The sequence below is a fragment of the Cyanistes caeruleus genome, chromosome 15, assembly GCF_971803275.1.
Source record: "Cyanistes caeruleus chromosome 15, bCyaCae1.hap1.1, whole genome shotgun sequence".
NCBI classification, from domain to species: domain Eukaryota; kingdom Metazoa; phylum Chordata; class Aves; order Passeriformes; family Paridae; genus Cyanistes; species Cyanistes caeruleus.
The window spans coordinates 14,019,018-15,141,038 of NC_141715.1; the positions used below are offsets into that span (position 1 = coordinate 14,019,018).

Genomic DNA, 1,122,021 nt, shown 5'->3' on the forward strand with positions numbered 1-1,122,021 from the left:
GAGCTGACAAACACCCCAAAAATACCAGAAACAGCTGGGGTGTTTACCCAGAGGTAAATGGATTAATTGAGAAAAGTTGAGAGAGAGCCCCCAGCTGCCAGCAACACTTCATGCAAACGATGGCTACAGAGGCTGCAAAGGATCAGTTGATCCCTTCTATAAGTAAAATATCTCAGGCTCTTGGAATTCCTCACCTTTCCTGATGCTGCCTTAGCCTAAAACTGCACCTCTGGCCCTGCCTGTGGGTCACCCCACCAACAGCTCTGGGACAATGGCCTTGGGAAAGGCAGGGGTGGAAAGCACGGGTTTCCAGAGGATGGTGAATGTCTTAAAAACTGGCTGCCATTAAATACCCCAGAAATGGCCAGACAAGAGATCAGTTTATCAGGTGCTGCACACTTGCACTTCCCCTGGTATCAACTGACAAAGCATGTGGGGGCTTCCGTGTTGGTCTGTGTTCCCCCCTTATCCTTCTGTGCTGTGCTCCCAGGTGTTTGTGCACACCAGCAGCTCAGCAGTGTCCCTCTCATGAAGGGTAAATCCTTCCCTGAAGTCCCTGCTTAACCAGGGGACAAAGGAGAAACAGCAGCTGGGTGGAAAGCAGGGAGAGAGGTGTCCAGGGGAGAGCCCAAAGCAGCAGCTCAGCATTGCTCACACCCTGTGAGCAGCTCTTCAACAGGGACCCAAAAAGCGATGCCTTTTTTTCAAATTACTGCTCTAAACCCTTCTGCACCTACAAGGGCATTTTCCATGGGAAGGTTTATTTTCTGCTACCAAATGGTATCAGTAACTCTCCAGGAACCAGATCAGAGCCTGGGATATAAAAAGTGCATGAACAGATTTCATTAGAGGCAGCTCAGTAATTTACACACCTGGACACATCTGGATTAAGAAAGATTCAACCTTTGATCTATTTAACACAGCCCCTCCAGAAAAGTGAGGAGAACATGCACCAGTTACGGTGCATTGCACGAGACTCTCCAAGCTGACAAACATACAGAAATCTGTAGATTTTTGTTGACATTTGCCTGCTCCCTCCACTCTGGGAACAGCACAGCAGAACCCTGGTACTTCCTGACACTTCTGTACTGTATCCCAAAATGGCAGAAAATGGATATAATTACTTGAACCCCTGTAGATAGACAGGCCTTTAAGAGCAGGGGGTTCCACTCCAGGATTTAAGGGCAAACTTAATTTTTAATCTGTATTTCTAAAAATAGAGAAGTTACAAGGATTATTAAATTAGAGACTTGCATTTCTTGAGTCCAACAAAAATTCAAATATAGCTGGCTTGAACAGTCTTACAGTAAGAGGAAGTCACTTGTTTCATACAAACTTCTTAAAAAAATAATAAATCAGATCACCAGCTAAAATAGAAGCAAACAAAACTTAGTTTATCCTGTCCCCTCAGCTTGCACATGGGCTGCACCAGAAGCAGTTAAGGACCCCAACTGAAATGCAAACCATTTCAGCAAAAGGCTTGTACAATTCCCTCCACGAGGTATTTCTGCATTAAAAAAAACATACTGAACAAATCAGAACTCCCTGAACTTGTAAAGAATTTGTTCCTCAGCAGCTCACTACTCCTGAACATTGCTGTGGTACAGAGCTCACTGAAGACACAATACAGAAGTGAATTTTCATTTCTGGCAGTTTAAAATGCAAAGCTTTGTGGTTTGGATGGATAAAATATTTGCAGAGAACTCTGAAGGACCATCTCTGACACAGCTGGTCACAAGCTGCCCTGCCAGGACACTGCTGTGGCACACACTCCCTCTCAAATTCCTGCCCAGAAGGATCCAGTTAGGACAACTTCAGGATGACAAAATTTGGCATTTCAAAACATAAATAAAGGGCAGTTCCAAGAGATGAGTTGGTTTATATATATCATCAGCACTTTGCACATGAAGTATTTTACTCAGTAAAACATGCCACTGAGCTCCCCATCCCTGTGCAGGGAGCAGCAGGTGCTCCCAAGTGGATTTGGAAGGGGAAAGCTTACAATGCTTCCAGAGCACACTTCATTCTTCAACACTGCAAACCAGTGCTGTTTAGCACATCCAGTGTTTCTGAAAACAGGACCTGAATCCAAGAGCTGTGAATTATCAGCTTATTAGACAAAGAGCATGAAACCAGAGTAGTGTCATTGCCTGGGTTAAAGATATTCTGCAACAACCCCCAGTGTCAAATGATGCAGAAATTTACGATGCCAAAGGAAAGGAACACGCCCAGAAATCCCTCCCACAAAACCCACAAATGCAGGCCAACAATGAACAATCTCAAATTATTTATTAGGAAAAGACAAAGTACTGTTTCAACATTCGTACAGAACAAATGGCAATAAAACCAGGAAAATAAACTGTAAAAAGAAGGCCCATGACAGAGGAGCTGGTTTATGACAAAGCAAATGAAATCCAAACTTCACTCATGCAAACAAGCAGTTAAGAATTATTTACAGTTTTGATGGGATGAATTACAGCATTGTCCATATTTGGGCCCAAATCAAATTACTCAGTGACATATTAAAGGGATCTAATCTGTACATTCAATAATGAGAATCTATAAAAAGAAAAATAATTTAAACAATTTACAAGAGCTGTATTACAGATGGCATAAAGGCATCATTTACAAGAGCTGTTTAACAGGTGACACAAAGGTATTCATGAGTAATTTATAATGAAAAATTTGTAGCACATATTTTTACATCACATCTTCAGTGTCTGAACAGTAAACAAGAAAGCAGAGACATACCATGAGTGCAATGTAATAGAATAAGGCAACTTAACCAAATGACTCTTCAGAGAACTTCCATCCTACCAGGGTTTACAAGTTACAAATCTGCCTCTCTGCTTTGCTAACCAAAACAAGTACTTGAAGACAGCATCTGGTGATTACAAGGCCTGCATATGACAAGACAGTGAATGGAAAATTAAATGTTTGTTTGTTAAAATGCCAAAACTCAAGAATGTAAAAGTGCAGGTTATCTAAAGCCCTCTATACCCTAACACAAACACATTGATTTTTATGTTCTAGGTGTTGAATTTTAATATGTCTCAAAATACTATTTCACTAGTCTTTCATAATGCACAATCTGAAACTAATATACCTCCTCCCAAAGCTTGTATTTACAATTTCTTAAACTGATGCCAGAAATGTGAATTGCAAAATGCCAGCAATTTATAGCAAAGATTAGCAACCAGCACACTATATTCCAGTTCATTTTATACGTGACACTAATTAGCACATTCAGATTTTAAAATTACTTTAAATGGGTATTTCTGACTTTTCAACAGCTTTCCTAAACACTTTCAGTAGTGCCTGACTTTCTTGGAAGTTTTAGCAGAGAACAAATGCCAATTGTGTTCTACTTGACACAAGTTCTGCAAACAGCTACAGTAACAAAACAAGATGAAGGATAACATGGAGTACAGCTATGAAAATTCATCTGTCTCCTAATGTGCCACGGGCCTTACATAAAGCAGCACAGGAAACCACACCTGCCAATGACTTGCCACATTAACAAACACAGTCCACAGAGTCAAAAAACCAAACCCAAAAGGGAAACTCAAAATAAGGCCAAAAAGTATTGGCAAATGATAAAATTTAAGTCTGTCAAAAGGACCAGGCCATAAATATTTTATTTACAATTTCTATTTAGAATCTTTATTTTCAACAATGATTTAGCACCAGCAGGAATATGCAAAGTAGCATTACTGTGTTCCCCAGGCAGAAGACCTTGAGGCCAAATCTTGCTCATTAGTTTAAAAGAATGAGCTACTCAACTAACTACAGAGTGAGCAGGATTTGATACTCAGTTATGCACACTGAGAGTGCTCAAACCTAATTCCATTAGCACATTAATAATTACAGACATATTACAGCATCATCTGAGATGTTTCCAAAAGTGTGTTTTAAAGAATACTTTATATGCTTTCCATGTGTGAAATAAATGAAACCAATAAAACAGGTTTATTTGGAGACTTTTGTTAACTTAGAGAATTACTAATTTTACCACAGTTGACAAAATACTGGTGATGTACTTTGGAATATATCAGTAAAACTTTAAAGAACTTTAAGCAGGAATTATTCTTCTAGAGTGTGAAAAAGCATTTTTTAATCTCCCATGGTCATGTCTGAAGACTAAATTCTCCCATTTTCTCCACACTGCTTGTGAAGCCCACCCCCTCTGACTGTGCATTAATGGGAAATGAAAAAATTACCACACCCAAACGGAAACTGTGCCAAGTGTGTCCCCAGCTCTGCACTGGGACCTGCAGGCCTTGCTCAAACACTTCCAAACTGCCCCACAGATGGCTGTCCACATTTTAACCTCAGAAAAGCTCTGTTACATGTGTTTTTTAAGCCTACATAAAGAGATGTAGATAAGAAAAGAAGGACAAGTGACAAGGGAAAGAATTAGTCTTGTTATAACTAGAACTGACCAGAACTAGCTCAACAGAACCACACTGGCCTTCACCTCTGCTCTGAACTCACTGCTTCCTCAGGATTACAGTGCTACCCAGAATGTCAACAGTGAAAGTGATATTTAAAAACAGGCTGACTGCAAATTTATTCATTAATGAAAATTATTGACTGCATGTGAAAGACACCATCTAGTCTTTATCTAGCAGAGATCTACTCTAGATAAAAGACCCTTTAATTAGTTCCAAATGTTAAAACCCCACTGTTATTTTGAAATACTTAGAAAAGAGAAGTTTTTTCAACTGATCTGACAGGTGTTTCCTGAAAACCTGTATTGGGTAGACACAAAGAGTATTCCAGCCCTTAAAGGCACCTTGCATCTATAGTACCAACTCAAGTGCAAGCAGGAATGTCACAGTACCACTGAAGGAGCAGATGAGGCAGCAGGAGAAGCCAGAGCTTTTGAATATCCAGCTGCGGCTAAGTGGGACAATGTGATTGGTGTCTCTTCCTTTCCACCCTCTAACTCTCAATTATGAGCACCTGTTGGTTAGAATCACAAAGGTGCCTGAGAGAGGGAAACATCTTCAAAAGGCAGGGCAGACACCTGAACACACTTTGGAAATCCTGAGCAAACTAAGACAAAGGGTGTATAACTGCAGCTTCTCTCTGAACTCCTAAAAATATCGAGACTTTACTAAAAAGAACGAGAAATTGTTTGTATTTAAACCTCTGCTCGGTTCAGTAAGGAACACTGAGGTTGTTTTAATTCCAGCTGTTAAATATTCAAGATGTATTGCAGGAGTTCCCCTTTCATTCAAACTGCAATTACCCAAGTAGACTTAGAAAGGTCAAAGTGGTTATGTTTAATAGCTTGGAATAACTTCACCTAAGATTGAACTTTTCTGCCCAGAAATAAACAGTAATTATCTCACTATAAACCTGCATGATTTTTAGGGAGATATTGATACAATAAAATTGTGCATAATACTTGAAAGGACCAAGCTGGAGGGATAAGACCAAGAAACACAAAACCATTAGCCCAAGATTAAGGGCTACAGGGATAGGAAACTGGAAACCTGTTGATGTTTTCCTGGTATCTCTTGCTACACTGGATTAAAGGGATCATGTCCATGGCCAATAAAATTACCTGCCATTCCTCTGGTAAGTAACATTGGTTTGGAAACCTCATGGATAAAGTCCCAGTACCATAAAATTAGCATTATAGGAAAAAATTAAAAGGCACTCACATGGCTGACTGAGCTGCAAATGATTACACATTCAAAATGGGTCTTATATTTTACTTTCAAGAACTATCACAGAACTTTCCTCTACAAAGTGGTTCCACTTGAGAAGACAACAGTAGTCCTGAGAAAACCCCAAATTTTCTCTACTGTAGTACATCACACTGAATCAATTCACCCTAAAGCTGCTTCAACCAATTAGCTCTGAGGAAAAGAAATGGCAAGGGTAAAAGTAAAAACAGACTGTATCAGGAAAAAGCAACTTACTTCAGTGATTCATATAAAAGAAACAAGCCTTTTCAACGTGTTTACAAGAGAATTTAGAAGAAAAGATATTAAGGCTTATCTTGCAACTATTTCTGATGCCTATCATTTCTCCTGGTGATAGAGTCAGTCTCTGGAGGCTCTAATAACAAGTTCTAAGCTGACAGAAAATGAGATGAAACCCAAAGATGTGACTTAAATACAGGACCCCTGGGCTTTACAGTAGGGCTTGACAACTGCCGTGGTTGCTCTTGTAATGAAGTAACAATTGTGCTGATAAAATTAGCAACAGGAAGCCAATTTTTTTAGAAGCTCAAGGGAAATAAAACAGAGGTAGGGCATACTTTTTGATTCTCACAGTAGTTTCTATACAGTACAGCTATTCAAGAATTACTCCATTTGCTTCTTTTGTAACTCTGTACAGTTTACTTTAAAAATGTATGTTAGGTCACATCAACTTCAATTGGTTTAATTAACTATGGATATTAGGTAATCATCTTCTATATGTGCTTTTGGTTAAATATACAAGTAGTAGCTTCTAACTACTGCTTCAAGAGGACTCTCAGTATCACAAAGAAAGTGAAGTAGAAACAAACATGGTCTAAAGGAACTGTTTCTAATGGAGCTGTAGTATGTCTCCTAAAGCACCCTTTGCAAGTAAAATACGCAGTTAGCTTGCAAAATTTTCAGCAGGCTGCCAGAACATTCAGAAAATTAAGTTTTTACACAGTTTTATAACCAAATGAAGGTTACTTTTGATAGTCAATCCTAAATCAAAAGGAACAGTTTACAGCATTTATAAAGACATTCTCTAAAAACCGTATCCACTTATTTTCTGAAGTGCCCTGATTTAGCATTAGATCAGCTGAACTGTGAGTGTAATTTTTAGTTGTTTATATGTCTATAGTGAAATATCAAAGAAAGCACAATGGAAATGTAGTACAAGTACCAGGAAAAGCAACAATAAATGGAACTGCATTTGTGATTAGCATTGCACTTAAATGAGTTGCCTACTCTAAGGTACTGTACTCTTAAAGGACCCACAGCAAATTTTAAAAGCAAAAACCTATGATGTTAGTTTGGGGCTTTGAATTTTGAGAAGAAGACTGAAAATAGCACAAGGGTTTCTAACACAAGGGGGATGTATCTGTAAATACAACACAGCTATTGCTGTGGAATACTTGAGCAATCAGTTGTAAAAACCTTAAATCCCAAGATATGAACGTGTTTGAGTCTGGTTGCTCCTCATGCACTTACAGGAATTAAATTTAACATGAAAATATCACAAAATTGGGTAGCTCTTTAGTCCATAAAAAGTCATATAGCTACTGACTGTGTAATAGTCCTGTAAGTTTAAGATCTCATGCCCTGGCTTGAGGACTGAAGTTATTATAATAATCACAACTGTAAATTTTAAAAGTCTAGAGAAAACCCCAAAAACCAGTTCCAGAGTATAGATTTTATCCCAAGGCCACAATTTGATGAATGGTTCCATATTGTAAGTGCATTAAATACTGGTCCATTTGCTGCTGCAATACAAACTCTGATGCTGTCCTCAACTTCCAAATCCAAAAGTAACCTTCCAACTTCAACATCTACTTGAATTCTGATCAACTTTTCCAAAATTAGGGAGAAATCACAACTTCAAATCAGTAGGATGGGGCAAAAATTATTCCAAACCTCTACAGAAATAAGCCAAAGCATCAGAATTATGAGGTCCCATAATTAATCTATTTTATAAGGATTTCTTCAATTCTCTCAAGCTTTATGGTACCTTTATAAATGATGATTCATGATGGCAGAAATCAGGAGGGGAAAAGAAGAAAGTAATCCAGAAGGCATGTCCCCAAAAAATAAAAATTTAAAAAAAAATCTTCCCCCCAAAACCCGCCTTCATTAATCACTGAACTCTATTCCAACTCCAAACAAAGACAGCGGAATCTTCCCGAAATACCAGCTGAATCTTCCAATAAATTAAGGTATCTTCATGAAACCTTCAAGGTATCAACTGCTTAATCTGCTGTTTTGGCTGATTCTTTGTGTTTCTATTCTTCCCACTGGAAATTAAAGCATTAATATTATTTCCATCACACATAAAATAATTACTATGTTTACTGTGGGAAGCAACTGTCTATAGTTTCCTCATCTTGTCAATAGTACCTTGCTGTCTTTTGTTTTCTATAAGTACAAATAAAACTTGTGCTCATAATAACAGTGTAACTAATGAAAATAATTTTTCAGTCATCAGTTATATATAAAACAGATGGGCCTAAAGCCTTGGGAATAAACCTGCAATATTTGCATCCTGAGCACTTAAGGGTTTGGCATTCCTTCTTCTGGAATTCCTGGAAAGTTGTTTTCAGGGGATGTATTGCATATTAGAAATTCACTACTGGCTACACGTACCAAAGAACACAAATGATAGCCACAAACAGTTCACTTGCCAATGCCCAGCAGAGTGAAACCCCGTTCCTCACAACAGCAATACTCAGTAGCTTAATCACTTCTTAAAAAGAGTTACAGAAAATCAGCTATTTTCTTCTCCCCTCCCCAGATTTAATTCCCATCAACACAAACAAGTGTCGTTCAGCTGGAAAATAGTTCAGTGTAGTGACATCTGGTATCTCAACTGAAATTTGGCAGCCCGAGCAGAGCACCAACAGCTCCAAAGTATCCCTGTAAAAAAAAATAAAAAATAAAGTTTAATTAGGGTATTAAATTCTGCAGTAATCATATTTTAGTGACAACAATCATCTAATGGCTCAATGCTACAGAAAGAACACTATACACTTTTAAAATATATTATTTCACAGTAATTATTTAAGGCTCTGTGAAACATTTTATCTTTCTTATCTAGCTTGACTTTAGGAGGTTTCCTGCCAAGCCTCACCACTGCAGGACTTAAGACAGCTATCAGTGACTCCTAAAGCAGAAAATCAGGTTTGGTTTCTTCTTCCTAGAGAAGCTGCATCTTCTGCTTGCTACAAAATCTTCAATACCCATAGCAATATTATTCCTAAAGTACAAGTGAAAATTGCTTGAACTATCCACACATCACACTTTTGGACTGTCTACCTACCTGCATGCAAAGAACCCCATTCTCCTGTTGAATTATTTTTTGCCTGTGGAGTGCAATCTTCCCCCTCTCTATAACTAAGAAGTATTCAAGTGTTTGGAATATACACTTGAACAAATATGAGAGTTTAAAATTTACCCAAGAAAAATCTGAAGAGGGTAGAACTAACAAGGAACCATGCCACTGTTACTGTGAACATCAGAACAGACTGTCAGTCTTGGGATAAGCAATAATGGAAAAGAGTTGTGAGAATCAACTGAAGGGAACAGATGGAATGCTGTAATATTTTCAGACCAAGAAACTGAGGACAAAAATTCCCAAGCCACAGCCCAGAAGCAACTGTTGTACCTGAAATTAATACTGATTGCCTGTATTTTAAGCAAAACAGGTCAAAGCTCTCAGCACTGCACACCTATCTAGATGGCAGAAGCTCCCCAAAAACAGGTTATTCTCGAAGCATAAATTCATAACAACAGCTCTGAAGGGTCTGTGGTGGAATGAAAACAGGCCTTGTTAAAGCAGTCTCGACTTTAAAGACACTGCTCAAGCTCAGCTGAGAACAATGCAAGTGTTTCAAAGGGCCAAGCTTTACATTTCTGCACTCTTTGAAACACAATACTTACTGTTGTTGCCACACAAACCCAAGGAAGACTGGTGACCCTTAGCACAGAGTTTAACATTTTCTTGTCCCTCTACAAAGATCAGCATGAACTGAGATACCCCAAAGTGACTGAAGTACTTCCCTGACAGAAAACTGTACCCAGAAAACCAATTCAGCAAGACAAACCTCCTCTTATTTCTAATATTTACTGAGCACTTGGTGCCTCAGGATATCACACATGAGAGCTACTCAAGAGAGGCATTTCTGATTCATGGTGAAACAATACACACAGATAAATGAGCCACAGCATACCTCATGTTCTAGGAACAAGGCCTTCAGCTGGCCTTTTGACCAGTAATCCAGTGCATATGCAAGAAGCTTCATTGACAAAGTATTCACACGCAAAAAGTTGCCAACAAACACAACTCTGTTTATTTTCTAAAAAACAATAAAAAAAGAAAAACAGCAAAGGATTATTTCTTTTCACTGTTTAACACAGCTTTGAAAAATTAAACTATGAAAAGGAGGACTGTTTCAAGAAAGGGAGAAAACCACAAAAAACAAACAAACCCACAATTAAAACATGGTTTCAAATTTTAAAACACAGCATACTAGGGGAAAAGGAAAAACAGTGCAACCCTCAAGAATTAAAGGACTTAATTTACAGACAAGTAGCATTTGTGTTTCAAATCAAGTGAGCGTTTTCAGCAATTACACCAAAGAAAGAGCTCAACTAAAAGTGAAATGAAATGAAAGATACTTCTGTTCAGCAGAGAAGACTCAATGCCTTCATAGCCCTGTACAATGCTGCTTGATCCATATGCAACAAGGCAGCACTGTAAAGAAGCCGAAGGCAGTAAGACATGACAGATGTTCCTTTCATCTCCAGACCTCAGTATACCTAAGCCTGACATCAGACTAAGAGCTGAATACTGTAAGTGAGCTGTGAATTTTAATCAAGTAAAATGCAAAATAGTGAACATCATTTAATATTCCCCATTAACTGAAGTAAATCCAGCGTTAACTGAAAATGTTAAACACTGGTTTAACGAAACAAGAGGAAGAACCAAGGAAAATGTAACTGTGTTAATCCTTAGCACGGTGCTTAATGGTCATATACAAGTTACTGCAATAACTAATATGACAATTCAACCTGTAGTCAAATCTCTAATATGCAACTGTTTTTTAACCATCTTGATTAGTTCCCAGTGAAGACAGAGTAGACACATAGTTAAGGCACAAAAACATAATTCTCCTCTACTGCAGGAAGTCAAAATAATTACATTTATTTAATCTTTATACATCAGTTCAAGGATATAGCTTGTATATCCCTATTAGCTATTTCTTATAGTTTGTAGTTCTGTGATATAGCTGGAATTAGACCAAAACCCCCTTGGAATAAAGCTGGTTTATGCAGTTTACAAGTTCTGATTTGTCCTCATTTACTCCCACCCTTAAAAACAAATTGCACACATTTGCCTAAGACACGTAGAATGTACTTTCAACTTCACCTTCATTTTAAGCCTTTTGTTATTAAGCTTTGCCATAAAGCAAAAAGCCAAAAATAACTTAACAGTCACAAAATTATCCTTCTTGTCCAAGACAGACATGAAGGAAAGATAATGAAACTGAGGGAGGAGTTGCAATATTCAAACCAGAAAATATAATTAATCTGGCTCCTAAGCAAAAGGAGAGTTACTGCAGCTAACAGGGCTGTTGGTACTTCTGAGACAATCACATCCAAAGATTTTAAACAGAGCTCTAAATTCAGTTACCCATAGTCTTCTCCAAGAAAGCTTTTACTAAACTTTATTTTATCCCAAGTTTGTTGATAATGAAGGAAGAAATCCCTGCTGCTCAGACACTACATCTTCTATGCCTAAATTCAGTATTCTTCCACAGCTTCTTGGCTGTCCACACTAATACTGAACACATACTGATTCTTTTTTAAACTTTGAGAAACAATGTCAGGAAATCTCTGTATCAACCAGTAAGATGAGAGGTGTCAAAGCAATTTTTAAGTCTCAAGAGCTAGAAAAAAATTAAAATGATGTTTAACTAGAAACAAGGCTTTGATAAGAGAATAATTTCAGCTTGGAGAAACTGCTGGAGGCCATCATTATGCACTGCTCAAAGCAGGCCTTTCAGCAACTTAAATGCTGCAGTTGCTCAAGTCATGTATTTTGAATCCTCCAAGCACAGAGTCCACAGTTTGTTTCTGAGCCCATGTTTCAGGGCTGGATGCATTCCCCAGGTGACCCTGCCTTGGCAGGAGAGTTGGACTGCATGATCTCCAGGGGTCCTTGGCAGCCCTAACTCTTCTATGGTTAAAGTACAAGGAATTGCTTCAGAATATTTTGAATGTCTCTGGAGAAGTGGCACAAGAATATCTTTGCCAATGGGGAGGGTACCTGATGAGGAGCTCTGTTAAAGAATGGAGCCCAAAGCCTGCAGGTAAGCACAGGATGTTATGATGAAGGACTTGGAAGTCCCCCTGCTTAAACAGGGTGACTGCAGGCCCAACTCAAAGCTACTACATCCTCATTTAATTTCAGAATGTATTAAAAGGTTTAAAATTATACACCATTTTAGCAGTCATTTCATGTGAGGCAAAGAGAGCTGTAAATAGACCATTTCCTTGTCAGAAGTTTTTACCTCATTTACTGCACACATCCGGGCAATAGAGCCAATGTTATTGGTGATGGTGACCAATATGGCTCTTGCAAGATCTTCTTTACTGACAGACTCCCTCTTCTCTTTGTAGATCATATTCCCAAAACTAGAACAGAAGAAATGGTCATGAGCTACAAAATGATTCATGTGCATTTGAAATAATTTCAGAACGGATTTTTTTATGCTGTAATGGAACATATGTCTCATGTTTCCTCTTTGAGGAACTTGCTTTTTAAGTCTGCATTAAATACAGCAATTTGACACTACATCTGTATTTATTCCTTCACAGGAAACAGTCAATTGTGTTACAATAATAGCCCCCCAGCAAAACATTTTTGTTCAGATTGTTGACTTCCATGAAGAACCACCTACAGTAAAACAGTCGTAATATTCACAGAAGACTACACTGCAAACCTAGTCACTGTAAATTAAGTCACTGCTGGATTGGTAAATCCTCCACTTCTCATGCTTGTTTCCTCACAAATACCTATCCATTCCTCTATTTGCAAAGTAGAAGAAAACCAGAGATGAACTGAATGGTTTTATGATGGAACACAACCCTCTGAAACAAAATGAAACAGCTGCCAAAATGCAATTTAGGTTGCATAAATGCCCTTCTGGATCAGAAGGGCACTTCCCTTACTATGCACAGCACAAAAGAAAAGACAAGAATCCATAGCTACCTGTGATATTTTAGCACCAAGGATTCTGTGCCAGATCTAAGTCAGTTTGGAGAGCATGAATCCTGATTATTGTAAGACTCAAAAAACCATTATAGCTCTTAAGGATCTTAAAAAGCAAATGAGAAGAGAAAGCACCAACATAAAGCAAGTTAAAAAGTATTGGCTAAAGTTTAAAGTTCACACATATTAAAACCTCTCAGCACATGGGCTCTCAAGAGGCTTGGACTCAGGTGGCTGGAGAGGGAGAACAATTAAGTTGCCATGAATTATGACTCACTATGGAATAACAGCAAAAATTTAATGAACACTCTTATGTACATATTAGTTTCGCTTGCAGAGTTGATTTTTCTTATCTTCTGTACAGGTAGTGAAGCTGTAATATCATCAATAATATTCCCCAATGGAAATAATATGTGCAGCTGTGACAGAAGTCCTCTGTCATTGACAATGACATCCTCATGGTGCAAACTGTGTTCAACAGCCCTCACCAGTGAGAAAAGTAGTTAAACCATTACATCAGGTGTCTGGAAACTTTGAAACCATGTTTCCAAAAAAAATTAGGAATTTCTCCATTGTAAGAGCAACACAAAAGCCATCTCCCACTCACCTTCTCTCTAGACAATGTCTCTACCAAAAGATGCTAAGAAATAAAAAAGAAATTGGTACTTTTTTCCCTCTCTTCTACTGGTTTTGACTGAGACAAAGTTAATTTTCTTCCTAGTAGGTGTGTGCTGGTTTTAGCTGGCATAGCTAATTCTCTTCATTGTAGTTACTACAGAGCTGTGTTTCAGATTTGTGCTGGAGATTGCTGATAACACAGGGATGTTTTTGTTATTGCTCATCAGGGCCTGCACACAGTCAAGGCCTTTTCTGCTCCTCACCCCACCCCACCCATGAGCACAATGGGGGTGCATGAGGATGGGGAGGGGACCATTCTGTTCCAATTCCATTTCTGTCCTTTTAAACACTCTTTACTTCAACCCACCAATTCTACTTTTTCCCTCCCAGTTCTCTCCCCCATCTCACTGGAGGGAGTGCCTGAGTGGCTGTGTGCTGTTTAGCTGCCTGCTGGGTTACACCACACCACCTCTGCACTTTGTTCCTGCAATCACCTCGTGTTACCTCTAACTCACACAAAGCTGTGCATGAAATAACCTCAGAAGGTTTCTTCAATATCGACCTAGCAGGCACCTGCACTTGCACGTGGCTTTAAACCTCCAGGAAAGCTGAGGATACATACTTTAACAATAAAAATGGAACTTGACTACAATAAAACCTTGCAAAAAAGCAGCTGTCTCTGCATATTTAAATCTTGTTTTTGAATCTTCCCAAACCAACAAAAGAACCCACAAAGAGATTCCTGCTTACCTGGATGCTACAGCCCATCCTGGTAAACCAAATCTTTCATAGTCTCCTCCATAAATATCCCGAACCAGCTTGTCAGCATGTGTGCTGTCTCCTTTGGATGCCATTTCCAGAGCTTCTTCAAAACTTTCACAGCCTGTCAGCAAACTGCATAACCCAAGGAAGGTCCCTCCACCTAGGCTAAGGACACAGAAAACCAATAGCTTTTAAACAGCATTTCCTCACACAAAAGGTCCTTATGTCATTGCCCCATAAAGTAACAACCCCAATGTAGGTTTTTAAATTACCTTGTTCCAGTTACTCTTTTATAGTTGTCTTTGGAATGGACTGATAAAATACTGACTCCTGAACCAATGTTAACAACCAGCAATGGGTATGGATCATCCAGGTTAAAAGGCATCTTTTGGCATCTCTCGGGATCTGAGGCATTTTCAAAATAATAGCACTCTGCCTGGCCATTGAAGCTGACAGAGTCTATGTACAATAAGCCTTTGACAAGGCAGTCAAGCTCATCCAGTTTGTGCAGCTGAAGGTTTCCAATCTGTGTTAAGAAAGAAAAAAAGATGGTGGCAACATGTTCAACATTGCACAAATGTGCTACAAATTTATGACTGTATTTGTAGTGCCCAACTTTAAGAAGCTATCTCATGTGACTAACTGAGGAATTTCAATGCCACTATAAAGCCAACAAAGAATTTAGAGCTAAATTCTGAATACATAAACTAGCAAGTTAATCTGAGTGTAAATCCAGATCTCAGACCTGAATCAAGAAGAAAGATGTAGTATAAGTATCTGCTTGGGTAAACTCAAAGATAACTTTTGAGATAGTAAGACATTACTCCATTGAAAAATTAACAACATTTTTCATCAATTTAAATCAATAAAAAGTTTATCAAATACCCTAGAGGCCCCACTGAGTGTCATCTTGTGGAACTCACATCTGCAAATCTGTTCAAGGTTTGTGGGGTTCCTCCCCCATCTTACAAGTCAAAACAGTAACTTGTAAGGTATCAGCATATAAAAAAGCTCAATGGCATTGTGCTATCCCTGCAACTTCATTAACACCCCAAGGATCACAGAAAAACCACAGGTCAGAAATCCTGCAGGGCTTAAGGCTCACTAGAGCTCTCCTATAGTTCTGCACATGATATTCAAGCTGCTGTTCTCTGATAAAGCAGAACAATACTTAACAGGTGCTGTGGATTCCAGGAAGGATGTAACTTCCCACCATACTTAATTCATAATGAAAAATATTAGAGCTTCCCACAGTTTTCCAAAATACAGATTATTTTAACCCATCAGCAGCAATGCTTTTAGCATCAGCTTCAGGCAGAAGCAAGCCAGGCTACCTACTGTGCGAAAGTCTTCCTCAAACTTGTACGCGCCACCACCGGTGGCACAGAGCACCGTGTGTAGTGTTGAGAAGTTTTTATTTCTTCCCATTTGGATAAAGGTAGGCAAATCATGAGTTGGGAACCGAATAAAGTGCAAGTTTCCTCTTCGAGCAAAAATCGTTAAGTCTTTCAGCTCCAGGTGGACATCCCGAATGCCAGTGGATCCGTAGGCTACGTTGGAAGTCAGGTATTTGCGGATGCTCTTCAGGCTTTCCACTTCCTCCTGCTCCTCCTCTGCAGTGATGTCAATAGGTTCAAAATAGGCAAGTTTGACCAACGTTCCCCCAATGTCCATGCCAAACCATGGGAAAGCTGGGAAGATACAAGAATGAGCCATTAGGTTTGTTGAAGAACAAAAGCCATACCTGGAGCTTAAGACTGAACCTGTGCTGTACTTTTCAACAAGACAGACATTAACAACAAACCTCACAGGAAAAAAGAACTCATTTCAATTACATGACCTTAAATATGTCTCTGGCCTCAGGTAAAAATGGAAAAATGAGCAACTCTACACATTTAAATGCTATAAGGTGCTCAGAAAGCCAAACTAAAAACTCCCCAAACTATAACCTATCTTTCAGAGAACCTTATAAACAAAATTCGACCACTTTTTTTAAATTGAGAACAAAGGATTAAAATAACCTTCACTTCTAAAATAACAGCTCTGACGTAGTTCAGCACAAAGACTGCAATGCACAATAGAAGAAAGCAGGTTACACATTACAGCTGACAACAGGGGCAGGCCAGGTACTCCTCCTCTGACAGTCCCTCACATAATGTGGTTGTTGAGAGGAAAGCTTTAATTTATTTGCATGCACTTTAAAAATTGATGCAGTTAAGATGTCCAATTTCTATCTCTTGAAGTTAAAAGGATAGCAAAATGTCCTATTAAAAAGTGCAAGCGAAGGAGAAAATTAATATTACTGAATTTAGCTTCCATTTTTTGGTTTATTTTCTTTTTTTTGGTATTTTGGCTAGGAAGAGGGAATTTCTGTTGTACAAAATAACAATACTTAACCACAAGTGCTTTGCCTTTGTCACTTATGCAGGATGACTGAAGTTCCTAAAAGGGATTTTGTCTATGACATGCAGGACCAAAATTTGAATATGCCTGTATCAATAAATATTCCTAAGTGCAGAGAAACAGATACTCAGAAACACTACAGCAAACATCCTCAACTGAGAGCTTTCCCACTGTCATTTCCCAGAAACAGTAATTAAAACTCACTTTTTAAGTTTAAAAAAGATCCTGGATATCCAGCTGGGAAGCTCATATTCTATTTCCTAATTGACACTATAACTTGCTTGGTTTTGCCTCCTTTTTTTTTTTTTCTATTTTTTAGCATTCCAATTTATTTTTTAGATGTGATTTATATCTTACAGAAGCATGAAAGTCAGGAACAAAACCAAAAAGATGTTAATATGCTTATCATGAGCAAGATGCAATTAAATTGTATTTACATTACCAGTGGGATCTATCCTTGAGAAGAATGACCTACCAAAATATTTTAATATATTTAGGCAAGGCTGGCTGTGTGTCAGTTCATTTATTGAGTGCTAAAGTTAAGAAGAAATTTTGATGATGCCTCAACTTCCAGAATGGGCGTCAAGAGAATATTGTCAGATATTAACAAAAAAATTTAATTGGTTATCTTACCTTGAAAAACTAATTTTAAATACAAAGTTAAATTCTGTGAGCAAAATCTAATTTGAAGTGGAAATGAAGAAGTTCTATAAACCTGGTATCTTTTCCATAAAGCTGAGGGCTAAGCATAAAGATAAACAGGAACTGAGTTTGTGACTGCATGCCAACCTTCTTCACCCTGAGACTCTGGACATAAGCAAATCTGTCATCTTAGTGTTTGACCACAACTAGCTGAGGATTGGAAGTGATCTCACCAAATTTCAACCACTTGCCATGAATGGTGTCACAAGAAGAAAACTGAGGAAGGGCAGCTGATTCAGCCAGCAGACCAAAACATGTCTGTAGGAGTCAATCCAACCCATGCAGGATTTACCCAGGACACTACCTGGACTCTTCCTGTTCAGCAGCCTAGTGATAACTGGGATCTTGTCCTCCAAAACAGGAAAGAGAGGGGAACAGCTGAAAGTTCATGTGATGAGTTTAAGGATGATTTGGTGCAAGTCATGCCTGTTTGTCAGAAGATCCACTTCATCCCATGTTAAATGATCCAAAAAGCTTTTGCAAATACGGCATTAGTCACGCCTCTGTAAGTCTTAAGGTTTATGGATCTTGTACACCAAGTAAAAAACAAGAACAGCTGAACTGCACGTTTATTCTGTAATTTAAATGAGAACACGTTTTATGCTGAAAAATGGGATCATGCTGTACAAGATCAGTTTTCTGGGTTAACTGAGTGATCTTAACAGCCATTGACGGATTTTGAAACTGAAGAAATAGGCCAGTTTTCACCTCTGTGACAAACCCCAGGAAGTTTTACATTTTTCTATTGAAAATTTGTCCAGATTTGGCTGGCAAGTACATTGCTCAAGTTTCATTTGCAAGGTGGAGGAGTTCTGACAAGCAACTGGGCCCACGTACTGTTAACTCAGTCCTTAAACCAGCAAAGAGGTGTTACACAAGGATTCTTGTGCATGCAAGCCACTCTGGATTGATTTATATGGATTTTATTAGAGGTGCAGCCAGGAAAATGAAAGCCATTTTCTTTTCCAAACACAGAAGGGGATCAACATACACACAAATGGCAAGGGCACAATCAGCTGGGAAGATACAAGATTTATCCACACCTGAGCTCTCTTTAAATAACAGAAATACACTGATTCTACTGAATTTGAATGTAACTCTACATGGGCACAACATGGAAACCTTGTGAACCTTCCTCTTACTGCTGGTGGTTTGCCTAGGGTAGATCTTGACTCAGGATCCATCATATCTGGATGCAGGGATACACAAATGACTATAAAAAGTATTTTTTACTTGTATTTGTGGGTCATGTTTCTCTGAAGAGATTTAGGAGCAGAATGTCAGCAGCAAAAATCTTAAAAAAAAAACAAAACCAAACCTGAAAAAATAACCCCAGACATCAGTTTGATCCTTTCAGCAGCCACAGTTACAGAAATATGTCTGGATGAGGCCTATGCCAATTACACAACCTTTTTTTCAAGCTTACAGATCTGCAGATACTATGTTTGAAGACTTGCACAACTGTAACCATCATTCCACAGCTTCAATCTGTAAGGAGAGTCAATTCCCCTGCACTAAAAGTGGACTTTCGTTCCACAGCTCTGTGGGGATTAGATAATTAAAAGATTTTTTCAGCTCTTCCTCTTGATTGTTTTTCCCAGGAATATTCCACAAAAAGTGATGCACAGCTCAGAAATACTCCTTGCTGAGAATTTAACTGCTATTCACAGAACAAACTAAGGGCCCAACTTTTCAAAGTTCAACTCCTCTCTGCAGTAGTCAGCAGCAATTTGACAAAATGAAAAGTAAGAATCCAGCTTTATATTTAACAAGCCCAACTGCTTCGCATAAACTACATAAAACTCTTTCAAAAATACACATTCTGCTTTTAGGAAGTCAGGCCAGGCTCTAATTAAAAATACACAAAATACAGATCTTTACTATCCAAGAAGAGAGAGATACATGACGTAGGACACTAACTGGGAAGTCAAAACCCATATGGTGTTTAATGAGATACTTCACACCAAATTTAACTATCTTTAGGACACCAAGTGGAATACCATAGTATACAACCTTCTTAATTACAAATCCAGACTTTCTTTCACTCCCTAGCTCTGCCAGGAATCACTGTGGTCCCTACCTAGACACAGCAACCCCAAACCCTTGCAATAAAGCAGCAGATTGCTCAGAACATGCTGTGAAGACAGCTCTGAGGGGCTCAGAATTTTTAAAAAAATCATCTTTAAAAGGATTCCCTAGAACTGCTTCCTGCAATTAGAAAAGCACTTCCCACAAGGGAAGAGTGCTGTGGTCATGTAATGATGGAGCAGTTCTGCTGAGTAAGAAAATCCATGCTGGTGTGGCTGTTGCTTGTTATTTAAACCTTAATAATCTTTAGAGATACACAGGGAAACCTCATTCTCTTGTGTCTGCACTTCTCAAGTTTGTGCTGTACACAGTCACAGCAGTCTTAAGATTACTTATATCTTATCATACAAGTCTTTATATGCCAAATGAAATAATTACAGAGCGTGTCTTGTTTGTGCCAATGCAAGGACAAAGGTTGAAGTGTTTTTTTCCTTTTCTATGGGTTCTTTAAAGCTTTCCACCCAGACCAGGGATTTGTATTCTGATTTTGCACACCCATTCTAGTTCCAAAGATGCAGAAAGTACACACTCAAAGATTTAACTAACCCCCCCTGCTTATTCAGTCAAGCCTAAGATTCCTCAGTTTAATGTTCTATTTGTATTTTGCTTTTAAAAACTGAGAAGCAGACTCCTGTCAACCTCTTTCCTATGAATGTAATGACATATTTGAAACACAAACACCTTTGAAATACTTAATTTTCCCTTTAAGATAAAGTAACACTCTGGGTCAGTCCTGTATAAATTAACAAGAACCAACCTTCAAAGAAGAGTAGCTAACTCCTAATTCAAGCTGGGAGCTTGGCACCATGGGGAAGAAAATAAATTCACAGCTGTCAGTGACAGCAAAGAACAGCCTACCACATTTTGTGTCATCTCTGTAAGAAAGCTTATGCATTATTAAGAAATAAGACTGTTGCACTCCAAGTACAAACACGGCTTGGGGAACAACTGCCAAAGGGTGCCAAAGTTCATGATGCTATACAGCCTCAAAATACAAGAAAGGAAAATGATCACGATATCCACAGAAACTTAAACTTACTTCTGCCAACACTGCAACAGTTCTTTATGAAAGTATGCAGTATCATCACTTCTGATGCCCAAAACGTATCTAATTCAGCTCAGTGTGTAGCCTTTGATAACAAAACTAACCTTGATCCCATTCTTATCTGAATACTGGCAAGGCAAACAACTATTTAAAAGTTACACTGAACTATTACACAGTTGGTGTTTATAAACAAGCTAAATGCATCTTGCAATTTCTCCAAATGTATTTTCTTCTGTGCATGTACATCCATTCTTATATAGCATTTTCCTAAAACATCAGCATGCAGCAAAGTAAAACCTGATGGCAAATTTTAACAGCTAAAGCAGCTGTGAGGCTAAGGCAGCTAATGTGAGCAATGGGACAAGTTGAGAGACCAAAGCTTGCTGAACTGCTAAATTAAATGCGATTAACCTGAGGGCTGGGCAGCAAAATGCCTTTGCTGTGCCCAAGAACACCAATCTACATGGCCTATGAGCCTCTATAGAGCAAAACTGCACTTAAGTGTCCTTAGTCCTTGAGATCCCGGAGACTTTCCTTAACAAGTTGTGTAACAGGTTTTTTGGTTCAAATATCCCAAGTCCAGCTCAAAATACATTTGGGCTGGACAGAATTAACATGCAAATTAAATGTATCTGACACACCCTGGCACATCCTCCCATTTTCCTTGTGGGAAAACTCCATCACGCTCTGCAAACTCCCACTCAGCCACCTCTAATCACGCTCCAGAACAGCCCCGTTCACAGTGGGAGGACAGGTGGTAATGGGCAATTACTGTAACTGCTCGACATGGCCTTTATCACTTCTACAAGTGGGTACCACATAAAGCTTAATACAAGACAAAATATCACTGCTTTCAGCTTCTCCCTCCTTGCTCATTCTGGTAATTCTGTTGACATTTCAGCAGCGGTGTCATTGGGGATAGGTGTTATTACGGTGAGATACAGAATGCAGAGGAATAATTTAACACTTAAAGTTGCACTGTGTAGAACACTTTTAGTATACACTGCTCCTGGCAGTATTAATCCATTATTAGAAATACATTTTTCAACTGCAATCAAGTGAGAGGCTGTAACATCTGCTATGGGCTAATAATTAGCTTTTAAGGACTAATAAGAAAATGCTAGGATACAAAAAACTATGCAGCAAATTCCATGGGAAAAAAAAAACCCCCAAAAAACTAACATCTATTTATATGGGATTCTCCATCAATCCAAATGGATTTTTCATCAATTTTACTACACTAATCCTCCATGTGTCCACAATGATTACATGCATGCACAGAACCACACTGGAGAAAATAAACTTAAAATTTTCATCTTTGCTTTACATGATAAAGGATTTTGCAAATCTCTGCTATGTACATTCATATATTAGCGTGTCTCAATTCACCTCAAGGGAAAAGTGGGCATTTATCCTCAAATAAACAATCAAAAGGAACAAGGTGCAACAAGTAAGATACAGAGCGTATCAAATGCTCCAAGTCTGCCTTTCCTTCAGCACTGGGTTATGTTCCAGAGCCAAGAGGAAGGGCTCCAGCTCCCCTGGAGAGCGCAGCACACTGGCACAGCGCTCTCGCCTTCCCCCGCCAACATGCACAGCTCTCTCGGAACAGTTCCTGCTCTCTTCCCTTTGGGCAGATCCCACACAGCAGCAGCTCTGCAACACTTGCTGCTCTCGCATTCATCATCTCAACCCACAAACAACCTTTGGAAATTTCCTTAAAAATTGCCAGCCACTCTTCCCCATGGGCATTTCCTCAGAAGAGCTATCATGCAACTGCTGCTCGGAAGGTCCCTCTGGATGTCATCTGCTCTGACCTCTCAGTTACACCGCAGGAAAACTGCCAGCACTAGATGAGGTCAGCTACAGCTTTGTCCAGTCAACACTTTGAGGCCTCAGAGGTTTTGCAAGAATCTTCCAAGAATGGAGACTCCACAACCTCTCACCCTTCCACTGCTACACTGACTTAGTACAAGGTTTTCCTGATTTGAATTTGTTATCGTCCTATAAGAAATGCTTGATTCCTCTCATCACCAGCAGATGAGATTTAACTGGCCCTTTACCAGCCTCTTTCAAGACAGCCAATCTCAGAAGCCACGTTCCATAAATTCTGCTGTGTTTCTCACAGTTTTTACTCCATCAGATTAGTGACAGCACTAGTCAGGTGAAGATCTGGAGGGTGGGACCACACAAGCATGTCTAGGCACTGTACCCACATCAGGAACTCGTGAACTGGTTTGGTGTCCCCATTTTACCCTCACCACTCTCATGCCAGCCACTGCTATCAGGCCTTCCTTCCTGATGCTAAACATCACAGATGAAAGTAATCTGCTCAATTCTACTTTGCAGGTTCTTAAGTAACAATTACACATTTTTCCCCAGAACCACATTTGGCTCCATCACAGATGATTAGGTACTCACTTGGTCTAATGTACACTCAGCAATTGTCTTGAGAAGTGTCTACAAGTGTCTCAGCCAAATGATTTGTAAACAGTCTAAAAGTGGTATTGGGAGCCAAACTTAGCTTTCAGGTCTATGTGAGCATTTAAGCCAAACTGACAGCATTATTTGGGTACCAGACATCCTGAATATCAATTTCCATCTTCAGGGCCTCTGTGGATCTGGTCCTCTTCAAACATTCAGCTGCTCTCTCAGCGTGATTAACCATGAGCAGAAATCTGCAGATTGAGTCTAAAGTTCACTGCCTAAGAAACTCTGTGCTATTATCTTTTAAAAAGCTACCAGCTCCAAAGTGTGTTCAAGAGTCAAGAAGAAATAAACAACCTAGTGTGACACTGTATCCTTCCCCTCCTACTTATGCAGTTCCAACTGTTTCTAATTCCTATCATGAAACCAACATCAAAGTTCAGATTCAAGAATTGGAAAAGAGTAACTACAACTGCAGCATATTTGAGCAGTTAAAACTTCTTGATAACATATGCACTGTTATTTACTTAACCATGAGGCTTAAATCCACCACTACAGGAAAAAAGGCTTTGAGGTCCAGCAGAGACAGTCCTGAAATTCACAGGTTTCTACAGCAGGAGCAGCCATAGTCTCCCCATTTCAATTATCAAACTACTATGACATTTTACAGCCAGCTACTGCTGTCTTGATGAGATTCCTTAATATTATACCAGGGAAAAGAATGCTGCCTGAACTCTACTCTTCATAAACATCATTACAGGCAATTCAGCAATTTCCACACACTGGAACTAACAAGAGGTGATGGTTGTGTGCTACAAGATGTATATTTAGGGTTTCCCCAACAGACCACAGGAAACAATGTACTTTCAAAGCCTTTACAGCTATGTCTAGAGCCAGGCTAATACTTCCTGTGTTAAATATGCATTTGGTGATTTTCTTCTTTTTGGGCCACCCAAAAATAAATTTAAAACATCGACTTCCAATATCCTGTCTTAGTTGTGAGCTGTTCATTAGCCAGCCATGCCATATAAACAACATGAGGCCTAGAAATTTGGGACTAGCCATCTTTCCTATACAGTAACTCACCCTGAAACTAAGTCTTTAAGTATGATGACGTATAAAAAGATGCTAAACGAAGTGGAGCAATACCTGCATCCCTTCCAGCTAAGGCACACCTGTATGAGCTTGACAGGTGTGTTGCCTTGCACAGCTGTGCATCTGTTACATTGAGAGCACAACAACTGCACGTTCATTAACTATACCCAGTCCAAATGTCTCTTCCCAAGAAGGAGCTGCAATCTTAAGACATTTTGTTTATATTCACCTGAGTCTGAACCATGTTTGCACCCTCCAAAACAAACACGGCACTTCAGAAAAACATATAGCAAGAAATATTATTAGAGCTGTGGTTATCAAAGGGGAGCATTCAGGTATTTTAACAAGAGTTATATCCAAGTATTAGTAAATATTCTAAAAAGTATTAGAAGTTAATTAGCCTTTAAAAACCAAAACTGTAGCAAGTGCAGCCACCTGCGCAGATGCTCAGCACAGTGGTTAAGTGCCATCTTCATCAAACACAGCACCCATCCCCAAGAAACTGATCATATCACTTTCTATTCTAGTCCGTCCGACGCCAGCACTGAGGATCACCTGAACCCCGACACCTCCCTTAGAGGGACGCACAGGAGCGAGACGCGTCTCTGCGGGCATCTCCCGGATCCATGGATGGGCACCGCCCGCCGCGCAGCCCCGCGCCCCCCGCGCCGCCTCCCCCGGCCCGGCCTTACACGGCTTCTTGGCATCCTTGATCTTCATGGCGCTGCGGCGGCGGCCCGGCTCGCTGCCGGCCGGGGCGGGTCTCCTGCCGCTCGCCTGATGGGGCGGGCAGCGGCGGCGGCGGCTCCGCGGGGCCGGGCCTCGCTCTCCTGATGCTCCTCGCCCGCCGGGCGCCCGCCTCCCGGGGAGCGGCGCTGGCCGCGCCCGCCGCTACGCCCGCGGCCCGGGCAGGGGCCGCTCCAGCGGCGGCATCGGCGCTCGGGCTGGGGCGGGGAGACGGGGCGGGGCGGCCGCGCTCCGCTTGCGAGGCGCCGAGCGGACGGTGCGGAGCGGCAGCCGCGGGACGGGCCCCGGGCGGGGGAGCGCGGGGGAGGCTCCGCTCGGCCCCTCCGTGCGGGAGCGCGGCCGGCGCTGCCCCGCGGAGCCCCGGCGGACACGGGCCCGGCCGGCACAAGATGGCGGCGGCGCCGGAGCCGCGGCCGCGCACACAAAGGGGCCGGGGCGGCTCCGCGCCCGCCCCGCCGCTGCCGCAGCGCTGCCCCCGCCCGGCGCGGGGGGCGCCGGGAGCCGCAGTCTGGCCGCGCCTACAGCTCCCGGCGGGCCCCGGGCCCTCAGCCACCGGCAGCTCCAGCCCGGGCCGCGGGCAGGGCCTGCGGGGTTCCGGGCAGGGGGCACAAGCCCCGCGCCGCTGGGACACCCTCACTTGCAGGCGGGTTTCGGCACTGGGGTTCGCACTCTGCGGGAGCCACCTAAATGCTGTGTCGCTAAATAAAACGGGCAGTTGAAGTTTGCTTTCATTTCCCCTCGCCCTGTCTGGAGTGCTCTCACAATTACGCACCCGAGCGCTTTGGGAAATGGCTTCTTTCCTATGCCTGGGCTCCAGTGATTGCACCAATATTATTTCCCTGGAAACTTTTCGTCGCCTGGTGCAACAGACTGATGTTTAATCACACAGTCGGTTAGGTTGGAAAACACCTCTGAGATCACTGAGTCCTGCCCAGGACCGAGCACCACCATGGTAGCTAGACCAGAGCACTGAGTGCCGCATCCAACTTCCCTTAAAACACCTCCAGGGATGGTGACTCCACCACCTCCTTGGTCAGCCCATTCCAATATTTATTCACCCTTTCTGTGAAGAAACTCCTCGTGGTATCCAACCTCCCCTGGTGGAGTTGAGACCATTTCCTCCTGTCCCTGTTCCCTGGGAGCAGAGCCTGGCCCCCCGGCTGTCCCCTCCTGTCAGGGAGTTGTGCAGGGCCAGAAGGTCCCTCCTGAGTCTCCTTTTCTCCAGGCTGAGCCCCTTTCCCAGCTCCCTCAGCTGCTTCTGCTGCTCCAGACCCTTCCCCAGCTCCACTTCTCCAAGCTCACTCCAGCCTCTCAATGTCCTTCTGAGCTGAGGGGCCCAGAGCTGGACACAGCCTTGAGCTGCCCCTCACCAGCGCCCAGCAGAGCGGGACAATCCTGGTCCTCTGGTCACACTGTTCCTGACACAGGCCAGGGTGTCACTGGGCACACACAGAGCTGTGAGCAGTCAGTCCGTGTCACACCCGCTCCGAGGGCTGTGCAGTCTATCCTGCAGCCAGTGGCAGGATGTGGTGAGGGCTCCCATCTCACAACCATGGCCTTTCCAGCAAGAATTCATAACTGGTTTCTTCCACTTTCTCCCCTCTCCTTTGTGATAAAGTGCCATGTAATTACAGATCAGTTACTGTGACCTAGGATGAACGTAAGGGCTCTAGTCTAGGAGGAGGATTTGGGCATAATCTCTGTCTTGGAAGCTGAAGTTTCTTTGTGTCTGGAGTTTAGCTTTGGCAAAAGTCATTTTTGAAATAACCATTCACAAACTAAGGAAAGACAAAATGCTCGGCTTCCTGGGCGTGAGGTTTACTCACAAACCTGTTGTGTAAGGACAGGAATCCTTTTTTTACCCTCCATTTCCCCACTGCTCCTAAGCATGTAAAACCTGTCATATATTTATTGTTCATTTTAATCCAAAATCTTACTTTAAAAACCCTTAAAATGCCCTTTCCCATTTATCATGTTTCCTTTCTGAAATATCTGTATTTGGAAAATTTACTCTGAAGCCCTCCAAGTATTCATTTCTCATCCTTTAAAGGAAGTTCAGGGTGCATTAGCAAGGCTGCAGAGCTTCTCTCTTTCCGTAAGCTACATGTAATTGTGGAAATTCCCATGTGTTACTCAAAGTGAGGAAATTTTGGTGTGGTTTTGTGGTTTTTCACTGCAATGTAATTTACTATTGAAACATTAAACACCAGCATTTACATACATCATAGGGAATGCAAGAATTTAGCTGCTACCTGGAAGTTAACTTGCTCATAAATATACACAGTGATTGGAAAAGAGTCTTTAATTTCCTGCCTGTCAGCAGACTGTGCAGTGTGGAATGTTTGGTGTAAAATGAGCTATCCGGTGTCTTGCAGACATCTCTGGTGGGGTTGAGGAAAACAGATCTGCAGGGAGATTTTTTATTACCTTAATTCTGAGGCTTTTTTTTTTTTTCCCCAGCACTGACACTCTGGCTGTTTCCTACACACCTTCTAACTCTAGAGGAAATGAAATACCATCCCTGGGAAGTGCTGGTAATAAATATATACATGCAACCCAGAAAAATAAGAAAAAACATAGTGTGCAGTGACAGCTGTCTGATTCCTGCTGTCTTGAAACAGGCAGAAAAGTTCCTGACCCAGCTTTTCACTGAGGAAATGATAACTCTCCCTTTCCAGCAATGCAGATTCACTGCTTTCCCAGCCTCTGACCCTTGTCAGGGTCAAAAATGTGTATTTTGTGCATGGGTTTTAGGAGGAAGTTCTGAATTTTAATACATGGATGCCCACTTTAGCTATTGTATCAAACAAACCCTCCTAACTCATCTCCCCCTGTGAAAAATTGGAATAGGTAAAGGGCTCTATGATAATGAATGAGCAAAGGGCTGTTAAAAACAGTATCAGCAAATCTGAAGTTTCAGTTTCTTCACAATAAGCTGCAGTGTTTTATCTGAATGTCACAGCTAAGACAGAATAGGTGAAATTAATCCCCCAAAAATGAAACTGAGATCAATGCTCACCTATCTTGAGTCCATCTCAGAGCAGAGATTTAGCTCAAACTGGAAGTTTAATGTAGGCCTGTGGGAGGCTCAGAACATTCATTAATTTGCAGAGTAATTGATTTATAAGTTATGAGCACATTGAGATTGGAGTTGTTTGTATGTCAGTCAACATACTGCTTGTATTAGCCCCTAAGTAAGAATAAAGAAATCTGAAGGTAAATGTATGAATTTCTATAAAAATACAAATGTGTGTATATATATACACACATACATATATACACTTGTATATAACTTATATAACTACTGGTAATGAAACCAGATGAGAGAATTCTATATGAATGATATACCTGAAGGCACGGACTTTTTTAAAAATCAGTATTACTGGGGTGAAATGAAAGTTGTTTCATTGCTATATAAAAATCTCATTTATTTATTGGTGTGACCAGCTTAGTCTGTCTTGGTGCCATAAATCACACTTTGGTGTTTACTTCAACATAGTAAACAAGAAAAATATTAAAAACCCCCCACCCCCAACAGCTTTACCAGGAGAAACTAGGGCAGGTTAAGAGATGCAAAATATGCTGGTGTGTAATTAAGGAAGTTTAAGCTGCTTTATAAGAACTGCCTGTTGTGCCTGCTCTTATCACATGCTAGGTGAAAGCCTGATATTATCGCATGTGCTGCAAAGTCCCCACCTAAATTACCTTGTGGTATTTAGTTCCTGTAACCTTGCTCTGCAAGAAGTGTCAAAGGCAGGGTTGAGGCTTTTGCCTGTCAAGGTTTAACCCCAGCCAGCAGTCACACTCCTCAGAGCCACTCACTCCCTCACTCCCCTGTCAGAGGGATTGGGAAGAGACCTGGAAGGGTAAAAGTGAGAAAACTCTTGGAATGAGTTTAATCTGGAAAGTAAAATGTGTGCATGCAAGCAAAGCAAAACAAGGAATGAATTCACTGCTTCCAAAGGATGGGTGAGTGTTCAGCTGTCTCCAGGGGACCAGGTCTCCATCACAGGTGACAGTGACTTGGGAAGACAAACACCATCACTCCAAACATCCCCCCTTCCTCCAGCAGAGGAGCTGGTTAAATGCTGCTGGTGGAAGATCAGCTGGAGGGCTGGACCACTGAAAATGGCCTGATTCCCTGCCAGTTTTGAGCTATCCCCTGAATACTCATTTGCCCACTTTCTTCCCTCCCACACCTCAGAGTTAGGATGTGCACTTTTCCTCCCCAGGTATGACACAGCCTTCTAAAAGATTATTTTTACAGAAAAGGAGTGATCCTTGTGTCGTGGGGACAAACCTCATAGACAAGTCAGAGAAGGCACTGTCATCCCCAGACTACCTTGGGCATCACTGTACTTTGAAAGCTCAGAAGCCCTGGGAAAGTAGAAGGTCAAGAGATCAGAGAGGAACAAGATACAAAACTGTGCAAGTGTCACAGCAACCTCTGTTCCTCCTGCTTGTGAGACTGCGGGGTGCCCCCTGCATCTCAGAGTAAGTGCAAGCTCCTCACACGAACAGGTACTGCTTGTACTGCCTGTGTGCTCCGTTCCATGCCCGAGGAGTTTCTTGCTGCCTGCAGGGCCCTGGGAGGGTGAAGGAGCTCGGAGGAGCAGCTGTGCTTTCTTCACAGAGAGGTATCACAGGCTGTGGGGTGTGCGCCGGCCAGCTCGGAGCCCTTGCTGGGTAATGAGCTCTGCAGGCACGCAGTGCTTTTGCCTCGGTGTGTGTGAGCAAACAGCAGCACAATTGGGGTAGAAACCACAGAATTGGTTGTTATTCCATAAGGTGCTAGCATGGAAATAATCACCATCAACTGCAGCCGTGTGACACTGATGTCAGAGCACTGTCCTGAGGCTGCCACAGGGAATAGGCACAGGCTGTCCCATGTGCCAGCACTCAGAGCCCTTGTCCTGCTGCCAGGGCTGGTGCTGGTGAGGTGCTGGACACCCTTAGGTCTCACATGCTCTCCTGGGGCTCAGCAGAGCCACCCTTCTGCTGCCAGTTCATGCAGTCCCCTGGGGTAAAGCCACCGTGATCCCATGCCATGTTGTGGGGACAGCAGGGACTCCTGTTGCCATAGGTGAACCATGCTAAGAGGTTGATGGCTCAGGATCAATAAAACCTGAGAAGTTATTGTTTAAAACTTCCCAGAAAATCTGTGTATCACATTTACATGTGCTCCTGTGATGAGCAGCTGAGGACTCTGGGCTTGTGTAGTTTGGAGGGAGGGAGACTGAAGAGTGACCTCACTGCACTCTGCAGTTCCTGTGACAGGGAGAGGGAAACACCGAGCTTTTCTCCCCAGGATCCAGACAGCAGGCATGGGAAAGTTTCAGTGCTGCACCAGGGCAGTTTATACAGGATATAGCAGGGATATACAGGTATATCAGGGAGCATCTTTTTGTGGAGAACCTAGAACAGGCTTCCTGGAGAGGCAGGCATACCCCAGACCTAGCAGTGCTTGAGGGATTTGGACAGTGCCTTCAACAACATCCTGTGACTATGTCAGCCCTGAGTTGCTCAGGCAGTTGCACCAAATGGCTGTTATGTGTCGCTTTCCACTGAAATATTCCATTCCATTCAATCCCATCCCATTCCATTCAATCCCATCCCATTCCATTCAATCCCATCCCATTCCATTCAATCCCATCCCATTCCATTCAATCCCATCCCATTCCATTCAATCCCATCCCATTCCATTCAATCCCATCCCATTCCATTCCGTTCCGTTCCGGGTGGGCCGCCCTGCGGCGCCACCTGCTGGCGGACCCCGTTCACCTCCGCTGTCCTCGAAAGCTGCGGGGCCCATCCTAAACAACATCTGGAAAACATCTGGAAACACCCTTGCTCAGCACACAGAACGGTACCGGTTTGGCCACCCAGTGTGACACCTCCCTGGGCCTCAAACCAAGGCACGGGAGTACCTTGGGCTCGGCAAAGCTGTGCCAGCTCCGCGGGGCTGCCCGGGGCGGGCTGGAGCAGAAAGTGCGAGGTAACTCCTAAAAAAGGTCACAAGGAGCAGAAGCGACGGGACCCCCACAGAACAACGCAAACCCCGCAGCCAACCACCGTGCAAGCAGCAGCTCCACCCAGCTCCTCCCTGACGGCTGAAAAGGATAAGGAGCATGGGACAGGCCGTTTCCAGCGCTGCTGGCCTCGGACCAACAGCGGTACCCGGGGCAGCGCACGCACAAACACAGCCGGGAGCGCCGCATCCTCGGGCTGCCGCTCCTCCAGTGCCTGCTCACAAACCCCCGAGCTGCACAGCCACGAGCAGTCCAAATAAACTGTTGAGCAAAGCAGGGCAACCGCTACCCAGACACTTTTGAACGCTTCCCTGCTAGCTTTTTTAGTGGGCTCAGCTGGGTTTGCTTTAGGTGAAAATGCTGCCATCTGCTACAATTATGTAATTAACCTTCATAGTTCAGACTTAATGATGCTCATTAAGGTTGAGTGTTTTTATTGGCTAACTGCTGTCACCAGTTTTGCATGGAACTGCAAAGGCAACTCTTAAGGGCCATAGTTGGAAGCATAATTAGCAATATGTGAGTGTTGCACAGGGGCATAGGCAAGGTAGAGGACTTGGTGGGAGCTTTGTTTTATTCAGTGCTAAGACTGGAATACAATGAGCAGCAGAAGTGTGTTACTGCTGGGTCACTGATAATAAATAATCAGCTAGAGCAGTGTGGCAGCAGATTTGGAGTGTGTGTCAGGACATCACAGGATCCCTTCCATCCATGGTTGGCTGTGTCCATTTCCTCAGCCTCACCTCCTCCATTCCCAGTACTTCTTCATTTATTCTAGCATTAATTAATGAGTGTGTTTTTGCTGCAGGCCTTTCTCAAGCAGTTTAAAAAATGTAGCAAATAAAGTTTTTAATTTAAGAAAATGCCCAGGATCGAAAACTTTGTGGCCTAATTTGCCTGTGCATGTAAGACTCCTAAAATATTAGGCTGTGATGCTATAAAAATTTGTAACTAGTGTACACACCACCTTTAACTACAGCTGTTCTTTGTCCAAGAGGAATGTCTGTAGCTCTCCCATCATTTCCTGTGAACTACCTTGTGGATACTGAAGGTTGAACTCAATACCTCAGATACACAGAGAAATAACCTGCATCACAAGGTGTTACAATCTTCCATAACCCAACAATTTATTTAAACTTACATCACAATGAGAATCTAATAATAAAATACATCGGTTCACACCAGTCTGCATTGCCATTTTTAAAGGGTAAGCATCTTTCTTCACTTTATATTAAAACTTTCTGGAGGTAAAAACTACTGCATTGTACCCACAGTTCTTGAAATCTATTGTAACATTAGGCAGGTTACAGAGGAACTTTCAGAGCTAATTACACATCAGTTAACCTCACATTTTTGGCACATCTGAATGCTTTTTTATTTTCTTCTCGATATAATTCTGTAGCAAGTCAGAGAATCATGGACATAAAGCATCACTATCCAGTGGCAAGTGCTGCCTAAAAGCATACAAAATTTGCATAATTTGGTTACAAAATAGGTATTTTCTTAGTTTTTTATCCCAACGCTTAGCACTGAAGTGCCATGACAGGAAAGGGCCAGGAACAGGGCTGGCCTTGCTGAGCTGTTGCTGGTCCCTTTGCTGCAAGGCTTGGCTTAAGTAAATCCCAGAGTGATGTTAACAAGATGTTGATGGCTTTTGCCTTGCCAGGCCAGTGGCTTTCAAAGCAGCCTCCAGCAGGTGTGAGGCCACCCATAAATGTCACCCTCCTTCTCACAGTGCTGCTGCTCCAGTGACAGAGTGAACACAAGTTCGGACAGGTTCAAGAAGGGCTGTGTTTGTGCAGCCCTTGGCAGTCGAGTGGCTACAAATCTGAGGGCTGGTGAGCCACTGCTAGGCTGGATTCCTTCTGCCTGGCACCACAGCAGCTGCTTCTTTAGAAATGACAATGTTTTAAGCAGGAATGAAACATTAATGGTAGTAGTGTGCCTGGCACATATTTGTACGAGTGTCTGCAGTTACTTGCATGAATTTTTCAAACGTGCAGGTTGTGGTTTAGGTGATTTTTGTCGTACACCATAAACCCCAGCTGCTACGAGCTTCTGATGTTATATTGAAAGTAAAAAGCAGTCCATGGTACTTGCAACCAGGGTTGGTTTTTTCCTGGCTTTTGAGCTGTACTCTATCAATCAAGAGTCTGGCACATAAAGTAGTGATTGTTTTATGTTTCACTGATTGTCAGCTCCATGTACTGATATTTATTTTGATGACTTTTTGAGATGGCTGTTCCATTGGTTATATCCCTTCTGCTCAGATTGCTCTGGTGGGAACAGAGAAATATGAATGAACTACTGCAGTTAAGGAGCAGAAGAACAACATGAATGTTAGCTTTGTGGCTGTACTACAGCTAGATGGTCTCTTCATGTTACTGGGAAATAAACATTTCTACTTGTCATGGCAGGGTTGCATTCTGTGCATCCTTTCAAAGCCCAAATCAAAGTCTCATTTTCTTGATTCAACTTTCCTGCTCATCCTTTGCTGAATCCCCTGATCTGAAAGCCTTTTTGTGAGACCAGTAAGCATTTCCAGAAGGACTTTATGGCTGCTAGGAAGCATCTCTGACTACCTTTCTTAGAGACAGAGAACTTGAAGAAAGGTTCATATTCTTACTCCATTAGAGAAAGAAAGAAATTATACAGATAACAGAACAGTTGTTGATGGGGAGGTTTGAAACCTACAGTAAGAGAAAATTCAAGGTATCCACGGTGCTCTTTGCACGTATATCCTGACCCTGAAAGGCAGCCCTGACAAAAACCCTTCAAAAATCAAACTCACTCCCAGAGTCAATTTTTCCCTCACATCCACAGTGAGAATTCATCCCTGCATTGATTTCCATTTCCTACTCAGCAGTTGCTCTGAACACAGCTCAGGTGAGCGGGGCTCAGGGCACGGAGCAGGTGAAGAGCTGTGGTGAGCAGGTCAGGCTGCACTGGCAGAGCTGTGACACCTCTCCCTGCGCAGGACAGCGCTGCTGGGGCGGCCACTGTCGGCTGAACACCTTCACATGCATTTAGTGCAACTTCTGCTCGTTTGGAAAGCTGTGGGGAGGCAGGCAGCTGCCCAGAGCCAGCGTGTGGCTGAGCAGCAGCCACGGCCCAGCTCACACCCCTGGCTCAAGTGACAGTGGCAGTAAAAGCTGATAGGTTGCAGGCGCGTTCTGGCACCTGCGGTATTTTCATGCTCTTTACAACCTTTGCAAGTTAAAGTGTCAAGGTGTGATAAACTATGTAGCAGTGCATTCCTTACATTTCATATACAAAAAAAGAGCTCAAGACTGGGAGCAAGAAGGCACAAACTTGGGAAATAACATAGCTGAGGAGTTTACACAAAGGTACTATGGCATTTATTAGGCATCACTTAGCACTTATTTCACATTTTGCCCCCAAATTACCCCAAAGCAACATAAATTTCTCCACTTCCTTTCCCTTTGCACCCTTCTTTTGGATAAAGCTGCCTGTGCTCTATAGATACAGTTGCTGCAGAATATAACGTGAACACAGATAAATACAACATACACAGCAAAAAAATGTATTATAGTATTACAATAGTCAAATAATGTAATTAGCCTCAAGCTACGGCAGTGTCTGTGTGCTCCAGGGAACCAGTTCAGGAACAGCAAGCGGGGCCACTGTACAGGAGCAAACCAGCATGGGCAGAGCTGGGAAGAGAAGGGGCTGGGGAGGCTCTTCGGGTGCCTGGATGCAGTCGGTCACGGGGATCTGCTCACCTGGAACTCCCAACCAGGGCCTCGGAGCTTTCTTCAGCCCGTATCAGTCCGGCGGCAGGTCCTTGCAACACCTTTAGTCTGTTCATTGTGCATACACATAAAGTCACCCCACATTCCTCCTGTTAGGCTATGTTTTCTTTATATATATAATTTTTTTTTTTTTAACCTTTTAGCTTTTGAAATTTTTTTTCTTACAACTGTTAAAAAAGTTTCATGGTAAAAATAGCTCACTATATGATACATATACCCAAAGTGGTGCGATACTTTATATAATAAAAGATGAAAATAGTCACTTTCCATAATAAAAATAAGTTCTATTTTTTGCTTATTTTACAATATACTTAATAATTCTTTTCTTCTTCTTCTTCACTCTGCAAGTAAATAGGTCCCATTTTGATAACGCTTCTGAGTCGATTAAAGTGGCAAGAGACCGGAGAATTGCTTATAAGCACTTTGAGCAGCCGCACTCCACGTGTCTCTCCAGTTCTTCCGTGAAGGTGGAGCCATCCACGCACTGGAAGAAGTATTTCCTCCTCTTGCTGCGGAGGGGGACGCAGCACTGCCCGCTGCCGCAGCTGCCGCGGCACTCCAGGCGCGGCACTTTGGAGGAGGTGGCACACGAGGTGTAGCCCTGCTGCCTACGGACCACTTCTCGAATGATGTCTCCTTGGCAGAGGTTCTCTGCTGGGACAACAGAGATGGGAAGGAGTAAAGAAACGTGCCAACTGTTTGGATGGATATTCCCCGCACCTCAGCGAGCAGCCCTGGCTTCACAATGTGGTTCAAGACAAACAGATGGCGTGAGAAGAACCTTCATCTTTTATTGCTTTGTACCTGCCACCAGAACAGATCTTGTCTACAGAAATGTGTAATATCCGGTGCAAGGTGGAGGCCAAGCAGGCCTGCTGGCTTTGATCAGCAGCCTGGAGGTGTTTTAATGAATGCTGAGTGTTGAGTCCTGCAACACTCCTGCAAAATAAGCATTAGTTTTACCATGGCTGCTTCTCTGGAGCAAAGGTCAGCCTGCTCTGTGTGACATCAGTGGTCTGGGACACCTGAAAGTGGCTGTGCTGTTCTGCACTCCCTGTGCAACAGCCAGATACATTTTTGGTGATGGGCATGTGTAAAATTTGGAAAGTCTGTGGTTCATGCACAGGAAAGGGACAATCTAAATAAAAATAATATAATCCAGCTCTTTCCTTCTGGACAAGAATAAAAGAAGGCAGAAATGATGCAGTTAAAACTGTGAGTTTCCAGGGAGTCTTTTCAGGTTAGGGCAGAAGAGCTGGGCCTCTGCTCTCATAGGAAAGTCCAGCATGATCTGTGGGATTCCCCTGGAAACCTGCCCAAGCTGAAGGAGCGAGCTGAGAATATTTCAAGCCGCTTCAGATGAGCAGCTCCTCCTTGTAAGACCTCCCTTCCCAGCAGTGCAAATAACTGATCCCTGCTTGCTGAGGGTAAACCTCACAACAACTTCTTAAACATCCCACCCAGATCCTGGGAGCAGCAAACCTTGAGCATTCAGGAGGCAGAGAATAAAACTTCGCTCCATGTCCCCATTTCTCTATGTGATAGCAGCAACCCACTGTTACGTGGTTCTGTTCTCCCTGTACTGCTCTGCAGAGGTTGGCTTAGCTTTATCTTCTATTTGCCATCCCCCCCAATCTGAGTGGCAGTGAGGAGAGGTGTAAAGCAGGTGTAAAGCAGGTGTAAAGCAGGAATGCAGCAGCACAGCTCTGGCCCCGGGGCCAAGCCTACCTTTGTCACAGAGCTCTCCGCTGTAGCCGGGGTCACATTCACAGTAGGGCTCCCCATGCTCCGAGACCTTACACTGCCCGTGGCTGCATTTCAAAGTCCTGCAGGGGCTTGAGGAATTGTTCTTCTTGTCACAGTAGGTGCCCGAGTAGCCCTCCGTGCACTTACAGGTGTAGGCAGCGCCGGCCGCTGTGCACTTACCATGCAGACACCTGGAGAAACAGAAGCATTTAGAGCTGGGCTTTGCTAGTAAGAAAGTTCCTTTTCCCAGAAATGCTTGATTTTCACATTTCTGCCCATTTAATTCCAGGACACTAATCCAAAATCAGCAGCTCAGTGTCAAACACTCTGGAGAAAACTGTGATCTTTCAGTGGATACTGGATAATGTTCAGAGAATGCCTTTGGAATTTGTGAACCTAAGTAGAAAACACTGGGCTCTCTCGTGAGCACAGCCCAAGGCTTGGCATCCACACGAGACAGCTCACATTTACAGCATCAGCATGTGGAACTAAGTGCCAACAATCAAACTGCATGCCCAGGCTTCCTGAGCAGAGTTACTGTACAAATAATATCAGGCGATGACAACCAGTGTGATAAATGAAGGTGTTTGTGGCAAAGCTGCGCACAGCTTATCAGTGGGCAGCTGGAGCTGAGGGTTCCCTGGCTCCTGGGGTTTGCAGCGAGCTTTGGCATTTCCGAAGAACACCACAGGGTGGGGTGGTGATGCTTAGCAAGTTCTATAACACTGTCCCCACTTCTGGCACAGGGGAAGACTTGAAATGGGCCGAGAACAGCGAGGAAAGAACTCTCTCCAGCCGAGGAAAAAGTGCTCAGGGCTTATAAACCTTTGGCATAACGTACCTTGACATAAGCCCATGTCTCTCTTATTTTTATTTTCTTTCTAATACTTTAAAATTATTCCCCCTTTATGTTGATTTTTGTACATTTAATACATTTTGTACATTTGATTTTTAATTTTTAATCTTTGAACTGAAAAGGACAGATTATAAAAACAGTTTCAGTCAAGTCCAGACATTCAAAATACTTTAACGAAGGGAGTCACAGTCTGTACAGAGCAGACCCCATGAACCAGAGGTTACCTGATTCATTTCCTCAGTGAATTAACCTGAGTGTTGGAGCAGACACCTGCCAGCAGGGCTCCACACTCCCCTGGATACACAGGGCAGGGCTTTAGGGAGCCAGCTCCAAAAGACTGAAGTGATTTGGGAAAGGTAGGACAGTGTGTGAGCATTAAAAACACACCCAGCTACTTTCCTTAGCAAGGGGCTATGTTCATGATTGCCTCACCCTCCCTGGACTATGAGAGAAACAATCCCTCATCGTGTGAACATCTGGAACTCCCTTATTTTCCTCTGTCCAGCCACAACAGCTTTGTGCTGACATTTTAAATTCAAGGAAACATTTGGGTCTTCATGCCTTTGGTTTGTAAACTGTCAGGTGCTTTTCAACACCTTCCAGACTTCAGTACTTTGCAAAATTAGAACCAGAAGCAGGTTTAAAATGGTACCTTTGCCAGGTTAAATTTCTGAAAGTGATTATTCACTGCATCAATTTACCTGTCAAAAGTATGTGCTCGTGAGAAGCGCCTTCCAATACAGCAACTGAAGGAACTTCTAAAACAGAAGTACTTCCATCTGCTTATGAAACAACACTGAAATATGCAGCCTGCTGCTCTGCACGGGACTGTTTCCTGTGTATTGGCCATAAGAAAGCTATTCATCCCGTGTTTCTGATGGAGATGTGGTTATTGAGCCTTTGAACTGTAAATACTTTACACTCACGCTCCCTTCACATGCAACACCACGCTATCCTTTAAACTTGCACTTTAAAGGGCTGTTTCGAAGTGTAATGTTTAAGTCAGCTATTTGGGAAATTTAAAACTGCTCACACTGGAGTGCATAATGGTCTTCAGGGAGTAAGTCTGAAGACTGGGCTCAGTGCTGCTGGAGAAAACCCCTAAAATGTAAACCTCCCACTCACAGGCAGCTCTGCTCTGGATCCATGCAGGCATTCACCTCCTGGGGTTAAGCCGTGCCCATTAACAGGAGGTTTTGTATTTTAATGTGTAAAGTCACAGCTGAAGGTATGACCTGCAGCATTAACACCTGAGCTCCTTCAGACCATGAGCTCCTCTGGCAAATCAGCAAGGTCTGAACAAGAAGTGGAAATCGAGAGCTGCCACAGACTCACAACTGTCAATAACCTCATGCGAGGACCCAGCACCTCCAAAAACAGTCAGATGTGGGTTTGCAAGATGAAATGTGAAATATGCATTAGCTGTAAAGCTTTCACTCTCCCATCAGCATTTGTCTGAGCTTACTTGTGGTTAAGACATGGATCTCCAATTTCCTGGTCACACAGAGGGCCCATCCAGCCTGGGTGACATTCACAAATCACACTCGTTTTCTCCAGGGATCGGCAAATCCCATGTTTGCAGATGTTACAGGATTTGCAGCCAGGAAGGACTCCCAGTGACTGCTGTGGTAAATCCTTGAAATCCTGCAGCTCATTGTTGATTCTGACATCGTGAATGCACCCATGAAAACCATTTGGTGTCTTATCTGCACCCTGGCGCAGGGATGATAATCCAGTAGAGGTTGGGATCCCTTCAGAAAAAAACAGAAGGGGAAGGTTCACTTATACTTGCAATGATAATATATAAATTACAATTGCTAAAGCTTCTTCTGTCACAGCCCCTTAAAATATTTGAATAATTAATTTGCGTAGGTGTTTTGTAAGGTAGCACAATCTCATTGTCCTCATTCTGGAAATGGAAAGATAAAAAAATAAACTCACTTGCCCAATCTTCTGTAAGAAGTCCATGACCAATGCTCCCTCCAAAAAAAGAAAGAAAAAAAAGGAAAGCCAAACCAAACCTGTATGAAACCTGCATTTTGGCTGGTGGCCACATGCTCCTGTCAGATAATGTTCCTTCTCTCTACAGTTTAATAGCAATTATTCTTCTGAAAGTTTTGATTGTCAGCAGGCAGCATCCACCTCTGGGATGCAACACGACAGTTTGGCTTTACTGGCTTGTGTTCAGAGAGGGAGTGGTAAGAGTGCATCCCATGGAAAATAGTGCAGGAAAGCTCTAAAGATAGGGAACAGCACCTCAAGGGCCAGGCCAAGGCTTTGTGGTGAGCACCTGACATCTTGCTGAAGTGCTTGGAAGAGATCACACTGTTGGATGGCCAGCAGGTTCTTTTGGATGTTGTTTTATGCCTTCCCCACTGACGCCAGGGTGGTTGTACAGCTGCATTAGCACAGGCAAGTGCTTCCATTTCCAGCCATGTGAGGCCTCTGAAGTTGCTGTCTATAAGTAATGCTACCTGTAAAGCTGGTCCTGAAACAAATCCAGCATCTGTTTAATGTGTGTTAGGAGGAAAGTTGCTAGAACAGGGGATGTGTTTGTGAGAGGGACAAAACTGTGAGCACCTGAAGGGTCAGGTCTGTGTTAACCTTACTGTAGGTCAGGAACAATTGCTCTGGGGTAATTCAGGCAACCAGTTTAATTAAACCACCTGCAGAGGAAGGGCAGCTGCCTTCCATGGGAGGGCTGCACAGGAGGAGGGGGCACATGAAGAACAGGGAGGATTTAGAAAGAAGCAAGAAGAATTTTAATGGGCAATAACCAAAGTCTTTATTGAGGACATGGATCCTGGTATCCAACAGTCCTTCATTCCAGACCTCAGCTTTTCCCTGAGAATTATTTAGGTAATTTTTGAGAATTAGTATCGATTCACAATGCTCATCCATTAACTAAACTTTTCCACAGGATTAGTTCCCAAGTTCCCTGTGTATAAATTGCTGCAGGATTGGTATCTTTTGTGCTGTGCTAAAGGGAGAAATTGTGATGACCTCTGCACCAGCAGATTATCTTTGATGCACAATGCTCTTTAACAGCCTGTGACATTCTTAATAGGAGCCAATTATAGAAGTTCAGCCTTGTACAAAGCAAGATTAGCCAGTTTTCTGTTTTACAAGGGCAATATTCAGGGTTCTTTTAGAAAAGTGTTATTAAAGAAAAATATTTAGAAAAGCCTTGACCAGCACCAGCTGAAGTTGGTAAGAGTTTCTACTATTGGCTTAAAATGATCTCATTAGAAAAGGCTCAAAGACTTTCTGAGCCTGTTGCCATTCTGCTGACTTTTGTATTTGGAATAGGATGACTAAAAATTCAAAAACTCTGTGTCACTGAAAGAGAGATTTCAACATTCAGTTCAGAAGAGAACTAGGGGGGTTCTAGAAAAAACAATCCATTGGGCAGAGACTAGCCTTTGTTCTGTCTCTCATAACCAGACACCTAATCAGTGCTATAATCACTATTCTGGGCATTGTTCCCCACCCCATTTGGCCTCTTCTTCCCTCCAGATTCAGTACTTAATATGAAAAAAGTCCTTAACTGAGGCTTGATCAATTCTAATATCTGTCTAAAACTGTGGCTTCAGTTTCCAATGAGAAAACTATTAACCAAGGTGTTCTTAGCTTGTGTGTTAGTATGTTTTTTAATCACACATCTCCTTCCTCCCAATTTTTAGATGTCTATAAAACTTCCAGCAGAAATACTGCTCAGTTATGGTATATTTAAACCTACTGACTATTGATTTGCTTTTCTGCCATGATAATTTGTGATATTCCCACTGATACTTCTGCTTCAGCCATGACATCTTGGTGCCAGCCAGTTCTGGAAGCTTCTGAAATGCCAAGCAGGCTGTTCTTGCAGTAGCTGTGTGAGAACCCTCTCCACAGGATGGAAGATGATTTGCTTCTGAGAAAACATGTTAAAAACTCAATTCTAGAGCAACTCACAGTACCTCCAATGTAGAGGGGTGTGTTGAGGCTGACAGAAGTCTGTTTCTGGAGCTTTCCCAGACTCTTGGGAGCCCCCTTGTCCACCACCAGGTTCAGAGTTTGATTCAGCATCACGAGTTCCACACTATGAAACTGCCCATCATTTACTGTTTCCACACTAACAAGTAAGAGGGAAAAAAAAAATAAAAAAAAAGAAGAAGAATTAGAAGATGAACAAGAACAGCCTCTGCTTCTGTGACATCCTGTGTCCTACGCCTTGCACAGCACAGCTCTGGAGTGCTCTGGAGTTTGCAGCCACGGTGTTCTCAGCATTTCCTCCAGAGGGCAGGTACAGACTGACACTCAGCTGATCCTGTGCAGGCAGTACTGACACATGTGAACACTTCAGAGGGCAGCTAATCAGGAGAGCAGCCACTCCAGCTGTTTTTCCCAGGGCAGAAAAGCAACTGTGTAGCTACACGACACACTGGCTTTGGTGACAAAACTACCAAAAAATCCCATTCTGTGCTCTCAGGCACAGCTTGCTGCCCTCTGTCACACTGCTTGCTGCTCATGCTGCAGGTTGGATCACTGAAATTACTTCTTCTCATATGGGTATTATAAACTCAAATTATCTCACGGGGTCAGGAGAGATTGCAGTGTGGGGTGAGACAGCAGAGGCCTCTGAACCCAGCATGTCCTCCTCACAGCAGAAATGTCTTGGAACTATGTACCAAGGAATAAGGACAGACTGAGGTTCTTAAAGCCAGAGACAGAATTCAGGAGGTTTGGCTTATAAATGTGCTTTGTTCAATATCAGACAATCCTACCTGAACACAAGGAAAAATGACAAATTGCTACTCCTTTTTGAGCAATATTAAGGTGTAGATTGAAGCCTGAGGATAAAACAATAGGAATTGTTTGGTGGTGGGGAGGGAGCAGGCAGCCATCTGAGCAGACAAGATGTTAAAAGTACTGTGTATTTATTGCTTGGTTTTTAACACTGATTTTTCAGATGCATGAAGTCTGCAGCAACCCCCTAGTCTGCACCTCAATCTTCACCTTCATCTCCTGTTCACTCCCCCAGACATTAAAAGGTCCAGTGATACCATTCCATTTGCTTCACACTATCATTTTTTTATTTTCAGGGCAGCTCCAGCTCTCAAACCTTTATGCTGCACGGTTAAATCCTCTAAAACAACCCAATAGTTTCAAAGCAGGGAGGGGCAAGTGTGGGATTCCCTGCTCTTGAGCAAAGAGGGTTTCAGACCAGGGCAGTAATTACAGATTGGATGGGATTTTCCCACTGCTGTAGGTGTAATTGAAAGGCACAGTACTTGTGCACTCAGACACCAGGGCATAGTAAGAATCTGACAACAGCAGTGGTTGGTCTGGAATCAGCCTGTGGGCTCTGTGAACTGCCCACATGCACAGCATTGCCTGTGAGTGCCCTTTCCCAGGTTCCTCCCTTCAGGCTGGGGGTGCTGTTATGTGTGGGTAACCACAGAACACTCCAGCTTTGGGCATCCTGAGATACTGCTTGGACAACAGCCTGCATTTGGGATTGCTGCACATGTGCACACCACAGCACAGTGTCAAAGTTTGGGTTTCTGCTCATTCAAAACACCCACAAACTCTGCATCCTCTCACGGGAAGTTACAATTCACAGGTCAGGTTTTCACATGATTTGTAAATTTGCAAGGTCAGTGTCTCTGAGCTGTTTACTCACACTTCCTTCCCAGTCAGTGAAGAGACACACTCATCTCTAAGAGTGAATCACCTTTTAGATGTGACCACCTCTCAACCTAAGTGACATCCTGCCCATCTTCAGTGCCCAGTCCTGCAGAACTGATGTGTAAGGCTATTGCAGCAGGGAAATAGGACCTCGACTTCACAAATTACGTGCCTTGGAGATTACTGGAATTCAGTTGTTGCTGGAAGAAGTTTCATTTTTATAGTGTTTTATGGTAGACCTGACATAACCAATTGTAGTTGATGTCAGGCAGCACGTCAGCACTGCAGGCATTTCTGGGGATGTGCTGTTTGGGAAGAGCACACTGCTGTTCCAGACTGGAGCTGATGTGCCTCTGCAGTGCTGCTCTCCCCACAGGCTGTTGGGATGAATGACGAAAACACAGGCCTTCAAAAGCTCATGTAAGGTTACATAGATCATAAGGTAACAGATACAGTGTATGAGCACCTTTATGTTGTGGATTTACATAAGTGAGTGAGTTAATTCCGTAAATTCTGAGAAAGATTCCCAGGAAAGCTCTGCTGGCATAATCACTCCTTCCTGGCCTGCAGGGAAGCACTGGGCTGTGGCTGCTGCCCATGGTCAAGATGGTGAGAGAGCCCTGGGGAGAACTCGAGAACCTGGAGCTGATGCTACAGTTCAAAGTGTTTTAAAGAAAAAACATAAAAGCTTGTCACTGAACAAAAAAGCAGATCCAGTTGTTCCAGCAGACACTCTGCATCAGAGCAGTTCTTTCAGGGCCCTGGCAGGGGCAGTGAGTTGTGTGGGCCAGGATGAGAGGCAGAGGATGTGTGCTGGACCCACTGCCCAAGGGGCTGAGCCTGTGGCCCTGGGAAGGGCAAGGCTGTCCCCCTGCACCCGAGTGCACCGCAGCGGGGCCACACCTCGAGCACAGCACTTTGTGCATTGGCAGCTCAAGAAAGTTTGGAAACAGCTGGCCTGAACTTTGTGTTTAGATACTCTGGAATTCTGCTAAGTGTCTGCTGCATTATGAGGAGCAGCTGTGCTACGGCAACGCCGACTGGGTGATCCCTCTGTGCTCCCCGCTTATCTCGCTGCTCTCTGCAATGCCCGATTCCCAGGGGGGAAGCACTTGGACTTCCAGCTGAAAGGTGCAGGATAAATGGAAATGCACATGTGGAATTGTTAGTCTGTGCAGAAGTGCCAGTGAAGGGGAGAAGTGGAGCCAAGCCCCATGGGCTGTGAGAGCTGAGCACTGTGGAGGTGGGATGGATGGCTGGAGGATAGGGAGCCCTCCCCAGCAGGATCAATAGCTGAAGCTAACACACAAACCACATGGTTATCTGCAGAAGGCCAAGCTATGGCCATTTGTCAGAGGACAACATTATCACCTCTGGCAGGACTGGCTCTTCCCAGAGCCAGGATTTCATAAGCATTCATCACCTACTCTCCACAGGGTGTGCTTTTTCCAGATTATGCCTCGACTAGCAGGCAAACAAAAGTCTGTGAGTCCTGGGGATGGAAGCAGCCACCCCACACGGTGCTCATGCCTTTCAGCATACCCAGAGCTGGTATTTTTGTTGGAAAGCGAGTGAGGGGTCCCAGTCTGCAGGAATACATGGATGAGTATTACTCCGTTCTGATTCTTTCACTTTTTAACACGCAATTGAAATAGTCTTTGCCTGAACTTTGTGAAACAAAGTAACTCACAGCCATCACCCAACACTGCAGTTTTGTAAAGCAGATAAAGTTAGACCAGGCAAAGCACTCATTTGCTGTTTGAGAAGACACAGAGATATGATAGAAAAGCTGAATGTGGACAGCCAGGATGACAGGAAATCCCCAGCCAGCAGAAACTTGTGTGAGAGCACTTACTTACTGCTGCTGCTGATGGAAAGGCATTCAGACGCCTTAGGATTTTGAGATGGAGACAACCGTGGGGGAGAGAGCAGTGGTGAGAGAAAAGCTGCACGAACTCTCCTCAGAGCCTCTTGTGTAGCCGGGCCTTTAGGAGCCCCGGCAATCGTCGGAGACAGCTGGAGACAGTGGCTTGGCCGGGGATGAAGGGCGGCGGCCACAGGCGCTGAGCAGCGCACGCTGCTGCGCTCCGCTCTCCATCGGGGCCCCTGCCAGACCCTCTCCAGAGGGTCCTGTTAAAACCTGAACTGCATTCCCACTGGGGACCGGGTGCTCTGACTGGGCTCTTCCTTCTGGGACCGCCCGCGGGATGGAGATACCCTCCTCCAGTCGGGATTTCTGGGCTTCCTCCGGCCACCCCGCACCGAGCTGCCCGCGCCCAACGGGGCGGGAATGGGGAATGAGAGCCGGGAATGGGGAATGAGAGCCGGGAATGGGGAATGAGCCGGGAATGGGGAATGAGAGCCGGGAATGGGGAATGAGAGCCGGGAATGGGGGCTGAGAGCCGGGAATGGGGAATGAGAGCCGGGAATGGGGAATGAGAGCCGGGAATGGGGAATGAGAGCCGGGAATGGGGGCTGAGAGCCGGGAATGGGGAATGAGAGCCGGGAATGGGGAATGAGAACCGGGAATGGGGAATGAGCCGGGAATGGGGAATGAGAGCCGGGAATGGGGAATGAGAGCCGGGAATGGGGAATGAGAGCCGGGAATGGGGAATGAGAGCCGGGAATGGGGGCTGAGAGCCGGGAATGGGGAATGAGAGCCGGGAATGGGGAATGAGAGCCGGGAATGGGGAATGAGAGCCGGGAATGGGGAATGAGAGCCGGGAATGGGGAATGAGCCGGGAATGGGGAATGAGAGCCGGGAATGGGGAATGAGAGCCGGGAATGGGGAATGAGAGCCGGGAATGGGGAATGAGCCGGGAATGGGGAATGAGAGCCGGGAATGGGGGCTGAGAGCCGGGAATGGGGAATGAGCCGGGAATGGGTGGTGTGGGCCGGGAATTCAGGGTGCGAGCCGGAATGCGGGATACAAACAGGGAATGCGGGCCGGGAGCGCGGTGCAGCGGCACGGACGGACAGCAGAGGGCGCTGTGGCACCACGAGCCGAGCGGGGACAGCCCCGGCCCCGCTCCCGCTCCCGGCCCCGCTCCATGTCCCTCTCCCAGTCCCGCTCCCGGCCCCGCTCCCGCTCCCGCTCCCGGCCCCGCTCGGCCCGGGCTGCCCCGCGTCCCGGTGCAAGCGGATCAGCCCGTGCGAGCACCACGCGGGACACCCGAAAGCTGCGGCAGGAAGAGCCAAGGGCCGCTGGGGCCGCAGCAGCTGCCTTTCCCGGGGTGCTAACAAACAGCGTGCCGCTCCTGAGATCCTTCCAAGCCCTTAATACGGTCAGGAAACTTTAGCTGACTTCCAACCTCAGCATTTTGTGCCACCGCCGTTGGACACTGTATAGTTTCCTACATATCCTTGTTGAAAAAAAGGGGAGGAATTCCAATTAAAGAGTAAACACTTGAAGTGTAAGCAAAGATTTCTAGGAATTTAATAATTAAAGTTGCTGAAAAGTAAGCAGCAAAAGGAATCAGTAGTTTCCCATGATGCAGAATGGTTCCCCAGGAGCCAGGCACTGCTGCACTGGGTCGTGGTCGGCAGCTGGTGAGGACCCACCATGGTCAGGCATTTCCCCGCTGTGCTCACTCTGCAGCATCCCTCCTCCTTTCAATCACGCTCATCCTTTCACAGCCCACTCTGCATGCCCTGCCCTGCCCTGCCCAGTACACTGCTCTCACTGAGCTTACCCTCGCGGAGAGCTGGCCTTGGCATCTGGTCACATTTGGCCAAAAATGTGGAAACTGCTGGGATGTGAGGAGGAAACTGCTGGGATGTGAGGAGGAAACTGCTGGGATGTGAGGAGGCCACAGCCTCCAAAGCCCTGGGTCCAGCACCCTCTGTTCCCTCGGGGCTGCCCTCGCAGAGCACTAGAGAGGGCTCTATGGAAAAGACATTAAAATTTCCTGTGGCAAGGATCTGGACTCTTCTGCCAGAGCAAAAGATGAGCCAATGGAGCCCTGCACAGACACTGCACACAGTGCACATGGCCTCTGCTGGGAGCTCAGACTCCAGAACACAAGGAAGTGCAGGGAAAGAGATGTGTATTAAACATAGAACCCCAGGGAATACAGGAAAGAACTGATTTCCACTCTCATTTTTCAGATATTTCTCTTCTCCCTCCTATATATTTTCTTTCCCCTGTACTCCAGCCCCAAGCACACACAGATGTTTCAAACACTGACTCCCCTTGCTCTGACACCCATGAGAGATTTAGAGCTGAGCCACTATAAATATGCCAGTGAACAGAAATGCATTAAAGGATTAAAGCATTCAATTGGAACTTGTAAAATTTGGGCTTTGGGGTCTGGGTTTTTTTTTTCACTGTCTAGTAATATACCTTTATTGTAGACAGCAGAAAACAGCAGGGCAGAAGAGTCAAAACCAAAAATAGCTTTAAGTATCACAGCAAACCATGTCACTGAGGAGATATATAACCATCAATTATGCAAATGAGAACATTAATTCATTAGCTACAGTCTCCAGATTTTCCTGACCTCTGTCTTAATGGGGACACGCCTCATTTGACACACAAAACAAAGGAAATACAAGGATGGTAAGAGACTGAAGACCATGGGGAACACTGAACTTAGATAATCTTTGAGAACATTTGAAATAGAAGGGAATAAACAAAAATACATGTCCCAAAGACCTTAAGGAGCTTACAGCACCAGAGAACAGGTACCAAAATCAAAAACTCAAGGTGAGAGCTGCAGGGAACTGTGCTGTCAGCAGTTTGGGAACTGTGAAACTCACACTGTGCCAGGCTGACTGCGGGTATCAGCAGTGATGGGTTCTCACCTTTCCAAGCTACACTTACCTCCTACCCTTAGTTCCAGCTATAATCAGTCCTTGGCCTAAAATACATTTAAACTTCTCCATGGCAACAAAGGCAAAATCATAATTGGAGTGGTGTTTGTGCTACCTCCACAATAACACATCACTTCAAGCACTATCATCTTCAGGAGCTGAATAAAAACCACATGTTGAGAAAGAAAGTAAGAAAAATGCTAATGAAACACAGGACTAAGGAAATAAGAGGTGAAAGGAATATTAAAGTACTCAAGTTCACTTTCAGCTTGAAATATACTCTTTTGTTATGTTCAATCCTGTTTTACATGACTTGAGTGTTAGGTCTTTTAGGCTGAGAGTACTCAACATTAAGAGTTTTTTCCTTGATACCTCCATTTTAATGTGCTTGGTTTTATACCTTTTCTCTTACTTAGAACGTTGTGGACCACCCAAATAAACCATCTTTCTCTTCGTGGTGTTTACAGCCCTTGAACACTGGCAGCTGATTACGGTATCTCCCTTAATGATCGTTTGGCCAGGCTGTGCATATCTAATTTCCAGCCATAATTCAATTCCTGCAGCACCCCTGCCAGCAGTGAAAGTCATTGTATTACACACCTTCTAAGGGAAAAGCAAGGACCTTTCTTACACCCCTGCAACATGCAATTAACACAATCCTGACCCCTTTCCCATGATGATTCATTAAAGGGTGTGACACCCGGCCATGGCAAACATTGCTTGTTTGCAGTGGATTCTCAGACTATCCCTGACCCCAGTGCGGTCCCACAGATCCCTCCAGCCCCACTTCTGGGAGCAGGAGCTGCTGCCTCCTGCACTCTCACCAGCAGAGCTGGGTACCTCATTCTGCTGAGAATCTGTTAAAGCAAATGCAATGGCAGTGAAACCAGCTGGAATGAACTCCTCAAGTCCAAAGCCTCTCCTGAGTGATGCTCCCTACCCAGCATCTCCACCAGGATACATTTGCTCCTCACTGCACACATTGGTGTCCTCACAGTGACATGCATCAGACAGAATAACAAACCCACAAAGTACAGGATGCAAAGAAAAAAAATCAGTAAGAGATTCTGCAGGTTACTGGGTTGGTGTAAAATGACACCGCAAAAAGCAGAGGGGAAGGCAGGCCCTGGCACAGCAGCAGGGCAGTGGCAGCCTGAGTGCCACATCATGGGTACAGCTGAGTGTCACACACCAGGACAGGCTGTGACACAGCCCCTGGCCCCACCAGGGCTTGGAGCAGAGCAGGGTGTGTGGGGTCACCTTCTAGAAAAACAGCTCTGCCATTCAGCTGGTTATCAAATCACAGGTTCTGATGAGAAAATCCACCAGGTGCCTTCACAGAGCTGTTCCATCAGGCAATACTTTACACATCTATGCCCTTTTCAGCTCTGGAAAATGTGCAGGTATCTGCCTGTTAGCAGCAGGGAGCAGGACCACTACAGAGTACAATTAACAGGGCATCCAGTCAGATTGACAGAGAATGATGGGTTTGACCTGAAACTGGAGGCCAAGCCCCAAGGGAAAAAAAACTCATGTCTATTTAGAAATTGTTCCCACCTCACCTATAGCACCATACCTATAGCTGGATCCTCTCCTTCCACAGGAATGACCAAAGCTATGGATGTTTGGCAGCCACCAGAGCAGCTGCCATGCCCACCTTGCTCCCCAGCACTGAGGTGTGCTGGCAAACGCTGAGCTGTGGCTCCCATACTGTGAAGAAGCACTGAAATAACCACTCACAGACCCATCCTGCACCTCCACCATCTCCCCCAGCCCCAGGTCTGTGTGTGCTGCTTCCAACAGAGGCTTCGATTGGATCCAGAGCCAGCCCGGCACTCGGGACAGACGGGATATGAATCTATCACACATGGTACACATCTAAACTTTGTGTTACTCATCATGTTCACAAGAAACTTACAGGCAGGAAAAAATAAACATATTAGCTTGCTACATGTTGTTATAAGGCAAAAAACCTCACAATTCAAGACATGAGCCAGTCATTAGTGCACAGGAAGTTTATAAAGTCATTTTGACTATGATTAGGTTTATTCCATCACTGTCTATTATGAAAACACTTCAACTTTCCTCTGATGCAATCAGTAATAACCAACTTTGGCAATGTATTACTGGACCAACGACCTATGGTATAGCAGGAAAATGCCTTTAAAACGTATTTGCAACCTTTCCCCAGCCTGGCCTCTGCTGACAGGGGATGCCTGAGTGCAGCTTAAACCCACAGCTCCAGATTTTGGCCCCTGAGTAAGGTGACCTGGGACTCAGAGAATGTAACTTTTATTATTATTACCACAGGACAAAGTGGCTTTAGATGACCCATCCCTAACTTGCTGTACCTGGTACTGCAGACAGGCCAGCACTGACTCACTTTGTGAAAGGTTTTGTTTTCTTTTGGTAAAAAGCTCCCTCTGAAAGACCCTATACATGTGTGAGACATGAAGTGTGAATCTGCAGCTTCTGGGTACAGGACATTGAACTGATGAGAATGAGCTGGGTGGAGGCAGAGAGAGAGGAGGTGAGAAACTGTCATTCATGCAAGAGATACTGGAGACATTTACAAAGAAAAAAATTAATTCAGCTTAACAAGATTTTGCCTGCTAAGTCCTTTTGCAGCCTGAAGGACAAAACTTTACCCTCCCTAAGCTTCAGCTCAGCAGGAAAAAGTTTCCATATTTCATGAAAGCAAATATTTGATTCTGAACCTAATGATAAAAGTTAAATGATATTTTAAGGTCTTGACCTTACATTTCACTGTCCTACTGCACAAAAATCCAGGAAAAACTAGGGAAATGCAATGTTTGTAGCTTGACAAGAACTCACACTTGCCATTTTTCTCCCATTTAAGTACTCCAGAGCCCTGCATAAAGGTAAAAAACAACAACTCTGCTGTCCTTTGCCTTGGCTCATGCAAGATGTACAAATACATTCAAATTTTAAATTTTTTTCCTGTCCAGGTCAGAGACTAATGCCAGTTTCTTTCATTATATTTGATACAGAATCCCTAAGGGGTACCTGAAAAAATGAGAGTGCGTGATAGAGAGAACAAAATGAATTGCAAATATACAGAATTGTAAAGAGGTCAGTGATGCCTCACAGAAATGTCTGAAAAACAGTCTATTTAGAGCCCATCCAGAGTATCAAACAGGCATCCCACCAGGGACAGGCACAGCACAGGCTGCAGACTCTGAAGGTGTTAGGAAGAAAAGGACCAGTCATGCAGTGCACTCTGCAAAGACACTATTGCCAAAAGCTGGCTTTTACAAGGTCTAATAATGATCCTAAGAATAATTAATGTTCTCACTCCTGCAGCACATTCCTCCCCAGAAGGCAGAGAATTAATGGTGAAGCCTCCCAGGCTTTTCTGCAGATAAGCAATTTCAGCTAAAGAGGCAATGGCACAAAATCTCTCTCTGTGGAAGGTGTGGATGTTCTTCCACCACCAAAGCAACTCATCCTCAAAAAGTTCAACCTCATCACCAGCAGAAATTTGAGTAGAGGACCAAAGTCCTTGGGGAGTGGCCCATGCATTCAGCAGTGGCATGGCCAGGGACAGTGCTGGACAGCGAGTTCCAGCAGCTTCCAGAGCCGTGGGCAGAGCTGAGGGAGTGGAAGGGCACAGAAGTTTGCAGATGCCACCAGCATAAGAACCTTGTGCTCTTCCACAGCCTGGAGGTTCAGGGGAGCAGGAACCTCACCCTCCAGAGTCATGTAGCACATTTCTGAAACACCTTTTCTATTTTTCATGCCTTTCTCTACTTTTTAGCTTGCACAGGGAACCAGATTTAATTTGTCGTCTTGCAGTCATCACATCTGAAACAGATACAGCAGGAATGTAAGCTCCTTTATTTCAGGCCTTTTGCTTTAACCACAAGAACATCCATCTATGCTGTGTAAGAGTCAGCCAGACCATGAGAACTGCATGATACAATCTACAAGGAATATTTTTAATGATGTAGCATTTTTGAAAGCAGATTATGCAAGGATACTTTTAAAAGGAATTATAATGTAATTTGGGTGTAGTCTCTACAGAAAGACAAATATAATTCATTCTTATCTTTTCCTAACTGCCTCCTTTTTCACTGCTGTCAGAACCCTGCATGGAAACATATGATTCTACACCAATGATGCCTGCATCTTGCTCTTTACCAGATATGACAGTCTGTGTGCAACATGGCAATCTGGGAACACTGGAGGGAATTACATCAGCAGTTTGTGTCAATGTTCTGTTTTCCATTTCTATTAGGAAGGATTATTTCAGCATCCAAATCAATGTGACTGTATGGCAGCATAAAATCTATCAGAGAAAAGTTTACAAGTAAGGTCTTATCTCTGGCTCAAGGAACAAATGCAGGAAAAAAGACTGAAAATAGGGAGTTCTCCCTATAGAATACAGTTAAACAGATACCAGTGTCAATGGCTGAATGCTGGAACTATGCAATTAACTGCTCTTTGTTAATTCAAACTTTTAACAATTGGATTGTGGCAGTAAATAAAAGCAGCACGTTCCTGACAAGCTGGCATATTTAAATTAAGGTACGACATCTGTGTAAAAGATCTACTTCATTTCAATAACTCACTGTTGGAGCAGCACCAAGTACTGTCATGACATGGAAGAGTAACTCTGAGCAGTGCAGAAACCAGGAGGGCAATAAAGCACCAAAAAAAAGATTCCTGTTCTCATTTGTCCACATATAGAATAATTAAATAGAATTAAAGAAACAAGAACTAGGAATCCTACTTCAAAAATGGATATTTCTGTTAAAAGCTTTACTCTGACATCCAAGAAATTATTTTTCTGCAGCTCACAAGTGACAGGTTCCAGTAAAAGATCAGCCAGATTTTCTTAGGGTGAGTTCTGTCATTGCATTATATTATATTAATGCATTAATTTTGTATTTCTCTCTAAACTCATGATAAATGACAGTGAATTTTAGGTAGTTAGTTCCACTGGACATGTGCTGACCTTTACCTGACTAGAATGAAACAGAAGCCCAATGTCAACTTTAACCTTTCTATCCAAACCTACCACAGGGACAAACATTAAGCAAATCTGAATGTACAGCTAGTTATCTTGGGATTTTCCATTCTGACTTTAGAATGCAGTTCTGGTTCAATCTGCTCAGAGGAGCAACTAAAATACAGCAACAGGTTCCCTCTGGTAGCCAGGGAAACCTGCCTTAAGATGTTAAAATGAACATCTTTCTTGTCTCTTGTGTCTAGTGCAAACCTTCCCCCAGCTTTGTCCCACGGGGCTGGGGCACAGCCTGGCACTGGAACATGTGGAGTGCTTCATCCTTGTGGAATACTACGGAAAAATACCACCAAGTGTGAATGCTGGCTTCCCAAACAACAGCTTTTATCTTATCCCTACAGGATATTACCTGTATTAGCCAAGTACTTTGCTAATTTTACTGTTCCTAAGTACTATTAATAAATCTTATCATGGAGACTCTGATGAGGAATTACAGATCATGTGGCTTGCCAATGGCTTCCCACATCCCATCCGGGGAGTACCTGAAATAGCCAGGAAAACATCTCAGTTCCAACCCAGGACCAGGTCAGTGACAGATTTCCTGCAGCTGTAGCTGGCACAGCTCCCACCAGGCAGTGTTTTAAGGCCTCCTCCTCTTCTGGCAGACTCTTCTGGGGAAAACCAAGAGCCAAAGCCCTGCTCATCTAGTCCAAAAAGTGGACTGCTCTGGAGGGGAGCAGAACATGATACTGACTGTGAAAATTAATCTAATAGTCTTTCAACAGAGCTTTGCAAAGGCAAAAAGTCCACTTTTGCTGAGATGGAAACTGAACTGAGGTGTCTAAATAAGACAGCAGAGAGGAGGCAAAAGGGAATGCAAGCTGCTTTACCAATGGTGAGGCCAGGATGTTACAGGTTCTTCTGGCAACCTTGTTTTTAATGACAAATGAAAACTGTAGAAGTTGAAGAAAAGAGTTTCCCAAATTCTTCAGGTTGAGATAAAATGCATCACACTGAACCAGCCATTCATTTCATCAAAATGCAGATCAGGAGAAAATGCAAATAAAAGTCCAGATAAACTCATGGGAACCAGGTCCAGGCATAAGTAGATTTTAATTTCCCTTGAGAAAGTCTCTAAACAATCCAGAAGGTATTACTGATGCAACTTAGAAATGATAGCCAATGCCTGAATAATGGAAATCATTGACCATTGTCCAAGCTACTAAAGGAAATGGGGGATTTTCTATTATTTGGTGTTTTCCTGTCAAAACTCTGTGCCAAGCTGGAAGTCATGTCTTAGGCCAAACAGAGCTCATGCCTTGGTTCTAAGTCAAACAGAGAGGTCAAACCTGATCCACTTATGCCTTCTACCCTTAAATCCTATGTTTGTAAGGGACAAGCAGGTTTTCCTGCTCCTTCTTCAGCCTTTAAGGAAAACAAGTCTTTTAATCTATTTAGAGGCCCTTTCTGACATTCTTTAGCAGCAGTTTTTCTCAATCAAGCTAATCTTTTCCCATCAAGCTCCATGCTAATCCCATTTTGCTCCACTCCTTAAACTAATAAAAGATTAGAGTGACATTTCAGAAAGGGCATCGTATTAAGCAGCTTCTTTCCCATCTCAGCAGACCACTGCACACAAGATGTAGTGAACGGGCCATTAATCTTATGGTAATGAGGTGTCAGTGTGAATGGAGCCCTCCTCCTTGATCCAAGTGAAGGGCATGGGGATAAGGAGAACACCACACCCAGCACCCCTGGCAGCTCTGCCAGAAGGCAGCAGATCCATGGAGTGTTGTTTTCGTGGTGGTGGCAGCAGCCTGATGGCCAGCAAACACCCACATGGACCTGTCACCCCCTGTGCTGCCCACACACAGAACAGGCTTTCCCTCTGTTCTAATTAGCAGCATAAATTTATCAACTTCAGCTTTGCTCTAACAGCTGATCAATTAGGATCAGCTGCCACACACAGAGATATTTTTCACACCTATCCATCCAGCTGGTGAAAACCATGGGCAAACTTCATTCCTACAGGGGATAAGCCAGTGCTCTTCCTGGCAACATGTCTGTATTGGTATTATCCAGTATGCTTTAATACAGAAACATAGTTTTATTTTTCTTAAAAATGTCACCATTCCCCTAAAGAAAATTCCCTGGGAGGCTCAAGTGTTAGCAAGTGTTGAGAAAACTTTCTGAGAAAAGCACGAGGTGGGTGATGCGTGGTGACATCCATCCTGTCCCCTGCTCTAGCAGCATCTCCTCCCCACAGCCTGGGGTGGGCTGGGAATTGCAGCTCTGCTGCACACACAGTGCCAGGAGGCTGTGTTCAACCCAAAATGCTCTGTGTGGTCACAACTGCATCTGTGCTCAGAGCAAACTGGAGCAACAGGGCTTGAAAACAACAACCAGGGGAGAGGGATGCTGAAGGAACCGTGGATGGAAAGGGCAGCACTTCCTTCCTTCCTACAGAAATGTCTCTGTGCATGGATTTCACTTGGACATTTGCTTTTCCTTCTTGTGACTACTGAATAAAACCTGTGCATTTCAAATCCTTGAAAGTCAAGTGTCTGAAGGTCAAATTACCCTACAATTTACCTTTGCCATTTGTGCTCTTTTTGTAATTGTGTAGTTACTACTGATACAGGCAAGAATTTCCTTAACAATATTCACCCCATCGAAGAGTTCAGCCCTTCTCCTTCTATTTGAGGCAGTGTAACCCTACAGTTACACATTCACTTTTCTGTCTTGGTACAATCACTTAATGCTAGATATCAACAAAGAAACTGATTAATTTGAACTATTTCAAGGACAAAATTCACCAGAAACTGAAACTTTACAGTAGATTAGAAAATGGCATTTTTCTACAATTGCAAGAGGACACAGCATCACTGGTATTGCCAATAAAATGTTAATTTCTACCCATGCAGCCTCTAGATAAGTTTTTATTCTGACTTTCTCATCTAATTACATGCACAAAAGAGATACCTCTAAAAGGATAAAAGGATAAAATAAAAGGATTTTTTCCAATGCACACTGCTTAGAAAAATCCTACCTCTCCTCCACCAATTTTGGAAGTCAACTGTCTTGGCAGAGCTTAGCCATTTACCTGTATACTGTGGTGGGTGGGGAGTTCAGGGTGTCATAGATGAGCCTCACGTGTCCTTGGTACAACTCCAGAGCCAAAGGATCGTTGTCTCCTTTGTACAGTAAGATGCCATTGTCCTTATCGGTGGCTACCTGTGAAACATTCATAACCAGGTGTAAGGTTGCTTGAGAATGATTAATAAAATAAATAAACCTATATTTAGAATCAAACCAAAATCATATATACAATTAAAATATACTTTAATATATAATATATATGAGCAGCAATGAGAGCAAGAGCCAGGGGGCACAAAAAGGTCTTGGTGCCCTTGGGTGGGCTCACACACAAAGGTCAACTTCCCGTTTCACAGGAGAACCAGTTTTCAGTTGTCTTCTGAACCTCAGGCCAGTAACAAAATCCCAGGCCTTTAGTCTGCTGAAAAAGCAAAATATTGTCCAGGGAGGCCATTCAGAGCAGCCTGTTTTAAGAAGCAACATGACATTAAACACCGAGTTGTACAGGATGAAACACAATGCTGTGAATCAGTAGGAAGACACGGAGCATTCCTGAATCATCCCTGGTTGTGTTGCCACTCTGGGAATCAGAGTGTGGAGAGATTCTGGGATGGGATGTGAGCCCACAAAGGTACACCAGAGCCTCAGTCACTCCTTCACATTTCAGTGATTTTGGAGCAGACAAGTGGCTCACACACTGACTCATTTTTCCAGGATTTTGGCCGGCAGCCCCCATTCCGCCAGCACGAGGAGCGTGCCCTTCACAGGTACCATTGCTTAGGGGAACACGTGACAAACCTGGAGGGAGATGTTGGCCTGAGGGCGGATTTTGGCAGAGGGCAGCTCCACGTAGGAGTCCTTGCCCACGAAGTTGACGGTGATGAGCTTCTCGCAGCGCTGTCCCGCGAAGCCGGCGAGGCAGCGGCACACGGGCTCGTGCTGCGCCACGATGCACTGCGCGCCGTTCTGGCACTCGTAGTTGTCACAGGGGCTCGTCTGCAGCAGCACCATGGGCGGCGGCGTCTCGCAGAACAGGCCACTGACAAGGGAAGGCAAACAGCCTCAGTCACCACTGCTTTCTCATCTTTATTTCAGGTGCTGATGCTGCTGCCTTGGCGTGGCTCCCTAAAAGAGAGGCTAGACAAGACTAAGGGAATAAAAGGGCAAGGCCTTCAATAAATACCTGCTTTTATTCTCTTAATCTTGCCTAGCCTCTGTTTCAGGCAGCCACCCCCAGGCATCAGTTTCTGGTGACCCAGGTGGGACCACGGTCACGAGTTTTTCAGAGTTATAAGCTGGGTCCCTTTACCCATCAAGGGTTAATCCTCCAATTACAGCTTCAGCTAATGAAGTGATTTACTTCAAGTCTGCCCCCACAAACCACTGTTGTTTACATCTCTTGGGGCCTGAGACAGGTTTCCTTGAGTTTCAGGCCTAGAGAGGAATTGTTTTGTCTGAACAAAATGGGAGAACAGCAGCTGACACACTATTTATATATTTATATAGTTTAGATACATATATATATAGTTTTAGAGTTATACACTAAAGCAGGACAGGACCCAAGAAATATAAAAGCTAAAATCCTAGGGCCTCACTGCCATTCTGCTTTGGAGTAGTGGCTCTGAGGCCCAGCCACCATGTGCCTGCTGCCTGATGTGAAAGGAGCACAGCTGAGTGCTGGCAGGAATCCTGTGCTGGATGTGAACAAGCCAGGGCAGCCACTGAGAGCAGCCTTTGCACTGGTTCTTCAGCTCTGCAAGGCACTGCACCCTGGCTGAAACACTTCCAGCCATACTGTGCCCTGCAGAGGTTCCCAGTGACATCTGTGAACCGTTTAAGCCCAAACCTGAGACCTCCCCATCCTAGAGCTGTCATTTGAGTCTACTCTGCTCTTGTAAGTGGCAAACAAGCAGAACAGAGAATTGCCAACCCAGCCTGCGAGCTTTGTTCTATCTAATGTCCATGGTTTTGTTTTGTCTTCAGCATCAAGTAGAAAACAGAAGGAAAAGTCAGCGTATATAATTTTAATTTTTTGGAAGTTAAAAATAATCATAATAAAAAAATCCATGTGACCCGCAACAGCCTCCACTAACAGAAAGCAAATGTTGGAAGAAGCCAGAGTGTCTGTGCTTACTGCTGCTCTGAAAGATTCCCCAAGCTCCTGGTATAGCTCCTGCACATCCTTGATTGCTGTGAAACCCCTCTGGTGCACGGCTTTACCAGGGCAGCACTCCTGATAGTGGCACCTAGAAATTACACTAGCAACAGTGTCTGTCAAGGCTCTTTCCTTTTTAATTTTAAACATTTTTAAAAAGTATATATTTAGAAATAATTAACAGGATTTATTTCCCCGGCAGTGGAATGTGGAACACAGCCTGACTTCCATAGCTTGGCCAAGTCCATTCTGCCTGGTACAATCTCATTTATTTAAATAATCACTGTGAGTTCCTTGCAGCAATCTGTCCCAGTGGAGAACTCAGAAGCATCTGCACCACAGAGGAGCAGTGCTTCCATCAGGCTCTGCAGCTTAATGTGTGCTTCCCCACCAGAGCTGCGTTTATCAGGCAACACTACTGTGAGGCTGATTGCTGGAGGGAAGCTTTGAGAACTTGGGGTTTATTCAGCGGGGCTCACAAATTCTCTAAAATGTTTTCATCTGCAGGGGGTAAATGAGTGCTATTTTGGGAAGAAAACACTGAAAACTTTTCAGGAGGAAAGCATATTCTGCAGCTGGGAAAAGCTGGTGAGTGCTAAGGAAAGGTGCTGCAAGGAGCACAAGTACACCTGACCAGTGAATGGGAAGTGATGAAATGGGAGTGAGTGTGTGCATGGTGGCACTATGGATTTTTGGGGCTGTCATGAGAGCCTCACTGTGCATGAGGCCCTACCTACACTGTTCAGAATTACCCAAGTGCCATTTGTTCAGCCATATGAGGATGTAAGTTTTAACATCTTTTTAATGTGTGGCTCCAAATGGCTTTGACACAGAGTAGTGATGACCATAAAATCATCACAGGCCTGTGTGCTCATGACAACAGCAGAAGCTCTGGATAATTGGGAGGGCGCTCTGCAAATTCACTGCTGGGAAATGATTCCTGATACTTAGCCAAAAAACTTTATTAATCATCATCTTGAGTCTCCTAGTTACCTTTGTCAGACCACCCCTTGTGTTCTCTCCTTTTCATCAACACGTGCAGCCTTCAAACACTTGCAGAGTTATCTCCTTGCCACACGTCACCATGCCCAAGGCAGCTGCGAGGACAGGGGAGTCTGTAACCCTGAACATCAGAAGGCTGAACTCTGTCAATCACCAAATTTGCATTTGTAATCTTAAGAGGAAAAAATCCAAACCTCAGAACCTCCTTCAGAGCAGTGGGCCTTTAAACTACAAAAGGTTTGAGTCATGGGAACAATAATGAGATCATATTTTGTTAGCAGAATTTTAATCCTGAATTCAAACAAGATCAGGGACTATTCTGCATGGAGAACACATGGAGCTCCATCTTGCTGTGTGTCTTGGCAGAGGGAGTGTGGTAGTGCTCCATGTGAGGTTTTTCTCCCCCAAGACCCTTGTCTTCCTTGCGTCTTGCACAGGAAATTTAGAGAAGTGCCATGGACTAGTGGAAAAAATCAAAAGCAAACAGGAGAACTCAAGTTAATCCCGACTCTGCTGTTGACAGGCAGAGGCAGTGGGATTACTTTGTTTGCCCACAGCTGCCTTGGGCTGTGAAGTGCTGTCTAAGCTGGTAGCTGAGTTTTGGAACTTAGTGTAGAAAGATGCCTCCTCTACTTGGAGCACTGTTAGTGGAATGAGACCCCCTCATTTGATCAGGAGAGAAGACTGGACTGTTCCAGGTTCTGCTCTTGGTGCCCCTGCTGTGAGACCAGATGACCTGGGGCACTGCCTAAATTGCCAGTAGAGCTCTCTGGTACCTGGGAAGGGACCAGACCACTCTCCCACCTACCCCTGCTGCTCCACCAGCTGTGTCAACTCAGAACACCTCTGACAAACACTGTGACTCTGCTTCCCAGAAAAACCCCTCACATTCATCACTGCCTACTGCTTACAGGCTTTAAAAATCAGGGGACCTGCAGCACAAGTCTCCCAGCCAGTCCCATCTGATGACAGGCTCGAGTTACCCCTGACTCCAGCCATGGCATTGCAATCCCATTTCTCAACTCTAACAATTAGATAACACTGAGGATTTAGATCCCACAGCTACGTCAGCCTTACCGGTCAACAATGTGCAAGATCCCTAAGGCCATCAAATGGGCTGAAGCAGAGAGTGAAACATGGAGAGAAGGGCATGAATTTGAAATTCAGAGGATATCTGATAGCTTGTAAATAACAAGTCTGATTCTGTGAAACCATGGGCTGACATCATGTTATATACCAATCCTATTCAGGGAAGGCTGTCTGCTTTGCAACAGAAATGTGTGTTGAGAGGGAAGGAAAAAAAACCCAAATCAGCAAGGATGAAAGCAAGAAGAATAAAAACAGTTGCAGATACAAAGCAGAGAAGATGATTTATACGTGTTCATGCAATTTCTGCTCTGTCAAGACTGATCTTTTCAGGTACTCCTTCTTTGTCTCATGTGTGTATTTCAAACACAGAAAAGGTTTAGCTGGAAGGAAGCCAGTATCCAGCCCCAGGCAATGATTAGTGAATCCATTTGGAGGAGCACACTTATCTTTGACAGACAGAGAGATTTCCAGGAGTCAGATATATTGGCAGCTGTCAGAATGAGAGGCTGGAAATTTACAGCCTGAATCATACTGAGCTCATCCAAGAGGCACAGAGACACTGCCACAAAGTCTTCAGACTCGTGTTTTCCTTGCAGCCAGTTGTGAGGGTTCATAAACACAATTTTATTATCCCTTGCTCGCCCTGCACATGCAGGGTTTATCTCCATACAACTTAGGTGAGTGCATTGGGTGGTGTGCTCAGTGTGTTAGCAGGGATGGCTGGGGCAGGCACGCTCCCCCAGCTCTGCCCCAAAACCGCTGCTTTCCAAGCTGGAATTGCCAGCCCCGTTTGTTAAAGCCTCCTGCAGGGACAGGACTGGAGGCACCGGTTTCCAGGGGGATGGAGGTGAGGGCTGTGTGAGGATGAGCGACCGCGGCTCTGCCGTACCTGAAGCCCTGCGGACACACGCAGGTGTAGCCATTGACCGCGTCCACGCAGGCGGCTCCGTGCCGGCACTTGTGCCCCACGCAGTCATCATCATCCACCTCACAGTGTTTGCCGCTGTAACCCGGCAGGCACTCGCATCTGAAAGGCACCAACATCCCTGTTAATGGTTTCAGCGTTCCCACCAGCAGTTCACGCAGGCAGCCCAGCACCTGCTGGATTTGGGGTGGGGAGATGTTTGCAATTACTCCTGGAAGCATCAAGCACAGTTCCTGCCATCAGAAAGGCCCAGGTCTCTCCTTGCTGGCTGCATTTGAAGCTCTGCAATCTGCTGAAGTTCAAGTTGAGCAAAGCACCACCATCCTACAGCTTCTCCTCAGCCCAGTCTGTGGAGAAGGGTTCACCTGGCAGACTCCCAGTTGTGCTAAGGATGACTCCCTAATCTTACAGACTCAAGGGACAAAATTCTGCAAGGGCAGTGGCTCTGATGCCTCAGAGTATGATTTTACCAATCATCTGAGCTTGGCCCTGTGCAGCTTCATGGAGCACAGGAAGGGCCCACCTTCCAAATGGAAGCAATCTGTAAACAAGCTATAAACCTCAGCAATTCAAAGAGAAAGACCAAGCTTTGAGACCATCACCTGCTTTCCCTTCATTTGCAAGGCAAAATGCTGCTGCAACAATGGAAAGTTGTCTTTGCAGCATGTCCTTTGCCATGGTGACACCTGCTGTGGGGTCACACCTTGGGCTGGAGCACAGTGGGATATACCCAAACCTTCAGACATTGCCTTTATTTGGCAAAAATTATTTATTTGGTTTTATTTTATACAGTTCTCAAGTTTGCTGCACAAAGGCTGCATCGGCATTTCTATTTTTAAGTCTTGCAGAAGTTTATAACCTGACAATAGAAAATACATCCCAAAGTCTCTGACTTGGACCAGATCTTTTGGGATTGCTGAGCAGCCTTTTTTTAATCTCTACTGTAGACAGTGTTTAGTCATGAACACTCTTTAGTCCATAAAACACATTTTACTCCTCCCAGCTGGATGTTGTTGCACATCTGGAAAACAAAAGGCATGCCACTTCAACCAAATCAGGGGAAGAGCTACAGATAATTTCAGCAATAAAAGAGAGGTTTGTGCTCTTGCTAGAGCCTGTGGTTGGACCCAACGTGCTCGTCACCAAGAGCTGGAAGAGGAGAGACATCATGAAGCTGAAGATGTGGCATCAGGAGAGAGACTAGAGCTCCATCAACGTATTCAGCTGGCCTACTCCTCCTCCTCCTCCCTGCCAGCAGCCTGGTGGGGTAAATGCAGGAGGAAGCACCTTGTGGGAAACCTCTTCAAAAGAAATGGACACATGGGAGTGATGAGGAAAAAACATTTCCACTTGCTAGGCAGCAGTCATTGTGCTGAGGAGTGACAGCACACGGCTCCTGCTGCTCCCAGGGCAGGGCAGTGAGCGGTGACACTGCAGGACACAGCAGTGTCCTGTCAGTGCTGAGGCCAGGGTGCCAGCAGCCACCCTGCTCAGGCACATGGAATGTCAGCTCCAGTCTCCCTTTCTGAGTGTGGTTTGACTGGATAAACCTGGAGGAAAAGGGGCAGAGCCTGCTCACCTGTGGCTGTCCATGGGCAGGGTTAGGTGTGTGCAGACACTCCACCCTCCCTGCAGCAGAGGCCCCATCACCAGCCTGTGCAGCCACAGGAGGGTCCATGTCCCAGCTCTGCATGTGTCAATTGCTGTTTTACACCTCGGTGGCTCAGGGAATACTGTGATTAACATAATGGGGATGACAAATCAGAGCAAAGAGCAAGAAACAAAAAATGTTCCTGCCCCAAACCCTAGAAATGAGCAGTGTTTTCTGGCAGCATTGCAGACACACCTGCGAGGAAACAGTGTCAATCAAAAGACTTTGTGAGGGGAATTGGCAGCATTTAATCCTGTTGTTTTTTATTGATCCCCGCAGTCCTAATATAAAGTGATGTAATAATGAACAATGTGCAGTTCCTTATTTAGGGCTGCCATGCATCAATTTTATGATGTGTATTGGCTATCTCAGTAATGACAGAACCACCACTTTTCTCTGCGGGGCTGCATTAAATCAGCATTTTAAGCTGTCAGGTAATAATTCCAAGCTTTAGAATAATAAAGTATATTTATATCATGCTCCAACATCAATACAGTGAATGGAAAAACATGCTCCTCTCTTGAAGTTATTTTTTGGAAGTAATTTCATTGTGTTAAAGGCTGGTTTTTTGTCTTGTTTTCTGGCATACAGAAAGCTACTCTTCTTCTACACAGTAACAGCATACTAAAGATGTGGAGGCTGGAATGGAGGAAAGCCACCTGCAAATTTAACTCCAAAAGCAAAGAGCTCTGTGCAGCCAAAGACACACTGAAATAGTCCACTTTGCTTCCAAGCTTGGCTTTAGAAGCATGGAATTCCTTTTGGTGGGTCAGTCTTCTCTGAGCTCTAGTGTCACATCTAGGCTGAAGCTACCAGAAAATGCCTGCCTCAAGTCTAGGAGGTGAGAAATTCAGCCCCATGAGTTCCTCATCCATACTTCTAGGAACTTAGGGTCTGTGCCATCAGGGAATGGTGGCATGGTAACTCCATCCTTATCCCACAGTCCCACACAGTGCCAGCAAGGGACTGAGTGCCAATCAGTAAAACTGATGCAGTAAAGAAGGTGGCAAAGAAACCTCCATGTTCAGATCCCAGTAAGAGAGTAATTTACACAATTAGATAGTTATCTCATTTCCCAGTGACCATCTGACACCACTACAGTTGAAATCTTGTTTTCTGTTACAGCCTTGTAGCAATGGCAACATTCCCAGTATCACAGAGAGCCTAAAAACATGTCCAGTGGTATTTAAATTGTTGGCCTATCTGAGGGGATTTGCATCTGCATGCACTCAATGTCTGTTGTATTAAAGCCGTGAATCATGGCTTCTATCGCAGGGCCAGAGTGGAATTTCCCTCCCCACATCAATAAATAACTTGGCTTCCTATGTTTTTTCCTGTCTTTGTCATCTTTTCTTCCCTCTGCAGAGCTGCAGCTTGACTGGGGCTGAGGGCAGGACAGACTGACTGGTGTGTCCTGCTCACATGGCCATGTCACAAACAGCTCAGGGACAATCCTGACTCCCGTCATTAACACTCCCAGCCTCTGGAAGCAGACACAGGACAGACAGAAGCCTGCAGGAGCATTATCCTGCACCATCAGAAAGGAGATCAGGCTGCTCAGGGGATCAGCTCAGCACAGCAGCAGAGGCTGCTGTTTTCAGTGAGCCCCAGCAGCATCCACACATCACTGCACAACTGCTGAGGGCTCATTTCTGAGTGGTTTGGTGCCACTAAAGTATGAAAGAAATAGCAGTGCTTGGACACCTCACATTCAAGGCTTCTTCAACTCTCAAGTTTGGCTGCTAGAAAGCAAAATGGGACAGAAGAAGAAAATAAATAATGGACTTTTCTGTAGTGTTCTATGAATAGTGGGAAGAATAACACAACAAACAGTAGCAGAAAAATACTTAAAAGCAGTTATTTAAGCTCCCCTCAAGGATTAGTGGCCCTACTGTGAAGAACACTTTTCAAGCAAGCATGTGAGAAAAAGCATTTATTTACTCAAATTGTTTGGGTGGCAGTCATGGTAATGCTTCCAGCAAGGGGAAAACCATTCAGGGCCACAGCTGTCTCTAACCCTTCGTGCTCTAAAAGAAGGCAATTTGAGTTACAAGCCTCTGCCTCATAACATGATGTACTACTGAATTTACCAAAGGTACTGGATTAACCAAATGATGGATTACCTGGAAATGAAACCTGGAAAGAACATCAGGGACTATTTATGCACTGACACACAGTCCAGTGCCTACACATCAGTTCAGGAACCATTCTAATCATTTAATAGCTTCATCTTCTTCAAGATTTGGAAACATTTCTGTCTGGAAGCTTTTCACCCAAAAGAAAGGCTTGTGTTGTACTGCCTGACTGTCTAGCAGAGAGTCAGCTGCCCTGGAGACAGCCACCCTCTCTAAGATTTTGGTTCATTTCCTTTTAACTCTCCTGAAATGTTCTGTATGTCAGTTTACACTGTTCTGACATGCTGGCTGCTTCACAAGACACAATCTGACCCCAGCTGGAAGTCACCAGGAAGAACAAAGCCTGCTACCTTCCCTCTCCTGGGTGTGTTGGACAGAACCCCAGGAGGGAATCAGTGAGCACCCAGGGCTGTGAAAACAGCCTTAGGAGAAGCTGCAGAGACCATCTCACTCTGCACTGAACTCCTGGATTTGTCTCCAAAGATCTTTTCCTGACAAGCTTTTCACAGAGCTCGACTTTTCAACTGACTATCTCTATCTGCTAAATTGCTCTGGAAGTCCCTCTTCAGACACACAGTGAATGCTGCCACTGTGCACCTCTCACAACTCCCCAGGTGCTCCAGGTGCTTTGCTGCCATCCCAAACACGAGCCTTTCACCCCTGTGAAACAGTCAATGTCATTCCCAATAGGAAAATACAAACACAGACATCACCAAACCCCAAATGAGCCAAGCAAGGCTGGTGGAAAAGGAGGCTCCTGAGCTGCAGCCATCCAGCTCTGGATCTGTTAAAGCTCCTGCTACACTACTTGAATTTTTAAGTGCCCTAAGGAACACATCAGAAAACTCTCCTTGGTTTGTGATGTAGGATAAGGTACTTTGCAGTGACTGTTCCATAAATTCTCCTATTGCCATGCTCTATTCCAGAATAATTCTTCTGCTCTGAGGGTACCTCCATTATTTTGAAGTAAACCACAGAAAGCTAGAAAAGTATATATGGATGCATTAAAATTAAAATGTGGCACAGACTGAAACACATATAGTCTTGCATTATTTGTGTTAATTTTGGTGATTTTTGCTCCACACTTATTGCCAGTACAACCCCAGTCAAGCCAATGGATGAATGTGCCCTCTGTGTAGAGACCCAACACACACACACACTCTTACCTGATTCCTTTGTCCAGAGGAACACATTTGGACTCATGTTGGCAGGGATTTAGATCAGGAACACAGTGGTTAATCACCTCATCACACAGTTCACCTGAGGCAAAGGAAAAGCAAGAAAGCTGTAACACAGCTTGAACAATCCTGAACACCCATGATGTCCAGGGATGGCCAATCTCCCTAAGTGGAGACAGCTCAGTAGTTCAGCAGGAAGTGACAAAATTGCTTGTTGAGGGCACATGAGACTTCATTAAATCAGCTCCTCTGACCTACAGTGACCACACTGTTTCTATCACATGGATTTGAAAGGCTGGTATAAAAAGCACTGACGTATAAACTCCACTTGGAGACAGATGAGGGATCAAATGGGCAGTTCCTGACCCAGAACCTCTTATTTCAAAGCAAGAAAGTGACACAAAGTGAAGTTGCTCATTAGACCGTAACATTTTCACACGGGCACATATTTCAGCCACGGTTAATACTGCCAAAGAAGCTGATTGGACATCGTTCTGGGAAAGAACAACAACCCACAAACCCTCCCCCCAAAACCTCTGTGACTCTCCATAATAGGAACCAGCTTTAGGACTGCATGCAATTATAAAACATTCACTATTTATAAGAGAAGTACTAGCTCTATTGTGCTCACAGGAGATGATGGCTTTTCAGAAAAAAATCCACCTCATATAAGCCCAGCTCAGCTGTTTCTAGGTACAGTGTATAACATGCCACGAACCTCCCTGGATTTGTATAAATTTTAATAATTAATAGTTGTAGAATAGTCAAACCATGATAGTTTATTTAAATACAATCTTTCTCTGAGTCCTGAATTATTAGGTCACACTTCAGTACCCCAGGATTTGAGATCCAGACAAAGACCACAGCGATCTTTGCCTTCCCCAGAATCCAAGAGAAACCTATCCCACACCTCCCAGAGCCTTGTAGGAAAAGCAAAGGTTGGGGAATCTCAGCATGGAACCCCCCAAAATGTGCAGTCCCTAAGCCCCCTGTGCAGCTCTGCCAGAGGAGCACTTCTGCAGGGTTTCAAGGTTATACATATTTTCTGTGCCTATACATGGTACACACCATCACATAAACACAGGCCATGGAAATGGTGGGGAAAAAGGGTAATGTGGGAGGCACTGGTGGGCTGGAATTGTTCTGGAAGGTTTTCATGGAGCTGCAGCTCCACCTGTCTTAGGAGAAATGCCATTTTCAAAAATCTTTACATTTCTCTACACTCTAGTGGTTACAGAGAAACACTTGAAAATAGAAGCCAAGCAAACCACAAAGATCAAAACTCAGATGGAAAATGCAAATCAGAGCCATCCATCTTTTAGCAGTTCTGTGATCTGGTGGGCTGGCTGAGAGTACAGTTTTGAGGATGACTCTGGTGCTGATAGGTGTGGTTTGTTAACTCCCCCAGGTGCTAATGCTCTGTCAGGTTATTCCTCCCACATCTCCAGCCTCCCTCCAGTACAAGATACACCGATCTTGATATGACTCTTCCTATTAGAATGGAAATATAATATGTATTTGCCAAAATTACTCAATTGTTGTTGCATGTTTCAAACATGGAATGTGTTCTAGATCTGCTTTTGAGAGCTGTCAAGTGTAAATGGGAGCAGGAATACAATCCACGGGAGGGGGCACTGCCAGCACAAACCCCATCCTCGTGGGCCATTCACACCCTCCTGACTTTGTGGTGGGCAGGGGATTCTGGCATGGCAATCTGCAGTTTATTGTTCACAGCATCAGTCACAAGACAAGCAATTCCACCTGGAGCTAAGGAATCCCAGGAAGTCACCACTATTAAATGCTACCAAGTCTTTTCACAGCCCTGGACAAACCCTGTGCAAATATAATGAACATATCCAGCTCAGGAAGGGGGATGTGCCATAGAAACTGAACACTGTAGATCCATGGGGATCAGGGATCAGATCACTCACTGGGCTTGAGGTTGGCCATTGTACTTTGTTGTTCCTCACAAGCAACGAGAGATGTTCAGTTCTTACAGCTGTGAAGACTGGGACACCTACTGACACATTGTGAGGTGGCAGAACTGGGAGAGGTCTGTTTACTGCCATCCCCAAATCCACAGGGCACCAACGCTCCCAAAGGCACTCCCTCAGCCTTGGGGCAGGCCTGAACATGAGCTGGTCAGACCTTGTTACAATGCTTGGAGAGCAGCCAGTTTGTCATCTTGATATTCCTCATGTCCCTCGTGTGCTATGGATCTTATGTGAAAACAAACATCAAAAAAACTAACTGGCCAGTGACATTAAAAGAGCTCAAATGAGCTAAAGCTGGAAATAATTTTGGAAGACCATCTAATAACTGAAGAGAGTGTGGACAGATGCCTTCAACCATCCTTTCACTAAAAATGGTCAATACATACTTTTGAAGTTTCTATTTTTTCTTTTGTTTTGTTTTGAAGCAAAGGAAACAGGCTTTAAAAAAATATGAACAGTATCAAAACTCTCAAAGGAAACCGTAATTCTTCTTTAAGTATTCTTCTGAACAGTCTTGACAAGTGCTTAGAGATCCAGTGAAACTCTCCCCAAATGTCAAATATTATGACTCACTGTGTCATTCTGAAGATACCACTATCAAAATGTAGGAGAATTCTAGGCTAGGTACCAAACACAGCATCCAAAAAAATGATATTTTTCATGCAAAACTTGGAACATTTAAGGATCCTTCCTGTTATTTTTCCCATCTATCACTCATTAGGGAGCTCACTTGGGAACGCCTTGCAACTAGAGCAGCCTCATCTCGGGAAGAAAATACCTCTTGGTCATTATTTCAGGCTCCACCAATGTTCAGTAGATGCTGCAGAAAGCATGCCAGGGAAATAAAACACTTTTTGAAAAGCAAAACCCAAGGCAGCAGCTACACAATGTCTTTCTCATATTTTATTCACTCAGAAAATATCTGGGCCAAAAAATCTGCCCTCAGACCTGAGAGCGCAATATTCATTGGTCGTTTTAATGTCAGTATCAGAGAAAAAATGTGATCCTCTTTTTCTTTTTTTGGAGTGACACAGGGCTGCTTCTCTGTGCAGCAATTAAAGGTCTAGTCCAAATTTCTCACTGCAGAGTTATGTGAACCTAAAAACAAACTGGACATTCATCTTGGGCCAACTCCTAGCAGCACTGATTCTCTTTGTGGAGGATATTTGATCATGCTAAAACAAGAGAAAACTTCAGTGTAATGCTTTCCCAAGTGTAGGAAACCATCCAACCTCCCTGATTTCCTCTCTCTTACATGTTCTCAGATCACAGCTCCAGTTTGGGTTTCTGAAGCACTTCTATAAAAACAGACAGGAAAATCACAGCTGCATTTCTTTTCTAATCAGTTAAATGACTCTTTTAATCCCAAATAATGCTTTTTGTTCCATCAGGGCACACTTATTCTCTTTAATCAAAGCTGAAGAGAATAGGTAACATGCAAGAAGATGCTGAAGAGATGAAGAGAACAGCCTGATATATCACAAAATATTGCAGTTTTCAGATTAGAAACAATTTATAATGACAGGTGGAACTCTAGAACTCTAACAGGTGGATGATCTCCCCTTGCTGCTGACTCATACTCAAAAAAAAAAAGAGGAAAAAGGAAAATAAGAGAGAAAAAAAATCCTTGAATGATAGCCAAGGCATTCTGCTCCTTCAAAACTACCTCCTTTTTGTCCCCTTTACTCACATTGTCTTAAGAAAAAACAGCGTGGGGTTTTTTTTTGGGTTTGTTGGTGGGTTTGTTTTTTTTTTTTCCTCTTGCAACATTTTCCTGGCCTTATTTTTCAACAGAATCATGAATTTCATGGGGCTTTCCACAGGGCTCCCTGCTTATGAAGAGCTGCCAAGAAACACACTTAGGCTTTTTTGTAGCCTTCCCCACGTCTCAGAACGAAGCCAAAACAACAATAGGGCAATAAAGATGACTTTTACACACAGTTTAATAATCATCTATCTTTTTTCTGTTCTGTGCTGTCATGAGAGCTATTTATTTCATGCCCCATTAGACTTTTAAACCAGGATCCAAGCTACACTATTCCTCCTTAATCAGTAAGAGAAGCTGGATGCAGTAAAAGTATTTTACTTATTTATCTTTAAGTGAAATTGCAGTTCTGAAAAAACAATGTAGAGCACCAATTTGCAGCCAATGAGTTCAATGATTTTTCTTTTGATCCATGTGTCACTTGGGCGATACTTTGTTGTAATATACTGACAAAACAGCTTAGAAAATATCCCCATCCTTAACGCAAGAGAAGCTTTAGTAGGGCCTGCAAGACTGGCAGTAAATATGCTGTCGAGAATTTCACAATATTACTTGGGAAAAGGAACGTGCTTCTGGTGAAGAAAGGATGGAGAAAGCCTGGCCTGTATCCACAGCATGGAAACTTTTCCAGGCTGCACAGGGTGAGTGGTTAAACAGTGTTGCAACATTCTGAACTCTGCCAGGTAAGTCCGAATGGAACCTGTCTCTTTGCTGCTAATAAAACACACTGTGCTGTTTTTCTCATAGGAGATTACTCATTTTATATCTAATAAATTGTATTGGAAGAAATGTTTTCTGTGTTGTGTTTTCCCCTTCTCTCTGTCCAGTCATTACAAAGAAGTCAGTGCCAATTGGAAGTTTCAGAACACTGAACCTAAAAATGGTTGGGTGTTCCTCCAAGGAAGTAATTCAGTAAGGAATGTTGTTGATGTTTGATGAAAATGATTTGAGGCTCATCTAAGAAAATTTAAAAATGAATTTTTTACTTCCAAATTATTTCAACTTGCAAGGAATAAATGAGAAACTCTGTGAAAATCCTTCAGCAGCAAAAGCTATCATGTTAGATACAAAAACATAAAAGAAATCACCTGAAATGCACTGTAGCAGAGTAAATACTGCATGATCACTGAAGTTTGCTCTTGCTTGACAAACACTGCCCACAATACTCAGCAGGCAAAAAGTTACTTTATGCTTTTCATCCTGTCTTAATTGGTGAAAACTCCCAAGTTCTCACTTATCAGGTTTTGGCCTGTTAAGTTGGACCCCTTAAGTTCAATGGCACACTGGGATTCCCACAGTGGCTGGTTTTTCAGATTCAAGGAGCAATTCTCCCTAACCTTATGATCCAACAAAAGGAGAATGGGTAAAAGCAGATCTGGACAAGGGAAATAATGATCCTTTCACTGTTTCAGAATCTTGAAGAAGGAATGTGTTCTATGCACTGCTGAAGTATGAAAAACCATATTCAGCATCCCAAATGCCACACAATGCAGTGTGTGAAGCATTAACTGAACCAGACAATTTCCAGTGCCCCTACAAGGTGGTGACCTTGTCGTGCCTAAAGCACTATTATTCCTCAGAACCACTGTGTCTGGAAAAGATCATCATTTTGCTGGACACCCTACATTTTTCAGTGCACTTATTCATATGGATGCCTTCCAATTGTCTGGAATCAGCTGAGGATCAGTTCAGTTATCCACACAACCTAGTGCAGCAAGTCACACCTGAGATGTCCCACGTTATGTGAGATGTCCTTCCTGGGCTGGCAGAGAGGACACTGGACACGCTGTGGACTCCTGCTGGTCTGAGCAGGGGGTGGGGAGTGGGGGCAGGAGCCTGTTAAAAATGCTTTGTCTCCAGCACTCCTTCCTCCTGACTCTGCTCCCTGCTCCAGCACTCCCATGGGATGCAGTCCTTCATGGACTCCTCCAGCGTGGCTCCTTCCCTCAGGCTGCAGCTCTCTGAGAACCGCTCCAGTTCCGTGTCACACACTGTTCCTTCTGTGGCACACAGCTCTTCAGGAGCTGACTGATTTCCTTGTTTCCCCCTGTGTTTCTTGACAGACTGGATTTAATGACTCTCACATCCCGTTTGAGGATGAATTCACTCTCCCCATCCTAAAGGACACAAGTAGCTGGCACTCCATCTTCTTACAGACACGCTGTGTCCTGATGAACAAGCAGGAATTCTCTGGCACATCTTATTCCACAGACATGGCACTTTACATTTTACAGATGGGAGTTTGACCAGAGGAGATCCTGGAGCTGAGCACTCCAGCATAGCAGGACACCCACACTGAGGCTGGGACAGGCTGCAGCACTGCCAGTTGCTGTGCTATTTCCTCCCAGTACGATCAGATAAGAGTCCAATCTGATAGCAATGACATGTGGTTCTCTCTTCATAAAACAGGGCTGGAAATGGGCTTAGGCTCTTGAACAAAGCCCAAACCTTCCAGGTCTTCCAGCATTTCTCATTCCTAGTTACACAACTGGGAAATGTGGGGTGCCTTTTTGTGTTTCACGCAGAAAGCAAGTACACTTCACATCTGCCAAGTAACTAAAACTGAGAAACTTCCATGTAAGTCAGAATTCCTTCAAATAAAAAGAAAGAAAACACACTAAACTCTGACCACATTTTTTCTGTCTTGAGGAAATTATGGCTGAAGCTCCAAAATCTAAAAGGAGTTGATAGTGAAGTGCATGTTTAAGCCTTCAGTATTTATTAGGCAGTCCAGATCCCTGTGGAACCACAAGGCTGAGCCACAGCACCTCAAACCTCCTTGTTCCCATAGCAAAAACTCGGGGGGAGAAGCAGCCTCAGTGCCATGATCCACCTCAGCCTGTCCAGGGACAGAGCCTCAGGGGTGCCACATCTCTGTCACAGCAGTCAGGATGGGAGCAGCCACCAGCCCCACACAGCTGCTCTCCCTGGAGCTCTCCCTGGAGCTCTCCCTGGAGCTCTCCCTGGAGCTCTCCCTGGAGCTCTCCCTGGAGCTGCAGTGGGTGCTTGGCTTTGGCAGACACAGTTATCCCAACAGTGCACTCCAGGAAAAGGGATCTTAATCACTAACAGGGACCTGGGCTCTAAAACTCACAGATACCATCTACCACAGGACACCACAAGGTCCCCTAAGGTAAAACAGATCTTAGCCTTCTCTTCCAAACACATCAAACCAGAAATAGCTCCTAGCTTTATTTTGTTATTATTTATTTTGAGATACATTTTTTTTCAGTGATACAAACTGCTTGCAGCTTTTTCCCAGGGAAGTGAACTATTTTAAAACACTTGGTCCTGCCATCTCTGCCATGGATTACTGTGTATTTTAGTAAAGACCTATTTTCAGTAGTGGAAACCACAATTTTTTTTTGGTTTTTTTTTTTTTTTTTTTGCTTTTTATTTAGGTTTCAGAACAAAGAGGTGAGGGCATTGTTGAAGCTTTTTAGAATCTTTGGCAAATAGGAATATATTTCCTGTTTTTTTTTTTTTTTGGTGTGTAACTGCTACAAATTTCTGCTTCTGCTAAAATCAGGAGGAGGAAAAGTCACAGCAAAGAACAAAACTAAATAAACTAGCAGGTGAGGCACAAAAGCATTCAAAGCACCCAGGACATGTTTGGTGCAGCCCATTTGTTCCTTTGTGTATGTTTGGACCCCTCTTCACGTGGAGACACAGAAGGCAGGGAGGCTGAGGACAGGATGACTTTGCAGGGGTGAGATTCTGTGTTTGAGTCTAGGGCTATGAGCAAAGCAGTGATGGTCTGTAACAGCAGTGAAAAGGGAAAAGGAATGGAAGGGAAAAGCTCTCTGAATTTTGCCCTACATTCCTACACCACAAAGCTGAAGGGAAAACACAACGTTTGTATCAATACCTGGAGACAGGCCATGCTACAGCCAAAAAGGCAGAGATTAGGAAAATACAAAAAAAGGACAAGAACCAGGGTGGCTGATCAAGTACATATCCTTCTCTTCTGATGTCACTGTGAATGTTTCTTTTTGAAGGGAAGGAGAGCCTACAAAACTGTAAGGAGGAGCTGTGAACCACCCAAAGTCCAAGCAGGTCATAAACCAGCCCCAGACCCCTCAGAGCTGGCTGGGTTTGGGTACATGTTTATAATTTACCTTCAGGATTAGAATAATTAGTTGGGCAGAGGAAAAAGAAGACATCAGCAGACAATTAAAGCCATCAGGACTCTGCTACACGGCATGAGTGTCAGTTTGGTTATTTATATACAGATAACAAATATTGAAAATAATGATTTTAAGAATGGTGAAAAAACCTGGTGATGGTGGGGATGGGTTTGAAGCTTTTTTATGGCATTCAGCTGCCTGCCTCCACTCCTCTCAATTTTGTCTTCTTTAACTTGCATTTACTACTTCATGGAATCCATTTGTAATTCCACATTGTTTTAAAGTTAATAGATGGAAAAGAACTAGGAAGGAGGCTATTGTATGAGAGTGGGCTGCTTTTTGGTGTGGGATTTTTTTCTTTTTTTAAAGGAAAGTGAAATGGGGATGGAGTGTGGGAAATTCCTTCCTCAGCAGTCACTTAACAAATTGGCCATTTTTCATCTACTCTGAGTCGGGGGAAAGACTGTCAAAGAATTTTAAAAGAAAACACTGCAAAATCTTATTAATTGAAGAAAGATTTTTGGCCTTTATTTTTCCAGCCAATGAAAGCAAAATTCATGCATCATAATTTGGGATGTTGTTCCCTAAAAAGGCTATAATAAGTAAAACCAGACAGACAGCAGATAGAGCAGGAAAACACTAAGGTATGGAAAAAAACAAAGCCTGGATACTGTGACTCTGTCAACAGTCAAAATTTTCATCACATTCATTTTCAATCTGTACTTCATTTAAGAACATAAGATTTACTATCATGGTTTAACCATTACTCAACTAAGCCAAGGGGGGACCCTAACAATTTGTTACAGAACAACACACATACACACTCTTGGATCTTCCTCCCTGCGTTCAGACTATTTTCTGTGTTACAATTATTCTATAAATGCAGAGTTTACTGAAATATCGCTGCAGTGTTACCAGCATTGTGGCAACCAAGAGCACAGGAGTGATGAGGGATTCAGGCTCCCTGCTTGGCAGGGGAGAAAAGCAGGAATCTGCAATGACTGAGCTGGGCACCTCTAAGCTCAGGTTATGCAAACATCCCAGGCTATCAGTGCAGAAACAGCTCCAGTGCAAGACAGACCACTCCTGACTGGATGTGGGGGCTAACTACAGCTGAGAAATCCCATTTGTACATGAAACCAACAACTCTTGCATAATTACACCAATAAAAATGGATGGTCTGGATTTGTTCAGCCACAAAACCCAGCCAGTCAATCTTTCAAAGAGATTTCTATTTTCCATACAAGGGTTGGTGAGGAAAACAAAAAGCTTACTCTGCCTGCTACTACCTGTTAACAGCAGAATTAAGGATAATATTTGGGTACAACATGAAGAGGTATCAACTGTATTTTCTGTCCTGCTACATACAGCCTGGCTATGGATGTTTGTGCCCTTTCAGGCATTGAGCTCATTGTCTCCCAGACTACTTCACAGGAAAATTGCTTCCCTGGGCTCTACACCCCTGCCATTCCTTGCTTATCCACCTGTAGATCAAATCCATGTACTTGCAATGCTGGAACACACACGGTTTGGTAACACAACATTTAGTGCAGTCAGCATCAGAGAGAGGCAGGTACCTGAGTACACAGCTCTGAGCACAGGAATAAGCATTCCTGACCCCTGGAGTGAACTGCTTTTCTCTCTGAACTCTTGGTCTTCATACACTATGCAATACTGAACTCAGCTGCACCTAATTCTTGTGTTGTTGTTGTTTTTAATAGATACTGCCATAGTAGTGTCAGATATTCCTTCAGTACAAAAAGGTTCATCTAAAAAGAATATACACAGAGATGCCCTGGATGTCACAGGAGACTTCAGTCAAACTCTTTGGTCAGCAGATCCCTCTCTTTCCAGGTCAGACACACAAACCATTGCAAGGTGCTTTCATAGCTTGTCTCTGTGCTTCCATGGCATTTCCTTCACTTTTGTTCAGTCAACTGAGCAACTCCACATGATGCCTCATTTCTTGTGTTTGGATTCAACTCCTAAGGACCCTTGAAAGCATTTGCTTGGTTTGCTTGGCTTGTGTGTACTTTTGTTTGGCTGATGGCTTCAATTCTTCCAGCCATTTTATGCTGCTCCCTGTCCTGCTCCGAGGCCAGGGTGGCTCTGAGGGACATTTCAGCCCAGCACTGCAGTCAGTCCTTCCAGGTGACTGATCAGGTCTGATGAAATATCCCCCTCCAAAACGGAGGGAAAGCAGATTAAGGCAAATCTGGTATCACTAAACTCTTCCTATTTTAAGCAACACAAACTATTGTAACCCTTCAGATTCTAATTTAAGCAACACCTCTATTTTATTTAATTATTTTGAAACCTTTTTCACCTGCAATTCATATTACTTTTTCTGGCAGCATTTCCTTAATTTCTTAAAAAATTACTATTTTTCCCCCCAATTGTAATTAAGCTTATTGCCTGCACCATAATAGCTTATGCTTACTGTGTGGCTGTGTATTACCCACATGGCAACAGTGAGGTCTGGTATTTGACAAACTCCTGCTAATCACCATAGGCACAGCACAGACAACATTCAGGTAAAAAAAAATACCCAAAGCCAGAAATCAATGAAACAAAACCCACTGTAAGCTGAGTAAAAATATTTCAAAACTGGCTCTAAAGTATCACATGAATTCCCTGGCCATTATCCAGATGGCCATTTGAGAAGAAATCCCAGTCTAGTTCTTTCTTACATTTATTGTCTGGGGGAAAAAAAAAATCTGCAACAATCCTGCAGAAAGGAAAGTGCATTTGCATATATGCTGGATTCAGTTCCTTACTGGATATGTCTTTTCTTGGCTGGTCAAATCCATTTCCTGTTGTAAATGTAAAGACTTTGCCTCCTTGCATTGGGTTTTGTTAGAAACCACCCAAGAGTAGCTGACATAAATAGTGCACAAGTAAGCACAATGGGCTCAACATCCTACAAGCAAAACTCTTTACTCTGCTAAGCTGAATTTTTTTAGGTTTTGGCAGAAATATGATTTTAGAGACCCAATAAATGTACATTTGAGTCATAAGGCTTTTCTCAGCTGAAGATTTACATGGGCCTCCTTTGTATCAGCCACAAAAGTATTTTAAGAGTTTGGAAATTCTAGAAGCTTTCCTCCTGCTTTACTCAGCCACTCAAGCTTGATCCCCATTAAATCCCCCGACATGTAATATATTCCAGTGTACAAGAAGCCCTTCATTGCTTCTCCATGCTCAGGAGGTAATAACCCCATTTCAAAGGCTGGAGCAGGAACTCCTGCAGGTGTTTCCTTACCCTCCTTGCTGAGCCAGGAGGGCTGGGCTAACACCGTGTGAATGAGTCCAGGGAATGCTCCAGAATGGCTCGAGGAAAACCATTTCTAGATTCCACTTAGGAGAGTCTCTGCTCTCGCAGAAGGTTTAGGAAGGAATTTATCTGCAATGCAGGATAGTACTGGAAACACTCATCCCATTTCTAACTCCATCACCAACCCCTGTGACCATGGACCCAGCAGCTGACCCTGCTCCCTGACCTGGGTCACACTGAGGACAACACCTGAGCCTGCAGCCTCCTACACAGCCTTTGCTTGCCCACTTGTGAAACAGAGACAGGAACTGAGCAGCACATCATCAGGCTCACTGTATTCAACAGCAGACCTCTGAGATCTCAGGTGAAAGCCATGCACCCTAAGCCAAGGTTTTAATGGATTCAGGACAGGTGTATATCAGGCTCAGCTCAGTACTGAGAATGTGCACACTGAAGAACAGACTTCTCTGATCCCTTAAATACAGTTTTCTTAATGTATTTAATAATCAGGCATCAGTACTTTGACCCAGAAAAGTGGTCATGTTTATGAGCACATATATTGCAATATTAGTAGAATTAACATTTTTCCAGGAAGAGATCCAGATTGTTTAAAAGGGGATTTTCAGTTAATTTTATGCTCATGCACTAAATAAACATTTAGACCCTTCCCTTCAGGCACTTCTCATGGATTCCTGTTCTCTGGTTGTGGCCTTTTCTTACCTGTGTAATTAGGAGGACAGAGGCACACATAGTTGTTGATCCCATCCACACACGTAGAGTTATTCTCACAGTCATTATCTTCACAGTCATCTGGATTTATTTCACACCTCTCCCCTTCATACCCAAGAAGACAAGAGCAGCTTTGGAGGCAAAAAAAAAAAAAATAAATAAAAATTAGCATGGATCTAAAGGGACAAGAGTTCTGAGGTATAAAGCTGAAATTAAAACATATAAGAGTCAGTTGGAGCCAAATTCACTGCTGCTGTGAGGCGTAGAGCAATTTAACCCCAAATGTTTGGTGAAGGATGCAGTCTGATGGTTCCTGGGGTCATGTAATTATTTACACAAGACAAAAATCATCCTCAGAAGCCAGCCTCTGCCATGCTCCCTTTGCTTGCTTTATTGATAACTCTGGCCCTTAGCTGAAGTAAGCAACTCCAGGGCAGGAGAGTAAACATTCCTGACAATATGCAAATCCTTGGCTTCCCTGTTAATGTTTTTGTGAGAATGTGGACATCTGCCTGCTGCACAATCACAGGACAACTTGGCAGCTCTTAGATACCTCGGTCTCCTCAAAGAACAGCAGCTTGAGTTGAGTTTACAGACATGAGCATTTTCTTCTCATTACTACTTTGTCACTTGTTCAAACAAGAAATGTTTGGGAATGATTGCTTTTGCAAGTGCTGTAAGATTTCAGTACGTCTGCAGCTCCCCCAACATGTATTTGGAGAAGAGCTGATGATGCCCAGATAATTCAACTAAAACACAGACCATGGCAGAGCTAGTAATGGTTCTGTGAGGACGTGGACACTAGTGAAGAATAATTGCACTAGACATTTTATCTCACAGGAGTGTGATGTATGGTCCCTAGAGGGAGGGTAGCAAACTAAATGGCTGAAGAATGGCATTTTTTTCAATCTCCATTTCCTCTCTAGATCTAGAAGCTAAGGTTACAAACAGAACCTTTATATTTTAAACTATCTGTAAGTGATGGAGAGGTGGAGGCCAGAGTTTCCTAAAAGAGAGTCTAAAAACAGGAGTTAAGTGCTGCAGTAATATCAGGGGCTTCTGAGAAGCCAGCAATGATACTTGAAATGTCAGTTTTGAAGTGCCAGCATTACTGTTCAGTAGTCACAGAAAGGGCTGTTTGGAGTCCCAGTCCAAACTACACATTCATTTTGCTGTTCATTTCCTTTCTTATGCAGGCTCTGGTGGCAGAAAAGGAATTGAACAAGTGAAAAGCACTACTGATTGATGAGGATGAAAACCAGAGAGCACTACAGCAGTCACACTAATTGCCATCCACTGTTTTTGGAAACCAGGAGAATTTCCAAGGCAGACATAGCTGCAGGGTGCTGTTTTCAGCTCTGACAAAGTGGACCTGAGGTGGTTATCCTGCTTTATGCAGGTGTCGTGGGCTGGAGATGGGGAAAGCCCTGGAGAAAAAGGAGTTCTTCCAAATCTGTGAAGAAAGCTGCAGGACTTTTCCTTCCCTTCCTCCTGTGTGCCACAGCCTGAGCAGGGCACAGAGACTCTCAAGGGAGGGATGGCACAAAGTTCTGCATCCACCCTCAGCAGTCCAGGCTGGATCACAAGGGTTAGGCTAAACTCCTCATGATGTACAATCTCAGAAAGGAGTCATAAAGAGGAGAAAAAATGGGAGGAGAATTTGTCTTGAGCCACCACAACACTAAGATCTTCCAGCTGGGTATAGAAGAGAGACACTGGTCACATTCAGAGTCATCTTCATTCTGCAAGGACCATCCACAGGTCATGAGGGTTAGAAAACTTTCACCATGAATAACCAAAACCAAACTGCTCCAATAAATCCAATTTAGGACACACTAAATCAATGAGGAATATTTTCTTTTCCTGTCTCAAGCTCATTATTACTAATAAAGCATGTCCTCTTGCTGACCCAGAGCCAGAGGATCACAGGAGGCAGAGAGGAAAGAAGAGCTGGCACACCATCTTTTGTGGCAATGCAAGTGTCAGGGAGGGGGTTAAAGACATCTAATCAAATACAGTGATACATTCATCATGTCTTGCTTTTTGATTACAAAACTCCATTTTCAGGGGTTTATAACTCAGTCATAAAAATATGCTCCAGGCTGCAACTTGGAAGAGAAGGTCTCAGTTTGGGAACAGAAATTTTTCTCGTCATTTAAAGAAAGGCAACAAGAGTGGCTTTGTGCTGGTGATTTTTTTATGTGAACATAACACCATTTTCCTTCCACAAAATGATTGGGACAGCTTGGATGTGTGCAATTAAAAATGACATTATTAACCACTATCACAGTAATGGTTCACAGTGGAATTACCATTAGTAACAATTCATTTGGGATTGTTAACATAAATTGCTCAGTATTAGGACACATTCCATACTCAGGGAAATGTCAGGATAATTGATGACATTTGGCTACTGGTCCTTATGTAGTATAGGAAGTCTTTGCATTATTGCTTATATAGGATTCTTTATTTTGATTTGCATTCAACTGTACCAGATAAGAGGCCTGAAATTAAAAGATAAAACATACAACTTGGGTCCTGGATTGAACCACATGTTGAAAGAATTGCAGTTTGGGACTGTTTGTATGTATTCTCCTAGAAAAAACTTAGAAGAAAAATGAAGTCTGCTGAGTGACTGGAAGGTCACCAAATTTGGGTTCCAGCTGACCGAGGGAGAAAATGAATTCCAGAGACAATGATGAAAACTTTGCAATGACTCAGTAGTGAAGCAGTGTGAGACAGCATTTCATGTGGATGTTGGAAACAATGGAGCCATGCAGAAAACAACTCTTTCCTAAGTTGCTGTGTTTTATTAAAAGTCCAAATTCCCTGTTCTTTCTGTTCAGGGATTGGCATTATGTTTTACTATAAAAAATTAAATAACATCCCATTATCCTCATGAAGTTGCAAGGGAACACAAAGCTTAATGGAAATATTTTGGGGTAAACTTTTGGACCCAAAGCATTTTGTAAGCTGTTTTTTTTTTAAGCTGGCAATTTTTAAAGTTTACTGTATTAGATTTTTTTAATAAACTCTAATGAAACAATTTAGAATCAGTTTATTAAGATAGATATTCATACAGTGCGTCAAGTTTCCAAAAAAAAATTATTAGCTTTTAAATAGATATAGTAAATTCTTTCAGGAATATTACAATTTCATGGTAAAGATGCCTTTTATGTCTAGATCCCAATGGAGTAGCCTGTAAGTCTGGAAGTGCAATGTTTTTCCTTGAACTAAGCAGAATTAACACTAGGCAGTTAATCAGTTCCAGGATTTTACATTTATGAGGGCACTTGGTTTGTGGAAAATGCTAAAAAAAGCAATCTGGGAAACGAAGGGGGTTTTATAAGGAGAAAAGTTAAAATAAGGCAGAGCCTTTGTGTCCCAGCACTGCAGGTTATCGGAGATCAGCTGCTGCCCGTGGGTAAGTGCAGCAGAGCTGACAGCTCTGCTCCTGCCAAAGCCTCCCTTCCAGGCGTGCTGAGCCACCAGGACATGTCTCACTGGCCATCTCTTTGATCACCCTTAATAAATGACTTTTTGGGCAACCTTTTGTCGAGGCAGACTCAGATTAGATTAGAACGAGCAATTCAAAGGGAGGAAGAACTTCCCGTTTCTGCTCCTCTGAGCCTCGCTGTGTCACTCACCTACTCTTCAACACAGAGGTCACCCCTACTTGAAGGAAGAGAATATGAAAATTATTCAGGATTGAAAAAGTGCAAGGCTAAAAGAGGATGGAGTAATTCCAGCTGAACCTTTGCCCTTGGCTGTCCCACCAGCATCTGCTATTCCAGCAAACCTGAGTTCCTCAGGTCCCTGCTGCTGACAGCCCTTGTGGGCACAGTGGGGGCACTGGGCTGGAATCTCAGTCATAACTAAGAGTTTCCTGTCATTAGGGGTATCATCACCATCTTAGCATTATTTCAAATGGTACTTTTCTTGTCTAAGGCCACAGAAACTTGAGAGTTAAACAGCTTGGCATTTCATAGGGAGAGAACTTTGGCTTAAGTTTCTTTTTTACAAGAGTAAAGATTTGACAAGTTTGGCAGCAGGGCTTGTGTATGAATATATTTCCCTAGGGAAGAGAATATACAGAAGATATAATTTCTTTTACAGGCCACACAACAAAAAAATCCAAGGAGGCCTCTCATGAAAATGTTTTTGACATCCGCTTCCTCACAGCACATAATGCAGGGCAGCGTTTTTCCATCCTGGTGAACACTATTTCTGTGCACATAACTCTGACTGCTGCCATCCACTGGAGAGATTTCCCACCAAAAAACCCCAACCTAACCAACCAAATTCAATCTTGAAATGTTTCTAGAGCTTTCTTGTCACTGACTGTTCCATCTCCACACCACATTTCCCTAAGCCATGCTAAAGCTCCACAGTCATGCAGAGCCACAGAGGTTATGGACTGACTGAATTAAAAACAAGAAATGGAGCAATGCATATGCTGAACATTCAATTTTATGCATCAGGATTTTGATGAGATATGGTTTTATGTGTCTTTTATTAGACCAACTGAAACTACATAAATAACTATAAAAGCAGAATCCTTCCCTGAAAAGCTTCGAATGTTGTTCAGCAACAAAATCACCCCCGCAGTTTTATAAAGGATTGCAAAAACAATGCTCATTTGGAACTGAAGCAAAGCCTCTGAAATTGTAAAATTCATTCAATTCAGGAGAGAAATTCAGATGTAGCTCTCAATTCAGGTCATTCGAAAGTCTTTATCTACTACCCCAGAACAAAACAAAAATGCTAAAGAAAAACCCAATCCAAAATATATGTTGAAGGCTCTTATTCTAGTATTACAGATACTATAAAATGTTTTACTACTGCATTTTTAGTACCAGCTATATTTTTGAAAAATGCATGACATTTACTGAGTGACAAATTTGAGATATTCTAATATGGTGTGGTTTCATTGGCACAAACTGGGAAAAACTATGCATATGAGTGAGCAGAAAGGAAAGTGAAGATCACCAGACCATTAATTCTCTCAAGCAGAAACTGAACCTGAACTTTTCCTCCTAAAATTGCTGTGCCTGCTAAAATCTGAATCAAGATGAGGCAGATCAGATCAGAGAAGTGGTTTCACCAGAATCTATGGAGTCTGTCAAGCAGCACAACCACTTGGAGATGCTGTGACCTGCTGAGCCTCCCCATCCTCTCCCACCACTGATCCTGACATTTTGACTCAGGAGCCTCCTCTGCTCTGCTCAGGGGCTGTCACAGGTGCTCCAGCTGAGCCCTGAACTGCCCCTCGTGGAGATGTGGCCATGTCTGCTCCTGTTCCACAATGGAAAACCTCCAGCTGCTGTTCATTACAGAGCCTGACAGTGTCTCTTCATCCCCATCAACCTGTGCTTTTCCACTTGCTATCACCAGTGACTTGTGTCCTGTGATGTACTGCACCTGCTTCTGAGAGCAGGGACTTCTTGAGGGTAGCACAGAGAGAAGTGCTGGAGCATTTCTTCTGTTTACAGCTTCTTCTTTTGCAAGAAACAGCATAAACATGGAAGAGCACATCTATGAAAATTCTAGCAGCTCTTTTTTAAAGAGAAACTTTCTAGCAACTTGAATGACAACAGGTGACCAAAGCCTCAAACTTGTATTTTCTTAGCTGTGAAGTAGTGTCTGCAGCAGTGCAGATCTCCCAGCTATCTCATTTAAATTTCTGGACTTCTCTTGGAGTATCCCCACCTATGCTACATCTTTGTTATATGGGCAAACTGAAATTCACAATATCCAGCTGCAGAGGTTATTTTCTTGCAGGTACAATGCCTAAGATGTGGTAATCTCCCCATGCTTTTTAATTGTTTCTTTAAAGCCTGTTTGTCTGCAAGATTCTTCAGAATGAAAACATTTTGGATCTGGCTGTCAAGCAACAGATGCTTACTATACAAATACAGAAACAGCTTAGATGTGAGACTGAAATGCCCCAAGGAAAATTAGGATACAGATAACACAATGCAGATCATAGAGACCACTCAAGAGCTCTTAAATGTATATTCCATTCTGAGGAAACGAGGAAGCCTGTTTCACAGGAAATGTTATGTCACACCAATGAAACCAAAGTAATAGTTTTGTAGGGCAAATAGAAATGCCACATGCAGCAGTTTCTATAAACTAGCTGTTACAGTTCATTAATGCAAAGCAGAAACACATTAAATTTTATCATCTCATTTTTAACAAACTTTGTGCTACTACCTGAATCCATCTTTATTTGCCTCTGTGAGGTGGCAGGTCCCTCCATTCTGACATGGATTTTGAATGCAGGAATTAATGGGCACACTGCAGTCTCGACCCTATTTGGGAAAATTCAAAAGAAACAACGTTAGTAAGACTCATGTCATCTGAATCAGTGTCTCTAGCTCCTTCAGTCTACTCATGGCACCACTTACAAGAAGTCTGTGATCTTCAGACCCGTAACATAACCTCATGTTCTTTATTGATGATCAGATTTATTCATGACTTCAGTGAGAATTTGGCAGGGCAACTGCTTTATCCAGTGGGACTGGTAGGTACTCAGTATCACTTCAGGTTCAAGACTGTTAATGAACTCTTTCACTGGAGTGTTTTAAGGAAACAGCTGGTTTCACCATCACTGTAACACACTTTAATGTTAGTTACAATGAAAAGAACAACTCATGACCAAAGGTAAGTGGAAGGCCACACATGGTGAGCACAAGCCCACGTGGAGTCAGCACTCACCAGCTGCCTTTACCAGGCACTCAGTTAAACCCTGCAACAGCACACACTGCTCCTTACCAGATCAGAACCCATGGGGGAGAGGCCCTTTGTGTGGTGTGAGCTGAGTTTGAATTTCTGCATGAAACACACCAAGATTTCATCATTGGCTCAGTTTGATTAAGACTGCCCTAGAATACACCTCAGCTCTTACTGAACCTCACCAGCCTGAGCAACCTCCACTACCACTGACATTTTACTGGCCCTTCAAGGCATAAACAAATTTCTCTGCTCATTATATTCTGCTGAATAGAACAAGCTATTTGTAAAACTGGCAAATACATTGGATAGCCTGGTTTTGCTTTTCAGTTTCTGACACACTTGGGTGGACTAAAGCCACCCAAAAGCCACAATACTCAGAGGATCTGAGCAATCACAAGAAGTTCAAGAGATCACTGCCCTTCCTGCTGAAAATCCTGCTAGCAATGGACCTTTGCCAGCTCATCGGCTGGAAAGCTGGTAGATTACTGCAGTCAAGAGGAGAAAAATACCTTGGGAGATACAATAACTTGGTTCAGATAACTGGTTTTTTGTCTTAGTTTGTCTCTGGGGTCCTTATCTTGAAATTGGTGCAGCCTCAATTAAGCCTAACCAAGGCATAAAGAACTCAAATCGGCTTGTGAGTGTGAACTTTAGTAAAAGTTGATTTGATCTGGTCTGTCCACTCCTGGTGCTTGGCTCTTCCTCACACATCATACAGCTCAGTCCTCCAAATACCACTGAAATCTTTTGTACTTTGCAGCAGGTACAAAGTGCTGCAATCATGTGAAGAACCAAGAATTCATTGTGAAGAAGTGAGGCACACAGATTATCACAGAATCACTAGGCTGGAAAATACCTACAAGATCAAACCCTACCTTTAACTGATCACCACTGTGACAACCAGACCTGAGCACTGAGTGCCACACCCAGTTGTTTCTTGAGCACCTCCACATAGCATCACTCCATCACCTTCCTAGGCAGCTCATTCCAATGCCTAACAACCATTTTAGTGAAGAAGTTTTCCCCGATAATCCAACCTGAACCTTGCCTGGCACAGCTTGAGGCCATTTCCTCTTATCCTATTGCCAGCTGCCTGGGAGCAGAGCCTGACCCTCACCTGGCTGCACCCTCCTGTCAGGGACTTGTAGAGAGTGAGAAGGTCCCCTCTGAGCCACCTTTTCTCCAGGCTGGGCCCTCCCAGATCCCTCAGCCACTCCTTGTCCAGACCCTTTCCCAGCTCCATTACCTTCTCTGGACACACTCCAGCCCCTCAATGTCCTGCAGTGCTGGTGGCCAGAACTGGACACAGCACCCAAGGTGTGGCCTCCCCAGTGCCAAGTACAGGGGGACAACTGGTCCTGCTGGCCACCCTATTTCTGGTACAAGCCACTTTTCACTGGCCTTCTTGCCCACCTGGGCACGTGGGGTTATGTTCAGTCTCTGCAGACCAGCACCTCCTGGTCCTTTCCCCCCGGGCACCTTTCCAGCCCCTCTGCCTCAGCCTGGGACTGCAGGGCTTGCTGTGACCCAAGGGCAGGCCCCAGCACTTGACCTCATACTGTTGGCCTCCAGCAATATGAATATATATATATATATATGTATATATTATCCTTTTTATAATTCCATCTAACACCACAGAGGAGCTTTGTTCACAAAGCTGTATTTCTTGAGGCTCTGTCTCCAGCATGCCCCAGAGTGAGGAGATGCAGGTTTGCATTTTGAGATTTCTGCAAAAACAAGGGAAGAGGGACAGACTTCTCCACAGTTGAATCAGAAGAGAAACACTTCCAAAGGACAACAGAAAGGCCTGGTCACCCCGTGCCTTGCTGTGAGTTCATCCCCCAGCGCAGCAGTGCCGGCAGCACACACGGCCCTCACCCAAGGCCTGGCACACAGGCTTTCTGCTCCATCCCTGCTCCGTGTGCCAAGCAGCCTGTCCTTCTCCATTTGAAATCCCGACTTCCCAAATGTCTCAGGCAAGAATTGGGATGGCGCCGAGGGAAGCTCACGCAGGTTTTATTTTGGCACCATGTGGCCCGCAGCACTTTGCGGATGCGAGCCGTGGAACAGTGACGCTGATCCGCTCCCACCCTGCTCCAGCACTGCCCATCTCTTGTCCATCTGTGCCCTGAATCCTGGGTGTTTACCACCTCACTGGAGTGAAGTTGCTGGTTTTTATACTTTTCCTGTGTCCCTAAAGAATTGATTATTATATTGATACTTCACTAACATCAGCTACTTCTATTTCATACAAACTCTTCACCCCTGTATCACTAAAATCCTAAACCCTTGGCAGCCAAGCAGAGCAAGCAGCAAAGCATCTGTTTTTCTGAAGATTTCTGTCACAGTTGAACACCATGTAAAACAGTACCATCACTTCCACTGTAATTACTCAGATTAATTTGAACATTCTTGTAAAAAATTAATAAAGATGAATGTCAAAATGAGAGCAGACCTTTCTGTCTCTTGCACTGGCACATGAAGTTCTGCATGACAAATTCTACTCTCATTTCTGTCCTGAACATGGCTGACTTATTGGCTTCTTGAGCCTCAGGCAGCATGGAAGCCCATTAGAATGTGCTGCTGAATCAGTTGATACACTCAGCTGCTATGTGGCTTTAAGAAAATTAGTGTCTCTCTGACTCAGTTTACTCATTGTAATAAATGGGCAAACAACACTTAATCCTTCTCTGAAGATCATCTTCTCAGAGCTGACTTCATCAATAGCACATTGCAAGCCCACAAAGCAAGTACAACTTCTCTAACAAGGAAGACTTTGAAAAACAAAGAACTCTGAGAGGAGAGAAGCTGCAGGAAATAGTGGTACCAATAAATCTACAGCAAAGCAAGGCCCTTTTATTTCTGTCTGAGACTGTCGCTACCCAGAAGAGCCTAAAGACATTCTAGAAACATCTTTCAAATGAATAATGCAATTCTCTAGTCTCGATTTACAGTAAGACTTACTGGAAAAATGGAATTGCTGTCAAGCATCACTAAAATTAATTTATCTCTGAGTTGGGAAATACTCCTTGAGTCACATTGCCTGGAAATAACTGTTGTTACAAAGGAGAATATTGTCTATTTGCTTCAAGACTAAAGAGCCTTTTAATGAAGTCTGAAGCAGAAATAGAGGTGCAGACTTGTTTCAAGGACAGGCAAGAAGATAGGACTGTCTCAGCAATTCACAGGAAAAGGATGAAGGTCCCTCTGTGCACAATATTTTACTTCTAGAGCTTTTTTAGGATACAATAAATTTTTGTCTGGTCTGATAGGAAAGCATCAGATCTGAAACACTTTAACGTATTTTCTCGCATTTTCTGTAGGAGTGGAAAGATTTAGGCATTGAAACAGGAAATTTCTGCAACTTATTAGAAAACATATATGTTCAGAGTCCAGCTGCCCTTTTAAAGCTGAAGTACCTCAGCTGGTCCAGACTTTATCTGGGCTGCTCCAGCTTCGTATTTCAGTGAATAAGAACAGAACTATTCACCATACATAGAAAGAGTCACTTCTTTGTTGAAATTACCTATACTGGGCATTACTGTATCTACAAGTTGTTCCTCAGCACTGCTGTGCCAAATTCCAGCTTTTACAAGGATCCAATACTGGGAACATTATATCATGATCAATAAAACACCCAATAACAAGTAGCAAAACCTAATAAGAACCCTCAGCAGGAAGAACATGGGATAACATAGTTAAAAAAGCACTCATTTGCCTTGACACTGCTTCAACCACTTCAGTACCTTTTTCAGTTAATTTTCAAGAGTCAGTATTGTCTGTGTAGATGGAGAGTTTCAGTCACGCTCATGTGGCAGAGGTTTGAACTCTGTCCATCCCAACGTGATCCTCCTCCTGTTTCCAACATCAGATAAGGGGTGGCAGCACAGAGCTCACCACAGGCAGGAGGTGGAAACCTCCTGGTGTACAAAACCATCACTGCAGGAGAAACACGACTTGGGCAGCGAGGGAGACACCTGCAGACAGGCAGGAATCCATCCAACCTCACTGCTTTGTGAATAGGGAGACCTCTTTCCAGCTAATTACAGCCCTGTTCAATGACTGCAGATTTTCACAGCATGCTGGAAAAATGAGCTCTACAACAGAAATACCAAAGTTTATTCGACTTGTTAACAACATACAATGTGTTCATAATAAATTTTAGTTAGATGGTATATGTGGAGAACAGATGGTAGCGTTCATGTGTTTAGTAAAAATACTAAATGAAGACAAATATAGTTGATAGAGACTTTAAATTAAGAACCAGGAAATTTTCATAAACAACTTAATTATCAAGGTCTAAATACAGCTAAAGCTTTTAGGGAAAACAGACAAAATTACATCTACAAAGACACTGTATTGCACACTCTGTCCTTTACATTCCTAATTGTAGGAGTAATGCATCCACATCCAACTCTTAGTCTCACCAACATTAAAACACTTGTCTTATGGCTTTCCTGGTCAGAAGTTAATAAGAAACCATTACATTAAGGGAAAAGGCTTAGTAAATCTTCCACTTCATAGTAGGCTGAAAGGAAAATTCACAGAAAGATAACAGAGAAGAACACTATGTTCCATGAGTATATCCAGGGATGTTATTCCAAGCTATAAGTATCTGCCAGCTTTAACATTTTGACCTCCTAATCTTGGGAAATGAAGAATAAATGGACTTGCAGCTGCTTGGTTGAGCTGTGCTCTGTTCCCACAGAGCATGGCAAGGATTTTATCAGTTTTCTGAATTATTCTGATCTAGCTTGATGCACACACTTGAGTGTTGCTACACCTGGATGTGCCAGTGGGACCTGCCCTTGAATTCAGGCCTGCAAGGTCCAGCAGCAGAGGGAAGGGCTAAATGTGGTGTGTGACAATGATTTCCTGATGCTTCATATGAAAAAAATGAGATGGGATAAGACAAGAGGAAAGGAGAGGGGGAAGAATCCAGAAGCAGCAGAAGACACAGACAGCAAAGAAAACTAATTCAGTTTGAACTTTTAAATGCAGCTTTTTCCTTTGAGTTTTACTTCTTTCATGCTTAGTAAAGTGAGAACTTTGATCAAAGGTTTTCCTGAAGCTGTGCCATGCAGCTATTCAATAAGGTATAAACTGATGCTAATTTTTACCTAATAGCATTTTTCACCAGTGACTTCTATCACCACTTGAAACCTTTATCCCTCTGCCAAAAATAGTCAAAGCTGGAAGGTAAATTGAAATTTTCCAGGGCAGGAGGGAATGAGATGTCTCAGGAACAAAGTTTTATCACATAAACCTCAATTCCACTAGAAAATTAAGCTGGGAAAAAAGAATGAGGCATTCAGCAGTTTTCCTGGTAATAAACACATTCAGCAGCCATAAATACAAAGAAGAAACAAGAAGAATTTTGCATAATTGACCGAGGAAACCCGATACCATAAATTCAGCCTCACAGCCAACACGCTAAGTTACAAGTTTGGTAGGAAAAATTCTCTCAAGTTCTATTCACAGTTGTGTATTTCAGAGCCTTTCAAGGCAGGGAAACCCAGTATTTGATATAATGGGATCATAAAAAGAAGTTTTACATGTACTGCAAGTCTTACAGCAGCTATGGAAGCTACAAGGGCATCTGGTGCTAACTGCAGCACGAGGGACTTGGTGGATCTCTGCAAACACAGCTCGGGGAAGGGAATGCTCTCAAATAATTACAGATGTTGTAAAGTGCGTGAAGAATGGAACCAACTTCAAAATATAAAATGAACCTAAATTCTTTTAAAGGAAGGGCTGGACAGTACAGCATTGGGAAGGTGTGTTATTTTACCACTGAGGCCATCTGAAACTGATTTCCTGATTGCACTGATATTCAGATACACAGACAGCTGACACCCTGCTATCCACACACAGTAGTGTGAAGCTCTTCAGCACATCCAGGTGATACCATTTTCCTTCTTTATGCTCTTTCTGGCCTTGGACATAATGGCTAAGCCTCAATCTGGAAAAGATGCATCTGATGCTCATTGGCAAGGTCAAACAACTAGAAGAGCTGGCAGGGCGTGAGTTAGATCCATCTGCTCAGGCATATATACAAATTATTTGGCAAGGCACGGATAATATCACAGCAATTTTGGATCAGGCTGCTTTCAGATTGCCAGGTGGAAGTTGAGAGATTTGATCATCTGTTGTTCACAAAAATCTTGTGACTCCTCCTTCTGAACACAGACCTTGCTACAGTCACCCACACCTCGAGGACAAATCCCCACTCACACTGGGCATGAATTAATTCTTTCTCTTCAGCCACCCATCCCAATGGATGTATGGAGTAATAAAACTGTGCCTTCTGAGGACTGCTGTTTAGAAACCAATTAATTTAACATGAAAAATCAATTAATTTTATCCACCTCTAGCCTGGAATAAAAGTTTTTTAATATAAATCCGGATTTACCTAGCACAATCTGAATTATTTTTTCAGTTCAGCATCTCTGTTTATACAGCTGCACTTACACTGACACATCCATACTACAACAGAGTTGCCTGCTGCTCAGAAACATGAGAAATACTATTTGCTAAATGGCACAGAAGGCAGGTTATGAAAAGAAGGGACTCTGATATTGTTCTTGTGCTCCCTCTCCCACCACTCAGCTGATTTAGCTCCCTCTGAAAACTTTCTCAGTGTTACTGTAGGAAGTAAAACCACAGAAAATATTTAAAACCCACCATCTTCAGCACTGTACAGTTACCTCCTCTAGCTTCATCTGGCATCTGATTAAACAATATTGGCCATGGCAGCAGCACTTCTTAGTGACTTCCTTGTCCTTGTTAATAAATCACTATTGTCAATTTATAGCAAATTAGGCAAACTCTGCTCTCTTAAGCCTCATTTTATTTAAATCAGAAAGATTTATGACCCTCCAGGGTATAATACACCTTCCATTACCTCTCCAGCTAGTAATCAAGAATATGCCTGTCAAAGTCAAAGTGCAAGGATTCATCATATTATTTTTTAAAAACTCTGGTTCTTCTCCTATGAGTATGGAATTTAATTCTCTGTGGGCATTTGAGGTTTATTTTGTAATTATATTAATTACCATGCAAATCCTGATTGCCCTTCTAAACCTCTCCTTACATAAGCACTTTGGGTTTCAATGGTCTTTTGGGCTTTTAATCAATGACAGGAGATATGTCATTAATCCATCATGGAGTCAATTCACACAGCACATTTCTGAAACGAGTCCAGAGGTGCCAAACTGGATGGGACAGGTGCTCCAGAGCTTCCAAGGTTACAAGTGACAGATCCAGACAGTTGTGTGAACATTTTGAGAGGTGCAGAAGAAAATTAGGGACACTGGAAATAATTCATTTTGCTGAGGGTTGACTCTATACATAAAATACAACCTAATATATTTGATGTAAATCCAACACTGAATATTTCCTATGTAGTCTCTGATTCAACCAGTCTTCATGAATGAGAATAGTGTTTTTAGTACCTTCAAAATACTTCAGTGCCTATTTATTTTAAAGTACATTTTGCAGTGACAATAAAACTTTCCCTTTCAGGCTATCCAAAGTCAGTGCCTCTTTTTCAATGTGAACTCTGGAGAGAAAGTTATAAAGACTGGACATTTGTATAGATAACAAAAATACTATCAATGTGCTTTAAGAAATAAAAATAAAACATAATTGTTGTATTTTAAATTAACTATGCCTAATACTTCAGCTACTGAACAGCCTGCCTGGAGAGGAGGCACACATTACAAACAGAAACACAATGAAGCCTAACATGAGGCAGAGATTATGTGATTAAAAAACCTCTCCAAAAAGATCACTGGGTTTCTGAAATAAATCAAGCTAAAGATGCTGGAAGAGTCCCAGTCCCTTGGAAGAACCTTCTGCTGGCACATCTCTGTTTGTTAAGGATGCAGGCATTTGGTTTGCAACAGCTCTCTGCTGATAAAAGGTCTCACACTGAAATTCATATTATTTCAGCAGAAATGTCAGTTTAATCTGTTTTGCTTTTGGAAAAACTGCAAAGCTTCCCCTGCAAGATTTCCCAGCTCATAGACAGCAGCAATCCTGTTTGAAATCAATCTGATAGTGGGCTGAACTGGCTGGTAACCCCAGAAGGCAGCACTGATTTCAGAATCAAATGTGCATATAAATTTTTCAGACTACTAAACAAGTGAAACATGCTCACTATGAAAGGCAAGAGCCCAATGTTTATTTCAGAGGTTCTCAGCAGTATGAGGAGGGGTCCCCAAGGACCATGGGGGTCAGAGAGCTTTGGGACAATCTTATCTGCAGTGTTTGTGCACTTATCCCTACACTAATCTAATCCCAATCTAATTCCCAAATGAGTTTGGAATTAGATCATTTCTATTAACAGGAGTGGCTTTACTCTTCTTTTCATCTTAGCCTGCTTATAGCAACTTCATCAATTCCATCATCTCCAAAGGAAAGTAGAAAATAAGGCAATCAACCTCCCAGGACAATCTCTGTTCGTGTTCTTGGACAACAAAAGAAACCCAAAAGCCATTTTATTGAGTACACTCAGTGCCAAGAAAGCCTCAAGGATAACAGATGACAGAAAATCACAAGGAAATTTACAATAAGGATTTTCAGCTGTAGCCAACTACGTCAACTGGTTCAATCATGCAGAAATGGTGGGATGCAGAAAATTAAGACCTGGTTAAACAGAACTTGATTAAGCAGAGTTATAGCAACCAGCAATCACCTGAAAGGCAGAAAAACCACAAAGGAAGAAAAATTTTTATTTAGTGTAATAGGACCAGGCAAACATAAGAACAAGAGCCTGAAATTCAGAGTAAATGCCAATAAAAACTTCTCCTTTACCCTGGGAAAAGAAAGATTGGAAGTCTGGTCATTCATTTAGAACTAACCCAGGAAAACAGTAGTAAAACCAAAGAGGGGGGGAATAATCCACGCTGCCAACAGAATGAACATGACAGTGCCCTCCTGTGGGTCCAGCTCCCCATGCCCTGAACTGCTCAGCTCCTGGTGCAGCACTGCACAAACAGTGAATGCCTGAAGCTGCTCAACATCTGCTTTCTTGCTGGCCTAACAAAAATCAAAACACTTCTTCAGAGCTGGCTTTATTGTTAAGAGCCCTCATTAGAGCCTGCCACACTACGTGAGTGGGTTTTTACAGGGTTTGTGGTGGGTGTGCTCCTGCCTCGACGCCTTCAGCCAGCCACTGGGGTGGTAATCCTTCCCTAAGCCTTTCATTTTATGCTCTTCTACATGTAAATCTCCATTTTCTTTAGACCTACTACAACAGAAAGGGCAAAAAGCAAGCAACACAAGTCTGGCTGCTGCATGGTAAATTTTACAGAATAAGCATGTGGAAGAAAATATTATGATTTCTGCATTTTTTTCTGCCCTGGGAGCTTTATATGAAATTATAACCACCTACTGCTTATACTGGTGTTTGCCCTAAAAATCCACACATAAATACAGATCTACTCATTTCATGTGGCCACCCATTACCTCTCATCCCTAAAGGCTTTCTCTTTTGTTTTACTATGAGTGGAAAATGCTTCTTCGACATTCATTAATAAGCATTTTCAGTATGGTTAAAACGATCAAACCAAAATAAAACAGCCCAGATCACATAAACACACACTCCAGGAGAATTTAATAGAATGAAAGTTCAAGGCAGAACCACCTCACACAAACAGCATTTTGCTGCACAGGTTTCTTCTACATGAAATCTTGGCACTGAGCTGACATTCCAGCGCCTGTTCCCCCGACCCTGACACCGGGAGAGAAGAGAGGCCAGGGCAGAACAACACGTGGAGGCAGAGAGAGGAGTTTGTTCTCCTGGCTCGTGTGGATGAGGGCAGGCTGCTTGGAGTCCCTTCCAATTTCTTCTCCCTTTGCAATTCCAGCCTGGAGATTTATTTGTGCGGCGAAGGATGTGTGTTAATGGAGCCAAAGACACAAAAACACAGAGCTGCATTTGCACACAGCATTGTCCTGACAAAGCTGGCATGGGATCTCACACAGCAGCAGCCAAACTCTACACTGGGTTACATCCACTGAACCCCACCCCAGTCAGCATCAGTGAGAAATTGCCCTGTTGGAATAGTCTCTGTCTGGCCCCTGAGCTGGGAGCTGCCCTGGGGGGCTGTAGGTGAGCAAACACCACCACAGCCACGCTGAGTCCTGTGCTGAATCCTCCCCAAGCTGCCCTTGCTGCAGGGCTCTCAGGGATTCTTTGTGTAACAGAACCTCCCGTGGCAAAGTGCAGACCCAGCAACCTTCCCCTGCTCCAAGCACAGCCCAGGGCACCCTCGAGCCAGGGGTACAGCCAGGGCAGCACCTGTGGCACAGGGGCACTGCTGAGAAAGCCTTGTGTCAGCCTTGTGCTCAGCATCCACAGCTCCTGCTCAGCTGCACTGACCCCTTCAAGTGCTGGCACAGAATCTGTATCAGTGCACAACACGGGATATGTGTGAATCCCCAATATCCCAGAGACATCCTGCTCTGAGACCCTCCACTTCTAACCTTGTTTCCAGGGACAAAAACCAGGCGTGGGGAGTAGGGAGGGGAAAGAGCCAAATTCCTAGCAGAACTTCGGAGCCAGCTTCCTCACTAAATATCATTCTGGCTTCACTATAATGCCTCCCACCACAAGAGTCTGGCTGCAAAGAATGCTGTCTCTCCAAAGCCCAAGAGATTTACCCAGGATTTTTCCAATTGTATCTGTCATCCTGCATGATTGGTGAAATTGCTTGAACCCTCAAAACACCGCAGGGCTGCAAGAAAAGTCAGGACACTGGCTGAACTCAACAGGGAGGTGAACAGATTTGGATAAAATTTAGAGCAACTCTACCACAGACATGCATCAGCATCTGGTGCCTGGAGTGTGGGATATGAGCTGTGCCAATTTTACCTATCTTCACTTCCCATTTCAGACAGCTTTCAGTGACAGCAGAACCCAGAGGTGACAAACATCTGAATTCCAGCAGCTCTGGCTCCTTTACCTGAGAGTACAATCAGAGGCTGTGCAGACTCCTAGGCAGGCACTGCACTTCCCATTCTGGATTGGCAATGTTCTTTCATGTCAGGCAGAACAAAAAAACATTTTAAACTCTTTCCCCAGTTCTACAAATAGTTCTGTTTGAAAGAAAGCAAATTATTCTTTATTTGTTGCTACCTCAATTTTAAGAAGTATAAAAGACAAAAGTCAGCCAAAAAATTCCAAAACGGCATCTTTAGAATAAAGCAATTGCAAAATACATGAAGTGTTACTTTCACTCATCTTAGTTTTTGCTACAGTTATTCAAGTGAATTTTTTTCCAGTGGCTTACTGATTGCAAGTTTGATTAATCTCTTGAATTCCAACACCCATGGACTCAATTTTGCAATATCAATGGGAATACTTACAAGCCACACACTCTACAGAATCAATGAACTGGCAGGCTCCTGTTATCTATTTCCCAGCCTCAGCTGCACTCACACACACTGGCTCTTGCAGGTGGCCAGCAGCTTTCCCAGCAGGAGAAAGCTCCATCTCTCTACTTAAAATCAGACTTTACAATCTAAACCACACATACTATTTAAATAATCATTCAAAGAATGCTATGGAGAAGAGTAAAAAAAAACCCAAATACACTGGAGAATGACACCAATGCCTGTGTTTAATATGCAAACACAAGTTTTATAACATGGAGAGCCAGTTCTTGCCAGCACTGGTGGCACCCTGGAGCTCCTGCTTGTGACCCTGCTGGATGCTGGAGGTGCCATATCCCACTCCTTGGGGCTTTCTCCCCAAAGCACAGCCACAACAGCCCTGTTTCAACCATGGCTTATCTTCAGCAAGCACATTCATCACCCATTTTAAGGAAAGAGCAGCAGCAAAGATCATTATCAGCTCAGCCTTGCCTGAGTGAGCAATCTCTGTTTCTGTCTCATCAAACACTCCTGGGGCCCTCTGGCCTCACAGCTCAGGTGGTCCATGACTTATCTCACTCCTGAGTTTACCCAAACCATCGAGGGCAGCACTAAAATTGCTAAAAGCACCACAAAGTATACATTCAATAGCAAAAACATCTCTGTGAGCACGAGAAGTAAGAGAGGGAACCGTCATCAGCGTGACAGCGAAAACCAGACCACAAGCTTTTGAGAATGCAGTTAACTGGGAGAATGTTCTGATCCATCAGGCACCACTCTGGTAACTTAGGTCACTTTCTGCTGGCTGCCCTGTTTTTTTCTGAAGGCTGGCATGAGCACAGGAACCCCAGAAAGCTGCTTGTAATGCCTGTCCCTTCACAGGGAACATTATGAAGCCGTCAGCTTAAATTTGGAAAAAGGGTGGGTTTTTCACTTTATTGATGCACTCTTCCACACAGGATTTTTTGAAAATCTACATCAAACAAGGAAAAACAAATGCTGAGAGGGCAGATTTAGGGCAATTTATCAAGGTCTGGGAAATAGCTTCCAGATGGATGGAGCTGTTTGGTGCTGGCTGGTGAGAAGGAAGCAAGGTATTGTTATTGAATTAGCATGAATCTCTGGTGGAGAGCTACATGGTAGATAGAGTGCTCCTTTCATATGGTTTGCATTTGGACCTGTCATATTTCATTTTTATTCAAAAACCTGTGGTAAAGACACACAGTTCTTTTTTTGCTTATTAAATTTCCACCAATTCTCCCTGAACTGTTAGCCAGTGTTTTTAAACCCTGCTCCAAGTGCCATGCCTGCTCTGTTTGCTCTTTGCCACGCTTGGCTGGCAGCTTGGTGCTTACAAGCTCACAGTGGTTTTGGGTTTTCATGCACACACTGATGTCACCTGAGAACGTGTGTGAGAGAGGAGGAAAGCTGGATGCTCTGTGAGATGTTTAAACTGAGTCACATCAAGTGTTTACCAAAAGTCTTCCAAGGAAAATGATGCATCCTGGGGTTTAATGCACACTACAGTGTGCTGATAAACTAGAGGATTATTCTTGATTTTTCTCTTTAATAAATCTTCCCTTTATAAACATGTCTTCCAGCAGTACAAATGCATTTATACCAGTGACTTTGTGAGTAAGGGATAATGCAAAAAAAACAGAAGAACAACCAGCAAACAAAAATCTAAGGGCCAAGGGAAAAAAAAAATATTCTCATAACACAATTTTACTTAGAATAACCTGGATACCTGCTCCATGATACATGTCTTACAGAGTAAGGTATATGCAAAGACTTCTCCTGCTAGTTCTGAAATATTTTACTTTTCAAGTTCCCACCTGAAGAATTCAACATAATTTATGTTAAAAAGCAAATTAATATGACCGTTTTCTTATTAATCTGAGGAGATAAAGAGGTTGTTATCAAGTAGTTTCAGGTAAAGAGATTTTTTACAACACAGTCTTTTAAATCCTAGAAAAGTTTCTAGTTGACATGCCGATGGGTAGAAAGATTTCTAAGGACAGGAAATTTCCAATTCCTTTTTCAATTATTTAGAAGAACTGTTGTTATTCTTGAGTACTAAGTGTAGGGGCACTGGGGTGAAACAGAAGAAATAAGCTTTATATTTTCCCTTTCCCAACATTTCAGCGATCTATCAATTACTCTGGGATGCATCCCAGGAAAACAGAGAAAGGAAATGGTGATATCATCAGTGCCAATTAATTCTTAAATCCTACCTTAAATTTAACACACGGATACTTGTGCTTACTTCCCACATGTATGTCTGGTTTTGCCCTTCTTTTTCCCCCTATAATTCTTATTACTTTGTGTTTTATGAGCATCTGTTTCAACTGACCAGGACTGTAAGAAATATCCAAAGAGGCGAATAAAATCCCAATCTGCAGGATGCTGCCTACTTTGGCCATAGCACCTGCAACCCCCCTGGCTGTGAACAGATCATATGCTTCATTTATTACTTAATCCTTCAGCTACTGACTCCTGAGCTGGATTTCCAGCAACATCAGCTCTGAGACAGAGCCCTGGTATCCTTAAGCTCACACAGTGCAGAGTGAACAAGGGGAGTTATCCATCACTGCTGAAGAAACTGCTTTACTCAGTGACCCTTTCCTCATTTCCCAGTGTGTTATCAGGAAGCCCACAATGACTGGAATCCACAGGATTCATACTTGCAGATCCTTCTGTGGTGCTCTGCATTCAGAGACAGCTGATTTAGGGGTTGTGTCTGATCAGGGATCACCCTGCTGCTCATCAGTCTGTGGAAGGTGGATGTAAACTACCAGGTGTCAACATTCTGCCACCATGGACCAAACTGGCCCTTAATTCTCATCTGAACTGTCTTCCCTTTGGCTGGAAGCCTATGAAATGGGCGGATCTTGTTGCTGGCAGAAAACAAGAAACTAAAAGGAGAGTAAAACCAACTCACCATTTTACATGGATTCTACATCACAGAATCAGAGAATGCCCATGGCTGGAAGTGATCTCTGGAGACTGTACAGCCCAACCACCCTGGTCAAAACAGGGGCAACCAGAGCAAATTTCTCAGGATGATCTGTGTAGTCAGAGCACAAAGCAAAGCCATTCCAACTGCACAGGATGAAATCTGTGGCAGGGCACAGCTGGAAAGTCACACACACAACCTGCTGGAGCAAGGGAACCTAGGAGCCCAGTGCCTGTAAAATTAACTTCTCACAGCACAACAATTAAAGAACCACAAGTGATGGGGAGCAGTTTCTTGCTCCTCATGTAGTTCATTTGGAATCATACCTTGAAACCAAAAGGGCAAGTGCACTGGTAAAGCTCCACGGGGTCAGTGCTGCACGTCCCATTGTTCTTACAGGGGCTGGAGAGGCAGGGGTTACACTTGGACACAACACTGAGATCCACCGGCTCTGGAGAGGCAAACACAGAGAATTGGATTGCAAAATTAACGCCTCCCATGCACACACAAACATTTTTCCCCAAGCACTGGCACAAATGCACATGCTGCAGCTGCACTGCACGACACCAAGGGATTCCCAGGGATCAGAGAGGCTTTAAGTACTTAAATCAAGTGCTAGGCAAGTCTCAATGATGCTTATATTCTCCTGAAGATGCAAACATATGCTCTGAAAAAAGCATGTTGGGAACCTCCAGGGAGTGGGTTATATATATATATGGCTTTCAGCAATTCCTCCTTTTCTCAGTTCTGGAAATCCTGTAACAGCAACCCCAGGGAACTGTAACCTGACATTTCTGTGGCTGATAACAAGAATGAAAGTGCAGATGCAACAACATAAATAAAAACCATGCACAAGACAGATTTAGTTAGAGGCTTATGGGAATATTTAGGTGCAAAGTGCTCTAACATCCTTAATCGTAACAGAATTTGAAACTTATTTTTTTCCCTTTCTGGCCAGAAGAATGATCAACACTGAGCTATCTCAACAAAGTGCAATAAAGCCAAAATATGCAAAGATATAAATGGATGCAGGTAAATACACATGACTATATTTAAACCATATAATAAACCTCATCTTTGTAGCAGAAATCTTCCAGAGAAACAGTGAAGTTTGTAGGTGAGCAGGGAAACAAACACAGACTAAAAAAACACTAATTACATTTGGGGTCCCAAGTCAATCAATATTTTATGGTTGAGATTTTACAGAAAGCTAATTTAGGCAGTTATAGTCACAGTTATATTCACAGTTAAAACATGGTGATTTTTCAAATGGCTACATTTCAAATATTAATAAGTATTAAGTCTTTGGCTTTTATATGTAAAAAATAAAATCTAGCACTTTAAAGTGGCTGAAATTATATCAGGCAGTAAAGTCCTTAAAATAATTTTATTTCATTTTCAAGGAAATTCTTTTTAAAATAATTTAAAATTGGTCCTGTACTAATCAGAAGTGGGCACAGAGCTTCTGTTACTGCATGATAAATGGTAAGAAGGAGTAAATTGTGAAACATCCTGAAAGTGAAGAAAAGAAGCTTATATTTGATAATCAAGAGAAGGTGGAGCTCCAGAGTTACCAGAACTAGGGATGAAGAAATCCCTTCCAGCCAGGGATTTGCTTTGAATTGTCCTGCATGAGTTATAAACCTTCACTGTTACTTTGAATGCTTGCAGAGCACCAGCAGGGGTAAGAACAGGGCAGAAATGGGCACTGAAGGGTCTCAGGTGACAGCAGCTGGGCCGTGTCCTGGTTCTGTAGTGATGGTGGTGCCATCAGGGAGTGACTGGCAGTGCACAGGAAGTAATGAGGGAAAATACACAGGAAGAAAAATTCCAAACATTAAATAAAGGACTGTTCCCATCCTATTCTCTCTTTGTGCTGATGTCTAACTACATGCCATACATGTTTTTACCTTGGGGGTAGGACAGCAAGAGGAAATTCACAACTGAATTCCTGGCATTGACAGGGGCTGGAATGTGACATATCTGAGTTATATTTGTCTTCATGGTAAAATATACAAAGAATAAACAAGGTTGGCTCCTCTGAGAGCTCATGAGACAGGCAGCAGTGTTGCTCTTTTAGATTTAGAGGTCAGTAAGCCAGAATTTGTTCTACTATTTATTTCGTAATACATGTACATTTTCCATTTATTTCTACGGCATAGATCAAAGCTAATCAATGTAGGAGCTAATAAGAACAGTGTTAGTTCCTAGCAGTTAAGTAGTTCATTACTTTGCCCTTGTGGGTTTGATTTATAAATCCATATAGCAAAATGCCCTCAGCCCAGCACATTCCTTTCCTCTACTGCATAGCTGGGAGGGCAAGTTAATAAAAAGCAGAGCTGAGTTTGCATGACTTGCACATAACACACTTTTATTTCCTTGGCTCTGCTGAGACATAACCTCCTGCTCAGGCACAGGCTAAAAACATATTTTTAACAAGAATAAGTTAAACTACTTTTTGAATTTTTTTCCTAATGTAGAAGTTCCTGGAGGTCACAGAGGACATCTGAGCGTGACCTTCACACAGCAGCTCAAGGTACCCAGCCCAGCACGGGTCAGCTCTTGGTGCTGGGGCTCAGGGTTTTGGGGGTCAGGGCTCAGCACTCCCTGAAATGGGAATGGGGTGCAATGAAACTGCAAAATCATGCACTGCTTTTCAAAACATTTTTATTTTCATGAGCAAAGGTGAATTTTTGTGGGGCCTGGAGCTTCTTGAACTTTACTGCCACTTGTCCAGACCATCAACAGTTTCTGCTTGTGCAAAGACCAACTCCAAATCAACACACTTTTTTCTCCTTTTCTGTTCAGATAAAGCAAGCTATGGAGACTTTTGGGGTATTAGAAAGAACATGAGCTCTCTAGTGGACCAATCTAATATTTACATAGGAAGCAAACAACTACATCTAATATCCTGGATCACAGTTTTACTGATCTCTTGCCTAAGTGGCTTGTTTATTTTAGAGAGAAAAAGAGCTTAACTCCTGATATATCACAGGTTCAGACTGAAGAAGACATCCAGCTTCTCTTTCTGGTTTAATTTTCAGATCCTGTTTAATATACAAAATCAATTATTTTCTTTGGTTCACTTCATGGGAACAGGTGCATTATTTGGTATTTTTAGTATTTCTTATACTTGTAGTTCAGATTTGAGAGATAATTGTAAACTCTGTGGTTTGATAATTATGGTCAGAGTTCTGATAGTTTTGAGACTGACATTTCAAAGTAATTAAATTATAAGGTTACAGTTATTAAAGATATATTTGAAAGGACATAAAATTCAGCTCGGCCTTGGGAACCTGTGTTTTAATCTCACCCCAACATCATCATTTGTTTGTTCAGCAGTTTAATTCCAGCACCTATAAAATCACCCTGCCAGGCAGTGCTGTAAATGGGCATGGCACTCTGAGAGACATAAAAACAGGCTTTATACCCTCATTTCCATTTCTAAGAGAGGCTACTGATCCATCTTTTCCACCACAAATATAGCTCCATCTTCAAGTCCTTGCTGGTAAACTAAGCAAACTGCCAAAACCCTTTTTTTTTTTTTTTTTTTTTGAGAACATACAGATATGTCTTAATCTCCACCACTCACTAATGAGCTACTTACTTAATCCACAAAAAATGGATCATCTGAGTGCTCTCTAAAGCAGTACAGTCCTGTCCCTGAGTACCCCAAACTGTTCAGAGCTGCCCCTCAACCCTCTCCTGAATGAAAGCACACTGAATTTAGACGTGACACATTTTCCATAACCTGCAGTTTCTGATTTGCCACCAATGGGAGCAGTTTGCAGATCTGCAGATGAAAATGTACTTTTGGTAAATATTTGCTTTCTAGAAGAATTCTCAGTTTCTTGGTTTTCAAGTAAACATAGCCAATAACTACAGTGCTGTATGTTTTTATAATACTTCTGATTTTCGGAATTTTTTTGGGGTAAGTCACAGACCAAAATGAATTATTTGTTCCAGTAGGTTCTAACAACGCCCTGTGTGCTAACATACCATTACATAACCTGGTGTGAGCATCAGGAACACTCACTGCTCTGAGGCTCCCTGCATTTCCTGCACTTTGGGGGAGAACACAAGAAAACACAACTTGGAAAGAACTTGACGTTTCGGAGAACAAAACCCAAACCCAACTCCCCCACGACGCGCAGAACCAAGGGCATAGAGGTGAGGGCCTTAGGGCAGGAGAGGGTTCCAGCTGGCTCCTACCTTTGCACTGGAAGTGGTGGGTGGGAGTGGTGAGCAGCAGCCTGTCCACCATGGCTTCGGGGCCGCGGCAGCGGGCGATCCCGGGCTCCTTGTAGCCCGCCTTCACCCACTCGGAGAGCCAGCGCAGGTGGCAGTCGCAGTGCAGGGGGTTGGTGCCCAGAGCCCTCGTGGTGCAAAACAGCACAGGTTATTATTTATTTGGCAAAGATAACAAACAGCTCTGATCTCACCAGGCACAGTTTATTCTATGTTTCTACAGGGACGCTTTATTTCCCAACATGGCAAAGATCTGATGAGCATTCAGGAAGGATTTTAGATTTATCTCCTGCAGTGTTCCTGCTCTTCTCCTTTCTTCCCATCATTATGAGGGAAGTTGTATAAATACCTGAGAAGAAATCCCTTTTTCAAACAATCATGCTTGAACACTGTCACCAGACATACTTTTGCTTTCATCAAATTTATCACACTGATTCCTTTTAATTCTCTGTCCTTCCTGAGCATATTCTACACCAAATTGTGTAATTTAGTTTGGGTCTGATGACTCACATCAGTGACACCTCACCAGAAAAAACACATATGCAGAAGACACCTCCATTTTCCAAACTGCAACCCAGTGTCTGTTAAGTTTATTTATTTATGACTTTGAAAACACATTTGCTGCTTGACCCATCATTTGAGTTAGGTCAAATAGTTGAAAAGGATGCATTTACATAGTGCAGTTATAATTCTCAGAACTTTTCCTTTATTCATGAATATATATCCAAAAAAAACAACCTTTTTACCTTAAATTTAGGTGCTGCCTTGACTAATTTTTACTTCTCTTTCTCTTAAAGAAAGTGTCTTTTCAGGCAATCAGTCAATTACAAACAAAGTTCACACTTCAGCAAAGTCAGTTTGAAGCCAACTAATTGTTAAAAATGTGAAGAAATGCATGTTGAAAGTCTGTATTTATTTTGCTCACAGTCAGCTTAGGACTTCAGCTGTACAACACCTGAACTGACATGAAAGGAAAATAAACTAAATAAAGAATAGCACAAGGAAGAGATACTAAAGAACCAATGATCCAAATAGATTTTTAGACTTTAAAATTTCTGCATATGCTATAAACTATTTTTAAGATGGTACTGTAAACTCAAGCTTCTTTCAAATAAAAACATATCAGGCAGAATATTAAGATAGAAACCTCAGTAAATTTGTTGATACATTTCTATTGGAGTGACTAATGAACCCACTATGCCCTAGACAGATTCATAATGAGAGTTCATGGGTTCAAACCCTGGCTGGGGCTCATTCATCAAAATTAAATGTGTACTGCAGCTCAGCATTAAAAAATATCCATCCACTCCTCCTGTAAATCCACTGCTTACAATGGAAAAAACCTACTGGGTTGACTTTTTGACCCTGGAACTGTGATCAACTGGCTCACTTGTCCAAGGTCAAACAAAATGCAGCAGTGAAAGCTGAGAAATTTTTAGTGTTGAGAAACTGCCAAATATAAAATGTGAGTGGGAGGACAACGGAAAGCTTGTTACCATGTTAATTAATATTTATAAACTACATTAGAAATAAAGAGGTTATATAGTCACTAGAAATGATTACTAATAATATTGTTGACAACTTCAGAAATGTATCCTTCCACACTTCTGTTTGTGGTTTGTGCTTTGTTTGGGGGGTTTTTGCCTTTTAATTTTTTTAGTTTGGTTTGGGGTATTTTTTTTTTATTTTTAAAAAATTTATTTCTAGGAACTAGAGATAATTCTCATATTTTCATTCATGAGTTCTAACATTCTTTTTCAATTTCTTTGCCTATTATAGCAAAATATTTCCAGAAGGTAAAAATATCTTCTGCTTTAAGGAAATATCACCAGCAGCATTTTCAAAATGTTGAGCAGATATTTCTGTTCAGACATTTATTTTGTTTAGGGGAAACTCTGAATAAAGTCAATTAAAACAACTCAATCCATGATAATATTGAAAAAAAGAGGAGTGGAAAACTTATTTTTATAGGCAGTTAATAAAAATTTGAGTAATTCAGCAGGATTAGAAATCTGAGCTGTTTATGGGAAATAAGGTGGAAATACCTGCTGTACTCAACATCATCTGTTCCCGAGGGTTTGTGGAATCCCTGGAGTGCCATGGGGTCAGTTTGTGTGTAGGCAGTGCTTGGGACACTGAATCAGTGAAGGGTGAGGACAACTGCAGGAACTGACCCAACTGGGGAGGTCCCAGTTCCATCCCAGAAGATTTTGGCCTCTTTCTAAGTCATATTATACATGATCCTACAGGAGTGCTGTAGGATTCTTATTACTATCAGTAAAGTCATGGCTTAAATAGACAACTATTTGATTCAACTAAATAAAGTAATAAATAGTAAACAAAAGCAGTGTACAGCACATACAAACCTACTTCCAAATTCAGTGAGCTAAAGCTACGTAGTTTGTTATGATATCTCCATTAGAGTGAGATGATGTTCATGACATAAAGGAAATTGGTGAAAATGTTCCTGTAGGCTTTAAACAGCTATGGAGAAAGTGATTGGACCATCTAGATTACACTTCTGCTCTTCCAGTTACAGACCAACTCAAAACTATTGCAAAAGACTGACTAAAATCAATAGTTTTGTCTATGCTACACAAACATCTCTCTGCAGTTGTAAAAGCCAGTTTGATGTTCCCCTTGTCCTGCCACAGGAGGCTTGGGCTCACCATCCTCCCCACACCCTGGTACTCAGCTCTCCCCTGCCACACCAATCCCATCCTCAGCCACACACCTTGCATGGTTAAGACAAATTTTTGTTCTCCCATGCCTTAGGAGTTTGATGGGTAGCAAGTCCAAACTGACTCCAAGTGCATGCATTCTTTCTCTTTGAAGATCTATATATCAGGAGGGGCTCAAAATGTATTTATTTTCAATCACATATGACTCAGTTTTGAGTAAGCACAGCTTTTTTGGGCATGTGAAGAAAAAATTCATTGTGGTTGCTAAAAGTTTCAGGATCCTCTTTAAGAAACTGGAGAGCACAATTGCACTGTAAAATTCAACTGCTCAACTGTGCAAATTACACCCCAGACAGGTCTTATTTATTTTATGGATCCTATTTATTACTGTTCATTTGGGCTTTGTGTATTTTACATTTCTGGCAGCACATATATCTAAACAGAAAGACTGCAGAGATTGTATTGGGCCAAAGGGGGTTTTATCACTCCCTAAGGTGAACGGTTTACCCAGGAAAATTGGATCTCCACTTCATTTAATGTAAACCCTGAGGGAAATCCAAACAAATGGGACACAATATGATTATTTCCTTGAGCTCTGAAAACACCCCCAGCAGCCAGATTCCCAGTATGGAAGGTGTCACTGCACTTCCAAAAGCAGGTACAGGGCTTCAGCTCAGTCACACTTTCAATCCCAAGCACACAAAATTACTTGACTAAACTGGGAACAGGAAAAACAAATGTGTAAAACCAATGATACCAAGGTGTAAGCTGGAAACACAGAAGATCATTCTTCTACTCAAGTTGCCAAAGTTGTTCTCATGATTTCTGTCCCTATCAATCTGAGATATTTTTATTTTTTACTATTCATAGAGGAACAAAGACAGAAAGCTGCCAGGAATGTATGTGCTATCCAGAAAATACTTAAATACAATGTGAATCTGGTGTTCAGGGAAGTGTTCTGGAGGGCATGTTAAAGGTTAAAAAGAGACAATAAATAGATATAAACCTATGTTAAACATATCAGCTTGTGTGTACATCAGCATCAAGGCAGAAAACATCTGTATCAGCCTGTGAAACCACTCACTTCACAGAGGGACCAACACATCCCCAGCCCTCTGATTAACTGAGGACAGTAATCAAGAAACCTGCTGCACAAAATTGCTTTTCTGACATCAATTATCTAATAGTGTGAAGTATCACACACTATCTCAGTGAAAAAGCATTTTCTGGTCACTCAAGTTTAGTTTGGAGCCATTGCAGCTCTTTGTCTTTCATCAACTAAACTGCATCTGAAAGTCTCCTGGCCCTCTACCAGTATAATAGTAATTTCCTCAAAAAGCTGAAATGCCTAATAATTTTTGCAAACTATGGAATGAAGTATTAATGCTGTGAAATGACCAATTTCCATCTGATTAAATATATATGTCTCTAGTAGTGATTCATCAACAAGTCCATATACTGACAACATTCCAGTATGCAAAACATATGACACTTATTAAGCAAAGAATTCACATTTGCTTAATATTTGCTCTTTGTGGGAGGTTTCCTGTCTCACTCTCAAACCATAATATGCTCTGCATTTCACATTGACAATGCTGAAAGAAAACCTTAAACACAAAGTCCACAGCAGAGAAAACTGTCACACTTGCTCATTTGGTTTTCCTTAGGAAAATATTTTTATAACTAATAACAACAGGTCCTAGCAATTTTTATTTCCTTTGAACAGATGCACTATGAATATCCAGAGCACATTATGAAAAGTGAGCAGGAAAAACAAAACAGCTATACAATCCTACCAATGTGTGCTGTTTTACAAATCTGAAACCATCAATCAAAGAGATGAAGTCAGGCAGAAGTACTTACAGATGGGACAGGGACACCAGGTCATTGAAAGAGCCCTCAGGAACACTGGAAATATCATTTCCATGGAGTGTCCTAGAAGGGGGAGAAGCAGGAGGGTATCAAACCACAGTATTTTATCTGTTCCCTGCAACTGAAGGAATTGATGCTTAAAAAGCGTATTTAATTTTGATTCTTTGGGAGTTAATCTTTGAGTTTCACAACTCATGAACTTCCATGCTTTATCACCTCTCCCTCTAGGTGTTGGCATTTAAAACAATGATGCAATCAGAACTGTTGGTGAGTGCTGCTGTAAATTAAAAAGGTGACATACCATTTATTCTATTAAAAACCTATTGATGACAAGTAGACCCTCACATCCAGACCTGTGTTCTCTTACAGAATCCCATTAGCCAGAAGCACAGCAAAAACAGAGCAGGGGAAATAAGAATTGTGAAAGTTAAATTAAGTATTGACTTCAGAGAGATCCTAGGAGAGAGAGAGAGGGTCCCTGAGGGTAATTACAGCCACACTTTGCTGTTCTTACAGTAGGAAATACATCTCTGTGCTACCAAGGAAAGCACCTGAAATCAGTTGTTCTAGGACATTATTCACGCTGTGCAAAGAAACTATCTTCTTTTAGCAACATTTTCAGGACTCCTGAAAGGAGTGAAAGGGTTCTCCACTGTTTCCAGGGCAATTCAAGCACCCACTTTATCTCCCTCCTGAGAAATACATTTGTGTGTGGGCTACAGAGGGAAGCATAAATGGGAATTACTGTCAGTGCTCCAGACATGGCAGAGGAGGGTGGAAAACAGAAAGCTGCCGTGTGTTTTGGAGCAGCTCTTACCCTCGAGTCATTTATTGTCTAACTTACCTGGTGATTTGCTGACACAGCAATCACAGTTTTTAGTTCTGTGAGTGTACATATTGTTGAAACATTGAGTTTAAAACAATCCAAATCTCAACCCATGGAAAAAGACAATAGCTCCAGATGAAAAACAAAGCATCTGATTTTTGCAGCCTTTCTTCCCTAACACCACTCTCAGCTGTACCAGGATGTGCTGATGCCCTTCCAACATCCTGATTCTGAAATTTCCCTTTAAGCCTTCCTTGGTTTTGACTATTAATAATAACTTGGCATATATAAGGGTGTATCTCCAAGAAATGAATCTGAACAGGAGCAGGAAGGATATGAGCTCCCACACAGTAACTCCAGATAAAACACACTCACTTAATACTGAACAGAATGACCAACTGAGTGAGACAAACCCCACAGATATTAAACAAGGAGTATTTTGTTGGGGTGAGGAAGTCTAGTCAACCACTTGTCATCAAAATGGTCAATGAAATGAACACATTTAAATAAGCAGCTGCTCATAATGAACTTATTGCAAATCTTTGAAACTGCAAGACAATTCTCTGTAATCAGACAACTTATGTTAATCTTTTAGTTGTATCAGTCACATTTATCCTGTGAAGGAGTACATTTTCTTTTCTAGGTGTATTGGAAATATCCAAGAGAAGCTGAAGAATGACATACATAGCCATGTATCTGTAAAAAGTTAAACCCATCAAATAAAAACTTTAGAAGGATTTGCTTTATTACACTGAGGTGTTTCATGGATGCAAGTGCCTGCATTTTAATAAAAAAATCATGTCAGCAACATCATCACTCTTGTAACTAAAATGAAATGACAAATGCTAAACCCCCCCACTTAAAACTCATAATAATAAATAGTGGCAAGAGAATTCAACAGTGCAACAAAATCTTTCCTCTTGGATCAACATCAGAAACACATTTTTATATCAAAACTCCTTATAAGCCAATGGTCAAATAAAATCTTTCACATTAGGACAGTTAAAGCACACACACTGATGTGTGTATTCTCCCTCAAAAGCATAACTTCTAGGGATCCCCTGTCTAAACTTCAGTAAACAGGAGGGCTATGGACTTAAGGTGATGTGGATCTCCTCTGGAGGACAGAGTAACAGAAAACTTGAGAATTCTTGAAATCAAAACTTCCTTCTACACAGAATCTCACTAATTTATTCCTTTGTCTTCAGGGAAGGTAATGAATTCAACATATCCTTTTGGACTGGGGTTTTCTGGTTGTTTTTCTTTTCTGAACCCTTCCCACATCCTGCCTGCCAGCCCACTGTCCACAGCATTGGGTTACTGCAGACACAGGGGGGATGTGTTTTTGTGAAGAGCCACAACCCATCAGGGCCAAACACCTACAGGGAACCCCCAAGGGTGCCAACCCTGCAGGAACCAGCACAGCTCAGGTGTCAGGGAAAGCCACAGTGTCACTGCTCCACGCTCACAACAGCAGAGCTTTCACAAACTGACTGGGTAAATACAAGGAATCATTCTCTTATGCCTAAAAACAAAAAATATAATAATAAGGAAACACCCAGATGCTTCGTCAGGTCAAGTCAGTGCAGCACCCAGCAATGAAAGTGTACTGCAAAAACTGTGCCCAAAGATTATTGGTGACAACTTTATCATCCAACATATTAGTGTTTGTCTAAACTTTGAACTGCAGGAAATATCCATCAGTTTCCAGTAAAACTGGAGTATCTGTTAACAGAATATTCAGTAGGTAATTTTATCCCTTTTCCCCCCTAACTATAACATGGACAATTATTTAGTGACCTTAGAAAGTATTTTGATTTTTGGACTTTGCCTCTTAACTAAGTCACATGTGAAAATATGTGATTACACAATAATCTTTAAAATAATCTTGTCAGGCCATCCAAAGAGTCCTGATACTTATAATTTTTCTCAATCTCATCTTCCTTAATCTGTTTATATTTAGTTTCTAAGAAGACTAGCCTTGGACAAATTAACTGAAAAACAAATCCACAACTTTTCACTGTAATAGTTTTGGCTCAAAAACCCACTGATATCAACTTATGCTTATTAAAAAAATTCTCCAGACTTTACGTCCTGTGCTCCCCAGCACCCTTTGGCTGCTGTTATGGATAAACCATGTGAAGGCTGAGATTAAAGACCTGATTGTGTAAACATTGATAGATATTAAGATATTAAACATAAACATGCTGACTCTGCAGTTTTCTCACTTGGGCTTGTGCTGAAAAATCTAAGAAAAGGAGTTCAGAATGAAATATCTGTCAAAGTCCAAGTGCACCATACAGCTATGATTATTCTGATTTTCAAAGCACTTATTTACTGTATTTACTATAGAGGCAAAAAATGAAGAAAACGTAAGGAATTTGGAAGACCTTCATGAGAAAGAAGTGTCTGCTACCTTCAAAGGCATGCCCAGCCAAAGGTAATGAGATCCCAGTATTCTTTTTTATTAAAAAAAAAAAAAAGAAGTGGAAATTGTTTTGCTGATGTTTTCTCTTTTAAGTTCCCCTGAGAGCGCGGATAATAAAAAACTGACAATAACAGATTTCATATTGTCTCTTGGAAACCATTTTCTCTTTGGAGAATTGATTTTTAGTAGCAACAGCGATGACACGTGGCAAAAGTTGTAGCTGATACCAGAGTTTTGTGGGCCATAATAAATCAAATCAATCTGGAGGCTTCCAAATGCAGGGAGCAGAGACAGAGATCCCCACTTAGGCTTCATTTCACTGCTCTGTGCAAGGCAGTGGGGGGTTTCTCCCTTGAAAGAAGGAAGATACTTTTTGATCAGGAGATCATTTAAAAAAGCCAAAAAACAACAGTTGTCATTAAAATACTGCCCTCTGTTTCTGCCCATATGTGGCCTGCAAGAACAGAAGTGAAAAGACAAACTGTAGCTATTGGAAAGAGGGAGGCACGGTTTATCTACAGTGTAATTCAGGGTAGAGAGCCCCACATGAGCTTTAATCAAGCTAGCTTGCATATCAGAAACAGGCCAGAAGACAGCTCCATATGGAATAATTTATTTGGCCATGGAACAGAATATATTAATCTGTGGCTGAATTTCAGGACTCATGTAACAGCTCAAATGTGACCATCCTAGTGCGCTAGAAATCAGGATCCTGAGCCAAACTTAAAACAACAAATCCAAATCACGTATCTTTCTTGTTTTTACTAATGAAAAGTGGGAATCCAAAACTGTCTTGTAATTTGGGAGGTTGAAACCGAGATATCTGTTTTACCACTGAAACCACAGTGAAAGGCCTCAGCCAAGCAGCTCTGCCTTATTGCTTCCACAGTCCCAGTACTGCCCATGTTGACACTGATTCCACATTTATGGAGCCACTGCTCTTTAAATTAACACAAACTTCTGCATCTGAACATCATCTATTTTTTTTTTTTTTTTAATGGAAAATATCAATGTGAAGTGTCAAAGCACTCAGGACAATCTTGACCTCCTCTGTCCTGAGCTTTGAGTGTTCAGAGCTCTTTCTCCTTGAGCACACTGAACAAACTCACCACAGACAAGCTATTTAATTTATCCCCTTTGGCTGCTCTGCAAGTCATGGTGACTCCTTCATGTTTTTGGGCCATGGGAAGGTGCCTTCTCCACCTTCCTGACAGCTGCACGTGGGGCCAGGTATCCACAAAACCAAGGCAGAGTTTGTTTCTGACAGTGAGAGGCAGTGAATGAGACAGAAGCAGGGGCCAGTCCTGCCTGAGGAAATCTGGGAGGAGGCTCCTGCTGTGAGGAACAGGCCCACAGCCCACACTCTTAAACAATATAAAGATGACTTTCACAAGAGATTGTAAACAAATGGTTTAATCCAGAAAGCTGCTGAAAGCAGCTACACTGGAAAGAAAGGAAGAGTGCAGAAAAGGACCTCCCAAGCAATAAACCACACGTGGGGGGGCCTCTGAGCACTCAATATGAGGTGTAATTTTATTCACAACTTAAGGACATTTGAGACAGGCATCTCAGCATTACTGGTGCCCAGCCACTGGCTTGATTTATTCACTGATTTAGTGTGGGGGCTTCTAACTTCCCTTTAGATCACATTCTAGCTTGCCTGCACAAATCTGAATCAACAGGAAATATTCTGAAAATGTTCAAGTTTTCCACAAAGACACTCTTGCTGAAGCATCCAAGGGAAGCTCACACTCTGACCAAGTGTGTCCAGGCTAAGAGAAAAGTCCATTCCTGTGGAGCACCCAAACATTGCTCAGGCAGAAGAGACAGAGTGTGAAGTGTTTCAGAAACCTGTTCTCACGACAGTTCCTGTACCCGAGCTTTCAGAGAAAAGCCAATCCTCCTGCAAATACATAATTCCATCTTTAGCACCCACCTGCTCTGGCCCCTACCAGACAAACTGCACCAGAGCACAAATACATTGATGCTAATTGTGAAAATTCATGAGCAGCTGCCCATTAAACCCTCCCTTGCCATCAGCTGCAGCCTACCAAAGCTGCAGCCCAGCTGCATGGGAGGAGTTGCACTTACAGCACTCGCAGAGAGCGGAGCCCGTTGAAGGCGTGGACGGGGATGCACCGGAGCCTGTTGTAACTCAGGATGCTGCAGAAGGGGAGAGCAGAGTCACAACTCCGTGTTGGCTTTGGTTATTTCACTGCTAATTCAGCCACAGATAAGCATGGAAAGCCACATGCTTAAGCAACAAGAGATATACTAATTGCTCAACAGCTTAGATGGTGTTGGAAAAGCAATTAAAGCTGTTATCCAAACTCTGGGCTACTTACAGTGTTGATAACTGAGTCATGTTGCTGAAGGTGTGATTGGCCAATACACTGATGCTGTTGTTACTCAAATCACTGAAGAAACACAGAGAAAATATCATTTACATGTATGAATTAAGAAAAATGCCTTTCTGGAAAGGTTACATAATATCTGCACAGCAAAATGCTTGAAGCAATTGAAAAGTCATATATTATCAACTGGTGTATTTTCTGACCAACTTTGAATGAGCTATAAAGGAAAAGCACATCAGACTCCCCTAGAAAGCCTCAGTCAGAAATATTAAGGCATCTTTCCAGCACATAGCACTCAATGAAAAGAACAAATGAATAAATGATACAAGCACTGCTGAATATTTACTGTTGCAACTTGCTTTACAATATATTCCAGGCACTCAACTTCAATATGCACATCATTTTGACAGCTACTAGCAAAAAATTTCATTTCTCATTTTAAAAAGTCATTTAGGCTCTACCAGAACATTTTGTTTTGTTATTGGTCTCCCTTGAAAAGCAAAATTAGAGACGTTTCCAAATAAAAAAAACACTTAAAACAAAGGATTTTTTCCTCCATGTTGCTTTTGTCTGAGGTTGCCCAGCCCATTGGACTGGAGTATCTGTACAGCTGATTCAAACAGGATTTGAAAATTCTTGATAAATAGTTCAGGCAGGAGATTTCACTCCTGTGTATTTCAGGGAGCAATTTACAGAACAAAGTCTAGCTGTGTCTCTATCTGCATGACTGTTCACAGAAGAAACAGCTATGCAAATTGCCATTGCCTTAGCATTATAAATACTGCCTCATCTAGCACAAATTAATGTGTCTCCTCTGCTAATGACCTTTACAGATAAATCTGCCAAGTGAAACTTCAGCAGCGTGTGTGAGAATTTTGTCCTCTTGGGGTCCTGCAGAGCAAGGGGCTTCTCAGGCACCCCACTCTTCATGAACATTTATTGGCAGCAGTGTCCACTGTGAAATTCTTTCCAAATTCAAATTACAGAAAGTTTTGGGGGTTTGGTGTTGGTTTTTTTTTCCCCCCTCACCAATTATTTATGTTCTACCAACAGCATAGTGCAGAAAGAGAAATGCAATTTTCCTGACATTGAAACCACGTGTTTCTTACATCAGTGTCAGGTGTCTGAAGGCAGAGAGCCCCTTCGGCACAGCAGGCAGATGGTTTCCTTCCAAGTATCTGAAAAAAGGCAGATTTGATAATTACACAAACATGTTAACAAGAACTCACATCACTCAATCTGCACCATGAATGAGGACAATATAAAGTCAGTCACTAATGAAATTACCTTTGATTCATTGCTTTGAAACTCCAACAGCTTTTACTTTATAAATTAATTACCCCACATGCAAAGCACAACAACAGCTTATTGATTTACTTTATTTGTTTTACAACTTGGAAGTGCATAAAGGATTTCTTGCCTACAGCAAACAGAAATGACCATTTGGTTCTTCTGTGACAGCAGCTGAAGAAGGGGAGAAAAAATTGCATGGCTTGTGTCCTGAACTTAGAGTTACCTTCCCAAGTGCCTCCAACAGTGCTGACTGCTCCCTGACCTTGGAGGGAGGCTTTGTCTCCTGCATGGAAGTTCCTTGTGCAGCCAGAATGGGAAGAGGAGCTGCACTCCCAGATCTCTGTGCTGCAAAAGGTCCCACTTATTCCAGCATCAACACAAACATCTACAAGTTTGATGGTGCATCCACCACAGCAATATGCCCTCCTTACCCCTCCTTTTCACAGCACACTGGTACAGGAGGAGAACTTGGTATAAATTAAAGACCCAAAGACCAAGCTCTCTTGGAACAGAGGTTCCTCCCACGTGCACTAAATATATTTAACAACATATCTTGTGTTTGCAGTGTGGAAGTTGCTTGAGACACGACTGAGCCTATTTCTATGCAGACACAGGCATGGTAGGGCTAAAGCCTTTGGGGATAATCCTGAGTCCTCATGCAGGCAAAAAGAGCCTCCATTTTGCAGTTTTTCTCCACTGAAGAAACATGATCAGTGAGTTACTCAGCAAAACCCCTGAAAAAACACAATACTTTAAAAAAGCTTGCCTAGAAGTGAGCATGGGTACCCCAGTCTGCAGAGCTGATTTGTGGCAGCAATGGGATGTGGGCATTTCCCTGTTCATTACAATAAAATAGAGACAGAGCTAGAGCTTTTTCCCTTAACCTTGGCTTTTAGGTACCCCTGGAAGATAACAATGTAATAAAGTTCCAATGGAGAGTGACTACTGTGGTATCATGGCAGTATCAAGATGTTTCTCCAGACATCTTCCAGAAGCAACATCTACCTGGGAAACAAATCCATCCTTCTCAGAAAGCACCAGGAAGGAGGAAGGCATTCCTCCCTCCATAGCTGGGATGAAAAAGAAAATGATATTTCTCTTCCTTACACAGTGCAGCTGACTTTTCCTGAGGTAGACATGAGGCAATGCAATGATATGGAATGTTTTGAAACATAATCAAGTGCAGCCAGGAAATGCAGCCCACAGACACCAGAACACTTAATGTGCTGCCTCTGCTGCTGAAAACAGAATCCGATAATCATGTTAAGAATTTTTATTCCACACATACAATTTCCTTTTCTTTGGCAACAGGCCCCTTTATTCTGCACTTACTATAGCAAACAACAATAATAATAGATTATCCTTGTGATCTATGTTCCCTTTCTATGTTAACTGTAACAGCACAGAGATACTTGTGTAAACTAAATCCAAGAAAACTTTCCCACAAACTTTATTTTTACATCTTTCAAAAAATAAAATCTATAAAAACCACCAGAATTTCTTACATAATGTATTTTATAGCCAGCATTATTTTTTTCCCCATTTGTTCCAGCTTAATTATCTCTCAACATTTTCTGCTGCTTCAAATCTCTTTTCTGCTGAACTCCAATTGAACTACTCCAGCCAGGCTCAGTTATCCCTTCTGGCTGTGCACAGGATCCCACCCTGGCAGAGCTACCCCAGAGAATGCACTGGAGCTCACCTAACTCCTGCCAGGAATAGGCTGGACAAGGTGGGAATACTGACTTCTGACCTTTTTAACCAAAATAAATTATTTTCTCAGTTAAAAAACCCTACTGAACTAATTAATCTCTCCCCTGACAATGATCATGAGTGTTGAGTAAGAGAGTTTCAGAGCCAGCAAAGCAGGGACAGTCACTAGCCAGAGGACAGGTTAGTTGTGGAAAGCCACTTGCTTAATTTTGGCTAAATCTGTTATAAATTATTGTGAAAATGGAGTTCTGTGGTAATTTCCCACTATAAATTGCTATGTGGGAGATTCTCAGAATTTAGACATGCATGTCACATTTTTTAACAGGGCAAACCACGTCTCTTTCCCCCAGTCTGCTGTGGATGCAGCAAGATGCTGAGAGTCTGTGCCTTCTCCTTCATCCCAGGAAATCACAAATCTCAAACCCATGCAAAAGGGCAGGTTAAGGTTCTAGTCTTTATTCCAAATGTAAAATTCTAAGGATTTCTAAAGGAAATCAAAAGCAGGTCATGTATTATGTATTTGCAAGTTATATATGATTTTAGTTTAGGAAAGGAGACTCTTGCAATATGTTGAATTCTTCAGGAACGTATTTTCAGGATATTCTCTTGTTGGATCTCAATATGAAACAGCCTGCAATTTAAACAAACTGATGGTAGTGAGCCAAAGTTTCTCCCTCCTCTTTTGCTTTCTGGGGCAATCAAAAGTCAAGGGTGCACATTTTAATTCAGTGCTTTATGAGTCAGACTAACACAGACATGCAGACCCCTGGAGTTAAACTCCTACAGAAGATCTGCTTTGAATAGCTCTGGATTTGCACTGCAGCAATTTGATGGTTATATAAATGTGCTAGCAGAAAACTGCAATACTCATACCAGTGGTACAGTTTCTGAATAAACACAATTTAACTCTGAAAAAAGTACTGATAACACACTTTTCATGCATCCATCAGAACAATTCACCACTGCTAAACCTCTCACCCCATTATCCAAAGCATGGCAGCATTTTCTAAGCTAAAGGCAATTCTGAAAGCACATTTAAGCACAGGGAATTTAAAATAACCAAGGCTTTTAGGGCATAAGAGGTTGCCAAGTATCAGGAGGATCTGGGATGCAGGATTGGAGGCAAACAACTGCAGCAGGGGAGGTGCCTCTGTCAGAGCTGGGGCGTGCAGGGGAGCTGCTGGGCTCAGCAGGATGGATGGGGGCTGCAGGGGGATTGGAAGCTGGACACAGTGAATAGAAGAATTATTCCTGAGGGCAAATGGGCAGAGACACAAAACTTTGTGTATTTATGTATACATCTATATAAATTCTAAAAAAACCACAGATGAAGCTACAGATGCCCTGCCAAAAAAAACCCTCAAAATAGCCATAAAAGAGTGAATGTGGAAGGAAGATTAGATTTTTAATTTTTTCCAGTCTTTAGCCAAAGGAATATGATGTCCATGGCATCTGGTATGCAAGAAAATTCTGATATGAATGAAGAAAAATAAATGTCTCATTTTCATTCTGGGAATCAAATTATTAATATACAGAGTGAAGAGTGAGTGTCAGTTGCCTTAAAATAGACCCTGACTGCTATCTAAAACAACCTCATTTGCTTCCTAAGGTTTCTAGGCTCTAGTTTAAATATCAGATTGGAGGGTTTTAGTTTTTTCTTTACCCTGTGAATGTTGCTGAGAATCCTCAAATCTCAATAATGACTTGTAACCAACAAGCACTTACCAGATCAAAAACTGAGAAAAAACCAAACCAAAAAACCCCAAATATATGTTCAGCTCCCAAAGCAAGCCACCACCTCCCTACCTGCAGAGGTTTCTTCTAGAACATGGCCAAGGGGGTTGGCACTGTGGGACAGGGCCTGCAGCAGCCCCAGGGCTCATCCAGCATCTTCCACACACACCAACATTGCACATTAAAAATTTAAAACTATGCATAAAAGATGACAGCTGCTCTTTTCCCAACTTGTCTATTTTTGTACTGAAACCACTTGGATTGGAGGTGATATAACCAGCACAAGGTGCCAGAGCATCGTGTAACAATTTGAATCACTTGGAATCCTTTTTGTACTGAGATGTCTATTCAGTCATAAAGTCAAGCTCGCAGTGGCAATCTGTGCTAAGAGGAGAAACTGGAGAGAGAAATCAGTTCTCAGGCAGCAATTGAAAAGGCAGAAAACCTTGAAGTATTCCACAGAGAATGTTACATTACAAAAATCAAGATACTTAGCAATTTTAGGTAGCTCTAAAATTAACTTACAGCCCAAAGTTTTTAATGTCCATATACAGTATCCTAAAATTTTGAGTCAATTTTTATTTCCTAAAAATGGTGGTCTAAAAAAGAATTAGACTGTGAAAGATGAAACATCCACAAAACATGAATTTTAAGAGCTTCAATTTCAGTTTCTTTAGAAGAAACAAAAATCAAGTGTGGATCTAGGTTCAAATATGGATCTTGAACTTTTGTAAGTTTTGGCAGATTTGGACTCTGGGTTTTGCTGTACTTGTACATCAGACCACAATCTCCATGCCTGACACACAGAAACGTGGCTGTGCTTGAGAGAAAGTTAAATTTTAGTCTCTGATAGTGCTAATGTCACCTTTCTGATACATACCCAAACTTTACCGGTCACTGAACACATTATTTGATAGTACTGATAATATTTACTTTTTAACTATCAGGTTTCAAATGCAGAATAATTCCTCTATTTCATCTGTAACCAAAATATCCTCTATAGAACTCTCCCATCTCTCAATGGGACAATCCTCCTCTGCAGAAAATGAGCAGGACCCTGTACCCCTAATGGTTTCTCTCCTTTTATCAAAGGAAAATTCCCTGATGCCTGTGCTGGGGGTCATTGTGCAAAACAGTGTGAATTGCCAGACAAGCAAGAGCATTTACATCCTCAAGCAGATCATTTTCATCAAATATCTCCCCCCAGAGTTTCCCTTTGATCAGCAGCAAGACAGGCAAACTGAAAAATGGTGCTAAACTGTTACAATATTCCACACCTATCAAAACTGCTTTGGGCATATTTGTAGCATGGATTAGCACGGCCCAGGTAGGAGCCACTGCTTTTAGTCACAAGTCAAAGGAAATCACAAGTGTCTTGGGAGCTGGAAAAAAAGGACTGGGATTGGTGGTAAATACCTCCTAGTAGATATGAAAACTGATGTGTCAAATACATGAACCTACCAGTCAGAACAAAAAACAGAAAAGGGAGAGAGAAGGTTTGCGAGGAAAGAGAAATGGCAAAAGTAATGCAAATATTAGCCTGCATTAATATAAATGGAAGGAGAAATAATCACAAACAATGATGTATGGGTGCAGGTTTTTCTAACAATCCCACCAGTGCTATCCTATAGCCCAGTGTCATGACAACATTTGGAGTCTAGAGATGACATGATTGGTACATATTTATTCTAAAACACACCACGCTCATTATGTTACAGCTTGTGCACACGCCGTCCACATAATTGCCTCCAATGTTTTTCCCCAGTGCAAAATGTTATTTGCTGTAGGTCCATAAAAGCAGCTGGATGCTGTCAGATAAGACTTTATTAGAAATAGACTATACTTTTGTGAATAAAAGGCAAAAATCTAGTGTTCACACACTTGAGGTAATACATAAAAGGAGAAAGAGCATGGGAAACTTAGTTCAAACAGATTTAGGGGAAAAAAAAATAGAAGAAAAGGAAAACCTTAAACATTAAGCAGCAGTGAGGCTGAGTTCCAAACTAGCTCATTGCATGAACATTTTACTTTAGAACATCTGGAGCAGAAAACTGGATATGTTCAAAAAACCCAAGGTTTCTCTTCGGGGCAAGCAAACAGTGGGAAAAAATGTAGGCAGTACGTAAATATACAGTGGAGGAACATACAGTGAAAGAATTTGCAAGAAACAACATATTTTCCTATTCCCAAGAAGCTGCAAGGAAGTTTGCCCATGATGATGGGGTTTTCTGAAGGAAAATAGAAATTTCTGTTTCTGGAAAATAGAAATTTTTTGCATCATCACTCCTCTAGAAAGCCAGGACACTTAGTGATCTTTTCAACTCTGTTCTAGATGGCAGCCTTCCCTGCCAAGGCAATCCCTGCTCCCAAGAGTGGTACAAAACAAACACAGGGATGTCTCCTATCATTCCAAGCTCCAAATATGAAGGAGTTAATGGTTTTCACATGTCTTGTCTATATATACATTGAAACAGAAACTCAGAATGAACACTGAGAGGAGCAAGGATAAAACTTTGCTGGGGATCTCTTTTGCTGAGTGTAGGTACAGTGAAATTTGACCCAGAAAGGGGAACGTTTCCCCTATGTGCCTGTGCTAGAGATATGCTTATTTTCGCACAGTGCTATTTAATATCTGTTACAAGGCAAGGATTCCTGTTTTAAGACTATTTTAAGACCTCTAAGAGAATTTAAAGGAACATCTGAGAAGGCTACATTCAGCCACAAGAGAATAGCATAAGTAGATATGTGGAAGCTCTTTTTCCTAAGCCATGTTGCACAAAATCACTGCAGTTTAATAAAAAGCACTGCAACCAATGTGCCTGGCAGACGAATACGTCAGCAAGGGAAGGTTGTAAATGTCAGACTGGTGCATTCATAAAAATTGCACTGAAATGCTCCAGTGCATCCTGTCCCTGCTCAGGCCTCCTGCACGGAGGGAGCTGTGGGACACAGGGACAGGAGGCTCTGCATGTCCTTGTCACCTCCTTGGCACCTGGGACTGTGGGCTTGGGAAACTGAACAAGGCAAGTCTCTTCACCATGTGCCCAGGAAGCTTTTGGGTTCCCTCTGCCAGGTTCCAGCTGTCCTCAAGATGAGGCAAGAGGCTGGGTTCCACATGAAATGCAGCTTACCACAGCAACAATGGCAGTTCTCCAACATGGAACAATAAAAACGTGCAAATTCACAGTGGTAACTTGTAACCTGCATGATACAGCAGGTTATGGCTAATATGTCTATCTCAATCTGGAAGCAGAAGAAAAGCAAGCAAGATTTATTATTTTTTATTTACTTATTTCAATCTTGTCACAGTTTCCACAAACACATGAAATTTTCATGCTTCAGTACCTGCAACCCATCTTTTGGTGTAGATACAAATAAGGAGCTCAGCTTATGTTGGTTGAGAGGAGAATGAGATCAGGATTGAGTTTTGAGACAGCTGGGACAGATTCAAAGGTTATATTTGCAGAATATGAAATATTCAGAGCCAGGCAGTCCATGGCTGTCTGTGTTCTGCTGACACATTTCTGGATGGAAAGCAGAAAGCTGAACTAGAGCTTTACACAGCCAAGAGGCTCCTACTGAAGAAGACAGTCACGTAAACTCCTATGAACTCAAACTGCTCAGTTCCAGGCTATTGCTTCATTTGCCAAGAAATGGTTAAGAAATATAGCAGTTTTTAAGAATGTGAGATTAATTTTACTCTTTTTGTGAAAGCTATGTCATCAGGGTATCAGATAGTATCACTAAAACTCAATATGCAAAATTTAAACATAAAAATTCCTCAGTGTGGCAGTGGAAATCAAAGTAACATCTGTGATATCTTACTGCTGGCAAGTTACATTTGAATGAAATGAAACCTGAATAAAAGCAGAGCAGAGATGACCTTGCAGACTTCTTAACACTGATGGTAATATATAAAGGAATCCAGGCCAGGAATTGGCTTTTAATTCAATTCACTATTAAGCATGCCCTGGTCAGTGGTGTTCCAAGGACGTATTCATAAATGCAAAGTTTCCACGTTAAGTTACCCCAAGCACTTCCAGTACCCTCATTCACCAACAAAGCCCTGTATTTGTATACAGCACTGGTAAAAACAGTGTGAACACCTCATTCTCCCCCTGTGAAGGGAATAAAAATAATAGTAGGTACTAGAAAGTAGCAGAACTAGATTTTAGTTTACTATAAAATTCATTGAACATACCAACGAACTCAACCAATTATTTTCACATAGAAACGTTGATGAGATTCTAACAAGTTTCAGCAATGACTCACCTGGGATAGATTTGAATAAGGGCCTAAAGGGGGAAAGCTCAGTATTTCTGCTGCCAACTGCTTAAGCCAAGCAGTTCCACCAGGATATTTTCTTTCCATGGAAAGAAAATCCACTATAAAGTCCTAGTGAGGCGTAGATGAAAAGACAACTAGAAAATGGTTCTCAACTAGGATGAATTTACTTTGCAATATAATCTAATTGTCTGTTATTTTAGCCATTTCATGAGGTTTGGAGAAAAGAATTCCTTGTTTCCACCACCAGCTTCCCTTTTTTCTTTTTTTAATCTCCTCAGAGGATAATTAGCTCACAGCTGCGTAACTCAGGAACATATTTTCATCATTTCTTCGAACTGCCTCTTGTGAGCTCGGGCTCTCACAGAAGCACTACAGGATTATTTGATGCTAACAAATGCATTTGTTCCTACACCCAAAATTAATGGGTACAAGGACGGATAAACCCTGTTCCCATTACAAAGCGATTTATTCAGTCAAGGGACAAATAAGAATAAGAATGATTGTCAGAACATACGGGAAGCACCAAAGCACAGATGACTGAAGTCAAAGGCAAACCCCCCACGGACCCACAAAACCTCACTAGGATGCAGTTTGATGAACCTCTCGAGGGAGGGGATAGGTAAAAGGTAACTTACAGCTCAGTCACGTCCTTGGGAATTCCCTTGGGCAGCATCCGCAGCCCTTTGTTGCTGCAGCGAACCACGGAGTCCACACAGGTACACTGGGAAGGACAAGGAGGGGAAAGCAAGCAGCTGCTCTCATCATTACCTGCACAGGGAGAGAAAGAAGCAGAGTGGAAGGAAATCAGCATTCCAGCCCAAGGCACCCCCTCTGAAGACAACTGGTGACAAGGGAGGGGCACCCTGAATCCAGGGTAGCCATCACAGCATTTTAAACTAGAGCCAATGCTTTGATTACACGGCCTTCATACAACTTTTTTAGGCAAAATGAACAGTTCATAAACTGAATAGAAATATTTTTAAATACTTTTTTTTTTTTTTCCCTAAGAAGAATAAACTTTGTAATTCTGCAAATTATAGTGCAATCCAATGTATGGATCCCAAATCCTCCCACCACCCATAACACGCCAGCTGAAATGGAGAACCTGACCAGCACATTACTCTTAAATTCATCTAGACAGATGATATTCACTACCTACTCTCCCTTTAGATGATGTTTTTAAAATTCATCATTTAGGTGTTTATTTTTTACTTTTCAAAGTCAGCCTGGCACTTTGTTTATGATCTGAATTGTAAAGCCTCATTGTTTTTAACAACGATAACCAGGCAAACAACAAACTGAAGCAGCACACTTCCAACTGCTGCCAATCCATCTGTGCACACATAAAAATATCAACTTTCACCAAAAATGGTTTCAAAGGTCCATAAACAGCAGATTAAATCTTGTAATTGAAGAACAATAGGGTTTCTGCAGTAGAAACCAACGCTTTGAAGCTAAGAACATTAAAGCATGGATTTTCCCCAAAAGCAACAGGCTTTGCAAAACATAAGGCACATGCCTGCTGCAGGATCACGATGAATGTGGAAGGAAACACTTAGTGGCACATTCTGGGGATGACAGGGAGGGAAGCACACAACTGTGTGTGAGCACAGGCAGCCCGAGCTGCCCGGCCCCCAGACCCAGCGTTCCCAGCCTGCCATCACTATGCGCCGCCTGCTCTGTTCTTTTAACTGATGCAAGGACTAATTGAGACAGATCTGGTTCTTTCTTCTCTCTGCTGGAGGCACCCATGAGCATTGAGATGAAAGAAAAAGACTGGAAGTCCTGGTACAAGATAACAGAATTACCCCTAACTGTACGGGTAGGAATCATTTGCATTCGCAGGGTTCTGAGGCACCACCAGGCTACGGAAGAACAGAAAAGATTTTTTTTATTTTCTTCCCCGCTGAGTTTAATGACTGGAAACAAAATTCAAAGTCCTTCATAAACCTGGAGAAAGAGCATGTTTTTTCAGCATATTTAATTTTCCCCTGTGTTCTGAGTTTCACACCCTGCCACCACCTACTTTCCATTTGCCTCGACTCCAAGTTACTGCCTGACAGAGAAAGCTCCCAACTGTGGAATGACATTTTGTGCACCAGGATTCTTCTTTTCTCCCAAGTGTGGAATGTCAATCTGCAGACCAGGATTTTGGTTGATTTTGGGGCTTTTTTCTCTCAAATTAAAAGTGAATTATTCTTTTATGACTAAACTTGGGTCTCTTGAGCTCTGAGCTCAAGAACCTGGGCCTGTTGCCAGATTGCTTGACTAGGACAGGAATTAATTTTTACTCTAAGCAGGGAACCTCTATCATTCTTATTGCCTCTTTAGAGGTATATGGTCTCTATAGAGATAGGCTGCTCCTTCAGCCTCTCTGCTCTTAATAAGCTGCAAGCCAAGTTAGCAGGGCACTCATCAAGCAATTTTCTCCTTACTAGTTTCTCTAATGTCTGCTTGATCAGAAGACAAAAACTAGCTGGAGAATGAAAGAAATGTCAGGGTATTTTCTTTTAAACCCACCTAGCCCAAACAAAGCATGAAGCATCACTGAGTCATTTTAAATAATGTCCAAGGTTTTTTTTTATTTCCCTGTATTCACCTTTTACTGGTGGCCCTGAACAGTATCCAAATCTAAAAGACTTTCCAAGCAAGCACGAGTCCCACTGGTTCCAGAGTGTTAACTAAGAGTAAGGAAGGCCTAGGATTACACCAGGATTAGACAAAAGACAGCATTTGCCTATAATAAGTTAATTCCTACATTTAGGTGTAGATAGCAGAAATTCAGAAACTGGAAATCAAGAATAAAAATATATCACTGGTAGAGAACAATGATGTTCAGCCCCAGGTGGCTGCCTTTTCCATCACTAAAGCAAAATGTTTACTATGCAGCACTGCTTGGTAGGAAGGGACCTTCTTACAGAGGTGCCAACATTACCACAAGTGCCAAATCAAACTGGATTTTCTTACCATCACAGGTGAAATCCTGGACATCTACATCTTGGATTGGAATATCCTTTAGGAAAAAGGGTTTCAAGCAGCGTGGATTTCCACTGACAATTCTCTTCTTCCTCAGCCACTTCCCCAGCCAGGCCAAATGGCAGTTACAATTAAACGAGTTTGCCAGCAAATTACTGAAAGGGAACAAAACATGATTCCATTACACATGAACATACAGAAATACTGAAATAACTACAGGAAGATGAGGGGCTCCAAGTCCAGGCTCTTTCTTGTGTTCTGTTCATGTGAGCTCCCTCCTCCATCCTGCAGATCAGAGAAGCTCTGTGCAGGTTTTATATTAGGGCTGGGATTGCAATTAAAATATATATATAGATATATATAAAAACCAAATAAAACAAAAGTGTTTAAAATTATTATTTAAACATATTTACATCACTACCAAGGCTGGATTTATTGTGGAATTCAACCCAAGCTACAGCTCACACCCAAGTCTAAACTCACCTCACAAACTGCACCCATGTGTGCATGATCTTCAACATGATCATGTACCTGCCCCAGCACTCTCACACCCTCCCTTTGCCTCTGTCCCAGCCCATACAAACCAGAGCCAGGGGGCAGCCACTGGAAAGCTGAATTTGGGCTTCCTACTGAACCAGCAAACCAGCAAGGACAGTCCTATGTATGTACATACACACATATATACAGCAACACTGTCATCTTAGGCCACTTATGAAGTTTCCTCAGGACTGGATATCTGTAGTGAAAAGCATCTGCCCTGCTGCCTTGTGAACTTTGTGGGGTCTGCTTCAAATCTTGCTCCAGCTCCTGGAATATCTTCCATCCAGAGCTGCAGCCTGCAGCCCCCAGAGCAATCACCTGACACCTCCACCAGAGGGATGGAGCCTTAACACAGCCTGGTTTAGCAGCTCTTTCCTAACTCGACTTCAGATGAAGGAAAGAGGCTGAGATCCCTGGTAAAAAGGGAGAGCTGACTATGCTATGTACAGAGACAGCCTCGGTCTGAGGTTGCCTCATGGAAGAAGAATGAGCTCTCAGGGCCTGTGTATGGAAAATGAAGTAACTACACTAATATTGATGGCATTTTCACATCCTAGAAGTTAATATTTTGGCAGCACAGAAAGAAAGATGATAATGAAATTTCTTTAAATCATAGTGTATCTTTTAAGACAAGAAATTTGAAGGCAAGAAACAGGCACTTCAAGTGCAGGTGTAGTAGCTGAAGTAGCTTGTAAGTCATCTTTGCAAGATGCTTTCACAAACCTTAACATGCAGTCAAAATCACACCAGAACTTCAGCCTAACAATTCCTTCAGGAAACAATAGTACTGAAGACAAAAACATGTGGCACAATTGAGGTGGGGCAGTTAGAAAGAAAACCCAAAGCAACTCCTAAATTCTCTAGGTTCTAGGCCAACATCACAACCACAATATCACTCACAGCACTGCAGCACTTCAATCCCTGCTCTGCCCTGGAGCTCTGGGGTTAATCCCATGTGGATCTAACACAGGCTTATGGACATTGTAGAAAAAGAACTGGGGGAGGCAGAAATCTCAGCATAATGTTATAAAAATACTTCACCTGTTTCACACTAAGATTCAAATGCTGCAGAAAGGTGAGAAAACCAACAGGTTACACAAGAGCTTTCAGGCAGAAGGTGCAAAAAAGCACTGAAAGCAATACTCTAATTCTAGCTGCTTTCCTTTTGAATTGTTTTCCACTTTCTTCAATCCATAATGGGACCACATGCAGGATGCTTTGTGTATTTTCCACACTGATACACTTTGGCATGAGCAGAGTGTCTAAACCAAATGTCTGAGACGCCGATGCTGAGTGTGCCAGTGCTTCAAAGGCCATTTGTTCCACTGATGGAAGAGAGTGAGATATTCACAGAACTACTTGCATGACACAAATCCTCAGAATTTAATAACCTACAATTGGAAACAAACAGCAGGTGTGTATAATCTGGTTTCTGGAGAACCAGCAGCTCTGAGAGTAAAGGACATTTTGCACATTTAGAGAGTATCTTACCAAGAGATATCAAAGACTTTCACAAACATTCAATCTACAAAATGCTTTATATAAAATAATAGTAATTATCCCTGTCTAGAGAGGAGAGATTGTTTTGACTTAATGTGCTATTGCTCACTAGCTGAGCAGCAGAAACTATCCACAAAACCTCCTTTTCCTCTTGGCAAATACAGGTTAACATATGATGTAACATGTTTGGAATCTTCAGTTTAGGAATTAGATTATGCTTTTTCTCAGGAAGTAAGAAAGAAATAGATTGTTACAGATAAAATTAACAAATTAAAAAATGTCCCATTTAGAAATTCAAATCACTACAGGCAAAAAGGGGACAAATTTATCTTGTCAGCAATTCCACACGTCCTTCTGCCACTTTAGCAACATCTACATTTTATCCTTGTCCAGCTGCAGAGCAGGGATTTTTAGCTTTAATGCAGTATGAAGTTCACAAATGTCCCTACATACATGCTCTTTCCACGGCAAGACTGTGATGCAACTTTTGATAGAAATGTAAGATGAAGTCTCTCCTTAAAGTATCAGCTGGATAAAGAGATTTCCTACTTGACTTGAAATGGAATTGAAAGTCTGGAAAGGCTATTTATATGCAAAAGCTTTACTGAGGAAACTGACTATTCAAGTGGAGTTCTCAAATCAGAAACAGTAACGTTGGGCAGAAAAATTGATGTGAAAATTCATCATTAATAATCAGATATTACAAACAATAGTGATTTACCCACTCAGACAGAAATACAGCAATCAGACTAGCAGAGATTTTGTACTAACATTAAGTTCAGAAGTGTTTACTCAAGGACATAGACATATTTAAAAAATCAAGGGGAAACAGAAGTCTTGAGGAATGAAATATGCATATCCTACTACAAGTGCCTCTTCAAAATTGCAAAGAATATTAACTATTTAAATGGATTCTAGTGACCTGTTAGAAAAACATGCTGGAACACCTCTGGATGTTTTTGAAATTAGGTTGAAAATATATTCTGGAATTTGGGTTAAGTTTATACAAGAATAGTTGTATGTCATTCTGGCATTAGCTTCATGCAGTTATTTTAGTAATAATCCATGTAAAAGCAGTTCTGCTTGCAAATATCTTCCCTTCACTGTGTAAGGACTAAAAGACATGACTGAATTCTCTGTGTGAAGAAGTGCAAGTGCACTTCAAACTAAGATGCTACAGTGCCTGGTTTGACCAATAACAAAATAAAAATTGCTCTTTTTTCCCATAAAATAGGTCTTCTTCCTCCATTGAAAATCATTAGATAGGGTATTATTTTCAGAGTTGTCCATGTTTTCAGAATATCAACGAGACTGACTCACAAAGAGTAAGAGCAAAAGGAGCAATGTTCTTTAGTGCTGTAAATATGCCAATATAAAAATGGAAATGGAACTCTGCATGAATTTTTGCCTCCCATTGATAGATGCAAAAGTAAGGCATTCCAATTCCCAAACAGCTCCCAAAGTGTGGGCTGAACAGGGAAAGCAGTCACACCAGCTAACTTCACTGGTGGTGTCATCCAATAAATCCACATACAATGGAGCACTGCCGGGAAATGAACAAAGCTGAATTCTGTATTTATATGTCAAAAATCACCATGGCCTCAATCCAAGGTCTAAAGAAGTCAAAACCACACCTTTTCTGTCTGTAGATCAAACACAGAATGAAAATGTGTCAAAGAACAAACTTTTCCACCAAGACACAGTGAGGAACCAGCAGGATTATAAATCAGTGCCAAAGCAATGCATTCCAATTAGCAGCAGCTTTAATTGCTCTCTCTAGAAAGTGCAACAGTCTTTTCCCACAGATGAGGAAAGAAAATGGGCTATTTTCTAACAAAATGTGAGAAAGACAATTCTGTGAAAGCAAGGTAGGGGTTTCACAGACTGATTCAGAGAATCCCTGTACAGTGGGAGCCACAGAGGGAAGCACAGGGACAGCTGAGAGGAGCAGGCAGGCACTGCCTGCAGCACAATGACAACAAGCTTTCAGCAAGTGCCACTTGCTTTGACCAGTCAATAAAAATAATCTGCTCGTGTTTCTCTCTATGTCCATCAAATTCAAGGAGACTCTTGGGACTACACAATGTAAAAGGAAAGAAACTTCTGTGTTCCTTATGCTGCATGGAGTAAATGCCAAAATGAGAACTGATTTGCTGGAGAAAAGTTGCCACAGCAAAGGAAGAAGTGTGAGCAACAAAACAGCCGAGGTTGAACACTTCTTTCTTTGCCCAAGCATGAGGGAGAATATTTTCCAATCCTGAAATGCAATCGAGAGTTTATTTTGACATTTTGACTGGACAATATTTTCATGACAGACAACATCAGGGTCCCCTCTCACAGCTGGAAACAGAAGGCAGACTTTCTTTCCATATTTATCAGTCTGTACTTTATTAAAATGGACACACCAAAAAAGCATTTAAAAGTATTTAAGAAGAATTGAAAATATTTCAAAGAATGACTGAGAAGTGCAAGAGAATTATAATAAAGCTTAGGTTGGGATTTTCAAATTCACATTCCACACTTGACTATTTGGTCTTCTTCAGATGCTCTGAAAATCTAAGAATTATCTAGTAGACTTCTGATGTTTAACTAATTTACCTGAAATCCAGAAAGCTGTTCTTACAAAATCAGACTCTACAGACACTAAAGCAGCTTCAGGGAGCTGAGTGTGTGATAAGCTACACCCTTTGAATCTGCAGAAATTGTTTTACGTGACCTTCCCCTACATATTGCACTGGGCTATGACACTGCAAAATACAGTCACCCTGCCTGAGGCTGGCAACCTCCAAGTGTTTTAAGCCACTCCAGCTGAAACTATTACTTTTTTTTTTTTTAAATCACACCTTGTATCCTCCAAACCTGTGTTTTCAGTAGGATGGAGTTTTCTCTCCCTACACAAGGTTTTCCATATAAACTGAAACATTGTCTTTTTCTAAAGGAAAGCACAGAAGAACAGCACCTTGACATGTTCATGCATAAAAAGATAACTTACATTGTAGACAAAGAGACCAGTGTGCTGAAGGCTCCAGGGGTGATGGTGCTGATGTGATTGTCATACAGAGAAAGGAGCCTCACTGAGCTCAGGCCAGCAAAGGTGTCGTTGTTTATACAACTGATGGAGTTGCTCCTCAGCATCCTACAAGGATTAAAACAGGGAATTAGGAATGACTGGGAGGGGGTAGAATTTCAGGATGAGAAGTGCTTTACCAAGGGCATCAAGAGATGCTTTGGAAAACATTCTGGTTTTATTGATTCCTGAAGAAGAATGCAGGCAGAGAAGGGTTAGATTCATGTAAACATGGTCTCATGAATTTAAAATGCATCTCTTCCACTCAACATTAGAGGCTGATGGCAGATGCACTTCTGAAAGCAATATGCAAATAAAATTATTACTAGTGACAAACTTGAAATAAAAACTAAAGGGTCAGTTTAATAAATATCTGAGAGTAAGCTGAGATGGATTTCAGAGATCAATTGAGAAAGACTGTCAGAAGTGTGTGACAGTAACAGTACTGGCTGCATTACTTCTGCTTGTGTCCTGGATGTTTTTTGTAATCCACACTGCAAAAGTATGGAAGGAAACAGTATCCTCATCAAAAATCAAGGAATATCTTAGGAAAGATTTCCAGACCTGGCACAGGCTCTGGAATGTCATTATCATCATTATTATGAAGACAAAACCCAGTAATCATTCTATAAAATGGTCTTTGCTTGGCATTTGTACCAGATGAATCAGTGCTGTGTTTTGAAAGATACATCTCTCTGAGTTGTTATGGTAACAATGAACTCGACAATAAAGACCAATTAATCTGAAAGACTGGAGTATCTTGTTTCACTCCATAGCAAAAAAGGCTCATGTGTATTTGTTACACTGCATGCTAATCAATATCTGGGTCTGTAAACATCACTGCATTGTTGTGATATTCCTACTTAGGTGAAAAATTATTCAGTAATTAAAGCACACTACCAAAGATCCACAAAATGCATGTGGCTCATGCTGTGGTTGCAATGAATTGATCCTCCAAAGTGAGGAGGGTTAACTCCTGGGTATCAAATCCAAGCAGTGAACAGGGGAAATTCAGACCCCCTTAGGAGTTTGAATTTAAATCTCAGATTGGTATCTGCCAGCTGGGCATTGACATTCTACATCGATAGCTACCTGAAAATCACTAGAGAGAGTTTGGGTATGGCTGGGAAAACATTCCCAGTGTCATCACAGACAATCCATGTTTGAGGCTGAACGCTGTGCTGCTTTTGCATCACTGGCCTCTGTGCAGTTACCACGGTCTCTGTAATTTTGGGATTGCAGCTGGGGTGAAACTGTGCCAGGAAAGACCCACAGGACACAGAGACAGATCTCTGCCAGGTCAAGAGCACAAGCTCTAAAATGACCAGGTAGTGAATGAGAGAATAAGGCCCTTAGTGGCTCAGCAGCAGTAGGAAACATTTCTCTGCCTTGTATGGATGTATCAGGCAGAACTGCAAGATGGGATAGATGAATTTGAATGTCAATATATTCTGCACAGTGATTTATTACATTGCAGGAACATACAGTCTTTTAAAAGCTGGACCATGACCCTGACAAATGCATCCCCTTTGCAAAGATTACTATTTTAATGCTGAAAGAAAGTCAATTAATGGATGGCAATATACGTCCCTCAAGTCAAACCCTTTGGTTTCATATCATGGCTCACCACGCACTGTGTGCCCTTCCTGAAAGAAAACTTAGACTCCCAAATCCTCATATCATGCTGTGTATATTTAGACTGCTTTATCAGCTGGGGGAAATGTAGGTCAGGTCAGCAGGATAGTTTGAATGTTAAGCATCTTTTTATTAAAAAATGCTGAATTTTGTTTAGGAGTACTGCCACAGGCTGCTTTACAGTATAAAAATTAATTTAATATCTATGGGCAGTATTTTCAAATCCCTTAGTAAAGTGCATACATTAAATTAAAGAACAGATGGCTGCAACCACAAAAAAATTTAATGGAACAGCAAAAGTTCCATATTTGTCATTACAGAACAAAGTCCTTGAAATGAAAGTTGAATTTCTTTTTACACTTGAGTAAGGACTGAACTGATTGTATCATGATACCTTGCAACATAAGTAGTTTTTTTTGCTAATGAATAAATTGTAGATTTTAATTGTATTTTGATTCTTAGAGCCTATTTCTTGACAACCCCACCTTGTCAAGTGCTTTCTTTCTACAGCACAGCTCCAATTTGGATGGAGGAACAGTGGGAGGATGGACAAAGAGACAGCAAACATATTTCTACACGTCTTGTTTCCACAGGAAATAACAAAATCATAAAAGCATTAAATGATTGGAAGTGCACAAATTTGACACGTGACAGGTTCCCCATCATGTTAGTCCTGTGAAAATCTCTCAATTTTACAGAAATAGCACATAAATCTCAAACCTGCCCAGGACTAGAGATACACTGGAACCCTCATGAGTGCTCTACGAGGCCCAGCAGTAGCACTGGCTGTCCAATAACAGATATTTCAGCAGTGAAATAGCTTCAGGCTGAAGCTGAGCACCCCATCCTGCTCAGAGAGGAACAAAGGCAGGGCTTTGCACTTACAGGGTCTTCAGCCCCGTGAGGCCCCTGAACATCCGTCCGTGCACGGATTCCAGCTGGTTCTCTGTCAGGATCAGCTCCTGCACTCCTGCAGCTCCGTCGAACGCGCCTTCTCGGATCTCCTTGATCTTATTGTTGCTTAGATTTCTGGAAGGACACAACCAGTCTCAGTAAGAAAATCAGTAGTGTTTTACTCCAAAAATCACACTGGAGGAAGGAGGATAAGAAGAATATGTTCTTTTCAGTGGTTATCTAGAGAGACATTCAGCAAGGACAGCATCCAGAAATTCAAAGGTATTCCTACTGCTCTTACAAATAGTTCCCTTGCACTCATCAAAGCCACAATTACTTCAGCTGTATCAAGATAAATGAAATTAATGCAATTACCAGCTTTTAACACCTCATACAGTTCTTTCTTATCTATGTCTCAGGAAACAATAAGTGGAAGTTTCCAGCATCTGATTCATGCCCATGAAGTTATGGACAATGCTTGGGTCTGGGTGCAAGAGTCAGTTAATGTTACTGCCATTGAAATGGTGTCACAAATTGAAATATGGACCACTTTTATTCACTGTACCATGTATCTGATACCAACTTCAGTACATGCACTCCAATAAAAAAACACCACTCAAAAGGAAACAAGTATCTCTTGTCAATTCACAGCCACTCCAATACACAGCATTATTTTCTAAATATTTACTCTGCCTGTACAGTCTCAAGATGTTTGCTTATAGATCAATATTAGAAAACTTAGATCTACAAAGTCAAATGAAGTTCTCCTGAAATGCAAAATTAATCTTTTGAATATTTCATATTTGTGAAAACCCCAGTGAACAGACAATTTCTGAAGGATAAAAGTGCCATCAAAGATGCATAAAAATAAATGACATTTAATTATTTAAAACATTTATATAGAAGGCCTTAAGCACATTAAAACTTTGAGCCTGACTCCTTCAAGTATTTCCCATGGTGTCCTGTATAGATTATGATGAATAATTCTATTTGTTGAGGTTTATGACAGGAAATATTGTTCTTTGTTTTACTATCTACAACAAAAAGGAGAAAGTACAAGATACGTTCTCGCTCCCAAGAAGATGCTAAATTCCAACACCATTACTCATGCAGAATAGCACATTAGTCCAGAAATGATCCCAGTACAGACACAGCATGAGTAATAGCTTCAAAATCCAATTCCAGGTGATATAAAACAAGTGACAAGGTATCAGATTAGCACCTGGGCTACTCTGCTCAGAAGAGCTGGCAATCTTACTGGGATAAAAGTTGACAGAAGACATGGAAAGAGGACAGCTTGGCCTCAGATAGAAATAATGTGGGTCTTGCTCTTTTCAGAAGTCATCACTTAATAAAGTAAAATAAAAAAAAAAGAGCCTTGGAAATATGTTTCATGTGGGAAACTGGAGTACACTGGTTTATGTCTGCTGAACAACTGTCAGAGAGTGGGCCCTACAGCATGTGGCCCATCACCTCTTGTGCTTTCTTGTGATCAGAAAGAATAGGAGCACGCCAGCAATCAGCCAAAAATAACATAAAAACATATAGAAATACTTACACGCAGATTTCTCTTTCCAGAAGTTTAGTGCTTTGTGCTAACGCTCACATGAAGAGTTTATGTTCAGTGTCAAAGCAAGTCAAGGGAGGATATTCTGACATATGCTTTTAATTTTGGGGCTCAGCTATTTCTCTAGTGGAAATGTTTATAGCTCAGCATCTCTTCTGAATGCTGGCATAAATAAATACTTCCAAAGATGCCCCTCTGGTAAAGATCATGCCATGATGAACATTTGCCCAGAAAATAATTAAGTAGGTGTTTGTGGTGGGAAGGGAGGTGAGTTACTATAATAGACAAAGACTTCACAGATTGCAAACTGACCTACATTTGTAGTTATAAAGTTTTATTAGTTACTTTTTACCATATAAAAGATATTTAAGTACATGTATTAAAACATGGGGGCAATTTTAACTGTCTAGTAGATACTGAAGGTAAAAAAGAGCAAATATTGGAGACAAAAGTTGGCCATGATCTGCAAAGGACTTGGCACCTTTATACAGTGCAAATATCTGAATTTTAATTGCTGCCGAAGGACTTCAGCAGATAGACAACTCTGCTCATTTGAGTTAATAATGCCTGATCTTTTCAGCAACACAAAATTATCCATAAATATGCCAGCAGTCTCAGAAGAAGCCAATTATAAATACCTTTCCCATGCAAAGATCTGAAAATCCAAGATTATGTTTAAATCAAAGTTGCAAGGTAGAGAAAAGAGAAGCTCTGCAACAACAAATAGGTAAAGATGTTACAGCCCTGCATTCCTGCCTGGAGTATTGTCAAAGCACATGTTCTGCCAACCTGGATTTTGTTATTTGTCTTCCTGAATCAGAGTTTCACATATCAGAATGCAACAAAAAAAAGTAGTAGGTGACAATATTCAGTCACAAAAAAAGTTTCCTCCTTAAGTCTGAACAGCTAGAATAATAAATATAAGAAAATACATACTTTTCAGTCTAGAGTTACCAGAAAAGAAATATCAGCTGGTATAAACCTTAAAAAATGAAAGCACTGTAACCTTTTGCCTGGTCTGCAACTCAGAGACTTCTAACATCCTTCCCAGCATTAAAGATTCTTTTGTATGTGATCATCACACTTGACAAGGAAATTTTTATCAGAAAAAACCTACTGACAGTTTACAGCAAACTGCCACTACAGAGAAGCCTCATCCTCTTGCATTACTGAGTTTGTACCAGGAGCTCTTCTTGAAATACTGGAAGACAGTGGAAAAGAAAAGGAGTTTTGAGATTCCTGTGCCCTCTGGCAGGACCCAAATGGGAGCCAGCCTGACCTCAGCCTGGTACTCCTGAAGGCCTATTCCATGAGGACTTCCTGGTGATAACATTTAATCCTATTTCCAGAGTTTTATTTTGGGCAAGAGGTCAAAATAAATTTTCAGAAAGCCTGGGTGTGCTTTATGGGGGTGCTGTGAATAGGAAATGAAGAGCTCAAGAAGCTATCAAGGTGACATTGTTCACACAGCTCACTCCTCAGTCGCATTTTATTTACTTTATGGCTGAAGTTTATAATAATATTATTTCTGTTGATCTCATAAATTCAACACAGAGCAAGTTGGAATCTATTCAGACTTAACAGAAGCATTCACCCTGCTGTACCTGCTGGGTCAATGTCAGCATTCCAGCTCCCCACTGCTGAGTTACTGATACACCTTCCCATCTGGAAACCCCCTGAGCCCAGCCAGCCACAAGGGATCTGCTTGATCTCACCTCCAACCCTGCAGTTTTATCATAAAAACAGCCTGTTCTGAGTGGGATTTCCCTGGAATATTTCTGTCTGTTGGAGATGTGTTTGGAATCTTTAAGCACATGTGAGAAGGAGAAGCCCAGTGCTGCTGCATTCCCCTGAGAGGGTTTTACAGCCTTTCCCAACAGCCTGGCTGGGTCTGATGGTGTGAGCTGTTTCCAGGAGCTGCACGCCACTGAAAATCTTAAATACTGCAGCCAGACAGTGAATTGCACCCAGTGACACCCCTACACTCATCCAGCAGAGCAGACTGATGGCCTCGCTGTAAAAAACACAATGAGCCCAAATGCCACCAAGCACAACACGATTTCCAGAAAATAAAGTCTGTTTCTGTGTAACAAGCGACAGATGACTGCAACCTCATTTGCCATGGCAAAATTCATGCTTAGGGGAAGGAACAACAGCTGTTTCCAAGGGCACAAACTACTTCTGCCTCCCCAAGAAACTCGATATTCTGGTTTTGAAACCGACTTCTGGTCTGCAAACTTTATCATGGTTCAATTTTATTTCACATGTAAAATGTTCAAATCCTGGTCTGACACTCCATACAGCTCAATCTAGCAGAAATACTTACAGCCAAATTAAGCCTCCAAAGGCAATTACATGCTGGAGGTGGATTGGCAATGCCAGCTATTGGCAAGACAGCCTGACATTTCTAATAATAAAGACCATATTATATGTTCACTTTGTAACTTTGGCAAGACTTAACTGAATGAACTGTTAGATGACCCTTTCAGGTTTTGAGGTAAATATTTTTTATTACTCTTGTTCTCAAGAGAAGAGGTCAGTCCCCCTTCTCCCCAGCAGTGCATGAAGTATGACAGTTCACCTTTCAATTTTGAATGTGAGCTCACTGCTGATTTTTTTCCCTGCAGAAGCAGCTGCTGGGGCCTCAGTGGGAATGGCCACTGATTTCCTGTGGGCACAGGGGAGTGGGCAAGCTCTAGAGATGGCATCTGGGGGCTGCAGCCTCTGCTGTGGGTCAGTATCCCATTTCAGCACGCGAGGGGTGTCCTTGTGCTCCCTCTGAGTCAGATACCTGGGGGTTTTGGACACTGAATCATGGCCAGGAGACCCCTCCAGGCTCCTACTACCACAGGAGTCCCCAGGCACTTGAAGGTTTTTTCTCTAATTAACACCCTGAGGTATTGCCAGGGAGTGGTGGGGTTCCCAGCGTTGCCTTGTGCTGAATTTGCTAGTTGCTGCAAGAAGAGAATTGCTCCTTTCCACAGAAGTCAAAACTTCACCCCTGTGAATGGGGATGTCTCCCCTCTCCCTACCATGAGACCTTGATGTGCTGAGTGAGAAGATCTCCCACTGGAAACATCACTCCCTGTGAAAGGCAGAAGCTTCCAGCTCCCCTGGCTGGAGGGCAGCAGGTCCTGGAGCCTTTCTATATCCTGGGGATAGGATACCTGCAGAAGTCCAAGTCCTGGAGCTGCTCCTGCTCTTAAAGAGTCAGAAATGCAGCCCTGTATTTCTCCTGCACTTCAGGCAGATTCAAAGTGCTCTTTGCTAACCACTGCAAAATATCAGCAACACAGCCCTTGGAGCCTGAAATCAGTGGGATGGGACTTCAGCCTCCAGAGACTTCAGCTTTCCCTTCACACCTGCAAGATCAGGTGAGGCAATGTGGTAAGAACACAGTGAAATCAAAACAGAGATCATTGGAGAACCCAGTAAATTACTTCTGGACTGGATTAGACATGTCTAGAAGAGTCTACACCAATCTTTTTATTCTACTGTAAAAAGCATTAAACATAAAGATGATTAAAATTTAGGTTATGAAAACAGCATTATGTACATGGGATTTTGCAGCTGATTATTGAAGTTGATTATTTTTTTTAAAGCACATACAGATATGTTAACCTTTTAAAAACCAGCAGGGTAATCTTAGCAATTTAATTACTAAGTAAAATGTGGCATCACATTGCATTATGTATCTCTGACCTTTAAATTTCTGTATCAAGAATTCAATTTTGTTTTGCATTAAAATGTATTAAATCCTAGGCTGACACATGATACAGTAAGGTTCAGCTTAGGAGGACTATTTACAGACAAATTACACCACAACAGCTAATTACATATTAGAGGTGGGGTTGGTGCTACCACCTTTTGCGAAGGTGGTCTGACACTTCCCTTTTTTCCCCATCATTTTGTCTCTCTCTGGAATTCTGCTGGAGCTTTACCAGCCACAGCAGAACCACGGTTCTCTGAAACAAAGTTTCTTTCCAAAGTTCCTTAGCACGGATCTATCACTAGTCCCAAAGTAAGGTGAAAGACAACCAGAGGACAAGTATTCAGATATCCTTCAGGTAGACGTATTACAGATACTCAGGTTCATTTGGGGAAAAAAGCATATTTCAGAGGAAAAATAAAGAAAAAGTTTATATGATTTAGGCTAATGCCCTGCTACTGCAAAGCTCAGAGCTGTTTTCTTCAGCCTAGGAAGCAATTCAATTTCCAGACAGATTCCTCCACCTGCTGTTTGCCTTTAACACTTAAACAGACAAGGAATATATGATGAGACAGAGTCAATACTGTCAATCAAATAATACTTAGGTTTCCTATCACTTATACACACTAAAAAATGGGGATCTGACCAATGTTCTTCCTCTCTGATTTAAGAGGAGCAGCAATCCCATCTCTGGCATCCCCCTACATTCCCCTTCTCCACATGGTGGAGAGGGACCTTTCATTAGCAGGATTTGGCCTAGTAAAGGCCAAGTAAGAACTTGGATGGAAAGGGGTGTTTGTTTGTTTGTTTCTTCCTGGTAGCCCCTTCTTTTCACAAAATGGAAGAAACAGGAAAAGAAGTCTAATCTGGCTTTTTAAGGATCAGACCACTGAGTAAAGTTGTGGTTGAAATGTTGGTTTGCTCACATGAAAAAACACCATTTTCACAAAGCCCCTTTCCTTAAAATGGAGAAATTTCTTTAGACCATCAGGCAAAACAAAAGAAATTAGTTCATCTATAAAAAACTTCATAAAGAGCCTCTGCTTGGAGGCTGCCCCTAAAACCCAGCAAGAGACACTTTGTAGAGTGCAGCTTCTTTTTGCCATGAGTTTGACCTGCTCCTGCACACCTCTGATCTCAGCAGCTACCAAGGACAGATAAAGGAATCTTTTGTTTCACAGGAAACCCTCTTAAAAATATTCTCACAATGGTTTCATGCTGGATTTATGCCCAAAATACAGCCCCTGTTGAGGCATCCTTCCCTCTGAGTGATCGATGGGGACAGGAAGGACAGCACTGTGCTTCCCTACTGTAAATTTTAAATAAAGACAAATTATTCCAATTTTCAAAACATAAATCCTGAAGGTTTGATGAGGACAGATGCTTTCCAGTTTGTGTATACACTTATACAGCATGCATTTTTCATTCCTGTTTACTATCTACTTACACAGGGAACAGAGCACTTAACAATGTCAACAACATTTTCTGAGTGCAGTGTAGCTACAAATTATTGATCATTCATAAAACATGAGCCAAATGTTTGTGATTAGTTCCCCAAGTCTGATGGCCTGTACTTACACAAACACAGCCTCACCCCAAGCCTGCAGTGCTGCATCTGAAACTCTTGCAGAAATAAAAAGAATCCCACTACAGTTGCCTCCAAAGCCCCTGAGATCTCACATGAATTCAAATGGCCAGGAAGCTCCAGATGGCAGAAACCACGTGAAATGAATGCAGAACAAATTGCCTGGTTTGATTTGGTTCCCTGAATTAGTTTGATCCAGACAATGAAACCTTACTAAAAGCAAATAGTTAAATGAGACGTTAGCAATGGCTCTATAGGGCCAAAACTTTAAATAACTTCAGAAGAATTCATTTTGAAGACTATCAACAGGTACCTGACATATTAATCTCTTTCCAAAACACTGCACCTATTAAATACATACAATGCACTATGCCAGGACTCTGAGCAGAATTATACAGCAATATTTGAATGACTAATTGATATGTTTCCTAATTTATTCTCCTCTCTCAATAATGATCACCAGAAGCTGCTATTGTCCATATCTTGTAATATTATTTTCCTTTTACTATTTAAAACAACCACACCACAGCTGGAGCCACACAATACACTGGAGAGACAAAACCAAAATGCTAAATGTCATCATCCTCTCTAACAATAAGCATACATCAGAATAAACTCTGGGACAGAATTCCTGTCAGTCTGTATGAGTGAAAGACTAAGAATTGCAGCCTTAAAAACCCCCTGAAATGTCAGCCTAGGGATCTTCATCTGTCAGTGTGGTTTAACTGTGCCTGCTCATCCAACAGGGAACTCCTTCAGTGTTGTTAAACCACATTAAAAAAGTGATTTCTACTACTGCAGAACTAAACCATAAAAAACTCATCCCTTCCTCCTTCCTTCCAATCCAAGGCTGCATGTATTCTAACAAGCAACTCAGACTTACATTTTCCTGAGGTTGGGCAATTTCTTGAAGAGTCCAACAGCTTCCAAAACAGAAATATCGTTGTCATTCAGACGCCTGAGAGGAACAAAGAAAGAGATATTCAATAATAATAATTCACAGATGTCTGTAGCTATATCCCTGTGACATTCAGGGCTGTCACACAGAGAACCATGACCTTTGTTAAGCAAGGCACTCTTTGCCATCTCTCTGACTCCTACAAGTAAAAGAGTTTAGCTTTGAAGGAAATGGGACATAGAGCACTATCTATAGTAAAAGCTTAGGATGCCTTAAAGAGTGTAATGCCAAAGGACAGTGTCAGAGCCCCTTCATCTTCCAATACATGGGATAAGGAATTATTGACCTAATCTATTACACACAAACTCCTTTGCGTGACTGAACCTCTGTTGTGCATTCTGCTACACGGGACAGGCAATTGGAGATGTGCTCCATGTAACCAGAAGGGCTCTGATTTCAGGTCCTTTCCTATAAAAGTCTGCTGATCTTCAGAATGAATGTGAAGGCCACTGTCTTGGCAGGCTTGGGATATAAAATTCTTTCTAGAGTCTTTGCTGTATTTCTGGATGTCTCTCATTTTTTCTTCAGATCAATAGTTTTTATGGGGTTTTAAATAGAGTAAGTACAATAAATACAACAGTAACTCAAAAAAAACGAAATTCTGTTTGAAGGGGCTACTAATGCAAGAAAAGAACCAGAATCTTCAGTTGCTAGGCAATAAAAATGTTTTCTCATACTCAAATTTCTTGAAGTTACATTAGTTTAATAAGACCTGTTCTACCCAAGCAGCAGACAATGCTGAGATAGAATGAGCTCCCAATCACAGATTCATTCAAAAGGTCAAAACCATTTCTTAAATAAATACGATCAGCTGCCAAGGCAGAGGACTCCAGGACAGAGTAGAAAGTAAGGACACAGCTTGGGCCTGGCCAGCATTGGAGGAGGACACATGGCTGCTGCATGGGACCGTGGCTCCTTTCTCATCCCCACAGCTCCATAAATGCTGAAGAAATGAGAGTTGTGGTGCAACTCTAAAATAAAATCAGCCTTCCCGTTTTCACACAGGGATAAAAGTAGGAGGTGCCTTTAATTATCTGAGTCCCTTTTCCAGCCTTTAAAATGAGAAAAACATGTCCAGCTGAACAGCCCTGGGAGAGGCACACTTACAGATCAGTGGTGTATTCAGGGAGGTGAGTGGGCAGTCGGGTGAGTTTTTGGTTCGAGCAGTCTACGATTGTCCCCTCACAGCGACACTTCTCGGGACAGACAAGGTCCATGAAACACTTCCCAGTGAATTTACTTCTGTAATCCTCTGACCCTGCAATAAAAGGAAAATATTTTCCAGCAAACAGCTGTTGAGAACTGCAGCAACCAGAGGTATCATGGAATCCATCCTCAGGATGCCTCCTGTCATCCCCCAGTTCCCGCACACAATTTTAATACTTGCCAAGGACTTGTGCTCAGGAATTTTTAAAATTAATCCCAAGACCTGTCCCTGGTTTTTCACTCTCCCCTTAGCAGACTAATTCCTTGTCTAACAAGCCTACCTGTTAAGGTATTTTCCAGCAAAGTCACTTTTTCCCCATTTGGAATCTAGTCCAGCAACAAGGAAAAGGCATCTCATGAAGGAATTCAAATGACAAAAGACTTAAAAGGTATCATTTAAAAGTCCCAAATGTTCAGACCTCAGCTATTAGAGCTGTTTTTTAGAACAATCTTTTATTAGACAACCTTGTCAACTTTCCAACAATTAGATATCTTTATTAACTATGTTAAACAAACAGCAAAGGAAAGTAATAGCAGTTTAAATCATTTTCATTTTAATTAAGGAATGGGTAGAGTGTACTTAGTGAGAAGCACTCCCTGATGTACCATTACACCCTGATTGCCAGACCCCTTTGACTGGGTTTTTGACCCATTCTAATGAAATGCTTTTCCAATTAGGCTGAGTGAACTAATCTGTCCTTTTCAGGTTTGGTTTTTCTCATTTAATAGCAGCAGGTTGGAAACTCGATCTCAGTGCTTCAGGGAACCAGGAGGATTAATAAATGTGTATGTCAGCAAAGTGCTGCCAAACCCCCACCATGCAATTCCTGCCCATTCACTTCACATTTCATAATGGAAGCACCAGAACCATTGCAGGAACCCTGTGCAAGGCCCAGGGACTGTAATTACCAAGAAGCATTTTTCAAGTTTCCCAAATTTTTAAAAGTCAATTACAAGGCTTTCTCAGAGAGAGGAGCTGAACAAATGTTTTAGGAACCCAAAAACATCAACAAAAACTTAAACCTGAGCTGAAATTTGTTTGCAGAGACTTGATGACACTGATCACCTGTTTCCCCTTCCCAGACTGATAAATACACCACTGCCCATTTTATGACCACGTACTATTTTCTGAAAGAAAAAAGACGTTTCCTAAATCCACTGTTATTTTAATTTATGTTATGCATTATCTCCTCAGGGTGATGCAGTGAAAACAAGCAATTCTACAGGCAAACTAACACTTTGATCCCACAGACACACTTCGGTTTAGTTTTGTAATTCCAAGTTGGACTATGGGAACACTGACATACAGATTTGTACCTTACTACTTTAGTGGTGCTAAACACTTTGCTGGTTTTTGTACTTATTATAAATTATACATCTAAAGTGAAACTTCACTGACAGCACAGCACTTAGAGGTATTAGGACCACTGGGCATTTTAAAGCACTATAAAAATACAGGCTAAGATTCTCCCCACACCATTATTACTTAAACTCTTATCCTTTTAAAAAAATCTAACATCTGATTTCCAGTCCTAGACATTCCAAGTATGGCAGTCAGAATGTTTGGTTGGTTATGATACCTTGGAAACAATACCCAAAGACAAACAGTTATCAGAATCAGAGTTTATTAAAACTTCTACAATTACAGTACACATAGAATAACCCACCAATAATCAGTGGTCAGAAAATATTTTGGAAATCCCCAACTTAACCCTTGAAGAAGCACTTCTAAGTTTCCTACTAAAAGCTTATGTATTAAAAAAAATAATCACAAACAACATATAGTTACATAGGGTAAACATTTATTAAGTAAAATTTTTAGTCCAGTGATGGATACAAGATTCACCTTCCTATGGGAAAAAAGGGATGCGAGAGTAGAATTCTTTATAAATGAGAAAAAACAGTGTATAACACTGGAGGGTGAAAAATCAACTTTTGGTTTTCTCTCAAGCTTTCTGGCTGAACAAATAAAGAATTTTAGCACACTTTGACTTGTCACCCACTCTCCTGATGGTGAGGCATACAACCTTCCACACTGCAGCAGCAGAAGTAAGAAGGTGATGCTGGCTGGGCATCTGTGCACAGCTACCACCACTGAAACAGGGAAAAGGCCTCTCAGCTCAGCAGGAGAGGAAGGAAGCAAACATCACCTTCATATTTTTGCTCCTTCTCCCTCTCACTTTTTTTTTTCTTGAGTTTAAACAAGAGCTACTCAGGTAATCACTGAGTCAAAAGTAATCAACAGCTTGTATGTGCTCAGCAAGTACTCAGTCATCTCTTAGGCTGAGAGACAGAGCAGGAATCACCTGCCAAAGACTAGATAAAATTTACTATTTGACCTGAGCCTTGAGATCACTTGGACAGGTGGCTGCTCTATTAAGATATTCCCATCTGGGATAGCAATGTGAAATTCAGCCATCTGCTTGCAGAACTGTTTTAAGTACACATAACCATTCCTCCTGACTGCCAGGCTCTGAGAGAACACAACAGGACTCAGGAAGAACAGCTCACTTCCACAGGCATGGAACACTCCTTGCACACTGTAAAATCATCTGTGGAAAGCCACAGAGAAGAGATGCAGGACAGAACATGACCTGGGAGTCTTTAGCAATTCTTCAAATTAGGAAGAATTAAAGTTTGCTGTAAAACAAGTAGCCAAAGCCTGTGTGTAACTGAGGGTAGCTGTGGTTGTTTGATTTGTTAGTTACCCTGATAACATTTTTATTTCACAACCAATGTGCCACCACTATCAGGTACTGTGATTTCTTATTATCATAAAACAAACACACCGTGGCATTCTACAGAACATCAGCACTGAGATAAAGAGACATCACATTTCCAAGTGCTCAAACATTCTATGTGCCTTTCTGATACCCACATGGAGAATTAGGCAACATAAGAAATACCTTTTTGTTCTACTGTTCTTTTAAAGCATTGTTTAGAAAACCTGAATTCAGTTGTTAAAACTCTGCCCAAAGGACTTAGAAAGGAGCTCTGGAGGATCTGTTCTGCTACAAATCAGGCTGTCTCAACAGGGCTTGAAAAGTGACCTGATACATTCACCCTAGAAAATGATCCAGTTGCCTCAAATTTGGCACCAAAAATATGACCATTGAGATCAATTGGTCTAAAACTTGAATGAAAAACCCAGGAATCTCAGAAGTTCTTCATATAACCACGAGATCACAATTCTCATAGGGAATAAAAAAGAAGTGCATTTTTTGGTCATAATTTCACATTGCTGGTGTTAGTTTTTATCAATAACTACAGATAAACTCTAAGAATCCTGGATGTCCTTCTTTTGATAGCTCTACAATAGAGATGTGATAAATTTGCAAGACAAGGCAATATTTCACCATAAGAAAACTTCAGTATGAGATTCTCAAAGTGCTTTATGAATAGGTGTCATTATCTCTGTGTAGGGGAGGAGCTAGGCAGAAATATTTTGAAGATCTTATCTGAGCTGTCAAAGCTAAGATGGCCATTTGGATTTGCTGACTCAGCTTTGCCCTGTGGAATTCTTAGTGGTGTTTCCACACAGGCCATGATAGCCATGTCATTGTCAAGAGATAAAAGACAATATTTTGCAGACTTTTCTACAGTTTTTTGCATTATATTTGTTCCCAAAGCAATGCCAGCACATTAAGAGCTGGTCCAAAGTTACATTGAGTGGCAGGTGTCTTGTTGCAGAAATGGCATCCAAAGTGCATCTCAAGTAGAAGGATTCACTGGACAGCTCAAACAGACAGATGCAGCTTACATTATGCACAAGGTAAGGAGACAAAAGTGATTTTTCATCTCTGTAGGCACAGCCAGAGTCACCCCTGAATATTATCAACCAATAGAACGCCCAACTGCTTCACCGTGAGAGCAATTAAACAGATTAATTACTTAGAAATGGTTATTCTGCATGCAAGCCCTGTGGAAAGTCTGTGCAAACATCAGTGTGGCTCCCTGGCAGTGCCTGGGAGCCGGGTTAGCAACACTTCACCTGTTCCACCGTCCCCGTGCGGAAAGGGAAAGGGAATCTCTCACCTTTCGATGCTTCTGCCCCAGCAGAAGTATCCAGGCATGCCATGCTGCAGGGAGTATGCAGCCTTCCATGGTGCTTGACAGAACCATGTTCCATTTGTATTGTTCTACCACATGGTTAGATCAAGCACAAAGGAAAACCCCATGGACAGCCAGAGTCAGAGTTAGGCAGCGCCAAAGAGAGAGGAGCGTTGAGAGGAAGCAGCATGGAGAAGCACAAGCTGAAGGTTCACGGAGAGCTGCTCTCCACTCCACCCATGCAAAAAGGTGCTGGATACAAGAGGTCATCCTTTATGCTACTGCAGGAACACCCTGGAGCACAATTGGGGTTAGTGAACACGAACAGAGCCCGGGCGAGTTCAGAGACAGAGCTGACACAATAGAAATCACTACCAGAGGAGCGCTCACTGCTCCTCCCAGAGAGCACGTGCAGCTCCCACCACACAGTGAATGCCCAATCTACGCTGCTTTTTATTACTTACTCTCTCCTGGTGTTTCCTTTCAGTAAAAATGACATTTAGGTTTGCTCCATTTATTTAAACACAACCTCAGAAGTACCGCAGCCCATATTAATAACAGCAGATTCTGAGCTGATGGCCAAGCTGTGGCCTTAAATGCTCCCCGAGTGCCCCTTGAGCCTGATTTCAGCTCCCAGAGCCCCTTCATGCTGGTGGCACTTACACTGACAATCTGTAACTGCCACTGCTTTGCTTTTCCTTTTTATTTGGTTTCCTCTGCACTTTTCAGCAGAGTAGCACACACATGCTACTACAGACAGAGGAAGCATTTTGTTGTTGTGTTTCTGAGCATATTTGTTAGGTTTTGTACATCACTCGCTCTATTTCCGACATCCTGAATTATTTCAAACAGCTTTGTTCTTGTAACTCATTCCTGCAACTTTGACATCTAAAGCAGGGCATTCAGTTCAGGCTTGACTGCTCCCACTGGAATAAAGCTCTCACTGACTCCACTGTCTGCAGAGCTGTGCCAGTGGACAATGATTTTGAAAGTCACATCTCAAATGCTCTTGCAGGATTCCCAGATGAGAGAGGAAGTGGCTATCCTCTGCAACTGCTCACAGTGTTGTGCTGGACTTCAGTGAAGGTCAGTGCTTGTGCTTTTAAATACAAATCACTTGCCTTAGTAAGGGGTTTGCAGTGCCCAAAGAACAAAGTCAGCACCAAGCAGATTATTCATTACCTACATGGAGAACAGCACAAGTGCTTGAGCAGAGATGACAGATAATACAGCAGGGGTCTGTGCTTCACCATTTTGCCATGACCCAGCATTGTTATGCAGAAAAGACAACACTTGAGTTACTTGGGAACTTCAGGAGATAAGTACACTGTTAACTTAGCCACCCCAAACTGTGGGCTTGGTTCAGCAATGAAAGAAAGGCAGTTTGATTTTGTCTGTCTTTACAATGTAAGAAATAAACCGAAGCACTTTTTCAGGGGAACTTAACACAAATCTTCAATCTCCACAAGCTGCCAAACTAGTCACAGTCTGAATTGATAAAAACTTTAGATTATTCATTTTCTTTTGTGACTCATGCAATGTGGCACAAAACCACATTAATTTTCTTGCTTGATTAATTCAAAGTATGCATAACCCTGGAATCCACACCTCATTTACTTAGAAATTATATCTACAACTAGCATTCCTGATAATAATTTTGTATGGCTCCACTGAAGAAGGATGTAGAATCCTATATCCTTATTCCTACACTGCTTTAATTTTGTTTGGGCTCTTCAAACAAATTAATCCACAGTACTGTGCTAAACAATGACAAGTAACAGTTCATATCTTCCAAAAACTTTTATATTATATACTGGTTTACAGTATTAAGTGAGATATCTGTAATAAACTCAGTAATTTCAGTGTCAATGAACTCTTTCAGTCCTGCTAGAAACAAATGCTCTGCAAACACCTTCCTGAGAAACCCCATGAGAATATTTTGAACAAGTCTCTATTCCTTTGCTGCACTAATTAAACATCACACAATAACTGCCTAAACTAATCATCAACTGCAATGAACAAGAGGTACCAGCACACGAAGAAATCTGTCAGAATCCTAATTTATGTCCATAGAATACAGGAGAGCAGAAATACCAGGAAAGCACACTATTTTATAAATTACATTAAAAAAAAAAATAAATCCATAAGTCTTTGGATGTACATAAGATCATCCTGCATAAATGTTTGCAAAAAAGAAGTTGAAAAATGAAATACATCTCCAGCTGTTTGCCAGCTTCCATGAAAACTCCTCCCTTTAGATACTTTACACACAAACAGCATTGTATGGTTTGCTCTTGGTGTTCATTCACTTCTTGTAATCCACGTTCTGCTAATGGGTGCCTGAACCTGCAGTTTGTAAAGGATTTGTACACAGGACCCTATTTTTAACTGTCCCACCAGGGTGCAACACCTCAGGAAACTGCTGCAGTCTCAGAATAGTCAGATGAAAAATTTATTGTCCAAGTGCAGCAGGGACATCCTTGCACAGATCCATGCCAGCACCTCCCCAGTTCTTTTCTGTATCCCATTCCAGTGAGCACCACACACACACAGAAAGTGTCACCTCAGCACCTCTGGTGCTGCTCAGCTTAACCTCAACACGTGGAATGGCAACGCGAGAGGAGAGAGCAAACTCTGTGCCATCATAATGTTTGGGGTTAAAAGAGCAATCAATCACTCAGCTTTCTGACATAGTTAAGTAAGAGGACAATTCAGATCTCAAGGGAGGAATCCACACAGCCCTGCACTCTGCCTGCATGGGGAATCCAGGATAATTGTGATATTTGGATGCCTAAGTGATATAGATGCATCAGTGACTCAACATTCATCCTCCTCCCTGTTCCCAGTGCCTCTTTACTATAATTGCAAATAAGGATGTTGGTGGATAACAAAGTTGTTCAGATATTTTGCTTTTTTGAAGACTACTTCAACTCAAAAATAAAATGAGGCAGAGCCTAAAATAAACTTCCTAACTGAAACACGTCAATTTACTTTCTTATTAAGAGCCATACTCTCTGCCAAACAGACCCACCTGTTATATGTTAAGCTTATGCTTCCTTGAGTGAAATGGTTTCCATTCTTTCCCCCCACTGCAGAGCCAGAGCCCTTCACCATTGTGTTTTTCACAGGCTAGTGAAGGTTCAGTGCAACTGACACAAATTTTAACAAGAAAATCTCAGCTGCTATCAGGGATGTGCAGAAAAGGGAGGGCTATAATCAGAATCCAGTACAGTCTAATTTAACAACAGCAACATTTGCACAGTACAAGGGAACCCAGCTCCATTACTATTAGTCATAGCAGTTGTATTGTGTTCTCTAATGATGTCAGCTTCAGGAAGAATTCATGCAAACCAAAGCCCAAATATACTCCATTTCAGTGTACCATGAAAAATTCATATTCATAATTACAAATTCAGTGTAGGATTTAATCTGCAGGTGATTTATTGGTGTTAAACAACCTTCCATTCAGATAAGAATAGTTCTTATGCACCACAGACATATCCCCAGTTTTGGTATATTCAGAGGGTTTCTGAAGATAGTTCTGCTGAGTCTTTGTGTCTTTCAGGGGGAAAAAAGGGGTACAACACACAGAATTCAACTGAATAAAACAAGAACATACAAAAAAACACCCAAATCTAACCAAACCACAGACAGATACCTGAATTCAGTTTCTCAAATCATGAGCAGTGCTTCCTGTCCCTTTCCCTCACAGCAGGGCAAGGCCATGGTGAGAAAAGTGCTGGAGCTTGGTGTCAGATGAGATTTCCCACTAACATGAGCAGATCTAGAGCACCCAGGGGCTGTCAGGGCTTGGGGCTTGCTCAGGAACTGCTGGAGCAGGGTCACCACATCCCCAAAAATGTGTCCCTGTAGCACTGCAACAAGGCAGGCAGGAGCACTGGATACCTGTGCTTTCCATCAAACAGAAAATGCTATGGGCAGGAGCATGAGTCCGTGGGCTGTAAATGACTATTTGCTTATTAAAAATGAAAGGAATTTGCAAAGCTGTCATCAGAGTGATTGGAAAGTTCTGGGCACAACTGGAGAGTGTTTCAATTATGTAAGATCTGGGTTAAATTCACCTACCTTTCATGGTTTAACACATTGCAGCTTTCATTTTGAGAGCTCAAAGATCTTAAATAGTGTTTACACATCACTAGAGCAGAGAAGGGGATAACCCAAGGAGCCCAAGGGACACAAAATGTGTGAACTGCCACAGGGAGGGGACAAAAAGTCCTGAGGTGCAGCCTGTGCTCCCCTGACTCCATGCATGGCAGTTCTGTGCTTCTAAAGGTGCAACAATGCAGAGAAGAGAGAAGGAAATTTCAGGTGATTACAAGAAACTGCAACTCTGTTCCAAAGCAGACAGGTACCCCAAGGAAGGTGAGTGTGTATGAAGACTGAGACTGGAAAAGACACATAAAGAATTAGGACAAAAGCTGCAATTAGTGAGGAGAGCTTTTATCAAATCCCTTAAAAATTACAAGCAAACAAAAATCAGCTACATTACCATCTAATAATTGGGGATAACATGAGAGAAATAACACTAACACTAAATATGCCATTTTTGGACGCAAATGTACCACAAAGACTGACTTTGCTTTGGGTTGAGTTAACAAGAAGTAGTGTCCAAAAGGAGAGAATATTGCTGGCAGATGGTTTATTTTCCTCCTCCTGTTCTCCCTTGTCCTTTTGATTGTATAGAACTGTCTGGAACTGAAGTAACTAATTAAAGGCAGTTAAACACAATGTATGCAGGAGGAAGCAATAAGACAGGTTCACTTCAGAGTATTTCAAATAGCAATCTTCTTTATAAAAGTCTTATTTCTAAGAATTAGAAGATAAAAAGCTTTTGTGATGTGATGTTTGTAGGAACACAGTGCTTTGATCATTATCAGAGATAGTTTGTGTCAGTACAGCAGGTGGAACTTTCATCGCTTTTGAAATGCACAATATACTGAAAAATGCAAACATATCACAGGGAGAAATAGATATACAGCTGAATGCAAGGGCAATTCTTTCCAAAAGCGATTTCATACACAGTGTCACACAGCAATCAAGGAACCTGCCAAGTCCTGAAGTGACAATAAGCTACCACAGAGACAACACAATCTGCTCATAGATTCATTTCCCTTACTCCTAAAGCCCAGTGCTGCCTTAGAAAACAAAACTGCTCGGTAGTGAACTTAATCAAATGCTTCTGGGCAGGATATTTGTGTTGATCTTTTTTCCCCTTATTCATATTAAGAATGGGAGCCTCCAGTGACCTAAGGCTGCCAGGCACCATTGGATCCTTAGGTGGTCAGAGTGGGCAGATGTAGCCAAAAAGAAAATGATCATCAGAATTTCACTGTTGCCACTGAAAATGACAGTATTTCCCTTTTCTAAACAGAAGAGAGAGAATTAATTGTAACCTCTACTTCTGATTTCTCTTTCAAGAAAACATCTCAGATTTTTTAGTCTCAGATTGTATAGCTGTGAGAGACAGCTGGGCAAGGGGGAGATTTGTTATTATTGTGGTGCACTGCATCAAATGGAAAGCAAAAAAAAAAACCACAGGAAATAGCATCTATTGCAATCTGAAGTTTAAACATATTTGATGGTATATTCAAAAGCTTTGCCTGTCTCACAGCCCTGGGCAAAAATATGTCCTGTTCCCTGCTGTTCCTTCATTTCATGCTATAATGCTTCCAATTTTCCTTTTTAAAAGAATTATGTACATTATCTACCTGTTGCACAGAAGCTCCTTCCTATGGCCTCTCATAACCTTTGCAGCTGTTGCTCCATTGATATCAGTAAAAGCTCGAGTCATTAGGTTCTGGGAGGAAATAGCATCTGGGAAAAGTGCCTCAATTGAAAAAACTGATCAATTGAAAAAAAAGAAGGTAAGTACTTCTGGCTAGAAGCTATCTAACAGGATGGTGGGGACCTGTGATGAAAACTAAAGGAAACTGTGCAGAATGAAGTTTTGTAGATTTGTCTTCACAGTTTCATTTAATTGTCAAATACAGTTCTATTTAGCCCATCTGCTTCTGTGTCCTCTTGACATTACCTTCTTGATGCTCCTCTGCCACTTCAGACTGATGTCTGAAACTTCAAACATCTCATCTTTTCTCCCCTGTTCCTGCTAACCACTCCTCTCTCCTATCCTTAGAGGAAAAGCACTTCCCTTTCTTCCCTTAATTTACTGAACAGTCCATTTTTTTCTCATAATAGGTCCCGTCTGACAGTCCCCTTCATGATCACAGGATCATGGAATAGTTTGGGATGGAAGGGACCTTAAAGATCATCCAGTCCCACACCCCCTGCCATGGGCAGGGACACCTTCCACTGTCCCAGGCTGCTCCAAGCCCTGTCCAACCTGGCCTTGGACACTTCCAGGGATGGGGCAGCCACAGCTTCTCTGGGAACCCTGTGCCAGGGCCTCCCCACTCTCACAGGGAAGAATTTCTCCCCAATTTTTAATCTGAACCAATCATCTTGCAGTTTAAAGCCATTCCCTCTTGTCCTATCACTACGTGCCCTTGTGAAAAGCAATGTGGAAGACACACAGATCACTTCAGGACAACCTCAGCATTTTATGACTTTACAACTGTTCGTCCCCTGATGTTAAAATATTAAGCTCATCTGGGCTTAACTGCTCCTGGGTGTGATCCTGACACTGCCCTAGTGCCTCTGCTCCCACAGAGCTCACACTTTCTGCACATCCTCATCCCTTCTCAAAAGTCAAAGTCTTTTATCTCACAGTGTGAGGATAAAATCCCTCACATTTCTTCCTTAACCAACCCCTCATTCCCTGTATTTGCCCCTCAAAAAACAACTTTCTAACCATTGACATGTACTAAATGTATTACACAAACTACATGAAAATACCAGGATCCTGAAAAATTCAGGATTCTTTGAAAAAAGAATCCTTTGAGAAAGAGATGCACATAAACAAAGGAGTTTAAAATTAAAATTGTTTTCTCATACACTGAGCAGAAGATGTAAAAACTAGAGAGGGAGAATCCCAGAGACACTGAGGACACTGTTACTGAGCCTTGCCATCCCAGTGGGATTGTGTCATCCCTGGATGACAAAGCACTGCCCAGTGCTCTAAATGAAGATTCATACCTCATGGACACTTCTGCACAGAGACGTGCTGTGCTAGATCCTGGGATGAAACATATTCCTCAAAATGAAAACATGGAAAATTCCTGCGAAATGCCAAGCCTGAAGGAGTCATGATTCAAAGGGACAAGTTGAGCAGAACAGGTGCCAAGGATGTCTGTTCCCTGGATTGATTTACAAGCTAAGATTTTCTCAACCATTAGATGTTCCCTGTCTCATGTGAGCAGACAGCAAGTCGAGTTGAATGTATCCCATCACCATCTGGAAACTCTACAGGCAAGGATCTCTCCTCTATTGAGCTTTTGAACAGCATTAGTTTTCATCCAGCTGAAATCTTTGTTCTGAAGCTGTTCAATCCCTGCTCTCCTCCTTCATAAGTCAGGTTTATGCCTTTTCCATGTGGTTTTGATATAGATGCAGAGCTGGAGACCCGAGGAAAAACAGCCTAATGCCTCCAGGAAAGGAACCCCCAAGCTAAGGGCTCACACAAAATACTGTTCTCAGCACCAGCAGATACAGAGTTCTGCACTGTAGCTCTTCGTAGCTATGACCTCTCCTAAATGGTGTCAGATGGTGTTTGCCTTCTCCAGCTGCCTGTACCTTTGTTCAAAGCATGCACACACATAACATTAATTCCTCTAGCCCATTAATAAAAGCAGAAGAAAGTAACAATGGCAAATTTGGTACAGGTTTATAGAGATCTGTTTCTGCAGGCTGCTTTCCTTTCTAAACTCTGCTTATGCATTTTCATTTCCAGTTTCTTTAAATATGAATATTATTGGCTAATTATATTGTTACTATGATGGACACAATCCAAAAACCTAGATAAAATATGTCATGATTTAAGGCCTGATTATAAATTTTGTGGCTTGAGTCACAAGGGACTGAAGACCTTAACAAACCTGCCCAAGAAAAGCTGACTGCAAATGAAGTTATCTTTATTTTCTTTCCCCCATAAAGGGAAGGTTTAGCTTGGCATGTTGCTCACAGAGATGCACAAAGCACAACGGCTTGTTTTGGGCTGCTGCCACTCAGCTTCATGCTGCATCCCCATCTAGAGCCATTCATCTTTTACCACCAGGAACACAATTAATCACGTTTCTTTTCAGAGGAAAAAGAAAAATCATAGTAATTTTCATAGAAAACACCGCAAGGTACTCCATCAATAACAGTCATTTTTCTCCTCAGTACACACTAATAGATCTGCTTATTGGAACCTGCTTGTCTTGACAGTACACAAAAATGCAGTAATCCAAAATAGATATAACCAATATAACCAATAGGAAAAAACACATGAAGCAGTCATCTGCTTAGTTGTGCTGTGTAAGGCAAGAAATAAATATCCTTTTACTGACAGCTGAACCATAAATAAAGAACAGATAGGATTAAGAAAAAGCTGTTTATTTTACTTTGGAGGTTAATTTCAGGTAGAAACATTTTTCTGTCTCATTCACAACACAAAACCTTTGCCTAAATCATTATGCACCTTTTGATTCAAAGCTTGCTGAAAACAAAAATCTTACCAACTTTGATGGCAATTTTACTGAGTTAGTGTGTCACTTATGGATGGAAGGAAAATGAATGTATGAAAGCACATGAATTGGTGCCATTCCCTCACCCCCAGCTTCACTCCCATCCCAGACCAGAAATGCCCATTGCCAGTTGTATGAAAACCTCTCCTACTGTTCTCAGCCTTTTAGGTGTGGGAACTGAACTTGAACTCAGCACTCATTAGGTCAGTAAGAGCTCTCCTTAAATACAAATGACAATCCTGTCAAAATAGAACATTTCCCACACGGATTCACATATACTGTCGTTGTTTTCTTTAAATATTTAGTAATTTAGTAATTTTTTATGATTAAACATCACAAGATAATAAACATTATCTTTTTTTTTCTTTGTTTTTAAGATAGCTATAGGCTGTCTTTTTTTTTTTTCTTTTCTCTCTCTCTCATTTTTTTTTTTTTAATCCATAAGGTAATTGGCTTTCTGTCGAACTAACCGAATTTCCCCAAATTTAATTTTCAAAGATGCTCCCTAATATCCATTACGGCAAACACTGTCCCGCAGATTGGATTAGAGGGCTCTCTGGACCTGCTTATCCCTGAACGGAGGGCGCAGCAGAGGCTGGATAAATGAATTACCTGAGCAGCGGAACTTCTTGCTCTTGATCTGGCTGATGCGCTTGTTGGCAAGGCGACGGGGATTGCTGCAGCGTGCGCCGCTCGTCTCGATCGGATTATCCTGCAGGTAATCAGCCAGCCACTTCAGATGGCAGTCGCACACAAATGGGTTCTGAGCTAAATGTCTGCGAGAAGGATGGGATGTTTAATCAGGAGTGACCTGTGACACCGTGCTCCATCATTGGTTTTTTTTTTCACCAACGCCCGAATATGAAGAGTGGAGTAATTGAATCGGCTCCCGAAGAGAAAAACCAAAGCCACCCCGGGCCTGGTGGGAGCCACAAGGAGCTGCACGTGAATGGGAGAATTCTGTGAGCGCTCACATTTCGCAGCTCATTAAGCCTGCAGCAAGTCCTCGCACGGAGGAAACAAAAATTAAGATAGCAGACCCCCCTTTAAAGGACACAGACCTGCTGCTGTCTCCCAAGTGCCACCGTGTCTCCTGAGAGCTTGTGCTGCCTTTTGAGAGAAATGCACCTTACACCTGAAGAGCATTTTGTATCCTGGTTTAAAAGAAATTTTATCAGCAAGCTCAAAATGTGATTTATTAAAGCACCTTGGATATTTGGACAAAGGCAGTAGTCTAGAATCTTTTCACAAGAGTGAATTAGTATTTGCACAGGCTCATCATGTGTAATAGTACTTCCTTTTTATGTATTTTTTCTTGAAGCAAAAGGTTTTAATTCAAAGACTGAAATGTTTAGGCAAGGTAAAACTTCACTCTGTCCTTCACCAGAATTTGCTCAACTAGTTTCCTATGAAATTGGAAATAGGTATTATAACATTGATTTAAACTGGGTGTTTCTAGCTGTTGGTAACAGAAATCTGCTGGAGCATCTTAGAGAGAACCAGCGTTTCTCTGCTGCTGCTCTGATTTATTCTGCTTGACAAAGCTGAGCACTGTGTCAGGAGAGTTGGCCAGGTCTTTCCCAGAGCCAGGCTCTAATCTCAGCTCAGCTAACTTGCATCAGTGCCTCTGACCTCCAAGGGAGCAGGACTCAGCTCTCCAATAACTGCAAAGACAGGTTAAGAAAAGACAGATGTTTCAATTTGGTTTGGACAGAGGTATAAAGTTATAGCCTCACAAGAACTCTCTCTGTTACTGTTTTCCACTTGTAGAAACTTCTTTTCTGTTTGCAGTTATATTTATGAACTGTCACAGAGCAAAATAAGTGTAAAATACAACAGGGCAATGGCTGTCCTGGACTGGGAAGGGAGAGCACACAGAGCAGAAGGGGCCTGAAGAATCTCAGGATTCCTGTTGCAGTAGAGCCATTCCTGCTATGAAAGATCCAAAGAATCACATAGAGAGAAAATTTGGTTCTGGTTTTGTAACTCTAGAAAAAATACAGAAGATGGCAATCACTTTGGATATTAAAAATAGGAGAACAAATCAAAACTTGACCATGTAGTCTCTTGGTGTGAAGTGACAAGTCCATTCTAAGCAAGGGCCATCAGAAACACTAGGAAAACCCCCTGAAACCAACAGGAAAGGTTCATATCTTAGGACTATAAACATGAAAAAAGCCTGTTGTTTAACCTGACAAACCTTACATACCTCTGTAAAAGAACCCTCCCTGTGGCCCCAGTGTCTGTGTGTACATACACAGCAAGCTCAGGAGCAGAAAGCTTTGGGGGGGCAGAACTGGGGGTTGTTGTACATCATTATTCCAATGCCTTCATGGTTTGCAGCAATACATACTGGCCAAATATCTGTTGGAAATTCAGGTTGTGTTTGCAGCTGCCTGAGGACGTGGCAGAAACTCTGCTGCAAGAAATCATTCCTGTCAGTTCATTTGTATATGATTTAAAATATTTATAGAACTAATTCAGCCAGTGCATTCCCAGTATTAAAATATATAGATGTGCATTTGCATACAAAAATTGCAGTACTATAGCATGTGTGTGGATTGATACTGCAGTATGTATATATATATATATGTATATATATACACACCCATAGATATTTTAACACTGGAATATCAGGCTGCCAACTCCAGCTCTGAAGGAGTACTATTTACCTTATTATCTTATTACTCACAGCTTCAGGATGAGACCTTCTACAAAATATTGAATCATTTCTATGTGTTTGCTTCTGATGCCTATTCTAATGCCTCCAAATTCAAAAATGTTCAGTGGATTTTTTTAATGGATCAAATAATTCAACGTATCATTCCCCTTAAGTGGAATGTCAGCTGAAATGTGGTTACAGAAGTCACCAACTGCACAGCAGGACTCAGACCCAGGCAGGAGAGATGCCAACTCATTGGCTCATTAAAAACTGTTAGACAATGATCCTAATAAAATCTGCTGTTCGTATCTTATCCAAAGACAAATGCACACATTACCTCCCCAACAAACAGCCTGAGCTTCACACAGTTCTGACATTTCTGTCACTAAGGGCAGGCTGTGTCGATCCTGCCTTTGCTGAACTGATGCAACACTTCTTGCTCCTTTTTCTCTCAGCGAGGAAAGGAGGGGCTGCTACATGGATGTCTCTTCCAAAATTGTCTTAATGTCAGATGCAAAGACAGGCAACATCTTTGGTGGGGAAAGAGAGAGCTGTCATTTATGATATGGCTGCATACTCACAGAGTCTGGATCGATCGCAGAGGTGCAAAGAGCCCCTTGCTGATGGTCTGCAGTTTGTTGTCATAAAGAGATAACAGTTTGAGATTATGCAGACCTTGGAACGTGTTTACCCTCAGGCAGTTGATCTTGTTGGCATTGAGAAGCCTGGAAACAGAGAAAAGGTTTAGAATTCATTAATCTTGTAATAATCAAATAAAGATAGACTAGACTTTGGGGTTAAATCGAAAACAAAATTATTAACCTAGTTACCAAGGCTAAACCACATGTAAAGGCTTCATTTGCCTGTTACATTTAAAAAGTGAAAAAGTCACAGTGGACAGGAGGAGTTCTCTCACAGCTGGGGAATATACAGACATAAAACAGTGCTAGCCATCTAAAAACACTTCAAAGCTGGGTGGGGCAGGGGGGGATGTGTGTGTTTGTTATATGCCTAGCTCTCTCCCAATTTATTCAAAATTCTACACGAATATTTAAGGAAGCCTTCAGCTTAATATACACAGAAGTAAAAATTACTCCCCACCTTGCCATTCCATGCACACACAGCCCACAATAAGAAGAACCCTTATTTTTGAATTTTCTCTACCAGCAACTGTCTTAAATCTAACTGAAACTCTGGGAGTTTGAAATCTTTTGATAAGGAGTGTAGGGTTAATTTGATAATGGCAGATTAAAAAGATGTTTCTCCTGGGAGACAAAAAGAGGGAAGTGCAAGGTCTGGGCTAAAACTTACTGAAAGGAAACTCAGTTCACACCCAAGGACAGCCAAGCAGGGGCCCAGGCTGCTGCAGGAGCTGGGTCCTCAGTCCCTGTCCTTGGAGCTTTTCAAAGTGACACTGAATAAAACCATGAGCAACCTGCTCTGACCTGATAAGGTGACTCTGCTTTAAGCAAGGGTTCTCCAGACTACTGTCAAGTGATCACTCAAGGTCCCTTCCACCCTCTACTGCCCCACAATTCTATGAATTCCAGTCACATCAGAGTCCTGTGCAGTTGTGCAAAAGCAGCACAAAGGCACTTTAAAAACTATTTTTAGAAAAACCATATATTTTACAACTACACAGAAACCAGCTGGTGGAACTAATCAGTTCAGCAAGAAAATCTTGGACAGTACTTGTGCAAGTTTTCTTAGATCATCCATCCAGAGTTCTTACCCATGTAATAAGTATATACAAACCAAACAACAAGCTGCATCTCCTGCTGAGACAATCAAACACAAGAACACTTAATTTGTCACTGTCATCTGCATCAGTGGTATCTTGCACTTAGAAGGGAAATAGGCAGGAAATTACCTGTTCTCCTTAGCAAAGCCAAAATCCAAATTTCTTGACTACCACCAGCCTGAGAAAAATGGTGAATTGCAAATAGTGTATGTTGATAACTCAGTTCTCTTGAGCACAGAATTCCTCCCTTGTCTATGAATTTAAAGGACTAAATATTGCATCAGTGTGGCTCTCTGTGAGGCAGAACACTGATACAAAAAACAGGAGACAAATATGTTTATAGGCAATAAGGAAAATATATCCTCTATTCCTCAGCAAGCAAATGCATCTTTTTAAAGAAACCTCTAACAGCACAGGGAGTTCCATTCTCAACAAACTGCACAGGCACAACTAAAGACAAGAGGTCAGCCACTCAGGAAGAAATACAAGCTTGCTAGCTGCATGTGATGCTTTTCTCCAAAAAGTAATTCACAAGATATTTCCTCTGCCTTCACATTCCTGAAACCTTTGGAATATCACAGGCTCACTACAGTTCTCTGCTCCCACTGTTGTTTTGGCAGAGCCTCGCTGTGTTTGTGATACACAGGAGGTGAAGGCAGACCTGGGCAGCATGGAGAACTCCAGGAGAACAGGAATGCTTTGGAATGAGAGGGCTCCAAAGGAGAACTCCCTTTCCCAGCCTACAGGAAAGTCAGTATCAATTTACCCAAATTTCCTCCATTACATATTGTGGAAAATGAAGTTTGACATTAGTTAAGACAAAATCCCATAGAAAGCAATGATGGATAAATGAGGTTACATTTTTGCATGAACTAATAGCTAAAACAATTTTATGAAATCATAAGCAGCACTAGTATGACCCCTCTGGAATCTGTATTTCCATAACACTTAATCCACACTCCTGTTGGCTCCCCCAAAAGTAAAAAAAGTCATTTTCCCAGTGGGCTACAGGAACAGCTCCTCCTCCTTCACTCCAACAGCAAATGCCATCTCTTCTGCTTGCTTCTTGCAGCCATTTGTGTGTCCAAACCAAAGCAATCCTCCTCCTCTTGGATCTCACACATCATGCATTTCTCTTTCCAGCTTGTAGAGTATCTTATCCACAAAGAATGGCTTAACAAGGTAGAAGGAGGCAGAACCAGGTACTGAATTTTGAACAATATCCCTAAACTAGGGATAGAATAATGCTCTTAGGCATTAGAAATCCTTTGGTTTCTAGCACCTTTTGCACTGGTCCCACCCCAGTTTTAGGAAAGGCACATCAGCTTGGTTTGTCTGTTTCTGTCCCATGACAGAGGCTTGGCACCTGAGCTACCCAGGAACAAAACTCTAAACAAGTATGTACTTCAATTTATTTTGCTAGGTGTTAATCTTTTCCCAGTATTATAGCAACGGCTTATGTTGCAAGCAGTACTTGTAACAAGGCATGAAGCAAAAATGAAAACAACCTCAGCAATAAGAGAATTTATAACTAAACTACGATTGTATTTCCACATGTGGGTAACCAGTATGTCTTCTTAGGATGCCTCAGAAGTGCACAGCAGAGCTGCTCTGGCCAGATGCTGTTCCCTCCTGTGCAAAGATCAGGCACAAAGTCTACATTACTGATCCAGCCCACTGAAAAAAACCCCTCTGAGCAAAACTGACCTGCAACTGCAGTGAATGCACTGGATCCAGATTCATTCTCCCATTAGTTTCAACAAAACATGAATAAACCCCATGCTGGAAAATAGAATTTACAATGTGACGAGGTTTCCTGGCAAGAATTTTTGATGACTGTGTTCATGGTGATATGTTACATTATTTAGAGCCAAACACTGAAAATGAGAGCAACTGATCCTCTACAGCCACAAATACAGAGGCACACGCTCTCCTTTAAGCATCTGAGTAATCTGGAACAGAAAAGTGCTTGTGCACTGTTTAGAAGTGAGAATGCAGGTCCTAAACAGCTTTTCTGAAGTGACAACACCTATTTTGTGTATCACAGATAGTCTGCTCAACAGTAATCCAGGTGTAGCCATATGGGGTGGATGGTGAGATACATTAATGACTTATTTCTGCTCAGAATCAGTGACAAAAAGGGGGGAGAAGTGAAAAACTGAGGAAACAGAAGATATCATCCCTAAAAATCTTTTCCTCTTACTTACTGTTTGTTAAATGATGACTTTTGGCCAGAATCATTAAGGTTCATATTCCTTTCAAAACTCTCAGTTATTTTAAAATATCCGCTATGAATATTCCGCTCTATAAATCTCAGTTCTTTATTTAATCTTTCTTCGTTATCCCAGCTCCATTAATGGCATCTCATTTTTAATCAGGTATACAAGGCAGGCCTCACGTGGAGTTAGAAGTGGTTTTAAGAGGTTTTTTAAACTAACACAAAGGCAGATGAGAAAAACATATTCCAGGAAGCAGAATCTTTCCTGAGCACTGGGCCAGGCCATAAAACATATTAAGGGTTCCTTTACTGGACTTACACCAAAAGAAGGAACATTAAAAGTGGAGTTCTATTTAAGCAGGAATTACATGGTATTTATTTTTGCACCAATTCATGGTGAAAGTAAATTCCACTAATTCTCCTATTTTGTTATCAGCTTGATTGGATGAGATTTACACACGGCCTCCAGATGTGGGGCTCCATTCAAAAGGAGGTTAAATATTCAAGTAGAAATGAAACCGCCTGCTAGCCAGAGGGATGATGGATTATTAACTCAAGTCTCCATTTTCATCCCTCTGGATATGTAAAAAACATGAAGAAACCTCTCACAAGCCATGGATGACCACAGAATAAGGGAGAATGGTTAAAAACCTTGTGGTTTGCACACCACTGAAACAACGAGCTGAGCAGAGCACTATTACAATTCCATGAACCCATTTCCTGAAAAATAGGATTTGTCCACACACATTGAAATAATAACGTGGTTCAGCTAAGCCCTTGAAAAGAATGTGCACTGAATTGGCTCTGTAATTGTATCAGCTGCTCATAAGCACCATCTGCATAATTAAGATGGTCCCATAATTGAATTATATGCCCAAGCACAGCTTCAAGTGATTAACATTTAAACAACATTCTGAACTCCAAACCCAAAATGACTGAAAAAATTGTTTTTTAAGAGCAAATGGGAATGTTTATATGGCTTTTACCCTTAGCCATATTTGTATTTTTATCTCAGTGAAGTCAAGTAATCAAACTATCAGGAAATAACCACAGAACTTGGAGAATCAACAGCAGCCTGGCAACCTTACACGTGCTGGGGACTGCAGGCTGGCCTCTGGTGCTCCAGGGTAGAGCAGGAATCATCCTAAATACATAGCTCAGCCTAAAGGAAAGTGTTGGGGAGAAAAGCTGCACCAAGGCACTGAAAAGCTTCTCTTCCTTTTTCACCAGCTTTGTGTTTTGACAGCAACGACAACACGATGAGAATGAAAATGTTTGGCATCCCATGAACTGGCTGGCACATCCCACATGCCAGACTCCACTGGGGAAAATGAGAACTCACTAGAAAAAACAGATGTAACAGGCACAGGAGACTTGTAGGGGAGAGGAGAACAGGGTAACAGTTTTGCCTAGGTAACAGCAGAATACAAATTGAACAGGCATGACCTTTATAGAATATCAATAGTTGAAGGCTTCACCTACATTCAGAGGCACTATAAGCCAGCAAAGAAAGAATTCTCAGCAGAAAGGTTTCCTTAGGATATACAATACTTGCTACAAGAAGTCAAAACAAAATTTAGCATGTATTTTTCAGAATTTTCTCTTGAAATTTATAGGGAATCAAGTGTCATTCTTGATTTAATACAGCTGAAGTGTCAATACAGCAATACCTAGTCAAGCACTTGGTCATCCCAGCAGCCAATGACAAGCAACATCTAAAGACAGAATTAGACAGAATCTATGTGCCCCTGCCTAGTTATTGGCAAAATAATTATATTAAATTTCAGGAACATTTTAAGGTGGCCTGGACTGTCAGGGAGCATTTTGATTGTCTCTCACTGTGTTGAGATATTTAAACATCTACTAAAATTTACATTTTCTAATGTGATGACTGACCACTGAAGAGTCTGTCAGTGCTACAGTTGATAATAACCAGCATGAAATCATCATCATACTTGCTTAACCACCTTCAAGTGTTTCTTCATGTTCAGGAAACTGGATGATGGTGATGACAAATTTATTCACAGTAAATTAAAATGGGAAAGTCGCAAGCTGATTATGAGTCAAGAAGGAAGTACAGAGCACAGTCTTACAGTCCTGTTTTGGTGGGAATTTAGAAAGAGATTTCAGAAATTCCTTTTCTGATCCAAAAGTCTGCAACTCCGGTTGAACACCACCCACAAAACAATCCTGTGGTACTTCTGTTACTACCTGGAGAATCATAAACATGTGTTATCACAGCACCCAAACTTCTGCTGTTTGAAATTCAATAGTGTCTCACTTCTGCCTGCAGGTAAGATGACAGCTGATTCTAGATAAGCGCATGATAATTCAGATGCACAACAGAGCAAGCACATTTTCACAACTTTCAGGGCTAGCAGAGTTAGACTTGTGTGTAGTAACAAGGAGGAGAGCTCCCGTCAGCAGAGTCCAGCTCGGAGCACGGGGGCTGCAGGGTCACACTGACACAGGGATGAGCAGTTGTTTTGGGAAGCTGCAGGAGTGACACAGGAAAGGCAGATGCTGCTGCAGCCTTTCATTAGTGCTTGACTGTAATTGTATTTCTGAGTCTGGCAGATGCTGCTTCCTCACTTTTAACAGCGGCTATTGAGTTTAGTAACATTATCACAATAGCAACCTAAATGCAGAAATCTGAAGGAAGAAAGCTTGAGGCAAATGGCTGGAAAGCAATTCTAAAGCTATTAAACAGGTCTGTGCAAGGAGCATTCCATCCTGGACTGGAAGGATGAGGGTGCCATAGTCTCTGTGCTGCAGCCAGAAATATTTTGAGGAATCAAGAGAAAAGCTCATATGCCATTTTGATAGGAATTTAGGTTCACAGATCCCAGAAATGACATAGGTTGCAAAGGACCTCCAGGTCATCTGGTCTGACACCCACCCAAAGCATGACTCATTCATGCACAGTTAATGCAGATCACCAGATCACAGGATAATTCAGAATTCCAGGAAGCTCCAGTGGTTTCTTGTCCTGATAGGCTGCCAAAACAGGATGAGCTACAAGGTCAGATGGGGTTACCTTGAGCTTCATCCTGTCTGGATAAAGTCTGGTCTTTAAAACCTTGAAGGAGAGAGGATGCACAGCTTTCTGGGCAGCCTACTCCAACTACCTGACATCATTATGAAAATGTTTTCCCCTTAGATTAAGTCATAAGGTCTCTTTTTTTTTTACTGCCTGTTGTCTATTCTTCATGAGAAAAATTAAGAACTCTACAGAAGAAGAAGATTCTATACATCACTTAAAGCATACATTACTATGGGGGAAAGAAAAGACTAATGAGCTATTAAAGACTTGTAAATGGAGAACTGTACTTTATTCTGACATTTCTGTACTGTTTATATAGCTGGTTAATATATTTATGTATAAAACAGTGCAATGTATACAATGCCAAATATTGGAATTGATGAACATTCTGTTGTTTTTAAAAACTCTGTATGAGTTTGTACATTACAGCATTCTCTTTGAGATTCTATCAAGCCCCAAAAATACACAATAAATAATTGGTAGATCCTGCTTTAAGCTCTTCAGTACTGCGATTCAATTTAGAATTACAAATCAAGCACTTCAAACTTGGCAGATGTGCCATAGATACTTTCCAAGCAACCTCACCAGAAAAGAGCAGGGCATACCAAGTATCTGCCTTATACCAGAAAAGACAGAACAAAAAGCAAGTTAGAAAAACTGAGAATCACTCAAACCAAAATTTGACCAGTTGAATTTTGGGAAGACTGATGACAGCAGTTTCTGAAAGTACACACATGACTTGTCACTTCATACAAGTCTATTTTAGGGTCAGCTGAAGTTGTAACTATTTTATCTAGTTCCAATTTTAAGCCAGGTTAGATGAGTGATAATTTGTCACCACTTTTGACATCACTTTATCTGTCAATATGTCAAACTCCAGACACCAATACGATTATTGGTCCTTTCCAACTGCAGCATTGAGTTTTCCCTAATGACCAGATATTAGGTGAAGGAGAAGGCTGTAAGCTTTTGGCTTAGTTTTTTGAGAAAGAAACACAACAAACCTCTAATTTTAAAATATATGTACCACAGGAGTAGATCTGTGATGTTTAGCAACATTGAAACAGAGCCCACTGTGGGGATTTTTCCTCTCAGTGATCACAAGCAGATTTAGGATCAACACTCCTGAGCACTTGTATGATTAGCAGCTATGCAAAGTAAATTTCCTCAAGTTAAAGGATTTATTGAAAACTGATATTTGCCAGACATTTGAAAAATGCGACTTCATGCCTCATATTTTTCTGCTCTACAGTCTCTTCAAAGAGCAGATTTGAGGATAGCTCCTTGTTCAGGAACCAGAGCACCGCGACGCGCACGGCTGCAGCCAAAAGGCTCCCAGGATGTTTGTTTGAATATGGTTGCAGGGAGGGAAGTGTGCTGCTTAGCTCTGACACGTGCTGCCTCCCAAACTGGGTGCCTGCTGCTGCTGTTGGGTTTATCTGCCCCAGGGCTGCCCCATGGGAAGGAGCTGCAGGGCTGTGCTGTGCCCCTGTGCAGTGACTGGCAGCGCTCTGGCAAGCTCAGGGGCTGCTGAAAGAGCCTGACCACATTCTGGGGGAGCTGAAGGACAGGTGAGCAGGACATTTAAGTGTCTTCCAGTTTCTAGAAAGCCCAAGGTCAGTTGAAGGACTTCTGAACTAACTATCCACAGCTAATGGTTACTGGAAAACTTCCACCTTAAGCCTTTGCCATTCTTTAGGTATTTAAATGCAAGAAATGCAATCAATTAAATTAATCAAACAGTATTTCACAGCTTGGATGCGCTGCTCCCTCAGTAAGATGAAAGTTTCCATTCACTGTATTAAAAAAAACCCCACAAAAGCTAAGAAAACAGTTATCCCTTTCTGGAAAACAACATGGATCTCCCAAACCCGAATTGACCCAAAATTCCCAGAAGGCATTTGATACAACCTGCTGAAAAGAAGAATGTGTGAGGATAGGGTACAGTAGCTACAAAGCTTTCTGTCATCCTCTCCTCTGGCACCTTCAAAAAGGGTAAGGAAAACTACATGGTCCAAGAAAAGCTTCTGCTCCACAGAACAGATGTGCAGTTGGACTTGAAGAATGATTTTTCCTGCTCTTTGGTTACCAATGCTTACTTAAGAAACACATAAGATTTGTGAAATCAGCAATTTAACAAAAATCCAATTGCAATTATTTTTGTGGGTAACGTTAACTACTTAAGATAGTTACTTATAATGAAAACTTCAGAAACAACATTTTGAATTAAACCCGTAGGGTTTAAAAAAAGCCCAACAAAACCATACCCTAATCCCTCAGCAAAAAATCTCCAAACCCTTATTATCTAACCATGCCTAGTTATTTTCTTGCCAAATATAATATAATACTGGCTTACCACCTCTGCCTTATAAGACAGAAATGTGGCATGCTGATCCAGCCAGGCAGTCTAAAACTTGTTTTGAATTAATTTCCCCCTACACCAAAGTCAAACAGGACACTTCAAAATGCCTGAGATGAGAACCCCTTTTTCCAGTTCTGGGGCTCCTGTCACCAGTGCCTGAAGCTGTTAGGCCCTTACAGAGAATAATTCAGCCAGAATACAGAATAATCCTGGCCTATATTGTGACAGTATATTTAAACTGAAGAATAATCACCTGTCTGGGAAACTCTCGTGAGTTATAACCAAAACAATTAGTAACAATATTATCTGTTCTGAAATTTCACAGTAATTATTTTTTCCTTTTAAAAAATATCTTTTCTTTCTAAATAACAGTTTTTCCTTCTAAATAATACAGGACTCCCTTTTTCTCACTGCGTCCTGCTTTATCATAAAGCCAGTACATTTTCAAAACTGCTTCTGCTCCAGCTCAGGAAATCAGACAGGCTACCAGGATACCTTAATCAGAGTGTTCTTATCAGAGTGTCTCCAGACTAATAAGAAGAAATCCAATCTAGTGCCCACGGAACACTAAATTAGATCTAATCGTAGGGCACTCTTCCAACTGTTCAACAGCAGGTCTAAGAACAACCAATGCCATTTATTTTTTTTTTTAGTAGCCATTAAAATACTACAAGCAATCCCAGAACAGCTGCTTCAAAGCCACAATCCAAAAAGCTGCAGATATTTGTTTGTATTTAAAAGATGATCATTCAATGCTCTCCTTGCCAAAAGATCCTTTACATACAAACACACTCAAGAAGACCCTGGAAAGCTCCAGGGTCATGGTATTTTGGGAATCCCAAAATGGGGAAAACCTACTTACACTGTCTCAGCTTGAGAATGTTTAAATAGTTGAAGCACAACACCTTTCAGTGGTTCCCTGGCACACAGATTTTGTCTCCTGAACAGCAAGGCATGAACTAATTGTGACTAAAAACAATTGTAGCTTGTCTTAAAGCTTCACTTCACTGAAGGCTTTCCCAACAAGCAGGACTATTCTATAAAGGAGTTAAAAATTGCTTCATGCCTTATGTAAAGTTCTAGACCTATATTTTTATAGGACATGATGATCCATGTGTTGAGTGATTTTCTTATTTATATTTTTCTACTGGGAAGGATTCTATCTGTAAAGTATCTTGGGTTAGACAGAACAAGTCTTGAAGAGTATTGCTTCAAAGTTCTAACTGTAAAATATTTAGGTAGGGAAGGATGGTTGTAAATCTCAGATTTCTTAAAATACAGTTTTTTTCTCAGCGGTCAAAGCAGGGTGAGTCCCAGCTCCTCTGCACTTTGATAATTATTGTCCTCACACTGGCAAACCATCCCCAAAATTTCTCTTACTGCCCAGGCTGCCACAGAAACACTGAAGTGCCAGAAAACTTGTGATGGTTGGGGCAGGAGAGAGGAAAGGATCTGCCAGAAAAAGGTGCACAGGGTGAAGGTAAAATGATGGGCAGCTCCCCACTGGCCCAGCTCAGGGACTGCCACAGCCAAACCAAAGGGGCTCTGGCTTGCCCTGCTCTGAACAGGGTGGTCCATGTCTGCAATTAAGGTCATATGGATAAATTACACATCTGAGGAGTCCTTCACTTAGCATAGACAGTTATTTCAGTGACTTCATTTTATTTGTTTGGCTTTGCTCACGAATGCTGATCTAAATCTAAGCTAACTTTGCTATCCCATGTAAGGGCAGCAAAGGCTGCAGTCACAGTGACGCATCCAATGGCAATGACAATCTTTGGGAAATTCATTGCTGGCTCCATCAGGATTGTCAGAAAGTCTTCAAGTAACATGTCTAAAAGCTACTTCATATTCCATATTAAATATGATTTAGTGTTTGTGGTGGAGTGCTGTATGTGACACAAACCAGAATTGCCTCACTTTCGATACATCACCTTTATTTCCTGAGTGCATCATCCATGACGGTAATCAGAACATTAGGAATACACATTAAACTCACTTCCCTGCTGCTCCCTCTACTGACTGGCTGAGGACTGCCTTCCCTTTGAAGGAGTTACTGGTTCCCAGTGTGATCATGGAGACAAGAATGAAATTTGCAATTTCGCATTTGGCTTCGGAAATTTTTTCTGCTCCATTAATACATACTGAATATCTCTCTATATTATAATCTTACCCCTATCATGACTGCTAGTTAAATCACACGTGGCATAAAATACTTTAAATAACAATATATTGTAAAATCATTTCTCTTGCAACCAAGCCCCATTTGACATAATAAGAACGTGGAACTGAGCACGAGTTGCAGCAATCGGACCTCTCACGTTGCCCTTTCACTTGTCCCAGCAGGTTCTTGCAGCACAGAAGCCCTGAAGGATCCAGACATTCAACCACAAGTGCTAAATGTGTAAAAACAATCAGATGGCATCCCCACCCACGCATCAGCCGGTGACCAAATTTCCTTTCTTGGACCGAGTCTCTCATTTCCTCCCCACACTTAAATCCCCCGTGTCTATTATCCATTATACACACTGTGCTATAAAACTGTTGACACCTTCCTTTTTTAGTTTTTTCAGCCCTTGCCTCCCTCTTGCCTGACACAGAAACAACAGACTAGCACATCCCAGTGATTTTTCAGTGGAAAAGGTGGTTCTATTAATGTCAGAAGCAGAAAGAACAGTAAATCTAGCTAGTCAGTAAAATAAAGAAGAGGAAGGGATCATACTCACAGCAGCTGCAGAGACACAAGATCATCAAAAAGGCCCTGGGGAATCTCCGTGATCTTGTTTCCATAGAGCACTCTGAAAGATTCAGGAAGACAAAATAAATCTTAAATAACAGCCCAGTTTAGTGTCCTCCCACATCTCTGCATTATCATCTTTATTGATCATGGTGCACCATGCCCAGGATCTGTGGGCATTTCATTTAACCACTGATCTCATTTTCTTTTCAGAGAGCACATGGCATTAAATGAGTCGTTATGATTCAGGCTTCGTCTGGTGTTGGAAGGCATTTTTAATGTAGGAACTGGACATCATCCAAAAACTGTATCTGAAATATTTTTCATTCTGTTAAGGGATTTTTTTTTCCATCCTTTTTAGAAATATTTTAGCTACTGAAAGGCATACTGTCTGATGCAAAAACCTAGAATTCTGCTCAGTAATACTGAATTTAAAAGCCAGAGAGCACAAGCTAGTTGTCGATAAAATTTCATATAACCGAGTCTCTTAAGATACAGTAATTGGCATGAAATGTGACACAGGCATCATTGGATAAAATATTATGGCTTCACCAGCTGCTGTTACCATTTCAATGAACTAATATAAAGAAAATTATCCTGAACTGGAAATAGACATGTATTTCAGGAACTCAAAAATAATTTAGGTACAGCTTTGTTATAAAAATCAGTAAAGATTTAATAACAAAAATGAGAGTCACTGTGTATATTTAATCAACCAGAAATATATGACCTGATATCCATGATTCAGTTTTAACATTAAAAAGATTTAATTTTTAATGGAAAAATGCACGTATATTATCCTTAAAAACTGAACAAGGGGGAAAGAGAGACAGAACCACCATTATGCTGAGATGTGTTACCTAGTGATCAGAGAAAAATCATGTATGACAGGAACACCAGAAATTCAATCATGGCTGAGGTATTTGCTCATGTCATTTCTGCAGGTTGGTATCATTTGTCAAAACCAGAGAAGTGCCTGAGGAGCTCGTGTGAGTCCTGGTAAAAGGGGGGATGATGAGGCTCCCTCTGACAACATTTTGCCTGACCTAAACATTCAAAACTGGGAAAAACAGATTTTATGTAATTTCTATGCTCTACATAGGACATGGCAAATGGTTATAAACCAGCTCATGTCAAAACTCTGCTGCTTATGTGTCACTAAATTGGTTGATTCCCTCACTTTTTAATGTGGAACAATAGGCTGGAAATGAATCAAGAGGCCATGTGAGGCTTGGATGTTGGCAGAAATCCTGGCTTACCCTGCCTTACAACGTTTGAAATATTAGGAAGAGTTGAACATACTGAAAAACAAACTCTTAGCACAACAGACCATTCCCAATACCCCCTGGCCTTCCCAGAGCATCAGCACTTCAGTTTACTCTTCATCAGTCACTGGGAGTCCATCCCCCCTGTGGGAACATTCCCAGATCCACTCATTTCTGAGCCTAAACAAAATAACACCATTTAAATACCAAAACCTAAACTGAAACCAAATTTTTCATTACTTTTGCAGTTTAGCAGGAACTGAAATGCTACTCAAGAAACTGAGGATCATCCAGCATTCTACTTTTTCTAAACAAATGTAACAATTTCTCTATTACAGAGTCAGGAGGTGTTTGTAATGTGCTGCTCCTAAGAGTGTATCTCGTGAGTAATGAATGCTTCTAAATTTTTCTGATTTAGAAGACACACAATTTCCTATTTTGACAAAATTTAATGAAATGCATTAAGATTTTTCTACTCAGTCCAAAGCTAGGCAGAAATGGTGGCTGAACTTGGGAAGGTTTAATGGGACCGTTCAGACAGAACATTCAAGTCCCTGGATTTCACTGGGCTCTAAATCAACATGTGAAAGGCTGACTCACAGACTTCCTTCTGAACAAAGATGTGTGCACCTGAATCAGAAAGAAAAACCAAAACCTCTGCACATAAAATATTTGTAAAAGGTTAAAACATTAATGTCCATAGAACCCAGTATGCTTCCTTTTCATCTTTCAGTCTTTCTGAAAAACCTTTCTTTAGCAAGTGTGTCAGCTGTGCACTAAGTTTAGACTGCAAACTCTGGGATGCCAGAGAAATATCTTCCTTAGTTTTGTGAAGGAGCAGGATCATCGGTGCTGATCAATAATGCATAGTACAACAGCAAAGAAAAATTGAGAAGCTAAGTTTTACAAAATGCCCACGGAAAGCAAAAACATCCCCACTTCAGAATAAGGGTTATTCTGGCTGTAGAGGTAAAACACTTAGCAAAAGCAAAACCTTAAAGAAATATCAACACCCGTGTCCTATGGTACTACTGAATGTAAATATCAAAATAAGACCCTCAGAGCAATTTTTTTTCCATTTCTTTTTAATTTAAGAGTCAGAAGGTCATACTGCAGTGTGCTTCTGCACTTTAAACCTTGGATGTGTTTATACATCTTTATTATTTGGAGCAAAATAAAACAGATCAAAGTAGCTTACAAAATAAAACAAAGCTCTGACTTTTAGAAGCCATGAAAAGGAAAATAAGCATTTTCCTAACTAATTTGGCTTATGTGCATGTGGCACATTAGCATTCAAACAGATTAGGAGCTAAACAAAAGTCAGTAGGAGAGCTCAGGCACTTGTCTCTAATTCATATTCATGTTCAGCAGTGCACAGAGCCCCAGAGCTGTGCCAGGGCCAGGGGAAGCAAGAGGAGGGGAGATGTGCACTGCACTGCAGCTCCTCTCTGGAGCCCTCACTGTCCCTTCCTGCAGGAAATGCACAGAAAACCTGCTTTGCTCAGAGTTCTGTGGCAGCCAGGAGAGCACACTGCCACCAAGGCTGGGCTGGCTCCTGCTCCAGCAGGCTCCTGCTGTGATCCAGCAGCTGCTGTCCTGGCCAGAGCCATGGAGCCAGCCAGTCCCTGCAGCCACAGCCACCCTCCTGCCCCACTGCCCACCTCCCTGCTCTGCACCCCACTGCTCCACAACAGCAGCTCTGGGGGAAAGGAACAAACAAAAACCCCTGACAAAAAAAAACAACAAACAAGCAAAACAAGCAAACAAAAATTATATTAAAAAAACAAACCAAAACAAAAAACCCTACAACAAAAAAAAAAACCCCACAAAACAAACACAAAACACATACAAACAGGACCCCCCCCCCCCAAAACACCAACTTAAAAAATCCATGTAGCAGGAAACATGACTAATTGAATTCAAGAGCTTCATTTAAATCTCCAGTAAATTAATTTAAATTTCCAGCAGAGGTAAATTTTAGGAGATTTGCCCTTTGGCATTCCGAGTTCTAAAATTGGAGTTCACTTGCTTCCCTCACACATGTTGCAGGACATGCAGGTGTCCTGGCTAATGTGCAAGCTTGGCACAGGAACACAACCCTTCTTCTATCCCAAAGCACCTGAAATTTTAGACCCAAAGCATTTTTTAAATTAAAAATACACTAACAAAGTTAACATGTAATAAAAATAAAATTAGCTCAGTAATTGCCACCAATAGACAGTGAGTCAGTGAATTAGAACATTTATTAGAACACTGAAAAAATTACTAAGTTTTTTTTTTCTTTTTTTGTGGGCTCCTGATTCTTCACTGGCTTCTCATCTTTACTGGAGCAAGTCAGCCACAGGTCTGACAAATACCACAGCACATAAAGCACAGACACCTGGCAGCACTGCAAGCATTGGAAATCCCTGGGAGCAGCACCCTAAAGAGTCATTATCAATCTGAAACAAGAAATTATACAAATATAAAACAGTCACAAACGAGGCATTGTGTTTCTTCAGCCTGATTCTGGCATATTTTAATAGTCCCCTAACTATGTATCTATCCCAAGACATATATGGATATTAAATTTCCAATTAAAAAATTAATTGTTACTACTAAACTTCAAGTTTTGCCATTTAACCCATGGTATTCTAAAATAAAGATTAAACAGTGAGAAGAGTCACTGCAGAGATTGATCTGCAATTCTGGGACACACCACACACAAAGAAAGCACAGGAAGCACACAAAGCCACAAGGATGTTGGTGAGAATATAATCACTGAGGGACCAAACCTTCAGCAGAAGGGTCTTAAAACATGAAATTTACACTGATTCTTCAGAGTCTCTATCCATTCTGACCTCTTGCACCATTTTGAAATGAGGGAATTTGCACTGATTTTACCCATAGATGGCCTTTTAGATGCACTGAAGTTTAACACTCCAGCTTTGAAGGGTGTGAAACAATAACTGCTGTGCTCTTTATTTTATATCTCTGCTCCTCAGCTTCCTTACTTGCCAATGTAGTTGCAATTTAAGTGCTTCATTAAGCCAGATCACAGAATACAGAGATTTTTCCCTTGAAGGTGACACGGAGTTTTTTGAGGTATGAAAGCCTGGCACAGAATCCCTTACTTTAGACCATATGGTTTCCAGCTAAGTGTTCCTTTATTTTGGCTGGGCTGAAACATTCTTACTGAAGTGTCAAATTGTGACTTTATGCAATGTCTTTTTCAGTCCTCAGAATGCTTTTAACTTTCCTTTAGACTGTGAAAACAATTCTTGCTAGGAAGAATTATATTTCCCAAGCTATGTACAATGGCACAGGCTCAACACGAATTCAGGTTTTCAGAAGGGGACGAATTGATAGGGATAAAAACAGCAATAAATTTCTAATATCTAAAAGAAACTTAGACATGTAATTTTTTTTCCCCTGCACTATTTCATATTTCTTCAGAACAAGCTAGGCTAAATAAATCACAGTAAAACTATCCAAAGCAATTTGTTACCTTAAAATAAGTTTGTCAGCTATTGCATTAGACAGTGTTTTATTGCAGATTTCAAATCACCATGAATGACACCCCATACATCATCACCCAGGAGATGATGGTCTAAATGGGATTGCTGTGTCAAAACCTAAGCTGTCTCTTGTCTTTGTGCCCAGGCTGATCTAAGCTTTTAAAGTGTTCACTAGCTTAATTCAGTATATGAACAAAACCAAAGGAATTCTCCCTCTGCAATGGTCTAAAACTTATTAATGAAGTTTAACACCCTGAAGGCATAGACTATTTTGTCATATCTCATAAAATGTCCCCAGACAGTCTGGATATGGCCTTCCAAACCTACATTTGTGGGATGTTTACTGACTCCAAGAATTACATTTATCTTTGATACTATTAACAATAACCAAATGCTGATAGAATTCTCTTGCTGATACCAGACAGATTCTGAATTGATTAAATGAAAAACTAATTTACTTTAGAAAGTGTGTGAAGCAATCTTGAAACATGAAACAGTTCCTACTGTCCCCCATGCTCTGGGCTGTTATTAACCACTGCAGAGGCCCTGCTTACCATGGAACACAAACACCTGATACTACAAACAGAGTGTTTATCAAACTTTTCCTTCAAATTCAGATAATACATTCTTTTGCAAACAATTGTGCCACACTTCTCTATGCAAGGGTACTACTTGGTCTCATATTTATATGAAGGAACTATTGCATGGCAAGACTAATTCTTCCAGTACAAGAAGAAGAAAAGCAAAAGCCAGGAAACTCTAGGAAGAAAAAGAAGTTCTTAAAGCATAATGATTCCAGTTTCTTATTCTGTAACAATAAGGAAAAAAAGAAGTTATGCACCCCCAAATGTTTCTAAGTAGAAATGTTTTGTTCCAATGAGTAATAAGAATAGAGAACAAAATCCCATTAAAAAAGAGGCATAGAGAAAATAATTTATTTTTTCCTGCATGTGGTAAATAGAGAAGTCTTGAGTACCCTACAGGAACAAACTTGCCCTTCTTTTGCTAAATGCTGAGAAAACCCAAGGTAGAAATGGCTGCTTTCAAGTATAATCATTTTGTGTCCTGTTTGACTCCCATAGGTGAATTTCTTGTTAGAGAAAATATATAGATTTGCAATAAAAACTCATGACCTGCTAGCACATGGATCACTTAGCACTTTTAAAAGATTAAAGTTTTATACTTTTTAGAGGAAACAGCTTTTGTTAGAAACATTCCCATGTTTTGAAAACTGCAATACGCTATTTTTTTCTACCATCTCAACACAAGTACAACAGGCAGGGTTCTCTGAGAAGCATTTCTGCCTGGAAACATCAAGCCAAGTTGACTTCAGAAGAAAGAAGAGTAGAACCCACTAAACATAGGCCTGCATTAGGCAGGCAGACTAACAACCTTGGCTGCCTTCCAGAGGAGCACTCTGGCTCTCCAGACCCATAGGGAGCACTGTGATTGCACGCAAGCAGGGAGCAGAGGGAGGAGCACAAAATGGGAATAAACCAGACAAAAAATGCACAAGGATATTAGGTTGTACAGCAACACTTCATTTTTAATGGAAACCAAGTTGCTTACTCTCATTTGTGCATTAATCCTTTCCCCTGCTTTCTTCTGGTTGGAACTCAGCTAGCTGCAAAGTCCAGCTGCTCTGTGCAGAGATTAAACCTCGATGATGTCTCATTAAAATGTATGCACCAATCACATCTGGCTGAGGTGCAGGAACAGTAAGAGTTGTTCCTGGTATGCAGAGCAGGGCTCCTTCAGGGCACGCAGCTGAGTCAAGTTACTGGGGCCTTGGGCACCAAAAAGACTGAGCTGCTAAGAGGGAAAACTCTGGTAAGCCACAGTCTCACTTCATTTCTGCCTCCTTGTCCTTTCCCCTTCGGCAGTGTCATCTGGAGGGCTGGCACCTCCAAGGGTTCCTCTTCTCCTGCGCTTGTCTTTCTGTGCCTGACTGAGCTGGGCTGGTGGCTGTGGCAAAGTTCAGACAAAAGAAGATACTCTGAGGGGCAGAAACCTGGGGAAGCTTTCTTCAGAGAAACCCAGATTCTGCTCACTAGCTTCTCATCTTGCTTCATAAATATATCTAGAGCCCATAAACTGGAAGAACTACAGAGAGGAACCTGCCAGGTCTGGATGACAGGTTGTGAAAGATGAAGGATCTAACCATGGAATAGGAAAAACATTTTTAAGACCTACCTGCAATGAACAGCAGGGGAAAAACCTTTCAAAAGAAAGTAAAAACACAGTGGACAACTGACCCTAGAAGAGGAGGCTGATAATTTCAAGACTGGACTTGATATTGTCCTAGAAACAAGGCTGCCAAGAAGAGGAGAAACTGTGTTACAGCTTTGTGTGTCTGTGGTGGAGAGAAACTGAGGCAAACATGAACAAAGGAGAGACTTGAAGGCAGTTCCCTTGCCACAGCCTTTGCTGTGCTGCATCTCATCTCCCAGCCATAACCTGCTGGCATTAACTTAAGCACTTTTACCCACTTGGATATAAACATTTTCAAACATCATTCCCTTAAAATATCGCCTTGGATGACTGGGCAGAGAATACACAGTCATGTCACTCGCTTCTGTCTGCAAGTCAAAACACTATAAACTCCTGCCCAGTTTATATTCTCATTTCCTCTCTGTCCACTCTAATGTATTTTGTCTCACACTGCTGAGGCCACCTGGGGGTGTCTGAATTAACTGTGTTGAAGCTGAGCAAGTTCTGCCTTGGGAAGCCAAGCCCAGTGGAAATGTCTTGCCCGTCCAGCTGACTCCCAGGCAGGAGCTCTGCCAGCACCAGGAAGCTGCAGCACTGCAGCATCAGCAGCAGTTTCATACTAAGCCAAAACTGTAGCGTTCAGTAAATGTCACTCTCTTGCTGAATTGTTTCCAGACAGCAGTGAGGGATTTGACCATTTCCACAGCATGTTGAATAACACTGCCTGAACTATTCAACAAACACCAGCAACACTTAATATATATTTCTGGCATTCTCCCAGCTGGACTCAGGGCACAAAAAAGGGCCAATCCTTCTGCATTCTGGCTTAGAGGTTTACTGCAACATGTAAGTTCAGTACTTAATAACTTTCTGATACTCTTCTAGTCAAAATATTATTCAGGTTCTCAGAATTATCCAGAATTCAGAAAATAAAATTATGGCATCTTGTAGAAACAAACTAGAGTTTTTAAAAACCAAGCTGGGTTATATGTATATGAATGAGATAATTGTTTCCATATGGTTTTTAAAATTAATGCAGGTAAATATCATTCAGGTTGTGCTTCCCTCTTCTCTCAACATGGGGCTTTCTACCACTCTATTCTAATTTATCTTCAATATGCAGCTTCTGACCTTGTATTGCTCTTTTTGCCCATTAAAAGCTGAACTGTTTAATAGTGCTGTAGGTACCTAGGCTGAAATACAACTGCATGTAAATTCAACTTGGTGCTAAATCAGTTTTCTGTGTTCTGTGTGTAAAGAGAAACAACTGGCTGTCAAGAGATCCTACCTTCCTTCTATCTTCTGCATGAAATCATATCTTAGTGCCCTTCCAGATTAATAAAGCAATAATTACAACTAAAGTATATAAACATTTTCTTATGGTTGGGTCGTTCCCTAACTAGTTTGAAGAAAAAAAGACAAACCAAAACCTACCACCACAAAAAAAAAAAAAAACTTCAAAAAAACAACAAAACAAAAACCAACCAAAAAACCCCACACCACAAAAAACCCAAATAAACCAGAAAACTCCCAAGAGAGTGGAATTTCTTTACTATAGAAGAAAAATCCAGTATGGAAATATTTCCCCAACTCTTCCCTGATTAACACCCTCAATCCTGTCTGAGCTGATGTGAGGTTTTGGTGTGCCATGAGCAGTAGGGGTGCATGGAGCAACCTGCAGGTGCACGTGTACAGCAGATTGAATAATGCACTGATTTGATGAAGTGCAGAAGTCAGCTGCCTTATGAGAGACTTGCAGACAGTCCTCCTTTCTAAACTTCATTTTTCATTTACAAAATTTTTCATTTACAAAAGATCAGATGCTTCACACAAGCTGGCAGTTGCACACAGAAACATATGTTCCCCAGACAGCACATTATCATTTTTATTCCTCTTACAAGCAAGCTCTCCCCAAATGCCCATTCAGCTCTATTTTCTACTTACAATGAAATGAGAGATTTCAAGCCTTTGAATGCATCAGGTGCAATGTCAGTTATTTGATTCTTGCTGATGTCTCTGTGAAAAGAAAGAAGGATTAAAAAAATGTTAGTAAACAGGAATCTAATGAAAATATTTTAGCTGTAGCTTATTGGAAGAACACACTTGATATAAAAACAGAAGTAAGTGATCATATAATCTCAGAGAAATGATGAACTGTGCAATGGCAGAGATAGGCAAATTCCAGGAAGGATCAGAAAACACCAGTCAGTGTGACAAGCCACAGCCTCGATAGAGAGCACCCTTCTTAATAAGGTCTTTCATTTTATGGATGTTAAAAAAAGGTTTTTATGAAGAACAACAGTGATGTTGATAAAACCATCCCAAAGCCATTTATAGTGGAGATGGCACTGTGACCCTGTGGGGTGGCTCTCAAGCATGAGGAGCAGCATAAAGCTGGTCTGAACATTCAAATGCAGAATTTTGTAACAACAGAGAGGATCATGCAGAGTGTCCAGCCCCTGATCCCAGAGTGGGGAGCTCAGAACTCTTTCACTGAGATCTGGGCTTTAGTGGTCTAGAAAGAACAAGCAGCACAAAATCCACTCAGCCTTTATCTGGTGAAGTTCACACACTGGAGGAAGCCTTCAAGCATGTGAAGGGGAACTGTGGAGCTCTGCATCCAGCAGTGTTGTGGTTGTCCCCAGAGTGCTGCAGACCCTGCCAGAGAGCCCAGCAAAATTCCACATTTTTGGTTGTGGTGTGAGTGGGATTCAGTATTGCCTGCTATATTTTTAAAGTAAAGTGTGCTCCTGGTTTGGAAAATATTCTTCAGTTGAATCATAACCAGCCAAGAACACTAAGATAAATACAGACTGTGCCACAGTAACTTTATACAAGGAGCCAAATTTACTACACTTAGCACTCAGGTGCTCAGAGCTGGGTGCCTCATCGTGACTGTCACTGTCCTCCAGACTTTGTGTCCATCAGTTCAACCAGGTGCTGAGCTGGGACACAACCTTCAGCCACCTCACTGCCCTCCCTGGTATCAGCTTCTATCAGTAGCATCAAATCTCTTCACTGATAGCTGAAGGAATACAGTATTTCATGTACATCTTCACTGATATTTCCACTGGGGCACATGCTATGGATCCAAGTAGACTTTAAATAATACATCACTTGAATGAGAACTTACTAATCAGAAAGTATGGAGGTTTTCCATTCTCTACATCTTCTGAGCTACAAATTACGCTGGTTAAAATTTTAATGAGGTCCTCAAACTCTTTTCAAATCTAGCCATGTAAAGTGGGATTTTTTTTTGCCTGGATTTTTGATAACTTTTCTAAGACTTGGTTCTTTTTTAAAGCTCATAAAGAATTGCTCTGCAATCAACTGATGCTTTCTGTTACAACATCCTGCCTAGCAGAACAGGATTCAAGGGAAGTTTTGGTTTCACAGCTCAACTTACAGCAGCCACACTTGCCACTGTGAAAGCAGAAACATTTATTTTTATTTTTATTTTTATACAGGTTTTTGTGAAACTTTAGACTGTCTGTTGCTTTTTATCCAGTAAGCAGAAATATGAAGTGGAGCAGTCCTATATAATTCTTGAGGAAAGGATTAAAATCTGCCAAAATCACAGGAAAAGGCGAGTTTGCTGAACAACGACAAATATCTGAAAAGGGGCATCTAGTTTTTGACAGAAATATTTCCTCACTGTTTGAGTGATTTGCTACATCTCAGCATTTCCATCCTCCCTCTCTCCCCATGTCCAGACACTAATGAGTGTGTAACTAATGGTGCCTGAACGTGCAGAAATGCCGTGCTGGGCAACGGCACGCTCTCACTTCATGCAGATGCACTACAATCAGCATTAGAAGATAATTAGACACATTATTTCCTTTCCATTAGAGCCCAAGTTCCACTGCTGTCAGATAAGGAGGTTCCATCTCCTGACTTGAAGAGCTTCTGACTTCAGAGCAAGGGATCCAATTTTCTCCTTGTATTTTTGCTCCCTTTGTTTGGCCTGCTTTGGTGAGATTGTCCTATTCTGTCTTTCATTGACATCAGGACAGAATGAGGCTTTTCTAAGCTGCAGAACTAAGACAATTTAGATGGCATAAGGCTCATTTTCTTAGTTTAGGGTATCTCAGAATCACTCAGAGAAAGTGCACCTCTTCAACTGGAAATTTAATAAAATTACCAGGCTTCCACTCAGGCAGAGATGACATCAGTCCCCTCATCCTCCCTCCCTGCACCTCTGACAGCACAGCAGGAATCTCTGAAAAGGTTGGTGCACACACCTTGGAGGGTGGCTGTGCTCAGTCACCAGTTGGGGACATAAATTGGTTTTGACTTTGCACCAGGGGAGCAAGGATAACCCTGCAAGTTGCTGAGTAACACATGACAGTGTGGCTTAAATGTCTTCACTGTAAAAGGTTTTGAAACAAAACAGATTTATTTTTAGATGCAGCCAAATGCAAAACTATAAATAGCATTGGTTGAATACTCTCTTTGTTGACTAACATTATTAAAAACAGATTACTTGATTATCTCATATAAAATAGACTGTTCTCATTTGACAAGAGTACTCGGTAAAATCCATGTCATATATGGTTTAGTTTGTAGAAGCTGCTTAAAAATGTCACAACTTCACACAGCTACTGGGAAGCCTGTGAAAACTCAATGTGTTTTCTGCTAAAATGTGATAAAATTAGTCTGACAACATGAAATGCCACTACAAGCATCAGAGCTAGTGAGGTGCAACCACATCCTTCAAAGTCATTCCATGTACTTGGCTCTTACTCTTGCTCTACAAACTTGTTAGATAAAAGCCTAAGAAGAGCAGAGACAGGAGATGTGGGCAATTATTATCAAGTCCAAGACAGAATAGGTTTCAGCTCCTTTACTAAATGTAATCACCAAAATAACTCTCCCATCCTGGAAGTTGTTGAAGAGACATTCTGAACAGGAAACTGCAGCTGTAACACTTGAATTAATATACATTTTTTGCTATCATCTTGACCTAATAATATCAAGTCAGATCAAGATTTTGTTGGACAAGTGGATCTAATTTAATAATTAATCTCAGTTATCCAATTAGCTAAGGAAAGGAAACTTCATTATTTTGCAGGAAATACTCAGTAAAGAATCAAAATACAGAGAGTACAGAGTTGCAAATGAGGACTATTATCACTTACATTCTTGCATATTTATTCACCAGAAGGAGAAAAATGCAATACAATTTACAGGGTTATGCTAATACTATCCTCTGAATGATATAAAATATTATTATAGTAATTAATAGTAATAATAACAACAATTATATTAATGTTCTTCATTTGTACCCCCAGTAGGGCATCCATTAATTAAACTGATAATCTTCCTGCTATGGCACTGCTCATTGAAATCAAAGTGACAGAAATGAAGAAAGCCTAACAAAACTTCAGTGAAGTACTGAACTTATCCTTTCCTCTGAAGGAAAAGGATTCTTTTGTTTTAGGATATAATCTTTCCACCAAAGTATATTTTTGTGTTAATAGGACTGAGAATCTTGAAAAGATGGTGTCAATAATCTCTTTAAACACTGTAACAAATGTCCTCAATAAAACTATGTTTTATTTTATTATTTTAGCAAGATTGTTGCCCAATCCAGAGCCTCACTGTCCAGCAGGAACTAAACTTTAACAAGGAGACAAGTGGATAAACAAATGGTGAAACATCAGGTTTGTTATGGGACGTTCTGCAGCCCAAAGACCTGTCCCAAGTTCTCCCACAAGATCCCATCATCTTAACCAAGCTTTGGCACAGATCATCTGGCACAATAACTTATTATTTCATTATGAGGTCAGATCTCAATGAGTATACCAATTATACCCCAAAAAGCTGTTAGCTCCATTTGCTAATGGAATTCATCTGTGAAATTCTAACATAAATCATTTCACATAACAAGTGCTATGTTGGATAGTGCAGCCATCTACATTAAAGAATATTTTTTGGTCAATTCTCATAAAACTAGAGTTCACCAATCAATGAAAAATGAAAAGACAGTGCAAAAATCTAAAATTAGTCATACCTCAGAAAGAACTATGTAGTGATTTTAATAATAAAAAAAGTTACAATTTAGGTCACTGAAAAGGGATCCATCATTATTCACTGAAATTACCATCTTACTATCCAATACAGTACTTCTTTAAAAATACATACAGCTATATTGAAAGTGAGACAGAAGAATAGAGACCATCTGAGATTGATGATTTGACCTGTTAAATATTAAGATCTATATTTACTGTTCCTCAGCTCTAGGAACTTGCTAAGTTGGGACTGGAAAACAGCAATTTTGCCCTTAAATCAGTGGTATGCTGCAAGCTCACTTCAGTTTCCCAAAGCTGTCTGATAATCCAGTGTCTTCTGTGAAATGAGCTGACAGTATCTTAATTCCGGTATTGTTCACATCAGAGAAGAACTGCAAAGGTGCTTTTTCAGCAGCATTAGCACTGATCTACAAAGCTGAATGACTTGTGGAAGTTACTGCTCCAGTGGCAACATCAATATCTCTGTACTGTGGAGAAGGAGGGGTAACTTGCTTTACCATTATTTGTGTCATCTGGAACTGTCACATCATCTCTCACATATCAGTCAAAAATGAAAGAAAAACCTGACTGGGGGAATGCCCCATGTTATCTGCATGACAACACTGCTACACATCAGGATTATAAGGTTTTTTTAATCCAAAGAGAGAACACAAGAGGTAATAAAAGGAAGAATTATCCGGGTATCTACTGGTGATTAAGTGACAGAGAAAACAAACTCCAGCAGACTTCTTTGTTTTCTTGTAAACAGTCAAACCATTTCAACATCAGGACATCAAAGGCTCTATAAAGAGCTCCTCAGAGCTCTGCAAGAACGTGACTCCTGCTATAACTGGGGTCAGCCACCCTGACGTGCTGCACACAGGCACAGAACACAGGATGAGAGGAGAAACGGAACTTCAAATCTTTTCTGAGGAAGCAGATTTGAAGTTTGAACAGACTAACAACTAATTAAATCACATTGTTTATAATAGGAAGTGAAATTAAGCATTATTAAGGATTTCATGCACTGTTAGGCATCCTGAACCAAATTCTGTTGTTGCTTACACTCTGAAGAGATGATTTGTGCAATCCCCAGTGATTTCAACACAGAATTGCCAATATGTTTCTAAAATGAAGATACTGAAGTGAGAAGATTCATGATTACTCTTGCATGTTGGTCTTATTAAAACTTACATTCTCTTAAGCTTCTTGTACTGGGTGAAAGCTCCAGGGGGAATGATTTTGATGAGGTTTTGCTCCAAACGTCTGAAAACAAAGCAATGTACATGTTAACTACACAGCTATAGGACAGGGATCACATTAAATATGACAGCACATTTTATATAAATATAAAGCAATTTTACAGGGTTTTATGCAAAACATCTTTTTATTTTGAAGTCCACTAAACAGATAAAATACTAAGAAAACTACTTATAATAATAAAATAATCTCTTTGATTTCTAAATTGGTCTAAGAAAATGTCACAAGCTAAGGAAATTGCACTTGTAAGGGTCATGGAATTAATAAAGAATAGTAGGCATGCTTTAAACTTAAGGTAAAAAATAGAAAATACAGGTGCTTTCCTTGACTAGCTGTTGTAAATAGAATGTAGCTGTTTAAACTGACAGCTAGGCTAGGCTGTGACAGCTCAGTAAACAGATTAATAACACAATCAGACCAATTCAGGAGAAACAACCTGTGGGAACATGCTAGAAGCCAAAGTGAATTCATTGCAAGATGAATTCAGATTCTTAAGAGGCTGGGGAGCATTTTATATTAAAAGGATGATAAAAAAAGAGAACTACATCTTCCTATTCCAACTAGCAAATACTTAAGTTTTTCTAAAATACGTTCCAGACTACATGAAAAGTTTGTTGGTTTTATTTCTAAGATTTGGCTTGAAAGAGGTACTCTTTTTGAAGTACCATAAATGCATGCATCACTCACATAAAATGTAAACAGCTTTAAGATACCACATAGAGCAACCACTGAGATTAATTTCTGTTCCTTCCTGCTAGTACTTTCAAGTATTTGTCAGCAAGTTCCCTGAATTCCTGCTAAAAGGAATGGCTTCTCCTCAGATGAACTTTATGTTCATCTCCATCAGAAATGTAAAAGTGGATCCTCAAACAACAAATTCCACTGACCATGGTAGCTGAACTTCTGCTCAGTTGGGACTGAGACCAAAATGTGGTTTTACCATGCTCTTTCTTGCTATTGAAATGTTGTGTATTTTTTTTCCCTCTAGTGTCCTAAAAAGCAACAGTTTAAATAGTAAAAAAATCTGTGGTTGAAAATGGCTTAGAATTGAAATACAAAAACATATTGGAATGATGGAATGAGGCACTCCAGTCATTTCAAGTTGCTGCAGCAATGCAGAGGGGAGAAAAAAAAGTTTTAGAACCAGGAACGACGATAAAGTAAAATGGAAGAAGAGGGAAGTAAATCAAGGTTTGTAAAGTACTAGGGAACACAGGATGAGAGGAGAATATAGTAGAATATAAAGTAGAAACTAGGAGGGAATAGCAGAAAAAAATGTGTAAGCTCTCTGTCCCTCTGGTGATCTATGCTTTCACAAGCAAAAGAAAAAATCCCCCTTGAAAGTAAGATAATTTGCCATCTAATTTCTACTCCAAGAAGCTATTTAAACCCAAATATTTTGATATTTCCACAGTCAGCTTGCACAGTCAATGTGCTCACCCTCTTTTATATCTGTAGCCACCTATTTTTTAAAGGTTGCGATCAGAGTTAATTCTATTCTTTGTTTTGTGATTTGAATTAGTGTCTGAGATTTCCCTTCCAGTTGGTCTAAATATAACAGCTTCATTTCTGGCAAGTCCACAGTGAAATGCAAATTGCTGTGAGCTCCAGCACGCCACTATTGTTGGGTGTTTGTCACCAGAATTAGCAGCACACACTCTTCCCATAAAGGCTTTTTGTCAGCTTGCCAGTCGGGTGTTTAATTCCTCCCAAGTGTTTCTGTGCAGGCACTTCTAGGAACAAAAGAGGGTCATGCCTGCCCCATTTCCTGGCTCTGGGGATGGAAACTGGGGTTTCACCCATCCTGCACACCAGGCAATCCTTAATGGGAACCCCAAATACAAGGATGGGGGGAATATACAGGGATGTAGCCTTTTACAAGCAAAATTCCAAGGCAATTTTAGTGACTCAAGGATGGAAATATACAGTTTTCTCCCCCCATAGGGTGAAAAAAATATTCAAAATTGGGATAGCCACAGCTGCCAAGTAATATTTTTTAAAAAACTAAAATAAAATATAAAAAATAAAATAAATCAATACAATACAATACAATACAATAAAATACAATACAATAAAATAAAATAAAATAAAATAAAATAAAATAAAATAAAATAAAATAAAATAAAATAAAATAAAATAAAATAAAATAAAATAAAATAAAATAAAATAAAATAAGGAAATTTCTAGAAAAAGCAGAGTAAGACAGAGCAGGAGTTATTTAGAGTTGCATTCTGAAGCTCCCTAGTGAACTCTTCACCCTTTCCTACAAGATCTGGAGGAGATGGCCTGTTCAGAAATAGATGGACAAGGCTCTTGTCATCTGCTGCTATATTCCACAGCACCTGACATTTTTTTATTCCATGAAGCCCTTGGCAAATGAAGAACTAAAGAATGCTCATAACACATTCTGCTCAGTGCACTGCACCTTGCAGAGGTACCAGAGGAGCACCACGGGCCCTCATTAGGGTGTGTGGGCAGGTGGGTTCCAACCTGGGCACAAAGCACAGCCCTCAGCCCAGTGCTGCACTAAACAACCCTGTGCTTTAACAGAATGAAACACTAATTTGACTTCTAGTTACTTTTTACATAAATGCATGTAGAATAGAATATTCTATATCTGTGTATAGAATACCTGCATATAGAATGGCAGACATAGCCTGAAAAACACAATACAGTTTCACAAGTAAAATAACAGAAAAGATCTTGTTTGTATTTATACTTTACTCTCTCATTTCATTTAGCTCATGACACGTTGAGTAGAGCTGATGATTAAAAATCTCAAGAAATTCTAGGTTCTGCCAGAAGGGGTGTTGGCAATTTCAGGGTGATGAAGGCCTAATTAGAAACCATATAATGGGAAACTGCTAGAGATGCCACCTTTAAAATAAAGTGAAAAGCAGCACTGTTACCTAATGTTGTCCTTTTTTCCTCCAAAAAATGACAAAGTGTAAATTTTACAGCCACATTTCATTACAGAGAAGATTACCTGGGTTACCTAGAAGATGACCTTTGGAAAACTGTGGTTTTTATGGTCTATCCCTATAGTATGGAGTGCTGTCATACACTATAAAACCATCTGTGCTAGTGCAAAGAAACATCTGGGAGTTCATTATTTTGGGGGTATTACCAGAATATCCTATAAAATAATTTTACAATACATTTGAGAAGTCTGTACAAGACACATAGTCCTAAAAGGCTAAATTTTGAAAATTTAAACTACTACTCCCCCCCCCCATTAAATGTTGTTACAACTCAATAAAGTTTTTCTTGATTCTCCTGTGGTATTTCATACTCAGATCTATTTAAGAGACTCGCCAAGCAGAATTCACAAAACTGATAAAGTGAATTTGCTGTGTCCAAACTCCCAGTGGTTTTTGTTCCTCCTCTGTTCCCCTGGTGGCCGTGCCATGTCACCTGCTGCCAGCTGAGTGCTGAGATGAACTGCAGCACATCTCCCCCTCCTCTCCCAGCAATGCTCTGTCTGCCTCTCCCAGCTTTATTTTACAGCCTTTGACAACAACATCAAAGGACAGGAACAATTTCCTTTCTCTTCTCTAATATATCATCAGAGATTGCAAAGTATGAGGGCCCACTGGATTCAGATCCATTTTTTCTTGTAATAACATGATGCTAGACAGGATAAAGTCCTCCTTCTTCCCACTTTTTTTTTTAAATGACTTTGCAGCAATGAGAGCAAAAAGTAAACATATCAGAGAAAAAAAACAGAACAAAACAAACACGGGGAAACCATGCAGTTAAAGATGAAATACTATCTCAGGGTAAAGAATAAGCACTCAAATTCCCATGCTAATCCATCTCAAAGTTCACTGAGGTGCAAATCTTTTCATCACCTCCTCCTGTGGCGCCTGTGTTGCTCACGCCCAGGATGACAGAACACAAAGGATAAAAAACTCTGCCTAACAGGGATTTAGCAGAACCAGCTCACACTCAGGAGTGATGAAGCCATTTGTCTTGAAGAGTGATTCCCCCTGCAGAGTTAGGGAGACAGACGTATTAATTTGGGCCTTAACTATCTCCTTTTTATTGAGGGAAAGAAAGAATTTGTTATTTGGGTCTCTAATGGAGCAGTTTGCTAGCAATTTTCCCATTTCAAACATTGTCTCAGCTGCTAATGTGCAATGTTTTGTCAAGCTTACCTACCCATAACATAGACAAATCACTACCTTGGAGAAAAAGAGAGGGAGTGAGGCATCAGTGCTGATAATTCTCAGCTGTCAGATGAATAGAGCCTACAAATGAGACAGCCATGCTCTATTAACAGTGCCAGGAGCTCCTGCCTGAGCCGTGTCACAAAGCTCCCTGTGCATGGGGCAGGCACAGAGTTCCCTGCTGGGACACAGAGAGTGAGTGGATGTGCCAGAATGTTCCCTGGGTTGGGGATCTGCTGGGCTGGCATCGCTCAGGCTGCCAGGAACCAAACAGCCAAGAACCCTGCAAGAGAGGGAAGAGAGAGCACAGCAGAGCAGCACAAACCTGTGGCACACCCATGCCTGGCAGGACACACACACAACCTGTGAAAAGCGGGGTGGGAAGGGCAAAATCCTTCTTTTCCTCCTGCACTATAAGCAGGGATTTGCAGGGAACTGGTTGGGGAAAGGAGTGTTCACATCCACCATGGTGACAAAACCCAGGGCTGGGAAGAATTGTTTGTATTAGGAAGGAGAAAATTTCTAGGGAACACAATCAATCCAGGGACTGAAACAACTGGACTATAAAAACCTACTTGGACCATTACTTTACATTTATCTCATAATTTGGGCTCTCATATCTTATTGTGCATTTTGGTCTCTGATGAAGAAAAGTCCACAGGTGTATTCAAGGTGAATAAATCATACTAAATAAATCACCATCATACATGGTCTTACTGCAGATACAAGCTGGATCTGATCCCTGCCCTGACACCTTTCTTGCCTCTTCATCTGAAATACAAGCTTTATTCCTAGCATGCACAACATGTGTGGTAGCTGCTGAATACTGAAGTATTTACCCAACGACAGCCCTGGTTGGGAGAGAAGGGAGGAATCCTGCCCTGCAGTCACACAGTCATGACCTGGGGCTCATCCAGCAGCAAAACATGCAACAGCCACATTGCAAGGCCAAAACCTGCAGTTCTGCTGTTCAGGAAGTGCTCACGGACCTACATCCCAGGGAACAGCTTTTTGTGTCTCTCACCACTCAGTCCCCAGGTAGAAAACAAAGTGCTTTGGGATGGCAGGACACAGAGGATTTTAGATGTCTGTGCTTACTGCTTGTTTGAACAGTTAAAAACTTCACCCTCCACCCCAGCCAGACTCTACCACCACTACAAGACCCCTAAACACATATGATCCTGCAAGATGTTGATAGTGCTGCCTTTCATTACAACACCTGAATGGCTTCCAAATAAAATTAATAATATGCATTATAAAACCCTCTTATGTAGTTTGCCTTAGGAAATGGAGAGCCGAGAGCCAGTAAACCATCCACCTGTATTAATACAAGGTGACAACTGGAGTTTCCCTTCATATTCCCTTTGGTGTTGATTTTCAGGGTCTAGCTGTCGGGCTCCTGCTGTAGTTCCAGACAGGATTGCTTCCTAACAACTCACCCGAGGGCAGATCTTCAAGAGACAAAATCCTATCAGCAGTGAAGTGACTTGTCAACATAAATCTACTTAGGAAGTTACACAGATAATTCTGCTCACCAAAAGACATCTTTCAGAATGAAAACAGATGTTCTGATATGTTCCCTGATACCATGGTGTTATTCTAAAAGCAGTGCTAGTGACATTGGATCTTCTGATACACTGCAGTGAATTTAGTTTCAGCTGTGTAGCTGAGCAGTTGCTCAGATATCAGCTGGTAACCACTGAATTTGTGATGGCAGCCACATTAGGAATCCATTCCCTCTGTTTTAGCATGTTAATTTTGCATTAAATATAGCACAGACAAACAGGAAACACCAGAGAAATCCGCAGACTGGTATTTCACAAAACATCTTTTGACAAAACACCAGTGTCTCTCAAACCACATTAACACCAGAATGAAACATTGTTCTGCCAAACCTCAAAGTTTCTCCATCTACCACTGTGACACTCCACATATGTGGTGGGAATTTTTGGCCCTTCTCATCACCTTTCATTGTAATGTCCCTGCCAGTCTCATTCATATATTTTCATTTCTGTATGCCATGACATGGGTGCAGGCTGAGCCCTGAGCTCCCTCCCACTGCAATCCCATGGCAGCAGGAGCTGCTGCTGGGTTGTGCTTGGTTGTGATGCCCCCTGTGAAGATGTTCAGGGTTAATCAGAAGCTGTTTTGGGGACAGAATACACAATCATGCTTGTTGCCCTGATTCTAGACTGGACAGGTAATTTCCCATCTCAGCCGACTTTACTGGGTCATGTGGACTTGGGATCAGGATTTTACCTCTAGGCAGGCCTGTGGCTGTGAACACAAATGCAGGAAACAGATTCCTTAAATTGGAGAGATTTGGCAATTTCCAGGTCCCTGCTGGCAATTCCATACCTCATTTGACCAGCACACGAGCTCATCAGTGTTGGTGTTTGTGAGATGTTGCAGTGAGCAGCAGACACATGGATCCCACACCTCAACTCCCAGTGGTTCCAGTTCAGACCCAGTGATTTTAGTTCAGAAGGCTCCAAGGAGACTATCCCATAGGGTGCTGAATAGAGTTCTGGTATTCACTTCCAGAGCACAGCATGTGCTCTGAGCCTCACTCAGAACTCTGCTGAGCACTTTTCACTGTTATTTTTTTGGAATTTTTTAGGGGGTTGTTTTGTGGTTGTTTTTTTTTTTTTTTTTTGTGGGTTTTTGATTTTCCCTGAAGGGAGATAAAGAGCTCCTCTAGCAGCTATGTGAAAGCAATCATTCACCAATGGTTGAATGTGATAAATAAAAACCTGTAGGAATAGTATTTAACAAGTTAGACCTAGAATATTTGCTTCACTGAGAAACTCTGTGAGGTCCCAGAAAGACCAACCTCTAAACACATCACACTGTTATTTAATTATTGCTTGAGGAGGTCAGTCCTGACCACTCTATTGGCTTCCAATAATTTCAAGAAACTTCCACCCCTGATCCACTTCCCACATTTTCTCACAATGCTTGAACTAGCTCAGGCAACTGAGGATTTCAATCAGAATTGCATTTTATTTGTCAAGTTGCATTTTATTGTTAAGTTGTAACACAAAGTTTTAGACTTAGTGAAAATTAAAGTAAGCTGACAGAAAAGATAAAAAGTTTTTTCTTTTAATCCCTAATCTAACTTATTTTTAAGAGCTCTGTACATTCAGTAACATCTGTTTTTACTGCCCATTTACAATACTGACAAGGAAAAGGTGGAAGACCAGAAATTAGCAGAAAAATTAAGTAGCTTTCTGGTATTTGAAATTCTGCCACCTGTAATATTTTCTCAACAGATTCTGTCATTTGACGATAGCCATTCCTCAAATCCTCTCTTATTTTCATAGTCTTTTAAAGCAAAATAAACAGAACATGTGTTAGCCAAAAGACAACTAGTATTTCATCCAGTACAAAATCTGATTAGTATATTTTATGTCAAAGTTGTGATTTTATGCACTCTGTTTTATTTTCGGTAATTGCTTTTCCTTTTCTTAATCAGCTTTAAAAACATATATACTCATATATTGCAATCTCTTTATTTTGCTTGGCAACACAGGAGATTTGCTGTGAAATCTGTATAAGGTAAAATATATATGCCTTTTTGATTCTACCATTAATTTTTATTAGTAATTATTAATTTATGTTTATACTGGACCAAAGTGATGTCTCTGGGAAAAAGAGACTACACACACACACAAACCCCAAAAAAACTAAACCCAAACTAAAAACTAAAATAATCTCAAACCTACAAACCTTTTAAGTTTACACAGCTTGCCTGAGTAAATCAACCTGTACATATATTCTTTTCTAAAAGAAATCTTCCAATTACAAAAAGCAGTGAAGAAGGTAAAAATTGATATGGGTGAAATGAAAATTGCCATGTGTATGAAATCTAGATTTATTAAAACAAACCCATCTTCTTGTGCCTGCAGATGACATTAGCTATACAACTTCAGAAATAAAAGTAAAGATGTAAAAAATAAATCTGCCTTGATCTTGCAGCAGAAACTCCCTGCTGTTGCTGCTTGTTTCTAAAATTGTGAAATGCAGCTTTCTGTTTTCCATCTGCACAGAAGACACTTTTATCCTTATAATTTTCCATATATTTGTATTTTCTCCACTGACTAAAAATCTAAAATATTTATTATTTATTTTTTTTGTGTTTTGAACACAACAAAAGATTTTCTACTTATTTTTGGCCTGAAAAATAAACTTCTGTAGAATGCAAGACACAGTTTGCCTGGTGAGATCCAGAAAATAGTAGTCAGGTTAGAAATGAGAAGCTGTCCAGAGCCAATTTACAGCAGTGAATGAAAATCACATTATATGATTCAACTACAGGAGCCAACCTGATTCCCCAGCCAGAGAACTTGCCACCAGAGGCAATTATGGAGCATTTATTGCAGTGTTCAAAAATACTGTGCTGGCTTCAGCTGCAGTATTTACTGGAAGCCTGGGAAAATTATTATAATTTTCTTTCAGGAGGAAGAACAAAGTTAAATGAAAAACTGTCACTCCTTTATCCATGAAGTTTACAGTTTCTACACATTTATATTCTTGATAAGAGAAAAACCTCTTGCCTTTATGAAACTGAGAACTTCAAAGACAGTTGTTAATAAATACAAAAATGCTGTCGTATGGTTAATTTATAATTTATATAACAAAAAAAATATTCTTATGATAATGAATAGTTACTGGTGCTCAATCTTTCTATAATAGCTTTTCTGACTTTATTTTAATTGGAGGAAAATTCATTTTGAATATATCAGTAATTTAAATGCCTAGCATTGGTTCATCACCTTCTTCAAATCACAAAAGCTTCCTAAGGAGTCCCAGCTGAAGTCCTAGCTGACCTGAAATACACATTCCTGCAGGTCCTGACGAACAGAGAAGGCCCAATTACTTCCTGAGACAATTCCTGAAACAACAAACACAGCAAACTTGTCTGCCTACAGGTTTGCAACACTGCCCAGCACAGTGGTACCCTCATGACATTAGATTTGTCAGGAAACCATTCATTAAAGGTAGAAAAAGTAGAACATTCCATTACAAAGTGATCATCTTGCAGAAAATTAAGTTTGTCTTCATTTTGCCAGAACTAGGAGAAAACCAACATTACAGTTTTCCTGTGCTCAAACTCTAGAATTTTTCCTAGAGGCAGAAATTCTGCACCAAAATCACGTACTACTCATACCTACAACAACATCAGCCACCAATTCAGCTATCAGAAGTGAAAATGCTAAACTAAACCATGTAGAACAAGTGACTGAAGTGGCCACCTAGGTGCTGGTGGAAGGGCTGCCATCCCAGTTTGCTCTGCTCAGCTGTCAGAGGAAGCTGTGGTTATTATCTCACTTATTATCACTCCATGGGTGCCTAAACTGCACTTTTCCTTCAGGGACTAGCAGTCTCTTTACTGTCTGGAGCAATTGCATCAGCATTTAAACAAATGGGCCTCATTTCTGATTCAGCCACATCCTACCCAGCTTCACTTTTGGCTCATTCAATTCTATTTCTCTTAACTCAGCAGACACAGAGTATGGTACAGGTTAAGTAACAGTGGTGAAACAAACTTCATGTTAACAGATCTCAGATCTGTTTCAAGATTTAAGGATATACTTTACATTCTGGACCTTGATTTATAAGTCTGCAGATGACTGAGACGTGGCTTTTCAGAGTAATTAGCATTGCACAGAACAAAGTGTTCAAAGCACAGCGCCTGTTGACTTTTGCTGCAGCTGTGAGTCCTCAACACTTCTGAATGTCTCAGCTGAGTCAGCCAGAACCTGAGATTACATCACCAGTGGCCACCCAAGGAAAGTTTGTGCAAGTCACTTGACCAGAATCAATTAATAAAACCACTGGCAAGGGACACAACTCAATTCTCTGAACAGCATTGATGAGATTATCTTCCCCACAGTCCCCATTTTACAATTTTCCAGTTTCTGCAAAAAGGGAACAGACCCTATCTATATACACAGGCTCCCTCCCTACACATTCCTGGTGCATCCCTAGACAACAAGAAATGAATCCAAGCTTTCAACAGTGGCATGAGACTGTGCTGTTGTTAAAGTGAATACCACCACAAATATATACAAAAGCTTCAAATCATGACTGCAGCTATAAACACTATGGCATCTTCTAGCATTTTCTGATTTATTTCTTTTTACTTTAAGAGAAAAAAATGTTTAATTTAGTGGCCTTGAACCCAAAAGCTAAAATTACTAATTCCATCACAAGGACACTGAAGTGTAACAGAAGTGTGAGTCCCAGACCCCTGCAGTGCTCTGTAACTGGAACAGCAGCAGTGCAAACAGGACCTCCCTGTGTAGTTTAATAGTTAATGTGCACCTAGACAGTCCCTAATACACAGGGACAGGCACTCAAATTGTTGTTGGTTTTCCCAAGTACATGGTGAGGAGGCAGGAAGGCTCCAAGGTGAATGTGCTTTCTGATGGGAAGAGACCCCTTGGCTCCACCTTTCCCTGTGTCCCTCTGTCCTGCCCCCTCAGCCTGCCCAGCCCCAGTGTCCCAGCCCTCCTGCCACATCCCCACAGTCCACCCTACATAGCTGGTGTCCAGTGCCACCCATCTCAGGCCTTATCACCAAATACTCCTCACTTTCTCAGAGTCACAGCCCTCTGCTCACCCTGTCTCAATTTCCTTTGTTCCCAGATCTTCTCCTCATGTGTTTGGTTGTTTCCTCTTTTGAGTTCACCCTTCTTTTCCCATCGGATTCTGTTCTGGGCCCAGCTTGTTTACATTCTCTCAAGCATCTGTCCCAACCACAATCCAGCCTCTAGCTTTAGCATGTAATTAATTCCTTCTTTTAAGCAATCAGATCCTTCAGAGAAGCAGCACCCAGTGCCAGTGGTTGCTCCAGCATCTGCCTCCAGGCACGAGCATCCCGTGGCAGCAGGAGGGGTCTGTGTCCTGCCTTTGGGGGGCTGTGCCCTGCTTTTACTCAGGAATGCCTTGCGCTGTTACCAAATACAAAGGCACAAGCGGGATTCCCTGCACTGTTTTAAGGTGTACCAAATTCTCAGACAACAGCTGCCCAGAATTCACATCCTAAAATATAGCCTTGCTTGCAGTGACAAATAAAAAATGAGTGCATCAGTCTGAGGCAGACAAACAGCATGAAAAGTTCATTCGAAAGAAGGAGCAGAGGGAGAGTGTTGTGAGGTGGGAAAAGATTAATAGGGAGTTACTGATACCTGTCCATGACTGGGAGGCATCAAACAAATGTGGCAGGCAGCACATTGAAGTAAATACTGCTTGAAACACTACAGCCAGGGCTGGCAGTGCCCTTAACCCCAGTGCCCACATCTGCCCATGCAGGAAAGCTGTCCTTAGGCTGATTTATGCCAGGGAATCACTAATGACTGAGAAAGGATCTATCTAGCCCATGTCCTGAGCCAGGAGCATCCCAAACCAGGTGCTGAGGGAAAGCTGCTCCATGTGTTTGTCACAACCCCCTCCCGGGCTCCCACAGCTGGGAGGTCTCTGCTGTCCCCTGCCTTTGCTGGCTCTGTGGGCTGAGCTATCAGTTTGACAGGCTCTGGCTGCAAAGTTGTGATTAAGTCTGAGCAGAAAAACAGAATCTTTGGAGACTTTGTGCCCTCTCAGTTGGTCATCCCTCCTTGCCTACACCTCTCCAGTGCCAAGCCCATTCTGCACTCACACCATGTTCCCTATTTACCTTGCATGCATTTTCTCTCACCCTTCCTAAATAACTGCAACCCCTGCTTTTGTTGTAGATGCTGACCCAATGTAGCAGAATGACTGTTTTGTTCATGTACCAGCAAACCACCACACCATATGCATTTTGGTATTTCTTTTCAGTAAATGCCTCCAGGTGCTTAATGACTTTTGTTTTCACCCAAGTAGTCCTGCAAAACTTTTCTGTGCTTATTCTCATGTGCTTCTCTATGACACAAACTGTTCATTTCTCTTCTAACAAGCAAAACAAGACCACTTCGTAAGCAGAGAATCTTTTGTAGCACTCAGCACACAGTCTGTATTCCTCAGCTTCAATTTCTTGTAACTCATTTTTCCTCTGTCAATTTGGCTGCTGCTGTCAGCTCCCAACTGAACAAGAAGCTTTATAAAAAAAACCAAATTGCATTCTCTACATTCTTGCTATCTATTTTATGAAATTATGAAAAAGCAAGTCTGGGATACAGATTTCTAGCTTTCCTAAATTGCTTACTTAATAGCAAACATTCTTGCAAATTAAGTCCTTCACCTCAAGGAGTAATAGAGTAACATAACAGACTTCTAAGTCATATATGGCAGGGGGAAAATTAGCATCATATGATGCTTGTTTTCTGTCCCATGACAGGTGAGTTTCCTGGTTTATGATGGGTTTTTATCTACAAAAACAGTTTTAGGACTTGTTGGCAGCTTTGTCAGAGAAGGTTCTGCCTACCCATGCTAATGAAGAAAGGTAGGAAGGCTGAATAAAAGATCTTTAATTAATACTGAAACGGAGTGAAATGTAGGTCACCTTTAATAACTGCATTAGAGCAACAGCTGTGTGTTTCATTTTTGTAGAACAGTTTGTAAGTCAAGGGTTCTTACCAGAGCAATTTGGCTTACAAGAAAATACTGAGTTAGGGAGGAATACAAGAACTAGTGGAACTCAGTGTTCCTTGGGGTTCTTATGCCCACAGCATTAGAAGGACATGGATCTGCTGGAGCAGCCACAGAGACAGTGAGAGGGATGGAGCCCCTCTGCTACTGAGAAAGGCTGAGAGAGCTGGGGCTGTTCAGCCTGGGGAACAGAAGGCTCTGGGAAAACCTTAAAGACCCTTCCAGTGCCTAAAGGGGCTCCAGGAAAGCTGGAGAGGGACTTTGGACCTGAAGTGACAGGACAAGTGGGAATGGCTTCAAACTGACAGAGGGCAGGGTTGGATGGGATATTGGGAAGAAATTCCTCCCTGTGAAGGTGGGAAGGCTCTGGCACAAGTTGCCCAGAGAAGATGTGGCTGCCCCATCCCTGAAGTATTCAAGGCCAGGTTGGATGGAATTTGGAGCAACCTGGGATAGTGGAAGATATTCCTGCCCATGGTAGATGGTCTTTAGGATTGCTTCAAACCCAGATCATTCCACAATCTTATGAATTTGTGCTTTATCATGGTAAATTTTGCTGTGTACCAGTATTTCTACAGCTACAAGAAGCTGGATGAGTCCAGTGACCATACAAATATTTGAATGTGTATTCAAAAATTTGAACTGTGCAGACTGCAAAAAACTCTGGATGTCAGAAAACTCTGTATGACAAGAACTGAAATAAGAAAATAATTGATCTGCATTCCCTGTGGACTAACCACAAGCAAAATGGTTAATGTAACAGTATTTCAGGACCACAGCAGTATGAAGTCATGGATACAGAAATAGATGGTTCCAATTCCTAAAGGTAGCAATGACAAACAAGTCTGTAAAACCACCATATTATTCCACAAGTCACAAAACTGTAAAAGAATAGAAATAACAATGTGGAAGACAAGATACAGAAGGTAAAATCAGCAGGGACAATGTGCTCTGATGTTCTAATTCATTATAAATGCATCCTGCCAAGCTAAAAAGACATCTCTCCATCTCATGGGGAAATCACTGACTAGAAATAAAGAAAGGTCTGTGTATTTTTGTTTACTGACTACAGAACTGCAATTCTGCGTTTGTAAAATGGAAACACAATCTAAACTTAAAGGCCTCAAGAACTTTATCTTGCTTTCAGGTAGGACAGTACCAAACTATCTTAATTTACATTTTAAAATGGTTTGAGCCCTTAGATCAAAAGAACAAATCAACTACAATATACCTGACAGCTACTTAGAACACTTTTTAAAACATGCACCTTTCTTCCACACAGGAGGCTGTGAAACGGAATAAAAATGGAGAGACATGGAAAAGATCTGTGCATTAGAGTGGCACTTACATTTCCCAAATGTCCTCTGGGAGGTTGGCTGGGATCTCTGTTAAGCCCCTTCCCCGACAATCCACGACGTTGTTGCTGCAGGTGCAGGCGGAGGGGCAGGTGATGGAACTGGCGCTGCACGACGGCGGCTCGGACTGGGAACCTGAGACACAAGGAAAACATTAAATGGCTTTAAAAAATGAATGGGTGAGATTTTAACAACAAAATACATCAGGCTCTGAGTTTTGCATATCCTCTTACTATACAAAGTAATCATTTATTTGCAAGTGAATATAATATTTTACAAATCAACTGCAGAGAAAACATGTGAAGGGTTATTGTGTTCATATTCCTCCTCAGTCTCCACTTTATCAATCTCCTTCCCTCATGAACACTTCTTTGGCCACCTTCATGCTCACCCATGTCAATTCATTCAAAGATTTTTAAATTAAGCTTTAGGGTCAAGTAGTATTTCCAAAAGTTATCTCTGCCTAGAAGTTTCCATTACACAAACACTTTTTGAGTACTTTTACATACTGAGAAAAGACTCTCATCAGCAATGACTTAGGTTTTTGCAATGAGGTAACCTGCTATGGCTTGAAGACTGGAAATATAAAGCCAGTTTTTTCAAGATTAGACAATGCAGTCAGTTAATGACAACATAAAAATAATTTAGAAAAACATGAGTTTAAACCTTTAAAACCTGCTTAAGCTAGACACAAAGAGACAAAGCTACACACAGAGTAAAGATGTAGCATGAGGACATTGCTCCATACAAAGTCTAGTCAATTCATTAGATTCAGGCTTCATTAAGTGTCATTACATTTTTTTGAAACTGTAGCAATTATGTCAATTTTACTCAAATGGTTATGATTCCTACATTTAAAGTTTTGATATATGCATACATTTAGCCATAGATAAAATGGGTTTGCTATGCTAATTGAGGTTATCAAGAGGTAGCAGTTATTGGTTTATTTATAGTGAGTTGTATTTCCAAAGTACATGGAACACAAGAAGCTTCAAGTGTCTTTATGTTGAGATATAGATGGCTAAATGCAAAAGTTTTTCCTGGTAAAAAATGACAAAAACCATAAAAGATTGGCCTTTTGGGTGGAAAAATTAAAACATCATAGTTGTCAGAACACACATATAAAAATGTGGAAAAACTGTACATTCTTGGCGTTTGTCTTTGAAAAGATCCATGATGGATACTTCTATGAATTCTAACTACAGCTGACAAAAAGTTTTAAAAAAATAAAGAAAAAAAAAAAAGGATTTGCACTAACTTGCAATGTTCATTAGGACAACTAAAAATTTTATAAAAATTCAACATTTCTATAAGTTTCCTCTCTTCAGTCATGCCTCCATACTTGCTTGGCTTAGCTCTTAACTCTGCACAGCAGCGTCAGCTTGTACAGAAATCTACACATGTCCCTGCTTTCACAACCTTGTAAACAGCACAGGAAAGACAGTATTGGAAAGAGATTCCAGTGGCATCTCTAAGTGTCATTATTTTCAAAGGCAGATACAGACTGAAAGGACATCAGCTGAAAACTTCTGCAGGTGACTTTACACTTTCAGAGGGAGCCCTCCTGGAAAGCAAAAAATTACTGTGGAATCATTCCCTCCATTAGGTGTTGAATTCTAATGGGAATTAATTTCAATTTGTCTGAGTTTCTATAAATTCAAGCACACCGTCATCCTCTTTAAATATGATTTTGTAACCAGGGATGACAGAACTGCCTTATATTAAAACACAATGCCAAGTTTCAGGATAAGATCACCATTTCAATTGTGGGAAAAACACTGCCAAACTCAAATACTGGGTTTGAAATATTTTTATTGGGTGATCACCTGACTTTTTGTCAGGACACCAGGAGAAAACTGGGTTTCATAGCACTGTGTTTTAAACATAGCTCTCATTGATGTTCATCAGAGCTCTGAGTGGCTGAATTTTGGCAGTCCAGACCTCAGAGCTCCAATCCAGAAATCCAGAAGTTTGGATGATTTTAAGAGGTAGTGACCATCTAGAAATAAATGGATCTCACAAGAAATTTGTGTATGAGCAAGGGTCAAGTACATTTTTTATGAGAGTGGGCAGCTGCTCCCACTATGAGATAATCCTAATGATCCTTCCTCCTTGCTAAAATATCCTCTCATTTATAGTTCACTCTCCAGCCCCCTTGACAGCTGCAGGTAAGGAGTTTTCCATCAACAGTCTTTCATCTCAAGACAGAGACCCTTTTAGTGTCACCCTGAAGAATCATCTGGGCTAAAAACTACTGCAAAAAGAATTCAATAATGTAATTAAAATCTAAATCCATATGCATATGGTCCAAAGAAACAAATTCATATTTATCAGGCAACCTGAACTTTGATTTGCTCTAGTTTCAAAATCTTATTATTGCCTTAACACAATCTATACATGTGACCCTGCATTTAACACAGTAGTTAAGTGGTAGCTATTTGAACTAAACAAGAAAAACTAATGTCACTAATTAAACATGTCCATGTATAACAGGCAGGCAAAGCAGCTCTCCTGGGTTTGTTTTCTGGCCATAGAAATGCAGGGCACACATACTGCCATTGTCAATTATTAGAACTGCTGCAAAATTAACAGCAATGTGCACAAAGCACTGCCAGCTTTGTCTTTCATAGAGTCTAAGGTTTCTGTAGGATTTTAACTGTGACTACTTCCAAAAGTAGTTTATATTGCCTCAAAATGCACACAGCCCTCTGCTGCATTTGTGTAAGGACAAGAAGTTTGTTCTTGGACCTGATCACCTACATTTTACATTTTCTCTTTGTCTGCCCACCCTGTGGTACAATGGCCAAAACAAAATGGCAATTGGAAGGACAAGTGAGTAGAAACGAGCTGCTGCAAGGTTTGAGGCATAGAGAAAAAATATCAAATTAGAAAGAAACTTCAGAGTAATCCTTGTTGTCTGAGAGGTAAGAAGTTGGAAACAAGGTCAAATCTTCCACACAACCGTTACCATCTCCACGTCTGATGCACTTTCTGAGAAGGCTTTGGAGCAGGGTAAGATGCATTTTGCACAGTTACACACCACAACCTATCACTGTGGGTTGGAGAAGCAGTTGTACACTCCCTTTTTATTAGGGCACAGCAGCAAAAAAGCTGAGGTACTACCAGCTGGAGCTCTCAGAGTCTGTGCTGACACCACTGCATCTAAACCAACAGCAAAGGCTCAGCGGAGCTCAGCTCAGCACCTCTGCAGTTCGGGAGGTGCAGCACTGCAGAGTGGAGGAAAGGCAGGGCCTGCAAGGGGGGATTGGGTAAAGCAGTCTGAAAAGGGAGAAAGATAGAAACAGTTCTGCGTGGAACAAAAAGCAGGGAGCAGCAGGAGAACCAGAGAATCATTAAGGCTGGAAAAAAACCTCCAAGACCACTGAGTCCAGCCATCAACCCAGCACTGCCAGCTCCACCTCTAAACCATTTCCCAAAGCACCACAAGCACATTTCTTCCTTCTTCATGAGAAAAAGCAGCCTGTAGGTTTCTGAGGTTTTTAATGATAAAAAGACTGTATATAAATTGCTCTTATCCTGATGAAATGCTTTTGCTTATGTTTTTCCTTGGCAAAGAACAATACTGTATTGCACAAGCACATTCAACAAACATCTAGCAGATATTCCATCAGCTCTCACACAAAATATCATATGTTAAGGTGAATGTTTCTTGAATAACATTAGAAACAGGATTTCAAATCTGATTTGGATTTAATGGCCCCACTTCAATGAGGATCCATTGTTTTCAGATCTACAGAATGAAAGCACAAAAAAATCCAAGAGAGTTTAATCAGTTTAATGTTTGTACTGTTGTGGAGAACTGTTTAAAAAAAAATACTGGTCAAGAAAACAAGTCTAAGTCGACTATGGAATATAAAGTTATTAAAATTTGTCTATGACATCCATAGGTTTGCAGAGTATACACATACAGATGATCAAGCACCCTGGCACAACACCGCCTCTACAGAAGGATATTTGCAACCTAAAAATGAATTTTCCTTTTGCTGCCAATACTTTTTCAAAAGAAAAGACACAGGTAAGGCAAAGATATTTCAAGATTTCTCTTTGTGTCTTTCACAAGTGCAGTAAACTCCTTACGGCGTGGCTGCAGCAAAAGGAAATGGCCACAGACAAATCAGCTGCATTTATGTTACTCCCCTTCTGAAGCTGTTCTCACAATCTGTCATCTTGCCACTGCAGATCTTTTATAATACACAGCAGCCTCAGTTCACCATGTTAATTATATTTTTCTCTGAGATAAAAAAATCAACTCAATCAATACATTTTGCTAAAAGAAAAACAAAATGTTGAAGCCAGGGTAGGAGCATGATTAACAAAAATTACTATGCTTTTTTTACCTGATGCAGATGCAGTGGAATGACAGTGTCAATAATTATGGTAGTTAACATCTGGCACCATTTTAATTTACAGTCTCAGACTATGGGTTAGAGGAAAGGAGGAAAGAGAGAGGAGACTTAGGACCCAGAAGTTTACAAAGAAATCAAATGTTTTTTCAAGTAAGTTCCGCATTGGCCTCTTTTAAAAGCAAACAGACTAATATTACTATTAGAATTGTTATGGTGTTTAAATGAACAGTTTAAATGTTACAGGCATCTAAAATAAATTTGCAATTACTAAGTAAACTGAATAATCTCATTTGCACTGACACCCAATTACAGCACACTAAGCAGTGTATTTTATTACCTCCTCACCTATCCAATCCCTTCTGCAGCAGCTCCTTTCCACCAACAAAATGTTAGTTATTTGTAAAACTTGTTAATTGATTTTAAGATAAATCTGACAGGACTTCCTGGTTAAAAACCTGTGCTGACTTTACATCTTTTAAAGTATATCAGATACGAAACTATTGATCAATAAACAAAACACTACAAGTATTGCAGATCCATGGATATAGTATGACCTTTTTGGGTGTAATTAAATAACCCACTGGAAGCTCTGACCATGCTGGGATATCTGAAATCAATTCCTACTGCATGAGCCACAGTTTGCACTAGATTCCCAGTGATATGAACTAATTTATTCTAAAACACCTAAAGCAGATATTGGTCCTGATTGATGTCTGCATTCCAGTTTAAAGGGACATTTGAGCACAGAGTCCTGCAGAGAGGGATGGGAAAGGGAACCACAACTGAACATATGCAAAATTAACATTCCTTATTGAGGGCAGATATTCCTCTAATGGACAAAATTTGTACAAATTTGTTTATCCTACACAAATGTGCAGCAAATGTTTTAAATAAATATTTCCATCTATGGTTGTTCAACACTATTTGCTGAGCACAGCTTCAAGATTTATCATTAGTAACTTAAGCCCCTAATTGATGTTAATACCACTGAGTTCATGATATGCAAAAACTTGCCAGTCATGAATATTCATTATTTGATTCAAGTAGTCTGCTTTGCTGAACATTCCCAAAGAGTAAATTTATCTGTTAAAAATTCATGGCACAGAAGCACAACAGTTCTGTAAGGCGAAAGTCAACACTAATCAGTTTACAAATAAATATCAAGGAATAAAACTGAAAATATCCAACTACACTGAAAGGAAGGTCTGGCTTAATGAAGGAATGAATTTTGATTCTATGAAATCCTACTTAGTTTCACAATCTATCAGTAAAGTAACACCAAAGAAAGTCACACTTTCTTCACACTCTCTTATCCTAAAAGCACTAATATTGCAATTATTTAATTAACAAAAGTAGCACCACAATTATATGGAATACTACTAAGAAAAATGAAGAAAAGTAGAACAAAGAAGCAGCATTCACCACAACAACTGAGATTGAATGGGGGAATTTGTTCTTCTGGAGGATTAATAAAACAGAACCTGTGAGACAACTGAAGTCTGTAAAACTATGACAAAAGTGTTCTTCTCTCAGGGAAATTTATTCCACCTAAGCCTTCCAAAGGAGGGGTGGAAAAGTCAGATTATCTCTTATGCCCTGTGCCCACTCTGAGCCTTTCTTTCAAGGTCTTTCTCCAGCCCTGTCAACACAGGCATGTTCACCTTGAAGCAGGTAGAACTTAATTTCCAACTACTGCACCATGAGGAATGTAGCTAGAGTGCATTTGGTTCTCTGGGTTTGGACACTGCCTGCTCTTCCAAAGACTAAAAAATACTCTAACAGAAGGTCTTAAAAGGCATAGTGCTCCTGCAGCTCAAATGGTGCCCATGCACAGTCATCTCATTAACGCAAACTCCACAATTTGTATCAGCACTCTTGAAGGTGCATATGAAGTGACATTTAAAAATAGGTCCAGAAATAATACAGTGAACTTATAAATATATTCAAGCATAAAAATGAAGAGGAACATAAATTATTTAAGTGAAAGGATGCCACCAGCACAAGGTTAAAAGATAGTTAATGGTCATGATCAATTGTGAGCCTGTGAAGGGAGTACAGTTCTAAACAGGTGATCCATCGTGGAATGTTCCATGATGAAGTTTGATAAAGTTATGGAAGGAATAGAAATAGTTTAAGACTATTCAGTCCCTGGGCTTTGATTTACTGCTATTTGAAAAGGAGTTTTAAATACTACATGATTTTGTTTGCTTGCATGTTTGTCTTTGCTTCTGTCCCGCTGTCTGCATCCTGCTGCAGCGAGCACAGGGCTGTCCCTGCCCTGGCACAAAAGCTGCTCTCTTCAGGAGGAGGAGGAGGAGGAGGAGGAGGAGGAGGAGGAGGAGGGTGGGATTCACTCCAGCCAGAGGGATTGACACAGCCATTCAGAGATGGCAAACACAGTGGGACATGTCTCCTGCTAATGACATCCAAGGGCTCCAGCCTGGTCATGAGCTTCCCCATCGATAGATCTGGAGGGAGGAAATGCTCTTTTCCAGGTCAGTGGGCAAGAACTGAAGAGTGAGGCATCATTCCCTTCTCTGGGCTGCCTTGGGATTCCATGGACCAGATTCTTTGGCATTTGGAACATGCTAAGGCAGGCAGGGAAAATAAAGATGTTTCCTGGGAAAGGCTGGGGTTGCTGCCTCATGTCTTTTTCAAGAGGCCCCTGGTATATTCAAGCTCTATAAGGTGTCTGGAAATTATAGAATAGAATTCTTACAGATCTTCAGAGCTAAACATGTTAGCCTGCCAATCCAAGGGGTAAATTTAACGAGCCAGGAGATCCTTTCAGTTTGGCTACAGGGTGTTGGTGTCCAGCTCTGCCAGGGAAGCTGCTGTGGGAAGAGGCCAGGGTTGCTTCCACAGCTGAGCCTGCCTGTGCAGGGACTGTGCAGCCCTTGGGTCCTCTGTCAGAATGCACCTGAGAAAGGGTAGAGAGGTGCCAGGCAGCGGGGAGTGAGGAAAAAGCTGTGAGAAACAGCCCTGGGAGCAGCCAAGTCAGAGAATGAGATGCAAGGAGGTGCTGGAGCAGATCCTGGTTTCACCTCAGTGCTGTGAGGAGGGGGACTGTGAGCAGCCAACCCACCATAGGTGTTATGCCACTACATAACATCACTAATTTCACTCTCAATAAAGCAGAAAGTCACACAAACCTGGTGTTGACTGTATGCAACTCTGCATTTTGCCCGCTATTAATTTCTGGAGTTATTTTATAAGCAGCTCTATGCTTGCTTTCATTACTCTTATTAATTGTGTATCAATAAATGAGTTGCCCATCACATACATGTATTTAACAGAAAAAGTCTACAGATTGCATGGAAAGGCTTCTGCACACACTCAAAGTCAGCCCTGTTCCTCTGTATTTACCACGACTGCACTCTGTGAAACGGCTCCAAGCACAGCTGTGGTACTGCCATGAAGCATTTTTTTTCTGTACCAAAATACTACCAACATAACTACTCATAAAACAAACTACCAGCTTTGGACATTAACATAAAAGCTAATCATGTTATTATTTTTACAGCAACAGTTCAAAAGCTCAGTGGCTGAATAATTATACCCCAACCTGCCATCATTAAATAAGCATTAAAGGGCTATACATACTGCTCTGGGGAAAAGAGAGTTCCAGAAAAAAAGGCTAATTATACTGAAAGGTAAGACATCATTTTCAGTAATAAAACTAAATTTACTGTAATTAAAAGCCAATTTTCAGCTTTGGTCTTTAAAGAAATATTAAGTGCTGTAATAAATACATATTTATCCTTCAGATTCACAAGATGGTGCCCCAAATGAAAAACACCATATGTGAAATCTTACATACTAAGCAAGTCAAGAAGTAAATTCCTACAGTATGAAACATCATCACTGCTAGTGCTAGAGTAAATTTAGATTTGTAATACGAAACTTCATGGAAACTGAAAATAAACAAACTGATAAATAGTGATTAGTATCACTCCAAATTTCCTATACAATTTCATTTGAGGAGCAACTAACAAATGCACAGTACTGAAATATTTCTTCAGAATAAATGTTACTGTAAGTTTGTGGTAGCAAATTATAACAGGAGGTGAAAATTCCACCAGCGTTGCACAAAAATTTCCCAAGATCAAATTTAAATTGCAATTTTTACCAAAAGGCTTTCAGTCATAAACACTTCCAATCCTGACTAGACTCCATTGTAAGAGCACTTACTGGGTCTGTGGATGGTCACATAAAGCAAGAACGGTGAGAAAAGAGTTGCCACCATCTAAGATGACTCAAAGGTCACTCTTCTGGAAAGGGGTCACAGTTAGATGAAGTGGTTAAGGTCCCTTCTAAAAGTAATAAAACAGCTGTACAATGAGGGTGTCCCACAAGCAGGAAGTGATCATTCAAACACACACACAAAGGTCTCCTCCTCCTCCCAGACTGCTTATCCAGCTCTTTAAAAACAAGGGCCATTGGCAGCTCATCTGCATGAACTGGGATGGACTGCACCAAGAGGAACCCTCCTCAGGGCCACTGCCCTGCACCAGCAAAATCTGCATCCCCAGCAAAACCAACCTGCATCACTACCAAAACCAACCTGCATCCCCAGCAAAACCAACCTGCATCCCCAGCAAAACCAACCTGCATCCCCAGCAAAACCAACCTGCATCATTACCCAAACCAACCTCATCCCCAGCAAAACCAACCTGCATCACTACCCAAACTAACCTCATCCCCAGCAAAACGTGCATCCCCAGCAAAACCAACCTCATCCCCAGCAAAACCTACATCCCAGCAGTCAGTCCCTGCCCCTGTTTATCTTGCAGGAGCACCAATCCCCAGTGCTGGCAGTGCCTCCTGTCCCACTGGTGCCCGAGTACACACACCAGGGGGTTTTGGCCAGGAGCAATGGGGGAGTTCCCATCCCCATGCACCTTTCCTTTGGCATCTCCTGAATGCTCCCAGGAAGATTCTCAGCATGAAGAGTGCTGTTTTATTAGCTACTCGGTGTTGGTTGTCTCCTCAGCAAGATGCTATGAAGTTATCAAGAAATGGAGCAAGACAATCTCCTGAGCTCTGTGGTCTGGCCAGAGTAACAGCTATGTTTGAAGACTGCTTGACCTCACCCAAACAAATAAATCTACCTCCTTATTAGGGCTGCCAGTCTGCATGAAGCAGCAGAAAGCTAACATATTTTCTTCTTTATTACACCTCAGCTGCAGTCTCACCACACAAATCAGAAAATCTAGATCTTCAACTGAGATTTGGGTCAATCCAGTGCTTTCTCAAAATCACTATCAGTTTACTTAGCCAGAAAACACTTGGCTATAGTAATAATTTCTCTCCTGAGTCAATTTCAGACTAAAATTTAAGTTATTTAGTCCAAATCATGCATTTTGATTTTCTTTACATTCTTTGAGACTCTCAGAGCGGGAGCTAAGGATCAAGAGTCAAAGAAAATGGCTTCTAATATAAAAAGATAACATTGTATGGATCCAGTTTCCTTCTCTTACAATGCATGTTTCATTATTAAAAAAAAAACTATCTTAGAAAAGTACTAAAAATCACATATTTTAGAGTTACAAATTTCATCAACTCTTAGAAATATTAGTCTCTGGTCTAGCATAAGAAATCTTACCCAATCTTCATACTCCAGTGTAAACATTGTCCATTGTCAAGCTACTGGCCAAAACTAGAACAAATCTGGCCAGCAGCTGAAGTATGCTACAGATCACAGCACGAGACACAATGCTCCTGTTTAGATGCACAGATATTCTCACGTATATACTTAGGAAAACCATCATCACTGAAAAAACACGTTCCAAATGGGGTCAGTGGCTTCTGCACAGAGGGCCCTGAAAAGACCAAAACTCTGCTGATGGCAGAAATTCATGAACCCACTTTGTTTGCAAAGCTTTACAGCTGTTGCACGTGAGAAAACACATGATAACTTGACACAACTGATCAATATGTAAACTAAATTCAACTTCAATATGTAAGGAGCAGGTAGAAGAAAATTCAAAGAGCCATAATAAAATTTATATGAGAGGAAAATGAAATAAAATTACTATCATAAGGAGGTCAGAGGAGGACAAGAGACAGACAAATGGGCAGAGAGAGAGAGAGAGGGAATGTGTTTGAGAGACACAGACAGAGAAGGAGAAGCCAGTCCAACAATGAAACATCTGAGCACAAGAAGGAAGCTGGGTTTGACCCAGGAAAATATGGGAAGGCTCTAAGAGGTATTGAGCATCAGCCAGCACCCCCAGATGATTCTCTGCTACCTAAGAGAATATAAAAATAAACATCTACCAAAACCAGAATACAGGCAGCATTTCAACTGACACTGTCTTTGCTTAGTGCACTGTTTGCTCATCACAGCAGCATGGCAGTGAATGGCAAAGCTATGGTGGGGAGAGGATAAATATATCCTGCTACCTACATGAAAGAGATCATGCTACCTGTGTGAAATACACCCTGGTATCCATGTGACATACAGCCCCTATCCATGTGAAATATACCCTTTATCCATGTGAAATGCACCCCTTATCCATGTGAAATGCACCCCTTATCCATGTGAAATACACCCCTTATCCATGTGAAATAATACACCCCGCTATCTTTGTGCAGCACATCAACAAGGGGGTCATCCTCTGGTGCCACAGAATTTCCCCTTCTACACATCCCACCTTGTAGGAGACTCCCTCACCAAAGGCATCCCAGAGCTCCAGAACCAACAGTGCAGGAGGAAGAGGCAGTTTGGCGATTTCTCTGGGAACAGATGGCCTTGGAAGCAAAGGCCCAGGAAGGCTGCTCTGTCAGAGGTGGCTCTGGAGGAGAGATTCCCCTGCAAGGAGGGGACAGCTTGCTGAAGGAGCCAGCCAGAAGGCCCTGGTGGGTGACAGGAGTGCCAGCAGGACTTGGCTGATGGTGAGGAGACCATCCCCACTCTGTCCCTGACCTTTCCCCTCCTCAGTAACACAAATCCAACCAGACGTATTTGCAAACCTATCTCCAGGCAACTCTGCCCTACTGAATCCTGCACCTTCACCTCCAGCTCTGAGCCAAATGCTCAAACAAGAGAAACCTGGAATAGCTTCTCCACTGCTCACAGGTGACCTACAAGCACTATGTGAATCAGCTTTTTTGTAATTTTTAAGAACAAGATGAACAACATTTTTAAAAGACTGACACCCAGGTTACACAGGTATGACTCAGTTTGCCTTGATGGACCTGCACATAACTCTGACTTCAGCCACATGATCTGGAGAGACTTTGCACCTAATGCAAATACCATGGTGCAGGACCCACAGTTTGAGTTCTCTTTATGGCACTTCTCTATCATTGTTTCAGTTCTTCTTTTCCCACTTGGCATGTAGCATTCAAAATCTGCTTCCAAAGAAGTATTTCTCATAAAATTATAAAACATCACTATCTCTGCACTGGGTTCAAAGAATAAAGAGGAGTCAGTTTTTCAGTGTTGTGTTTCTTCTTTGCCCAAATTATGATTCTACTCTTTCTCCTCTGAAGCATCCAGCAGCACCAGTTTTGAACTGGAATGCTCTGATGAAACCCATTTCACAGTGAAGGAAAAGCTGAAGGTTCTTTTGCTCCTGTGGTATTCCCACTGCCATAAAAACACAAGTGCTTGAGATTTTAAACCTATACTCAACAGAGCAGTTCACCAGTTTATATTTCAGCTCCTACTAACTGGGATGCAAAGGTGGCTCTCCCTGCCAGCCTGAGGCTGGTTACAGTAATTCACATAACCTTAACTCGTATAAAATTCCTTTGCAGAGAAACAAGTTCAGTTCGCTCTTCACCGCCTGTCCTAGTTTGACTTCATAGTCACACATTAACAAATTATGCTGTAAAATCAGGTGTAAGAACTGTAATGGGGAGAAGGGAAGATTTATATCCTCTTTAAACTAGCTGTCCATGTAGGTTTTTATCAAACTAGCATGTACTAAGCTGAGTTCTCAGCTAAATCCACCACTAAAATGAGCTCTCCAAATGAATTTCTTTCTCAGTACATTTCATTTCATTTCCCAAATGAGAGTTACAAGGATATAGTTGATGGACTGTCTCACTGAAAATTTTCATGATTTTTGTATTTTTTTCAAAAGCAGGCAAATCTTGAGAGAACGCCTATATCCTCTTGGTCCAACAGGGAACTGTTAAAAACCTTGTCACTTTTGGAAGTCAGAGTCTGCACAGACAACCCCATTTAAATGAGTTCTGTTCACATTACATTTCTCATTCAGCAATTATTGTCTCTTCTCCTGACTTAAGCAACTCATTTTCCTCCACTTCACTGTATCATAAATCCAAATAGCTGAACTCATGCTCCATCTGAAACTTCATTTCATGAGAGGGAAAAAAAAAAATAAAAAAAGCTGTGGTTGCCTCTTTGGTAAAATTAGCTTCTGCTAATAGCTTCATTCATTTATCTGTTTTTTTTTTATCCTTCCTCTCCCAAGACTGTCGCATTTCTAAACTTTTTCTTTAGTTAAACTTTTGATGCAGCCTATCAGATATTCTGCCTATCATCACTACAGTGTAGAAGCAAAGCTGCTCAGCACTCTGAAATACCACATTTCAACGAGCACTATGCACAACTTCATTTTCCACATGCCCATAACACTTCTGCACACCTTTGGGCTGGGCATTAATTAACCGTGGTTGAGTGGGATCAGACTTTTCTCCTTTCTCAACCATTTCTCTTACTTTGTCACATGTAAATGGAATGATAGAAAAAAAAGGCATTCCTGCAACATTTCTGGCACGAGCAGTTCTACCATATTTCCATCTGCCAATCCCATGGGATAAAGCTTTGGGGCTCACAGGGTGTGAGAGACAAGGAACAAAACAGTACAAGACTCACAGTCTGTGGAGATTCAGACTCACATAATCTCTGTAGCAAGCTCCTGTGTCACCAATGGGGCTGCAAAAATACCTCCAAACTTATGTCTGGTATCTTTTTTTACCACAGCATACACACTGCCATGCTTCTCCTCCACCACATCCTTCCTTTTAACCCAACTCAGAGATTTCTTTTTCCACTTTTTTTCCTTTGTTCTTTATTTTCCTCCTTTTAGGAAAATGTATTTCAATCCTACAAGAGCCAAGTGCGGTTCCAGAGACTTGATGAATAGGCCCAACATACAGACACATGATTTGTGAGTATCATCAGCCCCATTTATCAGCGTGGAAACTTGTACAACAGCGAAGTGCACTGGCTCCCTAAGAATCCCTGCTTCACTCCCTGGGATAAAATCTGCTCCTCACGTTCTAAAGTCCAATCATTTGTCAAAAGACTCAGATTTGCATTTTCTGTTTCCTTTCTTTTGTATTCCAGTCAGCTGTAGAGCTTTTCCCTTGAGAAATACCAAATTATCCACACTTAATTGATTTCTTATGTTGATATCATTGGCAATGTTAAAGCAGAAGAAGTAATTTGAGAACCAAAATGTTAACTGGAATCCAATAATTCTCACAAAGCTGAAAAAACCAACAATTTGATCTCCTCCCACACAGTTTAGCGACGACAAAAACAAACAGGATTGCTGTTGTTTGCATTCAAACGCGACACAGCCATTTTCCACGTTGTTTTTTTTGACGGGAACAGCGATATGAGATAGATAAAGGAGGAATTGGCACCATTACCAGAGCAGACAAAGTCCTTCTTCTGCACCTCAGCCACGAGGAAGCCGCGCAGGCCGACGGGCGCCAGGCAGAAGGTGAACTGGCCGATGGTGCGGCGCTGGCGCAGCCAGTCCGACAGCCAGGCCAGGTGGCAGTCACAGTGCAGGAAGTTGGAGTGGAGCCGCCTGCAAAACACACACAGCAAACCCACAGTTACTGGGGGCTTTTTAAACAAAACCCACAGAGACAGCCATCAACCGCGAGCCTGCCCCGCTCTCTGCTGCCGTTTCAGCGGGGTCACTGTAGGTTCTTGCTTAGAGATGAGTCAGGGTTTGACTGTCCTCATTGCCATGGGATACTGTACAAACGTCAGATATAAATTTGTGCTGTTATCTGTAATGTTTTCAAAAAATTAAGTTCAGTGATGAGCCACCTACAGCTGGCCATTCTAGACATAAAAATATGCAGAATTTAAGATAATCCACGTATCATCACTTTGTTTGTGGTTTCATATCAGAAAGAACTCCATGGATGTGGTATCTCTGAGTGAATGGCCTGTAAAACATGAGGACCAGGCTGAAGAACAGGATGATGAGTGATTCTCCCCTCTTCTTCATCCTTTGGGGAGAAGTCGAGAGAGAGAACCTGTCCACATGAGCTCAGCTGGCTGGAGCATGGTGGGAATAACACCAAGGTTGTGGGTCTGATCCCTGCACAGGCCACTCACTGAAGATTTGGACTTGATGACTCTTATGGATCCCTGCAACTCAGAATACTCTGGGAAAAGACAGGCAAAATAAAACTTCAGAGGCTATTGATACCTTTTCTGTTCCTGTGTTGCCTGTACAAGTTCATTAATGCTGTTTTTCCTGTAGCAATTTAACACAAGCATAAAGGATCTAGAGCGGAATTTTCAGTTCATGAAAGATCCACTCATGGGCAGCTCCATGCCTAGCCTGCTCCATGCCTGGCACCACAGACTTGCAGAACCATTATCACATCTGCAAAATGATGATGGGTTCAGGGAACAAATCTGGTCATTTAAATAGCTACCAAACTTTAGGTCAAAACAAAAGTCCAGGACATTAATTGTATCATTCCTGTAATGACTCATGCATTTGCAGTGTTGCACCAAATGAAACGATGAACCAGATTAAAAATCCTGTCAGAAACGGTCCGACAAAGCATTATTCACTAATATTACAAGCACACAATTGGTGTGCACCAGATTTAGCCCTATCCATCCTCCAAAGAAATGAAATGTCTGTCTGTGAGCTGTCCTTACAGCACAGCAGCAGCTCAGCTCAGCTGTGGCGCCCAGGCTGACAGTCCCCAGATTTGTATGTCTGGGGTGGACAGCCACAATAAAGAAAAATAAACCCCACAAATCTGGAACTGAGAGTTTATCCTGTAGAGATGGAAAGCACTAATCTCCTGGGAGTACTGTAAAATGTAATTGTTCTACAAGGATGTCTAGAAGACCTTGAGTTTAGGGATTGTGAAGCTCTTTAATTGAAGCTGCAGTAAATTAGATTTCTAGTAAAATGTTTGGCTGTTATGAACCATTAATCTGCTTTTTTACTGAAGAACAAATAAATACATAAATATCATCTACCCAGAAATCATCCTGAGTAAGGATTTGTTGTAACCTAAGATTAAGAGTCAGTGTTTCATTTAAGTCCTCAGAGTCTCATCCTTCCCACCACAACAATCAACAATGATACTTGGGATCACCTTCCTCCTGGAACTGAGCTCATCCCATGCCATTCCCTGCACCCCCTGTGTGCAGGCATGAGTGAGAAAAGCACAATTTCACAAAAAGGGTTAGGGTTAGGCACTTTTCCAGTTCTGTGAATTGTTTTCTTTTCCCTCACTAAATTGATTTATCTGGATTTTGGGGATTCCTGTATCAGCAGTGCCAACCACCAGCTCTGCCTCAGCAGAGCCCTCCTTGTCATCATCTCAAGTCTTTTGGCACAGCTACTCCATGGTTTGCTTTGGAGAGGTGATCATTTAGAGACCCTTATCTTACCAAAGCAGCCTATCAGAATATATTTTTTTATAATTATATTAATAAATACAGCCTCAAGAAGAGTTTTCACAGTACTTCAAAAACATTATTAACCGATTCCCTGGGAACACAAAAAACACTGAAGTGCTTTCACACATTTTCAGTTTATCCTTAAATAAAAAAATTAGAAGAAATAATGTAATTACCTGTCTCAGTAGTAATTCACAGATGCAGAGACAACAGGACACTTAACATTAAGCAAATAGGTAGAGGGAACATGCTTTATCATAAATAAAGCTGTTTCAAGCAAAGGAAAGCAGATCAATAAAAACTAATTCCTGTCACCTCCAATCAAGGCTAAAAATCGATGAAACTTAAGAACAGAAAAGACAGTTAACTAAAAAAATCTTAGCACAGAAGAGCTGATTTTAGCAAAGAATTCCTCCATGCTTCAAATGCTTTAAAACCTCCTGGCATTTTACCCTTTCTTTTCTTTCCCCCTGAGTGTTCATGCTGAAGGTTAACATACTTTTTATATTTTCTTCTCCATTCTACAATAGGCAGATTGTTTTGAGGGCCATGAAGAAAAGCTGTTTATTCACAGAACCATCAGAGCACAAGTAGCTGCAGCAGGAGCATCCCCAGATGTCCTGCTAATGGATCTCACCAGAGTGTAGAAGAGACGCAAAGGAAAACACTGTCCACACTGCACTGGGCCTCAGCTGATTGGAAAAAGGGCTCTTCCCTGCTTAAGGAACATTGAGATCATGGATCTCCTATAAAAAACTTCCAAAAAAACCACATCTAAGTCTGAGGCTGTTGGAAAAGGTGGACACACTGATGCCCATTTGTGAAGAAAATAGTAGACTCACCAAACTGAAGAACATTATTCATGATCCATTTCCAACAAGAGAATATTAACATCTTCCCCCAAACAGTATCTTTATAAAAATTCCTATGTTGACCTGCTGAGGTACTGTGTATTATCTGGCAGTCTTTGGAGAATGAAACCTGTCATAATAAATCAAACTTGTTTGATATTGATGAAACTGACTTTACAGAACATCAGGTGAATGAATACAAATGAAAGTTTGCTAAAGTTGCCCTTTTATCCATGGACCCTAAATTAAATTTCCAGCAAATCCTTTTAGAGTGGGGCAGCATTCATGTTCTATAAAACGTGTCTCTCAGAATTCAATAGAAAAGCTTCCCTTTATAAATCCTATTTATGACTTCCTTCCCTTTTTTTCTTTTCTTTTTTTTCCCCTTAATTACAGCAGAGGGGGATTAGTCAGTGTAAGTCTCCAGGGAGCTATATACAAAGCCATCTCTGAAATTAAACTAAAAGGAAAATGGCAGAAGGCACTGAAGGCACTCAGCTCTGCTAACAGACAAGACTGGCTAATCTGGAAAAGCCAGGCAAATTTTCTGGACCACTGTGACAGAATAAGAAAAGGAAAAGCTCCAGGAACCTTAACTCTATACCTTTATCTTCTTTAGCCATTCTCTTCTAAAAGACAAACATCTAATTTCCATTTAATTACTTACATTAATATCTAATAATGTCATCATTTGATGAAGAATGCAAATTTAAGTCAGAGGTTATCTTACAGAGATTGACGTAAAAGCCATTTTTCTTCAGTTCTGTTAATTTATTTAATATGATTTTACACATGCATGCATAGCATCCTTGAAGTATTGTATTTTTTCAGTGGCACAGAAAATGTTCAGGCTAGCTACTATTTCCCTTTCTTTACCTTTAGAATTAAATACATCTTGGATGAGTTTGACAATCTGGAGGAAAACCAGGGGTGCTTTATTTAGACATGACTTTTCCTGAAGCTGTGTATTCCCTATAGGAATTTAAAGAAATAATTTACTTAAGGAAATGGTTTTGGTAGGCTACGGCTAAATTATACAAATGCTCAGCTTAATTTCACAGTCTTTGTATTTTGATCTACTAAAGAACAGAGCTTTTCCAGTGCAATGGCATGCAGCTCAAAAACAAATGGATTTGATATAAGAAAAGCTTTTATACAAAAATATCCGTCAGAATAAGTGACATTTTGTTTCAGAAAGTATCTGGAAAGATGCTTTTTTCATGTTCATTTATAATTCCTTGTTTCAGAAATTAGTATTTTGAATTTGAAATAAATAAATGAGATTTAAACACAGGATATTAACAAAATTCAATAATTTGATCCATCTGAGCAGCTTTTATGATCTTGCTCATGCTCCAGCATTTCACATTATGGATTTTCCCATGGGTGGGTGGGGGAAAAAAGCCAGTTTATTTTCTGGGTAAATTCAAAATCTTGATAAAACTGTCTCTTACTGAATGCTGGGCATATCCACAACAGTGGCTCCCAGGGCTCTGTGGGCACCAGCCCCCTTCACAACCATACCTGGGCTCCCCAGCCCTGCAGCCACCCAGGCCCCTGAGGCAGCCTGAGGGACTGAAATGAGATTATCACAGATGACAAATAACCAAGAAGTTGGCATACAGCATCAGGATTGTATTACAATATGAGAAGATCCTACTCACAGAGTCCTGATCTTTGGCATGTGATTGAAGCTGGTAACAGGAATGCGGGTGATGTTGTTGTTGTTGAGGGTGCTGTTAGGAGAGAAAAAAAAGAGAATAATATATTGATCAATTATTTGCATCTCTTCACCAACGCACCATTTACAGAAACAACCAGTTAAAATGCTTGGCAAGCAGCAAGACACACTCCCTGATAGCTGTGACAATCTGTGACATACCATGACAGGAATGCTCAGGGAGAGCACCCAACAGTACCAGGATGGCTGGAGGTCACTGTTTACCACGCCTGGGTAACCAGAGCTATAGAGGATGAGTTTTTATCATCTACTGGAACAGATCCAGACCTGTCTGTTCAGCTGCCACTTTGTTTGAAAACCTGAAGCAGCCTGAGTGGGGGGACATCAGACTTGGGCACAGCTTTTAAAGGCAATTTGAAGGATTTTGAAGTACTATGACCAAAGAGAGCTGTTGGCTCACACAGGCTTGTTAGCACAGCCCGCTGACATGGACAGACAGCTCCCATTGCTCCTCGGAAACACACGGATGGATGGGCTCCCTCTCCTCCCTTTCCTCAGGAAAAAATATATGGGGAGTGGAGCAGCCTTCAATAAAGCATGTCCTGACCCAGGCACGGCAAGATTGCTGCTGCTCTGTCAGAGCAGAGCCTAAAGAGAAAATCTCAGCTGCTGGAGGGACCCCCTTAGAGCTTCTCAGGAAGAATGAGCTGAGATTACCATCAACTGAGTGTGCTGCTCCCATTTGTGTAGCTCCTAATTATATCAATGACTCTCCAGCAAATTAGAAGCTATAAAGTTTATCAAGATGGCACAGGAAATGGAAAGCACTTCAACAGGGCATAATTGCCATGCTGTAAGTGCACCAAATCTGCAAATACAGTAGCCCAGTTTGTCACGAGAATGGACAGGACTGGTGACCACTCCGTGTCCCAGCCACTGCCTTTTTGAAACACGTGGTGTCCACAGCACCAGGGCAGGGAGCAACCTCTGCTTCCTACAAGGGGCACAGAATTCCACAGGGCCATTCTGGCAGAAGACAGTGCTTTTGTGTGTGTATGTATGTGCTGAAGAATACATAAATACATATGCTTGAGCAATCTAACGGCATGTCATCCTTCTCTGAACTACTTAACTATTCCAATATCGTGTATTTATACAGGACATTTAATCAAAAGCTCTAGAAAAGTCTTCCAGGAGTTAACTCTCTTTCTTGGTCATCAGCCAATTCAAAAACCATTTTTACAATTCTGCCTAGAAATCCCTTGGCAGAGCCATCATCTAAAATGTCAGCAGATTACAGATAATTAGATCTTTACCCTATTAAGACTGGGTTTTGGGTACACAGGAAGACACACACACACAGGATGACACACAGGCAAAGCCAGGAGGTTGCAGGGTACCCCTGGCCCTGCACAGGCACACTCAGGAGCAGGGTGGGAGCAGCTCTGACACTGGCAGCTTGTTTTGCCGCTGCTGCTGTGCTGCAGCCTGGCAGGACAGCACCCAAGCACTCTCTCAGCAGGATCAGAGCTGGTATTCCAGCAGTGCTGCACCAGATGGACACACCAGCAATCTGGAGCCAGCTTGGGGGCTGACATACCCATGACAGCTAAACTGCACCAACAGAGCAAAATTGCCCTTCCTTTCCAAATTTGTGAGCAGAGAGAGTTATGTCAGTAAAAGCAGAGTTCTGAAAATCTGGAATCTGCATGTGAGATCTGCTGCCAGAGATCTGTATCAGTCAAGTCACAGACATTCACACACCAGGCTGATAAGAGCTGTCAGTCTTAGCACATGATAACTTATACTATAACATGTAGTAATCATTCCAGATCCTCTGGAAAACTTAAAGATATTAAAAATTGGACAAGAAACACACAGCCAAGTATTGGGAGTGTACAAACCACTGCTTCTGTGGATTCAGACTGTCAATATGCAAGGACTCAAAGGCAGCCTACTAAAAATTTAAATGGCAAGATGAAGAGGGAAACACTGTCAACTTCAGCTGGAGAGCTGGAAGTCACTCTTGGAGCTGCCAGCCCCTCTGCCAGCTGTGCCTCCCAGCCTGTAGGGCTGTGCCATGGCTGCAGTGCTGGCAGCAAGCAGCCAGTGTTCATCTGCAGGGCTGGAAGCTCTGCTCTCAGTCCCTGCTAAGGTCCCAGTGACAACTCACATCCCACCGGGGCAGATCCTAGGGTGCAAAATGAACCTCTCTGTCATACAGTTGCTAGTGCTCCATTACCTTATTTACCAGAGGTGTAACCCAAGTCTTTTGTGGTCAATGAGCCAAAAACAAGCCTGAATAATAATTTCAGAAAATGAACAAACCCACTGAGAGTGCATGAATATATACATCAACACACCCACCCTTCAGTATCTGTACATGTTTGCTCTTTACTTGTTGGGAAGTTCAAACATGGCTCAGAAATGGAATTTATAATTGCATCGCCATTTTGTTTTCCTGTAAACATAAAAATATAATTGTGAGGCAACCCTCTGCCTTAGCTGCCTGCTATGTTAAAGTGAGTTATGCACTCGGATGGAAGATTTTAGGTATGCAGTGATAAATAAAAGCCACACGTTAAATCAGCTCACAAACATTAAATCACAGACATAGCTATGTCTGAATCAGTTACACATGGCACTACAGGAGTCAGTGTGGGCCAGAGGAATTCAAGAAAGATTTTTCTGTTGATTTCTAAAGAATGTGGATTGGATTCAGGCAGAACAGGCTGTGACAGCGAGCTTCCTCCTGCACTGAGGACAGAGAACACACCCCTGTCTCCCAGTGCACTTCATCTGCGTGCAGAAAGGTCACCGGTTACTGTCTGACTTGATGATTCAAAAATATTTTAGAAGTTCTTAAAATATTTCTATTTAACAGACTAAGCACTATTCCAATCACACAGCATTTCTGCTCACAAGATATCAAATGAGTGGCTCAGGTTTTGCAAAGGTTTCAAATATTTGTTTATTTTCAAACAAGCAAAGGTTTCCCATGGTTCACTGACAAATATATAACCCTCCTTCTAAGAATCCTAAATCAGTGCTGAATTAATATTCTCCTTAAACACAAATTTCAGGGATAACTGTAGCAGACAGCTACTGCACAGATGACTTAGTAGGATACTGTTTCATTGATATTTAAATGTTAACCATAATGAAGGCAATAAAACATCTATGATAACAGCAATTATTTCAGAACAGAGGAGGCCAAACACTGCAAAGGGCACTAATTTCCAGTGAACTATCTGCACTACAGCCAGCTGGAGCTGCAGGGATTTAACCCTGCTGCTCTGGCTGCACAGCACTCACAGCTCCCAGGCAGTGGGAACTCTGGGATGGGAATGTGTTTGGGTAGAGATGTGCTCTAGAGACATCCTGCAAAGCTTTCCATCATGCACATGATTCCTTCCCAGCAAGGATTTTTAAAGAAATGTGTCCTGACAGGGGTGAACATACAATTTTAGTTCATAAAGGGAAAAAATAAATGATGCTCCAGTTGCCTGCTGGCTGCTCCAAGGTCCCAGACTCAGACTGATCCACCCAAAATACAAATCTATAGAAAGAGATTAAATACCAGGAAGCTGTGAGAAATAGGAATTAGAGAAAATAGAATCTTCTGACTCCTCCAACATCATATGGGGATACATATTCTGCTGAGTGGTCCTCAGCCTTACAGCTCCCACCTCTTCCAGAACCCAACATGTCCCTTGAAAAAGCACTGTCCTCTCATTTAGAAGTCCTCTCCCTGTAAACTATTCACACCCAAAATGCTGACTCAGGAAACTGGGGTTATAGACAATATTATTTATGCCAGCCAACTTCCCACCTTGGGCTGTGATCCTTGTCACATCTTGCAGGGTAAGCAGAAGCAGACTGCAGCAGCCCTAAGGATCCTCCAAGGACTACTTGGAAGATGCATAACGTGAGCTCAGCAGTCTGTGAGGTGGCACATCCTCCACCACTGTGAACTGCCAGAGTCCCACTGACTCCAATTTACAGCCCCAGAGGAGCTGCTCTCCTAACTCACTGCTCTGCCCAAACTGGATATGGGCACAAGTGGAGCAGCCTTCTTCCTTCTGAAGAATAAAACTGATTTATAGCCCCTGCTAATCAGAATTTTCCTAAAGGAAAGAGTGCTCAGTCTGCAATCCTGTCATGATTTGAAAACAATTACTTATCTTCTTCCTCAAACGTCTGGTGCAAATTTTATTCCATGCAGTTGCATTTTTGTTCTCTTCTGACTTGCTCCAAATTCATGAACACCACTGCAGCTCCCTGACACAGAGCTGGTAATTCCAGACTCAATGTAAATACATTAAAATAACCTACAGAAACAAATGGCATGTCTGTGTTTTTTTCAATAATATTCATCCATTATCCTTTACACCTTTCTCCACCTTGCATAAGACTGATTATAATCAGAAAAAAACAGTACTCCCTAATTCTAGAAGAAATCACTCAACTTTTATGGCAGAGGCCTTGAGAAAAAAGGAAACTATTTAAATTTTGAATCCTACTAATAGTGCAGGTATTTTATTGTAAAAATTCAGAAATTCTAAGTACCCTTTCAGGTCCCTTGGACTAATTCAGAGAGCGGAAACCCCAGGCTGTCAGGTCAATATTTAATCTCAATTCTGTAAATTGCAGACTACACAGAGATTTTGCTTCACTTACTTAGAATTCAATTAATAAAATTAAGAGCATATAATAAACATCAGAATGCCTGTCAACTTTTTCATCTGAAATCATTCTTTCATGACAACACATCCACAATCTCCTCTGACAGAAAATGTTACACAACACAACAGAAATAGCTGCAACATTAAACATTATTTAGTAAAAAGTGACTGTCCTAGTATTTTTCCAGTCACACTTCAAATGGGAAAATACACAGGAGGGTTGGGTTTTTGTTTAACACACAACATTGATGACACCTGCTACATCCCAGTTTAAAAAAATTCTAGTATTCTAGTTGATCATCGACAAAAGGAAAAAAAAATCCTATGCAGATGTCCATTTTTCTAAGTAAAAGGCATTTTCATAGTGTTCATCAGTACATTACAATAGCCACAGTGATGCTTCTTGCTTCAACCTGAACAGATTCAAGTGAAACGGGTAGGGGAGAACCTGTTGGATGCTGAAGGTGCCTTTTGCTATTTGTCAGTAACAGGGACAGATTCCTTCCCATTCCACATCTGCAGCTGATTAGCAAAACAGCTAATCAAACTGAGAAATTTTAATTTAAACTTAATTCAAATTGGGAAAACCAATTATTAAGCCATCCCACAAGGCTTAATAAGAATCTCCCATAGTTACTAGAGGCCTGCTGTGCTGTCCATTCAGGTTTTTGATCCACACCAGTCTGCTTTTGTGTCACATTTGGCTGACCACAGGACACAGCATTTGCAAAATTCTCAGTTAGAAAGAAAAATTCAGACCCATTTACTGATTAGTAAATGGAGAAAGAGGTCTGCAAAGGCACCAGCTCATGTACTGGATTATTGCTGGGTTTGAATGACTTTTGTGTTTGGCAGTGTAGATTCTGTGTGTTTCTAACACACAGGATTTGGTATCAGGAATCCTACAAACTCCAGCCCTTCTGTGGCAGCACAGACTTCCATGTGGCTGTGGCCTTCACTCTAAGTTAAAAAACAGTGTTCAGCTCTTTATTCAAAACTCTCTGAACACACTGTGAAAAGGTGGTGCTGGGTTATCTCCCTCTGTGATAAACCTGGGTTTTGAAAATCAGACACTGAAAGGGAGCAGCAAAGCAAAGGGTGCCAGGCCCTGCAGCAGTGGTAGCACTAACAACTAACATTTCCTTCTGTCTCCTTCAATTACCCCACTGCTCTGTCATGGGTGCTCCTGGCTGGGTGTGTAATCCCCGTGCTGTGTGTCCATAACACCATGTAATTGGGCCTAATGCAAGATTATTATCCATGTGCATGCAATGGATAGCTACAAATGGTGTGTCTGCAGGCTGGGAATGCTCCCAGGAGTGAATTACTGTCATACTCCCCGATTACTGCTTCTCCCACCACTGCCATGGCTCCCAGCTCCTATCCCCAGTGCAACTATACATCCACTAAATGAGACCAGGAAATTCATGCAGACTTAACCAAGGCATCTCCAAGCATAATTAAGCCTCTCGTGCTAATAGCTTTTTTGATAATGTTACTTCTACTCAGAAGAGGGTGAAGTGAGGCAAAAAACAAGCTGAACAGCTCTGCCTGAGTTGCCAGTGGAGCTCAGAAGAGAACACTACTCTGTCCCTGGCACTGCCAGAACACATCTGAGACCTCAAGGCTTTGGGGGATGTCTGTGTGTGCAGTGCTGGTAAATAAAAGTGAAGGGATCTTTTCCCAGGGTACATGTGGACTCAAACTGTTGAGTCTATGCAAGATTAGACATCACCATCAGTATTTATGCACGCAAAGGGAGGATCTCAGGGTCTGTCTGAAATGCAGAGATGAAACAGGAATTTGGGAGCTGCACCAGCAGCATAATTTAGCACTAACAGTGCTAACAGTTAGTAGATTCACAGCAATTACTTTTAAACCTTCATCCAACTACATAAAATGCCACTGCAAAGGAAAAAGACATCCTCTGCTCCTCGTATTCACACAAGGGTTAAGCAAAGCAGAAACAGGTTTACATTTCAGAAAGAGGGATTTTCATTAGATATAGGGAAAATGTTTCCTACAATTAGAACTGGAAAAATAGAGAAAAGAGCTGTTACAAAGTGTGCAGCCATCAGGAGGGAAGCCTGTAATAAAATACTAAATGAATCACTGTCAGGAATGGCATTGGATTCAATGGGCCTGCCCCAGGGAGGGACAGAGGATGACAATTTCTGACCCCCTCCAGCCCTCATACAGCACCCACTAAAACTAACAGCAGCAATTCCAAAAAGTGAATCTAAATCTATATTTAGTAATAAATGCAGGACTTGAGTTTCATACGCTGCCATAATTAATGTTTGTAATTAACTTTCAGATTGCAGGGCAAAAGGAGCTATACTTCCAGTAGCTGTAAAGAGCTATTTTTCACACAGGTGAGGAGGAATTTGCATTGAATTTAATATTTACTGTTTCAAATGGCCTCTGATGAAAAAGCTAAGTGGCTTTGGCACTCCATCCCTCAGCACTGAGTGCAGTCACCCTCGACTTTGAAGGAATCCAAGGTTTGCTTGTTAGTCAATGCCCAAAACTCAACTTCATCTCCTCTGAGTTGTGGTGAGCCCCGAGTGCCTCTTGTACTCAATTCCCTGATCTCACCACAGACTGTTTAAGTTAAAGCCCACAACTACCATGTGGGCAGATAATGAAAGCAACTGATGCTGCACTGATTAATCCGTTACTCGGCACTGTTAGAAAACATAATGATCTCACAAGGGGCCTTATTCACTGACATGGAGCAGCAGAGTTCCGAGCTGACACCTCAAATTAGCAGCACAAGCAGTAACAGCTGGGGGTTTGTCTCAATATTTGTACCCAACTCTAAAATGAGCTGGCACCAGACAAGTGCTATTTTTAAACACAATGTTAGCCCAGGCGAATAATGGTCTAAATAGTCTCCAGGTGACACGAAGAAGCCACTGAAATAAAAATAACTGGTTGCCAAGTTGTGGTTTCTGTTCTAGTATTAGTCTTTTGACAATGTGTTCACAAATGTTCTCATCACAGCAACGTGAGAGGCTCCAGCATTGTTAACTTGGGAAGCTGACATCAGAAATATGAGTATCTCAAGGATACACAGGAAAGAAAATCTCCGTTTTAGAAATGTATGGAAAACATAAAGAAAATAAGCTTAGCACAGAATTATGCACAAAACTGCCGACAGTGTTTATTGCTACAATTGTCTGGTTCTTCCCATTCTGTGGCTGATTTTAATTTGCATGTAACTGTCAGATTTTAACTATTTAAGCTTATTATAAAGGCCAGATGTTTAAGGTAGATTTTTTTTTTCCCTTGAAGGAATGAGATTCCTCTCAAAAACATCAGGCTTTAGGGAAACTAAGTTATTACAATAACAGATTCTTTGTTTAAAATGCCTGTTTCGTCACCTGGCAAGAACAAGGATGCTCACATTTGCCCACAGTGATAACTTTAGGACATATTAACTTAAGTCCTGTAATTACTGCATTAATTCTCCCTGGTGTCCTTGGCTGGAGTCTCTGGGATGGGCAAGCTCAGGAGCTGAGGTTAAGAGCAGGAGAGAAGGAAAAGGAGGACTTGCAGCAAGGAAATGTTGGACAAGCTATCCAGCTAAAGAGATTGAGACTAGGAATCAATGAAATAGGCAAGAGGTCAGATAAAAATCAAGCATGATCAAAATTATGGATGTTTGGTGATGTATGGCCAAACCTTTCCGGTGTTACCTTTAGCCATGAATTTATGTTAGATATGCACATACATATCATTATGCTTGAATTTACTTACACCAACACCCAAATAAATAAAATATTCCAAAACAAGACAAAGCAGAGAACAGGATAAGGTGAAATAAAACATAATAAAGTTTATACAGAGAAAGTGGGTACAAATTTAGATTGTGTACTTTGTTAGATGTCAAGAATGTCATTCATGTGGTCTTATATGAAATGTCTTATTGCTTCCCCTAGAGGAAGTTGCTTGTTCTGTGGACAGAAAGACATTGCTATTTTCCCACACAATCAAATCACCTCTATCAGCTGTATAAAATACATGTACCAGTTGCATCTCCCAGTTCTTTCTAACATCTATGCCTAGTGAGAGTTGAAAAACCTTTTTAGAGAAGTTTCAATCAGCTTTTCAATCTTTTACATGTCACTTTAATTCTAGCCAGAAAATACAAATTCCGTTCAGCCTAAATTAAAATATAAAAGCATTGGTGCAAAGACAAGAGAATGCAGAATTAAATTATTCTGCCACTGCTTTATTTTTGAATGAAAGATTTTCCAATGAGTTTTTCTTCTGAACTCAAAAACAGCAAATGAAACATTGGCTTTCCTTTTCTTTTCTTTTCTTTTTTTTTTTTAAATCAGGAAGTTTTCTCAGGTCTTTTCCCAAAGGCTACACAATTTTTAGTACACTGTATTGGGAATGCCTGCTGTGGCTCTAAGTCCCAATTACACCCACAAGTTTGATTTTGACTAAAAGAAATAGAAGTATTTCTGCGAGCACTGAGTAAATCTTTTGCATCATTAGGCTGGTTTTGATGTTTCTCTATGGTACCAAATTTCAGGGCTGATATTATTGCCTAGAACCACTGGGAATAAGTCCAATTGTCATAATACCCAGACCAATGTCTGCTGAAGTCAGAGCAAATCCCATTGCTGATTTCAGCAGGGAGTGAATCTAGTCCCTGCAATCCATTTATTTAGGCACAGATTTTCTCAGGAACCACAGAAATCAAAAATACAATTGCATTCTATTTAAACACTTCTAAATTTTGTTTTGTAGATTCATGAGAAAACCTCTTGTTCAATGAATTAATACAATAAACTTACAATGCAGTTATTTCACTTTAATATAAATTCATTGTTAAGCAGAGATGGTTTGGGGGATTTTTTTTTTTTAGGTTATACAGACATCTCTCATATCAACCAAGGCTCTTGGTGTCACTCAACTGCATGCATGTCAGGAACTGTGGTTTATGGATTCTGTGCTGCTCCTGACAAAATCAATGGAAACAGGACTGGGTTCTCAATGCATACAGGGGACTGAAAGCCTACCAGAGTGAATTTATGGAAAAGATGAAAAAGAATTAACAACATGAAGTCAGATTATGCAAACCTTAAATTTGTTGCATCAGCTTCTCAGCAAAATAAAACAGTCTCTCAGGTCCCTGCCTACAGAGTTGTTTCAGGTTAGTCCTTTCTGAAGATGAAACAGCTTTATAAACACAGTCTCATTCAAACAAACACAGTTCGACTCCAAAATTTGAAAGAAGTAAGCAACTTTGATCTTTTGTTCAGGCTGATGGCTTTTAATGATGGAGATTTCCAAGGAAAAATGTTTCAGCATTCAGTCAGCTGAGCGTTACTATTTCCTTACAGGACTTCACCAAAAGACATTCTAAAGAAATTGATTAACATTGGATCAGAAAAGAACTGTATCATTCTTCAAAGCCATGTTTTAATTTGTCCTGTCCTGAGTACACTGCAGCCTTAATGCTACAGCTGTAGAGCAAAAGCCTCTATTCTTACAGTCTGCCATCCTCCTCCGACCAACACACCACCAACAGAAAAGCCATTCCCAGTGGCAGGCAGAAATTAGTTGCCTTTTCTGAGGTAGGGAAAGTGACAAAAATGGACTTCTGCATCTATTATCGGAGCTCTGTGGCAATACTCAGCCTCCTTGGGATGGTTACTGTGCCAGCCCGTGGCCACCTCAATGCCGCAATGCGGCAGCGCCTGCGGGACTGCGGGAGCCTGCGGGGCCCGCGCTGCCCGCTGGGAACAAAGAGGGACGAGCCACCCACCCCAGAGTGACATGCCACTGCTGGCAGCTTAGCCAAGTGTCGGTGGAAAAGGTTCTACCAACGCCTTCTAATAGGCGGCAATGGGAATCCACAGAGAGGGGGCTGCCAGAATCCCTGGGTTCAATTTTCCCCCAACAGCAGAACCAGCAGGTCCTGCAGGCAAAATAATGCCCTTTATTGCTCTGGCCAGAGCAGCCATTCTGATTTCAGTGTCCCAGCTGCCCCTCAGCTCCCCAGGCCATTGGCTTTCCCACTGGGAGAGAGCAGCAGGAAGACAACTTCCATAGCTCCAGAAAAAGGACAATGGCCATGGTGCGGCACAGAACCGCACAGGCAATTCCTGGCTTTGGACAGCACAGGAAGGAAAACAAGCGAATCTTTTAAAGACAGACCACTTCACCTTAACTGCCAAAATTGCCTCCCCAAAGTTCAAGAGACTGAGAAGATATTTGTGGAATAATTTTATATTCTAATGGTATGTGATGTCCCTATCTGCAATTCAGCCATGCTAGAAAGTATGGCTAAAATACAGGCTAATATAAATCCACATGAATGAAATAGGGAATGTGTGATACACACATTCTGTGAATTTAAACTTGCATGTATGAGCAGTTGTTAAGGAAAAGTTACATTTATAGAGGAAAGAAATGCTTCAAAAGAACAAAGATTACACGTAGTTTCTAGACAAGGGCAATTATGTCTCTTGGCAAAGCTGGAAAGGGATCTGCTTTCCATCAGGATTTCATTTTAATAAGGCGCTAGACAGTGCTTGTGTGTATCACACAAGAAAAAGGTCAATATGTTTAAAAATGCCTATCTTTCCAATTTTTTCGTTTCTCCCAAACTCCACCTGCCCATGAGAAGCAGAAATACCTGCTTATATTCATGCAATACGGGTAAGAAACCGTAAGAATCTGACTAGCAAATACTCACAGTGTTTCATTTGCCTCCAGTCCACGGAGTGAAAAAGCACAAAATAAAATATACGGAGAAAAAATTCGACACACCCTGAACACGACTGTTCAGGAATATTCTACAAGAACGAGCAGTAGCTAAATAAAAGGACTCAACTGTTCTCCACACATGGCTGTTTCTCTGCATGCACCCAAAATAAAATATACCTGCCATTGCGGAGGGTCTGTCCTACGCGTTTCGGCTGGAGTGCCTCACCTGGTTCCTAGCGCCCTTCCCGCGGATGGCAAGACGGGATGTCTCACAGACAAGATGGACCCAACCCTTTTAAGACACCGCTGGAATTGCCCAAGGAGCCAGTAGGAAGCGTGGGTGCTGCAGCGTGGGCTCCCCCTCCCCAGAGCCCGCCCAGCCCACAACCGCCTCCTGCACCAACGGGGGCTTCTCGCGGCCTCCAAAGCGCCGTCGCAGAGATGCTGCATTGCGGCAATTTATCGATCGCAGCAGCCAAGTCCGGCACTGAGAGCCACAAACCAGGGATGCTGCCCACACTCCCTTTTCCCAACAAAGCCCTGCTGGTGTCAGACACAACCCAAGGTACCAGTGGTGAACACAGACCTTGCCCAGTCTGGGCTGCCTCACCCCTCCAGCACAGCCATCAGACTGGCTTCCACTGTGTTCCCTTCTCTTTACCCTCAAATAAACCCCACTCTGAGCGACAGTCTGGTGCCTGCAGACCAAGAAGCCTCACCCCACCCAAGTGCTGAGAAGACAAAGGGGACACAAGCAATTCTAAAAACTTAGTGGCACAACTGAACGTCGTTTCCATCAATGGCTTTATGCAGCCATTGATGCTTTTTCAACTGACCACGCTGTTTTCTCAGGTATCTCTAAAACACTCCAGCAACATCGAACATCATAACAAAGGTTTCTGGATGGTCTTACAGCATTTTTAATTTGTTTCTAGTGATATGCACATGTCCCAAGCATGGTGATCCGTCACTCGTAAAGACTAAAACCAACGCGTTCAGATTATTCACCCCAAAATAGAAATGTAAAAAATGTAATTCTGGTTCAAAAATATTGAGCCAGTTAACAAGAAACTGCTTCATTTATGATAACTTAATTAACATAGAAATTGTGATTATTTATCTTCAAATGACTTTGACATTATTCTATACTTCCATCTTTCAAGCAGCTCTTTCTTTTTTCTTAAACCCAAGACTAGATAAGCTAAGTAAATAAAATCTAATTTATATTAATCTTATTCCTTTATGATTTAAAAATTATTTTTCTTGATTTAACCTTAATTTTTAAATGCTCCCATCATCACATATACACACATATATACCTACACTATATCCATAACCTTTTGAACAGCAAGAAAAAATACACTATTTGATCTTTAGATCAGAAGCAGGTTTTACCAACACATTTTTTTCACGTGCAGATATAGTTATCTTCTTCGCTTCCAAGCAGTTGCAAGCTAACTATCTACGTATTGCTGATTTGATTTCTAATTTATTACAGGCACAATATTATTGTCCTAGCTAAAAATATTGGATAATGCCAGTAATATGTAATGCATAGTACCCTGGTGTCTGCAGCTACGGTTTAAGGTAAAGTATCTGACATCTTGCTTCAACTGGGAGCTCAACAATCCTGGTATACAGAGCTCCCATCAGAGTTTTACTCTCTCTTTCCGGGCTTCTGAGTCTTCCCTTGAATAAAGACTGGCTACAGCTCAGAGCCTTTGTCTGTGTCGTACTTAGCACAGCAGAGGGACAAAAGCAACCTCTGAGAAAGACAAACCATCTACTCCCCGACCGGTCACAAACAATGCCTTTAGTTGCGCACAGAAAAAACGAAGGGAAACAGTTATGTGTTTTGAAATGTTTCTTATATTGATCATTTTTCACTGTTGTGACTGAGCCCAGAGGAAGCAGGAGTCCTCACTTACACCACCAGCTCTGGACCCTGGATGGTGTTGCAGGAGGGCTGAGGACACCCTGGGATATCTGCCAGTGGTACCTCAGGAACTGTGGTGCACATACAGGCAGCCTCCCCCGGCCACAGAGGCTGCACTGCTGCCAACAGAACCACATCCAGCTCCTGGAGCTTCGTCATCCTGCTGCTTTGGGGAGCCATAGAAACAATGAACTGCAAAGTACGGCATAAAATGACTGCTCATTCACCTTGAGCTCATCATGTTCCCACAGAAGTGTGGCATCACCTCAACTTTGTCAGCAAGGAGCTTTATTCCAATCTAGTCTTCAGCTCAGCTCTTGGTTAAGGTGTTGCGCTGCACATCAGCAATAAATACACAGCTGAGTGTCCTCTGGATTGAGTCGTTCACATTCATTTGACTTTCAACAGTCAAAATGCTTGTTCTACATCTTTTATATTACTGATGAAGAAACTGTATTAGTCAAAGGGGAGGGAGGGCAGGTCACAAGATGAGCAAAGCATGCAAATGAAACAATTAGTATCGTGCGAGAGAAGGTTTGCCAGAAATCTCTGTATCTCCTGGAGTTTTGACTTTGGAATCTCTCCTGGAGCAGTGACTGCAGCACCAGGCTTAAACGACACAGCCCATAAAACTGGGCTTCCTCAAAAAACATACCGGTCAGTGATTCATGAAACCAATAATTCTAACCTGCCACTGCTCTTATCTTGATAAGTTCTGCAGTCTGTATGGCTCCAGGCTATTCTTAAAGGGAAAAAACCTTCCAACCTAATGGGGCAGGGAAGGAGAATGAGCACAGCATTCAACTACTACATATGCTCCAAGATGGGAAAAATCCGTCTTTCTAAATATGTAACATAATTAGGCATCCGGACCAAGGACTGATAGAAATGTTCATCAATTTGCAAGGACATGCCTGGAATACGGCAGGATTAGCAAAATCATTGATCAATGCATTTATGCAAATATATTCTCCCTATAAAGAGAGGGTTACATTACATCTGTAACAGGCACCAGTGATTTTCAGAGACCCTCTCTTAGCCACTCTTATTTGGTCTCGGCTGGTCTTTGATATAAAGCCTGTCACCATGGTGCCATCTGGATAGTGTTCCTTTCACCACGCCGTACTTCCAACCTCCCATTTGTAATCTGCTGTACAACAGGGGTTATCTCAGATTTCATTTCCACATCTTGAGCAGGGACACCAGATCTCCCACAGACATGCATCAGCAAATAAAAACATTTCTTATCGAGCAACCACGGACGCACCCCATCTCCCCTCCATCAACTTGTTATGTTGATGACGAATCTCCTTTCCCTGGGGTCCACTGTGGGGGCACTCCACTTTCTAAAAGTTCACCCAAAAAAGGGCATTTCTGTAGTTAATCTTATATGTGACTGTAACTGAAACCTTGTAGTAACCACAGCCAGGTTCTACGGGAGCATTTCTCCTTCCCTTACAGACCGACAGCGATACAGGAGGCAGGAAAAATGGGAGAAGAAACTACGAGACAGTCAAATAACAGAGTGAAGAGAAGGGGAAATTGCCATTTGGCTACTGATACCTCTGTACTCTGGGAACACCATTTCCCTATTGACAAACCAACTGTTGACTTCCTCTGGCATAACTTGATTGTCTGCAAGACAAGCTCAACATAGAAAACTGTGGCTACTTCTAGAAATGCCAAACTCCTTGTTTTTCACCTAATTACACCAAGCAGGTACACACTTCAATTATTCATGCACTGTCAGTGATTACTCCCATTACTTTTTATTACACATATCATTTTTTCATGTTGACTGATAAAATAAGTAAAGATTTTAAGTTGCTTCTATTAATTTACATACATTTGAGCTAATACACATCCTCGGGTAAAAAAACCCCACCATACAAACCAACAAAATAAACCCAAAAAAACCCCAAAACCCAAACAACAAGAAACATAAAACAAGAAATGTAATCATTTAAATTTCACTGTACTCAAGTATAAGCAAATTAGCTATGCACATAATTTGACAAAGAATTCTCATTTTCATTACTGTATTTAGTCATTTTGGTATCAGTTATAGGAACATGATTTACAGAGTTCAAATTTGATCCTGATTGCCTCAACCGATCGTAATTCCCAGCAAAATAGAGGAGGAAATCACATTTGTGTGGCATTTTCAGGCTTTCATTAAGCAATGACATCTCATATATTTAGAATTATGTCATGACTTTCGCTCCCTGTCTCTCCAGGTTGTGAAAGCAAATAAAAATCTTCTATCTAGTTAAGACATGCCCAGAATAGCATTTTGCAAATAAGTCAAACTGACTATCTAACTGAGTGTTCAGCATACAGAGGCAACCCTAGGAACAATTAAATCCTGGCTGTAGAACAAAATACTCATTCATGTTCAGAGAAGTTCTTAAAAAGTTTCCTATGACAAAAGGCAGTGTGCATTATAAGCACATTCATCCACCACATCTCTATTAGAAATTGCACACACTAAATCTTTCATGAAAGAATCATTTATAACAAGAACATATTGAATCCAAACAAGGACAGCAGGAATAATCCTGATTTTTACCCACTGGTAAAATGCTTGCAATGCTTGGATGTGGCAGGCAATGCATAGAACTTGGGCTGAAGGCCAGGCTGGTGTGACAGACCAGTTGTGTCCAGCAGACACAGCTCGGGGCCGAATCAGAGCTCGAAAACACCAGCACAGCCCTTGCAGCTTTGTGGTTTTGTGGGTTTGTCATGGAGCAGGAGGAAGAGTGGCAGAAATATATGGAGAGAAAAGGTTCTGCATGCAAACACTGTAAGAACAGTTTAAATTTCTCTCATTACTTTAATTTTGAGATTTTGGGAAAGTAAAGGTGGTGCATTTTTCTTTATCCCCAATTACGTTTTGCAATTAGAAAAAATTATCTTTTTAATATAATAAATTTAGGGCTGATTTGGAACTGAAATCACAAATATTAGGATGACCATACTTGCACTTTCTCATTATTACTTGTGGATGAATTGGTACGATTTTTCACACTAAGGAACCCAAAGTGGACTCATAGATCCCTGAGCGCGTGCGGCTACGGACTCAATGGCAGCCACTGCTCATTGATTCCAAAAGCAGGTGAAACCCAGGAGCGAGGATTTTCAGACTCAGCCACATGATATGAAGGACCTACAATTAATGTAGCTAACAACAAACCCTCAAATCATTCTGTACTAGCTCTGTACAGCAAGAACCCATCTGACTTCTTGAACAGAATACTACCCACAGACCTCCTAGGATTAGCTCTTGGTATGATTACATCTCATGCAATGAACAGAATGTGTTCAAGCTCTGGACCCTCTGGCTATCATTATAAAGCAGGAGAAAAACAGCTTTTACAATGTTAAGAAAAAAAGGAAAATACTCCACCTAAGTTGTCAACAGTGACTTGTAATTCTTTCTGTGCTGTCCACACAGTACAACTCCCATGCCACAGCACAGTTTTCCAGTTACCCCGGAGAGACAAAACAATGACAAATAAATTAATGGGCTTTCTGCTAAACTGAGTTCTGTTTCTTACTGAGAAAAATGGTTCAGCCTTCCCAGTCTAATGACAATAGTATGCTCAGGCACTCAGTATTACCAGTTTATCCAGTTTGAGCTTGTTGAACCATCTTGAAATTAATTTATTTTATTCATGTGTCCTGAGAGACTGGAAGTGAAATTCTGAATCGTGGATGTGTTTTATCTCATATCCTTCATAATTTTTGACATTTGGAAATAAAACCATGGACTAATTTCTAACCCACCAAGTATATAAACAGCGTATTGTCACAGCACAAGAAATAGTGGCTGAACATTTTGAAGACTACATTCAGTTTTTGGTCTGGTTTTTACTTTTTTTTAATAAACTTTACTCATACTTACAGCTACAGTAACAGATATTTCTCAGTAAGACTGTTATTGCCAGATATTGCCACAGGACATAAGTAAAAATTAAGCAGAGCAGAGATCTTCTCCTAATAAACAAATATTTAATTGGAGGTTTCCCACACATTATTTTCAACTTTTCTGTGCATTTCTTTGCCAACAAGTCATAAGACAGTTAATAACTTTTGCCACTCATTTATGAATATATGCCCATTTTGCATTTTATTGCTGTTTCAATTGTTGCACACACTTTTCTATGTCTTGAAATGCAAAACCAAACCCATTGAAATATGTTTCATGGTCTTATGAAAAGGGGAATTATATCAAAAAGATAAAAAATCCTATTTTATCAACAGATAGGAACCAAACACTTCATGGGAATCTATTCAGAAAATCTGAGACAAGAACAAAGCCAGCCCCAAAGCAGAACTACCAGGACAGGATGTTTAAGTCCATCAGTTCTGCAGGTCATTTCTCAGACATTATTTTCAACTTGCTTCACAGGCAAAGACAATCAAGAGAAGGCACCAAATCATTTTATACTCAACATTTTTGCATCTTTTACCCCAAAACTCAGAGTTAGCAGTAGTACTCGGCAGCTGCTTTAGCGTCTCTGTAGGTCAGGCCTTAAAATCAGTGACACTTTCTGTGGCATTGGAACACAGAGGCTCCTAAACACTGAAGTGACCAAGACACCGTTTGTGATGGGAGCCACGTTCTGCACCCTGGGCTGCTCCAGGCTGCAGCTGAAGTTCACAAATCCCTGCACCAAGTACTCCAAAATAAGGCACAAATTTCAGTCTTGCTTTTATCTCTTCCTCTGCGTTGCTAGTTGGTACAGAATGTATTTATAACACAAAACAAGAAAATGAGAATAGTAAATGAATAGTAAATGACTTGTTGATAAGAAGAAAAAAGTCACACGGGTCATGGCATGCTCTGCATTTTGAAAGATAACTGCACAAAAACCTCCTTCTCTTCCTACAGCTACTGAATTATGAAGCTTCTTACAGTCATGTTTTTTGAGGAGCTCAAGGTGAATGAAACGCACAATCCAGAAACCGAAGTTGTTTCTAAAGAAAGTATTCTTAGTTTATTTTTTGTGCAAGGCTCTGCCCCGAGATATAGACAAAATTTAGAACTCTGTAGACAGGCCGTGTGTGAGGAGAGAAGTGCAGAAATGGAAACACTGAATATCAGAAAGGTCGTGAGATTTCAGTAAGATAAAGAAGGAATACATTATTTGGTACTTTGGCAAAACTGTTCAAACAGATAATTAGATTTTTTTTTGCAAGAATCATTGAATATTTTCTACATACTGCATTCTATGCTAAAATATATCTGCATAATGTACACTGTGGGTCTGATATGTTGAAATTTGGTTTCACTTGTTAATGTTCCAGATTGCTTTAAATTTTAACATTTATGACTGCTTTACAACTGAAGATATTATATTCTCTAGGGCATTTAGAAAATTTATTTTGATAGATTAATTTCTCAGATTTTCTTTGAAGAAAAATGTGGGAAAAAATTCAGATTATATTGGACATATAAAAGACACATTTTGTGACTGTAAGAAAAATAAGTTTAGAAATAGATACTATCAATCTGTTTCCTCATCTTTTAGAATTAATATTGATTTTTTTTCCTGTAGCAGTTTGTCTGTGCTGAAAATTAAAAATGCATTAAAGAACTGATTATGATCTATTTTATATATCCTCATTTTCTCCCACCCACAAATGACTGGCATAGGAGTAACCAATTAAAAACAGAGGGAAATAAACTAATTTAGCATTTACTAACTACATCCTGGGGAGAAGGAATGCACTCCTAGCAACTTCTGCAGAGCCTGCAGAACTCAGTATATTGCAAAAAAGGGCTTCATTTATTGTCCAACCTATTTAGTGAAAGTTACAGCAGTCTGCTGTCAGTGGAGGACTGATTCACTCTCTGCAGATACAGAAAATCAGTCCATCAAAAAAAAAAAAAGCAGCCAGTTTTGGAGAAGTTAATTTTTTTTTTTCCTTTCTTCTTTTCTTTCACCACACAGTAGACTTTTCAATCTGACAGACAAGTAAAATTTTATAGTGGTAACACATCACTTTTCCTGGAAAGTGCTATTACTATAGAATTCCAACAATACTTTTGATAACGTAAGTTCCCAGATAAGAAACTCTGCCGAGCCCTTTTGCCAGCTCAATATGAGCAGCTCTTACTATCTGATGAACACCAGTGTTGGAGCCTGGGGACAGAGGGGCCGTGACAGGCACGGCCACCAGCAGGTCCCTCAGAGAGCTGAGCTGCTGCTGCCACAGAGGGCAGAAGTGCTTTGAGCATCGCCAGGAGGTGGATCCAGCCCTTGGGAACAATCCTGTGCATTATCCTGTGCATTATCAGACGTGTTCAGACCCCCGTGGTGTGTGGCACAGGGCTGCCTCTCCAGCCCCCGCTGCTCTGCTCCTCTCAGGAGCCCAAGGCAATGTCGTGACTCTGCCGAGTCTCAGGTGCCGGCAGCGGCTGAGGCAGGTGCTTATTTTATCCACCTACCATTTGCTGTTTCATCCCGTGTAATTTAAGGGCAGGCTCTGCAGCAGCCTGGGCAGGCCTCCCCTGCTGTCGGAAGGTGTGCGCTGGGTCAGGGCTGCTCTCCCGTCACCTCACAGCGGATTCACAGGGGCTGAATTTTGGGGAGGTCGTGTGTCCTTCCCACCCCTTTGGGCTCACAATTACCTGCTTTCACGAGTACTGACGCTCAGCTTTGCAGGATTAACTTTCGGGTGACAGGGAAAGCTTTATAGCAGTTCATATTGTGAAAACCTATTCTAAAAAAGATCTTTAAGTGAATAAGTTACTATTAGTAATAAGCAAATTATCTGCTCGGATACCGCGTTCAGGGTAATATTGGATTTACATTACAATGACAGCGCTCTAAATGTAATGTGCCGCTTCTCTGTTGGAGTCAGCTTTCACCGTCAAAACCTTTTTTTCAGTACGTGCTGCAGCTTTAACAGCCTATGTGTAAAGTTTGTGGTACACGAAGAGCACAACGTGGTGTTATTTCAGCCCTCAGAGAAGGATCCTCCCCAAAAGCCAATGACTGCACTGAACGAGCCTGCCAAGCGCCCGTCTCTCCTCCCTCTTATACCAAACACCTCTGAAACAGCTTTTGTCTAGGGCAGCGGTCACACATCTCGTAACACTGCTCCCCACCAAGCTGTCAGCCATCCTCCGCCGGGCAGAGGCGGCCCGGGCCGGATCCCGGCCGCGGATCCCACAGCGGCCACGCTGGGAACGCTGCCGAAGCCCATGTGCCCCGCCGCGATCCCGCGCCCCTCACGAGCCGGCTCGCGCGGTTTAATCAGCAATAAGCCCCACACCGGGGGAGCCGTGAGGGCGAAGCTGCTGAGGGGACAGCGAGGCCGCGCAGCCCCCAGACCCAGCAGCACTGCAGCACGGGGACCGCCACCCCCTCAGCGCCCCGGCACCAAGTCAACTCACAGGATCTCCAGGTCGCGCAGGGCTCGGAAGGCTCCATCTTCGATGCAGCTGATCTGGTTGTTGTCCAGTTGCCTGCAGAAAGGAAGGGAGAGGATGAAGGCTGGCTCGGAGCGCCAGGTTGGGGCTTCCCCGTCACCGAGGTGTCCCTCCACCCCCTCGCAGCGCCTGCTCAGCTGCCACGCTGCTCGCGGCTGCCTGACAGCGCTGCACGCTCCCGCACACTGAAGCCTGGCAGGTCTCAGTAAATATTAATTGCGCCTTTTTTTTTTTTTTTTTCCTCCCCCCCCCCCCCTTTTTTTTTTTTTTTTTTAAGGCAGAAGGGAGTAATTTCATTACATTAGGGCATCCAATCCATTATGAGCTTTTACCATCATGTCACTGAAACAATTTCATTAAGCTAAAGGCCTGTAAATCATTGGAGGTCACTGGGCTGCCCTCCGTGACCTCCCAGAATGCTGCTTTTTCTTTTACTGGAAGTTGGAGTTCTCTGTCCTGACAGTACTAAATCTTCAGGCTTTATCTACCCAAGAGCTGTGAGAGTGCATAGGGAATATACCAATTCCAAATTAGACTCAACTAATCTAATTTTATAGTCTTTTTATTATTCTAAGCACCAAATGTCTGTGGTGGTTCGATGCCTCTCTGCATTGTTACTGGTCCCATCTGGTAGCCCTTTCTATTGAAAGATTTCTGACTAAATACAGATTCTGTCTAACTGCATCAGGGAGAGCAATCCAGTGACAAAAAGCATTATACACATGCACACTTAAAACACTATTTTGCTTCAAAACGTGTAATTTAATATTTGGATGGTGAAGTTCTCTCATTTGTCTCCCTGTATGCACATGATTTAAATGTATTTTGCAATAGATGTGGATACAGCAAGACAGCTACATCTGTCTCCTCTGCTTAAAAGAATTAAAGTTGTAATTTAAAATTCAGTGATTACATTTTCTGACATCTGATCCCTTAAATTTTACACTTAAAGAAATAAAATTACATATCTAGTCACATGCATGTAAAATGTCTGCATTTTATGAAAAAAAATAGATGCAAGTTCCTGACTCTGTTACTGCCCTTTGCACAGCATAAACTTTGGATTTGGTGAGGCAGAGACCTTTTGTACTATGTGGGTAAAGTATCTTGAATAAAGGTACAACGACTACCCTGTAGTTTCTGATTTTTATTAAAAAAAAATAAAAAATATATATATGGAACTATAGCAAATATATTACACCCATGTCTAGTATGGTTGTATGGTTTCACCAACTATTTTCCAATTACCTGCTGTATTTTTTAGTCTAAATAAACATTTGCAGCAATTTTCTTATTATACAACAATAAAGCACAAACAGCAAATATAATCTTTATGAACCCCTTTAAAGACAAAGTTTGATCTGCTAACATTGAGCATCCTGGATATGTACATCTTTGACAATCATGGGAAACCTACCCTTTGTGATGTAGTCTGTATCAGTGAACATTGTATTTTTTATAAATTAAAGTACAGGAAAACCCACGTTTCTTTAATGTCTACTAAAAACCTTAGCAACCATAAAGCCCAAACTAAGGTTCTTTGTAGCATTTGCTAACTTTGAAGAACTTTGTGAATTTGGCAAAACTTGGGCAATGTCTCAAATACTGACAGACACCGGGGTGTAAAATCCTCCAAATGGGATTGTTCTGTGTGTAGGAGTTCATGAACAGCATAAATACATATCTGGATAAATTTATGCATACGTATTTATATTCTCTCTGTTTCTTTGACCCACCTGCAAAAGATCTTAAAACCTCTCTATTTTTGAATCCTGAGAAGACTTGTCCTGATATCCCTGTTTAACTGACAAAAATTTGTTGCTCAAACAGAAGGGATAGTGCATTTTGAAGAGGAATAAATTTCAAATGAGTTAAATACATTGCTGCCTGCATGATTAAGTACTTTACACTTAGCTTTATTAAGCAGAAGGTTGGCAGACACTAAGATGATGAGGAGAAAGGAGCCTCAACTTGAGAATCAGCTCCCTCTCCTTCTACGGGAAGCACTATATATTGCACAATTTTTATTGGAGTTACACTATGATATTGATTTTTCTGCCAAATACACTAAAATAAGCAAATAAACTCACAGTCTGCTGCTCTCAAAGCCTCCTGATTAAAGGGATCTCTTGGTAGGTATTGTTTTTTTAAAAAACTGCTACTCTCATAGATTGATTTTTGTTGGAAAAGCATAATGACCATTTTAATCATATTTCCACAGGTCCAGTCATGTCACTGCCAACAACCAGGTTTAGTCTGTGCTGTGTGATCGATGCACAGGATCACAGCAAGGGAAACCTCTCAGTGCTCAGAAGACACACACTTAGCAGGACTATCAGTAAATAGGGAACATATTCATTAGTGATACACCCTGATTCCATGGCCCATGAACCAATTCCTCACAGTCTCTGGGGTGAGACTCTCATGTTTAATGCTCCTTTGTCACAGAGCTCATGTCTCCTGGTGTCTATCACACCAACACATTCACATCTGCTTTGAAACATGAGAATTTCTTCTCAAAAGGAGGAGAACTGCTAGTTGTCTTAAAATTAGGTTTTAAGATCCTCTGCCTCCCTATTTATTTCTCTGTGTGTAAAGATGGAAATCCTATTTCTCTGCATCTGTACAGCACCCTGGTGAGCGGTTCGGTCAAGTATAGAAATTTGAGGATTTAAATCTAAATGTCTTCCTTCCAAGACAAACTGGTAAGTTTAAAGTTCTGGGAAAAGTTTAAGTAAAGTCTTTCAGAAAGCCAAGGTGTTCAGCACGTATTTTTATGCTTATGAAGACCAAACAAACTGGTCCTTATCACAAACCCCCTGTGATAAGGACCAGCAGCCAGCTCACACACTCAGTGTGCAGCTCAAGGGGCTGAACAGACATCCTTAACATTTGTTGAGAATAACATCTCACTTGAATAAAATTAACCATATGCAGAGAAGATAAAATTCCAACTTAAAAAAACACAAAAAGGAAAAAAAAAAGAAAAAAAGCCCCAATATTTCAGAACAGGTGGAACCTACATTTCCCTGAGGAATGTTGTGACACCGCTCCCATCTCTCCATCACTGCATTCTGAACGGAGCACTCTGGCACACGGAGCACAGGTCAGCTACCTGAGACACACCTCACCTGCTTACAGGAGCATTTTTAAAAATGGTCTGGGGCTGCTGAAGCCTTGATTCAGATTTAAATGCCACCTCTATTTGTCAGTACTCATAGCCTTTCTAGAAAAATCTTTTCCTCGAGATTACAAATGGGTTGTTGTGCACGTAGTGGTGCAACGTACTGGTGGTAAAAGGTCAGACAACACAAACTCAGATTTAAGAGGCAATTTTAAAAATACATGGAAAAAATTACTTTTCATACCTGCATTTACTGTGTCTTTTGAAGGAATACAGCACTAGGCTCAGACTTTATCTGAAATTACCAAGCTATTTGCCTCTGACCAAAACACGTTCTCACAGAGAATTCACAGAGAATCAAATATTGAGATGCTGAAGGAAGAACGAAACCACAGTAACTGAGCTGTGTGACACCTTCAGTTTTGCTGAGGTACATAGATACCCGACTTTAATTTGGGCCAAAGTGTTTGGGTTGAATGCTGAATCTGTCATGCATTAGACACAAAGCACTGAAGCTGAGCAGACCCAAACTCGGAGCTGGGTGATGCTGTCAGCACAGGGCTGGGACACCCAGCAGCTCCCTGAGATTGAATTATCCAGGCTGACCCCACCTGGGGGGCTCCAGGGATCCCCGAGCTCCGTGACAGGCAATTAGCGAGCACACAATGCCGAGAGATAGCGACAGCAATACCAGGAGACCTCCGAGAACACAGCAAAGCACTCAAGCAAGGAAAATACTGAATGGACAATTGGGATTTAGGTGGAGTGTGACACAGACAAATGCTTATAAACAATCCAAGAATTTATAAAAGTCTTTGGAGGAAAAGACATCTTTCATGTGGCAGAGCTATAATACATAAAGCCATATGTATTAATGTAATTTGGCTCTAATGTGGACTCAATAACTACTTATTGGATAACAGTAGTTATTTGACTCAATAACTACTCTCAGTTTTTATTGAAAAGCAGGAAAATTATGTGACTACATTATATGCAACTGATTGATAAAACTTAAAATTGATGTTTTAAAGGAAAGAAACCAAACAGCTTAGACACAAATCACCTTTTTAAGGAATGAGGAATAATGCTGCATCCTAACAGATTTATATCACAGAAGAATCTATGGCTTGGCTAAAATACCACTTTAAATGTTTAAAACACCTTTTCCCTGTCAGAGTGTAACTCTGGCTTATCCATTTAGACTAGTGCATTACCTACCATAAATAAGAGTTAAATTTCAAATATTATGTAGAAGGAATAGGGTTTTACAAGGTTGATATTCTTTGAAATAATCTTTTAAATAGCAAGCCTTGAAGGTTTTGATCACAACAATAAGGAATATTTAATTTTCAAATGCATTTAGAGATAAAACCCCCCAGAAACAAAGCTGATATAATTTTACCATGTTAGTACTTTTAAGATTTTTTTAAACACAAAACCATTCATTAAAGAACATTAAAGAATTGAATTCATGCAGGTTGAAATTTACCCAAACTGAAATAATCTATTTTTTTATTAACAGTAAAAAAATTACTGGTTTAAACAATATATTTGCATTAATAGCAAGATTTCTTCACAGCACACCAGCTATATAAGAGATTTCAGCATTTTTTCTGCAATTAGCCTCACATTCACAAAGAAGAGGCCCTTCAAGCATCTACATTTAACAATAATGGACTTTATAACCAGTGATTTGTACTTCATTCAGCAAGGGATTTTTTTTTCCCATTTTCAAACACTACCAAGGCCACTGCAGAGCTCAAGTGCTATTCTGTTTTTTAATTATACTGTGACAGTAGTTAAATTACTATAACCTCTTTCTATATTTTGCCCAAAATCTACTTAGAAATTTAAATAAAAGCCAGTATTAATGACTACTGTAATATATACTGTTCAAATTTCTTTCTTATATTTCACATTTAGCATAAAAAAGCAGTGTTATAATAGTTACACATTTAAAGTTTACTGTTACTGATATAAAGTTACTGTACTACTGTTATAGATTGTATCTACACTTGCAGAGAAAAAACTAGGCAGAAGCCATTTCCTAATTAAGGAAAGACTTGTATTTTTAACAGACATATCCATGCTAAAGGTACTGTATCACCGAAATATTTAAAGGAATTTCAGTAGTGATTTCTCAGGAAGATAAATGCACTGTAAATTATTATAGAATCATTTTCAGAAAAGATTTAATTTTGCTAATTATATCTCCAAAAGAATCTCTGTTTGGACAACATTTTTGCCCTTCAATTTCCTTTTTGTTTCTAATACAGACTTGCTGGTTCTATGTCATCCCTTTCCTGTAAAGTTTGTACTCTAGTATTTAAGTTCTTCCATAACTTGTGAGAATTAGAGAGACACTCTACAACATTTATTGCCCTTAAGTAATTTCAAGGTTATTAACATAGCTAAGGCAAGTGACACCAACACATCTATTTAAAATTTCTCACAAACCAAACTGAAGTCCTTATCCTTGTATTAATTTATAAGGAAGCCCCAATGAATGGGGAAAGATGGTGTTTTGAAGTAATAATAAATTCAATTAAATTGAAATAATGTGAAGTTCTTTCAATGTAGCTTTTAATGCATTATTTCCCCTTTTAATTTTTACTCTTTATTTATGCTTCACTTAAATCACTCTCTAAGAGCTTGCTTATATTAGAAAATCTAAAAGATTGATACAGCTGCTGTGATCAAGCTGCAGGCTCACCCTTAGATTTTTACAAGTGTTCCAAAATTCCCTTCTTTTTTTGTTTCCCAAGGATACGGTTTTGCCAAAAGCTGTGGTTGAGGCTTTGTGCAGAAACAGCTCATCTGCCTGAAATAATTGGGCAGAGTCATATTCTCTGTCTTCAGTTTTCATAGCCAACCTGTGCTGCCAGGTTCTTAAATTCAAGGAGGGAGGAATATCTGATTTGAAGGGGAAGAGTTGCTTCTAAATAATTATTCTGCAGACTATTCAAAATTACTAAATATTTACTCTGAGTATTTGTATTGCATTAACTCACAAATCAAAATGCTGCTGTCACAAAATAACCAAAATATCAGCTCAGAGCAAAACTTCAGTGGCAAACGAACATGGAGGCTCCTCCTGCTGCAAGGACAAATACACACAAACACGAGATTTCCTTTCAATATCAGGTGCTTTAGAACATTTTTTTTTTCTTTTTTTAACTCTCTCTGGTTGCTGATGTAACAAATAGTGCATACCAAGCACAGAAATGGCTGTCTCCATAGCAATTGGGGCAGGTTTCGCCGTTTCCCTAGTTACTCTTGACTGATAACCATCTGTTGTTCTCCTCTGCCACAGCCCCAAAGGGGAAAAGGGGAAGAAAAGAGGAAGATAAAATGGGTGTTTGAGAAAATGAAAGTTACTTACTGTCGTGTTTTTTACAGTTTTAGAAGGTTTGCACTTACTTAATTTTTTATTTATTGTTATGTTCAGTTGACAAGTGTCAAGTACCACACGTAAAGGAAAGTTCTAGTTCAGAATGTTACTGACCAGTGACCTTATTAATAGGAAATCATACTAGGGAATTAGATTAGGAATATTAATAGGAAACCATATCATTAGGGACAGTATTATGAAACTGGAAAATCTGAAAGAGAGGTACCTGCATAGAAAACATTCCGTTTTTTAAACTAAATAAGGAGTAAATGTTAGTAATGTGCAAAGGGCACGGGGCAGAGGAGGTGTGGGTGGTTCCATCCACCCAGCTGCTGCAGGTGGAATAGGAACTGCTGCCTTCCAGCCCTGACTCTGCTCATCTGGGGCTGTTCCTTCCATCACAGCCTGAGCCCCTGCCTCCTCTCGGGTGTTTCTGGTGGGGAAGGGAGCCTCAGACACCTGAAATCTGCAGCTGCCCGTGCCCCATCCCGACTCCAGCACGGTTGAATCATCTCAGTGAATTCCTCACCCAAAATTTGTGCCCTGTGAGCAAGGCCAGTGCTTACACAGGCTCATGCACCATCATGGCATCACTTCTGTGGAACTAACAGCACATAAGCCACTCTCATTTCCAAGGCAAAACAAACAAGCCCCCACAGGCGAGCTGTTACCGCCCATCAATACGGCAGCATCAACTTGGATTCGCGTTTTCTCCTTAAAATCATTCCGTGCGTATGTTCCCTGCTGCAACAAATTCATTACAGAACCAAAACTTCAAAAGAAAGACCCAGAATGCTCCAGCCCTTCCTATTAAAAAGTGGATCAGCTGTCAAAGACAGACAAAATTTGTTCGGAGCCATTGCCATTTTTAAAACGGGCTGCAAGAAACTCTCCAGTGTGACACAACAAGGCTGGTGCTCTGCTGGCTCCTGGCCACATGTCCTGTTCTGGACACGGGTGACACTCCTGCTGCCCCCAGGACACCAGTGCAGGTTGTCCTGGCACTGCCCGTGAGCCCGGCCCGCGCTGGTGGCACAGGAACGCGCAGAGCTCCTTGTGGGACTGTTAACAGGGACACTTAGCAAAAAGCACGGTAATTCTGGTGATCTTTGTTGCTGACACATTTTTGTGTTTAAAAAACTCAGGTTTGAGAGGAAAATTAAGGCTCTCCTGCCTTTGAGTAGCTTGGACTTGACCAGCAAACATGAAAATGTGTTGGGGCACAGAGGCTGTGGCAGAGGGCGAGTGAGGAGCAGGGAGGGTGAAGGTGCCCAGGGCAAGGCCCAAAAGTGCTGTTTTTTACACAGTTAGGGGGTGACAGAGCAAAAGGAAATCTGCACATTTGATCTCCAGACATCTGTCCCCACTGAAATCCCATATCACATTAGATTAATTTTATTACCCACAGTCATACAATCACTTGTGATATGTTCTTCTAGCTCTTAGGACAAAAATACCAAACCACTAAATATTGGGAGTATATGGAAGAGTGTCAGCCTTGCTGCATGGCTGGTAAATTTGGGAAAAATACTGAATTTTTTTTGGTAACTTTTTTTCCTTGTAAAATTAGAACATTAATATTAAAACCTTGTGGATAATATCCAATTAACAGCTTGCAGTTATAAATGGTAGTTTATTAGTATTACACACCAGTAAGTTTTCAATCAAAGCCTGTTTTATCAGACTGTTTTTGAAAAAACAAAAATGTCCAGTTAAAGCTGGAGAAGGAATCACAGTTCTAAATATCTCCACATCCCATTTTGGATTGGGGGACTCTTTTCAACATGGTCCTACTCAGTTCCCCAAGCAATTCCCACAGCCACTGGAGAACAGTTAACAAATTACGTATTTCGAGACACTGCATTAATTTAAAATCATTCTGATAGGGGTTTCCAGCACTGGCCATGCTTAACACAGGCTCAGAAGCTTTTCTAAGGGCTTCCAAATCAGGCCATTTCATCTTTAATACAGCTGTGGGTTCCTGTTTTAGGATGAATAAGTGGCATCTCCAGATGAAAAGCAGGGTTGGAGGGTGTGCTTCCAGGATTTGGCTTTGTTCTACCCGTTTTTCCTATACTGATCAGGCAACAGCAGCTTGCTTTTGAGACATGGAATTTATCCCCTTCTAGTAATTTCTGTTGTAAAATTGGCCACTGACAAACTCACCAACTAAAGAATAAGTGTTTTGAATTACTTTAAGACAAGGAGCCATTTGGCTTATTTACAGTTCTGTGTTGTTCACTCATGACCTGCCTGGGTATTATCAGAGGTTTTGTTTTAAACAGAAAAATGTTCCTAATGACATGCAGCTCCAAATTCTGACTCCTAACCATTTCTCTGCTTTGCTGGTTGATCTCTCAGGCCAGCTGAGGAAAAGCAGCAGCCACAAGTACCTCATATACAACTACAGCCCTGTGCTGTTGCCCTCTTACTGACACAAAACAGGGCTGGCAATGGAGACCATAGAAACCTTTGAAATTTGTTTTCCAGTGGTTGCCTCAATGCATATGCAAAGCCCTGATCCTGTGATTTTAAGCCTTTATATTTGTCAATTCTTAGTATCACATCCCATTTTGCAAGACAGAGCTGTGGCTGACTTGTAATCAGTTCTAGATCAGCGTATGGGTGAGTTTAGATGAATCGGTGCTAAGGGTGAGAGAGACACATTGGAATTCAGCCTGAACCTCACAAGCCTTTAGGACACTTACATCAAACTTCATTCTCACTACTCGAGGTAATGAATTCAAGTTCCCCATCCAGAGTCCCACTGGAATTACTTTTACAGTCTGATTCTATACCTCATTGCCCCAAATTTGCTTGTTCTCCTACATGATTTCCAACAAATAAGTTAATATATGCTTTGGGTTACTGCATTACCTGCTAATGCTACAAAAACTGTAATGAAAGGGTGAAGTCTTGCTGTGTGCTTCTATATGCTGATTTATATTTGCAGTAAGTTTATAAAAATAGTCCTCCACACTTTCCTAAACACTCTTTGTGCTTATATACATAATTTAGGTAGTTACATATCCATGTATTTTTATATGAATAAACAAATAACACTTCCATTAGACTAGGAATAGTGGGAAAGGGCTCCAGTAAGCACTAAAATCTGCTATTCTGTCACATAAAATGAGGTCTCTCATTCAAGAGTCCTGAGCAGGCCAGCCTGCAGCTGACTCCTTATTATCTCCATTGCTGAGGTCCACTCATAGACATGGAGTGTTTGTTGGGCAGTTGAACATGAACTTGAAGGCCTATTCTTCATCCCTGAGTAGCTTTCCATATCCATATCCAAATGAATCATCCTGTGTCATGTTTTTGAAAATGTCACACCAGCTCTGCCTCTGTGACTTGTGGTCCCCCCTGCCACCACACTCCTTTGCCTACACCAGGTCTAGAACACTTCCCAAAATCACCTCTGCTCTCAGTGAAACACCTGCACCTAACAAATTAAAGCCTAAAACACTTATAAAGAGCTAACCAGAACAAGAATTGTTTTGAAAAATAACCAGTTTCTTGAACAAAAAAGAGGAAATCTTTACGAAAAGTAAAACAAAACCTCAAAAATACTGTAGGAATCAAAGTAAGTTACCTGATAGATTAAATGGGTATCAAAACCAACGTTCTTCTTTGTTATCTAGGCACTTAGTAATTACATCAGTTTTTAAATACTTTGAAAAGTGTTCTGGAATTAACAGCAAACTGGATCCCAGATGACAAAAAAAGCCATTTTGCTTTACTGTTTTCAAGGCAGCCAAATTCACATCATCTGTGAAATGTTTTTCACCCGGGGTAAGGACAGCAATCCATCCTGCAGATTTATGTTTACAAGCACTTTGGAACAAATGTTCTATTTGAACACCCATATGAACCATAAGCACCCAATATGTTTGGATGACTACATTCAGTTTTTGTTAGCAGATCTTCCCAAACAATGTTTTACCAAATCAATGTGGCACTGCCACGTATCTTTCAGAAACATGGCATGGAGCATATGTGACAGCTCTTGTGCATATTCACCAGGGAGTTTCTTTCCACCTACATGTACCCATAGGTCTGCTTCTTTTAATTCATAAAAACAAATGGCATCCACTTCTTTATGGCATTTTTGGGATGGCTGTAGCATTTGAGTCCCTCACCCTTTAATTTTTATTCCTCCTCCCCAGAGCTGTCAGCAGCGCCATGAGGTTTTACAAAATTTCAGGAACTGAACTCATCTCTTCCAGTTCCACTAACCTACATAATTTCCAAATTAAAATGTTCTGCTCTGGGACAGATATAGTACTAATGTAAAGCATAGAGGAGGAAGAGTTTACATCAAACACTGAACACAGTGCATAATTACTGATGTTATTATTGCCACAGAGCACCTTTACAAAGACACAGGTAAAGGATGTATAACAGCACTGATGTTTTACTGAGCAGCAGTGCTTAAAAGATAAAAAATCATCAAAACCCTACTGGTATATCCTCACATAAGCTTAATTCTTGGGAAGAGCTGAAAAGCAGGCTGCAGGTGCTGAGGTCTTTGAGCTTTTCTTGTGGATTGCCAATCTCCTGGAGAGATCAGCTGCTGGGAAAGGAATAACTCGACCCAGGAGCTGAAACATCACAGTGCAAAAACTCAAGTAGCAAGGGACAACCATAATCTCCAAAACAACATAAAGTGCAAGAACAGGAGGACAGGTCACCTCCAAAGGGATTTATTCCATCTTGCAGGAGATCTGAGTGACTTAAAACTCTGTACTTACCTATAAATGCAGGACTTGTAATGAATGTAAGTGTTAAAGAATTATTACATTAAAAATTGGTTAAAACAGCACCCTGAGGTAAATGCATACCCAATTTAAAAACAAAAATATGGATAGAAGATGGCTTACTGTTAGACATATGATTAGTATTATCAAATAATTTTTGTACTTCTGATATCAACAGAAAATACTGTAGAGGCAGATTTATGTACAGAATTTCCTAGAAGTTAAAGACTACAATATTTTTCTCTGCAAACTGTTCTTTTAATTTTATTTTTTTTAAAGAAAAGTACTTCCTTTTGAAGTCATTACAACAACCTTCAAGTCATCCTAGACATTGTGATTTCTTAAATATAAATGCTTACCTGTCTGAAATGTTCTTTCACATTTACTCACTCGCCACTGAATAAGGATTCTACAAGCCTAACAAACTTGAAGCCACTATCAAAGAATCTTAAAAATTAACTTATCCAGATGATTTTGAAATTTCCTTGCTAGATGGTGTATATTTTATTAGTATTTTTTCCTGACATTAGTCCATAAATACATTCACACAGAGACATCTATTTCCTCTGCCACCGCTGTCATGACAAAAAGGACACCACGTGCAAGAAAACTTGTACTCCCAGGTAGGATTAGGCAGCAAGTTTTGATGACAAGAGCACACCAGTTACCTCACCTGACCCTTCAGACAAAACCTCAAAAACCTAATTCATACCTAGAAGTGACAGCACTGAAATAAAACAGCCACAAAAAAGCCCTGCCCCAATTTTTTTCTTTCTTGCATTCAAAGCAACAAATTTTTTTTGTAAGTAGGAAAAGAGGATACCTGAACAATTGGCTTCACAGGACACTTCTCCCATCCTTCTCAGTCACTGTCCTGAGAGCGCTGCTTATTCCCCAACTTATTGTGAAGGGCTGGCTGCTCCCCCTCCCTGCCTGAACATTAACCCTTGGTTTTCAGCTGCTCCTCAGGAAGGGAGAGCACCTCACCCCTGAAAAGCAGCGAGAGCTGAAAACCAAACTGAAAATCCACCCCCAACCCCCTGCTCAAATGGTTCAGATAATTGTGAGTCCCCCTTACTCAGTGAATTATTTCAGGCAAACCACTTGACCTCTTTGCAGCAGTCATTTTCCCTCTAAGACTGGGTTTAAAAGCAGGACCTAATCAATAGCTGTTGCTGCATATGACCTGAGTTTAAGCATATAAATTAAATACTAAATAAAGTAGGTTCAAGGGTGAAACTCCCATACCAGGCAACAGAAGGGTCACACAAAAAAAAGGGGGAAAAAGTCAATCTCATTTCTAAAGCTAATTTTCACACCAGAAAGCTCCATTTCCCACCCCATGCCACAGAAAGCCATTTTTAAGGTGTATGGGAGAATCCTGTTCTGCTGCCCTGAGAGGCAGGCTGAGTGCTTTATGCTGGGCTCCTGGAAATGCAGCAAGAACTGCTTATGGGCTTCTTAAAGCAAATCATTTGCCTTAAGATTTCCTGTGTACCACAGTTTTATACAGCCCATTATCTTTTTAAATGAGTTAAATTTTAGGGTTTGGAGGTTTGGTTTTGGGTTGGGGGTTTTCTGAGGGGTTTTTTTGAAAAGCACCTCTCTATATTCTAGCATTAAGTTTTCGTGACTGCTGTATAAGCAACTTGTGATTGACAGGATATTGATGCAGAATTTATATAGGGAAATAATATTGATTGTTCATTCATGAAACTCTGCTGTTCCATCAAATAAACAATTCCAAAATCCTTGTTTTCCCTGGTCAAACAAGAGAAAGGAAGAAGAATCCTAAGTGTGAAAATGTACCTTGAACAAACTGTATGTACATTACTGCAGTGCTTACTGTGCTGCTCAATGAGTTGGAAAAATAACTCCAAAAAGAGCTTTAAAAAACCCACAAAAGACTGGAGCAGAGGTTACTTCCACATGAAGATGGAATTCTCTCATTTGTTTCTTTGACATTTATGGGACTACCAAAGGGTAAACAAAAGCAAAATTAGATACCACAGGCCTTTGGTAGGGAAAGAAAAAGTGGAGGGAAATGATATTCAGCAGCAGAAATCAGCTGTACAAATGAGACCATCATCTCACAGATTTTTCCACTGCTGCTGTCTCCACTCACCCTGTGTCATCTGGTCTTAAACAAAAGGGGTTTTATTCTTGCCTACCTCAAAGCTATTATACTAAAGCCATTCTCAGCTTTGCACCTAGATAATCAACTTTATTTCTATTAATCTCATAACAGATATCTGAGTGCCCGAGAATTCCCTCTGTGCTTCGCTCAGGTTTAGATCTTTATTTTATAAAGGAAGAAAACACTGCAGATCCAAGCAAAAAACTGCTGGTTTTTATTTTTAATAAAACAAAGACTCTCCATAGGATCTTCTTAATATCCATGTAGGATTTACATGACCTGAGCTGCTTTTGAGGACATTTTCAAGTGATGCAGCAATTGAGCTGTTTAAAAGGACTCTATAACATCCCTTGCTGTACAAACACAGTGAGCATATGTTCATATAAAAACAATTTGTGATGAAAAAACTCTACAACACAGTTATATCATTACAGTTTAATATTTTTCTTTCAAGGCATATCAATTTTGTATTGAATTGAATTGCAGGTGGCTTTGTTTTCCTACATTTTATCTCATGGAGTCACCCAACTGCAGGATAGCAAAGTCATGGAGCAGACTGAAACACTGAATGAGAAATGTAATCATTCCCTTCTGGGCTCTAAATGTGGCAAGAAGCTGCACAGGCTTGTTTTAAATAGGCAGCTTTGCTCTCACACAGAAATCTGCAGCTGAGTTGAGGGCTTGGGTCAAGAAAAAAGCTGCAGCTGAGGTAAGAGTTGGGGTCAAAAGCAGGGGACATCCATCTTATTTTGTGGTCAAGGAAGAGTGGTGCAGGAAATCTGGTCCTCCAATCAATTACTGAAATTAATTTTTGAACCTAAGTCATTGCCTTCTGGGAAAACAGGGATCCATTTACTTACCTGTTTTTGCATAGTGTTTGCATCACTTTTATAAATCAAGTTAGATTAAAAACAATAATTGTGTTATCCAGAAAAAGGGCTGAGGTATTAATGAAGAATTCAAGAAGTTTTATTAATACAATCACACAATGGCTTGGGTTGGAAGGGACCTTAAAGATCACTCACTTCCACCTCCCCTGCCATGGGACACCTTGAACAGTACAGCAAATCCAGGCACATTGTTGCCTACTTACAAAACCAAGTATCAGAATTGAATCACAGTGAAACAAAAACAAGTGGAGACCCCAGAAACCGAGTGCCTCTGCCTTGAAAGCTGAAAATCAAGTGTGTCTCCAAAACAGCTTCTGAGCAGGAGATCAGCACTCCTGCACTCCATGTCCTCTGGGAGATCTCCATGGGCACAGAACTGTGCTGCCAGGCCATTCCCAGCCCAGGGATCCAGCAGGCTCTGCCCAAACCCACCCCCAAACACTTTATTCTATATTCTATATTCTATATTCTATATTCTATATTCTATATTCTATATTCTATATTCTATATTCTGTATCAGACATTTGTCACACTGACCAAAGAGCTGAAGCCAAACACGGGGGGAGAGAAAAGAAGAGTGAAAAAAAAGACAACTCAAGCTGTGGTTTTAACTTGGTCCAGCTGGGAAGGTCAAGTGGAGAAGGCAAACTCTGTTCTGCTGGTGGACAGTATTTACAGCCCCCCTTTCTCCATGGAGTCTGCACTAAAATGATGTTGCTGTGCTGTTTTGGCTAGAGACTGCACATGCTTGACCCCTCTGTGGCCAGGACAGCACCGGAATAATTTCATACAAAAGGTTTGCATTAAATGTAATGAAGCAAATGACAAAATCAATAAACCTGGAATGGTGTGACTGTCATAAAAATGATGTAAATTCAGAATTCACTCTGGTTATGAAGCTATTTAGATGCATAATTAAAAGCAGTACTATCTCCTATTTTAGAATAAAACTTCCTTTTGACAATTGTAGATGAATGCTACAGGAAATCTTCAACAAATGTATTTGAAATTAAGGCATGGCACAAAGACAGCATAAATTACACAAAGATAAACTGTAGGCATGGGTTAGCCTAAACACGTACGTAATAAAGAAAATTTGATTTTCATACTTTTTCAACTGATGTCACATCCCATTTTAATCAAGTTTTATATCAAAAGGACAGTAAAAACACTACACAGCCTGTTTTAAAATCAAGGTATTTTCTGGAGTTTGTTTCTGTCAGAGAGACTCTTGTAAGTCTATTAAAACAGAAAAGAGCCAAATCTGCTATTCATTACTCTCCATACAAAGGCAGTGCTGCAGCATGGGTGCTGCATCAAAATGTATCTGTGCTTCATTAGGATAAAAGAATAACGAGCCCAGAAAGCAGCAAGCAGAGCTCAGCAAAATAAGTAAGCAGATAAGTAATCTCTGGAAATAGCAATAGTCACCCTGACTTTTTGTAGCGGATTTCAAACCTCAGATAATGGGTCCCATTCAGGATTAGGGATGGGGTTTTCTTTTATCAAACTCTGGACCTGGAGCTTGTGATCTTGTTCAAAAAATTCCACCAATGTCCCATTTGGCTAAGTGAGTTATGTACAATTTAAATCTCCAGACGCCCGAATTTTACCTAATCAAAGAGAAATTGTAGAAGTGACCATCAAACCTGAGGTTCTGACACACAAATACTGGAATTTTTCAGTCTCCTGTGCAAAGGATTCCCATCCCTGTGTCAGCTGTGTTGTGTTCCTGATGGGAACATCCAGGTCACTTCAAACCCCACCAGTGACCACTACAGGGCTCTTTGCTGATGGCTGCAGAGGAGCCCCTCTCAGGCTGGAGAAGGCAAGAAATTATGCAAAACACAAAGCATAGGGAAGATCAGAACTGAATTTGAAGTAGAACAACTTAGGCCTGTGTGGGATACTTCATCTTTCTTGTCATCAGCATTAGGACTTTACTGTATGAGCAATTAAAGTGCAGGCTTTCAATAATGCTTGAAATACATTTCCAGTAAAGGAGAAAACAATTGGTATTTATGTTTGTCTTAGTTCTACAAGAAAGATTTAAAAATCTGTGGTTTGCCCAAAAATTAATACTAAAACCAATATATACTGCAGTGGATATCCAGAATACAGAAATTGGGTAAATCAGAATTATGAATAACCTTATTATGGAGGTAGTCAGCTCCGATTAGCTCAGAAAAATGAAAATTCAGAAAATATTAAATGCCACAGAACATACATCCTCCACTATTAAATACTCTTGGCTTATGTACTTCTATTTTATAGGTGGAACACACTTAAGAGATATTTCAGCTTTTTATTTATCTGACATTTTACTCAGGGGAAAGCAACCTTTACAGTGAGGAAATCTGTTCCTCAGGAGTGATGGTTCAGCTTTTAATAAGTTGTCACTGACAGATCCCTTGTGGCCAGTTGAGCCCACAACTATACAGACATCCATGAAAACAAACATTTCCTGAAATGCAAGTGGACAAGAGAACAGAGCAGACATCCACTCTACTTAATGCAGATGTTTTCATTTAAAAAAATAAAAAAATAAATAAATCAGCATCGCATTTTCAGTTTGTGCAACCAATCTCACGTGAAGTCCAAGTCACAGTTTAGCACATTCAACAGATTTAAGATCGTGCTGTCCTGGTTTGTCCACCTGGTGTTTCATTTATTAGTGAGGGACATGAGACAGGGGATTACATAAACTCAAATGTGTTTAAAAATGTGTTTAAATGTGTTTTAAAAGTATGGTCTGATCACACTAGCAAATATGGCACAGGTTTAGGTAGTTCACGGGATGGTTTTGGGGTTACCCAGTGCTCATCATGTGTGCTGCACACTTTGCAGGTCTGCACGTGTCTGTTCCATTGCTCCCTGATGCACAAGGGACCATCCAAGGCTGTTGGGGAATAATGCAAGCAGCAGCATTCTCATTAACAGCCCTTCTCCTAAAACAGGAATATCCTGCAGGCTGGGACCAAACCCTCCAGATGTGGTTCCAGATGAACCACAGGATCACAGAATCACAGAACAGTTTGGGATGGAAAGGACAAAAGATCATCTCATTCCACCCCCTGCAGAGGACACCTTCCACCAGGCTTTCTTGCTTTTTTCTCCCATTTTTACTAGAAGACAGACAAGAGAAGCTATTCAGAAAGATGAGGGCAGGTAGATTTTAGAGGCTAGTGATTCAGAACAGAACAGAATAAACAAACCAGAGGTCATTGTACACCTGGTGACCTCAGGCAGGGGAGCAGCAGCTCCCTGGGCAGAACCACGAGGGAGCCCCTGCAGGGCTGGGCCACGACTCTCAAGAGAAAAATGAAGCAAGCAGTGCCACTGTTCTGTGTCACTTGATGTGCTGGCCTTGTGTGTGTGGCTGAGGATGTGAGAGAGAAGCACTTCTGCCTCACAAAATGTCCTCTGCTACCACTCGGAGTCTCTCTGTGCTTGGTCTCACCTTAACTGCTGTGTAGGGAACATGTGTGTGCATTCCAATCAATCATATCCTTTTAATGAGTTAATTGTGAAATAGATGCTTTTTGCATTTATTATAAGGGGTAGAACAGATGGCAAAAGCTCAAACTAATGTATTCATAAAATTAACTGACGCTGCAGGTGGTGTTTCTCCATAGAAGGTGGTAAGTTGGTAACTTGTTATTTTAATGTTATAATAATGCTGCATGACAATGACATTTCTAGGAAAGCAAATGCAATGGCCACAGAGATCTCTCTTGAATTCATTATGGTCACTATCACAATGAAGACCAATTACAGGAGATAGAAAGGAATACACTGTTGGAATACATTGAGTGCAGTGTGAATTTGTGGACAAGGAGGAGGAAAATTATTTACAAATTTATACAGTTGAAGTAATGTGATCTTTTTGCCCCCTAAGGAGTGCAAAGGACTTGTCTCCAATGAGTATTCCAAATAGCTCTTTCCATGCCCCTGACCTGTTTAGCCAGCTCTTTTTCAAAACAACCTGAAATCTGTTCCATAATAGAAATATATCCTTCCCTTCAATTTTCATGTGTTCCTATTTGAAATATACTGTGCTTTTCATGCACACCATTAAATATAGATACAAATTGTTCAGTCTATTGGGAGATACATAAGCAAATACATAACCAACATGTGATAATCGATTCTCCTCTAGGCATTTCTTTGCTTTTATTTCAGGCCAACCACTGGCTTCAGAAGGCTTATTCCAGATTTTACACCAAACGAGTGGAAAATCTGGCCAACTGTTTATCTTCCTCCTTTTGTTTTATTTCACTGCAAACTGCAGGAGTAACACTGAATACTGTACACAAATGTCAAGAAACTATGGCCAGGAATTTCAGAGGGCTCTGGATAATAGCTTCCCTGGAGAACCCAGACTAAAGGAGTTATGTTTTGTAGTGTAACATTTCATTAAGATCTACTGCATATTTATGTATGGCAAATAACTCACAACCACTTGCTTTCTTGTAGTGAAATGGCTACACACAAATCAACTATTATTTCCTTTATTCATTAGTTTATTCATTAGTTTAACTTGACAGGTATGTTTAATTATTCCTATGGCTGAATGGCAGAAGCTACAAATATACTGCAGTGGTGGATGTGGGGGTTAAAAAAAATTACATAGGAACATTTTAATATTTTGTCTAGGTGAATGTAAAATACCTCTCAACGTAAAGAGCAAATTCAGCTTTTTTCAAAACCTGAATGTGCAATTGAGATGTTTAATTTTTTTAAAAGTCTCATGGATTTATGCTAACTGTAGATGCATGCAAAAAAAGTAACAGAATCTTCCAGGAAAAGCCATTTAACATATAAGGAACTGAAACTAATAGGTACAACAGTATTTTACAGCACTCACAGAGCTCTGATTTTCCACACTGCCTAGGTAATTTAACCACGAGGAAAATAAATGTGTACTGACTTGCAAAAGTGTTAAACGTTACATATGAGCTGATGTATTTCTGTATTTTTAAAAACATAAATCTAAATGCTTCATTTCTTCCTTCACAAGAACCTTTAGGGCTATCAAGGAGGATATTACCCACAATTTGCTAAGTGGCCCCAGGATGCAGGGAAAGCCTCTTGCAGGTGCAGTGATGGGAGCTGTTATCTCAGGTGAGGCTGAGAAGTATTCAGACAGAAATGCAATCAGCCTGTATGTACCATGACACACAAACTTTTTTGTCTTTTTCCTGAATCCCAGTGCTACAGAATCTTATAGCCAAAGCCAATGAGAGATAAAGGGCAGGGGCTGAGTATGGATGGAACTGAGTTCCAGTGAATCAAGAACCAGAAACTGCAGCAACTCCTGACAGAAAAAGCGGAGCCTGTGTCATTCCGTGTGGCTCTGGCTCTGCTCACAAAGGGTGGCTGCTTGCTCAGGGTGGCTCCTCCTCTGCTCTGCTGCTCCATCATCCTGCCCTGCATCCACTCTGCACATGGATTCCTGTTTTCCATTCCTTGGCTGGGAGATGTTCGTACACCCATCAGATGGTTTGGGTTGGAAAGGATCAGAAAGATCGTCTTGTTGCACCCCCTGCCAGGGACATGGACACTGTCCACAAGACCAGGGTGCTCCAAGCCCTGTCCAACCTGATCTGGAACACACCTCCAGCCACCCAGGGGCAGCCACAGCTTCTCTGAGCAGCCTGTGCCAGGGCCTCCTCACCCTCACAGGGAGGAATTTCTCCCTAACATCAAGCTCTGTTTATCCCTGTAGTGGGATCCTGGCTGCCCTCAGTGAGGTGGGCTGAGCAACTGCAGGAATGCCTCATCAGAGGAACACTCCCTGAATGCCAGGATGTGATATGAGCAGGGGAAACGTGCAGAAATCCAAGAAGCAGCTCTATATATTTTTGTGATGGATGCCACGGCTGACAGCGCTGAGTTAGCCCAAAGCTCAATGAGACCCAAACCCATATACTTTAATTCTTGAAATAAATGTGCTTACTTGGGGCTAGATTCCTGCAAGAAACATTTCCTGTTATCTAAGTAATAAGTAACAGAAATTGAATACAGGTGTGCTCTGCAGGCTGGCCCTCCCTTGCCCTCTCCTGTTCAGCTCTTAGAGCCACTGAGCAGAGTTTATGCATCTACTCCACACTATGTTCCAAGTGTCAGGTTTTGCCAAATTCCCAGATAAATTCACTACTGGTAATGGACTTTATGTGCTCATAAAACTTTTTAAAAGCTGTATAATTATTTCTGCATTTCAGTTAGAAATGGATTTGCTAATTTATTTGTGTGCAGATTCTTTGATTTTTGTACTCAAACAGCAGAAAACACTTCATATGAAAATAATTCACACAACAAAATTTCTCCCACTTAGGAGTTTAAAAAGCTCCAGTCTCTGCTTTGGCTTTGTATTGTGCAAAAACACTGGCCTCCCCGACATTTAAAACTCTTCTTTAGCACAGCCAAGCCCATTTTCCTGGGCTCACTGTTCTGCTAAGAGAATGATAGAAGATGGAAAGCTTTTACCGTTTAAAAAGACAGACACAGTGAAAAATATCTTGAAACACTGCTTTTTATAGTTTTGGGTTTTTTTATTTTTCCTCCTATCATTTTAACAATTTTTTTAGGTTTTTTTTTTAAATTTTTTTCCTGTATCAAGCCAGCTTTGCAGCCCTGGTGCTTGGGAGACATCAGCAAAAACTCTTTGCTTCACATATGGAGCAGCACCTCTGCCCTTGGAAGATTTTTTTACACCAGTCTCCAGCTGGAGAGAAGCTGTGACTCTGTGTCCATCACTGCCATGGCCATGCTGGGACAGGGTAATTCTCACAGGGTTTCCAAATGGTACCCACTGTAATTTATATTGAGCCCTCAGGCTGCATATTTCAGAGCTGGTATCCAAAAGGAATTCATGCCCTGGCTCAGTCTATCACATCAACTCTGCATTTTGTCCTGAGGGAAGCTTTCCAAGCTGCTGTTAAAGACAGCATTAATCTGGAGACTTTCATCTGGTCTAGCACTTGCTGTGTCCCTATTATGGTATCTCCAGAGTTATTCTTTTTGCCATGACATTGGGACACTTTTGGAAGAACCTGGAAGAATTTGAGGCCATGTTAAAGGTCAAGCCATGAAAACAGACCTTTCCATGACAGCCTTTCCCTATACAAATTCTAAATATAAATTGGAAAGGGCTGGGGAGTGTGGGACAATTTGTAGCTTTATTTCTTGTGCCCAAAAGTCTCCAAGATTGCTCACAAACACGCTTTATAAAGTGGAAGAGCACTGAGACAGTAGAATAAATCTGTAAAGTGATAACCAAAGAAGCAGCCAGCCCTGCTGCCATCAGCACCTTCGTGTCACAGTCCCAGGCAGGTGTTGGCACAGCTCAGTGGCACCTGAGGCTCCTTCTCCTGCTCAGGCAGGTGAACACCCCTGCTCACAGCCATGGTCATGCTGGGACCCAGAAGGGAGAGCCTTGGCTGCCAACCACAGGTTGAAAATGGCAATCAGCATGTTTGGGCTCACTGCTTAAAGAGCTTTAACTTGGTTCAGCTTGCATCACACCCTTACTGTTATTGCTGGAGAAATTTTAATGTATTTCCAGCAGCAAGTTGGCTCAAGACTGTGCCATGTTCTTCTCAGCAAGTCACAGGTCACTCGTCTGTGTCTGGAAGCAACATCCTTGGCACAGAATTCATGCAATTCTTATCAAGAAAGAATGTCTAGATATGAGTGAAAAGTCTGCTTCTCCTGCTGTTTATCTAAATAATCAGCACCCGTGGCTCACAACAGGAACCTGTCAGAGTACCAAGCTTTGTGCTCCTGCTGAGCTGGAGGCTGGACTGGATGAGCACTCTAAACAAGAATTATTTTATGACTCTGTGATAACTTCAGTGCTCCCAGGAATCAGAAACTGTTGATACAGGGAAGTACTTCTGATAGTGTCTTTTACAGCAAAACAATAGACACTGCCTAAGGTGACAGATGGAAGTTTTTGTTAAAGCTTTAAATCCCAACATTTATTAATACTGTTGTGGTAAGCACTCCAGCCAGTCATCCCTTGATATCAGCTCATGGAAAGGAGGAACCCTGGATCCTTCTGCACTGAGAGTGGGTACATAAATCAAAACACCTGTGCTTGTTATGGCAGCTTGTCAGAGGTGAACTAAACTCTGAATGCAAACTTTGTTATTTGAAATGAAATCAGACAACTAACAGTGAATTACAGCTGGGAAAGTTATCTGAAACAAAATACCATCTATTGTTCCAATAGATTACACAATGCAAGTAAAACTCATGATAACAGGACAAAAGGGAAGGGACCCATCAGGATTATCGAGTCCAGCTCCTGATCCTTCTCAGGATGCCCCAGGAATCACATCACGTGCCTGAGAGCACTTCACTGGGGCAAGATCTGAAAGCAGAACACGGGTATGTTAAAAGGCTGTAGAAAAGGGCTTCTTTTCAGATCTCCTTTAGCTGTTTCTCCTACTGCATTAAAAAAAAAAAATCCACACCATTTATGCTGTGCTTCCAATATTTAACACAGTGGGGATCATTTTTCAGTGACTGGTGTGGTAACAAGTGCTAACTCTAATGGCTCTGAAATGCTTCTGAGAGTGGCTGCAAGTTGTCCCAGGAAATCCTGAGCCTGCCGAGTCTGTGGTTGTTATTTCCTTGTTCAGTTCACCTCGTGCTGACTCCAGCAAAGCCAAGGGGGTGTTAGATTGTGGGTGTGCACAAAAATGGGTGTCTGTCATATAATGTGTAAGAGCCTCCAACAGCTCTGCAAATACAGAGCTCCAACTCTTTACACGTATTTCAGACTACTTTACAGCAAAAGGCTAAGACAGACTGGCTTCATTAGCACAAAAACCAAAGCCCTGTTTTCTCTCCTAAAAGGGTTGTATAAATTATTCTGATTTTAAATAGAAGCTGTCAAAGCTTGCAGAGTTAACTGTTCCCATTATATTTTTTCATTTTCTGGTATTTGTGCTCAACCACTGTGCCTGAGTTTGTCATATTTACTTTTGACAGAAGTGATGGGATAGAAAACTTAAACAAAGCAAAACATTTCAATTCCATCCCCAAACTCTAGCAGTAATTCTTTCCTATGCACATCTTGCTCCAGGACAGTGCTGCAGGAAGGGGTGAAGCCTTTGAGTATGTTCTTTTTCCTCAGCTCAAAACCTCCCTGGGTGTGTTCACAGGACCAAAGTAGCCTGTGAGTCCCTGGCAAAAACCTGCAGGGTCCCTTTGGTGCTGCACAGAGCTGAGCACAAGGCACTCAAACTGGTAGTAACAGCCAGATGGAACATGAGGAGAAAGGTTTTCACCACAAATATTAATGAAGTTGTCACTTACAAGTTCTTCACATCAATGATTCCTCGAAAGGCCTTTCTAGGGATTCCTTTTATCTGGTTTTCGCTCAGGTCTCTGAATAAGAGAACAGAAAAAAAAAAAAAATACATTGTGTTAACAAAGAGAACACATTTCTCAAATCTGCATGAGCTAATGGAACCTCCACGTGCTTGGAAAAGTAGATGTTGCTGGATTTGTTACACCACACGGTGTTTTCAATTTTGTTTCTCTCCTCTAGAGGTCTGTGGAATGAGCTGAAATGACTCCCCAACCAAACCAGGAGAATTCCTGATACAAATGACAGAGCTTCGAGCAAACATCACTCAAATGTGATCATGATGCTGGCACAGTGCCATGATTGACTGTCAAAGTACCTGCAGCCAAATCTCATGCCCTGGAATCACAACCCTGTAGTGTAAATGTAATTTTCTCAGCATGCTTCTATTTGTTTACTGACTGCAAAAATACTTGGCTACCCCTGCTCAGATGACAACTTCTTATTTGAAATTAATACTCAGGAAAAACATGACTATCATTCTCTTGTGAGATTTTTTAATTTACACTGAAAAGATCCTAATCTACTGCATTAAAATCCTACTGCATTATGTATCAATGGGAAAAACTGAATTTTTAACCATGTTTAAAAACAAACAAGAAAGCTAAACAACCAACAGCAATTCCAAAAAGCCTTTCTAGTACTTAAAGCACATTAAAAAAATGGTTTGATCTGCACTGTGAGTGCAGATTTCATTTTCCTCTTACCCAGCTTGCATTCAGGTGCTTTTTCCCTTGATGAACTATAAATAATCCCAGGTTCACAGACCTCTGCCAGTGCAGTGGAGGCAGGAAGGAGAGCATCAGCAATGGGTGGGAAATGGACATGAAATCAGAAAGCTGGGATGTTTTCATGCTAAGGAAAAACAGCATTTACCCTGATTTTCCTCCTGGTGCCCCATCAGCACAGAGAAGGGAGAGAGGTTTCAGTCTGGTTTAGGAGACAAAGGGTGGGGCAAGACAGGAATGGAAGAATAAGAAAGAAAGGCAGAGGAGTGGGAAAGAAAAATGTAAGAAATAAGTAAATGGATGAAAGGGAAGGCTCAGTGATGCCAAAAGGACAAATAAAGGTGATCCTGCAGAGAACTGCACAGTGCATTGTTTGGGGTGAGAGTGTCCCCAAGGCTCTGCCCCATTTTCAGAAAGAAACTCTGCCTCTCTAATGATGATTAGGAGGGGCTGGCAGCCCTCTCTACTCCCCCCCAGACACTCATTCTTTTCTGTAAGTACATTTAGTGTTCAGCAAGCTCCTTTCTAGCCTCCACCAAATTGGTTTTATCAAATGAGAGGCCAGAAATCCGAGGCTGTCACAAAAGCCCACATTGACATTGCGGGTCAAGATGTGTCACACAGGGCTTTCTTCTGCTTTCCATCAGGCAGATAAGAAAAAAAGGGGACTATGTCCTTGTCACGAGACTAATTCAATTTATACCAGTCATGCAGTCTACACCAAATTCTCAAAGTAGCCACAATTGTCCATTCAGACTATCGCAAACAAAAATGTGCTGCTGGATACAAGTCTCTTTTTCAAGTCAGATTAAAATTCTTTGTGACCTTCACAATTTGTTTAACACTGATCCACACTCTGACCCCTCCTTCACCTTCCCTTTATTTTGCCAGCAACAAAATATTAGTTCTTTAAAGACAGACCTTCAACCCAGACAAATGATCAGGCAGCCTGGACAGAGAAGAGACAAAGTAAAGGGTATTTCAGACCCAGAAAGAGGAAGTCTTAAGCTGTCACTGTGGTGTGACAGTGAGGCACAGCACAGCTGTGGTAAAAGTGTGACAAAATGGCTTAGCAGGGCAAAAATCAGTAAGATCTGAAAGGAAGACACAAGCAAAGCAGAACAAAAAGGGCTTGAAATAGTGGAATTGTGTGGACAAATAAAACCACACTTAATCCACCATCTCAAGTTGCATTTGTCTGGTATTTTATTGTGCATTTCAAATCATGTGTAAAAGTAAATCAGGTTTTCAAGCGATATTTCCTAACATTGCTGTGTTCTACAAGGGCTAATTTATATGTTTGATCTCTGCTTTGTCTTTATGCTCAACTTTTAACCTGCAGCCAGGCAAAACCAGGGGACTGAAGGAAGTTCATCTGTTTTCTATGAAAACCTCCTTGTAAAGTGAACTGTTTTTATTCTCTGGAAGGCACTCTCCTCTAGCTAACAGTCCTGCCTCTTTCAATCTCCTAGACCGTGGACTGAGTCCATAAATCTCTTTATTTTCTAAATCTCTAGGGCTGAAGAACTGACAGCCTGCATGGCATTAGTGGCACAGCATGGAAGAAAAGTCACCAATGTTTCTTTTTCTGTAACTGCCTTCTCACAATTATAATCATCCTGTTTTGAGATGGTCAAGAGGAGTGTTTCTCTCTGCTTCCTGGCATTGTGCCAGAGTTTTGTTAAGCATCTTTTATAAGCAAGCAAATCTCAACCAGGCTCAGCCTGTGCACTTCACAAAATTTGCTCTGAGGTAGCAGAAGGCTGTAACGAGAAACTTGTCTACTGAGTTTATCTTAAAGTTCCAGCTTTTAATTCCCTGCTTCTCATAGCAGGCATAATGGGAAGCTTACAGCAATGATATGCAAAACAAATATTAGTTATTAATAGTAACTGTAGAAAACCAGATAAATTAATGTGAGGCCCAAACAAAAAAAAGCAAACAGAAAAATATGGCAGTATTCAAGAAAAATAAACAGCAGATTTGGAAAAAAAAGGGTGATGATTACTAATAGATTTCCTAACTCTTAGACAGAAGTTTCAAGTCCCCTGTTTCTGTAATGGGAGGCAAGTCCAATGCCTGGGGGGAGCATGATGTATCCTAAAGGGAAAATCTGAAAAATCCCAGACTTAGGGAACAACAGACTTCCAAAAACGCTCACCCTAAGAGGCAGCATTAGAAAGCTGAAATCACTTGACCTGAGGCCAAACCAGAATGTTCCAGTCCATCAGCAGCACCCTCCTTGTAACAGTTCCTGTGTGGAGAAAGCACCCATCCAACACAACCAAAACAACGCTCATCTGCATCCTGAGCAAAGAGATGCATTGAGCTCAGCAAATGTTTCTAGATGGAATTATCCTGCTTGTTTTGATAAATACTGGCGAGTTCAGTGCAGTTTTGCCTGGCACAGCTTTCCAGCAGGGCACAGAGCGCCCTGCAGCCAGGCCCAGCTTGGTGCAGTGCAGTGATGGGGACAGCCTGGACGGGCAGCAGATCACAGAGGAACTCGGGGAGAACAGCAAAACGCTCATCCAGCAGCAAACACCCCCCAGAGAAAACAGCATCCTCATTTCTGAGCTGGGGGAATGGAGCCACAGGGATGTTAAAGAACTTAGACCACCACTTTCCACAGAGGAGAGAGGCAGGAGCTGACAAAACCCAGCAGCTGTGGCTCACAGAACGTATTAGTCCAACCCAGAATCCAGCAAGAGTTGGCACAAGGCAATACCTTTCTCAGTTTTTATTTTAATTTAGCTAAAATGCTCTGGACACAGATGAACTCCCTCTGCAAGTCTAATATTGTTTTTCTGATCTTCAAATGTGAATTGCAAGTGCCTCACTGATAAAAGGATTGGAAAGGGAAAAAAAAACCCATCCAAAAGTGCTGACGTTTCCTAAGTGCCTCTGCAGTCTTTGCCGTAGTGCTGGTTTTAGCTTTCTGCTCTAACACTGCCTACTGCATCCTAAGTGGAAATTCAAATATCTAACAGAGCAATAGAATACATTAAGACTTTATGTTTTATTATTTTGCCAGTAAGAGAACATAAATCACTTAATTGGAACACAGACCCTACTAACATCCATAGAATGAGTCTTCATTTGAACTACAGATCTAAAACATTAAAGCAACTACTTAAATACAACTTGCTAAGTTACAAAAGTACTGAAAATAACTTATTTTATATGAAAACCAAAAAATCAGCAGTGATGGCATTAAGCTTAGCTTTTGTCCTTTTTCAAACACAAAAAATAACCCCACCCTTTGAGGATTTACCATTTATTTTCCAAACCTTTTTTAACACACAGATTTGAAAATTTAAAAAGACAGTTCTTGTTGTTTTTACACAACTGCCTGAAAGAACATCTTAATTAAGAAGTATTTAATGTGGTTGAACACTAATCTTTAATTATTTCTCCCACTCCAATGGGCTGGGAGATCACCATGCAGTGTTATCCAATAAAGAACTCAGCTTGCCTTTAATGTCTAAAGACTTTTATACAAAGACTTAAAGAACAGCTCACCCAGAGAAAATTCTTCACAGCCAAACCTGTATCTTTCCCAGTATGTTACTGTTGAGTCCACAGTAAAACTGCAAACTCACAGAGTTAACCAGTGACACATAAAATTTAACTTAAAATGGAGGAAAACCCCAGCCTAACAAACCTTATTCCTTTCTTCAGGAGCCTTTCAGTTTATCCACAATACAACTGCATCTTGGGATAGTCAGGGGAGCTCACACACAGCTCTCTGGAGCAGCTGGTACAAAACCATAAGACAAACTCTGGTTCCTTTCACTGGATATGGGACTCGAGTGCACAGTAAGATTGTTTCCTATCCTTTCTTCTTGCCAAAATAATACTGGAAAGTTAATATTGTTCACCTGCTTTGCAAAATGAAACTAATGAAAGATATGACTCCTGGTTTTAAGAAAGGGCCAGCTGCCACCAGTGCCAAGAAATTAGCACTGTGCCCACCAGCTTTGCTCTGGCTACAGAATGTGCAGCTGACAGAAATGGAATTTATATAATGGAATTTAATTCATCCCTGTTGATAGTTTGTTTACATTCTTTTACAAATTAGGATTCCTGGGTTTAAAACATTTCAGTCCAATGCACTGATCAAAATTCAATAAAATAAAATATTCCTGAGGTTTTTGTGCACTTTTAAAAGTTTAGTGACTATTCTTCAAGCTGACTTTTCTTTACAACTGGACTAAAACTAGACTGAATTGCTCCACTAAAGGTCACATACTTAACACAATCTGGTCACTGCAATTTGTCTCATTAGAATTAGTTTTAATTTGTACAACATGTTACACATAAACTCTATCCTGCAATGTTTTACTGAATTAAGTAACACAATTAAGGAGTTAAAGAATAACAGATGGGGAAAATTAGAGTGTATAATCCAAAGATAATAGATATCTCTAAGTAACATGTAATAAATGATAAGCAAGTCAATAAAGTGAGGAATGATACAAGGCAGCTTTTTCATAGAACAAAAGTTGAGGGAAGGTAACTCCTACACTCAGAGAAGAGACAGGGCAAGAGGACCAATGCTCTCTAGAGGAAAAGCCTGCAGGAAAAGAAGTAGAAAGACCAAGGAAATCCGTAGGGAGAAAAAGGAGTTTTCTCAATTATATGTGTAAAAATTCCAGCATAGAATATTGTGAATTTCATTTACAGCAAGGAACAAAAGGATTTTTCCTTCTCTGCCAAAATAATGTGGCAGCTTTTAATTTTTTTTAATTAAAACTAATATTTAGCATTTTCAACACCTAAGTATTATTCTTAACTAGGAGATGGTGTCCTAGTATTTCCAAAACTGTTCAATAATAGAGTTTTTCCTGTTCTATAGACAGATTAAAAAATAACTGAGTTAACAGTTAAGGACAATTCAGAAACTTTGAGCCTTGTAAATATGCAAGATAAATTAAAGGTATTTTTTATCTTCCAGGTGGGAAATGCTTTGCCCAAATCAGGCTCCTCCAACAGTAACTAGAACAATCTGTGGCAAGTCTGACACACAGATCAGCACCTGTGCCCTCAGTGTAGGAATGGCTTCTCCCTCTCAGAAGGGTCAGTGAAAAAATGGTATTTACTGTAAAGCAGCACTTGTAGCTCTGTGGCTGAAGGAAAAATGGAAAAGTGTTGTTGCTGATGGGCTACAAGGCAAGAGCTTAACGACAGCAGTGTTGTAAAGCATTACTCTCTGGAAATTTGGCATTGCTGCTGATTTTCTGAAAGGAAAAAAATTCCTTCCTCCTACTGGTGCACGGAAAGTAAAGAGGGTGACAAGCATCTGAGTTCTGCAGAACAAGAGCAGGTCCTGCAGATGGTGTGCACCCTGAACAAGGTGACTGTGTTTCTCTAAATACAATACAGCTGCCTCTCAATTCGTGCTCTGGGAGGCTGTAGGGGAAATGCCGGTTTAGTTTGGTTTTGTTTGTTTTGAGGAGGGAATTTAACTCAAAAATTCCAATTAAAGCAGTCCTCAGTGCTTTCACACAGTCACACACTGCTGCACAAGCACTGCTGCTAAGCCTCCAGAAGATAAACAGCACGATTTCTCTGTTGCTCCAGTTGCACTGTGAAGTGATAGATGGTACCTCTGTACTTCTGGGTTTCAGCAAGATGGTAACTCTGTACTTCTGGGTTTCAGCAAGATGGTAACTCTGTACTTCTGGATTTCAGCACTTGCCCAAAGCCCCAAGCAAGGCTCATTAAACCCAGTCTCACACACACCTTCTGCAGCAGGACACTGAGCAGAGCCAGAGCATAAAGATTCGGGAAGGGTGCTCACTAAGGACTCAGAGCAAAAAGATCTCAGCAGAAGATGATTATTTTATCATCATCTTCCACCTTCTCCAAGGACAATTTAAAAACCAGCTGTTAATAAAGATCCTTCGAGGGATCCAAGCTGCATGGACTTGTGTGATTTCATGACTTCTGTCCTGACACAACCACAGGGATCACACAGCACATGCTGAAGTCTTTTTAAATGTTTCAAGGAACAGAGACTACTCACTTGTGGTTACTTCTTCATTAGAGGTTTTTAAAATTCTTGGCTGCTTAAAAAAACTAAACAAAATTAAAAAAAAACCAAACAAATCCCACCTTGTTTCACTGAGACACAGCAGGACATTTGTCTCTTAATGAACCAAAAAAAGCCAGAAACAAATTACATTGATCAGAATGTCTCTAAGAAGATTTATAAATATTTGTATATAATTTTAAATGAACTGTAAAAACCAATCAGTGCCAGTGTCCAGTCAAAGGTAACATTTGTCTTTATGACTTTTACAGCTCTCCCTCCTCCTGCCATTTCCAAAATGCCGAGCAAATAGTGATCAGGCAGCATTTAGGAGACTCTTATTTTAAAACCATCCATCTTGAGCTTTCATTTTAGAAAGCAGCATCTGTTTTATCTTTTAGAACACACAAACAAAAGCAAAATCTTTCCTCGGAGTATTTACACTCAACTTTGGATATGTCAGGGAGTAGGAACTGGAAAGTAACATCCAGTGGACGCAGAGAAAACTCTTGAAGAGAAGCAGCCCACCAGAATTAGGATAGGATTCCTGACTAATAAATGACAATAAGATGTTTTTGTTAGCATTATTTAATGTAGGGTTTAAGTGCTTTAGAAAATGGTATCAATATAATTAATCCTTCCTTTTGATGGAGGAGACAAAGGCACACAATGAGAGGCAGCGTGTGACTCGAGGTGCTCCAGCAGTGTGGGAAGAGACAGAAAAGCCCTTCCCAGTCAGTGCCACAGGCAGGAATTCCTCTTCATGCAATCCATCCAGCGAGCCTTGCTGCACGTGGGGAGAGTGTTCTGCCAGCCCAGACACAGCTCTGACACCACACAGACCCGTTCTGATAGGAAAACCTTTCCTCTGGAATTCTCCAGCACCACTGAACCTCTGGATCACTGACAAAACCAAGGCTCCCAGGGCAGGGATGCTCCCACACAAATCCAAGTCCTCCACTGCACTGGAAGTGAGATTAGAACACAGGGGAACTAATTTGATTTAGTGGGGACACCACACACCTCAGAGAGGAGGGACTGAAGCCCTGACATCACAAGAAAGAAATTATTCCCCCCATCATTTTCTATTTTTGTCAATATTTTCTTGATGGTAAAGCAATGTGAATTCAAAGCTCTCTCACTGCTTATTAATGTTAGTACTTTTTAAAATAGAAATTTTTATTATTTAAAATAGAAACTGTATGGAGGTACCTTTGTTTTAAGCTAATTTTAAAAAGCACTGGTTCTATACTGTTGATCTGTTTTGGGGTTTATACTTTTGTCTGTTGAGCTGTTCTGGAAAGAAATACTATGTATTTTCAAATTCTAGATATCAGTAGGCAATATCACCCTCCTCTGACCTCCCCAGAGATTCAGGAGCCTCCACAGCCCTGCCTGACCACTAAACAAAAAAAATATTTGCAGTTTATTTGTTATATATTTTTAATTATGATGAGTTTTTATTTTAGAAGGTAAAGAATAAAACATGCACAGTCTTTGGCTAACTGATCAACGTCTGGAGCAAGACTCTCTTTTGACTGATTTGTCTTAATTCTGCCTTTGTTAATGATGAATATTTTTATACTAAGGAATTTTTTTGCCCTTCACTAATATATTAAAAGAAAAAATACCCTGCCAGTTAATATTTTTGTGTACCTAATCATCACACTGTAGAATGGAAACAATATTCACAATACTATTTATTTAATATTAATTCAGGCTGTGATCTTGTACTTTAGCTAAGAAAGTAAGATTTTTTTCCTAGGATTAAGTAGCAATTACATATGTGAAGATCTAGGTTTTATTTTTTTACCAAGTTGTCCTGAAAGAGGCCAATTATACAATTTGTTTGTATGATCACTGCAGACATTCCTGTGGCTATATAAAAAGTGATAAAAATGATAGAGAATTGGTGGATAGTAAAACCAGCTTGAATTTCCATTCATTCCAGTGAGGTAAAAATGAGTTGTGAAGTATCTGAATGCAGTGCAGTGAGAAAAACAACATTCTGTTTATAGCCCAGGCCCAGTTATCAGAGGGCCTTTATTCTGTTCTGTGGTAAAAAGTGGACCTGTGCAAGAGGGGCACACTGGTGCTTGAGCTGTAATTGAAACTGTAAAAACAAATTATAATAATGGACCAGCAATATCCACTCCACTGATATTCAGTAGACTGCAGGAACAGGTACTGAATCCCAAGACAAAAGACAGAGGAGTTCCATGCACCTTTTCCCTTTTTGTAATATTTTAGCTTCTCTTTTCCTTCCACAGCTTCACCTTTTTGTGTCTTCCCTGCTATGGATCGCTTAGCCCTGAGAGTCCCAGTGAAACACTGCAGATGGAAGAAGATCCATTCAGACTGGTTTGTAGCCATAATTCATTTTTCTGTGTGGATGTGACATCTAGATTTATTAGACCAAGATGTAATACCACAAAGTGGTTCACTCGAGCGGGGATATTCACTCAAGATTCAAGTGTTGAGGTGAGAGCAGCTCTGTTTCATGGGAGGATCCACAAACCCAGCAGCTCTTCAAGGACTCCAGAGCTGGTCACCCTGACCACTACAGCTGCATGACACCCTTACAAACCTCATTCTCCTGCTTTATCCACAGCAAAAAAAGAATCACTGAACATAAATATATAATTTCTTCTTTTTCAATGACTATTCACGTTGGTAAAGCACCTTTGAGAATCCCACTCCACGCACAGGAAGTTTATCACTCAGTAATGCCATGCTTTAGGAAAAGGCTTTTAAATAGAATGTAGGTGTTATAAGTAGAGAAAATAAAACTCAAGTACACTAGTAGAACAAACAAGCTAACATGACACAAATCTAAACCAAAATTAGCTTTCAGCTGAAGTGTACATAAAATGGTGAATTCTTCCAAAGGAGAGTTAAACTCACAATCATTCTGCTCAGCTTACTGAGGGTTTTATTTGAACATTTCAGTAAATCAGCTGCCAAGGACATAAACCTTTATTGAAAACTCAGCTAAAATTGAGACAATTCACAAGAATTAACAGTGCTCCTAGGACTTCATTGCCACTGTCAAACCAGTCTGGCCTAAACAAGTTACAAGCTGAATTAATTTTCTTGAATCCACCCAAACACTGAGTAACAAAATCATACAGATTCTGCTTTGAAAACAGACTCATTTTTTATCCTCAAAAACCCAAAAATACTCATGGGGAGACTTGGGGGTGTGTGGATGGTTTACAGCAACTCTCAAAGGTGCTTGTGGTGTTTTTTGAGCCTTATTCCTGAAGCTGATGAAGGAACAATATTTTATTAAATCTGATTCATCAGCAGATGCCTCCTTCCAGAGACCCACACCAGTTCATTTGCATAAAGCCACTTCCAGAAATGAATTCGGCTTTCCTCCGACTCCCTGTCAAGCATCTTGCTGAATTTCAGATTGACAATGTCAGCTCACAAAATTGAATTAAATGTAAAAGAGCTGACCAGGGAGGAGGGAAGAGTGGCTCCTGCACAACAGACTCAGTGTGTCCACACTTTGCTGTTTCATTGTTGAGGCACTCCCAAATCAAAGAACATCAAATTCCAGCGTGATTTGATTTCATCACTGCTGGGAATGATGATGACTTTCTCAAAAGTTCACTAAAGTTATGTGAGTCTCCAGGAGAAAATATGCCCAACAGTAAAACTTGACTTATTACCCCAAAATTTTTTTCAATTTATGACACCTCCTTAGCAAGCTTTTGAAAAAAAAAAAATAGCTAAAGGGGTGTCATGTGTCATACGACAAAAATAGTCTTATCAGAAAAGGAAATTTAACTTCATTATAAGACTTGGAAGGTTTACATCCTGGTATTATTCACATCATTACTTCCAGATGTCATGCAGAAAACCAACAATCAAGAGACAGAAACTAAGAGTCAGTCAAAAAATATCCACGAGTATCTGCATCCCAGTTCCATGCACAAAGATTCCTGTTTGCTTCCAGAAAGGAATTCACCGTGGAACCTTTTATTATCCCAGCTCAGATGCAATCACTCTTCCTTTCTTTGAACATTAAATTTGTGGAAAGACAACTCTAAATACCAGGGAACTGTGGCTAACGCAGAAAGTGATTTTCTAACTAAACCTATCCCACCCTGTTAAGTTTATACAATTATGATATAGATTATATACAACTATAACACATATGGTTCCAATGCTCTTTCTAGCTTGTGCTCTTTGTTCAGTCTTTCTGAATCATAGAAGGATGTGAAGGAAAAAAGGCAAAACAAACACTAAATGTTAGGTTTGGAATGCTTTACCAACACTTTACCAAAGACAATAATGGAACAGAAGTAGTTTTATACATATTAAATATTTTCAACTGTCAGGTGTGGCCTATGTGCTTTGATTAGTTATATTAAATAAGAGCCTACATTTATTTCTTCATGGATAAATTGCATTTGGAAGTATTAAGCACACCATATGTTTGTCTTCTTCAGAAGGTTCTACAGAATTAGGAAAATAGAATCTAAACCAAGTATTTTCAGCTAAACTGGAAGACAATTCACTCTAAGACAAAGGAGATTATTCTTTCAGCTTTTCCCTAGTACTTGGTAATTAGAAGCATTTTTAACCAGGTCAAAATCACGTATCATAGGACAATGTCAATGTCCTCTGCCTGCAATAGTCCAGAGGGACTACTACTGATTATTTTATTAAATTCTGTGCATTATTCCATAGGCTACCTCCCTGTGGATTCACATTCTGATTTTGTCACTTCCTATGGCAGACAGTGTCTGTGACACAGAAGTCAGCAAATAATCACCTCACTGAAAACTTCCAGCAGCTCCTGAGCCCTGGTTCTGCTCAGGGGATGCTCAGCAGCCTCAGCAAGGACCGGAGTCCAGCCCACACATGGGAGATTTTAAAGAGGAGAGAAGGCCCAAATGAACATGTTCTAATTCCCTCAGTTGTAACTCAGCTCCTTTAAACCCCAAGGGGAAGGAGCCCCGTGCCCATGAGTGAAGAAGGAAAATGCAGGACCTGAGGGCTCTGGCACACAACCACTGCCTCTGGACCAGAAATACCAGTGCTTTTAGCAGTGTCATGGTGCCCCTGGCTAAAGAGATGGAAGTATATTTACACGGAACAGGTTCTAAACTGACTGAATAAACTATTAAAAATGAATTAATATTTTCTTGGCCTTTCAAGCATCTTCTTTGGTTATTAGAATGAGGCATTCATTAAAGCCACAGGATTAAAAACCACATTTTTACTTTATTGTACCGAACCTTTAAAACGTAGATAAAAGGTAGGATGAAGTGGAAGCTGCAGATTGCAACAGTACCTGAGGGAACCTGCTTCCTTCAAAGGCCATCTGCATGTTATAGAAATAGCAATAGCTCCAGTGCAGAGTTTGCTCCTCAGGGCACAGTGGTGATGTGAGTCTGAGACTCGTGAGTGCATCTCTACCAGGGCTGGGTTTCCATAGTGCTCAGAGGCCACCCTCTCACCTAGAATCCTCTCTCCCAGCTGTGTCTGTGGGGACAGAGCCTGGGGATGGAAAAGGCTGAAGGACAGTCATGCTTTGGGCTGAAACATGCAATGCACCAGAACTCCACACGCTCTTGAGTGGCCTACCCATTTTAAAGGTAGTTCTTCAAATGTCTTTTGTAGGGCTCCTATGACTCTTCAGCATCACTGATAAACCCTAACATGGCGAGTTTGTGACACATGCCCCTTCTCTGGCAACACTGGAACAGTTCAGACAACTGGGAGAACACCCATTTGACTGTGGTCAGTCCTAGTCCAGAAGAAAGGATTTCCAATTTGTCCGTAGGAATGAAGTCACAGAAGCCAAACAGACCCAAGTTTTTTTTGTTTGCTGTTTTTTCTCTAACTTGATAAACAAATCCTGCCCAGGATGCTTCGCAGATTCCTGCTCTGGGGGTATCTGTGCACCCAAGACTCCAACACTGCAAGCATCTTTGCTAAGGTAGCATAAAATTTCAGAGCACATAGTTAATGTTCAAATGGCAGAGTATATTGATTCTCTGCCCAACCCCTAGTATCTTAAGTTTACCCAGAAGACTATTTTATTTAATTAACTTGGTGCTTTATTAATATAAATATTCCACTATTGATCATAAGAGAAGCTGACGCATGTTTGAGTCAGACATACATCAGATCCATTTAATGGAGCTCCACTTAGAAGAGTAGTTGGCTCTAAATCAAGGTAAATGGCAGCAAGTGCTCCTCTGGGATGACAGGGCTTAGCTGAATCTATAACATTTTTACGGAGCTAGTTTTCTTAAAAGCAGAAAACGTATGGAAATTAGATATGAAAATGGTCTCTCCTTGCACGTATCAATTAAGCATGTCAATACCTTAATTAAATTGCTCAACTTAATGAGATTTATACCAATGAATATGTTTTATAGTTATAATAGCTTTTTTGGCTACTGTTCAAGATGTCAAATAAATTGTAAAAAGAGGATTAAAAAAAGTAGTAATTGACATTCTGAACTGAAGCCAGTATTTTTTCTCCTCATTTTTTCCCTTCATTCATGTGATTTTGGAGAACATATAAATAAAGTAATGAACCCTGTAATAGCTTTGCTTTTTAAAATGTCTTTCTTTTCCAGTTCTAATCCTTCTTATCAAGTTCTCTAAGTAGCACACCATTTGAATTAAGAAGCACTTCAGCCTAAATGATTATAGGGTTTTTCCCCTTTGAGGCTCACTAAGATGCAAAAACGAAGAAAAACTTTTCTCTCTAGACATGAAGTTACTACAAAGACTTCTTGTCAGATTAGGGCAGCATAAATGCCTCAAAGCACAAGGATCTTACACCACAAGCAATAGGCACCTCTACTCCCATCCTGGACTGCTTCCAATTTTCTTATCCACTTTCTCTGGGGTAAAAAAAGAGCATTGGATGCTGCATTTCTTGGCATAACTCCTGGTTCCATACTAAATGTACTGTGCAACCTTGACAAATCCATCAGCTGTGTCAGTGACACCATTCTACAGCAAATGAGCTGGGCTTTGGTGATCCTTGTGGGTCCCTTCCAGCTCAGGATATTCTAAGACAAGGAATTCTATGTGAGAAATGCCTGACTTTCATGTAAGAATGAAGCATCTTCTCAAGTGGGAAGTGTTGCAAAAGCGCCTTCCCTGCAATTGCTGCAGACACCCCCAGCAGGACTGCAGGTGAACAAACAACACAAAGCATCTTGTCTCTGCCAAAAACAGAGGAGAAAGTTCTGTTCACAGAACTCTCTCATTGCCTGGCAAAAAAAAACCCAAACAAACAAACCAAAAACTGAAGATAACAAAAACAATCCCAGGGGAGCTTCAAGTACAAAACCCCTAAGTAAAACATGAGCATTTATTATTCCTTCACCTTTCCTCTCAGCTGAACAATCTATTGAATTTTATTTGAAGAGTAATATCCAGCTCAAGCCTTTGCATAATTTAAATTTCAGGTTCCTATTCAAGTGAAGAGATTCTGCCTGTAAATATTTCAAGAAAGTATTTATTTAGTTGTGCTATGAACTGCACCAGGTTTTTTAAGACCTCTAACTAACCTGTAATTAAAACCAAATACAGCTTGACAGTGGTCCTTCAGAATCAAGAATTGGAGCAGCTATGTGCTTTTTCATGTCTTCTCTCTGGTCAGTAAGAGACAAACCTTGTGTTTTGACTTTATTTCTTATCCTTATTAAATGTTTTTTCTGTAAAGCCAACCTAATTTTTCTTCTTTATCAAAACACTAGATCGATTTCTTTAGCTGAATTCCATGCCAGCATCTGTGACAGTGAAGGATAAACTCCTTGATATAAAGGAGTTTGTTAGGTTAAAAAAAATAATCTTGAGAACAAGGGCTGAAATGTCAGGAAAGAAGAGGAGGAATAATTTGTACAAGCCTCATCCTACCTTTTCCCATTATTTTTACAAATATCTAAGACATAAACTGATTTTTCAGTTAGCACAAGCAGAATTTGCTGTATTTATGGCAGTGATTTTCATGTACTGAAGTGCTATTATTTAAATAAAATACCAAGTAATTTCTGGTCAGATTCTGGTGCCCACTGTTTTCTCCACATAGGTGAACTGCAATCAGATGTTTTCTGTTGGAATGGCATCATTTCACTTGGAGTGTTTGGTTACATCCTGGAAATTCCAGCTGACCATTTCAGTGGAGCTTTCCATCCCTTCACTGCTGCAGTGAGTAGGCTGGGCTAAAGAAACATCAAACACTAATTCATTCACTAATCATTTAGCAAACACATTGCTAAATTTATAACAAATAAACTACATTTCAGGAAAAAACTACCCCTTCTAGCCAGCTGATGGCCTAAAAAAGAGGTTACAAACCAAAAAAGTCAAAGCTTTCCCACTTGGCTTTGTCTGCTGTGACCTCTCCACAGAGCAGAGTCTCTTCATATCAGAGACTGGATGTGGCCTGTGTTATCTTCTCAACATTCACAACTGCATTTTTTCCCCCTTTTTCTACACTAATGGCATTAAATTGCTTTGTTACCTCACAGTTTATTCTCAGAATATCTCCCCTTTTTCTTTTGTGCCTGAATTTCATTCTCATGGTCATTTGTGAAATTGTAGATGATAGGGTAATATTTTTAATTTAAATAAAAAGCTATTGAACTTTGACTTTTGACATTTAACACTAAATATTTTACATAAAAAATTGCTGACAGGTGTGACATCTCAATACATCACTATTAGAGACAGCATTATCTACATGATAACTTTAGTTTTCCTAGGGAATGTCAGAATCCATGAAGCAAAGAAACTGTATAACAAATTGCTGGGTTATGTATAATTTCTTAAGAGGCATTTATTTTCCAAGTTTTTCATCCACTAAAAATGAAAAGCAGCACTAGTTTCAGCTCAAGCAATAATGCAAAGCAAAGCTGAGCCCTTTCCAACTGCTTAAGTGTTCCACATTTACGAATAACAGGAGGATTGGATTGATTAAGAGAGAATAAATTAATTTTTTTTTTACTTGGTACTCGTTCTAAACTAGATACAAAACTATCTTATAAAATGTGCTGTGGTCTTCCTGGAAAAGGATGAACACAGACATTCACAGATTTAAAGAAAAGTATTTAATCAAAAGACTTTCTGCAGAACCAAACCAAAAGTCATTGTTAACAGGGAAGTGCTATTAGGCTATTTAAATGTTTGACTGATTAGAGCTAATCACTTGAGAAAAGGACTGTTCTTTCCTCAGTGTTAATGAGATTGAAGTTTTGGGTATCTGACTCCAAATCACAGAAACTACAGAATCAAAGCTGGAACACCCTAATGAGCAGATTTTCTCATTACTGAAGAAGTTGCTCAGGATTTTTTCTTTTTAATTAAAAAAATAAGTTACAGGATTCTTTTGAAAATTCAAATGGAAACATGAAATTCAGGTGCTTGGATGCTCTCGTATTTTAAGCAGTTTCTCAAGGGCAGCATTTTCTGAGAATGACAAGCTGCAGAAAACTCAGTTTTATTGTAGCACCCCTGTCCTGCAGAAGCATCAGAAAATATTTTCTAGAGAAGCTTCTCCAAACTTTTGGTGCTTTGCAGTACTCAAACTTGCATATGCAGACATCAGTAATACATAAAATAAAATAAAATAAAATAAAATAAAATAAAATAAAATAAAATAAAATAAAATAAAATAAAATAAAATAAAATAAAATAAAATAAAATAAAATAAAATAAAATAATCCACCTCTATTTAAACTACTTCAAAAAGAAAATGATGCTCCACTCACAAGAGCCTCCCCCTGGGTTGAGCACTGCTGCTCACACCACGCCCCAATTGCTGCAGTGACCTTCAAATTAGGACCCCAGAATGCAACACCTCAGTTTTATAAACAGAAAACACTGCTCATTTACTTTAAACCAAGGCTTCAACACATTCCAAAATAAATAACTGTCCTTCAAATAAAACAGAACTACTGCTTTCATTAGTTGTTGCTTTAAGTTTTGCAAGATGAAGAGGTACTTTTAACTTAAATGTCAAATTATTATTAAAAACAAACATGTCAAGAGCAAATAATTAAAGAATATCTATCTTGTGAATTTATTTATATTTAAAAGAGAAAAGACATTTCTTCAAATCTAGGTATGCAATTATGCAGCAAATAAAGTCACAGTAATAAACCAATTTTTAGCACCTAATGCTAAAACTTTCACTTAAGTATTCGTCTGTAGGCTAAAAGAGAAATATGTTACAAATATTGTTTAAAACTAATAAAATATTTTTTCATGTGAAACTAATACTACATATTTCACTTTTCATGAAATCAGCTAAGATTATCGATGCATGCAGCCAAAGTCTGTTGGATAAGGGATTGATTAATGTTTGGAAATACTAAAAGGAAGCAGAGTACCCAGTGTGCCCCACCTTCCTGGAGGGTTTGGTGAGACAAAAAGTCAGAGTTTCTCTGTGTTTAACATGGTAACAACTCTCATCTGCCTGTGCCAAAGTGAATCCATTCTGCCTCACATCCCAGCACCAGCACAGCACAGCCAAACCTTGGAGAGCATTTCTTATTTTCCACTTTGAATGGGAACTTTTAGCACTTGATCCAGAGTCAGAAGTGCAGGCCCAGAAGTTCCCAGCTTTCATTAGATAATACAGATTATAGATCAGGGGACCTTAAAGTTCAACTTATTTTTGAACACGTATTTAAGAAGTTACAAAATACTGGACAGATACATCAAGTGCTTACCAGAGTGCTCTCTTCAGAAACTTGTTTTTGAGTAGAGAAGGATTTTTTGGATGCCTTCAGCAGGCTCAGATTTGTAAAGGTTCAGCTCCTTCCACAAGAGAAGACATTAAAAAAATAAAAAGCACCTAATTTAAAGCAAGGCCTTTATAGATGGTTGAGGTGCCACTTTCTGGTTCAGTGGGGAAGAAGAGCTCAACATTTGCCTTTTTTTACTCCTCACACTTTCTACCATGGATCTCCTCAGTGACCCCTCACTGAAGCAGGTGAACCTGTCCTAAGGCAAGGCTGGCTCCACACTGCTCACCCCAAACCCCGCGGGCTCCAGGCTGGAGATGCTGCTCCTGCCAGGGACAATCCAACCCCACTGCCAACAACAGCAGGCTGGGAGCAAAGCCCATCCCATCAGGAATGCTCCAAAGCCTCCCAAAAGAAGAAGAAATGATACTTCTGACTCAGGAAAAGGGGCTTTTCTTGGTGTCAGCCGCTGCAGAACAGACCATGGGTGAAGTTTGCTGCTTGAGTGGTGGCAGCTTCGCTTCTCTCTCCCTCTGTTGTTTTGAAAGGGAAAATGTGAGACTGCAGGGGGTTCCAAATTGCTTTTTCAGCTTGGTATAATGACAAAGGTTGGCAAGCCTCATTTCCAAATGCAAACTTTCTTTTCTCAAGGAAATGTATGATTTTCAGGTGACTTTACATTTAAAAATAAGGTTTATCCAATATGACCTTTAAAACCTCCATCCTTCTGCCAACATTGCCACGGCTCAGTGGTCAACTTTTATTGCTTTTATTTGCAACCTATTCTACTAAGAAAACAATGTACTTTCTAAAGCTTGAATGCCTGCTATCTTTATGGTTTTAATTTACTGACAATGCCAATTGTTTAGGTCTTCCAGTGATTTATCGAAAAATTGTTATTTCACGCTAAACAACTTGCATAACAAGGATGGAAAAGAGGGCAAGAAAAATCAGTGGGTTTAGGTGAACTCGATAGAACTATGCAATTTATTAATATTTTAGGCTAAACAAATTTTTGCTGAGCTATTGTCTCTAGGCAAATAATATCCAAGTGCAGACAGGAGAGACAAACAATTAATAAAAGTCACTCAAATGTGAAATTCATAACTTCATTTGTTCACAATTTCAAGAGCAGCTCACAATCTCATATTTAAGTTAGGTACTTCTTTATGTCCTTTCAAGGAAGATTAGACTGAATTATTATCTAGGGAATATTTTTTGAAGTGTATACAGTTATACGTATTTTTACGAAGCTGATATTATATAAGTGAAATTTCATGTTCTGGGACGTATTGAAAATACTTGATTGTATGAGAAACCAACAAAAACAAAAAGACCCCATCCATGCCCTACACACATACAAAACCTCTCACATTAATAATAAATTAATTTGGAATAGGGAAGAAAATCTAGAGAATTAAAAATTGTCTCAGGTTAAATCCAACTATGATGATAAATAAGGAGTGCAATATTCTATTCTCAGTGACCACTACCAAAAATTGAATGTCTGCAGCTCAGTTTAGTTTTTAGATTTTGTTGATTTAGTTTTTTTTCTCTTGCTCTTTCACCATATATGAGCCAGGCTGATTATTGCTGATACTGTGTTTAACTTAAGACATTGGGACTTATCATTATCAGAACCTAAACAACATCATGGGGATGGGGAAGTCAAAGACTTAGGAAGTTGATTTAATTTCCTTTTGGGCTCTCACCAGTCTCAAGCCCCACCAAAGAGGAACAATAACTATGAGAGCTACAAGGATGATTTCCTCAGTGCCATTCCACACACACAGACAATATCTATGTATTCCTCCCTGGTCACTTTTCCCTGCTTCCATCTCTTGCATAGTTTATATTTCAGTTTGAGTTCCTCCTTGGCACCTTTGCTTGAATTCCTGCTCATCAGGGTGGACTGGCTGAGCTTGGAGCCTATGGCAGAGGGTTTGAACTATAGGAGCTTTAAGTTCTCTTCCAACATAAATCCTTCCATGCCTGCTGATCCTGCAACATGACACACTGTGCTTCTGGTGCAATCAATGTCACCCAGAGCCAGTTTGAAACTCGACAAATAAATGGAATTTAAAACATTTTCGTGTAAGGGTGCTCTGGAATCATTTTGTTGTGCTCAGTAATATATCTTTCTGACAGCCCTCAACTGAACTCATATGTGAGTAGGCAAACAGTGTTTGTCCTCTTTTCTGTAGAGAATTCGAAACTTTGTCTTTCCAAAGACAGGAGGCAGGAAAAGGGAGAGGAGGGAAGAAGGGAAATGGACAAAGAGCCATTCCAACACACACTATAAACTGGAAGTATTTCCAAAGCAGTGCCACTGTTTTTATGTCACTAACTGCTTCCTTTTATCTTGCTGGAAGCAGGAATGCAGGGAGAGCTCCATGGGACAGCCCAGCCCAGCGTGGAGCAGGGCACTGCTCTCATCTGTGCATATGCATCATTTACTGCACTTGGCATTACTGCTGCCCTTCATTACTGCTAATGGAATCCCAAGGTCAACCACCAGTCATAAATGTCCATTCTAAATAAAATGTATGGAAGACACCCTCCCCAATGTCTTTTACAAAGGTTCCTGGTCAGACCAGGAGTGTCAAATACCCAGTTGACCTTTCAAGATAAAAGACATTATCAGCTGCATGGATTTAGATTTTAATCTGTCTCAGTTAAGCACACCCACCGAGATTAGATATTTCCTGTGGGCTGTTCACAGTTTGTGACATGTTTTAGCAATATTCATTTTCTCTCCCCCCTGTTCACAGTGCTTCTCCCACATGGTGGTCTCACATCATGCATATGCATGAGGCCTGTGGTGGGAGTACTGGTATTGTGACAGCAGTGTAACACTCCTTGGTATTTTGGTATTAAAAAATATATCTTTTGTATATTTAGTTTGCAGGTCCATCCCTTCTCACACAGAACAGCTGTAAATCATTAAGGAAAACCCCAAACCCCTCACTGGGCAGGATAATAATGATAGAATTCAGAGATAAAAAAGAAAAAAGACCCAACACTATGACAGAGAAAGTAAAAAACGCCAATCTAATCAACCTAAAAATCATAGACAATATCATGTAGAATTTTCAATGCTCTGACCATAGCATAAAGATACTTCTGTATAATTCAATTGCACAGGGATTTTTAACTTCCCCTAAAACATTTGTTATAGAGCAGAGATTTACAACTTTCCAAACAAGACTGAAATGCTTTATTTATATTGCAGGTTTGCAGATCCCTTTTTAGTTTGGCTTTTTTTCCCTCCAGTTAAGACAGCAGATGTAGTCTTCTAGATGTACTAAGAGATGTAAAAATAATACATTTTTAAAATGTTTTGAAAATCCTGGTAAATGCCCCATTGGATGGAAACAGGTTAACAAGAGAGCACAAAAATGTTTTACTTTTGCTAAATAAGTTTTACAGAGCAAGTATTATTGTCATACTGTACATGCACCTGTCTGCTTAGATCAAAAGGGTTCATTTTATAAGCATTTGTTCAAGCACATTGCTTGTTTCAAAGGAGCTACACAAGCCAGATGCCAAGATCATACAATAAACAACCATGCCACATCTAATGAATTAAGAAAACCACATGAAGAAATTTTCACATGAAATCAGGTAATAACAGAAAAATAAAGAAGAGGATATACTGAAATAAGTAAAAAAATCTAATAGTCAAATTGTAGAAAGGTTCTGAACATGAAGACTGATACATTACTGCCTTTATATCATACCTGCTTTACTCTAATAAGTAAAAAAAATTATTCATTTTAACACTTCAAATAAATCCATACACTAGTAAATATTGCAGAGAAAGGATTAACTTTCTGTTGAGGGATCAGAATAAACGACGAGATTAATTAAAATTTTATCATACCATTTCTTAGAACAAAATTCTGCATTTAACTACACTGCTGTGCTGTTAAAGCTCGCATCAAACAGGCCGACAGAGGCTACTTGAAGACAGACAAGCAAAAAAGCTGAAAAGGGATGTCTGGGCTCATTACAGATGCTAATGCAGGGTAATGACCAATTAGATTTCTTTTTTAAACAAGGTAAAAGTGGTGTAGGAGTCCAGCTGTGCTGCTAACAGAAGCCAAAGGAACTGCAAGGCGCTGGGAGTGCTGTGATGTGCATTATTAACCCAGTGCCAGATAAGCCTATATCCAGAACAGTATTAATGGCTCAGAAAAACTCCCTGCTCTTTCAGCTTGAGCCCTCTGAAGATATTTGCATTTTCAATCCTTTTTCATACAGATTAGTTACAGGGTGGTAAAGCCATAGCCAGTGGAACAATATATCCTGTATATATTGCAGGGAGCAGCAATATGAATTTTTTCAAACTTTTGCAGCACAGCCGTGGTTCTCTTCACGTGGGAGAGGTGGCTCTGCTGAATGTCACACCTGGGTGTTCTCCTGGCTTGGGCTGGTCCAGTTCCAGCCTTCTGGAATCAGCAGCCCTGTTGCCAAGCTGAAGGGACCGTGGCTGGCACTGCAATGACCAGTGCTGAGAGCGAAGCCCTTGGCAGCAGGATAAATGACACCAATAATGCAGAAGAATGTGGATCTCTGATCCACAAGATACCCCCAAACCACCAAACCTCAGCAACAGGAGCCCTCCACGGTATGTTACAGCATTGTTAGGTGGTGACAAGATGATTAAAATTCAGGTCAGGATTGGATCAGCTCAGTAACACTGGCTCCCACATCTTCCCCTCCACCTGTAACATACCTGCATGTGTGGTCATACATAAACATCCTATTAACTGCTAGATTGCATATGTAAACTTGATTTATTTCAAATGCTATCACAGACCCCATCTGATTAATTAGAATGCTCTAAAAGCATTATATATCTATAGCTCAAAAACACAGCTAAAACACAGCTAAAACACTGTAGAACAGCTACATTTCATCAAGATGCAGCCATTATTTAGAACAATTAATAGTTCATCGCTAAATCTGCAGGTCTAAAGCTACACTTGTTATGAGTATGCAAATTCAGAATCATGGAAGCATTTAGGTTGGAAAAGACCTCAGAGATCACCAAGTCCAAGCTTTGAGTGATCACCACTCAACCAGACCATGGCACTAGGGTGCCATATCCAGTCAGCTCTTGAACACTTTCTATCACTGGAGAATATTTTTTAAATCAAGAATAATCATACCACATTACTGTAAGATTTCAGAATAAATATAACTCCATCTCTGAAAGAATTCACTGAAAGAACCACTGAGTTACCCAGAAGTGAGATTCCTGAACTGTACTCACTGTGATCAGGTTTCATGTATATGGAACATTCAGGTTTTTTAAGATTTATTTCACGCTTTATAATACTAAGCAACTAAAATAATATGGATTAGAAGGACATCTGTGGTTGTAGTGAAACAAATATGTGTTTCTGTTTGTCTTATATACTGTACAGATACACCCAAAATGCTTTAAACATGTATATGCTTTTTTTAACTTTCAAGCTTAGAATGTATTTGCCTGAAGGAAGCTTCTTTTGCACAGAGTGGTTGATGTCCCAGCCTTCAGCACTGTCAGAGAAAGCCCTGTGAAGTTCAGCAGTGGTTGCACAGTGCTGTAGTTTGAAGAAAGAATCTCTTCACTGTATTTAAGTGAATGTGGAAATCTCTCATGGAAAGCAGACAGCACACACCTCAGCATTAATCCCGTGGTGTCTACTGTGAAAACTGTTTTAAAAGCCAGTAGAAGGTCTGTATGAAGTTATTCTGTTAAAGATCACACATCTAACAAGATCCTGTCCTAATAAACTCATGTCACAAATGTCAGCCACCAATCCTACTGGAAAATGTAACCTGGATTTCTCCAGGGGAGCCAGCCAAACTACCAATACACCACGCAGAAATCACTGCACTAAAATACCTTCTGGATCTGCAGTACCACAACACTGATTAAAAAGTACATCAGTTGTGGGTTTGATAGCAGATGGAAGAGAATAAAAAGTAAATTGCAGCACACACAAAGGGAAAAAAGTTATCTTGCCAAGGAGCAAGTGATGTCTAAATTCAATACAGTAATAAAGGGTACTTCTGTAGTAAGCAGGCAGATCCCTAGTAAATATAACAAATGAATCCTGACACAAGTCCATTTAATACACTCTCTCACAGCCCCTTATGAATGTTCCTTCCACTAAAGCTCCACTGAGCCAATCTACTTCAATATTACCTTGTACTGCAACTCCTGCACTCAGCTCTGTCTCCCAGGGAATTCTTAGGAACTGGGCACTTGGCTCACCTGCCTCTTTGCTACCAAGGAATAAACCAGAAAATATTGTTAAAAGGTGATTCTAGAAATATTAAGGTTTCAGCATAATCAAGACTGTACCCTTTAGTGTTTGAGAAGGCTGGCTGGAGTTGTCATGAAGGAAAATACAGACACAGCTTGTAGACCAAAGATGTTGGAGAAAACGTATTAACCTGCTTTCAAAAATGAAAGAGTAAAATTCTTAAAATAAATGACCACTTCTCCCTTGCAAAAGAAATGTAAGTGTTATACAGCAGCTACATTACAAAGAAATCTACTGATGTAGAAATGGCCCCCTTGCACAAACCATGATCTTTACCCATCCTGTGCCCCACAACCTCTCTGCTCACAGAGAACGTGGAGAAGCTCCTGAATGCAAATGAGATGAATAGAACAAAATGACCTCAGGTTCAAATCCTATAAAATACCTCTACCTACGTTTTTACAAGCTCTTCTTTGAGATATGTTTAATTAAAATAAAACCATGATATATGCTGCTGTGCAGCCATTCTGATAACCAGAGTGGCTAAGAAATAACGATATAAAAGTTCCCCTTAAGACAGTTATTTTAGAAAGGCACACAGATTACTGCATCTGCCGCTTGTGGGTCATTTATCATATGCCTACTAATTTTTCCAGTGCTTCAAGCATGTTTCAGGAGGAGTTTATGGGAAAAAAGAAAGATAGGGCTTTTTTTCTTCTAATCTCTGCTTCACTTGGAAACAGAGAAAAAGTATTTTTCATGATAACTTTTGGTCTGAAGAAAATTTAAAAGGAGAAGATCTCCAGCCTTGCTGGGCTTCAGCTGATGTTCAGTGTGTTTTCAGTTAGAAAATGCACAAATTTTATTTGCTTGTTGTGAGTTTGCCAGAACGTGACAAATATTTATCTTTTTGCAGAGAATTAGTAGATGCCACCAGTCTCTCTCTGCTCTGGATAATCTCCAAAGGCTGTGACAATACAAAGCACATGAGAAAGCAGAAGGATCCTCAGCCTCCTTGTGGTGATAGCAAACTACTTCACTGCCTGGATCCAAAACATTTCAAGACAGCTTTTTAAATCTTTTTTATTGAAAAGAAAATGGAAGAAGATGGATTATGTTATCTATGCAAACCCTTACAGAGATGCCATTTTTGATGACAAAATAAGTTGAAAACCAAGTAATTTTCATCTAAATTCTTCAACTTTATTAAGACTCTGCTGTAGCTCTGGTTGGTAGGATGGGAAGAGAGCAGAGCCACAGTTAGTGCAAACTAACCAGATTTTCCTCCAGCAGGGTTTGCAGGCCACAAGGTTCTGCTCTATCTTCTCTCCTATAGAATATTTTCAAATCTTAACTTGGACTGACCTTTCCAAATTCTGCTTTCACTGGAGGGGAGAGTTTATTCCTTGCTGCCACCTGATTATTGCAGTCTCCTTATCTGCAGCATGCCTTGAGGAACTCAGGCTGCAAATAACCAGTCCCTGCACAAATACTGCCAGAAGGGCTGCTTTAGGAGACTATTATGGATAGACAGCTCTTAGGCACAGCTTTCCAAAACGGGGTGACCCCTGACCCTGCCAGCCCTGGCCACTCCAGCAGCTCTCCCAGGGCTGTCACCACCTGGAGCAGTAATTCACGTGCTGAGGTCACAGCTGGAGGTTTGACAGCCCCCACAGCACGAGTCCCACACGGCCACAGGGATGTTTGTTTGGAGCACTGCCTTTTACCCCATGAGAGATCATTGCAAAGGCCAAGGTCTGAGTAGCTCACACAACCTTCACAGCTGCATGGGTACTCATAAACAGCAAAGCCAGCACAGCCCAGTGCCAAATTCAGCATTAAGAATCCTTCCCCTGTGCTTTGTCAAGGCTTCCAATGCGCTGTCTGACAATTCTGACCTCCATGGGTTTGCCAGGAGCACTGCCCCTGGCTATGGGACAGGGAAACAGGCTTTCCTGCAGTGATTACAGTCTGGTGGACGGACACAGGGCGAGGTTTGTTCTTCCACCAGCAGCATCACTGCCCACCAGTGCAGCCCCATCAGAGATTAGGGCCCACTGGAAGAGCCCAGCTGGCTCAGATCAGCTCTGCCCACTGAAATGAGTCAACACTTCCCTCATTTGTACAGGGTAAGGTAATGGTGCTGATTGAGGCAACAGACACATTCCAGCTCAACAACTGGACCTGAGTCCAGGCGTCTGGAAACCAACACCAGGTGAACAGGTCACAGAAAATTGCAGCAAAATTGGGATTTATTTTTTTTTTAACAGAAATCTTAGGCAATCAGCAGTAGTTATACAGCTGGTGCCTGTCTGAATACAGAACAGCCATTCTTGAACTGCAAGGCCAAGCTTTCCTCTCTTCATCAGGGCTATAAAGCAATAAAACTTTTTAGAAGAGGACTTTTTAGAAAAAGCAGCCTAAGGAACAGGAGGAGGTATGAAAGACCTGTGATTAGCAGCATGGTGCTATAGTCTTAGGTCAGAACATGGCCTTGATAGTTTTCTGCCTAAAATCAGCACTAAAAGGTGAGAAAACAAACAGGTGTAAAGAGATAATTAAAATACTACCAAGTATCTTTTCACTGTTATCTCAGAGCTGGATAGACAGTCACCAGATAAAGCCATCTCAGTCACAGGAGAGTTTGGAAGGAACTCCTGGAGATCCTGTGGATCTCCCTTCTCAATGCAGGGCCAGCTAGAATGGGTTACACAATTTCCAAATTGCTTCATTTTCTGTACTTCAATTTGTGCCCACTGCAATGGGCACCACTGAGAGGAGCCTGAGCCCCTCATCACCATCCCCACCCACCTGGGTATTCACAGACAGTGACAGAACCTCCCTCAGAGCCTGCTGTCCTCCAGGATGAACAGCCCCAGCTCTCAGCTTCTCCTCAAAAGTCAGGTCTGCAGTTCCTCCTCTTTCTGACCCTTTGCTGGACTCTCTCCAATAAGTCTTTGGGGTTTTTTTTTGAGTAAGGTTCTTAGTTCTTAGAGACAAGTCTTGATCTTCAGCTCTGCCAGTGCCCCTACTAAAAAGGCTTTGGAAAGTCACTCACCTCCTGCAAAATTATAAAGCTCATATGCTGCAAATAGAAATATATATTTATGCATCAATGAAAACTGCATAATGGCTTTATGACATCAATTATCTCAAAAAAGGATGTCTTCAAAGTGCCAAGTATTCTTAAGGAAATAATGGCTCCTAACACAGGTTCTCTAATACTGTTGGTCTTCAAGCCTGACAGGTTATTGGTATAAATTGCATATAATTAGCTTTATTAAAGCCTAATACAGTACAGTACTAATATAGTACAATAAAACTGCTCTGTGAAGGAACTCCCTATGTTAATTAGCACTCCAGTCATAACCCATTCTTTTGCAGATTTCCTGGTCTGATAGAGCCATTGGACTCTACAGCCCACATCTTGCAGGAAGACAAGAATCTACCACAGAGACAGCCTGTTGTCAGTTTTATGTCAGCTCCTTTCTGCTCCAAGGCACAGTACATGGGTTGGACAGGCTGCAGACTACTCCAGCACAACACAGTTGGGTTTTAAGCACCTTCCATGTGCAATGAGATCTGAGAGGAGCCAAGAATGTATGGAAGAAAATTTTAGATTTAATGGAAAATGTGTGTATACATTATCAGAAATTACGATACAGAAAGATTTTTCCTGAGGAAAGGAATGCTGTCTCTCCCTCCTACATTTTGATAAATGAGGATCATTAGCTAGCAAGAAATCAAAAGAAACCTCTGTCGTTCCAATTATTTTCTTTGCTCCCATGGGTATGACAGCTTCACACAGAACATCTACAAAAGAGCAGTAAGTTTTCCATTCCCCCATAGCTAAACACTATTTCCAAGATCACATGTGAGCTTTCTTATAACTAACCTGTGGCTTTTTACAGTTATTGATAACAAATAGAAAGAGCTGAATGACAAAGCCTGGTTTCAAAGACCCGGTGAACACCACCTTTCCTGTCTTTTCCATTTAGCCACCAATTCTTCCCTCTCAAATAGGAGAAGCAGCCTTTCAGCCAAAGCAGAAGGACTTTCCTTCTGTAAGACAGCCTGGAAAGCAGGCAGTGAGCATCAGACATTGTCTCTTGTTGGAGTGGGTTCAAAATCTGCCCCTCCCTGCCAGTGCAGGGAGTTCCCAACAGCAAAGAGTGGCTCTGCTGGCAGAGCCCTTTAGCCTTTCTGTTGAAGTTGTGCCATTGACAGGAAGAAAATTAAACCTTCCAGAAAGTCAGAAATAGAAAGTAGCTGGTAAAAGAGTTGCCTGGAGGAAGGAAAAGTTGTCAATCCTTGCTGTAAAGCTATTTATACACTTCACCCAGTGACATAGATGTGAATGTGATCTCCTGGAGCAGGGAGGAGAGGTGATCTCACAGGCACTGGATTTAGCCCTCATCTCCCCACCACCAGGAAAATTATTGCACACAACTAACTTCAGAGATGAATTGCTTCTGATTCATGCCTGTGTGAAGCCAGAGTAAGCCACTTAATTAGATTAACAGATCTAATACGCAGGGAGCTGCATAAAGACCTTAAAGCTCCAGCTTCACCCCCCAGACATCCTTCATACATCTGCCCAAAGAGTTTTGGGGTTTTTTTACCATAATGGCAAACAAAGTCTCCCAAAGATGCACCCAAATTGCTTCAGCAATAACCTTTCTAGAGGTCTTAAAATCCTTTAGCCTCACTATTCAGGGGTAAATAGTAAAAATACGCAATTACATGCATTAAAACATCAGATGGGTTTCATTGTAGGTGAATACATAGTCCATTCCTTTAAATTACACTAAAAGACATTTCCTTCCCCTCCTTTGCCTGCTCCCTCTCCCTCTCATCTGTAGGATGGGGCATGCTGCTTTTTCCTTAAGAAGCACACCAGATTTCCTGTCTTAAACACACTCTATAATTAACAACCAGCAAATAATGAGTACCCAGGATATATAAGTCTATTAGAGTGCTGGCAGTGCTAAAGACTCATGCTGTTTCACTGTGAGCTCCACTTGAAGAGGTGATTTATGGAGGACATTTTTTCATTAAGTAATAGCAAATGGTTTCCACCCTCGCAGTACCCAGCAATCTTCAGGGAACAGCACAGCAATACTGAGTCCCTTTCTGGAGAGGAACATTTCAAGGACTTTGGCTGGAACATAAAATGACAATCATTTACTCAAGGTCAGGAGAAAATAAAGGGAAATACAACCAGAGGTTAAGCATAAGGTGCTTGATTGCATAAGATCTGTCAGTTAGAGAAATAATACAGTTGCTTTAGAAGCTACCAGGAGCTCTAACTATACCCTTGCAGAAATAAAGAGGGCCAGATTGTCACCACATGTTTGAAAATACCATTACTATTGCTACTGCTGTAGTCATTATTACCCCTAAACAGCTACACTCTCATTCCCCTTAATTACTCTAAATACTTCTACCTTGAGTAAATCATACACAAAGCTCCATTATGAAGTGACACAGCTCTGAGCACTGCCTGGGTGCCAGCTAATACCACAACAATATTGGTACCTAATCACTTTAATTCCTTCTCCCCTAGGAGTAACCACATAGAAGAACAAAATATAATTACATTGGCACTCCTGCTACTGCACATCCACTTTCTCTGCAGCCCTCCAGTGCTATTTACTACGAGACTGTGCTTGCTATGAGGGATTTCTTCAGTGTACAGACATGCAAAAATCAAAATATCACAATTATAATACTCTGTCTTTCCAGGCAACTAATGTAAAGCATTTAAATATTGTAATAATATTAAAATAAACTCTGCAACGCTCATGTGTATTATTTTTCACACATCATGAATGCTGACACTGAATTCGCAGTGACAGCAAACCAAAATACTGATAGGTCTGGAAAAGTCCACTGGAGTCCTGACTCCTCAAGATCCAACACTGATGTTCTCAAATGTTTTCTCCCACTTGTAATAATTAAAAACTATTACCTACTTTGAAATATCTCAACTGAGGAGTCCAACTCAGTACATACAGCTACTAACACAGCCTAATCTTCTGCTGTGCCAAGAAGAGATTTTGCTCTGACCTGCTCCCATAAGACAGGCAAAAAAAAATCACCTCCATATATTAAATTAATTCAACATCTCTTTTGTGTTATAACAAAGTGGTTTTTTTTCTGATGAATCAGCACAGTCTTACAGGAAAGTATGACAACAGGATAGAAAAATCTTAAGTCCCAATGTAATTCAAGGAGTGAGCTGAACACTGGAAAAGTAGTTTATTTCAAACACCCACCTGAGCCTTGAAAGAGCCTCCCTGCCTGTAATATCCCCGTGCCCTGGATGGGGAGAATGAAGGCAGCATGAGGTAACAGCAACACACAGAAATACAATTCCATGGCTGTTCCTTGGCCAAGGCCATGGCACTCCCACAGCACTCACTGCAAACACAAAGGTAGATTCACCCCACTCCTGAAAGCACCATCATCTGGAAAGCACACAATTTCCTCTCAACACACACAACAGTTGCTACGTGCTCACTTTTCCATTTAAATTGACTTTGTAATAGCCTGAAGATGAGAGGAAAGCAAGAACAGAGCCCAACAATTTGTTCAGTCATCGTGACTTTACTACTTCCCTTAATTCCTTTCCTTTAGTACCTCCTGTAATGGGGGAGATTTTGCAAGAACTGCTGCTCCACTCGAGTACAAAAAGCTGTTTTCTCAGAGTTCAAATGAGCATGAATGTTAAGTTGTCATAAAAAAGGGGCCATGCTTTCTGAGCTCAGTGAAGCTCTGTATCTGCTCTAAGGTTGAGAGATGAGCAGCAGCAGCTCCCTGGGGACTCTGAGCCCCACGGTGGGAAGGTGGACATTGCAATTTGTGGATGTTCTGATCCCAGCACCTCTTTAGCCAGCTCTACACACCGTCACCCCTTGCCTTCTGGACATGAGAACATCACCCCCTCCTGTCACTGCCACGGACAGGGTTTGCTGTTGAAATCCAACAGGCCCGAGTCATACCAAACACTTAAGAGAGTTATTATAAATCTTACATGGCAAAACATGCTTTCCATAATGCCTCTGTGAAAATACTCTCAAAGTCCTCAGAAAGTCTTAATCTGTCACACTTGAAAACACAAAATTTGCTGTGTTTGCTCCCTTGGGGGGAAAAAAAATATTATAATTATCTTCTGCTCATTTTCCCACTTGAAAAGAGCCACGTTTTCAAAACACCAGCGGATTGTTGAATCCATCAGGAGCCAGAAGATGTGCTAGGGATTATTCGTATTTTCTTGACAGCATTGGGCCTTCTGAGGTCACAGATGTTTCATTGTGCATTCACACCACTGCCCTCCCAGAGCACCATCAACAGCCGGATAAAACCACACTGCAGCAACACACACACACACACAGGTAACACAAAACAATGTTTCATAAACAACCCCTTAATTATTAACTAAAACTTCTGTTTAATGCCACCCCACTTTTTTCTGTCATCTCTCCACTCATGACGTTTTCTAGAAATTGAATTTCTCACAATCCCATGCTTTTCCATGCATGGCAAGGGATGCATTTTTGCTAAGAATGAATAGACCTTCTACCTGCCCAGATTTCTCCTTGACACTGCAAAAAATTCATGTTAAGAAGCATTTGGCAGTTTGCTAAAGAGAAAAATATGTATTTTTAAAGATATAAAAAACATCCTGCAAAATAATCAGTTTGCAAAAGCAGTTCTTCCAGTTTTAATACATCTGTTAACATCCTGCCCTTCACAGTAATTTCTGTTATCTAAAATAGTTTGTGCTGCTCAGAAAATCCCTCAAAAAGAAGCAAAAAACAGTAATTAGTAAAACTACACACATTTATTTCATGGGAATCCATTCAGTACTCCTGATATCCCTTACAAGTACAATGAAAGATACAAGCAAGAGTTCACAGCCTGCACGCCTTGTCTGGCCCAGAACTGAATTCTATTAATCTTAATTACTTTAATTCATGACATTTAAAGCTGAAGTGTAGATGAGAGTGAAAGCTCAGATGTTTCAGCAGCCGTGTACTTGTAACGCTGTCCCTGGGTTTTAAAAAGGCAGGAAGGATTTGGAGAATTCACTTTTAGTCTAAGTTTTCAAATACCCAAGAAGCCTGGATTTCATCCTGCCAGAAGAGTCTGCAAGACTCATTTTACTTGTCCAAACAGGGACATTCTGGGTTACAAAAGCCAATGCATTTCAAGATAAAGATTTCCATTAAGTATAGCATAAGTACAATTTGTATTATTTAGCATAAATACTGTAACTGGGAGATGAGTTAGTAAGTGATATTTGTTAATTTAATTATTAAAAAATGCAGCTCAGCTGAAGTCTGGTGAAAAGTATTTCCATTGAGTTCCAATCCACAGTTTGTATTCCAACACCCACAGCTTCAGAATTTTCCTACTTAGCAATACTGTAAAGGGTAGAAGGGGACACAAAACATCATTTTGCAAGTACCACATAATTCTTCAGAGCTATCACTCCCTTTCACTCAACTAATGTTAAAGGTGAAAAGAGCAAAATCATCCATTATTGATGGCCTGGTTCAGCATTTCTGTAATTTTAAGTACTTTTGTCTGACACAGCTGCATGCAGTAAAGTTGGGTTTGTCTCCACTTATGCTGATAAATATACAATCCAGGTTTTATTCTTGCTTGTTTGATTGGGACATGTCTTTAGCCAGTGTGACTTGTTGAGAAATCACTAAACTATATTTGAATATTGCCTCAGGATGTAGCAGGAGAACCTTCAGAGGGGGAGACTCACCCTGGGCAGTGGGACAAGTGATTTAGGGTTTGATCAGCCAAAGGGATGCCTGGTGTGACACTCTCTGCATTAGTGCCCAGCCACTTGGCTTAAAAGGAAGAACTTGCCTGAAAAATTCTCCTGAAGATGAATTCTGAAGGATTTTCAACTGCCTGAGTAACTCTGGTGACTGCAAAGGCCCTGTGGTGGTTTATTAGCATTTGTTGACACAGTGTACACTGTAACTGCTGGACCTCATCCAGGGAAGCTGTGCTTCACTGACCTGCTCCCAGCTTCCTAAAGTGAACATCCCCCAGTCCACAGAGCTGAAAGATTAATGAAACTACAGAAGACTGATATATTTAACAGAAAGTCAAGTTTATTATGAAATTATAAAATAATTGCATTATTTAGCAGCTACATGAATGACCCATTCTCTGCAAGATTACATGATCCATTCAGTTTTTATGTATAGTTTCTGAACAAATAATCAATATACATAATGCTACCTAAATCAAAGAAGTACTAAATTTAATACATCTCAGAAAGAAATCATCAGGTAAAATGACCTTGATACTATTTGGAAGGGATAGGATTTGTCGGGAAGGGAATCCAGCTCATCTTGGAGCAACTTTGGGCTGAGATACATTTCAGAGAAATGGGAAGACAGAGAATGATAACAGATGCCAGGAGAAGCATGGCAACATAAATCAGAAATTCTGACAGAAAGCCAAGAAACAAAATTAGAAATGACACTGTTTTTTGTTGTCTCTTTTTTCACTATTCATACGAGTATTTATTGACTGAGAAACATAAGTACAAGCAGAGAGTTTAGATGCAGCATCAAAAGAAAGCTGTGGACAGAGAACTGAGTCTCCCAGTGACTGATGCAAGCACTGCATGAGCTAGAGGAAACCAAGAGACTGGCCACAGAAAAAGGTTGAAGATAGGAGATTTTCTCATAACAAAACTGGCTTACAAAAGTCACAAAAAAAAAGGTTTTATTACTATGATGGAACTACTTTGATATTCAGCAGGGGCTACACCTAAATCACCTGAACTGCATTTCCAGGATGCTTAACAAGAGAGAGAAAATAAATAATGTCTCTGTCAGACATTCAGCTGGAGGTACAGGAAAGGGTTGATAAACTTGGAAACATTTGAATTGACCCTGAACAAGGGACAGCAAAACAAACGGTATCATCACACACCGTAAAACATGATCTGCAGCCTGGAAACTCCTGTGTTAAAATCTTAAATTGTTACAGTGAGAAAATCAAATATATATGAGTATAATAATTTGGTTTATCATCTCAAAATCCACCATGGCTTTCCCATTAACTACCAGTGGTCTCATTATTTACTGGTGTTGCTTTGCCTATTTGTCATGAATAATAGCATTTCTTTTGGTTCATTTCCTCTCTGCTGTCTTTAGGAAGGGACACAATAAACTACTTAATAGTTTATGTCACTCTTTAAAAAATTGTTTATAGTTTAAGAACTAAAATAATGGTATTTAATCTATGCTGGATGCTGAAACATTCTCACTATGCATAAAGTTTAAAATTATTTTAAATTAAACCTCTTGGTATAAAAGATACTAATGTCTCAAAGAAGTCTTAGTCTTGATCAAATCTATCACTCTTGATCAAATTTATCAAGTTTTCTTTGTTAGTTTAATCAAAATAGAGATGTGTCTTAAAGTACTTAAGAGCTTCTGGGATCTTCAAACACTTCAAACACTTCAGATGTTTCAGAAGCCTGTATTTTAAAGGAATATTGCCGCAAAACAGGTAAACAGACTGGAAATGTCATTGACACCTCACAATTAACATACTTCCTCTTCCAAAAATAAGTCCTAAAGTCCCTCCTGTAAAAAATAATCACAGAATGACTAAATTCAGTCCTTAGGTAGAAATAGAAAGTTATATGAAAATGAAACTTCTGAGACACCAAAAACTATTAAGTAAAATTTTCAGTAATAAAAGATGATTTGATTAATTTCTTTGATTTCAGAATTCCAAGTCTTTACTCCCCAGACCATTTTGATTCCATACAAACAGACCAGGGAGATCTCATTGGGGTGCATTTTCCAGCAGCACAATATGGTTCAAACATTCAGCCATGCAGGTATTTAATACAAGAGTCACCCTGTTAAGGCAGATCATTAAAACTTGTACATATCCACCAGATTTTCTGGCAAAGCTGCTTTAAGACCTGCAGCAAGGGAATGAGACAGAGAAGTTTTAAACCATGTTTTAAGCCATTCCCATACCCCCTGCTAAGGGTGGGCAGCCTCAGGGGAGGCCCTTACTTTGAAATTTAGGAAAGACAGCTATGAAATTACTTCATTATGAATTAAAAGAAGAAAAAGTGGGGGGAAAAAAAACCACCCATCAAGGATTTCAAATGCACGCAATTATACTCATTTAGGCAAGTAAAAGCTGAAGAAAAAGTTCCAGGAAAACAAGAGGCCATTCTGCAGTGAGAAACGTTGCAGTGATTTTATGCTGGGGACCTGTGAGGCTGAGTGGCACTTTGGATAGGACCTGCTCACTAAATCCTAAAAAGCCTTTTCCACACATTTCCAGATTGATCACACACCATAACAATAGCTGTAAAAAGCTGCTGTCCAGCTTCTCTCTTTAATAGCTTTTTAAATTATAATTTTTTAAAAAGGCTGATTTCTCATGGAAATGGAAGTTCCTCGTGGAGATGGAAAATTTATCCAGAAGTAGAGAGGAAATTAACTGGGAGCTAAGTTTTGAAATTCTGCACCAGTATCCACTAGAGACAACCGTCTCTTCCTTGCAGAGTCCTGGACATAAAGGGAATTCAGATTTCCTGATGCTTGGGGGAGCAGGAAACTACAGTGGCTCCAATAAATAAAATCCATCAAGTATGTGCTTGACCAGAAGCACTCCTGGAAACACCTCTCCCTTCAATAAGCATAAGGCAACACTTTGTGTTTACATGCAGAGCTGATATTTCCTATTGGCAAAAACACTGCAGCAGACATTTAAGTAATTTTTTAAAAGCATTTTCAAAGGGGCTGTTTTTTAAAAAGTTACTTTCTAAGAAGTCAGAGGTGGTGTCTGTTCATATTTAATATACAACTAAATCAAAATAAATTCAGAAGAGTATGAAGACTAAAGAGCTTATTCTGCTTCTAATTATGTTTCGGGATATAGCTAAAATTTAATTCAGCAGATGATGCAAATCACACTTATAATCAAGGAGCTCCTTTAAACAGAAGGATAATCTTTTGCTTTTGGCAAAAGATTAAAACAAAATTAATTGTCTCTATCAACTACAAAGATTGACAATATAAATATGTGGATCAATGGATCAATCCAGTCCTCACAACAAAAATTCTTACCAAAAGGCTGTTGTGTCTGCACAGATTTTTTTATATTTTCATCTAAAAAGAAAACTGACTATTAACCATGATGCAAGTTAAGTGATCCCAGTGGAAAACTATTACCTTCCTCCCTCTCTAGTGGATCATCCCAAAGTTTTCTTTTGTAATTTTAAATGAAAAAAAAAAAACAAACCATTTTTCATTACATTGAATATACTGAAATTGAAGCAGTGCACAAACAGGGAAAAAAAGGAAAACTATCTTATTTTCATGTCACTGGAGTAAGGTTGATCCAGACTGCTTTGAAGATTGCTTTGCAATGGTTTTGCATCTCAAAGCATCGTTGCTTTGAGAAATAACTCGTGATGCACATGGGAGGAATGCAATGTGCTCGTGGGCCTGCTGCAGCTCTTCAGGGCTGGAAGACCCTGAGAATAACTGGAAAGAGCTACTTTAAAAAAGGTTGCTCTAAACTTCAGAGCAAACATCAATAAATAACAAATCAGAAGGACAAGAAAGAGAATGTGGCCTGCTGTTCCTTTAAAACAGGATCCAAAAGGAGATATGCTGCTTGTAGCCCAGAATTTCAACATGAATATTAATGTATGTTTTGAAAAACATTAAAATAAAAACCCAAATCAAATTGAAAACAGCTCCATAATGACAGATTTTTATCCCTACATACTAGATAGGAAACTTCTTTGTATATAAAAACCATTTATGCAGGCCTTAAATAACAAGTTTTGTACATATTGTCTGGGGAAAACTGTACAAATCCATCATGCTATATAAAATACTGCTGAAGTCTTAATATTCCAGCAGCCAGGAAAGGCTGTGAGCATCCTGCCTGGAGCAGTTTGCTGTTGTTCTGACCTGGAAGTTAGACATGAAGGAGAAGAAGTCACATTTTTTTTCATCTGCAGCCTCACTGCAGATGGAATCACCAACACCCAGCCAGCCTTATAATCCTAAAGAGCTCAAATGCCATTTTTAAATTCTTAATATAATTTGTAGGAAATTAGTACAGCCCTTTAATTTCTCGGTGTTACGACTATCCAATATTTTTGTTAGACAGACTGGAGCCTAAAGGTGTGAATCAGAAGATGCACTACTCATACTGCAAATTAAATCAGCCCTAGAATGCGGGGAGTTTTAGCAGAAATTAACTTTTAGAGCAAAGTTTGTGAGTAATCCTAATTAACTTCAAAACATTAACATCACATATGGCCCAGTACAAGCACCAAACTCAGCAGCAGCTAAAATATTGCACAAAATAATGGCAGCATGTTCACATCCTCATACAAATATTTTAACATCAAGTCAATACTGCTGAAAAGCTGAACTTAGGAAAACTGAGCATAGGAATCATGGAGATGTGATCTTACACTTTAAAATTTAACTTCTTTTTTTATATTGCCTTGGACAAACAACATAGCACCTTTGCCTTAGTTTAATCCTGTAATGACCACTTATGTCCATCATAAATACTGTATATATTTATATGCTACATATATTTATATTTTGGAATATATACCATAAATATATAGCAGCATTGACAGAACACATCATGAAACACAAAAGTGTCATCAGCTTATGTAAAAAATTAACACTACAGTAGCAGGGCAAGAAAATATTATCTCTATTTCAAACAGAAAATCCTCAGTTTTGAGATGAAAAGTGCTCATTCTAGAGATATAAAAGTTGTGTACAGGTGTAAGAATACCTGGAAGTTTGAGACCTCATGGATACTGTTGTTTCTTTGATTCACTCTTGAATTTATATCTACCTACACTAACACTTCTCAATTTTGATGAAGAAAGAATTAAAGTTCAAGTTTTCCTCCTGTGAAATAAAAGACTTGCAGAACTGAATTACAATCCCCTGAAAACAGATTTAATAGAACCATCAAAGACCACAGCTGCACTATTGGATACCACTCTAATTAATATTACATAATCCATACAACACATGTGATCAATTTAGACGTCCCAGGTGGTTCTTAAACGAATGAATGCAATTTGTAAGCTCTGATCTGTCACTTCCACTTAGAGCAGAAGTGTCTACATTTCATATTACATTGTAATGCATGCTGTAAGCCTGTATCAGAACTCCAATTACTCATATCATGATCAAGTTCCACGGACATAATTAGGAAATGGGGAAGACAAGACCCATAAACCCAGGAGATGATGGCAGAGGAAAAGTAGGGAGAGAGGTAGGAAAAAAGTTACCAAAGGGTCAAGTGTAACCTGCTTGGAAAGGCCACAGTGATTGGCCCTTGGCTGGCATGGCGAGGAGGAATTTCCTCAAATCTGCTTTACTTTAGGGTTATTTTGCATGAAGTGGAAAAATGAGCAGCTTAAACTTTATACTTTAAAGGAAAATTAGGTGCTGAATGTGGGAAAACTTCAACAGAAATTTTTCTGCATGTCTTATTTCCTACGCCTATTCCATTCCAGCAGTTGAAAGGAAGTACAGCTTCAATCCCTTAGCAAGTCACCCAGTAAAAAGGAATCTGTACACATTCGGTGAGGATTGGCTTTGATTGGGGAAGGAACTCGCCTTGCTCAAGCACAAGCAAGAGCTGCAGTTTTCACAGCAAATTCCATGAATTTTTAGATTTGAACTACTGAACTATAGCCCCATTTAGAAAGACTGAAAGGTTGTACTTAGTTAAGCTCAAAACCTGTGTCCACTGCAGAAAGTGGAATACCAAAATAAAACTGATCAGAGATCTTCCTAACAGATTTAACATTTTATTTAGAAAACTGTCAGCAGGAACAGCTCCATTTTAGCAAACTTTTTAATTAAACAACAAAATAAGTGCTGAAGCTCTTTTACTTCAAAATTTTCCAAATGATTGTATGGAATGAAATATTTGGAAATGTACAAATTCCACAGACAAGACAGCTAACAAGCCATTTGTGGTAGTGAATCAAATCCAAACACCTCCACCAAGGAAATCCAAGACAATTCAGAATTTTTTCTGCAGCCAGGCTTCACATCCAAGTGACACCGTGTGGAACTAAAGCTGGTGACAGCACAAGTCTGGGAAGGAAAGCTTGAGCTGGCAGCCTCTGCTCCAATGCACCCAAAGCCACTTCATTCACAGCTATTAACCTCTTTTTTTCTCCTCCCAGAGTATTATATTTACTTCATAAGATGCAGAAACAATGCAGTTTAAAAAAAATCATCTAGTACTGCTTACAGAATGGCAAATCTTTTCCAGAATGAAAATAAATCAGATTTAATGTTTTAAGAGTAAATACATGCATGAAAAAAGATACTATAATTACACTTACTAAATATGGGTCCAGATAATTATTATGCCGGCTTTCATTGAAAGAAAAAAAAAAATAGGAAAGACGGGAAGAAAACCATTTTAGGAAGGGGTGGGGAAAGTCAGGGCAGTGACGTTAGCAATGTTCCATTATGTCCTTATTTAATTCTATGGCAAAGCTCCCATTGACTTCAATGAGAGTACAATTTGGCAGGAGAGAGACAAGCAGAACAAAATAGTTTCAAAGCAATTTTAATGCACTGTTTTCCTTTCTCAACTCTGACAAAATCATTTCCTTCTTTTTTTTTTCTTTTCCTACTCTTTTCTTTGTTGTTGTCGATGCAGTTCTTGTACTCTAATAGAAAAGCAGCTCTTCAGCAGCCTTGGAAATGCTGTACATAGAAAACACCAAGGCCCATCGTGCGTGGTAATAATCAAACTAGGACTGCATTTAGTGACAGCGTGGTTAGTGTGAGCCAAGTGCAAGGCTGGAAATTGAAACCTGCACAGTCTGACTGGTTAATAACAACCATCACTCAGTGTTTGTACCAGTCCAAATCGGAATGAAAGAGGCAAGAAACAAAGGAGAAGAAAATGCAAGTGAAAAGCTATGGGGTTGGGAAATACTGAAGCTGCTGTGAACTTACTGAAGTGATTGCTAATCAGTCTAATGTTTTTAAAAACTATTTAGAGAGAAGGCATAGCATCACACAAACTATTACATATAAAATGAACGCAAATATTTCAAATACAGAAATATTTGGGATATTTTGTCACTCCAGAAAATGCGCACGAGCTCCCGTGGCAATGCAGATGGCAACAGGCAGCCAATTACAAGGAGAGAAGAGTCAGCTAAATGCTCCTCTTTTCCACTACCCTTATTTATTTATTAGAAAAACGCGTCTCAAGGACGCAGAGGATTTCCACGAGAGCGTCACAGATTTTAAACACTTTGTGTTGTTGTGTGTAATGAGTTGTTTCCCCCGCGGCCGTGCCCAGCGCCGGCGCCTCGCTCCGTTCCGCTCGGCTCTGCCGCACAGCTAATCCTTTCACAATGGCCCTAATCCAGTTAGCGGCCAGCAATGGTGAAATGTCAGCCTAATTGGATAACAGCCTGGCATTCTGGAATTATTTCATTACGGCAGCAGACCCCGTTTGAAGGGGACGCCCACCAGCGCCGCGGGGCCCTCGGCCGCTGCCGGCCCCGCTCCCCAGGGCGGCCTGCACCATGACACCAGCGGCCTCTCCCAAATCAAAAACACCTTTAGGAAAAAATTGATTTGCGCTCCGTTTTTGTTAACTGGAAGCCAAGCAGCCAACCTTCCCAGCTTTGGGATGCTGCAGAATGGATTTGCTCTGGCTCCTCGAGGGCGCTGGCGCTCCCCACCTCCCCTTCTCTCCTTTGTGTCCCCTCAGCCACAGCGCCAGGCGGGCTGGAGCAGGGTGACAACAGGGCCACCCCAGGGAGGGACAGCCTGGACCTGGGGACACTGGCACAGCTGCTGCCAGAGCCTTTGTGTCCTGCTTCCCCCACATCCCTGCGGAGCCAGGGAAGCACTCAGCCGGCTGAGGACAGGAGGGGCAGAGGTCCAGGCCCAGTGTCACCTCCAGCTCACATCCTGCTCTATGGGCCCGGGATCCTCCCACCAGCTCTGTCCGCAGCTCGGCTCTGCGACTGATGGAAAACACCACTCGAATCGAGCAGAAAATGGACAATATATGCGCACAAGAACAATAAGATAGCCCGCAATATTTCCGTGGCTGTCCCCAAACACTGCCCACACTCTAACAGGACACGGCCTGCCTCAGGTCCCTGTGCCACAGGTACCCACAGGTGATGGAGCCGCAGGAGCGTGTGGGACCCACAGTGTGGATGGACCAACAGTGACACCTGGGGGAGAGAGAGGCGGGAGGAGCACATCCCTCCTTCTCCTCAGGTGCCCGCAGGGGCCGAGCCCTCACCTGGGCTGAGCCCTCACCTGGGGCCGAGCCCTTACCTGGGGCCAAACCCTCACCTGGGCTGAGCCCTCACCTGGGGCCAAACCCTCACCTGGGCTGAGCCCTCACCTGGGACTGAGCCCTCACCTGGGGCCGAGCCCTCACCTGGGGCCAAACCCTCACCTGGGGCCAAACCCTCACCTGGGCTGAGTCCTCACCCGGGGCCGAACCTCACCTGGGACTGAGCCCTCACCTGGGACTGAGTCCTCACCTGGAGCCAAGCCCTCACCTGGGACTGAGCCCTCACCTCGGCTGAGTCCTCACCTGGGACTGAGTCCTCACCTGGGGCTGAGCCCTCACCTGGGACTGAGTCCTCACCTGGGGCCGAGCCCTCACCTGGGACTGAGCCCTCACCTGGGGCCGAGCCCTCACCTGGGCTGAGTCCTCACCTGGGACTGAGCCCTCACCTGGGGCCGAGCCCTCACCTGGGCTGAGTCCTCACCTGGGGCCGAGCCCTCACCTGGGACTGAGCCCTCACCACACCTGGGCCTCGCACCTGCATGGAGAACAACCTGTGTGGGAAACATCACTCACCGCTTAAACTTAAATCTCTGGCAATCCACCCATTGCCAGGGCACTGAGCCTTGTGCTCAGTCATGGAGTGTCATTGATTTGCTGTGAGGAGCCAGTGCAGTTCACCATTTCATACCCCAGACAAGAAAAACACGCAGATATTTATGTTCTTATTGATGGTAATTTTAAACTTTGTTTACTCCAAGCAGAAGATTCCACTCACAAGAATATTTATATTCCCCTAAGAGAAAATAAGAGGCCATGAGAGGAATTATAGTATCATTTGAAGAATCATTTTGGGCTAAAAAAACACATATAGGAAAGAAAGAATGAGGATTTTTTTTTAAAAAAAAAGGTGTTTGATTTAGATACATACATATTTAAAACTCCCTGTGAAAAACTTTGTAGCTTAACTGCAGACTGAAACTGAACGGTGCACTCAAAAAAAGAATAAATTACCTCCCACACTTTCTTCTTCCCTCCTCCAAGTCTGCACCAGCTTCCCAACTCCCACACTTGACTTCTTGCCTCCCTTCTGAACTGACCACAGTGTCACTATTTATTTATTCGTTCTTATCTTCAGGGCAAAGGGCTGGTGGAGGCTCCTGCCTGTTACTCAATTACCCACACACATTTTCCTTTGCTGTGATGGAACCAAAGCACCTTGAGCAGCTTGGAGATGGAATCTGCCCAGGGCTGCTGTGGGTGGTGCAGGCTGGGCACTTGTGGGGCAGGAGCAGCTCCTGCAGCCTGGCACAGATTGGAGACAAGAGATTAAACAAGCACTTCCACGGAGTCACTGGAATTCTTCGCTCTCTGGGTGGCCTTAATGATAAAGTTGACTTCTCTGAAAATAAAGTCTGCATCACGAACAATGCTTTCAGTGTTCTAAGGAACTGCAGAGATACCTGTGAGAACACACTGTCCTCTCAAATGTTTATCTTGAGTTACTATAAATCTGATCAACAAAAATCACAGCAAATTGCTCAGCAGTAAGTCAACTTGACAACAGCAATTTTTTCATCTCTCTGACTCCATTTGTTGTCCATAGCTCAGACCTGTGTTTTTGGGGGGGGCTTGCATAAAGCTTTTTCTTGGTTTTGGTTTTTTTTTTTCTATTTTCAAGTCAATACCAAACAGCTCAAACTTTTATCACCTTGAAGTTTTCTGGAGAATATTTTTGTACAAGCATTTGAGAAAAGTGGCTCATTAAAATCCTACAACAGTTTGGTTTTTTTTCCTCCAACACCTATTTCCTCTCCCTTATATGACTATTCTGCTGTTACTTCTTTGTGGAAATACTGTTTTGCAACTCCAGATCACTGATGCTTTCCAGACAAACTCACAGGGCTGTCACTCCAGAGTAGCTGATGCTGCTGATACTACATTGACAGCAGAAGGGATTTGAGCAGAGCATCCCTCCAAAACCAACCAGAGCTCCAGGCAGTGCTGCAGCTCTTCCCCCTCGCAGCCACGTGAGCAGAGGGGTGGTGAGAGCCTGACCACAGGGGATTACAGCACTCAAAGCTTGGTGTGGGATCAAACAGGAGCAAAGAGGCACCAAGAGAACATTGCTCATAAATGGATGCTCCATACATTAGGAAGTACCTGACAGGTTGTAGGTTGTGCACTCAGGGCCACAGCAGCAATGTTAAGCCTCCTTAAGAGCATTTTCCTGTTTTGAGACTGCCCCTTCCACATAATTCAAGTTTGGAAACAGGAACAGAGGTGGGTGAGGGATGCTCCAGACAGAATCAGTGATTCTGTTTTGCATGGAGCAATATTAGAAAGGAAACTTAAATCACTTATAATACAGCTGGCTCTTTCCAAAGCATGACTCCAAAACTGGAATTATTGAAGACATTTCATGCAATCAGTACAGGAGACGGAATAAAGAAATCTACTTGATTTTAGATTTTATCTATCTAAGGGATTGATACACCTGTAGAAGCTACAAATATCAGATCTTACGTCATCTTAGGAGAAGGGTATACCTCAGAAACGGTGACCATGTGGGTTACAAATCAAAGTGTCACACTCAAAACCAGCACTTAACACACAGACAATGTTGCTGCTCTCTACAGCTCCTTTTGACAGCATCACTCCTGTACTGCAGGCATGAAATCCTGCTGCAGTCATGCTGACAGTCAGCCCAGCTGAGCCAAGGCTGAGTCCTTCCTGATGGAAACAACCCTAAGGGTTTGCCTGGGCTTCAGCATAGTCCACACTTGAATGCAAATAAGGGATGCAGTCAAAAAATCAGAACAAAAGAAGACAGGAAGAATTTATGCCACGATAAAGACTGCGAGAATATGTGAATGAAATGCTCAGGCTGAGTGGAACAACATCTGGCAGATAATCTGAAAAGCTTCCTGACTAAATAAGGAAAGGACTGAGCAACTCTGTGTAATAACTAGGACTGGAAATTCCAAGCACTGTTAAAATGTATCCACTCTCTGCAAGCTCAGAGTGTAGTTTTACAAAACAGTTTATTAAAAAATATTTCCTTTAATCGTATGTACAAGAGCCCATAAAATGAGAGGAGTGTGGCACAAACTTAGTGATTCAACACCACAGACCATAAAAGGTTGTACTTTTTTGCACAGTTACACGCAAAATTTACAGCTCTTAAAACAGCCACGTGACTTTTTAGTCATTCACACTCAGAATGCATTAGGACTGCACTAATTCACTAGGTTGATGTGTTGCAATTATTAGGGAGTCCCAGAAAGCTGAGAACAACTAAAAGTTTACATCATTATTAATGAATGTTCCAAGAGCTGTTGCATTATTAATGGAAGGAAGAATCATGGGATCAATAGCAAACACCCTAATTATCAAATATTGAATCACTAAGCTCATAACCAGTGAAAAAACAAAGCTTTCTGTAGGCATGGATCATTTGTCTGTAGGAATACAAACACTTTTCAAAAGTTATGTTTGTTGTACAGATCTGCATATAGAAAAAAGGTAATGAAGTATAAGCACTCAGATCTTATAAATGATGAGAAAATAAGGAGTGCCCTTAAAATGGTCACCCAGTTCTCAACAGGTTTTAAGGTGCTCTGGGGCAGAGTCCTGTCTATCTGGAACAGGAGGCAGGAGATTTAAACTCTTGGTCAGGTACACCATGGGAGCCACACAAATCCAGAGCAAGCAGATTCCTGGGCAGACCTGGGTGGCCTTACATGTGTTGTGCCAGCATCAGGGGACAGCACAGCTCAGGGAACTGTGATCCAGGAGAGGAGGACACACAGCACACACAGATGTGTGGCTGCAGTGGTGCACAGAGCTAGTCTGAACCCTCACACTTTCTGTGATTGAATGGGATCAATTTTCAAATGCTTCCATGCACTTAGAAATTTAATTGGTTGTGAAATATGCTGGAGAGTTCAAAAGTGTTCTTTGATATAAATAGAACCGTTCATTGTAAAAGATGTTGGCAGTGTTGTATTTTATTTTTATACAAAACATTGGAAATGGTCTCTACCAAATTTCTGTGAAGATAGATCACTGTTCTAACAGGATGGAGTGGATGAGGGGAAAACCAAGATTCAGGAAAGGCCAGAGCCTGATAGAGATGAAGTTAAAAAGAGAGACCTCATTTTTCTTTCCAACCTGAACATTACAGCTGTAACAGCTTTATTACTACAGCTTTATATATGTTTACATTTTTTTGCTGATTGTTGGCATTACAGCCACATCTGGTATCATTTTTCTTAACTTGCCTTATTACCATTTGTAACATGTTTCCCCCCACTCCCTGAGCCTCTCAAGGATCAATCTTGCCTTGCCATTCCACCCCGTCTTGCCCTCCTACCTCTCCTCTAAGTGTCAGACTTTCTAAGACCTCTTTTCGAGAGGCAATCACAACATGAACAAATCTTTTTCACCCCCATTTCTTTATTTTTTTTTTTCTCCTTTTAAATAAGGAAGAATGCAACGAGCAGGGCTGATTTGCACCCTGCCTGTTTGGCTGTGCTAGCGCTGCTCTCATCCCCTAATTCCAACTCCCACTCTGATCTGCTGGCCAAACAACTTACTTAATTATATCATGCTGGTGGTACCAGGCCCAGAGAACTGCTCTGCTGGCAGAGTTTTCCTAAACTGACCTTATGGCCAGCATTCAATTCCAATAAATTTCAGGCTACACACTGCAAATTTATCACCTGGGAGACACCCCGTCCTTCACTCAGCACTGAGTTATGGGGGACCATGAAATTTCATTTCATCAAAGGAAAACCAGAGCCCCTCCTGTCCTCCTTCCAGGTTCCCAGCTTCAAGTAATTAACAACCTGTGACATTTGCACATTTTCACACTAATTGAGAACTTACAAAATACATTTTTATCTTAAGCACAGTTCTAAAACCTGAGGGATTCCTCCACTGCTGACATGAATGAAAAACAAAATTCCAGGCCTTTTTTAGGGTTGGGGGAATCAAATTTGTCATTACAATTCAGTTATTGAGGAAAAAAAAAGATTATTTAAGCCATCTCATTTAATCAGAAAATACTTGTTTCATACTAGCATTTATACATGAACCTGAAATAAAAACTTAGAGTGAAAAATGAAAGTTACATAACTATCAAAGGAATAATTATTCACAGAGCATGGGGAATGCTCCTATCAAGATGGCAAAACATCTAAATTTAGAAAATGTTACTCTTGTGTCATCTTTGCAAAAATCTAAAAGATAATTAGTTTTTAAATCAAAAAGATACCTTGTTAAAGGCATTATGTAGAGAAAAAAAACCCTCTACTCTCTAGCAAGACTACAGAAAATGGGAACTTTCTTCCTGGGTGGTTGTGGGGCTCTCCAAAGAGATTTGTCCCTTTGGGGCGGGCTTGTAACCATTGGAGAAGATTGGATTTGGTGGCAATGGATGAAATCACAGCAGCAGCACACAAAATCCATAATCCCATGACAAAATGAAGTATCTGTGTCAGAGGGGAGGTTTGGAGCTGTGGTAGAGGGGAAGGGCTCCAGTGGCAGAAGGAGCCTGTTCCAAAAGCATCCTTGTACAAAGGTGTGGCACACACAGGGAGCAGCTACTGAGCCCTCAGAGCTTTTCAAGGGCCTGACTTCACTGCCAGCCACCCCAAAGAGCTGCCCACTACTGAAGATGTACTGTATGGACAGTCAGAACATTAATTAAGAAACAAACCCTAACTATTATTGAATTTTGTTCTAGTTAGTCTCAGTCGTTGAAGAATAAATACCAACTTTAGGGGCAGTGAAAAACACAGGCGGGGTTCTTTACACTGATTTGCTAAAAATGCTTGTGTTTGAGGGAGTTTTGAAACATGGAGAGAAACTCCACCCAGGGAAGCCACAGCATCTCCTTTCGTTCAGGTCACACCGTGTCTGCATTTTGGTTTTCCCCCTCCAGAGTGTGGTAATTCCAATGCAGGAAATTGCAGAGGGAGAGATCCTTTCAGCATGGATTTGTTGACGTTTAATCCCATTTGGAGTGCGCTACATGGAGATTTAACTCTGCCACTCTTATTTACTCCTGCCACTTAGAGGCACTCATGGTCTTTGAAAAGGCATCTCCAAACAGGCAGGTGGGTTTTATTCTGTAGACTCCTTGAACATCTTCAGCTCCCTGTTTCCTTCCTTGCCCCCTCCAGCACTGAAATGGGTGCAGGCTCAGCCTGTTGGTCCTGCACTGCTTTGAAGCCACTTTAGCTCTGGTTGTGCTCATTTCCCACTGAGCCATTTTCCGGGACATAGAATATTCAAAGGTCTCTTGTATGGATTCTGGATTTGAGTATAATATGTAGGTTTGTAGATAGATATGGGAGTACATGCTACATGTAATAAATGTTATTTCCTTGTTAAAATTATTGAAGCCCAAGTAGCAGAAGCCTTGCATGAACAGCTATTTCACAGAGCCTCCAAAAACATTCAGGGAAGAAAAGGTGGTTCTTTCTAGAACAAAAATAATTTAGTTTATCTAAACTAAATCTATCCTTTTTATCTAAAATGTATTTTATATTTTCTAACTTTTAATAAATGTTGTTTACATGCAGAAATGAGAAATCATTGGCTTTCTGCAAGAAAGTAATTATTTCAAATTAAGATAAATACATCAATATAGCTGTATGCATATAGAGACTGTATTTTCATTTCTCCTTTCTGTCCTGTACATGTGTAGCTGGAAACCTAAAGACCAATCAATTCTCACAAAATTAATTATTTCAATTAAAAAATAGCACAGAAAATCACCTACACTGGGAACTCAAGTGCATAATTTTTCACCTCTGTTAATACATGTAGCAAAACCAGCCATTGGACACTGTAGTCCATTGCAGATGCTGAAACTAGATGCTAAGACCATATATATATAAAATATATGTATGTATATTTTTATATAATTGTATATATCTGCATATGTGGCATGTATGTATGTACCTACACACATTTGCAAGAAATACATTCCATGTTTCAAGCTTTGAGTTTATGGTTTTCCCATGACAGAAGAGAGTTAATACTAATCTTTTAAAAATCACTATAATTAACTGTGCTTTAGAGAGGTATTGGATCTTCAGAGCCTAAATGACTCCAGAGTTCTAATTAATTTTGTTAGACACTTAAGTCCTCTTTCTACTTTTCTAAATTTTACCTCACCAAACTGATGTGATTTCTATTAAACAACTTCTGTGACAGTTTGAAGACAAAGGTAATACAAGGTTTCTGGACAGATAAAATACTATTCATTACACTAATTAGCTAATTCATCTAATTGGTTGAAAGAGAGATAATTTGTCTGACCTGAGGAAGGGGCTGTGTCTACTTCCAGCTCCACCAGTTCCTCTGAAGATAACAAACTTAGAGTTTTAAAGAATTCACATGAAGGATGTATTTCCAGCTGACACCCAAGGAAGCTCAGCTGTGCATGGTTGTGTTGAGCTCCTCTGGGTTGCTACAACCTCAACACAACAAAGACCAGGTGCCCCCAAACACCTGGCCATGCCAGCAGCCCCAGCACTGCATCAGGCCAAACTGGGCTGATCCTGCACTCAAACACTGACCCACAAGCTCTGCTTAGTTTGAAACACCAAAAACATCTCAGCTAAAAATGACATGGTTTCAGGAGGCAGGAATTAGGAAGAAAGTTAAATTTGGAAACATGTGAGGAAATAGGAAGACAGCCTCATCTTTCTTTTCGTCCCCACACCCAACACACGCTGCACTTTGAAAATTTACACGAGGAGAAAATCCAAAGATACATAATTGCAGTGAGCATACACATTGGTAAAGAAAAAAAAAGACTAAAGAGGAGGAGGACAGCAGAGTTCTCTCTCTGAGGTGTTTAATGTCCCCTGACCCAGCAGCAGGGGAGCTGGGAGAACAACAGCACCACAGCTGAACACCATCAGTGCATCACAGGGTGAAAATGGGCACCGTTCCACCCACTGCAAACTTTTTGTCTAGTCCTTTGCTGGAGATGTGTGATGCTATTTTGGATTTTAACCTTTTAATGAAAATAAAAATGAAGAGTTACACAAAAAAAACCCAAACAAACCTGTAGAGACACTTCTCATGCAATCCAGTTAGGAAATCTAGAAAGCTGCTGTGGCTCAGACTGACTGCCAACCCTCAAAAAGGCAACAGGTGTTGTAAATAAGAAACACTTGGCCCCAGCTCCACATGCCTTGGTTATTTATTCTGATTTTCTGAATTAGTGTCTGGAGTTGGACAGATAAAGGACTGGGACAGCAGACAATATAACTGGCTGGTGGTAATGACAGCTGTTACCCATATGCTGACAGAAGGAGGACTTTATTTCTAGCAACTGGGACCAAAAATGTGTTTTTCTGAGAGTACCTAAGGAGGGATAGGTGAGAATTAGTGCTCCATTGAACAGGGAGCTTCTGAGAGTGCCCATGGCAAAATGAGGCCTAGACATTAAATGAGATAGTGCACATATTTCATCAGGAATATGAAGGTTCTTCATTTTGGTTTTTTTGTGAGGGAATCATTCCTCTTATCGACTTAAATGCTTTAAATATTTTAATATTCATGCACCAAGGGGAATATGAATATTGTCCTGACACAGTCCAAAGCAATCACACAATCTAAATAACAGGCCAAGTCTGGAAGGCATATTGAGCATGTTCTCTGACGATGATATCATAAAGGTTCCCACAATGGGAAACACATGGCACCAATTCCTCTCATTCCCCAACCTGTACGCATGAAAATTCATTCAGCTCTAATCACTTCAGTGACAGAAATCAAAAGACATCATGACCTAAAATTGAGAAAATAACAAACAGGAGGTGCCTGAATTTCACACACTAATCCCATGTTTAGATAAAATTGGGGTGCCTGAATTTCACATACTAACCCTGTATTGAGATACACATATTTTATCAAAAACCCAGGTGTATTCTCAAATGATGAATAGCTTTAGTCTGAAATTTAACTCAACATTTTGAGTTCACTCCTGATAAAAAAAGTAAGGTGTGATCTGGAGTTGTTTATTACCAAGTGTGTCTCGGAAGGGATGACATGAAAGCAAACTCCTTTCTCTGATACAAACATACATATGTTCACTGAAATACTGAAAAATCTGGCAAAAGCATTCCATAAAAGTGAAGTTACCAGATGTAAGTGCTATTGTAGCTGCTGCAGCTCCATGGAAGCACTTAATCACACTGAGAAATGCTGCCTCTTCCCTGGGAGCTGCAGTGCTCTCTCCTTTGTCTTGTGCAGGCTGCTCACCCTCAGGAGCCGTTCATCCTGTCCTCTGCTGCTCACACAGCAGCTCCTCTGCCTCCACATCCATCCCTTCTCTGCATCCATCCCCACATCCACATCCATCCCTTCTCCACATCCATTCCTTCTCTGCATCCATCCCCACCTCCACATCCATCCCTCCTCCACATCCATCCCTTCTCCACATCCATCCTTGCCTCCACATCCATCCCTGCCTCCACATCCATCCCTGCCTCCACATCCATCCCTTCTCCACATCCATCCCTCCTGCACATCCATCCCTTCTCTGCATCCATCCCCACCTCCACATCCATTCCTTCTCCACATCCATCCCTGCCTCCACATCCATCCCTGCCTCCACATCCATCCCTGCCTCCACATCCATCCCTTCTCCACATCCATCCCTCCTCCACATCCATCCCTCCTCCACATCCATCCCTGCCTCCACATCCATCTCCACATCCACATCCATCCCTCCTCCACATCCATCCCCACATCCATCCCTCCTCCACATCCATCCCTCCTCCACATCCATCCCTTCTCCACATCCATCCCTCCTCCACATCCATCCCCACATCCACATCCATCCCTCCTCCACATCCATCCCTCCTCCACATCCATCCCTCCTCCACATCCATCCCTCCTCCACATCCATCCCTCCTCCACATCCATCTCCACATCCACATCCATCCCTCCTCCACATCCATCCCCACATCCACATCCATCCCTCCTCCACATCCATCCCCACATCCATCCCTCCTCCACATCCATCCCTCCTCCACATCCATCCCTGCCTCCACATCCATCCCTCCTCCACATTCATGCAGGAGGGACCCAGCAGAGATGGAGACACACTGGAAATGCGAGAGAATGAATCCGTGACACCAACCTTTCTGTACCAAGGGTTTGCTACATCTTGGGTTTTTTTGGAAAAGCTTCCTCAGAAGAAGCCACCAGTGTCTCTGAGATGCAGAATTAGGGAATATGGGCTGGGGGGAAGTGTCTGCAGGCAAAAATTGTATTAGAAAATGACTTCCATTAATGTGGTCAGAGAATAAAATTCTTCCAGTAAAGAGAAACCACACATGTCTCAGAAAACTTTTTAAATTTTTTTGTTTTTCTTTTTGTCTCTGCAATTTACAAAATGCATTCAGTTCAGGCAACATTTTTTGCTATTTTGCAAAATACTTGATACTTCCACAGACATCTTGCCCAAGTTGAGAAGCAAATTCTCAAGATATCTTATTTAGAGTGAGAAAACAGGGACTGCACCTTAACAGAGATTTTGCTTATTGATTTTCAGAAAGAAATTCCTACTTTTTTTCCAAGGAATTCACAATATTGTTATTCCCACTTCATACATGAGATGAACAAACACAGAGTGAGTTATTGAGAAGAAATGCAGTAAAGAATAGGGATAAAACCCAATAATTCAGACTACTGGTTCCGGTTCTGTCTCTAGAGAACACTTCTTACAGAGAGAAGAGAGGAATAAACACCATTGGGGGAAAATAAAGTAAGCCTTAATATTACACATTGATATTTCAAACCTTTCTCTAGCAAAGAAAAGATACACGAAAGCTTTCCTTGAGATTGAACTACAACTGATTAGATTGTATAAACTACTGTCATATGATGCATCAGAACCTGTCATTCTAAATAAAAACTCACTTGATAATTAAAAACTTTTAGACAAAATGCGAGTCAAACACACAAAAATCACAGAGCCAAGGTAGCTCAGAACAGTTGCTGTAATATTTAAAAGAGCCATTCCATCTCATCTCCCCACACATCCCTTCTACAGAAGGTCCAGGTGTGATGAGAACTCAGCCCCTCTTTCCTTAGTGCTGAACAAGCTCTGCAGACACACAGTCTGTCACAAAATAATGGGCTTTTCTGCAGTGACTATCATTATCCTGAGGAGTAGTATATTTTTTCACAGCCACAAAGACTCAGCACAAGAGGGGACTAAGAGGATCAACCAGCACAGGGAGCTGAGCTGCAGAGCCAGCAGATTGCAGTGAAAAAGCTGATATCTGCAACAAGTCAAAATCAGACAGGTGATCTCTTGAAAACCTTAAAAACAACCTCAAATCACTCAGAAACCTCTGAGATATGTATCAAATCTGTATTTTTTACATATTTGAGTGCATGTGGATGGATTCACTTTGCTCCATCTGGCAGGCTCTTCTCAAAGGATTTGGAGGAGCAGGGAAGCGCCTGTGGGTCCAGAGAGGCACAGGGGATCTCAACTCTGCCTTCAAGTGTTTGGTTCCAGCCAGAGCTAAAAGGTATTTAGATCCAAATGCACACACACAAAATAACCCCAGCATTTTATACAGATGCATATGAAAACTTGTCTTTAGATAAGACATCTTAAAACTTTTTTTTCCAAAAGCTTGAGTTTTTCTGTAAAAAACCCAACTCTTTGCTTCTGTTTGCTGTTAAGGAATACAATAAGAAAAGTATACATGTTAAATTGAAGTACTTTAACAATCCCTCTTCACATTCTTTTTTTTCTTCTGTGGTTTACGTATAGCTTCCCATAAAAAAGGAAATTACTGTGAGACAAATGCTCCCTTTCTGGAAGCACAGCAAGAGGATGCTGTGGTGCTCTCCTGGCTGTGCCCCATGCTGGAAGCTGCAGCTCCAAGTGTGTTATCACTATAGTTACAGCATTTATCCCGACAAGGAGCTTCCTCGTGGGCAAATCAAACTGGTGCGTAAATAATAAATACCGGAGACTTCATCTTCTGCAGACACAGTGATTTATGACCTCTTTTCATGCCTTTCACTTTAGAAACTTGGCATGTGGTTTTACATAACCTGAGGTTTTTTCAGGACTCTGTTTAACCCTTGCTTTGATTGTTCATACCTTACAAATAAAGCGTAACTGAGGGCTTTAAGTAGCCATAGAACATTGAGTCAAATATATACCCAGGCCACTAAAAAGCATCTAATGGCAAAATAAAAACACCAGGTCAGAGAGTTTTCCTGTTCTAGGTCTGAGCTTTATAAGATGAGGTAGTTTTGAGAAGTTTATTTTATCTTAATGAGAATGACCAAGATAATTCTTTAGTCCCTAAATATAGAGGGAAGATAAACAGCACACACAACATTTCTCCTTTTAGCAGGCAGTTCCACAGATTTAAAAAGGAAGTCCAGCTTGTGGATGTTAACCCAAAACCATGACTATCATAGCTGGGACACAGGAGGCATCCAGGATTTCAGCCAGAACAGCACGAAGTGACCATGGATGCTCTTTCTGAGCCACCTGACACCAGTTCCTAATGCACAGAGACAGATCTGCTCCATTTCTCTTTATCATCTCTTTATGGCATGGCCCTGGTTTGTCATTGATAAGTAAAGCATTTGAAAGCCCCCTTTTTTTTATAATAACTACTTATCAAAATTGCCCTGTAATTTTAGCAATTTTAGCCATGTGTGGAGGTATTGTAGGAAGCTCAGTTCTATCTGGCATAAGTGTTTCCTTTTTGCTTGTTAAGGACAAAACCCCCAAGGCAAAGCAGTTTTTTTACTTTATTAATGATTTTTTTCTAGTGAATGACCACCCCCACCAAGAAATCCCACCTGAAAAATATTTGAAACAAAAGTAACTTATCAGGTATGTAAGATTTCCTTTCCCATATGTGATGCTTAAGAAGACACACAGGCTAAACTTTGAACTCCTCCAATATCAAGAGTGAAGTTTGCTTGTTACTGATGAAGTTGAGAAGACAAATATATGGAGTGAAATAAAAGTGGGGCATCTACTTTTCCCCAAAATCTTCACTGATCATAAACTACAAATGTTAAGGAAAATTTCTGAGGCACTAGTCAATACAGTAATTAAAAGGCATAAAAGATATCTCCGAGTTGTTTTCCTGACACATTTTAAATGTGAGAATTGTTTTGAAAAATCTCCACCTAAAGTTCTAAAAATGATCACATTTGTTTATTTATTCATTTCATCCAGTACAATTAAAATTTAGTTGAGGAAGTCACACGAGAAAACACAATCACAGCTAAAACATTACATTGGACACCCTTGTGCTGAATGAAACCTTCTGATGGTCCTGTACATGCACGAGGAGGATGGATGACACGAGCCCTGGTAAAGTCTCGTGAAACACAAGGACTTGAGGCACCTGAATCAAAAGCAAAGCAGACCTAACATGTTTCTCTGTGTATCTTGGGGAGACATAATTGTCTTGGTTAAAAAACACAGTTCAGACACAGAGAAAGTTCCACAATCATGAGCTTCTGAGCCATAACACCACAGGAAAATGCAGGCTCAGGATCTAGGAGAGGCTAGTTAAGATGCAAACATCCCTCATGGGATCATGCTGGGAGCTCAGCATAAATTGTGATATCTGAGCACCTACAGAAAATAATCGGATTTCAATGTCAACATATTCTGTCTAAAATGTTCCAGTCAATCCCAATTCCAACATGTGTCTTTCCATAATGTTGGAATGCAATAGAATTAAACCAGTTCTTTATTTCCTTAATGGCTTGTCTAGATTTAAATTTGGGTTTACTTAGCATGAGGAAGTCGCATAATTTACAACCACCATTATAACTTTCCATGGAAAATTAAAGGCTTGTTTCAAGACATGTTTACACCTTGACATTCACATTATCTGCTGGGAGCACACTTGATGAAACTGTCTACAGAAAAAGAATTAGAAGAAAAGCATTTCTTTAAGGATTCAATTTATGTGTTTCTATGAAAGATTGGCTTTTATATTACATTTGGTCCTTTTAATATTGTGAATACTGTATAGGCAATAGTTTCCATTCTGTAACCCTTAATATTAAATTAATATTTGTTTAGTAAAACATCTTGGAGGTGTAAGAATTCTCAAGTTTATAGTTCAAGCCACCAGTCTAAAGAAAGAGCAGAACTGCAGAATAGTAGTTAGTAAATTACTTAACTAGCACAATTTTAGTCCCTTGTCTGGCCTATTGCTCTCATGACAGTCATCACTGGGTGTAACAGAAGGAAAATAAAATTCCAATTGCACACTTTTCAGCATTAACTTTTAAATTAAACCAAGATTTTAAAATGGATATTTTCTGACCTTCTCTTAAATTTGCTGACATCTTTAATCACGACTGGCACTTTCCAAAGCAACAGTAATGGTTTTTGAAATATAGTGATGCAGTATTAGATCTGTATGCTTTAAAGCCACCTGATGGATCAACATTGTCTTATCACTATTCTGTAGAGCATTCCATAAACAATTAACTGCATTTAGCATTGTCATAGATTAAAAATTTAATTTGATGGGAACAATTTGCAAGGAGTTAAGAGACTGAATCAGACAAATGATTATAACAAGCAGTAACAGGAGACAAACAAGACAAATTCTTTTAAAATGGTTCACTACATTAGTAAGTGAATGATCATTTGCTGATGGCAAAAACCCAACTGCTTAGTAATCACAACTCTGTTTGGAACTGCAGCCTATTCCCAGAATGTTTCCAGATAGTTCATTTATAAGAATAGATTAAAAAAACCCACCTTACTAATATGGACAAATTTCTCATATGTTAAGAAAAATGAGCAGTGTGCTATTCTAGGTGGTTAGACTCAAACATCAAAGCAAAGTCAAGCTGATGGAACTGTAAATCTGGAAAAACCCAGATTCACTCAGATGGGCCACAGAGTAAAAGGGTCTAGAGAGATGCAGGACAAGGGGATGCACAAGTCATGGAATTACCACCCAGTTTCTAGCTCCAGGAAGGGATATCAGAACATGTCAGTGTGACCAACCAAACACCACTGCCAAAGCACGGCTTTCCTCCTCCTGGAAACACCACCTAAACATTCCTGGGATAAAAGTCTGGCTGACACCTTCAAAAAAGTACTTCTTTAGAGAGAGCTAAAAGCAGCCCCATTAGACTAAGGGGAGGATTAAAGACTGTTTGTAGGAAGGACTAACCTCAGAGATCTTAATGTAACTGGAGGGAAGAAAATACCCTGGAATCGCCAGCTGGAAGCATTGTGACTAGGATTTTTAAAAGATGCATGGATATTGATTCCCTCAGTGTCCTAAGGAAACAGTTACTTTTGAAAATTATCGAGGAATTTGAACTGGTAAAGAAAAGAGAAATCCCGAGGAGGAGCCACAGAAACAGAAATGTTAAATGAGTTTGAACTGAAGGACCTATCTCCTACAGCAGCCACAGCCAATATCCAGAGGAGTGGGCAAATGGGGCACACATGATCCAGCTAACACACATCTGCCAGCAACAAACACATCAAATGAACAGTCCATTGCCATCAACACTGCATCTAATTAGATTGGAGAATAAAAAGGAATTAACTGAAACAAAGTGGAATATTTAGAAAGAATTCCAAAGAGAAAGCTCTCATGAAGACACACAAACATTCCCTGTTCAAGTCTTTTCCTTGCTCTTACTCCATTCTCTGCAATCCTAAAAATAAGCAGTGAAGATCAGTATGTGTGAAGTACAGCTAAAATTTGCTTTAAAACCCACTAAAAACATACAAGTTAGAATTATTGTTCATTTTAAGGTGGATTTTGATTTTATTCGTATTCAGTTACAAACCACAGAACCATACCAAAACCAAGAGAAAATGGCAGGAGCCTCGGCTTTGAAGCATCTATGGCAACATGTAACAGCTGAAGCCATGCCAAAGGTGTAATGTGGCTTGAATAATTAATTATGCTTGCCACACAGCTAAAATGAATTACCAGCTATTCAGCCAGTGCAGAATATTTTCTTCTTCCTTTTTTTGCACTGGTACAAATCATAAATTTATTTCCAAAGGGATCCAGATGAAAACTCTCAGCATTTCTGTAGGCAAAATAAACCACGACGTATGTTCTTCTTGGCAAAGCCACCATTCAAAAGGTGCCTGGAGATATGCTATACTGATTATGAGATATTATTGTGAGGTTTTATTATCCTTTTAAACAATAAAACAAGAAAAGAAACCAACATAAAAGCAAGCAGCTCTGTGCCAGATGTAAGAATTTAATGCTATCCATTCCTGACTAGCATTTGGAACATGTGCTTCAAATATGAAACTTTTCTAAGTCTCCCCAGGTGAGCAGTTGATCTTATCTTGCAATTTCTGCCTCTTTTCAAACACTGCACAGCCCAATCTAGCAGCTAAATGATCCTCAGAATGTCATAGCTAAATAAAGGGGTTTTTTTCTTTAACACCATCTTCCCCAAGTAAACATTACACTCCAAAGAAAAATTTCCTTATAGTATCAGCTCAGAATTTTAGAAGGGAACAAGGAAGCACAGAACAGTCTGGGATTTGTGCTCCCCCCATCTCTTTCATATTTAACAGATCTTTCCTACAAGCCTTCTTGCTGTTAGCCTAAAATCTCCAGTCACTCTGAAAATCCCAGAATTTAAAAATACTTTTTGGTCACGTATGGTGAAAAAAGTTTTTGAAGGCACAGTAAAACAGTCAATCCAAAATACTGGGGCCAAGCTCCTCTTCTTCCATAAACCTGAATACAATTATTGCACACATCTAGTTCTAAAACTGGTGGTTTGAATTCTCTGAAGGAGACTGTAAAAACTTCTGTTGCTCTTATGGTGACTTTAACATAAATAAAATTACATGTAAATTAAAGAAAAAAGAGCATTTCCTGGAAAAGTTTTGCAAATGGACAGTGTCTGATTGGATTCTCAACTAAGACCTACTTTGAGGGAAGAAAATCCATAAAAAAAGAAGTTATTTTTGGATCTCAGCTTATCAGTTGCTTTTGAGTGGACATAATGGAGACAGAAAAATGAAAGTAATATCTAGATGAACAAGTAGAAAAATCAGCTTTCACTTGTGATAAATAAATTATGAAGATGTTTGTTCTCCTCAGCTGGCATCTGTAGAGGCTTAACTGCAAAAAAGAGCATTTAAGCTCACTTCAGAGATATCTGAAGTGTCTTGCTACAACATTCTATTTTCCAACTGGTTCTTATTTAGAGTAGAATTATTAAATAGTTATTATAACACAAAGCAAGTATTCTCAATTGTCTTAACTCAATGTCTTTCAGTGAAGTGATAACTTGCTTAGATTTTGTACGTGAACCTACAATGTCATTGCCAAGAAAAGACACAAATGGGTCTCCGCCACTTGTCAAGGACTGTAGACAAAAATACATTTGACTGATTTTCTGTCAATTCAGTTGTTGACAACTTGCTAAACAAAGAAGAACAACACTACAATAATAGCTGACAGATGCTGTTTCCACTAACTTTTTAAACCTCTCCAAAGACACATGCAGAAAGCGATCTGCCGACGTGCGTCTCCATGCAGAGATGTTCTGATACCACGGCCTATCAGGTCACATGGGATATTTTTACATTACCCAAATGCACACAAACCACAGATGACAGGAAAACATTCAGCAGAAATACTTGACTTTCCACTTACAAAACTACTGCAAAGTGGCACCTGAACAAAGTTTCTAGGGTCTAAATTTAGAATATGAGCTCAGGGTTAAAAGACACTTGAGCCTCTTCCATTTTCTGGCACCTGGTTATGGCAAAGGCTGGGCCATCCCCTTGTCATTCTGTGCTGGTTTGCATTTTGCTCATGTGGGTTCTTTTGATGTCTCTAGGGTAGAAATGTTAGAACAAAGAATAATAGAATATTCTTCTACTGTTGAAGAGCACTTGACCTGACTAATAGGTCTAAAACATTGGCGCTGATTTTGTAGAAAATGAAATGTCTATTTGTTTCAATTTCATAAATTCTCTATGACACAAATCATGCTCTGCATAATTAATGCCATTTGCACAAGTTTCTTGGCAAAACCTAGTAAGTTTGCCTTTAGCAAAGATTTTTTTCACTACTCACGTGCTCTAAGAAACAATGGTTGACTTTTCACTATTTATTAGGAAGCCATAAGCAAGAGTGGATGCTAGACTGTCCACACAAGCTCATGGGTTGTCAGTGTAATTTCTTTCTAACAAATCACTGGCATTCAGTACAGAGAGATATGATTAATCTCAACTACCTAAATGGTGGCCACTCAGTAAATACCAATTTTTGGTATCTTAAACAAACCAAATATTAAAAAACAACACATACACACACAAACACACACACACCCACACACCCATTTTGAGGAATTTCCTGGTTTGAAAGTGCAGGTCTGTAAAGATCTTAACATTCAGACAAAGAAAGAGAAGGTGCCAGATGGACTAAACAAAACTTAGGATGGCCAGTGAGCTGAAGTGCCATGAGGAGCCTCTGCCTGAATGCAGCACATCATTTTCCTGCACCTCACTCACTGACCTGACCTTTCCTTCCACGTTCCCACCACGTGTGAAATCCCAGGAATACACAAAACTCACAGTCAGGGACAGGCAATTGTATCCCAGAGTGAAGGTGGTGAAAAATCCTGCAGGAAACACACAGCATGGATGCTTAGGTGTTTATGAAAAAACACTGACTTGCACATGGATGCTCTTTCTCTGCTGGCACATAAATTAGGATATGGGTTAGCAAAAAAAAAAAAAAGTCTAAATGTACTGGAAATAAGTACAAATCTGACTGTTATTGTTATTCCCCACTGAAAATCACGGTTTGAATATTTTCTCATCCCATCTATTACCAGTTAAGTGGCAAACAAAAAAGTCAAATGGGAAATCACAGAAACAGAAATATTTTTCCTTGTGTACTCTTCTCACATTGATACTAGAAGCACATATATCATTGGTTTGCCTTTCCTTTTTAGAATATCCAAAATCCTTTCTTATGGGGAATTGTTAATCACAGCCCTAAGGTAAACAGGGTTTATAGATAATGCAGTTCCTTTGGGAAAGCAGGAAATAGGGAATTTTATTTGATTTCTGCTATTCAGAGGTGGTGTTCAGGCTACAGCAGAAAATACCTCCGTGCTTTCCTAAACAAGTAGTTAATAAAAAAAGTCTGCAAGACTTCACACTCTCTAGCTGCTCCCCAGAACCCTTTTGAAGAGTAACACTTAGCACCTGATCTGCTCCCTGTGGCCACGCTGACGGCTGATGAGAGACCCTGAAGGATATTGTGGATATTGTGGTCCCCCAGCCACTTCAATCATTGCTTCATTTCACCAGGCAGGACTTGAGCAGCCTGACTGCTGTAGTCAGGCAAAGAGTCATTTTTAAACTTTATACCATGAGGGTGTGGGAGATGAGGTACTGGTGCTCTAAGTAGTGTATGGATTTCAGTCACTGACTTGTTTCACTTCAAATAAGTGTGGAAAGAACAAATAAAATTGCTTTAGGGTTGGTTTCTCAGCCCCAGTGCTGAGAACATGTGCTGCCCACAACCAAGCTCATGAGTTATTTAAAACACCTAGTTTACAGGGGGGGTTTTAATTCTTGAGACTTAAACATCTGAAAGTGTTTTGAGGAGACAAAGAGACAGCAGAAGCTAACCTATGTAAAGAAGGCTGATCTAGGACTGAAAACAGATTTTCTTATTTACTGGAAGGAACAGGTGGATGAATTACACAAATCATCTATGTCCCTATTTCCTTCCATCCATCTCTTCTTCTGCCTATATTCAGCTTTATGAAAAGCACACAGTACAGTTTAAATTATTAATTTTCTTTTCAGTTCCCTCTAACATCAGTTTCAGTTCATTGACCTGTATAACTAATTGATTAAACTAATGCATTATCTACAATATTATGTATTATTAACTAATTTTGGTCTCTTAAAACATTTCCATGACAACACATCACAATAACATACTCACATTTGTCTAGCCTAAAAAATTATTTCTTCCTTTTCATATCATTCTCAGAAAAAGTAAATTAAATGTAGATTGCTCTAGTGCTGTAGCAGTAACCAGATTAGCAACTGATACCCTAATCCTGCTCTTCCCAAATAAACTGCAACTCTCTCAAGCCCTGCCATAGGTATTATTAATCAAAATTTTCTGCCACCTTGACATTCACTAGTAAAAATGTAAAATCTCTGAGGACATAAAATGCTCTCAACTTTCACTAATTCCAAAAGAAAGGCAAGAGGCATTTCATACACAGACTAAATAAAAGGCTTTTTTTGAGTCACAATAAATATAGAACTGCACTGAACCACTGCCAGGAAAAACTGCAAACTCTGCCCTCCTCACCTAACTCAAATGTCTCGTACCTCCAGGGAAGGGAATTCCTGCCAACACCATAATCTGTGTTTTCTGCAAAGTCATCACTGAAACTAATGTGTAGGACTGCAACAGATTACAGAAGAAATGAGAACATCATTAGCACAGCTATAAAAAGATGGAGAACTTATGTGGGGTGATGCACTCTGGTGAAAACATTAAAATGAACTTGTATAGCTTGAAAAACTCAGTTGATGTCTGCAGCTTCACCTACTCTGCCTTTCCTTTCTTGTTTTAAGGAAGCCCCAACATTTTATCCCACTAAAACAGAACTTTATGTTAGTTAAACATTGCCATAGCCTTTAAGAAAAGTGAGCAGGAGCTGAGGATTTTTTGATGTTTTGGGACAGGGAAGGAAGGACTGGGGCACTGCAGGGCTGGCACTTTCCAGTGCAACCTGTGAGCCCTTCACTAAATTAATACTTGGGTTTTTTCTTGTTCTTTCAGGTGTTACTCTTGATAAACTTAAATTTCTTTTCAACTCTTAAAGAAAAACCATCCAGAAGCCGGTGGGGCTTTTAGAAAACCTTAGTTCATTCATTTTCTGATACCCTTCCTCCTGCAGCAACTCTGGCAGTGTGAAATAAACACCATCCTACCTCTCCAAAGTGATCTCATGTTGAGCTGTTTGGACTTTTGTTTAAAAAAAGAGAAGAAAAATGAAACATTTTTGTTTGTTTATTTTCAAGTTTCAAGTCATGACTGAATAATGTTGATCTCTCTGAAATGACAGAACAGTCCAATGACTGTTCCAGCAGATGTAGCTTGGCATCCCACAGCCTTTGGAAAGGCAATACTGGAGCAGCTCGCTCGCATGAAATTTTCTTTTTTAACAACACAGTCTAAGATGGAAATAATGTTTCTGACCCCAAAGCCTTCCAGGAAAGCAGGCACGCTGAGGGGCTGTGCTGGAGATGAGAGCCTGCCTGCATCCCCAGCCGCGTCCCGGCCAACCTGCGCCCATCCCGGCAGGTGCAGCTGCGTTGATCTGGTGCCCTCTGCTGCTCAGTGCCTCAGCCCACCGGGAGCCACAGCTGGGCCCACTCCGCTGCCTTTCCAGCTGTTTGAGAGCCCAGAGCGCGAACTCTGTCCTCTAAAATGAGCCTGCAAGGCCCCAATGGGAGCGCCCATGGGGCCGGATGTGGGTGGGAGGGCGAGAGCCTCGGGGCCAGCGGGATCCGTGCCAGCTCCCAGGTCCGCTCCTCACCCTCAGCATGGCTCCTCACCCTCCATGGCTGCTCCTCATCCTCAGTGCTGCTCCTCACCCTCAGCATGGCTCCTCACCCTCCATGGCTGCTCCTCATCCTCAGCTCTGCTCCTCACCCTCATGGCTGCTCCTCACCCTCAGCATGGCTCCTCACCCTCCGTGGCTGCTCCTCATCCTCAGTGCTGCTCCTCATCCTCAGTGCTGCTCCTCACCCTCAGCTCTGCTCCTCACCCTCAGCTCTGCTCCTCACCCTCAGTGCTGCTCCTCACCCTCAGCTCTGCTCCTCACCCTCGTGGCTGTTCCTCATCCTCAGCATGGCTCTTCACCCTCATGGCTGCTCCTCACCCTCCTGGCTGCTCCTCACCCTCATGGCTGCTCCTCACCCTCATGGCTGCTCCTCACCCTCATGGCTGCTCCTCACCCTCATGGCTGCTCCTCACCCTCATGGCTGCTCCTCACCCTCATGGCTGCTCCTCACCCTCAGCATGGCTCCTCACCCTCAGCATGGCTCCTCACCCTCAGCATGGCTCCTCACCCTCAGCATGGCTCCTCACCCTCATGGCTGCTGAGCACAAGCCGATTAAAGCAGCCCAGCTCCACTCCTGGGACAGAGCAGCACCGGCCTCCTGCAGCTGCTTTGAGGAAGAGCAGCCCTGAGTTTCTCTGGCACTCTCTTTCCTGCCAGTGAAATGCTGGGGCTCCTTGGGGCTCCTTGGGGCTCCTTGGGGCTCCTTGGGGCTCCTTGGGGCTCCTTGCCTGCGATGAGCTGGAAGGAAACTCATCCAAGGACAGCTCTGCTGCTGCTGAGGACAGGGCTCAAACGCAGGGCTCTGTGAGCTGAAATCCGGACTCCCCGCTGCACCCAGGGTGTGGATTAAACACAACAAAACCCATAAACCAACCAGTATTTTTAAGTTCTTACTCTGCCTAAGTATTCTAATGAGTATTCTGTCTCATGAGGTTAAGAAATCAAAATGCAAACCAATATTCACAGTATTAAATTGGTAACTTCAGAGCTTATGAGCTACCATGACTGGACACTCCTTCTCAAGAACAAGTTTCCATTGCACAAAAGGTTTCTAATTGCCCTGACAAGAAATGTATTTTTCAATATATATTATTCTGTATGTCCAGTTTATCAAATGGAAAAAAACCCAGCCAATTACACTCCACGAATAATAGTTTTGACACTGACACAGTTAAAAGTTGAAATTATTTCCTCAAGTGCTTCAAATTCTAAAACTTTAATCCATATATCATTCTGGTTGGAGGCTGTGAATGACTCCACAGTCAAAAATTAAAGCTTCTCCTTTAAAATGAGGTTATCACAACAAATAATCATATTTATAATTCTTTAGTACTTGTCTTCAGGCACTGCATAATTTGAATTAACATCTGTTCTTCACAAAGATTTTAGTCGAAGAATACATGTGCAAAGTGAACATCTCTTTTTCTAACTCAGATTAAGGATTCTACATCTTAGTTGTAGAATAAAAGTATTCTACAAAATATAAAATACAAAAGTATTCTACATTAAATTAAATGCAGTTAAAAATCTCAAATTGTCAAACAGTCTTGACTATTGATAGGAGTGGAAGTAAGATTCTAATACATTTTGGGGTTGCTTCTGTAACTGGAATTTTCAATATGCAAGATTACTGTATAACTATCTGTGATTCATAGCAAATACACAGTTTTCTATCTCAAATCTTGCTCTGAACAAAAAAACAGTGTTTACCTACCTACACTGCCCAAAAATATTGACAGTGTGTGGAATTCCACAGATAATGAATTGCCTTGCTGTGCCATGGAGAAAAACCCCTTGTAAATAAGTATATGAGAAGCATGTATCTGGTAGATAAAACTAACACCCTGCTCTCCCCTTGCTTTTTCCAGCTCCCACCCACAAGACACCATTTTATCAAAGCTCACGAGATTTGATTCAGATGTAGGTGCAGAAACCCCTTCATCAAACCATCCCAACACAGCTTGCAGCACTGGAAGTTTTCTGCAAGATAAATGCCAGCCCCTTCCTTGGAGCAAGGGTGGGAGCTCAGCCCCAGCACCCCTGGGACATCAACACCTGGAGAAGGGACCAGGCACAGATCAGGCTCCTTTTATGAGTCAGTGGCCACACACTTCCAATCCCTCCATCGCACATTTTGGGAAAAGCTGGGCCCAATGTGCCATCATTCAAGTGTAACACGATATTTTCGCCACCCAGTTTGTTGAAGAAAAGCTCTGGGATAAATGAAAGGTAAAATCCTTGGAAAAATAAACTCAAGTCTGTAAAATATTAGCTGATGTTTTCATAACTTTTCCAGCAACTATAGTTTCTGATAGATCAAGTGTGACTGTATAAAGCTGCCTGGAGAAGTCAGAGTGACAAAGATGGACACATTACACCTTTCCCTTTAATGCACAGATATCACATCCTCCAAACTTGCTGAAAATAACTGCTTTGGTTATAATTTATATTTTATACACTTGAAGGTGAACCACAATTGGAAACTTAATATCAAGGTTTTCAGCTGTGTTATTTCAGGAAACTTTATTCACTCCTGTAGCTGTGAAGGTATGAAACAAATGGATGTTGTTCCCACATTAAAGCAAATAAAAACATCTTTTTCGTAGTAGTGACTGAAATACAGAGTTACAGCTGAAATATTTCTCAGGAAGTTCTCAGAGAGCACAGGTTCACTGTTTCCTATATATTCACTGCAGAAATAATGTAATATCCACAGCAACTACACTAAGTTATATGCCATTTGTGTTTACTTATCTCCTTTCCATAAATCACTTTTCTTTTTTTTTTTTTTGCACTGAGACAGTGTTTATTGTCTGCCTGCCTTGCACTGTTGCTATAGCTTCATCTTTTTCCTTCCCTTCCCGAGTTGGTATTTACACTCCACACTGTTTCCCATCAGTACTATAAATGTAGAACACATTTCTAACAAAAATATTTTAAATCAAAGAAAAAATCAGTTGAGAAAACTAAGACACTCTGCATGACCAAGAATATTAGCAACAACCAGGTCTGTCTCTCTGTATCTTCAAAATCCACAGTTCCTTCTCCCATCCCAGGTGTCCAGAGAGCTCTGCAGCTTGCAAAGAGCTCAAAGCAGGTACCACAAGGTTTGAAGAGGTTTTTGCATTTAGCCATCATTGTTAACAGAGCACAAACCATTATTTTGTAACTTAAATAAAATTGAACATAGTTTCACATCATGTTCTACTCATTACACCCTGATAAAGCTGAAGGAACCTCCAAAGCCCAGCTCTAGAGTAATGATCTTGCTCAGACTTTAAGATCTATTTCCACCTTTAGACATAGAGATCAAAATGTTAAAACCTCTTCATTTGTAACACACAATTCAGCAAATTTAACCAGAATTCAGCAAATATAAACGTTGGAAGAAAATGCTCATAAAGATATGCAAAATATTTTACCATTATTAGCCCATGAACTCTTTTTTTCTGGCCAGCCTGAAGAATAATTTATTGCAATTTAAACAGTTTCACTAACTTAAAAATTCACAATAGCACAGCCCCAAAGTATGTCTTACAGAGAAAAGCTGGCACCAGTGACATCTGTCAGATGTGACTGATGACAGATGGTGACATCGAGCACCAGGCAGCCATCAGCCCTCCCTGGCTTCTCCTCCTCCCTAGGCAGGGGAAAACCAGAAAGCAGAAACCACTTGGCTCTCCTCTCCTGCTACAGAATCACTCAAGTAAACTTGATGCTAAGACCACATTCTAGATTATTAAAATACACTGGAAATGACATTTTTTTAGCCCTCCATGATATCTGTACACCATATACGCATATGATATGACACAATGATATGGGTACACCAGGAATGCTGAGCTACTCACAGTTTTTTCCCTCTTAGAAAAAACCCACGTGTGATACCCAGTTAATTACAGAAGACCAAGCTGGGGAGGTGAACAAAGTCTGTTTGAAGGTCTTAATATTTTAAGTGATTTTGCCTGGCTTCTTTTGTCTTAAAAGAATCTGAGAAGGGAAAAAAAAAAAAAAAAAGGAAACAAAAGACCTGCTTTTTCTACTAGAAATAAGTTTTGATTTTGTCTGGATAATAAGAATTTATAGTGCTGTTGAAAGGCCCTGGAGACAGACCTGGAGACTGAAGTAATTTATTTACTCGTAGAACAAGCACAAACCATACGAGCACCTGCCCCAGGAGCCCAGTTAAAATCCTCTTGGACCTGACCTGGAGAGACACCCCACGGAGGTGAAACAGGGTGCTGTGCTTCCCATGCCACTGGGGATATTTGTTTTCCCTTTTTTTAAGCTTTTAAATATATATATATATATATATATATATTATTTTTTATTTTATTTTATTTTATTTTGTAACAGTGAGTGTGTGATGAAAAGTTTTCCATTCAGCAACAGTTCAGAGAATTCTTCATAAATGTGATTTGAAATTCTACCTGCTTTGAATGAAGCATCAGACCCCCTGTGAGGTCACTGATGTGGATTTAGGTCTTTGCTACTAAGCAAACAGCTAAATTTGGAGCCTTCAAAAAAGTGGGGAAAAGAAACAGGATATGAATGCACACAGACAGCAAATGCAGAAATAACAGCCTCATTCAGGAGAATAGGAGTTACTGTCTGGATTTATGGAGTGTGATGTACTAATGTGTATAATGAAGCAGACAATCTAATGACTCAGAGTGCTAAAAAGGAGGGAAAATATAAATCCACAGAAGTCACAAGATAGACTTTCAAGATTGATGGGGATAAACCAAACATTCCAGATGTTCTAGTCCTGGGTTCTTGTCCCTACGCTACAGAAAATCACCTTTCCTAAGCAAAAAAACACCATTTGTCTTTCAACCTGCACTTTTGTCCCTGTTACTACTCATGAATAGTCAATTTTCATCTATCTGCTTTTTTTCTTCCACTTATAATCAAAATGAAAGAGCAAACATCCCTTGTATATAAAACATTTTAATAAGTGTCTCTGAAGACAAAGTACTATAGAGGCATCCATAATATGTAATTTATCAAGATGAAGCAAAACTATTTTTTTTTTTCCATAACTGCTGTTTAAATTATACAAAAGTACTCGTATCAGTTCTAAAGCTGCCATTGCCACCATTTTTCTTCTGCTGTAAAACCACATTATCACAGCTAAGTACATACCCTATTTACTGGACAAAATTTACTGTTCTAATTACTAGACCTGTAGCTAGTGGAAAATAAGAGTTATTGGGTTTTGCTCTGAAGAGGAAAGCTGTTCAACAACAAGGTAACAGTGGGATACAAGGGAGACCAGGAATCTGATGAGTCTATAACTTGCTGTTACTATGGAAACCAAAGATTGTAACAAAATATTCCCATTTTAATCGTGATCCCTAGAGGACTGCCATCCCTAAATTGATCCTATTTTTAAATTCAAGATTTTTAAAATTTATTAATCCTACACCAGCCACAAAAAAAAGTCCCCTAGAAAGTCTCAGAAGAGCCACATTTGTTCACATGTCCCCAACACCAGGACTAAGGAGGAAGTATCAAGTAGCACAGCTCCATTTCAGTTGCTGCAGACCCATCATTCTCTCCATCAAGCACCTGGATTCCAGCACCTGAATATGTTAAATTCTGAGTTTCAGTGCTCAAAAACAAAGGGCTGTCCTCTGTGTTAATACTAGGAATCCAAACTCTCAGAAGAACACGCTGTATTAGCTGTATCTATGTTTTCTAAAGCCCCTTTTGGAAAGGGCTGAGTTAAACAGGAACGTGCAATCACTCTGCAAGGTGCCCAAGCCCCCACACCTCAGCAGCATGGACAAAGCAAAAGTGTTCAGAACATGAACTGAACACAGGACACAGCAACCTGGAAGATTAAAAGGAAGGGAAAAACTTCAGCACTGAATTTCAAGAGTTGCTTGCTTAGACTGGAATTTCTGGGAAGTGTGAAAATAAGGTCTTAATCACTGTCAAGGCTACACATTTAATTTAGACAGAAATCTAAGGGTTTTTTTGCATGGCCTGCACTAGCCCTTCTAATTCAGCCTCTAGAATTGTCTGTGGCAAATCTGAAATTCCTCCCTGTCATATTTGGTCCTTTTGTAATGGGAAAAGCCAACCAACCAACAACAACCAAACAAACCAAAAACAAACAAAAGCACAAAAAAAACCCCAATTAAAAAAAAAAAACACCCAAAAAACCAACCAAAAAATCCAAAAAACCAAACTTCAGAAGCTGAAGCAAGTTACATGAAAAGGTTTTTTATAAAGTCCATGGTAAACAGGCTTATGCAGGAGGCAAGATCTCTGAAGTGCCTTGATTCTCACAGATACATGGCTGTGATGAGCAGGGGCTGGAGGAGCCTGACTGGTGCCAGAGACATCCTTGGCACAGGAGCCCCAAGGGGACACCAGCCCTTAATTTATGTGACTTAAATTGAAGACAAACCTTTAAGGAAAGAGCTTATTTTTGTTTATTTGTCCTTTTGTACTCTATTTCTAAATTTGCAGAGGGAAGGCAGCCTTGTTCTTTGCTGTATTTTACTGACTCCTCCATGATCAGGCAGAGCAAGAAGAGAGATCTCAGCGTGACCTGCCACCACATTCCTTGGGAGCAACAGCTTTCAACAGGCCCACGGAGTGATTTATAATCTCAGCATGTTTGGGGGCTGCCCAAGGGTGAGGAGAGCTTTTCCTAACAAATTGCAGAGGACCAAGGGGCTTGGCAAAGCCACTGTGTCAGGTCAGTGGTGTGGCACCTCCGCAGCGGTGGCAGCCACTGCCACAGGAGGAGCAGCCTGCTGGAGGGGAGCATTGTGATTTTGTAGCTAATTATGCATGTGGTTGCCACATTTGAAGCTCAGCCTCCCACAAAGCAATCATTCACTGCTACAGAAAGTCACAGGCCAGCTTTAGGTCTCCCATCCCTGTCTGTCCCAGTCGGATGGAATTCAGTGAGGATGTGGAGCCAAGAAAGTGCAAACACTGTGCCTGGCTCTGCTTCCCATCGCTGCATTTCAGCAGAGATGCTGAGAGACAAACAACCGTGCTCTGAATCGAGGCCCATAACAAATATTTTGCAAGTACATCATTGTTCTCCATTAAAGAAAACCCCAATTTCATTTTCAAAAATCTGAAAACACAAAATCCTGAACTGGGTTTTTCAGAGGAGCAGTTAAGAAGTAGTTTAATAAGTTAGCTTCCAAATAAAATAAAGAAACCAGCCTTTATTAAATTATATGGAAGGGGGTCAGAGATTAAAAATCCTCTGCCTCTCATTATTAGACTTGAGATGACAGATTCATTCCAGAGCACAGAAGGAAATATATTATCCCAAAACAGGATATGAAGTTCAGTCCCAGTAGATTAGTCTCTGTTAAGTAAATTTATTGTCTGATCTTTTAACTCTCCACCAAAATGCTACCCAAGATTCTTTTCCCTAACAGTATTAAAATCCTTTTCTTCTGTTCCTTTCCCCTCCCTTTACAGCCCTACCCCCAGAGCTCCCCAAAATCCACCCTCTGGTCTCATTCCCATCAGGACTCTCTGGTGGTGCATGGACCTCACAGAAAAACAAGAAGGGAAGGAGGAGGAGGGAAAGGACTGACACCCACTAATAAAACCAGGCTGTACTCTGGAGTGCTGGGCAGAGGGGAAAAGCAGGATAAATGTTTCCCTTGGTTCAGAGAGCAGCAGCAGCAGGCCTGTGCTGCCTCTGCCTGTGTATTTGTGTGTGTGTGTGTGTGTGTGTGTGTGTGTGTGTGCCTGGTAACCCCTCTGTAATCTGGGTACAGGCATTGAGGGAAACCTTCAAAAGAGCCCTGCTCGCACTGGTACGTTCTGGGAAGAATTAAATGTACTGTGTGAGGTTAGAAGGCACATCACACAAAGAGCAACTCTATCCCTGCTCTGTTTACCAAGGCAGAAGCAATCTTCCATACAATGATACATTTCTAACACTGTTTAGTCTGACTTTGGACTCCATGAAATTATTTGCAAGGACAGGGATTCCTAAAATATTCCAGCAGAAAAAGGCACTTTGCCTCATGCTCCCTTTCATTCCCTTCATTGCATGAAATTTAATTGTATAGTTTAATTGCATGAAAGAGCCACATGGTGACAAAGCCAAAATAACAAGTTATTTCTGAGTGCTGCAGTTAGAAATGTTTCTATATGGACTCTAAGATGCACTTCTGTCACCTAGGAGGACAAATATTTCACAAAGATCACAGGTACAGCATGTAATACCTCTACTGTCTGATTCCCTCTGTAAAACTGCTTGTATTTTCTTCCTCTAATAATAAATTATAAATATATTCCTATCAGGCACTTAAGCTCAGCTCTTTGCATGTTTTCATGCAGAAGAGCTGTGAGGTACCATCTTTATGCGTGGAAAAATTGCAGAGATCTTGGTCTCACCAACAGAGTGTGCTGTCAGTTCGTTATTAGATTGAGGGCAACACTGTTAACAGAGAATTATTTTTTATTATTTTATCTGGTGATCTATTGTGATTACCCCATTCTATAATAAGATGTTTAAATAGCAACCTCCACTGAAAACAATTGATTTTCACAGCATCTGCTGTAAAATGCCATTCTTGGCTCCGTGCTGCCTGGCTGATGATGCACAGTGCTGAGCTGCACAACTGTTTCTGTGCAAACCCGGCTCTTATTTACTTTGGGGGTTTTCTGTTTCTCTTTAGACTCTGCGTGGGGAAGGCATGGGAATCACAAACAACACATTTGGCAACTCTTCATATCACCAATGGTTAAAACAGCCAGTCCTAGCCATGAAAGTATCGTTGTGTAGACTATTTTCTCCTCAAATTGAATAATTCTAAAATGGTTACTTGCTCAACTTGCACCCTGCCATTTCAGTTCATTGTATTTTCACCATGTACAACATGCAAATATTCATTACTGAAATTTATTTCTAAAGCAATCAGCATGGAACAAGTTCAGGATAAAAGATATTCAAGAAAAGAATCCTGCTCTATTTTCTGTATACCTTTGGCTCTCTTTTAATCCAGAACTTCTTTTTAATATTTTAACAGATCTTGAATATTAAAAAGAAGTTCTGGATTAAAAGAGAACCAAATACTTGAATAGATTTGATGTTATTGCAATGACAACGTGTTCCTCAGATTAATTTTGAGTGAACTCTTTACACCACAGCAAAAAAACCCCTCGGTATTCTTCTCATTGCACTTGAATGCAAACATGACACACATAGAACAAACCCTGAAGGTCTCCAGCCAGAAGCCTGCATAACGCATTATACTTATATTCCAGCTTCCCTTTCCTTGGAAATTCATTCTTCAAGCAATCACACGTTTGTAAATAACCAAAAATACATTTGTTTCTGCTGATGTGAGGCACTCAGCAAGTGGCTTCCCCCTGGTCTGTGTGCTCAGCGTGCTCAGAGAGCAGGCTCCGAGTCATCTGGTGAAAGAGTCAGAGGGCTACAAAGGAAAGTGATCCACCAGCCATCTGTACCTGACACACAGGAGACACTTACATCTGCACAGAAATATTTATGGGCAAGCTCAGAAAAGGCTCTCACACTCCAGGAGAGCCCCTGGGTGATCAGCTGAGCTACTGCACCAAGATCCTCTTAGCACAGCTCTAATTGCCTCTGATAAACCTTGTGCTCAGTGGAAAAGGCCACATGGGCTCTATCCCAAGAAATTCATGGCTCTATCCAAGGAAATTCATCCAGAGAACTAAAGGAATTGAATACATCCACTGTTAATGTAAATAAGATGACATTAACACAAATTTAAAGCGAGCTACAGAATAGGGATTTCTGAGGAAAGCACGCTATGGGCAGGGTCTGTCCCTGTCCAGATGTATTCAACAGTAGCACACAGTTTTCCCAGCTAGGAAAAACATCTGAAACATTTCTTTTTGCCAGTTTAAAGAGGATTACTAACATTCATCTACTAAAATTATATAAAAGGAAAACACAAATGAAGACAGTAGTCCTTGTGCTTGCCTGACTCCCTCTGACACCCCCCAGAACCAAGTCCCCCAGCCCTATTTCATGGCAGAACCTATGAAACAAATCATCACTTCCACTAAATGCAAGCAAATGAAATTAATCTTTCATTTAATTATAAATATTTGCTGAAACTGATCATTTAATGCAAAGATTCTCCAATTACCAGGGCAGGAGAACAAACAGTGATGCTAGTTAAGTAAAAATTCAGATGCACAACATTCTGTATTAAACACTGAACAATCATTCACTCGTGCAGGATAAACAGTGCATGATCACTGATACTTTTATGCTCTATTAAACTATATTCTCCAATGAACACTGAACCATGGTTCAGAGGTGGCCAGAAATATTAACATTTAAACTATGGAGTGCCTCAGTCTAACCAAGCTGAAAGGTCTCCCTCCTGGGACTGGCTGCTTTCAAAGGTGATATTGATATCAGCAGTGTGAACACTATCTCTGAACCTCTCTGCTGGAGTAACACCCAGCTCTTAGAGCCATGTGAACACCACTAAAACTCAAATGGTATTTTCTGTACAACTGTCACCATCGCCCTGAGCGAAAATGAACAAAAGAAGACAAAACAAACCCCCACAAACCAAACCAAACCAAACCAAACCAAACCAAACCAAACCAAACCAAACCAAACCAAACCAAACCAAACCAAACCAAACCAAACCAAACCAAACCAAACCAAACCAAACCACAAGTCCAATGAAACTTCATTTTAAATCACTAATTCTACCCTTTACTTTGGCAAAACTTGATTTTACTGCCTGTTGTATCAGACTGCAACACACTGAGTAACAAAATAGTGTAAAAGTGAATTACGGCGAAAGCATTCAAGGTGACTCATTAACACAGGAATGTGGCCTGAATATCACAAATTCTCACATCTCTCCATTTAATCCCACTGGAAATGATGAGTGTACAAAGAAATTCTGCAGTTATTTGCCTGCAGTTATTTGCCTCCCTGCACAATTAATCACAGAATTAGGTACCTGCTGGAATTCCAAGTGGCTGCTGTGCTCTAAGTGACACAAGGAGCGTGGTGTGAGGTTCACAGCCTGCACAGGGTCAAAGATGCCATTCCAGTGCTGTAATTGCAGTGCAATGCTCCTGCTAAAGCTGGGCCTGTGCATTCCTTCCCCTGACTCGTCAGTCAGAGCAGATAACCATCGGGCACTGGACTCATTCTTTAAACAACATCTCCCAAAACAGATGGAGACAGCTTATGGAAAAAGTGAAAGACTGATTGGAAGCCTACTCTGAAAAAATGTTATCATCCTGCTAGGTTTGGATTAAAAAGTTGTATTTCATAATGAAAGCCAAATGCACTGAGGAGGCAGGACTGTAATCCTGCCTGAGAAGGATTGCTTCAGAAATCAGTTTCTGAGTTCAGAAATTAATTAGTTCAGAAACTAATTGAAATCCCAGTGCATTACAAACCCAGATTCACTGGCCATTTCTCTTTCTCTCTGAATGAAAATGTGTCATTTCAGGAGGGTCACAACAAAGCCAGCAAAGGAAAATGGAAGGAAATCTCTTCATACGATAAAAATGGAGTGACTAATGTGGATGACTCAGTTTAATTGCATGACTTTCAACTAAGTGTATTCACAGGGACAGAAATAACACTAAATTAAAAGGAATATCTGGGAAAAATTATTCTGGATCAGTAAAATACTTATGCCAGAAAATAATGTCTGGGTTTTCAGAGCAGTATCTTGTTCACAACTGCATCCAAAACCAACAGAAATTGGGTTTGTGCCTTCTCCCACTCATCACTCAGGACCCTACAGCCACAGGTCAATCCAGGATGGAAGGGAAGCCTGGGTTGTCCCTAGGGTAAAATAGGGCCAGCTCCAAGGTCAGGTGTGATTGCTCATGGCTTTATCCTGTGTGGTCTTCAAACCCCCTGAGGATGGAGACTGCACAGCTCACCTGTCTTCATGGAAAACCAGCTCCACTTTATATCCAGATATTGAGATACAGCATCAGATCCCCAAAACATCCTGAAGATTATTCTGGTTTTGCAGCAAAATTCAGAAGATTTTTCACATACCATCTAACAGTATTTATTATTCTATCTCAGAACTTTACTGTTATCTGTCTGCTGTAGAGGAATAGAAAAGCAGCTCATGTGAGTCTTCAGGTGCCAGATCTGAAGCAATTTGGGATGGAGAACAGTTGGTGTAGCAATAAGAGCTCAATTAGCACTAATTTGGGTCTACTTAACCTCTTCATATGGCTAAATAGAGAGAAGAAGCCCCAGATCTGTTATCTCTGGCCATCCCTGAAAACATGGAAAAGAAATGTCCATCTTGTAGCCAAGGGATTTCAGTACCATCAGGAATAGCAGAATTCCCTAGGGAATTCCAGATCCTTCTCAGTCATTCAGAAACACACACAATTCTGCACTAAGACCAAGGAGGAAAGGGAAGAAACCACCCTATGATTCTATGAAATTCAGGAGTATGTGGTTATTGCCATAATATTATATATTTATTTACAATTTTATTTCATAAATATCTCATATATATTTCTGTGTAATAAGTATGATTAAACTGCATTTCAGTTTTCTTTCAAACTCTTTTGAGATGCTAAAATATCTGATCTTATTCGACTGAATTATGAAGCAGCTCTATTTTTCCCCTCTTAATAGCTACCAAAACTTGGAAGCACTCACCATTTCAGAATGAATAATTAAAATGATTTGAATGCAGCAACATACTAGAAATCCACGACCATAAACTCACAATCCTCATAGCTATCACATTTGGCTGTGTGTGCTGAAATGTAAAATAATGAAATTGTGAATGAGATCATAAATTCAGTAACAAGTATAATTGCTAGTCCTACAGAAAACTATTAGAGTGGTAGGTTGATTTTCTTGTCATTCCCATTCTGCATTAAGCAAAAGAAAGAAAATATAAAATGCAATCAATGTAATGATTTTTGCAACAAGCATCTAATTGATTTTTCTGTCACTGCTATAATTTACAAATAGTCCTGTAGTAATTGTTTGGTTTAACTGGATATATCAAACAAGTGTTCTGATAGTGAAATTAATTATGACACATTTTACCCATAAAGAAATTATTTAAAGACAAACAATGAATTCCATAAATGAAACACATCTTGCAGTAAAAACTAACATACAGTAATAATACAACAGGAAAATAATGCAAATTAATCTATTCTAATTTTTTATGTCACTCTTGTCTCACTGAAATTTCAGGGAGAATCAACAGGCAGTACAAATCAAGCAGTTTATAGATCAGCACACTTTCAGGAAACACATTTTCTTTCAGGTTTCAATAAATTATTTTCCTTTTTAATGCCAACACTCATAATCCATGACTCTTCATCCATTTTATGGTTCTTCCAAGAAAAGGCAGATGATTGCAGCATCATTCATTCACTCCTTACTGTGATATCTGCACGAGGGGTTGGGGCAGCCCTTGACTGCACCCAGCCCTGCAGGACACACTGAGTAGAGATGACAAATATACAAAACCCTGAAAGCAGCCTGGGTTCACTGCTTCCAGTCCAGCACTGTCCCCATCAGCTGTGCTCCCTGCTCCACAGACCTCCCACAGCCAAGGGAATCTCCTGAGGAAACAGCTTGGTTCTCCCAGCACCCTTTGCCATGTTCTGAAGGAGATCTTTTGTGCCTTGAGTCTGAAAATGAGCAATGCTCACAAACAATGGAAATTTCTCATCAGTGACTGAAATACAGATCTTCAGAGAGACTTGGACCACCACCACATGAAGGAATTATTTTTCTTAACTGACTGAGAATTATTTATTAATTCTGAGCTGAAGCAATGAAGTTTTAGGTCTTCACACAGAAAAGTACTGGTGTCTGGTTTCTCTCAATATTTATTTAGTGAGGTTATTGCCACCACTGAAAGCAAAAAGTGATCCATTTCTGTTGGTTTTACCTCCTTTCTCTAGCACCTGGTGGTCTGGGACACAACATGGGCAATGCACCCTCTGATCAGCAGGATGTCAAATGTTGGGGCCACCTGTTAATTAGGAACATTCATCATTCCAGAGCTCCAAGATCTCTCCCTGCTGGAGCCACTCTGGAAGGATAATCAAGCAATCATGATAATTGCAATGTTCTGCAAGGAAAGGGCAGATGGTGTCTTTTCCATCAGAATCAGAATCTGGTGATTATTTAGTTCTGCTCATTCTGGTTTTCCCTCCATTGCTACCTCTCTGCCAGGATCTGAAGGCACCTGGTGCTCACACTGGCTGGAGCAGGTGTATACATTCAAAATAAAGATTTAAACAGACACTTTTGCTCCAAAAATTCTTGAAATGGTGACAGTGAGGTGTTTATGCTTCCATAAGTAAGAAGCTACAAAACAGAACCTGGTATTTAATGCTGACCTGTAAAACAACGAAGGAACTGCCTGCAAGTCCAACCAATTTTAATTACATGAGCAGACTTGCTATCTGAGCTGGCCTCAGCCTTGGAGTTGTATCATCTATTATGTCAAGAACATCAACATCTTTCTAGTTTCACATTTCTCAACTTTCCAATTCAGCCAATAACATGAAAGAACATTGAATTTACCAAACAACTGGGGCAATCCCAAGGAAAAATGATGACTCTGAGCTGCAGGCTAACCTCAGAGATTCAGTTTTGTTTGCCTTAAATGCATCTAAGATGCTTCTCATGATACTTTGCTATAAACAAATAACTTTTCCAATTGCATTATGTTTATACCCAAACCTTGACCCCTTGTAGCCCATAATAATTACAGTGCCTTAGATCATTACAGAACCACCATAATCATGGCACTGCATCTTCTCAAAAGGGTAAGAAGTTATCACCCAAGTGTGGACCACATTGTGGAAAACACCTGAGAGAAAACATATCCAGCTCTGGTTCCACAAGTTGTTTTTTTTTTTTAAAAGAACCCTGAGGATTTGTATCCATTCCTTGAATATATAAATACATAAATACACTGGCAATGGCTGCACACACAGCCAACCCAGAGCAACACTGAGCCAAATAATGCACCACCAGCAATGCCACAGACCATGAAATCACTCAGAACAACTCTCATGGTTCAAAAGAGCCCTTTTTTCTCTCACTCTTTTTTTTCCCTTTTTTTTTTTTTTTTTTTTTTTTTTTTTATTTGCAACCACATTTCATTTTTCCTTCAGGAAAAACCATGTAATTTCAAAAAACATATTCTTGAAAGAAATGAAAGAAACCATTCTGGCAAAACACAGCTCAGTTTTGTAAAACCCAAGCATTGAATGTCACACCTTTTTTTAGACAGTGAGACAGATATAAAAATACAAGAAAAGAATAAAAATTGTTTGTGAAAACAGCACCACTTGTCTCAGGGAAAACCCTTCCAACACATCTGCCAGTCTACTTATTGATGAGAATGAAATCTTCAGCTGGTACAGAGAAAAACATTTTGTGAGATTATTCTGCACAAATAAAGATGTCTTCAGAGATTATTAAACATGAGAAAGTAAAGAATTGTCCCTGAACCCACTTTGAGACCCAACCCTCGCTTGCTTTGGCAGCCTGGTGGCTGAGAGCAGCTAGACAAAACGTTCTGAACTTCAGAGCAACAGCCAAGTGTGCTACAACCAGTGTGCACTCTAAATTAAGAAATCCATGAGAAAACTACATGGATTCTGCAATGTGGAAAACACCTGATAGAAAACACATTCAGCTCTGGTTCCACAAGTTGTTTTGTATTTTTTTTTAAAGAACTTTGGGGTTTTGTCTTCCAGGTCCATTCCTTGATACCCACTGGCAATGGCTGCACACACAGCCAAGCAAATTTGTCCAAGTTTGGACATTCTAACAATTTTTACTGCCTGTTTCTTCCCAATAAGAACACACAAATTTCCCTCTTCTTAGAAAATATGTCTCATTAATACAACAAATTAATTTTAGCAAACATGGACTTTAAGCAGAAGTTTTTCCTTTTGTACAGGAATAACTAACTTGTTTCTTTAATCAGTTCACTAGAAAGTGAATGTTACTGAGTGACTGAATTGACAAGTGAAATACAGTAAACAGGCCCATCAATAGAGGACAATCAATACAATTAAATTTTCCCAATATTTTCTTGAAAATGCACAGGAGGGAAGGAAATTTTGTTGTCAAGAAGGAGGATTGCTGAAATACTTATTGAACCAACAACTGTTTTTGTTTACTAAGCTAAATGACTCCTTCACATATGTTTTAACGAAGTCTAGCTCCATGCCAATTACACCTATCTGGTTTGCATTACCCAGTTAGCATTTCTTCCATGCACATCAGCAGTGCAGGCCTTCATTAATTCAAAATACTTCGCCCACAAATACTAGTGATCACATCAAAAACCCATATTGAAATTATCTGACATTTACATTTCACTGCTCACTGAATGTCTGGGTGTCTCCATCTCGTGTACCTGATGAACAGCTAACTCAGCAGAGTCTGGACACACTCCCAGCAGCTGCAGTGCTGAGAAGCTGCCCTACAGCAACACTCTGGGGTCCCCATTCCCTTTGATAGCAGCATGGCACCACAAGTTATCCCACCAAAGATCAACTTATTGTATTTATATAGTCTTTCCCTTTTCAAGCCAAAGTTAAATGAAGTTGAAGGCAGTGTCTACAGGACAACCCGTAGTCACAGCCTTAAAGGATTAGAAGAAGCCATTGTTTTCGTGTCAGACATGTTTTTATAATAGAGACCATGTCTATTCTTGTTATTTCATTTTCATCATCACACCAGCTTTTCAGCAGTCAGCCAACCCTTTCCAACACCACAGTTTTAAAGGCTCATAAACATTATCTTTATTATATTAAGAGAGATTCAAAAATTGTAAAACAGATGTGAAGTTGCTGCTGCCAAGAGCCTACACAGCGTGATTCAATAGGATGTGGGTGCTGTAATGTGCTCAAGAAAAGTCATTCTAAAACTCTGAGTTCAACTTGCCGAACAATCATTTTCATCTAGGAAAACAAAAGCTTAAAATAAACTAAGAACTCCCATCTGCACAGGACTAAGAGTGATCCAATGACCTGACTGCAGACCCTGCACAAAGATACTTTCAATGACAGGATCTGCAGACAAAGGAGCGATGAAAAAACAAGGATGAATTTTTGTCGTTGCTTCTAAGGAAGTTGTGTAAAGGAACAGCATCTATCAGCTGTCTCCCGGTGAAGAGAGAGCACACAAATCCCACCATTCACTGTGTGTAGTAGCTACAAGTTGGCCAAGTTTTCCCTTCACCCCACTGGCAGCACATGGAGGCTGAAATTCCTGCCAGGTACCTGCCAGGCAGGAGCAGCAGATCAGCTTTTCCCGTGTGCTGCTCACATTTCCCTGCCTCCTTCCCTGGGCTGGAAGCTCCTTCCTCCGGCTGCTCCTGGAGCACTCATGGCTTTTTCTCCTCACCACTTGGAGCTAAGTTAAAGCTTTTCCCACGACACAGAATCAATCCATGTGGCATCAGGATTTCTTTTTCCATGTCCTCTCAGCAGCCAGTAGCTTTCTGTTTCTAACTTTTCATGCAAAATCCCAATGTGGTGATATCCGCAGGAATTTTTCTGCACGTGTCTCTTGGAATTAACCACATTCATCTGTAGGTGGTCGGCTTAATTTCTGAAACAGTTGAGAACTTGATATAAAACAAATACAGGATAGTCTCAAGAAGTAGGCTTTCTCCAGATAAGGAAAAGGTTGGTCTTGGTTACTGGGCTGGGGATTTTTTGTTTTTCTTCAAGACAATTCTGTGCACCTTTTTAGCAGAATCATATAGTGTATGCTCACAGACAGGGAACATTTTCAGTGGGTGTCCAAGACAGATAATCTGCTCTGAGTAGCACCCTCCAGACACTCTGTGTCACCAAAGGCAGCTTTCATTTCTTACTTAAAACCAAAGTAAACCAGCAACATAAAATCCCGATATAACAAACTCACTGTGCAAGTAGGGATGTGCCTGAAGCAAAATTTCCTGATTTCCCTGAAAACATGCATTTTGCTCTTTGGACTGAAGCCATCTCTTTTTCTGTTGGCTCTGCCCCCTCAGGGCCATGCACCATTCAGCTGAATAACTGTAAGGTTCTCACTTGCAGGCAAGTAAGAAGGAGTTTAATGAATCACAACATTTTGTTCATATTTTGCTTGGAGGAAGCATTTTCCACATTTTCTCCCTCTTAGTGGAGTTCAGAGAAATTCCACCCAAACTCAGTATAACTGCTTTATTGAGACCAAAAGTTCACTGTCAGATCCCTGGGTTTCCCTACCAACCAAAATGAAAGAGAAAAGGGGGCAGGGAAAATAAATGTTTCTGTGGAGTGAATTAACTAATGAGCTTGCTGAGGCTCACTCAGATTCCTCCAGAGGACTATGAAGAGCGAGGCTGTGAACAGTGCTCGTGCACATGGACAATCACAGCTCACATGCTCTGGAATGCTCTTTCACCTATTAAAAAATTCCTTTGAAATTCCTCCTCGGTGATACAGGATTCACTGGAACTCCAAATCCCATTGCTCTTCATTGACAAAGAGAGATTTGTGGGAGAGAGCAGCAGTGAATGACACAGCCCTTGCCAAATGTTTCTGTCATCCCAAGTAAAGGTTGGCAAACTGGAAATCCAAGCCTGGTTCCTTCACAGTTGTTGATTTGAGTCCTGCATTGCTCCTCCTTCGTTCCAGGAGGGGCAGGGGGGAGAGCTGGCGTTCTGAGTCCCCCAAATGGCAATTTGAGATAAACATGGCCAATGAGGAGCACAACTCCAGCTTGGCTGCTAAACTGGGAACTGGATTTATGGAAATAACTTCACAAAACAACAGAATCATTTCAACAGTAAGAGGTCCCTTACTGTGGCTCCAAGAAGTTGGAGAAAAGCCAAATGCACTGAAAGAACTGTGCTAACCCTACTGAAACAGAATGGCAAGGATGCAGAGATGTGTATGGCTTAGATATATACCTTTACATAAAGAAATCTATTCACTTATTTTATTTCTTTCAAACTTTTAATTAAAAGTTCAGAAATGTGGAACTTTGAACAGAGGAAATTAGCTCAAAGGCATGTTCATTTGTCATATAAAAGGGTCTTTCATTAATCCCTAATTAAATATTTCTCCACACTTAAACCAATTAGACATACAAATAAGAATGAAAACATAAATATTTTCCACAGAAATGCTATATACAGCTCAAAGAAAAAAAAAGTGACCAGTTCTACTTTTTCCTTCATTTTTTCCTTCACTAATGCCTTTCCATCCATGCAACAGCTCCTGAATGCCCTGATGAACAATTTATTCCTCATTTCCACAGGATGTTAAAAATAAACCAAGGAGGTATTTGCTACCTTAGAAATAGTTCTTCTTCCCAACATTACTGATATACTTTCAGAAAAAGTTCTTACACTGAAGGAAAAGAAAGGACTATGACAGATCTATGGGAAAAAAAGCTCAGGATGGAACAAAAGCTGCTGATGTTTACACATAATGCTTATTTTTTTTTTTTTTTTAAACACTGAGAATCATGAGCCTAAAAGAAGTAGAGAAGCTTCCAGGAAATTTGTGTCACTAGTAGTTTTTTTAAGCTTTTCTTAATAAAAGCACGGTAAGAGCAAAGTGCATTCAGTAGCAAAAGAAGATTAAAATACCAACCCTTCTTTTCATTTTTCCATCTTGTTTTTACCTCAACAGATCAAACAAACTACATTAAAAGCATTATGAAGTTACCCAACAAACAAAATGCATGAAAAAACATGTTACAAAGAAATATATTTTATACTTAAAGAACAGCTTAGCATATGAGTGGGGTAAAGGAAAATTTTTGCAATAAATTTGATGCAAAGAAAATTCACAAGTATAAACCAGTTTCATATTATAAAAATAATGAGATGAACAGGCATCTCCAGCATGAGGTTCATCTCTCAATTTCTTTTCTTGCTTGTGGGTTGTTTCTTTCCCCCCTTTACAAAACTTTCATCTTGTACTTGCAATTCATGGCGTGGATTTTATTAATTGGCAAAGCAATCTGTGGCTGCTGCTGCCCATTCTCATGTCAGGGAGCACAGACAGGTGTGCTGGCATGGAGCACTCAGTGTCACAGGGCACTCAAGTGTCACAGGGCTCTTGTGTCACCCTCTAAAATCAGTTAAAAGTAATTATGCTTTATAGGGAAATACTATTTTTGATTCTTTTCTTCTTTTTAAGGAAGTATTTTTAATTTAAATACAAAGCTGAAGTCATCAGGAAATGGAAGTGTAAATTTGTTCTGGTTTTAATTGCAAATCACATTCTTCAAGTCCTTCATCCGTCCATAAAAGAAAATCCATATTCAGAAACACAGGTTTTCTAGTCTGTCCCTCCTGAAATTTTCCCAACTTCAGAAGGAGCTGCAAAGAGCAGAAGAAAGTAAAATTACTACTGCTCTCTTCTATGCAGGGACACAGGGCAGAGCAGCAGATACCTGTGAGCAACCAGGACTGGCCATGGCTGGATGGTTAAACAAGCCAGAATCAATTCAACCTTTTTTCCACAAATTGTCTTGCTGCTTTATTGGGAATGTCAAGAAGCACGACACAGACTTCTTTGTGCCTTGACCAGGAGAGTGAGGTTTATTACTTTAGATTTTCTTTTATAGACTGATATGCAAAAGTACAGAAAGGTAAAACCTTTATTGGTTTGTTAACTAACACATCACCATCATTGCTCAGTGGGGTACACCACCCCTCAACCTTCCCTTGCAAGAAAACAAGGAACAGACAAACAGCACCTGCAGGGCTGTCTTCTATCTCTGAGGATTGTTTTAATTCCTCCTTATGATTTCCTTGGCCACTTTTTCAGGTGACACTGAGAAAGTTATGCAGCCCTCTTTTCCAGAGGCACTGTGCTCCCTGCTTTTGCTCCTTTTTAGCATCAATATTGTCTTATTTAAAAATTTAATCACATGTTGCTGTAAAGAAAACCAAGTCTTTGGTATAGTCTTGTCTTTATTCTGGTCAGTTGAGAAGCCTGTCTCTATTCCAGTTCTTTCTGGGTTCTCAGGCTCTTTTCTCTCAGAGATGGGCAGAATCTCACACTGCCTCCCATGCCAGAGGAGCTGGCAGGGCAAGCTGGGCTTCCACAGAAATCAAATCAAATCGAATCAAAATCCATCCACAGCGTGATACAAGCAGCATTTCCTCAAGCAGGCAGGGGGAACAGCAGTTTATTAAATGTTGTGCCAGCCTGCCCAGCCATCCTGCACACACACCCAGGGGTGCCCAGCACAGGCAGGAGGTGGCTTCACAGCACTGCACCACAGCTGGGGGACTTCTCCTCCACTCACCTCCCTGCTCATCCTCATTTTTCCTGATTCTCATTTTTATTAACTTCTCCATCGATTTGCCATGTCTGTCACTGGGTGGCTCATCCCCAGCTGCTGTCACATCAGCCCCAGCTCACAAGGGAAGGGGGAGGAGGCCGAGCTCCCCCAGCCCCACTGCAGAGTCCTGTTACAGGAAACACTTACTGGCAGTGCTGGTGCTGGATAATGCTGATTGATGAGCAATGACAGCTCTTGTCAGAGTTTGGCATACATGGACATGCAACAAAAGCAGAGGGAGACTGGGGAAGCACAGCAGCAATCAGTATTTGGAGCTGAGTTATCAGATAATTCTATTTCCTGTGTTAGGGAGAATGTAGGAGTGTGTCCTGCAGTCTGGCTTTAGCTAGCAGGCACCATCTCTTACTTAAATTTAAATCTCTTGAAAGCTCCTTGAAATGTAACTAGAGATTGCACCAGAGGTTCAAGCCAGACAGGGCTTCTTCTGGATATTTTTAAATTATTTCTGGCATTGCTGTGCCATTGGTAGCAACAGCAAGCCCAGAAATAGAAGTATCTAAGTAGATCCAGTAAGAAAGCAGAAATGTTGCAAAGGATGAAAAAACACAACAGTAATGGGAACCTTCCATAGAAACTGGAAAACATCACATCAGGAGGCAAGGCAGAGCCACATCCAAGGGTATTGATGACTTGAAGTGGATACCTAGAACAGGGGCTAGACAAGGTAAAGAGAATAAAAGTGGGTATTTATTGAAGGCCTTCAAAAGAGAGACACCTTGGGCAGCCCCTCCAAGGGGCTACACCAATACTGGACAATGGTCATGAGTTTTTCAGACTACTTTAAGTTTGGTCCATTTATGTATCAGGGGTTATTATTATATCATCCAATTATAAATTATAAAAAATATAAATTATAAAAATACAGCTTCAGGAAATGAAGTCATTTACCCCCAGTTTTCTCCCCCCAAATTCACTTTTGTTTTTTTGTTTTTTTGTTACTTTTTGGGGCCTGAGGCTGTACGGTGTCCTTGAGTTTCAGGCCTAGAGGAATTGTTTCATTTTACCAACATGTGAAGACAGTTAACTCACACTCTATATGGAGTTTAAAGTTATACCCTAGAGCAGTACAGGATTTGAAACATATAAAAGCTAAAATCCTGAGTCATCAGGGTGATCAGCAGCAGCTCTACACAGCCAGACAGGGAACCCTCAAACAGAGGAGCAGCAGTTCCCCTGAGCAGAGCGTGGCACCTGGGAAGTGTCAGCATCAGAGCTGCTCTGCACCACTGACCACAGCAGCCTCAAATGCAATGGCCTTGCAGGAACAGCAAGAATGTGCCTCAGTGGATTTTTAGTTTAACTTCAGAAGCAGAAACTACAGGAATGTAAGAAAAAGAGCACCTTGAATTCTCAAAAAGGAGTTCAAAGAGGCACTTGACACACAAAGTCTATAGTGGGCAGCACAGAAACTATTTAAAGACACTGCACTGAAGATTCAAGAAAATATCAGAAGTAACTTCAGAAGGACCAAAAGAAAGCCATTGCTTTGGTTAACGACACCCCAAAGAAAAAAACAAAAACATTTTATAAAAAGCAACAAAAATGGCACAGGAAGGATTACACAGTCCAAAAGGTTAAGTGCAAAAGAACAACTAGGTGGGGGCAAATAAACCTCACAAAATGCACACTTGGAAAAGAACCCACAGAAATCCTCAAAAACAGTGAAATACTCATTTATCTAAAATAAGAACCCTTGCAGAAAGCCTAAAGGACCACCAGAATCTGGTATTATACCAGGAAAAACTTCCATTGTATCCAGGCTCCTGCTGAAGGGAAGTTTTCATCTGTGAAGGGAAGAAACAGCCTCCACATCGGAATGATGAGGTGTGGCTTTTAATAAAACCCCAGCAGAGCTAACCAAATACTGAGAGGAGATTCAGGAAAAAGACATGACTCAGAAATTACTTCTCACTATATCAGAATTCTGTGTCACCTCACTGTGTCCACACGGTGACTATGGGCACAGACCCAGCAGCACAAGTCCAAGTTCAGACACATTATACAAATTGTACAAAACCTCAGCCCAGCTCAAACAAGGGCTCCCATCTGCAATCCTCTGATGCCCTCAGCAGAATCTTCCCACCACATTTAAAGGCAAACAGGAGGAGGGACTTCCACTCAAAGTGATGGCTAAAGAAGGAGATTCACCAAGTCAGCAAGCAGGGCAATATTTCATAGAGAACACATCAAATCCGTGTACAGAAATGGTAGGACTGGCAAAGAATATGATTTGGTAGCCAAGTTTACGTTATTTTTAATGCCATCTGTGTTCCTCAGTTGCATATAAAATCCTGTCCAGGGAGAACATGAAATACAGAAACAGAGCTGAAGTTGAAAGATTCTGGGAAGAAAAACAAAAAAAATTTGTTTGACAAAAGGTTCAGCCAAATAAAGAAGATTTTAAGTTCAAGGGAAGGATATTTAGCTTGACAATGCTTTAGATACTTAAACAAGTGGCACTGAGAATTAACTGAAAAGAATTTGTTGAATTTTATATTTGACTTCAGAAAAAGGTTCTCAAAAAACTTTTAGAAATTAGTTACAAGCTGACTCAACAGATAACTTGTCACACTAAAAAAACCCCAAAACCCAAGAAACCAAACTTCCTTTTTTACACAGAGAAGCTGACCTCAGTCAACCCAATCCAGCTGGCTGGATCTTGACTGAAAATATAATTTGAGTGACATATTCCTGCAAGTTTTGGTACCCAGAATTGACAAATTATTCTATTTCCAAAATAACTACTAATACTTGAGTTTGACTGCCCAAAAATCAAAAAGTAGAATGACGACACAGAAATATTTTACTGCTGTGAATGAGGACTGTGAGTTTTGGAAGCATTTCCTCTGCTGTATAAACCAGCCTGGCATGTTTTCCCTTCCCTACAAGTCCTTTTTTTTCCAAGCCACACATGTATCAGAGGTGACACCATTTCTCTGTAGACACCCTCAGAGCAGGCAGCGATTCAGGTGCAAATCAATCAGCAGCTCATCTTACAAGTCAATATGTACAAAAACCTTAGCACCGTGAAGCACAGGAAAATGCACGACTGCCAAACAGCCATGAGGTACATGAGAACCATGTGTGCCATTTAGTGCATTCATTCCTCCTTCCTTTTGCAATTTAATGCCCTGAGTTGTGTGAATTGCATCAAAGGAAGTGCCAGAAACCTTACCCACCTTTCAGGCAAAGAACATGGAAAAATAATAACATATTTTTTCTACAGAAATTATTAAATGCCCAAATCATAATCCAGTATTTTCCACAGATCATCTTGAAACCATTTCGTCATTCCAAAGCAGGAGTGTAATCTTTGTGCCACTTGCAGAGATTTAGGAAATGTTAGAAGAGAACATTTGTTTGATTTCGATTCCACGGGGACTTACACCACGGCTGTGTGTTCAGTGCACACCAATTTGCACATTAACATACAGTGACTACAGACAAAGCAAGGAAAACTGAAAAGCTGCCTGGATTCTTTTCCCACTCTCGTGTTTTGCTGCTGAGAAAATTCGCTGGGTCTGGCTTTGGGCCTGGCAATGGTCTGTCAAATTAATCAAAGGAATGACAAAGGTACTGGGGTTGAGCAACGCCCACAGGGGAGCCCCGAAGACCTCTTGCCAGATACAACAGGAGCAAATATGAAGAGTTAATATTCCAGGAATATGCCAGGTTTGTGACCAGTAAATAGGCAATTCCTTGCCAGCACCAGCCCTGCCATCTCCCTGGAAGGTGCCTCCACTGCAGTCATCACATCGTGTGCCTGGGAAGATTTCTCAGTCAGAAAACCATAGCAGCCTCTAACCACTCCTGGCTTTAACAGAGCACCATAAGGACTGACTCCTTTTTGCACTAAAAAATTCCCTTTTTCTCATCTGTTTCTTTCTTTCTTTCACACAATACCTATAAATGCTACTTTGAGTATAGCCTTGGTATTAAGGCTGTCACCAATAAGACCTCTAATTATGGCCTGTAATAACCTTTCATTGAGGCCATGTCTATAGAAAATACAATTTTTTACTTGGTAACTGACCCAACTGAAGAAAAAACCAAAACTATTTGTGTTTTTCCCAGCGGGATTAAGCCTTCTAGCTCATATTTTTAGCTTTTGCTGTTATAGCACAGGAACACTTAACTAGGGTAACATTAATATTTGCTTCCAGACATTTAAAAGATATTTTCATTACTTTTCTAGTAAGAATACAAACATCATATAAAACTATGGAACAAAAATATTTAATATGTTATGCAGTCACTGGTGCAGAAACATGACTAGTAATGCAAGAACAGCAAAAATTGACCTCTTTCCATACAACATTTAAGCATTCCTGTTTCAGGAAGTGCCCTAATCATAAATCCATATAACACTGTAGGAGTACAAAAGTGAGATTAGAAAGGATATCTACAAACTAGTTTTACATTTTGGTCTAAAATAGGCTGAGATATCTGCCATAAAAACAGTAACCATCAATTAGATTTACCACAAATGTCAAACATATGTTTAAGCCAAACCAAATCCTATCGCAACTGTGTTAAAACTTGGGAGCAAACCAGTCCAATTTCATGTGAAACTTCATTCACACAACTTGTGATGCTTGCCTGAAGGAGCTCAGTAAATGAGTAAGAACAGTTTATAGTGATTTCATGGGAAGCATAGCAAATTCTCCCAATCCCAGCTTTAAAGGCCGTCTCTGCAGAGGGAGTTTAAAAATGTGTGTTTTCTCAGGCAGAAGCTGTGTGTGCAGGTTCCCACACAGGAACCCACCCTGTGTTCTGGATTGACAGCACTGCTCCTCATGAACTGTCCTGCATTTCTGTCAAATGCACCAGTGCTGTGGTGCTGGCAGGGCTTTTGCACTGGTGCATTTGACAGAAATGCAGGACAGCTCACGAGGAGCAGCGCTGTCAATCCAGAACACAGAGTGGGTTTATCCTCAGACACGTTGGTGTTGTTAAAGCCACTCACACGCCATGGCTGGGAGCCACACACAAATTTTACCTGTGCTTTTACTCTCTGCCACTCTGAGTTTTCTCTGTGGAAAACTGAACTACTTTTCCAACCTAAATCTATTGCAGAAATGGCTGAAAAAATACATCAGCGCTTTAATGAGTTATTTGTGATACAAGTTTGAGAGTTGTAAGTCCTCAGCATCAGCTGCTCATTTTTCTTCTAGGAAGCATTAGAAATATTTGGTTTCCATACCATTCCCACTGCAAACCAGCTATTTTCTCAGTGCCAGATCCAACATTCCTTGCAGCTTTTGAGGATTAAGTCACTTTTATTCTTTATCCCACACAAGAAAAATAAAACCAAAATTAGCATAGCAAGCCAAGAAATCAATATTTTAGATAAAGCCTTATGAATGATGCACAGAAAAAACAAAGTGCAAAATAAATTCCAATAATACATTAAAGTTACGTTTAAATGTTCTGGTAATTTCACATTCATTCTTAGCAAAACATTTCTCCTAGATACTCTTCCAATCCCATCCTGGAAACAGTTGTGGTCTAAGAATCTCCAAAGTCCCACAAACGGGGATTTGGCTTTGTGCATTGTTTATGAAAGATAATGCTAGTCAGCTAATTGTTCAACAGCGTCAAACACAGAACTGAAAAATTATTAGTTAGAACTCTAAGAAAAGGTCCTATTATTGATTTTATACCACCTTATTCACCAATTTTTTTTCAGCCTGGCCACTTGGAAGCATTCGTGTTTTCAAGCTTCTTACATCCATCACAGCTTTAAAGTTTCTTCTCTTCCAAATGGAAGCTTTATTCATAGGCAATGCTTTGATTCTAGGGACAAGGGTTTTATAGAAGTTACTTCAGTGAGATTAGAATGAACATCACTGGATGGTTTTTAGCAATAGTTCTCCTTTTCTGCTCGAGTGCAGAGAGCTGTGGCTGAAGCTCACGGAGCTGATCCCTGTGCCACAGCCAGATCCAGCAGCAGGACAGATTTGGGACCACAGGGATACAGTCCCTCAGCACCTGAGAGCACCTGGCTGGGTTCTGTCCTTTCTTCCATCTGGGGCCAAGAATGGGAGGTGAGTTGTCCCTGCTGCATTCCTGGTGAGCCAAGGGTGATTCTGTCTCAAATCAAGGTGTGGGGCTGTGATAAGGTGGGGACATCCCCCTGTACTGTGGGACACATCAGGAGCTCTGACTGCTTTTGTTACTCAGTATCACAGACACTTTCTCTGCTTTTACCCAGATATAGTTACAACTTCATATTGAACTGCAAGACTGTTTCAACCACACACAAACCCACGAGGTTAACATGGGGTTCTGCTGTTCTAATGGTTCATTAAAGTAATTATCAGGGTACCAGCCATATCTTGCAGCTTAACACCTATGGCTTACTATTAAAAAACTACAAAAAGTATTAATAAAAGAAAGAAAAAAACCTTTAAACACATTGATTCAGAGGGACCACCTGTTGCTAATAATACTTCAATTCTAATACATCACCCAGTGTTTTGCTGTTATTATTCTAAAACCCAAATTCCAGAAGCAAACACAAACTACATTTCACATAAACAGCTTTGCCAGCTGAAGGCCTCAGGAACAGGCTGAACAGGAGATAATTAAACAGATACTGCCAGAAAGATACTTAAGATGATACTGCCATGAAAAACCAAGCTGGCAGCTGGAAGACACCTCTGCTTCAGCTGGGATTCTGTAATGGAGCTGTTGAGCAATGTGCCCTCACTGCTGTGACAGTGTGATCGTTTGGGATCTACAGCACAGTCACTGCTCATCTGTGTTTATCAAGGCCAGTTTGGGAGGGCTGAAATCCAAAGGAAATCACACAGATTATTGTTTGTCTTTTATCTGAGGAGGAGAGGCTGCTGACCTTTCCCACCACCACTAAACTGAGCAACCTGCTCAGAAATGGGAAGGAAAAAACTGTGTTTGACAGAGGAGCACGTGGAAGAACAGCTAAAGCCAACTCCTGACCTTTGCCTGCTGTGGGTGAGGGATAACACATTTTCACTGCAACAACTGTCTGATCCATGAGCACACTGCTCTGCTCCAAGCCAGTTGTGTGCTGCCAGAGTCAATTCATGTTACACGTGTTCCTCCAGCACTGGGAGAAGACAGGCTCAAAATGTTCCAGATGAAACAAAGCCTTCTTGTACAGAGAGAGTTTGATGTGAGCATCGGGAGAAAGGGAGAAAGCAACACCCTTCCTCATAAATCAGGGAACCTAACTTTTGGAAATTGCCTCTGCTTTAACAGGGATTACCAGCTCCACAGATTTGTTGCCATTTGCTCAGTGAGTCACTGATCTCTTGAATAAGGCAAAGGACCTACTGGAAGCAGGAAAAGAAAGGAAGAGGAAATGTAATATGATTTTTCTCTCTCCACTCATACTGAAATCTTTTATTTTTGCTGATGAGACTGATGTTTCAAATTTAATAATGACCATTTTTCACTAGGACAGGCAAAGAGTAGTAAGTCTTCATCATGATCACTTTTGTCAAAGAAATTACTGACAAATGAAAGCAAGATTCTCGTCTTCCAGATGTATTTGCATCTAATTACTGGAAAAACTAACACTGTACAATCAATCAGATTCATAGAGACCACTGTACAGCATTTATAGGATGGGCAAAAACTAACCTACCATCATCTATAACCTTTCAGTCTTCACACCTCAGAAAAAGGGGAAAAAAGCACTAAAACTGCCTTGTCTAGAAGTGTATAAAGAGGCTATCAGGGGGTTGTCTGGCCATGGGCAAAGGCACTACATGGAAACCTTGGCCAGTGTTACCCAGGTGGCTCAGATGTGCTACAGGTCAAAGGAGGCGGAAAACAATTATGCAAAAGATATAAAGGGACAGGGAATAATACTTAGATTCTCAAAAATTAAGAAAGAAGAGCAAACCAGCTGATGGAACTGTCTTGGGGCAGTGCTACACACAACTGCTCTGTCTGCAGGGGCTGAGTGTGGGCACGAGGATGGGGCAGCCACTCCAGCCCAGCTTCACCTGGGCATGGCCAGAGGGGTTTTCTATACCCTGGGGATGGGGCTGGACAGACATTTCCAAATTCTGGGCATGGGGCTGGACAGACATTTCTATACCCTGGGCATGGGGCTGGGCAGCCAAAACACCACTGGCCCAAGGTGTTCTACTGCCTGTGCACACAAAAGCAGCTCCATAAATCCCCAGCTGCCCATTAACTCACAGGGAATATTCTGGCATTTAACTGGTTTAATGGTCTAAGAGCAAAGCTGTTGCTTGCCATCACTGCCATTTCAGACACCCCATTCTGAAGTCATTTAAGGCAGTAGATGTACTCCTTTCTAGAAACTTCACAGTGCATATCCTAGTTTAAGACTGAAAGGTTAATTTTTTTGCCAGAACTTCTGCATTTTAAAAAAATCCAAAAATAATCTCTTTTTCTCCTCAGCAGAAATGCTTTGAGATGGCTTAAAAATTGCATAAGGAAAAGGTGCATTGCTCATGAAGTAACTACCATTGCCTCTATGTGTTCTATAAGTGCAGCCAATAAAACATCCAGACTCACCTGGCTGTGGCAACAGTCTTGGAGGATATTTAGAAAAATATTTCCCTGAAGGCACAGGTGCAAATAGCCAAAACAAAGGGCTGCAACCTAAATATTTAATAAATACAAAGCCACAGAAAAGGAGACTTATTTCACCATATTTTTTTTCTGTAGATTTGGCAAAGGGGAATAAATAAAAAACCCTTCTAATATTTAGGTATCAAATGCTGAATCATCCAGAAAATGAACAGCAATTTACAGGATGAATTTCTAAGTCACACAGATATTCTGATTTTGCATCAAGTAAAGTGAGGGCTGCTTTTGTTTATATAGATTCCTCTCATGATTTCTATTTCCTTTCAGTATTTTCTTTTCCCCATCTCACTCAATGAAATTTTACATTCTGAAAACTTCTAAACTGATTTTTGATCCAAAAGAGTATGAATCTTTAAAGTTGATGTGAGATGCAAACTGCTCATCTACTCCCATAAGTGGAAGAAGGAGGAAACAAACACTCACCACTTAGAGAAATAACACTCCTTTAGCATGAATTATTTACTATTGGCAGTCTAGGAGCCTTGCAGTGAAAGGTGTTCTTAATTACTGCCTAGACAATGAAACACTCTCTTTGACAAGAATAAGATCCAATATTTACCATTAGATATTTGTGTTGTAATGTTAAAAAATGGTTGGGTTTTTTTACAGGTTATATAGTCTCTGCTGATGTTTTGGGTTTTATTTTTTGGTTTTGTGCTTTTCCCCCTCCTTTTTTCCCTTCTCTAGTCTATACTTTTTTAATTTTCTGCATTGTTCTGGGTTTTCTGCTTTGACTGTCCAGTGTCCCATGTTTGCTCACTGCTCCCAGCCTTGTGGGGGCTCCTGGGGGCTTTAGAGCAGCCCCACGACCACTCCTCTGCCCCAGAGCTGTGCCTGCTGCTGGTCAGGGCTCACCCCTTCCCATGGAGGGCAAACTCTGCTCCTCCCTTTCTCTTCCCTACTTAATGAGCCAGGCTGCCCTCCTAATTCATTCCTTTGGCATCACAGTTCTGCCTCTCCTGGTGGATTTCATGGTGAAGAACGAAGCAGTAGCAGCCCCACACCTCATGTAGGCCAGGAGGAACTGAGTTCTCCTCTCCATTTGATGCCCTCTTGATCACATGGACTTAAAACCAGGACATTTATAATTTAGGAAATCTGGAATCTGGGGATGCTACACAAAGCTCAGTGTTCTACTGTGCAAGGCTGGTGAGTGAACCAGAAACACAAAGAAACCTCAAAGTCACAAGATCCCTAGAATGTCTTTATTTCTTGTTGTTTCTGGAAAAAGCATAACTTGGTGGACTATTTTTGGTTCATCTTTTTCTGTGCCATGGACACCCGCTAAGAGACAACAAGCTCAGAGGGTTGACAGGCCCCTGAGTCAAAATGCTGACACTGATTTATGAGGCAGCAAGCCCTGCAAAGAGTCAGACTGTCCCCTTGTGAATTTTCTCTTAAGCCATGGAAAAATATAATTATAAGGAATATATGTTAGTAGGAAACAGTGGTCTGATGGTTCAATTACTGCTTTTACTACAGCATGCTACCAGATCACATCATCATCTGTTAAAATTTCAGCAAGAGAATCAAAGTCATGTGCCAAGTCTTATTTATACATTCTAATTATGCAATTAATAATCTTGATAGAACTGTTTTAGCAATCACAGCAGATATTTGCCATTTGCACACCAGGGGACCACAGAGAGAAATGTGTAATCCTGTAGGAAGCAGAAAACACCTTTCCCCTCTCTAAGGAAAACACAGAGATGTGTGTTAAGACCATCTCGTGTGGTCTGTGCAGGAGGTGGCTCCAGTAAAAACAAGGCAGCAGCTTCACATCCCCTTAGAGCCAATGCCCACCTGAGCTCATGGGAAATGCCTGGTGCTCCTCCACAGCTCCCTTGTCAGGGCTTTTAGTCACTGGTCTAAAAACATGAATGTACAAGAAAGCAAAACCTTCTATTTTTAAATGTTGCTTGAAGCTTGGTTTGAACATCAGATGGGAGAACACACTGAGTTCAGTAAGCAAAAAGGGCAATTTTAACTCCACTGCTTATGAAAATCAACTGCTGACTTGAGTTATTTGATAGGCAAGCAATCACTTTGTGCCCAGCTGAAAATAAATGTTGACACAGCAATGAAATTTTACCTGTGGATTACACAAATATAACCTCCAGCACAGGAGATATAAAGCTCAAAGTAATCTGACCTTAGCAAAGGTCAGCAGGTAATAACCTCACACTGGAATGTGGAGAGCTGCAGCTGGAAGCCAAGACAGCAACATGTAACTTATAAAAGAAAAGCTATAATGAAACCTGAGTGTTCTTTTACTAAAAAGTTCATTAAAATCGACATCAGCCACACAAGAGAAAGGTACAGGCACCTGAAAATTTCCTTTCTGCAGGTTATTTTTAAGCTCAAAGTATCTGCAAGATGCACAGAACCAAGCAGTGGCATCTGATTCAAATTTACTTTAAAATATTTTCTCTTGGTATAAAGGTCAGCAGCAGAAAAACACAAAGCTGATCCTGGCAGCTGGATCCTCCAGAGGCTTTGCAACTCACAGGTAGCATGGTGCAGTCACTTGTGTGCATGGGATCCTCAGATCTCCATGTGCTGAACTGGTAAAGCCCATCAAAGTATTATTTTAGGTACACTGCCAGATTGCACAGGGCCATTAAGATAATTCTGCTTAGTGAAATGACATGAAATTATGTAAATAATTATACACTCTTCCACTGATTCGAAATTGATAGGTCCTGAAATTTCCAACCACTGAAACAATTTGGTTGACCAAAGGACAATCCAGGTAGTAATTTTGCAGCATCCTAATTTAATGTAGAGTCAAAAGGAGTAAGCAGCAGAGGAGACTGGAGGCAAGTGCCAGTTAATCACTAATTTAAGAAGAGCAAAATCATAAGCAACCACACCAAAATCAAAACAGCATGTTCATATGTGTAGAAATTATTCTCCTATAGATCAGTTACATTTTGTGATGGGAAGTAATTTTAGATGCGATACAGTTCTAGATTTCATAAATTTTAAAAATAATAAGAAAGTGTGCTCAAGTAGCATAAGGACTGACTAAAGGAATATAAGGATCTCAGAGAAGAGAAATACCAGCTTTCCATTAATAAATAAGAACTAATGAGATCCAACCCAGGCAGACCCTGGATTCTGAGGAAAAACTTGCTCAAGGTATTAAAAGTATTACTATATCTGTGTTGATTTATTTCAAAAGCAAGAAAACTGCCATAGAGTAGCAGCAGAGGGACAAAAAGATGATAAAGATACAACTGATATGCCCCTGAGACTTAAGGCCATAGGAGAAATGTGGAAATAATTACACTGGAGTTCAGTAAGTTCCCACTCTGAAGCTTTCCCTTAAATCAGGTGGGAGCCAGAGGAAATGGCAGAAATGAAAGGGCAGGGGAAGAGGCTTTACAGCACTGACAAAAATGCCAGAAAGATCACCTGCAAGAGGTGTCATTCAAAGAGCAGCTCTGACTCAGAATGACAAACACCTTGGCTTTTTTTTTTTGTTTTTCACTACCTCAGGATAAGCTGCACATGTTACTCTACCCAGCTGCTTTTAGCTCTTTTAAACGAGCACATTTCTGCATTGACAACTACAGAGCTCCAGTGACTTCAGCAGGAAACAACCAGAAGGTGACACAGGCAAAGACAATATTCAGTAGCAAGTCAAAGGAAAAAAAGGAAACAGACTCGTGAAATCTTGGTATTTAATTAGGATTAACAAGAATCAGGATTAAGACATATATTGACCTAATACAGTGAAAACCTGCTGGCATGATGTCTATTGAATTCAGTCTTACCACAAAATAAAAAAAATTATTTGAAGTTGCCAGTAAGTCTATTACTCAAGGTGACCTTGCTGTTACAGCGTGTTTTAATTTCTGAAAAGCTTTTTGCAAAGTCCTTCACCAAAGACACTTGAAAAGAATAAGCAGTCACAGGATAAAAGGAAAGGGTCTCTGTGTGCATTAATAATATTAAAAAGTAAGGCACAGAAGCTGGGAATAAATGGGCAGCTTCCCACAGATGGGAAACAGGGGCACTGGTGCTGCCCAGTGTGTCCATGGAATGAAGGGAGTAGATGAGACAACAAGGTTGGTGGATGTGTCAGATTTTTTCAATATTGTAAAAAACAAATTAATTACTCAGGGCTGCAGGAAGCCTCCTCATACATAGGGACTATGACAAAGTGGAAAGTGCCTTTATCAAAGTTGAGAAGCTCAGTGTGACACAACTCCAAACCCAAGATAATGACAAGAAAGATCAAGAAATATGGAATGCTCTCTGAACAAGGACAGAGCCAGCTGTGGACTGCCAGCTTGGGAAGGCTGGGCAGTGGATACATTGAGATTGCATGAAATATTAAGCAGAAAACAATAATTATTTTTTACTGCTTCTCACATGTGGAGAATTATAATACATCAAATAAAATCCCCAGTGCATCTAACAAAAAAGAATTGCTTTTTGATAAAGCACATAGTAGCATAAAACTTCTTGCTAGAAGACCCAGTGAATATAAAATTAAAAAAAAAACCAAAAAACTTGTTCTCAAAACCAGGATGCAAATATTTGTGGAGAAAAAAAACTACACAGATGGAAATCAAAACCCAAACCAAACTAAACCAATGAAACTTGCAGTTCCTATTTGTGTGTGTGTGGAATGGCTGCAGTATCGTGTCCGTGGGTGCCAGCAGAGCCCCAGGCAGGAGTAAACAGAGCTCGTGTGCCCCATCCTGACACACCAAACACCTCTGGTCTGACCAGTTGGACAATGCTCACTGCTCTGTTTGCTCACTAAAGCCTTACCCACACAGATCACCCCTGATAGCAGGATTTTAACAGGATCAATTCAGCAAAACAAAATAAAGTTCAAATCACTTGCTGATTATTGCATATTTTGAAAGACAAGGTTAATACTTTAAAGTCAGCACTCTAAAAAGATTTTCTAAACCTGGATAAGTGTGTTTTGAATGGTTTATTCTTTGAAAGAGCTGGTCTTGAGATGCCATAATGGTTTTATTAACAAATAAAACACATGAAGATTTAACAAAGCTAATAACTTTTCTGCCTGTATTTTGTATGAAACTCAAAGTAGGGACAAATCTCTATGATTTTTCTTATTTGCAGATCACCTACACAGTGAATCTACAAGTGGAAGAAATGTATAGCAGGGGTAACTTCAAATGCAATTTTTTTTTATTTTTTCATGCTGGAAAGAGCTATCCTAAATATTCTGGAGCTGAATAAAACATAGCTTCAAGGCTGAACTGTGAGCCAAAGGAGACTCACTTCCAGCTGAAGGTCACATGGGGCAGATGTTGTTACACCTGGGAAGCTCCCATAAATCTCATTATGTGGAAGAAAAGGAAAATAAATTATTTTCCAATCAGCTTTTATTACAGCACCATTCTGATCTCTTGGATCTGAGGTGCAAAGCTATCCATCGTCACTGTAGCTTAAAAATTGCAAATTACACACCAGGACTCCAAGCAGCTGAAGATAAAAAGACGGAGATGATATTCAGACGGCTGAGGATAATATATCACAAGTGAGAAGCAAGGCAGACCAAAGGCACAGGAGGAAGACATTTGAGGGACTTCTGAGGGAACAGCTCAGGTCAGCGTGACAGGAAGGGCTTTAGCACCTTGTGTTCATCAGGAAACACAACAAGGAATAATTCAAGGGGCAGATGGGGAGCACCAAAAGCAAAAGGCTCTGTAGGTGTTTTCAGTGAACTCAGTTCCCTCCCAGTGTAAGGGCAATGTGGGAGGGGAAACTTGTTTAAAAACTCCAATTCTTAGGGCCACAAAGTCTTGTTTCATGAGCTGAGAGGGTGATGGATTGCATACACACTTCTAAGAATGTTCTGCAACTGAAGACAAACAGCTTCTGCACCACACACATCCAGGGATTCCACCTCCTGTCACAGCAAACAAATTGTCACACCTGAGAGGCAGCAGATTGACAGTGACCTCTGCAGCAGCATCCTGAACTGACACCAGAAAGCCAAACCATGCTCCTCAACCCAAGAAAAGCAAATGATGCAAAATAAACATGGAAATATCGATCCAAATCAGTAATTGTTCATATGAATGTAAATAAAAGGTTGAATTTAAGAATGATACACACACATAATCAGGCTTAAGGATATCACAGACACAGCACCCAAGTTTGGTTTGCTGGTTTTTTTTTACACTTGGTAATGCAGTCTATAAACCCTGAACATGTACTACACTGGAGGCTCTTTATAGATGTAGGTTGGTAGCCTCCAAAACAATTAAAAAATATTTTTAGATATTTGTCTTTTTAATCTGTAGCTGAAGGATATTCTCACATACAGAATCAAAGCTGAACACAGCTTATTATGCCTTCCTACAGCTTGCAGGACTTGAGGATAGAGGTCTCTTTGGTTTCATAATTAAAACCGAAAGATGAACCCTTTCTTTCTGGAGTCTCAAATCCCAGCTCCAATTTCAAACCATTTACCTTGATGTTTATTAAAATCTCAACATGTCCAAAGTATAGAATTACTCAACACTCAGCAGCTGCTTGACCTCTCTCATTTAATCTCCTCCCTAGGTGAATACCCAAATTGAATTAAATGTTTACTAAATACATGACTCAGGGTAGAAACCTCTGCCAGGTCTGAGCCTTTTGCTATGAGGGATGTTGCTGGTGACCAGCAAAGAAGGAATTTCGTTTTCTTTACACCAACAGGCAGTTCTGTGGTAAGAAATATAAAGCTGCCAAATTTATGGCAGAACAAGCAGAAGGAAAAATACTTCTAAGAAGCTTAACTCTTGGAATGTATTTGACTACCTTATTTCCATGCTTTGTTATTTTGACTTTGTATTAGCACTCTTCAGTGCAGAAACACCTATAACTTCAATTGCAAACCTTCCAGAATGTACCAGCATCTGTCTTTAGCCTGCTCCTATTACCATTGGCTCTAGCCAGGTCCAAGTCTTTGATACAGTTACTCATCCAATTAAATCTCAAGACTTCTGCTACAGCTTTTCTCATTTTCTTTTAACCTTTGAAATGAAGAAATACCAGCTCTGTGAGCTTGTGATTCTTGAGTTTGCCAGCCAATTTGCTTCATTTAATCTAAATCTACTCCTTTAAACAGAAAACTTCAGAGGTGATCTCAGCCATACTTCCTCCCCACACATGCAACCAACTTATGGAGATGAAAGCAGCACAAAGAGTTACTTCTCACTGACAATGTTCCCAAAACATGTTCTGTATAGAGCAACACTTAAGATGGAAGAGCTTCCTTTTGGTTTAATTCACGTTGCAATTTGCAGGATCTCCTGCTAAGTGCTGTGTTCAGGAAGGGTTGGGCTGTACACATTATTATTTTTTATTTCTTTACTTTATCAATGGAAATATGTTACTCCAGTCAATTATTTCCTTTTTTTTTTTCTCAGAGTGGCACTTGAAATCCTAGAAGTGCAAACACTCACAGCTATCCTACCACAGACTTACCCATTCCTCAATTGCTATTAAAACAGAGCTAGTAGCTACATTAAAAACAGGCAGAAAGTTATCTGACAGTACAGAAGCAGATCTAAATCCTGGCCTACCTGCATCTCCTCTGGCAGGTAACAGTGATCCACATGCTGCCATGGATCAAATCCTTTATTCTCTGTAGAGGCCAACAGCTATCCTCAAATAAAAGCCATGGTACCACACAAATTTTACCATCAAAACAAAATAAGTAACTGTTCTGTCCTTTGGTTTTTGAGCATTTCCCACTCATGACTACAAAAGCCATACTCACAGCTTTTACACCAGTTAACAGGCACAATTCCTTTCCCCAAACAAAATTACAAGCTGGGTTGTATTCAAAGGTAATTTATTTAAAATATTGACAATAGCCATGGCAAAAAAAAATATGGAAGATACTAGAATATAATAAAATACATACACTGTAACTAAATTAAGTTTAACTGAAAGAGGATCACTGACTTCAGAGATTTCATATGACAGCACCTCCCAGCCAAATATTAAGCATCCATTTCTTACACAGCACCCTGAAATTCTTTAAGAAAGAAAACTCACATCTCCACTCAGAGACCTGCTGAGCTCTTCTGTGTTCCTGCTGCAGCATATTATCTATTGATTAAATTTAAATTAACACAGCAATGCCATTTACCTGACATTTAACTTGCCAAGAAGTTACATGCCACATGAATTCTGAAATAAGATTAGGAAGATAATAAATCAAGCTAACAAAAAGTCCAGTAAAACATGGGCAAAAAGAAAAATCTTGAAATCACTATACAGAAGTGCAGATGTTAAAATGCTTATACTAGATGAGGAAAAGCTAAATAATTGACAATTCTAATAAAAAAAAATAGACTTAATTCCCAGAATTAGGAGTCATTTGGAAGCATCCAGTATATCAGAGCATCTTTATTATCCAGACTTCAGCCCAATCCTAGCTCTGTTATCAAAACTATCCAAACTGAATAATAGGATTTCTCCACTTCACAATGTGGGAAGTCAAGAGAATTTATGTATGCTTTTTCTAGCTATACTTTTATTGAAGTTCTGATTCTCTCACTATCAAGCTTCTGGGTGCATGAGCAAGCACAGGCACTGAGGAAAACCCAACTGGCTTCCAGAATTTTTTAATCCATGGGTATTCTGGCACAGGGTGCTGCTCTGACAACCCTCGCAAGGCTTCTGTTCCTGCTGCCTCACTCTGTCCTTTGACCTTGCAAGGTAGAGAAAACCCCACCCTGTCCTTCTCCCTGAATCTGGAAAACAAAATATTTAAATCTGGGGCAAAGCTGGTCATGAACTTGAAAGAAACCAGGACTAGTATATGGAAAGCTGAACAAACACATCTGTATTATTTAAATAACAGCTTCAGTCTTCAAACTACATTGATAAGTTTGTCAGAACGGTGCAAGAAATAATAAAACACTGATTTTCAGCTGCTTTCATTTCAGAGGACATAGTAATTTAATGCATGGGGAATAACCAGACTCAGCAACTGAGACACGAAACCCTTGTGTATCACGGAGTAATTTCTCTTAGCATAAATCACTGCAACAGAAACCGTGTTTAATGTGTTACCTTGATACTTAAAGGAAAGCAATAATCCACAGAAAGAGATTTCAGTAGCGTAAAGGGGCTGATGGCAAGGTCAGTCCTGTACAGCAGTGATCACTAAGGAGGTGCACACACATCTGCCCTTCTCCCAGAATGGATCCAAGGAACGACTTCTGCAGAACCAGTTCCCTGCCCACCCTCAGCAAGGCGCAGGCGCTGCCCCCCAAGCTGTGCAGAGGTGCTGGCAAAGAAGAGCCTGGTGTCAGAGGGGAGGGACACGGAGCACACCTAGGGCTGACCAGAAACAAGGGACACAGGGCAGGCCACAGCTGCAGCCACACAGCAATGCCAGGCCCTGACCTTCAGCCTCCTCATGGTACAGGGACAAGAAGCAGCAGGGCAGCAGGAGCCAGGTCCCCACAGGCACCATGTGGGACCCAGACTGCTCAGCAAACCTATCCTAGACATTGTCTTATCAGAGCAGAAGAGAGCAGGCTCAGTGTGGTGTAATGAGTGAGGTCCACACTTCACATCCACCCCAGGACCCCACAGCGACCAAAAAGCCTGACAGGAGACATTCCATCTGATCCCTGCACGTGGTTCTGGTCAAACAACAATCTGTGTTCCACAGCAAAAAGAAAATGAACACCAGGTATCTCCCTCCTCTCTGTAGCCATGGCAAATGTAAGAACACACTGAACCTCACAAGGCAACATTACCTAAGCTGTCTGCAAAAGACATTAGGTACCAAAGCTGAAATTCATCTCCATTTGAAGCAGTGACTAACTAAGCATATGCTAGATTATCACAATGCCTAAAACAGAGCAACAGACAGGGAGGCTTTAAACTTGCTAAATCCTCTGCTTTTTTCATCATAAATTATGCTCCAGGACACAGGCTGTTATAAATTGCCATTACCAACAGTCACTTTTCAAGCTGTAACTTTTAAATCTGGTGGAGAAACGGCAAGAAGGGATCTCACATACTTCAAACTAAAGTATACATTCGAGATAAACCCACAAACCATTGCAGATTTGTACAAGCCTTATAGCAGTTTTCTGAAGTATGTTTAAGAATAACAAGGCTGAGACTGAAGTGTGAGCCAGAGGAAAAGCAAGCAACACCACTTCAAGTTTCCTTTTCAAGACAAGCAGCAGACACAGTAGTAAAAGGCACCCTGTGAGCTGAGAGATAAACAAGCCCAGCCTGGGTCTGAAGCAGGAGTGCTATCTGAGGTCAGCAGCACTGAGAAGGCCCAGCGTTGCCCAAATGCCACTGGTATTTGTCTAACCAGGAAAACACACCTTCACCAAAGTCCGGTACAAACTTGTCACTGCCAAGGAGCAGAACAGCCCCACGGGCCATGCCTGGCTCAGGCTGCAAACACATCTGTTACTGGTGACTGCACTAAACAACACTGGGGATACATTCCCCAAGCTGAAGGAATTGCAGGAAAGATTTACAAAGAAAACAGAGCTTTTAAGACTTGGGCTACTCAGGATATTTAACAGCACTTCCATCTGGCCTCACTTCACTTTCCACCCAGGCTCCAGCTCCCCCTGAGCACACGTGCAAGCCTGGCCACTGCTCCTGTCCAGGCACACAGAGCAGCCTCCTCCAGCAGCAGCTGGGGGTAGAGGCAGAAGCTGCTGCTGAGTAAGGGAGCCCAGAACTGCACCTAAAATCCACTTGGAACTAAGTGAACTGAACTTATCATTAAAGGTGAGGATCATTTTTGTCACGGGGAACAGGTGACATAACGTGTACCTTGATCACTCAAGTGAATTTCAAGTGAATTTCTACACAAACATCCTTACTTCTGTAATCCTATAGACTGGAGCACTTTGGGGACAACCCTTTGCCCTTGAAAGTACCTGTGGCATAGGAAATAATATTGCTTTGTAAAAAGCAGCACAGAAATTCTGTCCATCTAAACAGTCCACAGACTGGTCCAAAACAACATATTAAGTTGAATTTTTTCTCTTAGGCTGGCCACACACAGATGGATCAGGAAGAGACAAAAGTAGAGCAAAGGAAGATAGAATAAAGTCTAAGTTAGAACACAGTCAAAGATTAGAAGAGTGTATGAAGAACTATCATACACAAAGTGGTATGAAGATCAGAGAGTCACAAAGCTAACAACAAAATTTTAAAGACAGTGGCATGGCACCAAAGTGTTAGCAATCATGAAATAATTACAAAGTAAATTACTTCAACAAATTGCCAAGTGCAAATTAAAAGCTATCAATGCATTAAATCTGTACACACTGTAAATAAGATGTTAGAAATTACTAGTGTTTAATTAAATTTATTCTGTAAATTTAATAAAATTCTACTCCAACAAAATCCCCACCTCTGCAAACAGGGCCGCTGGCTGGAATTCTGTAGCTCTGTTTAGCAGTGTATATCATAACAGATCCAGCGCCTTCGCCAAACCCAACTCAGGCTGCTTTCAAATAAATAGCACCATTTTCAACTGCAGGAAACCCAGGAAGAGTTAAAAATCGCATGCCTCAGTGTTAGACCACCCAGTGTTGTACAACGCCCTAGTTTTGGGAAATGCTTGTAAAAAATCCCATCAGTATTAACACAGAGAAGGCAGCAAACAAGTCCTTATGAATTAATTTTGATGGCAGCAGATCAGAACTGATTTTCCCAGGTTTGCATCAAGGCAAGGGCATTCCAGCAGCCCATGGGTACCCATGGGTACCCATTTTTATTCCAGAAATCTTTAACAACCACAGAATCACCTGCTCCCTCTAAAAAAACTTAAAGTCACTCAAACAGGATCTATTGAAGTTCCCTAAAATGGGATGTATTCTATTGATTCTTCCACCTGTCTATCCTCCATAGCTGAGTACAGGGGGAAGATTAGAAATGAAGTGCTGACCCAGGATGTGAACTGAGGTGCACAGGTAATGAACCAAGATAAAAGATGCCACAGTCCAGGTCCTGCACATCTCCAGCTGTGGAAATCCTGGAGATAGTCATGGGGACTTCTCCATGGGCACCATGTCAGGGCAGTGCCACAGAGGATGAGGATTGGGCAGGACATGAGCACTGGGTGTAGTCTGACCAAGCAAAGGGAGGGGAATAACTTGTTCACAAACCTGCTTCCCTTTTCTGTAGCAGCCCTGGTGTTTGGAGTTTGTACAATGCAGCAGGAGTTCAGTGGTACTCGATATCCACATCTGGACACATCATTATTTCTATGGCAGATTACAAATACATTTTCCATTCAACACATCAAGAACATGACTGCACTTTATATTCAAATGCTCCATATGAAAGCATATATTCCAAAACCCAGTGAAAGCACGATGGTTAAAATGCAACACCCAAATATTTAGGTTGTTGCATTATTTCAAACACATACAGTGGATTAAACAGGGAATTCAGAGACAGCTGGAGATTCCTAGAGGCATATCTATCTACATCAAAGCTCAACTGCTTGCTGTTTATTCATTCCAATTCCTGTGCTCCGTAGTCTTGGCTTCTTAGCACACGTTGGAGCTGTTTGCTTTTTAACAGTTCTAATGAACCAGGTTGATTCATCTGGAGTAGGAAGAGAACCCACAGCCAGACTGCTCCGAGACCTGCTGGGTACAGACAGCCAGTCCATAACAAGTCTTGCTGGCTGATGGCTAAAAACCTCCATTTCAGGAGTTGTGAATTCACATGAAATTGACGGCTTTCACTTTCATAAAAATTCTAGGAGTGGTTGTTTTTTCACAAGGAAAGGCTGAAAACTGAACTGCATCATGAAAAACTAAAAGGAATGAGAAATAAAGGAAAAACACATTTTATTTTCAGTGCTTGACAAGCCAATTTTATGTCAGTTTGATGAAATGGTAATTTTTCATTTTTAAAATGAATGCTTGTACACCAAGTGCTAGGAGATTCTGCAGCTGTTTTTCCTATTATTCTCCTTGAGATTCAAAATTCAGCTCCCTGCTATTGAAATCCAAAGGCATTTTGCTCATGAGCTCTCTGCTCCATCCACTGTGGCCACAGGAGTTCCAGAGGTGGCTGTCCTGTGGCTCAGCACTGGCTCTGGGAACAACTGAGCACCAGGAGCAGTCTCAGAGCCCTCTCTGGGTCTGAGAGGGAGAAATCTTGCAACACACCAGGCTGGCAAGAGGAGAACTTTCCAAACAAGTGTAACACACAAAGAACTAATCAAAGCATGAAGGATTTAATTTCAAGAGGTGCCCTGCAGTAGCCTGGTTGCTGAGAAGCTTTACTGACAGCCAGTGACTCAGAGAGGGGCTTGTTTGTTTTGCATGGAGCCCAAATCACAGTTTTGTTCGAAACATCTGGAGCTCCACATTGAGGCTGCTTTCCAGGCGCACTGGGAGAGGCAGCACAGAAAACTTGCAGAACAACAAACAGGCTCCCAGAGCAGCACGAGCAAGAACACGCTGGGATTGCTTCTGCAAGGATTTTGGGTCTAAGCTGTGAACTCCTGGAAAGCTGCCGAGCGTTGGAGAGTCAGACCTGCCTGACCCCTGCTCCCCTGGACCCTCCTTTGCTTTGTGTTTTGTCCTGTCTAAGTGCAGGGGATTTCTCTCCTTGCCCCTCACACAGCCATCCCCATTCCTGTTCCCATCCCAATCCCCATCCCCATCCCCATCCCCATCCCAATCCCCATCCCTTTACACAGGTGCAAAGCCCAGCTCCTTCCTCAGCCTGCTGCAGCAAGGGAATGGCCAGAACGGGAACATCAACAGCCCTCACTTTCTCACAAGTGTTCAGAGCACAATGGCACAATTCTGACTAAAATAATCCTGTAAATTGAACACTTTTCCAAACTGCGTTCTAATATCAATATTATTATAAAAGTAGAAAGGAAAAAGGTAAATATTCATCATTTGTTTAAATGGCTATCCACATAAGAAGAAAAATTTCCATTATTGTCAGTAGGAATTTTGATTAAAGAAATAAAATCCTTAGAGGAGAAAATTTTTAATAATTTCCAATAATTAAATATGTCTTATAGTCTGTAAGTTGTTTGTTTTAATGGGGAAGAGGCTTTAAAAACTTTAATTTATGACCTTTAATGAAAGCTACAAATGAAAAAAATTACTCTCTCATAATAACAAATACTAATACTGATGCTGGCAAAGTTCATACTTCTAATGTGAAAAATACATTTTTGAAAATTGTGTGGCACAAGCAGACCCAAGGGCCACCTGTAAAAATGGAGAATAGGCTTTTCCAGTAGTTCCCAGGACCAAACATTGGGTTTGGGAGTTTAGTTCCTTCTTAATACTAGTCATTTTAATTTCTATTTATAAATTCAATATGCAACCACGAGAAAAAAAGAAAATTCTTAAACAAATGCCAGCAGCCATTCCTGACCCAGACAGGTTAGAACACTGAAACATGGGGATGTACTTCAGAGTGAGGGAAGATCTCTCTTCACCATTGCCAAGACTTTCCATAAGAGATCGAGGAGAAAAAATGAAATGCAGACATTTTTTACTATGCATTTCAGACCTCCTGGTCTTTCCAAGTTAAGTGGAGTTTAATATTTTCTCTGGACTGCCAAGTAACTCGTGTGAGAAAACCACATGCACTTCGACATAACAAGCAGCCTCTGCTCGAGATCTCTGCTCCAAGAAAGAATTACACACCTCACCCACGGGCAGGGTGGTCTGTCACATTAGTGCTGAAGCCTTTTTGGCAGGGCAGACAGCATGGACGAGTGCCTGGCGCACAGATAAAAATAAGTAAAAATAAAAAGAATTCTGCACCACTTCCAGTACTTCATAGCCCAAGGCTAAAAACATTAAAAAGCTCCTCCCTCAAAAAAACACCCTCATCTTTTCTGTCTGCAAATCTCCCTCTCACCCTATTGAGTATCTCAGAAACAAAACATCTTTACAAAGCTACATAAACCTGAACGAATGCTGAACTCAAGATATTATTTGTGACTGTAAAGAGAATATGTAAAGCTTTAAAAACCCATCCAGCTGTGGAACATCTCACAAAGCGATGCACGGTGGGATCCTGGCTCAGTTGCCTCGCCCTGGGAGAGGGTTTCTATTGGGAACTGCTCCCTTTGTTTCTCCTGGAGGCTGTTTGGTGCTGCAGATCCCCCATGCAGGTGCTGCTGGGCCTCTTGGCCCACCCTGCTGGTGGCACCCAGATGTGATGGGCTCAGGCACAGCAACAATCCCTGCCCTCCACACATCCCAATAATCCCTGCCCTCTGCACATCCCAACAATCCCTGCCCTCTGCACATCCCAACAATCCCTGCCCTCTGCACATCCCAACAATCCCTGCCCTCCGCACATCCCAACAATCCCTGTCCTCCGCACATCCCAACAATCCCTGCCCTCTGCACATCCCAACAATCCCTGCCCTCTGCACATCCCAACAATCCCTGTCCTCTGCACATCCCAACAATCCCTGCCCTCTGCACATCCCAACAATCCCTGTCCTCTGCACATCCCAACAATCCCTGCCCTCTGCACATCCCAAACCTCAGCATCCTGCCCGCTCTGCTGCTGTCCCGCAGCTCTGCCAGCCCCATGCTCAGCCTGAACCAGCTTCAGAAATCCACTCCTTCCCCTGAAATAAAGTGATATTAAATAATACTCAACTTTGCTTTAAAAAAAACAAACCCAAAACAACTTGTTTTTTAAAGATAAAATTAACACAAAACCTATCAATCGGAAGTGGCAACATGACTGAGGACACAGGGGCCTGGATCCGGCTGGGGCCTACAATGTCAGGCTGCCTCAGAGAGAAATGGCTTGTGAGTGCCCCTGCCCAGGGAGGCAAGGATTTAGTTTTAGATAAGCATTGCTCAAGTGAGAGGTGTGGTTTTAAAGCCCAGGAAGAGTGAATTCCATTCCTCTGCCTCAGGGGATGGGCCCTGGGAGCCTGGAGTGAAACTCCAGCCCGGACCCCTCATGGGGTGGCAGCCCAGGGATCTCTGATGGGGTTTGAGCCCTGGGGTTTCTCCCTTGCTCTGTCCCTATTAGTCCTGACCTTAAACTCCACCCTGGTTCTGTCCCACAAAACCCATCACCCTGCCTCTGTTCTGGGCTCTCTGTCTCTGGATCTGAGTTTGCTCCTGTGCTGAATAAATGTTTTCCTGAGCAGAAGCCCATCTTGTTGGAGTCAGTGTTAACTGCAGCCTCCCTGGACACGATCCTGCAGCGCTGGCACGCTACAATTGCTGTTTACAGACTCTCGATGATAAGTTGTGCAATTTGGATTTAAGGTTGTTTCAACCAAACTGTGGTTGGTTGTGTGTCCATATCCCACCACAGAAACCAGGTAAACTCATCCAGGCCTTGGCAGCAAATGACTACAGCTCCTGTGTGGATTCCCCACATGGCACAAGAGCAAAAGTGCTGCTGTAAAAAAGGCTGCTTTTCTGTAAAACACTCCTTTTCCAGCTCCTGTCCCCACACTGCTGAGGGAAGGGCAGACATGGACAAAGAGAGAAAGCTGGAAAACAGGTTATTGCATAAGAGAAAATGAAAATATCGTGGCCTGGCTGAGCAACCAAGGTTACATGAATTCAACAGCCTGAAGAGGGTTTAAGATCAGAACATCTATCCTAAATTCTGAGGAATGATTAAAGGAAAATCACAAGGGGAAAGAGAAGAAATAATTTCAATGCCTGCAGAAGGAGGGAGCACACACTAACACCACTGCTTTGGGAGCCACAGCTACACCAGCCCTGCCAAACATTCCTTTTCTCTCTCATCTCATGGTGCTCAACCTCTTGCAATTTTACCTTGCTCTGAACACTCACATTTCCAGTCTCTGCCATGGATTTAGAGGGATGCAAGAATCCTCGGCATTACCTGAATGATGAGAATATTCCTCATAGAAAACTAGATTTTTTTTATATACTTTTACACTTCCAGGCAACCAAATCAGAAACTTTGAGCATCTTCCAGCCATTTACATCTCTTCACTCAGACTCAACACTTAGTTCTGGCATTTTTCAGTCCAGAGCATATCAAATTACATATTCTAATGCATCATTCACAAGTGCTGTTTGGAGGAAGAAGCAGCAGGCAATTGCTTTCTGGGATACAAAAGAGTTACGCTTTTGCAAGCATCAATGGCTGTTCACTGGCACTTTTACAAGTAATGGAAATATATATAACATTTTAATTAATCACATTCTTCTTACAGCTGAGATGAAAGCACATTCTACCCTACTTCACACAAACTTCTAGAATTTCCTAAAATGTCCTCCAATATCACAGCAGTTAACTTTTTTCAGCTTTGTGGCCTTATTGATCAAATTAAAAAGTTGTACTTTCCATTTCAAATGTTCCATCACAATTACTCAATTCTGATATAAATCCTCATTTATATATGTATATGCAATTAAGATTGTTGCATATATACTATTATTATTATATCCATATAGTCTAATACAATTATAATAAGACTGGGAGAAAGGAAATTAAAACTTTTATCATTCTGTCTCACAAGGGTTTTAAGAATCTCATGAAGCCTCCACAGTTTGTAAAATCCTAATGAGCACTGAAATTTCCTCAAATACTCCAGGAAGTAAGCAGTCCAAGTGCGTATTCCACACTATTAAATCTAAAAAAAAAATTACAGCAAGAATTTCTCCTTTCATGTATTTTTCCTAATCATTCTGTTCAAACCCCAATACCAAGAAGGGATCAGAAGAGAAATCTGCACAAGCTTGGTTATAATTTTATCAGCATTTCCAATGGGAGCACTTTTGTGCCATGCAAATATTCTCATCCATGCAAAGACAGAACTCATTGTTCGGCTAAATTCTTGGATATTCTACATTTAACTTTTTCTGGCAGGGAGCCTCTGCCATGGCCACAAGCTATGAAAATAAGCAGAGCTCCAAAGCCAACAAGCAGGTGTGTGTTTCAGCTGCTGCCTGGCTGCTGTAAACACACACAGCTCACAGCTGGCTTCGTGCTGATTGTACTTGGGGCATCTCTTACCAATGATCAACATCCTCCAAGGGACAGAGACATTTCAGCTGCTTCTCCACACACTCCTGCGACACCACGCTTTGGCCACTCACTCCAAATGCCACTGTTAATATTTAATTTTTCTATTCTGTTTCTGCACAAGAGCTCTATAAAAATACCTGACTACACAAACCTGCTCAGTGACAACAGGATTCATATCACAGAACCCCTTCTGCTATTTTTCCCAATATTGATGCATTGAAGAAGATCAGTTCACTGTGTTTACAACAGTATCAACGCATTCTGGCTTCCTCCAGGGGGATGGAGTATCACTGCCTAACCCAAACATGGGATACAGCAGCAGAGATTCTGCACTCACTTAATTCTCACCATATTTCACAGCATCTAATTTTAGAAAACAGATACAGCCCTTCTTCTAGTGTGTGAATACTGGTTTTAAAATCCATTCCTTCTTTTATTGTGCTTCTAAGAAAACCTCTTCAGATTTAGTTTATGTAATTTCTAAAAATAGGGCAATTGTAACTTTCTGCAATAGAAACAATAATAAAATTATTCTGCAGAGAGATGAATTATTTGCTCTGCCTAGAATTCCTCTACAGAGACGAAGAATATTATGTTCCTGGTTCACCAGAGAAAATGACAATAAAATATCCTGAAATCATCTGAAATCATTTATGAGAACGGTTTGCTGAAGCCCCTGTGAAGACAGCAGACATGAAGATGAAATAAATCAGAAGCAAGGAAGCCTCCCTTTTAAAATACAATTTATGAAATAACAACAATAGCTTATATCCAAATTCCAGGCTGGGGACATAAGTAGGAATAAAATGGAGTTGTTTAAAGTTGGCCTCTGGCAGTGGCAGTGTAGGTTCAGTGCTGCTGAGAACCCTCAATACTCATTTATGTCAACAGGCATTAGCAGTTCTTAGGGCAGGATTTAGTGCTTCCACTCCTGGCCTCTGCCAGCCAAACATCAAGTGCAGGGTGTTACAGCCTGAGTGCCTGGTGCACCTTCAGGAATAACACACTCAGCTCTGATGTGCAGCACTTGAGAGCTCGGCTCTTTGAAAACAAACAAAAAAATCAAACAAAAAAAACCACAAAAACCCCCCCCCAAACCACCAAAAACCAAAGCCCTCTGCTGCAGATGTTGGGCTGTGCACTGTCCTGCCCCAGCTCTGGCAGTGCTGAGCTAACACCAGTAGGTGAAAAATCTCCACAACACAGAAGAATATTTCCCTAGTCAGGAGGAAAAATAAAAGCTAACAAGAACTGGATGGGCTTTCTCATCTTAAAATGCTGTTTCCTGTATCCTGATGCTCCAAGTGCCAGTCAGAACTCTTCTAAACTATTTCTGTGTTTAGGGCCTTTGTGAGAGTTTGCCCAGGTCACCACTACCACATTTCTTGGCATAACAGAGATCAAAGTGTTTTATAACATCTGCTTCTGCTCTCTTTGTGCTCCAATGATTTAAAGATGGCAGTCTCAACTGCTCTCAAAAATTCCATGCAGTTCAGGGCAACTTTAGAGTCTAAGAAAGAAAGAAAAACCCCCCCAAAAAATTAAAAATCTTGCCTGAAGAGTCTGTAACATAAAAAAAATTAAAAGAAAATGAAAAAGAGGAAAAAAAAATAAACTAATCAACCCTTGGCTGAAGATCCAAGGGAAGCAATAGTTTTTAATTATGCAAGGGAAAACGAATCTTTTTTTTTTTTATGGAAAGTACAACTCGAGTCAACTAAAAAGTGTGAAATCAAATGTCAGTCAAGCAAAAGAGAATGCAGTGCAATGACTTCACTCCTCATTTCATAAAAAATGTAAACATAGAGCACTTCATTTCTCAATAGAGATACGTTCTTTTTATTCAAATGGGATTTTTCTCTTTTAAGCAGGAATTAAAGATATAATAGGTTAAAATTCAATCCTTGTTTATGTTTCATTTTCTTGAAGCATCATGGGATATTTTGGCATAAGCAGGGTTTTTCTTGGTTATATCCCCAAATTCAGGTTCCTTTAATTATACACAGTTTTTGTCATTCAAAGCAAATTCGGTTTATTACTGAATAATACTGACTTTTTTTACTACCACTTGAAGCACAGTTAAAGAATACTCAGAAAGAGCAAAAACTGCAGCTCTGAATTTTTAAAGAACCTGTTCACACAAGACTGGAGAAGGCCAGGGGCCACACACTCCAAGGCCCAAGATGGACATCTTAGTCCAAACAGTCTTGTCACTGTTTATATTTCTGTCTCCGAGATCATACTGAGAGGATGATGAAGCAAATTTATACCCACTGCAACAGGAAATACAACATGAGCTGTTTCTGGAACAACCAGAGCATCCAAGCAGGATTTCATGTCTGCATTGAGTGTACTGCTCACACACAAACCTCCATGGTGTCAAGGGCAGCAGCCTCCCAAAAATGTCATCGGTCACAGACACCAGAGAAGTTCAGGATCTTCAGGGTCACCCATCCAAGAGCTGTCAGCACCTTCTCCTATGAGCAGACACTCTTAGGAGCACCAGGTGGTTCTTCAGAGGGGTGTGTTTATCAGGCAGATGGTGAAGGGACACCCCGGATCCTGCAGGCAGCTCCCCTTTGCCTCCCAGATCCCCAGCACCACCTTGCAGCAGGCCCAGAAGCAGAGCAGCTGATCTGAGTGTGGCTGCACCCACATCTGCAGCGCAGAGGGGCTCTCTGAGGAAGCTGAAGCCACTCCTGGATTAGCCCTTGGACACATGGCAGGAGAGGGACAGGGCTTCGCCGGGAGCCAGCACGGAGTCCCAGCCTGGTGCATCCCCACAGCTGCCTGCAAAAATATCTTCTGTGACTTCCATCCCCTGGCACTTAGTTTTATTGTGGTGTATAAAATCAAATAAATCTCCTGTAAGATCCTAGCAAAGGACTGGAGCTGTTTAGCAGAGCAGGCTGCTGCTCACTGGCTCCACAATCACGCTGCATTATTTGCAGATGCTTTTCTCTGAAAATAAATCTTTAACCGCACTAACAGTGAAAGTGTTCAACAGCAAATTGGTGTTCCAGCTGAATCATTATGAACACACCATTTTTGTGATCAGAAATCAGATGGTTCTCAAGAGTTAAATGACTTTATTATTCCACTCTATAGAGCAAAAGATGGGAGACAGCAAAGGAGCAGTGGAACAGCTGGTTAATCTGAGTAAAGCCTCAGTAAGGAGCTGGAAAATCCATACATCCCCAAATGTGTACAAAGCAAACAAGAAATAGATTACAATGGTTCTCTGACAGCATTTCTATCAGACACAGACACCCAGAAGGAAAAGCAAAGCCCCATCTGCCTCAGTAATGTCCTCCAGTGGCCAGGAGCACTTGCCTTGGGTATTGTCCTGCAAGTAAGAGAAATATGGAACTTCCCTGTCTTTGTGCTAAAGGTTAAATATAAACTACTGTGATTAACAGCCCCTGGCAAAGAGAACAGAACCAGCAAGCAAACGTTTAGATGGTAATAAATAGACATAAAGACCTAGAAATACTTGAACAGCATATGACCTATTACATCACCTATCAAAGACAGGCAACTGAATACCCAAAGAGAACAGCAAGGTCAACTCAGACACATTTCAGGTGTTGAGAACTCAAAGCAATGCTTTGGCTGTAAGCACAGTCCAACTACACTGTTCTAGGAACAATATTAAAAATAATCTACTGATTTACTAGCCATGGTTTATGAAATGCTGGAAATTATAGACAAAGTTGATAAGGGGCACCACACAATATTTTGAAGATGACAGTGTTATTCCCAGCTGCTTTTTGTTTTTGCAAAGCAAGCTAAAACCTTCAGCTGAAATGATTGCACAATTTTCCCAAAGGTTGTTAGAGGGAACTAGCTTGCCCAGATGATACATTCTTCTGAAACTCTCTTGGCCTGAAGGAGCTGGACCTGTGCAGCCAAAAGCTCTGTGCTCCTGCAGCAGTGCCAGCACTAAGTGAAGAACCAGCACTTCATCAGTCATTAACAGAGCACACATCACACAGGCTCATCCTCATGCTGGAATCAAAAGCATGAGAATCCCCACCCCAGCACCATCTTCCCCCTTTGCCTTCAAGCTTAGCTGAGCCTCTAAAGGATCTCATCATACCTGTGTTCACACATCTGTTGGGAGATTGTCTTAGGAGTGTTCTGGGGTTGTTTGCACTGGGCAGCTTTTAGCCAAAGGCTGATAAAATCTATTTGATTTCTCCTGAGGCTGGTGTTTGGCTACCAGGAGCCTGGTCCCTCTGCTCACCCTCCCAGTGCCTGGACAGACAGGTGACAGTGACAAAAATGGATCACACTCAGGTCCTCTATTCCAGTGATGGGCACTGTGAGAGGTCACCTCACAGTTTGAAACTATGCCAGATTCAAAAGAAATGTACAGAACCCAATGCCTGGCTTTGAGATAGTTTCTGCATTTTTTGGCAGAAATATTCCAGCCTTCCTTTCTGCATATGTGACAGAGTTTTCTAACTAGGCCACTCATTTTAATATGTTTTCACATAACTAACACTAACCAGAAATTATGTAAAGCTCAGCTCTTCTGAATGCATGTAACATCAAAAAATGTGTCAGGTATCTCAACAACAATCTGTTAGGAATAGCAGAATCTATATATAGTTTAATATCTCCTGAGCTCAGATGCATATTAGCAGCCTGTTTTAGCTGTAACTACCACAGGATTTATCATACTGTCATCAAAGTTTGCCCACTCTTTACATATTTGGAATTGTGTCTGTTATCTGATCTGATATTTAGGGAACACTGGATTTTATATACAGTGTACATTTCATCACGCTCAACCATTAATGCAAGCTGCTGTGGTATTCCCTATCTCAAAGCTTAAACTCCAAAGAGCAAAACGTTACTCTCAGAAATGAATACTAACTTGGACTGTTTTCACAGGACAACACTGAATAAATCTCAGAGCTGATTTACAGCGACAGCCCTACCACACAGCTCCTATCAAAAACAAGCAAAACATAAGCCTGGTTTGGTCCACACTGTTTATATTAATTTCCAGTTTGCATCACAAAAATAGATGATCTGTAATCATGGCCTGTCAGCTTGGTTCAACAAAATGAGTATTTCTTTTAGTTTGTGTATACCTCCACCATATCTGTATATTGGTTTAATAAAACAGCAGTTAATCTAAATAAGAAAGTTAGCCTTCTGTCTCAAAATAACACACCCAAGTTCCAGTAATGCTTAATTTTAGTATTTATATGGATGATGAATGACTGAAATATTTACAAGTTTCAAAATAAATTCAAGTGCAAAAAAAGAAAAATACTTTGTCTGATCCTGCTCCCACTGCCACAGTCTGTGTTTGTGCAGACACACACTTTCTGTCCCTGCTAGCCTCCTTTGCCTTGGCACTGTCATTTCCTGCACGCTGAGACAGGAGATGGATGGTTAGTGCAGAGCATGACTGGGACTGAGCTCCCAGGGATTTCTTCATCTGTGGTCCAGCTGGAAGTGCACCTCCCCTGCTCCTCCCTCTGCCATGGAAGAAAGAGGTCTCTAAGGGATGCACAGAGCTTTACAGAAAGGTGTTGGATTAAAAATCTCAAAAGACCCCACAAAACTTACGATCTCAATATGTTACCTGTTTTTAAGGGATAAAAAGTGAAAAGTGTAATGGCTCTGCCCAACATCAAGAATTATCTTACAGAAAAATACATTAAAAGGGAATTAAGACTTTTACCTGTTTGTTCTGTTTTGGTATTTAATTCATGGTTGAAAAAAAGCTATTTCTCTGAACTTTATAAAAAGAGATTTTTACTCTTTTCCTAAAGACAAATACCTACATTTTTACCATGTCTCACTAAAATCCTCAGAAACAGGAACCACATCCCTCATGCAAAACTCAGCAGTAACACAGTAAAGCAAAAGGAAACTGTTTCATTTTATGTCAGGATTTACCTTACCAGGCCATAAACTAACTTTTTCCAGCTGGTACCACCCAACCCTCTCGCACACCATCCCAGGTGGCAGTGAGGGGTACCCAGGATGGATCTATTGAATTATTGCAAGAAGCACAGGAGAAACAAGTCCCAGTTAAGCTGTCAACCAGAAACCAGCTCATCCTGTCCCCCAGAACTACAAGCCTCCAACAATCTCTGCTCTTGCTGGACTCACCCCAGCATTCATGTCTGGTACTGGTGACCCCAGCTCTGGGCGCAGCCCTGCTCAGGTGTGCAGGGCCAGGCTCCCTCCCCAGCCCACCTGTCCCCAGCCTTGTCCCAAGGGTACATTCCTGGTTTTTGGTCATCTCAAGCCCCAGAAGCCTCAGGCCCTTCTCTGCCAGGCTGCTCCCCAGCAGGGCATGTCCTGGTGCAGGACAAGCTTCCTCTCCAGGGGCAGAAACTGCTGAGCTCCATTAACACCTTGGCCTTTTTCTCTAGGCAAAACCAGCTGGTGCATCAACAACCCCCTTGAATTCAAATTCTGAATCTGGATGCTAAAGTAAAGTTAGCTGAAACTAAGGGGAAGTTCTGTTGAAGTGAATCTGTAGTCTGCAGCTCAACATATTTCCCTTCCACACTACCAGAATGTCTTTCACAGAAATCAAAGATTTCCTTAAACTGCAATTCACTCATACAAGCACTCCTACACCACAGTGTAATCACTAGAACAAGATTATGCTGAGAAGTTTCCCTTCAGGTCTTCCATCTGGGATTTTTGTTTTACATTTTCCAGTTGTCTGCAGAAGGAATATCTGTTATAGACACAGAAGAACTACATTTAGCAACACCCAATTATTTAATTAACAGACTTCTGCTTTGCAGGGAAAGAGGTTAGTGGTAATCTAGATAGCTTTTACTTTATGGCTGGCTACAGTCTGCTCTGTGCAGAACACAGACTATCAGACACATATTCCTATTCCCCAATTAAGCTCCATGAACTACCTACTCCTTTAAAAAACAAGCAACTTAAAATTTTACCCATCCAGTCTTGATTTTCCCTCCCCCTCACTCCTTCTCTGTCGCTAGTATCTGTTAAAGCTGTCAAATATTCCCTTTCCTGATGCTTCCTAACTTCACAAACTCCTACTGCCTCTAATCTCCAGCAATTCCCCTTGCTTTCACAGACCTGCATTGCTGTACATAGTTTTTAAGCTCTCAATTTCTGCATGGGTGATTTGCAGAAAAGCTTCCCCATTTGCACCTCTGTGCTAAAGGCTCTGCATTTCACTACCTGGAAGTTTTCCTCCTTACACAAACACTACCCAAAGCTGCAGTACAGCAACACTGCATCTCAATCAAAATGCAGGAAGGGAGGCTGGGGCAGCCCAAATCCCACTCCACAGAAGAGAATGTCCTATTTAATAAGCCACACAAAAAAATTTCTCCATCAATTAATCCATGAAAAACAGCCAGCTCACCAAATCAGTGTTTCCAGCAACACAGTATAACATGCAGCAGGAGAAAACCACTCTGCTAGAATGCAGCTGACTTTTCAAAAATACTATTTCCTATGAAGTCCCTTCTCTTTTTTTCACACTGTCTTGTGTGGTTGCATAAAATCTTTCTGTGAAACTGAATCTAACACTCCTTCCATCCGCCCCTTAATTAAGGAAAAACAGAAAATGTGGAAAGATTGCATTATGTTAAAGCAGAATGTACCAGTTGTATAAGAGCCTTTGGAGATTTTCCAACTCTATTGAAACTTCCCTCTTCAGAGAAGGTGGGGGGAAAAAGAGGGTCAGGAAAGGCCTAAATTACCTTTCTGATTATGGAAAGGCTTTACACAATTCACATCACACATTGAAAAAAAAAAATCCTCAGAAGCTGAGCAACGTTTCACAGGAGCCTGAAGCACTGTGAATTCATGAAAAATGAATTTAATCGTCAAAGCTGAGACCAGGAAGAACTGTTCTACATAACAAAAAAGTTCTTAGCTACATTATTAAAATAATTTCTTAAAAGATCAATTTATATCAAAGGTTTGGCTCCCTGCATTAGAAGTTATCAAAGACACATGATCTAAAAAGTCTTTATCAAGCACAGTGCCTGCCTGCTGTAGCTGCAACTGTGTTATAAGTGCCATGCTTACAAACATTTCATCTATTGGTGGTCTTATTTTTATTTAAATGCAGTCATAAGATGGCTGCAAAGCATATTATAGACAGAAAATAGCAGGATTGATGATACTGACAAATGACTTGTCTAACTATTAAATTAAAAAGTATTCTATATAAAAAAATGCTGATATTTCTTTAAACTTTTGATACAAAGCATTGGATTCCATTTAGCCCCACTTCGAAGCCAAAAATTGTAACCTGAAGCACACAAAACAAACTTCACATACCCAACAGCTTTAATCAAAATACACTCTTCAAAGGTTTCCCATCGGTTCCAGAAGACCAACACCAAACACAGAGGTAGGGCTGGAAGGCAAAAATCACTCCTGCCTGTATAGCAACCACTCCTCCCCCAGAGGGAAGGAAGCCTGAGCTGCATTTGCTACAGGTTCTGGGTGATGCTCGTGTAGGAATGAGAATAATTAAAGACTGAAGCCAATTCCTACCCCAGTTCTCAGAAAGCACTTAGAAAAATTGAAGAATCAGGTGTTAAGAGATTTTCTTCTCAGCTCCACACTCCTCCTCCTCTCTAACCCCTCCACTTCTCATGGTCTCCTGACAACAGGTCAAATTTTTAAAAAAAAATAAATTAAAAAGGAGCCAAATTTAAACAATAATAACCAACCAAGAGAAAAAAATAAAGGAGGCACACAAGGAAAGGATTATTCCTCTCCTCTGATTGCACCGTATAAGATTAATTTTGACATTTGGCCTGTGGACGCTGTTTATATGTAATCTACATGACCAGGAAATGCAACTTTAATTTATAAGACCATACTGCCTCACAGTATCTACCATGTTTTCTGTCTCAGCTTTAAAAGAAATCACTCAATAGGATTTATGTCTCTCCAGTATTCTCTGTCCATTTGAAAGCACATCTTGCTACTAAGGCACTCAGTGATGGATTGCCCATCAACTGGATGCCCAGCTCCTTTAACATCCCACCACCACCTGGATTTGCCTCTGCTTAGAAGATGGAATTTTGAGAGACTATTTGAGAAATACTCTGATAGAAATCTTTATGATGAGGTTTTGGACTTATAAATAGCAGAGGACCCCCCTTGGTGCTTTGCTAACTGTGCTATTGCTTCCCAGTAACCATGGGAAACCAGATAAAATCTGAACCCATTCATCAAAATAGAAAATACTCCTCCTGTCAGTTCAGGAGGTTGTGCTTGTAGTATCTAAGCCGGTGAACAGAAGGTCATTTCCTACTGCTACAGTGTTAGATCATTTATTACATCTGCCCATAGCAAGCCAAAAACAAGCAGAGAAGAAAAACAATCAGCAGTCCAAAATAATAACAACGATCATAAAAAATAAATCTCTTTCTCCTTCCATATAGGGAATGCTGGCATTTCTGAAACAGAATCACAAGTGTTTGTCATGACAAGCCCTTCACTCTGTGCTGTCTCACAGGCAGTAACTATTAAAACTAAGTTTCCAACACGATACAATGTGCAATAGTCTGTTTTTAAAATAGAGCAGGCTTATACTCACAGTGGCAGTTCTAGCTTGATAAAATTATCCGTAGTAACTTGGAGATGTGTGCACAAACCTGTTTAGTTTGGTGATTCAATTTCCTAATAATCAGCTACAAGGGAAATGCCTGGAAGGCAGCACTGACAGGAGACTGCAAAGCTTTTACGAAAGGTGGGTTTCATTGCAATATAAACCCTCAATTCAGTGTACAAAGACCTGCACACAACAGTGTGTTACTATCTACCCATTTATAAAGAAATTTTCTCCAATGTTTGTGCTAAACATCAGCTCCTACTCCAAATACTACCAGCCTGTTTCTCCTGGTTTTCTCGTAGCTACTCTGAATTGGAAAGCTCCAATACAGGCTGCCTTTATTTTAACATCTGTTATCAAGGTTTGGTAGTCATAATAACTGCAGTCATGCTCCAAGAGTAACAGGGAAAGGGAAAATAGAGGCTCACTCCCCATCCTCAGTTTGCCACTACTAAGGAATACATTGCTTGGACAAGCTACTACAGACAGGGCAGTTGTGACATACCATGGCATAAGCTGGAAACTAAAATAAACAGGGGGACTATAAAAATTTCCAGTTAAACATACAAAGTGCTGGAATGCTTCAAGATCCACACCTCCATTGCTCAGTGGTTGAGGGTAACCAGGAATATTTTCTGCAGGACTGGCTTTCAGAATGCAAGGGATTGAGTTGTACTTTCAGGAAGAGGAAAACCTTTTATCTCCCATCACCGTGTTTAATTCACAAATGCTGATGTAACAATCATTCAGTGTTAGGCATAGATCTTGTTTCAAGAAAAATTACATCTTCGTTCAATACAACTTCAGTTTTTAACTGGAAATAAAAATTAAAATGTATGCACAACCACACTTAGTCCAAGTAAACAATTCACCTTGAATTAACCAGCTCTTGAATCACAGGTGACCATTCCACAGCCTACCAGTTTTTCTGTGGAATTGGAGACAAATGTGCTTGTATGTAATAAATCTTTTATTATGTATCTCAAATTTTTGGAAATACCAGGAGATAGACCAGAGGAATTAGTTAGCAAGACTCAGCTGGGTAGCTGGTTGTGTAATATGCTCCTAATAATATCTATCCAAAAGTTTATATATTTGCATGATAGTTTAATGTATATCTGTTACACAAGCTAAGTCTGGTCAAGAAGAAAAACAATCCAAGTCAAATCACTGTGCTTGTGGCTATTACTGATGTGATGGGAAGACAAAACCAGTCATAGTCAAAATGCATAAAGCCACACCAAGGTAATTTGGCCATTGGTACTTGCTGAATTTTTCTCCCTCATGGTCAAGAGCTACCAAAATGCTTCAGTAAAGAGTAAAACAACTCACTTGAAAGCAGCATTTCCATTGACTGATGAGATCCTACAGTAGCAAGCATCATTCCTACATGAGTACACTGGAGCTATGCAGTTAGAAAAACAAACAGTGCAGAGCTGTGGTTTATACAAAGAGCTGAGCTTTCTAAGTGTTTAACTAGGAAATAATTAAAACCCAGCAATTTTTTCCTCCAGAGGGGAGCATCAGCCTTATCTGTGGGCTCAGCAGGGTTTTCTCTTTATTTGCTGCTTGTCAGAGTTACAAACTTTCAGGAGGAACTGGACCAGTCGTGGTAATTTAGTAGGAGATAGAGATCTGTGAAGCCAGATGGTAGCTCACATTCTAACAGCTACAAATTGCTAAATTGGCACAGGAATACCAGATAGTTATCAACATTATGATTACTCCAGGTCTCCCATTCCTTCTCTACTTGTATCTTAACTCTTTAAGCCAACCCAGACAGACATTTTAGCCCACAGTTGGTAATTTTCATACTCCAGGTAGGGCCAGGTGCAGTGATGAAGGGATGGTTGTTGCAGACAATCTGAACATGTGCTGCTACCTGGTTTGTGCTCAGGGGGGTATTCAGTCCCTTCAGCCAGAACTTCACTCTATAAATGTAAACATTTCATCCATCATAAATATTAACGACTTAAGGCCTCTACTTCAGTAACCTTTATTTTTCTACTACCCTAAAAAAATTTCCAGGTTCCAAAAACTGTTCATGTTTCACCATCCAAAGCACAAATATAAAAATTGATGCCATCACCACCACTAACAAAACCTCCCATTGTTTCATCTGAGCCACTGCTAGGCTGAAAAACATATTTGCTGAAATCTGACCAAGTTTGATGACCTTTTCCAGCAATCAATAATCAAGATAGAAGGAAAAAGTGGTTTGCTTGACCTTTCAAAAGTGTATCAACTTTATTTGGCCAGCACAGCTTTTAAAACGCAATTTTAGTTTCCAAGGCTCAGACTTGTTGCCCAGACTGGACGTTTCTGTGCAGTGTCTGCATTAGTCTCTTTAAATGCTCAACTGCACAGGACAAGCTCAGAAGAGGAAATGAATTCACAACAGGAGATCCTCTGGTTGATTAACTTCACCCTCAGTGGTGGATGTCAGTCATGTTAATTGGAATCAATACACAGCAGTTAAGGGGGCACAGGGATAATCAGGCAGGGCAGGGACAGGCCCATCAGTTCTTAAAATAAGCTATCTGTTAACAACTTACAGTGGCATGTGACAAACCTTCCCTGCAAAGGAATGCAAAGCATCTCTAAAATTCCAATTTAACACACAAATAAAGTTAATTTGGAAACACTTATCTTGCAATCTAGCAATAAAGGAAACAGTCATTAAAAATTAAATTAATGCTAAACTGATCAAAGTAGTAAAATAAGAAATTAGGCTTCCAGAAAAGCTTATAGGAAATCCTTGATCCGAGTTGTACACAGAATAAAAAAAGAAGCTGTAGTCTTAAAATGCTAACACAGATAATTTTAATTATACCCGCCTGCAATTTTATTGTACACCTAAGGCTGAAATTCAATGCACAGTTTCAAAAGTAGTAATATGTAAGAAAATGAAAAAGGAATAAAATCTTAAGGTTTTTCCTGCTCTTCAGATGAGAAATCACTCAAGACACCCACTAGAACAGCCACATCCTAAGCATCCCTCTCTGGCATCTGCAGTTTAGCACCAGGCCTTCCCAATCCCCCTGCAGTCCAGCCCATCATCCTGGTCTGCAGGGCAGACACATCTCTGTGTTATGCTGTATGCAGAAAAGCCTCTGGAATGGATCCAAACAAAAAATTCCTGTAAAAAACACAGTCCTGTGCATCACACCCGTCCTTAGTGCCTCGCCTGGCACATGGGTGTGACACCCCTGACCCCATGGCTGTCCCTGCTGCACCTCCTCACACAGGGAGTGGGGAACTCAGCTTCAATACAGCAGTAAGACAAGTAACACACAAATAATACACAAAAAGGAACAAATTAACCTTTGTTCAAAGGCCTCTATAGCTTTACTCCTTTAGGGAGTGAAATGAACGCCAGATGTTTCATTGCAACATCTTCATACCCTCAACTAAAGAAAATATCTCCAAGACAAGATCAGGTTGTTTTACTTGTTATTACAAAGGCATCAAATCATATTTAACAGATTTATGAAATCTGGAGCCATCTACATATTACCATTCTCCCCATTAAACTTACCCCAGCCTAACCAATTAAGTGCACAGATTAAGATCACAGGTCTTTCCTCCTCGGACCTACTCATTGACTTTGTGGAATCTGGTTAAGCACTTCAAGGTGGGAGGTTTTCCTTTGGTCTCCTTAGTCAGTAGAAAGTGCAACAAAATAAAATAAAAAAAAAAAAATTAAAAAAAAAAAAAAGAAAAGAAGGGCATCCTATTTTTTTACTGTCACAACCAACTGATCATCCCTTCTGTAAATACAGACATTTTACAGAGTTCAGCTGTCAAAAGAGAGCTTGAGTGACCAACAAGCAATGATTTCCCCTTCAAAATCACAGTTCTAAGTCCCAATTTTCTACCATCTGCCAGTGTTAAAACACCAACTGATCAAGCAGGCCAGCCCTGCTGTTGTACATAGCAGTGTCATTCCATCCACTTGGATATGATGGGAGAGAGAGACATTCAGTCTGCTACTGCTGGGAAAGGGGCTTTTTCCAGTTACCAAGCTCAAGGCCATGTGCACAGTGCAAGGAGACCTTGTTTTAAGCCAATTACAAAGAAAGATGACTGGTTTTACTGCACTTTGAGAACTCTGAAATCATAACTCAATGGGGTTCCACATCCAGGTGTCGTCTGTTCCTCTGAAACCATGTACCAGACCAGCAGCCTTGTGAGTTAAACTCAGAGCCTGTGGAACACATTCCAACCAAATCTTGGACTATTTAGGGTTATGGAGGCATTTCTTAGGAAGTGACCTTTCATCAACACCTGATGCAAAGCTGCTGCTTTTATCTGTTGCTGTGTTGAGCTTTTATTTAAGCATACTATTTGTCTAATTTAAGGTGGTTTTCTGAAATTGGTTCTATCTTGAGTAAGAACATGTACATGGAGTGTGGCAGAGCTCACACAGGCCCAGCACCCATGAGGAGCTCCACCACATCTTCCTCACAGGAAAGTTCCCAGACTTCATGTCAAGCTGCTGAGTGCCCTGGCCAGAATAACCCACTGCATGATCCAGTGAAAGTCCATGCTATCTCTTGACTTTCAGATTCTTGTATACAAAAACACTAAAATTACCACACACAACCAAATACAGTTTGAAGACAATGATCTTCAAAAGAGATGTTGCACTTAATGCATGTCTTAGAAAAAAGGATCTGTCCACACAACAGCCATATCTGATTGCAAACCAGACATTACAGCTTTGTGATTCTTTGGGCATTTAGTTAATTTTATCCACATTCCCACATCAACTATCTCAACAACAGACAGAATCATCACTTGCCAAGGGAAGACTCAGATGTCAAACCAAGGGACTTGCCTGCACAGGCTGTATAATAGCACTGAATGTACAGGGTATGATCTAACAATGCTAACTGGATTTCATCACCTCACTAGTGTCCTCAATTCCCAGCAAACAAAGCAGATAGTTGGGCACTTCTCACAATTACTGTTAAGTATTGGCACAGCTGGTATGATATTTTCACTGGTTAAATCAAGTAAAAATGAAGATGAATTGGCTTCAGCAAATACTTTGCTTTCAGACGAATTTCATATAGGAGAGTCTCAACATTCACACTACTTACGCTATCCTTTTATTTAATAGCTGCTTTCATCAACTAATGGAAGTGACCTGGCAAGGTACAGCAGCTGGGCTGATACTTTTAGCACTGTGCTTGAAAAGAACAGCAGAATTACTTTTTCCTCATGTAGAAATCCAATTTATTTTGCTGTGTTTACCCAACTGAGTTGAAATCTTCAGGCATTTCACTGTAACAGGACCACATGTGAAGCACTCCACTATCCCCTACACCCTCCCTTTATCCCAGGGATAAGCAGACAATCAAGCCCAGCATGAAATCACCCAGTGGGTGCTGTATGGTGAGCCTGCTGAAATCCCTGCAGCAGCTGGGGGATCCTGGGTGCAAAGGGTGCTCTCTGTGCTGCTAAGAGTCAAATCCTACACTTGAAAACATCTGTCAGCCCCTCTGCTTGCTGGTGGCCACACTTGCCTCTTCCAGCTGCAGAACCCACTGAATTCCCATTTACATCCTGGTGTACTCCAGTGAAGCCCTCCTGGCTATCCCATGCTGTTTCCTGATTAATTCTGGCACACTGAGGGATGCTTGCTCACTTCCAAAGGGCAGCCACTGCAAATACAAGGCAATCCAACTAAATATAAACTGGGAAAGTCAACAGCATCTGCATGAGTCTCAGTTAAATCACCAGGGTTAGACCTGCAGCAATTCAAGCACCACATCAACCAAAGAAATACATAAAAGAATCTTTCTTCAATGGTTTTACATTAATAGTTCCAAACTATATCAGTGCAACTAGAAATAGAGAAGAAACCAAAGGAGTAATCTTGACACAGCACAGCAGTACAAAAGAGTTGAATGTCAAATTTAATACCTTCAGAAATAACAAATAAGAGGTGTGATGGAATTCCAGCCAGCTTCTGAAGCAAGGAACTTCTTTTCTAAGCCAAATCAAGACAAGGGGAATGTTCTGGGATTTTAGTCCTCAACTTGGAATACTTCCTTAAAAGTACTCACATATAAATCCAAAAATGAAACTTAATATTTGTATGTTATCAGATACCTTTTTCAATTATTATTTTTTACCTGAGCTATTAAAAACCTACTGCAATTAATTTCTAAAAGAAATATTTGAACTGAAGGGAAATTTGTCAACTTACAGAAAATGGTAAGGATTTTTGTTCCACCCTCTCAAACTGTTTCAATCAAAACCCGTGTCTTGATTTGTTATGTCAGCTGTATCATACCTAGACTTTAAATCTTAGAGTTGCTTCTATGGTTGGCTTCATTAATTGGAAAGAATTAATACAAAGCATTTTGCTATTACTGCAGGTTCAAGTATGAATGTTTTGTGCACAACAAAGAGCAGCTGCTTCTAACTAAACAGTGGAAGTGCTCAGAAACACCTTGGCACGGGCTGAGCCTGCCTGGGTCAGCAGCAGAGCCTCGACCACCTGGAGAGATGTGAGATTTGGGGGAAGCAGTGCCAGGGCTCCTTCGGGCTGGAAGGGTGGGAATTAGCTGTCCTTAGTGCCTGAAAACATTTAAATTACCATGGGAACGGTTAAATGCTTCTATAATTGATGGATGAAACCTGTTTCTCCCAAGGCAAGGGGCTTTTGCACCTCTGGCCTGTAATTGCATTGATGTTGCATTCTGGAGGAACTGAGCCTGTTACTGACATCAGCAATCACACAAAAGCAGTTAACTGAGGAATTCCTAAACTCAAAAAGAAAAAAAAAAAAAAGCTTGAAAAGCACCTGATTAGACCAGACAGGTTTCCTATTAAGTGAATCCACACAGTATGAGCAGTCACGAATGTAAAGTAAATTAAGTAATGCGAAGTAAAATATTTAAACATTTAGTTAAAAATTGGCAAAGTTATTCTAAGCCATTTCACATCCACAAAGGACTGTAATCATGACCGAGGGCAGGCTCTCCTAGCATACCTGAACGTGGTATTTCCTGGAATAACATTAGAGAGGACTGGTCCCAGCATCATGTGAGCAAACTGCAAATGTGGCTCAGCCCAAATGCTGCTGCTGTTAAACACTCAGTGCTGCTTCTTCGGGGGTCCCACGTTACAGAAGATTAATTTAATTCAAATTGAGCAACTTGAAAAAGGTAACATCATGACTGTTCATCCATAAGATAAACACAGGACCGAGGGATGAAGCTGAAAGGAACAAGAGCCTTCTCTTAGAGCAGTTGACTCAGGGCTTACTTGAGAGCTTTGGGGTCTTTTCCCAATTTACTTCCTTTAAACACAAACCATATTTTTATTGAACACATGTGGTACTCCATTCTTCATTGGAGTCTCTAAATATTATGTTAATAAAAGCAATACAACTAAACCCAAATATGATTTTTGTATTGCTTCTGAAATATATAACAAATTATCTGAAGTATGAAGAGCTGCAAATTACAGGATTATCTGGGATTTAAGTGTATACAATTTACATTCTGACAGATTACAGTGAATTAGCATTACAAAGATCACATGTCCTAAATTGGTTTTTTAAACATTTATCTCAGCATTAGTATGTCAGCTATATGTTTTAGAAACAAAGTTAATCAATCAACAGTTAAGTATTGTGGGGATTTCAGGGCTTGTCTGTTGCTGTTTATTAAATCCCATCCTTCGTTCTTCATTGGGGATTACAAAATTTCTCTGAATTATTTCTGCCTCACCCTATCCTGACTGAAACTAAACAGAAACAACATGAAGTTTCAGTCCAGGCTACAGCAGGCTCAGCCACACTCCAGCAGGATCAGAATTCCTACACCCCCTGCTCCACTGTCAGCTTTACAAACCAAGAGCTACAGAAAGGCAACAGCGAGGGACAGTGGCCTGAAAAGAGACTGAGAAATTTGCTCTGACAGGTGGGTAACAGCAGTTAAAATCTTCAGGGAAGAATAAAGTACCTCAGAGTAAAAGCCAAACACGTTGCTCCAAGAGGAGTCCAGCAGGAAGGAGCGAGGAGGAAGAGCAGAGTTCTGCAGGATGACGTGTGCCAGATTGCGTCTGGGCACCCCCAGCAACTCCCAGGATGGGTTTGCCATGTACAGCAAGGCTCCAGCACACCCTCCCAGCCCTTGGATCCCACAGGGACACTGGGAAGGGATGGACTCAGGCACCCCACACCAATCCAGAGGTGTTCCTACAGACCCTGCGAGGGCTGGGAGGTGCCAATGCCTGCAGAGAGGGAGAGAAGCTGACTGGAAACGCAGACTGGAGAACTGTCAGGCCAAAGAGAATCATGTGCATTGGCAAATCCAGTTCCTACATGCTTTTGGTCTGACAAATCCTAGCTTAGACACTGTTTTATGTCCTGTGGATTAGTAAATCAGACAAATGCTTGCCTTACTACAATGAGTTTTGTTATCTCTAAATATTCCTCAGTCAGCCCAAAATAACATGCACAGGGGTTGTGTCCCCTTTAATGTGCACATTTACCCTGGAAAGATGGACTGATGGCAAAAATCCTGGAAATACTGCTGAAAGGTGTTTAAATCCAATGCTAGGATTAGAATATCCCTCAGAGCCAAGACATGAATGTCATGTAGAAGCTGCCTGGCCCAAACCACAATAATTACACTTTGTGCTTAAAGGAGGAATAAAAAAGAAGAATGGTGCTATCAGGTAACTGACACACTCATCATCCAGTCAAAAGCAGATGCTACCTCCTTTCCTGGATGCAAAGACCTGAGAGAAGGGTAAAAATACAAAATATTTTTCCCTGTTGGTTTAGTAGTCACAGAATTCCTGCAGGCACAAATATGATTTTATTAGCTACAGCTCAACTGCAGCATCAACACTCCACGTCTCTACCTGGTTCTTCATGACAGTGTGGAACTAAATACCAGATTTTACTCAATGTCTACTTTCATTTTTGTACTCTTCTCCCACCAATTTAACAAGTTAAAAAGCAAGACAGACTAGGCTGAGCTGGTCACAAACCAGCAATGCTCTGAAACCATAGCAGAGGAAAATGTCTAACCTAGACAAAGAGAAATGTCATTAAAGCAGCACAAAGAGCTGGTTTACCACTTTGAGTCAACTTGTGACTCTTAAAGCACAGAAATTTGTCTGACAAATATAGACTACATGCAAATATAGAATACATATTCCCAAACAACTAGCTAATTTGGCCAGCTAAATGGAGGTAACACTCAACAGCTGAATGCAAATATTCTAAGAGTGGCACCCCCTGCAGAGGTGGCTGTGCACTGGAAAAAAACATTAAACCACTGTCATAGATAAGGGCCCATTGACAAAGCAGCCTGTGAAATCCAGTGCTTCAAGGCTTTAAATAACTTTTATATCAAAATGAAACATTCTAAATCAAACAAGTGCTGGGGGTTTTTGGCAGAGAGGTAGAGCATATTTTGGTTTTTGTTTTGGTTTTTGCTTTTTTTTTTAAATGAGCCTACAGATTTCTATTCAACTACTTAATATATTTCTTTTTTTAAAGATAAAGCTACTTGTACTCACAGTATATTTGCTTAAGAGTAACAAGCACTTGATTTTTGGAAAGATCACCAGTGTCAAGTGCAAGGATGAGGAGACAATGAAGCTTTGGAAGGGGCTCAGCCTTACTGCTACCTGGAGTTCTTGAAATAGTTTTCTTGCTCCTAAAATCACTTTCCTGGGGCAAGCAGGGGTGGGATTTCTCATGCTACTGAAGTCTTTCATTATTGATAACTTTAGGGGAACGGTTCCTTTCCGCTCCATTTGATGCCCAACCCTTTTTCACAGCACCTGAGCCTTCCACAGCACAATCCCCTTGCAGCCACCCTGGATACACAAAGCCAGCAAGAACTGGTTGGGGCAGGGCACTGCAAGTTCTGTGTGATGTCTTGCCCTGTAAATCTGAATCCCTGTCAGGGTTTAAAACTGTGAAATGTGGTGGGAATTCAAACAATGATTCAGTTATGGGAGCAGGTGCCTGTTCAACTTGCTGAATGTTCATCCTGCTGTTAACAGCTTACACATTTATACACAGTGCATGAAACAGTCAAGGCCTAGCAAGAGTATAAGGTGTTAACAACCACTACAAAATATTTCTGTAAGGGTACATTTCCTCCATTTCCCATCAACATAAATTCTGACAACAAAACCCAATATTAATCCATGCATTCATTCATCTTCAGCATCTGCTTTTAATTTACGCATTAATAGAAGGCTACATTTCATTATTAAGTTTTTCTTATTAGTGATTGAATCAATATTTCTGCCCCTTTGGTAGTGTCAGTTCATTAGTTTTCTGAAGCTGATTAAGTTCATTTTGCTGCTTCAAAAGGATCCCATATTCTATTTACACAAACAAACAACACAGAACATGCTGCTTCACAGACACTTCACAAACATCTGCACCTCCTTAAGTGGAATCACTTCTTCATTAGCAGCAGTTCCCCTCTCACAGGCTGAGCCAAGGCTAATCCACAAGGAACCACACCAGCCTGGTGGGTACTCAGCACACTCATGTAACCAAAGACCATTTAATTAATTGGCAAAACCACACAATGCCCATAGCAATGCAATGGTTCGTATTCTGTCACCCCAAATTATTTTTTCTACCCCTTTACTGAAATAAACTCTACACTTACGACTATTAGTGCAAATTCTCCATAGTTACAAAGTCCTTGGTAATACCAAACACCACAAGCTGTGGAGAAAATCCCTGAGAGCAGCAATTAACAGTGTCCAGCTGTATTGTTAAAAAGCAGAACAGACACATTTTTGCAGCCAGAAAGCAGCTTCTCACTCAGGGGCACACAGAGCTGTGCTGACGTGCTTCACGGACCAAGGAAATTTTTAGGCTACCCCCAAAATTCCTCTGCAGTTCTAGGAGTTAGGAAAGAAGCTGAAATACAAATTCATGATGATGGGAACAGTTGAGTACCTGATCCCTTTGGAAATGATTTGCAGCAGTTAAGATATACTGTCCTTTTCCCCTGCCAGAGATCAGAGCTCTGACAGCACAAATTATCATGTGAGCACTCCATAATCCCTTCCACTGCACAGACACTGGGTTTGGCCCAGTCCTCTGCACTGGCTGACTTTTCATAGCAGGGAACACACACACACACAGAGCCTGGCATGGAAAACAGAACTTCAAATATCTTAATCAGAATGGCTGATTTTTAAGGAGGGAAATTGTATTAGAAGGGCAGGACCAACAGTTGGCTTGCAGCCTTCTTTTCCTTTCATCACAAGGTCTTGTCAGAACATCCCAGAGAAAGCAATCAGAGGCTCACTGCAATGCATTTGGGAACACAAGTACCACACAGTATTAGACTGAGATTATTCACTCAACCCTTTCAAGACAAATTCTCACCTGGCATTCCATTTTCAGGATTTCTGGGAGTTTGGTCTGGCGGGTTTTGGTTTGGGGATGTTGTTGTTGGTTTTGTTGTTTTTTTCAAAGAACGTTCAGAGCTCTCTAAATCAAAGTTTGGCTGAATTAATGCAGTTATCAAGCAAAGAGTGAGTGTAAATGACGAACAATATTCTTTAGTAACTTTGAAAACTGAGAAATATGTGAAAGGCAGTTTATACAAACAACAGCTTCTGTAGCTGCATAAAGGGAGGCAAACAGCTGACAAAAACACATCACTTCTGTGCTTTCAAATAATCTGTTTTGACAGTGTCACAGCAGAGCACATACATTAGTGATTTCTCATTTGTATCAGCCTCACTGGTGGAGAATCCAAGTTAATTTCCCAACTAAAGCAAACCACATGTGTGTTTTACCACTTCCTGGCTTTTGGAAAAGCCCAAGTCCACCTATGATTCCCAGCTTATGAACCAGCTCCAGTGTTTCCTTTGGAAGATGACAGGAATCCACTAATGATGTTAATGACTACAGAGTTTTCAAAATTGAGACAATTACTTCTTTCAGTCTCTAAACAGGTAATCAGTTGTGACCAACTTTTCTCAATTTGCTAACAATCAGTAAGTCTTAACTAAACATTTAAAAGCATAAGGACTTCATTTAAAAGTTTAAGTAGAATCAGTATAAAACTTAAATGACACCATCTGTTCTTAGCAGACCACATTCTTTAAGTGTTGGAAGTAGAACAGGGCCATATAGCTCATCAAAAAATAGCAAACTGCTTGCTAAAATTAAGACATTTCCTTGAGATTCAATTCTAGAAATATTCTGAGACACCTTCTTAATTATTATCAGAGGCACCTCCTTGATTATTATCTACTAGCAAAGGGCAACGTGTTCATTCATTTAGGGCTTATTACATAAACCACTGAAGGGCATAGGAAAAAATCCCACTGGGATTATAGAGTGAGAAAAAGAACTATAAAAATGATGTACAGTAATAAGAAAACATGCTTTAATTTGTTCTGTAAAATCAGAAAATGGGTACAAGGATTTAAGTATATGAAAATATAGACAGTGCTTTAATCAGCTACAGAGAAAAGAAACAGTAAAACTAAGTTTTACTCTGAAAGTCAGCACCATTAAATTGGTAACTTGAACATAATCCTGTTTGAAGTGGCAGAAAATTAAGTATATTTTTTTTAAAATTTTGAACAGCTGACATTGTCCACGTTGCTGCAACAGGGGGCAAAGGAGTTTTTCACAAAATGGAGGCACATTACAGCATCAACCATAGGAAGATGGATACACTAAAAATGAAAGTTGGGCACGTCTGTACTACAACTGCAATACAAAAACATGTGGTGTGCTCCATAACATTACAATTTGATGTTTTGAAAATAGCCCTGCACAAACCACAGGGCAAATAAACTGCAGCGTGTGTCTCACATGAAGAGTCAGGAGCTTGCCTGACTCTGATGGATGGCACACACCACAAACCACTCTGCTTCTACTCATGAAGATTTCACTCAAATGGAGATGGAAGTTTAAGTTTTAGCTCCAGCTACAGCCTTGTTTGCTCTGTAGTCAGACCTTCCACTATCCAGAGCACTTGCAGTGGAATTCCTGAATTCCTTTTCCTTGAAATGTTTGTTTTGTTATTTACCAGCTTTGTTCAAGCATGGTTTGGGGGGGGGGAAATCCCAAGTATTCTCTGCTGAAAGTTTTTTAGAAAGGCTGCCAAGCAGGGAAGTTAAACCTCTCCTCCCTCACCTGAAATCATCCCTGGCAATAACTGAACTCAAGGGGAATGTGCAGCCCATGAGAACAAGCAATGTTTTTCTCAAAAACACAACCCTCTGTGCTGTTCTTTTGGTGTTGTAGTGAGACTCTGAACAAAGTAAACCCTGTAAATCAAAATTTAGAAGGCAGGGGTGAGCAGGGTGAAGGTCCAACCCTCCCACTGGAGCACCAAAGCATTCCAGGGTAGCTTGGGGTGACAGCAGGGGCAAGGGGCTGCAGGTGCAGCCCAATTCTGGCAGCTCAGGAGACAAGTCACTTTATAAACCTTTGCTCCCACTCTGTCATCTGCACAATTTGTACAAAAGCATTTCCAGTACAGCGAAAGGATCCACACCACATCCCAGTTACAGCAACTGTTCTTTCTACATGAATGGAAAATGACCTACAGACACATTCACAGCTAAAAAGTGGCTTGGTTTAGATTTATGAACCTGCCTTACCCCATTCCACAGCATTATTGCACTCACACATATAAAGCTTTCCAAGTGCACAAAGACACAAAGTAAATTAATAGTACAAATGTTTGTGCTATAAATGTGTATTTAATATTACAGTTTTAATACAGACTCAGCCACATCACAGTTTGCAAAGCTTTGGTTTTTTCCAAGTTAAGCCTTCTGAGTTTTCACTATATGCTGATGCTGGAAGCCCTCCCATACCAAAATTATGGAGAACACAAAATAAACTTGATTCTATTTTAAATCACTGTCACATCTGCAGTCATAAAGAACTATACACTTAAAAATGCATCAAACCCAGCCCTCAATAGCCTCATATCCTCAATATCCTAATGACCAGCACACCATATCCACCTAACAGCACTACCTTGAGGCAGATCAGGAAAGCTGGAATAGGCATAATGAGCACCAAATCCTACCCAGCCAGATCTTCAGAGTACAAAATGTCAGCAGGAAAGTATTCTCAGAAAATCTGCAGACTCCACAAGCTTCACACCAGTGAGTTTGAGAGCCCAGTCCCAACCCCCAGAGGGCAAAGCTGCGTTTCCACACAAAGGAAAAGAGCAGGAACAGAGGGGCAGGGGAGTTCTGGGAACAGCTCCTCCATGACTGAGATCAGCCCCTTTTTCTGCTCTCACAACTCATCTATGAAGCATCAGTTTAGTCCCCACACCTACAAACACCTTCCCTGCAACCTCAAACTTGTCTTTTCCACTGGACAGGAAAGGAGTCTCTGCTTAGTTACTCTGTTTTCTATATAAAACAGGATAATCCATTACTAGCTCTTAGTAACCATCATGCCAAGAAAAAACATTACCTGTTCCACTTTTGAAATACTTTTGATTTATATTTAGCCCACTATGAAAAACTGAAGTCATTTAACCCCTGCCTGATTTGTCAGTCTGTACTCTACAGGCTTTGGGACTGAAATTCCACCAGGTAGTTTTGTTTGTTGGTTTCCATTCCTGTAAATGGGAAGACACCAACTGCTATTGGAGAATATTTTATTCTCATTCAGAAGTGGACAAGAAGCATTTCACACTAATTATATCATTTTCAATGCTGGTACACATACATTCTTTATAGATTACATTATTGATTTTCCCTTTTGTTTTATAGAAACAAAGACATTTATGTTACCATCACTTCATTTGTAAAAAGGCTATAAATGAGACACAAGTGAGATGCATTGCCTGGAAACTACTAATATGAGAATCAAAACACACTGAAATACCTGAATACAATTATTCAGCTATGATTGTAATTAGCTGCATTTAAATCATAGTAATGAACTAATGGAGTAGTTCTCATGCAGAGGAAGTCAAAGGAAATCCATTACAAAGCTAATTAAACAACAGTCTTTAAGAAGAATAATGGTTTTTCTCCCTATTAGGTCACTCAAAGTAGTGAACTGTGTGCTTGGAATATTTCTGCCAGCAAGGCTGGGAAGCACCATTCCCCTGTGCCTGTAAATCCACAATAATTTTTGCTTTAAGAGAACCTTTTACTTCAAAAAGAGACAGGAAGAAAATTTGTTCTATTTTATATGTGGAGAGAATAAAAATAGGAGAGGTGTAATTATTATAAAGACAAAGCCCAAACCACTGGGTCAGTCAGACAGGAGCCAGCCCTGTCCCTTCTCCTGCTCTTCCCCCCTCACACCATCATGCCAGCCTTGAGGAAAACTTCAGGAAAGAAAACAACCTCCAGTTGTTCATAATTTAACCATAGGAACTTTACTGAAGCCTGTAATGAATTGTTTTAGTAATGACTTGTAATTGACCCAACAGATAAAGATTTATGGCAGATTGAACAAGGGAAGTAGAAGCAAATATCTGAGCAAAATTCCACTGCCATTTTATTTGGATGGGGGTGGGGGAAAGAAGAAGAAAAAAAGGAAAAGATGCCTAGAAGGGAAACACAGCTCCTCACACATTGGTTACAGCAAGGAGCAGAATGATGAATGACTGTGCTGTGCTGAAAGGGCACATGACAGGAATATATTGTTCTCACCTGTGGACCTCTACTTTTCTCAGATTTTAATGAATCATAGTCCTTTCAGTTCACTTGCAAGTCTCAGCTCCTTACTCTCTGTACAAGACTAACGTTTCTGTTCCCACCATTCGCAGAACTGCTGTTGACTGAAGAATTTATGACTCAGCCCAGCTGACAGCATGCTGGAAACAGAAGAGATTTAGTCTGTCTTTCTCTACATTCCCAACAACATCTCATTTTTACTCAGGAAATATTCATCATTTTGTAAAATGTTCCCCCTGTTCCTTTAGCTGCAGCGTGGCCGAGGAGTCAAAGAATAAAACTGCTACACATATAAAAACACACACTTACTGAGAGAATTTATTTAAAACTTTTATTATAACCATAGTCTCAGCATGAAAAGTAGGTCCAGTGCATCGTCACCAATGCAAAAATTCAATTTCAGGGTGCAATAAACACTCTCCATGTCTCTCCTTTAGACTGAGTTTAACAGACACATCTTTGTGCATCTGTCCAAGTCCTGACATCTAATGGGGATTGTTAATGTTTCACCATCCCACTGCACTTGATAAATAAGCAATTGTCAACCCAAAAAAAACCTACCCAGAGGTGTTCAACCACCCTCCAAGGTTAATTAAAGACAAAGATTAAAGAGTGAAAAACAAAACTTGGGTTTTTTCCAAGTTTTTCCTTAGTTTCTAATAAAAGAAAAATATGGCAACTGCTGTATCTTGATGCAACAAAACATCAAATTTTTATTTTAAAACTCTGTGCAGATGTGTACAGTCAATTCTGTGCATTTCCCAGGAGCCAATGCTTGCTTCCAGGTAAATCCCTATATTCCAGTCAAAAAAAAGGTGCAGCTTTGCAGCCACTTGAAGCATTTCAGGTTTGGTAGTTGTTGCCAGTGGTCACCGTTTTCATTACAGCAGGTAATGAAAGTGCAGGTAAGTCTGGTGTAAGGCAAAGAGGTGCTCTACACTGAGCTACAGAAGTAAAGTAAATAATGGCACAGGAACAATTATTAGGAACAGAATTTTGCCCATGACCACACAGTTAAACACCAGCAAACCTGTAAACAGATTTTCTGTTCTGTTTCTGTGTAAACAAGTTTTCTGAATCCCAGTGCGAAGTCTTGTATTGATTAAAGTGGCTTCCTTCTTTCTATTTTAAGACTCATGACTAAAATAATACCTCTTACACTGATAATGGAAGGTGTAAGTACAATTTCCTGGTGGAAGCCTGGCATTTTCCATGACAAAACACTGCTTTTATAAGGTTAAAACTTCATTAAACCGAAAAACTTAGGTTCAGACTCTAGAAATTAAGCTAAAAAAAAGACATCAGATTGAAAAAGTTTAGTTTGAGAACAGACACAGTAAATCCAATTATGATGCAGGTGCTAATGTGCAACTTGAATTCTTAGAATGTAGTTTTTACTTTTTTGAATACAAAATAGAGATTAAGTCACCAAATGAGTCATCTTTCCTCTCATCTGGAAACAACAGAGTCACTTAATTAAAAGGGTGTGTGTGGTGGTGGGGGGTCTCAAGCATTATACTCATAGTTTTATGGGTTTGTATTTTAAAGCTGAAGCCATTTGTTTAATTCTAGCTGAGGTTTGGGGGGCAGGGAGGTGGGGGATGCAATAGAAAGGCCAAAGTTCTCAGTGATGGTGATGTTAAAATACTGACACCACTTAAAGAAGGAGATTTCCAAAAGCTTTACAGACAGCTAGAATTACTCAGAGTCTAAACTGCCCTTTGCAGTGCCAGTGCCAGCTGATCCTTCATTTAAATGCTTGCTCCTCATCTAATTTCAATAAATCCTCAAGGGGAAAACCTTCACGGAGCAGCTTTCAAGTCCCAGGCCACTCATACGAAATGTATGGTGCTCACACCCTATGGATTCTCAGGAGATAAAATGATCAGTGTTAGATAATCCATCTAAATAAATACTGTTGTAATTTTCTGCTTTATACCCCAAAGGCCCTAACTCAACATTACAGAGGGTAGCAATGCTAACAGCCTTGCATCCTTCAGTAGAAAAATGGCACAAAAATTCCTAGAGCACAGGCAAGTGAAAGAAAATCTTTGGCTAAACATACCTGGAAAGAAAAGGAATACATGTGATGGTGAAAAGACTTTCCACAAAAGTGTGCTTGCACTACAGTCATGGCCTAGCTTCCCATCAATCATCCAAATAACTCGTGTTTGATTTTCTCTTGAACCATAAATCCAGACTGGCTCTGCTGTTCCAAAGGCCTGTAACAAAATCTGACAATCCTCCTTTCTGAGTTTTCATTTTCAAATAATATTTACAAACACTTCTACCTACCTTAGCTTAAAAACTGATGGATTTTGAATTCAAACCATCATAAATATTTGCCTGTCACCAAAATACTGCCACTCAAAGACTTTATATGTCAGTTCACACATTAAATGTATAATGTATTTTTATGCTGCTACTGACCCCTTAAATCAATAATCTGAATTTAAGTCGACTGGAATCACTGCTTTGTCTGTTTGACACTTCTGGCATCTGGAATAGCTTTAGCAATTGCAAAATAAACCACAGGGCAAAAACTATCAGAAGCAAGACCATGCTCAAGATGAATATATCACTTAAACACATTTAAAGGCAGGATCAGGTATCAGATTTTTTTCTTAACTGAGATTTATCTCCCTTTTCCTTTCCAGCATACTTGCAGAGCAAATAAGACTACTTTGATTCAAATCAGACAGTCTGATAATTCCAAGTCAGTGTTTTTAATTCCTCTTATATAATTAAATTCCAAAAGCTGAAATAGAATTATATATTCCATTTCCTATGTCCTAGAATTCCTTAGCACTCCTATGCACCAAAAGGAAACGCGACAGGATATCGCTCACTGCTTCCACTGAAAAATGTCCTAGAGAATGAGGAAACTCAAAATTACTGTGTTCTTAATTAACCTTAAAATAGGATAAGATTGCAACATTAAAAGTTACATTTTGAAAATACTGAACTCACTCTGAAATAAAGCTCATGTGATCACACAACAGCTATCACACTTCCAATTTATAAAATGCTTTTAAACATAGCAAAGCTTTTTCCATTCTGACCAACCAGCACCTCAATCCTGTACATCAACTCGATTCTGCCAGCAGCCCAAATGCTCTGCAGCATCACTCAAACTGTGCCAGTCCAGTCCTGTCACCAGTGAAGCTGGCCACAGGAGCAACCCCAAAAAGCCTTGTCCACAGCCAGGAACTTACCCATCCATGCCTTGTTTTTCCTAATACAAAGCCATTCCAGAGCTTTTCCAGATATTTAATCACTGAAACAACTGACTGCACTTTTAGTGCAGAATGGTGGTATTTAGGGGGGAAAAAAAGTAAGAAAAGGAAAAGAAAAAAAAAAGAAAAAATTGAAAAAGTTACATCTATCTATCAATCTGGTGTTTCAAGTGAATTTTTTTGAGAACAGTCTCAAAAGTAATTATATATGCCTTCCTAGCATAACTTGGAAACACTTCTTTATATTCAACCTCATAAAACTCTTTTTATGTTACTAAACCTGAATAACTGCTCTGTTCTGAAACCACAGGGTTACAGCTCACTACAAAGCATTTCAGAAACACAACGGTATGAACTTAAAAATATCCTGACCTTTGTATTCTGTTGAGTTGAAAAATTAGTGCTTTTCTTTTGGACCTCTCAACGTCACACTGTGTGTTGAAAGGGCCAGTGCTTTGGTCTGGTTAATCAAAAGGTGAGCAGTTCCTTACCTGAGACTGAAATCTCTCCTTTTTTGAGTTCCACCAAGCCAAAGCTGTGGTTCCAAAGCACATTCCCACCTCCAGCACGTGCAAATGAAGGATTATTTCTCTGCTATCACCACAGGTGCCTGACATTTATGCTTGTTTCCTTGAGGTGTTTTCTTCTGTTTGGTGGAGGAGAGAACTGGGACCAACCAGCAGGAACCACGATCACTTGTGTCACTGGTTCTGACATGTTCTGGTTCAGCTGGAACCTTCTGGGGAAAGCACTGAGCCTTCTGCAGGCAAAGGTGGCACAGCAAGATGTGAATCTGGAGCTGGACATGACAAAAATCCTGAAAGGACCATCTAAATCTTTCCCAACACCCCTGTCACAAAGTGAAAATATTCTCTTAGAGCTGATGAAGAGCAAAGGTTTAAGGACAAGAACAAGCTACATGGCATTTGTGGAAAGGCAGGAGGTCACTGACACAACTGCTGAAGAAAAAGATCCACTAAGCCAGGAATGAGCAGTGACAGGAGGAAAATGCCTTGGTCTCAAATTAAAGGGAGCTCTGGAAATAAGATTCCAAGGTATATTACTGGTTCTGCCAGTGAATTCTTGTGTGACCTTTCTGACATTTAAGTCCAAGTACTCCATTCTCCTGATGGATTGCCAAAAAGAGTAGTTTGAAAGGAGTAGAGGGCCAAACTGTAGATATGGAATCTGGGCTGCTGTTTTCCACTTATATAAACTGAAGGACATTCACCTCAAATATTTTCTGTCTTTCATTCTTAGAAACATCACTGCAGTAAAGGAAAATTTGTTATGTTTGCTACAACTACTTCCATGTCTCAATGAAGTTACTAAACACGCTCCTTGAATATTTAAAGTAACCATGAATTAAAATTTTTTAAAATCTGCTTTTAACAGTAAACTTGGATAATATTTGCTATGCTCAGCTTCAGAGGGAGGTTTGTGTCATGGTGAAGCGCTGGTGACTTGAGTGACAAGGCCACCCTTGCTAACCTGTGACACAGAACAGAAAGGTTTTGGATTTGTGACCAGCACAGGGCTGTGGCATCACCCAGGGACATCAGCCCAGCCCCAGGTGAGCAGGGCCACAAGGGCTACCAGCCCCTTCTGGAGGAAAAACCCACAGAGCTTTACAGGCTGCAGGAGCTGCTCACGGATAGGCACATCGTAAATTCTTTCACCCTTATGGAAATTCCTAATGCTGTGTGGCCCAGAGAATGAATATGATCCCCTTTCAAAGGCCCTTCTTCAGAGTTTCCAACTCTGGCTTTTTCTTACTGTGTCTCCCCGCTTTTCTGAGCAGAGCTTTGCAGAGCTGCAGGACTGGAGGATGGGGTGGGGGTAAAAAGGGAAGGAGCTCTCCCAGAGCAATGCATTCCATACATTGCTGGGGTAATGGTGCTGAAGTTTGTGTTTGGGTTTAATTCCCTCCCGCCCCATTTAAAATTTCAATTCTTAGTTATATTCCTGCCCAAAACTTGCAATGCTTCATTGTCAATTCCCTCAACTCCCATTTCTCTGAGCACCAAAGGGAAAAACCCTAACAGGCCGGGTTTAGTCACAGCTTTAACATTTTGTGAATTCCTTCAGCTGTGTAATGCAAACCTAATATTTTATAAACAGCTTGGGAGAGAGTTCTCAGGTAGTAAAAACCACTGAGTGAATTTAGATTTCTTTTTGCCCTCCCACCACCATTTTCTTCTTGTTCTCTCTGTTAGGAGGGTCATTAGTCATTTAAAAGACCTGTTGGTCCATTATTACCTTCAGACCCCATTTGTGCAGCAGAGATGTGATTTAAAGTGATTTAAAGAACAAAACCCCAGAGCAGATGAGTAGCATTGAGCACACTCTCAGATAGAGGCCCCAGTTCTGTGTCCTACAAACCCTGTGCCTGATTTCAACCTGTTAAACAGCTGATCTTTTGAAAACTAAGATGCTGCTTCACTTAATCTCTATGTTCTGATTTTTTTATTTTTTTTTCCTTCTAAGACAATATTCTTAAGCCCAAAGCAATGTTGAGGATGGTGTATTAGTTCCTCTGAAGACTTAGTAATAGGCTTTGAAAATCTTGGGTGTAAAAATTTATTCCCTTTTGTGGGGTTTGTGATCCCTGGTAAGTAACAGCATCTTTGTCCTCCATTCATTAACACAAAAGTTAGATTGCACTAACAAGCTGTCTCTGAAACATTTCAAAGGAGTTGTATCAGAAATCATGTACTAACCAAACAAAAACCTAAATAACCCCAAACCTTCATCTGATATCCATCACCATCTCAAAAGAGTAAAATTGTATTAAAAACCACAAAAGTGTTTAAGCTTTCAAAACACCACTGCTCAAATAAAGGATTTTTCTTACTTAGATCTTTGAAAACATTAATTGTAAATGAAGTCTGCTGATTTTTTAGACTAATATATTCAAATGCCACAGATGATACCTCTGCAGTGTTATTAATTTGACCCATATAGTGAGATACAATAAAACCCAAAGATGTGTTTCCCTTCGGGTTAATGACTGTTTGCCACTAAATTGCTTCTGAGCTGAAAAGGTGCTCAGAGGTTAAAAAGGCAGTAGAAGGTCACACTTTGCCTTGAAGTTAAAAAGAAAACAAAAAAATACCACCCCCCCCCCATTCATTGTGCTATGAAATTCTTTCACTCCATCCCAGATACCAGAACATTATCTCAGAAAATTATCATTTATCCAAAATGGGTATTTTCTGTTGGATCAAGGGGGCACAAAACGTTTTGCAGGGTTCAATCTTCACCCTGCTCATGTCCCTCTCATCTGCTGGATGCAGCCTGTGCCCCCTTCCCACAGGGATAATGCTGAGGGTTATTTACAGCTCCCACCACTCGCTCCTTTTCTGGTACAGACAATCTCCAGCTCCATCCTGCCTTGCCAATGGCCAGAGGGCAACGGCAGGCAAAGGTTTTACACTCCAAAAACAAAGAATTTCAGGCCACATTCGAACAACAAAGGGTCAGCCAGGTGTTGTCCCATACAGGAAAACAATTTTCTGGTTCTGAACTTTACCTTCTGCTCTCAAGTCCTCCCCAGGGATATTTTTTCTTTTTGACTCATTAAAAAACCACCAATGGGAGGCTGAGAAAAGAATACGAGCCAATAGAGCCATGTTAAAACAATGAGATTATTCTTATCAATACACAATAAATGTAAGCCAGGAAACCATAAATTCTTAATAAAAGTTTACTATGTACCCTCAAATTCTTTTACAAAGTCAGCAAGAAACACATACTAATCCATACAGACATTTTTTTCCTACAGAATATTTCTATGGTAGGTAAAAAGTTTTCTGGCAGGTACATTTATTATTTGGAGAATGAGCTTCCTGACAGTAAATAACACATATAAGCTCAAAGCTGACAACAGTAAACAGATATTCTCCACTTGTTTCCAAAAAGAATTTGAAGTTCATTGGCACAGGGCAGACAGACCTTCAGTACTGACATTTTCAGTTAAGAGCTGTTGTAAAGCCTGTGCATACATGTGTGTGTGTAGATATAATTATGTGCACAGTATGTATGTTTGAGACTGTAGTTCAGCCTGAACAGTCACCCCTGGGCTAGCAGGACAGAATTGGAGAAATTCTGGAGGTGATGAGGTTTGAATGGCAGAGTCATTGACAGAGACCCTGCTGAGGGACTCTCAGGCAACACTTCCACATACAGAGCTTCACTGGTAGGATTAAAGAAGCTGCATCAGCATCAAAAGGCAAGACTGAATTCTAATCTTTTTGGTCTGATCTGCCCCCAGTTTTGCCTGAAGATAAAATATTAAAAGGGTGTAGGTTCTTCTAACTGCATGAGTTTAGCAATGATGCAATAAAGGCAAATTTCATTTTGGAATCGTTGCTAAAACAGAAAGCAAAGAGCTTTGGAAGAGGAAGCAGAGTACACTGCAGTACAGATCACCCTGTTGAGTTCAGGAGAAGCCCTTAATGGACTGAGATGAAGCTGCCTGTGCCACGTTTGCTCAGGCTGCTGCTGGTGCCAGGAGGGGCTGGGGCTGAGCTCCACATGAAGCTGCATCCCACAGGAAATTGTCCTTGTGATCTCCTGCTCTTCAAAGCCCTGGCCCCTGAACTCTGTTTACTGGTTCAAAGTTTAATTATCCGTCTCGGTGCCCTCCACCCGCGCACAGCAGGGAAGGCAAAACACTGTCAGGATGGCACTGAAATGTCCCAGGCTGCTGCAGAACCCAGCACTGCCTGATGGTGCCTCCTCCCTCCTGCAGGACCACATTCCTCAGCTGTTCCAGGGGTTCCATGGACCCCTCCAGCCCAGGCACCAAACTCCTCAACTTAAATCCATCAAAAGCAGAATGCCAAATGGTTACGTAACAACGCAATGTCAGGCCAAGAGGAGACATTGTGAGCTTAAAATAGCTGTGTTGGGCTAGCAAAAAAAAATTTACAGACTAATTCAGTGATAGACAACGATTCTTCAACAGCATAAATGTATTTTACTGCATAAAAAAAATATATATATATAAAATATATATATAAGTATTGGAAAAAAAACCCAAGTACAGCCCTAAAAGATTTCTCAAGGTCTGTGAAAGTCGTGTAACTGAACTGAATGCCACAGATGAGAAATGTGTTCAAATCTATGGAGAAATTAAAAAGCAGCAGTAAAAGAATTTAATTTAATTTTTAGTGAAAGTTTTAAGATATTTCCAGTATGAAAATGGTGAAAAAGGTGAAAGAAGAAAGAAACCTACAGATTCAAGCTCCATAAAATTAGTCCATGGAAATGTAATTACTACTTTAATGGCATCACCTTGGATTAATAAAAAATGAAGAGCACGTCCCATATCTTATCAGCTGCTATTTTTAGGATTTTGATTGATCTGTAGACAATTACCCAGAGCAAAGATAATGACAACTCCAAACCAAGCCCATATTTATATAGCAATAAACCCAAATTTCCAGGTCAAGACTGACAGCATTATTGCTGAGAGTTCATTCATTGTAAAACTGCACAAGGGACACCAAGGCTGCTGCAGCAGCTTCTCTGCAGAGATGTTTCCCTCTCCTACACTCATCATCTGTCTTTGAGAAAAAGCACTTGTAGATGACTGCAGAAATGATTTGCAGAGCTAGGTGTGTAACAGCAGAGTGCTGAACCTCACTACTGAGAGGAAAGCAGCTGCTGTCTAGCTGATCAAGTCAAGAGAGGAAACCAAACCAATTAATTGCAGATCTCTCAGAGGCATTGATACATCCTCTGGCATCCACCCTCAACAAGGTCCCACCTATACAACACTTAAACACACCATCATTCAGGCAAAAATGGTTTTTTTTCAAAAATCTACTTGAAGTCTAACACCTCACTCACCTACTCTGGGAACTCAGTCTATTCTTTGCACAAATGACAAACATAAAATGAGTAGGGAAGGGAAATTCTTTAACAACTGCCTGTGTACCTATCAAGTGACAGCTCTAGAAAGCCTCCTCTCCCCAAAAATTAGTACAATTAGAGATTTTGGGATGCTAAATAAGCTCAAGATGTGGAGGAAGCTATTCAGCCTGCTGCTCCAAGGGGGCACGGATCTGCATCCCACAGAAGTGAACAGACAGGTTCCCAAAGAGGAAAAGGGAACAAAGCCTGGAGCCAGATGCAGCAGCACTCACATGGCTTTTCTTCCAATTTCCCTTCCTGGTGGCTTCCCGTGTTAAGATTCAAATGTTTTACTTCAGGATTTAATTTTAACAGAAATGATTTCTAATTAGCCAGCACAGTTCCCATTAAATAAAAACATGTAAAAATCACAAACCTCTTTTTTTATTATTTGTAGTAGTTTCTAGATGGTATTTTGAAGTTTATCAATTACGTAAGCTCTCAGGAGTAATAGAAAAAAATCAAAATAGAGAGAACTCCTACTTTTGAATGCAAAGGGAGACAAGCAGGAGTTTTGCAAACTGATATCCCAAAAGGGCTGCATTTTTCCCTGAAAGAGCACACCTGTGCTACTGCTCTGCTGTGCAAGAGCAACTTGGTGTAAAAAAGGTCAAGAAGCAAGCTTGATGAGCATGCAAACACTGGAGGTAAGGCAGAAAGCAATTTGCCACCTCCAGGGCTGGAGATGTTCTAAATTCATAGCATACTTTGTCATCAATACAGCCTGGAATAAAGACCAGACACCAGAGTGAGTCAGTGCAGAGAACATTCTTTCCTTACACATTTCTAATTTATAAACTAAACTTGGCACCTTAGAAAAAAACCTGCTACTGCCCAGGGAAAGCAGAAAAAGAGACTGAAAGATATTATGAAGCATAACTTATGATTTCACTTAATCACCACTAAATTTACACTTGCCAATGTCTGAGCACATTTACATATTTTTAAGTAACATGTTATAAAGATTAACTGCTTTGCAAAAGAACTGCCATTCAACGTCTGGCTACCTTCTCACTGATTTTTTGGAAAGAGAGAAGTGTTTTACAGCACCACTTTATTTAGTCCAGCTATCAAAAACTGCTATGGCAGTCCTACAATTTAAAACTTGCCAAGCTCAAAAGCAACTCGAATCAACTGGGATCATTTCAGGAAGCTTAAGAAATTGTGAAACTACAAAAGGAGCATCTGCATTACAGAGCAGTATTTAAAAAAAAAAACGAACTTTAAGTAGGAAAAATTCTCTAGAACAATCCATCATCTCAATTAATTATTGAATAAGCCTACCAACATATTGATACAACAGGAAAACATCAGGGTTATAAAGGGACCAACAGAAGTAACACTTGGGCATGGAACCAGCCACCTGCACTGCACACCCATCACCAGCCTTAAATGCAATCCTAGGCTCCACTTCCTACCAGGATATTTCTGTTTTGTTCCAATATAAAACCACAGGCTTCTGCCAGCAGGAAGTTCAGAATCCTTCTGTAGGAATCCCACAGAAACCAGGGAGCCTCATGACCCACAGGCTGTGCCCACTCCCTCAGGCTCCTGCTTCATTACTAAAGAGCACATTGCCAAAGAACTGTTAATTTTTAATGCTACTGTTCCTCAGTTTCATAGAAAATAAATCTTCCTGAAGTACACAGCTGTGAAAACAAAAATACATAAATACATCTGATATATGAGTGAAATTTCTGGAAGTGTCATTCCTCTCCCACTATCCCATCTACCAAAAAACAGAGGAAGATTTCTGCGGTGGGCTCAGTGGTCTGGCACTTTTAACATCTATTTTTCCAGGCAGAAAACCCATCATGCCCATCTCACCTCTAACAACAGCTCTTTCCAAATCTAGGGATCAGTTTGGACAGGCAGAGTGGCTGCTGGATTTTCCTTCAGCTGTAGCTCTGAGCAGCCGGCTGTGCCCTCTGAGGACATCGACCTCCCCTCCCGCAGGATTTATTTGGGAAGGGGGTGCTCGACACACAGCTCTCAGAAACCTTCCATATATTTTTTTGCTGGACTGGTTTAACTCTGACAGGTGTAAACAGTGGAGGAAAGGTGAGGGAGAAGGCAGAGCTGTGCTGGGTGAGCCCCGGGAGCGGGACACCACCGGCACCGCTGAGGTTTTACATTCTGGCTGAATTATGACGGGACAGACTTTCAGAACTTGTCACACATCCTGTTTCTCCAAGAGACTCTTCCAAAAATAACACCAGTCTCACTATATAACCGTGCATGGTGCTTAATTCAGTTATTACACGTGATGCCTCGAATTCCCACCATTCATTTTGCAGACTTTAAGGTCCAATTTGTTAAATGGCTGTTCTGTACAGAAGCGTTCAGCTGCAGCACTAGACACACTTTGAGGGGAAAAACACACAATATATGAGAGGTTTATACAATTATTTTCATTCCCAAGAAAACTCATATAAATGAAATAATTAAAAATATTTATACTAACTTTAACACTTTAGCTTATTAACTCCAAAAATAAATACTGCTAACTAATTTTTACTTATTTATTCACATCAAGGCCAAGCTGGATGGGCCCCTGAGCAATCTGTTCCAGTGAGTTGCATCCGTGTCCATTGCAAAGAGGTTGAACTAGAAAACCTTTAAGGTCCCTTCCAACCCAAACCACTCAATGATTCACATAACTTTATATTTTTAAAAAGTCTTTTTTAAAGCTTCATAGAGCTATATTTTCACTAATCTTCAAGCATTTATTAAGTCAATTAATTTTGGACTAAGAATATCTTGCATCAAGTTTTCATTTCCACAGACAGATACAAACATCTGCTTTCATTGTAATTAGTTCATTTAAAAGGGACAGAATTTGTACTAAGATGCATTTCACAATAAAGTTGCCAAAAAGTCTGGTCTATAAACTTTTTTCTCTCCTAAATAAACCAGCAATTAAGCAAGTAAGCTGCTGTCTGCAATGACAAACAGCTGCAGTAGGTGTTTTATAAATAAAGTTGCCCAGGGAGGTGATGGAATTCCATCCTTGGAGATGCTCAAAATCTGTTTGGACACAACCTCAGGTGGGTTGGGTTGGATCTCCCTGCCAGCCTCAGCTGGGCTGTCATTCTCAGCTGCTGGATTTCCTCATTTGCTGTTGCCTCCCCATTCTTCCATGTAATAATATCATTTTTGCCCCCTGCAAAACATTGAGGACATGGAGAAAACACACGTTTATTTTCCCTAATTTTACACTCAAAACCAGCAGTTTTGAAGAGTCAATTTTAATTTCAATACACTTGCAATCTGCAGAGGGAAAATGAAGAGAACATTAAGCAAAAGCAGGAAGGACATAGAAAGAGCAGAGAACTACTCTGCAGAAAAACCCCCACAAAACCAATTCCAGCTGCTAGGAAACATGACATATATCAGAAATTTGTGCTAGCACACGTCTCAGAGTTCTGTTATTCTCAAGCATTCCTCTTCTGTTCCTGCTGGAGAAGCTCCCTGGACTACCATGGCAGTGTGTTCCTCAGAAAATGGAGATTTTTTAGTTTCTAGAACCACACTGGATGTGTCCAAACATGGTGTTTCATCATTCCACAAAGCACAGGCCCCCACAAGAAATGACCCAGTACTACTCTTGGAAAATACTTTTTCTTCTTTTCTTGCTCTTAGCATATTAAAGTAATGTAAGGCTGGAAAAAAAAGCAATATTCAATCCTCACTGATCCTACCACTTGATTAAACTAAAAAACATTAAAAAAACCCAAAAAAAACCCCAAACAAAAATCCCAAAACAACTCAGAACACCCTACAGATAATTTCCTCCAGAAAGAGGGAATGGAGCTCAGAACCTTGATCCTGCCTAATGCTGTGAATCTCAGAAGTCTCCGTGTGAATATTGCAGTCAACACCCTCAGCACTGCAGCACAGGGAAATCCTCTGGAAAATGGGAAACAGAACAGGATCCTTGACCATGGAAGAGACTTGGAACTGCAGCCACTGTTGGATACAATACAGTCTATGATCAAGATACAATTCTGTTGTTTAAAATATCCCTCGCAGACACCTGTGCTACACTGCTTGAAGACAGATGTTGGCAAATCCACAACTCAAAGTCTGATCTCTGTTTTCTCAATAGAAAAGTGAAGATAAGCATTGGGAAGGATCTTAAAGACTGGCAGTTCAGATAGCATTTGCCCTTTAATTTATTCCAGTAAGGGTCTTGACATGACTATGAATTAAAAAAAAAATCACTGGTTTAATTTATTTCAGAAGTTTGGCCCTTCAACTTGGTTTCAGAACCTACGAGCCAAGGAACTGTTACTTCATTCCAGGAGGATTTAGGTCCAAACCTTTCTTAAATTCCCTTTTAAAGGGAGTATCTCAGCATAGGAAATTCTATAACTGAATTCTCAGCTGAAGGATACGGTTCAGGAGGCAAAAATGGAGTGCTGAATGCTGGGCTGGACAACTCTGGCTCCAGAACCTTGTGAAGCAAAAGAAAGTAAATGGAAAAAGAATACACCTCTCCACACCTCTCCATGCTGTATTCTCATGAGGAGTTTGGGTTTTTTCACAATAACATATGGGATCTTTTTAATTCTTCATTCCCTTCAAGTTACCTTAAGCATCACCGCCTTCAATGTTTGCTACATTATGAGCACGAAATGCCATGATTACAGATCGTGTCTTTTTTGCATTAGTAGCAAGAAAGATGTCAGGAATCTTTCACTGGAAGATATTTTTCACTTCCTACTCTGTACATTTGCTTGCTATGAAATTTTTGGGAGGAAATCCGAGCGTTACTACATCCGGGGATGCATATATATCTGCTGTTGTTTAGAAGAATTTAGTATTCATCTCCTGCCAGAGCTAAAGATCTCATGGCATATTTAAGGGAAACGTCAAATTGCATTTAAAAAATGACTAGAACATACAGCAAGAGTTTATTCCTCCAAATTATACCCTTGTTATGCCAGAAATAGTCTTCTCCTCTAACTACCCTTGCTTGGTGACTGAGAACCCAAGGAACAAACGCCCGACGTTTGCAGCCCTTTCTGTCCGTGTGGTTTCGGATCACAGGGAGCTGGTTCCCTGCCTGACCACCTGGAACAGGGACTGCAAACAAACCAATGTGTCCCAGATGCACAGAGATGCAAAGCTCTGATTAAGGCACTGACAGGATGACTGGCTCCTGGCACTCTTGGAGAGAGCGATACGGCAATTCTACAGCCAAACTCTCCCAACTGAGCCCTTAGGGGAACTCCATCCATCCCAGAATACCGCTGCTAAAATAGGCAGAGAGATTATTTCACTAGACTGGGAGTCAACTTTGTCCTGTCCAAAGCATCTCTAACAGTTCCAGGAGCACATTTAAGAACTCAGAGTGCAACAGGCACGATGATGGAAGAGCAGGAGACCTGTACCAGCACTTTGGGGGTGCACTGCACACACCTTCATCATTCCCTCAGACATTGATGCCAAATAATGAAACAGCCATTTATGAAAATCAATAATTCATTTTCTCCCTAAACCCAGCTGCATAATTTATCCTCCTTCATTTGTGCAACTCGAGATTCACCATTGCCATATTTCCTACGACAGTACAACCAACAGGGGTGCAAGGTATGAGGGGAGGAATTAATCTCCAACAGCATGTCCAAAGTAGCACCTCCAAATCCTTCAGGATGTTTCTCAGCACTCACTGTAGATGTTTCTAAAAGCACTGTGTTTATGCCTGAGCATGCTTACAGCCATCAAAGTGTTGCTTTATTTCCTCAATGAAGACTTCACACAACTGGTGAAATAACCAGAGCTCCAAGTTATAAACAGCACAACTGGTCATGGATTACAGCACCAAGTAACAAACTTTGTGATTTTATGTTATAAAGCAGTGGGAAAAAAAGAGTTCTTACAACAAACATCTGTCTCCTTCCTTACAATAAACAAAACCCCTTTACAAAAGCCTGAGTTGCACAATGATTACACAAACCAAGGAATCATTTTATCAAAAGCAGGACAACGAAATCCTCAAAGAATCCTCTCTTGCAGGAAAACAAGCACTGAGATTCCAAATTTTTTACATACCCTGCACAAGCTGTTTACATAAGCCAGCGCTGACCCCAGCAGCGCTCAGCACAAGGGAGGCTGCACGGGATCTGTGTCCTGTCATCCCACCATGGATTTCCAAGGGCACACCTCCCTTCCCACAGCTGGGACACACGGACACAGCTGGGACACACGGACACAGCTGGGACACACAGACACAGCTGGGACACACAGCCAGCCACAGCTGGGACACACAGACAGACACAGCTGGGACACACGGACACGGCTGGGACACACGGACACAGCTGGGACACACCGACAGACACAGCTGGGACACACGGACAGACACGTCTGGGACACACAGACACAGCTGGGACACACGGACACAGCTGGGACACACAGACAGACACAGCTGGGACACACGGACAGACACAGCTGGGACACACGGACACGGCTGGGACACACGGACAGACACAGCTGGGACACACGGACACAGCTGGGACACACGGACAGACACAGCTGGGACACACGGACACGTCTGGGACACACAGACACAGCTGAGACACACAGACACAGCTGGGACACACGGACAGACACAGCTGGGACACACGGACACGGCTGGGACACACAGACACAGCTGGGACACACGGACACGTCTGGGACACAGACACAGCTGGGACACACGGACAGACACAGCTGGGACACACGGACACGGCTGGGACACATGGACAGACACAGCTGGGACACACGGACACAGCTGGGACACACGGACAGACACAGCTGGGACACACGGACACGTCTGGGACACACAGACACAGCTGGGACACACAGACACAGCTGGGACACACGGACAGACACAGCTGGGACACACGGACACGGCTGGGACACACAGACACAGCTGGGACACACGGACACGGCTGGGACACACACACAGACACAGCTGGGACACACGGACACAGCTGGGACACACAGACACGGCTGGGACACACACACAGACACAGCTGGGACACACGGACACAGCTGGGACACACGGACACAGCTGGGACACACGGACAGACACAGCTGGGACACACGGACACGTCTGGGACACACAGACACAGCTGGGACACACGGACACAGCTGGGACACACGGACACGGCTGGGACACACGGACACAGCTGGGACACACAGACACAGCTGGGACACACGGACACAGCTGGGACACACAGACACAGCTGGGACACACGGACACAGCTGGGACACACGGACACAGCTGGGACACACGGACACGGCTGGGACACACAGACACAGCTGGGACACACGGACAGACACAGCTGGGACACACGGACACAGCTGGGACACACAGACACAGCTGGGACACACGGACACGGCTGGGACACACAGACACGGCTGGGACACACGGACACGGCTGGGACACACAGACACAGCTGGGACACACACACAGACACAGCTGGGACACACAGACACAGCTGGGACACACGGACAGACACAGCTGGGACACACGGACAGACACAGCTGGGACACACGGACACGGCTGGGACACACAGACACGGCTGGGACACACGGACACGGCTGGGACACACAGACACGGCTGGGACACACACACAGACACAGCTGGGACACACGGACATAGCTGGGACACACAGACACAGCTGGGACACACGGACAGACACAGCTGGGACACACGGACACAGCTGGGACACATGGACACAGCTGGGACACACAGACACAGCTGGGACACACAGACACAGCTGGGACACACAGACACAGCTGGGACACACGGACACGGCTGGGACACATGGACACAGCTGGGACACACGGACAGACACAGCTGGGACACACGGACACAGCTGGCACAAGCTGCATTCCGTGGCCAGGATGTGATATTGCACATTTTTTGATGGGAGCAGCCTGGCAGAGCCAGGGATGGACTCCACAACCTCACAGCAGAGTCAAGGCAGGAGACAATCTCCAATTTCCAGCAGCAGGGGAAAGAGCTGATGAAAAATCACAAGACTTTTGTTGAACCACTGTCTTCTCCTCCTAGAGTTCAAGAACCCTCAATTCACCCTTTTTTTAAAAAAACCCCATTATTTTAACAAACCACAGATTTTGCAGTGCCCCACTCCTGTTCACCTATTGTTGCATTCTGCCAAAAGTTTTATTTTATGGAAGTAAAATGAAATATCTGCATTAGTTACTAAAGGATTAAGCTATTGTCTCTGCATTTTTTTTATTTAAATACATTTTCACTGGGGAGTGAAGAACTTGCCAGTCCACTAGCATGGATTTGAGGTTGGAGTTCTTGGGGTATTCTTCAGTTAGGCTTTTTTGTGGGGCTTTGTTTGTTCATTTCAACAGAATTAAATGCATTCTGAGCAAGATTTCCATGTATTTGTAATACTGATTTTCCACATTGCTTGATTTACAAGTTTCAGGCTCCAATGAGTCCTAATAATTGTCCTTTTTGTGGTACAGCTGAATTGTTGGAGGACTTAAGTGCCCTACACACATTCCAATGGGATATATCTGACACTCAGCATCAGTAAAGATAAAATTCAGGCACTAATGTATTTCACAGATACTCTCTCGTATCACATGGTGCTGTCACCTCACAAAAACATGAGATAAGTATAAATACAGTGTACACTCTTTCCAAAAGCAAAAATTCTCCAGCACACAGCTAAAAGAGAAATTCTGTTTGCACCTGAACTTAAAAAATTAAAGGGGAAAAAAGGAGAAATTATACTTTAAAATCATCCCATATCTTACAGAACTTTCTGCTTCTTCTAAAGCTTGCTCTTTCCAGAAAATTCATGAATTTAACAGGTTTTTTTGTCATATGCAGCAGTTTTTGTATGTAGATTGAACATATTCATTCTTGTGAAGCAACTCAGAAGACTTATGAAGCAACTCAGCAAGAATATGCATCAGAACAGCAATTTATATGCAAATATCTCAACTGGAAAGACATAAATTGTGCTTAGAATGACTAGAAAATATTTCCTTCAGGGATCACCCCTGCAGCCGTGCATGTCAAAAGTCCTAATTAACAGCTGGGCACAGACACCAGAATACTACAGAATAACACCATTTAAATTAAATAACAGTTGTGAAAGAAAAAGAATGTTTGTTTCGTAGCTTTTTCAATAATAGATTTGTATTTGGCATCCAGAGAGCCTTTGCATACTTGCACACACAGACCTGGAGCAGGTACCTGGGACTCCATCCTGTGCTCTGCAGAGCTCAACTGAGGGGACCTTCCCATTTTCCAAAAAACTTGGCAAGCATGAAACTAAAATATGCTTATTTGATAAGAGGTACTATACACTGAGGAATTCACACATGTGTGAAATACAGACTGGAGCTGGCAGAACCACAACATGCACTGATGAACCTTCTGCCAAATTTTATTTACCAAGAGCACTGCTTGTTAGATTGCCTTGGCAGTGACATTTGGCTAAATTGGATTCTGACACTGAGGGCCAAATTTGACAGCCATTAAATTGCAAAACAAATCAGCTAATAGAAATCAGATCGGATTAGATTTATCCCAGAGATACTTCTACAAACATTTGATTTCGGTTAAGTGATATGTTGGTTTACTCCAGTTAGACACAAATCTCATACCATTTACATAAATTTTCTTCTGAAAAAAACAGATCTGTCTTTTACGCACTGAAGTTGAAAAAGATGCCTTCAACAAGTGGGGGATTTTTTGGCACAGGTCTCTGCTGAAAAACACATTGGTAGAATTTTCTACTGACTAATTAGTGGCATGTCCTATTTGCCTATTGATTTATGGCTTCTGATTAGGCTGGCTGGGGAATGCATTACAAAACAGCATCCTCTCTGAAGTTGTTTTATTTTGGGTGAGCCTGCTACTCATTTTCAGATACAGAGGTCCTCTTAAATAGAATGTAAAATGAAGGCTGTCATAAGTATAAATTTGTGTACAATCGAGTTCTATTACACGCTTTGATTACACAAATCTTACCCCACAATTTTCCCTGCTCAACTCAGACTGCCTATTTTATTCTCCTTACTTGGTTATTATTGCAGCCACTGAAATTATAACAAGACTGCCTTACATTCAGGGTAGTATTTTTGGGAGCTTCTTTTTTTCACACACAAACCCGTCTTCCTTTCTTTGATAAGTAATCTTTGCAAAATGGCACCACCTGGGAAATGCCTTCCTGTCCACTTCTGCAAATAAACCAGAATTCCCAGAGATTCCCCTTAAATTCTGATTATTCTAGTGAGATCTTGGTTATCATCAGATCTGGGGATGGACAAGACAAATCTTAGAGGAGTTCAAAGCTGTGAGAGTTTACAGAAACCTGTCGTTAACACAACAAGCCAGGAGCATCAGGCATCAAGTGCCACTGAATATATTAATATCTGCAAGCAAACAGCTTTTCCCAGTATTAATCATAAAGCCAAATGAGAAGTGCAGAAACATTTAAAAAAGGGAAAAAAAAAGCATCCTCTGACTGTATAATCCTCCTGAGGTTTCCAGGCCACAGAATGCAGGATAACAGCATTCCTCCCATACCAATCCCGTGCTTGAAGAAATCAGGCCTGGAATCAGTTTCTGAAACTCATTTAGCAGACCTGTTTTTCCCAAAGTTAGAGAAAAAAGACTAAAATTCAAAGAAATCTGCACATGTGAAAAACAATGGATGCTCCTTAATCAATCACTCCCCCAAAAAAGTTTTAACATCTCCCTAATTCAGAAGTAATTTTTAAGCTTTTCTAAATGTTAAAATATGATAATTTCACGTGCATAATACTAAAGGAACTTAGAAATAATTAACTGTTCAAGGGTTCATAGAAGTTTAGCTGGAAAAGAATTAATGTGCACAAATAAAAATGAATGTGCATCTCAGAAATTTCAATTCTGGAACATGACATTTTGCCCAAATCCGTGCAACATGATGTTGTCAGTCACAGAGGAAAAGCATGGTGGTCTCTCATATTTTACCCATATACAAGGGAAGATAAATTGTAAAACTTTGTCAGAAGAAAATTCAGAAAAGGACTTAAATACCTTGAAATGAAATTCTGTTTGAACGTAAACAAAACCTGTGTATTTTGAGATCCTCCAAAAATCCCTACGAACCAAAAAATTAAAATACAAGTATGTGTAGATGAGAAAAACCTCCAAAAAGCAACGGCATTTGAAAGCAAACAACCCTGCAAATAGCACATAGCTGATAGGAATGTCAAAATATGGGCAAGTGGTGATACTGAAGCGTCTATCAACATTCCTTCCTGGAGCAAAAAATGTTGGTGAAATAAAGCCCATTTCACAGGGTACATTTTGCCAAATCTGACAAAAGTGGTCTCTCAGTGCTTGTCCATCCATTCATAGCAGTCATTTACAGAACTATCTGTAATCTGAGCTGCACTCTTCTCCACATTGCTAAATATTCTCTGCTGAAAAACATTTTTGTAAAAAGTCAAAAGCTGCTCGTCATGTTTGGGAAGAATTCTGATGTGCAGGGCCTGGTGCTGTTAATTGTGTGCATTCCAGGAAGGCTGCAGGTCGTGCTTGACTGCGGATGCAATCCTGCAGCATTGCATGCTGGAGCTGCAGATGCACAAACCAACAAATTGACTCATTTGGGGTTAAAGTCTGTAAATGAACCAAGCATTGGTCACCCTGAGCCTCTGCTGATTCCTCTGGATTTAATGCTGCCTGAAAGGGTACAAACTCACCTCAGGAGAACCAGCCTGCATTTGCCTGAGAGATTTGAGATTTGTTAACTGTGATTCAGCTCCAACTGACATAAATCATGTTTCTTTCTACACAGTCATCCACATATTACTCTTTTCAATCCAGATTGTTCATTGATTATGTTCTTGCTTCACCTTGGCTTAGGGCTGATCCTTCCATGAAGCTCAGCTAACAGCACTTGCACTTTCATGCATCTCCATTTTTCCCCATATAAAACACACAGTCCAAAGCTTCAGAGAACAGAATGATCTGATATTTTGTTAAATATGAATTCAAACAGACAATACGTCAACGTTTTTCCGAAACATTTTTGAATGTCACTATGATTTTATTCCTTAAAATGTAATTTATTCAGCTGGCAAGAACTGCTGCAAGCAGTGACTGAGAAGCTGCTGCTTTTATTTTCTTGTTGAGCTCTCTTGCTACACCTGGGAGCCACTCTCCCTGCACCACGCTCAGTTACTCTCTCAGATGGAGCCAAAGTCTCAGGGAACTGCATCCTTTGGCACAAGCTGGTCACTCATCAAATAAACCTGCAGGAAATCTTTCTCCTGCTGCTCAAAGAATGACCCAAAATTTCAAGGATCTGATCTCTGAGCTTCCCTTCTACGGCACACACATTTCCATCTGTGCTGTGCACAGGATGACTCCACAAGTGTTTCATGCACAAATAAACCAGGGCTGTGTTTTGCAGGGAGTTTTATGTTACCAGGTGTCAAACTCCCTGGTAGAAAGGGTGGTGGAACCACGTGAACCCACGGGACCATGGATTTTCCTTGAAATGTAAAAAAGCGTTTGCCAGTGGACGCTGCTTTTGTCAAAGAGATTGTGGTGCGAGCAAAAAGAAGCAAGAGAGGATATTCACTGTAACTTGTCAAATCACACAGAACATATGGACCTGTGGGCACTGAGCCAAGGCTGGAGCCACTCAGGACACCACATCCAAAGCTTTAAGGTGGCAAGCCCAAAAAAGAGAAATTGCCCCAAAATCAGAGGAAATTTTTCACATAAGGATCCACAAAGAGCCCAGCTGAAGAACCAATACCAGTTTGGGGCTAACTTCCTGAGGTTTAGCATAAAACATATTATTCTCACACACTCATTGCTAAACACTGATTTTCTGTAAAACAGCATCATTTTACCTGACGTGACAGAAACACTGAAATTCATTTTTCTCCCTCAGTCCCTGTGCTAATGACACATTTATCCTAAATAGGAATTAACCACCCTGTTCTTTTGGATCAGCTTTAAAAAACAAGGCAGCCACATCACACCTCACCAGATCTGAGCTTTCCCACTGCCCCATCACTGATGACATCCACAATGGTGCCTCTCACCACGACATCTGTGAATACCTTAAATATATCACTAGCAGATCCAAAGAAAGGTGCAATATCTGCAAAAGCAGATGGTGAAATAGGCCTGGCCAGTTGGATAAAAGCCCAGGTTTTCATACCTTAAAATCAATTGAAAGCTTGAGCAAAATGAATCCAACAGCTCTCTGAATACGTCCAGATTTGCACTTCAGCATAGTTTTTGCATGAGCAACCTCTCTTTAAAGAGTCTGGAACAGTGCTTACCAAGATAAATGGAGAAAGCATGTTGCCATGTAATGAAAGTAAAACCAGAATCTAGAATACAAACTGATGACTGGTATATAGCACATAAAAATAATGAGAAATTGAAAAGAGAGAGACAATGAGGCAAGCAGCTTCAAAGGATAAAATATTCCCCCCCAAAATGTCACAGTTATATCCATGGCAGAGAGCATTCATCAAATGAGCTCTCCCCACAGCGTGCTATTTGTCCTCCTACAACCTGAAATTTGGATTTGTATGTTTTCTTCCAGCACTTCACACTCAAAAGCCTCAAAGGAGCATCCAAAGTAAACAGAGACCACATGAGAAAACCCTCGTGACCCTAAATGTTATAATGGACTTTAATGTTCACCTTTTGAGCTGTAAGCCTACAGCAGGGGCCCTTAGGGTATATCAGTGCACCAATATTTCCAGCAGGAAGAGCCTCTCAAAAGCATGAAAGAACTTAACAGAAACTGGATTTTTTTTAGTGATTTGCCTTAACATTTGCAGTGGGACTGCTATCTACAGTTAGCTATTTCAACAAAAACACCTGCTTGCTCTAGAAGAAAGGCACTCTGAGATGTGTTGATATAAAGAGATTAAACCAAAGAGGACCTCTTGAAATCCTTGATTTCTTTAGAAATAAACTTAATCTTCCATTTGATCGAAAAAACAAAAATGTAAATCTTGTATACGAAAAGGCTGCTACAAAATATATACAGGAGCAGAAATCTGCAGCACCCAGAGGCAAACATTTAACAGTGGGGTGGGAAAGTACAATATAATTTAATGTTCAACATTACAGCTCACTATGAACATTTATTTACCTACAATCACACAATGGCTAAAACCAACCTCATGCCCTGAGGATTCACTTGCTCAGCTGGGAGAGAAATGAGATCTTTTTTCTTCTCTTGAAGCCCAGTTAGAAAACACTTGGAAAAAAAAAAAAAAAATCTTTCTTATTAGTTTAGTGTAATATAATGATATTTTTTTTAAATTGCTATTATTTCTTAATTGTTTTAGGTTAACCACAACCCATGGTAGTGTAAGGGGGAGTACAAACATGCTTTGAGACCTCATGGGTGACAAAGTGGTTTTCCACCAGAGTAACTTTACTCCATAAAGAGAATGAATTTTTCTTTTCTGCTTAAAAAATAGATCTGGGCTTTTCACTCCAATTCTTTCTGTAACTGAAGACACATCTAGCTTGAGGAGGATGTAACATTTTTTGGGCCATTCCCTCAGGTGTTACAAACTGATGCTCTACTGATCTCTGCCTGCTGGACAACAACTCGTCCTGTCGTGATCAATAAAACATCGAGGAGCTGCAGCACTTTTGGGTTTACTGAAGTGGGATCCAGGTGAGTTGGAGAGCTTGGAACTTCCAGAAATTGAAATAAAGGTGCTTAAACAGCACCTGAGGGTCTCAGGCACCATAAAACTACAAAGCATTCAGCCACCGAATGCTGTCTCTTGGGAGATGATATTTCTTATACCAGACTAGATTTATTCCAATTTTTTATCTCTTGGAATCATCTGAACTTTTTAAAAGTCAGCCTGAAACATGTATTCTCTTCTGCACAGATTCCTGTTCCCATATTTTGATACTCCATTCAGTTATCAAATACTTCAAACATTTGCAAGCTAAAACCTTGATGTTTTTAAATAGCACAATTTTATCCATCTAAAGTAAAAACCTGCTTGAGCAAAAAGTATCACTGCTTGGTTTTGCAGCTAACGTTACTTTATAATGTCACTTAAACTCAGATTTCCTTATTCAGTGAAGTATTCTTAAATTTCTGAAACTTAAGGAACCATAAAAATGTATAATAAGAAGAAAAATACATGTTGCATTCAACAAAAATACTTTGGAAATTGGATATTTGAAAGATACCAAATTAAATTAGCTGATGGTCTCCGTGGTCTAAAGAAAAATCAAAAGACTTCTTGGAGTGGTGGCAAAAAAGAAGATAGGGAGCCCTGCAGTCTATTTTTTAACCAATTTGATGCATGTTCACATACAATTTACAAACCCAAATAACAAAAAAAGCCCACATTATTTGGTTCACACAAATTATTTCCTAACATAAACAACAACGACAAAAAGGATGACATATTACACTGCAAATCTCTGAGCTAATTTAAAATTTAAAAAGGGAAGCAAATACTCAGCTCTGGCCAGACCTTTTAAAACAGCTCTGTCCCCCCCTTTCTGTGTTCCTGCACATTTGGTAATTCCTCTCTCCACTTCAATTTTTTTTCAGTCAAAGCAACTTCAGTCAGAATTTTCACCTACTGTTGAAATTATTCTAATATTTCTATCCAACCTATCTGAATAATCTGTGTTTTTAAATTAAAGATGCATCGCTGCTAAAGCAGTATCTATAATATTTTCATGTTTTTAATCAACTCGCTGAGAAACCTGCCACAAAGAAAATAAACCCATAGATTGAAAAGCTTATTCCTTTTAAAATCACTGGAAATGCTTAAAGTACATCTTTCTGATAGAACCTTACTTCAACATTAACTTGAGAACTGGGATATTCTGTGCCCAGAATGATGTCCTACATTATAATAATCACATAAACCTGTGCTGTGTCTACTAAGTCAGTGCTCTGCCATAATGTCATTATCTCTCTTGAGTACCATTGTGAGAAGCTTTTAGCAGCTTTCATTCATTCTTGTAGCATTAATTGACATTTCTGACCTAGACAGGTTATGATCCTTCAAATCAAAACTGAGGTTTTGTAACTGTGGGTACTTTTTCCCTAAAACAACAAAGTGTAACCATTGTATCTCTACAACTGACCTAATTTTCTGCGAGTCCCCTCTCGAGGCACTGAATTGCCATGTTTTCAATATATTGGTTTTCAAGAGTCCTTCCCACTCTACACCAGCCTCTGCATCAAGTGCAGGCAGCAGCTCCAGGAAATGTAATTACTGAACAGCCTTGTATATTTTGTAACTTGAACTGGAGAGCTCTATTCTTCTAAATTCCCCCTAATCAATCTTTAGCACAACAAAACCTTCTAATTGGAGCCACCAAAAAAAAAAAAAAAAAAAAAAAAAAATCCTTATTAAAAGACCACACAACAGAAAGGAAAGAGGAGAAAGAGGACATAAGTTTTGGGTTTGTTTATTTTAAATAAACTGCAGGAATTTGTAATCCCTTCAAGGAGATTCAATGCAGTTTGGCAAATGCATGCCATTTCTCTTCTAGTCAGTATTTCTGTCATCATTTACCAGTTGCTTTAACTTAACAAGATAGTCCCTACTTTGTTCCTCAAGCAACAGGCACACATGGCTAACAAAATAAACTGAAGACAATATAATTGTCTTCCTACAAATGTGACCCCAAAAGACAAAATTTCAGCTTAAATATATTCTGTTGTTGCTAAGAAAGGATTAACCAGTTGGTCCCTAGTACTGAGCACAATAAAGATCCAAGGGTGTGACACCTGCAGGCCCTCAGTGTTTGTCCCTGTTCACACAATTCATTATTTACACAGCTCCACTGCAGGAGTTGTGCAGTCACTGCAATGCTCAGGTCAAATTAAACCTGCCTGAAAATTCTCACCTAAATTTAAACATTTTTCCTTGGTCTCAGCACATTTTTGATCTGCAGAATCTCAAGAGGAAACAAGACTCCCTCACATCAGAAGGGAGCTGTGGAGGCTTTACCCCTGCAAGCACCTCGTGAATTCACAAATTCAATATCCAAACATGCTCCTTCCATGGGGCTGAGGTTCAATTTACAGTCCAGCTCTTGGGGAAACACACAGTGCCACCTTCCCTTTCCAGCTTTTCCCACAATTTAACCCAACCCATGCACCAAGCCACGCAAGCAGCACTCTCCCAGGGTCGCGCTCTATTAGGAACGGCAGAAGCACGACACAGACTCCCTTAGCTTTAGCTGCAAAGAAGAGCAACTTTTATTCTTCCAGATCTTCTTTTATAGACAATTCTGAGAAGGTCTGAGAGGTAAAACTCTCATTGGTAATTGAGATCAATTGGACAGTTGGGAACAACACCCCTTGACCTTGCATGTAAACAAGGACCCAAACAACACCTGCAAAGATTGTTTTCCTACTCTAGGGATGTTTGGGTTCCTCCTCATGATTTCTCATGGCCAGAATGAGAACTAGTTTCACACAGGCTCAAGCTAATGCCTGCAGCCTAAAAATCTCTTGTTTGACCATTGTCAGTTCCCACATGCAGCTCTGAAGCCAGGGAATCCTCCTGCTGGGCATCCTGCCCTCAGGGCTCCCTGGCCACTGCCACCTCTGGGACACCAGGCAAACACAGCTGGCCAGCTCTCCTCACACCCAGCACCTCAGCTACACCCAGCACCTCTTGGTGCTCTGTGCTCCACAGAAGGTTAATGTCACATGAAATTCAACGAGCAAGGTAGAAAAGGCTTTGTGGTTTGGCAGCCCTGTGCCAGCCATGGGTGGGAGCAGCTCAGGGAGAGGGCACTGCACACTGAGGAAATCAATCAACGCGCGTTACAAATTAAACCTGCCCTGCCCAGAATTTTCTCTGCTTTTGCTGTCCCCCTCCGTGGTTCAGGTTAGTCTCTAACTTGCTAAAGCCCAATAATGACAACAGATTTTGACACAAGCACTTTCCAGGCTTCTCACTTTTGAGAGTGGAACAGTCCTTCCAAAAAGGCAGAAGATCTTGACTTGACAAGAAAAAGGCTTAAAGAACACTCTGTTTTGTACACTCCAAAGAGCAACATTTGGACATAATACGGTGCAGTCTTTTAAAACTACATTTGGACAAAGTACTCAGTGACATGATACAGATTTTTTTAATAGGCAATATGTTAGATCCCAGAACACTTCATTTTCTTTGACGTTCACAGAGAAAAAGGAAAAGCTGTTAATTCTACAGCAGCATTAAAAAAACCAAATATAAACCCAAAAATACAAAACAAAAAAAAACAAAACCCAGCTCTGCTGTTTTGTCTCAGATGACCATAATTAGAATGCTCTTGAACAGAAAAGACTGTGTGCTAAAAACTTCTCTGAATCAAAAGAACATTGAAAAGGGACTAAAATGCTTCAGCTGCTCTCCAAATTGCAGGTACTGTTTTCAATATTCTCCAGCAGCTACAGCTCTGCTTTGGAGCATCTTATACTAATGATGTATTGACTGACAACCAAATAAAGCTGATGATTCTGTAGATGAAACAATCAAATTGTCACAAACAGGCTGGTTGATTAGCCCAACAGCTCAGTCTTCCTTCGTCTCCTTCTTCTGCAGTGACACCTTGGGAAAATACCTGTTCATCCTGGAACAGCTATTTTCTCATGAACATCAGTTTCAGAATTCCCCAGACATTGCTCTAAAAATATAAATCATCTCTTTTGCATGATTACAGATGAGGGTATTTTAAAATCTGCATTAGAGTCTGAGACATCTCAAAAGTGCCAAAGATCACCCAGAGAAACAAAGAGAGTTAATTATGAGGTCAGAAAAACTTTTCTGACGAGATCATGATCCTATTTTAAAATAACTCCAGTTAGAACCAGAGGACATCACGTGTCACAGTGATCTCCAGATACACTTCACAGCTTAGTTTCAGCTCCAATATTTAATTGACACTTAACACTGCAAAAGAAAGTGCAACATAACAACAAAGATTGAGTTTTAATTTTCTGAGAGATTTTTCAGAGATTGCCACAGGACAAAAAATGCACTCTATATAATAAAATAAAACTAAAAGTTGCAAAAATATAATGTTTTAGATAATAAAATAATAAAAACTTGCACAACTTATAATGTTTTAAGTGCTTAAACTTGACTTTTGGTGACACGTTTGTATTTTAACATATTTATAGGAAATTAACTTTTCTCATTCCTATGCTGTGAGCCAGTACAAATATATTTTATACAGTTGTACCCTGTCCTAATTCCAGTGCAGGGACACCCTGGAATAGCCCTCCTCCTTGGAGTGATCTTTGCAGGGGAAAATCCAAGTTTCCCAAGAGGAGCAATCCTTTGGGAACTGACTGCTCCACTCTGCCATACCAGTCCCTGTTTCCAAAGTGGTTTCAGCTGATATATTTACCACTTCATCCAATGCTTCATCCAAATTTTCGTACCTGAAAATGCAATTTCAAATAAATGGTGTTCTTTGCTGGGGGGGGAAGGGAGTGTTGGTGTGGAATTATTCTCCTTTAATATCTGCTTACAGATCCAGATCCATCACAAAAGCTGCTGGAGAACAGTAGCATTAATAAAAGGCTGGTTTCCATGGAGAACAAAAAAGGTCAAATCATAATTTATTGAAAAGAGTTCAACTCCATCAGTTAAGACTGATACACACTTTTGAAAATAATTTTAAAATGGCACCTATGCCAATTGCTTACATGGCTTATGATCTGCAGCTTGAAGGCAACATCTCAGGTAAAAGCTCTCATGAAAATACATTTTTGTTGCAAATGAAAAGTTGATGGGAAGATAAAGCAGGTGAAAGAGAGCTACAGGAAAGAGCTGCATGTCATGCACTCGTGGGGTGAGGTGTGCACAGAGAATTTAATTTCTGTAATTAAATGTCAGGCTACATAAAGCAAGATTATAATTAGTTCAGCATAATTTAGTGCCATTCAGATGGAACTAGAGCCTTGTGTACTCACCAAACAATTTGTACTAAAACAACACAAGCTGTTCAAACAAATTGACATTTTTAATTCCTACTCTTAACAGACCTTTATTATCAGTTTCTGAGAGAAGATGTTTATTATGAATACAAAATCTTTCAAAATACTTTGGAAGGATGAGACTAGAAAATGCTAAAGCCATCTATCACAAAATAATCAAGTCAAGATAACACTGCAATAGTGTCCATCCTCTTGTTAGGATCATCTTAAGAGAGGTAAAACCATAGGAAAAAAAAAGGCAAATAAAATTCTGAACTTGATAAATTAATAATTTAATTGGGTTACCCAAATCCCTCTGCATCATGGAGAGATCTGGGCACTGAAAAGGAGAAAATATAAGGGAAATCTGCTGGTCTTGATATTGTTCAGGATACCCCCTTTCTTCCATTATAAAAATACTTTTTACACTCAAGAACTGATTTCATACCAACACCTTTAATTAACAGGAAATACTGCTATGAAGACCCTTATGCTCAGAGGAGATGCATAAATACCAATAGTCCTGAAGTTAATCCATGTCTGAAATTTTTATTCAAGGAAAAAATCTTCAAGGGATAAAGATGTGGACAACAAAACAAAAACAAATTGTTTTTTCTCCCTAACCAACCAAAAAAAAAAATCACCCACAAAACAACAAAACAACCACACCCCTAAAGAAATTAAAATTTTGTTAACGAATGCAAAGTGAAATCCAATTAGAAGTTTCCTGCTGGCTTTAACTTGCCTCAGGGCATTATTGGATCAGCTTATATTCCAAATTTGCATTGATGCTACTTTCAAAAAAAGGGAGAACAACACCCAAAAAATTCCTCATCATCTTCATGGCAGTCAAAGCAACTAATTGTGCATTTTATGCATTTATTGCTAATTATATTTGGAATGTGAATCATGTTGCTCCCTAGCCTTAATCTCATTTAAGAAAAGATTAACCTTTCTTGACTTTTCACCACAGAATCAACTCCTGAGAATGACAACACGAGAATGGCCACAGGACACTCACACATCCCCTTAAAGGTTACAGCACATTTCCAATTACTCTCCTATTGCTCTATCAGACTACATCATCTGTTTACAAGGGAGAATTTCTGCATTTCATTAGGTTCTAATTAGAATGTACTGAAGGGTGTGTCACAAGAGTTCGTTTCCGTACGAGACAGAAAACGTTTTGATTCTGAACACGAATTTCTGCAGCTCCACAGGATTGGAAGCTGCACAGAGACCCTCATAGCTGAATATCTAAGGTAAAACCTGGCCAAAACATTAAACTAACCTGAACACACATCTACAGCACAGGAGCAATGCTGACAGTGAACATGACCTGGCTGGATCAAGCAGAGTACTGTTCCCCTCCAGAATGATATTCCCAAAGGAGTCATTTCAAATTAAGCTTCCTATGTGACCAATACTTAGCCCCATATATATTCATGTAGTTGGAATAACCCACAAAGGTTCTTATGCTTCCCACTTCAAGACTGAGTTCATTTTTATTTTTAAATATCTACATGGGGGAAGGGTGTGAGGGAGTGTTGATAGCTTGAAACTGGTTACACAAGCATACTAATAAAAGGGAAGGAATTCTTCCAGCAAACAGTTCGTGCACAGATGCCATAGCCCCGAATTTACAGGAAACCCACCATCATCAAAGAGGAGTGTTAGAGAGAGCCAGAATGTGAGATGCTGCACCACGAGTGACCCACTCACTCAGGCATTTCGTATTTGAGGAAGGAACTGGTAAACCATGCGCTGTTAAATTCCTGCCAGCCGGCATCCTGCTCGCCCAGACACCGCTCCCAGGGCAGGACAGAGCTCCACGCGGCCACCAAACACCAGCAACAGTTATTGCAGAAATAATTGTTAACCAGCCTCTTCCTCAGGGCTGAGCAGAGTGAAGGGATTAAGATGTATCCTTTTTCTCCAGAGTGGTTTTGTGACAGCCAGGGCAAGGCGCCGCAGCAAAGCGCAGTGTAAGGGACCCGCTTGTGTCTTGGACCCTCTCTCTGCCAAATACTTTCTTAAGCTAATATTGATACTTTAACCACAGCTCGAATTCTCTGACTGAAGTAAATATGCCTTTATAGTGGATTGCTTTTTCTGGACATTTGCCACTCCAGACATTATCCTTCGTTAATGACAGAAATGGGACTAGCCCTTGTCGAGGAACTGCTTAAGAACACACATTCTGCTTTTTCTTTTTGTGAGCACAGAATATGGAAAGCATTAACTTATTGAACTATACACAGCAAATACGCCTCTAAAAATTAAACATTTTAGCTTCTTTTGGTACATTTAATTCTCATCCCCAGGTATTTTCTAAAGTATTATTCTCACATGCCCTTGAATTTAGACCTCATTTCATCTCTGCAGAGCTCCCAAGCAGCAGATCTTGTCAGACAGCGATTTGATTCGTCACACTACAGTGGGTGAGATGGATTATGCCCCTGATCCTGCAGCACCAAGTGAAACGACACGTTTCCTGCACATTATGGAACTATATATCAACACTGAGCACAGCTCTGTGCTGCCTCCATGAACAGTCCCCAGGATTCCCTCAGCCTCTTCCTTCCCAACTTGAGCATTTCCCTTAAAAAATATTACAAATAAAACCTGATTAGCTTAACTGTAAATATAATATAAAGATTCACTGTTTGTTGTTTGCTTTTTTTTTTGGTTGCTGGGGTATTTGTATTTAACTGTAGCTCTTCTTCCATTAACAAGAGTCTGTCAGCTTTGCTAACTGGACACAAACCAGGACGCCAATGCCATCATTTAATCTCCAATAATTCAGTCTAAGAAAACATGCAAATATAATCACTGCTCCTCTGAGGTGACATCCTAACAATGCATCAGCAAAGAAAGTCAGGGATCATGGCTACAAGCAAGTCATGGTGCTGCCAAAGCCATCGGCACAGCTGTCAGTAAAACCTCACAGGACCATTTGTCTGCAGTAGCTGTTATTAAATATTAACATTAAAAAGCCTGAAAGTGAATGACCAGGTTTTTTTCAGAAACAGCACAAAATATTCCATTCCTAAATTTTTTCAGTGGGTACAAGTTAAGGAGTCGATTGTTATTTCTTTAAAGACACTTTGAACACCACATTTCAAAAATTCCTTTAATATGATTTTATTGTTAAAAATTGGTTGCCAAATATCAGAAACAGTTCCCATGAAAGTCACTACAAATGAGCAGAGTCTTGAAGAACAAACACTAAATTTGCATGGGAGATAAGCTCTTCTTCGAAATCTGCCATGCCTCTAAGACACACAAACACTGCTCATTTTAATCACCCCATGTTTATATTTTCTCCTCTGCACAGTCCCTTTTTGTGAGTATGTGATACCTGGCAAGAAAATCAGCCTTGTACAAAAATGCAGAGTTTTAGAGAGACCACGGAGATCTCCCCCCTGTCAGCAGTTTACTGCCACTGTGTTTGAGCAGGTTTGCACAGCTTTAGGTTAAGTTAATTGGGTTTAAGTTAATTGCTGAAGGGGACTTGATGTTGCCAATGCCCACATGCACAAAGTCCACAGTGTTCTCAAGATTTACTTGCAAATAGTCACAAACACTGAATTTCCATTCCTTTGAAAACACCATCAAGATTCAGAATCCTCATGGAGGATTATATGACTCTGTCAGAAGGAAGGAGAATAAAGACAAAACTTTGGAATCAATATATACTCTTCTCACAGCTCACAGTTAATTTCCTAAATTTTGCATTGGATATTTAAAGGACCAACCAATGCACAGATTTTCAGAAGTGTTCTTCAGTTGGAGCATCCACAACTATAATGGGGAAGATTAAAAAGTCACAAACCATTAGGAAGATCCACACAGAAAGTGACTTCATTAAAAGAGAGTGATGTAGAAATTTTCTGTTCTGGGATTTGGGTTTTGAGGGAGGTTGTTTTGATTTGTACTGTTCTATTTCTTATATTTTTTATTTATTTGAATCGAAGATTGCAAAAAGAATTGTATAACACAAGTCAACAGCCACTTCTGCTCCTATTTCTGATGAATAAGAGTAGCTTTTTGCAAATTACTAAAATTTCAAAAAGGATAGGAATGAAACAAAACATTTCCTCCATGCATCTCTTTCTCAACATACCTTTTATTGCTTTCTATTTTTCCACACATAACCAAAAGTGGAAAAAACCTCAAAGTGTGTTTTTGTCCATTCAGATAGAATTAAAATTTCAAAGACAGCAAATCACAGCACTGCATTCAGTCCTCTGAGGGAAGAAAATGCATTTATTGAAGCCTCTCATACAGGGCATGCACAATATCACTTCTCACAGCAAGCAGCCAAGCAATATCTAAAACCACAGCAATTTCTTAGATTCAAGTCCTGTCCTGCACATCAGGTGCCAAAACTTCCACTACAGGGGGAAAAGTGCCATTATCCAACCTGCTGTTGCAAGAAAGCACCACCTTCTGTGTATCCAAACTTACAAAATTTTGGGATGGATTTGTAGTTCTCACTGCTTGAAAAAAGTTGGTTTTCATCTAAAGACTGAAATATTTAATTAAATGACCATTAATAGCACAGGAAAAAAAACCCTGTGGTTTTCCCACAGGAGGAACTAAGACCAAATTCTTCATTTTCAGAAAACTTTAAATAGAGATTCTACAGAAGACCAAAGTAGAATCAAAGTGTTATAAAATGATTCTATTGTGAAAAGAGAAAAAAAGCGAAAACAAACCATCCAACAATTTAGTCTTCAATGGAGTTACAAATATATTTACAAACAAGGGCTGAGTTCAGATAATGGCCTGTTAACCACCCTGACCTATTTCTAAATGCAAGAGTTAATTTCCCATTTAGAGCCAGATGTTCATTTTCAAGGTGATTTTTCCTCACCCCTAACCTACACATCAGTTCATCTTGGAATTACTGCCACATTTTGAATTTCACTAGGAACTTATACAAAAGGAAGATTTTTCATTACAGTTGAACTGACTCTGCAAAATCTTTTGGTGTATCTGAGAACAGATATTATTACTGATTTAACTGAATCCTATAACAACTCTGACTATAGATACAGTGACAGGTAGCTTCATGTAAATGTTGATAAATATTTAGAACTGCAAACATTTGTTCTGTGCTATTTGTGACACATATCTAGCTTTACAATTCAGATCTGTCAAATACCACAGACATGGCTTTGGAAACAACACAACACCCTAACCAAGCAAAAATGTCAGTAAAATGCAGCCTCAATAAATACATAAATAGACAAGTTGCCTGATAACAGTAAATAAAGTTTGCTGGAGCAGTCAGATATTATTGTTCTTTGTGCTTTGCCCAAGGAGGTTTTATACCTCAATGCTGCAGGTGTCATATCACCCACCAACAAATGTAAATTGAATGCAATCAGCTCAAGTGGCTGGTTTCCATTTCAGCTCCTGTAAGGTTATACAGAAAGGCCCAATCTTCTTAATGGGGCTTGCACAGCTCTGGGTGTCACATCAAGGCAGCAAGCAGAAAAGGGAATTTTGCTCACCAAAAAAAAACAAATAATAGAAACAGGAAGAAATAAAAGCCCAGAGGAACCAGATGCTTTATTACAGCAAATTCTGTAATGAATAGTGATCTCCCTAATGCTGCTTATACTGCAAAATTCACTGGTAAAACTGTGCTTGCCTAAACACCTAAACAATGAGGGTTTGAAAGATCCCAAAGAGCCTTCACACTTACAACCATCAAATACACACACACACAAGTTTGTAGCTCTGCTTCTGGGCAAAAAAACAAGCCAAGCACCATTTCCTCTCCCTGCAAGGTTTGTGCAGGGATCTGGAATGTCCCTGGCAGGCACTGAGCTCCTGCTCAGGGAGAGGGAGCTGGGCAATGCCCTCGCCCTGGGCATCCCCTGGGTACCAAGCACGCAGCAGGAGCAGCCTCCCATGGCTCAGAGAGAGGTGACTGTGCAAAGGACAGCATCTCCTGCTGACAAGCCAAACTGCTGGTTATTTGCACTCATTACCCAGACTGAAACCAAGAAGTTTAATTTCACTTCCAAAGTATTATTTCACAAACTTCTTTCAACTGCTTTTCAGTTCACCTAATAAATCCTTGGGAACTAACATCTGTTGCATCCCCAGTATCTCCGGGCTGCATTCTGTTATTCCCCCTGTTTGAAGCAGGGTTTCTGCTCTTTGCTCATCCCAGTGGATTTTCTGACGTGGGATCAAACAGGTCACTGCAGTTATGACCCTGTGCTTAGGCAGCCAAAATATCAACCCTGACTTCGTGGGACCAGCCACCCTCTTTTCAGCAATTCTGAAACCTCGTGGTGGCTTCTCAAACACCAAAGCCAGGCTTCAGGAGCTCTTTTCCTCCTCCCCTCCTAAGAGTGAAGAGGAGGCACAAACACATCCTGTCCTTAGGCACAAAAATAAACATTTACCTTCCAAATAAACACTGCTACTTTATGTGGGAAACTTTTATGAAGTCAAAAGGTGACAGAAGTCGCAGCTTTTTTACAGGAAAGGGAGATGCACTAAATGAAGAGCTTTTAAAAATAACTTTGGCAAAATAAACTGACTTTTTTTCCCCTATTTTATAAGCAGCAGAAGTTTGTGAATCTTTGCACACGAAATGCTTATGATTAATCAGACCCTTTTGTCCAAAGGTTACAATTATCATTAATTTGCTGTGAGCTGCTAAATTAATCGTCCTGGAATGAGGCAGTTTTCAATTAGAAATTGTTGATCTGTAGACAAAAGTGAGGTGGACTTTTACAGGGAAGGTTTTTAACGTACTTTACACTTCAAGAGAATGAAAACTACACAGAATTTTTATTCTTCTAAATTCTCAGATAGTTAATATGGACAAATTGAGCAGCTGGCTTCCTGCCTAAATAAATACTAGAAGATTGTTTGGGATTTTTGGCTAACTGGATTTTAAGAAGCCCAGAAGAAAAACATACATAGGTTTCCAAAAGCAACGATTCAGAATATTTACATTACAAGGCTCTGCGTCCCTGCTCACCTCTGAGGAATGATCATTAACTTATCACCCTTCCCCACCTGAACCACCCTGGGTGCTGCTGTTTTACACCACCTTTGACAGCAGCTGGTTTTCTGTCCAGCTGAGTTTGTTCATCACTGAACAGGACAAGCTCCTCCAGCCTCACTGCCCACCTGGCAGGAGCAGCAAGGACAAGAATTCCCTGCCCCAGGCACCTGCAGAGGAGTTTTGTGACTGTACTTGTACCGTTTGTCTCAACACTTCCCATTTTAATTGCAGCAGGAAAATCGTCTGGCAGCTCTTTACAGGGGGCAGATCAGCTAAGGGAGGGTCACTGATAAGGGGCACAGACAAAATTCATTCTTATCTCTCCCTCTGATAATTCTGCAAACAAAGGAGAAGCTGCAGAACTGCGCTTTAAAGCCTGTCTGCCTTTTTAGGATGAGAAAAAACCCCAAACAGCTGTACACTCTTTTCTATTTAAAGACTGACTGAAGCTTTCTGCATCACAAGTTCACTAATAGCAAAAACCCACTCTGAAGAGAAGCTAATGAGCAGGCCTCCTCCTAAAATGCCTAAGCATAAGTCAGAGATGTAATCTCATCTCCTTTTTAATTTTATATTTACTTTTCTATTTCTCTGCATAATCTCTTTTTGCAGCAAGCTAAAAGGGTTATTTTTAACGTACAGACTGTATCTAAAAATGCACTGATTACCTTCCATCAGATGAAATTACAATTTAAAAAATATCTGGGGAAAAAACAGACAAATTAGCAACACTTGTATATAGAATGTTTGATACAGATCTATAAATGGTCTGGAAAAATTCGTACAATTAACAAGGGAAAATAAATTTAAATTAAGGTATATGAAGGAAAACATGAAGTTTATCTGGCCTTAGATCACTGACAAATTAAGCAGCAAATTAAAATCTGCACACTCCCTAACCCAGAAGAGAGATGCCATGGAAACTGTACCTGTGATCTTGCATTTCTGTGGTACAGTCAGTGTCAATTTCCTATCAAGAGTACAAACTAACATCAGAAAATAAATAGTAAATAAATATTACAACCAAGTCAAAGTTAGGCTAAACACTCACAATGGAAATAGCAGAAATAACATTTATACACCCAGTTGAGAGAAGAGATATATTTCTTATTTCTGAAAGACAAACTCTCATGGTTTACATCTTAACAGGCAGAAGAGGCTCCATAGGAGAACAGCACTTTTTTATCACCTAAATATTTTCCCATTTTCCCATTTTCATTGCAGAACATTTCCAAAAGCAGGTTAGATTTAAGCCATTAATATATCATCAATATTCTAACACTCCTAACACTATAGAAGTAATTCTTCATTTTAGTGTTGCAGCTTTAAGAAAACGCTGAAGTTAATTTAAATTTCTAAAGCCATAGAGGTTAATGCTTTGATCAGCCTGGTAACACAAATGCACATCTATTTGTGATTTTGAAAAGATCCATGTTTAATGCTCTTACAAGGCTCCAGGAGAACTTCCACCTCCAGGAATGACTGACAAGTCACCAGCTCATCCATACTCAGATTGTGGAGCTGAAGGAACACCAGGCACCATTTCCAAGTGAAATCCTACCCCTAAACCTTGTAGGCACCGACAGGAGCCAGAACTCAGCTGGAAGTGCTCCACAGGAACTCCAGATCACCTGCATGGAGTCAGCCCCAGAACCCAACCCAGGCAAGGAAGGTTTTACACAAAATCTTCCTCCCTGGCACTCACCTCCAAACTTCTCCTGTGCTCCCAAAGACTCTTCCCCACACCTAACCAGTATTTCAAGTTAACTTATCACTGGTTTTACACCTACTGACAAATATTTTCTCATCTGCTACAGCAGCTCTACTTCACAGGATTTCCCAGTGCAGACTGAGGAATGGCACCACATGGCTCATTCTCATTACCCAAACACACTGGAACGGACAAAGAAAACTATGAGCTTACAAAACTCATTTCACACAACATTTACTGAGACACAGGACATAGGCTTGTGAGACAATCCTTGCTAGCAAGAAGTCCAATGATGAAAAAAACCCCAAACCAATCAAAGTTACATGGAATTGACAAACTAAATTATTTTATGCAAAGGTGGCCAAAAGGTTTCCACAGCTTGAAATGAAGATCTTGACTCACCTTGGCTTCACTCAGGAAAAGCAGAGATGGCCAAGCTGTGGAGAGCATTTTCTGCTTGTCTGAATAGAAAACTAAACCCATAAGTGCACTCCACCATTAGGCCCAGTTTAAGATGATGTTAATGCTCAACATCAAAGAAAAATTCACATTTACTCCTCAAAAAATGTCTACCCAGATTAGCACAGTCTGTTTAGCTTCTTGTGGCCCAAATATTACTCAGAAAATATTCTTGTGAATTAAACACTACGTTGAATTCTGCCTCATTACTACAGAAGCAGCAGACTTTTCTCTGAATCTAACATTCACAGTCTCTACTCTCAGGAGATTTTTTTAATCACCAGAGACAGAGACAGAGAGAATTCTGCTCAGAATTTCCTGGGACAGCTGAGAGCCATCTGAGTGCTAAATTCTACTCCTGATTTGTCTGTCAAAGCCATCCCCAGAATTTTTATGAAACACCTTAGTAAGGCTCCATCTGTTTTGTGGCAAAACAGCAAAACCTCACCAGAAGCACTGTAGCTAAGAACCATTTAAGCTCTAAATCTGCACGTCTACCAGCTCACCTTAATTCAGAATAAAGTCCCTGGAAATGCACACGGCTGACTTGCAGCTTGTGATATAAAAGTGTGGGCAAATGCTTTTAGATACCTCCCACAGACAGAACCCAGTTTGTCCATTATCACCATCTCTCCCCCTTTCTGCTGGTTGTTACTTGGAGAGCAGCTCTGACCTGGCACCCTCAGGGACTTGATTTCAGAAGAAATCCAGAAAACCTACACAGCAATCCAAATAAAGATGTGAGGTGCAAAGCAAAACCCAGTAGAGAATCAGCCAGGCAAGGTTGGAAGACAAATATTAAAACAAGTAAGTGTCTAAAACATAAATCTAGTGCATCCTGTTTACAAAAACACAATTCCTTGAATAAGGGATTGATTTGCCTGTGAAAATCACCCCTCTCACAACTGTGAAGCTTTTTTTTTATCATGGTCACTCAACAGCCCTGCTCCACCAGCCTCAGAATGGAAGCTGACGCTGGCCTCTCTTTTTAATGTCCTTTTTTCCCTTGGACACTGTTATCCTGCAGGGGAGGGGAGGAATCTCTTTCATTTTGCCATGCACTCTTTCTGTTCTCAGAGAATATCCTCAAAGCCACACAAACAAAATATTTCCTGAGATTTGCAGCAACTTCTGTTGAAAATTAAGTACCTTTATCAAGCTTTATATGGAAGGAGGTCATGATCTGCACCATGCATCTCTCTGTGTTTCCAGAATAGATTAAAAACTGTGACTATTTGGAATCAGTCTGCCATAAACTAGCAGGGTTTGCAAGAGGAGTCTGGAGGACAGTGGCAGCTCACAGCTGAGCTATGGGGAGGTGCTGCAGGATGCAACCATAAATACAGCAAGGTGCATACAGGGAAGAAAGACTGTACTGAAACAGAAGCAGATTTTTCTTATTTTTAAGGGGTACACTCTCTGTTTTCTATAGGTCTAGTTCTGAGCCCAGCATGGAGTTCCATTAAAGTGTAATTTATAGTCTCTCTCTGAATTCCAGTTACTCTTTCCCGTTCTCCCTTTAGAAACTTGTCATGATTTTCAATCCATGTGCTTTCACATCAAATAGTTCCTTGAGCACACTTTTCCCTCCAGCAACTGAACCTCAGCACTCTCAGTGCTTGGAAGGCACACTAGTCTGGAAATTTAGCCTCACTTGAATTAGGCAGCCAGCAGGATCAGGATGGATGGTTTGCTATCAGAACAACACGATCAGATCTCTGACAACACCAGCCTTGCCCATCAGGAGCTCAGACAGCTCCTTGCAGATAAGTTTCTGGAACATTAACTTCTACACTTCAGTATGTTGACTGCCAGGAGCCAGACCACACAGATCACAGTTGGACAGAGCTTTCTAACTGTGCTCAGTTTTGACAGAGACAATAACTTACCATATTTATGTGTTTGTGATTCGGTTTGTGCTGTTAAACTGCTGCCAAACACAAGCCTGCTACACACATTCCTCCTTAATACCTTCAGGATTCCCAAGAACCAAGTCATCTTCAAAACATGCATGAATACCTCACATATGGAGATCTTCAAAGACAGAAGATTCCTCACCAGATTCTTTGCACAACTTTCAGCAGTTGTACATTTCCTTTTCGCATCTTGAGCTGATGACAGGGAACAAGATGCCAGTTTTTCCAGGCACAGAAATACACTCACACCATTCATGTGGCTGTTACAGACCTAACTCTTCTTCCTATGTGAGATCAAAACATTTCACACGCAGCACTACATGAAAACAACATCATTAAAAACAATCTTCAAAGTGACTGTGTCAATCATTATGGTATTCAGGTATTCACACTGCAAATCTTTCCTACACATCTGGGCATTTTTAGGCTTTCAGCTGGTTTTAAGAATGCTGAAAACTTTGAGAAATTCCTGTGTGTTTCCAGGTAGCTCTATTACCTCTCCATCCTTTGAAGACTGTCCCACAATCCATACCTGTTCCTCCCTCCACTTCATCCCCAAATTTGCCAAGAGCACCAGTAATATTTTGTCAATGGAAGAAGTACTTTGTAATATTTTATACTTTTTTAATCCAGTAATATTTTGCACTGGAACACGCCCAGCACTACAGCATAGCACTGCCTCAGCCTCTGACTCCAGGATCATGTGCTCAGAAGTTGTTGTGGTGACCTCTTAATCCCTTAACTAAGAGGCTGGGATTTCCTCAGAACTGCCTTTAAGACCCTGCATGTCACTCTGTGCAGACAGACTGCTCCATGGAGCCACTGGTGACAGCACAAACAGATGTGCACTTTGTGCTTATCCATCCCATTTATCCTTTAGCAATGAAACACACCTAAAACCCAAAGTCTCAGGCCAAACCAGAGACTCAGATGTCACCTCAAGTGAACAGCTTTATTTCTGGGAAAAACCTGGCTATTACTTCTACACCTGGTTTATCTACTTCTTAGTGAATGAATTCTCATTTAGGAAATTTATGTTTTTTAAGAGACAACCCATCAATCTCAAGCGCTACCAAGAGCCTATTTGACTGCTGACATTCAACCTAACCTTGCAAAGAAATAAATCAAAATCAGCACTGATTCGCCCTGAATACTTTATATATATTATTCACACCTTGCTAGGTTTGGTTTTTTAGGCAACCCAAACACATCAGTGTTATCACCATGAAGACTCAGAATGTTGTCCTCCAGCCAAATGTTCCATTTAAACTCTCAACTGGTCAGGAAATAGTCCCACATCTACATCTGGGGCCAAGGCAGACACAATTCCAAGCTTCCACAGCAGATATTAAGCTCTGTGCCATGAGTCATGGGTGATGCTTCTGATTCCCACTGCTGCAGAGGAGTGGGGGAAGGACAGCTCTGTGTGGGAAAGAACTCCACATCTAGACAGCATTTGGCATAGAGGTCTGCAAAGCTCTGCTCATTTACAGTATTATTCTTGAAACACTAACCTGTGAGTGTTCTGCATTTCCTAAAAAAAAATAGGTTGGATGGATTAATTCAAACAATCAGATTAATACAGCAAAATATAATTACTGACATGTAAATTGCAGGGACTCGCTTTTACGGTAAGTTTCCTGTAACTTACACATGAGTAAAGAATGTGGAATTGTATTTACTGAAAGTTGAAACGTGTAAGGAAATGAAAAATCAGAAAGATCAACTGGAAATGTCGTTAGTATTGTGAGGGAACAAGAAATAAATAAAAGCCCAGTGATCAGAAAATAAATTGGAGCACAAAGTGAGGCCTGACACACAGGCTCTTTGGGAAGAGTTTCATTCATCAGCATTTCTGTCACTTCCAGGTCTGGCATAATCAGCTCTGACCCATTGAGCTGTCCCTGCCCTGGCTGGCAGCTGGAAGTACCCACACCTGCCATCAGGAAACAAGGCTGGAGAACTTCAGGGTTAGCCCAGGTCAAGGGACTTGGGGTTTTCTTCTGCCACAGGAGTCGATTCCTCCTCCCTGTGCTAAACACCCAGAGGAGCGAGTTCCCCAGGCAGCCCTGGCACTGTGACTGTGCAGAGGCACACAGGGGCTCAGGGCAGCAGTTCTGCCATGGAAACCAAGGCTCCTGGCAGGAGGAACCCATCAGTCCAGATCCCTGGCATCCCTCGGGGCGTTCCTCAGGCAGCAGCCGCACGTTCCCTGGGGATCCAGGGAGATCCAGCCTGGCTCCACAGGCTGCAGGTTCCCACTGAGCCAGGCTGCTACAGTCAGCCCTACAGCCTGTTCCTGCAGTGATCCAGGAGTGCTGGAGACACGGGTGAGGACAAAACGAATGGTTTTGCCTGTGTTCAGCCAGCACCTGTCTCAGGGAGCCGTGGCACAGCCTCACTCCACTCTCCAGCCCAAGAGCTGCTCCAGGAGCCATGGCCCTGTGGTTTGGGGAGCAGCCACAGCAGGGCAAAACAAAACTCCTCTGTTCACTCACCTGAGGTAAATGAATGAAGAGGTTTGACGTGGAAAGCTACAATCTCCCAGGACCAGGAAACTCCTGCTTGAGTGCTCTCACAAATCACACTCAGCAGGTCTGACCAATACAGGTATTTACAACAGCTTGCCTCACACCAGAAAAATCCAATGAGTTTTGGTGTACTGAGAGTACTTTCAGTTGTCTATTTGCTTTTGGCTCTAATTAGTGTCCTTTCAGAATATACTTTTGTTATTTGTTAAAAAAAAGGTGAAATACTTTATCATACTCCCTCAATATGCCACATGATACCTTTGCATTTAGGATACAGAAAAATCAGCTTTAAATCTTTTTAGGATCAGTAATACATAAATACCTTTAATGTAGGTAAATTTTATAAGAAGAAAACAAAAAATCAGGGCAATTTATGAGGAGATTCTTTTAATCCAAAGTAAAAAATCCCAAACAACTGAGTAGTTATTAACTTTTCGGAGTTCCTCATTACCTTCAATATTTGAATGCATTTCTCTGTCCTCATGCATTGCTCAGGATGTATATGTCAGTGACATTAAAATGATGGCATATTTGACACTCCCAAAAAAAAATCATCTGCTTCTTTATTAGGTTGTCGAAGTTTTTTTCCCCACTTATATTTCCCCTCCCTTTCTTCTTTAAACAAAGTATGGCAACAATTTGATAGCCCAGCAGCGTTTTGCCCTCCTGAACCCTGGCAATGACCCAGAGGATTTACTCTCTCCTGCTAATCACAAGTCTGGCTGTGGCCATTTCCCATGACATAGCTGGAATTCTCCAAAACTGACCCTCTCAGCCCATACTGAAACCATTTTCTGCCTCCTCACCAGTCCCTGGAGCCATTCCCTGAACAGGCTCTGGCCATGTCTGGGTTCCAGACCTGCAGTAGCAGGTGCTCTTATCTGACACACACACTTTAAAAGAAACCAAACTTAAATGTGAAAAATACCCTCTGCACGTAGTGAAATGGCATTTTTAAATATTTATCTCAGGCTCATAAACTCAAGGCCTGTTTCTATTCCAGCCTGGCTGCTGTTCCAGGCTCACCATCACACATTCTCTTCAGTGGTGCATAAAAATGGCTCCAATTTATTTTATTCCTTTCTATTAATATCAGGAGCCATAACTCAGTTTCTGATCTGTGTCCTTCTATTATGCCACAAAAATTGGGCAATGTGTTGAAGAAAATTGCAACAAAAATTACTCAGATCACTCACTTGGATTTCTCCATTTCAAGTTCATTATGTTTAACCAAAAAATTCCATGACTTTTCAAGGCAAGGCACAGCTAAACCTTTTGTGTCCTGTCTCTATACCAAGAGACTATTTAAACACTGATTTACAGCTGCTGAAAAAACATCAGTACTTCAGGAACAGGAACGATCACAATGCAGTCTTTTTGGAAATTATTTATTCTGTAATAACTTCAGACAATTCAAGTAGTGTCTGATTCTCCCAGTGTTCCCAGTAAAACCCAAACCCAGCAATTTTTAATTCTACAGAAGCTTTCATTCAGAAATCCCCAAGTATCTCAACAGCTGCCTATTTATACAATATGCCAATAATACAACAAGCTGAAGGCAAAGAGTAGCATTACTGTACCACTTTTATGGAATATATAATAGTATTCATATTGGTAATTATTTGGGCTGTTGCATTACATGTTGCTTTTATTAAGCACTGCGTTTTCTCAAAAAACAGTCCCAATGTCCACACTAAGAAATGGTTTCCAAGAGCAACTCAGCAGCAACACAACATATGCAAAAGCAGTGATGGAAAAAAGTACCTACCAAGAGGGTGAGTAAAATGTATGTGTATGTGGAACAACCAGCACACAAAGATGCTTGGCTACCTACAATAAAATAAATCACCAGCTCTTAACACCAGTGCTGTCTAACAGTAAACTAACCCACAAAAATTTACTTAATTCAAAATGCCATCCAATCCTCTAGAATCCAAGCTGTTTAAATAATACACTTAATTCAACAAGTGAAAATTCCAATCAGGACACCAAGTCTTGCCTACCACGTTCCAAAATTCCTTGCCCTTATCAGGTAATTTTTTTGCCACATTACCTAATAATTAATATTTTCTAGCAGGACTTTAAAAAAATCAATCCACATACTCAGCTTCTAGTCACTGAAGAAATGTTTTTCCAAGCAGGATTTTTGTTTCTCCAAGTTATTCCCTAACACAGTTCGAAATGCTGAGCAGAACAATGTCAGATTTCCAGGGGAGGGACTCTGCACACACCTGAGGGAGAGCTCAGTGCAAAGAGACAGTCAGAACCACAAAAATGCAGAATTTAAGCCCCAGGTGCTCTCTCCTGACTCTGTAACTTGGTGTATTCAGAGCATGGACTCTGCTCTGCAAAGGCAAAGTAAGACAGCGCTTTTTGATTTTGATTTTTTTGCTTTTTTATTGTCTGACTTTAGGGGTTTTTTTTCGGTTGGGTGGGGTTTGTTTCACCAGTCAGCAGAAGTTCCAAAGGCCTGCAATTCTTCCCAGGGGTTTATAATGATGGCCTTTGGTGCCAGTTTTGATTTCAGGCAGTTAAGCAATGTGTGCTTGCAGAGTTTCCAGCGCCGCGGAGCTGCAGGAGATGTCCCAGCCCAGGGATAACTCACCCTGGCACTGCTGCAGGATCAGGAATCTGGAGCAGGAATCCTCACCCAGCTCCTCTGGCCATCACTTAGCCTGGAAAAACCCAAAGTGCCGCAGGGGAATAAAACAACTGCCACAAAATCCTCTTCCAGGCTGGCAGATGCCAGTTCTGGCTCCTCTTGTCAGTTTATGGATCACTCTTTCATCCTCTAGTATTTTTTACAAGTGAAAGAAATGCTACCAGTTTTCCCCCACCTACACAAAATTCTGCAAAAAAGAGCTACAAGTCCCATAAAAAGTCTTTAAATGTGTTTTAGCAAGGGACAAGAGTTGACAATAAGCAAAAAAAACCACATTATCTATTCATTCAAGTACTCAGGTGCTTGGGGTGATTCAAAGGAATAAGAGCACTGCACATCAACTGTAATTTCTACATTTTCTCTTAGGAATTATAAAATGTATAACCCTATGAAATGTTAATCAATACTTTAATGTACCAGTTTCAATAAGCATCATCAGTACATGGTAATAAGTGGGATGTATGGACTCAGGAGAAGTTCCTGTGTAAAGTGTGTACTCAATTATTTCCAATCCCTTCAAAATAACTAAGTGGAGAATAATGTAATAATTAAGTAATTAAAGATAATTATACTATCTGGAATTATTTAAGATGCAGGGCTATGTGGTGATGTCTTTCTTCAGTCTATGAAAATATAAGAACTGAATCTGTGTTTTATTAAAAAAATAAAATTAAAACAGAAAAACATTTTAAATATCTCATTTTTTCTTCAAAAATAAACCTTCCAAAAACTGAAGTGCTTGTCTCATCCATATAGTTCACAGTTACTTCACATATTACTTGTCCCTGACATAGCATTCTCCACAGCATGAATCATTTCTTTGGCCAACTAGCCGAGAACTCTAAACTAATTAATCTGCATACACAATTGTTAGATTTTGGAATTTTTTTTTAATATTTTGTATACAAATGACTGCCAGAAAAACTCATAGAAACGTTTTTTTGGGGGGAAAAAGAAAACACTGCTGGAAAAAACTTTTTTGATTTACGCGTTTAAGTAAAAGTTTGTAATTCAGTAACTTAATTAAATGAGTCAAGGTGAGCCTTCCTGAAGATACTTTTAAGAAGTCCTTCCCTTCAGTGTCAGAGGGAAGTATCACCAGTATCATCATGCAATAAATAGTTTTGTATTTTTCTTAGCTGAAGCTTTACCACAAGTTTCAAAATCATGAAATAATTGGTTGGGCCTATTTGAATTTTCACATACAAACCCCATTTGTGACATGGGCACAGTACTGCAGCAGCTTAAAACATGCCTGAAATTCAGCATAACCCAGTGGACATTAAGACAACATTTCCTTTTAACCACTTTTTTTTCTTTAAATAGTTGGGATTTTTCTGTAATTTAAATAGATTGCTGACATTGTAGTAACATTACCTTAGAGACTGTTTGGAAATAAATTCAAAAATTAAATCAAGATCATCAGATAAAGATGAGAAAGAGAACAAACCTTTTTCTGTAGCTGCAACCTGAAACTAAGGTAATAACATTTAAGTTCAAAAGCAATGTTCTTAGATAAAGGGAGGTTGAGCCCTTCTCTCAGATTTTACCAGAGCTCAGAGCAGGCCAGTCCTGAAACGCCTCCTCCTGCAGGAAAACCTGTATCCTCCATCCCTGCCAAGCCCACTTTCAACAGGAACTTGGGAAGGAAAACCCTGAGAACAGGAGCCATCTCTACCACGCTCCTTTTTCCTTTTTTCTGCTATTTTCAAACAGAATCTGGGCAGCACCTCAAATTTGTGTTACACAGGGACCCCTCCACAGCCTTCCACATCAGCCATTCTGCTTTCACTGGTTTTAAGCAGAGCAGAAACAAGACAAAAGGGATTTTCACATAAGGGATAAAGCAAGAAAGTTCCTCCTACAATAAGATGCAAGATGCAAAACCACTGAACACCACCAAGGCACATCCTGCCTCTGAAAAGCACACCGAAGTCAACGTTACAAGTGGGTTCAAACAGCACAATTTAGGGTGGGACACAGCTAAAATTTACTTTCCTCAGTAGCAGTTCATCAGTTCTGGCTCCTGATGACTTTCCAGGATTGTGGGAGTTGAAAACCAATATCTCATCCTCTAACATCCTGATGATGAGCACAGCCTTGCACCTCTTAGGCACAGGATCTTCCAGCACCCACAAAAATCCTCTCTACTACATTTAATCTTTCATTCTGACTGGAAGAAGGACAAAGAAAGAAAAACTCCACAGTCTGGTATCCCATGCACAGTATCTGCCAAACCTTGAACCAGCTGAAAGCTCCCAAGCCCTAGCATTAAATACTGTAAATAACATATTGAACCACAGAATACTTCAGGTTGTAGGGGACCTCTGCAGTCATATGGTTCAACTTCCCACTCAAAATACAGCCAGTTAAATGTTGATGAGGTTAATATGCTCCATTCTTTCTTATATTGTATTGTATATATATATTCTTATATTTCTGGCAAGAAAATCAGAAAAATCTCCTTCTACAGGAGAAAGAAACAAATGGGTTGGCTACCACAATACTAAATATGAAAACCTTAAAAAGCAGGCACATTATTGGGGAAAAAAGTCCTAACAACCCAGTGACTGCTGATCCAAGACAAGCCACTGACTATTTCTACAACTAATCCCCCCAGCCTGTGCAGATGATGTTGATTGTGGAAATTTACTTAAGAAAAAAACCTCAGTGACATGTCTAAGCATTAGAATTTAAAAAGTGCAGTTTGAAGTTACACACAAGCATTGTCACAGGCCATGCAACACAGCAGCATCCCCAGCAGCCCTCTAGCTCCTGAATATTCCCTGGGAGCTGCTAGAGCTTGCTTCTTTGTGAATATTGTACATTCTCATACATAAAAATCACTTCCCCTCAGTTTTTAACTGTGTTAATCTTTCAGGTCACCGTACATTGGGGCTGAAAGCCTCAAGAGCAGCTCACCCTGGCGCTCTTCTTGCCAATCTGACACTCCAGCTCTGGAGCACACACACAAAAAATGCCTTGGAAAGTCTCTGCTAACTGAACTGCTCCCTCATTTTCAGGCCAAGGCCACAGAGTCAAACCAGAGGATAAGTCCCTAACTTTTCCATATTTTATGATACGCTCAATGTGCCCTAAAGGAAGAGGGGAATCCTGTTCCCCTTTCCATTTCATCCTTTAGAAAGGAAGGACTCTCTCAAATGAATTGAGGTGAAAAAACCAGACTGGCAATAAATAAGTCCCAACTTTTAAAGGTATATCATTTACACTTTCCATAAAGCTGTATTTATTTACAAACCTTAACTACAAAGTGAAAAACAATCTAGCTGATATTTTTGCCAAGTTTGACACCCAACACATGGCCTGTTGTAAGCCACAACTATCCACAGGCCAGCCCAGCAACTGGCCCTTTGTTCATGTGCTTATTTAAACACAATGAAATGGGTCTACCTCATTAAAAAGCACTTGGAATAAGCTCCAGCTGCAAGGGAGTGAGGTGGTCCTCATTTTTAAAAACCAGCAATGCCATTTGGGGGAAAAAAAAGAGTAACAAGCAGCAAAAAAAATAATTCCCTTCAAGCAATTGAAACAGCAGTTTTGAAGGTAAAATAGTGCAAAACCCGAGGCCAGTAAAAAGAAACATTGTTTTCCTTTGAAGTTCACCACCAACTGGGGCAAGTGGCATGTTGCATTCCCCAGGCTTATGGGAAATTTGTTTTCTGTCCTGTCAGGAAGAAAATACCGTGGTCCCTCTGGAACCAGTAATTACTGATGCATGTAAATTACACTTTATCAAAATACTCCACGAATGTGGCCTGGAAAGTCAAAACTGAGCAGCCCACCTGAGCAATGTCAGCCTAAATCTGCTCCTGTCAGGGCTGGTGGGAAACACCATGGCAAACACCAGAACAGCCTCACTGAGATCCTGGCTCACACAGGGATGTGCCATTGTGTCCTCCCAACAAACCCAGCAAAGGACACAGATTTGGGGCTTTATTGCATCCCAGGGTACCATCCTGGGATGGTGTTTCCACGGCAGCCCTTGGCAAGCTCTCCATACAGCAGCAGCAATGTGAAGCCCCTGGAACCAAGGAAGAGAAGGTGTTTAAGTGAACCTGCTACTGACCAGCAAGTTCTGGGATCAAATAACACCAAGGATCTGCAAAAGCTGCCACTTCTGCAGAAAAAGTCCCAGTAAAAAAGCCAGCTCAATGTAACCTCAGCTCTGCTCCCAGTAAGGGATTCCACGGTGTGGGGTTAATCGAGCAATTATTGGGAAAAAGTAGAGCAGGGCAGCACAAACTCAAGGTGAAAAAAGCCAAAATTCCATGCAGTGCTTTTGAAGATACAGTCACCTTGTGCTTGGTGTAAAGAAACCAGTTTGGGGCTCAGAGCCTGAATGTCCCGGTGCACTCAGCAGCCTCTTCACTCCCAGAAAGGACAGCGAGGCTGGGCTGACCATCAGAACGTACAGGGAGCTCTGCTCCTGTGGCTGTGTGGTAGGATTCAAGATTATTCTCCCAACAAAAGAAACCAACTGTATAAGCACAATGTTTGGGCTCATATCAGATGCTTTTCTTGTCAGCATTTTTCCCCTCACAGTTCACCGAGCGCTGATGTTGTACCACGCACGGAAACCATTCAAAACATTAAACTTAACATTCCTTCATAGATCAACAGAAATGCAGTAAATTCACATCAGCTGTTTCCTGAAGAAAACATTTCATAGATGTCTTTAGCAACAGCCCATCAGGGAGTTTAACAGAGTGAAACAAAAGGTAGGTACTTAATTTCAAATGTGCTTCAGTCAATTTTCTCAATAGTATTTGCATTTTCATTGCAGAAAATCTCAACATTCAACAGTGGCAATTACTCTGTATTTGAATAATGTCACTAAATTCTGAAGTATTATATAAGGGAAACATTAAAAATCAGCTCATGGACTTTGTGTAACACATGGTGCCATAACCTTTTGTTTTCAGTGCGCTACAGAGTGAAGAAATAAAAGCAGTTCAAAGGCACACCTTGTACAACATCCTTGCCTTACTCATGAGAGCAAGATGATGATAAACCACCCTTTCCAATCTATTCTCGTAGCAACATAACATCTAATGATTTGCATGGGTTATTTTAATTTTCTTTCATGAATATTTTCTACCCTTGTAAGTTTTACAGCGCAGTCTGTGCTGGGGACGTGGAGCTGTGTCAGGCTCCAGATCAAATCCCCTGGTTCAGCTTCTGACCCTCCTGACAGGCACACACACGCCCCAGGCTACAATCCCATGGCTCTCCCAACTGCAGGGACTGGAATCAAAATGAAAACCTGGATCATTTATGACTCTATTTCAAAAGCAAACCTAGTGCATTTAAAAGTAATAGCAGCTTTCATTTTCGTGTCTGAAATACTTTAAACAGGCATGGCCTGTTACCCCTGTGAAACACATGGAAAAGCTCCAGAAAGCCTGACTTAAGCTTCCCGTTGTACACACTACAGAGCTCAAGAAGAAAACCAAATGATAATTGAGACAAGGAAGTTTTTGGCCTTGCATTGTTTTACCCACCAAACCCTGAACTCATGGGGCTCTCTGGCTGGGGCAGTAAATCTCTGTAGGTAAATCAGGGTTCTGCTGCCATGAAACAACCAGGAGAGCTGAAGCCAGAAAACTGCTGATGGCAAATGGCCTTTTCTTTTTAAAGACACTGATGAAAATCAAGACTTCATGTACAGCACTTTTAATTTAACCCTCATTAGTATCTCTACACCAATGATCATGTCCCCAACTTATCCACGCACACACTAAAAGAAATTCTCATTATCTGCAGCGTATTTCCAAAGTATTTGAAAGGACTTTTACAAGACGACGAATGTAAACTCATCTTTGGCCTCAGGATGACAGTCTATTATGGAAAGCAGCAGAAATATTTACATTATCATTATGATATTTTTCCTGTTGCGTAGATGAGATGTCTGCACTTCAGGTCATCAGTTCAATCTGTTCCTACATTCACTTTGTGTGAGGAGACTGCCTCAGTGTGAAAATAATGCCAAATGGATTCTAATCCGTTCACCAAAAAGAAAAGAGAGTTATATTCACTCTGCATTGTCTCCACGTTGCAGAAATGACAATTTACAAGTGAATTTCCCACTCTAACCATGGACAAGACTCCAGCAGCTCAGAAGCACTGAACACTCAGAACATTTTTCAGCTCCTTTCAGAGCAGGGCTGAAGGGGAAAGGCAAAAAAACATTCACATATGAACTGATTAAAAGGAAGTTTTCAAACAAGAAAAGCAATACCCACATAGCAATACACTGTGATGTGCTGACATTTGCTGACTTGCTCTAATGGCAAGGCCAAAAAAAGCCACAGTAACAAAGCAAATGCAATAAATCTGACCCTGACAAACCTCGAGCTGCACAGACTACCAGGGTTATCCAGTTTCCGGAAAAGAAACTGCCTATAAACCATCAGGTTGGAATCCCCAGTAATAATATACCTGTGATATAACCTAATTAATCTCCAGCTGCAAGCTCCACAGCCACTCAATCCTCTGTCCAGCCTGAAAGCAGCCCCTGAGTGCCGCAGACAAACCCACCCTGCGGAGGCCACCAGCAGCATCAGCTCCCTGGCCCTGCCACCACCACAGATCAAACCCCAGGAACCAGAACCCAGCACTGCAGGGAGCTACAGAGCTTGGGCTGCTGCTCACAGAAATAAAAAAAGTCCAAATTCTGAAGACTAATCTAAGAAAACAGCAAGCCAATAATGCCCACCCACAACTGTTGTGTTTTGAGACATAACAGCCCTGGTAAGCAGAAGCTGAGTCTCTGTTTTCACCCCATTTCAACTCCTCACTCTGAAGACAGAAGTTGAAGGCAGCCAGTAAGGACGCATTTCAGAGCTGGCAGAGCACACACAGCCACCCTGGGACCCAGCAGTGCAGCTCTCCAGGTGGGGATGGAGCCCCCATCCAGCTGCCCTTGCTGGGACTCACTCAAAGCAGCAGCAGATTCTGCAGAAGTTCAGAAAAGCCTAATTTTGCTGAGCACCTCCAGGGTGTTCTCAAAAAGAATCAACTCTGATGGGAATTAATGTCTAATTGTGAGCACACAATGAATTTGTCAGTATTCCTTGTTTGATACTAAGAATAAGGCAAATTTTAAGAAGCATCAGAAACTACTTACAAGGGCTCTGTTGATTCAAAATCATGGACTGGACTTAATAAGTTCACAAGGCTGCTATTGGTGTTGGCATTTTGCAGTTCAGGACTGCTTTGAGCAGCCTGTTAAAGTATATTAACAGTATTTTTAATGTGTTATCTCCAAGCCATGTGATTTGAAACTAGAATATATCTTAGAGTGCTTTAAAAACCCCTACATTCAGGAAAAGAGACACCCAGCAGCATGGCTAAGGCTACCAAATAATTAAATGGCACATTAATCCCACTAATTTGGAGTCTCCCGATTTCTTGAGCTGAATATCAATGAAAAGACATCACCCTTAAAGTAGCAAAGGAAAAAAACATTGGAAATGCAAGGCAGAAGTTACTCAGCTGAGTAAAACAACTTATTTCCAAAGCAGACTTATGCTTAATCTGCATGTGTGGCATTTCTTCTGGAAATGTATAACCCTTTGCCACAAACTCCCTTAAATAGCTTTGCAATAAGATGACCTGATCACAGAAGTTGGCAGTAGAACCCTCTTTAGAAGGGAGACGCCACTAAAACCCAGCAGTAATTTTCACCAAAAAAAAAACACCCTTTCTTCCCCAGTTGTGCCTGTTTCCCTTAAGAGGGGAAACAAGACATCTGCACACCATCATTTCAAATAATCAATTTCACACAGGGGAAGAAGCAGTGCTGAGGAGAAAGGCTTCTGGCTTTTCAACGTGTTCTCCTTTGTTTTCTACTCTCAAAATACAAATAATAAATTTAAAAAATCTTTCATATTTTTAATTATTCTTCTGCACTAATTTTCACAGAAGATCCTTAGACTCTTCGTATAAAATTGGTGTGCACTTGTATTAAAAAAATAAATGGTTAAATACATTATTTACAAGCAGAGCCCAAAAGAAGACCTGGAATGACTTCAGCTTGATAAATGGTGTAAATGTCATCCAGCTATCTGCAGCACAAGCCCCTGACCTAATGCACATCTTTCCCAAGCCAGAAGTGCACCCCAGAGACCAGCAAACACTTACTGTAATTATTTACTGTCTTCTGAAAAGACCTGCTGTGATCTATACCCAGTAAAACTACAATTATTGGATGTGGATAAAACCACAAAAACACCCTGTTACAAGCCCATGCTCTTTTGTCATGGCAACACCGTAACTCAAACTCCTGCAACAATTGAATTGCCAGGATCCTGCTTTAATGGGAAGCGATAATGGAGCTCTGAGGCAGCAATCTGGGAAAGCTTTCTTTCTAGAAAGGGAACAAACAGAGAAATAAAGAGGACACTGAGAAAATTTATGATCTGGTTGCTTTTCCAAGCACAGCTTCTAATGACACCCACAAGATGAAAGAGGCTGAATTGGAGCAGGGGTGGTGGTTTGATGCTCTGAGCTGGCTGAGGATGGGGCTGGAGAGGAGGGTTTACAAGTGACACTTCTCAGGGAGCTTCCAGCAGCAAATCCTGGGCAAATCACAGCCATGTGCAACAATCCCCTGGCTACAATAAACATCTGAGCCACACAGGCACTCAGGGGAAAGCTGGCATTGGGAATATCTGACACACTTGTCCAGTTCCAGGCAGGAGGCTCCCACTCACCTGGGCCAACACCTGCCTGCAGCACAGCAGTGTCCCACAGGGAAGGTGAGAATATCTTCAGATTTATGTCTAACCAGGGCAGCTTCTTAAGTAAATCACTAACTAAATAGTTCCAGCTGCTCCGACCAGGAATTATCCAAGGAAACTACTTACACAAAATCAAACAGACACACTGATACCATAGGGAAGTGGACAAGTCAAGGAAAGAGATGGCAAATAGCAAGTTCTGAAAATGTAACACTGCCCTGCTGTGATTTTGCTGTCAATAAAGTCAATATCCCTGAGTCAGGTCTGGTTTTCTTGTGACAGTCACAGGTCACAGGGATCTCTCCCTGCTCTTATCTCACCCCACAAGCCTTTCATTACATTTTTCTCTCCCTGCCCAGCAGAGAAGAGCAGTGACAGAGCAGCTCTGGGCACCAGTGACCTGCCAGGGTCAGCCCAGCACACAACCTCAGCCATTCTGTGACAAACTGAATATTGCCTCTTTTTAAGGCTACTCACAGAGTTTGCACTGTGTGCTGCAAGTACTTACTCACTATTTTACCCATCTATCAATCAACTTTCAAAACATTCCACTAGATAAGAAATGAGCATCCCACTGATCCAGCTCTGACAAATCTCACAGTGCTACAAATACTCACACCAATGTTAACAACAAGCAACTCGTTCCAGAATGGCAGTTTCTGATATTGAGAGGAAATGCCATTTTATTACAACAAACAACTTGTCTACAACATCTCCACTCTGCTGATTCTGCTACATCAACCTTCTTTAGAAAGAATTATAAATTAATATGATAAAACTTTGGGATATCATGACTATCATGAAAATTTAAACACAGAGATATTGGGCACACTCAACCATGGACCCAAATTGTCCCAGTGCAGGATCACAGGGCTCTGCTCCCACACTCAGTTTTGGAATAAAATCTAGATTCTGATACTACTCCAAAAAGCAACCAAATTCATTTCAGAGTCTAATGGATTGCTTCCATCTATCCTGATATTTGTATCAGATTTCAGTACCTACATTTCCAGAGCCTGGTTTGCTCACTCAAGTGACAACTAAGACAGTTCATTAAAAGTAAATAGACCCAACAAATGGTCCACGGCTATAAATTTGGTAGAGGCATTAATTCTCACTGCAAGACTTGAGTTTAGAGCCCTTCTAAGAGGGTTTTTTTTTTCAAACACACAAAGGAACTTTACCATGACTACTTAGCAGCTAGCCTGAGGTATAGAGGCTTCAACAATGAAACAAATAGATTCTTACCTGACAGGGTGTTTGTGGGAAAACGAGCTTGTTCCCCCCTTTTGTTTTCAAAGATAAATATCTCATGGATCCCTAGTACACCTGTTTTTTTTTAGTGAAAAGCAGATGCACCACAATCATTTTAAACACCAGCTCTGCACACAGAGGAAACAGGATTCCAGCAGGCACAAATCTTATCTTACACCCTTTGCAGATAAATTTCATGAGTTGTTTTGGATATAAGAAAATAACTGCCTTAAAAACAAGACCTAGTTTTATAGCTGCTGAATTACATGTTTAATTTTATTATACTTTTTCTGTGCATTTCATCACCTGTATTAAAATACCAGCTCCTTTATGGATAAATATTAGTAAGTATTAAAAAAAAATCTTTCATGTTTTTATTCCTCAATTCGTTAAAAATGTATTTTCCTTGACTCAGTTTTCTCATTAAAAGTGCCTGTATTTTGAATTATTTGATAATTATCCCAGATAAACCAGTTCAGAAGCTTTAAAACCTAGGCAGTGAAGGCAACAGAGCAATGAGAAACATTTCCACTAGAGAATCCAATCAAGGGCTCATTCACCATCCAACTTCAACTTAAAACCCTTATCTAAACCAAAGCAAACAAAACCCATGAGTCTCAAAGCCACTCTTTCTAGAAGAAAAGGCTCAAAGCCTTATGAGAAACTCGTTTTGTGGGACGCCTCACATTCCATTTAAGGTTTATTTCACTATATATATTCCTGCTTTTAATATCAACCAGATGTGACAAGGAAGCCTAAGCAGCTCTGTAAAAGATGCAAGGATATCCTGAAGCTCAGAATTTAGGAGAGGCCTGGAGAAAAAAGCAAAGGTACCTGGAGTTGAAGTGAGGGTTGAGGATGCATAATGTGAGAAGCATTCTAAATTCAATTTCAGTAGTTCTCAGAAGGTGGATTTCAGTGGAAATGCACTGTGCATGACCTGGTGCCACACATGGAATCCATCAGGGACAGCAGCACTGCTGTCCCCAACCAAGGGCACGTGGAACAGCACGGGAGCCCCCAGGTTTGTGCTGCAGCTTTTCAAGCACATCATCGACATGAAACCATGTCCACACTCTGATTCACAGCAGGGCTGAAGGGATTCTGCTGATATCCATCTACAGAAACAAAGCTGGCTCCTCCAGTAAAGTCCCAGGTTTCTGCCAGGCTGACAGAACACTGAGAAAAGCCCTCAGTTGCTTTTTCAGCCTTTAACTACTCCTGAAACATTAATAGGTCTTCCCTGAAACCCTCCAGCGCACAGAATTCCTGCATGTTTAAGAGCTCAGTCACTCAATCTCCACCGAATTTTATTCATGATAACAAAAATACTGAATTTTCACACTCTGATCAAGCTACCAAACTTAAAATGTCATCTTTCTATGTAGTTTTATCTTAAAAAAGTCGAGTTTGTACCTTCACTGACAAATCCATGGACTGTTACATTCACTGTATGCCTGCTGGAGAGGGCAGCTTCAGAATCACAGAATTCTATTTCCTCCATGGACAACACTGGGAGCTCTTCATTCCAATGAATAAAACCAAATCTTACAAATTGGACACACAGCACCAGAATATTTAGTTCTTGAAAATTTTGCATTGTTTGAGCTGTAGCAAGCTCACACAATTGAAATATTTGACTTTTGGGCTTTCTACTTTATGAGGATTATAATTATTTAGAAGAAAATAACCGAGTAACATCTGAGTAACTCTGAGTCAAGAGCTGGAAAATATGGCAGCAGAAGTACTACAGCTCTAGCATAGAAAATTAAAATTAAGACCAGCATTATCTACACCTTCTAATGTTCATTTCAATTCACTCCTCGTAAATTCCACAGACTCTACCTCACCCCTGCATCAGCCTGCCTTACCGATTTTTGTTTCACTGCTTTTATGCCCTTTCATCACTTTCTCAGCTCTGCTTTCTCCTGGAGAGGCTGGGCCAGAGCAGCTGCAGGGAGGAATGCAGGCACCACTGCCCCTCCACTCGAGCATCTGAGCCAGCCCAGAGCAGAGGGGCACTGCTGCATTCAGACAAGTCAGAACAGAAGCAAGAAAGAACAGCTCTGAATCTACCAGCAGTGGGACCAAGACAGCAACATGAAACAATAGAGAGAACCATAGAGATGTGTGGCTGCTATTTTTATAAACTCTAGTAGGAAGCAAACTTTTCATTCCTATCCCATGACAAAAACATGCAACCAAACTACACTTGGAACTGCAAGAGTTCACTTGAGCTAAGATTTATTTGCTTATAATACACACTCTATTTATATAACACTTGTATCTTCAAAAGAAAAAGCCAGTTTCTTCTGACAAACAGTGCTGAAGTGATCTGTCTAATGCACTGCTCAACAGTCAGCAAGACTGAATGAATGTCAGTGAATAAAGACAAATGTTCTGACAGCATCCGGAGGGAGGCATTACAGAACACGGAATTCAGATTAATCATTGCATTCTATGTAACTTTATTACAATCTTTATATTCTAAAAGCAAAATGATTGCCCTTGCTGTTAAGGGCTATAATGTATCATGATTACAGGACCTACTGAAGAACACACTCTGTGGTACTGAGCAGCCTCAGCCACTTTCACTTCAGCTCTCAGTGTGAGGCTCCAGAGGACAGATGCACATGAGTTATCAACACACACAGCATTCCACTGAAACCACAAATTGCCACAGAGTTCCTCTCATGATATCCAGGTACAATGAGACCACTCACAGAGAAATTTTCAACAAGTTAAGCTAGAATTTGTAGAGATCCGGGTAAACTATAAAACCTTTATTCCTGAAAGCATCATCTCATCCTTACACAACCAACCCATGTAAATCAACTCTTCTAACAGGTAAATACAACTGGAACCTTCCAGAGACCAGATAAAGGTATCTGCAACTATGTACCAGCTCACAGTTTATACTCAAGCAGAATTTCAAGATGCAAAATTTCAAAACCATGCAAAGAACGTTAGAAAATTCAACCAAATTGTTCAGCTCAAGCAAATCCGTTCAGCAAACGTGTCCTAGTGAATTCAAAAGTCACGACAAAGCTTGCAAAACGAGTCCAACAAAGATTTTTCCAATCAGATTTTAAAAATAAGACAGCTACAGCTTATATATTAAAAAAAAATTTCCAGCTGCTGAATAATGGCATTGACTTGCACAGTTTTTCATGAGTGAAAGTTTGTTAGAAAATTTCTCCAAAATATCAATATCACTTGTTGCACAGCACTGTTCTGTTTGCCTCTTGTAAACATAAACCAAGATCCTACTTCTTTTAAGTCATCTGATTCCAAAATTAATCTGTGCTATCACCACGTGGTTTGTATTTCCACAAGGAGAAGAATTCACTGCACTGTCTACATGGTTTGTTTGGCTGCCCACTGATGCATTAAAACAATTATAAAAACTCCACATGAATGGAGAACTTTTTCAGCCACCCTGTAATAACCTCACAATTTCACTAACCAAATCACAAATCTTAATATCTGATCTTCCATAAACAAACACAAGCATTAAAAGAGCAGTTTTTCCAAATTTCAAAAAGCCAGTCTGGATCAAGAGTGTAACTTTGGCAGGATCCAGAAAATTATTTCAAACAGTTTTTGACTACTCCTTTAGAAAGGCAGATGACTTTTTTTGATAGTAACTATGCAGGCACCTGCTCATCCATTTCATTTCTATATATTTTTTAAAAATATGTATCTTGTACATCATCCAGTTATTGTTTTAACAACACCCTCTCCCTCCTCCCACCAAAAGCGAATAATGCCAAGTTCATTATATCCTTCTCTTGCTGTTGAAATGGGCCTTGATTCCATCTGAACATTTTATAACAGTTTTTATATTTCAAGGAAAAAAACGGTTTCCTTCTCCATAATTTCTGCTCTTCCTGCCTGATGAGGCAGCAGCCATAACTCTGCTGTTCTATCTGGCAAAGCCTTGACTTATTTGAAAAGATAATTTTCCAAACTAAAGAATTTATAGCTATTTTAAAGTAAGTATATGAACTCTCTCTTTAGTGGACATCTAGCCTGAACCAGATATGTGAACCTGACACTTTCCATGGTTTCTGTAGCTCTACAGAGTTCAAAATAAGTCACCTTGACATCATCCTGGTGAATATATGAGGGACAGAAAATTTTTGTGGTTTCTCCTCCCTCTGATATTTATGCTCTACCAAATTACAACTGCACACAAGCAAACATAACACATCCCCCAAAAAACCCTTACTAACTGGCAGCTTAATATCACAGAAATTAAACCTCTCGCCGCAGTCAAAACACAAACATGTGAATCTGCACAATAAGGAACACAAAATAGAAACACACCACAGAAAAATAAATCAGATTATACTTACAGCCTAGTTAACTTCTGTGTGTTCTGAAAAAGCAGCTCGGGAAGAACTTGCAATTTATTCTTGTTCAGACGCCTGAACAGAATTAAAAAAAAGAACAGATTAGGTTTTCTTACAATTGAAGTTTATTTTGATTATGCATAAACCCATGAAGCCCCCATTGTACTAAACCTGATGCTATGAACTTGCCTTGTGCATTTTATTCATGCAGGAGCCAAGCTGTGTCATTTGTAGAGCACCTGCCCACATCCACGAGGTGGGGAGTCAAGGGACAGGCACCACGAGGTTTTCATATGGATGAATACACAAACGTAACTTTTAAATTTTCCTCTGGATGTCTACTGAGAATCATACACTCAGCTCACTCTGCTTCAGGAGCAGCTACTGGCTGGAATCTGGATTTTCACTCTCCAAAAAATGCAGGCACAGTAAATTCAGTAACTTGACCAACCAAGATTATTCCCAAATTAACTATTATTTCTGTAGTATACATAATTTTTTTTTTGAAAGAATTTTCTTGAAACTTCACTTGGAAAACCTGAGCACTGTTGTAGAAAATATGAACATATGGGTAACCAGATGACTACATGGTGATTTGAAATAGAATATTAATCCTGAAGATCCTTCCAGGAACATTTTAGAGAACAGATTAGTGTTTATACATTAGTCCCTTTTACTCTCTCACTCTATGAGTTTTACTCTGGTGACAACTTGCCAGTTTTTAGAAAACAACCATTCTAAGCTATTCCAGCCCTGTAACTATAAAAAGCATGAGGCTCCTCTCCATAAAACATGTGACAGCCCTGCAAAATCTAAAAGCAGCTCTGCTTGTAAGACACAATTCTTGTTCTTAATTCTTTTTCAATGAAAAGTCACCTGCTCTCACAGTGCTAATGAATGCTGTTTGCATAAGGAGCTGACCTGAGCTAATTTCAAACAACCCAACTGTGTAAAGGGGAAGCTGAGCTGTTCTCAAAGTTCATACGTGAGCCTGACTTTGTGCCCCTTTGTTCCCAACCCATCCTCCAGGTTATCTTTGAGACCAGATCTATTTCTGCTGAAGTTTTGATCTCCAAAGACACCTGGACCTTTTACAGACCCACTGCCACTTAGCACCCCATATCTGCTCCCCAGTTTTCTTGCACACTGAGTAATTTCACTCAGAATTCAAGAATTTTTGGAATTGAAAGGCCTTCCTGAGATCAAACTAACATTGTGGAGTTTCATGTGGCAGAGTTTTCACATGGCCACCATATGAACATGTCTTGTGAGATAAAGGGGTGGTGGGGGAGAGGGGAATTTTAACCTCTCTTTCTGACACCTAGAACAGATCAAAGGCTGCCCCTGCAAGCTCACAGAGTGCTGTGCATTACACACAGCACAAGAGAACCAATGTTTTTATCTGCTGAAGCTATTTCCTGAAGCTTTTACCAACTACTCCATGACATTTCTGAGATAAATGAACAAAACAGCAAATGAAACTTTAAAGAATATGAGTGATGCTACTTTTGCTTGTGAGACAATACATGGGAAGATTTGAAACTGGATTCCCTTACACCCACGTGACATTTCACAATTTCATACCTAAGTAAACAATCTTATTTAATTCAAGGTTGATGGTGATGTGCTACTTAGCCCTCATCAGAGTCATTACTTCAGTTAATCATGTTTACTTTTTAGAATAACAGGATGAAATATAACCAAAAAAATGACTTATTATTCAGGGCTTAGCACTCCTCATCCATCCTCCTTCACCAAGGCCACCAGTGCTCATTGAGAAACACTGAACAAAATCAACTTATTTATCATCCAAAATGCAAGAGTGCCAGTGAAGTGCATCTATTACAGACAGTGTCAAATGTTTATTCCTGCATCTGATTATCATTTCAGATCTCACAATGTACACATAATTACACACTGTCAACCCAAAGTCATCTGACTCATCTCAAAGCAACATCCCAGCAATATGTTTTAAGGATATCCTTTTCTCTGTTTGCAAGGATTTCACAAATGCTGGGCTTATGCTTATTGTTTTAAGCCAAAGAAACTAATCAAAATCAGATGTAATTTCCAGAACAAGAGGTTTCACACCAACAAGCAGACAAGAAAATGTATGTAGTAACAAGAAATTGTATCTCCAGGTTAGCAAGTTTCAGCCTCAGAAGTCAAACATTCACAACTTGCAGCGACACAAACAACCTTAACCTTGAGGTTTTTTCTCTAATTTACTATCAAATTAATCCAGAAGATTGAACATTTTAAATTATTTCCTATTATTTGTATGGGCCAACACTCTCCTACCTGTGACAGCAAAAGCACCAAGCTCTCAGCTGCCCTTTTTAACTCTCTGAAGCATTTTAACATCCCAGCCTGAAGCTCCCTCCATTTCAATTTTCTTTCAAACATTTTATGAAGCAACATCCACACAAGGCCCCTTGCAAAGCTCACACTGTGACCTGCTCTTCACCAGCACCAAACATTTTGTACAGGTCTAAATGTACTTAATATTTTAAATATGGTATTTTTTTAATGAAATTCTTTTAACACTGCAGCAGAAAGCAAACTGAATTGGTGTATCAAGGCCAAGAAGGAAATTCTGCCTTTGCTTTAATTTATGTAAACTTTATTCTCCAACTCCCCCAGCACTACTGGTGCTCCTGCACAGATTCCATCCTCCAGAAGCTTCAGGTGAGCTTTGTTTCTGCCACAAGCCAGAGCTCTCTAACCCCAGGTTTTTTGTTACTAATTGATAATCAAGGAAATTAATGCAGCACCAAACACTTGAAGACAAGTGTCTGTCCATGTCTTGTTTCAAGCTATGGGACTCTCCAAACCTTCCACCACTTCCTAAGATTTATTTCAAGTTTAAACTTCAGCCAAAAGTAATTTTTTTCATAGTTGGATTCTCAGGGGAACTAAGGGAATGAACAGGGGGTTGTTCCTGTCGAACATCAGCTACTGTATCATAACTTCTACTGCAATACTTACTGAAATGTAAGACTAGATCACCTCATAGAAACTCAGACATACCTGATGTAGGGTACATTTAACATGATCATATTTATTATGTGTCAGAAAGCCACCAATAGCCTTGGAAGAAAATCCAAATTACAACCCTTATTTCCCTTCCTGGGCTTGAGAGAAAGGACATTAACAAAGTTCTTGATACAGAAGTATCAAAGTACCAGACAGGATGTTTTTAAATTCCAAAAAAAGAGACAGAGAAGTGTTTAAAGATTATTTAATGAAAAGACCAAATGTTCTGAATGGTCATTTATAAGCACTGTTTCCTCCAGTTTGACAAAGAGGAGCCAAACACGGATGAAATGCAGTGGAAGAGTTCCTAACACATCATTTGACAAGAACTGAAGTTTATCCTCACCCATCAGCATCAGTTCTAGGACAGAGGGAAATTTCCAGTGCAAGGGAACATTAGGAAAGCCAGCCCAGGGATGGAGCTGTGCCTCAGCAGAGGTGCAAAGCACATTGAGGATCTGCTGGGCTGCAGCCCCTTCCCACACCAAATGATCCTAAGGGAGCAACAGAAATGCCCCTTGCTTGCCTTGCCCTATTACCAACCCATTATTGCATAAATCTTAACCCTGTCAGCTGTTCAACTTTAATTACAGCAGTACTTTTGATTTTATAACAAATCTCTTGGAAATGGTTAAGCCATACAACAGTGAAATAAAAATAGTCTGCAACAAGTTCATTAACAAAACGAGACAGAATCTTGTAAAATTATTCTGTGGACATTGTTACTGGGACTGTACTTTATCAAGAAATATAGATATTCTTGATTTTAAATTAGTGACTTAAAATAGAAATCTAGAAATAGAAACAGCAGGATATACCTGGAAAACGAATTTAAATCCAAGACAGTTTTGCAGCTGTAACTGGCTAGATCATGGAGGAATGACAGGTCAGCTTTGTGAATCTCAACAGTAGACTACAGTTCAAAAAAAAAATCATTATCAAATCTCTGGGACTGTTCAGACTGGGAATGCCACCTGGGAAGCAGCACAAAAAGAAACCCTCAGAACTGGGAACCCTCAGTCTGGGAACACAGCAGCCCTGCAGCCAGGTACACCCCGGGGCAGGGAGGAATCTGGGGCACAGAGCCAGGCAAGATCTGCTCCACATTATTTGACCTGGGACTGCTGGATGGGAATGCAGCTGCTCAGTCTCCAATGTATTCCAAACTGGATGCTTTACAGCTAATAAGACCTGCAAAGTATTCCGGGAATCCGGAGCACTGGGCAGAATGATGCATAATCATCTAATGCCACGCCACAGATTAGCTCCAGTGCTGGATCAGAAGCAGCTCTGGATGTGCACAGCATGGAGCCCAGACTAATAAAGCCTCCTGGAAGCTGAAGAACTGTGTAGAGAGGCTCTCCAGGAGTCATATCAGCTCTGGCAATACCTGCATTGAGTCAAATTTATTAACTCTGATTAGACACATGCTGGCTGTGCAGTCAGCAATCTGCACACACTGCAGCTCCCTCCATCTTCCAGACTCCTTTAACCACTGCTATGCACAGGAAACAGAACTTGGCATGTTCTGCTCTGGGAGTCTGCTCCTCTGGTGCCCAGGAGGGACCCAAAGAGCTGACAAAGTGCACACAAAGTCCTCGATGTGCAAGCCAAGGGGCTCCAGGGCTCCATCCATCACCTCCAGGGCACGCACAGAGCCCACCTCAGCAGGGCACTGCTCTCCCACGAGGCTCACATTCACCCTGCTTCTGCTGGAAGATTAAAGGGAGCTACAAACAAGCTAAAGGCCCATACTTCTGCAGGAATTCAGTGCAAAAGTCAAATATTGCTACTTTTGAAATTATTATATATCACTGGCATATTTTTAATAATGGCTGCTTACTAATTATTAATACTGGATGTTGACTTCTATTCTCATATAAAATTAGTACATAAATGTCTGTACTTCACAGCTTTATCATGTTACAAACTTCATTTTCTTTCTTTATAACTCAAATGGCCTAAAATGCAGACTTAGAGAATTTGTGACCTTTCTAAGCCCATCCATACAATGCTGCCCTCTGGTTTATGATGTTTTCTTTAGAGCAGCCCCACACAGCATCAAACACACTGCTCCAACACAGGACAAACACTTCCTCTCACCTCCCAAAAGTATTTTGCTCACACATATATATAAACAAGTGCCAGTTTCTCCCCTCTTCAGCTCCCTCAGCCTGCTGCCCAACTGGGGGTTCTGTGTCCTGAAGGCAAAGGGATAGAGGGAAACAACCTCTGTGTCAATCACAGAATATCAAGGGCCCTTAAAAAAACAATGGAGAAGTTATTAACTGTGAAATTCCTGCCTTCCTGGCTCCAAGCAGGCTAATCATATTCCTTCCTCTGTCTGAAGCTGGGATAGCAGAGAAACTTAACTATTAAGATTCCCCTGATTATTAAAACATGGAGTGAAAAACAACAATTGAAGCCTGGAAAGAAACAATGCTACAGGACTAGAGAAGGTTTGAGATGTTTATCAAGATCATTCGCTGAAACAAATGGAGCAAAAGATCTACACTTTAAAAAGGTTATTTTAAAATTCATCATAATTTTGATTTATTCCTTTTCTCCAGGATAACTTCTGGGTGAGTAAAAAACCCTCAATATTGGTAGGAAAAATTTCAATTTATTCTTAAGGCAGAGGTCATCTTTTCCTGGAGGAGAAACCTCCTGATTGCAGCTGCATCCCTCATGTTCACACCATTGGAAGGGTCACATCCAGTTCTGGTTCTGTTGTCTCATGGAGCTCCACTCATAATAAGAGCAAAGAGGAACTAAATTTAATCTCTGTGGAAGGCATGATCAGCATGGATGGCAAAGAACAAAATGCATATGGAAGCAGAACTAGAACACTGCTCAACTGGCAGCTATTTTAATCTTTTTTCAGAAGGAATCTAAACCAGATTCTTTGCTACTGCAAATTGAAGGAGAAGACATTCCAGCAATCCTGCAGTGTTAAAGCCATCACATGCAGAACACCCCTTCCTTCTCAGGGCTAATATCACCAGGGCAAGGCTTCACAAGGTTCAGAAATCAAATAAACAGGTAAATAGAATAATTAAAACATCAGACTTCTTCAGTTCTTATACAATTAATTTGGATAATTTGAAAAAGCTTCAGTGCAGTCACAGTCCTTGATTTCTCATTCATTTTTATAGAAGGTGTACAAGGAGAGGGTCTGAGAAACAACACTAACAGATCACACCAAATGTAATTGTAGCCAGTATTTTGAGACAGCATTTTCAGCTTCATGCTTTGTTCTCACAGCTGCAGGACAACTTTACTCTGAGTAAGAAACAAGTCAGAGAAAACCCAAACCCCCTTTTCTGTAAAGTTTCAGTGAGCTGATGCCCACTCACTGCACAAGAAATTTCCTCCTTCAGTCCCTTCAGAGACACATGCCTTCTTCCCATGGACTATGGAATCAGTAAGAAAGCCCAATGTAAAAAGCAATGCAAGTATTATTTATTCAAACTTGGCAAACTGTGCAGTTTTCCAATGCAATTTGATTTCTCATTATGCCACTAACTCAGTTTGAAAATTTTGAACACCATAACATCTTCAAAATGGCAAATATTCAAGGCCTGAGCAGAAATCACCAAATTTACATGGCTATGGAGGAAAAATGCAAAGGACTTGGCTCTGCTAGATAATCTCACACCAAAAATCCCTTCTGCACATCTTTGTTTTTCATTTAAAATGTCTTGCAGTATTCCACTAACTAATATTACTCAACACAATCCACCCAGAAGTTTAAGCTGATACACAGGCTCTGACTTAAACCTGATGGTTGCATTATTATTGTCTCCAAATAGAGCAATTATCCAGTTTTAGCCCCACAAATGTGTGTGATACCCATCAGCCTCCAAATCCTGTCTGCCTTTCTACTGAGCATTGCCAGCTTTGACCAAAACCAAAGCACTTCATATTTTTCATGAAATAAATAGCACTCAGCTCCTTTCCACACAAGTGCAACAACTTTCAAGTTTAACATCCATATTCACATCACTGCCTATTACACAATTCATCCTCCACCAGCAAAATCAAAACTACAGAGCTTTCATATTTTTTTAAATGGGTAGCTTTAAAGGAGCAGTTCTGCTACTTCAGCCTTTAATATCCAGAAATTATCCAAGTAACTTTGGGTTCACTCTCCAGCCTGGCCATTTATTTTATTTCACACTCAAAACATCTGGGTCTCTCTCTTGGCAATAAGCAAGGTCCCTTTTTCTCTTTTGTTGTCAAGAGCTCAATGGCATGGTCCTTGGAGATGTGGCTCAGGGAACACCATGCAGCTGAAGGAGTTCCTACAAGTTACTTTAAGCAAGAAGTGGTTACATCAGAAGCTTGGGCAGAACCAATAAGCAATAAAAATGACTTAATGCATAAAAGACTCAAAGAGAAGAGTTACTGAACTCCAAGGAGTAACTAAGTTTTTCTTTGGAAGCACTGGCTTGGGAAGCAGGAACAGGAGCACAGCCAATTGCCTGCAATGGTTTCACCAGAAAATCCTATTAGAGTCAAGAAATACATTGTGATCATTAATGTAACTTCTCCTTTGCTCCGTATCACTTCCTCTTCCTAAGGAAAAACAGCCAAGATGCAGCACCCAGTAAAAAAAGCCAACCTTATCCATTACTTTCTGTCATCACCTCTTTATATTACTGCCCTAGGAAATAAAGCCAGACGATCTATAATGGAATTTCAATAAGGGCACAAGGAGGAAGCCCAGGACAACAATATTACAGGATTATGGTGTGGGATAAATTAACTTCTTTATCCATGTGATGTGTTATTTCAGAAGCTTTTACAGAAAACTGGGAGAGATAGCACTGCAGGTTGCTAAGGGACCATTTTTTGAAGGAAAACTGTTTATAATAGTTATAACTTTGAGATCCCTTATTACAAACTTAGCAGGCTGGGTGGTCCTGGTTCACATTTTCAAAGCTGCCACAAGTAATAACCTTTATTACCAGCTTCTCATTAGACTGAGAAAGATTATCTCCTCTCTCTCAGAAGTGCAGAGTACATGTCTGTGCATTTCAGCAGCACAGGAACTGTGCCCCCATAACACTTCATATCCTTCATTATTAGAATCCAGCTTTTCTTTTTTCCCTAAGTATCTCCTCATATGAAAAAAATTGACATTAGAATGGAGAACAGAACTACACAGATGGTCTCTGGCTAGGAACAAACTAGTAACAAGGAAAGCAGGAGGAACAAACCTCAATTTTTCCCAAAGCCAACATGAAAAAAATCCAAATGTCCTAATTACATTCCTGTGATCACCAAAAACTGCAATCAATACATTAAACAGACCCAGAAATGGACAGAAACCTTAGTACCAACATAAGTGAAGATGAAAATAGTGTCAGAGTGTTTATTAATCTCAACAGCAATGGCAAGAAAATCCTTTAAATCCAGAAGAAGCAAGCAGAGGTGCCCAGTCTCAACACAGCACCAAGTTACAGAACTGCTGAGTTACATTCATGCAGTACAGTAGCTTATATCTGTCTGCAGAAGACTTTAATGTACAATAATTAACAATTTCTTTTAAGTATCATTCAAAGAAGCCAAAACAGCCTGATCCATAAGCCCTCAAGCAGAGATGGTTTCTGCTGAAGCTGCTTCTCAGTTTCTGAAAAGCTTTTAGAAAGTTCTCCTATTTCAAATCTGAAAAAATTAGGAACTCACACTTTGTAACTTCAAAATCCTCATACAGAATGATAAAAACAGGGTTACTTTTACATTACTCCATTGACTATTGTAGAAAGAACAGGAACATAATCCAAGGAACATAATCTACTGGAGTACCCCTAAATACCCATAACTTTTAATATTTCATCAATTTTTGGAAAGACAGTACCATAGACATGACTAAAACTTTTTTTTACACCAGTGTGTAATCTCTCCAGATCAGGGCTGAAAGCCTATGAAGAAAGGAAAAATTAAATTTTAGCATTCAAATCTCCAAGCCATGTTTGACAAGCCTTAAAAGTTTATATTATTTCCAGAAGTCAGAAATTGCTGTGAACTATTAGCAGGAAAACTTCTAAGTACAATTATTATTGTCATTTTTAGCAGAAGAAACAGAACCCTGTTCCTGTTTGAATAAGGCAACACCAGCCCTGCTCCCCACAGCATCCATATATAGTAAGGAATGCTCGGGGCACTGTGGTGCTCCTTCTCCCAGGGATCTGTGCCAAGCAGAACCAGGAAAAAAGGAAGACTTGCAGGGTCATCTCCTGCTGAAATCAAATTGGATGCTTAAAAAAGGGTCCATCCTCCCAAGCCAGTGGAATGACTATTAGGAAATGATAAAGTGGCACAAAGAGCGCACTTGAGTCCAATCTGACAACCAAAAAGCAGTAAGGCTTATTCAAACAGATCAAATAAAAACAGCTCTCAGCTGCTCTGTCAGCAGTGGGATTTACCTATCACAACTCAGATAAGGACATCACCTCCTGAGGAAGCCACCAGGGTCACCAGCCACAAAATCCACCTTGTCTGAAAGCTGAGAGCGCCCAATTTCTGTGATCGTTCTGCTGATCTACTTCCACTTTCCCAGAAGGTTTTCAAATGCAGGGGTCAGCTGTTCTGAAGTGTTTCCAGCAGTTCCCATTTCTCTCCTGTATTCCTGATATACTACAGGACATCTATTCCACTCAGAGTTACCAAATACAACCACGAAAATGTACATGGAACATCTGTAACAGCTGCATGAACCCTAAAATCCTCTCTTTTTTGGGGGATCCTCGTACTAGAACACCTTGACACAAGCAGAAAGATCCAGAGGAGAGATTTACCTCCAAGGAACTGAGAATATGACATTAACACAAAGTTAACCATCAGCCAGTATGGATTGGTTTATTCTGTTCCATGTGGAAGGAAGGTGCAGTTCAACAGGCACAGCTAAAATGGAGTTGTGCCACAACTTTGGAAAAGCAAAGTCAAGACTGTACTGATCTGATCCATGCCAGGGAGACTGCAAGACCTCCATATTCACATATTCTCCAAGAACAAAAGGAGGTTAAGTGCTTTGAATTCATCATTGTTTCACTCAGGAGCAGGATTATTTAAGCACTGCTGTGCTCAACAGCATGAAATTCAGCCAACACTTAGGGTATTTCTGGGACAGCAAGCAGCATAATCCTTCTAATATGAAGAAGCTCAAAGAAGCAAAACCCTTTTGATGAAATTATTTAAGCTAAATAAAGTTCACCCAAATAATTCCAGACCACTGATGCAGCAGTTCTTACCCAACAGTAACACAGACACTTAAGCATTTCCTACAGATCTGGAAAAAAATGACTGCTAAATCCTTAAGTGTTTTGCTTAAGCAAACATCCTCATAAATCTTCAGCAAGTACAAAAAAAACCTGCTAAAATCAAACAAACAAGCCACAGAAAAGAATGTTTAAAAGCTCTGATGTAATGTCCAGTGCTGATCAGCCATTCCAAGTGAATTATGGCTACACTGTCCTTATTCCACTTGCTCTGTAACCGCTGCTTTCGGAAGCTCGAGAATCCTGTGGTTACAGAACCTCTTGTCTGCATAAACGAGACCCAAATTTGTTTTTCCATGAGTTCTTGTGGGTCAGTGACCTATTACAAAAACGTTTTTGATGAAATCAGGTTCGTTTATTTTCATGTTGTTAAAATAAACCTCGTTGTTTTGTGGCCCTGGTCAGAGGTACTAATGCAAACCAAACCCTCTCACTGAAGCATTGCATCCTGCTCCTCGCCACTGCCCTCAGCCTCCCCTGCTCTTTTCCTGTGTTTGGACTCCTCCTGTGCTGCCCTATTGACAGAGCTGCTAATGGCTTCCCTTGGAAAAGAGGGGCCAACTTTTAATTTTTTTTACTTTTTTTATTTTTTTTTTTTATAATGTTTGTAAAAAAAATAAAAGTTTTGCTCTTGGACCAGCCATAACCAAGAGCTTGGCTGTCCAGCAGTGGCTGAGTAATGTATAACTATATAATTATGTGCTGCAGACAGAGCAAACCATGAGATTTGATGGTATTAGAGCCCTCTAGGAGTCCACAGGACATTAACACAGTGATTAGGAACCACTTTTCCAACAGCACTACCCTATTAGAGAATAGCACCTCTACACATCTTCAAGGAAGAAATGCTTTCTTAAAACTATTTCTTTCACTGAATAGCCCCCAAAGGGTAAAGAAGTGACAGCTACTGTATCATTTTAAAATTTATTTCAACCAGAGTCCCATTAAAATGAACACAGATGAAGGGTTCTTGGACAAAACTCATGGACAAGGAGGAGTGGGGGGGATTCATCTTTGAACGAATTTATAATTGATACAGGCTTAATTAATTTTATTTTGGTGGTGGTGGCTTTTTGGTTTGTTTTTTGGTTGGTTGGTTTTGGGGTTTTTTATGTTTGGGGTTTTTTTGCTAAATAAAGATGGTCCAAAGCAGCAGGCAGTGCAGGGGACTCACAAAGCATCAGCTGGTCGAGGTTCTCTGGCTCATTTTTCACCTGTTTATTCCATTTCAGCACCAGATTTCATGGACAAGCCCTACCCCTTGCAAGGTACTCATCAACAGTAGAAGGATGAAGTTTTTACAGAACGTTTGTGCCCCTCACATCAGTTCCAATGAAGTGTTTGGGGTGCAGGAACACACATTATCACACCCACAGCTGACACAGGCAGAGCAAGTTTTGCCAGGCTGATTTCCTCAATTCATCTGCACCTACTTCTTCAGCCCTGAAACTCCAAGTGCAGCAAATGCAGATTTTTTTTGGCAAATTGACAGCTTGTCTTAATTCCAACAGGGTCATAGGAAAAGGAAGAGGAAATTTTTAGGTTTTTCTAAATGGATTGCAAGAAATACAAAATATTCTCAAGCACATAATTTCTGCTTACACCACACCAGCTCACCGTGCAGAAAAGACACATATTTCAATGCTTGCAGTAATGCTTGATTAATTTCAATAAAAACTAAAGTTATGAGCTTTAAATTAAGGAAAAAAACCCCAATATCAAGATCCAAGCCACAGATGCCTCTCATTTGAGGTAACACCCTGATCAGAGCACATGACACAGCCTAGCACTGCTCTTTTTCAAGTACCCAACACCCACAGAATGACAAAGTCTGCCTCCAAAAAAAGCCCCAGACATATTTTTTTTTCATGTTTCATCTTTTCCTTACACTTCTCTAAGTCATGTTCCCAGTGATGCTCCTAAAACCCAGCTGACCTTTCCACGATGTGGTTGGAACTAGTGAAAGAATTGAGCCACAGACACTGAACAGGACAGTGACTTTCTGTACAAGCAAAACACAGACTGGGGAAGTCTGAAAATGACCCAGGTTCTGCTTCCAGAAGCCATTTCAAGCTTTTTCTCTTTGTTTGACCATGTTCTTATTCTGCTAGTGATCTATACTTACACTTGAACCACTGTGTCTCCCAAAAAATAAACAAGTTCTACCTGCAAGCCCCTATTGGCAGGAGAAGGTAAACATTAATTAATCTTGAGATACTGAGGCATGGACATTACAGAAGTGTGAATACAGACTACTTGGTTATTATGGTGCACATTTATATTACACAATATTCAGTTTTAACCATGAACAGAATTCATATTATTAGAATTTAAGTAAAAAAAAAAATAAATCCATTTTTATTTGGCTTTTCTAAAAAAAATTCTAAAAAAATAATAAAAAGTTAAATAATAAAAATTTAATTAATAAAAATAATTTAATAAAAAAATTGTCTAAATTTTCTAAAAAATAATATGAGTTCTCTAGTTTCAAGTTTCAAGCCCTGTGGTAGATCTTATGAAGAAAATTCAATGAGTTACTGGAATAATTCCTGTCAAAATTGGTAGCTGCAGATATGAAATCAAGCAAATTCAAAGGGAAATTCATGTATTTTGGACTATAAAGATGTTAAGAAAGTCTTAAAGCTTTAAGTATACTTCATTTTGGGACGTGCATTTACTGCTCATAGTACATATGGAAAACAATTTATCATTCCTGGTCACTACCACTCTACTACAGCCAAAATAAAGGATTTTTTTCTGAAAATTAATAAAATACAGAATACCTTATTCAAGATATGAAGTGGGTATCTGCATGAACTAGGCCTTACTCAAGTATTTTCTCCCATCCTTAACTGTAGTGAGAAACTTGACTCTATATGGAAATGTATGGAATATGCAATATTCCCTTGCAGGAAAAATGACTTTTTGTACTAATAGCTGTAAATCCCCCTCCTCTCCCAGTTTTATATTGGCTGTGGCTCTGAAGTGTGGGAACAGCAATGAGAGAGCTCCTTTAAATAAAAAAAGAACAATAATCATTCCTGACCATATCTGATACATCGCTTACACAAAGGACTGACATTTCTCTAAATTACTGGCACTTAAATAGTGTAAGAAAAATACATCTCAGTGAAATCTTCCAGAGCAGATATTGACACATAAGTGAAGCATGTGAGCCATATCCTGGGAACATTTATTTTGGCTGTTTGAGCCAAGAGCAGCACATAATGCTGAATCAAAAGCAATACACAATTAACCAGCTTCCTTCTTCCTTCCAAGAATTAACAAAGGTGAGCCAAGGTGAGACTGGACACAATGTGGTACCTGCATTCCTCCCCAAGGGTTGGCTGAAGTGCATCACTCACATTCAATCTGTCAATATCAAATTTTACTATTTCATCCTTTTATTTGTAGACACACACACTCCCCCATATAGATCCACAGGAGCTACTCTGGCCTCTTTATTGGTTTTGTCCTGTGTGATTCTAAAGGTAAAATATCGACCACACAGCTCAGCAATCCACCATTTGCATCCTGCATAGCAACATCCATCATATCTCATGAATAAAATTTGTATTAATTATTTTATCTTCTTGCAATAATTCACATTCCTCAGGGAAGTCACTGATTTTGCCTGGGTTTTGTTAAGCAAGTCTTATAAGAAAAAGGAATTCCTTACTGGTGACCTGACAGGTCTCCTCTAAAGTCAGATATCCAGCATGGGGTAGGGGCGATGGGCAGCTGGAAATCCATGAAATACCTCTGCTCCAGAGGGGGTAAAACAGCAGGGCTTGCCAAAGCACCTCAGCCCTCTCCATGCAAAGGACAGCACATCCCTGACACTTAAAAGCTGTTCAGCTAGTTCAGCAGGGGCAGAATTGGATTTGGAAAAGAGAGGAAGCTCAGTTTCTTGCAAAAGGTGAAAACAGGCAAATCTCCATTTCTGGGACTGACTGGCAGCCCAGCCAGCTCCACATCCCAGTTCCAGCAGTGCTGATTTGCAGCTGCACACAGGGCAAGGATGGACCATCCTCCCCTACACCTCTGCCAGCTTTCCACCTTTTCCACGTGGGTTTCTCAGCTGGATGGGGGTTGCTGCAGCAGGATCAAACTGTGCAGCTCTGAGGAAGGAATTGTGACCATGGAAAGTTGCTACACGAGGCTGCTGCTGCTACTCTATTGCTGTCAGGGTCAGAAAACAGCAGATGATGACATGGCCCATCCTTAAGCAGTAAAAAACTGCATTGCAGCCCCTAGAAACTGCAGACCCACACTCCAACACAGCTCTTGAACAAAGTAGTCAGACTCTACCCATGCAAGTTAAAATAATTAGTCACTCCAAATAAATTCATGAATATGCCATGTGTTTTTCAGAGACGTTGTGTGAAAGGGAAGCCCTGAACAAAACCCAGACTTGAGAGTAAAATCAAATGCAAGGCACTCACATAATACTACAAAAATTCTACAGCACCAAGTGCTCCACTCTCCATGACTGGAGAATGTCCCATCAGCATCCAGGAATAAAACCAATAACACCCTGTCAGATACTCCCACCCAAAACATGTTGGACTTCTCACAACGTAAACAGTCACACACACTCTCATTTGAAAATCAATGCTAAATTTGCTTGAAAATGCAAGGTAAGAGAGACTGCTTTGTCAGATATTGGTTACAGGACTCTTTTACTCTTTTTTTCTATGACTGGAATAATTTCTCAGAGGATGTGGGGAAAGTTATGAACAATATTAATTAAATATGAACTAGTATCAATAAATATTACTTTAATTTGCAGGCATCAAGGAGCTTCCTATTGCTTAGCTCACAGCTGCAGGCAGCACAAAAGGTAAGCACTAATCCATCCTTCTAACCAGGGGATCAAAACACATCTCCAAGTGTCACAAACTGAATTTCAGTTTTGTTTATCCTTTCCCAGCTCCCACAAAGAACAATTCAGTTTACAAGTGGTCTCTGACAGAAACCGTTCTCTCCCATTTACAAAAGCTGGCACCGCTGACCCCTGGACTGTGACCTGGGATTAGACACCACAGGACTGGTTTTCCCTCCAAGGGCAGCTGCTGCAGCACCAATTCTGCCCAGCAGGAAAGAGCAGCTGGCTTTTGACACATCCCACACACCCAGTTCCTCAGGAGCCAGGGGGATGCTGCTGTCCTTGGGTGAAAGCAGAGAAATCCATCAGGCCAATGTGCAAAGAGACACCTCCAGCAGCAAACCTGGCAGCAAACCAAGCCACCTGTGGCAGCAGCAAGAGGGAAAGACACAATTGGTAAAAGTGATTAAATACCCAGTCACAGATCTAAATCCATTTTAGGGTGTCTTTGTTATCCTGCACTTCCAGATAAGCATTTTATGAGCACGGCTTTGTGTCACCCACCATGTCACAGGAAAACAGGGACTGAAAACAAGAAGGCTTTTTTTTCCTGAAAGGTTAAATTCAAGCTGTGTGACACCTTCACAGATCCCTGTGGCCTCTGAAATGTGGAGTGCACACAGCTCCAGCAGAACATGCAAACTGCACATGCTGCAAACCCTGTGTAAACACGATGGACTGGTCCATGCTGCCAGGGATCAGCTCTTGTTCACAGCAGCAAAGAACTGCCCAGGGCTTTTATTGCTCTCCCAGCGACTCTGAAGCACCTACCAATCTCCCCACTCAGCATGGTAATTGTGGAAGATGCTTTTTGTACTGCATGATTTATTTAAAGCCTGTTCGATCTCAATTTAAGAAGTCCAGATTGTGAAGCACCACATAACAATTTATTCTTTTCCTTAGCATCTTTGGTCACTAATAGCAATTTTACAGTACACTGTGCCAAATAAATACACTTTAATACCTCAATCAAGCATTTGGGAAGCTGCTTACGAAGAACTCAATGCACAGCAGCATCACTGCAGTTAAAAATCAAACATAATTTTCATTTTGACCTCTGTATTCACACACACCTAAGCAAAACCATACCAGGGTTAAAATTTGGATCCTAGCTTTTTGCTATTTTCTTAAAGCTAATTATTTTTCCCAACTTTGAGAAGATTTGATTTGGCCATGCTTATACATTTTTCCCCCCTTCCCCTAAACAACAAAAACAAAGTTTTAGTGTTTTCAGATGTTGAGATCTTTTATGCTTGCTAAAGACACTAATTTGAGTAGAAAGAAGCAGCCATCAGCCAAAGTCCATTCTTTTGAAGATTATAGAGCTACGTGACAATTTCTGGCAGTTGGCCGTGGAAAAGTCAGGATCTGTTGGTGTCTTATATCCTGCCTCATTTTTCACATCCATGTGTGACATACATCTGGCTCTGGGAGAAATGTCAGTTCATCTTTCAGGCCCACCAATTCTCCTCTTGATCCTCTTGGCGCGTGAAATTTCATAATCATTTCTCTTAAAATCCTAAACGGTGTTAATAGCACAGCATAAAAGTGAAATGCCAAAATCCAAAGCAGGGGTCAGCTACCTCACCACTAATCTTTATGTTCTGGAATAAAGCTGTACAACCTTGCTGCAATAAAAGCACTGGAAACATTTTGGCTTTTCCACCGTGTACCACTGGTCTTCCTCAGGATTCTGGAGCTCAGGATTCAGCAGAACTTACACTGAATTCTGCTATGAGACAATGGGTTAGAGTCCTGCATTTTCCAGATGCTGAGTACAAATGCCAAAAAAGAGAAGTGGCTTCTACCTTCCACTTCCACAATGTGGAACCATTTCTCAGCTTTGTGCTGTCACTTTAAGACACTTTGCATGGTGTTCTTTCTTCAGCTGATATGGCCAAATTTTACTGAGCCCATACTCAGTTCTGACAATATCCTCCTTTATTTGCATTTTAAGCATTAATGTCCCACCAGGAAAAAAAAAAATCAGAGTAAATCCAAATAACCGAAGGGCCACCCCCACCATGGCATATTGGCAGCAGTGGGTATCAGCCCTAAAAACATTTTATTTAAAGTTTACAGTTACATTTATTTAATGTTTTACAGGACATGTCAAACAAAATTTGGCTAATTTTCTCAGATAATAACAATGGAATTGCTTCAATGCCCATACAAGTGAAAATAAAATGAGCTCAAATATTCACCTGAGCTTAAGCCCTTTGAATGCTTACCAAGAGCAGAGGAGTGGAACATACTTTCATTGGTACTTTGAATGAAAACTTTTATAAGTGGTATTTTGCCAGGAATAGAAATTATTCCTGTTCTTTAAAGTTTGACCCAGTGCAGCTGCTTTGTTTAAAAATAAGTTAATGATTACTTTTGCATCCATTTCAATAGATCAAAAAAGAACATTATTCCAAAAATCGAAGCAATGCAAGTGATTTTTGTTATTTGAAAGAAATTAAATGGAAAAAAGCCAGGTTTTTTTTTTTAATGCAACCAACATACTTTCTTCATTAACATTTTGCAATGTTTGACAATACTTAATAAAATAGCTTTAATATTACCTAAAATGTTGCAATTTAGCTTTTGTAAGTTACGCCAAACTTTCCACAGTCCATTCTCCAAAGCCTACTGACTCATAGCAAAAAAGTCAGATTTATAGTTTTGTCCTAAAAATGATTTAAGCTAAAATACCAAAAACTTGCAAGTTTCCAGACCTTCCTTTCATATTACATTAATTTAGGAAATATTTTAATGACAGGCAATCCTGAAAGAGAAGCAGAGATGCAGTATGGTTAACAGGCCAAGTTAAGAGTTTGTACAGGGAAGAAAAAGAAAAGTTGAGACTTTCAAACATCAGAGAGTTAAAAAGACACTATTAAAGGTATCATATTTCCTGCCTTCTGCTTTCACAATATATATTGTTTTCAGTTGCTGGCAGAGCAGGCTCTGCAGAAACAGCACACAGATGACACTTGAGTCTTGATTCTGGCTACCAATATCCAGCCCTTCTCCTGGAAGTTTTTCAAAACTCTTTCAAAATTTAACTACATGAACCTTTATCTAAGCATAGATCTGAAATAACTACAGGAACCTTTACCTAAATATAGATATGAGAAAACTTTGTGAACCTTTACCTAAATATAGATATGAGAAAGATTTATTTATATATGTATACACATGTATATAAAATGAGCTTAAAAGTAGGACTTGGTAGTTAGGATACTGACTCTTCAAGATATATAATGTGAAAAAACTATTCTATAATGTCAGGCTATGTTTAATTTTAGAAAATTAAGCTAGGCTCTTTTTTTCTGAAATAAATCTGCTATGGCAAAACTCTGCACCTGAAAGAACTTTCTAATGGAATATCGGTGAAAATCTGTTATAATCAGAATTTAAAACTCATCTCCCTTATTGCCACAGATGGAGCTTTCTGATTCATGACAAAAGTACTGGGTAATTTAATTTTAAATGTTCAGTTCACTCATTAAACAACTCAAATGCAAATCTAATCCTGAAATCATCTGAAACAGCTTTAGTACAGCATTAGCTCAATACTCCAGACTTCTCTTGAATAATTGCTAGTGGGCACTTAACTCTTGAAAGCTGCTTTAGAAAATATCAATGGGAAAATAACAAGTCCTACAAGAAATGCCTTGCAGATAACAGTTACCAATCAAGCATAAAAAGCCTGCATTCCAAACCAGCTTGTGATATTGTTCTGGTCACCTACCCCTAACAAAGAATAATTCTCCAAGGTATTTCAGTTTTACAGAGATTTTTTTCTGCTCCCACCAGAAGCAGACAGAATTCATGATGATGATAAGGAGCACACCCAGCTAAGAGCAGCAACTGGATGCAGAATTAATTTTCCCTTTCTAATATTTAAATTCATACTCCTGCAGGGGCAGAAGTTTCCTATAAACTGATTCCAGATTGAGAGACATCTTATGTTCACCTTCTCCAAAACAGAAAATTAATTAACTTAATTGCTGTCAAAAGCAGAGGAGATCTGCAATCCACCCTCCACTAAGTCTTCCATGATACCCTGGAACCCACTGCTACCACTGCCATTATGCCACTTCAGAGGAAAGGAAGCTAATCAGAAAACTAAATATAAGGCAGTTTTAGAAATACTGTGGTTCTCAAAGGAGAAAATTGCAATTTCCATCAGCATAGACATATATAAAATAAAAAATATACAATAATATGAAATTATTATAAATAAAAAAATCTTACCCCCACATACCAATTTTAAGACTTGCCCAGATAATGTCCTTTTGATAATGTTGTTGAGACTCTGGTTTCACAGTTCTAGTTTCTTGGCAGCCACTCTACTTTTTACTTCAAGTATTAGCTATCATGCAATATAAATTCAGCTGTGTTTAAGAGCACACTTTAATTTAGGCAGGTACTCAGCTCTTTCTTTCTTAAAGAAAGTTAATTTTATTATCATGATATATTATGGATGGCCATTAACAGTACAAATACAGATACTTACAGACGTTCAAGTTGTTTCAGGTCCTGAAAAGCTCCACGTTCTATCACACTGATCTGATTCTCTTCCAAGTGTCTGCAATTCCAGAAATACCAGTTAATTTTAACAAAATATAAAAGCATCCCCACTTCTCTTCAAACATCATCAAAATGCTTTTCACCTCAGTATCAACACCAGTTTTAATTGAAGATTATTAAAATAATTGGGGCAGAGGAGCATTGTTTCTCTTCTTGGTCACTAATAGGAAATTGACCCCAAGTTTTCCTCCTGACCTTCACATTTGGTAAATATTTTTCTTCCTAAATTTCTGTAACCACATTTTGCTCAGAGAGGTCTGGAGGCTGGTGGTTACATCCCTGGGACATTCCTAATCTTTCTAGGATAGTTGTGTGCTATAATTGAGATAACTGATTTCTACAGCCCACAACAGGAACCCACTCAATGTATTTTTTTTTGTCCAGACTGTTCTGCACTGATTTCAGGCTTGCTCTGGAGCAAATCCTGCCCTCAGGAACAGCAGCTGTGTGAAACAGCTCTGTACACTGTACAACAGGGTGTAAAAGCACCTGGGACAGGCCCAGCTTTCCTCTGGGGCTGATCCTGCTTTTCTCTCCACCTGACACCAGCCCTGGGATAAGTCACAAGCAGAGGAGACCGACTTCTCTCTGATCCACAGCGTGCAGGGAACACTGCCATTCCCAAATGCCAAAAATTCTGCCACAGCAGAAATGCTCTTGAGAGATGAAGTGGAAGCCAAGGAAGAGAGATTCCAACAGTCCCATCTGAGGTGCCCTTCTCCCTCCCTCCAGCACACACCCATTCCTGCTTCTGTGAGAGCACTCCTGCAGGGACTGAACACCCCTGAACACTCTGTGTAAACACCTCTGAACAATCTGGACTCAGTGACAACCAGGGAAAAATGCTGTTCTTGCCTGTTCAACAGGCACTCCTCTGCCCTCAGTCCTCTGAGGATGCTCAGAGCTGTTTCACTTGTTTGGAGCTGAGGGCACAGGCAGCAGGAGAATATTCCACAGACAACACCAAGAAGATGAAAATATAGAACTACAAAATTCAGGCATGTGAATGAGAGAGTGATGTGCTTAAAGGACAGGGAGGAAACACTGTGAGGAAAAGGGAAAAGGACAAAGCTATCAGGGATGAGGAGAAAAGGTGCACAAAGGAGTATTTTCAATGTGTGGTGTTTGCTTGAGAATGGATGTACAGGGCTACAGGTTCCAGGTCACTCGTTCCTAGTCCTCATTCTGATGTGTGCAAACAGGACTAGGTGACCTTTCAAGGAACACTGGGACAGGCTGCAGATTTCTGGCTTCTCACTACACCCCCAAAAACAGGGCAGGGAGGAAAAAAAGGAAAAATAGGGGTTTAGTAACAGAACTATGAAAAGACTTTAAGGGAAACCAAAGAAAAGTTAAGAAAAAATCTGAAGGATGTTTTATTCCAATGACTTCTGTGGCAGACACCACACTACTCTGAGTCTGAGCAAATGAGTTACAGGAACCTGGAATGAAGAGAGGACAAAAGCTCCACGTAAAGTTGGACGTTTTGATTATTCCTGAAGGCATAAAGGACTGCAGCAGCATTAGGCAATGTCTGACACTGTGAAAATCCAACCAAACTGAAACTACAGGCATTAATATAGTATAGAACATATATTTTAATAGACTCCCAAAACAGTATTGACAGTTGGGATGGGAGCCAAGGACATCTAAACAACTCCTCTGCTGCAGATGAGAGAAACACCACAAGAACAAGGAGTCTCCCCATAGATCTGAGGTGTTCCCTCACTATATGCCACCTCACCCACAAGTGGTAGGGTAGCAGGAGCAAAGATTCACCTTTTCCTTAGCAGGACTAAAATATTACTTGAATTATCACTAAAGAACTGTAACAGTTCAACAGCTGCAGCTTTAATGGGTTTGTTTTAGAAGACACTCAGAGGAAAATGTTTCATCACTAACTTAGTGGTGCTGTTTGGGGTTCATGAAGAGAAACCAGGAAACCAGGAATGACCAAGCCTGCAGACTGATGTTCAAGGCCTACCTACAGGTATGGTTAAGGCCTTGACAGACACTGAGATCATCAGACAGCACCACCTGAAATCTTTGTATTTATGACTGTATACTAGTCAAAAAAAACCTCACCAGTTTCCTTGTGTTCAAGTTCTACAGCTACTCTTGATCAACTTCTGATTAATACTGTGCAAGATGCTGCTAATGGCACTGTACCTTACAGTGGCCAAAATCTGAAAGTCCTTTTTTGCTGGGTCTCAATGTAACTGATTTATGCATAAGTGAATGAAAGCAGACCAAAATCTTTACCACATGACTTATTCAAAGCTAGTAAGAAAGAACTGAACAGCTCAAACTACAGTCACTTTAGTGTAGAACTAAAATTTACTGTTTCATGTGACAAACTGTTCAGGTTGCCTGGTTTAAAATAATCCCAACAACTGAATAATGGGCCAAAATTACTAGAATTTGATCTCTGAAATTATGGAAACTCTGCAGCATCAGCACCCTGAAATAGTCTCATAAAAACCAGACAAGTTTTGTGTTATACTTACAAGACACGAAGATTCTTCAGCCCAGCAAAGTCTGTCTTTGTGATTCTTGTGATGTTATTTTTTTCAAGATCCCTGCAGAGAAAAGGAAAGCAGTGTTCAGACACTATAACTGACACCCAAAACTCCATTAGCAGAAAGTATCTGCATCACTGGAGCACCCACCAGCTGCTCAGACTGTACAAACAAACATTTGCATTAAAATCTCAAAAAGCAAGTCCTCAATCCTGATGCATTTTGCCTCCTCCTCCTCCTCTATGTTGTTCTCACAGATGAATTTTCTCCCATTTTTAGCTCTAGTGCTCACTATATGCTTCTTTCCCCCTCAGACTATAATTCTGTAAGAGGCTGTGTATATCCAAGTCCCAATTAGTACAAAACAGCTGAAACAAGAGTACAGGGCCCCAATATTTTTATTCTAAACCCGAGTCCAACCTGCTGCAGAAGCTGTGACCACACAGAGAAGAGGACAACTTAGTTCAGTGACTCCTAGGTGTGCTCCTGCCCAGCTGACTGGAATATTCACTGGTGCTATAGGACCTGCTTTGCCATTTTCTCCCCTCTCCACTTGCCTTTGCCAAGAACCCCTAAAGTTCTGCCAGTTGAGCACATCCTGTTATTTGGCCTGAGATATTTCATGGTTTTCAGTCCTGTTCACACTGCTCTCCCTGACCTAGTGCTATCCAACAGGGACAAGATGAACAGCTGTTTTTTTCTGGTCTTCATGCCATCAAAAATATGGCATGTAGACACAAAATGTATAATATTTTTGGCATAACTTTCTCAAACATTTGACATCAATCCTTCAATGAGTCTAACATATAAAGACCTCAACTGGATTGAAGCAGTATGTGATGCACTAGAGCACAGAAATAAGTGTTTAAGAATATTGGAATCTACTTCTAATGGTTATTGACAGACATCAAAATGATACTAATAAAATCCTTAAGTCATGAAACGGATTATAAACAGATTTTACAAACTATAGGAGTTAGCTCATGCATCTTAGCATGAGACCTTTCCATAATACAGGAAACAGTCTCCTGTCAGGAAAGCACAGATGGAAAGTAAGGATAAAGATAAGGAAATGAGGGGAAAAAATTCCCTATGTTTCAGTTACGTGAACAAGACAGCCTGTACCCCTACTTGACTTATGTCAGCTGTATTTTAAAAGGTTCACTGAAGAAAAGAAACCACAAAGTCTGAACAGGGCACTCTCACTGCCCGTACCAGCCATTTCTCTTTGTCCTGTCGATCGACTCACGCTTTTCCCCAAGAATACCTTTGAATCACTGCCTACATCTTTCAGATTTTCCAGCTTAATTTCCTCTTCTGTTCTCAGTTCAGTTCTTCCACCCCAGTGCATCATTAACTACTCACTGGTGTGCCAGTGAGCTGATTGCAAGAACCATTGGAAAGAATTACGTCTAGAGTAAGCAACGCGTAAATAGTTTGTTTGACTTGCATGTTTCTCCCCATCTGCTTTTTGTGGCATTCCATCACAAGCTTTCCCTTTATCTCGGAGAAGCTCTAGCAAAACACAGCATTCAGCTGGTTGGAATCCCCCAAGGCAGAGAGGAGCCAGCCAAGGGACATGGAGCAACACGGTGTCCATGGCCCCGGTTTTTGTGTATTTTGGTAAGATGCGATCCCAGCACAGCTTTACTTGGCTTCAGCACATGCACGCAGAACCAGCACTGCTGCCATCCACACAGCAACCCCTCCACCACACCCAGTCTGAGACTGCCCCACACATGAGCACAATTCCTCTCTGCTTTCAGCCCCAGGAACACTCAATATTCCCTCCCTGGGGAAATCTGCAGCTCTCTGTTCTGAAAGACTTGAACATTCCTTGATCAACACGTATTTTGGGATTGCCGTTTCCCCTGCTCCTGCAGATTGGCACAGCCTATCCTGTATACACAGTATCAATCATCCTATTAATCACTTACAAAGTTTAGTGTCTAAGTGAAAGGTTTCCATTTCTGTTACTCCAATTTCTTGCACCATGCCCTAACCTTAAGAGAAACATTCCCCATGAAGTTCATTTTGCTCAAACCATAACTGCAGCCTCTGTCTGTTTTAAGAAACAGTGTTTACCTTCTGAACATTTGCCTTTTCCAGCGTGCTCTGCCTCAAGGCTTATCTGCCATTTGAAGAAAAACAGACTAAAACTGTGATGAACTATGTAAAATTTCCTCCTCCTGTTCACAGTAGGTCTAATGCTGCTGCAAAGCAGCAGATTGCCACAGGTTACCCCATTAGTCAATTAAACTTTGTGACTCTGAAGTTACTGAACTAATGCAGACATTAGTGGTTTACAGCTGGTATTTGTGGGCAACATAGTATTTTATGTTTCCTTTATAAAGTTTGGCAGCTGATTATGGGCTCACTAGTGGGTTTCAACTACAAAGAGCTAAACCTTAACATGTAATCTTGGTTGGCTTTCAAACACATCAGTGTTCAAAAGGACTCTTGGAACCAAACAGATTTCTTGGAAAAGAAATCATCTGGGTCTAAGATATGAGGGAAAAGATATCATGAAGGCAAATTTAATTTGTATTTCACTTCAATATGTATCTGTGTCCAGATGAAATAATTCTACATAATATTCTTATTGTGCAGAATTCCTGTGTTTTAGGCAGTATGTGGGGCCAAGCAGATCTTAAATGCTGCTCAACACATCTCTCTCTCCCATGGGAGCAGCTACTACTCTTGGTCATTTCACATTCAAATAAGACTGTCTAATCAATTAAAAACATCTAAGAAAACTCCATTAAGGATTACAAGTCTCTTCTGGAGTGTCAGCAGCAAAGCTGATTATCACTCCATTAAAAAGAAATCAGAAATGACATCTACACCAGCTTTGGTAAAGCTCTTGACATCAGGTCTGCCTTGTCAATTTATTAATTTATTTTAGCATAATTTGTAGGATAAAGCGTGCTAAGAGCAGTGCAGCTACAGTGGTAGCTTTAAGAAAACAGACATGGAAGGAATTATTTCAGTGAGAATAGAAACATGAATTGGACTAGAATGGTACAAGACATCATGAAAGTGAGTTCAGATGAGCTATTAAGGGAGCTTTACTCATAAACATGTCCTGCTATGTTCTAATAACAATTTAATTCAACACATATTTTGTAGATGCTGGAGACTGAGTCACACAATGTACACACTTATTACAAACAGGGACGCTTGGAGCAACTGGAGCAAATCCTGTCTCATTGCAATAATTCCTCTGAATTGCTTCATCTTTCATTCTTCTCTAAAGACAATCAAGTGAATTTAAGACAGATTTTTCAATGTCTTAAAGCACCAACATTCCCAGAAGCATGCCAGAAGTGCACAGATTCCCTCTGCTGCATCAATTAAATTTCAGTTGATAATTATTCTGTTCAGCCACTCAAGACTTCCAAAACATCCGGATGTTCTCAGCCCCCACCCTCTTCCTTGGACTGGATAAAGTTTATGACTGGAGAAGGAAATCCACTTGTCTCTTCACACTTTGTGCTTCAGCCCTCCAGGCTCTCCAGCCTTGGCAAACACAGCCCTGAGCCTCCCTCTACTCTCAGATGCACAAAACCAGGATTGAGTCTGACACCCCATCACCCCCACAATGAGCAGTGCAGCTCCTACAGGAGAGCCAATAACAACAGCAATCAGATGCTGAAGTCTTGCACAATCTTCAGCTCAGCAACTCAGTAGATGTGTATAAATAAAATACCTCAAACAACCTTCAAATCCTCTTATATACAAGGATGCAAAAATTCTAAGCAACTCTACTAGATTGTAGCAAGTTCCTACTGTAGGCAGAGGTTATTTTGCTACCATCTGAACCCTCTCTCTATTATAACATCCAAGATAATCTGGATAGTAAAGTTTGGGCCCTCATCATGTTGTGAGTCGTAAACATACCCAGGTCAATCCCTAACTTAACTCCTCAACATCTTCAGGACCATAGGTTTGGGATCTTTTAATCAGGTCCTCATTTTAGAGCTCTGGCTGCCTCAGTTGAGCTTTTCCAGGCACACAGAAGCCAAACTGAAGTGTCTTACTACAGCACAAACCAGCTCTCTCTCTCCAACTCTCTCATGGTTTGGTTTTGCAGCCTCTGATAGGTGGTACACTGCACAAGTTCATGGGCACACAAAACACTCTCATTCTCGTGTTCTTACTGCAAATGCTGTGCTTGCTCTGAGGTTCTATTTTGTGCTTTAAAAAAAACCAAAACAATACTTTTTCTGATCTGAAAAACTACCAGATTTCAGGTCCAATTCTGATACCTTTTGGTCAGAAAAGAAATTACCTAAATATAGTTCCCTTTCTAGAAGGAACACAGCTGTTGCATTTGGTTAAAGCCATTTATCATCAGTAAGTGCTCAAGAACAAATTTGCCTCTGTTTCAGAGAATTCCCAGGTGCCCATCTGTCAAACAGTGACATTCCTAACAACAAAACTAAAGATCTTTGATGCCCAATAATTTTGTGACAGTAGCCAATTTTGCATTTCAGTGACAAACACAAATCCTAGATCAGCAGTATTTTGAAAAATATTTATTGTCTAATTAATATTATTGTCTGTAACCTAAGACAGCATTACACAAAATGAAAATCCATGGAAAACAAAAATAACCTGCTACCTAAGGAGAATGAGCATTAGACTTAATTGCAGTCCTCAGATATTTCTTCATTTATATCAATGAAGAATTCAATAAGAGCAGTAGAAAAGCTCATCTCAGTAAGAGCAGCAGGGAAAATATTTAAGGAAAAATTAACTGCCATACACTTCAAAAACCAGCTCTTACCCAAGTTAAACAGCACTAGGATTCTTTCCTGTCCAGCTGCTTCCTAGGTAAGGTAAATATTCATTTCTGGTCACAAAACCTCAAACACAAAGTTTAGTTTCTGTTCCTGCTACGTTTTCAAAGTGGCTGCCACACACAGTTCAAAGTTACAAACATTTGTGTCACAGTAGGGGCAAACAAGTCAGCCCAGAACCCAACACTCTGAAAGTATTCTTGTTTCAACCAACACCCCACAATCTACAGGGAAGATGCATTTCTCTTCACCTCAGTTTTGGTATTTTCCAAGAAGGAATGCATAAAATTTGTGTGTCACAGAACAAAGCTTAGGAACTAATAAAAACCTCTCTTGTTCCCCTTAAAAACAGGTCAGGATCCAACACACCATCTAGAATTCCCATCAAAACAAACCTCACCTGGGACACAATTCATGCAACTTCCAAATGTTAATGAAGAACAGAAGAAAAATAATTTTCCAAGGAACTTAAATAAGAGCACCTGTTTTGAAGTGATAGCACACATCCTTTGCTATGATTAATTTGTACCACATTCCAAAGGGTTTATTTTAAATGGCAAATCAACTTTGAAAACATGGGAGCTAAAATTCAAGCGCTAATGAATTAATCCAGATTCCCAGATCTAAGGAGTTACTGATGTTTTTCATTAGCCCAATTCCTCCAAGTAGCTAAAGCAGCCCTCACTCCTGAGAAACACAGCTTTTTCTGTGCCACTGCTAAAGGACTTTGTCAGCCCAGACATCCTGGAGTGGCAGCTGAGTCATCCCCTGGAAGTTTTTCTGGGCTTTGTTTTCCCCATCCCCAGTCACCAGCCCAGGTAACCACAATCACAAACACACAGCACCTGAGCTGGAAGAAACCTGCATTTTTCCACAGCAATGCAGTTTTTCACCCTTGACCTGGCTACCTCTTGTACTGCAGAAACTTAAAGCCATGAGGAAAACCTTTTTGATTTTTAGGAAAGCTACCTGCAGGGCTGGAGGGAAAAGCTGCTCAGTAAAGCCTCCCCTCTTTAGGAGAGCTTTAGTTCTTGCTTTGGGAATGTGCTAACAGCAGGACCAGGAAAGGGACAAAAATCCACTCCCATCTGTGAATGTACCCACACAGCAGATCCTGGCTGCCCTTTCCAGTCTTCACACACCCAGTATCTGTTTTATTATTTTAACCATTTTCCAGGATTTCTGCTGTGCAGATAATTTTCTTTAATGGCTATGAACTGCCACCAGCCTCTTAACCTTAAATGACCATAATTCCCAACAGAAAGCCCTTGGCAATTCTCTCTTTTGCCTTCAATCCAAGAACTTCAAAGTTACTGTGATAAACTACTCAATTATAACACTATCCTGAAGCCCTCTGGCAGCACAATCTGCATATCTTCAGATTGAACATATTTTCATCTCAAGTTTTGCAATGCAGGAAATGAATTCCTGGGACTGGATTTTATGAAATACACAAATTCCACTAGTTTCCAAATCACATAGGCAAGTATGAACATCACTTTTAAAGAAAGACAAAAACTTCAAAATCAAATTCAGCTGAGGTAATTCCAATTTTTGAAAAATTAGTACATTTCATCTCTATAAAACTCAAGTTATTTTTTTCTTCAAAACAGCTGACTTTGCAAAGGAACATGAGAATTTATTTTTATTTCTACCAAGCTCTAGAAAGACTGACACTCTTGGAACATTTCACATCATTAAGTTCAATAGAAGAAAAATATTCAAAGCCTTCCATCTGAGAGGAAATAAACCCAAGCAACAATCTCAGGTGGGGTACTGCATGAGCAGGAAGATGCTTTGCAGCCAAGTCCCCTGGAGTGCCATTGTGGCCCAAAACTCCAGCAGTGGCCCTTGAAGCAGCAAAGGCCACCTCAACCACAGGCACAGGGCTTTGAGAATTTCAAACAATTCACTGCTGCCTTGTCCTGTGGGGTTTTGCCAGTCCATCTGCAATTCTGGGTCAGTGCAGGCTCTCCAGGACAGGACAGAGACTATCAGGAAGCTTCTGATGACATTTGAACAGAGGCTGAGACACCTGGGTCTGTTGAACTTAAATAAAGAAAGGTTACAGGGAGATCCTACTGCAAACTAGAACCAGCAGCCTGGGGACTACAGACCTTGCCTGATCTGCAGTAAGAACAAGCCACAGGTGGAGAAACACTGAGAGAAAAAAAACAACCCCTGCCACAAGCACCAGTTCTTTCTAAATATTCTAAAAGTTCTAAATATTTTGCATTAATAATTTCATTTTAATTCATTTTAATTAATAATTTCAGCAATAAGAACTGCACAGATCCACATTGCAATACTGGCACCCAGCAATGTGGACATCTTATACAAGAGTAAGAATCAATTCCCAATTCAACATTTCATCATTTTTGCTGTAGTTGTTGGAGACCAGGAGTGTGACACTGGATAGTTTCAGTCCTCAGGAAAATTTAAATAGCAATTAAACAGCCACACAATAGTTGGAGTGTGCAAATCCCATGCTGCAGTCCATCATGGTTTTGTAACACACCTACACGACAGCTTTTAATTCAGAAAAGGTTAGATCCTCTGTTCTGATTACAGAAGGCTTTCAGGTATGAGTCAGACTGTTTTCTTTCTGTCTGAACAATGAGAAAAATGGACCTTCGAGGTTAAGTACCCTAATTTTGTGAATTGTCCATTCTTAAGCCCATTACAGCAGTGCTTGGTTAATAACACACTTTAAGTGTCCAAATGATCTGGAACTGCTTGCAGACAACACACTTCTGCCCTCATCCTTATAAAAATAAGAAAAAAACAATATTTGGTGAACTACAAATGTTAAGACATATCCAGGGGAAAAAAAAAACCCTTAACTTTTTGCAACTTGTCAGTGGCTGAATTCCCTACAGCAGACTGCAGTGGAAGCCATCCCAGGGCCCACAGAAAGCTGCAGAATGGATTGAGTAATTCAAGTATTCTGTTTCTTCCAAGGAAATACATGTTTGTCTCAGCCTGCAGGAATTCCTGTCTAATAATTAGAGTATACAGGTTTTATTATCCACAGAAAGGAATGGTTATGCTGACAGCATAATGTTTAACAGTACATTTTACACTCCTGTGTCCTTCACCTCTGTCCCCAGAGTCCTGTACTTGCTCTTGATGTGTTCCAGAGCTCCTCTGGCAGTGTCACCTGTGCCCTGCTGAAAGAGGCACTGCAGGAAGAATAAAAGGGGTGCAGGTTCCTGGCACTTCCTCGTGTGCCAGTGCACACCTGGGCCAAAGAGGTGATGGAGCTCCAGCACAGGAGGGAGAGGACAAACAGCACCCAGGGCTGCAGAAACACTGCCCAAACCTCAAGTGATGGTCTGAGCAAAGTCAGAGCTCATCTGGAGCTCGAGCTGGTGAGAGTCATCAAGAAAAGCTCCCAGCAGTGCATTAGGTATAAAATAATAAACAAGATGTGGTGGTTCAGTGACAGACTGAGGTGCTCAGAGCCTTCAGCAGCACAGTCTCCCATGCTCTTGTGTTCAAGGAGGAGAGGAAGAGCCAGGAGTGGCAGAGGATCAAGTCAAACATCACTTGAGAGCTCCTGAGCTGAACAAGCCTGCAGGGAGACAGGACACAGCTGCAGAGATCAGGCTGATCCAGCTCAGCCTCGCCCCAACACCTCCAACACAGGCAAACATCACCTCTGCCTTGAGAAGCTTTAAAAGCACAACCTGGCAAAGTGCAGGCTGGTCAGCAGCAGCTCAGTTTGGTACTGGAAAAGTCACTGAAAACACTACAGGAGGCAATTTCTGGTTTTCAAGACCTAAATGGACATTTCCTGTCTGAATTCCATGTTCTGCTTTGAGCAGAGGCTGAACCAGGAGACCTCATGAAGTCCCTTCCAACCTTAACAATTGTGTGATTCTACATTTTCTGCAAAGGAAAAGAGTAAAACAAGTATTTTTTGTCTTATGTTTCAGTGGGAGTTCAGGGAATAGCCGAAAACTTTAAATATGAAACATTAAAAAAATAGAAAATACAATACAGCTGCTACAGAAACCTGGTTTAATATGAAGAAGGCAGGATGTGCACACCATAAAGAGTAGCAAGTACAGCTCAAGCATCATTTTAATTCATACTCAAAAAATAAAACCCAAGGTTAACAACTGCACATACAAAAAGTCACTTTTTTCATTTCTTTTCAATCCTTGATCTTGTTTAGCCATTCCTACTTAACTCCTACAGCTGCAGCTCTTCTTCCATGTCCAGCAGGACCAGCTGGTTACACAGATTTCAGGTGGTCAGACCAGCCCAGTGCTATTCCAAAGCTCAGACTGCCACAAAGGCAGAAATCAGAGCACATCAAGCATTCCCTGAGCCGTGTTTTCATTCAGCTCCCACCACATGGACAATCTCATCAGGAAATGATGATCAGGATGTGGCAATTTTCATCTGGGCAGAAAAAGCATTGCTGCAAACTTCAGCAAAATACACATTGCTTTAATTCTGTATTTCACTTAGCAGCGTGGTGTGTGAACAGATCCCAGTGAAGGAACTGCTCTTCTCTAATACAGACAACCTGATATTTCAGACTTGCAACATTTCACACCTGCTCCAGACTGCTGGAAATTCTTGATAACTTGGAAAGACATTCTATGAACAAACAAATTATTTTGGTGAAGCCTGGCATGAAAACCAAGCCTTGATTTCATCACCCTGCTCACTTTCAGACATGCACAGACTAGAAACCCTTCCCAGATCTTTTCCTGGAAAGGTAAGAGAGATCTGTTTATGTTTGGGGTTTTTCTTTTTGTTGCTGTTCAGGGTTTTGGTTTTTTAATGTAAAAAGCATCCAGTTTCACCAACTCTGTTCATTCCTAGCACCACCACGCCGAGTGTAACATGTCTGCAGAGGCCACTGCGGAGCAGAGGAAGCCAAAACGTTGCAATAAAATGTGTAGGACAGTTTTAATATGTAAAATGAATTTTGAAGGAAGGGTTATATTGAGTTGATGTTAGCAACCAGATGTTGCAACCAATTTACGAGCAATTTTCTTCACTCTTGAGTAGATTCCCACCTTCCTTGTCCCCCATTCTCACCCCACTTTTGGGTTTTTACTTGCTGCAGTAAAGCTGAATTGATTTCACAATGTTTGCTAAATGAACACAAAACTCAAGTTCTCCTAAAGCCTTTGCACAGAAATCTGATGTTTCAAGTTACTGAAACTCCTCATGCTCATAAAACCACTTTGCACTAACCCTGCTGCATACATGAGGGCTATGGAAGAACCAACCTGGAAATTATCTATTCTATAAAATGAAGTTAACATCAACTGGGAACAATCCATTTCCATCTTCTAAAAAGTTTCATAAGCAATCAGCTAAAGAACTTTCCAGAGGGAAAAAAATGAACATAAAACCAAACCCAATGCCAAACAAACCCCCAAAAATCCATAAAACGCTTCTGATTGCTCCTTATCTTCTGTTGCCTTTTCACATGTTATCTATTAAAACTCAAAGCTCCAAAGGATCATTGGGCTGTTTCCTACACTTTCACATTCTTATCTGAGAAACTTATATCCAGATGTGTGTTTTCATCTCTCTGAAGAACCAGCCTTCCCCTTAGGGCTTTATTTCTCAGTATCTATTTCCACTTCTGGAAAACAAGTTTTCTTTGCTCAAGAATTTCCCTTCCATATTTATTTAATTTTTTTTACCTCTTTTTTCTGGTCTCCAGCTATCCTCCCTGCTGCATTTATCTAGGCATTTCAGAAATGCACAATTGCTTCCCTGTGCAATTCCCTCACAAGGAGTTCTCTTTTTTTGCTGCCCAGCTGTATTCTCTAAACCCCATCTCTAACCAGCTCTACCACTTCAAGAGGATGAGACTGCCAGGGCCTCTTCTCACCACTCTACAACTATTTCACACAAACTTGTGACCCAGAGGCTCCCACATTGCTCAGTGATGCTATAACCACTGCCCTCCCCAAACAAAGACGTTCCATCCAGGTTTTGCCAAAATCAGCATTTCAAAAAAACCATTTCTAATATAATGCCTCCCCAGTCTAAACAAAAGCATCACACAGACAAAAGACAAAATTGGAGAAAATCCATGGGTTAAGTTCCCACTAAAGTCCAGGCAAAACATGCTGTAGGACAAACAGGAAGGCACAAGACACGTAAACTTCTTTCTGGGCTCATCTTTTCCTTGCTGAAATTTCCCAGAGTTGTATTTAAACAGCACAACTGTTTCAATTAAACATTGCTGCCTCCATAGCTGTGGACAAGCAGTACATCCACATGCAGGATTATTTTAATGGGCTGCATGGCCTGTGATCACATCTGTTAAATGAACTTTATATGCTACACACTCCAGCCTAAATCAGAGAGAATGGGCAAACTACTGTTTTCTATTTCCTTATTGGAAATAATGAAATCACTCATTATTATCATTAATTAAATAATGATAACTTAATAATTAAATAATAAAGAACTATTTGAATTAATTAAATAATTAAATTCATTCATCAGGGAAATTCATTAATTCATCAGGGAAATCATTAATGTAAAGTTGAATTATATTCTTACACAGGGAATGTGTAACAATGCAGGATTTCTTTGTTCATTCACCTTGGATAAGACAGCACATCCCAAGGAACACAATATAAAATTCTAAGGAAGAGTCTCCCACTTTTGGACAAGGTTTTTGTAATCTTCAAAGGAAAACTGAAGTTAGGAATTGGAACGTTTTCTATTTTGGGACAAATTGTTTGCGAAAAACTCTTCCAAGTAAAGTTGAGTTTTTTCATTAGGGTGTTATCTTGTAATATATGACACTGCATTTAATGTTAACACTGAAAACCAAGCACTACTTCAACTTAAAAAGCTGACAAAGTATTTGAAGTCCTCAATATTGCCCAGTGCACACCCAGAGAAAATGCCAGAGATGACAATTCAGTAGGACAGCTCTGCTAAACTGCCTAAAAATACTCAGTTTTACTCTGACCCGAAGCAAGGCTCACAACTCATGGTACCATTTGAAACTTTCAGGATTATTTATTAGATCCCACAACAACATAAACCAGCAATACCTCACATTCTACTAACATTTGTATTCTGCACCAGTTAATTATCACATTCCTTACCTGCCACAGGAGAAAAGGAAAAAGACCAACAGGAAAAAAAGCCCAAGGATCCAGGAACAGTCCCCTAACAATTCTACAAGCATGTACCTTGCTTCTGCTATCAAAATGTTATCTTCCTAATAGTTAAATGTTTATCTTTTGACACATATCATGAGAATGTTGATTTCCACCCTCTTCCCCTCCATTCTGTGCCTCTCTCTCCCCACAGTGAAATAGCTAACCCTGACAGAATCCAGCTCTTGAAATAAAGTTTGGAGACAGACATTAAAAGCTGCATTTGATAGTGCTATGATTTTGGAGATCAGAACCTCAGCTCCACTAATATGAAATTTATTACCATTTCTGTTATCATGCCTTAGAAGCACCCTTACAACAGCTCAAGATTTCTTCATCTTGAGCACTGTGCAAACAAAGATTTCCCAAGGGATTTTCTGCAAAGAGAAGAGAGCAAAGGAATGAAGACAAGCAGTACAGCAGGCACTGTCCTCAACTCCAACACAGACTAACTTGCACTCTGTATTTTTAAATGGTATAATTAAAATTACAGTAAATTTTAAGTTTTGTAAAACAAACTGTTTGGGGTTTTTTTAACAAAGGCTGTTCCTCTCAAGAAACAGCATTAGAATGGAATGGAAAAAAAAGAATAAATCCAGCAGAAATGGAGAGTATCACCATTCTCCCCACACTTTCTATAAGCATGTTGACAGGCTGTTAAAAATGGGTTACTGATCTCCAAATCACTGACCTCCAGAGCAGTCTATCCTCCCCTTCCATGGAGCCCTGGCTGAAACAGAACCACAAGTCTGTGTCTCTGCAGAATCAAACAGGTACAGAGAAAACATCCTGAAAAACTGCAGGCAGCTCCTGTGGGTGACTGCCAAAAACACAACACAATGTCCCCACACCACAGAAGAGGGGCAATTAATTCTAATTAATTCCTAAATACAATATTAATTCCAATTAATTCCTAATACAACATTGCTGCCCCAAACCACCCTGACCATGTGTGCACAGGGCAGCCAGTGAGGTACCAACAGGGATAATGTGCCCCAAAATCCTCAGTGCTGCCTGGCCTCCAAAAACATTTACAGGTGTTTGAGAGTGTTCATCAGCACCCTGCTACTAATCCCACCAGGCTGATCCCTGTCCAGGCAGCTGGAGCAGGAATAAAGGCAGGAAGCACACAGGATTCTCCTGAGGAATCCCTGGGACACAAAGTGAAGAATTGTTCCTGCAATCATATTGCAACTATTGAGGAAAACAGGTAAAAGTGAACTGCTGGGTAACATCAATTCTATCATCAATTTAGAAGCAAACTTCAGATAGGTTTTGAAGACTGATCAATGAGAAGTCAAGACAAGAACAGCTTTAAAATTGAATTTTCTGCCTCATTTTAACCATGCTCATGTTTACTGTAAATGCTTCCTTCACCAGTGACAGCAAAGGAGATTTGAACCAATGGCTACATTCTCATCTCTACCTGAGAGACAAAAGTAGAGTCTTAGAAAAACAAGTAGATCACAAATAGAAAGGTAAAAATCTAATTAAAAGCTCCAGAAATCTATCAATCATAAGATTAAAAACATATATTGCAGCCATCAAACAGATGGTGTAAAAGCAAAATACAAAAATTAATTCTGACAAAAACTGACAGACCAGATTCAGTTGCAGGGGGGGAAAAAAAGGGCTGAAAATAACTGGCAGAGGTAAGAATCAGCCTCTTAAATTCTCTTTTCTGTGGAGATGGCCTCCAACTCAATCTGAAATTTACTGAGCACAGAGCACAGACCTGTCCCCCTTATCTTTGATGTATTTAATACCATTAAACAAACTGTCAGCTGCTCACAAGGCCATTTGCTAATGGGGAAGAAGCAGTTCTTGCCATTGACAAGATCCACTCAAGACCTTAAATGATGATATGTCTGACTAGAAAGCACTGAAAACAGACTTGGAAATCAAGCATTGCAAATCTCTGGAGAAAAGGCTTGAAAAATACTGAAAACAGAGCAGCCTGGGCCATATTGCAACCCAAATATGACTGGAACCCAGCCTTTTCTTATCCTGAATATGACTTAACAAACAAAAAAGTAGAATTGATATAGCTTTACACTGGCAAACAAACCCTGTCAGAGAACAGAAGAGGGATGGGAGTCAGCACAGCAGTCCTGGATCAAAATCCGTTTTGTGTTGTGCTGGAGCACTTGAATCAACGAGAACTTCTGGAAGCTTCCTGTGAGCTCAGCAGCAGAAAGGAGCCAAGGACAGGAGGCACATTTCCACCAGCCTGTGCCTCAGACCTCACAAGAGGACAGGGAACAAAACTGACCTCCATTAAATAACATTTTCTGACCACCAGTGCTCCAGGCTCTAACAGGAATGGACAGATTGGCAATCCCTTTGCCACACTCAGTCATGACTTTCTCCATCGTATCACCAACATTATTTCTCTTAAAAAAGCTTTGGCTTTTGAGGTTCACTTTAGCTTTGCTCCCCAAACTTATCTTCCTTCTTCACCTGAAGATAGAAACTTGCCCTGTCTCCTCCTCCCTGAGGAGGACAAACATCACTGGTTTGTTTTGGAGTGGAAAATCAGCCCCACAGGAAGAGAGAAGCTCCTTCAGAGAGATGTGGGAGCACAGGGTGTGTGAGTGGATTCCTCCAGGTGCTCCCAGCCTCAGAGGAAAATCAAGCACAAGGGGCAGAACACAAACCTCATCAAGGGTTTTGGGAAAATTAAGCTTCAAGTCATTTCAGCTGTCAGTTCCTGGGAGGGAACACATCCTGATTTAAACCTTCTGAATAGTCTCTGCAGTAAAGAAACTCACTGAAATTACTCACTGAATATTCTTATTAGAGCCAAGATCTTTTCCCCTATTATCATTATCCCCAAATATCTTCTGAGATTTCTGTGAGAAAATCACTTGTCTCTGCTCTGTGGAAGTTGAGGAATAGCCTAAATACTCCTGAAAACACAGACAGCAAATATCAGTAATCAAAGTCCACGCAGAACAAGATGCTTTTGTTTTAAACACAACTGTAAATGCTTGAACCCTGGCAGTGACATTCCAGAAGATTACAGGTAGTTTTCACTATAAAGGTCAAATGACAGTGGAAAACACAAGGAGTTTTATATAGCTACTATAGCAACAAAAGGGTATTAGGATTTACTTATTTTTGGCCTCACATCCCTACAGGTAAGCCATATCTTAAGCCATGCTTCCCCAAATCCATACAATGCACAGATTCCAGGGATATAAAAACAATACTCATCATTTGTGTTTTAGGACTTCCTAAAAGACAACAGCTGCTCTTTAGAGGGGCAATTATACTTTAGCCTAACTTCTTTGCACAAATCAATATTCAGCTGCAAAAGTAAGAATATGAATAAAAGTAAATGGTCTCAGAGAAGCTCATTAAAAAGTTCTGCAGGAAGTAGCCTGGTCTCTTTCATCTCAAAATCTAATCCAAATTTTTTCAAATAAATACAGCCAACATGACAATGGCCACTACCTGCTTCTGCAGCTACCAATTTACAAGCTAATTTCATCCTCCTTCCTGCTCCCATCCCTTCAAATCCACATCACAAATTTCATAGCACAAGGCTGATCCTACCCAGGTTTCGTGCCAACATCCACTCCAGCACTACAAGTCCGAGTTACATTAGGAAAGGGAAGTATCCCCATTAAATTAGGGAACTCAGTCGAGTTTTCCCAGTTTCAGTCCCTCCAAGAGCAAGCTTTTCCAAGCCAAAGCCATGTACATCCACTTACTGACACATGACCTAGGGGAAAAAATATCTGAGAAAAGCTCCATGCAAGGTTTTGGAGACTATTACTACAAACAAATGAGTGGTAATCCCTAGTGGGAAGAGCTCTAGAAAAGCAGAATGTCAGTGTAAGAGTCACGTAATTATGTTTGCATGTGTTTAACATCGCCTTCTGCAGGAATATGGAAGCATTCAAGACAGGAGCTTAGATTTAATTTGGAGACAGAAACGAGGAAGTTGAAGACTTATTACAAGCCAGTGCAACTTCAGCAGCTCCATGCACCTAGGCCAAAACCACCATAATAATATATTTGTGTAACAGAAGCCCCAGACCACATGAAAACTCAGGAGTAAGCAGATGACTAAGCTTCTAAATTGCACCTAAATGTGGACACACTCAATTTAGCTGCTCAGACAGAGCACAGAGCAGATTAGTCCTACAAGCTTTATCAATTTAGCAAGGTAAAGAATCCCTCAAATGAAAGGCAAAACAAAGCAATGACTAACACAGGAGACCTATCAATTAAACAAGAGCCTAAGCCACCAAACATAAACTCATCAAGAACTCAAACATGGTTAAATTCTCCAAAGAAGCTTTTATACATACATAACGTGCTGCTAACAGACAGGGAGATAACCAGGCATGAATGGGAGGAAAAACACAGAGGCTCATGCTGTACATTGAAACAGAAGGCAGACACTGACCCAGAAGACTTCTGAGCAGTTCCTCAGTATCAGTTGTTCCTTTCAGAGCTGAAGAACTCAGCTGTCAGGCAGGTGGCTTTGATCTGCTCACTGCATTTATGCATCATCTCAAACCAAACGTGACTATCAGCATTATTAAGTGTTGTGAAGAGCCACATGTGTAATATCCTACATGTATAGACAACATTTCCACTGAAGGAAATTATATAAATAATCACATGCAAGAACTGAAGCACAGCTAAGGAAACTCTGATTATGGGAGTTTGATGTTGCAATCCTAAGGAATGCTTCAGAAAGGTAAAATTTTGGAGATTCTCATGGATGTGTTTACATACCCTTAAATTTTCTTCCTTTATTAGGTCAAAATATCTTATCAGTTATCCAGCTAAAATAAAAGAATCACTGTGCCACTCCAGATTTATTTTAACTAGAGATATAAATAAAAATAAATATAGATCATTGATTTTAGCTAATAAATAACTAGTTTTTCTCCAGAACACAAAAAATTCTATCAACTTGTATTTTTGGTAAGGTGCTAAGTTGCTTCACAAATGTGGAGGGATCAGTAAATATTAAGAACCACCACAAGGGCAGCTCTCCCACCCTGCTCAAGGGTCCCTGAGGAGCATCACATTCTGCAGTGTGAGGACATATTGCATGTGGAATATTCACATTGCAAGCATGGAATACCATGAGCATGGAATCCTGAGTATTCCTCCTCCAGAAAAAGGAGAATTGGAGCCACTCCTGGAAGTGACAAGGATTTGCTTCACCACTTATTTTCCCCAGACTGAGTAATTTCACTGTGCAGAAGACAGTTTTCACCTCTTTTTAGCCCTTCTTGAGAGCTGAGCCAAAGCTCCCATCTCAACCACACAATTAGAGGGCTGTAATAGAATGTAATGACAAGGTAAAAGCTGCAACACAAATCTAACACCGCTCACTGTATTTGCAAAGGTACTATTAAAGATCAATCTGTGTAAAAATTAAATATGAAAGTATGGGATTGTTTTATAGCTCTGTTTCTGTGGTCACTGGTTAATCGGTGGATTTCCTTCAAGGTAGAAATCACAGCTACAAACCTAGAGACCTCCAAAGTGTTCAGGAAAAAAAGAATCATGCATGCATCTCATTTCTCATGAAGAATCAGTAATCAAAGGTTACTCTTGATTAAATAAAAGTTCATTTAACAGAACTTCACAATAAGAATTTTTTTCCCCCTAAAGATATTTCCCATTGTTTCCTTCATATTATATTTTCAGTTTTCCTGGGTTTCATATTAACACAAATTTGAATAATATTTAACTTGGCTCCACTAGCCCAAACAATCTGTAACATTTGTCCAAACATAACTCTAAAAGCTCGGTGGCAAAATATTTTAAGTGGTGCCATTAGATCTCTTACTAATTAAAGCAAAAAGCTTCCGACTTGAACAGGTATGAGGAATTTTTAGCTCAGAGAGAAATAAATACCTTTCCAGAGCCTAACAGTTTAAAAAAGCACTTCATGTGTGGCCATCAAAAAACTTGTTAAAATTATTTTCCCGACATATAAACACATCTCTGAGATTAAAAATATTTGTGTGATTTCAGATACGATCAATTTGGTGTTATTTACATGCTAAACATACTAGTGAGATTACACATCAACCCACTGTTATGTCATAAATAGCTACGGGTTGCTGTGGACCACAGGGCAAAAAGAGATCCTCAGATATCCTGTGGCTGACTGATGTTTCACCTATGAGGAGAATTTAGACTCAGAGGAATGGAGTCTTTTTCTCTCTACTGCTTACATTAGAAAACCCAAGTTAGTGCAATTAGTAGAAATCTAGATTTGAAGGAACTGATACAAGCTTTAAAACTGCTGTAATGAAGATGTTGGTGAACACTACAAAAACAGTGAAAGGCTCACAATGGACTGACAGAAGAACGAAAACAGTATTTAAAATACGGTTTAAAGTGTTATCACATGACCTTCGGCATCCTATTTCCACAAGGTTTCAGCCACTGAATGATCCAACAATACACTATTTATATATGTAAAAAACCCCCAAACAAACCAACCAACACAGCTACATTTGATATTTATCAGCGTTGGTATCTCTGAGGTTAAATGTTCAAACTGAATATTGTGAAATCGCTACTATTGTTCTTTTCACAGCCATTAATCTAAAATTTAAATCTGTAAATAACACCAGAAGAAGAACAAGCCCGAGACAGTGATTATGCTCTCCTTCATTCTTTTTAACACTTAACCTGCCGAGGCCAAGAGCCTTCTTCTTCTTCTGGTTCAGCTTGCTGCAGAAGGCAAGGAAAGTTCACATCTCTGCGATGTTTGTTCTCGCAAATGAAACTCAGCAACAACGTCAATTCAGCCCCCCTAAAACTCCAGCTATAACAAATTACCGTTTATTAAATGGTTCTCAGGTGGCCAACTAACCTTGTGCTTGTGAATCATTTTAACCTGCAATTTAAAAGTTTAATTCTAGCCTTTAACTCCTTAAACCATTCACACACCTCGCCAGTGAGGCACACAAACCACCCGTGTTATCACACATGCTTGGCACGCTCCCCTGGTACTGCTTTGTTGTGAGGTTTGTCGTTCCAGATTTGGGGTTTTTTTTGGCTCTAAAAGCTACCCATCAATTTTAGAGCATGCAGTTTCAGACACAGAAGTTAAGGTTTCTATAGCACTGACATCTGAAAGCTATTGCTCACACAGCTGAGGTTAAAAGGAGGGCTGATATGGCCACAGAACATTAAAGGTTGTAGAATAGTGGAGTAAGAAAGCTGCATATTGCTATCATTTAAGAGCTCACAGTGCTATAAAATGCATTTAGAAACAGCCAAGGATTCTATAAAAATTCATCCTGGGACAGGACTTAGCCTTTAGGAGTGCTCTTTGCACACAAACTTTGTTTGCTTAGTAACCTCATCCAGCTTTCTTCCTTGGAGGAAAAACTGCTGGAGAATCTGAAGTTTCCCCAAGTCTATGACCCAGAAGGAAATCAAACAGGAAGCCAGGCTATACAATCTACAGCATTTGCTTACAAGTTCAAAACCATTTGAAGTTATGGGCTAACCCAGATGAGGCAGGAGTGAGCGCTCTCACCCCGGAGCGCCGGCTGAGGCTCTGAGCATCCCTCCCTGGACCTGTCCCCGGACCTGTCCCTGTCCCCGGACCTGTCCCTGTCCCCGGACCTGGCCCTGTCCCTGGCCGAGATGTGCCATCTGCTATGCATTAAGGCTCCTCACAGACACCGTCCCCTGCACCGGGCGAGTGCCAGAACTCTATCAGAAAACTCAAGTTTGCTTTCAGCTTTCTCCCTAGGAACTCAATGAGCGAGTAAAAACAGCTGAAAAACTCCCCAGAACTTAAAATACGGGGGATTTGCTATGAACGCGTTCATTATTCTCCGTGCTCCCCGCAGCGTTACGCTGCTATCATAAACCCTGAAGCAGATTAAAAATTGAATAAGCAGCTTCCCCGCAGCAGTTTAAAACAGAAATTAGAGGCTGCTTAATGTGACTTCTCCATTTGAACTAGTTTATGGAAGCAGTCGGTTTTCCATGGTGATGAAATCACCATGCTGAGAAAGTAAGGAGAAACTGCTGCCAGCCGCCAGGTGAAAACATCCAGGTTTCTAATTGCATATTAAATTGGTGTTTGCACTGACAGTGATTACAGCCGGGAGCACTCCAGGTACAGCTCCGAACTCCATTTCAAGCAAGTCACTGCAAAACCCGATCAGGCGGCAGCTGAAAGTTAACGCGAAACTCTGAAAGCGATGCTTTGTACAAAGGCACAGCGGCAGGAGCGCTGCAACTCCTGCAGAGCTCCTCCCCTTCCCTCCTGAAAACATCCATCCGTGCTGGATTGCTCCAACTCCTGTTACCAAGTGCCCGGCACTGATAGGCAGGTGTTGGGAAACTCGTCCCAGGTGTTCCTACAAGTGCTCGAGAAGCCCTTAACAGTTCCTACTTACAGTCTCTCGGCATTCCTGGGAATATCCCTCGGCACAGTTTTGAGTCCCAGTCCGTGACAATCCACGTTGGAAGCAATACACGTACACTTATGCGGGCATCCTCCAACAGGCATCCAACTCACGGAGCTCCAAAAGCTCAGGATCGTTCCAAGGCACAGAAACGCTCTTCTTCCACCAGCCGGCATGGTTCCCGATGGCTTCGCTGGGGATAAAAGTGAGCGTGAGCAGCCGGCCCTTAAAGATGAAATGCCTCTAAGAAAAAAGGGAAAAGAAAACAAGAGGCTCTTAGTACAGCCCAAGGGAAACCACCACTGCCATCATCGCCGGAGCACCAGCAAAGCTTCAAAGGCGCCCGAGAAGGTCACGTTAGGTGGAAGAAGGTGGGGAATTCCCTTTCGGGCTCAGGTTTCTTTCTGTTATCTATGAACGGTACCAGAAGGCAGATAGTTTAACAGAGCTCGAGCCAGATGCGTCCTCAGATGAAAGAGAACCCGGGAGCGGAGGCAAACACACACAAAACATCCATCGGGAGCGGCGGCAGCCTCGGAAACAGCCTCCTCCGCTCTGCACCGCCCCACCTGGGCCGGGCAGGTAACCCGCGGAGGGGACGGCCGGGGCTTCGCAGCGACCCCTCCGCCGCGGGCCCGCCCCCGCCGCGGGCTGTGGGGGACTGTGCTGGAGCTGTGCGGGAGCGGTGCTGAGCTGTACCGGGCTGTGCCGAGCCGTGCCCGAGCCGTGCCGGAGCAGCGCTGCCGCCGCTGCCGAGCGCGGAGCGGGGATGGAGCGGGGCGCGCCCCCCCCGCCGCGCCATTGGCCGCCGCTCCTGACGTCACCGCCCGCCCGGCCCGGGCCCGCAGAGCCGCGAGTTCGGGACCCGCGGGGACCGGGAAAGGGACGGGCACCGGGACAGCGGCAGCGCAGAGCGGGGCCGGCCCGGGGACAGCGCGGAGGGGACTCGGCGGCGCCTCGCAGCCCCGTCTTCCCTTCCCCGCCCGGCGCCGCGGCGGGGGGACGCGGTTCCCGGAGCGGGAACGAGCCCGCCCCCGGCCCCGGCTCGGGTTTCGGGAAGGAATGTGCGGGCTGGAGCACGGGAACGGCCGCGCAGCGGCTCCGCGCTGCCTTCGCGGCCGGACAGGCTCCGCCGCCTTTTGTTGCCCGCGTTTGCTCTCCCCGAGTACCCCCTGGCGGCGGCAGCTCGGCCGGGGACAGCCGGGCTGGGCTGGGCTGCTCCTGCTCCCGGGACAGCCGGGCTGGGCTGGGCTGGGCTGCTCCCGCTCCCGGGACAGCCGGGCTGGGCTGCTCCTGCTCCCGGGACAGCCGGGCCGGGCCGGGCTGCTCCTGCTCCCGGGACAGCCGGGCCGGGCCGGGCTGCTCCTGCTCCCGGGACAGCCGGGCTGGGCTGGGCTGCTCCCGCTCCTGCTCCCGGGACAGCCGGGCTGAGCTGCTCCTGCTCCCGGGACAGCCGGGCTGGGCTGGGCTGAGCTGCTCCTGCTCCCGGGACAGCCGGGCTGGGCTGGGCTGCTCCCGCTCCTGCTCCCGGGACAGCCGGGCTGGGCTGGGCTGCTCCCGCTCCTGCTCCCGGGACAGCCGGGCCGGGCTGGGCTGCTCCTGCTCCCGGGACAGCCGGGCCGGGCCGGGCCGCTCCCGCTCCCCGCACACCGGCACCGTCCTTGTCCCAGCCCGAGCGCCTCCAGCTCCGGGACTCCGCCGGGGTCACTGCTGGACTTCGAGCGCTGAAGTTCAGCGACAAAAGTTGAAACTTTTTAAGCAAATTTTTCTAAGATAAAAAGCAGGGTTCCTGCGCGTGGGCATTCTGTTGCGATTTGGTGTGGTTTAAGGCTCGGATATTTTACCTAAAGAGGGCCAAAAAGGGCAGCACAGTCTGAAAGTCCTAGAGCACTGAGAAAACGGCAAGTCCTGCCACAAGACATTTATTTTGTGGTAAATCTTGGCCCCTTAGCAGGAAGGGTCTCCCCGTAGTGTACCATACACAGTGACCTCCTGACCCAAAATAAAGCTGGTGTATGAACATCATGAACATCTGCCTGTTTCAATAAACCTTGTTTCTTATTTCACAGACTTAAAAATAGTTCAAAAGAAAGGTTTTATGACTAACTTACTTGGGAACACAGATAATCTGTTCTTTATCTACATCACAAACTTGTGGTCCGTGACTATGGAGTCTGGGCTCTGATCTTGTGGGTAGGGAAGTTTTCAACGAGGATTATGGCCAGCATTACCACAAAACCCTCACAACGCTCCAAATATTTGACATGTCTAAGTTACATTAGAACTCAGGCTCTCAGGTTGTGCCCAAAATGTTCTCTCAGGTGTTTTTTCTACAAATATTTAGTATTTTAAGTGAAGGGCTGGTAGGAAAAACACCACTGTATGAGTTCACCACAAGCTGCAGATATGGCCTTCCAGGTTGTAGTAGCACATCCTAAATAACCTGTTCATTTCTGGCAATGTTTTCTTTATGTTTTGATTACTGAAGTTTGGAATTACATGAGGCATTCCTGCCTTCCTGGATAGCTGCTTTTACCCAAACCAGTGAAGTGTCTTCCTTCACAGCCAGCAAAGCAGCTACTGCAGCTACTGCCTTCTGTAACAAGCAAAGATTTTGACACTCAAGTGTTTCCCTATGAAGGCAAATTTGTCAAAAAGCACAAGCAAGACCACAAGTTAACCTTCAACTGGTCTTTAGCTGAAAAAGCAACAAAGTTGTTTTTCTTATATAATAGTGAATTATTTGTGTGAAAAATTGTGTTTGTTTCTAGAAACCACCTTAATCAAGCCTTGAGATTGAGCCCCTTACATGAGAACGCAGAGCTCAGTGAAGTGGCCCTTACATAGCAGTGTCCAGCCCAAGAAGGCTCAGGGGCAAGTGGCACAAGGTTTGAAAATACCCAGAGGGACTCGGCTGTCACCCCTTCAAGTGGCTGCTTTATGCTGCTTCAGAAAAGATTAGGAAACACCATTCCCCCCTACCCCATCTCTCCCAAATCCACAGAACCCAAAAGCTTGGGAAGGTGTGCATTACCCTGCCTGGATTCCCAAATTAACCTCTCCTTTTCCAGATCAAAAGGCAGAGGAGAATGACTTTGAGTACCGGCATGAACAGAAGGGACAAAGCTGCAGATCTCTCTCCAGCCTCACGGTGCCCAAAGCAGCAGTGATAACCAGAGGGGCCTGAGCCCTGTCCCTCTCCTTTTCCCTCTCGAGAGGCCAAAAGCACAGCCAGCCCCAGGCATGTCACCAACACTCAGCACTATCTATTCTGAGGCAAGCACCCTCCATCAAGTGTGAGCCTACAAGAGATCAGCTCTTGAACAAGGAACAGCTGGTTCAGAGCAGGCAAGACAGAAATTACACTGCTTAGGAAGACAAAGTACTCAGAAAGCTCTGAAGTCTCCTCCTCACAGACTGATGGTGTACGCCCTTAGCTCATTCTGACAGTGAAAATACTTTTGTTGGAACCTAACTCTCCTCAGCAGCCAGGCAGCATCATTCCAAGGAAAGGCTCTCTTCCTGTTCTAGTTCACCAACAATCATCTTCCCAGCTCTGAAGACAGCCCTAAGGAGAGTTGCACACCCCTCACCTCAGGATGGAGGTACAGAAGCAGTTGGATGCTCAGTAAATAAGATTATAGGTAATGCAGACATCATAGCCTGATGGATTCTTTTTGTAACTGCTTATCTGTGATAAATTTCAAATTCTAAAAAACAATATCCCTAAAACCTCTTCAACACGGTTATCCAAAGCAGCTGACATTCCATGCTTCAGTGGTAATCCCTCACAATAAAATTTCCCTGAAAGACAAGTGAACCTGATTAAAAAGCAGAAAAATTGATGAGCCAAAAGCTGAGCCTATCCTTGAAACTTGTTTAATTTGTATAAAAACTAAGAGGCACATTTTCCTGCATTCCAGTTAAAACTGCTCTTAAGGGGAGATGGCCACAATCTCAAGGTATGCCACAGTGGAGCAGAGTGTTAACTCTGTTGGTTTTCCTTCACACACATCCTATGGCTTCTGGCTCACAGGAATTGCCACAAGCTGGCAAACAAGTCACTCTTCATTCTCTTTCTAGGGCATTTGGCACAGGTCAGCATAGCATGTGTAACACAAAACTGCACAAAACTACAAATTATTGGATAATTTGAATATATAAAGTGTTTCTTCCTAATATAAATACAAATTTAGGCAAGTTATTTTTAGGAGCCACCTAAAGCTGGACAGCTTTTATCTGTACTATTTCCTCAAGTATTAGACACTACCAACATTTCCATATATGTAAAACCCCTTACAAACAAGATTACTATCAAAGGTGTGCTGTCTGCTCAGCAGGGATTTAAATCTTGCCTGCTGCTTCTGCAATAGGAAATGCAGTACAAAGAAATATAGCTTCTCTTAGTAAATTAGTAGTTCACTACTTAGAACATCTTTGAAAACTGACTAATACATAAGTGTTTGTTTTGAAGTAAGGAAAACTCTTGCTTTTTTTTTTCCCCTTAGCATGGGGGACATTTACTAAGCAGATGTTCAGAGTATATCTACATTCAAGCAGTGCTGCCATCAAAGTGCTTCTGTAGCTGCTTTCTCTCAAGAACCCACCATCAACATCCTCAATACCTCCACCTTGCCATGGCATCCTCCACACCAGCCTAGGAAAGCTGAGTTCTGGGAGCAGGATGGGCAGAACCAGACCATGACAGCAGCTGCTTGGGGAGAGGTAAATGGGGAAAAAACCAAAATAAAAATCCCCCTTCTCTAGACAATTTTCAACTTCCAACACGTTCTTCTCAAAACACGCAAGAACAAGTGTTTAGGGTTAATTTCAAGATAAATTACATGGTGTGTCATGCATAACGTCACCGTGTCCCTTGTTGGGGAATTCCTGGGCAGCTGTGCACAGGCACAAGCTGTGCAGTAAGTGGGACATGTCTGAGAAGCAGAGGGCTCGCTGCACTGGTGCTGTGCATGTGGCCTGCACATGTGCAGGACAGCTGATGGCTCCCAAATGCTCATTTTTTAACATGCACAATAGTCAGTTGTCTAGGGGCCTGATGGGAACTGGTCAGCTGGATGAAGTCCTGAAATATAAAAGTTAATGGGCAAAAAGTGAGACCTTAAAGGGATCCAAGGATTTGGCAGCTCTGGTGGGAGAGCAAAGGACCATCACAGGAGGCCGTGCTGCAGAACTACCTGACAGCAGAGCTTCCACCAAGGAGGGGGGAGAGGAAATGACTAATTTTGATCACTTCAAAGGAATCAAGTCTTGAATCTTATCATAAGTCACAAGGCTCTCCGAACAGCTCAAAGAGGAGCTCTCAAGCACATCAGACATCACTTTATGCTCCCCCACACCGTCAGCCTGATGTGCGCATCTCATCCGTGCTCAGCTCAAACCCCGCCTAATTTTAAAGCCACTGATGAAAGCACGGGGGAAGCAATGACACACAGAGAGTTAAATCAAGTCTCGGAGCACATTGCCTAAAAAGGCCGTGAAGCAAACAGTCGGGAGCGCTGTGGATGCCGAGGAAGCCGCCGTGGGTTTTTACAGGAGCCCGGCTCGGTGTGACAGCGGCAGCGCAGCCTCGGGGCCGCGGTGCCCTCTCGCGGCCGCCGCGCTGGCCCCGAGCCCTTCGCCTTCAACAAGAAAACATTCTCTTGTTTTGCTTGTTAGGAATGAGTTCAGCTAAGCGAAACGATGTTTGCACCCGTGCCTTTGTTTTTAGATATTGTGCCTATTGAAATAAGCACGTGCTGCTCGTAAAATACTATAAAATGGAGAGAGCCGTCAGATCCACGGCACTACTGAAGGTAACAGCGTCCTCTGAAATTGGGAGGAGATCAGAAAGTCTAGCCAAGAGGAGAAGCCTTATATGCCCTTCAAACAGGTTAAAATATCATCTTTACTCATAAATCCACTCCCACTGGGGGTGGTGGTTAGAGGGAAGATGAGCCTGTGTCAGAAGGGTTCTGCCGCTTTGTCCCCTGGCACACTGGCATTCACCACGTAGGACACAAAAACATGGTAACTTTGACACAAAAAACCTGGTAACTTTGACACAAAAAACCTGGTAACTTTGACACAAAAAACCTGGTAACTATGACACAAAAAACCTGGTAACTTTGACCCAAAAAACCTGGTAACTTTAAGCAACAAAGAATTTAAATGGGATTTCTCCCACTTGGAGCAGAACTCTTGTGCAAAGTAATTATGTAGGAGATCATGAATGAAACTTAAACCATCTATTTTCTCTCTTGCTTAGATTCAGAGAGTAAATTTCAATTGTCCTTGAAATTTGGAATAAGTTTATTCTGTCAGTTTAATTCTAATAATGGATGGTATTGAATTCACTTGCTCCTTGTTATAGTTTCTAGTCTGCTATTGCTCCTGCAGTCAAAGAGGGAAGTACCAGAAAGCCAACACTGAGATGGGATCATGCACCTTCACAGCTGCTGAAAATGCTATAAATGTGTTAAAGGATTTTAAATTATGGCTTATGAAGTAAACAAAAAGTAGTTCCACTAAAAGCTTAGTAAATTAGATTAGGTTTTTCTGTATTAGATTTGTATGCTGTATCAGAAACAAGCCTTCCACATTATCCCCTCTGCTGCTCACCCTGCCATATATTCTATCAGCTAGAGAGCATTAACTATTGAATTACCTGTCTCAGGCATGCACAACTCACTACAGCTTTTTCTGTATCATGCTCAGCATTTAAGTGAAAAAATGACCAAAAGGAGGAAAAGACAGGAAGCAAAGCCACAACTATATGCTTTTACCACAGAAAAGCCTCCTAATAAATGATTTTCTTCTTAAATCTGCAATCAGTAAGACCATGGCTTGGACGCAGCATGCAATACTCAAGACATTGTTCTGTTTACAGGGAGTATAATAACTCTGCAAGGAAATAGTAAATTAGTTGGGAAATCTAAATAATTTCAGTACTTATGAAATATATAAAAGGCCAAGGAGGTCACAGCATGGCATTCTTTCAGGCTTGAGGGTGCTACTTCTGATGCAGGACACAGCAGGCTGGGAAATGGGAACAGGAGAGATTGGAGAGCCCCAGTGTATAAAACCCATGACCTTCACTGCCACATGAAGCAGTATTTCCTTAGCTTCAGCTTGTTCTGTCTCAGCTAGAAATTGTCACTAAGCAATTTTGAGAGATTCTGCATCAGAGGACATTTAGGGTTTGTTTTGTTGTTTGCTTTGTTTGTCTGATTCAAGGCATAATAATTCATTATTCATGGCTGTCTACACCAGCAGTTGTTAAAACCCCCAAACAGAGGGGCACAAATCATGGCTAGAAATTTAAATACAGGCTTCTTGCTCCACCACTGAAGTGTATTAAATGCAGAAGTTTGCAGAGCTGCAGGCCCAGAAGCAAATACTTCTCTTGGACAAGAGCTAACAACTCCACACTTTAAGGCCAAGCAATCCTTTGCTTAGAGACTATCAGCTTTATAACCTAAATACTTAAAGTATTAAATATTTGACTACTTCCTCTGTTTGGAACCCAAATCAGAAAAATGGGGCAGGATGTACCCTAAATAAGCCCTTTTCACATGGAAAAAGTGTTTATTACCTTGCATTGTCTTGGAGGACAAAACTGAGCTGCAAGTTTTGGCATCTCTGGAGAAAATAGAGCATTCAAAGCTGTTATAAATCACTTGTGTATTGTGATTGAATGTTATTAGCACTTGCACTTAGAGCAGTGCCACTGACACAGTGTGAAATGCTCCATTACCTCATGTGATGGTTCACATGAGTGATCTGTCTGGTTTTGATGCATAAGTGCCTTTCTAGAATGTTTGCTTCAAAAGGAGCAGCAAGAGAAGTTAAAATGTCATTTAGCATGTGCTGGCATCAGAGGTTCAGGTTTTCACCTACTCACAACAGAGTGGTTTCCTACCATTGACTCCAAAAGTTCGGTAATGTCAGAAGTTAAAAGACATATCCAGTGCAAAGCTTAGGCAGCTAAATCCCCTTTTTGCCAACACACTCACATTAAAAATTCTTCTGAGCACAGAGAGGAAATATCTAGTGCTTAAAGCAGGAACCAGAAAACCTGGATTTTGTTTTTGTGTTACTTAGGGGCTATGACCTTGGCAAGTCAGCCTTCTGGCCTCCATTTAGTAGTTTGTAAAGATTTATAATACACACCAGGTTATAGAGCAGTCTGAGCTTTTCAGAGCATGTTTCAAGAATTACTTTTTTCTGTCTAAATTAAAGTCTACATTAAATATAAAGAACTAAAAGTATTTTGTAAATATGCAATGTTTTATTAATGTGAACACTTTGCGGTCTTTGACAGTAGAAAATTTTTTTTCCCTTATGGATGTCTTTAATGGATATAGTAATTGAAAGCAAAGTACTGTAGAAAATTCCAACTTTTCCCTGTAAGTGCTTACATATGTACATACATTGATCTGGAAGGCTGTAGAACATTATTTTTAACAGTACTCTACTATATCTGCTCTGCATGTTGTGTGAAAGTCATAGAACCTGAAGAATGAAGGATCTGAGAGTATTTTATGGTATTTTCCACTTCAAAAGATTTGCATATCTAGTTAATATATTTTGTACATTTCTGCATCTTTGGGCTTTCTAATTTCACATCTCCAATCCTCGGGGGGAAAAAAAGTACAAGAAATTTCCCAATGAAACCATAACCATCAGGACAATACTGTGAGCAGCCTCACTGCACAAAGCAAAAAGGATTTGTCTGGTCTCTGGGCTGCACAGGCTTCCTCACAAAATTTACTCCAATACTTGAAAAGAAAACTCCATAATGTTTATTCTAAGGCATTGGAGTTGAAGATTTCAAGCTCAATCTTGCACTTACTATAGAAAGTAAATATAGAAATATTAGAACATTAGAAATAATATACTTCCTAATATTAGAATATCAGAAAGTAGAGAAAGTAAATATATTAGTAAATATATTAATATTATTGTTTATATTAGTAAAACCCAGTGGAATGAGAGCAGTCTGTATCCAATATGGTTCTTAATTGGAAACCAGATGTTGTTGGTTTAACGAAGTTGATGGGCACAAAAGACTCATAAGTGTTACTTCCAATCTTGTTTCCACTTTCAGACACACAAAGACTGATATGCTCAGACTTTTGAAGTATTAAGAGAGTTTAAACATTTTTAAAGTACAAATGAAAGCCTTAAATGTTGTAGTTCCTCGTTAAAAACCATTGGCAAATAATGTGTTAGGCCTTGAAATAAAACATTGTGATCATGGTTGTCTTTCCTCAAGAGAAATTGTTTAGAAATGTTGGGATTAAAAGCACAACTATGCTTCCTTTAATGAACATACAACATATAGAAACAAAAAGAGGAGAATTGGAAAATAAAGGTTCTCTTTCTTGTGGCAAGAAGTAGGCCTCATTTCACACAGTTTAATTTTATTACATCATTCACCATCACTGTGGAAGAAATAGGAGAGAAATCCTGAAATAATGTAACTTTATATGTGAACTCTCAGGATTCCATAATCTAATTGCTTTTCTATCATTTTCTCTTCAAGAAGTACCAAAGCATTTTACGATTCACCCTCAACAACCCTCTTCACAGAGAATACAATTTACAAAAGAAAAGGACTTATGCTATTAACCTTTTACTTCTTGAAAAAGGTCTCTGAATGTCAAAATACCAATTTATCCCATAGTGACTCTAAAACCTGGCTTCATGGCCAGAATGATCTCTAAGCTTGATGTTTTATGCCTAAAAAATCCACTCTATACCTTTAAAATTATTCTAATGCTATTGTAGATTACTATCTCATTATGAATAGCCTAAAATATTTAACTTTTTTATTCCCTTTATTTAAAATGTCTTTTACTGGAACATGTACCTTCTTTACTGTCTGTCATACAATCATCTGCCTTTAAGCATGGAGAAAATCAAAATTCTCATCACGGAAAAATGTTCAGCTAACATCAGCTCCTAAAGTTTGTGCAAAATACATCCAGAATTCAAAACTGCACTTGAGGCTAGACACATTCAAATCCCCATCCAGTCTGGTGGCTGTTGTGGCAGTAGCTTTCAGTGCAGATTTTAGGCAAGCCAGCTTGAGCTATCACTATCAGAATGGCATCAGAATTTAATATCATCACCTTTTAGTGATATCAGATTTACCATGTCCACATGAAGACAGGAGGAGTGCCTCTGTACTTTCTGTATTTGAGACAGCCCTCTTCCAAGTTAAACTGCAAGGTTTTCCTTCCAACTGTTCATCTTGGTTCTCACAGCTATTCCAAGGTCCTTATTTTGCTGACATTTCAGAAACACATTCCCAGGGATGCCAGAGCAGCTCTGTGCCCTCACTCACCAAACTCTTGGCCAATCTGTCTCCTGCTCCCTAAGCTGGGTATTTAAAGCAAGAGATTCAGCCCAGGTAGTCCAGGCCTCACATTCACTTCTCCTTAGCTGACAGTGATTAGTGCCTGACTAGAACAAGCTGGTCCTGAACTCTGGGCTGTTGCCAATGCCTTGTTTCATCCTGTGTTTCTGTGATTTGATTGATGTGATGAAAAAAGCATTATTGGAGACTGGACTGAGTGGGGAATAAAAAGGTTTCTGAAAACTCAAAAGGCACATTTAGTACCATTTTAGGGAGATGTATGCTGATGATAATGCCCTGTTCTACTTCATTTTTTCCCCTTAGAAAATATTAAATATCTCATAAAAAGCAAAGTTTTTTTGTACCGAAGTTACACAGGGAAGAACAGGTAGAGGGGAACACCCAGAGCAAAGGGCTTCCCCTATACATTCAACCCTCCATATGTGAACTAAAACTACTGTATTTGAAATAAAGTTTCATGAAGTTACCCATGCTGACATCACACATTCCTGCCACAAAGCCATTCTTTCACACCTGAGCATCAGTTTCCCTCAGCTTTTCATATGGTGCACTTGGGAGTTATTTTTATCTGACCTCCAGAACAGGCTTTAGGGGTTGCAACATCTGGAATTTTCACATACACTGCAACCAGACAGAAGTTACTGAAAATGATGACCCACAATATAACAGGGAACCACAATGAATTTTCAGCATCAATAAGAGTTGCAGCTCTGAACCAACCTGCAATTCCTTCAGTAGGTTCTGAACAGCCATCTGTTGATGCTGCTGAGCTCCAAGAGATGAACAAGGTTGAATTCAATGCAATTCGAGCTGGAATTGTCACCTCTAAAAGAAACTTCTCTGCAGAACTAAACACCAAGTAGTTCATTAAGCTCTGACTGCACAGACCATTTATCAAGATAAAAAGAAAATGTAGAAAACTCAAACATAAATGAAGACTTGGCAGCATCTTCTGTATGTAGAATTATATTTTATATATATTGTATATATGTACAAAGAGCAATCATCTAAACAGCAAGAAAGATCATGGCTAAGCTCAGGATGTACCACAGACTCAATTTTCTTTTTACCTTTAACCTGATCATCTCTCAAAGAAAGAAAGAAAGAACTGGAAGAATCCTCCCCTTAAACGTGGGCAACCCTACAAAGACTAAATTCATACTCAGTGTTTGGAAACATTTTTCAACCATCTTATTGCTGCCTCAAAAAGCTTTGTGGAAAAAGGTCTTTACCTGTGCAAAATAAACTTCTGAAATCACTCATCTAAATAAGTACACATTAGAATTTTAGGGATTTTTCTTCCTCAGTCCTTAAGTTCCATGATTATAACACCAGCAAAAGATTTGTTCCTCCTGCTGAAGTTTATTACAAAAAGTCTCATTTAAAATTCTCAAGTACCCTGGCAATAATAGAGCTATTCCAAGAAATGACAGAGAATGTTTTTAGAGAGCAGCAGAGTTACAAAATGCAGACTAAGAAGAAATGGAGCCCTGATGAAAAATGTTAAGCTGTATACTTTGGGTATTACTTGTGTATACAGACACAGAAATACCCAGATTTTGTAGTAGACCTCTTGACCCATTCCATAGAATTATTGCCAAATTCTTTAAGTGTTCTGGATCTGCTTAATGCAAATATTTTGGTTGTAGTTATTGATTACTTCACTGTTTTTTCATATCTTTGAGACATTTTTTCCTTCAACTTCTTTAAAATGAAGATGTCTAAGGCCTGTAAGACTACCTTTATTCAGGCTGCAAATACTTCCAGAACAAAAAAAATAGTTCATAAAAATCATGGGGAAGTCTGTGGCTTTCTGGGGATATTTTTTTTTAGTGGCAATTTTTTTTGCTTTCTTTCTTAACTATTTAAGTTGTATTTTACTTTGTTAAAATTCCATTGTCATAATTTTGCTACCAGTTCAACATTCATCTGGCTAATTAAATGCATTGCTACAAATTGCTTTTCAGATAATTGATACCCAAAGCTTTCCTTGAACAAAATATTCAAAGTGCATTGCATCTAAGTTATCTGCTTTGTAACTATGTCAACTTTGAAAATTTTAGGATCAAACTACTGAGTACCTGTATGTGCACATTATTTCCCTTTACACACAAAAAGAATAAATCTTGAACCATTACTCATTTGAAAGTGGTTTCCAAAATTGCATCACAATCACTTAAAGGTGCTACTGAACTGCAGAGGAAGCTCAGCCCATTTAATGCACTAACCAATAAATTCTGCAGTTATTTCAGCACTCATCTGGATTAGCTTTTGATGCCTTCCTGGGTGAAAAATATAATTTTCACTACTTATTGTTTAACTACCTTTTAGATACTTACCTTTTATATATTGCCTGTAAAAACAAATCCCTCAGCTGCAATGGAAAAATAAAAACAATGCATCATCTATGAGAATAGAAATCAATACCTTAACTAGATCTTTTCACACTTTCCACCAAGGTATTTTCATCCGATATGAGGAGGGGAAAAAAATGCAGAAATTGCAACTTGTTCCTGAATTTATGCCCTATGATCATTTTCATCTAGTGTATTGTGTTCAGTACGGAGTGTTTGTGATCAGTGCTCATCACATTAATTCAGTATAAGAAATTTAAGATTGTATTTCTTTACCAAAATATTCAAGAAACTATATAGAGTAAATGAAAACATGGAATTTAGCCTTTAAAGGCTTATGGAAGGAATGACAAGGCTCATTGTGGCAGGAGAAGTGGAAAAAGTCTAATTAGCAGCACAGAGGAAAACCAGTCTGGGCTGCTGCTGAGTGAAAAGGCATCACTACCAGGGTAGAGAAACTGTCTGTGAAGGTCTGTCATCTGGATGCTCATGTCCCCAAGAGCTGGGATAATGAGGAGCACCAACATAATAAGCAGGTAGATCAGGCTGCAAAGATAATTGCAATAGGGCTTCTGAAGGTGGAAGAGCAATGAGCACCAATTGCCACCTCGACAGTGCATCTCTAGCAGTACAGAACAACTCGAGATGCTGTGATCTCTTATCCACAAGATGATCCTGGATGAGCTAGACAGCCAATATTCAGGAAACTATATAGAGTAAATGAAAACATGGAACTTAGCCTTGAAAGGGTTATGGAAGGAATTACAAAGTTCACTAATAGTGAACAACCACCCCTTTTCAGAGATCTTTACTAATCTATCACAGGTTACCAACAAAGCTCACTGGACTTTAGAAAAAGATAATTTTTCGAAGTCCCTCTCAATTCCTGCCTCCAATAGCTACTCTCACCACCTCAGAGGGCCCTCCCAGCTCAAGTTTGTTCTTCCCTTCAGAGCATTTTATAAGAACAAAGTCCAGGAATGGATTCAGGATTTGATAGGCTGCCAACAGCAGTTCTTTGCCTACCTCTTATTTTTTTAGTCTCATGTCACAAACCTTTTTAAGACTCAGTTCACTGTAGCTGACTCTCCATTCTGAATTTAGAAATTCCAAGGTTAGTCAGCACCCAGCAAGGCAGAGCTGTGAGTTTTCAGTCATTGTGCCCGGTTCTGCAGCCTCCCTCAGTGTGAGCACACACAAATCCCATCTGTCTGGGACCCTCTGTGCCCCTGCAGCTGCCCTGCACAGACACCAGCACACTTCAGACCCAAAGCCCTTCAGCTGCAGGCCATGAATTTGCATTTTACAGATCCACTTCCACAACAGGAGATTTCTAGGAATTTTTGCAGCTCAACGTGGTACAGGAGACATGAAGTCCTTCCCACATGTGGCTCAGTATTTGCTGCCTCAAGTGAAGAATTTGTGCTGTGTGTGTGCTCTCTCTGGAGCTCTAGGCTGCTCTCAGGACAATGTCACAGTTCCACCAGCACAAGCTGTTTGACTGATGTCTCCTTACCTCACTCCAGAGCTTCTCCTTGAGGAGCTGCACGTGTTACAACAGCACAGAGCTCTTACACAGTCTCACATGAGCTCGTGTTCGGGGGCAACTGGTACAAAAAGATCCTAATTCTTAGTGCACAAACTCTGTTTAAATGAAAATAATCTGTCCTGATCACAGGTGCACAGCAGCCAGCTGCCTTTTCCCTTCTTACCCCAGCAGAAAAGCAGTAAAAGGTAAGACCCAAGAAGCAGGGATGCCTCAAGGTGAAGGAGCAGAAGAGCAACATGCAGGATGACAAATCAATTCAGTGATGCAGAAGGACAAATTCAAGGAACACACAGCAGATTTGCACATCAATTCCCTGGTCCAGCTCCCATGGAAAGAAAATCTGTCATACAAGGAGAGACGCTCAGAACAGCACGATTCTCACAGTGCAATAACAAAACAGCTACTGAAAGGCTCAGCTTTAGCACTAAATCCTGCCCCAAGGTAAAATTAATTTAGAATATTCCTAAAGGCCACATCTTCTGTAATAGAAATCCCACCAAAACCAAATAATAATGACATTCTGAACGAGAACATTTGCATGGTTAAATATTGCCATGAGATAACTGCTTTTGGCAAAAAGAACCCCACTAACCTGTTATGGTAAGGTGATTTCTTTCAAAATACTCATTTCAAACTAGATTAGATGCTCTCTTTGTGTTCATTACTCACCCACATCTTTCAGCTGAGGATCTGATGACTTCAGATCTATTAACCTACACAGTAAGGAAAACTTGCCAGGAAAAGGAAACAGGTATTAGTACACTTTCATTGAACGGCATTGAATTTGCAGAATAGGTGTTGGAAATTTCAAACTAAAACCAGCATCCTCTTGTGATTATTTTAGTCCACTTATTCTCCTGACCAATTAAGACATTCCTATATGACTTCTAAACTGAGCCAACTAATCAGAGTTGAAAGAGTTCTGCTGGTGCACAGGGTTGTCCCTGATTCTGGCCACCAGAAATTGCATTTGTTAATTCCCTGTTACCCTCCAGGATCTGGCCAAGCTCTGTCAGCCTATCTTCATCGACTTCCTTGACAATTTGTACCTGCAATTTCAAATGTGAGTTTCTTGTAGTTGTAAACAAGTATTTGGCATAATAAGCACATAATTTCTGATAGGAGTTAAATACCTACATGAAATCTCAAACAATTGTTATTAACAATGCACAAATATCAGAGAGATTGGGAAATATTGCAGAAACACCCTCTCTGAACTAGACAGAAAACATTCACTACCAGGACGAACAAGGTTCACACACTTACTGTGGAGACAGACTTGTCAGAATATTTTGAGTTTCCTTTTGAAGCCAATTGTTAAGTCACTAAGGTATCCTGCCTCACCCCCTAAAACAGCTACTTCAAAACCAGTCAGCAAAAGGAATGTTTAAATAGGAACCATGTTTGTGTTGTCTTCAGTTTTGTTATTAAAAAGAAATAAGGAGGGAAAACTTGGCTTATCCTTCACATGTCTTGGCCTTAAACTACTTCTAAAACCAAAAATAACTATCTGAAACTGTAAACATCATACACTTATGAGATAATGCAGAGTTATCATTTTGGGGAAAAAAACCTAACAATAAAACCTGCTACAACAATGCTCATATTATTCACATTTTCTCTTGTTAACAAATAATAACTCTTGTGTTACTGAAAATATTTATTCATTAATGGTGCCTTTGAAGAACATACAAGGTAAAACTCTGTTAAGTGCTCCTTAAAAATATCTGTCCTTTCCTGCACTAAAATCACTCAATGTGCTTATCAAATTTTGGGACAAATGATGGCACTTTAGGTAATCTAAATATTTAATAGAGTCACTGGTATTATTTATGAAGATACACTGCATATGGAATTACTTCTTTAAAAAAGACTCTTACTCTATACTTCAAAGTTGAAGTAGAGTGAAATTTCAACTTCAAATTAAAAACAGTTGGATTACCATAGACTGGAAAATGCTGGTAACATCCATACTACTATATATATATATATATATACATTTCACATTGCAGGATACACATCAACCTCAATGAAGTTCCAGCATTTTAAGATTTAAGTAGATTCTAATTAATTAGTAGGATAAATAGCTTGCTTTTTGCTTTTTTTTAGTGTCTAGTAACACCTAAACAAGCAATGAGTGATGGATGTTCCCATCAAAAATGTTTATACAGTAGTCTGAGCATGAGAAATTATCCCAGCAGATTGCAGAGGAAAGTGACAGCAAGAACTATTACTTCAAGTATGTGGACTGTCATTCAGCTCCTACAAGTGACAATATAAATCAATGTCTGCAAGTATTCCATCTAAGTAATGCTGCTCCAATCATGAAAGAAGCTCCAGAAAAGCCAGGTCTAAAATTCCTTTGCTTCCACACCAGAGATGGTGGAACAGTGAGGGACTGTGGGTGGTGACAGTGTCCCAAACATGACAGCTGAAGGAACACTGAAAAATTCAGTTTTTTGCTGATCATAGGTATTTTTAAAGGTGTGACTGAGGCAAGGCTAATCTTTCTGAGAACTTGTTTGTAGCTATGTATTATCTCTTGAGAAAAAATTACAGTTTGCACAACTGATACAATCAGAGAAAACAGCCAGGCAGATTTCAGACTCCTGTGATCACAACAGGATCCTGCAGCTGTGACTTTGGCACCACACAGGGAACATTGGTTTGTGTCTGTGCCTCGCTTGGGGCCTGACACTGCCCCATCACCCTGTGCCTAGGTCTGCAACCTCTGCTCTGCAGAAAGGAGTGAAACTGGTCTCTTATCCAGCAGAACCTGAACAAAACACATCCTGAACAAAACCCATCCCGAACAAAACCCATCCCGAACAAAACCCATCCCGAACAAAACCCATCCCGAACAAAACCCACCCCGAACAAAACCCATCCCGAACAAAACCCATCCCGACCAAAACCCATCCCTGCCACCCACTGCACAGAGCTGATTGCTGGGCACCACGAGCCCTGCACAGATAAATCTGCACTTAGAGGTTGGCTCAAACCATTTTGTTTCATCCTCAGCTGGTGCAGCTGCCTGGGACAGGCTGCCTTCCCTCCACATCCCATCTGGCAGGACTGCAGGAGATTTAGCAGTTGAGGAACCTTCCAGAGTCATGACCAGCCTTGCAGGATGGGTCCTGCTCTCTGTGCTCACTGGGGAGTGTAAATTCCCTCACTTTTTTTGTGGAATAGGACAGAGTGGGGAAACAGGAATTTGTAACAGATAAATTCAGACACTGTAGGTAGAATGAGGTATTTGTAGCTCCTCCAAGCACCTCTACTCCACGTATTTTGGTCAATGACCCAAAATAACGTGACAGACAGCAGAGCATCTCCTGCACCAAATGTTTACTTCATGAAAATTGATAAATTTTCTTTTTAACTGTTTCATCATTTACATTTCAATATAACCGGCCCATATACCCCTGCTTCCATAACCAGGGAGTAACTCTAAGATACCTCACATGCTTGTCAGCTTCAGCAGCCAGGGAAAGTAGCAAAGTTCTCAGATCATTAAATTCCTCTAATTACTGATGGATGTTTTACTGGTACATCTTGGGTAAAGAGAAAGGGGGGGGAAAAAAAAAGTCATTTGTTTCTTTCAAGATCCCTTTCCTGAGGAATGCCCAGAAGAGCCAGCTGGCACTCACAAACTCTCACTACTTATTGCAAGACAAATGTTTACTTCCTTTATGAAGTGCTAAAGTAGCACATCACTGACAGTTTAATACCAGGACCAAAAGCAATTTCCTGCAGAAATCAAAAAAGTAACCTTGATTAAAACAATCAAGAACCAATTTTGAGACACTGAGTTATCAGCTGAAACAAGAAAGCCTAAAATTGAGCTCAAATTTATTTCTTTTCTATGGTAGCATCCTAGATTTCACTGAACAGGAAAATAAAGTTTCTGTTAATGAATTGCTTGAGAGTTTAACTAGTGCAGTGCTGCTAAATAGCACTCAGTGCAGATTCAGAGGTCAGGGTGGTGGGATTTTTTCTAACACTATGTTGTGAACAATCGATCAGTTCCACACTCTAATAGATGTAGGACTTGTGCTTCTTAAATCATGAATACTCATCACTTAGTGCTGCCAAAGCTTTCTATCACCCTCTTTCTATCATTATGTACTGTAATTGTGAGCCTAGTTTTGAGAACACTTTTATCCAGTTTTGAGATCATAAGCTGCTAAAAAAACTTCTGTTCCATGGGGATCTGAAAAAAAACCCCAACATAGAAACAAAATCAAAACAAAATCCATCCAAACAAAAAAAGACAATCTTTTTTTCAGTGCAAGACATGAACAAGAACAGAGTCCTACCAAGGTATATTCAATTTATCTATGGTCTTTCAGAACTGATGCACACACACTACAGCCCATTTTTCCCAACTCTGTAGCAGAAATAGAAGCAGCTTAGATCCAAAGATAGCTGTAAAACAGCACAGTTTGAAAATTTATTATCTTGGAATACACATAAAATCAAAGTCAGTAAAGAAGAAAGCACCCCAAAATATTAAACCCTGAAAGTATTCACACTCACTATTTCTTCTGTGGTTTTTTGACAGTTTAACAGTTTCCCAGAAACTTTGATCCCTTGCCAATTGCTTCCTACTCCCCTGATCCATGGCAGCTTGCTGTAACTATTTCCTTGGTCTTCCAACACCTCCCCTTTTCCTAACTTCCTTTACCTTTTTAGTTTGAGGCTTGCTTTGGGATATGGACACCCTACAAATACCTATTTATGCTTCTGTTCCTGCTCTGTAGCAGAAGTATTTGCCCATATTTTCTGTAGTAATTCCATTCTTTGATACATTTCACAATTTGAAGTGTGCTAATCAATGAAACAAAGGCATCTGAAAATATTATTCCTTGCCTTTATTATTAACAAGCTGCCTCTGTAACTAAAATTCTTCTTGAATTTCTATAAATTGGTAGAAGCAAAACAAAGTAACAGATTCAGGGTGCTTGGTTGTTCAGGTTTTTTAAATAAAAAACTAACAGGGTGCCCAGAGAGCTCAAGAAAGTAAAGGCTGCATTAAACTTTTTTCTCAGGTGTCTTAACCCAGAAATAATTTTGTTCTACTCAGTAGAGATTCCTTTTGAATCAGGAATTCAGGGCTGACAGGATTATTTTCATGTTTACACTTCTAGTCTATTTTAGATAATTAGAATATTAGAGAAAAAATCCACCAGGGAAAGATGAAAGCTTCAAAACAATTTTTCTTTAAATGAGGATTTATCCATGTAGACTAAATTACAGCTACTTCACAGAAACATGGCCAAGGTTGGCAGCTGTGGCACTACAAAAACCAGACAGTAACAAAGGGTTGGCAGCAAAATTGAGGGTCAGTGGCTGACACACTGTGAGGGTTGAGAGTGGGACAAACACAACCCTGGAGGCACCTAACAGAGAAAAAACATGTTTGTCTGAACTGAAAATCTCACCCAAAGATAAGGAAACATCCATTCTTCCAAAAGGAATCTTAGCAGGATCACAAGTACAAGCACAATGTTCTCAATTTAGGAGGAAGAGAAGAAAACGCACCTAAATCCTCAAACAGCAGAAGAAAAATTGGAGGAATAATTGGATACAGGGTAACTTGCTAAGTAAACATGTAAATAGGTGAACTTTGCTTACACTGAGGGTGTGGGCTAATCAGCAACCAATAAATTGATTTCTAAGCACTTCTTCCTGTGCCCTCAGGACATGAACTAAACCAGGCTGAAAATAATTTTAAAGATCTAATTAACTCATTAGCTTGAAGAAAGGAAAAAAAGTCTCTTCCTCATCACAAACAGCTGTACAAGCCACAACAAAGCAAGTGTGGATGTTTCTCAGAGCTCCAGAAATCCTGGCTGAGGGAAAAGCTGTCAGGGAACCAGCCTGCTAAAATCAGAGTTAATGTAACACTCCAAACCCAATGTCACACTTGATGGTGACAATTCACCCCTCAGGGATGGCAGCTAAATTACAGAATACTGGCAAACACCTACTCCACATCCTTTAGTAAGAATATGTGGAATAGAGCTTCAAAAACACAAAACCTCTGCAACCTGCAAGAAATGTATTTTCTTGCAATACTGCTTCATTCAGAGAGAGTATTTTTAGAGAAAGAAATTATAAGAAGATAGGGGAGAATCTACTAAGATTCAGTCTGGGCATCACAGTCTACAAGCAACCAAGGCACAAAATAACTTTGAGAAACTCAGCTTGGACAGGAATTCCCATTGATTCTTCATATAACACAAAGTCTTTGCCCTTATGCAATTAAGCCAACATCCCCTGGAGCTCACCTGGGTACCTCTTGGTCCACTAACACAGTATCTTTCTTTTGGACCTCCACATAGCTCCAATATTATTCAAGGCAGTAATTTTTATTTTCATTCAACCAATTATATGTAGTCAACCATGCTTCATAAGCATGCTACTGGCAATATCTGGAACTAATGAAAAGAACAATACTGAAATTCAAAACTAACCAGATAGCCTGGATGAATATTGTGGCTAGTAAGAAATGATGAGTCCAGATTCCTGCAAACCATTAATCAGGAATTCAGGCAAAATAAAGGGCAAGAGTGGATTACAAACCCTGAGAACAGTAAGGGAAGCAGCTTATTGCTGGGGCACAGTCACCCCCCCAAACCTGAATATATCCAGTCAAGCTCATGGGAGAAATGAGAACCACTCCAAAGAGAGCAGGAGAACAAGCACCGAAATATGACTTGGATAAGACTCACTGAGTGGGAGTGCAGCCTAAGGGGAGGCAAACCTGAGTGCACAGAGACAGCACAAACACACAAGTGCTTATTTCAGGAGAGATCAGAAGAGCTCCTTCTTTGTCTGGGGGATAATTAGCACTGGACCCAAGTTACTCTCTGCCACTACAGTGACACATTCTTGACCAGAGTTAAGAAACATTAGTCTAATATTGGTAGAGAAATACCATTTCCAGTAGTTGTTCATCACTAGGGAATAGTATTTAGGTGCACAGTTAACACCTCTGGAAAGGTTTAGAAATAAAAAAAAAAAATAATCAGAAAAAGGCACAGTGTCATTTTATTATTAAAATTATTATTAGTTTTGAGAACATGACACAACATCCTAACTTGTAGCTATTAAATATAGATATATTACCACTACAGCCTTCCAGGTTCTGGTTTGGAGTTTGCATTTTTTGCTTTGGGTATTTAGTTGGGTTTTTTATCAGTACAGCACAAGGGCAGATTAATTTAATTATATTTTTTACTAGATTATTTCAGTTTGAAAGTTGAAGACTACAAGCTTCAAGATTTTACAGTTATACTTCTATGAATTCAGTAGAAAAACTCTTAATTTTTATTTCAACCCTTTGTTTAAAATACTGGTCTGCCTCTCTTGACAATACATTTTTATTTATTATCATTGTGGTAATAAGTGTTCAATAATTCCTTCTTTCTCTGTCTGTAAAATGGACTACCATTTGAAGTGGCCATGTATTTTATCTTTTTTTTTTTGTGTTTGCATTTAAAGATCACAAAATCCTACCTAAACTTTGAGAGACAGGAGGTGGAAGGAGACCTCCCAAGTGGCACTGCACACTTACAGCCCACTGAAAAAGCAGAATAGAAGTTGGATAAAATAAAGTCTAAAACCACAGCTGTCCCATGTAGATTTTACCTATGTGTTATACAAACCAATTTTGTGTTTTCCTGGCCCAACTTCAAAGTTATTTTTCATCTTTGGAGGATAACAAAACCATAGACAAATAGTTGGTTCTTCTTGGGGTATTGTTAAACACTGGAATTATGGCAGATGAAAAAACATCTGCTGTCCCTTAAGCAGAGCCTGGTTTTACCACCAAATGTTAAGTTTGGGTGTTCTTTAGGAATGTTTTACATTGCCATGCTCATCTCACAAGGTTTCTTAGTGACCACTGACATCTGTAATGCTCTCAGTGAAGTCTGAGACTGAAGTCTGACGTGGAATTGCAGCTCTCCATTTGTTTTGAAGCTTTAAGGCTCAGAACTTGAGGGAATATTGCCACAAAGCTTTGCCACTGCCCAGAGCCAAGATCTCCTCTCCAGAACAAGAGGATGAGTAAAACCTTTGGGTAATGAACACAATGACATTGATGTATTTTTTAATAACCTAAACACTTGATTTAGCACTGTGTTGGGCCTGACAATGAAATTGCCAAGTACTTATTCACACAGTCCACCAAACCCAAGATAAAGACTTTTGTTAATCCTCTGAAATTTCTTCTGTACTACATTTTATAACCCATTCACTACACTAACAACTAACTTGCCAAATGGCAATAATCTTCCTGGTTTTGAGTACTTCTATCTCAGCTGGAATGACACTGCCCATCACATGTGAGGAGCCTCACACAAACCTCAGCTACCTGACATGGCAGAATGAAACTATGAACTCCAGCCTTCAAAAGGGGGGGAAAAAAGCTGCAAAGTGCTCCATATCAGGGAAGACCTCAAAAAACCCCTGCCAATCTCTTTAAAATCACTTCAGTGCTTCAATTGTTTATATAATTTACATATTTAATATGAAGAATGCTTAAAACCATTAGAATAACTTTTAATAAACTTCTATTGAAATTAAACTTTCAGTTTATAATAATAACAGCAATAATTAAGTATTGCAAATGAGTTATTTCTCACATAGCAGGTGGTACAAAGAAACCAAGGAGTTTTATTCTCTGCCTCTATAACTTTGCACACACACCAGCTGGAGCAGAGAATGGTTTCAAAGAAACACCTTAACCTCCATCCAGGTGAACATTCCGAGCTTCCAATTTCCCCAGCAGCATTGTTATGTATGAAATAAAGGAATGAGAGACATGAAACCTCTGCACAAGATGCTTTAAAAACTGCATCTGAAGCTGCCTTCAGGACAAGCAGCTCCTCCCATGCAGCCCAGGGAGGGATCAGGGTTTGGCAGAGTTCTGCCTTACAGAATTGTTGGTAAGTTTTTCTTCTTTGTTTTTCCTTTCCCAAATATAAAATTCTTTTGCACCTTCTAGCCAATGAGAGCTTCTCAGTTGTAACATTTTTGCTCATTTAAACCTTCAGTGCTTTCCATGCACACAGGTCTATGTTAAATTAAATTTGATCAAGTGCTGCCTGAGCTGTTTGACCTGAGTTGAGCCACAGAAATTGACTGTAGTTCAGGGTCTTCCAATCATCACAACTACATCTCATAAAAGCCTTTTTGCTTTCTATTTATCTCAAATGGAGTCCAAGACTGAACGGTGCAAGCACACACGCACTGAACTATTTGACTTAGGGACAATTTAAAAGAGAGATGAAAATTGGATAATGCTTTTTCTGTTGCACAGTGTAAGATTAAATGGTTTGTCACTTTCTACTTCAATAAAGTGAATGATTTAAAATAATGCTACTGACATCAATATTCAGTGGAGTACTAAATTGGCTTTTCAAAATATTGTTCACGTATTCACAAAAACCATAAAAGCTCATAATTCTCCCTGTTCTGTTTGCTGTTACATTCCATCCATTAAGTCACTGAGACATCCATTCCACAGCAAGACTGAGTTGATGTCATTCATATACAGCAATTTTTCTAAAGTAAGTTTGGTTCCTGCATAGCCAGTGTGTTGGCTCTCATAAAAGACAATTACACCACAGAAGAGTTGTCAGACATGGCTTTTTTTTGAAAGCCACCAAGGATTTAAGTTTCTATACAGGAAATTTTACTTAACTTTATAAGACAGGAAGATTAAGTCCTTCCTCAACACCTTTATACCTTTGCTGATCTGTTTAAAGTTTTAAACCTTGCTCCACCTGGGGATCACCAGCATTGCTGCTCCATCTGTACCTGAAAAATCACAATTCCTGACCCCCCCCAAAAGAAACATTTCAGACTCTTCTTGACCCCCAAGTTATCTCAAAGTAATTTCTTAACCTACCTTCTCTTTTGCATTTGAGTCACAGCCCACGTGCCTCTGTATTTACTGGCAATATTATATCCTGGAGTGAAGGAAAGATGAGCTCCAGCCTCAGCATCCACATCCACTGAGCCCTTAGCTCAGTTTCTAACAGTATTGATGCCAATTTAACTTGCTGAAAGCATTTGTTCAGTTTGTTCTTATGCTCTAAGATGGATCAAACTTTGATTTAAACAAAAAAACTGTAAAGTGAAAGTGTCTTTGGCAAATGCTAAATCTGCAATGTCACAATTGTGTGGAGCTACAGCACATAAAGAATGCAGTCAAATCAAGGATCCTCCCAGTTCCCATCAGTCCAAGTGTTTTGGTGTTTCACCTGGCCTTGTATTCTGGGCAGGTGAGAAAGAATGATTACCTGATTACCTCTAAGGCAAGACTGGTTTAAAAACACTTTCCCAGAAAAAAACAAAGCAAGTTCAGCTCTCAATGCCACTGCCCAGTTCCTGGTAGTTGTTCAATTCTCTGCTGGCAGTTGTGTTTGTTTTAGAATCTGCTCAAGTTCATTTTTCAATTTTTGCTGGGAAGTCTACCTACTTCTCTCATACTGCATTTTTCTTTCTGACATTTTTGTTATTTTATTAACTGCTATGCATTAAAGTGACAGACTGCAAGAAAACAAATGGACACTAAGATGAAGCACAGCCAAAATTCTGGAACACTGGTGAGATTGTTGAAGGTGATGAAGGAAGAGAGAATTGCAAATGAGTCTTCTGCAGAGGAGCATAGCCAGAGCTCAGTGCAGGAATCCAAGGACACTGCCCAGAGCCATCAGCAGCACACTCCTTGGAGGATCATTTGATCAGATCATTCCATGGAATGGGAGTTGCCAGCACTCCAGTCATCACTGGAGTGCATGTGGCAGACAGCTCCCAAATGTTTTCTTCAAATTGACCTGTGTGTATTTTGGTCTGAGTGAGAAAATTTCAGAAAAAATAATTTTCAGACTACATATTAAAATTATCTTTTATATTTTACCCAGTTGCTTGAACTCTGAAGCTGTTGGGATTCAGTTTCTTGTTCCTTTCAATATAAAAACTAAGTTTTATAACAGTTCATAAATTATATCATTAGTTACAGAGGAGAAAGTCCTGTGATAGCATTCTTAAGCTCCAGATCACACCAACTAAACCTTAAAAGCTTCTGGATCAAGACCATTTTTCACAGAAATAAAATCTATGGGGTTTTTTTGGACATGAAGACATTGCAAAAGCTAAACAAAGTTCCTCTGTTAAACATTGTGTAGAAGCCTAAAAGCAGAGGGGGCAGATGGAGCTGGAGTCCAGGCTGGGAGGGGGATCAGGGCAGGGACGACCTGACCAGGGAAGTTCTGAGAGAGCTCAGCTGTGTCTCCTGTCCCTCCCATAATGATGTTTCAGTTATGTGGAAACAACAGGAGCTGTCAATAAAGCTCCATTTTATCTGCAGATAGCATCAGGAATGCCCTGCACTCTCATTCTGCACATGGGTTCATGGGCAAACAAAAAAGGGGCATCTTTGTGTTGCAGTGCAAAGCTTTGCCCCTCAATCAGGGGCACAAAGACATTTAGGAACCTACTGAGTGCATGGGATAAGTCACGTAAATGCTTTGATTTTTCTGAGCAAAGGAGTCAAATTTCTCAACATGAGCTGCAATATTCACAAACAGCAGGAAAGAATGACAAAGTGCACAGAATTCACAGCACTGGGGAGAAATGGATCCTTGTCTGTTTTTGAGTTAACAGGCATTTATTTCATCATGGTCATTCCAAGAATCACTGAGGAAATTTCTAACTTCTGAGAATAAGGCTTCACATCAACTTTTCAGTGTTAAATTATTACAAGTAAATTATCTATTTAGCTCAGAATTAACTGAAAAAAGCATCATTATCCAGTAATATTATGAAATACAATGTCCCCAAGAGTTGCTATGAATTATTTTTGGACCCCTTTCTAAGGTGGGGGGAGAAGGGGAAGGCATTAAAATCAGTAAGTCCCATGGAGTTACAAGCAGCTGTGGTTTTTTCCTGTCCATTTAACCTGACCTCTCCAAACTTCCTAAGCCCACGCTCAAATTCCAGCAGTTAAAAATTCCGTCTTGATTGTTGTTAGAGAGTTTTACTGTGACACTGAAATCCTCCTCTCTTGCAGCATTCCTGATCGACAAGCTATAAATGAGCATCCTAAGGAGGATTTTAGCAGTTTATTTCCGTAGTTGAAGCTCTTAGAAACTGGAAAAGCCTTGGATAAGTAACTTGGGGGAGTTAAGGGGGCTAAAGGAGGACCCTGTGTCATGATCCATCCTGAGGGTCAGCCACACCTCCAGTGTTCATGCGCATTTTTATTCCCTTTGACTTCTCAGCTGAAAGGATGTGTCCTCCTCCCCCAAAGGCTGTGACTCAAAAAAAACCTCACAAAATACATTTGACAATGCAACATTTGCCATTCCAACTCCTTGAAAGCTACGCACAACCTCTGAAACCGATATATCAAAGACAAAGAGAGCAACCACTACTGTCATTCTATTTATCTAAAAATAAATCAATTTCTTGTGGAGAGCGATAAGCATTGATAATAACTGAAAAATAAACAAACTCTTCCTAGAGAACACACCATTTCTGCATTACTGATTTTTTTTTTTTTTTCCTCACCACTGCTTTTCATCAACTCATGTTCTTATCTGCAGCATCTATCCCAGGGTAACTGATGCTTGCAGGGAAAAAAGTCTATCAGTACTTACACAGAGGTTCAATACATACAAAATTTATCTTGGTAATAGCACAGAAGAGAAAAGGAGAACATTTTGCTCAGTCAATATCTCGTACAATAATTTGATAACAGGGGCCAAGCCCAAGCTTATTGTGTATCCAAACAAGATAGGCAATAAAAATGATGGACACTGGAGCCAGAGACTGTTTCCTAACACTTCAGCAAATGAATTCTCAACATTAGTATTCTGGCAGTGCTACAGTTGATGGATCCACACAAGAGATGACATTTTGCTATCTGCAAAACTAACTGAAGTGATAGCCATTGTATATTTTGTGGGGACTAGGACCTCATAAGAAACGACTGCAAATAATACTGGGAAAAATCCATGTCATTTGTGCAGTTCTCTAACTCTGCATCAGAGCTGGCAAACTTCCCATCCTCTGTTAATGGACGTGTACAGACACACAATGGGATTCTTGGGGCTCTCCTGTACAGGAGTTCTTGAACTTTGATGTTCCCAGTGGGTCCCTTCCAACTCAGAATATTCTGTAATTATACTATTCATTTACAAGATGGAACATTTTCCAGCTATGGTGTGTACTCTCCTCAGCTGCAGAGCAGCAGCCACAAAGACTGCAGACACCAAAATATTTTAAGCCCATTGTGTCTATCTTGTATTTTTATATCAGTGCAAAGTGACAGAAGCAGCAGTGAAGGGCATTAGAAGACATGACAGTTTATTATTCCTGTGAGAGTAATTTTCACTGCTCCTTTCCCACACATCACTTAAGGCTTACCCCATTTCCACCACTACCTTTTTTTTAACTTTTTTTTTTGTGAGGTTTAGGTGGGACAGATGCCTCAAAGTATATTTTAACACTTTGAGGTATGTACAGACTTGCTATGTATTTGATCTATTTTCATTGCTTAATAGAGGTTAAAAAGGTGGGGATTTAAGAAAAAGCAATCTCATGCTAAGATCAGTCAACAACCAATTCTCATGTAAAAAGCTCCTACCAGAGCCTGTGAGATGATTTCTATTATCCAGCAACTCTGATATCATCTGTCTAGGTTTTCTTATGCTTAATACTTTTGAAAAAAACATGTCTTCTAAGCAATTATTCTTATTTTAAAGATGCCTATCAAACCTAAAGTAGAAACCTCAAAGCTCTCTTTCCATAGTTAAACACCACCTTTATAGATAGAGGAATACAGCTCAGCATCAAGAACACACAATAGGGCAGCTTTAAAATAAAACTAAATTAAGGAAAACCTCCAAGTTATAATTAATTTAGTGACAGCAGCAATTCAAATTGAGTCTTTCATATCAAAACCTGATACCACCCTCTACCACTATTCGTTTTATCAGAAACTGATCATTCCCAGGAAATGAATAAGTCAACAAGCAGCACATAAAATAATTTAGTTCTGGGAATATCCATTTAACCACAGCTGGTAAATGTGCCTGGTCAGTTGTTGACCATTTTTAGGTTGAGCACCATAAAAGCCCACTCTAGCCATGAGTCATACACAGATTAAAGCAGAAGAAAACAGGTGGATTATCAATTTCTCTCGTTATCTTCAGAGGATAAGTCTTTTGACTGCTATCTATTAACAGTCTCATAATTACTCTAAGTGATCACCTTCCCTGAAAGCACAACCCAGCCTGTTGCATCTTGCAGTGGAGCTGACTAATTGTGCTCCTACTCAAGGAGAGTCAGTTACAGGAGTGGTAAATCAAATACATTTCTGTTTGCTTTTCATTAGTTTTCAGAGATTTGCATTAATTAAGTTACTGATTATTAGAATGAACAAGACTCCTAAGGCTAAGATTTTACATGAGTCATCTCACTTTCAACTCAGTGAGCCAAAACCTGCAGTGCCTACATATTGTTCCAGCTAGGAAGATAATGGAATCTGGCATCTGGTGCCACCCTTCCCTTTCTAGTTACATCACACTATTGTATTTCCCTCAACATAGCAGAAATCAAAAAGGGCAATCTTTGTTTATAGTTCCAAACCACTTCTAATATAGTCTTGAACCAGAAAGTGCTTTTATTTTTGGCAGTGAGAAGTGGTGGGAGGGTGGGGATGGAATGTCCCACTGAAAAGCTTTGCTCAAGGTACAGCTACAGGTTGTTTTATCCATCCTTGGGGCCCTTTTGTGCAGTGGTTCTTCCTGTTGATCTCACAACCCTTCTGTGGGTACAATACCTCCCAGAAGGCAAGGCTCCCTCCCTCCCATCCTTTCAGGGCTCTACTCTTGGAGTTAAGTGTCCTAATTGAGCATTTGAGTTCAGTTTGCTTCAGTGAGAGAGGCACCCTAGCAGCAAATATACAAACGAGTATAAAACTAGGAAGGATCAGTTTCCCTTTCATGCAGGAAAAACCAACTGGGTTTTTTTGGTACATACACAGGACTTTTTGCAAAGATGAAATTTCCTGGTGCTGTAATTCCCAGCACGTTGTACTATGGAAACCAAGCCAATAATTTCACAATATTTTCCCAGGTAAGTTTTAGCTTTTGAAGAGAAGTAATCCAAGGAGCCATGCACCTAAATTAGCCAAACAAGCTGTTTTTCCTAAACCTGTAACTCCCCAAGAAGCAAGACAGGCTAGAACATCTGACAGTCCTCTCAAGAGCATGAGTGAGTGGTGGCTTAAATGCTATCTTCACAACAGATATGTAGGATAAAAGGCAAAACTCTCCTTTTCCCTCCCTCAACACTGCTGGCCCCAGGGGAAACTATCAGTTCTGCAAATCCCTCAAACCAATGAGGTGAAAAAACCCTACTAGACACCTACAGTCAGTAAAAAATGAACTGCAAGGGTCTCATGGCTGATGGTCATGGAGCAGTCACATGCTACTTACCAGCCTCCAAAGAGGCTGACATGCTGCAGCCACACTTGTTGGAATACAAGCTAAAAAACTGTTCAAAGCATTTGAGAACTTTAAATGAACCCTTTGCATAAAGTTTCGTTAATTTCAGCAAGCTAAATCCACATCAGTCATGTTACGTTATTGCAGAAGGAATGTACAGAGAGGAGCCAGACTTCTGGGATTTTTTTGGTCTTCATATTTGCAATTAGCACTCAAAGATTCAATTATTTTACAATAATTTGATGGTCAGAACTGGAAAAGTGGTTATCATTTGAACTACAGATCCTATAGAACACCACCAGGTAAGTTCCAGGATATTTATTTTGCAAACTAAGGTTACTACATCTCTCTGGCACCAAGTGACAGCATTACATATTTCTGTGGAGAAAAGAGACCATCATGGTGAAATAGGTTAGCTTTCCTTTGATTTGCAATGTTCTTGAGATTGTGATAACTCTTATATCTGTAGCACTTTAACTAGGGGTTATTTCTGTTGTTTTCATGTTGTTTTTATTAATGGGGAGTGCATTAGGAAGCCCTTCAAGGACTAGAATTGGGATGTCAATTCATTTACAGCTCAAAGCACAGACTTGGGAGTTCACCTGCCCCGGCACCCTGAAACTCAGTGCTTTATAACCTGAGGTTATGAAGATGGTAAAGTGGCACCACTTTTGCTATAGCCTGTGCCAGAACAGGGCTCCAGAGCTCTGAAGAGAACTCTCCCTGTATTTAAAAGTTGTGAAGCATAAAGCAGAGAAGCCTCTTCAGGCTGTGGTCCATCCTGGCTTGCTGTCCATGGGGAGGTGATTTGCTCACCTGCTCCTCCACCATTTCTCCAGGCACTTTTATTGTCCTGGAGAGCCTCACATGACCCCAGACCTTTTCTTTTCTAGAAGTTATGTCACTTCACATGACCCAACAGACTCCTACAAGATACACCTAATTCTCTGGAACCATACACTCAACAGGCCACAAAGCCTTGCAAGCAAATTATTGTGGTATAAAGTAACAACCAAAAACTTCTGTCCTCCAAGCAGGCCACAAAGCAAAATATTCATGGACAAGATAGGAAAATTATAATCACAGCCCAAATGAGAACCTTGAATTTTCCCCAATATGTGAGCAGCTCATGTAGTAAAGCCTTTCAAGAATGCAAACTGGGAAGAGAAACAATCACCTCATCACTTCAATTTCATATCTTCTGTTTTATTTTAAGGCTTACTAGTAAGAGCTTTCATGTGTCTGGGGAACTTAGCTTTGTTTAACTTTCCAGTCTTCATGTTTGTTTAATAGATACTATTTGTAAACCTATAGTGTTTCTATATCCAAACTCTATTTGTGTTTGTTTCTCCAGCATTTTTCCTCCCTCCTGTGTTTATTTCTCTACTGACACATCAAGGGAGGGCTTACTTTTGGCACACGCTCTTGCCAAAACAAATTGGTTTATGTACTATTTCCTTTCATCAGAACTTCAACATATTAACAGCTTAGGATATTGCATACAAGTCTACATCAGGATTTTAAAAAATGATGGGAGGAAGAACAGGACACATGTTGAGGCAAGAAAGATTAAAGGAAAACATTTCTCAGAATTAAAGCCCTCTTAGCAGTTGAAACTACACCCTAAGTTTTGTTTTGTCTTTAGACAAGTTCAGCCCTTGATGAAATCATGTTTATAAGTAATTTGGGATCAATCTTTCCTGGAAACAGTCAACAAGTTAAATACAGAACACTTTCTCTTTTTGCTGAGGGAGTGAGGCAGTAAGGTGGCAGCTGGGTAAAAATAAAAGTAAATAGAAGAGTAAAAGATAATTAGCTTTTAACTGTCTCAAATTTGCTTATGAAATGGGAAGTAAAACTTAGTGCAGTTGAAGGTATATTAGATAATGTTCCAAGTCAAAAGCCTCCTCAGAGCCAGTTAGACATGTACATTAATGCCTATGATTTTCCACATACAGACTTACAGATGTTGGTTAGAATAAAGAAGATAAGCAGAGTAATTCACATTCATAATTGAGACCTAATATAGTACATTAAGTAATCTCTATTATCCTATTTAGGCCACACTTGGCAAAACCAGCTTTGATAAAAGGTAACTGTCAAACACATTTTCTTGTGGATCCTGATCTGAGATACTCTATGATTTGTTTGAATTTCTGTTCATAGCCAGTAAGTTCTGTAAAGATGACAAACTCTGTGTCATCTAGATTAATTTGAAAGATTTATTTTTTCATTAGCAACGCCATGTCAAATAAGCTGTGACAGCACTGATTTGTCATGGGACTCAGAAGATTATCATACATTCAAGCAGGCAGAAACTGTCCTCAAAGTTACTTGCCTTCATCTCCAGTAATTCCAAAGGCATTGAGTGGGCACTTTGAGCCAGGTCATGTCAAACAGCTACAGAGAATCAGGGAGCCTGTGACAAGTGCACTGAGCAGCACAAGTACCTTGTACATTACTGACACTTTTAAAAACATGGATTCTTATTTTGCCAGTCTACCCTTGGAGAAGAAGTCACAGCACATCAGTCACATCACAGCCTTAGATACGTGTGTGCCCAAGACTTGCAGCACGTCTTTCACTGCCGCAGAGGCACTTTCCATGGCAGCACAAAGGAAGGGGACCAGGACAGCAAGGGCATGACACATTGCCAGAAAAGCTGGCATTTAGGCAGCTTAAATACAACTGAAGGGCTTGTTTTCCTTTTGGGAAGCAATAAGTTTAAGGATTATCATACTCTGATGAGTTAGTGGTGATGGGAGCTCCATTTCTCCCATTCATATTTCCATTAGAGCCTGTTAGGTGAAACTTGAGCAGTGTCAAAGATGTTTCAGGGATTTGGTATTGGACTCTAATAAAAAAAACCAAACCAAACCAAGTGTCATATCAATGAAACCTTGAAAGCAAAGAAATACTCATATGAAGTATGACTTATGAGAGGAGGCAGTGATAAAATGACCTAATGTTGGGAAGGCTGGGAGGTTAGATATGATCAAGATTTAAAGTCTTAAACTCACTCTACAGATACTGAACAGGTGAAAAGTGGTTACAGTCCCTTCACAGGGCTCAATAGTTGCAAAAGAGCTGCAGCTTATCTACTGCATTACTGGGAGCAGGAGAGCTGGGAAAAGGTCTTTGAGGGGCTATGTTATTGTTGAAATTTGCTAAACAATCTGTCCGTAAATTGATGACATTAAGACTTTCCAGACTTACAGTACACAATATTTTTCTCACCCAGTTATCTATTTTTAAATACTTTCTCCATGTGCACAAATCCACTCCTGAAACATGGAATACAAATTAGAAATCCTGCTGTGAATAAACATGATTAAAAACCACTGATTTTCATGTTTTGTTTTGGGTTTAATTTTAAGTTACTGCACTTTGGTACATGCAGTGTTTTTGCCACTGTGTTATATAGCCAGTTTGGAGCAGAAATTGAACTCAAATTTTTAGTACAACTCTAAAGTAAAGAACTTGTTGTGATGTTCATATGATTCATGGTATCCTCTTATATGATTTTTTTTTTATCCTCATTTTTCTCCACCTTTCTATGTCTAGTCTAGTTCTCCAAGTTTTATACTCCTCAAACCCCTTTTGTCACTGCTCTGCTTATGGCATTCATCTTGGGCATGGCCAAGGCTTCAGTCTCATGAAACATAGCCAGTACTTACCAACACTGATGAAAAGATCATTCCACAGATAAACAAAGGCAAGTGACTTTGGACCCCCCACTAACATTAAAGAAAACTGAAGGAAGGAAAATTCAGGAGTTGGCAAACCTAATTACATTTTCATAAGATGGATAAGATCTTAAAAATTCATAAGCATTGGAACACTTCTGTATTATGTGTTTGAGACCTCAGTCACACTTGCTATGATTAAAGAGTTCTGTGAAGAAAACAAAAACAACAAAAAAAGAGACAAAACCCACTCAGCCCCCTAAAGGAACAGGAGAATCTGCCAGTCAGGGCATCTGGCATGGAAAAAACATTTTCATCTTGCCTGGATTTTGATTAAGCAAGATAAAGCTTCAAAAGCACAAGTAGTGCTATCTATTATGCCTTGTCTTGAAACAAAGCTTTAGATGCAACCCTGTTTTCTCCAGATTGGCTTTTCCCAGCTACACAATTGTTCCAGTCCCATGGGAGTCAATGACACTAAAAAATGATCAGAACGCAAGGACACTCTGAAAAACAGAAAAGCAGAATTTGGAAAGATGTCCAATGTTTCTGGCAACAGTTACAGGTGCTCTAGCTTTGATTTGGGGAGCTGGCAAATAAAGCTTGTTCAATATGAGAGCAGCAGTACCTGAGTTATCAGTTACTATGACATTTTCCTCAAATTTCACACCTCAGTGAAAGGAGCCAGTTGTGAAATTTAGCATAGAAGCAAAGAATTTGAGTCAAGCATAGTGGTATTTGGTGGTGCACCACTACTAATTACTTCAACAATATGAATGCATATGAAGAATTCCTTTAAAACTATCCCCCACAAATATCCCAGAGGAACAGGTATAAGCAACACAGGTGTTGTTTCTTCCAATTTTTCTGCTCTAAGTCCTTCTCCATGACCACAATGCCTGTAGATGAAGCCAGCTACAGATACAACTGAATATTTTGACTTGGTTCAAACTGCTTGATCAGGTCTTACACCTTAATTCTGCTATGCCAGCTTTTCAGTAACTTAGCATACTACTGAGCATTGCTATCAGAGCCTGGAAGAGGTGATTTTTGCTGGAGGATAGTACCATGACTTCACTGCTGGAAGAAAAGCTTTCATTGTTCAAGTTACTGGCACAGTCTCATAGAGGTGAAGGCAAAAGATAAACTCTCACCAGAATTTTCAGTCAGGCACACATCCATACCTTTATCTGTCTTTGTCTTAGAAATTGCACTTTGTCTGTAACTCACTTTTCAGCTCTTGGGATTTGGATTGCTTGAAAAGAATTCACTCCATTAAGGATTCAAATATTTGAAAGCTCCTATGTGAAAAGGTTTCAACCCTTGAAGATCAATACTAGATCTGCATCAGACTCAAAATTATGGTGAACTGCCAGGGACAGCCAGTCCTCTTGTAAAAATCTGAATTGCTGTATCCTGAGAAAAAGTCTTTAATGATTCTAAAATGCAGATTCACATGAACTGGTGAATCCAAGAGGTAGAGGAACAAGTGCGCAGAATAACAGCTTACAGCATCATTGTGCCCTGTGTGGATCTCATGTGTAGCAGTACCAGGGCCAGCCTGGGTAATGTTCCTCTGACTTAAGTAAGTTTGCTCTAGTCCAGGAAATTAAACTGGGCCTGAAGCAGACAACACTACAGAAAGCAGAGTCAGTGGAACAGTGCTGGGAGAGTTTTAAGTCAGCAGCTACAAAGGATCAACAATTTTATTTGAACTCAGCAATTTTAAATGCACCAATAAAGAAGAAAATAAACACTTTCAAGTTTCATTCCAGTAATGAAAAATGACTGAGACACACCAGCTAAGATCTGCCACAGATATCCTCACAAATCATTCACCCTGACTTGGAGGAGATGTCAATTAACCAAACTTAACTATTGAGATACACAACCTAAGAAAAAGAATCAGGCTGTACAAAGAGGTTTGCTCTTCTATGAGTAACAGCCAAACTTCCAGAATTAATGCAAGACTTAGGATTTACTAACATTCTAATATTATCATTACAAAAGTATTCTCCCCAACAAAACTTGAAGCTAAATTTGACAGAACAGGGTCTAGATTTCAAGTGTTCCCAGCTATCAAACACCAGTGAAATCCCCATCTTCAAGTGTACAGGAAATAAAGGATTCTGAGTGAATATCTTTAATGGCAATTGATACATTCATTGATTTAATAAAACAGCATATCATCAGGAAAGAAAGTATTAGGATGAAAACAAGCATATAAAAAATTCCTCTGTTTGGAATTCTGAGATTCCTCTTCACTCTGCACAGAGAGCTGCTTGAGTCCCAGCCCCTGCCTCATCCACGAGAGCACATGTGAATTACCTATGCTGCTGTGAGCCTGCCCTTTACTCTTTCATTCTTATCTTCTCTTCCCACGTATTCACATCCCTTCCTTCCACCACTTATCCCTTAAGGTGGTGGTGGGATCCACCTAAAAGAAGCTGCTTTTCTCTTTTGGGCTTCAGCCATCAAATTCTTTTGACAAGTGTTTACCAACTCCAGAGAGAAAAATCAGACTGTATTCTGTACATGTTTAGCCTATTTCTCTTGCCTACAAGATATTCTTGGGGACTGCAAAAAAGTCACAAACTGGATGGCAAAGTGCAGCAGCTTTGAGCACTGATATTTAAGCACAGCTGGAGTGGCATTCACAGTGCAATGTGTACTGGCACAATTTGGCATTTGTGAGAGCCCTTCTTTGGACCTGGCTAGAAGAAACATTTTGAGCAACTCCAATGTGTACAGACAAATTCAACACAAGTTCAAGACTTCCTCTTACTTTGCTTGCTTAATCCATTAGAACAGAATACTCCAAATTATCAGAATCCAAATCAAACAGCCAGTTTTGCAGCTTCAAGCAGCATGACCCCAGAGAATCCAGCACATGTCCTGGAAAACCAGACAGTGACCCAAGGCACAAAACCCTCATAACAGGTTTCAAGCCTGATAATTCCCATAAACACATGCTACAGCAATGAAGTCACCACTACAGCTGTCCAAAACAGAAATATCAATGTATCCTTCAGAAGGGACCAGATGACAACATAAAGTTAAAGTAACTCTTAATTCCCAGCAGTAAAGACTCACAAACACACAACAATAAGATTCACTTATTTTATCCAAATTCTAAATCTTTGGTTTCCAACTCAAGTCCAGGTGTTTTGTTTAGGTAGATTCATGTGGTATTTCATTGCTTGACTTTGATCATTCAGAACCCTCTTGTGCTGCCAATGATTCTGTACTCAGGAGCAGGTGCTGTGCAGATCAGGCCCTGGAACCCACTGCTTTTGCATCCAGGATGTACCAAAGGGTCTCACTGGGGCCAAACAGCCAAATCTTTGTGCAGACAAGGACATGACAGCAGTGCCTTTCCACGGTAAGGATCATTGTCTAGGTACTGAGGACCATTTAATCACCAACACAAACTCCAAGGCTCACAGCCCTCCAGAGTGCCATTAAAGGAAAACGAATCATTATATTCTCCTTTTGAGACTATTCCCAGACACAGAGGTTAGAAAGTTGTAACAAAGCCTAGAAAAGATTATTGGTCAATACCACAAATGGCAGGCTGCTTGGTGTGTTTTTATTGAGGCTAACTTTAATAGAACTCCTCTTCCTCAGCTTTATCACAGGCATTGCTCCAGTAAACAACACCAATTCGCAATGTTACCTTTTTCATTGCAAAATACATCTGTATAAAGGATAGGAAATGTGGTTTCCATATCCATTACAGAAATTGCAAACATCACACAAATTCTACATGCATCTGATTAAATGTGCAATATTTAATAACTACTTGATTCTGTATCCATGTGACAATTATTACAAGTGATTGATTACATGTGAGCAATATAAATTTGTGCAAGTATTTGCATTTCACTTGTAACAGTTTTGGTGGCCAAATCTGTGAGCAAATATAATCAAAACAGGTCAAATCCTGAACACAAAAGGCTATAATTTGTAAGTAACAGCTCTAGCAGAACTGTTTAAAGGCTGCATTTATTTTCCAAGGTATTTTTCAACAGACAAGAGTTACCACATCATGGTAGAGCTAAACAACACATTTAAATTGCTCTGGTTTAGAAAGGACAGATAGAAAATGTTAAATGCTGTCAGGACCCCAAAGGTCCCACCCGCGTACACTAACAGACACTCAGTTAAGCAACTTTTACTGAAATTAATCCTAACATTTAGAAAGTTTAGTTTGTCAGTTCAGGATTTTGGGAATGTCTGCTCTTCATGTGCTGCTTTAGTGGCAGCTGTACATCCTCTCTACTCTTGTAAATCTTAGTTGCAGGAATCCCCTGCTTTCCTGAGGAAGCTTTCATGAAGTTTATGATAAAGACAGCATTCTGTAACAAAAGCTTTTCCAAACACAGCAGAAATTTGATCTCTAAGTTGACAGGTAAACTTACCTGTCTTGATCAGGAATCTTAGAGCCTATATATCGGTAGTCAAAATGGACTTATTACACACTAAAAAAATTAAAATCGAGCCTTATAGGGCAAAGTAAATGGAAATTGATCAGTAGATAGCTTTAAATAGAGTAATAAACTTTGAATAAAGTAACTTATTCAAGATTAAATGTTTGGTTGTTTGCTGCCATCATAATAAAATCAAGATCTCAGTCTGAGGATATATCCCAAATTTTGTTGCAAAGTCATGCTCCAGTTGCTAAGATTAATTATGTATATCCAAACAACAAATGACAAGTTGTACAGTGTTCAGGGAGATTAATTAGATACAAGCAGAACTTTTTACCTCCACAGAACTTACGACAGAAATAGTTTGAGCTATTTGCTATCTGAACACGGCAGACAGCTTATTTCCTAAATGAAAGAGTATTTTCAGCTGTTAGTGAAGTAGATACAAGAAAAAAAAATTAAAGTTAAGTTACACTTCAGCTTCAAAAGGAGCCAAAGGGCCTTCAGCACAAATGCTGGCATGGCATCATTTCTCAATGTAAGTATCAGAGAACTTTTCACTGGAAACAAGTTATAATCCATATTCTCCAGCAAAGATCTGTGAATCAGTGAAATCCTTATCTATTGCTATTTGACAATAGCTGTGAGGCAGATTACTAAAGGCAACATTTTCCAGATGAAGCAGACCTCTAATTAGAAATAAAGCACTTTTTTCTTTTTCAGAAAAGACTGCTGTGAGGCAAAACAATAGAAATGGCACCATCTGCTAATAATCCAATTAGAGAATTTCAAAGCACCAGCTAAAAAAGCTAGCTGGTAGGGATTTATTCTTCTAAACATATTTCTCAATTACACACATGGATGTCCACATGCTTTCTAATTACATTCTATTTGGAAACTGCAAGAGTTCATGGGATCAAGGAGAAATCTTATCATGGATAATGCATAACATGACTTTTTTCCCAGTTATATTTGTCTTCCCTTGTGACAGAACTTCAGCACTTTCTCATATTCCCCCGTGATAGGTGTTAGTCAAACATGTCTCAGACATGACTTTTCACAGAATATTCTGCAGAATGACCTGGGATATGCCCTCTCTTCCCACTTGGCTTATTATCAGAATAATCAACAGATGCCAAAGAAACAGTAACTGTGACTAAACATTCTGAAATGCTATTTCTAGGCAGCAATTGCTGCCTATCATTCAGGATTATTTGCCCAGAGATGGAAATTCAGCTAACACTATTTATGTGGGACAGGTTTACCTATGCCAAACATCTCACTGGTTCTTGGCCTCTTGTTGGCAGTAGCAAAAAATCCAAAACCCCATCACCCCTAATATTTGAATATGTCTTCAGAAGATATTGACAGATTCAGTGAAACAGCTGAAAATTCCACATGAAATCCAATGTTCAGTTTCTGCCTTTCAGTAAAAACACTGCATTTTATTGCTGAAACCAGACAAGGATCTCTTCCAAGCTGTAAAGTTTTGAATCCAAAGGTGATTTTATGGTAAAAAGAGATCTGTTTAAAGTATTATTTGCCTGGAAACACTTTAACAGCAGCTAAGGTGTAAATCATATGTCCACCATAACTGTACTAGGCCCAAATATTTTCCTCTCACTTCCCTATCTCCAGATTAGCTTCCAGACAAAAGCACAAAATATTATTGAAAGTCTGAGCTAACGGGTTTAAAGTGGTTTTACTGGGCCTTCAGAGTTTAGCAAACTGCTAGACATTGTACTCATGGCCAATACTTCACTGTACAGCAGCTCTTGGAGAAAAACTGAAGGTTGCACATGGATTATTGTGGCACAAGGAATATCCAAATGCCCAGTTCTGTCAGGACAACAGAAAAACCTGACAGCATTTGTGTTCCCACTCCAACAACAAACTCATTCCTGTAGTTCTGTAGAAAGAGCTAAAATGAATCCTTTGGGGAATGATTAATCCCCCAAGGCTTCCCACTATACAGAGTCCATAAAAAATACTGATTTCTTCACCCATCTCTAGTACTCCAGCAGTGGGGTGGAGCACAACTTGCTGGTAGATTAAAAAAAGTATAGAATTTTATCAGACCAGGTCTTGTTTCTTTTTAATCCCCTTGAGTGTGTGTAATGAGATGACTTATGTAAATGAACTTGTGTGGATCTTCCCAACTCATCTTTAAACCTGTCCCTTTACAGCAGCAGCACAAAGATCAGTGCAAACCAACAGCAGGCAAGATAAAATGTGAACTAACCCGAGTTTCATCAACCCCTTGCCTGATAATGTAACTTCAGTAACATACAAGAAAAATGTTCTGCAATTGCATCCAAAGATTCCCGAGTTCCTAATAAATACATTCATTCAGGCAATCTCAAGCAACTGTTGACCTAATGAGTTCCTCTAAACCTGTTGCCAAAATACAAAGTCAGAATGAAATTTCAGGATCAAGAGCCATCTCCATGACATGCCACCAAGGTCACATTTGATGGACAGCTATCATTTCTGTTTACAGCATGCAGATGAAAGGAAAAGATATTTCTGAGCAGTTCCATTTCAGTTTTATGCACCTCATATACTGAGAAAATGAAACAGTGCCACAACAAAATATTTTAATGCAATTCATCTATGTAGTGATAAGTAAATAGGTATTCCATGAAATGTGATCTCATAATACTTAATTCGGGATTTGACTGCTGTTTTTCAAACTAAGCTATATAAGTAAGGAAAAGCACACAAAGATTGATATACCTCAACTGGAAGAATAACAATAAATAAAAAACACCTGCAGCACAAAGCCATTGGATATTTAATATTGCTTCTTCAGCCCTGTTTACATACATAATATTGAAAAATAAGTTGAGGATTTTTTTTAATGAGATGTCAATGCTTGACCAAAAGATCCATTTCCACAAGTGTTTTACTTCCATGTTAGTTACTAGACCCACATCCCTTTCTCTACAATAAACAAACAATCTTAGGCAGAAGACAGCTGAGCTGGTCCTTCAGTTGGTGACTATTTCCATGTTGACTGGAAAACTCCTGCACTTCACTTGTGAAACTCATTGAAAACATCACTGCTACCAAGTGAACCCTTCAAACAGACTGGGATACAAACCACAGCTTCCATTCTGAGTCTTTCATTTTACAACACTTGAAAATCAGATGTGTCATTTCCCACCTTTAGTAGCTACATTCAATCTGCTGTTTGAAGTGAAAACTGGAGTGGGCAGATTGTCAGGATAAACTTATCCCTAATACTTCAGAATTGCACAAATATAAACATCATGTAGGACTCCAGCACCGTTCCTGAAGAGATCTTCAGCCTCTGAATAACCACAGCTATCCATTAACTTTTGGTAGCACAACAGGCTGGAGGAAAAATACGCAGCAACAAGCTACTGAAAGTATTAACAAGTAGGTTTGCTAATACAGGCTCTGTACTCAGTTTTAGCATAGTATTTCCCAGCTTGGTGTTAAAGTTAATCCAGACCTATACATGCATTTTGCTCATTCCAAGTCACATCCCAAATGCCTACAAAATCAAGTATAGCTTAATTATTCCAAACAACTGTATTTTGAGAACTGTTTCAGAGACAGAATTTTCTGTACCTAAAAATGTATACCAAATAATGAATGGCAACTTCAGTATGAATTCTCCTCTCATTCATTCACTATAATCCAATTGTTAATAATCTGAATGCCTTTCCCTGACAAGTCTGCTATATTAAATACCTTTTAGGTCCTTCTACTCTTCCAACCCCAAGAACAAAGCCATATTTTTAATGATGCTAAAACCCATCAGCTGCTTTCTGTTTTGTGCTTTTTAACTTGCTTTACTCACCTGCAAATCCAGAAGCAAGATGACTACACACAGAAGCAGGAGGAGGCAGCTCTAAGAGATCACACAAGGTCTGTGCTGGATATTAGCTGCCCATAATGGGCTAAAAAAAGATTAAAAAAAAAAAAACCAGCAAACAAGAAATTGTCTGGCAGCCAACTTCCATCAGGATGTGACTGCACTAAAGGCTGAGATCTTCAGGAGTCCTGAGGAGAGGCAGGTGCTCAACATGTAACTGTCTCAAACACTTCATTTGTTTGAAGATGCCAGACAAGGAGATTAAAATGAATTGGAGCAGATTAGGTTTAATTCATATTCTGTTGGAAGGAGCATTAATTGCATAAACTTTTGCCAGTTTTCTGCCTAAAACTTAAGCACATTTCATTTTACTCCCCTGAAGGAAAAGCAAGAATAAGTAGCTATCATTACAAAGGTGTATAAGGAGTCAGCACAAGTGCTCTTCAATAAAGGAAAACTTGTGGTAAACAACTGACTCAGGGAATCAGTCTTCCTGCTCCGCCCAGCACATTAAAAGTTTGCCTAAGGAAAAGCCTTAATTCAGGCTTGCTTCCTCAAACTGGGAAGCAACTGCCAAAACTGTTTCTGCTAGAAATTAAAGAAAAAAAATATTTTATATAAGTGACCTAAGATCAGGGCAGCTGCTAAATTTAAGATAGGGCCTAAGTACTACTTAAGAGTGAGATAATCTATGTTATTCTTCTGGTTGGTAGTGTACTGTACTAATGCAATACAGGAAGACAGAAGTGATAATAATATACCCAATACCAACTTCATGAAAGTATTGCAGTGGAAGTGTAGATCCATCCTATTCTCTCACTATAGGAAACAAACACTCAGCAGAGCTGAAATCTGATCACTGTGTTTCCAGAGGCATCAATCTCCCACAATTCAAGCCAGCTCTAAGCAGAGTAATTTTTCTAGTTCAGGTTTCTAATACACTGAACTAGAGCTAAAATCTTTGCTAACTTTGTATATACAATAAAATGTTCACAGATTGTCTTTTATTAGTTTCACATTTTTAACACTTTGTGCTGAAAGTATAAAGAAGCTTAAATGCAGAAATTTTTTCATTAATCATCCAGCTAATCAGCAGCAGCAGAAGACCTTGAAGCCATAAGAATACATTGAATTAAGAGAAAGCGTAAGACAGAAAAGTATCATTTAATATTCATATAGATCATATATAGTGATATGGTTAAATTCAGAAAGCTCACATTAGTCTGTCCATCTTCCAGAATTATGGGAATAGCAGGGAGATATAACCCAAAGTCTAGTGCAAAATCATCTGAAATAATAAATAAATCCCTAGACTGAATTTGTCTGTTAGAAATTTAAGTATAAAGAACTTTTAGGGAGTGCCTGCACCTCCAGGCCTTAAATTTCTTGCAGTTACTGAGTATCAATATGGTTCACATAGTAAATTGGAGAAGCAGAGCAGAGATTGAGTTTCAAAAGGCCTTTAATTCTCAAATACAGGTTCTGAAAGTCTTGTTGTCAAAGCTAAAAAAGGAATAGCAACTAACTAGATAAGGGATTGTAATACTCCAAGATCACAATGTCTTGAGACTAATCACTTAAGCAAATTCATCTTGTAAACTGCACAGAATCCACGCCTCAAGAGTTAAAATGTAATGTTAAAATCTGCTAAGTGTGTAAAAACCAGCCTCAGCAGAAGACATTAGGTAATGTGTGTCTGCTGTAATTAAGACTTGCACACTTTTCCTCCCCAAGAAGTGATGGGAGTTTCCTGATGAGCAGTTTCCAGGTTGGGCACTGGAAGCAGCCAAATGAATCATCTCCTCCCCTAAACCTGGCAACTGATGACTCTTCCTTCACACATTAGAGTTTTATTAGTTTTTGCTTTCAAAGCCAGTGCACAGCGCAACATCCACTGCCACAGAAACCCAAGGAAGCAATGAAGACTTAAATTCTTAATTTCAGCAGTTGTCACTGCCTGATACAAATAAGTCTTTTCTAAATGTACCTCTTAAAAGCACCCTTACACATCAATAAAGTTATGATATCAGACATACTTACTACTTTTTGCATAATAATAGCCTTTGGGAGTAGCCTTCATGGTAATTCTAGATGAAACCAGTTTCAGTCTAACTTTTGTCACAGGGCTATGATACTTCATGAAACAACAGTTTAGAATCAGGCAAACCTCTGAAAAAAAATCAGTTGCAGGTAAAGTTCAAGAGACAGATACTAAAGGCCCAGCTTAGTGTCTGTAACAATTAAAGCTTTACATCTTAAATTTTGATAACATTGTCTTTTAATTATGCAACTAACAAAATAATACTTCACATCACTGAACAGATCTCAAGGCAACAGAAGGGCTTTACTTCCTGTGAAAGTCAGCTTTACCATCCAATACTCTTTGTAAGACAACAGTAAAAAGTAGCAATTGCTTGTGTTTTACAAGATGTGCTTTTCCCCCCTCCCTACTCTTTTTCATATATTTTTGCAACTCCAAGGCAGATCAGAAAGATCAGATTAGTCTGTGAATATATTTTGAAACAAGTAAATGGCCGATATGTGGTATATAATTATTTATTGTGAAAAAAACACTACCTGTCCTACATTGTCATTTGGTCTTGATTAAATCACTTGTGGGAAATGATGCAGCAGTGAAGTAAAGCTTAGAAAGATGTGATACAGAAAAAATCATTATCTTCATAATCAGACATTCAATCAGCAAGGAATTGTTGCAGGTACACAGAACATGACTCTGTATCATGATTAAAGCTAATCATGGTTAGTGGTAAATTAAATCAAGTCACTGAGGAGCTACAGAAATATCTCACTAATATTGTGGAAGGAGCAACTAGGCAGGAACAGGAAAGAGCCAACACAACAGCCAAACCCTTCAGTTGCAGCACAACTGAAAGTTGACTGAGAAATTAAATATACAATTGAACTGATACAAGAAAAGAAATAGTACCTGTTCTGATCTAAAACATTTTCATAGCACAAGGGACAAACACAGCCTTCAACTTGAGATCCAAGCCACACTGAACTTCATTTATATGGGGAAAGAACACCTGTCTCACCATCTTGGATAGATGATGCACTGTGCAGCAAAAAATGGCACATTCAATGCTTTCCTCATGATTTCATCTGGTTCAGCAGCATTTAAACTGCAATAAGACTTCAGCTGGCAATTATTTTGTATGAACTAGCAGGATTTTCTTTTTTTTACAGGTCTTTTTAAAAAGAAACATTTAGTGGTCTCTCTGTGAAAAACTTTATTAGAAGAATTTCCCTCTGAAGTTACTGAAAATTGAGCAACACAGAACTATACAGGCAGAACAGCCTTACCTCACTCAACCCTGAGTAATAAAATACAATAAATTAAAGTCTAAAGGCAAAGCACAAACCTGCCATAAAAACACCTAATTTAAATAGTCCCACAAATACAATGACATTAGAAGGGAGTAAAGCTAACTAAACATCATTAATGCAAACCTCACAAACAGCAGATATAAAAATCCACATTAATGATAAAATAAAAATTTTGATGAGACACTGAAGCCCAGTGGAACTTGTATTCTAATTATAGATTACTCAGAAGAAATGGGGATAGGCAAGACCCAGCTCAGCAGGCAGCCTTCCTGCAGCAATCTGTCCCTCTCTCTCCTATTCCCTCATTTCCTAACCAAGTTCCCTGCATTGGACACATCAGATCATAGAACAGGTCTCTGCTATTTTATCAGTCAAAATACCTTGTCTGCTGTTGTTAACCTTAATCCATAAGCCCTCTTCATAATTCCTCCTGATATGAATCCATGTCTAGGAGAAGTCAAGAGCAGTAATTGTCAACATTTATTACAGTATCAAAGAAAATATGACCTTTTCACTTGGAGAAAGATAGTGTCACCCCATGGTTCATGATTTAAATCAGCAATGTGCTTTAAAATTCCCATTTCCAGAAATATTTCTAAAGTCTTATTACTCATCTAAACATGATAATTTAAACCAAAGCCAGATACCAGCTACTCAAATCAGCACACACAATTTAAAACAGATCCTGAGACTACAAAGACATTCTGCATACCACAGGAAAAGAAAAAAAGCTTATTGTAATTTTAATATTACTATTCTTTGATATAATCAGTGTGAAAAAATCTGTTAACAATTAAAATAAAGAGCATTTGACCTCAAATGCCTGACAGAAGTTAACTATGTTCTCATTACTATGATTATGAATAAACAGTTATTTAATGAAGACATGCATAAGCATCCTAACCTGTAGTTCAGGGTTTAGATGCATATTTAGTATGGGAATCCTAATTTCTGCTGAAGACCAAATAGCCAAAAGCTTTTTACTGCTTTGTTACCCCTGAAAAGGCACCTTTGACCACACAAGAAAGGCTGCAGTGCCTGTCACAGGACTATTACCACATTTAGGGTTTACCAAAACTATTAAGAAGTTTAACAAATAGCTTCAAAACACATAAACACACAGGGACTTTTTAATTTGCTACTACCCAAGATGAAAATAGAACAAAACCAATAAGCAAATACTTCAGAAGCTATAAAAACATAAGGAAATTAAGCTGAAATTAACCTTTTGGTAATATTATTGCCTAGCTACCCAGAGTACACCATCATTTATAGTAAGAGAATCCAGGTAACTCTCACTTGATTTTTTCAGTTGCACCCATTTATGTTTGAACTACCATTTCACTTTACTCATCATTAGAGAGACTCTAACAAGAAGTGCTGCTTCCCTTCACACTGAACTAATTAGCAGAATGTAGCACCCCAGCAATTTATCTTAAGCCATTTTATAATGGGGCAGACTCAGTCCATCAAAAACTGGCCCTGAGTACGGAACAAAGTGGTGATTTTGCTGCTCTCCTAATTCTGAGCCAACCCTTAGAGGCAATATTTTAAGAAGAGTGATTTAGTGCACAGAGCCATTCGCATTTCTCCTTTAAGTTGAGGAAACTTCTATAGGTCATTGCTGCTGAGGTTTTCTATAAGAATTTCCTCCAATTCATGCTGGCATTTTTTTTTTACTTAACATTTCCCAGATTAAGACTTCAACAAGAATGCATGTGCAACTTGATATTTTAGCAGGATTAGTATAGAGTGATAATGGTTTGCTCAAGAGATACTTTTAAACCTAAAAAAAATCTCAGGTGAATCTCAGTAGATTACCCAGGCTAAATTGGGCTAAAGCAAGACTTTGCAAAGTTTAACACACTGCTTCGCACCAAATACCACATTAAGTTCCATGGCTGAGAAGCTTTTTGGAGCATACATTTTAGGCCATTCAATAGCACAATTTTCTGTGGAAACAGGTCAATTCTATTATTAAGTACTAAAATCATAGACACAAAGCAGCAAATATGGTTCCAGGCCATCTTCACTGAGGCATTTTGTGAGATCTTGCACTTGAGATGAAGCAGTTTTATATTTTGAGATAAAGCATGAATATTTAACAATGAAATAAAAGCCAGTTATGTTTAGAATTAAAACTAGGCTCTAAGCTGTTGATCTGCCAGTAAAGTAATTAATTGGTATAATTACATAGAAAATGAAACTGGGATTCTCAATGTCAGAATATTTTACCCAGCTAAGCAAATAGAAAGAACAAAGAACATATTTAAGTGATTAGACCCTTCTGTTTCATCTCTCTAAACTGCCCCATTTGACTCAATCATGTTCACTTCATTGCTTTTATTTTTCATTTTGCATTCAAAAATAAGTACAAGGGGAAAACAATTACACAAAGGAAAAAATATTCAAACCACCGCAAAAAGGCTAAGGGTTGTTTGGTTTTTTACAAACATTTTCCAGACACTTTGGAAACATCTATCTGCTTTGTGGTGAGACTTAACAGGTCAGGTCATTTCAGCCCAGCAGTCCCAGAATGAGACTGGCCAGTGCTGTGGGTGAAGATGCAGTTGAAGACTGGCGGGGGAAGCAGGCAGCTGAAGATAAAAGTGGTGCCTACAGGACTGAAAACTCCCTCAAAGCCATCTAACTCTACATCTGCTACTTCTTTATAGAACCAGAGACCAGATACTTTTAATTTAGTTAACTTCTAAAGCATCAATTTTTACCTGATTTAGGTGGTCTAATGACATGTTACCCAGCTCTACAGTCAGAGCAGAACCACACAGCCCCAAACAGGATCAGCCAAGTTCCCTCAGGAATAACAAGGCATCCCACAGGGTTTAGCTAATAAAAGCTGGGAGCTCACCCTTGAAGGGGGATGGAGTAGGGCAGGGTTTGAGGTGAAAAATAAAATCAAAGGTTTTGATAAAAAAATCCTTGTTAAAAGCAGTCTTAGAAACAGATAGCCTAGAACAGGAACAAAACTAAACTAGTACAATTCAATTCATTACTCTCTTATTACAACTTACAATAAATATACTCAACAAAGTAGGGCTTCAAAACCCAATAGCAGCTGGCATTCTATAATTTAATCTTTTAGTTTCTGTAGAGCAACAGACCCCAGCCCGTGAAAACATAACTGATGACTTTTCATGCATTTATATGTATCTATTTCTAGAAGACCTAAATTAATCTCTAAACATAACCCCCACTACAAATAAAACCAGGATTATAAACAAGACATAGATAACTTATGACAATCTTAGCTTGAACATTTCATGACACCATCTTCCATTAAAAGCCGGCCTCAAAAGTAAAATACACTTTTTAAGCCATTATTTTAGCAGTGAATTACAGCTCTTTTAACTTACCACATTTCACTTTTACTTTTGTTTTGAATTTTTCTTCATTGTCATAAGCATCAGAAAGATATAGCACTAACTAGCATTATCAAAGTTACTTAATAGATAAAAACCAAGGGAATTGAGATTTATAAGAACTCTAATGCAATCATACCACACACTACATTTTAAAATGCTACTTAAGAAGAGCTACACTAGGAAAAATATCAGTAACTTAATATATTTTACAAATAAACACTACACATTTTAACAAAAGAGATAGTAAAAGGAAAAAAACCAAATACTTTTCTTTTCATAGCCACCTACACAGCACACCTAAACCATCACAATTTTAGGGGAAGTCAGGCTCTTTTATAGCAGGCCTGAAACAAGCTCCAGGTAAAAGCTATTGATGGTGAAAAAGCTAATGAGTTCCAGCTGGCAAAACTGATTAAACTTTTTACTCAATTTGATTTGAAATTCACAGTGACAGTACTAAAGTTTTCATCCAGAATATAGCTGATGACCTGGATGATATTTAATTGAATTAAAATTAAAGAGAATCCCTTTGTCCAACCGTTTAGCGACGGCAGAAAGAAAAGTTCAGCCATGACAGTTAATTTAAACCGTGCCTTTGCTCAAAAGGAAACAATGTTAATTGATGAGATAATTTTTCCCGTTAATATTTGATGCCTTGGATTGCTCGGGAAGGGAAAGCGGCAGCGGGAGCCGCAATGGTGCGGGACGGCCGCCAGGTGGGGCCGGAGACCGCGGCATTCCCGGGAATAAAAGGAATAAAAACCTGAGGCTAAAGTGAATTCCGGCTGTAAAACCGACTGCATTAGAGAGCTCTGCTATTAGCGGGCATGGAAACTGCAATAATCTATAAAGCGTTTCAGAGAATGGTAATTGTTTGGGTTAGTTCATGGCTGTGCAATTAGAAGGCTTGATGATGGTGTGTGTATGAATATTTTTACATCACAGAACGTATTAGGTATTTAAGTATTGGCTTCATACTGTTGCCAAAGAGGAGAGCAGCACTTAAACACTATTTTAACTATATATCAGTGCAACAAAATGAGTGTGAACTTGTGTCAACTAAGTAATCTCTAAATATGAGGAAAAAAGTGAGGGTTCTGACCCACTATTGTGGGAATATTGGATATATCGTGTGTGAAGTTCAAGTGGCTTTTTGAGATACTGCTAAAAGAAAAGTTAAAATAACTTGGAGTCACAAACACTCTGGGTTCTATTGCATGTGGATTTGGCAACCTTGTTCTGGGATTGACTGATCCCCTGAGTTACCAGATATAAACCAACAAAAAAGTTCACTCCCTGGGGTTAGCATAAAACTCGCATTGTTATTTTGTTGTTTTTAGCAACATCTTGTAGTTCTGACTTTAACCATGGGTATTTGAAGAATATCAAAGATGCATCAAATTTTACCCTTTCTTATAAGAATATATTACACACTGAAGATGAGAAATTTTCATAATTGGGTTCCTCCATTACATAAATCCAGGAAGGTCATTGTGGGGCTCCTGTCCCATTCAAACAAGCAGTAAAAATGTGACTGATCTAAACAAAAGCTTTGGAAAGGTTTCATAAGGGAATTACAAAGCTGAGAGTTTTTGTAACCCTCACACCCACTCGATAGATTTTGCAGTGATCACATGTGGCCACAGAAGGCTATTTAAGGTCAGACTGGTAAGAAAAAAGCTAAGTAAAGACGTGTTTTGCTAACAAAGTGAGACGGAGTGATTTGGATGAGGTCAGTGTCTAATAGTTTAGAGAGGATTAGAAACAGTCACTGGCACTCAATCTGTTGCTGTAATTACTGAGCTACTCCAGTTCCTCACAGAACAACTCAGGTATTGGTACTACTGCTCTTGGTATTCATGGTAATAAATTAAAACATATTAACATTCAGGCTTCTGTTTAATGGAAGGTGAAAGTGTCCCGTCTCAAAAAAGCAGATCATTTTCATATTTACCTGCTGAAAAATCTGGGTAGAGTTGAACCTGGGCTTTTACGAAGCTGTGCTGGCAAATAACATGGCTTTAAGTTGTGCAGCTTTGAGTGTTCTTAAATAATGAAGTGCAAAAACATGTGAAAACAAACAAATAAACCACACTCCAATGCTCCAGTACGTTTTTATTGTGGTGAAGCCTGGGTCAGTTGTGCCAAAATGACGGGCAGTAATCAGCATTTGTCACCAGACTGCTGGAACTCCCTTGCTCAGTGGAGCAGTTGGCAACTCAGTTAGTACAGGCACAGTTAGTAAAACATTCGTCAGCTCATATGTTACCCTGAGCAATTAGCAGGGAAAGACCAAGAGGGCTTTTTTAACTCGTTGGTTTTTATGCAGATAAAAGCAACAAGCCTCCTCCTCAGAGAGGGAAAAAACCCATCAACACATTTACTTGCTGCAATTAATCCCTTATGTATGTGGAATTCTTGCCTGCTGGTAGATAAGACTCACAAAATATGGATTTCCATTTTACACAGGGTCAGCAGTGCAGAGATTTAATTAAGTGTGCTGATACAAGATGTCAATAAACAAAAGTACACAAACTCCACACTTAGGAAACATTTATGCTTCTGTAGCTACTGGATTTGTAGACTCTCCAAAGGGCAGTGGTTGTTGTTGAGGACGGAAGCAGGAGAAAAGCTCCTAACAGCAAATTTATGGTTACAATAGCAAGCTAGGAACTAAATATAATGTAAGCCAAAAAGAAACATGAAAAGTGACAATCTTCTCATAGATAAGTGTGACAAAAGTATTTGTATCCATAAAGCCATATTTACGACAATCAATGGACATACTGACCTTGCCATTCTGTGTTCTCTTAAAGTGAAATCCAGCTAAGGAATCCTGGTGAATATCAGAATTTGATATTGTAGCACCAGGGAATGATCCTGCAGCATTCTGGCAAGATGGTCACTCCACTTGACAAATTGCTAACAGCTTGTTAGCAAGCCATGCCTGTATTTTCTATTCACAAGTTGTAGATATGGTCTGTAAGACTGTTCCAGTGATTGCCATTTCAGCAAGGGGAAAAGGTCGGAAGACAATGGATTTTTAAAATAATGGATTAGTTACTTTGTATCTAAGCTCCTAACTGTACTTTAAAGCATAAATGGAAATTCTAAGCTGAGGAAAATATTATGGAGTGTGCTAATTTATTTCATATATTAAATATCAGCTATCATAGATAACTGTGGAACCAAAGAGGGGGAAGCAGCAGCTATTCTCTTTTATAATTTAGCAGGCTAGGAGGGTGCAGCAACCATGTTAATACCCAGCATTTACAATGTATTTTACTTTTTACCAAGATGTACTCACTATGGGGGGAGTTATATGGATTTGTTAATTAAGTCACTGTTATCCGTATTTTAAAACAAGGAGGTTTAGCTGTGGGTATTTGGAGTGGTTAATCACGCAGTGAACACAGCAGAATCAGGATTAGAACAGGATTGTCTCGTTTCCTGTCCATGTTTTAATCAACTTGGTATTCTTGCCTGTCTAGACCACTCTGTATTTAATATTTAATCCCCTTTCTATTGACAAAACCTAGACTCCCATTTTGATAGGAAAGTAGAAGTAGCATAATTTTGACAGTTGTAGTGTTTTATTGTCTCCCTCCGTCAAATTTTAGACTCTGCTTATTTTCCAGGACCCTTTTTTCTTAGGACATCTATTTCTGTCCCAGTTGCTCCAAATAGGATTGTTATCCTTGCATCTACTTACAGCATGTTGCTTGAATTTAACCTTGCATCACTTGATGTTTCACTAAAGGGAAAATCTGCTATCACATGTTTATGTGCAGTGGCTTTTGTTATGGATGTCAAATCAAATAGGATAAGTACAAAAATCTTGCAGAACAGATTAAAAAATTAATCACTGATTAAAAGGTAAAAATTACTTAGGTTTTCTTTTGGGGAAAAAAATAAATAAAATAAATACAATATAATAAAATTAAAAAGTACATGGACACTTGTGCTTGGGTTTCCAAACAGACATGGTGAAACACTCCTGCCGATGGATTTTGGACTTCTTTGTGAATATCACTCAGATCTTTGATACCTTAGGAAATCTGTGAATAGTGGACACTTTAGCACTATAAAATCCCTCCTTGGGGATGCTCCCTGGTACGGAAGTGAGGATGAGTAGAAACTAGAGCAAGTTAAGGAGAAAAACAGGTTATTGACAGCTGTGCTACAAGCACTTGCGAGTAGTTTGGACTGTGAAGCTGCACAGAAATTAAGGAAAGGCTTGCCTGAGTAAGCAGGAGGTGACATCCCCTCAGGAGGGGGAGCTGCCGGATCAGCATGAGAAACGATGTAACAGCATACAGTAGTTTGAGCAATCATTAATAGAAAAGTTACGGAATTCGTGCTGGTGCCTCTGCTGTAATGCATAAATAGCGTAAAGTTTTGCTGATCGGTGAGCCAGCCTTTCGCGTGTTACCATCCCGCTCCCTACTTCGGGCAAACTGGAATAAAACACAGGAATCGCTCTCCTCGGTGTGCGAATTGGCCCCCGCGGTCGGGACAACCGGGACAACACAATGCTGCGGCATTTAATGCAAATAAACGGGGAGGCCACGACCCCGCGGCAGCGCCGGGACAGGGTCACCGGGAGCGCCCCGGGAGCGTCGGGCACCGCCCGCCCTCAGGGCACCGCCCGCCCTCACGGGGCCCCGCACGGCCCCGCCCTGCGCGCGAGGCGGGCGGGCCGGATCTCGCGAGACTTGGGCGGCGCCGTGGAGCCGAGTTTGAACGGCGGCAGCGGCCGGTGCGGGGAGAGCGGGGACAGGGGGTTGAGGGAGGGCAGCGAGCGGAGTTTGCTCGTGGTGGAGCCGCTGCCAGCGCCGGCCGCCGCTCCCTGCAGCGGGTGGGGCCGTTTGCTGCTCCACGAGCCCCGGTGGAGCGGGGCGAGCCCGTCCCCGCCGCCCTCGGGGCCCGTTCGAGCCGTAGCGGGTGTGGGGGGGTCAGGCCCGGTCACCGGCCCGGTCTGCAGCGGGTCGGGCCCGGAGGGAGGGGACAGCGGGGACGTGGCGCTGGTGACACGCAGCCGTGCCAGAGCCTGCCCGGGCTCTGTGCTGGCTGAACGGTGAGGCTGTAGTGTGATATTTGTATGCTCTCTGCAGTACTGACCCACCCAGGAACCTGTTTGTGGAAGGTGATCAGCTCCGGAAACCTTTCAGCCTGAGCGTGCAACGTGGTAGGTGCAGCTATGGACTTGTGTAAGTAACTGGCTGGAACTGTCGGGGGAATACCTGGGCTGAGGGGGAGAAACCACCCTGATAATTGTGTTCCTGATCAGAAACTGCACAGGTGCTTCTGACAGGATCTGAACACAGCTGTTATATGTGTTCCTGGGGAATAGGAGTTTAACCAGGACTGTGCTAGACTGGGAGAAGAAAACTGGCCTGCCAGGAGACTGCCTTTTATCTCCTACCCTATTACTTTTATTAAGGGGTACTTGAGTGGTTGAATAATTGAGGTGTGCAGCTCTCAGCATAGGATTTCTCATTAAATGTTTGAAGATATTTGGATAAAAGTGAGTAACTCTTGTAACTCAGCAGAATAAATGAAGACTGATGTCTGTTATTTCCCCCTCCTACCTACACACCTTGCTACCCATTCAGTTGATCTTAAAACATTTTCAGAGCAATTTACTTACCCTCGTGTATAATATGAAATGACTGGCAATTATTTCAGTGTACAACTTCATGAACAAAACTACCTAGACTTGTTTGATTCATCCAGAATTGACAAGGAAACATTGAGGTTGGCTGTATTCCAAAAAGTATACTTGCTATGTTCCCTAATAGTCAGCAGGAATGTGTGAATAGGAAAGCTATTTCTCATTTCCTCTTTACTTCAATTATAAAATTTAAAAAAGTCCATAAGATGTTGTTTGGGGGTTTTTGTTGCCTAGTAAATAATTTATTAGGAGCTCAAAGTTCTTGGATGTGAAACTAGAAGAGAATTGCAAGAGATTGAAGAAGCAGGAGAGAGTCCGAAAAAAAAAAAAACCATAAAAATTGCAGGTGTACCAGAGGAAGATGATCCTGTAACCTGTTTACCTGCCCCAGAGGCCAATTGCAGAGCAGCCATCCTTTGGCAGCATTGCCTGATCTGTTTCTGAACTGTCTGACAGCTGCCTGACTGAGATTTGAATAAGATTTGCATTTATGTGGGGGTTTAGCTTGTGATCTGCATGTTCATGAGGCAGCCAGCAGGGTTAAGCCTGTTCTGGAAAGGGACTGTTCTGAAGGGCTGTGCTCTGATGGCAGCTCAGACTCATCCAGCAGTAACAACTGTTGCATTTTTTTCTTTCAAAGGTGGAGTGCAAAAATAAGGTCAAGAAATACTTCAATGGTCTTCTGGAGGTGAGTTAAACATGCTGTTCATTTAATTTAGTAAACTAGGAGCTGCCAAATGGCTGTGTTGCCTCTATATTGTTGTCTGATCAGAAAATAAAGCTATTTCTAAAATTCTGTTTGTGTAAGTGAACAATGATTCATTCATACTCTTTACTAATGGAAATGCATGCTAGAAGTTGCTGCCTATGTTCTTGTATTGCTACACCTTGCCTTAAACACTTGACTATTAAATTGTGCCTAGTGTCCCTGTTGCATTACTGTAATATTGATGATTCTCAATTATTGGTATGTAAAATTCCTGTGTTTTACTAGTTTATTTTAGTATAGGTGTAAAAAGTATTTCAGGCATTGCAGTGGTTAGAGGTGAAAACTGAAGTTTCAAAGCCTGGCTGGATAAAGTCTCTTTGTATGTGTTAAACCTGGATAGCAACAAGTGAGGAGAAAATGCAAAAAACAGAATGTGATCATTACTGTCTTGTGCCTTAGAAAGAAATTGGCACAGTATTGACACAATTACTTCTGCCTGTTAATTACATTCTTTTCTATTATGAGAAGCTGGGTAACTCTTCTAGGAGTTATTCATGTTGAATAAAAGTTAGCAAAAAAAGAAGTGAATTTATTATATCATTCATAAGAATGATGTATGTGCCAGTAAGAAATGACAACCAATAAATTGTCTCTGTGAGAAAAAAAGCAAGAGTTAGTTCTTCAATACAGAATTACTTTACTTCTGAAATTGTAGAAAAGTTTTGGGCCCTGACTTTGAAAAATAAACTACTAATTTTTCTTGTGTGTTTGTCTCTCACTGTTATTTCCTACTTTCTGAGAACACTCTTGGCATATGTTGTTTAAAAGCCTGAGTTACTTAGCATTTTCTGTCTTAATAGGATTTTTTTGCAGCAGGCTGATTTAGCAGATTTGGGAGCAAGCAGTCATACCAGCTTATGGTGTTAATTTGACTTGCTTTTTATTTTTTTTAAATATTTGGTTTCTTGGATTTACTTCAACTAACATTTTTGCAAAATTCACCTTCTGTCTTCTGTTATACTCTGCTGTTAGAAAAGGATGAATTTTCTGAAATGTGACAAGGAGATGAGTATTTATAAATAAGTTGCCAGCAGCAACAAAATTTTGAAAGAATTCATTAAGCACTTAAATAAATACACAGCCCTGTGTTAAACTCCATATATTTTATCAGGGCTTCTATTTTTGGCTCTTCCTTTCCTTTTATCTGTTTCTCTATCCCACATAATGTTATTAGGAGTACACTGTCCTGCTAAGGCTGCTGCCTACGCCATTCTTAAGTGTTATTTGTGTACACAAGAAATGCTGGACTTGGTGGGGCTTGGTTTATAACCAAGAAAAAATAGTGTCAGCCAAGTGCATAGCAGTGTTTTTCTGAGGTTATTTAATTGTTTTGTACTTGGCAAGAGAGCTCTGTCCTGAATTAACTCTGGTTGTGATGTACAAAGAAACCAGGCACAGGAGTGTGCACAGGAATGCTTTTGCTGCATGTTAGCCATAATCAAGAATAAGGCAGTAACTAAGTTTATGAAGAAATAAATGCTTTTTTACTGTTCACAGGTCTGTGTTGTGAGCTTTTTTTGTGTCTTGTATTAATGCAAAAATATACTGTTCTATCTTGTTAAGAAAGGAAATCCAGTTACTTCTTTCAGATAACTACTCTTACCTGTAAAATATTTTTACTGCAATATATTTTTTAATAATTTTTGTTTGCAGTGTTGAATAAAAGAAGGGAGAAAAATGGAAGCAGAGACCATTTTAAGTCTTAAACAGCAACTAAAGGAGGCAGAGAACGAGCGAAGAAAGGCAGCACAATATGGTTTGCATTTACTGGAGTCCCAAAGTGAGATTCAAAATCAGCTGGATCAAACACGCTCTGAATTGACTGAGAAAACTGAGGTGATGACTGCCTTTTCTTCTCAAAGTTCAAAACCAGAACTTTGTTTTATTTCAACTATTTTCTGAAAGGCACAGGTGTTTTACATGCCTTCTAGCATCTAGATTAATTTTAATAAACCTCTAAGTAGTTATAGAGAGGGCTTTTTTCTCAGCTTGAAGACATTGAGCATAATTGTATCTAACTGGGACAGGGTTTCATAGATAATTATGCATCAAGTGTTCAGTATCATGTAGGACTAATTGCCTTTAATGTGAAATGAATGCTAAATGCTAAAGTAAATTTGCTTCAGAGCATGTGTTTTGCCTCTGCTTAGCAATTCATTCCTGTATGTTCTCCCAGTCAGCTTTATATCACTTAAAAGCTGTGAGAAGAATGCTAGCAGCAAGACTGTAAAATTGATTTCTTCTGTAGTGAAGTTTAAATTTTCCAAATACCCAGGGGTTCTGAACTTATTAGCACATTTCTTTGCAGCTCAGAAAAAGGAGTAGTATAATGTTGAATTATAGAGGTATTATTTAGTTGACCAGTTTTCTTTTTAGTAATTGTTTGAGAAAATTTAAGTTGTAAAATCTCTTCTACTTTTCATAAAGGCTTTAATGTTCATGTTTGTGTTCAAAACAGGCCATGTTTCACATAAATTATTTGTCTTTATTTAGCCTGTTTCTGGTTGTGCATCCATCCCTTGTCCTGGGATAGAGCTGAAAGGTTTTGTAGCAGCTTGGAGGGTTGCAGCACCCTGCTGTTCAGAATGGACAGAATTTTTTATTCTGGTCAGTTCTCCATTAGTAAGCTTTGTGTGAGAGGCAGCTGGAGGCACAAGTTCTAGGGAAGCCAGGGCAGGATCATCCTTTCCTGCTGACCAGCAGAAAGAGCAGTTACTCAGCTGTCAAGCTGCTCCTGTAGGTTGTGATCCTGTGTGAGAAGCTGTAGCCAACTTCTGAGCCTGGCTGGTAACTTAGTTTCCAGGGGTGGAGGGTAGGAATTGTGGGCAGAAGAATAACATTTTGTGTGGGAGCTATTCTTACCCAACAAGTTCTTCAGAGCTTTTGAATCTCTCTCTGGCTCTTCTCCTTGCAGCCTGAGAGCCAAGGCAGTTACTGTGAACACGAGTGTTGGTTCTACCAGCAGGCACAAAAGCCTCTCAGAAATCTCTGTTTGCTCTTCTGTACCAGGTGCAGGCAAGTTCTTGCTGGGATTTTGTTGTTTTTGGCTTTGGCTGAGCACTGCACTCCCAAACTCGTCCTGTGCCCAGTCTTTATCTTTGTGTGAAACCTGCCCTGGGTATTTGAGAGCTAAGCCTGTCCTTGATAAGCTGTGTCTAGGCCACAGAGATCACTCTGATACCTGAGAGCATTTAGTTTTTTATTTAATTCTGCTTTGTGCCTCAAGTGTTAGGTTATTTTGAAAAGGAAAAAAAAAATTTTGCATGTTTAGATTAATTTGGCTTCTTTATTTTGCCTTCTTTATTTTTGTTTTTTGCCTTTGAGATTCTCTTTTTCTTTTCCTTAATTGCTGGCTGAATGGAAGAGTAAAATGAAGCTGCTGTTTGTATTTAGCCAACATGCAATCATAGCTGGAAACTGTCTAAAACATTATTCTTCAGTCTGGAAGAATTGATGGGATTTATTATGAAACACACAATTTGGCTGTCTTAAAAGAACTGGTGAACTCAGCTGCTCTGCTTGATGTACTGTAGTAATTTTTGACATAATTGGGTTCTGTAGTGGTAGAAAGGGCATATAAACTGGCTAAATTTATGACACTTGCAGAAAAGATACCCATACCTTTCATGTTGGGTGCAAAGAAATAGAGTTTCCATGAAGAAGAAAATATTGCACAATCAAATTATAATCACAACATTTATAAATCATAACATTTTAGAACAGTTATTTTTTTTAAACATGAGTATTACAACTCTCTAATTGGCACTCTGAACAAAAGACTAAATGAGCTACAACCATCTTGGTTCTGAGCATTTTTCATAAATACTTAGGGAACAGTGTACAATTACATCTAGATTCATTAGTGTGTCATTTCTTTCAGAAATTTGAGCAAGAGAAATACACTCTTCAGAGAGAAATTGAGCTCAAGAATCGAATGTTGGAAAGCTTGAATTTTGAGTGTGATTCCCTTAAACAACAGCAAAATGTGCAACTGGATAATCAGAAAAAACAGCTTGACAGAGCCTATGGACAAGAAATCAGTGACCTTAAAAACAAGGTTTGGTTACTAATATATAGCAAAAAGAATCTTAATACCATTTTAGATACTGTTTGCTTAACTTTTGCTCTCTTAATTACCAAAGGAAATAAATAGTTACAATGTATAGTAGCTTGTTTGGTTGATTTTAAAAAAAATATCTGTAGTCACTTATGAATTTCATTAAATTTCAGTGCTTATTTTTAAAGCAACTCTTGTCATTCCAAGACATTTTCTGTAATTGGAACAGTCAGAAATATTGTGCTTTTCAAGAATTTACCATGAAATTACACTACTTAGTTGTCAACTGTTTTTAAGTTGGAGAACTTGAAAGCAGAACTGGATGAAACCCGACTCTCAGAGAAACAGCTGAGACAAAAAGTGGAGCATCAGAAGGAAATAATTGCTGCCAAATCAGAAGAACTGCACATGATGTCTGAGCGTGTCCATGAGACCATGTCTGCCGAAGTGCTCAACCTGCAGATAGAGCTCACTGAACTCCAGAGTCAGAAGGTGTGTGAGTAGTACTGAATTTGCAGTGTAGCCTAGTTGAAGATGAAATTCTGCCCTTTTGCTCATTTCATTTTTATGTGTGTTGTCTACAGTGCCACATTAGGATTAACTTTTATTCAGACAATATGCACAGCAAAAAGTAGCAGCCTTAATAGCTAGGCTTTAATACCCTCTATTCTTCAAGGTAACATTTTATCTTAAAACTAATTACTTCTAACAAATGGCTTTGGTTTACCTAGGTCTGTTTGTCTTCAAATTGTTTCAAATATTTTTTATTTCATACTTGTTTTTTGTTTGTTTAGGCCAATGATGAAGAAAAGCTGAATGAACTGCAGTGCAGTAAAGAACAATTAGAGCTTGTGAACAATAACTTACGTAACCAGCTGGAGCGGCTGCAGGGGGAAAAAGAAGAGAGGGAAAAAGAACTTGTTTTTTACTGTAATGCATTAGAGGTATTCTCTTAATTCTACTTCACAGTGGTAGATAATGCCCAAATTGCACATTCTGTGTTGCCAGGTTTTTGGTGGAGTAGGAGCTGTGAGAGAGAGGAAAGAGAAGGATATTGGTTGGTCATGTTTGGTGTTGCCTGGTGGTAAAAGCTCTCTGTTGGCCTTGCTTTGTGGTGGCTGTGAAAGGAGAGCCTTTGCAAGGCACTGTTCTGCTTCTTGGGGATCTTCTCACAGATCACTGCCAGAATTCTCCTTTTTATTTCAAATTCCTGCTGAAAATCATGGAGAATCTCGTACTGGGAAGTAGAGTATTTGTGACTGATGAACACAGCTGAGAAAGTGGTCTGAATATCATGAATCCAGTTGACAAACACCAAAGCTAACCCTTAAAGGCTTTTAGTTGTGCTCTTGTCCTGAAGAACAAGTGGAATATTAAGTGTTTTAGTGAAAGGAAATTAATTTGTCTCTTAGTTACTGGGACTGTATGTACAGTTAAGGACTTCAGTACAATATAATCTCTGCTAAAGTATAGGAAATTAAAAAGAGTTAAAGCTATCTGATTAAATTCATGTGTGCAGTACATCAGATACTTAAATGACCAATATCCTCTTTGCTTTAATCTAGAAAGCTCGTGAGGCTAATCAGGAGCTTCAGGTTCAGCTGGATCACGCAGTGCAAAAATCTTTGGACCCTACAAGTAAAGGCAATTCTCTCTTTGCTGAGGTACAACTATGCAACAGATGCCTGAGAAGTATTTCCAGTTTTCTTTCTTATATTGTGTTGAAAATATGAGAGTATCTGCACCTGATCTGGCCAGCATGTATCTCTATTCCTCAAATATGGCTTCAGTGTTGATCTGACATGTGGAAAACCATTTCAGGCTCTCTGAGGAGATAAGATAAGGAGTTAATAAACTTAATGGAATCACTTCAAGTTATCTGACTATCAAGTCAAAAGTTGTGACTGAGGGTTCATGATGGTTGTGTCTGCAGCCCTCGATTTTGTGTTCAGCTGATAAATCCATCTTTAATGTAGAAGACTGTATGTGAAATATTAACAGAGACTGATAAAAGCTGCCTTACAAACTTCCTGAAAATGTCTGGATGTTTGAGCTTTTTAGAGGGTTTTGGCATTAGCTTTTGAGTAAGAGGTAAATGCATAGGGAGCATTGTGTTTCATGGCAGCAACCAGGGGATGGGTGAAGTTGAAAAAAAGTTCAGATTTTTTTGAACTGTTTGTTTAGTTACCAGTGGACAAAACTATTCTACAGCAACACTGAAGCATATGAAATGTTACTTTATTTTGATATCAAAAGAACAAATGAAAAATCTGTTGCATTTCACTGACTGGACTTCAGTGGCACTGTCTACTCACTTCTACCACAGAGCAATGACAGTAGCCTGTATTTTCAAGTACTGGTGCTGGAAAAGCAGTGTTTACAGACTGAACACAAATTGCTAAGCAACATGTCCTTATCAAATTCATCATCCAAGTGACAGCAAGTGTTGTGATTTCACAGTAATAATTGTTCACAATGTTCTGTAGGTGGAGGACCGTAGGGCAGAAATGGAACGACAGCTGATCAGTGTGAAAGTAAAATATCAGTCCCTACAAAAACAGCATGCATTCAGTAGAGAACAATTGCAAAGAATGAAGGTAGGATGATTCCTGTAATACTCCAGGGTGTCCTTGGGTCTGATAAGGCACAGCTTTAATGCACAAGGCCAGGGGATTTGTTATCTTTAAAATATGGGGCAGTAGTCTAGGGGGAGGGAAATGGGAGAAAAAACAAGTGAGATGATGTTGTGCTGTTTGACTCTTGTAGTCTATCAGCATCCACCTTACAGTGAAGGCACCATGTTTGCTCTCTTTGGCCATAGTTGTTTAATGGATAAAAGTAAAACACAACTCCTGTCTGTCAAACTAACATTCAGTTTGTCTTGGTAATTGTTTTTTCTTTTCTTGTCTAATTCTTATACTACATAGTTCAAGTCTTTGTGCATTAAGTGTGGTTGTCAGGAATGAGCATAAAGAAAAGGACAGGCTTTAACTGCCATCACACTATAGGGGTTTGGATTTTTCTACCTCTGTGTTGCTTTCTTGTCTTTGTCCATATTTTTTCTTCTTGCTTTTCCCTATTTTTGATGTAAACATAAATCATAATTTTCAGAACTCTTTAAGTTAACCTCCACTGCTGTAGGATGGGATCTTGTTGGGATTATTGTGGGGGACTAGTTAGCAGAAGCAGATTTACAAGATAATGTCAAGGGGATGCTGCAGAGCTGTCAATTGTTGTCATGCTGGTATCATGATTTTTCCAATCCTGAAGTAGATCCTTTCATTTTGATCAACTGTTTGGTCATGCAGTTTGAGGAGAGTACTTAAACATCAAGGGTGATAAATATGAGTTGCACTAAAGATTTGTATTACCTAGATTTTGTGGAGTAGGTTGAAAATAGTTCAAACAATGCTCTTAAAGTATAAGAAAAGCCCTACTAATACAGCAAAGATTTGAGTGAGGAAAGTCATTGGGTAGGATCAGTTCCTTTGGAAATTTTCTCCTTGTGGTATGGGGGTAAGTCAGTCATATTGACTGAATGGTGTCAGAAACAGACCTAACACTAAAAGTACCAAAAATGGAGGCAAATTGGTATCCCTGTAGTAATGCTTTTATTTGAAATATTTTTGTAAATTTTTTCTGACAGTGTTGGAGATGGGTAGGAGATTGTTAGGACAGCTCTTTTGCTTAAGCTGCTGTCTTAGGTCCCTGTTAGCATCCTCTCTGTGTTGTGCTGCACAGAGGTGCTGCCAGTTAAATCTCAGTGTGAGTTTAGCTGATCTCTCCACTCAAAGCTGCTTACCACAGGAAACTGCTGCTGCATTTTTAGTTGAAGGATCTCACTTTGTGGTATTTACTGGTAAATTTTGAGGATCTGACTCCTGAACAGAATGTACACAGCACTCCTGGGAAAGCTTTACCATCTCTAGTGCATTTTTCCTAGTCCAGAGCATCCTTTCCAGTTTAAGTTCCTGTTCTCTGTTATGTAGATCAGCTGCAATTTGCAATTCTGACATTTAGCAGGAGGGCTTTAAGGGAATGGGGAAAAAGGATGGGTGTCTTGTGCTTGGGAATGGTAAGGATAGTTTTAGTCAGCCAGTGACTAAATTTTGTCTCCCTTACATCCTGTAGAAGCTCTGAGGAGATGACTGAATCTTTTTATTAGCTCTAATTTGTGCACAGAATCATCAATACCCTTGACATGACATAAGAGATTCTATAGGGTAAATTCTCTTCTTGCTTTCTCTCTGTAATCTAATTTTTTCACTTGATCCTTTCCCTGTGATTTCTCCCTGTGTTACTGACTAGACTGATACAAATGCTTGTTTTCACTAACACCTTGTGAAGTCTTTCATTTATTGTATTTACTGTTGTTTAAATGTCTAATTTATCACCTGTAACTCAATGTATTAAGAGTCTTGTACTTCAGTATTATGTTAACACCAACAGAAATATTGCTGTAAATGTAAGATATTTATAACTTCTCCTTTCTAATGACAGAGGGTGTTCTTTTGCTTGAAAGGATGTATTCCATAGGATAAGCAGAAAAAGCTGAAATTCTCGGGGTAATGTTGTAGAAGGCAAACATGGTGGTGTTATATCTGAAAAACAGAACTGAAAAAAACAAGGGGTTAAACTTGTGAGTTTTCCTAAGTGAGTTCTCAAGATGCATTTTAGCTCTGATAAATCAGCCTGGGCTCACACTGGGTTCTGGCTGGCTTGGTGCTGATAGTGTGAATGTGGAATGTTGTGTGTGTCCTTGGCAGTGTGTTTATGTGCTCCTTAGCCAACACAGAGATGTGTGGGACACCTCAGGACCGCTCAGTGAAATCTCAGCTGTCCTCATGCCTTGGAGTGTCTGTGGTGATAATTGCTAGGATTGTGTTGTGAAGACCAAGTTCAAGCATCCAGTGCCCTTCTGTATTCAGGTTTAGAATTGCAAGGCTTAAGTTCCCAGTTTTGTGTAAAGGGCTTGGATTTTCAGTCACTAATCCCAGTACTTGTTGTAAATAGTTTTTTTCTTTTTTCCTTTTTTCTAGCTGCAGATGGCTACACTGCTACAGCTGAAAGGCTCCCAGGCAGAATTTGATCAGCTGGAACGCTTACAGTCCATGTTAGAGCAAAAGAATGGTGAAATAGAAGATCTCCTTATGAAAGTGAGGCAGCTAGAAAAATTTAAGGTATGTGATTTTTAACTAAGTAGAAAATTTTAATTGGAAGCGAAAACATGAGAACAAGAAGAATTATGAAAACTGTTTGAAGTCCATGCTCAGGTTTTAAAAGGGATCCAAAAGCTGACTCATATCTTTATTTGATCTGAATTGTATTCTACAGCTGGAGAATATTAGACTCCTCAAGTGCAGAGAAGCAGAAAATTATACCCCATCCAACACCTGGGTTGAAGAAACAATTTTTTTGTCCTGTGTGAAGCACCTTCGTATCTTTTATATTCTAGCTTTTAAATTCAGTTACTTGGTCAAAGTTCACTGAGCTGTGACATCCAATTTTTCACTGGGAAAGTGTAGTCATTTGGTGCTTTTACTGTGTATGTTTAGGCTTTAGCTTTTAGTGTCTCAGCTCTATTGAATTTCCTGGTATTTATTTTCTTGATGTGTCTTAACTTTGCAGCTGAAGCATGCTCTTATCTAGCAAAACTGAATTGCTTAATCATCCTTGTTAAGCAGCTCTTGCAGTCCTCTTATGCACCTTGAAAACATCTTGTCAGAATTTTGAAAAGTGAGAAACACTCCAGGACTTCTGTATACACCAGTGTAATGCTACTGATGTGTTTGTTTCCAGAGTGAAAACCTGGAGCCTTTCTTAATTCTTGCATGTTTCTGTACTTGTTTGGCCCTTTCTTACCAGAGCTTTGGAATGCAAAATGAGGTGTATTAGCTTGTGCATTAGGATTATGCTTTCCAGGATAGACTCCTCTATTCTGTATTTAACCCAAGTGGTGCGAAGCCAGGCTTAACCCATTTTAGCAGTAATTGAGGAAGTCTGATTGTTTTACCAATTTTGTCATGTTTAAGCTTGATCTCTACTTACTTCTATCTCTAGGTCATAAATAAGTAGTGTTGGAAAATCGAATGATTGATTCCAGTAACCATCAAAATGTCTGTGGGCAGTGACTGACAGAGGCCTAGGAGGTCTCTGGGACAGGATTAAATTTGGATACTTCTGGTTGACAAGAAAAACACCAAACAAAACCCACAGTGTCATTTGTTGCTTCATTTATAACATCTTTACTACAAATCAATTTCCTTGTCTGAAATATGTAATTGATTTGGAGATTTTGACTATTGGTTAGCATGGCTGGTATTCCTCTGGGGTCAGCTGCTGAAGGCTAGAGGTAAATGCTGAGAAAAATTCCCTGTGGGTTAACTAAATACCCTGTGTTTTCAAGTAAAAAGCAAGAAAGGTGTTCTGCAGTTCTGCTTGCAAACCTTCTGGAGTTGAGATAGCTCACATTTTTTCCCTTTTTTCAGTGAATGGGAGAGATCTGTCAGTTTTAGTGCTATTTGACATTTGTAACAAATGAGAAAGTACTCAGCAGCTGAGGTTTATCTTCTGTGTTTAAATCCCTCTATGATGAGGCTTCTCCATCAAAATGCATGGAAAATGTTTCCTAAGAACTAAGCTAATGTGCTTCTGCAAGGACACTGCTTGACAACCTGACACTTGTTCTTTATCAGAGTTTATATGAGAATATGGAGGAGTCCAGACCTGCCAATGGCGCGAAGGGAAGCGATTCTGAAAATGGTTACTATGCAGATTTACTGCAAATTAAACTTGATAACTCAAAGTAAGTACTTCCAGCCTGAGGCCCTGGTTGTGGTAGGGTTATCTTCTAGGTACTTGATTTTTATCCTCCCTTTTTTTTTACTGTTTGTATGCACTGACTGCATGTGCAGATGGCTTTTGTTCTTGTTGCATTTTCTGACTTCATTATAGGACTGAGTTGGGGTATTTTTAATTTTTTTTTGTAGTTTCATTTATGTTTTAAAAGATAACAGCAGAAATATTGTTTGATTATTGCTTTCTTCCAGGAATGTTGTTCATACTCCTAGATACAGGGCTGTTGAGACCTTGAATCAATTAAAAGTTGATCTGTAAGGAAACTGTATGAAAAGTCTTAGTCTTTAGGCTATGTATGTTTATTTCTCTTATAAAAAGTGAGATAATAACACTCAAAATGTTTTATAGGACAAAAAAGCTTGATTTTTCTTATTAATATATTAATACCAATTTAAGGTGAAGTTGAGTGCTTAGTTGTTGCTTTACTGAAAGAAAAACCCAAACCAATCCAAGTCTGACTGATTTTATAATTCTCCTCCCACCTCAGCAAGGAAACTGAAACACTGAAAAATGAACTATCCCTGCAGAGAATGAAAGCTCTGTATGAGAGCCAAAGGGTCCTGGAATTTGAAAGGAAACTCTTCACAAATGAGAGGCATTTGCAAGCTTGTCAGAGTGAGAATATGAACCTGCGGGTTATGCTGGATGAGCTGAAAATGAAATATGAACCTGAAGGTAAATATTTCTTTTCTCTCTGGGAAAATATAGATTTCTGATTTTCTCAGCCTTTAGAAATGGAATGACATTAAAACAGGAAGATATTGGTTTAGTTCCAGAATTTAATGCTTAAAGGCTAGCTGACCTTCTGAAATAACCTGACCCAAAATCTGCTGAGCTGAGGTAGAAAAGCCCTGCCTTGCTCAAGACCTCACTTGAATATGTGAACACTGGCTGGAGGAGACTAAAGAATGTAGTTTTTCAGTTAAAAATTGCAGTGTTCAGGGGCTTTATAGAAAACAGGGAGATAACCATACTCAAGTGGGTGGGACCAAATCTCAGGTGTTTCCCATAATAGCAGCAGTGTTTTTGTGGTGATGAGAAGCCTTGGCTCTCTGGGAGTAGGCAGCTGATAGGAGCTTTGGAATAAGGTGCAAAGCATTTACAGGAAAACAGTTTAGTAGCTCAAGTTAATATGGATTATATTTTGACTAGAGAGACCCACCTGACAAACAGCTGATACCTGAGTATGTGCAAAGCAAGGGAGCTGTGAGGGAAGAGGATTCTATTTAAACTGAGCAAGTTTGGATGGGATACTAGGAAGAAACTTCCCTGTAAGGGTGGGGAGGCCCTGGCACAAGTGCCCAGAGAAGCTGTGGCTGCTCCATCCCTGGAAGTGTCCAAGGCCAGGTTGGACAGGGCTTGGAGCAGCCTGGGACAGTGGAAGGTGTCCCTGCCCATGGCAGGGGGTGTAACCAGGTTGACCTTTAAGGTCCCTTCCTGCCCAAACCATTCTGGGATTCCATGAGTGGGGAACCAGATAGGAAAGTTGTTTTTGTCCACACCCAAAGGATTTAACTTTATAATGTTATTTGTGGAAGCTTACCTCAGCAGTCTGCAGTTCAGAGCATTTGATTTAAAGCCTTGGTGAAAAGACAGAGTGGATGAGGAGAAAGTTGTTGTCTCTTTTTCAAGCTAGCTTCTGTTAGGATGATCAGATTATATGAAGAAACATTCTTTAAATTATATAAATCATCTGTTAAGAATGATTCCAAGCTCTTTAGTCATGTGAAATGTTAGTTTTATTATGAACATGCTGGGGGACAAGTCATCTCCAGCTTCTCTTTTGTACAAAGAGTATATTCTTTTTTTTTCCTTTAGAATTGCTTAAAGGTCCTAAAATTAAAAAGAAGAGGGAAAGAATTCCAGTGAATGCTACTTGTGAATACTTAGACAGCAAAAATACTCCAGTAAAAGAAGCTGCTCTCACTCAATTGCCAAGTAAGGAAGGGAAAAAGATGACTGCCAAGAACCTGGAGCAAAGTGATGCTTCTCCAAAAAAACAGCCTTTTCAAGCATCCCCACTACATACAGCTCTCCAGGCAATACGAAACATTGTTGAACCTGAAAGAGAAAGAAAAAGAGTTAAAATTCAAGACGAGAATCACCTCACCTTGACTTCGAATAGCAGAAGTGGAAACAGCTCCTTGGCTCCAGCTGTCCCCAGGTCAGTGTCAGCTTCTGTCTCTGCTCAAGGCAATCAGCACAGACCTGCATCTCTTTTCTTTCGCTGCATGAACTGTGCTCTCCACTTCTTTATCTATTTCCTCAGTGTTGCATGCAGTGTCATTCCTCAGCTCCGGCTGCCCACGCTGAACCTCTCACTGCCTTTTAGGAGGACTAAAATGCTGACTAATAAAAAAGACTCTTGAAACAGTCTCTGAAATAACTTTCCCATTGCTTGAAGACATTTAGAGTGTGCAGGCAGCTCACTTGGTTTGCACCAGCATCAGAAATTTTGTGTTCTTGGTCACCTCAAAACTGCCACGCAGCTGTGTTACAGCTCAGGGTAATAAAGGCAGCTGGAATCATGCTCCAGTTTCATACCTAAGTTCAGCCCCCCACAACTTCCAGATTTAGCTAAAAGCCTAAAAAATTATTTAAGTAATTCTTCACCTGAATTGTGTTAACTTTCATTATGCAAGATAACAGAATTAATTAGCTGTCTGTGTTGTCAGACAAATGAAATGAATGGTCTGGATGCATGATAGCTGGAAACACAACTGCCAAATTAAGATGAAATTTTTCCCCTGAACTGAGAATTGAAGTTACCTTTTGCTAGATGATAAAGTAACTGACAACAGTCATTATCTTCAGCTTTTTTATCCTGGTGAAAACAATGCTGATTTTGATTTTCTACTTTTTCAACTAATGCTTCTTGTATTCTGTTCATAATCTTTGTAAACACATATTCAAATGTTTGGGGGTAGAAAAAAGTCTAGGATAGTCCAGATGTTTTGGGCTTGCAACTTTCTAATATCTGCTAGAAGAAATAGCCAAAGTCAATGGCATTTGGGAGTAATTGGATTGATGTTTTGGCTCTTAGATCAATTACTCATGGTTGCATGGATGCAATTAACAGACTTAAAGTAGCCAAGCACTGCAGTCTTCTTAAACTATGGAGAGAATATGGCAGAAACAGCAGTTTTAGCAGCTGTGTTAAAATGTGGGATTGTTAGTGAGGAGGGAAGGTCAGGAAGGTCAGATGTGGGTGAAAGTGGAAAGATTGGGATGATTTAGTGATGGTATTGGGTTTTGACAATGTCCTCTACACATAACGGAACAGGCAGAATGTAACATGATATGAAAAGTTTAACTTACTTCCTCTGAATTGGGAAAAGAAGATACAATGTATGCTTACAGGAAACTGTTGGAAATAGTTTATGGGAGCTGAAGGGGGAAACCTACTGAAGAGGGGGTGAGTAGTGGAAGTTATTTGTGGCATTGATGCTGGAAAGCAGAGAGAGTAGAAAAAGTGGAAGAGGAAGATGAAACCATAGTTCAGAGGGAGGTTTCTAATCTTGTACCCATTGCTGTTGGTTCAGTTAAGGAACAAAACATGAAAAATATTTGAAAAATAAAAAACACAAACACGAGCTGCCACAAAACTCCATATAAGCTATTAAGCTTTTTTTGGTGATAGCATGATCCTGTAAAAGGCAAATCCAGGCAGAAAGTTCTGTTTGTGTCTGATTGTATTAATGAACTACTAGAACCCCAAGTGGTTATATTAAGCTAACATTAAGGATTTACTTAGCCCTGTTCTGCTGTGATGTGCTATAAAACAGGAAGTCATGTTAAAGTCTGAGTATTTGAGAAGCTGGATTTCTAAACACTGAAAGAAGCTCTAGGCTGTTCTGTGATGGATGTGGCTGAACTTTGGGCACAGAAAATATTGGCAAATTGATCAGGAGTGGGAATCTGAAAAGGGAGAGTTTGTGGGAGGAAAAAATAAAGGTGGATAATTGTTAGTGTTTCACCTTGTGTTAACTAAAATGTGACGCTGCAGCTGAAAAGGCTGTTGTGATCTCTGGGGGTTGTTTTTGTGCCTGGAATAATTTTTGTGCAGTAATTAGTGGAGCTCTGCTATTGGCCCATAAATTGTAGGAGAACAGAGCTGCCACAGCTGTGAAAGGGCTGCAACCTTCATTTCTAGAAAGTGGTGTTTGGAATTTGTCATCTCAGCCCAGTAGGTGATGAGGAAGTGGTCAGGAGTGATCTCTGTGTGTTTGTGGAGGTGACAAACTCCCTTGTGTGAAGAGACTTCCTTGCTGAGGTGATTTGGGCTACAGCCAGCACTGGAGTAGCTCATTAGGTGGTGGCACAAGCTTAATTTGTGTAAACTGAAATTAGTTTAGGATATGAGAGTATTGAGACCACAGGTTTAAATATTCAAGTGGTGATTGTCACTTGTCAATGCATACTGGAATTCTGGCAAGGCAAGGATTATGTGCAGGGATACCTTTTGTTTGGCCAACTAACTGGTCAATAAAAATACACATTTCTCTATTGAAATGCTTTTTTTTCCCTTCTTAAACTGAAATAGCAGACTCTAGTCCTTGCTGCACAATTTATTTTGCATTGAGATTTTAGGTTGTTTGCCTTTTTGATCTAAAGAAGAGCTTGGATGTCTAAGAGCTTATTTGCTCCTTTAAATTATTTACTTGGATTACATCCACCAAATCTACTTCACTTGGGCTTTGTCCAATTGCCTGTGGCCATTTGGCTCAGCAGGAGATCTGGATAGCTAATAATAATAATACTCTTTGGGGTTTTAGGTACAGCCCTCAGCCTTGGGAAGTAAAACTCCACCTGATGAAACAAGTTCATCTTCCTTAAACAGGTAGAAGGAGCCCCAGTTCTATCTCAGTTTTGGAGTCTGTAGAGTCAAAGCTTGAATCATGTCATAATTTCAGCAGCATTTGCTTGAAGTGTTTCACCATTGTCTGTTCTTTCTGATCCCTTGCCTGTGTTGACACCTGAGGACCAGGACAGCGCTCTCAGGGGTGCTCTGGGGGCTGTGGGGTGAGCCTCAGTTTGCTGCCAGCTGCATCAGCTGCTCCTCCCTCTCTTCCATAGGGCAAATGAGAGCACTGGATAGAAAAAGTGGGTAACATGACAGAGGTCACCTGGTCATGGGCAAACCAGACTTGGGGAAGATTAACTCCTTGCCACAGTGGGTACAGTAAGAAAGAAAGAAATCTGCCCCAGCTCTTCTTCCCAGGCTCAGCTTCACTCCCTCAGTCCTGGCTTCTATATCCTCCTCACCAAGAGGAACAGGGTGAATGTGATTGCCAGAGTTGTTACATTATATGCTGAGAGAATGATGTAATATCATAAAAGGGCAATATTTTGTATAAATCCAGTTGTGCTGCTTTGGGACATAATTTAAATTGCTGTGGTTTTTATTTGTTCTTGTAGTTTGAGTTCTTTCTGCTTGTTTATTGTTTTGGTTTGAAAAGATAGATGTTTGCTAAGAAGGGCAGAAACTTCCCTTGAAATGGAAAAATGTAAAGCCCCCCTTCCTGAATTATTATAATCTTGAAATCAAGGGGCTTTCAGGCAAAGATACGGGAAAAGGTATAACAGTTCTTTACTAGGATAATTAAAATAAAAATTGCAGTTGTACAAAAAAGAAAACCAACAAAAAACAGCCCACTGACAGAGTCAGAATGCAACCTGACACCCTGTTGGTCAGGGTGTTGGTAGCAGTCCAATTAAAAGGTGGCTGCAGTTGTCCTGGAGTGACAGATGTGGTTCTGTTGAAGTCATGATCTTGTAGAAGGACATTGTTTCCTCTGAAGGTCTGGTGGTGTAGATGGGTGTGGTCTGTCTCTTCTGGGAATTCAGTGGAGAAAGGCTGCTGTGCTGTTCTGAGTCTCCAAGGTTGTACATGTGTACATGCTTGGCTGCTCCCCCTGGCTGGAGCATCTCCCAGTGGGATGATGGGATTTTATCAGTCACCAGTGAGACTCAAGGGCCCATTAACAGAAGAGATCCCCCAGTTACAGGGATGGGTCATGAAAGAGATAAAGAAAACTTCCCTACCTGGTTTCAACAGATAGTAATAGGATAACATACTTTTGGTTACATCTTGCATTGCAACTTAAGTCATTTGTAGGGACTCAGTTGGCAATTTTGGCCACTAGAGTAGTATTTTTGGTGGCCTTGGACAGGGCTTGTTTAAGGCAGACGAGTGGGAGGGACAAATGAAGGGAATCTGCCATAGGAGCAGGTTTATGGACAGAAACTCTCCATCCCCAGCTGCAACTGCTGGGGGAGTACAAACCACATAATGGCTACTGGGAGCACTATTTTTGTCTTCCTTGAGTAATTCCTTTAACCACAGAGTGATTTGTCCAACTCACAATGAAGGTGACCATGGACAGAAGGTGCTCAGCCATCAGTTACAGGTGTGGGCTGAATGCACAGCTCACGGAGGAGCAAACCCTGACCTAGAGGAGACACAGCAGAGCCTGCTTTTCTTCAGCCTCTTGAGACAGTGCTTGTAGGGAATAACATGCACATGACATGCAATGCACCATAGTTTGACAGCAGTTTGAATCTGTAGCTGAATTTCCCAAATTTTTTTTGTTACAGCTCCTTTCATAGGCCTCATGTTCAGCTGCACCTTTCTGTGTTGCAAATAAGTCTCTCCCAACTGAGTAGCAGCTATTTGTGTTGGGGAAAACATCACTGAAAGCAGCTGTCCATGGTGTGGGTTGCTCACTGAGGGCTTCTGAGACCATTAAAAATCCACAAGGTCACCAGAGAATTTCTTTAATGCATGTGCTTATAAACGAGTGTAGAGTTTGTGTTGTTATGTAAAGTGATGTTTAATTTGGAACTTCATTTTCCATAATTTCTTCCTTTGTGAAAATAATCATGTGTAACAGTCAGTGGGCTGTGGGTGATTTGGTTGGGTAAAATACCACAATTCATCAATTGTTCTAATGGCATGTTTGCATGTTCATTAAGTTAAAAACAAGATTTAGTCATTTGAACACAATCTGATGTTTTGATTTCAGAATTATCTTTTTAACAGCAATGAGACAGTTTTATCCCCATTTACATTCACAGCAGAATTAAAACCTGTCAGCAGACAAATGATATAATTTAAAGCTTGAAAATAAATCTTCCCCCAACTTAAGATATTGAAGCACTAAGCTGAAGGCAATAGTAGTGTAGAACAAGGTTGAAAGGAGTATATTATTTTAAGGGTAGTTTTTTTGGTGGTGTAGAAGCGAGAAGCTTGATTTCGTCCTGTTTATATGATATTGCTCAGACTTTCCACCTGAAGTTGTGCTTTTAGGGACTGGATCTCCTTTCTGTGCATGACACAGTCACTGGTGTTTCTGAAGGCTGATCTCAGCCACTCCACATATTCAATAACCTTTCTTACCAAACATTTCAGCAGCTGAGGTGTCAGGGGAAGGCTTTAAGTGTGATGAAGTGCAATTAGGATTGATATAAAAATGCTTTGGTTTAGTCTCATTTTCTTCTTAAACTGTGCTTGCTCTGTTTCTGTATGGATGATCTTGTTTGCCAGCTGGCTTGTTGATTTTGCCTAAAATTCTTATTTTAGTCCTGGTTTATATTAACTAAATATGTATTTAGAATGGTTGCTTTGCCTATAGGTTAACAGCTGAATCCAGATTTGAAACTACAGAAGAAGATAAGAGAGAAACTAAAATCTCAACAGAGAAGAAAACACAGAAGAAAAAACATTCCACATTGTTTGTATCTTCTAAGGCAAGTTCTGAAACTCAATGTGCTCAGCAATAAATCACTTCTGCAGGGAGCCTGGACAGTCTGGGGTCCTGCTTCAGCAGGAGCTGCTGAGTGAACTCTGGCTTACATCAGTGCACAGGTTGCTGACTTGAGTATTGATCTGGCTGCTGTTAGAGCAGGGTGTGATTGCCTGGCAGAGCTGGTGGCTTCCCTGAGGGCACCTGGTGTGTTCCCTGCACTTGACCTGAGGTGTGGCCTGCTCCCCACTCTCGGCAAGGTCTCTAAACACATTAATTCTTCTTTCTTTGAAGCATGGGGCTGTAGTGGAGGAGAAGTTCTGGCTAACAGAGGTTTTATTGGATGGTAAGACAGGTTGATGGAGAGCTCAAGTAAGTGATGTGCTCCTAAATGTCTTCCAGTTTCCAGATTCAGAATTCTTAATGTTTTTCCTCCTAATGTATAACTTCCCAACCTACAGGCTGACCTATTTGCAAAAGTGCAGTTGAATCACTCTGTGTGTTTTGTTGGTCAGTATTTGAAACTCTGTGGATTGTTGTATTTGTACTGTTAATTAAAGGTTTTTCTTTAAATTAATGTTAATTAAAGGTTTCTTTCTTTATAAAATGTAGCCTGTAATGTATTTGAGAAGAAACATATATCAATTTTTTAAATGAAGGTGATGTCTTTTGTAGAACTTTTTGTTAAAAAAAAAATTACCTCTCAATAAATGATAAGAAAGTGCAATGCAAGTGCTGTGTGTCATGTTTTTAGGAGACAATTCTGTAACTTCCTGAAGTTCATGCAGAATAATTCTGAGGAGAGCTTTTAAGTTAGTTCCATTAATTCTTGGGGTATTTGTATGGAAGTTGGATTACTTCATTTGAGTCATGATGCTGCAGTTTAAGCTCCCTCTGGTGAATGGCTTAGCCAGTTTCTAAGTAAATGACTCAGTAGTTAAGGTGAAAGTTCTTTAAGACTTTTTTAAAATCTGTCATGGAAAATGATACATTGGGGAACAATCTTGCAGCTCCCTGGTTTGTTTACAGTTGTTTGCAGTTTATAGACTGCCAGGTCTGAAGTGGTGCCCGGGATTTTGTTAACTCTGACTGTGCACGTGGGTGGCTTTAGCTCATCAGTCACTACCTCAACAAAAACCAAATTCTGATCACAGCAGAAGTGACTAAAAAAGTGGGAATGTCACCTTCAATGACCACGTCTTCTCCTTTTCCAGGCAGCTCCATGTTGTTATCAGAGCATTTCTGCCCAGTTCAGTTTAGGCACAGCCCAGGGGCTGCTACTCCTGTTGAACAAAATAACCAGAAGTCTGTGTGTCACAGAACCAGATTGTGTCACATCACTGATGTAAGAAATTCACATTGTAGCTGAGTTTTTTTGGTCTGTAGTTAATGAGGCTTCATAAACTGAGAATATCTTCTTTGACTTTTACTAAGGTGTTATTACTGACAGCAATTTTATATCCATGAAATAGTTCTTGCTCTTCTTGACTTTGACATGTGAACTTAAATGATGTTATGCTGAAGAAATCCTGGTTTTTATTCTGCAAAATGTTAGAAAAAAATCCTTTTTTATGCAAATGATGAAAGTTACATTTGTTTGCTGACACTACTGTGAGACACAAATGTATAAAACAACTGAAGTACATGATTGTTCTACTTAGAGGAAAACCTTTGATAAGTTGACATTGGATAATGTACTTCAAATGGCAGTACTGAGGTATAGATTGTCTACTAAGACATTTAATTATGTTATGTTAATTGTGTGTTGATTTATATTGTATATGTTGAGCTGCTGGGTATGTAGCATTTCTAAATTTTTTTCTAGGTTAAAATAACTTGTTAATTTATGTGACAAAAGTGGGATGTCATTTCAATAAACAATGCAACTGATTATCTAATTACCACCAGGATTTACTTTGCAGTCTGCTGCTGGAATCCACTTGGAGTGTGCAGCCTTTACCATCTTATGCAATGTGTTTGTGTTTACACATCCTCTTGCAGGAGGGCAGGTGTGGGAATGTGCCTGGGGTTCAGGCTTTGGGTTTGCTGTAACACAGGAATACTGTGCATGAGAGCTCTTGCTGTATTTTCTTATTTGGTTCTGGTTCTCTCAGCAGTTGCTTTTCTGAAACTGTGCTCACAGATCTTGGCACAGAATAGAATTTAGAGGCAGTTAAATGCAATTTATGTCTTCTGCTCAAATTCTTCTTTATAATGGAAATTAGCTTAGCTAAAAAGTAGATAATTAGCTACACAGGATCTTAGAAGGTCTTGTTTTCTGGAGCTGATAGCAGTATTGAAGGGAGCAAGAATTGTCTGCCTTCTGCCTGTCCCCAGCCCCCAAATAAGTTTTTCTTGTAAGCTTCTTCCACAGAGAGTTTCATCTTTCAGGGAAGCAAGGAATTTTCCTTAAAAAACCTGTTCTGAAAAAGGCTTAAAGTAAAAATGGTGAGATATGTGAGGGTGGTGAATCTATTTTCTGTGGAATATCAGTGTGGAATTAACTGCACAAATAAACCAACTTGGAATAAAAACCTCCATGGACAAAGAGTGAAACTATTGCCCAAGTGAATTCCTCAGACCTGTGTTGGGGTTTGCTCTCTGCTGTAAGAAGAGGATTTTAGGGTTACTGTGTGTGCTTTGCTCTGAGTGCATTTTCCTCTTGCAGCTAAGGAAGGATTTGGTTCCCCAATCCATTCATGAGGAGTTTCAGGCAGGAATTTTTCAGACATAGTCAGACAAGGTGGCAGCTGAGATGGAGTGGCTGGCAGTGGGTTCCAGTAGCTGAGGAATTGTAAAAACATCATGATGAAAGTCTGCCAGGATGAAGTTCCAGGAGCTGTGCAATGCTGAGAGCTGGAGAGGGAAGGAGATGGCAGTGGGAGACAGCAACTCCTGTGGGAGTTTTGGCCCTCGAGTTGGCTTTTGGGGTAAGTCCAAAGGGTCTAAGAAGGGACCTGAGCTGTGGCCCAGAGCCCAGTCCCTTTGTGCTGTGCTCTGCAGAATCACATCAGGGCATCAGAAAAAGTGCTGCAAACTGGATCCCAGTTTGCAGGTGAAATTTCTGTATTTTAGATCATTTACTTTCAAAAGACAGTAGTATTAACTAGGTGTGTTAGACCTCCATGGAGAAGCAGGTTTGTAAATGAGTGCTAGAAAGGAACAGTTTTCCTCTGGCCTGTTATTTTAGAGGGAAACAAAGTAAGGACAAACAAGGTAGAAAAAGAAAATAAAAACAAGGCAACCTTTAGACAAAGTAGAGAATGGGAAGAGAGGATTTGCTGCAACAGGAGTTGGGAGTGAGGAAGATACCACTGGTTAGGAAGTTACTACTCAAAACCCAGAGTAAAGTAAAAGATTAAATTGTTCAGGCTCAAAATTTCTTTTTGACAGAATAACAATATAAAGTGGATTTTCCAGGGACAGAAGAGATTAAGAACTTTTAGCTTAAGCTTGTTGTCTGTAAATTGAGATAATGGGAGCTGCTGGGAATTTAGCCCACTTTAGTAAACATAACATGACTTTCAATGTTATTTTGGGGGAGAGTAAGGAGCTAAATCCTTTTCTAAGCTAGTATGGTTAAGATTAGACCAGTTCAAGCAAATCTGTGGTAAAGGTTAAAGTGATTTTACTGTAGAAATTATATCAGAATTCCATGAGAGACTTGGCAGTCTGTGTTCCACATGATTGCTAGTTAAAATCGAGAAATCAGATGTCATGTGTTATTAAAATCAGAGGAGATGGTTATAAAAAACCAGGAGATGGATGCAGCATGGCAGTGTTAAACAGTTTGGATAAACAAGGATTGCTAAACTGCACTGGAATATCCAGAGGATGGGATTATCAACTGAATTTGTTGTACTAAGCAGAAGATCAAACAACCAGTAAATCTTGCAAGGATTTTGTTTGGGTTTTTTTAACTCTATAAGCGCAGATTTGGTGCTTTAAGGTGACATGCTGCCTTCAATTCATTTTCTTTAATTCACATTTCAAACAACTTGGCTTGGTCTTTTGCACATCCAAGATATCCTCACCCAAGCTGGCTCCCACAAGAGCCTGTATGGAAGCACAGGCTGGAAATGTACTAAAAATTGCTTTTGGCACTTTTGTATTAACAGTAAACCTTTCAGAAAGTACCGCTTTGTTTAGAGAAGGGAATCTCCTACTTCTTCCTCTAAACATAAAATGATAGAAATTTAAAAGAAAGGGTGTGGTTTGAAATGTGGCTTTGTCTCCAGAGAGAAATGGAGTGGAGAGGAGACATGACAAGCACAAATCCAGGTTAGAAAAGCAGAGTTTTTAAGATGTCCTCTGAAGTGGACCTTTCCAGCCTGGTGTGGATCCGGTGTGCAGCACTAGCTAAGCCGTGCTCAGAGATGCTGAGCCCCAGGGTGGTACCACACGGTCCTGGCGTGCTGCTGTGCTCACGGCTGACATGGGGCAAGAGAAACGCGCAGTTTGGGATTCCCCTCCCCCAGCACTCCGTATCTCGAGTTGAGAAAAGAGGAAGGAAGCTCCGAGAGGCAGCAAATCTCACAGAGCCCTCGCAGCTGCCTCTGCTCGTCCCAGGGCTGGGGAAGGACGGCGCTTCCGGGGCCTGTGTGTGTCAGTGCCAGCTCTGCATCCCGAAAATCCTGCATCCCGAAAATCCTCAGGCCTGGGCATCCCTGGGAGCCTCACGGCTTCTCCTGGGATGGCAAGATGGCACAAGACAGAGAAGAGTGGCGTGGGTAAGTAGCTCAGGGAGCTGCCATTTGAGCACTGTCTGCTGTCTTCTGAGCAGGATGTGGGCAGGTGTTTTCTCTGGTGTGATGAGTTAACACCGTCCTCTTCAGCAGCCTGGATTAATTGGAAGGATCAAATTTGTACAAAGTTTTGATCTTACAAACAGAATGGCATGGAGTACAGTAGAGACAGCTTTCCTGCTTTCACAGTAATGCAGCTTTTCCCACCTTGGTGTGTTAGAAGCAGACTGAATAAATAATGTGTTGTATAACGTGCAATGACCAGAAGTTATGGGGAACAGATATAGGGAAAGGGGAATCCTACAGTTTCTTCCGTGAGATTGTCACTTGTGGTCAGTGTCACAGAAAAAAAAAAATGTATTTGAGTTGGTAAGTTGCACTTCTTGGTAGGAAAGTCATCTTAAAATGAATGATGCTAACTTGTATGAAGGACTGAATTGCTGTTTTAAAAAAGCCTTAAACAACTAGAAATCAAAGCTAAAGCACTTGAAAGATGCATGCTACTACTTAGTTACTAACCTTCTAAATGCTTCTAAGAGAGATTTTTAAGTAGGCTCTAGTTTTTTGTGTTATGCATTAAAAACCCAACTGGCCTCATGAAATAAAATGTAACATCAAGAAATTAATAAGAGGAAAACGTGTTGTTCAACGTCCGTGTCCAGCAGTAGCAGAATTGCAAAATGGAAGGAGCCTGTTCTGGTGGCAGTTTACATTACAGAATAAAAGGTGTCAATATTTTCTGTTTCAGTTTTACAAATAGTAGAAAGCACCTAATTTTTGCACTTGTAGTAGCCTCTATAGTAGTTGAAAAGTACAACAAACCTCACACAGTAAAAGCCATCTTGTGAAATACAGTCTTTCAACAACGAATGACAGCCCAGCAATGCTTTTCATGTCCAAAACAATACAATTTACTCTAGAGTAGGTCACTGGGAAGACCTGACACTTCAGACCTGCTGCTATTTCCTTTTCCCTCTGTTTTCTCCCCTGCTGCTCTCACTGTGAGCACAAAGTTTGGTGTAAAAGACAACCTGGGCACACAGTGTCCTGCAGTGTGGTGATAGTGCTACCACTTACTGGCCCCAAGTCCATTTCCTAGGTTAAAGCTTTTCTATTAAACACTTTATAAGGCTGTTTATTATATTTCTATGTAAAAATCACAATTGTAGTGGTGTCTGTGGTTTAGTGTGTCACAAAGCAAAACAACAAACTGTTATTCCTAACAATATTGGAATAGTGATATAAGTGGACATAGATGTTCCTTATGGTACGTTTTCTTCAGTAAGAGCGTTCTGTCTCTGTTTTTGCACAATTGCTTGGATTTCATTTTACAAATTCAACAACCTTTAGCTTATACCCAGAAGTTCCTTCTCTTAGCCAAATTGTTGGCTCACAGTTTATTTCACTCAGTCTTGGAAACCAAATGTATTCTTTCATTACATACATTGGTGAGAAAAATGGAGGACTCTTGCACCCAGAATAATTAAAACAATCAAACAAACCCAAACAAACATGTACCACCACCACTGGCAGTCCTGTCCCATAAATTAAACAAATTTCTTAGAAACTGGCAGGAAAATAGTGTGACTGCCAAATTTAAAGTAAATTAAACTCATGGCATAGTGAGGCCTGAACAAGGATTATTGATAACTATGATCACAAACTAAAAGGTTTTTGAATTTACAATCTGTTGTAAGCATGCCTCCTGTGTCTGAGGGAAATGAGAAAAATGGGCAAACTAAGTCTTCTGAGTCACAAATTCTGTGAAAGGTGATGAGCTCTTGGAATAATACATTCTGGAAGCTTTTTGAGCATAGAGGGCTCAAAATGTCTTCTGTGTTCTTGCAAGTCTTTGGGTTTAAGTCTCTGATTACAAATCTCCCATTGGATTTTCAAGTCTCTAAATAGAAGTGTGCCTGCTGCCTTCAGTTTCTGCTGATGAGCAGTTTCAGTTTGAGAATATTGAGCCCATCACACTTGGGAGGAGCAGAGTACACTGCAGGGTGGATCTGGAAGACCACGCCATCCCTTGGTTATGGTAAATTGTAGCCTGTTGTGCCCACTTTTGTGTTTTACTTAAGTAAATGGAGCAGTCCAGGTAGCAGAAAGATAGTTTGGTACTAGGAAAGTACAATCCTGATTTTACACATGAAAAGGCTGTTCTTAGTCTTGCAGCATTCCCAACATAAATTTGTGTTACTCCTATAGACAGGACAGGATGGAATAGTTGTGGCAGGCTGGTGGCTTTGGGTTGCAGTTTCCCGATGGAAATTCTGCTATCTGCTCAGACTGGAGCAGAGTTACAAACCAGTGAAATACTATGTTGTCATTCTAAACTCAAGCATCAGATTTACTCCTGTTCTGCTGAATCTGAAAATGAATGTTTGTCCTTTTGAAGTAAAATTATGGGGAGGGGTGGGTGACTTCTTTGAAGGTGTAGAGAAGCACATGCTCATCCCAAGTGCACAGGGCTGAGACTGGCTTGTCTGATTTCATCTGCTGAAATCCTCTGAAATTATTTTGCATCTCTGAAATCTGAAAAGATTGAGATGTAAGAGAGCAGAGTTTTATTTAGGGCAGGTTTTCTCCATGAAATGCACCCTCTGAACCCAATAAACTGTTCCAGCTCCTTGGGAAACAGCAAAAGCTGGGGAAACAACATTTTTATCCATGGTCCTTCGTGAAAAGGAAAAATCACAGCTAAATACCCTGTTCTTCACAAAGAGTTTTAAGAAAAATGGCTGTGCTACAGTTTTATATGAGAAGGCACAGATTCAGAGAAAATATTTTTATATTACTAGTTTGGTATGTTAGCACTTCCTGGTTCTTGTAATCCATCCTGGCTTTATCATGTTTAAGAAGGAAAATAAGTAGCTCAGGTCAGCCTAAACCTCCATCTGGCCCCAAGGTTAAGCAAGTCAGGAAATCTGTATTCAGTTGTTTTCTGAGGTAGCAGCTCATTACCTGAGAACTGCAGCTTTACCCTCTGGGCACGATTTGCAATAAATTTAATCAGCTTCTAACCCCCCAGAGGTTTAGGACAAGTTTGTGACCTGTCCTAGAGCTGTGGACATGTTGTGGTCATTAAGCCACACTTGCTTTGTGAAATTTTAGGGGAGATCCTTAACTTGTAGTATTGGAACACATTTTTTCAGGTTTCTTACCAGGAGTCAAGAAATCCTGTTAGGACTGTATAATATTTTCACCTGGGATTTATCTGTCTCCTTGCTGAATAATTTCACTCTGTTCTCTGGGGAAGAAAATGGTAACTGAACACAAAGAACTGATCTTTTCTGGGTGCTTGACTACTCATGAAAATGGAGCTGCATTTTTAAAAAATAAAACAGGGTGATTTGCTGAGCCTATTAATTAGCAATTGTCTGAATATGCAGAACACATGAGTTTTATTGCATCAAAATGATACCAAATTGTCCTTCCATAGTGGTAAAGTAAAATTAGGAGCTGATTCAGCAATACCTTAGGAATTTTGATTTTTTTTTTTTTTTCAAATTCTGAACAAGAGTGGAAAAGTAGCCAAGGGAAACAACTTGAAACATGGATTGTTACAGAAAGGTGAGTCTCCAAAGGAAACAATGTAATGCTTGTATTTTTTATAAAGAACAGGACAGGGACTGCATGTGAAGGAAGACAGGCAGCAAAGACACGTAAGATTATTGGGCTAATAAATTACTTCAGTGTTAAAGGTTGTGGGATTTTCCTTGCTTACCATTCCCACCTTGCAGTGTTTACAGGCTAATCATGTGAATAGCAAGAATATGGGGCATTAGTAATGAGGAAATTCAGCTTCTTGAGGAAGGGGTTCTGTTACCTGGGACATTGTGACTCTTCTAGAATGTTTTGTGAGTGAACACTCCCTAACAAGGTCTGTGGTATGAGGGTTTGTTTTTCTGCTGGCCATTTTCTAATGTGAGGAGAACACATAATTTAAATTAGGGAAGGTTAACTGTTTTCTGTCTCCACAACCATCTATACAAGAATGTTCTCACATATTTATTTAGTGAGGATGTATCAGACCCAACAGCTGCAAGAGATGAGTAGCAGTTCAATGGAAACAGGGATTTTCTCCAGCCCTCCTTTTCTCCTTTGGAGGTGGACACTGGTGGAAGTCTTTGCTCAAGCTCTGGGTGTGTGGGTGACAGCAAAACCACACAGAAGCTGCTGAGGGTCACTGTTGTGTTTGGCTGGGCAGGGAGGGATTCTTTGGGCTCTCCTCATGGACATGATGGGAATTGTTCCCACTTCCTCAGGTACAATTCAGAGCCCACCTGGGCTTGAACAGGGTTCAGTTTGGAAGGCTGGCTCTTTCAGCAGTCTGACCTGGCACTTTCCACTTGCTCTCTGAGGAATATTGATGTTGTGGTGTGCTGGCCTTCAGCTCCTCTTTGGAGGGAGCTGAGAATCTCAGGGGTTTGCACTGGGCTCTTTGTTTGTTTGCTGAGTTATGTGTGTGCAGAGGTTGTGGGGAGCTCTAAAGAAATGGTTTTCCTTCTTTGCTCATTCAGGGGAAAACTTTCCATCTGTGTTGTCAGTAAAGTCCCTATTTAGGAGTACTGGTGTAAAATTGGAAGTTCTGGGCATTCTCTGTGCCATCCTGGGAGAATCCTGCAGCATCTGTGTGCAGATCCACTGCTGCTGGGGACACCTCAGCCTGGGGCTGGGGAAGATATCTGCCACCCAAATCTCTCCCTCTAATCTTAATGCCATGACTTCAGCAGCTCCTGAGGTCAGTAATTGCTATTAGGATTTAGAGTGGATGCTGGGACCTTCAAGCAGGTCACTTCTGTGCCTGAAGGATGCTGACTCATTTTGTATTTATGGCTGGGATGCAGGATGCCAGGGAGAGGAGCAGTAGGAAAATTCTTCAGAGTGATTTGAGATACCCACTGGAGAGTTTATTTTTTTAAAAGTCAACAACCCATTGTGAGTATCCCACCAAAAATACTCGAATTCCACATGGGGTTTTCATAAACTATTTTTGAGGAGAATAATGAGTTAAATGTGTTTGTGCACACAACAACCCTGAGGATCTCAAAAGAGGGTGGAGGAAAGGGAGCCTTGCTTCTGGCTGGTGAACTCTGAGGTGACACAAGTACAGGAGGTCCCAGTTTGTAAGGGAAATGACATCACTTACAGCTGACAGCAAACATTACTGGATATAATAGTCAAATTTTTATTCACAGTTAATAGTTAAAGAAAAGCAGATGTGATGCTCAAGCTGTCTGGTGCTGTAGATAGGATCTCTGGATGTTGGTGTTGGGTTATTTGGTACATTTTTTGTGAGGTGGTTTATCATAAAATGCACAGACAGGTCTATAAAAAAATTTGTACAGTGATTTTTTTGAACTCATCCTACCAAGCAATCCAAGTTCTACAGTAAAATATCTCTTGTTAAGTTTCCACTTACTCATCTAGAAATATCTAAGCTGATACAGCCACTTCCTTTGCCAGTTTACTACTGCACCTTTCAATACATTCAGGGCTGTTAATGAAGTTTAAAGAGAGCAAAACTGAAATGCAGTGTAAATATATGACTCAGTAATTTGCATCTATATTTTGAGACACCTACAACTAAGTAGAGCAGTGCATATTTTGAGATCTAAAGTATTCACTGGTCAACAGTAATCTTGATCTCCATGGACTTTTCAGGAAGTTAATATAAGAGATGGGAATCTACACATCTCCCACCTCCCAAACACTCCAGGGAAATGTATCCTGAAATACCACAACAACTCTGCAGGGTTGTTTGCCATCCTGCTCTTCTGGAAAAGAGACCAGTCAGAATAGAATTACACATGTGCTATAGCATGTAAATTCAATTTTATGTTGGGCTAAGGCAGTTCTGAGGAAGTGTTTTCAATGTTCTTTTGAATAAAGGCTGAATTGGAGCAGCAGAGCCTCACTTAAAAGTTATACATCTTATAGTCCTCCCCATGTGTTGAATGACTCAAGCCTTGCTTTCTCCACTCAGGAGAAGAAGCTGCTGGAAACCTCTTTATGTCAGCAAAAAAGAATTTATTTTTGGTCCAGTAAGCCTCTTCAATTGAAAATTCCTTCTAATTTCTGTTCCAGAAATATAAGAAGTAAAAAGATGGCAAAAGAAACAAGAAACGTAATTTATGGAATACTTGTAAAGTGAAGAGGATGAATCTATTTTAGCTCTACACTCCTACTTCAGGCATTTTCCTGGAAGGCCATTTATTTTAAGACTTTAAGTAAAATAAGTCAAATGTTTAAATGAAATGTATTTTTTATACATGTTGGACTAGCTAAGACATCCAAAATCCTTCAGGTTTGGTTGCTGTGTGTGGCTGGATGGGGACACTGCCAGGAGCAAAGGCAGAGCTCTGCTGTCCAACACCTTTCCTGGACACCTGGGTCACCTGCAGCTCTTCCCACCTGCACAGTTTAATTGGAGTTTCAGCTGTTTGTATTTTAGTCAGTCCTCCTGTGTGATTGTAGCTTCAGTAATCACTTCTGCTGTAGTCTTCTTGTAGAAATTTGTAACCAAGCCTGTGAAGAAAAAACTTGACAGAGGCACGGTTAGCATAGGAGCCCACATCCTGTAGCCCTGGAACATAACTGGTGAAGAACGCATTTTTTTCAATTCTCTCTCAAATGCTGGGTGTTTCTTAACCACATGCAGATAAATTTCTGATTAGAACACTTTCAAAATCCTCTGCTCCTGTGTTCTTTTCAGAGTCATACAGACAATACAGAAAATGATGAAACTTGGTTCTGTTTCCATGTGAAACACAGTTTCATGTTAAATTAAAGCATTTAAACTCAGGAAAAAAATTCAGTAAATTCAGTTTTCACAGGCACCTCTGTGACCTTTCATACCAGTATAGCCATAAATTTCAGTAAACTGTGTGCTTAAATCCTTTGGACCAGTAGACAAACAGTTCCCCAGCACTGTGACTGTGTATTTATCAAAGACCTGCATCTGAACAGGGCTCCTAAATCCTGTGCAGTGCAGTGCTGATTAATAGCTGGTGTCCCTGTGCCTGCTGAGTTTTCTGTGGGGTTCATTTGTTTGGTTTTTGCTTTCAGCACTGGCCCTTTTTACCACTTCTCCATTCTCAGGAGAAAAGAGATTATTTAATGCTGACAAATGAAGCTTCTTGATAGAATTATAGTTCTGTTTGTCTAGCCTAGTGTATTGATCCCAGTATCCAAACCTTAATAACCACATGTGCTTTTTAGTTTCACTGTGATGTGAGGCTGTATTGGAAAATATTGTTTTTATCCTTTTTTTTCCCCAGCTATATACAATTTCAAAGGCACAGGGACACCACAACTATCTCTACAGATTGGTGATGTGGTCCATATCCTGGAGTCCTGTGAGGGTAAGTCACATTTTCCATCTCATTGTGCATAACATACTCCTTTCACTTCACAGCAGTTCCCTGTATTACATCAGCAGCTTTCTAATGCCCTTATTTTTTGTGGTGGTGGTGGTGGTGTATTTTGAGGAAGAACCTAATCTTTTCTGAACAGCCAAAATTAGACATATTACAGTACATGTGGTTTTTTGGGATGCCTTTACCAAATGAGGAAGTCATCAAGGTGAATGTTGAGTTTTTGAAGTTTGTGCTAGCTTGTGATATACCTCAGGGAAGTTACATTAAATTTGATTTAAGAGTTAAAGGAATCCACTTTCAGCCTCTAAACTGAATCTTTGTTACTAGGAGATATTGAGCACCCTCATCATCCTGTTGTACAGTGAGGAAACCCAGTTAAAGAAATCTGAGTGTCAGCATGATAGAAACAGTTCTGGAAGCAAACAACTTACTGAGCACATGAAGCAGAAAAAGTCCAAGTCATGACTGATGGACAGTCAATACCTCCCCAATCCCACAGATTCTCTCTGTCTGACAGAGCTGCTGAGGCTCCCATTAGTACAAAGCAAGGAGAGTGGAGTTGTTACTGCTAACTCAGCAGTGAGGTATCTGCAAATGTCACTGTAACAGCGATTTATTTTCAATTTGCAGTGATGCTCTTGACCAGGCCAAGAGTTTTTAAAAAAAAAAATTGAAATTGCTTAAAGCTTTGAAAAATATATTATAAAATTATCTTCTTCAACCTACTTCTGTTGATAGAAGATGTGTTTTATTAACTGCAGTTATGTTAAAGAGAGAGGCCAATTGCTGCATTGCACAGTGGCAGGGCCAGCTGGGTGCTGACACACCTGGTGTGTTGTGGGCACAGGGCTGTAAAGACTTTAAAGCTGTTTGAACCCAGCCCGTTCCACCACACAAAGCTCTAGGTTGTTTTGTCCGGAAAGAACAAAGGATTTGGGGGAGGAGCACCTGAAAAACCATGTTTACAATGTACTGGAGCACAAAAACGTAATTATTTCTCTTCTGTTTGTAAGATTAATTCAATATCTTTAAGCATCAGTGAAAACATTGATGTCACTCAGCAGTCAACGGAGTCACAGTGATTTGTGTCCTCCCCTAAAAAAAATGTAATTATTTAGGCCTCCATTCTAAACATTTTGGCTAAGAACAAATCACACACACTCACAAACCAGAAACCTTCTCATCCCTTTATTGTGTGTTAGTTGCAGAAATTGCATTTCAGGCTTTGGGTTCCTGGGGTCCATTTGTTATCAGCCCAGCCTAGTGAGTGGAGTGCTGATCTTATGGGGTTATTTTTTATGTAGAAGTCTTTTCTGAATCCCCTGCCCTTGATTTGCTCTGTCATGCCTTGCTTTATGAAATAGATTTGTCAATGAAGAAGTGGAATCCTTCTCATTGTGTGAGTGAAGTTCATCTTTTATGAGATATCTTCAAAATTTGCTGCCAGCTGCAGCTGGCGAGTAACCAACAGTGACAGGATTCTTCCTGTGCTCCTTTTATGTCCTGTTTCGGTTGGTTTTGCATGCACAAAATTTATGCACAGAACATATATGTGCTGTCACAGCAAATAGGAGGAAACCTGTTTTACAGACTCAGTTGTAAATTGAGACTATGTGCAGATAATTCAGTTTTAGCAGTAAGATGGAATTTTATTGTTGATAAAACATTTAAGAAAAAAATACCACTGCAGAAAAACCTAAAAAAAAATTCTGTCTTGAGTCTTTCTTTGAGGTCAGCTATCATCCTCTGACTTTTAGCATCACCTTTCTGACTGTGCTGGTTGGCATTTGGAATTTATTTTTATTATTTTATGCTTTGCTTCCATGGCTGCATTACCTGTGAGAGAAAGGGTGATAGCAAAGATATCATATCTGCTCATGAAATTACAATTAGGAAATGTATGCTTTTGGTCACAAATTCTGTCTATGGGATGAAAAATATCAAATTCAACAGAGTTAAACATTGCTGATGTGCAGGTGATTTTTCATATTGGGCTGTATGCACAGTGGATGTAGCCCCTGATCTTATTTAGTAAGGTTGAACTCTGCTTTTTATGTTTTTTGTAGTTTATTGAGACTTAACCATGGAATAGATGGAACAAAGCCTGAATTAATTTGTAGCTTGTCACTGCTGTAGTTCTGCACCCCTGTCTTTCAGAAGGGCTTTCGAGTTACAATTGGAGCAGGAGCCCAATAATAGCCCTGAGTTTTCTTGACATTCCAATTTAAATTTATACCAAGAAGCTGCTTGTTATGGCTGAGTCCAAAAGCCATATTTTCTCATGGAACAAAAATGACTTAACCTTATCACATTGAAGGAAATTGGATCTGTAACAACCATGTGCTTTACTGGATTAATACTGGGCCCAGCACACAGTAAAAGCTTCATTTGCTGTCCAGGACTATGGGGGTCATGGCTAACATAGATATTTAAGGGCGTGCACACATTACTTTGCAAAACAAATATCTTATTTTACCTTTAAATGTGAGCAGGGAGTATTAGATTCTGTGTACAATTATCTGTATTTACTGTGCAAGGCTTAAAAGCAGACAAAACAATCATATTTGATAACAAAAACAAGTCATGCTGGATATAATCCCTGCTACTCCCTTTAAGCTATGTGTGTTTGAAGTAACTATTAATTTTGACAAATACCATGATAGGTATTTTTTATGTGAAATAAACCCCACATCTTCATTGTGTGCTTTGTAATGCGTGGTTTTTTTGTCATACCAAGTGATCTTTCTTCCTTTCAGATTGGTACAAGGGTTACCTAGTGAGGTACAAAGGAGCAGAGGTAAGATCCCATTGTTCCTATGAGTCTGTTTTTAAGGGCTCAGCCCATGAAATGGGGTTTTGGGTATCTCTGCCTACATAGTCCTGATCTCTCTGTTCTGATCTCTCAAGTCAGCTCTTTCCACTCTCTCATTTCAAGATGAATAAAATGATCAGCATTCATCCCAGACAAGGTTGGTAAATAGAAGTGAGGACTGGGGAAAGCAGATCAATGAAGAAGAAATGACTGTGCCTTCAGGTTAACAACTGTTGAAGCCACCTCTTGGATTGAATTTTGAATCAGTTTGCTGCCAGATGCGCTTGTTTCTGTACTTTTCCCGAGGATTCTTTAGGTTACAAACAATATAAACAACTTGTATGAGGCTTAAGTTCTTAAATATCTCTAATGTACAAAAATTATATTAATTTTTTAAAATATTATATTCTTAGATTTGAAAATGAGGAAAAGTTTTTACCCTGGGTATGATGACTCCTGAGTTAAGTAGCAAGAAAATTACTTCTTAGTTTCAACTGCACTTTTCTAGAAGAAAAACATTTTTGTTTGTAACTTCTTGGTATAAGATTTTCTAGGGTGCAGCAATGTAAATGTATTAAAACACTGCACCTGTGTTTTCATTACTTTGACATTTCTTTTGACTGAAAATGTTATTAGCATTTATTCTACATAACATTTCTATTTTTATCAATTAAAATTTAGCCTAAAACTAAAAAGGGAAAATATTTACCAGAACTAACCACTTCCTTTTAACAAATTCTTAATTAATTCCTATTATCGCTAAAGGGCTTCAAGATCATCGTGCATAACATGCTTTAAGAAGTATTATTAATTTCATGTACTAAGATATCACTAAATTTACCATTACTGGGACCTTTTTTCTTTTACTTTGCTTCTTCATGGACTTCTTTGAACTTTAATCATAATGAAAAAAAGTGGAAGTGATAAGACATGATTTTGTGTTTTGATTAAGATGAAGTGCTTAGAAGAAAATGGTTATAAAAGCCACAATCTAATTCAGAGAAAGGCTTTGTAAAGTAGCACATTTGTTCTTGAATTTTTGTGGTACTTGAAGTACCATATGTGAATTACCGAATAAAGAAGAATCCAGGAAAGATCTAATTAATTACCAGGGTGAGATTTGCCAGTTCAGGGGAAGATTGTCAGGACAGAATGATTGTCAAACATTCCTTTAGGATGACTTGAGACATTTCAGCTTTTGTAGAGCAAGGACAATCACATTAGAACTTTTTTTCATTTGTTTTCTAGAGAGGTCAGTTAAAATAGATATGAGATGATGCACTGACTCAATGTTTCTTTACTGAATTTAAATTGTATTTTATTAAATTTTATTTAACTGAACTGTTTTCTGGGGTGGAAAATGGTGTTTCTTAGGAAGAAAAATGCCTATGCACTCTACATTTGAAGAGATATGACAAACTTCTATTATTTATCTGTCAAATAAAAATGCATCCATGTGGATGAAAAACTAACCAGGAGTTAACTTGGGTATTACAGTTTATGTTCACGGTCATGGTTGTCATCTAAATATTTTTGGAGAATAAGTGTGGATTTATAATTTTCTTCTCATTCATCAGGGAATATTTCCTAAATCCTTCATCCACATCAAGGAAGCTGCTGCAGAAAAGAAAAGGTATTGAATTTATCTGTTTTATTACATTATTGAGCTTGTCTGCTAAAGAATGAGTTTTAAGGCATTTATGTACCTCACCCCCAGTAAGTATAATATGCACCCATGAAATGCAGACACTCTTTGTGATCTTTCCTAGACATACAGAAAATGTTATACCTGCTGAGATTCCCTTAGTCCAAGAAGTTACCACTACTCTGTGGGAATGGGGAAACATCTGGAAGCAGCTCTATGTGGTAGGATATTTTACATGCTGTTTCTTACCTGTTAGTCCTGTTTATGCACACTGGGGTCTTGTTCAAATTAGTGTCTCTTCCTACATTCAGGGCAGGGTCTGGGTGGATTTTAGAAATTGCTTTCTCACTACTAAGATTTTCTTCAGTGGCTTTAAATGTTTAGTGACTTTAATCTGGTCCAGCCATCAGCCTTGGTGATCTTGGTGATCTCTTCCAACGTGGATGAATCTGTGGTTCTGTAAAGGCAAAGCTGACATTGCTGAGGAGTGCTGTAACTTCTCACCTATTGTTTCAACCTTGAGTATCCTGTGCATGATAAATTCTTCATAATTTTGATTTGTAGCATTGAAAAGTTTCCAGATAGGAGTATAAAAGATAATTGGGATGTTTTTGAAAAAGATTCATGGTGCTCTTGGATTGCTAGAACAGAAGTTGTTCAAGAGTTACTGGGAGCAAGTAGCTATTAACAATTGGCAATTTCAAGAATTGTGCTGACTATTCCAGGATCCCAGCCACTGGGTTTTTCTTTATCTCTGCTGGGACAAAGGGATCTTGAATGTGCTGTAGTTTTCTGAAACATGTCACTTTTCAGTCTTTTTGATTAAGCCAGCAATGAAAACCCTTCTTTATTTTCAGTGAATGACATTAGAACTGCTTTAGTCACTTCAGTGTATCCTCCCATTTTTCTCTTAAATGTGTTATTGCCACAATCAAGTGTTATTGTTCCCATCAGTATCTCATACTGAAGTTAATAGTTGTTGTAAGTTTTCTCTTGATGAGAATTTGTTAAAGAATTTTAAAACAACACAATTAAATGAAACAAAAATAACACAATTCCCTATCCCAATACAAAATTTGATGTTATTTCATTATATCATGTGGGATATTCTATCCTTAAAAATTTGTGGGATGAGACATCATTATTTTGCCTACTTCTTGCTCCCGCTATCATTTAGCATTAAATATGACATGTAGCCTGTAGCTGTCAAGCCCAGTGTTTCACTTCAACTTGAAGTCTGAAACTTACTGAGGTTTTTTTATCTCTTAGACAAATAAAAAAGCCCGGTTCCAGCAGGTGCAGTCCATGATGTGTGACTTGATGGAGTGGCGGTCACAGCTTCTGTCCGGGACCCTGCCAAAAGATGAGCTCAAAGAACTCAAACAGAAAGTCACATCCAAAATTGACTATGGTAACAAGTAAGTGGCCTACACTGCTTCTGGAAAGCATGATTTAGTTTAAAGCACAGCACCAAGGAGATGTTGATAAAGTTTTCATGTTTACAGGTTGGAATTCAAAAGTGTGAATCTTCCTCTTCAGACTTCTGTAACTCCTGTGCTGATAGTGGATACCACAATGAGGCTTTCCATAGCAAAATACTTTTTCAAAATATTAATTTATTTCTTAATTATAAATACATGAACTTGTCAGTTGGGAAGATTTGAGGTCAGATAAACAGCCTCTAGGTACATGTATCAACAGCATATTTGGGGCCCAAAACTTGTCCATGTGTCACAAACATGACCTATGTCCAGTAAGTGACCCTCAAAAGTGGCACTGACAAACTGCACTGAGTCTGCAAACAAACACATCCACACCCAATTCACTAGGGAATTTCCAGGCACTGCTCTGCTTCTGGTAATAGAAGTGAAACTACCAGGGACAGAACAGTTATTTGATAAAATGTCTTGTCTGCTCCTTGCTAATAAAAAGTCACTTCAACGCAACGTATTTTTTTGCAAAATTGTGGGGTTGTGGTTAATGGTGTCTCCCCATCTGATAAGGAGACAGGGGAGAGAGAGCTTGGTAAAAAAATCTTCACAGTATTGTTTTTACAGGCATTAGAATCTGCTTATAAACTGTGTTTAGCTATTTTGAGTGACTGTGGTTGTTGTGACCTGAAAGGCCTCTGTGCAGCTGAAAGTCTACAATTACCTGTGGCTGCACATAAGAAATGACTCAAGGTGTTACGAAATTCTTAACTTGTTCACTGTGATTTGGATGCAAATTTGTAATAAATTATAATCATACAGAGCACACTATGGAATACACATATCCTACTGCACTGTGTGGAGCTGAATGCTCACTTAAAACCAGAATTTACTTTGAAGTTCTCCAATGAAAGAAGCCCAGCAGTGATTAAGACATTAAAATTAATTTGCTTTCAGACTTCTGTTTTGTCACTTTTATACTCTTTCTGTGTTATGAGACTGTAAAGTGCTTCCTTTGGAAGAGTAGGGGTGAAGGGGATGTTTAAAATTATTTTAATTTTAGCTGGAAAATGTTTGTAAGCTCCTGAAAGTGAGGGGTTGAGTTGTGTGGTGTGAAGGAAAGTTGCCAATCTGTGGAGAAGGAATAAAGGGGAAATGGCAGTGGAGGCTGAGGGGATTGTTGTGGGGGAAGGAAAATGAGTAGCAGAAAAAAGACATTATTCATATGAGAGCAGGGCAGAAGAGAGCAGAGTTAAATATTGGGATAGAAAGGCTGAGGGAGCAGCATAAAAGCAGAAGGTCACAGGAAGACCATAAATATCTGAATAACAAATGTTGAGTGTTAAAAGCAAAAAGCGATGAAGACTGCTAGAAGTCATTGAACAGGGTGGTTTTGTTTTATGTGAGAGGCATTTCAATGCTTTTGTGACCTTTCTATAAATTACTAAATATTGGACAGCAGCTTAAAAAAAACATGGGGTACAGTTAAATTTTTTCTTCAGTGAAATACTCTTGCATGTATTTAAATTTTATAACTAAATCTTTAAGTGCCTCCTTGTTTGTTACATTTCTAATCTTTCTTTATATAGAAGGAAATAACCCTACCATTATGCCTTTTGTATTTTCACAGAGTACTTGAGCTAGACCTGATAGTTAGAGATGAAGATGGAAATATCCTGGACCCAGATAAAACCAGTGTTATCAGCCTGTTTCATGCACATGAAGAAGCAACTAATAAAATCACTGAGCGAATTAAAGAGGAAATGGTAGGAATGACTGGCTGAACTTGAGGCTTCCTTTCTTAAAAGCCAAATAAAAGCTTGCCTAAGGGTTGAAGGATGGAACCATAAAATTTGGTGGAAACTTTCCTCTGACTTAAGAGTAGATCCACAGTCTTGTGTTATAAATACGGCTAAGCCTCAAATTGAATTGCATTTGTGCATTGGATTTGGGCTGTGGGCTGGGCTGCAAGCTCATGTCTAAAGCTGTTCTTGATCCATTCTTGAACTCCTGTATGGAAATATGGCTTCATTCCATCCATGGGCTGCTCAACAGCCTGAATGGCACAGGGAATAGTTACACACTTATAGCTCAGGCAGAGCAGCACTGCCCACAGCTTGTTTTCACAAGATCTTGTGACTGCACTGTTTGCTAAGTGTTGCTGCTTGCTAGTCAGTCTGACTGAGCTGAAGAGTTGAAGCTCACTGAGGAGGAGCTAGGATGAATTCAGCGTAATCTTCTGGATACCAGAAGTTCATGTGCCAAAGCAAAGCTGACAAGTGCATAAATTAAATCTTTTAAAATGCAAAGCAGGTGACTACACTTCCTTGACCTTTTGCAATTTTAAACCTCTGCAAGGATTTGTGAGCCTCTTTGGTTCTTTTCTCCATTTGTGAGATGGTAAACCATAAAAAAGCAAGTAAAACACTAAACAGAAAATAGCTGGTTTGTCATGACACTTAATAACACCCATGACAAATCACTGGAAAACACCTTGTAATTAACTGACAATATAAGGAAAATTAAACTTGGGACTCTGTGATAGACTGTGCTGACTTGATAGAGACAAACAATGGGTTTAGAAGTGTTAAGAAGCTTCTTCTTGGTGGTTAGCATGGGAAGTAGGTAGAATTCAGGAGCCTGTTTTTGAGTCAGTGAACCTGCTCAGCTGTATCCTGATCTCAGCATGTTATTTGTCTCCTCTTCAAAGAGACTGACTTCATTTTGCTATTGCTCTAGCACACTGCAACCCCACTGTGATGTGGATCATAGGCCTTCTGCTACAGCCTAGTGTGTTCAAAAATAAATTCTTTCAAGCTTGTAGGCTTGTCTCTGTGCTGACATTGTGGTACTTGCTCTTTTCTTTAAGAGTGGGGAGAATATTTCCCCCTTTACATCATTGCCTGAAGAACTGGCCAAAGACATGGGAGTCATAGAATAGCTCAAGGTGGAAGAGAATTATGATAATTACTGAGTCAAACTTTACCAGAAAGTAAAACTGCTTGTAGTATAGCACCATTTCAATTAATGGATTATAATTACCTGGTTTTTCTCCTCCTGAGCAGTCAAAGGACCAACCAGATTATGCATCATACTCCCGAATGTCTTCATCCCCCACGCACAGCCTGTATGTCTTTGTGAGGAATTTTGTTTGCCGAATTGGAGAGGATGCAGAGCTCTTTATGTCCCTGTACGATCCACAGAAGTCAACAATTATAAGGTAAAGCTTCCTCCTCTGACTGGAGAAGAGTTATGGAAAGCAAAATAAAGTAAAAAAGCAAATAGAGCCGGCCAAAATGAAGTAAAATAATTACCAATGTACTGTAATAATATAATAATGCAAATAATATGTAAATAAAGGGAATGAACCCAAAAAGCCAAGTAAAGCGTGGACGGATCTTTTTGCTGTCTGCTACTAAAGGATTCGATGTTTCCAAATATTTTCATAGGTAATTCCTGGATTGAACATTTCAGAAGTTTGGGAAAGCCTGATTTCAAATTTTAGAGATTGTTCTAGATGGGCAATATTGTGGTGTTTGAAGTGCTGAAGGGGGAGGAGCAGAAAAAAGAAATTAAATAATTAAATAATTAAATTTATCAGTTTCTGGGTAGCTTAAGATTCTTTGGAGTATTCCCATCAAGTGATGATGGTAAAGTTGAGTCAAGAAAAAAAGATGCACATTTGTGTTATGTTCAAGTTACTCTTTTAAAACTTACTGTTGATACTTGTATAGTGTTTTTCTTGTCTTCTTAGTCAGATTTGAGCCATCACCGCAGACTGCCTGTTATGCAACTTTTTTACTGTGTAAAGGGAGAATTTTTTAATCACTTGAATAAGATATTTATCTTCCAAACAGTGAGAATTACTTGGTGAGATGGGGGAGTCGAGGCTTTCCAAAGGAAATTGATATGCTCAACAATCTCAAAGTGGTGTTCACAGTAAGTGTTTTCCAGGCTACTTCCATTTGTATTTGCAAATGAAATTCTCTTCTCTGTGGTCACTGTCAGATCTCCTAAAGAGTGACCAAGATGAAGAAGGAAGCAGAGGTCATCTTAGAAACAGAGCAAGGTGCCCAGTCACTAAATTCTTTAAGGCAGTGACAGTGCTTCTTCAGATCACTTTGCTGCCTCATGAATTTCTTGATAACTTGATTTATTTGGTTTTATCTTCTATATCTCATGATTGCTATTTTCTATTTATCTAACCTCATATTTTTTTCAAACTTTAAACTGTTTTTTCATTCTTTTGATGTGCTCAGGTTTTTTTGTTTGTTGAGTTTTTGGGGGTTTGTTTGGTTTGGGGGCCTTTTGTTTACTTTTTCCCCCCCATTGATTGCTAAGATTCAGTTTATTACTGGAGCTCCTGATTCAATTTCACAACTTGCTTTTTGCCCAAGTAACACTATGGTTCTTTTTTGTTTGTATCATAGGATCTTGGAAATAAAGACCTTAGCAGAGACAAAATATATTTAGTTTGCCAAATAGTGCGAGTGGGAAGGATGGACCTGAGAGACAGTAACTCACGGAAATACACACAAGGGCTGCGGCGGCCCTTTGGCGTGGCAGGTACCTGCTGTCCCCTGTGCTAAGGCTGAATCAGAATATCAGTGATTTTTGCCAGCCCTGAACTAGTAAAATCTCTACCAAAACATGTCAGAATACCCATGAGCTCTATCAACTGTTTTCTGTACTCTTTGGAGTCAGTAAAGACTGCACCTGCATTGACATTTTAGTTCAAGTCAGAAATGCACCTTTGAATTTCATTTCCTAATTATTCATACAGTGCCAAACTGTGCAAAAGAAAGCACAGAACCAATTTAATAACAGGTTCCCTTGCAGATGAGATAAAGTCAGTGTTTATGTCCCAAAAAGCAGCACCAAAGCTTGATACTTGTATTCACAAGTTTGTACTAAAACTAGACTGAATTCTCCTTCTCTCTCCACAGCAATGTGTTTGTAGTGTGGACTTTGCACAAAATGTTCTACCCCACAAACCCACCCCTGCTGGTGAAAATCCACATTTACCTTGAGGCACAAGAGCACTCACTGATAAGAGAAACTATTCTGAAATGCTCTTATATGTTCTGATGATTTTTCTTCTGTTCTTCTAGTCATGGATATTACAGATATTATAAAAGGAAAATCTGAAAGTGACGAAGAAAAGCAGCATTTCATTCCCTTTCATCCGTAAGAGCATCATAGATATCTTTTTTAATTTGTGAAAGAAAATATTTGTCTACCTCTGTGGCTGTAACAATCTGTGAAACTGTTAAAGAATAAGGAAGTTTTTCTTTAACAATTTTATGTTGTAATAATGCTAATTTTTGGGGTATGACTAAACGGCATTTAAGACTTGCAGAGGTACCACAGCACATTAAATTAATGAATAATTCCATGAATGTGCTCCTTTAGACAGCTGGTACCATGTCTGATTTCACAAACCCAAGTCAAATAGTTACAAGTTAGATTTACAAGCAAGGATAACAACTATTTTATGAGATTAGTTCTGTTTAGAATATGAAAAAAAAAATCTGAGTAAAAACTGTGTTTCCTTTAAAAAGTAATAGAATTATCATATACTATCTTCAGAAGAAATGCCAGGGCAGCTGCCTAAAAATGTGATGCTCACAGATCAAATGAAGAGATACCAGTGGAAATACCGGAAATAACTCTCTGTGTCCTACATAGCACTGCAGCTATGTACTATGGAGGCTGAATTTAATTCTGAAAGAGCCAGCTATGACACACTGGTTTATTTTTTCACTTGCTTCCAATTTGACCCAACTTGCTTGCTATGTGAGAATTTGTTTCTAAATTCAAAAGTAACTGATACAAACTCCAAGTGAATTTCTCTGGCTGTTTGTCAGGGAGCATGGACTGAGCTGGAGTGACACATTGGTGAGTGCATTCACATTGTCACTGCCACAAAACACCACCCTTGGTGCTTGGCTGAGTCTTTTCACTTCAGTGTACACACAGTGGAATGTGAGTGGGCTGCAGCTTGAGTGAGAGATAATAAAAATACCAGATATATCTCAATCAGGCAATACTGCAAAGACTGAGGCTGTTACTCACTTATGTTCTAAATGGTGTCTGATATATTTAGCACTTAGATCCTGAGCAGACATGGCTGTTTCTCTTGCAGGGTAGTGGCAGAGAATGACTTTTTACACAGTCTCCTAAGCAAAATCACTGCATCCAAAGGAGACAGTGGTGGACAAGGTAAAGTACATTTTTCTTGTTTTAAGTTACACGGTATTTTTGTGAGACTTCATTTTATGTTGCAGCTGTAGTAACACAATGGAGGTGGGTCAGCTTTGAAGCTGGAGTGAGGAACCATGAGTTTGTTACAGAATCTTGGGAGCAATTTAAAGTAGTAGTGACAGTTTTGCATTACAAGCTTTTACTTTCATCTACAGGAAGTGGGGAAAGCAAATTCTTATCCCTATTTTGGTGGGTAGAAGAGGCAATCATCTCAACACAGATTTTTTTTTTTTTTCCTACTATAAATGTAATTTTTTTTCCTTTTTGTTTCCTTTTTTTTTTCCCCACTTAATAGGTCTGTGGGTAACTGTGAAAATGCTGGTTGGAGACGTGATTCAGACTAGAAAGGATTACCCACACCTTGTAGACAGAACCACGGTTGTTGCTAGAAAGCTGGGATTCCCTGAAATAATCATGCCAGGTAGGAGGTGCTTTGTTCTGTGATAGGAAGGGATTTTTTCTCATTCCTAAGTTAATAAGCATCAGCTGCTGCCTTATTTATTTCTGTAATGGCTAACTCAGAGGATCTTTAGCATTCACTTATGGTAAATTTTGTTCCCATATTAGAGGCTTATATGAAATAGTGAAATCCTTGGAAAGTAGTTTCTAATTCTTAAACAGGAAAAATAAAATCCAGACAAATAAAAATATCTCCTTGTACATAACTTTCTTATCCTGCAAGAAGATGATGGTGGATGTCACTTGAATTTTAAATTAACCTCATTTTTATTTTAAGATATTGTTGCTCTTTGTTAATAATAAACAAATGAATTTGAAATACCTTGATTTCATTTGTTTGTATGACAAGATATTTCCAATCGAGATCACTTGCTGTCTGGCAGGCTCCTTTTTTAAAAAACAAATAATGAAAACGTCCCTCACCCCAAATCAAGGAAAATTTCGATCCTTTTAAAAGTCATGTGAATTCGTTTGGAGGAGAGAATTAAAATGTGAAGCTCCCTCCAGAAAGAGAGCTGAGTATTTGGGGAAAATTCCGAATGGGATCATCTGCTACCTCACCAGCAGGTGTCGGGGCAGGACGAGAATTGCTTCCAGTCACTCCGAGCTCCCATTTGCTTCTCCTCACATCACAGTTTTGCCTTAGCAAAGATAAAGACCTGAAAATTTAAGTTCAGATGAAAAATAATAAATTTTTATCTGCTTCAAAGCAAACAGTGTGCAGTTCAGCCGATCCTATGCTCTTAGAGCATTTTAATTGCTTTTTAACCTTTCAATTTCTCTTTTAGGAGATATAAGAAATGACATATATATTACATTGCTGTATGGAGATTTTGATAAATACAATAAAACAACTCAGAGAAATGTGGAAGTGATAATGTGTGTCTGTGATGAAGAAGGAAAAGTGTTGCCAGTAAGTTTTCCTTTTTTTCCTCCATGAGGGACATAGAAACATGAGCTGCATTTTTGATGTAAGGTTCAATTTACACATTTTATAAAACACCACTATTCAAAAAGTCAATTCCCTTACTTGTGTCATCCTATGACATCCTGTGACAAATAAGTTTTATGATTTTTAAAGTGATCTGCTTATTAAAGCCCTGTAGAATCTTGCATAAAAATGTATAAGGAATATTGGAATAACATTGAATGACCTATTTTAGCTGTGCCAGGGAACAAATGCTGATTCTGACAATTACTGCATTCTTACTCTAGGGTTTTGCTAGAGGAAATTCCCAGAGGAATGCAATTTGCACACTGAAATGTTAGAAATACCATTTCTGCTACATAACAAATGCTTGATTTGTGCCAGGAAGTCTGTGTCACTGTCACTTGGTCTAAGTACATGGCAAAGAAAGAAATTAGTGACAGCAATTACATATGCAACATAAATATTTACAGTATCTTTTTGCTTGTCTATTCACATTTTGTAGATCCTTTGTCTTTTCCTTATGGTTTATCACCAGTTTGGTATTCAGGGGGATTTTTGACCTGTCATTTTCTGAGCTTTATAGTGTTGGAATTGTGAGGCTGAAATCATAAAGACATTCGTGAGATAAAGATGGAGTAAAACACTGTGGTTCATGACTTGTTTATGAACTGCAACTAACTGCTTGACCTAAAATGTAAGATGAAAGCTTGAGTAAATAATATTTTAATCCCACATAAGATTTGAGGTCCACACAACAAACTGTAGCCCTGATTACAAAACACTGCCTGTACCTATGACAGCACCTGACCATGCCTTGCATGCACAGAAGCTAACTCTATTCTATATATATATATATATATATATATATATATATATATATATATTTTGTCTAATCACATAGAAACAAAAGCATTCCTTAGAGGAATAAACCAAGTAGCATGCATTAAATCTTGCATTCCAATATTATGCATGCTCACTCCTGCAGATACGTAATTTTTGCAAATCTTAGGAGAAGGTGAATTTGTCTTGTTTTTGAGAGGAAATATCACACCTGCTTTCTGTAGGTAATATGCCTTAGATATATTTAAGCAACAGTTTTAAGGACTTAATTGAAATGCTGTTGAATGCAAGTAATAACAAAAGTGACAGATTTTTCCTTTTAGCCTATAAAGATACCCCAAACCAATAGACTTTCAAACCCATGAATTTATATTAATGTTTCTCATAGCAGGTATGTGTTCAGTACACAGGAAACTGGTTGGTTCTGTTTTGGTATCAAACAAGTTCCAACTGCAGAAGCAGCCCTTGATTTACAGTTACAAGGAATAGAACTTCTCTTCCAAGTGAATGTCACGGAAGTGACAAATAAGCAGGTGCATAAACCTTGAAAAGTCTCTGCTCAGGCAGATGAGACATTTCTTTCTGCAGTTTAATCCCTCTGACCAGACCATACAAATCATCCTCAGGTATCAGCATCACATTTTTCTGGTCACAGGGCATCCTGGTGTTTGAAGCAGACTTTTAAGATCCACTGGACTTTCAGCATGATTATTGCCCCTTTGCAGCAGTTAGTATAACCTGGATTGGATTAGTTGGATCTGTACCTTCAACAGAGAATGAAATGTTTGCTTCCTTCAGGGACTTCAGTTTCATGTGTGGCAGGTGTCAGTGTCCTGGTGCCTCCCTGTCCAGCTTTTACCCTGCAGGTACAGCTCAGCTGCAGTCAGCCAGACCAGATGGATGCAGGCCAAGTCTTCACAGAATCACTAAGGAAAACCACAAGTTTTGAAGCTGATAAAATCTTTCACTTGGCTCTGTCCTAGTTCAGATAGTCTTTAAAGAATGAGAGTTTTTAATTTATTATTGGTGCCTCTATCACATCCAGTTTGGAAGTCACCCCTGGTGTGCGGCCTAGAGCTCCTGAGAGTCTGCCGGAAGAAAGTATTTAAAAATGAATGGAGAAATAAAATAATGAAGATAGATTTCTTTTTTTCCTTTTGTATTTCCTCTACTAATCGAGATGACATGCTGATTATTTAAATTCAACACATGGAGAAATCAAATCGATTTTCTGTTCTTCAGACATCTTAGAGCCCACTGTGTGTAACCCCTGTAAAATGCAATTACACTGGCTGTACCCATAGATTATGGTGAATGTTAATTTCCTCTGTGTTCAGAGGCTTGGAAAATGCAGCATCTTCACGTTAGTGCTTCCCCCCTCTTGGTGCTGTCATGATTATTTAATTTTGAACGATGCCACGTCCAAATTCAAACCAGCAGCAAGGGCGGGAAGCGGAGCCCGTGAGGGGAAGCCATGTCCCAGGGCCAGGGAGGAACTCCCAGCTCGGGACTCTGAGGGGAGGCTCTCTGGTGACCTTTTGTGTTTGCTCAAATTAATTTACCCAAAATTGCTCCAAAAATTACCCAGATTCATGAGGCACTGAGTACTCTTTTTCCCTCCTTTTGTAAGAATGCTGTGTGCCTGGGAGCAGGGGACAAACCTGTCAGCGAGTACAGATCAGTTGTTTACTATCAGGTCAAGCAGCCACGATGGATGGAGACATTGAAGGTATGGCGTGGATACTTCCCACTTTTTTTTTTCACTTCTTAATGCCTCACACAGAAAGGTTATACAGCATCAGCTTCCTCCAAAATACATCTTGTCCCTGACTACAGCCGAAGCATGAAGTCTTAGTCATACATCAGTTATTAGAGATACATGATCACTGAGGCTTGAAATTTGGCCTAGAAAATTATGTGTAGGTTTAGTTCAGCAAAACAAATGAGATCATCTTAGGTAACCTTATGTCCTAAGAGGGCTCATCAAAAATGAAATACTGCATTTGTTCTATTTTGGCGAAACAATGGAGATGAGGAGCTTCAGTTAAAAAACAAACAAAGCCAAACCAAAAGCCAAATGAAAATACCAACCCCCTCTTCTGATTTCAAAAAGAAAAAGCTGCTACTTCTCTTTAGAGACACCCTAGTAATTACCTAATCAAGCTTTAATGTTTATGATTGGAAAATGCCCAGAAGTTGCCAGAAACAATTCTTACAAAGCAGTAATAGGCTTGCATGATTTTTTCTAGGACTAAATAGCCATGTATAACAAGCTTGCTATTATTACCTTAAGGGGTGATACCTGTGATGGTGAAGGACAGAGAGGGAATGAAAGTGTGATTTGAAACAGAAGCTTATTTGTTGTTTTGAAAACATTGAGCCATAATTCAATCTTGTGTACAGGATCGCTAACAGTAGGTCCTGTTGAAAAACATAATTGATATTAAGGCATTGTTCAGTAAATTTGTGAAGGGATTTTTTGAATGCTCATAAAAGTGTGCAAGTCCTTAAATTTTTAGAACTATAAAATTGATAATATGAAAAATTGTGTTTTCCTTTACACAGTTTGCCTTCTTTGTTGCATGTTTGACCTAAAGTATGGTGCTTTAAGAATAAAGCACTTGCAAGTTCCTGTGATTCTCCTCAAGGCTTTACACTAAATTTAATCACTAAAATACCATCAATTTATTTTGCTGGAATTTTCCTATCCTTTTCATCTGTTTAACAAATTGGTTGTCAATTTCTGTATCTGAAATGTGGGAGTTGCTTAATGCAGAGGTGTTTAATTCTCTGTGGTTAAAAGGGTGAGCAAGAGGACTGCACTGTGATTATTTTCTATCACCTGTGTGCATTAACTCACTGGGTTCAGTGCTTCATTTCTTTGCTGGTGCCAGACTTTGAGCAAAGTCTACCAGATCATTGCTTTTCAGCTACCACTTTGCTACTTGAAATGGCCTGTGAAAAGCACTATGGAAACAGAAGAAGTGGGGCTTATTTATTCTAAAATAGGTGCTCATTACAAGTGAAACCACCCCCCCATAACTCTCATTATTTTCTGATTTTACAAAAGGTAGCAGTCCCCATTGAGGACATGCAGAGGATTCATCTGCGCTTCATGTTCAGGCACAGGTCCACTCAAGAGTGTAAGTAGGGAATTTTTACTTTACTGAATTTTAATTCATCGATGGGTAGTCAACCCAAAATATTTTGCTTTGTAGCTAAAGATAAGGGAGAAAAGAATTTTGCAATGGCCTACATAAGACTAATGAAGGAGGATGGAACAACTCTCCATGATGGCATCCACGATTTGTTAGTCCTAAAGGTATGGGCTCAGATTTCTTTCTTTCTTTCTTTCTCTCACAAAATGTCTTTTTTCACACTGTTGCCTTTGACCGCATTGTGTATTTACTTAGTGCTAGATTGATTTTGTTATTCTATCAAAGATGATACTGCTGAACAAATTGAAAAGGTGCAACCTGTTCCATTGTCAGTTAATATTGCTCTGCATTTTAATGACATAAAGATGTTATCTAAGCAGTGAGACATGACTGCTCTTTTTACTGATATTTGTGTTTTTGGCCGTCTGTAGTATAGAGCAAGTTGTGCTGCAGCTGTGTACTTGGGTGGGTATCATTCCTCTTGCTGGATATGGGAGATGTTTGACTGACTTAAATCTTTACCTCATGAATAATCTGGGAATGCAGTCTTAGGAAAATGCTTATTTTAAACTACTGTGTAGTTCCTCAGGTACCAAAGTGAAAGTTTCAGCAATTTGGGTTTTGGGTGTGAAGAATGGCTTTAGTTGCCACCAGCTGGAAACAGCATCTTTGACTTTGTGAAGGAAGCAGGGAACAGATGTTTCAAATTTTGTTTGCCTTCTTGGAGAATGGTGTCCAGCAGGAACTAAGAACCAGAAATCACTTCCAGTACAAAGAAAACTTAGGTTATTTCTCAGCACTCTTTGGCTCCACTGATTACTCTCAGTAAACAAGTTTGCTGTATCATTAATACCAAGCATGCAACTAAATCAAGTTTCTTAGGCAAGCCAAAAGGGATTAATGGCAACATAGAGTTATTTACCTTCACTTCATTGAAACTATCATTCAAAATATTGAGACTAGAAGGAAAATTGTGGACTGTGTGGTTAATGTTGGTTATGAAATTCCACCTAATTCATTTCTGCATCAGCTTAGTAATTTTTTTTGAAGTGATAGCATGGATGAGAAATGCTAAATGGAGTTGACCTAGTTTATGGTTGTGAGTAACAGACAGATTTTCTGACATATGCTTGCCTATTCTAGTATTAAAAACAGTAATTGTAAGCTGTGTTTAAAGCAGTCATACACCTGGCCTCTTAAAAAAATTAACTTGAAAACTGCTAAGTTTAAACTGTCTTTAGGCATTGGATCTTTTTGAGAGACTTTTGGATCAAAACTTCATCTTTTTCCCATTGTCTGTCTTGTCCCAAAAAGAGAAAGTCAAGAGTTTCTTTTGCTTGCAGAAATCTGGGAAGTAATTATTTGGCAAGCCTGATACAACTATAGATGTTGGTACCGCTGTGTGTTTTGCTGCATAAAGGTTTTACTTCTTGTCTATCTAGCACTCCTACAGTCAATTTTTAACCTTACCTCTTTGATACAAAGTAGAAACTGCACCTCCACAGTGACTGAACCAGATAAAACTGCAAAACTTTGAAATGTCTTTCTAGATCATGGTTTTTGCAGCTCCTTGTTCATTTGTAGACTAAAGGTCTGCAATTGAGTCATATCTTGTCACAGTGCTGTAGCTTTAAGTGACATCTCAAATTCATCAGGGAAATTTTCTGGAGTAGTTTTGTTAAAGAAACACTGTTTTCTCTAAACAGTGAGGAGCATGATTTTTATTGTCTTTGTCTAAAACTCCTTGCCTGTCTGGAGAATCCTAGGGCCCAGAAAATCTGTGGGATTGCGGCACGGAAGTTGATGAAAGGGAGATGGGAAAAATCTCTGTTGGCTCTCTGGTTTTGTACTGTTCATTCAGGTGAAAAGCACATATTCTATTTCATTTAGTTACTGCAGCATGCTGTCTGATTTAAAATGTAATCTTACCATGCCCTGATCTTTTATATTCAAGGTCCAGGTATAAAGTTATAATGAGGATATCAAAACAGAGCTTCTGTTCTTTCCTTACTCAGCCCTGTTTTCTGCTTATAAGTTGTGTGCAGACATTATAATCATGTCTATATCCTGTGTACAGTCTTCACTATTCTTCAGTGTTCCACACCCACTGACATTTTAAAGAGAGATTTGCTCTTGCTTTTATTCTGCTGGGGGTGTCACCCCTCAAATCCCTTCCTGCTCCTCAATTTTTTTTTACTTCTCTAGAAAGTACAAAATAAGTCTAATTTTAAATCTGATGGTGTGAAATACGTAATGAACAATGTGTTGTTTTTCAGGGGGACAGTAAAAAAATGGAGGATGCTGGTGCTTATTTGGCATTGCCTTCTACACGTCTGCACATGGAAAACAAAGGAGCAACCTTAGTCAGGAGCTCAAGTATCGTTGGGGGGCTTTCAGTCAGCTCTAGAGATGCATTTTACATCTCAACTCTTGTTTGTTCTACAAAGTTAACTCAGAATGGTATGTACCTTCTAAGGAGGTGGGAGTTTTAGAAAGAAAAGTTTTGCACAAATGGATAAGCCATATTTTACATTTTAATGTCTGCCCATTTATTTTCTATCAGTGGGCTTGCTGGGTCTCTTGAAGTGGCGCATGAAGCCAGAGCTGCTTCAGGAAAACCTGGAAAAGCTGAAGATTGTGGATGGAGAGGAAGTAGTGAAGGTAAATCTTTAAATTGTTATTCAAATAATAGTTATTTTTCAGGGCTCTTCATACACAATGCCTTTGTTACTTTGCAAAGGACATGAGCAAAACTCTTCATTAGAGGGAGCAAGAAAACCAGCAACTGGACAGTATTCTTCACAGGGCTGGCCAGCTTTCCTTCTACTTCTTAATTTCAGATATCTCTGCTATTGGCTATTGTTAGGCTGGGGGATTTCTAAGATTATTACTAGGAGATGAAGATAGTAATGATAAAATATTTTCCACACTCTCTATTCATCTATTCCCCTTTGTCTATCTGAAATATTCCAAACAATTCCTACTGCTTTCTTTGCAGTTTTTAATATTAATTTACATGTTGATATTTAATTCAAGAAGTGTTATGTACCCAACAAAGCACTTTCTTAACTTAAGGAGTATATGAATAACAACTATTAGTATTTTGGAAAATGGCAGATACTATTACCTTTGTGTCTTTAAACATAAACATAAGCTGTCTCTGGAGAAAGAGGAAAGAGGAGTGGATCTCTTAAACCAAAGATTTGTGTCCCAAGTCACTGAGGTACTTTGATTTAGATCAGAATTTGAATCAGACCACAGCAGCAGGAAAATTCTTTTTAATCAACATGTATATGTGAAGATAGCAACCACTAATCTGTGTCACTAAGGAATGTAGTTTTAGCAAGTTTTGTCATTTATACAATTTTTTTATCTTTTCCATAAGCTTTGAGCTAAGCTAATTATTGATTGCTCATGTGTCTGAGGATGTAGGTTCTTAAAATTAAACCAACTAGAGCCTAAACCCTTGGAAATGTTTTCTTAATTTAAGGGATGCTTCAGTAAAGGTAGTAAAATTCTAGCTTGTGGAAGTTTACTATCAGAAAATTTTCTTGTGAGATTTTCAAGTTGAATTGGTTATCAGTTTGTCTTTTCATGTCCTGCAGTTTCTCCAGGATACATTGGATGCCCTGTTTAACATCATGATGGAGCATTCCCACAGTAATGAGTATGACATCCTTGTCTTTGATGCACTGGTAAGAATCAGCACCAATGAGTTTATCTGTCAAAGTAGAGAACCTTAGAATTTTGAACAAACTATCAAGTTTTTCAGTTCAGAGAATTAGTCTTAAAGTCTTTATAGAACGGAGGAATATTACTCATTAACTGAAAATCAAATTTCTTTTAAAACTTAAATAGTAAATTACCAGAAATACTTCTAGGAAGATAATATTTAAGTTTTCAATGTGACTCTGGCTAATTGTGTGCGTGTCTGTTTAGATCTATATCATAGGGCTCATTGCAGACCGTAAGTTTCAGCACTTTAACACTGTTTTGGAAGCATATATCCAACAGCACTTCAGTGCAACCTTGGCATACAAGTAAGTTTGTTTTCTCTTCTTTCTCTTTTTTCCTAAACCCCCACCATCTCATAAAAAAAAGTAAATCATGCTTGTGACTTTTCTGATGTAATTTATGGTGACTGTTGTTTTGATGCTGCTGTTTGCTTCTCTGCTTCTGAGACACATTTGATTAATAAGTGGAATTAATGAACCCATAGCAAATGATTTGGGGTTAAATGGTGCTTCGGCATTTGTTTTCTGTCATCTGGATTTTGCTTTGTCTGAGCACTTCACCTGTATCCTGCCAAATTTGTCAAAAGATGCTTTGCTGTCCATTTGTATCCCTGGCCTTAAGTTGAAATGCCTCAAGTGATGACTTGAGGCTCTCCTTAACCCATTTACATAGACTTCCACCTTTTTTTTCACATCAAGCAAACTCAAAGGCAAAATAATTATTTGGGAACTGTCAAGTTTTCATATGCATTTTAGTCTGATGTTGCATCAGGAGGGGTTCAGTGCAGTGAATTTTGGTATTTGTTACATGTCCTGCTATGAAATGGAGTTGTAGCATTTGTTACATGGTCATGCCAATGGGTGGACTTGTAGTGGATTTTTTATTTATTTATTTGTTTTCAACATTTGGAGCTTTCACATTACACCCAGATGGGAAGACATGGACTCATAGAAAAGAGTAAAAACTGTGCAGATGTGTTATACACCAGATTTAATCTTAGATTCCTACTTTGTTTAGAATAGGCTTTTGCAGATGATGTAGGATAAAATGACTGAATTGTGAAGGAAGTTAACATCTTCAGCTGGTGCTGATCCCTGGGATGTGCTCTAAAAGGATAGATGTAGGGTTTTAATCTAAGAGGATAGGTGTGGGTTTTTAATCTACCTGATGTCTCATTCTGGCAGCTTAATGGAGTGGCAGAATGAAGCAGAACTTTAATTTGGAATATGAATAGTGCATGGAAGACCTCAGCTGAAGGTTTGGGGGTATCTTCTGCTGTCTGTGCTGAATTTGCATCAGTTCTAACTGAACACAAAATGTCACAAAAATCATGCACTAGACCATGAATTTCCTAGGGTTGAAAGGCAGCAATGCAAAATCAGCCCTTTCTCACACCTCAGTAAAGTTGAAGTGAGCTGAGCTCAGAAAGCTCTATCATAAGCTGTGTGCTCTTCTTCGATCCTCTCTCACTCCATAAGTAACAAGCACATGTAGTTTAATGCTTTATTAAAGAAGGAAGGGTACAGAACCTCTCAGGACAGCCTTATTTGCATAAAATATTTCTAAGACTTACCTGTCTGGGAGTATCTGATGATTTAATCAATGTGATAGAGGCAAAATAATAATGTTTATGATTGCTCCCCACATCATGTGTTTTCTTGGCATTCAAGGCACATCATGAAAGATTTACTCTGGTTCCAGTCTCATTTATAAAGTACGCAAGTGTGTGTGGCCTAACTCCTAACTAGGAAGGAAATACTGTATCCCAGACATATTATAACCATGTTATGACATGGTTGGTTGGCCAAACTTTCACCTATTTATTCAGTTCCTGTTGAGTCATCCTTTCTGCTGGCTTTTAGAGAGCTCTGAGAGGGGTTAACATGTGCTACACCTACCTACAAGTTGGATAAATATTGTTCCAACTCTGAGCAGCTAAAAGGAGAAAATAGAAACACACAATGGATCTAATGCCCTGGAGACTGAGAGGCTGAAAGCACATTGTTTTGGTCCTGAAATGTGAGTTAGGCTGGGGATGTGTATTAGTTACACAGAAATTTGTTTGTTGGCTGTTCGTTTAGGGCAAGGTCTCCATTTTTGTAGAGATGTAGGGAAAAAAACCCCCAACCATCCTTGTCTTGGCTGCATTAAGATCAATATTGCATCATTGGTATTGCTTTAATCACTTGAGATTATTCTATATCTACAAATTAAGTAACTTAGTTTTAGATGAACTTCTGCTCATTTGTAGCTGGCTGTGTCTTTAACAAAAAGTTGCTTTTAGATACAGAATAAAGAAGTGTTTAAATAAAGTAAATTATTTAAGCAGATATTGTTGTGTACTGGAATATTATATTTACGTGCTGTTAATTAGAGCATGCAGTGGTGTTTAATCACTGCTCAGTGGAGGTAAGCAGAAGGAATATTTTGTGTTTCTTTGTTACAAACTTCTGTAAAGGTGCTTCCAGGATTGTGTAAAGTCATGCTGCTCTTTTGAGATTTCAGATTTCTCTCTTGCTTGTGCAGCTAAGAATTTATTCCTCATTTGTTTATACTGACAGAGTTTGTGCAACATAAATCCAGAAATACATGCAGTCTGTTTTCTTGGATGTGCTTGACTAAGCATGAACATATATTTAGAGCTGCCAAAGACACTAAAGAAGGTTATTAAAAAATAATAATGACAATTATTTTTTTAAAATATTTTTAAACTTCAGGAAATTAATGAGTGTTCTGAAGATATACTTGGATACTTCCAGCCGAGGGGAGCAATGTGAACCTATCCTCAGAACTCTGAAAGCACTGGAATATGTTTTCAAGTTCATTGTTAGATCAAGGACATTATTTTCCCAGTAAGTACTCAGACATTGCAATTTAATTAGCTGTCTAATATCAGACATAGAAGGAGACCTAAGAAAGAGAAAAAGTTAGTTCTAGAACAGAGCTGATTTTTATTTTTACAAATAAAACATAAAAACTGACAGCTGCTCTAAAATACAGACACTGCTGAGATATTTTTTGTAGAGGGAATATCCAAAAATTCGCCTTCTGAATCTCAGAGTAAGTTCCAGAGATGGATTTGGTAATAGCAGCAGGTTTCAAAGGGTGATTATTCTTTGTGTCAGGTGGCTTGGCCTAAGACCAGTGGATGGCCAAACGTCTCAACAGATGGCTGGAGGCTGGAGACTTGTCCTTGAGAACATCGTGTTCAGCCCTTCACACCGTGCACAGAGCAGTGTCATTTCAGGAACCGTGCTCACACTAAATTTAGAGTTTTGGACCTCCTCTTAAGGAATTTATAGGAAGTGTCAATGGGCTGGATGTGTGTAGCTCAGGTAAACAGAGGTGTAGTATTTACAAGTGGTATTCAAGTCTAGGGGAAAAGGAGGAGGGGAGAACAAAGGAAATGAAAAGTGGAAGGAGAAAAATTGCACACTGGTAACTGTACTCTCTCCATACACCACAGAACATTCCCTCAATTCTTTTCTGCTTCACCTCTCTCCATTTATTTATCCTGAGCTGGTTTCCCCCTACAGCTAGTTCTGATTTCCCTTTGTGGCTGAAGGACTGTAGGGGCAGAGGTCAGGCAGTGGCAGTCTCAGACCTGTAGGGAGTGGTTGGGTGTTGTGTTTGTGGCTGAAGAGGAAGGTGTTCTGTTCCATCTGTCTCATGCTCTAACAGGAGCTCTAACATACTTTTCCTCTGAAATTCCACTAAAATGGAATTAAAAAAAGAAATCCATATAAATTCATGGGTTTTTTAAATTTGTTTACTTGCTGGATGATGATGTTTTTGTTGAAGTACCTTAGAAATATTATTGTCTCTAGAAACTTACTATTTATAGATGGATACAGGTAAACAAGGTGTAAAGCTATATAAGGAAGGAGATGGTGCTTGGGAGAGCAGACTACAACTTTATCTTATATTTTTATCATAGGTGTAATGGCAGAAAAGTATATTAGAGTTTTGGAGAAGGAGGCATTGTGTTGAGTATTATGGAAAATTTCTTGTCTGGATGAAGGTCAGAAATCAGAAGGGTTTTTTTCAGGGAAAACTTTGGTCCTCATTTTAATCCCTTGTGTTATCTTGCAGCTAAAAATGTTCATTGGACAATCTGTCATAAAGTGGGTAATTGCAATGTGTTGCATTGCAGTAATCATAATCACCTGAATAGGTAATAAGCTACATATACCTACTCTTACTTAACTACAGGTCTGAAACTCTAAATTCATGGGACAAATACTATTATTGTAAGCAGTCTTACATTTCAAATTGAAAAGCAAATGACACTGCAATACCTTACTTTAAAAAGAGATTTTTCTCTCCTGATGGAGCAGAAGAGGCAGCACTTAGCTCAAAGTATTCTACTCACATTTCAGGATTCTCTTGTCATCTTGGCTTTTTTCTTAGCTTGTTTTTCTTTAACTCTTGACAGCTGTTTCACATAACTAATTTCACATGTCATCAGTGTTTTTACTGTTTATGTAGTTAGTGTTTAGTACTAAGAGCCAGTAGGAACAATACAGGAGAGATAATCTGAGGGATTCAAACTTTAGGACAGGGAATGGAGAAATAATGGAGAGAGCTCAATTTAAATGCACTTTTAAACTTTTAAGTGTCAAATAGAGACTTTTTTCAAAAAGCAGAATGGTTAATGGGGCCAGTAAAAATAGCTCTTGGAAAAAGTGGCAGCAGCAGCAGAAGACAGAAATTGTCATAATTTGTGAAATGTATCCTTGAGTAGCTCAGTTGTAGTGGGGGGAAAAAAAAACATCATTTTTTTTTTCCTTTTTGCATATAACTTACTTTGAAAGTAAAATGATTTATACAAGCTGCAATCTGGGAGGTGTCATGCTTTAGAGGCTTTTAAAACAATTGAAAGTGGTTATTGTAGTCTTCAAGTGGAAGAATTCCTACACAATATAGTGAATAGCAGTTATAACCCACCAGGGAAATATCTATGTGCATAATATTGGATCAACTTCTGAAATATATATTTAATGTTTAATCTGTTGCATTTGGGAGGATGTAACTTTCTAATTCTGAAAGGATAACCTAATGCATCTCTCAACAGATTATATGAAGGCAAAGAACAAACAGAATTTGAAGAATCAATGAGAAGACTCTTTGAATCCATCAACAACCTGATGAGAAGCCAGCATAAAACTGCCATTTTGTTGCAGGTTGGTGTGTGCTTGGAAACCAGTTGGATTTGATTTTCTATATGGATTTTGTACATGGGCTTTTACTTTTTGTTCTTTTTAATTCAAGGAAAAGACACTCAGGAAATTTCTCAATATGTCTCTTTTGTAATTCCCCTCTACTGGAAGAGTAGGTTGTTTGATAAATTTGGAGCCTAGTTTGAAAAGGTCAGGACAAGATACGCTTACAGAAATTCTGTGAATGGAGTCAAGGAAAGAACCAAGACACAGATGTTGGAAAGTTTCAAGCAATCTAATGACTGAAGCCTCCAGTGGGACCTGAACGTTTAATTCTTGAGTTTCTCCAGATAATGCTAAGCAAGGATTCCACCACCTTAGTTGGGAAAACAAATTTTATTGTCTCAGTCTTTGGGAGTTCCATTGTTTAAACTGAAAATAGGATAAGGGTTTGCCATTCATGTCAATCTCAATTATTCTAACCCTTCAGAATCTAATGTTTTAAAGAAAACTAGAAAACAAGGAGCTATTTGCATCATTAATATCAAATAATTTGCAGTTCTGTATTAATATGAAAAATTATCAAGATTTCCTGTAGAGTGAAATGTAGGAGATTTATTAGCTGCAGCATTGATGATTCATACATTCTTTATTAAAAACACATTGTATGCATTGGGCTTGAATTTTCCTCTGGTTCTGTGTTTTGATTCCTTTTGATATGACTTAGATTAGAAGTGGAAGCCTGTGAAAAAGCCTGTGTTGAATAAAACCTCAGGTGGCTGATCTTGAGATTTGTATCAGCTGACACTTTGCATGGAGTGTTTAATGTGCAACTGCGAAAGCTGAGAAAGTAAATACCAAGTTAATTGTATAATACCATGGTTACAGTAATTTTCTAAATGCATTTAAAAATCAAGCAGATACTCTGTTACTTGATAATTCTGTAGATGCCTTCCTGGGAATAGTTTGTACATTTGAATGCTGCATCAGAAGCAGGAGAAACTTCTGAAAAAAACTCTCAAAACATCTTTAAAGTAATACTGAAAGAGTTTATATAATAATGTTTGCTCCTATGGTACTTGTACTAATTAAGAAAGAGATCTTGGAGGATTTATGCTCTTTGGGGAGAGCATGGCTCATCACTGGTGTGGGGCTGTCCATCTGACTTTCCTCTGATGAGTGGGGCAGTTTCCTCTTGAGAGGGACCAGAAAGGCTCACACAAAACTTTTTCCTCCTTAACAGTTTTTGGGTGTGCAAGGGGCAGTGATGCCCCTGAAAGGCTGCTGGGAGTGTTTCAGAGCAGGTTGTAGAGCCAGTGGCACTGTGACATTGCATGGACTGAGGAGTGTGACTGTGGCTACCCCCATTTCCATATTTCCATGTTTAATCCCAGCTCCTAGCGCTGTACCTGTTTAGCAGACATGCACCATATCTTGGTTGATGTTCCTCAGAAACAGCAGAACCTTGAAAACACAGCTGAGCATCTCTCAGAAGGACTAAAGGATGCTAATGCTAATTTTAAAGAGCACATCCTTGTGTTTCATAAACAGACCAGTTATTAAACGGTTATACTTTGATCAAAACTATATTGAAAATCAAAATTTTTGATTTCTAATGAAGGCTGTCAGTTGTGCAATATGGGTCCTATTTATTCATAATTCTGAAGCACTAGTGGGCTTTGGGGGTCTCTAAATCTGCATAAGACACTGAAAGTTTTCTTTTTAGCAGGAACCTTTAATGGCAGATGTGAAATACTGGTTTGTATTATAATTTTGCTCTTGTTCCAGATACTAATGGCTCATACAGCTGTGTCTCTGAGAGAAGCCTACAAAGAGATTGCTTTACATACAGTAAATAAAAACTACTGTATTCATGTTATAAAATTCTGATAAGAGAGGCATGGAATGAGCAGCGCCCAGCTTTAATTTAGTGCTGGCTGCTGGAAATAAGTTTATTGGAGGAAAAAAATATAAAATTAACACTCCCTCCCACTTCATCATGAACTGCATAAGCAGCCACAGCTTTCTCAAGGGACAGTATTTCTGTGCCTGTTTAGAGGAGATTTCAGTGCTGGTACTTGAGACTTCTGCCCTGGTAGGTGGATGCAGGCCAGAAAATGGAGATAATTTCTAGTGAGAGGGAGGAGAAAGTAGTAGAAAGAAATTCATAAATCTGCTTCTACCTAAATCCAACACTGATTTCCCTTGGGGTATTTGAGATGACAGTGATGGATGTTGTAGTAGTACAAATTAACTTTGCAGAGGAAGGGACAGGTGGTTATTTGGTGATTCTATGGACACAAGGGACCCCATAGATGTTACAGTTTGTGTACCCAGAGAGGGAAGTTCAGAGTCTGTTGGAAAAATACTGGGATAATCAGAATATTAAAACTGGCTTAAATCTGTCACACTTGGAATTATCATTGATAAGTGGAACATAGATTGGTAGGATCAATTGAATGGGTACAAGTAGATTATGGTCTGAAGATATCAGAGGAGAAAGTTTTGGGAGCCCTGGAGAAAGCTGAAGTAATTTGGTTTCTCAGGATATTAAAACTTGAACTAGTTTGCAAAGCTTTTTAATGTGAATTTTTAACTCTTATTTCATCCTTGGTTGTCCAAATGCTTACTGGGTTTTACTGTAGATGATTTAAAGAATTCTTTTGAAACCTGAAGTTTCTTGGTCTCTGCTATTTTTTTATTTATTTTTTTTTTAATTTGGAACTCAGTATTTTCACCTCTAGTAATTTCCCAGCTATTTTTACTGATAGAATCACACTCAGACTTGCATTGAAAATTAATTCACTCAGGAAAGGATTTTTTATAAAATTGTGTTATATGGAACAGCCTCATCTATGCCAGAAGCACTTTATTGTTTTAATTTAACTTTATCTACTGAGTGATATCTTACTTCCTGATCTGTTAAATGCTGTATACGTTTACAAAAAGTTACAGATCTCTTTTCAGTCCTTGTTCTAAAGCTGACTGAAGTGGATTGAGGCTTTGACTTACTGGAGTGCCTGAGCTTTGGGAAGGGCAGATATCTGGTTCTGTTTTGTAGTACTTTCACATAAGCTTTGAACAGCTAAAGACTGAATTGTTAATTTATTGTTGGCAGACTGCAAATGTACATATTAACCCACATTAGCCTATTTAAAAAAAAAAAACCAGCTTCAGGAGTTGGGTAAGTTATCTTTTTTGTTTAAAGATGCAGACAGAATGCTTCTCAACTTCAGCACTGCATGAAGTAATTAAGCAACAATTAGGATTCTATTTTCAATATCCCTGCTGTGCAGATGTTTAAGAGCACCCATCTGAGCTGCAGAGTGGCCTGGCTGCATCTGAGTGCAGAGCTCCAGGCGTGGTGATTTGTAAGGCTGGCCCTTGGAGTGGAGGCTGGGGTGGTTTCATGCCACCAGTAGAAGAATCAATGTGCAGCTGTAGAGTAAGGATTCCTCCTTTTAAGAGGATTTTTTACAGATTGCTCCTGTAATTATTTAAAATAATTCATTCAGAAGTTACACTGTCTTTACAGTAGTAGGGCTTTCTAGGCACTATACTTAAACCTTTCTTTAATTTCTTTTGTCAGGGATGATGTTACAGCTTTGTTGCATTTATCAGCTGCTCTTCTGTAGCCATTGCTGGTGACTCTTGTCGATTTTAGAGAGATTTTTTCATTAAGCCTGTAATTCTCGGGGAGAGAATCTTTGAAATCTGGAAACCTAGAAAGGTGTTTCCAGAAACTGCAAGGAGTTTGAAGGGAGGCTCGGGGGTTAGGGGGAATAGAGGAGGTATCAGTACTTTCTATCCTTTGTCTGAGTACTCAGGGAAACAAACATAATTATTAGTGGATATGTTTTATGTCTGTTTAAATCACTCTTTATTTCTGGGGAATAAAATTGAATGAATGATTTTTAAATTTCAGATTATATGTTTTTTACATCACACTACTGTTGACTTGTATTCTGTGAGTGTGCCCTTTCATTGACCAGCTTGTGCTCTCAGCCTTAATTTACAAATCAAACCTCTGCTCCCTTTCCAACTGTTGTGTTCCCCAGCTGACACACCACGTTTGACCTACAGATGGTCTTGTCTGCTGCAAATGTCATCTCCCCCCTGCTTGCTCCTAGGCACTGATTTGAGAAAGCACAACTCCCTGTGCTCTGTGTGTTTTCAGAAACCTTAGATGACAGGTTCTCAAGGTCATTGAAATGTAGCATAAAGAAATTGTCTGTGGCACTGAAAAGTATGAAAAATAATGGAATATGAAGCTGCTGCCTTTCATTCTTCCCCAAGCAATTTTGACCCACCCTACTGCTGCAGTAGATTCTGAGGACTTTATGGATCTCTGTACAGTTTTCTTATGATGGAATAAGGCTAGAAAGGTACTGATAATGATGCTTTGCTTATGGTGCACAAAGAGGGATGGCACAGTAACTTCTTACAGTTGCCTTGATAACAAGTAAAATTAGATTAAGAAACAGAGCACCAGTGATTTCTTCGACTGTACTTTTCATCTCATGGTTACTCGAATTTCATGAATATGTATAATGTAATACTGCAAAAAGAGGGCAGCTAAAAATAAGCTTGGTCAGGAGTAAAGGTTAAAATAAATTTAACTGTACATTGTATATGTAAGAAATAATTTTCTGCAGTGCTGTGGGTTTATCTGTATCCTGCTTAAAAAAATAATCTCTTAGGGTTTGAAGAATGCAGAACATCTTGTACTGCTGACTAGGAGATTTTAATGACTTCATTAAGGACAGTGCTCAATTGTATCCATAGTGCATCATTTGAAGCTATTATTGCAAATGAAACTTGAGAGTCTAAAATAGTGCAGGGGATATACTCATTATTGTACTTCAGCTGGAGCTGTGGATCTGCAGAGAGAGCTTGCAGCTCTATCCTCCCCACTTCCCTCCTATGCAAGTGTAGAACAGGGAGCATGAGAAAGTCAGACAGCACAATAGTCCAGCTGTCAGTGGAGTACTGCTTGAAATATTTTGTGGCCGCTGGTGGCTCTCTCTTTTATCAAACATCTTTTACAGTACCTGTGAATTGCTGTAAAATGAAATTCAGATGCTGCTGTGCAACAAGTATCTGCTGCTTGAAAAGCGAGGAGCAGCAGCACGAGTCTGAACTCAAGCTGGAGGCAGTTTCCACCCCAGCACAGGGGCTTATATGGGTGCTTTAAATAGCCCAGGGATTTCCCAAGATCAGTAGAAGATTTCATCTCTTTTTTAAACACTCCTTTGACCTTTCTAGGTGTGTGTATGAGTGTGGGATGAGATCTGCAGGAGAATGACTTTATCTGAATGTATCATATGCCAGCTTTGAGTTTCTTTGAAATACTGTATTCACTCGTGCTGCAGACTAAGCTCTCTTTTTCAATCAAGACATAATTAGTTTTTTGTTTAGTTTTAATTTTCTACTGCAGTGGAAGCTCATACAAATAAAACTATAGATTTATTGTGTTTAAAAGGTCTAAAAGAGCCAAAGAAAGCTGTGCTCTGATTGTCTTCATTTTAAGCCCCCTACTCTCAAGAAAGAGAGTAAGTTTTTAACAAGGAGCTTGCCGTGTACAGGTAAGAGAAATATTGAACCTGGATAGGCTACTATCATATAGATCAGTAATAGAAGGCTTCACATGACTTTAATTTAGATTTTAGGAAGATGTTAGTAGGAATTTCCACCCTAAAGCTGCGCAGTGAAGTGCTGCAAATCAGTTTTTATGCATATTAGCCTTAAGTGTTAGTGGTGATTTTGAGCCTGAAATTGCCTGCTCAAGTTTTCTTGTCCATGTAAGAATAGTAACTTGTCTCTTAGCCTTGTCAGGGTAAGGTTTGATTATCCCACTGTGCTGTCAAAACATAGCTCAGGAATTGATAGGAGGAGATAAACCATCCCACAGCTTGGCTGCAGATGGTTGGTTAGGGACATGACGCCCCTTTTCATCTATTCTAGAAAGGGTGGCATTGGGGTGGGCGGTGGCTGTCACCCTGACTCCTGCACGGCACATTTCTAGGATGGAATTGATACAGCTCCTGCTTTGATCAGTGCTTGGTTTACTTATTTGCATCCTAATGACACTTTTAGTGGTCTGCAAAGGAATAAGATACAAAGCCTGGGCCCTTTCGCTGCATGGCAAAGAGAATCAGATCCACTTGGAACTGTGGTAAAGTTCCTCTGCATTGCCTCAGCACATGCAACTCCGGTGAAATTCATTCAAATGTGAATATTTCAGCCTGGGGAAAGAAGTCTGAGTTTTTCAGTTTTGTGTTATCTGTCTCAGTGGTGGGCTCTGTGCTGTTCATGCACATGTATAAACATCCAGGATTAACATGATCTGTCTGTCAATGCAGGTTGCTGCCTTGAAGTACATACCATCAGTTCTTCATGACGTTGAAATGGTTTTTGATGCCAAATTACTGAGGTGAGTCACTCCTGAACATTTCCTAGTTGTCTGCAATTAATTCTTGCAGATCAGTTTAGGTCCACAAAGACATACCAGTTCCTACTGATCAAGACAGTGGTTGGTCCATGGATACTTTTGTTACTGGTCTCTTCTCAATATTCATGATATATAAATAAATGTAAGTCTTAAAAAGTGATAAATGTTTAGAAATATGTGATCTTTTGCTCTTTTTCTCTGTTCTTATTAACACCTGATGAATGAATCTGTATGGTATTTATGACATTTTTCCTTTTCATGCAGCCAACTACTATACAAATTTTACACTTGCATCCCACCAGTGAAACTACAGAAGCAGAAAGTGCAGTCCATGAAGGAAATTGTACGCAGCAACCTTTTTAAAAAGCAAGGTAAATACAAAATGCCTGTAAGGCTTCAAACAAATGTGTGAAAATTTTCAGTGGCTTATGTGTTGTGCAATTCATGTTTGAAATTGAGTGAAACAAATACTGAAAGAGTGTGAATGCCAGAAGCCTGAGCTCTGGAGGGGATTCATCTCTTTCCACAGGATGGCAAGAGCTGTGCAAAGTGTGATTGCTGGCCTAAAGCAAGGAACAGGTAGGGCTCAGAGGAACAGTTTTGTGTGGTTTTCTTACATTATGGTGGTTAGGTGGGTGAGCTGTATATCCTTTCAACCCATTTTAAGGTCTATAATGGAATAGGAACATGAAGTGAAACCTTGTGAACACAGATGTTATATAAGGCCTCTGCCTGGGAAGAGGACAAAAAAAATCTGATTGTGCTGTGGTACACTTGGCTGCAATGCAGCATTTCCACTTACAGGAATTATGATGCTTCTCGACCTCTATCAGAACTTAGTGTCTCTCTCAACTCTCAGGAGTGTTAATGATACTGAAATGCCTTTATCACCATTGTGCTCAGTTTTCCATCATGTTATCACAAGAAGTGAATTTTTGCTGAAGGAATCCTATCAGTGTAGCCAAGCTTTACATGATTAGTTTCATCTCAGTGTCAAGTGTTCGACTCCTTTCTTGTGGACTGGATGGTTGCTTCTCTCTCCCCACCTTTTTGCCTGTGTAGATAACCTTCAGAACCTGAAAGGCACACAGACTGCTCACATGAGTTCCAGTTTCTGACAATTTAGAGATAATAATTCCAGGAACTTGACGGTACAACAGTGGGTTACAAATAGTGCTTTGAGTAAATTGAGAGAGGATTGCTTTGCTCACTTCATTCTGAGTTGCCAGGAGAGTGATGCAGTTCTAACTAGCCAGGACAGGTCTAAATTACACTTTATTTTCAGACCTGTGTTGTATTCCATTGAGAATGAATTGTATATTGTAAGCTTTAACAATAACTAGCTGCATCTGCTGTGTTTTAAGACCATTGTAGATTTCCAGGAAAAAAAGTCAAGAAAATAATGTAGATGGCTTTACTGTTTAGATTAAATTAAATAATATTTTCACCTATCTTTATCTTAATAGTTTCACGGTCAACAGCTGTGTTTGTGTTTTATGTGTAAATTCACATTTGCTTTGGATTGGTGAAACACAAGTAGCTGCAACTTGGGTATCTCCAGACGCTTATCCAAACTATTAACAGCAGATTCTAATTAATTTTCAAACAGTTCTAGTCCTGCATTCACACTTTGCTCTGGTAGTTGGCTGTATTTCTGTTTTACAAGCAGAGTCTGATACATCATTGCAGTATGAGGTGCCTTTACTGCTGCTGCTTCTAAAATCAGAAGTGCCAGACTTAGTTTTATCTGTGGTTGTGGTGAGCAGAATTTAGAGCAGAAGGAGAAATATACCCTCTATTTGGGTATAAATAAGCCACTCTCCTGAACTCCTGGTCTTACTAGAGTTCAGTCAGCTACCCTGTGTTTAATACTGAGAAATTAAGTGTAAGCTATAAACTTTTTTTGGTTCAATAGTTTTTCTTCAGAGAAGCTTATCTCACTGAAGTAAAGTTATTATTGGTTCTCAGTTCAGAAGTGATGGTCAGGACAGCAGATCCCAGGCTTGTATAATAGGGAATAAACTATAGTAAAGATTCAGAAGGAAAACAGTTGAGCATACAATAACTGTGTGCTTCACAGTTCTATTCACTAGTGTACATCCTGCAGCTCCTTTCTTCCATCCCTTCGTGTGTTCCAGAAGAGAAAAGAATGGGTTTGGATTCCAAAGAAGCTTTCATTTTAGTCTGCTTAGTGTGGTGCTTGTTTCATGTGTTTAACAGGCCTTTCCTTTAGCTGAGGTCTGTTAATGCAAAATACTCTGTAAAGCTCTTACTACTTGCAGATAAATAATAATAATAATAGATTGCTGGTTGCTTGTAAATGCAGCTTGTCTTATGTCTTGAAATAAATAGCTGGTCTGTCATGGGATATGTCTACCTCAGGATGCATTGTGAATTCTAAAAGGAAGACACAGTTTCTGTATTTTTTTGGTAATAATGAATAAGAAATTTTGTTAGGAGGATTTCTAATTCTGGGGACCTTTTATAAAACCAATAAATGGTGGGTTTTGCATAGTGCTGACCAGATAATTAATACATTTTAATTTTTCCCCGACAGGTAGTTAGTGGATTCATTTAGTCTTAAATTTGTAGGTGAAAAAAATGTATTGCCCAAAAGCTCTATATTTTTTGCTAGCATCAGACACTTGACAGCAGAACTAGGCAGCTGAGACCATGAAGGCAGAATATGACACTTGATTAATTTGCCAGCCCTGTTGTTTCACCTATATCCTTTATTTCTGGGTATTGTGATCCAAACTTACCCTAGTAATTGGCAGTTAAAGTGTATCCATGACATAATACGTAAAAATTAACTGCTTGTTTATGTGCTTGTGGGGATTACATGTGCAACATCTATCTTAAAATGTTTTTACTGTGATACTTAATATAGTAATACTTAGTATATAATTATAATACTTAGCTGTGTTCTTTTTAGAGGAGTCTGGGGAAATGGATTAATTTTTTTTTTCATTTATTAGTTTAAAACAAGAGAAGTTTCTGAAGAAGTACTTGGCCAAGACAGAGAAATCAAGTTACCATAATTTTTAAATGAAACTATAATGAAACTAAAATGTACCCTGTTTGTTTTAGCAATATCATGACTTATGTTAGTACTAACAAGAGCATATTTTTGCTAACTAGAAAATATTCATTTAAACATTTTGCATGTCAGTAGTTTGATGAAGTGACAGAATAAAACAGCTCCTTGCTGGTACTGTAGGATTTACAATTGCCATTATTTTAGAATTCCAAATGCCTGAAATGGACAACTGTGCTTTTTTATTTTATTTTTTCTTACTGGAGTGGCAGACATACTTTTTTGCACCATCCTTGGTGCAACCTGGTCAGGGCTAAACAGACTCTTGCAAATATCTTTTCCATTTCCTGAGACCATTCCATGAAGTTGTTATTCCTGTAACACAGAATGGCCAGCTAACAATGCTCCTGACAAAGCCAATGGTGTCCAGCTAACAATGCCAGTGGTGTTACACAAGTATTTTAGGGTATTTAATATTGGAATTCTTCTGTTTGGTAATGATCTTTATACCTTCCCTTTCACACAACTGCCCCTGCATTGCTAATGGCAGAAAATAATCCTTTAATAATTACAGGATGTTTTTTCATCTAAATTACATTTTTTGATTATTTGCATTTATGTTTTGTTTTCAGCCTTAACGTTGTAATTACCATAGGGGGAAATGTCCACATCATGTTTAAATGCAGGTGCTGAAAAATGTGAAAAGACCGATACACAATTAACTATCTATATTATTATATAATAAATAATGTAATATTATTACAGTATTATTAGATATATTATATAATATTATAGTGGTACAAAAACATTTCTGTACTGTGCTGTTGCAATATTGTGCAGGGTAAATAGCAAATAAATCCTTTTTCATTTACATTACCGTGGCTTAAAATAGAAAATTCTAAAGGTGGTTTTTTGCTCTTCATTTAATACAATTGATTTTAAAATAAATTGGGTAGAGAACCAAGTGTGTGTAGGGTGTGGACGCAGCCTGATTCATTACTGCAGTCAATGAGCTGGAAGGTCATTTACAAGAATGAAAGCACATGTAGGCTATCTCAGAATAGGATGCAGCATGATAATTAAGGTAAGATTGCCAACAGTATCATTAACTAAAGTTCACATTTATCTAGGACAGGTAGTATTTTTTCTGCCATGAATATGGAATATATTTAACTACACTGCTAATTACAGCGAAGTCTATTAATTTGCACGTATTTCAGATTATCCATTTTTCCTCCAGACTTTAGTCTCTTTCCAGGTAGTTCATTGCAGTTCTTCAATTAATTTGCATCCATTCCCAGAGGTATTATATTTATGATTCAATTGGATTGGATATACTGGCATTTCTACTCTTTGACCCATTGATATTCACAGCATTTTCTAAAGAAGCAGAATTGTGAAAACATGGGACAGTGTTTAAAAAAATAAAAATTAAAAGCCACTGAAATTTCCCTTTATTAAATAAGTTACACATGAACCTGAAGCTGGAAATCTTGAGGGTAAACTGAATTTATTGCTTGGGTATCCCCAAGCATTCCAAATTTCCACTGAAGACTCGTGGAGTGCTTTCATCAGATAGGAAATGGTCCCATGCACCTCTGCTGTAATTGATCTTCAAACACCTTGCAGCACTAAAGTGTCTTTTGAAGCCTTTAAATTACATTGTAATTTTTTTGTAGAGGCATTGATTTCTTGTTCCTGTAACTGTAACCCAGCTTGGAGAGGTTATGGGGCTGCAGGTATTTGAGGGATGAGTGGAGGATGATGGATGCTTTCCACTGCTTGTGCACCCTCACCATAGCATTTAGGAATGTTCTAAAAGGATGTATGAGCAGACTTTTATGCTGTTTTACCTTTAGAAAATATTAAGTCCTTTTTGGTCAGAGGAAAACAAATCTGCTTAATCTTTGACACTTTGCTTTTAGATTGCTTGATATTTTATTATTTTAAAATAACAAAATGAAAGAAATGGTTGCCTTGTCTCATATAAACACCTCTAATGGGATTTTAGAGTCTCTTTTATGATGTAAGAAACTGTCTCCTGTCATATCTGTCACTCTGTTTAGTAGGTTGTAAAGGATTATTCTCTCCCTGTTTTGAAAAATGTTGTTAGAATTGCTTAATTTCTATGTAAAACTACTTTTCAGGAGTTACTGTTTCATTCATTTAATTTTAGGAAACTTATTGCCAAAAATTCCCCCACCATCTTTCTGTTTCTGAGAAAATGACAAATTAAGATATGGCTGTTCATAAATCACATGGAGTTATTATTGTAGTTATTGTTGCTGAGTTTATAGTATTTGGAGCTAGATGCTTATTCTAAGCTGGACCTGGAATATTTACTGACATTAATGCTGAAACTTGTAAATGAGTGGCCTTGAGAGAACTGGTTTTTATTGGTGTGCAATGAATATAAAGTGATGAAATGCATATGTTTTGATAGTAGTGCTTTGGGCACGGGATTCCCTCGTGGTCCAGTCCTGGTGAGGGGTTTGTGCTGCAGCAGAACTCAGAGATCACCCCAAAGAGCAGGAGCTCTAAGTAGGGCACACAGATGGTCACTGGCAGGGTGGGAATGGAGTTTGTGTCTTGGCTGGAAATGCAGCTCTGTGCTCACTGTGGCTCCAGACACGGCTGCTGCATGTTCAGCATATGCAAACCACTTGCTGATTTTGGAAGAACAGCAGTAAGAGGCATATGTTAGCACCAGGGGTTAATTTGCCAGATGCCAGAAGAAATGCTGAGACTGTAGCAATTTTTTTTTTTCCTCACTGAAGAACTCTTTCTATTCTATTCAATTACTGCTTAAACAAGAGAAGTACTTGCACACACCCATAATCACACTGATTTCCCAATACTCATGTGCATTACTGAGTTTTACCTGTGAAATACTACACAAATTGAATATTGTTGCTAGTTTGTGTTAATATAGTGTATTTTTTTTAGAATTATCAAGAAAATGTTTTGTTTTTTTTAAAAAAGGAGGAGGAGTCATTTCTGAATAAGCATCTTTCAGTTTAATTATTATAGTCAGGATTGAGTTCTAGATATGATTTTTGCTATTATAATCTTGCAATCTGCTTCCTACTGACAAGAGTTCCTAAGCCTAAATTTTTGGGGTTTTGTAGGGGTTTCCTTGATTTATTTTTTTTTCCATCCCCTGTTTAATATAACTTATCAACATTTTAAAAATGTTTGAACTTAGAGCTTGTTAATGCGTGTGACTCTGCTGTTTTTAGCTGCTGGGAAAAAATTGATATTAGTCACTGTTCAAATATTCCTTAAAAAAGGTTCTGTATTAAAATTGTATTATTATCAACTTATTATATTCTGTATAGATTCAGTCTTGGATTTTGTATTTAGCTTTTTTATTGGGGTTTTTTTCAGGGGTACATTACCTCTAAAGCATTATTCAAGTCACATATTTCAAATATTCACCTTATGCCAGTTCTATTGCTGCAATGTTTTGAAATGGATGAGTATGGCATAAACTTATCTGTAAATATTTATCTGCATACATTTGTGGTGAACATATGCAGATTAAAGCCATTACTTGTGTTTATGGGCAAGTAGGAGACATGCTTGATATTGCAGCTGGTAACTTTTTGTTAGACTTGACCCATTATGCCATTTCTATAATTACACTTGAAAAATATCTTGTTATGTGGAGGGAAAGCAAGTTAGGTGAACTAGTTTTAACAAAGAACTTCTAAATGTATGTGTAAAACATGGTTTACAACTACTTCAAATAGAAAAGAGAGATCAAAAACACATTAAAGCAGTTGATAAAGACACATACTGGGTGTCAGTAAAATGAAATGAGGAAACATGAGAATTGGAATTCATCAAAATTCACAGAATCATAGGATGGCCTGTGTTGGAAGGGACCTTAAAGATCTAAATCTGCCAGAGAGGATTTGCTGACAAGGCTGTGTTGCAGCCTGGCAGACTGCAATGACTGCAGGCTGCAAAAGGCACCGAGGGCTGGAAGCGCTGTTTGGCTGGAGCAGGGATGTGCTGCAAGTTGTGGCTGCCCTGGAATGCCTGGCATTACTCAGCACTCAGAGGGGAGACACTTGAACACACACCTGGGAGCTGGAGACTCCTGGGGCTGTTGTGCTGTACCTGTTCCGGGTCCTGCCTCACCTGCTGACACTGAACTGCCAGCAGCTGTTGTGTGCTGGCCTCACAGGATCCCTGTGCTTGTCCTTCCTTCATGTTCCTCAGAGTCCAGGAGACAAAGGAAATTTGCATCTTGCAGTGCTGTCAGAATCTGTAGGTCACCTATGGTGCCTTCCTTCCTGTGGCTCTTATCTAAGCTGTGAACTTTTAATTTAGATTTAACAATCAATAAAAAATATGCCATTTTAAAGTCGTTACTTCGGGGCTTCCTGGTAAAGCAAAGAGTTAAATTGCAAATAACCAAGAGTGAAGACTTTTAACAGGAAGATTGTGCAGTTGTGAACAGATGTCCTTTGTGAAGAAGCACAATGCTTTAATTGAGCACTGGCTGCCATCAGAAGTCTCACCTCATTGAAAGAATGTTGTTCACTGGCCTTATTTTTAAGGCTTTGTTCTAAATCTGTATTCAGATGACACCTATGTCCTTATTAAATTGGCATGCCAGTTTTTAAGTGGGCATGAAGCCATCCTAACAGATGGATATGACTGCAGGCATGCCAGGGAATCAAGAGTAGTGTTTCCTAAGGGAGACAAAAGTGGTGTTAAATCTTTATTACCATTTTGGCTGCACATATGAGGCAGTCAGGAATGAAACCCGTCTGTGATTTTTGCTGAAGGAGACCCAAATGTCTTTTCTAATGACATGATTGCATTAATGACTTAAGAGTTTGAATTTCATTTACCTGGTACCTCAGAAGTCATTAGGTATCCTCCAAAGGGAATAAGGTGAATAGAACGGTTAAAAATCCCAACCAGACCCAAAATAGAAAACATTTAACTGCTTAATCTTGGATGACAATGAATCTACCTGCCCTTATTCAGGAAGGTGCTGCCAGGGAACCTCTCCAAGAAGTGTGCTGGAATTTGGGATTGATGAATATGCATAATACTAAATCTTTTGACAGATCTTGATGAAGAAAATGCAAGATGCTCAAACTCTATGTTGATGTTTTACATATTCAAATAAAGTTTGGGGCAGCTAGAATGAAAACAGAACAGTTGGGCTTTTTCATGCTTTTGAACATTTAAGAAGAATGGGTGTTGTTGGCAGCATTCTTACATTATTTATCAAGCAGAAAAGAAAGCAGCTAGTATTTAAATAGACATCTGCCCCCTCCATGTCTCTCCCTTGTCTATCTTGAGCTTTCTTGGGGCATGGAAGGAGGTGTGAGAATGTGAATTGCTTCATCACAGACTTAGAGATTTGTTTAGGTTGGAAAAGACCCTTAAGAATGAGTCCAACTGTAAACCTAACCCTGCCAAGTGTGCCACTAAACCGTGTCCCCACATCCACACATCTTTTAAATCTCCCCAGGGGTGGTGACTCCATCAGCGGCCTGGGCAGGCTGCACCAGGGCTGGACAACCCCTGAGACAGTTTCTGCTTATCTCATGCTACTTGAGAGAGGAACATCCTCTCTGCACTCTCCTCTCAGGGAGCTGGAGATGGAGCCTCCTTTTCTCCTGGCTGAGCCCTGAGCTCGCTCAGCCACTCCCCATCAGACTGAGCTCCAGACCCTTCCCCAGCTCTGCTCCCTTCTCTGCCCTCTCTCCATTCCCCCAGTGCCTCCCTTGCCCTTGCCAGGGCTGGGCAGAGCCCTCAAGCTGTGGCCTGAGCAGTGCCCATCTTGTGCAATGATGCCTTAATATTACACCAGAAACTTAAATACTGCTTCAATAAGCTTTACTTTGTCCCAAGATAGCACAAGGATTTCATATTTTATGTAACATTCTAGTGAAATAGTTTTATCTGGGTTTTTAAAGATACAACTATGGGTTTAGGTTTACTTCAGTCCACCTGCAGGCTCAGGCTGAGATCAGAACCTCCTTGCTGCAAATACTAGTCTTTTTCATTTGCTTTGATTTTATTTGTTTTTCAGAATATCTTGGAAGTTCATCCTCATATGGGATGATTTTTACTGGTAGAGGTCTTCTAAAATCTAATTAGTTTTTCCTTTTCTTGTATTTATGAATAACATCCTAGAAATGAATTACAAAATTAAGTAATTTTCCTGTAAAATCAACAAGCTGAGTTTATCTAGCAGCCAGTCAAAAAATAGAGACATAGGGCATTAATATTAACCAAACTAATTAACACACACAAAAAAAGAATTTCTTACTAAAATCTATTGATTTTTTTCATATTAGTATAGATGGCAGGTTTGATTTTTTTTAAAAAGAAAGGAAATAATGTAGCTAAGAATAGTTAAAAAACCTTTGAATTTCCATGTAGCTTGACACTTCAAAATTGTCCACATCTGAAAATGCCCTGTAAATAATTGATCAGCTGCATATGTTAAGTTCTTTTAAGAGATTCTCTGTGTATCAAATATGGATACTATCTTAATTTATATTGCCAAGTACAGCTGGGATTACTGAAGCTTGCAGAGTTATTAGCTCTGAAAACTGGAGGAAACTAACTGTACCTTCTGCCTCAGCTGTTCCCTCAGTACAATAAGAAAATTTGGTCTATGCAAGAAGCCTCATTTCTCCATGTTTAAAGGGTATGGAATGGCTCTATGTGTTTTTTTTAAATGAGTTGTAGACAGCAGCAGGCATTTTGCATTCTGGTAGGAAGTTTTAAGTGACCTCTGAAGGCTGCTAGGGAGGAGTTTTAAATTTAATATAGTTTGCTTCCACTCCTCTTTAAGTTGTCTGGTGCAACTTGTTATGATCTTGACTATGCCTCCTGATTATCGATCAAATGGGTATCACTGGCATGTGAAATCAGATGTAATTTGGTGATTAATATATCCATAACACCTACCTTGAATCCTAGGGTTTTATTTTCTATATGAGGATAAATTAAAAATGTACTTTATCTAGAAGACAGGATTCCTCTTGATCAGTGACTTTGCTCAGTTTAGTTTGCTTTTGAAATAAAGCTCATTAGGTATAGGTTTTTATTATTCAGTTGCTCCCAGTGACTTTGAAAGCTATCCCTAAGGAATTTTTGTATTTGCTGACTGTCAGACAGTTCAAAGGGACATCTAATAGCTTAAAATTGAGCTGGATATTATTTTGAAGGAGTGAGAGCAGTAAGTATGTTTATCCTGGCAGATGTGAAGCTGGAATGTGCAAAGAACTTTCCATCTTTGTGAGAGCTGAAAAAGGGACTGAGATGTCACTTAATGTGATGTGACTTTGAACTTTGCTGTTATGAGCAGCCTGTTAGCATAGCACTCCCTACCGATGCTTTTTAAATTGGAAGTGTTTTCAAGGCATTATTTTTAAGAATGGTAGTTATGGGGAAAGAGTTTCCAGCTGAATTTCTCACATGCTGTTGATTTGGAATGTGGATTTCTACATCTCATTGCAGATTAGTTAAAGGTTGAATGTGTTTGTCTAAATATGTTCATCTTCATGTTCTATTAGTTGTAGCTGTTACTGTGCCTGTTGCAGATTGTTAAAGTATGAATTTTTATTCAAAGTGTAATTTACACAGAGCAGGCTGAGAGCAGAGAACTTATGGCACAGTGCTGGCATGGGTAGAACTCTGCTGTAACTGCAGACAGGCAGGGAGAGGGATGCAGGTGAGTTTTACTGCCAAGAGCTTGCTTGGTCTATGGGATCCAAAATGCCATGGAGAAATGTGGGGTTTGGCTGGTGCTGAATCATTCCTTCAGCATATCCTGCACACAGTCAGGGAATCTGGAAAGGAGCACGGGGATAGAGAACAGTGGAGACCAGAAAAGAGAAATTTTACTTTATGTGCATTTCTATGCAGGTTAAATATATGTGAAATGGTTTTTATGCCTGACTACAGATGGTGTGTGAATGCTAGGAGTTAAAATGTGTTTATCCTATCTGTCTTTAGAGTAATGAGTTTGATATCATCTCTTCTGACACAGGACACCTTGATGTTTGAGTCCACAGATGAAAAAATGACAAGCCCCAAAAATGTCATTCTTTATGTATACAGGCACAAATATAACTTTGTTCCTAACTCTCTGACAGTCTCATTTTCCAGAGATTCAGGATCTCCTGTAAATTTCTTGCTATGTTGTGGCACTTACTTGCTATCCTTGTCTTCTCTGTCCAGCTCCTGAGCTTTATAAACTGGTCATTTGCAGTGCACCAAGCTCCTGCCACACTAGCACTGATTAGCAGTTCTGGCAATCAAGGATCGTAGAATAGCTGAGGAATACTTGGAAGGAATCTGGGAATGCATCCAGTCCTACCCCCAGCTCAGCTTGAGGAAAGCTCTGAGGTCAGACCAGGTTGTTCCAGGACAGAGATTGTGCAACCTGTTAGTTCTACTGCTTGTCTGTCCATGTGAGGAAGAGGTTTTTCCTTACATCCAGCCAGAACTTCTTGCTTGCCTAGTGCCCATTTTTTTATTTCATCTAATCCACTTTAAAATGTGTTAAATCTGTGCCCTTTCAGTAAGACTCTTACACTTATGGTCCTTCTGCTAAGCACCATTCAATGGTAACAACAGCAATAATTGCTATATCCAAAATGTAGCTTAAATATTTTTGGAGTGATCAGAATCTTTGATGAATAAATTCTGAACTGATCATACTAGGAACTGTTTCCCCACTGGACAACCTTAGACTGTTGAAGGACAGTTTCCACAGACAATAGTAAAAACAGAACTTGAGTTTTTTACTAGCTTTCTCAAAAGTAGTGAGCTAATAATCTCTTTTATAACTTGCACTTTTTTGTTGACTAAATATATAATCCCTTTATTTAAAAGGTCCTATCACATGTCAGCAAGTTTTTCTGGTATTGCATGTAACATTTTTTGTTGCTAATGATGTTTCTTTGGTTTAGTTTTGGCTTAAACTAATAGCACTGCATTTGTTGCATTAGTTAAAAGCGGTTCATATGAGCAAATCAAGGAAGTGTTTGCTAGGTACTGAATTACATCTCAGTTTCAGGAAATTTATAATATTTGCTGTCTGCAGCTGGTGACCACGAAGCTGCCAGTCCTGACTTCTGGATGTTGTGTGTGTCCATGAGCACAAATGCACACAGAGGTACTTTAGGAGTGTGGGCATCCCCTGCTGCTGGGCTCCACTCTGTGTTTTGTGAACTCAGCCCTTTGGTTTCTGCTGCAGAGGGGTGGCTGTGGCCTGCAGCAGCTGCAGGCAGCGTGTCTGTGCAGAATTGGGCACATAAAGGGACTGTAGGCTGTGTGAAATTCATTTTTACGCTGCTCTTCAAACAGGTCTTGTGTTGTTGATATGTGTTCTTTAACTGCTGTCTTACTGGTGAGTTTGTAATTTAGTTACTGGGTTACATTTGTCTTGTAGCTTGGAATAAGTATTCTGAAAATGGTTACCAAGAGTAGGGATACTTTCTGAGGCAAGAAATTATGCTGCTCTTCAGACATGATTAAAAGCTCTTGGCTTCGAGTAGATTGGAGCTGTTACTTCAAATAAGAATAATCTGTGTTGACTGCTTCTGTTGCTTCAGCTGCAAAATTCAGACAGTTATAATCTACTTGCCATCTCTTTCTCTCTTTTTTTTCTCTCTTTTTTCTCTCTTTTTTCTTTCTTTTTTCTCTTCTCTTTTTTCTCTCTTTTTCTCTCTTTCTCTCTCTCTCTCTCTCTCTCTTTCTCCCTTTTCTTTCTGTCTCTCATCTTTCTTGCTTTCTTGCTTGCTTTCTGTCTTTCTCTCACTCTCCTGTCTTTCTGTAGTAACTCCCTTATTCTGGGGGGATTCTGAGCCCCTGGCTTGTTTTAAATCACATTAGATAAAGTTTCACCATGTCTCACCCTGCACTTGTTTATCAGAGAGTGCACTGTGTGTCCAGGTGCTCTAAATCATTCTTTTTAAAAAAAGTATATTTTTTTTATCCCTGGATAGATATTTCTCTCATTCAAGTTACTTCAGATTTGTGGTTTTTGTACTCCTGACATCTCCTATAAACACCTCTCTCTTAAAAAATGTATGTGTGAGATTGGAATGCAACTTCATGTTTATGTCAACTTCCTTAAATTTAAATAAGGATGAATTTATGCACAGCTCTCCCCATCACAGGCTTGATAGGCCTTTCATTAGTCTTTTTATTACATTCTTTTATGTGCTTTTAGAAGATATGTTTCAAAAATTATTACATAGTTCTGTTCTGCTGTATGAGTCTTATTTTCAGAAAAAAGTTAATAAATACAGTAATTTTCTTACATTAAAATCCTGTCATTGCTTAAACACAATTAATTTCAATGTGAGTAATTTGTCCCCAAGTACTTGATATAAACTGAACAGGCTTCAGAATTTAACTGAAGAAAATTATTTTTATCAGGAACTTTTGGTATTGATATATGAAAATATTGTTGACTTATGAAAATACCACACAAGTTTGGAATATTCCCAAGGCACGATTGGAAAATCAACAATTCCATGTTGTGATTGTGGCTGTTAAAGTGTTTCACTTTTGGGAGGAGGGTTTCTTTGCACATAGTATTTAATTACTATTTCTTGTTAAGATAATTTGCTTTCTTTCAGAATGCAGGGACATTCTGCTTCCTGTGATTACAAAAGAGCTGAGGGAATTACTGGAACAGAAGGAAGATCAGCAGCTCCAGCTCCAGGAGAGGAAGTACTGTGTTGAATTACTTAACAGCATCCTGGAGGTGCTGAGCTGTCAGGAACCTGTGAGTATTGATGATGATGTAGAGAGCCCAAGTCTGTAGAAAGCCAGAGCTGATTAGGAAGTAAATTATTGATGATGATTAATCTCTGTCAAATATTTAGTACAAGTCAGTGGCAAATTGAACTTTTCTCCTATTTTTCATAAACCAAAGGGCAGCTGAGGTATTAAAGATGAATAGTGACTTCTGAGTAACCTGATCCAGTTGATGATGGAGATTTCACGGACTACATGACCTTGCAAGGTCCCTTCCAACCACAACTTCCTATTGGTTATTCTGTAATTATTTTAATTATACAGAATAAACTCATAAAAACCTCTGCAGTGTCTGAAACAAATGCTTGTCACTGTGCAAATGTTGTAGAGTATGGTTTCTGCTTTCAGCAGAAAGTCTTTTCAGTCTGGCTAAAACAGATTACTCTTTACTGTATTTCACTTGGAGACTGTAGTTTCTTTATCAGATTTCTGAAATTTTGGAACACTGAAATTTTCATCTGAGTGGTTCTTTTTTTCCTCATTTGAGAGAATGTTGAATTGATTTTTTAGGCCCTCACTTTTTAATGAGCAGTAGGTTATTCAATGAAGCTTCTCAATTATTTGAGGAATTTATTCTGAGAAAACATCATAGTTAATTACATTAAGAAACTGTAATTTCCTTAATCTGTGAATATGTGCTGATTTTTCCTCAATTGTAATTTTCTGATACACGTGTTCAAGCTTTGCAGACTTTGGATTAAGACAAGTTGTCATTTTAGGGGTTTTTCACTGTGGCTCCTAGGATCATTTCCTAGTAAATGAAATCATTACAGCATATATCTTGATTTTATAAAAATCTTTGATACCACTGAGGCTTTTCAGTTTGCACAGGGCCATCTTTCCATGTGTATTAGGAGCTATTTGCCTCATTGGTTTAGACTTAAGCAGTTCAGGAGGGGTTGATCCAAGGGGATACAGAAGAAATATTGGAAATTCTGAGTTTGAAATGTAATTCTTGAGAAAAATGGTGAAAGTGTGATAGGGCAAAAATTGAAGTTATCATCTCATAAGGCTCTAAAGCAAAGTAACCAGTTTTGTTACTGTATCCTTTAAAAGGTAAAACACAACTGTAAAGCAAGATGAGTAATACTTTCTCTGTATGTGTACTGCATAAATGAAGTTTATTTTTGAATTTAACAGTTGATGTCCATAGCAGCAGTTGCTGACACGTTAAAAGCTCATTAAAGCCTACTGAAAATATGGGTTTGTAGCTCATCTTTGTGTGAGTGAGAACATTATGCAGAACAGCAGAAGAATTGCTGAGAATTTCAAACACATGAATTTAAAAAAAATTATATTTTTTCAACAGAAGTGGCAGTTCTGCAATAGTTTCTTTCAAGGAAGGTAAACTGGAGATTCTCTGTGAGATTTTTGGGTCACAGGTATTTACAGATTGTACTTGCAGTGAATACTGATGCATTTCTGATACAAGGAGAAAAGCCCCTTGGGGTAAGTTTAAACCCAGCAGTGATATCAGAACATGCTGAGCTTCTAGAAGCATCAAATTCCTAAGAAATATCATAGAATAGTTGGGATATCAACAAAAGAACCAGATGTTTCTGTTGCAGAAAGTCCACACCCTGGCCTGCCTCTGGCAATGCAGCTGCTGGTAGGACAGAATATGGATTTTAGGATATATAAAACTGTAACACTGGGCTTTGTAACCACAACAGCAAATGTGTGGCCATCACTCATAGCTTTTTCCTTCCTTGACAGAGGAATCCATGGATTATTATCTCATTTTTTTGATCAAACACTGATCCTGCTTCAGTACTGAAAATCTTCTATTGAGGTGATTTATCTGACAGAGGAAAAAGGAGCAAAGGAAGGCGACACAGCAGCATCCAAGGATCACACGTTGATCTGTCTTTAAGAGCCACTACAGATTTCTCTGGAGTGTAACACACATGTTTATTTTCCAGCCTAAGTGAGAAATCTTGTTTCAAGGCTGTATTTGCTTGCAGCAGTAAATACTTTGTTACCTGGAGGCAAATGCAAGGGTTCACATATGGCTGAGTTATTGTTCAGGCAGTGTCCTTCAGGATGCCTTTATTCAGAGTGATCCAGATACAGACAATTGGTTTGGTAATTAACCAAATTATTTCAGCTGGGACTACACTTGAACCCTAAAATGAATAGAGTTTTCTATTCAACAATGAATTCCCTGCATTTCTTAACATCTTTCTAAGAAAATGGAGAGTTTGACCTGCTGGAGGAGAAAGTTGTAGCCTTTAGCAGCAGAATCACGTTACAAAATTAACAACACCCATATCTTTTCCCTATTTCTTCTGTTTTTTTCCATCTCAGTAGAGAAACCTGGTTTCAGACTAGTATTCAAAACTTTTTGGAAACTTAACTTTGATATTTTTGCATTGTGTTTATTTTGTGAAAGTCACCAGAAATAGAACACACACAAAGGACAGGGAAGAAAAAACAGCAGTAGTTGTTCTGTTTCATGTGGTGAAAATTTATACTGTGAAGTGATCTTTGAAGTTGTTAAAGAATTTTTGAAGAATGCATTTTCTTTGTCAAAGGCAAGGATATTTTCATATTACCTGCTCTGCTCTGCTGTTTTGCCTCACATTTTTTAGGGAGTGGGAACATGGGAATCATCAGATCCTTGTGTTCAAATGCTGTTTTCTTCAGCTGCTGCCTCACTGCTGGGTTCTGCAGGTAGCCAGCATGTTGTTGAAAATCTCTGTTTTGTGTAGTGTTTGTGAGTTTATTTTTATGACAAGACAGTCACTGTTGGGTGTCTCAGTGAGATGTTAAGGTTTGATTTTAAGATTCCTCTCCAGCAAACAATTTTTGGACATAAATGGCATGTTTTGACTTAATCATGTCTGAAATTAGCTTTGTAGCTTCAGATTGTGCTTCAAGCACCTGTGAAATACAGTTAAATCTCAGAACTGCAAGACATTGATGAAGGTCATGATTAAATCAGTGATTTTTTGTTTATGTTTTAATTAAAACCACTTCCCTTTTTCCTCTTTACAACACTGTTTCATGCAGTCTGGCAGTTCTTCATGAGGAGGCTTTGCCTCTAATCTGACATATATGCTATGTTTTAAGATTTACTGAATCAGAACAATTTTTTATTTATAGTGCTTAAAAAATTAAATAAAATGGTAAATGCTTTCTCTTGGAATCTACAGAGAAATCTTGGTTAAGACTGTAAGTGCCAGAGAGATGAAGAATCTTTTCTTCTTCTGTGCATTGTCAATAATTGGCAGCAGTTGAGTTTTAAGCTGTTTAGCAAACACTAGCAAACAAGCCTGGAGGTATTTTAGAATTGTAAAGAATTTTTTTAAGCATTTCCTTAACTTATGGCGGATCTTAACGCTTTAGCAAAAGAGAATTTCAAAGGGATGTAGTCAGGAATTCTGCATGTTCTTTCAAGGCCAATTACCTTAAGGTATTCTGCAGAGACTTTTCAGCCAGAACAATGCAGGATTATGAGTTATGGTTTAAAAAAGATATCGTTATCCTTTTATATGTGCCTTTATTTGTATGTGTGTCAAAGAGGGGATACAGGTTACAGAACTGGGCGCACCAGAGAGTGAGCACACAGGATCTGGTTGGTTCAGAGCTCATTTCCTCTGTGGCTGCCCACACAGTGCCATGGTTTGGATTTGTGACCAGAGCAGTGTTGATAATGCAGCAATGAAATTTTAGCTCTTGCTGAATTGTGTTTGCACAGTGCCAAGGCCTCCTGTGCTTCTCACTGAGCCCATGCCAGGGAGGAGGGGAGAGCAGGGTGAGAGCTGGGGAGGAGACAGAGCAGGGACAGCTGAAATGAATTGACAGAAGTGTTTCCAAGTGGGTATCTCAAGTACAGGCTGGGTAATGTTGTAATTCCCAAGCAGCCATTCAGTGAGTCCCTGTTTGCCACTGTCCAAATAAATGAACACTCCATCAGAATCTAAAGTGCAGGGTTAGACTCTGAAACAACAGAATTGCTTTTTCTGTCCCAATTCTGTAGCAATTTAAATAGAAAATGAAACCTAACTCAAACAGCCTCTGCTTTTACTCTGCACAGGTATTTTTGAAAGAGAGTGAAATTTTGTCTGGCTTGGATTTTCTATTAGCTAATTTGTGTACCCATCTGTGCCATCCAGCCTGACAAGGAACCCGAAGGTGTTTGAGTTCTGTGAGAGCACTCCCCTGCTGACCTGCCTGCAGAGCATGAACCCTGGTTGTTCCATGCCTTGGCAAATCTTTCCAACAGGGAAGACAAACATTTTTGATCACCATATTTAATTAAATGGAATAATACAATTAAATTTTTTCCAAGAGAACATTTGTACATGATACAAGTAGTTAATTTAAAATCTTATGCTTAATCAATGGATTGAGGCCAAATGATGGTGGGTTTTCCCATGTCATCCTTGTGAAGAGAAAAATGATCTGCAAAAGCACATGTTGCAGTTGGTTATTAGACTATCTTCTGAAGCTAGAAGCTGTAAGATAAAAGCTGAAATCTTGTGTATTGATAATGTGTGAAAACAATTTTTGTTAATTTAGCAATGTTGTTATTGAATGCTTAATCGTTTCTTTGATTATCAAGAAGAAATGGAGTCTTAGTTTCATAGAGAAACCATTTTATTTCATTTGCTAAGATTTCTCTGAAAATTCAAAGGTCTGGTAGAAAATAACCTTTGTGTGCCTGAGCATATGTAATAGTCTTTCCAGGAGAGGTTTGTTATGTGCTACTCGTGAATTAAGAATAGAGCTCATCTTTAATGATGGAGTCAGGGCTAAATGTTAAAACTCATTATGCAATGTTCTGAACTGTTGCTAATTATGGTATAGCACATACTGATATCTGGAAGTGAACTTACATTATATGAGCCCTCATCTTTGAATTAAAAAAAAGGGAAACTAATGAACAAATTATATCCCTGTGCTAAGTGGTACTAGATAGTTTATCAGTTTTGGCTATTGATAATATTTTTTTAAATTATAGTGATAAACAATGTTATAAAAACAACAAATGTGTCTTCTGTGCAGCCACTCTCAAGTGTAGTCATGTTATAAACATAGGACTGAACCAGAGAAAGTGAAATTTTAAAGAAGGAAACACCAAACACAAATTATTCTGTGACTATGTTTTTCATTTATAGAATATAACAATTTCTGAAATGCTGTGACAGGTGAGGAGATCCCTTCAGCTTGTGTGTCATTGTCAAGGGACACAGGAGGACTAAATGGTAACAGTAAATAAATTGCCAGATGTGAGGAAGGTCCCTGTTTTGAGGTGTGTGGTTCTATCTGGCAATCAGAACAGGAGAAGAAAAAAGAAGACATTGGCTGACTCAGAGGAAAAACAGAACCTGGGGCAGTTTCTCAGCTACCTAAAACATTAAGAATTCTACATGGCTTCTGTGATTGTGTTCTTTCCATGCTATATCTGACATTAAGTAAAGGTCTTGGAGTAAGCTAAATATCCTTTTCTACTGGAAATTTGTTTAGACTTTTTCTTTCTTGTTGCATGCTGCTTTCCCAAGTTGTCGAGTGATCAGAGTAAGGTCAGTGAAAGTGGTGAACAGGAGGTCATGCCCATTTGCTCAGGGTTTTAAAATAAATAACCAGATACTGTCCTACAGGCAACAAGAGCAGTACTTGGGCCAACCATGTCCAGTTTGTGCCTTCCCAGAACAGCTTGGGTACAGAGGACAACTTTCTCCTTTAATAACTCTGTATTTGTGACTGCCAGCTAAGAATATTCCTGTGCCCCAGCCTGCCCTGAGAGCACTGACAGATACAGGGAGCTGGGAGAGAATTTGCCTCAAGTTAACTGTGCCAGGGTTAAGCTACAGACTGCACAGTTAGAGGGAGAGCAGGAGTCCTTTGAGTGAGAGATGGGAAGTGACTGTTTGAAACAAAAACCAGTTGTGGAGTAGAGTGGGCTGAAATTGGATTGAAATTGGACACGAGTATTCCACTGAAATTGCTGGAACTAAGGAGCAGTGTGAGCAAGAAGAATTAGTGTTGCTCTTTCAATAGGGCTGTTATATTGTACAACTTGAACTGTCAAAATGGAAATAATTGGTTTCTTCTTACTTTTCAAAGAGATATGATTTTAATATCAAAACTCTGGTTTTTTTCACTTGCAGGCTTCAACTTTTCACCATATTCAAGAAATAATGGTGCAGTTACTACGCACAGTGAACAGAACTGTTATTACAATGGGACGAGATCCATTAATTGTGAGTAATATTTTAATGCATTTTCAATGCTTTGAAACTCATTTTATAGTTATCCTGGAAAAAATGGAAATATAGCATTTGTGGCATCCTTGTGAATTATTTGCTTTTAATTAAAAAAGTCTCAAGCTTTGCTTTTTTTTTCATTCAGCTGTGACACTGTAGTCACAGTATTTTGAAATATAGTCATAAGATTTGAACATTCTTTAAGAGAACAAATGATAAATAGAAAGTTAATTGATATTTTCAAAAAAAGAAGAAAGTTTTGCAAACCTGCATAAAATACATGGTTTAAGGCACTGAAAAGAGTATTTCTACTAATCTATAGTGAAATTGTATGAGTAAAACTAAAAAAAAAAATCTGGGCATATGCTGGCACTAAGCACTCACCTGAGATTTTATTTTGTGGAGGTTCTATGATTTAAGGTTCTGTTTGAGTTATATTGAAATTTTGCAATCTATTCAGATTTAAGTACGCATCACCTGAGCGCTCCTCTGGATTTAGACTATGTGGGAATGCAAGGAATTCACTGGGAATTCAGAGCTTGCCCTTCAGACTGTTCACTTATGGGAAGATGCTTTTTAATGGTTTGTCTTTGGAGATTTATTTTATTCTACAAAATCATAGCATCATTTACTTGATGGTTTTGGCCACAAGAGGTACATTGTGTGCCTTTAAAAACATCCTGTGTTTCCCTGTTTATTTCTATTGGAAAATAACAGTTTTAGATCATTGCCAGCCAGAGCATGTGTGCCTCCTAATGATTAGGCTCCTAATAATTGAGGAGACTAATTGAGTTCCTCAGAGGAAATATTTGCCAGTGGTTGCTTTGGACTCCCTGGTGGTACATCTGCAAGTTTGAGGCATCTCTGTAGCTGCGGTTCTGAACTCCAGGCTGTCGCTGCTCTTGTGGAACCCTCGGGCACATCCATGGTCACAACAGGGAATGGTTTGGAATGAAGATCAGTGACCCTTTCAGTTCTCTGGAGTGCTGGAAAGTGTTTTCTGTACAAAGAAAGTGTGATAGGAGTGTTGTGCATGACCTAAGCAGTCTGTTAAGAACTATTTCTGGATACCATAAACAGCACATGAAAAGGCAAAACGAAGCTGTTTTAATCCTGCATAAAAGATCCATTAGGAAACCAGTAGGAAACAAGCTTGTTACAGTAAATTGAAATGGCTTAGAAAATCTGTTTCTTTTTTCTTCCCCCTCCCATCTACTGTAATTTCTTCAGCTGTTTTAGCCTGAAAAGAGCAAATTCACTGTGAATTTTGAAATGCACTTCACTTGCTTCTAATTATGGTTATGAGAACCTCTACATATTTGTTTATTGGGCATTTTAGAGGTGTTCCAAAGCAGAATTCCAATAAATTGCTATGTTTTCTACAGCTGAAGCAATGCTTCTTAACAGAGTAGCCTTTTATAAGCAAATAAATTGTTTTTAATGAACAAAAGAATTTTTTATTCAGAAAGAACTGGCAAAAGAAGCTTTTTCCATGCTCTGTGTTCTACTTTAGTTCACCAAGTTAATTTTCAGGTTTGTTTTAACCCTTTTGAGAGGGTCAAACTTGCTGTGAAAGCCCAAATGCTTGATCTTTTCAAAATGAAGCCGACAGTCAAGAATTATGTCCAGAACAATGCTTAGATGAGCTCAAATTGCTGAAAATGTGGTGAATTCTGCAAGTACAGGTGGGACATGTGGAATTTCTGCAGCTGGTCTCTGTAGCTGAAGTTATACAGATATAAGTGACATTTCAAATCTATCACTTCCAGGAGGACAGAAGGTTACTCTTTAGATTTTTAAGTCTGTTACTTAATTTTTTTTAGATTTTTAAGTCTGTGTTTGTGAGTGTTGCAAGTATTTTTATGAACTTCTGCAGTGTAATTTACTATAACTTGAAAATGCTATAGAAAGTAATGCTAACACTGATTTATGCTGATAAGAACAATGGTTACAATTTACAAAACCTATAATTGCTTGCAAGTTGAAATTGCCTTGCACCTGACAGATAACTGGATTTGATTTACCTGAGAGGTTTTTTATGCTTTCTGACAGGGTTAAGCAGGTTAATTTTCATATTCAGGTGTTCTTTTCACAATCTTCTAGCTTGTTGGCAGAAATCTGGCTTTACAGTTGCCTGGATCCTTTAGTGCTGTGATGCCAGTTGAAGGGAAAAAGGGAAAGGGAGGGTTCTGCCTTGGGCTTAGCTGGTAAGTGCCTGCTGGGAGCTGTGTTCATGTAATTACTGAGAAGAGTCAGGCTCAGAAAGAAATAATCTCCCCAGGAGAAGGAGGTGGTGGAAAGGTAATTTGGCTCTCTGCTGCTACTTCAGGGAAGACTTAGTTAAATGCCATTCTTGCCTTCACTGTGGTGTTTCAGCAGCTGAAGGCTTTAACAGCTGCTTGGTAGTTTTTGCTCTTAAAAGCCCACAAAATCTTCACTGTTTGTAGTTGTAGAAGGGCTTCTACACTTTCATGAAGAGGCTCAAGTTTATTGTCTGAAACTGGCTACTCAAGCCTTACCTTGAATACCTCATGAGATTTAGACTTTTAGTTAAAGGTTATTGTCATGTAGTGAAGTCCTCCTACAGGAATTATAGAAGTCAAATTCATAAACCATGTAGAACACAAAAATGCTTGTCTTGGCTTGATTAGGCAAATAAAAATATAATAAATCCACTATATGCACCTAAAAGGTTTCCTTTAGTACTTTCAAACTTGATTTTGATCACAATATCTGTTTAACATGATGAAATAAATGTGTAGCTATGCTACACAGAAATGTTTTTAGGCAGTATTTATATCAAATATTGTACAAATAAAACTTTGCCAAAAAGAAATCTGTGAGCTCTACTTAGCAAAGCCACACTAGAGCAGACAACAACCACAGAAAGTGTTTGCAGAGCTGCAGTGGTTGGAGAATTTGATGTGTTCAAATACACTCATGGTCTAGCTAAAAGCTGCAGCTCTTCTGTTTGGTATTCAAATTGACATCCTTGCTCTACCTGGAAATGCTGCAAGAATGATTCCATGACATGCCTGTTAGCTTTCCATTTATTTTTTCTTTTCCCAAAGAACAGCATTTCCCTTCCTTCGTAATCTAAATGTTGTTTATTATTAATTCACTCCTGAAACCTAATAAAAATATCTCGTTTTATTACAAAAGATAACATCACATTTAAAGGGCCTAGAAATATACAAAACATACATTAGAGATTGAGTGCCATTAGGAAGATGTTGTGTGTCTGTGCTGGCAGGATTATTATAGTGCACAGAACCATCAGAAGCCCTACATGAACTGCTGTAACAGGAGACAAATCAGTATTTTATTCATACATTTTTAATTTTTAAAGAAAGTCAGTTTGACTCCATAAAACAACAGTTTCAAATACAGTAATTTTGGAGTAAACTGCATTCTGTGCAATGTTTTATATATAGCATATATCATTTAAATATGTATTTCTCAGAAGCCCACAGTATTTTCATAATCAAGTGCTGGCAGGTAGCTGTGATTTGGGTTTTTTGGTAGGGTTTTATGACAACTTGTGGGGAGTTGTTGGTTATTTTTCAATTTTATTTAAAAATGTGTTTGTATTTCTAACATATATTTCCTGCTCTGAGAGCTAGTTTTAGTGATTATGCTGTAATTTTGTAAACCAGAGAAGTTTTTTGTAGCCAATACTTTTATCTTCCAACAGTCTACAAATTTCTACTGCTCTTCCAATCTTCACACTATAAATTGTGTGGTGTGTATGTGGCACTTTTTTATTTCCTATAGGAATTAATAATTAATTACTAAAAAAAAACCCCAATATCATATTTCCCATAAACCCTTTCATATCGTATTTTCATATAGCCAAGATTCTCCAATTATGTGTCACAAAGCTTTAAATTTTAATTATTTTATATTGCTAAGATATGCACATTTTAAAATCTAAACAAAACAGCAGCTAAACAGCAATTCCCTTTTCCTGCTCTTGATGTATCCACGACTGACACCTCCCCACCAACACCTTTCAGTGGGACAAGTCTTTTTTTCCAAAGTTGTCTCAAGTTTGATGTAGAAAACCTTTTTAGTGTCAAGCACTGTGGGAATGACTGGGGGTAAAAACTCCTTGCAGTAGAAAGGAAAATGCTTTCACAGCATTGGAATTCCATATTTCCTGTCCTTGAAGGGGGTGAGTTTGAAGACTCTGGGCAGAGGGAAAGCAGGGACAGAAGTGGCTGTTCCTGCTTGGCTGAGGCTTGGCTGGCCCAGAGCCTCCTGCCCTTCCCCACTGCTCCGTGGGCAAAGGCACAAACACAATTTCATATCCAGACTTTACTGACTGAGAGCAAAATCAAAATCCACCAAGTCAGGAATCTGGAAAACAGCAGCTAATTGGGACTGGGAGATTAAGGATTAAAAATTGGCTATGGTTCTGAATCCCATCAAGCTCAGGCATTAAAATATGAAACCTGTAAGCACTTAAATCAGTGTATTTCAGATTTTTATGAGTATTGATGTTTCTTCAGGTCATAAGACTTAGAGCCTTACTTATAACTACCTTTGGTTGAACTTTCTTAAACTGAAAGGAGTTTTCATAGTTCTCCTGACACAGGAATTGATTGGTGTTATGTGGTGAACCAAAGTGCTGTGGTTTGTTTAAATTATCTTTGAAAATAAATTGAAGGCATCATATGCATAATGTGAGCAAACCCAAAATCAGATAGCTTAAAATGAGCACTTTTTGTGCTTGTCAACAAAAAGAAAGGCAAAAAAGTTACTTTTGTATCATAACTTAATAAAAAGTCAATACAGAAAAAACCCTTGCTTTTGTTACTAGTGTTAAAGCTCTTGGTGTTGCTCATTATTATACTTTACCACAGAGGATATTGGTCTTAATATGTTATTTTAATGCACAAGAATTACTTCTACACTAGTAAATCCTTCACTGCATCAATTGTAGAGACTGATGCCAAAAAGGAATCAATGGTGTTGGCACAGCAGCACAAGCAGTGCATGTACTTGAGTGTAACATAGTGATGTGTTCTGATGGAGTCATTTAATTCCTACCTTTTTTATAACCACAACCTATTATTGAAGAGCTTTTCTGTCTCACTAGAGGAATCTAAAGATATGTTAGTAAAAAGTAAATTTCCTTCTAAAAAGCCTCTAAAATAACAACAGTTTTGTTCCTGTCATTTCTGTACTAACTGAAATTAACATAGAAATGTTTTTTAAGTGTCAGTCCTTTAGAATTTTGATAAATTAAGCCATGGAATATTGCATACTTTCTTCTAAAAGATTCATTTTATAAAGAAGTTAGTTCCTCCAGACAAAATTCTTCTGTGCAAAATTATTTTTAATGTATTTTCAAATGTGCAATTAACCCTAAGAATTCAAGGAACACAGAAATGTACAAAAAGTGTACAGACATTTAAAACTAACATTGCACAATTAACACAGGATGACTTAGAAAAATAAGATGCAGGGTTTAATCTATAGAATACCCTGAACCAGGGCCACTTCTAAGAAAAGGTCTGTAGTACATTCCACTCAACTTGCTTTGGAAAACCTTTTCCCCCCTGCCCCCCATATGAAAGGTGATCATGTTTTCATGAATAAAATAATAGGATCACCAATCATAAATTGGCCTCCATTGGCACACCCAGTGGTGCTAATGGTAACTTGAGTATTTTTGGAGGAAAGAAGTAGCTGCATTGATATTTGATAAAATCTTTTCAGCATATATAATTATTTTTTTTTGTGTGTAATACAGATCAGTTCACTAAATATTATTATTATGTTCAACTTTTCATCATATATTAATTTACATCTTAAGGCGAAAAAAAATATTGGGGTATTTTGGTACAGCAGTACAGGTCTTAAATGGATGGACTGGGCAAATGATTCAGTAAGACAGTAGCCAAAATAGTTATTCCTCTTTATCCAGCAATTGTGTGATGACCTCTGAGGGACTGTGTCCAGTTTTAGGCTTCCAGGTGTGTGAAAGACATCAGCTGAGTGCAGGGACACCAGCAGGACGGCTGTGGCTGCAGCCTGGGATATGGGAGGCAATGAAAATTGGGTTTGTTCAGTCTTTTGGAAGATTTAGGAGAGAGGACTCATTATCCATGGATCTCTTCTGGCAGGTGTACTTGGACAGAGTCAGGTGTAGTGGACACAAACCAGAATGCAGGAGGTTCAGAGTAGATGTTAGGGAAAAACCCTGGAACAGCCTTTCCCAAGGAGCTGAGGATTCTTGTCTTTGGAGATACTCACAACTCAAATTCACTGAACTTGCTTGAGCAGGGGTTTAAGACAAGAGTTACTGTGACCTTCTCTTGTTTTACAACTCCCCAATTCTTTTCAGAGAAGTCCATTAAATGGCTGAAACTTCTAAATGGTGGCTTTTTATAATGAACAAAGAAAAGGATAGAGTTAAAACTTCAGCTGAAATTCTTTTGTTTGTTGTTCAATATTAGATGACAGCAACAAAATTATTTCAATGAGGATATGAAATAATTATAATTGTCTCCTGTGAGGAGAGATTTGTTTGAACAATTTAGGTTTCCCTGAATTTGTTCTTGATGATGTGGTTTGTTCAAAGCTCGATGAAGTTTTTTTTTCCTTTTAGTCCATGTTGCTTATAAATGGGAAATGAAGGCCATGTGACATGCTTAGCTTTGTCTACCATTGTTTTTTAAAGTAGAGATTTAAAACTTGTTATTTTTGGAAAGTTGAAAAAAAGGTCTTTACAAAGCATATGAAAGTGTCCTTGGAAAAAAATGAGAACTTCCTTTTGAAAGAAACAATTCCTTTTCTTGAAAATTGTATCTTCATGCACCTTTATTCAGTGAGCTGATTTAATTAAATTCAATTATTTTGATTTTTCAGGTACACTAATTAAACATTCTTAACCTTTTTGATTTCATAATAGCACATTTTCAGGTGTGTGCTCTCAGGCTCTTTCTGTTTCAGTGTCTTTTGAAATGTAAAAGGATGCATGAGGAAGTCAAATCCACCAGAAGCATTTTCTTTTCACCTTTTTTGTTTTTCTCCTTAACTCCTTTTTCTCGGGAGCTGGAGGGTCAGGTGGAGGCTTCTGAGGTGAAGCTGGAGCTGGATTTTGCTCTGCATTGTCCAGTGTTTTCAAAATCTGATGAAATCTTCCTTCTTGTTGTCTGAAGTCATATTCTACACTATGGAAAAAAAATTGAGAGACCTATGCTAGTAAGTGAGAAATTCCCCCTTTAAAGAACATGTCAAAGGCTGCTTCCCTCATCAGAATAATTTGGTGTTGTGCAGTGATACAGCCTGGGGAAAACACAGGGCATTTAGGAGTTTTTCCTTTGAAAACAAGTTCACCTCTTGTTTATTTTTTTTTTAGCAAAAAATTTTACTTCATGTGAGTTAAGAACTCCAACATTGTGCCCAAAAAGACAGGACAAAAATAAAAATATACTAGGATGCTCTTTCAATTTTATTCAAAGGTCAGATTTTGATCCCATAATCCAACATTCATATGCTTGTAATTAAAAACTCTCACATGCTTAACTTTGTTAAATGTGAGTGTCACCCACTAGGACACAGGCTAGGAACAAAAATATATGAAATTAAGCCAGCATGTAAGTCTTTGAGATACGTGGTGTTAGTTAAGAGGACAGTAGAACTCATTTCCTCAATTGAAAGCCCTAATTATTATTGATGTCAAACAAGAGCCAAGATGATAATTAGGTAACAGCAGATGAGTGCATAGAAATAAATGTGAGGTTCAAAAGAGGCAGCATGGACAGGTATAAAGCAGTATTGTATGCATTTTCCTTATTTGAATCATCTTTTCTGGGCAGGAGAGTGAGTTGTATCAGCCTTGTTGGCTATGAAGATTTTAGGGGAGAGTGGAAAGGTTGTATTTGCCATTGTGGGAGGAAAAGAGCATTATTTAAAGGGGCTGGGATGCCACTTCAAGGCTCTGAAGCTGATTTTGGCACTGATCAGAAGAAATCTGTAAAAGTTAGTAAATGTGCAAATCTTTACAAGCTTTTAATTGTATTTTTATATAAAATCTATAAACGACATTAAATACTATGCTAAAATTAACTGGAAGATCATTTCCCTTAATTCACGTGTCTTGGGATTTTTCATGAAGTAATAAAATTCAATGGGTAAAAAGGAAGCAAGAGGATTATTTTCAGTTAGAAAAGAGTAGAAGGATCTCTTGAACAAGAAGCAATGCAAAATAAATATAAAAAAAGCAGAAGAAAGTGATATAAAATCAGTGCCTCTTGCATTTTATCAGCTTATTGCTAAAACTGCAACTTAATACCTTTCAATATTCACAGAGCAAGGGCGCTGGAGAATGAAATGCTGGGTTTATAGAATACATAAGGGCAGCATCTGCTCTTGTTCCTTTTCTCCTCCCTTCTACAGAATTTTTAATTTAATGTTGGAGATATCATCTCCAGAGGCAGGAGGTCAATTCAGTCTTCATTTAATACTGTCCATGATAACTGGTTTTAGTTGTTACTTGCATTTGTTTATTACAATACAAACATTTCTATTACATGGTCTAGATGGAAAATCCCAAGCCTGGAATCCCTGCTGGGTAGTTAATAAAGCTGAATTTACAGTCACTGTTAGGCTGAAAAGCTCTTTATTACTTTAGTGATCAGTGTAATCCACACGGGGATTTCTGTGAGATTAATGCATTGTTTGACTCAGGGACTGTGTGTGATAAAGATGGTTCAGTGACAGCAACCCAGCACTTGGCATGTGCAGGATTGCATCAGGGAGGAGTGAGCTTCTTTAGGAGCAGGAAAACTGGGAGAAAGATAAAACACTTGATTTTATAATCACAACTGTGATGCTGTCTTAGGGAAAATACTTGCATGGGCATTTCAGGCACATAAAACACAGGAATTGCACGTGTTTTTCTGGAGCAATCACTGATAACAATTGCTCCTTTCAGGATATTGTCTAATGAACTTCAAATATTAGTCACTCAGAATGCTTTTTTCATAACCACATCCTGTGGAACACCTCTGTAAATCAAAAACTATTGTTTCCTTACTGTTTCCTCCTTGTCTCTTAAAAGTAGAAACTTTTTAGAGCACCTGTGTTCTGTACATGTTCTATTAATCATTGCAGTGTGAGCCCCCAGGCAACATTGTTGTTGCAAACTACCTAGTAAATCAAAAAGGTCCCTGAATGTTTTCTTACTTCCTCTGTTTTTTCCTTTGAATGATTGTGCTTGTTGTCCAAGATCTATCCTGCACTGAAACCATGTAACCTTAAAAACACAGGGTATTTTTCCAAAGAGAGAAAGCATCCTGTGGTCAAGGGTAGTCTGTAAAATTCCCTATAAATTCTGGGGAGTGGCCTGTTCATGTCTAGTCCCATAAAACACACAGAGATTGTTTATTCAGAGACCATGATCAAGTAAAGGAAATCTTTTATCTTTTTTTTTTTTTTTTTTTTCTATGGATCCAGTCTGTGCTCTTGGATAAGTCATGTAACTTCCCAGACTATGCAGGGGGCTGTGAAGAAGACCTACAGCTTTGTCTCAGAGGAGTTGTGGTGTTTAATTTGTGACATGTTAATTGCTTGGAAATTTCATTACCAGAGGTTTAGGACATCAGTATGGGACTGAGTTGCATGTTGAATAATGGGTGCTCTGTCTAGTTTATTAAGCTCTTTACTAAATTTGGTTCATGCAGAACCTGTGTGAGTATTTTCTATTAATTATTTCCATTTTTAAAAGTTAATGCTATAGTGATTACAAACTGTTGAAGATAATGGTCTGCCATGTTTTTTGAAACAAAGGAAAAGGTTTCAGCCTCAAAGAGAAATTCTCCTACCCTTTTTTCTTGTAAATGTAATCAAAACTCAAGATGTGGGTTTTCTGCCTCGTAACTGAGCTTGCAGAGATTAGATAATGTCTTTATAAATTCCCTTACTGAGTGGACAAAACACACGTGCAGTACAAGCAAGACTTGGTACCTGCTGGCTTTGGGGTTGGTGTCTGGGCAGCTGAAGGCTCTCACAGTGTGTTTGTACAGACACAGCTTTTGGATCATTACAGCTCCCAGAACACGGCCCTGCAAAGCTTGCTGGCCATAAGAGTTTAGCATAAACTGCACTTGAAATCTGAAGTAGCCTACAGTCAAATTGCACTCTCTGAAATTAACAGCAACTGAGGTGAACAGTGTGGGAATTTTGGGTTTGTTTGGCATGTTAACATGAACTGTAGCTGTAGCTCACTGGCATTCAGAGAACTGAGAGTTTGTCTTTTCCAAAAATCTAAAGTTATTACAGAAAGCCCAGCTTTAAAAACGTATCACATGGAGGAATTTCATCATCAGAAATGGCATCACAGGTTTTCATTTAATACTGTCTATGATAACTGGTTTTAGTAGCTACTTGCATTTGTTTATTACATCACAGAGCGTGCCAGGGATAACACTGTGAAGCTTTAGAGGGAAGTTTCTGCTTGAATTCTCCCAAGTCCAGTCTCTCCCTCAGCTAACACCTCTGTGAATTGTTTCCTGCTTGGGGAACGAACCACGCACCTCATACAAACCACTTGGTCTTTTCTTAAAAACTGGGTTAGTCACAGTTGAGACATTTTCTAAGTGTGAGCAAAAAGACTGTTTTGTGCAACTGAGAGATGTGCAGGCAGCACAGAGCTGTGTGAGGAGCAAGGTACCTGTAAATGATGCACGCCGTGTTCTGACAGGTGCTGCAGTTGTTGAGGTCCTGCCCAGTGTGGTAGAAGTTTCGCCTGGAACAGAGAGCAGTTCATGAGACGTGGAGTTACAGATAATAACAGAGCTTGGAATCTTTTATGAACAAAAGCCATTCTAGTCACCATTTCTGTCAGCCCTACTAAAAATTCTGGTGTCAAATTCTACGTTGGGAAGTTTCTTTAAAAGCAAACCCTATGAGCCTTGTCTTGCACCTTTGCCACCTCATGCTGTTAAGAGTTCTGGTTGCTGGTTCTTGCATGAACACTTGTTAGGAAAACACTCAGACATGAGACTGCTTCTAACAAACACACTTTCAAATATTTGAAAATTCATGCTGTTTGCTAAATCAGTCTGATCTCTGTCCTTATGCTTTCCAGTCTTCCCTTTCCATGTTTCCTAATTTGAGTATAACCAAGTCATATTTTTACTGCTGATAAGTTACAAATTTGTAGCATTGAGGAAACAAGAAAAGTGGGTTTTCATGCTTAACACTAACTAGAGCTGAAATGTTTTTATGATGGAGAGATGTGCATTAGAAACAGGTTGAGATTGGTGGCTCATTATGCCTGAAGAAAGTGTAACACTTATATTTAACAAGTTTTATTTCAATTAGGGGAGGTCAGCTGGTACCAAAATTATTTTCTGATTGTTTTGGAAAAAATGAGAGATCTTCATGTGCATTGTTGTGATATCAATACAAGTGCTTGGAACATTCAGCATTAGTATGAGATGAATCTGCCAAGGTGCATTAAAGCTTCTCATTGAATATCAGAGTGACACTTCAAGATATTTGACAATTTTTTTTCTGTTCAGCCATGTGGTAACTGAACAGAAATGGATTATAAATATTGCTGGATAATCTGACCATGCTTCACTGCAAATTAGTCTTTGCTATGGGCAGATTTGCAAATGTAATTGAAATTTAGGTTCTCCCCTAGAGAACTGCATGCAGGGGAGAAGGAGTGGGTGGTTCTTTTCTGTCACTTCCTAAGGAACCACAGGTGCTGTCTGGATGGAGATTACAACAGAACAGTGACTGCTCAAACTTGAGACAGACTTGGATCCCTGCCTTGAATCTTGTCTCTTACCTGAATTTTTGGGGGTTGGAGTGTTGGAAATGTTTTTTGCATTTTTGCTGTTAGTCTGTCTACATGGATTTTGTCTCTTGTGTTTAGGCTATTACAAATTTGGTGCTAGAAAATCATATGGAGCAAGTCTCTGAGGGAGGGTAGCTGAATTGTATGGGTAAAATGTTATATAGAACAAGAATTTATGTGGGCACAGTGGAAGCTAATGAAAGTATTTTCATGCTAACAGCCAGAAGGACATTACCAGTTAAGGTTTCCAGATTAAAAAAAGGTAATATGTATGGAGTGAAACCACTTGCTAATTTGATTTATATTATTTTCAATTTTTAATGAGTGTAAATTCTTATTTTAATTGTAAGTTGTAAATTTATTCAACAGAAATACAAATTTCTTTTTTATAATACAAAGAACTTCAGTTCCAAGATAAAATATATGGAAAGAGAAAAAACTCTTCAAAATAGATTTTTTTTAAAATTTTTTTTTTTTTTCCTTCAGAAGCTGTAAGAATATTGGGGTATATGAAATTCTGGCCTCAGTTAGTTCTACCCTGAGAGTTCTGCCCACATGGGAACAAGGGCAAAGCCCTGATGCTGGGTGGTGTGAGCACAGCAGCATCGTGCTCTGGGCTCTTTCTTCAACTGCACCTACACAAAGCCCTCAGTGCAGCCTTCTTGTGGTATTTGCATTGTGGAAACGTGGAAAATTATCTGATTTGGTCATTATTGTAATCAGTAAGTACAACTGATACACATGATCTAATTTTTAAATTAAGAGTACAGTTTTGCATGCATAAGTGATTTACCTACATGCATGAGGTGCCTGTGCTAAAGATTAAATTTATGGTAGCATAGTCTCTTTTTCCCTTAAAAAATAAAATGGAGCCTTTATTCCCTTGATTTATTTCTGAGCTTTTCAAAGATAAATTGTTTGAAGGATATGCTACTTAAAAACAAAACAGAACTTTAAAGTGTGTCCTAGATGCAATTACTGTAAGAGCTGCTGTTGATAGTTTGGAAAGCTCTATTGGGATATACTGAAACCTGTTTTGAGCATAAAAAATATTTATAATTCTATTTTAACTTTCTCCAGTCTTTGGATGTTAGTTGCATTTATGGTATCATTATTATTAATAATGCATAATAATGCATGAATACTGCTTGCAGCCTTGGCACAGTCCCTGTGTCACCATACTGACAATAAATACAGGGGTTTTTTACATTACTATGGGGGTGCAGAAGGGAGCCACTCTGAAACCTGAGAGTCTGAAGTGAGTTCTTGCTGACACCCTTCACCTGCTCTGTCCTTAGTTCTCAGTCTGGCACTCTGTGTGTATCTGACCTTGCCATGCTTTGCAAACCTTAAATCTAAATAAAAAAGCTGTTAAGCTGGGTCTTGCACTGGATTTAGTAAAGGCAGTGTCAGCTCAAGCCAAGCTATGAAGGGACTTGCTCCTCTGCTGAAGCCCAAATACCACAAAAAGGGTGTAAGACACATTTTTGCAAACTCATCTTTAAATATCAGAAGAGCCTTGTTTTTCAGTAGCAAAGGTTAAAAGAATGCTAATATATACTTTACACTTCTGATAAATTACTAATATTAAAAATGAACCATACCCTTCACTGAGGGCTCTGGATTTTTCCAGGTCTTGGATTACATTCAAAAGGACTTTAATCTTCTCCTGGTTCGACTGCAAGGATTCTTCTACAGACTGCAGCCTGCCTTGTAGGGCACAGAGTTCGCCATGTGCCAAGTGAATTTGATTTATTTCGTTAATCTCTTTGTTGCTTTGCGGGTTTATTTCATTCCTTGGCGGATAAGACTTTATGTGAAATCCTTCTAAACAGCTGTTGGACTGGGAAACATCCGACTGGGTGGAATTTTTCTCCATTTCAGCATTACATGGCAGCCGTGGTTTTGGTGCGTTACTGCTGGCCAGTGCCACTGTTGGGTGATCGTCACTTGGTAACGTCACGCAGCTGGAATCTGGCTTGTGCTCTCCTGCCTGGTGACAGTCTCTGAGGAAACAAGGAGATGAGCTGTGATTTGATGGGGGTGACAGGGGAGTGCTTTCCTTACTGCTGGCATCTCTACTGGCTACAGGCGGCTCAGGGTCGCTTTTCTCCGTTTCACGAGCAGCAGAGTGGGGGTTCCATTCACTGCAGCTCACAGAATTGCTTAGGCAGGGCTCTGCTCTTTCAGAATCAGATGACAGTGTGCTGTTTTCATGACTTTCACTGCTGTTGATGACGGTAGAAGAGTGTAGTGAATGACTCGAAACTGTGGTCGTGGCTGGTGCATCCAGGGGAACGTTTCTGTCCTGTGGAAAACTCACATGAATGTATTCAGGCACCTGTGTAGACGCAGTTGTCTTGTCTGAGGCTGAGAAATCGTCCGAGTACCTCGGTCCATTGCTTTGTGCTTTTGATGACCTTTGAGCCAAGCCCACCTCGCTATTCCTGCATCCATCCTCCAAGTGATTACTTATCCTCAGGTAGCAGAGCTCTGAGGACAGAATGTCTGCTTCACAAAGATTGCCATTTACCTGGATAGGGTTTGCAGGCTCCGCTGGCATTTCTGTCAGCGACTTGCTTACCGTCAGCTTTTTCCTTTTAAAGACTGGGAAGTGTTTCCTGAGGCTGGGAGAAGTTTGTATGGCAATATTCCGAAGCCCCTTCTGAGCCCTTGGAAAAGTTGGAGACTGAGCTAGCAAAAAATTGTGATCCCTAAATATTTCTGGTTTTCCAGTTGAGAATGCTGTGTCTTGGGCAGGATGAGCTTCCAGCTGTGCCTTGGTGCTGACACCGTCATCCTTGAACCGAACTTGCTGGGATTTGCTCCTGCGGTGCTGGGGGTGTCTCATAAAATCTGCCGAGTCCAGACTGTTCCTTTTCAGCAGCACTGGGCGCATTTTCATGTTTTGCTGGGCCATTGAGTCACAGTTTAAAGTTTGTAAGTAACGTGTTTCTCTGCGACCCATTTCATTTGACATTTGACCTGTATATTAATATTGTTCCTAAAATGCAAATTAACGCCTTACTCCTGGAGTTGATCATTCTCCTGGTTATTATGTATATTTTCAAAGGGCATGTTCTCTTCAGGGATCCTCTTCCAAATTTAATTGCAGATTAGACCAAAAACTAAGGTAAATTAAATATAAAATTTAAGGAAAGATTTCTTGTAGCTCGGGAGTGCAGGAATTTTTACCTGCAGCTAACATGGTCACTGTATTACAAAATTGCAACAGGCTGTTTCAGTTAACTAATTTAAAGGTAAGGTTGAGTCTATGGCTTTCCTGGTTCTCTTTTGACAGCAGCTCTCCATTAGGGATCCAGCTTTATTCACTCACATGTGTTTTATTTGCATGTAGTCAAAAGAAGCATAATAACTTCGGGGGGAATTTTCATTTCTGATGCATAGTTGCGCTGATGGAATATATCCATTAATACCAAACTGAATTGCTTTCTTTAGAGATAGTTTTTCTTCCTTAGCCATCTTTTTATTGTCCAATTGAAACTAATCTTCCCAAACAGGTAAGGAAAACGTCACCACTTATGACCAGGGCAGAACAGAGCATCCAGTGGGATTCCGTGAGGAAAGTTATTGATGTGTAGTTGTTACTGTTGTTCTTGCAGTGCTACACACTGGCAGATCATATCCAACACAAGGCAAATCATATCCAAAGGGTGCCTCAGTTCTGTGGACAGGACAGAGGTCCAGGCTGAATAACCACAAAAAGCAGAATAGCAGCTCCTGAAAATAAAAAGACCACAGTTGTAGCTGAGCAAACTGGCAAAAAGGTGTGATTTTCTTCTGCTGTCTCCTAGTAACTTCCCATCGTCATTGCTTCTGTAACTCTGGCAATGAGACACTTTAAAGAAACTGAAAAATGTTTTAGAATTTTGACGTGGCTTAAGTTTTTTTCATATGAAATGCAATGGTCAAAAAACCAATATATATATTTTTATGCAACAGATGCAAAATAATCATAAGCCTGAATCTGATTCCAAATGTAGATTTTAAAACTTAAGCAGTCAGATTTGAAAATGGCCATTAAATCCTGATATGAATGAAATATCCAAAACTGAACAATACAAATGTGAACTTTTAATTTGGAGGCAAGCTGAGGTTTGAACAAAACTCAGATTATTTTTTTTTTCTTTTTAAAGTTGTCGATTTTCAAGTGTTCAGATTTGAGTACAAGATTACAGCTAAATTCCCAGTACAGTGGTAATTTACTATTAATCCTGTTCCCTGTTAATTCACTGGTCATTTCATTAGCCTTACTGCCTCCATTAGCTCAGAACCTTTTATTTAAGCATTGCACAGATTTTACCATAGTTAATTTACAAGAATTGAGGAGATGGGTGCAGTGGGAAAGATCTTGTTACAGAATACAGCAAACTGTTATGTAGCATCATGTAACATTTAGGTGCTATAATATAATTTAAGCAAAGTAATAATGTGATATTATTCTATTACAAAGTTTTAGAAGAAAATGAGTGTTGGGTTATTTCACTGCAGAGAGAAGTGCCACATAAGATATTGAGGAAATAAATATGTGCATTAATACCAAATTTTACTTTTGTGATATGCATGAAGTCATGGAAATCTCTGTGCTGATTGTGCACTGGAAACAGGAATCACAGTAAACAAGTCCAACAGTTTCTGCAAACAACATTCCAGTGCCAAGTTCTGGGTTCTCATTTCATCCACTAATTACCAGAGACTTTTTACGGTTCTGTTTGAGAATTTATCCAAATATTGCAGTAGCATTCTCCCCATCACAGCTGCTGTGCTCCAGGCAGATGGACTACTTTAAAAGTTATACTTTCCCAATTAAATTCCGAAAGAAGCTTTAGAAAGCTAATCCTTTGTGTTTTAAATAAAAGTAAAAAGCCCTTAAGGGTTTTATGAGAGCTCTCTCCTTTGCCTGTTGAGGCATTTGAGCTACATTCCTGCATTCTTAATTTGAAAACTGCTATTTTAACTCTGTTGATTTTTAGGTACCTTCTCATCCAATACTCTGGGTTTACTATGAATTGTAATGAACATTTTGGTGCTGTTGTTTATATTAAATCAAGCTGAAAGAAAAAAAAATATATAGCTAGGAATGTTCAAATATTTGGATTTAAAACCCAGACTGGTGAATTTCAATGAGTTATAGGTGTCTGTGCTTGAGTTAACAACTCAGTACAACATTGCCAATTACTAAATTTAAATAACATTTTCACTTGCCCAGCATCTAATTTTTCATAGTTTCCTTACACAGCAATTTAAAGTCCTTGTTTTGCTTATTATTTGACATTGACTGAAGCAGGAAAAATCCTAAGGATCCATTTCATAGAAATGCCTTCAAATTATTAATTTCTTTCACTCATAAAGAAAAGATCAAGCCAGTTTTAAATTAATGTCTTGTAGTAACAGTTTTAGTAGAAGAAGTTTACTGGGGTTTAATGTTCCATGGCTCCATGACCTCCCATCCATCTCTGCAGCCTCTTCCTGCCCATCCCATCCCTGGGCACTGCCCACATTGCCTTGTGCTTGGTGCCCTGCTCCATGAACTCCAGGGCTTTGTTCCATTCTCTCCCTGCCCTGTTGGATAAGTGCCCTGTGAGGTGGTGGTACATGCTGATTCATGTTATTTTTTAATGGTGCACATTTCATGCTCCTCTTTTCAATGTATTGAGTAATTTGACTAATGTTGTATTTTTTTTTTTCTTTTTGGCTTGGCTGATAGTGTTAAAGAAAATCTTGATTTTTAACATGTCTACGTGCTTTGCACACACAGTTCTTAGTGGTGGCAGTTGCTCTTCAGTGTAAACTTATCCTTGCTCCATTGAAATTGCATCCCAGGGTGTAGCAAGTGAACCCCCTGGAAAACACTCAGGTGCAAAGCTTCCCCCTCAAACAGCAATAGAACTGCTTTTCCAATCTGGGGATTGTGGGTTTGAGTTCTTAGAAATGCACACACAGCTTAGTCAGACTGCCAGGCAGAGGAAGTTTGACAACATAGACATTTTTTTATATCATTTTTCTTCCGTCTTTCCTGCCTCTGCCTTCCCAATTTCTTCAAGAGAGTCAAACATATTTTTTTTGGTTCATACTTCAGTTTAATGGCTGAAGCTATGGGTAGAGAAGTGCAGATGGAAAGGATAAATGGAGATTACAGGGAATTCCATGGAGTGGATAACCATGCAGCAACAGACACTGGGGATTTTGGATCAGTGCAAATGTGTGAGTGGTGGTTCTGGGCATTTTCTACAGTTTGTGGCAAAATTTACTTAATTCCCATTGTTTTCAAACCCTTTCAGTTGCAGCTGGACACCTCAACTTTTCATTTCACAAGTTTGTTCAAAAAATAAATGTTTTTCCCATAGTGAAAGTGTGACATGTATTTTAGAATTTTGTTTTTCACTTATGCATGTTTTAAAAACAATATTTCTTGAAACTAAATGTTTGGACAGAACCTTTTCAATAAAGAAAGGAACAAGGTAAAAGTTTGTGGGGGCTTTCAACAGGAAGATGATTAATGGAATTTTTCTTCCACTTTTGAGCATCCACACTTTAAATTTCCTGACTCACTCTATGGCAGTGGGTTGGAACAAGGTGATCTTTAAGGTCCCATCCAACATAAACTGCTCTGATTCTGTGATAGGTGACAGCTGTAATAACTGTAAGATAATGTATTCAGACTCAGCAGTTTTCTGTCATGTCTGATTTGTGGTTTGTCCTGTAGAATACAGATTTTTTTATGGTGCGCGTTTGATGGACATTTTCAGCTTAGAGAGGCAGCTTGCTGTATTTAATTATGGTTTGTATTTGATAATAAGCTGTTTTCTAGGTGGGAGGTTCTCAGGTTCTAAGAAATTTGTGTGACTCTCACTTTCCCTTCATGTTGCAAATCTTTCCAGGGTTCCTAAACTATTGCTGGGATCAGAGGCTGCATGTGGGGGCTGCTGTGAACCTTGTGCCTGTCAGTGGCTGCAAACAGCCTGGCCTCTGCAGAGCTTTCCTCCTCTGCAGGTTCATTTTTCAAAACAAAACATTAATATCTGAAATGCACCTTTATCACTTAACAAGCCCAAATTAAGGTTTTAGGTGTGTTGGTTTGGATGTTGCTTTTGTTTCACTTCATTTTCTGTCTCCACCAGAAACTTCAGCAATAGCTGTTGGCCAAGCTGCTTAATTTAGTCATAGCTCTTTGCATAAAAGTCATGTTGGGTTTTTTTTTCCTCAAAATAATGAGAGATGTTGAGGATAAGTTTAGATATGCTTCTGAAATCCCTGGAGACTGCAGTGAAACATACATCACCAGCTAGCACGGAGAGCTAGAGATGGATTTGAAACCATTGGAATTGGATGATGCCGAAAATTACCTCTTTTTCCTGTCCTTCCTTCTTGCAGAGGGAAATGGATGGAAATGTACTCAGAGTTCCAGAGGAACTGCATGCAAGGAGGCCTCTGAAGGGAATGTTTTCAGATGAAAATGGGTGAAGATGTAGAGCCTATAAAGCAGAAACAGTCCCCCAGAAGCGCAAATTTGCAACTTATTGTGATACACAGGAAAAGCTGGCAGGGAACAGGAAAGACGAAACTGCTGAGAGAGATTTTTAAATGGCCTCTGTGTACAGGGGCTTGTTGTTGATCACAACAAGGAGTCTCATTGCTTTGGGTCCCACAGAATAAAGCACAAAGTTATTTATGAAAGTAAATGTGTTTATTATAAGAGATGGAGTAATTTGTGGAATATAGTTTTGTACCTGGAGTTTTCTCCAGTGCACAGCAGTGTAACATTCTTCTATTTCTTACTCTAATTGGGCAGCACACAGAATATCTGATCCTGTTGGTGTGCACGGCCCCAGAGGAGCTCTCTGAATGTTCCTGGATGTGCTCAGTTTTCCCCTGCAGCAGTGGTTTGGTAATGCTGAAGGAACTTTGCTTGAGCAAAAAGAACTGAAGAAGGCAAATCCTGTTGGTGGGTTTTGTAAGTCCCCTCCAGGTGGGATCGAGGTGACTGGAGAAGAGGATCTAACAGAGATGAGGAATACAGGGTAGGATGGAAGCTCCTGTCCTCAGAAAGGGAACATTTCAGTGAAGGAAGAGATTACAGGATTTTGTCTTGGATTAATTTTACAGCAAGATCTGAAAATTACTTCAGGTTGGTGAGACTGGGTAGAGAAGATGCTGTGATATTTACTGCAGCAGAGAATGGATTTAACTCAGCAAGTTTTAGGGATGAAAATTCAGTATGGTTTGCCTATAATTTGATTGAGATGATGCAATGCCATTACACATGAAGTGCTGAAGATGCACTAAGAGATAAAACCATGATGATCTTGTTTCTGAAATAACTTTCAGAACCATGATACTTGAAATTCCTTTATTCTTCTTTAACAAAAACAGAAGTTCTTTTCCTTTGAAAAGATGATAGATTTCATTTGCTCTGTCAGAAAAAAAAAATCTTCATGGATTAGAAAACATTTTTATCTCAGTATTTCTTCTAGAGCATATGCTGGAAATTGTTCATGCAAGGTTTAGTGTCAGGAGGTAAGATACAACTGCTTATTCACTTAAGAGAGAAGCATTTCAGTCACATATTTATATACAGAAACAAGTTGGATTTTTTTTCAGTGTTAGTTTGCAAAGATGAGTGTACTTAAAACTGAGAAATTTCTCTTGAAGAACTGCTTGAATGCCTACAGGGAGAGGGAAGTTATCCAATGTGACAGGCTGTGAGCTGGAAAGTGTCCAAAGAGCTGGTTCACAGCACAAAATTTCAGTGCTCTTCCTTGTATAAATCTTATCAGTTGAAAAAATATTGCTAAGTACTTGATGTTTGTATCAAAGTGTGCATGCACTTTAGATTATTGTAGGTTTATATTCAGGTTTAATAAAATGTTAACAGAGTAATGTGTAGATCTGTAGGTAACCTGTGCATGGGAAGGTTTGCACCTCATGCTGCTTTGCAGGCCTCAGCACTTGGTTAGAGACAGATTTATAAAAATGACCTTTTGAACTTTCTCTTTGGTTGTTATATTGTTAAAGTGCCTGTTTAAACAGAAAAACTTACTCATTTTTCCCAAGTAGCAAACTTTAAAACTGCATTTTCATGGTTCTTGTGTGACAGATTGCCACTGCCCAGCACCTTTTTCCTGTTGAGACACTGCTACAAGAAAAAACATTTAAAACCACTATAAAGTGCTTGCTAAAAACTGTGACTTAAACAGTGGAGTTGTTTTCATAGTTACAGTATTTATTTAATACTAAAAAACAAGTTTTGAGTGTACTTGCTGCAGCCCCTTAGCTTTCAGTTGGTTTCTGGGGGTTTTTTTTCCAATAAATTTATCACATCTGATCAAGAAGGACATGGTGAAGCTGCATCCAAAAGTATTTAGCAGTCTGCTGTGCTGCAGCTGTGTGGAGTGCCTTGTAAGCACTCTGTGTTCAGTTCTTCAGGATCTCCAGAATTCTTTTACCACTTCAATATGTGGGAGTTTCAGTAAATGTAAGGAGTCAACTGTTACTCTCCCTTGTGTCACAAACCTGGCTATTTGGGGAAGCAGTGAGAGAAGAAACCATGTCAAACTCTCACTGAAATGCATCATCCCATGGCTTCTGTTCCCTGTGGAAGTGCTGAAACCTGCCTGGCAATATTGTGCCAGCTCTCATTGTGGTAACAGGGCTGGGATTTAAAATTGCATCCTGAGTTTTATTTACCTGTGTTCCTCCAGACCAGTGAATGACATGAGGAATGTGAGTAAATGGCTATTTCTTCCTCCAGAGATGTGTTTTTTGTACCCAGCTGAATGCACCTGGCTGTGCCTCTTCCCGGATGCCGCTTTTGAAAAACATTTTTGGTGTGGGGGAATTGAATTACGGCAGCTCAGACTGGGTTAGCAGCAACTGGCTGACAGTAAGTGCAGGAGAGACTGGAATTGTGCTTATTGGCTTTGGCAGGGCATCTGCAGAGGCTGACACTTCCCACAGGCTCCCAAATTCTGGCACACAAAGCTACAGGTGGAGGAGAAATGGAGGTTGGGATACAACAAGCTGGGGACTCCTCTGAGAAAAATCTGATCTTTTCTGGCTGTTTTCAGTGTCAGAGGAAGCTTTTCTCAGGCTTTATCAGTCTGCAGGGTAGTCTGCTCAGTCATTCTGATGCCTTGGCACATCTCCTCTTTGAATGGTTGCAAAATGGAGCTGTGCTATGATTGGCAATAAGGTTAGTAGCTCAGGTCCTTGTGTGAGTTTTGTTTCATTCTATCCTCAATCTGTCAGGAGCCAGAATTATCCATTCTGGAGGGGGATTAGTGAGGAGCAGGGCAAGAGAGAAAGCTCTGTTTATTTTGAGTCTCAGTTATAAGTAATTTTAGATCAAAATACACCAGCCTACTGATGCTGGAGAGTTCAGTCTTGTATTTTGTATTTCAATCAATGTATTTTGAGTGTTACAATTAAAAAGAAGAGAATTGCATGATAAATTTTTGCGTGTTTGTTCTCTTCTGACTCTGCAGTTGCAAATTTTTAGTTCTGTTTCACATCATCAATAGTGGAGGCACTAAGGAAATTCAAAGTTCAGATTTATAAGACTTACAAGTATTTGGTAAGAACACAACTCTTGGTATCATGTCTGTCTATTTAACAGCTCAGTAACTTTGTGTTGCAGTAGAATAATGGGAAGGGACAACACAGGTATGTTTTACTTGTGTCTGGTCTGCTGTGCAATACTTCACTTCAAATCCAGAAGAAAGGCAGTAGGTTTATTCTCTTTTATGAGCATTGTAAAGGTAGTTTTTAGAGTTGTGTTTTAAATCTCCTTCACCAACTTATCCATAATCCTCTGTGACTTTTTCTGTCAATTTTTACACCACTTCTGCCCTGTATATTTAAACAGTCTGCAGCTTAATGTTGTTTGTGAGGTGCACAGATTATTATTATTATGGAGGGCAGATGCCTTTAAATTTGAATTGTAGTATCATTATTGCCTGACTACCTTTTCTAAAGGTAGAGAGAACTTGCTTTTGAAAAGCTTTGCTTTTTGTGAGGAGAGGATTTTAAAGAATCCCACTTCAGTTAATTATTTATAGCCTGAAAAATAACGTAGCCTTACAATTGCTCTCCAAACCTTGCTCTACTCGGAGCACCAGGAAAATGAAAGTTTCTCTGCAGCTCATGCTTTGACAGAGACACCCATTCTAAGTTACAGCATTATCACCATGTGTAGCATTACTTTATATTATTAAAATATTTATGGATAGATGCTTCAAAGCAATAGAGTAAAAATTCAGTCAAAACTTGTCCCACTGGGGTAAGACAAACAACTGGCTAATTTGTTCTTCACACTATTCAAATCATATTATTTTATTTTTACTTTATTTTTGGTGGTTACTGCTGGCTTGGGGCAGATTATGAAAGTAAAAATTGTCTCAGTACTACCAGGTACTGAGGAATGCTAGAATATGGAATGTTCAAAAAAATGCCAAGCAACTTTTTCTCCTGGTATTTAAAAGAAAATATGTATTTCTTCTTTATCCAAAGCTTGTTTAGTTTCTCATGAAGCTGGAAACAGTCTGAGTTACAAAGGGACCGGACACTTGGCTGGAACCCAAATGCCCCTGAAGGGCTTAGGTGACATGTTAAAAAAATTTAACTTAAAACTGAAAGGATTAATTTACTGTTTTACTGTCAACATTGTAACCAATTGTTGTACCACCTCTTAATCTTGATAGTATTTGTTATTTCTTAATATTCAAGAAATGTTAATGTAAATAATTTCTTAAATCTAAAAATTCTCATGTAGAGAAATAGAGACTCTGCAATTTGAAGTTGTTGTTGGAGAAGTCCCAATGCCCCCAAGTTAAGGGCTGAAATTCCAGTAGCTGGGGGTCTTTGGCACAGAGATAACTCCTACAGAAACAGAGGATGAAGGAAATTCTGTAAAACTCTGGCATCTTAGGAGGAGGAAATTGTGCATGTAGTGAGATAATAATTATGATATTTGAAAGGTATTCAATCCCATGGCAGAAAAAAGTGAGATGATGACACTTAATTTTGTGCTGAGATGGGGAGAGAGTGATCTGGTAGCTCACTAAAGTATCACACAGATATATTTATATCCTGCTGGGCACATTTAGAATCGTGGATCTTGTGTCTGGTCTGTCTGGAACTTGTCCAAAGAGCAAAGGTGCAATCATGGTTAACAAAAATAAATCACAAAAGCGTAGATAAACATTTCACTCTCCTCTTGGGAAAGGTGATGCTTCACCTTGTTGAGTTTCTAAGATGGCACCACAGAGGGAGGGAGGTGACCCTTTGATGACCTCCTGATGGTCACTAAGGGAAAGACAAACATCTCTGGACACTCCAAGGGCTCTGAACCTTGCTGGAGAAATGAACACCTTCTCTGGCCAACACAAGCTCACATTCCAGTGATACCAAGGGAAAACAAAATCCTGTTTGTTTCCTTGCTTTTCCCAGTTCAGGTATTTCTCAATATTGGTACCTTATAACTGATTATATACCTTGTATAAATTCAAATTTTATTTTTAGCTTACAAAATTAGATTTAGATAGCCAGAGAAGTTAATAATTGATGATAGGTCTAATAAATCTGAGCTTGTGGCACCTGCTTGTCACTCAGGGTTGGAGTTTTTGTTATTCAGTCTTTACTGAGGCTGGCAGTTTGAAGTCTAGAAGTTCTATTTGAGAACTGCAATAAGCCTGACTTAAAGGCTGCATGGAAATAAGCATCTTCTAAAAAATTTTTGTATGCTCAAATTATTCTTTCACAAGTGAGGGCAATTAATTTCAAAGAAGACAGGAGATAGAGGACATGCAGCATTCTGTACAAATTAATAGAAACTTCAGTTCCTCATATGTTTTGAAATATGTGAAGTCCTTTGAAAGTAATCTGTAAGTGAACTACATAAGCAGATGAATATTTACTTAAACTCACTTTCCCTGTACTTTCTGATCCTCTTCTAAGCACAAGAATGCAGAATGGCCCAAGTGTTTGAGTATTTTACATGATTGTATCATCTCCAGTTGGAGATGAAGAGAGCAATCTCTGAAGTAGTTACAGAATATGGAATATGGCCTGCCCTGTCTCAGGAACAAAGATGACCTTTCTTCTTTTGTGTATCCCTGGGATAATCTCCCAGGGCCTGTTAGTGAAATATCAGCAATTTTATAGAAGTTACTTCCTTCCTTTATTATTCCATATGAACACTGTGTTGCCTTAATGGCCCTGCAATGAGGTTATTTTCAGAAAACTGTAGTGGTTTTTATTTTAAAGAATAATTTCAATGTAAAAGGTCTCCTTGGGAATAGCTTCAGGTTTAATTTGGGTAAGTAGCAGTGTGATTCATGCAAAATACTGAAATGTAAACCTGTGTCATTAAGAAGGCAAGTAAAACATGAAGCACATAAGCCTGGTTGTGTCTCACTTCAGACATGACTGGACATGTAGTTTTTCCAATGCCTTCCAGAAAAAGTGCAACAAGAAACCAAATGAGCACCTTGCCACAAAGCTGAGCCAGGCAGACAACCCAGAAGCTCTTAGAGAGGCTTGGTTAGGGTTATCATATAATGTATTAGCTGCATAAAATTAGGTGTGTGTTTCAGGTTTTTATTGATTGGTTGGTTTGTCTTGTACAATTAAAAAAAAAAACAAAAACAAAAAACCCAAACCAACAACTAAACACCTCAAAAAAATTGATAGAACCTACAGAAGTGTTGCCATGTGTAATCTGTCAAGATTGCTTTGTTATTCCCCTAAGTCCAGCAAAAGAGTTCTGAGGTAGGAAAGTCTGCCTGGCAGCCTGAGGGCACATGTATCCTTGTACAGCAGGAATTGACCTAGTTCAGTGGGAACATCTTTTCCTCTCTTTAAAAAAATAACTTTCATTTCTTGATAGAGATGTTTGTAATCCTAGTGTCACTTGCTTTGTGAAGAGCTTCCAGAAAATCGCTGCATTCTCAGAGCTGCTTCTGTTGCAATAATTAAGATTTCTGTTAGCAGACTACCAAGGCTCCTTCTCACGGCCCTGGTGTGTCCCCAGGATATCCCACGGGTTTGCACATCAGGCTGTGATCCCCCTTAGCCTGTCTGGAAACACTGCTGTGCCCAAAGCTGTGGGGACACCACTGATGCAGGATTTGGAGCCAGCAGCAGGGAAATCATCTGAACAAAGGCTGTGTTTGGGTTTTTCCAGCCCGAACCGCTCCACCAGCCTATGCCTACATCCTGCTCACTGATATTCCCTGGTTTCTTTGCCACCAAAGAACCTGCTCCCCACACACTGCTGTGAAATCCTGCATGGTGTTCTTCAGTCCAGCAAAGTGCAAGTTCCTTTTTCTGTCTTCTCCCAAATCCCTGGGACCACATTACTGGTTTTCCTGTTTTCATGCTTGAATGCTCTGTTCTCGCAGAGCATCTGTGCCTTGAGCTGCACAACCTGCCAGGGCCGACCCAATGTCCTGGAACTCTCTAATTGCAGCACAGGCAGCCTTCTGTGATAATCTGCAAGGGCTAAGGGAGCTCCACTACTGCTCCTCTGTTTCAAATTTCCTCCCTCTCTACCGCCTTATTCGTTCAGAATTAACATATGAACAATATTAGTTCTCCTCTGGTTTAGTTGTAAGGTTGGGTTTTTTTAATATATATAAATGATTTGTAATTATTTGCTAAATATTACAAAAATATTTTATTGTTTGTTGCATTTAACAGTGTTGGAGGTCAAGCTCTTGTACCAAGACAAGATCAAATAAAAGACACTTTTACCTCATGTGACTGCAGTGCCATTTGAAAAAAGACAAATGGCCTTGATCTAGTACTAAATGCCTTATTTTCATATTTTCTAAATAAAAGAAAGACATATTTCTTTTAAGGGAAATACTTAAGAAAAAAATACTCTCCATTACTGGATTCCTGACACTGAGCTCTGCAGTCTAGGAAATCTTGTTTTAAGATAAAAAATATTAGCAGCTTCCTTTAAAACAAAAACTGAGCAGAACAAGTTACTTTTTTTTCTTCTTCTTAATGAACATACCTTGAAAACTGATAATAATCCAAATGGAAAATTTGATTCCAGTCTCTCCAGCTTCCCAGATTCTTTCCTTAATATTATAACATTGCAGCCATAGTTTGGAGAGTCTTTGACCAGGAACAACACAACAGATGACAAGATCCAGGTCTAGGAAGCTGGAATGGAACATTCAGCTCAATGGGTTTATGTTAAATAAATGGGAAAAGGATTTGTTTCTAAAGCATACCATAATGATGTTGTCAAGATATGAGATACCTCTTCAAATACCTCAGAAGTTCTTTTGCCTGTGTGATGGTATCTACCATGGTATCAGCATCTACCAAACACTTGCTCTGTCCCTCAGCTCTGTAGAACTAAAAGGACAGAAAATTTCCTGCTCCACAACTTTGGTGGTATTTCAGGGGAGGACAACAAAGATAACACTACTGACCACGATCTAAGAAGCTTTTATGAACAGCTTCAGTAGCATAGTCCTGAAGCTGCTATTAAAGCAAATAGCACTAATATGGAAAATACAGTGGAGGTGGAGGTTGTAATGGTTCTAATCATCACCTTTTCTCTGTGTGTGTTGTTAGATATGTACTGATGCTCCCACACACTCTGTATTGCAGTGACTAATCATAAAAATAAGAGACTATAAGACTGCTCAGGTGATGCAAACTCTAAATATCAGAGGCATAACAAATTATATTTCTCTGGCCCTCTCATTGATCAAGTCTGCTTTTATATGCCTGTGGTTCTGCATTTTCCCTAATATGTATCTACACTCATGATTTCTGTTTGCTCTGTCCAGGAGAAGGTGTTGGCACCCTGGCTTCTTAGCAAGACAATCTATTTGAATGAAATCCTAGTTTAGAGATGAGGAAAAATAAACCTCTGCAAATAGCCTTGAATATTTTAACAGTAAAGCAACACAAAGAGGTGTCCTTTTGGCATCCAGTCATCCTCAGGAATTCAGGTGGTCAGAGTTCATGACACCACAAAATATTTTGGGTGTTTGGGAAACTGTTGAAAAGTGCTTGAAGCCCAGTTAGTGTTTGGGGAGACCTGTTGTAGCACAGTGCTGTTACATCAACACCCACCCATTTTTCTGAGGGGGGTTTATGTTGGGGTTTTTTTTGGGGAGCAAGTTTTAATTTCAGAATAAGGATATAATTTTTTGTCAGATGGATTTAATGCCAGGGGAGCAGAGGAGGTGCTGGCTTTTTCCATCCTGGCATTTTCCAAACAGCCAGGAACAGGAGTTCAGTCTTGTCCCATTTTGGTTTCAGGAGTCAGAGGTTCCTGGATTGAAGTGACTGAGCAACCGAGGGATAGTCACACTCCTGATGGAGCCTAAGCCAGGACACTCTGGAATTCTTTACCTTTTACAGGCTTTTTCCTGGTTTTTCTTTATCTCATTTAAAAAAAAATGGAAAAAACCAAGAGCTAAAATAATCCCTGATTTAGTTATTCAAAAAAATTTCAACACTCATCTTCATTCTACTTTTATTGTCATGAATCCAGCTCTTGGGCTGGTGCTGAGTTATTAAAGGAGTATTATTTATTCTTCAAGAGCCCAAGGATAATGTGTTAGAACCTCCCTAAAAATACAGATTAACATATCCACAAATAATTGATCTAGACAATGCTATTTGGGAAAATCCTATCTGTATATTATTAGAGTATCAAGATTCTCTGATTATGTTATGTTATAATTGAAATTCAATCAACTGGGACATCCCTTGAAGAGACCCCCACCCGAGGATTCACAATTGGCTGTAGGTTGTGGGTTGTGTCCATTGGCAGGACATTCTGTCATTTTTGGAGCTTTATCCTTTCATCTTTATACATGTGTTTCCACAGGGTTTTCTTTCATGGCAAATTCCCTCTGCAACTTACCCAAGATTCTGTATCAAAAGCTCTCTTTAGACAGATTTTGGGTCTTCCTGTGAATTTTTGTTTTAGCCTGTTACTCTGCTAACCAGACTCCAAGATATTTTTTTTATCCAAGCTTAAAAGTGGAGCCCACTGTTACAAAACAATTAAAAACTTAATAAAAGCCCTCACTGGATATCATTTAAATATGAAAAATATTTCAGATGCAAATTAAAACTGTTCTAACAGTTGCTAGTTTCTATTAATCAATCCTAAACAAACACTGCAGGTAGATTGGTTCATTTAATAAATGTAATTTGTTGGAAATTTTTAAAAATTTATTTATTTGGTCCCATTTTCTCCATAAAATCAATTTAAAAATAAGAAGGAAGTTTCTGGAGTGAAATAACTTCCAACAGTTTTAAGCAGAACTGCTGTGATAAAACTTTGTTTTAGCCATTCACAAATATATTTTATTAGTCTCATCTCTTATCAAGTAGTTGAAATTTAATTTAATTTCTCTGTCTTCAGTAAGTGCAGCTGAAAAAGAACAAAATCAAATAGAGTGATATAGTTCTGGGAATACAGGAGGTGGCTCTGTTTTAAGGAAGTGAATCATCATCCAAGACATTCGTCTTCCCATTGTGTAAATTTAAAGTACATGGCTTAGCAATAAAAGATGTTAGTGCACTTTGAAGAGCTTGGATTGCTCAGTTCTGCTCTTTTTGACCCCAGGGTTGCTCTCCCTTGCAGCTGCTCTGCATTCTCCTGTTGCAGCCCTGGCTGGCTTGGTTCAGTTTTGCACCTCAGGCCAGGGACTTTTCCCCCAGCCCCTGCATCATTTCCTGCAAGTTCCCAACTTGGTTTTCAGTCCTTCCAAATGGAAGAGATTGGCCAATCTTTGTTACAGTAAATAAATCATGGGTGGTATTTTTAACCTTATTCCTTGCCTGTTCTTTGTGTGTAGTTCCACTGTTTCTCTGGAATGCTGACTGCATAATCTCTAACATGGAATGAGAGCACTGGGACACTGGGCAGGGCCAGCCACGCTCTGCCTGCTTGGCTGCCCCTGGTTTGTTGTCATCAGGGCAGTGCAGCAGCACTTGGAATAAGAGATTAGGGAAATGAGCAGCCTGACAGCCCTGGGACCTGGGGGTCATCTCATGTGTAGCAGGGCAGGAAGGTCCTTCTGGCCTTGGGACCGGGTTCAGGGGATTGTGGGGAGGCAATCAGTGGGATGCAGAGGAGGAGGAGGGAAAAGATCCCTGCAGGCAAAGGATGGGAGCAGAGCTGAGATCAGGAGTGTGACAGCAGCGCTTAAGTGAGGAGCTGAAACAGCTCTTTTTTATTTTTTTTTTTTTTTCTTTGATAACTGTGCACTGGACTAGTTCAGTTTCTAAGCAATGATTGCTCATTCCAAATCACATCACCATAGAAGAATCACAGAATATTCTGGATTGGAAGGGGCTCCCAAGGATCATTGAGTTCAGCTCTTGAATGGCCCATGGAGGCATTAAACTCACAACCTGGATGTTATTAGCACCATGTTCTGACCAGCTGAGCTCAACCCAACCTTCTGACCTCATTGATTGAAGTTATTCATAATTTATTTGTAAATACGCCTTGAAGATGAGCACAAAGTTAATATTACAGGAAAAGCAGTAAATGACACTACTGTGTTTGAACACAGACTTAAGCAGAAGTTAAATCAATTACGGTGTTCATATCAACCAGAGACAGTAGCAGAAATTCTGGAGTGGATTTGTGGCATAAAACCAGCCAAACAACAAAACCCAGCAGCAGAAAAAAACACTGCAAAGAATGAAAAATCTTCTTTTTTGGAATATTGCTGGAAAATCAGTACAAAGTTAAAAATAGACCCCTGTAAAAAAAATCCAAAGATGGCAAAGAATATAATCCATGAAAATCAAACTACTTTTATGTCCTACCATGAACCATTATTTTATTGCTTTTATCTATGTATGGAAAAGTCTTGAATGAAATAATACTGAAATTGTTATGTTTGTCTAACTTGTAACATATCTTAAAATCGGGCAGAGCAGCTGCTGTTCCTCTCACTGTGTTACAAAATTGTTCTGTAGCATTCTACCTGGTAGTCTGCTGCTTTTATAGTTGTACATTCTTTTAGCTAAATCTTGTGAATGTAAAGAAAATGGTAGAACAAGCTAAAACAGCCCAGCATGTTTCCAGTCAGAAATCCAAGGCTGTCAGTGAGATGCAGAAGCAGGATGCTGTTCAGTCAGCTATAAAACACAGGGAGACAGAACCAATGAGCTATATGAATGTATAAATGGAAAATTAAAAACTCTGACCCACTAAGAGTAGATGAATGTTACTGTAAATGAATTATTAGTACCATGTGCTCACTGGCAGGCTCCAGGTCTGCATGGACTGGGAGCTCTTCCCCATTGCACACGTGATGGATACTCGAGGTTGTTGCATAGCAGCCTGTCTTAATGTTTATGTATTTGTGCCTTTCCAGCTCGAAACAGTACATTTTAGGACTGCACATGCATTGGCAGGGACATCTATTTCTAGAGAGAAACAGAACTACTGCATTAGCAATTCACTTGAAATTCTGCTTATTTTTCCTTTCAGACTGGTGTTGTTAAGTATTTGCATAATATGATCAAGATGTTTGTCTCACCCTCTACATGTGCCACAGTTCTCAAAGTTTAATGGGGTTTTCTGAGGAACAGTGGCTTCAAGCTACTGTGGTTCTTTGTGGCGTCACTGAGCATCTTCCATACTTGTTTTCATGTTGCTCTTTAGCTCATGACAAGGAACAGCTGTGATGACTCAATGATTCTGTGAAGACAGTATTTTTGGAGACTTTCTCAACAACAGATTTGTGGTACAACATAAATATTGATGATTTTTAATACTTGATTAAAATAGGTGGTTGGTTAGGTTTTTTTCTTTAAGTACACTCAAGATGACATATTTGTCACTTTTCCTGTTGTAAAGATGTTTGTACTTATTTCTGAACAAAAAAAACCCAACCAAAACAGAACTCTTTGGCCCAATGAAATCCTTGGTCACTCTCTTTATGTCCTTATTTTTACAATAACTCTTTCTAACATGCAATGAATTTTGAAACTTTTATCCTAAAAGGGAGTTCAGAATTAAATCTAATCTATGGTTGCTGCAAACACCACAAAAATGCTGGGTTGCTTGAATCAGGTTCTTATTAAAATAATAGAGCAAGAAAGCTGTGTGTTAATCAAACCATCATTGGTGTGGGGTCACAGGTGGTGAGGGTGGTGCAGAGCCCCTTTTCCATTTGAGCAAAATGAGCATGTGCACATGGATTTGTTACACTCAGGCTCTGTGTTGGTGAAGTGCTCTGTTAATGAGGGTAAATGCTACTTCAGTGCCTACATTAAATAAATATCCCCCTGAGTCCTTCCAGAAGTGCATCTGCATGAGGATTGCCTACCCTGCAGCCACCGAAACCCTTCTGCTAGATTAGATCAAAATGTAGCTTCATTCCAAGTTATTTCTGTTGTTTTCCCAGAGCATTTGCCTCATCCTTGTGCTGCTGCTCTATTTGAAGTTACTACGGCAACCTGTCACCATCTGCTATTATAAAGTGTGCCGGGCTTTAGTTGCTAGGTGTTGAAGTTTGTCATCTTACTCATCTGATCCTGATGTTCCTCAGCTGCTGCTTTTCCTGTGCATCCACAGCCAATCTGCACTTTTTCAGCAGTGCAAGAGATTCCACATCTTCCTGCTTGACCTTAGGAAGCCCTGTGTGCTTTACACAATAAGTCTGCAGTTCCTTTTGATGTACTTTGTATACACTCAACTAAAACATCTCTTTCACCTTACCCACTACTTTGGAGTGTTTATAATAAAGCCAGCACTTTATTTCATTTGCATATGCTATTAATTATGGGCAGTTTTAATTGGACAGAGAATTTGAATGTTTCCTGGACATTTTCTCCTCTGTTTTATTTTGATTTGACTACCTATTTACTCATGTTCCTGCTCCTGACAGCAGTGCAGTGTTCATAATGCCAATTGTCCTATTTCTTTACAGGTTTTTTTAAAGTGTGATGGAAAATTGAATAATTAAAATTATCCAGCACAAAATTCAGTGCTGTTTCTGTTTTCATGTTCACAAGGAAATTAATGTATTGAAGTTGGAAAAAAATTTATTAAGTCTCTTTATAGTCATGCAGAGTTGTTTCTGAGTTTTTTTTCTGTTCATATTGTCTCAGCAGTCAAGTGTTTACTTTGATACATTTATTTTTTATACATTTGACCTAGTTCTAATCAATGTTTTCTCCTGTAATTCACAGGCTAAATCCTAACAAGCTTGAGCACAGCTAAAAATGATTTGCTAGGATTCTGCCTGAACTTCACCTTTTCTGCCACAACCTTTTTATACTATTGAATCCCTATGTACAATGTTTGACTTAATGAAATAAGTTTTTTAATAGACTGTTGTGTGATTCTGAATTTCTTCTGCCCATCCTGTGAACACACAGGCTGTGTCCAGGCATAAGAGCTGCTTCTTGTGCAGAACTTACTGTATTCCCAGGCAGCTCGTGCTCTTTGCACACTCCAGTAAGAGGCACTTCAACCCCAGAGGAGAATTTCAGTGAATGCAGGGAGATATTTGCAGGTTTGAGCACAGCTCTGGAGAGAGAGCCCTGTGTTACCCTTCAGCTCTGCCAGTGAGAATGGCAGTGCTGGGGGTGCAGGGGCTCTTCAGAGATCTGAGGCTGCCTCTGAGAAGCCAATATTTATTGCTGCCATTTGGGGATTAGGAGGGAGGGGCAAGCTTTCAACCTATAAAGGTGCTAGCAGATGATTTCTGATAGTTGAGATTGCTGGCAAGAAAATTATTAAAGATCAATCAGTATTTGTAATTCCCTGCTTTACAGTTACGTGGGAAGGATGGAGGAAGTTTTTGCAGCAGACCATCTTTACTGACACCTTTTTTTGTTATCATTCAGCCCAACTGATGTGAATTTGACAGGTTTGATGTGGGGTCCTGGCCAGCAAGATTGATCTTTGTGTATGGCTCTTTTCAAAGGCATTTCATCTGTTAATTTTAAAATCACCATAACCAGTCACCAAGGCGTTTGTGCTGTACCACAAACACAGACATAGCTAGACACATTTTTTGAAGTTGGTTTTAACAAAAGAAATAACCTCTTTAAAGTCTTTCAGCCCTTAAGCATCATAATATATTTATTCAATGCTTGTGAAGAAATGCTGCTTATTTCAAGCAGCATTATTTGAGTCTAGAAGGCATTCAGTGCTGAATGCTTAACTACTAAAAATACGAGCTGCTTTTCATGTCAATTCTCTAACTTCTGCCGGTAATCTTTTTTCAAAATCGAGACATGAGAAGAAAACCCCCACACAATTTCAGTACCGAATCCTTTGCAATTCATTATTCCTTTCAGCTATGCATTTAACACCACAGCAAAGATTTGTCTGCTCCAGAACTGTAAAAGTGAAGTACTACTGCAGGAAATCCAGCATTTCTTTTAGAAGAGCATCAATACCCGAGAACACACGATTTCTTACCTGAAAGCTTTTGGTTTACCTGCAGAAAATGAGTCTTCTTAGCCTTAAAAAGTAGGCAAGGCTCTCACTAGCACTAAGGTTACTCCAAAAGAAGGTACGATAGGTCCTTTAGGTTGTAATTTCACTCTTTGTATGCAAGAAGTGTGCTGGGTCTGCTCACGTAGGAATAAATAAATAAAGCCCCAGCAGCACGAAGCGAGGAGCAGCTGGTGGAGGGAAGAACAAGACCTCTAGTGGTGACAGGCAGCAGCTGAGGCTGGGACTGCTCCGGAATGGGGACAAAATGGTTGGGTGAGACTGATGTAACAGCAGGAGCCAGCCCAGAGCATCCCAGCAGCATCCCCTGCACATCTGGGCACCCCCCAACCAGGGCACTGAAAAGAGGCAAGGAAAGCTGCAAAATTGTTTGGTGTGCTCATCGATTCTGGTGTTCAAATAAAATCGAAGCATTGAAAGCAGGCTCGTTTTTTAAACCAAGAATTAAAACTTCAGCAAGTTAAAAGGGATCAATTAAGAGGAATCTTCGCAGTCTTAAAGGAAAACTTCAAATTATTCAACTCATTATTATTGCTTGGTGAAGAAACTTTTACAGAGAAAGCTCTGTAAGTTACTGGAAATCATGTTGTATCTTTCAGCATTTTGACTTTAGGAATTGAGAAAGACTAAATACTACCATTTGAGGAAGTTTGAAAGAAGTTTTGAGATGTGAAGGTCATAATGTTCTCTAGAAGTCTGAGAGCTCTCTAATAGCTGCTGAAACACCTACAGGATGTGAAAAATAGCATTTCTTGCACTGTTTCTTCTTGTGAACGTTAGAATTAGTAGAAATTTTTGATTCTAACATATTTTCTTCCCATGAATTCCTAATGGGGAACATCACATGCCTTTCAGGAGTCTTAAGTGACACTGAGTTGTACTTTATATAGGAACTTTTCTTGTCACAATGTGTGTTTCCATGTGGTGTCTCATTAATGATGCAGCTTTCTCACAAGAGCCTGTCCCTTGCCAAGGCAGCTTTTGAATAATCCTTTGGAGTTCTTAGTTTGTTTCTTTCATCTGGGCTCGCAAAAGCTTGAATATTATTTATTTTTACATGCATAAAGGGATTTTTCAGGCATTTCACATGCTTCAACTTTAGAAGGAGTACAATCCAGTATCTTAAGTAATCCACGTGTGTTGATTCTGCCTGGTTTGCTTTCAGAGTCATTTTGTGGCGTGCATGACAGCGATCCTAAACCAGATGAATGACCAGCATTATTCAGTGTACATTGAAACTTTCCAGAAAAGTTCAGAACTAGTGGTGAGTACTAAGTGATCGTGGAGTTGATAGTTACAGTATTTGATTTCCTGTGAAAAATCAGTAGATTTTTTGGGTTTTTTTAAGTTTCTTGTCTGGTTCTTCCTAGAATGAATTCTGTTGCTGTACATTTTTACCTGTGTGTTATTGGACTGCCTCCTTCTTCTAATGGTGGCACTGGACAATGTTGTAATCAGAAATTTGGAAAGAAACAAATTTCTCTGTTGATCCTGGCACCAATGAGGATCTAATGATCCAGCAGAAGTAATGAGATCTTTGTGCTGTACTCATTTGAGAAAGGGGAAAAGAAAAAAGAACCCACAACAAAATAACAGCAAAACTTATCCTCAACTAGCTGAACATTCCCTCCACACTTCACACACAGTGACCCATTTCCATTTCCATTTTCACTATTTAGTCTACTCCTGGTGCAAATAACATTTTAAGCTAAATGCAATAAATTCTAGTAGTGCATCCTTTTATTGCAATTGTTTGTGTCATAATTTAATGGTACCAAAGGTTTCCATAGTCCTGTGCGTGTCCTCTTTCTTTCCTGGTGTAGCTGTTGGGTAAGTCAGGGTAGTGGCACAGGTCTGGATTACATCTACAGTTAGTCCATGGAGGCAATATCTGCACTGGTCAAGAACTGATCACTTTCCTTCCTTTCTTAAAATCAGAGTGGTGCCATAACTGAAATTTTAAATTTGAGCTGAATGGAGTAAAAAATTTAAAAATTCTGTATTTTTTAAACCTATTTGTTCTTATGCATAGCGAGACTAATTCATAAAAAGTATCAAACTTTACTCAGAAGTACTACAACTTTTTCTTTCCTTTCATTTATGCCTTCTATTTTCCAAAGAGAGATATGTAATGGCTTTTAGCTTCTATTTGGAATCTGAGACTGCTGTTCTGCGGGACTTTGGCTCCAATCTCAGATTTACTGATATCACCAGGAGTTCTTCTCTTGGCTTCACTGAGAGCAAAGTGGAAACTCCATATCTCGGCTCCTTAATTACACAGAAACCTTTCCAAGTGTGTGTTACCCAGCCCCAGCCTGACTGCATTTTGTCATTCCAGGACTTCTTGATGGAAACATTCATAATGTTCAAAGATCTCATTGGGAAGAACGTTTATCCCTCGGACTGGATGGCCATGAGCATGGTGCAGAACAGGTAAAGAGGGGGGCAGGACCAGTGCTCCTGCTCTCTCTGCTTGTGGAGAGTCACTCATTTCATATCCTACAAAACATTTTTCAGTGCAGTCTAGGTTTACTTTATCATTCCAGCCTAGGGAATGCCAAGAAGGTCATGTGAGACAATCCATTAAACATCTTGTTGCCTGCACTTTAAGTCCACTTCAAATGGAAAGAGAAAATTACTTACTTTTTTTTAATTTATTTGGATGTTATCTTTCCTGCTGAACTTATTCTGGCTTCTTGTTTTCAAAGAAACACTTTGAGTTTTTATTGTGTTATGACGTGAATACACTTTTAAAGCAAAAAAGTACAGGTGACTGTGACAGGTCCTGTTGACAGTCACCTGCACTTCTTTATTTTAGTTTTGTAGGCATGGTGGTAACACTGAGTTTTCTGGAAGTTGCAGCAGAACAGATCTAGGAGTTAAGTGTCAAAAGTGCATAGGTTTGAATGAACTTAGTAAAGAAATGTTGTTTATTTGAAATGTCACAGTAACACCTTTCTTCTACTTTTACAATATATAAAAAGAGAGGACTGAGGATACTTAATAAAGTTGATCCCTCCTGAGAGTGCTCAATTTTGAGGAAAAGATCTGTCAATAAAATTTACAGTTTTTTGATATCAGATTTTGATATTGGATACATTTTCAACTAGGATTTGAATGGAATTATGTTAAATGAAAGGTTGTTTGGGTCTTTTTTTGCATTCTGTGATTCAAAAATGAACATTATGTTCTAGTGGGTGGAGATGGTTCAAGTCAGCTGTCCAAACCTCACTTTGTCACTCATGCACATTAATGACCATGCAGAGGGATCCCTGACCCCTCTTCTGAGGTGGGCAGGTACAGATGTGTAAATTCAGGTAAAATTTTGTACATTACCCGAGTTTCATCCCTCTTGGTTTTCTGTCTGAGCCAGTCTTTGGCCTCTCAGGTAAAATCTAATTCCTTGCACATTCTTGTGCTGCTGCTGTTGTGATTGCAATCAGTTGTGGTATAGCAAGAATTACTCTAAAAAATAACTGTTCAGTACAAAACTACCTACAATCATCAGGCACGTGTCAGCACATCAAGCCTTTCATATGTAAAACTGTTTCTCTCATCTAGAAAATGCTGTTGACACCTGCATTATCCTCAGGTATTGGATTATTTTATTCTGTGAGGGTGGGAAGTGTTTGTCCCTGGTCAAAGAATGTCTTTGGGGCTTGAGGCTTCACCTGGTGGTGTCAGGTCCTGACAGTAAAACTTACTTTGGGAGAACTCTGTGTGTGTCATGTGCCTCCTAATGACTCTGAACTCTGTGGACAAGTTGTTCCAGGCAGGTTTTGTCACTTCAAGCTTTAACCTGTGTAAAGAAATAAGACATCATTAAAAAAAAAAATTGTTTAGAAGCTATTTAATAGTTCTCCTGTAAACAAATTGCTTACCTAAAATGACTTGGCACTGTTTATACTCCTTGATTATGTTGCTGTTCTCTGGAATGCATAAGGAAATGAGTTATTGATCTTACTTTATGTCTTAATTTTATGTTATAGCAACAACTGAGAGAGAGGATTTTTAACAGTCTTTATAGAAATTTGGTTTTGCTTTTTTCTTTGTTTGGGTTTTGGGATTTTTTTTCAGGGAATGGATGTTCTACAAAATAAATTGAAGACTAATTTAGTTTTCTAGATTTGTCTTGTTAACATTCTTTACCACAAACCAGAGAAGTAGCAGAGAAAAAGTCACAGGGGAGCAGGCTTAGGTCTCTTATAATAACACCAAGAGAAGAACAGACAATTAAAACAAAACCCCAACAAACCAAACACAAAAAATATCAACACAGTGCAAGTTTTGCATTCTCTATTGTTGTGAACAGGAGGCTCCATGAAGGCTTTTTACTCCCTGGAGGAGGTGTTTTGCCACGAGTCTCCCCTTTTTGCTCTTGCAAAGAGCTTGGTGAGGGCTGTGGGGCACATCTGGGGTGTGTGGTGTCACCTGGGCAGGGACAGGCTGCAGCTGGTGGCCCTTGTGCCCTCAGGGTGTGCAGCACAGCCTGGCAGGATCCCCTGCATGGTCCTGGGTGTTTTGTGGCTTGCAAGGAAAGGGGGGATTGGAGGAGTTTTGCTGTAGGAGGGACTGCAGCCCAGAGATGTGAAATCAGTACATTCACAGAGATTAGAGGAGAGGGAAGAACATCACCAGCACTGGTCTGGTCTGGTCCTATTTGCTGAGCAGCACACCCCAATTCCTGTTATCTGCAAGTAAAAACAGTAAAAATTCCTGAGTGATATCAGGGATATTTCAGCTAAAAGTTTGATGTCTGGCAATAGATGGGGACACACATTAGAGAATGACTTCTTACAGAGTCCAAGGGAAGGGAGAATGGGCACATTCTTGTCCAGGAGAAATTCTGGTGGGTGAGTTGAAAGAATTGGTGATCAAACTTAGTTATCAAGCTTTGTCTGTATCAGGATGGAATGATTTAACTCAAATTACTTCAAACCACCAAGATAAACAACTTGCTCTTTGCTTCCCAAACATGCTCAGCCCAAAGCACTTTTGAGGGAGGCAGAAGCTGTGTGTGACAGGCAGTACTTAATGAGCAACAGAGAATGAAAAGGGGGAATGAAATAATGAAATAATGAAATAATGAAACACCTTTTCTTTTTCCTGTTTCCCCTCTTCCATTAACAGCAAGATGGAATGAACACTTTTTTATGGCATGCTAGGTAGGGCAGAACACTTTGGGGAGCAGTAACATCATCATTGAGGTCGTGATGATATAATATCTGAGTTGTTTTTCTGATCCTCCATGGTGAATTTAATTAACTTTTGCTCTAATTAAAGTTGCTTACTGCATTCTTCTTATTAGTTACTACTGCTTGTATGTGCACTTTATTCCACTCATGACACTTAGATATTGGCTATTAACTTATTAAAAGCAGTAATTCCTAAGTACATGGCATTTGTGGGGAAATGCTTGGCTGGTTTAGGTAATACCATATAGTCTGTTTATCTTTCAGCTGTTCATAATTTTAATTTAAAGGGATATAATTTCTCCCAGGAAATTCATGTACTTTATTGTCAACATGAAGTGCATGGGGAGTCAGATTGGCTGAGTAAAAGGAACAGTTAGCAGGGTTAGCAACTACAGGGAAAGAGCTCACATCCCTTCCCTTGTCCTCTGGGCTTTGAAATGGTAATTCCTCACAGGGAGTCTGAAAGTGTTTCATAATTAGTAGCCAGGGTCAGTTTGGTTGGTGCCCACTCTGAAGTGGCTTAGTGAGCGTTTTGATTCTTTCTGTGTCCATTTGGGTTGGTTTTTGAACCTTGCCCACACTTTTTTGAGGTATTTAAAAATAAATGGAAGCAGGGTTTCACCAGCACATTTCAAGGTCAGATCCTACTCACTGAAAAAACTCCTGCAAGATAACACTGTAGGGTATTTTCTAACACCACTAGTTCGGCTTTTTCTAAAAAATGTTTTCATTACCTGTGTATCTGAGTGTTTTCAGACATCTGTCAGAGTCAAGTCTTCCCCAGTGCTTTTTAAGTCTAACTTGAAAGGTTTAGCACTGCAGGTATTTGGCAAAAGAGCTGGAATTGTTGTCAATTTTCTTTCATTATACATACTAAAAATAGCTGCTTACTTGCTGATGAACTGCTTTGTAACACCCTCCAGACGTGGTTCTCATGGAGCTCACACTTGGAGCGCTGTTATTAATTGAGCCAAAGCTCATTGCCTTCAAATCAGTGTCACCTGCAGCCCCAGGCCCTCAGCTCATCCCAGCCTGCCAGGGCTGTGGGCTCTCCCAGTTATCCTGCTCCTGGCCAGGCAGCAAAAGGAGGCAGAATAAATCCCTCTTTGGTGCCCAGCAAGAGACTGCTGGGACTTCTGTTCCAGAGAGGACAGTAGGGATTCCAGCCCTGCGTTTTGTTGGGGTATTTTTGAGTTTTTCTTTTCACACATCACCAGAGAATGGCTCTGTGGCTCCTAAAAGCTTGTTTTCCACACATGTGTGCATGGTCCTGAATACAACCTTGGAATAAACGTTCAAGGCCAGGTTGGGCAGGGCTTGGAGCAACCTGTCCCAGTGGAAGGTGCCCTACCCATGGCAGGGGGTGGAATGAAGTGAGCTTTAAGGCCCCTCCAACCCAAATCATTCTGTGATTCAATTAACTCAAGCTGAAAGAAAGAAGAACCTCAAATTAATTAAAATATTTTAGCTGCTTCTCAGTCTTCCATTTATCTGTTGGTGGAAATAAAAACTTGTCACATTTAAAAAAACAAACAAACAAAAACCCATACCAAGCCTCAAATGAATAGTTTAGGTTAGTTAAATAATAAATGAATAGTTAGGTTAGTGAAAGCCAATTCATTTATATAACTAAGGTTGGGTGATGGTGTTATGGTTTACTTTGTGCAAATAAGGCAGAATTTAGAAGGCTGATCTGCTGCATACAAGTAACTCTCTTCTTTGATCTTGTTTTCCTCTGCAACTTTTGACTGATTTAAACATCTTCTTATAGAAATGCCGTTGTTTTTATAAGGGCTTGAATTTTCAGGGGAGCAGAATACATTTATACACAGGCTTATGGCATATTGCAGAACTTAGTAATTTTAATGTATGAAAAAATACTTTAAGCAACAAGTATAAGTGTCTAACAAAAATATTCTTTTATGCACACTTGCAGAAAAGGATAAATCAGGTATTATAACAAGTGCAAACAAGTGTTACTGTTTAGTCATTGATTTAATTGTGTACAGTGATAGGATGTGTCCTTGGACTGTTTGGCTTTGTTATGAGACTAAAAATGTCCCTGTTGAAATGCAGTTTCCCTGTTAATATGAAGTTCCTTTCAGAGGGAAATTTATTTTTTTATTGTTTCCCATGCTGGGGTATTTGGTACATAATGCCTCAGTGTTCTCAAATTTGTGCCTCCTGTCCATTAAATCCAGATTCTTCTGTTTCCTCATTGTTTTTCTCAGTCTCTACAAAAGGCAGTGTTTGTAATCAGGGAAATGACATTAAATTAAATGACCCTGGGGCAATGGGGTAGGGCAGGTGAAGGCAGAGGCAGTGCTTTCCCTGTGGGCTGTGCTTTGCTCCTGTGGAGAATTTCACTTCCAGCTGCAGGTGCCTGACCTGATTTTTTCCCAAGTGTTGCCATTATTGTGCTCTTCATAACTAGGTTTCGTGTAGCCACAAGGTTTTTAAATATTGTCTCCATCTTGCATTACCCTTCATTTCTACATCAAGTCCTCTCTTTGTTTTCTGTTGCAATGCCCGTGCCAATGTCACCCTGCATCCTCCCAGCACAGAGATGTTTACTCTGCACTAACTCTGCATGTCTTTGTTACTTGTGTCATGGAATTATCTGTTTACCAGCAATCTGAACACTCCATTAAGTGGTGGCTGCAGCAGAGAATCTGCTCAGCAAGGGAGGCAGTTGCCCATCGTGGCCATGGTACAGAGTGGATGTCTGGAAGGTTTTAACTGCAGTCATTTATTTAATCTTTTATCTGAAATGCAGAGAGAAAATGTGCAGGGAGATGTCCCATTCCCACTGCAGAGTGCCTCATCTTACCTGGTATCAGCTGCTGGGGTGCTCACACTCCCATAGTAAGAGCTCCTTGAAGTAATAGAAAAGGCAAGGGAGGGGAGGGAGGGGAGGGAGGAAGGAAGGGAGGAAGGGAGGAAGGGAGGAAGGGAGGAAGGGAGGAAGGGAGGAAGGGAGGAAGGGAGGAAGGGAGGAAGGGAGGAAGGGAGGAAGGGAGGAAGGGAGGAAGGGAGGAAGGAAGGAAGGGAGGAAGGAAGGAAGGAAGGAAGGAAGGAAGGAAGGAAGGAAGGAAGGAAGGAAGGAAGGAAGGAAGGAAGGAAGGAAGGAAGGAAGGAAGGAAGGAAGGAAGGAAGGAAGGATTGGGAATTTGATGCTCTCAGGAAGTTAGTGAAATAAGCTGTTACTTTCCTAGATACAAATTCAACTTGCAGATAGAAACCCCTAAGGTTCTTTGCTCTGTGGCCTGTTATAAAATGTTTTCAAGTATTTTAATTTTAATAAAACATCTGGGGATTAAAACAATTTTTCCCTCTGTGGAATATATATGCAAATGAGTAAAAAACATTGAAGAGATTACCCACACAAACTGCTCTATGTCACTACAGAAAAGACTAAAAATTCAATACTCATAATTTTCATTAGTTGTAAGTGCAATTGAGCAATCCTTCTGTGTTTCCCATTCTGAGGAACTTTGACCAGAACTTCATCTAATTAGAGATTTTCAGGAAATAAAATACATGCAATTTCCTTGTATTTAACATTATTTTGAACAGTTAATTTTCATATTTTTTTTTACCAGAAGCATCACAAAATAACTGCTGGTGTATTATGTATTTGCTGCATAATCATCTCTTTTAAAATTCATAGTCTGCTGGCTCAATGCAATGAAAATCAGTGGAAGAATGGAGAAGTAATTTCACAATATCAATTCAAACTTCCTTCAAAAGTGAAGGCTGTGGGAGTTTATTAGTGTATGACATCCTGACACAACCATGCTAAGACATTACATTCATCTTTAAGAACAGGGTTTCAGCTTTGTGTCTGATTCCCATTCTTGATTAGCACTAAAGACAGCATGTGATTGTTAATTTTTTCATTAATTCAGAATATTTCTACTATGCAAAAAAATTGTCTGGAATGCACAGAAAAGAAAAGGAGACAGAAGTGAGACAAAAGTCACAATATAAGCAAAATTACTGGAAGTAATGAAGTACTGAAACCTCTCAAGCTGATTTACTTAGACCCCATTCTGGCAGCTCTTTCTACGCTTCATTTTCAAGCTATGAAGTTCTTTAAAGCATTCAAAACACCCCATTCCCAGGAGTTTGGCATAAAATGTGATCCTAATATGCAGACTTGAAAATGTATTTTGCTTCCTAAATGAGAGCTACAGAGTGTTTAAAGCATGTTTTGGGTAGCTGAAGGAAAAGCCACATGCAGAGAGCCCGTTGGCCAAGGTCTCACATGGAAACTTGGCTTGTCTGGTACAAAGCCACTGCACATTCCTGACTTTCTCTGGGAGTTTATTGTGCTGCTGGCAGAAAAACTCTGACACATTATAGCATGAAGTATTCTGGATGCTTGGCATAGATGTTTAATGCAATTTTTCAAATAATGCTAGTAAGGAAAAACACAATGTACAATTGAGAGAAGCCCCAATATTATAATTGAGGCAGAGCAGCTGGGGCACAGGCATTTTGAAGCAGTTGCTTTCTGACCATGTTATTTAGTTATACTCTGGGTGTACATTGGAAAAGAATTTAGGAATATGGCAGTTGCTTTATCATTAGAATTCAATATGAATGGTTCAAAAAATTATTCCTCAGTCTGTAGCGAAGCTGAATTGACACAAGGGAGAAATATGATGAAATTATTCTCCTTTCTTTGTGCCACTGGCCATTTTTTTGCAGTTACCATGGAAGTGGATTTTTTCCCAAGTGTTGCCATTATTGTGCTCTTCATAACTAGGTTTCATGTAGCCACAAGGTTTTTAAATATTGTCTCCATCTTGCATTACCCTTCATTTCTAAATCAATGATTGCCATGTTATTAGGAGATAATTTCTGCTGTTGCTTTGTGAAGATTTTTGCTATTTCACCTGGAGTACCTGTGTGTTTTAGTCTCTCCTGTCACACTCATTGCTTGTCTGGTCTCTCTTCTGTGTATTTTGTACCTTCCAGCATTAGTTTATAGTTGCCATTCACTGTTTCAGCCCTTGACAATGAGCAGCATTGGGGTTTGGGTCTGACCCACTCTTTGAATCTTCTCATTCTGAAACATGCCTTCTTCTGCATTTTCTGCACACAACAAGGAAGGGTAAAAGTTCTGCACACAACAAGGAAGAGAAGCCCACAGGAGAATCATTTGACTTCAGCTGCTTTTCCCTAGTGTTTGCCGTATGTTACAATACCCATCAGGTGTCGTCTGCAAACCTTTTATGAGGATGATACTAGGTTGATATAAATTATGTACAAGTATTATTTTGGCTCTGCTGTTCCCTGCTCCAGATCTCATAGAATTGGCATCATGACCAAACTTTTTCTATTCAAACTCAGAAAAGATCTTTAAAACTAACCCTAATCCTCTAGTGTTTGCAAGAACTTCCCTCACATTCCTTGTCTGTTCAAGTAGAGGATTCACTGACGAAAGTGCTGATTGATCTGTTTGGGGGATTACAAAAAACACTGAAGTTGGTGTAGCTCCTTCTGGCTTGAATTTTTGACCAAACTCTGTGATGGAAAAGCACTTAAGGTTTGTGAGAAGAAGTCCTGAATTGTAAAAAACATTTGTGCTTTCACTGGGTTTTAGATGTGACTTTAAAAATCCCATATATGCCATCATTTTAATGGTTTCTTTGAATAAGTTTTCACAACACAGGAAATACACTCTTTTAAACTTTATTTCCTGTGCCTGATTATCCAGTAGAAGTTCATACTTGATTCATTTTTTTCCACCTGTCATTACATCAGTGCAGTCACGGCCTGAGGAGCCATAGCAGGCAGGAGTTTGTGCTCATAAATACCTGAGTGAATTCATTCAGCTCCACCTCAGTATCTGGGTTACTCATCTCAGACTGGGAGCAGTGAACTCTCAGATTTTAGAGTCATGTGAACCTGAAAATACATTGACGAGCATCTCACTGCAGTTGGGCCCTGCTTTAAAAGAATTCGCCTGAAGAGTCTGAGGAAAGGTCTGTTCATTATTTTGGAAATGTTTCTAATGCTGGATCTGATTTATGTACCTTTCCCAAAACCACGCTGTGGACCCAGAAGTGTTCTTTGTTTGGAACAAGGTGCAGAAAAAGGCCAGCTTTTGCAAAACCACCTAACAGCAGTCAATGTGAATTTAAGGTTTTGTTTATTTGGGGTTTTTTTGGGGGTATTGTTTGTTTGTTTATTTGTTTGTTTTATTAAATCCTCTCTTTGTTTTATGTTGCAAGAAGCTGATGTAACAATCCTAACTAGCTTGCTAAATATAACTTGGGAGTTGCAGATCTGAATTTTATGTTTATTGCCTATTTACACTTCAAAAGCAAGGACAACATGCAGACCTATTTTACTGTTAGACAAAATCATCATCTTCTGAGAAATAGCCTTGAAATCCTATTTTGATTAATATGTTGTTTATGAATACAGAATTCTTTCCTTGCTCCATCTCAGTCTTTCTGGTTTATTTTGAGGGAGAATCAGCTTGAAATCAATCCTGTTTATCTTAGAGTGACATAAATTTTCAGGTTTTTCTGTCTTACATTATTTCTCTATGTTACTTAAGGTACTGCTCTTCCCTGTTTGTAGCAGACATCCAAGTGTGTGAAACTGAGTACAGTTACACAGGTTTCTATTCTTTGGGCTCTCTTTCTGGACAAAATTTTTAACAAATGTCTCTGACAATACAATAAAGTAAAGCAGAAGCAGCAGGAAATTCAGAGAGAGAGAGGAAACAGGAACAGTTGAACCATGACAATTTTGTTGCTGTCCTAAGCCAAAACCCTGCATTTTTATACCCAGATCTAGCCCAGAGACTTTGGACTTTGAAGATCTTCCATAAATCTTCAGGCCCAGGAGTTTTAAATGAGCTGTACATTAGGAGCATCAATCCTCATAAACTCAGGAAATATCATTGAGGTTATTGTGGGTAAAGGAATTTCAGCAATTTTAGATCCCAATTATTTAAACTGATGAGAAATAAATTCTGTAGTAAGTGTCTGTAGGAAAGTTATTGTTTTATTTAAATTAATTGAAAATATAACAATTTAATTTAAGTCTTTAAAAATTAGTGTTTAAAATTATATTTTCTCTTTTTTATCAAAATTTCACACTGTTTTACAAGTACCTGTTTATTTTCATACTTGTGACTACTTAATTAATGCCCTTTTTTTGGTGAAAGTGGAGACTGAGGCAGGACAGTGAAATGATGGAGGCATTGGCAGGAGCCAGGAATAGCATTCAAACCTACTGCCTAAGTGACTCCCAATGACAGGAATAGATACACCCTTTAGGCAAAATACAAATGCATGAAAATATTTGGAACTTGACAGCCTGGAAATATTGCATGCTCCCTAAAAATGTGTCATTCCAGTCTGTCAGATAAAAATATTTCTGAGAGTGAAAGGGATATTTACAGAAGACAGCTTACATATAATTATATTGTATAGAAACATGTAAATATTTTTAATATTTTCCGTGATTTCTACAGGACATTAAATACCTCAGTATTTCTTAGGTGTCCTTGAGGTCTTTCTATATGGCTAAAACTAAACCACAAATCTTCACAAAATTTTTTATTATACCTAGTAATATATTCATATTAAGAAATAGATTTCCAATAATGAATTTCATGTGTGTTTAAGCTATGATTATTTCTACTCTATCTTGAATGATATTTTTGTTTAAAGAGTAAAGTATTGAATAGTGTGGGATTTTTTTATAGCAAGAAAAGTTATTAGCACCAGATTATACCAGAGTCTGCCTAAACTGGATATTTAGGTGATGTGTTTTGCCATGGTGTCAGAGCAGTGTGGAAATGCACAGAATTTGGGAATTAAAAAAGCCCCAGAAATAGAAGACACCCCCTCCTGCTCCAGCCAAAAACTCTGAGTGATGGGAAATGTTCTCCCTGAGCAGCTGGAGCTCAAGAATTTGCTTATGTGAGTTGGCAAGTAATAAACTGTAAATCCAAGGGTCTAGAGCAATACAGAGCTACAGAAAACTGAACACCAAAAAGGCCTTGACCTAAAATTCCTGTTTGGAAGTAGAATAATGATGATGATGATGACACAAATAACCTGTCTTGATTCTGCCAAGCTGTGTGGGGTTTTGTGCTGCCTAAAATAAATCACTCTCCTAGAATCCCCTTTTTTTGCAGCATTTAAACTGTTTGTGTCAAGTATCAGGCAGCTTGGAGGAGATAAATGTCCCCATGTGAGTGGAGCGTTAGGGAAAAATGTGTTTATTTGCTTGTGGGCAGTGTGGGACAGCTTTCAGCAGGAATCATATTTAGGAGTTGATCACATCAAGGTGGCAAAGCTTGGGAAAAGGCAGTGGGGGCACAGGGCAGCCCTGTGAGAGTGCACAAGGTGTTCAGCAGAGCACTGACAGCCTGCAAGTGATAGCACTGAGCAAAATTCCATTTCTAGAGCTGGAGATTTGATGCCGCGTGGCTTGTGACAAATCAGCCCCTTAATTCAGCTGGCAGGATTAGCTGAGCCAGTGCTGGAAGATGAGATCAGAGGATGCCCTGGACCACGGGGAGGAAGCTCAGCTGAGTGTGTGGGATGATGCTGCGAGTGACACAGCACCATCAGAAATCCGTTAGCTCCCCCTGCCACGGCTCCTGCAGCGTCCCTCTGGTCACCTCAACAAACAAGGACTTGGCAAGATGTGACAACGTGCATAATTACTGAATTTCCTTGATCCCATCAGCAATACAGGGGAATGTCACACAGATGGAAAGTTCTTTTTTAGCTTTTTCTAAAGAACATTTTCCTCCTGGAGAGCCTCACCCACAAGAAGGGATCTCTCTCCAGCCAGTCACTGCTCTAATGAAGCAGGGAGCTCCTTTGGGTGATTGCTCAGTGGTTAAGTGGGATTCCTTATCATAAGCTTGCCAAAAGCTGAACTTTTGCTTTACCTCTCTCATTAAGAAGCTGAACTTATCCCTTCTAATTTATCTTTTATTTTTTTGTGATGAGACCAAAATTCCTTTTCTCAACTGTTCTGTTTCTCCAGTGGCTCACAGAGGGCTGCCAGGGGACCAATGTAACAGCAGAGCTTGTTTGCTGTGTTCTACCAGCCTCCAGTGACCAATGGCATTTAATTGTCCTCCCTTCAGTTTAGTCTTTGATGTGTCTGATCACTTCTGAGCCAGTACAAAATTCAGACATTCTCAGCATCCCATAGCAATGAGCTGCAGAGTTGAACAAGATCAATACAGAACCTGGGTGTCCTGGTTCAGGGCAAATTTGGAAGAAAGCCTCCAAATGAGGTCCCTCCAGAAAACAAATTCAAGCGGGGCCCCCCACAGCTGGTTTGGGAAAAAGATTTCCTTGGAGAAAAGTGGGAAAAAACCTGTTTATTTAACAGAAATTGAATAATGTTAAATAATAAAAGCTCATGCTGTTTGAAGAGATGTTAAATCCAGAAAAGTCCTTTCCATGGGTGTAGCTCAGCTCTCTCAGTCTTGTGTCAGTCCCTCCAGTGCTGGAAAGGGCCCAGGCCCAGGCCCCGGTGGCCACAGCCGTCAGCTCCCGGGGTTTGGCTGGGTTTTCAGTCCAGAGCAGGTTTGAACAGATCCAAGAAAAAGGAAAAAAAGATAAATCCAGGGAACTTCTCTGCCTCAGCTAACTAAAAAGCAACTAACAGCACAGGAGAGCTGTGTCCCGCTGTCTGTCCGTGCTGCAGACAGCACAGGCCAGAGCAGCACTGGGGCAGTGAGGGCCCTTTCTCAACACAAACTGCGACTTCTTCTTCCCCCCTTTGCTCTCAGAACCAGTCCTAAAGGTGCAGAACTTAATATGTAACATAAACGAGGTGATTTGGGATACAGGCATCATAAAGTCACCCCAGGACACTGGGTTTGCTTCTTTTAGCTGCACATCCTGGTTGTGTTCAGGGCTCTCTGGTGCTCCCCTGAGGAGCTGTGAGCACTCAGTCTCTCATCTCCACAGTACTTTGGATTTTATAGATCCTGTCACCTCCCTCCTCTGTCAGTGTCCCTGAACAGATCATTTCTGTGTCACAAATATTTGTTTGTTTTCTTCTCTCTTCTCTCTTTTTCTATTTGTTTGTCCTTTTGAGATGGGACACCAAAACGCCACAGAGAATCCAGCACAAGGACACAGCGTTCCTTTGACAGTAACATATGGATATCCTGCTGTGTCTTAATCTTTTCCTGATAATCCTAATTAATGAATTATTGCTTTCTCTGATGTTGCTAATCACTGAGATGGTGGGGATTTCTGGACCTGGCTGTTATAACTATTAGATATTTTTTTTCCTGCCTGGGAATATCTAGTGGACAGCCAATCATTGTATTTGAGCAGTTAGGATTGGTTTTCCCTTGGGTTCATCTTTCTGCTTGCCCCTACAGTGTTTTCCATAGAAATATTTCCACTTAATAGCTTTTAAAAAATTACCTATGAAACAAAGGCAAATGATCACTTTCAGTCAATTTCCAATTTTGAAAACAACTGAATTATTAAAATAAACTTTATAAATATTTAAAGATTCAACTGATTTTTGTTTTACGAATGTCCCGTGCTGAGAAGTCAGACAAAGCAATTAGCTTTAGAAACATGACTTAAACATGCTGCATTAATCAACAGCTTAAATAGGTGCTGCTTTTCAGGCTGGAGGAGAAATGTTTGTGCTCTTACTCTTCGAAGAAGTAGCTGTATAATATTTTAATATTAATATTAAATATATAATAATGTAATAAGGTATAATAATTATAAACTAATGTGTATTTTCACTCTTTGGAATGTGTGCATAATCCACGTGGTTCTGTTCCTGGGGAGGAAGGTGAGCAGAGGTGCTGTCCTGCCCTCCCCACCTGTAAGGAAGCTGAAAGCTGCACTTTATATCTTTGAAGTGGCAGCTCCTAATTAATGATGTGAGCACAGGAGCTGTTTCAGCCATCAAACCCCAAGAGGAGGGGATGCCACCCTTGTGAATGATCCGGGTTTGGCAGAAGGTGGCATTGGATTTGAAAGAATTACTCTGTTTCCTCAGGAATGCAGCAGAGTATGCAGCAGGGGAAACAAAATTCTATTGTCTGACTTTTCCAGAAGAGGTGGAGAAACTTTTTGACAATTGTATTAATTTTTTTATGGGCAACACCTTAAAATCCCCTGCCACTGTACAGGTTGTCACCCGCTGTGCTCGTGTGTGAGGCTCCCAGAGTGTTCAGTGCCAAATGTGCTCCCACCAGTATCACACCCAGTGGGTATTGATTGCCAGAGGTCACATTTGTTTATCTGTATCACTGCTTTCTCTTTTTCCTTTTTTTTAGGGTCTTCTTGAGAGCCATCAACAAATTTGCAGAGACAATGAACCAGAAATTTTTGGAGAACATGGATTTTGAAGTCCAAGTAAGTATTTAGGGTTTTTAACACGTCTGCCAGAGCCCTGCTGGTGCTGATATTTACAATACCAGATGGGCTGTGCATTCGAGTGGGGCAGGATTGGACCATCTTCCATGTGACATCAGAACTGGGCTTTCATTATTTATGATAAGGCACCCAACCAGGGTATTTTCTTCTGTAACTCTGCTCAGGACTAGCAAGCAGAAAAATACAGTTTTTTTCTTAGCCAGCCAAGTGAATTCAGAAAATCAATCTCTGACATAACACATGGAGCCTTTACCATGTCAGTGCTATGGATGTAGGACAGAAAGATCTTAACTTTGCTGATTCCTAGAGTATTTAGCACTTAGAATTTATTTTTCACTTGTAGTCTTCCCTGACAAGTCTATCTTCATCTATTTATTTTTATTAGTTCTTTCTGTCATAACTTTTAATTAGGAGTAGTTGGGGTTTTTTTTTTTGTTCAATATCATTCTGTGAATGATTCAAGTGAATTATTTCATTATGCATTTTACTATGTTTAGCTTCCTTTAGATAAAGATGAACATATCTGTTATTTTCACATTCATTAAATTGGTATTAAAATGTAAATATACTTTTAGATTCAGGATTCGTCACTAAGTGCTGCCTGATCATGGTCTGTGAAGTTATTCTGTTTCACCTTTTACATAAAGTTCAGGGCTTTATATTTTATGGTTCATCTCACAGCTTTCAATCTGTTTTAAATGATTCCACTTATGCTAAAAACTATTTGGGAATTGGTCTTTTGGTCCTCAACACAAAACCCCTCAGTCCCAAAGAGCTGCAAAGGAGCCACATAAGTGGTTACACAGGAAGTTTGAAAGACAGTAGTGAAAAGAAAGGTAAAAGATTCACACTCAGTTACAGTGAGCTCAAGGAGGAAATGTAGAGCTTTTTCCTGCTTTATTTCATTAAAAACGTTTTACCTTCAAAAGGTGTGATTATACAAAGGTATATATGTAATGTTAATTAAGATTTTTGTATCACAATGAAAGACATTTCTTCCAACAGACTTAAAATATATTTTTTTAGTAAATATCCCTGTTGGAAACTCTCAGGCCCTTGACATATTTATGATATAATCTGTCTTAGAGCAGTTTATAACCTATTGTTTCTGTAGCACTTGATCCCTCTTTACTGCACAATGTGTCAGTAATTTTTAAAAGCAGATAACAAAGGCCTGAGAGACATCACTATCTGCAGGATACCAAAACTACACAGCCTATAAAGACTGGATCTGTCAAAGTTTTATTAAGGTGTACACTGCCTTTTGCAAACATGAAAGCAGCAGTTTGATCTGGAGCCTTTATTTCAGCTCTTTCCTGTGGCAATTCTGTGCCTTCCAAAGTGTTATCAAACAACCAGGGATGCTGTAGTTCAACACTGCACCTTGTAGTTCAAGGGGATGCATTAATGCTCTTTTATTCATGACTTGTCAAATATCTGGAGGCTCTGAGTAAGGTAAACAATGTTATAGTAAATAAGTGGTGCCCTATAAAGAATTGTAATACCCTTATAGTCTTCATAAGAGACTTTAAAGTACAAATCAAGGTGTTACCTTACTTTTCTTTCATGAATAAAAGCTCTGCAAACCTTCCAAGAGTTTCCTAAATATACCTATTTAAAAAGTTGCTACTGGAGTAAAATAGGTCTGAACAGTGCAAAGCACATTGTCTAATAGCATTAATTAGAAATTTAAATTTTATTTCCCACAGTATATATCTATCTATATATATATTTGTATTAATATATCTTGGCTGTAGGCAAACCTGAGCAGTGGTTAACTCAAAGTAGATGAGAAACTCCCGTATTTTATAAAATAATTGACCTTACAGTATAGCTGCTGTGTAGCTATATTTCTATTTTTATTTACATTCCCATAAAAAATAGAAAAATTGAGAATGGAACAAAGAAACTTGATTTTTCTATTTTGGTTTGAGAGAAAATTTGTAAGACTGTAGCTTTCATGTTTGTTAAGAGCTGCAGCCTGATAATCACACGGGCTGTTCATTCCCATCTCCAGCCCAGGAGCAAAGGCAGCCCCACACATCCCAACCCTCAGGTGCAGGAGGAGCTGAATGGGGAGAGCAGAGATGCAAATCAGTCAAAATGTTATTTAAAATAAAAAGATGCCACACTTTTAAGTTCTGCGTAAACAAGTGCGTGATTTTTACTGTTTGTAGCACGGTGTTTTCAGATCAGATTATTAAGAGCTGAAGCAAAGTCTTAATTAAAAGAAAAATTTGAAAAGCTAAATAAAGCACAGGGAAATAGATCTGAGGATTTTCACTTGGCTGAGTAGTTGCATGGCAATAAGTAGTAGACAACCAAAGCAAACAAAACAAGTCAACTGTGAAGCAATTGAGCATCTAAAAAAAGTGTGGTTTAAATCTATAGAAATGAAATGAAGAAATTTTTTGCAGCTCTGGTTGAGCTTGTTGAATGGGGAAAAGAAGGGTTCCTGGCCTCTTTCTGGTTTGCAAAGCAAATTGCTTTTTTTATTTATTCAGGTAGAAGGGAAAGAGGTGTTTCCATCTGGGGCCTGGGGAAGGATTTTCTGTGTCTGATCGAGAGGGGATCCAGTCCTCAGGTTTAGAACTCAGCACTGCCTTAAGGTTCAAGCCATAGGTTCAATGCTGAAGCTGTTGGATAGAGAGAAAAATCCCAACCCCCTGCCCAGCACAGCAGTGAAGAGCTGTTAAATTTCTTGCCTTGGCATTGTCATCACTCAGATTCACTGTCCCATTTTGGTAGGGAGCCCTTCCCTAATCCCAGAACTCTGACACCGAGGCTGTCATCGCACAGGGCAGGCAGCAAGGGCCACAGCAGGCCTTGGGCTTGGGAGTCTTTTTTCTTGGAGGTGAAAAAATCATCTGATATCTGACGTTTTGTGCCTGCTGGGTGAGGGGGTGGTTTTCCTTGCTTTGGTTTTTTTCTGGGTTTGCACAGAGTGCACAAGGGGTGGGTTCAGTACGGCAGTGGCACTCAGGGGTTGTGTCCTGCAGAGATTCCCCAGTGTCAGCACGCAGCAAAACTTAGCACAATAAAACCAGCTCTGCCTGGAAGGCTTCTGTTATGGAATATTTACTGTTGTGCTGATAAAACAAAGCTGTTAGCTCCAGAGGAAATAATTTTCTAGGAGAGAAAAGAGTGAAATTTCATTAAGTGATTGACCAAAAATAACCCATGAAGTAGGAGTGAAGGAGAGCTCCCAATATTCATGGTGCCTACAGTACAAACAGGGACAGAATCTTGCATAATGCATGACTCTGCATTCTTCAGTACTGAACATAAACTGGAACATGAGGATTTAATGCACAGAAATCTGGAATTTCAGCAGGAATTATTGGCATAGGTAAAACCCCTCAATATTTAGCAGTTTCTATTCTATTCATATCTCTGGATTTGAAACAAGTTATTTTCTTGCATTTATGTTAGATATAAAGAGGTTATGTTAAATATTGAAACAGGTTATCTAGAAAGGCAGGGAATATTTGCTCACTCCAGGATTCTGAGGGATGAATTCAGCAGTTCACCTGTCTGAAGCAGTGTAGCAGATCTTGCCTTGGCGTGTGGAGCAGGAGCAGCTGAGCTGGCAGGTGTCCTTCCAGGTTCAGAGCTTGCAAGGAAAGATCTGAAGGCTTGCAACTGTGGGAAGTATTCTAGCCTAAGACTTGGTATTCAGGATGACCCTGTGGAGAGAATATAAGGAGATATATTGATGGCACACAAGAAAAAAAGGCAAGCAGGTCTGAGGTTAGACTTTCCCCTGAAGACCATGACAATCAAGGTCTTACTGTTCATTTCACTTCTTGGTTGCACTTCATGTCAATAAAAAGTCTTATCAGCGTGATAGCAAATTGCTTATTTTTCCCTTTTCCATCTGTTTTGTTTCTTTGTTCTCAATATTCTTCAAAACAATATTCCCAAGGATTCCCTTAGCTGATTGCAGAGCTGTCTGAGGCAGCCAGTGTCCTCACCACCTCCACTCATTGGTACCCCTATCAGGTCCAGGCTGGGCAGTTGTAACAGGATTTACTGTGGGCTGCCTTTGATGTTTACTTTTCTCTGGAGGTGTAGGGTTCATTATCAGCTTCTCCTGCTAAAGACAAGGGAAATTCAGCCATTGGCAAAACATCCAGATTTAAAAGAAGTTGCAGTTTTTGCTGGTTCGTATCAACAGCTCTTTAGGGGTTTGCAATTTCAAATGTGAAGATTGGACACCATGTGCAGACCACTGCTTTGCAGCTGGGCTATTGGAGGGCAGCAGGACAGCTGCACCATCAAAAGGGGTAAATTCTGGATTTAGGGTGCAGGAGTTGAGATGGGCCTTTCAGAAGAGGCTTAACAAGCAAACAGAAATCTTTAAAATCGTGGAATATATTTTTGAAAAAGTGCTCCCTGAAAGTCACCCTGGTGTCTTTGGTTTAATTGTAACAAAAGCTGTGTGATTTTCTGTACTCATGCAATGCATTCATGGCATCCTCAAAAGCTGTCTGAGATGTCATCTGTGGTAAATAGGACCATCCCAGGACATTTCTGTTCCTGTTGGCAGCTGGTGGCATTGCAAGGTGTCTCCTCTGTCCAGGACAGAGCATCTGCACCCTGCTGTGACTGTCACCTCCTGGCTCCATCACCCTTGGTTTCGAGTCCTGCAGGAGGAGTTTCCATGCAGGGAAGGAACCCACTCACCCTTGGTGCCCCTGAATTCCTCATGGATTTTGTGCAGGATTCTCTGGGAATGTCACTGGTTGGGGATGGCAGCTCTGGCACCTTCAGGGCAGGCACAGAACAAACCCAACATTTTGTTGTGCTAGGCACAGCTGTTGTAGAGCCTCTGCTCTGGAAATGCAGCATTACTGATTCCTGCTCCCCCCTCCCTTCCCTCCATTAGCACTACATTTACAGGGCATTAGAAAGGATTATTACATCTGTGCTGTTACAGCAATTATAATTCATATATTAATCACCTATGCCACTGAAATTTATTATAAAAGGCATAGTCCAAAATCTAATGTCAGTATGATCTGACAGAAAATGCTTATTTTTTGTGTTTTCCTACCTTTCTTGCATGAGCTATCCTCCATTAATAACTCAGCAGTAATGAAATATATTTCAACATCACAAACAGAATTATGCAGCTTTTTATGTTAAAATCTTCTTTTAGAAACCCCAAAATCAAAACCCTCAGTGGGAAAAATACACACTGCAAAAATCTATGTAAGACAGTGACAAACATTGCAGAAACAATGCAGAGGTTAATAGGGAATGAAACCACTGGGAAATTTAACTAGAATTAATTGTACTGGAAATATTAAAATGTTATATTTTTATTATTATATATAATATTGCACATTTGAAATTTATCAGATTACAGAGTTTGAAGTTCATATTTGATCCTTCCACTAGAAAATATCAGCTTTCAGAGGAGTATGAAGGAGGAGGCTGCAGCCTTTACTCCTGGCTGAATTTTTAGGATAACTACCAAATATCTTCTTTGTGAGATGGCTGGAAATTTCCTTCTAAATTAATTCCCCATTTTCCAATTCAACAGATGTCCGAAACACCTTGGAGTGTTATTGTGGGGATAAGTGAAAACAAAACATGTCTCATAAGAATAATTTTTGCATTTTTTAAATCTGTTTCCATTTTATTTTACTTTAGAGAGAAACTACTTTGTCTTGTAGAGTTTTAGACTTAGTTTCAGTGCTTAAAATCTTGTGAGTCCTTAATTTGAATATGGTATTGAAAGGGAAAGGATCCCATTTTTTTCAGCCATTTTGGGGCACTCTGAGGATGGAGGGACAAGTATTTTATAAATAAGATTGAGTCTTTAGGGTGTGTCTCTGACAAAGGTGGCACTGAACTTGGAGCTTTTAAATTAAATAAGAAACCATTTAGGAATAAACTTTCATTTTTCTCCCCACAGTCTAGAACAATTTGTGAAATTTTCCATTTCACTGCTATAATTGACACATACAGAGTGTGTGCCCTGCACATCAATAAACACGGCTTCTCAAGGGGCTGAGAGCTCCACACTGCTCAAAATAATCTCTTAAAATATTTGGGGAGAGAGTAAAAGAGGCCTTTCAGGGCATAACCAACATTTGTCCTGATCAGCAAGGCTCTGAACTGGCTGCAGAATTGAGCTGTGTGTGCAGCAGGGCCAGCTCTGATCCCTCAGGCACACACAGAGTCCTCCAAGGGCTTTGGAAGGAGCAGCTCTGCTCAGCAGATAAATTAATATAATTTAAATTAACATAAATTAACAGCAGGATCACCTATAAGTTATAGAGGAGGTTTGAGAATTGTATTTATTATGAGAAATGTCTGTGGTTCTGGGTGTGGTTTTGTGTGTTGGGATCTGTTTTTCCTGGTTGCTTGCACATCAGAGTTTTCCAGGCTACAAAGGACAGAAGCCACTTAAGTTTTGAGGGAACATTTTGTTTCCAGGCTGTTTAGTGTGGATTCCCAACCCAGGCTTATATAGCACCATCCAAAATGAAGAGCTCTGTCCCATGTTTTGTTCCATCCTTTGAATCACCACTGAATACATTTCCCATTGCCTTCTGCTCTCTCCCTGAGCCCTAGCACTGCTGTTAGCTACAGCTGCACTTTTAAGTGTTTAAAGCTGCTGCTGACTGTCTAAAAGCTTCTGAAAATTGTATTTCCTTCCTTAAATTTGTGTTTCCTAGGGAAGTTTCTCTTTTCCCTTCCCATTTCTAGTGTGTGAAAAGTGTGGAACAGATAGCTTGCTTTCAGGAATGGAGGGTTGTGCACTGTAAGCACAGAGGCTTTTTGTCTACTTCAAGTACAGACTCATTACTATCAGCTGTTACTTAGGGATGTATTTTGTCCTTCTTTCATGTGGAGAGCTCTTCACAAATTACACTGGAATTTCATACAATGGTTGAATTAGGATCCTAAGAGGAGGCAGGAGATGCCTTTTTGAAGTGGTGCTCAAATGCAGTGTAATTACATCGGTGCCTTTAGCTCCAGTTTAAGATCCACCACCATGTAACGTGTTCCCCCAGTCCTGCTTTGGTTCAGGGTTTAATGTTGTTGGCTAATGAATCTCATGTGAATCTTTTTTTAGCAATATTTATTCAGCTGCTCTGCTATTAAGAGCAAATGTGTAGTAGTGGTTATTAAAATTCATCTTTCTTGCTTTTCTGCTAATTGCATAATACTAATGATGTACATCTCTGCATAATATAAAAATCTCATATTGCTTGCATCATTTGGTTTCATAAATTATTCTGCATTATGCATCATTTAATATTATTCCTGCTTTCCTCAAAATTATTATAATTTCCTTATATTCAATTTACAGCTGTGGAACAACTATTTTCATTTGGCTGTGGCTTTTATTACTCAAGATTCACTACAGCTAGAAAACTTTTCCCATGCAAAATACAACAAAATCCAGAACAAGTAAGCAAAATATATCCTTTAGTTAATATCTTTAATTTTTTAGTAAAATGATAAAAAAGGTAATGATAAAAATACCTTTCCTATTCCTTTCCTCCCAGATATGGAGATATGAGACGTTTAATTGGCTTTGCTATCCGTGACATGTGGTACAAACTTGGTGAGTAGCAAACCTGAGCTTCACTGCAACTGAATCTGTCACATGTTTGTTCCATTGAAAAATATCTGACATGAAGTGCTTTTGTAAATATTTCTGCTGTTTGAACTTAAAATATGTTTTCACTCCTGTGATTAAGCTTGCAGCCAACATAAGATACAGTTGGATTACTGCCAGGTTTGTATTTAAAAGAGAACTCACAACCTTCTCTCAGATTTCAAACATGACTGAAATCAGATCCCTTTTTTGTAGGATTGACACTGGATGATTTTCCCTGAGAAAGTTACTGCTCAGCCTGAACCTACAATTCAGCAAATTGGAGACTCAAATTTGGAATCCATTTGGATTAAAATTCAAAAAAAGTTTTTACATTTCTCATCCAGCCAGGTTCTGCTGCTCCTCCTTTGAGAGTTTCTCATTAATTCCTTTGGGATCATTTCTTATTAACTGAACTTAGGTAGAATATTTGTTTTATCTTGGAAAATTTTTGCATGGCATTGGCACTGAAAATTCACATGGCACGAATCAGAGAGGAGCATCAAACTCAGAGCACTCCTCAGTTTGGAACAAGTCACACATTTGTTGCTGAGAATTTTTTTGTCTCCTCCAAGCTTCAGGCAGCACTGAATTAATTCAGATAAGAGAGATAATTCTGCGTGGGTTTAGCAGCTGAGTTCTGTGGATGGTGTTTCTGTTACTGCTCCTGATTCTGGAAATTTTTGGAAAACCAGTAATAGTTATCTCCTTCGTAGAAATGTTACTCCATGTGACATCACTGTGTTGTGCTCTCCTGCTGGTAGAATTTGGGAGGTTCTTAGGCTAATTTATTACTTTTTACTCTAAATAATTTTAAGGAGATGTCAAAAACTGAAAAATCAAATTCTTCACTGAAAATATCAACTCCTCTGGCATTCCTGCTTGTTCCTGGCACTGCATTCTAGCACCTTAGAAGGAGACAGTATCCATTCACATGCCCCCAGCTTTTGAGAAGAAATGAAGTGACTGAGTTGCAAGATTTGGCCAACACAAATAGCTTAAATGTTACTTTAAATGATTGCAACTCCTAGATGTCTTCCTAAAATTATTTGGTTTGCTCCTCAAATATTCAATTTTTGGTTTTGTTTCAGGCCAGAATAAAATTTGCTTTATTCCGGGGATGGTTGGGCCCATCTTGGAAATGACTCTTATTCCAGAAGTTGAACTACGAAAAGCCACAATCCCAATTTTCTTTGACATGATGCTGTGTGAATATCAGAGGACAGGAGAATTCAAAAAGGTAATTACAAGTGCTCTGCTTGAAAATGCATTTAAATGTCATGTGCTCAGTATTTCTGGTAAATGTTTGTGGAGTGATATTTTCTGCTTGCACAGAGTGAAATCCCAGATATTAAGAACCAAAGAAATAGAAAGTGTTGGATCTCCAGAGTGACTTAGTTCAACTTAGGCAAAACTTGACAGCAACAAATGGAACAGCAAAGAGGTGATCACAGGATTTTTATCCAAGTTTTCAGGATTTTACTGGAAAAGGTTTTGAGCAGCAAGACTTACATTGAAGTCAGCCCTTCATTAAGTAGGAGATAGAATTAAATGACCTCTAGAGATCCTCTATAATCTAAATATTTCCTTATTCCCCTTCCTTGTGACAAAGATATTGGTAAGCTAAAACTTCCAGGTTTTAGTACAGAGTACCTGACAGGAGTAGCAGTGAATAGCTAATTATATGTTATCAGATTTATCAGGAAACTTAGCAGGAAATTCTTATCAGATAACTTTTCTAAATTGTTAATGTGATTAAAAATAATCACTGTGAAGCAATGAAATTCCTGGAGTGTTTTTGGCAGTCATTTTGAAAAGGAAAAAGAATTTTTAAGTCACTATTGTGAAATATTTTTGATTGATGGAATAGAAATTGTAATCTAAATTTCCTGCCAGTGCTCCCTGTGTCTGCCTGGGCAGTGGAGTATCCATCCCTGTCTGACATCTCCATTCTCTCGAGCTCTTTGGGCATGGACTCACCTTGTTCTGTGTTTGCACACTGCCTCCCACAGTAAATTATGCACTGGATATTCAGCTTTGTAGTTACACAGATAATTAATTCAGAACAGTCTGTGTAAGGGAAAATGACAAACAAAAAGGCATCATTTTAGGCACATGTAAATATAAATATCTCGTATACCCAGTTATGTTTAATACTTTAAATCATTTGGGGCATTTCTGTGTCAATGAAGTGTGGAACAAATGAGCAGATGGAATTTCCATTTTGGTCTGTATTCCACAGTGCAAAGCTTTTGGTTCAAGGCCAAGATTAAAAACCACTTTGTTTCTGTGCATCTGTTCCCTCTATGTCCTGATAGTCCCATATTTGCCTTCTTAAAAATGCTTTCCTGCTCATGGCTTATACCTCATCTCTTGGGAGAGACACAGATCTGTAGAGCCCAGGAATCCTGAAAACTCATCAGTCATCCTGCCTGACACCAGGAGCAGCAGCCTGGGAGAGGCCAGGCACTCTAGTGCCCACTGAATCACTTCTCCTGCCATAAAAATAAGTTTCAGGTGGTATTTTACACTGCCAAGGAACAAGGACATTGGGTTTATTGCAGCTTAAGGAAAAGGGGGAGTTTTCATCAGATGGTACAAAATCTATCTCATAATTGAGCAGCTGAGTCTCATTGGACTCTAATGCTCTTCTTTAGGAATTGTGATCATTTGCTCATCAAGAATCATGGTGTTTGTCCTCTTCTTTGCTATGGATGAGATAATTAAGATAAAAAAACTTGCCTCTGTCGGTTTAGCCACTCTGGTAAGTTTTTTAAAGTATGTATTTTAAAGGAAAGGCACATTAAGTTTTATGTTTTAAAATTGTTACCACCTTAATTTAAAGGAGAAAATAAGTAATATGAATGGATAATTATTGGATGCACAAACACATAAACTCCAGGATTTGGTAGTAGGCAATTTTCATTTGCAAATTGACATTTAGTAATATAAAGGATGTTTTTTTAAGCTTTAGTATAAAATTTTGAGAATGACAACATGTTATTTCAAGAGTGCCTGGGGCACTCAGGAGCCCAGAATGACATTCACTTAAAACATAATTTTGTGGAACTTTAAAAATAAATAATTTATTTCTAATCTAATCTTCTCTAATGAGAGAAGAGGGGGGAAAAAGCACAAGCAGAAACATCTTTACGAGCTGAGCCTGTACCAGCACAGGAACCAGAGCCTGTCTGGTACCTCCCACACGATTTAATAACCTTTCCCAAAATTCCTGTCTCAGTTAACATGTCCTGGTGCTGTGCTGGGACAGGGCTGTGCTCTGGGGGTACAGGGGGTGTGCTGGGGCTGGGGGCTGTTCCTCCTGTGTGCACACAACATACAGGCAGTGAGGATATAAAGGGGTTTAAATTTATCAACCAAGAATTTTATTTAGCTTTTCTAGGAAATCATCTAATCCCAGAGAAAACAAAATTCCACCTGTGGTTGTCTCAAGAATGAATTGCTCTATAAATTTATTTAATGGCTTGGAATCTGTATGTAGGTGTAGGACACCATATGATATTTTCTTGCAATCCTTTCTTCTGCTTTGCACATATAATTTCCATTCACCCAGAGCAGTGTTACATAAACTCTTAATTTTAACTCTAATTGAAGATGTAGAGAGGGAGCCATTAATATCTACTAATTTTAGCTATTGAGGCTGTGCCTGTCATGAGCTCAGAGAGCTGGGAATCTTGGAAAGCCAATTTATTCCTCTCAGTGTCTGTGGAGAGACTCAGTCCTGTAAATGGATCCCTTCCTCCTTCAAATAAAAAGAGAAGCTCATTGCTTATGTGGGACAAGCTCATTGCTCTTGTGTTGGACACACAGGGTTAAAAAAGTCCTCCAGATGCTGATAACCCTTTCCTTTCCCTGAAAGATCAGGTTGTGCATTTTATTAAGATTTCCCAAAGGAAGACACACCATCAAGTGAGCAACCTCATCCTGCTTGTTCTAACTGTGATCTCAGGCCAGGAGTTAGAAAATGCTTGCTTAAAAAAACAAACAAACAAACAAACAAGGAAAATTAGCTCTTTGCAGAGTAAATAAAAATATCGTTTAAATAAACATGGATTTGAGTTACATTGCAGATTTAACTTGGCTTAGGAAAGATTAATTCATCTGTGTTTATATTTTTGTTCAAATAAATCATTCTGTTTGTGTTTGGTATTTTCAGTTTTGTGTCTCTCGTGGGTTCTGCCAATTGCTGGAGCCATCTGGGGAAGTTTTCTGTGTTTGCTTTCCTTTCCTGGCTGCTGTGGGGCTGTGTCAGAAATCAGTGCTGGCTGCTGCTGTGTGCTTGGCTTTCCACACTCTGTGCTAGGGGACAGCCCTGGTTCTGGGGCAGAGTCCTGTTCTTCTGAGCTCTCACAGATGACTGAGAGTGACTGGGGTGTCCTCAGAGAGCTCCTCTGGCACAGGAGATTTACCTGCTCTAAACAGCCACATTTCTTTCTCTCAGCTCTTGAAATCTGATTGTGTGTAAGGGTTTCAGATGTGATCTCAGCAGCAGAGGCTGAGTTTGTGCAGCCTGGGGCTTCAGAGAGATCCACGTGGAAAACGTGGACATGTTTTGTGCTTTGGTATCAAGGTGTGCTCAGAACTGGGGAGATTCCTTGGATCTATTAGAGAAGCAGGTGGGTTTAAAGCTAAATTGGTGCCAGTGACAATTAGGCACACTCTGTTTAAGTGAGAGGAGAAAGACACTTCCCAGGGCTTAATTTTGTTGCACAGAACCATTAAAACTTTATTCCATATTTCTGCCAACTTTTTAATTTGTTTTGATCCAAGCAGCTGATTTTTTCTCTTCTTGCAGCTTGTTGAGAAACTACAGGAAAGATGCTTAGGAAGAGTTTTGTTGTTCAGGCCCAGGAATATGAAATTATTGCCTCTTTGAGAAGTAATCAATTCTCTACCTGCTGAATAAGTACTAGGAAGGATTTAAGAGGTGGATTTACCTGGTGCTCAACCTGCACTATATTCACAGATTTGTCTTACTGCAGTAAGCCCACAGAAAATGGCTGGATTGGATGTTTTTGCTCAATATCTCCTTGTTCTCAAGCTGCCATGCACCTGTGTTACCCACATTAAATACTAATACACATCCTGCTTGCACATAAAAATGAATTCAGAGCCCTTTAAACTTCTATTTCAGCCAGGATGAGACAGAGCAATTTCACTTTTTTCTGTTAAGCTATTTTTCAATGATAGCTCTTTATTCTCTAATATTAATATAGCATGTACTGTTCAACAGACAATCTTCCATTTGTATTCTAATTACAGAGAAAAAATTAATTTTGGAGCAGCAAAACCTGTGAGTAACAAAGAGGTGGAAATGGCTCCTTCCTCCCTGCCCCTTTCCAGAGCAGGCTGTGCCTGCACTACCACTGCTCTGAGCCCAGGTGTTGCTCTTGGTGTGAGCAGTGGAGAAGTTTGGCTGCTCAAGATGCTGTTTCAAAGCTCCTTGAAAGAAGCAGCAGCCACTTTAATTTCTGCCTCGAGAGTGGCTGGCAGGATTAGGGTGACCAATAGATCTGGGCTGGACACTGGAGGGAAGATGGGAAAGTTCAGCCTTTTGTTCTTGAAAAATGATGAATCATTTTTCTGGGTGGAGAGTTTGAATCATGACCTACTTGAAGGAAGTACATCTAGTAACATATTTTAATTTAGAATGTCATGTTCTTTAAAACTGAAGAAATTCTAAAAAAAAAAACTGAAGAGATGTGTGACCTGCTTGGAGCTCTAAGAGGAAGGACTGATTTCCTCTGTGTAGCCCTGGCTTGGCTTCAGCTCAGAGCTGAATGTTTTGATGAGCATATATTGAAATAAGGTGAAATATTTTGCATTGCAGTTATCTGGAAGTACCACATCTGAAATACTACAGCAATTCTTTGTACCATGAGAGGCTTCCAGTTCTCTGATTGGGATGATCTGGATCCCAGCCTGCCAAAACTCTCAATTACACAGAAACACTCCAGGGAGAAACAGAATTATTCATGTACTGACAACTGTGTGAAATTTTGTATCAAAGAAGGTGAAAACTTGCTGCATTAGCACAGTAATGAATTCTGTCATTTTTACAGTGGTTTTAATAATTAGATCTGTGTAAAGCAACTGAGCTTTATTTCAGTGTAGATCTCCACTAATGCTCTCCCTGTGCCTCTTGATGTGTTAATGGCTTGTCAAGAACCCTGAGGTAGATCTTTCCTACCTTCTGAACAGGGTGCAGTTGTTTGCATCAGGACAAAGACTGTCTATAGCTGCAACAGACTCTGAGCTCGTGTCTCACCTGCCCAGTGCAGGGGGAGCTTTGTGAAAATCTGTATCCAGGCTTTCAGCCCTGCTAAAAGCCCAGACCAGAATATAGCCAAGAGTTTAACCTTTGGGAATATGTGGCATAATTATACAAAGGTACATTTTTGATGCCCTGTTGAAGTGTGTTGACCTCTGGATAGCTGCTCAGTGTTTTGATTTTTTCTTTCTTTATTAGTTTGAAAATGAAATAATTTTGAAGTTGGATCATGAGGTGGAAGGAGGACGAGGGGATGAACACTACATGCAGTTGTTTGAGTCCATGTAAGTAGTGCATGAGAATAAATAGAAATAAATAGAACAAATGCCTTCAGGATGTGTTTCTATCTTACTGCTCCCATTTCTCAGGTTGGTAACTTTGCCTAAAATAGAATCTTAGCAACTTTTTCATGAAGCCACTGGAAATACCATAATGCTTCACTGCACCTGGTTTACTTTGCAGTTTTGTACATTGAAATTATTTTCCTGGTTGCTTTTCATTGTTCTGTGCTTGAGCTAAATTATGAAGAAGTTATATCTAACCTGGATTTTTACATGTCTAGATTGGTCTCCAAGAGATTATTCAGACAAGTCTGAATTTAAATAAGGCTTTGTGATGTCATGTTTTACTTCCTCAAATCTAGCTACCCTGTGTGGGTTGTATCTCTGGGTAGAGGTAGCAGTCTTTGCAAAGTCACATCTCTCATCGGATGAACCATGAAAGCTTTGGGTACACACACAGGGGACATAAAGAGTGATTTATTCTGTTTCTTTTTTCAGCAGCTTTTATCAAATTTGAATGTTTCTATCTAGCTTCCTTCAGGATTTCCCTTAGGGTAAACAACCCCAGTATTTTAGTTTATTATACAGAATGTTTTCTGGACGTTCCTACAACGTTTCCATCTGGTTTGAAACATTACATTGCCTTAAAGCTGGAGAGAGTGTTCAAACTGAGACTTTATCTATGCAAAAAGCAAAACTTTCCTCAGATCTCGTGTATGTGACCCTTTGAAGTTCACTCTTTCTGAGCTGTGTAACATTATTTGCTTGCCTTGTTTGCACTTTGCTCTTTCATTCCAGTGCTTTTCTTGGAAAGTGGCACTATCCAGTTAAAGCCCATCTTTCAGCAGTGCAGTCAAGGAGTGTCATCAAACACAGTGCAGAGCTTTTCATCTCCTGCCTTTGCAAGGCCCCCTTCTCACTCTGACAAATCTGCCTTTTCCCCTCGGTACTGTCCCACTTTCTAGAAAGCCTCAAGTTCAAAGTTTCCACATTTCTAAAGATGACAATTCATCTTATCTCCAGATTTTGTTGAATGGCACCTGTAGATGGAGTGTTGAAGCAGAGGTTGTGACCTGCCTGGTAGGACCTGTTCTCTCAGTTTGGTTCAAGCCTTCCTACATTTACACCTTTCAAAGCAGGGATTCCAAGCCTCTGTCCCCAACTCCCTGCTCCAGATGGAAGGAGACCCAGTTAAATTTGCCTCTTCATTTATTCATTTGTTCATTTTTCATCAGCTGATCTCCTAGAACTGGCTGCAGTCCTGCACAGTTCCAGGTGCCCCCTGAAGGCAGATATTCAGCATCACTCAGTGTCTGCTGTGTCTCTGCTCACCTCTGCAACCAACATTGCCCACACTGGTGCTTGCTGGGAATGTCTCCATGCCCATAATAATGAACTAAACACATTCAGCAGAAGTTTGACTAATCACTGCCTTGCATTTCTCCAGGTCTCTAGACCTGAATGTGAGTGTGGCCCATGAGGGGTGGTGACCTGTCCCAGGCAGTGCCCAGGGGATGTGGGACAGGTGAGAGGTTGTTCTCAACAGGCAGAGTAGACAAAGCTGCCCTGCCTGGGGAGATGCAGGAGAATCAGTGCAGCTTCAAGAACATAATCTGTGCCATTCCACTTGTCCTCAGGCTCGGAAAATGAGTTCTGGCGTGTTTTAGTTCCTATACAAGCACAACAGGAAATGGCACTTGGCAGCTTTCCAGTTCCCCATGCTATGCAGTTGTTTTTTTTCCAGCTTTATTATAAATATTTTTTTTATTTAAAATTTTCTATTTTTTTTCAAACTCTGTTTAAAAATTCAAAGGTTTCTTGCTCCCTCCTGGGGATAAAAAAATCTTCTGAAGTTTTGTGATCCTTTTTATTGGGATTATGGTATAAAGCTGAGCAATACAACTTTTTGAATCTTGCCTCAAGAGACAGGAATTCTTCTCTCCTGTTCTTTTTGTAGTTCTTTATGTGGCCTCTGGTTCACCTTTCTTTAGTGACTGGAGTTATGTATGTATTTGGGTGAGACCCAGCAATAGCTTGTAGTTTATGTCAATGTTTTTCTGCTTGTATTGGGAAGAAATGTGATATCTTGGTGTTCATTGTGCAGTCAGGGAACGTTCACAGCCTTGTTTGCTGTTACTCCAAGGGAACCTGTGGCAGAAATCCATAATTGTCACTTGAATGGTGGCTGTGCTTCCTTCATTAGCGTCTCACACTGTTTCTGCTACTTGTAGCTGTAAAATAACACCATGTTCCTGTATAATATTCCAGACTCCTATGTGTTTCTGAGGCTTTCTTACTTTCTTTCCCACAAACATCTTTTAATGTGCTCCAGCCTTTTCTGTCACTTGTCAGCTCTTCAGCCCCTTTAGTGTTTCCATTCCGTTTACAGTGTATTTTATAAGCCATGTGTCAGTTTTTGATTTAAATATTTCACTTCCAGACCAGTCAGACAAGAGCAATTGGAGTATTTTTGTTTTATCTGCTGGCCTCTGCCCCTCCTACCTTAGAAAATATAAATGTTCTTTCAGACATCCACATATACATTCCCTCTGTGTCAGGACTCCACTGGAGCTGCACAATCCAAGGAATAAACTTTAGATTCTGCTTTTATTTTCCTCGAGTTGGAACTTTATTCCTGGGAATTCTGCAGAGGTTCCATTCTAGGCCAGAGCTTCGAGGATTTCTTTGCAACTGAAGTCAATATGAATATGTATTTTCTGAAGAAGGTTCAAATAATTATGAGAAGTAAAAAAAAATTGTTTTGCTGTTAATTAAAATAGTATATTTTTTAATTAGAGTTTAAAAAAATATTGTGTCTAATGATTACTAACAATTTATGTTTTTTTACCTGGGTGTCTGGAAAACAATGTAGATGTAGAGCTCAATTGATAATTGAGCACTAAGAGGTCAGAACCTTCCCAGCTACCAACACAAAGCAGGACTGCCTTAGGGAAAATTAATTATATCTGTGCCTCACCCAATGCTTGTATCTATAATTATGTATTTGAAAATATATATATGTATGTATGTGTGTATATAAATATATATATTATACAAAAAAAATGCAGTTTGTCAGAGACATCCCAATGGAAAACCAGAATGTTAAGCAGAAGAAACAAAAGAAAAGCAAAGAAAGAAATAATTTCTCATAAGCAAAGAAAATACTCCTTAAAGAGATGCAGGGAATCAGTTAATGATGTTTAAACAGTTAAATGTTATAAAGCTCAGACAATAAAGTGAAATCTCTACTCCTAAATAATTTCATCACTTTTTAGAAAGAGTATATGCTAATGTTTTATTAGGGTAAATTGAAACTGATGATGCCAAAATATAAATTTCCATTTCCTGTATTTTTATCAAAAGAGATCAAGCCGCTCTTTTCAGTCTGCAGAAAGTTGATTGGTTTTGTTTATTTCTCAAAGTAGAATTACTCTGGTGATGTCTTTTTTGAGCTAAAATTGTAATTTTTGTTCATTTGAACTTTTACTCATGTGTAAGAATAAAAAGAGATTTTTGTGTTTTATGCTGAGGAAAGGAAGGTGCAAAATTTATTGCAATAGTGTGATATTTCAGGCTTGACTTTGTGATAGCAGATGCAGATTTCTCTGTCCTGAAGCTTTGGCCACATCCTTGAATTCAAAATTGTTTTCAGACAGGAAAAGTAAATGTTTCTTTTATTTGTTTTCCTTTTTATTTATATGCCATCTGTCATCTGAATATCTGAATTACCAACTCACAGAGGGAATTTCCAGTGCATTCTGCAGTTGACTTAGGCCTAATTCGGAATTTGCCAACAGAATGGTACCAATATTTCTGTATTTGCAGCCTAACAGAGTGTGCCAAGCAGCACCCTGGCATTTCCAGCCTGGTGGAAAGCTTTGTGAGCCTGGTGAAAGGGCTCCTGGAGAGGCTGCTGGATTATCGTGCTGTGATGAGCGACGAGAACAAGGACAACCGCATGAGCTGCACCGTGAACCTGCTGGTACGTTCTCTCCTGGATTCTGGGGAGAGGAGGGGACAACATTAGAGTCCATTTATTAAACATGAAGCTAAATCTTCCTGGGGGCAGGTGTGAGTGACAATGTTCTGTAGTGATTTAAACTCTGGGGTAAGAGATTTTTTTATCCCTTTGCACGGATATATGAGCAAGTCTGAAAGCAGCGCTCACCCATTTGTCACTTGGTTTGTATCCTTTGTCCACCTGGATTCTGTGGATAAATAATGAAGTTTGCTGCTCATGTACCTGTACCTCTTGGCAGACTTAATGGGACAGTGGGTTCCTGACAGAGTCAAACTGTGATGAGGAGCTGACCCACTTGCTGCTTCAGCATCTCAATAGTTAGACTTTTCAATGTGGGCAGGAAAGCTGCAAGGCAACTTTGCAGTCAGGTGCCAAGAGGTCTGAGACTCTGACCTTGTCCTAGGCCACTCTGTCTTCTTTTCTATTCCTGTTTTGTAATGAGGATATCACATAGAGAGATTCTCCGTCCAGGAAATTCCTCACAGCTGAGGAGGAACCTCTGCCACCTTTAAATATTACACACTCTGTTCCTCAGTAATCATTGTCCAATTTTTGCAGCTCCTCAAGAGACCATTCTTGTCATGCATTTTGCACAGCCTTAGCAATATGCATTCCTACAAACATGGTATGGTGACAAAAAATGAGCTTTATTCCTGGAACTGGTCCCTTTCGAGGTATTGCACAACAGCACTCCATAACTACATCTGCTTCAGTACATACCAGCTTCCACCAAGTGTAGCTGGAGCATGTGTTTTATTCTGTTAATGCATTTGGATTACCATATTTTCCTCTTCTCCAGTAGAAAAAGCTTCAGTAATAATCCTATTATGAACTAGGAGAAATATATGTATGTATAAAACCATACATATAACTAATAAAAATATTAATTGAAGAAGTAGCTCCAGGTTTAAACTTCAGATAGTCTGTAAATAATCTACTTTTCATGCTTTCTATGCTTTCTAACTACCAAGAAAAGCAAAACCTCAGTCTATGTATACATATATATATAGCATTTTATTAAAGGACATTAGGAGGTAATTTTAAATATTTTTGTCCCTAGAATTTCTACAAGAACATTAACCGTGAAGAGATGTACATCAGGTATGGCAGCCATTCTATTGGATCTCTTTTGGAGAGGGTGTTTAATATTGTTTTGTGAGTTCTGGTTTTATTGTTGTGCTTGGATTTCTGTATTTATTGTTACTTTTCCATCCCAAATGGCTCTGTGGCAGCCCTGGCCTCATCTGCATTCTCACACTGTTAGCTTAGCCTTCAGCAACTGGGAATCTGTGCTATGTATTCAGCAGCAGCATTTCTTTCCACAAGAATTAACTTTTAATTGATCAAATCACTCAACATTCATTGTCTATAGTTAAAAATTAAGAAAGTGCTGATAGATTTGGGGTTTCAGGGAGGGTGTATCACACATTTAGGATGGCAGAAAAAACATTCTGGTTTTGTGGAATGGCCCAGTCTGCTGAGTCTCCTTCAATAAGCAACACTCCATGGGCAGGGTTACAGCTGAGCCATTTTCTGTGGGGACTGCAGCAACACAGGTAAATTCCTACAGATGTGCCATGGCTTCTTGCACTCTCCAATGCCAAACTCCTGCAGATGTGCCATGGCCTCTTGCTGCCTCCAATGCCAAATTCCTGCAGATGTGCCATGGCCTCTTGCACTCTCCAATGGCAAATTCCTGCAGAAGTGCCATGGCTTCTTGCACTCTCCAAGAGTTCTGCGTGTGGGCTGCAGCAGATCTTGCTGCTTCAAAAGCTCTGTTTCCTGCATGTCCTCTCCTACAAGATCTGCAGAATAAAGGCCAGAGTCCCAGCTGAAATGAGCCCTGGAGGTGATTCAGAGCTCACCCTGGAGCTGTGAGTGGGAGCGGCCGGGGGAACAACGCTCCCTCTGCAGGCATTGCTGAGGGGAGAACTTTCTGTCGGGCTGGCAGCTGGGGATGGGAGTGCCTTGGACTGCCACAGCAAGCTGTCAGAGCCCCTGTGGCTCAAAACTCCTGGTATGAGCTAGAGGAAGGGATGCAGTTTTCTCCCGGGCTGCTGTAGATACAGCTTAAGCCCTGTGGTGGGCAGTGACCGTGCTGGAAGCAGCAACGCTGCCATGGGGATCAAGGAGAACATTCACCAGAGAACAGCTCTTCTGTCCCCAGCAGCTCCTGCCTTGTACAGGGACTGCTTTGCCTTTCTGGGCTGGTATTTTCTCCTTTCTGCTTCCTCCTGTTACCTGCTGTGGTTGCCTCTGTGTACATGAAGAACGTGTGCCTGCAAGAGAGAGGTGCTGCAGGCCAAGGAAACTGAGGCAGCCTCCAGGGATATTGGGCTCGGAGGTCTCCCTTGGACCTGGGGTGCAGCAATTCCTCCTCTCTGAGGAGGAGCTGACTGCAGCTCCCTGGAGGAGGATGGCTCTTCCTCCTCTCGAGCACAAAGTTCCAGCACACAGAAAGAACACAGCAAAGTGGGAACAACCAACCAGAGCTTCAACCCCCTCTTGGTGTCCTTGAAGACTCTTTGGGGAGTCACAGTGTGACATCCACGGAGTTTCCTGTTATCTGGAACATTTTGACACTCAATATTCCAGTCGTGTCAGTCTCCAGTCTAATCCTTGCTGTCTCCTCTATCAGGTATTTGTATAAATTGCGAGATCTTCATTTAGATTGTGAGAATTACACAGAAGCAGCATATACCCTTCTACTCCATACGTGGCTCCTGAAGGTTAGATTTTCTAAACTCAATATATAATTAAGCTTTTGCAAATTTCAATTTGATATTCTTAACTGAATGTCTTAATCTCTGAGTTATTTTCCACAGGGGTATTCAAGATTCTTGTTAGAAATATTGCAGTAGGTCATACAAAATTAACTGTTGAAGTTGTATTTTCAGTAGGTGATTAAAAGCCATATACTGCTGAAACTAAATATGGTAGAAAAATAGTTTTCTTTCCAGTGAGAACTTTGTGTACAAGTGTAGTTTTCATTTTGGTAATTTCTTACTATCCTAAACATAACAGTTATGAAAATTAAACACAGTTCCAGCTATCACAAAGGGAGATCTAATTTTTAATTTAAATAAAATGGATTACATAACCAAGTTGGCTTGTTTTAATATCTGGTAATTAATTATCTTTCACAATAACTATTGTTCATTATCAATGTAACAGACTGTACCACTTACAATGGGCAGTAAGATCAATTTCCACTACAAGGACACATTCCAAATTTAAATGTTCTTCTGCAAAAATCTGATCTTTCTTGTGGAATTTACTTTAGTGCAGAACTATATACATTTTTGCTATTCTGCTTAAACTTCATTTTGATTTTCTGTGATCCTACAAATATGAGATATATTGTCTGTATTGGTATAGACAAAGATAATAGTATATGAAATATTTTAATACAAAAAAATCTAACTCAAGTCAGTCAAGATGATAGTACTGGAAAAAAACACCTCATTTTCTCACGTGGAATTTTTTATAAAATTTGTAAGTGGGGCAAGGATGGGCAGGCATAACATTTTAAAATATTTTTTTAAATATTCTGCCTAGTGCTGGTTATCACATGAAATACACCTTTTGTCTGAAGAGGCAGTGAAAGCAATCACTGCACCTTTCCCAGTTTGTCTGTGGATGGGTAAAAAAGAGTTGGGAACAAAACACTTAGAAGAGCCCAGGGGACCAGACCTCGTGGGAGGAGGGACTTTGATGTGGAACATTGAACTGGAAAATTCTTTTTGATGTGTTCTCATCCTCAGTGGTCGGATGAGCCATGTGCACCCCAAGTTATGTCAACAGAGTTCCAGTGCTCACAGACCTACAGACACCTGAAAGAGAATTTGTATGAAAAGATCATAGAATACTTTGACAAAGGAAAGGTAGGTCTGGAGAGTTCTTCCCCTCCAAACCTCTCTGCTGCGCTACTCTGAGTACTCGTGTTTAATGAATGTGCCCTGTATAAAACATTTGTGAGGAAAAGCTGCTTTGAAATGTGGGTCAAGCAAAAATTGTGTCCTGGAGGCTTATTCCCAGAGCATATCCATTCCATAGGAATATGTTGTTTCCATGACCTCATTCACAGAGAAAGAGGGTTAATGTCTCAGCACATCGTCACGAGCATCTGTCAGGCACCATGAAACACAATAAAATATGGTGAATCTTCTTTCCCTTACAAAGAAAAGGACTACACAGATTCCATATCTAAACCACTCGGCCCTTATCTCAAAAAAATTCAGATGGTTCAAAATAGACATATTTATTTCAGAGAGGACTGAGAATTATATCCTAAACTTAAAATGTAGTAGATTGATGCTCACTACCTCAGTTTAGCTCAATTTAAGACAAAAAAAATGTTAATAACATTACCTGTCAGTGCAATGGAATTAGAGCTGAGAATTTTGGAAATAAAGCAAAGGACTAGAAAGCAGGAAGAAACTCTGCAGTGCCATATAATGAATCCCATGACCCAATATGACCTTTAAGTCATTATGTCTTGTTCAGACATAGCCAGAGGTATAAAGGGGGAAGGCAATTTTTTACTACTTTGTGCAAAAGAAGCTCTTCCTATAATTCACAAGGTAGAAAGCTTCAGCTTCTCAGGTTTTCTGTTGGCATCTGCAGTAACTGCAGTGCAGCAGTGCCCACCCACTGCCCCAGGAGAACCAAACCCTCCCAGCTCCTGCTCTGCAGCACCCAGCACTCAGGCTCAGCCCAGGGCCAAGGATTCAGCTGCCAGGGTCAGGAGTACCTGGCCAAAGAGCACCTGGCAGTACGTGAGAACAGCCTGATGTGTGACTGCCAGTGCCAGATGCTGCTCAGGGACCCCATTGTCTCTTCTTTCTGAATTTGAGAAATATCCTCACGAGAGGGAGCTTCTTCCTGCTTTAAATCCACTTTTGTGAGGTGCCCACAGCAGTTGAGAAAAGCAGTCCTGGTCTTTCAGTGCCACTCATTGTCACAGGCAGCTGTTAAGTTGTGTGGAAAGGACGAAGCTGCTACTCTGGGCAAGTGGAAATTGAAGACTTGTAGTTATTTAGCTGAGGAGAAGAGCTCTCATAGACAAGGCTCCCTGTGATTATGCAGGATATTTTGTTAAATGGTGTGTGTTTTAAGGACAGGCAGGTGTCAGTCCCCTCATAAACTGCTCTGTGCTTGGGGTATGTTCTCAATGTCATCACCTCTGTGATTTAATCTTTCTTTTTCTTTAATGTACCCAAAAGGTTAGATTATTTTTTTTTTTAAATGTTACTCTAATAATAAAGTAGGTTTACTTATTCCTTACTGTAATGAATCATAAAACACTTTTATTTTTTAACATTAATCTGCTTTCCTTAAGTTTATGTTTGCCCGGAGTCTTCCACTCTAAATGTGCAGTTAATAAATGACTGCACTTTAAAGACAGCATAATCAATAAAATTGCAGTTAAACTCTGATGCATTGAAAGCTTGTTTGTTGGTACTGGATTTACTTTTTGAACGTGTGGTTGCATTGCAGATGTGGGAAGAAGCCATATCTTTATGCAAAGAACTTGCAGAGCAATATGAAAAGGAAGTTTTTGACTATGAACTTCTAAGTCAAAACTTGGTAAGACTATATACAGATCTTCAAATTATTGCAGTCACAGAAATTAGTGCTTTTCAGCTATCAAACAGCAGAGCTGCCTTTTAGCTTATGGTCTAAAATTGATTTTTAATTAATTTGTTGAAGAGCTCCTGTTTCACTGCAGCAATCCAGTGGTAAAGGTTCATAAATAACTGTTGGCTAAAGTTGCATGAACATCTGTTTATTGAGGTATTTTGAAATGTCTGTAGATGAAATAAACATGTTCTCACCTAGGGAAATTTAAAGGCCATGTTTTGAAGCCTCTGTACTGCCCTAGGGTAGAAAGAACACCTGGATGAACTTTTCTCAATAAATTTTTCTTTCAGTTTTAGCAGCGTGGATCTTGACAAGCCTGAATAATTCTGTCCTAATTGGGACTGTGGAAGTATTACAGCATAATGAATTAGAACTAGGTCCAAAGGCTAGAAGGAAAATTTTGAAGGAAAACAAAATATTCAGTTATTTGTTTTCATTAAAATTTAATTAATCCAAAAAGGATCCCACCCCCCACAAATGTGTTTTTTTCTACTCCCAATATTTAATGTTTGTATGATTTTTAACAGATGTTTAGGTTTCATTCAATAGATATCCCTGAATCCTCCTCAAAAAAAGCCCCAAAACAGCTGTAGGAATCAAAACATGATGTTCTGGAATGGTGCTGTGTATAAAGAAACTTCTTCTGTTCTGTTTTTATCATGAATTAAAGGACATTTTTGCCAGTTTAAGTTGCAGTGCAGATCTCACAGATATAACACCTTGATGACACTTGGTATTTTATGGAAGAACTTGTTCTAAGCCCTTTACATGATTTGTATCCTTAATAAGAGTCTACAGTAAAAATTGGAGTTGATCCCATACCTCAGGAAACATTTGAGGCAGGGACTTTTTCCAAATGTATTATTTCAGTAATGTTATCAGTGGCCAGGATGACTTTGGTGTTTGCTTTTCTCCTAAGTGAAGGGTAAGCCAAATTCTGAGGTCAAATATTAACACTGAAGCCCATTTTGCTGTGTATTATATTTGCATATAAATGTAAAGTGTTTAATGTCCCCCTGCAGCGTCCTATGTGAAAACTGATTATTGCTGTAGCTCATCAGCTCTTGCATGTGTAGTTGAGGTTAAAAATGCATAGATAAAACCCCCAAACACAAGTAATTACAGTTGGTTTTGCTTTCAGATCCAGCAAGCAAAGTTCTATGAAAACATCATGAAAATTCTGAGGCCTAAACCAGACTATTTTGCTGTTGGATATTATGGCCAAGGATTCCCAACATTTCTAAGGGTAAACTTGATTAATTCTTACTTTTTCATCTACTTTCATTCCTCTTTTGTTTTCCTGTTTTCCTCATGATTAATGTCCAGATTCCTGTTTTTTTACCTCTAATATGCTTTGAGCTGACATGTTCATTGTACCGTTCTCAGTTTTTTTTCCTGAATAGCAACAGTCCCTAATTTAGGACAACTGTGGTAAGTTTGAACTGGTTTTACTCAAATACGCTGAATCTACTCTCTTTTCTTTACTTTTCTCTGGTTTTCTCTACCATGAGGGAAATTCAGACTCCAAAGGGTCTGGTTTTACAAAGAAACCTGACAAACTTAGGAAGTGCTGCACAACTGGACTGTACTGTAGTTTTTTAAAAGGTCATTGTTTTAACCACAGTAGTGCATGACTTCAGAGCATACAAATAACCTAAATATTTTATATTTTTTACTACTAAAACCCTCTCTTACATACAACAATTACTAGGGAGGCTTTTTTCACTCTTGGAAAGCAATGAGAGTCTCTCCAAGTTTAAAGGCCAAAGCTGCCTTGAGAACATTGGGAAAACAGTGAAATGATAGGCGGGTGTTAAACCAGAGTTATTGTTTCTGAATAACAAAACCTTGAGTCCAGAGTCTCTGGAGAGTCAGAGCTGCTTTCCAGCACCTGGTCAAGAGGGTGTTTGGTTTTAGAGCTGATTAATACTCAGAAAACAGAAACACCCATTCCAAAACCTGGACCCTGCTGTGTCTTTGTGCCGAACACCATGAAAATGCAACTCCTGGCCAGGCAGTAACTCCTCATTCCTTGCAGAACAAAGTGTTCATCTACCGTGGCAAGGAGTATGAGAGGAGGGAGGACTTCCAGGCCCAGCTGATGAGCCAGTTCCCCAGTGCTGAGAAGATGAACACAACTGCAGCGCCCGGAGAGGATGTGAGGAACTCTCCTGGTCAGCGTATCCTCGGACACGTGGGGGATTGAAGAGGGAAGGAGGGTTGGGAAGATTTGTTCTTAGCATGAGTTTATCTGTGTGAAACCAGAATTTCCTGAGAAGGTTGAAAGTTTAGTGACGTGGCAGCTCAGTTTGCAGTTTGCACGTCCTCCATGTCTTCTCTGGTTTGTTCCTAAGAGAGCTCCTGTTTTTCTGGCAGTTCTAAGGAGTCTGTCTGTTTCATTAGTCATAGAAACATTTGGGTTGGAAAAAACCTTTGAGTCCAACCTTTAAACTTGTTCACCCATGTTCCCAAGTGCCACATCTGCATGTCTCTGAAACCCCTCCAGGGACGGTGACTCAACCACTTCCCTGGGCAGGCTGTGCTAGGGCTTGATGGCCCTTCAGGGAAGAAAATTCATTGTAGTTCATACATGGTTTAAGTTTATTTTCTTCAAATGGAAAAACCAAGTGTCACACACTTGAAGAGACACAGTTTAAAGCAGCAAATTTTCTGTTACCTCAAATTCATAGCTGTTGTGTCTTGATATTAAATTCATGTCTTCCTTGAGCTGACTGCTCTGACTGGCACCACACTTCAGTGTCACCTCCATTTCTTGGCAACATGAACACGTCTCAGGTCCCTCAGAAATTTTCTCAGGAAAATTAACTTACAAATGTTGTTAACCAACTTTTAGAATGGCCTCAATTTTTCTTGGTTAGAATAACTCTGATTATCTTTTTCTTCTGATTTGAGTCATTACTGACTGAGCAGATATGAGATCACCTCATTGGATCAGACATTTGTTTTTGCATGCTGATTTTCCTTTGTTGATTTTCAAGGTAGCGTTGTAACACTTCACAGACTCTTGAGAATTTTCTGGTGGAACTTCCTGGAGGAGAAATGGAATACTTTCTTTTCACACTGTTGGGACTGAAGTGGGATTATTACAGGCTTGTCTAAAACAGTACATTAAGCTTGAAAGCCAGGCTCTCCCAAGTCTGTGTTGCCTCTTAACTAATTAATTTTTTTTGGAGAACACATGCTTCAGTCCTTAAGGTAGAATTTGCTCATCTATTTGCAAGGAACAGGAGATAGGCACTACTTCTGCAATTCTGCAAAAGGATCTAACCAGAGGGCATGACTTTCAAACACACTGAAATATGTAAGGATGTGATATATTTACTTGCAGTATTCAGATTTTAAAAACAGCTCTTCTATAGAAAAAGGAAATCTCAAGTAAAAGGGCTGTTCAGTCACAGATTTCAAAATGAAATGTTAACCATCATGACTTTATGCATGCCTAAAGCTACACAGTGAAACTGTTAACATCAGATGTGGTTGATGTTATTTTTGTAAGTTGCCTGAGCTTAAAAATTTAATGAATGAGTCAGTGTGATAAATTCAGCTGCAGATATTCAAGCTCAGGAAATAATAAAAATATGCAGTTCAGAATTAATATGTCTTCACTGGTTACTACTGGCAGATTTTTCCTTTTTTGGCCAAGGAAACTCCAGAAATGAAACCCTGAACACTTCAGATTTTTCCTCATAAAATGTCTTTTTTTATTACTATTATTATTTTTATTTCTCCTGCAGCCTATGGTATTTCATATTAATAGTTAATAACATGCCCTTAACTTTCACAATTTCAGATATCCAATGTTTTACAGTGCAGCCAGTCCTGGAGGAGCAGCCTAGATTCAAAAATAAGGCAGTGCCTGATCAAATAATAAAGTAAGTGAATTTCAGTAGTAGATAGTATAATGAAAATCAGTCCATACTCCTAAACTGACAACAATTATTTTGTGAATTCAGTCATTTGCCAGTGAATCTTGGAGTTTTTGTTGTCCTAATTTACTGACTTAGGTATTCACAGAATCAGAGAACAGTTTGTGAGGGAAGGGACCTTCACAGGCCACCCAGTCCAACCCCCCAGGGACTTTGCTCAGAGCTCCATCCTCAATCTGTCCTGGATATCCCCAGGAATTCCATGAAAGAGCCTGCACCCATCTGCCACTGAAAAAATAACTCGTGCATACAGGGCAGGGAGGTGGAATCTGTGCTTTGTGTCAAAGTTATTGAGTTTCCAACACAGCTTCTCAGACAAGGGGTGGAGAGAGGGCTCTTGGAGGGGACTGGCAGTGTGAGGGTGGTTGAATGAAGGCTCTTGAATGATAGAATCTTGTTGTATCTTGTCTGGTCCAGTGCAGAATACAGGGTGGCAGAATGGTTTCTGCTGGTGCTATGCAGTATGGGTTTTGTAAAGGAATAAAGGAAATTAATTGACCAAAGTATTTTGAGACCAGTCTGACCAAGAGCTACTTCCAAACCAGTTGTGCCCTTGGTCTGCAGCTCTCTCTGTGGAATCTTTACTGGAGCAGCAACTGACTCAGAGTGGAAAAATATGAATCATCTCCCCACATACACCAAAGTAAATAAAGCAGATACAAGCACAAGTTTTGTGTGACAGGACTTTAAAATAAACAAATAAACAAACACAGACCAAAAAACAACCCAACCCCAAAAATTGTTGTTCTAATTTCGACTTGATTCATTTTAAAATCAGTAACTTGAAGGCAGATTATAAATGTGGTCCTGTTGGAGCAGATTTCAGTGTAGAGACAGCCACACTTCAAACTGCTCCAGTTTATGTAGCAAAGTGTTCCATGTAAAGTACAATCTCTGCTCACAGGGGAGATTTTGTAATGGTTTGTCTCAGCTGCAGAATTCAACCAAACTGCAGATTACATCTGGGCTTAAAGATTTACTTTTATGAGTTTACTTTATTGGGCATTTAATTGTTTGTTACATTACGTGATGACAATGCATTTATTCTATCAGAGAGCTTCAAAATATCTGTCCTTTCAGATGGAACTGCATAAAGGGATCTGACACAGTGTGGCAGTATTTTCCAGTTACTTTTCTTTACTGATGAAGAAATTCTTAGCAGTTTGACTCAGAAATCATCATTTCCAATGAACTAACATACCATGGTTTGCTTAACTCAGATGTTTCCATTTGTTTTTCTGGGCTTTCAAAACATGGTTCAGTTTTACTGGAAGAGACTTCTGAGATTTTTTTTTTTTTTCTGCAAAATTAGCTTTTACTTAACAAGGGTTTAAATTTAATTGATCTTTAAAATAAATACTAAAAACACAGAGGAGAGATTTTTCTGTGGACAGCAAAATGCTTAGCCAAAACTCTGCAGTCCCAGTGCTAAAAGCCAAGTGGGGCAAATTTAGTGGAAAGATGTGCTCATGATGATGGAAAATGAAATATGAGCTCAATAGAATAGACCATAACATGAATTTGCAAAGGATTCTATTATTATTATTATTATTATTATTATTATTATTATTATTATTGTTGTTGTTGTTGTTGTTGTTGTTGTTGTTGTTATTGATTACTATTCTAAATTCTATTATTCTACATTATATTATTATTATTCTACATTATTATTCTACATTTATTATTATTATTATTATTATTATTATTATTATTATTATTATCATCATCATCACCATCATCATCATCATCATTATTATTATTTACTTACTGGTGTAGCCCTCTACAAGCACTTCTATACATTCTATTATCTATCTCAAGAAATCCTTATTCATGGCTTCAGCTGTTTAATTTGTTGAATGTTGTTCAGCATTTTGAGCAGGATTTCTGGACAAGATTAAACTGCTTTGTCATGTGCCATGTTCCACTCCAGGTGAAAATCCCTGCTCTGCTCAGTCAGTCAGAATGAAAGAGACTCCTCTCCTAAACCAGGATAAAGCTGGCAAGCAGGGCACGTGGCACAGCAAGAGAGGAAAAATCTCTTCTGGTCCTCCTGTAGATTTGAACATTAATCTGGAAGTTCTGGAATTTTTATACCTGGGAAATACACCCAGCCACAAGCTGAAGTTTAATACTTGTAAAATACTGTGTGTTGACCCTGATTTATAGATAAAGTAGCTGCCTCCTGAGTTTCCAGTAAAATCCTTTTTTTTCTGAGCAGTAAATTTACTTTTAATTAAAAACTCAACTACTCAAAATGAAATATTTCTCTGTGATAACAAGACCCATTAATTTCTGGTTCCTGTATTTTACAATATAAATTTAAAAATCTTTCAGCTTTTATAAGTCAAACAACGTGCAGCGGTTCCACTATTCAAGACCAGTCAGAAAAGGATCTGTTGACCCTGAAAATGAATTTGCTGTAAGTAAATTAACGACAAGGTGATGGATGTAGTTCTGTTAACTAACTGAATTTTGATCCTAGCTCCTTTCTTAGGCTCAGATTAGAGACAGCTTAACTTTAAGATCTGGTTCAAAAAAAGCCTTCTCTATTTCAGCATGACCCTTGTGTGCTTAATTATACATCACTGTTCCAGCTGCAGGTAAACATTGTGCACTTTTCAACATGTTTGTGTTTAAGCAGTAACATTTGCTGGTACAGATTTTGATTAGGAAACAAGGTGACATGTAAATAAATACCAAATACTTTTGCAACACTTCCATCAGCTGCCAGCCAGGCAATGAGGTGAGTGTTGTCTGCTTTCATCAGCCCTGTGAAATCCTGGCTGCTCAGAGAACAGCCTGTGTCATTTTTACTCCCATACCTAAAGATGGAATGGCCTTCACCCTTCAAATATTCTAAAAAATCTACACCACCATAAATTACTTTTCAGTGTTAAGTATAAAAATGTGGTGTCTGTGTTTTCATTTTACAGGTATCTGGTATATTTTTTGGTTTGTTTTCAAAAGCAGCCTATCCAAGCCTAAAGCTGGGAAAAGCCATATCTTTCCAAAATGTACAATTTCTGTTAGGTGTGTGCTGATTAGCAAAGTCAAGACTTTCTTGTAAGAGCTTCCCACCTGCTGTTAAATCAACACTTGAGACACAAACTCTGCCCTGACTACTCTATCCCAGAATGTGTTGTCAAGACTCAGGATGCACCTTGGCTTCCTTTGCAAACTTGAGAGTTTTGGGCCCATTTATAAATATACCTTGAAATGGTTTTACAATAACTAAATTGTTGATGCTTTCATTGCTGAGGACAATAGATGAGATGCATGTTTCCTTCAAAGAGGAGGAAACTGGGACAGCTGGAGTGTCTTAACTACATCTGTTATGGTGTCTCTCAGTACTGGCAATTCCAATGAGCTGATATTGAAATAAGGAGCAGCAGTGGCTGTTCCAAACTATTCTAAAATACCAAAAGCCAGTCTTGTTCAGAAAAGAAAAATGAGAGGAACCAAACCAAAGTCAGAATGCTGGTAGGTTGTTATAGGGCTATTACTGCTTTTAATTGCAGAAATTCCATTTGAATGTGGAGGGAGGAAATATAATCTGGGTAGAGGCAAGAACGGATCACTTAACAACAGCCATTCTATCTGCAATGGCAAAAATCAGAATACAGACTAAATGATTCATGGGTAATTTTCTTTTTCCCTTGCTTTGCACAGGCTTTGTGCCTGAAGATGACCTAATCTGAAATCAGAATTATTTGTTCAAGTCTCTATTCTAGATTTAGTTTGCAATGTCTTTTTATGCAAAAATATGCATATGTTTTCCAACTACATCCATTTCACTCTGACATCTCAGAAGGCAGAAGAGATTAAAGTTTCAATCCTGAAATATTATTTTCTCCTGCCATGTTTTTCAATAGTCTATGTGGATTGAGAGGACATCATTTGTTACAGCCTACAAACTTCCAGGAATCCTGCGCTGGTTTGAGGTGGTCTCCATATCACACGTGAGTATTAACGAGCTCAGGGCCCATCCAGCTTGCAGCTGTTGAATCCTCATGTCCAAATCAGTTTGCAAAATTAATAACAAGGCTTCTGCAAAATTATCAACAAGTTGCTTCTTTTTATACATACAAACCCATTATTATTTACATTTAATCTTTCTACTGCTCAATACAGGATCGATATCTCTTATGCCTGATTTATAGTTTGAGAATTGAAAAGCCTGTGTGGGTTTGTGACTTGCAGAACTGTTGTTCATGTACATGAATTTTATAAAACTAAAAAGGCCTGTTTATATCTTTATGAACCTTAGAAGTGTTTTGTTCCTTTACAGTGCACAATTAGTCCTTTAGAGAATGCTATTGAGACTATGTCCATGACAAATGAAAAGATTTTGATGATGATTAACCAGTACCAGAGTGATGAGAACCTCCCTATTAATCCACTTTCCATGCTTCTGAATGGAATTGTTGATCCAGCTGTCATGGGTGGCTTTGCTAAATATGAGAAGGTAGGAGCTTTTGAGTCACTGCAAAAAACATTCTCAGGTGCATCATTTCATAATCCTCCTACATCCCTTGTTAGAGTGGTAGTGCAGTGGGGATGGGGAAGAGGAAAACCATCATTCCATCAGTTAAGGGATCCTCATATCCTCCTTTCCTGGTCATCTCTGTCTTTGAAAGCAAACCAGAAAAACTGAAGTTACCAGTTGATGTAAATCATGATACTCCAAATCTGTGCCTTTTTAGTTTCACTGTAAACTTAATAAAAGGAACAATGATTTGGATTCATAATAAGGGTCTCCAAGTCAGAAGTGCTGGATAAAGGCCAAATAGATCTTTTTACAAAGTGCACCTCAGTTCCCAGCTGCCAGAGGGAGCAATTATCACAGCAGCATCTGGCTAACGACCATGCCTGTGTCTCTCCTCTTTGATGACCAGTCTAATAATCGGGATGTGGGAATTAATGCTTGATTTCTTTACCTGTCAAAATGATGGACTGTATTTATTTATTTTCTTGTCTAAGGCTTTCTTTACAGAAGAATATATCAGACACCATCCAGAGGATACAGAAAAACTGAACAGACTCAAAGATCTGATTGCTTGGCAGGTAATTTCTCACTGACAGCCAGCACTGAGGCTTCACCAGGGGTTCCTTTGTTCCATTCCTGTATGAAGGAGAACACAGCATTGAGGTGATTGTGTCATTTCCACTTTTTTTTTAACCCCTGAAAGGTATTTTGTAGAACACATCATCTGGAATGGTTTATCAAAAGCCACGTATAGCAGGCTACATTTATGGTTAAAAGGATTTCCAACTTGGGTTATATTCTTGGAGAGAAAACTGAGAGCATGACAAAAGTCATAATGATTTCACGAATTTTTGGGGTTGTCAAATGTCAGAAACTCTCTTGGGGCACAACTCTTTCCTAGAGTATTTGTTCTTTGTGGAGGATTTTTCCTGTTTTTCCCACTAGAAACATTAATGGTGTTTGGTTCTCTCAGGAATTATTTTCATGTTCAGTGACCCTTAAAGATTGCTGCTATGTGTTTTCTGTGTGGCAAATAGCATGTAAGATTATTAGGAAATATTTTTAAGCTGTATCTCCAGAGCAGAATATTCTCCCTATATTGGCAGAACTGGGGTTATTTGGGTTTACTATTTATTACTTTATATACAGTGTATATATGATAAGACAAGCAGCCTGCAGAACCCTTTTGCCCTCAAGGAGGAAGATGCACCAATGGAAGGTGGTAGCAGAAAAAACTCTATTTTTACTGAGATTCAAGGGAAAATGGCTCTTTCTGTTGACCTCATAATGATAATGGAGCAGAAAAACACATGGCCTCAGAAATCATCCATTCTATTTCCATTAACCAGTCCAAAACAAATCATTGCTATCAACAGATAGAGGGATGGTAAAAAATAGTGAGAATTCATCTGGGATTTTACTATCAGAAATGAATGGCTCAAGCTGTTTCTCCTCATGTTCCACTCATTTTTTGTACTTATTAAAAACATCCCTGGAAACATCCAAGGTCAGGTTGGCTCTGAAGAACCTGATTTGATGGTTTTGAAGATGCCTCTGTCTCTATAGCAGGGGGTTGGACTGGAAGACTTTAGAGGTCCCTTCCAACCCAAACTATTCAATGATTCTATGATTGTCTCTCTTTCATAGATGAGAAACAGCAAAAATTTACTGTTTATTCCTCTCTCAGGTTTGAAATTCATCTTCCAAATACTTTTAATGGAATTGTTTCTACTATTTTCTTAATGTTTTTGAAGTTTCTTCCTGTTTTATTTTGATTCATCCCAGTTTGGTTATTATTTGAGTTGTACCTTCACAGTTTCTCCTGTGTCACTGCCCACCACAGCTGTGTGTGGTGTTGTTTTTGGGCCATCAGAATCACTCAGTGAATTCAGTGGGATTGACTAACCACAATGTCACCTGGCATTAGGAAATAAGGGGTAATTTCTACCTATCCCTCTATGTCCTCAGCAAATCCCTCTAAGGAGGACAAACAGAAACAGATGGGCTTTAATACCACGTTTTTAAAAGTTATATTGTTATTGCACTTCCATAACACATGATCAACACAATGGTGGACCAATGTTCACAGTATTTACTGAGGCAGAACACAAAAAGGAAGCACGGAATCAAAGTGGGTTTTACAAAAAATCCTAGATATTAATGCAAAAGAGTTAAAAGCTGAAGTAAAGCAGTTAGAAAAGGTTAGTGGCAGAAGGGGAGCTAAAAGTATTGTGCACAAACCTCATAACATTAAAATACACAGAAGAGAGAAAATAGCCTCTGTGATGCAGCCAACATTTTTCAGAAATTTCCTGTGAAAACCCATTTTCCATGAGCCTTTTCCATCTTGTATTTGCTGCTCCAAGCTGAGATCAATGGACAAATCCACCTGCCAGTCACAGGAGGAGTTTTGCAGTTGATTTCCCAGATAATTTAAACAGAGGCAGAGAGGTTGTTGGACCCACTTGAAAAGTCTCACCTTTTTCCTTCTTTTGTTCCTCCTAAGATACCATTCCTTGGGGCTGGAATTAGAATTCATGAAAGAAGAGTTTCTGATAATCTTCGTCCTTTCCATGACCGGATGGAGGAATGTTTCATGCACTTAAAAGTTAAAGTGGAAAAACAATATGGAGCCAGAGAATTGGTATTGCTCTCCTTTTAACCTCTACCCCAATTTCTCTTTATTTAACACACACCTTGTTCTAAACAAAAACATGCTATTTTTTTTTATTTTTTTTTTGCTTATGGGTTTTCTTGTGATCTAAAGGTAATAAAATCTGAGTTGTATCATCCAAGAGCTGATTCAATTCTCTGATCAAATATTCCTCATTCTGGAAGATTTTGAGTATATTTTATTACAGCTTAAAATTGCAAGATTTTTCAGCCTTATTGAGGAAGTAAAAGCAAATTCTTATGTTTGTTCTCTTTGTAATTTTTCTTAGTGGTTTAGGGCTTTGATCTGCAATTGATGTCTCCCTGTGCCAGCCACTTCCAGCTGTGTTGTGAAGGAAAACCTGTCATGTGTATAATACTATAAATATTAGTTGAGAGCAAACTGAAATATCTTGCAATTGAAGGATAACTTCTGAGAACAAACTCCCAAGACAATTCTTGAATAATATATTCTATCTGAGTTGTGCAGGCTAGCAAGAATGACATTGCCTGTTTTTTTGTGATTAAATTCCAGTTACTTTGGTAATTATTTTATATTGTTGCTTTCAGCACTGATGATTTTATAACTGAATTTATTTATTCTGTTATAGGGGGAAAAGCAGCAAGTTTTTAACTTATATTTTGGATATGTGCTGTATTATACACCTGTATAATTAAAATTCTATGTATCTATCTGAATATGGTTTTTATTTTGCATTAATAGAGGCTGTAATTGCAATAATTTACTTGAAATCATGTAATTGCAATAATAATTACAATAACAGAGGCTGTAATCCACAACTGGAAATTTTGCCTCTTGTTTGAACCCTCCAGCACTCTTAGAGACCAGCACTTAAAAAACCCAACCTATTTAAAATTTTGCAGAGAATGAACTGTGTGAATTGAGTTTGGGAGATTTGAAGTGTAAGAATTCACCCAGACCCAGGATAAATCAGTAATTAACGGGAGCAGACAACTTCTTTCATGCCAAGTGTTAAACATCTGCACAAGTCCTTCAAGGGCAGGTGTGAGAAGGATGAATTGAAGATCCAGGCTTGTTTGACAGGATGTGTTTCTCTTTTCCATCCTGTAGCCAGAGTTTGATGACAAGAGGGTCGGGCGGCCAAGGTCGATGCTGAAATCCTACCGCCAGTTATCCTTCATCTCCATGTGCTCCATCAGTTCAGACTGCAGCACTCCCAAAAAACTTGCTTCAGAAAGGTTGGTTATAAATACAGTACAAATTCTTTTTAAGTCTTGGTTTTTAATCAGTTTTATGAGACAAAAGAAAAAGATTAGTAAAAAGAATGAAGTCCACTAGAAGTCTTTTCAGACTATACCAACATTATTTTTAACTGCAGCTATCACTTCCTCCAGGCTGAGAACTACAGTGTTTCAATCTTAATATTTCAATCTTAAAATGTTCAAGTCTCATTAAAATAAAAAAAAAGTGGCATTTAATTTTCAGCAAATAAGTATTTTAAAAATTAAATTACATTTCAAAAATGTACCCAGATCTGGTATAAAAGATCTTGTAAAATAACAAGTTTCTTTTTATACAGGTTTTAACTTAATTAGCATCTTTTTGTTTGTAGAATGTGAATAGGAAAGAAATAATCTTTACAAACTTGAGGTGGAAGATTTTAGTAAAGTCTGTAGGAATGTAAAATGCTTTATCTAATGTGTTTTAACTACAACACTGGAAAACAAAAAGACTTTTGAGAGAACAATTATAGGTATAGCTTTTTCATCCCCAAATTGTTTTGTTCACTTTATAAATTATCTTTCAGGCACACAGAACTTCTTCCCAAACGTGATACATGTAAAACTGAACTTGTTGAGCAGTGTTTGGTTATTTTTTAAACATCTGATCTCCCTTTTTGAGTAGTTCACTTGGACAAAGTCCAGTGGTGTATGACCCTAATGTGGAAGGGTTGGCTCTTAAGACACCCCTTGCTCTACTTTGAGATTCCTGAGGCTGCTCCTGCTGCCCTCGAGCTTCCCCTCCAGAAGGGTGGAGCAGCCAAACCTCATTTGTGTGTGCAGCACAACAGGAGACCTCTGACAGAGCCACACAAGCCCACTGAAGCATCTGCACCTGGTTTCAGTTCTTAGGATGCTAATTTGTTTCTAGGAAGTCACAGGTCACCGAGTTAGCACACTTCTTGATTTATCAATTTTTATGTTGTAACAAGAGTTCTGTCCTGTGTTCCAAAGGTTGAGAAGGGAGTAAAGCCAGCACCAATTTTATGGGGTTTTTTTTGGTTTTTTGTTTGTTTTGTTTGAGAAGTAGCCCAACTTTTAAAATGTAAAAATTAGAGGAAGAGAGAAGGTGGAAGGGGGGTTAATCTCTGGGTATATGCATTCTTGTCCAGTATGGTGAAATAAAAAGGAGAATTTATTTAAAACATGGCAGCAGACAGCCACACTCTGTTCCACTCTGGTTCTTGTCTTGCTTTCAGCATCACTACACATCAACTTGCCATGTGAGCTCTACTCTGTTCAGTTTAGGAGTTCTTTAGCTGATACACAAATCTTTAAACAGGGATTTGAGCTCGTTTTAATATTTTACCTTCTTCACTACATTTTAAGATGGTGCCACACTGCCCGAAGGCATCTTATTTGTATCTCCAGTTGCCAGCTGCTGAAGCACATCAGATACTTTTTGCCAGCAGTTTGCAAGGCTGAATAGAAAGCAGAAGGAAAAGAATGACCTGCATTTATATTTTATGGGGAAATGACATCAGAATACCAGCAGCTTTTAAAATATCACTCAGCAACTTGTACTTTCTTTCTTTTGCTCCTGCAGCTTTGATCTGGAAGCAGTGCTACCAAAGCAAGGAAAAGCAGAATCAGAGGAGACTGCTCCGCAAAATAATCCTCATCCTGAAGTCAAGATGAGAAGGTCCAAAAAAAGAACAAAAAGAAGCAGTGTGGTGTTTGCTGATGAGAAGACAGCAGCTGATATTTCTATCACTGACATGAAATGTGTATGTTACTGATTTACAGTAGTGTTTTATAATCCATGAAAAAGAGGACATTACTCCTTTCCTTAGAAAAAGAAAAATATATCCCAGAGAAGTCCAGCTGTCATAAGGGGAAGGATGCAGGATGCAGAGATGATCTGCCCTGCCATGAATGAAACATGCAAGATGCTGTGGAGGAAACAAATCAGTGAGAAAATCAGATCATCTCTCCTGGCTTCTAGTGACAGATACCAGAGCTCTGAGGCTGCAGATTCTGCAGCCTGGTTAGCTCAGAAAGGAGCACCATGTGGGGAGGGTTAAGCTGCTTTCCTGTGGAGAGACAATTGACTGTGCTGACTTTTCATGGCAGCTCCTCACAGTCAGGGCTATTTCAAAAGTGATGAGCCCTGTACGTTCTGTACCTCGTTATGGAACATGCAGCTGCTGGAAAACTGCAAGATTGCAAACAGTGCTCCTCAAATGGTGCCAGACTGAAGTTTGGAAGCACAGGCATCTCTCACTCCATAGATCATCCAAGGGCTTCTATTGCTCTGCTGGATCATTACAGTGACTTATGTAACTTACACTGGGCCTTTTTTATAGACAGAGTTTAATCCTCAGGAGAATTTTATTTTAGTATATGTCCTCTAAATACACAATCCTCATCTAAATTAAAAAGCCTGGCAGTAACAGATTGTTGAATTACATGGAGGGAGCATAAATAATTTGATCAAAAATGTTTGAAGAAATCATCAAAGGTAAAATGAATGGAGTAGAAAGTCAAGACTGCTGGAGAAGCACAGAGAAACTCATGGATGATTATGACTGTCTCCCACTGCATGTCCTTATGCAAAAGAGAGATAAAGCACAGTCATGCTTTGAGAAGCACTGATACACAGAACCAAGTAACACCTTTGGCTTTAGATGCAATTAGATAACACATACACCAAACTGTGGGGATCCCACTGTGCATTGAGCTAGAGGATTTTCTTCTGCTTCAAAATAGCAGTGACAAGGCTTTGGCCAGCAGCCAAGCTGGGTATGTTAATGCAATAGAAAAAAATGTTTTCAAAACTTCATTTTACTTTGCAGATCACAGCCAGAGTTGTCTGATGGTATTATGCCAAAAATAGGGTAGAAATTCAGATTTCGCATCACAGATTACTTCTGTAACTTTTTTAGAATTCTTTTTTTCTATGTAGAATGAGAAGTTTTTATCTAACTATAAATTACCTGCAAAGTTGTCGCATGTTTTTAGATTGTACATAATATGACACACGAACCAAAGTCTCAGTTCATCATTAATGCTGGGGCTTTTTTATTTAACAGCTGTCTAGGAAATACGAGTTCATGAGTGACACCAACCTCTCAGAACACGTGGTGGCACCTCAGAAAACTTCTGTCCTCAAGCAGATGAGCACTGTCAGTCGTTCCATGCCAACTATCCCAGGTAAGGTGCTTACACCAGGGTGAGAATTCTGAACTTTATTAGGATGGTAAAAAATCAGCAGTGAAGGGTTTGCTCCAAGCAGGACTGGCAGCTCTCTCCACCCTTGTGAAATCCACTGGGATATAGATTATAACTGAAGAGTGTACTGTGCTTGGGGACTGGACTGCTCCAAATGCTTGGGAACACCGTAGGACCTTGTGCCAAAATGCAAATTCTACAGCTGTTGCTCCTGGAGCTCCGAATTTCACTTCCTTGTACAGTGTGAGCATTCCTGCTGAGGAAAGAGCATTCCTACCTAGAAAGAGGCAAGGTTTATTCAGCTTCCCTGCTCTGTAGGGTCTCAGGAGCAGAAACAAGGGCTCACAGCCAAGGGCAGAGTGTGATACAGGGAGAAATGCTCCGTGCTGTGCTTTGGGGGATGAATATCAGCAGAGGTTGTCCCATAATGGGATTTCTACTTCTGCTTTTGAAGCCAGAGAGGAATCTCATAGATTGCCTCAACATGGGAGGCAGAGGAAGCAAGATAACACAGCTGCCCCCAGACAGATGGGTGGTTTGAGAAAGAAAAGGGCAAAGTGTGACTAAAGCTGGGACTTGTCTCTAGGCTGAGGCACACAGAGAAAACAAGCCCAATTCCAGACTCTTTTACCCCCTTGTTCCATAGGACATTCCATTTCCTAACCTGCATTTCATCTATCCCTCTCTCTGTCCCCCTTTCCAGATGCCTGTAACAGATGTTTAGCACAACACAACAGACTGCCATGGCCCACTTCTTTGTCATGTGTTTATCTATTTTTAATTCTTTGGCCAGATTGGTTCTTTTTTTTTCACTGTTCAGTCTCAATGAAATGAAATTTATTGTTTCCTTATTATTTAATATTTTATTCTAAGGTTATAGTTAGATTAAAAATTACTCAATTTTTTCTAGTCATTGCAGGAGTGCACAATTTTGAGTTCTGCTTTGTCTTACAGTCTGACTCTCCTCTTTTGGCTTTGTTTTGTGTAACCAGTATTGTTTCCATTTTAAGGATTAACTCTGTCTGTCAGCACCGTGGCACCCGATGAAACAATTGCCTCACACAGGCTGAGCCAGCCAGTGTTTCCTTCCACCTCAGATGGTGACAAGAAAACCTTCAAAAAGAAGAAAGTGAACCAGTTATTTAAAACAATGGTAAGCCCTGTCTGTGGGGAGAAAAAGGAAATGTTCAAAAATCCTGTGCTATGAAAATTAAGTATTTTTGAGACAAATAGGCTCATAAGTCTTTTTTCTTGATGCTTTTGTCAGAGAATGTGGTGGAAGCAAAGCTGGCTGTGGCAGCACTTGCAGTGGGAGGGATGCTGGGATGGAGGGATGCAGGGATGGAGGGCTGGAAGGCTGGAGGGCTGCAGGGTACAGGGATGGATGGGTGCAGGGATTTAGGGTTACAGGGATGGAGGCTGGAAGGATGGAGGGATGCAGGTGTAGAAGGATGGAAGGATAGAGAGGTGCAGGAATGGAGGACTGGAAGAATACAAGGATGCAGGGATGGATGGAGGGATGCAGGGATGGATGGATGGATGCAGGGATGGATGGAGGGATGCAGGGATGGATGGATGGATGCAGGGATGGGTGGATGGATGCAGGGATGGGTGGATGGATGGGTGGATGGATGCAGGGATGGATGGATGCAGGGATGGATGCAGGGATGCACCTGCGTGTGCAGCTCCGCTCCCGGCCCGCGAGAGGGCGCGCGCGGCCCGCCGAGAGCCGGTGCTGCGGGCGGGGAGGGAAACGGCGATTCCCGGTGGGATCGGAGCGGGCCGGGATGGGAGAGCCGGGATGGGAGAGCCGGGATGGGACAGGCGGGATGGGAGAGCCGGGATGGGACAGGCGGGATGGGACAGGCGGGATGGGAGAGCCGGGATGGGACAGGCGGGATGGGACAGGCGGGATGGGACAGGCGGGATGGGAGAGCCGGGATGGGAGAGCCGGGATGGGACAGATGGAATGGGACAGGCGGGATGGGACAGGCGGGGTGGCACAGCCGGGATGGGAGAGCCGGGGTGGCACAGCCGGGCTCGGAGCAGGGGGCACGGCACCGGGCGAAGGTACTTAGTGGAAATAATGAGTGCAAAGTGGAAATCGGCTCCCGCTGGAGTCGTCACTCTTGCTAAAAGCCGGTTGCTTTCCTTAAAAGTGAGGAACGTTTCAGTGATGTCTGAAATTTTCACAGAATTTAAGCTATTTCATTTAGCATAGTGTTTGACAGAAAAGAAAAAAGAAAACAAACAAACAAAACAAAACAGCAAAAAAGGAATATCCAGAGCAGCTATTCGGACACAGAATGTGAAGCTTTTCCTACTTTGAAGGTGATAGGAGGATGACATTTAATGCAGATGTGGGTAGCTACCAACATGTGTTACTGCATAAGTATTCTGGAATATTTCTAATATTTTACATGCCAACTTTTCTGATCTTTCAATGCAAAGGCTTTGTTGTTTTGGTTTCTTTTTTCCCAGGTAATAGCTTTCATTTGTATTCATTACTTTCTGCAGTGTTTTGGTTTTTTTTTTTAAAAAAAAAAGGGTAACACCTTCAGGGGTCATACAGGAAAACCTTCAGTTAAATGTGTTCATAATCACATTTTTCTGGTAGGAACAAGAATAACCTATTAATGTGAAGGCTGTAGTAATTCACTTACACTCTATTTATCACATATTTGCTCATTTCAGACCCAGGAGTTGCAGCTTTTCAGCACTGTCTTGTCCACTCGTATTTAAATTTAAATAGCATATAAAATGCAGAGGATAGAATACAGCTAAAAATCCAGTTGTGAAGTGCTTCATAACATGATTGGAATCATGTGGACAGATTTAAATACAGGTTTAAGATTTTGCAGAACAGAAAAATTAATTCAAAACATGCAGGATTTTGTCAATGTATTTTTTTCTCTAGCTACAGCTTAAAGGCACAAGTAATTAATACACATATTACTGAATCCAGCACAGAATCAATTTTAACATATGAAAATCTGGTTTGTTGTTTTTTCAGCGCATTTCCAAAGTTCTGGAAGATGGAAAGCAGTCTGTGGAGCAGCATTTCAAACCTTCATCAACAGATCTGTAATCAATTTTTACAAGACCACTTCTCAGCTGAAAAGAATTATATCTACACATAAATATTCTATTTTAGAGCACCATCTACTCTAAAGAAAAGCACTGATGGAGAATATGAACACCCCCCATGGGCTCTGATAAGTTACTTGTGATACAGATCCAGGAATCCCATTTGAGGAAAACACTGCAGGATGTGTCCACTGGGCTCTGGGACAGAAACCTCTGTCTGTCCAGGTCAAAGGGAGCTGGGTGTTCCAAGGCTTGCTCCTGGGAAGTGACGTGTGTGTAAAGACCAGCAGCAACTCTCACTGTGTCACACAGCTCAGGCTCTGTTCTTTCCAAACAGCAGAGCTGGGGCTTTCTGGAGCTTGTACAGACACACTCCAGATACCCTCAAACCCTCGCTGGCAGTGTAGCCAAGGCAACAGATGGCTCAGCACAAAAGAGCCACTGCCAATTTTCTGTGTGGCTGTAGCTGGGTTTGCAGCCCTCAGATCCCTCTGCTGCTCCCAGCACACTGCTCTGTACCCTGAGTGTTCCCTGGGTGATGCCCGTGGCTGTGACACCTCTGCCTGAGCTGTTTCCAGAACAGCAGCTACTATGTGGAAAACATGCAAAAGTTTATTTACACATGTACAAATTGACCTTGCACCCAGCAGCATGATGAAGGAAAGCTACATTTTCTGCTGTTCAATAAAATGTTACAAATCTGTTTTATTTGCCCTGACCCTTTCTCCCTGACATCTCCAGGCAGCATTGTATGAAAGGTAATAGTTTTTTACTGACAGCAAACAGAATGCTATGAGCCCAAGTTTTCTGGGTTTAGATTGATTTTCTGTGTCTTCCCACCTCGTGAGGTGGAGTTGGGAGGTGATGCCTCACTGATGTGAAGCTCCATAGCACTACAGGTCAGCACCTCAGAGATTTTATAACCTGTCAGCTCTTTCTCTAAGATTCCCAGAGAGAGGGGGGTCTCTAAAGGTGAATAATTGATTCCCTTCACTCATCCCTTTATGTTTCAGACACCAACATAGGTTTATACTAAGTAAATAAAATATGTTCATGTGCAGTGTTGTGGATGAGGGGATTGGCCTTTTTGCCATTTCTACAGATTTGGGAAAGAAAAAGAGGTTCAAGTTACTCATTTCTGTGGAGTTCAATTTATGGAAAGACATCTGCAGTTTGTTTAAACCAAAGTTTTTCTATCAACACTTTAACTTACAGTGTGAACTAATTAGTTTTATGAATTTATCTCTCTTTGCAAGTTGTCACAGTGAATAGTTTTCTACAAGTCACAGTTTTCTACAGGAGAAGTTAGTGATTGTTTTCTGTGAGGGGTTTAGAATATTTCCCATTGGAATTAATGCTGTACCTTCACCAGAATAACCACAGACAACAAAACAAAACAAAAAAAAAGGCCCAGTTTTAACGCTAACTGCAGCATTTGGCATGACTTCTGATAGACTTTTGGTTTCATTTTGCTTCATTTGCTTTCCACAGCAGCTTGATAATGCTTCTCAAGAGACACAGAGGAAGAAAAAGGCTTTCCAAGTAAAAAGTCTTCTGTTTAAGAGAGAAGGTTATCAGTGAGTGGGAGAAAACGAAAGGTTGAAGGGTGCATATTAACATCTTGCTGACCTGGGAGAAGAGGAGGGAGGGTATCAAAGCTGTCCTTCAATATTATCTGCAGGTACCCTGAAATATACAAATATAAAATAATACAAATATGCAAAATAAACAAGTATTTTAAAAGAAAAGGTTTGGTTCTACTGGAAATGAGTAAGAAAAGGAGGATTTAGGAACTGTTTATTCTTTGTAAAAATACCTGTTAAAGGTTACCTTTTATTTATTGTATCTTTCAGAGATGCTTTCAGGTGAGTGGAATAATAGAGTTTTATATCTAGCTGTTATTATAAATTGTTATTGAAATACTGTGACTCAAAATAAAGAAGTGGCAAGAATGGAAGTGAAGGAAGTGCCCAGAAACAAATACCAGAAAAGCAGGAGCACAACATCCAAAGGAAGTTTGGTGTGGGGTGTTAAGCCAGTGGTTCAAGATTTGTGCTTGTGTTTTGCTCAGGTTTTAGTACAGTTTTGGGTGAAGGGTTTAGATTCACATTTAGTTCACTAAATATCAGCAATAATTTTATTAGTTGTCCCACACCAGATTGTCCTCCTCTTGTCAGCCCAAGTTCCTGAAATTGCATCAATCTACTCTGAGCAGAAAAGCAAAATCAACCAAGAAAAAACAGCTGCCAAGAACAGGGCATTCATAGAACTGGAATTTTAAGGATGTTTGGACAACAAGCTCCAGCCTTTCACAAGTTTCCAGAAGCTGTGGATACTGACTTTTAGTCCAAACAAACAACACAGCATGAAGTTGATGCCCTGGGAAAATCAAGTGCCAGTATGGCAACATCTGTTTAAAATGGTGAATCAGCACTGCTTGCTGCCAATTCTGTCATGAGCTCAACAGGCCTTTATTTCATGTATGCAGAGGTGGGGGACAGAACCTGTATTTGACATTCTTTGAGGTGAAGCACAGAGGGCAGAAATCTCCTCCAGGACAGGGTCAGGCTTTGGCTGCTCTCGAGAGAATTGCTGCAGCAGGAATGGCTGCAGCTCTCCCCGTGTGGGTCAGGAACACAACCACGTTCCCATTGCTTTTCCTTCCAGTTATTTCCCTTCTCTCTGGCATTTCCACTCGCCTGGCTGGTGACAGTGTGGTACTGAGATAATGAAGGGGCTGTGTGATCTGTAATTAATGAGCTGTTTGCAGGGGCAGGAAAGCTGCAGGTGCAGCTGAGATTTGATGAGCTGACCTGCACCGAGCTGTCACACTGCAGTGATGCATTTAAGCTGCACACTGTAGTTCAGTTTAAGCAGAAATCTCATTTTTAGCCAGACACAGGTACCTGGGTGTCTCTGTGGAGTGTAACACCATGTTAGAGGTGCTGGTCCAGCCCCAGGAGCTGCTGTGTGAATGCAGCACAAGGTCTGCACAGCAAATGTTGGCATTTACCCACGTCAGGGTACTCAGGAGTATCCTCACCTGAGGTGGGTATCCAGCCTGCCCTTGTTTGTGCCATAAAGTCATACCAAGTTCTAATTACGAAATTATGACTTAAATATTCATTCTGGGGGAAAATTAAATGTCCTTAAAATCTCATTAAAAATTAGCTGGTGTGAGCTATAGGAAAATGGTCAGAGTCTAAGTCAATAAGGATCAAGTTTCTGAGGAGGAAGGAGAGTTTTATTAAAGATTTTACAGACGTTAGGAACACTTTGTTCTGGAACTCGAATGTGTGATAGACCTGTGTAACTGCTTGACATTGAACTTTTATCTCTATCACACACAGCCTGTAACCTTCTTTATTAGACAGTAGAAACCGTGGGTGAGTAGAATCATGGAGTTTGATTTGGAAAAGATTTTGAGTTGGAAAAGACCTTGACTTTTGAAAAGATTGGCAGTTCCCAGTCCTCAGTGGGGGTACTGGTGCCACACTGGTTATTCTGTGAGGAGTCCATTGACACACTGGACATCACTGGATCTCTGCTTTCATTTATTCCACCCTGATCATGGGATGAGGGCACTTTTAGAAAGAAGAGCTGTTAAATAAGTTTTTAAAATAGCATGATAGGAAGAGAAAGTGGTTTTATTTTTTATTAAATCTGGTTTATGTTTGAGTCAGCCAAGGTCCAGGAATTGTGTTTAAAGGCATCCAACTACATAATTCTCTTGTTCACTTCCTCTGCTGTTTTCAAGGATTTTAGCTTAAGTACCATAAAAATACCAAAGGATCCTTTCTTTTTGTTCTAACTTCAGTACAAAACTATTCAAATGGTGGAGAATTTATCCCATAGACTGGTTCCATATATGCCAACATCAATGGGAATCATTCAGAATTAGGGCATTCTGTTTAAAACAAAAGCACAGGTCAATTCTCCAGAGTGGGAGAAGATAAAAGGAATAACTTAACCAAACACAGCATTTTTCTCATTTAGAAATCGAGAGAAATCAGCAAATTCAAAGCCAACTTGTATTTTGCAGCACATATTTTTTTAAATCTGTTTCTGAGGGGGGAAAGAAAACTAAACAGTTTAAGGATTCTTTCCCTCATTATTTTTTGGATGAAGAGATGTCCATCTTTTTAGAGGCATCTCTTTATTTTTTTAGGAATATGAAAGCCTCCACCAAAAAAAGCTTAGGTTTTTTTTTTCTCCTATCCTGGGTGCCTTGGAGAAGTCACTCCACAGAAGTTATATCTCCCTGCCAGAACTTGCTCTTAGGCATTCAAGGTCCTTCTGAGGGGGAACATTGAGCAACACTCCAGGGGCTGCCCTGAGCTGTAAGGACTTCAGCATTGGCAGTGTTTACTGCTCTGGGGTGAGGAGAGGACTTGTTCTTTATTGACTGTGTAATTTTCTGTTCTGATTTGATCTCATGATGCAGCGTGTGCTAAAGATTAACACTGTAAATGAAGAATTGCTCTGCAAACAAACCTCGGGTAGGCCATGGATTTCATAAACTTTTAAATGTTAGATAAATTTAATCACGGCTTTAAAGCGAAGGCAGTTTGATCTGATTGGGTTTTGCGCAGAATTATCCTTTTTCAATGTAGTTTTTTGTCTTCCAGGATAGCTGACAGCTTCTGTATGCCATGAGAGATCTTTCTTATGGCTGCCCCTGTGATGACACAGCCACTGTGTCTGAGCTGGAACAAACACAGTGTCTGTGAGGATGATTTTTTCATGTGTATTAATGCATCCTGCAGCTCCAGCTGCCCCATTCCATGTGTGGGTTCTGATTCAAGCTGCATTTAGTACCAGTTCATGTGACAGGCATGACTGATCTCTCATTCACAGTTAACCCCTGAGAGGCCTTGCCACTGCTTGGATTAGTTCAGCTCATGGCAGGTGGCTGGAGATGGTGTCACCACGGGGTAAATGGTGACTGATTCAAAAGGCACAGGACAGGCATCAGAAAACTGTCATTTAAGGGATCTATGCCCTGGCAGGCCAGCAGCCAAAAAAGACTTATGGAAGTGAGGCAGCAGGAAACTTGTGCTGTTGTAACTGGAAAAAGTCTAAAGAACTCTCCATGTTTGCCAGGTATTTTGAGGGAAGACTTTCTGCGGAATGTTTATTTACGTTTTTAGATATAAGAAAAGAGCCCTGGACCAAGTAGCTTCAGATGCAGACCTTTTAACCTTGTATTTTGTATGGTATTTTATTGTACACTAAAGTATGTTATGATTTGATACCTGGAGTCTACAAGTAATGAGGATTGCAAAACCTTCCTTCAGTTGCTTTGACACACACGGTAGCACACACAGGCCCTGCATTCATAGAGCCTTTCTTTACAACTGAAATTTGGACTAATTTCACAAGACAGGAAAAGAGGAATACAGGAAATCAGGATGGGAAAAAAAAAAAAAAAAAAAAAAGGAAACGAATCTAAAACAAAGAAATCTCTAAATCTATCCAAATTTCCACTCCGAATTTCAAAGCAAATGAAGGATTCAAATAGGGAAAAGTTTCAAATGTTTACATATGGCATGGGTTATTTTTGCAGATTCAGGACAGGAGGATGCCAGGGCGGGTCTGCAGCCAGCTGTGCACTGGCAGGCGGTGTCGCCGGGGGGCGATGGGATGTCGCGATACTCTGGCCCTAAACACCCTGCTGGCAGGTTAGGTTAGCTCTGAACTCAAACCCTGGCTGCAATAAACCAGCCTGAAGTTTATCTGTGGGCTGGGTGTGACCACTCAGAAGTTCCCTGTGCTTGCACCGATTCGCTTTCCAGCCTCAGCTTCTAATTTTCTAATTTTCTAATTTTTCCCAAGTGTTTCTGTCGTGTAAGAACTAAAGGGTGTGGAACACTGAAAAAAACTTTTTTGTTTTTTTTTTTTCCTTAAAAAAAGGACATTATGTTTCCCAAAAAATTCTGTGGTTCTAAAATGTCTTTTCAATGAAATCTCCATTTGAATAGGAGAGGGAGGGGCTGATTTATCCACACCAGCAAATACCTTGATATTGAAATGTGACTGAAACAAAAGCAGTAGTGTGTTGCTACTTTTTCTTTCTATAAATCATTGAAATGCACTGAAATGAATAAATACATTTCATTGAAATGCACAATAAATTAAACTTTGAAGGGTTTTGGAAGTGTGTACAGATGAATTTCTTTGGTAGCTGTGTTGATGTTCATACAAGACCTCATTTAATTTCAGCACCATTGATTTCTCATGTAAGCACACATTTAGTGGTGAGAGTGGAACAAGCAGATGACCTGAAAGAGGGAACTGCAGAAGCAGTGAGGCTGTCACAGTCTGACTGATTGAAGAGTCTGTATCTGTATTAATTTCCTGTAACTGGGAGAGACCCCTTGGATTCTGCCACGAGGAGGATTTGTCACAGACTGATTCTGCCCCTCTGGGACAGATGTGACCATATCTGTGTCCTTCAGCACAGCAGATCCCCCGGCAGCCAAGGGGAAGCTATGGATTCCTTGCCTGCCTGTGGCCTGTCACCACTGATACACGAGTCAGAGGACACCTAATCCCCTCCACCATATTTATTTTATGTGAGGAGATGGTAGAAGGCCTTTTTGGAGGTAGGAGTTATGAGTACTTTTATTATCGTCATTCTCATGGTCAGAGAGCAGCTATGAGCCCTTACAAGGTTTCACTGCCTTCTAAAATCCCAGTTATAAAGTTGCTTAAAAAATCCACAGTGATTTTGTTCTGGATGGCTTGGAAAGTCTAAGGGCATTCTAGCATTGCAGCACTTATGGCACAGACCCAAATGATATTGCCTTTTCCATTAATTTAATGTTCAACCTGCCTTTCTAGAAATAAAGCTCAGTTCCCTTGTTTTGCAGTGCTGTATTTTACATTTCTTATGCTTTTGTAGTGTCCTTGAGATGACATTGCTTTGCCTGCTACAGCCTGTTCTTTCTCATGGTGTGGTTTATTTTGTGGATATGCTGGGCAGATGATTGGTGGAATAAGACACAAAGACTTCTAAAAGTAATCTACTGGACAACTGAGAACACAGAATCTTTCACTGTGTGAAAATGTCTTATTGATGGATACTGACCTGTTTCTCAATTCAGAGTGTGAATTGTTTGAAACAAGATGGGTCACTTGGCATATTGACTTACATGTAGACTCCTTTATTTTAAAAACAATTTTTCCGTCTTCTTTGTGACCACAGGAATGGTTTGTATGAACCATGTGCTGGTGTGTGCACACCTGTCCCAAGTCACTGTGTTTCAGAGACACTGGATGTGCAGGTAACTGTGGGGTATGAGTGGTCTTTTACAGAAGGGTAGTCAGTGTGAAGAAATACTGCTGCTGGCTGGAGTGGAGGGGTACATGGGAGCTGACCTAAAAAACCTATGGAAAACAGTGGTTCTGCCAGGGCTCAGCCTCAACCCCGCAGATTTTGGAGCTTCACTCAAGAAATTGAGAGGAGCAAATATTTGTGTAATGCAAGAGTTGTCAACAGTCTTTGGTTTGACAACAATCTGTGGCTGCCCAGGCTCCCAGCTGGTAGAGAAATGCACTCAGGGCCGTGCAGTACTGGACTGCAGTAAAAAGACATGATAAATATATAATGCATCCTGCCTAGTCAGACCTTACTGACCCAATGCATTTGGAAATAATGATCATTAAACTTTCTCCAGCAGCAGCCTCCAGTTTATTTGCAGAATTTTTAATGCCACCTTTATATGGAAGCCTCACCGGTTTTCCTTCTCTTTTCTCCACTTCTGGGATTGCTACCTTCTTCCAGCCCTGCCTAAAGGAAGACTCCCAGTGGTGAAGACCCCAGGACAATATTCCTGCTTAGACTCAATTTCCTCCAGCCACCAGAGCTCGAACGGAGTTGATTCTCTCCCTGCTGCCTCCTTGCCTGCAAAAGAGCATCTGCAGCAGAAGAGCTGCCCAGGAGCGTGCTGCAGTGACCCCGCAGCAGCAAGGCGTGCCCAGAGTACTGACAAAGTACCTTTTTCCTGGCACTGTTTATACTCTGATCTGAGTAAATCAGGCCCAGCCAGCAGAAGGGAAATGCTGCTGATAGGATCGTGTCCCTGCTGGAAGCTGTGCCAGCCATGCCGGGGAGGGATCAGACTTTGCCCCCCCTTTCACAGCTCCGTGGGCAGCAGCCCAGAGATGTCTCTGCACCTCCCTGCTGTAAAAGCAGCACTTGGCATCCTCAGCACAGTCCCTGCTTTGCTGGGTTCTGTGGAACATGCTCAGCTGGGAGGGCTGGCAGTGCTGCCCATCCCCAGGCAGCTCGGGCTCACCCTTCTCAGTCAACTTCAGCAGCAGTGACTGGCAGAGGAAATGTTACAGCCATCACCATCTCTGGCTGCAGCAGTAATGCTTTTTCCTTTTGTAAAGCCTGGGCATTTTTCAAAGCCTGTATTCACTCAGCACCCACTTGAGTGTATTTTTATTGTAACTATGCATTCAGTGCACCTCAGGGAATAAGTATTTAGATGTCAGTCATCGAAGTCCATGATGCAGTTAGTTGAATTTTTACTGCTTGGAATAAATTTACAAGTTTTTCTTGTTTTCAAGGGTTTTTTTTGGCAAAAATCTAATCTGTTGAGCAGGTCAAAAATGTATTATGTTTATTTTTCTCACTATATTCTGGCTCTTTAGTTAATTGTAAATGTGGTTTTACTCATGTGTGTTTCTTAAACATTCTATTGACACTTCTGTAATTGAAAGGGGGTTATTACCAATATTTGTACCAATATTTGCAGGGATGCATATATTTTTAAATATATCTATATGTTAGACAGTTAATTAGGAAGCTGTAGTGGATATTATTCAAACAGCATTTTGCATGTTTGTAACTCAGATTCTTAAGGTGAAAACGATTATTGCAGATTAGTCCCTTGAGGAGGGAAGCATTCACATTATGAGCTCCTGAAAAATAAATATTTTTTCTTTCTTTTTTCTTTTTTTTTTTGTCCAGGTCACCTTTTGTATAGCAGCTGCCACTTAGAAAATAAGCCAGTCCCACCAAGTTCCACTTAACTGTTGTCTGTTTACTGTGTGTCTCTGCACAGGTTATTTGGCATTTACATACTCTGAGCTCTCAACCATTCAAATTAAAGTAGCAGCTTGTTTGTTGTGGTACAAATGATTTTCTGAGCAGTGAAAGCATGGATTTTTAAAGTAACAGCTGTAGAGCTGCATTTCTGAGCTGGCAAATGGGCTTGCTTTGCCATTCTGTATTCAATATTTCAGTAGTATTTCCAGTGGAATTTTTTTTCCTACTTTTCAAAGCAATATGGACACGGCATCAGTGAATCACTAATTTTTAGGGAGTGGGGAGTCTTGGTGGTTGTGCTACTGCACAGAAGATTAAGTGTGACAAAGCAAAAGGTATTTGGTAGAGCCAGGAATTCAAATCCATGGGTCAAAACTGGTGTTTCTGCAGAAATCATAGGACGAGAGCTACCTGGAAGGCTCTGTCATATCATGACCTTCTTTAGTTGCATGAGTATTAAGGCTGAGGCAAGTTTTAAATGATGCGTGTGCCTTAATCACTAAACAAAAATGCAAATATCACTGTGAAGGGAACTGCAGCTCTGCTCTAACTCCAGTGCAGGCGTTCATGCAGTGGAGGGCTGCCACCCTGAGAAGGGGTGGTGAGATTGCAGCTCTGCTTTTCTGTCCTTCAAACATGCAGGGTGCCATGCAAAGCACTAAGGATTTGTCCAGATCAGGAAAGGGCTAGAGGTTTTTCCTTATTACTTCACTTTAAGGAATCAGCTCTTGTCTGTATAGATGAAGTTATTAGAACTAGGTTAAAAAGAGCTGTGCCGAACGCTGTCGCTGTTCTCCTGTTTGGAAGTTGTGCTGAGAGGTTTTATGAGCAGCAAATCCTGCAGCAAAGAGGAAGCAGCACATAATGATTTCCCATCTCAGTTCACCAATTTCAACTCAAAAGAAAGGTTTGATTATTAAGCTTGAAATATTTTCCTCACAAGATTAATCCTTACTTTAGGGAGTTAATTCCATTTATATCAGTAAGATTACTCACGTGAGTAACCAGCCACAGAATTTGCCTATAGTACTGTGATTGCCTAGGGGGAAGTACAAGCAAGTCTGCAATTAAAGTTACAAAAGGAAAACCTTTTCTGACCTTTTCTTTTCTTCTTTCTTTTCTTTTTTTTTTTATTTTTAAGTATATATCTCTACTGTTTCATTGACTAGTGACAATGGCTGTTGCATTCTGAGGTGTTAATAACAGCAGCACAAAATGGCTCTTCTTTAATAAGAAAAAAAAATTGGAAATGCTAAAGCTTCACTGAAAAGGATCTTTAAGTTTTAACTTCAAGAAACCCTAGGCTTTCTTCATGTGCATCACATTAGTGGAAAATTCCTTCATTCATTTAAGAAGATAAACAGTTGTAACTTTCACGTTTGGTTGATGTGACATCAATGACTGACTGGGACTGCCAGCATTCCAAAAAGGATATCGTCCTCATCTGCAGCCACTCAGGGCTGTGGGGTGGAGCCTGCAGCACAGGCTGAAACATTTACAGGTGCATAAGTACCTAGGGAAGGGCACAGGTGATGCACCTGTCCCAGGAAAGGAGCACTAGCACAGGTGTGTCACAACTCACAAGCCACCTGGCTTAGAGCATGAGCTTCTTTGACCCACAAACGCATTCCCCTCCACGCTGCAGCCCACAGTTCCCAAATATCGGCCAAGAACCTCCAGAGATGAATATCTACTACGAGAACTTCTTCCATCCACAGAACATCCCGAGTCCCCAGCGACCAAGCACCTTTGAGACAACGGATTACAACGCCACTCCCAATCCCTACCTCTGGCTAAATGGACCTTCCATTACCCCACCGCCGTATCTGCCAGGATCCAACGCCAGTCCTTTCATTCCGCAGTCGTATGGGATGCAGAGGCAGCTCTTGCCTAACATGCACAGCTTGGGAGGAACTGACCTTGGCTGGCTTCCCCTCCCGTCCCAAGAGGAGCTCATGAAGTTGGTAAGACCACCTTACTCCTACTCTGCCCTCATTGCCATGGCCATCCACGGGGCACCTGACAAGAGGCTGACTCTGAGCCAGATCTACCAGTACGTGGCTGACAACTTCCCGTTCTACAACAAAAGCAAAGCTGGCTGGCAGAATTCCATACGGCACAACTTGTCCCTCAATGACTGCTTCAAGAAGGTGCCTCGAGATGAAGATGATCCAGGTATAGCCCTCTCCCTCTTTCTCCCCAGCTCTAATTAAACTTGATGAATTTTAAAATACCTAGTGCACTGTAAAGAGATGTAGTAGCCCAGACACAGGACACAGACACAGCAGCACTTTGTTTTCAAAAAGCTGAACTAGAAAGCAGCTTTGCATAGCTGAGGTGTGAATCAGTGTTGCTGTGAGATCTCTGGAGGGAAAAGCATTCTGTCCTGCTCTGGGTCCTCCTGGGAATGGATCAATGAGCTGAGCATGAGACTCAGCAGGCACAGGAACATTTAACTGGGCAAGGCACACTCAAGACCCATTTGGTGTAATGCATGACTTGTGTCAAACTTAACTGGGAATTCAAGGGAAGGGGATTTGTCAAAGAAAGCCAATGGCTTTGGGGAGTCAGCATTAATTCTCAAGAGGAGAGCAGGCTGCTTTTATTTTGTTTGTTACAATTTTTTTTGCTTGGAATGACACCTCTGCCATTACCAACCCCTTGGCTGGTAGGCTGTCAGATATTCCTTTATTCATGGTTTCCTATCAATAGCTGTGAAGAACCACTGAGAACATTAAAAACACATTGAAACTATTCTGCAGTAGAGGGCCAAAAGTCTAATTCTATCTTGTTAGAAACCTATGATACCCCACTGAATCTGGAGGAGCAGCCCAGTGTGGGATTTGATTACTCTGCCATAATTTGAGAAGACCAGCTGTATTCTGAAAACCTCCTTCCCTCACCAAGAAAACAAAACAAAAAGCCCTCCCAGTGACTCCACTTGTAGTTTTGCCCTTGTGATGAGTAAGGTCTAAAGGGTAGAACCCAGAACTTTAAACCTTTTTTTCTGTATTCGACAGACTTGTACTTTTGGGTGACTAAAAATACATGTGTATTGCTCATGCAATTGTTCTGTTACTGTGAAATGAGAGAAGCACTGTAAAGCCCTAAATGACTGCTTTTTTTGTGTGTGTGACTATTTTTAAATTTAAAGTGTGGGTTTGTTTCCTTGGACAGGAAAAGGGAATTACTGGACTCTCGACCCAAACTGTGAAAAGATGTTTGACAATGGAAACTTTCGCAGGAAGCGGAAGAGAAAGTCTGACATTGAGGCCAGTGCTGCTACTCTTGCGTCTGAGAAATCTGAGGACAGTACCCTGACTGGCAGCCCCAAAGCTGCAGAGCATCATGATATCTTGGAAAACTCATCACCTGGGACTGACAATTCACCTGAGAAAGGATCTCCTCCTCCCTCTTCCAGCAGCCCGTGCCTCAGTAATTTCCTCTCCAGCATGACCACCTATGTCCACAGCTCCAACTCGGGGAGCCGCTCCGGGCCCGTGGGACTCAGCTCTGAACCCATTGACAAAATGGGGCAGAACATGGTAGGCTTCAATTCCTACTCCCCACTCTCCAGTATCCCCAGCCATGGTGTGGGAGATTGGTCCAATTCCATGCCTTCCAGTCACCTTGGCCACAGCAACTCGGTGCTCAACCAGTTTAACACCCATTTTTACAGCAGCCTCAGCACAAACAACACCCTGTACCCCAGGGAAGGCACAGAGGTTTAAGTGAAGCATTCTAGGACACTAGAGGATAGTTATTTATGACAGGAAATGATCCATGAGCAGGTGATTAGCATTAGCCTCTCATCTCTAGGACCACACTGCATCCTCCTCCTGACAGCCACCAACTTGTTACCTTTATACTGAAATCACAAACTCCACATTCTGCAACTGCACAGGAAAAAGCAGGGATCATGGAAGGAATAGTGAAAAGTTCTTCTCAGACACTGCTTGTGCTGCTGCCAACCAGGCTCCTCTACAGAAGTCCTTGAGAAGTTACAGCTTGCCTTAGGCAGGAGGCTCTTTCTGGCATGGCATTAACATTGCTGTGCTTTTTAAAGTGGTAACAGAAATGTGGTGGTACCTTTACACATCCTGGCTTTAGGTATAGGCTGCCTGTACTAAATGCTCAGCAAGTTCTTATTTGGCCAAAACTCTCCTGAAACACTCAGGAGGATCCATAATAAAAACTATTGTATAGTGAGTAACAAGCAGCACTTGAATGGTGAGTGCTGTCTTTGGCTTTTTCTCGTGCCAGTGCATGTTTAAAGCCTGACCCCCTTCCAGTCCCACGGGAATGTGGCAGCAAACTGACTTCATCCTGGACACAACAGGAATTTTGAAGCTGAAGGGAAGCATAACAAAATACACTGGAATTGTCTTCTGCTGTTGGATCTTTGTGCTTTCAATTCTAATTACAGGGTCAATTTTATTTCTTACACATGTAAATCTAGTCACATAAGTGAAACAGGATCTGTCCTGAGTATATAAATATATATATTTAAGACATGTTTTTTTCTAAGAAAACACATCTGTTATATCTTAACATTCTTCATTAATCATTTCTACTGAGTAAAGGGTTTGAATACTGGGGTGGGAGGTGAGGGAAGAAGAAAAGGGAGGTAAGAAGTTTAACTGTCTCTGAATTTCAGTTTTAAAGGCTGGGACCTTTCAGAGTATCAACTGCAGATATTATAAAAAGTCTCTGTACTGTATATTTTTTTTCATTTTGTACAATTTTGTGCTGTTAGTCCTTGTGTAAATATTAGAAATTATTCTTATTTTTCCTACACTCTACAGTAGCTGCAAGCATTTCAAAATATAGATGAAGTTTTTTAAACCAAGAATTGACTCGAGTTTCACATTTATGTAGAGTAATATCTCAAAATGGACAACCCCAGAAGCATTTTTAATAAAGCATTTGTAAAGAAGAGTGTGTACTTGTGTTTGTTTGTTTGTACTGCACTACTTAAGCCTTTAAAAGTCTCCTTACCAGTTTGACTTGAGCAATTCATGTGAGGAAGAGCAGGGTAATGGTAGCAGAAGGTCAGATGCTGAGATGACATATCCAGGCCATCAGCATTTGCATGCCTGGCAAATATAATTGGCTGCTATTATGCAAAATATTATCACTGAATAAAAATCACCCTTGGAGTTTCCCTGCTGGAGTAAAGTGGTGCCAATCATTTAAAATTTCAGAAAGCAGACTGTTTTCACATGTCAATTAGACCACATGACTGCAATTTTCCTGCATTCTTATTTATCATTTAATTTCTTTTATGTTTCAAGTTTTTCTCTATCAAGGTTGCTCTGACTTTTCCTAGTTTTAGATCCACTATAATAAATTGCCACTTGGGAGTTGAAGCCTACCTACACTACTAACACCTTTGTTCAATAAAAAGAGAAAATGTTCTTCTGGTGGTGTCCTTGTGCCATCACTGTAAGTTTCTCTCAAGTCAGGCACGTGCTGAGACCTGAGCTGTAATTTCTGTCCTCAGGATCTTCCAACCCTTGCAGAATCTCAGCCTGCTGGGTGGGCTACAATAAACTCTGCAGTGGCAGCGTTTATCATAGAGATCTGCTCATGTTAAAACAGAAATGTCTTCACTCACTGTGCTTATGCTTTGGATTCAGCAGACATGCCACAAATTGCCCAGAAATACAGTTCCTGTAGAATATATGGTCCACAAACTCAGAGGAACTGTTTTCTTTAGTGCTGAAATAAAAAATGTTCCATTATGAACTTAGAGACCAAAAAAAAAGGTGGAAAATAAAGCAAGAAGAATGCCATTGTTAAGTGACAGCAGAGAGTAAAAAGCAACTCCTTTGTCACTCAGCACTTTGACTCTCCTAGTGGCCAATCCCAAATAATAACAGCAACTCCATATAGGTGTGCATAAAAACAAGCTTGTGTCTCATTGCTTCCCAGATGCTGTCAATCCAATACCACTTTTGGCTTCTGCATGCTGAGGAACTGCTGCCAAAATTCCAGCTCACAGACAAAGGTTTGTTCTCCAGTGGCTTCCCTGAACACCAAGGAATTGGTTCCCCTGCAGCCACTGAGCTGGCTTGGCACATCAGCTCAGCTGGTAGAGCTGCTCTTCAAGGAGGAGTGGAAAGATGATTGCAAGCATTGTAATCCTGTTTCTCCTCCAAACAGAGCTACTTTGTAATGAAATAAATCTTCATCTGTATTTTTGTGTTGTTCAGAGAGAACTGTTTTGGTAACCAGCCATGCCATGCATTCCTGAAGCTCCTGCACATCAGTGAAGCAGCTGCAGGGAAATTTAGCAGCTATTCTTGTATGAGCAGCAGCACTGCTCTGTCAAAGGTACTGCTCCCCTTCCTGCATTTTACCAATATGATCAGCGTAAGGGTTTTGGATGGAAGAGCATCTGGGTTTTAGGGATTTTTTGACTATTATTTTGTTTGTTTGTTTTTAAGTGTGCTATTAAAGAAGCCACTAATGTTGAATGCATAATTAAAATAGATTTTAAATATCACTGATATTTATAGACCTATAGTGTGACTAATAAACATATTTACTAAACTGCTCAAATTCAAGAGAATCTGGGCTCCAAGAACTCTGAATAGTTTTCCCTGTTAATATTCTTGATTCATTATTTCATTCTTAGAGTGTGTTTTGTGTTGAGATACGGCTGTCTTCACATACCACTGTGTTTCATGACTCTGCAATAATTTGTTCCTGGTTTAAATGTTAAACCTTACAGGCTGTTCCTATCTCCCCACAAACACATCCAGCCCTAAAGTGCCAGAGTAGTTTACGACTTGCTTTCCTTCTGTATCACAGCAGAGCAGCAAATGTTAGAAGCTTTCACTGGCAGGCAGTGTGTCTTGACTAATGATTAATGAGTAACAAGTTCCTACGTAAGTCTCAGGTATATTGCTGCTGGATCCCTGGGGTAGCTTCACTGTCACTGATCCCATTAGGAACACCTACCCTGGGTTCTTACTCCACAGTTTCCCCAATCTGTGTCCTGGCTCTGCAGCCTGGAGTCTGTAACTCTCCAGCCCTGGCTGAAGTGCCAGGGAGAGGAGAGATTTGGGGTTCACAGGGGAGGTGAGGGCACACAGAGATCCCTTGTACCACTGCCAGGGTTGTTCCACCTCATTATGGGGTCAGCTGCAAGCCTGGAGTCCTGCAATAATAGGTTCTGTTTAGCTGAGGTCCTTTGTGCCCCAGCAGTCCCACTGGCGCCTCACCTACAATTCAAGACATTTAAGCCACAAGGTTTAAAGATTTGGGTTTAAGTGCAAGACCTCAAATGCTTGAGCTTCCAGATGATAAACTGAGGAGAGCTTAATTGTTACAACTGGTTCAAAGATGACACCAAGAGGTGTGATACAGGTATCCACTGTATAGGAAAATCACATTTCAGGCCTCACAGTATTTACTTCTCCCATAAACAGCAGAGGGGACTTTGCCAGATTCACTCTGAATTACAATGCACTAACTTTCTCTCATGAGGGGATACTTTATGAAGCTCTTCACTGTTCAGTAGTGTCAATAGTTGCTTTGTTGCTTCATGTGAAGGCATTCCCAGGGGAGGAAAATAACAAGCTTCTTCCCAGTAGGTTTGCCAATTTCTAACACTTCCAGTTTGTAGTGCTTTATAGCAATCCTTACAACTCTTTCTTCAAGATTTTAGGAAGAGCTGCCCTGGACCTGTGTGATTTTTTGCCTAAGTACCACACATCTGGATCTGTGAGCTATGAACCAAAAGCCCACTGTACACTTGGAACCTGTAGCTTTCCCTGCTTTAAGTGCTGACAGCTGCAAGACTCTTTTGCTGTAGTGTTGGAGGTTAAATACACATCAGCTGGTGCTTGCCATGGGCTAGAAACCTGCAGGGCTGTCATACCCTGGACATAAATAAGAAAAAACTTTAGTTTTTCTTATTTATGCTACAAGTCTAGTTCTAAGGGAGCAAGGACTGTGATCTACCAAAACAACCTTTCCTAAATGTACTTGCCCAATATCCTGCCGCTATTCTGTGCAAATTCATTTTCAGAATACCTCTCTGAAATTAATTTTTATATGCCTTGTGTTAGCTAAATTGCAATAAAAATTGTGCTTTACCTCAGCATGATTTTGATTCTTTTTAAATCCTCAAAGCATTCCTCTGCTAATGTCTTTGCACAAAGTGGTTTTACCCTTGTGCAGCATATGGTATCCTTTTCTCTTTAAGAGGGAAGGTGCCAAGTTGAGGCAACTCTAAAAGTAGCCATTCCAGTCTTCTGAAAAGTGCTCTTTCCCTGTGTGACAGCCAACAGTATTCCTCATTTTAGGCATACTTTGATTCTGTGACTGCCCTGAACTGCTCCAGCTCCTCTCATTCAATCCTTTGCAGCTGCAGATCTGTCCTGCTGCCTCCTCATTACCAGTGACGAGTTCCACTAATTATTTCCCCTTGCTTCTGTTCCACTGGCAGATTCCAGAATGTAAGTAAGGTAAGCAGGCAGTAACAGATGTTAGCATCAAACTCTGCATGAGGAGCTGTCAGAAGCTCTGCTCTAACTCCATGACACATCAGGAGAGCTTTTCCCAGTGTTTGAAATAGTGTGTAGGTGACCTATGAGAGCTGGATTAGTAACACACTTCATCCCTGCAGATCCCCAGCTGCAGGAGCAACTTCCCCATAGTGTAATGCTGATACTTTCATGGCAACATGACACAGAGAAACTAATTGTGCATTGCCCAGTAGCTGAATGATAGAAGCTTTCAGGCACCACATGGAAAATCGACTTGTGTCATCTGGGAAATTTTTTTATACATTCTGCATACAGGTTCATCAGGGCCTCAGAACTTCCCTAGAGTCAGGATGTCCCACGAAGCAGTGAAGGTTATTTGGACTGCAGCATGATGACAGACACAAAGCTGCTCAGTTTATCCTTTCTGTTGCCTTTGCAGAGCTGTAGATTTGTGTGGAGAAGTCTCAGTAGCACAGCACAGCAGGGTAATAATACAGCTCAGTAGCTATTTGATGCTGTTGTTTGTACAATGGGTTCTGACATGAGCAGTTTATTGTTTGCTAGTTCATGACAAGAGTTTTGTGTATGCAAACTTGCATGCAAATCAGGCATAATTTATTATGCTTCTCTGCAATGAGAGTAGAAGGAGAAAAACCACTGTTTAACTTCAGTGATACATTTTCCTATGAATAGGGCAGCCATTAAATGATTTATGGAGGGAATGTTAAGAATGCAAGAAGTTCAAAGAAGGTGGGGGGATATCTTCTTCCTTTGTCAGCTGGGAACCTGGATATTTAATGCTGCTAAAGCCATCATCTAACTTCAACTGTTGTGCCCATATGATGGACCTGCACTTTACTGCATCACAAGCAGGGAGAGCTCTAATTAGTCTTGCTGTTATTTAAAAAACCCAAACCAAATTAACACAATTCTTGCACAGAATGCAAAAATTATGAGAGGGTTGATATTTATTCACTTTTGTTGTCTGTTGCTTTGTAGGGGTTCTTCCCTACCCTGGGCCTGCCACAGCTGTGAGCAGCTCTGTTTAGCTCAGATGTGAGGAATTCTCCTGGACCTGCTCCTTAATTTTGGCAGAATGGAGATACTCATTTGGCATGCTCATACCTCTTTAACCCCATGAACCTGGATGATGATTTCCCCTTCTGCAGTGAAATAGGTAATATTTTCATAGAGGTGAGGATTTTAGATTTTTTTATTATATTACATATTTTAGTAGGAAACATCTTAATGAAAAAATTCTACCCAGATGACTTAACATTAATATTAATAAGCTGGCTTTATCACATATCTTTTTTTAATTTAAATTGAGTAGACATACTTGAATAAGTGGTACAGATACCATAAAATGAATATTACTTTTCATTTAATTTTATTGGATTCATTCCTATGCAATCCATCAGGTGGACAATGCAAACATGCATGCTAAAGGAGACATATGTCTCCTCATGTGGAATAAATACCACTTAGAATGATGGTGAACCAACATGCATCCTGCATGCAAAGGCAAGTGTTGAAAACTATTGGTTCCTGGGATGCTACATGATCCTTATTAATTCCTGTTGAATATTTAATCTCTCTCCCTCTCCATAACAGGAAATTTTGGAGTAAAAATTATCTGACACTTTTCTTGTCACCTATAGAAAAGCTGCTGGGTTGTTCCAGGATCAGGCTTGTGTGTTGTAAAATCACAAGTTCTCAGAAGCTGCACGCTTAAGTCATTGTTTTTCCCTTGGCACTGAAAGCCACCCCCATTATGCTCCACAGCAGACAGCACACAGAGCTACAGCTCAGAAAGAGCTTTGCACTGAGACTTTTAACATTTTTGTCATCTGACATATGGCCTCCTTAGTAATCAGGTGACATCAGGTGATGGTCACTTCTTACTTGGTCTAAGCACTCAACTTCATTGATCCCAGATTTGCTCTGAGGAAAAATGGAAAGCTTACAGAAGCTGTTTTTTCCTAGGAGCACAAAGTCATCTCCTGTTCTGTTTGGAAGTGGTAAATTTGAGCTAACTCTGGCTAGTTCTGAAGCAAGATTGTTTTCACATTTGGATTTATCTGCCCTTGTCTCCATGCACCTTAAGTGCCAAAAAATGTGATATGCTGTGCAAGACATGTGCATGCAGAGCAGTCACTGTTTTCCTATTATGTGTATCCTTGAAGTACTTTAAACCACTTTGATAGAAAATAGATGCAGCCAAAGAATATATAATTGCCTGCCCTCGAGCAAGGATAAGACAGTGTAAGTCACCTGCAGGTTTCTTTGCAATATACTATTCCTTGTTGTCATATAGTATGTTGTTTACAGAAAATATTGTAAATTCAATTGATTTTTTGATCTTAGCATTAAATCAAATACTGTAACTTTATGCAATTTTTCAAGACAGTATTTATGCAAATAAATATGCAAAGAGGCCAGGTCTTTTATCCCCTGCCAAGTTAGCAAGGTAGCCCTTAAAGGCTGAAAGTCCTCAGACCACTGCCAATCATGACTTTTTCTCCCTCTATCAAAGTATTTAACATTCCTAGCCCTGCACAGAAGGGGAAAAATAAGGTCATAGCTGTGGAAAAATCTGTTGATCATAACAGATAATATGAAAATGAAGCAGTCAAGCAGGCTGTGGATAGCACAGCTCAGGTCTACTTACACAAAAGCCAAGTTAGAAATGCAGTGACAGAAACATGAAAATTCTGGAACATGATTGAAACAGAACCCATCAATTGTGATTGGTGATTAAAGATTAATCCTTTAATACTGCTGATATTTCTCTGTTGCCATGTGGGACAGGTGATGGCTGGAGTGTCCTGATAGCCCAAATACAGGGAGAGTAACACCAACAAACATGACATAGAAAGGGCTGACCTAAACCCTGCAGTGTGGACAGCAAACAGAAACTGCAACTTGAGAATCTTCTGAGTTTACAGGGTTTTGACACAAGTGACAGCAGAAGTATTAACTATCTCCTGCAAATTTTGAACTTTAGTGTCACAGTGATTTCTGCACGACTTTGAGAGCTCCTGGGGTGGTTGGGGTATCACTGCTCTTATCTAAGTGATCCAACAGTGAAGCTGTCTGCTTTATTTTTACTTTTATTTTACATATTTTTACTAAATATTTATTGAGATTATTCATTTGATAACTAGTTTGAGTTTGCAGACTATATTTGTAAAGGAAATTTTCACCTGAAATTTATTTTTTAAGTTTTATGTTAGATTTCAGGGGATAGTTATATGAACAAAACACACGGGTCTGTGTATTATGTGCAAATAAATCTGGAGATATGTACAGGCTGGATTTGAATAATATCAGTTAAATCAAGTGCTAACCTTTAAATACTCCTGAAGTTCTGTGAAAATTATAATTTAATCCCCATTCTATTGCCTCCAAATTATGCTTGTTGCACCCAATGTTTCCCCAGTAAGAAAGAAACAACAACCCAAATCAAAAAGCAAGGGTGGTGTGCATTTTATCCTGAATCCACTGACTGCTTCACATACTCCTATAGTAAGTTGGAGGATTTAATGGCAGGAGCAGCACTTTGTGGAGCAAGCATGAAACTGTACAGGGACTGGGAAATAACTCTGGAACTACTTAAACTAAAACTGCCACCAAGGCATCTGTCACAAAGCTTCATCCATGGTCTCACAGCAGTTCAGACTAATTCTGTATTTGGGTAACTGCTGTATAGGACACTTTCATCACATCTTCCAAGGGAAAAAGAAAAAAAGAAAATTTCAAGCAGTTTCAAATCATCAAAAGTTTTAAAAATAGGTGTGTGTTGGGAGAAGGGAGATGGACTTTGTTATACAAATTTCCATGGTCCTTCTTACTTACTACTTTTTTCCACAGTGCAACTGACACTGAATCAGGGCTCACACCTGAAATGAGAGCAGTGAGCACCCAAGATTTACTCTGTCCCCTGGGTCTTTACAAGCTTTAACCATGAACTGCAGATGCACATTCGGCTTGGAAAGGAGACACAAGGCACTTTGGACCTGACAGTTGTTTTACGCAAATGGGATAATTACATTGATAGAACAGAGAAAATGAGCTGTGCACAAATTAACAATCAAAATTAAATGCCTGTGTAATTAAATACAAACAAGGGAACAGCCCAGTTTTAAAGGTTGCCGATGAAATTGCATCAGAGTTGGTGTAAAGGGCCAGAATTTACTGCTTTTTCCAATTGCTGGTTTACAACTCTCACTAATTTGAAGTGAATGCATCTGCTTGTACTCCACACAGTGAAATAATACCATCCACTTCTGTTGGTTAGAGTTTCTGTGGGGTTCTAGAGCCTGGGGAACTTTAGTATTTCACTAACTGTAGTTGTAGGTTAAACTCAGGTGGAGAATATCTGCTCCTGCTGCAATCATTCAAATGGCACTCTGCTGTGTCTCCAGATGGAGCCCATTGTCCTAACTACAGCACCCAACTGAAATCACCCTCTGATCAAAAACATGGTTTCTTTACTCCCATCCTTGGAAATAAAAGAATATCCTCCTTCTCTAAATTACTCTTTAAAAGGAAAATGCACCTGAAAACCAGTTTTTTATCACAGAGTTTTTGAACTACTTTTTCCAAATTTGCTCACACTTCCAGCATAGGACTATTTTATCTGATACTACAAAGTGACCTCCTGAAAAATCTGCCAGAAGTTGCAGGTTTTTAGATGTTTTTTCTGGTTATTTAATTTTAAAACACTAAAAAAGTCACTATTGACTCTTGAAATCTATCATCAGTCTGTACTTTCCTGCCAGGAGAGAGTGGGAAAAGATATCATGAGACCATACCAGCCATTGCCTATGCTCTCACAATGCCCTGACCACAACAAAATACAAGATTTATGCATCCTACGTGTCTTGCCCAAGTTTAAAAGCTTATGGATTGAGTCTGAAACAATGAGCAAACAAATGCCAGTAACTCCAGGGAAGACTGAATCCATTTTCCACATACAGTGAAAAAACAAAGGCCATTTAATAATGCCCAAGAGTCGGCTCTTTTGCTCATGCACACAAGCTTTTCCTTAGGTTCTTACTAAATTGTTTGTTTGCTTGTTTTTTAGGAGAATCTGCCTGGCTGGAACTGAAGGGGACTGAAGCAAGAGGTGTTCTGAACATGGCAGCTCAGCTCAACTGAAGCAAAGAAATTCACAGAAGTCCATTTGCCTGGTAAAGCTGCAGTGGGGACAATTAGTGTCTCACAGCAATTACAATTATAGGAATTGGTTCTACAAACTTGGTGCTCTGTCTACTTTATGCTTGCATTTGAACAGTGCTAATATATGACAGAGAATAATTCTGTATGTATTAAATGCAGACTGATGTTTTCCTTTGTGTCCAGTGTATGTTTTGCTTCCAAAGGAAGGAAAATGCATTATAAAAATGTCTTCATTATGCTTCCCTGTAAAGTGCCAGCTTCCTGCATATCATGGATGTATTTGAATTTTGGTCATTTGGAAACTGAGGTTTGGAATGAATGAACATATCTGAGGTGAGGCAGTAAGTTGGTGTTACAAATGAATGTATGAGATCACTTTAAAAAAATCACCGGCAAGGGTATGAGCAAAAGTCAGATTTGATCCTTTTAAGAGACTTTAAAATCCATTCCTCTTTATCCTGCATAGCAGTGTTACCATGACAGCTGACAGTCACAGAGAGGACAGCATACCTGGGTTATTATGAGCTTGGTTAAAAATTGTAACTCAGTGCAGTTCCCTATCCTGCAGTCAAAGGTACTGCTGGAAAAACCACCATCCCTCTTTGCCCTGCACTCCATCCCCTGTTCATGTAATTATATCTTACAGCTTGTAATTATCTCCTTGGTGCAGCCCCCTAAGAAACAATAAGTCCTCCTTACCTTTCTGTAGGAAGGAGTTAACACACATTCCCACTGAACAGGCCTAGTTAAGCTGAACTACTCTTTAAAGAATTACAATAGCAGAATTTAATTACAAAAACATGTGTGTGTATGTATATATATACACATTATCCTCATTATCCAGATTTTTGGACTCAGTAGAAGCTGTCTTCTCTTTAACTTTTCCGTTATTATTTGAGCAGAAAACACTCTCAGAATGAGCCAAAATTTTAAGAGCCCTGATCATTCTGAAGTTTCTTCTGATTAGTGCTGGTAAACAGGTGTACCCTATACCTGCCATGGTATAAAAGGTGAGCTTTACAAGAAATATAGTTCTTAATTCAGCATGCACCACCTAGTAGTTGTAAGGTAAACCCAGAAGAGCTATATGGAATAGCTAAACCCTGCTAGGACATTACTCACATTCATAATGTACATTTATAAAGAGATTTTCCAGTGCTGAGTTGGTGATACAAATATAAATGCATTTCCTGTTGTCTGAGGTATTTAGTTAGTGACTGCATTAATTCTGTTACCTTGCTGTTTGCAACACTTCTGTAACAGACGATCATGTGAGTACCAGCAAGCGATGACACTGTAAATACAAATAACTTTATATACCATTTCAGATATAGACAGCACACGAAACCTAAAAATCCAAGCATAAAAAGATAGGATCATGAATATTAATGGTCTTAGAATGTTGAAAATTACAGTGAAGCATGCAGAATTACATTTTACATTCTGTATGTATGATTAATTTTCATTTCGAAAATCTTTCTAAATCTGTAAAGTTGTGTTCTGAAACAGTTTGTCTGTCCCATATATCCTGGTAATGGAAAGGGAACATATATGGAAAGGGGTTTCATGGTGTCCAAAGCTACAGAGAGAAGAGCAAACTCTTGCACTCCTATCACATATTTTAGATATTCTGTTTCAAGTGTGATGTGATAGTACTGGAATTACCTCATAAAATCCCAAGCAGTTTGAGACAATATGGAGAAGGAACAGTAGAATGCAGCAGTAGTTGTTCTCTGTGGTGGTAAATTCTGACTCTAGAAGGAAAAACAATGGGAAGAAATATGTGTTAATAGTAATTTAGATAGAGAGATTTTCTGGAAAAAGACCTGACCCAGTAATGTAAAGAATAGAGGAAAAAAACCAAATAGTCGTGTTTGTAAAAACATTGGAAAAATGTCATGTTCATTATACAGTAGGGATATATATAATAAGGAATTAAATAGAAAATTATGTATTACTTTAATCATTTTCATTTGCATCTTGATGAAAAATAGCCTGGTTTTCCTTTTAATTGCTTATATTATGTTAAACAGTACCCACAAGTAATGTCAGTGCTGTTGAAAAGCAACCCATAAAGTATTACTCTAATGTCACACATAGGTAAATGATTGGTAAATCAGTTAAAAAATTGGCAAAAATGAGAACAGAATCCAACTCAAACCACAATTCTTGGGGGGGAAAAATCATAGATCTATGTTTATAATATTTAGCAATAAAATTTACAGCCCTGTTATCTGCCAGCTATGCAAAAACAAACACTTGTGCAGGAGGAGGAGTGTGCCATGTGTTTATATATAAACAAATGGCCTAATCCTGCCCTAGGGCACTGCAGTGCTGGAGCACACAGAGCTCAGGGAGATAGCGTGGGCTGAGGGAAACCAGCCAGGCCAGGAGAGAGGTGATTTGTCTCAACCACCTAAAGGGAATGCAAGGTGAAGTTCCAGGCACGGCTCGAGTTCACATCTATGGGCAGACTGCTGGCTGGGCTCAGATCAGAGCAGGAGCCAGGAAAGCAGAACTCTGAGCTTGCCCAAGCCATGGGAGCTCTGCTCCAGGAGAGCTCCAGGACACCTGCAGCCAGTGCAGGACATTCGCTCTGTGCACCTTCTTCTGCTGTCACTGCTTTGGCAGGGACTTCTTTGTTTCACATTCCAGCTCACTCCTCAGGCATGCTGCTCTGATCCATGGAATACTGTCTCTGGGATCTCCCAAAAAATAGAAAGAGGCACAGGTCATACGAGGTTCTGTGTAACTGATACTCCTCTGGAAAGTTGTTTCATGTCATTAATTAAACATGGAACATAATTTATACTCTGCATACTAGCCTCAAACTGCATTTCTCAACATAATAGATAATTCTTCCAGGTTCTTTCCAGTATCTAGGGAGTTTGATAATGAAATATAAATTAAATATTTACTTGCTGTCAAGCTGTTTTTCTTTTCTCATGTGGTACAGAGGAAACCGAGTCCAATGTATGTTACTGTTCTGTGAAAGCTTGACAGAGTCTCAGCAATTTGAGTTTGCCTTCATGAGAGAGGAGGCTGTCTCTGAGATGAATTTTCAGATTTGGGGTTATTCAGGTGATGGTTTTGCTATACAAGAAGCTGTAAGAGGACAGGGCAACAGTAGAGAACTAGGAAGTTGCATCCTTCCCGCAGAGCAAATCCAGAGATTTGTTTCCTGTGCTGATCAAAGAGGCTGATGGCCTTACCCTGCACACAGGAGGAGGCAGCCAGTAATCCTCATAAAGATGATATCAAAAGCTTTTTCTGCAGGGTGTAGAAAACTTTGATTAAAAACCCATCTTTATTGTGAAAATTAGCCCTTGGTAGAAGTTATCAGATAGGCCAAGGTAATCTAGGCCTTAATCAAAACAGTAGTCCGTTGCATTAAGTCACGTCAAAGATTATATTCAATGCTATAAAAAATGACTCATTTGGGTCATTATGTATCTAAGATATGTTGTGCCCATGCAACAAGGTACACTAGTTTGCTATAAAAAAAGACACAATTTTATTATGTGGCAGAACTCAATGCATTTTTTCAGTTTGGTTTAGGGTAGGGGTTTGGGAGGGCTTTTAAGTGGTTGTGTTTTTACCTCTGGTCATTGACACCCTTGATGCAGCAACATAATGGACACACCACCTTTAGCTCTAGAAGCTTTTATTCAGCTAGTACCAGAAAGGGTCTTTTGGTCTTTTTAGTCCTAAAACCAGGACTAAAGAGGAGAAATGGGACACAAAGTGTGCAAACAAGTTTGTGAAGCTCGGTATCTAAGGCAGTGGGTCTACTTTAAATGAAGCCATGATGGCAGTTCCATATTGTGGAATTTAGTGAAAATACAAAGTGCTTTTTCTTTATTATTATTCTGTTTGGAGGATTGATTTTTCTGCTTTTGTTCAGCATGCATGTTTTTTTAGTGGATCAGCTTTTTCAAGGCAAATCAAAACTGGCCTAACATATGTCCAATTTCCCAAAGTACTGATGACTCCTCTCCAATTAGTTTCAACCCAGTCAGTCTTTGGAACTCCTTCTCCTCCACCACCAGTTACAGGAAGACACAGAGGGACAGACCTAAAGCTACAGTCAGTAAGAATTTTACTTAGAAAAATTCTAAGTAGAATAGTATTCTAAGATGGAACATAGAAATGGCAGATGTTGACAATTGCTGAACAGTTGGGGTTTTTTTAATGTATTGCTCAATTTAGGTAGGACAGAAACAGCTCTGTGTCTCTGCAAATGCTTGAGTTTTGTGGGGGAATGCTGAAGGAAGACATTCATTTAAAATATAAATAAATCAGTATTTCAGGAAAATATACTGTGACTTCAAAATGTTTAGACCTAAACAACAGATGGTGAGGCTGCTGCAGATCAGGCATTACTGGAGAAATCACTAGCTGAAGAGTTCCTCCTGGCCCTTTTCACTGATTTGCCTTAAAGCCCAAGTGTCTTGCTGTTTTTATTTTAACTCCCATTTCTTTTAATCTTCCAGCCTTCAAACTTTAGTTTTTAACCCATGGTTGTAATTCTTCTACTGATATTATCAGTCAATAAAAAACCACAATTGTCTCCCAAACAACGGAGATTCCCCACTTGCCATTCTGAAGATTTAAAATTAAATTGCTTCCCACTGAAGCTAAGAAGATACTTGGAAGACAATTCTGCATCAAAAAACTGGAACTGAAAGGTAGAATTAAGCTTACCACAGTCTCTTCTTTCTGTCTTTTCCTATATTATCACTTTAGTAATATATCCAGAGAGTTATTACAGAGAGATGCCACCTCTGATCTACTTTAAGCCAGATTAATAAAATACAAGCTCTTCTTTCTGCCATGCATAGGAACAACTTACGGGAGCTCAAACACTGACTTTGCCTCAGTAATGGGTCTGGATAATTTACAGAACAGTAAAGTAAGGACAATAAAGTATTAAAAGAGTATTTCAACAAAAGGCTCTTAGGTTGGCATCAAGTTTTAAGTAGATAGGTTGTGCCCCATAGTTTTAAAACAAAACATAAAATTAAATAGACTAGGAATGACAGGGAAGCTAGATAAGTGTTGAAAAGCACGTGGCAATGTGGTGGACTGGGACAGAAAGCAAAGGATGCAGGATGAAGTGTATAACTTCAAGTGCTGCCTACTTAGGAACTGAAATTAGCAATTAAACCTGTAAAACCTATCTAAGGATTTGTACTGAGTGTGTCATGCAATGAAATGCAATACTTTTACTAATGTTTCTTCATTATTAATATTTTTAATCTCTTATTCATTCATACTGTACACTTAGTCATTGTGTGTTCGTTATTATAAATAGCAACACTCTAGCTGGTTTTAAATTAAAATTGCTTCCTAATTACTGTTTATTGCACAGGAAAAAAATGTTACATTTTATGTTATTCTCAACAGGACTTCTAAAGCTCAGTTGGAGATAAGCAGTAAACACCGAAGTGTTCTCATAAATCACATTTTTGCATGTAATTACTATATGCCTGTAAAAGTGAAATTTCAGCTATTCCCGTGTTACCAACCAGCTCTGGTCTAGGAATTGATTCAGCTTCCAGTGCAGAGCCTCCACACACCATTTGTTCTGCAGCTCAGATTTCCTTCATTTCCATACCATGAACAATTCACACCATTTTACATATAAAATTTCTATTTAAATTACTTCCTATATTTTCCTCATTTGACATTATGTGATGAAGGAAGTCCAGTCCCTCCCTTCTAGACTAGATCACACTTGCTGTCCTCCAGTGTCCTCTCTGGAATATGTCACTTTTCCAGTAGCATCCCTGTATTCATTTTAAATCATTTTGTTCTCCACTCAGTATTTCTACTCCAGCAAGCTGACTTACAGCTGCTGAGTTAGTGAATTTTGTTTGGATGAAACCAAAATGGATGAGGTAGTGCTAAAGAACGCTGGTATAACAAAACCAGTGAATGTTTACTTATGAAATGGACATTTGTGTATTTACAAAATGGACAAGTGTGTGCAAAGATTTGATCTCCTCGAAGGGTCTCTTTTGTAAAGCCTACCAGTCTGGTCAGTATTTTTGTGATCAAAAACTTAGTAATTTTTTTTCTTAGGTCAAATATGAGAAACTAAAATGAGCAACCCAGGTTGTGCTAAAATGAATCATTAATTTTATAAAACCTGACACAGTTTGTTCTAGGTTATGACAGAAAAGGGATGAAGTATTGAAAAGGCTGGAAGGTACATACTTTTTTTTTTTTTTAGGGAAATAAGGACCCTGTAAAAGTCAGCCAGCTAAACTGAATTCCAAGGAAAAACCCTTCAACCATGCTAGCAATATGTATCTTTCAAATGGCAAGAAACTTTAGGGTAAAAGTCACAGCTAACCTAAATTTGTCATGAAAAACAGCTGTGCCAAAGCAGTGTAATAGCACTCACCTTGGCAGGGCACCATCCCCACAGCATCAGGGCAGGAGTGACAGACCCAGAACAGGGCTGTGGTACTGCAGGGCCTGGGAAGAGACACCAAACTCTGGAGTCTGGAGGTGGAAAGGACAGGTAAGGGCCCACTGAAACAGTGCATCGGTCTTCAAGCACTGCAGAGAGAGGCTGAACTCATAATAAATAACCTCATATATATATATATATATATATATATATATGTATGTATGTATGTATGTGCGTGTGTGTGTCTGTAAAGTAACAAGGGTAGCAAACACCTAGAAGAGAATTGCAGGAAGGTTCTGTTTCACTGTAGCTTTAGAGCAAAGTCAGATCAAGAGCTGGCCATGACCCTGAGCTGTGGCCCTTCCCTGGTGTATGTCTCCGAGCCAACGCAGGCACTGCTGGCCCTGCAGCCGCCGGAGCTGGGGCAGGCTGAGCCCCCAAAGCCTCCATCGGCCCGGCCCTGCCCTCACAGCGCTCCCGCTGAGCCCCCAAAGCCGCCATCGGCCCGGCCCTGCCCTCACAGCGCTCCCGCTGAGCCCCCAAAGCCGCCATCGGCCCGGTCCTGCCCTCACAGCGCTCCCGCTGAGCCCCCACAGCGCTCCTGCCTTCCCGCCTGTTCCGGCCCTGAGCTGCGGCGGTGCCCGGGCCCTCAGTGCCTTCAGAGTCCCCAGTGTCCCCAGTGCCACCGCTGTCCCGTGTGTGCGAGCAGGAGCGGAGCAGCCCCTGCGTGTGCCGAGGTACAGAACCGGCCCTATCCCTCAGCAGGGTCCTGCTCCCGAGCCCTCTCCTTGCCCTCAGACAATGGTTCGCTCATGGAACGCGGCGGTTCCTGCTGCAGGGGGAAAGAGCAGGTTGGAGACGGGGAAGGAAAGGATGTCAGTGCCGCTGGGCAGGTGATGAGCAGCACAACACTGGGCAGATTGTTCTGGATATGCCCAAGTTGCTCCTTCAGTGCCGGTATTTCCCCGCGGGTGGGGAGTGCTGGCCTTGCTCCACCCATAAACCCAAAGGGTGAATTCCGACCCCAGCCAAGCCTTCGGTTCTTCCCCTGCAACGGGCACTTCAGGCCATAGTTTCATACTATTTTAACATTATCCCAATCCTACAAAATAAATGAAACGTTTGAATTACTCACGGTTCCGTTTAACAGAACAAGAGTGAGCAAAACTGGGTCTTTACTCCAAGGGAGTTCATATGGAGCCCAGTTGTGCTTTTCAGGTGCAGAATTTAATGTTCTTTTTAAACAAAAGTGTAGCTAATCTTGGCTTTTTAGAGCTTGGCTGCATCTCTCTGCTTTTTAGAGCTCCTGGTTTGAATTTAGATCACAAATCTTGTGATGGTACGAAACAGCTTCGTAGGTTGCAGAGATGGCTCTCAAGCCTGAGAAACCAGAGATAAAACTGAAATTCATTTTCCAAACTCTTGTTTTATTGGAATCTCAGTACTCTCAGTCTGCACAAACCAGTTTGAAAACATGGTGACCCAAACCAAACCAGCAAAAATCCAAATTAAAACAAACAAAACCCAAATAAACCAACCAACTAAAAAACCAAAGCAAAAAAACCCCTTACAAACAACAACAAAAATTCCTCATATTTTACAGCGTTGTCACCCACAGCACTGTGATAAAGGTAAGACAGCAGAGAGAGTTCTGCATTTTATAGCACAGGAAAATGACTCTTAAGCTGTATGTATTTCCTTCTCTTACATCTTGTGCTGTTTCAACATTAATTGCCAGCAAGCAAAGAAGTAATTTCATCATCTATATTGTTAGATCTTAATAATCCTACTGAAAAGGTGTAACAATACACTAGACATTTTTTATTTTGATGCAAGAAAGCAAATGGGCATATTTTGAAATGCCACAGTCCCATAAGGTAAAGCAATTTGTTACATTTGGAAAGATCATGTCAATGTCTGTGAAACAGCAGTGCTGCAGACTATTTTTTACTGAGGTGATGAGCAGCAAGTTCCAGGGTGATCCTCTGTCTTACACTGCTCTAAGATATGGTATCTAACAAAAATTAAGTACTTCAGCCTCCTTTTTCATTGCCAGGGCCAGTCTCTGAGAATCTAGAAGGATGATTCTCTGGATTTAAAAGCAAAAAAAACACAAACCAAAAAAAAACAGCTTAAATTCCATTAAGCTTTTGTAAAACTTTGCATTGCAAATGAAGAGATGATGTTGCAGCCCTGGAAGTCTGCTGTATTTCATTTCAGAAACTGTTAAATGAGAGCATTTCAGACATTTTTGAAATGAGATGTAGTTTCTGAGCTCCAGGCTTAGTTATTTCACAAACTCTTCCCCTTCTGTGAAGTCTTATAGCCAAACAAGCTTGGAGAAGCTTTGAAAATTGAAACTTTTGGTGGCAATCCAGAGAACTGAAGAATTCTGATATGACTGTATTTATCAATTTATTTTCCTTTACAGACACCCTTTGTATTCAGATAGGCATAAAATTCACAAATTGTGCCTATAAGCAGTGTCAGGTGCTTCAATACAAGACTGAGGGTACAAATGTAATATTTCATACAGTGATCAATGACTGTAAGTGTGATTTAATCTCTTTTTTGATGGGGTATTCAGGGAAATTCACTTGGTGGCTGTATTCAGGGAAATGGGGTTTTATGACGAATTTTATAAGTTTTTCCCTCTAACATTAATAGTGAGGCAAGGCTTAGCTTTTTGAATTGAGGAGGCAGGTTTCTTGAAATATTTATGTGTAGATGTTGTGCCCACATTTGTTTCTCTGTGTGAATGCATCAGCATTTTCACTGCTGGTAGCCAAAAGGCTTTCTTGACTTCCTGCCGGTCCTGGGGTGCTAAACAGAATTCCAGATCAGAGTCTTTGTGTGTGACAACTCCCAGAGCTTCGGTTTTCATCTGTCTGTCCAGAAAAATAGAAAAATCATGGAAAATATGTACATTTCAAGTAGGTGAAGTGTGTGGGAGCTATTCTTGATGGGTTTTCTCCATTTTTTTCAGTGATTGATCTTCCTTGCCCGAAGAGAACATAAGTCCAGCAATTCATTTCATCCACCATTCCCTTTATAATTTCTTCCCTTCCTCCCTTTTCCTTTTCTCTCCCTTGTGATAAATACAGGTATAGCCATACTCTAAAAGCAACCCAGCAAGCAGAGAACAAACCCTTGAGACCAAAACTTGGGAACTGGAGTTTGTAAGTTATGAAAGAATAATAATACAGTTTCATTGTGATGGAGTAATTATTGGGGAGGAGTGATAAAAGAAAAAAAAAGGTCTGAGACATCGCCTAGAAAACAAAAAGTGTAATATTTTGGCTTGAAAAGAAGTTTCTGAGTGTAAGACTTGAGATTTGCTACAGAATTCTTTCAGAACAAGGATTTAGTTTTAATTATCAGGGTGGTATCTTGGTTATAGGCATTCTTTGAATTCTTCAGTGGCTGTGAAATGCTGAGGCCTTATTAAGGAATAACATCGAGAAAAAGGAGCCACAGGAGATGAGCACGCTTTCCCAATTTCCCAAATTAAATGTTCCAAGCATACACATTCATGGTTTTCAGCTTTGAGATGTGTTGTTAATTGAAAGAGCACAATGGGTGTTTATGGAGAGGCAGTGGCGCATTCAAGGGTGTAGCCGATCCCCTCGGGTTGTGGCTGTGCTGCTTCCAGCAGCCCCCTGAGCCTGGCTCCAGCTCCTTGTGCACGCTCCTACTGCTCTGGGAGTGCTTCTCATGGCATTGCCTCGGCTACAACTGCTTTATGCTTTTCTGAGTTTAGCAAAAATATAAGCAGAAAATATTTCTAAGCCTACATAAAAGTGCTGTGCTTGGAGAGGTGACAGTGATTCACTTTATATTTTCAACTAATTTAGCTATTTAACAATTCTTGTCTAACTACAGTCTTGCTTCGGAAAATGGGGGATATTCAGTGTGAAGCAGAGCCCAGCTAATACAGAGTGTAAATGACTTTTGTCTGCTCTTTGTACATAAAATACCTGTGTAATGTTTAATAAGCTCCATGGAGTCAGACTGGGGGTCCCTCCAGCTCAGGATCCTGCCTCCAGCAGTGGCCAGAAGTGGCCAAGGGAAGAGCAGAAAGTCAGCAGTCTCCTTAGAGATCCCAAAGGAGTCTACATTCAATATGCAAAACTAAACCCCCTCTAATAGCCCTCCATAAAACTGAACCAGCTACATGCTTAGCTGACTCCAGTTACTGGTAATGCAAATATTGATAGAATTCAAAACTAGAGTCTTCTGGAATTAGCAGATTCATCTGATTCAATGAATAATAAATCATCTCGTGTTACTCCTAACAGTAACACATTTAGTATTTGCATATGGTGTGAATGAAAGTTGTCAAAGGCATGCAAACTAGAGGTTGAGAAATTAGGTTTCTAAATAAATAAGAAACCTTGAAATAGAAAAGGCAATATAGATTTGGTCTTTGCTGAACCCAAACTGCATGTACACATTTCTCTGTTTTGCTCCCCCCCCAAAAAACCTTTGGGGAAAACCTTTTCAGACAGTTCATGGAGAACTTCCAATATTACATTTCCTTAGTCCTCAGAACAAAGTTGTATCACTCATGAGATCTACTCCTCATGCTGTGTATACACTCCAAATACACACTGTCAACTGAATAAATAACTATAAAAATCTGTAAGAGGTCACAGATGCCACTGTGGTCTTAAAAGGGGTTGTGTCTAATCTTTATGTATTTTCATAGATAAATACTATATTCTATGGTTTATCATTTTGAGATGGTTCAAAAGAATTTAGTCATACTGAATTCCAGTGAGAGATAACAGCCTAAATGCTAAAAAATACCACTCTACACAACTAGATTTTTATATCCTCCAATGCTGTTTGTAATTTGGAAGTCTCTGTAATACATTCATATTGAAATCTAGTCCTAGGAATAGAATCTTTAATTTAATTTTGACACTTGAAAAATGCCTTGTGCAGTTCTCAAGGAGGAAAACAGAACAGTGGAAAGATTTGAAAATTTCTGTCAATTGAATATAACTCTAGAAAGAGAAGATAAAAAGAGGGAAACAAGTTGGGATGGACTCCAAAGACACAGAGTGTGTTGTCAGAGCTGTCCTGAGAAAGGAGCTGTGGTCTCGTGCTGCCAAGTGAATGCAGCTTTACTTCTTTCTTCTGTAAGTAGCAGGCTGCACTAGATCTTTATCAAAGAGACTGAACAGAACTCTGCAAGAAGACAGGCTCTGTGGATACTTCAGCTGTGTAAAAATGTAACAGGGTTCTGATATTTTGCCAGGCAGCAGCTCATCTAAAACCTGTGTCTAGAGTGTGCTCTGGAGTCCTGGAGCGGGAGCACAGGAATAGGCATGAGCCAGTTCAGGTGATGGTTTCTTTTCTTCTGTGATTTATAAAGTTCTTGCTAAGGTCCCTGTAGGAAAGGGAGAGATGCAGGGAGAGAAATACATCTTTACTCAGAGCTCAGTAAGACAAAATTTTCAGATTTGCTTGTCTAAATTTCAAGGGTGCAGCAGGAAGAATTTGTAGAAGATCAGGACACATTTGGGAACTCAGAAAGGTCTGGTGGCTTGGACATCAGCAAAGTAGTCTAAAAAATTGAATTTTGCTCCCTTAGATGATTTTATTTCAGTGAGTCACTTCATGCCTCTGTTTTCTCACATTAATGTGTTGGTGCCGGGCATTGTTTTCACTGTTTTCTTCTATCACAACAGTTTCCTGGTATGTTTAGTGGATTGTGGATTATGCTACAATACATAAAAAATAAATTAATAGATGCAGAATTAAGTGCAGCCTTTGAGCACCAAAGTGTAAAGTCAGATTGTTTGAACTTCTGGGTGCACATTCTTAGGAATTCAGTTTCAGGATGAATGAAGCCTATTCATCCTTCACAGCCTTTAAGACTCCACTTACCTCTGGAGCTTTCCACTATCCTCTGAGACTTGCAGGCTGCTGTTGATTAAAATGAAGTTGTCTTTTTTTATGAATACAGCATGTGTTTTTTTTAGTGGATGCTAAATATTACTATGGTTAAGTTGAAATGAGGAACAGGCATGCTGCACCATATTGTTATTTGCTGTGAAGTGATTTAACAAATGTTTGAACAGCTGTGCTGAGTAGGCCCTGTTGATATAAGTAGTGGAATCATGAGAGTGGCTGTTTTGGTTGTTTACAGTGGAAAAGGATCAATCAAATAATTGTCTGCTGGGGTAAAGGACTCTATATGAATGTAATAGAAAGTTAAGGTAATTTATGATAAAGTCTGCCAAAACCAGCTTGGCATGTGGTGTGTTTTGCTAAAGATGCACATTTCTGATCTTCCAGAAAAGGTGATAAGAGTTTTGGCTACTTAAGCAATCAAGGAAAATTGCCTTGGAGAAGAGTCAGGACAGTTGCTGGTCTTCTTATTACTTAACAACACTCTTTCAGTTCCAGAAATGAATAATCTCAGAACCACATTTCTAGGTGGACCAACAAAGTGACTGCCACACAGATTGATCATTTGCAGCAGAAAACCAATGTTTCTGTGGCCAGCACCCCTTGCCATGGGACGGCTCTGCTCTGCACTACCCTTAGCTTGCCAGTTTTTCAGTAATGAGGTAGTGAAAGGAATATTGTCTCTATACAGTCATGAGAGGTATTAAATGAACAGCTGGCATTCCTGGCATACCACAAACTCACCAAACAGGAAAAGAAAATCAGGGTAGAATATTTTAATGGGTTTTACTCCTAAAAATGGAAACCAGCTATCCGGATCACAAAGACCCCACTTGAACTTTCTGCCTGTGGTCTGACTTCTGATAAGAACTAATTTGTAAGGACAGATTTGACAGTGGGCAGCCACTGTGACTGTGGGCAGCCTCTCACACTGGAGCTTGAGTTTTCACCTTCCAGCAAAAAGCACCAAATGAAGACCCTTAACTTTAGCATGGTGGTGAAACTTTTTGGAAATCTGAACATTAATTTTGGTGCCAGAATTGATCCTCTCTGAGTATCTGATTGCCAGGGCTCTGGTTTGCTGGGAAAGGTTTAGTGGTGGCAAACACAGTGAATTGTTCAGAGGGCACACTCATGGTCTGGGAACCTGAAAGTCCTGGAGGATGTGTAGGGACAGTGGCAGTGCAGTGACTCCAACCTTGTCCGTCTAGAATGTTCTGTCCTTCTGCTTTCCTTCTTTCACTGCAGTGTATTGCACTGCCCAGACCTCTGAGCACTTCCTTGGGCTTTTTAGAAAGAAGAAAACATGTAGGGCACATAGAAAGGACTTTCTTATACTAAGGGGAATGGCAAACTGAGTTATGCTTATTGCCAGCCTGACCCTACCCGAGAGCAATCCTCTCCAGGAGCATTCAGAGTGGCTGAGGTGCCTTTATTGCAAGGAATGCTATGTGACAATAAAACTTTCAGTAAAGTTTATATTGCTGCTGCTGTAACTGAGACATTATATTTAAATAAAATAGCACTGCTTTTATGAGTGCACACTGTAATATGAGTTCTCAACCAAAAGGAAGTGTTAAACTGGAATTTATTTTTTCTGAAGGATAAAAGCTGTTGCATTCTGTACCGATAGCTGTAGGTGGCTGAGTACTGGGGAGTAACCTCAGTCACTGGCTGTGGGTGCAGAGGAGTTGTGCTGCAGCTCCTTTACAAGCAGTGTGTCTTCATAGTTACTCTGCTTTGCAGGGAAGCCCATCAGAACTTCATTTTTTGAATTAATTGTGTTTATCATGGCAGCTGAGAGAGAGACATAATCAAGATATCCCCAAGCCTACTGTCATCAAGGCAAGGCCTTGGTGCATCTCAGGGTGGGCTTGAATACAGCCAGGGAGCAAGCTTGTGCTGCAAATCTCCTTACAGTATCCCACTTGGCTAGTTAAAAATGTCTGTGAGCCCTTTTGTTCATCTTTTTTGTAGTCTAAGTAAATTCCAAACTGGAAACATAGTGAAGTTTGACTTCATGGTTTTGACCACTGTTTTAACACATTTTCAATCTGTGTTAAAGATTTCTTTACTTTTAGTTTTGCTAGTACAGACTTTTCTATTTCTTGGGGGTTTTTTCTTTTCAATTAATACTTGGTCTTCCTAATGAGCCACAAAATTTTTCACCTAGACAATTAGGGTAGAAATCAGTAATATCAAGGTAAGTGGTGATGTGCATGTCTTGATGAACATTAATGGTACCAATTTCAATAATGCTTTCACTGTTAGATAAAAGCTGGCCTGAAGATAATGAATCTGCCTTCAGGAAAAGCTAAGACATAATAGACTGGAAAAAGCATTTGTCTTAATTATGGTAATTATGTTAATTTAGGCTTTAAATAATAAAAGGGTGGCACTTTATATATTTAATATTTCAGTTAACTGTGAGCATTAAGGAAAATGAGACATCTCAGAGATGCAGATTCACTCCAGCATTTCATATAAGCAATGCTATGAAGCTTCCTGGGAAAAGCAGCAGTGTGGAGAAATACAATATTTCTGGGCTGTTCCATGTCCCTGTCTCACAAACACTGAGAGTTCAGCCACGTCTCAGATCTGCAGGTAGAGCACTGCAGCCTGTTTGGGGTAGCTGAGGACCTGGCCCACAAATCCACTGGAGACTTTTACCCACTGCTTCTGTTGTCTTAGCTGCTTTCCTATCCAGTGGTGTGATCTGAGACTTATTGTACTGAATCTCCCTGGCAGGATTAGAGCAACCTCAAGGCTATTTCCTTCAAAATCAGTCTATGAACAGAGCTTTCTTTGCAGTGAAATGTCACCTTTATGAATTCAGAAAGAGAAAAGTCATAATCCCCTGTCAGTCTCTGTACCCACATGTGCCTAAATATCCTGGAAATTACTGGTTTTCCTGCTCCATACATAGTAATTATATTTGCTGAGATACTTCTGCATGTTTCCCAAAACTTCATTCTCAAACCAATCCAAAGAAGCTTCACATCCCCATTGTTTTCCCACACAGGACATCCTGTCCTGGTGCCATTGGTGCCCATGTTTCCAGTTAGGCTGGGTCAGCTCTCTGGCAGACAGGCAGTAACTTGCATTGCCTTTTCAGTGGCTTGTCTGCAAATGTATTTCATGTTGCTCTTCTCTGCAGACAAATCAGCTTGAGTCGAGCTCTTTTATTAGTGGAGACAGAAGGAATTACACACTGCAGGCTCTCAGCTGGCTTGGGGCTGGGTAGTTCAAGCCTCTGAGCAGTGCAGCTGCACAGCAAACAGCTCGGACCTGCCTTCAGCTCCTCCACCAAGAGTGCCTGTGGTGACTGGGACGTGCCTAGATGAGCTGCAGTTCCTGTAATGTGCTTGCCCTCGCAAAAAATTCTAGAAAGGGAGCTCTGAAGCTGCAGCAAGTGAGGCTCAGATGCAGGATCAGCTGTGGGAAGGCAGGAAGGTAGGTTTCTGCAGGATCTGAGCAGCTGCACAGCTTTGGTGGTAGTGGAGAATGCCACTGTTTTAATTCTGTACCCCTACTTCAACCTTCGGCTACCACTGTTGCTCGACAGCTCTGTGAACCAACTGCTGCCTCATTCCCTGGCATGTTCTTCCCCAGGTGAGCCCTGCAGTTCCCCTCAGAGGGCTTCTCCATCCCAGCCAGCTGCTCTCTATCTATCTGTCTATCTTAGTCTCTAATCTGGGCTATAAAGCAGGCCCATTTTCCAGGCAGTGTTTACTGAAAACACAGGAGCGTGCCTGGCTCCCTCGGCCATCCCTCCTCCTGCCCTCCCACTCCTGGCAGGCTGTGGAGGTCAGGCTGCTGCAGGACTCTCCTGCTGCCTTTGGGAGAGCGTGCAGTGAAATCAGCAGCCCGTGAGCCCATTAACCCTGACAGGCTCGCAGTGGCTTCCCCTGCGGTTAAGGGAGTTCATTATGCGCAGCCAGTCAGGGTGGTTGACAGTAAAGCAAACAGTGATTGAAATCTTCATTAGAGAGAAAACTGGAGTGCTAAAGTAAAGATTTGGGATAGAAGAACACAGTGAAACATCAAGGCTTTCAGTGAGATCAGTAATTTTAAAATGAATTTTCTAAAGAAGCAGAGAAGAGATAATGAAAAGGGTCAAAAACAAATAATAGGGGATAATTATGAGGTTGGTGTCATTCCCAAATGGCACTGGAGAGCTGGTAAGAAGAAACAGGAATTTGCTGCAGTCCTTAAATTAGGAAATACTCAAGTCTTTAATGAAAAAATACATTTGAAATGGTAACTTCCTTGAATTTAGTGCTGTAGATTAAATCTGACTAAGACTCATCTATTCTGTAGTTATGCTCCTATTTCTGTGGGTATACACTAACTTTTTGGAAGCAGAAACCATCTGGAGCAGCATCTTTGTCCTTGTTTCCTGACAACTGTAACTGTGACGAGATAATTAGGGCCTTTGCTTGAATAAAGTGTTTGTAGTTTTCTTTGAAGCTTCTTCTGAACTAATATTCATTCATATCCACCTTGAAAAGATGACTTGCCTTATTCTAGGAGTAAGAGGAGCTGAATTCCTTGTCTTGCCCTTACTGCTTTCTTTTCTTTTTTTTTTTTTTACCTTGGACTAAAGGCAATAGAAGGAAGTGAGCTGGGTGATTTTTTCCTTGATAACAGCTGCTTTTCTTGCCTGGTGTTGTCACTAAAGCTCCACAGGCTGTTGAAACAGTGTTGTAATGGGGCAATATTGAGCCTCTAGGATGCAGACTGAGCATTGATGTTTTAATAGAGAGACTTTTAGGAGCCTTCCTCACTCTTGTTAAAGCCAGGACACATCCCTGCATGTCAGTGGAAATGAGATAAGATTTCAAGTCACATCTTGCATCCTGCACATTTTCCGGTGTGTCTGGAAATTTCAGTTATCTCCACTCATGGCTGGAGATCAGGACATCCATTTGAATTTTTAGTCAAATAAGCCAAATGCACCTCTATCTTCTCTAGTTATATATTTATTCAGTAATTAACCCAACTTTCAAGCTCACAAACTAGGTTTTTGTCTCTTTAAATATTTGTCCTAGGGGTTAGGAGCAGTGATCTCCAGGGAAGATGCAGAGTCACAAGAGGGGTTGGTCTCTGAGCCAGCATAGCCAGGAGCTCCTCCATAGTCCCACATGGATGCCAAGGCTCTTTTGCACTACAGCCCCATCTGATGTCTGGAGTTTTAACATTCTTGGACACTAACAGGATATTCTTGCACATAGTGTGTTTGTATTTCCTATCCATTTTAGTTTCTGGGTGAACAACAAGGAGAGAACATATTTTCCGCTCAGAATTTTACTTTTATTTTAGCAATTTAGCACAAAGAAGAATTCTTGTTAAAAAAATTACCTTGAAAGAAAAAATCTGGTTATCTGTTTTGTTGTAGGTGTTAACAAAAGGCTCAGAGGAGTCCTAGCCACAGTGAAATTTGGTATGAAACTCCAGAATATGGGCCCTTTTAATAGAGAGTAACTAGAATAATTAAATATTGATGAAAAATTATATCAGAAGAACTGAGAAGCCTGTTTTTATGTAATTATCTATTAAAAAAAAAAAAAGATATTTCAAAGTAATATTGAGAAAAAGCATAATTTTTAAATGTAATTACCTACAAAACAAGATCAGTGATCTGGAAAGAAACCAGTTTTACTTAACTAGAAAGTAGTTGCCAAGAGGTTTATTCCATGAATTAAATTTTATGGATTCTGTATTAAAAACTTCTGCAATGTAGCTGAACAATTTGTTCCTGTCTTGACAGGAGCTATGATAATAAATGCCAAGAGGTTGGATGTGTACGTTTTTCATCCTCACTAGGGGTCTTCGTTAATTAAGAACTTTTGGCAGCCATTCTTTCCTTTCTGTTTGAATTGTTTTTAGCAAAATAAAAGGGTAATATTTCACTTGAAGAACAAAGTGTCTGGAATTTATTTCACTCTTATTACTGAAATGATCTTAAGCAGAATGTTGGGAGAAAATTCATTTAACATTCCTGTCAACCTTGATGTTTGCTTCTCCTGCTGGTCTTTTCTATTTCCTTTTTCTCTGATTTACAGCAAATGAACTAATAGAGTCTGAAGTGCATCTTACTTTAGGCAGAAGAAACAACTGGACAAGCAAAGCTACAATCTGCCTGACACCTCTGAAAATCAATTAAGTCATTAAATGGTCCAGAGTTTGGTATTTTGTTACAATTGAACATTTGCATGTAATGTCTGTGGAAGCCTTCAGAATGAAAACATATATATAATAAATTCTATTATTTGTACCCAATTTAGTATTTATGAACCATGGAAAAAATGTCTTGTAGTTTGGCTTTTTGTTGCATTCAAGTTCAGGGGTATTTATGGATTTGCTGTGCTCTTTAAAGCAGTTACCTTCTACTTCTCACTGTTTCTCATTCAGGTGGAGCAGGAATTGCAGGGTTTGCCTGGGCTGGAGGATGATGAAAATACTGCAAGCCGCTGACAGAAATTGAATGCAAATTGGGAAATAAAGTGTTATGAGGCATTGCAAACATTAAATATTTTGTTATTTTCTCTTTAGAGATCACTGCATATTGTGAAACCTTCCTGACACACAAAGGCTTTGGAAGCTGAGTGCCCTGAGGGCTGCTGGCTCAGAGCAGGGCTCGCCAAGGGGCCTTCTGTGAAATCCCTTCTTCACTCAGGGAGAGAAATATTTGTCCATCTGATGGTACACCTGAAACAAAGTTACACGGTCTGTTGATATTTATTAGTGCAGGTAAGTGAGGAAGAGTTTAAATATATTTAATTTCAACTTCTTTGAATTATGTACTAGGGTAAGGATGCTCAGAGCCTTTTCCATATGCATTTTATTGTCCAGTTTGTGTTTTCTCCTGACATATTCATTAGTTCAATTTCAAGCTTCTAGATAAGCTCCAGTGAGAGAGTGGGTTTATTTTAGAGGAATGAAAAAGACAATAATTTGCTTTCTATCTTTGCTGCCCAAAATCACACTTAAAATATCCAACTGTGAAGAATGCAGGTAATAGACTCTCTGCTGTGTTAGTCAGAGGTAAAAGATAAAATATAAGCCTGCTGGCAACCAGAGCCCTATTTCAGCTGCTTCTGAAGTGTGTAACAGGCAAGTCTGCAAAGACATTTCATCATATCAGTGATAAAGATTGTGCTATATTGAACTGGTCTGCAAACATGCAAAGAGGCTAAACTTGTGTATGCACTGTGTATATGTGTGCATCTGGATTTGTGGGCAAGTGGAAGGACAGCTTTTCAAGCTTTTGTAGTAAAGTGAGAGAAGTTCATTGCTCACTAACTGCTTTCCAGCTGTTCTCTTATTTTGGCTGTTTAGCGGTTTTAGTGCATGGAAGTTCTAACTCAGCAGTACAGCCATGTCATGAGAGTAGCAAAGAGCATTTCCAGCTTCAAGGGCTAAGGCTTTATGAAGGTAAGGGGATAAAAAGTGATGCAGAAACTGTGCTTGACTTCCTTTTCACTGTCACTGCCTTCTGGAAGCTGTTTTGTTCTGGCTGCTGCTTAACTTCTTCAGTGGTTATTTGAAAGTCAGCAAACAAGGACTGTTTCTGAAGCTGAAAACAATTATCAATAATACAGGGCTGGAATATTTGAACAGCAGCTCCAGTCTCCAAGATCACACATTTAATCCTCCTTGATGTTTTTAACATTAGAAACATGGTGTGGTGGAATCCACAGTTTTGTTCATATTACCTTGGATGTAAATCTCCTTCCTAAACTGTGTGGATCTACATGTTTTGACAGTGTTTCTCTTTGGTAGGACAGACTAGGGTTTCACAGGAGAGAAAAGTAACATCATAAGGAAACAGGATACAGCAGAACAATAAATGAGTGGTTTGCCAAGAAAATATACATAAAGTTTTAAAGCCTTGAAATAGCACATTACTTTTTCCCTGAGATCCTTGTGAAGGATCCTGTTCATGATACCATTTAGTCTGTGACTGGTGGTGAAGTCTGTGCCATCATCACTGATAATAACAAAGATGTTTGGCTAGTTTTAATTAAATATACGTGGCAGGTAATGAAGTACAGGATAGTTATGATGCTGTTTATCAGGCAGAATTAGATAAATCTGGCAGCACCCAACTAAGCTTTGTATGGGAATGCAAATCCTATCCTGTCTGCATGGGATGTTGCTGTGGTTTGTGGAAAGAGGAACCCTGGTACAGAAGGAACATCTAGGTGGTACCTTTATTATGAGCTCAGGAGGGGTTGGTTTTTTCCAGCCTCTTGCAAAGGTCCCATCTCTGTCTTGAGTCCTGGCGCCAAATTCAACTACTAGGTCTTTATTCAAAAGTATTAGTGGAACAAATAATAGGTAAGTTCCCCTCCTGAAGTCAGATCTGGGGTGCTAAATATGTCTGTCAGAAGCTTCCTGGAAGAATGGAAATTTACAGTAAATGCAGCACTGAAAGCAGAAGTATTATTCTCTATTACAGTTCTGCACAGCTCAGCAGATAAAGCAGATACTTTGTGCAAGCCTGGCAGCAGAGATAGACTGTCTCAGAGGCATTTTATTAATTTTTCAAGAGTATAAATCAAGACAATTTTATGTTGAATAAAGAATTAAATACTTTTTGCTCTCATTTCCGGACTCTCAGTAATCATTAAGGAGACAGTAAAAGGACTGCAAGGGAATTAGCTTTTTGACCCAGTATTCACCAACAGTAGATTCTGCTAACAGTGGGAATAGTCTTAATGAGCAGTTTGCAAGTGAAAGATTTATATACTTTCATTATAAGCAGATTTTGTGAGGTTTTTAACTTTGTGGCCTGAATGAAAGCTTTGAGGTAATTACAAAGAAAATAGTAAGAGTGACTATGGTGCATGAGGAAAAAGGAGATGTGATGAACTTCCAGGTGCTGGTGGTGAGATTCTGATGAATGGCACATGGTATTGCACTTCCATGCATTTCACAGGATCCCTTCCCCTCCTGTGAGGTCAGTGGAGAGGAGATGAGCCTTTCAGAGTTGAGACAGGATGCAGATGGAAATGTAGGTTATCATATATATTCAGCACATTCTAACTCCTCTTCATAGTTCCTCAGTTCCAAACTACTGAATCTTCAGAGCACACATTTGCTGTAGAATAGTTGGATTTGTTACCTTGCTGTGGGTGCCAGCAGGAAATAATCTGTTTAGCTTGATCCCTGATCTGTCTTTGTGTGGGAAAAGTAGAAAAGGGAAGGTAAAAAAGGATAATACTCTGGTGCTGTTCTGCGGTGTGCCTCTGGCAGGGGACTAATCCCAAAGGTCAAAAGCTGAGAACATCAAGCAACTTTAAGCTAGCAAAAAAAAAATGCTTGGCAGTCCTTCTCCATCAGGAGCCAGGTGCCTTAAGATTTAACACATGGATGTGCCTCCTCTGCATAATTTTGTCCCATGGCCCATCCACCACTGAGTGAAAATGTCCCACTCTGGGAAAAAATTATCTGTTCTGCTTCAGCAAGGGCTTCTCCTTGTCCTGGTTAGTGGGAGGAATAAGAGGGTTTACCTCCTTGAGCAGGTGCACATGAGGCCGTCTCATGTCCCATATCCTCAGTGTTTCCTCAATCTTGATCATCTTTCCTATGGGACTGTGAGAATTACGGTAAGGCCAGACATGTGCCACTTAAAAATGGACAAACTGATCCTCAATAAGGGATTTTTTTTTAATCTACTGCAATAATACTGGTCTGCAAAGGTAAAATATATTCTGTTGAAGAATCTTCAATTCACTTCACTGAAATTCCAAGCTGTGTCTGTTTTGCAAGACCTGCCTTTCTTTCTTGGGATACTCTGTTAACATTGCCAACATGGGCTCAATTAGGTAATAGGAAATTAATTTCATTTAATAAACAAAGCTATGAAATCTAAAGATAAGCTTTATAAAGGCCATATTGCCACTGAGTCCTGGGAAGATGGCTGGCTGCATCTGCTTGACCTGATGGGAAATTGGAAATGTAGGACAATCTCCTGTGGCTTAGCACAGCGCACTGGGCTTCCTGAATTTGAAGGATACTGCAAGAGAAAATGCAGGACATGACAGGAAGCGAATCAATGACTTGACTAAATCACTTCAACCAACATTCCTCTTTCATGTTAGAGCAAAACAATGTTGCAGCCTGACTTATAGCAAATTGCTGCTTAATAAGGCCAGAAGTAAGTCATCTCTTTTCAGCTAATTCCTGTTCAGCTTCCTCAGCTATAAAACCCTTATTAAAGAAGCTTTAGCAGCTGTACTGTTCTCTGAAGCATGAAAAATCTTGATTAAAGCCACTATACTGGAGTCAATGAAGCTTAAAGCTTGATATACTGGGACACAGGGAGGGTCCAAGCCAGCTTTATGCTCCCCAGTGTCCTGCTGGCCAATCCACAGAGGACTGCTTGTTTTTGAGTCTGGAAAGCAGCTTGCCAGACCTCCTGCCTGTCAGATAAGCATCGCGTTATCTGTGCCTAGCTGCAAGGTTAAGAGCAGCAAGCAGAAAGCCATGGTCACCAAATAAAAGATATTTAAGCAACTTGGAGTCTGAGCTTCTGGAAATTCCTGCTCTTGACTAAAAGGAGTGTTTGGGGGAACAGATCATGGCTTTTACACTTCAGGTGTTGGGTTTGAGGAGTACAATTGAGCTGATAGTCCGGTTTTCTTAATAGTTCTAAGGAAAGCTGTGCCTCACAGTGTTATTTAAATCACCACCTGACTGTAACTTCATTAACAGCATTAATGCAAGGTGATTAGTGATTGATACAAATCAATTATGTTGATAAGTTCTGCTCTGAATAATGTCATGTGACTGCAAGGAATGAAACCTAGCACAGAATTGGAATGCTGACTACTGATGCAATGGTACTGCAGTCACAGGATTAACATTGAATCAATGAGTTTTGATTCCTGCATTCTTTATTAACATTTTTTCCATTTATTCTGGGTATGATATAAATGAGTTTGAATTAGGTCTGAAAAGCAGTGAAACAGCTTTATGTAGAATTTGATTTTTGGTTTTGTTCAGTTCTGTTTGTCAGTCCTTGCAACAAATGAAATATATTTAATTAGTTTTACATTTGTTTTCATTTTGTATTTACCCCAGAGATTATTATAAAATATATTCCCAAAGGTAATGAACTGCTGAAATATTCTGATGAAAATTATATAAAAGATATTTTTATTTCTTAATTGGTAAATGAAAAATTTTCTCATGAAGATTAAAAAACTCCAGAAACATCGAGATTATATTGCAAGAGATTTCATCTGTAAACTCAGCCTGGAACCTCCAACTCATCAGTTGCTATTGCAAAATATCTTAGCAAGAAAAGAAGGGATAGTAGCTGGACCAAGGCCACCTGAGCAAAACACTGATTGGGAGATTGCAGTTATAGAATCAAGAATCATGTAAAAACATTTTTTATGATTAATGAAGATTGGTTAACGAGTAACTGGCAAAGAACAGATCGCACCTCTCTGTGGTTATTTAGGTGTCATTGGCTTGAGTGATATCACAAAGCTATTGTGTTTTATTAGGATAACCTTGTCTGATACAATGAAAATCACTGTTTTTACAAGTTTGTTTCTTTTTTAGTTAAATCAGAAAGGCTGAGTCATTGCTCTTAACCCATCTATACACAAGCAGCCTCTGAATCCATGCCAGCATCCATGTTTGGGGAAAGGTTCAGGAAAAGTGAGACTGTATGGTGAAAATGTGGGTGCAAATGGCAGAAATTCAGGCCTTTGGTATCATTCTGTACATAAAAATTAATTTTGATCTATGTTCTAATTGCAAATTGAGAGGTGTTTCAATTTGTTTTCTAGGGATTATGGTATAGAAGCTTTCAAATGTCACTCAGAAGCTGGGTGTTACTGCTGTGGCAACATCAAAGAGTGATATTACAGAAGTAAAGACTGAGGATAAATTATATTGGCTAGAATGGATTTATTTGTTCCCTGTGTGTAAAATGTACCTTCTGTGCTCACAGGCTCACAAACATGTGTCATGGTAGGTCATTAAATACATCACAAATCATCTCATTTTCCTTTTTCCATTCCATCTTCTTTCTTTGTAGTCTACTGTTCCCTTTCTGTCAACAGTTTTTATCTATTTAGGTGAGAAAAACAAGTTATTGCTTAAAAAATGTTATTCTTAATCCTTTTTCACTAGTACAGTTGTTGAGCTTTTTAGATAATAATTTAGGCAAATAATAACAGATTTTTTGGTGATCTGATTTTAGGGAATTTCTTTCATACAGTAAACCAGGAACAGCTTGGTTTCTGTGGGAAAAGAGGCAAAATTCATTTAAAAATTGTTAAGGAAATGGTTTCTAGCTATTCTAGCTATTTTCTTGTGCTAGAGACCACAGGAACTAAAAAGAGAGAGAATCAGTATTCTGTCAATATTCATCTGGGATACTTCCTTTGCAGTCACACAAATCATAAAACATTAATGTCAAAAGGAGAAATAAAATGAAATAATTCTTATTCTAAGGGCTTCAACTGTCACTATCTTTTATATTATAAATACAGTTCACAATAAACTTTTCACCTTTAGGGTGAACCTGCAGGACAGAGGAAAACTAAAAGATAACTTGAAGAATAATGAACTTGGAGATTGCACAAAAATTCAGGGAAATACCAAGCTGGATTAGTCTAGTTCTTACTAGGAAATACCAGTTTCAGGCTGAAAAATGCAATGTCTGCTGGAGAGAGATATAGACCAAGCACATAATTATCAAGCACTGCATTTTCCATCTGTCAGGAACTCTATTGCCAAGGTGTCTAAACTGAGGAACTGAAATTTGTGCCTACTGCAGGTACTGTAGGAACTGTCATGTTCCTGCTTGCACTTCTCTGTCCTGTGCTGTTCTGGGTCAGCCCACTGCCCTTTTTCAGCCCAGGATACTCTCTGCTACTGTACTCGAGTGGGCAAAGACCCAAATTGTCAATAAATGTGCATAAAACTGCTCCCAAATAGGCCAGAGTAAAACTCATTTACCTGTTATAGTTAAAATTTGCATTGAATTCATTCCAGAGACTAATAAAGACATGCAATCAAATGATTTCTCCTAGGACTGATTTAAGGAAGTGAGGTTTTGAGAGGCAAAAAAAGAAGTTATACATAAATCAAGACACTAGAATATTCTGTATTATAGAGATTTTGGTGGTATTTTGTTGTTCATAGTTGAGTATGTGCAAACCCCCCACCAAGGACTGCCTTTCCCCTCTTTTGTTGTGCTCAACTGGTAGCAATAATTGTCCATAATTCTGCAGTACAATTGATTTGGTCACCACACAGGTACATCCTTCTGTGTAAGCTGAAGTGTAAATAATAGAAATAAATGATGATTACAGTCATCATCGATGTCTCTACTGTATTTAATCGACCTCAAGGATTTTTTCCATCACAGGAGATAAAGTAACTGTATGTGAATAGTGGGTTATTTGATCAGTGAAATGTTTTTTAAATAGCTTGTACTTGATTACTCCCTCAGCCTTGGATTGATGCCTCCACAGGTTCATGAAGTGCATTCCTCTGATTTATTCTCTATCCTTGGAAACGTGCTCAAAGCCTTGAATGTGGGGAATGACAATACAAATGTCATTATTAAATGTGATTATCATTTGCAATAATGCAGCTTTGCTATAGAGGACACGTGATTTATTAATGCTGGATTAAGACCCATTACCTCACTGAATCAGTGACATCCTCCCTTTGGCAGAGGTCCCCACAGTAGAGTGCCATGTGCTGCATGGCACAAATTAGTAGTGCAATGAAATTAAATTTTTGGAGCTTTCAGGTGCAGTATTGAGCTGTAAGCAGTTTCTCTCAGGGCAGTGTGTGCAGGGTACCCTGTTCTCAAGGGTGAAAGTTGCCTCAAGAGAACCACTAGGAACACAACCCATACACTAGGAGTGAGGAGAAGATGATGCCTGTTTGAGGGCTAATTCTATCTCTGGTAGGCTCTGCTATTAGACCCTTCTCGTGTAACCCTGCAACAAGATAAAAAGTGACTGTGCTAAAGCCTATGAAGGACATTTGTGGCACAAGGAATTCCCTGGTGCCTTACAGGCACTCAGCACACACTGTGAGTGCTGGAGGGTAGCTGTAAATGACAGAAATCAGTCGTGTTGAGCTGATGTTGCTCTTACCCTATTCTGGGAAAATGAGCAGCAGCACCAGGATTGCATTCCTGTTTCTCAAAAGCATCCAAGCACCAGTCACACAGCGTTTGTGCTTCTTGCCACAAGTGGAATTCTGAATCAGGAGCCACAGGGATGTTTTCAGATCTTAATTGAATCCACACCAGGCATCCAGCCTTAGAACAGAAATCCACCCTTGCAAAGAAACCAAATGCTTTAGGGGATCCTACATTGTGTACATGGTTAACAGGGAAGCAGGAGGCCTTATTTATGTGGAGTACAGGAATTGCCAAAGCTGAAGAAATACTGTTTTCTTTCAATGATTAATATACTCTGTAGAAGTGTAGCATTTCCTGCCAGCTTTCATTAACAAATCAATGGAAAACAAACCCGCGTGGTAGGGAGTGTGTCTGGGAACAGTTTAAACAGGACTGAGCCGCTTTAGATTTCAGCTGTTTTCTTTAGCACAACCGTGTAGAGCACTTTCTTGTTTATAGAATAAACACAGGGGATTGAAGTGATCTGTGTAGCACACAGGAGAGGTTGCCAACCCATAACATTTTGCAGAATGCAAAAATTCCATAGCTGCTCCCTTGGGAGTCATAGGCTACAATCTTCTTGCATGTTTGTTTCAGTGTAAATACGAGTTAAATCATCAGAACAGACAAACTGCCAGGAAAACTTTGAATAAAGTATTAGTTCATTTTCCTTTCTTCATAACACAGGTTCAGCAGACTCACAGCTCAGACAGCTATTGGTTCAGAAGTTTCACACCAAATTAATACAAGTAATGCATAAAAGTAAGGCTGTAAATGTGTGCTTTTTTAGCTTACTCACAACAAAGAAGACTGAAATACAATAGGTAACTTTATTTTTAACCTTACTGTCACTTGAGAATGATCACACAAAGAGATCTCAGACTGGATGTGGGTTTGATCTGTGACAAAAACTTCACTGACTCAGCCTCAGGATGTGCAGTGATTGGAGTATTGCTTTCAGCATTTCCAGTTGCTCAAGGCCTTTATTATTTTTCATGTAGAAATTATACTATTTTAAACAAATGAGCAGAGACTATTCCAGGCAATTATGTGGCTGTCCTTCAGACACACTGAAGCCTAGCAATCTTCAGAGCCATCTGTTTGAATTTTCAAAATTCAAAATTGTTCATTCATGGTGAAAATAATTCACTGAGTGGCAAAAATATTTCAGGAGGAAAACCAGTAGATACAAACCCATCAAAACATTCAGGGGTAAAACCAATAAGTACAAAACCTGAGGGAGGTAAGGCACCCATCCCTGGAGGTTACAGATTTAGGACAAAGATGGCTTTGGGAATCTAAGATAATTTTTCTAAAGCCAAGTACTCTAAGCTGAATGACAGTACAGAGAAATAAGCTGTACCTTCAACTGTACCTGTGAGCTGTGCTGAAATCAGGGAAATCTTCCCTCTAAATGTTAGATAGGAGACCAGTCCACGTGCCCTGCAGTTCCTGTAAAATCAGCCTCTCCCAATTGTCTTCTCTGCAAAGTACAAAATCCCTCCAGACAGAGGAGAACAAGATAGATTTCAACAGCTTAGAACAGGGTAAACTTGAAGTTCACAAGGGCTAAACTAACATGCCTCAAAAAAATGTTTCTATATATTAAATAGATGGAATTAGATTTACAGTTTTCCTGCACAGGATTTTGGTGTTTAATACAGACTTGGTGCTCATGTAGCTGAGATGGTCACACACTGAAGAGAACTTCATGTTTCTGAGAACAGAACCTGGTCTTCAGTCACAATATACTGTAACTATCTTCACCATGCAAATGTGGTTATTTGCTAATGAACACACATCCCTCTGTATGTAATTGCATCTCACTTTTCAGTCCTGTGTTCTCTCTATAGTGATTATGTTCTCTCTGTCTCGTGGGAGTCATCAGACTCCTCGGGTATATCCAGCGTGTGCTGTGCAGATTGATGCACTCAGCAGGTGTGGCAAAGGACAGGACAGTTCAAGTAAAAGGAAATTGAAATGTATTTTCAAAGAGAATGTACAAATAGCTTAGTGTTTGATTTCCAGGGTGGTGATTAATTGCAAACTGTGAGATAAGAACATACAGGACAAATAACAGTGATAGCCGTTTGTTGTATCATGAAGTAGATTCACCTCTGGTTTGAGCTGGCTTTTGGTGGTATGAACTTGAAAGCAAGGACTCTGGCAGTATAAAGATAAGCAAAAGCCTGATTTCCCTCTCTGTGGTGAATTCTGGGGGCTGGAAAGCTGCACTCAGAGGACACTGAGCTCATGAGCTGAGATTTTCTGGCACCGTGTGAGGACTCCTGTCGAATATGATGGTGAAAATTAAAATACGGCTTGCCCATGTGATCACAGAGCTCATGCTCAAGTTGATCCTACTCATTTATTTGTAGTTGCTTGTGCTGGAAAGCTCATCTTGGCCTCCACATACATCCTGAGTTCAGAGAATATGGAGTGACTGTATTTAAACCCTGAACTCAAATACCAGCAGTGTAATCTGCAGAGTCTGGAGGTGCAGTGTGTCATCAGAATGTGCCCAACTTACACTTGAGCTAGGTGAAAGAGCAAAAGGAATTTGGAGCTTTTAGCTCTTTCCCTTGTATTTATAAAATCATTGTATGCTTTGGTACAACTTGCAGTTCCAACTAAAAGCTGTAAAAGTTCCTGTGTTCCAGATCATAAATTGGGGTGAGATGGCAGTGCTGTGTGATGAGGCTTGCACAATACCCATGCAGCTTATATCTGACTTAAGGCTTTGCTATTAATTCCTCACTTTCATGGACACAAAATTAGCTTCCTGTTCTTTTCACTTCTCTGAAGAACACATCCTGTTGCATGACACAAGGAGGAATCTTTTTCTAGACAGAATAAAATTCCTCAAGGTGTAATTCAGTGAAGCAAGATCATCTCTGACATGGTTGTGCATTTCCCCATTACTCAGTGCCTCACACTACTGGAAAATGAAATGAGTCCTGGCCTGAACGTTCCTGCTGTTATCTAACTCCCACTGTACTTCATGTCAATTATTAACATCAGCAATGATAGAAATCTTAACACATGTTAAGAAACAGGACTCCTACAGAATTTTTGTTAATCTGTATTATTTTGTCCTATGATCTTTCTTTCAGAGCCTACTTTTCTCCTTTTCCAATGTGCTCTTCCAATTGGAATGTTTTGGGCTGCCATGTTTCTTTCAGTATTTGAAGGACAGAGTGCAAAACTGTTTATTACCTCTTTCACACTCCAGCCAGAGATCTTTTTCATCATATATAAGCCTTCTGTTTGAGTTAATTTATCCAATAGTAATGCCAAGGAGGCTAACAGAATTCAGTAGGCACCACTGAATTACTTAGCTGAGCTCTCAGATCAGAACATATTTTTGTATATATATATATATATATATATATATATATATATAAAGGAAGTCATTGTATATCTGCCTTAAGTGTGGAAATCTCCTTTTTTTTTGTTGTTGTTGCTGGATTATTACTTAATGTTTTTCAGAGAAGAGTGCAGTCAGTAGAACTTGGGGTTTGGAGTAGGAGGGGGAAAATGGCTGTGGAATCCAGACACTTGGATTGAAAACAACAGGCTGGTTTGGCTTTGCTCTACTTCCAGTGCAGGTTTGGAACAGCACATACTGAGGAGAAGGAACTTTGTGTTCTGCAGCTGGGAAGGCTGAGAGTGTCTCCAGTCAGGAAACAGTAACCTCCGTACAGCACCTGTGCTGGGATGGAGGGAAACATGACTAGAGCAGTCTCTTTCTGCCATTTCTTACCAGAGGATACAGTTTTAAGCTTTGCCCCCTGGCAAGTGTCAAAACAAAACAAAAAAATGGTTACTGAATCTGAGTCAGGAGGAGTTTGGGGAGTGAGAGAAGTGCAGGACTAAGCTCACAGTGAGCAGCTTCTCAACAAGATAAATGATGATGACAGTGGCTGGTACTGAGTAATGCTACCCTCGTGGTTTTTCACTACCATAACGTAACTGCACATATGCAAATGGTACCATTTGTACCTCCTTTGTGTAGCTGAATAATGCTGTGTACCTGGGACAATGAAACACAAAGATCAGCTAGAAAAAAAGAAGCTTTTCCAGCTGAAGTTTCCCATTCCTGTATGGAGCCATATCAGAAGAGCTGTTCAAGTGCTGCAGGTCTGAGTTAGGGATTTCTTCTGAAGAGTCACAGTCTGTCATTTTTCCTTCTTTCCTTTCTCAGCTAGATAAAAAAAAACTGTGAGAACTAATCCATAGATGGGAGAGTGCAAGGAAACCCATCAAAATCTGAGAGGAGTCAGCTAAATGTCAACAAGGCTGTAGGTTGCATCTGCACAGTCCACACATTACAAGAAGCAGGAGCATTAAACAGTACCAGAATGAATCAGTGATCTAGGCATGCAGAAGGGCTACCTATAAATTCCTAGAAATTATGTCATTTCAGAGCCCACTTGTATAGGTCAGTCATGAAAATATTGTTCCTTTTTTAAGTCAGGTGTCTTTTATCTTTTTTCAGCTCTAAGGTGATTCATTCTAAAAGCTTTTTTGTGTTTGCTTTATTTCTCATCAAATCACTTATTAAATGTGTAGAAACCTCATAAAATTAAGAGTATCTAGTTGGATTATTATTTGAAATGCAGAATTACAACAGCTTTCTCCAATAAACTTTAGGAGAGCAGAATAAATTCCTGCTTAGAGAAGAAGGTTTGATAGATTCTGAGAGATGAAATGATCCTGCAAACAGTCTGGTGAACAAGGAACAGGAGAAAGGAACTTGTTATTGCATTTTCCTTTGTGTTAGGTGCTGAACTGCACCACATGCATGAGATAGAATGTCTTTCACTTTGAGTCCTTTCTCAAATTCTGTGTTTTCTGGAGCTCTGAGTGTCAAGACAGTTGGAATTGGCATCCAGGCTCACCGAGCTCCTAGGCCAAGGACTGGATGACCTGTGTCCCTGTTTAGGATGCTGTGCAATGATACCGTGGATGTTGTGTTTCACAGGGTGTCATTTCATGTTCTCAGAGAGAGGGAAAATTGATTGCTAGATGTGAGCACACAGCCAATGAGTGTGGTGTCAGCTTGTCTTCCCCTGTAGCACTGCTTACCTCCCCCACATCACAAACACATTGTCTGTAGTGGGATTCAGGCTGGCAGGGCACCAAACCCAGCTCACCAAGGATGCACACAGGAGCAGGGCTCTGCTCTCTGCCAGGGGTTTAGCACTTGCCCAGCTCCTGCTGAGCCAACACTGCAGGGGTTTGATGCCATCTCAGCGTCCCCATCAGGATTGGCTTTGTCCAGCCATAGATGATTCCCTGCTGGGTCAAAACACACTGTGCTGAACACAAATAACCAGGGAAGATTTGATACATTTGGGATGGATATCATGTATAAGATCCTGACCATATGAAAAAAGTTTCAGATTATTCCATTGTGCAATCACTGGGCACTTGACTGATGACAGTAGTCCTTTGTGTTTCAGGTCAAATGCTTTCTCAGAAACAACCCCAAAAATAACAACAAAAAAACACCCTGCAGAAAATCAGGAAGAAATTAATTTTTATTTTTCAATGTACTACACTTGGATGGTAGAAGGGTATTAAGTAGCAGTAGTTGTAGAAGTGCTGTTAGAAATTTTCTCCTTAGTACACAGGATTTATGATGAAAATAATCCCACCAATTTAAGGCATAATTCAAGTAAGCACTCTTCTGGAATGAGAGAAGTTTGGTTTTGGAAAATTCAGTTGGGCAAAGAAATTCTCCTAATACATGATGTGCTATGGGTTATGTAGTGATATACCGGTATCAAAGCACTTAGCTGACCTTGGACATTACTGAGGGAATTACAGCAGAGGCACTACTTGAGCAAGCTGAAAAGTATCCAGTTAATATGTATGGTATTATATTTCTATAGAGTTGTAATGCTCTGGTACCAGGTAGACAGTGGTGGATATTATCACCACTCTAAAATGAGGTATGGGAGATACAATCTTGTTTGTCTTGGTCTGCTGCAGTGATGGCAGAATCTGAGCCTGTACCTGCAGCTTATTCCCAAGCTTGGTCCTTCTCCAAGTCTTCCAAATACATGCTACCATTGCCATCCCTAAGTCATCAGTGCTCAAAAAAGCACGTGGTGACATGATGAATTTCCAATAGAAATACTTGAAGAGATATTAAGGACAGTGGCAGTGATTGTTCACCTGGAATCTTTGCTCAGGCAAGATTTAAATGGGAACAGGCAGAGAGAATTTTTACTAAAATGATCAAGAATTGGAAGATTTTTTTCACAGCATGAAAGACAGAAACAAGTTTAATTTAACCAAACATAAGCAGTGTAAAAGCTAACTGATAATGTTGACACAAGAATCAGAAGATAAAAATTGGTGAAGAATAGATCCACACTGGAATTTTTATATAAGAGGGGGGGAAAAAAATTTCTATGATGAAACAATACTTTCATGGAAGGACAGAATTATGTAGTGCCGTGAAAGTCAACCATACTCAGTAACTCATGGGATCACCTTGTAGTCAGTGTTCCTTAAATCCTTAATTTCTCTATACCATTGGAAGGCACATTACCACTCACAGGCACAAATTTTATTATCACAGAGCTTGGCTGCTCTTTGCCCTATACACAATGCCACCACAATTTTGAATAGATTGCTCACAGCTGGTATTGGTTAAGCAAGAACTGGCATGGAAACTGCAGTCCTGCATCAGCTGCTTCTGTGATCCCTGTGGTGCTGCATGAGCAGCAGCAATGGACAGGTGAGCAAATGGCCCTGTCACAGACTTACCTTCTTTTTTGCCTAATTTTTTTATAATTAACGTTTACAGCCACACCAATTCCATGCTCTCATTAGAGCCTTCTTTTATGCTAAGGTATAATCCCCTTTGTAAGGTGAATTTTGAAATACCATGCTGCCCTCTTGAGGGTACATAACAGCTTGGGGGGTTTTATGTAGTTACTGAAAAGAGAATAACATTTTAATGAAAATTTGTTTCTTATGGAAATAAACAGCTTAGACATGAGCATTTCAAAGTCATTTTCGTGTTTTGGATTCCAAAAGGAATTTGCCATGCAATGGCCATTGCAAATGACTTAATTTCTCAACCCTAACTCCACAAAAGGTTTAGAGGATCATGTGCAGAAGAACCAATGGCTGGGAGTAGAAATAGGGTTACTTTCTTACAAACATTGCTCTATTTAGATTTGAACAGAGATCTAATTTGCAGAATAGGAAGAATCCTGTTTCCAGTGCTCTGGTATTGAGCAGCTGTCTTGCATGACACAGTCATGGTCCTGCTGCTCCAGAGTGGTGAGTACACAGTGACTGATCCAACCTGTCTGTACTGCAGAGCTCTGGCTGCCTCGTGATTTCTCCCTTCTGCAGTGTCTCATTTGAAATGTTTGCTTTAAGAGAACTAAATGTGTCTATGTTGGCAAGATAGGAATGCAGGTGGTTAGAACAAGTGCTGTGAAGGACATGCAAAGTATAAGCACAGAGGAGGGAGACACTGGCAGAAATTGCCTCTGATAGTTGGGGAGGGAGGTGACATTAAAAAGGAAAGTTACTGGAGTGGCAGTGAGCAAGAGCCCCTCTTAAATGAATTGTTTAGCATGAGACCAGATGGACAATGGTGGGAATAAGGTTAGGGGGAAGTAGGTTGCCTAATTGCTCATTTTTTATTCATTGTTCTGGGAATCAATTTAAAGTACAGTGTGTTCATCAGAGACAAACAGACTGGAACAAAAGAAGAAGGAGCTGGTTCAGGCCCCATGTGGTGGTGTGCCACTGTAAGGCTTGGACTGATGGGATACAAGAAGACATTTTAGCCATCTGTCCTCTCTCCTCCTGCTCCCCCCTGCCTGTGCTAGTCCAAGGGGATCATACAGAAGCAGAGGTGTGCTGGGAGTGATTTCTGATGCTAGAAAGTTCAACAGAGCTTCTACTGTCTGGACCAGAGGCAAGGGTTTCTGTTTTTTCATATAGTTTTAGAATATTTGCTGCCTGTCCTCAAGAGTCCCTTTCAAGCCCCAGCTGAGGCTTCAGAGGCAGTGGCTGGAGGAGCTTCTGTCCCAGGGTGCTGAGGTTGGCAGAGCTCCTGGCTGGCAGCGAGGTGGGAATGCCTGGCACCTGCCATAGCAATGCCACAGTCAGTGCTCCCTGTGCACGAGAACTTTCCATTCCAGCTGCTCAAACAGGAATCAGGGGCTCCTGAAGTCATCTCCAGTCTGCCTGCCTTGACTAGAAACTGGGAATTGTACTTCACTGAGCAAATAACCATGGAGTGAGCAATGCCAATGAACCTCAAAACCATGCCCACTGCAGGGAGTAGCGTTACTAAATATAGAAGAAATATTTATTCTTAATATCATAGAAAAAGGAATTCAATATCCTTTTCTGATACCTTCTAAAATTCCTGAAAAACAGGCAATAGCCCATTATTTTTTTCAAGAGTAGATATAAATACTCCTTGGCATGTCTTTTTATATGCAAAATTTTCAGACACCCCCCCCATATTGTACTTCCTTACACAGATTTTCAAGTAGTCTTTTGTTCCTTCTATAAAAATGGGCACATAGAATGAATAAACACCACTAAATAGAAGCAAAAATCCAAGTAAAAAAACAAACTGTTTATAACTGACTGTGAAAAAGTTTTTTACCAATTGTCTGATAGAAAGATGAACATTTATTTTTAAGTGATCAAATGTTTGTTTCCTGTAGATCAGCCTTTGTAAGCTGTAAATTATGTAAAGTATGTAATCATACTTTGTAAGGCATTTAGCAAGGGAGAAACCCAAAAAAAACACAAAACAAAACAAAAAGACCTCATGAGCTTGACTAAGTTTGATTTCAAGTATGGAATAATGTATTTTAAAATATTTTTAAAAGCAGGTCTGCTGGAACAAAAAGCATAAACTTCTTGCAAATTGATCCTTTTTACTGACACTGTTGTTTTTAACAAATGTTTTGTTGGTGTTTTTTTTGTGGCAAGAACTTAACAGAGTTCAACCTCTTTCCTTTCTCTAATGCAGAATAGCTTTGCCTTGTTCCTCAAGGCCATGTGACTCTTCAGCAGCTTTCCTGCCTTTCAGTTCTTGCTCACTATGTTGGAAGGATCTTTTCACTTGTGTTATTCCAGCCTTCTTAGAGACCTGCAAATTGAAAATATTAACATGTGTCCTTGTGCCTTAGGTTATTGGTGCATAGTTATAGTAAAATAAATACTGAATAGAGAATTGTGTTCAGCTGGAGCTCATTTCTCCTGTGATGTTGCTCTCATATATTCCCTTTTTAAAGGTCTATTTACTAGAGAGGGGAGTAACAGATAAAAAGAATCATAGAACAGTTTATGTTGGAAAATACCTCCAAGATCACTGAGTCCAGCCACTAACCAAGCACTGCCAAGGCCACCACTAAATCATGTTCCCAAGTGCCATGTCTGCATGTCTGCTACAGCCCACAGCCTTTACATGAAGAAATAAGCAAAATTTATGTGGGGACTCTCAGAACTAAGGACATGATGACAACTGGTAAAAAAGAGGCATTTTTTAAAATGCCTGTTCTATATGTTATATTTCAGTGGCAGCTCAGTTCTCCAGGGATTCCTTTGAGGCAATGTATACACAGACATGTTGATGTGTGACTTTGTAAGTCAAGTGTGCTCTTGCTGGCATTTTCTATAACCTCTGGAGCAGTGTAAAACAGCACTTTTCAGATTTTCTGTGGACACCGAGGGAAAACTTGCTCAGTGCAAAAGTTCACATGCAAAAGCTGTTGTTGAGGTGTTGAGATTCAGGCACATTTCATACGAGCTTTATACTTTTTCAGAAGTTCATAGGAAGTTCCTGGTTTTCCTTTCTTGAAAAATTAACATTAAATGGGAACATTGCTCATGCACACTGAATATCAATGTCTGCTGATATCCTGGTGAAACATGTCTGGCATGAGCCTAAGCACAGATTTAGGAGGAGCTGTAGAGTATCTTGTTTATTTATTTTATTTTCAGCTCTTCTGTTCTAACCTCCCCTGTACTTTGTTTCCCTTAACCAATGTGTTGCAGTCTTAAGACAGGAAAGTTCAAATTTTTGTGTGGAGTAGGACTGTGCATCAGTAAACAAAATCAGCAGCTGTGAACTCAGCATCTGCAAACTGGGCTGTTTTACTTATTACACTTATTTTTAAACTCTAAAAAGATGAAATTGCACAAAACATTCAGCTCAATGACTCGGTTCATTCAATTTGCTTGAAGCCCTGAACGCCAGCACTATGTGATTTCAGGCTAAACAAGGTTGGTACCAAACTGTGAAGAAGCAGGAAATGACCTTCAGGAGCAACACTTACTGCTGGTTCAGAGTGGGCACATGGTCATTGTCAGGACACTCTTTATCCTGAGCTGAGACTGAATAAGATGGAGGCAAAATATTATTAAAAAAAATTGTCACTAAAATACGATTTAATCAAAAACTTGTATATTCACCCTTGTACTCCAGAGTGCAGATCTAAAATCTCTTTCACACTTGAGAAACCTATCAGAATAGGAAACAAATAATATGCAGTATTGTTGCATTATTTACTAGTAACCTGTTATTTCTGTCACAGAATCCGATAAGAGTAAACAAAAAGAGAGTTGATTTTAATAGAGCCAAATATGTTTTTTGCTGAAATGTTATATAGTGATTCTGTGAAAGCAAAATTCCAATTTTCAGTGCTACTTCTGCAACGATGTATGCAACTGAAAAGAAAATGTAATGTGACTTTAGCAGATTATCTGGGCTTGTCACATATTTGGGTGATCTAATTGGCAGAAATGTCTATAGACATTGTAGGCTTGAAAGCAGCCAGTATTGCATTACTGAAACTTCTTATGCAACTGTTTTTATGGCTTTGTTTAAGATAAGATGTTTTATGCTGGTAGAGTAATACTTAGATAAGTGTAATTAATAATAGTAAGTTATACAATTTATCACCTCATTTTCTGTTTCTTGGCAATGGACTATTTTGTTTACTTGGTTCATTCTCTTACTGCATGTTCAGTGCTTCTGAAGTGGCACAGCTCTGGCCCTTTCAGATATCACACACAGAGCTGAGTTCTGTTGGTTTACACATAGACCTGAAACCCCAACTTTTGAAGCAGCTGAGGCAAAAATGATAAAAGATGATGTACATAGCAAATAAAAGGTGTTGGATGCTCTCCCTTAAAGTGTCATGGGCACCTTCCTAGTGAAGTACTGAAGGAAATTCCTGAGGACCTTAATCACAGGCAAAAGGTAGGAAAAAACCAAAGACATTTGCACAATCCAAGGAAGTTTGTTTTGGAAAGAAGTTTCTGTCTATGGAGGTAATTAAAGAAGTTGCTGAGATCTTGAATACAGAACTTGTCCTATGACTTCTTACTCATCCCTGCTCCACTGAGGCATGAGAGCAGTAGTGAGTTTCCATATAATAAATATTCTATACATGTATAATGCTGCAAAATTTAAAAGTGTTGGTTTATTCCAAAAATTACTAAAAATTATACTTCCTTAGCCATCAGATCTTCCTGATGTGCACATTCAGTTATAACTTCTTACTTGAGGTGCAGAAGGATTAAAGGAACACAAATTAAATGATACCTCCTGACACGGCTCAGGATTGAGGAGCTGGGTTGATTTTCCATGGCAGCATTTCTAGTGAGGTTCCAGATGGTGACACATGAGCACAGAGGTGATGGAGTCACTGCAGCCTGGAGTGCCAGGATTACACTGAGTTCATTTAAACTGATAGGCTACAAGCCTAGAAATTAAAGGGAGAAAAGTGTGTGTGATGTGATCATAGTCACAATTCAAACACTCTAAAGATAGTTTGAAATGGAAAATATGTTGAGTGTAAAAAGAGTATTAACAAACCTGCTGCCTTTTCAGAACCTCTACAGAACAGGTTATCCAGGCTGCAGAGTTTTTTCTCTTTCTTTCTACTTTATACTTAAAGTTTTTCCTCTGTGATTATGTCAGCTCAAGTGTCCTGAGGGACATGTATTGATCCTTATGTTAACAAATATAGATGCTCATCTAACCATAATGTTAAGTAAACATTTTCAGTCATACAGATAACCCACCTTATTCATCATCTAGACAAAATGGATTTTACTTACATAGACATCAGGTGATGAATTAAAAGCTGTCTGCAGTATCAAGTTGTTCAAGCTTTATTATAAGAATTAAAGTTTTAAATTCAGGGAGGTGTTTTGACAGCATGGAAGATTTCTCTTTAAAAATGTGTTTCAAATATTAGATCATGATGAAACATCATCTCTATGTGACCTTCAGAAGGTTATGATGAAGAAAAGACTTTTAGGCTGTTTTGGTAACAAGAGTATCACCAACAATGGCAAAAAGGACAGACTGAACTTATAAACATTACATCAGCCCTGTGCTAGAGATAACATGTTTACTAAACTTCTCAAAATGAGCTGAGACCACGAGTCATCTCATTGTGATCAGCACTAGGACTATTTCCTGCTAAGACTGGCTAGAAGACTGGTATATTACTGCTTGCCCAAAATATTGAACTTACAAAGAGAAGCTGGCTTTATTTTGTGTAAATAAGTATAAGTGCTCTCTCCTGGAAGGACAAAAAGGTTGCCAGCAAATACAAATACTGGAAAATACCAGCATGCTAATGATAAGGACATTTGAAGTTCATCTGTTTTTAAGGAAATCTTATTATCACATTGATAAATGAAAAAATGAAAATGTTTGGAAAGACTAAAAGGAAAAGGCCTTTTAGTCTTTCCAAACAACTATGTTTATGTTTTTAATTCTGCAAAACTGGTCGTTTTAAATAAAACCTATTTAAACCTATTCTCATGTGCCCACAGGATGTTTAACTTTTGGAAGTTCAAAATACACTAGATACTGTAATGAAATGGGATAGAAATGTGCTCAGGTTTTGCTGTGCTCTTCATAGTCTTCTCAGAAATCAGTTCATGTTTTGGCATTTTCCAAGACAACTGAATTGGGAGGGCTGGGGTAAAAAATAGTGGAGAAATAAATGCATAAAACTAGGTCCACTTGTCTGCATTTCTAGAAGGAAAAAAATTGAATTGTTTAATGGTATTTTTGGAAAAATTTCCAAGTAATAAGATATTCCAAAGATATTTAGGCTCATTTTCAGATGACACCTCTGTGGTAACACAAATGACATTTCGAATGTGCCTTTCCTTTGCTAAGCCTTCTTAGCAAAACCAAATGTCATTTGTTGTCTCAAAAGCTAAAGACATATTTCACATGTCAGATGTACAAAGATGCTACTGAGCAAAATTACAGGCGAGACATTTAAATTCTGCTGCTGCTGGAATTTCTGTCATCTCTCTTTCTGATGCAGTGCACAGCAGCTCTCTGTGCTGACAGCAGAACTGGTTCCATTATGCTGCAAAGTAAATTAATACTTTGTGTAAAGGCTTAGGGTAAAATAAAAATAGTTGATGGCTTGTTGTGTGCAGGAGTGACACTGTTATGTGATTAGGAAGTACTGCAGCATGTAAGTAGAAACCTGAACACATTTATTTTCAAATTTCAATTGTTTTATTTTTGAAACTATTTCTTTTTAGGATCAATATTATTAACATTTCTTGTATGACAAGAGAACCCCATCTATCCAAAGAGTAGATGACTTTTCTGGTGATGTATGCTGAATATATTAAATATTTTAATTAATTTCAAATAAAGAAATGAGTCATATTATATACCTGCAACATTAAAATTTGAATGACCTTCAAAGAAAATCATGTTTAGTTTTGCATGGCCTAATCCTTGACAGTTATCAGTATTTTGTCTATCTTAGGGTCTGCATATTTATCCAAAGTTTCAGATACATATCTTTGAAAGACAGATGAGCTAAAAGCAAGATAGTCACTTTTATATCCCACAGCAGAACTCTTCAGCACTTTCAAAAATGTCACTGATATTTAGAAATTTTCAAATTAATTTTAAAATATAAGCAGAATCTTGCCTTCCTTAGGACTCCATGAGTCACTTTTAATTTCAGTATCTATTTCTGCTTGAGAAGAGTCATTAAAGAAAATACATTTGCCAGAATTACTTAGAAGACAAGCTAAATTCAAAAATTTGAATTTACACTTCAATCCAAGTATGTGGCTCTCCTTAAGTTTAAATTAGAGGAGGGCAGTATTTAGTCATGACCTGTTGTTCTGGATTCTGAAAACATTGAGCAATTCTAGTTTTGTCTCCAATTCTCATATGGCTGTGGCAAATGGAGGCAGGTGCTGTTTGTGTGCAATCACAGCAACTCAAATGTGCCTGCACTCACTTTCCCTCACCATCAGTGAAACAACAGGAAGAAACTTTTCCCTCCTGTTCCCTTACTTCCTAGTTGCTACAAATACTTCACTTAAGAAAAGTAAATAGTTTGGATTGTGTAGCCTTATAAAATGCCTTTTAAAGCATTCTATTGCCAAAATGTTGTTCAGAAAATGTTGTCCCCTTGTCAAGAAAGTTGTTTGGCATAATGAAAATGGGACACTTGTTTCCTCAGGGCTACATTTTCTGTACCTATGACATTTATTTACTTGCAAAGCAAAGAAATCGCAATGGTCTTGCATGTTTCTAAACATTAATTCATTATTTGAATTCCCTTGTGTATGTACAAAGTAGTATTTCTCACAAAAAGCAAACAAAACAAAAAAAAGCCCTTTCCCCATTAAAAGAATAGGAAAATAGCAACATCATTTTTTCTTCCCTTGCAACTAAGGTTCATTCCTGAGCAGAAATGTAGGAATATTGTCCTGGGTTTGTAGCCCAACTTCTTTGTGTGTTACTCTGATCCACACGTTAGTACAAAGGACTATACAGCCATAAAGCTCTAAAGTTGTTCCATATCAATATTGCAATTAAGATTGTACTTATCTGGCTGCTGATATGATTTGAAATCCGTTCTTCTTCTGTTTTGAAGTTCAAAGAAATAATGCAATGGTCCTGCGGTAAATCTGTTTGGGAGAGACTTCACAATTTCATTCACAAAGTTAAATTTTTGAATACTTTTGGTATCAAAACCAGCATTGATGACCCTGAAGAAAAGATGTCTTCTGCAGACACAGACCATTTGTCCAAAATTAAGCAAAAATATATATTATATGTTGCTTCCAAAGGCACCAGCATGTAATTTCCACACTGTTCTCAGACTGCACACGTTTAGTCACAGATACAATGCTAGTTTGAAAGGCAGTCCTTACAATATTCTTCTATTTAATTAAACTTTATATTTAATGCAATATATTTGTATTACAAATCTTATCATACCACTAAATCCATTTTTCTGCTGCTAGATTTGCATTTAATTCAGGATTTGAATCATGCTCCATCTCATTGTTCCAAGTAACGGAATTTATTAGAATGGATCCACACAATACTGCACATAATGAAAACAGGAGAATCACAAACCTCGATTGCAAAGCCAAAAATGGAGGAAAATAAGACTGGCAGCTTTGGATGTTTCTATTTTAGAAGGCCAATATGTTTCCAAGGTCTTTTTTCAAAAATTGCCACTGAGCTTTCCCACAGTTCTGAGCAGTTCTGTTGCAATTTCTTATTAATCAGAATAAGTCAAAAAAACACGTTCTGTACATTTACAGAACTGGTCTCAAACTCCTTCAGTAACTGAAAAGAAAATTAAAATCTTGCATTCTCAGAACTGTTGTGGCTTCCTTTTCATATTTCCTACACTAAGACAAGGCAAACTGCCCTAGAATTTACATTCAGTTACACTGAGTGCTTTCACAAACCCCTCTCATAATTATAACTCTAATAATCCTTCACCTGCCACCTCAGCTTCTTCATGTGAGAGATTTTTGCCATTTGATGTTACAAACGGCTTCATAAAGTAGGAAGAGGAAGGAAAAAATCTTTAAAAATCATCTAGAAATTGATTCTTTCATTTAGTGAAAAGAGAGACGAAAAAAAGAATTGAATTATCTTTTAAGGTGTTCTTAAACCAAGAGGGCATATTTTAAGAACAAATTAAATAGTGAGCAGATATTTTCCTGTAACTAAAAATTAGCTTCTTATTTCCAGGTACGTGATTTAATGTTGAAGAGCATTTTCCAGCTACTTGTCTTGTGCATTACTGAAATGTAAAAGTAAGTAAAAACCACTTAATTATATGTATTTTTTCATACCTTAGAAAATATTTATTAGATAGAACACAACATGTGCATAACTTAAAATTAATGTTTACTAGTAATTTCTCATTCTACCCTCAAATGCCATAGTGGCCCTGTTATATCCCAGAATTACAAGTACTAATAAAATTATTTTCTGGCTCCCCCTTCCCATCTCTTCTACAATTATCTAATAGCTTAATGCACTAATTGGACTGAAATATATTAAGATTATGTTGCGTTATGAATATTTACCATTGCAAATCATTCATATGAAATCATTCCTTTTTAAAAACTAATTAAAATTAATCTTCCTGGTACTCCAAGCTTCTATCCACAGTTCTGGTTGAAATAAGGTCCCACAGATCCAGCCAGTAACCCTCACTGAAATCCCACCTGATCACCTGTGTCACTGCATGATGCTATCCCAAGAAACGAGGCTTTCTCAGAGTGAGCTTAGTGGGTCTTTGCTCTGGGATTTATAAAATGCAATAAAAAATGACAAAAAACACAAATGCAAATATAGTTTAAAATATAATATTAGCATTGTCAACATGAAAGACTTTATTTACTGCACAGAGAAGAAAATATTCAGAATAGTGTAGTTTGTTTCGGGGAATGCATGAAAAAGTTTCAACAACTAACACACAGTGTTTCTTTGCAAAATAGCCCTGTGCATGATGCTGAAGTGAAATGGGTTTTGCTCATTCTTGTAAAAGAAGGTCATTACCTGCTATTGTGACTGCTCCTTTTGGATTACCTTTGTCTCTGCACAACTCAAACAATAAATAAAGGTAGTCTGTTAATATAGATTAGAGGTTAAAGACTTATTTATTGTCACCTTTTATGGAGAGATTCTATAAAGGTTGTTATTGACCTTCCCTGCCTACAGACTAAAAGTCAGGTATTTATCCCAGGCAATCCATTTTCAATGGGAAAAAAATCAGTCTTCCTGAGGAGGCACAGGCAGAAACTGGGCTGCCACAATAACTCCTGATGAGTAAGAGTTCCCAAATTGAAATGCATCGCAAATTCACATCAGGTTATGTTTCTGAGCATATGAGATGAGGAAATAGTTGAGAAACAACAGATCTCCTCCTGCAATTTTTGAAGTCTTCTTTTAAATGTCCTCTGGGATTTGGAAAGAGTTGAGCATGAGAAAAGTGTACAGCACATTTTCATTCCTTTGAGTTTATGTAGTACAGAGAGCTATAACAGCAAACAGCACCAACAACAAAATTAGCATTCTCTTTCATGTGTTCCTTGAAACTGAAATGGTTGAAGAAAAATCAGTGTAACAGCCACCCACTTACTGTGCCTTAATCACATTAGCAGCATCCCCTTGAACTGGTTTGTGATGGTACTTCTGCAGTGCACCCTGGATCAGAACACACCTCAGAAATCAGCTGTAAAGCTTGCTCTAACCTTGAAGCCATGGAAGAGCTTCCTGAGTGCAGAGTATGGAGGGTTCCTGCTACAGTGAATAGAGATTCCTTATCTGAACATCCCAAATTGTGAGGGTGTCAGAAATCCAGATTTAGCCTCCCATAATGCTAAGAATGGTGAAGAAAAAAAGATCTCATAAATATTTTATTTTTTCTTTTATAAAGCAGCCACAGTCTTCTGCTTCCTCACCCAGTCTGTCTTACAGGCTGAGCCCTATGAAATTGTGACTGTTTGAGAAGATTTAAAAGTCACTTGTTCCAGTTCTGCCCTGTTGTCAATTCACCTGTGACCACACCAGAAGGTTACAGCAGAAGGAAACAAACCATAATGACATTTGAAGAAGAAATTATATCCATCCAAGACATGGCCTTTTTTCCTATCCCAGCTTGTCAGTGTTGGTAGAGTAGGCAGCAAAGAAATCTTAGCCTGGATAAGAAATCCAGCAAAAAAAAAATCCAGCTGGATAAGTTGTGGTGGTGTTTCATCATCATAGCAAAGTCAGAGTGGGGAAGGGAGAGCTCTGCAGCCAGGCACGAGGTGTGTTAGAAGCTGTGGCAAAGAAACTGTCTGACATTGCTTCTGCATTGTCACTGCAGGGTCACACAACTGCCTGCTCCCCTCCTCACCAAGCCCTAAACTATCTGCTCAGGTTGACAGAGGTAAGAGAACAGTGGTTGAATTATTGCATCTTCTTCATTTCAAACCAAAATGGTTAGAAAAATGTGAATATTTTAAATGCTTGAAGAAGTAAAGTCAATGTTTGTTTTCCAGCTGATGTCTGGGCAAGTATCTCTGAATTCTGCTGTGTCTAACTACTGAAGTTTCACTTTGGTTAATTTAAAATTTTAATTTTAAATTTTTTTAAAATTAAAATTAAAATAGTCTTCAGAGCAAACCCCAAATCTCAAATTTATTTAATAAGACAAACAAGAGAAGTAAGTCCTTATAAAGTCCTTGTCAAATATCATTACAAAAACCATAGGAAAACCAACCAGGAAACATCATAAGGAAAGGGAGAAATTGTAGCAGAAAAATAAAATCACCACATTTTCCAGAAACTTATGAAATTTGAGAAAAATTTTTTTCCCTGTGAGGGTGGGCAGGCCCTGGCACAGGGTGCCCAGAGCAGCTGTGGCTGCCCCAACCCTGGAAGTGTCCAAGGCCAGGTTGGACAGGGCTTGGAGCAACCTGGGACAGTGGAAGGTGTCCCTGCCCATGGCAGGGGAGTGGAACAAGATGATCTTTAAGGTCCCTTCCAACCCAAACCATTCTGTGATTCAAGTTCTCAGGAGGATGTTAATCTGGAGAAACATACAGTAGCCTAGGTCTGTACTGGCCAAAACCCTGGAGATAATATAAGGTGGGGAAAATGTGAGATCAGACTTCAGCTCCTCAACAGCATTTTACTGGTATGTTCCTGCTAACAACCTTGCTCCACCTCAAAGTTCCTTAAGGCTGATGGTTTTGCTCTCCTTGCAGCACAAACTCCAATTTGGAAAAAATGTCCACACATTAGTTTTAGTAGTCACCAGTTTTTGAGACAAAATGTTTTGTTTGCATATGGGTTGTTACAAAATGTGCCTTGTTTTTCATTGTTCTAACTGCCTGCTTGGGAAATCTGTCATTTTAATGACCAAAGCTTTTCTTTTTCTCCTCCTACTCTTTGGAAAAGACCAAAATCTCACTGCTTGCACAGCTATCTTCATGAATGTGTTGGAGTGAATGCAGTTCAGTGAACACCTAAACAGTCTGGTCCAAAGTGCTTCCATATACTGGTGACACCATCAAGGCTCAGACAAACCAGCAGGAGCACTGGAACTGCTAATTGTCAATAATCATGTTACTCAGATTTAATTCCTTCTGAAAACAATGGAATGGCTTCTTCCTAGGCCTATTAAGCAACTTGCCCTTCACATCATGAACTGTTTGCACTTTCCAAAGATTTTAACTATCTGACAGGTGTGCAGAGCTTTATTTAAAGTGACTTTATGTCACTCCCCAGCTGCTGTATCCTGTAGCCCCTGGGTTACCTGTGACAGATTCATTAATCGGGCAGCTCTACAGAGACGAGGTGGGAATGCTGCAGTGACTCACAATTGAGCTTCACTTTAGACTGAAGTGCATTGGTAGCTGGAAATCTAAATTTTTTATGCATCAGCTGTAATATTTTACTTGCTCATTTTCAGGTTGCCTATTTGCAGCCAAGTAAAATCAAATTTAGGGAGCTTTTAAACCGAAATTTGAACTTACGTATTCAAAGACCTCTAGAGGTGTGCTACACAGAATATTAAAGATGCTTTGTTGCTGCCAATTCTGCTTCCCAGCAGCAAGGAAAGAGGGATTTAATCAAACAAGAGTGCCTGGGCTAAGTGGTAAATCATGCAACACTTCAAAAGTGGGCAATGCCAGCCTGGTTAGGCACAGCAGATTCTACACCCAAAGCATTTAAAATGCATTTTACTGCACCAGCAGTTGCCAACAAATCCTTGTTAATGTGATCAAAGTGTTAATGAACAATGACATGAAAGTTGCTTCTGGCAGCTTTTTCAAAAAATGGCTGAAGCCAAGCTGCCCAGTAATGTTCAGCAGCTGATAGGCCTTTGTGTCAGAGAAACTGGTAAAAAAAAGGTAATAAAACAACTTTACATGAATCATTTTGGTGAAGTATTTTGACCTTCTTATTTTGGAATGACTGCATGCATGTATTTGTGAATCTCTTTGTGGTACTTTTATTTTTCAGTGGTACAGTTACCAAAACCAAACTTGTAACAGTTAAAAGATGGCCTTCCTGAGAGTACACCCAAGAGGTGCTTATAAAACACTGAGCATCAGAAAGCTGATGAATTTTTGCTTCACCAAAGGTTGATTTACAAGAGAGGCTAGGATTTGTTATATGTACACAATGCACGTTCCCCTGATGAGATATGATGATTAAAGTAAGTCAGAGTAGGATTTTGCACTTCCAGATTCCTCTCTTTGTGATTCTTTATAAACATTTCTTCCACATTTATACCGAAAGTTCTTGCTAGAGGAGAAAGCTATAAAAAGCAAGCACTGAAGCAATATAACCTAGGTGTCATAAAAAACCTGGGCAGTAAAATGTCATCATTTTTCCAGAAAATAAATGCTCTCATGACTTTCAGTGGAGCCCCATTGCTTCCTTTAAATGCTAAGGTAGGGTCAGGATGAGAACAGAGCAGCAGCACCAAAATGATCTTAAAGTTCAGTGATCACTTATTGGTGTCAACCAAGATACCAAGACCCCAAGTTATGATCAGTTGCAGAGCCCATTTATTCTGTGATCTTATTCTCTCTACTTTCTTCCTTGATTTTAGACACACAGATTTTTATGTTCAGTTGCTGGAATAACACTGTACTTTAACCCTGCAAGGCCAAACGTTTGGCCATATTCAAATCTTCCCTAAGAAAAATTTAGTATTTCTGATTGGATAACATTTTTGTGGTCTCATGGATTTAGTTCAGAGACAGCTCTTTAGGATCCCTCTAGGTCTCTTTCTGAGGCACAGTAACCTCTGCAGTTCTGTAACAAAAACCTGCAGTTTCATTATAACCATGAGCAAGGAGCCAGCAGTGAACAGTTTATTTTGTAGCTGCTCATTTTTCTTATCATCTCCATTGCAAGAGTGTAAATTCAAAGTAAATATCTTTGAGGAATATTAATTCAAATGACAATTACAAAAGGGGTTTTGTGAATAAAATATTGGAACAAGTGCACTCAGAAAAGTTTAATATTTGCACAGGTAAAGAAGTTTTCTATTTCATAGGTTCCTTATTTAGAGCTATCTCTCATAATAGTCAGCAACAAAAAACCTGCATTATTATTCATAAATTGGCAATTGATGTCAGAACATTTTTACTATTTCCACATTACCTAATTACAGTATATCTCATTTAACTTTGGAAGGAAATTTATAGTGATTTACATGTCCCAGACATGTCAAAAGAGATACTAAGCAGTATTAAGCCCTAAGAAATAATCCTGCTTTATTTCATTCCTTCTGAGGGCTGTGCAGAGGAATAATGTGAATGGCTTAGGAAATTGGTGTAATACCTGTCAAGTAATGTTATCTGTGAATGTGCACATGAATTCTCCAAAGTTAAACTAACAAGTTCTATATAAAATTCTTCATGTTCTTGAGGAAGGTAGGAACAAAAATAACCTATTAAATTAGCTTTTAAAGCTCCACTTTCAATGGGCCATTTTTATTTTCTTGGTGTGTACAGAGCCTAATCCAGTGCTTTGTAAATGTGTTGTCTCTGGTTGAACTTTGCTGCAAGGATATTTCTACACCTTCAGTGGGAGCCAAGCAGAAAAGGGGGTAACTTTGGCAGGTTTTTTCAACCATTCAGGCATTTCAGTCCTTCCAGCCACATCAGAGTGCCTGGATCTGCAAATGTTTGGGGTGCACAGCTCCACATCTACTGCTTTGGGATGTGCTCTCAGCAAAGCTGACTGACCCTGGCAGGGAGTTCTCTCCTGCTGCTGCTCAGGGTTGGAACTGAGTAAACTAATTTTGGGGAGCAACTCTTGCCTGGATGCAAAATACAGAAAACAGAGCACCCTTTTATTTGAATGTTTTGCCACACTTCCAGAAAATATACCTGGGATGTCAAGGGAGAAAGCATCTCAGTGTAAGTTTGTAAAAGTCCAGGAAATTATTATGTCTGTTGCTGAGGGGCAATTAAAGCATCTGCTGGGCTGGAATAGGATATTTTGATTGCAAGCACTTATATAATATGCAATTCTGCACAGGATCCAGACTGTCTGGATTTTAGGCTATCTGTGATGAGGGTAGAAGGTACACTGTGTAAATATTAATTAACTCTGGATTTCAAACTGAAGAAAAACCTTTTATTGAACCTTTTATTATGTCAGCTGTGCAGTGCCTCCAGCAGAAAACACGTTTTGTGAGTTTATTGGAGTCAGCACAGAGCTGACACAGGCCCAGAAAGCAGAGGCAGCTGGCATGACAAACATGTCTTACTTTGTAGCTGGTGGTGTCTGGAATCTGTTTCTCACCCTGCTGAAGGAATCACAGGTCCATGATATGCAGGGAAACAAGGAGGTGAGGGCATTGAGAAGGTGCCTGGATTTGTGAGTTAAATACACTGCCAGCTGTTATTAACTCTTGACAGCCACATTCTACTTCATGAAATACACACACGGTGCTATTTCTTGTCCAGGCAGTTTGAAAATGTTAGGACTGGCTTCATGTACTACTAAATCCAGCTCCTGGAATGGGAAACACCCCCCATTTCTTTGTGCTGTGGTGTTCCAGTGTGTCTGCAGCATCAGTCTGATAACCAAATCACACTGACCCGCTCCATGATTTATCTGGCTTCCAAACTTGCTGAAAAATGAGCACAATAAAAAAGGGTTGTGAAATATTTCTCTGGTTATAAATGTCATTGTTAACATATCAGAATGCACAGAAATGGGGATTATGTATAACTGTAGACATTCTGCTGCTTTAAAATGTGCTTAATTTGTCATAAAATTATTCTTCTGTGGTTGCAAAGAAATCTAGTAATGTCATAAAAGATTTCACCAATTTAGAGTTTACAAGAGAAATTATCAACTGTCAGACCTGTTCCTGGAACTGTCTTCCAAATTCTCATTTTTCTCTTTTTGAAGAGTTTTGGGTTACTTTTTCTCATACAGCTTCATTGCACATTCTGAATTATTTTTATTAGATAAAAAATGAAAGCAATGGTATATATGTAAAATATATCTGAACAGGACAGCCCCTGAAAAGAAGCAAAATTTTGGTATTAATTTTTATTGACTTTCTTAGCTATTAATCAAGTTTGGTGAAACAACAGGGTGAAGGGACTGATTCCTAATTTTGAAAACATATAATCATAGAATTTGTAAGGAAAGAAAAATTTCTGAGTCCATCAAACCAAACCATTCCCCCAGCAGTGCCAAGGCCACCACTAAACTGTGTCCCCAAGTGCCACATCTGTTTGTCTGTTAAATCCCTCCAGGGACAGTGACAGGTTTTAGTCTTTGAGCCTACGTAGCTGCCACAAAATGATCACAGTTAATCACTGATTAACTTCTGTCATAGCTACTTCAGAGCAGTCTTGCTCCTAGTTGGAAAACTGTTAAATTCCAGTTGAAATAACTGATTTCACACATTATCCCTTCTGCTAAAAGAATCTGAACATACTCCAGTATTTCAGTTTGCTTATTTGATTCAGAACATAATGCAACTTTTCCATATCTGCACATGCAGCAGTGCAGCTCACCCAGGCACACACACCTGGTGGGTTTTGTGCAGGCACAGCCAGGACATGCAAACATGAGGTTTTCCACAAGATAAATGCACAGGCCGGAGATGAAAACCAGTTAACTTCAGTAAGAGAAGTCCAGCTCTCTCAGCTGTCACTGTCATCAGCAGAAAGGAAAGGGCTTCCTTTGGAGTCGTTTGAATATGCCTGAATTCCCTCCTGTGGATGGCACTGGGAGGGACAATCATTGACAGTGCAGAATGTGAACAACTTCTGCGTGTGTTTGTATTCCTTCCCCCTGCTCCAGCCTTCCCCCGGGATCACAGCATCCCTGAGGATGAAGTTAACGCAATGTGCTTTTAAGGCAGTGGCATTAATTATCTGACATCTCTTGGATCCTTGTCATTCTCACATTTGGGTTGAATCACCAACCTTTTCAGGCAGGCATGTTCTGCTTTCTGCTTCCTTTGCCTAGCACGCTTTGGTTGTGGGAACGAGGGCATCTAGTGGCTTCTCTCTTGTTGCTCTCCATTTCCACCTTTCCATCTTCTAGAGACTGTAATACTGAGACTGTGTGAGGCGGAATTTGTGACACGGTTTATTTATATGAATAAATGAATATTTATTCATAAAATAGTATGAATAGTATTGCAAGAGTGAAGTCTTTATTTGTGACATAAAGAATTTGCAAAGCCTTAGTTACAGGGAAATGCTGTAACAGCTGAGACAGGAATTGGTTCAGGATATTTTGGTGTGCCTCCTCCTGGCCATGTCATGAGTTAAAAATAAGTCTTCTAATAAAGCAACAGAAGTAATCAAGCCTGTAATTTCAAAATGATAATACCATTTTCCTGAGGAGAATGAAATTCTTTTGTTCAGTTCTCATTTCTGTACCTCTAATGTTTATAGGGCATTTCATGTAGTAATGTATGCAAGCTGGCAGATGAAAAATAATGTGGATAATTACAATAGAAGCAGCTAATAGAAGCTGTAATACCGTGTCTCTAACCATTATGGTTTATGGTATTCAATTCATTTAAATGAAGAAGGGCTAATTTGCAGTGTAGCAAATGATAAACTTGACTTACTGGTATTAGCACAGTCCCTTATTTTATTTCTCCCTGCAGTATTTCAGGCACTGTGTTGTTACTGCTATAAAAATCTAGGAAGATAAAAAAACAATGGTGAATTATCTGTTAAAAACAGAGCTGTGAAGGGCTCTGTCAAAGGGCTCAGCACTTTCCAAAAGACAAACTGGATTCACTAGTTTCTTAGGATCTGGAGACAATTTCACAATTCCTTGCTTTATAAACTTACTTTCCCTGGGTGAATGAACAAAATCTTTTTAAATGGCATCTGGTGTGAAATGTTGTAGAGAAACAGATGTGAGTGGCCATGAGAACTAGAAGCAGACACAGTTCTGTGGCTCTAGACAGCTGCTTGTGAACAAGTAAAGGTTCACAATTCAAGCCCTGGGTAATTTCAGTGGTTTTATGATGAGCTGAGAAAATATTTGATAGCATCAGAAATCGCTTCTCTTGTAAAATCTAGGAAGCATGAGGAATTTCTAAATGCTTCTTGAAAATCTTGCACTCAATTCATGGATGTATCTGAATTTCTTTAAAAAACACTGCAAGATCAGTCGTGCTCCCAAATTCAGGTGGCTCAGACCTTGCATGCCAAGCTTTCACCAGGAGCTCTCCCTTTCCATAATATTTAGACTATGAAGAAAGCAGAAATATTTGTGAATCTCCCCAGGTTCCACTAAAAATAACATGTATGATTAATTGTCCAAATTATCCCACCAGAACCTAATTGATTTTACTATTTATCTTTTAAGAAACTCCACACCTATTTACCTGACTAAAAAAACTGAGAAGCACAAGTGTCATATATGAATGAGCTGCAGGAAATATACCTTTATTTTTGCATAAAAGATATTTATACCAACTAAGCAGCTTCAACACACAATCCCATCTGTATTAGCAAGAGATGTGCACACATCTTCAGTTATTGAATATTCTAATTTTAACAGGCCATATAATTACCTCAAATATATATTATATATAAATACAAGATATTATATAATATGTATAATAATATAATACAATATAAATATAATTATACCTTAAGAACCATATCAAAACTATAGTTCACAACCTATTACACATATTTTATATACATATTACTACACATAACAAAACTTTCTAAATCACCAGGTGGTCACCTTCCAGGCTATCTACAAAGCGTAAGCTTATGCTATTTATAGTTTAAAAATAATTACATTTCTTTTGTGAAAGGCTGCAGTGGTTTTCATTCTGTAGGTGCAACACTAGTGGTTTTAATATTTTCTTAATCAAGTATTATTAAAACATTCTCAGACAATTGTATTATGTGTTACATAATGTAACATCGTGTGCTACGTAATTTCTTGAAGTTTGCTGGCTGAAAACTCAAGCAAACAGGTTTTACCTATTTACTATTACATTATACTTCATATATACTATAACATTATACTTCACCTATTAACTGTAACAGGTTTCACTTATTATACTATGCCACAAATATATATTTTAACTCAGGGTTTGCTCTTCCTATTTCACAAGCATGTTTTAAGGTAAAGCCATTTGCTTAGCACTCTTTTCCACCTACCACTCTTTGCCTCACCTACTTGGACTGTAACTTTTAAAGGCAAAGTCTGACTTTTGCTTTATTGTCTTTGTACCATCATCTGGTCAGGCTTTTCTTGGCCTTCAGCATTTACCAGCTTTCATCCCTTAAAATTTGCCATGTGCTCCAGAGCTTATGAAGAACATTATTTTATCAGAAATTACTGTCATTTGCCGAGGCTCCATGGTATTTGTTTCTATTTGACTTTCCTTGCAATCTGAATTAAAATTTTTTATACGCAGGCGATGATAAAAAAACAGTTTCTCTTTTGTCAAAGCTTTTCATGTGAAAGTTTAATAACATGCATTGAAACTTTAAACTCTCCTATTAGACCCACTAGGGAATTTTTATGAAAGCTAAAGCCTTCACAGTAACAGCAAATGGTAATATTTTCAGTAAAACTTTACAAGGCACTTGAGGATATGGTTTAAGGATGGTTATGGTGGTAGATGGCAGGATTAGATGAACCTGAAGGTCTCTTTCAACCCTGGTGATTCTGTGATTTCCTTATGTCTCATCTATTACTGCAGTGGCATAAATATGACTTCCTTAAAAGACAAATTCTCTAAATGTTTATTAAGCTGCTCACTAAAATATTGAAGTCAATACATTTTTTTCTACTTCCCACTAGAACAATTTCTTTAAAACCTTTGTAACCATAAGATACAAGATTGTGGTTTCTCTCTTTCTACTTCATCTCTTATTACACAGGAAAATTCTTTTGTATATCCTTTGTTTTCAAACTCCCCTGTCCAGTGGTTATGTATTTAACTGCTTTATTTTGTCTGAAGTTATACTTAAGGTAATTTTACTGCAGAGGTGAGGAAGGCAGAGTGAGCTGCCTGTTTTAGGTGCCTGCAGAGCTTGCTCATTCTCATCATAACCGTAATTCTGCATCCTGAAATATATTTGTAATCTTCCTGATCTTTTCCCCTCCTTAGAGAACTGGTTTGGTAGTAATTCTGTCCTTATCAGGGATTCATAAAAGTGTCTGAACAGTTTCACCTGCCACAACTGAATGTGATCTCTGAAAGCCTCCGGGGACAGGGGGGTTTTGTGTGTAAAGTGCCACACATGGCCAGAGCAGCCCATGATTAAAGAGCTTTGGGGATCTTTGCACATAAACCTGTGGGTTTACTTCAGGCAAAAAGCAAACTGCAGCTCATAAACTGAAATGCTGATGTGAAATTGTCAGCATCACCTACGAGAATGCTCCTCACAGAGATATAACTTAATAATTTAAACCTGTAATTTCAGAGTTTCAGTTTGAAATATTGCCTTATAAAGAAAATCCAGAAAGTGTTTCTGTTCCAAGTAAAATCAGGTATAGAAATTAAATATCTCTTACTCCGGTTTTTTTTTTTCAAATGTCATGTATAGTCAATCTCCTGCACTGTTGGTCGCCTTGCTGGTTAGTATCTCACATTTTTGAAGATTATTTATAGAAAGGCCCTGCTTTTAAGAACCACTCTATTAGGTTTGTCCAATTGATTCTGGAAACTCAATTTATTATACATATTTTGAATCTAAATTTTCTGGTCATTACAATATCCTGGTTTTCCTTCTACTGTTAGTTTACAGAAGAATTTAAATACAATGGGAATGATTATTTATAGGATGTGGAAAAAACATCCGAATGTAGAAAGTAAACTGACAGAAACAGGGGTTTATCAGTTGGAGCATTCTGCTTTACAGGTTAGTGAAACAAATAACTGCTTTTTCTACCGATTCAAATATTTTCAGGACCTTGCTAGGATACCATTTTGCTTTTCTGTATCTATATAAACTTTTGTAGGTTCTTATTTTGAAAATATATAAAACCACCTCGTATATTCTTTGGTACACAGCTTTATTTTGTGTTCTACCAGCAAAATCAGCAACTTCAGCTGGACTTTTTCCTTCGGGCCACAGAAAAGGCACAGTTAACTTGTTTGCACTGGGGGGCTGGTGAGAGGCTGTGAACCGAAAGGGTGTAGTACAGGAATTAGTGCATGTGTGAAACGTTTCCTGCTCTTCATTTCTCATCTCCAGAAAGCCCCACAGTGGAAGCAGCATGTCATGTTTTCTCTTTGAATCACAGTTCAATTCTGCCATACCAGAATGTGTTGCTCTGAGTTGCAATTCAGTCATAAACCAATACATTTAGAATGCTTTGTTTTAAAGAAGAAATACCATGAAAGCACACCCCAAGCACACCCTGTCCATCTGTTCTCTACTGCCCATCCAAGTAATTCCACTCTCCTCTGAGATGCTGGTTATTCCTTCTCCACTGGTGCCAAACAGTGAGTCCAAAATACAGATGAATGCTGAGCAGCAGGAAAAGTGGTTCCAGTAAATTAAAGAAAAGTGCTGACAGCCATTCCTCTGCTTGGTGTCCCTGGCTTTCGGTACTACAGCACAGCCTGCGGAAGAAATGAGCAGTTCCCAAGCCCAGGTCATTAGTTAGAAGTTTTGTTGATTCCAACTCAAATCAGGTATGTGCTCCTGAGGGCAGTGGTTATTCCTAAATTAACACTGAGAACGGATAAAAGTGTCTAGCTTTGGCTTCCTTAAATTCAAATTCATCATTAAGCTTTGCTCAAATAACGTAACTTACCTCACTGCATATGCATTTGAATTGCTGACAAAAAGGAGCTGACTGTTTGTAAATTAGCTGCTGCAATCGCAATTAGCTCTCCGCGGGCAGGGCCTCAAAGGCCAGCGGGAATTCATCGGCCATTCACCACCCCCTGCTGACCCCTCAGGCCTCTCTGCTCCATTTCTCCTTCAGCTCCTGCAGCATTTGCAGTTACTTTTTACCACCCACTCCTAAAATTGTGACTCTCCCGGGACTCTTGTAACCCACTGACCTCTCATGTGCTGGAAGAGGGACAAACAGTGGGGTTTTCCTTGCTGAGAGAAGCGGGAGGCAGCGTGGCCATGCCCGGGGGGGTGAGCCCCAGCCCCGCTGCGGGGTCAGAGCGGTGTCCGGGCTGCTGGGGGCAAGGGCCGTGCTCCTGCTGCCTGCACTCTCCTCAGCACCTGCGAGTGCTCCAGCCCAGCTTGGACAGGGCTTGCAGCAGTCCTCTGTGGTGCCTTCCAACATAACCCGTATTTCAGCTCATTTTGGAGAAGTTTTGGAGGACTGGCTCCCGTGCAGGGCAGTGACCCACAGGAGCCCAAAGGAGTCGCGCCCTCCCTGAGGCCTTTTTGGAGGGCACTCAAAGGGGCACACACTGACTGTCTGCCCCAGAGCTCAGCGACTTCTGCCTCATGTTATTGCACCCCAGGGTGAAATAACCCTCCTTCCCTTTTTTCTCCCGTTTTTTAGTGTCGAAACAGCTTTCCAGTGACTGTCACACGCTTCAGCTTGCCCGAAGGTGTCCTGACTTGTTAGGAGAGACAAGCAGGAGGAATGGAAGAAGAACAAGCCCAGGGATCTGGTATTTATTCTCAGCTCTGTTACTGACTAGCAGACAGTGCCAAAAGAATGTTTTAAATGTTCCAACGTTTAATGTTTTAAATGTAAGAATGTTCTCTTAAAGAACCCGAGATCATCGGGGGAAATGCACCACCATAAACAGTCGACGCATTTGTTTGTGTGTACTTTAGCTTTTCCTTCCTTAAATCCATGTTAGAAACCAATTGAAATGTCTTTTTAGATCTCTCAGAAAGCTTTCAATTAAAAAAGTACAGGAATATGTTTGAGGAATTCTTCATCACCATTACGCATACACTTATTCACTCTTAGTAATTCTACTTTGAACACCAGAAAAAAACTCTGAAATGCTGTCCCTAAAATAAAGTAAATAAAATCCAAGCTTTTTATTCTTCCTCAAGAAGAACTAAAACTGTTTGACCTCTTAGACTCTACTTTCAAACACTAATGAAAGTAATGGCTAATTGTTATATTTTTAAATGTTATTATATATTTTATGTGAGATACATACATTTATGTATTTTATACATACATTTATGTATTTTATACTTACTAATCCCTAATAATTTGGGGGTTGTCTTTTTAGAAGCCTCAGCCATGACTGCTGAACTCAACACAAAGCCACTGACTGAAGGGAAAAGAGACTCAGACAAAGAATCTATGTTAAAAGTATGTTCATTTTCTTGGTCATGCTTCTTAATGTGCTGAGATTTTCTATATAAGGAACATTATTTATGAATCACTCAGAGTTTTTCCAGATTCTATTTTTAGAATTTCTGAGTTATAAGTAGAGAGCTTATAACTAGTCCAGAAATTGTGCTATGTGCACTTCTCTGAAATTTTTCATAAGGAAAAAATTCCTAACAAGGAGTGTAGTTACACATTTGAAATTTCAAATTATACTTCATTTCAAATGGTTAATAATCTTAATTTGGTCTAGATTTCTATTGGTTTTTAATTAAATTTAAAGGCAGGAAATACGATTTCTAAAGTAGACAAGATATTGATTATAAACTGATTACAAATGTTTCTGGGCATGTTTAATCAGGTTCATTAACACTCAGTGTTAATAGTGACCAGGTGTGTTCGTCGCGTTACTGTCGCTGTAGCTCCATCTTGTGGCTGAATTATTATTCTCAATTAATTTTCGATTCTGTAGGAAAAGGTCGAAAACAAACATGAAAAACGACGAGGAGAGGAATTCACAGATCTGATTAATTTCACTGCAGTTGTTTCTATAAGAAAAAAGTGACAGGAAAAAGACAACCCAACCCTAAGTGCTTTTTAGTGCTCACCTTCCTTAGCTGTAATTTGCCATGTCTAAGAGGCTAATTATAAACTGGGGGAAGTTTTAATAAAATATTATTTAAGAAAATGAAAGAAAAAATGTCAAGAGTGTTATGATTACTTGTATCAATGAGTTTATGAATCATATATACCCTGCCAATCATGTTTTGTTCCTATTTTGTACAGGTGATCAAAAATTCTGATGGACAGTTTAACCTTGAGGCTGCAATTAAAAATGTTGATACAATGGCCAATGAACTGAAGAAAATAAATGGTAATTCTGACTTCACCATCCAGTTAAATAAAGAACTGTGTAAGACACTCTTCTAAGAGTGTGCAGTTGTGAATGGCCTGGTTTCCTGTGTCAGACAACTGGGTTTTAATGTAGTGAAGCAATAGCTTTGCTCTTGTGTTTTGAAAAATTAATGGAACAGTAGTTAGAGAGCAATAAAATCATGTTAACCATGGGAAACACCTGCAACGTGACCAGTCATTCCTTTCCAGGAACACTGAGTCTTCTAATGCAAATATTTCTAACATGCTAACACCAACTGAATTTAACTGTCTTGAAGCAAGTGAAACAAGGCAACCCTTCAACTTTTTGAGTGAGTTGATAGATGAACACTAAAACAATGCTGTCTGTAGATTACCCTTCACTGTCATTCAGTAAATATCATGCTGATACACTGACCTTTGTCTTCCAGTGGAAAGCCAGCTACTGCTTTGTGACCTGATTTTGAATTTCAACCATCCTGTGAAGGCCAAAGATTTAAGAGAAGCTGAAGAAAAGACTTGGAGTTTGACAGATTAAGTAACATCCATTTTTATGCATTGTCTTCTATTAATGCTGATGAAACTACTGCTTTTTCTTCTTTCTTCTTCATCTTTCTTTTAATTAAGTTTGGACTGTTCAATGATAGCATGGCTTCCTGCAGTTAGACTATTTTTATTTTAAGCTAAACATGTGGAATGGAAAAAAAGAGTAGGTTATTGGTTCTGAGAGGGGTTTTTCAACCCACATTTCCCAAATTAAGCCCACTAGGACTGGAAAGACTGATGTAATTAATTAAAAAGGTCAGGACACTGGGCATGAAGTTCTTCACGTGGTTTTCTCCTTTTAAACAAAGACATGTTGGAATAGTAACAAAAGATTTGAAATTTGCTTCAAGTCACTGCTCTCTTATCTCAGTTGTGCTCAGAGAAACAGAAAGAAAGAAAGAAAGAAACTGTCAGTGAAGGAGGAACTGCAACTTGTGTTTTGAGCTGCCTTCCTCATCTTAAAAATATTGCTGAGGAAGGGGTCAAGGAGCAGATTATTTCTGGAAAACTAAAAGTACTTTCCATTCTAGTTTCTGTAATGACTCTCTAATGCAACTAGCTACAAAAATAGGGGGGAGTTTGTGGTTTCAATGCTCTATCCTGAAATCTTCTTGGCCCAACATTTGCACAGCAACTGCTTTCATGTAGTTCATTGCAATTAATATTCAATCACACTTTATTTGTGGACATGTTTGAATGTTGAGATGTATTTTTATTCTTACACTAAATATCTTTCTCTGACTAATCAAATAGAGATTTATTCTACTTTAAAAAATATGCAGTGTTAGAATTTGTTATGCTGGTTTATATTTTCTTTCTCCTTCACTGGTGAGATGGTTTAAAATTAATAAAATGCAATTCCATAGGAGATGTTTCTAGGTTGTCAGATTGTTCAAGGCAGGGCAGTGGAACATAATTACAGTTCACAAGAGTCAGTGGTGATATGGGGGATGTTGTTCTTAATTTTAACAGTTTTTGAAAAAGACAGATTTGAAGTGACTTTTTGTTCATCAGATTAGGAGACAACTTTTAAAAATATTGGGCTAGAAGCAGCTTTTGTCACCTGAAGAATTTTTTTAATTTTATTTTTCATCTCTTTTTTGAACTCCCAGTTGCATGGAAATGAACTTTGCTAACTTTGAATTCCAGCTCTTACCCAAACATCTTAGAAAGTAACATCTACAAAACATATCTCTATAAGAATAACTGTTTATGAAATCTGATTATGTTATCTGGGAAGCTTTACCGATTATATGAAAGTTATTTTCTACCTTGAATTTTGGTTCCAGTGTTTTAACTGATACAGACACAATAGCTTTAAATGAGAAAAAGTGTGATAATGTTACAATTATCAAACCAAGGTCTTGTCAGAACACAGAGGAAATTGAAACCCAAGGCAAAAGGTTGAATAAATTCCACTTAACAGAGATGAGGGAAAACTATTGATATGGGCTGCTTCAGTGTTCCTCAGCTGCAACTTGTATTTCTGAACTGAGTCCCTTTTTTTCTTTAAAACATCCAGTAAAACAGAAAGCAGTTGTGCAAGAGGAACTAGGTTTGGCCTGACTGTGTGTGCTTTCTAAGAGATTGGGGGGGTTGTGCCACTTAAGGATCACATGATGATGATTTTTGTTGATGTGCTTCCTGTAAAAATGCAGTTGCTTGATTCAGTCAGAAGGACACAGCTGAAGGGAGATCTGTGTGGGAAACTCTTTTTTCTGAGTGATGTTAGAGAATTCTAGGAAATAGAAGGTTCCAGTTGTGGGCTGAGGCATGGAATCCCCAGTGCTGTGGCAGAGAGGATGTGCTGTCTGTGGATGTGGTGTTTTCCTGCAAAAGTGGGAACAAGCAGTTTCACAGCTGAGTAACCCAGACACAGACAGGATCGGAGGGGTTCTGGTGCCACTGAAACCCATGCGTCTTTCAGACCTCAGCTGATCTTTTCGTAGAAGTGAGCAGAGGTAGATTGATTTATTTATTGAGGAAAAATTGGCTTTTATCTTGTCCACTCCTCACCTTTGACAACGTTTGGGTCTACTCTGTATTCACTTCAAATAACAAAATTGCTGCTGCCATTCTGATCCAAAAGAAGAGCTCCTATGAAAGCAGAGACTTGTACTGATATTTATTTATGGTTCATCAAATTTGGTGTGGAAATTATTTCAAGAGGATATACATATCTTGGAAGATAAAAAATTCTCATGTGCTGTATGATTAATGGACAGTAATAAACATTTTGTAGGAAAATTATATTTCTAGAACACTCTATTTAAGGCATAATTTAAAAATAACATAGTCCTTTTTCTTTGAAACCATGAATTTTAATGACTTCATGATTTTAGTTTGCTGAAAGGGGAAATATCTTGAAGTTTATAAACTTCAGTAGGCTTCAGTACCATATGTGATCTTCTCTAAAGTTTCATTTAAATATGTCCTGCTGCGTATTTTAACATGCACTGGTTTCTTGAGCCTCTGTCTTTTCCATCAATCAGAAGAAGAGGTGTTCTTTGGAAGTGGTCAATGATATCTGCTACAGAAGAAAATTCCTGTGGGATGGGAAAAATGAGAAGGTGAAGGCCAAAATATCAGAATTATTAGTAACCAGTAGAAACAAAAGGGGTTTTTTTAAAATTCTAATTATTTATCAATATTATTAAAAAATAAATAAGGTCCAGATCAACCGTTTTCATTTCTGCCATGATCTGTAGCACAGTAATTCTGTGTACAAGCTGCTGCAATGTTGTATAATTCATTTCTATAGTCTTCATCTGTTTAATATGTGCTATTGTCACTGTGCTTGATGTGGTGACTGTACTTGAGAGTTCAGAGGTAGCTGATCAGTTCAGGGGTTCTGTCTGGATCAGAACTGCCAGGAATGTGCTGATCAGTCTGGTGCCAGCAAATCCACCCAGTCCTGCAGGCTGGAGCTAAGCCACCAGTCTGGGAGCAAAGCTGGAATGTGGCAGGTTTGGATTAGCTGTCAGCTCTGCATTTCCCTTATCTGGTATCTCAGTGGTAAACAAACATCCCCTAACCACGCACGTGGATTTCTAATGGCCGTGTTCTAAGGCCACCCCTTCATTCCCTGAGTGCAAACCACACAACCTGGTTCTCCTTCCAGCAATAACAATATTCTCCTGTGAATAACTGAGACAACAAACAGAATTCCTCCCCAGGAGAACAATCACCTGGCACTGAGGAATGACGCAGGGATGCCTTACAATGAAGAGATGTAGTGTGAAAAACACATAATACCTCTTTTCCTTTTAAGCTGGTTCCTAATAAATATAAGTGGTCCTGCTGCTGGTACCGGATCTGGATGTTGTACACTTTATCTCTGTACAGCACCATCAGTACATATGGGTGAGTGACGGTTTTTCGTGAGCTGTCTCTCACCAAGAATGTTCCATCCTGAAACATGAAAAAATGAAAGATGACAAATAGCAAACACCTCTTGGTTTGATCAGTGTAACAACTTTCACTAGAGCACTCATGCTTCTAAGTGTGTTTTCTTTCTGAAATCTTTTTCCTTTCTGATAAGAGAAACTGCACTACTAAAGCATTTAGGTCTTTTGACAAATGTGTTGTCTTTCAGTTTGCTACTTCAAGCTTTCTACTCTGTTACAAAAGCAGATTCTAAGGGAAGGTAGGAATGCTGTTGTATGAGGGAGAGATTCCATTAACGAAGGAAGTAAAATATCAAAGACCAAACCTCACATCACTTTAACCAGAAGAGAAGTTCATTTCCACTAAGTGCCAATCATGTTTCCTACATGATGTATTTATAGGCGGCTAAAAATAATGACATTGTCTGTGTAATTTAGGTAAAGGCAGTGATACTGTACCACTCTCTCTGCTTTTCTTAATTTCAGCTCTATTTTGACAAGTCCTCCATTAGAATCCCTTTCTTAAAGGCACTGAATGGGACCTCATAAGCTGGACTTTAGCACAAGCCACTGGAGTGGTGCACATGCCATCTTCAGCTCATGGCAAGTGCAGTGAGGCAGCACAGGGTAACCATAACTTCCACAGCAATAATTCTGTTTATCTTCATGATTTTAATTTATTTCCACATGTACAGATAAGCCTTGTTTGTAACTGTACTTCATTTTGCTGGTCTCTGTGGCCTAGAAAAGGGTGGGATTCCCAGCCCTGTGCAGGTACCTTGTTTATCCTGCGGAGCGCTGTCTCTGCCTCGGGCCGGCTGACGAAAGCCACGTACCACTCATCCTTCAGAGAGCCCTGGGGCTGGGGAACAGGACAAGGACAAAGTCAGCTGCCAGGGAATGGCAACTATCACAGTAGAGACAGACAATGACACCTGTTTCTTCTTCCATCATAGCCCCATCTTTATTGCACACAGCTCATATTTATATGGTTATCAGAAGGCACCGTGTTTTATTCCGGTTGGTTAGGAACTTACTGGTTGGTGAGTGTACACATCAGTCAAAACTTTTGTTTCTAACAATATTTACATACTTTTTCTACTGATTCTCATGGAACAGATCCCTCGTTATTACAAGTGTGCTTGTTTTTCTGCCCAAGAATAGTTTTTTATGTTAACAAACTTTTCATTTTCAAGATGGGAACTTATCAAGCTAGCTGCTAGTTATATTTAGCTGAAGTAACAAGGCCTGAACCATGATTTTACAAGGCCTTTCTTTTGTAAGGTTTTACCTATATGTGACAGGTAACATGCAAATAAGAGAGATTTCAGTGTGAGGGATATGTGGATCTGTGTGAAGAATCTGTAAGGGTATGTGTGTCACAGATCACTCCGCTATTGTGGTATGGAAAGTGCTGCTAAGTTGTTTTAAATTACCTGCTCACTTTGATAAATGTGAAAATATTACAGATCTACCTATAATGCCCTTGCAGATGAGCTAAGAAAATAGGCATTTCCAAAGACTTTCAGTAAAAGATGTTAAGTGGTATGTTCTTTTTTATCTACCTGGACACTAGGCACAAAGGCATCCTTAACTATCATCTGAGACTATAATGCAGATTTCTTGTGAATGTGCTATTTATGGTTGCCCAGCAGTGCTATCACCATGAGTGGTTTGCTCTAAACTTGTTTTATTTAAGGAAATGTGAAGCAAAAATGCACTTATAAGACTGAGTCTTCTAGTCATCAAAGTTTTGTGGAAGGAAAACTGAAAATCTGATGCTGCTTGAAGGCAGTTGTGCAAAACAAGTAATCCAGCAAACAAGTATTTTTCTTATTTTGTTCTGCTGGGGTTCAGCTGTTACTGTTTTTCTTGGTGAGGACAAAATAAGGCACTACAGTTTGACACAGAAAAGGAAACTGAAAGCACTCAGTATGTCCTGACAGTGACTACTGACTAGAAGAACAACTTTGAAAGATGTTCTCTCTCAAAGCTAGAAAACTTGCTGTCTTTACAGTTATGGTTCATATTTTGTACCTCATGTTCCTGTGTGTTTGTCTGGTGAACAGTCTGTCTGCTAGGAGCTGGCAGTGGAGGTCTCATGTCAGCTGGGCCTCTTGAAGGAGATCTGCTGTTGCTGCCTTCAGAGATACAAAAGTAGAAAAACTGTTAAAACCAGGAAAATAATTTCATCTGTGCACCCAGGGTGTAGGATCTTGATTTTATGAAGCATGAAGTATTTGTATCACCCTGGTACCGAGACATCTAGAAATTATTTGAAATCTGCTTTAGGGTTCTCTATGAGAACCAGGTTCTTTACATAATTCCATCCTTGGTGCACAGGGACTTTAACTGAGCTGTTGTGGTTCAGATTCTCATTAGAACAGATGAACTTGAAATAGGGGTGACATCAATTTCTGTACCACATTTACTCGCTTGAGAGCATCTTGGTTTCTTTAGAGACAGAAGTAATATTGTCTCTTTGCAATCCTTGCCTTCTCAGCAATTAGAAAGTAAAAAATGTCACTGTAGGATATTGACATGTTACCATGTGCAAAAAATTACTTGTAAGGCAATCGATGTCTAAGTTTTCTTTATTTTTTTTTTTTTCCTTAAAAGATAAATATGGAACATGTCTCACATGAAAAGCATTTGCTAACCTTTTTGGGGAGTATTAGCATACCACAGTGATTTGCATAGCTCAGCTCTCAGTACTGTACAGAAAAGGATGGTTTTATGCAGTTTTGACACTGGTTTAACTAGACAAGAAGCCTAAACTTCATGGGGACAAAAAAGGCTTAAAATCTTTAATTCAGACTAAGTAAGGTACACAAGATGCCTTTCAAGAACTTGATAGTTTTCTGTTCACAGTCCAAGAAGAAACATCCATTAAAAAAAAACCAAAAAATTATTGACTGCATTGAAACTATCTTTCCACTTTCATTCACTTAAAGAAGAAAAAAAGTATAAGAATGCAGGATACAAACCTGGATGGAAGCGTGGTGGTAGAGATCCAGTTGAAGACAGGTTTCTAGCACTGTTAAAAAAAAAAAAAAAAGAGTAGACAGTATAAACAGAACATTTCTCTACAGCATTTCTGATCTGGACTCTGTGCCTGTTTTACAGAATGTGAGGGCCCCTTGAGACCTGTTCAGGGTGAGGAGAGCCTTCTCTGTTCTTCTTTCTGGTTTTTTTTTCCTTCTTTTCATGTTGGTGGATCCACCTTTAAGTTTACCCGGAGCTCTGTACCTGGGAATAGGGTAATCAGTAAAGGCCACCGAGGTTTCTGTACCAGGATCAATGCAGGGAAGTACTTCAGCTTGTGGAGTTTTCACAGGGAATGACTCCATCCTTCCCCCAGAGCAGGAAGCACAGGGCTCACCAGAGCTTTCTCGCTGCGGGGTTCCACTTAACAGAGTTATTTTTCTTGCGACTTCTCTAACATTGTTGATAAAAATGTAGCATCACATTTATGTTGCAAGCTGGGAAGAACCAGCAACATCAGGGACTACTGGGGCATCTCCCAGGTCAGGAAAGGCTGAGGGAGCTGGAAGCTGAGAGGACTCAGGAAGGATCTTTCAAAGCACAGAAATATCTGAAGGGAGAGCCAGGCTCTTTTCACTGGTGCCCAGTGACAAGACCAGAGCTTCCCTCAGAACATCAGGAAACATTTTTTAATGTGAGGGCAAACAAGCACTGGAGCAGGTTGCCTAGAATGCTGTGGAATCTCTCTCTTTCCTTGGAGACATTCAAATGCCATCTGGACATGGTACCAGGCAGGCTGTTCAAGGTGACCTTGCTTGGGAAGGGGGTTGGACCAGAAGACATCCAGAGATCTCTGCCAACCTCAACCCACATCCAAATCTGCTCAAAATGGAGTCCCACACTTCAATTTCTGTTATTATTTTTTGTTTCTTCACCTAATTGAGAATAAATGGCCTGCACTCCTTTCCTTTACTGTTCATATTTCTCTTCTGCTTAAATGAGCTGTTGAAAAGACTCTGAGATAAATATGCTAATTTTGTTTGCACAACAAAAACACTCTATCATGACTTGATTTATGGGAGAGAATCAGTCAAACCGGGGGCCTCTGCTACAGCAAATTTGGCAATGCTCTTTGAATATAACCAGAAGTGTTCATCATAGGAATAGTTCAATTTGCATATGACCTTGCTATTGCTACTGCAATATTTGTTTTGCTTGGGTGTCAGCAACTCCAGAGAATGATGGTAAATGTGAGGAATTCATCAAAGAGCCATTAAAAAATATAGAGATTAGAAAATGTGCATCAGACATGGACTCAAGGAGCCAGCTCTAAGTCATCAAAGTTCAGGTCTGTTGCATGGTACATCAGAAATCAAAATTTAATTAGGGGCTTTCCTGTCTATCAAATGAAGGCATAACAATCAAATATTTTTAAGTTGAAGCTGGGAAAAAATTGCAGCAAGGTTCACACTTTTAAATAGGAATTATCAACTGTTAAGAGTAAAGTTTAGTAAATGGGAGGTAAAATTCTTTCAGATTCAATTCCAGACAACCAGTGTTATGGGGTTTTTTTTAGTTTTTAGAAGTGTGAGGAGTTACATCTCTAACACTTAAACTCCTAGAGTGTGCAGGGCTCCTTTGTCCTGAATCCTGCCTAGCAGGAGATGATCCCTTCCCAAAACAACTGGTCATGCTTATGGATCCTGCAAGCAATGGGAGAGGTGTCTCAAAAATGGAAGCCTTGTACTGTGTAGGGTCTTGATGCCTTAGGATTTTAGCTTTTATATTTCTCAGATCCTGTCCTGCTTTAGTGTATAACTCTAAAACTCCATAGGCTGTCAGCTGCTGTTCTCACATGTTACTGAGACAAAACAATTCCTCTCTGGGCCTGAAACTCAAGGACACCTCACTGCCTCAGGCCCTGAGAGATGTAAACAGTGAATTGGGGGGTGAAACTTGGAGTAAATTACTTCATTACCTGGAAGCTGTAACTGGAGGATTAACCCCTGATATGTAAATGGACCAAACTTTTAATTGTGTGAAAAACTGGAGGCCATCATCCATTTTGAGTGTGTCCCCCCGAGGCTTCTGACTGCCCAGGGCCTTCAATAAGTACCTGGCTTTATTATTTTAAGTTTGTCTAACCTCTGTTCTAGGTAGCCACTCCATCAGTTTAAAAAACTTCCTTGCCATAAAACAGAGAGATTCATGTTTTTTTTCCTTGATTGTCTGATGTACACTCTCTACTCCACTGATACAGAGCTTAAATTCTATAAAGGATTCTCCTGGATAGTTGAAACAGCACTAATTAGCATTTTGCAGAGGCAAGGGCACAGTCTTAGTACTGAACTACCCAGAGACTGAGGTTCAAAAGGAATGAGCAATAATGGTGAAACAAACCTTTCTGCAGCAGGAATGCTGTTGGATCCTGGCTTAGGTGGAGGCTTGACAGATTTGGGTGGGAATGAATTGGAGCTGTATGGGGGCAAAGACAGCTGTGGCACTGGTCTTTGGAGGGCAGCTGTGGAGAGGAAGAGAAGGAAACTTAAATCCTACATGAGATATTCTTAAATGAAGTAGAATGAAGAAATTCTGTCACCTTACTGCTGTTTAACTAGATAAATATAATGCAGTAAAATGTCCTTGATGTGTTAGTTACAGATTAGAAACTCATATGGTCAGCTCAGGACTTAAAACTAGATATTAAAATTAAAAATAAACTGGAACTGGATTAAGCAATATTTACATTTTCTGACTTCTGTTTTGGATAAGCCACAAATCAGGTATGTTAACTGCAGCAGAGCTGAAGGTGGTACATGTTTTCTGTCACATTGCTTCTAAATAGCAGATTTGATATCACCTTTTTGAACATCATTCTGAGATTTCTCCTAGCATGAAATAAAGCATTTTCTTTCTGCAGTGTCCTCAGACCTGAACTAGCAGTAAGAGTAGAACAGGTTTGTGCTCTGCATACCTTAAATAATCTTTTTCTGTATGGAGGCTTAGGGGCAGTGATAATTCATAGAGACTTGGCCAAATGTCCTGCTTCTGTTATAGAGTCACTTTACAAACTTAATTTCAGAAATCAGCATTCTGCAGTAATTTATAGACACTGTTGATACATGGAAGAAGTTCTGCTTTTGTTCATAAAAGTGACTAACATAGCACAGAGCCTGCTGCCAGCAGGGTTTGCTGAGGACTGGGAGACATCAGGTTTCTGTTTCCAGCTGTTTGATGCAGTGTGCAGAACACAAATCTCTCTACTGTAATGTATTTCAAAATAAGAAATCCTGCTGGCTGACTGGAGGAAGCTATTAGCTATTGATTTCCTGGGGTTTGTGGCTTTGATATATAAATCTGCATGAGGCACTTTATATGAATTCTACAGCCTATCAGGGTACCACCTGACTTTAGAAATGGCTCTAAGGAAACAACTCTGAAATAATTCCCTATTTTACTTTCTTTTTTTTTTAGAACTAAGACAAAGAAAAATCACTGTAAAAATACTTACTGTCTTCTTCTTCCTGGGGAACCAAAAAAAAAAAAAATTAGCAATGTATTGTAGCACAGTTTTTAGGAATGTTTTACAAAACAAAATCTGGACATTGGTGAATTTTGATTATACATGGACTCCTAATACCTACACTGTCACTTCCCTCTAAAGTTTTGTTTTGTCTTCATGCAACACCAAATAATTTCTAAAGTTTTCACATTAAAGTGCAGCTATTATTTACAAGCAAGATGTGTGATGGATGTCCTGTAATGTGTATTGACCTAAAATAGTCAGAAACTCTCAGGAGATATAAACTTTCTTTATTTCTTCAAGTAAGTGTAGACTTTCAGAGTTATCTGAAAGTGAAACTTTTAGGTCAGCTTAAGCTGAAAAAATCCCCAGAAGCCCAAATCTTCTTTAAGCAAAACCACTTCTCTCTGTGTCATAGAAGAAATTCTGGCTTTATTCTTCCTGTTATCCAAGATAAAGTTCTCAGGGAACAAACTGAGCTTGACACAGAAGAACTGTTTAAAAACACCCCATGTGCTATGGAAAGATCCATGAGTATTCCTTATAATTTATGAAAGAGACAAGTTTACCTTTTCCAGCATTATTAGTTTATACAGGTACTTAATTTTACTGTAACCCCTATACTTTTAGATATATGCTTTGAGACTATACTTACTTCATTTTTCTTGTGTGGTGGCCAAATCTGTCTGAAATGAAAATAAAACACTCATCATAGGTGGAATAATATTCATTCACTTTGTGAATTAGGCCATATTTTCAACTAGAAGATGAATTTACAGTAAATTTTAAAGACCAATGAATGCAGAAACATTTTTTCCTCATAAAAACATTTAAGATTCTAATTTTCACCCATAATCTAAGGCATTATTATAGTCCTTAGCCCATCTTGATTTTCTCAATAAGGAAAATGTCTGATGATTGTAAGATTAGAGCTTAAAACAAGTTTTGTGCAATGATGAAACACCAGTGTTCAAGCCTTGAACTCATTTATAATATTTGACAGCACTGCTGGAGCACATCATAAGGATATCAGGCTTTGTTTCTCTGATAAATTATCCTGGCTGATTAGCAGATCTCAATTATTTCATCTCTTGTTTTAAGTTCAGTCAGTATTCAGCCCCCAGGTTGCCCAAAAAATGCCGGGGAATGATCCAGTTCTGCTAGAAAACCCTGCTGGCTGTTAAGAAGGAGCTTTGCAGGCTAATAAAATCAATGGGATGAAAATAAAGGTTTCCTTTTCTAACACCCTTGAACAACAGCAATAGAACTCATGTAAGAATGTTCCCTAGAACAAGAACTTGCTCTTGTGGAAAAAATATGGATCATGCATATCCTTGTATGACTTGGAAGTGAGTCATGCCCCATGTAATGGCTCTTTCACATATGACTAGAGAGTTTTTCTGCATTCACACCTTTCTGCAGCTTCAAGCACATCCTGTGCATATTAATAAACCAAAACTTTGATATCCACAGACCCTGCTGTGGTGCAGTACCAGTAAATCAGACCAGTAACAAGTACCAGTATCAGTAAGTCAGATATTTTCGTTAAATTTCATTTCTCCTTATTGAATCTCAATTAAATGAGCACTTACTTTCCAGGGCTTTGCTTCCTTAGAGGAGGTGGATTGCCTCTTTCATATCTGTCACTTGGTGGGACAGGAGGTTTTGGCATCATTGCTAATTGTTCTCTAAAGCAGGAGCGAGATGATGAAATAAAGGCAAAAAGCTGCTTATTAAGAAATAACTGGGGAATACTGGCAATGAGAGGATTGTTTGCAGAGGACAAACTCTTACCTGAGCTGTGAAACCAGAGGCTGTAAAACAACAAGGAATAGTTAAGAGAATGTGTAAGTGTATCAAAATAGGCAAAAATTATCAATAATCACAAAAAAAAAATTTACCTTTTCAGGAATGCCTGGCTTCTTCCCTGAAAACAGTAAAAGTTTACATTTAGAAAAAAATGGAAGTTAATTAATTAAACTTCCTATGAAATAAATTAGTTTTGAATAAAATTCAAAGTCAATCTTGCAGGCTGAAGAACTCACATCCTGAGATGAAAGCCAGAAAAATATCTTGGCTTTGCAAGTGGTGGTAAAATTGCAATCTCTTTTATTAAAGGGAAATTTCAACAATTTCAGCGTGGCATGTGTCACAATCACATTATCTAAGGTTCAGCCTTGAACTACTGGATACATTTTTGCTATTATATAACAGATAAGAGTTTAGATAATAAAATTGTAGTCATATCTGTAGACGCTTTGTATAATGTGGTTTTCAGGTCTGAAGGAAATGCCATTTTTTTTCTGGGTTCTATTAGTTCTCAGCCTTCTTTTAAGTCTTTTGCCACATTACCTACAGCAGTGTATGCAGAGTTTCACTACCTTTGTATGCAAAGGTGATTTTCTCCTTTAACCTATTAAATATTTCATTGTTCAATCAATTAAGTGGACATCAAACCTTTATTACACAGGGTTTTCATAATGTCTTTCTGTTCACCTGTCTGATTCAGGGTTGTTTTTAGATGAAATTTCTCTCCCACTTTGTGAGTTCTGCTCACACCATTTATTCATAAACAGATGACTTTGATTACATTTGGTTGAGCCTTGTTCTTTTCCATTAATTATATACAAACTGATGATTTTCAGTAATTAAATAACCTCAGTGATATTAATGTAAGCAAATACTGACCTGATCCTGGGCTTTCTCTTTCATATGGGGGAGCAAAACGATCCAGAGAGGGTTTTGTGCTTCTGTCTATAGAAGGAGCTGGGGCTAAACATAACAACTGTGTAAGATCATTTGCTGGTATAGGGCAATATATATTTATTTTGCATAGATTAGAACTGGTGTTACTTCTTAAAATAACAATTCATTCTTCTGTAGGAGTAGCAGAAGAGAGTGGAACTGAGGGAAAAGAGGGAAAAGTGAAGTGCTGTCTTGGGAAAACTTTACAGAGAGAACACCAGCTGTACTCACGTTTCAAAGGCTTCATGTTTCTGTCTCTACTCAAGTCGTTGTTGCTTGGTGGAGGAGGGAAAGCTGGCAGCTAAAACAAGTATTTAACAAGTGGTTAAAATGTGTCTTTGCCTTTCTCCTTTTGAGTGTATTAACCCCACCGCACACATCTGCCACTCTTGTGTGGTACAGCACAAGGAGCAGGTCTCTGCTCATGGCAGGAAGGAAGGAGCCAGGACCCTCCTGAGGCATGACCTACACTCACTGGGTTTTGTTGGGTGCAGAACTGCCTCCATCTGCTTCCTCCCAACACTCAGTGGGATGTCTCCTGAGGAAGGGGGGGTGGATTGTCCAAGGAAAGGAAGAGGTTGCTGTTGGATCTCTGTGATGCTGCATCAGACCGAAAGTCCCTGCAGCACATCCTAAACCTCTACTTGTGTATACATTGGTAGGGTTAGTGTATATCTGTTCTTGCAAACACTGAACCTGTAGTGTCAGCTGTCAACAGCACAAGAGCTTTCAGTTTTGAAGTATGCACAGCAGGAAAAAGAAAGGAATCAAATACTGGCCTTCATGGTTCTGATTATACAGTCTCTTACACTTTTATGTGGTCCTAATTCAATTGGGCAACTGCTAGAAGTATAGCTTGGAAAAATATAACCTTTTCTTCAAAACAGAGGCATCTCTTACAAATCTATCATTTATGTGGGAGAGGCATTCACAAGTAGGTGCATGTTTCCAGTGTAAGAATCAATGAAGTAATATGAAATAATTAAATATATTTCTCCCATGAAATTTAAGTGTTCCTTGAACAATGGCCACCTTTTAACAGAGTTCAAATCTGTTTTGATGGCTTTCTCTTCATTCACTAGGGGAGTAAAAATGGTCCTACACTTGGACTCCTAAGAAGGTCCTGGGATAGGAAATAGGTGACATATTAAGAAAGGAACATACAGTAACACTTCTTCCCCCAAATGAGGCTGGGCCAGGTCGCTGGGGAGGTACTGGAGGCTGATGTGGTGATCTGGTTGTTGAAGGTCTGTCTAAAGAGAACAAAAATCCCAAACTAAGCAACTACACAGAGTTTGATTATTTAATACTCTTTAGATCTTTATGACAAAGAGCCCCTACAAGAACCTGGCTACTGAAATTAATAAATCATAGAGACACTGCAGTAGGATTTGACTGGCAGTTGCTTTAGGATCAGTGTTGGGAGTTCCAGGCTGGTGTGTCTCTGGGGTGACTCCCCTGCCAGGCTCTTGGCCACAGGATTTATTTCATTCCCTGCAGCCCAGTGGGTGAAACACCAGCCAATCTGAACGGCGGCTTTGTGCTCCTGAATGGACTCCACACCTCCAGGCTGCTGAGGAATCAGAGATAAAACAAAAACGACAGGCAGGGACAGCTGATTGTTCTTTTCCCAAGTTGTTTTGTCATTGTTGTGACAACCTGCTCTGTCCAAGGCTGCACTGCTAAAGCTACTGCAGCATGTACATGTGTGTAACTTCATACAGGTTCAAATCAAAGGCCAAATACTGCACACATCACACAAAACTAATCTTTATTCCAACAGAGCTTGTCCAAAGTAGAAAATGTAACTTTAAAAGTCACAAGCTCACAGAGTTTGTGTCACTAAATCTTGCTCATGAACTACACTGCTACTTTCAAGGAAAAGTCTCTATTCCATTATCACCCACCTAAAATGTGGCTGGTAACATGGGAAAAATCTAATTTGTAAATTATTAATAGCACTTATTTTTAGTAATTACCTATATAATCTGTGCTGCTTGGAAGTGACTTGGCAGGAAATATGACATTGTGATGTGCTTCATCATTATTGGTTGGAGGTGGCTCATAACCATCACTGTCATGTCCTGCTTCCTCAGGCTCCTCTGTTGGTGATTCATAGTCAGCCTCATCTTCCTTTTCCTGGTTGTCATCAGGGCTTTCATAGTCATCATCATCATCATCATCCTGACAAACAAGCATAAAAAGTGGATGCTGGTGAGAACACTAAACCCTTCAGAGCAGTTTCCTTGGGGCCTTTCACAGTGGGATTTTTCACTCTGGAAAATACCAAATTTTTACAAATTTGTTTGAGGGGAAAAAAATCTGTTGAAATAATACAGGGAAAGGGGACAACATTCCACTAATGCATGGAACACTCAAGAGCTTAAGAAACAAAACAAATCTCCTTTGATGACAGTGAGTACAGTGGGAGGTCAAGATAAAGTGCAAGTTTACTGAAATGTGTGAAGTGTTTTAGGGAACAGACAAGGCACCAGCAAACAAGCCAGTGTTCCTAGGAACACAATGGAGCAGCAGTTGATGCTGCTGATATTCATTCTGATATTCATTTCTTACTTTCTACAGCATGCAACCCAACTTCTGAAAATCATTCATAAAAACTGAGGTCTTTGATTTGACTCTTGGCATGCTCCTGACTCAAACCAGCCTCGTTTGCAGGACCTCACAAGGTGACAGTGTCAGTACGGTCACTGCACTTCTGTGCAATCTGCCGAGGCTTGAGAGAAAAAGAACACTCCATTTGTCACTGGTACCACAGCTGGAATTTCCAGAGTCCTCTGCACTGGCATAGAGCCCAGGTGCTCTGTAAGTGGTTACTTCTGTGCTCCAAGAACAGCAGCAACTCCTGTGAGTTTAGTAACAAGTGTCTTCTAAAAACGCCTCTCCCTTTTATTTTTGAAGAAAAGCCATTAGCACTGGTCAGCCTCGGAGATCATACATGCAGGCTGTGCATCAGCAGCTCAGGTGGGTGTGTTTCACCAAATGACCTTGGCAAGGTATTTCCTATGCCAAAAGGCAGAAGGAACTTCTGCAGTCTAAATAGCTTGAAAATAAAAATTACTGTTCAACAAATTGGTTCTAAATGGCAAGAATTTGCCATTGAATAACACAACAACTTTGCATCTACTAACACCTCATTTAAGAGCTTGAGACAGGTATGTAAAACTCAGCTGTGGTTCTGTGGGGACCTGCTCAGAGGCTGGGAGCTTCTGCTCGAGCCAGTGGAATAGGAAGGCAATTCTGCATTTCTGGGGGAGAACCTTTTCTCAGTGAGGAAATCTGTATCCAGCCACTCCTGCTTTTCCTCCCTCAGTCTCCCCAAGCAGCCAGTGCAGGAAAAGACAGCCCCTCCTGAGCCAGGGAGTTTTCTTAACCCAAATACTCACAAACGAGGACCAGCCACCGTCATCCTGAGCATACCCTGGGGAAAGAAGCACAACCACACATTTCTTTGTCAGAAAGAACCCAGCAAATCCCAGGTGAATTCTGAACCTCAGAACTGTGCCACAGGAACGAGCTGTTCTTTCAGAGTCACGGATGGCACCGTGAATAACATCCTGATTGAAAACTAAGATAAAGCTGCCCTGCTGTGACATGATCTGGGTGCTGGCACTTCGAGTTTCTCCAACTTCCAATTTAAATTATATCAATTGAAACAAAATGCTTTCAGAACGAGCCCGGGCTTCTTATCTCCTTATTTAAGACTATTTTAGCTTTCATAAAAGACGGGTTTGTTTTTGTTTTTTTTTTAATTTCAGCTTCACTCTCTAATTCCATGCTGCTGGGAGGAAGGGCAAGGGGTGGAGATGTTGGAACAGAAATATATAAGCAGTGATACAATTTATTGGATTAAAGAAAGACATTTTGACGATTCTCAGGTATAAGTCTCAACTCTTGCCTTCCTTCACCATCTTTTCTCTTTAAAAACATTTTTTCTTATTATTCTCTTTGTTACTATTTCCCTTCTTCTACTTACTCCATCCTGCATCTACGCTTTTCTTTTTTCTTTATACTCCCATATTTTCATTTATTGTTTTGGATTTTTGGTTCCTAATCCTGCTCCCCTCTGTTGACTCTGCAAGTATTAATGTAATATTTTAATATTTTTAAGCATTTTTTTTGCTAGGGTCTGCCAGTATACACTTACCTGTGTTTTCTGGAGATTTTTGTGTTTGGGCCCTGCAACAAAGATACAAAAAAGAAATTTTTTCATTAAATGTTTGATGCTTCTATTGCAAATAAAGGCAATAGTTAACTGTTACAGTAGAATGAAGTTTACACAGATAAGTTTAACTCTGCCCAAAATGCCAAAAAAACATTAGTTGATGTTTAGATAGAGGATCCTAATAAAACCTTTGTTTCAAGGAGAATTGAAGTCAGAGAAATGAAGTGGTTTGAAGCAAGGGGATGCAGAATATACATTTACCAGTCCTGAAAAGAGGAACTTCAAAGTCAAGTTCACAAATGTAAAGTTAAATAAGTTTTCTATGGTTTTCAACTGTAGTTTTGGATTCTAGTGAGTGGAAGAGTGTAAAATCATATTATCAGATGATGCAAAACCATGGTTTGTAGACTGGACTTGGTTTTCATTGGGTAGGTTCATAAATTGTTCTTTTCTCATAGAATGTTCTTGTAATTTTTGCTCTTCTTCTATTGTGAATATTATATTCAGTGACAAATATTAAGAATGAAAGAGTATAATGATGTATAGATTTGTGGAATGCATTAATGCTGATTTATTAATAATATATGCTTTGGCTTCATGGCCTTAAAGGCTATGTGCTCAGGTGGTAAATTGCATGAAATGGTGCAAATGTTACTTGGTTCTGGACATGGCAGGAGTATCTGGGGTGTTCATGGGCTCAGGAGTTGATATTTGATATCAGATGTCATTAATGAAACAGAGCTTTATTTTACAGAATTTCCAGGCTGCACTTCTGATCCAGGCATTGTCAATCAAATGAATACCAGTCCAGAAAAGATTGATCTGAAAGCTTTTGAACAGAAACTTGAGTTATCTTACTCACCATTTTGGAAGGAAAGAGAGCCTCCCTTCATTTTTGTTTATTTCTTGGCTTAATTTACTTACAATTCTATTGGAAAGAACAAAAATAGTTTGTAAAAAAAAATCCCTTCAACCTTGTCACAGCAGCTAAATCATTTGCTTCACCATTATCCCTCAGTATTTGCTAAATTTAATCTGGTAACTCATTATTATTATTTACAGTGTGATAAAAGCCACTTATTGCTAAGTTGTGCTACAGCACAGCCAACTAGAAGCTAGACTGTTTTTACCTTGGCAAATCCCCATGTTATCAGATTGTGTTTAAAAATTAACATTAAACCCAGCAAGCCTTGGGATCTTTGGTGTTTTAGACATCACACTGCTTCAAATAATGGCCATGGCATTTGTATGATTTTGCATGGAAAAAGTAAATACTTCTTCAGGAAAACAGAGTTTATGGCTGCAAAAGCAGGGATTAAATGTTCCCTGAAAATCTTCTCTATTCTTCTTGCATTCCTTCCTCTGTAGCCAAGCCATCCCTCATCCAGAATCCCTCCAGCAGAGAGGAGGGAAAGGCTGATCTAATTCTGTGTTTTAATGTATTTTGGCCATGGAATACCAAAAGGTTGTAATTTTATGCCTGGAGAGATCTTTCCTAGTGAAGGACAGTCAGTACTGAGATTCACAAGGTTAATTCTACTGAGTGACCAGAATTCTGCTCTGCTACTAATGAAGTTTGCCTCTTTGATTATTTTGTTTCAAAGAAAGCTTAGGATGAGCCATGATCTGATTCCAAATTGTCATTATTTCTTATTGAGGAACATCCAGCAAAGAAGGTCCTGTGGCAAACAAAGCAAATTGTTTACATACATCCAGTCAAAAATATCCCATTTTACTTCCAGCTTGTATTGTTTAGGTCTATCAGAGACAATAATTGTGGAAATACAAGTATTATGAAAAACATCAGGAACTTTACATATCTTTTTGTCTCATATTCTAAATTCTGTAAAATCTTAATTGTTTGTTAACGTAGAATTCTTCCCCGCACAACTTAGACTGGCTCAATCAAAGTTGATATCAGTGTTGTAAAATACTTGTTTATGGGTAGGCAATTACCACCCTATTGTCTTTTTATTCTCCTTTCATGCGTTTCACTGCTACTCAGCAATAACAACCCCCTGTTTTTTTCCAAATGACCTAATTAGCGCATCTTTCACGTCTAACTGCTCTTCTGAGCCGGGACTGGAGGAAGACAGGTTTTCAAACCCTCTAAGAAAAACAAGCCAAGAAAATGAAGTCATTTTGGATCAGGGTAATAGCGCTGCCTGAAAAGGATGAAGATGAGTGGTGTGAAGTTAAGGATATGCACTCAAGGATCCAAATAGGAAAGGAGAAATACAGAGAAAGAATATTGTTTAGGTTTTCTTGTTTAAGGCAGGATTTTGCAATTTTCTGGTTTGAAACCAGTATTATCATGCTTGCCCCATTTTGAAATAAGCACATGCACAAGTGTTAACAATTTCTGAAGGATTACAGCTGTCTAAATCTGACATTGTTACCCAAGCAAGTTGGATAAAGGAAGAGAAACGCCAAATTACAGGCATAGGAGAACTCTTGCTCTCCTTTTCCGTGGAACCAACGCTGTTCTGAGCAAGACGTTTCCTTTTGCTGCAGGGGATAAGGAAGTTGCTGTGTGAATAATAAATTCCATGTGAGACATCAGGAAATGCCCTGGAGTGAGCAGTGCCCTCCACACATCAGTGCTTTGGTTGAAAAATGGATTATGGAATTTGTCTGTGGCTTATTCCCTGGTGTAGAAGAGGCAGAGGATCTTTCAGAATGTCTTGGGGGTTTTTTCAGCTAAAGAAGTAAAATGAAGTTCTCTGGATTTGGAGCTAATAATTCTTAGAGTTCAGACTTTCCTGAGTGTGAATGAGACCTGAGTGTTTGAAAGCTTTCTGGACTAAACCTGGGCTGGCTGCTATGAGGATTTACACCAACAGGTTTTGAGGAAAAACTGACAGGAGGAAGTTGATCATATTATCTTGCTGCCAAAAATTAATCATATAATTCTTAAAATACAGCATCTAATCTTCTACTCTATTTGAAATGCTTCAAACCAATAGCTCAGAGGTTTTATTAGAAAAAAGCAGATTTTAGGAGGGTCATGCATTACAAGCAATGTTCTCAGGGAAGAGAACTGAGCAGCTGAGCCTGTCACCATGTGAGGAAGGAAGTACAAAACCACACTGCTCTCTGAGCTGTGGGAGTGGATGATAGGAGAGGATAAGGCAACAGCACTTGCAGAAAATGTTACTCAGACTTCTCATTCTCTTTCTACCTCCTCCACCAGTTGCTAAACTTAAAACTAGCAGGAAGTTGAAATTTTTAAAAAACCCACACAACCAGCCCCCAAAGCAGGACTCCAAAACTGGCTTTTGTTCACTTAACTGCAGATACTGTTGACATGAGTAGAATCCACTCTACATGTATTGGGACAAAGGGCTTAGGATGGGTGAGAGGTGGAATAGAAGTTCCTCTAGAGCCAGGAGGCTGCAGAGGTGCCTACTGAGCACTGTCAAAAGCATAGCTGATGATCCAAGTCTTTGGTTTGGCCTTTGAGAAGATTCTGCTGGGAAGATGCAATGTTGTTTTATTGACTTCAAACCAGACTGAATACCTGTTATGTTCCAAACCTTGCAACAACCTTTAGACCACAGCTGAGAGCATGTGTGCACTGACATCTGCCCATTACCTTTTTAACAAAGAAAGAGCAGATTCCTCAGTTTTTATGTTTGCATTTTTACTCTTCTGAAAGTAGAATGACTTCCAGACTGTGCCATGTTTGCAGGCTCTGGCTGTGTCACACTGAGCTGGCAGATGCCATGAGTGCAGTGATGAGCTTTCTGCTACTGGAAATTTCTGCCAATGCTATGAGATACACTTTGGAGTGATGTGGGATATGCCTTAAGATTTTTCCACAAGGCTGGAAATTCCAAATCTCAGATTTGCCATGAACCTGCCACTGGAATAGCCAGAAGGATCAACAGTGTCCTGAAAACTTGGAACTCTTTTCTCTCAAGATAGCAAACAATAGGAGTGACAGACTGATCCCAGTGTTTGTACCATGGTTCAGGTATCATGTATCAGGTGTCAACCAACCATCAGCATTATTTTTAATTAAAACTTTGCTTTTTCTATTTATGAATCCTGACCACAGTAAATAAGGCACATTCTGTTTGTTGAAAGTGCTTTAAAATATTTTGCAAATTTGTTCTCTACAAGTATTAAACTTCACGACCTTCTCTGACTGGCAGTAGTGCTAATGAACAATAGAAAAACTCTTTTTCTCTTAAGCTGTAAAGTGGCCTCTTGCTTCATTAGATTTTTTATCAAAATGTTAGTAACACCCTCTTGGTTAGGTCTGAGTTTCATTTAGCACTTAGGACTGTGGTCACTGATGGTCAGTGTCTGCTCTGTGTAAAATACACCAAATCCCTTCCCAGGCTCAGCAGTGTATCTCTAACAGTGTGTTAGGATTCAGGTGTGTATCTAAACATAGTGGTATCAATATCAACTTTTTTAGGAAAGTTTTCCAGAAAGAGTTCAGCCCTTTCAGTGGAAAGTGCTGATGATTTTAAGAAGTATTTTAATTTTCAAAATAGCACTTAAATCTGGGGGCTTTTTTTGGTTTTTATAAAGCAGCCAAAAGTTTTACGAAGATATGCACCTGTAACAGGGCTGGTGGAGATTAGTTTTCAAAATAATAGTTCATTAGTAATAAGAGAATGTTGTAGAGTTTTATAATTAGATTCAGGAAATGACCTGTCATACCTTGTAATGATAACTGTGACCTACTTTTGACTCTTGAAAAGTCACAGGATCATCCCCAAATAATGACAAGAGTTCTATTCAAAACCAGAGCAGTGGGTTTGCTCAGAGATGCACATTTACAAACCCACACACCCAGGCCAGGACACCTGTACAGATCCAGGCTGTGCTTTGTGCTTTGCAAACCTTGTGTGATTCCAGGTGCTGGCTCCATGTAGGTCAGAATATTCTTGATAATTTACTGAGGAACAATCTCTCTTGTCAATTTATCTTTTATTTATTTCAGCACTGGCCAAAGCTGTAACACCTGCTATTTATATTAAGCTTTTTGCAGAATATGCTCAGTTTTAGCACTGCTATTAAGTATAAGGTAGTGTAATTATAATAATCTAATGCCTCTTTCAGCTTGGAGAAGAACTCTTGCTACAACCAGCTGGGGTTTGCATAATGATAAAAAAGAAGAGTGTGAGTGAATGTGTTCTAGCAGAAGTCACCAACCAGCACTTTGTGTTGTGATGAGGATGTGGAGATTCTGAAGAAATTAATGTTTTTAAAATGGCAGATTCTCCTGCCCATTAATTCTATCCTGGAGATTGTTTCAGGGTTAAGGGGAGTTTTGGTTTATTGTTGTTGTTGTTGTTGGGGTTTTTTTTGGCTGGTTGGTTGTTTTGAGTGAGAACCAGTTCTCTTCCCTATTAAAGCTCTAAATTCTTATTTTAAAGAGTGGCATTACATGGAGGACCTTTCTGCATGTATAATCAGGATATTCCACTGAATATTTTGCTTCTTTGTAAATATGAAAAAGTCTGAGGAAAGAGGCCTTAGTTCCAGAGCTTTCCTTCAGATTTAAATATCTACTTATTTATTCAATTCCTCAAGCTGTGCACCAAGCTTCACTCTTCTTTTCAAGCTCTTGATTTCAAATTCTCTTCTTGCAGAGAAATCACAAAGATCTGAGTGAAAGGCTGTTCAGTTTCTGCTGGGGTGTAACAAGTGAGGAACCCAAAGACCTGTCTAAGAAAAGCTGTTTGCTTTTTCTAGGGTGTGAAAATCAAATTTTGAGGCATCAATAGGTTTGATGAGGAAATAGGAGCAAGTCCATATGGTTAGATTTCATTTTAATGATTCACCTATGGAATTAATATCTCTGATAATGCCTGAGTTTATTAGACCACCCACTGACTACTTTTCTCTCACAAATTTGAAAGGAAATCACCAGAATCACCAGAAGTTTTCACAATTAAAAGCTCAGACAATGAGAACAAGAGGTAATTCTGCCAAAGGACTGCTAAGGTGGGACAAATTACCAGAGAATTCCAAGTTCTCCAGTATGGTAAGATGAGTCTGTCACACACAGTCTGGTCTATCATCAACATTGTTAAATGTTTCTTTTAATTGAAAGTGAGTTCAGAAATTCTGAGACATCAGAGCATCTTTTTAAAATAATATCTGGACCTCCTTACTAACAAATTGTACACCACCAATCCCTATTATCAGAATATTTATTGTATGAAAATACAGATGTGATTTTAAGAAATATGTCACATCCAGGGCTTTCAAATTCAGTCCTTCATACATGATCTGAACAAGGGTCCTGCTGGGCTCAGCTCTTCCCACCAGCTCACCCATGAGCACAAAAACACCTTCCACAAGCTCTGATGTACCAGAAAAGGCAAAGCAAATTGTATCTTGTGTAGCAAAATCAAGATATGTGTGAAGGGAGAGAGTCTGGAGCTGGGAAATGAGCAACACAGCCATGCTGGAGCAGCTTGAATTCATTTTTTTTCTCCCTCCTTTGTTTGGAAGACCATAAAGAGCTCCATGTGTCTCATGGTTAGAAAACTTCTAACCTCCAGCTTGAATATGTAGCAGAGAACTCAGAATTATGGCGTTCATTTTCCACCATTAAATACTAGAAGAAGCCAATTTTTCTTACTCAGTATTGACTCAATGGGATTATTGTTCTTCATTAAGTAACTTCTATGAAATTATGGAAGCTATTCAGATGAATTGGAAACTTTTTCAAGGCCTAATCCACAGGAGCTGAGGAAAGCTATTGAACATTGAATCACATGGCCCAGACTGATTTCTCTTGAATGCCCACCTAAAGCAAAAGCATATGAAAATAATTTCAAATCCTCACCTGTTGTGGACATAACTGACTTTTTTCTTTTTTCCTTTTAGTTAAAGTCAACAGTTAAGCAGTGAACAGTTAAGTCAGGCTTCAAAGGTAATACTTGCACAAAAGTTTAACCTTTGTGTAGCTGCTGTCAGTCAAAGAATTTGTGCAGGAGTTCTTTTGAATATCCCCCAGAAAATCTTCTTGTATTGTATCATTTTGCTTGAGCAGTCATGACAACACTCATTTTATCTTGGAATATTCTTCTTTTTCTCTCAGTATGCTCCAATACACAAATCTCTTGCCAATCACTCACAAATCAGTTGCCTGATATTTCCTATGAGACATCATTGCAAACCAGCAAAAATAATTTTTAAGATTAAGATAGTTTGACTTTACTTACGGCACTCTGAGCTTTGGAAATTTCTGAATATCATTTTCAGACATATTCTGGAAAGGAAACACATGGGATGTCTGATAAAATTGTCCATGGAACACCCTGTGACTTATCCAAGTAAGTCATACACATATATCAAAAATGTGGCATGAATTCATGTGGTATTTACATGACTTCAGAAACAGGTATATTGAATTCCTTCGTGTCTGCACAGTGAAATTAGGCAATATTGTGCATGATTGCAAAATTTCAAAGTGGAACTGTAGATTTTAAAATACAGAACCTTTGGCTGGAGTTTTGTTCTAAGAACCTTATTTGTAACAGAAAGAAAAACAAGAAATCCCATGTTCTAGGGGACACATAGCTAGAAAACCCCTTGGACTTAAAAGCAGCCTTGGCAGCCTATGAAGATCTTTCTAGAAACTGGGATGGGGGAAGGATGTTTGTTCCCTCCTCAGCCATAACACAGCCCCTGGGCTGTCTGGAAACCTTTCCTGATGCTCCTGCAGAGTCATCCCTTCTCTTCCTCCAGCATGTGCAATCCAGAGTTAGGACAGATTCAGGAATTCTGAAGACTTTGGATTTCACTGATTTAGTGTTTTGTTTAGTTAATCACAAGCTTCACAAATTTTCTTTGGAACAGGGATGATAGTCTGGATCTTTTTGTCTCTTTTACTAGTAACTTTAATAGGTTTCTAATTACACATTGGTTCACAAAGCTGTCAGTGTCAATGTTCAGGACAGAACAAATCATATCTGTGTTTTCCCACACTGTTTTGCCTCTGGGAGGAGTAAAACACAGGAAAAATATACTGATTTTATGGAAATGTCCTGCAGTACTTCCTGAAGAACTGTATTTTTTCTGAAGGCTTTTTAAGCTTCTCTCCAGAGTTCTGTTCTGATGATAAACCTGACAAATATTAGAGGTATAAACTCTTTTACAAGGGCTACATTTCTGTTTTAAATAACAGAGAATTTTATTAGACTAAGTTACATGAAACTCCTTTGGTTTTATTCCTACTGCATCTCAATAGGGCTTTCCTTGTGGTAGCCAGTAGACACAGAAAGGTGACTCTGAAATTAGGATGTTATTCTGATTAATTTTAGAGCCAGATTTATCATGTAGATCTGACAACAGCTACAAACCCAGCAAACACTCAGCCTGGGCAGCTGCTTCTGTCAAATATAATTTGGCATTTTCCAGTCACTCATAAAATGTAAAAAGATGTTTCTTGGGAAAACCATTCATAGAGAGAAGCAATTTTTTTCCAGATTGCTTTGTACTCTGGAATATTTTACTGGACATCTTCTGTGGTTCTGTTTAACAAATGAACCTTTTCCCTTTTTTTCATTATAAAATTGCCAAGTAATTCAAAAGATTAAAAAGAGTCTGAGCAGAGGTGAGCAGCTGCTTGGCTTGCTCAATAGAAAACATCCTTCAGATCTGCTGGGATGCCTCTGAGGAGCTGCTGCACTCTGAGCTAATTACAGAAACACTAGAAAAAAATAGAAAAACACAAAAATCACTTAGAAATCACAGAGTTATTGCACTTTCTATTTACACCTCACAAACTACCAGGATGTCATTATGCTTCCAGAGCCAGAGCTCCCACTCCAGCCACAGATCCTCAGTGCTTGAGCTGAGGATGATCTCTTGGGGGCTGGTGGGATAAATCCCATGACACATCTGAATAATGCTGACTGCACCCTCCAGCAGGAGGGAGGGGTCAAATCCTCTTCCTACAACAGCAGCTTGAAAATTTTTATGTTTCAATGAATTTTTTTTTGTTTCAATGAAATGTCAAAAATCCTGAATATTAGGAGAAATAAATTAAAAATACAAAACTTCAGAAGTATGGAGACATCTTCCCACAATGACTAATTAAACAGAAGACAAAAATTACTACTTCTGGGGAAATAGAACAGCTAATATTTGAAAATAAAAGTAAAAACTAATACTAAAGGCTCCTACACATCTTCATGGACATGAATTTAAGACCTGGAAACAGCTGCTATGTTGGTGGAAGCTATCAACTTTTTTCTAAAATTAAGCCAAGCCTGGAACAATGTTGATTTAAAGCCACTAGGACTTTGCTTACTAGTTTTGATGCTTTTAAATTTTATTGTTTTTGTGTATTGCAACAGAGGAAATCTAATTTTATCTACAGAGGAATGAAGAAGTTATTCCAATGAAAGGCCATTCATTCTGAGCAGGGCTGTGTCTTCTTTAATATGAGAGGATAATTCATAAATGTGGGGTTTCTGTTGTTAATATTTGAAAACAAGAACTTCCTGTAAAGGAAGATATTAATTCAAGACAAGATTATTGGCTTAGAACTTCCAGTTCAAAAAATATTAATATTGAACAACATGCTTGGGCTCCCAGCATTCCATATAGAAAGCAAGTTCTCTAGCTGATTTTAGCAAAAGCATTTACCTCCCATATTTATACCTCAGTAACCACCTGGAAGGCAGCTCTTCATCTGCCAGTGCAAAACAAAAAGTCAAAAACATCTCTTGATTAGAATTTTACAGGAAGGAATTTTACAACTCCACTTACCAAAAATCTTTGTCCATTTATGCTGTGCTTCCTCACGACTTTCTCACAGTCTTTATACTTTAGCTGTCAATGAGAAGATGATTATTGCACCCTTAATTAAAGTAATTAATAAAGGTACTTAAACATATGGCTGGCTTTGAGGAGGTGCTTTCAAGATACCTTTTTGTATGCTATGGCCTGCCTCATTTTGTCCCATAAACATAGATTTTTATGACAAACATTTTTCAGTGGACTTAAAGGTTTTCATCCATTTATGAACACATTATTCCTCACATTTACAAACCACCTCACAGCTGCTTGGCCCAAAGAACTAATTGAAAAATTTGATTACTGTGGTACTGACTGGGATGAGCAGCTGCAGAAGTAAAGCAAAAACCCTGTTATCCAGGAATACTAAAGCTGACTGATCCCAGACACAGAATTCATTGTTGTGATCCAAAAGTTTTCACTTCTGGATGGAAATCTCACTTGTTAATCCTGGAAATGATCTATAATGTTTGTAAAGCTTTCCCACAGTTTTGTTTTCCAGTAGCATTTAGGACAAGGATATGCTCCTCAGAAGCTGCTCATGTACAGCTTGACCACAAAGCAAGACATGACTTTTAAACACTTCCAACAGTTTTACTAAGTTTTTTATTTTCTTCTTTTTTTAAATTTGAACAGTAATAGCATAATGTTAGAACACAATTTATATTTTTTGATGTGGTGTTTTTCTCTTTCAAGTTGATCAGGTCCAAATCAGAAGGAATCCAAAGATCAGGTACACAAAGTGACTTTTGGAGGCTTTGAGACAAAAGAATGACTCTTATTCTGTCTGAAACTTTAGTCAGTGAAAGTTATGCAGACAAACGACCCTGGGATAGCTCTCTAAAGCAGAGGAGCTCTTACAGGGAGCTTTGTGCCCCTGTAGTTCTGTCCCTATTTTCATTTTAAGGTGTAACATTGTAACTTGGTGAATGTGAGAATGGATCCTGGAATGGCAAAACGGATATTTTTATGAGCCACCTTCAGTTATTCATATGATGAAACAGACCTAACTCTGGTAAATATTTTAGGATACAGATTAAAACTGTTGTGCAGACTGATCACTTAAACCTGTAAATAATTTCTTTCATACAGTGAGTGCTATTGTGATGTTACCAGCACAAGTCTGTATGCAAATGGAAGCAACACATCACTGTGATTGAGACCTAACCTCAGTCTTGAAGTTAACTCATTAAAAAAAGCAGTTCATCTATTAAAAATAATATCCCAATATGGAATATCCCAAATATGAACATATTTGCTTTTTCTAAACAAATAAAAAAAAATGGAAATTATTTGAAAATTTGGTTCTTCATTGGTTCATTCATTCTCTGAGTTTCTCTGGGGATAAGATCTGCTCACTTGTGACAGGTGCCCAGAACTGGCTGACTTGGGCTGACATTCTTGTCTTAGCCAGATTTTTTAGATCACTTAAACAACTTCTGCCCTGCTTTAGCTCTCCAAGAGTGGGATGCCATTATCTCTATTCTGGAGAGTGTCTTGATCACTAGAAGGGAAGCACTACAGATAAATGTGCATTCGGTTATGGCAGAACTTACAGTTGATCCTTTTATCACGGTTCAGAGTATCATTATCAGATCTTTCAGAAAGCCGTTTTTCCTTGCCTAATTTCTTGGAAATGGTGGTCCAACTTCCCCCTGCACTGTTGTTCTAATGTTTTTCGTATTTGTCTGAAGTTACCTGTTGATAATGATCTCATCTGTTCCATCTCCAGTTTTTGGTTTCACTTTCCTGTACCACTAACTCCTGCACCCTAAAATTAGGGGCTTTAAGCAGTTTCACTTCTCTGGAGATTTGGTAGACACAAACTCTGTGTTTCATCTGCTCATCTTTATTAAGTAGTTCTGCATTCTACCATCAAACTGGCCTCAACTCCCCAGACAAGACTCTCACTGAGTAATAGGAGCCACTGAAAAAAATAAACTTCACATTATTTCAAAACTAATCCCGAGGTGTTGTAAGTTTTACAGGTCTAGCCACGGATGTGATTAACAGAGACATTCAGAGGCTCATTTGTTACACCGAGCAATTTGGAAAAAAAACATCACTTCTGAAAATCATTGAAGATGAAACAGAAAATTTGTAATCTTCACACCTGAGTGCCTTCCACAGCTGTTAATGTGTGTTACACCAACCAGTACTGTAGTAACATGTTTATTTTCTCTAAGCCATGAGTTTCTCTTATACCCAATATAAAAATCCCTTTCAAGATTCATTTTCACTGACCGGTTGAGCTCAGCTTCTCATTTGACAGCAGTTTTGCTTTTAGTTCTGCAGCGAGCTTTGCCCCATATAAAATATCTGAATTCAGCCCAACCAATGTTACAGCAGTTCATTCCTCCTTCAGAAGAAGATAAAACATGGTCAAACTCACCGTCCTGAAATATTCTGCCAAGTCATCTGGGTCCCAGGTGAGCACGTCGGAGCGGTAGGGGATGTTCCGCAGGTCCATGGTTGGTTTTCTCCCCAAGGCAGTCAGGGAGTGCTCATAGCCTTTCTGCCATGAATTCCCTCTCTCCAAGGAATTCCTTGCCCAACCTCCAGCTGTTTCTGTCAAGGAACTGTTCTGGTCAATTGAAATTATGTTGTGAGTTCGTTCCAGAGCGACACTGCTTCCTCTTGTACAAAATGGTCTCTTCTCAGAAAAGTTTCAGCTAGTCAGCCTTACCACTTCCTTTCTCTGCATATAAATAAGTAAACAAGGAAGCACAGCAGAGGGTTGAAAATGCTCTGCCTGCTATATAGAAGTGCCTATGGACCCTAATTGCTTGTAGTAGCACACATAAATATTTATGTATTTACTCACATTATACATGTATAAAAATATTGTCATCTTATCTGTACAGGTGTGGGTAACTCTTCTGTGCAAGTCCAACCCAGGTAAGCCCCCTCAAAGAAGAAAACATCCACTTAAGAGAAACTTCCTTCATTTATCTCAGCACCTGAAATATCCTTCTTTGTACAATTAAAGGTTATTGTCAAAGCTGTTCATATTGAAGAACTAATGAAGTAACAATGGAACTATAGTCAGCATCCCTTCAAATAAGGAATCACTCAGTGAAACTAAGAAATGTACAAGTTTAGATGAAAAATTATTATGTTGCCATCAAATCAATAGTTCATTTTTTGGCTACTTCTTCCAAGGATTTTTGTATCTGAAAAAGAATCCACAAAACCATATTATTACCACAGGGACATGATAAACTTTCATCTGTCCTGCATAACCAATTCAGGCACTCTCCTATCAGCAGGTCCCTTTGCTGAGATTCCATTGAGTAATTCCAAGTATGTCTGTTTTTCAAAAACAGCCAGCGTGTCCATTCTCGCTTTCCTTGTTGTGGAACCTCCTCCCAAAGCTGTGCTGCTATGAATCCTTGGGCTCACTCCTTCATTAGACTGCACAAAAGGTGGTAATTTCTGAGTTTTCTGGACTAGTAAGAATAGATGCATATTCTGAAGCACTGGGAAGGAAAAGTTCCTCTTCTTTTTATGGAGAAATGCATCCCTCGTCTCCAGTCACTGACGACCTCGTGTCTGCAATCTGCAGGTGTGCTGCATGTGAGTGCATGTATTTGTGGTTAAACTTACAGATCTTCACAGGAAGAGCTTTCCTTTTGAAATTCATGATTTAGAGTAGCTTACTTTTTTCTGGAGAAATTCTGGTAAATGATGGCAGCATGGTATTTAAAACTCTCTGAAATGAAATGGCTGCCACAGCTGTTCTAAGCAGAGCACCATTTACCAAGTGCATGCTACAGCTGTGTTTTCTGGATTCTTGCTTAAAATTACCTGTGTGAATCATCTTAGGCATGTCCTGACAGTATCACAGAAATATTATAACCTCTAGGTCTGGGGATGAAATAGGACCAAATGAACTGGTGACAGAGAATCCCCAAAGGAAAACTTGCTTTGCTGGTGTATTGTCAGCAGTGGTAAAGGGGAGGTTACATAACTGCACCTCAAACATCCCATCACACCCCCTGGATTTCACAGGGAAACAAGCAGGGAGACAGGAAGAAGGCTGTGTCAATTTTCTCATTGCTTTTATTGATGATGTGTTTCATTACCTTCTAATCTGGTTTCTATCCCAAACCCAGTGTAGCAGATCTAATTGCAATTGTGTGACTCCTTATTTGTACTAATATGAAATTAATTAGTCTGGTCAAAATTTATGCTGGTGGTGTTATAGGAGAATTACAGTACCATTTGTTCTGATGCTGAGAAAGGAGGAAATCGATCTCCCAGTCTCAAGAGCAGCTAACACAGAAATTCTAACACATCTATCTATTATTATTTCCTTGCATCCTGCCCATGGCACTGAGTACATCATAGCTACGTGCAGATTTCATGCATTTTTTGCAAAACCCATCTGCACACAAACTTGGGCTCTGTCTTTATCTACAACTTCTGTAATATCATAAACACATCGGATGTGGTGCCCCAGTGAGGCTTGCTGAGGAAACACCACTTTGTATTTTCTATATTTGAATTTTCAGATACAGTCCTACAGCAGCTGGCAATCACATAAAATGGATTTTAAACTCTTGGATTTTCAAAAGCTGAGAAACACTGACTTTACTGCTATTATCAGATATGCATATCTTCTTATTGAGACTTTTTTTCCCCTCTTTTTAAAGAACTTAAAGATGTTTCATAGGTATTTTATAGCCTGCAGTGACACAACCTTCACCCAAAAAAAGTGTCTCCTCAGTAACAGCTGCCAGTGGTAAATTCTTTCTGCTGCAATGATGATCTGGTGATTGATGTTTGAAAATGTGAGACTAAAACCATTTTAGGCAATACAGGGAGGAAATTCACACTGCCTTCAAAGAGCAGCAACGTTTTCCATTTTCTCCCACCTCTCTCTGTGGTCTTCTGTCCCTGCTTTAAGTGGAGTCAAGAGCCTACTTTGAACCACTTTCAGAAGGGTTTATTTTTCTAGAGTAGCTCAAGTTAACATGTCCATATCCCTAGAGCCAAACAAAAAAAAAAGTTCAAACCTTTTTTAATGTAAGAATTTCATCTTCATGTTCAGCTCACTCCCAAAGTGAAGTGGATCCTTATGGACTGGTTTTCTTTTCTCCTGCCCAAATTTGTTTTTAAAAGACTGGGGTAGGTTTTTCCTTTTACCCTGGAAATTTTTATCCTATATAGCCTGTAGTTCCATTTTTAACAAGACATGCCCAATTCCCAGGCTGTATTACCTACCCATAACTGTGAGAGACTGAAATGTCAGTGTTAATTTGGTGCTTTGCTGAGGCCAGACCAAAGGGAGGGAGAGGTTTTGGATGTGTGCTGGACAAACCTCTGTTCATAAGAACAGCCCTGGTGCCTTGGAGGTTCAGATTTGTTCTGAAATTTCAGATATTTTAATCACCCACCTCAGGAGGATGAGCACAACAAAGTGACCTTTGCTTAGCAACAAGCTGGGTTCAGAGCCAGATAAGGGAGATAAGGCAAGCAGACCCTGTGAGGTATGGTATAAATAATGCTGGTTTTACCATGTCACTGTCCTCCCTTCCACACCTGGCTCAGGTGTAAAACTCCCCCCTGGAGAAAATATCAGGAAATTCATATTCACACCTAGATCAATTTGAAAAATAAATTTGCAGGAATGGAACTTCGAGGCTTCTTCCCCACCAGCCCCACAGTGGTGACTGTCAGGTGCAAGAGCAGGGATGGATGGACCCTGAATATGACACTTTAATGGGAACAGCACCTGAGGTAAATGCTAACCAACCTACCTGCCTCTGGAATGTATGGCTTGAATAAAACTGAGACACTGGCTTCAAATTCAATTTCACACAAAGCAAACAAACAAAAAGAAGTGTTATCTATAGGAACTCAACCCTCAGCAAAGATTTTCCTGGATGGAAAAAAAAATACATCAATTGTGTTACACTGAGCAGGTGTCAAGATGGAGTTTAGGCGATTTGAAAAGGCCTGAAATCCTAAAATACAGCCATGGTAGTGATGTGCCTCTGCCCAGGGAGGCAAAGATTTAGTTTCAGATAAGCACTGTTAAAGTGAGAGGCATGGCTTTGAAGCCCAGGAGGAGTAAATTCCACCTTCTTCCCGAGGGAGTGTGCCGTGTGAGCCTGGGAAGAGTTGTCCCACCCCAGACCCTCGTGGGGTATCAGCCCAGGGTGTTGTGAGTGCTTTGTGCCCCTGGGGTTTCTTCTTTTCTATGTTCCTATTTGTCCCCGACCTTAAACTCCACCCCAGCTCTGCCGCACAAAACCCACCACTCTGCCTCTGTTCTGCATTCTGTCTCTTGAGTTTAAGCTGAGTTTGTTCCGGTGTTGAATAAATGGTTTCTGGAGATTAACCAAGCAGAGACTCGTCCCACTGAGTCCCATGTTGGTCACCAGAATCCAGAACCTCCCTGGACTTGATCCTGCAGCTGCAGAATGCAGCACTGTGGAGTGCTAAAGTCCTGTAAAAAATAAGGCAAGTACTTAGAGATATTCTAGCAAGAGAAGTTTTCTTGGTTTACATGTTTTATTCCACTCTGTTTGGGTCATATGTGACATAATGTGTCTTGTTAGTCCAGAAATGCTGCAAACAAATGCAGAGAGCACTTAGACCTCTACTGAGGAAAGACTGAAAAAAATGCTTTCTAAGTCTGAGAAAGGGAAGTTGGAGATGAGGGAAGGAAAAAAGGAGATAAACTTTGTGATTTTGGGTGATAGCAGTCAGTTATTCTCATAACCTGTGAAGGACTCTGCTACCAAGAAAAGCTGCTGCAGGTTTGAGAAGGAGGAAATGGGGACAGAACTCTCCTCCAGTATTTGGGCTGCTCAGGGCAGTTCAGCAGATCAGTTCAGGAGCTGCTAAACAGGATCAGCTGTACTGTGACACAAAAGGGGCAAAAAGAACACGTGGGAATGATGTTCTGTTTTGGACATGACCCTTCTGTACTAACAGTGTCTTCCAGGTACAGAACTCTGCCAGTGAACACACCAGTTTTGTACCTGAGGTCACCAGTGTGACAGAGACATTGGAGCTTAAGGTAAAGATGAAGCAAGTTAAAAACACCCTTTAGTCTGGGCTAACTGCTCAAACCCTTTCCACCTGTGCTGTCAAAAAGCACAGATTTCCTCCCCCAGCTCCAGGCCAGCCTGCTGTCCAGGGGAGCTGCCAAGACCTTGGCTCTGCAAGGCTCCAGTTACCCCCAAGGCTTTTTCCCACCTGCCCAGCTCCCTTTTGCCTTTACAGCTCCTGCTCTGGCTCCCACCCGATCCCTGTCCCCTCTGCACCACTGCAGGATTGGGCTGTGCTGGGAACCCTCCCAGCTCGACTGGAAACCAGAGGCTGTGGGAGCTGCTGTCCCTGGATGGAGCTGGAGCCTGAGGAATTCCCATTCAGTGCTTCCGTAACAGGCTCTCCATTTGCTTTGCCTTCTTTTGGGTTTTGGTATGGTGTGGTTTGGGGGTTTTGGTACAGGTTTATTAAAAAAACCAAAAATTATTCTCTTTCAGCAGCGATGCCAGAACAAAAGTTATGTTTTTTGTTTCATTTAAGCTTTTTAAACAGCAGTATTTCAAGTCTATCCAACTATTGTGACAGCTAAAGATATGATTTTATTTTTTTAACTCAACCCATTTTTCTATTTTAATCAAATGAACTATTGACATCCATTAACAGTTTATTGGCTCTGAGTTTCTAAGTGATCTCCTTTTATTCAGTCGGGCAATTGTTTGCTAACCTAAACAATGCTACTTTGTAACTTTAATTCTATAGAAACTTGCAGAGTTTATACTGTAAACTGGTTGCCAACGTGGGATTTGAGTCGTTGTTGCAGTTGAAATGTTCCTGTCCATACACAATCTCAGAACTGGATTCTGATCCTAATACATTTCCAATTCTCTAAATATTTCAACAGCTTGCTGACCAGTGAGAAAAGCACTTGTGATTTTGCAATGCTGTGAAAAATAAAAAACTTCTATAACTTTTCCACTAACATATATTCATTTCAGACCTTCTCAGGTTTTGTCAATCCTGAAAGTTTTCAAGAGTGAATTTCACAGACCAGAAAATAGACAGGTGACTTGAAGAAAAATGCTGCTAGCCACCATCATCTTGTGTATAGTTTTGTTTTTAATGTCAGTTTTGTTTTCAATCTCTTTGTGTTCCTCTCTATGACTGCCTTAGAGTTTCCAAGGAGCTGAATTGTTGAACACACCTTGCTTTTCAACTTTTCATTGTTATCTTCAAAATACAGTGTATTCATAAGAGGCATTTTTTTTTTTCCTTATAAAGAAGAATGTTGCATATATTTTAAGTTGTACACATGTATTGTACTATGAGTGGATTTAAGACAATTCCTTTTATCCCCTGGCTTATTATGGAGGAGAGCCAGCACAGGTCAAAAGTCCATTGGAGCAGTCCTGATCTGTCAGGTCTTTTCTCTGAGATGTGGATTAAATTAACAGCAGAGTAGGATCTCACCTCGATTGTACTTTCTATTCACATAAGGGAATAACTGCAGCTGCTGTTTTCCAGAAAAATGTCAGAGGATTAAAATGGATAAAAAATATATTAATGTTTTTCTCTTTTATCTCCATCCAACAAATAAAATTTGAGATTGTGTAGGAGAGAAAATTCAATCTCATTTTGCCATCTAGTGGCAACACTTTGCCTTGCTGAGATGCATTTCAGAAAAGCAAGTTGATGTTAGCTAGAGGTGGGTATGAGTTACTAATTCTTTGGAAAACTCAGTCATTTTTCTACTTAAAATATTAAGAAGCCTAGTTACATTTTATAGCAGCACTGCACAAATAGGCACATTGCTAAAGTGAATTTCCATTTGCAGGTGAGCAGAACCTATTTCATTAATCCAGTGTTTTGTCATGTCTTTATGAATCTGGCTCACTAGTGACTTTTTTACCTTGGATATGAATCATTAACTTCCCTTTCTACTTGCTCTTGGATTTTTACCAAGACAATGGTACAGCCAAGCAGTTTAGAAATATAAAGGACAGCTCAAGGCAGACTGGCTGGACAAGTTATTTCTTCCTTCCTAAGGAGAAAACCCAAAACTTTTTAACTTATTTTTTTTTATTATTTTTAATCATTATAATTTTGTATTAATTTTCTGTTTCTTTGCTATGATTTTTTGTGTGTGTCTGCATTTCAAGGTTTTTAGTAATATTTCTTTTTCCTCTTCCCACAGTTTGGTGAGATACTGCTCATTATCTGGACCTGCAAGATGATATGCTTTTGGGACCTTAGGGAATAAGTGAGTATAGCCTGGTAAGTGACAATGCTGTGGAGGGTTTGGAATTATTCTTTGAGGTTTGGACCAGGGGGGCTGCATTCTTCTGTGCCAGAAGTGCTGAGCTGCCACAGCAGGAGTAACCTGAGTTATTGTTAATAGATCCATTGGGGAGCATTAGAGGTGAAATGATACTGAATGAGCAGTGTTTGTAAATAAAAATATGTAGGGTCTATTTCAGAACCATTTAGAAGCAGTGGAAAGCAGAGATGTAGCCATTCCAGTTATTATCTATAGTAATGCAACAATATAAAAGCATAGGAATAACAGGTAAGAAAATGTATTAGAAAGAAGAGGGAAGGGTAAGAGTAGAAAGATCTCACCACCCATGGATGCAGTAACTAGACTTGACTGAAGAGACTTGATTATTCCGATTTTGAAGTCTGGTGGTCTGAGTGATGGTCACAATCTTGGTCCATCAGGGGTGGGGGAAAGCCCAGGAAACACCAGTGTCAGTGGGTTGATACACATTTAGATTTAGACACAACACATGGCTACCTCCCCTGGGGAGGGGAATTTTGCACTGTCTGAAGGGTCTTTGATGCTTTATGACCCCTTTAAATCATGACCCTGCCTCTCACTTGAGCAAAGTTGAGCCAGTTATTCCCCATGAGAAGGGATAAAAGCCCTCAGTCCCAAGTGGGTGAATGTCCCATGTGAATGTCACTCTTCTTTGGGGCAGGGGGAGGACACTGGCATGAAAACAAGCACCATGGTCTGTCTGGCCTTCTCCCTCATCTGGCTCAAACCCCAGAGCCTCTGGTGGTGGGTGTGCACCCCCTCTGTCCCATGCAGATCAGGTTTTGAGCCACCAGAAGAACCAAATACATTGGTTTGGATGGCATGAAGACAAGTCAAAGGTTAAAACCAAGCAAAAGAACATATAAACTCAAAGGAAAGTGTGAATATGTAGAAACTTTTATGAATATGCATGTACCCCTGAAATGTAATAGTATATAAAACATGTTGTTTAAGCTAAGGATGTGCTTCTGGCAGATAGCCAATGTCAGGAAAACTAATCCACAAACACCAGAGGTTTATGCCCAAAAAGGAAACAGAGGAGTCCTTCTACTTTATTCGAATAAAGGGAGAGGCCCCTGGGATCTCTCAAATTTTTGGATGACGAAGCCTCCTTTTTATCCCAATTTCCCGGTCGCATTTCCCTCTTTCCCCATTGTCTGAGGTACTTGAGAGGTCCAGACTTCCCGGAATGCCTGATACCTGAGATTCCCCTCTAATGTATAACCCTCCCTTTTAATTTTTAATTCTTACGGAATTTATGGGGTTTTTTCCCCATTGTTTCCTTCATCTTTCAATATCCAATTTCATTTATCAGCAATCCTACAGTCTGTTTATAAAGGCAAGTATTTTTTTTCCATTTTCCCATTGTTTATCTCTCAGTGCTAGTTTTATCTACCCACGGCTTGTTTGTAAAGACAAGCCCATCATTCCTCTCAGCAAGCACCCCAGCGCCGCATTTTATCCATTATTAAAACTTTAAAATTGTGTAGAGTGGGTTTTGTTTTCCGCGGTCCGGGGTGGAGCGGGGCGGGGGGCGGAGCTGCCTTTTCCCCCGGCCGGGCCGAGGGAAGGGCAGAGAGCTCCGGAGCGGCGCCGATGCAGCGGCAGGTGAGCGCTGTGGGGACGCGGGGCAGCCCCGGGCGGAGGAGCGGAGCCCTGGAGCCGTGCTCACCTCAGGGATCCTTTCCCGTGGGGAGGGGACAGCCACGGCCCCGGCTGGGAGCACAGGCAGGGCTGGCCGCTCCGCCGGGCTCCCCGGGGCCGGGGGTGCGCGGAACCCCCGCTCGCAGCACCGGGGGCAGCGCTGAGAGCCGGCTCCTGCCTCCCCACACAGCCCAGGCACCCCTCGGGCCGCTTCCCTGGGCTGGGACCCATCGCGGGAGCCACGGGGCCGGGCCACGAGGCTCTGGGGAGCGAATGGGGCTGGGCTTCTATCCCGCTTTGCGCTTCCCGCGCTCATCACAACTTGGTTTTTAATCTTCGTGAAAGATGAAACCCCTTGGAGGTGGAGATGCCATCTGTTGGCATTCGCTATTAGCTGGAGAACTTTTTACCTCGGTCCTTTCCCGCTGAGGTATCTGATAAGAACCATTGGCTAGCTCCTAATGCTGATTAGGAAGGTCCTAATGGATCTTTCAATTGATACAAATCACTTGTTGCCGAGTTTCTTTCGTTTGCTAGGACTCCAGCACCCATACATAGTGCTCCCAATTCTGTCCCCAGCACAGCTCCTCCTGTCCCCGTGATGGTTTTGGAGGGGTCAGGCTCTGGCCGTGCAGCCCTGCCCACCACCGTGCACAGGGACTAGACACAAGTGGCAGCTTTCATTGCAGAGATACTGACCTGCATTGTTAACTCCACTGCTTTGAGAATCGCTTAAACAAATTAAATGGCACCTGTTTGGGCTGGTATATTTGATGGCATAGCGTCCACTTTTAGAAATTTGTGGAGATAAGATTTCACCGATCTTATCAGGAGCCTGGGAGATAGTGAAATGCATTGCGAGGTTTAAATTCGTTTTTGTCGTGCCAGAATGTATTACTCACAGTTGTGGATATATCTCCACTAAAACTTCCCTTTCATATTTTGTGTCAATATTGGAAGCTGAGTAAATGAATTTCCCCCTTTTTAGTTGAAAGTTGTGCTTCACATATTACGGTTATATTTCCCTCTGCTAAATTCACGTTGTTATGCTGAGCTCCTAAATTTGTACAATTATGGCTTATTCGTTAACAATGGTCATTGAAATGCACAATTACATTTTACAGCCATTACCACAGTGACCATTAGAGATGGAAAACTTGAAGGTTCCCATCCAGTGGGTCAGGTTTGGTGATTTATGTCTGATTCATTCTGGTGCTGATTCCTTCAGTGAGGAGAATAAGCAGTCCTTCAATGGATAATTTGATATTTAGTGGAAATAGTGCTGGCATCATTTCTTTTCTGAAAAAGTAAAATAATACAAGTCTTGGTGGGGTTTGTTATTATCACACTAAAACCAGGAAAAAGCTACCTTGCACTAAATCTTTTTTTTTTTTTTTTTCCACTGCTATCCTTCGTTTCCGAAGTGTGGCCGGAGAGTCAGTTAGTTTTAAATTAAATTTAAATTAATTTAAAATAGGTAATTTTAATTTATGTGACTTTTACTGGAACAGGTGGTCCTGATTGTAAAGTGGCAAATGTTCCCTTTGAATGGAAGGTGAATCACCTCACTCAGGGTTTGCATAAAGTGCTCGTGCAGGACACAGACAATATTTAACTCGTGTAAAGTACCCTGAGTATCCCCGGCTGTGTGTATGGCTTTTCTATAGGCCATTAGCTCATGCTTCCATTTGACTGGGGCAATTTGGGGTGTGGAAAACCCATTGAATTCTGCCTTCCTGGCCCATTTGTACCTATTCTGTGGAATATATGAGTCACTGCTCAGACTAGAGGTGATTTTCCCATTTAGAAGATCTCTGTTCTGTCTCCTGAAATGCAGTCGAACTAAACAATGAAAATACCATTGCTCAGGGCCAATTTGAAGCAAATTGGTAAAAACCCATCCTGCTGTAACCAGATGTTGGGAGTGTACTGCTCCTGTTGGAAATGATACAGCTTTTAAATTTTTTTATTAACTTTACTCAGGGGTTTCTTTCATCATTGCCCCGGGGGAGGAGAACGGCAGTTTTTGGAATTCTTGAAAATCATCCTTGATTATATAATTCTTTCCACTCCTGTTTTCTTGGTGGACGACCTGTAAATCCTAGTTCTAGGGAACGGTCAATTAGTCTGACATTACATGTAGAATTCTTGGTATCACCATGAAAATTACTCCATCCCACATCTCACTAATATGGGTGAGATGTGGGGTGGAGTGAATTTCACGGAGATACTAAAATTCCATGCAATTAGTGTTGCTCAGGTGGGGATTTTCCTGTGTTCTAAAATTTCAGTAACACTCCTGGCCAATTGTTCGTTAAAGGCTGCGCCTTCTCTAATTTCATCTCTTTTTGTAACAAGACTTCAGGAGATGAAGTAAATTTTCTAATCTGCACAATGTCAGGAGCACTTGGAGCCCGCATAAGCATTAGCTAAGCTTTCTCCTCCAACTTCTGTTTTCCTTTCTGTCCTCCTGTAACTGCCCCAGCTGCTGTTCTGTTTTCAAGGACAGTAATAACTCAGCTGCTTTCCAGTTGTCAGTTCTTGTTACTCTTTAATATTTTATTTACTGGAAGGCAACCTTCCCCTACCCCAGGTTGCTCCAACCTGGCCTTGAACACTTCCAGGGATGGGGCAGCCACAGCTTCTCTGGGCAATCTCTGCCAATACCTCACCAGCTTCACAGGGATGATTTTCTTCCCAATATTCAATGTAACCCACTGTCTTTAAAGCTGTCGTGATGTACTGGGTCACCTTGGCTCTGTGCTCCAGCTCCCTCTTGTGGCACCAGGCAGCTGCTGCCTGTGCTTTGGCTTTCCAAGCCTTGCAGGGCCGTAGGAAACTTGAAAAAGAGTTGTTGACTTTGGGCTCTAACAAAGTTGCTAGACTTAGAGTTAAGTCAGGTGGAACAGGCTCAGACAGTGCTTGGGATGGGAGTGTCAGGAGGCTCCTCAGGTTCCCTGAGAGCAGCGGGGTTCCTGTGCCCCTCCACAATGCTGCCTGGCAGTGGATCTGGCAGTTCCCTCGTGGGGTTGGGATGCTCCCAGCTGGGAGGCTGAAAGCTCATTGCTCACACAGTCACCACCGTCATCTCCTCCTTCAGATGTGGAGCAGCGGAATCAACGAGGCCGGTAAGATGGCCCTGCTCGCCTGGGAGAAGGAGACCGGCATCGAGCTGGTGCAAATCAACGGGCAGAGGTACTACGGAGGGCCCCCCCCAGGTACGTCAGGAGAGCAGCTCGGCCGCGGCGCCCCGGCAGCGCGGCGGGGCTCGCCACATCCCCGTGTCCCCGCAGGCTGGGTGGGCGGCCCGCCGCCGGTCGGCACCGAGGTGTACATTGCCAGGCTGCCGCAGGACGTCTACGAGAACACCCTGATCCCGCTCTTCGAGAGCGTGGGGAAGCTCTACGAGTTCCGCCTCATGCTGACCTTCAGCGGGCTCAACCGCGGCTTCGCCTACGCCAGGTACGCGTCCTGGCAGTGCGCCCGCAGCGCCATCGCCACCTTCCACCGCTTCCAGCTGCGCGAGGGCTGCGCCATCGTGGTGTGCTGGAGCACGCAGAAGCGTGAGCTCCTCATGAACGGCCTGGCTGCATCGGTGAGCCAGCAGGAGCTGGAGGCCAGGCTGCAGGAGGTCACTGAGGGGATCTGCAGTGTCACCCTGTACGCCAGCCCCCGCCAGAGACAGGCCAAGCTCGCTGTGCTGAAGTACAGGTCGCACAAGACTGCTGCCCAGGCCAAGAAAGTCCTGATGGAAGGTGAGTGGTGCTGAGGGATGCTGCTTGGGCTCGTCTTCCTGGTGTCTTGCACCTCCAGGCTTGGCTGAAAGGTGACTTCAGCCTTGAGACACCCCTTGCTCTCCCTGTGTCCTGTGGGAGGCCAGCTGCCCTTAGTGCAGTTGATTTCCAGCAGTCCTGCTGGTGATGGAATGAAGGGACTGCTGGAGGTTTCCAGGAAGCTGCCTGGTCAGAGCAGGAGCATCACCAGTACCAGTTCAGGGCATCCAGAACATTAACCAAGTTATTAAACCTTTCCTGAGCTGCCCAACCCCTCAGTGTCCCTGAAACTCACCTGATGTAGCTGCTCAGTCCCTCTGAGCCCCATCCCATGATTGCAATGCCCTGATGTGACACACTTGCCAGACATCCAACTGGGACCTCCAAAGTCCTGGTTTGTACCCATTCATGCCCCAGCTGAGAGGAGCATTTGGCTTTGGTATCTGTTCACCTTGGCCCTAAATTCAAGCTGCCCCTAAAATCCTGAAGATCACTGTAAGGGATGGGATGCAATGGGATGGAATGGTGCTGGAGCATCTCCTGTCTCCTAGGGAATCTGAGGCTTGGGGAAGCAGGGATGAAGGTGGACTGGCTGGACCCCCGACTGAAGCAGAAGCTGCAGCTCTGTGAGGAGGAGCCATCGTCCAGCTGGGTGCAGGGAGGCAAGAGCCTGGAAGTGCCCAGGCTGACAGCCCTGCCTCTGTCGCTGCAGAACGTGCTGGAACACCTGAACATGGTGTGCTGGAAGCATCGCCTGAGGACACCCCTGTTCATCATCAGGTGTGTCCAGGTGAACCCCAATGGGTGGCAGCGGTTCTGGTACCAGGTGGTGATCCCGGATTACCACGTGTCCATCAGTGGCTTCACTTGGGTCTTGCCAGACAGGCAGGGCCAGAGTGAGCATGAGAAGGCCAAGATGGCAGCAGCCCTGCACACTCTCAAGGTGTTAGGTGAGTCCTTGGTAAGTCCTTGCATAGACAACTCCTTGTCTTTCCCAAAGTCTTGAAGAGTCTCGTGGGGATTGGAGCTGTGGCACTTCTGGGGCAGGGAGGGACCCAAGCTGGCAGGCAGGGCTGAAACACTGTCACCTCAGAGCTGTGGGTGGGATTCCTGTTTGGAAGCACAGGATGCAAGAGGAAGAGGGTTTGGGGGCAGGGCCTGACGCTTCCCTCTCCACTGCAGGGTGCCAGCTGACCTAGGAAACTGCTCTGCCAGAGCCTCGATTGAGCCTGAGCCCTGCTGGGGTCCTGGCCCTGTTCCAGCTTCCCTTCAGGTTGTTTGCATCGGTTTGCAATGGCTGCTGTCCTCGTTCCTGGGCAGCCCTTGAGTTGGTTCAAGTTTTGGGTTGTTGGTTTTTCTGCCAAGTTTGGCTTCTGTTAAGCTGGTTTGTGTTGCGTTGGAGGGGCAGATCCTGGAGAAGCAGCAGCTCTTGGAGGGGCTGCCAGCACTGGATGCCAGTGTGATGTAATTCCTCCACTGGCACGGCTGGTTCCTGAGGAACAGCCTCGGGGGAGGACAAGGCCACACACAGGGAGTGTCCCAGTGGTCTGGAGGAGCTGCTGTGTGGCGAGAGGAGTGCCTGTAACCTGTTTGCATAGTGAGGAAGCAGCTGTCCATGAATGTCCAAGAAGTGTTACCAGCTGTCCATGAATGATTCCTCAGGAGTGGGAGGTTAGGTCATATGTTGTTCTTTTGAGATTAAAGAGTTCTGGAAAGCACCGGCTGTGTCACATCATCTTTTCCTCCTGTATCCTCAGCTCCCTGTCAAGTGCATCTCTCCACACACCAGGAAAGGCAATTGGAAGGGATAGGGTGGGATTTGGTGCCTTCAGAGCCTGGTAGGCCCATTGTGTGAGAAGCAGCATTCCCTGGCACCTTGATCTTCATTGTCTTCTACTCACTGGGCTCTTTCTGGCCAGCTTTTGATACCCCTCAGGCTCCTCTTGAGTGCTTTCTCATGTCCTCCCCAGTGAACCTCTGTGACATCCGGTAACACCTTGCTGGCGGTTAGGGTTTGTCCTTTTGTTTCTCTCTGTCTTAGGGAATTATCCCCCATTTTTGTTGCTAAGGAACAATAACCACTCCAAGGGAGGCTGCTGCCTTCCTTAGCAGACACCTGTCTTTCAAACCAAGACACCCTTTTATGCTCTCCAGGGACTCCAGGTGTCTCAGCTCCAGGAATGCCTCTGGCCATGTCCCAGCAGGTGCAGCACAAACCTGGGGGCTGCAGTTGGTGCTCCAAGGGGTCCCAGGCAAAGCTGGGAATTAGCTGAGGGATGTGAGCCACAGCCAGGAGTAGAAATCCTGGCAGAACTGCCCCAGATCCTCCCTGTTGGCCAGCAGGTGCAGGGGGTCCTGCAGGGGCCTTGGCTGCAGTGTCCAGCAACATCTGACACTGTTCCAGGCCCTGCAGCCACTGCCCACTCTGCTCATCCCCAGGGAAGAACCTAGGACCTTCTATCCCAGGAGCGATCCCTGCCCCCCTCTCCCCCTCATGGCACACTGTGATGCACATCTGGACCTACCAAGTCCTTTTAGCAGCACCCAAATCCCATCCCTCTTCTTTTTGGAGATCCCCAGGATCCTCCGAGAGTCTTTTGGTACACTCTTTTAAGTTCTTTTTTGTACTCCCTGAAAGTCTGTCTGTCCCTCTTGGGACAATCCAGGAGTCCTTGCCTCATCCTGAGCCAAACCATCAGCACAAGGCACTGGGAAATGAAAGGCACTGGGTTTATTTCTAACAGAGCTTAAGTCTTAACAACAAAATAAACCAATTAATAAACAAATTGACCTGCTGGGCCAGCAGGGCAGGAAAGCAATGAATCTGTGTGGCCTGGCCAGGCACCCCCAGACCCCATGTCACCCCCTCACCCCTCCTGAGAACTTTCCTGTCTCCCCCCACCCCAGGACCCCCAATACACCAGCAAACCCCAGCATTACCTCCTGCCCTCCCAGTGCTGCATCCCCCACCGGAGCCTCCCAGCTAGAGGGTGAGGGTTACGTGCCCCCGTCTCAGAGCCACTCCCCATCCATCAAGGACCCCAGTCAGGGACCCTTCCCAGTCCCTCCCCAACCCCAGCCTGTGTCCCCAGCCCGGGGCCACCCCCGGCTCCTCCGAGCCGCCATAACCGCTGTCCCCTGCTCGGACACGCGCACAGCCCAGCTTGAGTGGCAGCCCTAGGAGCCAATCAGAACGCCAGCGCCCTGCCCAGCGATACCGCTCGCACTACACTGAGGCCACGCCCCGCAGGCGGGCACTCCCAGGAGCCGCGGCTCTGATTGGCCGCGCCCCGCGATAAGCGCCGCAGAGCTCCGCCCCCGCGCCGGGCGGGGCAGCAGCGCTGAGGGGGCGGCCCCCGGTCCCGCGCGGCCGCTCAGTCGCTGTCGCTGTCGCTGCTGTCACCGCCCTCCCCCACCGCCGCCTCCGGCTCGGCCTCGTCCCGCAGGTCAGCGAAGAAATCCTCCCCGCTGCCCAGCGCCTTGCTGCTGAGGGCGCGCAGCGGCCCGCCCTTCTTCTTCTTCCGGCGGTAATCATCGACCACCATGGACCCGAGCGCCGACACGTCCCAGAACTTCACCTTCTGGTCGTGGCCGCTGCTGGCCAGGAGCTTCCCGTCCGCGGCCACGGCCAGCTGCTCGATGGGCTCGCCCAGGTGCTGCCCCACGCAGCCCAGCACGCGGTTCGGCAGCACGTTCACCGCCCTGGGCACGGCACGGGGCACTGAGGGCCCTGCAGCGCCCGGGGACGCCGTCTGCCCTCCTGTCCTGTGTGCTGGGCAAGGCTGATCCTGTCCCACACCCTCCTCATTCCATCCCTTCCGCATCCCTCACCTCCCCATTCCTCTCCATCCCATCCTCCACAATCCCCATCTCACCCCCTCCCCATCCCACCCCATCTCCAGCCCACTCTTCTCCCCTTTCTACCCCACCACCCTCCCCTCCCTATCCGATCTCACCCCCCACAAACCTTCCTGATCCCATGTCCTTCCATCCCTCTCCACTCCCCCTCACCCCATCCCACAGCTCCCCATCCCTCCCCACGGCGCTCCCCTGACCTGATGACTCCATCCAGGGACCCCACGCACACGATGCTGTCTGTGATGGGCACCATGCAGTCAATGGTCTCTGCCCTGAGCGCAAAGCGGTCGCTGGCGGCCCCGAAGCCGTCCCAGTTGAAGAGGTAGATGGTGCCTTCACTGGAGCCACACGCCACCTTCCTCCCCCTCTAGGCACGAGAGAGGGCAGTGAGGCAGAGGCAGAACAAAAAACTGGAGCAAGGACAGAGGGCAATGGGATCCTGCTCCACGTCGGGGAGCAGTGCCAACCTTCATCAGCACCACAGACGTCAGGTCCCCGTTCTGCGGCTCCGAGAGCAGCTCAAAGCGCCGTCTCTTCACGTTGAAGACGCCCAGGGTGCCATCACCACTGTGGGAAGGGACACGTGAGCACACAGCACTCCAGCCACGAACAGACACAGGGAGCCCAAGACCACGAAACCCCTCCGGTACCTGGCTGTCAGTAGGATCTTCCCGTTGCCATCCACAGTCATGGCACTGATGTATTCCTCCTGCTGCCGTGCCTCCAGGATGGCGCTGCCCTTGCGCAGGTCCCACACCTTCACTGCCCCGCCTTCGTCACCCGTGGCAAAGACGTGGTTGTCGATGGGCAGCACGCAGTTGAGGGCCGACCTGCAGAGACCCCGGCCCCACACCCCCGCGGTCACTCGGGCTCTCCCTGCCCGGCCCAGGGCTGTGTGGCCCTGTCGCGGGAGGGAAGGGGACAATGCCCCAGCCGTTCTGCCCAGAATGAGCCGCCTGTACGGACTTACTCGTGGGCCTTGGGGAAGCGCGTTTCCAGCCGTCCCTCCTCCGCTGTCAGGATGTGGATGGACTTATCCTTGGACACGGTGAAAAGCTCTGGAGAGCCGCGTTAGTGCCCCCCCGCCCGGCGTGCCCCGGTGCCAGCCCACGTCCCCCGCACTCACTCTGCCCGTCCTGGGAGAACGCCACGTCCCGGCACGACTTGAGGTGATGTCCCGAGGACCAGAGCTGCCGGTTCTCCCCCTCGGTGCAGGAGTACGAGTACCTGCCAGCACGGGGAGTGCTCGCCGGGACCCGCGGGCGGCCGGGGAGCTCCGCCGCCGGTGCCCAGCGGGTGCCAGAGCCGGGACCCCCTCCCCAGCCCCGGCCCCACTCACAGGTACACGTCGCCGTCCACGTCCCCCGCGGCCAGCAGCGGCCGCGCCGGGTGCAGAGCGATGGCGTTGGCCGTGGCCTCCAGACAAATGTCCTCGGGAGTGTCCCGCACTCGCGGCTCCCGCGCCGCCGGCTCCGGGGACTCCTGGGGCTCCTGAGGAGAGCGGGGCCGTGGGACCGGGGCCGGGGGCTCCGGCGTCCCGCAGCCCCACGCGTGCTCACCTCCTCCATGGCGGCCGCCATGGTGCCCTGCTGATTTACACGGCCACGCCTTCATTTACATAAACACCGCCCCTTTGTTTACATGGGGCCGCCCAGCCGCGTCTCCAGCGCTGCGGGCCCGGCCCGGCCCGGGGGACACCGGCTCGGGGGACACCGGCTCGGGGGACACCACCTCGGGGCTCCAGCCTGCTGGCGCCCATGGCCCCCTTTCACCAGGTCGCTCCCCACCCACCTCATGTTTTCCTGTTCTTTAGCGCGTCACCATTGGGAGCTCCACAGGCTCCTTAATTCGCACCACAGGGTCCTTAGGTCATACTGTCATCCCCTCTCTCTGTTCCCAGGGGAGGGGGCAGCCAGGGGGCAGGTAGCACTTCGGCCCCTTGCAGGGCCTGCAGGGATACCCCCTAAAGACCCCAGCCCAGCCAGGGACCACCAGCAGCACCCCTGCCCGAGGGGCCAGCCCAGCTCCCTGCTGGCCCCAACGCACACACCCAGAGCAGCCCTCTGCCAGCCCTCAGAGCAGCAGAGAATGCTCATTCAGGTCATTGCACTTGCTGTACCCTGCCCAAGGTCCTATTTCTTCCCCTTGCCCTGAGGCACAGAATGTTCACCTGGGATTATTGCTTCCAAATAGACTTGTCAATTTTATCCAGGGATGCTGCCCCCAACCCAAAAGGCTCCCTCAGTAAATACACTGAGCCACAGTTTGCCCTGTCAGCCCCAAGTATGGCTGCTAAGCAGAAAAGTCCTAGCCTCCCTGCTGTTTCAAAGAAGGCTAGAATGTGCCCAGGCACCTCCTCTCTGCACAAAGAGATGTCCACACACAAATTTAATGTGATTTTATTAAGGCTACAACATTTACACAGCACAGGCTCTACAGCAAAGAACAGAGTGAGGGAAGAGCCCCCAGCCCTGAGCAGAGAGTGGACGGTGTGTGGGGCAAGGAGAGCACACCAGCACGCTCCAGGAAGGCAGCTCCCAGCAGGCCAGGCTTCCAGGAGAGGGAGGAAAAAACATGGGAACCATCAGTACTTGGGACGTTTCACCTCAACCCTGGAAGAGAGAGGGGCAGGAGAGTGGTGAGGATGCAGGGCAGGCAGCTCCACCACCCTCCCACCCAGAGCTCAGCACTGACATCCACACTCTCACACCACAGAAGGTGGGGGGCTCCCAGTACAGCCCCAGAAGCTGAGCCACAAGCAGAGACTACTGTACTTACCCATCAGCCTCCAACTTCTTCCTCTTCTCGATGATCTGCAGTGAAAGCACAAAGTCCTATTACCCTCAGGGAATCTGGCTGCTCACAACTAGCAGAGGAGCTGGAGGATGCCAGATACACTGGGGAGAGCTGATGTGAGCTACAGTTGGAGAAGCTTGGCCCCTTCACCCTTTGCTCCTTTCTGGCCACCACAAATCATTTGTTCTCACCTTCCCCAGCCCATCCCATACTACCCTACCAGGAAAAGTCCCAGCTCTGCCAGCTGGCACAAACATGTCCTGTCCCCTCCAATCCCCTTTGGATGGCTCCAAACTAATTGTTTTGGACATGCTCATCTGCTGCACAGCCCAGAGCAAAAAGCCCCTGACTGGGGCTGCTCCCAGGACAACAGTTCCAAATAGAGCTCCAGATTCCTCTGCAATACTGAAGGCCCAAGTATTTGCCTGATACTCTGGCAAGGAGCAAATGCAGCTGGTAGAGCCAGCTCTTGTGCTCACACACACACTGCCAGCGGCTGGGAAGAGCCATGGATGGGAAAACAAGGACAGGACTTGGGGGGAGCTGTCCTGGGCAGCTCCAGGCTCAGCAGCCCCAGCCCAGCTCGGGCACTCACCGCGCTGATCTTCTTCCACTGCCGGTCCAGCTCTGCCTTGTCGTTGGTCTCCTTGAAGCGGCGCGTCTTGCGTCCCTCAGACATCTTGATGCCGTACTGGAAGGCTGCCCTGAGAAGGAGCAAGACATGGCTCAGCATTCACAGGGGACCCACAGCCTGCCAGAGGAAGGGACACATCTCCCCAGCCATGCTCCAGAGTTTGCCTGAGCCCCCAAAAGCAGCGCCTGGGCTGGAGTCCTCAAGAGTGACACTAAGAGCAAAAACAAACCACCAGGCCCAGGACCCACAGCTCCTCCTCAGGTTCTCACAGGGGAGCCCCCAGCTTGCTTTAAGCTGCCCCAGCATCCAGGCTTGGCCAGCATAGTCATCCCACGCAGAACCCTCACTTGGCCCTTCCTGAGGGCTGCACTCACTTGGGCAGAGCCTCTTTGTTGTTCATGTACTCGCTGTACTCCTCCTGTGTGTCAAAGTCCCAGCGGCCCAGAGGCCCCTTCTTGTTACCCTGCAGGGAGACAATGACTCAGAGCAGCTCCTCAGTTGCTGCTGGAAGGGCTTCTCACACAGCCCTGCACACCCAGCCACAAGGCTCCATCTCCCACCAGCCCCAGATCAATGGCCTTGGCTCCAAATCCCCTCCCCAAGAAGTTCCAGACAGATTTTGTGGAAGAAGTCAGAACAGAATAGCATGCCTGTCAACACCTCTGGGTCAAGTGCCAGTGCACTTGTTTGTTCCTGACACAACAGGGAACTGATCAGCAAACCCCAAAGCTCTCAGCTTTCTCAGCAGCTCCACTGCTGCTTCTTTCCCATGGGATCCTCACAGCTGGCACTGGTGCCTGCTTTGCTGGCTGCTCCTAAAGGCTGGTGCCAACATACCTGATCCATTTTGCTGTAGTCTACCTCTTCATCACTGTCCACAGCCATATCATCCATTCTGGGAAGAAAAAAATCAAGGAAAGGGTTCAGAGTGGGTCCCTGAGATGGATCAGGACCTTGGATGGTGGGAGTCATGTCTCGTGGCCTCAGACCAAACACACAGCTCCTGGACCAGAGGGGAGTAGCCCTAGCTGCAAGCCCTGCAGGTGGACCTGTACCTACAGGGCATCCAAGGTTGGAAATGCTCCCAGGATGACTCTGCAGGCTAAAAAGATGTCCCTCTTCCACCGAGGGAGCCCAGAGCTTCACAACCACATGGATTAACAGGGAATGCGGCAGATTCCCAGGCATCTCAGCCTCCCCTTGGCTCCGAGGGGCAACAGGCTCCAGGCAGTCACTTACAGCAGAGAGCAGCTTGGAAGACCCTGAACCAAGGGCTTGGGATGGTTTTACCAGGCAGCTGTTCCCACAGACAAGGCCAGACCTGCTCTCACGAGGAGCAGTGAGGCTGATGCTCGAATTCATGCTGCCAGAGAACAGCAGCCCCTCGGCACACCCTCTCCCACCCACAGCTCCCTGCTGCTCCTTACGTGGCAGGGTAGCACTCAGCATAGCTGTTGGACATGCCAAAGAAGTCTCCCAGCTGCTTCTTGTCTTCTGGCTTCTTCAAAGTGGCAGCAGTTAAGGAAAGCACTGCATGGGCTGAGCCTTATAGCTACAGGCTGGGCACAGGCAGCTGGAAAACCCCATCCTACCCCAACACAACTGAACTGGGGGGTGAAGCTTTTGTTTGGTGTAGAAGAAGCAAGGCTTGAGCAGCATTTCCCTGCTACCAGGTGAGGCAGGACAGCCCCCCAGATGTGCCTGTGCCTGCAAGGGCAGCCCAGCCCCACAGCCAGCTAGGCTGGCACAGACAGTAAAGGATATGCCTCTGTTCCCTCCCAGCCAGCAGCTCCAGCAAACTTCTCATTGATGGACTTGATGAGCTCCTTGGCTGAGCCAGGTCCTGGGGTAGGGAAAGCAGCAGGTTAAATCTGGGGGGAAGAACAGCTCACTGCAGAATACTGGGGCTGGACAGAGTCCCTTTGGAACACAGTAACAGGCAGGACAAGCTGCACATGAGGTACGAGGGGAGGAGCAAACCAGTTTGGCACTGATGGGGTCAGCTGATCCCAGGAGACCTGGAATCTTACAATGGTTTGTGTTGGAAGGAATCTTGAAGCCTGTCTTGTTCCAACTCCTTGCCATAGGCAGGGACACCTTTCACTATCCTGGGTTTCTCCTAGCCCTGTCCAACCTGGCCTTGAACACTTCCTGGGATGGGGCAGCCACAATTTCTCTGGACAACCTCTGCCAGGTGCTCACCACCCTCACAGGGAAGAATTTCTTCCTAATATCTAATCTACATCTCTCCTTTTTTAGCTTAAAACACTTCCCCCTTGTCCTATCCCTCCCAGGGACCTGCACCACTTTACTCACCTTTGTCAATGTCTGTGGGCTGCAAAGAGAAAGGAGAGACAGTGTCAATCACACAGAGCTGAACCACAAACCCAAACAGGCTGGTGCTGCCTCACTTGCTGAGGGACCAGCCCTGGGGACAGTCAGAGCTCAGCAAGAGCTGACAATAACCAGAGATACCCAAAGCCCCATAAGCCCACAAAGGGCAGAGCTCAGGTGGGACAGTCCTTCCTGAGCAGAGACTCACCTCATCATCAGCCTTGGGCTTCTCAAAGTAGCTGTGCCTCTTCTTCTCCTCCTCCCGCTCCCGGTCCCGCTCCCTGTCCCTCTCGCGCTCTCGGTCCCTGTCACGCTCTCGCTCCCGGTCTCGCTCCCGGTCCCGCTCTCTCTCCCGGTACCTCTCCCGTTCCTTGTCCCGTGGCATCTTGGCAGTGGAGGGCACGTAATCCCCAATGTCTTCAAAGATGCTACAAGTGGAAAAGAGCCTGGAGTTACGTTGTGCTGCAGAAAGAGGCCATAACCACCTCCTTGTGACCTGGAGCACACAGGACCAGCACCGAGAGCTAAGGACACCAGATATAGAAGTGGTTTCCACATCTGTCAGAGGTATCATTGCACTTCTGCTCCTTCTGCTGCAGGACCTGAGTTGTGTGGTGCAGGGCAACAGGGAGCCCTCACCTGTCTCAAGCCTGATATCCAAACCAGAGCTTGCCTCCAGCCTTGTCCTATAAACCACAGGTCCAGCAGCTCCAAACTCAGCCCACTCTAATTGTGGTAGGCCAAAAAGCCATCCCCTAAGGGACAGAGCTTTGATCCCATAGCCTGGGGGCAGAGAGGCACTTACTTCATATCAGCCTCAGGAGGCTTCTTCTCATCCAGCTTCCCTGCAAAGACAACAGCAGTGAGAGGCACATCATCCCCTCTGCCTCCTGTGCTGCTCCTCTGTCCCTGTCTGGGGATAGCTGCAGGAGTGGGAAGCCAGGACAATGTCACATCATACCCAGCACGCCCAGGAAGCCACTGAGTCCCTCCCCAAGAGAGGGCATTTTCCCAAGGAACTGGGCCTTCATCAGAAGAGCAGAGCACCACGAGGTACCCTCACAGCTCTAATTTCCCAGCAGCCTGTCCCATGTGCTCCTGCCTTCAGGACACAGCGTTCAGAAAATCACTGTTCTCCAAGCCCACTGTCTCATGGCCCAGGGAAATACCACAAACCAAAACACATCCCATTCCCTTGGGATATGCTCCAAGCACTAAAATCCTATTACTTGGTTCCTTCAACTCCTACCTTTGTCCTTCTTCTTGAGCTTCTTGTTGCGGGTGCCTTGCCTGAGATAGGAGAGGATCTGCGTGAGCTTGCTGATGACAATGTCGTTGGTGGTCAGCGTGGTCTGTGCCTGAAAGGGAAATCCACGAGGAAGCATCCCGCTCCCTTGACAGCAAATCCTCCCAGAAAAACCTGCTCTGGCCAGTTCAGAGCAGGGAGGTGAAGCAGGCTGGAGGCCTGCTGGGTACCTCCATGGTGGGGCAGTCAGCCTTGCTGCGGATCAGCGTGGTGGGGATATCGGTGTCGGCGTATTCATCATCCAGATCTACCACGTAGGCCATCCTGCCTGGCAGGAACAGCTCGTTCCGCTCGTAGGTCTTGTTCTTGAACAGGATGCGGTAAATGTTGCGGCCTGGAGGGAAGGAAATGTGTGGGAAAGCAGAGGACAAGGCCAAAGTGAAGCATGTTTAGTTCATCAGCAACACGAGAATCGCCTCCTAAGGACACATTTTCTCCAGTCCTCAAATTCAGGACTCTCCCCCTCCAATGGTTTTCATTCCTTCATTCACCCTCCAGGATTTCTCCTACTTTCACGGCACAGACAACACACAGTCTTACCCAGCCGGGTCTTAAATTCAATTTTGTTCTCAGGATCTTCATCTTTCCTAAACAGAAACAAAAACCAGAAGTATTAGAGTCAAGTGAATGGCTCCTCTGCATCCTCCTCCCTGGCAAGCAGCTGCACTCAGGATTCTAAAATCCTCAATCACTCACTTTGCTTCTTTCTGGGGCTTCTCCATCATTTCCTCCTCTTCCTTCTCCTTGCTGGCAATCTCAGCCCGTACCTGGATGCAGAGCAAATCCACAAATTACAGCCCAAAACACATCATTGCTGCCCATCTGGGAGCCCCTTCAGATCCCCAGCTCTGCAGCAACCCTTCCCAGGAAGGGAAATCCACGCTGCCAAGACCAAGTAGTAACAGCCTTGTGTCTGTGGGAGAGGACAGGGCAAGAGCAGCACGGTGATATCTGCACTCACCTTCTGCAAGAGCGCAAAGTCCAGACCCTTCACCAAGTGAGTGTGCTCCATGTCACCACCCAAGAACTTGGACTCCTGGATCAACTGTCTCCTCTTCTCTGCAGCAGATTTATCCCTGTGCAATGAGAAGGGAGCCAGGTAAGGGCCAGCCCCCCTGGAACAGCCTGGCGAGCCAAGGCCCCAGCACAGCCCACGTACGCCTCAGCCGTGGGCCCCACAGCCCTGTAGTTGGCAGTGGTGCTGATCAGCTCTGTCTCCTCATAGTCCTTGTTCACTCCATCTCTTCTCTCCTTGGCTCGATCCCGGTACTTCTCAGCCAGTTCCCTCTCGCGCTCGATCTCCTGCTGCCGCAGCTTCGCGTAGTAACTGGGGGTGGAAAACAGCTCAGGGTTAAGAGTGACCTGTTCATGTTTCTGAGGTCAGGTAAGCCCAAGGCCTCACACACACACATTCTGCTTCCAATCCCTTCCCCTAAACCACACTAGAGCACCATGGGACACAACAAGCCTGGGGGGAACTGCTGTACTGAGGCCAGCTAAGCTAAGCTCCATCCTCCCTTCCAAAGGGAAGGGGTCCAGTGCAGTCCTGCTGTGCAGACATGCCCCAAGCACACAGTGATCAGTGCAATGTCCCACCACTGCCCTGCTCTCCCAGACACCCACAGGGCCTCTCCTGCTTCTTCTGGAGGTGAAGCTTCAGCCCCATCCTACTGCTGCCTTCCCACAGCTGTTCCCACAAGCAGTGACAGTTCCTCAGCCTGAGCTCTTCTCCAAAGCTCTTAAATAATCTACTCAAGACCCTCTTTGGGAGCTCAAGAGATCAGAATTGCTTCCATGAGCAGGATGTGATGTATAATGACAAGTCCTGCTGCATCTCTTTCCCCACTTACCTTTTTTTCTTCCTCCTGCGAGCAGCTGGATCTTCATCCTCATTGTACTCCCGGGGCATCCTGGAAAAGGGTGTAAAACACATATACAGTCTGCAGAGCCACGTGGGTGACAGGTGAACAGAACAGTCCCTCAGATACAGCAGGGCAACGAGATGCTCAGAGATGGAACAGAACAGGCTCTCACCCTTAATTTCCCCCTAATTCCACACTGTCAACAGGGAGAGGAAAAGAGTGATTTTCACTGAGACAAATCTGCCTCCTGCACAAAGTGTCTTAACAGCCATGAAGCCTCACTCTTATTTACAACAGCCCTGACCCACCTGCTTCTCCATTTCCTACACTCAATGGCAAAAAACCCTTGTAGATGTTCGACTACAGAGTGCAGGGAGAGGGTCAGCTGGGCACAGAGCCCCAGAGGGAAAGGGTGCATGGATTGTCCCATGGACTTGTGAAACAGAGCCCTACTCACTCATGGTGGCGAGATTTGGAGGGTGGCGCAGATGTTGGCGCAGCCCGCGGGGTCATGAGAAGCTTCCTGAAGTCTTCATTGGTCAGCTTGGACCTACAAGGGAGGGAAGGAACAGAAATCATCATTCCCAAAGAGCGTTGGAGGAGGAGCAAGTCCTGTGTGACCGAGATGGGCACCAGCTGCCCATGGAGGGGGCCCAAAGGCTGGAGTGCACCAGTGACTTCCAGCATCTCCATGGGAGTTCCTGAGAGAGGAGAGTGCCACAGGTGTGGCACAGGGGTGCCACAGTGCTGCTCCAGTCCCACCCCAGGGCCCCAGTGCTGTACTCACTGGTGGAAGGAATGCGAGTCGTCCACATCGTGGCCATCGGGGGCCAGGGGGTTGGAGAACGGCTCATCTAGTGGACATGAGAGAGAGCTCAGACACTGCCTGCACAGCTTCACACCCTCCCCAAAACCACGAAGGGAACAATGTCCGCCTGCAGCTTCGAGGTGGATCCCAGCCCGCTGTCACCCGGGCCGGCCTGGTCCCGGTGCCACTGCGAGACCCCCGCGGCTCTGTGCCTTCCGGGGGGTGTCCCAGGGCCTCCCGTCCCCCACACTCCGGGACTGCCCCTGCTTCCTCTCGGGAGCCCGAAACAAACACACTGCCGGTGTCAATCCCCGCCGCACCCGCGGAGCTCCTCAGCCCCGGGCTGCGGCCGGCTCCCGGCCCGCGAGGTGCCCTGGCCCGGCTCCGCGGGCTGTGGCCGCCCCGTCCCCCCGCAGAGCTGTCCCTCGCCCCGGGCCGGGGCTCCCCGGCGGATCCCCCGCTCCCCAGCGCGGCTTGGGCCTACACCGCCCCCCTCACCGGGCCGCTGCCACCCGCCCCGCCCCAAGCGCCGCGACAGCCCCCGCGCGGGCCAAGTGTCGCGGCCCGGGGGTGTCCGGGGGTTTCCGGGAATGCCCCGTGCCCCGTGTCCCGTGTCCCGTGTCCCCGAACTCACTGTCCCGGTCCGGCATCGCTGCGCTCCCAGCTCCGCTGCGCGGCCCCTCCGCTCAGCGCTGCCCTCCCAGAGCACCTTGCGCCGGGCGCTCCCATTGGTCGCTGCCATCACCGCGAGCCCTCCCATTGGTGGGCGCAGGAACTTCGGGCGCTCCCATTGGCGGGTGTGATCACGGCGAGCGCTCCCATTGGTGAGCGGACGGGAACGGCGGGCGCTGATTGGCCGAGGTGCCACAGTCCCACCCCCGCTCTGTTGTCCGCAGGGAAGATGGCGGCGGCCGCTGTGAAGAGCATCGGGGGCGGGCTGGGCCAAGGGCTGAGGGAGCTCCGCATCCACCTGTGCCAGCGCTCTGCCGGCAGCCGCGGCGTCAGGTCAGCGCGGGGATGGGCCGGGACGGGGCCGGGGGTGCTCCTCCAGGGGACCGAGACACCCCCGGGCTGACCCACAGGCACCGCCGCTCCTCCTTCCCTCCGCAGGGAATTTATCGAGAAGCACTATGTGACCCTGAAGAAGGCAAATCCCAACTTCCCCATCCTGATCCGCGAGTGCTCCGGTATCCAGCCCAAGCTCTGGGCTCGCTACGGTGAGTAGGGGGTGCCCGCCGGAAAACAGCATGGAATTATCATGGAATGGCTGGGGGTGGAAGGGACTTTAGGGAGTGTGAGTGTTTATGGGAAGGATCAGAAAGAGCTCAGCAGGGGCTTTCCAGCCTCTGATGCGATCTCACACCCCCACTACCTTCACTACACAAAATTGGGGTTGTTTTCCCTTTATTTTCACTGCCTTCTCAGTGAAACAAGGCAGCACAAAAGCTCCTCTGGGGGCTGGAATCGTGGAAAGGATTTGTTTTCCTCAGTGGTCATTTGGGCTGGAAAAGATTAATTTAGAAGCTTTTGAAATGATGCAGTGAGTCTGTAGGAACAGTTTTCAGTCTGCTTTCCTGAGGGGAGCACCTTGCTGGGATGAGGCTGACAGCCACAGGGTTGCTCTTGGATGTGTCCCTGCCCAGCCAGAGCTAGAAAAAGGAGACTGGGAAAGGTGGTGAGCTGCTCTGAGTTCTTCCCAAGGGAAAGGAGGAGAATAAGAAGGTGAAAATGGTAACTTGGGCACATGGAGGGACACTGGGACATGGTGAGTGTGGAGGGGTGGTGATGGGAGGCTGTGACATCAGTGCCCTTGCACCAGGAAAGGTGTAACCTGCCCCCTCTCACCCTGTCTGTTTCCCCACAGAGTTTGGGAAGGAGAAGAGCATCCCACTGAACAACCTAACTGTGGATGAAGTGGGCAAAGCCCTGCAGAGCCTTGTGAAAAGCCACGCGTAACGACAGACAGGAAACACACACGTGCTGGAGACTTGACTGATAATCTTTAATGTCAAAAGTGTATCTTTAATTTATCAATTCATAAATACAGTGTGTTTACCTTGAGCTTGGTGGTGGCTGAGAGCCCAAGGAATGGCTGATGCAGCCATCACCCCTCCCTGGCACAGGACAGTCTACCTGGGCTGCAGCTCAGCTCTGCCCCTGCTCCAGGCTCTGGGGGCACCTCCCCTATGCAGCCAGCACTGGGCACATCAGAGCCCTGAGCAGCCCTTGGGAAGCTGCCACGACTTGAACAGACAGTTTATTCCCCTTGGGAATGCAGAGAAGGAGCAAGGCCTAGGAGAAGGCAGCCAGTGTGGCCTGGCAGGCACTGGGGGCTCCTGACCTGACCACATCCAACAGTGCCTGTGCCCGCTCCTGCAGCTCTGGGGTGCTCTGGTGCTGCTCCAGGGCCTGGTGTCCACCTTGCCTGGCGAAATCAGCAGCAGCCTGTGTGAGAGGAGAGGGTGAGAGCTGGCTGGGTGCTACACTTGATCATCTCTGCCCAAGCCACCACATCCCAGGGAACGGGGCTGAGGGAATTCCCCAGAGCCCTCCCTCCCAAACACTGCATTCCTGATCCAGGTAAATCCAACCATGCTGGTGGTTGGTTGGGAAGGACTTTAAAGCCCATCTCATTCCCACCCCCTGCCACAGACAGGGACACCTTCCACCAGGTGCTCCAAGCCTCATCCTGTCTGGCCTTGAACATCCAGGGATGGGGCAGCCACAGCTCCTCTGGGCACCCTGTGCCAGGGCCTCCCCACCCTCACAGAGGAGAATTCACTCCTGTGATCTGCAGCAAGTGAAGCAACCTCAGCAGGATCAAAAGAAAACTTGGAGTAGAAACAGCCTGCCCAAACACCAGTCCTTGCCAGTAAGAAAGGAACTCTCTGCAGCCGCAGGAAGGGCTTCCACCCTCTGCATCAGTGTCCCTTTGGATGGGGGCCTGGGTGCTGTGGGGTGCAAGAGAGTGGGGCAGTGGTGTTCAAATTACAGTATCATCCCCCTCCACAATAACAATAACCCCCACAATAATCATTCCCCATCCCCTTTCCAATGCTGTGCCCTGAGCCCTCACCTCTGGGCAGTGCAGGAACAGGAGGTGCAGCAGCTCCAGGCACTGCCCCACGGCCTCAGGGTCGGGCAGGGTGAGGAGGGGCAGGAGCCGGGGCAGGAGGGGCTGCTGGAGCAGCTGCTGGCACTGGAACAATCCCTTCTCTGCCATGTTGCACAGCACGGTCAGCACCTGTGGGAGGGAGAGGGAGTGAGCAGCGAGTGCTCCATGGGCATGTTCCTGACAGGCTTGGGAGGCTCCCAACCACTCCCCATGCCACGGAATTGTGGAATGGTTTGGATTAGAAGGGACCTTAAAGCTCATCCAGTCCAACCCCTGCCATGGCCAGGGACACCTTCCACCCTCCCAGGCTGCTCCAAGCCCTGTCCCTTCTCTGGGCACCCTGTGCCAGGGCCTCATCACCCTAACAGGGATGAATTCTTCCCAATATCCCATCTAACCCTGCCTTCTGTCAGTGGGAAACCATTCCCTGTTGTCTTGTCACTCATCCCCTTGCCCGAAGTCCCTCTCCACCTTTTTTTCTTGTCCTGCCAGGCACTTGCCCACAGCCAAGTGCCCACCAAACCACTGGATTTGGAATGTTTCCTGCACACCTACCCCAAGACACTGTTCATCCCTGTGCCAGGCAGACCCAGCCTTGCCACCCACACCCCTGGCAGCATCCCCAGTCTCCTAAAGTTTTGGGGTCTTTCAAAGGAAAGTGGCAGGAGCCTTCCCAGGCCTGCTCCAGGGGCTGGCCCCAAGTTAACATTGGGACACTCTTGTGCTGGGACAAGGCTCTGCCAAGGGTAAATACAGCTGGAGTGGCTTTGGGGGAGGTAGCTGGTGACTGCCACCACATGGGACCTTCTGCCCAGCTATCACTGCTGCACAATCCACCCTCCAACACTGACAGTGTGGGATTCATGTTCTGACTCCAGCACTCCCCACCATTCCCAATGTGTGGGGCAAGGTTTACCAGCACAGTGGCCATCTGGGAACACGTCAGGAGCTGCAGCAGGGCCGGGAGCAGCTCCAGGGAGAGCAGAGCGGAGCAGAGGAAGGGATCATCCGCTGGGGTGGGCAGAGAAGGAAGATGTGAATAAAAGCAGGGCGGGTCCCAGCAGTGTCCAGCTGTGCCACTAGCGCTGTGGGACACTCACCTGTGAGGTTATTGAGCAGCCACAGGCACTCCTGGACGAGGAAGGGGTGCTGCTGCAGGAAGCACTGCAGGATGAGGAACAGGGCGATGAGCAGGCGCCCGTCCTGGCCCTGCCCCTGGCAGCCCGACTGTGCCAGCAGGTTACTGAGACTCCGCAGCACGGGGCACACGAGCTGTGACAGAGGGACACACCAATCCCTTCAGCAGTGTCCCCACAACAATCCTGAGAACAGCCAGCACCCTGCCCACCTCTCACCAGCTCCAGGCCCTCGGGAACATCCTGGGGGATTTGGGAAGCCAGGTCGAGCAGGAGCGAGGTGAGGGCAGACACGGCCCCCAGTGCCAGCAGCACCTCGTTGTCTTTGTGCCTGCAAAGAGAGGGACAGCGCTGTGGCCTTGGAGCCTGGGGAGGGGAAACTGCCACATCCCCTCACCAAACAACAGGGCCTGCAAAGTCAGTGCTCTCCTGAACCACCACAGGGCTTATTTCATGTTGGAACAGTGGCTTCTTTCACACTGAAATAGCAGATTTTTTTTCTGAGCTTAGAAGAAAATCTAGAAGCCCCTGAAAAACAGATTTGCTGGAGTTATCTGTGTGGGTCTGGAAATGACAGCCCTGACCCTTGAGCATCTACACATTCCTTGGCTCCAGTGGCAGGCAGGGATTGCTGGCACAGCCCAGATGGGTGGCCCTGGGCCAACCCCACAAGTGTGAAGGTTGCCTTGGAAGGTGTGGGGGACAACTCCAGGCATGGGAAATCAAACTGGGGGCATTTAGAGGATTAGAAACAGCCTCCTCAGGTTTATCACCCATTACCACCCTGTAAAAGAGCTCAGTGACCCCACACACTGCACATGTGCTCAGACAGGAGAGCTGGGATATCCAGGATGGCTGGGGAATTGCTTTCCCAAGGGAAAAGGGGAAGCAATCCAGATCCCCTTGTAGGACCGTGAGCCTTCGTGCCTCTATTTGGCTTCTCCCAGGGAACTCAAAACGAGGAGAAAAATGCATTTACCTGCAAATGATGTAGTGGAGACACCACGCAAACTCCACGGCCGCTCCCATGGCAGCCTTGAGGCCGGAGCAAACCAGTCGGAGCATGTGCTGGGGGAGAACCGAGTCCAGGACCAGGCTGGGGGCAGAGGGCAGAGTTAATGGAGGCACAAGCAGGACACAAACAGGGAGATACAAACTCTGGCCACTGAGCAGGGAGCTGCTGTACCCCATACTGGGGGCCACAGGGTCCAAACACACACCTGGAAGGGACTCTGAGCCAAGGGCTGTGGCCTTGGGCTCTCCCTGTCCATGGCAGGGCCTGGGGACATGCAGGACACTTTGACTGGGGTCACATTTTTGGCACTGGGGGCTATCAAGTCGATCTTTTCCTTTGCAAGAGGAACACAGTCAGAATTCCCTGTGAGCCTTCCCTGCTCCATGCTGGCCTTTACTGAAATACCAGAGCTGTCTGATCAGATGAGGCTGAGGGAAAGGAGCCAAGCCCTGCTCCCTGATCTGCATCAAAACTTCCACAGTTCTGGTAGGATTCTGCCCTGAACTATTAATGTCACTGGATGGGGAAGGTGTCGTGTCCCCAGCACACAAATACCACTCGAGGCCCCAGGGCCCATCCCGGTGCGGGGTTCAGAGGCTCAGACTCACGGGATGATCTCCATGGGCGCTTCCTTGGCTTGGAGGAGCTGTGAGAGGACGTAGCCCACACCTTCCAGCACTGCCTCGTGTGGGGACTGCAATCCAAGAGAACAGAGCTGATCCCTCCTCACACAGCCAGGGCCCCGGGGTGCCAACCAAACCCGGCTGAGCGGCACAGCCTCACTGTGCCTGGAGAACAGGGGGCACAGAGGGGCCAGGAGGGACACAGGAACCACCAGAGCTGAGCTGTCTCCCTCCCCACATTCACTGGGCTTAGCCCAAATGCAGTGAAAGCCCTGGTTTGAATTTGGATCTGCAAACCCCAGCCCTGCTGGACCCAGGGCAGGCAGAGGGGACAGGCTCCCTGTGCTGCAGACTGTACCAGGCAGCCACTGCATGGGGGAGATTGAGCTGGGAAGAGCACAAAGGGGTGAGCTGAGCCTTGAAATGAGCACAGGGAGCCCACAAGTGACCCTCACACTCGTGGGAACAGCTCCCTGCAGAGCTCCCCCACAGCTGGAAGGAGGGCTGGGGACTCAGGGCTGTCAGAAAAGTCTCTCTAGGGCACAGCAGAAATGTGGCTGAGCTGTTTCACCCACCTGGATGCAGGATGCCAGCACTGGAATTATGCCCTGAGGCAGCAGTTGCTTCCTCACAGCCTGACTTTCTACCACGAGGTTCCCCAGTGTGTACAAACACAGCTCCTGCAACAACACAGCAGAGCAGGAGGTGACCCAGAGAGCAGCCAGCAAAGCCTCAGGTCCCACACACTGCCCTGAGCAGGGCAGGAGCTGGCCTTGGAGGGGGAAACCCAGCTGGATGCTGCTGGACTCTCCAGGCACCCCATTCCCAGCTCAAACAGCTTCAGTTCATTCTTTTTCTATCTGGCTGAAGTTGGGATCTCATCACTCCCACTTCAGAGGTTTTTACGGCTTCTGATTTTCAGGATGACATTTCCCTGTGCCCCTTCTGGTTCTCCTGGAGCCTGCCTGTGTGCTGCATTCAAATGGGATCAGCACCTGGGGTCACTGCCCACCTTGCTCCTTAGCTTTGAGCCTGTTTCCAGATGGAGCAGCTGGAAAACACGTGGGCATCCCAGAGCTACTCCAGCTGTGCTCCTTTCCCACACCAAGTTGTACAGCATGGAACCACACAGGCACTCTACTATCTACTCTTCTCCTTCCTTCCTTTCTTCTCCTTATATATTTTCTTAAGTGATATCTTTGTACTTTTATATTATTTCATTTCTATAGTTAACAACCAAAATGGCTACATACCTCCTTTGCATTGCAACCAAACTGCTCTAAAATAAACCTACCATATATATATTTATATTTATATATATATATATATATATATATACACACATCTATGTACATAAACATGGGTCATTCTGCATGGTTCCACTCTAATCCATCCCAAGGGATCTGTGAGTAATGAGAACTCAGTTACCCCACTGTCAGGGCAGGTCAAAGCACCTGGGCACTGGGGATAGTCCTGCTCTCAGGGCAAGGCTGTGATGCCAAAAGATTTTGGCTTCCAGAGGGCCCTGTCCCACCAGCACTCCCACGTGAGCTGTGTGTGACCACAAGAGGTCAGTACCAAGCACACCAGAGGATTCCCAGGTGCCAGAGCCCCGGCAAACGTGGATCTGGACAGGGATCTCACCGTGAGCTCCAGGCTGTGACCCGACAGGTAGGTGAGCAGGTAGGAGGTGACAGGCAGACACGCCTCAGCCACCGTGGGGACACTGGAGTGGGACAGCTCGTGCAGACAGCGGGCAGCCTCCAGCTGCAGCTCAGCCAGGCTGCTGGTGAAGAGCCCGGTGAGCGTCCGGATGCTGCCGTCCAGCCTGGGGGATCCAAAGGCTGCTGTCAGCTCCCACCCAGGGCCACACGCCAGCTCACCCACCCACAGGGACACAGGGCCCCTAGGGACCTGCCCCAGGACAGCCACAGCAGGCCTGGACTGACCTGACAAACTTCTGCTGAGTCTCCTCGTTCTGCAGAGCCCAGCGGAGGCGGCCGAGCGATCGCTGCCTGTCCTCCGAACCCCTCTGCACACCCCTGAGCAGCTCCAGAACCTGGCCAGGGAATTAAAACATGCACTTTAAGCACTTAACAACTTAAAAGCACTGCCAGCATTAAGATTTTGCCCTTTTAATCCTTGAGGCAAAGGAACCCAGAGCATAAAGATGGGCACAAGGAACCTTGACTGTGTCTGGCAGTGAATCAGAACCAAAAGTTCCCAAACCCACCCTCCTTTATATGCCAAGTCTGGGGAAGGCCCCTGAGACCCCCTTGCTGTGAGGAATGTCAGGTCTTTCACCTCATCCTCCGAGAGCGGGTCTGGCACGACGTCTGCTCCATCCTGTCCACCCTCCTCGGCCGCGCTGTCCTCCCGCAGGAGCCGCTTGCTGACCAGCTGCTCCTGCCGCCGCGCCCTCCTGAGAGCTGCCATCAGACCGGGACATGTCACCCCCTGCCCGGGACAGGACACTTCCCCATCCCACCCAAGCGCCTCATTCCTCCCTCAGTCCAGGGAGGAACTGCCCATTCCTCCTTGTGCGAGCCTGCAAGGGATGCAGGGGCAGGGACTGCACTTGGAGGGTTGGGCACACACAGTGGGAAGCCACTGCTGGGATACTGAGCAGGAACACGGGACAGAGGCCCGAGGAGCAGCTGGAGGGACCTGAGGCTGGATCCCACAAAGGATCATAAAATCATTAAGGTTGGAAAAGACCAGCAAGATCATCAACTCCAGCCTTCAGCTGAACACCACCATGGCCACCAAGGCAAGCCCCAAGTGCCCCATCTACTTGATTTTGGAAAACACCTCCAGGAACGCTGACTCCACCTCTGCCCTGGGCAGCCTGTTCCAATGCCTGACCACCCTTCTGATGAAGAAATTTTCCTTAACATCCACCCTGAGCCTCCCCTGGCCCAGCCTGAGGCCGTTCCCTCTGCTCCTGTCCCTGTTCCCTGGCAGCAGAGCCCGACCCCCGGCTGTCCCCTCCTGCCAGGGACTTGTGCAGAGCCACAAGGGCCCCCTGAGCTTCCTTTGCTCCTGGCTAAGACGTAAGCGAGACCTTGGAAAACCCAAACAGTGGGGGGGGCGGAACGGGCTGTCAAAGAAACGGGGAATTCATGGCAGAAACCCCTCGGGTTAAAACGTGAAGCTGTAAAACGCTTCCCGAGCGGGCAGCGGCGCCCGTCCCCCGAGATGCGCGCTCGGGGATGGGAGCGGCCAGGCCTGGGCTGGGGGTCCCTCCCAGGCACGGGGACCCCCGGCTGTGCCCGCTGTCCCCGGCTGGGCTGGGGGTCCCTCCCAGGCACGGGGACCCCCGGCTGTGCCCGCTGTCCCCGGCTGGGCTGGGGGTCCCTCCCAGGCACGGGGACCCCCGGCTGTGCCCGCTGTCCCCGGCTGGGCTGGGGGTCCCTCCCAGGCACGGGGACCCCCGGCTGTGCCCGCTGTCCCCGGCCGGACCTGCCTCTCGCTCCCGCCGCCGCTCCCGCAGCTCCTCCGCGCTGCGCCCGCCGCGCCGGGCCCGCCGCCGGCCCCACATGGCCGAGGCAGGAGAAACACCCAGAGCGCAGGATGAGGAGGAAAAGGCCGGTCCTGGGCCCGTCCTGGGGCGGTCCCGGGGCGGTCCCGGGGCGGGGAAAACACGATCCCGGCCCCCCTTCGCGCCCAGCCCGCTCCGAGCCCGGGCCGTGCCCCGCAGGGAGGCGCGGTGGTTGTGCCGAGGATAAAAAACCCCAAAGATTCAGCAGAAATGTGAATCAAGGCGGCTCGGTGGCCCGGGACCTCCCGCCGTGGTGATGGGGACCGAGGGGCAGAGGAGTTCGTGCTTCCCCAGGGAAGTGTTTGGGGAATTTGCAGCTGGAGGGCAGAAATTAAAGATCCCAGCCCTGGGCAGAGCTGCCGGGCTCGACAAAAGGGAGAAGAGCTCAGAGGACAGCTGTGACTTTTCCATCGTGCACTCAGCAGCGGTTTCCTGGACTGCAGACCCATTTGGATAGGAAGAGACCTTAGAGCTCCTCCAGTTCCAAAACATCAGCCATGGTCAGGGACACTTTCCACTATCCCAGGTTGCTCCAAGCCCTGTCCAACCTGGCCTTGGACACTTCCAGGGATGGGGCCCAGCTTCACGGGGCAGCCTGTGCCAGGGCCTCCCTACCCGCACAGGGAGGAATTTCTTCCCAATATCCCATCTAACCCTGCCCTCTGGCAGTGGAAAGCCATTCCCTCTTGTCCTGTCACTCCAGGTCCTTGTCCAAAGTCTCTCTCCTGGACTCCCTTTAGGCACTGGAAGGGCTCTGAGGTCTCCCCTGAGCCTTCCCCAGGCTGAGCAGCCCCATCTCCCAGCCTGTCTGCACAGCAGAGGGGCTCCAGCCCTTGGAGCATTTCTGTGGTCTCCTCTGGACTTGCCCCAGCAGCTCCATGTCCTTCTTGTGCTGAGGAATTTCACATAGCCCGAGGATGTAGAAGAGGAGTCATGGAATTGCTGAGCACCTCTGCACATGAGTCCCAGGGAGCAGGGACCCCACCCCAGCTCGTGTAGTGCCCCATTAACCACAGCAAACTGGGAGCTGCACTTCCAGTCTGAATCCAGCATAGGCAGAGAAACCTCTGGGAAAGAAAAAAAATCCTGAGAGATCACAGAACCATTTTGGTTGGAAAAGATCTCCAAGACCATCAAGTCCAGCCTTTGATCACCACCTTGTCGGCCAGAGCAGAGCTCTCAGTGCCACATCCAGCTGTTTGCGGGACACTTGTGGCTCCTGCCGGTGAAGGAGTGCCCTGTGCAGCCTCGGGCTGCCCGGCAGTGGGTGGGAATTGTGCCATCCCCATCCTGCATGGAGCAGAGGATGGTCTGGGTGCCAGGTATGGCAGTCCTGAACCCTTCTGCATTGCCTGCAGGCTGCTCAGCACCCGCTGAGCCTTGAGCAAGCGCAGCAACACCAGAGCATCTGGGAGGGCTGATGCCGAAAGCGCCGTGGGGGAACCTCGCCCGCACTCTGTTCCTCCACCCTTCCCAGGAAAGCGAGCAGCGCTGGCACTCTCAAGCTGGCACCCACAAGCTTTCCCAGCCCGCAGCCACAGGGAAGTGAAGCACAAGTGCCTTGGTGGCTGTGTCGTGCTCAGGAAGTCACGCCTCGGGAGCGAGGGCTGTGCCCGGGAGCCGGGCTCGAGGAGCCTGCCCAGCCCGGCCTGGGGACCCGAGCCGCAGCTGGAGCACATCTGGAGCGCCGAGGGCTCGGCATCGGCTGCCGGACGGAGCTGATCCCCCGGAGACTTTGGCAGCTCCGGCCGGGATTTGGCAGCAGCTGGAGGAAGCAGGGGACGTTGGGGTGTGAGGCGGCGGGTGAGTCACTGCACAGACACCCGCTCCTGCTGCCCGCGGCCAGCAGCGCTCGGGGCAGGTGCCGGCCGACAGCAGCTCCTCGGGAGGGTCCCGCAGCCCCCAGGAACAGGTAGGGAGAGCTCCGGGCTCGGGGAGCTCGGGGATGTGGCCAAGGAAAGCTGAGGCTGATCGGGGCTGGGGGCAGCGACAGAACTGCTCAGAGCGGGAGGCTGGACTGGGACCCCCAAATACCCCCTTTGAGCTGAGTCTGCACATATTTGGGATCCTTTAATCTGTGCTTGCCGCTTCTTTTGCAATCTGGTGATCAGAGACCAGATTCTGTCAGCTGTCCAGCTTCTGGTGTGACAGGGATGTGTTCACACCTTCAGGGGTCGTTTTCTGTCCCCCCTTTGGGGGCTGGTGATGAATCAAATCGCTGGGGGGAGGAAGGAGAAAACATGAAGCCCTCTGTTGCAATTTCCTGCCCCAGATTATAGAGGAACAAACAGAGCTGGGGCTCTCTCCCTGGTCAGACTGATACATCTGGCTTCGCCGTCTGTAACTCTGCATTTGTAGTTTCTCCAGGTCGTTCAGGAGTGGGATCCCGCAGCAAGGCAGCCCGGGCAGGACAGTGCAGAGCCTCGGGGGGCTCCCTGCTGAGGACAGGGTGGCTCAGCTGCAGCTCCGGGGTGTTTGGCTGCTGGCCCGAGCGCTGCCCGAGTCCTGCAGGAGGGATGAGGGCAGTGCCCTGTCCCCAAGGGGTGGCTCTGCAGGGCTGAACCTGCCCAGGGCATCCCTCCAGTGGTGGTCACAGTGGTCCCCTCAGCTGCCATTCACTGTTTCTCCTGCAGTTTTTAGGTCGTTCACCATGAGGGTGGCTGTGCTCCTGCTCCTGGGGCTGCTGGCAGCAGAAGGCAGAAGGAACAGGTGTTTCTTCAACCGTGCTAAGGAGCACTGTGTGTGCTACAACCTGTCCGAGGAAACCATCGGCAGCATCATCCAGTGCCTCCCTGCAAACGTGGTGGAGTTTCAGGGTGGAGATGTGGAGAAATACATAGCCTTCCCAATCAGGGACCTGACCCCCTCCATCATTGAGACTCTGGACTCCCTTGTTATCAAGAAAATAATTATTGGAAATGTCCTGGTGCCTGAGATACTCCTCGCCCGTGTGCTGAGGTTCTTCTCCTACACCCATGTGCAGGAGCTGGCCTTTGAGAGCTGTGTTTTCCAGGGGACAGGAGACTGGAGTGACATGGATGGCCAGAGCTTGCCCATAGTGTCCCTGAGCTTCTACAACGTGACATCTGCCCCGCTGACGGGCCGTGAGCAGGCCTTCTCCAGCCTGAGCAGGTGGCTGGAGACCCTGCAGGAGCTGGCTGTCACCAGCTCCCGTGTCACCAGCCTGCCCTGTGCCATCGGGAGGCTGTTCAGAGCTCTGCTCTCCCTGAACCTGGCACAGAACAGCCTCAGTGATGGGAGCCTGGCCCTCGCCTTCTGCCAGGGAGCTTTTCCTCGGCTCCAGGAGCTGATTCTGCACCACAACAACCTGAGCTCCTACCGCAGCGTGTGTGAGGGCGTGGGGCTGCTGCTGGAGCTCCGGCACCTGGATCTCAGCCACAACAAGCTCGTGGCAGACCCATCCTCCTCCTGCCAGTGGCCAGCATCCCTGCGGCGTTTTAACCTGTCCAACACTGGCTTGGCTGAGGTGCCGACACCGCTGCCTCCCGGCCTCGAGGTGTTGGACATGAGCCACAACCAGCTCCGTGCCGTAGACACCTCCCTCAGCTCCCTGAAGAAGCTCTTCCTGAATCAAAACCTGCTGCAGGCCATCCCCTCCATCAGGAATTACCCCGTGCTGGACACCCTTCACCTGGACAACAACTCCATTTCGGAGCTGCCGAGGGAGGAGGTGAAGCTCCTGGGGCGCCTGCAGGACGTGGCTGTGGCTGACAACCCCTTCAGCTGCTCCTGCTCTGCGGCCAGGGGGCTGCAGGCGCTGGCGGCCACGGGGCACCTGGGGCAGGGCTGGCCCGGGGACTACAGGTGCCAGTCCCCAGCTGAGTACCAGGGCTGGCAGGTGGCCCAGGTGCCGGTGTCGGTGCTGCGCTGTCACCTCGGTGCCGTGGTGGCCCCGCTCTGCGTCATCCTCGCCCTGCTCGGTGTGGCTGGGGCCGTCTGTCTGGTCAGGACCAGGCCCTGCCGCAGAGCCTGAGGGGCCCCGGGACCCTTCCCACCCCCAGGGGCTCTGTGGGAAGGCTCTCAGGTCCCCGTTCTGCTGAGGGGCTCTTGGTGTCCCCACTCTGGTGGAGCAGGGCTGTCTGCAGGGTTATCCCACTGCCCCAAGTTTTGGGGCACCCCTCACTTTGAGCCCCATGCTGTGATCTGACCCAGAGCCTCACCCTCCCATAGGGGATTTTCCTGTGGCCAGCTCCAGCTCCCCAAGCCCCGACACTGCCCCAGCTGCCCTGGACAAGAGGAGTTCAGCTCCATCACATTCCCACTGGTAGCGCTCAGGTGCCCCAAGCCTTGCTGGGGTCTGCCCAGAGCCCCCCCAGACCTCTTAGCCCCAGCAGCCCAGCCATCCTTGGAGCTTCCATGGCCCCTGTGCTGATCCTCCCCCTCCTCACCTAGGGCTGTGCCTGGGCCAGCATGTCAGCTTTGGCAGGATGCTGCTTGGCTGCTCCTCAGCCTAAGAGAAAAACCAAAAAAACACAAAAGACAGGAAAATTACTAAATTAAACACCTCTGCATGCAAATGCTAATGAGCTGGAGCAGCTCCTTATACCTGGACCTGAGGCACTGGGGGATGAGTCCAAGTGGGACCTTGAGGAGGTTCAACCAGAAACTTTTTAAGTGATAAGAGGAAAACTGATTTATTCTGGGTTCTGGGTTATTCAGAGAATATCTCATAGCAAAGAGAAAATGGATTATGGAATGCTGAAGGAGAGCCCTGGAATGCAAGACTGGGGAATATTCAAAGGAAGGGGGTGGGTAGGGAAAGGACAAGTGTGGGAAAGTGGGGATGGGAGAGAATCATAGAATCACAGGGTAGTTTCAGTTGAAAGTTACCTTAAAGCTCATTTCATTCCACACCCTGCCATGGACAGGGATACCTTCCACTATCCCAGCTTTCTCCAAGCAGCCTGGCCTTGGACACTTCCAGGGATAGAGCAGCCACAGCTTCTCTGGGCAGCCTATTCTGGGGCCTCACCACCCTCCCAGGGCAGAATTTCTTCCCAATATCCCAGCTAACCCTGCCCCTGGCAGTGGGAAGCCATTCCCCTGTGTCCTCCCCGTGTCTCCCTTCTCTTGTGAAGAGAAGGGGCTGGTGGCAGGCAGCGCTCACCTGGCCAAGCCCTGCTCTTCTTGCCCAGGGCCTGTCCTGCCTCTGCATTAAAGTTGGTGTCTGGGTGTTCCCTGTGTCTGTCCCTCTGTCTGTTTGGGCAAACACAGCCGGGCTGGGGGAAAGCAGCGAGTGGGGAGGACCCCTGGAGCTGGAGGGAGGCTGAACGGGGCATGGATCGGGATGGACTCGGGGTCTGCTGCACGTCCAGGCTGTGTCCCTGTCCTGGAGGGGCTGTGGGGCTGTGTCCCTGTCCTGGAGGGGCTGTGGGGCTGTGTCCCTGTCCTGGAGGGGCTGTGGGGCTGTGCCCCTGTCCTGGAGGGGCTGTGGGGCTGTGCCCCTGTCCTGGAGGGGCTGTGGGGCTGTGCCCCTGTCCTGAGCAGCCCCAGGGCAGGGTGGAGCCCTGGGCTGTGCTGGCTCAGGGTGCTGGTGCACACCAGGGTGCCCCTGTGCCTTGGGAACCCTGGGCTGGCTGGGCATGGAGCAGCAGCAGCTGCACCCTGAGGGATGAGGAAGGAGAAATCCCTGCCTCCTGAATCTGAGGCTTTTCTGTCCCTGGGGAGCACCCACACGGGGCCAGGCCCTGCCACAGCACATGAGGGGGGTGTGTGACCATTGCCACCAGTGCTGTCCCACAGGGGCTCCCTCACAGCACCCCAAGTGCTGCTCAGGGGCTCTTGGAGTCCCCAGTCTGGCTCCCCTGTGGAGCAGAGTCTTCCCCCAGCATTATCCCACTTTATTTATTTATTATTATTAATATATTTATTCAGTAATTTCAATTAATAGATAATTAAATTAATATAATAATATTATTTTATAATAGATAGTATATGGTATATACTAAACACTATATACTATATAACATATAATATATAATTACATTATATTATTTCTATCCTATTTATAATAACATTATTAATATTATCAATATTATTAACATAATATTTATTTATTTATTTATTTATTTATTTATTTATTTATTTATTTATATTTGTATTTTTATTTTTTATTATTTGCCCAGCCAAATTCTGGGGAATCCCCCAAAGCCCTGTGCCCTGCTCTGTCCCAGGCCTCCACCCTCCCAAGGGCTTTTCCTTCTGTCCACCTCCACCTCCCCAAGCCCCCACATGCCCCTGTTGTCCCTGCCACGTGTCCTGCCCTGCTCCTGATGCATCCCCCAGTGCTGCCTGTTCTGTGTCCAGCTGGCATCAGCCCTACACCTGAGGCACAGCTGAGGGAGTTCTGGGGGCACATTGGTCTGGTTCTGTACAGGGAACAGGCAGCCAGAGGGACAAGAGTGCATCTGCACCTCCTGGTGCTGCCCAGGGCAGGGCAGGGCTGTCCTGGGCCCTCTCTCCTGGCCCCCACCATCTGCATTTCCACAGCCAGTGAGGATCCCCAGCACTGGCATTTCCTTCTGCGCTCTCTTGCTGATTCCGTGGTTTGTGGTCACTTTTGTGACAACCTGTGTGGCAGTGCAAGGTCCCTCAGCTCCCAGCCATGACAGAGATGTTCCTCCTGGGGCTGGGAGCTCCCCGGTGGTGTGAGTGGCTCTGGGCACCCCCCTGCCCTCCGTGGTGCCGCTGATTCCTCGGGCAGCAGGGCTCAGCCCCTGGGCCAGGGGGCCTCTGTCACTGTCAAAGTGATTCACACGGACACAGCTCAAGGGGTGGTGAAAGAAGAAGGAAGTTAATTTGTTTTTTCAGTATTTATAGGTTTCTGACCACAACCAGGGATTGGATAGTCAGGTTAACACCTTCCCAACCACACCGGCTGTGAGAGACATCCATCAAAAGGCAAATCTTTAATAGAATGTATAAACACCTATGTTTATAGTTACTTTCCTTGGAAAGTGGCTAGAAATTATGAAAACAATATCAAAAGGTCTGATTCTCAGGGAGACATGGCTCCAGGCTGGCTCTGGCTCTGCCCACATCCATCAATAATGCAGGAGAACCGGATCCCTCAGGTAACCCCATCCCTGCCCCAGCAAACAGCAGCTCACAGCGGCTGCTGCCACTCTGCCCATGGACGAGGTGAGTGGGGGACAGCCCAGGCTGGCTTGGAGGGATCTGCCAGGGGCTGCCCAGCTCCCTGGGGTCTCCTGCAGCTCCTGGTGGTGCTGAGTGTGTGTCTCCCTCCTGCTCCATCCCGGCAGGCTGAGCAGGATGTCAGCGTGCGAGCAGCTCTGGGACTCCACCGGGCAGCAGGTAGAGCTCAGGACACCCCGGAGCCTTCACCTGAACCCCCAGGAAACAAGGGGACAGGGTGGCAGCCACAGCTGTGGTGGCACTGGACCAGTGGCCGAGCTGGTCTGGGCAGTGCTGACAGGGACAGGGTGTCCCCCCATCCTGGTGGCTCTGAGTCATAGCGGGAGGGCTCAGGAATGATGTGGAGCCCTGGGATGTGGCTCCAGGCTGCAAGGGGGGCAGGACAGGGCTGGGACAGGTGGGGGTGACCCCCCACACCATCCCACACTCGGTGCTTCCAGGGCCAGGAGGAAGCTGGGTGGATGGCAGCAAGGACCCCCTACAGCTCCTCTTCACTGGGAAGGAGCCCCAGGTGAGAGCTGCAGGGCAGGGACATCCAGGCACGAGGGTCCCTGGGGAACCAGGAGGGAGCAGGGGCTCTGTCCCACCTCCTGCCACACCTGGGACCCTGATGGGAGCTGAGGTCTTGGGCTGATGCTGCCCTACACCCCCACGGGCCCCTCTCTTGTAGGGGACTCCTGGGGGTTCCCAGAGAGCAGGGGAAGGGAGGGGGTCTCTCGTCACCCTGCCCATGCCAGGCCCTCTGTGCCACCCCTGCCATCTCCACCCCAGTGTGCCCAGTCCTTTGCCCTGCCCTGGTCACACTGGGATAAGGGAAAGCTGAACGTTATCCCCCTCCCTCGCACCAGGAGAGCTCCCTGACTGTCGATGGTGTTTTCCACTTGGATGCAGGACAGGTACCGAGAGTCCCAGGTCCTTCTCTGTACCCTGTCCCCAGCCACATGAGCCAGGGCCATCTGCACCATGCTGTGCCATGCTGTGCCATGCTGTGCCATGCTGTGCCATGCTGGATATGTCTCTCCTACCAGGAGAAGGTCCTGGAGCTGGCGAGACCCCAGCTGGCCCTGGTTCCCCTTGGCTACAGTGTGTCCCTGCTGCTGTGGGACCCCCACGGCCCTGGGACACAGCTGCCCTTCCAGAGTGTCATCTGGCAGGTGAGGCCACAGGGGACAGGTGGCAGGGAGAGGGGACAGCACAACTGTGCAGTGCTGGGCTCCCAGCACCCAACAGACCCCGATCCCACTGGGGCAGGGGTGACATCCAGCCACGGGTCCTGGGAAACAACAGATCCCAGCTTGTCCACAGGTGATTGACACCATCTTCCAAGAGCTGCAGGCCTTGGGGGATGACACACGGAGCCTGCAGACGGTCAGTCTGGTCCAGGTAGGGCAGGAGCAGGGCAGGATGTCCTGGGATGAGGGTCCCATTCCCTCTCTGCCACTGCCCAGACCCTGCTGTGCCAAGAGCACGTATTGCCCTGTACTGGCATCCAGACCCTCACCCCGAGGGTCACCAGGCACTGGAGACCTTTGGATCCCAGGTGTTCTCACCTCTTCCCAGGATGTGGGAAGCCTTAGCTGCCCAGAGAGCACCTCCCAGGCTCCAGCAGCACGGTGGGATCTGGGGAGCCCTGTAACCCCTTCCTGCCTCCATCACAGTCAGGCTTTCCAGGCCAGTCACTGCTCCCTCCAGGGTGGCTGTGATCGGCACAAGAGCGATGCCAGCTCCTGCCACTGGGCTGGGTTCTGCCCTTTGGCCCTGGGATGCTGCCAGGGATCTGATAAGCTCCACACAGGGCTTGGGTGTTCCCAGGGCTCTGCCCTTCCCTGGTGCCACGGCTGGAAAAGCTGGGAGTTACCCCCAAAACAGCCTTTGTCAACCCTCACCTGTGCACGGCCACAAGCAGTCTGGGCCCCTGGTGAGTGTGGGATGCCAGCAGCCCCCCTTTCCTGCCCCCTGCCTAATGCAGCCCCCTCATTCCAGGTCAGCACCCACGACAAAGCCTGGGACCTGCTCCGTCCCAACGGCCGAGCCCTGCAAGTGATGGATGTGGCACCCCTGGGCCTGTAGGTCCCTGATGCCCCACGGCCGAGCAGATGCTCCTGGGGACTGGTACCCCAACATCAGGAGGGGGGCTGGGCAGGGAGCATGGTGCCCAGCCACAGCACGGCCCTGGGTGTTCCTCAGCGAGGAACAAAGGGTGGATGTGACCCTTCTTGCTTGGTCTTGTCTCCCCCTGCTTCCAGCATGGTGGAGGAGGCAACAGAGACGGCCGTGCCCGATGCCCAGGCTGCCATCAGTGCCTATGCCAGGGGGCTGGCTGCCAGCCCTGCATTGCTCCAGGGGTGCTCCCAGCAGCCTCTCGCAGACGGGCGCTCGGCTGTGCAGGGGTGAGGGATTTGGCCCAGATCCCACAGGTTGGGAAGGATTGGGCTGTGGGGTGCTGTGCTCTACTGCAGCCCTGCTCCCACACCTGCCTCTCCCCAGGGCCGGCAGCCTCTTCACTCTCACCGTGGAGCGAGAGCTGGAGGGTGGCAGGCGCCAGCGCTCGGCCCTCAGGATCCTGGTGTCCCCAGGGGCCCCCGGGCCCTGCCCCAGGTACAGGGGCTGGGCTGTGTTCCCACCCCAGCACACCTGTGTGCTGCCTTTGTGTCAGGGAATTCCATTCCTGGAAGTGAAGCAGGAGGGACACCCTCATGGGAGCCCGTGGCTGGGAGCCAAGGGGGTGTCACCGCTCCCTGGGGACACGGGCTTGGGGGCACGCGTGGCCAGCCCATCCTTGGGCTCTTGTGGGACAGGGTTGAGCCTGCCTGGCACTGTGAGGGCCAGCCCTCTCCTGCAGTGTCTCTGCTCGTGTGCAGGGAGTGCAGGGAACCTGGTGCTGTCTGCCTGCCCTGGATCATGGAGCGGCTGCTGGAGGGGAACAGCCTGACCTTCCTGCTGCTGTGTGTGTCGCTGCCAGGTAGCCCCTGGGACTGGGATACATTCTGGATGTCCCTCCCTGAGGATTCCCCCCATCCTGCCCCACACCTGGCACTCAGTCCCTGGCTGCTGCCTGGGGACAGCTGCAGTTGTTGGAAGCTGGACACCAGCTCCACTCATCTCCATCACACTGGGACCCACCGTGCTGGTGGAACCCCATGGCCCCTGCCCAGGGCTCGCTCTTCTCCCAGACACATCCAGAGAGGAGATCCTGGGAGCTCTGGGACTGGCTGAGAGGGTGAAGGGGATTGCCAAGACCATCTCTGCCACACTCTGGGACCCTGAGGAGGAGATCGCGGCGCGCCGGAGGGAGATCCGAGGGCTACGGAAGGAGCTGCTGGCTGGATCCGGCCTCCCTGAGCAGAGGATGGCTGTGGCCCAGCTGCAGAGGGCCCTGCGGGAGCTGCAGGTGGGGAATGCCCCTGGATCCATGGGATGGCACTCATTCCCTGGGCTGGGGAAGGGCAGGCTCTTGACCCCTCCTGATGTCAAGACTCTTGTCCAGCACTGAGGGCAGGGGCTGAAGCTGCCCCAGGGGTGAGATTTGTCTCTGGAGCCATGCCAGGCCTGGAGGTCTGAAACACCCCAACAAGGACCTCCAGTTTCCTTTTTCCAGGTGCTGAAGAATCAAAGGTGGGAGAAAAAGCAGGCAGTGGCCGAGGTGCTTGGGACAAGTGAGGTGTGCCAGCCCAGTGCCGAGGTGGGCAGAGGTCAGGCCAGGCCCCCTCATCCAGGGACAGCCTTCTGCGGGAAAAGCCCTGAATTCCAGCTGTGTCCCTGTAACATCTCCTTCTCTGACAGGAGCAGGTCTCTGCAGGGAATACAGCGCCAGGCCAGCAGTCTGGGACCCAGACACACCCAACCAGCGCCAGCCTGGAGCCAGCAGAGCCGGAGCGTGGGGCCCGGCACGCATCTCACAACTGGGTGGAGGATATGTGGGCACAGAGCATGGCTGCACACGGTGGGAAAGGCCTCACTGTCCACCTGAACATCCTTCTTCAGTCCCCCATGTCACACTCATCCTCCTCCCATCCCCACACAGCAGGACGCCAGGGAGGGGACAGCCGAGCTCTGGCCAGTGCAGGGCAGGGGCTGCTGGAGGAGCCGTCCCAGAGCAAAGTGTCACAGGCACAGCCACGGCCTGGGTGTGACAGCGTGAGTGGGAGCCCGCAGGGTCCCTGTGCTGCCAGCACTGGCTCCTGGTGCCACCCGAGCCCTCTCTGCTCTCCCCCAGGCAGGGAGCCGGTGCCAGCCGGGCCCATCCCCGGAGGTCCAGCGTGCCCTGGCCAGGGCACAGCGGCAGCGGCTGCGGGCTCAGCACTGCCGGCAGCTCCAGCGGGAGCTCGGGGCCGGCGCTGTGCCAGCCCAGGAGCACAGCGGGGAGGTGAGCACAGGCAGAGCCCAGCACTGCGAGCTCCAGCCCACCCTCCCCTGGCACTGCTCTCCCTAGTGCAGCCCAGGGGAGCAGGGACACCCTGGAGCTGCCCTGACCTTGTCGCTGTCCCCCTCAGGGGGACACGGAGCGCTGGCAGAGGGAGGTGACCGCGCTGGGCCTGAGCCTGGAGGCAGCGCTGCGGGAGCGGGAGGCGGCCGAGTGGGACCTGGAGGCCCTGCTGCACAATCACCACCAGGAGATGGAGGCCTGCAGACAGCACCTGCTGCAGGTGGGCAGGCAGGGCTGGGGATATCTCTGCCGGCTGTGCCAGGGCTGTGCCAGACTGCCCCGGACATCCCGCAGGTGCTCCGGGACCAGCAGCGCCTGGCAGAGGAGCAGCGGGCGGCCCTGGAGCGCCGGCACCGGGTGCTGCTGCAGGAGCTGCTCCGGGACGCTGCGGAACTCGCCGAGCACAACCAGCAGCTGCGGGATGCCCGACGGGCAGGCACGGCCGATGGCACCACACAGACCCCCTGAGCCACGCCCAGGGCTGGGCCGGCAGCGCTGGGCCCTGCGGAGCCCTCCCTGCACCGAGCCACCAGTGATGCCAGGGCACTGGCCAGCCCCGCTCACATGAGTTATCCCAGGCGCTGCCTCCCCCTCCCTGCTGCTCCCGAGGGAAAACCCTGCTCTGTGCTGGGAACCGGCCCGTGGGAGAACAGGCTCAGCCTGGTGGGAGGGCTGGCAGCCCACAGCTGCAGCCACATGGAATAAAGTGGGTGCCCCTCACCCGTGAGTGTTGTCAGGCTCGGACACACCCCTGGCCCCCAAACCTCTCCCAAGGGGCACAGCCACCATCCCACAGGGCAGGCAGATACAGGACAGACACACATGACACACAGATGCTGTTGAACCACAGCTTTAATATCCTGGGTGGCCTCTGCCTGCCAAAAACTTGGTACAAATTTAGGGGGCATCCCCTTCTTGGGGAGCAGGTGGAAGTTCCCACACGCCCCACTCCCCATTTGCTCTGCAGAGACACTGTGCCCAGGAAGGGGAAACGGGGCCCAAGGACAGCAGGGCTCCAGGCAGGGGCTAGGCTGGAAAACCGTGGAGGTGGGAGAGGCCCAGGGAAGCAGCACCAGGAATGGTAGGGATCAAGCAGCATCCATGGGAGCTGAAATAGCACCACTCCCATGCTGGGCTGGCAGGAGCTGCAGCAGGGTCAGTTACTGCTGCAGCATTCCCAGGCCACTGTGGTGTGGGGAAGCAGCTTGAGGACACAGGACACGAGTCCCAGAATTATTTAGGTGGGAAAAGACCTCCGAGATCATCGAGTCAAACCTGTAACCCAACATCACCCTGTCAACAGAACCATGGCAGTTAAGTGCCATGTCCAGTCCTTAAACACCTCCAGTGATGGTGACTGCAACACCTTCCTGGGCAGCCCCTTCCGAAGTTTAATCACCCCTCTGTGAATAAATTACTCCTAAGATGCGCCTCCCCTGGCTTATCTTGAGACTATGCACAAGGGGCTCAGGACCCTCGCTAAGGTTGGGCATGCCTGATCCCACGGGAACACCATGGCACAGACCCTGGCTGGACTGGAGCAGGGCAGTTTCCCTGTGGAAGCAGGGACAGGCTGCTCTCCCTCTCAGTGGATCCTGGGGGTGCAGACACCCACCGGAATGACTGCAGCCCTGAGGGAGTGCTGGGGCTGCCCGGACACGTGGGAGGAAGGCAGTGACTATGTGACTCCATAGTACAGGTGTACAGCCAGGCCAATGCACACCACGGCCACAAAGAAGAGGAGGGTGAGCTGCAGGTTGAAGAGGGCAACAGAGAGGAGAGCGTTGACCAGGATGGAGCAGGAGATGACGAAGAGCCTGGTGATGTTGCTGCTGTGCTTCATCACCACGGACATGATGAGGCCATTCAGAGCCTGGCTGAGCACAACCAGCAGCACCCACGGGGAGAATCCCTCCAGGAACCCGCCCTCCGTGCCGCTCCACACGGAACCCATCAGGTTGAGCAGGACCCCAAAAAAGTACAGGAAGATGTTCTGGAGGCTGAGGGGCAGCGCCTGGCTTTTCAGGATGGCTTCGGTGTAGACAGCAGAGAGTCCAGAGATGAGGCAGTACACGGAGAGCAGCAGCAGCCCCACGGGTGTGACGTGCAGGCGCATCCCGCCGGGGTCCCCGGGCCCCCGCAGCCCCCCGCAGCTGTAGGCGACACCGGCGGCCAGCAGCAGCAGCAGGGCCAGCCAGCGGCGCCTGCCCAGGCGCCGGCGCAGCAGGAGGCTGTACAGCAGCGCCGTGCTGACGATCTTCAGGTTACTGAGCACCTGAAAGGTGCTGGGGTCCATGAAGAGCTGCATGTGCACCACCAGGTTGTTGTTGGCAGCGTAGAGCAGGGCTGAGAGGGCGAAGGGCGCGGCATGACGCCAGGACAGGGCCGCTCCCAGCGGCTCCCGTGCCCCCGCCAGCAGGAACAGGAGGGACAGCGCCAGCTTGGTGAGCTCCACGAGGACCACCACAGATGTGGAACTGAAGGGGATGGCCCCATCCACCTTGCAGAGGGTCAGGAGGGGGGCGTGGGAACCATAGATGGCCACAGACAGCAGCAGCATCAGTGCCCACAGCCCCCTCTGGAGCAGCCTGTTGGCAGAGCCAGCAGCATTCCCAAACATCCCCATTTCCGGGCGAGAGCCAGCACGAGTGAGCTGCTGTCAGTGTAGAGAGGCCAAACATACTCTCACCCTGCAACACTGAAGAGACCAAATACCAAGAATTTAATGAGCCTGATTCAAGCAGGATGTTCCCTGCAACATTCGCGATGCAGCAGGAGAGCAGGGTGCTGTCTCTCGTTAGGAGGAGAACTACAAGCCTTCCTGAGAAGCCACACAAAGCACATTGCCTGGGCACACCGTGGGCAGGGCACACGGGTACGGGCAGCAGCCCCTCAGTCCACAGGGGCACAGGGAAAGGTGAAGGGAAAAGGCAGCTGGCAGCCCCTCAGTGCTCTCAGGCTGCTGTGGGTTAGTGCAGTGATCACTGCTGCCACGATGCCCAACAAACACCCATCACCAGCCCCCTGGCGTGTCGCATGGTGTGGTGCAAAGCCCTTTTCCAGCAAAAAGAAGGGAGCAGGTGACGTGTCTCCCAGAGCCCTGGGGGTGCTCTGTGCCTGCTAACTAAGGAGCACCGTTCCTGCAGTCCCTGCTGCCTCCGGGCTCCTCCTCGCTAGTCCCGACCTTTTTTCAGTGAATTCACATAGTCCCGAAGCGTCTTCTCAACGTTGGGCACGGCGTAGTTCTGGGCGGCGTAAATTCCCGTGCAGGTGCCGACCACGAAGCCCAGGACGGCGGAGAAGCGGAGCTTGGCCACCAGGTATCCCGCCAGGAAACCTTTGAGTAAGGGCGATGCCAGGAGCGATCCGTCCTGAGGGGAGAGCACCGTGAGGCACGGCCGGGCGTGATCGGGGAGGGGGCGACACGGGACGTGCCCTAGGGGCGAGCTGTGGGTTGTTTTTTTCCCTGGGATTTGTTTTTCCCCCCACCAGTCCCTCTCAGAGGGAGCGGCAGGCCCACCCCGAGCCCGCACGTTACCTGCCCCACGCCGGCCTGCACCTCGTCCTCCACCCTGCGCTGCAGGCTCTCCAGCTGCCCCTTCAGAAAGGCGAGGTCCTTCAGCTTAGGCAGCGAGTCCTGCGGGAGACACGGAGGTGATTTCCACCTCCCCGCGGGAGGAACCGGCGCGGCCTTCCCACAGCCCCGGCGGCTCCTCAGCCCCGGCCCTCCCCGCTCACCTTATCGTCCGCCATCTTGGCGCCGCCGCCGCCCGCCGCTGATTGGCTGGCGGAGAGGCACGTGACACCACCCCCTTTAGTCCCGCCTCTGATTGGCTGCCGCGTAGGCAGCGACTTCTCCCGCGCGCCCCTTCCCGCCACGGAGGCGTCACCCGGCGCTGATTGGGTGGAACAGAGTCACGTGGCAGCTGCTGCTCCCTCACGCTGCCTGTCCGGCGCCATCTTGGGGGGGGCGGTGTTTCCTCTTGAGGCGCGGCCCGGCTCTAGCGCGGTACCGGCCCCGCACCTACCGGTACCGGCACCTGCGGGGCTGCCCCGCGGCTGACAGAGCTCGTGGCCGCCCCTCAGAGCGGTCAGGGCTTCCAAGACCTACTCACCATCCCACCCCTGGATGGGGGAGGGTCCCAAACTCCGCAGCTTCCCAGGGCTCTTCCTCCGTGAGGAGCCTGATCCAGTCCCAGGCCTGGCCAGTGGTTTGTGTCTAAAGCAGTACAATTGAGCCTTTATGCGCCTTTGTCCTTTAGAATTAAGGATGGTAACCCAAAAATATTTATATAAATAAAATATTTAGTTATTGTAAGGATTACGCTAGAAAATCTTCAGAATCTACTGCATAGTGTAGATAGCTCTAGCTACTAGAGCAGTGCAGTATTTTTGAAGCAATGTTCATACTGTGAAAAATGAGGTTCACATATTTTTATAGAATTTAAAAGTTTAATAAAAAGACAGTTAGGAGATAAAGTATACAGATATGGCCGGGTGTCTGCATTCAGCCAAGAGAGCACACCTAGTAACAAAGGATTATTCCTTAAAAACAGAACCCTACTACATATCCATAAATTTTCATACATATTCATATATTCTTCTTAGGAATTTTGGTATTCTTCTGTTTAGTTTTCTCTTGCCCCCTTCCCAATAGATCAATCTTCTTGGCACCATCGAGATTTACATTCCCTGATACCAGAAATGCAATAAATTACTCCCCCAGAGCTCTGGTCACTGCTGTCTTCATCTGGATTAGATAGTTTACAAATGCAGGGGTGTCCCTAACTATCTTTTTCAGTCTTTGGGTTATGCAAACAAAAGCAGTTTTTATTTTAATAATATGCCATAGCTTAACATATATGTATTATACCACTATTTCTAAGTTTCATCAATAACATAAATAAAGGAAACTATATTAATACAGCTAGATGTTGTAATCTTACAACATTCATTATAATATTTGCGAAAAGCCGGTAATACGATATGCATTTATAACAATACTAAGTGATATTAAAGGTAGTAATTACTGAACAGGCATTGATGCTTTTCACCCATCTCAGTGCCTGGAGCAAATCTCTAACTCAGCCTCGAGGAGTCACTCTGATGGGCACTCCTCAGCTCCAGGGGGGAATTTCCACATAAACTCCCAGAAATAACAGAATAAGGAAAGGACAAAAATTACTTTGGAGTTCTTTTCCAGCCTAAACGATTTGTGATCATCCAACCTAACCATCAACGCAGCCCTGCTAGGGCAAAAAAACATTAAAAAGCGACCAGCTCCCAAGAGCCACACCCACATGTTTTGGAGCACTTCCAGGGACGGAGAGTCCAGCACTGCCATGGACAGCCTGTCACAGTGCTTGGCTGGCCTTTCAGTGAAGAAATTTTCCTGAATATCCCTTCCCAGGCACAACCTGGGGCTGTTTCACCTCTTTGTGTGAGCCCAAAGCCCCCCAGAGCTGTGCTGGGGCCATGCTCCAGCTGACACAGCCACTGAAGCTGCCAGTGAAACCTGGACTGCCGCACTTCCAGCTTGGAAAACAGGCACTGCAGAACTGCAGGCAAGATTGGGGAACTGTGGGAAATGTTGCTTTCAGGTGCTTGGCACAATTTAATTAAAACCCGTGGTGCTGGGGGTTATGTATGCGTTACTCTCGTGGGTGCTACGCCAGCATGGAGACAGCTCCATGAAGCCTCCTGGGCTGTCAGGCTGCTGCTCTCTGAATGAATTTAGATACATTCCCAGTGTATATTACACTGCTCCCACTGAGCACTGGGAAAAGGAAAGGAAACAGACTCGAGAGGCAGTGGCAGGTGCAGCCCGAAGAAGCAGCATTAATATTGTTATTAATATTAATAGCCAGTTTAAGTCCAACTATTGCTGAAGGCTGAGTGCTGAGCTGCTGTTTCCTTGCTTCAGCCACCTCAAACCAGACACTCTTCAAGCAGGATTTTTACTTCATAAAAGGTTAAAATCAAATAAATTAAAACAAAACAAAACAAAACAAAATAAAGCTATGTGAATGAGTGCAAGGGCCTTTCTTGGAATGTATTGACAACACTTGAAAAGTGCCACTTACTGCAAGGCTGACTTGGAAAATTTGGGTAATGGTAAAAAACATGTGAGGGCAGCAGAGCCCTGTGATCAGTCACTGCTCCCACCTCCAGAGAGGTGAAGCCATTGCTAGCCTCACCTGCTGCAGGACGGCATGGCAGAGGTTTATATTGGCTGCTGGGAAGGAGTTCTTCCCTGTGAGGGTGCTGAGGCTCAGGTTGCCCAGTGAAGCTGTGGGTACCCCTGGATCCCTGGAAGTGTCCAAGGCCAAGTTGGACAGGGCTTGGAAGGTATCCCTGCCTATGGTTGGGGGTGGGAATGAGATGAGTTTTAAGGTCCCTTTCAACCTAATCCATTCTGGGGATTCCTTGAAGATCTATTTTTCTAGGTCATGGAAGAAGCTGAGCACCTGCCCTCAGAGGGTCTGTGAGGGAGCTCAGCCCTCAGCCCCCCGAAGTTACAGACTAAGGCTCTGTGCTGTGTGGAGCAGCACAAAGGGGTCACTGCTGTGGTTCCTGGGATTTCAGGTGGGAAAACAGCTGGGATGTGAGGGAGCCCTGGTCCCAGCCCTGGCTGGAGGGAGAATGCAGCCATTCTGTGCCTTGCTCAACAGGATCTTGGCTGTGAACCTCCCTCCCTGCTGCACCTGGGACCTGCTGGATTGTGGTGGCCCCTGGACCTGCTCAGCTCACCTTGCTGAGGTGTGGTGGCATTGCTGCTCCCCATGGATGAGGATGGGGCTGCCTCCAAGCCGGACAGTCCTGAGTCTGAGTCAGACCTGCTGTGGGATGCTGTGATTAGCAGTAAAACTGAGCTATATGTGCTGTTGGAGAGCTCAAGGGGAAACTGGTTATCCTGTGTTTGCCAGCTTAGCAGCAAGCTGCCACTTCTGAGGTTTGATTTTCCTGCCTCTGATCCAGCCCTGCCTCCGGTTCCTGCTGCCAGCAAAGGCTTTCACCTTGGCCCCGGCTGTGCCCTTGAGCAGTGACGGAAGCTGAGCCTTTGGCTGGCAGCACGGCTGCTGCTGGAACAAGGTTGTGCTGTCAGATTTCCTCTGGGCTTGTGCCTGTCTTTCAATCTGTCCCCTTCTAATATGGCCTGAGCTTATCAGCACCTCCAGCCCAGCCTGGCTGCAGTGATGGGCGAGATAAGGAGCTTCAACATGAGAAGGGAGCAGGGCAACAAGGAGGACACGGAGCTGTGGGTTTGGAGGTGTGAGCCCTTGGGGGCTCAAAGCAGTGGCTTTGCTGCTCACACAGCTGCTGCTGGCTGTTCCCATGTTGCTGAGCTCAGCCCTGATGTATTCCCCTTGCCTCTCAGCAGGTGCCCACAGCATTTGTGCTATGCCCTTGGGAACGCTGCTCAGGGATCAGGACCCACATCCTGCCCACACCCCAGGGCCAGACCCCCACTCTGCTCCCTGCACTCTGGGTGTCTCCTACCAGGTCCCTCACCTGCTGTCTTCCCTCTCCAGTTAGTCCAGCACCAGCACTTGGCACATCCTGGAGGCCTCAGCAGAGATTCCTGATAGCTCTGCAAACCAGCTGCCTCCTTACAGTAGCCTTTGCTGTCCCAACCCTCCCTTCCCAGCCCTTTCATCTGCCGTTTTTGCTGTTTTTGCACAGATACAGAGATTAGGCTGCAGATTAAAGTTTTACTGCATCCTGAAATGGGTTCCAATTCCCAGTCCCAGCAGGACCAACATGCAGCCAAATCTCTCCTGAAAGCTCACTGGGCTGGAGCTGGGGAGAGATCTCCCTCCATGTTCTCCCACATGCATGAAAGGTGCAGTCCTACATACATACTCAAGAAAGACATTGAGGGGCTGGAGCATGTCCAGAGAAGGGAATGGAGATGGGGAATGGTCTGGAGCACAAGATGAGGAGCAGCTGAGGTAGGGCTCAGTCTGTAGAAATGGAGGCTCAGGTGGCACCATCACCCTCTACAACTCCTTAAGTGAGCCCCAGGTGGGGCTCTGCTGCCAGAGAATAAGACAGCACCAGAGGAAAAGGCCTCAAAACTGCCCCAGGGGAGGTTCAGTCTGGACATCAGTAAGAATTTATTCACTGACAGCGTTGTCAGGCGTTGAAATGGGCTGTGCAGGACACTCAGTGTCCCCTGGAAATATTAAACACAGGGATGTGACACCTGGGAACATGGGTTAGTGATGGCCTTGGCAGCTGGTTGGACTCAATGACCTTAGAGGGCTTTTCCAGCCTCAGTGATTCTGTGGTTCTATGATTGATTCTAAAAGGAGCTGGGCAGCCAAGGGCAGGAGCAAGGCTGTTGTCTCAGCTCCAGCCTGCACCTGCCCAGCATCTCCCCATCCTGGCTGAGCCTGCTCTGCCCCCAATGCTTTTGGTCAGGCTGGAGGCTCCCCTGGAAGTCCTGCACACGCTCCCGGTGCCTGCAGAAGCTGCCCCAAGATTCCAGCCACATGGGCTGGGTGTGTTTGTCCCAGGACACGCAGGCACACTTGTGGCTGGCATTTCCAAAGCCCCATCCAACACCACAGCATATCACAGAATCATGGAATGCCCTGGGTTGGAAGGGACCCACAAAGATCATCCAGTCCAACTCCTGGCCCTGCAAAGACACCCCAGCAACCCCACCCTGTCCCTGACAGCATCATCCAAGTGCTTCTGGAGCTGTGACTGCCTTAGAGCCATGACCATTCCCTGGGGGAGCCTCTTCGGTGCCCAACCACTCTCTGAGGGAAAAACCTTTTCCCATCCCACTTGGCAGACTGCACATTGTACCCAAAATTTAGGATACTGCAACTTGTCCCAGAGAGGAAAGTGCTTTATATGACACAAATGAAAGCCGATAAAAAAACAATACACCCACAGGAGAACACATGAGCTGTACATAACAAAGAAAATGGGAAGCATGTCACAGGGCTGTGGGCTGAGTCAGCTGCTCCAGTAACCGTGGTGCACAGGAGGTTTGGGTGGGAGCTGGGGGTTGCAGCCATGGCTAGCACATGCTTCAAGAGGAAGGGGTTTGTGAAAGGTGACCCGAGCCCCACGGGGCTGTGAGGGGCTGTGTGTCAGAAGCCATCACTGCGCAGTGGCTGTGGCAGGTCTGACACGCTGATCTGCAGGTTGAGCTCTGCTGAGTCCAGGGCCGTGGATGGGGTGTGCGGGTGGCTCCCCTCAAGCATGGCAATCTCCTCGTGGTGCTCCTGCTGCAAGTGCCACACAATCTCTCTGGACAAAAAGTGTCTCTCTGCTTCTTCTGGCTCTGGAACAGAAGAATGACAAAACCTTGCTTTGCTGGTTGTCCTGAGGCAGAGCTCTGGGCAGGGAGCAAATACCCCAAAATAAGCAGAATTTTCTGCACTGTCAAAATACAGCTTTTACTTCCCATTTTCAGCCTGGCAGAGGGAAAAAATTCAAACACAAAGTGTGGGGAGGAGTGTAAAATTACAGGCACTATGTGCTGGATTCCCAGTAGTGCTTGTGATGGGAACTGCCTTGCTGGATGGAAATGCTTCTCCCCATCAGGGAGAGTGCTGAGTTTCCTCTGAAAAAACCGACATTCATTACAGCAAGATGCTGATTTAATCTGGTGGAGGTGAGGAGATGGGAGATGAAAAGATGATGGGAATGAGGGAAAGCCTCGCTCCCTCCCATCCCCTGTCAGCAGGAATGGCACTGAGCCAGCACACACTCATCCCACTGCTGGGGAGGGCTTTATAGCCCCAGCAGCTTCTTCCAGGAACATCAACGAGGGGAGCTGCTGCTTCCCCTGGATGCCTGCTGTTGTACTTAATCCTTGCAGTAGACAGCTTGTCTCAGGTCCCCTTGGGGACTTCAGCTGGGACAACCAGTGCTGCCACCACCTTCCCTGCTCCTCAGACCCACAGCAAGAAGTCCTTATGGAAGCATGGAATACCCTGAGTTGGAAGAGATCCACAAGGATCACCCAGTCCAGCTCCTGGCCCTGCACAGACACCATGTCCCAGAGGGTTGTTCAAACACTCCTGGAGTTCTGGCAGCCCTGGGGCTGGGACCATTCCCAGGGGAGCCTGTTCAGTGCCTGACCACCCTCTGGAGGAAGAACCTTTTCCTGGTATCCAGCCTAAATCCCCCTGGCACAGCTCCAGCCATTCCCTTGAATCCTGTCCCTGGTCACAGGGAGCAGAGATTGGAGCTGTCCCTCAGGAGGAGCTGCAGTCCCTGGTAAGGTCTGACTTCAGTCTCCTCTGCTCCAGCTGGACAGGCCAAGTGCCCTCAGCTGCTCCTTGAGGGGCCCCTCTGGGCCCTTCACCATTCCCGTGCCCCTCCCATGGACACTTCCTAACAGCTTTAGATCTTTCTCATATTGTGGTGCCCAGAACTGCCCCAGGGCTCGAGGTGAGGCCACCCCAGCCCAGAGCACAGTGGGACAATGCCCTCCCTCACCCAGGCAGTGATGCCATGCTCAGTGACATTCCTGTGTTGTGTGGGAATGCAGTCCCTCCCTTCCTCCCATGGCAGCAGCCCTGCACAGACACTGATCCGAGATCACACGGGGCTAGAAGAGCACAGCCACTGTCCTGGCCACCCCAACCCCCTTCCCCTCACTCACCCTCGTAGGCAATGAGCTGGTAGGCATCTGCACACTCCTTGGAGCCTTTCAGGATCTCCTCCAAGGTCCTGTAGAAAAGCTTGGCCTGCTCCAGGCGCTCCTCCCGGCTGAAGGCAGCACACTCATCCTGGGACATGGCATAGAGGGTCTGCAGCGGGGTGGCATATTCCACAGCACAGTGCCAGGGCTGCAGGGATGGAAGGAGAAGATGTGGGGACAGGAGGACTGGGGAAAGGGCTGCTGGGAGACCCTGGCACTGGGCAGAACACTCCGGACCTCTCAGCAGCTCCTTGGCCAGCCTTGCACTGGGAACACTGTGACAGAGCTGGCCCCAGTGTCCCCCTGCCTCTTGCAGAGCAGGGAAAGAGCAGCTGGCCTGACAGGTCCAGGTGTCCCCTCTGCCAGGTGGGCTCAGGGAGCTGCCTTTGCCCATGGGGGGCAGCCACTGGCTTTGTCAGTGCTCCCAAGAGCAGCCTGGAGGGTGATCTTCCCTATGGAATTCAGTTCCCTAGGGAGACATCCTTTCTCTGTGATCGCACCTTCTTGGTGGCCTTCTGCTATACAAAGGAAAGTGGAGGGACAGCACCAATCTTTGCTCTCTGTGACCAGGGACAGGACCCAGGGAATGGCTGGAGCTGTGTCAGGGTAGGGTCAGGTTGGATCTCTGGGAAAGGTTCTTCCCCCAGAGGGTGCTGGGCACTGCCCAGGCTCCCCAGGGAATTGTCACAGCCCCAGGGCTGCCAGAACTCCAGGAACATTTGAACAATGCTCTCAGGCACAGGGTGGGACTCTTGGGGTGTCTGTGTAGAACCAGGCATTGGACTTGATAATCTTTGTGGGTCCCTCCCAACCCAGCGTATTTTGTGATTCCATTATTCTGTCTAAGCATCCTAACAGAGAGCTGGAGGGCAGAGCATAAACATTGGAAAGGTGGAGGCACAGCTGGAAGGAGGCTGAGCAAAGAAACAAGGAGAAATCTGATAAAGCCATGAACATGCCAAGGAGGAGCAGTGTTATTAATAAGTCTTACATTGGGTGAACTGGAAAGTTTAATGGAGTGAATTAGAAGGAAGAGGGATGTGATCCCAGGTAAAAGCAGAGAAGAAGGAAGTTCCCAGCCTTGGCAGGCAGTTGCTGCCTTCAATGGGCCCTGCCTCACTGTGAGGGACTGGGCAGGAAGTTGAGGGGCAAATATTACTGGAAGGCCAGGTCCAGGCTCGGAGCTGCTGGAGCTCCCAGGGAGCAGAGTGACTCAGCAGGAGCCTGGCAGATGGAACACAGCATCAGTGCAGCGGGAAAAACCCGCGGTGCTTCCTCCGGAGCAGGGCAAGGAGAGGCTCAGGGTCCCTGCAGGCAGGGCTTTAAAACTGCAGCCCAGAGCTCAGCCCTGCCAAAGGGCAAATCAGGGGACCCAGGTGAGGAGCAGAGCTCTGCCAGTGTCTCCATCCATGGCACCAAAGGGTGTTCCCTCCTCCAAGGGGAAGGGACAGGGCCAGTCTGCTGGGAGATGTGGGAGGAGATGAATGCAAGGTGAGATGGAGAGATTTAGGGCTCAGCAGCCTAGAAAAGGGGTGACTGGGGAAAAGAGGGAGTCAGTGACTCACAGACATCTTCAAGCACCTCTTCACAACACAAGGATGCATTCATCCTATGGGAAATGATGCTCTGTAGCTCACATCTGCTTTTTTCTGCTCAGTTTTCTACTGTTTTCTGGACTTAAATCAGCTCCAGGAGGGTTTAAGCAAGCCCACCATCCCTGCAGCTGAGCCTGGAAGGAAGGGGTACAGGAACAGGATTTCTCCATCCCATGGAGGCCTGGAGAAAGCTGGTAGTATCTAATAGGAGAGGTGACAGTCTCCTGTCCTTACGGACACTTCTGGGGACAGCAGGACTTTTGGGATGTTGCTCCCAATGCTGCTCTCAGCATACCTGTTTTTCTTCATCCCTGATTGCATAGAGGCTGTGTTTGTAGACCCTCTTTTTGGTGCCAGCTCGGGCCAGGGTGGTTTCAGTGAGGTCTGTCACATACTGGATGTTGCTGTCAGCTTTCTCCAGGTCATCACAGACATCACAGTTCAGAGGGATCAAGATGTGGAGCTTCCAGGTCTTCTTGCATGCCAGCAGGTTGGGATTGGCTCTGCTGAATTCCTCCATGGACTTTTTAAACCCTGGTGGAAGCAGCATCAGGCAGAGGTGCCTGGTGTGAGTACAGCTGCATTCTGTCTTGCTCCCCATTTCCCTGCTAACACTGTAAAAGTGGGAGGATTGTTATTAGGAGCTATTTCTATCTGTAGGCATGAGAATGCAGGGAAACAGCTACGTACGTGGCAGGACTATTTTTAGGTACCCAACATAATAGGACCAGGCAAGCCCGTGAGCGACGTTCTGCTTGGACCTCTCGGACATCTCAGATATCTCCACTGCTGAGGGCTTCTGTGGAGGGAAGGACAGACAGACCAGGTGATCACAGCAGCCTTTCTGCAACAGTCAGCTCTCCACAGGGATTCGAGAACTCCAAAGAGATCTGGAGAGTGAACAACCCCACCAGCCCTTTCCCCCACCTTGCAGGCCAGTGGAGCAGAGCCTCTGACAGCCCCCACAGAGGAGGGAACTGGGGCTGGAGTGAGCCAGGCATTTCCCTGGCTGCACCTTCCACTGGGATCATGTGTCCCAGTGCAACTTGTGCATCTGCCCTGTGCTCCCAGCATGGGAGAGGACACAGCCCAGGGCCAGAGGGGGGTATTCCCAATGGCCTCTGCCAGCTCCGTGTGTGCCATTAGCTGGAGATGGGTGTCCTGTCCCACAGGTCCCTGATGGAAGTGCCTTCTGCAGCCTGTATGACCCTTCCAGAGGGCACAGCAGAGCCCTCCTCGTTCTGCAGAGGCACCTGGGGCTTGCCTCTGCCCCCACACCACACTGATAATTGAGAACACACAGGCTCTGCTTTCCCCTCAAGCTCCAGCTTGACTGACATTTAAAATACCCCTGTTTTTCATGTTAGAGGGCCGTGCCATCCCCTGGAGTGGTTGTGCTCATTAGGAGGCAGCCTGGCCCTCCTGCCAACACTCCTGGCAGCACAGGGCCAGGGAGATCAGCTCTGCAGGGCTGAGCTGAGAGTGTTCCTCCCACCAGGCTGACTCTGGGTAGGCTGGACATGCAGGGGCCATGCAGAGCTGGCTGTGTGCTCCCACGGCTGCTCAGGGCTGAAGGGCTCCCCGGGCAGCCAGCCAGGCTGGAGGTGTGGGAACCTTACCTGGAGCCCCAGGGCAAGGATGAGGAGCTGGCACAGGCTGGCCAGGATGAGGTGGAGGCCAAGTGGCTGCCCATCACTGAGAGCCATGTAGGCTGAGGCACAGACGAGCAGCAGGGGCCCGTGCCAGCACGGGGGGAAGCAGGTGCTCAGGGCCCTCCAGAAGCTGCCATGGTGCCTGGGTGGGACAGGGAGACAGGAGTCAGGCTGGTGGCCACCCACACATCCTCATCAGCCGTGGCCAGGGATACTCCCATCTGCTGGCCAGTGCCACCAATCTTCCACTACAGAGCCGTGTGGGATCCTGCCCAGCTCACCCCAGTGCCCCCAGCCAGGAGAGGGCTTGGGTCCCTTGCAGCACCCGTGGGACTCAGAGGGAACAGATGAATGTCACCCTGGACAGCAAATGGAGATAACAGCCCCCTGTCCTCCAGCACTGGGCGGTGGGGAAAGGTTGGGTTCAAGATCTGTTCCCTGGGGAAAGGGCACACTAAGGGGTTACCACAGAGAGGAACCATCCATGGATGGGATATGGGGGAGCTGGGCAAGTGGGAGAGGGAGCAATAGGTGAAAGGGACAGGAGGGTGACGGTGGGCACAGCACATCATTGCCACAGAGGGCACTTGTGGGCACAGAGACCAGGAGCAAACCCCACCGCATCCCGAGGGTGCAAAGCCCTTGTCCCCAGGGCGGTGGCAGGAGCGCCGCAGGCAGCCAGCCCCGCTGGCTCACCTGGACTCCAGGTGGAAGATCTCCTCGGCCAGGTAGCAGGTGCCCTTGAGCAGCGCCCCGATCTGCAGGGTGGCGAAGTGGAAGGCGAGGCTGCGGGCGGTGGGCACGAGGGGCTCCCCGGCGAGGAGCAGAGCCCCGGCGCAGAGCGCCAGCAGCAGGAGCACGGCGAGCCGCGCCCGCCCGCCCCGGGGCTGCGGCACCCGCGGGCAGCGCCGCTGCCTCGGCCGCCACGGCTCCCGGGACATCCCGGAGGACAGGGGCTCACAGCAGCTCGTCCCCAGCGGCAGCTTGTCCCCAGCACCCACGGCAGCGCTGTAGGAGCGGGTAAGAGCAGGTCAGGGGGATGCGTGCGCCCAGCGCTCACTGAGCACCCCAAAGCACACAGCCCTTTGGGGAGGCTCCCCTGCGCTTCCCACCCCGGGGCTGTCCCCTGGGCCCAAATGGGCTCGGCAAGACAGAGCCTGGCTGCTCACCCCGCTCCCGAACGGGTGCCAGCCCGCCCTGCTCCGTAGCCACGGGGCTCTCGCTGCTCTGGCCGCACTCACCGGGGCAGTTTCCAGCCGCCAGCCCCGGCCTTCCTGCGCTGGGGTTCCCGGGCTCGGCGCTCCCGCCCGGGCAGCCGGAGCTCCTTGCAGGGGCAGCCGGAGCTCCTTGCAGGGGCAGCCGGAGCTCCTTGCACGGGCAGCCGGAGCTCCTTGCAGGGGCAGCCGGAGCTCCTTGCTGGGGCAGCCGGAGCTCCTTGCTGGGGCAGCCGGAGCTCCTTGCTGGGGCAGCCGGAGCTCCTTGCTGGGGCAGCCGGAGCTCCTTGCTGGGGCAGCCGGAGCTCCTTGCTGGGGCAGCCGGAGCTCCTTGCTGGGGCTCCTTGCAGGGGCAGCTGGAGCTCCTTGCTGGGGCTCCTTGCTGGGGCAGCCGGAGCTCCTTGCAGGGGCAGCCGGAGCTCCTTGCAGGGGCAGCTGGAACTCCTTGCAGGGGCAGCCGGAGCTCCTTGCAGGGGCAGCTGGAACTCCTTGCAGGGGCAGCTGGAACTCCTTGCAGGGGCAGCCGGAGCTCCTTGCAGGGGCTGCTGCACCCGGAGTCTCTGCGACGCTCGGAGCCACGGGTGGAGCTGCACAGAAAAGCGCGCAGAAAAGTGAAAATGAAAGAAGCTCTGGAAGCAGCAAGCAGCCCGTGGAGCGCCAAAGCTCTCCCACACCGAGCATCCATGAGGTCTCTCAGCCCACAGGAAATCCAGGCACCGGTGGCTGCACCGGGTTTCGATATCCGCGAGCTTGCACATCCTGGAAAGCCCCAAATTTGCCAAAACATGGTCTGAGTGGAACTGGAATGAGGAAGGAAACCAGAATTTATTGAGATTTAATTCGTCAAGGGCAGTAGATTTCAAAGAATGAATTGATTCAGCTCAGTAGATTGCCAGGGGCAAAACGGACTCAAGTTCCATGCAGAAATTGAGAAGGTGACACACAGTGCCCTGGATGCTCCCACCCCACACACTTCCAGGAGATGCTGGGTCGGGAAGTAGTGCCCATGAGTGCTGGCAGCACAGCAGGGGCTTCCTGCAGCCAGGCTCTTGGTGGCCAGTGAGGCCCTCAAGACCTCCAGCTCCTTGTTCCAAGCAGTGGAGAGGTATTTCCATCCTGGAGGAACCCATTATGTGGGTCCCATTAGGGGACACATACACAAACCCATAGGAGCACGTGGGATGCACTCAAGGAAGCTGAGGGAGATGGATGATGCCCTGGCAAGGTTCATTTCTGATCTCTTTGGAATGTTGTAGCAATCAGGAGGTTCCTGGTGAGTGGGAGAAGAAAATCTCACACCCAGATTTGAGGAGGTGAACTACAGCCTGTTCAGTGTCACCTCTGACACTGGGAAAGTGATGGAGCAAATCTTCCCAGCAATCCCTGCCAAACACTTGAAGGATGAGACAGGAACAGCCATCAGGGATTTCACATCACATCTGATGGACCTGACTACCTGGAATGGCAAGAAAAGTGGCTGTAGGGATGAGGGGAGAACCTCCACTTCAACAAAGCCCTCAGTGTGGTTACCTGTGGCCTCTGTGGAGCCAAACCAGGTTGATACAGGCTGGGAAAGGGAGCAACTGTCCAGAACACAGGGTCCCATTGCTTTCTGTCCAGGAATGCCCCTGGGTTCCAGGAGACCCTGACAGTCCCCACAGACCCACATTGCCAGGGTCTCTGGAGGCTGTCACAGGCTTACAGCATAAGGATCTTGATTCAGACATGCCCACATGGTTCACATTTAATTAACATCATAGAATTAAAGAATCATTTAGGTTGGAAAAGACCCTTGAGACCATCAAGTTCAACTATTTCCCCAGAACTGCCAAGTCCACCACTAACCCATGTCCCCAAGTGGACACATCTTTTAAATCACTTCAGGGAAGGAGACTCCACCCGTGCCCTGGGCAGCCTGGGCCAGTGCTTGACAGCCCTTTTGGGTGAAGAAATTTTCCCTAATACCCAGCATAAAGCTCCTCTAGTAGTGCTGGCTTGAGGCCATTTCTCTTTGTCCTGTCCCTTGTTCCCTGGGAGCAAAGCCCACCGCCCACCTGGCTGCACCCTCCTGTCAGGGGGCTGTGGGGAGAGAAGGTCCCCTTGAGTCTCCTTTCCTTCAGGCTGAGCCCCCCAAGCTCCCTCAGCTGCTCCTCATCAGACCTGTGCTCTGCTGCCCTTCTGTGGACACAACTCAAGCATCCTCAAACCCAGAGAGTGGGAGGAAGGGCCTGGCAGGGAGCTGCTTGTTTGAGTGGTAGAAACCCCAGCAAACCATCTGGCCGGCGTTCCCAGCCCCGGGAGGGCCTGTGGATACAGCCAACATGTTGTTTGCTTTGTCAGCACAAAGGCTGGCTAAAACATCGAGTGAATCACTTCCTCCTCCAGTGCTTGTCCCATTCCAGCCAGGCTTCACTGACCTGCTCTTGTTGGCTCCTCAGGGTGGTGGATGGGCTGCCTGGCTGCCCAGCCACCTTCTTGCAGGTCCCCAAGCAGCTGCTCTCCTGCCCACAGAGCCTGGCCTGGCTTTTGGTTCTACCCTCAGAATATACCGCCAACACCTGCAGTATTTCTGTCTCACTTCTGTTTGGAGCAGAGCTGTAGTACCGGTCCAAGAGGTGAGTCTAAACCCCAGGAGGTTTCAGAGAATTTTGGAACCATGGAATGGTTAGGGTGGAAAGGGACCTTAAAGTTCATCTCGTTCCCAACACCTGCCATGGGCAGGGACAACTTTCCCAGTCCCAGGTTTCTGCAAGCCCCGGAGCTTGGATACTCCCAGGGATGGGGCAGCCACAGCTTCTCTGGGCAGCCTGTGCCAGGGCCTGACCACCCTCACAGGAAAGAATTTCTTCCCAATATCCCATCTAACACTGATCTCTGGCAGTCATTTCCCCTTGTCCTGTCTCTCCAGGCCCTTGTCCAATGTCTCCTCTTGGAGCCCCTTTGGGCACTGGCAGGGGCTCTGAGGTCTCCCTGGAGTCTTCTCCAGGCTGAGCACCCCCAGCTCTCCCAGCCTGGCTCCAGAGAAGAGGGGCTCCAGCACTCAAAACATCTCTGTGGCCTCCTGTGGATGCCTGCAACATCTGAGCTTGCCTGGGAACAGAGAGCCCAGTGCTGCCCAGAACCACCCAGTGCCTCAGCACAGCCAACAAGAAGTGGCAGGATTGAAACTGTCCCCATTGTCCCCCCTGGCCTTCCTCTGGCCAACAATTTGCTTTTCCAGATCATGTCTTGTCCCTGTTTGCTGTTATTCCCTCAAGCAGAAGGAACAAGAAGTCACACATGATGCTGGAAGATTTTAGATGCATAAAAAAGCCCCAGCAAGGCACATCTGTGGACCAGCACCATGGCACTGTGCACAGAAATCAGCTCTGTCTACAGCAACCTACAAACACTGCAGCCCTTGCTGAGATCAGGAGAACCAAGGAGTCATGGAATATTCTGGGTTTGAAGGGACCCACAAGGATCACCCAGTCCTGTCCCTGCACAGACGCCCCAACAATCCCACCCTGTGCCTGAGAGTGATCTGCAAACACTCCTGGAGTTCTGGCAGCCCTGGGGCTGGGACCATTCCCAGGGGAGCCTGTTCAGTACCTGACCACCCTCTGGAGGAAGAACCTTTTCCTGAGATCCAACCTAAATCCCCCTAGCACAGCTCCAGCCATTCCCTTGAATCCTGTCCCTGGTCACAGGGAGCAGAGATTGGAGCTGTCCCTCAGGAGGAGCTGCAGTCCCTGGTAAGGTCTGACTTCAGTCTCCTCTGCTCCAGCTGGACAGGCCAAGTGCCCTCAGATGCTCCTTGTGTGGCCCCTCTGGGCCCTTCACCATCCCCGTGTCCTTCCTTTGGATGCTCTCAAACAGCTTTAGATCTTTCTCATACTATGATGCACAGACCTGCCCCCAGATAGAGTCTGGATACATGTGGCATGTCCCCAGCCAAAGTCTGACCAGGAAGAGGGTGTTTTCCCTGGCATCCCTTGGGTGAAGGGCTGTGAGCAGGCAGCAGCAGCATGACAGATTATCCTCTGCTGCAGGATGGGCACGGCAGCAGCACTTCCTTCCTTTAATTCCTTTCTTTTCTATTCCCTGTGAAAGCAGGTAGAGCTGCTGGCTTCATGCAGAGGGCAGGCTGCCCAGTGACAGCTTTCACCAGGGATACCTGCAGGGATGGGGCTCCAGTGCCAGGCTGGTGTCAAAAGTGGCTTTGGTCCCTTGACTGAAAGTGCTGCAGTCGGTGTTTTTAGTGCTGCAGTTGCACCAGCAGTGTCCCTCAGAGGTCCTGTGTGACAGGGCTGCTTTACTGCCACAAAATAGCAAAAATAAAGTGCTCTGCAATATTCTGTGTGGCCTTGGGCTGTGTGAACCAGGCCAGACTCTCTGGTGCAGTGAGGAGCTGCGGGAGATCTGGGGGCAGCAGGAGAGCTGCTTCCTGAAGCTCCCAAGCACACATCATGGAATCATGGAATATCCTGAGTTGGAAAGGACCCACAAAGATAATCAGGACTCTGCACAGGACAGCCCCAGGAATCCCAGCCTGATCCTGAGAGCATTGTCCAAATGCTCCTTGGACAACCTTCTTGTCCAAGCATTTTGCTGTGGGACCAAGGAGGTGACAGTCAGGGGGGCCAGGGAGGTGTCTTGGCCCGAGGATTTGGGAGTTACCTCCTTGGCCTCCAGATTTTACCTGATCTCAGCTCACAAAGCCCACATGAGGACATGATGCCTTTCCAGGGATGTGTCCAGCTTGGGAGATCCTGACCCCAGCCTGGACCCCTCAGCAAGGATGAGTTTAAAATCCTGGTGGCAGAATGGAGCATCCCTCCATCCCTGGATCGTGGGGCTGCTCTGAGTGCTGCACGCCCCTCACCCACTGAGGTTCTGCCTTCTTTTGGAACACCAGAACTTTCGCAGGAGTTTGAATTTAACAGATGTCAGTGGATCAATCCCTGATTTCTGTCAGCTGCCAGCACTTGCAATGTCCTGTGGCACTGAGTCTGCGCTTACATGTTGGGTGGAAAAGCCATTTTTGCTCATTTCGGAGCTGTCACAGGCTGAAATTGGAATATGATGAGCTTCCAGTCCCTTCCAACCTAAACCATTCCATGATTCCATGACTGGGGTGGTACTGCTGGGCAGAGCACCTTTGGGACACCAGCTGCTCCTGGTGCTTTTTTTCTGTGAGTTTCCTTTTTTCTTTGAATCATGCCCACCAGTGTGTGCCCAACATTGGAGGTTTCTCCTTTTCCAGTTGTGTCTTTCCTTCTTTAGAGTGACTTTTTACACCTTCTAACCAAGGCCTCCTAAGTTATCAAAGCCTGGAATAACTAGATTTAGCCAGCTTGGCTGGGAAATTTCTATTCCTTTAAATTCTTGTGCCTTTCCCTAAGCCCTTCAAGAGTATTTTTCCCCTAATACAGCACTGCAGCTTGACCCTGTGGAGCAGAGCTGATCAAAGGGAGATGGTGAAGGAAAGGCCTGTGGAGACAGGAGTCATCTGAGGACAAGGCAGGACTCAGGGAACTCCAGGAAAGCTCTGATGTTGGCCTAGGATGGTGCTGGCAGGTGCACACAGCAGATCCTTCAGTACCTCCCTTAGGAGCTTGAGGCACAGCAGTGTCCCCAGGATGGGGACAGCCACACCCACAGGGTCTGCAGGAGCAGCTCCAGCCTTGGGAGACAGAAGGGAGGAAGCTGCAGGTGGAATCTCCTCAAATGCCATGAGGGGGTGTGTGAAAAGCTGGGGCTGCCCCATCCCTGGAAGCGTCCAAGGCCAGGTTGGACAGGGCTTGGAGCAAGCTGGGATGGTAGGAAGTGTTCCTGCCCAGGGTAGGGGGTGGAATTGGGATGATCTTTCAAGGTCTCGTCCAACCCAAGGCAGTCTGTGACTCTGAGTTTCTATGAAATGCCATTCCTGGATGCCTCGGGTCACACCTTGTGAAAAACCATTATGAAAATGACTTTCCTGCTTCCATTTCTTATCTTGTGGAGAAGTTTGCATCCAGCTGGCAGCAAGCAGCAGATCATCATTATCCCTGGTACTACAACCACCACAAAACCATTTTTCTATCTCTTTCTGGGGATGAAACCAAACACTTCTCCTGCTAATACTAGAAAAAAAAATTGCTTTAATCTTGGCTGATGTGAAGTCCTTAGAGCTGTGCTTTGAGGGTACCTGGAAAATTGCCCTGGAAACAGGAAAAAGTTGGTTCCAGAGATATTCCCAAGGGGCAGGAAGCCTTTTGTGCCCTGGAATACAGTCCCAGCCATGATGTTTGCCTGACCAGGTTGGAGAGGCTGTCCTGCCTTCAGGGACCACAGGAGCATTTCCTAGAGAAAAGGAATCTGTGATATCACTTCCAGTGATGGGGATCAGGTTGCCCGACTGGGATCAGGCATTGGCTGGGCCATACAGAAGGAAAGCAGAAAATGCTGGGGGAAAAAAGCAGTTTTACCGCAACCAGGATTGGCTTTAAGAGCCGGGACTGCTTGGGGTTAGTGTTTGAGCCTTTCCAGTGCTGTGGCCAGGATGAAGGGTGTGTTACCTTGCCATTGGATTGATGAGCTGTGCAGGGCTGCCTGGAATTTGGCAATCAAGGGGTGCCCATAATGAAAATGAAAGAAAGAACAGGAAGCCATAAAATGAACCAATGTAGTTGGGAAAAAAAGCCAAAAACCAAACCAAAACAAAAAACCTCAAACAAACAAACAAACAAAAAAACCACCCAGAGAGCCATTTTTATGAAATTGTGGTTTATTTTCTCCGTAACAAATGTGGACAGAGAAGAAACTAATTCAAAATACACCCTGCACAGAACAGCCCCAGGAATACCAGCCTGGATTCCTGGATTTCTTGAGGGAGTGCTACAGCCTCCGGAAATGATGAAGTTCTGCAGAAGGCTGGCAGCAAAGTCAGCCTGAGAACAGCCCACCGTGGCCCAGAGGCAGCACCAAGGACCCTCAACCCCACCTGGGCACACGGGCAGCAGGAAGGAGCAGGGACAGTCACCAGCGGTGCTTTCAGTGTCATTTATCGTCAATTGTGCTTCCCAGGGCCAGGAGAAGCCGCCACCGAAGTCCCACAGGCTCCATCAGGACGAGCCAGTTACCCCTGCGACCACTCAAGTGCTCCAGGAGGGCTCTGCTTGACCCAAGCGCACTCCCGACCTGCCCGGGACAGGCCTCGGGGCCTCTGCGCTGGAGCGGGGGGAGAGAAATGCGGCAGCTCCACAAGAGGCCGGGGGTGGAGGAATCCGGCCGGGGCCGCTCCCATCCCCTCAGGCCCGGCCCGTCCCCTCAGGTCCGCGCGCTCCTCGCGGCCCCGACCCCGGCTCAGCCGGGACTTCTTCCCGTCCCGTCTTCTCGCGAGAGAACGCGCTGTGGCGTCACGCGCCGCGGCGGCCACCTCGCGCGCGCGCGTTCTCACGCCGCCGCCGTATCCTTCCGCGCGCTCCCCCTCCCCCTTCTGGAGAGTTCTGCACGGCGGATCCGCACGACAAATAGTCCCCGCACCTCCCCGCCCCACCCCCCCCGCTCCTCCTCCTCTTCCTCCCTCCGCTCCCGCGCAGGCCTTTTCCTTCCCTCCCCTCCCCGCCACGGCGGTGCCTCCGCCCCAGGAACCGGAGTTGTGCCCGGGGGCAGCGGCGGCGGCGTGGCGGAGTGATCCGCTGCGGGCGGCGCGGAGGCAGCGCATAAAGCGGCGGCGGCGGAGGGAACGGAGGAGCTGCGGCAGCGCTGAGCCCGCGGCCGACACCGCCCGACACCGGCCAGGCCCCGGCCCCGCCGCCCCGGGGGGCCCCGGTGCCCTCCCGCCCCTCCGCTCGCTTCGTCCCACCCCGTCCCCTCCCCGCGCAGCCGCCACCTCCGCGCTCCTCCTCCTCCCCCCCTCCCCTCGCAAATAGTCCCGCGGGCCGCCCCCTCCCTCCGCCCGCGCCCCTCCTGCCGCCGCCTCGCGCACACAATGGCGCTGAAGAGAATCCACAAGGTAAGGGCCGAACCGGCCCGGCCCCGCACGGCCCCACTCCCCCCAGCCCGCTTGCCTTATATAACCCGGCACGGCCCCGGGCCTGCAGTGGGGGGGGCGGGCAGGCCGGGCCGGGCCCACCCGGGTTCCCCCCCGCGGGGCTCGGGCCGGGCGGCAGCGCAGGGGCCGCTCCCGGGGGCCGCGGCCGCTTTGTTCAAGGGGGGCCAGGCCGGGCCTGCCCGCGGGGTTGCACCGCGGCCGGGCCCCTCCGGAGCAACGTGGCTCCCGGGGCCGGGCCGGGGCCGCGAGGGGGCGCCGGCGGCGGGGCCGGGCCGGGGGTGGCGGCGGCCCCGGCAGCTGCTGCGGCTCCGCGGGGCCTCGGCCCGGCCGGGAGAAGGCGCCCCGAGGAGCGCAGCGTGGCCCGCGCTGGAAGTTCCGGCGTGGCTCGTGTCGGAGCCCTGTGTCCAAGGGCTCCTCTACCTCCTCCAGCAGCGACGAGGATCGCGCTGTCGGGCAGCGGAGCGCAGTAAACCTGTCACACAGTAGTGTGGTTTGATCTTTTAATGGAGCCAGCGCTGTTCTATAGCCTGAGTCATCCCGCAGGCTTGTAGGGAAAGCTACGAGCTTGCCTTCTCCTGGAGCGGGAGCTGCGCCGTGCTCCACGTCCTGGCCTTTTGGAAAAACACTGCTGCCCAGTCCATTACCGTCTTAGGACAGTGCTTGATCATCAGTGTTTTTTACCAGAAAAAATACCCTGAACGGTAACTGCAGTCCACTTGTATTACTTTGGTGACTTAGGCAGGGAATTTGTATCCTTTCCCCTGCAAAATGTGTAGCTGTCAGTTTGGAAGCTGTACGAGGTTCAGGTGTGGGAAACAGTCCTCCCATAGTGTTTCTCTTCTTGCTCACGATGTAAATTATTTTTTGTCCAGAGCCAGCTGTAAACCCACTATCTCTAAGCTCACTCTGTAGCCCTGTTTGGTTTCATGTGTAGTGTTGGCTCTGTGTTAACATCTCTGCTTTGGTTATAGGTTACCTTGGAGGCTTTGTGCAGCTTCATGTGTCCTACTGATCAGGTTAAAGCTCAGGTGGAGAAGAAAATGGAAGAGCTTGAAGCCTTACTTATGCTTGTGGAATAGGTTGTCCTAGGAAGGGAGGTGTTTGGAGTATGGTTGTAGACTGCTGGATTTCCAGCTGTGGATCCGGTAGTGAGTTACATAAGGAAGTTGTGTCCCAGCTGAGTCTTGCTTCTCTGCACTGTTCTGTCCTGCACTTTAGTGATCCTCAGAGCATTGTGAGGACTCTTCCACAGTGTTTGTGAGCTCGCAGGTGCTTTGGAAGAGCTCTCAAACTTCGGCAGTGAGTTCTTAGGTGTGGGAGATACAGCAGTGGGTGCTGAATAGGGTAAATGTGGCTGTGGGAGGCTGGGCATACACAGGCAGTGCAGGGCTGTAGTGGGGAGGGTGAATTCTGTGTCAGGCAACTGAGGAAAGCTGCTTGGTTGTAGTTCAGTGCATGCTGAGGGTCAGGAGTCAAGACTCTGAGAGCACTTGTGTTTCCAGGCTGGTTTGTGACAGGAGAAAAGCTGGATGTGTGGAGTCTTTGTTAACGTTGGGTGCTTGTGGACTGACTCTTCATGCTGCTTTTCAAGAATAAAGAATCCTAAGAGATAATGGGGACTGTGTAGGGGTATGAGAGTCTTCAAAGCCTTGGGAAGTAGCAAGAGCATCACCAAAGCAGTTTTGTGTGAGCTCTGCAAAGAGAGTTTGAGTGGAGTGAATGTGGTGGCTGTGGAGGAGAGGGAGGTGATGGGGCTGGAGGCAGCATTTCCACAAAACAGCGTATGGGGAGGGAAATAAATCTGCCTGTTGTAGCAGCCCAGATGCTTTGAAAGTTGGATGGGCGTGAATCTACAGGCTGGAAGGAGCACTCTGAGTGAGTTGCTGTGGGTGTCTCAGTGTAGCTGCTTCAGTAATCATGGCTGGCTGTTTACGCTCTGGCTATTTTAAACCCCGTGGAGAGCGTTCCTATCATCATCTCAGGGTTGTTCTGGGCTCTGGCAGTGTGTAGTGGCCATCCCTGTCAGGATAACGAGGGGACAGCCAGTTTCTGACCTTTGCTGCTGCAGCTTGTGGTTGCAGAAGCCTGCAGAATGTGGATTGAGTAGGAATAATCCCAATGGACTGGAGCACAGAGACATGATGGGAGAGAAAACTGCTGCTTTGGCTTTTTTTTAAGGGTGTTCTCAGTCATGGTATATCAATGTGCAGGGCTCAGTCTGGCCACTGGCTCTTGCTCTTGGCAGTTGGGTTTTATACTGAGCCACAAGGGCTTTCTTTGATGTTTTTGTCAAAATTTTTGTGTCCTCGGATAACACAGGGCTGGGAATTTGGAAAGGAGAAAATCCCAGGAGTGAAGGTTTGATACAGTGTTACCTGAAATGGCCTCTTGTATGTTGAACTCCGGCTGGGAGAGAGCGGTAGAACATGCAGTGAGCCAGAGGTGCTGCTGGCGTGTGAGGCAGCACAGGAACCTGCAGAGTCTGTCCCAGTGTGGCACTGGTGGCACAGTTGCTTTTGGGATTGTGCAGAGGCTCGAGCTGGGGTAACATGTGTGCACACAGCAGCAGCTGTTCTCTTAAGCAGATGCTCCAAAAGAGCTTAGACTTGGTGAGACCTGCTCTCAGATTGCTGCCTGTGTTACTCACCACAGTATTTTGGGCAGTGCAGCTCCAAATTCTTGTTTAGGTGCTTTTACTGGATCATGGGTCTGAAACTTGCAATCTTTTCTTGTGAGAAGTGTTTGAGGTGTAAGCAGTACTGCCAGGCAGAGTCCTTGGGGGTAACACTGAAGTATACTAATAGAATTGGTATTTTTATATATATGTAAAAACTATCTATTTTATTCTAGATGTATTTTATAAGAAAAGCAGTGTAAAGCAATCCAAGGGCAGGATGGCAGGGAGGTACAGGAGGGCCTTCCATTTTAAGGTTTAAGCTGAAACCTTTTGGATTCAGCCACATCCTCAATCTGTGTTGCTTATCTTTGGAGAATGCAATACCTATAACTGGATAACTGGGGCATGGTTTGGAGTTCTCTGAATGGGAAAGCGAGGAAAAGGTTAGCTCATTGTCTTTGACGGCTTCCCCTGTGTGATTGGCGGGTGAGGGGGAAGGGAAAGCAGCAGCTGTGCTTGAGCCCTGCTCAAGTAAAACACTTTCTGCAGCAGAGGAATTGAGGATTACTACTGCTTATAATGCATAGGCCCAAAAACCGGGTAGCTAAACTGAATTCCACAGTGCTGTTCCTGTGTAGCTGTGGAAGAGAGTGTAGTCCTTGCTGTAGTCCTGCAGTCCAGAGATGCTTAGGCATCACTTCTGCCAAAAGGAGCGGTGCCTGTGGGTGGGATTTGTGAGGACAATAGTGCAGAGCAGCGTTGGTGGTCAGAGTTGTCTTTGTTCTACCTGTGCTCAGCAGACCTGGTGTTATTTCTGTGCTGCCAGTTCTGTACAGCAGCCAGTGGGAGCAACTGGGTTCTTCCGCTGGGCCTCTCGCTGCGTGCGTGGAGCTGCCAGCGCAGCCCATCTGTGTTGGAGAGCTTGTGTACAGAGAATGCTGCTGCAGCTTCTGTTAGCTAGAGAGGTGTTTTGATACTCAGATTCTACACCAGGAGGAAGGTACACATTGCTTTGGTCTTCTTCCTGTTCAGGCTTTGGAAAAAAAAAATAAAAAGGAAAGGCAGCAGTTACATCAGAGCTTGTTTATATCATGTACTTTGGTTATTGCTTCTATTTGGTTATTGCTGCGTTTCATTTCTTGCGCTGCTTATACTTGACTTCAGACTTCTGCAGAGCCTTGTGAGGAGTCAGAGTTGGGGGATCTGAGCAACTGCAAGCATTGCAAAAGCAATTTTTATCAAAAGGAAAGGATTAAATTGTTTCTGTTAATTGTAGTGTCAGATACTCTGGAATGACGGTCCTGTGGGGGGGGAGAGCACCTATGGATACTGTAGGGAATTGTTGGTCTGACCTTGTGCACATGTGTGACACGTGACACTGCTGCTGGGCAGGTGGAGAGTGGAGCTGAGAAAATGCCTCTGGATGCAGGCTCTGGCACCTGGCAGGGAGATGCTGCTGGCCCAGGGAATGTGCACAGGCTCTTCCCAGCTTCCTGCCCTGTTGGCCCTGCACAGGGAGCTGGCAGCTCGTCTGTGCCATGGTCCTGAGGTGAGGCAGGGTGTGATCAATTCGACTTTGGCCCTCATTCCTCATTGCTTGACTTTACTCTGTTGGGAGTTGGGAACAATTCATGGTTAAAGTGGCTATGAGTTCCTTTTTGGTTACATAAGTCAGGATTTTGTAACATCTCCCTACACTGCCTGTTGCTGAAGGGTTCAGGGGCTTCAGGCAAGTAAACTTGCTAAAGGCAGATGGAAAGCTTATTTCACTTACAGCAGCAACCTGAGGCAGAAATGAGGTTTATAATCAAGCTAATGTGGCCTCTCAGTAAAGTAGTGTGAAAGCAGCTCAGACTGGAGCAGAGTGGAAAGCCCATGGAGTTCAAGCTAAGAGGACTTTGGATAATCCAGAGGGATACATATAGTGTGTTGGAGTGGATTTGAGGAGCACTGCTGTGTACCAAGGCTTAGTAAAGTTGCTGGAGCTGACTGTTAAAGCATGCTGGCTTTTTACTTGCCTGATTGACTTCTTGATGTTGGCAGTTATGTTGGTTATTCTTACTGAAGGCTGTACTAGCATTAAATGAATCCTTAAAACTAGTCTTATCTTTTGGCCAGTGCAGGTTTTACCAGGAGTGTGTTAGACTGGGGAGGTATTTGTCGTCTATGGGATTAAATTGGAACTTCATTAACAAATGTCTTTGGAGTTGATAATTATAACTTGAAACATGTGCAGGGTTAAACTTAGACCTAAACCATTTCTGTTTGATAGTTTTTTGAAAGCTTCTTGTGCAATTTGTGGATACTTCCATTGAGGTATGTTTTAAAGGCAGTGTACCAGCTCCTGGGAAATAGAACAGGAGGAGGGTAGGGATGAGGGTGGTGTGAGGCTGAGCAAGGCTGGTGGCACTGGTTTACCTGTGAGCCTCGAGGCCTTGCCTGGCAGCTGATATCTCTCATGACTTGGGAAGCACAGTTGGGGAATCTGTGGTATAAGCACATTCCATCTTCCTTAAAATGCTTTCCTAGAACCTCTGAGTAGGGCCTGGTTTGTTGGGAGTTTAAAAGCACAATTAAATTGGGTTTTGGAGCCTAAATGTCATATTTTTGTAGCTTTTAGGGTATCTTCTTTGTGGATTTAGTGGTAGTAGTTTCGTTCAACTTGGCCTTTAGGCAGGACACCTTGAACCTTGCTTTGTGGTGTGCTTCTACTTCCTCATTTTTGCTAAGGAACTCATTAAGAGTTGTGAGATGGGTCAGGTTAATGGTAGGATTCACAGCAGTGGGCCCAGCCCCAGGGGTATTTTGCTTAGGGGAAGATGGCAGAAACTTTTAAATTCTGTAAGATGCCTTCAGCTGGAAAGCCAGCTCAGGGTGAGGCAGCCCTGGGAGCTGAGTAACTCAAACTGGAACTTGATCTAAAGGCTGCTTGTAAATTCCTGAAGCAAAACCTGCATGTGCTTAAGGATCAAAAACTGTCTGGAGTGGAAACTGCTATGGTTTTCTTCAGGTTTTGGCTTAATATCAGTGTGGTCAAGGTCTGTCTTGATCATGGACCAGCAAGACTTCCTGGATCACAGGGAAAAACAGTGGGCCTTGCAACTTGGTATCCAATGCATTCAGGTTTGTAATGATAGCAAACTTTAACTGAATTCTCCATGTGTTATGAGTTCCAGTTTTATGGGCACTCCAGAGTAATTTGTTGTGAGTTACAGAAACCAGCTGGTTCTCAGAATCCCTCAGCAACAACTGGAAGCCAAGACCTCGCTGGGTTTGGTGTCATGCTTGTGATACCTCGGGAACTGCACAGGAACTTGCAAAAGGCAGAGCAACCTCTGGGATGGGCACCTGGCTCTGTGCAGCAGCTGTGGGTGCTCCTCTCTGTGCCTGCCTGGGTAGATGCAGCTGTGAGCTGCTCCTTTCCCGTTCCTAAACTTGGCTCTTCAGGTGTAGTGGGAATCTTAAAGCAGCTGGAAGGGAATGGCACAGTGTGTTAAAGGACTTATCCGTGCCCTGCCAGGAAATCCAGGGGTGTGTTTGCCTTTCTTGTAGGCAGAAGAAGCTGGTGCCTGCACTCCAGAGGAGTCTTGAAGGGTGAAGTGGAGGAGCTGAACTTGTTCTCCAAGCTGTTCTACAAAATTTGGGAAGTTTTGTGCTGCAGAGGCTTGAATTGAGAGTTGGTGCAATACTTTTTAAGCACAAGGAACTTACACACTGGTTATTACATAGACCTTTCTATTTTAGTCTGTGATGTTTGACTCTGTGAATTTATGGTGCAGAACCTGAAATGCCACCTTGTCACTGAGACAAGTAGTACAAGTGGTTGTTGTAAGTCATCACTTTCTACTGAGATAATACCTACCTAGGGCTTCAGAAAATTCAGAAATCTCCCTGGAAATGAAGATGTAGAGAATGAAATAGTATTTTGATGAGAAACTGCTATTACCTGAACTTCAGTGCTGCCTCTGTGTCTGTTTGGGACTTACCTTTGTGTTCCCTCTGTTATATGCAGTTTGGCTGTGCATTTGTGCAGCAGGATATCTGGGAAGTGTCAGGGCAGCTCTGGAGCTGTGTATTCTACTAACTGGTAGAATGTGTGCCCAAGCTCATCTTTGTAACATGAGCAGGGAAGGTTCATGTTGTGTGGTCATAAATCTGATCCATGCTAGGTTGTGGTCATGCATGGAAAACATGGATTCTTACAGTTGTACCTTTTGAGTCTTGTGGATGTACAGTATTGATACATGAAGTGGTAAGGAGTATTTTTTTTTAGTTGTGTGCTTGGGGTTTTGAATATAATAGCATTAGAAAAAAAAGATTATTTTTTTTCCCCAAAAAATCACAGTCCAATACTGTTTGGATGTGGACTGTACTCCATACACCTTTAGAAAGAGTAGATACATTGCTATTTTAAAGTTTATATGCCTGTTGTGTGTATAGACTCACTTCATTTTTTGTAGCCATGACTAGACTGACCCCCCCGAGGAAGGTGTGTGCTGGTTTCTGCACGTTCCTGTGCTGTCCTGGTGGTTCAGGGTGCTGAAGCAACTCCAGATGGCTTTGTGCTTTTGCAGAACACTTGGAGATACTCTCTGCACCTCCAGGAGGGAGAAGGCTCTTCAGCAGGTGCTGCATGCTCAGTGTCTGTTCCTGCTCATGTCCATGCTGAACACCAAGTGGAAAAAGCCCAGCAGGAGCACTTGAAAAGCTTCCACAGTCTGGTGTCAAGTCAGTGAGGCCTCCAGCAGGGCTCTCTAGAAGCTGGAAGCTGCTGAGGGCAAAATCCAAACTTGTGTATGTGTGTCAGGGCCTGTGAAATTTTCTGGGGCACTGCATCCAGAGGGGGAAATCCACAGATGTACGTGTTTGATGTGAGGAAGCATTTGTGTCTTGTGGGTTTGGTTAGTGGTGGCCTCCCAGTTCCTGGGAAGTAGAAGCTGGAACTGCCAGAGATCATCTGTTCAAGAGCTTAATCACTGCCTGTAAATAACAAAAGGCCATTAAATGGCAAAATTCTTCCATTCCTGCAATCAGCTTGTCTTAATCATTGCACTTAAATGTTTTGTCTGCCAAAAGCCTGGTATGGAGATTCCAGTTTGGACTGTTCTGGGAGGTGAAAAGCTGAACACACAATGGTGCAGGGACAGCATGGGAGTGTTTCCTGAGCACTAGATAATAGTTGTAATCCTTATCTGGTGTGTGTTCAGCTTTCTAGACTGACTTCACAGAGAAAAATGGTAATATGTTCAGGCTCATCATGTAAAGCATGTCAGTGACTGAGCCAGAAATGGGGCAGGTAAAGTTTGACTTTAAAGTTTTACTCTATTTGCACTTCCCACCAAACGTCCCCTTCGTGACCAAATGGCTGATGTGAATTACTGGTAACAGTAACTCTTTGAACTGTGCTGAAATTTTGCTTCGAATTGAAGCAAAATAGTGTAGTTGAGGTGTACTGTGAGTTACTCAGCCTGTTCAGACTCAAAATAGGATTTTTTCTGAGGAAAACTTGACTGATACAGCAAGTGAAAAGCCCAGGGTTTCAGTGAGGTCTCTAGGTACAGGAGGCCTTGTGTTTCATTCCATTCCACCCATGGTCGCTGGTGTGTGTGTGTGTGGAGGCAAAGCAGCCCCAGATTGTGGGAGCTGTGTGTGCTGCAGGCTGGCTGTGGAGGTGACAAACTGGATCACTGTAGCTGGAGCAGCACTGGAACTGTTACAATTGAGGGGATAAAATAAGGCTGATACTGAGAGTTGTTGGATTGAGGCCATCTTATCTTTCTGTGACCCAGGGCTGGTGGAAGATAAAATACCTTGGTAATGCTTGGGACCAGTGCAGGCAGACCTGACAACCCCTGCGACGTGAGGATTGCTGTGACTCAGGGCTCTGGAGCCTGGACTGGTCACTGAGGCCTGTGGCAGATATGTCTCCTGGGTTTAAGATGCAACTTTACTTTCCAGAGTCCTGGTTATTAGTTCTGTGGTGCTGCCAGAGTGCCCCTAGCAGCCTTTGAGCAATGACATGGTTGTTTTTGAAATGAAGTGAAACAAACTCATCCTGTTTTTTAGGAGTTGAACGACCTGGCACGTGATCCTCCAGCACAGTGTTCAGCAGGGCCTGTCGGGGATGACAGTAAGTATCTGCTCTCAGCAAGCACCTGCCCTCTCCCACGTTTTTCCTTTTCCTTCTGAAATGGGATGTCCAGATTCTTAGCAAGGAGAATTTTTAGAGTACTAGATAACACTCCTGGTCTTAAATTTGCTTCTCTTCCGTATCTCTTACACCTTCCCTGTGTGCCAGTGGTGTTATTCCCACTCTATTGATTGGGCAACTCAATGCATGTCTTAAATTGCACCTTTTAAATTAATTGTTCTGGAATTCTCATGCCGGATGGTGTTAGAAAACCTCAGTAGATCTGTGGTCAAACCAGCAGGCAGCTGCCCACAGCCTTCTGAACTCAGAAATCTAAACCGTATGTGGTGTCTGAAAACTGTACTCAGATCAGCATACCCTGCCAAGTCCTGTCTAAGGGACAGCCTCAGAAAATCTTCTTGGCCTTCCTGTGCAAGTGTGTTCACCTGGGGTGTGACTGGGAGTTGTTGCTGTGGTCTGTGCTCACACTCTTTGCTGTAGCAGCTCTGACATGTGAGAACCCTTGGAAGCTGTGACTGCAGTGCCCCCTAAACAGCACACACTGAATTTGCTGTGCAGTGTGCTCTGACAAGTGATGTCAGCAAAGCATCCAGGCTCCTGAGAGAGGGGAGAGTGAAGCAGGGAAACCCCCCCTTCTCTGTGCTGGGAGCTCTAAGCTCAGGTATCCTTTCTAAAATGAAAAAATGCTGCCAAGATCCTTCTGAATCATTTCTGAGTTACTCAGCAGTGTTGAAGTGTATAGAAGGTTACACATTTCTGTAGAAATGTAGGGCTACATTTTAAAAAAAAATCACTTGAAACCTGAGGGTGAAAATACTGAAATTAGTGGGAATGTTCCTTTTCAGCAGCTTTTTCAAATGAGTGGAAGCCCAGCTTGGTTTTGAGGGTGTTTTAGCAGTAGTTACTTCACAATCTATTTCTGTTTTCCAAATAGTATTTCAAAGAGGTTTGTAGTTTCAGGGACAAGAAATTACTAAGATGGAGAGCCAGTGAGAGGCTTTTATTTCCTTAAATTAGCAAGTGTGATTTGTGCCATGATAAACTACTTTGTGTTTTCCAAAGCCTTATCAAAGGTGATGACGATTGTCTGGCAGAGGAGGTGGTAACAAAAGTTGGTGAAGGCTGAGAATGGAAAGTTACTACTGAGTACAGAAAGCTTTAAAGTACTATTGAGTTCTGCTGCTGCCACCTTTCTGAAAGACCTCTAATGAAAGACTTCTGTTCTTGAGAGCCACAATTTGGATGTGTGTAAGTGGATAGCAGTGGCAGCAACAGAAAGGTGCCTTCTCCCAGGTCCCTGTGCTCCAGGTCTGCTGCAGCTGCCTTGTCAGAGCGACATTTCCCAGAGTTCAGGACATGCTGTGCTTGCAGAGTGCTGTCCTGTGGCTATTCCAGCTGATACAAACTGTCCCCAGCTGTAAGCTTCTCATCCCTATAGTTCATGAACCTCAGAAAGTAAAGGGCTGTTCCTGCCTTGTGCACCGTAGGAATGGGATTTTCTTGTCAATGTAGTTTTAGCTTTCTTCCACCCACCTCTGGCCTGTGTTTTGGAAATGTGCTGGGGCCTTGATGACATTGGTACGCTTCCAGTGGCTTAGCCTTTTCCAAGCATGTACCTGTGCTTACCTACTGAAAACCAACAGCCCCCTGCCTTTGTAAATGCCTCTGTATGGCTGATTTCAAAGGAAAGAATCAGTTGGAATAAGCTCTGCATGACAAATCCATCTCTGCATTCACCAGACTCGTCCTGGATGTTACCAGGATTTAAAGCTTAGGTTAAACAAGCATCCAGGTCTGGGGTGGGAGTTGAGTGGGAGGAAACACACACCTCCCTTCTAGCTTTTAAAAAGTTAAGATTGCCTGTGGATATGTTTTTATTTCTGGGGTTTTGTTTGGTTTAAGGGAATCATTGGCTATTTGAGGTTCTCTTTCCAGTGGTGCCTCTGCAGAGCAATCACAGTGAATCTCATCAGGATCTGTGAGGTTGTTACTGGTTCTGTTGTGATTGGCTACAATCTCCTGTGGGATTTCTGCTGCCCCTTTGTCCTCTCCTCCAGGTTTCTCCCTGTCCTGCTGCAGTGACAGGGAGCTCCTGGGAAACTGTCTGAACCCCTTGAAGATGGGTGAATGCTACATGTGAGCTGCTGTCTTGATTTCCTAATTCTGCATTGGATGTAGAGTTTCTCAAAGCCAGGCTCCTGAGAAAGTGAATATTTAAGTAGTCAAATCCTCTATCTCTGTTAGAGCTGAGAACTCTAAGCTCAGGTATCCTTTCTAAAAGGAAAAAAATAAGCTGCTAAGATATTTCTGAATAATTTCTGAACTACTCAGCAGTGCTGAAGTGTATAGAAAGTTACACATTCCTGTAGAAATGTAGGAGTTGATGAAAACAAACTTGTTCCAACCCAACACTCTTCTCCCCTGGCCTTGCAGGGCTGCTCCCACTCTGCTTTTTTCCTCCTTCCTTGTATGAGATCATTCTGAGCTGTAATGCCAGTACCATGTGTAATTAAAAACTGCTCGTGCTAGATGAGAACAGGTAGTACCACTCCTGCTTTTGGCCCAGGCAGTCCTGACAGCTGTGGACACCAGGTGCCAGTGAGGCACACACACTTCCAGGTGGCTTCATCTCCTGTCTTGAAGACTTCCCTTGAAACAACTGGAGTCATCTCCAACTCCCCAGCTCTGAAAGTGCTGTGTAGGTGACGTCCATGCTGGGGGAAGCTTCCATAGTATTAATTCACCAATATTTTTCTAGGCTGGTGCTCTTTGCACAGGCGCTGGAGCCTGTTGAGATGCAGGAATCCTGAGAACTCCACAGTGCTCCTCCTACAGATTATCAGCTTTGACTGTTTTTCTTTCCAGCACAGCAACATTCTTCACAAATCCTGTGTGTTACCAGGTGAAAGTTCTCTTGGGCAGATGCATACAAGTGAGGATAAACTTCTGTCTATTTAACCTGAAGTGTGTCCTGGCACATCCTGCTCCAAGTATGGGGCAGACTGTCATTCCTGCATTCTCTTAGGACAGTTCTTTCTGCTGCTTTAATGAAATCTTGAGGTCTCTGTGGAGATTAATATTACACTTAAATATTGTGAGGACACCGCTGGTTTAGGTCACCTCTGTATGTGTGTTTTATGCAGATCTTGGGCTTCCCCTCCATGTGTCACAGATCTGAGTAGGAGAGCAGGTGTGAATTCATGCTAGACCTTTGCTGTAGCTGGCTTTAAGAGGCCAGTCATGGGTGCTGATTCAGCTGTTTCATTAAAATTGCAAAGTTTAAACTCACAATTTTGAGTCTGAAAAGTTGCTTAGAACTATGGGGATTTTTCTTGTAATGTGATTTTTTGCAGGGCACATATGTGATACCACAGCAGTCCCAGAGTGAGGACTGTAGAGTGTTGAGTGCTTTGCTCTGTCTCTCTTTAATTCCTTGGCTCACTTCCCTGCGGCCTTTCACAAGCCTTTGTTTTTAAAATAGACTTTTCTTTTCTGTGCTGCTTTGTCTGGAAGAAAGTAGATCATTACTTGAGCTTCTCCAAACTGAAGTAAATCTCTCTCTTTTTCAGTGTTCCATTGGCAAGCTACAATAATGGGACCAGTAAGTATGAGAGAATTGATGTTCATGGCTTTTTATGACTCGTGGTCTTGTAGTAACTCCTCAAGCTGCAATGATTCTTTTTCATTAACAGAACGACAGTCCCTATCAAGGTGGAGTATTTTTCTTGACAATTCACTTCCCAACAGATTATCCCTTCAAACCACCTAAGGTGAGTGGCTTCTGCCATAAATCTGTCCTTTACCATGTGGTGTGATGTATATTTGTGAGCCTACACTGAAATTTTCCTTCTTCTGCAGGTTGCATTTACAACAAGAATCTATCATCCAAATATTAACAGTAATGGCAGCATTTGTCTTGATATTCTACGATCACAGTGGTCCCCAGCACTAACTATTTCAAAAGGTACCTCCAATGCTTATTTCATTTTACTCTGCTAAAACGAAGTACTGATTTGGGATGTAAAAACTGCTGCATTTCCTGCTGGATTCCACCATTTCTGTGGTCACTGCTTCTGTCCTGTGACTCTACTTGGAGCTTGCAGCCAATTCCTGAGCATGGGATGCTCAAGACATCCAGCTTCCCTGTGGCCATAGGGAGACTCCTCAGCTTTGCCAGAGAATCAGATAAGTCTTACTACACTGAGTACAAACTCCTGCCACCTCACCTCAGAACACTTAAACTAAAAATAGATATAAATACATATAAAATAAAACTTAGTGTGTGACAGCAGAAGACTTTATTGTTCAAGGTATGCCCAGAGTAAAATATAAAAGGGAGCAGCTGTGGCTTTTATAAAATGGTGAAGTTGCTAATTTTTTGTCATATAAAAAAGAATTTCTCTTTCAAGGGAACATCAGAATTCCATGTTGGTAATTTTTTAACAGAACTTCCAGTGGTGTGGATTACTGAAACATAGTTTAAAACTTGCCTAGCGTGAACAATCTAAAATAATTAGCTAATAGCATCTTGGTCCCTGTGACCTGTGTTAATTTGTGGGGCACTGGAATATATTTTGCCTGGTAAAGCAGTATTCATATTTAATAGAAATAGGAGGCTTTAAACATCTTGAAAGAAGATACAGGCTGGATTTTTTTTTTTTTGGCTATTGAAACTGTAGATTTACAAACTGTGGGTCAAGTTTGTAGGTCTAGCCATAGCTATTTAGGAATATTTGCAGCCTACCCTGTGCATGATCATGTCTTGACCCTTCTGTTCTGTAGCTTCACACTGCCCTTGTAATCAAATGCTGCAGTTGTCACATTGATTACATTGTCCTTCACAGTGTCCCTGCTCTGAGGCTCTCCTGTTGCCTGTCCTTCTCTCCAGCTACATGTGATGTTCCCAGGCACTTTCTGGTTCAGACAGGTGATACTGGTACATCCCTTGGACATCATCACTGTCTGCCTTTCCCTGAACCCACAGAGGTTCCCACATTCTCTGTCCAGCTAAAGGCATTTGCAGAAGCAGATGGAAAGGCAAAACAATATCTCCTTGTCTCTTGTCAGAAGTGAATCTGCTTGGGCACAAGGCTCAGAGTCTTGAAAGAATTGATAAAATGGTGTCAGTGAAGAAAAATGATTGTCATGTTGCTGCAGTCCTTACAAGTGCTCTCAGTACTGGCTGCTCTTAGAAGCACCAGATTAGCCCCAAGCACTGATGTCTGTTCTGGTTTGATGTAATTGCTGCTAAACTGGAGAAAATGCTGTATTGTTTTAGGGAGTCTGAAGTGACCATATGGGTGGTGGGGTGATAGACAGCAAGACTGAAAATAGTGGAAGATAGACTGGAATTAGGACAATTGGGAGAAGATGGGTTAAGAATTTATGAGGCTGGTCCAGGATGGCAGAACCTATTAGTGGCTGTCAGCCTTAATCCCTCAGAAAATACATCCTAGTGTTAATTTTATTGCCCAAATACATTTGCAATATGTTTTAACATCTTAGTATCCCTCTGTGTTCTGCTTTGAACTCTTTTCTTACCCTTTTTAAACTATATTCTTGTGACTCAGCTGGAATAAGCCATGGGATCAGGGTTGCTGTCTGCTTTGCCCCTTCCAGTGCCCCTCTCCCCCATGAGTTTAGGAGGCTCGGTCATGCTGCTCACTTCTTGTTGCTGAACAGTTCAGCTGAATGCCCACACTCTGCTGCACACAGCACAACATCCACACAGCTCTTACCTGGGAGAAAACCTTGTCCCAGCTCCCTTGGGCTACATTTACTGAAGGAATTAAAACAACAAAGCAAATTCTTAGCGGTGACTTTATAGGAATACATACCTCAGAATCACAGGGATGCCCTGTCAAAAGGCAGCTTCAACTTCAGAAGCAAAGAGCTGATACTTAGGAGGAAGTGTTCCAGTCTTGAACAAATGGAAATAAATTCTCCAAAGGTAACTTGAATCTTTTGGGGTTGAAATCTTTTGTTCAGTCAGATTAGAAAGTGTCATGACAGACTTCAGGGGTGTTTCAGCTTTCTAGTAACTGATCAGCCTTATCCAAAGAGTGAATGTGATGTTAGCAGGAAAAATTGTTTGATTAGGTAATTTAGGGTGAATAATAAGACTTAAAACATTCAGCAATAAGCTCACACCTCTTCCAAAGCAGCAATTTATTATTTGCAGTATAGATTTCTTAGAGTATTTTCTAAATTGTGTCACCCTTTAAATTGGATGCTACTGGGAGCAAGATGTTTGAATATAAAATCTGTAAGCAGATAACTTAGAGCAGCTATGAAAAATGTACTTCCTACTGACTGAGAAATCTGGGAAGAGTAGAAACAATCCTTGTAGGAAAGAGTTGATCATGCACAGCTTCCTCCTGAGGCAGCTGGGAGGCAGCACTGTCAGCAGCTTGCTGTTATGCTCACAGTTAATGTGAGGTACATGAAGATGTTTTTCACCTTAACCTGCAAGGAGAGAGGGGAAGGAGTGTGCAGTGACTTCCTTTGGGTTAAAAGTGCCACTTTTTGGTGGAAACACTGAAAAATCATGTCAGTGCTACTTAATCATTTCAGTTCAGTGGTAAAGGTAGTAGTGGTCTCAGCTCCTCATGCTCTGGGGCCAGCTCTCTGTAAACAATTTAATAAAGTGATTGTGGCTATGACAGAGGTGACTGGCATTTTGGGGTTCTGTTCTGTTCCTCCTACAATTGTTAAAATGGTTAAAACTTGGGAGAACAGCAGTGACTGTCTCAGTACAACAGTGGACTTGCTTATATTAGTAATCCTGAGCTCAGTGTTCCCTCAAGAATACATACTGGAGAATAAATAATCTCAAAATATAGTCTTAACCACACCATGGTGGGTAATTTGAACTCCAAGGCTTAAGCAGAATGTGTAGGCTTAAATTAAAAACATTATCTTCAAATCTGCATAAATAAGAATCCCTGTTGCCTGAAACAGGAGAATGAAGTGTTTTAACACTATTAGCAGCTATTCTCAGCCATTTTGGGGGGCAAAACACTCTCTTGAATTTGACAAGTGGCTGTACAAGAGTTAATACTGAACAAAAGCAGTTCTGCAGTAAAGGTTGGACTAAGGTGCTGTCTTGTCCCACTTCTCCCTATGTTTTGTAACAAATAAATCATGGGTCCTGTGCAAATGTGCTGGAGGGCCCTGCCTGGGAGGGGCAGTGAGTAACCTCAGCCTCATTCATGCAAGACTTCAGCTCTCACTGCCCAGACCTCTGTGCCTGGTGCAGTGAGGATTTTCTGTGATGTTGCTCTTCATGAATCACTTCACTAAGGCTTGCTGGAAGTAATAGTACCAAGAGATTGAATTGGACATTCACAGTGCTGTTTTCAAAATCAGGAAGTTGGTTTCTGATTATCTTAGCTTTTAATTTGTCCATTGTAGTGTTTACCCACATAACTGGGGGTGGCTCTGTCACAGAGCATGGGTCAATCTCTCCAGCTGTGCTGAGTTGGGGTTCTGAGGGAAATGCCCATTTTCATGTTTTAACTCTCACAACTGTAATTGAACCACTTGTGCTGCTTCCCAGGAGTTTCCCTTGCTCCAGCAAAGGCTGTGCTTGGAGGAGTGATGCCAGCAGGGCTGTGATCCTTTCCCTCTGTTGGATGCTGACAAAGTTGTGCCTGGAGCATGTGTCCAGTGTGGGCTCTCTGGACGAGGAGAATGTGGCTGTACTGGAGAGAGCCCAGTGAAAGGGCAGGAATGCCATTGAGGGACTGGAACATCTCCCCTTTTGAGAACAGGCTGAGAGCTGGGACTGCTCTGGAGGAGCTTCAGGGGGGTCTTATCAGTGTCTGTAAATACTTGAAGGGAGGATGTGGAGATGACAGAGCCAGATTCTTCTCTATGAGTCAGGTGCACAGGACAAGAAGCAGGAGGCACCAACTGAAGCACAGGAGGGTCTCTGAACAGCAGGAAGCACTTGATGTTGCAGTTTTACTGTGAGGATGCTGAACACCAGCACAGGTTGCTTTGGGAGGTTGTGGGCAGTCCCACCTTAGAGATACTCCAAAGCCCCTGGACATTGTCATGGACAACTTGTCTTGGGTGGCTCTGCTTGAGACAAGATGATCTCCAGAGACCCCGTCCAACCACAACCAGTCTGTGATACAATGGGCAACACTTAACTTTTCTTCTTTTGTCACCAGAAATTGTTGAACTGACTTAGCAGGAATACAAGTTGCTTTGAAGCCAGAAGTTTAAACTGCTCAGATTTAAAGGTACACTTCCTATAAGGCTGGGGAAGATGGCTGGAGGAGTTGGAAATGGGGTTGTGGTTAAGGAATAGGATTTAACTTGAGCAGAGGCCAGAGTTCCTTTCTTTTATTTGGACACATCTTGCCTGTTCACAATCAGGAGCCAGGCATTTGAACCTGTTGGTCAGTGGTGTTTCCAGTGTTTAATGCTGCAGGCTTAATATCTGCCAGTACTGATAAAGCTTTGACAACTGTAAGTCTCAAGTTTCAAGGGTTTGGGGGCCTGAAAATCAAAAACAATGATTGTGTAGGAGAATGCTCCTTACAGGAGTTGGGTTTTTTCCTGATTTTGAGGAACAGAGATGGAAGAAGCAGTGAACCTTGATGTGCCAGGCTGGTGATGAACAAAGGAGCCCTTGCTGGTGTGAGAAGCAGGACAGCTGGATAAACCCTTCAAAATGAAATTAATAGTTCCTCAGTAGTGTTACATGTCCAAAGCTCCCATTTCTGCTGGCAGAGGTGTCTCCCAGCATACCAGGCTCAGTTAAACCTGATCTGAGAAATGGTTAGTTTCACACTCAGAAACTGGTCTGGACCAGAAGCACAGCACTGTCTGCCAGAACCCATGGTCTGGTCTCTAGGAGGTGACAAATTGCTTTCTTTGGAAAGCCCTGGCACAGTGTTTGTCATTCACCCAGGACAGAGCAGGTGGGGTGAGCTGCTGCCATTGCTGTGAACCCATGATGGCCATGGATTGATGCTTCCCTGTTTTCTCCAGCTGCTCTGTGTCACTGCATGAGCTTTTCCATTATCAGGAGGTCCTGACACTGGTGTGACTCCAGCCAGGATGGAGAGCTGAGTGTCATCCTGCTATTCTGACAATCTGACAGGCAAAGCAACCATCTCAGCACCTTCTTGGTACTGCAACAAACATTTTGTTGGTGCAGTCTCTGTGCCTGCTTAGAGATGGACCTTTATTCCTAGATGGATTCTAAATTGGCTCCTCTTTGGAGAGCAGTAACTGCACCAAACAGCAGCTGTTTCTTCTGGGTAGCTCATTGCCTTGGAAAAGTAAAATGCCGTTTATCTCCTTTCTGTGAATTGCTAGAGATTCCATGGCTCCTCAGCTGCTTTTCCTTACTCTGAAGTGCCCCATGGATGAGTGCTTTACTGGAGCAAGTTTGTTTGGAATTCCAGCTAGACTTAAACAGCATGTAGTGGTTAGTGCCCTGTGTCAAGGGGGTGGCTGGAGTGGTGGATATTAGACCAGTCAGGCTTTGCAGACAAAGTGAATGATTTGGGGTTTGTGTTTTGGAGGATGAGGATTGACTGCTTTTAAGAGTCTCTTCACCTTTGAGTTCCAGGAGCTTTAACACACCTAAATTTGCATGTTCCAGCAGCCAGATGGGCTTTGAATTTTCTTCTGCACTGCTCATTTAGCTAGTGCTGGAAGGACCTGTGGATTGTCCTGAGTAATGGCTGAGCTGCTTCAGAGCAGAGAAAACCCAGCCATGGAATTTACATATGGAATTTGCATCCACATCTGCTCAGTCTGAGGTGGGGCAGAACCAGGAAGGTGCAGTTGCCCATCAAGGGTGGTGGGCTGACCTTGGTGGTGTGAGAGCACAGCAGAGCAGCTGCTGAGTTGGATTGTGCAGTGGGGAACTGGAATTGGTCTTGTTGACATGCTGTCAGTGTCATGATTTTCTGCACAGAGGAGCTGCCTGGAGAAAGATCGCCCATGAATTTCAGTGTTACATGCTTTGTAAAGTCAAGTCTTGCAGTGGGAACTTGGATCTCAGCTGTGCAGTGTTACACTGGTGCATTTATTTTGCATGTTACTCAAGCAGTCTTTAGTGTTCAGTGATCATTCTGCCTGATGAAAATGCATTTCTGTCATTGCTCTGTGGGGAAGCTGAGCCCATTTTCTAGAAGCACATTTTAGCAGCCCTTCTGCTTGATGAGTTTGGTTCTCCTGGCTCCTTGGTGTTGAGGAGTACTTGGTCTGTGCTAGTCCATGGCAGCAGGAAGCACACTGAAGAGTAAATTGTGTCTGTTGTCTGCAGAGATAGATGGGGAGTGTAGTTGAAGGGCTGGAGGTCAGTAAGCTGCCTAGCTGGTGAAATAAAACAAAGCAAAACCAATTTTTGAGTGAAAAGGAGCTTTAAACTGACAGTGGTTTAAGTTGCTTAGTGTCTGGACAGCTCTGACAGCTGAGAGTGATGAGAAATAATTCTGTACAGAATTATTTCAAGGGATGAATCCCTTGAGTCAATGGCAAGTAAAATTTACTTCTCTGTTACTGAGAAAAATCCAGACTTGAATTCAAAGATTGCACACTTGTGGTACATCCCTTGTACTTGTGGTACATCCCTGCCAGTGAGAGACTTGAAGTGGTGGATATTAGACCAGTCAGTGCTGCCAAGCTGATAATGCTTTGCCTACAGCCATGCAGGATGTTCAGGTGCAAAGTGTCACTTACCTGCCTTGTGTGGTTATTCAACCTGATTCTGTGGTTCCTTAATTTTTTGGGAATTCTCTTTTTATTGTTTGATAGTAGTGTTGTAGTCATTTGACTAGAGAATGTCAGGGTTTTGCTGTGGAATTCATGGCAGTAGTACTTGATTGGTGGCCTGGTATTCCATGGTATTGGTTTTACTCATTACTCTGATGCATCAAAGAGCTCTGATACACAGCTGACATTTGTAAGGGTTGCTTCCCCTTTACCCTTGCACTGGAAGCTTTGAGGTGGTGCCTTTTCCAAGGGATTTTTCTGTATTTTTCTGGTCTAAAATGTGTGCATGTGCAGTGTTCTAGTGGAAAGCCTCAGGAGAAACTTGCAGAATTGATTTTGGCCAAATAGCTGGGTTCAGCAGGATATTAAAATTAAACCAATTTAGTTAAAAACACTTTTTTTTTTTTTTTTGCTAAGGCTGTACAGATAAAAGGGGAATGATGTGAAGTCACCAGCAAGAGTGAGTGTAATGAGAATAGTTTGGGATAATGAAGACTTAGAAAAATAAATCAAAGCAGTTGAATGTGGCAGCGCAGCTTGAAGCCAAATGATTGTGTCCATTTTTATTCAGTGTTTTTGGAGTGATACTGAAAAGTGAACTGCTGAGTGTTATGAAAAGGGGTGTGAGGGTGGGCAGAGAGCATTGGACAGACCTGCAGTGTGGTTCTGCTGATGAAGGCTGAGCCACTGTGTTCAAAAAAGTCCTTGGGTTTTTAAAGGACTGTGATAAGATAAAACTTGAGGGAGTAGTTACAACAGTTGACCAGAAAACTTTTGATTGGATTTCCTGTGTCTTCTGGTGAAGGCAGGGGACAGATTGGACCTGCCTTGCTCATCCTACAGCTGAAGAAACTTCAGTGACCAGAGCAGTGGAGTTTGACAGACAGAAAGAAATGAGCTACAGGAAAATTGCTGGAGGAATGGCTGTTTTGAAACTGCATTGACTGGGAGCAGTGTGAGGTGGCAGAGAGGTTCCCACTGAAAACTAACATGGGCTATACTTGATTTATAGGGGGGGAAAAGAACTGGCTGGGTCTGTACTACAGGAGGTAAATGTGGTGCCTTGCTAAGGGACAGCAGTTGAGCAGCAGTGGTGTCTGCAGACCTCCTCACTCTGAGCTGAGAGGGAGCTCAGTACATGGTCCCTGTGTCAGTTGATGGTGGGAGAATCATGAAGCTCTTGACTCACAAGTGCACTGCAGAGAACTGGGAAAAGGGAGAAGGGGTTTGCTCCATTTTCTAGAACCAGAAATATGTTCACCCAAACCAAGACCAGATTATTACCAAACTTGTTTTAGAGGCTTTGAACTGGGAATTGATGATTCCTTAGTTAAGGGTCTATAGAAACAGGTGGGAAAACTGAACTAAGTGGCTTTGTGCATTCTTGGTGCTCACAACACAGAGCAACTTGTGCAATTCAGACCTAAGGGAAGCTTTCACTCTTTTTTTAAAAAAATCCTGAATATCAGACCCGTTTCCATCTTTTCTCTGGAATGTGGTGAGGCCCTGGCACAGGTTGTCCAGAGAAGCTGTGGCTGCCCTGTCCCTGGAAGTATCCAAGGCCAGGTTGGACAGGGCTTGGAGCAACCTGGGATAGTGGAAGGTGTCCCTGACCGTGGCAGGGGCTGGATTGAGATGGACTTTGAAGGGCTTTCTAACCCAAGCTATTCTGAGATCTGTTTTGTGGCTGTGTTTTAACCTATTTTAACTCCTTTGTTGTTTTTATGGGCTGCATGCTGTTTCCTTTTGTTTTTCATAGATAGCTCTGCCTCCTGCAAGTGATGGAAATTGGAGCAGATTCATGTTTAGTGTCTTCAAACTCCTCACTCTTGTCATCTGCACCTTGCTTGGAGGCTGCACTGTGACAACTGCTTTGCTGCAATTGGTGAAGGGACATATGGAGTGGCACTGTTTGATCCAAACAGGCTGAGAGAAGGGAATGTTTGGCATTTTCAGGAATGGGGCAAGATGTCCCTGCCATGCCTGGTGTAGTGTTGTCCCAATATGCTTTGCTCATAACTTCCTGCCTTCTCCTCCCTTCTCCTCTGCAGTGAGTGTAGGAATGTCCATGTGCTATTTGTGGCTTTGCAGCAGTGTCCTGGCTCCTTGTATGGGTGAGGGTTGTCACTCTGCCGAGCAGAGTGTGCCTTCTGGGATACATACACTATGTATTTATAGTGAAACACTCACATTCTGGGGTCTGTGGTCGATAGCAGTGCGAGGAGCCGGGCATTCTTGGGTCATTTTGAATGCTGTTCTACACTAAATCCATCTCAACTTCCCTTATGCTTGGAAAATAATTAAGCCTCTTAATTCACTGCAAGACCAGCTTATTTTTAAACACATCTTCAGGGCCAGGGTGGGTGGGCTTGGAGCAACCTGTGCTGGTAGAAGGTGCCCCTGCCCATAGCAGGGGTTTGAACAAGATGAGTTTTAAGGTCCCTCCCGACCCAAACCGTTCTGTGATTCTTAAGTAGCTGTGAACAGCCCTTGCTTCCTTCATTTCAGCTAGATTTGTCTGCTGTTTGACTTTGAATTAATGCTTCTCCAAGTAATCCAACAGTGATGTGCCTGCTTAAGGGAACAGTTGAATTTTGGGTGCAAAAGCAAGGATGTTTTCCCAGAGGACTCTCAGGTACCAGGCTCAGGCAGAACACTGATAGACCTATCCAGAAGGTTACTCACTGTGATATTGTGGTTGTGAAAAGTTGTGTAGTTCACTGGTTAAAGGAGTTTGTTCAAAATCACTCAGCTGAATTACATGGGACTGGTGCTCTTTGGCAAACTGAAACAAATGCTGCTGATGCTACTGGCTGGAGGGGAAGGAAGTGCATGGGCTGACTGGTGCAGGTGTCCTCAGTTGTCCTGGAACTAATTCAGTGTCTGTTTTCTCTCCTTAGTACTTTTGTCCATCTGTTCTCTGTTGTGTGATCCCAATCCAGATGATCCTTTAGTGCCTGAGATTGCACGGATCTACAAAACAGATAGAGAAAAGTGAGTATGGAAGCCAAAACCCATGGAATTTGACAGGGCAGAATCCACACTTACACAGTAAAGGGGAACTGAGAGGAACTGCTTCTTGAACAAGAGTGAGAGTGAAAAGAGCCAAATCAAAGCTCTGTGGTCTTCTTAGAGATTTTTTTTTGGTTGTTTTTTCCCTGGGATCTTTATAGTGCCAATGTCTGAGCTGCTTTAATCCCATATAACCACCAGAGGGAGAGCAAGTTACTCCAACGGGAGAATATTCCATGGCAGCTCTGGGTCTGGAGTCATACAAAGAAATAACAAAACCTCCCTCTTTTACCTTTACTCGACATCACAAGGGAAGAACCAGTGGTATAGAAGTGGGGCAGGACTGCAACAAGTGTAGAGAAATTTCAGTGCTAACAAGCACTTCAGCATTTTAGTATTGGTGTAAACACTTCCTACCTCACTGTTCCCTTGCAGATCTGATCAGGGAAGGGAAAATAGTCTACAAATTTGCTTCCTCTACTGCATATTTGAGGAGCAACACATATTTGGAGACACAATCAACAGTGATTATCTGAACTTTTAAGTGTGCAGAACTCCCTCCTATTTTTTCTGAAAATAGGGAAATAAATTTTGGGTTTAAACAGAAGGACTTGCTCCTTGGGTAGTCTCTGAGCAGTGATATGAAGGAGAGTTGGTTATGAGTGGATTCTCAGATTGTTTAAGCCAAAGAACATGATCTACAGATTAAATTCCAGCACAAACCAACTTGGTGTACATAGCTATAGGAAACTTCAGGCTGTGTCCTACCCTACAAATTCTGTAGAACGTGAACAGCTTGTCAGAGAGAAGCTAATCACACAACTGCTTTGTTTTACACAAGTATCCTGAGCTCCCTCTGGCTGTAAAGGGTATTTGGGTGCAGAAGTTACAGATTTCTTGGGAATCGAATTATATTTTGCCTTCAGAATAAAAAGATTCTGATGGACAAATCATTGTGTCCTGACAGTCACCAAAACAGCCAAATGTGTAGGAAGAAATGAGGCTGTTGGGGTTTAGCAGATAAGTTGATGGCAGGTACTAGGCTTAACTTTGCAGGGAAGCAAGAGATGGGGGACCACATTTTATCTGTTTTCTAGAATGACCAAGTGAAACCCTACAGTAAGAGTTTCCCCAGGGACACAGCAGATATGGGGCTGGGGGAGGCACAGATAAAGCCTTCCTGAAAATCCTTTCCCCTCATCCCTGTTCAAGCTCAGTTTTGTGCCTCCAATCACAAAGATCTTGTATTCCTGTTGTAAATATGACCAGGTACTTCTTTTCCATGAAGCACTGTGGGCTTTCTTGTTTCCCCTGTTTACTTAATGTTTAATTTTGCTCATAAATTTTCCAAATTGATGATAGTACTCTGATTTCATGCCATGTGTAGACTAGAGGGCTGGAGCTGAAATGCTGTGCAGATGCCATGTTAAGTAAATCCTCTTTTTATACATACAGGTACAACAGAATAGCTCGGGAATGGACTCAGAAGTATGCGATGTAATTAAAGAAATTATTGGATAACCTCTACAAATAAAGATAGGGGAACTCTGAAAGAGAAAGTCCTTTTGATTTCCATTTGACTGCTTTCTATGAGCCCACGCCTCATCTTCCCCTGTGCACATGTTTACCTGATACAGCAGTGCTGCGTGTTGTACATACTTGGAACAACAAACTAGAAATACTGTATTTCCCCGTACCAACATTGACTCCTAGCAGAGAAGTGTGTGTGTGAAAAGCTGGTTCTTCAGTCATAACTTTGTGAGCCTAAAAGCATTCCTTGCTGAGTTAAATTAGGAAATCAAATGGGAATGGGGAGAGTTCTGGTGGGTTTCAGATTTTCTAGGGACAGTGTTGTCGATCCATGAAGGATTTTAAGTGGAATCCTTTTAAACTCATAACAGTTATGAAAAGCAAGGTGAAGAACTTGAAGCTGTTTCTGTATTCATTTTATTCTGAAGGACCTACACCTTAGGTAAATGTTATGACCAATGAGAAACTGTACCCACATCCTGTGTTTAAGGTCTAAGTTTAACCGGTCACCATTTAAATGGATTGGAGCTATTAGTGCATCAAGTGATGTTGATTTGTTTCAACTCTCTCCCTCCCTTCATACTTTTTTTGGTTTGTATGTGGTTTCTCAGTTAATACCTAGCTAATAGCTCTTATTTTTTCTTAAGTTTTTTAACTGCTTAGGTCTTTCTGGATGTAAGGGTAAAAAAAAAAAAAAAATCCATATGACAGAAAACTTGTGTGTATTTAAAGACCCAACTGCTCCCCTGGAGCTTGTACGTTCAAGAATGAATTAATCTGTGTAATAAACTGATTACTACAGTCATTACATATAACTTTGTGTGAATAGGCTTTTAATTTTCAGAGCAGTTTGTTACAGGCTTAAACTAACGGTGGATTTCTCTAAAAAAACTTTTTGGGCTGAAGTCGTGAAGCAGCTTGGTTTGCATCACACAAGGCACCTGAAGAGGCAAACAGGAGCTTGAGCACTTAGATGAAATCAGGATGTGTAGTGTGCCAGGAACTTGACTGTTAAACCAAATAAGCAGTTTACTAAATGCGAATCAGAGTGACATTTTACAAAGCCTGATGGTATTACTCCCACTTGCATGGGACCTAACACAATGCATATGTACTGTAGGTAAGTGAAACCTTATGTAACTAAAAAAAATGGATGTAAAAGGGTAAAAAAAAGAAAAAAACCTACCAAACACATCAGCACAAACTTTCATAAAATGTAGCTTTTACATAATTACTTTGCACTAAACATTTGCAAATGTTCATACAGTTTTAAATTGTACTTGTATGTGTCTTTTTTTTCTTTTTTTTTTTTTTTTTTTTTTGGAACAAAGTCTTCACTTGAATCTAGTGAAAAAAAAATGTAGTTTGAAACTTTTCTTTGTATACAAGTGTATTTGCCAGCATCGTTGGTGTGACAGTAGGTGAGTCTGCAAGTTTATCTCCTCTTAGTAGAATTGTAACCCAAGCCATCGGGCAGGAGAGGCTGGAGCCGCTGGCTCTCCGGCCACAGGGTCTGTCCCAGCCATTCCCAAATGCATCTTGACACTCTTGCACAAACGAGGAATAAATGTCCACTGCTTTTGGTCTAAATCTGTTCCTCTTGTCTCATCTCTCGCTGTCCTGGTGGTGCAGTGCTGGGCAGGTGTGAGCTCTCCTGCAGGGAGCTGTGTCCCTCTCCAGAGGCACGAGGACCCTGCAGGTCTGGGGACGGAGCAGAGCTTCCCTGGAGAGGGAAGGGAGCCCGTGGCCACGTGTCCTGGCTGAGGGACACTGGAGGGTCACAGGGGAAGGGGAGAGATCGCTGTGCAGGGCTGTAAAGCTCGGGTGGTCACCTGAAAGTCACGGCACTCGTGGTATCCACCGGGTGTTGGTGTCTGGACTGTCTGGGAAGCAGCCTGTGGCCCTGGATAGCACCTGTGGCATCAAAACTGGAGTGTAAGCTGGTGGCTGCTGGTGTGGCTGGGCTTTGTGCCAGCCTGGATCTGTGGCCTTGCCTTTCCTGAGCTGTTGTGCTCCTGCTGGACTCTCCAATACACCTCAGCTATGGTGGAGTTGCCCTCCCGTGTTTTTCCATGGGGTCACAGGGAAAGGGTTGCACTGATTGTGTTTGGGGGGGTTCTCTTTAACTGCCTTGTAACTGAGCCACCCAGGAATGGTTTTTGTGGCAGATCTGGCTGCTTTTGGAAATTGGCAGTTACTGGAAGAGAGCAGAGACAGTATGGGGGGAGAGACACAGAGAGGAGGGGGCAGTGACAGCTGAGGGAACTGAGGAGGATGGTTTCTCGTTCTGGTGTGGCAGGAGCCACAAACACGAGGTGACAAGGCATTAACAAGCCACACATGCATTGAAACAGTCCTGAACCTGTAACAGCTTCAGCTTGGAGGATGCATCAGCACATCTGCTCGTGTTGGGATGAGCTCGTTTGCAGTTAAACAGTTCTGAACTTTTGCTGATGGCATGACCACAGTTGTGTGGTAAAAGCAGGTGTGGTGATGTTTGACATGGGAGGATGTGCTCTGTATGCCTCCTGTGGGTTGACCATTTTTTATTCAGGGTTGTACTGTGAGCTAGGTGGAGGAGCCCTTAACGTTTAACTGAAAACCTGACCCAGATTAGCTGTTTTTGGGACTAGAATCTTGCTTCTTTGAAGCTGTGCATTGAATATGTGCTAATGTCAAACAGCACATGAAGCCAGGGTCATTACCTTTCTAGGAATTCTGAGCCTATCATCAACCTTTTCCATCCCTGTCCAGTTGTGTTATCTTGGTTTAGTAATTTAAGTTGCCCGATTCCCTTTGCATGGCTTTCTTTGTGCTGGGCTTTCTGTGGATGTAGATTGTTCATGCAATTCCCTTTTTGCCTGTTGTGTGCTAAGTGTGTTTTATTTAAAAATAGTGCTGGGCTGCTTAGAACCCCCCAACTCTGGCAGCAAAGCTGGAACACTGTGCCTGGATACATTTCTTGTGCTCATCAGTGCCTGTCCAGTGCTCAGAGTGACCCAGAGGAGGAATGTGATCCATGTATTTTGGAGCCTCACTTGGCTCAGCATGAGCAGCCACTTGTCAGTGTGCAGGAGCTGGTTTAAACATTCCTGTGGCTCAAAGCCCAACCTTTCTGGACCTGCAGGCTGGGATGGAGCTGATCCTGGGAAGTGCTGGAGACCTGATTACTGTGCTTGAAACACCCAACTTGTCCTGTGGTGGGATGTGCTGCTGCATTTCTGTCATAGCTTTTGGGCAAGGCAAGAGGGATTTTTAAATTTAGTTATTATCATGTTATCCCAGTGCTTCCAAGTAAGCTGCATCCTGAAGTGTCCTCATACTTTACTTTTCAGTCTGCATCCATCAAATGATGCATGGGAAAACCAGCAGGGCTGTGTTGGATATGATCTTGCGTCCTTAGTAAGTGTAGCAAACTGTTCCCTGTCCCATGCCTCCGAGGGTCTGTCCTGATGTGTGGCACCAGTGCCTGGCTCAGTTTTTTGACAGTCTTGGTCATCTTCAGCAGCAAAATATCTCTAGAGCTGCTCTTGTTGCCAGTTCTGATGTCCAGGAGAAGGTGAGAATCCCCAGGGAAGCTCTGCCCCAGTGAAAGGTGGATTTCTTTGTGCCTGAGCAGCTCTTTCTGGGGGGGAGCAAGGCAGGAGCCCCGGGGGTGTGGGAGGTGGCAAAACTGCTGGCAGGAGTGAATGTGTCACCTTGCTCTAAAGAACCAGGATAACAAACCACCTCTGAATGTGCTCAGCGCTCCCATTCCAGGTGGAGGAGCCCTTGGCTAAGGCTCCAGACATGCCAGTGCATCCAGGCAGAGCTTGGAAGTCACCTCCTGGGAGAATAAAAGCCTGGAGGTGTATCTGAGTGGCAGGAAGGCTGTCCCCGTTAAATACAGAATCTCAGAAGTCTCATCCTTGCAGCATCAGGGAAGCCTCCCTCATTCTCCTACAGGTCGCTGGAATGGAGTTTCATCCCCACAGTTACTGCTTCCTTCCATTCCTTGGCTCTTTGGGTAGGCTTGGAGCAAAAAGCTGCAGATCTCAGTTGCTGGGGTTTGGTAAACACGGTTTCCTACAAGGAATGCACAGGGAAAAGAGCATTGAGGGTGTCTGGAAGGTTAAAAGCAGGACCAAATCCTGCTGTGCAGCTCTCAGGAGGCATGGAGACAAACCCTGTGTGAGTGACTGCACTTGGAGGCTCCAGGAGGGATCCCTGCAGCTGATCCTCACTGCCCCTCCCTCATCTGGAAGTGTGTGTGACTAGATCCATGCTAACACTGTCTGTACTCTTGTATTGTGTTGCAATTTGATCACCATTAAATAATTCCCTTAAACTCTCTGGCTTGCTTGCCTTTTTTTTTTTTTTTTTTTTGCTTTACCTGTGCCTTTTGCCCATTTACTTTAGCTCATGTGGTTTCCTTTCCTCTTGTGGCTGCTCTGTCCTTCTCCCTGAGGCTCCAGTCTTGCCCTGTCCCTCTCTCAACTATCTCTAGTGACCTTCATTGTGGTTTTTTTTTAAGCCTCCTGCAGAGGCTGGCTTGCTCTGACCACAGGCACTGATTTCTGGGTGACCTGGAGTGGCCTGGGGGTTGTTTGTCTGTCTTCATGCAGAAATCCCTATGATCTCACCAAGCCCAACACTGTCCCCTTCCTTTTTGGAAGCTGTGACTTGATAAAGTTTGTTGGTGCTCTGATTTCATCATGAGCTGTCTGCAGCACCCCAGTCCCTGATCCACTTGAGAAGAGCTGGGGTCAGCTCTGGAGCCAGAGCACAAGGCACGTGGGGTGCTGGGGGGAGCTGGAGCTGTTGGGTCCCACAGCTCATGGCTTTCTCTTCCCTGGATTTGGCACCCACAGGTTCTATTTTATTGTGTTTCTGCCTCTCTGTGTCCACAGAGAGCCCTTCCCTGTGTGAGAAGATTTTGTTTTTATTGTTTAGTCAGGTGAAACCACCTCGGGGCGAGTGGGGGTTGGGTGTATTTACCATTCTTGTCCTTTCATGAGCAAATCTGTTTGTTGCTCAACTCTAAACATTTCTTTGGGTAGGAAGAGCAAGTTGTTGGGGTATAGGTAAAAAAGGCATTTTGAATGAGCAGTGCATTGGCATCCTGAAGCCGCAAGGACCATACCCCAACTTCTCTCTTCCCAGTGTCTGTGGTCCCTGTGTCCAGCTGAAGCTGTGTGGTCCTGCCCTGGCCCAGCCCCAGCTGCTGGAGGTGGCTTGGGAGACACATCCTGCTCTGCTGCTGGCAGTGGAGGAGGCATCTGAGCTGGCCAGGCTGGGAGAAAGGAACAAGCTGGCCTTGGGCCACCACAGCTGGGAACAAGTGCCCAGTGTTCCAAAGCGGAGGAGCATTAATTCCTTGTTCTGAAGGAGCAAAGGTAGCCATGCAGTGACTGCTGCAGAGCTTTCTGGCTGCCTTAAGCAAAACTGGTGTTTTGTGTCTTAAACCTTCCCCTTGCTCCCCCCTGAGGCACCCGAGGCAGTTGTGCTGTTTGGGAGGTTTGATTCCTTTCCTTGTGGCTATTCTTGGGTCAGTGTTTAGCAAGTTTTGCTGAAACAACCTCCCCTACAGCTTGGGGTGATTATTTTTCTGTCCCCTGACCTGGAGCTCCGTGAATTGCTGCAGTGCTGCTGTCTGGGGCTCTTTGGGAGGTGTGTGCGTGGCCAGTTCAGCATGGGGAGCAGGAATTCTACAGGCCATCAGGCAGAGTTGTTTGGGTTGGAAAACCCCGTAAGAACGAGTCCAGCAGTTCCCCCAGCACACCACTAAGCCATGTCCCAAAGTGCCACATCCATAGATCTTTTGACCACCTCCAGGGATGGTGACTCCACCACAGCCCTGGGCATCGTGTGCCAATGCCTGACCAGCCTTTCAGTGAAGACCTTTTCTCTAATATCCAACCTAAACCTCCCCTGACACAACTTGAGGCTGTTTCCTCTTGTCACTTGGGAGAAGAGGCTGAGCCCCACATGGTTCAAACCTCCTGCCACAGAGCTGCAGAGAGCAGAGGAGTAACTTGGTGTCACCAGAGCTTCCAGGAGAGGATCATTGTACTTTTAACTTACCCTTGGCTGTCACCTGCACAGCTGCAGGAAGGATGTTCCCACATTTCTGATCCCCTGATGAACCCTGTGCACAGCTTCCCTTATTTATCCCCTCTGCTTTACCCCGTTGCTTGACACCGTGTGGGATAACAAAGTCAGGAGAACAAGTGGAATGGAGCAGTTGGTGAGGATGTGTGAGCAGGGTGACGCAGTGAGGTGACAGCAGTTCCTGGATGTTCTAGTGTCCAAGCTCACCTGCAGATATAAAGGTGTGTGTGAGATAAAGCCCAGCCATGGTACCTTGGGCCAGGTGAGCTTCAGCTGTGTGTTGATCCTATTGAGTCGGAGATGGGATTGACCCTGCTGGATTTACCACTTCTATAAAGCTCCGTGGGAGTTTTCTCCTGTTGGAACCCTAGATACCAACATAAAGCACTCAGTGTTCCAGCTTACAATGCTTGGAAAATGCTGATGGAAAAGCTGTAGGAACTTCTCCAGATCCATGCTGGACGCTTCATGGGAGGATGGGCTTTTGCCAAGTAGGGTTTGTTGGGTTTCTTGTGGGGTAACTGTTCAAATCAGAGAATCATATAGGCTGGAAAAGATCTCAGAGATCATCAAGTCCAAGCGCTGCAGTCTGAGCTGACACAGGAGAGGTAAGCACAGACTCTCTCTATTTAAATGCTAAAATCTCCCCTTATGTCAAATCCCACCTTGGTCCAGTAACTCCATTCCAAAATGCCTCTAAGGCACCCAGCAGGAAAGTGAGGTTTTTGGAAAGGGATAATGACACAGCCCAGCCCCAGGGAGGAGCAGATGGGGCAGACCTGGGAGCAGCTCCCACTGGCAGTGCCTGGAGCCCAGAGCTGAGGGAAGTTGTCCTGTGTGGGAATGACCTGGGATGAGCCTCAGGAAAGTTCTGCTGAGGCCCTTTTGGTACAAATGGGGCTTTGCAATAGGATTGAACCTCCCCTGCTTTGAGTCCTCTCATGCACCCTGTGCCCTGAGGGGTGACTTGCATCACATCTCCATGAACTGAAAGAAAATTCCAACTGTCCAGGCCATTCCTCTGTTTTCCTGCTGTCTTTTCCCTTTTTCTCCTGGCAAAGTTTTCTCCCTGCCAGGCCATGTCTGTCCCAGCCCTGCATTAGCAGCATTTGAGCACCGAATCCTCTTGGTTAAGCCCTCGGCTGTGTAGCCACTGTAAACTTCTGGGTGTTTCTAGGTTTGGAATTTTTTCCTAGCTCTGCCTACCAGCCTGTGCCATTCCCTTTGGTCAGGGAATTTTGTGGAAGAGGAACTGGAGCTGGTTCTGAGACCCAGAATCCCCAAACCTCTCAGTGTAAGGGATCTGCTGAATCCATGTCCCTTTCCTCAAGCTCAAGCCAAGCCTGCCCCTGAAGTGAAACTGCCAGACCCAGAAACTCTTTCCAAAGAGAATCCATCCCTCCTGCCTTTGGGGACTGCTGGAAGCTCCAGGATTTCTCCAGGAAGCAGCAAGAATGGACCCATGGAAAGGCCAAGGTCTGACAGAGCTGCAGAGGCCTTTGCTGAGCTGCTGGAAGAGCTGGGGCTGGAATCCCACCAGCCACGTTTCTGTGCTGGCCCTGGAGCTCACAGCCCCCTCCAGCTCCCTCACACCCCCAGCAGGCAGGAGTGTTGTATCCTGCTTGCCTGTGGTTTTTTCCAGGAGGAGAGATGCTGGGGAATCTGTTTACAGGCAGCTGCCTGCAGTGGGCAGGGCAGGGATGCTGCTCCAAGCAGGGATGTGGCACCCTGGGCAGTGTTCCCTTCACCAAGGGCTGTGGGGAGGCTAAAAGGGACCCCTTGAGTGCTGGGGGGTCACAGGGCAGAATTTCCCCCTGTAGCTGTGCTGCTAGGGAGACAAGGGCATGGGGATTGTAGTCACAGATTGAGTTGGAAGGGATCTTAAAGCTCCTCGTGGGAGGGGTGGGCTGGGATGGCCAGGGGAGAAGCAGCTGGACCTCCATGGGGAAGCGTTTATCACTCAGGTGTGATTTGTAAGGTCAGCTTTGGGTTTTCCAGCTGGGAATGGAGCTGGGCACAGGGAGAATCCCAAGCCAGGAGCAGGGGGAAGGTGAGGACAAGCAGGAGGCCGAGGGACAGCGGGGTCTCCTCTCTTCAGTCAGTGTGGATAAAAAACCACAGCTGAAAAGAGGAAATATCCCCTCAGAAGGGCCCGAATTAGGAAATACCCGCAGCCGTGGGGGTCCCTCTTCCCGGCGCCCTCGTCCCGGGGCGCGGCGGCCGCTCCGCTCCCCGCGGCCGGGCGAGGGCAGCAGAGGCCGGGAAGCGACCGGGCCGGGAATGGGGATGGGATGGGAATGGGTTGGGATGGGGATGGGATGGGAATGGGGATGGGGATGGGATGGGATGGGGATGGGGATGGGGATGGGATGGGAATGGGGATGGGATGGGGATGGGATGGGGATGGGATGGGATGGGGATGGGATGGGTTGGGAATGGGTTGGGGATGGGATGGGGATGGGGATGGGATGGGATGGGGATGGGGATGGGGATGGGATGGGAATGGGGATGGGATGGGGATGGGATGGGGATGGGATGGGATGGGGATGGGATGGGTTGGGAATGGGTTGGGGATGGGATGGGGATGGGGATGGGATGGGATGGGGATCCCCCGTTCTCCCCACACCCCACGCTGCCAGCAGGGCACGGCACCGCCAGCACCGGCATTTCGGAACCTGCTCTCATTAGCAGTAATAAAACTAGTTGTTACTTCTAGTTTTTGTTATTATCGTTGGAAGCCCCTGAACCCCGAGCAGAGAAGATGTGCTCCACGATGCTCCAGCCCCCAAATCCCCTCCCAAGTGTCTCCTCCAGACACAAAGGGCTTGTCCTGCTGCTGTGTCTGCTCAGCATCCTCCGGGAAACCCACGGAGCGGGACAGGGCAGAGCTGGGGGTGCCCCCAGCGCAGGGGACATGGGACATCACCTTATTGCTGTCCCTTCTTGCAGACTCAGGAGTAGGATGAGAGATGCTGGACCTGCCCAGCACCCCCTGTCCGGCAGGGGCACCCCCAGCCTGGTCCCAGCTGGAGGAGGCACCTCGGGGCTGCACGGTGCCAGGCTGGGGTTCACCCCCCTGGAACCCGAGGAGCTCCGGGCACAGGGGCTGTCCCAGCCCTGGCTGCCCCGATGTGCCACAGCCGGGCTGATCTCGGGGTGCCCCCGGCTCCAGCTCCCTCCTCTCTGGCCTGGCTCGCTCCGTGCCCTGCCATCTTGCTCCCGTGAATAATTCACCGTCCCTGTCCCCGTTGTTTCCTCGCAGGTATTTATAGCCCGTGATCACGTCTCCTTGGAGGCAGCTCGCTCCGCCGCCGTGTAAATTTAGCTCCCGTCGTCTCTCACATGTCATGCCCTCCAGCCCTTGCGGGAGCCCTTCCATGCGGCTCCTTTCCGGCAGGGCCCGAGCCCCCACCTTCCCCTCCAGGGCTGGCGGAGCCCTCTGGGCAGCCGTGCTGGGGATGCCGTGCCCGGTGTCCCTGTCGCTGTCGCTGTCGCTGTCCCTGCCCGCCGGGCCAGCTCAGCTTCCCTCCGGCAGCTGCGCGGGGCCACGAGCGCTTCAGCTGCTGCGGGGACGCTGTGAAATTCCTGGGCTGCCATCTGTGCTATGCAAATCCCGCAATGTGAAGGCTGCGTGTGGACCCGCTTCCCGAGCCGGCCCAGGAGCTGCTGTTACCCCGCTCCTCCTTCCAGCGGCACATCCGGAGGAGCAGAAACCTCTCCCCCGACACGCAGCCCTCGGCTCTGCCCGAGCTGGGCCGTGGGATGAGGAGGGAGCTCCGGGCTGGGGGACACGGCTGTTCCACCAGGTCCCCCGGGAGTCCCCAGGGCGCTCGGTGTCGCTGCCGGTGTCGCTGCCGGTGTCACGGTAGCCCTGTCCCCGCCGAGGAGCGGAGCCAGGGCCGGGAGCTCAGCACAGGCTGGCTGTGCCGGGCACGGGGGGCTCCGGGGATGGGGACCGAGCCCGCTCAGCCCCTGGGACGGCCGATGGAGCAGGGTCCCCGGAGCGGGAGTGCGGCAGGAGCAGTGTCCCTGTCCCCGGCACAGCGTGCGCATCCCCGCAGGGCCCGGCTGCTCCCACAGCACCCCCACCCCAGGGACCCTGTCCCCACCAGCCTGGCACCTGCATGAGCCACACAGACACCAAACAGGCAGGGGAAACACCCTGCCCCGCTCCCCACTCCCCACCCTGGTGCTGCTGTGCAAACACCCCCTGAGCTGCCCCAGCCTCTCCCCGGATTCCCCTGGGCGGTGCCGGGGGGCTGAGGCTGTCCCCAGGGGTGCAGCCAGGGGCCCCCATCCCCAGCACAGCTCCGTGCTCTTTAATCGCCGATCCGCTGGGAAGGTGGCAGCGGCTCCCTGGGGTGCCGAGGGAAGCGGGGGGCTCGTTTGGCAGCACGGGGTAATTAATGAGCATCCTGCGCTGCTCCCCGCTGTGCCTGCATCCCCCCAGGACCCCTCGGCCGGCAGCGCGGCCACCGCCTGCTCCTGCCGGCGCTGGGGGCCGGGGGACCTGGCGGCACGGGGCCTCGTTAATATTTTAGGAGCTCTTTTGTCCGCAGGGGATGGGGAGGCTCGTTCGCAATCGCCTTTCATCTCCGTGAGGCCTCCGCTCGGCTCCAGCCTCTTATCTGCCGCCTCCTCGCTGCTTCGCTGCAGCTTGTTATGGGGCTCGGGTTGTTGTTTTTCTCCCTGGGAAGGGTTGGAAAAAAAGCCTGTCTGCTCCTGGCCAAAGGGCATCCGCCAGCCGCGCTGGCGGCAGCTGCTGGAGCATCCCCGCACGGCTCCTGCCTGCCTGCTGCCGTCCCTGCGCCGCCTGCTCGGGGCTGCAGCCCTGCCCAGGCCGGGCTGTGCCAAGGGCTGGGGCTGGAGCGGCCCCGGGGCTCCTGGGGAGGGCTCGGGGCGGCTGCTGAGCCCGGGCCCCTGTGGTGGCAGGGAGAGGGGGATTGTGTGTGTGAGTGTGTGTGTGTGAGTGTGTGTGTGAGTGTGTGTGTGTGTTTGTGCACTGTGTGTGTGTCTGTATGTGTGTGTGAGTGTGTGTGTGTGTGTGTGAGAGTGTGTGTGTGTGTGTGCACACTGTGTGTGCACTGTGTGAGTGTGTGTGTGTGTGTGTGTGTGTGTGTTTGTGCACTGTGTGTGTGTTTGTGAGTGTGTGTGCTGTGTGTGCGCTGTGTGTGCACTGTGTGTGCACTGTGTGAGTGTGTGAGTGTGTGTGTGTGTTTGTGTGTGTGTGTGTGAGTGTGTGTTTGTGAGTGTGTGTGTGTGCGTGACTGTGTGTGTGTGTTTGTGAGTGTGTGTGTGTGTGCACTGTGTGTGTGTGCACTGTGTGAGTGTGTGTGTGAGTGTGTGAGTGTGTGTGTTTGTGAGTGTGTGTGTGTGTGCACTGTGTGTGTGTGTGTGAGTGTGTGTGAGTGTGTGAGTGTGTGTGTGTGCACTGTGTGTGCACTGAGTGTGAGTGTGTGTGTTTGTGAGTGTGTGTGTTTGTGTGTGCACTGTGTGAGTGTGTGTGAGTGTATGTCTGTGAGTGTGTGTGTGTTTGTGAGTGTGTGTGTGAGTGTGTGTGTGTGAGTGTGTGTGTGTGCTGTGTGTGCACTGTGTGAGTGTGCACTGTGTGTGCACTGTGTGAGTGTGTGTGTGTTTGTGAGTGTGTGCACTGTGTGTGCACTGTGTGAGTGTGCACTGTGTGTGCACTGTGTGTGAGTGTGTGTGTTTGTGAGTGTGTGTGTTTGTGAGTGTGTGTGTTTGTGTGTATCAGTGTGTGTGTGTGTGTTTGTGAGTGTGTGTGAGTGTGTGTGTGTGAGTGTGTGTGTGTGTTTGTGAGTGTGTGTGTGTTTGTGAGTGTGTGTGCTGTGTGTGCACTGTGTGTGTGAGTGTGTGTGTGTGCACTGTGTGTGTGTGCACTGTGTGTGCACTGTGTGTGAGTGTGTGTGTTTGTGAGTGTGTGTGTTTGTGTGTGCACTGTGTGAGTGTGTGTGTGTGTGTGTTTGTGAGTGTTTGTGAGTGTGTGTGAGTGTGTGTGTCAGTGTGTGTGTGCACCGCCTGCCTGTGCCACGGGCACACCTGGAGACCCGCAAGGGCTGTGCCAAGGGCTCCATGGATCCACTGAAATCCCAATTCCTCTGGGGGATGCCCAGTATGGACATGGAAAACCAGCCCTGGTGCCTCCTGGCTGGCTGGGAAGGGCCAGAGCCAAGGTGCAGAGCTGGGCTGGTGTGAGGAGGAGGAGGGTGATGAAGCACAAAGTACCTGGAGGGGGAAACAGGAGCTGAGCTGCATTTCCACTCCCCCTCTGAGCTGGGGGGTGTAAGCAAAATTGGGAGAGCAGAGGGTGCCCTGGGAAGAGATCTGGCTCAACCCTGGGGCTTTAAATTGCCTCTAGGTCCTCCCTTGGGCCTCTCCTTCATCCTCCCCTTGCTCCTCTTGCCCTCTTGGCATTGTCTCACTGGCCCCAGGTCCCAAACTCGTGCTCTTGGCTCCTCTTGTCCCTCCCAGCCGGTGTTGCTCATGTCTCTTCTCCAGTGATGGTCCCAGCTGACTGAGAGGAGCCGGCTCAGGGTCCCTGCTTGGGGTTCTTGGGGGTCTCCAGGTGACCCCCCCACGCACACACAGGCTCTCCTGGGGACTGTGCTGCCTTTCTCTTTGTTTCTCTCCATCCCCTGAGCCACAGAGGGCTGAGGCAACAGGACTCACCTTGTCCTGGGAAAAACTCACCCCCGTGCCCGGCCGCCTCCAAATCTGGGCACGGCCCTGGCAATGACAAGATGAGCCAGTCCCACCAGAGCTGAACCCATCTGTCCATCCCTTTGCCCAAGCAAGAGCTTGGATCCCCAGAGGAAATCTGGCTGAAGGCCTTCAGGAGACTTTTCCAGCTGTGTTCTGCCAAGGCTGACAGCTTCTTCCCTTGGGAAGGTCCTTCCCCATCACCCAGCGATGCACGACAGGGTTCAAAGCTCCTTCACTGCACACCCCAGCTGCAGGCACAGCAGGACACTGCTGCTGTCCCCGGGGGGGTGGCATCCTCCTGGCACTGCCACTGCTGCCAGGTCACCCCAGCTGGCAATCCAGGCTCGGGGACCTCAGGGAGGGCTGACGCCTGCGCTCAGGAAGGCGGTGAGCTCACGGGTTTAATTTTCTCAAGGCTTCGTTGGGCTCTGACATGTGATCCTCGCTACAGGAAGGACGCGGCGAATGCGTCGTCCCCCGGGGCTGCCTGGCTCGACCTTGTGGGAAGAGGTAAGAGCACAGCATGGCTTTTCCGCCCCACTGGTGTCGCTTCCAACAGCAATTTAATATCTCCCTGATAACCCAGGCCGAGTTTCAGGCACCGTTAAAAAAAATAAAGCATCTGCTGATAAAAGTCGATGTCCTCAGTTGAAATCCCCGGTGTGAGTCTGCATGGCTGGCCCCACACTGCAGCTGTCCATCTCCAGCTCCACACCGATCCCTGTCCTCTGGCAGGACCCTGATGCCCTCCTGGAGAGGACAGGGGGACCATGGGGACTCACAGTGCAGGGACTGTCACCCCTGAGCTCTGTGCCCAGTGGAGGGGGAACGTTCACCAGCCCCATCTGGGACACACTGGGAGCTGTGGCAGCTCCATCGCACCCCATGGCAAAGCTGCCATCACTGCCCCTCTTCCCTCCCAGCATCCCGGACATCCCCCCGTGCTCCCACCCATGGGGCAGATGTACAAAGGCTGTCCCCAGCCGAGGGAAGGTCTGGGACGCTGCCTTTGGATGTGCACAGGCTCCTTGCTGTGGATCAGCAGGGGCTGCGGGGGCTGGGGCTCACTTTGGATGGAGCAGGACCGGGGATGGGCTCAGCCCTCAAGGCCGGTCTGGCCATGCACCTTTCTCCAGGTGCAGCTCTCTGCTCCTGGCACCGTGAGCTCGCTTTCCTGGTTCCACTTGCTGAGCTTGGTTTCCCCAATTCGATTTTCCAGGCTTCTTTCCGTAGGCTCAATTCCCTGTGCTCACCTCTGTGAGCTCTCCAGCACCTCCTGAGTGGAGGTTCCTTGGGCACGGCTTGCTCGACACGGATGTCCAGGCTGGGTTCTCAGGCACACCTTGCCAGAGGTGTCTCCCAGGCCTCGCTGCTGGCTCCCAGCTGCTTCCCGGGGCTCTCCCCATCAGCCCGGTGCCAGCAGAGGGCCTCCCTTACCAGCACAGCACCGTCTGGAAATTATAAAACGCATTATCTATTTGGCAAAACTTTGTGCAAGGATCAGGAAAAGGGCTGGAATCCGCTCTCCTCCAGGAGACCGGAGACAGCGCGTCCCCCCCGGCTTCTGTTTTCAATGCCAGCACTCAGCCGCGTTAAAGCCGTGGGAGCGTTCGTCATTAAAATGGCAATTGTGGAGCCAGGCAATAAATTTAACATCATAAAAGGCGCTGGGAGGGTCTCGCTCATCTGTTGCTCTTCAAAGAAAAGTGTTAGTTGCTTCCGAAAAAAACAAAAAAAATTGGGAAGAAGCAGGTGAGAAGGGACGGGGTGACGGCTCTCCCTGAGTGCTGGGGAGCTGCGGGGAGCTCGGCCGGGCAGAATTGACCTTTTGGGGTGCCCGTGGGGCTGGGGGCGCTGGAGGAGAGCAGGTGATGGGGTTTCCTCTCCGCGTGTCGCCGTGGGATGAGCAGGGCCGAGGGGCTGTGTGGGAACATCTCCCATTCTGCAGGAGATTCCCCGCCGGGGGGGTGAGGACACCCAGCAGGCAGGGTGACATCGGCCAGGGCTCCCGGCTGTGTCCCGCACCCCTGCGGCGCCGCTGGGTCCCCCTGGGCTGGGGCCACCCCGCTCCTGCCGCCGATAGCCATCATCTCCCAACGCCAGGCTCCGGCCGCCGGCGTCTGCCGGCAGAATTAGCCGTCGGATTGGAACCGTTCGCTAAATAATTCAGGAGATTTCTTCCTTCTTCTTCTATTTTTTTTTTTCCCGAGAAAGCTGTTTTCTTTCCTTTCCTTTTTTTTTATTTTTTTTTTTTATTATTTTTTTTTCCCTTTAAGGTCGGAGTATTTTCCAGGCTGGGTTTCCATCGAGGGGGTGCGGACACGCTCAGGCAATACCGCCATGTGTTTACAGCTCAGCTCCCGGCGTTATTTAGGGATTGTAAAACCACAGCAGCTCGCTCGCTCTCTCACCCCCCCCAAGCTCGCCGCAGCCAATTTTTTTTCCTCCATGCGGCTCTCGTTGCAGCGGCAAAGGTCAACCCCGCTCCTTTGAAAGCAGCACCCCCCTCCCTTATCAGATTTAGGAATCCTTGGGGGAGGTTGAAGCCGAAATGCAGGCAAAGCCAGCTGGCCGCGGTCCGGCCGGGGGGGCGGTGGGGCTGCAGGGTGGGAAGGAAGGATGGAGGTGGCGGGAGGAGGAGGAGGAGGAGGAGGAGGAGGAGGAGGGCGGTGGGATGAGCCCCCGCGCCCGGGCGGGGCAGCACCGACAGCGGAGAGCGAGTGAATAATGGGGGCGCAGATAATACAGCTGATATACAGCAGATAATACAGCTGATTAGCGGCCGGGCTCGGCCAGGGGGAATTGGATGTGACCAAAACATCGCTGCCGGGGTGGCTGGGGGAGCCCCACAGCGCAGGGATGGGGGTGGCAGCAGAGGGGAGAGCCCTGCAGAAAAGGGCTGGGGACACGGAGGTGCTGTGAGGACTGAGGGTCATGGGAGAAGGGTGAGCTCCGTGGAAGAGGGATGAGGGTGTGATAGAGGGTGAGCCCATGGGACTGGACTGGGGGGTTGAAATGATGGGATGAGCCCCGTGGCAGAGAGATGGGGTTCATGGCGAGGGGACAGAGCCCGTGGCAAATGTCTGGGGTCTATGGCAGGGCCTGGGAATGGATGGTCCCCTGGGATTATCTGCTCCGGGGGGACACTCCCAGCCCCCTGTCCACCCAAACTGGGCAGCCATGGGACACCTCAGTGAGGCTGAGCATGGGAAGAGCCCTAAGGGGTCATGGGCATCCATGGGGTGAGCAAGAGAGTGGCATTGGGGGTCCCTGGGAGAGGGAAAGAGTCAGGAAGGAGCAGAGGGACGAGGACAGAACCCAGGTGTGGGGCAGAGCACAGATGTGGGGCAGGAGGCCCTGTCAGTGCTGTGGTGCCAGAGACTCCCCTGGAAATGTTCCCTGCTGGTCCTGTCCTGGCCCAGGCACCGCTCACTCCTTCCAACTCTGCCAGCGGATGGTTTTTAATTAAAACCAGAAGATGCTGCTCCGCGCCCTGGCCCTTCAGGGATGACCACTGCTCACATCCTCCGCCTTTGGTCTTCCTGGCTGCACAGCTTGACACGGGGAGATGAAAGTCCCTCCCTGCCAAAAAAGCACCAGGAAAAAAAGGGCAGTCATAAAATCACGCCGCCAAGATGTCCCCACCAAGATGTCCCCAGCCGAGGGTCCAGCGAGGTCCTGGCCACCAGGAGCCGTGGCCAGAGCCGAGCAGCAGCCCGGGGAGTGGGGCTGTTGCCTTCAGCCCTTCTAAAAATAACAGCTCCGAGCGCAGCGAGCGCCGGGCGCCTAACTGGAACCAGCTTTCCAAACTCCCAGCTGGAAGCAGCTTTAGGAGCCTGCACCAGCCTTTCTGGGAAAGAGCAATTAAAAATAGCGAGCGACTGAAAGCGCCGTCCCTGCTGCCCGTCCTGCCCCTGCGTGGGGAGGACATGAGCAGCCAGGTTTGGAGGGCAGGTGTTTCCCTTTGCTCAGCCTGGAAAGGCCAGCAGTGCCTAGAGATGGAGCTGGAAGGATATCATAGAGGGAATTCAGCCTCCCTGATCCCAGGAGAAAGGGGGCAGTGGGCTCAGAGCCCCCAAGGGCAGCAGCTGGGGCTATTCCAGCATTGTCACCTGCTGGTTTTGGGTGCTGGAGCCCAGAAGGGCAAAGGCCAGGCTGTCCTAGGGAGGTGTGGATAGAACAACATCCTACAGCAGGGGTGGGAGGGGGATTCTGGGGACAGGTGAGGGGCTCTGAGTATCCCACATGGGCTCCAGCTCATCCACTCCCATGGGATCCAGCGCATCCACCCTCATGAGCTCCAGCTCTGTGGATACATGCTCTCCATCCCACCCCCTCTGGGGCTCAGCCCCATCACTCCTGTGGCTGCCCATGGCTGGGATGGGTGCTGGACCCTGCCCAAAATGAGGCTGGAGATGACCCCGTGCAGGTTTAGCTAGTGGCACATGCCTGGTGTCCCATGCCAGGCTCATCAGCTCTGGGCCCAACCCTCCATTCCACGGTGCAGAGCCTGCACCCCCACACACTGCTGCTCCCACTGCTCCCACTGCTCCTGCTGCTCCCACTGCTCCCACTGCTCCCACTGCTCCCACTGCTCCCACTGCTCCCAGTGCTCCCACTGCTCCCACTGCTCCCACTGCTCCCACTGCTCCCGCTGCTCCTGCTGCTCCCACTGCTCCCAGTGCTCCCACTGCTCCCATTGCTCCCCCTGCTCCCACTGCTCCCACTGCTCCCACTGCTCCCACTGCTCCCACTGCTCCTGCTGCTCCCGCTGCTCCCGCTGCTCCCGCTGCTCCCATTGCTCCCCCTGCTCCCACTGCTCCCACTGCTCCCACTGCTCCCACTGCTCCTGCTGCTCCCGCTGCTCCCGCTGCTCCCGCTGCTCCCACTGCTCCCAGTGCTCCCGCTGCTCCCGCTGCTCCCGCTGCTCCCAGTGCTCCCACTGCTCCCACTGCTCCCATTGCTCCCACTGCTCCCATTGCTCCCATTGCTCCCCCTGCTCCCATTGCTCCCAGTGCTCCCATTGGTCCAATTCCTCCCACTGCTCCCACTGCTCCCACTGCTCCCACTGCTCCCAGTGCTCCCACTGCTCCCACTGCTCCCACTGCTCCCACTGCTCCCAGTGCTCCCACTGCTCCCACTGCTCCCACTGCTCCCACTGCTCCCACTGCTCCCGCTGCTCCTGCTGCTCCTGCTGCTCCTGCTGCTCCCCAGCTCCACGCTCACTCCCTTTCCCCACCACCAGCCTGCTGCCTTGGCTTGTGGGGTGCCTTGGCTGGGCACCCTCCGGGCTGCTCCAGGCATCCGTGTGGTCACGCTTCCCCCAAGCCATGGGTCCCCTGCCAGCGCTTCCTTCCCCCTCCCTAATAAGAGCAAACACAGCCAGGGCAGAGCCCCCGAAACTCCCCCAGCGGCGGCTCCCCGGGCGCTCGTTTCCTCTCTGCTGCGTTCGTCTCGTTACGTCCTAATTCCCTAACGAAGGGCCATGAGAGAGGAAGTCTTGCGGAAGCCCGTCCTGGCAGCCGCCTTCCTGCTACCAGCCCGTGCTCCGGCTCCGGCAGGATGGGATTTCCTCGGGTTTGGACAAACCCTATTTCGTGTTTTTGGTCTGGCACAAACCACGCCGCTCTTCTGCCCCTCTCGCTCACTCAGGGCCCCCCTGTTCTCCTTCCCATTTGGTATTTATCCAGGTCACGAGCAAGGATGTCCCACACCCTCCTTGAAAATGGAAATGTTCCTCTTTTCCCATGCCACCGGTGTGCTGGGGATTTCCAGGCATCCCGAGCGCTCCATGTGTGCCTCCAGCTGAGTGGCTGCCACTGGTACCCATGCCCAGATGATGGGAGAGCTGGTGCTTTGGGATTTTCTTGGGACAACAGCTCAACAGCTGTTGTGTCCCTGTGGGTTTCTGAGCACAAATGGGAATATCCACCACCACCACTTCTCCTTAGCAATGCACTGATGCCCCTCATTGCCCATTTTTTATCACTGCTATAGAGGGACCCTCTCCCTTTTCCTTTTCTTCCATGTTTCAGGGAGTTTCTGTATCCTTCAGCTTCCCTCACTAACTTCTTCTATCCTCTGCAGACTCCTTTTCCACCCTCACTGCATCACAACATCTGCCAGACCCCTGATAAACGGGACAGTGGTCCATGAGTGCGGCTGTGCGAGCCCTCGGGGCTGGAGCAAGGATGGAGGAATGGTCACTGCTGAGGATGGCCAGCCCAAACAACAGAGGTGCCACCACTTCTTCAGGATAAAACCCTTCCTCCACACGTGGATGCACAACCAGGGACTTTACTGGGGTTTTGTTTTGTTTTAGAGCCCCAGCAGTGACACAGGGGCAGAGCAGACAGAGCAGTGCCCACAGGTCCTGCTGCCACAGGACTGGGTTGTGCTGGCAGGGATGGATGCAGGTGGGAGCTGGTGTGATTGGACATGTGAATAAGGGTTGGAACAGCCTAGAGGCCTCCTTAGGCACCCTTTGGAGACATGGAGTGGGGAAACACCGGGGTGTCTGCTGCCTCACTGCCACCCTGTGATGCTGCCAGCCCAGGAGAGCTGGCAAAGCTCAGGAGAGCGCAGGAATTTGTCTCTGCACTCTTTCCTGAGGAAGATTTGCTCCTGCCAAGGGGCGTTCATTCCAGAGGATTCCCTGAGGGGATGCTCACAGGTGGCTCATGGGGAAGATAGGCAGCTCACTCAGGGCTCCTCCAGGTAGGTGAAGACCAGCTCTGGAGCCCAGGAGCGATCACGAAGAGAGATGGGGCTTCTCCCGCCCCTTTTGTGCTCGCTGCCTTCCCGTGCGGGGCTCGGCCCCACCAGGTGAAGGCAGGAAGGCATCAGGCAGCACAGCAGGGCTGGTGGGAGTAGCATGGTGGGGGGCCCAGCTGGTGCGTGGGCCCACGGAGAGGCTGCACAGAGAGAGGAGAAATGGGAAAACGGCTTCTTCAAAGGCCCGGGTGCCACGGGAAGGCAGGAGCGGGGTGAGGCAGGGAGGGCAGAGCTCGAGGGGAGCCCCTGCCCTGGGCAGGAGGGGATGGAGAGTCGGTGTTGTGGCAGGGAGCCAGCAGGAGGAAGGCAGAGCCCGTGGGGTGGGTGAAGCACCAGTGGCTGAGCTGCACCAGTGACCACGGGCACTGCCAAAGGCACTGCTGGATCAGGAGCAGCATTGTCCCAGTCGTTCCCCACCAAACCCCACCACATCTCGGGCCCCTGAAGCCACCAACACACAGACCAAGCCCCTGCACCCCCTGCATCCCCCAGCCTGGGGGTGAGGTGCAGGAGGAATCTTTTCTCCTGGAGCCACCATCCTGCACTGCCCAGGGAGCTGCTGGCACCTGCCCAAGGCAGGGAAACCCGGGTGTCCCTCAGCACGGGGCATCCAGCACTGAGGAGACAGCCAGCCTGCCTGGGGCATGGAACAAGTCTCTCCACAAGATGACCACTGGATGATACCTTCATGTCTCCAGAGCTCCCAGCATGGCTCCTCCAGTGTGTCACCACACCTGCCTTGCTCTGAGGGTTCCTCCATGGCTTTCTGCCCAGGTCATGTCCATGAACCATTTCTCAGGATGGGCAGCTGATGGAGTGGGGATCAAGATCGGACCATAAGCTGGAATTAACCAAAAGGTTAATCATTTCCATGAGGTGCAGGGAAAAATGAATCCTCTGACCATGGGAGAGAGCAGGAAAGGGCTGTGGAGGAACAGCAAGGGAGAAGGTGGCACCCTGAGAGGTGGTGGTGGGAGGTCAGAGGGGTGAAGGTACCACAAGGTGTGTTTAATTCCTGGAATGGCTTCAGCAAAGGACGCCCTGACAGCACAGCTCAGTTCCTCCCAGCTGTGCTTGTCTGCAAAACAGCCATCCCTGCTTCCCCAAAATACTTGGGAGGGCTGGAGTAGGCCAACTCCACCACCCTCATCGATGCTGCAGGGAGCCTATTTTAAGCCTTGCTAACGTAGGAGGATTAAATTTGGCTGGCTGAGACACGTCCTGCTCCCAGCTGTCCCCCAGCCTCCCCTGAGGTTGGCAGCTCTGCCGCAGGCACGGCTCACGAGGCAAGAGGCTGCCCTGGACCTCCAGGGTCGGCTGCCCTGCACTAGAGGAACCCAAAATTGGGGCATCTCCTTGGATGCAGAGGCACTCAGCTCGGGCTGAGGGCAAAAACTCTTCCAGGCATTGGTGTCAACAGGTTGACCCACAGGGATGTGGTGGGAAGCACCGTGGGATGAGCTCTGGTGGTGTGGATGGGTTTGGAGTGAGCCAGGGTCTCCAGCCCCATTCTCCCCTCTACAGGAGGAGCTGAGTGATGGGGGAGCCTTCTCCCCATCCTGCCATCTCCCTGCCATCTCCCTGCCTGCCAGGGATGTGTGCCCAGTGAGCCCCATCGAGACCCACAGCCCGATTTACCCCTTGGGGCTCACAGTCCTGTCCCCTGCCCTCGCTCCCGGCACTCCCACAGATCCCCATCAAGCTCATTGTTGTATTAATTGACAGAGCACTCATTGCTGGAGGTCCTGCGCAAGAACCTCATGGAAAATTGTTTGCTGCCTGCGTGGAATTCCCCGCCTGGTGCCAACACGGTGGATGTTTAGGCGAGTGTCACACCCGGCCATCAAGGGCTGCATCACCGGCACCGCTTTCAGCCCACACAGCCCGGGACAAACGTTTGGCCGGAGGAAATGAAGCAAGAGCTGATTTACACCTATCGGGATGGATCACCACTGACCTCCATCGCCGATTCCCGCTGCCACGGGGAGCATCACTCCGCTGCTCTTCCTCCCTTTGCTCATTTGGAAGACGGGGGTAATAATCCCCATCACCTATTTGCGAGGCTGTTGTGAATTTTCATGAGCTCCCATCTGAACGGGGCTTTGAGCAGGAAAACTGCTGTATCAGCTCTAGGCAATGATAAACAATACTCAGCATTTACATATTCAAAGCACTTTGATTAACTCTTGGGGTTTAAGGACTTGAGTCGATTCCCACCCGACCGTAATGGCAGCTGGACGGGGCGAGGGGCGGCGCCGGGGGAGAGCTGGGGGGAGAGCTGGGGGCTCACCCCGCCGGGCAGGGCCAGGAGCAGCCCCCGACAGAGTCACGCAAAGCGCCTCCTGCCTTAAATCCCTGCCTGGAACGGAGGAGAAATAAATCCGGCTGGTCCCCGCCCGCGGGAAGGGGCAGATCCCGCCATGCGGAGCGGGGAGCATCACCGCTTCTGCCGCAGAAGCTGTAACCAGGTGTTAAATAGCTGTGAAATGCTAACTTGATTCATGCAGGAGTTGCCAAATAAAGGAATTTTTCTTTTCCTTTAAGAAAAAATAAATTAGGGAAGGATGGGCCCACGCCTGCCCTGATGCACAGCGCCGTGACCTCCTCCCCAGACGCCTTCTAATTCCACGGGGGCAAAAAGCCGCGGAGAGCAAATCCAGAAGCACGATTTCGCATTTTATTCAGCAGGGTTTTTTTTTTGTTTGTTTGTTTGTTTTCTTACCGAATCTTCACAATCTCCTGGATTTAAATGAGCCCCCCTCACCCCGCCCCTCCCCAGGGGATGCTGAGCCCCCCGGGGTTCCTGCTGCCCCGGGATCCTCCAGCATTATTATTGAAATCACTGTCAAACAAGAGCAAAACCTGGCGAAACTTTGGTGCCGCCCCTCACCCGGCGACTTCTGATGGGCCGGGGCTGCCTGCTCTGGGCAGGGGGTATCCGTGCAGAACTGCCAGCTCCAGGGCTAAATCCCTTCCTGAGCGCTTCCGAGCCGCCCCGTCAGCTCCTTCTGCCATTAATTAAAGGCACTCTCGGAAAAAGTGGCTCTCCCTGCTCCAGCGTCGAGGGCCAGTCATCCCGCACCGCAGGATCCCGGCGTATCCCCCAGCCCGAGGCAGATGAGATGCTGCCGCCGTGTCCCCCGGTGTACACCCAGCACCGCGTCCCTGGCCCTGGAAATCCTGCGCTGGCTGGGAAAGATAAAGGGCAGGGACACGGGCATCCATCCATCCATCCATCCATCCATCCATCCATCCATCCACCCCTGCGGGCGGCTGGGAGCGCCGAGCTGCGCTGCCCGCCACGCATGAGCACTGCGAGGCCGCCGCTCTGCTTCCCTACATTAAAAAAAGGTTTTCCTGCTGCTAGGAAGGAAACTTTGGGCACCGTCCCCTGTGCAGCAGCCCGGGAGCAGCAGCCGGAGCACAGCCCTGGCCAGCTCCGGATGCTGGGGGCTGCTGGGGATGCGGGGAGCGTGCGGGTGTGCGGGGCACAGCACAGCCCGTGTCCCAGCGCCGCTCCTGGAGCTCTTTGTAGCCAGGGCTGGGGACAGCCGGACGGAGCTGGCCGTGCAGCGGGAGCAGTGGGAAAGACAGATCCGGCTCCTGAACTTGCGGAGAGAGACCGCAAGCGACGTGTCCCAGCTGCTCCCGTCAGCACGAGGAAGGACCGGGGAGGGCGGAGGGCCGGCCCTGGGCTTGGGGTACGGGGCTGTCCCCGTCCCACGGGCTCCCAAGGACACGGGGACCGGGCAGCATCACCCGGCAAAACTCCCGGAGTCCCGCGCACCCACCGCGGCCCCCCAGGCGGCTCCTCCCGGTGCTGGCAGAACACCCCGGGGACGGGCTCCTGCCTTCACCCCCTGCCCGCTGCCGGTCTCGGGGGGCTGCGCATCCCCCGGGGGGCTGCGGAGCGGGGACACCGGGCTGCCGGTGCCGTGCGGTGCCGCCCGCGCCGCGATCGATCGGCATCGACCGTCCCCGCCGCGCTGCTCCAGTTTCCAGCCAATGTCGGGCGGCGGCGGCCCGGGGACCCGCCGGTGGCACCGCGCACCCGCCTGGCGCCGCCCGCGCCGCGCTGCCCCGAAGAGCCGGCCTGGACCGCGCCGGCCGCGGAGCCGCTCGGACGGGGGGCGGGGGACCGAGGAGCGGCCGGGCACCGAGCCGGGTGAACAAACAGCCGGGCACCGCAGCGGGCACCGAGCCGGGTGAACAAACAGCCGGGCACCGCAGCGGGCACCGAGCCGGGTGAACAAACAGCCGGGCACCGCAGCGGGCACTGCCCGGGGCATCGCAGCGGGCACACAGCCGGGCACTGAGCAGGGCACCAGACTGAGAACCGGACCAGGCAACAGCTGGGCACTGGACTGAGAAGCAGACCAGGCAAACAAACAAGCAATGGGCTGGGAAAGCAATGGGGCAAACAACCAGGTACCAGGCAAGGCAAACAATCGTGCACTGAACTGGCACTGGACCAGGTGCCAGGCTGGGCAAACAAGCAGACACTGCGGCAGATGTGGAACCAAGCTCAGAACCAGGCACAGAACCCGGCACTGAACCTGGGACCAGACTGGGCACTGGGCTTGGCAAACAACTGGACATGGAGCCAGGCACAGAACTGGGCACTGTGCCAGGCGCTGCTGCAGTGAGCACAGAACTGGGTACCAAACCAGGCAAAGAACTGGGCACCAGTCTGGGCCATGCTGTAGTGGGCTCTGACTGGGAACTGCTGCACTTGGTACTGGACCAGGCACCAAAGTGGGCAAAGAACCAGGAACTGCAGCAGGCAGTGCTGGCCTGGGCACCAAACCAGGCACCGCATCAGGCAGAGCTATGATGACACTGAGCCAGACACTTTAGCAGGCACAAAACCATACTGGGCACCATTCTGGGTGGCACTGTGGCTGCACCCAGTTGGGAATTGCCACTCCAGGCACCGAATGAGGCTCTGAAGCAGCAGCAGTGTCACTCGGCACCACACCAGCACCAAACTGGGCAGTGCCATGAGGAGCACCGGGTGCTGCTCTGCGGGGACCGTGCCAGGCTGGGCTGTCCCACAGCCCCCCCAGCGCCACCCAGCACGACACCAGACAGCCCTGCTGCCCTTCACATTGGCTCCATGGGAAGGGGCACGTGTCCCTTCAGGACACCGCAGCCCCTTTGGGGACACCCACCCAGCACTGCCACCCTGAGACCCTGTCCCTAAGGGTGCAAGTGCCACTCGCTGCCACGGTTAGCCAAGTGCAGCAGCAAGAGCCCTGCCAGCCCTGGGCTGCCAGGAGCCCCAGCAGAATCCCACTGCAGGCAGTACCTTTGGATTTTTGGGAAGAGGACCGACCCATGGAGCTAAGGGCTTCTTTTGGCTCTATCCCAGCATGGGCAGGCCTGTGGTCCCCCAGGTGCCCGTGGGAGGCTGCCGTGGTGGCCGTGCAGCTGCAGGAGGAGTGACAGCTCGTGTTATTTCCGCGATAGCGCCGAAATGTGCGCAAACACTGCCTCCATTATCCGCTCCTGGGCTCCCTGCACAAGCGGGAGAGTGACCCCAGCGTGTTTTGAAACGCAGCCCCTGTGCTAGGTACACAGCCCAGCGGCTCTGCTTACCACAGAAACGCTCGGCCCGGCTGGATAGAGCAGCTTTTGATTGTGTGGGTGTCGCTGCCGGAACCCTCCCACTGCTGCCCCCCAAACGCACCCAGTGGGAAACAGGGCTGGCCAGAGCCCGGCTGAAATCTGCTCCCAAGGAGGGACCTGCTGGAGAAGCCACACTCTGGCCGGGTGTTAACAGTGCTGATGATGTGGTTTTTGAGGCATTTGGGGAAAACCCAGGGAAAGGGGATTTTTAGGTGTCTAATACCGTGGAATTGGGAACTTCAGAGGGTGGTTTTAAAGAGCAGTGAGATAACGCTCTCAGGAATGTGCTGGGATTGCTGCAGTGTCCTGTACAGGGCCAGGGCTGGACTTGATGATCCTTGTGGGTTCCTTTCAACTCTGGCCATTCCAAGATTCTAGGAGCAGTTGGCAGGACAAGGGGAAGGAGAAGTCTTGGGAGCAGCAGGAAAGGCGGAGGGCTGGGTGCTCCGGGATGGGTTCAGAGCTATGGAATGTCTGTCCCCAGCAGCACAACCCTGGGATGGCATCGCTCATGGATGCCCCGTGCCACCCCCTGGGGCCAGCAGTGCCCCTCCAGTCCTGGGACAGCCTGGGGAGGCTGGTGTGTGCCAACTGTCCATGGGGACCGTGCCAGTGCCCTGGCAGCGTGGGGGTCCTCTGGGAGGTATTTTGGGTAATGCTGTGTGTCACCACCCTGCTCAGTGAGGAGGCTCCAGTGAGAGGGACCAGAGGCTCCCAAGAGGGGCAGGAACACCCCAGACATGTCATTGTCACACCCGCTGGGGCTGGGGGAGCTGGAGCCAGGAGCCTGCGGGAGGTGACTCAGTTTCCCCACAGGGACACTGGTGGCGGTGGTGGCCGTGGTGGCGATGGTGGTGGTGGCCGTTGGGCTGGCAGCGGGCGGTTGCAGAGGCTTCCTGTTTCTGCAGGATCCGGCTGGCATTGTGCCGCACAGCGAGGGGGGCAGAGCTCTTCTTGCACCTGCCCAGAGCATCTGCTAGGGAGAAAATCTCCATGGCAACTCTGCCGGTTCCTCCATCCCTGTTCCACAGGGGACAGGGCGCTCTGCCTCTGCCTGCCCCCACACAGCTGGGGTGTCCCCATGGTGGGGACAGGCCACCCGTGCCCTGGGAGATGGGCTCTGGGAAAGGATGGCCCAGCTGCAGGCTGGCCCCTTCCATGGGAACCTGCTGATCCCTCCCCGTGGGGCTCCAGGCCTCAGAGCGACCACCAGTGATGGGAAGTGACTTCTGGGACTCACCAAATTTAGGTTCCCCGCTTTGCTCCCAGTTTCAGGGAAGGCAGGTGGTTTTCCATCCTCCCTGACACATCCCATCAGGGCACACCCAACCTTCCTGTGCCTCAGCTGCACCTGAGACCTTTGCCCTTTCCAAAGTGGGGAGGGGGGGAATTTGGGGGGACATGAAACGAGGTTCAGTGGGACCAGGGCTCCTGAGCGTGGAGCCAGCGGTGAGCCTGGGCATGGAGTGCAAACTGCACACTGTTCATTTGGGCATCCTTTCCTGGATGGGGGCTGCCTGCTGCCATCCTGAGCCCCAGCATCTCCCCTCTCCTCCTTGTACAGGTGCAGGGGAAGGGATGGAGCTGCTTTCTGGGGCTCTGCCTGTCTGGTGTCCCTCGGGAAGCTGAGCAGTGGCAGCCTCAGCCCATGAACCCTGCGCCCCCATCACCTGCTCAGGGCTCTCGTGGAGACCCTGCACCCCATGTGTGCTCTGGAAGGGGCCAAGAAGGAGGTGGAGAAGATTTCCAGTGAGACTGGAGAGGAAAGGGAGGGAAATGGGCTCCTCACATCCTCTGGTCCTGCCATTCATATGGGGACTGTTGGGGTTTTTAAGGGCTGGAGTGACTCAGCACCTGCAAAGCCCTCCTGGTTCCAGGGGTGTCTGGGATGCTGGGGGATAACCCCACCCCTCTAAAGGCCACCAGTCCCTCCAGACTCCTGCCTCCTGTGCCCCCCAGCCTGGCTTGTGGTGCCTTCTCTCCTCCTTCCCCCTGAGCTCCAGAGGGCACTTGCTCCATTTCTGTCCTCACTGAGCTCCTTCTGGAATCAGGGAATTCAGGCAAGCCCTCAGCTACTGGAAACCCACAGTCTGCACTTTTAAAAGGGGAAAGCAAACTTCTGTGCCAAGAAATTGCAGGAGGGGAGCCCAGCCCTCACTCTGCGTGAGGGTAGGAGCATCCCAAGAGCAGACAGATCCCTCAGCTGCAGCGGGATACACAAAGATTCCATTTCTGCAGCCAGGATGCAGCCAGTCCCCACAGCAAGAGGCAGCCTCTGACCCAGAGGGTTTCCAGAGGGAGGATACAGAGTGGGACAACCCAAGGAATGGCCTCTCTGCTATATAAAGGCGGGAAACTGAGGCACGGGATGATTTAGGGACTCAGTCAAGCCATGTGTGACAGGATGCAGATGGCCCAAATCCCAGGCTCTTCTCTGAATTGCTGCTGAATTCTCCCAGAGGCAAAAAATAGCAATTTTTGATTGCCTCTGAAGCACCCGTTGAGGATGCTGAGCCCTCAGGAAGGAGGGAGCCGTTAGTGGAAAGGATCCCAGGGCACCAACTGGAGCCTGGGGAGATGGTCCAGGCTGGGGGGAGCAGGGGCAGAGGTGATGAAAGGACAAGGTGGAACAGTTTTAAACTAAAAGATGAGAGCTTTAGAATGAATATTAGGCAGAAATGCCGGGAGGCCCTGGAGCAGGTTGCCCAGAGGAGCTGTGGCTGCCCCATCCTGGAAGTGTCCAAGGCCAGGCTGGGTGGGAGCAGAACCAACACAGACTTGTTCTAGCAGGAGGTTCCTTGCCTGTGGAACTGGATGACTTTTAAAGTCTCTTCAAACCCAAAGCATTCTGTAGTTCAATGATGTCCTCCTCAGGACCAGGCTGGAGATGGATATTTGGGATGATCCATGAGCTGGGCTGATCCTTGAGTGTCTCCAGTGAGATCTCTGTGGAGCATCTGCCAGTCTCTGTGCCCCTCCCCAGACCGGCCCAGGGGTGTGCAGAGGCCAAAGCAGCACCAAACAGCGCTCCTGGGATGAGGACCTGGCTGTCCTGGGAGCCATAAACCAACTCACAGCCAAGGCATTGCTTGAAGGAGCCTGGCTTTCACCTCTGCTCAATGATTGTCCCTTCCCGGGACCTTGCTCTGGGCTCACACTGGTTCCTGGGACCAGGTGTGACTTCTCCTGGATGCTTGTGGGACACCTGTGCTCTCAGCCTGGCTTTCTCCCTGCCCCAGCTTCTGTGCCAGGTGGTGACAGAGTTTGGCCTTTGCTGCTTGCTGAGAACTGCCCATGTGTGAAGATAAAACAGGGGGAATGTCACGTCCTGGCGCTGCCGTCTCCAGGAGCGGCCGAGGGGGCTGGGGCAGGCTGGAGGTCAGCACGAGGAGCTCTGATGGGCTGAGCTTATCAACTTTACCCCTCTCAGATATCATCTGTGAGGTTTGTGCAGAGGAAAAGGCTCCTGGGGTTGTCTGAACCCCAAAGCCCCTTTTGAAGGGTTGTGTCCTCCTGCCCCACTGGACACCAGTGGAGGTCCCCAGCAGGCTGTGGAGGGTCTCATCCTTGCCCGGACCTTTCAGGTGGGTCTGAATTGGGGTCCAAGTGCTCTTGAAAGCGAGAGGTTCCATGAGTGCCCCATGGCCGTGTGGCCCTGGCACCCACAGGGTGATCCCACTCGAGCTGTGACAGGGCTCTGGGCCTGGAGAAGCTTGGACACTTGGGACCTGGGCAGGGGCTGGACAAAATGTGCTCATCACCCCGATTTGGACCGGAATCTGCTATTTCAGTCTCTGTGATCTAATGCTCTGTAGGTGCCTTTGAAAACAGCCGGAGGGCGGCTGCAGGGGCTGGGTTTCAGCAGCCATCCCCAGCTGGAGCTGCCGTGGAGCAGCACCACAGCCCCACAAACCAGGGCAGTTCAGCAGAGACACCCCGAGGAACTGGATCTGCTGAGTGTGGAGCCAGGGAAAATGTCTGATCTGGAGAATTCCAGAGCTCCAGGTCACTGTGGAACATGAGAACAGGAAAAGGTGGCAGAGTCCGAAGGGACGATGCTGAAGTCATCAGCGGTAAAAATGGCACCAAAATCAGCCTTTTCCTGTGAAATAATTTGGCTGGAATGGAATTGTTTTTCCTGATGGCAGCCAGCGCCTTTAGGGGTTAACTGCAGCCCCGCTGAGAGAACTGTAAAAGGTGTTTCCGAAATATTTCCACTGCCCTGTTGGTTTTATGGCCAGGAAAGGCAGGGCAGGCCCGCCTGGGCAGCGGGGCGCTGCCGAAACCCAGCTGCCGGATGGCCGAGCAGATGGAAACCAGGTTTGGAAAAGCAAGCAGGGATCCCAGGCTGGACATCAGGAAAGTCACCCGATGGTGCAGATGGATGCAGGAAGGGATCCCCCATCGATCCACCCCCAAAGCCATGGGGATGGTGAAAGTCTTCGCTGGCTTGTGGGACGGAGTTGGTGGGGTCACTCTGACGTTGGGTTATGGAGGGTCTGGAGCCTGTGGAAGGGTTTGGGGTTTGGGGAGGCACGTTCAGTCAGCCTAACCCCCTGTTCTGACGGGTGGGACCTCTGCAGGTCTCAAACACGGGACAGGATGGAGAACCACCTCACCCTGCCATGGTGACACACAGGTTTGCAGGTCTGAAGGCCACAGGAGATGCCATGATTGTGTTCCATGTGCCCTGGGGTATTTGACTTCATCCACGTGCCCTTGGGTCAGGCATGGACACAGGGAATCATGGAATCACTGAGGCTGGAAAAGCCCTCTGAGATCACTGAGTCCAACCATTAAGGCCACCACTAACCTGTGTCCCCAAGTGCCACATCCACATGGCTTTTGAACATTTCCAGGGACAGTGATTCTACCACTTCCCTAGGCAGCCTGTTCCCATGCCTGACCACCCCTTCTGTGAAGAATTTTTTCTTAATACCCAATCTAAACTGCCCCCAACACAACTTGAGGCCATTTCCTCTTGTCCCAGGAGCAGAGCCTGACCCCCACCTGGCTGCACCCTCCTGTCAGGGACTTGTGGACAGGGAGAAGGTCCCCCTCAGCCTCCTTTTCTCCAGGCTGAACCTCCCAGTTCCTTCAGCTGCTCCTCATCTTCTGCTCAAGACCTTTCCCCAGCTCTGTTTCCTTCTCTGGATAGGCTCCAACCCCTCATTGTCTTTCTTGTTACGAGTGGCCCTGAATCAGAAGTGAACAGGAGGGACACAGAGGGTGCTGGTCATTGGTGTGATGGCCACCCCAAAACTCATCCCAAAAAGCCCATTGCATGGAGTGTGGCCAGCAGCAAGCTTTGCTTTCGCCCACGGTGAGCATCTCAGAGGTTCCCTCATGCCTGATCCCTCCTTTCTGACACTCCCAGCACTCGTGCTCACACCGTGTGTGCTCCCTCTGGCTCCCCTGTGCACATCCTGGCTCCCCTCTTCCCTGTGCTTCCAGGCCAGGCTTCCAAGTGCTTTATGCTTAAGCTCAAGCCCAGAAATTTGTGTCCAGGATGCAGTAAAGAAGCAGCAGCCAAGTCTGATTTGGGCAAAAAGTAGATTGAATTCCCTGACCTGTGCAGACAGGACATGAAAAACAGCCACAAAGTCACCTCTCCAAAGCATCCCTGTACTTGTGGGGGGATCCTGGGCAGCCCACCTGGGTTCTGATCACCTCTGTACCTGGAAAGGGGCATCCCCTGGTTAAGGATAAGTGAAGGAAAGATGTTTTTTGCTGTGGTTTCTGTGTCTGTGTGTCCTGGCTGGGCCCGGCTCACAGCCGTGTGCAAGGGCGGCTGGCAGGAGCCAGCACTCGGTGGCCAGGCTGCCCTGGATGAATTGAGGGGAATTTCTCTTTTCACTCGGTGCCTTCTCTCACTCTCAGAAGTAATGAAATGCAGGAGCCAGCATTAATGCACCATTAAAACTGCAAATTTCAGCACGCAGCCATCAGGAAATGCAAATACTCGGCTCTGCTGTCAGCGCTACCTCTGCCGCGACAGCGGAGGAAGGGGCCGGCACGTGGCTGACCTTTGCTACCAGGAAAAAATCTCCAGTGATGCTCAGCTCCTGGCTCTTGTCTGCTTCCCTGAACCCTCCATCCTCTCCCAGCTACGGCTGGGCTCGTGCCCCTGGCAGCACTGAGGGGGAAGGGGTGGCCCAAGGGGGTGTTTGGGCTCGGCTGTGCCTGCCCATGGAGGGTCTCATGCTCCTTCCCGAGGTTTGGGGTGACCCCAGGGGGCTCGGGGTGAGGAATGTGATGGTGAGGAGGAGGCAAACTATGCTGGGGCTGCTTTGTCTGTGCAGGGATGTGCCTGTCCCCAGGCTGCCGAGGGTGAGAGCCTGAGGAAGAGGAAGAGGAAGGCTGCAGAAGCCCTTGCTGCAGCTGGCGAGCACTGCCTGTTCCACCTCTCAATTGTGCTGTGCGTCGCTGGCAGGGACCTGCTTTTCCATAAATTTGGGTGGAAGGGAGAGCTTGGCAGAGCCCTGGGCTGCAGGGAAGGATTTACAGCTGCTCTGGCTGCTCTGTGTTCTCCTTGCAGGGCTGGGGCTCCTGCAGAAATGCCCTGAGGGAGGAGGAGGAGATGGAGGAGGGAACCCGTGCTGGCATCCATCCAGGGAACAGGGTCCAAGCCAGTGCTGGGTCAGGGGAGCTGGAGGAGGCAGGACGAGCAGGGACATCCTTGGTTCACCCACGGATCTGTGACAATCCCAGGGCTGGGAAAGCTGGGGCAAGGGCAATGGGGGGACCCCCATGCTGGGCTGGAGGTGGATGATTCTGTCCAACTCAGAGCCGGACTCTGAGATTTCCAGCAGTGGGGAATTGGTGGGGAGACACCTTGTCCACCTCTGGAAAGGTGGTGACATCTCCCAGTTCCAGCCTGGCCAGGGGCTGTGAGCCCCTGAAGCATCTCAACCTCTGGGGAACTTTGGGGCACTTGGAGCACCTCGTCCTGTGGAGCATCTCAGGGCACCTGGGACACCTCATCTCCTGGAGCACCTCAAGGCTCCTAGGACACCTTCTTCCATGGAGCACCTCATCCCCTGGAGTCCCTGAGGCAAGGCCACTGGCCGGTGCCAGTCCCAGTGCTGAGCAGCATCCTCCTCCAGCAGGTTTGCTGACACATCTTCCCACCACAGGCCATCGACTCCTGGCTGGCTGGCAGCCTGGCAGGGGCTCCTGGGCAGTCCCCTCAGCTTGGGCAGTGCACATCCATGTGTCCCTCCTGGAATACATCGAGCCCAGGAAGGGTCTGGGCTGGGTCACGACGATGAAAACGTGCTCTGATATCTCCAGTTTGCTCTGGGTTATCTGAGGTGATGAGCTGTGCTGCCCCAGAGTGCTGGGAAACCACCATTTTCCCTCCTTCCACTTTGAAGTTTGAGTTTTCCAGGCAGCCTTAAGCAGGGCTGGAGCTCTCCCAGAGATGCCTCGTGGCTCTTCATTCTTCCCATCTCTCCTGCCTGCTCTCCTTAACTCAAAACAAGAGCCGCTTGAGGAGGGAGATGCATCCCCAGCGTCCCTCCTCTCTCCTTTGCAACGAGCACAAAATAGGTATGGGCCCTGTTTCCAGATGGAAACGTGAGGCCTGAGGATGGATAAAGAGTTTTCTAAGGCTTCGGAGCAAGGTGTGGACAGCGCTGAGAATAGCATCGCGAAATCTCAACTGCCAAGCCCTTAGCCTAACCAGAAGGTTATTCTTCTTCCCTTATGCTCATACATATCCATTAGGATGAGACCATATGTGTGAGATGTAGATGAATTTCTTTCCTCTTGACAAGTCCAGTTGGTCTTCCTAGGTAAGGAGATGGTGGTCTGTTCCCATCCAACTCCAGGCTGGCTCTTTGCCGTGATTTCTTCGGTTGTGTTTGCCCCGGAAGAAATGGAGCTATGCGTCAGAGCTTCAGGCCTAACTCCTCTCCACACACCGGTTCTTTCGATGCCAGACGTCCCTGGGGGGCTGTGGAAGTACCCCTGGAGCGTGGGGAGTGCAGGGAAGCTTTCAGCCAAGGAGAGCAAGAGGGTGGGATAGGGCAAGGGGAAGGGCTGCTGGCCTGTGCCCAGCCAGCTCCCAGAGGGATTCCTGGGGAAGGGGCGGCTTCTGTGATGGCAGGAGCTGTGGGTGAGTGCAGCCCTGAGCTCCTGCTCTTCAGCTGGCTGCACAGGGTGTGTCCCAGAAGACCTCAAGGGGACCTTTGCACACCTCAGCTCACCCAAGACCTGGGGGCTGCCCTTGCAGCTGAACTCTGGTGTTGAGGGGTCCCTCGGAAACAAAGTGAGGAGAGAGATCTCGGAGGTTTCAGGTGGTTACAGTTGTGATGTGAGACACATCCAGTTGTTGCTCAGCTCCAAAGCTTCCCATCAGGAGGAAGAGAGGCCTGGACAGAACTGATCCTTTTGACACATCACCATCCATGAGAGGTTTCAGATCAGTGCAGGGCTGACATGGTGGGTGGTGTTTGGGTGACCAAGGGGGGACAGTTTCTCACACCCAGAGCCAGGTCTGTCAGCCCCTTCCACAGCTTCAATCAGTGCTGCTGCTGATGTCTGCTGTGGGCAGAGGGGAAGGGGGTGGGTTCTGGCTGCTGCTCCAGCCTGTGAAAGTCAGGGGGTGATTTTTTTCTCAGGGTGATGGAGCTGGGCAAAGGAGACCAGCCTGAACAGAGAAAGCTGCCTTTGAGAGCCACAGAATCACATATTTATGCAGGCTGGAAAAGCCTTCTAAGGACACCAAGTCCTGCCATTAACCCAGCACCACTGTGTTTGCCATGTCCCCAAGTGCCACATCCACGTGTCCTTTAACACTTCCAGGGATGGCAACTCCACCACTTCCCTGGGCAGCCTGTCCCAATGCCAAAGTCCTTTCTGCAAGACAAGGTGAGCATGTTTCACCTCCACAGTGTCCTGGTCAAGGCTCAGCTGCAGTGGTGTTGATGGGAAGAGGGGATGTGGAATGGAGGGAAATGCATCCAGGTGGGATCTCACAGGGGAGGGACCCCAAGTGCTTGTTCTCAGAGGCCTCATGACCATAGGAGGTGACAGGGCATCCCCTCCTCCTCCTGTGCCCACAGACACTGCTGGCTGCTGGCCCACATAAAGCTGTAATCCAGATTTTATGCTACACTTTCCAGGCTTCTCCATGGCCTCCATTGAACACAGACATGCTCAGGTGGCTCTCACCATCATCCTCAGCATCCCAAATCCCTGCTGAGGCTGTGTGCAACACCTGGGTGCGGGAGCAGGGGGGTGGAGTGCTGGGCAGGAGGCAATGCCCCGCCTGCCACAGTGGCCAGGAGGAGGCCAGCAGGGTTTTCACCCTCTTTCTCCAGGGCTCCTGACTCAGCACACCCAAATTAGCTCTTGTCATAAGTAACTTTGATATTTCCAGTGGAAATCATGTAACTGGCACATCTGCTTTTAAAATCAGGGTTGCTCTGACCTTTCTGTACCCTTGTTTGTGTGGACAGGCAGGAGAGGTTTGGAAAGCCCCATCTGGCTCTGCTGTCCTGGTGGTGAGGGCTCACGAGGAGGGACCACATTGGGCAGGTGCCCTCCCATCCCAGGTGCTGGGGCTGAAGGATCCTGTCCCACCAGGGGCTGGGGATGGCTTTGAGATGACACCACAGGGCTGGCCAGGGGATGAAACGTGGGAGAACATGGGTGGAGCAGGAATAATTCCCCCGTGGAGCCTGGCTTGCTCTGCATTTCAGCTCCCAACTGAAGGGCAACAATCTCTGGTCTGAGAACGGCTGTTTTCATGTCCCTGGTGTCTTCCCAGAGCCGGCTGCTGAGCCAAGAATCTCTGGGTGATCACTGGGGAAACCCTGGTGTTAACCCAGGTGACCCAGGAGCAGTGTCCCCTGCCCGGCCATGCCTGTCCCTCCATCCTCGGTGCGGCTTCAGCAAGGCTTCCGTGCCCCCCGCAGCAGCCTCGGGAAGGGATGGGAAGGGAAGGGATGGGAAGGGATGGGAAGGGATGGGAAGGGATGGGAAGGGATGGGAAGGGATGGGAAGGTAAGGGGTAGGAAGGGATGGGAAGGGATGGGAAGGTAAGGGGTGGGAAGGGATGGGAAGCAATGGGAAGGGATGGGAAGGTAAGGGGTGGGAAGGGATGGGAAGGGATGGGAAGGGAAGAGATGGGAAGGTAAGGGGTGGGAAGGGATGGGAAGGTAAGGGGTGGGAAGGGAAGGGATGGGAGTGTGCCGACGTGCCCCAGCCCCGCGGCTGCCCGCCCTGCCTGCGCAGGCAGATGGCTTTTGCAGGGCGCTCCGGATGTTGGAGCCAGGCTATTTTGGACCACGTGGGCGTCTGAATTCCAGGCGAATCCCCGGCTCAAAAAAAAAAAAAAAAAAAATTCCCAACGCCTGCCAGGGTCCCCGGAGGTGGGAACGCTGCAGCTCGAGTGTCCTCGTGGTTCTCCTGCTGCCTGGCACGTAGGCGGGACTCTGCCCGCAGCCCACCCGCAGCACTGACCCCCTGTGCCCGCTGTCCCTCCCCCTGGCACAGGCTGGGACCGCCGTGCTGTCCCTCGGCACGATGTGAGCAGCTCCTCAGCCCCCTGAAGGGCTCTGGCTGCGGCTCTGGCCGTGCTTCCTTCCCTTCCCGCAGCCTGGGGGATGCTTGCCGGGGGGGCTCAGCTCAGCACGCCCCCCCTCGCTCCACCGTGCCGGGGTGGGACAGGGCAGGGCGAGAGCGGCTTCCTGCCCTTCTCCAGCCGCCGGCACAGCGTCTGTTTGCTTTGAGGCCCGGGTCCCTCCTGCCAGGACATTCCCGGGCAGCAGCCGCTGCCGTTTGCACGGGAGCCAGGGGGACATCCCGGACACCCTCCGGCCACTGAGGCCGGTGCCTCACTCCTGCCCCTCCTCGAGCAGCCCGGGAACCCACGCTGGGCTCCCACGAGGGACAGGAGCCATCCCGTCAGCCCGTGTCACCCCCCCGCTGCCCTTTCCAGGAGGGGGTGGCCGGTCCCCGCTGAGCTGGCCCGGCCTCCGCCATGTGGGAGACAGCTGGGGTTAAAAATTAACACAGCAGCCTGAGTTAGGGGGCAGCGGGGCCCGGCGGAGGGGATGCGTGCTGCCCGCGGGACCCCCGAGCTGGGACTCAGGGCTTGTGGCACAGGCAGGTGGGGACAGCCGTGTCCCTCCAGCCGGGGGGCTGCGGTGTCCCCTGCGCTTGGCACAGCCCGCTGAGCAGGGTCACTGCGACCCGGGCACCCAAAAAACATCAGCTTTCCAGCACCAGCAGGACCAAGGGGTTTGTACCAGTTTGAGTCCAGCTCGCCAGAATGGGGGGTGTCTCCCAGCATAGGACCTGGAGGGGCTGGGGTCCCCCACGCAGCCCCCTCCCCAAAATCAGGGATGCCACCAAGGACCTGACACAGCATCTGGCTGGATTTGGGTCCCCTCCACCAGGAGACACCCAGCACCCTGCACGGAGGAGGTGACAAGGCAGTGCCAGCTCTGTAACCCACTTGGATGGCAGCGGCTGGGCTGGGGGAATTTGGGGTTGGGAATTTTGAAGGTGCGTTTGAGCTCCAGAGACTCTTGGGATGCATCTCCCAGTCATGCAGCCTTGGCAGCCCTCCAGCCACTGTCTCACGGTGTCCTAGTGCCACCCTGGGGAGGGGGGCACGGACCTCCATGAACCCCATCACTGCTGCAGGGTCAGGCTACTCTGTGACACCTCCATGTCCCACCCCCAGGTATTCCTGGCTCTTCTCCTGGAGCTGGGCAGAGCTCCTGGATTTGTTCCTCAAGTGGGGAGGGGGCAGTGCAGCCCCCACTACCAGAGCCCCATGCCCAGCACTGGTGGGGGAGATTTTGGTCCTGGCTCTGGCAGGCAGCGAGCAGGGGCAGCGCTGCTGTTTGCTGACAGGTTTCTGCCCTGTCCCTGTGCCCTCTGTCCCCATCCCCTGTCCCTGCTCCCTGTGTCCTCCATCCCTGGCACCATCACTCTCCTGTCCCTTCATCCCTGTCCCATCTGCCCTTCATCCCTGCCCCTATTCTGCTCACCCTTCAACCTTGTTCCATTCACCTCCCATCCCTATCCTGTCACCCTCCCTTCCTGTCCCATTTGCTCCTCATCCTCATCCTCATCCTCATCCTCATCCTCATCCTCATCCTCATCCTCATCCTCATCCTCATCCTCATCCTCATCCTCATCCTCATCCTCATCCTCATCCTCCTCCATCTCTGGCCCACTGCTCACTCTCCACCGCTGTCCCCCTTGCCCTCCATCCTCGTCCTCCTGTTCCCCACAGCCCCCAGCTGGGGAAAGGCTCCAGGAGCAGATTGGAGGCTCAGGGTCCATGTCCCTTGTCCCCAAGCTGTGGGGATCTACCTGTCTGGGAGCTCTGGGGGACCCTCCTCTGGATTTGGGGGACTCCCTGTGCCTGGAGAGCTGGGGACTGGGCAGTGGGAACGCTGGGGAGCCTGGAGGTTTGCTGGGGGCACTGGGCTGAAGCCACAGCTTTGCTGCTGTCGCTGTCAGCATGTCCCAGCTTGGCTTTGTGCCTCAGTTTCTCTCCTCTTTGGGGATTCCAGACCTCAGTAAAGGTGATCTGAAGTTCTCCAAACACTCTGAGCAGTGAATTGCTGCTGCATTTGGGGTGGGTGGCAGAAGTCCAGGTGCCACTGCCACAGGCCCTGCCTCGGCAAGGGGGACGTCAGCAGCCTGTGGTTCATGGTGGCATCAGGGGGTTGTGTCAGGTCCTTAAAAATTGCCAAAAAGGGGCAAAGAAAATGCCCTTGGTGAAGCCCCCGTGGGTGAGACGGTGGTGTATTCTGGGCAGTGTCACCTGGAGCGGTGCTGTCCCTTCTCCCGTGTCACCAGTGCCACCCGCATCCCGTGTGAGGGGCACGAGGCTCCTCTGCTCCTTTTTGGGGGGGCTGAGGGGCTGATTTGTGGAGGGAGGCAGGTTGGGAAGACATTGAGAGGGCCAGCAGAGGAGCTGAAAGGGTGTCCAGGAGGATGGGACCGCGCTCCCCCATCGCTGCCACCCGGGAGGGAGATTTTTTGGGAAGCTGGAGCATCGTCACAGCACCCGCGGTTGCAAATCCCAGTGGCTAAATCTGCGAGAGGCGCATAATTAACGAGACGTGGATCAAATACAAACAGCGCATCCGCGCCTCTCTCCCCCCCCCGCCCCCCGCCCCATCGCAGATTTTTTTTGTTTCGTTTCGAGGCGGGAGCGGGGTGGGAAGAGATTTCGCATTCCTGTGAAAAAAAAAAAAAAAAATCAACGGCAACACAAACCCAGTTTCATTTTTGTCAGGGTTTCTGCTTTTGAGAGGGTTTGGGTATTTTGCTGGCAACTGAAAAGGCTGCAGGAATTGGGGGTGGTGGGTTTTTTTTGGGCTGTTTGTCCCTGGAAAGCTGCTCTCGGCTGAGGAGTGGGGATTTAAGGATTTTTTTTTTTTTTTTTAAACTTCCAATATTTCAGTGCCCACAATTCAAAGGGGAGGAAAAAACCCAAAAAACCCAAACCCAACAACAACTCTCCCCCTCAGGAGCAAAAAAAATTCTGGCGAAAAGTTGAGCAGGAAACTTCTGGGCCAAACATGTTATCCCCCCCGCGGGGCGAAACCTCGGGATTTGTCCCCTCCCTCCGGCTGACTTATCGGACCATCGATTATTTGCTGTTTATTCAGGGGGATTTCAGCGATGTCCCGCTGTGGGACCGTGAGGTCCCTCCCGGTGGCGGCAGCAAGCTCGGGGCTCCGGGACTGCGGGGTTGGGGCTCCGGGACTGCGGGGTTGGGGCTCCGGGACTGCGGGACTGGGGCTCCGGGACTGCGGGGCTGGGGCTCCTCTCCCAGAGCGATCCTTTCTGTGCCCCCGGGCGTGCGGGGGGAAGCCGGCACCCCTCAGTGCTCTCCGATGCACCTCGGCTACCTGGGGGTGACTCTTTCTTCTGCCAGCTGCACCCCGCGGGGGGACAGAGAGATGGGAACACTCCGTGGACACCCCACGGGAGGGGGAAGAGAGGGGCAGGCACCCCACGGGGAGATGCAGAGGGATGGGGGACACCCCACACTGGGGACAAGGGGTGGAGCAGGGGGGGCATGGGCAGGGGGATGCGCACCCCTCGGAAGGACAGACGGATGAGGAACATTCTGGGGATGTGGATGCACAGGAGGGTGTCACCCCTCGGGGAACAGCGGGGCGGGAGGAGGCACAGCTGGGTGACAACCCCGAGAGAGGATGGTGACATCGGTGGGGATTGGGGGGGCACGCTGAGGTGGATGGGACATGGGTGGGGGACATCAAGGCATCACATGGGCTACACAGTGGGGTGCAACCTGTGGGGGACAGGTGGGACATGGAGGGGGTACGAAGAGGATGACATCCGTGGAGGTGGATGGGACGCGGGGACAATCCCGCCCGTGTGTGACATGAGGGGCTGGGACACCACGGTGACACTCGGGGGGGCGGGGGGGGGCGGCCGGGACACGGAGGGTGACACGCCACGGCAACACCCGTGTCGGGTGTACAGCCCACGGACCGCACAGCGCGGTGACACCCATGAGGACATCTGGGACACGAGGGGACACGCCGTGCTGACACCCACGGGGGCAGCTGGCACGCGGGGGAGGGTGGGCGCACCCCGGCTACACCCGTGACGGGGAGCCTAGATGATCCACGGGGGTCACAGCGGGATAAAAGCCCGCGGGCGGTGTGTGGGACGCGAGGGTCACGCTCTGTCCCCACCCGCGGGGTCGGCCGGAGCACGGCTCGGCGGGGTGACACCCGTGGGGGCGGCGGGGACCCGGGGGATGGGTGTAGCCGCTGGGCGCTGGGGGTCGGGCGGGCCGGGGCGGGGGATGCTGGCAGTGCGGGCGGCGCGCTGGCGGGGCGGCGGGGGGCGCGCGCGGCGTGTCGTGCCGTGTCGCGGCGTGTCGCGGTGTCCGGCGGCGCGGGGCGCTCGGCCCGGTCCGGTCCGGGTTTTGCCGGCAGCCGCGGGCAGCGGCGGCGGCGGCGGCAGCGCCGTGCAGCGCGGAGCGGGGGCTGCGCACTCCCAGAGCGAGCGGCGATGTGGAGGTGGGTGTGCGGCGGCGGCGAGGCACCGAGCCCGCCTCGGCTACCCGGCCCCGGCCCCGGCCCCGGGCAGGTGCTGACCTCCCCTCCCTACCCCGCTCCCTTCCCCTCCTGCCCCCTTCCCGGCGCCCGGGCAGCCCCCGCCGCTCCCGGCAGCGCTGCCCGCAGCGCGGCGGCTCCCGGACCGCCGGTCGGTGCCGGCCCCCGGGGCGCTCCGGCGGCGGAGTTGGGGTGGGGGGTGTCGGGGGGCCGTCGGAGAAAGGGGAGGCGGTGGAGAAGAAAAAAGTTTGGCGGGGGGATCCGCGGCTCGCCCCGCTGCCCGGCGCCGTGCCCGGGCTGCCCGCGGCGGCGGCGGGGCCGGAGCTGGCCGCCTGCCCGCCTGCCCGCGTCGGGCCCGGCCGGTGCTGCCTGCGCGGCGCCCGAGCGGCCCCGCCGCTTCCCGGGGATGGGAGGGGAATGGGGGGGACGTCGGGGTAACGAGCAAAGTTTTTCTCGGCGCGACCGAACCCCGCTGCCGGTACCCGCAGCCCGGCGGGGATGCGCCGGGAGCCGCGGGGAGGGATGGAGTGAGCCCCCCACGTCTCCCCCCTCCGCCGCCCCGGACCGCCGCGGCAGCGCCCGGTGGTTTCCCGGGTGACAATGGTGGCGGCGGGGCCGGGGGGCGGCGGGGGCGGCGGCGCCGGGGGGAGGCGGTGGGCAGCGGGGCCGGCGCTGCCACCCGCGGCGGGGTTCGCGTGGGGGGCGCGGGGGGAGCCCCCAGCCGGTGCCGGTGTCCGCGCGTGGGTCGCTCTCTCCTCCTCGCCGGGCTCCCGCGGCAGTTTTTGGCTCCGCCAGCGGTGCCCGGGCGCGGGGTGGCCGTGGGAGCGGCGCCGCTCGCCATCGCCCAGCCATGTGCGACAACTCACCCAACTTTATCGTCCCCCCCCCGTTCCCAACGAACCCCCCCCACCTCGCCCCGCTTCGCCGTCAGACGGGATTCCCAAAGCCCCTGCTCCCCCCTCCCGCCGCGGGGAGGGCACCCCACGCACCCCGACACCCATCGAGCCGCCGCGATCGCACCGTGGAACATCCCTCGCTCGCACCGCCGTGGGTGCCACCAGCCCCAAAACCACCGTGGGGGCTCTGGATTGTACCCGAATTTGGGAATTACGGCCTCAAACTCCTCTGAACCGCGGCCCCATGCGCCCCGTGGAGGTGTGGGGTGTTTTGTTGTTTGCGTGGTTTTTTTTTCTTTTTTTTTTCTTTTCTTTCCTTTTTATTTTAATTTTATTATTCCTATTTTTTTTTTTATTTTTTTTTTTTATTTTTTTTTTATTTTGCGCCGCATCCCGCAGCCGGCAGCGTCCTTCCTGCGGGGCCGGGGCTGCTTCGGGTCGGGTTATTCTTTGCTGGGATGATTGATTGGGGAGAGGAGGATGGGGGGATGGCATGGGGGGTTAGGGGGTGGGATGGGGATGGGAGGGGGCATCCCACGCACAAACAAAGCTGCGCACACATCCTGCGGTAACGGCCCCGCGTGTGCGCTGACCCGGCCGGGCAACCTTCACCCCCCGCCGCTCCCTGCCGGGGGGGCTGAGGGAATGATGGGGGATGCCGTGCTGTGGGAGGGCGGGCGAGGCCGGCTTTGGGGGGGCGTGGGGGGGGATGCCCATCCCGGCTACCTGGGGCGCGGAGCCGGGGCCGGCGGAAGTTTTGTTTCTCTGGAAACGGGCCCTGCTGTGTCAGCGGCCCCTTTGTGCCGCTTTGTCCGCGCCCCCCGGCCCCCGGCCCGGCGGCGGGGCCGCACCTGGGGCTGCGGGGGGACGGGGACCCCTCCGGCCTGCCCGGCCCCCGGCGTTCCCCGGCCCCCGCTGCTGCCCGCGGGCTGCGCTGCATCCCCCGGCGGGGCCGAGGCGAGGGGGGTCGGATGGGAAACTGGGGGGGGGGGGGGGGGTGACTCTCCCCGAGGTCCCGCTCAGCGGGAGCGCTGGTAGGCATGGAAACCTCGCTCCGTCCCTCCGTCTGTCCGTCCGTCCTTCGCTTTCCCAACGGGAAAAGCTTCGGGGAAAACGGCTCCTCCAGCGGCCCCCGCGGGGCCGCCGCAGCGCATCACCACCGCTGGCGGTGTCACCCCAAGTGTCCCCGCGCGGGGTACCCCGGAGATGCCCCCGGAGATGCCCCCGGCGCTGCGCCCCCTCCCCGGTGCCGGTACCGGCGTCGCCTCGGCGCGCTGGCAGATGTCGCGCCCTGACCTCGGGGACGCCGCCCGGGGGGGCTGTGGGGGGGATGTGGGGGGGGCGGGGGGACACACGGTGACGGGACGATGGGGACGGGGACGCGCCGGCGTGTGACAACAAAAGCAAAGTAACAAAGGACCCGCCGGTGCCGCTCAGAAGTTGGTCCCGGCGCCGTTCGGGGCTCGGTGGCCCCGGGGGCAGGGTCGGGGGGGGCTGTGTGCCTGGCGGGATGCGGGGGCAGGGGCTGGGGGGATTGTGCCGGGCGTCACGAATGTCCCCGTGTCCTCCCCCCGCGCCTCGGTGGGAAGAGACAGGAGCCGGCCGAGGCGTCCTTGACATGGATTTTGTGGTGGGGATGCGGGCAGCCGGCATTGCCCGCACCTCCCTGCGCTCCTGCCTGTGCCTCCTGCCCGTGACACGAGGTGCGTGGGCAGAGGAGAGGAGCTCTGGGTGCTACACCCCAAAATTCAGCCTGTCCCGCCTCTTCCTCCTCTGTGGCAGAGGTTTGTGCCAGAGGAGATGCTGTGGAAGTGTGTGTGGGTATTTTGGGGATCCCCGACCCTGGGGTTCCCTCAGCCACCGGCGTCCCCTGGTGTCACCAGGGCCTTTCCAGACAGGTGGCAGCAGTGCAGGTGCTGCTTGTCTGCGACCTGGGCAAGCTGCAGGGCTTGGGGTGACATCCTCTCCCCAAAACTGTCCCCTCTGACAAACCTCCTGTGTGGGGCACTGAGGGGATGGCCGGATCCAGGGTGCTTGGCCCTCTTAGCCAGCACCTGGCACCTCCTGGTGTGTCCGTGCAAGGCTTGGCTGAGGTTGGATCCAGCCCCAGCTGGTCCCAGACCCTCCACCTTCCCCAGCAAGGACATTCCCCGGGGTGGCCACAGTGGGTGCCACCGTTCTCCTGCCTCCCTGTTTTGTTTTCCCAAATCCCGGCTGTAGGAACAACCTCTTGATTAAGTGTATTAATAGTTAAACTTTCAGCTCATAGCTTAAACTCACCAGACCACGAAAAGCTCCCTCCTTTACTCATGCTCTGGTGCTCAACTAAAATATTGCACTCAAAAGGCTTGGGTTTTTTTTCTTGGTTTTTTTTTTTTTTTTTCTCCTTTCCCCTTCCTTTTCCCCTGACTCCACTTTGACTCCTGGGAGCACTGGGGGGTCTTGTGGGACTCCCAATTATCACTGCTGCCCCTTGCAGCCACCTCTCTGCACTGTGCCCAGGCATGGAGCATGGCTGTCCCCAGAGTGATTGGTGCTCTTGCAACTCATCCAGGCTGGGGAGGAGGATGGGAGCCACTGCCCCAGGAAGAGGCTGGCCCTCCACCCACTTGGGGACATGAGACTGGGTGGGCTGTGGTGGCTTGGGAAAGCACGGAGGAGCTGGCTGTGTGGCATTGGCTGCTTTCCTGCCAGGCAGGTGATGGGGAGAGAGGAAGGTGGGAGGTTCAACCATGCCAAGTGCGAGGTCATGCACCTGTGTGGGGACAGCCCCCAGTCCTGGCACAGCTGGGAGGATGGATGGGCTGGGAGCAGCCCTGTGGAGAATGGCTGGGGGTGCTGGTGGGTGACAGATGGGACATCAGCCGCACTGTGCACTCACAGCCCAGACATGAGTGTAGGGCTGCACCACGGGCAGCAGCGTGAGGAGGGGGTGCTCCTCCTCTCCTTTGCTCTGCTCTGCTCTGCTCTGCTCTGCTCTGCTCTGCTCTGGTGGGACCCCCTTGGGGCACCACATCCAGCTGTGGGGTCCCCAGCACAGACAGATGTGGAGCAGGTCCAGAGGATGCCATGGATGTGGTCCAAGGGCTGGAGCCCCTCTGCTCTGGAGACAGTCTAGGAATGTTCTTCTCTGTAGAGAAGGCTACAAGGAGACCTTAATGCTCTTTCCAGTGCTCAAAGGAGTTTCAAGAGAGCTGGAAAGGGACTTTGGACAAGGGCCTGGAGTGACAGGACAAGGGATGAGGATTTTAAACTGTAACAGGTCAGGGTTAACTTGTACATAGGGAAGAAATGTTTTACACTGAGGGTGGGGAGGCCCTGGCAGAGGTTGCCCAGAGAGGCTGTGGCTGCTCCATCCCTGGAAGTGTTCCAGGCCAGGCCAGACAGGGATTGGAGCAACCTGGGACAGTGGAAGGTGTCTCTGCCCGTGGCAGGGGGTTGAAAGGAGGGGAGCTTTAAGGTCACTCCCAACCCAAAGCATTCTGTGATTTGGTGCAGGGAGCAGTGGTGTGGGAGGGGGGTGGCTGCAGGAGGAACCACCTCCAGAGGTGGCCAGTGGGAAATCCCAGGCTGGAGTGGAGGAGATGTGAGTTCACTGCTGCTCAGCCGTGGGGATCAGCTCTGCAGCTGCCTTTGCCTTCAGCACAGGGACGTGTCCTGCTGGGGATGCTGGGGCTCACCATCCTGGGGGCTCACTGGGGAGCATCAGGACATGTGGGTGAGGAGCAGCCTGCATCCCTACCCATGTCCTGTGTCCCTTGGGACCCCCGTGGGGCTGGAGCACCAGGAGAGCTCCAGGGACAGCAGGCAGCAGAGCGGGGTGACCCCAGTGAGTGTCTGAGAGTGACCTGTGGGTCCCTTCACCTTTGGGAAAGTGCAAAGGGCACATTTACCCTGCTCATGGGCCCTCAGACACCTGACATCCACACTCAAAAAAGCTTTGGGGTCTGTCAACATCTCAGTGCTGGTGATGTGCCCACCCTGTAGTGTCTCTTTTTGGGGTGCTGCAGTGCTGGTCCCTTTTATCTTCAGAGTGATTTCATCCCTGCTTGTCTTTCCCCATGGCCTGCAAGCAGGTGGAGTGTGTTGATGGTCCGAGATGACAGCCTGTGCTGCACATGGGTGGCAGCCTGTGATTATGTGGATAAAAGGATTTTTGAGGTCAGGAGGTTTTCCAGTGGCTGCCTTGGTGTCCCTGGTTTCCACCATCCATGGAAAAGGGACTGGACTAATGGCTCCCAGCCTGAGAGCTCGCCTTGGGGTGTGTGGGTCTGGCTCGATGTCCTTGTCCTGGAACAGTGTCACTTGTCCCAAAGCATCTTCCATCTCCTGAGCTGGGACATCCTTTGTGCTGGGAGGACGAGGATGCATCACCTGCCCACAGTGATGCTGACAGCCTGGTGGCTCAGGCATGGGAGGATGTGTGTCGGCTGTGACCCTGGAAGTGGTGGCAAAGAATGAAAAAAGAAAAGCTGTTTTCTGATTTTCCAAGCAGGATGTGCTTTTCCATCTCCACCCTCCCAGCTCTGAGAGGTGGGAGCTGGGAAAGGGCTGGGGTGACGGGCCCTGCCCTGTGATGTTTCGGTGGGGGCACAGTGTGGGTGATGGGTGGGACCTGCCCACGGGGTGAGATGTACCCTGTCAGTTCTGGGTCACTGCTGAGATGGGCTTCATCCCCAGGGTCTGATTGTCACCTGGATGGTGGCAGGGCTGGGAACAGTGCTGTCCTGGCCTCCTGAGTGTCTCCAGTGGGGTCTGGTGGCTGCTGCCACCTGTGATCCCCTCGGCTGACCCTGGGTGTGGTGCCTGCTGGAATGAGGGCTGGGTCGGTGCTCAGGTGTGATGAGTTTGGGCATGTTCCCCTCTGGCCTGCTCTGCTTGCTGCTGTCCCTGGTCACCTCCTGGTTTGTGGGTGGTTGACCGTGGTTGGAAGCAGCCCTGGTTTGATGGATGTTTCGGTTTTGCCTTTGCAAATCTGCCTTGAGCCCACGCCTGTGCTCCAGCTTTCTGTAGGGATATCTGGGCAGTATCTCTCTCCCACAGTCTTCCACGTGGAGTTGTTGTCCATGCCCAACCAAGCAATGGAACTCCATCCACTCAGCCTCTGGGTTCTGTCTTGGTGTCCCCAAGGATATTGCTGTCATTGGTCCTCACTTCCTTTTGCTAGGACTTGCCCTTATGCTTTTCGTGCCTCTTTCTCTCCCTCAGAGATGGGATTTTGGGGTCCAGATCCAAGCCCAGTGTCTCATTTGAACATTCTGAAGGCTGGGACGTTCTCAGTCGAACATCCCAACCCTGAAGGGTCCCAAGTGTTTGCAAATCCAGATGTTCTTACCCTGTAAGAGCTCTTGTTCCTCTGCCCCCACTTGCTGCTCAGAGGCAGCTTCCTGCTCTCCTGCCACTCCTGGACCTGCAGCAGGGCCAGGAAGGACCATTCATGCCCAAGCAGATTTGCTGACTTGGGAAGGGTTAATGAGCTCTGTGGGATCTTGCTCCTTCTGTAGACTCCTAGAACAGTTTGGGCAGGAAGGGACCTTAAAGGTCAGTCTGGTTACACCCCCTGCCATGGGCAGGGACACCTTCCACTGTCCCAGGCTGCTCCAAGCCCTGTCCAACCTGGCCTTGGACACTTCCAGGGATGGAGCAGCCACAGCTTCTCTGGACAACCCGTGCCAGGACCTCCCCACCCTCACAGGGAAGAATTCTTCCTAATATCCAATCCCAAACTTTTGTCTTTTAATTTTAAACCCTCACCCCTTATCCTACCATTACAAACCCTGGTGAAAAGTCTCTCTCTGACTTTGCTGTAAGCCCCTGTAAAATGCTGGAAGGTTTTTCAGCAGGTCCAGGCCTCACCTGGGCCATGGGGAGGTGGCAGTGGCTGGTGGCCAGGACATGGCAGCACATTAGGTTATCCATCCCCACCTTTCCCTTCTGCCCCTGCATGGCATCCTGCAGGGATCACGGTGGGGAGGCAATCCCAGCGCCCATCCATCGCTCCCGGGGTGCCCTGGCCGCTCTGTGCCCGTGCCCCGCTGCCAGCCGGGGACTTTTCCCCCAGTTCCCGCAGCCGGCTGGAGCTGTGGCCGAGGATCGAGGATCTCTGCCTGGGAGCCGGGAGCGCTCCTCTTGCCCTCTGCTTTACCTTCTGCATCCCACTAATCTGATGACCGGAGGTATGCGAAGCATTTCAAATATGGCCTCGTTAGCTGGCTCCGGACAGAGCAGCAAGAGCCGTTTCTTCACACTCCTATTGCAGCTCTCCCTCCTCCCACGGGCATCCCGCTGCTGTTTGCCCCGCTGGGGCTGGGACGCCTGAGCCCATCCTGCCTGCCTGGGGAAGGAGCCTGTGCTGCTGGTGCCTGTCGGGCTCTTGGACGGTCTGGGAGCATCACTGGGTGCGTGGGTGAGGGGTGAGCGTGTGCCGGGGATGGGGGTGTCCCCGGGATGGGGGTGTCCCCTCTGCCCCACCCTTGGCAGGTGCTCAGTCCTCCCACAGTGGACTCGGTCCCCTCCAGGACATGTGACACATGGCACATGTGACAGTGGTCTTGGGGAGTCTCAGGGAATCTGAAGGGTATCAGGGTGGGGGGTGTGGGATGGTAGGTGCTGGCTGGACACTGAACTGTGAGTGCCAGGCTGGGCTGCCCCTCCCCACCTTTCCCTCCTGCATCCGTGGGAAGTACCCAGTGTAGGGAGTGGACATGGAGGGTGGACTGTGAGTTTGGGTGCAGGGGAGAGGGGACCCTGGTACCCCCGTGGAATGGGTGCTGTCCAAGGGGCCTGCAGCCCATCTGCATCTGGCTGTCCAGCACGCTCCTTGCAGGGCTGCCACGGCTCTCATCTCTCTGTCCCTGGGGTGGCAAGCACAGCGTCCCATCCATCTGTCCATCCCTGTCTGTCTGGGTCTCCCCGTTCCCTCCATGCCCGGGGTTGGCACAACGTGCTGCCTGCTGGAGGGGGCTCCGCTGTCACCCGTGCTGCCAGGCTCCCAGGGCCAGCACTGGTGGGGACCCTCCACTCTCCATGTCCCTGATGTCCCCTGCCTCAGCACGGTGACAGCGTGAGCCTGGCACCATCTCCCCATTCCGCTATTTAAAGCTGGGGCTGGGGGCGAAAAAAATAAGCGTGGAGGATGAAGATGATGATGATGATGATGGCTCTGAGCGCCCTTGGGGACAGCTGGCCCCGCATCGGCGTCCCCGGGGAGGGGATGCCATGGCCTGGCACAGCCGGGCACAGGGCTGGGAGCTGGACGCCAGGCGTTTGCGCTTTAATGCATCAGGACAGCTTGCAAATTCCAGGCTGGCGTGGCGAGGTGCCGGGGCCGTGCTGCCACAGCCGGTTAGCTCGCCCAGCGCCACCGGGGCGCGACGCCCGCGGGGGGCTCGGGGCTGGGCACGGCTCCTGGCAGCCCCCCCCTCCCACCGAGCCACGGCACAGCTCGGGGGGCAGCCCCGCTGGGAGAGGGGCACTGCGGGAGGTTGGCGTGGAAAGGGCAGATTTGTAGGGGTCTGTGTGTCACCTGTGTGCAGGGACCTCTGTCCCCTCTGTCCCCTCTGTCCCTCTCCTGTCCCCCACATGGACAGTGATGTCTGATCTTCTGCAGGGGGCCCTGTCCTCAATCTGCCAGGGCCCCTGTCCCCCTCCTACAGAGCCCCCTCTCTCCTCATCCATAGGGACCCCTGTCCCCACTTCTTTAGGGACTCCTGTGCCCCCATCTTCAAAGCCCCACGTTCCCTCCAGGCATCCCTGTCCCTCTGTTCTGCTGAACCCTGTCCCTTCAAAGCTCTGTGTCCCCTCATCTGCAGGGACCCCTGTCCCCCCATATGCAGATCCCCTGCTGCCCCTCTCTGCAGAGCCTCCCCTGCTCTCCCTGCCCAGTTCTGCAGAGCCCCGTGGCCCCCCCATCCACAGGGATCCCTGAGCCCCCACATCCATGGGAACTCTTGTCCCCACAACCCCCCAATTCTCCCATCTGCAGGTCTGGGCTGATCCCCAGTCCTGCCCCACCAGGGATGAGCTGGAGGTTGTTGAGGGGCAGCTGGTGCCATCTGAACCCCCGGAGAGGGGGGTGACCTTTCATCTCTACACATGGGTAAAATGAGGCAGGGAATGGCATGGAATCTTTTAAGTGATTTCTCATCCTTCCCCCAAATCTGAGCCTGTCAGGGGAGCCAAGATCCCCAGGCTTTGCCCCTACCTGCCCACTACTGTGTGATCTCCTTCCCCCCATCCTCACATTCAGGTTCCTTAAATAAAAAAAAGCCTTTTAAAAGGTGTATTGTTGGGAAAAATTCACCTGGAGTGCTAATTCCGAGGCACCCTGGGGCTATGGGTGATTCCTGGACCCGCTCCCGAGGGGCTGGTGGAGGAGGGGGTCCCTTGCTTTGCGAAGGCGTTGGGGGATTAGTGGGAGGATTGGTAAATCTGACCCCAGGTAAAGATTAAGTCCCAAAAAAAAAAGGAAAATCGTTGTGTTTTTTCCCCTGTGCCTGATGCACCGTGGAGATTAAACTGGGATGAGTCTGTGAGGCAGCCAGCTCGATTAGGGGTGGGGGGCAGCAGGGAGGGATGTGAGATGGGGCAGGGATGGGGGCTGTGTCTGGGGTCTGGGGATGCCAGAGCTGGGGGGAAAGGGGAACCTGGGGGAATGGGGGAGGCCTGTGGCCAGTCCCCCAGGGGTCCCCAGGCTGCCTGTGGTTGGTGCTTTGGGGGACAGCCATATCCATAACCACTGCTTGATCCTGGAAAGAGCTGGCACTGGGCTCTGTGGGGCGGCTTCAGCAGCTCATCCCAAGGGCCCAGAGCTCGATGGACAGGGCTGGAGAGCACCCTGGCAGTGGGGACTGAGTCCTCCATAGCCAGCAGCTGCCTCCTTTGGAGGCTGGATGTGTTCTCATCACACCCATCCCTGGTCTGCATCCCACAAGCCAAACCATCCCACAAACCAAATCATCCCACAAACCATCCCACAAACCATCCCACAAACCATCCCACAAACCAAATCATCCCACAAACCAAATCATCCCACAAACCATCCCACAAACCAAACCATCCCACAAACCAAATCATCCCACAAACCATCCCACAAACCAAACCATCCCACAAACCATCCCACAAACCATCCCACAAACCATCCCACAAACCATCCCACCATGCAGCCACCTCCAAGGATGCCCAATATTCCTTACCTTGCTCCAGCCCTCTGGCTCTGGGGCTGGGGAGGTTCCCAGCAGAGCTCTGGGAATCCTGTCTGTCCCACTGGTGATGGTGCCCTGGGAAATGATGGGAAAGGGGACAGGGGGCTCCCTTCCAGGACACAGAGTGAGGAACGTGTCCATTCCCACAGCCAGCGTGTTGGGAAGGGATGGCTTCCCTGCCATGGTGCTCCTGTGTCCTTCTGGTGATGAAGGGGCAAAGGAAATTGGGGAGCCGCCCTGAGGGCTGTCTGGCCCTTCTGAAGGACTGTGTGACCAGTAGGTGGACTGGGAGGAAACTGGAGTGGCTGTCCCTGGGGAGGACCATGGACTGGTTGACCCCTCCTTTGGGATAAGGCTTTTTGGGGGCTGAGCACTGGCTTGGGGGTCAAGCAGCACTTTGGGGTGTTGAGCACTAGGTTGAGGAGCTGAGCACCGTTTTGGGGAGCTGGTTTGGTGGTCAAGCATTGTTCTGGCTTGGGAGTGAAGTACTGATTTGGGGGTTGCTGTTTTGGGAGGCTGAGCACCAGCATGAGAGTCAAACAGCATTTAGGAGACTGAACCAGCTTGAGGCTCAAGCATTGTTTTGGGGCCTGGACTCCAGTTTGGGGTCTGGGCAGCAGCTCAATGGCTGGTTCAGGGGGCTGAGCACTGCCTTGGGGGTCAGGCACTGTTTTCAAGGACTGAGCACCATCCCAGGGGTCAAGCACCTGTCTGGGCTGTTCAGGACACTCTCAGGGGTTCAGTGCTGGCTTGGGGGGATGAGTCCTGGCTTGGGGGGATGAGCCCTGGCTTGGGGGGATGAGCCCTGGCTTGGGAGTTGAGCACTGTTTTGGGAATCTGAGAGCCAGTTTTGCCACCAAGCACCAATTTTGGGGGCTGAGTACTGGCTCAGAGGTTGAACAGTGGTTTGGGGGGTGGTTTAATGCTGTTCTGGGGCTGAGCCCCAGTTTGAGGGGCTGGATCCTTCCTGAGAGGGCGGGGGGCACCCCACTGAGGATGTGATCCCATCTCATGTCCCACACCGGGGTCTGGCAGTGCCAGGGCAGGGGGTTGTTCCTGCTCTGTCTTTGCTCCCTGCCCTCAGCACAGAGGAGCCTCTGGATGGGGAGTGCCAGGAAAAGCTGGCTCTGGGTCTCCTTGCTGTTCCAAGTGTGTGGGCCCATCCCAGCCCTTCCCTGCCTCAGTTTCCCTCCTGCAGTGGAAATGGAGCATCTCCCTTCCTCTTCAGGGGTCTCTCCGCTGCCTCCTGCCCACGGTGTTCCGGCTGCTCTCCCACTGGGCTGCCACAGGCATCCCTGCCCAGACAGGGAGGGTCATCTCCATCCCCACGTCCAGTGGCTGGGCACTGGTACCCTGGGTGTTCCCCTGGGGGCTCGGGTGAGGTGGGTGTCCTGGCACACCCTCACACAGCCAGCTCCCTGCTGGAGCCTCAGCCTGCAGAATCCACCTGCCTGGAGCAGGGTGGGCCTCAAAGTGGTGGGAGAAAGGGTGTGGGTGGGTGCAGGGGCACTGTCCCCTGCCAGCTGAACTGCTGCCATCGGAGCGGGGAGAACCCTGCTCCCCTTCCCAGGGGTCTGCAGGTCTGGGGAGGAGAAGAGGAGCCCAAGATGTCTCCATCCATGAGGCAAGGAGGGCATATTCTCTGTGCTTTGCAGGTCACCTTGAGCCCTGCTGGCCCTGGCTAGCCTGGGAGCCCTCCTGACACCCTGCCCATGCCTGGGCCAGCAGCAGCTGTGCCATCCCCTCTGCCCCAGGCAAGGCAAGAGGATGGGCAGGGCTTTTTCCTGGCCTCAGGGCCATGCTGTGTCCTAGGGCCTGTTCCTTGTGCCAGCACCTCCTCTGGAAGCACCTTGGGCTCCTTTCTTCCTGGAGGTGCAGCTCCTTGGATGCTCCTCTCCTCCAGATGGGTAGGGGACAGATCCAGACCAGGAGGAGAATGCCTGTGGCTCCATGCCCAGGGTCTGCATCACCCCAGTGGGGTCATGGCAGTGTCATGGCCCCACAGGATGTGTTGATACTGGGAGCTGGTCAGGGTGTGATGGTGGCAGAAGGTCTCCTCATAGGAGAGGGATGCCACTGGGGTCACAGATCTTTCATCCTGGAGGACAAAATCGTGCTTTTCCATCCCCTGGCTGGCTTTGCCCTGGGATGCTATTCTTGGCTGCACCCCCAGCTGCTTCCCAAAGCTCTCCTGGGGGATGACCATGGGGTGAGAGGTCAAGGGTCTCCCTGTGCCCACCCCAGACCTTCCCAGGAGCCCCATCCCAGAGCTGGAGTGGGTGCCCTGTCATCCTGGGTCCCTCGGGAGCAGATGCAGCACACCCAGCCTCACTGCCCCTGAGCACCCGCCGTCATTCAGTGGGTGGAAATAAAGAGAGACTTGGGAATTCAGGGTTGGAGAAGGGCCTGGGGGTGCTGGGGGGGTGGGAAGGGACACGGTGCCCCAGGCCAGGATGACATATCCTGGGTGATGCCGGGATGCTGAGAGCATCCCTCTGAGTATTCTCCCGGGAATGCGGCCCTAGGTATGCGCTGGGGGAGGGTTGGGGGCTCCAAAAAACACAAACCCTCTGAGCCCTCAGGGCTGGCAGCGCCACGAACTCATCTCAAGGGTAAAAACAGCGGTGGGGCCACATCCCTGCCCGGCTTTGCTTCAGCCACATCCTGTCGGGGGCGGGGGGGATGCGTGGCTCTGGAGGGACCCTCCGGTGGGCTTTGTGCCGGGGGGGCCGTGCCGTGTCGGAAAGCACGTGGGGCTCGGGGCTTTACGGGAAGCGAGGGTTGAGGCGAGGGGCAGCTCCCATCCCCCCGGGATGGCTCGGCCGGGGCTCAGCTCGGGATCGCGCCCCCGGAGCAGCTTCCCGGCAGGCGCGGGGTGAGGGGGGACCGGGAGCCTCCGTGGCTCCCCGGAGCAGATGGTCCCTGGGCAGCAGAGAGAGCTGCCCCCTCCGCACCCATTACCCGGGCCGGCCGTTTAACCATCGCTTGCCGGGGTTAATTAAACTCTCCTCGCCGAGGGCGGCCCTACCTGCCTGCAGCCCTGATGCACCCCCCAAAAACGGGGGGGACGAGCCTGCGGCTGGAGCTGGGCTTTGCTTCCAAGCCAAGCCTTAATGCCCGTCCTGGAGTGCGCTTTCTCCCCGGGGCACCCGGAGCAAGGTCAGCTCCGAGTCTGCCCGTGTCCACCCCACTTGCCGGGCAGCACGGGGTGCTGGAGCAGAGGCTGCCCGCTGTGTTCCCCTGCCCGCTGTGTTCCCCTGCCCGCTGGGTTCCCCTGCCCGCCGGGTTCCCCTGCCCGCCGGGTTCCCCTGCCCGCCGGGTTCCCCTGCCCGCTGGGTTCCCGTGCCCGCCGGGTTCCCCTGCCCGCCGGGTTCCCCTGCCCGCCGCTTTTTGGGGAGCTCCGCGGGGCTGGGTCTGCGCCCACCCGTGTCTGTGTTCACAATGATTCTGGAGGAAGGCGTCGAGGGCTCGGCGGCAGACGGCGGCTCCGGAGCAGCACGGCTTTGCCGAGAGGGTCACAGCCCTGGGATTGTCAGGAGTTGCTGCTTTTTGCATATCTAAATGTGCCCTTTCAGCCGGCGCTCTCGGTCGAAACTGCCATCTTTTGCCTCATTGTCAGCCTCGCCGAGGTTACGCATCGTTTGCTGACTCACAGCCTCCTGCTCTAATTACTCGTTCAGTTCCCTCCCCGGAGCCGCCCGGCCGGTCCCGGCGCATCCCTCCCCGCTGCTGCTCGGCCGGCCGGGGGCTGGAGCCGGGGCATCCCTGCGGAGCCGCTCCCTGTGCCCCTCCCTGCCCCCGGGCATCGCTCCACTGCCCGTGGCCGCTCCAGCATCCCACTGCTCGCACCCCTGGCATGGTTTTTTTGGGGTGCAACCGGGGCATCCATGCAAACCCCCCTCCCTCCCCGCACCCATCCCTGCCCGTGGGCATCGCCCCGAGTCTCCAAGAGCTTCTCTCCTGGCTGCCTGCTCCAGCTTCCCACGCTCACCCCCCATTACCCTGATGGTTTTGGGGTGCAGCCGGGGGTTGGTGGGGGCTGTCAGGGCAGACACACGGTGCAGCCCACCCACCATCCGTGCTCCATGCCGGGGGGCTCCGGGCTGGCCATCCCCCCGGGCATCGCCCCGCTGGGGGATGCTCACCCCCAGGCACCCCCCGAGCTCCCCAGGAGCCCCCCCTCGGCTGGGACCAGCCCCGCGCTAAAGCTCTAAGCTGAGCCTCTTTGATCCCCGCCCGATATGATCAGGGAAGCTCTGAGCAGGGCCCAGTGTGATTCCCAGCGTCGCGGGGATTCGAGCAGCAATTACCGATGGGATCGGGCTGATCCCGCTCCTGGCCTGCTGCTCCACGCTGGCTGGGCTCCTGTCTGCCAGCCACGGGGAAAGCACCGCCTCTGACCTTTTTAATGTTATTATTTTTATTATCATCATCATCATCAAACTATCCCCCCCCATCCCAGGCTTGCCGTCACTGTCACGCCAGTGGGAAGAGCCTGCCCTCCTCTCCAGCATCTCCCTTTTTAGATCCTTACACCTTCCAAGGTGAGGGGACCCAAAGTCACCCATCCCAGCAAGCCAGACGGGTGCAGGGGCTCAATTTAGCTTTGATTAACTTGATTTTTTTATCTCCCTCTGTTTCTGAACGGTAATATCGAGGTGGAAACAACATCCCTGCAAATCCATCTTGCTAAGGGAGGTGAAACCAAGCCGGGTAATCCGGTGGTAAGGACAGCGCTCCGACGGGTAATTCAGCCGTGCTTGCCTTGGAAGAGGAGATATTTTATATATTTATATACCAAGGAAAAAAAAGAGCCGTGTATGTGTTTGCACAGGCTTCTGCCTGTCACAGAATGGTCCAACCACGCATCTTATCTCGTAAAGCCATATTTTGGCCCTTTTTTTTCCCCCCAAGAAAGTGAATTTTAAGCGCCAGGAGACAGTGATGGTTTCTTTGGAGCTGTTAGGATCTGCCATGTACAATAAATCTGTCTTAGTTTGTGGATTATTGGCCCAATAGACCGTAACAGCTCTGTCAGCCCCTCCTGGCGCGCTGTGTCCGGCAAGCTCAGCCTTTGGTGGGTTTTCCTGGTTTTTTTATTATTTTTCAGCAGGAATTTGCTAAGGATTTTTCTGTGCCATGTGCGTGTACAGCAGCTGATAGGGAATTTGCAGGAGCTCAGTAACGTTCTTAGGTTTTGGTTTTATTTCTTTTTTTTTTTCTTTTTAAAAATATTTCCCCTCTGGGAAAACCCAAAGGCACAAAGTCCAAACCCCCAAAACAGGACGAAGAGGAGGGCAGAGCCTTCCCTGCCAGAGTGCATCCAGCCAGGGGCTGCCTCCCCAGAACTTGTGCTGGTTGAGAATGGGTTTGGCTGAGTGGGGTTTTACTGCTTTCCAGTCGGATTTTCCCTGGATGGCCCCGCTCCTGCCGGCCGTTGTTCCCAGTCCACTGTGCTTGATCCAAGCCTGGAAAAACAGGATTTCCAGGGGATGGTGTGGGATGATGTGCTGGCCCCTCCAGCCTTACCAGGCTGTGTAGCACATGCTCCTCTTGCCTTCAGCCTGAATTTGAGGGGTCTGAGCCCTCCAGAGTGGGGAGGATCTGCAGCTGCTCCTGCCCCAGTGACAGGCACCCCCTGGTCCTGCTGCTCAGGGCGGTCTCAGCGTGGCCCTGGGCGGTGATGTGGGGTGAGATGTGGGGTGCAGGTGTAGGGTGAGATGTGGGGGTGCACGGTGGGGTGAGGAGCGGTGCAGGTGTGGGGCACAGGTTACAGGTGCAGGCAGGGAGGTGCGGGTGCCAGGCTGGTGACATGGCCTGGGGGATCCGCTGCAGGGCTGGAGGGGGACACACATCCTTAAGGAGAGCAGGAGGAGGGATTTGGGATTTGGGATGGAGAGGGAGCAGGCTGAGCGCTCGGTGCCGTCCGGGACGGGGCTGGCGGGTGGCCCCTGGCACGGCGAGGCTGCCAGCCCAGGATGCCTCTGAGTCCCCCCGGGCGCTGCGCTGGGGGAGCCGCTCCGGTCCCAGCGGCTCCCTAAGCCCATTAAGAGCTCAGGGAGCCTTACACCTCGGGGGGCTGCAGCAGGGACTTGCACTGCTCCAGCTTAAACCCCTTGAGCTGAAGCGGGGGTGCTGCTGCGGGGACACGAGGACGCCCGTGGCCATCCTGAATCCCCGGCGTGGGTGCCGGCTGCTTCCCCCGGGATAGTGAGGGCTGAAGCCCTGGCACCAGGCTTTGTTGCATTGTTAAAATGCATCATCAGAGTGAAAAAGTACATTTTTTGTCTGAGAAGTCCTCAGAGGAGGATGTTCCCCCTCCGGGTGCTGTCGTTCAGCATCACGGTGTGCAGGAGAAAAGTACAGGGAGGGCAGGTGGGTCCATCTGGGATGGGGAAGCCACGCTGGTCGAGGGGAGCCTGGTCAGGAATTGCTTGGGAATTTATCTACCTTAACCTAGATGTGCCTTGTGTCAAAAGTGTCAGGAGCTATGATAGTAGGAAACCCCCTTCTCCCCCCTCAGAAGGTCTTTGTGAAGCTTGTGGGATGAAAACAGCTTTGTCAGAACACTGAGGGAGATGTTGAGGACTGTCCCCAAAATTCCAGTGGCTCATTCCAGACACAAGGATGGGTTTCTTTTTGTTGAATCCACCACCACCAGGTCCGTATCTGCTGGTGCTCCAGTTTGTTGGGGAGTGGATTCTGTGGGTGCTCCCTGCCCAGCTCATCCCACAGCTCCTGCTCGTCCTGCTCAGGCTCATCCTCCATGGATGATTCCTGCAGAGACCCTCTGTGTAGGACCCTCTGGCATGGGGAAGAGGGAGGAGGATGGGGTGGAGGAGGCTGGGGAAGCAGCAAATCATGGAGGATCATCATGGAAGCTGAGAGCCAGCAGTGGGAACCCATTTGGTTGGGAACCCTGTGCTCTGGAGCTTCTCTCCCATGCCAGGAACTTGCCAGTGCTGCGGGAAGACCCATCTGGAGAAGGGGATGTGGATGTTGGGTTTCAGAAGGGATCAGACCCTTCCCTGGTGAGGGAAGATGGTTCTCTTGCAGGGGGTCACCAATCTGGCAGGCAGGTCCTGGGAGCAGGCTGGGAGTCCTGAACCCGCCCTGGGCTTGCTGGAGAAGGGCTGGACCACCACGTGGCAGGCACCAGCTACACCCAACTTGCTCCTTGTCATTCCAGCCTGCCAGCTGGGAAGTGAGGGAAGGCAGAAGCATTGAGATCTAGCTCTGGTTTTAGTGAAGTCCCTCAGAGCTTGGGGCCAGGAAGGAGCAGTGAGCCCAGACAGAGGCTGACACCCTGCAGTCAGTCCCCTCAAAGCACATCTCCAGTGCGATAAACCCTTTCCAGCTCCCACCAAGTAGTGTTTCCTTCATGTTTCAGCTTCCCCAGGCTGGGTCTTGTGGCCCTTCCCTATCTTCCTGTGTGTTGTGACAGCTTGGAGATGGGTTTTTCCATGGCTGCTCTCCTCGAGGTCATGGAGTGAATGCACTGTGAGTCCTGCAGCTCTTTCAGCTCCCATCCTGACTCGTGCTGCAGCTGCTGGTGGTGATGGTGACCCCTTCCTCCTTCCCAGGAATCCAGCTCTGCTTTCCAAATGTCCTGGGGTGGGTTCTTTAGGATGTTCCCAGCTTCCCCCACCTCACTTGTGCTTTTTAAAAATGGCAATAGAATCAGAAAATGCTTTGGGTCAGAAGAGACTATTGTTCCACCCCCTGCCATGGGCAGGGACACCTTCCACTAGCCCAGGTTGCCCCAAGCCCTGTCCAACCTGGTCTTGAACACTTCCAGGGATGGGACAGCCACAGCTGCTCTGGGCACCCTGTGCCACCCTCACAGGGAATTTCCCCCTAATCTCTCATCTACCCCTGCCCTCTGCCAGTTTAAAACCTTTGTGCCTTGTCCTGTTACAGCAGGCCATGGTGAGAAGCCTCTATGCATGGATCCTCCATACCCTCTTCCTGCACAGAGGGCCCATGGTGGGGTCTCGTGGCTGTGCAGGACCCCCAGGGACAACCTGAGTGTTCCACAGTAGCCCCAGTGTTTTCTGCAGTCAGACTGGTATCTGATCAAATACAGAAGCTCCCAACCTGTCCCTGCCCTGACACCCCATCATGGGCCTGAAGCTTTTCTGGGAACAGTTTTCCAGGACCAGTTTTCCCAATAACTCTTGCCAGCAGGTTGCCCAGCAGTGCTGTTTCTCTATCCTCTATTGCCATGTACGGGGAAGGAAGATGTCTTTCATTTCAGGCTGATTCTTGAAGCATTAAGAGCCAACAAAGGTATCCAAGAGGAATTTCTGAAGGAGAGCTTGGCTTGGGTCAGTCCAAACGTGTCCTCTGGCCTTAGGTGTGTTTGCTCACCCGAGAGCAGGCTGTGTGTTGGGTGCAGGTCTCCCCAGCCATGTCCTGGTTGAAGGCAGACTTGTGTCTGAGGACGTTTGGTCACCACTGATGCCAGTGTTGCAGTGTCTACACCACCAGCCAGGACAGGGCACCCCTGGGGCTCCCTGATCCCCAAGATGTGGTACAATCCCTGCCTGTGGCTCTGCTCTCCTGATGATCAGATGCTGGCTGCTCCCTGGGATCCAGCAGGTGCAGAAGGGAGGAGCATCATCTTCCTCTTGATCCCAGGATGCTCCAACGTGCCTGTTTGTTTGGGTGCTGTGTTAACAAGCTTTCCTCGACTGCCCTTGCCCTAGAGTGTGTGGATGGCTTGGGAGATCTGGGTCTACTGCTATGGCCATCCAACATGGAAAAGCTCAGGGAAGGGAAAAAGACTGTGAGAGGTGCGGGAGAACTGAGGACCAGTGAAAGCAGCCCCTGAGGTGTTCCCTAGGGTGAACCAAAATGGTGGAGCACCTGCCAAGCATCCCAGTCCTGGAGGTGTTGGCAGCAAGTGTCCCCATCCTCTGGCACCAGTGTCCTGGGCAGCACCCTGCCCTCTGCCAGGGCTGCAGCACTCTCCTTTTACTCAGCACCTTCCAGCCTGCTCGCCTGTGCTGCCTGGAGTTGTCCTGGGCTCTCTGGTTCCATCCCCAGTGCCTCCAGCAGGGTCTGGCTTGCAGCAGGGGTCAGGCACCTGTGATGTCTTGGGGAGCAGGAAGCTCTCGGGGTGCACAGCAGCGAGCTCAGCTTGTGTCTGAGCTAGAGAACACCAGGGTTTGCTCTGTGTTATTCTGGATCTAAAAGGAAAAAAAAATAAAAGGGGTTGCTCTTTCCCAGTTCCTGCATTTCCTGAGAGCAGCCTAGCTCCTAGCTTATCTTCAGACAGCCTCAGGGGTATTCCCTGGGAGTTTGGGAGTTTAATCAGGCATTGCTGGGGCATGTGAACTCTGCGGCGAGTCGCCGTTCCCAGGGAGGGGAGCGCCTCTCGCAGATATTTGGGTTGGCGTGCCTGGGCTGGGGGCTGGGCTGGCTGGGAACACGCTGCTGCTTTTCCTGGGGATGCGACAGGGAATGGCTGGGGGTGACGACCTGCCTGCCTGGGAGGATTGTGGGCAGGGGGGGTTCCCCTGACATCCCCGCTGCAGGGCTGCCTGGGCTTCGCTGTGCTCCTTTGGACCTTCCATCCCCTCCAGCCCTGCCTCTGCCACCTGCCTCTTTTCCTTTCAAACCCATGGATTTTCTTTGTAGCATCCCAGGCGAGAGCTTCAGCTTGCCTGATTATGACCTGGTGCCCTTCTTCTGGCCCCTCTGGCCATAACCTGGCCCTGCTGGTCGTTTTATTTTGGGTGATTTTGAACTGGGCAGAGAATCAGAATTCCAGTGGAAATGCCCGACGCCGGGCTCTGCTTCACCGGTGGAATCGAGGGCTTTGTTGCTGGCTCTTTCACAGGCAGTATTTCTTTTTTTGGGGGCTGGATGTATTTCTGGCAAGTAAAATGACGGATGCTCTGTTTCGTTTCCAGTGGCAGCGTTTCAGATTCCTTGCTCCAGGGCAGGAGCCGAGCGAACTCCGATTCCAGAGCAGCTCTGGTACCTTGGCAGCTTAAAGGCCACGGGGTTTGCTTGAATGACAAGCGGTGCTGAGCGTGGGGAAAACTCGGGAGAGGCAGTTTTGTGCTCATGCCTTCCATCTCTTGTAGGAGCGAGATCCCACGGAGTGGGGAGAGGCATTTATATCCTGTCTTCCTGCTCTGCAGGCAAACTGGGAGGTGGTGGAAAGATGTGGAGAAGGATGGCAAGCCCTGCCTTGAGGGGATACTCCCTGCATCGCTGCTGGGGAGATGGGGAGAAGCAAAGTCTTGAGGCATTTCTGTGTCTTCTCCCTAGGAACATCCTCCTGGATGCTCTTAGCCCAGCTCTGCCTCCCCTTGTACCTGTCTCAGCAGGAGAGAATCATAGAATCATGGAATGGTTTGGGTTGGAAGGGACCTTAAACTCATCTCATTCCAACCCCCAGCCATGGGCAGGGACACCTTCCACTATCCCAGGTTGCTCCAAACCCCATCCAGCCCGGCCTTGGACACTTCCAGGGATGGGGCAGCCACAGCTCCTCTGGGTGACCTGTTCCAGTGTCTCACTAGGGACTCTGTAGTGATCCAGGTGTGGATCTCAGGGGCTGGCTGAGGTGCACCCTGCCATGTTGGTGAGCTCCAAGCTACCAGGACCTGCCAGCAGGGCTGGCCTGCTGTTGGGATGCTGCAGTGCTGGGGGTGAAGTGTGGAGAGTAGGACTCCACAGCCCAGGGGATCAGGGCAGGTTGGGGATCTGTCTTCCTGAAGCTACCCAGCTTTTTTTGGCTTCTCTGCATGGACCTGAGACACATGTGGGTCTGTGGGCACGACTTGCCCATCCCTCAGGGACCTCCCCTACACTTGGTTTTGGTGACAGAGAGAACCCTGACTGCTGCCTGCCTCCCAAAACCTGTACCCCAAAACCTCTCAAGCCTCGCTGGCCCACTGGACTTACTGGAAGCAGCTCCCCTGGGCACCAGTGAGGATGGGATGGTGCCAGCCCCGTCACTGTGGTGAGTTTTGGCTGTGCTCAGCAAGGCTGTGGGGCTGGGAAGAGACCAGCTCGGTCTCCCTGAGGGCTCTGGGGTGCCTCACTTCCCCCTCCCAAAGCTGAGCTGGTCTTTCCCCCGCCAAGCCCTGGCCAAGCAGCCTTCCTCCCCTTTCTCTTCTTCCTCCTATTTCCCTCCTGCCAGCGAGGCCAAGCAAAACGCGGTGCTGACCAAAAATAACAACCGCCGGCAGATCCAGACAATGGATAAACCCCCGGTGAGGGCGAGGGCGACCCGAATCCTCCCAGAGGAAGACGGGATTACTCGCCGTCCTCTTAGACATCTGTCAATAGCTGCCGTCTGCGGACCCGCTTTCCGACAAGGCCGGCGGCTTTCCGACGGGGCTGCCGCCGCCTTCCTGCTGGGAAACGTGGTTCTTCCAAAGTGGTTGCCTTCAGGAGCAGGGATCATGGGCATTTGGGATCTCATCACTAAGCACCATCAGGTCCCCACCACCCATTAATGGCCAAACTCAAATGCACCGAGATGGCCCCGACGCTCTCGAGTGGTGACAGTGACAGAGCTGCTGGCACGGGTGCACCGGCCCATCCCAGTGCCAGCTTCCCTGGGAGCTGGAGCAGCCTCTCGGTGTGTGCTCTGCCACCGTGGAGCTGCCTGGTGGGATGTGGAGGGATGAGGTTTTGAGAGAGCTGGGAGCACAAGGGCACCTCTCCAGGCTGGAGCTGTTCTTGAAGATGGCACTGATGGATTTGGGCACTGCTGGAGGTGGCCCTTGTGGTGGCACTAATGGATTTAGGCACAACTGGAGGTGGCCCTTGTGGTGGCACTAATGGATTTAGGCACAACTGGAGGTGGCATTTGGAGGTGGCACAAATAGATTTTGGCACCATCAGAGGTGGCACTTGGAGGTGGCATATGTAGATTGGAACACCGTTGAAGGTGGCACTGGTGGCTTTGGGGCTCTTTGCCATCCAGTATTCCCTTGTGACTGTGCCTACAACTTTTCCCCTTGTTTTTAATCAACCCTGCCCATGCTGGGTCTCTGTGACCTGGCTGTCGGTCAGACCCCAAATAATCGACGCTGTAATTGCCCCATCTGTTAACAGAGCGATTCACACATCTCAGCTTGGCCTGGGCAGGCCATGTGTGGGTTTCCCTGAGGCAAAGCCACCTTCAGCCCCCCAGCTCTTTGGGGGTCCTGCTGGGATGCCCGTTGCTGTTGGCTTCTGCCCCTGGACAGTGTCTGCCCCTGCCCACCTGTCCCCGATGCCCTGGGGTCATTCTGCCTGGTCCCCTGAACCTCACAGCCCTGAATCACCCTGGGGACCTCACCTGGTGGACACAATGTGGGGAATTAGTTGGGCCAAGGAGTCCCTCCAGGAAGGTCTGGAGGAGATTTGCAGAGGACAGGGGGCGTTCTGCTGGGCTGGGATTGATGGCGCATCTCCGGGGCGATGCCAAGCCGGGGGGAGTGGGCGAGCGGCAGAGCCGTGCCACGGCGCGTGAATGTCAGATGCTGCTTGGCTGCGAGCTGGGCTCGTGCGAGAGCAGATCTGTTCAATCCCATTTGGAGAGGGGGGAGAGGCGGGGGGGACTCTTCCCCAGGCTCAATCTGGTAGGTTTTAGTTACAGTCGTTTTAGGATTTGGGCAGCGAATTGGTGCAGCTTTGGCACAGGGGGGGATGGATGAGCACCGAGGCTGCCAAGCCTCCCTCATCCCCCGGAATTGGGGTAGGGGGGGACCACGCAGGTGGGTGCAGCCCCCGGGCTGAGCAGTGTGGCCATCACCCGTCTCTCTGGGCAGCAGCTGGGCGAGTGGAGGAGGGGAGGAGGTGCCTGGCGCTGTCCGCAGGGCACCCGCAGCCCTGCAATGCTCGGGTGGACGCTTCAAATCGCGTTATCTCCATAACCGCCCGGCTCTGGCCGCTCCGAGTGGCAGCGGAGATAAGTGGATTTCTAGGGAGCGCCTGGTCGTCTGACATTTAAGACTCCTTAATCCGTAACCACCACCCCGCGGAGGCAGGACACAGCCACATTTCCCAGCTGGGGCAGCCCCGGGCGCAGGTCGGTCCCTGCAGTGGTGGCTGCAGCTGTGCCAGGGCCACAGGGTGAGGTTCAGGGAAGTGCACGGAGGCAGTGGTATCCCTGGGCACTTCCTTGTCCTCTCCACGATGATAAGCTCCTTGGAAGTCCAGGGCACGATGGTGATAGGCTCTGGGCTGTCTCCTGAATCAGGCATCCGGGTGTGGCTGTGCTGGCAGATTGCTGCAGCCATGGGGCTGCATGGGAAAACTCAGCAGCAGCGGAAGAAAATATGCCCTTGCTGGATCCCTGGTGGAGGGAGCCCACCTGGGGAGGTGGCATCACCTCCTGCCTGCTCAGCAGGATGTGGCATGGCCTCACCACGCTGTCCATGAGGGTGTGCTTGGCAGGACACATCCTGGCCCACCCTGTGTATGTGTCCAGAGTTGCTCCTGGGGGACATCGGCGGGGCCGAGTGGCTGCCTGCGAGAAGGAGACGGGTGAAAGCCACTCTGTGCACCATGATGATTCGCCATCTGTTTCCAGGGCAAACTCCAGATGCTGGATTTAATCTTCCATAGCCTTTTTAATTCAGGAGTTGGCTTCTTAACATCCCTCAGTGCCACCTCGGCAGCAGAGACAAGCAGGGTGGCTGCCACGACTGGCCCTTCGAAGGATGTTCTGGAGCACAAGAGATGAACTATGTCCATGTGAGTTGCCCATCTGGCAGCCTGTCATACCTTGACCTGTCATACCTCTGGCTTCTTAACCCACCCAGAGTGAGCCTGAGCATTCACAGCACTGCCCAAACCTTCCCCAGGCCCAAGCCTTCCCCAAGCTTTGGTGTCCTCTCTTGATGTCTGGAGAAAAGGTGGTGAGTGATGGTAACTTCCATGGCTACATCCAGGAGTGGATCTTCTGGCTGTACCAGTTTTTGGGAGGATGAATGCAGAGAGCAGAGCTTGGGGGCTGCTGGGTTGACAGAGGTGATGGCTTGCAAATAACAGGCTTGTCTTTGCCTCAGGCACCTGGTTATCAGGCACCATGGATGGGTGTCCTGTAGGGATAATCAGCCTTGGGAGATCATGGATTGATTTTTCTCTTGGTTCACCTGCTGCTGGACATCTGGCTGGTGAGGCTGTGGCAAGACATCACTGCCTGTTTCAGCTGACCTGTGTCACCTGGTAGAGGGAACAGCAGGTCTGACTGTGCTGCAGAAATGGGCACCTGATAGCTGAATCAGCTGCTGTGGCGCTGGGGTCGGGGCTGCTGTGAACCTTGTTCTGGTGCGCCTTGTTCTCCTGAGCCTGGGTTGGTGCTGGACCTTCTGCCTTGTGACAGTGCTACAGGGCCGTGGTGCTGTTGGACACATTGGGTGTCTCATCCCAGGATGTGTTTCAGACACCAGGATGCCTCCAGGGTGTCTTGTGCCTTGTGTGTGTGTCTTGTGTCTCCCCACACATCACTTCCACCACCTATGGTCCCATGCTCCTGGCCATCTCAATTTCCTGTGCCAGGGCACCTGAGGAACACAGGGACCACCTCCAGCTCCTCTTTGGAGCTGCAAGGGGAAGGTGCCTCTGGCTGCAGCCTCCCTTGACCTACATCTTTCCTGGGATGCCTTCGAGAGGGGCACACGCTGGTGGTGGGTGCCCTACTTTGGTCGGTCCGTACATGGCTGAGTCCGTCCATCTGTCTGTCTGTCCATCCATCAGCAGGGAGTGATGCTGGTGGGGAGGAGGTGGGGGGCCATGCTGGGCGGGCGGCCACGCGGCGAGGGGGAGGAAGTGGGGACAAAAACGCGGCGGAGGGGACAATTGCAGCCTTTCTCCAGGCTGAAAAGACGCCGGGGTCCCTTCCGTCCTCGTCCTCCGTCTGCTGCGGGCGGACAAAGCCACCGCCCCCAGTGCCCACCCAGTGCCCAGGGATTAGAAAAAAGGCGAATTTTGATTTTCTCCTTTTGTTTCCGGAGCCCGGGAGCAGCTCGGCTTCAGCTTTGCTGCTTTCTTCTCCCTTTGCGCCGTGTCTGTGCACGGCTGACCAACCGGCGGCTTTTCTGGGAGGAGGGTGATTTATTTAAAATTAAAGGAAAGCAGAAGTTCTTTCTTGAAGACGAGACTTTTTAGGTCGGCGGGAGCTGATGGCTTTCCAGCCATGCAGTAAAAGCACAGGGGATCCAGCTGGAATTTGCAGCTTGTCATTTTTTTAGGAGAAGCGAAGCTCCTCTCCTGCTCCCCTCTGACAGTGAATGCTGCCTGTGACTGGGGGGCTCTCAGTCCATCGCCTGGCAGGGTTGTTTCGGACCACCAGGGATGATCCTATTGCAACCTATATTTATTTTGGCGTTGTCAGGACTATTGCAGTGCAGTCCCCTGTGTGCTGGGGTGCAGGGAGCCCTGGGGCAGAGCACAGGAGGTGAGGGGTGGTGTGGTGCTGAGAGCTGGGGGAAGACCCAGGTAGAGGAGTTATCTCATTTTTCCCCCCACAGCTGCCTTGCCCAATCAAAGCATTCCAGGCTGATGGGAGGCAGGTCTTTGGGGTGATCCCATGGAAATCATAGAATCACAGGACGCTTTGGGTTTGAAGTGTCCTTAAAGATCATCTCATTCCACCCCCAGTCATGGTCAGGGACATGTTCCACTAGACCAGGTTATTCCAAACCCCGGAGTAACTGGATAACCCTCCAATCTGGCCTGTAGCATTTCCAGGGTTGGGGCAGCCACAGCTTCCCAGGGCAACACATTCCGTGGGTGCCGTCCCTCACCCTGGGACCCCCTGGCCTTTGGACCCTGGACCTGGCAGGGGGTTGGTTGCAGGGGAGGAGCAGCGTCCTGCAAAGGCTTGGGAACCCCTGGGTGTGGGTTGTGGATTGGGGCCTCCCGACCTTGGTGGTGTCCCCTTGAACCCTGGCGTCCCTCCAGGCTGTTAAGCTGCCCCGTGCAAAGGCCCGGCCGAGGGAGCCCATCACGTGCCCCTTAATGCGGCGCCCGGGACTAAGCACCTTCTGACAGGGACCCAGATGACGCTGCCCGGCGCCTTCCCCAGGGGATGGGGGCCGGAAAAGGGGCAGAAACGGGACGGGGGGGCCTTCACCGTCTTTACTCGGGTCAATCATAAAGAAGGGATTAAGATCATTAATTCCTCCCCCCGCTGCAATTAGCCGGGCAGCGGCTGGCGAGGAGCAGCGATGTCTGCTGTGCTGGGTGGTCCCACGGTGGCAGGGTGGGGGATCCCCCCGTTTTATGTGAGCTGGCCACGTACCCCCGCAACCCCGGCCTGGGGTGGCGGGTGAGGACAGTGCGGGGACAGATCTGTCGCGACTGGCACGGCCGCGGTGTCCGGCGCCTGCTGGCGCGGTGGCCCCGGGGGCTGGAGGGCAGCGCCGGCTGCTGCAGATGGTGGGAGCTGGCCTTGGAAAAGCGGCGGCCGGGACAATGGAGGGATTGTGTGGTGGAGCCGCTGGGCACGGCTGGGCACGGCTGGGCACGGCTGGGCACGGCTGGGCACGGCTGGGCATGGCTGGGCACCGCTGGGCACGGCTGGGCATGGCTGGGCATGGCTGGGTACCGCTGGGCACGGCTGGGCATGGCTGGGCACCGCTGGGCACGGCTGGGCACCGCTGGGCACGGCTGGGCACGGCTGGGCACAGCTTGGTACGGCTCCGCTCAGCACCGCTGGGCACGGCTCGGCACGGCTCGGCGCGGCTCGGCATGGCTCAGCATGGCTCGGCATGGCTCGGCGCGGCTCGGCGCGGCTCGGCATGGCTCGGCATGGCTCGGCGCCGCACCCTGTGCCAACAGCGGGCACCCCCTTGCTCCTCTGGGGCTGAGCGCGGGCACGGAGCCGTGCCCGGGTCGCTGCGGGGAGCTGCTCCGGGTGGGCTGGGTGACCCTGTCCCGCAGCCGCGGGGGCTCGGGGGGCTGTGCCAGGCTCTGCGCCCATCGCCCCGCTGGGAGCGGCTGCGAGCGGGGGCTCAGAGCTGCTGGCACCCGATCCTGCGGCGTGGCGCCACCAGCCAGGGAGCCCGCACGGTACTTGTGGCTGCAGGAGAAGATGGGAACCGGTGGAAAAGGTGACCACGGCGTGGCTTCAGTTGGTGTCCTCCCCACTTTGGCACCCGGAGCCCGCAGTGCGGCGGTGGGGAGACCCATGCGGGCCGGACCCGGATCTTAGCCCGGGCGATGCAGAGCATCCCCAGTGGCTGGAGACCCCCCGTAGCTCTCCGGCACGGCGGTTCCGATGCCACAGGGCGAGCGGGCAGGGTGGCTTGGCTCCCTGCACGGTGCGGGGCTGGCGGAAGAGGCGCAGGGCCGCAGGAAAGGCGGCCGCGGGCAGGCGGGAGATAAAACCCCCGGGCGCTTTATCTCACATCCTCCCGTCCGCTGCTTTTCCTGCCGCGCTCCCCGCTCCGGCCCCAGCGCCCGTTGCTGTCGGCACCAAGGTGTGACCCGTCCTGAAGTCTCCGGGGACAGGTTCCCCACCTCGCTGGCAGAGGGGACCGGTGGTTCAGCTTCGTGTCAGCTGCTGGATTATCCTCCAGCACCCCGTCCATCCTTCGGGGTGCCCCCCACCTCACGGCTGCCCAGCATCCCCCCGCCTGGCGTGGAGCGAGATGCTGGGGAAGGGCAGCAGCCCGTCCTGCCGCCGCAGCCTTCCCTCTCCACGTGGCCTGGCGAGCTCCCGGCTGGAGACCAAGCCCTGCATCGATCCGCGCTGCATCTTAAATCCCGCAGCAGCTGAAGCAAGCGGTTTTCAGCGCCAGGGCGAGGGGGGGTTTCTCCGTGGGCGAGCCGGCTCTGGCACCGGAGTGAGACACCGGGGCTGCTTCCGCAGCCGGTACCACGGTACTTGGCACAAGGACCTTGCCCCCATCAGCGTTTTAACAAGCTCTGCCCGTGGGAAAGGGTCCTCCTGGGCTATTGTGGGGTTCCCGGGGTTGCACTGGAGAAGGGGATCCGAAGGGTGGTGGATGAGCAGGAGTGGGGTGTGGGGGAGCAGGGATGCCGCTCGCTCTGCTGCATCACCCCTACACAGGAGTGAGGGTCTCAGCAGAGCTTTCCACGTGTGGCCACATCCGTGTCTGGGCTCCGGAGAGGAGGGTGCTGGGAGAGCCAGGATGGAGGGATGGGGTGGGCGAGGGGCATCCTCCCAGCGGCACCCTCCCCCAGCTGCCGCCAGGGTGGGGACGTGGGTTCCTGCTCCACTAAGCCCTGCAGCTTTTCTCCTCTAAAGCCTGATTACTTGGCGGTGCCTGTGTGCGTGCGTGCTCGGGAGGGAGGAGGAGGAGGAATTTCACAACAACAAGTGTTTGCAGCCACACTGGGCCCAGCTGCCCTGGAGTCGCCCGGGGGACAGCAGCATAGCATCCGCTCCAGGAAGGCTCTCGCTGTCACTGCTGAGCCCGTGGCTCTGCTGGAGCAGCTGAGCATGTGTGCTGGGCATGCTGGGGCATGGCAGGAGGTCAGCACTGGGGTTTGGAGGTGGATGCTGTGGCTCCCTATGGGGTTGAAGGTGGGCACCGCAGCTCCTGATGAGGCTTGGAAGTGGACGCTGCAGCTCCCTGTTTGGTTTGGAGATGGACACTGCAGCCCTTGGTGGGGTTAGGAGGTGGATACCATGGCTGTCCAAGGGATTTGGAAGTGGATGTTGCAGCTCTTATGGGGATTTGGAGGTGAACACCATGGCTGCTCATGGGATTTGGAAGTGGATGCTGGAAGTGACTCAGAACTGGATGCTGCAGCTCCCTATGGGATTTGGGGTGAACACTGCAGCTGTCGGTGGGGTTTGGAGGAGGATGCTGTGGATCCCTGTGGCACTTGAAGGTGGACACTGCTGCTCTCTATGTGGCTTCCTTCCCCTGCTCAGTGCTGGCTCAGGGACAATGGTCCAGGAGGAGAAGGAGAAGGAGGAGGAGGAGGAGAAGGGGTGCAGCCTAGCCTGAGCTGGGTGAGCAGCATCCCTGGGATTGTGGGAGCTGGGGTGTTGCCTCCACAGCACTTGGCCTGGGGTACAAGAGGGGCTGCAGGGTGGGAGCCAGGCATGCCTTGCACGAGCTCCAGCTGCTGGCCCGGGAGCATCCCACTGGCGCCCGCGGTCCCATCCGGCGTGGGGCCGCACACCGCTGGAGCGGAGCGGGAGATGAGCCCCGTGACTTCCCTGGGGCTGCTGTCCCTGGGGGAGGAGAGCCGGGCACAGAGAGTCTTTAAGCATCGGAGTGCCATTGCTACCAGGCCAGGACTTCCCCTGTGACCCCCCACTTCTGTCTGGATGGCGACCCTTTTAGAGAGCAGCGGAACGGATCTCCACCGAGGTCCGTTCCCTGGAGTTCCTTTGTTCGCGGCGCTGAGATTTTCATGGCAGGGGGAGGAAGAGCGGCTTTGAAAAGCCCGTTGGCTCTTGCCAGCGCTAACTCTCTTTTCTTTTCTCCTTGCAGAGCCGCGTGGTGTGTCCCAGAGCCGCAGAGTATGTCTGTGCACTGAGAGCACCCTGAGTCCTCCGCAGCCGGCGCGGGAGGAGACGCCCGGTTGATGCGCGGTCCCGTCTGAGCGTCTCCGGCGGCTGGCGGGCCTCTGCTACCAGAAGGGCTTTGGGGGTTTTCACCTTGGCATTGGGGAGGGTTTTTGGGGTTTTTTTGGTTTGGTTTTTTTTTATTTTTGTTTTTTTGGCTTTTTTTTTTTTTTTTTTTTAAATTTTGGGGTTGGTTTGGTTGTTGTGCTCTGGGCACCATGTCAAATTCGGGCTCCCATCAAGACACTGGGAACAAGCCAGAGACAGAAAAAAATAACCAAGATGACTCTCAACCCCCTGTCAACTCCGAGAGGAGGAACAAAAGTGGAATAATAAGTGAACCTTTGAACAAAAGTCTTAAGAAGTCCCGTCCACTCTCCCACTATTCCACCTTTGGTAGCAGCAGCTCGGTAAGCGAACATTCAGAGAAAGGCAACCCCTTAGCTAATGGCAACGATGCGACTGTGGATAAAAGTCATTCTACCTCAAAGCACAAAAACATCTCTAGTATGCTGAGCAAATTAGACCGGATGTCGGAGCTCTCCTCAGAAGGACAGACCGCCCTCCAACAGTTTGCTCAGTCGACAGAAATGCTCAAAAGAGTGGTACAGGAGCATCTTCCTCTAACAAGCGAGCACGGGACTGGTATCTCTGACATGGAGGCAGTCTCAGCTGCAGAGACAATGAACGGCCCCTCTGATTTTCCTTACCTGGGGGCTTTTCCCATCAACCCAGGCCTTTTCATTATGACCCCTGCCGGCGTGTTTCTGGCAGAGAGCGCGCTCCATATGGCTGGCTTGGCAGAGTATCCCATGCAGAATGAGTTGGCATCTGCCATCAATTCGGGGAAAAAGAAACGGAAAAGATGCGGCATGTGCCCGCCCTGCCGAAGACGGATAAACTGCGAGCAGTGCAGCAGTTGTAGGAATCGCAAAACTGGCCACCAGATTTGCAAATTCCGAAAATGTGAAGAACTCAAAAAGAAGCCTTCTGCAGCACTGGAGGTAACCGGCCCCTCTCAGGCACCCTAACCCTTCCTCGGGCTGCGCTCCTGGGTTTGGATCTTGCCTTAGATAATAAAACACCTGGTACTTCTTACTTTTTTTTTTATTTTTCCCTTTTCCATTAACAGCTCACACCCCGAGATGCGTGCTCTGCCCAGTGCCCCCAGTCTTCACCCCCTGCTATGTACTGGGCTTGGTTGATGTGGGGAGTGGGGCTGGGGTCTCTCCCTGGGGTCCCTGGGCACGCTGGACTTTGCTCTCCCCTTTGCAAGCACAGGCAGCAGCAGGGCTCTGCTGGGGTATTGGTGACAGCATCCCCTGTCCTCAGCTGGTGGCAGCTCCCTGAGCTGGGGAGCAACATCTAACCCCAGAAGAGGGGGATGACATTTTGGGGCAGACCTCGGGGTAATTGGTGATGATGAAACCCGTGGCCATGGTGCAGCCAAAGCCCAGCCCCTCAGCTCACTCTGCTCTGAGCAGGAGCACCATGATCCCTGGTTTTGGGAGCAAACTGCTGCAGTGTGCACTGGGCAGCATCCCCACTGGAGTGGCTGTGCCGGGTCTCCCTGGGCCAGCATCCCTCTGGGGTGGGCAGGATGGGTCCCTGAGGCAGCAGCCGGATTTCCCGTGCAGCAGCGCTCCAGTCCCCACTGGCAGTGCTCCTGTTTCAGCACCCAGCAGAGCCAGGAACATCCCTGCTCCTGCTGGGGATGCCCTGCTGTGAGCCAGGTGCTCGGGCTGTCACTGCCCACCATGGCCTGCTTGTGGATGTCCTTGGCTTTGGGTTGGGCTGCCACCTTGCCAAATCCACTGGGGAGGGGTGACATTCATGTGAGGACTACAGGAAAAGTCTGGTGGCCTGGGTTGTGTGGGCCTGAAGCTCATTAGGGGCCGTGGGCAGCTGCTGGTGGTGTGATGTGGCAGGGCAGGGCTGTCCCATGGACACGCTGCTCTGGCAGAGCCTCCCTCTCCCTGCACACCCGGGTGTGAAGCCAGGTTTGATTTTCAGGGGTGAAACACACAGGTGTGAAGCCAGGTTTGATTTTCAGGGGTGAAACACACAGGTGTGAAGCCCCCTGTGCTGAAGGCAGGTTTGATTTTCCCATGTCAGCCATGCCGGTGTGCTTCCTCCTTCTGGTGAGCACATCCCCATGGAGAGATAGCAGAGGTTAAAAAGTCACCTGGGCATAGCTGGATTGTGCATCCTGGCACGAGAGTTTTGCCCATCCTCTGATGGTCCCAATGCAACCAAAGCCTGCTGCTCCCATAGCCATGTTCTACGTTTTTCAATTAGCATCAGCTCTGAATGAATACTGAAGGGAAAAAAAAATCTATTTGGGCGGTGGGGATGAGGAGAGGGGGACTGTGTCTTTCAAAAACCGCTGTATTGCTAAATTATATTCTTGTTCTAATTTGCTGAGTCAGTGATCTGGAAAAAGGGAGAAAGGGAAGGAAAAAAAAAGTTCATTTCTTCCAAAGAGTCCTAAAGCGGGTCAATAGACTCAGAGCTCGCAGCAGCTGGAGAAGTCTCTCCCTTCTCCCAGTGCTGGGTCTGGGGGTGATAAATAGCACCAGGAACCCATGGAACTGTCACCTCTCTGATGGGTTTCTCCATCTCATGACTGGCTGGGAAATTGAGGCCACTGAAATAGGCTTCTGCATCTGGTAGAGTTGGGCCCCACCAGAGCTGAAGCCCCATCCCTCCTGGGCATGACCAGGTGTGTTGAGGCTCAAGAGAGATGGGGTTGATGGTGGGATGGACACCTGGGCAGGACTGGGTCACTCCAGGGCATCACCATCCCCTTTTCATGACAGACCATCCCCTGTCTCAGAACATCCACTGGCACCATGTGTTGACCTTGGTAGGGCTGTACAGGATTGTGGCTGGGACAGGGACACCATGACCCTGGCTGACGTCCCAGGTCACCTGGGTCAAAGCTGGGTTGTTAAATCTAACCTGTCAACCAGCCTTGCTCATACCTTGGGCCAGCAGTAGGGCAACCACCAGCACCTGTGCTGGAGACCTGTCTGGAGAGGCCTGGATGCAGAGTTCCCTGGACTGCTGGTCCTGGTGGGGTGCCATCACACCTCTGCTCTTGATACTGGGGCTGAAGGGGCCATTCAGTGTCCCTTCATATGGGGCTTTGTGAAGCACTGTCCCTGTCTGTGGGGGGCAGTGCCATTGCCCAGGAGAGGGACAGTGACTCTGTCCTGCCACCTCGTGCATCCAGAGGAACATCCTCAGACAGCCCAGACAGGGGCCGCAGCTACAATTAAACGATCTAAAATCAAGCAGTAAAAAAAAAAAATAGAATTAAACCTTTATGGCAGCGAAAAAAAAAACAGGCTAAATCCCTCAGCTGCCGTTAAGCTTTATCTGCACATCTACAGAGCCTGAAGAACCGGTCACTGCTGGTGTCCCGCTGTGCTGGGGCTGCCTGGGGCTCTGAGACCGGCGAGGTCGGGTGTTGGGAGCAGGCAGCAGCACGTCCCTGCACTCACCAGGCTCCTCTGGGCTCTGCCAGCCCCAGCAACCCTGGCTGATGCCCTGGCCAGCCCTGCACAGGTCACCCTAGGCTTGTCTGCAGAGCTGTAGGTCACATGAAGGCCATGAATAGTTGGAGTTTGACTCACCAGAGCTGTTCTCCATCCAGAGAAGCTGTGCTGAAGTGTTTTGGTGCCCCAGATAGAGTCACTGTCACTCTCATGTCAGCCTCACAGAGAGACTGACCACAGAGGACAAGGGGTGAGGGTTTTGAACTGAAGGAGGATAGATTTAGGTTGGACATAAGGTAGAAATATTTCTGATTAGAATGTTGAGGCCCTGACACAGATTGCCCAGAGAAGCTGTGGCTGCTTCATTCCTGGGAGTGTTCAAGGCCAGGCTGGATGGGGCTTGGAGCAGGCTGGTCTGGTGGAAGGTGTCCCTGCCCATGGCAGGGGTGGAATGAGATGATCTTTAAGGTCTCCTCTAAACCACTCTGTGAGTCTGTGATTGTGGGGGTGAGGGGATCTCTCCTGGGCATCCACGTTAGAGCTGATTGTCCATCTTCCTTTAATAATAAAGGAGCAGAGGTATTTATCAGGCTTCTCCCTCCAGACCCAAGAGGAGCCCCCTCTCCCCTCTTTCCTCTCCTCTGGGATGATGGATCTGGGTGGGTGGCCCTTGCTGGAGGGTCCACCCTGCTCTGCCCTGCCTGTTCTGCATTCAGTGCCTTGAGTGGGATCCAGTGTGGCCAGCGTGGAGCACACGTGCATGGCTGGGCACAGGCACTGTGCCTCCCCAGATGTTTGATGACGTGTCGTAGACACCTTGGGGAAGGGGCGATGCCTGCGGCTTTTGACCGCCCCAGCTCCTCCTCAGGGTGTGCTGGGGGCAGGAGCAGGTGGGATCTGTCAGCAGCCTGGTGGGCACCTCCTGCTCTCACCCATTCTGGCCCTTCACACCCCTGCCCTTGTCCATGGCCCATGTTTGGGTTGTGCCTGTGGAAGGGGACACCCTGCAGGGATGGGGTGATGCTGCGCTGGCTTTAACTGAGGCTTGGTAGGTGTCTTGATCCAAGAGAAGGACCCAGTGAGATCTGGTGGACTCCTGCATAGAATTAGGGACCAAAATGTGTCTGGTTTGACTCTTAGGATGCTCCATGAGGTGTCCCAGCCCTGCACATGGGCTCAGTATTGTACCCCTTGTCAGTCTGCTGGCCCACACCTGCCACTGCACCTGAGGCCTGTTTCCCATTGGTGTTCCTTGCTTGTTTGGAGATGTGGGACCTGAAGGGTCCTGTCAGGTGATTGTGTGGTGATCCTGTGGTGACTGTGTGAGCACAGCTCAGCCTTGCTTGGGGGCTGTTGGCACTGAGAGACATTGTGGTCCTTGCATACTCCACACATGTTCTCATGAACATTGTGCAGGCTTTCCACCTCATCCAGGTGGGAAATGTCCCTGGGAAATGACCCTTCCAGAGGACCCCCGTGCTACTGGGGCATGGCCCCACACCATTCTTCCTGGAGGTGGCTTCTAAAAGATCCTGTCTGTTGTTGGGCCCTTTGTTGGCTGTGGGGTTGAGCCTGGTGGGACTCAGCCCTGTTCCCTGTGAGGTGCTGAGGTACCTGGTGGGACTCAGCCCTGTTCCCTGTGAGGTGCTGAGGTACCTGGTGGGACTCAGCCCTGTTCCCTGTGAGGTGCTGAGGTACCTGGTAGTGCCTGGGCTTGCTCTCTTGGGGTCAAGGTTGTTCCTTCAGGCCGACCATGTCCCATGTCCTGAGCAGCTCCTGCTCTGGTGTCCCCAGGGCCATCCAGCTCCTACTCCCTGCCCCAGTTTCCATCCAGATACGCTCCTAAAGCCACCTGGTGGCTGGGCTCCTGTCCTCTGGGTGTCTGTCTGTCCATCCGTGGCAGGGACTGTGGGGGCTGGCAGTGAAGGGAGTGTGTTGGGGTGTGCCAGGCCATGCTGACCACTCACAGCCCAGCCACTGTGCTGACCACTGTGCCACTGTGCCAGCTGCAGCATGAGGACACGGGGACATGGGGACACGGGGACATGGGGATGTGGGGACACAGGGACACTGGGACACAGGGACATGAGGACACAGGGACAGAGGGACACAGGACACAGGGATGTGGGGACACGGGGACACAGGGACATGGGGACATGGGGGCACAGGGACATGGGGACACGGGGACATGGGGACACAGGGACATGGGGACACAGGGGCACAGGACATGGGGACACAGGGACATAGGGACATAGGGACACAGGGACACGGGGACATGGGAATGGCCAATGGCCAATGGGAACAATGGCTGAGCTGGTGCCCGGCCAGGGAGGGGTCTGGCAGCAGGGGGACCCTGCTGTCCCTCCTGCTGTCACCGTGGGTTGGGAATCTCGGGATGCAGAGCTGCATCAAGGGGTGCTGAGCCTGGGCTGGATCCGTCCCAAGGCTGGGACCGCGGTGCTGGGTGGGGGTGAGGGGTGGGTGCCCAGCCCTGGTGCTGAACGCCTGTGCTGGACCCGACCTAACGCCTTGTCCCTTCTTCTTCTGTCCCCTCCCTTCTCTCTTCCTTTCCAGAAGGTGATGCTTCCTACAGGAGCCGCGTTCAGATGGTTCCAGTAGGAACGGGAATCCCAAAGCTCTGTCATCCAAGTGCAATGTCACTGCTTGCTTGTGTTGTCTCAGGCAAGGGATTTTTGGCTGAAATGAATGGATGCACCTGTGTCTCTTTAGAACCAAAAATATTTTCTCGCAAATCTCATTCCTGTTTTTATAATTTTTTTTTTCTTTTTTTCCTTTTTTTTTTTTTTTTGCGTTCGTTTTAACATCTTCGAGTCCTAGTCAGACATTTAACTGCTTTTCAAATAAAAAACAAAAAAATAATTAAAAGAAAAAAACAATGGATCTGTAAAGTACCAAGACTTAATAGACAGAGTATGGACAATCAGTTTCTTTCTGTGTTTTGGTGTTGATGTTGTTTATGTGTGAAAGATGCAGTACTTGTGTAGGGAATGTAAATTTACAGTAACCTTTTAAAATCTAGTTACTAATAAGCACTACTGTAATTTAGCACAGTTGTTTAATTGCACCCTCATTTATACTTTTTATTTGATTCTTTCCCATCATACAATAGAGTGGATAGTTTCTAGAATGCCTCAACTTCATGTTTATAAATGAGAATATGTTTAAAGCGATGTAGTATCCCTTCTCCTCGCCATTCACCTCTGGAAGTTTAACCCACAAGAGGGTCGGTATAAAAGGTGGAAGAAAACAATTGCTACACAACTGGCGGAATTGAAAAAAAAGGAAAAAAAGAGTAAAAAAAAGGCAAAAAAAAAAAAAAGGTCGTTGTTAGTTTATTAATATAGAGCAAGAAACGCTGCGTACAGAAAATCCTCCTAATTGCAACCGTTTACTCCTAGAAGTAATTTTTGTAAACTTACAGAAGTTAAAATCAAAATAAAACAAATATTGCAGGACCTGTGCTGAAGCAGTTACGCAAAGTGATATTTCTCTTCTGTTCACCCCCCGTCTCTCCAGCTCTCTCTCCATCATTAAATTGAAATGCTGTTTGTAATGTTTTAGCGATCCAGGCTGTTTTTGTGAATAAAATGAATGCATGTTTTGTGTCATGATTTCCAGCTTGGTTATTTCTCTCCCAGCCCTCTGTCCAGCCCTCCAGGTCCCCCAGCAGTGGTGGTGGCCCATGTGCCGTGGTCCTGCTGGCTGTGGGGGGCTCGCCAGTGGTGATGCTGGAGCGTGGTGGGACGGTGTGATGAGCTGAGCTGGAGTCACCCCAGCTGCTAAATCCCCACGGTTAATCCTGGCAGTGGCTGGGCTAAGCCAGCCTCGGCTCCTCCCGGGGATATTTCCCAGCTTGACCTGCCTGAAGTTTCACCCAGCAGTGCCAACACCATTTGTTCTGGTGAAACAATATTAGCGTGCCATGGAGAACCACGGTGAGGCTCGTGTTGTGGGGACGAGTCTAAAATGAGCTCCTAAAGGTGAGTGGGTTCTGGGATGGCTTTCCAGCCTAGCCTCATGTGGCTCATGATCCTCATACTGGATCAGCAGGAGCTGTCTGGGATGGAGGGGATGTTGGATGGGTTCAGCCATGGACAAGCCATCGGGTTGCTGCCAGTGCTTGGGGTGCTGTGCTGGGAATCATGCCAGGCAGGTGGGCTGGGAGCCTCCTACCTGTGCCCTGGATGTTCTCCAGGGTCATCCCAGCCTGGCAGGAGGTGGATCCGGCTGGACCCGGCAGTGCTGGCTCTGTCTTGCCGGGAGGAGGTAGCGAGAGCCTTTGTCCCCAGCCAGTGTTTGGGCCAGCATCTGTTGGCCAGATGTGCACCCGGAGGAGGGGGGTGACGGCGGTGCGTGGGTTCTGTCCCTGCTGGGATGGAGCAGAAAGTCCTTGGGGAAAGCTGCCCCAAATGCCCTCTCCAGCAGCATTCCTCCAGCTGCAGCTCCAGGTGGTTTGGAGCCGGGCACCCCGGTCACTCCGGAGCCTGGAGTGCTCACACCCAGGGCTGTGTGTGGGAACGACTGCAGCACACGGTGACAGCGATGGAGCTGGGCCAGCGTGGTGAGTGACACAGCTCAAGGCATGCAGGGACAGACAGACAGACCCTGGTGGTGCCCCAGCAGGGCTCTGCTGCGTGGTTCTGCTCTGACCAGGGTGGCACTGGCGGGGGGCTGCTGGGAGCTGCTTCCCAATCCCTGTTGTTCACACAGCCGAAAGCACTTAGCAGGAATGTGGTGGGGTGTTATGGGAAAAAGGAGTCTGGCTGGTTTCTTCAGGACTGTGGCTAAGGGTTGGGGCTGTGTTAAGGCACAGTCCTGGCACCTGGAGGGAGCCAGCCCCTACCCCATGCTGGGACAGTGTCCTGGAGAGCAGCACACAGAGCCCCTCCCCAGCCCTGACCCCTGGGCAGCTGAAAGGGGGGTTCTGCTTCATCCCACCCACAGCTGGGGCTGGGGACTGCTGGGAGTGTCACCCTGCTGTGGTTGTGTCACCCACAGCAGGGCTGTGCTTGGGGCTGATGCTGGCTTGGGGAGATGCCATTATGGCACAGCAAACCTCGCTGTGCCACGCTGACAGGGAGCTGGCAGGAACCATGGGTGTTAGCAGGGGAGATGGAACTGGCAGGGGAGGAGGGTGATAGCAGGGATATGGAGCTGCCAGGGAGGACAAGGACAATAGCAGGGGACAAAGAGACCCATGAGCCTTGCCCATGCAGTTAAACAGGTCTGGGAGGAAAGAATCAGATGTGGGATTCAAACCCTGCCTGTGAGTGGGATGGGGTGGTGGGGAGGTGGGATATGGGGTGCTGGGTGCCCTCCACCCCACTTGCAGCTGACCCCCATGCTGGGCTGCATCCCAGCCTCCCAGGTGAGTGTGTAGGAGGATGGCCCTGTGCTGGCCCGGAGCCCTGCCTAACGAGCAGGACCTCAGGCATCCCCCGAGGGTGAACCCATCCTCTCCTCCACACTCACCCTCCTCAGGCACAGCCCCTGTGCTGGGCCATCCCCACAGCTGCTGCTGGGGAGGTGGCACCCAGGGCCACTGTGCCCAGGGTGCCCGCTGGCAGCCAGGTGACACAGGGCACATGGGATGATGATAACGAGCTCGGCATGGCGCTCAGGGACAACCCTGGGCGCTACCACCAGGGCTGGCCTCGAGTCTCTCTTAATTAACATCCTCATTAAACAGAGTTAGCAGAAGGGCAACCAAACCTGCCTGTGGCCCTGGGGCATGCTGTCACAGAGGGCACAGCCGTGTCCCCATCCCTGCTTGGCCTCGGTGGCGTGGGAAGGTGCAGCAAGTGATGCCAGGTGAGGCCAGAGCCCGGCGTGGGGCTGGTCCGGCGGCAATGCCAGCGGTGTTTTGCACGTGGAAGATGGAAAGCCTTGTGGAAGCCTTGGAGAGGATGGATTCTGGGGTGAGCTGCAGCAGGAGGTGAAACCTCCACACTGGTGCCAGAGACACGTCCTGTCCTGTCACGGGGGCACCGCAGCACTTTGTGGGTGCCGGGCTGGGCTGCAGGGTGTCACCATGCCGTGTCCCCCGTGCTGGCTCTCAGCCTGGCGTGGTGGGCTGGTGGCCGCCTCGTCCCGCCATCCCCTGGGCTGCAATTAGCAGGCTGACCCCAGGCTGACCTGCTCCCCCGGCGTGGGGATGGGGCAGGATGCAGGAAGCGCCGAACAAAATGTGCTTCAGCTGAGCCGGATGGCGGGTCTGCCGTGAGCGCCGCCGGCCAGGCGTGACCTCCTGGGGTCCAGGACACCGAGGGGATGGGGACACTGAGGGGACAGGGACACTGAGGGGATGGGGACACCGAGGGGATGGGGACACCGAGGGGATGGGGACACTGAGGGGACAGGGACACTGAGGGGATGGGGACACCGAGGGCTTGGCAGGGGAGGCTGCAGGGCCTTGGTGGTGGGGTGGGAACCTCCATGAGCACCGAATCCTGGTTGCTGGTAGGGGACGCAGTTCACAGCCACCACTCCAAGGGGAGGTTGGGATGGTGGGATCTGCAAAGGTTTCCTTGGTAGGGTGTCTTCCTGAGAATCAGGCCTTTCAATATTGTTTTTCACAGGTTCCAGCCACTTTCCCAGGAAAGTAACTATAAACATAGGTGTTTAACTATAAACATAGGTGTTTATACATTCCATGAAAGATTTGCCTTTTGATGGACATCTCTTACAGCCAGTGTGGTTGGGAAGGTGTTAACCTGACTATCCAATCCCTGGTTGTGGTCAGAAACCTATAAATACTGAAAAAACAAATAAACTTCCTTCTTCTTTCACCACACCTCGAGCTGAGTCTGTGTGAATCATTTCATGTCCAACAGTGACAGCAGGGACACATCACATCCCCAGGGGGCTGTGGGGACAAGCCAGCCCCGGTGCCAGGGGCCCATCCAGCATCTCTGGCATGGCTGGGTGCTCCCCAGCGTGTCCTGGGCTGAGCTGACACCAGTTTGGTTGGGGTTTTGGCAGCCCCACAGCAACCAGAAGGGACTGATGCAGGTGTCCCGGGGGTCCCCAGGCATGGGCAGCCGCAGGGGTTGCTCACTGTCACACACCTGGCTTGGCTCAGGATGGAGCCTGGGGCTGCTGGGACAGCTCAGTTGGGACCATTAATCTAAATAAGCCTCCCAAGTTCTGCTCACTGCAGCTGGCCAGGTGACCTTCCCTGTGTCACACACATCATGGCAGCTTTCCAGGCCCATTTCCAGCCTGGGCTGAAGTTCTTCCAAAAGGTTGTGGAGTTTTTGAATTCAGGCTAAGGATGCCTCGTCTCTTTGCACATTCTCCACTGGGAGCGAGCTGTGAGAAGCTGTGTTGGCTCCTTCCCCACAAACATTGCATGCCGGGGTGTGGGACAGGGGAGGAGGGTCCCACAAGGTCTGTGGGATGTTGTGCTGTCTCTGCACCAGAGCAAGACTGAAAAGGGCTTTTCTCAGGGAAGAGGAGCCATGGGAGACCCTTTATCCATGATAAAGGTTTGACATACACATCACTTCACCTCTGGGAATTCCAGAATTCATGAGCAACCAGCACACCCTGAGATCTCCCCATGCCTGAGCTGGGGCAGGAAGATGTTTGCCCAGCAGCATCCTTGGAAAGGACTCCGTAGGTGGAAGCTGACACCCATTCCTGCATCCTGCCAGCCCACCCTGGGATGAGCTGTGTCCCCAGCAAGGAGAAGCTGCAGCTCCAGCTGGCCAAGGGCCCTGGCTGGCCGCCCTGCTGCGGCTCTGCAGGAGGCTGGGGATGTTGCTGCAGCCATCACAGGGCTCTGTCACTGCAGCCATCACAGAAACTGCCTGAGGTCCTCCTGCCCCAGGGACCAGAGCACCACCAGGCCTGGCATCCTGCCTGCAGCTCCATGGGGAAACTGTCTTGGTTTGGGGTCTCAGGTGGACGGGTCACCTGTGTCAGGACACCCCACAGAGCTGGTGACTGCTTGGGGTGTGCTGGCTGTGCTGGCGTGAAGGAGGACACCTCTTCCATCAGCCTTCCTCCAGCCCCAGCAGAGAACCACAACACCCAGCACCCCAGGACCGTTCCACCTGGTTGAGCCATGGCATTCCTCTTTTTGATCACGATCAGTGCCCGATTATTCCTGATGAGCACTTGGGTGCTCCCCGATCCGTGCCGCTCTCCCAGCCTGTGTCCGCTCGCTGCAAAGCCCACGCCAAGCCACGGCAACTCCCGCTTCATCAGGGATGGGCTGCTGTGCCAAGGCTGGTTTCAGCACTGCGTCAAGATGTTTTAAGGCCAGAGCAGTCAGGATTTGTGAGAAATAGGTCGGCCTGTGACAGCAGAAGGAGGCTACTCAGTGCAAGACTCGGAGTTATCGGGCAGGGGAGGCTGCGCGGCGCGAGCCTTCAGCCCTTGGGTGACGATGGGTGGACGACAGCGGCTGAGCAGGGGCTTAGCAGAGGTGACAGGTACCACCAGTCCGAGCTGGGGGTTTGCAGCCTGCAGCCTGCCTCGCTTTTGGCCAGCCATTGGTGCTGACAGCATCATGGCTGGTGAAGCATCTTTGCTCTGGGGAGCTGTGTCTCCCCCACCAAAACGCTGTGGGCGGGTGGATGGAGTGCTCGTGGAGGTGTCCGGATGGCACCACGGGGACACAGGGCCAGGCTGCCCTGCCCTTGTCCCCTCAGCCAGTCCCACAGCCCCCCTTGCATCTCTGACCCGGGCTGGAGGATGAGATGCTCATGGGGAACAAGGATGCCCTGCCCTCTCCTGCCTTGCCTCTGAGCCGCCTGGGCTGGCTTCTCCTGCAGCTGGCTTCTCCTGCAGCTGGCTTCTCCTGCAGCCCCTCTCTCTGAGCCCAGGCAAGGCTGGGGCAGGCCTGCCAGGAATGGAGGAGCTGCTGCTGTGTGTCCTGTTGGCAAACCCATGAGCCAATGAGTGATTAGAGCAGGTTCTACTAAACCCAGGGTGGGTGCAGGAATGGGGCAAACATGGATGAGACCTCCCAAATCATTAAAATGGTCCATCTGGTCCCACCTGCTCTCTGGCTTTGCCTGTTCTCCCACTTCTGGTTGAAGAGGAGCGGTGACCAGGGTGCTCCACAAGGCCACCTCCTGCCATGGGGATTCCCTGTGGACAAGAAGACAACAGCAGCACCACCTTCCCCTCTCATCCCTGCACTCACCAGATCACAACAACATCTTCCCTGGCAGAGCTCTGAGTTTCTCCAATCTCCTCACCTGCCCTTGCCACTGAGGTGTCATTCTCTTGTCTTGGGGTGGCAGTGGGCAGGGAGTGATGCCAGTGCCCACCTGCCTTCTGTCCTGGCAGGCTGGGACCGCAGCAAGCCCAGCCCCAGGAGATGATGCCTCCATCAGTACACCCCCCTTGACCTTTACAGTCATTAATTTCTGCATTTTACCTCACGTGCTGGCCCTGTGCTTTCTAAAGCTCCTCCAGCAGCGGTATGGCCATGACCCTGCCCACCTCCAGCAGAGTTCATTTTCCATCTCTGCCAGTGCCCTAGGCAGGAGACTGATGCCCGTGAAGACCTTGCAGGTCCTGCACCTCTCTGTGGCAGAGCTGGACTGAGCAGGAGTGCTTGGCACAGCTCAGCACCTCCCAGCTGTGCCCTGTCACCCTCTGGGTGCTCACATGCTGGCGGCATCTCTGCCACTGGCATCCTTCCACCTTGCCATGGTGGACACAGGTCTCCTACTGCCCGTGACCTGAGCACCAGCCAGGTGGGAGATGCTCCCCCAGCAAGACTCTGACCCCCTGAGCGAGAGACGCCCTTCTCCTCACTCCAGGCTCCACTGAGCCCCAGCTCCTGCCTCTGCTGGGCTGGGAGGGCTCCCACCAGCAGCACGGTTCGCTGCCCTGCCGTGAGCCCTGACATTTCTCCACCGAGACAGCCGCAGGGGGAGTATAAATTGGCTTTGCTGCAAGTGTGTGTGTGTGTGTGTGTGATGGGGCTCCCTGCCCCCCAGCTCCAGCCCAAGGAATGCCTGAGCTGGCTGGTGGCCCTGTCACCTCGGCTGGAGCAGGGTTTGGCCATGGTGCCTTCCAGAAGAAGCAGGAGCATGGCAGGGGGTGATGTTCAGGGCAGCTGAGGAGGCAGAGCACTCCTGGGAGCTTGGGGGGAAGGGTCCAGGGCAGGACAAGACATGAGGGGATGGGGAGTGCACAGGGAAAGAGAGAACACTCTTCCTTTAGGCAGAGGAACAAGAGAAAAGGGCAGGAGAAGAGGCAGGGAATGGGGGTGGGAAAGGGGCACAGCAGAGATGGGAATCCTTGGGGAAAACACGATGTGTTGGGTGGGGGGACGGTGGAGGTCTGGGTGCTCCCACATCCTACCAGACACCCATGAGATGGGTCAGCAGGGGCCCGACCGCAGCCCCAAGAGGCAAGAAGGGCAGCAAGTCAGAGCTGGGTCTGCAGAGCCAGCGGTGCCAAGGGCTGAGCGATGGCCACAGGCATCCCAGAGATGGCTGCTGGCCTGCTCCCACCCTGGGGACACTCTGCACCCCGGGCCACCTCCCCAGCACGGTGCAGAGCTGCCGTGTCCCCACAGCTCCATTTTCTCACGTCTCCAGACAAAGTGACCGCTTATCCGCTTGGGTTTCAGGCTGTGTGCACAGCCCCGCGCTCACCCCTTCGGCTGGACACGGGCAGGAGGAGGAATGCGACCGGGCAGGTTTGTGCAAACACAGGCACTGCGTGGTCCCCCTCGCTCTTTAGTCTGGTAAGCAAAATCAGCATCTAATCCAGATCAAACAGGACTTTAGCTCCTGTCAAAGGACTGATCCCCTATTCTGCCCAGGCTGTGGTATTTAAAGGGACACGGCCAGGTTAAGTGTAGCTGGAAACAAAGGGTTTGTGAAAATCATCATAATAAAAATAACAACAACAAAAGCTGGGAAAGATTAGTGGGAAGAGAGACTATAATGAAATATAACTGCCAAAGAAAACTGTGGTTAATGGAGACATCTCCCATGAGCATTCAAAACCTCAGGTAGTGGAGGAGGAAAGAGGTAAGTGAAAGCACTCAGAAACCAGCAGCAAAACAAACCAGATTGTTCCTGGATCAGGAAACATCCTCTCCTCTCCTCTCCTCTCCTCTCCTCTCCTCTCCTCTCCTCTCCTCTCCTCTCCTCTCCTCTCCTCTCCTCTCCTCTCCTCTCCTCTCCTCTCCTCTCCTCTCCTCTCCTCTCCTCTCCTCTCCTCTCCTCTCCTCTCCTCTCCTCTCCTCTCCTCTCCTCTCCTCTCCTCTCCTCTCCTCTCCTCTCCTCTCCTCTCCTCTCCTCTCCTCTCCTCTCCTCTCCTCTCCTCTCCTCTCCTCTCCTCTCCTCTCCTCTCCTCTCCTCTCCTCTCCTCTCCTCTCCTCTCCTCTCCTCTCCTCTCCTCTCCTCTCCTCTCCTCTCCTCTCCTCTCCTCTCCTCTCCTCTCCTCTCCTCTCCTCTCCTCTCCTCTCCTCTCCTCTCCTCTCCTCTCCTCTCCTCTCCTCTCCTCTCCTCTCCTCTCCTCTCCTCTCCTCTCCTCTCCTCTCCTCTCCTCTCCTCTCCTCTCCTCTCCTCTCCTCTCCTCTCCTCTCCTCTCCTCTCCTCTCCTCTCCTCTCCTCTCCTCTCCTCTCCTCTCCTCTCCTCTCCTCTCCTCTCCTCTCCTCTCCTCTCCTCTCCTCTCCTCTCCTCTCCTCTCCTCTCCTCTCCTCTCCTCTCCTCTCCTCTCCTCTCCTCTCCTCTCCTCTCCTCTCCTCTCCTCTCCTCTCCTCTCCTCTCCTCTCCTCTCCTCTCCTCTCCTCTCCTCTCCTCTCCTCTCCTCTCCTCTCCTCTCCTCTCCTCTCCTCTCCTCTCCTCTCCTCTCCTCTCCTCTCCTCTCCTCTCCTCTCCTCTCCTCTCCTCTCCTCTCCTCTCCTCTCCTCTCCTCTCCTCTCCTCTCCTCTCCTCTCCTCTCCTCTCCTCTCCTCTCCTGGGGCAGTGCCATGTGTCACAGCCCCCTGGAGCTCCAGGATGTGTCCCCAGCCTGGCACAGCCCTGTGCCACAGCCCCAGATAGGATTTAGCCACCCGACTTCTCCTGACCTTAATAACTGGTGCTGACTTAACCGGGAGTCTGGTGGCTAAATCCCGCGTGAGTCTGGAAGTGTAGGAGTCAGTGTCACAAGTAATTTATTCCATGCATCTCTCAGCCTCCTAAACTTGGGGAAGCCACTTCTTAACGCAGATCCCGGTGCTGCCACAGCCCTGGTTGAGCAGATCTGCAGCAGCCTTTCTTTCTCCTCTTCCCTCTTTCCCTCCCAGCTGCTGGCCTGCCCAGGCCCTGCTCCCAGCCCAGAACAGGCACCTTCTAGACACAGCAAAGCCACAAAACTTTGGAGCATCCTTCAAGCCTTGGACGAGTCCCAGGCCAGCCATCTCCAAAGTGGGGCAAGATGCCCCCAAAACCACGGCTGGAATAGGTGCAGCCCCTACAGGCAAGGTCTGGCTCACACATGGGCTCTGCACGTGGGTGCTGCATCCTGGGGACTTCAGCCTTGCTCCCTGGATGTTGCCAGCCCAATGTGACCCTTCTGCCTCACCCCAGACCTCTGCTCTGGTGTGTTGAGGTTGGAAAACCAGAGGCAACTCTTCAGCTGGGCTCTGTGGGGCTGGAGCTGGGTGAGTGTGGAGGAGTTATGCCCATGGAAAGGGAGGGCAGGGCAGTCCTGCTCCACTGGATGCAGTGCGCAGAAGCCTTTTCTGAGGTTTCTGGCTCTTTTTCAGAGCCAAAGAGCTGGAGGCTGGTGGGGCCCCACTGAACACAGCCCTCAGGCAGGGGTGTCCAGCCCCCTGTGCTCAGAGCTGGTGCATTTCTCACATCCACATCCCTTACTCTGCTCTCCATCGTGACCAAACCCAGTGGCCTGGATCTTTCCCAGGCATGACCACATGTGGGTTACTCCCTCTCCTTCAGCATCTGCTCAGACACTGCCAGCAACCTCTGCTGTGCCATGGGGATGCTGAGCACTGCGGGCTGTGGCACAGGCAGGCAGGAGAGCTCTGTGGGCAAGCAAAGGGGTGCAGGCAGGCAGCAGGAGGGCTGGGGATGGAGGGAGGGTTTTTCAGCTGGGCTGGCCTCGCCCCTGCTGCCTGCAGCTCAGGATGGATCTCCCTGGCCGGGGAGTTCAAGCTGGGTTAAAGCCACTGCCACAGCCTGAACATCACATTCATATTCTAGTCACAGTTTTTGGGCATCTTTGCTTTTCTTGGCAGTGTCAAAGCTCCAGGACAGCAGGGAAAAGAGGGAAATGGACCTCACTTGCCATGTCTCTGCTACTTCAGCTGTCTCAGAGGAGTTTGCTGGTTGTCCTGAGCCATGTCTGCGTCAGGCAGAGCTGAGCTGACACCCAGGACAACCTGGGCTGGTGCATTTGCTGCCTGGGAGCCTTTTTTATTCCTCCCACAATCAGGTCACAGCCTGTCCCATCAGGGTGAGGCAAGTGAGGCACAGGCAGGGCTGGACGTGCCTGTGCTGCCCAGCACAGACTCTTGTCAGCCCAGCAGCAGCTGCAGGAAGCTGGGAACCTGCTCTGGGGCTTTCCCTCTGCAGCCCTTTTGAAGGGCAGGCACAGGGCTGGCACCTTGCTCCTGGGCAGGTGCCACCCCAGGCATGTGGGACAGTTTGGGAATACGGCTCAGGAAACACCTGATGAGCAAACTTGAGGTTGTCAGCCTTGTCCTGCTCCTTCCTCAGGGTCCTGTGGATTTCTCTGGTCTCAGTGATATTGTTTACTTTCACTGCCTCCTTCTCCTGCTGCTTCTGCAGCTCTGCTGGGAAGTGAAACCCTTCTGACGGTGTGAGGTCCTGGAGGAAGCTGTTCTGTCTGCAGCATCCGTGGCATCATCACCTCTCTCTGCCCCCAGGTGGGATCCAGGAGGCTGTACCCGCACGGCCGAGGTGTGAGGCAGGTGAGTTCACACTAGGGTTTGAACTGTGCTGCAGGTGCAGCTTTCAAACCAGGCAGAGAGAGAGATTGGGGGGAAAAAATAAATAAAAATGAAAAAGATAAACACAAACATGCCACCTCCATCTTGCAAAGTCCTTGAGTCACATCACAGGGCTGGCAGCATCTCATCCCTACAGACCCTGGCTGTGTCCATCCCCTGGGCATCAGCTGCTGGGCACAGCGATGCTCCACCATGCCCACCCTCGTGGCTGCCCTCTGCTCCCTGGAATATCCCAGTTTTCCAGAGGCTGAGCAAATTCTGTGGCATTTCCAGGCTGCAAACTACTCTGCAAATAACCATTCCCTGAGGTTGGTAATTCCCCCAAATGCATGTGCAGCTCCTTGGGAAAAGGAGCAAGGCACAGCACAGCCATCTCATTCCTGATTCCAGGCAAGGCAGTGGGAAAGCTTCATGGTCCTGCTTGGTGGGCAAAGCTCTCTTCTCAGAAATGAGTTTTTGCTTAAATTTTGGAGAGAAAAATGTAGTCTGACTCAGCCACAAAGCATGGAAAATTTCAAGCAGGCACTTGATGTGTGGCAAAAAGTATCCTTGGGCTGGGAGAATGAGTGGGGTTGTATTGTTTGGGCTGTTAAATCAAAAACCCAGGGGAAAGAAATAACTTTGGGTCAACCCAAAATGAACTGTTCTAGATATTCTTTCTGAAACAAAAAAGTGTTGCTTTGAACAGCAGGAGGCCCTTGGTTTTATCCACTACTGATATAAATGACTTCTCTAGATGGCAAGTGAAAAGTTGAAAAGTTCCTCTAATACCAGAGAAATCAAAAATAAACCCTGCTCTTCCCAAGGTAACAGATGCTCCTTGTCCTTTCAGATGGAGCCCAAATTCCCAAATGAGAGAATGACAGAATATCCTGACCTGGAAGGAATCCACAAGAGTCATTGTGTCCAACTCCTGGCCCTGCAGAGGATATCCCAACAATCCCATCTTTTGTCTGGGAGCACTGACCAAGCACATCTTGAACTCTGTCAGCCTTGTGGCCATGACCACTTCCTTGGGAAACCTGTTCAGTGCCTGGCCACCCCTGGGGACAAGAACCTTTTCCAAATATTCAGCCTAACTCTCCCCTGACACAGCTCCAGCCATTCCCCCAGGTCCCACTGCTGCTCACCAGAGACAAATACTTAGAGCTCCTCTGAATCAGAGACTTTGCTGATGAACTATCAGTGTTAACAATTCCAGCCTGCTTGGGAAGTTGTGGATGGATCCATGTTGGGATCTGCCCTTCCTACACCAACACCCAGAGGATGCAGAGCGCTGAGCAGCCTTTCCTGTGTGTGCTGCTGGGCTGTGCAGGTTTGATGGCTGTGCAGGCTGTGATGGCTGTGCAGGTTTGATGGCTGTGCAGGGTGTGATGGCTGTGCAGGTGTGATGGCTGTGCAGGGTGTGATGGCTGTGCAGGCTGTGATGGCTGTGCAGGGTGTGATGGCTGTGCAGGTTTGATGGCTGTGCAGGGTGTGATGGTTGTGCAGGTGTGATGGCTGTGCAGGTTTGATGGCTGTGCAGGTGTGATGGTTGTGCAGGTTTGATGGTTGTGCAGGGTGTGATGGCTGTGCAGGCTGTGATGGCTGTGCAGGGTGTGATGGCTGTGCAGGGTGTGCTGGGCTGTGCAGGGTGTGATGGCTGTGCAGGGTGTGATGGCTGTGCAGGTGTGATGGCTGTGCAGGTGTGATGGCTGTGCAGGTTTGATGGCTGTGCAGGGTGTGATGGCTGTGCAGGTTTGATGGCTGTGCAGGTTTGATGGCTGTGCAGGGTGTGATGGTTGTGCAGGTGTGATGGCTGTGCAGGTTTGATGGCTGTGCAGGTTTGATGGCTGTGCAGGTGTGATGGTTGTGCAGGTTTGATGGTTGTGCAGGGTGTGATGGCTGTGCAGGCTGTGATGGCTGTGCAGGGTGTGATGGATGTGCAGGGTGTGATGGCTGTGCAGGGTGTGATGGCTGTGCAGGTTTGATGGATGTGCAGGGTGTGATGGCTGTGCAGGTGTGATGGCTGTGCAGGTTTGATGGCTGTGCAGGGTGTGATGGATGTGCAGGGTGTGATGGCTGTGCAGGTTTGATGGCTGTGCAGGTGTGATGGCTGTGCAGGCTGTGATGGCTGTGCAGGTGTGATGGCTGTGCAGGCTGTGATGGCTGTGCAGGTGTGATGGATGTGCAGGGTGTGATGGCTGTGCAGGGTGTGATGGCTGTGCAGGGTGTGATGGCTGTGCAGGGTGTGATGGCTGTGCAGGGTGTGATGGCTGTGCAGGTGTGATGGCTGTGCAGGGTGTGATGGCTGTGCAGGGTGTGATGGCTGTGCAGGTGTGATGGCTGTGCAGGGTGTGATGGCTGTGCAGGGTGTGATGGCTGTGCAGGGTGTGATGGCTGTGCAGGTTTGATGGCTGTGCAGGTGTGATGGCTGTGCAGGGTGTGATGGCTGGCTGGTGCTCTGCCCAGGATGGGGGCTGGTGGTTCTCTCTCCTGGCTTTGCCCACGGGTCCAGCTCTGGAGCTGGGAAGCAGAGTGGATGGGATGTGCAGCTCTGGCTGTGGCTCTGGCTGAGGTGGGGAGGGACATGAGACCCTCACTGGGAAAACATCAGGGTATTTGGTTCATGATTTTCCTGCTCATGCTCCCTGGGATGTGTCTGTCCAGCGTGACAAAAGCTGCAGCACAGACACCTGCGAGAAGGCAAGGAACTGGGGCAAGTCATCCCTTCAGGAGGCCACAAACAGCCCTCTCCTCCTGGAGCAGGCTTTCCAGCCCAAATTCTGGGCCTCTTTTTCGAGAGGGTGTGGTTCTGGGCTCCTATGGAGCTCTCATCCAGGCAGGATCTGGCTCACTGGGGAGAAAATTCTGCCCTCCACCTCCCTGTCCTCCTGGCTCAGCTTCACAGCTCGCCAGTGGGGTTTGGCCAGGGGGACACGTTCATCCTTTTAGATGCCTCCTCTCACCTTTCCTTAGCGCCAGAGCCTCTCGGGGGTGTCCCCCAGGTTGGGACAGCCTCTCACCCCATCCCCTGCCCGGGGGAGCTCCCGCAGCTGCCCTGCTTTGTGCTCCGCTTCCTCGGCACCGCTTATGCAAGAGCCTTTGGAAGCGAGACAAAAATTACAGCGGGAAGAAATCATCGCACGGCTCTGGTGGGGAAAGATATTATCCTGCGTTGCCAGCGAGACCGGCCGTCGGCAGGTAGGGCCCGGAGGAGCTCTGCGTGGCAGGATGATCGCTGATAAGATGCCGGGTCCTGCTCCGCTGGCCTCGGGAGAGGGAAGCGCTGTGTAGTGAAGCTATGGAAACAGCCAGGCCGGGTGCGGAGGGGAATCGGGCCGCTCGCATCACCGCAGGTACCCCGGCTCTTTGTGTGCGCCGGGGACAGCGCGGCTGCGGGAACGGCCCTGGAAAAAGTTGTTCCATTGGAAGCGCCGGGCTCTGCCCCCCGGCCGTGCCCCCTCCCCGGGCCCCCGCTCTGCCTTTGAGTCACCTCGGCGGCGTGACAGCCGCATCCGCCCCGCGCCAAGGTCACGCTTAAAAGCATTGGACATGGCTGGGCGCGGAGGTGGGAGAGGCCGTGCACAAGTCGCATCGCGTTTGGAGGAGTTGCGGCCAGGGCAAACCTCCCCAACGTGCCCTTCGAGGAAGGGGGCTCCCACCGCCTTTCATTATTTGCCAAGAAACGTAAGCCCAGAGGTCCGTGAAATTGTCAGGATGTGTGAAATCAGGCACCGCCGGGCAGCTCTCCTGCGCGACCATTTTAAATATTTAACACGTTGATTATACAACATTTGTATTGAAACGCCGGTGTGGGCCCAGAGCCGGGCTTTGGGGAGGGGAGGGGAGGATTTGGGATTTGGCCACCCTGCCCTGGGCTCCTGGCAGCCGGCGCAGCGCCGGCGGGGGGGCAGCGGGGAGCCGCTGCGGGAGGCGCTCAGGCGGCGAGGAGCTCCTGCTCGGGAGCCTCCGAGTGACAAACGCGCTCAGGAGCAGGAATTCATTCCTGTAAATATGTTTGCATTATTTATTTTAAGCATTTTTATAAATCATAATAGGAGAGACATCTGCTGTTAAAACTGCAAACTGCATTCATGCCTAGGGCAAGGCGGGAAGAGGGTTTTTGGTTTTTTTTTTTCCTCCCCGGGAAAGCTTGGGAAAGTTTGGGGAGCACGGCAGGTTTGGGGGGTGGGGACAGGGGGAAAATGTGCGGGGGCATTTTCTTGCTGGGAATTAAATATACCCGTTCCCTCCCGGGGGCTTTATTTACGTCCTTCCCGCCTCCTCCACCCCTCTGGCTTTTGACACCTTTTTTTTATACGGGCTTTATCATGAGGATGGCATCTCCCTCTCGCCTTCCTGATGGCCAGAGAAGCTGGGACTGAAGCACCCCGCTCCTCTGCAGAGAGAGGCGGCACATGTGGGTGTGGATGGGTCTCGTTTCCCTCGGGCGCAGTGGGGAGGTCCGGAGGGGGATCCGGCACCTCTCAGTGACGGCACAGCACCAAAAATCCAAATCCAAATCCAAATCCCTCTCCCCAGCCAGGTGGCATCTGCAGGTCCCTGGAGCCGAGAGCTTCTGGAGACGGCGGTGGCTGGTTCTGGGTGAGGGGAGGAAGCTCCGGGTGACTCTGACTCACCGCAAGATTAATTGCCGGGCGTCGCAGGAGGTTTATCACTGCCACCCGCGCTCGGCGCGGCTGCGGCTCCTTCTGCCCGGGGAAGCGGGGCGAGGAGGGGGCTGTGGCACCCAGACTGGGCCGGTGGAGCCGCTGTGGCCCTGCGAGGGGGAGGCCGTGTGGGTATCTCCCCTTCGCACACCCCAAGCGCCAGCTCAGGTGCCCCAGGGTGCAGGGGGGTCCCGTGTCTGATTCCTGCCCGGGTCTCGCTGTCCCCTGCCTCAGTTCCCTGTGTTTGAGCTGGGCTCTCCCTGTCGCACTTGGCCCCTGTTTCAGAGCCCTTCTACCTTGTGGAGAGGCCCCACCATGGGAAACTGGTGGCAAACCCACTCGCTCTCCAGCACCCATCCAGACTTCCCCTCCGTCCTGATGTCCTCAGCCATCCTGTCCTGCAGCACTGACAAGCTCAGCAACTGTGATGAACAAAATCTTTTACATAATCAATAATTAATGTCTGGGGTTTCCAAGCAGCTAATTAATCTCCTGGTGAATCGTGAAAAAAAAAATGTTTAGGATAAATGTGGGTGTTTTCAAGCCAGGTGAGCAGAGGTTGACGCTCAGCCCGGGCTCTTGTGTTAACCCACATCCATCCCTGGAGAGCTTCTTGCTCCAAGTGATGCTGTTCATTGCCAGAGTGTGGACAATATTGATCATAAATATTTGCCTAATGAGATCATATCTGCTTTCCAGCATATGCAGGGGGTGACCTCAAAAGGCCGGGTGTCCTTTGGGTGAGCTCCCAACGAGCTTAATTGTGTCTCTGAGTCTTGCAGCTCTGGAGGTGACCTGCACTGGGCTGTGTGAGGGGTCAGGTCAGTCTCAGCAACACTGGGATTACTGGAGGCAGGGAACAGACCTTTGCTGGGCCTCATCAGAGCCTCCCAGCCCAGTGCTCCCACCCAAAAGCTGGGAAACACAAAATACAGCACATAAACAATTCAGGTTCCAGCCTTAGGCAAAGATTTGATAGGATTATTCTGGTCACTGGTTGCAGATTCAGGGGAATATCACAAGCTTCATCCACCCCATTCCCCAATAAATTCTGACTTGGGAAACCTCTGCTAGGTTCTCTGGAAGCTTCAGCAGCAGTTGTACTCAGGCATGGCAGCCCTGCAATAGCTTTGACCCAATTTCAGGCAACCTGAAGGGTTGAAAAGTCCTCAAAGCAGCGAATTCTCTCTGCAAAGTTTGGGGAGCCTGTGTGGTTCTCCCCTGCTGGAGCCCTGTGAGCTCTGGTAGATCAATCCCAAGGCAGATCTGCAGCCATGGCTCCTCGCTGGTGACCAGGGACAGAGATTTGCATCTCCCATCAGGTCCCTGACAAACGTGCCTGGGCACTGGTCAGGTCCAGGCTTGCTGCAGTCCATTTCTGTGTGAGCAGGCTATGAATTCGCTCTCCCCAGCTCTCTGGCTCTTCAGCTCGTCCCAGAATAGCCAAGTCAGTGACTCGTGGCTCATTTTGAACGATTGCCAAGCAGCTGCAGCTGTCCTTGACTTTATCTCTGCTCCAGTGTGGCTTTGCCCAGCTCCACAAGTTCACACTAGGAGACTCCACTCCCCCTTCCCAGAATAGAAGACATCCAGGGCCCAGTGTCAGCAAGTTTAGCAGCTGTGGGAAGTGTTATCCTTTGAGCAATCAGTAATTAGCCTGGTTGAAAGGCCAGAGTCCTTGTGGCTAATGAGTAGCTCGAGATGAGCCCTACAATCTCCTGACCCTCTTTAAGTCTTGCTGGTGGCTTCCAAAAGCTTCCTGGATTGCTCTCACCTTTATGCCAGCTCCCAATGGCCTTTTGTCACGGGAGTTGGTCCTTTCCAGCAGACCCAAAGCTCACGGTCACTCTTGCCTGGTCACCTCTGGTTATGTCCTGTTCCTCCTCACAGCGCCTGTGTTTCCATCACACCTTCCACAGCCCTGCTCACTTCCAGCCTGCAGCCTCCCCATCCACAGCTGCACATCTGGAACTGCTGTCTCTGTCACCAGGGCTGGCCTCGGTCAGTGCTGGCTGAGGGAAATGGTTGACCATGGTTGATGATGGTGATCCCCAGATCTGCTCCTGATGGATGGAGCTCACTCCTGGGCCTCCAGCCCCTCTTAATCTTGCTGTCAGCCTGGAAAAAGATACAGCTCACCTCCTGGAGAGCCCACCTTGACCATGTCAGCACTGATTTTTGGGTTTGGCTAGCGCTGAGGGTCTGTGAAATCAGCAGAGAGAAGAAGATTCAGCTAAGGGGAAGAGGCTGATCAGGCAGCAATTGCTTCCCTGTGCAGACACTTCGTGCATTCAGCCACTGGTTCCTCAGGAGCAGCATGGAAAATCAAGGCATGGTGGGATTAACAGATTTACCTGAGACCTCTGGAGCCTCCTTTTCCCTTGTTTTACCTATTAAGTATCTCTGCTTCCCTGCCTTGCAGACAGCAGCTTCTTCTCCTTCAGCGTTGTTCCAGGCTGGGAATATTCACAGCCCTGTGTTATCTGGTGTCAGCAAAGAGATGGGAACATCTTGGACTGAAGTCAGTTGATTTATTGTTCCCAATTCTTAGAGCAGCCCAGAGTATGATGGGATGGGATCTTCTCATTTGCTGTCACTTGGAGTGGGATTGGAGTGAAGAGGGTCACAAGAGTTTGAGGTAGTTCTCCTTATTTTAATCTTATTTTTACTTTCTTTTTTCTTTTATTTTTTTTTCTTCCCCCTTTTCTTTCTGAAGGTAGTTCCTCCCCTTTCCAGGATGTTGAGAACAGCAGTGGGAGATTTATCCTTGAGAAGGGGAGGATTCAGAGGGATCTAAAACAGCTGTGCAGTACCTGTGAGGAGGTGTTTGAGAAGACAGCCAGACCCTTCAGAGCAGTGTATGGTGAGAGGAGGAGACACAACAGGTATGAGGTAAGTTAAGAGAAGCTCAGACTGGTGATAAAGACACGTTTTTTTTCCATGAAGGCAGCCAAGCACCAGCAGCTTGCCCAGGAAAGCTGTACTGTCTCCATCCTCTGAGGTTTCCAAGCCCCACTGGACAAGGAGGTCTTGCAGTTGACCTTGCTTAGAGCAGAAAGTTGAACTAGAGACCTCCTGAGGTCCCCTCTGACCTGGGAAATTCTGCCACTTCATGTTGAGGTCAGCATTCCAGGACTGCTCCACCTCCTCATAGAGTGAACTCCAGAGCAGTTTTTTAGGTTCCTGCAGGCTGGAAGAAAGTGGCTGAACCATGTCTAAGGCCATGGATCACCACACACTGGCTTCATAAAATCATTTAATAAAATCCTGGAATGGTTTGGGTTGGAAGGGACCTTAAAGCTCTTCTCATTCCAGCCCCCTGCCATGGAGGGACATCCTCCACGAGACCAGGCTGCCCAGAGCTCTCCCAGTTCTGCGCTAGGACATGGATGGAGCCATCCATGGCATCTCCTGGGCAGGGCTCCCACCCCAGGACTGTCCCAGGTGTCAGAATGAAGCAGAAGGAGAACCACAAGGTCTGGCAGCCACCCAGCTGTCCCTGAGCCGACAGGAGCCAGCAGGATGCCCAGAGATGGCTCCTGCCATCCCCTGTGCTGCTGCAGGCCAGTCTGGAGCGCTCAGGGACCCGAGGGAGGCTGCGCTGGTTGAGTCAGTGCCTCTGAGCTCAGCCTCGTAAAAACCCTGCGGACCACAGAGGCTGATGTGCAGCACAGCCACAGCTCCTCCCTCCCTGTTTTCTGTGACCTCTTTGCGAGGCAGCTTTTGGTGCTGAGGTTCACATCCTCTCCAGATCTGCTGGCTATGGCAAAACAAAATTGGCTCTGCACAAGCTCCCCAGCTCCACGTGCACTTCCCAGCAGAGGAGATGGGGAGGGCTAAAATTGCCGTGTGCTGGTTGTTCCTGTCAGCAAGGCAAAGCTCACCTGGGGGATGCTCAGGGTTCCTTCAGCTTGTGCAGCTCCTTCCTCCCAGCCCAGCTCCCCCCTCCCAGCCCAGCTCCCCCCTCCCAGCCCAGCTCCCCTTTGGGATGAGCGCTGCTTTGAGTGGGGAGTGCCGGTTCTTTAGCAACTCGACGTCCAGAAAAACCTGCAGTCACAGAACTAAATATAGCCCAAGAGAGGCCATGAATATGGTGACGCAGTCTGGAAGTGGTTCCTGGCTGTTCTCCAGCAGCTGGGAGCAAGGCATGTGGCTTTGGCTTTTTAGGGGCAGTGGTGTGCAGGGGAGGTGGGGGCCAGGGCTTGGCAGCACGGTGGGCTCGAGGGGGTCTCCATCCTCCTGTGGCCCCGAGCACAAGCTGGGGTGAGGCAGCAGAAAAACTCGTGGTGCTTGGGGCTGGGAGGGAGTTTCAGTGGTACAGAGACCTGGTCCAGGATTCACTCAGCTGGAACTGCCTGGAAGATGGGACTTGGAGAAGTTCTGATGTGGAGACTTGTGACATTTTCCTGTGGTTCAGGACCTCCTTTGGCCCTTAACCAACAGTGCTGGTGCTCCTGTGAGGGTCACCCCCTGGTCTCACCCCCTGGTTTCCTCCAGCCTGAGGACTGTTGGGTCTCCTGGGCTACATGACCTCATCAGAAGGGATGTACAAACCATCACCACCACTTGTGGCTCCATCAGGGCCAAGCCAGGAGGAGCAGAAGACAGCAAGGAGCCCCCAACCCCACCCATTGCAGGGAAGGCAGCTGGAAAAGTGCTGGGGAGCTGAGGCTGGGCACCAGGCTCAGCCAGGATCTCCTCCAGCACAGGGAGGTAAAGCTGGCTCTGGCTGGGAGCTGGAATGGAGTCACTGGGGACTGAGCCTCGCTGGGTGCCACACTTGTGCTGAAACATGGTAGGGGTAAGGCTTGGCCACCTCTGCCTCCCTGTCAGCTGCCAGGAGCATCCCCAGGCTGGACACTGTGTGTCCTTCCTCTTAGCCCTGTGGCAAAGGGATAAGAGCTCTCCAAAGCTCTCCAAAGAAGAAATAAGGTGCAAGAAGGGATATCTCCAATCTGGCCTCCAAACTGGCCCTCAGAACCTCCTTGCTGCAGGGGCTGGGCCCCATTTTGGATGGCTCTGGAATGGCTCTTCCTCCTCTCTCAGCCCAGGGAGCTCCCAGGGCTGTGGGACAGGGTGCTCTGTGGGACAGGGTGCTCTGTGGGACAGGGTGCTCTGTGGGACAGGGTGCTCTGTGGGACAGGGTGATCTGTGGGACAGGGTGATCTGTGGGACAGGGTGCTGTGTGGGACAGGGTGATCTGTGGGACAGGGTGATCTGTGGGTCAGGGTGCTCTGTGGGACAGGGTGCTGTGTGGGACAGGGTGCTGTGTGGGTCAGGGTGATCTGTGGGACAGGGTGGTCTGTGGGACAGGGTGATCTGCTGGAACTGCAGGGCTCCAGCCAGGACATGCTGTGGCCCTGCTCATGACCCAGAGCCACACTCAGTGCCTGGCTGCTGAGTGGAAGCCTCAGGAACCACTTCCAGGATGAATTGTAGGTCAAATTGACAGCATTCTGCCCACCCAGCCTTTTGGGGTGTGCCTGAGGGTGCTCACCCTGGTCAGACCCTCAGTGTGCACTCCAAGAGGGAAATCTGCCCTTGAGCCTTGTTGCAACGTGTCCTCATGGAGGGGATCCTGCAGAGAGCCAGGTCCTGTGCCAAGGGAAGGGCAGGAGACTGGCAGAGCTGGTCCTCACATCCAGAGTGGGCTGGGAGCTGCAGCCATCACCTCATCCTGTCTGGGTGTGCAACCCTGTCTGCAGCTGCTTTCCTTGGACAACCTTTGCCACAATAACAGCTTGATTTAAACTCTGGAACCAACTGATGGGAACCAGAACCAGCTTCTGGTCTGCCCCACTATTTCTCTGAATGAGTCTCATGCCCAAAAATCCTATGTGAGGCTGGGGAGGACAGCAGGAACCACGTGCCACTGTCCTGGGTGGTTCATTGTGTGGACAGCCCTGGAAAGCAAGGCAAGAGGCTGAGTTTAATGCACCCCACAGAGCTTGCCACATCCCATTCCCTGACTGCAGGAACACTCATGGTTCTCCTCGCTGATGTTGAGATGTTTATGGTCAACATTTTGGGAGAGGTGGGTGACCTGCACCTGACAGACCCCTGTCCCAAACTGTCCCAGGTGCCCCCGCCGCTCCTCTGGATTTGGGTTTACCCCTTCCCTGCCCACGCTGAGATGCAGAGCCAGCCTCCTGTACATCAAAATATTAATCTGTAGGTTTCAGAGAGCTGAAGGAGCAGAGAGAGCCACAGCGGGAGCGCTGGGAAGCAGACGGTGCTGCTGCACGGAAATCTATGCCCAAATGCTCCATATCATATCATACAGCATATGTCTAGAGACAGGCCAGCAAATCCAGACCTGAAAATGTGTATAATTGCCAGGCAGGACTCTGAGACTGAAAGAGCTTCAAAGAAAACACAATTCCTATGTGTTGAGAGCAGCGTGGTGGTTCTCTGGAGCTCAGTTTAGTGGGACAGACCCTCCCCTTGCACGTTACTTCAGTCCTTGCAGAGCCTGAAGGTCAAACCTGGCTCTCCCACTTGCACCACCTTCAGTATTTGCTGGTTTGGCTCAAAACCAGAGCTTGCTGGTCTTAGCACAATACACAGTGTCCCAGAATCATGGAATATCCTGAGCTGGGAGGGACCCCTAAGGACTATGGAGTCCATCTCCTGGCCCTGCACAGGACAGCCCATCAGTCACACCAGGATTCTCTTATATTTCCATCTGTTTTCCCATATAGCTCTTTTTGCCTTTTCCTCCTCTCTCTGCAGCTTAGTTTTCCCAATCATTGCCCAGAAACTGCCCTGGAACAGTGGAAAATGCTGTTGCCATCGGATTTTACCCTGGTCAATGGCATGTGGCCTGGAGCTTAAAGGGAGTCCCCCAGTCACAGTGAGAGATTCCCTGGAGAGCCAGCACTCTGCCCTCCCTGGTTCCCAGCACAGGTCCTCAGGCAGCAATGCCACCACCCTCTGCTGTCACACGCTCTTGTCCCCGTGGTGGGCACCACCGTGAGGGCAGCCAAGCCTGCAGGCAGCTTGGGGGTGGCGTTAGGTGGCCTGAATGGCTTGTATGGGCTTCAGAAGTGACCTGAATTGTGGTGGGAGCTGCTCAGGGGGTGCCAGGATGGGTGCTGCCCCTCTGGGGACACAGACACCCTCACAGGGCTCCTGCCAGCTCTGGGCTTGCACCAGCAGCAGAGCGATGCCTGGGCACACCCCAGGCTTGGAATCACATCCCTCTGTGGGAAGGTCAGTCCCAGGGAGACTGGGAAACCTCATCCCAGCTTCCCTCTGCACCTCCCACCTCCTTTTCTCTGCGGGATCTCCTCTCACATCCCACCCTAAGCCCTCCTGGCAGTACCACCAGCCCCATCCCTGCAGCATCACCTCCCCAGCCCCAGTCTCCCATCCCTCACTTCCAGCACAGCGGGAGCCTCGGGGCTCTCCCTCTCTCTCCTTCTCTTTCAGGAGCCAGGTGAAACCCAGCAGTTTTTAGGATCTGTGCTGGCAGAGAAGAGCGAGCAGATGGTGCCCTAAAATCCCCGCGCCCCGAAGAGTGAGCTAGTGATCATTTGTGAAGCTCTTGAGATCTATTTTTTTCCCAGACCCTGCTGAGCCTGGCAAGGACTGTAATTGCAGCCTGGACTGGCTGGAGAGGGCAATACCCGGATGGGCTCCTCGCCTTTCAGGCTGTAATTGGGCCCTGGCGATACAAAGCACAAAAGCTCCTTCCTTTCCTTCCTGTTTTGCCGGGCTCCCTCCGTGAAACCTTCCCCTGCCTGTGCTGGAAAATATGTAAATACCAGGGCATGGGAGAATTGCTCCCTCGTGCCTGCGTCACGTCTGAAATCCCCATTAAAAATATATGTTCCAAAAAGAGCACCTCTGCACCGAGCACAAACTCTCCTGGCAGTGGGGGCTGTTTGAAGGGAGCGGATCAAAGGGAGGAGGCACGGCCAGGCTGTCCCAGCTAAATTAGCAGCAGGGATGGGGGTTTTGGAGGCTCCACAGGATCAATAGGACTATCTGGAAATGCCTGGCAGTCACGCAGGAGGTTGGGATTCAGCAGCGGGGTCTGCAGTGCTGTGCTGGCTGTGCCAAGCCTGGGGAGGGATGCAGGGAGCCAGGGAAGGGGGATGTGAGGAGGGGGGAAAGGGGCTGCGGGGCCACGGGCTCACAGCAATAAGGAGTTTAATGAAGAGCCTCGAGGACATCCATCTCCCCCAGCAGCGGTGGGATGGAGCTCTGGTGGCATCCCCTGCCTGGCCCTGTCTGTGAGGTCCTGTCCCAGTTTGGGGTATGGTGTGACCGGTGGGGAGAGCAGGGAGTCCACTCACATCCTCCTGGCTCCTCCTCTGCCTCATGGCCTTGGGGCCTGGGAAGATAATTACACATAAATTTTGTTGCAAAATCTCCACTTCAGCCAGGCAGGGGACAATAATTTGTCCCAGAGACCCCGTGTGATGAAGGAGCTTTTCTGGGCAAACTGACAGGGCTTGGAGGATCTGGGAGGTGATGACTGGTGATGCCTCTAGTCCTGGTCTCCTGCAGGAACACCCCTGGGGAAGTGCCTGGGGCTGGGGGAGCCACAGGGCTCTCAGGCTGGGCACTGGGATCTCTCACAGCTCCAGCCGGTGAGAAAGGGCAACCCACAGAGACATTTTCTTCTTCTTCAAAGGAATTCAGTGTTTGGCTGGAGCGTTCAAAGGAGATTTAAAAAGAGAAGATAAAAAAGAAAGTTAAAAGCTGCCCAGTGAGGGGTGGAAGCGGGAACGTGGGGAGAGATCAGGGGCAGCGCCGGCAGCAAAGCAAAGGCAGGACACCGAGAGAAGATGAGGAGAGCCTTCATCCCACAGCTGCCCAGCCAGGGCACGGATTCCCATCCTCCAGCATCTGCATCTGTTGTGGCCGTTTGAAAGCTGGCTCCTGGCATTTCCAGAGCCCTGCAGAGCCCTGAGTCTGCGGGAGGAGTGGGGCTGGAGGCAGCGGTGGGAGCAGGGAGCTGTGCCTGGGGGAGTGGGAGTGGGAAGGGTGGGATGAAGCAGGGACGCAGAGCAAGACACCGGGAGGGAAAATGTTAATCAACTGCAGTGCCTCCCTGAAAGGAGCCAAATGTAAATGAGATAATTAAGCTATTATTTAAAGCCGGGAGACGGTGGGGACAGGCCCGGGGTGGCCGGACTGCATTTTAATCAGCTGCCTGGCTGGGGCTGGGGAGCCCGTGCTGGTGGTGCCCCTGCCTTTGCATCCCTGCCTCTGCATCCCTGCCTCTGCATCCCTGCCTCTTCATCCCTGCCTCTGATTCCCTGCCTCTGATTCCCTGCCTCTGATTCCCTGCCTCTGCATCCCTGCCTCTGCATCCCTGCCTCTTCATCCCTGCCTCTGCATCCCTGCCTCTGCATCCCTGCCTCTGCATCCCTGCCTCTGCATCCCTGCCTCTGTATCCCTGCCTCTGCATCCCTGCCTCTGCATCCCTGCCTCTGCATCCCTGCCTCTGCATCCCTGCCTCTTCATCCCTGCCTCTTCATCCCTGCCTCTGCATCCCTGCCTCTGCATCCCTGCCTTGGCTGCAGGCTCCGGGGTTATGGAACAGCCCCTCTGTGAGCCACTGTCAGGCCCTGTCCCCACTGCCCAGCCACTGCCACCCCGTGTCCCCAGGTATCCTGCCAGGTCAGGGGGCAAGGGGCTCAAGTGGGGGGTATCTACACCCGTGTTAGCACCTTTCTGGGGGGTTTTGTTTAGGCTGCAGGAGCCCCTCTGGTGCCTCAGTTTACCTGCTCTCACTGTTTTGGATATTAAAAGCTTGTAATGAGATAAGCGCTGCTGGTGAGGATAAATCCACCCAAGAAAAGGCAGAATTTAAATGCCCCAGTGCTGCTGGCCAGACTGGCTTTTGGGAGCCTTTTTTAACTGTCTGTGGTGGAGTTACCAGGTGATCAGAAGATGCTGGAGCAGTTTCCCCAGCTCTGGAAGCAGCGCTGAGGTTCAGAGATGCTCTCAGCACAGTGGGGAGCTCCAAGGTCACTTGTGAACTGCCATGAGCCAGCAAATGGGGCAGAACAGAAACTTCTCCCTGCATTTCTTTGTTTTGGTCAGGGATGGAAAAGAAAACTAAATCCAAAGCCATCCATGATGCCTTCAAGGGGAGTGAAGTCATTTTGTTCCCTGTCATCAGGACCATCCTTGCTGGTGGCGGAAGATCCGACTCCTGGAAGCAGAGACTTCTGAGCAGCAGCAGGGAGAAAATGGGTGGTTGTGCACTCCTTTTCTGATATTTCAGCTGGGATCTAGGTGAAACATGGTTAGTGGGGGCCAGGTTCAAAGGAAACCCGAGGAGATGTCTGTTCCATGGAGCAGCCTTAAGGAGAGCTCCACGCTGCACGGGGAGCGGCTGCTCCCACTTCGCATGGGGGGTGTGAGAGTTCAAAGACACAAGGAAAAAGCCCATGGAGAGCTCTTAAGGAGGAAGGCAGCACCTCTCTAGCTCAGAAATCCCTGCTCCATGAATGTCTGGAGATCAGGGGAGCAAGCAAATGTTACACGTGCCAGCCACATTTGTAATCGCCTCCCCAGGCACCTGGCACTGGCCCCGATGGAAAAGGGGGACCAGGTTAGACAGATGCCTCCTGCCTCTCTACAACACAGCCCTTATCTTTCAAGAGGCTTTCTTACTGTATGGTTAAATGGTAAATTAAAAGCCTGATCCAGAGTGGCTTTCAAGTGCCTTGCTCTTATTTAGGTACCTCATTCCTGCAATTTCCATTCCTTCACAGAGCTGGGCCCTTAAATCCTGAAGACACTTCAGAAAACGCTATCCAGCATCCCATCTTAGCAAAAGATTATCCCAGCTAGTCTACGGACCTCTGAGCATCCTGCCAGTGATGGCAGCTGACCTCTGGTGATGTGAGGGCTGATCCTGTGCCACGTCCCTCCCAGGGCTGCCTGTGGTGGTGGCAGGATGATGTGGAAGGGTTGGTTTGCCCAAAGCACCACGCTGACCCGCCCGAGCGTGAACCCAGCCTCCCACGGCTGTATTTGCCCAAAGCAGCAGGGTTTTTTTCCCTTCTCTCCACCCAGGCAGCCAGGCTGCAGCTGCCTCCCCTCTCCTGGGCCTGGGCAGGGACTTCAGGTGCAGTTGGACTATAAATTCTTGGCACCAGCACCACTGCGGCGGTGCTGCAGTTTTATTTGTACAGTCAGCATGTGCATGGGCAGGTATGGCCTCTGCTGACTGGGGAACGGGTCTGCACCCTTGTCTCTCGATTTCCCTGCCCCCAGCTCTCAGGTGAGGTGAGTGCCATCAGCTCTGCCAGGGGGGTGTGACCATGGAGCGTGTCCAGGCCTCCGATCGATCACCGAGTGTCTCCAGGGCTCAGATCTCGGTGGCCCTGGGCAAGATCACACAGGTTGAGCTTGGCAGCTGTGCTGCAAGTGCTTTATAGCTCCAAAATAATTTGAGGAATGAAGAAAGCAAATTCCCTGTGATTTATCCAACCAATCCCAGAGTGGTGAGGAGGAGTCTGGGGTCACACATGGCACAGGGGTTGTAATGCCTCGGTCTGAACTGGCCATTGGATGATGTGAAAAAAGAATACAGGAGGTGAAATGTGTGGCTCTTGCAGGTTTGTTTGCCACAGGAAACAATTTGCATTTCTGTTTCCTTCTGCCTGGTATTCACAGGCAAGACAAAATTAACCAAACAGCCTTTCTCTGAGCTCTGAGATTTACTGCCCTGTGACTCAACTTCCCCAACTGTGATCTAGGGAGAACAATCCTTTCTTTCCAATCAGCAGTGTGGGAAGCTTTGTGAACCTCCTCCTTCAGGCAAAACTCTGTCCAGAGCATCCAGATGGGAAGAAATTCTGCACCTGCATCTCTTTAATCCCAGTTCCAGGAGTGAGTGTTTGTAAACTGCTGGTGAGTATGCCACAGGACCATGCAGTTGGACGTGCTGGGGACAGGAGGAGATGCTGATGGCACAGCCCCTCTGGAGAGCACAAACACAGCCTGGTGCCTTCATTCCTTGGGGCCAGCAAGTCTGGGGATGCAGCTTAATGAATCCAAGTTATCACAGAGTCATTAAGGTTGGAAAAGCCCTGTAGGACCATTAAGTCCAACCATTCACCCAGCACCGTCAAGGCCACCACCAAACCATGTCCCCAGGTGCTGCATCTATTCATTTTTCCAGCACTCTCAGGGATGGTGACTGCACCGTTTCCCCTGTTCCAGTGCCTGACAGTGCTTTCAGTGGATCCCAGGGTATGACAGGATGCTGAAGGACATGTTGCAGATCTCAGGAGAAGCTTGGCAGTGCCTTGGTCTCTCTGGCTGTGCAGGAGCAACCCAGGGTGGGCAACCTTCATTTCTAGAGGTCCCCATGCAGATATCTTGGGGTGGCAGAGGTGACTCCTCACCTCATTTTGCCTGTATTGGGCAGAGGAGTGAGGTGACCTCTCCTGAAGCTCAACACCATCCTGGAGAGCTCTTTCACATCATCTCCCCTGGGGTGAAAGTGTGGCTGTGAGGTGGCCAGGGCTGAGTGGGACTTGGTGGCATTGCCAGGCTGGATTCACTCCTGGAGGGGCAAAGCTTGGTGCCACAGCCTGCAGTGCTGGCACAGCTTAACAGGCTCCCAGCAAAGCTACTGGCACGAATGGCCCCTGGTCTGGGCAGTGTGCTGGGGGGCTGGGGGGCTTTCACAGCCTGCACAGTGATTCCAGGCAAATCCATCTCAGGATGAGACAAAATTAAATAAAAAGCCGACTCAGTGCCCCAAGCACGTGTGAAGTTGTTTTCTCAAGGGTTTGTCCAAACTCTGAAGTTCCCATTCTCCCAGCAGGAAGAGGAGAGAAAAAAACCCAGGCACAAAAGCCTTAGGAGCAGTCCCTGGCTGGCGTGGGTGGGAAGGGGGCCAGGCTGGGCACTGTGTGGTGGCAGTAATTTTCCACACGCGGTGGATTAGGTGAGACTCTCGGTCAGGAGTGAATTCTGGGTTTTTTTTCCCTCCTTCCCCACCTCGAGACTGGTGTTGGATGGGAGCCCGGGAAAGGCGAGATAAAGGTCTTCTCTATCAGACAGCTGTTGAAAGATCTCAAATGAAGAGGCAGGCATTGCTCAGGAGCCATTCAAGGCAGCAAATGTGAAGGGTAAACTGCATAACAGGTACTATTTGTTGCCTTGAGAGGCCTTTGAAGATACATCCTCTCCTGGCTGGGCAGCTCCCCTGACCCCCATCTGCCTGGGGCTCTCCCAGGCTCGGTGAGCTGCTGCCCTGGTGGGTTAGCTCTGCAGCTGCCTTGCCAGCTAGAGCTGGGAGAGCATCATTTCGCATCCATCAGCAGGTAGGAAAGGGGTGATCATCCACTGGGGTGAGGAAACCTCCAGTTCTCCCTTCACCCCTCCCACGGTCCTCAGGTAGGGATGGGGTAACCTTCTGCCGGGTGAGGGAGCCTCGGACCCTCCCTCCATCCCTCCCGCAGTCCCCAGGGCTGGTGGCTGCCCCGGGGGATGTGCTGCAGAGCCCAGCTCACCTCCCAGGCTCACCAGCAGCCAGCCCTGAGCCTGTCTCAGGCCGACACATCCCGAAGTGTGCCCCACTGCCCCCTCCCCAAGCTGCTCCTGCCGTGCCCGGCTCGGGCGTGGGTCGGGCGCGGGGCACGCACCGTGGTCCTGGCCATGGTGTTGTTGCCACGCTGCGGTGTGTCACGAATCTAATCAGATCTCACGCTCCAGGGAGCAATTCTCTTCACCACGGGAAAGCGGGAGATGCCTGTGCCGGGCCTCGCACGTGGCTCCCCGCCCGCGGCACCGCGCCCAGCGGGGCACCGAGGGCATGGCTGGGGATGCTGGGTGAGCACCTGCTGGGCTGCGCTCTGCCCCAAGCTGGGAGGCACTGCTGGGCATTCCAGAGTGCCCAGAGGGAGAGGGCTCCCAGGAGGATTTCTTGTCTCCTTCATCTCATCTATCCCATCAGTGGTCCATCCCATCCCATCCCATCCCATCCCATCCCATCCAATCCCATCCCATCCCATCCCATCCCATCCCATCCTGTGTTTTATCCTATTGCATTCTATCCCCTCTGTTTCATTCCTTGCCATGCCATGCCATCTCATTCCATGTTTTATTCTGTCCCATTCCATCCAATCCAATTCCCTATTTTATCCCATTCCATTCTATCCCTTCTTTTGTCCTGTCTCCTTTCATGCCTTGCCATGTATTCCATACCCTTTGTTTTAGCCCTTACCATGTCATGCCACCCCCTCCCTTCTGTTTTATTCTGATCCCATCCTTCCCCCTTCTGATCCCATCCCAGCCAGCCCCATTCTCTTTGTTCAGTCCCAGTGGTCCTCTCCCATGCCATCCCATTCCATCATCTCCTGGCCATGTCCTGTCTAATCCTATCCTCCCTCCAGCAACAGCTCTGCCAAAGGTTCTTCCCCCAGAGGGTGGCTGAGCACTGAACAGGCTCCCCAGGGAATGGTCACGACTTCCAGAGCTCAGGAAACCTTTGGACAATGCTTTAAGGCACAGGGTGGGATTGTTGGCTTGTCCTGTGCAGGGACAAGAGTTGGACTGATCATCTGGTCATTGATCATTGTGATCATTTGATCAAACGATCACTGTGGTCCCTTCCAACTCAGGATATTCCATGTTCCTCTGACCTCAGGGTGAGCCACTCCCAGAGCATCTCTCTGACACTAATCCCCCTTTTCTCCACAGCTCCTGTCCCACATCTGCCTCCCCCCTGGGTCATTTTGCATGTAGCCACCACAGATCATGGACAAATGTCCAACACAGGCTGATTTACCTCAAATTAAGTGGCCACAGTCTGATTGTGAACTGCTTGGAGTGCAGACCCAGTCCTGGAGAAGCTGGGGGCTGTGCCCTTGTAGCTGCTGGGCTCTCTTTGGGGTTTTTGCAGTCACTGAGGGAAAGGATCCAGACCTGCCCTTGACTCAGCCATTTTATAGCATCTCCTGAGCTCAGTGAAGCTGGCGCTAAACCTCGGTTGCTTTGATCATGACAAATAGGAGCTGGAGAGCCAAATTCAGTGCAGAGTCACTGCCTGTCTGTGGAGCTGCTGCTTTTCCTGGTTTTAGATGTCAGTTTGGTGTGAGGCTGCTGGCTCTGCCACCCACACTGCTGGGGCCAGGATGGTGCTTTGTGAATCCAGAGGAGCCTTGGGATGCTGGTGGGACTGGTCCTGTCCGCGCCTTCACTCACCTCTGTGGAAGGAGCCGGCCTGGGGGATGCTGAGGATTGGTGTATGGGACTCCCCTCGTGTTAACTGAGGGCAGAGCTTGTGCTTTTCACACCCTGATTGTGTCTTCCTGGGCAGGACAATACACTGGGGTGGGTAATTGTGTGTGGGGGTCACAGAGCTGCTGTCCTGGTTTTGGTGGGTGGGGGTGGTGCCCAAGCCTCTGTGAGGGTGCTGGTGGCCCAGGACATGCAGCTTGTGGCCTCCTCAGTTCTGCCTGCCCCTTGAGAAGCTCAGCTGGCTTTGTGGCCGGGTGCAGGGCGGGGGACGCTGTGCCAGGGTGGGATCCCCACTGAAGAGCAGCCCAGGTCCGTGTTTTCCAGCCCCTGGGCTGAAGGAACCATAGCCAAGTGCGTGGAGCTCTCCAGGCACCAGGTCTGTGTGTCTTCTGGAAAGACAGACAAGCCGGCATGTCTGACTGGGGGGTGCTGGCAGTTTTGGGACCGTATGAACCCTGTTCCTAACTTCACCAGCACAGCTGCATCCCCAAAGAGCCACCCTCAGCGGGCTGTGAGAGCCCCGAGCCCCGCGGGGCTGCAGCAGCATCCGGCACAGCGTCGGGAGCGGGCGGTGGGATGCGGGCGGGGGGAGGCAGCCATCCGCTCCCACCGTGCCTCGCTCTACTTGCCGCGGTCCCCAAGCTCCCTTCCCTTCCCCTCCGCTGCCTTTTATGCAGCTCGCCCAAGGCTCCAGGGCCTGGGGATCTTTCCAGGCTTCCCCAGCTGGGGTTTGGCAGCTCTAATTTTAGGTACTTCGCAGTTTTGCTTTCTCGCTGCTCGGTTGAGGAAAAGCGCTTGTGCAGGGAGGCGAGCCTGGCCCTTCCCCACCACTGCTGGCTTTTTCTTTGTCTCTCTTCCCGGCTCGCTCCCGCCTGGTGCCGGCTGCTCCGAGATGCCGGTGGACATTAATAAGACCCCTGTAAAAGCTGGAGCTCTTGCAGGGGCGCAGAGTGGGGATGCACATTGAGCCAGGGCCACTCCAGACCTGCTGCTGCCCACGGTGATGGTCTCCAGGCCGTGGTGTGACACCCCATTCCCCCACAAAATCACTGGGAAGGGCTCTGCTCCAGGCTGGGAGGCTGCAGGCTCGGAGGAGAGCCCAGCCAAGGGCATGGGGCTGGCCACGGTCACCCAGAACCTTTCAGTCCTGATGAGTCTCTGGGAAGAAGCTAAGGAATGCTTTGAGGCAGGAAACCCCAAAACTAAACATGGATCAAAAAACAGTGATCAGATCAATCCGTGCACAGAAAACCCAGCAAGAGCTAATGCAGCCCTCAGGTCCCTGTTGGCAGCCTGTTAGATCTGCTGCAGGATATGACCCTGGACCTGGTCAGCCTGGGGCTGAGGCAGGACAGCTGGTGAGTTCTAATTCCAAATCCAAGCTAAGGACAGCCCTGTGGGACACGGGATTTTGCCCAAAGTCCTCGTTATGCAATTTAGACACAAAAGTGGAACATCCCCCTCCTCACGTCCTCAGGGATAGTATCTTCTGGGGAAGACAAGGGGAAGTTTTTCCCAAGGAAGCAAAAATCAGGTGAGGAGGTGGGAGCAGCTGGGAGGGCAGGATGGGCTTACTGGGATGGATCCTTCCCACACAGGGGACGCACTCGGATTTTGTCCATTGTACCCAATGAACTTCCGTCCTCTGAAGGGGGATGACCGGGGCTAGAGCCGTCTGACCGGATTGTGAGCTGCCTGCTCCTGAAAGGACTCTGCATCCCATTATCCATAAACCTGGTCACGGCACACGGCTAATTCACGCAATTTCCGACACGTTTACGCTGCCGGCACAATCTCCGAGCCGGGCTGGAGCCCGGAGCCGTGCACGGACGGCAAATCCGGCAGCCGGATCCTGCAGCCGGGGTGTGCCAGGGGCGGCGGGACCCTCGGAGGCCACGGGGAGCTCCCCCCTGCTTTGGGAGCCTCTGGGAGCCGGCACGGTCCCCAAGGAAGCGCTGCCCTGCAGGTGATAGGAAGCTTAACTGCCCCCTCCCACGCTGGCACCCCTCTTGTCACAGGTCTGCAGAACCCAAATCCAGCGTTATCAGAGGGCCGCAGCGGCGGAGAGGGGCCCAGCTGGCTCCTGTCGCCCTCTCCGCTCCCCATCGCTCACGTGGAGCGGTGGGTGGACGCGGCTCTGGCTCCGCTTCGCTGCCAGATTATTTCTGGGCACGGCCGCAGACGGACGCGGCGGGGAGTGCGGGCTGCGAGCCGTGCCGGGGGTGCCGCGGGGGGCGCGGCCGTGCCGGCAGCTGCGGGCCGGGACCTTTCCCGCTGTGCCCTCCCGGCATCCCGGTGCCCGGTGCCGTGGGTTGGCTGCCCGCTGACACCGCCGTCCTCCCCCTCCTCGCCGCCGGCTGCGAGCGCGGTGCGTCATCCTCCGCTCCGCTAATTCGGGGGCAACTATTCTGCGCCTGCGACGGATCACGCCATGCGCCAGGGCCCCCGCGCTCCGCGGCCCAGATGCCCCCCTCCCACCTGGCCCGCTTCCCCCTGCCTCCTGTATCCAAGGAGAGGGATCAGCGGCGGGCGGGGGGAAGCGGGGCTCTGACGCAGGGCTCGCACCGCCGCTAATCACCAGGAGCGGCTCCGGGCCCCCCTCGCCTCCGCCGGCACGGCCGCGCTGACCCCGAGCGCGCAGGGTCAGGGACCCGGGGCTGATTCGGGGCTGAGCGCGGCTGTCACGTTCCCTCGGCAGACGCGGTGCAGCTGCCGGGAGCCGCGGGGGCTGCTCCGGCACGGCCGCGTTCCCCGGGGGTGAAGCTGCTCCGCAGACACCCCGGTGCCGGTGGGCTCCTCGGGGGATGGCACAGCACGGGGTTTGTCCCGAGGGAAAGGGGGTGAAGGGCTGTGCCTGCTCCAGGGTCTCCTCTCCGTGTCCCACGCAAGGGCTGGGGAGCGTCTGTCGGGATGAAGGACGCGCCCGGCAGGACGGAGAGGGATCGCCGTGCTCAGACTGGGAGGGGCGAGGTGGGCGCCCACCCAGCGCTGGCTCCACGGCGGGTCTGGGGGATGCCCGGGCTGGATGCGCCGATGGGGTCCCGTGCCCTTTGGAGAAGATGCCTGTGTGGGTGAGCTGATCAAGCAGAGCTTTTCCTCCTCGAAACCCCCACGCTCGGCGCTCCCGATGCGGCTGGCGAGCTGTTGGTGCAAGGGCAGTGGCGGTGGGGGCATTGTCCCCAGCTGGGCACAGGGCTGCGTGCCCCAGGGCTGCGCTGCCGGGCTGTGCTGGGCGCTGGAGCTCACAGCCACACACACACAATCCCACCAGCACCCCTGCAAGCCGGGGTTGATTTCCATAAACCTTCCCGGACTCAGACTGGATCTGGAGTCATCCTGCATGGATGGACATGGGAAAGGCAGCTCGTGTGGACGGGCACGCTTTGCGAGGTTATGTATCCCCATCCTCACTTCCAGGATCACGGGAGGCAGAAAGGAAGGAGAAGGCTTGGAGGCATTCATATTCCTGGTGGGACCTCAGGAAACATCCCTAAAGCATCCACAATCCCTGAGGACACAGGCGCGGGGGGGGGCACATGTCCCCTTCCTCCAACACACCGGGGATGCAGCACCTTCTCCGTGGCATAAAACGGAGCAGGATGCGGAGGGAAGAAGGGCTTTGAACAGTCAATTTCCATCGCTGAAAGCTGACAAGTTTAAAACAGCTAATGTGCCCCGCAAGATGAGGCCTTGGGAGATTTACAGCTCTCCTCGGCTGACTGCTCCCATACGGTGTGTATGTCAGCCAGGGAGCCTTTTAAAGAACCGAGATAAAGCTGCAGCGGGGCCGCATTGCCCACCAAATGGATGGCAGAGAGAGAGGAAAGGAAGGACAGAGGTTGCTGGGTGTGGTTTTTTTCCCATCAGGCAGGTGCTGAGCTCATGTCCCCTTCTGCAGCCACCACCATGGAGTTACTCCAGGTCAAGGTCGTAGCAGATCTCTTGGAGCAGAGTTTGCCTAAGCTGCTGCAGGAGAAGCTTTGTGAAATTCAGTAGGAGCCATCAGGGGCGCAGTGGGGTGGGTGTCAGCAGATGTGGAGGTGGCTCTGCCTCTCAGGGATTGCTGTATGATGCCCATGGAGTGAGGAAGCCCTGGGGATGGGCAAGACCCAGCCTGAGCCCTCTGCTGAAGGCTGGAGGTTGGTGCTGGACTGGGTGGGATGGTGGGGAGCAGCCTCCTGGGTGGGTCGAGTGGGAATGCTGGGTTTTGCAGGGCCCCACTGGGGTCAGCATCCCTTAGAGAGCTCACACAACATTCAGGAGCTGCTCCTAAGTCCCTGAGTGCTGCTGCCTATCGGCTTTCTGTGCCACAACAAAGCCAAGCTGGGATGCTGGCTGCTCCCCAGGGCAGCTGGATCCTCACTCTGACCTCTCTGTCCCTCTGAGACCTCTGCTGCAGCCAGCAGCACTGCGTGCATGAGCAGAGCCATGGCCAGCACTGAGTTTTGTGGGGTGTCAGCTGGCCTGTGGCACATGGGGTGTCACGGGAGCTGCTGCCCATCCCCAGCACACCCCTGGTGTCGGCAGCGTGGGAGCAGCACCCGCTGCCACCCTCTGCCAGCTCTGCCTGCCACAGGCATCAGCACAGGGTGTCAGGAGATAAATCACCTTCCTCAGGGTCACATCACCTTCCTCAGGGTCACCAGGAGCAGCGGGCTGGAGGCATTGTGTCCTGAGAGCCTCCCACAGAGGCACAGCACTGGCTGGGCTGGCGGCCGGGGGAGGCAGCGATCCCCATTTCCCCGATCCCCATTTCCCAGACTGGGCAGGCTGCTGCTCTGGGACCCCACATCTGCTGCACTAACAGTACTTACATCAGTCCCTCTGCTCTCCACAGCCCAGCTTGGGCCTTCGTGTACAGAGCAAAGCTGCAGACACCTCAGCAGGCTGCTGCTGCATCTGAGGATGGTGAAGCTCCAGACAGGCAGGGCCAGAGATCCTCAATCCACTAAACCCAGACCAAACCATCCAGGCAGACATTTCCTGCCTCCATTTGCTGCTCTGTCAGCCAGGTCAGTCCTGCTGAGGGGAGCTGGCACATTTGTCTTTGCACGATCCTTCCTGCAGACACCTCTGAGCTGAGGGTACCCAGGATTGCTGCTGGGCCTGGAGGTTTGGGTAAGGAGACCTTCCCACAGTCTGAGGGTGATTTTCCTGTGTTCCCAAGCCCTCAAAAGCAGAGCTCACTTCCCTGCCTTGGCTGGATGGTGGACAAAGATCTGGTGTGACCTGGCCCTGTTGGGACTGGAAAAGCTCTCCAGGCTGGTTTGGGGCTCACCATGGTACTCAGGTGCTGGGGTGGCAGAGCAGCTGTGGCTGCCCTGGGATGGGAGACACCAGCCAGGCTGGGGGAAGCACCGCTCTGTGATGCCCGTCGGCCTCCTCATTCCTCCAAGGGGAAACAAGACAGGGCAGAAGAGTCTCTTGCAGGATATTCAGCAGTGGAGCATCTGGAAATGCTCTCCATTGTTTCTGCCTGTCCTGCTGCCAGAGGCCAGGTGACTCCCAGCTCCTCTGGACTTGGAGGAATTTTCTGTCCCAGCACCTGACTGATGCTGCTCCTGGCAGTGGGGCTGGGCTGTGAGGGCTGGTGGCAGCACTCTGCACCCTCAGTGCTGTGGCCTCGATGCACCAGGAGCTGGAGAAGCAGCTCCACCCTGGCACCAGCACCCAGCAGGTCTCTGGCTCCTGCAGTTCCTGATGCAGAGGAGCGGGATGAGGTGGATCCATAGGGGAGGATGGATTATTATTGGATCCCCTCCCTTCCTCTCCCTCACAGCAGCAGCCACACTGGTGGACCCTGAAAAACCCCCAGGCCAGATGCCAGCCCTGACACTGGGGAGAGGAAATACCCTCACTGTCGTGGGACATTTGAGTGTGCCTCCTCCTACCTCCATTCCCTCTGGGAGCAGAGAGCCCTTTGCCCTCCTGGGGGAAGAAGCAGCCGCCCTCTGGTCCTGGCTGAGAGCTGTGCTGGACTCTGGCCGCAGACCCAGTGCGGTGCTGGGGATGGGGACGGCTCTGGGACACCCTGCAGAGGCTCTGGGGACATCTCACCCCTGCCTGGCCCAGGGAGCGTTCCCCCGGCTCCGTTCAGGGCGCTGCCCAGGTTGCACATGGGTGCCCGCTCTCCTGCTGAGGTGCCCAGCGCGGCCCCGGGGGCGGTGGGAAGAATCCTCCCGTTATCTCCTCTCCCTTTGTGCAAACACACGAGCCCGCCTGGAGCCGCCGTGTGATGCCGCCAGCCGGAAAGCCGCAAAGGCGGGGAGGTTGCCCAGCTTCTGTCTCCTTCCCAGCAGGTGTGGCTGGCCCTGCCAGGCAGATGGCTCCGCGCCTGGCAGAGACGAGCGCCGGCGCCAGGAGCAGCTGGCTCCATCCGTACCCGGGCCAAGAGCGGAGATGCTGAGCGGTGCCGGGAGCTCACGGGAGGCAATCGAGGCACTGACCTCCCCTGCCAGGCTCAGGGTGTGCCGGGCACCTCTGGGCTCTGCACTCATGTGGGCTGTGCTGCCAGCTCCTGCATCCCATGGATGGGTGTTGGCAGGGATCAGCAGCGCCCTGGAGGGGACAGGTGTCTCTTGGGGACAGTCCCAAAGCCCTGGGCTGATGCAGGAACCTCCAGGACAGCTTTGTTCCAGTGAGAGCTGCCAGTCAGACAGCAGGGCCTCTCCTGCACCCCGGAGCTGAAGAACCCCAGGGTGGCCCCTGCTCTGAGCCATCGGCCCCCATCACAGTTTTGCTCCTTGCTGCCTGGGCTAATGATCTGCTGGGCAATCCACAGACCACTTGGAAACCCTGCTAGAGCCTGGCCAGGCACTACCTTGTTATTTCTATCCAACCAAGTGGGGGAAACAGCCCTTTTTCATCCACTGACATTCACTGTGCTGTTGTGCAGCTCCTGGCACAGCAGGACAGGCTGAACCAACCCTCAAAAATCAGAATGGAGACAAGAAAATGCTGCTTCCCCCTCCAGGCTGTTCTCTACTGCAGAAGGGGAGCAGCCCATGGTTTTTTTCATGATGGCAGCAATAAGGGGACTGCAGAGGCTCTTGTGCTGTGCTGGCCAGCCGTGCCCATGAGGGATCAGCACAGCGGCCCCACGCTGCAGTCTCGATTTCTGTGCAGTTATTAATTCCTCCGTTAGCCCGGCGCTGAGCTGAGGCAGAGGGAAAAAACAAATGAAACCCACCAGGACTGATGGCCCAGGAGCTCAGTGCAGGTCCTGAGCCTGGCACTGAGGGCTGGGAGAAGCTGTTCCTGTGACCTGGCTTCCCTAGGGGCAGAGGAGAGATGGAGGGGGCATGGTCCATGGGAGCAAAGCCTCTGGGCAGGCTGCTCCCATCATCCAGGCTCCTCCATCCTCATCTTGCAGCCGGCGCTGGAAGTGGAAGTTTTGAAGTCATGCACGGAGCTGTTTGCTTGGTATTTCCTGCCCCCGAGAACAGGAAGCAGCAGCGAAGCCCAGGAGGGAGCTGCTCTTGGGAGAATTCCAGCCTGACACATTTTGATCCCTGCCTACAGGAAAGGGGGAAAGCTCCATGCTCTTTCCCTCATCCCTGTGCCCAGAGCTGGGAGCTGATGGGCCCAGGTTGAGGCCAGCTTGGATGTGGATTGCACATAAACGTGGCAGTTTGTATGGTTTTCCATTTCCCTCTCCCTTGTACCACTCTGGACCTTGTTTGCTCAGGCTCTAGGACAGGCACAGAGACGCTGGCTCGCGAGCTGCAGTGTGAGAAATGTCTGCAGTGATGGATGTGTGTCCACCCAGCTGTCCCACGGCTGTCCTGCTTTCCAGGGACTGTCCTCTTGGCCCCACTAGCTGCAGGTCTGCTCTTTTCTCCCCTCCCCTGCCTGATCTGGAGCAGCATCTCATCACCTTCACAAAACCCCTCCTGGTTTTGAGGACTGGGTCTGTGCTGGGAGCCACCAGCCCGGCTCAGAGGCTCCCTCAGTCCACCAGGGCCTGAGTGCAAAGCCTGAGGTTGTTCCCTGCCCCGTGTCACCTGGATCAGCGAGGGCCCTGCCACAGGACCGTGTTCCCCTCTGCAGTGCTGCTGGTCATGGCCAGGGGAAGGGCCTGTTGGGCTGGTGCCTGGTGACAGGCGAGGGCTCTGCAACGGCAGGAGTTGCTCCCATCAGGACTGCCAGCGTCTGTTGCTGGCAGATCATGGCAGCAGTCTCCCAGGAACGTGAACAGCACATTATTAACAACCTTTTAAAGAGCTGCCAGTGTGTCCCGGGTCCCTGTTTATTTCTGCATATGGCCTGTCCCCCGCTGAATGCAGCATTCATGGGAGGTGTCATCTCAGCTTAAGGGGCTCTATTACTTACCCCAATCAAACTCCTGCAGTAGGTGATTCCTCCCCTGGCCAAGGACAAAATCCCACAGAAGGAGGGAGTTTATCCTCCCTTTAAATCATCCATGCTTTTGTTTTCCTCCTCCTGCAGGATGCATTTTTGCAGAGTGGATGTTGGATCAAGGGTGTCCAAGCTGGAACACATTGGTCTCTGGATCTGCTCCCAGATCACGATCTGCATGGATGCTGGGGCTGCTTCTGTGGCACTGCCATGGAGAAATCTGGGGATGCAGGGGCTGGAGAGGACAAGGCTGGGGAGGAGGGACATGCCCAGAGAGAGATGCTGGCACAGACAGGGCAGGTGAAGCTAGAGAGGCACAGAGGAGAATGAGGTCAGACCTCACTGAAGGCTGCAGCTCCTCCTGAGGGACAGCTCCAATCTCTGCTCCCTGTGACCAGGGACAGGATTCAAGGGAATGGCTGAAGCTGTGCCAGGGGGATTTAGGCTGGATACCAGGAAAAGGTTCTTCCTCCAGAGGGTGGTCAGGCACTGAACAGGCTCCCCTGGGAATGGTCCCAGCCCCAGGGCTGCCAGAGCTCCAGGAGTGTTTGCAGATCACTCTCAGGCACAGGGTGGGATTGTTGGGGTGTCTGTGCAGGGACAGGAGTTGCACTGGATGATCCTGATGGGTTCCTTCCAGCTCAGGATATTCCATGATTCTGAGCTTCTATCACAGGTCCACCCCAGTGGCTGTGCCCACCTGCAAGGGCACTCCAGAGCCTGCCTGAAGGATGTTGAGCTCGCTGTGCAAAAGGCAGTGTTTCCATTCTGTGGTCACAGAGGCACCAGCTGGGACCCAGACCAAGAGCTCAGGGTCTCCTGGCCTCTCACTTTGCAGTGCCAGAGGACAAAACATCAGAGAGCAGCCTTGCCTCAGCAAGAGGAGGTTGCAGGGGTGTGTTTGGGCAGATCCTGCAGGACTGGGTTGTGTGGGTGTATGATGTGTTCCAGAGGTGCTGGAGTCCCCAGCCCAGAGGTGCTCCCTTCCACGGGTCCTGCTGACAGGACACAAGGCTGTTTGTCTGGGCAGACATGAACCTGCTGCTCTCTGGGGCTGCTCAGCTGCCTGGTGCTGCCCTGTGTCCCAACACAGCCGGGTGACGTGTGACAGACCAGGCTGGGGAGTTGGCAGAGTCAGCACCTGGGACACCTCTTTGGAGGATGCTTGTGTGGGTTTTCACAGGACCCTGAATCCTGCTGCTCCTCCAGGGTCTCTGCCCAGGAGTTTTCCTGCTCCCCTGTCACTGCTACAGGAACCCATGGCCAAGCAGCTGAAAATCACAGCCCATCCAGCTCAGGGTGCACCTGGAGAAACGTGTCCTAGGGGAAGGACAGACCAACACCAAAGCAACAGGGAGTCCCTGGCTGCTCTGGGCAGCATCATACAGCGCCTGGCACAGCCCCAGAGCAGTGGCAGTGGAGGCAGCAGCACACACTAACCCTGATCAATCCATGGGAAGGGGACGATCAGGATTGTCCCTGATTTTTTTTTTTGGAAGTGGCAGATCTGGGCCTGGACTGTGGGCACCTGCACAGGACAAGACCTCGGGCAGTGTCAGCAGTGTCAGGTGCTGGGGTCACTCTGGGGGGTGTGAGCAGAGGGGTTGCTGCAGGGCAGTGCCAGCCCCTCCAGGAGCGAGCAGGGGGTGCAGACCCGGCCCAGCAGCCGGAGCTGCTCTGGCCATGCGCGCTTTTCCAGGAGCAGTCGCCTGGGCAACTGTGAGCGCGGAGCCAGAGGAGCCAGCAGGACAGGAGCCATTGTGCTCAGCCAGGGAACGATTCCCAGCCCTTTTCCCGGGTCAGGGGGCTCCCTGGGCCACCCCATTTTGCCAGCCCAGAGCTGGGCAGTGCGTGGCTTTACTTGGGGTTCCCTGAGCGTTCCAATCACCGCTCCAGGCTGGGGTGATGGGTGAGGGAGACCACAACCCCCAGCAAGGAAAAGCTGCCAAATGCCGTGTGAACTGAGAGTTTGGCTGCCCAAACCAGCACCAAGCACGGGGGATGAACCCAAATACCCAACCCTCACTCCTGACCCTACACAGAGAGCAGGCCAGGTTCCCTCTGTGCTACTACTTGTAGTAACCATGGGTGTGTGTGTGCATGTAGGTGTGCATGTGCGTGCCCAGAGCAGCAAATGCTCCCATCTCGCTGCATTTCTGCCTCCTTGTCCCCGTTTTGCTGTTGTTGCTGCCTGCCTGACACCTGTGTGCCCTGGACGAGCTGCTGCCTTGCTAATGAGCTGCAGCATCTCGCTCAGGGTCCTGCTCGCCCTCGGAGCACAGGCACTCTCCAGGCTCACGCCTTTAGCTCAGCCCCACGGTTTCAATCTCTGCCAAGAGAAATGGAAGAATCTGGTGCAGCCGGGCCTGGAAAAAACAGCAAGGACAGACTCTGGTTAACCCTTTCTGCGCTGCTCCTCTCTCCTGCCTTCCCACGCACAGGGAGCCCTCGGGCCTCACATCCCTCCTTCCCACACCCCAGTCCATCCGTGTTTCCCTGCCTCTGGGGAAAAAACAGCTTTTCTCGTGAGACTGCCCAGAACACGCAAGGAGGGACTATTCCCACGGCACTTGAATGCGTGCCCCCCACCTTTGATGGCAAGAGGGCAAAGGGCAGAGATCTGGGAAAAGAAAATCACTTAAAAAAAAAAAAAAAAGGGAGAAAGAAGACAGAGAGAGGGGAAAAAATAAAATAAATTAAAGCAATTCAGGCAGGAGCTTTCCTCAACCTCTATAAAATACAGTTCACGTTTCCTGCGAGCCTGGGGCGCAGATCACATTCGACGTGAGGTGCTTTAGCCAGCCCCGGTGTAAATTCCGGAGCCTCGCATCTGCATGGCGTGATGGGGAAAAGCTTAAGAGGGGCCCGGGGAGCTGCAGAGGAGGCGGCTGAGCCTATCTGGCTACCGCAGGGGCTGTCGATGCACAGACATTCCAAGGCTATTTGTGAAGGTGAAATGGTCTGTAAAGATTCCAGGACACCATGTGGCAGGATGGTTAGCAGGGCTTCTCCTCCGGTGTTTGCACAGCGCTGCCGGGCTGGAGGGAGGCTGTGTGTGCAGAATGCCTCGCGGTGATTAGAGCATCTGCAAATTTCAGCTTAATACGCGGCATAATGAGACACGGAATATTATTAGCCTGCAGCCATCCCCCCGCCCCAGCGGCGATCCGCAGCTCGAGCTGCTTTCCCCTCTCGCCGGGGAGGATGCTCGCCCCGAGCCACCCGGCACCGGCGGGCACCGAGGATTTGCACTTTGCCTTATGCAAAATGAGGCTGTGCTGTCCTCCCCCCTGGCTGTGCACACCAGGCCCTGCTCCACGGGCTCCTTCTGCAGCGCCCTGAGCCACAGCCGGCTGCTCGAGGGGAGCAGCTTCAGCTCCCAGAGCTTGGGGCAGCTCCCCAGGCCGTGAGAGCTGCTTTGGTGCGTGCCACCCACCAAAAAAAGGTGCTGGGAGGGCTCAGGGGGTGCCCAGGCTGCACAAGGAGCAGTGCTGGGAAGCAAGAGCAAGGTTTTGTTTGACAGGCAGTGACACACACATGGGGTGACCCTTGGTGAGAAGGGGTGTGTGGGCAGTGGGTGTGCACACAGATCCATCCCCAGCCAGCTCTGAGCTCTGCCCTCGATCCCAGCCCCTGGCAGGACCCTGTAACCCCAACTCACACAGCTCCTGCTGCACTGCCCAATGCCTCTTGCTTTCTGGCAGCCAGATACCGCCACCCTGAGATGGAGGGAGCTGCTGGGCAGTGGCAGAAGGTGCCTAGTGCAGTGGGGGCTGACATGAGGGGGCTGTTGGGGTCCTGTGCTGGGTGTGAAGCTCAGGGAAATCCCTGGTGTGGGTCTGCATTCAGACAGGAGCAGCCCAGTGACTGCCCCGGATCTTGGGGCAGCACCAGCCCTGGCCTGGGGTGATGGTGAGAAGAGTGGGGCTGTGGGGGGGGTGTGGGGAGAGCAGGGTGGGCAGAGTGAGCAGCCCACATGCCTGGTGAGTGCATGCATGTGTGTGTTCACATGCACAGAGGTAACAGCTGGGGTTACAGGGTCCTGCCAGGGGCTGGGATCGAGGGCAGAGCTCAGAGCTGGCTGGGGATGGATCTGTGTGCACACCCACTGCCAGCAGACCCAGCATCCCCACACACCCCTTCTCACCAAGGGTCACCCCATGTGTGTGTCACTGCCTGTCAAACAAAACCTTGCTCTTGCTTCCCAGCACTGCTCCTTGTGCAGCCTGGGCACTCCCTGAGCCCTCCCAGCACCTCTTTTCCTGTGTGTGTGTGTGTGTGTGTGTGTGTGTGTGTGTGTGTGTGTGTGATGTGCCTGTGGCAGGGACAGTGCAGGGACCTGTGCAGGCTGCAGGCAGGTGTGACAGGATGTGTGTGGGGTCTGTGTGTGCTGAGGCTCGTACCACATGCAGACAGACACCAGGCAGGGCCAATCCCTGCTCCATGGACTTGCTGGCACCAGGGACACGCGTGAGGCACAGGAGGTCACGTCCCTGGAGCTGCTTCCTTGTTCCTGGCAGTGACAGCACAGGCCAGGGCTGGCTCTGCTGCCCCAGGGCTTCCCCCACGCAGCCTCTCCCTCTGCCCTGTGCTGACCCACAGGGCTGTGTGACCTTGGCACTGCCACCAAGTGCAACCTTCCCGAGTTTGGCCTGGGCTGTTTCTCAGTGACATCAGCTCCCCTGCCTGCTTCAGAGCTGGCATTTGCTGCCACAGGTGTGACAGTGACAGCTACAGCCAAGGGCTTCCCCCTCTCTGAGATGCTTGGAGCCACCTGAATCCCTCACGCTCATCTTTTACCCTGCTGTGGATAGGTTTTTTTTAAAGCAAAGTCCAGGGGAGGCGTCACGACAGCAAAGCTGTTCTGGACCCTGTTAAATCAACACTAACTGCCACCATGGTTAATCTGTAGCAAGGTCGAGCTCACAGATCGGCAGGTTAGCTTCAGTTCCAGACTGAAATTAGATCATCAATTAATTAAATCATCACTTTGATACAGAAAGAAAACTGGAGAGGACCCAGTCCTCGTAAATCCTGCGGAAGCCTCTGAGAAAGGGGCTCTGTATTTTATTTAGATGAATTTGAGTGAAGAAATTCAGATCCACAGTGTGATAGTGAGAACAACTTATCACCCACTGCCTAAGGCATAACCCCCGAGCTGAGCCGTGCCCATCGTGTCCCCAGCAGACGTCACAGCTCAGCATTAACCTCTGCTTCAATAACCAGGGGTTGGAGGCTTCCCATATACCAGAATTGACTGATGACTATTTCAAGTTTCTTAGGACTTTGAAACCCAAACCCCACTTTAATTTTATGAGTAATTTTATGGGACAATCTTTAGGGCTGTGAAAGCTGGAAACTTCTCCTTCAGGTGCCTTGACCTTATGGCTGCTCAACTACCCATGCAGGAGCCCCTCTCCACTTTCATCTGATCACCCTTGAATTCAGAGCTATAAAAAGGATGGGCAGTCTCCCAGCTAATAAAAATAGGAAAAAAAGGGAGAGGCAAAGCCAAAGATAAAGGTGTCGTGAGCCCTCCCCTCCTGCAGTCTGGAACGTCCTGGAGCAGGGACCGGTGTCTGAATCAGCAAGCAGATGGTGAAGTCCTTCAGGCATGGAGCTGCTGGCTGCTGGCTGCCCAGGGGCTCGCACTGCCTGCTCACTCCCAGGTGGGGTGGGATGCAGAGCTTGCAGGGTGTGTGCTGCAGGGCTCCTGAGTCAGGGGGCAGCTTAACAGGGTCTTCATCACTATGGGATACATGTGGGCTAAAGGAAGACCGGGCTCCTGGCCTGAGTAACTCCTGAATTCCCAAGCTCCAGCTCTGCTGGGGTCTTGGGGCCTCCTCCCATGCAGTTAAGAGTGTGTGTCCGTGTGTTTCTCCATGTACCTACAAGGAGAGGACACTGAACTGGGAGAAAATGCAGATATGCAAATAGAAGCAGGGCAAGACTTGGCTCCAGCCACAAGGGAGGTTTAATCTTTTTAATCTGTTCTTCGTCTTCTAGAATTGATGTCCACACATCAGGGTGCTCAATTCAGTGCCAGGTGCAGGTTTACAGAATGGGGGCTTGTCCCCCTCTGGCAGTCATCAGGACCTGGCACAGGCACCTCTGGGTCTTGCTTGCTCCCAGATAATCAGTTCCAGCATCACTTCCCCATCTCTGGCATCCATGAGCAGACACAAACTGCATTCCCCAGCCTTTGCTCATCCTTTGCAGTTGACTCTGGCATTACATCCACCAACAAATCACATCCACTGGCAACTTCTCCTCCACTCGCCCAAGAAGGAACCTAAAAATGCAAATGCTCCCCTTGCCCCAAATCTGCTCTCCACAGAGGGGCTCGGCAACATCTCTGACAACAACCAGCAACGTGTCATTTGTTTTTATTACTCTAGGAGGGCAAGCTGCTGTGCGTGACCAAGGAAACCGAGAGCGGGCTGCCCTTGTGAACTTGCTGAGTGCCTGATGGAGATCGGGAGGAGAAGAGAGCTGGGGGAGTAGGAAAAACATTACTTCTCTCCTGCTTGTTGGCCGAGGCGAGATTGATTGACTGTATTGGTGATAGCATAGCACGCGTCAAGGTAGGCACGAAATTGTGGCGAGCACTAGGAAACCAGCAGTGGGGATGAGCTTAATGTGAGGGAAGACTTATGGGGTGGGTGCAGGTTCTGTGTTGAGCTGGGCAGCGGTGTGGCTCCCTGCAGCAGGGAAGGGAGAGGAGATGGGTCTGACATGGAGCACAGAGGCATGTGATGGCACTGGCTGGTCACTTGCTAAAGCAGGGCTGGCCTCCTTCTGCCTCTCTTTTGATGTCTCCAGCATTTATAGCCAGTGCTAGAGAGAAAAGGACACTTCTAGCATATAATTCACCTCCTCAAATCAGCCAAGAGGTGTGTCCAGAGGTTACTTCACAAAGCTTCCTCCCTTACCAGCTGAAGCCCTGCCCAGAAGATGAGATGCTCCCAGGCAAAGGGCAGGCCTAGGAGATGACCTGAAGAGCAGGGAGGTGGCTGGGAGGCACATTAGGGACGGTGCTGGGAAGAGGGAAAACACCACGGTACTGGCTCAAAGCCTGAGCAAGTGGCTCAGGGGGGTGGCCGTGGTCATATGGTGCCGTGCACAGGCCAGCTGGAGGGATGGCAGAGGACAAACCAAGGTAAGGGGCTGTGAGGAGGAGCTGGAGGTGTTTTATGGTAACATAAAGTCGGTTTGGTACCAAGAGTTCAGTTTGGCATGACGGTGATGGCTCCAGTGCTATTTCCCACTGACAGATATTTCAACCAGAGTCATTTCCATAAAGGACGTGGAAATTATTTTTTGGATAATTTTTTTTCTTTAGAAAGCCCCAAAAATCTCCCTCGCGAATCACCTAAATTTGATGCTTTCAGCCTTCACTTTCCCAAAACTGAGGAGAAAAACATTCAGTTTAATGGGGAAGGTTAATGCAGCAGCACTTCCCTGCTGCTGACCTCCACCGTCTGAATTTCACCACATCCGAGACCGAGCGCACAGCACGGCAGCGGCGCAGGAAGGAGCCGGGGTGTTAAGGAGGCCAAGGGCGTCTGGGTGGTGGGAGGCCGGTCTGGGAGCTCCCTGCCTGGGCGAGGAATGGCCTGAGTGGGGCTGGGGACCCGCGTGGCACAACCGCTCCCTCCGCCTGCCTGCGCGCTGCTGGCCCCGCAGCTTCCTCTGGCAACGCCTTGCGCAGGCTATTTTTATGCTGTGTGAAAAAGCGAGTCCTTCTGCGAGCTGAGGGAATGCGGCGTGGAGAGGGAAAGTGAATTAGCGAAGGTCACAGGCGGAATGTGGCTCTGCACGCGGCTGGGGCAGAGCGCGGGGAGCTGCAGGGGATGGCAGGCTGGGCTGGGTGGAAAATGGTGGTGGAGCAGCTCCACGTTCCACCTCTGCCTTCCCAAGGAACATCCCAGCGTCGTGGCCCTGCCAGCACGGGGGAGCGAGCTGGCTGCGCGCTCCAGCTCCTGCTCCTGCTGCTCGCGGGTGTTGGTGGAGCATCAGCCGCTCCACGGGCTGGAACCGGGGTTTACATACGGCATAAAAAGTAATGATTGCGCTCTCCTGCTAAATCACACGCAGCCAGGCTGGAAGTGGAAGCCGCTCTTATCCGCAGTGGCAAAAGGTTCGTACAAGGGAGAGCACAAATAGCTCCGAAAGGTGAGAAGCAGCCTTTTTTCCCTGCTGGAATCACGAGGGGAGCGGTGCCCAGCACCACGGCCCCGGGACGTGGCCAAAACCCACATCCATTTCTGCGGCATCTCTCTCCCCACGCTCTTCCCGCTTCCTCTAAAGCAGCGGTTTTCCCGAGAGCAGCAGGGAAAGGTGAAGGCAGAAGATGCCCTGCCTGCGCATCCCTGCCGGCAAATGGGAATTCGGGATCTGGACCACGCTTGGGCTTTCCTCACTTGGTTCAGCCAAGTGAAAAGTTGGCCATGGTGCTCCTCCCCTTGGCGCGGGGTTTGGAGCAGGGATGGGAGCCCAGGAAAGGGGAAGTGCAGATATCCCGCTGTTCCCGCTGCCACGAGCGGCTCTGTCCCGCAGCGCATCGCGTCAGGGTACCGCGGGGAGCCGGCCTGCTCCCGGCAGCCTCCTGCTTCTGGGGGACGCTGGAGGCACAGTTCCCATCACTTTCCCATCTCGGAGCAGATTTATGAGCCTCCCAAAAGCTCTCCTGAAGCCCTCCAGGAAGGCTGGGGCTGGGGGCTGGCGAGGGGGGGGCTGTTTGCAGGGAATTGTGAATCTACTTTCTTACACGGCTGCGTACCACTGTGCAACGGTAATCCCCTGAGCAGGGTGAAACGGAGGCCTAGCTACCATGACCTCCTCTGTAGGTTTCCATGGATACCATGTACTATAAATAAAAAAAGGAATTTCAAACCAGTTTTCAATCCTGCTTAGTGGGAATAGGAAACCTCTTTTGAATTTAGTTTCCTATCTCACCTTACGGGGGTTATTTTGCAGCCTGTTTGAAACAAATAATTACCCCTTCAGCCAGGAAATTACCACCAATCTTACCTATTTACTTCCAAACACTCAGCTAATTAGCACATTGGGGAGAGCTGCCTATTTGCACGCTGGAGATGGGAGGCTTAGTGTCTTTATTTTGGTGGTGCTGGGAGAAAGGACGCGGGGCCAAGGGTCAGCGAGGGGCGTCAGAGCCCTCCGAAAAAAAAAAAATAATAAAGAGAGCAGGAGAGCTGTAAAACTCGAAACGCCGAGATGCCGTGTGAATTAGCGTGCGAGAAGCCCCGGCAAAAAAGGGAATATTACATCTGCATCCTTTTGCAATGAATCAGAGTCATGCTGCAGATTTTGTCTGGCATACTGGGTCTCTGGAGGATAGAAAATAATTTGGTCGCAGCAGTGGGAGGTGTGTGTGCGTGGAGAAGGGAGTTGCTTTCCAACAGCCTGCTGTGGTGAGAACATGCCTGACACTTCATTCCTTTCCAGTTAATGCAGCGAGGCCGGGAGGAAACTTAACCCTCTAATTGCTAAAGTGTACCGGGGACTTGGGAAAGTCCTTGGAACGCAAACGGGGCTCCCGGGGTCGGTCTCCCCTGGCCCGGCACTGCTGGCAGACAGCTGAGGGATTTGCCCAAATGGCGGGTGGTGGGGGCAGGGGAAATGCTAATTCGAAACAGGCGCTGGCGAGCGGGCCCGGAGGACAGAGGGGTTGTGTTTGTCAGACCTCTGGGCTGGCAATGGGCCGGCCAAGTCCGGTCCGTCACAATGCTGGGCCTGAGCCAGCTGGACACGTGGTGGCTTGTGGAGGGGTCTCACGAGTTGGAGTTCCCAAATGGTTCCGCTGCCCGAGCTCAGCGCCGTCGCTCCGTGATCCCAGCACTGAAAAACCCAAGTGCTTTCCATTATTTTTCCCATCACCACACCCGTGTTATGTCCCCCCAGCTCCCTACACGGCTCATGCTGCTGTGGCCACCCAGCGCAGGCCTCGCGGCGTGGTCCTGGCAGGGGTGACCCGCGACTTCCAACCGGACGAGGGAGGGAGGGAGGGCAGGTGAAGGATCCGTGAGCACAGCCTCATCTGCTGCAGCCCCATCCACCTGAGGCTGCCGGGGGCCTGCTCCTCGCTGCTGTCCCTCGGTGGTCTCTGGGAGGCTGTTCCCAGCAGGCACAGCTCCGTGTGTGAACCGGCTACCGGGGGTGCCCTGTCCCTTCGCCTCCCGCAGCCCAGCAAGGCTCTCCCGCAAAGCACAGGGCTGGGAACGAGAGAGCATAAGCTCTCCACAGCTGGAAAGGAGGAGGAAGAGGAGGAGGAGGATGAGGGATGCACAAAGCACCTGGGGCTCAGCCAGAGCCTCGTGTGCAATTCGGGTAAGCTCTGCTCAAAGCTTGTCCATAGTGTTTAATAGCACAGGATGATCACGGGCATCTGACTTGGAGCCTGTTCTCTGCTGCCCTCCTAAAGCTCCTTATTAGCATTTCCAGGACATTGATGTTGTGCTCGGATATACGGGAAGGCGCTCATAAGTTACAGAGCAGCAATATATCAACGTTACAGAAGGGCCCATTTCAGCTTAATATCAGAGGCTGGGTTTTTTCTGGAGTCAGGTGTCTCCTTCCCATTGAAATTCAACAGGAGTTGGAGTTTGCTCCCAGGGCTTCTCTGAAAGTCCCAGACTTAATTAGTATTTATCTTAATTAGGGGGATGTTACCTGCTCTGGGAACCTCATGCTATCTGCTGTATTCATCCCCACAGCATCCTGGGAAAGGGCTCCCAGCCCTTTTTGCAGTGGGGGACTAAGACACATGGTGGCTGCTGCTGCCAGCCTGCCGCTCAGCACGGAGCAGAAAACATCTTCTGGGGGGCTGAGAGGGTCACAGCACTGCCTCCCTCCCTTTCTGGGTCGTGTTCTCTTGGGAGACCAGGTGAGAACATGCAGGAGACCAGAGGGAGGTCGCTTGACGGGGTGCAGGAGGAGGATGCTGAGCCCCCTTCGCCTGCCTGGGCCTCGGGGAGCATTTTCAGGGGGACCTGGGTGGACACGGAGGTGGCCCAGCCCTGGCAGTGCTCTGGAGCACCGCTGCTCGTTCACCATCTTCAGGCCAGGCCACAAATCGCAGGGTGGAGGATGGGAGGGTGGGGAAAGGAGAAAATCGGTGCTTTTTTTAAAAAAAAAAACAACAAACACACACAGCCCAAAGTTACCGGCTTGGGAAGAGCTTAGAAACCTGATCTGGTCCGAGCCATAAACAGCCAAGAAGGACAAGCCATGGGGCTCTCTTGGCAAGCAGAGTCTCCCCCACACCCTCCTGCAGAGGCGGGGAGAGGCGAATGAGTCCAAACAGCTCCGAGGTCCTCTCGGCATGGACTTTCCGAGGGCAGAGAAGCTGAAATTTGAGCCCCTGCTGCCTGCCCTCGGCCCCTGCTGCTCCGCGGTGCCGGGAAGGATGGGGTTCCCCACCCTGGTATCCCTGTCCTCCCCTCCTGCCTGGCATGAGGGACGGGGTTAGGATTCCCAGCTGGGCTGGCAGCTTCAGGGAAGGGGTTTGGAACAGGAACAAGCCAGCTGTCCCCTGGCAGAGCCATCAAACACAGTGACCTCCCCCGAGGAGCTCCAGTGGGTGGGATGCCAGGCCTCGGGGGCTGGTGGTGCCGTGCAATGGGGACCTCCAGGGATGTCCAGGGGATGCTCAGGGGATGCAGATGCAGCATGACCCAGGGATCAGGGCAGTGGTGCCGACATGAAGAAAGAGAGGATGAACATCTCCCTCCTCCCTCTGGGAAAGCTGCCTCCAGGCAGAGCTGTGAGCCCGGGCAGGCTGTGCTGGCAGATGTCTCCAGGGGATCAGTCTTGCCCACAGGGCTTTGAGCCAAGGGCTTCATGGAGGAGATGGTGAAAGGCAGCAGGAAGCTCAAGGCTGGCCCACGGAGAACGCTGGGCAAGGCACAGGCAGTGCTGATGCCTGGACAGGGGCAGGAGAAAAGGGGCTCCTGGGAAGGGCAGGGGTGGGATGAGCCATGTGCAGACATCCACCAGCAGTGGCACAAGGAGCAGGGACAGCAGGAGGCTGAGAGCTGCCACACCTGCTGCCAAGTGCAGCTGTAGCTGACCTGAGGGACATTTTGGTGGTCTGGTGACCGGTGACTCTATCCATGGCTCAGGGAAGATGTCTGAGCTGGGCTTGACTGCAGTGGTGCAGAGCATTCAGCTGCTCATCGGGAGCTCAGGGAAGGGAAAGGAGGGGACATCTGTTGCCCCACTGGAGCTGTGGCCAGGTCTTTCTCCAGCTCTCCTCCATTAACTGCATATCCTGGAGAGCAGGAGTGGTTTCCAGGTTTGTTTGTGAACTGTAGGGTTGCAGTTTGAGAAAGGGCTGGTGTGGAAAGGTCTCTTGAAGGGAACAAATGTGGCTTAATGTTGAAGAGAAAGGAGGAATTAGTTACTGGGGGTGAATAGTCCCAAAATGCAAAATATTGCAGAAATTCCTTCATTGACCAATTGGTTCAAGATTTTGAATGGTTGTATCTCCCTTCTCCACTCTGTTTTTTTCACTCACCCTGGAAGAAAATTGGCAAAAGTTTCATAAGGAAAGGGAAGCTCTCAGGAACTAAGGGCTGATGTTGAATGGCCTGATGAAAATTCCTGGAAATGTTAACATAGCAGAGCTTCAATTAGGAGCCATATCCTCACAAATAACATGGAAAGCTGTGTAAAGAGCATTCCTTCCAGGTCTCAGGGACAACAGGTGGCACTGAATTTAATACTACCATTAAACAACCTCTTTTATTCAGCCAGGAGAAATGTGGTGGCTGGAAAGATGGACGACTCCACCGTTTCATTCCGCTTCATGCAGAGCTACCATTACCTCGCTCGATATTTTATGGAAGGCTCGCCGGGCTGAGCCTGAAGGCTTCGAAATCATCGACAATGTGCTAATGTAAAGTTGCCTGAGCTTATGGAAGATTTTGAAGGCCTGGATTCCATGTGTTGAGACTGGCACCATATCAGAGGAACAGCTGAGTATATGGAGCAGGGAAGCTACGTGTAAGTTATCCAGCAAGGAGAGAATCCGCCTGGGGCTGCGATCCTGGGTGCTGTGATGGGGAGGGGAGGCAGCGGTCCCGGCTGGTCCTTCCTCACCGTGCACACAGGCTGGGGCTTTGCTCCACAAGAGCAAGATTTTCCTGCTGCTGGTCACTGTCCTGGGCAGCTTTGTCCTGTTTATTGCAGCGATGCAGAGCTGGGATGGGATAGGATGCTGTGATGGGAAGCAGGAGCGTGTGCCTTCCCTCTGCTGTGGGACAGTGCTTTGGCTGCCATGGCAAGTGCCAGCCTGTACAAGTGGCTCTGGGGCCACAGGGCAAAGGACAGGATATTTAAAAAATCTAATTTAAGCTTGGCAAGCACTTTCCTCTCAACAAGGTCATGTCTTTTTTAGAGTGTCCAGGAGAGAGGAGCTCCTGCCTGGAGGAGCTGTCTGGCCTGCTCAGAGGGAAAGATACCGGGCCAATGCCTTCAGCCACCACCTGGAAACCCCTTGGAGCCAGTGCTATAGGCATGAAATTTCCTTACCAGCTCCCAAGCTGCTCTGACAAAGATCCCAGGAATACCCTGATCTGCAGGGAGGTCCTGCCCCACCACCAGAGGTTTCATTCACCCATGTGGAGCAGAAATAATTGTCTCTCAGCTACCCAGGCTCACTGCCTGCCCCATTGCAGGAGACACTAAAGCAGGAACAGCCAGGGCAGAGCCCAGAACAGCTGGATGGACCTTGGTGGTGTCTGGAAGGTTGGAACAATCCAGGCTCCCATCACGGGTGGTGCTGGCTCACCAGGATGGGCAGGGAGCTCACCAGGGTAGAAAGGGAGCTCACCAGGGTAGGAAGAGCTCACCATTTCTGAAGCCACAGATGAAGCAGTGGTGGCTGGAGGGTGCCTGGGAAGGGAGGAGTGGGTCTGCAAGCAAGGGGGACAAGCTTTTGTGGCAACAAGTTTTGAACTCTTGCAAACATCACAATCACACCTGAACTGTTTTTTCTGGGAACTCTGGAAGACTCCAGAATGGCACTATGACCAGCACAACTCTGTTGTTAGGGACAAGCTGAAGCTTTTGTCCTTCCTGGATGAGTGAACAAGCTGAAAACTTTCAATACAGCCACCAGCATCCTTCCTTCTGGAGCAGGCCACCCCTGGCCATCAAGCCAGGCTGCTCCTTCCCCAGAGCAGTTTGTGGAATGAATTTTCACGCTGGCCCAACGCAACTGGGCTAAAAGAGGTGCCTCACTCATCTGAGCTCTTTGGGAAGACTCCTGGGCTGGGGCTTTTGCTGTCCTTAGAAGGGGCCACCAGGATGTGTGAGTGGAAGTGAGAAATGAGATTTCCCGGGAATAATCCTCCTACATGAAACTCAGTGGCATCTGTGAAAAGGCTCGTGTGCACCAAGACAATCCACGTGAGGGAGCGTAGGGAGGTGTCTGGAGTGAGACCGTGTCCTATTAATTTGCTCAGAACTCGTGAGGGTCAGGTTCAGTGGGGTGTTGAGGCTGATCAGAGAGAGAGGCACGGTGGGCCTGGGTCACACAGCTGAGCTCAGCACAGCACAGATCATGTCACAAACAGAGGCAGAGCCCAACCTGAGCCACTCTCTGCACTGAGAGCTCCCGAATTTGCTGCCACCTCCCAGGAACTGGGTTATTTTGTGACAACCCAAGGAGGACCTCTGCTCGAGGAGCCCAACAGTGACCAGAAAGGTGAATAAAAATAAGAGACTTCACAGGAGAGACTGCAGAGAAGGATGTCAGGAGTCTCAGAAAGGCGTTAGGCAGGCGGGGGGTGTCGCGGTGACCTCGCCTGGAGCGCTGTGGGCAGGGCTGCACATCCCACCTCACAAATGACAGTCACAGGCACGGATCTGGAGGAGGGCTGGGAAAATAGCTCCAAGACTGGCAGACCCTGGGGCTTTCATATGCACAAGCTTGGGCCCATTTGGCTTACAAAGCTCTGGAAGCCCTAACTCCAGCTGGTTGTTTCTGGGGTGACTGGAGCCAAAGGCTCGCTCCAGGGTTTGGGGAAGTCAGCTGAACTTTGTTTGTCTGAATGTTCTGACCTGCAGTGACATGGGCTGGTTAAAACCTGACCAGAGATGCTCTGAAGTAGGAAACTCCCACCTACATCAGACCAGGAAGGTGTTCCCAGCTCCATGCTGTGGGTCAGCATTGTGCTGTCTGTATTTCCTTTGGCATCTGTTAACAAGCCGCTGCTAAACAGCGATAATCCTCCTGCTGCAGAAGCCCAGGTCTGAGTGCTTGCTGCAGCAGGATAATGTCCCCAGCTAGAGAGTGTGTCTGGAGCCCATGCAGCGGCCCACTTAAATCCACGTGAGACTTGAGGGGTCCTGGCAAAGGAGCAACCTAAATCAAATTAGGAATACAAGGGGATGTTCCCATGGGCCAGTGCCTCGGAGTGAGCCCACAGGACTCGAAACAATGATGTTTCCTTTGCCATGGAACAGGAGAAACAGGTAATCCAGATTAGTTGCTAAGTGCCTCCAGGAGGTAGGATTAGTAAAAAGAAGAGCCTGCAGCACCCAGCTGGCAGGATCTCACCAGCAAAAGGGCATGGCCATAAGGGTGCCTTTGCAAGTGTCTGCCTGGTCTTAGTGGGAGAACCATGGGAATGACCACGAGAAGCTCTCCAAGGGCCACAGAAGCGATACTCATGTGTACAGGAGATGTCTGTGAGTCTGTACCACCTTGGCTCTCACTCCAAACACCATGATTAAAGCACTGAGCTTACTAATTTTGGTGTTGTTTTGGCATAAAGCATTTGCTATATCAGTAGATGTTTGAATTCACACAGACAACATGAGCAATAAAACGGTATTTCGTACGTCAGGTTTGTTTTCGCTTTAGAGAAGTGGTCAGAAATGGAAATTTCTGTTTAAAGACATTTGAATTCCCAGTTATTTGGGTCCTACACAAGTCAGAAATTCTGATGAGCTTTCAGAGGCAAAGCTTCTGCCTTTCATGGGAGTAGATTGGCTCTGCACAACAACAGTACTGAGCAGCTGCTCAGGGTACCTGTTTTGACTCCATCCTTGGTTTAAATTGGTATCTGACCATACCTTGTTCCTCTTCTTTCCCTGGGGCTTCTTTCCTCATCTGGAGAGCTCACTGAGCCTGGGTGATGGCAGATCCAAAGGAAGCCCCAACTAACCCCTGATCCTGGGGTGAACATGGCATCCCACAGTGGAAAACACCCCCTGGACATGGGGAGCAGCATTAGAGACAAGATCTGTGCTATTTTCTCCAAAAACACAAAGCTCTGGAACATTGATTTGCTTCTACTGAAGCCATTGTTGCTTTTGAAGTAGCTCTACTGGAGGCAATGCTTGTGCCTCCAGGGCTTCCAAAAACTAGAGGAGGCTACAAAAGAAGAAAATCAGTGGGGGTTTGGTGGAGGAGGTTTCTGAGCTGCCTTTCCCAGTGCTCTTGGCTGTTGATAGGAGTGTTTGGGGTTCCACGTACCCTGGTGAGGTGTGAGCACTTTGCCTCCATCAAAGGTGGTGAGAAACACCTGCAACACAGGGCCTGGGGAGCAGAAACAGAGGCCATGAGGTGTGAGGGTCAGTTTTCCCTCACAGGAAGGAGGTGAAGAGTCTGAGTCCTGATTCCTTTAGGCAGAATAAGCAAAGGGAGTGGGGGGTCACAGTAGGTCAGCAGTGTTTGTGTGGGAGCTGTGTGTGTTGGGGAGCTGAGCAAATGGGGGAACCTCAGAATCAGGTGAGCAATACACCCAGCCAGTGCTGCACAGAGATCTGCCCCCTGTCCTATTGCCCCTCCTGGTTGGCATCAAGTGGTCAGGGATTGCAGAGTGCTAGTCCAGTCCTTTCCAGAGGGATGAGCTGCTGCAGGATTCTCTCTGATACATCCCTTCCCTGCTCCTTCCCTCCAGGCACAGCAGTGGTGAAGCCTCCAGAGCCTGACAGAGAACCAGAGCTTGTGCAAACCTGCTCTCTGTCCTTCCCAGCCAGTGTGATTTGGACTTGGACCTAACCCCAGCCGTCATCTCTGCCTGGGATAAAGGGAGTTTGTTTCTGCCTTAGCTCATTGCAGTATCTCCTGCTGGCAGACTTTCCAATTAGGGAGCCAAGTGGGAGTCAGGAGAGACCCCAGGGTGGATTTCACACTCACTCTGTATTTATATGTAAACCTGGATGCAGGGCTGAGCTGCTGAGAGTGGGAGCAGGAGCACCGAGGGGGAAGAGGCCAGCCCAGAGAACAGAGGTCTTTGCAGCTCTCATTTGCAGCGTGTGGGGGACAGAGCTGAGCGAGAGGCAAAGTCTGGCTCGTCTCTCCCACTGCTTCAGCTCATGGGCTCTTCCCAGACCCTGCTCGTGTCTCCCAGAATGGCACTTGAGCATCTTTGAGCGCTGGAGATGGCAAGTTCCCCCCTGGTGGCAGATTTGAGCATCCCAGTGTGCCCCAGTGGCCACCTGGAGCTCACGCAGTGTGGGGTGCATGGCCTGGCTCCGGTGGGTTGTGGGGTCTGGCCCTGCATGCTTCCACTCTTGCCTTTGGCATTGCAGTGCCCCAGGGCTGAGCCCCGAGTGTCTCTGCTGTACCCCGACACTGATGGTGCTTCTGGCCCCACAGAGGGCTCAGCAGAGGCTGACCAGCAAGGGAAACGTGGGCAGAGGAGGGTGGCACACGTGGACCACAGTCATGGGGCAGGGAGCAGCGGGTGCCCCAGGAGAGGCTGGAACACCTTCCCTCCCAGCCTTCCCCATTCCCTGCTCCTTCCCGTTTCCATTGGGTGGGAGCCTTTCAAACCGCCAGAAAACCCTGGCCTTCTTCTCTGTTTAAAAAAAAATATATATATATAAAAAAATCTATATTTAATGAAGGCAAACAGATGTGAAGTTAAAACCTGGAGGGAGCAATTCTTCCCTGGCCAAAAAGGATGAAAGCGTTGCCCCCGTGGGCAGCCCGTGTGTGAGTGCCCACATTTGGGGGGAGTGAGTGCCCCCAGAAAGGCAGCTCCACACTGAACTGTTCTGGTCAGCAGGGCCTCTTTGCCAGGCTCACACAAGAGCTATTTTCCAGGTGCTGCTGCTGAGCTTTAAGGTGTGATTATGGCTGCACAAACAGTTCCACTGGCTCAGCTGCTCCCTCCCCTCCTTCCCTTTGTCTGGGAAAAGCAACGTCTCTCCAGCTAGTTTTTGCTGGCATCTGAGCTGGATGACAGCTCCTGGAGATCAAAACACAGCGTTGGTGGGTTGGTCACTGCAATGACAAGGTTTTTTTGGTCAGCTGGCTGGGTGCTGAGTTAAGCCGGGTGCTTTGTTAAGCTTGGTTTAGCTGGCTCGCTAAGCAAAGCACCTCTTGGGTGGGAACAAGGACATGCAGGCTCAGCACCTGGTTTCCAGCTCCTTGTTTTGCATCAGGGGAGTGTTTGCTACCTGGCCATGCTGTTCCTCACTGGAATAGGGGTAACAGGATTTCTTAGCTTGGCAGGTGTGCTGGGAAGATAAATTCAGCAATATTTGGAGGGTATCGCAAGACTCCAGCTTTACTGCGAGCCACAGCATTTCTCATGCACACCACTGAACTGCAGCTACCTCTCATGAACAGGCAGAGCAGGAAGAGACACCTGTGGGGTGGCTGAGAAATCCAGGAAAAGATGAGCAGCAGAGGGAATGTGAGCAGGGATTGCTCATTGTCCCTCCCAGTTGAGAGGCAGGGGCATGAGGCAAAGGCAGTGAGTTGAAGCAGATGGATGGAAGCAATTTTTCAAGGAACGTGCTGTGGAACTCCTTAATAAAGGGCATCATAGCATTAGTGGGGATGCAAGGTCATGGAAAAGGAACCCATGGAAAAGCCTGCACTCTGCAGACAGCATCTGGATCAGGAAGACCAGAGAGAGAGACTGGGAAAGTGCTGTGTGTGTTTTTCTTCTTTAATCCCAGGGAAGGATGTGTAGGAGACATCCTTCCCCTCCAGCTGCTGCTGGATACATGGCCAGGGCAGGACAGGCCTTTGGCAGTGCCACCATTCTCTTGCAAGGCAAATTTCAGACCCTGAGGTTCAACACCACCTAGAAAGAAGTGGAATCCCACCTGTCACCGTCATCCTGAGTCCTTCAGGGTGGCACCTGCACCAGGAATGGCTGTTGGTTTTTACTGAATGTAAAGGTCTGGAATGGAAAGCTGTGGTCAGGTCCCTGCCTTCATTTTGTGGTGTTGCAGGTCAACAGATCACAGAAGAGTTTGGGTGGGAAGGGATCTTAAAAACCATCTCATTTCAACCTCCTGCCACAGGCAGGGACACCTTCCACTATCCCAGGTTGCTCCAAGCCCTGTCCAACCTGTCCCTGGACACTGTCAGGGATGGGGCAGCCACAGCTGCTCTGGGCAAGGGAAGCCCAGGAAGAGCTACCCAGATGGATCCCTGCCATGTCCAGGTGAAATGGGGCAGCTCTGGGGGTGGACAGCACCTCAGTGGGGTATCACCTGGATAAATAAATGTGATGGCCAGAATAGGATTCACATAGATTAGGGTGCAGACCTGTCCCTCAAATCTTTGTCTGTACCTAAAATGGCCTCAGAACAACGGGGATCTATGAGCCTATCGCTGTTTTTCAGAGCCAAATCAAAGTCCCAGGGAGTCAGCAACCAAGCTGAGTCAGAAAGCACCTTTGGAGCCAAAACCCCAGGACCCAAAAGGCGATGTTGCCATCTCCTGCAGCCTGAAGTGGCCCCTGGCTGAGCCATTCCATCCCCTCCTGAGGACCAGGAGAGCCAGCGGGCAGCCCCTTCAGCACTCGGCCGCTGCATTATTTAAGGGCCCGGGCGCAATTAGCAAGGCTCTGGAGAGCAGCCAGCAGGGACTGCAGGTGTCGGTGCCTCCCTGGGGCACGGACACCAGGAACAGCTGGGCTCCACCTTCCTGGCTTGCAGCTCTCAAGGGCACTCCCAAAAATAGGCTGCTGCAATCACCTTGGCCAGAGACCCTGCTGACACAAATCACCCTGGCAGAGCAGCTGGAGGAAGAAAACATTGTGATTTGCACAGAGACCAGAACGGAGCCGACAGAGGGGTGGTGATCACCACGACTTGCCTCTCCACAGACCTGGTCGGTCTGGAGGGGTAGTTCTGGATCAGTGCATCATGGATTTAATAATCCTAAACCCACCAATTTGTCTTATTCCTTCATTGTAACACCAACTTTCCCCCCACCACTCCTGGCCCTACTGGATCCTGTTTTGCTGCCCTGTCTCACCACCAACCAAACCTGTTTTGTCGTGCAGCCCCTGGCAGAAGCACGGAACTGCCAGCAGCAGGTGCTGGATGTTGCTTTCCCACTGTAATTAGCAGGCTGAGCTCCTCTCCTCGGCTCTCTGATCTCTGTTTTCATTGCTCTCTGCAGCTCACGGGAAATGTGATAGGCAGTATCCAAGGTCTTGTGTCAGCAGCGGGCATTGCTAAGCTGAGCACCTTAGCAACAGGGACAGGATGAAGTGGGAATACTGCAGGCAGAGGTACGTGAGACACCTCTGGGTGGGCACCTTGCTGAAGGGACAGCTCAGTTCCAGCTGCTGCAGAAGTTTCCAGGAGCATTAACGACTCTGGAAGACAAGAAAGGGTATTTGGGATGCTCTTGCAAGAACCAGTGGCTGTATCTGTGGCAGGCATTTCCCAAGGACCGGCGTGGTGAGGCTGGCTCAGGTGAGCCTGCCTCCTCCACAGCAACTAAAGCTGTCCCACAAGACACTGCATCACTGTTTTTCTGCAGCAGGCACAGCCTGACTCATCTTTGGGAGGCATCCTCCAAAATGTCACTGCGAACAAACCTGCTTGGTTTCTGTCACTACCTGCCGGGGACTCAGCTGAGGGAGGAGAGAGGCAGGCTGCAGGGCAGGCTTCCAGGCTAGCTCCCATCTCCTCTGCTCTCCCAGGATGTCCCTAAATGCCTCCAGGGAGCTGGTTGCCTTCCCAGTGTTGCCTCCCCAGTGTTGCCTCATGCCCCGCTGCTTCCCTGTGTGTGCCCTAAGGCTCTCTCGTGTCTGAAAGGGGAATTCTTTAGTTGTGACCAAAATCCACTTGATCTGACCATGCCTGGGGGACTGGTGAGGCTGGAAGACACCTTTCTTTGTGCTTTAAGTGGGGGATTTTGAAGCCCTGGACCTTCCAAACACAGAGGCAGAAGATAAGACATATCACTGAAAAAGCTTTGTTCTCTCAAGAGCTCAAAACTGTCACCTTCAATGTCCTCATTCACACAGGTCCCACTCTGGGGCTGTGGCTCAGAAGCCAGAAGATCTTTAGTGGCCCCAAAGCCACCAGGACACTTGGCAGATGGCTGCTGGAGTGGGGTCTTTTCCCATCTTCCCTTGGAGATATCCCTACCAGGACGTTCTTTCCCTGGTCCATCATCACTGAGCTTACTGCTACTCAGTAAATACCAAAACTCAGGATGCCATCCATGGGCCAAAACAGTTTGGACTTTGTTCAAAAACAGTCAGGAGAGCTCTTTTCACAGCTGGAGTCTGTGGTAAATACAATGAATGTTCAGTTGTTATGTGAGCACCACAAAAGCCAGGACAGAGACACCCCCCAGCCCCTCTCAGGACGGTTTGGAAGAGATGTGCTGGACACATTGTGCTTCCAAAGGATAACAGGTCTACAGGGTCACTGGACAGAACATTCTGGGGCTGGATGCAGCAGCAATGACACCAGAGAGAGCCTCACTCTCTCCCTGAGAAAAGGGAAGGAGCGACAGGCTGGGTCCAGATGAGGATGAGGATGTTGCATGGTGAATTCCCAAGCAGGAGGGGCAGGGTCCCCAGGAGGCTCAGCAGGGCCCTGTAGGAACCCATGGCCCACCTGGCACTCAGTGCTGGGTGGACAGGGACATTTTGTGGTGAAGGCTTTGCCTTTCTCAGCCTCACCTTAGGACACCTCTCCTACCCCCAAGCCTGGCCCTTCATGACAAAGCCATCTCCCCCCCAGTCAGATGGGGAGTGGGGTGGCTGTGTACACCCGTGTGACACAGGAGGAGCCCACGGGAAGGCTGGTCACCCTGTGGTGGTCTGGGGAGCACACAGGGCATGGCTGGAGAGCTGGGTGAGCTGGCTAGCCAGCTCCAAAGAATTCCCAGAAGCAAAGAGCTGAGCTGTGCTGAGAGCCCAGGCTGGTGAGGCCCTGGCTGGAAGCCACCTGAGCCAGGGACAGGCCCCAGGCTGGGCTGGAGAGCTGTGAGAGGAGAGGCAGCAGTGGGCTGGGGATTGTGGAAGCCCCGACTGGAGCATCTTTCACGTGGCTGTGCTTGGCTGTGTCCCAGTGCAGAATCTGGGCACGTCCAGGGAGCAAATCCCCAGGCAGGCCCCAGGAATGCTGCAGACATTATCCCAGCTGGGCACAGAGCGAGGCCAGGGAGTGAGTCCCTGCGTGCCTGGGTCTTCACAGCAACCCAGAAACAGAGCCTTGTGTGCAGTGTTCCCTCACAAGCACTCAGCCCTCCTCTGCTGAGATTCACCGTGGGGGGACGGGCACCAGGAGGAGGAATTTGCTGGGTGTGAGGAAGTGACTTGAGCTGTGGCACAAAAACTCTCTGGGTGGGTGTCATGAGCACACGCTGGGGAGTATCCCGTGGGCCTGAGCTCAGAGCTACATATGCTGCTCCTGTGCCAGCACCAAACATGGCACCTGGCATCTGCTCAGCTCAGACCCCATTGGTACAAACAGGCGGTAGGTGGAAAGTCCAAGCCCACAGCACAGCCCATAAAGGTCGTGTTTTATTCTGGCTGATCTCCTTCGCTTGCCTCATCTCCTGGAGGAAAATGAAGTGATAAACAGCCAGCAGCACAGTTTTGTTAAAAACAAACCAGGGCAAACAAACAAGGGATAATTCTCTCTCTGGTTGGTGTGGGGAATTCTGCCGAGCGGCTCCGAGGACAGATGTCACTCCAAGTCCTGCGTGGCCAACACACAGGGGCCAACTCCTTGCTGGGACAGCATGGCTGGGCTCAGGGTCTTGCTTCCTGGCCAGTGTCCTGGGGATCCTAAATATTTTTTCTACTTCTGCAGGATTCATATTCCTGAATTCCTGCATTTTCCAGGCTCCCATTGAGAGGTCCCCAGGATTTGCTGAGCCTGACTGCGGTGTGTGCCCAGAACAAGGGGCTCTGCCCATGTGAAGAAAAGAAGGAACTGGGGACAGTCTGCCTGAGCCCCTGCACAGAGCAGAGCAGGCAGGGAAGCAGGGGAGGGAAGCCTGGCAGAGGCAGGGATGGCTGCAGAACTCTGGGCCTTGGAGAGAAGGAAAATAGGACAAGGAAGAGCAGAGAAAGGGGTCCTGGAAGGTGAAGATGTGCAGAGCGATCTTGCTAGCGTGCAGAGAGGAGGGAAAAGGACAGTGCTGGGCTGTGGGGTGGTGGAGGGGTCTGGGAGCCAGTTGCTCCTCATGTTTTAATCCTTACCTTCCTCCCCCAAGTTCCAGGATCTCCGAGCCTTTTACAGGGCTTTACGATCCCAGAACCTGGCAAACCGAGGCACTGAGAAGTTAAGTGAGGCCACCAGAGAAGATGAGAAGGGATTGTGTTACTCTTTTTTTCCCCCTGAAACAAAGCAGAGCTGTCAGTTGACACTTCCCGCGCTGCCCCAGCTCCAGAGGGCTGCTGGGGCCGCTTCCAGCAGACAAGAGACGTCACGGAAGAGACAAGAGCCGTGGGGTGAGGCGTGGGGTTCCCGCAGCGCGGGGTCCTGTGCAAAGCGGTGCCTGGAGTCCGTGTCCTCCCACCGGAGCAGGGAGAGGCTGTTCCGCTGCCTGTGCCTCCCGCCAAGCTCGGGGCCGGGAAGCTGCGAGCCCTGGCAGCCTGGAGGCGTCCTGGGAACCTGGGTTTGGAGGCTGCCTGCTAGGCCAAGGGTTAGGAAATCGGGCCGGCTGCCACCAAAAGTCTGCCCAGCTTTTGGCAAAAGCCTGCCTGAACGATACAGCTCCCTGAAACATTTCAGCTTTGACAAATGTGTGGTTTTTTGTTATGTGTGTGGTTTGTTGTTTTTTTTTTTTTTTAATGAAAAACCCAACTCGGCGGCTTTGAAAAGTTGCCCGACTGGTCGGAGGATGGCTCAGGCAGTCGGTAGGGGAGCGGGGCAGCAGGGCCTTCTCCCGCACACAGGATGCCCATTGTTCTCCCGGCAGAGCAAGAGGATGGCTGGCATTAACCGCAGGACTGGCCAGGACTGCCTGGGTCATCGCAGCTGGAACACCACCTGCATGGGCAGACCCCTGCTCTGGGTCTGGCCGACCTCCACACCTCCAGACTGCAGGAAGGCTTCCCAGTCCCTGGAGCAGACCCAGACGGGCAGGAAAAGGCTAAATCTGCCTGCATGACCCATCGGCTGGCACTGCAGCACCTGCAGGGTTTTGCTGTCCCTTACCCATCCTTGGGGGAATGGCTGTAAACTGACAGAGGGCAGGGTTAGACGAGACCCTGAGAAGAAATTCTTCCCTGTGAGGCTGCTGGTGCTCTGGCATGGGTTGCCCAGAGGAGCTGTGGCTGCCCCATCCCTGGCAGTGTCAAAGGCCAGGCTGGATGAGGCTTGGAGCAACCTGGGGTAGGGGAAGGTGTCCTTGCCCATGGCAGGGGTTGGAACAACATAAGCTGTAAGGTCTCTTCACGCCCAAACCACTCTGTGATTCTTTGATTCCCACTTCCCTGCCTCCGTGTCGGCACGGAGGAGTGTCCCGGTGATGTGACACGGAGGGACGCCGGGCCCTCTTTGCTGGAGATCACATATGGCCTGTAACGGCTCTGGGCACCAAACCGAGCGTGGCAGGAGGGGGTGAGGGCAGCTGCCAAGCTGGCCATGTCTGGCTACAAATCCCACTGCTGAGCTCCACACCAGCCCCAGAGTCCCCACTGCTGTCACCTTGGCCGCGCTGTCCCCCAGCCCCTGCGCTGTCCTCCGCTGCTTCTCCTCTGCTTGTTATTCATGGCAGGGGGCAAGGAGCCTCCCCCCGCCCCCCATTCACTGTGAGGACCATCCCCATAGCCCCAGAAGGTTGAATTTAATGCTGGGGGATTTGCAAGTCAAGAATTCCTGCGCCCACACAATGCGCAGCTGGGCTTTGAAAAGGCGTCAGGATTAAAATGCAACCGCAAACTTGACAAACCGGCGCAAGGGCCGCAGACAATGGGCTGCAGCTCCCTGTTATCATTCACGGCGTGTGAAGGACCAGCTCGGCGGGTTACAAGTCATGCGCTGGAGATGCTGCTGGCCTGGACACCAGCAGGGAGGGCTCCTTTGTGAGGCTCTCGCAGTGGGGAGCAGCCCGAGAGACAGGCAGAGCCGAGAGACATCTCCGCTCGCAGCCGGGGGTAAGGAGGGCAGCCTGACAGGGACCCTCCACCACCGCCTGCGGGCTCTGAGCTCCTGCCTGGTGGGGATTCAGCCGCCCCGGGGGGCTCCAGATTCACCGGGCTTTGCTGGATGGAAATTAAGGAGCTTTTCTTTGATTCCGTCCTGAAACTGCAAGTTGGTTTCTGCAGGAGCGATAAAGCGCACGGGGCCGTGGGGGATTCGGGGCAAACAGGGATGCCAGGACGGGGCAGAGGGTTTCAGATGATGACGGATTAGATACAGGTCAACCGTGTAATAGCGAGGGACAATGCCACCTGGGGCTGGAATAATTAACACTCCGGAGTAAAGCCGGCAAAACAAGCGGCTGGATCTCGCCGTGGGCAGCAGCGAGACACCTTCCGCAGCCCCCCGAGCCAGCCCAGCCTGCTGCTGATCCCGAGGCACCCGGGGCACGGCTCTGCCACGGCCCCGGGGAACGCAGGGCAAGGGAAGGCCTGGCAAAACCAGACTTGGGCCTGGCCAGGGCGCTGGGAAGGAAGGAGCCACCCAGGAGGTGATGTGACAAGCATGGGGTCCTTGTGTGACTGTCATGGCTAGGATCAATTATTTTAATGAGCCCATGGACAAAGGTCAGGGAGGAATGTAATGTGTAACGTCAGTCAGGTCCTCACGCCGGGTACGTACGGGCCGTGGCATTCCCGTTCCGAGGCAGCAGCCATAAAATCCTCTCTGTGGAGGTCTGGAGGACGTGGGACTGAGTCTGCACGTGCCCAACACTGGTGTAAAATTGGACCAGGTGGTTGGCCCCTTCCCAGCTGCTTCCCCACCGTCTTCCTGCGTGCACTTTCTGCACAGGAGCGTGCACAGCTTCCCTCTCGGTACCCGGAACCTGGGGAGCATCAGAGGCCGAGATTAGCAGGAAAGAGGATTTTCCTCTCCCCTTGGGCAAGGATGGCTGTGGGGAGTAACTCTTCCCCCCTTCCAACAGACATAAGGATGGGTGAGCAAACTCCATCCTGTACAACTGGACTGTGCATGAGCTACACCGACCTCCCAGCACCTCTCAAGGAGCACTGTTCATGTGGTGGGCCAGGTCTGAAGGAACCAAAAAAGCCCAGAGCAATCCTCAACACTAAATGGCACCGTGCTATTTAGGCTCTGCAGGAGGGCTTGGTTTAGTTTCTCTTCTTTACACAAAAATCTCGGTCCTTCACACAAAAAGGGACCTTTCAAAAATGATGCAGAACTGATGCGGTTGGAACTTAAGGGAGTTTGTTGGGCAGCAAGAAGCTGTAAAAATATTATTAGGTGGAGGATTGACATTTTTCCTATACTGAAGAGGAGTTTTGTAGCCATTTTGAGGCTGGTTTAGATAGCTGTGCTAAAGAGCAGAACACATCTGGTTTTCGAGCTAGCACAGCTACTTCAGAGTCACCGGGAGATCGAGGCTTTTACCTGACTTTGCCCAAATCTTACACGTCAGGACATGAGCTTTAGCAAAGTGGCCTTGGCCTGACAGGGAAATCAGAGCTGTGGTGTGGGATCTGTCTTAGCACAGTCCTCTGTGTCAGACTGAGCTTTTTAACCACCTTGAGAAAAAGCTCATAAGCAAATTCTTCTTGTACCTTCCCCCTGGGCCAGCACCAGCAGCTTTTCCCTGGTGGAGACTCTGCCTAGCTCTGAACTGCAGTTTGAAAAATGGCATTAATGACCAAACACCTTTGCTGCCTGCGGTGGTGCCCTGCAAAAGGGATTTTTGCCAATCTTGCAATCTCTCCTCTGTCCCATGGAAGTGCTGACATGGTGTCCACCCTGCAGGCCAGGGGTGCTGGTGTCCACTGTGATGGCCACAACAGAGCCAGGCTCACTCCAGACTGGAGACAGGCAGAGGTGCCCTGGAGTGAGAGAATTCTGAAGGAGAGGGGCAGTAGCTCATGGGGCTGAAAGAATAAATGATGTCAGGATGCTGGGGAGCTGCTGGGGCAGACTGGACCTGCCTGGAGGGTCCCCAGAACCCAGGACAGGCTGGGCACCCACCCAGGCTCTCTCTGGGGCTGCATTTTTAAATGATAACAACAGACAGGAACTATAACTAAAGAAGACCCCTGGCCCTTGCAATGGTAGGCAGTGTTTGACCCCCCAGTAATCAGGCCCTAAAATGCCCCTTCTTTATAAAAACCACTGCCTCTGCTTTGTCCCCCCAGCTCACGTGGCCGAGTGGCACCCACACAGCTCTCCCCGAGGGACAAATGCCACCGGGCCACCTTCCTGCTGCCCGGCCCCAGCATGTCTGTGCTCTGCACAGCTGCCAGCCTGCCTTCCCCTGGGGTGGGAGGTGTGCCCCGCAGGGAATTTGGGTGGGTGCCCTATGGTACCCTGGAGCAGGAGCCCTCCTGGGGAAGGTCGCTGGGGAGAGGCTCTGCATTAAGGGCAGCCTGCTGGGGAAGCCGTGCTCGGGATCCCGCAGTGCCCGTGGGGCAGATGCGTGGCAGGAGCTATATTTGGAAGGTGCCATTTGGTTCCCTCCCTGGATGCTGCAGCAAGCTGTCCCCAGAGCTGGCCCTGACGCTGCGTGTGCAGCTCCCGAGCACCAGCATCCCCCTCCCCGGCCCCACACCACACTCTGCTCCTTTTTTTCCCCCCCTGCTTTTCTTTCCTGCGGGCTGTGAAAAGGTGCAGTCTGCCTGTGACCGTTTCTCCTCCCTCCCTTCCCCCTTCCTGCTGGTCAAAACCGCCATCCTGGAACAGCCCGGCGGATTAGTGAAGGGATACCTTTGAAACCGATGCCAGGAAAGCTCCGTGGATCAGTTAACAGGAGAGTATAAAAAGCCGTGCCTGTGTCCCCCCACGCTCCCCCCATCTCTCTTCCTCCATGTCACTGGCCCTGGCTGCCGGCTCGCCCCTGGCTGGGGGCCTGCGATCCCAAACGTGCTCTCCAGGCTGGCTTGCCTCATTAATTAAAGAAGACAGATTTTTAGCTTCTCTTTCCCTCCCTCTCTCTCTTCCTTTTTTTTTTTTTTCCTTGGGCTCCTGCTGGGGAAAGTGGAGCCAGTCTTGTGGGGGCAGGAGGAGGACGAGGATGGGCGCCAGGGATTAGAGGCGGCTGATGTGCTCCGCTCCCAGGGCGTGGGACGCCCCGAGCCTGCTTGGTGCCAGCCCAGGGGACATGAGGAGAGGCCACTCAGCTCCCACACCCGCAGCCCTGGGATCTGCAGCAGCTTTTGCATCCCCTCCAGGAACATTCCCTCATGGCTGGCTTCCACAGCATCCTGCCTGTCCTCAGCACCCCTCGCCAACTCCAGCCCTGCTGGTCCTGCAGGACCCCGGCACAGCAGGGCCTGTGCTGCAGCCATGCACGGGGCTGGAGCAGAAAGCAGCATGTGGGTGTGCAGGGAGTGTGGTGCAGCTGTGCAGAGTGTGCCAGAGCCGAGCAGTGAGTATGGTGCAGCTGTGCAGGATGTGTGGTACAGCTGTGCAGTTGGTGCAGTGCAGCTGTGCAGTGAGTGTGACACAGGTGTGCAGTGAGCGTGACACAGGTGTGCAGGGGGTGTGACAGAGCTGTGCAGTGAGTGTGACACAGGTGTGCAGGGTGTGTGACAGCTGTGCAGTGAGTGTGGCACACCTCTGCAGTGGGTGATGTGTGTGTAGAGCCGTGCAGGGTGTGTGTACACCCATGCAGGGTGTGTGTACAGCCGTGCAGGGTGTGTGTACAGCCATGCAGGGTGTGTGTACAGCCGTGCAGGGTGTGTGTACAGCCATGCAGGGTGTGTGTACAGCCGTGCAGGGTGTGTGTACAGCCATGCAGGGTGTGTAGAGCCGTGCAGGGTGTGTAGAGCCATTCAGGGTGTGTGTACAGCCGTGCAGGGTGTGTGTACAGCCATGCAGGGTGTGTGTACAGCCATGCAGAGTGTGTGTACAGCCATGCAGGGTGTGTGTACAGCCGTGCAGGGTGTGTACAGCTGTGCAGGGTGTGTGTACACCCATGCAGGGTGTGTGTACAGCCGTGCAGGGTGTGTGTACAGCCGTGCAGGGTGTGTACAGCCGTGCAGGGTGAATCCACACGTGGTGCAGTGTGTGCTCCTGCTCCAGGGATGGCCACCACAGAGCTGTTACAATTCCCTCCACCAGTGTTGGGGTAGCACAGCCTGGATCCACCCCAGCACAGGCACGACCCTCCCCGTGAGCTCAGGCTGGGAGGCAGCCACCCTGGCACACGGTGCACGAGGACAGGAGAACAAAGTAGGGACAACAGGAGCTCCAGGAGGGACCTGAGGGCTGTGCTGTGCTGGGAGCTGGCTCCTGACTCTTCCTGGCTCTGTTGTTCCTCCCTGAGGAGAAGGCCTAGCTGGTTCTTCTGGCTGAGTCATCTCCAGGTCTATCAGCCAGGCTGCAAAATTAAATTCAAAGCTCGTTTTTTTAACACGAAGATCGCTTACATCCAGCTGCACGAGCCACGGCCCCTTTAGGATTTAATAATAAAATGAATGCCCATGACCTGACTGTTTGCTCACGCCTGGATCTTCCTTGATGGATGAACAGAAATTGCTCCCTGGCTCGGGTCATCCGCAGTAAAAATCGCCAGTCGATTGCTGGGCCCTCCCTCAGCTCCTCCGCGTTCAGGGCTCGCTGCCTTCGTTTGGGACCTGGCTTGGAACGGATAATCAATAATAATCAGGCTCGACGCTGCGACGGCACCTTTGATCCGCGGATCTCGGAGCACTTTGCGCTGGATAATGAAGGGAGCCCCTCTGTGAGGCAGGCAGGAGTGGCTGCATTTCATGGGGGGAGCGCAGCCCAAGGATGGGCTGACCCTGCTGCTCTCCGGCTCCGTCCTGCTCCGCATCCCGCGTGCGGACGGCTCAGCCGCTCTAACGTGAGAGAGCTGCTTGGAAAGGGGATGGTGACAAACCTCTGTGTGGCTCGTTCCCTGCTAGCTTGTGGGTCTGCTTCCTTCACCAGACAGCCTGGGTTGCCCTGCTGACGAAGGTATTTTTGGGAAAGTGCTGGTTTAAGGCTCAGTGTAGCAGGGAACAGAGCAGCCTGGGTGAGGTGTGTTTCCCCAGGGACAAGTGATCTCAGGGCTCCTCTGGCCCCAGACTGGGGCTCCCTGTGATGGGCTGCAGCACCTCGGTGGCTCTGTGCGGGGTCCAGAGCTGGGGAGTGTCACTCCCAAGCTAAAGGCCTGGGGAAAGGCACTGGCAACAAGGAGCAGAGCTGTGAGGTCCTGTGTCCAGCCATCCTGCAGAGCGCTGCCACAGCCTGGGCTCTGTTTGCTCCCTGGGGTGGCTTGCACAATGTGACCCCAGCGATGCCAGCTCTGCTGCTGCACTCCAGCCACCCCAGTGCCATGGCTGTGGCCTCACTGGGCCCCACACAGCCCCCAGGATGGCAGCCAGGGAGGAGGCAGCAGGGACCACCAGCACAGCGAGGAGTGCAGGGCTGCTGGCACAGACCTCGGCTAGGGCAGCGAGCTCTGCCTGGGGAGTGCTGTGTCCCCCATGGGAGGGCAGGGAGGGACCCAGCTCTGGGGATGTCACCCCCATGTCCCCAGCCTGCACCCCTCGGCCAGGGTGACATCCAGCTGCTGGAAGGGCTGTGTCCCCAATAGCTGGGCAGTGGGGACAGAGGGCATCCAGCTCTGGGGATGCCACCCTCGTATCCTCAGCCTGCACCCCTTGGCCTTAGAGAAGCGTGTCCCCCCGTGGCCAGCCAGTGGAGGGAGGGGAGGGGCAGCTTTGGGGTTGTCACCCCAGTGTCCCCAGCCCACACCCCACCAGGACAGGCTGCTCTGCTGGTGTCGCAGCGCCACCCCTTGCCTCCCGGGGAAAGTGCCCGCTGGCTTCATCTGCACTCTCCAGCAATTAAGCGACTAATACATTAATTGTTTCTAACCTGCGCATCTCCAAGGTCACCTGTAAGACCGGGAAAGGGAAACAAACCTCCCCAGGCGATCCCTGCCACAGAGCCAAGGGATGGGACTGTCCTCTGGACCCCCCAAATCCTGCCTGGAGCGTGGCCGTGGGGAGCGGCCCCCGCGGGATGGAGGGGGATGCTGGGAGGGGGATGCTGGGAGGGGGATGCTGGGAGGGGGATGCTGGGAGGGGGATGCTGGGAGGGGGATGCTGGGAGGGGGATGCTGGTGCTGGCCTCCAGCGGGACGCGCACCCCGTGCTGGCCACGGGCTGGAAATCGAGGCACGGCTTGTCCATGTGTCCATCCAGCCGCTGCTCCCACCGCCCGCCTCCGCCTCTGCCTTTGTCTCCTCGCTCAGCCGCGCCTCCAGTCTTCAAAGTGTTAAAACTTTTCAGTGTGTGCTGCAGATCCCTTGCCTGCAGCCTCCTGCCCTGAGTCAAATTAATCATGTACTGGGAAACACAGCAGGCATGTACTAGCCCTGGGCATGGTGTATCACGTACTTTCTGGAATCTGTCACATGGGGAGCTTTCTGTTTTAGGCTCAATTGATCCTTTCTCGGTTTGATACTGTGTTTAATTGTGAGACGGGGCTCTGTGTTTTTGCTTCAGCCGAACTTAAAGGGCCGCTCTTCCCAGCCTTGTTTTCAGATGTCCGCAAGAACAGACCGCCGCTGTCTCCTCACCCAAACAAAAAGCCTTTCTCTCCCCACACACAATATCCTCTCTGTATTGTCCACAACAAAGAGCAGGGCTAAATTAATTTTAGGTCCGGCTCTTTTAATGTAGGGCTGGGAAGGGGAGGTGCTTTTATTGCTGCAGCTGACGGCTCAAACAGGAGAGGCGAGAGGTGGCCTGGGCCACCGGGCACTCCCCGGGCTGGGGATGGGGAGGGGGGATGTCCCTGGCCCCCAGGAACCCCCCGAGCCCCCTCAGCTGCAGTGCCTGGTGCAAGGTGAGGTGAGCTGGAGCAGAGCCCAGCCATCAACAGCATCAGCCCAGGTGGGTGAGAGCCTTCCTGGGCTCTCTCCATCCCCAAGGGGGGTTTCCACCTGCCCTGCACTGGGAACAGCGGTCCAGGGAGGCTGGGTGGGAGAGAAGGTCCCTGCACTCCAAAAGTGATGTCCCCTGGAGGCTGGAGTCTCCCTCTGGCTGGCCAGATAGCCATAGCAGGGCGATTTCTCATTCTGTCTCCACACAAATGATTCCGAGAGACAAACAAAAAACCCAGAGCATCCCTTTGAAACTGGTTTAAAAGGGGAAAAATACATTTTTTTTCCATGTGCTTTCCCTTCTGAAAAAAGCTTATCTGGGGCACTCACTGCGGGCTGCCCTGTGGAACGGAGCTGGAGGGGCTGGGGCAGGATCTCCCCAGGGTCTCCTCCCTGCCCTGGTGGGGACAGTCCTCGGGTGTGACAATGCCACTCACCTGCACCAGTGGTCTGTGTGGCTCGTGGCATCAGGAGGGAAGGGCCACACAGCCACCAGGTCCCCGTGGCATCTCCGGGATGTGGGATGTGCAGAAAGGTGGGAAATGGTGAAAATTGAGACAAGGAGAGCTGAGGAGAGCGGGGTTTGGGGAAGGGAGGAGTCTGGTCAGGGGAGTGGGGAGAGGAGGGGATGCTGAGGGGAGCAGAGGATGGGGATAAGGGACGCCGGTTGGAAGATGCAGGCTTTGGGAAAGGCTACAGCAGCACAGGGGTGCTGGGAGGGATGACAGGAGAGGGGAGGGAAGTAGGCTTGTGTGAGCTGGGGTGGTTTTCCACGAATTTAGGCAGAGAATTAAGATTGAAAGGGGAGGGAAAGGTGTTGCAGACAGCTCAACTCTGGCTACTGTTGATGGCTACAGGAGCTTCTGTCCTCATCTTCGTCCCCTTCCCGAGTGGGTGGACGGGGCAGGTCCCAGTGGCCGGAGGGTGGGCAGGGTCCTGGCCAGGCCACCGTGGCGAGCCAGAGCCGTGTGCTGCTCTCTGCCCTGCAGCCCCCCGTTTCTCGGTGGATGGGCAGAAACTTGCTCCTGGGTTTATAAATATTCAGCGCCAGCAAAGCCCATTAATGTTGCATTAGGGCTGTGAATCGGAAAGCCCCAAAGCCAGGCAGCTCCTGCTGCAGCTGCAGCGCCATCCCGGTCCCGCCCATCCCGCTCCAGCCAGCAGGGATGCAGCAAAGTGCTGCTGAAGGGCATCACCTCAGCCCCTCCAGCACAGCCGGCACAGGTAGCGGGGACTGGCACAGGTGGAAGGGAACAAGGGCATGGTGTGGAGGTCTCTGCCCCCACATCTCCCACTCCCGGCAAACGCAACGAACGGAGGTCGAGGGCTGGGTGGGTTTTTGGAGTGGGGTGTGCTGCGAGCCAGGCATGGCCCCCTGGGGTAGAAGATCTCCAGATCTGGCCAACTTTTCAGGAGAACAATGGGAAGCCCCTTGGCTGCGGAGTCAAGCTGACTCGGTGTCTTGGGCTGCTCCCTCCATCCGGCACCGAGCTGCATCTCCAGGAATAGGCAGGAACGCGCGTATTAAAACAGAAGCTGGAGAAAGGAGTTACATCTGTGCAAAGCAGCGATCCAAGTGTTACTATCGGGACCAAATTTTCTCACTTCCAGGAGAGCAGCTCTGAATGTGACAGTCTGCAGACTTGGGCATCAGTTCAGCCAGCTTCCTCATCTCGGCGTATCTCGCAGATCCACCCAGCAGCCGTGTCCCCTCCACTCCAGCAGCACGCCAGTGAGCCGCAGGGGATGGAAGGAGCAGCAGGGCTGGGAGAGGGGGCACACAGAGGGAAGAGAGGGGCTAAAGCTTTGGGGTGCCAGCGCAGAGGTGGAGAGAGGGGCTGGGGAGGCCGGGAAGAGGTCAGGGAAACACTGACAGGGAGGGCACGGTGAACTCCTGGAGGTTGGGAGTTTCATTCTCCTTGGGAATGAAAGGCCCCTAGTGCTGCTGATGTGTCGGGGTTGGCTTCCCAAACCTCCGGGATGAGCTGGAGGGAGCGGCCGTGGCAGAGCTCCCGCGGGGCTGCTCCGGGGGCAGCTCGGTGAGCTCACAGCACACCCAGGATAAAGTCACTGCTCGCTCCTGGCCGCTGAGGTGACACCCTCCTCCCTCTCTCCTTGCTGCTGCTCGGCCTCGTCCCCACAAACTGCTCCTGCTCCTCCCTGCAGAGCTTGGGAGAGGCACCGGGAGCGCACCCCGCCTGGCAGCACAGCCCGAGCTCGGGATATTTATGCAAAGGATGTCCAGGTCTGCAGGAGAGGAGGGGAGGGCTGGGTCCCTCTGGGCTGGAGCAAGGTTCAGTGGCTCTTCAGGATGCCTGCAGCCTCCCCCCCCTGAGGGTTGGGCAGTGCAGGGAGCTGTCTTTGAGCTCCTGGAGGAGAAAAGGACTGAGACAAGAAACTGCTGAAATTAATTTCTGTAGCTCACCTGAAATACTGACCTGAGAATAGCAAAAAATGAAAAAGGATGAGAAAAGGGGAGGTGTATTTCACCAGAGATAAGAAATCCATTTTATATCAACAAATGTTAGAGACAATGAGAAGAAGTCCCGTGTAGTTTAGATAGGGAATCATGATGAGATAGGGAAAAGTCATTTAGAAAAGCAGCAAAGAATAGAGGCTTTGCCTGCTGAGAAATAAATTCTGGGAGGAGTCTGTTTCCCCAGATTTAGAGATGGGGCAGACTGAGGATATGAGGACTGGAGCATCTGTGGGTATCTTGGTGCTTCAGAGCCAAGCAGGTAACTGTGTGTGGATGGAAATGGACTGCCAATCTTTGGGTAAAAGTTTGAGCACAGAAATACAGCAAGAAACTCTCAAGGAAGAAGAAAGCCCAAAGCTGCCGTTTCCCCAGCTGAGCTGGGGTGGCACTTTGGGGTAAGTCACGCTGCAATCTGCCTTGTTGGCTGCTACCCCAGCCAGAAATAAGGGTTTAAAACATCCCAAGGTCCATCCCCCCTGATGGTGAAAAATTACATTTTGTGACTGGATGTAATGACACCACTGGTGTGTTCTGTTACACGCTGAGCTTTGGTGCCACTGCTGCTAAAATGCCTCAGCTTTGACCAAAGGGTGCTTCCCCTTCCTCCTGCAGCTCCTGGTCAAAATCAGGGGTGGGAGGATGCACATCAGCACCGTGGGTGCAGCTGCCTGGAGCTGAGAGCCCGGAGTTGCCAGCATCACAGGAGGGTTTGATTCCACAGGAGTCTTGTGGGGATCTGGAGCACTGCTGAGCATCTTTCAGCTGTGACTTGGTCAGTGCTGGGCCAGCCTGAGGCCTGTCCCTGCTTTCCTGTCTTTTGAAACCGGCATTTTATTTATCAGAAATGGCTTTTTGATGGAGGGGGTGGAGGGGAGAGGAGAATCACTTTTTGGAAGTCATTCCATAGAATCATAGAGGTATTTAGTTTGGAAAAGACCTCAGCAGTGGTCAGCACAGGGAACAATCACTGCCCTGGTCCTGCTGTTTCTGGTACAGGCCAGGTGCCCTTGGCCACTCAGAGGAGCTCCCATGGTACCAGTGTGCCACTGTGGGACCAGCATCAGCAGCAAGCACATCTGCACTGGGAGGCTCCTGCCTGGGCTGCACAGCAAGTGGCATCCAGGAATTTGGGGTCTGCATTTGTGGTGGGGGAGATTTTCTTCAAGGGCTCAAGTTTCACCAGGTTCAGGTTGGACATCAGGAAGAATTTCTTCACTGGAAGGGTGTCCAGGCATTGCCAGGGGCTGCCCAGGCCAGTGGTGGAGTGGAGTTGTTCAAGGAGTGTCTGGATGTGGCACTCAGTGCTCTGGGCTGGCTGACAGGATGCTGATCAGTCAAAGGCTGGACTTGATCTTGGAGATCTCTTCCAAGGCCATCGTCTTGGAAGTCATTTCTTGAACACTTCCAGGGGTGGTGACTCCACCAGCTCTCTGGGCAGCCTGTTCCACTGCCTGACCACCCTTCCAGAGAGGAAATTCTTCCTGATGTCCACCCTGAGCCTCCCCTGGCCCAGCCTGAGGCCGTTCCCTCTCCTCCTGTCCCTGTTCCCTGGCAGCAGAGCCCAACCCCCCGGCTGTCCCCTCTTGTCAGGGACTTGTGCAGAGCCACAGGGGCCCCCTCAGCCTCCTTTTCTCCAGGCTGAGCCCCTTTCCAGCTCCCTCAGCCTCTCCTGGGGCTCCAGCCCCTTCCCAGCTCCGTTCCCTGCCCTGGACACGCTCCAGCCCCTCAATGCCTTTCCTGAAGTGAGGAGACGAGACAGGAAACAGCACAACCCAAGGGAGAGGTTTCCAAAGACTGAAGGAACCACCTCCAAACCCCAAGAAATCCCCTTGGGAATAACCCAGGGAACCCAGGGAATAAGCTGATCATCTGTGGGGGCAGGGAAGGAATTTGTCACCATCTGCCTCTTGTCTCTCTGCTGTGGGGAGTAATAAGCAAGCAAGGAAGGGAGGATTCAGCAGTGTTATTAGGTGGAGAACGGCATTATTCCCCCTGTCTGCACCGTATAAATGAGTGTGTATTTTTCATAATGGGGGAATACATGCAGGGAGAGAGAAAAAATGTTTTAAAAAAGAAAGAAGGAAAGGGGGGAGGGGGGAAATGAATCGATATAACGGAAGCATTAGGGCACTCAGGGGAGTGTTTTACTGGGGCCATTAATATACTTCTCAGGTGGTAAAAGCCACTTAGCCTTTAAAAATGATAATGAAATGTTAACTACCCAAAGCATTATTGCTGAGTCACGGAGAGCCAGGCAGCCCTTCAGCTCCCATCTGATCGAGGGGTGCTGGCAGGGCTCTGGCCATGGTCTGGCATTTCCCACCTCGCTGGGCTCATGGGAGCCCAGCTCCAGGCAGCCCTGCACTGCTGGTACTGCTGCTCCAGCACGGGCACCCCTGCCAGCCGTGCCCCTCGCTCCTCACACACCTGGCACTGCATCATCCATCCTGCAGCAGGCACAGTTCCCCCTTGCACAGGGGAACCCAACCCCTGGCAGGGCAGAGAGGAGTGAGGAGGAACAGACCCAAATGCTGCAGCCACGCTGCTCCCAAGCCTAAGGGAGCAGCATGGGAATTGGGAAGGCCACCAGCACTTACACAGATCCATGCACGAGGATGGTTTGAAGTGGAAAGCTGCAGATGCCACGGTCTTGTCTGGCTGCAGAGGATCCCACGCTGGGGAAGCTCGGGATCATGAGCACCACGAGTGTCCAGCTGCTGAGCCAGTGCAGGGATGAGATGTGCAAGGGCATGAGGTTCCCTCTTGTCTCTCAGGAGATGGCACAAAGCAACAGTGGAGGCCTCATGGAGATTTAGTCTACAAACCCTCGGTGACTGCAGGTACCTGGCTGGTAACACCCCAAACTGCTTGACCAGCATGAGGTCCTGGAGACCTCCTGGTGTTGATGGAGACCCCCATGTCGATGAACATGCACAGCTTTGGAAGCATTGGACACCCCTAAATTACTGGCCAGCCCTGGAAATCATGGGGATCAAATTCTGGCTGTGTATTTTTTTCAATGGGAGAAGAGGAGGTTTACTCTGCAAAGGGGCAGGAATTCTAATTTCTAATTTTTTATGTATCTCTGATTCTTATTTGATTGTGAGGGGCCCAAACAGCCCCCCATGGTGTCACACAAGAAAATTCAACAGGCTGGCATGGTCCAGCAAGCTGCAGTGTGAGATGAAGGTCTTCTCCTAGGACGATTCAGTGCCCAAGCAGAAAATTAATTTCCTTCCATCCATCTGTATATGACCCAAAACCTTCCCTAGTCAGGGAGATTATGAAGTTTTTTCACGAATGTGGATTGAAAGTCAGAGGTAGCTGTGAAGGATTCTGGAGGAGGACTGTGTCTCTGGGGGGACAGGGAGCAGCTTGGCTCCTGGAGGCACACCATCGCTCTCATCCACTGCACCCGCTTCAGGCGCTATTGGAAACCTATTTCCGGGGAATTTTTTTACTTGGATGAGGTTTCACCTCTGTTAGGGAGGAACTAGCAACACCTAAAGCAACCAAACACCTCTTTTTACCCCTTTTAGCCCCACACAGAAGTCACTGCATTTGCAGTGGGATGTGTTTGGGAGTGCTGGCTGTGGCACAGATCCCGATAGCTGCAGCGTACAGGGCAGAGTTAAGGATATCACAAAGGCGTGTTTGGGACCCCTGCACACCACTGAGCAGGTTCTGAGTGTCCCCAGCCATCCTGGCTGGTCCGAGGCTGCATTTCCCCCGTGGCTTGTGGGGGAGGGCCCTGTTCACCAGCATCTCTCTGGGAATGCAGCCCCAAGGTCAGTGTGCCCTGCACACGATGCCAGTGCCCCTGGAGCCCGGGCAGGGCAGCGGCGGCTGCTGCTGCACACCCAGCTCCCTACCTGGCAGGGGGAGAGGGAGGAATAGCACCACCTCCCTTCCCTGCCTCACCTCCGTGCTCCATCCCCTTCCAGGGGGATCAGCAGGATCTGCCCTGCTCCTGCAGGTCCCGCTGGGTGATGATGGAGCAGGGTCACCCCATGGTGCTCCATCCTGCCCTCCTGCCCTGCAGCTGGGGCTGTGTCCCGTCCCTCACCCGGAGAGGAGCGGCTTCTCCTTGTGCTCTGCCCACAGCCCGCAGGTACTGAGGGCATCTGAAGGGCATCTCCTTCCAGCGTGGCACTGCTGGAATGAGAGGACACAGAGGGCTTTAGCCCTGCTGAGAGAAGCGCTTCTCAAAGCGCGGGTCACGCCGTGCCTGAGCTCGTCGGGGATGCTAAATGGGTCAGGGCAGCTCTCCGGGCTGGGCAGAGCTCGGCCGGGGCTCGGGATGGACCAGCCCTGCTGCCCCCCAGCCCCGCTGGCCCCAGGACAGCCCGGGGCCAGCCCCTCGCCCCAGTGGCACCGCCAGCCCCGCTATTGAGAAGGACGGAGCCGCCTTGAGCTGGAGCGCTTTATCCCCAGCGCCCGCTGTGAGCAAAATTGCCTGGGATCAGCTGGTGCGAGCCAATTTTTCTCGCAGCAGGGGCTGCAGGTAAAGCACCTCGGTGGAGAGGAGCTTGTGCTGCTCTGAACTTTTCTGCTGCCCGCCTGAACTCGGGGAAGAGGAGAAGGGATATTGAGTGCGCTCAAGCAGAAGCAGAGAAGATGCCAAGAGAGGAGAGAAGCAGATGGAAAAGACAGAGAAAGCTCAAGATGAGGAGAGAGCAGGAAGGAAGGAGCAGAGGAAGGATAAAGCAAGAGGGAGGTGAGAAAAGAGCTGGAGCTGGGATGCCACAAAGCAGTGGCCAAGGCAGCAAGAGAGCTGCATCTTCTCTTTCTTGTCCTACAAACCAGACACAGACGTGGCAGCAGCTAATCTTCCTGGCTCGTGAACAAAAGGATTCTTTTCATGCCAGTAATCCAAGAGCTGCCATGCCACGGCTCTCCCAGCTCATCTGCTGTGAATGCACTTCTGTGGCGTCCAACTGAACGGGTTAGCAAAATAAAGACAGATGGCAATGGATTAGCTCTAACACTTCTTCTGTATCACAATGCAATCACTGCAGTCTTCTCCACTGCCTCCTCTCAGGACAGTTTGCTTGTGCTGCAGCTGTGCAGCCACCCCCAGGCACACGCACGTGTCCCAGCTCCAGAGCCACAGCCCTGCAAGCAGGAAAGGTTTGCCATGGTTCTTGTCTTTGTTCCTGTGGTCAGAGCTGTGGTCAGAGCGAGGGGCGATGGCAGCCACCTCTCCACTGAAATGGGATTTCTCTGAGGCATGTGGTAATGAAGGAGATGCATTGATGAGCAGCATTTTTAACATCTAGACCCATCATCCCTAAGAGTGGGGCATGGGGTCCATTAATGATATTAAATGATATAACAGAAATGGGGGTTGATGCCACCTCTCCACAAGTCAACAAGGAGACTTCTTGTTGTCACTGTCAGACACAAAATGATTCACACAGACACAGCTCAAAGTGTGATGGAAGAAAAAGAAGGTTTATTCTGTCCTTTCAGTATTTATAGGTTTCTGACCACAACCAGGGATTGGATAGTCAGGTTAACACGTTCCCAACCACACTGGCTGTGAGAGACATCCATCAAAAGGCAAGTCTTTAATAGAATGTATAAACACCTATGTTTATAGTTGCTTTCCTGGGAAAGTGGCTAGAAATTATGAAAACAATATTGAAAGATCTGATTCTCAGGGTGACATCGTGTCTTCTTCATTTAGTCCACTTTGCCCAAGTCAGGCTGGCTGCAGATGTGACAGGAACATTCATTTCTGCTGGACACAAAGTGTCCTGGAGACAGCCTGGCTTTCTTTAAACTGGAACATTTTTCCTATGGTTTTCCAGCCAGAAGCTATGTGGGAATTCTAGCACCAAGTATCATAAAGAGCTGATCTTCACAACTTTGTTGGTATCTATCCTTTCCAACTGCACGCGTTGTTTGGGCTGAGCTGTCTCCTGCAGCAAGGGAAGTTTCACCCTAACATCTCAGTGGAGCCTGTCTCAGCTCAGTTTTACTGGCTTTGGCATCTCTGGTGCTACTGGTAACTTCAGGAACACCCAGGTTCCTCAGGGTGGACACGTTTCTGTGCTGCTGAAGGAGCCTCTGAGCTCATTCAGTCCGTGGGATGTCTTCTCCTCTGACCCTGCCATTTGGGAAACCATCCCTGCTGAATCCTCATCCACGATCACCACATGGGCCAGCAGTCCCATGAAACTGAATATTCTTAGAAGTTCTGCCAGGTACAATTCAACCAATTTTTTCTGTCACTGGTCACCTAGAGTTCATAAAAACAAAAATAAACAAAAAAACTGAAACTTTTGCTCCCTGAAGAACACTGAGACTTGAGTTAATGCTCTTGACAAGAAGATATCTTGTCTGCATTGTCTTTGGAATTGTCTTGTTTATTTACAACCTATAAGGAAGATAAGGCATTTAGTCCTTAAATGAGTCCTGCTTTGAGCTGGAGGATGGAGCAGATGACTGTCCTTTTCCAACCCCCTGTCTGTAAGCGGAAGATCCCACTGAGATGCTCTAACCTTGCAGGTGAGTCCAACATCTCAGAGCTGAACCTGCCTGATGGATGTTCTGAGTGTCCAGCCCTGCCTGCCAGCCTGCTTAACCAAGCTGTGTTCCTCAGTGTGCCCAGGGACATCCTTATGGATGTCCTTTGCTATTTTCTGTGGATATTTGATCAGTAGAATTCCTGATAATCTTACTTATGCCTAAAAATATCAAGTTTGTTCCAGGATGCACTGGAATAATGTACTGGGTCCAGTTCTGGGCCCCTCGCTACAGGATACACCTGGAGGTGCTGGATTGTGTCCAGGGAGGAGAACAGAGATGGGAAAGGCTGTGGAGCCCAATTCTGATGAGCTGGAGAAGCTGAGGGGTTCAGATCCCAGAGCAGCGATGGAATGAGGTGTGTGGGAGCACCTCTGCCACCCATCACACCACTGCCCACAGGAGAATCCTGGGTGAACAGCAAGCTGTGAGATCATGGAGGATACCAGGTGAAAGCAGGATGCTTTGGGAAACGCAGGTGACCTCTGAAACAAGCTCTGACAAAATCCCGGTGCCCTCTGCACTCAGCTGTGTCCATCCAAGCTGAGAGGGAGTGAGGCTGGTAGGAGCTTGGCCCTTGCTGGAGCTGCACTTTCCTGGCAGGCTGAGCAGTTCTGCTGGAATGGTTGCTCAAGCAGGGCTGTCTGCAGTCCCCTGCTGCCCTCCCCTCTCCAGAGGCACTGGGAGAGCAGGGGCAGAGATGTGCTCCAAGCAGAGCTGTCAGTGCTCATGCTGAGAACGCTTCAGTGCAGCACCAGGGACCTGCCCACCTTGCCAGGCAGGGTCAGTGCGGGCTGAGATCCTCACTGCACACCGACTGATATCAACAGTTTCATCTCAAGGAGCCAGAAATCAGAATTATACATCCCAGAGCCCAGCCCAGAAGGGACAAACACTCCCATCACCATGACAGCGTTAGGAGCTCGCCCTGAGCAGGGCCAGGACACGCTCTGGAGACGCTGGGGAAGCAAAACATCAAACAACCTTCCACAGCCTGAACTTCTTCAACACAGAGCGAGGCATGTTTCCCCTCATAAAATGTAAGACTTGTTCCTTTCCTGCTGGCATTCTGAGCTCTGCCAAAGCCAGGCTGAGCGGGCAGCCTGGATTTTGACACTTCCTGTCTTCAGGGCGCTTGAGTTTTTTTGCAACCTCCTCTTTGTGTTTGCCTTTTTTCTTGTGCAAGGTGGAATTGGACAGGCAGCCAAGCAGCAGGCACCGAGTGTGTGCTGATGACAGCCTGCCAGGGCGTCCCGGGCTCCTCCAGGATGCTGACAACAGACAAGCCATTATCACCCCTCCCATGCCTGGGAAGGGTCTTGCCAGGGGTGATTGCAATCACAGCCCTCGGCACAGCTTTCCCTGCGAAGCACACACAGCGTTGAGGGATGCAGTTTGACTGTGTGGGAACCAGCAACTGCTCCTTTTGCCACCTGACCTGCTCAGAGGCTTCTTCCAGCTGCTCCATCCCACCTTTCTGCTGCCCACAGGGTTACCTCTCCCCAGAATGACACCCTTCCTTACTCTGCTGCACTTGTGCCACTATTGCCAAGGGCTCCTGGTGACCCAGCCAGGAAAGGCTGACACTTTGGGACAGTTGTGTCCCCCTGGGGAGCAGTGTGCCAGCCTGGCACTTTGGGACAGTTGTGTCCCCCTGGGGAGCAGTGTGCCAGCCTGGCACTTTGGGACAGTTGTGTCCCCCTGGGGAGCAGTGTGCCAGCCTGGCACTTTGGGACAGTTGTGTCCTCCTGGGGAGCAGCGTGCTCCCTTCCCTCGCAGCCCAAAACAGAAGGCAGCTGCTGCTGCTGATGCTGCAGGTGGTGATTCAGCCTTTGCCCTGCCAGGGCCTCCCTGGAGACCAACACCTGGATCCTGCCAGTGCAACTGGAGCCTCCAGCACACGGCTCTGCTCCCTGTAATGGCCACTGGGTTTGTAATCAGCTTGGGAGGAGGTGGGCAAAGGGGTAAAAATGGGGCATTGGGATGGGCAGAAATCTTCAAAGGCTCATCCACAGCAAAACCAGGGAGCTGCAGCCAGCACAGGATCATCTCCTTCATAAACCTCCTAAGGCAGTGCTGCAATTTGCATCTGGATGCGTTTCATTCCCTATCAATGTTCATTAGCAGCTGCCCAGCACTAAGCTGCCTGCTTGGGAATAATTAGTCCCTTTCTCTGAAGGTCATGGCAGTGCTAACATCATAACTTCCCTTTCTTTGATGGTGCAGACAGTTGGATGCTGTGAGCATCCTTTAAAATGCTCCTGTGAGAGGTACCCGGAGCACACAGGCAGTGGGGCAGCACGGACAGCCAGCTTGGTGCTGCTGGCCCTCATTTTTACAGCAAATACCAAAAGTTGCATGGCAACTTTGCTGCTTGAGCTGGAGACAGCAAAGGTCTGGAACAGAGCGGGAAGAATGGAATAAACCTGAGAAGCAGCGTGCTGTTTGAGTTTTTGCTCCTATTGTAAGCTCAGGGCTCTTCATTCAGCCATTCACAGGCAGAACAGCGGCTCCAGGACAGGGTTTTGGTGGCTGGGTCACCATAACTCTTCCCTGCCCTCAAGCCCGTGGGTTTGAGCACTGAAAAGTAATTTTCAGTGACTCATGCGTCAGTGTTAGCCAGCCAAGGTTGCCCCAGGGGCTGCATCAGCTTTGAAGAGACTCTTCAGAGAACAGCCTGTGCAAATGGGGACATGGGAGCTGCTGCTTCACAGCAGAGTGGCCTCCTGCTGGGGTTTGTGGCCAGCTTGGGGACAGGAATGCTCCACTTCCAGCTGTGGATGCAGCACTTCCCACCCGTGGGCACAGAACTCCAGAGCTGCAGCCACTCCCAGGGCTGGTCAGAGCTGCCTGCTGGCTGTGCCTGTGCTCAGGAGGCAAGGGGGAGCTGGGAGGGTGTGTGGCAGTTCCTTTGAGGCCTGGCCACACTGCACAGCTCAGGATAACTTCCACCTCACCTTCCTGGGGAGCCTCTGTTCCCAGGCCACAGCAGACACCTCTGCAGGACATGAACTGTGCCACCTCTGCCAGGTGGCTCTGGCTGCCCTTGGGAATTGCAGCAATGTCCCCTCCCTGACTCGTGGCCGTCACTCCTGGCTCCTCCAGCCCTGCCTGCTGGGTTATTCCCTGTGTCCCAGAGGGCACCAGGTGGCTGTGCCTGTGGTCAGTGTGTAGTGACCAGGTGTGCAGTGCAGGATGAGGGATTCTGGCTGCAGCAATGTGACTCTGGGCAGAGCTCTCACTTCATCAGGGCACTCTGCTTTGTTCTCCATGAATTTCAAGAAAATTATCTTCAGGGCATGGTACAAGGTGGATTGGTTCTCCTTCAGGTCAGGGTGTTGTTTCCATGGCCAACCCAGCCTGATTTTATCAAGGATTCCCAGCACAGACAAATGCCAGTGTCCAGCTCTGGGCTCCAAGCACAGGAAGGAGCTGGAGCTGCTGGAGAAAGTCCAGAGGAGGCACCAGGACAATCAAAGGGATGGAGCAGCTCTGCTGGGAGGAAAGGCTGGGAGAGCTGGGATTGTTCAGCCTGCAGAGGAGAAGCTTTGGGCTGAGCTCATTGTTGCTCCCCAAAGGGAGCCTGCAAGAAGGATGGAAAGACAATTTACAAGGGCCTGGAGTCTCTGGGCAAGGAGAAATGGCTTCCCACTGAGAGAGAGGGTTTAGGATAAACATTAAGAAGAAATTCTTTCCTGTGGGGGTGATGAGCCCCTGGCACAGGGTGCCCAGAGAGGCTGTGGATGCCCCTGGATCCCTGGAAGTGTCCAAGGCCAGGCTGGATGGGGCTTGGAGCAACCTGGGACAGTGGAAGGTGTCCCTGCCCATGGCAGGGGTTGGAACTGGATGAGCTTTAAGGTCCCTTCCAACCCAAACCATTCTGTGTTTGTGTGGATATGACCTTTGTGTAAATATGACACAGCAAGTCTTTGTTCCACTGGAGTAACCTGCTTTTTAAAACTTTAAATAAGGGAATAAAGTGTAAGCTGGAGCCATATCAAACTCCCAAGCACATGGATAGCTGTTTTACTTGATTGAATCCATGCAGAGACAGTTTCTTATTAAATAGACAAGAGGTACTCCATCTATTAAAACCTTGCATGAAGGTGAAGCATGTTTAGGTGTCTCTGCAGAGGGCTGCATGCTCTGTTGAGACAGGGGCTGGCTGTATTTTGTGTTTCATGCAGCACCTAGGAAGGCTGGGGTATAAAATCCAGCAGCTGCACTCCCTGGTGTAGGATGCCAGTGCACGCACAGCTCCGTGCATCAGTGCAGCTGTGGGTCACTGTGGGATGGCTTGATGATGAGAGACTTGCATAGGAAATGAGAGAAAATAATCAGGCATTGAGTGCTGGCTGCTCCTTCCAGCCCTGCTCTGCCCACAGGTCACTGGCAGCAGCTGGAGCACTGGTGGCTGTGTGGGAGCTCTGAAGCCCAGCTCTGGGGTTGTCCAGGCATTCTGGATTGCTTTCTGGTTGCTTTATTCCAGTGGTGTGATGGGTACCAAGGTTAACAGGACATCTACGACCCACAGGGTGCTCTGGGCTGAGCAGCCCCTCCCCACCCAACTGCAGCTCCTGTGGGATCTCATAATTCATAATGAGTCTGCTGAGCACTGAGGTGCTGGAGTGAGTCCAGAGAAGGGCAGTGGAGCTGGGGAAGGTCTGAAGAAGCTATGATTCTCTGCTACAGCTGGACATCTCTGGTTCTTCATGCCCAGAGAATGCAAATCTTCCTGTGCCCTCTTAGATACAACCTACTCCTCACTCCCCAGCCCTCCAGCTTGTCTCAGGCTTTCCCCTCTCGCAGTTCCCCAGCTCAGACACTCAGGATCACAGCTCCAGGATGGGCTGGAGTATTGTAGGGCAGTGCTGAGGCAGAAATTTTCATCAGTTCATGAATGGCTTTTAAAGAAAGGCTGTTTCATGTGGTTCAGTGGAATAGTTCAGAACAGTCCATCTCAATCTCTCATTTCCATGTGCTGCTGAGCCCCACTGAGAAAAGCCCCAGAGCCCCTCACACGACCTTCTCCCAGCCAGCTTTCCATGTTCACTCATTTCTTCTATTTCCCCTTTTCCCAAGGACTTGTTTTGTCTCTGCAGGGTTGTGTTTGTGTGTCTGGGTCTTTGTTGTAATTTCAAGCAGCTTCTGGTTCTCAGGACAGACTCTGTAAAGGCAAGATGAGGCTCTCAGACCCGTGCTCTGCTCTGCAGAGTTTAAATAGGCCCAAAATTTTATTGCAAACTCATTCAACTCCTTTTGCCTGTCCCCAGTCCCTCCCATCCTGACCTCAGTGTCTCTTGGGTCCTTGCTGTCCCCAGGTCCTTCCTTTCCATGAAAACACACTGAAGCAACGAATTCCTTCCCACATATTAAACACCACTTGGCCATGACCACCTCATGGAGCATTGGCTTAAAAAGATTTATTTAAATTCATTGAAGGGCAAAGGCAGTGCCCACCAATCTGATAGCAGAGTTTGAGTTTCATGGACGTGGGATCTGTGATTTAAGAGGTTTTCCAGGCACCATGGTGCAACAATTCTCCTTCCCCAGCAGGATTGGGGAACTGACCTCTCCTCTGTGCCTTGGAATGCTCCCCCTCAGTTCCTGTGCTCGTAATACAGAGCCTGAACATTTCACCATTACTGGAAGATAGTTTAATCCTCTTTGTAACTTGGCAGAGCAGATTAGAGTTTCTTCTATATTAAATTAGAGGCTTCTCTAAAGCATCCTAAAAAGAGCTCATTTCATTAGCATGCTGTTGATTTATTATTTATAATGACTGTTTACAAAACAGCCTGTGAAGATGACGAGGCCCCAGTCAGGTGACTGCATATTTCTACAGGCAGATCCAGCCCTCCACAGCAACCTGCATGCCTGGGCTCTGCAAAAAAAAAAATTAGCTGCTGATTAGAAGTGATTTGCAAGGAGAGTTTTAAACGTGCTAATCCAGCCCTGGCTGGAGGAATGTTGCTGTGATGAAGCTCATGGTGGACCTTAACCAAGGGTTTTAGTGATGTTTGCCACGGGCTGTCCATGTTTGCTTCTTTCTCAGGGGCATGGAATCCCAGAATGGGTTGGGTTGGAAGGACCTGAAAGCTCCTCAAAGTCCACCCCCTGCCATGGACAGGGACACCTTCCACCATCCCAGGCTGCTCCAAGCCCCTCCAACCCAGCCTTGAGCACTTCCAGGGATCCAGGGGCAGCCACAATTCTCTGGGCACCCTGTGCCAGGGCCTGCCCACCCTCACAGGGAAGAATTTCTTCCTAATGGCATTGGGGAAGCAAGAATTGGTGCAGTTCTGTGTTTCCCCTTGCTGGTCTCTTCCTCTGAGCACCATCCCTTGGGTGGACTGGTCCCAGAAGTTGTGTCACCCTCCCCAGAGGCTTGTGACATTTTAGCACCTTCAGCCTAAACTGGAGTCAAGTCCTCTGTAGCTTGAAAGGAGCCTGGGGCAGTGTTGTCCCCTCCTGAGCTGGAGGGGGTCTCTCCAAACCCACTTTTTCAACAATTTGCATACATTGAGCTGATTAGCAAAAGCCTGGTGGGTGCTGGGCTTGATTCTCGTGGTTTGGGAGGTTCCTTTACCCTGCACAGGAGGGGAGAGGTGAGTGCTGGGCAGGGTGGAACATCCCTTCCTGCAGCATCAGTCACAGAAACACCACCCAGAGCAGAGGTTCCTGAGCCTGCAGGTACTGGAGAAATGGCCAGGGACCTCTGGCTGTGCCCAGGCCAGCAAAGGGAGGAGATGGATTGCTCTGCTGCCCGAGCTCTGCTGCAGTGACACAGCCAGCGAGCTCCAGCCAGCAATGCCAACATCAAGAGTCTGGCTGGTGGTGCAGGTGCTTTTCTCTGAAGGAATCAGGCTGGGTTGGGCTCCTTTTTCAGGAGTGATTTTTCTCTTCTCTTTGTTCTGCACCTCTGGTAATTTCTGTTCCAGAGAGACGCTCAAAAAATCCCTCCCAGATAACATCCCTTGGCTTTCAGGAGGAAAACACCCTCCTCAATCCTCCACACAAAGGCAGAAATCTGGCAGAGAGAAGGCAGAGATCTCTCCTGAAGGCTGGGCTTCCAACAACTCATCCTGGATGCCGAAGGTCCTGGCCCCTCCCTGAGGACTGCAGTCTCTGCAGGGCTCATAAAGCCACATCAGCTGCTAAGTGGAGGTAAAACAAGAAGTTGTGGCTGCTGTTAAATCACAAATCTTCCATGCAGGACTGAGAAAATGCCTCTAAATAAGTATGGTTTGTTATTGATTTTGTTGGGGGGTGGGTTTTTTTATTATTATTTAAAATTTTTTTCATTTCTTAGAGAACATGATTTTCCTATCAGGCAATGAAGGCATGGGACCAGCACTGCTTTAGCACAATGTTCTCCTCTACATCATCTTTCCTCCAGAGGAAGCACTAAGGGGAATCTTCAGACTGCATCCAGGCCACAGCACAAGAAGGACATGGACCAGCAGGAGTAGGGGCAGAGAAGGCCAGGGAGATGCTCCCAGGGCTGGAGCCCTCTGGGGGTGTTCACCTGGAGAAGAGAAGGCTCCAGGGAGACCTTGGAGCCCCTTGCAGTGCTCTGAGGATCAGAGGGCTCACTACCCCTGCCACCTCTTTGTCCTGTGGACTCCTGGGACAGCTTGTCAAATGATTCCATGCAGCTGGAGAAAGTTCCATCTCATTTAATCAATCTGCCTGCTGAAATCCCAGGTGGTTCCTGAAAAGGAACTCCATCAATGTTTTTTCAGTCTGTATTAAAAATCCTACCATGTTTTTTTAGCACAAAAGGGGAAAGAAGAGAACCTTCTATGTTCAGGACATTTGGGACATGGCTAGAATTTCATCCATCTGTGATTGACCCTCAGACCATCATACTCCATTTATTTCTCGGCCAAAGTGGCTGAATCCAGTCCTTTTCCCTGAAACACGATGTCTGAATTCAGCTTTTTGGATGGATCTGCTCTGCTCCATCTTGCACCTCAAGTCCCTGTCTCTGTGTTGGGCTAGAAGACAATCTTTGCTGCCTTCAAACACACCTCCAGAACTGGCTGAAATTCCAGGATCTGCAGGCCCCTGCCTTGCTCTCCCCTGAAATGAGGGTCCTGGCATGTTCAGGGGCACGTAACTGAGACATAAAGCACTTGGATGGGAAATCAAGGACAGCACTTTCCCCACAGGTACCTGTGGCTCCGTGAGACACAACAGGGACTCAGGGCTTTTTGTGTCAGATGGATTCACCTTCCCAAGCCAACAACCCCTCTCCTGCACGGAGAGGCTTCCTTTGATTTTCACACGGCCCTGGGGAAGGCGCTGGGTTCTCCCACCCCTGTCAGACGTGCTGGGTCACAGCTGGGCCAGCTCTCCCACAGCCAGGGCCCCGTCACTGCTGTCCCGCTGTGACGTGGCACGCGGGACACAGCTGCCATGGCAGGGCTGGCGCTTCCCGCCACGCGAAGGACTCGTGTCTGCCTAAGGATGGGTCGGGGCATCAGCAGCTGGGGAGGCACAGTCCAGGAGTTTTGCCTCCTCTTTTTGGGTCACAAATTGTTTGTGAGCAGATCCAGGCCTCCTTGCCCTCATCCTTTCAAGGTGTTTCCTCCATCCTCCCATCCATGCCCTGGTATTTCCTCATGTGCTGGGTCCCCTGGTTTCTGGCCCCTGTGTGGGTTGTAGGCTAAAGCACCACCACTCAAACACCCTGTGTCTGCCTCTGATAAATTCTCATGAGGTCACATGTGCTCTGTCCTGCCCTGCTGGACTGACAGGAGCCCAGAAGATTTGACTCCAAGTATCAACCTTATCACTTCTGAGTTACTCAGAAACTTCAACTCATCAACACATGGGTGATGCAGCCCTGTTATCCCAAAGATGTTCTCCCTTACAAGAGTTGGTGCATTTTTACAGGAGGGAAACCCCAAACTGCACAAACAAAGTTCTTTTGTGTCCCTTTTTATTTGTGGTTGATGCTACTGTTGTTTTTCCAAAGCTGAAGGATGAGCGGTGCATCAGAACGAGAGGAAATGACCACGTTGAATGGTAATAACTGGATTAAGGGATTCAGGAGCTGACTCTCACCTGTGCTGTTTATAATGCAGATTAACTATTTAATCCATCTGCATCTCCAGTTTCAATTCTCCATTCCCCTTGTCTTGCTTTCCCCTGATGTCCCTCCCTTGCTGCTCTGAGGCCTCGTAGCCGGATCCCTCCCGTGCCCTCCTCCTGGGGCTGTGAATTTGCCCACATCCCAGTGCTGGCTGTGCTCAGCTGCTCCGTGGGGAGCCCCCTGAGTGTGGGCTGTGTGCTGCTGGTGCCTGACCAATGAGCCCTAGGACTGCTCTCTCTCTAGGAACCGCTCTAATGGCCGTGGCGGCGGGGATGATTAATCAGGAAATGGTAAAGAAAATGCTTGTAATGAAGCACTTGGATTCCTGACTTTACTGGGGGGTGCCAACTCACAAACAAGGTCATGGAAAAGAAATCCATTGAGGAATTGAGGGTGACTCAATACAAGGGCTTTAACTCTGGGTCAGGAAGTCTCTAAACCACAGCCTATTGCAGCCTGGAAGGATATCATGGGGAAGATGATGCTGTCCTGGGTATTGGTCGGTGCTGGGGACAGGTGCTGAGCCTTTGGACAGCTGTGTCACACCACAGCCATGACATCTTTTAGCAGATTTTGGTGGTGGGGACAGAGAGTGGCCCTTGCCATGTACCATGGGACAGGGAGTGAGGCACCAGGCTTGGTGTGTGTGTGCCACCCACCCCTCCTCTCTGCTTGCACTGAACATGTCCTGTGGGAGCTACACCTGAGCCCTTGGAGAAGACAGCAAAACATCTCCAAACCTGGACTCCCCCTCCTGCTCCACCACAGTGCAAAAGCAGGGCCCAGCCCAAACTCCTCTGTGGAGTCTTTCCCAGTATCTCAAGTTCCTCTGCCAGCTTGGTGTGGGACCAGCCAGACTCAACCTGTAAACGTGGGGTGAGCTTGGCCTGAAGTCACAGGGGCATGGGAGGTCCTGCTTTCTGCACTGGCAGCACAGGCTTCACATCCCCTTCCCTCTGGAATTTTTCAGATTCTCATTTTTTTTGTCTCTGCTACTGAATCCACATAGATTATATGAATGTGAATGTATGTTTGTTAAAGACCCCAAATACATCCCTGAGATGAAAAGGCTGTTTTCAAATCGTGGGTTTTAAAGGGGCATCTGCCAGAAAGGGCTGAGGGTGGATAATACATCACATACCAGCCCCTGGCTGAGAGGAATAAGCAGCATTGCTGATAAGCTCATTTGATAAAGCCTTTGCTGGGCACTGCAGATGCAGGCTAAGTCCAGCCTTTAATATCTGTCCCAGTCCCACAGGCAGTGCTCTCAGACAGGGCTGCCAGGAAATATTGTAACCCTGTCCACCTCTCATGCAGCTTTCAGTGAGTCCTGACAAGTCCTCACCGTGTGGTCTCACATGTCACAGCTGTCACTGACCTGGCCATGGATCACCAGCTGGCTCCCACGCAAAAGCAGGCTGGCACCAAGGTTTCACAGGCAGCACAGACCCTTTTTGCAGCTCCATGGGGTTATGGTGTCCTGTATGGTTGAAGCAATGATTAAATCCCACATAATCATTCCAGCTGGTCACTTGACCACACAAGAGCTTTTCTGTGGGAAGCTGCTGATGTTGCCCCACGAGATTTGATGCTGGGGCTGGGTCCTAACAGCCTTCACATGCATGAGCTTGTCTGATCATGACAGATAATGGATGGGAAGGAGCTGCTCAAGGAAAGGAAAATAGGGTGTGAGTGTGGCCTCATCTGTCTGCTAGAAAAGGCACAGGTTTGTTCTGTCCCCTGGTTCACACTACAGGGGGCTGGGTCCCTGTGGAATGCCACTGGGCTCGGGTGCTGCTGATTGCCAGGCTCCACTACCCTAACTCACAGCTGATGTCTCACCAGCTCTCATGGCATCCTGTCAATTGAGGAATTGGGAGGGGAGGATCTGGGCTCAGGGTGTTTTCAGGACATGCAAGACATGTGCCACTTGAAATGTGGCTCATCTCCCTTCTGAGCCTGAGCAGAGATGAGTGGAAGTCTGGGATCTGCACTGGGTTGGATCCCAGAGCCCGTGATTTGAAACCCAGAGCTCACAGCTCCTTTATGTGCTGCACTGGAGGGAGAGTGGTTGTTAAGGTCATACACCTCCAGGGTCATCCCTGGGAAGGAGTTCCTGGTGACTTCTCCATTTAACACCAGTTAGAGCACAGTTTTCCAGTCTACCCTGAGGCTGGGCTGAAAGATCCTGAAGAAAAAAATAAATTTGCTTTTGGGTTCTGCACGACTTGAATTCAGCAGGAATATTTGAACGTCTGGTGCTGCACGTGGGCACCAGGCTGGGTGTGAAGGAGCACAGGGACATTTCCCAGCCCTTCCATCATGGTCCCTGCACGATCAGCACTTTCCTCCACTACTGACCTGGAGGTGGCAGAACCTCGGGGCTGCCCTGAACGTGCTGCTGATCCAGAGGACATTAAAGCGTTATCTCTGTGTCTCACTCCATCAGCGTTTTTTCAGCCTGTATTAAAAATCCTACTATGGTTTTTTAGCACAAAAGGGGAAAGAAGAGAACCTTCTATGTTCAGGACATTTGGGACATCACTAGAATTTCATCCATCTGTGATTGGCCCTCAGACCGTCATACTCAATTTATTTCTCAGCCAAAGTTTTTCAGCCATCTGCTCAAGTGGAACAGCTTCCAGCATTTATTCCCAATAGTGCTCCTCTGAGGGAGTGCATGGATTTTCTCCAGTACGACAGCATCACTATTTTCCAAAAAAACCCTCAGCCCAACCCCGCAGTGACTGGCGGGGAGCCCTCCCTGCTCCGCACCCCGACCTTGAATTTTAAGCAATTGATCAAGAAAACACAGAACGGTTTCTGTTCCACTCAGGACCACCGTGACTGATGTTTTTTAAAGGGCTCCTCTGCAGAGATGTTAATGAGGTCGCCTTGGATACTCAGCTTAAAACGGTGTCGTTTCAGCTTCTTTTATGTCAGCAATCAACAACAACAACAAAAAATACACAACAACCCATCAGTGGATCTGCTTGAGGAGGGGTGGGGGACTCCTGGCAGGTGACTGGAGCAGATAGCGATTCACAGTCCACCTGCTGCCAGCAGTTTGGTGCTGAGCCTCTCTGATTGTCTACTGGAGCATCAACACAATGATCTCCGTAATTATTATCTCCTTAAATTGAAAAAAAATAAAAATAAAAATAGACATATTAGAAAAGCCTGGTTTTTCCAGCCGTCCTATTGAAAGTGCCCCAGGAAAGGACTTCAAATTGGGAGTAATAAGAGGTTCAGGGACAGTTAGGGATATAAAAGCAGTTTCTCTGTGTGAACACAGGAGAGGCTGTGTGTTCTTAGGGAATTGTCGCTGGGCTGAGACCCACTTGCATGACTCCTGCTTAATGAGTTGCCATCCATCAGCTGAGCTGGGAGAGTGGACCCTGCCCAGGTTTAAAAACAGGGGGAGAAACACCTGAGGCAGGAACACCAGGCAGGGGCTTTCAACGTTTTGATGATCTACATAACACAGTGCTCACCGTGACTCCAAACAAGTTGCTTGGCTTCTCTGAGCCTCAGTCTCCTGCCTGGTGAGCAAAGGTAAATTCAGTGCCACATCCCACAGGCTTCACTGGAGTTCTAAAGGAAAATGTGGAACCACTGATGGAAAGGTATGAGCAAGTTCCAAGGAGCAGCTTTGGCAAACACACCTTTACATATGAAGAGAGATCAGACTGATTCCTCAATTAGCAGTTAGATTAATCACTCTAGAAATGTTTTTCATTACTTTATTATATGTTTACTACTCCACTAATCCAGTTTATAGGAATATGGAGGACCTAGTGCTCTAACTCTCACCAGCAGTGCCCAAACATGCTGATAGCATCCTCAAACTCTCAGGTAGATTGGCATCATGGTGTGAGCACCCCTTTCCTTTGAGGAACTGCAGGTGAGCCTGGCACTCTGTCTGGGGTTTCAAAACTCAAATTTAGACCATAGACCAACCCAGGCTGGCTCTGCATCTCCAGGAGTTCTGTCTTTTCCCTCCTTTCCTTCAGGGAGCTGCAGAAAGCGGTTTGATCTTCCTCCTACTCTCCTCCAGGATGAACAAACCCAGCTGGTTTTGCATCTCTTTGTACCTGGTGGTTTCTGCCAGACCTGCTCCAATCTCTCAATGCTGGTTTTGTCCTAGGAAGCCTCAGGTGGGACCCAGTGTTTCCAAAACAATCTCAGAAGGGCCAAATGAAGGGGATTCTCACTGCCTTGATGTGCTGCCTGCCTCCTTGCTAGCACGGCTGAGGTGTAGCAGCAGTGATCCCTGTTCAGTTCCTGACTCTCCAGCAATCCCATCTCCACTTCCACAAAGCTGCTTCCTATCAAGCTGCTTCCCAGCTGTCCCCTGGCCTGTCCTGCTCCCTTGTGAGGTAATTCCATTAGGACTGTGCACTTGTCTGCCCATTGCTCCACTCCCTCTCAACAGCAGCTGCAGCCTCTTGGGTGTCAAGTGCTTCCCTCCCCACTGCTTCCTTTGGTGGCATCTGAAAACTTCCTGAGAGTGCCCAATTATCCAGGCCATCAGCACCAGTCCCTCCAGGATCTCCACAGCAATGAGTTGCCAAGCAGGCTCTGTACTGCTGATCATCACCCTGTGAGTGCTCCAGCCTCCTTCTTTCCCATTTGTTGGGCCCATATCTCCCCAGCCTGGCTCTAGGGAGAGGAAGCATTGAAAGCTTTGCTACAGGCAAGGGAAACCACTCAATATTCCCTTATTCACTCTGTATCCTCACAGCCAGTTTTCTTGCCTTTCTAGGTACCAGGTGTGATGTGACCTTGTTTTTTGCTGGGTTCAAACCAACCCATCCCTGGTAGACATTCTCTTACTCAGATCAACAGCTTTACAACTGCACTGGTACCACTTCTGCAAAGTCACAGAGTTTCCTTCAGGTTGGAAAAAACTTCTGAGATTACTGAGTCCAACCTGTGCCTGACACTTCTTTGTCAGCCAGAATAGTGTGCAGTCCTTTCTTGAACACTCCCAGGGATGGTGACAGCCCAATGCTTGACAACCCTTTCTCTGAAGAAATTCCTCCTGATGTCCAACTTAACCTCCCTGGCACAGCTTGAGGCTACATTTCATCCACAGGTTGTGTTGATCCTGCAGCAGGCATGGTCTGTGCATACAATCAGAGCTGCTCCTTCATCCAGAGACTCTAGAGCTCCTTGCCCAAATAGACAGCGTGGTAGGAAGACAAAGAAATGTGAGACCACCAGGGATTGTCAGTCTGAAGTTGGATGTTACAGTGGTTTAGTTAAACTCCACTTAGAACAGGTGTGTGGACAGTCCTACTCACAATGGAAAAAAAAAAAAAAAAGAAAAAAAAGGCTGAGTTTCTTTTCTTCTCATTTATTGTGAACATGAGGCAAGCCAGGATGAGTGGAGCTGCTTGAATTCTGAACAGGAATGTCCACATAGACAGTTTAATGAAGTTTAGCTAATCCAATTTGCAAAGGTTAATTCAGATTCATTTTCCTGGTTGTCTCTGTGCAGATAAGGCCAAGGTCACTTCCCCAAGGTGACTGGCTGAGGCAGGCACAGGATCCACCCTTTCTTTCACCATTACTTTCCCAGGCTGGTTTGTCCCTATCCATGTACCCCCTCGATACTCCCTGTGGAGAAGAACACAGGTTCTCACCCTTTCCTCCATCATCATCACTGCTCCTTGCTGCTCAAGATCACTACAAACCCTTTTCCTGGGTGAAGTGGAACAGCCTCCACTGTTCCTGGGGCTCACACTGCAGCTTGGAGGTGAATTACAGGAATCATACATACAGGAATCAGTGATGTGAAAATCTTTCCCAGGAATGCAGAACAGCCCTAGGATCTTGCTGGTGGAGGTGGGCACTTCCAAGCACTCCAGCTGGCTGACAATGCAGATCTCCTAAATCATCCTGATGCAGTTTTTCCTGACTCTCCTGGGCTCTCATGTACATAACTACAGTTATCCAGAATCTCCCAGCAAAAGCAGCAGAGGCAGTTTAGGAAATGAACCTCCCCTCTGCCACCCTGCCAGGTGCAGACTGTGATGGGACCTGATGTGCAGGAACATCTGTCCCACAGCTCTTCCAGCAGGGTTCTCACCTCTGCTTCCCAGCATCTGCTGCTGGCCCCTGCAATGCCCCAGCTGCTCATAAGGGATCGAGATCCAAAGATATCTCAGAGTATTTAAAAAGATATATCTAATCTAACCAAAACTGAAGAGCTGCCTTAGCCTTAACTGAAAACTTTCCCAAAGGAGTTACAAGCCTAGAACAAGGAGCTTACATCTCCTAGTACATGATGAATGGGTGCAGGAGCTATTCTGAACAGCAGGCAATAGTGAATGGTTACATTTCCTTGGCCGAGATGAGGAAGCTTTAAGTAACTAATTAAAAAAAAAATCAATAGAAAGTCTTTTCCCACGATCTTTTGCCATGAGTCCTTGGCAATAATTTCAGTGCTCACTTCAAAGAATTGAGGTCTCTTTTCTGGGCCTCTTTCTACCATGGCAAAGGAGCTTACAAAGAGAAGTTGCTTGAGCCCAGTAGCTGGCTGTTAGCTTGCTGTTCTGTTTTAGGGAAAACTTGCAGCCCCCAAGTCCTTGGGGTCCCTGCATGGGCTGTCCTGTAACCATGACATGTGTCCACATCTCTGGTCTGTTGCCATCATTGAAATACTTTCACTTCCTCTGGACTTCCTCAAGTGATCATTTCTGATGTTTCCATACGTGGCTGTCCAGCTCCTCATCCTCTTCCCCACCACTGCACTCTCCCTCTTAGTGCCCTGAGCTGTCCAGGGCTTGGCCCCTGCTGCAAGCACTTCAGTTGGGAAGTGAAGAAGAAGACAAGGAGCAGAGGGGACAGAGAGCTGGGGGTGTGCAGGAAGCAAGGATAAGTTTTCTGCCAGCAGTGGTGAGAAGTTCTCTCCATCTTGCACTGTCTCTGTAGCCTTTCCCTCCACGGTCCATGGCACAGCTGGGACAGCACACAGCTGAGCACAATCTTTACTTCCCACATCAAAGCAGTTTCAAGAGGTCTGTCAAAAAGAGTGCTGAAGGTGTGATGTCCTCTTTGTCCAGGAGGATCTGCCCATACCCTGCTACTGCATCTTATTCACTGAAGATTTTGTCTGATTTCAGCAAAATTTTAGTTCCTCTTGGGCAAGTGGGAATGTTCCTTCTTCTTGGTCTGGTTCAGCTGCTGCAGGTTAAGGCAAAGCCCAAATCTACCCTACAATTACTGAGAGGGGACCCAGCTGCTGCCTCTCCCCTTCCATCAGTGAGCTGCTGCTACATTTTGCTGCCTTCCTCCTTTTCAGGAAGAAATTTAGTGGAGGCATCTGGAGAGGAGTCCAGGTGTGCTGTGGGGTCAGTGCTGCACGTGTCAGTAGGTGGGAAAGGCCAGCTTCCACAGCCAGCTCCCACTGCCCCTGTCTCATCTGCCAGCCTCACAGCTGGGTAACAAGTGTGAGACAGAGTCTGAGCTCATACCCCAATATCTGCAGGAAAATCGTCACCACTGTTCCTCTCGCTGGCCCAAGCAACGTTAAAGGCAACTTCCAACTCTTCTTCTCCCTTCCTCCCTCCCAGCAGTATATTCCTTTCAGTGTGTAGCCAGAACAAAAACCACAAAAAAAACCCCAATTATACTATTTTCTATTATTTTTACTATTTCTACTACTCTTCTTTCCAAAAGCTTTTTGAGACAAAACAGGCAATTGGGAATCAGATCCTCAAGGAGCTGATCTTACTTTTGCTGTTGAAAGATGGCTTTGAGCCACACCAGACATTTCTGCTTGGTGAAGAGAGAGCCAGTCACATTGTCCTGAGTCACATATGATTTGTAGCTTCATATTCTGGTCTGAGTTTCTCATGTTGCCCCAATACGAAGCAGGACTTAATTTCTTCTTGTAGCCCCAAAAGGCTGTCACAAAGCAGTGAGGCTCTTCTGCAGCTGCAGAGCATCTGAAGAGCATCTACAGAAGGGTTCATACAGCAGATAAGTGCACATTTTTTTATTTAATACAGGCTAAGGAGCAGTGCTAAAGACAACCCTTTATTGGTGTCTGAACTGCTGGTCCTTCCCCTTTTGAACTGAAGCATCAGATTATTTATAATATTTAGTTTCCTAATATTTAGGTTCCTAAATTTTATTATTTTTTTTTTATGGGAGGGGAAGATATTAATAATCTTGGGTCTATTGGGTCAATCAATTTTATTATCACTAATACAAGATTCTATTTCTCGAGTATAGACTCAAAACCCAGGATGCAGTTTAGGTGCTTCCCAGAACCTGTCCCATGTGTTCAGTGCTTTTTCCCAGTGACTGTAACCCTCAGCTCCTCCCCATGGCCATAAGAAACTGCCTCATTTGCAGGCTTTTCTTGGTCACTTGCATTGACAATTTTCCCTGACACAACGTGATAATGTTTGTGTTTGCTGCTGAGTTCCCTGGGTAGGTTCCTCACAGCACAGTCAGTCCTGAATGGAGGGCTCTGATGTCTCCTTCCATTGGCCCAGGATGGGACAGGGAGGGTCTGTAAATTGAAGCTTAGAAATAAATAATATTTTCCATGATAAATAAATCCCCTTCCAGGAGATCCCATGCAATAGGGAATATCAGTTCTTTGACTCCCATTGGCACAGCAACAACGTTCAAAGGACTGTGAGGAGTGAGCATCACTTCCCAGTACTTAAAAGGATGGGAGGCTGGTGGCTGAAATGTTGAATGAGCAGCCTGAAGGTTCTGGGGTCTATTCTAGACCAAACGTGGCCTTTAAGAGCGCTGGGATTTTACAAGAGTGCTCATCACTGCTCCAGTTCTGTGAACAAAACCTCCTCTGACCAAAACCAAGGAACCACCCTGTGTGCTTCTGATTGCCACCTTTAAAATGGATCAGGCTCTTGTGATGGTGTCAATCAGCAGCTCTGCAAAGCCCAGGTAGGAGAAAGACCTGCAGCAGTGCCTGATCTGGGCAGGAGATCTCTCGGGTCTGAGTTCCAGAGCTCTGGAGATGCTGGAGCCAAGGACAGCTGCTTCCCAGCACAGGGCCCGTGAAACACAGTTCAACAGTGTTAGGGCCAGGAGATGGGGATCTCTCACACCCAAAGGAGGTCCTCAGGCTCACAGGTTCTGGGGGTGGTTTTTCCACTGTAGGGTCGGGAATATCTGAGGTGTCACTTGGGATCTCCTGTATCAGGGAGCTCTCTGGTTTCAGGGATTGGACACCTTCTCAAGGAAACTCAGGGCTCCCCAAGCAGAGGCTGTCCCAGTTTTCAGTTATCTGTGAGAGGTTCACACTCCCAGGACACCTGAAAGAGCTCCCTGGACTTACCCGTGGCCTGTGGGAGGTGAGGCCGGGCTCAGTTCTACAGGAGAATTCAGATTTTTCCAGTTGCTCGCTGCTGTTCTCCCCTAGCAAATGGATTGGGCCTGCTTGCTGCAGATCATTTGTGTGTTGTGTTCACTTGCTGCATTGTCCTGCCCCGGAGCTGCGGGCGGTTCAGCAGGAGACCGAGCTCTCCCAGCGCCAGCTGCAGCCCTCGCTCCCTGCACGCAGCCGTCCCTGCCAGACTGCACTGAGAGTACAAAGGAGAAGAAAGAAACTGGCTCCTTGGCTGGTGTTTGTGTAGTTTACAAAGCCTCTTTTGCAGGGTTTGTGATCCCAGTTGGCCAGGGCTGTCCCAGCACTGCTCTGCTGCAGAGTCTGGGGAGAGCAGGGTCTGTCCTTGAGAGGAGGCTGGCAGGGCATGGGGACACTGGCACCTCAGCACCCTCACCAAGGAGCTCCTGTGCTGGAATCTGTCTGTCCAGCCAGGGAAGCATCTTTGCTGACCCACTGAAAAGCTCCATGTGCCATACAGAGATGTGCCATGCTCTGTACCTGTCATGGATGTAAACGCTGAGGGAGACTCCCCTTCAAGCCTTGCAGTGGGGCCCTGTGCCTGGGAGCCCAGCCTGTGCCCCTGCAGCCCACAGCCCCCTTGGGCATGGCCACAGCCTCCCCTGCAGATGCCTGGCAGCTCTCCAGGGGAGGGTGACGGGAGGCTGTGCCCATGCACACACCTGAGGCTGCTGATGCACCAGGGTCTTTATTCCTCACTTCAGGTTTTGGCCACTGGTGATGCAAAAGATGGTTTTCATCATCATTTTTTGGGGTGCTGCTGTTGAACAGAGTTTTGCTTTGGGCTGCCAGGGGTCATGGCTCATCTTCTGCCTGGCCCTGGTCCAGGGGTGAGGCTGTGAGCTCCTGGACACGGGGACAGCCCTGGTGAGGGGCAGAGCTGTCACACCCCCCTCCTCCAGGGCATTGTGCTCGTATAAATGATCAGGATCACGTAGATCCTGGTGGGCTTGGAATTTTGACCTTGTTTGCTGTGGGGAGGGGACTGCTGGACTTTGTAGCGTAGATATCTCCTCACAAGTGGAAGTTGTTGGTCTCTGAGGGAAGAACAAAGGAAAATCCTTCAATTTGAGGGGGAAAGGCCAGTGTTATTCATTTAACAGCTCTGAGGAGGTAAACAGGGCGGCAGAGTCCAGGACAATTAAAATATTGACTGAGCAAGGATGACATCTCAGAGATGGGGCTTTTTTAATTTTAAAGCCTGCAGACAGGGAAACAAGCTGACATCATGTGAGATTTTAGAAATACAGCTGAGGAGAGGCCTCCCACATGGTGGCTCCAGTACAAACCAAGGCAGGGCTGCCCACTTTGGTCTCATGGCTGCTGAGGATGGTTGGCTTCGCTGCCAGAGCCTCGTGCTGTTCCCCCAGCGAGCTGCTCAAGTAGAAATGCACAGGCTGCTTTTCTCTTCTGAGGCTGCCCCGACACAGCCCAGGATCTCTGCACCCCTCGGCACTGGGTACCCCGGGAATGCCCAGGATCTCTGCACCCCTCGGCACTGGGTACCCCGGGAATGCCCAGGATCTCTGCACCCCTCGGCACTGGGTACCCCGGGAATGCCCAGGATCTCTGCACCCCTCGGCACTGGGTACCCCGGGAATGCCCAGGATCTCTGCACCCCTCGGCACTGGGTACCCTGGGAATGCCCAGGATCTCTGCACCCCTCTTCACTGGGTACCCCGGGAATGCCCAGGGTGTGAGGGGAGGGGGGCTAAGCCCCACGGGCTGCACGCTGAATCCCATCCCCTCTCCTCCCTTGCCTTGAACACTGTCCTTGATGTGCTCTGCAGCCCCTGGGATGTGCTGAGGGCTTCAGCATCAGGCTGTGCTCCCAGAGGGGGCCGCCCCTGCCCGTGAGAGTGGGGACCATGGCAGGGAGGTGGGGACAGCATTAGCGCAGACCCTGGGGCTCCGTGTCCCCCCTGCAGCCGGGGAGCGCCGGGCAGAGCCTGCCAGGCTGCTGTCTGCAGGGACAGGAGCAGGAGGGGTATGGGGACGGTGATTCCTGCTGCTGGCAGCGCTCTCGGTCCCGGGAGAGATCCCAGAGCGGGCTCCGAGGGGGAGCTGCGGGCCCCGCCGGTGCCTCCCGTGCCTGGGAGGCAATCCACCCGGGGGGAGGATGCTGCGGAGGGAGGAGAAGCTCCGGCACGGCGCTGACAGGGCGAAGCTGCCGGCAGGCAGCTGTCTCCAGGGTGGCTGCAGCACTGCAGCATCAATTAACCTTTGGGGAGCTTCTGCCAGCGGCGCTCAGGCGTGCCGAGCGATGGGGCGCGGACCTGCCGCGCTGGAAAGCCGCAGCCAGACTACAAAAGCCCGAGCAGGAGCCAGCCACCTGAGCCGAAGTGGCTCTGTCTCGCTCACCAGCCTGCGTTAAGTGCTTTTATCTCCTCTCCTTGTGTTTACGAGGGCGGCTTTCCCCTCGGCGCGGCGAATGCTGATGGAGAGCGAGCGGCGGCTGCCCTCCGCAGTCCTTGGCAGCCAATTCCTGGGGGCCAGGCCCCCGACCCCTCCGGGTCTGCTGGGAGAGAGCGACCCCCGTCCTGCAGCCCTGCCCTGGCAGCCCTGGCAGCCAGAGGGACCCTGCGAGACCCGAGCCCTTGCTGGATGCGTGGCACAGATGTTCCCGCAGTCTCCAGTGCCAGCAGGGAGCCCGTGCTGCTGGGGAGGGGGCTCTGGTTGTCCCCCAGGCAGGGGTGAGCTCAGGGATCCTGCGGCTCCATCCCATGAGCTTTGTGTGCTCCTCGGGCATCTCTGGCCACCTGGGAAGTCCAGGCTGGGAGGTTATTGGGCAAAATGGGAAAGGAAGAATTAGAAAATGACAGCAAGGTTTTGGAAGGAGCAGCAGTACCAGGGAGGTGTGCTACAGGGGAGTCTGGTCAGGCTCGTCCATAAATCGTGTGCTCCTACACACGACCTCTTCTTGGCCACTGAGCTCTGCTCTTCAGAGAGCGACGTACTCCTTGGCCAAAGCCCTCTGAGGCAGTCAGGCATCAAATCCCTGGAAATGTGGGCTAAAAGCAAGCTCTTCATCCCAGCCTGGTGTGGTGACCCTGCCATCAGTGCTTGGGGCACATGGGAACAGCCAGGGGTAGCCCAGGCCCCTCTGGCACATGCCACTGTCACTTTGGAAGCTGTGGCAGGGATGTGCCACGCTTCCCATGGCTGCCCCCAGCCAGGCAAGATGCAGCAGGAGCCTTCCTCCTTCACCATGAAAGAGATGGACTCCATCATGGCCAGGGAAACTGTGAGGAATCAGGAGTTTGGGGTGGTGTGGCAGGATCCCCCAGATCTCATCACCTTTCCCAAGGGCTCCCAGCTCAGTCAGGGCAGCATTGCCAGCTCTCTCCCTGCCCCTGCCACTCACTGCTGCCTGTTTCCCTGCATGCAGCGCTCCCTACACGCTCCAAGGGAGCCATTTCCATGCTGCAGGGGAGCTGCAGGCAGCGGAGCCAAGGGGCAGCAGCAGCTCTTGGCTCCCCTCACGTGCCCAGCCTGGGGACACCTTGGCAGCCCCTGCTGGCACCCAGGTCCTGCCCGGCGCCTGCCTGCGTGTGTTCCGTCACGGAAAGGGCCACGTTGGCCACTGTTCCTATGATCTCACCCCGGCCAGAGCTGTGAGTCATCGGAAACCTGGTCCCTCTGGGACTGAGCCAGAGCTGGCCAAAGTGATGGAAAGACCACCAAGGCCTTTGGGACCAGTCTGAGCTCCACTGCAGCCCTCATGGTGGGGGTCAGGATCTGCAGGGCTGGGATCAGCTTTGTGGGGAGCACCAGGGGTGCTGCCACAGCAGCTCTGCCTCTCCTGCATCCCTGAGCCACCAGCAGTGGTGCTGCCTCCTCGGTGGGGAGTTCAGCCCCCATGGCACTGGGGTGGAGATCCAACGCTGGCCCCAAGCTGTGCCGTGCTTGGCATCCCCTCTTTTGGCAGCTGGAGATTTATAAACCCCTGGGGCAGGGGAGCTGGGGAGCAGCAGGGCGGCTCTGGGGGTTTGAGAATCTGCCACAAGGTGGTTTCCAGTCAGGACAGCTCATTTCTTCTGGAGCATTTGAAAACATGAGCTGGAAATATCCCTGCCCGTCCTTTGTAAGTGGGACCCATGGCAAGGCATCCCCAAGGTGGGGCTGGGCTTTTGCTATTGTGTAATAGCTCATGGAGTGTGGATGTTTCCTGTGTGCCTGGTAATAAGCTGCTGAAAAGACAGATCATTTACTGGCAGTAGCAAGGAGAAGTCAAAGCTATCTCTCAGTACAGATCCACTCCTGGAGATTTCCCCCTCTGCCTCATGAGTTAGGTGATGCTGGTTATTCCAGAGACTCCCACATACCCCTGTACATCCTTGGTACAGCCCTGCAGGGAATATCTGCTTGCCATGACCCCTGGTGATCGTATCACAGTGGGTGTCTGCCTTCAAGGAGGTACATGTCGGATTGAGAGCTACCCTGAAACCTCTCTTTGCCCACCAGTGAAAACACTGCATTTCACCTTTAACTTTCAGATTTGTCATTGTTAGGGAAAACCAACTGGTTTTCACCAAGTTTCAGGTCCAGCTGAAGGTGGGAGGTGAAGGACAAGAACAGGAAGAGGCAGAAATAGTGTAGCCTCAAATACAACAAGAGAGCAGCTTGGTTGTCTTCTTCTGCTCTCTTCCTGTAAGGCATCTGCATGGGGCTGTACTTGGCCACATCGAGTGTTTCTCTCCAGCTCCTGTTTTCATTAAAATGCCAAGCAGTGGGCTCTCCAATGCCTGGATCTCAGTGTGGTTGTTCCTCTCTGTCTGTGTTCTGAGCAATGGATAAAGCCTTGTCCAAACCCAGCCTGAAAATCTACCATTACTGCTGGGATGTGGGAGGCTTTTCCCACGTAGTGAGAAGTGCTGAAATCCCCCCAAATGTCTTTCTCCATCCTGGTGTTTCAGAGTGCTCTGACAGCATTGTGGAGTCTGGCACAGCCATGGACAGAGCCTGTATGCTGAGTGATTTAAGCTCCCTTAGAATGATGTAGTGTGATATCATCATTATATCACACTGCTGTCACACAGGTTGGGTTTCATCTGAGCAGAAACTGAATTCCCAGAGAGCAGTATATCTTTTAAAGTTAGGCTTAGCTAATGCTGAATGCAAGCAATAATTGCTTCAGCTTCTCATGAACTTGGTACAGCTTTGTGTGAGTGTGTGGCTTTACCTGTCAGTTCCTGTTTTTTAATCTGTGTCCCACAGGTACACAGCAGCAGGTCCCTCAGCCACCCCTCTGGCATCACTAGAAATTTGCAGTTTATCCCAGAAATTCATGGTGTCACACACACCATGGCTCTGGAAGTCTGCAGATGGTTCTTGTGCTGGACACTATGGTTGCATTTAGTGATATTTTGTCACTGAGAGTTGGAAAGTCACCTTTTAAAATCTGGAACTGCTTCTGAAAGCTCTGGAAAGTGATGCTTTAAGAACCTCCTCTTCTTAATCTGTGGTCTGTTACAGATCTTCCACCTCTCCTTCTCCTCCCAGTTCTAACACTTGTTTTTTCAGAGATGTTCACAAACACACAGACACAGGCAGGGCTGCTTGGTGAGCACAAATTCTATTGCAGGAGCAGGTGAATGCTCCTGTCAGTGAAAAACAGAGCTGGTCCACGGCGACCATTGTGGTGTTACAGGAAAAATCTGAGAGGTGTATTTTTAGTCTTTGAAGGACTTCCATCAATGGCTCATTAGGTTTATCGAGGCAGCAGTGATGTTGTCAAACAAACTCTGCATGCCTACCCAGTTTTGCAAAGAACAAAACCATGTAACAAGAAATTAATGCACAGACCAGCGGCTTTTTCACGACCAGTGGATATCACTTTGGCTCTTTCCATACCCAGATAGTGTGTTGTAATTTTCTAGTTTTAATCTGAAGTGTCAAGGAGTGCCACACTGCTGCTCTGGGTCCAGATGCTGTCACAGCAGATGTCCTGGGCCTGGAGCTGTCACTTCTGTGCTAAATGTCCCAGTGTCAGTTTTGCCACGTTACTGGGCACAGTCCTTGAGATGTTGTGGTGACGTGACACACTTTGACTGGTTTTAGCTATGACTCTCCTTTGCTTGGCTCCTTAAAGTTCTCCCTTACAACTTGCCAGCTATGGAAAGAGCTCTTTTTACTCTTGTTTTGACAGTGGAATTGATGCCAGTTTTGGGGAAACACTATAAATATCCCCGAGTCTGTGATCTCTGGTGTTAGTATTTCCTGGCAGTGCTTTCAAGAGTATCTGATTGATAAGCACTCAACACAATGGTGAGTCCTGACACGTTTTTAAGTGTTCACAGATGTGGCAGATAACCTTGTCCCATCATCTTTGGATGCCAGGTTGAGGGCTGGACATAATTTATTGATAGCCACGACTCCATCAAGGCCCACTCTTATCAGTGAGTCACAACTCAGCCAAGTGTTCACTTCATTTCCAAGACACTTTAAAAGATTATCCTCACAGCTTCATCTATTTATTATTTTTAGGATGGGCTGGATGATGACAATGTTTTGGTTTCTTATAGTCACTTTCTAGATTCTTACAGGTAATTAGAGAGCATAAAGCTGTTGGTTCTTATAGGAAAGGTTACTTGGGTCTTGTGCGAGTGATCTTTTGGGATATCTGATGTGAAATGGCTTCTTAGGAAATTGTCCAGTTTGTCAATTTACACCATTGTGAGCCTTTTAGTCACAAAATCACCATCATGTTTCTGGCTAACACCTCCAATTATCATTACATTTTCTTCAGCTGTGTTGAGTGACCTGCAAACCCACTGATGTTCCTCAGTAGCATTAATGAAGCCACATCTATGACCAACTTCTGCATTACCCCAGCTCCCTGGTGCTGAGTTGTTGGATTTTCCCCTCGTGGTGCCTGCCTTCAGACAGAGCAGGATCTGCCCTTGGTGTCTGTGTTTGAAACCTGATCAGAAATGCTCAGTCACCAGCGGTCCCCTCCCCTCCCCGTACTCTCCAGCGAGCTCCAGAGCATTGTAATGGCTTAAGATGATGAATACTATGCAGACAACACACCCAGCTGTCCAAGCAGACAGTCAGCGGAGAAATGAAGATATGCCTGCCTAAGTAAAAGTTTGATTAATTGCATTAATTAGGCCCTAAGGTATGGTTCATAAAATAAGAGTACAACTGGTGTATTGGATTGGGGAATTGACTATGTGACAGGGAACAAACAGTGGCACGAACGGGAACTCGTCTCTGTCTGGGATGGCATGATAAATTATCAATTAAATAATGGAGAGTGACAAAGCTGCAGTCTGTGAGAGGCGACCTCCAGCCACGGCCGCGCCTGGGTGACTCAGCCACGTCTGTCAGGCTCTCCAGTGCTTCCATACAAGTTTGTTCTTCCATAGTCCCAGCAGCACAGCACTGGGCTTGTGGCCCTGTCAGCACTGCAGGGCACTGGACCCTCATGGGCTGAGTGTGGGCTTAGCAGCCATGGGGCCACAGGGGCTGTACCAGAGCTGCTGGTCTCCTCCTGCCGTGGCAGCAGGACCACCTTCTGCTGGGAAAAGTGGTGAAGAGGTATTAATTCATCCCAAATTAGTCATAGCTAAAACCAGTCAAAGTGTGTCACGTCACCACAACATCTCAAGGACTGTGCCCTGTAACGTGGCAAAACTGACACTGGGACATTTAGCACAAAACTGGTTTTGACCTTCCCACTTCTCAGGGTGTCCCACCCTTTGGCATCACCATATTTGCTTACCAGGGCCCTGCCCCAGTGGGAGAGCCATGGGCCAGCTCAAGCACAAGGTCCAGTAGAATTTCTCCTCCTGGATGCTGGGACTTTGTGCCAGGCTTTTGTGTGTCCACAGCTGCAGCTTCCTCATCCTCTTCTGTCCTCGCTGCTCTGAACGTGGACTCCTCACTGCTCTTCCCTCCTATCGTGCTGCAAATCCGTGGGGATTTGCCTGCTGCCAGACTTGTCCTCACCCTCACAGGCAGAGGTGAGAGGATGTGTTTGTGGTGTGCTCCAGCCGATGCTGCAGGCTGGAGCAGCTCCCCGATCTGCCGAGCGCCTCTCGGGCAGTGCTGCTGGGTGAGTGCTGCAGCGAGTGCAGCACCAGCCTCTCCAGGTTCCTCCTTACCGGGGGTTATTAATGAGCCTGCATTTCCACAAAGCCAATAGCAGGCTGGGACAGATGCATTAGCCCCTGCCCCAGGAAGCTGATGAGAGATGCTGCCTCCCCAGCGGCTCCGCTTCAGTTTCTTCTAGAAGCAGGTTCCTTCAGCTCTCGCTTTCCACGGCGTTTTCTCTCATTCTGTGTTGTTTTCTGTTCCAAGATTTGTTCCATTATTACTTTTAGTGTCACACAAAAGCCTTGACTGAGATCTAGGCTGGACTCTGACAAACAACCTCTACAACAGCACCTCTACAAAATGAGTGAGCAGGTCTGTCACCAGTGCAGTTGGCATGTATGGGATGGGGAACCCCAGGGGAACCTCAGCACTGACAGTGAGAGCTCAGGAGATGGTGTGGGCTGAATGATCTGCTCCCTTCCCTTGGGAATGGTCCCTGCAAGCAGATGGGTGACTAAAGGCAGTGTGTGAGGCAGGGAAACGAGCAGAGTTCCACCCTAATGAATGGCTGAGTCAGGGAGATGTGCCTGGTCATCAGTTGTGCTGTCTCCATTGTGGGTGTCCAGACAGTGTAAGACATTTCTTGGACATTTCTCTTGTTGCATGCCCCTGGCAGGGTGGGATGCTGGGGAAGTGACAGCTCGCTGGTGCTTGGTGTCTTGTTCATTCCCAAACCATCATTGGGAACATTCCTCTCCCCTCCTGCCTATCAGATTTCTCTGCCATCCCTCCTGTAATTCCAGACAGGGCCCTTTCAGGCAGACCAATACTGACCCCAGTGGTCCAACAGAAACCAGGCTAGTTCAAAGATGGTTGAAATCCACACAGCCTGGTTTTCCCTCTCTTCCTTCCCTCTTTCTTCCACAAGCCCAGGCACCTGTTTTCCTTGTCCTGGATGGAGCCAGGACGGTAGCCTGGGGCAGAGAAATCTGCATTAGTGTTTCCTATCACATACTGAGGAAGAACAGATTCCTCCCAAAACTAAAGAAAGAAACAATTCCTGGTCCATTGGTGCTTATGGCTGCCGTGCTGTAATGAGTGAGGGTCAGCCATGGGAGGAAAGCTAGAGAGGGACAAGAACTACAGATCTCATTCACTTGGGATGCAGACACATCTCTGCTGATGCAAACACACCTCCATCAGGTGTTTCAATGAGCAGCACTGGGGAGCTCAGAGATTTTTTGCTTCCCTGTTCTTTCTCTACCCTTTCCAAATGACTTTTGGAATTAAAAGTTGTGGATTACTCACCACCTTCTCTTCAGCTTCCTCCCAGTCCTTTGTGTGCCATTCTCCCAAGCTAAGCAGGGCTGTGATTTCTGGACAACTGTCTCCTCTCGGTGAGGGTGACACAATCAGTGCTGTGCTCTGCCTGTCTCTGATTTCAGTGGGTTGCTCTCTGTCCTGACAGGTTGGTTTCTGTTGGGGATATTTGTGCAGCAGTGTCCCTATCCCTTTCAAGATCAGTACGTTTCTGGCATGTGAATTTGGAGATAGATGGCTGCTCCAGGAATTTCTCTCCTCATCTAGGTTTGATTGTAATAGGTGTAGCACAGGTTGTAGTTGGGATACTGCTTTCACAAGATAGATGATCTTTCCATTTTGCTTAGAAAAACACCCACTCATTCTGCAGCTGTAAAGCCATGGGTTCTGTGAGAGAGGATCTACACACCTAGGGGAGGTTGTTGTCCTGGTCTCATCAGATTCCTTGCAGAACAGGGCACATCCTCTCACCCCAACTTTCACAGGTGATGCTTAGTGAACTTGTAGTTGAGCTGAAGCCTGGTTTTCCAAAAGATGCCCAGCCTGGAAGTTTCGGATGAAACTTCGGTCTATTTCCAACCGCAGAAAATCTGGTGGAGCATCCCTCTGTTCAGAAAATGAGCTAAGCTTTGAGCTTGCTCTTGGAAGCATGGAAATCTACTGGCAACGGGCATGCTACGGCAAGCAAACCTATGGCTGATTCATCTGTCTCTCTGCTCTTGCTTTGGGTGCCCCCACTGAGGCAACCGGATGTGAATTTGATTGGTGTCATCACAAAACGTGGTTGATGTTTAACACAACGCCCTGAGAGCCCAGCTGCATTTGTTGCCAGTGCATGTTGCATTTCTCTGCTCCCCTGACCCATGGCCCTGCTCTTTCTGTGGTCCCACAGGCAGGCTGAGTGTTGGGACATCCCACAGCTGGCACCACGGCATGAGGCTGCTCCTGTCAGCTGAAGCCCTTTGGGGTGGCTCTCCTGATGGCCACAGGGAGCCAGCTGTGCTCCACAGAGGGAAAACCCCACGGCATGATCAGCCAAATCATGTTTTTATCAATTTTGGGACCAAGTAATTTCACTGGAGACCAGATTAATCTTAAACAGGCACAGCTGGTGCTGCCAAGGAGCTGCATAACCTGATCCAGCTGGAATTCTGCTCTCCTCTTCACCCAGCATCACTTCTGTCCTTAAATCTTGGGTGCTGGAGGAATAAATCTTGACAATCTGACCAAAAACAACCATGAAAAATTCCCTCCTCCCAAAACCCAAAAGTTTTTGCAGCAGTGGAGAAATCAGCTGGTTGATGACATCAGTTCTTCTGGAATTGGGGCAAAATAAATACAGAGATAAAAAGTGAGGGATGGAACAATTGGGAATCCTAAAGCAAACAGGAATTAGGAGGGAAATTTATTGGACATTTGGAGCATCGGTGTGACT

The 1,122,021-nt window shown here is 44.0% G+C and overlaps 20 protein-coding genes and 10 long non-coding RNA genes across 131 annotated transcripts; 14 read left to right on the forward strand and 16 right to left on the reverse strand.

The window, feature by feature from the left end:
- Positions 1–2,270: 2,270 nt before the first annotated feature.
- Positions 2,271–24,940, reverse strand: PANK3 (pantothenate kinase 3). 2 transcript variants are annotated; one of them, XM_023936256.2, is made up of 7 exons: positions 24,796–24,940; positions 15,682–16,034; positions 14,616–14,869; positions 14,332–14,508; positions 12,263–12,386; positions 9,920–10,045; positions 2,271–8,606 (listed from the first exon to the last, which is right to left on the reverse strand). In XM_023936256.2, exons 1-7 carry the CDS (start codon positions 24,821–24,823, stop codon positions 8,556–8,558), a joined length of 1,113 nt encoding a protein of 370 aa, XP_023792024.1. In that variant the 5' UTR covers positions 24,824–24,940; the 3' UTR covers positions 2,271–8,555. The 2 variants fall into 2 exon arrangements, with proteins under 2 accessions (XP_023792024.1, XP_086707452.1); XM_086851326.1 differs by lacking the exon at positions 24,796–24,940 and adding an exon at positions 24,659–24,751.
- Positions 24,941–31,981: 7,041 nt separating this feature from the next.
- Positions 31,982–500,168, reverse strand: SLIT3 (slit guidance ligand 3). 9 transcript variants are annotated; one of them, XM_086851329.1, is made up of 37 exons: positions 500,067–500,168; positions 499,359–499,610; positions 478,983–479,054; positions 476,402–476,473; positions 456,691–456,762; positions 260,756–260,827; positions 237,091–237,162; positions 216,319–216,390; positions 211,784–211,947; positions 197,777–197,918; positions 183,623–183,694; positions 178,362–178,433; positions 169,434–169,505; positions 157,925–158,068; positions 155,294–155,457; positions 141,891–142,041; positions 140,709–140,783; positions 132,956–133,099; positions 130,361–130,504; positions 125,320–125,483; positions 122,988–123,120; positions 114,435–114,503; positions 113,317–113,388; positions 113,063–113,134; positions 107,709–107,780; positions 103,129–103,292; positions 99,243–99,367; positions 84,060–84,157; positions 77,835–77,974; positions 65,943–66,036; positions 60,955–61,092; positions 56,618–56,858; positions 55,827–55,957; positions 41,214–41,368; positions 38,720–39,005; positions 36,381–36,589; positions 31,982–35,303 (listed from the first exon to the last, which is right to left on the reverse strand). In XM_086851329.1, the coding sequence occupies exons 2-37, from the start codon at positions 499,541–499,543 to the stop codon at positions 35,065–35,067; spliced, it is 4,563 nt and encodes a 1,520-aa protein (XP_086707455.1). In that variant the 5' UTR covers positions 499,544–499,610; positions 500,067–500,168; the 3' UTR covers positions 31,982–35,064. The 9 variants fall into 9 exon arrangements, with proteins under 9 accessions (XP_086707455.1, XP_086707453.1, XP_086707454.1 ...); XM_086851327.1 differs by having other exon boundaries at positions 31,982–35,306; XM_086851328.1 differs by having other exon boundaries at positions 499,792–500,162.
- Positions 304,943–309,802, reverse strand: LOC147650393 (uncharacterized). The gene is made up of 2 exons (XR_015276613.1): positions 309,250–309,802; positions 304,943–308,406 (listed from the first exon to the last, which is right to left on the reverse strand). It is a non-coding gene; the product is annotated as an uncharacterized LOC147650393 (long non-coding RNA).
- LOC147650394 (uncharacterized) lies at positions 323,010–326,516 on the reverse strand. The gene is made up of 2 exons (XR_015276614.1): positions 323,845–326,516; positions 323,010–323,615 (listed from the first exon to the last, which is right to left on the reverse strand). It is a non-coding gene; the product is annotated as an uncharacterized LOC147650394 (long non-coding RNA).
- A 52,299-nt stretch (positions 500,169–552,467) lies between the features above and the next one.
- Positions 552,468–573,705, forward strand: SPDL1 (spindle apparatus coiled-coil protein 1). Of its 20 annotated transcripts, none has more exons than XM_086851348.1 (14): positions 552,468–552,634; positions 552,990–553,063; positions 554,190–554,237; positions 555,972–556,154; positions 558,199–558,375; positions 558,673–558,867; positions 559,170–559,319; positions 559,941–560,039; positions 560,862–560,972; positions 563,415–563,555; positions 565,071–565,180; positions 565,721–565,908; positions 567,052–567,397; positions 572,868–573,705. In XM_086851348.1, the coding sequence occupies exons 4-14, from the start codon at positions 555,996–555,998 to the stop codon at positions 573,013–573,015; spliced, it is 1,824 nt and encodes a 607-aa protein (XP_086707474.1). In that variant the 5' UTR covers positions 552,468–552,634; positions 552,990–553,063; positions 554,190–554,237; positions 555,972–555,995; the 3' UTR covers positions 573,016–573,705. The 20 variants fall into 20 exon arrangements, with proteins under 20 accessions (XP_086707474.1, XP_086707475.1, XP_086707462.1 ...); XM_086851349.1 differs by having other exon boundaries at positions 552,494–552,634; positions 552,990–553,085; XM_086851352.1 differs by having other exon boundaries at positions 552,630–552,733.
- Positions 573,706–577,480: 3,775 nt separating this feature from the next.
- DOCK2 (dedicator of cytokinesis 2) lies at positions 577,481–732,139 on the forward strand. Its single transcript, XM_023936251.2, has 52 exons — positions 577,481–577,708; positions 585,007–585,090; positions 587,862–587,902; positions 589,495–589,550; positions 589,687–589,783; positions 590,832–590,980; positions 592,623–592,758; positions 594,058–594,212; positions 594,850–594,931; positions 595,423–595,558; positions 596,104–596,179; positions 597,138–597,214; positions 597,552–597,677; positions 598,504–598,628; positions 601,117–601,215; positions 602,557–602,629; positions 602,705–602,808; positions 604,921–605,104; positions 605,208–605,305; positions 606,250–606,339; positions 606,584–606,684; positions 609,097–609,231; positions 611,454–611,562; positions 617,901–617,971; positions 618,254–618,360; positions 631,661–631,809; positions 637,958–638,050; positions 673,535–673,633; positions 674,708–674,802; positions 688,876–688,954; positions 696,303–696,403; positions 696,502–696,560; positions 697,685–697,833; positions 703,084–703,169; positions 706,992–707,148; positions 708,248–708,288; positions 709,826–709,916; positions 710,952–711,071; positions 712,687–712,776; positions 713,972–714,076; positions 714,869–715,010; positions 716,642–716,723; positions 719,112–719,196; positions 720,650–720,736; positions 721,066–721,242; positions 721,758–721,841; positions 723,770–723,907; positions 725,009–725,136; positions 726,725–726,905; positions 728,211–728,331; positions 729,360–729,502; positions 731,363–732,139. Exons 1-52 carry the CDS (start codon positions 577,672–577,674, stop codon positions 731,435–731,437), a joined length of 5,505 nt encoding a protein of 1,834 aa, XP_023792019.2. The 5' UTR covers positions 577,481–577,671; the 3' UTR covers positions 731,438–732,139.
- On the reverse strand, positions 586,734–594,120 carry LOC147650395 (uncharacterized). Its single transcript, XR_015276624.1, has 4 exons — positions 594,035–594,120; positions 590,811–590,915; positions 589,812–590,019; positions 586,734–586,941 (listed from the first exon to the last, which is right to left on the reverse strand). It is a non-coding gene; the product is annotated as an uncharacterized LOC147650395 (long non-coding RNA).
- Positions 643,374–672,568, reverse strand: INSYN2B (inhibitory synaptic factor family member 2B). Its single transcript, XM_023936235.2, has 4 exons — positions 672,334–672,568; positions 651,479–653,615; positions 648,738–648,812; positions 643,374–645,234 (listed from the first exon to the last, which is right to left on the reverse strand). Exons 2-4 carry the CDS (start codon positions 652,852–652,854, stop codon positions 645,048–645,050), a joined length of 1,638 nt encoding a protein of 545 aa, XP_023792003.1. The 5' UTR covers positions 652,855–653,615; positions 672,334–672,568; the 3' UTR covers positions 643,374–645,047.
- On the reverse strand, positions 727,496–761,242 carry LOC147650396 (uncharacterized). Of its 14 annotated transcripts, none has more exons than XR_015276618.1 (7): positions 761,116–761,174; positions 760,586–760,659; positions 756,781–756,881; positions 755,842–755,930; positions 755,412–755,470; positions 733,066–733,122; positions 731,234–732,990 (listed from the first exon to the last, which is right to left on the reverse strand). XR_015276618.1 is itself a non-coding variant. In XM_086851403.1 (6 exons), exons 1-6 carry the CDS (start codon positions 761,144–761,146, stop codon positions 729,443–729,445), a joined length of 357 nt encoding a protein of 118 aa, XP_086707529.1. In that variant the 5' UTR covers positions 761,147–761,185; the 3' UTR covers positions 727,496–729,442. The 14 variants fall into 14 exon arrangements, 11 of the variants coding, with proteins under 11 accessions (XP_086707529.1, XP_086707524.1, XP_086707530.1 ...); XR_015276617.1 differs by lacking the exon at positions 756,781–756,881 and adding an exon at positions 746,112–746,215 and having other exon boundaries at positions 731,234–732,987; positions 761,065–761,172; XR_015276619.1 differs by lacking the exons at positions 756,781–756,881; positions 761,116–761,174 and adding exons at positions 757,389–757,446; positions 761,065–761,107.
- Positions 742,011–746,682, forward strand: FOXI1 (forkhead box I1). Of its 2 annotated transcripts, XM_023936238.2 has the most exons (3): positions 742,028–742,669; positions 743,672–744,039; positions 746,429–746,682. In XM_023936238.2, the coding sequence occupies exons 1-3, from the start codon at positions 742,096–742,098 to the stop codon at positions 746,621–746,623; spliced, it is 1,137 nt and encodes a 378-aa protein (XP_023792006.1). In that variant the 5' UTR covers positions 742,028–742,095; the 3' UTR covers positions 746,624–746,682. The 2 variants fall into 2 exon arrangements, with proteins under 2 accessions (XP_023792007.1, XP_023792006.1); XM_023936239.2 differs by lacking the exon at positions 746,429–746,682 and having other exon boundaries at positions 742,011–742,669; positions 743,672–745,430.
- On the forward strand, positions 753,422–756,457 carry LOC111935734 (uncharacterized). Its single transcript, XR_002867843.2, has 2 exons — positions 753,422–753,680; positions 754,082–756,457. It is a non-coding gene; the product is annotated as an uncharacterized LOC111935734 (long non-coding RNA).
- Positions 760,611–833,584, forward strand: C15H5orf58 (chromosome 15 C5orf58 homolog). 12 transcript variants are annotated; one of them, XR_015276620.1, is made up of 10 exons: positions 761,136–761,331; positions 773,069–773,266; positions 796,744–796,808; positions 798,872–798,934; positions 810,511–810,622; positions 811,205–811,287; positions 812,092–812,179; positions 812,610–812,716; positions 827,460–827,577; positions 827,947–828,438. XR_015276620.1 is itself a non-coding variant. In XM_086851411.1 (9 exons), the coding sequence occupies exons 5-8, from the start codon at positions 810,595–810,597 to the stop codon at positions 812,714–812,716; spliced, it is 306 nt and encodes a 101-aa protein (XP_086707537.1). In that variant the 5' UTR covers positions 761,136–761,331; positions 773,069–773,266; positions 796,744–796,808; positions 798,872–798,934; positions 810,511–810,594; the 3' UTR covers positions 830,301–833,584. The 12 variants fall into 12 exon arrangements, 9 of the variants coding, with proteins under 9 accessions (XP_086707532.1, XP_086707534.1, XP_086707531.1 ...); XM_086851411.1 differs by lacking the exons at positions 827,460–827,577; positions 827,947–828,438 and adding an exon at positions 830,301–833,584; XR_015276621.1 differs by lacking the exon at positions 798,872–798,934 and having other exon boundaries at positions 761,206–761,331.
- Positions 786,209–797,287, reverse strand: LOC111935733 (uncharacterized). The gene is made up of 3 exons (XR_002867840.2): positions 797,226–797,287; positions 792,289–795,673; positions 786,209–789,828 (listed from the first exon to the last, which is right to left on the reverse strand). It is a non-coding gene; the product is annotated as an uncharacterized LOC111935733 (long non-coding RNA).
- On the reverse strand, positions 807,467–809,884 carry LOC147650397 (uncharacterized). The gene is made up of 2 exons (XR_015276623.1): positions 809,797–809,884; positions 807,467–809,602 (listed from the first exon to the last, which is right to left on the reverse strand). It is a non-coding gene; the product is annotated as an uncharacterized LOC147650397 (long non-coding RNA).
- Positions 814,835–842,651, reverse strand: LCP2 (lymphocyte cytosolic protein 2). Its single transcript, XM_086851358.1, has 20 exons — positions 841,713–842,651; positions 839,294–839,356; positions 836,740–836,786; positions 830,409–830,474; positions 829,529–829,560; positions 828,768–828,802; positions 827,343–827,547; positions 826,528–826,616; positions 825,595–825,664; positions 825,307–825,390; positions 824,520–824,545; positions 824,413–824,432; positions 824,211–824,306; positions 823,270–823,304; positions 821,496–821,616; positions 819,098–819,147; positions 818,148–818,251; positions 816,889–816,972; positions 815,980–816,135; positions 814,835–815,270 (listed from the first exon to the last, which is right to left on the reverse strand). Exons 1-20 carry the CDS (start codon positions 841,788–841,790, stop codon positions 815,148–815,150), a joined length of 1,584 nt encoding a protein of 527 aa, XP_086707484.1. The 5' UTR covers positions 841,791–842,651; the 3' UTR covers positions 814,835–815,147.
- On the forward strand, positions 840,782–855,771 carry DND1 (DND microRNA-mediated repression inhibitor 1). 38 transcript variants are annotated; one of them, XM_086851387.1, is made up of 13 exons: positions 841,301–841,749; positions 842,185–842,218; positions 842,647–842,896; positions 844,725–844,812; positions 844,951–845,062; positions 846,266–846,350; positions 846,557–846,754; positions 847,318–847,384; positions 848,514–848,593; positions 853,381–853,498; positions 853,574–854,035; positions 854,605–854,833; positions 855,236–855,771. In XM_086851387.1, exons 10-13 carry the CDS (start codon positions 853,381–853,383, stop codon positions 855,378–855,380), a joined length of 954 nt encoding a protein of 317 aa, XP_086707513.1. In that variant the 5' UTR covers positions 841,301–841,749; positions 842,185–842,218; positions 842,647–842,896; positions 844,725–844,812; positions 844,951–845,062; positions 846,266–846,350; positions 846,557–846,754; positions 847,318–847,384; positions 848,514–848,593; the 3' UTR covers positions 855,381–855,771. The 38 variants fall into 38 exon arrangements, with proteins under 38 accessions (XP_086707500.1, XP_086707513.1, XP_086707518.1 ...); XM_086851392.1 differs by lacking the exons at positions 842,647–842,896; positions 844,725–844,812; positions 844,951–845,062; positions 846,557–846,754 and having other exon boundaries at positions 841,686–841,749; positions 846,276–846,350; XM_086851374.1 differs by lacking the exons at positions 842,647–842,896; positions 844,725–844,812; positions 844,951–845,062; positions 846,557–846,754; positions 847,318–847,384 and having other exon boundaries at positions 840,782–841,749; positions 854,605–855,003.
- A 1,533-nt stretch (positions 855,772–857,304) lies between these two features.
- WDR55 (WD repeat domain 55) lies at positions 857,305–859,511 on the reverse strand. The gene is made up of 8 exons (XM_086851359.1): positions 859,471–859,511; positions 859,251–859,402; positions 859,038–859,138; positions 858,882–858,969; positions 858,562–858,741; positions 858,379–858,478; positions 858,109–858,278; positions 857,305–857,755 (listed from the first exon to the last, which is right to left on the reverse strand). Exons 1-8 carry the CDS (start codon positions 859,489–859,491, stop codon positions 857,428–857,430), a joined length of 1,140 nt encoding a protein of 379 aa, XP_086707485.1. The 5' UTR covers positions 859,492–859,511; the 3' UTR covers positions 857,305–857,427.
- Positions 859,512–860,294: 783 nt separating this feature from the next.
- IK (IK cytokine) lies at positions 860,295–868,443 on the reverse strand. Its single transcript, XM_086851357.1, has 20 exons — positions 868,286–868,443; positions 867,631–867,697; positions 867,301–867,393; positions 866,832–866,891; positions 866,141–866,308; positions 865,943–866,057; positions 865,678–865,748; positions 865,522–865,568; positions 865,152–865,315; positions 864,925–865,033; positions 864,481–864,520; positions 863,884–864,103; positions 863,658–863,676; positions 863,106–863,184; positions 862,769–862,849; positions 862,179–862,236; positions 861,716–861,804; positions 861,303–861,411; positions 860,690–860,724; positions 860,295–860,523 (listed from the first exon to the last, which is right to left on the reverse strand). The coding sequence occupies exons 1-20, from the start codon at positions 868,299–868,301 to the stop codon at positions 860,496–860,498; spliced, it is 1,668 nt and encodes a 555-aa protein (XP_086707483.1). The 5' UTR covers positions 868,302–868,443; the 3' UTR covers positions 860,295–860,495.
- Positions 868,444–868,500: 57 nt separating this feature from the next.
- On the forward strand, positions 868,501–869,712 carry NDUFA2 (NADH:ubiquinone oxidoreductase subunit A2). The gene is made up of 3 exons (XM_023936234.2): positions 868,501–868,656; positions 868,762–868,868; positions 869,516–869,712. Exons 1-3 carry the CDS (start codon positions 868,553–868,555, stop codon positions 869,605–869,607), a joined length of 303 nt encoding a protein of 100 aa, XP_023792002.1. The 5' UTR covers positions 868,501–868,552; the 3' UTR covers positions 869,608–869,712.
- TMCO6 (transmembrane and coiled-coil domains 6) lies at positions 869,633–877,137 on the reverse strand. 3 transcript variants are annotated; one of them, XM_086851416.1, is made up of 12 exons: positions 877,003–877,137; positions 875,845–875,969; positions 875,490–875,599; positions 875,185–875,368; positions 874,116–874,220; positions 873,526–873,611; positions 872,882–872,998; positions 872,122–872,233; positions 871,867–871,930; positions 871,683–871,777; positions 870,728–870,895; positions 869,633–870,096 (listed from the first exon to the last, which is right to left on the reverse strand). In XM_086851416.1, the coding sequence occupies exons 1-12, from the start codon at positions 877,079–877,081 to the stop codon at positions 869,944–869,946; spliced, it is 1,398 nt and encodes a 465-aa protein (XP_086707542.1). In that variant the 5' UTR covers positions 877,082–877,137; the 3' UTR covers positions 869,633–869,943. The 3 variants fall into 3 exon arrangements, with proteins under 3 accessions (XP_086707542.1, XP_086707541.1, XP_086707543.1); XM_086851415.1 differs by having other exon boundaries at positions 871,867–872,038; XM_086851417.1 differs by lacking the exon at positions 869,633–870,096 and adding an exon at positions 870,559–870,602 and having other exon boundaries at positions 871,867–872,038.
- Positions 877,138–877,208: 71 nt separating this feature from the next.
- On the forward strand, positions 877,209–882,278 carry CD14 (CD14 molecule). 2 transcript variants are annotated; one of them, XM_023936230.2, is made up of 2 exons: positions 877,209–878,993; positions 879,715–882,278. In XM_023936230.2, exon 2 carries the CDS (start codon positions 879,732–879,734, stop codon positions 881,073–881,075), a length of 1,344 nt encoding a protein of 447 aa, XP_023791998.2. In that variant the 5' UTR covers positions 877,209–878,993; positions 879,715–879,731; the 3' UTR covers positions 881,076–882,278. The 2 variants fall into 2 exon arrangements, with proteins under 2 accessions (XP_023791998.2, XP_086707544.1); XM_086851418.1 differs by having other exon boundaries at positions 878,640–878,884.
- Positions 882,279–889,517: 7,239 nt separating this feature from the next.
- SLC35A4 (solute carrier family 35 member A4) lies at positions 889,518–891,309 on the reverse strand. Its single transcript, XM_023936228.2, has one exon. The coding sequence runs from the start codon at positions 891,307–891,309 to the stop codon at positions 890,362–890,364; it is 948 nt and encodes a 315-aa protein (XP_023791996.1). The 3' UTR covers positions 889,518–890,361.
- On the reverse strand, positions 889,518–892,506 carry LOC111935719 (SLC35A4 upstream open reading frame protein). The gene is made up of 3 exons (XM_023936229.2): positions 892,422–892,506; positions 892,222–892,320; positions 889,518–892,054 (listed from the first exon to the last, which is right to left on the reverse strand). The coding sequence occupies exons 1-3, from the start codon at positions 892,434–892,436 to the stop codon at positions 891,857–891,859; spliced, it is 312 nt and encodes a 103-aa protein (XP_023791997.1). The 5' UTR covers positions 892,437–892,506; the 3' UTR covers positions 889,518–891,856.
- A 5,016-nt stretch (positions 892,507–897,522) lies between these two features.
- Positions 897,523–904,217, reverse strand: STING1 (stimulator of interferon response cGAMP interactor 1). The gene is made up of 7 exons (XM_086851209.1): positions 903,841–904,217; positions 903,296–903,607; positions 902,567–902,741; positions 901,638–901,746; positions 901,243–901,481; positions 899,314–899,500; positions 897,523–897,984 (listed from the first exon to the last, which is right to left on the reverse strand). The coding sequence occupies exons 2-7, from the start codon at positions 903,538–903,540 to the stop codon at positions 897,791–897,793; spliced, it is 1,149 nt and encodes a 382-aa protein (XP_086707335.1). The 5' UTR covers positions 903,541–903,607; positions 903,841–904,217; the 3' UTR covers positions 897,523–897,790.
- A 7,265-nt stretch (positions 904,218–911,482) lies between these two features.
- On the forward strand, positions 911,483–937,470 carry UBE2D2 (ubiquitin conjugating enzyme E2 D2). 4 transcript variants are annotated; one of them, XM_086851211.1, is made up of 7 exons: positions 911,483–911,791; positions 920,514–920,577; positions 924,168–924,199; positions 924,291–924,368; positions 924,457–924,562; positions 934,239–934,332; positions 935,806–937,470. In XM_086851211.1, exons 1-7 carry the CDS (start codon positions 911,768–911,770, stop codon positions 935,849–935,851), a joined length of 444 nt encoding a protein of 147 aa, XP_086707337.1. In that variant the 5' UTR covers positions 911,483–911,767; the 3' UTR covers positions 935,852–937,470. The 4 variants fall into 4 exon arrangements, with proteins under 4 accessions (XP_086707337.1, XP_086707339.1, XP_086707340.1 ...); XM_086851213.1 differs by lacking the exon at positions 911,483–911,791 and adding an exon at positions 912,111–912,531; XM_086851214.1 differs by lacking the exon at positions 911,483–911,791 and adding an exon at positions 913,134–917,570 and having other exon boundaries at positions 918,000–920,577.
- Positions 937,471–949,097: 11,627 nt separating this feature from the next.
- Positions 949,098–957,624, forward strand: LOC111935648 (uncharacterized). The gene is made up of 3 exons (XR_002867774.2): positions 949,098–949,200; positions 954,778–954,927; positions 957,190–957,624. It is a non-coding gene; the product is annotated as an uncharacterized LOC111935648 (long non-coding RNA).
- Positions 957,625–975,949: 18,325 nt separating this feature from the next.
- On the forward strand, positions 975,950–1,012,898 carry CXXC5 (CXXC finger protein 5). 2 transcript variants are annotated; one of them, XM_086851593.1, is made up of 3 exons: positions 975,950–976,127; positions 1,005,693–1,006,770; positions 1,011,841–1,012,898. In XM_086851593.1, exons 2-3 carry the CDS (start codon positions 1,005,985–1,005,987, stop codon positions 1,011,883–1,011,885), a joined length of 831 nt encoding a protein of 276 aa, XP_086707719.1. In that variant the 5' UTR covers positions 975,950–976,127; positions 1,005,693–1,005,984; the 3' UTR covers positions 1,011,886–1,012,898. The 2 variants fall into 2 exon arrangements, with proteins under 2 accessions (XP_086707719.1, XP_086707720.1); XM_086851594.1 differs by having other exon boundaries at positions 976,085–976,197.
- A 13,359-nt stretch (positions 1,012,899–1,026,257) lies between these two features.
- On the forward strand, positions 1,026,258–1,035,736 carry LOC147650398 (uncharacterized). Of its 4 annotated transcripts, none has more exons than XR_015276652.1 (3): positions 1,026,258–1,026,425; positions 1,030,611–1,030,786; positions 1,035,326–1,035,736. It is a non-coding gene; the product is annotated as an uncharacterized LOC147650398 (long non-coding RNA). The 4 variants fall into 4 exon arrangements; XR_015276655.1 differs by lacking the exon at positions 1,026,258–1,026,425 and adding an exon at positions 1,026,436–1,026,580; XR_015276653.1 differs by lacking the exon at positions 1,026,258–1,026,425 and adding an exon at positions 1,026,785–1,026,923.
- A 22,136-nt stretch (positions 1,035,737–1,057,872) lies between these two features.
- On the forward strand, positions 1,057,873–1,066,204 carry LOC147650399 (uncharacterized). Its single transcript, XR_015276658.1, has 2 exons — positions 1,057,873–1,058,058; positions 1,064,248–1,066,204. It is a non-coding gene; the product is annotated as an uncharacterized LOC147650399 (long non-coding RNA).
- Positions 1,066,205–1,105,269: 39,065 nt separating this feature from the next.
- LOC111935647 (uncharacterized) lies at positions 1,105,270–1,109,605 on the forward strand. Of its 2 annotated transcripts, none has more exons than XR_015276656.1 (5): positions 1,105,270–1,105,458; positions 1,105,607–1,105,736; positions 1,105,816–1,105,989; positions 1,106,268–1,106,435; positions 1,106,598–1,109,605. It is a non-coding gene; the product is annotated as an uncharacterized LOC111935647 (long non-coding RNA). The 2 variants fall into 2 exon arrangements; XR_015276657.1 differs by having other exon boundaries at positions 1,105,846–1,105,989.
- The last annotated feature ends 12,416 nt before the right edge of the window (positions 1,109,606–1,122,021 follow it).

Bases quoted from the DNA above. Each gene is read 5' to 3' on its own strand.
- PANK3 (XM_023936256.2), bottom strand. From the start codon at position 24,823: ATGAAGATCAAGGATGCCAAGAAGCCGT. The intron at 10,046-12,262 runs GTAAAAACTTCT...ATTGTTTTTTAG, and splicing joins GGATGTGTGCAGTAAATGAG to AAAATAAACAGAGTTGTGTT. The intron at 8,607-9,919 runs GTATGCTGTGGC...TTTTTTTTACAG, and splicing joins CCTTGTTCCTAGAACATGAG to GGATACTTTGGAGCTGTTGG.
- SLIT3 (XM_086851327.1), bottom strand. From the start codon at position 499,543: ATGCCGGCTGGTGGAAGAAGAGCGTTTCTGTGCCTTGGAACGATCCTG. The intron at 140,784-141,890 runs GTAAGTGTGCCT...TGTTCCTCTCAG, and splicing joins CCTGAATACACCACTGATCT to GCGTCTGAATGACAACGATA. The intron at 77,975-84,059 runs GTAGTAGCACAA...TTGCCTCCAAAG, and splicing joins GCAAATAAAGATGGATTCAG to CTGCTCTTGTCTTCTTGGGT.
- SPDL1 (XM_086851336.1), top strand. From the start codon at position 555,996: ATGGAAGCAGAGACCATTTTAAGTCTTAAACAGCAACTAAAGGAGGCA. The intron at 560,973-563,414 runs GTAGGATGATTC...CCTTTTTTCTAG, and splicing joins AACAATTGCAAAGAATGAAG to CTGCAGATGGCTACACTGCT. The intron at 565,909-567,051 runs GTAAATATTTCT...TTTTTCCTTTAG, and splicing joins AATGAAATATGAACCTGAAG to AATTGCTTAAAGGTCCTAAA.
- DOCK2 (XM_023936251.2), top strand. From the start codon at position 577,672: ATGGCAAGATGGCACAAGACAGAGAAGAGTGGCGTGG. The intron at 595,559-596,103 runs GTACCTGCTGTC...CTGTTCTTCTAG, and splicing joins GCGGCCCTTTGGCGTGGCAG to TCATGGATATTACAGATATT. The intron at 711,072-712,686 runs GTAGGTCTGGAG...GTTGCATTGCAG, and splicing joins AATACTTTGACAAAGGAAAG to ATGTGGGAAGAAGCCATATC.
- INSYN2B (XM_023936235.2), bottom strand. From the start codon at position 652,854: ATGTCAAATGAAATGGGTCGCAGAGAAACACGTTACTTACAAACTTTA. The intron at 648,813-651,478 runs GTATGGTTCATT...TCTCTGTTCCAG, and splicing joins TCCAGAGCCCTCAGTGAAGG to GCGAAACTTCTACCACACTG. The intron at 645,235-648,737 runs GTACCTTGCTCC...TTTTTTCCATAG, and splicing joins ACGGCGTGCATCATTTACAG to TGTAGAATATGACTTCAGAC.
- FOXI1 (XM_023936238.2), top strand. From the start codon at position 742,096: ATGAGCTTCTTTGACCCACAAACGCATTCCCCTCCACGCTGCAGCCCA. The intron at 742,670-743,671 runs GTATAGCCCTCT...TTCCTTGGACAG, and splicing joins TCGAGATGAAGATGATCCAG to GAAAAGGGAATTACTGGACT. The intron at 744,040-746,428 runs GTAGGCTTCAAT...ATTGCTTCCCAG, and splicing joins ACAAAATGGGGCAGAACATG to ATGCTGTCAATCCAATACCA.
- LOC147650396 (XM_086851394.1), bottom strand. From the start codon at position 761,146: ATGGCGGCTTTGGGGGCTCAGCGGGAGCGCT. The intron at 755,471-755,841 runs GTAATTCCAGTA...TTGTATTTACAG, and splicing joins ACTGCTTGGGATTTTATGAG to TGTCATCGCTTGCTGGTACT. The intron at 733,123-755,411 runs GTAACAGAATTA...TGTATATTTCAG, and splicing joins GAAGTGTTGCAAACAGCAAG to GGTACCTGCAGATAATATTG.
- C15H5orf58 (XM_086851406.1), top strand. From the start codon at position 810,595: ATGGAAGAAGAACAAGCCCAGGGATCTG. The intron at 810,623-811,204 runs GTATTTATTCTC...TTGTCTTTTTAG, and splicing joins AGAACAAGCCCAGGGATCTG to AAGCCTCAGCCATGACTGCT. The intron at 811,288-812,091 runs GTATGTTCATTT...TATTTTGTACAG, and splicing joins ACAAAGAATCTATGTTAAAA to GTGATCAAAAATTCTGATGG.
- LCP2 (XM_086851358.1), bottom strand. From the start codon at position 841,790: ATGGACCTGCGGAACATCCCCTACCGCTCCGACGTGCTCACCTGGGAC. The intron at 836,787-839,293 runs GTAAGTGGAGTT...TTTCCTTTCCAG, and splicing joins TAAATGGACAAAGATTTTTG to AATATGTCTGAAAATGATAT. The intron at 826,617-827,342 runs GTAATTACTAAA...TGTTCTCTTTAG, and splicing joins AAGCAGCACAGATTATATAG to ACAGACCTTCAACAACCAGA.
- DND1 (XM_023936240.2), top strand. The intron at 853,499-853,573 runs GTACGTCAGGAG...GTGTCCCCGCAG, and splicing joins CTACGGAGGGCCCCCCCCAG to GCTGGGTGGGCGGCCCGCCG. The intron at 854,036-854,604 runs GTGAGTGGTGCT...CCTGTCTCCTAG, and splicing joins CAAGAAAGTCCTGATGGAAG to GGAATCTGAGGCTTGGGGAA.
- WDR55 (XM_086851359.1), bottom strand. From the start codon at position 859,491: ATGGCGGCCGCCATGGAGGAG. The intron at 858,279-858,378 runs GTTGGCACTGCT...TCTCGTGCCTAG, and splicing joins CGTCTGTGGTGCTGATGAAG to AGGGGGAGGAAGGTGGCGTG. The intron at 857,756-858,108 runs GTCAGGGGAGCG...TGCCGTGCCCAG, and splicing joins TCCCTGGATGGAGTCATCAG to GGCGGTGAACGTGCTGCCGA.
- IK (XM_086851357.1), bottom strand. The intron at 862,237-862,768 runs GTAAGGAGCAGC...TTTTCTTCCCAG, and splicing joins GCTGAGTGCTACCCTGCCAC to AATGGATGATATGGCTGTGG. The intron at 860,725-861,302 runs GTGAGTGCCCGA...CTTTCACTGCAG, and splicing joins AGTGGAAGAAGATCAGCGCG to ATCATCGAGAAGAGGAAGAA.
- NDUFA2 (XM_023936234.2), top strand. From the start codon at position 868,553: ATGGCGGCGGCCGCTGTGAAGAGCATCGGGGGCGGGCTGGGCCAAGGG. The intron at 868,657-868,761 runs GTCAGCGCGGGG...TTCCCTCCGCAG, and splicing joins GCCGGCAGCCGCGGCGTCAG to GGAATTTATCGAGAAGCACT. The intron at 868,869-869,515 runs GTGAGTAGGGGG...GTTTCCCCACAG, and splicing joins CAAGCTCTGGGCTCGCTACG to AGTTTGGGAAGGAGAAGAGC.
- TMCO6 (XM_086851415.1), bottom strand. From the start codon at position 877,081: ATGTGGGGCCGGCGGCGGGCCCGGCGCGGCGGGCGCAGCGCGGAGGAG. The intron at 872,999-873,525 runs GTGAGTCTGAGC...CTCTGCCCCCAG, and splicing joins GCGCCCATGGAGATCATCCC to CCTGGTCCTGGACTCGGTTC. The intron at 871,778-871,866 runs GTGAGTGTCCCA...TGCCCACCCCAG, and splicing joins GCTGCTCAATAACCTCACAG to CGGATGATCCCTTCCTCTGC.
- CD14 (XM_023936230.2), top strand. From the start codon at position 879,732: ATGAGGGTGGCTGTGCTCCTGCTCCTGGGGCTGCTGGCAGCAGAAGGC.
- SLC35A4 (XM_023936228.2), bottom strand. From the start codon at position 891,309: ATGGGGATGTTTGGGAATGCTGCTGGCTCTGCCAACAGGCTGCTCCAG.
- LOC111935719 (XM_023936229.2), bottom strand. The intron at 892,055-892,221 runs GTAACGTGCGGG...CTCTCCCCTCAG, and splicing joins TGCAGGCCGGCGTGGGGCAG to GACGGATCGCTCCTGGCATC.
- STING1 (XM_086851209.1), bottom strand. From the start codon at position 903,540: ATGTCCCGGGAGCCGTGGCGGCCGAGGCAGCGGCGCTGCCCGCGGGTG. The intron at 902,742-903,295 runs GTGAGCCAGCGG...TGTCCCACCCAG, and splicing joins ATCTTCCACCTGGAGTCCAG to GCACCATGGCAGCTTCTGGA. The intron at 899,501-901,242 runs GTATGCTGAGAG...CCATCCCTGCAG, and splicing joins TCAGGGATGAAGAAAAACAG to CCCTGGCACTGTGCTGTGGA.
- UBE2D2 (XM_086851211.1), top strand. From the start codon at position 911,768: ATGGCGCTGAAGAGAATCCACAAG. The intron at 924,563-934,238 runs GTACCTCCAATG...TTCTCTCCTTAG, and splicing joins AGCACTAACTATTTCAAAAG to TACTTTTGTCCATCTGTTCT. The intron at 934,333-935,805 runs GTGAGTATGGAA...TTATACATACAG, and splicing joins TACAAAACAGATAGAGAAAA to GTACAACAGAATAGCTCGGG.
- CXXC5 (XM_086851593.1), top strand. From the start codon at position 1,005,985: ATGTCAAATTCGGGCTCCCATCAAGACACTGGGAACAAGCCAGAGACA. The intron at 1,006,771-1,011,840 runs GTAACCGGCCCC...CTTCCTTTCCAG, and splicing joins AGCCTTCTGCAGCACTGGAG to AAGGTGATGCTTCCTACAGG.